Below are 977,418 nucleotides of genomic sequence, written 5' to 3'. Positions count from 1 at the left end.
TCCACACCGAGAAGCTCACCAAGCCCTCTGTCCCGGGTTTCACTGCCTTTTCCATCAGGGTGTCACTTCCCGTATTTCTAGGTAAGAGGTGCTTTGTTTCCTTGCTGGGTATACCTTGTAATAATCGCACATTATCTGATAACCACTCATTGCCTTACAGCGCTCAAGGGGTCCTTCTGGCAGTTCCCGTTTCCAGACCTGACGGCTCACAAAAAACCCGTGGCCTCAAAGACTGCACAGGCATTATATACCAATTGTCTGTGTGGTACTTGGGGACGGAGGCATTATTAATCTGCACGACCATCAAGATCTTAACATGAGTCCACTCTAACGTTATGAAGAGTGTTTCAACCAATTTGATGTTACAGTGATTACAGTTAGCAACGCCTATTAAACAAGAGAAAAGCAGTGGTTGTGACGGGAGGTGAGACTTTGAGTAGCTCCCCAATTAAGCTTAACTTCAAGATGGATCCGGCCCAACAGCAACAATTGCTGACAACGGTTCAGTCTCTGACCGCCGAGGTACAATCATTAAAACAGGAAAATGCTATCTTTCGCCAATATATGGGGAGAGCTCCTAGTTGCTCTGAGCTACCCCCTGGCCTAAATTCCCGGAGGTTTATATGACGGTGATCCTCATAAGATGAAAGCTTTCATTGAAGCTTGCACCATTCAATTTTCATTTAAGGCTGCTTTCTTTCACAGCGATAGGGATAAAGTTGGCCATATAATCTCTTACTTAACTGGTCCATCCTTAGCTTGGGCCACACCATTAGTCACTACTAATAATCCCGTATTGGATTCAAATCCGGCTTTTCTGAATAGCCTTAGGACTATGTTTAGTAGACAAGAAATCACTATCTCAGCTCAGGAACAACTCTTGGACTTTAGGCAAGGATCACAGGACCTACTGTCTTATATCACTAGGTTTAAACAGTTGGTATCGGGCACTTCCTGGGCTGATGACGGTCTCATTACTCTTTTTAGAAGAGGCCTAAATGAGGAGTTAAAAGGATGAGGTGTCTCAAGTACCTCGCCCCCCTAATCTCACGGAATTAATCTCTATGGTAATGCAAATGGATAACCGAATACAGGAAAGACAGAATGTCGTAGACCCAGAAATCCACGATCTACTACTGATTTCGCCACCATTCCTGCAAAGGCTCCAACAGATGAACCAATGCAGACTGGTACAAGACGAGATTGTCTAACTCCGGAAGAACATAACAGAAGTCAACAACATAATCTTTGGATGTACTGTGGGGCTAAGGATCATGCCGTTCAGAACTGTCCCGTTACTGCAGTGAGGAGATCGGGAAACGCTCGTTCTCTACTGTCGGGGGAACCACGGATAGGAAATTGAGAAACGGTTGCTCACCTTTTCATGCACCTTCTCAAGTCACTGAAATTCCAGATCTTCCAATGATCGTTCTGCGCATTACTCTCCGATGGGATACCGTTGAACCCGTGGATGTACCCGCCTTGATAGACAGTGGAGCTGCCAGTAATTTTATAGATCTTCAGTGGGCTCAACGAGTAGGAATACCATCCTCATTAAAAACGCTAGCTATTCCAGTCGAATCAGTTGACCGCAGTCCATTGGTATCTGGTCCTATAACCAAACAAACTCAACCTTTACATATGAGAATAGCTTCCCATACCGAAACCATCACGTTGGACATCATCCGGACCGCCCATTATCCGATCATACTTGAACTACCTTGGCTCAGGGTTCATAATCCATATATAAACTTGACAGCAGGAACCCTCTTTATGGGGTCTGAACATTGTATCAAACACTCCCTTTAGAGCGGAGCTTTAGGGTTTCATTCTGGACCTTCTTTGCAAGAACGTAGGCCAAATTCTGCTATACTTAACCATATTCAGGGCATTCCAGACGTTTATCAACCCTTTAACACGGTATTCTCTAACACTGAATTTCCGGAACTCCCAGCTCACCGGAGAGATGATCGCGCAATCGAATCGATGCCAGATGCTCCTATCCCATTTGGGCGCATGTACATTTTGTCCTCGCAGGAAAAGGAAGTTCTAAAGGAATATCTGCAAAAGAACCAGCATCATGGTCTTATAGCAGAATCGACTTCCCCAGCAGGAGCTTCCTTATTTTTTGTTCCAAAAAAAGATACTAAAGAACTTTGACCATGTATAGACTATCGTGGATTGAATAAGTTCACAATCGCCGATAGGTATCCTATGTCTTTGATCCCTGACATACTTGAAGCTGTTCAAGGAGCTACTATCTTTACAAAATTGGACCTCTGCGGAGCTTACCACCTTATCCGAATCCGAGCTGGCGACGAATGGAAGACGGCATTCCGAACACCCTTCGGAACACTTCGAATATCGAGTCCTGCCCTTTGGCCTCTCAAATAGCCCTGCCGCCTTCCAGCGTTTCATGGACCACATCTTCTCAGATCTTCTTCTTCTTTCGATGATCGTTTATTTGGACGATATTCTGATCTTCTCTTCATCCCCTTCTCAACACATTCAACATGTTATGGAGGTACTCCAAAGACTGTCCGATAACCACTTGTACTGTAAATTGGATAAGTGTGAGTTCCATAAGGACAGTGTGGCATATCTGGGTTACATTTTATCTACGCAGGGAATCTCCATGGATCCACGAAAGGTTTCTGCTATTACCGAATGGGCAACCCCTGGGAGTGTGAAGGACCTTCAGAGATTCCTCGGGTTCACCAATTTGACTGGCGTTTCATCCCTAACTACTCAGAGGAGATCTTGCCTATGACCGCTCTTCTTAAGAAGGGAGTGCATTTCCTTTGGTCTGATGAGGCTCAACTAGCTTTTGACAAACTTAAGATGCGCTTTGTCTCTGGTCCGATTCTTCTTACCCCAGACCAAACTAAGAGGTTTATTGTGGAATCATACGCCTCTCACCATGCATTGGGAGCCGTTCTGTTGCAGGAAAACAAGCAGGGGATAGAGTGTCCGGTAGCATACATGTCTAAGACTATCTCACCTTCCGAAAGAAATTATACAGTCCTCGAAAAAGAACTGCTGGCAATCAAGCAAGCCTTTGAGGAATGGCGACATCTGCTACTTGGAGCGTGTCATGCTATTGAAGTTCGAACAGACCATAGTAACCTTCGAGCCCTACAGTATGCTCAGACTCGAAAATAGTAGATAAGCCCGCTGGGTGCATTTCTTTTCCACGTATGATATAACATTTAAATTCATACCTGGCAGAATCAACCTCAAGGCCGACGCCTTGTCAAGGAAGGATTCCACCTTTTCGAATCCTTTTCGGTCAGAGCCAATATTTCCCACGGCTCGTTTTCTGCAGGTAGTAACTACATTTTTACAGTCCGTCTCAGAAGCTACAGCTCTACTTCTGAGAAATAATCCTACAGTATTTAATGACTTGAAACTAGTGCTGTCCCAGGGTTGTGCCTACCGGGAGAAATGATTGTTTTTACCGTCTGAAGATCTGAGAAGGGAATAGTTTCTTACCTGTAACTCCATTTCTCCAGCATTGGTATCTTTCATGGATTCACATGCTTAGAATATTCCCCGTCGTCAGACTGGGACCCCTCGGTACACATATATAGCCTTTTCCTATAGGAAAACTTCCGACACTTTTGTGTCCTATCTACGTCCTTTTAGGACCCGCCTACGCATGCTCCGTAGGCCGTGCCAGTATAAGAGGCCCGCCCCCGCGGCTCCCCTTCAGATTTCGGCCCCTCCAAAGTAGGAAGGGTTAAACTTATCAATCAAATACATTGCATTCCGGGGAGGTTGGCGGGCGCATGTGAATCCATGAAAGATACCAATGCTGGAGAAATTTGTCCACATTTGTCCACATATGCTGACACTCTTCCCCCCCAGAACGGTGCGTTGTATGTCACTGCTGATCTTTATTTTGCTTGTCTCTCGACGACGACGGATATGATGGTCTTTTTGTGGACGTCTGGAAGTTACGGCGTCGGTTACAGGTAAGAAACTATTCCCTTCTCCAGCATTGGATCTTTCATGGATTCACATGCTTAGAATAGATTGTATAGCAGTAACACTTGAGACGGCGGTGAGAATGTAATGTAATATACCCTCACCATACTACACAATGCATATGTACATTAGGAATAAGTTAACTCATATAACCTTACCCACATAAAGTATACTGTCATCAAAAAGGTAGAAAACAGATTCTCCACAGCGTGGAGCTTACCTTACTGGAACAGATGGCGCAGGACAGCTCTTCCCATCTGCACCTCGTCCGCATGCTGCCTGGCAAGGCAGTAGTGGCGGGTAAATGTGTGGGGCACTGACCATGCCGCAGCTTGGCATATGTCCGTCAGCGGAATTCCTGCCCATAAAGCTGCTGAGGAGGACATTGATCTTGTAGAATGGGCTCTAGGATGTCCTTGCAGTGGCCTTCCGGCCTTGGAGTGACAAAACGCAATCGTCGATGAGACCCATCGAGCCAATCCCTGTTTAGAGATTGCTTTTCCTCTCGTCGACGGACCATATGCGATGAACAGTTGTCGAGTAGACCTGAGTTCCTGTGTACGATGTAGGTAAAATTTCAGAGCCCTCTTAACGTCCAGGGTATGAAGAGCTTTTTCTGCTGTCGATGATGGTGTGGCGAAGAAAGTAGGGAGAACAATGGACGAGTGTTTGTGATACACTGTCGGAACTTTTGGGACGAACGTAGGATTAGTTGCCAGCACCACTTTGTCCTTAAAGAATCTTAGGTATGGCGGGTCTACGACCAGCGCTTGCAGTTCCGAGATTCTCCTAGCTGATGTGATAGCAATCAAGAATGCCAACTTCCACGAAATTAATTTTATGTCGGACGTGGCCATAGGCTCAAAAGGCGGTTTCATTAAGCCTGCCAACACTGTGTTGAGACTCCAAGTTGGGGGGAAACGTCTTACCGGTGGAAAAACTCGAAATAAACCCCTCATGAAGTGTTTCATAAGTCTATCGCTAAATAGAGGAGACGACTGCCTCTTCCTCGTGAACCTGGAAATGGCCGCCAGGTGCACCTTTATCGATGTGAAGGATAACCCCTTCTCCGCCAAGAGGAGCAGGTAAGGTAGAACTTGTTCTGGCGTCACCAACAATGGTTGTAGGCCTTGTTGTCCTTTACACCATTCACAGAACCTCCGCCACTTATAGGAGTAAGATTTGTTTGTAGAAGGGGCTCGAGCCGCCTGCAGAATTTTTTGACAATCCTCCGAAACGTCTAAAGCACCAAACTTTGAAAAGTCAGGAGCCAGGCTGCAAGGTTGAGACTGTCCAGGTCATGATGCCACACCGTGCCTTTGTCCCGGGATAGTAGGTTCGGGACCCTCGGAAACGCTATGGGATGTTCCAGCGACAGGTGAAGCAGGTCGTAGAACCACGGTTGCCTTGGCCAGTATGGTGCCACTAGAATTACCCGGCAATTGTATCTGCGTATCCACTGTATTGTCCTCCGTATGAGGGGGAACGGGGGAAAAGCATAAAGGAACATGTCCGTCCATGGGAAGGAGAATGCCTCCCCCATGGAACCCTCTTGAGGCCATCTGCTTGCGAATTGCTTGCATTTCTTGTTGTCTTTGGTCGCGAAGGCGTCCAGAGGGGGTGACCCCATTTCTCGAACACTTTCATCAGGTGAACTGTGTCCATTTCCCACTCGTGTATCTGGGCCATGCTTCTGCTGAGGGAGTCTGCTTGGGAGTTCCTCACTCCTGGGAGGTGGTGAGCCACGATGGAAATGTCGTGCTTTAATGCCCAATGCCATGTTTTCTGGGCTTCTATGGAAAGAGTTCTTGATCGCGTCCCTCCTTGTTTCCTCAGATAAAACATGGCCGTTGTATTGTCGGTCAGTACTCGTGAACCCTTGATGTGTGGTAGGAATGCCTTCACGGCCCATCGTACTGCTCTGAGCTCTAACAAGTTTATGTGTAGGAGTGACTCGGAGACCAGCGACCTTGCGTTTGGAGAGCACCCATGTGAGCTCCCCATCCGGTTAGGGACGCATCCGTGACTATGGTTCGCTGAAACTCCGGTTCCTGTAGGGGTACACCGTTGTTCAGATTGTGGAAACTCTGCCACCACTGAAGGGTCCGAAGCAGCTTGTCGTCGTCGATGGTTATCTTGTCTGACCACGATCCTTGAGCCTGCGTCCATCGGTCCGCGAGGAATTCCTGGACTGGCCTCATGAATAGGCGACAGTTTTCCACCAGATGGATGCAGGATGCCATGACCCCTAGGACCGAAACGTATTTTCTCACTGAGAGCCTCGTGTTTCGCCGTAGTCGGCTCGCTTGCTGATTCAGTCTTGAGGTTCTGTCGAGAGACGGTTTCACTAGCCCTAACTGGGTCTCGAACTGTGCCCCCAGGAATACCAGCGTTCTCGATGGCCGCAGAGAGGATTTTTCGAAGTTTATGGCGAATCCCAGCTGTTGTAGAAGCTGCATGGTGGCTTGTAAACTTGTGTTGGTCGACGCTGGGGAGGATCCCCTTACCAGCCAGTCGTCGAGGTATGGGTATACATGGTGGCCTTGCTTCCTTAGCCAGGCCGCCACTGGAGCCAGGCATTTCGTGAACGTTCTGGGGGAGGTCTTGAGCCCAGAGGGAAGAACCGTGAACTGGTAGTGAGTCCGCCCTATTACAAATCTCAGGAATTTCCTGTGTTTCCGACACATTGGAATATGGAAGTACGCGTCCTGTAAATCCAGGGACGCTAGAAAATCCCCCTCTTGAACGGCGCGGATCACTTCCTGCAGAGTGAGCATCTTGAATTTGAGGCTCTTTAAAGACTTGTTGAGATCGCTTAAGTCTAAAATGGGGCGCCATTTGCCGTTCTGCTTTTTTACGATGAAATATCTTGAGTATAGTCATTGACCTCTCTGTGATGTTGGAACTAATTCTATCAAGCCCTTTGCTAACTTGAATGTTACCTCTTGTTGCAGTATCTTCAGATGGGAATGAGCGGTGAACGCCGGTGGAATGTGCAGAGGGCTGTGTTTGAATTGTAGAGAGTGTCCGTTTCTTATAGTGTCCAGCACCCATTGATCCGTCATTATTCGTTCCCATTTGTCCACATATGCTGACACTCTTCCCCCCCAGAACGGTGCGTTGTATGTCACTGCTGATCTTTATTTTGCTTGTCTCTCGACGACGACGGATATGATGGTCTTTTTGTGGACGTCTGGAAGTTACGGCGTCGGTTTGCCGTTTGGGAAGCACGTCTGTATCCCTGGGAGGGGTAAGCCGATCTGCCAAAGGATCTGTCTCCAGACGCAGAGAATCTGGAATTACCTGAAGCTCCTCTAAAGGGACTAAAAGACTTGTAGCTTCTGCCACTCTGGAGGGCACCCAATGAACGTGCCGTGTCCGAGTACTCCTTCATTCCCTTTAGGGCTTCGTCCACCTTCTCACCGAAAAGAAGGTCTCCCTCAAAGGGCATATGTAAAACTTTGTATTGTACCTCTGGTCTGAAGTAGGTACACTTAAGCCATGACTGTCGTCGTAATACGACCCCATTATTGACTTGCTTGAAGCCTGACTCAGCGAGGTCCACGTCGATGTTTATTGCGTGATTTGAGGCTTCCTCACCCTCTCGGACAAGTAACATCGCTGCTTTCCTATGCTCTTCCGGAAGATGATCAAGCAACGGAGCTAGCCTGTGCCACATCTCCCTGTCGTATCTGGCTACAATCACCAGAGAGTTTGCGGCCTTTACCATGGTTGCTCCCACAGATAGCACTTTTTTGCCAAAGGCATCCTGGCGTCTCGCTTCGTTTTCAGGTGGAGTCGTGCACTTGTGCTGGGCCTTCGCCTTCCTCGCCGCTGCCGCCGACACCACTGGGTCTGGCGTTGGTTGGGAGGATAAACACTTGGGGGTAGACTCTGGAGCCTTAAACTTTTTCTCGAGGCGTCCTTTCACTGCCGGCTCTGAAAAAGGGTGACGCATTGTCTGCAACCCCCCCTTCCACACGTGGTCTAGTATTGGTATTGAGAACACAGACCTCCTTCTCTTACCCATGTGGTCGAACAAAAAACAGTCCTTTTTCTGTTCTTCCTGGGACAAACCAAATTCTTTGCACGCCTTCTCCATCATAGAATGGAATGATGCAATGTCGTCCGGAGGGGACTGGTGAGCTGGGCTTCTAGGGGTTTCCAACTCCACCTCTGACTCCCAGGTTGGATCCCTGGAGGGGGATGATGAGATATCCGACATGGCTCCCCTGTCAGACTCCGAATCTGGCAGCTCACCTTCCTCTTGTGCCAGTGCTGAGATTGGTGTGCGTAGGTGGGTCGGTGGACGGGACAGGCCCGGCTCGTCGACGGGTGACTGTGGCAGGTTTGCCTGACGTAGACTCAGGTCCAACGACTGTAGCAAGGATTGAAGTGTGAACAGAATTTCCAACGACAAAACAGATTGAGGATTGAGAAGAGGGGCAGATACCGGATCCCCTCGTCGATGACTTGTCAGCCACTCGTAGCCCTAGGTCTGCTGGGCCAGCTATTCTCTCGTTCTCGTCTTCCGAGGACAGCGACACAGCATGTTCTTGCAGTAAAGTATCCGGAGGGATCGGATCAAAAACTTCAGGCCTCCAGGCCTCCTGTAGAACCCCCGTCGACGAGGCCATCGTCGCCGCCGTTGTCGGTGGGACGGTGGATGCCACCTGCGTTAGTGGCAGGGTGGAGGCCGATGACTGGACCGCCGTCGACGACAGTGACTTAGCAGGTGGTTTAGGCGGTCCCGCCTTTTCCACACTTGGCCTGCTTTTACTCGACTCTCGACTCGTGGTCGATCTATGATGATCGCCCGAGGAGGATTTCCTTTCCTTTCATGCTTTTTGATGAAGATGATTTCTTTGACGAGGAGTCTCTAACTGAGTGACTCCCAGATGACTCTTTTTCCGTCGGTCGAGATTTCTTCGCCGGTGGTTCCGACGAGGTAGCGCGGCGTGATGTTTTCGGCGATTGTGTGGAGCCTACCTCCGAAGGGGGGTATGCCCCCGCTCAATCATTCAGCCATGCCACCAGCCGTCGACTCCGGTCTTTGAGGGTTTTTTGAAAAAACCCTTTGCATATGTCGCAGTTATCCGCCGAATGATGAGGGTGGAGGCAATATATACAATCCATATGTCCGTCCCCCTCGGAAACTTTTTTCAAGCCGCACGTCGCGCATGGACGGGACAGCGCTTTTCCTGACGTGGAGGACATTTTCTCTAACTCCAACTCCAGGTATACAACCTTGTACAAAATAGTAAGACAACGCGAGGAGATCCCACTACTTTGGAGACGGTTGAAATCTGAAGGGGAGCCGCGGGGCGGGCCTCTTATACTGGCACGGCCTACGGAGCATGCATAGGCGGGTCCTAAAAGGACGTAGATAGGACACAAAAGTGTCGGAAGTTTTCCTATAGGAAAAGGCTATATATGTGTACCGAGGGGTCCCAGTCTGACAACGGGGAATATTCTAAGCATGTGAATCCATGAAAGATCCAATGCTGGAGAAGTATGGTGTTGCAATTGTGTCATGACTCACGAATAGCAGGACACCGCGGAATTGCCAACACTATGGAACTGGTACAACAGCATTTTTGGTGGCCCGAATGGGCTAAGGATATCCAGGATTATGTCTCGGCCTGTTCAATATGCCTACAAATCAAGACACAGCGTGCAGCTCCCCAGGGTCTTCTTTCCAATATGCCTGTTCCGGTCCATCCTTGGCAATTCATATCTACCGATTTTGTGGTTGACCTAGCTGTTTCCGAAGGGTGTACCGCGATAATGATGGTCGTGGACTATTTTACAAAAATGGCCCATTTTATTCCACTTCCTCAAGTTCCCACAGCCGCTCAAATGGCAAGGATATTCATCGCCCGGATCTTCTCTCTTCATGGACTTCCAGAAACCATTGTCTCGGATCGAGGGCCACAGTACACCTCTCGATACTGGAGTCAGATCTGTAAATATCTGAAGATCAATAGGACTCTGAGCTCTGGATTCCACCCACAGACCAACGGCCAGACCAAGCGCCTCAATCAGACACTTGAGGGGTGCTTACATTGCTACATTTCGGCCTCCCAAGACAATTGGTGCAACTGTTGCCCTTGGCTGAATTCGCCTACAATAACTCAAGACATTCTGCTCTGAAGACTAGCCCATTCCATTGTTCATACGGATTTCATCCGACCTGTTTTCCTGTGGGTTTATCTTCTCTGTCTAAATTTCCAGATGTTGATAGTTTACTCTTATGCATCCGGGAATGTCAGCAATCCACTCAAGCCTCTCTTCTTTCTGCCCAATAACGTGTCAAGAGTTTTGCCGATAGACATCGCACCCCGGCTCTGCTGCTGGCTCCAGGGGATAACGTATGGTTGGCATCCCGCTTTCTGCCCCGTCATCTGGTGCCGTCCAAATTGTCGCCCAAATTTTTTGGTCCTTTCCCTATTCTTGAACGGGTGGGATCTGCTGCCTTCTGGCTTCAGCTCCCTTCCTCATGGTCCCGGATTCATCCTGTTTTTCATGTCTCCCAACTCAAGAAGGATGTGACTGATCGTTTTGCTAGATGCCGGGGTTTTCATCCCCCTCCTGTCTCTACGCCTTTGGCTCCTGAATACGAGGTGGCCTGTATTTGTGACTCCCGAATTTATCGGGGTCGTCTTCAGTATCTGGTTGATTGGCGCGGTTATTCTACCGCAGACCGGTCTTGGGAGCCTGCTTTTGCTGTGCATGCCCCAGATTTGATTCAACGCTCCTATCGTTGTCATCCCGGTAAACCGGATTCCCCGACCCTTCGGAGGGGGCATACTGTCACGCCACTTAGGAAGCGCTGGTCCCTGTGGTGCCATTGGGTCCAGGAGGTATGCAGCATCCATTTTTACACCCAAGATGGCAGCCACTGCTGTCTGTTGCAGTCTAGCTGCTCTGTTCGCACACGGCAACTTGACTACGCCCTCTCGACCAAGCACGGCATATCTGTCTTTTTCTACAACAAGCAGGCGCGTTGCTACTCCTTCAAACCAATGCTACGTAAGTTCGGACCTATGCTTTTTCTATCTGTCCCCATTACGATATTGTGTGCATTTACCTTCTACCTTCTGTTTCCAGTATCAGCTCTCATTACTCCCCAGCCGTAAAACCGCTACCACAGTATTTCCACGAACAGTATGAACTCTCACGCTCTCAAAGGAAACTTTCGGGTTGCCTCAGTACTTCAAACTAATTCATCCCTCGGTCACATCCGAGGTACGAAGGCAGGGCAGGCTCTTTCTTTTTTCCCTCATACGGTGAGAATTGTCCTAACGTTGTTCCCTTCCCTCTCTCAGCCAATCTTATATTTCCGCCACTCTCGACAAACAGCGGACTACCTATTTGAACCACTGTTCAGCGGCCAGTCCGTTCCTTATCACAGGTACTCCTTCTCATCAGAGGTACACGTACTTTTTCTCTCTCTCAGCCCGATTTAACTCCTTCCTTCTATCATAGCGAAGTCTCCCGAAAGTAGTCTCCTGATTCACGTACCATCTCTTTCCAGTCCGCCACAAGGTGTTAAACCCGTCCCGTTTCCTTTTCTCCATTTAATACTGTCCGAATCTAAACCTACTAATACTTACTGTGTCTTATCCATTTTCTGATATTAGACAGTACGATGTAAACCAACCTTGAAGTACAACTGCTAGAAGACACCGGGAGCAGACGAATTTACAGACACGCAGGGTTTTCTTCCCATTGAGGGTTTCCCTGGGATCTCTCTCCTTCTCCGGGGCTTTTAGAATGAGAGTTCAGGGGAATTCATATCAGCTTCATCTTACCTGAAATCCGGTCATAAGTGGGTCCAAGAATTCTTCTCCGTTGGTGAGTCCACTCTAAGGTTTATTTCCTTGTCATTGCCACTGATAGAGTGTTTCAACCAATTTGATGTTACAGTGATTACACTACCACCCACTATGCAGATTCATCCTGCCTGTGTTTCACGTATCACTCCTGAAACCAGTACAACCCGGTACTTGGGTTACAATACCACCAAAACCAGTATTAGTTGACAGTTTTAAGTAAAGGATATCCTAGACTCAAAATACACCAGATCCAAACTATACTACTTAGTTGATTGGAAGGGGTACGGCCCTCAAGACAGATCATGGGAACCTAGTGAATACATCCATGCACCTCGCTTAATTTAAAAAGTTCCATCAGAATTACCCAGCCAAACCAGGACCAGGCAGAAGTGCCACAGTGAGAGGGGCCTCGGGGGGGAGGGGTGCTGCCATTACACTTGCCTCTGGCCATCACTGGCAAGTCAGCCTTCCAGTTAGGGCCAGGTCAAAGGCCTTAAAACCTCATCCAAGACTCTCTTGGAGTCAGTCCTGGCGCCTTGGGCGCCAGGCTCATAAACATCATGAAGACCAACATTAGACCAACATTAGAATGGGACTATTTACTTAGGTCTATTTAACTCGGGGGGGCCAACATGGAGGCACACGCATAGCTCAGTTACAAGGAACTGAGCTATGCGGTCTAGTCTTTTGGGTGTGGCAAGCCTGGGACTATTTTACCTGGACTACTTTACCTGAGACTATTTAAACCACAACCAAACAGCAGAACATTGCGCTATTCTGCTGTGGGCAGCGTAACGCTCACCGTGTCCAGTTCTTTGTTGCCAGTTTACCTGAAACCAAGGACCTGCAGAGAGAGAAAGAACACTACGAAACTTACCTGGAACAGTATCCTGTCTTCAATCCATTGCTGACTTCAGTTCCACTCACCTGAAGGTACGAACTCCATCATCCGGCACCGCATGTATCCTGGAATACCATAACCTGGAAAGAGGAGAAAGAAAGACAGCATTAGTAAGCGTTTACTCACGTTTCCTCCCGAAAGAAGAAATCCACACAATTCTTACCTGGGTAGTCATCTCCTGGTCAATATCATTGCTGGAACATTACGGCGCTCAGCGAGTCACATCGTAACCTGCAAGGAGAGAAAAGGCACAGGTTAGCAATATAAAAGGTGAAACAGTGCCGCGCATTATTTACCGGACAGCATCGCTCACACCGCGCTTTCACCTACCGGCCCATGCTCATCTTCAAACTGCATGACAACACCAAAATACCTTTCCATACCTAAAAGGAAAGAAGCAAGACATTATTATTCGAACTAAACGGAACATAAGAGCTGCATATAAAGACTGTAAAGCAGCAAACCTACGGAGTCATAAAAGGCCTGGATTCCAACAGGGGGCTTGCACCAGTGAAGTAACTTGGTCGCTGCTCGCCCCCACATCTATGTGCCCCTGCCACGAGGAGCAGGACAGAGAATCCACCTTTTACAATATTAAGGTGAAGAGAAGGCCCAAGGGGAAGGAAGGAGTTGAGGCCAAGGGAGGTGGGAAAATAAAGACAATCCGGTATTGAATCCAGCTCTCCTATATTGCAGACCCATCTTTAACCAGAGGCATTACCAAGGGACCGAGAGAGGGTTCGAGAGTGCAAATCATCCAACTAGAGGTGGGTGGCATCCCCGTGGATACCAGGTGAGCGTAACGATCCTGTACTAACCTTCCCTTCCTTTCTTGCTATGTTTTTCCACTACTACCTTACCCGGATCAAGTACTTTGGATTATGAACGGACTCTCTCTACGGTAAGAGATATCAATAGGAGGTAATTCATGGACAAGAGAAAGGCGGGTGGGGAATTGTTTTCAAGCTTTTGTTTACTCATCTTCTTGCTTTCCTAGGGGAAGTCAAGGAGGAGACATTATATTGCCCCTCGGAAGGTCTCATCCCTACTAGCAAGCTGGTGTGCTTCCTGTCCTTGTGGAACCTTGCCCTTTCAAGTGATTTACTCCCATAGCTTTATTTGGCTAACAGCTGGTGAGGTACATCACTGGGAAGGTCTCTTGACAAGTGAGTTGCGGATATTTCCGAATTTTGATCTGAGTCACCAGAGCCCAACAGGTGTTCAATTTCCCAGACGGTTTCGTCCTTGGCAAGTCATTCTTGTTCCAATTGGGTTCGTGCAAAGTTAGTGACAAATTGTGGCACTTCAAAGGAAATATAATTTCCATCTAAGTTTTGGAGTTCTTCAAGAAGAGGTGTGAGGGGAATTTTGGGACTCTCCCCCTTCCTGAATTCATTTGGTCAAAGGCCTTTTTGGACAGGAGGGTGGCTTGACGGAGGCATAACATCTCCCTACCCTCTCTTTAAGGGGACAAAGAAAATGTGCATTTTGTGCTAGCTTGCTAGTAAAAATGTTTATATTCAATTCCAACTCTGTGTGAGTCCGGAAACCTGTTAAGAACATTTTGCACCCAGATATCTGTGGGATTAGGAAGTCCCACCTTTCCCCTGATTCTTTTCTGTCCCCCTTTACCTGGAAACAGTTGCCCAAACCTGTTTGGGGGCGGATCCCTCAATGCTTCCAGGTCATCTGGGTGACATTGTAGGGGTTTAAGAATTGGTTGCTCTGGGTCAGTCTCCATACTTACCCAGTCTAAGTTAGGGTCTTTTGGGACCCATTTTTCCTTGGGAGGGATCCCTCCATCCCTGAAAGAGAATGTTTTCTTCCCTGAATCCTCCAGGGATTCTTCCCCTTCAGACGGGATGATGTGGACCTCCTCCACAAAGTGGGTTTTCTTTGGCCCTTGATTTCGCATACTTACCGTCTGTTTCCTAGATTCCAGCTTTTCGAGGGTTGGAGATTTGTGTTCAGGTTCATAGGTTTCCAGGGGTTCTGCTCTGGTGAGAAAGGAAGCTTCCTCTAGGGCTTTGCATCTCCCTTCCCCCCGGTCCCACCTCCTTTCAAAACTGTTGGTTGTCAGGTTTTCTTCCCGTCTTGCTTCGGGGCACCAGACCCGGGTGTTAAGCTGCTCTGGGCAGCAATTTCCACTTGAGGGCTCTGCTGAGCCCTCGACATGCAACCCAGGTCTTGTGCCAAACCTTGGACCTGGCGCTCCAGTTGAGAAATCCTTTCTGGTTGGTAGGGGGGGTCTTGATTCGCACCTTTGCTGCTCTCGGAAAGGGTAACTGTCCCTTCTCCCAGAGTAGCTTGGGTATTGAGAGTTTCCCCGATAACCCTCCATCATTGGTCTCCCTTCTCCCTGATTTGGGGATCTATTGTCCTGAAAGCAAGGAGAGAGGAGGATTGTTCTGAAAATTGGGGTTTGGAGGGTATCTGGGCAAGAAAATTAAAGTTGGAGGGTGGACTATTTCTTCCCTCCTAAGGGAGGTTTTGAGGAAGGTTTCCTGGGGCAGTACTTACCTGATTGGACCCCCCCCCCTTGTGCCGGGAGAGTCGATACATATCCCAAGATGGGTCTGTTACCCTTGTATCTCGGGCTGCTATAGGTGGCAGGGTCAGATGGAGCATTTTTCGGGTACTCTGCCTGGCTACCACCTAATTGGGATCGATCAGAGGGTCTCCTCTGCCTTTCATTCTGCTGATTAGTGGGAGGAGTATTTTTAGGCCCTCCCCATTTCAAAGTCCAAAATGGGGACATTTTTCACCTGCGCCACCTTCGCAGCAGCTGGGGTGTTTGACGGTTTGGAATTTCTGGGCTTATTTTTGTTCTCGGATGGCTTTTGGACTTCATCAATCCGGGTGGCATGTTCGATCACCCAATCTAGGGTCCTACGCTCATGGAAGTCCCCAACCAGTTGGGTCATTATAATTTTGGGAGCGCATGGAAATAAGTATTAATGAACACCCGGCTATTTGTGCGCACCAGTCGAGAGGTCTGGGCAAATGCCTGCTTCAGTTCTTGCGCAAACTCTCTAGGTGCCTGGTCTTCTCTGCACCGCAGGTTGTAGGCCACTTTGCGGGCCTCCTGGCAGTTCCTGTGAACAGAGAAATGCTTCAAGATGGCTGCCTTATAGGAGGACCATCTTTGGTGATCTTGATCCTCCATCCCTGCAAAGAAGCTGGAGTTGTCCGGGGAGAATGTCCATTTGACAAACTCCATGGAATTGTGATCATTTTTTATGCCAAATTACGTAATCATCTGGTTATTCAATTCCAAATGCTCCCATCCTGAGTATTTGGCATTTTTGTGATATGGTGTCATAAAGCTTCTGATGGCTTTTATTTGCCGAATTGGGTCTTTTACAAAACCTTTCTTCTGTTTGGAAGCCGCCTTTTTCTGCTTCACCTGAGTCCCCTCACCCTCTGACTCAGAGCTGCTAATGTTGGTGGTCCACTCCCTGTCCTCTAGGCACTCCCTACCTCAGTGAGACTGGGAATCCCTCCCAGAATGCCAGGGTCTGGTCTCTTCTTCCCTGTGGTACTGTGGGCTCTCTGGGTCACTTCCCTTGGGCTCCCCTTTTCGCACAGGGGAGTACTCATCCTCCTCATCCCTTCTTCCGGGTATGGTGGAGAATTCCCCCCACCTCCCGGAGTGTGTGAAGGTTTTCAAAACACTCTTTGAGGCTTGGACTCTGGTTCTTCTCCATCTGCAAAGCGGAGCAGGTGGTCCCTTTGTAACTTGTTTTTCTGCCAGACGAACTCTGATCTTCTCATCATAGGGGCTCCCCTTGTCAGAAGTACCTGCTACGGTATTTCTAAATCTGGGTAGAGATGAATACCCGTCAATGTCTGATAAGGACTGGCTTTCTGGCTCAGTTAAACCAGGCCTGTTTGAGTCCAGCTGCCTCATGTTTCCCTGTTCTTGCAAACTGGCATGCAGGAAGTTAGCATCACCCTTTGCATATAATGCGGCGAGTTGGCTTGAGGTCCCTGGTAAGGAGGTCATGGTGATCGGAAGGTGCCTTTCCATACTCTAACTGGTCAGGGGGACTTAAAGCCTGCTTATGTTTGGCCATCTTCTTTTCCAATTTCTCAGATTTGTTTTACTCAGCCCCTATCTCTTGGTGATATATAGAGGCCTGAGTTTCCAGCTCTGCTAGCAGGGCTTGAGTAGCTTCTATTACTTTGTTTTGTGCCACTACTTGGTCCCCGAGTCCCTTGTCCTCCTCACAAAGGGACTCATTTTCCTTCTCTGAGGCTTGTATTGTCTGGGAATATTCAGACCTCTTCTTTTGCAGGAGACTCATCTCCTCCCTTTGCGCACCTTTGGCCTGTTCTGCCTGCTCTAGGATCATCTCTACTTGCCTCACATGTCCCATTAAATTTTCATGTTCTATCCTCATGTCAGTCAGTTCCTGACAACCTAACTCGCTTTTCTCCATGTTTGTCCTTAACTGACACACTTCCTGACCCAAGGCAATTTTCTCCTGACACAATTTGCTATTCTCTTCGCTGAGGTGTTTTCTCTGTCGTTTCAGAGCGTTCATATTTTGGCACTCCTGATCAAATTCTGCCTGGGAATTGACCTCCCTTATGATCAACTGGCTATTCTCATCTTTCAGTTGTTTAATCTGCATTTGAAATGCACAAAGGTTCTCTAAGCAGGCTCTATTGGGCACCACTTGTTCACTTAATTTTTGTTGACTCTCACATTTTCCACAACTTCTTGATATTCCTCTCTCAGTGCAGACAATGTGGACTCCCACTCTAAATTTGTTTGCTGCTGTGCCACTAAACTCATATTTTAGCTGCTGGACAATGCTTTCTAATTTTGACTGTGTTGCACGTTTTCCTCTACTTGCTTCAACTCTCTCTGTGCTTGATCCAAAGCTCAGATTGGTTTTGCAGAGGCTACACTAACATGGTATCTTTCTTCCATGATCATCATATAGAAGTACATATATGCTGTGAGCCGAGCCATTTTAATTTGCTCATCTCTAGTGGTCTGTGTCATATAAAAGTATGCAGGACCCGATGTAACAGGCCATTATCCTGTCACATATCAACATTTACAGAGGTCACCTCCTGCATCATTCTAGATTGCAACATGTCATGCTCCTGTCCTACCATTCACCCTTCATAAACAATTTGTCTAGAAGGTGGTTCATGGCCATATTGATTTCTACGGTGCTCATTATGAAATGTGTTCTGCGTCTACTATGCTCTCTATGCAAAGGCAAAATATCAACCCTGTTCCTGCTTAGTTTATATGTGCAATGACAACTCAATGATTACTTTTATCTACACACACCACCCTGAAACACAGGGTACAGGTCTGGATGGCGCCTTGACAATGTAAAACAACTTTCCACTGAAATGCAATTGCACCTTCAATGAATAGTCTGCTGATCCTGCACTCTCATGAGTGAAAACTCTCTACCAATCATGGCACGAGCCCCCAGTTTTGTCACAGTTTATTATGCGGTCACACCCAAGTAAGGGAGATCCTTTCCCCACAATGAATGTGGCGCATAATAAAACGCTTCTTTTTGTTTTAAGTTCAATGTGTTAAGGCCTCCAACCCGTCTTGCACCCAACCCCCAACAAGTACCCAGTGCCACAATGGACTAGGGACCAGGCCGGTGTGTCTGAATATATCCAATATATTTAATTAATATCCAATTTCACAAATAGGTTAACATTAGCCACCAAGGCTGTGGCAACACAAGAACAAAATAACTTCCGTAAAGTACCAACACAGAGATGACACCAAAATATGCAGTTACAATGGTTTCCTTTTAAATCACCCACCAATACAAGAAAACAACAATTCAACACACACAGTGATTTCAAACAGGGTCATGCTTTTCTCCCAGCAACCCTCACCATCCAAACATCAATTAGACTTGACTCCTCTGAATGGAAGGCAGTGGCAGAGAGTGGGAACACAATGGAAAAATCAGACTTTGGAGTATGGAAGACAGAAAAATAATGGGAAAATTCATTTTGCTACACCTAACCAGTACACCTACGGCTTCAGGGTTTTTATCAGAGCACAAAGGGAACATTGATTTTGGGATATTTAGCACAGCTGTAATTTGAAAGAATGGAAAGAAATGGGATTTTTTTGCTGCACCTAACAATAACACACAGGGCTTTGGGTTTTTGTTCAGAACAGAATGGGAAAGTCGGTTTTTGGGTTGGAATCAAAGATGAAATGTGAGAAAGAAAATGCAAATGGGAAAATTAATTTTGCCACAATGGGCACACGGGTAATTTCGTTTTGCATTTTGCCTATGCACAGGCACTATTAGGCTTCCTACTTCTGATTTAAAATGAAGGATCAATGGGGAATTTCGTTTTTACAACCTGCACACACACGTGGAACAGGGCTTTGGGGATAATTACTTTGGCAAGTCTTTATGTCTATACTGGTTCGCAACACACTGGGACAAGTTTGTTGGTTTCAAATGCTAACAATACCCAACCTGTGATCACTATAGGGGAATTCATTGATTTACTTTGATTAAATATGCTAGGGATCTACACAGATGAACAAGATATTTTTCTATGTGGAAAGAACAAACAGTGCTGGGGAAATATAGGGCCTACCCAATCTGTGGCTTTGGGGTGGTTCTTCTTACAGGAGAGGCATTGAACTGGGCATTAGGAGCCACAGGGCACCGCTGGGACAACTAGGGGCTCAGTCAAAGATCTCCTCTGAGTCCTCCAAGGGGTCCCAATCAACTTCTATGTCTCCTGGTTCCCATCTCCAAAGCAGGCTTTAGGCCTCTGTTAGGATGGTGCTTTGCCAGATTTTAGCAGCAGGTCGCTTCTCAGAATTATTGGAAGAATTCCAGCTAGGATGCAAACTGGCTTATTTATAGGGCAAATGACATCACTGACTGGTCATGATTCTCGTGACAAGGATTGGTTATTGTTCACTACCCACCTCCCACCAGTGAGCTAATAGGACAAGGGGGTGGGGGAATGATTTGAAACCGCTATGGGTGGAGAAATCTTCATCACCCCACTTTCACAGAGATGCTTGGTCATGTTTTAAAACACAGAAAATCTGTCACCATGGCATGTACCCTACATTTTCAAATCTTTACATGTATGAATACATTTTTGAGAACTATATTTTAATGCAAATCAGAGAAGACTAGTCAGAACTCTGCACGCCCTTCCTGTGCAGAGATAGTTTTTCTTCATTTACTCAGGAACCATGTCAGTGAAAAACATGTCACTTTACAGTCATCATATTAATTATTAATTATTACCGGCATGCTTTTACCAATGTTCGCACTCTCTTGGAATCCAGGTAAGGCCCAAATTACATTTTCATTAATAACTTTAGTTGTGTTTATCACACAAAATCGTTTTAGCATGGCTACACCCGTCACCTTTAATAAAAGCCTGGAATGACCATTGTGACATGTACGCTGCCCATGTTATGCAATACAATGTATTTCTCCCATTTAAGCAAACTGCAGTTTCATAACCTCTGAATCTCTGGCCCCCACCCTTGCTCCCCGAGCTTTGTTTCTCTTCAGGCATGTGACGTAGGCAGAGAGGTCTGTGTTTAGATTTCGACTCCCCCTTCAATGCCTAATGGCCACACTTATTCGCTTTTAATGGGACTTAACAGAACAGACATGGCTTATCAGTTTTCCACTGTGTTTTTCACCTAAAGCAATGTATTTCATTCTATATAGTGAAGTACTGGCTTTGCTTGATGATGACACCCAGGCCCCTCTGTTCAGGGCAGCAAGTGAAAGAGGTCAGGGAAGTTAAGTTTCATTACTGAAAAAATGGCCTTTCATGCACCCAGGCCGCAAATTGACTTTTAAAATCACACACAATTTCAGTTTGAAATTGCCATCTTATAAGGCACATCGTTTCAAGATACATGCAGATTACTTCTGGATTGTACATGTATATGAGAACAGCATGCCCAAGCTTGAAAGTCTATTGGGCATTTCGCTTAGCATACTGGAAAAACGAAAATGACTTTTTTAATTTAATTTACATGCAATGCTCGGTTTCACTTCAGCTGCTTGGAGAACACTTCTGGTATCCCATTGAAGATAATGGGCACTGCTGTTTCCTGATGTGTAAGTGCGCAGCTCTCCATGGATTGAGTGAAAACATCATTGCCACGTATCTTTATTTTCCTTCCCGAAAGGCATTGAACACATCTTTGCACTTTTTAGAGTTAGGCCCACTTTCTTTCCTTAGATTTTAGGCCAATTTCTGGTTCCATATGCCTCAGGTCTGACATCATTTCTGTGCTGGCCTTCTGTTTTGGTGAGCATGCACAAATGACTCTGGCCTCTTTATTTCTGGCCTTCAGGGGCTATATTCCACCACACATGTCCCTGCTAACCTCACCCACTCTCCTCTTTCGGATCCACCAGAACACCTGCAGACCATGCAAATCGAAGCAGAGCGCAGTATAAATCCAAACAACATAACATGTGCATCATTTCCACTAAAGGTTTACCTTATGCAAATGACATGCTGTTGCCGAACTGAATACCCTAGGAGTACACACGTTATGAAAAGGTACTAATGTCTTTTGTAACAGCCATAATTTCGAAATACATGAATAAGAAACAAATAATGATTTTTAGAGGTGAAAGGAAGAGGTCTCCCACATTTATTGTCCTGCATTCATTTCTGAAGCCTTTTTAGGAGAATTTCTATAATTAATTTCGACAAACACCTAGTAGAGTAACTGGAAGGTAGGCACAAGGGTCTGCTAAATTTGCCTTTTTAAATATGGGTATTATGATTCCAGTACGTCAACCTAATGGCAATGTGTTCATGGTAACTAGTGCATTGAAAAATTCTACCAAAAGCTGTATCCATATTTCAGGCTGACTTAACATGATATCATTAGGGACACGCATTTCCTGATTATGTAGGCTGTGCAAAGCCAAGAAGCGAATCAGGGAATGGTGTCTTCTTAGTGTGCTCCAAACTCAGGAGACATATAATTAACTTCTTAAAAGGAGTTGGGCAATTGAATAAATTGACAACAGAATCAAAGGCAAACTGTTATTATAGAATAGAAGATATACAAATGTGCAATACATTTATATCCTTTTTTTTTTAGATGTTTCTAAGAATTAAATAGAAAATGCAATTGAATCAAATAGTTCTTTTCATATCCTTCTCTTTTAACTTGTATTTTATATATGTGGCTTTGAACATTTATGTATGTTTGGTGAATTTGAAAATTTATGATTTTAATGAACCAGAAATCAATTAACATTAAAAAAGTATGTTCACATCATTTCGAAGCAATGCCGGTGTACATGTAATGTAGAAGTAGCTCACCATAAATCTCAAATATAATAGGAACTACTATTCGTTCCTAAGTGGGACATTTTTAGAAATCTTTTAGATGGCATGATACAAATGAATCCTCAAGAAGAATCCCCCCGCCCCGCCAATAGCAGAAGTACAAGTTGCAATCTATGTCAATCCTCACATTTCCCTGCATACCCTTGAATGTAAGAGAGGTGGGGGTGAAGGAAGTGACTACACCAGTAGCATAGCTCATTGGCAACACACTCGTCTCGCAAGCAAGACGACGTGGAGCAACACAGGTTGGAAACCCGGGTGCACATGGTATTAAGCATATTATAAATAACCAATTATAATTATCTACCTTGGTCTGCCTCACATGGAAATGTATGCATTTAAAGTTTCATTTTCACCTGAATTTGGAGAAAAACTGAATCCTTATGCAGAATACAGCCCCCCAAAGTTTTCTCTTGCTCAGTTATTCTTCCGTTCTTCTGAAAGGAAATCGGCTTTTTGCTTAATGCTTTGCCTGATTTTCCCCAGTTACTGTTCAATTTTACCATTTGGTGTAGCCTTCGGGTCGTTTCCATGCAGGACAGCCTCACAAAATATAGAAGTTACAAAAACATGGTATCAGTTGAAAACCAGCAAGTTATACAAGGTAACAAACAAATTCCATTCTGTTCGTGTTTATAGTGCCAGACAGTGTTCCAGTCAAGATGCCTAAACATTTGAGATATTAAGAGTGTCCACTGTTAATTGCAGTGTTATACCTGGCCATGCTTTTGCCGTTTCTATCAATTGCCTTGCAGTTGTCTCCATTACAGAAGACCCAGCTTACAGACTTTCAAGCTCTTCTCCCAGGATACATTGCCTGTCCATTATTTGAGGGACACATATCCCTCTGAATTGAGTAAACATCGAATACGAAAGTATTACAGAGGTAACACCTTTTCGTTGCAAACATCCAGATAACGATCAGTATGCAGTATATTAACTAGAATCTTTTATTGCTTTACATCTTTCAAACAAATACAAAAATCAACATTTTTTGAGAAGATGAACTTGACAATATATGACATATGCAACTTTGTGTTGCCATGGAGAACAGCCTTTCGTGTTATTGATTCATTTTTTTTCTTTGTAATACATCTTTTCCATACAAAAATAAAACGTCCCAAGCCAGCCATGTTGCTAGCTGTTACAGAGCACCTATTTACAAGTAGTGAGATTATCGTTAGGCAAAATAATGGCATAACAGAACACAGGAACACGGTTGTCTACGGTTCTGATAGTACATAATAGCTTTTATCTTCCAACCTCAGCGCTCTCAACGCCTGCAAGAAAGTTACGACGTTTTTCTCCAATGCATTTAGTCGATAACTCCTCTTCAGAGCACCACGGCAGTAACATGATTTGTAATTAACAGGAATACGGTCTTGATAATTGATTGTTCAAAGTAAGGCAGTCTATAAATACAGTTTTTTTTTCTTATCAGCTACATGTTTATAAGTTATATTACAGCAGACACACAGTGAGGAGTTGCTACATATAGAACATAATACACTGTGGTAGGACAGGAGGATAAGGATTGTGACGTGCACAGCACTGGTTAGCTGTGCAAGCTGAACATTTCAGTGGACATGACAACAAAGAGAGGTCAACAAGTACAGATGGCTCATACCATCGCACCTCGTCACTATTCCCTTTGCTTTCAAATGTTCTTAAAAATACGGAATAAAATTAAGGACTTTATAATAGACATGGCGGCACGTGCACACTTCACACATGCATGCACACCCTCACAGACTCACGCTCACACATGCACACAACAATGTACAAAAAGGGTTAATAAACATAAGAAAGGAAGGCTGCCAGCAGCTTTCCAGTACAACAATACTTCTTCGCAAAAGGAATCGGGCTGGTAGGTTAGTGCAGAATGGGCCAATCCACTTCTCCTTTCTCTGAGTTTTTCTTAGAATATTTTTCTTTGAATAAAGCTAACGGTCATCGAAACGGCACAGTCAGCGCATGCTGGTTTCGTTCTTTTAAGGCACTTCTCACTGCTTTTTCAAACAGTTTGTTATTGTGTAAGGCAACAGTCAACTATAAGTTATAAAGCTTTGGAGGTTTTACGGGTCATAAGCTGACGGGGGGGAAAGCTAAGCCTTCAGTTCTGAGTACCCCTGAAAATCCTCTTTCCCCGTCAGGCTAGAGATGAAACCACTGAGGAGGGTGTTCGGGATCGGGCAGAGCAGCAGCAGCGACACATTCAAAATTCAGAAGATGGCCGTCTGCGGTTTCACCTGGCGCTCCCTTGGCTGCCGTGACTGCTGACCGAGTGGGAGGTGCTGTAGCGCTTCTTCACTATCATACTGATGTAAGCTTTCATCAGCTTGGCAATGTCAACCACCTACCAAAAGACAAAAAAAAAAAAAAAAAAAAAAAAAAAAAAAAAAGAGTGCTTAGCCTGCTGAACAATGCAATGAACAGTGATGTGTATACGTTAATATTGATGTTCGGTAATTGGATAAAATGTTAGCCATTAATGAATTTTGTTGAATATCTGTGAAAACTAAGTTTACAACAACAAAAAAAAGAAAACATGCAAATTATATAGTGTGTGGCGCTTTAAATGACGGCAGGGGCCCTACAAAGTCACAAAGCAATATCTGAAAGTGGGTCCTGTTAGGAGTCACAGTCTATGAAGTAAAAGTATTAAGGTATTCCTTTAGTTAGTAGGCCCAAACAGGTGAGGTTGAGATTTAATCAATTACAAAATGTGCTTGCCATAAAAAAGAAAAATATATAAAATCATCTGTTATACATAATGAAATTGAGCAGAGAAGAAAATACAACAAAATAAATACATTCCAATAAAGAAAGTTGAATTACAACGAACTAGGTCAACTGCAGGCTCCAGTTTCAGTGAGATAGCTTAGAGAAGTCATGTTGCATGCTTATAGTCTGTACAATTGCTCAAGAGTTAATTTACCCTCTGCAACTGTGTGTACTGTGTAGGGCACAGCTCACTCCACCAACACAAACGGGTTGAGGTGTTGACTATTCTAGCCTTCTTCCCCCCCAAAAATGAAAGAAATATACTTTCCACTTCGTTGCTTACATAAGAAACACATTTGACAAACATCTTGTCTCAGAAAAGTGGAAGGAACTTTTAAACAAAACACAGGTCTTCCTGCTGCTACTGTTGTGCAGTCATTAATGACTGTGGGATCTCAATGTCTCGAACCGGCTTGTTCAAGGCCAGGGCAGAGGAGACCTCATATTCTGAGAGAACTGGGAACATGCCCGTGTTTGGAAGACCTTGTGCCTCATTACGACCGTGGTGGCCCAGGAATGAATGGTGCCGGACCCGAGTTTGGAGGTAGCCATGCCGCTAAACACGGCATGGCTACCTCCAAACTCGTAATGAGGCCCCTTGTCTCAAGACTGATTCTGAAACCTTTATCGGCCCAGTCTCAACCCTTTTAAAGGCCTGAGTTTACGAAATACTGCAGCACCATATCAACATAACAGGCACAATTATTCTTTCCAATGGTGAGATCAGCTATAAAACAATATGATAGCTCAGTGAGTTAAGAGGTCAATAATGAACTCTGCACGACTGGCAGGTTATAGGTTCGAATCATAGCAAGGCAGGTTGGGCCTTTCAAACTTCCGAGGTGGATAACATGAGTACCAGTTCTGGTTAGGTAATAATATTGTGCATGTAAATATTCTGGATATAGGGCTTGACGACTGGTCTATATAAATAACATTTCATTATTATTACACCAATCCAAGGCTGAGTGAGCAGGATATAGGGTACTGCACTGGAATCCACTAAACAGATATCTAGTGGGCATCACCATGCCCTATTTTGTGGTCAACAGTAACTTGATGTGGTTGCACCTGAAGCTGCAATGGCAGAAATGGCTAAAAACCGATTGTGTGGAATGTTGTCCAGAGCAATGCCAGCGTTTGTGAACAATTCACTGCCTTGCATCCATCCCATTTTTGGGTTATAGATTATCCTTGTGCAGAGGCCTGCTAATCTTCCCTACATTATTTCAATTTAAAATGTGTTACCAAAGTGAGCACAGCTCACTTGCTTTCAAGAGAAATACCTTCTGCTTGCACTAAATCACATTGCTACTAGGCACTCATGAAAAATCATAAGCTGACATAGAAGCGGAAATCCAAGAGAAACAAATGCAGAAAATAGGGTTAGTGAAAAAAAAGGAATAAAGCATGGGATAAGAGGAGGAAGCAGAGCGCATTTGGGAAATAAGGGTCAGAAAATCAAGTCTAATGCTAGACGATTGGCAGGGGAAGATCAACAGATTGGGGTAAAAAAACAGGTCTTGAGAAGTTTCCTGAACAGGAGCAGGAAGACACGCGGAAGAGAATTGTGTTGCATGCAGCGAGAGCGTTGTCTGTAAACCTATCTCCTCTGCTAGGATATCCGAAGGTAAGTACCGTAAGGATCGGATGGTCGGCAGAGCACAAGGCTTTTGCAGGTCTCTGACATTGGATCTCAGTGAATATATTTGGGTGCTGTGACTTGTAGACAAGCACCAGGAATAGTGGTTGCTATGGGATCCAACTTTTAAAAAGAATCCAGTGGAGACGTCCCCAGAATGGGGAAGATTGGTTATTATTTATGAGATGGGCATGCTTTATGAATGGTAGCCTTTGGATATGATAGGCCAGAAGATCAGCATGGAGGGCACTGCCATGATTTGGATGAAAGTTAACAGGTGCCTCTACAATAAAAGCACAACACACATAAGCAAGGTGGTTTTTCAATGACTTGAGATGGAAGAAGCAGGGCTACAAATTGATAGAATGTGGGCGTTATGCTTAAATCAGCATCCCAGCTGACTTCCAAATGTTTTGCATTGATAGAGGTAAGGACCAGGGAGCTAACGAATGTGACCGGGGAAACAAATATTTAGGGCCTAGTAGCAGGTCTTTGGTTTTTTTCTCTAGTGAGCTTATTATCATGGCTAATCCCACAGCAGTGTGACTGATGTGCAGGGCCCATGTTTCCTCGGTGCCTTGACACCCCATATCTCTCATCTCAGCTGCTGTCTTTCCTTCTACTGCACTTACTTGGCTCACCCACTCATCTGTGGTTTGCACTTACGTTCTTCTCCCCTCAGCACTTACCCTAAGCACTTCTCCATGAGCATCAAAGCACCTTATCGCTCACCCCTCACCCCCTCTGCGCTTGCACGTTCTCAACACTCACAAGGCATAGTAGGTTTGTCTCCCCTTCCCTCGATTCTCTATGCACTATTAATGCAATTATTTATCCTTGCTGTAATTCATTGTCCACATCCCCTGTACCCCCCACCCTCTGTGGGCACTTTGAACCAGTTTTTCTAATTGTATAAGCGCCTAATAAGTGACCAATAAATAAATAAATGGCTCCTCCATAGGCTAGGCGGGATCCATAGAAAAGGATGAGAGAAGTAGTTCTCATCAATGGCGTGCCTTTGGGATACAGGATGGCTGGATTCTCTGAAATCTATAGAAAATGAATGGGTCTTGTACTTTGGAACTTGTGTGTCTATTAACGCAATGGCTTTCATTTGGGCATTGCACAGAACCTGAGAATCGCGTACCTGACTCTAAAGAAAAAAGTAAACATTTATGAAAAAAGGGGGTCTGAGGAATTGACAGAATGAAGAAAAAAATAGAATACATGTATCTTTGTGAAAAATGTAACATTTTAAACTGAAAGAAAAAAATACTCCTTGGTAAAGGAATAATTGGGCCTATGAATATGTAAAAAATGAGAACTCAATATTTGTTAATGCAAAGACCTTAAGTGGCCTTAAGTGATTATATTGCAAACCAAGGGGGTATGTGGAAGGGCCACATCTTTGCATAATATGTTGTCAACGGTGTAGGATTGCTTCCACTGAAATAAGAACATATCTTAACAACAATTCCAATATCCTCTCCTTCGATAACAATATATATTTTATAAGAATTAGACTATGCATATTAAATGTGGATCTTCATGATACTGAAGGACATTTGGGCCACTTCCTATCTCATGTTTCCGTTTAGTGGCTAACTAACGATACCTTGAAGTGATGTACTATGACTCTTAAGGAAGATATTTGCGTTTGGTCTAAAACAAGGAGGTTTGTGACACTCAGACATGTTTTGCTCTTTGCCAGAAAGTCTTGTCAGAACGAAGCAGAAAACAATAGTCTATGCATTATGCTAGGGGCAGTTTCATAAATACAGAAATTACAAGACACAGAGCCATATCCATCGCATCATTCTTGTTACAGCAATATGGACACAAACAAATGGCCATATAAATCTCACAATACCGCTAGGATTTGCCTTGATTGATATGTTGTTACAGGTAGACGTCAGTGGGTGTTATTACAAGCATCCTTTATTGGTGAAAACAAGTTAAGATTGTGTTGTGAAATTTACGTGGGCATTTGATTGAGAAAGGTTTGTTGTCTTGGATTATCCCTGCACTAATGGTCATTTCACATTGCTGTCTCATGACCTGTAAGATTTCATTTGACAATTGAAATATTTCCAGTGTTATCCTAAAGTGTGCTGAACTGGCAGTGTGAGATACCTACCTTGAACCAGAGGGCTCATATGTGTTTCTGGAACATGAAAATATGAAATTATGTATCTCACGTCCAGAGTTGGCTTCAAGTGTCCTTGATTCGGTAACAGAATCAATTCCCTGAGTGTGGTCCTTTGATTTTTTTGTTGCCTGTACACACTTGCTAGTTAATAGGTTTATCGCAGGTCTAGCATGGGTGGTAGTGTTTTGTAAGTTTTTGGTATCTGTAGATTCCTTTGTCCCCGTCATCACGAGGAGCTTGCTCTACGCGTTCCCCCTATTCCAAACAGGTACTGTATCCTCATCCTGGAGTGGCTGGAGGTGCTCTGGCTTTGTGAGAGAATTTCAGGGACGGGTGGGCTATATCGTACAGTGGTGTTTGAAACTCTACGCATTGTGTCGAGTACCCGCTGATCAGCAGTGACTGCCTCCTGTGCATGGGCAAACTGTTGTATTCGTCCCCCAACAGGTGTGGCATGGGAGGTCTTAGGGAGAATGTTCATGTATTGTGCTGATTCCCCTCAACCTGAGAGACCCCCAGCACTGTTGCTGGACTTCTGAGATTTTGTTTTTTGCTTTACTCCCCTGAGTAAGTCAGACTCTTTTTACCACTCACTCATTCTTTTTGCTCTGAGATGGGAACCATATTTTTCAGCTACTATATTCTTTTTACTTTTAATTGAGTCACCCTTTACTCCATGTATTTCACTACAGGCATCTATAAAAAATGGTTGCAGCACAGAGCACCCCATGTGCAGTGCTGCTGGGGAGTCCCTTGGGTGTCCCTTCCTATTCCTAATGACTTTTTCCTTAGAACTACTGTTATCAACGATGGTAGGATACTTTTATCTTACTTAACTTTCTTTTCATGGGATCAGCACACACCACTTTATCTGGGGTGCTGAGGGGCTACATTGTAACTCCATTCCCACTGCTCCTGTAACTTGTATAGTTACAGTAACAGGCAAACCTAAATGGCTGGTGGCATTGGATACCTTGTAAGGATACCGTTTTACTACTTTTTGTGTTAGTTACTCGCAGGCTGTTTTCATAGTTGCAGTACAGAACCTATGGGTGACCATTTTCCCCAAATGGCCCCAATCTTCTTTTTATCACCATTTTTCATTTGTGTATTCCTTCTTGGCCCTTTTACCATTCTAGGTGGGTGAGAGTCCTCTTTGAGTTTTGTTTGCCTTTGGTGCAATCCCTTTGTGAAGCCCACCAAGGCTCCAGTGTCTCTTGTAGGAAAGGCATATCATCACAGTTATTGACACTGACAAAATGGATACAATTTGTAAAACCTGTATTGAAAATGTTGGGGTTGGCGAAACTCCTATTCTGCCCTATAACTAAGATGGGATTAGTCTCGACCATCACACTATACACAAAACAGTCCTAGTGGAGTATGTCAAATCAAAATGGCCTATGCTAACAAAACCTAATGCCTGCCCTATTTCTTGTAAAAGAAAAAGTGTAAATGTATGCAAAGGAAAAATCAGTGTTCAAAAGAATAAATGGTAATTGAACCAGCTCTCCTCCTCACATTAAACCTCACAGAATAAGGATGTCCTTGTAGGCAGGATGACACACTCTGGCTCGGTTTCTAACACTCTAAGCAGCTCCAAACTGCAGATGGAGGCCGCCAGGCTTTCTACCTTAGAGTCTTTTTCTTGACTTTCAAAGATGTTTTCCAACATAAAGTTCACAAAGGTCCCCCTCTGCCAAGACCAGACCTTACAGAACACAGTTCACGTAGGCCCCCTCTGCCGGGCTCAGACCTCTTATTTATCAGTTCAACAAAAATTTGCAAGGTGCTCCCTTCCCCAAGATTATTGTACTTCAGGTCTCCCTCAATCAGGCTCGGACCCCTTTCGGATGTCGAAGACTTTTGAATGTGAGTGGGACTTTTTACAGATGAGCGCAGGACCACTTCGACACAAAGTTAACGTTTACTTTCACTTAATTTATTCTTGCTGTTTGTTCGCCTTTTAGCTTTAAACAATGTACCTTTCACAGACTTTCAAATGGGCTATTTCCTTTCACCGGACCACTCTGTTATTTAGTATCGCTTATCTCACATCTGCATTTTACTTTAAAGTTCATTCACAGGTTTGCCTTTCTTCGCATCTCATCCACATGCGTGCAGCCTTCACTTGTGATATGAAGTTGCTACTACACACACTGGTCTCTAAGGTCATTTGCCAACTCATCGGCTGTGTGTGATTCTTTCTTGTTTTGCGATTTTCAATTTACGAGTCAAGGTTAGTACCACAGGCTTGGCCTCGCCCCAACTCTGCCGTTCACCCGAGAAGGTCGCTGGCGTCCTTGGAACACCATGCAATCTTCACCTACGGGCTTTGGCCTTCTCCATGTGTCTTTCGTGGTCTGTCGGAGGCAACAACTTCCAGTAGGTAAGCCTTGGTATTTTCAGCCCGCTGCTCTCGTCCCTTGGCACGTTGCTCTGCTCCAGCAGGTGTGCTTTTGTCCCGAAAGTTCTGCTCGTACTTGTGTTCAGCCTTGCTCAGAGTGCGTCTTTAGACGTTGCCTTTTATTTGTGTGCGGGAAGCTAAATGGTATCAGGTACATGCACTTAGTGTAAAGTGCCTGACTTTGCCTGACCCGATTAATGGGACATATCCAGTACGATGTGAGAGAGTTAGTATGGTTACTCTCAGTCACCCTCTTCCTCGGCCCAGTGTTTGCGTAAAAAGGGAGGAGAGGGGGGGGGGGGTTGGGACTTCGGAAAATCCTACAAAGTAGGATGGGGTAGATGAACAATAAAAGGCGGGAATACTGTATCTCACCATCAGCTGTCTCACCCCGACTCCCCGAAGACCCCTCACCCAGGTGTTCCTCCCTCACTGGTCCAACCCCGGGTCTGGATCCAAAGGCGATGGCGTGCCCTGGCCACCTGAGAGAGAGATCCCCGGGGACTAGCGGGTGAGACACCCTTTAGTTTCTCACAGTCTGCAAAGGCAGGAAGTGAGGGATGAGCCCAAAACTCTCAGGCCTTTATCTGAAGGTATGCCTGGCTGGAATCAGTTTGAACTGGGTGGCTGGCTGTCCTTGCCACCCCCAGGTGATTGACAGGTCTATAAAGGACTGAATGAATGGGTTCTGTAATACAAGGTGAGGCTTTTGGGACAGAAGGCTAAGTCGACCACTGGAACTGAAGTTCTGAAGAAGAGGACCATAGACGCCTGCAGCACCTCCAGTAACGCCAAAAGCACCATGCTGTCCAGATCCTGTTTTTGAATTGAAAGGGAAGCTCCGCCACGGAGGACTACCTCCTCTGGGCTGGTGGACATAACCACCCTCAAGACACTCTTCAATTTGAGCCATCACCAAAATCCTGCGATCTTCCCGAGCTGCAGAATCCCAATACCTGGGGTACCTCGATCACCTTGGAGTGCATTGTCTTGCCGTTGACGAATCTCACTGAAATTTCGGTTGCATCCGTGTGGACCTCTAGAAGCGCGAATCCACTTCCCAGAGTCCCCTCACCAGAGCGCATGACTGAGAAAAGAAGAAGAATCCAACCAGCGGTGATGGTTTGCTACTGGTGCTGATAAAAAAGCGCCAAAACCACAAACTGGTGTGGGAGTAAGAAGAATTCTTTGCTGGCAAGTCCCTCTCTTGACTACTGCTGCAGGAGCCCATCCAGGGTCCCTCATTTTGTCACCACAACAAAGGACCAGGAGAACGTTTGCAGACGTGCATCCAGAAGGTGTCCAGCTGCATCAGTTTCTTCACTCTGAAGGAACTGTGGGGCTGTTATTCATCTTACCTGAAGCCATTTGTGTAACTCCTTTGATTTTGGAGCAGTGTTTCTACTGTTTGGGTGTTCACCCCATTGCAGTCGCCCAGGCCTAACAGCTTGCGCCCTACAAGTAGGCTTCACCTATGCTCTTTACAAAGACCAACTAACGTGTTACATACTTCTGCTAAGAAGATTTGCATTAGAACTATCGCTCTCCTTTTGACTTTGGCATTGCTGGTTCCCTCCAAACCTAAACTGAAGAACTCTTCTTGTTAAGAAAAGCCTGCCTAAACATAAGTGTTGCTAAAAGCGTTGCTTACCTGTGATTGTTGTTCTTTACATTCTTTAACTTTCCTATACGTGAATAATGCACAGTTAATTTAAAATAAGTACTTTTACTGACCTGAGCAGAAGTCACTCTGTGTGTGGATAAGAAAAATATATAACAATGTACTCATTTGCTTTATTTTTACTCATTCTAAATGTATATTTGATGTTGCTAGTTAATACAAAATTCCTTACGTTTCTAACTGCCTTGCAAAGATATACAATAAATCACTATTTTTGATATAACTACACGTGTGTAAGTGTTTCTTTGGGCCCATGTATACTCTGGTTTCTTTGTACTGATATACAGCTGACCTTCCTCCTCCTCAAGCCTGAATGCTCCGCCACTCTACCAACCTTGGGCAGTACAGGCCTATATTAGAAGTTGGGGTCTTAAAATCAAGGGATAGGTCTTGTAGAGTCCAATACCAATTAGACTTTAGAAAAACGTATGTAACAACAGAGGGTACTTCCTGGTTGAAATCATGGATTAAGGCCTGCTTTGCCTTTGGTAGATGCGCCTCGCACACAACCTCTTCCTCATTTCTGGTGGCATAACGGACCTTGGCTGAACCCTTGCTGTCACTGTGGCCAGCTGCTTTGGATGGCTTGAACACTGTGGTACATTGAGTGGTTAAAAGGTTCATGGTGTGAATGATATTGGGAATAATACTGGCTGAGCATCTTCGGGAAAAGCTGCATCTATATAACATGCTTATGCTTGGGGAATGTGTCCTGCTCTTTTGTTTACCTTCTCTAAAGTACAAGTTGCAAATGCTGTGTCAGTCCTCACATTTTGCTTGCATACCTTTGTATTTAAGAGGGGGTGTGGGAGTGGGGGGTGAACGATCGGACTACTTACCCTGGCCCCTCCCACATGTCTAGGTATGCACGTGAAGTCTTCCTTTTCGCCTGAATTTGGAGAAGAACTTATTGTCAGGACTAGCTGGGTAAGTTGTGCTTTCAGAGCTGGCTGGGTTAGTAACAGGAAGAGTTTATACATAGAATTAACATTGTGCTTGCCCAAATCAAGATGGAGAGAAAGAAACTTAATCTGATTGGTTAAAGGAATATGTTTGGTTTGCCTGATTGGTGGAAAGGACAATGGGTTTGATTCTTGGGAGGTGAGCAAGATTCTAAACTGCCTTTCATCCATAGAAATTCAGTGGCTGGTTGTACATTAGTTAAGCTCCTTAAGTAGGCCCTTTCAGAGTTCAGAAAATTTACCAAAGAAGTAAGAATATCGTTTGCTGATCCTGTATGAACAAGAAGACATCAGGTGGGATCGTTCTTTTAAAGATTTTAAGATTTTCACAGCGAACTTTCATTTTCTTTTATAAGAAAACTTAAAGAGTTAACAAGTTTCAAAATTATTTGAGAAAAGAGACATTTACAGTTAAGTTATTATAAGGAAACAAGTTTGAAGATTGTGCGTTGAAGTTTAAAGTTTATTAACTGTGTGTAATGTACTTCAAGACTCTTTAATGTGTGCGCGAGTTTGCATGTCGTCGTTTACGTGTTTTTGGAAGCGCGCGGGTATTCAGAGCGATAGAGCGTGTGCCCAAATGAATTGCGGGAGTGAATTTTAGCGCGTGTACATTTTTAACGTGAGAGACGTTTCATAAGAAAGCGCGTGTTGGGTTGCGATAGAGCGTGAGTCCATTTTAATTAAGCGCGAGTTGTTTTTAACGCGTGAACTATTTTACGTGAATTACGTTTCGTTTCTCCGCGTGTGTTTGGTAGCGATAGAGCGCAAGTCCATTTTAACTAGCGTGTGTTATTTTTATCGCGTTTACGTATTTTTTCACACGTGCGTGTTTTGTTAAGATGCGCGTGTGTATTTTAAACGCGAGGACAATTCTTCACGTCTTCTGATTTCACGTGTTTATTGCATACGCTTATCAAGAAAGGAACTATACGTTTTTATGTGTAAATAAGGAAACAATTCACACGCAGAAGGAAAGCAGCATTCCAGAAAGTTAAAGAGTATCTATTTAATGCAACTTATGCAAATGGAATTCAATACTTCAGAGAAAGACTGCATTTTAGAAAAGCATTAAAAACTACATAGAGTGAAAAGAACTTTAAAGCAAGAAGAATATCTAAGTCTGTAAGGTGTTTGCAAGGGTCATCACTTTAGGATTCTAAAGAGACTTGAGTGGCTTGAACTATATACACTAAGCAAGATATTATTTACAAGATATTCCACACAGATAATTAGCCTCCAAGTCTTTTACTGAGGTTTAAGAGGTAAAGAGTTTAGAGTTTGTTTAGAATAATTTTAGAAAAGAAGTTTATATTATCATATAAGTAACCAGGTGTATTTGTTTACTACAGATACCAGAGCCTACCAGAAGGTTGCAGGGCTGCAGTGTCTCCGTTGTTATTTTCTCCAAATTCCCCTTTCCCTTTCTTGGGGTTTTCAGCTCAGCTTATACTTAAGGGTTGAGAGGTGAACTCCTGTTGAGGGTCTGTGGGGCCAGCATCAGCTCCTGTGGAATTCAATCAAGCCGGACCCTGACAGGATGAAAGGCCCACGATAATTTCTTCCACCTGAGCTGATATGGATCCCACAGAAGCACTAGCAAGTTCCATTAGGGACATGTTTTCAGAGTTAAGGGAGGAAATGAGGGCTGTGCGGAAAGAAAACCAGGAATTACAAGTCAAGTTTGAAGAGTTAAACTCTAAGGTTTAGAGGACATTTCTTTGGAGTCAAGAGATTCAGAGAATCCTAGTAGAGAATTACCAGTGTTAATTAGAGAGGATTTGGGTGAAGGAACGAGTTCTCAGGGAAAAAGTAGGGGGAGTTTGAATATACCTATAGGTCCAGTCCCCTTAGCACCTCCAGAACGCTTTGGGGGAGATGCCAAGAAATGCCAAATTTTCCTTACACAGTGTGAACTTCATTTCCTTTGTAGGCCTGAAGCTTTTAATACAGATGCTACTAAAATAGCTTTTATGCTGTCTTACCTTACTGGTGAGGCGGCAACTTGGTCAGTATTATTAATTGGTCAAGAGAATCCTATACTAAAGAACTTGTTAGCCTTCAAGTTAGAATTTAAAAAGATGTTTGACAGATGCCAATTATCTCAAAAGGTTGATGGAGAACTATTAGAGTTAAAACAGGGAACCAAAGATTTAGTGTCTTACATCAGACAGTTCAGATCTTTAGTATTAGAGAGCAATTGGCCAGAAGAGAAGCAATCCTCTTTGTTCTATAGAGGCTTGAAGGAGGAGTTGAAAAATACCTTATCTACAATTGTTAATAGACCCACTTCATGTGAAGATTTAATTAATCTAGTCATACAAATTGACTATAGATTAGGGGAACGCAAGGCTGAGCGTAGAAGAGGAGGAGTTGAGCAACCCAGAGTTTTCCCTAGAGTTGATAAAGGAAGATTAGAATTTGTAAATAAAGAATTGAGAACTGGGAATGCAGAGATAGTAAATAAAGTGAGAGGTCCTTTAACTAAGGATGAGAAGGATAGGCGAAGACAGAATAATTTATGTTTATATTGTGGGAAATCAGGACATTTTGTTGGAAATTGCCCTTGGTGTCCAAAAACGTCTTCATCTACTAACAGCTCCAGAAATCAACAAGTGGCAAATACAATCCAAACAGCGGTACCACATAATACATTGAATGTATCCTTGTATATTAAAGAGGAATTAAAGGGAAGTGGTCCAGTAATAATAGATTCTGGAGCCACTGGTAACTTCATGGATTGGAATGTGGTTAAAGATATGAATGTGCCTTACATTGTAAAAAATAAACCAGAGTATGTGAGAGCGGTGGATGGGTCTCAACTGACATCAGATTTAATTACACATGAAACAATCCCATTGGAAATGGAAATTGGAGGACACTGGGAGGAAATTGTGTTTGAATTAATTGACACTCCACAGTTGAAAATAATTTTGGGAATGCCTTGGTTGACGTATCATAACCCTCAGATTGATTGGGGAAGAAGAGTGGTGAAATTGGATTCTGCTTTTTGTGTTACAAATTGTGGTAAAGAAGTAGTTCAGGAAAATGTTTCTAGTAGTAATTGTTCAGAAGTAGTGGAAGGTTTGGTGAACTTAGGAACCATAGTACATTCTATAGGGGCTGTAATTGGAGAATTACCAAAGTGTTACCATGATTTCAATGATGTGTTTAGTGAAAAGGAAGCTAATGAATTACCTCCTCATAGAGAGTATGACTGTAAAATTAATTTAGAACCAGGGGCCCACATTCCTTGCAGTCACATCTATGCGTTAACAGAAAAAGAGAATCAACATTTGAAAGATTACATCCAAGAAAATCTGAATAAGGGGTTCATCAGGCACTCTCAATCGCCAGCAGCTTCTCCACTATTTTTTGTTCCCAAAAAGGAAGGCACTTTACGGACATGCATAGATTATAGGGTATTGAATAAGATAACAATTAAAAACAGATATCCTCTGCCCTTAATATCAGTAATGTTAGACCAGATTCAAGGAGCCTCAATATTTACCAAACTAGATCTTCGTGGTGCATATCATTTGGTGCTGGTACGTCAAGGTGATGAATGGAAAACGGCATTTAGAACAAAATTTGGTCTTTTCGAATATCAAGTAATGCCATTCGGATTGTGTAACGCTCCCGCGGCCTTTCAATTTTTTATAAATGAGGTATTGAGAGATTTTATTGACATCTTTGTAGTAGTATACATAGATGACATTCTCATTTACTCTAAGCATCTACTGCAACATGAAGAACATGTAAAGAAAGTGTTACAGCGACTAAGGGAGAATAAACTATTTGCTAAGTTAGAAAAGAGCCAATTTCATACCATGGAAGTGGAATTTTTAGGTTTTATGATTTCTCCCAAAGGTTTGGAAATGGATATGAAGAAAATTAAAGCAGTTGAACAGTGGCCAACTCCAACTTGTGTTAAAGATATCCAAAGCTTCCTGGGTTTTGCAAATTTTTACAGGAGATTCATTAAAAATTTCTCTCAAACTGTTTCTCCTATCACCAAATTATTGAAGAAAGGAATGAAATTTGAGTGGAAAGATGAAGCGGATCAAGCTTTCAAAAAATTGAAGAACTGTTTTACATCTGGACCGATCTTATTACACCCAGATCCTTCACAACCATTTTTTGCGGAGGCACGTTGCTTCCAGCAGAAGTGAACTACACGATTACTGTCAGAGAACTCCTGGCAATCAAGAAGGCATTTCAGGAATGGAGGCATTATCTGTTAGGAGCACGATTCACAGTAACCGTTTTAACCGATCATAGGAATCTTCTGTTTTTGAAATCAGCTCGAACACTATCACCTCGACAACTTAGGTGTTCACTCTTCTTTTCAGAATACGATTTTGTGATAACATTCAAGCCTGGGCGGTTAAACGGTAAAGCGGATGCTTTATCGCGACAAGGTTCTTCGGAAGTAGTTGAAAATCAATTATTACCAGAACCAGTGATTGCAGAAGATAGATTTATTCCAAGTACTACAAAGGAAGAGAATCTGCTTCTTAAGAAAATTCAAAAGGAATGACCAGAAGAGGCGATTCAATCTTGGTTAGCGGAGGATTCTGGAAGACATTTAATTGAAGGATTTCCATGTGTCCTTTCTAAAATGTACCTTCCAAGTAAGGAACTGCAAAAGGAAATTATGCAAGAATGTCATGAATCAAAGTTGGTGGGTCACCCTGGAATTCGTAAGACAATTGAACTGGTTGAAAGGAAGTTCTGGTGGAAAGAAATGAAAAAGGGTATTGAAGACTATGTGAAAACATGTGAAGTCTGTGCTCGAGTGAAGTCAGGAGGAGGAAAACCATCTGGGTTACTAAATCCGTTACCAGTGCCCCCTAGTCCTTGGTTTACAATCTCTATGGATTATATTGTAGATCTTCCTGAAGATCAAAGTTACACTACAGTATTAGTAGTTGTGGATTTACTAACTAAAGCTGGGCATTTCATTCCCATGAAAGGAGAGGCTTCTGCAAGGAATCTGGCAAAAAGTTTTTTGCAAGAAGTGGTACGATTGCATGGTCTACCAACACAAATTGTATCAGATCAGGGGTCTCAGTTCATTTCTAAGTTTTGGCGAGCCTTCTGTACAGAGTTAGGAATTGAGGTAAAGCTTTCTTCAGGTTATCATCCACAGACCAACGGCCAAACAGAGCAAGTAAATCAGGAGTTAGAAAAATATATTAGCGCTTTTTGGCAAGAAAGAGGAAGTTGGGTAGATCTTCTTCGGCTAGCAGAGTTTAGCTATAACAATTCTGTCAAGGATTCTACTAAGTATTCTCCATTTTTTAGCAATTATGGTTTCCATCCACGATTTATGAAAGAAGTGTTGCCATCTGAGTATTCCAATCCAGAGGTTGAGCAGCGATTGACTTGTATTAGAGATGGTTTAGTGAAAGCTAAAGAAACTTTAGAGAAAAGTAAATTAAAATTTAAGACATTTGCTGATAGAAAACGTCGAAAAGCACCACATTATCAGGTGGGTCAAAAAGTTTGGTTGTCCACAAAAAACATACGTTTAAAGGGAAGAACTAAATTTAGTCTGAGATTTATTGGTCCATTTGAAATAGAAAGAATAATAAATCCCGTAGCAATCAGACTGAAATTACCCGCAAGTATCAAAAGTCACCCTACATTTCATGTCCGCTTAGTGAAACCTTGTGTGTCAGGAACTAGATTGTGTAAACTGCTGGTGGTGGTTTTCCCCAGAGGAAAATGACGAAGAGTTTGAAGTTAAGAAAATCTTAGATTCCAGGATTGTTAGAGGTACCTTGCAGTATCTTATTGACTGGAAGGGATACGGGCCTGAGGAAAGATCTTGGGAGGATCAAACAGATGTACATGTCCCTCAATTGATAAGACGTTTATGTATTTTTTCACACGTGCGTGTTTTGTTAAGATGCGCGTGTGTATTTTAAACGTGAGGACAATTCTTCACGTCTTCTGATTTCACGTGTTTAACGCATACGCTTATCAAGAAAGAAACTATACGTTTTTATGTGTAAATAAGGAAACAATTCACACGCAGAAGGAAAGCAGAATTCCAGAAAGTTAAAGAGTATCTATTTAATGTAACTTATGCAAATGGAATTCAATACTTCAGAGAAAGACTGCATTTTATAAAAGCATTAAAAACTACATAGAGTGAAAAGAACTTTAAAGCAAGAAGAATATCTAAGTCTGTAAGGTGTTTGCAAGGGTCATCACTTTAGGATTCTAAAGAGACTTGAGTGGCTTGAACTATATGCACTAAGCAAGATATTATTTACAAGATATTCCACACAGATAATTAGCCTCCAAGCCTTTTACTGAGGTTTAAGAGGTAAAGAGTTTAGAATTTGTTTAGAATAATTTTAGAAAAGAAGTTTATATTATCATATAAGTAACCAGGTGTATTTGTTTACTACAGATACCAGAGCCTACCAGAAGGTGCAGGGCTGCAGTGTCTCCGTTGTTATTTTCTCCAAATTCCCCTTTCCCTTTCTTGGGGTTTTCAGCTCAGCTTATACTTAAGGGTTGAGAGGTGAACACCTAGTGAGGGTCTGTGGGGCCAGCATCAGCTCCTGTGGAATTCAGTCAAGCCGGACCCTGACACTTATCTTGCGATTCTACCCTTGTGCTGAATACATCCCTTACATTTTTCTCTTTCTCAGTTACATTCCGAATCTTCTGGAAGAGACTAACTTTTTTTGCTTAAGGCTCTGTCTGAATTTCCCCTGCTTTGTTCAGTTTTAGTTTCATTTACTGCCCTGCCAAAAATAAGTCATCCATCTAATGGCTTGTTTGTGTCACTTGTGTTTCAGACCTAAACTCAGTGAGGCGCAATCAAAAGTATTTCTTTAAGAAGGCAGTTTGATGACTGCATGTGCTGTTAGTTGGCCCTCATCTATAATGGCTTGTGCCTGTATTCAGACCCCGCAAGCATGCTTTAACAAGGCTTGCACATTGTCCCATTGCTCGCTATCAGAGCTACTGTTAGGCAGAATTGCATGCAGTACCCTCTGGGACCACCACATACAATTAGGACTACAGGCGTAAGCAAAACCAACCTTTGGTATAAGTCTGTACTACACAGTTTGTGGTAGTGAGCTGAGCAGCCAGGCTTATCTCAAGAGGGAATATGAGCAGTACAAGGATGTTACACAGAGGTCTTACAATCATAGTGGTTCAAGTAGACACACTCAAGGTTTCTTGGTAAAACACGTATTCATTTATTACAGTCATTTAGAAAACATTCACTAGAAGGAGGCAACTTAATATCATACACAAATACACTTCACTACCAAACCAATACATTTCTGAGTAAATTAGGCTCCCCTGAACTGGGAGCAAAATAGCATTTCAGTCACTTTAAATAGGAGTAAAAAGGCCCTAGTTAATAGAATAGATCACAAATACTTTCTTTTTTTTTTTTAAATATATTTTTATTGGTTTTATACATGCATTGCATTGGATGTTTGCAGGTACATAAATAGCGCTGGGCGCTGCGCGCCGCGCGCTTGAGTTCAGTTGTGCAAGTGTTAAATCAACAAGGACAATGTCCTTCATAACAGAACAACAGTCATAACAACAACAGGTCAGGGGAGGGATTCTGGGGTGAGGACAGCGATTAGTTTAGCCCTGGTGGGCCGAAATGGGGTAAATGTGGGTGACAAGGGGACTTTGTGTGAGCTTTTAGGCCCTTGATCGATTTCAGCTCGCAGTGCGTGGGATTGTTTAGGCCTTAGAGCCTCATTCCTGGGTTTGTTGACAGGCCAGACCCTGGACCTCTTTGTACCTCCGCACAGCCTTGGCCCCTTTGTGTTTAGTCGGTTTTGTCCATCCAACGCAGGGAAGGGGGTTGTCGTGCTAGGCCTGGAAATTGTTGGGTAAAGTCTAGAAAGGGAGCCCACGTTTGGAAGAATTTATCTCTGTTTCCGAGTCGTAGGGCAGTAATTTTCTCCGCTGCAATTATGTCCCAGCATTTTGTCCACCACATTTGCACTGCCGGGCCCTCTGGGTTTTTCCACAGCCTGGCTATGGAGATTTTTGCCGCCGTGAGCAGATGGGAGCATAGTTCTGCTCTATGCCCGGAGAGGGGGAATTGGTCTGCCCCGCTTGATCCAAGTAGGACAATGCCTGGGTCCCAAGGGATGGTGAGGCCTGTGATTTTGTTGATGTGGTCCAGCACTGTTTTCCAGAACTCCGTGGCCCTGGGACATGTCCAGAGTAGATGAAAGAGTGTGCCTTTGTCTGGGCACCCTCTCCAGCAGGACGGGGGGGACTGCGGGATTGCATTTATTGAGTATCTCTGGGGTCCGATACCATCTGAAGCATACCTTAAATGCACCTTCCTTGTTGGTAACGCATTTCGAACTCCTGTTCGCTCTAGCCCAGATGTGGTTCCACTCCTCCACCTCGATAGGTCTCCCTATGTCGTTTTCCCACTTTAGCATGTATGGCTCTTTGCGTGCTGGGTCGGTTCTGTCCAAGAGCTTATAGAGGGTGGAGATTCTGCCCTTTGGCGGGGGACCGGTGAGGGTGAGTTCCAGGGCGGTAAGGGCTCTGCTTCCATGGCGTTTCACCTCCCTGTTCGATAGCCAGTGGCGGAGCTGCGTGTATCTAAATCTCTCGCTCTCTGGCACATCAAATTTTTCCTTGCAGGCCTCGAAGTCCAGGGGGTTTCCCTCCTCATAAAAATCTTGCAGTCTTTCCAGCCCTCCATTCTTCCATCTCCCAAAGTTCTTGGGGTTACAGCCCGGGGTGAAATCTGGGTTTCCCCAGACTGGGGTGAGGGGGCCCGTCGTGCTGCGTAGATTCCAGAGTCGCGCTGCTGTCTTCCAGCTTCTTACAGTATTTACCGTCGCCGTTAGAGGACCCATGTCCCCGATTGCACTGGGTTCCTTTAGGTGTGGCAGCGAAGTTATTGGACTTGAGCTCCAGGCCTCCTCCAGCTCCAGCCAGCGGGGCTTGGAGGTGGTGGGGAGCCAGGCGAACGCCGACGAGAGCTGAGCAGCCAGCACATATCTTGCCACATCGGGCGCTCCCAGGCCTCCAGTCTCACGGCCCCGGAGCATGATCCTTCGCGAAATGCGTGGCTGTTTCCCCTCCCAGATATAGCTCATGACATATTTTTGTAGCTTCTGGATCTCCTGTTTCGGGATCATGGTGGGTATGGCAGCGCACTGATAAAGGAGTCTGGGGATGAGGTTCATTTTCAGGGCCGTGATTCTTCCGAACCATGAGATCTCCTGCTTTTGCCATCGTCTGATATCAGCTCTGAGTTCTCTCAGGAATGCCGGGAAGTTTGCTTTGTATAGTCTGCTGGGAGCGCCGGGGAGCTGGACCCCCAGGTATGGGAGGTTCTTCTTGGCCCAGGGTATCTGGTATTTTTCCTCCAGGTCTGCTACTAGCTGGCTCGGTAGGTTGATGCTCAGTGCTGTAGATTTGGTAAGGTTGACCTTAAAGCCTGAGGCGTCACCGAATTCTAGCAGTTCTTTCCATAAGGCCTTCATGGATTCCTCTGGCTTGACTAAGGTGAGAAGGACGTCGTCGGCGTAAAGGGCGATTTTATATGTTTGGGCCTTGATTGACAGCCCTTGGATCTTTACATTGCGGCGAATTCTGGTCGCGAATGGCTCCATGGAGAGGGCGAATACCAGGGGGGAGAGGGGGCAGCCCTGTCTAGTGCCCCTTGAGATTTTGATCGTGTCGGATCTGACTCCATTCATTCTGAGGCTGGTGGAGGGGTGTTGATAATTAGCTAGTGTCCATTTTATAAAGTTTGGGCCGAAGCCGTAATGAACGAGTGAATTTCGAATGTAGCCCCAGTCAACCATATCGAAAGCTTTATGTGCGTCCAAGGATAGTACCATCGCTGCCTGCCCCCTCCTGTTGGCTGATTCAATGACATTGATAGTTCTTCTTATATTATCGTGGGTGCTACGGCCGGGTATAAATCCCGTCTGATCCGGGTGGATGATAGCCGGGAGCAGTGGGGCCAGTCTGTTCGCTAGGGTTTTAGTGAAAATTTTTGCGTCATAATTCAGGAGGGTGATTGGTCTATATGAGGTGCACTGGCTCCGGTCTTTTCCAGGTTTCGGCAGTAGCACTGTGATTGATTCTTCCATGGAAGGAGTGGTTGTGCCTGAGGATAGAAATGAGTTAAATAGGGTAGCCAGGTGGGGGGCTAGGATGTATGCAAACTTTTTATAGAATTGGGCCGTGAGCCCGTCTGGGCCGGGGGTTGAGTTTTTCAGTTTGGTTATGGTTTCACTGACTTCTTCTGACGAAAAGGGGGCTTCCAGGGCCTCAAGTTGCGGACCTGGGAGGAGAAGTTGTACTTCAGCTAGGTATTTGGCTTGTGCTGCTTCGGAGGTGGGAGCACCCGACATAATCGATCTATGATGAGAAGCCATTATTTCCATTTTCTCTTTGATAGAGTAGCGAAGTGTCCCTTGCTCATCAGCGAGGCTGTGGATGAGGTTTCTAGTTTGTAGCTTTTTTAGTTTGTGAACCAGGAGCCGATTTGCTTTATTGCTGTGCACATAATAAAACTGTTTTGTGTAAGTTAGCGCTCTGACAGCTTTGTCGGCCAGGTGCATTTCTAGGGAACGTTTCGCCTTTTGGTGGATGCGGCTAGCTTTCCTGTTTGGGCCTCGTTTAAGGGTGTTTTCCGCTTCTGCCACCTCTGCTTCGAGTGCGTCTTGCTGTACTTTATCCCGACGTCTGAGTCGGGCTGTGCAGTCGTTCACCGTGCCCCTGATGACGGGTTTCATGGCGTCCCAAATCATAGCCAACGATGAGTCTTTGGTAGTGTTTTCCCTGAAGTAATTCTTAAGGGCTTCCGCAATTTCAGTTCTGGTTGCGATGTCTGAGAGGATGTGCTCTTGGAGTTTCCATTGCCTCTGGGGTGGCTCCGGAAGGCAGGATACCCTTAGGTTCAATGTGACTGGAGAATGATCTGAGAGGGCTCTGAGCCCGATTTGGATGGCTTCGACACAGGGAATGAGGTTACTTGAGATTAGGAGGAGATCGATCCGTGAGTATCCCAGGTGCACGTGAGAGAAGAAAGTGTAGTCACTCTCCCCCATGTTGGCCAGTCTCCATACATCTATGGTGTCGGTTTCCCTTAAGAATTCTGCCATGGCCAGGGCTTTGCTGAAATCATCATTTGATGGTGGGAGCGATTTGTCAAGATTTGGGTCGGGAGTCAAGTTGAAGTCACCCCCTATGAATAATTGACCCTCTCTGAAGGCAGACAGAGTTGGTAGGAGATTCCGCAGGAATTTGCTTTGCCCGGTGTTTGGGCAATATATGGCGACGATGGTGATGGGTAGTTCTACCAGGAGGCCTTTTAGCAGGAGATAACGGCCCTCGGGGTCCCGTTTGGTGGTTATATTGGTCAAGGGTAAGTCCCGGTTTAGCAGGATGGCCACCCCCCTCTTTTTGAGATCTGCTGAAGCGAAGAAGCTTTTGTTGTATCGGTGGAAGGCAATGCGGCGTTCGTCGCTCCTGAGGAGATGAGTCTCCTGTAGGCAAGCAATGTCAGGTGCCAGTTGAGCGAGCCTGTGTTCCACAGACTTTCTTTTCCGGGGGGAGTTTAAACCCTGGACGTTCCAGGTCAGCATTGAGAGTTCCTTATCCGGTTGAGACATTATTAGGTAGGATTGATAGCGGGTTTATGTGGCATCTTTTGGATTGTAGAGCTGGGGCCTCCTCAGCGCTGAGTGGACCCTCCGCCACTGCCTTGGGGCCGCCGTGCGGGGAGGGGGCCGCTCCGATTACTTGTATTTTGACCTTCGTTTCCACGTCACCTCCCGCCCGAGCCCAGACTCCGAATCTCATTTTCCCCCCGACCAAGGAGAACCAACAACATAAACTAAAACATAACTTAAAACAGTTAACATGTACAGGTATCCAGACCAGCCTTCTACCAACGGGGCTGTCGGCTGGGTCACGGACGCCAATTGTGTCGGAGACCACGGGGTCTCATGCTGTAGTGGTGAAGTTCTTGCAAATCAAGAGAGCGCTCCGCCGGCAGCTCTGGCCCACCCGGCTGTGAGGACACAGGGTAGGTTGGCGCCGCCCCGAGTAGGCCATATAAGTGTGAGTATTTAGGGTAGCCCTTTTGGCCCCCAGGAAGGCGGGCCAGTGTATGTTGACAGGTTCTGGAGAGGATCAGCATGGGACAGGGGAGACCGGCCTCTCAGTTGGTGTTGGTTTTATTCCCCCTAACAGGAGGGCCGCGCATCCTGCGTCGGCCAACCACCCGGGACCAGGAGCAAGAGGCCCCCCCCCCCGACCCCCTCGGGGGAGCGGGCCGGGTCCCCTGGGACCTCCCCCTCCAGGTCCGGATTCATAAACACTGCAGCCTCCCGCGGGGATGGAATTTGCTGAGTCTTTCCCTCCCAAGTGAAGGAGAGACCTGAAGGGAAGCTCCAGCGGTAGGGGATTTTGCGCTCTCGTAGCCAGTCGGTCATAGGTTTGAGAGCTCTTCGTTTGGCTAGGGTGGAAGCAGCTAAGTCTTGGAACAGGGCGATCTCCGAGTCTCGGAAGTGGATCTGGCCCATGGCCCTGGCCTCCTGCATGATCTCCTCCTTGAGTTTGTAGAAATGAATCCTGACCAGGACATCGGCCGCCCCATTTGACCTCTGCCTGGGTCTAGCCCTGTGTACTCTGTCCAGTTCCAGGGGAGAGTTGTCTGGGAGGGTGATAATGTGGCGGAGAAGGTCGGAGACGTAGGATGGGAGCTCCTTCTCTGAGACTGCAGCTGGGATTCCCCGGATTCTAATGTTATTCCGCCTCGAGCGGTTTTCAGCGTCCTCTTGTCTGGCCTCAAGCGCCTCGCACCTGCACTCCAGGGCCCTGATCCTGTCCGCCCCCTCTCCGATCTCAAAGTTCTGCTCACATAATGTAGACTCAATCTCCTCGGCTCTGGCCTCCACCTCCCCCACTCTCTTGTCTAGCTGGGTAATTTGGGTCTTGACCTCCTCAGTGCCCTTCTGGAATTCCCTGGTGAGGGCCGATAGAAGCTCATGGAGGTCTGCTTTCGTGACCGCCTGTGATGCTTGGTCACCGGGGAGGCCGTTCCCCATCCCCGTGTCCATGCGTTCACCCCTCTTGCTTTTTTCCCCCGCAGGAGGCATTGTTAATAGAGTAGAAATATCCGACTGTTTGGCGGCTTTGCCCGATTTGGACATGGTAACCCGGGGACGCCCCTGCAGCTACGACGGGGGCGGAGGGGCCACCAGCCAGGCCCGAGGGGCAGCAGAGCGTCCAGTTAGGGCGAGATGCGGCAGGTGCCGCCTTACCTTGTGGCAGTGCTTTAGGGGGGGGCTACCTCCCCTCCCCGGAGGTGCCCGAAGCGTGCGGCGAAAGGAAGTCCAGGGGCTCAGGAGAGTGAAGAAGAAGCTGAAGGGAACCCCGGCACGGGCCCAACCTGCAGGGTAGGAAGCGTGGGGAGACCCCGGGGTCGTTAGTTGCCGGGTTCGCCTTGCTTCCGGAGATGAGCCCCCCCTGGGAGGTATGCTGGGTGATGGGGCCTCCGTGGCCCTGAGGTGGATGGGCCCCGTCCACACTGAAGCGGGCAGATCCAGGCGGCTGCGTAACTGAAGTTGAGGCTTTGTGGCCGAAGTGAGGAGGAAAGGGCGGGGGCTGCTGCGGCGAGCTCGCATCAGCCCCTGGGCGTCTATTCAATTGTGGCCTCTGTCCAGGTCTGTCCAGGCCGGGGGGCCCCCCCGATCGTTCCGCAGGACTGCTGGTCCGGAGGTCTGGAGGCCGGGTCCCCAGACGGCCCGCAGCTGCTGGGTGCCCTCCGGATCGGCTCAATTTGCTGGTCTGCCCCCACAGGAGGCAGACGGTGGTCGCCGAAGTAATTATCCAGGAGGGAGGAGGGAGGAAACCAGGAGGCCCCCCGGGCACCCAGCCCCCGCCCGGGCACCGCGGCCCCGATCGATCGGCTGGTGCGTGGGGCTGGCGTAAAACGGCAGACCGCCGATCCCCGGAGCAGGAGAAGCGGGGGAGGGGCGCCCCGAGCCGGAACCACCCTCCCGAAGGGAGCCGGAGAGCCTCCGGGGCGATGTGGTGGCCGAGTCGCTGGGTTCCGCCGGCCCGATCCCGCACCCGGGGTGCTCCGATCCAACCCCTAGGCCCCGGGGTTAGTGCCGGGCAGGGTGGGCGGCCGCCATCTTGCTACGTCCTGCGCTCCCTCTTGGTGTGTCGCAGGCGGCGGATCTTTGCCATCCGCGTCTGCAGGGCTCCACTATGCCGCCCCAGTGTTCCGCAGCATCTCAGCTGTCGATCGCTGAAGAGTGGATCGAGAAGATCTATCGTTCACCGGGCATTTTCCGTGGCGACGTGACACCAGCCGGGAGCTCTCACTGAGCACGTCCGACTGCCATGGCTCCAAGCCACGCCCCCCCACAAATACTTTCTTAAGCAGTGCAAATAGTTTCAGTTCACTAGAGGACTCGATTCAGTTCAATAGGCCTAGGCCCAAGTCAACAGACTAGTGGCTTGGATAGGAAAGAGCAGTTCTTGTAGTAAACGGTAAAGTCTTTGCCAAAGTTCTGAAAAGTAGTTTGTACGAAAAAGAATCATATGTTGTGTCACAAGCTGAATAGGCCTGCAAGTTGGAAAAGTTTCACGAACTTTCACAGCGAGAGGTAAGTTCACTCAATCGGGTTGGCACAGTACCTTAATATGAAGAAAAGATGCAGCTGAAGACGTTGGTTTCTGGCAGTTCCTGCAGATCTCAATATTCCTGAGCCTCAGTTGTGGGGACAAGAGGGAGGACGTCGGGGGACTCCTGCACTGCACATGGATTTGTCAAACAAGCTGGCAAAATGGAAGATCTTCGGTTTGAGTAGCTGTCGTCAAGCACACAAGCTGGTGTTGTTCCCCCTGGTTAACCCTAACCAGCTCTGAGAATGGTATCCAGGTGGCTTATGAGTTGATTGGTCCCACCAACTCAAAGAAAAAAAGTCGTCCTTGAAGGGGCTTCTCTGTCGAGATGAACTTGGCAATTCGGACCGCAGCAGGGCTTCACCGGGCAAACTAACGGCAGCCGTCCTCTTCCAGCTCGTCTTCGGTTCTTTCGTTCCAGTGGTTGACTATGCTTTCCAGTCCAAAAGACTCGCCTTTTAAACAGTTTTCTCCCTTTAATTCCAGCCTAGCTGCCACTCACTCAGCAGGGTGGCTGTCTTTGCCAGACAGTCAGCCAGCCAATCACGCCAGAGTGCATTTGGGTCTCCTAGGAGACTAAGCACAGGGAGTTTCGGGCATCTCCCTCACTTCCTGCCCACCGCAGACACTCAAACGCCAGAGGCAGTCTTCAATCCTGAAGCCCACCAAAAGGTACAGAAACAAAGGGACCAAACCTGGTTTGGCGTGCAGAGACAAACTCTAGAAGGACCTTTCCAAAAAGAAATGGCAAAAAAGAAGACCGGGACCTGTTTAAACAAAAGGGGCTTAAGGCGCCATCTTGAAAAACATTTCTCCCACGATTTTTAGCTACCGGTGTTTGCGGTCTGGAAAAAATCATGGTAGTTTGTTGTAAAACCACTGCCACCAGCCATTTCGATAGGAAAGCGCAGCATTTGACTGCTACATGAGTTTCTGGACACAGGGGATACTAGGTAACCCCTCCAGCACTCTTTAGGAAGATAGTGTGTGCTGGGTCTAGGAATTTAAAAAAGACTAGTAGAGTCATTTTAACTTTACATTCTCTGGGAAACCTTTGGGAAGTCTAAAAGACATCTCTGTGTCAATGCACTGAGGGTGCGGTGTAACACACATGAAAAGATGATGCCTATGGAGTTATCTAAAACTCCATAATCAAAGAACACAAGAATAAAACACACATCAGAATACATGAAAGAGTGGGAAAAAAGGCTCAACTCTTTCCAGGTAAAAACATCAAGTCCTCAAAATCCAGCAAAGTTGCTGGGGGTCTCTAAGGTGAAGGGAATGAGCACATTTATGATAATTCTCCGTAACACCTACTGACCAATGCAGTGATATGGCAATACATATGTTATACGCAGCAAAAGTGGCAATTTTTCTATCCCATCAGAAGGGATGCTTATGTTCCTTATCTGTTGGTACACTGGCTATGGACGCAGGCATATTGCAGCATTTGCATGCTGTTGCTACCACCAGCGTGGTGTGGCTGCAATTGGCCACACATAATTCAGGGGTCGGTTGACGAGGGTGTATTCAAGTTTTCAGTCCATGGACTAATGGATTTAGTTGTAGAGGGTGCCTCTGTGGTTAAGCACATCTACTTTTCTATTTAGTTCATAACTGGAAAACACTGGGTGATTGGCCAGGGTTCCTCTAGGCTCTAGAGTCTCCTCTATAAATCCTTGTCTTCTTGCGTCTTAATTTTAATCTGCGTTACAGCTCTCTTTTGTAGTGCCTCAGCGGGAACCCTGATCCTCTGTGGATGAGTTAGATGTGGAAGTTTCAGTAGTATCCGGAAAATCCATAGGAACATTCTGGGAATTGTCCACCCCCCCCCATGTTTACATTTTCTAGAAACTCCTCCCTTTTTGTCTGGGTTTACTCTTCTACTACATCTCTGGGTGGATAGATTTTGTCCGGGAAACTGGGGGCTTGACTAACACGTCATATGATTTATCTAATTAACTCTTCTACTTCTTTCATTAGAATATGGCCTTGGCTAAGGCTTGCTTCTGCCATAACGACAAACCTGTAGCATGGTATATATTCTCTTGTTCTCCTTGCGCCTCATCCTAATCCTTCTCATCCCACTCTTCATAGAGAAAATCCAGTTCTTTCTGGTGTGTAAAATATGGTTTTTAAAACACAGTATGGGGTTGATTTATAAATGGATGAGAAAAGCATTTCCTTGGCTTAAAACAGTGGTTTTCCCGACTAGGAGTTTGCATGGGTCTTTGTGCGTCTCATGTTTGGCACCATGTTTAGCTTGTTTTATTTTAGTCGAGTGCTTGGACAAATGGGGGTCTTGGTGGCAACTTTGTCATAGCTGGGCTTTTCTACACTGTTTCTGCATTGGGGGCTACCTTGATGACTTGCTTCTCGGTAGAAGATTTATCAGCACCATGAGCTTTGGCCCCCACTTGCTCTGTAAATGTTTAGATAAGCTAGGTGTGTGTGCGTTCATATGCTGTTTATGTGTTGTCAATTTAGCCCCATCCGCCTTCTTGCTACCCTGGGCTGCCCTTCTGGGAAGCTCTTTTGGGAGATGGGGGTTTGCTTAGAAACTCGCATAGTTGCATATTTATTGAAGTATGGGATGCAGAGGCCTACTTGGAAATCTCCAGAATTCCTTGTAGGCCAGTCCACCACGGGTTACTCTGTCTCTTTTGGGCCTGATGTCTGCCTGTCCCCTAGCGACTCAACCTAGATTATGTCCTTACGCACTTCTTCTGAGGTACCAGTTTTAGCAATGTCACTGGAATATAGTGCCTATAGTTGTCCCTTTCAATTCTTATGCTTCAACACAATTCCTCTGCATGCTCTCTGGATAAGCAGGGATTGCAGATCTTTAAGTGTCACAGCACAAGAGGTTCGAATTACATTTATGGCAGAATTTAATGAGAGCTTTCTTCATTTGAGCTGTCAGAGCCGGGGTACTGAGACCACAAGTCCCCATCCCTAAGCACATCAGGGATAAGACAGTGGTTCCCCTTGGGGCTGGCTCTGTGTGGTGTTCGGGACCCCGTAGATGTTATCCCTTGAGTTCGGAATTGATCGAAAAAAAGCTACTTTAAGATGGACTACTCATAGGAATGTCTCTTAATGAGATGCTAACATGTTAGTGCCATTCAACAAAACTGTCCAGAAATCTCAAAAACAAACACCATTCTCTGATTTTTTGGGGAAAGTTTCATGAAATTCCTTCCAGATGGGACAAAGTGATAGTGTTTCATTCTTATTCAAAGTCCATGTGGCCTTTATGTTCTCTCCTAAAGCAAAAACTGATAGATGATTTGCATCAAATTTGGATTGGCAATGTTGGCATGTTAGACAACCTACAATATTTACTTGTACAGGTGAAAACCAGTTTCTGATTTTGTTTTTAAAATCCCTAAAATGACCCAAAATTCCAAAGGAGTTGGGTGCATGGACGGGAATTCAAATCAGAACTAGAAACATGATTGGCAGATCCAGCTTAAGGCTCTGCAAGTCCAATGCTCCAAAAATATGAAAAGGGGCACATAGCCGCTATTGAAGGCATACTCTGATCCTGGAGTGGGCAAAGGCGTGCCCCAGAGGGATCGAACATGCCACTTTCCAGAATATAAGGACCTCACTTGGACATGGGGTCCAGGGATGTGCCGACTGCGGTCGATGGACAGAACCTTGGGAGTTCAATGGTACGGTACGGAAGAGTGGACAAGGCACTTTTCAAGAAATACAAGACATTCGGCAGTAGAGTCTGCATATGGATATTGTGGTAGTGAATCTAAGGAGGCACATCATTCCCCTCCCCCACTCCCCATGGAAAGAACTGCATGAAACTTTCCAACCAACGCACAGTGTCAATTTTGAAAAGTTTTCATGAAGTTCCATGGGAAAAGGTGGGACTGCAAGGTACACAGTTATAGGGGCACATCCTCAAAGAAGTTTTAATTTAACCGTGGCTTTTGTGGAGAGAATAGCATGCATCTTTCCAAAGACAATACACAGCCCACTCTGATTATTTTTGAAACATTCAAGAGGTTTTGTCGAGGGTGCTAAAGTTATGGGGGAGGGGCAGGCGGGTAGGATATAAAGTAATCCCCATTCAAATTTCAATTGGGAATTTCGCTGAAATGGACGGGAAATTGACCTGTAGGGCCACTGTGTGTGGAGGCTTCACAAAGGATTCACGCCAAATACAAAAGTCAAACTAGGACCTTCCCTACCCAGCATGGCAGAAGAAGAAACAAGGAAGGACACGCAACCTAGAAATGACAAAAAAAGCAAACAGTCACCATTTTGGATCAATGGTGATCCTTCTGTGCATTACCACGGCTGTGAGCACAGCCTGCGCGTACAAATTATACAAAGGTCGATAGAACATGTCCACTGCCACCAGCCATTCAGGTATGCTTGTCACTAACAGAAATATCACAGGAGTAGTGAGAAAGGGGATACAGTGTACACCTCAGCACTCCACATAAGGTGGCGTGTGCTGATCTCACAAAAGAAAAGCTAAGAAGGATACAACAAATCCCCCTATACTTGGGAACATGTGCTCATGCAAGGAAAATAAAATAAAAAGGGAATCCCAAAGGGCACCTAGCAACACTGCACAAAAGGTGATGTGTGCTGCAAAAGTAAATTACAGATGCCTTAGAAAAGATGGAGGAAAGCACTCCATAAAATTAAGTACACAATTAACGAACCGGTGTGCCCGTAGTGAGAGAAAAAGAAGGAGTTAGTGGGAAAAAGGCTCCCACTCACTCTGGAGAACAGACAAGACAATCCAGGAGTCCAGCAAAATGTGCTGGGGCTCTCACAGGTGGAGGAGATTTGGCATAAAAATTAAAAATCTCCCCAACCTTAATATGTTTGGTGTCAAGTGTTATGCACTGAAAGGTTTAAGTTATGGTTTTGTTGCTAGCCTTGCCTGGTAAATGTTAGTTTTTTTTTAGTTTTTGCAGAACAACATTATCTCACCATTTCTTTTTTTCCAGAGTATACAGTAACAAAAATAAGAATGAAATCATCCATTCTGGGTTATCGCTACCCCCAACGGGAATAGGTTTAGCAACACAAGCAGTCAAAATTGTGGCAAGTATTGCCTCTTCAATAACTCTGCTTACCTCACTGGTGTCGAAGAGCAGCTCTCTCTCATCGACAACAATTTTGTACGTGTTTGAAAGTGGTGCTCCAAATGATAGAATGTGTTCGTAGTAAAACACTTCTAATGGTCGGCCTTCCCCACGCTTGTAGACGGAAACTGCTTCGGCGCTGACTCCAAGCCACAGCTCTTGCGGGAATCCGCCTTCTTTACTCTAGGTGGAGATAGAGCGAGGAGAAATATTTATTACACGCCAGAGAACGTAGTGGTATGTGGTTTCTAACACATTCAGAATTGTATACAAGAAGTGAAAGAACAATACATTTTGTAATTGATCTATAAGTGGAAGTGTAGAGTTAAGGTCAGTCTTGTAATTAAAGGGTCTTGCTTGTTGGTCACAGAGCCCAATTGTGCTATATGATGACTGCTAGAAGTGCAAACCCAAGGAGCAGCAAGATGCCCCCTACGTTGTATTCACAAGCACATCGGTGGGTCTAACTCATTGGAGATTTCCTTTATGCATTAGCTGCGAGGAGATGCCTCCAATGTCTTTCAATGAACTTGAAAACTTTGGGTCAAGTTTAATCTGTATCTTTTACAGAATGGCTAGAGTAAGGGGTCACAGCTGCCCAAAGCTACAACAATCTGACACAAATAAGTTAGATTCAAACCTACCAAATGATTTGTGGGTCACCTGAAAAGAATGGTCCTGTCCCAAAAAACATCAAATGTATTGACATGTCAAGTTATGCTTTTGTGACAGGAGCATTAGGGCCTAGATTCTCCAAATAAGCAAGTACAACCATCAAAAGTCTAGCACAATGTTAGACAGTTCAGTTGGAATAGGTTTGAAGTGGGAAAGTTTAAATACTATTCAAATTCAAATAAATGCATGATCACCTTTGAAGAGCAATAACATGTAGAGTGCAATTTGTGGCATGTTTTTTGGGGGAATTTACTAAATGCAAAATAATACAGCACATAGTTTAGAACTATATTTGTATTTTTAGTATTACCCGCAGACATTTCATGAGGTTAACGGCCTGTGCTTGCATGGAACCAGTGCCAAAGATATGCAATTCAAAGTGAGCGTGATGAAACGTACAGATATTCTTTGGGAGGGACATGCCCTATTGGGGTGCCTAAAATGTCCTCCTTTTTATTTATTTTTGTTAGGGCAATTTATTTAGGGAGGATTTAGCAAAGAAGGACAGTGGGGCGCATTCCACTGAGCAAAGACATGAAAGGAGCAATAGGTCTTCAAACATTGCTGCATCAGCAAAGGTTGCACTAAAAAAAAAAGTCTGCAACCTTTGCCTCTCCATGTTTTGGACTACAACACCCATAATCCCTCACCACTGACTATGCTGGCTAGGGGTGATGGGAGTGGTCGTTCCAAACATCTGCAGAGCCAAGGGTTGCAGACCCCTGCACTAGAATAACATGTGGTTCATGGAATACATGGTTTTGATGTATGGGGTGTACAGCTGTATCTTCAGAATCAGGACAGCCCTGAAATTATCGTTTTAAGTTGTTCTTCAAATGAACGTTTCCATACTGTTATTATCAATGTTTTTACCAACCAGTATCCGCTTTGTGGTGCTTGATTTATTTCAATGCTATGATGTTCATTTTGATTACCCAACCTATCTCCTCTCTATGTCCCTGCTCCTCCCACATCACATCTACTCGCGTCTACGGACTCCTTTCCTGTCAAAGATCATGCAGCGTCTACTCTGGGGGAGGGAAGCAAACTGTCAGAACGAGGAAAAGGGGAGTACTGCTTGGCTTGGGGGCAGAAGCGTTTAATGCAGCACGGCATTTTTCACACAGTTAATAAAGGTGATTTCACCAGGTTTTATTTTAAGTCGCAGCACTATTCTGAAATAACAACAAAGTCGGTTGGGTACGTTCTATTAATCATTGCAAGATGAAACGCCAAGTGCACAACCATATTTTGGTGAGCAAAGCAAAATAGAGACTGTGATGAGAGCCCTCAATCGGACCTTTTAAAACAGTTTATCCTACACCAATGCATCAAAGTACTTTTGAGTGTAAACTATGATAGAGCGCTCCCAACAGTGTAGTGTGAAACTGCATATGTGTTATAAGCCACCATGGTAAACATTCATATTGAGGACCCTTTACGATACAAGTCTGGCTCACCTCCACATCGAAGAGGGTTGATCCGTAGCCCGGCCATTCCCGGATCACAGTCATGTACTTGGCCATGGCCTGTTCTTGCGTCATGCCCTGCAGTTTCTTCCACTTGTCGATAATGCTCATCCGTGCAGAAGTAACTTCCTCTTTGAGGAACATGTCCATCACCTGCTCCTCCTCCTCCACCTTCTGCTTCGTGACAGAACTGCTTCGGAAGCTCCTCCTAAGAGTTCCTTCCAAAAAACTTGACCGCTTTCTCTCAGTCCTCTCAATAGGAGTAAAAACTTTGGCAGTCTGTGTGATGCGGGATGTAAGTCGGTGCAGGGGGTAGACCTCTTCCGTTCTGGGGATTGTGGTGTGCAAAGAGTGATCACCCTGAAGGTACTGGAGCCGCAGGGCAGCAAGAACTTGGAGGTTCTCTTCAGGTGCGGGATAATGTCCTCGAATAACCGCTTCATGAGCCTGACACAAAAGAAAGGGCATGTTTACTAGGCACGTACACACATGTCTTTAGCCTCATTATATATTTATCATGAATTTGCACAAAAACAAAATATTTAATAGGAAGTTAAAAAAAATACATTCAAATATCGTTTTTCTTTTTAATGTGGAACTCTGGTCTATTTTTTTCAGCTCTGTCGACTCCACTGTGATCATCCGAGTAAATCAGGAAAAACTGCAGGGACCGAGACCAAGACCGAGACCAAAGAGCAATGCAAAGAAACATTGACACTTGCATTGTGGAACAGTGTCCCCAGGACCAAATCCTGCATAGTGAATGCGGGGATAAACACGGTGTCCTTTCTACAAAGCAGCAAAGAGCATATGGAGAAAAATAATTACACCATGTTTCCATAACGTATGCGACTGTGAATAAAAACCCTGCAACAGGTCTTGTTTTCAAAATCGTAATAAATCTCTTGCTGGGCCATCTCCAAGAATTGGTTTGATCCAGACAAAAGCCACTTGGATGAAATAGTACATACAAATCATTCGAACTCAACATAACGAAGGACTTATGTGCTGTTCCCTTTACATGCAGTTTATGGTGGTCGGAGAGCACAGAAATTGTGTTTACCTGCTCAAACATGAAGGCAAATTCCACGCTGTCTTTTGGCACGTTTTCAGTGTCCAGGAAGCAGTACAGTTTGAAGTAAAATTTCCATTGCAATGTTCCCGCTTCCGAGTTGACAGCAAGTCTAGGGAATAAAAAAGGCAAAGTAGATTTAGGGGACCGTACTACAGAGATTAATGACCATGTAACTAAGTAACTAAGCTTTGTACTGTAACAAGTGCCACGATGTCCTCAGGCTGTTGTGCGCTATATAAATACTAATAAAACAAAACAAACAAAGATAAGAACAAAGGAAATCTACCCAACCAAGTGTACATATTAGAAAAAGGAATGCTATGTTTCAACAGATTAGGTTGCAAGTAGGAATATTTTTTTCTTTCAGATGTAGCGATTACAAAAAAGAAAATTGAATTGTGTTCTATGTTGCTTCACGACGGAGCCCAGCCGTACGTGACAGGGATTCCAACCTGTGCTGCTCAGCGCTGTCTTGCTTCCAAGACAAAAGCGTTGCTGTAAGCTCTTTTTCCCGGCCCGGATTATACATTAGATAAAACATCTCTAATCATACTATATGTATAATTTGAATATTCCAAGTCAGCTTGGAGGTCTGTGACCGTGCAGAGGGGCCAATCCTATGACCCAGTGCCTTATAAGGACACCAACCGTCACTTGCTATATCAAAATTATAGATACAGGGGAGGGTATGCTATTCTTTGAAGTTCTGGTGCCATACCCACCATTTCAAAACATAGACATCCTGCTGACCAAAGTTCACAGTGCACCTATAAACAATACCTTTTGTGAGTGGCTGTGGGGGGTCTGTTGTGGACTTACTTGGAAAGACTGATACTTCTTCTATTCATGGGTGACAGTAAAATTCCTACGTGTACTGGTGTAAAGATATTGCAATGGATCTGTGAAGTCATTTTCATAATCCAGACCAACTGTGACACCACATCCAGCCTAAACTAATGACATTGGGCCTCATTAAAGTATGCAGGTCCGGAAATAGCAATGCCGGTCGCTTGGTACCGGCACCTTTTTCCAGACAGGCAAACGCTGAGTCGCGATGCCGCTAACACTGGCACCACAAGTCACCCACCGTATCCAGCAACACCGTGAACAGAATCTATGGCAAAACGCATCGGCCGTGCCTGAGACACTGGCATGGGGTTAGTATGTGCACATTCCGAGCACCACGTACAGAGTAACACTGGCAAGAAGATGCCAGTAGCACTATGAATTCTGCGCCGGAAACACCTGCATCACAGGCCAGGCGTGTACTGGAGTCAGGTGTGCAGAAACAGGCCACAGGTGGCCCAAATCAGCCCAGGTGTACACCATGAGCACTGTGAAAGCACAAAAGGACCACTCGCACACCCCACACGCCTTCCAACACTACCATGATTGCAGCAGCAGTAGCAGTAATGGAGCTGGAGGCCCTGCATGCAGGGATACAACATCAAGAGTCAGGGAGGCAGAAGATACAGCATAGTCGCTGGAGGAGAAGGGGGGCCATCATGGCCATGCAAAACATCAATGGCCAGCAGGTTGCAGCCCGCAGGCAGCCACCCATAAGGGCCACACCCTTCAACATGAGCCAAACCCAGATCCACACCTTGTACCGGCTAGACAGGGATGCCATTACATTCATTGTCTCGGGAGGATAGCTCAGCAGCAACATGCTCACCTTGGAAGCAAGACGACACGGAGCAACACGGCTTCGATCCCCGGGTCAGCGCTTAAAAACCTCTGGGTATTAAGCACGTTATAAATAACCTATCATATCATAGTGGAACTGATCCATGATTACCTCGTCAGCCTCATACAGATCCGTACAGCCCACCCGCCCCCCCTGCTCAAGTTAGTGTCTGTGCTACACATCCTTGCCACGGGCAACTACCAACACACTATGGGGGAACTGCATGGGCTATCACCACCCTGTTTTTCCCTGGTCCTCTTTCAGGTTATTGACGCACTCCTGCGGCATGTGTTAGATCACATAGCCCTACCCAGAACACCTGACCAAGTCAATGCCATGGAAATAGCATTCCATGCCCTTGCAGGCATGCCCAATGTGATAGGTGCATTGGACTGCACACATGTGGAGCTGGTGGCCAGGCATGCCGTTGCGGCAGTGCACAGGAACTGAAAACTATACCACTCACTCAATGTGCAGATGGTATGTGATGCACGCCATCTCATCACACTTTGCTGTGCTAGATTCCCGGGTTCAACCCATGATTCCATGGTGCTGAGGAACTGCACGCTGCCTGTGTACATGGCACATCATAGCAGAGAGCGTACCTGGCTGTTAGGTGACTGTAATTAGCTAAGCATGTGCACTGTTGAATTGCAGAGGGGGCATAATACACCATAGGGTTTCTGGCTGTTGGGTGTGTGTAATTACCAAAGCATGTGCAATGTTGAATTCTGGGGGTGGGGAGTCATAATACACCATAGCGTTTCTGGCTGTTGGGCGAGTGTAATTACCAAAACATGTGCACTGTTGAATGAGGGGTCGGGAGTCCACAACTATCTGCAGTGCGGGAGTGCAATGCAATATCCAACACACAAATAGCATGCCAGAGTAGAAGGCCTTGACTGGTGTGTGTCAAATGACCAGACAGAGCAAGCGCATGCATAACATCAAAGCTGTAGTGCAACATCAAAGGCACTACAGGTCCCAGAATGCATTACACCAAAATCCCAAATCCCTGCCAAAACACTCTTAGCACAACCCACATCACCTGCAGCACAGACTAATCATTCTCATGCACCACTAGAGAACCGCACACCAAGTAGCCAGGTCCCCTGTTTGTATCAAGTGCACATACACATATGTATGTGACCAGTACGTCAATAAAATAGCCTGACATGTCAATGGATGGGTGATATGCCCATCATAGGACTTGCAAATTTGAACTAAATAAGAACACATACCAGTCGAATTTGTGTGCGTCGTAGTGAAAGGGTCAAAGTGTGTGTGAATGGGCCATGGAAAAGCGACTGCAAACCACACATCCACCATGCATATTGACAAAGGGTATTGGCTGGTTGGCAATCATCAGGCTTTCCCCCCCATCTATTCAATTACTCGTATGGTACCCCTCTGTGCATTCATCGACATCAATGATTTTCCCAGAATAGGTGATGCTGTGCAACCACTTCCACACAGCACATCACAAGTATGCCTTCAGGCATGTACTGAATCCCAAATTAATACAAAATCTTCTTTTAACGTAGATAAACATTATTACCTGTATCAGCTCTGCCTTCCAGGTCTGCTGCCCCCGGCAGGGTCTGCCGTGTCGGACACACTAGCTGTGTCAGGCAGATTACTATTTTGCAGACCCAGAAACATACAACCTGGTGATGGCACCGGCACACTTACACCCGGACAAGCCACATTGGCAATTTGCACGTGTCATTACATGCATGGACATCCATTCCCACTGACAATGCACATGTCAACATGCTCAACTATGATCTATGCTACGTCTTCAGCAATTTGCAAGTAAAATTGGTTAGTGAACGATATACAGACTGTACCTACTTGATACAGGCCCCACAATTACTTTTGCCCCTTTATGTCCCTCCCGTGCAGGTGATGCTGGATAACCCTTGATGGCATGGCTGATGACCCCTGTGAGGTAACCACAGAACCAGCACAAGCAGGGATACAACCGTGCTCACATCAGGACTCATACGATTGAGCAGACATTTGGCCTCTTAAAGGCAAGGTTCTTCTGCCTGAGCAGATCGGGACACACACTTATGTACAGCCCTGTGAAGGTGGGAAATATAGTATTGGCCTGTACCATGTTGCACAAAATGTACCACTGCCCCCGGACATGGAAATGCACCCACAGGATGCTGAGGATGAGAATGGCAGTGATGATGAACTGCCATTGGCACATCGCAGGGATGCTGTGGATGGCCGTGAGGCACGGAATGCACTCATTACCCACTATTTCTGAGACCATCACACAAGCACATGTCCTAGGACAGCTAACGCACTCAGCACTGTACAGGAAATAAATCACTCAGTTGCACCAAAAAAAGAATGTCCACTCATGATTTCAATGCAACACCAAGTGTAATGTGTATAATGTAATGACTAACAAATGTGGAACTACAACAACCAGAACTATTCCTCCCCACTGTCCCCCCCCCCCCCCAACTCTTCCTCCCCACTCCCCCTCACCAACTATCCCTCACCAACTGTCTCTCCACAACTCCTGTCATGTTGGACAAGTAGTCCTTGCAGTAGTCACATACAGGGGACATGTCGGTTCTGGGCCTATTTGCACCCCCTTTTTGTATCCAGCATGCCACTGTGTGCCAAGCTGGACAGCCACACTGAACGTCGCCTTGGGCTGCTGGGTACTGAGCTAGCAGGCAAGGACATGGTCGTTGATGTGTGGGCCTGTTCCGTGGGCTGTCTGTCCAGAAGGCCTGAAGGAACATTGCCATTGTCTCAGCAATGGAGGACATGACACTGTTGCCCTCGAGTACCCTCCTGGACATCTGTACAATGGCATTAGTGCAATGGCCCGTGCATTTCTACGCCCACTGGCCTGGACACACTCCCACATTAACTGCAAATCCTGGAGGTGCTACTGCACCAGTGCTGTCAAGGCAGGAAGCTCCTCGATTCGCCGGAGTCTGCCATCCATTTCCCTGACACTGAGGAAGGGTGGGCGTTGTGGGCTCATTGGGTCCATGGGGCTGAATAGCAATGGCTCATAGGAGCTGTGGTCAGTGGTCTCCCCGGTGTCCACTCCACCATCGTCGGCTATGTCTTCTGCACTCGATAAATGTGCATGTGGCTCCTATGGGGGTGGGGCTGCGTGGACGGGCGCAGATGGCATGGCAGGTCTGCCTGGACAGGTGCAGCTGGGATGGCAAGTTCTGGTTAGCTGGGTGCAGCTGGGATGGCACGTTCTGGTTAGCTGGGTGCAGCTGTGCTGGCAGTGGCTGTTGTGCCAGTGTAGGCTGTAGTGTCCTGGGTGGAGGTGGTGGTCTGTGGTGTCCTGCAGCAGCTGGTGCTTCTTGAGGTGCTTGGCTGGGCCTCTTCATGGTCAGATGATATGCCCAAGGGTGTCAGGAAGGCAGATTGTCAGTAAACAGTGTGAATTCATGTGGCAGAGATACATGCATTATGTTGGTTGTGGCTGTGCTGCGTCAGGGAAATGGTGGGGAAATGGTGGGGTGCATGGTATGGTGCACACATGCTCGTGTCATGCGTACTGAGCCAGAGGATGTGTGATGTTTGTACCTGGTAGAGTAGTGCGCTGGGGATACTGTTGTGGTGTACTGCCAATTGCTGGGTACGGTGTTAGGGCGGGGACCTTAACACTGTGGGGTGTTGGGGTGGGGTCAGCATGAGCCTGTAGCAGTTACAGGGACAGTTGTGCATTTATGCTCAGGGCTCGGGTTGGCCGGGAGGTCATATGTTGACTTTGTTTGTGACGGTGCTCATTTGTGGTTGGAGATGTGTCCTAGCAATGCTGTGACTTTGTGCCAGGGTGATGTGTGTCTGTGTGGGAGCAGAAACATGTTCCGTTGGCAGTACAGGGTGTGTGGGATGTATTTACCCATGCATCCGAGCCATACCTCAAAACTGTGCAGTACTGACATGGAAAACATCATGATGGCCAGAGCTTCCCAGAAAATGCACAGGGAAATGCATGAAGAATAGGCTACCACTCATTTTTGCCGATGTTATGGGCACAGAAGGAAACTGCCTAAAACCACCATTGGACTACCCACACAGTAGTGTGAAACCATTGGGAATGGCAATGCTGATTGCCAAAAGCAAACCCATAACTGTTGGGAATTCATTTTCTTAAATCCCAAAAATGGGTGCAGTACCAGTACTCACCACTATCCAAAAGCCGGCAGTTTAAAACCACCCTGTGTTTCTCTGAAGGCAGGCTCAAACTGTCTATTTTAAACATTGCAACACATCTAAAAACTCACTGGACACCAGCAGACATTTGGTAGAATGGAGTGTTGTGTGCCTACAAAATCTGGGAAATGAAGAGCCCAAAACAATGCTTATAACAAAACTGCTATGGAGTCAGCAGTTTAAGTTGCACTGGATTTAAAGACACTAAAATCGAAAATGTTTAGATTAAATGAGTGACCTATGTTTGGTGTCACATGCCTTTGTAACTGTTGAAATGTCATAGTTTTGCACTTAGAATCAGCATTCTAGCTGCGTATGTAAAAATGTTTAGTTTTATTTGAATGCAGGAACTGGGGAACAAAAAGTGACATTTTATCTGAAACCTGGCTTAAGGAACTGAATTCTGCCTGGCAACTACCCCCATCAGGAGTGAAACTTGAGTCACAGCTGTGTTCCCAGGCCTAGCTGCCCTTTTGCTGCTCACACTAAGGATATGCCATCTATCTGATAATTGAATTACCTGTGCTCTGCAGGAAAGTGAACAAAGCCCTGTCCTGGCTCAGGCAAAGGTTTTATTGGCAGGAGTCGTAAATGGTCGTAAAAAGTGGCTTCCTCCTGAGGAAAGGGGAGGGGCACTGCCTGTGAGAGCAAGCTGGCTTGGCAGAACTGGATAAACCAGTATTTCTACCTTGTGCTGAGAGGAAACCACACCCCTTTGGAGCCAGAACATAACTTTAAAAAGATGGATCACTCATAGTACGGACATGTGAAAATTTTATAAATGACACCATAATTCTTGTGATTTTTCTGCCCACATTTTAAGAGGTTTTTCGACCCGGTGGCATGTTCAGGGGGGTTTTAGCGGAAAAGTGGATATTACTCTAAATGTATGCATGTTAAAAATCTGAAACTTCATCAGTTAATGTCCATACTCCCTGCGCACATGTATGTAAAGTTGGGTCAATGTCAGAAAGTGAAAAATCAGTTAAAAAGTCAATTATGTGCCATGTCTGAATGCAAGCTCTTAGAAACAGCAGATTTGGACAGAGACATGGCTAAATTCAGCCACACCATGTATATGTAATTTCAAGCAACTGTGTAACTGTGAAATATGTCTTTTATTATCAAATATAGAATGTGTGCAATCTGACAGAGGAGTGTCCTATCTGCAAGCCATAAAATGACATCCCTCTGACTCACAGTTCATTCCCCAATCAAATGATAAATGGAAGTTTGACCAATTAGAAGCTGAGAGAGAGGTAGGGTCAGTGATGCTAGAACACACCCACATTCTAAACACATAAAAGCAGACAGACAGGACAGATAGGGACCTTCAATTCCATCTGCAGCGGGACGCTCTGCCAGAAAAATCCATACTTTACCTCCATCAAACCTCCAGAGAGCCAAACTAGAGACTTCAATCTATCCAGAATTAGAAACCCAGACCAGAGAACCAGAGAGAGCTGACCCAGATCACTGTGAAGTGCAGAGACCAGAGGCGAGTTTAAAACCCTGACCAGATCCGTGATGAGGCCCATTTCACTCAAGAATATAGTGTGAGTACCTAGAAACTGTGCAGAACCAATCTCCTAGTTAAAATAATATAATTCAATCTATTTAATCTAAGTAGAACTGCCTCCTGTCACCTGTCATTTGTAAAGCTGTCACTTGTCATTTCCTAGTTGCAAGCTGCACTTGTCTTTTTGAACTTTAAAATTTCAAATCTGAAAAACGACCTTCACAAAATCGCTCATATCTCCGCAACCGTTGGTGCTAGAGACTTGCAGTAACTTTCATTTTGAAGCTGAGATCCTAGGCTTTCCTAGGACCCCAAAACGATAGAGATAGTCCTTGTGGTTCCTCTGTAATAGCGCTCGGCGCATCCGCGAATTTTGCCGCGATTTGCAAATTTCTCCACATGTAAAATCAGCTGCTGCTTGCCTTCCATTTGCCAGAAATTCGTTTAACCTGCTAACTATCCCTGCATCATTGCTAGTGTGAGCCTGGACTAATATTAACTAGATACCACTCACCCTGAACCTCTGAAAGGGAATTAAAAGCATTTCCAACATATTTCTCATCCATTGCTAGCACATATAAAAGCATTTGGGCCTGTGTTTTCAATCTGTTTTCTTTAAGCTTGCTGGGGATTGAACTGAATTACATTGAATTGCATTTCTGAGAATTGTGTGCCTTCCTTCCACTTCCTTGCATTGCATAAAAGGGGGGAGGGGATTGCCAGAGAAAAGTGATTACATTGTTTTGTTGAAATCATATTGAGTATTTTCTGTACTGCATTTCATTCCACATTGCATCCATTTGAAACCATAAAAGTATTGTTGCTACCTTATCCATTTTATGTCAACTCCTTAGTGATTATCAAGAAGCGTGTTAGTGCCAGATTCTCCGTTGTTAATATTTATCATATTAGATTAAGTGTGCTATTCAATTATTAATTTATTATAAAGTGTGATCTATATATCTATTGTTAAATTATCAAATAAACCTTTTAACTTGCAAAACAGAACTACTTCTTGGCTCAGTGGGGTCAGGAGGATTCCAAGAGAGGGGTGTTATATAGGGGTAGTCATCCAGAACACATGAACTGGACATAAAGATATATCAATAAGGGTTTTCATTCAGTATTATAGACTAGGCGTTGACTTAGCTGTAGTGTTGAATTGAATCCTCTTACAAATGCCTGTCCTTTGCTCTACATGTATTAGTGGCATGTGTCATGTTTTGGTGGCCCGGGTGTATGTCGGTATATGCACCCAGATTGTTGGTTTCTGGGGGGGCATGCAGGTTTTTTTTGGTGTTTCGGACGATGGAATTGCCATTCATGTCATATGTTGGTACAGTAGTGGGTGCAGGGTAGACAGGGAGGTTCACATACGTGTACTTACCGGCATCTTCAGGTGTCCTGGCTACGGCCTCCTCAGCACCGACCCCTTTGATGTCCTCTAGGTACATCATACTGCTGCACATCTCCTCCCAGGTGAGCAGGCGTATTGGGGATGTGCTCCCACCACATGTGGCCATGCCCTGTCTCTGCTGGGCCGAGAGGAGGTTGCATATCCTGAATGACAGGTCGTCCCACCGCTTGTGGCAGTCTCGCACTGTGCAGGGAGTTGTGCCAACTGCCGACACCATCTGGGCCACCTCCTCCCAGATGCCCTTCTTGCGCAGCAGGGCTGGCCTGTGTTGGTCGTTGGCAAAGAGCGTTAGCATGTTCAGCTCAGGCTCAGAGAAGCGTGGCTTCCACTTTCAGGGCTCACAGGGGCTAGACGTCATGCTCACAGGGGGGATTGTCTGCTCAGAAAGAGTGGATGTCGCCTGTGCTTTGAAGATTACAATGGATTGTGTTTTTTAATGGCCGCCAGCCGATTTCCTGTTCCAGCGATCACTTTATTTCCGGTCACGGTAATTGCGGGACCGCTGTTTGGTCCGGGACCGGGTTGCCGGACGCGGAGGCACCGGGGAGGACAGTGTTTTTAGGGATTTTGATGGTGTTTCCGGCATGCCGAAATGCGCGTGCATGACAACACGTAATCATCCGGAGATTCCGGCATCACAGGTTAATGGAAAACGGTGGCACTGACATGGCGGAAACTGGGATTTCTTACCGGCATACTTGTAATGAGGCCCATTATTTACATGCTTTTATATAGGTATCAAAGTCATTCATAAATGTACAGCATCTGTGTGCCACATTGTGAGGTGTACTGTGGCATTCATTGGTAAGCCTAAAAAATACAAACTGGATTCAGAAGATGAATTTAAAATTGTAAAATATGAACCAACTGATCTCCAGTCCTTATCTTAAAGCATGTCTATTCTAATGCAATTACTTGTCCCAAACAAGATCTGCTTCTTCAATCTGTGTCTTGGAGGGGACAACACCTGTAGAAAAGCATTGTGCCAGCCACCTTTACTCCCTACAAGCAGGCAAATGCACATAATATAAAAAATAGAGTAAAAATACTCCCAAAACAGTACGAAACAGAGGGAGAAGATGCTGCTCCTTGTTCCATCCACACATCTATAATATGTGAGGTTAGCATTGCAAGGAGGTCGAATCAAATTGCTGCCTCAAGGGAAGAGAAAAATAATGGTAAAAACGCATCTTTGAATTTACACGAACAAGGCGCAAAGAAGTGTGGATGACACAAAGATGTCAGTTTTAGAGATAAAAATATATGTCCCTTGCCTGAAATATATACACACTGCAAACGGGAATCACAGACTTCCTCAGAAAATTGGACTTCCAACTTCATAGGGAGTACAATACTCCCATCCCAAAATCTTATCTGGGGCCTTGGTGGGGAGTAATATGCAAGTAAATAAACAGGAAAATAAAGTCGTTCTAATGCATCTCCTTGACAGATGGCACAGGTATGGTCAAGTATTTACCCTTTGTTTGATTCTTGTAGGAAAGGAAAGGACAACTTATCCGCCTACCTCAGGGTTGTCCAGCATGCAGCTTTTGGGCCAAATGCGGCCAAGGCATTTTTTCTGTGGCCACTGGCACCCCTTCCAATGCGCTTACAATCTCTGGTTCAGAGTGGAGGCTGTGGTTTATGCCATGTTTATTCTCTGCAGTCCTCCATCTACTAGCCCCTGCACAATTTCTGAATGGCTGCTTAGGGGATAAGGGATGGATATTGGGTGGGAAATCCCATTTCCACTCATCACTAGGAGGAAGCTGCCAATGTAGAAGAGCTTCGTTTCTATCTTCTCTGGCAAGCACCTTGGCCATTAGTTACCTGCTGACTTTCGTGGGTGCTATTAACAATAATGCCTTTAGTGGTGGCCTGTACTGAGAGTTATGTCCCACCAGGTAAGACATTATTGCCTACTTAGATGACCTCACTGTGGTATTAAAGGTTGCACTTGCATATAATGACAGAACCTGCACGTGAGGATATGCATTACTGCTGGGGACTATTCAATACATACGAGGCATTATATGTCAACCAAGGCTCCACTTGGCAGATTATGGCAGCAACTGGACCTGTCAGACTAAGTTTGGGTATGTTTTACCGACATTTTTTTTAATCACAGCAAACGGATATAAAATTAATTTGCTCGGGCCCCAATTTAATCCACATGCGTTTTCTTGTTTTTTTGGTCCCCCGCCTCCTATTTTCAGGAAGCGGTGGACACCCCTGCACACCCACAATTGCAAAATATCAAACATGGGGAGCGGGGGACAACCCTGCAACCCCCGCTTTCCGTGGTTGGTATTTTGCAATACATGCGTCCAAATTGCCCTGAAGGCCAAATTACCCATGCAAAATTCGACCAAATTGGTCATTGGATCAATTGTTTTAGGCCAAATAGGCTAATACCTCAGACTATACCTTAAACATGGGGAGTATAGCAGACATATGAGGCACCAACGAGCATTGACTGCATTACTCGGGCATTTCAGGCAGCATATGATGGCAGTACTTGCTCATGTGAGCCAATATATTACTAAGATGACCATGCCTTGCATATGAAGCATTAACTAGCATCATAAAAAACCAGCTCTGGGCATTTTCAGACAGCACTCTGCATATAAAGGCAGCACCTGCTATAGAGAGCCTGCATGTTATATATAGTGACTATACCAGGCATACGAGGCATTCGTTGCCATTTGTGGCTGCGCTTATGAGATTAAGCTGCTTGGATTTATTTTATTTATTTATTGTGTGTTGTGGTACAAAACAACCTTTCACACATCACATCATCAAATTACAAAATCCAAACAAATATATACATCTTAAAAAAGCCCCGTCACCTAATTACAAAAATGAAAACCAAATCTCAAAGGGTCCTACAGTTAAAAACAGCATAACATGCACATCAATAGTAAAATAGAGTTCCAGAAAATCTCACTTTATAGAAAACGATCAGTTCCTTTTCCTTTAGGTATCCCTTAAAACATCCAAAAATTCGGAAAGCCTCAAAGACACAGACATGTCATTAGTATTTAAAATTCTGATCCATAAGTCCTCGTCCATTTGAGCTAAAAAGCAATTCTGTTTCACTTTCCCAGAGCGAGCGTAAGGCCGGGCAGTACACACAGAGATGTTATTGAGTCTCATGCTCTAGAGCACAATGGCGACACAGTGGGCCTCATTATAACCCAGGCGGTATGGGGGTTAACGGCGCCGGTAAAAGGTGCTGGCGCCATCAACCCCGTCCTGCCTGATTATGAGGTCCCCTCGCAGGACCCGGTCTGCATGTCTGGTTTCACCAGACGTGCAGAGCGGGTCCCGCAAGGGGAGGAGGGAGCAAACAATGGGCCGCTCGTAATCGGCCCGTTGTTTGCTCCCTCTCCCATTCCCATTCAGCCCTATTGGGGCTGAAATGGGAATGGGGAAGGTCCGAGCCCGGGTTCATAGAAGGAGGAATTACCGGGCCCTCCGAACTCGGAATGGTCCAGTAATTCCTCATTCTGGGAACCCGGACACGGATGCGATTTCGGCAGCAGCCATGCCGCCAACAGCGGCATGGCTACCGCCGAGATCGTAATGAGGCCCAGTCTCTTTCCCCTTGGCACCCTTCTCCTTATCCCCAACACCTCGATTGTTGGGAAAAGATTCAGCTTACGTCTCATCATTTGAAACCTAAAGTCTCTGGTGGGGTGCCTCCTTAATTAAGGTGCTGAAACATTGTAGTTTATCGACCGTATAAAATTATCATTGAAACAACAGTATTGCAACCATTCAGATTCATTTTCCCTTTTAGGCGATATCTTTTCCACATTTGATCTGCCGATTTGCAGTACACTTCTTTAATAAATTGAGTGTAAGTGAAACTGTTTATTTTAATCAAGAGTTTGGTATTATTGCATTGTTGATTTTATGTCGTTTTTATTTTTGGTTTTAAACTACATTTTCTTATGCATTTCATTTTGCTTTCTGTGGTGTCAAAGGTCACATAGCATGACTGCATGCGATGTGATGTGCATCATACTTTGAGGTCACTGGTGTCGAGGGTAACACACCATCACTTCGAATTTGGCTTGTGGGCCCCTAGGTGTACAAAGAATGCATGATACTGCCCCACTTTCAAAATGGTTGAACAAGCCTGCTCTATGGGACTTCGGTATCCAGTAATAAAGTCGTGGAGATTATCCGGTGGTAAAAAATGCTGATTTTTTTTTTGTTTAAATGCTCTTTTTTCACATATACATATATATATATATATATATATATATATGACAATGCATTACTTACCGTAAAAGCATTTCTGATGGTTGTATCTGCTTAGATTCACATGCTGTGCATAGGTCCGACATCCAGTGGTCACTGTGGAGTATTGCATTTTGTTTTTCGTAGTCGAAAAGGGGACGTCGACAAGGCGTGTCTGTAACACTATCCCTATAGTGACGTGCGTTGTACCCACAATCCCTCACGCGTCGAGGTCCCTCTGTTTGTATTTTTCTGCCCTGAGGGAGCCTTCTAGACGTGAGTGAGTACAGAAAAGAGAGAAATATATAGAAAAGGATGTCTATGTTCCTTCCATCCGAGCGGGGAGGAAGGGTGGGCGCATGTGAATCTAAGCAGATACAACCATCAGAAATGCTTTTACGGTAAGTAATGCATTGTCTTCTGATGTTTGTTAATCTGCTTAGAATCACATGCTGTGCATAGACTAGCGAGCAGTACCCGGAGTTGGCGGTGGGTTATGAGAAGGAACAGTAGAGAAAAGATGTCTTAATACTGCCTGTCCCACCTGGGAGTCAGATCTAGAGTGTGTATCTAGACAGTAGTGTTTTGTAAAGGTGTGCACAGAACTCCAGGTAGCCGCTTTGCAGATGGACTCAAGGGGAACATTTGCAATGAATGCTATGGAAGCCCCAGTGCCTCGAGTGGAATGTGCTCTTGGCTTGAAGGGTAGTTCTCTCTTAGCAAGAGTGTAACAGAGAGTGATGCATTGAACAATCCATCTAGATATAGTGGACTTTGAAACTGCATCTCCTTCTCTTCCTGCTGCCACCGAGACAAAGAACTGATTAGTCTTTCTCAGTGGTCTGGTTCTTTCCATGTAGAACATGACAGCTCTGCGTACATCCAGTGGTTGCAGACTTTTTTCTCCCAAGCTGGAAGGGTTTTGAAAGAACGTTGGTAGTTCTATTGACTGGTTTACATGAAATTTGGATATGAATTTTGGTGCAAACCTTGGGTGTGTGCGTAGAACCACTTTATCTTTGTGAACTGTTACGAAGGGGTCTAGTACAGAAAGAGCCTGTAGTTCACTTACTCTCCTAATGGAGGTGACAGCTATTAGGAAAGCAGTCTTAAGAGTGAGGTCTTTAAGAGTTGCCTTGTGCATGGGTTCGAAAGGAGGGCCCATGAGTCTTGAAAGTACCACATTTAGGTCCCATCCGGGAGCTGGGTTAGCTATTGGAGGATGTATTCTCTTTACCCCCTCCATGAAGGCCTTGATAACTGGTATCTTCCACCACGACACTTTAAGTTGGGAAGTGGTGTATGCAGAAAGTGCTGCTAGGTGGCCCTTAATGGAATTGAACACTAGACCTGAATCCAGTAAATGGGTCAAGTATAGGACAATGTTAGTGGGAGAGCAATCAACTGGGTTGATGTTCTTAATTCTACACCAGATGACAAATCTTTTCCACTTGCTAGAATAGCAGTGGCGAGTATTCGGTTTTCTGGATTCCCTGAGGATGTCCATACATCTTTGCGGGAGTTGTAAATGTCCAAATTCTACGATCTCAGGAGCCAGGCTGCTAAGTTCATGGTCTGAGGGCATGGGTGCAGTGTCCTGCCCTTGTCCTGTGACAGCATGTTGTACGGGCAGGGAAGTTTCACTGGGGGAGATAGGGACATCTCCATCAAGTGAGCGAACCATGGCTGCCGGGCCCACATTGGGGCCACCAGTATCATGGTAACCTGCTCGTGGTGCATCTTGTGCACCACCTTGTTGAGAAGGGGAGTCGGGGGAAAGGCGTAAACAAATTTCCCTGACCATTGAATCGACAGACCGTTCCCCTTGGACTGGTTCTGGGGGTACCTGGAGGCGTAACTTTGGCATTGCGAGTTTTCTATAGTTGCGAACAGGTCTATTTCCGGGAATCCCCATTGCGTGAAGACGTCTAAGACGATGTCTTTGTGCAATTGCCATTCGTACTCTTCGGACAGGGGGAAGTCTCTGCTGAGCTTGTCTGCTAGCAGATTGCGTTCCCCTGGTACATGTTGTGATAGTAGGAACATGTTGTGTTTGAGAGCCCACTTCCATATATTCTGGGACAGCTTGGACAGTCCTGGAGAGGGAGTGCCCCCTTGCTTGTTGAGGTAGTACATGGCTGTGGTGCTCGGAGTCCACGCTCCGTGAGCAGTCAGATGGGATAGGTGAGCCCCCCATCCCGTGAGGGATGCGTCTGTGGTTAGAGTGGCTTCCACTGCGGGTGTGGCAAAAGTCTTCCCTAACAACAGGTTTTCTTTTGTCCACCACAGCAGCGAGAGAACTAAGGCCTGCGAGACCACCACTAGATCGTCCCATTGTCCGCTGGCCTGACACCACTGGCTGTTGAGCCACTCCTGCATTGGGCGCATGCGCAGGCGCGCGTGAGGTACCAAATAAATACATGACGCCATCATCCCTAGCAAGCGCATAGCCTTGCATACCGTCACCTCTTGACCTGCTACATAATGGGGGATCTGAAACAGCATGTTTTGGACCCTCTCGTTGGAGGGGAAGACGAGGCCTTCCTTTGTTTGAATTAGAGCCCCTAAAAATTGTTTGACTTGGCTGGGGTCTAAGCTGGACTTCTTTTCGTTGATGGAGAAGCCCAGTTGGTACAAAAGGTTTACGGTCTTTTGGGTATTGGAGAAGCATGTCTCGTAAGAATCCCCGGTTATGAGCCAGTCGTCGAGGTAAGGGTATTTTGGGATGGATAGCCTGCGCAGGTGGGCCGCTGCTACTGCCAGTACTTTTGTGAATAACCTCGGTGCAGAAGCTATCCCGAAGGGTAGTACTCTGAATTGGTAGTGTTTGTTCCCTATCTTGAACCTGAGGTATTTCCTGTGTGCTGGCAACATTAAAATATGAAAGTATGCATCTTTCATGTCTAGCGTTGTCATGTAATCCCCTTGTGATAACAGTGGGATTACTTCCTGCAAGGTCACCATATGAAACTTTTGGGGTTTGACAAAGTTGTTCGCTGGGCGCAGATCTAATACAGGGCGCATGGTTAGGTCCTTTTTGGGTACAAGGAAGTACACTGAATAAATACCCTCTGTTACCTGAGATAGGGGGACAGCTTCTATAGCTTCTTTTTTCCGTAGTTTTTCTACTTCTTGAAGAAGAATGGTGAGGTGTTCCGGTGTTATGCGTTGGTTCCGTGGGGGTCTGTACTTCGGGGAACCGTTGAATTCTATGCAGTATCCGTGGGCTATGGTGGATAGTACCCAGCGGTCTGACGATATTCCCTCCCATGCTGATAGGAACGATGTTAACCGGCCCCCGACTGGTGATGCATGGGAGGGGACCCGAATCTTCGGGTCATTTGTTGGTATTGGGCGTGGAACCTCTGGGGCTGGAGCCGCGACCTCTGTCTCTGCCACGCCGTTGGCCTCTTTGACTGAACTGGGTGCTACCCTGGTTCGAGGGCCAGTTGGAAGCAGAGTAAAATTGTTGTTGGTTCTGCTGCTGGCGTTGGCCACGAAAGGAGCGTCTATTGCCATAGCCGCGTCTGTTAGGGGGCCTAGAAATTTGGTCAAGAGTCTTGATGGTATCAAACTCTTTCTTCGCATGTTCTAGGGCCTCATCAACTGCTTTTCCAAACAGATGTGTCTGTTCTATGGGCTTATTTATGAGGGAGGCTTGGGTTTCTGGCTTAAAACCTGAATTGCGTAGCCAGACATGGCGTTTGAGAAGTATTCCCTGAACCAGGGAGCGGCCAGCCGTCTCAGCGGCATCTAGGGAGTTCTTCCACGATGCCCTGGTTTACAAGCGTTCCCTCTGATATTACAGCTAACAGGCGTGAACGCAGGGGTTCAGGTGCATCCTCCGCTTCGCTGCGCAGCTTGCTCCACTGTGCATCTGCGTAGCTAGCTAGTAGGGAATTGTTATTTGCAATTCTAGTAGAGAAGGCGGCGGAGGTCGTGATTCTTTTCCCCAGTGCGTAGAGCTTCTTGCCCTCCTTGTCAGGTGGTGCTTCACTAGTGGATAGTGGTACCCCCGCTCTTTTTCTTGTATTCGTAACTACAAGGGAGTCCGGAATAGAATGTCCTCTGATGTACAAAGGGTCAGAGGATGAAGGGCTGAAGAGCTTTTCTATTCTAGGGTTGACCCTTCTCACTAAGGCTGGATTGGAAAGGGAAGGAGATAATGTTCTCTTAATAGAAGCCAGGAGCGGAATAGACTGGCTAACAGGGGCTTTTTCTTTGATAACTTTTTCTACAAAGTCTGTGTCAGGAAGAGTTTCCCCTGTGTCTATCTCAAAATGCGCTGCTGCCTTGCGCAATAGTGCATTGAGTGAAGGTTGGTCATCTATGGGAGAGGAGTTCCCAATATGTGAATCCTTGAGAGGAGAAGGGAGAAAGGCATCAGGGTCTGAGTGCACTGAAGGGGATTGCCAAGGCTGCACTGACGGGGATTGCCAGGGCTGCGAGGTAGCTGTATCTTCTTCAAAAGCTCCTGCAGTAGTGTAAAGATCTTCTTCGAACCCCTCTTCCTCATGTTCTTCCTCTCCACCCAAACACTCCTCATCTTCCTGTAGGTATTGCTCCTCCTCAGTGAGGTCATATACATCTGTGGAAGGGGGAAACAGCCTAGGAATCTTGACTCTAGGGTCATCCTGGGGCCATTCTCTTTGTCTTTTGTGAGTGGGTGGGTCTTGGCTTCCCAGAAACCTTTCCATCTTCTCCGTGCAAGAATGGAGTCTTTCAAGGGTCTCATGGGGTACCCCTGAATAGTCTAAAGGGGGGAAATCAGTGTTTTCACCCTCAAAACGCTTAGAACGCTCCCACAACGTCGAGGAGAGGTTTCCGTCTCCCTCTGAAAAGCCCTCCGGTAGTTCAGAAGTGTCCTTAGATGAAAGGGGCTGTTCCTGGCTACTTTTGTGCTTTTTCGGCGCGGTATTCGACGTTTGTTTCGTCGTCCGCGTACGTTTGTCTTCGGAGACAATTCTCGCTAGGCTCTCGACAACGAGTTTGTCCATCGAGGGCTCTGTTGTGGACGTTGCCTGCGTTGCGCGTTGTTCCTCGACGGCCGCTCTATGGAGCGTTACGTCGGATGATTTTGGGGTAGCGCCCGTGTTTGATGAAAGCCCAATCGCTGGTCGCGGCTGCGTTTGCGGGTGGGGCTTGAGACCTTTACGGTCTTAGGTAGACGCCGGAGTAACCTGCGTCCCCTTCGGCGCTGATGGATCCTTCGTCCTCGACGAAGAAGAGCCGTGGGTTGTGTGTTTAGTTTTATGGGGTCTATGTGCGTCCTTGTCGCTGGGGTGTTCATCCCCATAAACAGGGCGTGAGCCGAGCCCGTCGGGGCCGGGGACGGACGTCGAGGAGCGCGAGCGCTCCTTCTGGGGGTTCATGACTTCCGTGACGGACGTCGAGTTATCACCCTCCTCGTCACTTTCTGTAACAGCGGCGGCGGGTGAGGAAACTGACTTCGACATAGCATAGTCCGCCCACCTCTTAACCTTTCGTTCTTTGAGAGTTCTTGGTTTCAAGAGCTTGCAGGCCGCGCAGCTGTCCTCTTTATGATCGAGGGGCAAGCAACGATTACAGAGCTTGTGTTTATCCTTCCAAGTGTATTTGCCCCTACAGCGTGGGCAAAACTTAAAAGGTGTCCTCTCCATAGCTGAGGCAATAATAGCTGGTGATAACAACCCCAAGGGAAAGACAGGGGAGAAAGAAAGACATTCTCAAAGAGAAGATAAAGTTCGAACCCCCACTCTCCCTACTGTATGTTGGCCGTCGAGGCCAGGCCACGTGTTCGGCAGCACCGAAGGATCTCCTCCGCCTCTTCCCCTCCGTCGAGAACTTGTTCGGCGGAGAAACAGCTTCACAGCTAACGTCGAGGGGAGGGATTGTTAACAATATAATAAGTATAATTAAGGACCGAGGTGCGTGGTAAGTATTAGCAATGTCTCTCTAGGAGCTCCGCGAAAGGCGACCAGAAGCTGGGCGGAAAAAAAACAATCTGGGGGACCTCGACGTGTGAGGGATTGTGGGTACAACGCACATCACCATAGGGATAGTGTTACAGACACGCCTTGTCGACGTCCCCTTTTCGACTACGAAAAACAAAATGCAATACTCCGCAGTGACCACTGGATGTCGGACCTATGCATATGTGATTCTAAGCAGATTAACAAACATCAGAAATATATATATATATATATATATATATATATATATATATATATATATATATATATATATATATATATATATATATATATATATATAGGGGTTGGGTAATGGTCAGTATTTATGTTATGGGGAGTGTTGGATTGGGGTTGTGGGGGGTGTCCCCCACATATATAGGTGAAATTATTTTAAAAAAATGAAAATAATTCAGCATTTTACTTCCACATTTCGGAAGGAAGAAGCATTTACACCACTTAGTAGCTCTGTGGTAAAAAGAAATCTCAATTTGCTTGCGGTATCAGTTTGTAGTTCAGGCAAGCGAGTAGAGCAGTAGGTCAAAAATGACATGCACTGTTCAAATGAAAATACAGAATTAAAGCCTGTATTTGTAGATTGTAAAGCTTGTGCTCGAATTTCTAGTCCACCCTTATAGAAAGAAGGCTAATAAGAATATTATCATTTATATGCAGCATTAGTGTAAACCTACATATGCTTTTATTTTTTTAAAGTACACAGAATTCAACTACAATGTTAGTGTTAAAACGCAGATCTGTTTTTAAGCAAATGAAGACCACAAAATAACATGTATTGAACTCAAAATAAATCTTTAACAGGTTTGATAGCGAATCTCTGTTACATGATGATGTGAAAGCCTTTAAAATTGAAGAATTGTTATCACAGTTACAGACAAAGTTCCAATGATCAAAGCTGAGCTCTACTCACAATTTCGTTTGCTGAAATCTGTTTGGTTTCTCATTTGAAAGCTACTAGAATAGCCTGGGAGGGGACTTAGGTTACACTACACTCCCTTTGTAAGTGAAATTTGGTTAGGTTTGTTAAAACCAATTTGGATTCCTCAATTAGGTAATGGTGCACCGTTTTGGAGGAGTATCTAAAAAATCCAATAAGTCTAGTGCAATATTCATCAAATCATGTATGCACAAACAGAATAGCAATCTTTACACACTGATAGTTCTGAAGGATATCCTTTAAACCAAATACATAGTACATTCATACATCAATTATATATATGGAGACAACCAGTAATACAGAGATCACATAAGCAATAGAAACCCTGAGGTGTGGTAATTCATTCTGCCAGAACAGCACTGCATCATATATGAGGATGTACCTACTTTTCAAATTTTGCCAAGACATCAGCAACGATAGCCCGGCTTTCAATCGCTTTATCAGTAGTTCCGTTGTGTTCGAACAAAGCAAACATATTTCTGCTGTCCTCCATGGCCAAGCCTCGAATTAACTTTTCAACAACCTAACAAATCAGGGCAACAGAAAAAGTGCGACCAAAAGTTAAAAGGGCGCTGCTTTGGTTTTCATCTACAACTGCGTATACTCTCACACGGAACGATGTTACCCTGTCATTTTCGGAAAACGCTCTTGATGGGTTTTACCTTGATTTCACTTTTTATATTGGCGGACCCTCCAGGCTGATGGAGAAAGGGTTCTGGTTTGACACCCACCAACTAAGTAGGGTAAATTGTTGTGTTGGACTGAGATATTTAAAAAGTGCAATCTTAGTAGTGAGAACAACAGAATACTGTTCAAGCATGTACACGGGGTGCATAAACGTGGGGAGGGCTGATTTGGAGATCATGCACACGTTCGAGGGCGGGGTAGGATTTCAGCGAGGAGGGGCATAGGGCACTGGCATCCAGTTGAACTGGCAATAAAACAGGGCAAGTCAAGATGGCGATTAGGAGCTGCACTGGAGGTGCTTCCTGTGCAGGTGTGTCCATCATTTGTTGTAATGATTAATGAGATAGCCAAGGCTTATCTGAATATTTATTGTAATAACACCATTGCAAACAGCTGGTGGCTTCAAGGGAGTTGCTGTATTATGTGATGCTGTGGAACACGGGTGGCCAGAAAAGGTAAGGGTATGGGTGTCATCTTCTAAACTTAGTTGACTATGTATGCAAAAGTCCCTCCCCACCTACCCCTTCAACAGAACAAGTGCCTGTCCTCTGTATTAACTGTGGTTCGCAAGCACCTTCTACCGTCTTACCTCCCCAGCTGTGGTGTGAGAGTTGATCGTGATCTTGCAAGAGCCTCCACCGTGGCAGTAAACTGTTGATGTCATTTCCTGTCTCTTGATCAACGCTTCGATCTCCCCCCGGGATGGCACAAACTCTCGACATTTTGTTTTCTTGAGAGATTCGTATACGAACACGGCATACCTTTCCATTTCCGTTCCTGGGAAATGCTCCCGTATCCTGAATGGTGAGGAAGAAAACACTATACATTGACTCACATAATTGTGTAATGTTACAAAGCCCAAAATGGGGTATCATGTCCTTAATTGGCCACAACAGAGATGTAATACTTATCAATAGCAAAGGCTACATAAGATTTAAAAATGGGGTGCTCTAGGCAGAGGCAGTCCTAGGATCTGTCCAGACTGTCCTTACCATCTCACCACTTTTTGCTCTTTAAGCATGTTATATATTTTAAGAGGCCTTTCATGATTTGTGCCATTCTGTGATAATTTGGTAAATTGTTATGCTCACTTTGGTGGCATTTTATGAGGCTTGTTGGTGGCACCTCATTACCCTAATCTCATTACTCTAATTACCTCAAAGTACTCAAGGTACTTTCAAAGTTGCACAGGTTTCTCTCTTGTACGCTAAGGCACTCCTTGATTTAAAACCCTCAAATCACTCAAACACTGGCACCCGTCTAACTATGTGCTATTTTAGATAGAAGCACAAGTTGTAGGTGCTTTGAAATACTACTTTGCTTTTTGCAGATATTCTTTGAGGAAGATTTCAAAGACCCTTCACAAATGTTCTTTAAAAAGTAATGCGCTTTTACTGCTCTGGCACTCAAGTGTCTTGGAGGTATACCATGAATTCATTTAGCAAACGTTAATTTATGAAAAACTACCAAACAAATGTCTTTATCCTGTCTTTAGAACTGCTTTTCCTGCTCGCAAAAGGACCCCCCTCCCCCTCCACCACCCCAACTGCTCCTCTCAGGCTTGCTTGGCCTGCATAAGCCAACTCAAATGCATACAACAGGTTGGCACTGCCTAGGATGCCCTACCTGCAAGAAAACTGCAGGAATACAAATCAAAGTGGCTCTTTCAATGTAGCAATGGCGATGTGTAATCCACGACCAGTGAGTACTGTGGCCAAGGCTCTTCTCACCAAGTTCTCTAGAAACACAGAAACACTGAACACACCTGTATAAACCAGCCCCAGATCTTGCTTCTGCTAGGTGCTAACGTATGGTGAAATGTGAGCGAGTGGAGTGTGGAACACAGAACAAAAAAACTAATGGAAAAAGGAATAACAGGAGGCTCATTTCAAGTTACCTGGAGAGGACCACAGCCACTAACACGTGTGTGTCCACTGGCCTTACAATGCAATTTTGATTCTTTATCCTTAGGGGGAAAAAGGCACATGAAACTGCCCATTTACGGGTTCCCGTGGCTTTTTAAACCCCTAAGGAAAAACAAGTAGTAATGCCGACCGGCAGTTCAATGAATCGCTTCACATGTAAAGAAAACAGGTGGAATCCATATGGAATGGTGACTTGCACCCGCATAAAAATTCCATGCAGGTGGAACTAGAGTATGTACATTCAGCACAGAGTTGGTGTTAGAAGCGGATCAGACTTGGCTATTCATCTCCAGCTCAGTGTTGAAAATGCTATCAAAATGGGTAGGAACAAAGTTTACTGATGAGTCCTTTCCCCCATAAGTCAATTATGTTCCCCCATTTAGCAAGGACTGCAAAATGATCACCTACGTGGCAATCTGCCTCACTGTCCAGATAATTGTCAAAATTATAAACAAGAGTTATAAGGAACTGATATTTTCGGCACATCATACCCATTTGTTATCATGCATGATCCACAAAATAACATTTCAATGGGACACCAAACAGTCAAGCATTTGTAAAGCCAAAACAATGTATGGCGTGACTGTTATGCCCTTTAAATAGTGAGAATAATGTTTTCTGATTTTCCACAGGAAGTGTTTCCGCAACATTTCCCCATGCATCTTAATTTGTCTCACTTGAGGTTGTGCATAGCCCTTATGCTCTGTCAAACCAAGAATGAATCGTGGGACTCTCACCTTTTCAGATGGAACTTCAGGTATCGGAGGATGCTGCGGCTGGGAGGGAAGGTACAGCTCAGGCAGGTCAGTATCTGCCAGTGGTAGAGGTTGCCCACGTTGCCAGGACTGGGCGCTTTGTTAGTCTGCTTAATGAGCTGGCAGTAGAGCTCATCTCGCAGAGGCCGGAGGTCATGCCCCGTCTGCAAAATGCCCTGGATAATTGGAACGGGATCAGACAAAGACTCAAGCTGCTGGAGGGAATTGAATATCTTGATGGCTTCATCTTGAAGAGTTGTATAGCCTTTATCCTTTATCACTGGGGGGGGAGGCGAACGGACAATGCTGTAATTAGAACAATCACACCAACAGTGTCTACATCTGTTTTCTTGTGCTTTAAAGTTTCTTGTCCAGTTTTTCTTTTCTTTATAAGGTGGTAACCTTAAACTACAGTTCACACATAGACAAGCATACACACAGGCGCGTTAACCTATAGTGGGGTGGTGGGGGAGTCATTTCTCAGTTATTCCATTGTTAATGTTTGAAAAGGGAGAAAAGTAAGGGGGACGGTGGGTGAAGGGCAGAGAGCATAAATGCACAACTATTTAGAGATGAAAGGGTGAAAGCAAGACAACAGTGAACATGATGAGAGCAGCAAGGAGCACAGAGAACAATACTGAAGTTGTTTGAGGAAAACATACAGCAAGGGTAAGTGTTACTCTTGGGGCATAAAAGGAGGAGTATTGGGAAAAATGAGGTGCAAGTAAAGGAAACTTTGAAAGTCCTGGATGGATGTACATTTAGGAGAAACGTTGGAGTCAGAGAAGTACTTGGTACAAGAGAGCAGAAGAGGGCAAATGAAAGCCACACAAATTGCGGTGCAGTACGAGGGGCTCTGTAGAATGCAAGCGGAAAAGCAGTAGTGGCAGACAGTAAAGGAAATACTGTGGCCATGCAAATGTAAAGCTGCAAAAGAAACGTGTGGTGGACTCGTTATAAAAGATAATGCATGCCCTGTAAATTGGAAAAAACAATCTACGATATGCACGTAATATAGTAAAAAACATGTTCGAGTGCTGTGCATAGAGTTAAGTAATTCTTTTTTATTGTGTTATAGTCAGAAAATTCAAATAGAGCAACATAAGCATTAAGAGAAAAAAGAAAATACAACTATTCAAAACAGTACAATGAGAATGAAAGAAAGAGGGAAAAAGAAACAATCACTAGCTCAATTCATCACGATAAGTACATCTAACTTTACAATCTGATAAAACCGAAAACATTTAAAAATCTGAGTACCTCCAATACCACACTAAATTCATGCCCCGAGGCCAGTCTCTCCCAAAATCGGAGGCATGTGAGCCTCTCCTCAGACAGCACAGAGCGAGAAAACCTGTTTTACACGCAGGGTATGGAGCACACTCCATTCTATAAAAATATGTCTCAGTGTTTGCACCTGCTGAGAACTACAAAGGCTCCATACACTCTTCAGACGACTTCTCCCCTTTGGATCTTGCAAGAACACCCCTCCCCTTATCTAAACGATTCTTTAAAATAGGATCATTTGGAGGTAGTTATTGTTGAACAGCAGTAAATGAACTAGTCTTGTGGGCTCTAGTTTGCACGCAGGGGAGGGGTGGTGGTCCTCTAATACCACTAGCCTATATCAGGCTAACGGCCTGATCAACAGAGTGTTTTCCAATGGGATTTCACGATTCTGAAATGATTCTGTGAATCAAGCCCTATGGGTTTTTACTTTTGTGAACAAACAACACTGCCAAAGTGAGGAAATGGCCTGAAGATTCCATAGAAAAAATCTTTTCGGGCCACTAACGGTTTATATGTACACACTGCATCGTGTAAACCGAACCCACTGGACTCTCTGCGATTGAATTGAGCCTGCGAGTAACGCATGTCACCCTGCACAACTCACAACAAGCACAAGTTCTTGCAGGAGGCTGAGAAGTGAAGTCACGTGCATCTTGGGAGACTTCCACAGGATCTCAAAACGGACATTTTAAGAAAATATTCAACACCATTGGCCAGGGTGTTTTTGAGATACTCACTGCATCTTTGTGATTCGCATAAGCAAAGGGCATTCAGTACTATTTCCATGGCAACATCTCAAAGATGCCTGAGATTTCCTCTGCTGCAAACATGAGGATATATGGCTAAAATAGAATAGACTCCAGAACACATTTTAGTAAATGATCTCTTTAGTAAATGATCTCTTTAGTAAATGATCTCTTTAGTAAATGATCTCTTTAGTAAATGATCTCTTTAGTAAATGATCTCTTTTTTTGATGCCTTCATGGTCATAGTTTATAACACAAAAGGTAGTCCTTGGGTTGGGACCAAACATCCAGCATCTGATAGGAAAGGCAATGCACGGCCCTTTCCAGAAAGTGACACCTCGTGGCCTCGAACACTTACAGTTTAGGTTGATGTCTCCATAAGGTAGCGGTAGAAGTGGGGAGTGCAGTGGGTGATGAGTGTGTCGCAGTATGGGATTTCTCTTATAGATCTGGTCAACAACTTCAGCATTCAGGCAGTTCTCCTGTGAAACACAATAGTCATTCTCAAGTCACAAATGGGCTCTGGGTGACAGAAGCAAAGTACTCTCTACACAATAGGGCATGAAAGAGAAAAACACACGCGAGTGGCCACTCTGCCTCAAAGCCTGAAACTGTAAAGCACACGGTCTGACCCTCTATATCGGAAACTCAAAATTTGCAAAAAGCTAAACATGAGAGGATCAGAAAACACCATTTTATACAGTGAGCCTTTCCGTTTGAATACTTGACTCTAGTACTTTGTCTAATGGATTTATTTGGTAAGTATAAACAAGTCACTTATCTCCGCTCACAAAATAAAATCAGAATACATGTAAAATCAGGGAGCACAGTTTCAAGTTGTAAATGGAAGCGGCCAGCTTGGCATCGTTACCAGTCGCCACCATTTGTGCATGAATTTCAAGCAGCTAGAGTCACGCAGTTGCACACAAAATATCTGCCATACTAAAGCCATGATTGGAAATGCACACACTGGTGATGGAAGGGTATGAAACAATGAGTAATCATTCAGATATCATCTTCCTAAGCTGCACCAGATAGCTTTATCTTGGATCTTCAACAGACATAACTTGTTTGCCGCTGCAACGGAAAATATAACAATGGAGTCATGTTTTGAAGGTGCCCTTTTTTCAGCCTGTAGGCTTATTTATGGTGCATTATTTTTCTACAATCTAAGGACGTTGAGAAATGATTTATTTAGTAATTTGATGTTGTGCAGTCCTAGCACTAAAGAGCAGCAGAATGCCTTTCAGAGATCATGAATGCAAACATTATGGGTTAAAGGAGATACAACTGTATGGTGCGTGGAGTCAAGTTGAGACCGGTTCACATAAAACATGGGGAGTAAAGCAATCCACAGTGTGAAGCGGATGGACTACCCTGCAGCCCAGCCTTGTGATCTTGGCCAAACACTAAATATGCTGAGCTCTTGTGTTTTAACCACCAACTATGCTGATTGTTTTACATGAATGCCTAACTTGCAATCCCATACACACTATTCATTGTCATGTTATAATATTTATTTGAAGACAACAGCTTTGCTACAACATTGCCAACAGTTGTTTGTAATGTAGTATGAATTTCTCCTCTGACCTTTTTTAAACCGAGTGTTCTGGGCAACACCAATAATTATGTGCAGGTTTCTTTAAGGTCTGCATGTCATTTCCCAGAGAGAAATGTGGAGGGAAACAGCCAGATTCTACTTACACAGTAAACAGAGAACTCAGTGAGCAGGCACCTTTGCAGTCTCATCTGGCTCTGATCTGTTCATTTCTCCAGTTTGAAGTGTGGAGCTAAGACATCAAAACAACTTGAATTTGGATACCTGGTTTTAGGGAGATTTTTTCCACAGTCATCTGATGAGGGCTGTGAAATCATCTACCCTAAGGCACAACAGAGTACCAACCAAAAAGAAAGGCTAGACCTCACCATAGAAGCAGCTGTGCCTAAGACGTCCAGCTTAACTCGAGGGAATGAGTAACCCGAGTAGCGAAATACAGTTAATGTCCACAATTGCCCTCAAAGAACACCCTACACTGGTATACCGAAAAATATAGATTTTATTATAAAAGAAAACATGTCGCCTTAATTAGATTACATGCGTACTTTGTGTTAAACATAACACATAGTAAAAATACAGTGTATGTATAAAAACAACGTGTAATGGTAGACTAATACCCGACCCACTTCTAACCTACATGTGTTGCCCACTATCTGGTGGTAGGCACAGCACAAGGTAAAGAGGAGGGAAGAAAGGGGAACCCTATATAATAAAAACATACCTTCATATAAAACATGATCAGGACCCAATATGCCAACACAGTCACAGTAATTCCTAAACCTCTAGTACATAGTAACATGAATGATACAAATGCACACCATACATAAACATAGCACCTGCAGGGAGGAAAGGGGGTTAATACTTTTGAGACCAAGTCTAAAGGGAAAATCACATTTAGGATATAATTAAATTGATAGCAGCAGACCCTCAAGGTCTCATTACACTTCTAGAAATAGAATGATACAAAGGTAACCACAAGAGAAAGTAGTAATAATTGTCCATAGACAGGCGTGTAATGTAAGATGTTAAATATACTTTAAAAATCAGCGGTACATGCTAGAAATACAGTTCTTTGGCCTAACACTCCTAGGACACAAAGGAGACCTATGAAAAATATCCAAGTTCCTGTGCATTCACGTCAACGTAAACGTTCCGCGTAAGAATAAAGCAGGGCAAGGCCTGTAGAAAAAGCAGTAGTTATGGGGAAAAGTCAGATACATTTCTGTCTTACCGCACAGGTATTGATATCTAGGGTAGCAACCTAACCAATGGAACGGTAAAAAAAGGAGACCTTTCGAAGAGTTTGAGACCTCAGAGCACGAGGAAGAACGTGGGCACAGCAGAATCTGTGCCAAAATAAGTCTTTTAGATACCCCCGACCACGCACCATGAGGACCCCTGAAGGGAGCGTTTCAAATAACCCACCAGCCCAGGGCACAGAGGTAAGTAGTCATACACAATTCAGGAACCACAAAACAACCGGTGAGTACAAGATCATCTCTTGCAGGTGTTTTTTAGAATTTGGTCACTGAGGGACTTGAACCCCAGACAAATGGCGAGCCTGACAGCCCAAAAGAATAATTATCCACCATCACATGAGTGGGACCCACCAGCCAGGAGTTAAAACAATGCTGACGATGGCTCCCAAAAGACCAAAGAATCTGACCAAGCAGATTACTATGTTTCTAAGGGCAAAGAGGAGCAGCAAAGTAGCAGAAAAAGGTTGCACGGAGGGAACAATGGTGGAGGCGAACCAGGTTGGCCCAGGCCAACAGTAGAAGTGGGTAGTGGGACCCCACAACCCTTGCAAGTCAGCAGCTTCCTAACCCTAACTGCATAAGACAAGCCAGTAGTCAAATGGAGTAGAAACAAGCTCAGCACAGGAGTCCCAGTCCGACCTATGAGGACCCAGCCAGTATGGCCATAACTGGTCCTAAAATTGCAGCAAGTTCATTGCAAAATCTGCTAGCAGGCAAGGACAGTTGCAAAAATCAGAGCAGAATTGAGTAAGGGTCGCCTCATGATATATCCATACTCTCAGGGACTGGCCTAAACTGGCCCTCCAATCACACACAGGGGCACCAAACAAAGGTTTTGGCGGTTAGCTAATTCGGCTGGTCTTAAAAACCACCAAACACCCAGGTACACCAACACAGAATTTGTGGTGGCCTCACTACACCAGTCCAAGCCACAATAAAGGCCCATGTTTGCACAACAATCATTTTAGGCATTCCTCAGGGTTTCTCCCAAAAATATTGGCCGAAATGTCTGAGAGCAGACCTTAAAACAATACATCAGTACCACAATGGCTACCTATAGGGTACAATTACCTCCTATTGTGGTAGAAAGGCTTGCACAATTGGAAAAGCCAAAGTAAATTATATATGCCACCAACAAACTCATAAAACCATATAATCACCCATGTGTTAAAAGGGGGCACTTAAAAAACACCTCACTCCTAGGAGCCCTCATGGGCTACCATGGGACCATATACTAAAAAAAGGTTGCAGTGGCAGGGGGCTAATTTAGAAATCCTAAAAAAACAAAAGAGGAAAAAGCAAAATGTTTACGGGTCCCATAAAAAGGAACAGCAGAACTCCCAAATAGGGAATTCTGCCCCAACAGCTTACAAACACGATTTTTACAGCCCGTTGGGCTGCATTTCTGCTACTTTAAAAAATAATTTTCAGCTACCTTTTCTGTGGGTAAGGAAAGCACCACCTTATTAGAAGACTTTCTGAAAAACCTAAGGACTTTTCACTACTTAACCCTAGGGATTCTCGTCTGAGGTGGCCAGGGGAAGGCCATCGCTGTTGGACCCAGACCCTGGTGGTGGACAGGCAAGGGAGGATCACCTGGGTGGAGAGCCCTCAGGGATTGGAAAGAAGAAGCCTGAAGGCGTGACATGGTATCCCCCCTTGTTCCAAAACCACCCTACCCAACATTTCCTCCACCTTCATAGGCAGTTGTGAAGCCTGTCCTGTTACCCCCTCCCCAATTCCAAGGAATTTAACGTATTACCCAGTGTATACAACACGATTATTCCCCCTTTTACAACAGTACCTATCCTGATTTGCCTACAATCCCTAGGTAACACTACAACTCCCATAATTCCATTTCACGACTCAGCTGCCAAAGAACGGAGATGAGGAAGAACATGTTGGGAGTCATGAGGATTACCGGTAGGCATCAATGGCCAATGTATTCCCGATGGGCATTCTCCAATGTGTCTATTTAATAAGGTCAGGCACATTCAGACGGGGATAGGCAACTACTCCCACCTGACTCCAATTGACTCTCCCGCCAAGTATAAAAGGTGGAGCACACAGGCACACTTTGAATGAGCTGGGGAAGCTGGAAGGTGCATGGAGGACCGGAGGAGAGAACAGCAGCTGGGGGAACCCTGGAGAGCCTGGAGGAGGACGAGCTGCCAAGACAATGACCCTTTGAGTAGAGGGGCGAGGGAGCCGTGTCTCCAGGGATCCAAACCAGGGACAGCTGGAGTTTTCTGGCAGTGCACAAGCCTGAGCTCATCCCCTAAGTGAGGTAATGAAGCCCAGGCGTTTGACGGGCAGGTGTTGAGTCCCTAACCTCAGTTGCATCCCCTTAAAGAACCCTGCTGCGCCCAAGATCGCCAGAATGCTGCCAAGAGGAGCTAGCGAAGTTGGAGCAAAACAGGAGTGATGCAGTGTGGGACTTGGAGTTTACAATATGAAGATTAGAGAAATGTGTTTGAGAAGCCAAGTGAGGCTGGGGATGAGAAGGAACAGCTCTTCCGAGGCTGTTGCGAACCAGGCTGTGGAAAGCCTACGGGCTGATCGGCAGTGGAATGGATCAGGAGAGCCAGACAAGATTTCCATGCTTTCGGGAGGCCACAAGCATTCGAAAAGCGAATCTGAAAGGGCAGAGAAAAGAAGCCGCCAACTGCCAGAAAGTAGCCCCCGACAAACGGCTGAGTTGAGGAGGAGCAGCCTGCGACCCTCCCGGGTGAATGGCGGAGTTGGGGAGGAGCAGAAGAGGAGTTGGTAACGGCCTTGAGCTGCAGAAACAAGATGAAAGAAATCCAATTAACATAGCCGGTGAGTTATCAAGGGAAACAAAAGTATGGTTGATGTTCGAGGGAAAGTGACTGTAAAGTTGAAGGTTGCGTGGGTGCCGATAAAATGCGAATGAAGAGGACAATTGTTAAAAGACAAATATACAAAGTAGCAGAGTGGTCCTGCGAGAGAAAGTCGTACATCTGAATGTCTCTGAAATGTTTATGGACTATGAAAGATATTGAAAGCGGAGGGAAAACGAAACTGAAATAAGGAAATAAGATTGAATAAAAGGAAAGTGATATTTGTGAACTGTGAAAAATGCCAAGAGGGCTAAAGTAGAGTGAACTGTGAATTATGACAAGAGGGCAAAAGCAAACAATAAGAATTGTGGAGAAAGGCCAAGAAGGTAAGTCAGAGATAATAGAACTACAAGTACCAAGACGCATTGCTGGTACCAGAGAAAATTAAAATTTGAAGGATTGTTGAAAGAGAAATCGAAGTGGTCATGCAGAGATCTACGTACATTCCTTGCAGTTTCGTAAGTCTTTGACAGTGAGAAAGATATGAGATAAAAACGTTGGGAAGGGAACCCCCATGAAAGCAAGACGGGCTCGAGCCAGGCAGAGGGAAGCCAGTGCAGAACTGTGAGACATAGAGAATGTATGAACTGAGTATTGATGGCAAGGCTGGTGAAGCCTCAAGAAGTGATTGAGCTACTGGAAGTTGAAAGCCTATGAGTGAACTGTTAAATTTTTACCAGTAAGCCAAAGTGTGCAGAACTGTGCCATCCACCCATCCTTTGTGTTTTGGAAGCTCTCTAGACCCTGTGGGGTTGAACCTGGGGAAGGGAGTTGGGGCTGAAGCCATTCTGACATTTCCTTTTGAGACACAATTTTCATTTTTTATTCCCTTAACACATTTGTTATTCTAAGGAGGAGGCCAAGGTTAGGTTTTGTTAGTATAAACCTTTTTATTTTGACTAGACTGATGTATACTCTTTTGTTTGTTTGAATGGTTGAGCTTACTCCCATTCTAGAGATAGGGAGGATGGGCAGTTTCCAACCGCCATTGAGTTACATAAAGGTGTTTGAAACTTGCCTCCATTGTGTCAGTGTCTGCTTTTGATACCATGCCTTCCTCACAGCTTCAAAAAGAATTACTGGATTGGGATATGGTTCTTAGAGAGGCATTCAATATTAACCCTAATCGAGCAGAAAAATACGATTGCCTCTGGGATTTGGTTGTGGCTAGGAAAGGGACGATGCTTTACATTCCCAGGAGTCAGATAGGCTGCTCGGAAGGAGTGACTAAGTGCCAGCGGTATGAACAAATCATCGGGTCCACATTATATAAAATAAAAGGGACTTGGCTGCTATCTTTTGGGTTTAGGATGGCTGGGCAAGAGGATAGTTTTGGAATAGAGAAGAAGTGGATGCTCGGGATGTGTTCCTTACTTGGTAGAAAAAGCGTTGGGTCAGGGTATAACCGTTTATGAGGGCGCTTAGGCCTTCATGCTTATGGTATGGCGAGCTGCATCTCCAGTACAATGAGGTTTTACCCTAAACCTCTTGTGATGTGTAAAGCTAATTATTTGTACCGGTGTTTCTTGCTAAGCCTATTAGTAATGTTTAATAATTCACAAAGTAGATCATAGAGTTCTTCTGTACAATACATGAATTAGAAAGATCAAATTTGGTTCTGCTCCACATTTATTTTCTTGTTACAGCCGGCACGTCTTTTGACACCGGGTCGTTTAAGGCACTGGTAATATAGTACTGTTGCCCTTTGGGTGTGTGCTATCTTGTCTGTATTATGCAATGCATAACTGGTCTCCTAACGCTAACCTTTCTTCGGTTGCTCGGATAATGTCTCATTCCATTACTGTTGTAATATACCAAGCCCCAATTGTTCTAATTAAAAAAAAGGTATGTAATACTCCAAGCTGAGCACTAGATGGTGTACTATGCATAGTATGTGAATCCAAGCAGATTCGCAAGCCCCATTAAAAAAAAAATAATACATATATATATATAGATTATAGAGAGAGATTTGTAGATAAGAGCATTTTGTAGTGCATGGTATTCTTGAGATTTACCTTCATGCGTTTTAAGGCCTAATAAACACCATATGTGCATACTTCTATGTGCAGCTTAGACTGGGGGAGCAAGGGAATTCATCGGTAGGGCCAAGCCAGGGGATCAGGCCTGGCCCTTATGTCCAAACACGAGAAAAGATGGCAACAGACACATAGAAGGCGTCTTGCCTCCTCAGCCCCTATAACACATGATCCATATATAGAGTCATGTGTCCCCATTTCCCTCAACACAAAGCAATTACCTGGAATCCTGCCTCCAACTTTCAAAACAAAAGAACCATACATTGTTCCTCCCCCCGCCCCAAATGTACACGACACACTACCTATACCTGGTGTCGTCATTTTTAAAGATAATACAACATTATATGAAAATGATTTGCATTGGATCACACACTTTAAAGAAGGGGTGAAGCAGGCATTTGAGCCCTGTCTGCACTTTAGTCACTTGACCACATATCTTCTCAGCTGTAGCTGGGAGGTATTTGGATACCCTAACTTGAGAATCATCCTGGACAAACATGCTTCAGCAAGTTCCATAAAAAGAAGCCTGAACAAATGTTGGAGGTCATTTTGAGAGTTTGCACTTTAACTTACCCGTTTTCCCGCTGCCGAACTTTGGTCATTGCACTGCAGGGTGCATATTTAAAGGGTACAAGGCAGAGTACAAGCATGTCTGTCACCTTGTGCCTTCACATTTGCACCCTGACCTGCATGCTCACATGTCGGGCAGGGTTTAAATATCATTGTGAACACTGCTCACCATGCGCGCATATTAAGCAGAGTTCACAATTAAAAATAAACACTGTCTGACATACAAGCTAGTCGGAAAGCATTTATTTGTAATTGTACACACTGCCTGCCATGCGAGCAACACGTACAATGGATCCCTATGGATCCCACCTGCTTTATGCTGGTGCATAAAGATGGAGTACCCCATAGGGATCTCCAGCATTTGCGCTGGCATGAAAATGCATGCTGGCACATTTGTACAGCGGAGAGGAAGCTAGGTGGTAGATATGCAAGTTGCATTCCACTCTTCCTCTCTACCATATAAATGAATGAAAATGGGTGGTAATATTAATGAAAGTGGTTAAAAGCCTTACGCAAGGCGTGTATGCCTTCCATGAATGTTACACCCCCATTGAACATGAGCCCCTTTAGAATAAAAAAACATTAAAAGTTATTTCTATTGCTCCAACTGCTGATAGCTTTACTGCGGTTAGTATATTCTAGATCTACCTTGACAGTTAAGTCTCTGGTGCCCTTGGGGGCTTATGTTTATAAGACAAAAAACGTTCTAATTAAAAAAAAAGAATACATGTTTATTAATGTTAAGAATGTCACAACAGGTACCTGACGTGATGTCCTGTGGTTATGCTCAATGAAACTAGTTCACTTGGAACATTTTAGGTGATTTTAATTATTGAACGCATTACAAAGCAGTGTCATGGCTGGAAATGAAAGCTGTGTCAACTCAAAACGTTCTAGCATACCAGAAATACTTTGAAACAGTGTTTTTTTCAGCTATTGAACTGGAACAGCTGGTATCTTTTTAACTAACTGACCAAAACGGGCACAGGGAAGTTCCTGGAGGTGAGGGCGGGAGAGCCAGAGGAGAGCTGGTGAAAATGATTTTTCCTTGTGGACAGGCACTCTGCAAAACAAAGGATACCACAGTATGTTTCTGCTGCGCCGCTGGCTTTCTTCTCCAATCGATGAGGTGACTGCAGGGCACCAAAGCAGCTTCCATTTCTAATGGTGGCACCAGCAGACTCGCTCAACCCCAAACCAGGAAAGATTTTATTTAAGGGGGAGAGGGGTGGGTCTGGCTCAGAACCCAGGGCTCATTGGCTTGGGTCATGATGGAGAGGGCCACTTGACCGGTGTGGGCCGAACCCCGTCTGGCGTGTTCATCTTTAGTGGACCTCTGTTACTTGGCTGTCTCTAAGTGTTGCTAACTGTACGTACACCCCAACCCATAATCTGCCTTAAATCTCAGCTCATGCTACCTTGAGAGAGTTTGATAAGACCAGATGTTAAAAGCCCTTGCTCATTAACTAGGTTGGCCTCTCATAACCCCACACAGGGGCGGATCTGAAAATTCCTTCTAACAGCATGATATTGCTTTGGTCTCTTTTGCCTCAAAATGTACATGAGAAGCAGGACAAAGGTAGGTAGACAGCGGCAGAGAGTGGAGAGCGAGAGAGGGATGACATGTGAGAAGTTAGGATAGGAAAGGAGTAGATGGCCAGAAGAGGTATCGAAGAGGCAAATCTGGTTTTCATCCTATTCCCACACATTTCATGGAAGGATGTGGCAGAGGAAAAAAGGTTCAGTTAGAGTTCTGTTATGGGATAATGTGGAACCCCTGTGACAGAGACCTCTGGCTGACCCTTCAGAAACCTCTTCAGACAGTTACTTCATTTTAAGATACTCATCATCCATATTGGCACACTGCTTCCGTTGCTGACTGCTTATCAGTCAATCAGCAGTTAAGTGTTTTTTTCCAGAAGCTTCAAAAGGCAAAGGGACTCACTCACCATAAAATGCCAGCTAGGATCCAGACTATGGTAAGATATGCTGGGGACATGTGAGAAACCAGAGGGCACTCTCACAACCACTCCCCCGGGATCTTCTGCTCAGGTGGCCACGGAAGGGCAATCACTTTTGGATCCTGACCATGGGGGCGGACAAGCGAGGGAGGATCACCTGGGTGGAAGGTCCTTGAGGATTGAGAGAGAGTGCTGGATGGCAAGACATGGTATCCCCCTTCCCTAACACTGACTTACCGTCATGGGCTATTTCCACTCATGCCCTATTTTTTCCCAGGAGTTCCCACAAAGTACTGAGAAGAGGAAGAAGCTTCAAAGAGGAATGAACACTTCCCATAGAAAAACATCACTCTAGTACTGGGACGAAGAAGAGGGACTTGGAAGACTACAAAGATGAAGGTCAGGCATGTCCTGTTCACTGTATTAACTATGGCCAGGCAAGAGAGACTAAGGACTCACACTTGAAACCCCTAACAGGGCTTAGTTGTATAAAAGATGGAGCCTACAGCAGAAAGGAGAGCATTGTCGGGAGAGTGCTGCAGAGAAGCCAGTCCAGCCTGGAAAGTACCCACAGAGGACAGAGCACCAAAAGGCTAAGGATGTGCAGAGTGAGGCGGTCTGCGGAAGAGGGGCAAAGGAGCCGTGTCTCCAGGGCGCTGTCGAGGTCGGAAGAAGGTAGCCGTGGAGATTGTCAGTCCCTTCATTGCGGCTGTGGAGTGCTTGTTCCCCTGGCCAGAGGAACAGACCCAGGAGTGTCTGAGGGGCAGGTAGGTGAGACCCTGACCTCAACCGCAAGGTATCATGTGAGCGGATAAGCTGTGGGAAGCAGCAAAGCGACCAGTGAGTTTCAAGTGATACGAGAAACCCGGTGTGCAAGTGTATGAAAGCTAAAGTGAATTACATTGTATCAGAGTGGTTGCATACAAATGGCACATTCTCGAAAGCCTCCGAAACAAGAATCATGAAAGAATGAACTTGATAAAGAGACTATGAATGAACAGAAGGGGGAGCTGTGAAGTGGGAGCAAAACCCTGATTGTAATGCTTTGAGACCAACGGTTAAAGAAAAGAGACTGCTATTGAAAGCCAGCGAAATAGAATATATTGGAAAGGGTGCTTAAGAAAGTGAATCACCTACCAATGAAACTTGCAAACAAAGCTTGGGAAAATAAGAAGCCAAATGAGAAACCAAGTGAGAAGCCAAGGGCAAATGCTTACGCGACCTGTAATGGGTGGACCAGTCGGTCTGTTAAATGCGCCTCGACAAGAAAGCCCCATCCCAAAGGAAAGTGTTAAAAGGAATTGAAGAACAAGAAGTTATCAAAACTTTGTGCTTTAAGGAGTGAGCACTTTAATCTGGGGACTGGAAACCTGAGCTCTCATGGGACATTGTGAACCAATTGTGCTTTACAGAAGAAGTGCTATTAGCTTGGGGAAGGTACCCCATAGCACCTATTTGAATGTTGTGAACCAATTGAACTTTGAGCTTTAAGGATTAAGTATGTTAAGTTTGGGGAAGGGAACCCTAAGCTCTCGTTGAAGATAGGCAACAAGTTGAACATTGTATTTGGAAGAACCAGTGTTTGAGCTTGGAAAGAATACTTTAAGCTCATGTTGAACTTTGTGAATCCAGTGAATCATTATTGGAACTATGTTGAACTTGGGGAAGGGAACCCCGAGAAATGTTTTTGTTGGAACCGTCTCAAACCTGGAAAGGGGCCCAAGAGCAACCAGGAACTGGACAAAGCTCAGCATTTTAGTTTGAACACTATTTATTTGGTTACTGATATCCCTAAACTATGTTTAGCATTAGATGTGAGGGCAAGCATAGGGTTTTGACACAGACAGACTTTTGATTTTGACTGACAGATTTTCCTTAGTTTACTTATGCAGGGAAAACCACACCTTAGGTATAGGGTAGGATGGGCGTTAGACCAACCCAAAGACTTTTAATAAAGGTTTTAAAACTGTTATCCTTGTTGTCCGTGTCATCTCTTGATAGCATGCCTGTCTCACAAACACCACTGAAGTGAATAGAGGAAAGTTGCAAAAAAAGGAATATATTTCCCTATTGCTGATATTCTAGACATTCTCACTTTATAAACAACCTGAAAAGATGCAACCATTGCCTTCATCTTATGTACCGACATTTATCTACACAACAATGGAAAGCCACTTTCCTGGATGAAGGCCTTTCAGCATTTTTGGGCATTCCACAGAATACGAAAATGCAGAACATTTTAAAGCAAAAATAAAACAAGCCTCATCAAAGGGAAAACCTGGATAATCTGGAAACAAAAAGAAATTGCAGAAACCCCACAAAATACTAATATCGCCTTTGACATTGGACAGAGTTATTAATGCCTTGGGACAATTGTCCTCGCCAACATGTTTTCCCTTCCCCCATAAACAGGGTGAGGGGGCAATTATTCCATAATAATGACTCCTCCCACAGCCTGTAAGTCTGTGGGTGGGGAAGGGGTGGCGAAGGACCCAAAAGTGTAACCTCTGCTCTTGACACAGATCTCAGAATCCCCAACTATGAAGGATGGATTCTGATCCTAGCACTTGTGTGGCACCTCAGTGTGGTCTGCCCAAACCAACATCTATCTTCTCACTTCATTGGAGCCATTCTGTTGCTGCACCTTCTTTTTCATACCTTTATGTCCTGGATGAGTTGCTGTGTGGGTGTGTCGATCGGTGCCTTGGTGTCAATCACATTCTGGATGGCGCTTGACCACCTTGTGGCCTCGTTGAGCAGCTTTGTGTAGAGACGGTAGCAGTGTTTTCGTCCATAAACTGTAACATTCCAGTTCCCTAAAGAATCAGAAGTCAAAGGTTATGATGCATGCTGTAGCCACTTCTTCAGAAGAATTTCCATAAATATTATTTTTACATGCCTGCCTACCGCATCTGTGTGCAAACTGCAGTCACAGGTTTAAATTCTGTAGCAGGCACAATCCTTCAGAGAGCAATAAATGGAGTACCAAGAAATCGGGTTATATAGTAACATCTAATCTTTCAGCAGGGTGGTCTGGTCTATAGATTAACCCTTGCTTTCCCGGTCCAATTGCTCTGCTGTGTCTGTGGCACATGCTCTTCAAATTATGTGCTAGCATTTATTTCCAGCACAAGCCCAATTTATAGACTATGCTACTAAATTAACCATTCACTGCCTAATTATTTAATGACACAGGTCTTAGATTTGTTTATAATTTTCAAAATAACAGTGCAAACATGGTCATTGTTGCCCTTGAGAGATCAAAACAAGTCCCATCATGCCACTGTGGCACAGGGATCTGTGTATTTGTAATTCGGCCAACTCAATGAACATGACTTTTCCCCTGATGGGTCCTCAAATGGGACCTATGAGATGTGAACACAGATTGTCTTGTGCTGCTTGAGACACTATGCCCTTCTTGGTCCGGGCACATAAACTATCATGTTTCTCTGTGCAGCTCTGCTCACACAGCTGGCTGCCGGGGCTACAATGGTGGGCTGCAACTTTGTAAAATCATTGTGGGGAAAAAGTGTGCTATAACTGCGGCATGTTCCTAGTGGGAACCCGTTTAAATCCAGTACAGAGTACAAGACAGTCACGGCTTCAATGAGTGAGTGAAATGCAAATGTGGCTATATACATATTTTGTTTGTGTGTGGATTGAAGGCTGAATCCACACATGTGAGAAAGCTTAGAAGAAGGCAGAGGATGCTGTATGAACCAAATACTTGCATGGTTGCGTGGCCTCCAGACTCTTGGAATACATGCAATGATTTGACCTGCTTCAGCCCTGCTCACAATATCCCACATATAAGAAGGGTTTGCTCCTTTACCTTGGTTACGCCTGAAGACTATTCCCATGCACTAACTCTAGAAAGCAGCATGGGGAGGACGAGCCTGCAACCTTCCAAGAACCGTTGCTTGGAAAGATTTTCCTTTTGGATCCTTTATGCATCATTCGATGTGTGTACAGTGGTGTTAACTGTATACATTACAAAGTGATTGTTAGGTAGGATTTTAAGTTTAGTGATACATCTCCTTCACTTGTGAGACCCCCAGAACGTTTTGCTGTACTAGTGGATTATTTTTCCCTATACATCAGTGAGTGGGAACCTTTTTCCACACTCACAGATCCTTTTACTCTTTTTATGGGTGACAGTTTTAAGACTCTCCATAGTGTCCTTTTAATTTGATCCTCTTTGGCAACTTTTGGCATATTTATCCTATTGTTGCTGGGTTGCCCTTTTGGGCTCTCCTTTTAATTTTCTCTGGCTAAACTCGTGAGAACTATAGTTCCCAAGTATTAAAGAGCGATTGTCATCTCCCTTTTAATAGTGAGCCAGCACATACCACCTCATGTGGAGTGTTGGTGGGATACACTGTATCCCCTTTCTTACTTACCTGTAACATTTTTGTTACAATTGCAAGCTTGCTTGAATGGTTGGTGGCAGTGGTTTTAACTTAGTGACATGTTACTCTTATTACTCACAGGCTGTTAAAGCAGCCTTGGTAATGCACAGAGGGACACCATTTTTCGAAAATGGCAGGCTCCTTTTTCATATTGCTTGCTTGTAGTTTCTGAGGTCTTCCCCCACGATTCTAGGAGGGAACGACCTCAGTGGGAGTTTTGTCTTCGGCGGGAATCCTTTGTATTCCCTGCCAAGGCTCCAGGGTGTCTGAGAAGGCAGGAAGCGAGGGACAAGTCCACAACTCTGCAGCCCTTTGTCTTTCACCTTGCGCCTGAAATGACCCCAGTCTCAATGGGGAGCTGTCCTGCTTTAGTTTTAATATTGTTATGTCACGCGGGAGACGGGGGTCTGCCGCTCTCTTCCCCTCCTGGCGAGTCTATCCGCGCATCTGCTTCCGGGGGCTCGCCGGGAGGGGAGTGGCGGGCTACAGGGCTGGCGGCCTTCGGCGCATGCGCGGAAGGCCTCTCTCTCGGCTCCGCGCATGCGCCGTGGGCCGAACTCATCTCCCTAGCGGGGCTTGCTTCTCAAGCCTCGTTATGGGTCCGCCGGCGTCCGGAAACGGAACGGCTTGCGTCCCAGGCCTTTCGGGCGCCGGCGGCCCATAAAAGAGGCCGCAATTCACAGCGAGTCGCGTCTCAACGCGGTTCGCTTCGCTCGCCTCGTTGTTCCTGCCTCTTACTTACCTGCGGCCTGTCCTGGGCCAGCTTGCCTCCTGCACTTACCTGTGGCCTGTTCTGGGCCAGCTGCCTCCTGCACTTACCTGTGGCCTGTCCTGGACCAGCTCTCTTCCAGCCTTACCTGTGGCCTGTCCTGGGTCAGCTTACCTCCATTCCTTACCCGTGGCCTGTCCTGGGTCAGCTTACCTTCAGTCCTTACCTGTGGCCTGTCCTGGGTCAGCCTACCACCTGCCTTTACTTGTGGCCTGTCCTGGGTCAGCCCATCTCCAGCCCTTACCTGTGGCCTGTCCTGGGTCAGCCAGTCTCCAGCCCATACCTGTGGCTTGTCTTGAGCCAGCCTGCCTCCAGCCTTACCTGTGGCCTGTCCTGGGTCAGCCAGTCTCCAGCCCATACCTGTGGCTTGTCTTGAGCCAGCCTGCCTCCAGCCTTACCTGTGGCCAGTCCTGGGTCAGCCTACCTCCAGCACTTTCCTGTGGCCTGTCTTGAGCCAACCTACCTCCAGCCTTACCTGGGGCCTGTCCTGAGCCTGCCTGCCTCCAGCCCTGACTTGTTGTCGGCACTGGGTCTGCCCATCTTCAGACTTACCCGGGACTTGCCCAGTACCAGCTAGCCTCCAGCTGTTCTCTCTCTTCCTGTTTTGCCTACCTCCGAACCTAATCCTGCAAACCTCTGGAACTATCAGCACCAACCGGACTTTTCTATCAACTGTAATACCTCACTGTTACATTGGTTCCGGAAGATTCATGATATCTACAATCGGCTCTACCTGAACTACAGTGTCACCAACCTGAGCCATCAATCCTCGAGTCACGCTCATCTGGCGAGTACTTATCGTGACATTGGGGGTCGGTCCAACCTTCACCCAGTTCCTCTTTTGGGTGGTGGAGGGGCTGATTCCTCGTGCCGCTAATTCATCAGTTCCTGGACTCCAGACTGGCGACCTCAGCAAGACCAACCACCAAGATTACAGGTACGCGGTCCTCTCGGGCCGATCAGCTTAACAGATTGAGACGCCTGCCTTCAGATTCGGAGATGGATGAATCGCAAGAAATGAGGAACGAATTGCTGGCACTCAGAGCTGAGATGACCGCCCTGCATCAAGAGAATCAAACATTACGCCAAATGATAACACAAGGAGCACCCAGTTCTTCTCAGATAGAGGGACCATTGGCTCACACAACACCCATCAAATTCGACGGCGATCCTAGACGGGTGGCAGAGTTTTGTAACCACTGTAGGATCCATTTCCTCTTCAGGTCCACCCACTTTAACAACGATAGGGCCAAGATTGGCTATATCCTGGGGAATCTAACTGGGAACGCATTAGCTTGGGCAACCCCGTTTGTGGTCACGAACAGTCCTATTTTGAATGACTTTGCTGCCTTCGAAAAAGCCTTTCTGGAAGTATTCCAGACGCCGAACCTGGCCTCCGTCGCACAGAATCAGTTGATGGACTACAAACAGGGAAGCAATGACGTCATCACCTACATCAGTCGCTTCCGACTTTTGGCTACCGACTCTCAGTGGCCCGAAATCACACAGAAAACGCTGTTTCGTCGAGGCCTGAGAGAGGAGTACAAAGACAAATTACTCCACATCCCCGAGCCGGAGAGTCTTCAACTCTTGATTGATCAAGTACTTCGTATTGACCAAAGGCTAACCGAACGAAAGGCTGAGAGACGTCGGTTTGACAGAAGCGGTTCCCGGACGACCAACTCGCCTGCTGGTTCATTTGGATCAACCGAGTCCGGATCTGAGCCCATGCAAGTAGGAGCCATGAGAGGGCCTTTGTCGGAAGAAGAGAAGAAACGAAGGAGGTCTTTGCGTCTGTGTCTTTACTGTGGAGCAGCTGGGCATTATCTGAGTATATGTCCTTTACGTCCGCAAAAGAAGAAGTCGGGAAACTAGGAGACCTGTCGTTTATAGGAAGGGCAACGACAGGTCCCATCTCCTCCTCAGACCCTTCGGTTATTTGTTCCATTCGTCGGCCCATGCAACCAGTGGTGCTACAGACCCTAAAGGTCAGGATTAAATTACCAGACAGAGACCTGGAGATATCTGGTCTGCTAGATTGTGGGGCTTCCGGCAACTACATCGACGAAACATTCGTCGCCCGACATAAAATACCACTCGTTTCCAGGCCTACTCCCTTGTCGGTGGAGCTTATTGATGGTACCCCCTTGTCTTCGGGGCCTATTAGCCAGTTCACGGTCGGATTGGCTCTTCAGATTACTGATCATTACGAGGAACTCTCCTTTGATGTTATTAAGTCACCTAACTACAAGATGGTCCTAGGACTACCATGGTTACAACATCACAATCCGTTGATAGACTGGAGAACTCAGACTTTAACCTTTTCCTCCGAAAGGTGTGCTCAAGGATGCAAGCTATCTGTTCCCACCATGACCGTTTCGACTTCCCTAAAGACGGACAACAATGGGGTTCATCTATGTTCCACGTCTCTGGTTCCACAGGTATATGCCGATTACAAACAGGTATTTTCTGAACCCGGCAACATACCCCTTCCTCCACACCGGTCCTTTGATTGCTCCATTGACCTGTTGCCGAACCATGTCATACCTCATGGGAAGTTGTACGCGTTGACCCGTGACGAGAAGCAAGTTCTTCAGGCTTATTTATCTGAAAGTCTAGAAAAGGGGTACATTGTACCGTCAAAGTCACCTGCAGGATTTCCCCTGTTCTTCGTAAAGAAGAAAGAAGGCACGTTGAGACCCTGTGTCGACTACCAACAGTTGAATGACATTACAGCCAAGGACCGGTACCCGTTACCTTTGATTCGTAGTATCCTTGAAACCCTGCATACTGCACGAATCTTCTCCAAATTGGACCTCCGTGGAGCTTATCATTTGATACGCATCAGGAATGGGGACGAGTGGAAGACAGCTTTCAAAACTTCCTTTGGGCACTTTGAATACCGGGTTATGCCCTTCGGCTTATGTAATGCCCCCGCTGTTTTTCAACGATTTATGGACCACATCTTTGGTGACCTGTTAGGATTGTCCGTTTGGGTTTATCTGGATGACATACTGATATTCTCTAAGTCCTTGGACGAGCATGTGGAACACGTTCGTGAGGTCCTTCATCGACTATCCATCAACAATTTGTTCGCCAAGGCAGAGAAATGTAGCTTTCACCAGACCAGTATCGAATTTTTGGGATTCATTATCAATCAAGAAGGAGTTGGGATGGATCCCAAGAAGGTTCTAGCCATACAAGAATGGAAACACCCACACGATATCAAGGCTCTCCAACGATTTTTGGGGTTCGCAAACTTCTACAGGCGCTTTATTCCACATTACTCGCGGATCTCAGCTCCCCTCACCAGTCTTACCAGCAGCAAGATCGCTTTCGAATGGAGTCCTGTGGCTTCCCAGGCTTTTGGAGTATTAAAATCGGCTTTTATGGCTGCTCCCATCCTGCGCCATCCCCAGGAGGACTTGCCCTACATTGTAGAGGCCGATGCTTCCAGCTTCGCGGTCGGAGCCGTCCTTCTCCAGAAAGATCCAGCCACGTTAGTGGAACATCCAGTTGCCTATTTTTCTCGCAAGTTGAGTCCCAGCGAACGAAACTACGCGGTGATAGAAAGGGAATTGTTGGCCATCAAGACCGCATCGAGGAATGGAGACATTTTCTCCTCGGAGCCCGTTTTTCTGTAGAAGTGCGAACCGACCATCGCAATCTGCAATATCTTCGCTCTCTGCAATGTCGGACTCCTCGTCAAGCCCGGTGGGCCTTCTTCTTCTCTCCATTCGAGTTCCATGTCACTTATATCCCGGGAACTTCCAATATAAAAGCAGATGCTCTCTCCAGGTCCTTGGAAAATGTTGATGGGACGCAAGGTCCTGAACAGCCATTGATTTCTCCTCGCCATTTCCTGCTGGCTTTGTCCTCTCACCTTAAGTCCATCGCAGAAGCCACTCGGTTGGACCCCGAAAGAACAACCCTTCTTAGTCGTCACTCAGTTTCTGAACGAGAGGGACTCTTGTTTTTTCAGAAGAGACTTTACATACCTAAAGGAGCCATTAGGAGGGGCATTTTACATGGATTCCATGATTCACCCATAGGAGGACACCGTGGGGTCAGAGCCACTCGAGAGTTGATTTCTCGACAGTTCTGGTGGCCAGGTTGGGCGACTGAGGTCCAGAAGTACATCGACAGCTGTCCAATATGTGCACAGTGCAAGGTTCCCAGAAAACGGCCATTGGGTTTATTAATGCCCACTGAAACAGCTCTCTATCCATGGCATACGATCGCTACTGATTTCATTGTGGATTTGCCCCCATCTGAAGGTTACACCTGTATAATGGTGGTCGTAGACTGCTTCACTAAACTGGCTCATTTCATCCCATTTCGGAAGATCCCTACAGCTACCCAAATGGCTTCGGCATTTCTGCATGACATCTACCGGCTGCACGGCCTACCAGAGAAAATCATATCGGATAGAGGAACCCAATTCCTTTCTTCATTCTGGAAACAGGTATGCGGTCATTTAGGAATACATAGAGCTCTAAGCTCAGGCTACCACCCACAGACCAACGGGCTGACCGAAAGGACCAATCAGACTTTGGAGGGGTACCTCCGTTGTTTTGCTAATGCCACACAATCAAACTGGAAAGATGGACTAGATCTGGCCGAGGTTTCATATAATAACACCGTCCATGCTTCCACCGGAGTCAGTCCATTCTTCTGTTCCACTGGTTTACATCCTCGATTGATGCCCTTTCAACCCATTCCATCTAGTACTGTTCCTTCTGCTGATGATCTGGTCAAACACATTCGGAATCAACAAGAACTGGCAAGCAAGATCCTAAGTGAGGCCAAAGATTGGATGAAGAGACAGGCAGACAGGAAGAGGAGTGTAGAACCCGACTTTCAGGAGGGTGACAAGGTGTGGTTGTCCTCAAAGAATTTGCCACTCCGCAATTTGCCCGTCAAACTGGCTCCTCGATACTTGGGTCCCTTTGTTATTACCAAACGGTTGTCCTCCGTATCCTTTCGCCTACGCCTACCCTCTTCTTGGCATGTACATCCCGTTTTTCACGTGTCCTTGTTAAAGCCCTATGTGGTCGATGCTTATGGCCGCACTCCTCCCCGTCCGGCCTCTGTCCTAGTGCAGGGTGTCCCAGAGTTTGAGGTACACGAGATCTGTGATGCCCGTTTCCGTAGAGGGGTGCTCCACTATTTGGTTGACTGGAAGGGGTACCCAGCCTGTGACCGTACATGGGAGCCACGCCAACATGTACATGCTCCCCGGTTGATACGTGAGTTCTATGTACGGTTTCCCTGGAAACCCGGAGCTCCGGGCCTTCCTGGGAGGGGGCATAGTGTTATGTCACGCGGGAGACGGGGGTCTGCCGCTCTCTTCCCCTCCTGGCGAGTCTATCCGCGCATCTGCTTCCGGGGGCTCGCCGGGAGGGGAGTGGCGGGCTACAGGGCTGGCGGCCTTCGGCGCATGCGCGGAAGGCCTCTCTCTCGGCTCCGCGCATGCGCCGTGGGCCGAACTCATCTCCCTAGCGGGGCTTGCTTCTCAAGCCTCGTTATGGGTCCGCCGGCGTCCGGAAACGGAACGGCTTGCGTCCCAGGCCTTTCGGGCGCCGGCGGCCCATAAAAGAGGCCGCAATTCACAGCGAGTCGCGTCTCAACGCGGTTCGCTTCGCTCGCCTCGTTGTTCCTGCCTCTTACTTACCTGCTGCCTGTCCTGGGCCAGCTTGCCTCCTGCACTTACCTGTGGCCTGTTCTGGGCCAGCTGCCTCCTGCACTTACCTGTGGCCTGTCCTGGACCAGCTCTCTTCCAGCCTTACCTGTGGCCTGTCCTGGGTCAGCTTACCTCCATTCCTTACCCGTGGCCTGTCCTGGGTCAGCTTACCTTCAGTCCTTACCTGTGGCCTGTCCTGGGTCAGCCTACCACCTGCCTTTACTTGTGGCCTGTCCTGGGTCAGCCCATCTCCAGCCCTTACCTGTGGCCTGTCCTGGGTCAGCCAGTCTCCAGCCCATACCTGTGGCTTGTCTTGAGCCAGCCTGCCTCCAGCCTTACCTGTGGCCTGTCCTGGGTCAGCCAGTCTCCAGCCCATACCTGTGGCTTGTCTTGAGCCAGCCTGCCTCCAGCCTTACCTGTGGCCAGTCCTGGGTCAGCCTACCTCCAGCACTTTCCTGTGGCCTGTCTTGAGCCAACCTACCTCCAGCCTTACCTGGGGCCTGTCCTGAGCCTGCCTGCCTCCAGCCCTGACTTGTTGTCGGCACTGGGTCTGCCCATCTTCAGACTTACCCGGGACTTGCCCAGTACCAGCTAGCCTCCAGCTGTTCTCTCTCTTCCTGTTTTGCCTACCTCCGAACCTAATCCTGCAAACCTCTGGAACTATCAGCACCAACCGGACTTTTCTATCAACTGTAATACCTCACTGTTACATTGGTTCCGGAAGATTCATGATATCTACAATCGGCTCTACCTGAACTACAGTGTCACCAACCTGAGCCATCAATCCTCGAGTCACGCTCATCTGGCGAGTACTTATCGTGACATTGGGGGTCGGTCCAACCTTCACCCAGTTCCTCTTTTGGGTGGTGGAGGGGCTGATTCCTCGTGCCGCTAATTCATCAGTTCCTGGACTCCAGACTGGCGACCTCAGCAAGACCAACCACCAGGATTACAGGTACGCGGTCCTCTCGGGCCGATCAGCTTAACAAATATGTGCAAATGTTGAAGAACTTCTTTGAACTATCACCAACACAAGTACATTTCCTCTCACCTGCAGAGACTTTCAGTTATATAAAAGCCCACTAGCTTTGGTCAGGCTCCCAAGATCTCTCAGAACCATCAGCATGCTGACCCAGGCCAGGCTTTCTGCCCTGTTCTGGTGTTTCTCTGCTCCTGTGGCTCAAGACTCAGGCTGCTGGGCTGTCCTGGTGCTTCACTGTGCTTCTCTCTTATTTCCTGTTCCCTGATTGTATATAGGTCCCTGCATGTCCTAGTCAGTGTCTCCTTGCCTTGGAATGGAAGGTGTCAATTTCAATGTGTCTCAATACTTTGTGTAGGCTTGGTCTTTTCAATAGGGCATGCACTCTATCTGGTGCATGTCTGCAGCCTATTGATGCTTGAAAAATCCCTGTGGCCATCCTTGGGTCAGACTCGAGTCCTGCCTCATTTCTCCAGGCTCTGCACCAGCTGCCTGTGGCTCCTCCACAACGATGACTGTTCCCGCAGTCCTGGCATCTTTCCTACTCATTGCAGGCGATTTCCATTATTTTCTGGGAGTACCCCGGGATCCGGAGTAAGTTGCCTCTGTGTTGTTTGACAACTCCTTCCTTCTCTGCAACTCATTGAATCTGGCAGACATATAACCTGATCCTTCGTATTATTACCAAGGTTTACTGCCACTAACCTCACGTACACATGAGGAGTAGTCTAAAGGGGAAGGCATATTTGAGAACACAGGTCTTCAAGTGCTCTGTTACTGGGCTCGGAAATGGGGCCTTTGGACCCAAAGGGGACACTCTGACCATGTACCACTTCCAGGTAGTATATAGCTCTGACACAAAGGCCCTGGTAATAATTTCCTCAACACCCTGGGATGGGGTCAGGCGGCCCTAGGCTTAGGAAGGTAACCCCAACACATGAAACATAGGGCTAGGAGATCACTACTAACGCACATGTGGTTTAGACAGACAAGCAATGTGTGTTTCTGTTTAAGTATCAGAGGTTTACTTTGCTGAAAACTGTAGGCCTAGGATAATAAGGATTATTTTTGACATGGTTTAACTATTTGTACAAAGTTAGTTGTGTTTTTGTGCTTTTCCATCAGAAAAAAAGGAAACCCTAAAAAGCTAGACACACCCACACACTCGCTCACCCACCACCACCACCACCACCACCACCACCATCATCAACAACATCATGCAAGACTCTTGTGTGTGGAGACAGGCTCAGCTGCAGTCTTTTCAATCCGCCTCCGGGTGATAGGGGTAAAGGACCTAAAGTAAAGAGACCCTTTGATATTTCACAAGTGGCTCCTACTAATGTGCCACTACATCACTTACGGGATGCAATGCACCCTTTAGTGTGCATAACCCAGCTGTGTTTCCAGTATATATGCAAAGCATAGTGGTTGAACTAATAATATATATATATATATATATATATATATATATATATATATGTGTTTGAAAATGTTTTAGACACATTGAGCTAGATATCACATTATGTGCACTGCTATACACAAACATGCACATTCTCCTACCTGTCTCCTTGAATATTTTTTCATCAGGAGGCACCACCGAGCACAGGCTGTTGAGAACCAAGGTGCCCAACTTCATCGAGCTCTTCTCTGAACTCTTGTAGTAATCCAGGGAGTTGTGAGTCAGGACAAACCAGCGCTTCTTCATTTTTAGGGAGGACATCCTGGGGCTGTTTTTCACCTCCTTGTGTAGCCACCCTTCAACAGTAAAGAAAACATCCAGCATTGTCAATGGTAACATTAAAACACCATGATGTTAGTGTGTACTGTAACCATGCTTTTCAAGGAAGCTGTTCAAAGGTCTATCGAGACACATGGAATTGGCACAATCTTAAACTCGAAGAATAATTTCCAAATTCAACTCCACGGCATGCTCCAACTCCCACACACATCTCCCAAACCCTATGTGACACTTTATTATAAAACGTTCACAATCCACACCTCCCCAGAACTACTGGCCAATCTACAACACCCACTTCATGGCCAAACTCATGGACTGCACAGCATACAAGCAGCTTTGCTTTTTCACTGAAGCCAACAGCCTCCTGGACCCTGCACAATCTGGCTTCAGACCGCACAGAGAAACAGAATCCTCCCTAGTGTCCATCTGGGAGGACCTAAAATGAACATCTGATGCAGAAGGCTGTGCTGTACTTATCATTCTTGATCTCTTTTCCTCCTATACCATCCTTCTAGATAGGCTACACCCATTAAGAATCAATGACACAGCCCTCTCTTGGACCCCCTCTTTCATCTTTAATTGCTCACAAATCATGCTACTACACCCCTTCACCTCCACCTCACGACCAGTAACAAAAGGGGTCCACAAGAAGCATCCCTATCTCCCCTGCTTTTCAACAGCTATCTAAAACATCTGCCCGCACTCATCCGCTCCCACAATCTTACCTGCTACAACTACACAGACACCCAGATCATCCTCAAAATCCCCAAATAGCTGGGCTCCAACCATCCAGATATGTCATCATGCCTCTTGGATATTGACTACTAGATGATGACCAACCACCCTATCCTCAAACCTGGCAAAACTGAAATCCTAGTCAACGGGAAAACATCGCTCCTCCCCCAACCTTTTCCCTGGCCGCAATCCCTAGGCCCCCCACCAGCTACCTCCACCTCAGTGAAACACCTTGAATGCACACTGGACACAGACTTATCCCTCTCCCAACACATCAACTCTGTATCCAGAACCTGTTTCTTCCACCAACGCATCTCTGGTGCATCTTCTCTTACCTCACAGTTTCTCCGCCATCATATCCATCATCCTCGCTCACTCAGACTACACAAACTGCCTTTATCTAGGCGCATCACCGTTTCAGCAAAAGAAACTGCAAAGAATCCAAAACGCTGTAGCCCGTCTGCTAATCAATCTACCACCCAGAGAACACACTACGCAATCGCTACCACCCTCAAGGACTCTCAGATCTCGCACAGCATCTCTCCTAGTAGTCCCACATTACAAATCCTCCAGACTGGGCGGATACTCTTTCTCCATCCAAGCACTAATCATCTGGAACTCTCTACCACTGCACATTAGCAATATTGACTACCACCTGGCATTCATAAAGGCCCTCAAAACCAGGCTTTTCCCTCTCTCTCCTCATGAATCCCTCCCCCCACTCTCCACACTCGATAGGCGCACAGAAACGCTGACCCAAACACAAAAACTCTCCCATCCATCAATACCCCACAAATGCCGGCACCACTCGCAGCAGCACACCGTGACAAACGCATCCTCCCCAATACAACACTCCTACCCACCAATACCCCAAGGATGCTGGCAGCATTTGCTGAGGCACACCGTAACAAACCATTGTCCTCCTCCTCAAACACAACAACACTCCTACCACTCATACCCTACAGATATTGGCAGTGTTTGCAGAGGCACCCTGTAACTAACTATCGTCCTCCCCGCCATCCCTCCAGGTGCCTCTCCCACTGTTCAGACTTTCGTTCCAGGGAAATCACGAATAGCGAAATGAGCCAATCGCATTGGACCAAGAAAACAGAACACTGCAGTCGAATTCCATCCAAGTGTACAGTTATATACCTTACACCACGTCTGTGGACACAGGCACGGCCACCCATCCATGCACCCTAGAATGCAGCTATGCTATTCCAGTCTAGCAGCACACATAGCCGTCCACACTGAAACCCCTGACATACCTCAACACCTCTGCCATTAATATACAGCGACAACCAACGAAAACAAAATTCAGTCTAGCTGGGCATACATTGAATCTTCAGCACTAGCACTCTATCCTAAAACACCAACAGCACCCAGCCACGTGAGTGACCCCCGGGCTGCTTACTGGAGCCTAACCAGCCCACCTAAATCCTAAGCCGGCAAAAATGAACACAAGCATCTTTTAATGTAAACTCTTAGAACATCCTACACATGGACTGGGGTCACCGAGGACATTCCAACCACAAAGTGCATGGAGGCCATACAAATGTGGCAAGGGCGCTTTATAAATGGCGAATACTATTATCTCATAAACAGACATGCCTGATCATTATTTCAACGTCATTGCGGAAACGCTTGGACAATAATAACTAATGGTTTTATATGGTAGTAATCCTTTTGTTCTCAACCAAAGATACTCACGAGGAAACAGTAATTGAAGATAGGAAGGCATGCAAAATTATGACAGATCATTGTCTTTTTCCCTGAAAAGCAGATGACAATTGTGAGAAAAAAAAAAAGGTAGTGTGTAGACTAGAGGTTCTTGTGTGATTTTACCGAAAACCTTTTGTTTGAGGTATATTTTACCAAAACATTTTTACTGGCAAAATAACAAATGTTTTAATTTTAATTGGGGGGGCACCCCCCACAAGCCCCACGATTCCCCATGTTTTTAACCCCCATGTTTTAACCCCCCACCAGGCCCCACCACACCTGTTTTAACCCCTTATCCCCCCCATATGAGAATGCATTACTTACCGTAAAAGCATTTCTGATGGTTGTATCTGCTTAGATTCACATGCTGTGCATAGGTCCGACATCCAGTGGTCACTGCGGAGTATTGCATTTTGTTTTTCGTAGTCGAAAAGGGGACGTCGACAAGGCGTGTCTGAAACACTATCCCTATAGTGACGTGCGTTGTACCCACAATCCCTCACGCGTCGAGGTCCCTCTGTTTGTATTTTTCTGCCCTGAGGGAGCCTTCTAGACGTGAGTGAGTACAGAAAAGAGAGATATATAAAGGAAGTCTATGTTCCTTCCATCCGAGCGGGGAGGAAGGGCGGGCGCATGTGAATCTAAGCAGATACAACCATCAGAAATGCTTTTACGGTAAGTAATGCATTCTCTTCTGATGTTTGTTAATCTGCTTAGAATCACATGCTGTGCATAGACTAGCGAGCAGTACCCGGAGTTGGCGGTGGGTTATGAGAAGGAACAGTAGAGAAAAGGTGTCTTAATACTGCCTGTCCCACCTGGGAGTCAGATCTAGAGTGTGTATCTAGACAGTAGTGTTTTGTAAAGGTGTGCACAGAACTCCAGGTAGCCGCTTTGCAGATGGACTCAAGGGGAACATTTGCAATGAATGCTATGGATGCCCCCGTGCCTCGAGTAGAGTGTGCTCTTGGCCTAAAGGGCAGTTCTCTCTTAGCAAGAGTATAGCAGAGAGTGATGCATTGAACAATCCATCTAGAAATAGTGGATTTTGAAACTGCATCTCCTTCTCTTCCTGCTGCCACCGAGACGAAGAACTGATTAGTCTTCCTCAGTGGTCTGGTTCTTTCCATGTAGAACATGACCGCTCTGCGTACATCTAGAGTGTGCAGAGTCCTTTCTCCCAAATTGGAAGGATTTTGAAAGAACGTTGGTAGTTCTATAGACTGGTTTACGTGGAATTTAGAAATAAATTTCGGAGCAAACCTAGGGTGAGTGCGTAGAACCACTTTATCTTTGTGAACTGTAACGAAGGGGTCTAGAATAGAAAGAGCCTGAAGTTCACTTACTCTCCTGATGGAGGTGATAGCTATTAAAAAAGCAGTCTTAAGCGTGAGGTGTTTAAGAGATGCTTTGTGCATGGGTTCGAATGGAGAGCCCATGAGTCTGGTGAGTACCACATTAAGGTCCCATCCGGGAGCTGGGTCAGCTATCGGGGGGTGTATTCTTTTTACTCCCTCCATGAAGGCCTTTATAACAGGGATCCTCCACCACGACACTTTGAGTTGGGAAGTGGTGTATGCAGAAAGTGCAGCTAGGTGGACTTTAATGGAGTTAAACACTAGACCTGAATCTAATAGGTGGGTGAGGTATAGGACCACATGTGTGGGAGAGCAGTCAATAGGGTTGATGCTTTTACCCCTGCACCAGATGACAAATCTTTTCCACTTGCTAGAATAGCAGTGGCGAGTGTTCGGTTTTCGGGCTTCCCTGAGGATGTCCATGCATCTTTGCGGGAGTTGTAGATGTCCGAACTCTATGATCTCAGGAGCCAAGCTGCTAAGTTCATGTTCTGGGGGCATGGATGCAGCGTCCTGCCTTTGTCCTGAGACAGCATGTTGTACGGGCAGGGGAGTTTTACTGGGGGGGATAGAGACATCTCCATCAAGTGAGCGAACCATGGTTGTCGTGCCCACATTGGGGCCACTAGTATCATGGTCACTTGTTCCTGGTGCATCTTGTGCACCACTTTGTTGAGAAGGGGAGTCGGGGGAAAAGCGTAAACAAATTTCCCTGACCATTGCATCGACAGACCGTTCCCCTTGGATTGGTTCTGGGGGTACCTGGAGGCGTAACTTAGGCATTGTGAGTTTTCCAGGGTTGCGAACAGGTCTATTTCTGGGAATCCCCATTGTGTGAAGACGTCGAAGACGATGTCTTCGTGCAGGCGCCATTCGTACTCTTTGGGCAGGGGGAAATCTCTGCTGAGGCTGTCTGCTAGCAGATTGAGTTCCCCGGGTACATGTAGTGATAGTAGAAACATGTTCTGTTTGAGAGCCCACTTCCATATATTCTGGGCCAGCTTGGACAGGCCTGGAGAGTGGGTGCCCCCTTGCTTGTTGATGTAGTACATGGCTGTGGTGCTGTCTGTAAGGACCATTACTGTTTTGCCTTGTAGGTGTTCCTGGAAGGCTTTTAGCGCCTTGAACACAGCTAGTAGCTCCAGTAGATTTATGTGTTTGGATGCTACGTTCGGAGTCCACACTCCGTGAGCAGTTTGATGGGATAGGTGCGCCCCCCATCCTGTGAGGGATGCGTCTGTGGTTAGAGTGGCTTCCGCCGCGGGTGTGGCAAAGGGTTTCCCTTTTTCCAAGTTTTCCTTTGTCCACCACCGTAGCGAGAGAACTAAGGCCTGCGAGACCACAACTAGATCCTCCCATAGTCCGCTGGCCTGACACCACTGGCTGTTGAGCCACTCTTGCATTGGGCGCATGCGCAGGCGCGCGTGAGGTACCAAATAAATACACGACGCCATCATTCCTAGCAAGCGCATTGCTTTGCGTACCGTCACCTCTCGACCGGTTACATATTGAGGGATTTGAAACAGCATGTTTTGGACCCTCTCTCTGGAGGGGAAGACGAGGCCGTCCTTTGTTTGAATTAGAGCCCCTAGGAATTGCTTGATTTGACTGGGGTCTAAACTGGACTTCTTTTCGTTGATGGAGAAGCCCAACTGGAACAAAAGGTCTACTGTCTTTTGGGTATTGGAGAAGCATGTTTCGTAAGAATCCCCTGTTATGAGCCAGTCGTCGAGGTAAGGGTAAACTGGGATGGACAACCTGCGCAGGTGGGCCGCTGCCACTGCCAGCACCTTCGTGAATACCCTTGGTGCTGATGCTATGCCGAAGGGTAGCACTTTGAACTGGTAGTGTTTGCCCTCTATCATGAACCTGAGGTATTTTCTGTGCGCTGGCAACATTAAAATATGAAAGTATGCATCTTTCATGTCCAATGTTGTCATGTAATCTCCCTGAGAAAGCAGTGGGATTACTTCCTGTAAGGTTACCATACGAAACTTTTGGGGTTTGATAAAGTTGTTCGCTGGGCGCAGATCTAATACAGGGCGCATGGTTAGATCCTTTTTGGGTACAAGGAAGTACACTGAATAAATACCTTCCGTTACCTGAGATAGAGGCACGACCTCTATGGCTCCTTTTTCCAGTAGTTGTTGTACTTCTTGGAGAAGGATGGCAAGATGTTCCGGTGTCATGCGACGTCCCCTCGGGGGTCTGTAGGATGGGGAACTGTTGAATTCGATACAGTATCCGTGGGCTACGGTGGACAGTACCCAACGGTCTGACGTTATCTCCTCCCATGCAGGAAGAAAGGATGTTATCCGGCCCCCGACCGGTGTTGCATGGGAGGGGACGCGAATCTTCGCGTCACTTGGAGTTGTTGGGGGCTTGGGAGCCTCTGGGGGTGGATCCCCGACCCCTCCCTTTGCCCCGGCGTTGGCCTCTTTGGCTGTACTGCCCACTATTGGTTTGGTAATTGGTGGCAGGGTATTGCTGATGTTGATTTTGTTGTTGGTGTTGGCGTTGGCCACGAAAAAAGCGTTTGTTGCCATAGCCGCGCCTGGTAGTGGGCTTAGAGATCTGGTCGAGACTCTTGATAGTGTCGAACTCTTTTTTAGCCATCTCTAGGGCTTCATCTACCGCTTTTCCGAAGAGGTTAGCGTCCTCGACAGGTTTATTTATCAAAGACGCCTGTGTCTCTGGTTTAAAGCCTGAGTTGCGCAGCCATACATGGCGCTTTAGGAGTATTCCTTGTACCAAGGAACGTCCTGCTGTTTCTGCCGCGTCCAGAGAGTTTTTAACAATGCTCTGGTTCACTTGGGTTCCTTCGCCAATAGTTGACAGTAGGCGCGTACGTAAAGGCTCCGGTGCTTCCTCGGCGTCTTTTCGCAGTTTGGCCCACTGCGCGTCTGCGTAGCTTGCAAGCAAGGAATTGTTGTTGGCAATTCTTGCTGAGAAGGCAGCCGAGGAAGTAACCCTTTTTGCAAGGGCATATAGCCTCTTGCCCTCCTTGTCAGGGGGTGCCTCACTCGTGGAAAGTGGTACCCCTGCCCTCTTTCTAGTATTAGAAACCACTAGGGAATCAGGAATGGAATGTCCCCTAATGTAGAGGGGGTCTGAGGGTGAAGGAGTGAAAAGTTTTTCAATCCGTGGATTGACCCCTCTGATCATAGCGGGAGTGGACAGCGAAGGTATGATCCTTCTCTTCACTGAAGCGAGGAGTGGAATGGTCTGGCTGACCGGGGGTTTTTCCTTAATCACTCTTTCCACAAAGTCCAATTCTGGAGAGAGTTCCCCGGTGTCGAGTTCGAAATGCGCTGCTGCTCTGCGCAACAGTGCATTGAACGTTGGCTGATCGTCAATTGGAGACGTGTTCCTAACTGGAGAATTGTCCGGAGGAGTTAGGTTTATGACATCAGTGTCGGAATACACTGATGGTGATTGCCAGGGGTGTGAAGGTCCCTCTTCTGGGTTAACCCCGAAGCCTTCTTCTATAATGTCTGTTCTGTCTTCCAGACATTCCTCCTGGTTCTGTTCTTCATTGTCCATGAAATCATCTTCTTCCTCGAAGTCTTGCTCCTCCCCAGTGAGGTCATATACATCTTGGAAGTCTGAGGCTGTGTCCTGCTGGGGATCGACTAGCCTCGGATTTTTGGCCCTGGGGTCCTCCTGAGGCCCTTCTCTGGTCCTCTTGTGTGTTTGAGAGGCCTGGGTGCTCATGAACTTTTCCATCCTCTCCATACAGAGGTGGAGTCTTTCCATAGTTTCATGGGGTACCCCAGAGCGGTCTGGCGGGGGAAACATAGGGTTATCTAACTCGAAATGGCTCGACCTCTCCCAAAGCGTCGAGGAAAGTGTCCCATCGCCCTCCGAAAAACCTTCTGGTGTGTCGGGAGACTCCCTGCCTGTAGGGGGTAGTCCCTGCTTCCCTTCGGGCTTTTTCGGCGTATCCTTTAATTTATGCGTAACGCTCGACGAAATCTTCGGCGTACGCTTTTGGGCGTCTGCTACAGCGATCCTTGCTAAGCTATCGGCGACTCGCTTGTCGGCGACTCGTTTGTCGGAGATAGCTTGAGTTTTCGACGCTATGGGTATCGAACGCTCTACGGCGGTCTGCGCTTTCTGTTGATGCGCACCGGCCGATGGTTTGGTGGCAGCGCCCTTGTTTGCCGAAAGCCCAGTCGCAGGTCGCGGCTGCGGTTGCGAGAGGGGCTTCGAACCCGAACGGTCCGAGGAGGCCGCCGGTGGAACCTGCGTCTCCTTGGGCGCCGAAGGTCTTTTCGACTTTGTCGACGAAGAGCCGTGGGTTGTGTGTTTATGTGGATCTTTGTGTGCGTCTGTGTCGCCGGGGTGTTCATCCCCATAAGCAGGGCGTGAGCCGAGCCCGTCGGGGCCGGGGACAGACGACGAAGCGCGTAAGCGCTCCTTAGAGGGGGTTTCGACTTCCGTAGCGGAGGTCGTGGTATCGCGTTCCTCGTCACTGTCGGTGGTAGCAGCGGCGGGTGAACCTTCGGCCTTCGACATCGCGTAGGCCGCCCACCTTTTAACCCTTCGGTCTTTTAGAGTTTTAGGCTTAAGAAGCCGACACGCCGCGCACCTTTCCTCCTTGTGATCGAGGGGCAAGCAGCGGTTACACCGTGAGTGCTTGTCCTTCCAAGTGAATTTGCCTTTACAAAGTGGGCAAAACCTAAACGGTGTCCTCTCCATAGCCGAGGCAATAAATCGCGATACACACCCCAAGGGAAAGGAAGGGGAAAGGGAAAGGCATTCTCAGAAAAGACCCAGAGATGTCCCACGACCCCACTCTCCCTACTGTATATGGCCTGCGAGGCCAGGCCACGTGTTCGGCAGCGCCGAAGGATTTCTTCCGCTCGACCCTCCGTCGAAGATTCTTTTCGGCGGAGAACAGCTTACAACTGCGTCGAGGGAGGGATTATAAATATTAGAGAAAATACGACCAGGGGTCGAGGAGTTGCAATGTCTCTCGAGGAGCTCCGCGTGAAGGCGACCAGAAGCTGGGCGGAAAAAAACAATCTGAGGGACCTCGACGCGTGAGGGATTGTGGGTACAACGCACGTCACTATAGGGATAGTGTTTCAGACACGCCTTGTCGACGTCCCCTTTTCGACTACGAAAAACAAAATGCAATACTCCGCAGTGACCACTGGATGTCGGACCTATGCACAGCATGTGATTCTAAGCAGATTAACAAACATCAGAAATATATTTATAAAGTATTCAGTATTTTGTCGCTAAAAATGTTTCAATAAAAATACATCGAATAATAAATCTTCTATAAAATCACTGGATATCGGCTCAGCTATCTTCTACCTATTGGAGAGTTTTAGATCCAAGGACTATCGTGCTACTAACATCATTGTTTCAAGATGGAAACGTGTGCACTGACATCAAAAAGTTACATTTTAATGGATAGTTTTTCCATACAATGGCAAAAATTCACAAAATGCTTTCTTGATTTAAATCGAGAGTTAGCACAAATGCAATGAAAAAAAACAATGTAAAGAAATATCCTGACCACCAAATTCGCACAAGACAGATTGAGGATAAATAGGACAATATCTTCCATGTTAATAATTAAACATGCATGTACACGTTACAAGGAGAATGTATTTTGATATAATAGGTTTAAAATGCTGTCAAAAACATTAAAGAACCATTGTCGGAGGGACATGGCTTACATGAGAGAGATTTCACTCAACATAAAATGTGATCAGCTGATCACATTACTTTTTTCTATTATTATTCACTTCTTTTAACTCTGCACACTATGAATAAAAAATAGGACACCACATCCCGTGCATTCCACTTCTTTCAAATGCACAACAGTGTTTGCTGCTCTGTGCAGAAGACGCCTGCCTTTCCCAATCCCTTTTTTTTGTTTTACTCTAAACCAGATTTCCCTTTCTGTTAATACGGCTGCAATAAATGCACTCGTTATACTAAAAGATTTTCAAGCAGGGCATTACCTGCGGAAATTCCTCTGCATTCAACTACGAGAGGGAAGATAATGAGGCAACCGCAGTGTGTGTACATTTACCAAAGGCAGGTTTCTTTGTGGGTAAAACTAGCATACACGAACTCCAACCTAGCAGTCCTGCACTGGAGTTCTAACACAAGGAAAGGACTGCTCTGTAATCACGAGGTGCAGCAAGGGCAAAGCAAACCTAGGCCCTGAGCTCGTGAACACAAGCACAGTGGCCCATCTACCAGATTTCACCAACATGCCAAATGACCACCATTTGCACAGTGGATGGCCCCACATTTTGGAAAAGGAGCTCTTTTCCTTCTCACTTACAGAGCTCAAAAAGACACACGTTTTCCAGCATGGTTTTCTTACAGGAGCGAACAGTTTTGTGCAACTCCTCAAAAAGTAACTGAGAAATTGAGACCAGAGGTTGGGTGCCTATTTTGGCAACCTAGAGGCCAAAAGAAAAAGGCCTTTTCATTCTGTCCAGGTTCAGCTCTAAAACAAATTCATATTTTAAGCAGCTGAACAACTTGGGCTTTTAATGATGCCACCATACGAATCTGGATTCAGAAGCATCTGTAAACACATGTCCTAATCGGAGACCCGCCCCACTCAGCATCGATGCATGGAATTTATGAAGCAACAACACAACTGTTTTGAGAACCATTTGAGGAAAGCTTGCAACTGAGGTCTCCTAACTGGTAGGCCTGAGCTACAACGAGAGAAAGAGACTGCCCCATAATCACCCGGTGCATCAGTGGGAAAGAAAACCCAATAACTAAATCCTAAGCACAATGATACTGTCCAATTCAATAGCTCTGATCTACTTCTACCGATTCTACCCAAAAGGAGCAGTCATTTTACTTTTAGTTCCTTCTATTTCAGAATAAGTGACACTAGAAATCTCCCAAATAAATTAATGTTTCAAAAGCAGACAGATAGTGATCAAATGCAATTTACCGCGGACAATGAACTCCTGCCCCTCCACTCTGGTGTCGCCTTTGGACCTCTGCAGCAGCGTAATCCAGTGGTGCATCTCCTCGGGGGTGTCGGCATTGCAGTGAAGGACCCGATTAGCCGTGATAATCACAAACGAATTGGGCCTGCATGAGGTACATAAAAGTGAGTAAGAGCAGACACACACACACACACACCTACGCGAGTGTACAAGTCTGGCCATATCCTCCAACCCGCGTAGACATGAATGCAAGACATTACAGGGGTGAACAGGCGCTTCGCTTACATTTACAATCTGGGTCTGACAAAGAGGGACGTCTGACAAAGCACCCAAAATTCAGTTTCTGAGCTAAAGTTACCCCCTCGTGATCAAAGCTCTGAGCAGATTAACCCCCTTATATTTTAAGCTCATAATCAAATGATAATAAATATATTTGGAAGTATAGACAATATTTATCTACAGAAATTTTAAAATGTATTGGAAAGTATGTAGTTTTACAAAGGTAGCGGGCGCCCCTCTCTCGCAAGAACAGACATGATAACCTGTTCAGTGGTTATTAACCACTTGAGAGTTCGCAGCCACTGCTTTTACTCACTGTGCCTTTCACAGATGGGAAATATCCATTTGCATATCAGTCTTTGTCCTGCCCAGGGGCAGTCCAGCACCGAAATACAATGGCAATTCCAATCTGAACGAGAGTACCACCAGCAACCCCATACACGTGTTTCACCCTTGTTGGGGATCATCAGTGAGGTGAAGCTGATGCCTCTCTAAGCACAGTGAGAGGGAGACCACGTCTGGTTGCCCCCAGGAGACCTAGGGTTACCAATCCCAGGTTCCTTAGCAAATAGTTTTACAAAGGTAGCGGGCGCCCCTCTCTCGCAAGAACAGACATGATAACCTGTTCAGTGGTTATTAACCACTTGAGAGTTCGCAGCCACTGCTTTTACTCACTGTGCCTTTCACAGATGGGAAATATCCATTTGCATATCAGTCTTTGTCCTGCCCAGGGGCAGTCCAGCACCGAAATACAATGGCAATTCCAATCTGAACGAGAGTACCACCAGCAACCCCATACACGTGTTTCACCCTTGTTGGGGATCATCAGTGGGTAAATGCAGTGGCTGCGAACTCTCAAGTGGTTAATAACCACTGAACAGGTTATCATGTCTGTTCTTGCGAGAGAGGGGCGCCCGCTACCTTTGTTAAACTATTGGAAAGTATGGCCATAGCCCCAAGAAGCAGTGGAGTAATCTACAGAGAACATTTAACATCGAAGAGCGCTTCAAACCTGAAGTGTGTACTTAGAAGAACATGGTGTGTGGGATGCGGCTGAGAATGGATCCCAGCCACACTGAGAGGATGGGGGCCATTTTATTGTACAGCTGTTATTCTACAAAATCGTATTGCACATTTTTACAGAGGGGATTTGACCAGAAGCACCCCTAAAGAAGGGTAGCTAGGGGCACAATCTGGAAATGTAGCCACTTGTCCACGTGTAATAATGCATTTAAAACATGCAGTACCATTTTAGCCAAAAAGGGAGCACAATTTCTATAGGTTCGATACCCACAAACTATTTTAGCCAGTTCTATTCCTGGCAGAGTAGAACGGGTCTTCCTGAAGAGTGTGGCCAGTCATATCTAAAAGGGTCCCCTAGGAAGGGCATCCTGTGATGCCAAGGCAGAGGCTAGGATAAGGGGTGGCCAGATATGACACACCAAGTTACATGTACACTCACCGATCCGCGTTGTCCGAAGCGCACACAGAGTCAATCATCCCAACATCCAGCGTTCCCTAAGGATAAAAAGCGTGTGGTGTGACTACAGCACAAAGCAGACCAAGACACAATTATCAAGCGAATACTGACATGATGGTGTGATCTTCATCAGTCAAAATACATGAGGCAAGTTTTGGATATAGTAACTGAAACACTATTGTAAAGAGTTACACTGCAACACATGATTTTTTAAGCAGTGTGCCGAAAGGATATTGTCTTTTGTCCATCGCTTCTTGCACTGACCAGGCAATTACATTTTTCTTTTCAGTGTTCGACCCTTCCATCCCCCCCCCCCCACCCACCCACCTCTTCTGATGGTGTTAAGTTTTGCACGGGTACCTCCGACAATCATGCCTTTTCACCAATCTGATGTACACATTCGGCTGCCATCCCCTAGCCCTGCGCCAGCAACATCAACCTCCAGACTTTGCTGTAAGTAGTTCGTCCAAGAATTTCTGGATGGTCCACCCATGTACTTCCAACCTCCAATGTCTTTCCTATACCCATGCACTGGAAAGGTCATTACATGCAGCAGAAAATCGACATCACTCCTATGAAACAGTTTGGTGATGGTCAACGTTGCAATGCTGTGCTTACCACGGCGTTCTGTGGATTGGCCTGCTCGTCGTGCATCTCTCTGATCTCCTGCTCTGTGGACGCATGCACCTGGCTCATCACACTGAACCACTGGCTATAGGAGGGAAGAGATTAAAGTCATGACACACTGCAGCCACAAATTACCTTCAGGAGAATGTGTGCTGATTTTGACTATTTTTGCGCCACTTAAAAAAAGAGAAAAGGGAAGCAAGGAGTAGTATGGTTCACATAGCTCTGTTTCATCAGACCTGGCATTGCAGAAGTTAGAACAGGTTATTGTGGCTTTCAAGAAAATGAGGCACACAAGGTTAACTATCCCTGGACATTGTAGACTCATCACAAAGTGGTGCGAGACCAGACCAGCCCTCTAGATGGACACATTGAAGTCAATGCCTTGCGCAAATATTCTATTCACAAAGTCTGTTAATCAGTGCGACACTACATAACCCCAGCCATCTGTCTAACCCAGGATTGTGTTCTCCCATTCAAAACTCCATTAGGACTAAAACTGACTGGGTACTCCACCCGTTTGCAAGGTACTGCCAAAATAACTGCACGCACAATCACAGCGGTATATATGTTATGTCATGGCATTTATAACGCACGTTAACACAAGTTTTTCACCATTTGCATGTCTTCCATATTGCCATAACATGCATGCAACCTTACACCATTTATAAGGTGTGAGGTATTGACACAATAAGCCTTACGAGTTTGGTGGTTTCTCAGTGGTGATACCACCAGACGGTATTACCATTACCACCACTTGTTCCAGCGGTAATACCACTGGATTACAAATGGTGTTAGAGTGTGTAAATCCACTAATCTCACAATGGATTATCTCGTGGGTACTCAACATTAATTATACAAAAGGAAAGGTAAAGCCCCCCAAAAAGGAGTGTGTTCGTTCCCATTAATTAGAGTCCATAGGATTATTGGAAGGGGAATAAAGTCCCCTTTAAAATGATATCATTCAGTCGCTAACTGGCAGGCTATTATGTAAATCTATGTAAAAAGGACGAGCATACTCGTCCTTGGCATTCAAGAGGTTAATGTACTTGCGAGGCTGAGATATGGCAACTAACCGTGGGGATGCAGAGACTCCTAGAAAGCAAGACATGATGAGCCAAGCATTTGTGTTCCCACAGGAACTTCAAAGTGTGTGGAGATTCCTGGGGTGGAACTGGGCAGTTTATTCTCATTTGCACAGTAAACTTTTGTTTTAGTTCGTCGCAAAGTATATGGTCCTTCTGTGACCCGCGTTCTAATCATGCAATTCTTTTGCTAGGCTAAATGTGAAGCTCCATTGTACTGATATTTCATAGTGCGCCAGTTTGCAACAGAATTGCTTCCGAGTGCCAAAGGCGGGACACGAACACAGGGAAAGGGTAGTGCACACAAACAATCAAGCATGATACAGCTAGAAGGGCATTCCTATTTGACCACACGATGCCGGTCAGCCAAAGTATGAAGGAGGTCCCATACCAGGGGACCAGTGGTAAGCAGCCGGGGGTGTCATGGTTTGCCATATTGAGGGTATTCTAAGAGATGGCCTGATTGGGAGAAGTGCAGTAGGAGCACGTGCAGGTGGTGGCATAGGAGGGCGTCCTCTGTGAATTGCGCATCTGGGAAGGCAGCTTTGAACACAATCATTAATGTTATGATAAATGGATTACAACAAAAGTGGTCTCTTGGCCTCATGATGTTCAGGACTAGGCCATCATATGCTGCCATCACAATGAAGTGGTGAAGAATCACGTTTTTACCCGCCTATTGAATATGGGGTGTTTTTCAGTGGCGTTTTTATGGTAAAAACTCCACAGCCATGCTTCCCCGCATGCAGTTCTCCAGATAGGGTATCCACAGATGTGTTTGTTCCCTGAGACGCGCTGCAAGAAACAATCTATTACGTTGAGTGGCAAGCTTGGCCAAAAGTGGTTGGCCATAAGGTTTTTTGTAAAGCGCTCCACAACACTCGTCGGCACTCTCAAAGAGCCTGGGTAGGGAATACATTTTAGGGTGGCCAGGTAAAAGGAATCACTGAAAGCATGCCAAGATTGCTGGTGCAGGGCGAGCAACTGAAAACTGTACAAAGATGCAAGTGTGATGCAGATAAACAGGACAGCGATATAACCCGTTCTGACAGTGAAGTAGAGCAAGAACATGGCATGGAATTTACAGATGATGAATACAAAAGGCTAGCTTCAATTACCAGGGCCACTAAAGGCTAGCTGCATTTACTGTGGTGCTGGCTGCATTAACCGGGGCCTCTAAAGGCTAGCTGCATTAACCGGGGCCTCTAAAGGCTAGCTGCATTAACCGGGGCCTCTAAAGGCTAGCTGCATTAACCGGGGACTCTAAAGGCTAGCTGCATTTACTGTGGTGTTGGCTGCATTAACCGGGGCCTCTAAAGGCTGGCTGCATTTACCGGGGCCTCTAAAGGCTAGCTGCATTTACTGTGGTGCTGGCTGCATTAACCGGGGCCTCTAAAGGCTAGCTGCATTTACTGTGGTGCTGGCTGCATTTACCGGGGCCTCTAAAGGCTGGCTGCATTTACCGGGGCCTCTAATGAACTCAATACTCGCTAGAGCTCCTGGATTGCTTACCAGGTGTACTAGGGCTGGACATGAATAGAAGGTTTGGCGTCAACAGTCCGGTGCCCAGTGCATCTGTGTGCCACCTTTTCTGCTCACATGAGGTTCGCTCATCTCTCCAGCAACTAAGGGGGGGGCATTTCTATAGCTTCACTGCTGGGGGCCTCTAATCCCTATTGGGCAGAAGCTCAATCCGGCCATCATCTGTCAAGATGCAAAAAGTGAAGGTGAATAAGGAGACGAGGGAATCGAATGAGAGGGCGTACATAACAGGTAGATGCAAAGTAACACACATGTGCTTCCAAAAGTGAGGATAAAGCCTTTAATGCACAACTTGCCTTCCACTGATGGACTGCAAGGGGAAAGGTTAAGAGGCCCCACATTGTGACATCCTCGTTCCTTCCCCAGGATTATCTCATCACTCCCCCAATCCTGCATTCACCCAGTAGATTTAGAATGTAGGCCTCTGTACTAGAACTGAAGACAACCTATGGGGGAGATTATAATGCAATCTAAATTGCAAAAGATAACACACACGTGGGGGTTCAGAACCCCAAATGCAACCACGTTTGAATGCCCCAATTATTCAAAGTACCTACAGCACTAGAACACAACGATGCATACTGCACAGAGGCTGGCAGTGGCGCAAAGAGCCAAATCTCTTCCCTCTGAAAACAGTGGGCGGCAGAGACACACAAGGCGGTCTTTAAGTGCAGATTACAGAGATGGTGTGATAGGAAGGGGCGATGGCCAAGTGCATTCTAGTCCCACAGAATGGCGCCCAAAGTCTCATTCCAGACACATGTTTTGTTTTGAGTAAGAAACTAAAAGCACCTTAGCCGGTTTCCTAAGATATACTTGCAGAAGCATATGGACGAGTGCCAGGTGCGTGAGAGGTGGCTGTTTGGGCTGATCATCTGACATCACCCCACTCGTTGAGTGAAAATTGCTTGGATTTTTTGAATTCCTAGCCTTTCAGAATGAACGAGATCTTAACAAATTCCAAGGACCACTGAAGTCAGATACTCAAACAGTTGAGGTGCCCTGCAAGGTCATTGCCACGGCAGCCACCATTGTTAGTAGAATCCCTTAGCTTGTTTGAGCTCCTCTTAAAGTGGATTGTCCATATAAAACAAATCCCGTTTCCCCCTTGGAGCATGAATTGCAAGTTATTGAAGACCCTTCAAATAAAACAGTGAACTCTTTCAGCCAATAGGCAAAGAAATGTGTTCACTATGGCTACAAAAAGCTGCCCAAGCACCACCCGTGCATGTGTGTGTGGGGGGAGGACTAGGCTTTATGCAGAATCATGGTTGCTAGTTGGCGCTCACCGCCTGTGCCTAGGCCGGGGATGATCCCTTCCTTGGGCTAAAGGGGTAAGGAGGTTAGACGCCCAGGGGGTACAATCCCAGCGGGCATATCCGAGCATATCATAGCAATACCTGCAATATTGTGGAAGCATCTAGCAATGGGAATGCAGTACTTTGCTAATATAATAATAAAATGGCTCTGTAAAATGCCCTTCTGTCATTTTGTCTGCTTTGCTGCACATTATGGCGGTCGCCCTCTATCATATAACAGCAGCAATTCCGAGGGCATTTTTTTGGTGTGTCTTACTGTTTGTAGTTTTATATTATAGTTTAGCTTATACAGCACTTTTGCCAAAGTGTTGAACATAATAAAAATGGTACAACACTAAGACAGTTTACAATATCCAAATTAAGATGACATTGAAACAAAATGCTCTTTTAATCGAGAATGAAAAAAGGGAAAGATGAAGACTACATAGACAACGTGAGATGATTCCAGAGTTTAGGGGCCATGAGAAAAGAAAAATGGACTCCAGACTGCGCACGTCAAGGCCGAGGAGTTGTAAGAAGGAGCTGAGAATTCCATCTGAGAGCAAGAGTAGGACTGTAGAAGGGAATAAGAGGTGAGTGACAGGGAGGGTCCAGGCCATGTAGACACTTAGGGGCTGATTCACAGATGCGTTTTTATAATGGCGGAATGGCATTGAAAAACGCTCTGTGAATCAGGACCTTGCAGACAATGCACAGAAAGTGAAGAATTAGATGATATTCAAAAGAAAGCCAACAAAGAGAAACTAAAGCCGGAGGGACAGGGACTTGAGGAGAGAGACAGCAGCGTAAGCCAACAGAAGAGTATTAAATACAATGAAGTGGGGCCAGTTGAGAAACTGGAGGCATTACTCAAGATGAGAGAAGATCAGCGAGAAGCAAGGAACTGAGGCGCAAAAGAATGAGCAAGCACTACGCACATTGTAAAGATGAAAATGGCGGGACCAAGCAATGTTAGATGTATGAAACATAAAAGAGAGAAGAATCACAGATAAGACACCAAGATTGTGTGGAGAGACAAAAAGTTGCAATGGAGGAAAAGGAATAGATTAAGGAGGTATAGGAGAAGGAACCGTAGATGAATGGAAGAAAAGATCCTCAGTGTTAGAAGGATTAGGGTGAAGCGAGTTAGCAAACATCCAAGTCTAAGTAGATTGTAAATTGAAGAAGTGAAGAAAACGTGAAAACAGCAAGACTGATCCGCATACAAATGATATTAAAGGAAGAAATAATAGATAATCGTCTAGTTTAAAAAGAAAAGGGACAAGAACAGAGTCTTGAATGACTCAATACCAAACAGGGTACACTGGAGAGGATTCGCAAGACGACGGGACAGAATATGGCAAGTCAGCAGGATAGGAACAAAAGCATTTATGAATAGAACTAGAAAGATATAAAAGGAGGTTGAGTTGGGCGGGGGGAGAACAGAATGACAAGCACCTGTGTAAGCAGCGGAAAGATTAAGGAATGTTTAGCATAGCGCGCAGCAAGTAGACAATTGAAGATGTACAATAAAGCCATCACCGCAGAGTGAGATGGACAAAATGTTGATTGATGTAGAGGTAGAACTGAAGTGAATGGTATGTAAGGGTGCAGAAGGACTCTGACACAAAGGTGGAAAGTTTGGGGCTAAAGACTTTTATTGAAGAATAAAGGAAAAATAAAAACTATCTTACCCTATTCCTAAGAGGGAGTTCCATGCTTTAGCTAAAGATCTTAGGTGACTGTCAGTATCAATGTTAAAGTAAAAGTGTCCACAGTCCTGTGTCAAGAAAAACCTCACTTCTGTCCCTTACACTAAACTAAGCAATAAAGCAGTACTGTTCTCGTCACAGGAGAATGTCTCCCTTCTCCTGATTACAGTCCAAGCTCCATACAATATTTCCTTGGTGGGCCAGGAGAATGCCACTCTTCTTCTGGCGTTTCAGTCTCCAAAATAACCTGGGAGAATGACTCTCTTCTTCAGATCCCAAAGTTCCAAACAATACCTACTTTCTCGGTAGGCCAGGAGAATGCCTTCCTTCTCCTGGCGTTTGTTCTCAGTCTCAAAAACCTGGGGCAATGACTCCCTTCCCCAGGCTTGTTGGCCCTTCCTCCTGATCGGAGTTGTCAGGAGAATGACTTCCTTCTCCTGGTGATTACAAAGCAATCTCTTACAACCAGGAGGAATGTTTCCCTTCCCATAGTTGGTTTCTTCTTTGTTATGGCCCAATTGGTTCACTTTTCTGCCAGGTACTGCCATGAGGAAGATGACTTCTATGAGTCTCTTGGTGAGGGTCCCGATCATTGTTGCTTTCCCCATCTCCTAATGTCCACTTGGCTGTCTCGCTTGCCAAGTACTGACAAGAGGGGGAATAGACCTGCTTGTTATGTCTGTACAGGGTTTTGAGCACATGTACCTTTCAGCACCTACTGGTCCCTGTGGCTCTCCAGTTATCTTGCCTGTTCCCGGGATGCATGGACGGTTCTTCCTGTGATCTCTCTCCTACTCTGTATATTGCATCTGCATCTCAGTTCCTTCACATCGCAGATCTCTAGCCCGGCCCATGTACCGATGGTATGGATGCTGCCTCTTGCATTTGCGTCACCATCTGCCAGCCTCCCGGTACCGTCTGGACGACCTCGGACAAAGGAGTGCCGTTGTCCTCTTCACTCCGAGATCAGTCTGCTCCGTGCTTCCTGAACTTCACGGTCTCTCGTCACATTTGGCTGTGTTGCCTCAATAGGTAGTCCTTCTTTAGTTTTTATGGCGTAAAAGAAACCATGCCTCCGCAGTAGTCTATACCACTGCAATTCCTTCTTTGTATTGCTCTTCATTGTCCCGGTGTCCCACCTCGTCCTGGCACTTGGATTACCTATGTTGCTGATGTTCTTCTTCGTCACAGTACTTTCCAGATCTTTAAGGTAGTCTTCTTTACAACAGTATATAGGTCTACTCTTTATAAAGATGTTAGCAGAAGGAGAGGTGTGTGTGGGTATGATGTTCTCATCAGGGCTATACCCTAGATGGTCATTCTTCTCCCTAGGGGGGTCTCTGCCCATGAGATCCTCCTGTATTATACCACCCTCAGGGGGACTATAGGGTAGTGGACTCACCTCCCTGGCCTCATGGGAAAGGTTTCCCCACTGGGGAGACGTGACAACAGCCAGTGATTCATCACATGTAGTTAAGGTAGGAAGAGACTTGAGCATACATTACTCATTCCCTAACCTTAGAAATAAAAGAACGAATAGAGATAGGATGGAAATTAGAAGTGGATGGAAATTAGGAAGGATTGAGAGAAGGCCTTTTGAGACTAGGAAGAATAGTAGCATGCTTGAATTCAGAGCAAAGAGTTATTACATAATGTAGTTAAGCAGAGGTGTAATAGTAGACCGTAAGAATCAAGGAGGAGGGTAAAGGATCAAAAGGAGGTTCTATAGGAGGGCTGCAAGCCAAGTATACTTCAATGTCAGCCTCAGTAAGAAGAGAATAATTCATCATAGACGTGCATGCAGGCGAGAAGTAGGAGCAGCAGGAAGTAGAAGTGGAATTAGGTGAAAAGAATGAGAAAAGAAACCTCAGTGGTAAAGTAAGTGTGAAAGTCAGTATGAGAAAGAGGAGATGTGCGAGAAGTATAGGACGATGGAGGATAAGGAAGATAATCATGCAGGAACAATAGCCGGAGTGGATGAGGAAATGAGTAAGAAATAGATCAGCAAAATATAGATTTTTAGACTGAAGAACATTCTTCGCCTTTAAATTCAGCAACTGTTGCTGCTCCCTCTTCCCCTCGTACCTGTTTCACTCACACCCCTAGTCTCCTGGGAAAAAGGGCAGTCCAAGTGTCTCATATCATTCTTTTTAGCTTCATAAGAAGCATGACATGAGGTTGAGTTTCAAGACCAGCAAGAGTTAGTTGTGTTCCAGCGATGTTCAGGATGGTGAAGAGAACAGCAAAGAGCAGGTGCAAGCCAAGACTGGGAAAGATAACAGAGTGGAGAAAAGAGCCTATCAGGGTGAAGGGAATCTAGAGTCGAGCATACAATGCAAGAGAAAATCAGGATCTACTGAGAGTGTAGAGGATTCATTAAGCTTTTGAAGAGAAGCAAAGTAGACACACAGATCGATGAATCAAAAGACTGAGGTCACGTTGATAGAAAGCAGCCACCGAAGGTTTGGGTATATTGGACCTAAAAACATTTGACCTAATCACATTTGATCAAATTTACTTGACCTTTTCTTTGTCTAGAATGCGGGGGCAGTCCCCCACAAACCCCCACCCCATTTTCCCTCAACCTAATCTATACCCTTACCCACCTCCATATATATATATATATATATATATGTCATTAAAATTTGACTGAAAAAAAGGTCAACAAAATGTAATCAAATGTTTAGGTCAAATGTTTGTAGGTCAATTATGCTAATACCGCCACGGAACGGACCCGATAATGCAGGATGAAAAAAGAAGAGGGAGAGATAGAGAGATAGAGTGGTAAGTGGTCAGAGACTGCAAAAACCAAAAGGGAAAGTAGAAAAGATTGGGCCAAGAGATGACCCAGAGAGATGAGATGGGGGTGATGGTAATTGCTAAAAGTAATATGAGTCAAGGACCGAAAATGAACAGCAGAGAGATGAAGGATGACGTTACCTAGACTAATAATGTGGAATTCCGAAGGGAGAACAGAAGAGAGTACAGACTGTAATAGAGAAGAATAAGAGCGCGTAGTAAAGATTGAGACAATTGAGGGGGGCTAGTAAATGAGGAGCAATAACACGAAGGCCATTAGGAGATGGAAGAAGCTAAAAAGAATGATATGAGACACTTGGACTGCCCTTTTTCCCAGGAGACTAGGGGTGTGAATGAAACAGGTACGAGGGGAAGAGGGGGCAGCAACAGTTGCTGAATTTAAAGGAGAAGACACGTTTCCGCGAGGCACAGCCATTAACAAAGTACAGACAATACTTTTATCCTATGGTGCACAAGCTGTGCGGGCCCATTTACTGGTAAAGATGGTATTTCACTTTTAGCACAAATATACACATTAGCTACTAAATCAGGTAATATAATATTTAATTTTCTGGCACATTATTTTTTTTCATTTAGTTTTAGCAGCCAGCCAATATTTGCTATCTTTTACCAGGAACTGCGCAACGACCAGCCTTCGGCAAGCCATCCCTTTCAGCATCGTATATTCACAAACAACTTGGACTATCTGAGCAACTCTCAGGTATACACTGCAAAGCCAATGGTCGAAGTATACGAAAGGAAGTAGTGGAACCAAAACCTATCGCTACCCCCCTCGCACAATACAACCCCCCCCCCCCAAAATCATCTGCCTGCTTTTTAAGGGAACGTTCAGTGAAGAGCAAGTTTCAACTTATTCCTATACTTTTTATTTTAAACCGAAAACATTTTCCATTTTCGGAACAAGTTTCTTTTTAAAATAAAAGTACTGGAACATTACAACTTAGTAGTGGAGAACCGTCCCCAATCGCTCCTGCCCACTTCGACCACTGTGCAAAACTGACATAAAGCAGCAATTCTAGTGGGGCACTGTAACAGCTTCAGTTATATGGCACATACATATATGTCTGCTGGGTATCCAGTGTCTTTATTTGGTGCACAATGTTCCTATGAATACATACGTCATCTGCGGCGCTATAGAAATAATGCAATTTGGTACTGTAGCAGACTCTTTCCCGAGATCCCCTTGCGGACTGCTTACAAAATTTGGAAACAATTCTGAAAAATGCTCAATTTCCCCCCATGTTATAAAAAAATTCCTCTGAATTGCATGAGAGCGCCTGGAGACTGCCCCTGGGTGGTAGCGGTGCGCTGTATAATCAACATAACATAGCATGTGCTCTGCGCATGAACAAGTGTGGTGTCAGCCGCTACCCCAACCCCCCTAACCCACCACAATGGGATTTCACTGCTATTTTGCATCAGTCGAGCTATAAAGTACGAAGCAAACAGCACAACCATTCATGCCTGGGGCTCACCTCGCGTCTTCTGGCGACTCCGCGATCAGATGGTAGGTTCGGTCGTCCATGACTATATCAATTCCGTTCTCTCGGCCAGTGTTATCCACGATCTCTCTGAAGCAACATTAGAAAATATGATCATTGCACCAGAACTTCACATGTGCAGCTGAACATTGACATATCCCTGCTCCCAGGTGCAAGTGGAGCGCCCCATGAGAAACAGTCCCCATTATTCACTGCAGGTGGAAGGTCCCCCATCACGAATGCCAGCATCGTTAACAGCACAGAGGAGGGTGTGAAGGGGCAGGCATGTTTACTGCAAACCTCTACTGCAAGTATTGCCACTAGGAAATCTCAGAGGCTTGAAACCAAGAGTGCTGGCACGTGGAAGGAGGATTTCTTTTTTCATCACTCCTCCTTAACTATACTGTTTGGAGGACATAGGCGGCTGTTTTACTAGTTTAAATATTGTAAGCTGCTGTGTGCAGGTGGGTGGAATTTCTCCCCGTCATCACCGTGAGAGGTGTGACGGCCCCTGTGGTTCGTTCTCGCATGGGAAAGTAACTCTGCAGCAAAAGAGGCCAAGATAGGTAGCTTCAAAATAAATGTACTATATTCACAATTAAAGCAAAGTGGGATGAGTAGACACACGGTATGAGCCCCAGACATCGGGTTCGACAACCCCATCGACTGTAGGCATGGACAGTGTGCACTAATAAAACCATATCTACACAACAAAGCACATGGACAGGTTGTTTTTTATTAAAGGCGGTTCCTCAATAACTGGAGTGATAAATTTGAGTCTTTAGTATACATTTCATAATATGCAACATTGTTGAACTATTTACTTGTTCATATGGTATCTGGCTCCTCTGCAAATACGCGGCAAGATGGCACCCATTCAAAAGCTGATCAGGAGCAAATGTTAGAATAAACATGGTCTTTCCCTCAAAAGGTTATAGTCGATAGGAACCCACTCATCAATAATGAACGTTCTAAAAATGCACAGGGCCTGTCACAATGAGTAGAATTCCAATGTTCTGCCAAATGAGATTGAAGATGCCCTGGCCATTGCTTCTGCTGGGAAATGAGTGGGCGAAAAGGAGAGACAGAAATAGGGGGTAAGTAAAGGAGAAAGGAGAAGCAGTGGATGTCCTGGCATCCTGACCCTGAAAAGCAGGTGGCTTAGACCTCAAAGTTGACTTAAAAAAAATAATAATAAATCAGAAAATGTATTAATTTGTTTCACAAGTACACACAGAGTGGACATTAAACATAAAAAACCATAATGTTCGACCTTATTCTACCACAGCAACTCAATCCACATTTCACATGACGCCACCTACTTTGCTGCTCGGACTTCAATGCAGCCCTTTTGTTTCTCCTCTCCGTCGCTGTCAAAGTACATCAGCTGGGATTGGCGGAGCACGAACCAGCGCTTCTTCCAGTTTCTACGTGACAATGTGGAGGAGCCGCCCCCCTTCTTCTGGAGCCACCCTTGCTTGAGAGCCTCCTGCTTTGAACGGAACCACAGGAAGGTTTCATCCTTCAGGACACACCACCGCCGCTTCCAGGTGTTCATGAGGCCACCTGTCAGAAAGAAGGGGAATGCCATCAAGAACAAAAGCACCAGTGAAGGAACTGCATCCAGATCAATCGGTCAGGAGAGCCAATGACATCAAGAAGAATCTCACGTGGAGGCGATACCAAGTAGAATGTCACCAGAAAAGGAGGGGGGATCTATTCTAGGGGCAATCAACAATGATTTCAGTAGCTGTAGGGGTGTTATTTACAATAATCGGGTACTTCTGGAGCCAACAACAGCCTGATATTTTGAAACAAAGAATTCACAAGTCCTAAATGTAATTAGGGATACCGTTGTGATCTACCAGGCTGGAAATGCCACGAATCAGCCTTGCATTCACCCACAGGCAGAGATGTCCACATGGTAGCTCCAAGATAATGGTTCAGTTGTTAGACAAAAATTAAAACAAATCATCCCGTATGCTACAGAGATGTCTGTTGTGGTCAAATTCTAAATGTTCTTGGAGCTTAATATGGGAGTAGAATATGAAACAAACTTGAGTAACGCTGGGACATGTTTATGAACATTTAATTGTTTCTTTATAACACGCCTGAGTTTGGTTTCTAAGCACGGATCCGGGATTCGGACCTCTGTTGCTCTGTATGGTAATGCTTCCAAGACCAGTGCGTTGCCCCTGTGCTATCCTCTGTTTGCGCTGCTGTCTCGTCATGCCACCCACCAGCTCGGAGAACTCATTCAACCTCTCTGGTGACGGTTAAATTCAGCATGATGAACTGGCATAGCTTTATGGAATGTAAAGGAATCTTGTGTGTAAGTCACATAACCGGACTGTCTCTTACCTTTCATGTGCAAAAAACTGTGAAAGTAAGGCAGGCTGACAGAGCTGTAGACGGAGTCTCTTCGATAGGAGAGTTCATCATCCGTATCAAACCTGGAGTCGAAATCATCTTCGCTGTCTTCAAACTGGATGAATGAACAATAAAAATATATATTAAAGAAGGGAAGTTTGTAATATGATATGGACCAATATTCTCTTGTTTTCAATACTGGGAACACTTGACTATGACACTTGCCACAGGCACTATTTGCTTAAGATTTTCATATCAGTTGTCTTATTTCTCAATAATGTTTAATGGTGGTTTGACAGTCCAAATGTTCTTCTACTGATGCAGTACACTTGAGTAAATATTAAAGACCATCGCTCTCTTATAACACATTATCTTGGTACAACATCTCAATGAAGCTAGGTACCCCAACAGGAAGTCCAGCTAGAGGAATGCAAGTGCACCAACCAGAATGAAAATGTGAGTGACACGCCAAAGCATAAAAACAACAAAAGATCACTACTTGTAACTCGTTTCCCTAAAGATAAAAATCATTACTTGTTCAGAAGCCCATTGACATTAACTTTATTATTCGGATGCATTTATCTAACAAATTAATCTAATTCTGCGTGTTCTAAATAGGACAACGTTTATACAATGCAAGGCCGAATTAGACCACATATGTCTTTTCAATAAGCATGAACAGTTTTAAATTGAGAATCTTGGAAAAGGGGGCAAAGTGGATAGAGACTGGGTACATTTTCAAACCCTCCACAAATGTATTGGCTGGCGCAGGTGAAAGAGCTACTACAAAGATACTCTCAACAAAAAACTATTTTTGTACACATTTTAGCCAGTCCGCTACTGACCTGACGATGCTTTCGTGAGGAGTACAAACATCAACAGTAACTCCCGGCTCTAGTCATAACCAGCCTCTCAATGGCCCGTTGATGCGCTTAAATCCACAAAGGAATTCTCTCCATGTGCAAAGGGTGCCCCACAAAACCATCACTAGAGCGCCATCTTATTTGCACATATAAACATATAGCTAAGAGTACGAACATAAAGCCTATCGAATGACCTCTTTGTGTTGAAAACATCAGGATGCTACCCATCAAAGAGACTTGACCATACTCATTCCACCATTGCTTGCACGCTCCAAGAAAATGATAGGACAGTACAAATGGACCCATAGCAGAGTCTGGTTACCCCTAAAACTATTGCGCTAGGGAAGACTCAAGTTTGAGAAGATGTGGACCCCTTTCTGGAAATGCAACAACTAGGTTTGGTGCCAAGAAATTCGATTCCATGTGATGATAACGAATCAAATAATAAAAACGTTAACAAATTATAAATAACGAAAACATGATTTTGTTTTGTTTTTCAATTGGGGGGACCCCCCCAGACCTCCCGTTTCCCTAGCTTTATTACCCCAACCACCTCACCGCCCATTTTATTACCTTACCACATCCCCATATATACGTCTTTCACAGAAAAAGCTGTGTTTTTCGTTATTTAGGGTTAAAAGTCATTCGTTATTGTCAATTCGTTAACATAGCGGTATCCAAGAAGTGATACTTTTTCCCCAATTAAGCATGTAAAATACAACAAGGGCCATGCAGCTGAATGTGCTGTAAAGCTGTCACTTTAAAGCATGGCGCTACAGAGGGACAACTGGCTGCACTTGAAATATGACTATGCACAACGTATCACATACCTCAAACAGACAAATTCGAGAAAAAAATGCAACATAAGGCCAGGGCACACAGATCCTTATGGAAAACATCACACCCTACCACATTATTCAGGGGCACTCCACACAAAAAACACTAGAGACACTTCACTCTTTGGATACATTTTCCATGACACCAGCACGTAACCCTAATGGACTCTGCCAGACAATACAACAGGTTACTTTCATTTTCTTCCATTAGGCCAGAACCATAAAGATAAAGATACAGTTTTAAAATTCTACATTACTTCCTTTTGACCTGAAGAAGGGTGGATACGTTTGTTTGAAATGCCAAAACACTGTCTACAACAGGTAGCAGGTGAATGGTGCACCTGCTAAATATTCATTAGAGGTCACACAAATACAGACTATAAGAGCACTGCCACCAAGACCACAAACTTAAAACTGAGCCTGATTCTTAACAGACACCCGTTGTTCATGCACACACGCAGAGACAAACACACAATATAACACCGTTTACATTACAATTCTTAGATTCAATAAACAGTTAAGTGGAACACCGACTAAAGATCTTTGGAATACCATCGCCACCTTTCAAATGTATTTGTAGAATTCCACTGCAAGCAGAGTCTCTGAGGTAGCCCATTTGTTTATTTCAAATGTCCTTGTACAGCACAAGTTTGGAAACATGAAATTTACATATTGCAATATTCGGATGTGGTGAATTATAGAATGCGTGTTGGTCTGAACGTGTTCAGTGCTCAGCAGTAGGAGCAACTTATTTCAGAGGGGAAATTGCTTAGAAAGATAAAAGGTGCTAGCACGAGAAATTAGGATTTCAAATGGTACGGCTTTAAGTACGCAGATATGTTTATGTGCCCCTTGAAAGGCCATCATTGCACTTCTCTAACAGACACAAGGGGCCTGGGGGTGGCTGGCTGTTGATTCCCAAGTGGAGTGAGTTACTTTAGGGACTACTGCCCTACCTTTGCCAGAAGAGCAAAGCTATGTTTGATCATGAGGAACAAATTGGTTACGGTGAAGCTGGCAGGACTATGACCGGTCTCCGATAAGCAGACCTTTAAAAAAACACTACCTGGTTGATGTCAAGCCATTGTAGGCCACCTGAAAGGGCTTTGGATGGCTGAAATAAATAACACGCCCATCACCCCCCACACCCCCATCGGTTGGTGTGTCAAGATTTTGTGAACTCGAGGCCTATTGATGGCTTTCATCGTTGGTCAAAAATAAAAGATAAATAGAAGCCAATTTCGGAAGGATGAGACAGGTAGTAGTGGAGGTAGTGGTAGGAGAAAGCTTAAAGTGACTTGACGTATTGCCAGAGTGAGCATTCATTAATTCATTTTTGTCATTTGTATATCGCCTTTCACCATAATTATGGTCCCAATGCACTGGTGGTTTAAAGCCCTCGGAGGAACCAAGATCCAAAGTAAATTGGGAGGTGCTATTAAGCGTGTGAGCGTTTTGGCCATTAAAGTTATGAGAGGGTGGCCAAGACCCTGCTAGTCACCCATGTTTGAATGGCATGTGGATAGGTGAAAGGAAGTATAGGAGCCAAGCAGGAGGGTGTGTGTAAGAGGATAGTTATACGAGCAGCTATAGTTCACATTTTTTGTCATGAAAGGTAGCTGCATTCTTATGGCAGGGGTGTTGTGCAACAGTATTTGAGTTAGATGTGAGGGCAGATGTGTGTGGGAGTGATGCCGTGCCTTTGGCTAAGTTTCAAACAGTGCCAAACTCCAATGATGATTCAAATGCAACTAATTTTCCTCCTCCAAATTGATCGAACTGTTTGACCTAAAAGTGCGTTTATGTTCGATACGTTGCCCACTCTCAGAACCCATTTGAGTACAATACCCAGCCCACTCTCAGAATTCTTATCACGTGCAAGTGACTGGATGCCCTCTTGACTCCTCCAAGCCCTGGCTGCATTGCTGGGGTGTGGGGAAGGGTCAAGGGGAACTGTGGGGGGGTAGAGCTCAGAGGATAAAGGAAACACGAGGCAAAGTAACTGAATGGCAGACTGGCAGAAGGGGGTGGCCGTGGGAAGGGGGTCTGACTGCTAGTCGGTGCTGGTGTGAGAACGGACGCATGGGGGGGGGCTCAGGATGTAGGAGGGACCAGCCAGGTTTTGAGGGCGTTCCTGAAAGCCAGGTGATCCTTCATGAGATGGAGAGTGAGTTCCAGAAGTTGGGTGCAAGGACGGAGAAGCAGGCTCCTCCTAGTCTGGAGTACTTGAAAGGGGAGACTTCCAGGAGGTATGCCGAGCCTGATCTGAGGACCCGGTGTGGTGGTAGCATGCGAGTCTGTTTTTGAGGAATTCAGGGCCTTCCCTTCCTTATGGATAGCACGGTGGGTAATACACATGGCTTTGAAGAAGGCCCTTCAGCTGATGGGCAGCCAGTGAAGTACCCAGAGTGCAGGGGAGATGTGTTCTTTAGGGGAGGGGGCGAGGAGAAGCCTTGCTGCAGAGTTTTGGATCCGCTGAAGCTTTCTGAGTTGGGATGCAGGTGCACCTAGATAGAGGGAATTAGAGTAATCTACGTGAGAGAGGATGATGGCCATGATTGCAGAGACTCTATGGGGGTAAGAGATGCAGAAAGATCTGCTTGAGAATGTGGCGCTGGAAGTTGCATGATCTGGCAAAGGCAGCGATGTGGCGAGAGAGTGTCAGGTCTAAGCTAAAGGTGCATCCTAGGTTTTTGACGGAGGGAGATGCAATGGGTGGGGGGTCCTAAAGACAGCAGCCACGGGGTAGGTTGGGGAAGGAGAGCTGTTTTTACCACAGATTAGGATTTTGGTTTTTCCAGGATTAACGAGGGGGTGGTTGTTCGTAATCCAGTGGTCTAGTTCTGAGCGGCAAGATGCAAGATTTGGGTGGGTGAAGACTGGGAGTTGGGGATGTTACAACTACACGGAGTGTCATCGGTGTAGCAGGTTAGATTGTGGGAGCGGATAAGTGCTTGGAGGGATGAAAGGTAGAAGTTGAAGAGGAGAGAGAGGATCCCTGAGGGACTCAGTGGGGGACAGAGGAGAACGCATGGAGAAAACGTATTTAGAAGTGGTAAGAGAGGCAAGGGGAGATCCATCTAAGGGCGGTGTCCCTAATGCCTAGGGTGAAGAGTCTGTTCGTGAGAATGGATGGTGTTGAAAGCTGCAGAGAGGTCTTTTGAGGATGAGTGCGGTGCAGCCTTCAGAGTCTGCTGTTCTTTCCAGGGCGTCCCAGATTGAGACAAGGGAGGTTTTGCACCCATGGAGGGGTCTGAAGCCTGACTGGGAGGGGTCAAGAAGGACTTGGGATTCTACGAAGAGACTGAGCTGGGAATAGGCTGTGTGATCTATTAGTTTGGCTATGAAGCAATTGTTAGAGATGGGACGATAATTGGAGTGGTGGAGGTGCTGAAGAGTGGGATTTTTGCATAGAGGTTTGAGGTGAGAGGTTTGGTATGCTTCTGGGAAGATCCCAGTTGTCAGTGGTTGATTATAGATCTGGCGGGGCTGCCTTTGCAGGCGAAGGAGGGACTGTTTTTGAGGAGGTCCGGGAGGGCAAGGGTCTCCAGGGGATCCTGAGGGGTGGTTATTAGAGATAACCCTTAAAAACTCAAGTGGGAGATTGCAGAGAAGGAGATGAAGAGGGTGTGTATGGGGTCAGGGATGGGGGGCTGGGGAGCAAGGGGGGCAGGTGATAGTTTAGCATTGATGGTGACATTCCTTAGCGTTGATGGTGACATTCCTTTCAATGTCAGAGTGCTTGGGAGGCAGAGGAGGAAGATATTGAACAGAGGGAGGTCTTGAACTCAGTAATAATCATGTGCAGTTCTTTGCAGGGGTTGGTGGTGTTGGAGATGTGGGAGCTGCAGAAGGAATGTTCGGTTTTTCTGATTTCTAATCTGTAGGCTCTGCTCTGTCTAGCAAGGGTGGCTTTGTTTGGGGGGGTCCGACCAATGGTGTTCAAGCCGATGGTCGAGGGTTATCAGAGATTTGAGGGAAGGGCTGAACCACCTGGGGGGGGGGGAAGGACCGGTCCTGTGGGAGGGGGGTCTGGTTAGGGTTAGGAGGGATAGGGCATCAGATAGCCATTGGTCGAAATGGGTTGGCGAAAGGGTTCCTCCTTGGAGGTGGAAGAAAGGGAAAGGAGGAGAGGAGGGAAGGGGAATACATCCAGGGAGATAGCTATCTTGTTTCAGAGCGGGATCCTGGAGACGTTGGTGTGGAAGGGGGAGGAGAGGAAAGAAGAGAGTTGAGAAGAAAATAGTGGAGTGATTAATCCAGATAAGGGGGTAGCGGGTGAGGGGGGATGAGATCAGATTGGAAGAGCTGAACACTACATCGAAGGTGTGACCGGCAATGAGTGTGGTGCCCGTTATAAATTTGGTGATATTGGGGGCTTCCAGGTTGTCAATGAGATAACAGGTCCTGGGGTTGGAGGGGGTGTCGATCCAGATTTTCAGATTACCAAGAAGGGTGAGCATGGCATGAGAGATCATGACGGCCGCTACAGAGTCACTCAGAGAGCCTGTGAAAGTTCTTTTATACCCCGGGGGTCTGTAAAGGAGGAGGGAGCTGAGGGAGAACGTGGGAGACAGTTGGAATTTGACTAGCAGGGATTTGCAGTCATCACTGCAGGGTTGTTTCTCGACATGTAGGGGTGTGAGAAGATGTTTGTGGAGGACGTCTATTCCTCCTGCTCTGCTGTGCATGATCAGGGAGTAGCCTCATGTGCAGTGGGGTGTACGTTGTCCGAGAACCAGGTTTCAGTGATGAAGAAGAGGGCTCGGTTTTCGTCAGAGAGAAGGTCAAAAATGATGTGTTTGTTTCTGGTGGCAGATCTGGCGTTGAGTATGCATGAGAGGGGGGGTGTGGAGGGAAGTGGCCGGGGGTGTGTAGGGGGGGGCGGAGTTGTGGAAGGAGATGCTACGGGTAGGAATGGGGGGGACTGGGTGGTGTACGAAGACCGAGTGTGTGAGGGGTGGGAGGAGGGGTAGAAGTGAGTGAGGGAAGGAAGAGCATGGAGGCTTGCAGCTTTGGGGGGGTGAACGGGAGAGGGGGGCCAATGGAGTTACCAGGGTGAGAGAAAGGATGGACAGGTTTGGGGAGCTGAGGGCAGGGAGTGGGGAGTAGGAGGGTGGGAAAGTATGGTCATATGTCATTGTACACCCCAAATTGGTACATTTCATCGCGACCATAATACCGAAAAACAGTGTCCCTCCTAGGCTCCACGTTTTTCTACCCTTATGACGCCACCCCAACTGCATCCAGACTCATTTTAACCCCTTCCCCACTTCCCCATATATATCTAATTCATATTTTCGGCGTTTTTCAGTATTATATACTTCAGTGAAATGTAGCACTCTGTTTTGTTTTTGGTAAAATGACTGGGTTCCCGGAAAGTATGTGGTCGCGGAGGGAGCATGGGGGAGGATTGCAGCAGGGGGGTGTCTGCGAGTCGAGGGGCTTCTGTGCCTAAGCCGATGGGAGGGTGCCAGCAGTGTGTGAGTGAGGGTGGGAGGGTCTGCTGAATGGGGAGTCTTGGCCAAGGCTGTGCTTAGGGGTGTGAAGGTTGAGTGTCAGGCAGGAGTGGTGCAGGCATGGAGTGAGGAAGGAGGGGGATAAGCGATAGTGCATGAGGATGGTGGTTGGGGAGGGGGATCAAGAGGGGGGTGATTTCAGGTGTGCTGTCAGTGAGGGGAGAGGAGGTCTTCTGGTTTCTGGTAAGCAAGAGGGCTTCTCTGGCCTTGGAGTTGTTTGGCATGGTGGAGGAGTGGGTTTGGAGCGGTGGGGGGGGCGGTGGAAGGGAGTTTGACAGCTATGATCTGGGATGGGTAGTGGCAGTGTGTGAAACACAGTCGGTATGAAATTTGCCCAGAGCATAAAATGCATCGACAATCAAAATATGAACGTTGCTTGAAACCACCCAGACTCAAAAGGTGCACAGAGCCAAAAATGTGACGACAGTCAAATTAGTAACTGCTTTAAAAAAATAAACACCTAGATTTAAAAAGGTGCATAGAGCCTAAAATTCGGAGCCAGTCAAATTATTAACAGTTTTCATAAAACACCTTGATTCAAAAGTGCACAAGGCCTAAAACGCAGAAGGGGTCAAGTTAGCAACACTAAACACCTAGAACCAAAAGATGCACAGGGCCTAGAATGCACCGACAATTGGAATATGCTGGAATAAACAATGCAGAATTGCTTATGGGTTCACAAATTTAGCACAACTGGTCTTTTCAAGTAAATGAAGGGGCCAGGTGGGTTCTACCTGTTGTAGAAAGAATGTCCGTTATCTTCAAGGCAAATGTGCATGTTATCATATCATTCATTGTGTAGTCAACGGTTCCCACGTCTGCTCTGGGGAGATTCTACTGTTGTTTTTCCAAACATCCACTTTGCAATCCCACTCCATTCCATTCCACTGTTCAACACCCTGCGTTCTATTAGAGCGTTCAATCAGAAATACTTGCAAATGCAACCCCAATTGAATACAAAATTATACATCTTGGCCAAAGGTGCAAGACTGTGTTTTACACATAAAATTACATGTTCTGCCTGGCCTCAGCTCTTTTTTACAATCTCACTAAGTGTCTTGATAAACTATACCCATTGCACAGTGTTCTGAAAGCCACTTAACGAAATTGGTACTCGAGGGAAACCATTAACCAGTAAAATAGGCAAACTGATGGCTCAGCAAACCCTTCACACGATGACATTTACATTTTTGGCGCTGACTGATGAAATACCAAAACATACTATGCCAACTGATATAGTAGGAAAAAGGCTTACCGAAGACTGAGCCCCATCAGAGCTAAACCTGTATGCCCCGGAACTGTTGTATGTCCCCACTGAGCAGCGGTAGTCGGGAGACCACTGGCTACTCAGGGAGTTGGAGAAGGCCACACTGCTCCCAGAGGTGATGACCCCATCCTCATAGTCATCCTGGTCATAATCATAATCCCTATCGGGAGATATCAGGTCCAGGGTCAGTGGCGCCCGGCAGGACATGTTTTCTGGCAAACAGTATGTAGAATCCCCACTTGAGGAGTTATTGAGACTAACCAAATCGTGACCTGGTGGGAAAAGCAAGGGAATGGGATTGGCGGGGCATGTTGGCACCACGGTGTCATTCATGTAAGGGTCCTCTTCTGAAGAATCATCACTTGTCCTGATGCCGCTGGTCCTCTGATCCGAGTGCCCATGCTCACTTGGGTTGGGTGAATCCTTAAATGCATCGTCGTCTGCCCCAAAGCCCTCATCCACCTCCTCCTCCGGATACGGCTGGCTGAAGTTGAAGTTGGGCTTTTCCAAGCAACCAATTGCTGCCAGCTCTGCAGAAAAGGGAGAGCCCGCAGAGATGGAGCGTTCAATGTTCCGCACGCACTCATCAATCTCGTCGAAGTTGAGCGATTCCAAGAACTCCTGTGCAGCTCTGCAGGCCTCATCCTCGAGCCGCTTGAGCTCCTCGTCCCGGAGACGCTGCAGCCTGTGCAACGAGGCTTCCGTGAGCGACTGCTCCTGCTGCTCCTTCATGCGTTGCAGGTCATCGATCTCTTTCTCTAGGCGCAGGATCTCCTCCACCTGTTTGCTTTCCTTCTGCTTCTCCAGTTCCCGCTTCACTGCAGCTTCTCTCTGGGCTTCGAGCATGGCTGCCAGTTCCTGCTGCCTTCTTGCTTCCTCGGCCTGTGTGTTCAAAACAAAAATAAGAACATTAGGTTCTAACACAGCCCTAGTAAAAACGATTTTATTGCATCCAATAGCATTTATTCTACTATCAATTTAACACAGGCTGCCTGCCTTCCATGCACATTTTTTTTTAATCAAAAATGTATATCTACTGATATAATGTAATTGTTGAACTGCTTTCAGTTTGCTCTCAAATATAACATTTGCAGGAAAGGATGAGTTTATGAGAAATGGCTGCTTATAGTCATCAACAATACCCACAATGTCTACTACTGTTGCTATGCGGCACCGACTGCATTAGGAGGTTTGCATTGCCTGATTGTGGCAGGCTTAAGTAAAGTTTTTGTGAAGAAAATAACCATTATGCCCACAAACACCCGATGCTCGTTGTATCTGAAAGAGGTTTGTATTTGTATTTAAAATGCATTTTGTACATACTTAGTGTCCATTGTCATCATGTCCATAGCCAAAAGGGATTGACAAGTTTAAACTCCAATCTGTATAATGTCCAGTATGCTTATGCGTGGGCATAGCGTACACATGCCTAGTATGTGAATGTCCAGGAATACCCCAAGTGTAAATTGTGCAGGCGTTCTTGTATGGTATACACACACAATAGTTACTTATGCCCATTTCCCAGACCCTTTGCGTGACCACTGTGAGGCAATAGATAGAGGGCCTGATTCATGGATTATTTGCGCCCAAAAAACGGGATTTGTGCGCCATTCTGTCGCAAATCCCTGTTAGTTAAACAGGGATTTGCGGGCAGAATGGCGCACAAATCCTGTTTTTTGGGCGCAAATAATCCAGGAATCGGGGGCAGAGTATGACTTTGCAGGAGAAGGAAAACATGTTTCTGTGCTTTCCCAAGGTGAACCTAAAGTGAACGGATGTATACACTTCTATCGTAACATATGTCGGCGTAATTTGGGTAGAGGGTAGGCACCCATGAGAGTTGGAAGAGAATGCCTATATATGTGTGAATTCGAAGAAAGTGACCACTTTGAGAGTGGCAACCGACTTTAAACTATTTCCCGGGCCACTCCTCAGACACTCACTTTGGTGTGTCCACTTTTACAAACTCAGTAGAGTTGTAGGTCAGCGTAATGTATGCACACAATGTGCCCGCACGTAACACTTACACATACATTTTTTCACTAATGCGTATCACGTGTTACGTACACATGCAGGCATTCTGACCTTTTAGAAGTGTACGTTTAGTTTAGCCAAACATGTCAGGCCCCCTGCTGAGAACGAAAAAGGTCAAATATCGTGCTGTGTGACATGGTAGCCACTCACAAGACGCGTGAGAGGGGGAAGCCTCCCTTAGGACAGGGCATTTGGCCTTGTTTGTTCTGAGTAGGGGAGCTTGCACACTTTTAGGCAAATGTTGAATGCTTGGGGGTTGACCCTAAGCTAGTAAGCATAACCCAGACATGGGCCCCTTGTTCCCTGTTCCTAGAGCTCCTGGGCCACATCTCACTGATGATGCCCAACCAAACACACACTAGGCCTGATTCACGGAAGTGTTTTAATGGCGCAGTCCCATAGGGAAACGTTCCATGAATCAGGCGCACTGTCTGTAGGTGTTCCACTTGGTATTTTTTCAGAGGAGATTTTCATGGCATTCTGGTGCAGGACTATCCAGGAAAAAACAATGAGATATGCAAATGGATATTTCTCCTCTGATATGACACAGAGCAAAAACAGGATTGTAGACCCTGTGAAGTGGTCATCATCGCACAGAACTGGTTATTTTGCAGTTTTCCTTCTCGGCAGAGTGGCTCTCAAAATGTTGGGAAATATAGGTTGACTGTATGCCACAACATTCCCCATGCGTATAGCACGGGGATGCATTGCTCATTGCCTTGCGTCAGGCAGGCCATGTGCCTGGAACTGGCCACTTGCATCTTGCAGCGTTTTACGGATTAAATGTACATACTGACTTGGCGCTGCTGCGGCTGTCTCGGGCACACTGACCCAATGAGGCGTTGCACTGCTGCTACCTTGAGAAAGAGTTTTTGCTTTCAGAACCAGGTCAATGGAGACTGTTGGCAGGGAGTAGATGCGCAAAATGCAGCATCACGACACCGCAGGTACTTTATTACTCTCTTCCATTAATTAACGCTGCTGGTTAGTATTGGCTGATCTCCACACAATCCCTCTCTGCAGGTCCTCAAGATGGAATAGACAGAAAACCAATGGCAGAAACGCAACAGCAAAGACCGGTAATGCCTCAAAGGGACTTTATTCCAAGTTTGGCCAATGGCTGCTGAAGGTCCAGGTGCCATTTTGACATATCACGACCTAGGGTTCCTGTTATCATCCAAAATTCTGCCAACCCATGGGGGGCATAGGGGCAAGGCCCCGTATGGATAGACTTTGACAGTTCTTTCTAGGGAAGTCTTTTTGAAGCATTTACTAAAAGAGAAAACGCAACATTTTAAAATTGACATTTCACGCCAATTTCTACTCACTACACAGCTAATATTTCTCCCACTTGCTCCAGGGGGAAATTCCCCCAGAATGGGTTAAGCCGGGGGATGAGGGGTATGCTCTGGAAGAAATTGTGCAAGAGTAAAAGGTGACCCCGCATGAAACCACACTCCACCCCCAGACTTGCCCCCCCTCCCCCAAACACTTGCTCACCCACCGGATTAGCACCAACCAGTGAAAGCCTGTATGACAACTTCATCACCCCTCCCCCTATATTAATAAAAAGAGAATGACTCAAAATTCCCCACGATTTTGGGAGTCCAGCCTACCCTTAAGTTAGACACGTAGCTGTAACCACGTTTGCATGTTCCACCACCAATTAAAAAAGAAAAAGAAAAAAAAATCGGGTGGGACAGCACCTTCGAGACGCTACGTGGGTGCCAAGCTGCACTGAGAACAAACAAAGCAGGGGGACCCTTTACCTCCCCCCTTTTATCTTCTTCTAATCCTGACGGGCTATGGGCCTAACCCCCCTCCCCCCCCACCGCCCCCTTCCCATATCCATCAAGCACCCGGAAATGGCATTATGCCAGCTAACGCAGGCAAATGTCCGTCATGGGACACTGGTGCACTGCCCACAAAAATGCATTCTGCCAGGGCTTGCTGTGATTTTCAGGAACTCCTTTTGACTCCAGCAGCCAATGATGCTGAAATGTGTTTTCATTAGTTACATGAAAGGCCCCCGTGGTGGCGACTTCAGTACAGCATTAAAACTGCAGTGCTGGGTCATTTCATTTTGGTAGCACAATAATAAATCGAGTTCCGTCGCAGACACAGCTGCTAACCTGCCCTACATCTTGTAGGACAGCGTCAGCCAACTCCCGCAACAGCACTTTGCATTCTGGGACTTTTAGGCGCATGTTTACTACAGGTAAGAAAAACCTCAAGTTCCACAATTCTAAGTGCTGTTTGCTTTTAAGGAAAATGGATACGGTGGGGCTATTGTACAAGAAAATATAGCCCACATGGCAGCACTGTATGTCTTTAGGGAGCCTACTGGAGAGGGACAAAGGCCAATCGAGGGATCGCTCGGGCTAGCAAGCAGCCAGCCCCATGTCCACTTTGCAACGCTGGCCTATCACGGCCGATGATTTGTGCGCAGGGGGCTTTTACGACACATACAGCGCGCACGGACAAATCAGTCAGGCAATAAATCTTGCATCCCATCCCAGCCCTGAAAACAGCCACTCAGCTACAATCCTCCTCAGAAAGGCCCATTAAATAAGTCACTGGATGCTAAGCATATTCCCAAAAGGTGAGAAAGCCAGCTCCACCAAAAACCTACTAAGCCCACAGACAGCCTCAAGTAGAACCAGGCCAAGGAAAGAGATGCTAGCATTACAGACAGCATGCATTAGAACAAAATCCCAATTTGCATGCCGCAGTGTAAACATCAAACTCGGTCTAACGTCAGGAACAACAAAGGCGCTTTACCTGCTTAGCTAAAAGTTCGGCTTCTTTCCTCAGTCGCTCTCTTTCTCTGAAAGAAAATGGAACACAGTTCAGCTGCAAGTAACATTACTTGGGTATTTTCGTGGAGTGGGGAAGATTGGCAGTATGCCAGTCAGACACAGCTACAGTGCTGCGCCTGCGAGGCGTTAACAGTTGGCGACTGACCCTTTCTAAAGTCCCCGCAACCAGGAGACGTGTTTTGTGGCGGTTACATACACAGGTGTTGCTAATCAACCCAACAGTACTCATTGTATCGCTCTTTGACGGATGAAAGGGTGAGTTGCCCTGGCGGATTTCGGGATTTGGATCTAAAGCCCCAGACCTCGGTGCTACCAGTGCACAACCCACTACGCTACACAGCAGCAGTTACGGTGGATACACGTTGGCTGTTCAGGGGCAGAGACATGCGCAGCGCAATACGATACCTCTCCTCTTCCTCCTTCCGCCGCCTCTCCTCCTCTTGCCTCCGCCTCTGCTCCAGGAGCTGCCTGTAGAGCCGGCGGGCAGCCTGGCCCCGCAGCTGCTTCTGGAAGGTGATGGCCGCCCGCCGCAGCAGCAGGAACCTCTTCCGGCACAGGGCGGCCCGGCAGTTCTTTTGAATCACCACCACATGGCGAAGCACTCTCTTGTACTGCTTCCTGAAAGAGCAAGGGGCTGGGGTTACCCTTTCGAGCTCTTCTGCCGAGTGACCAACAACAACAAGGACGACAACACACACAAACACTGCTGGCCCCCCTCTCGCCTTCGAAGCGGGCGACCTTTAGGAGACAGGAGCTGAAAGGCTGCCGAGCAAGTGGGCGCGCACTTAGCATCCACTCTCTCTCTCCCCCACCTGACAGGGACTGCCTTTAGAAATCAAGGGGAGGGGGCAACGCACCGATGTCAGCAGCCAGCAGCAAAGTAATTACTCCCAGCAGGATGTCACTGGACGTGGAGCAGGAACCGTGCACGCGCTGGGTACACTGCCTTCTGCGCACAGATAGGCCTCATATGCACATGAAAAGGAATGAGCTCATTATGCAAACAGCCATTGAACGGGTCACTATTGACTTATGGCGCACACGTAACAGTATACAGATGGGCCGTCCTGCCATGCTCCTGAATGCATAATGCATGGGCCCCCTGTAAACAGAATACAAGTCAAGGGAGCACGCCTGCCCACTCTCTTTCTCTTGTTCGTCTTAATTCAGGAACCATTTATTTGTATTTACCAGTGCGCCCTCGGCTCACACCATCCCTGTGGCAGGAGGTCAGGGCTCTGCTGGCGGCCCCCTTCCCTGTCAGGAGGCAGGGGGTGCTGGGGTGTGCAGGGAGCGGCCCCAAGAACCGGATTTAACTTGCTTATTGGTGGCCAATGAAACAACTCTGAATGTTATGGTTTGTATTGAACATGGGCCCTGGAGCCAGGCATGTGGGGAAGAGAAAGCGCCCCAGCAGCCTGGTTCCCGCCTTCATCCTTACAGATGTACACAAGAGGGGGCCCAGAAGCACGGCCACTGGCTGCCAATGCCTGACAAATGGTGTAAATCTACCCCATGCGGGGGGCCTAGCTGAATTGGGGTTTAGGGGGGCTCTATCATACCCCTATCATACCCCCCTACAATTAGGTCACGCCTCTCGCGAACAGAAGTATACATTTGAAGCTGTATATTGAGCCCAAATTTCAGGGCTTGTCTGTTTCCAAGTATTCCCCCATTTTGCCAGATTAGTGAAAAGAGAGAGAGGGAGAGAAAGAAAGAGAGAGAGGGAGAGAAAGAAAGGGAAAGAGAGAGAGAAAGCAAGGGAAAGCGAGAGAGAGAAAGAAAGAAGGGTAAAGCGAGAGAAAGAAAGGGATGGAGAGAGAGAAAGAAAGGGAGAGAGAGAGAGAGAAAGAAAGGGAACGCGAGAGAGAGAAAGCAAGGGAAAGCGAGAGAGAAAGAAAGAAGGGTAAAGCGAGAGAGAGAAAGAAAGGGAGAGAGAGAGAAAGAAAGGGAGAGAGAGAGAGAAACGTGATTGGCCCAGGATCACCCCATGAGGGAGAGGCCAGGATTTATGCAGAGCCACCTGGTTCCACAGTCAATTTAGCCACCAGCCTAAATTACGCATACTTAACACATGTTAGTTCAGAACATGAGTGTATTGGTGGGTTTTCAGGGTTCCACAATGAAGGGCATAAGACCAGTTCACATATCAAGAAATTAAGCAGACAGCATAGGGCTGAATCATACAGATTTGCCCTGCAGTAATTGTAAATGTTTATTTATATTGTGCTTAATACCCAGAGGTTTCTAAGCGCGGACCCAGGGATCGAACCTGTGTTGCTCTGCGTCTGCTTGCTTCCAAGGCGAGCACGTTGCCCCTGAGCTATCCTTCACAGACAAAGAGATGCCCATTGCACCTGTACTTGATTCACAAAGCCGAGCACTGGAGGAAATGCAAGATGACGGGAGCATCTCTGAGATGCACCTGCGCAATTGCGACTCAAAACGATTTACTCAAGGACATCTCACTTCAGCGATGCTTCAGGTGGCAGCAGACTGGCTGCACTTTTACATTTTGTGGATCAGGTAAAGTAGCAGGTGCAAATCTGAGAGGCTCGCGGTATCTTCTGATTTACTCCATTGCAAATCCTGGTGCATGAAGCGTGCCTGTGTTGGCCTAATACAGGAATCGTCCTTTCAAGATGATTTACAGTGTGTTTTGAAAGACAGCAAACTGAACTTCTCCCCGGCCCACCTTTTCGTTGGTCAGCCCTAGTTTACTAATCCGGCTTGCATCGGAGAGGGAAGGAGTCGGGCTTCTCCCCTGATTTTACCTTGCCACGAAACCCAAAATGTGTGCTTGGATCATCATGGCTGCCCGGTAGACCTCCACATCTCGCTGCTTCTCCAGTTTGTGCTCCAGAGACTCGCGAATGAAGACCTATATGGAAAGGATGGGAGCACAAGTATGTCAGACAGAAAAAAATGTTTTTGACACTAAAACGCTACACATGCTCAATCTTCCTAAAACCAACCAACCAAAGTGGGGTGCTGTGATCTTCTAACTAAAACACTTTATCTGAGGTTTCTGCACTTACTTTTCCCTCATGGTTCTCATGACCAACATTTCTAACTGGCCCGGCATGAACGGCTACAGAAAAAGCAATCACGAATCCATGTTCTTCCTATTCTTTCTTTCTGAGTTTTTACAGAGCAGAGCAATATTTTCGTTTTAATACCTTCTGTTGAAATGGAAAATGACACACGTTAAGAGAAGAGCAGTAAGGGAATGGAGGACTTTAGCCCAGTACAGCACCTCTTGGATTAATCAACTTCACATTGGTTTTGCAAAATAGAAGGAGGACGGATGCTATGGGAACTCGTGCAAAGGCCGAGAGAGCTGTTGCTCCAGCACTCTCAATAGCACAGGAAGTGAACCTGAACCAAACAGGTAATAGCAGCAGTTCAGCAACTTCCTAACTCAGTGGGGCAGATCCTCAATGAGAAGCTCATTATGCAAAGATATATTTCCCGATGTGTGGTGTCCCTTTGGGCAATGGTTAACGCCTTTGGCCCTTTTAGGTCAGTGGTCTTTCAATTGGGTGTCCCAACGGATGTCCAAGGGGACCCCAGACTCTTTAAAAAGGTAAGATGATGATTGCTTTATATGCCTGGGGACCACTCTGGTGGTGGCAGTGCGTTGTACAAATACCTTTAACATTAACATTAAAAAAAGCTCTAAGATGGCTGCTTTTAATAGAAAATAAAAGCAGTAGAAAATCTGCTTATATTGTAAAGAGCATGGGACCCCCTGGACATCCTTTGGGCCCACTTACGGGGCTCAGAAACAATATTTTGACTCAAGGGGGGCTCAGTATGAAAAGGTTTGAAGACCACTGCTCTAGGCACTGCACTATTAGAGGCTGCAAACCTCGAGTCCTGTGCATGGCTTGCACAGGAGTTGCTGAGCAATGACCAGTGCACTGCCACACCTGCTTTTCTGAGGATTGTCTGCCTATTGCAAGGAGCATATTTGACAAGGATCAGCTCAAGCAAGGAACTAACAGTAGAGCGCCGCTTGAAGTCAAACACATGCACTAATAGCTCAACAAGATCTACAGGTGGATACAACTCAACCACAAATTTACAAAGCACTTCAGGCATTGTTTAGAGTATGCACCGACATTGTCAAGAGATGCCACCTTTCTGCTTGTACCCAGGGTTCAAGTCCTAACAAAAAAAGTGGGGGACTCATTAACATACCAAATGAATGTGGTGTCACCAGACATTAGCACATCAAGGCGCCCTCTGAGGGGAAACTTCTGAAGAAAGTGGGGGGACTTAGTCCACCCCCGTGTACTCTTGACTTGAGCCCTGCTTGTACCAGAACAGTAAAAAACGGGATCCAAAATCGTGCAAAAATAGTGTGAGGTCCCTTTTTGCTGATGGAAAAGAAAAGGAGACCTTGGACTTCTCTTTGCTGCATGTACCATAAAGCCATAGGCATGCAGGGGTATCGAGCTGCAAAGGGGGTCCTGGGAAAAAAAAACAACAACATTGCAGACCTTTAGGGGCACCTACAGCAACGGCTCCCAATGAACCAACAAAACATTCATGCCCTGGCTAGGCCCTTGCTGGACCAATTCCTCTAACCTGGGCCCACACTGCTTATATATTTCTGCACACTTCTGGCTCCATTGGAGTTTTTAGAGGGAGCTCCTATTGCTTGTTGTTATGCTTTCGACTGGAGTAAGAGGGTTTGACAGCTCAGGTCACGTGAGTGTCTTATAATCACTGCCACCATTTTGAACATATCACTCCCCATTTTTTTTTTTTTTAGGATTCAAGCTCTTAGTTTGACACTGACAGAGATTGAGCAAAACACCCAAAAGACCATTATATCCAAGTGTGCTTCAAGGAAGTCTGGATAAAAGACTGCTTTGGTTTTGAGGCGATGAGGCTGCCTCCCTGGCAGAGATCTTCATTTTCAGAGCACACGCATGACGTAATCAGTTGAGCATGCAGAGCTTCGTTGCAACTTCCATTTTCAGGTATTTGAAAATCAGACCTTCCAGGATTTTGCGGCATGAAATGGCAAATTTTGCGGCATGAAATGGCAAATTTTGCGGCACAAACCTTTATTTATTGCAGCATTTTTGCAGGACATTTTGTATTAACTGGAGGGTGTAAGATTGCCACATTGCAGGAAATAGGCAGAGTGCAAGGCTAGAAGAGAGCCAGGGTATCATTATTATGTATCTTTTGTATTAATTTAATAGGAAGAGTCCCAGATGTCTCTGGCTTGGCAGAACATTGTTTGATTTGGCTACATTTCTGGTTTAATGTTCATGCCTATTTAATAGTATTAACTAAATTGATCATTATTAATTGTAATGCTGAAAATATTGCCCTTCTATGTTCCCCAATCCCCCAAACACCCACACAGATCTTACCAATTCTCCATCACAACTTACATTCCTTAACCTCTCACTCTGTCATACAAATACTCACGTGCTATGTCACACTGTCAAGTCACAATTTGCACTGCCCAGCCCCTGCCACACTCCAAATCATACTCCCAACTCACACCTTACACTCTACAATTCCTCCCTCAATGTACAGTCCTTCATTCTTTTGTGCTGCTTCTGCATCTTGCATCTTTTCTCCCATTCTATCACATTCTTCCCTCATTCTTTTTCCCAATCTGCAGCTCACTGCCTCTTTCTGGCCAACCGCTTCCTCTACCTTCTGTACCTCTGCTCGCTCTCAGATTTCTGGCCCACCGCATCGCTGCTTCCTCTGCTCTCTTGTGCAGCACTTCCTCCTCTGACCCACTGCTCTCCCTCTGCTTTCTTGCCCATCACTTCACATCTCACCCATCACTCTCCCTCTCTCTCATAGTGTAACCATTTTTTTTTTAAATGTAGATTTTGACCCAGTTCCTCAAATGATGGGGCATTTAAAAAAAGAACAGAGGATATGCTATTTTTAGACAACCCATTTTTGGAAATGAGCAGGTCACCTTATTCTCAAAGGTGACTGGCGCATTTCCACAGGCTTGAGCTGTAGCGCAAATTGTGCGCTGGCAGCTGCCTTGAATGGTGTTCTGGGTTGTTTGACCGAAGTGTAATTATTTGAGGCGGAATTGACCGTAGTCAATTTTGCTGCAAATTGATTTGCACTTCTGCCAAACAACCCAAAATGTACCTTTCACCACCACCCGACCCCTTCCCCTACTTAACTGCTTGGTCGCTGCCGTTTCCCCTGCTACCCTGCGGTGCCAGATCCGTCCCTCTAACGCGGGTCGTATCCGTCCCTCTAACGCGGGTCGGATCCGACTCCGCAGGGTCCTTTTTTCGTTATTTTCTTTTTTTTTCTGTCCCCGCCTCCAATTTTGAGGAAAAAGGGGAAAACACTTCTGCAACCACCCTAGACCAAAAATACTAAACAAGGGGAGCGGGTGACACCCCCGCAACACATGTTCAGTATTTATAAAAATCGATCGAATAGTACTGGACGAAATTGGTCAAATTGTAACATTCGATAGATTTTTGTCATCAAAATGGGCAGTACTTTGAATAGAATCGCTCTCCCGACAGTGTTCTGCAAGCTCCCAGCGCCTTTCACAGGGACAGGCACTCTAGGTGCCTGCCGCTGTAAATGTGACCCAAAAAATTCATTTTTATCCTGTTTGAGGAACAGAAATGCAAGCGACTCAGCAGCGGTTCATACCTTAAAAGAAATGCATGACAGGGTCAGGAAAGACCCTGTCGTGCAGTGGCAGCCCCACATCCCGTGCGCGTAGGGTTGCCTACAATTTCTGCACATTTAAAAGTGCATCTTGCTTGGAAATGAGGGATGTGCTTTTAAATTGACAGAAACGCCACTTTATTTGATCAAGGAGCTGAAAAAGGCCATCTGAATGGGCGCGCATATAAAATGTGCCCATTCATGTGTCCCTTGTGGATTGGGCTGCAATTTTTGGGGCGCAAGTGTTTTCATTTCTTGTGTAAATAAAAAAAAAAAGTTGAGAACCTGGCACCCGGAGGATTCTTTTTTTCAAAACAGTAATTTTTGCAGATTACTTAAAAAAAAAAAAAAAAAATTTTGGCGTTTTGTGCAAAAACAGCATCTTTAAAAAAAAAAAAAATGCTATTTTTTTTAAAGATGCTGTTTTTGCACAAAAAGGCAGTTTTTGCAGCATTTTTGCGCAAAACGGCCGTTTTCGCGGCATTTTGCAGGATCGCAAAATCGCAATAAGCTGGAGGGTCTGGAAAATATTGTTGGAATCTGACGTTTAATGTGCCTGCGTTGAGTGTTTAGTTAGCAAATTTGCAGGCCCCACGCTTCTGTTTAGTATATGAGGCACAACACAATCTTGTCAATACTCGCTCACCATATCTTGTGTCACCCGTGGTTCAGCAGAGGCCCTCTAGAGAATACTTTAACAATATTTCAAAGAATATGAAGCCCTTTTTGGGGGCGTTTCCATTCTTTGTGGGAAAGGTGTGGAAAAAGACAGAGGTAAACAGAGCCATCTCTGACAAAAGTATACCATCATCAAGAGCCATCATCAAGAGACTCGTGAATGGGGACGAGGGGCCTTGCATGAGTCAGAGGAGGGGAGGTCCAGTTTCTGTCATGGAAATGAACTCCCTTTTTGGGACATATTTGTCATTGGGGGTACAATCCTCGTGGTAAAATGTGTATAAAGGCTCAAAGGAGCAATACTGATCAGAGGCAGCCCCCCCCCCCCCTGTTGCCAAGGGCGAGATACCTCGTCCTTGGCACTTAAGGGGTTAATGAAACGTTAGAAGGCATTGAATGGTGAAATACCAAAATCACCAAAAAAAGGCCTTGGCACTGGGGGGAAAAACCCATGGCAGATAAAAGGTTAAAAACCAAGTGACAGCTGGACACAATCATAACAATGTGACCTATAATGTTGAACCATCAAACCCCCAATATGGGGCACCCAGATAGTTTTATAAGTCCTGTTGGTATGAGACAAAAGTAAAAAACAAATCACAGCTTTCAAAACACAGAGGATACACATATTCGTTGCCCTCGTCGTACATCCAGTTCAAGGAGGCGTTGTGGCTACTTCCTTGTTGACGTTAACTGAAACTTCCTTTTGCAGATTCGTCAAGCGTTTTTTAAAAGAGGAGACCTTGGCCATGGAAGCTGCACATACAAACTCGGGCTAAGAAATATTAGCATCCAGTCGAACAAGCAATAACAGAGCGCTATTGGTTCAACCAAGGGATTTCCTAAGCATTGCTAGTCAAATGACGAGTCCAGAGTACTTTTCTGTAAAGTTACACCTCGAGAGTCTGCAAATTTCCGCTCTACTTGATGACAGTTAAACCACACACTGTGCCATTAAAAGGAAAGAAAAAAGAACGTCCGTTCTGTGATAAATTCCATATTTCCATAGCCTGCTTAGGTGCAAACACATGGGCTGCGTTTACAGTGGTAGATTTGTCTGTTCTCCAGGGTTCTGCATTAAATCTGCACCCGCGCTTCCTAGTGATATGATATAATATGATATGGCATTTATAACGCGCCTATACACAAGTGATTCAAGGCGCAAGAGGCAAGGGAGGGGGACAGAGGGAAGACGGCGACAACGATCCTACTAGGCCAGGTGACATTGAGATCGTCAAGTGCAGGGGAAATTAATGATTGCTTAATTTGGGACTGCGGCCTGCCCTGTTTTTTAGACCTCAGAATAAATGTCTAAAATTGACCTTAAAATGGAATTCAAAATGACAGGTGTTTCCTGTGACAGCCTTGACAGCATTCATTGATTCCGACACCCCCAAAAGAAAGAGAATATTATGTATTCTGGCTGCCAATTACTTGCTGAACCATCTGTCTAGCCAAGTCAGGCTCAGCCCCCGGCCATTCATTGCATTGCCGCCACTGCTGCGGCTGTCACATGTAATATCGCAGCCTATTTTCTGGGAGACCAAGGCCTGGATACTTGTGGCATAGACATAACACGCCACTCTCTGGACAAGACTTGGCGCCGTTAGCCAACTACAGTGGCGACTGCCACAGTATAACAAAACTACTTAACGCAAAGTAGCACACACAAACAAATATATAAAGCAAGTCTTGCTGTCAAAATTCGGCAACATTTCTTTTCGACAGGTCCTGCCCTCAATGGAGCGGGAAGGGGGAAACTCCAATCCTCAATGCTGAGTATTGGGTTCATAGCAGAAAACGAAGGGACTGTGAGATTGGGGGGTGGGGTTCAAAGCTGGATACAGGCACACAATAACAATGAGCGAGAGGCAGAGGAGATCATCGCCCGACAAAGTCAATCAAGAAGAGGAGTGGTTGTATAGCTGAAAAGGAGAGGAGATCATGTTCCTATATGCCCAGGTTTTGGAGAAAGAGTCAATTTGGCCTATAATTAACATGTATTTTCTTTATTGCCTTTTTTACAATGTCACTTCTGCTCAATGTTATTCAATGGGATTGGAAATGAGCACTCTTTCATGACACAACGTATTCCTCTGTACGACTTGCACTGCTTGCGAGTGCAGAGAAAGGAGATCACAAGTGGCATCTGAAAGTTTTCCAGGAGAAATCTAATCTAGGACCCACATATTCCACAGCCGAAACCACTACCTGCATACAGCTGCTATCAAAGTACCATACCCGGTGAACATTTTGTGATTCTGTGTAGATGAGAGGGGCATGCTTAGCCAAGTTATGAATATTTGTAGTATGCAATCAAAACAGGTGAGGTGTGACATAGTCCTTATTCTGCCTCAATAGACACAAAACATTGTAAAGCTTATACAACCGACAACTTAACTAATTTCCTACAAAGTATAGACCCATTAGCTCACATATCAATGCAGAATGGAAAACCTGCACAGATGTTAACTTTACGTCTAGGAAATATCCTATTTAATTTGACAGGCCCAGCCCAGACTGCATCTATCTCAAGGAACATAGTGTGCTAACGAGCATGAGCGGGGGCAACTCTTCCAAACAATACCTGGTCAATGATTGCGATGCAAAAAATTTGCTTTAAACCTATAAAGGGATTTCATGTTCAAAGCTCTTTCTCGGTATGAATTTCCCTCAGTTAGATGTGCTCTAGCGGGCCCACAGCTTGTGTCTGTGTTAGCAGTCAGCTCTCCACGTGCGCATTCATGTCCAGGGGCAAAAAGGAGTAATGTCCCAAGTTTTCATGCTCTTTGCCTTCATATTAGAGATGTTGGTGGAATTTTCTTGAATTAATAACATCTTTGAGGCTGTCTTCTATTTCAGTGTCTTTGTCTTGAATGTGTCGTTTGCTCTGTGAAATATATTATACATGTAGTAATATTGAAGTCAAATCTGCTAACCGAATGACTGTTTAGAAAAGTTTAGTAAAATCATGTTTCTTTCCACATGCATGACAGATACTATAAGACCATAGTACGGTGGCCTCAAGTCCAACCTTCACGATCCAAACGAGCTCCATGTTCGACAGTGCCACAAAACACATTTGCAAACAGTGAATCTAATTGAAAGTTGTTTACAGAGTCTGGTTTCTGAAATTCTGGTGTGGGTAAGGTTCTTAACTACAGGACTTGCCGACCCCTGGAAATTGTGTACAATTGAATTTATACGTAAAGACTCAATTTTAGTAAAGACTAAAGCACATTTCAAGAGTGAGTTTACAGTGTCTAAACTTTACCTTGGACTTCCCAAGCTGCCACTCCATAGTGGTGCTGTCGTACAGGTACAGCAGGGCCGCACATTTCCCTCTGGCATCCTCTGGAAGCGCCAGGCTCCTCATGAGCATTTTATATCTAACCAGAAAGATATAAACAGCATTAAAAAAACGTACTTTGTTGCCATCCCTTTTTGTTGTCGCCAACAGCCTGAACTTTTATAGATGTATTTTTCTCCCTGAGGGTAAGGGTATTTTTAGATAATTCCTATGATGGCTCTTCTACTATAAATCACGTGGACTCCTGATCACATTCAACACACCATGTAAATTAAATATAATTTTACCAACATCGAGCAAGAACCACAGGAATTTACAGCAAACAACTAATCTTTTTCCTGATCATGCAAAACCAAGGGACACAAGAGAAATGGGGGTTCTCTTTACATAGACCCTCATTGTGATTTCCGAAACGGAATGACCTACGACAGTCCAGCTTTTAGAACACTCGTTAAATAACTGTCATGTCTGATTCTCATAAATATTTTATGTACATGGCAGAGAAGCCATGCAAACCGAGACAATTTAGCAAGCCTCAACATCGGCCTGGGCCAGTTATCCAAGTAGGGATATTCAAAAATATCATGGCTGGGGTTGAGGTCAGCAACAGATGCAAATGAGAGAGTGGCAATTCAAAATCCAGCATTTAACCATAGTTGGGTATACTGTGTTGTTCATTCTGCACCAAAACCCAGACACACATCTGGTGAAATCAAAATCTGGGGATAAGCATTCTGCAAATGCAGAGAGCACAGCTCATCAGGTGGGTTATGAGAGCTTGGTCTAAAGAGGATGGAAGCGGTCCAGCTTTGTCCTGAGCAGACCATGGTTCCACCTGCTCTCGGCTAGCCAGATACGATGCCTGCATCACAATGATCAATGCATTGTTTGGGCCTGGGATAAAACATGTATCTTAAGATGATTGTTTTGTTTTAGCACAGGGGAAAGTTAGACACAGAACTCACGCCACCATCCTCATTTGATGACTTGCGTAAGAGGAAACCGAACTGGAGGAAGGACTTTGCCACTGCTTAGAAAGGGGGAATCCATTGCCTTTTCGTCTAGCATATGCGAGGACACTGGGAAAGGCGTTATGACCCTTGTGTTGTAGTCACAGGGTTTAGTGGACAAGTATGGCTTGTAGCCAATTTAGCATAGGGTTTGACTTATACTATGGAAGGGAACGCACACAGGCTCAAGACTGCAGGCAGAACCTCTTATTCTCTCACCTGAACCTGCTCCCATTTATCATTAATTCTACTTTACTTCCGGAAAGCATAGGACCATAGCCTCATTTAACTTTTTGTCTATTATGGATGTGGCTGGCCTGGCATTCGTAGGGGAACTGGGTCAATATTCTGAAGTGAGTGTGTCAGGAAATGCAGATTCAAAAGCCTCATAGACAAGAACTCAAAGAGTTAAGGCTGCTGACACAAGATGGGTATGGATCAAGCATGCAAACAGTTTCCCACTGACTCTGCAGTCTTTGAGGTTTGTACACATCCAAAAACCGAACTCCCAACAAAAAACATGATAGATCATAAAGCAATGTTACTCAAAACTGTGAGCGGTCTGAAAAGTGTAGTGGGATATGGGGAATGGGGCGAGTAAGTGGAATGTGCACATAATTTGTGGCCCTCCAGATACGATGGACTTCAACTCCCACCAGCCCTTCCCAGCATGGGCAAAAGTGAAGGACCATGGCCATTGTAGTCCGAAACATCTGGCGGACCACATTCTTGAGTAATCATGCATTCGATCATTATGTGTTTTCAGAACAAGAACTGAGTTACAAATCCTGTGAAATACTGCAAGTTGCAACAAAGTGGAAGGAAAGACAACACAACCTGAAAGAGAAACCATGCTCCAACACAGAGAAGAATGTAAGGGAGTATGCATGGCGGCTAGGGACTTCACTGGACAAAAAGACAAGCAATGTCCACACCTGTATCCTATTCTTCCAGAAAACAGGCAACATGATACTTGTGGAAATTAATGTAGGCAGGGGTGGCTTGGGAACCAAAAGAGGCCCCATATTACACATTTTCAGCAAGCCCAACACTTTTCCTATGAGAACAATTGAAACTAAAATAGGTTACCACACAAAAGAGGCCCAGGCCACAGAGGTGTACATGGAAAAAAGCAGAGTTCTGCAGAGGCCAGCCCACCCCTGAATGCAGGATGTCCCTGCAAGACATGCAAGTGTATATGTGTTACTGGCACTGTTGCCCAGAGATTTAATCTCAGGTAGTCAGTCACTCGTTCACTTAAAGGCCCTAATGGAGGCACCAGTGTCCATTCTTATTTTCTACAAGTCCTAAATTGTGAGTTGAGTAAGGGGAGACCAAAGTTGGAGTATCTTAGAAATTCCTTACATTAAGTGCTAGGCCGGCCTCGTGTGTAACAATAACACAAGTAACAGCTTGTTTTTTTCTTTTTGATTCACTCGTGTTTTGTCCCGTTAGAGGCTCCTTACCTCACACAGAAGTCTTGGAAGGGCCTCCTGACCGGAAAGCCAGCCCTCCGTATCCGGACAGTCTCCAGCATCCCGGAGTAGCGCAGCTGGTTCAGCACGAGCGTCTCATCAAACTGGTCCGGCATCTGCAGGGAAAACACACCAAGACAAAGACAAGGTTTTACAAAGCTAAGCAAACACATTCCTCCCCGAGATCCCTCCACAATGACCCTTTGTCATGCTGAGAAAATACGAGTCGAGGACATGTCACAGTGGAGGCAGCAATGCAGCTAAGCAAACAGAGCGGCTCAGGTGAGGCTGCACCGAAGGTCTGGAGTTCTGAAGTTCTCCACGCGCAGCACAGGTGAGTGACAAGGCAAAAAGCAGCACAAAAGAGAGGTTTCATCCGAGTGCAACCCTTGAAAGCAGCCGTCATTGGATTTCAAAGCACTCGAGTGTCTCCGCATTGTCTTGTATTGTGTGTTCTTTTGTTCTGGATGGCAAAGCAGCCTAAAGGTTTCCTCGATGTTTTTGTACAGTGTTTTATCGTTAACAGAAAACATTAAAACACTTAAGGGTCAGATTCCAATCAAAAAGAAACACGTTCAGCCATCTCTTAGAAGTTAAAAGGGGTCAACATCAGCCATCAAGATCAATATATATATTCATTATCAAATCTATACATTTACTTTCTTATACTAGAAGAATAAACCCGATACAGTACACCATATATCTATCCTTTGATTTCAGTTAGTAAATTGCTTGGCTATTGCATGCCAAAAATGAACCACAGACATAATCAACGATATTTCATATGCCATCATTCACTGTTTCCAAAAGCCATTCTTCATCTAAAAAATGTGGGGAAATCCACCCACTGTGTGTGTGTATGTTCAAGAATAAACATATGAAGGCGACAATAAACACACAGCGCACGTGCCCCAGCTGCCCCACCTCGATGCTATTGAATCCACATCCCTCTCAAGAGGAGCGATTTGAGAAATGGTTTGATGAAGAAGTCCGCCCGCCTCTGAGTGAGATGGTCTATAAGACATTAGAGTGCCATCAGAAGCAGAGGAAATCAGCACCCACAAAGAGTGCCAGGCAGAGGCCATGTTTTCGTAAGGTTTGCCATCGGACGTGTTCCTATTTACCTAGTTCGGCTATTTGCCAACTGCTACCATGAGACTACACACTTCAGAAACTGCCAGCCCCAAATCTCGGTCTCTTGCTGCGGGACCTCTCTTGGGGTACCCACTGCATTCTTGCCTATCTGGTCCCCTTCCTTTGAACCCTAAATTGTTTTACTTGATCCATTCTATACCGTCAAAACTCTAAAGGTATTTCTGTGGGCCTCTAATTCCCATTGGTGAACCTAACGCCTTCCTTGCCCATAATCCGAAAATGTTCACCATTATCCTCAAGTCGTTGCATCACGATGTCTGCCACCCACTGACTGCCTTGCACACTTATTATCAGCAACCGGGGTGGGGGAGCCAGCCAATCAGGTTACTTGGATCGTGGGCTGAATCTACTGATACAAGCTTGCCTTCCAAACAACCTGATGTCTACGCGCCTGCCGTGTCCTCTTCCCCCTACCCTTAATTCCCTAATTCACAGTTCCCGCTCCTCCCCACCTCACTCACATTATAGTTTTTGGACGCGGCTCAATCGCAGCTGCTGTAACCTGCCAGGCCGACATGGAAATGGAAGAGGGGCTCCGGCTGGAGCCGCATCTTCCAGTTCTTTGGCAGCCATCTTCGTTAAGTATTTTGTATGGCTGAACAGAACACCGCGAGGCATCACATTCATTCAAACAAAATGCATTGTTGTCAGAACCCCGGGTTTGCAGACTGCAAACCCAGGTTGTTAATAGCAATGATATCCAATTCAGGGGCGGATCGGGTGGTAATGGCACTGGGCCACGTTAGTAAATTTTAGCACGATTTCGCGAGTGCCGCCGCAGCTGAAATAAGGTGAGTGGGTGGTGGAAAGGGTCCTAAAAATTTTTTTAAAAAAATGGTGGAGGGTGAGGGGAAAATGGCGGCGGGGGAGCCGGCCACCAGGGTAGCTGGAACGCGGGCATGCATCCGCGGTTCAAGCCTGTGTTCCTAGCCACATGCTTGGCTGGCTTCCCCTGCCCGGGTGCTAATAACAGCAACTATTAAAGTGCTTAAAAAGGCAGAGGGCTCCAACAAGAAGTGCAATATGACACCCTTACCATAGAGGACAGACATTTAGAGTCTTAGTTACTATGAATATTTACTGTTTTCAGTGGAAGAGATCATGTCTCTGGTGTCCAGTGAAGCTGCTGAATACTTGTAGAAACATCAGTGTTGTTCAGTATTGTTAAATGTTAAAGGTATTTGTACCGCGCACCGTCATCAACGGAGTTGGTCCCCAGGCGCTCTGGCGGATCTGCAAATGAGAAGGTGGGATGGGTTAGTAGGTGAAGCGGGAGTAGGATAGTGAGAGGAGTGGTGTTCTGTTGGCAGCTTCAACTCGGTATACACTGAGTGCTGAGCTTCGGTGCGAGTATTGGATCGATGTCAGACCTCGTGTGCTGTTGGTGTTGTTTATGTGTTGTTGCGGTGTTGTGAAGTGCATGCGGGTTGTTGTGCGAGGGATGGTTGTGTGAGATTTTTGAATGAGATACGTCTGCAGAGATGCTGAGTTTTTTGTTAGTCGGTTTGTATGAAGGTTGACAGAAGTTCAGAATTCTATCTGAGTGTGGCACTCGCCAATCTTCCCAATTTCATCGGGTTGGGCAAAAGGGCTACTCCCGGCAGGGTTTGGTTTATGTGGGGCACTCCCTGTGCTGTTCTAACACGCTTTGTAAGTATTATGATTGCTCCTCGCCATTCTATTCTAGCCAGCTCTGTATGTGTTCTAATGCTGATGGATTGATTAATCTGGGTTGGGTGTCTATTCTCCTCCTTGGATGCTGGGGCTGGTGTAGCGGACTCCTCTCAAAAGTTCTATCTAAATGCGTCTGCCGGTTTGGATATGGTCCGTCCGGGGGGAGTGGGTGAGACATTTAGGGCTTTCGTCTGGGTCTGAGTATGTGATCAGTCTCTGGAGGTCTCCTTTTGTGGCTATTTCCCATGATATCTTATGGTCTGTCGTGTGGTTGGTTCTTTGGGTTCAGTGTTTGTTCATTTGAGAGTGGTCGAGGTTGATGTTATTTTCATTGTAGTTTTAATGGGGTGGCCATTCTAGTGCATTGCTGTTGTTCTTACGCTGTGAAGAGCCATGATTTGAGGAGTTTCCTGAATGCTAGGTGGTTTGTTGTGTTCCGTATATTCTTAGGTAGGTCATTCCAGATTTTCGGTGCCTGGTAAGAGAAAGAGGATCCTCCGAGTTTTCTTCCGTTATAGGATTTTGGTTCCAGGCTGATGTCGGTGCTTGATCTCAGTGTTATTGTAGGTTGATGTAGGCGTAGTTTATCACTGAGGAATTCTGCGCTTTGTTTGTGTATTGCTCTGTGCGTGATGCACATGGACTTGAACTTTATTCGCTGTTTTAGTGGTAGCCAGTGTAGTATTTTTAGCGCGGGTGTGATGTGTTCTCTTCTGGGTACCTTCAGGAGGAGTCTGGCTGCTGCATTTTGTATGCGTTGTAGTTTTTTTTAGAAGTCCTTCGGGCATGCCCAGGTATAGGCTATTGGCGTAGTCTACTCTGGACATGATCAGATCGATGATGGTAAGTGTTTTGTTGGTGAATGACAGGAACTGTAGGATCCTTTTTACTGCTCGCAGGAGGAAGAAACATTTCTTGAGTAGAGAGTTTACTTGTGGCACTAGGGTGAGGTTGTTATCCATCAGGACCCCTAGATTTTTTACAGTTGATGATGGTTCTGGTGTGGTGCCGAGCTCTCTTGGCCAGGGGATGTAGCTGATGTCTCCTCTATTTTTTGAAACTATCATTATCTCTGTTTGTCCTGAGTTGATTTTGAGGTGGTTGAGGTTCATCCAGTTGAATATCTCTCGGAGGCAATTCTCTAGTGTATTGTGTTCTTCTCGGGTATTTCAGTATCATCGGCGTAGTTGTAGCACGTGAGGCCGTGTTTTTTGATGAGTTTGATTAATAGGTACATGTAGATGTTGAATAGAAGCGGCGAGAAGGATGATCCTTGTGGTACTCCGCACGTGGAGTCTCTAGGTTTGGATTGAAAACGTTTCATCCATACTGTTTCGGTTCTGTTTGTTAGGAAGGATTTGATCCATAGTAGGGTGGTGTCTGTTATCCCTAGTCCTTCCAATCTCTTTATGAGGATGTCGTGGTTGACAGTGTCGAAAGCTGCGGACAGATCAAGGAGAATCAGAGCAGTGCTGTTGTCCGAGTCTGCGTTCATTTTTAGGTTGTCCCATATTGAGAGGAGAGCTGATTCTGTTCCGCTCATTGGTCTGAAACCTACTTGTGCCTGGTCTAGTAGGCAGTGCTCTTCTATGAATTCTTGGGTTATTTTGAAGACGTACGTTTCTAGCAACTTGGCTAAGTAGGGTATATTGGAGATGGGTCTGTAGTTGGATAAGTCCTCTATGTTTCGTGTTGTGTCTTTGAGTAGCGGCTTGATGTATGCTGATTTGAAGGCCTGTGGTACTTTACCTGTTGAGATTGAGAGGTTGAGATTCCTGTGGTATTCCATGGGGGTTCCTTGTTTGAGAATTGTTTTGTATATGTCCGGGGGGCAAGGATCTTCAGGAGAGCCTGATTTGTTGCTTTGGTTTACCAGTTTGACGAAAGCCTCAACTGATATTTCTGGGAAGCTTCGTAGCTTGGTTGGGTGTTCTTCGTCGGTGGTGCTGGGGTTTGAGCTGTGATTGCTTGGTCTGTTTGTATGGTGTGTTGGATGGAGGTTATTTTGTTTTTGAAGTGGTCTCCTAGGTCGTCGCAAAGTTTGATCGATGGAATTGGCGAGTTGTTGCAGCCCGGTAGGTTTTTTATTTCGTTTATGATTTTGAAGAGTTCTTTTTGTGCGTTTGGTGCTCTGAAGATTCGGTTGTCGTAATGTTTCCTCTTTGCTTTTTGTATTTCGTTTTTATATGAGCAGATCTGTTGCAGGAATTTCAATTTGTTTGCAGTGGTGTTGTTGGTCCTCCATTCAGTTTCTAGTTTCAGTTTTGTCTTTTCATGGCGTTGAGTAGTGGGGTGAACCATTTTGCTGTTGTTTTCTTACGTGATGGGGTGAAGGGCTTTTCTTTGGCGATGTTGTCTAGAGTTGTTGCGATCCAGGTGTGGAGCAGGGCAACTTTTTTGTCTAGATCCGCTTTTTCCATGGTTGATGCTTGTGGTTTGCTGATTTCTAGGAGCTGTCACAAGTTTCTCCCCTTTTCACCTGTTTCTCTTTGCTTGTGACCTTCTTGGAAGTGACTTCCTTCTTTCTCACTGTCCGAGACTTGTATAGGCCTGGGCGCGGGTCTTCGGATTCCAGCGCAAGTTCACCGGCTGTCCTTCACCGGGTAGCATTCAGTATCCAGGACGAGGATCCAGGAGGAGGGTAGAGTTCCAGGCTCGGAACGAGTCCGAAGTGCCGTAGGACCGAGCACAGGACTAATCCAGGAAAAGGCACGGATAAGAGGTAAGGAAGGATACGAACGGGGCTCCAGGAAAAGAAGAAGGAAAAAGGGAATTGGAAAGAGTACGGAAGCGGACTCCGACAACGCACGTCTAACTACTCCAAGCAGTAGCATTGAGACGCGCATAGCCGCGGGGGCGTGTCTATTTTCTAGGAAGTCGAACATTATGCGCAAGGGCTGGAGTGCGGCGTTTCAGAACCGTCGGCCATGTTGGAAGGATCACAGAGTTCATGCCGCGGTGCATCATGGACCATGAAGTCCAGAATGGACGAATTCGGCGGTTCATGACAGTATGCCTCCTTCTAAACCCGGCACCTCTGGATTTGCCTGGGTGGACTCAATGAAATCTTTGTATTAAACAGGGGGCATTCATGTTTGAGACAGGTTCCCAGGTGCGTTTGCTGGGAGGATATCCTTTCCATTCAACCAGATACTGGAGTTGACCTTGTCTGTATCTGAAATCACATATCCTGGAGAATTTCAATTCAAGTTGATTTTTAATGATTACAGGAGTAGGTCTTGGAGCAGTACGGGTAGATTGTACAAATGGCTTTAACAAGGAAGTGTGGAAGACCGGGTGAATCCTTTTCCACGATTCTGGAAGTTGGAGTCGGAAGGCCACTGGATTAATGACTTCCTTTATGGAGAAGGGTCCATAATACTTGGGAGACAGTTTATTTGGTCGCAGATGTCGAGGAAGAAGTTTTGAAGACAGCCAAACTTTATCTCCCACTGCATAAGAAGGGCAAGGTCTCCTTTTGGTGTCTGCATATCTTTTGACATCTATCCTGGCTCTTTCCAGTCATTCCTTAGCATCTTTGTGTACGTTGACCAATGTTTCAATCCAGGCATCGACTGAAGGAACTGGGGTAGGATGTGGAAGAATAGATGGTAAAACTGAAGGATGAAATCCTTGACTGCAAAAGAATGGATTAGTCTTGATAGCTGAATGATCCGAATTGTTGTAAGCGAATTCAGCCACAGGAATCAAAAGCGACCAGTCATCCTGGACCTAGGTTGTGAAACAGCAGAGGTACTGGTTTAGGGTCTGGTTGACTCGTTCAGTTGCTCCATTGGTCTGTGGATGATATCCTGAAGACAGCGCGTGCTGGATTCCCAATATTTGACATAGTTGTTTCCAGAACTGTGATATGTATTGGGGTCCTCTGTCGGAGATGATCTTGGAAGGTAGTCCATGAAGTCTGAATATGTGTTCCAGGAAAATTCCGGCCAATTCAGATGAGGATGGTAGTTTGAACAAGGGTGTAAAGTGAGCCATATGTGTGAACAAATCGATGGTACCATTATGGTTGTGTATCCTCTGGATGGGGGTAGTTCCACAATAAAAATCTGTGGAGATGATTTCCCAAGGTTGTGTTGGCATTGCAGGTTGATGTAAGAGACCTGCTGGTTTTCTGTTATGTTTATTTTGGTTGCACACTGCACAGGATTGGACGTAGGTTCTTATGTCGTCTATCATCCTTGGCCACCAGAATTGCCTCTGTATAAGATGGAGGGTGGTAGTGATGCCTTGATGTCCAGAATGGAAGGTATCATGGCAGAGATTCATACATGTCTCAGTTCTTGTGTGGGTATTGCCAGCCGTGCTTCCTTGAAGAGATATCTGTCCTTCATCATGAGGTTCCTTTGATTCTTCCTTTTGTATTCCTTCCACAGTTCGGAAGAAGGTGTTTTTGCAGGCATGTCCTCCAGGGGAGAAATGGCTTGAGCCATAAACACAGTGTCAGGGAACATCTTAGGAAAGGTCCGGGCTTCAAGGGGCTCATAATCAGAACGTCTGGATAAGGCGTCTGCAATGATGTTATGTGTTCCAGGAAAGTGAAGAATTTGAAATTGGTATTGGGCAAAAAAGAAGGCCCAATGGGCCTGACGGCTGTTTCTACACTCCAGGGACTGCAGGACTTGTAAATTTCGATTATCTGTTCGTACTTGTACTGGGTGTTTGGCACCCAAAAGAAGATGACGCCAGTCTGTGAAGGCTTGTCGGATGGCTAACAGCTCCTTCTCCAGGACGGAATAATGACTCTCACTGGAAGTCAAGGTGCGGGATAGGTATGCAATAGGATGTTCCATCTCATCCTCAAATTCTTGTTTCAAGACTGCACATATGGCATAGTCAGATGCGTCTGTTTCCACCTAAAAAGGCCAATCTATATCAGGTTGGGCTAAGTTTGGAGCACGAGTGAATTCTCGTTTCAGTTGTTGAAAGGCCGTCTCTTGAGCCGTAGACCATTGAAACGGAATGCCCTTCTTTAAGAGTGTTACAATGGGATGCACTATAAAATGCAGGTATGAATTTTCTGTAAAAATGTGCAAGTCCCAGGAAGGATTGGATCTGCTTTACAGTAGTGGGGGCAGGCCAAGAAAGGATGGATTCGACACCTTTGGAGCTAAGTACAAATCCAAGATAATGAACGGTTGAGACATGGAAGAGGCATTTTTCTGGCTTGGCCAGGAGCTTGTGTTCACGTAAGCATTGTAAGACTGCCTTTACATGTTCTTGATGGACCTGAGGTTCATTGGAGTAAATTAGTATATCACCCAGATATACAATGACAAAAAGGAACAGCATGTCAGAAAAAGCCCGGTCCATGAAATGTTGAAAAACTGCGGGTGCATTGGCGAGACCAAAGGGCAATACCAGATACTCAAAGTGGCCTTACACGAATGAGATCGTAAGCACCCCTGAAGGAGGAAATACCGGGCCCTCCGATGTGGGAGTAGGCCGGTATTTCCCCATTCAGGGGACCCGGACACGATTTTGGAGGCAGCACCATGGCTACCTCCAAAGTCGTAATGAGGCCTCGGGTCTCTATACTGTCCCCTAACTCTTAAGAACCCAAGGAAGCACTTGTGAATAAGTGCATCCATTGGCTCGGGACTGTGCGAGGCGTGGGGGTGTTGCCTTTTTGCCACTCGGGAGAAGATTTTAAGGTATACCAGGCTGCCTTATCAGTGGGAAAGCGCCCATGACTGTGATCATATCGACTTCAGGAAGTCAAGTGTAGGGAAAAGTATACTTGGCTTTGTTAGGAGAAGTCACCCCCTCGCTAACACTGTGACTGAAGTTACGAGTTCATCCTGCGGGAAATACGGATACTCACCCTAAAAATAGGTCCCGCTGGTCTGTGCTTACTGGCGCAAACTCAGTCCCCTTGGGGAAAAGGACAATGGGTAGTTTCTAAATGTGCTGTGGCAAGTGAGGAGATTGATGACCTACTCCACTCATGTGAAGGAGACACTAATGGAATCGAGCTCCTGCATAGACATAAGTAGGCCATTGGGGCATTATAGACGATAATTATAAAAATTGGAGGAATGTTTAATTTGTTATTATTATTTGATATATTTGTGTCATGATGTACTTTTATGGCCTAGTGGCCGAAACAAAGTTATTGACTGATCGATATCGTTTTCTGTGTTTTGACCAGAAGAAAATGAATCAGAAGAAGGGACGAGGGCTTCCGATATTGACTAGTAGAACGTTCATGGAGGCCTTTACTTGTGTGTTGGTGCCATTGCATTAAGTTGTGTTGTGTTGTAGATCGTTAAGGATGCTCAAGAGTTACTGGCACTAGTAGGAGCTACTAACCAAATAATCATATTGGATTCCCTCCTGCTGATGGAAGCAAGGGGTACTGGTAAGGCTGAGCCTGGCAACAGAGGTGTCAGAGACAGGATTGGTTTTGCACACTGTGAATGTCGAGAGAGGGAGAGTTTGACAAAAATGACCTCCCCTACCCAGAGCCCCGCCAGCCTGGCCTCATTTGGAGATCAGAGAAAGAGTGTTGCTTTTGTATGTAGTGAATTGGTAAATAAACCACTCCAATGCAGCATGAGAGAATTAAATTAGAATTGAGTGAAATAATGCACGTCTGGTTATAAGGGCAACATCGTAGGTGGGCAATTGCCCATTACAAGTCCTCTATGAGAGGCTGCCTGGCACCTTAAGTTCAGGCTTTGAGGCCCACCTGCACTGTCTACGTGTATTCAAGTGATGACCAACTGAGTAGGCAAGCACACAATATTTCAATTGCTCCCAATGCCACAAATGGCCACAAAATACCAGGTTCTATAGACAGGAAAGCTGAAAGGCACCATGTGCCCTCTTAAATAAGGGTGGCTTTTGGTTTGTGGCTCCACTGGGAGCATGGACGGGGCTGCTGGAAGTTATTGAGAACCTGTTAGGAGTTTACGAGAATAGTAATGGCTGTGTGGAGGTTGGATTCCTCTTGGCTTGAGGCGGGGTGCTTTTGGGAGTTAATCTGCATAACCCAGGTTTCCCCAATCTTAACCTGAGTTGCAGTTACCTCCTCCTGTTTAAAGAGAACAACAGGTCAGGTTTTCACAAGAGCTGCATTGTCTACTTTTGCAGGCATACACTGGGCTATGTGGCCCATTACTGGAGCAGAGTGGTACTTACTTGTTTTTATTTATTTGGGGTGTGTGGAGGGCTACATTTTACTTTTCTGCTACTTCGCATCGCTTGTCAGCCTCGTGTAAAGGAACATGATATTGCAAATGGGACATAACATATCATAGCATAATATGGCATTTCATAACAAAAAGATGCCCTAAAAGGCCCATAAAACAAAATCGGCGTTATGTTAAAACAAATGAATGGAGTGGTTTAAATAAATATCCAGACAACATAAAAAATGACCGAAACACCCTAAAAAAATGAAAGAAATTGATGATAAAATTTGGAATGGAGAATTAAAAAAAAACAACCAAGGATGGAAATAACAGGAAGTCCAACAAGTGTGCGTGTTCGGGTGACACCCCCATCAAGGCAGACAGGAGGTGTACTTTAAAAAAAAATATATGGGTCAAAATGTGGGTTCTGACTCTTTTCAAATGAATCAGCGCAAGCTTGTGCGATTGCATTAAAAACTGCCAAAACACAGATGAATTTCCTCCAAAGCAGACTGCCAGAACGGGTACTTTATTGGCAGTGGCATAAGCGGGAAAGTGGGCAGAACCTGGCTACAATAAAACCCGTGGAAACCGACATTCATTGCCACCGGCACTAACCTTCAGAATAAGCATTTTTTTAGAGCATCACAGCAAAGGGCATTTTAGTTCATGCAGTCAAAATATTTGCAAATTCCTCTTTCCGTCAAGGGGTTTACAGTGGCTGTCAAGGGTAGCATGCAGCCTTTTGTGTGTTTGGTGCAAGAAGAAGAGACTTCACGAGACTTGTCCTCCCTTCCTCTCCTTCCCACAGAAACTCACTGTCTCCCAAGCTCTTATTCTCTCTAAGCTGGACTACTGCAACAGCCTCTTTCTAAAGCTCCCTGCCTCCACCCTCCGACCTCTACAGCTAATCCAGAACAGAACTGCTAGACTTGTCCTTGGCCTCAAGCCCCGGGATTGTATCTCTCCAGCACTGAAATCCCTCCAGTGGCTCCCAGTGGATGCAAGGATTAAATTTACAACCCTTTGCATTGTCCACAAGGCTTTCTGGGGTCTGGGTCCAAAATACCTTCAACTTTCCCTCGTTAAATACCTCCCCTCTCAAGCCCTTCGCTCCCCCACTTCTAACTCCCTCAGGGTCAGCCGCTTCTCTAAGAAACGCACAGGTGGCAGATCTCTGTCCTCGGCCGGAGCCTCCCTTTGGAACGGCCTCCCTGCCACCCTGAAACTGGAGGAAAACCATCTACGATTCCGGAAGCTCCTTAAAACCTTCCTCTTCGCATCTGCCTTTGCCTCTCCCCTCCCCTGTTGATCTGCCTTCTCTTCTCAGCACTGCCTCAACTGCCAACGGGCCCCCCCTGACTCAGCTACCTGCCCTCCCGGGCATCCTCCGGCACTGCCTCTTGGCCACCCTTGCACTGGGACCTCTTATCTGTACCCTTACAGGTCCCCCCACTCCTCTCCTGCACTTATCAGATGTTATCCTATCTGCACTTATCAGATGTTATCCTATCTGACTTGCCCTGCACTTCTCCCCTCACTGGCTGCACCTATCACTGCTCTTATCCACCCTATTTATTCACTTATTTTATCCACTAACTTATATTTTTCCTATGCCTTGCACTTCTTTGCCCCCCCTCCCGTTTTCCTTTGAACTTTTCCCCCTTTCCCTTCCCATGCACTTGCGCGGTCTCAATGTCACTGGGCCTAGTAAGATCGTTTTTGTTTTTGTTTTGCTCCCCTGCTTCCCCTCCCTTTGCCTGGTCGCGCTCTGAAACACCTGTGTATGGGCGCGATATAAATAAAATATCATATCATATCATAAGAAGGCAGACTGAGAAATACCACCTCTGACTCTCCCCCCGCCACACACATACATATATGCACACCACACCTAATGCAACATTTGCCTTCAAGCTGTGGTGCTAGGTCTGGAAAAGACCCAGGGCTACGATAATGTCGGAACTGTCGGGACTAGGGGCAAACTAGCCTTTTGGTTGTAGCTCCTCTATCCGGGGCTACAACCAAAAGAACTGGGGCTATATCCCCCTTAACCCCCCCTTGCAATGCCTCTGCCTTCAAGACTAGAAGCAAACCTTTATAAGCGATGGCCCCTTGGCAGCAGTAATCAATGGGGCTCAGGCAAAGCAGGCTTAGGGAGAGTGTGGCCTGCCAAAAAACTCCACTCTTTTCCCAAGTGACTTCACCCCAGAATAACCCCTTGTATTGTACCATAGGGTTCCTTTTCCCATTCTCCAAGCCTGCACAGGCCCTCGTGACCTTTCCATAGAATCCCTTAATCGAACGCCCTAGTCTAGGGGTCTGCAACTGTTGGCTCTCCAGATGTTTTGAACTACATCTCCCATTACACCTAGGCACCATAACCAATAATGAGGCATCATGGATGTTGTAGTCTAAAACGCCTGGAGAGCTACAGGTGGTGGACCCCTGCCTTAGATGCTTTCACGTGTTTTCCATAGGAAATGGGTACGTCTTAACCAAGGTGCTTTGGTAAATCCCTCTTGCATACACGTGCCAAACTATTGCAACAATTAGAGGCAATAGCCTTCAAATAACAACAAAAAAAGAACCACTAAAAATTGCATTTTTTAATATTTATGATTAGAAATTGGGCCTGAAATCAGCGTGCAGGTGCCATTTGTCCGTGGCCTGCAGAGACTGAATCATCACTAGGCCGATGCTGTTCTCCCTTCATGCAAGTAGTCCAGCGTCCAATAATTATTCTTGGACCGGGGAGCGTTTCCATAGTGACCTGGTACACAGCGCTCATTAAGGCTGCTATCTCTCAACATTTCTGCCACCGACTTAACCAGTGAGCAGAATACAAAAATCTAACACGGTCGATAGAGTGAGGAGTCATACAAAATGTTCGATGAACACGTCTTCTTCCCTTTATGGAAGGCTCTCTTTGGCTCATGACGAGCCATGTTAGCCACTGTCCTTGCTCGTATACTTACCCAATTGTTGAGAGATAAGTCATTTTAACAGAAATGCGATCTGAACAGCCAACATACCGGTTGCAGATCTTACGTGTTTTTGCTCATTTTTCGTATGCGCCATCATGTATGCAACTAGTGTTTTACACCTCTGGAAGAACATTTGGAAACTTGCAACCTCGCACTAATTAGTAAGGGGCGTTCCCTCTTGGGTCTGGATCCCACCCTCTGGAACACCCTCCCTCTCTACACATTCTGAAAGATTGCCTTACTTTTCACAGGCAGCTGTGAACAGGCAGCCTTTTTGTCAATCTTGCAACATTATTTGCCTGCTTTTGATGCACTCATACCAAGGCACCGTTACTGGAGTAGGAGCTATTTTCCCTATTATAAATAGAACGTTTAAAAAAATAAAGTCCTTTCTTCAGCCCCGTTTATTTTATTTTTTTGACTACCTACAAGATATTACTGTAAATTCACTGGTTACAAAATCTGCTGTGAACTGGCAGTGCAGCCAGATCAAAGACACTGCACAGTACCATGCGCGAATAATCATGCAAACTCTAGGTAAACGCACCCCCAGTGCTTGACATGCGTTTTTGAAGTGGGAGTATTTTACTGATAAGCAAGTAAAAATATGTTTTAACTATAAAACAGAAGACATTTTGGAATAAATAGCTCTTTGCAGCCAGTTATTCATGCACATTAAAATGTACATTTGTACCTCATCAGATCGGGCAGTAATAATAGTAGAGTTTCTTCCTGTGGCACTGTGTGTACTACTCGGCCAAACATACATGTGGAGCTGTGTGGTTGAAGGCAGGGGATAGGCTCCTACGTGTCTGTTTGCTGTTTTTGTTGTGAGTATTTGTACTCCCAATTTTGGGGGGCGGCGGATATTTGCCTATTTGTAGGGAGTAAAGTGGCTGATACACCCCTAATGTGTTGTGCTGTGCACCACTATGAATTCTGGTACAAATGACCAACTAAACACAGAGCTGGAAGAGCTTACGTAAACTTATCTATGTCGTTCTTAACAGGGGTGTGCTGGCCTACAGGGAACTCTGGAGATTTCGTGGTAGGCCCATGCACCCTGGGCCTCTTGTGTGGTGTTTCCAAATTTTCACATAGGAAAAGTGTTGGGCTTGCTCAACATGTGTAATGGAGCCACTCTGAAAATGATTTCCAGGTCCTCTCTTGGTTCCCAGTCCAGCCCTGGTTCTTAGTCAGGGTGTTTAACCTTTGAAGCAGCAAATACTTGACCGTATAACTTCATTCTACACAATTTGAAGGAGGCCGAGAGTGACTGCTTCACCTCCTGGAAGGGCCCTCACGTGAGAACCCTTCTACTATCGCATTCCACGTTTAAAAACTGTTATAACTCTGCAGGAGTTTAAGGAGCTCATTCTCCTAACCTGTGCAGAGGACGTAGGGCGTAGTCTGTGTAACTTGCAATTTGGAGTATTTCCCCACGAGTAGACTTAAGAGTGCACTTAAACTTCGACTAGCCACATCACATCAGCCTCTATTTATTTAGGACACATTTGCTTTCAAAACAAAGAAATAATAAATGAACTCAAGCCATTAACTACCTCATCTTGTTAAAGGAAAAACAAACTCCCAGTTACACCTGCCAACCGCAGAACCAACATACATGCTGCTGTCACTGCAAAGAATAGAAACTCACCTCACTCTTGCACAATGCTAGCGAATGGCACAGTCTTTGTTGGTAAAGCAGGGGAGAAAGGTTAGAGGGGGAAGCGGGCACACATTTTCAAGGGTCGAGCAGCAACTGGGATTGCCCTGAGAAGAGGGCGATCTGCAGACATCGCTTTATGGTAAATGAACTAGACCTGGTCAGCATGCACACGAACACTGCACTAGGATACTTTTCCTGAATGTTTTCACTGATCTTCTCAATAATAGCCAATATGGTTCCTTACAGAGGGACTGTGCATAAATACCAACATTTTGCAGCACCTGGGCGGGAGATTCTGTCACCAAAAGCAGGAGAATGTAATGTTTCCATTGGAATGCTTTGGGGCTACAATTATTTTGAAAAGGGAGGAAGTTTAGAATAGCAATATTTTTCAATAAAAAAACGTGAGTCTCCTGTATGTATGACTGTGGGAGTGAAATCCACACAGGGGAGCGTGGCCAGTAGAGGGATCTGCCCCAAAAACGTTTGTATCCAGAGGGGGGTGTAGCCAGCACGCTTTCAGAAGGCAACGTTATGTGCCCGATAGTTGGGGTGGGAGCAATTTGATGAGACAGTCCGGTGCAGGACCATTGAAAGCTTCGTCAGCTAGGCAGTGTGCCCTGAGCACAAGACGTAGCCTAATAGGCAGCCAATGTAATTTTCAGGGCTGCACTGATGCATTTGATCATTTTAGGGAGAAGATGAAGCTTGCTGCAGGATTCTGTAACATTGGAAGTAAGTACAGAGGGTTTTTTCAGGGGACCTTTTGTCATGATCCATCGATCACGCCCCTTCTGGTCTTCCTGGTCACTGGCACGTCGGGGGTTACTCGCTGTAGTACACCCAACATGGCCGTATACAGGGAACGCGGTCTATCGACCTTAAGTCCTAGGCAGCACGTTCTATAAATTAGCCACTCCCCTGCGGCTCTGCGTGTCTCAACGCTACCATTAGCTGTGGCTTGACGTGTGTCATAGTTCGTACTCCTGGAACTGAGTTGCTTCCTGAATTCCTGGAACCCATTCCTTACTCCTTTTCCTTTCCTTCTCCTTGTACCTGTATCCTTCCGCGTTCCACGCGGTCCGCCCCCGAATGCTGCCTTCCTTCCTGGTCTTCCTGGAGTTTCCTTGATCCCGGACGAAGAAGGTGAACGAATCCTGGAATCCGAAGACGGCCGAGCGGGCTTATACAAGACCCGAACAGCAGAGAAGAAAACCCCGGCGAAGGATTCCGCAAAGCAGCGAAAACAGGTGAGAAAAAGTGAAACCTGTGACACCTTTGGTGTGACATGGTCACTGCAAGGACTAGGCCGGTCTGGTGAGAGCTTTGTAGAAGGAGTGAGCCCTCTAAGCAGCTTCATGCACAAATGAGAGGGCTGTATCAGAGGCAATTCCCAGATCTGATCACTTCCTGGGGGGATTCAACTGCATTTCATTATGGCTACAGGAAGACTGATGGATTGCGAAATAGGAAATGAAGATATATTTTGGCATTGCCGGTTCAGAAAGTAGAGGTACAGACGTTGGTGCTCGGATGGACGAACATTGGATTGGAAAATGGCAGACTAAAGCATCACCTTTATGGAGGTTCTTCTCAGGTGTAGTACAGTAGCAGAGGCCATATGAGGAGGAGCTTTCCTGAAAATCAAGAGTTCCAACAGTGTGGCCAATGTGGCATTGGTGGCCCTGGTGCACAGGCGATGGGCCAGGAAAGGAGGAGTACTGACATTGCAGGCACGCCTTTCGTTGGAGAATAAAACTGAATTCTGGTCGGGCGCCAGGAGTAAACAACATTGTGGATGGTCTCTCTCGGTCATAGTAAATGAGTTTCGGTGGGTTGGACCTGGCGGGGGAGCTATGTGTTACTCCAAAGAAACACAAGCACGCTGAAGGAGCTTCAAGGATACTCATGTGAAGGGGTTTGCAGGCTAGATTCGGGGGAGTTCTTTAATATCGAGGCGAGGAGGGAGAGTGGCATTGGGTGGCATAACAAAGTGGGGGAGGAATAACAAGGTCATATTCGTTCTGGGGTATGGCTCCTTTAACACATAAAGGCCTGTGAATGTTGTGGAATCTAATATGAACAAAGGAATGAGAAGGCAGAAAAGATATTCTGTTGCACTGATGAAGATTGGATGGAGTAATAAATATTTACATTATATTTGCACGAAAGCCAACCCAATCTATGTTGAAAGAAAAGAGCAGGATTATGTGCAGCCCATCAGATAACAGCAGGGAGCAAAGAGGAAGGTGGGCCCTTTTCAGCACATTAGAAAGGTGATGGTCAGGACTTTGTTGAGGAAAATGAAATATACTCATTTCTCTCTCTTCTTTTTGCACACGGTTGGGGTGCAGTACCTATAGGTTATGCTGCCAGGGCCTGCCTTTATTTAATCTTGCCTCCCCCAGTTTGTTCAAATTGTAACAGAGATATAGATTGGTTGTGGTGAGTTACCTCTTACTTAAGCTTAGCACCTGTCTTTAATGTTTGTGGCACAGTCTGCACTTTGTTCAATTGTTAGTATGCTGCTTTTTTTTCCAACACCCTCTTGAAGTCCATGACATATTTTCCAATGGCATTTTGGACCTGTCCTTCAAAATGTCCTATTTGCTTCAAACTGCTTTCAAAATAACTCACATCGCATAGTCCAGCTTTTCACTGTTGTGTACCTGCCACCCATCTTTCTTTCCACAAAACCAGCTTCGCAAGTAAAACCGAATGAGCGCTGCTCTTCATACAGAGCCACGGGTGGACATCTATGGCGCCAGACAAGTCCCCTTTCTCCTGCCTGAGCAGATGGGCGGAGTGTGAGAAGACTGCCCTGCTGAGAATGACGTCAGGCTCCACTGCTCTCACTTACTAAGGGAAGGAGTGAAGCAATTTCTGTTTCTGTTGAGCACAACGGGAAGTTAGCCGCCACAGGAATGGCGTGGCAGCCCATCCCGGTTAAATATTACTCCATACCGCCTGCACGCAATAAAATAAATGATTTTCGAAGGACGGGACAACACAACAAAATTATAAAATGGCAAACCATATCAACTTTACAAGCATTGCATGACAAAATATGGCAATTCAATCAATCAAAAACCCACCATGTACATGACGAGACCATTACCAGCGGTTTGTAATCTGCCTTTTTTCAATCTTCAACAACGTGCTTAAACCGCAACACATCAAATATTGCAGCAGCAAAGGTCTCCCCAGCTGGGAGGGCAGGATGGCCATCTAGATTCCTCTTATCGTTCAAAGGGTTCCTGCGCAAGCTAATAACATTCCAGAGCATGTCTACAATGAGACACTAAGAGAAAAGTAGACCTTTTCTAATCAACAGTTTATCAGACAAATCCTAAAAAGTATGTTGATGTGCATGCCTGTGATTAGGGTTGTATAATCAGGGGTTTCAAGATGAGCAGTTATTTATTTGGGTGCCAGTTCTACCTCTTTTCGAGACTTATGTCGTTTCTACGTCAGCCTCAGGAATCCCATGTGCCAAAGCAGAGACCTTCACATCTGGCCATGCTTGTTCTATGTCAGACTCAGGAATCCCATGTGCCAATGCAGAGACCTTCACATCTGGCCATGCTTGTTCTATGTCAGACTCAGGGCCATCTTAAGCACTTTTGGGGCCCTGGGCATGGACTTCTTTGGGGCCCCCCTCCACCAAACCAAAGGAATTAAGTGATCAAGAATATCTAAGACACCCCCCGCGCCCCGCCGCAAACTTGTTTATGAGTCTACGAAGAGATTACTTCTGTTCTAGCATAGATACAGGAGACTTTATATCAATAGAATCCAGGAAGGTAAGCAGCCTGTAGTATTAATGCAGGACTGTATGTAAAAGGTACATGTAATCCAGAATAGACGGAGATCACACATTTGCTGCCTCACAGAATGCAAACGTGCTCAAGCATGGATAGAGCAGACCAACTGGTAAGAAGGAGAAAGTTACACGTACCATAGCATGGATAGTGGATGCAGATTGGAAGCTACCAGAAAGGTGTCTGTGTCCAGACAGACTGAGATTATAAGTGGGACATAGTTTTCAAAGAGTGTTGCCATTAGAGATCAAAGGAACACGTTCCTGTGGTGTGTAATATATCAATGCTCACTTTTATAGTGGAAGCAACATTATAGGCAGTGAAACCATGAGTGACGCTGCTTTGAAGATCACACCCAGAGAAGGAAATCCCTTCTGTCTACCACCCCTTCCACTGAATTAGCCTACATAAGAAGAAAGATCAAGTAATGGGCTAAATTATGCCACCAGCATGCAGGGAGGCAAACTTCACAGAAGACAGTACACTAATGTACAAGCTATAGATGATTGGTAGGATCACTGCATTGTCTGCTGGCAAAGCCAGGATACAAGCATGAATGCTTTGGTTCCAAATTCTGATACTTATTCATCTCTTGGACTAACAGTTTATGCTCAACATTGGAGGCGATCGCCTAGGTTTTACAACACCCCATCTGAGCACACCAATTTCTAGACCTTCACCAGAAGGATGACATGTTCGTTTTATGGTAACCCCTATCTGGTGCAAGTATATTGCTGATTATAGCACCTGTTGTGCTGCAAGACCAAGTACATATGCAGGCAGGTTTATAAACTTCAGACATGGGAAAGGCTCAGCCAGCCTTACAGGAATGTGCTATTCTAATCTTGCATAGGAACACATATCACTGCAATGAGTGCTTAACACATTGAGCTAACTTCTGAACCATTGTGGCACTCAATTTACCAGAATGCATTTCAAATGTGGCTATTTTACATGATCAACATAATTCCCACAGAAACGAAAGAATGCTACAGGAGTTCTGCCGCAAGCAAAACACAACTATATATACACCACTGAACACAGAAAGCATTACAGGATGAATTGAGGTAAAATATACTTTCCAAAACAGACAGGCAATAGGTTTAGAGCCTCAGCACCATGCAATAAAATATCCTTGTGTGTGCTATTTAAGTCTGGTGAACAAAGGAATCTTACTTCTTTAGATCAGGCAGCCTTGCGGGGCCCCCTCCAAGGTGGGGGCCCTGAGCATGTGCCCCTTTTGCCGTTCCATAAAAACGTCCCTGGTCAGACTGCTCACCTCTCTTCCTTGCCTCCATATTCACAGAGGGTCTGCAGATACCTCACTTGTGTTCGGGAAGGAGAGGTTTGGAGACAGGCGCGACGGGACACTAACCCCTCAGGTCGCCCACTACCAAAAATGTTTGGAAAGCACGCATGAACAGCCCAGAGAGGTCCATCCAAGCCACAGCAGCCCACTTCCCTTTCTGGTTTCCCTGCCAGTGAATTAACTTGCAAAACACAAGTGTGGAGTGGACATTCTACGTTTTCATTTGTCCTCTGCAACAAGGTGTCTATCTTGAGGCTGAATGCTTCCGGTTGAAACTGGTAAAAGAGCTTCCTTACTAGTTTAATCTGCCTGATGCAGACACCCATGTTTACATATAGGTCACAGGTTGACTTGCCTTACCAAAGTGCATACATTATATATGTTGAGCAAGAGGAGGTCCATTACAAACTTTAGAAAGTACCCAGGCACTGTGCAGGAAGTAACGTACTACTCAATGCACGTTTATCATGGTGAAAGAAGCGAAAGTCCACCATCTACTGGGCAATACCTTATAAACATATACTTAAGCATAAGCACATTAGTAAAGGGGGTATTTCAAGGAAGACAATCCCCCTCCCGCCACCTCCTAGTGTGTACTAATTTGCTCTTTTACAGAAGCAGCCTTGTTGCAGCCTGTTGTCTTCATTCAAAAACTCAAGTGTTTCGATGGCTGTGAAGTCACGGCGTTGTATTCCCTCCTGAAGGATACGATGCATACCTACTTGCACACCTTTAAAAGAACAGACAGGACCCTTAAAAAGATTCAATGGCATGCAGCCTTGAGGGTGCCGTCATTGCATATTGGCAGTGCAGTGCCAGAGGTCTCTGAGGGAGGAAAGTGTTTGTGTGTGCAACACACACCTCAAACCACAATACCCTCAAGAGCTCCCGACCCAGCATGAGCGCAATATCAAGCACGTCGCCTATCTGTTATTCCAGCCGCGACTCAAACAACTCCTGCCAATGGTTGCTACCGATGGAATTTGCTTCCTGGTGAATCACCTTTTGCTGGCAGCTGCTTCGGCACAAGCAGCAGGCCAGTTAGCAAACACATCTCCAATCTGCCACTCCCTGCGCATAACATATCGACCCATCCCAACACGTCATGTTTCGTTAATTACAATACGGGCTCTTTGTGCAACAACAGACAAAAATGCACTGCTTCTTTGAGATTACGCACGCAGTGACCATACGTTGCACAACACTTAACCAGGCCACGTTCATCCCCCCTAGGAAGACTGCTCTGCCTTAAAAATGTATATACTTTGTACCGTACTTGTGCTCAGACCTCAATGGGAGTCCTGCTCTCTACACAGCGTAGTCACCATTAGGCCCTTTCACCTTCAAATAAAGACGCCAACGCTGAGACAGTGGGCCTCATGACAAGTTTGCCGGTCTGGAAATAAAGGTGCCAGTAAGCTCATTGCCACCCTCGTTTCCGGACCGGCAAACTACGTGTTTGCCTGCCGAAGCCGCTGTGCCCAACAGGTTAGACCTTGCCGGGCACAGTGGTCATGGTAAGCAAACCCATCACGGAAGCACTGGTCCCCTCTCCCACAGGACTCTATGGGAATGGGGTTTAACAAATTTACCGGCACCTGACTTCCCGGCCACCGGACTCGTAATGAGCCGGTGGCATCGGGAAGTCAGCCGCCGGTAAATTTGTACAGGTCCGGCGGCAACCCGCCAGTAGCACCAGCAGGGTTAGCACCGGACCCGTCATGAGGCCCACAGACCTCCTTTATTTCTCACTCACTTCGCCTCTTATGCATAGTGCCCTTCCCTTTTTCCTCCCCTTCCTTCCCACGAGTCCCTCCCTACTCACGTGGGTCAGCCTTAAAGCTGCATCGTCCAATCCCTTATGACATCACCCCCACACAAATGTCCTTAGGTCGGCTTCAGCATTCTTCCACCGGTCACTGCGGTTTCTTGATGATTCTCTGAGGACAGCTTCTGGCTTCATTGGGTATTGTGGTTTTTGGATCTGATCGCTGTTCATGCAGCCTCCTCATCTCAGTGGCCGGAGGGGTCCACAGGTCATCAGGTGGTTCTTTTACTTCTGCCTTTCGTTCCCTTGCCTCTTCATCACTGATCCTTGAGTAGGCATTTGAAATGTGACCCGTTTCTCGTTAGTCCTTGGTCCGTGCTTCTTGCTGTCACCATAGATCCTTTCACTGTCACTTTGTTGAACAGATGTGGCGAGTATAACGAGTCGGTCTTTCTCTGAACTTGTTGTTTCATGAGTACTTCCTCTCCTAACAGGAATTATTTTAGTGTTGCCCCTCTTCAGTGATCTGCTTTTTCTTTGGCATGGCATTTCCTCTACTTTCTGCATCGCTTCTCTTTATATCGGTGTCTCGATTGCCACGGTCTGTTTGTATGTTAACAAGTCTGGTGTTTACTTGATAGGCATCATGATTTCAGATGGCGTTTTGTCAGTGGCCTTGTGTGGCGTATTCCTATAGTCTCTTAGCATTCTACAAAGTGCCTGATGAGGAGACATGCCTTCAACGTTTGCTCTTTGAAGGGTTTTCTTTATTGAAGACATAAACCTTTCAGCCATCCCGTTGGTTGGGGCCATCTCTGTGTTATTTTCTGGTGGTTAAACCCCATGTGCTTGGCCACGTTGCAAAATCATGGCCATTGAAAGGGGGCCCCATTCATTATCTGACTTGATGGTCTGCAGGACTCCCTTTCCACTGAGAACTTCATCAATGATTGCTGCCACCTGTGGGTATGCCATTGTTGATGTTTTCTTAACAATGGGAAATCGCGAGAATTAATCTATGAAAACGAGTAGGTGTTCCCCTGTGTCCATAGGTCCGTAAAAATCTATGGCCACTCTATCCCATGGCCTATGTGGAAATTGGGTATGTTGTAACGGCAGCAGGGCATCAGCTTTGGCTGTACACTGACAGGGTACACAATGGCGTATCATGTCCTCCAGAAGCGTGTTCATGTATGGGAAAAACACATGGTGTCTTAGTTGTTTCTTTGTGTTCTCTGCGCCCCTGTGGCCATCATGTGGCGTGCGTACAATAGTCATTCTTAGTGCTGACAGTATGACGAGTCGGCATCCTCTGATTAAGATTGAGTGGTTCATCACTGCTAGTTCCCTGTGTATTTTTGGTAGTCTGCCTATCTCTGCTAGACTTGCATTTGGGTGTGTTTGAAATTGCCTGCGTTAGTCTCTCCATTTGTTTCTGTTTGTTAGTTGAAATGCCATGGCTAAAAATCTATCATTTGCTGACTCCTGGGCGACCATCTCTAACGTGAGAGCGGGTGGTAGTGCATTGGCCGTGACATAGTTCATATATTCAACATCGCCCTTCCTTGTAGTTTGGTCCCCTCTGGATGCAGTGAGATGTAATCTGTGGGGTTGCAGCACCCTGACCCCCAGTCTGTGGATGATGATGTAGTCGTAGTCTTGTAGACGGATTCCCCACCGTTGAATTCTGGGTGGCATTTTGGTTCGTGGGTTGCCGAAAAGGGTTAATAGGGCCGATGGTCTGTGACCAATGTGAAAGACCTCCCAATGACGAAGTTGTGGAAGTGTTCACACGCCCAGAACGCAGCAAGGCTTTCTTTCTCGGCCTGGGAGTATGTTTTTTTCGGTGGGTGAGAGAGACCTGCTGGTGCATGCCACAATGTTCTTTGGCTGAGAGACTATGTCCTTTGTTTGCGCCAAAATGGCCCCCAACCGTATCAAAATAGGCTAACCATTTCACTTCTGCCAGCACATCCTTGATGTTGTTGAACGCTTCTTGGCACTCCTCCGTCCATTGAAAAACAGTGTATTTTTTGTAGGAGACGTTGTAGCGGTTCAGTTTGTGATGCATAGTGTGTGAGGCATCTGGCACAATATCTTGCCATGCCAAGAAAAACAACGTACATGCGTGACTTGTGTGGCGGTGCTTAGGTTTGAAATGCTGCTGACTTTGTCCGGATCTGGAGTCATTCCTGCATCTGAAAAAATGTGTGCAAAGAACCTCAGCTTCCTTTTGTTGATGTTGCATTTGGCCAAATTGAGTGTTAGTCCCGCCGATTGCAAGGCGGCACATGTGTCCAGCAATAGTTGGTCATGTTCAGCTTGAGATGTGCCCTATACTAAAATGGCATCACTGTAGTTTAGTGCTGACTTGATGGAGCGGATGACCTGATGGATGGCTTCTCGTAAAATGTTCGTGGCAGAGGAGATCCTGAAGTTTAACTGCTTATATCGGAACAGCCCTTCTTTTGTTGATAAGGTTGTGAAGACTCTTGACTCAGGGTGTAGTTCCAATTGATAACCCGAATGAGGTTGAGTTTTGAGAATATGGTGACTTTGTTCAGCTGAACAATCATATCCTCGATGCTGGGACCAGGATGATGCTCCTATTGGATGGCAGTGTTTGCGACCCTCATGCCAATACACAGTCTGATTTTAGCCCCCTCTTTAGGAACTACCACCAATGGCATGTTCAATTATGTTATTTCATAGTAGTTGGTTTAGCTGCTGCGACACTGCATCCTGGAGATGGAACCCCACTCTCTGGGGGTGTTGGGGAATGGGTTTTACAGAGTTGTTTATGTGTAGTTTTATAAGTACCCCTATGAGCTTTCCCAGTCCACTGCACAGTTTTGGAAAATTGGTTTGGATGGATTTTTTGACAAAGGTGGCGTGGATATCCTGCAGACGAAATCCTTGGTTCCCTGTGGGCTTGAGGTGGACTGTATGACCTCACTGTTTTGATAATGAACATCAATGAGTCCCAGCTGCTTTATAACTGCGTAGGGCTGCAAATTACGTGAATTATGGCATTGGTTGAGTGGCTTTTATGCACCAGTGTGCGTTGAAACTGGCCAACTGACTGTAATGGATGAGTAGCTCCCCATTGGAAGATTCTCGCTGTTGACTTGAAAAGGGTCTGTTTGTCGGTCATTTGCGTGAACTCCTGTTCCCCCTTGATGTTCACGGTTGCATCTGAGTCTATTAAAAAGCAGCGATTTTTGTCCCCCATGTTGATAAGCATTTGTGGTGCCTCTTCGGCCTCCCGATCATCTTGTATTAGTTTCACATATTCATCCAAGCAGTCCTCGCCGAATTCAGGTGGGTGACTGTTGCAAGGATCTACCTGACGCTCATTGGAGTTTTGGTATGTGTGTGGTGGGTCATCATACTCATCACTGTATCAGGGGTACATGTTGGATTGGTCATCTCCTTGGTCGGGTCCAATATCTGACATTTCTTCAACTACTCTCACATACCTTCGTGGGCTTGGTGTGTATTCAGATTGTATTCTGCCTCGGCTTTACAGGGGTGGGCAGGCCCCATTTCCTTGTCTCCAGGTGGACATGGGGCTTATTCTTTGCGTAGAGAACGGCCATCCTTCTTGACAGACTACTTGAAAATGACCCTCTCTCCCCCACAGTTTGAGCACTGTTGAGTGAGCGCTGGACATGTGCCGGCATGTGGGAAACCCAAACCACAACTAACAGTCTCTGGGCTCTGTTTGGTTGTCGGTTGGGTGATCAACATGGTTTTTCCATTTTAGTTGTTGGAGTGTTTCCTATGAATGCTGCCTGTACGTCAACCTTCTCGTAGATTCTCGCCATCTCTATGACTTCCTCTATGGGGAGGGGCTTTTTCAGTAATTTTTTCCTGAAGTTGGAAGATATACATCCTTCAATTACTCTGAGCCTGATGGCTTTATCATCAGAGAATTCATAGAATTGGCAATGTACAGGTTTTTGGCATAGATGCGTTATGAATTCGTCAGTGGACTCTTCAGCTTGTTGTGTGCTTTGACATAACATTCATAGTCCCTGTTCGGTTGGATGATGAGTTTTCTATTTAAAACATCAATCAATGTTTCATATGTGTTTTTTCCCACCGGGGAATCGTTTTTATAATGGCCTTGATTTCTCTCCACCTTGGCTAGCGCAGGTGATTTGTCCTCCCCCACTGCTTTAGCAACATCTTCAAAGTGTTCCACCCACTGTGGGGCTTTGCTGTTGCAGGGAATCAGCGTGAACGGGAGTGGTTTCTGGAGGAGCGTCCAATTCGGCCCATAGCAGCCTGGTGGGATTTCCGGCACGCATAGCTGGTGGGATCGCCGGCAGGCATAGCAGGCGGGATCGCCTCTGATGACTTCGCTCAGCAGGATCGCCGACAACAGCAACACAGCAGGATCGCCCGTGTGTGCAATGGCTTGCTGTTGTGCAGCGAGCTGTACAGTGTCGGGTGACTGCGGATGCAGGCCCATGATTTGTTGACATTGGTGGTACCGACGTGACGTACCTAGCGGGATTGCTGGTATGAAACAGGCAGTAGTGGGTTGATTTAAGGCCTTGTCACAAGTTGTTAGGCCTTTTCACCTTCAAATAAAGACGCCAATGCCGAGACGGTGAATCATAAATCCTCTATTTATCCACTCGCTTTGCCTCTCTTACACATACTGCCCTTCTCTTCCTCCCAGGCTCGGACTGGCCTATAGGACAATAGGCCCATGGCTAAACCAAAAACACAAAATGTTGGTCTGGTCCAGTTTTTTGGGTCAAAGTGGCCCACTTTTTTGGCCAGTTTGATGAGTTAATTCACTCTGCGATTAGTAGTTTTGACCATTGTTGCTGAATACATATTCTTTAAAATGCACAATTTGCATCGCGTTTTATCAAAAAACTCGCCCTTGGTTACTATTCAAACAGTGCCACAAAAGGAATGAATAGCTATTTTTGCATTTGTGGGCCAAGTTTTCACTGCTGCCCGAGACAATTTTAGGCCCAGTCCGACCCTGCTTCCTCCTCCCCTTCCTTCCCATGAGTACCTCCCTAGCCACGTGCGTCAGCCTTAAAGCTGCAGCGTCCAATCCCTTATGACAGTCACTTGTAAATAATCCTTCCTGTAACGGTTTACAGTGCTGAAAATGGAATACATTCATGCTGGGAATGACCTCCTTCTTGTGAGGGGGCAGGACAGAGGGCGTGGACAAGTGGCGTGAGCCAGGCCACATCACGAAACACGTGATCTATTCATGGAACCCAAGACTGGCAATTTGCATAAAGCAAAGAATATTTTGGGAACAAAAGAAGGACCACCATTTTTTATTTGAAATAGGTCTGTGCTAGTGATTCAGCAAGAAATCTTTCGACTAATAAAGTTGGGCTCTGAGCTTTTCATTAGTCTCAATGCTCACCCAAACAAAAATATGTATGGAAATTGCAAGACATATATACCAATTAGGAGAGCTTATTAACTGGATGTGGGGCTTTGGCAGTTTCTATACCGACTACACGTACATTCTTCCCTGCCGAATAATCTGGATTGCAGACTGGACATCGTGAAAGCTCAGCCCACAGAGTTTCATGGACTAGACCAGGGCCAAGGATGGAGCAGAGCCCTCACAGCTCTTAAGCAAGACAACGTTTTCTGGAGTCCTCTGTTCCGTCCCATTTCCCACGTCGCGAGTTTGCCAAAGGCGGGGGCCAGAGACAGGCTCGCAGCTGTCTACAGGGCAATAGGCCCAGGGCCGAACCAAAAACACAAAATGCTGGTGTGGGCCATTTTTTGGTCAAAGTGGGCCAGTTTTTTGTCCAATTTGGGCCACTTTGATGAGTTAATTCACTCTGCGGCTAATAGTTTTGCAACAATGTCACAAAGGAATGAATTGCCATTTGCAAATTGTGGGCCACTTTTTCATTGCCCCCCCCCCCCCCCGACTCAATTTTATGGCCCAGTCCGACCCTGGCGGAAGGTCACCCCTGCCAATTGAACATATACGTTTTTCTACCCCTCGGACACTGTCCGTCTGTGGGCTAGCACGCCAAAGAAATCAATCAGCTTCACAGGCACTGGACGGCCCATTCAAAGCCGTCCCGGGCAGCTGCGCGCGCCCGCGGCGGTTGCTGGCCTTCTTTCACGCTGATCATTGCAGAGGCCACTTTTGTTATTAGCCACGACGAGAACTGCGCCACGTGCCAATAACACAGAGTCCTGAATTCATCACAGTAGGCTGGCTGCTCACCGAGGCTGCACGCGCTGGCACGCCCCTCCAGCTTTTCTAGGATTTCCGGGGGGAGGTGTAGTGCCCGTGTCTCTGGCAATCAAAAAAGGGAAGAAAGAAATGTTCGTGGAAATGGACTCCCCGTCCGTACAACAGGGGGCTGGGTGGGATCTCTGTTGGAGTGCTGGTCAGATCAGTGCCGCAGGGTGGGGCCTCAAGCGCACCACACTGGTAAATGCGTTGCTTCCTTCAGCGCGCACTTTATAACTAACTGGACACAAAACAAAGACATGGCGTTTCCACCTGCAGCAGGACAGCCGTGTTGCTCGCGGCATCCGCAGGGATTTGCAGATTACCTCAGACTCCAACCACCCCTTCTTGTTGGTGGGGTCTTTTAAGAAAGCAGCCTCTGCGAGGCAGGCCGCCGTGCTGCTGTAAAAACAGCTACTCGTTGAAACCCCCGTTATTGTCTATGGCCCCGCATCTCACCCTTTCCCCAAACTGGCTACAAGGAAAGGAAAATACAAAAAAAGCACACATATGTGTTATTGGCGCACAAAGCACAGCCCTTTCCTGCCACCATTGTAAAGTGACCTGGTGTCTTTCAGTGCCTGCTCCGCACGGTGTAAAACTTTAATAAATACATGAAAATATTCACAAATGGGACCTGCATGCAGTGGAGTGGACAGTCGGGCAAAGCACTAATAGGGCGCCTGTTGCTGACAGTCTGTCTCTGTTCCCTATCACGTGGATTATACATTCCAGCTAAAAAGCTTTTAAAAGGCATATTCTCTAGAATGCATGAATGATTTCTGCCCCTTTGAAAAAAGTTAAGAATGTCTTTGATACACTAGGCCTCTTGCTCAAGGCGACTTAAAGTCACAAATGTGCCAAAATACCCATGTGCCATTCAAGCTCAACTGCATCATGTGCATCCTGCCCTGTGCTGATCGATGAAGCAAACACTGCCAGACTAAGGGGCCGATTTATAAAAAAAGAATTCAAATGGGACTTTCCCATGTAAACATTTTTTTGTAAATCAGGCCCTTACTCTCCTTATGTACTGGATATGCATGGAGATTCTATACAGCCATACCCTGTGGCATTACGAAACATGGCTTCCTCTAGGTCCCTTTTGCCAATCAAGGCTATGTTCATCTGTCGTGTGTGCGCGAAAATGAGCTAAACAACATGGTGCCGGTGCGCGGCCATTTTGCACATTCCGTTCCAAACCACAATGAAAGTCTACATTTTTGCAAGCTCAGTTAGAAGGCAGACATGATTTCTGCAATGGTCGCAATATTGTAGCATGAAGGAGATGAGCTCCCCATTGAGGATATAGTGTATTGTTTGTTCAAGGACGAGCCGCGAGCGGAGTCAGAGATGTGCAGGTGCATTGATAAGGGGTGCTGGGAACGAGAGCGAGGGAGACGAGCTGGGTTTTTCCACTGTCTGGATTTTTTCACTCTTGCCTCCCATGCTTGTGGTCTGTCCTTCGGCCGGGGACAGTCTGCAACTTATAAGGGGCAGGATTCATCCCCATAAGAAGAGAGGCGCAATCCCCATGAGGTGACAGAGAATTGTCACCCAGGTGTTGAAGTCTCGCTGAGAGGGAGGATGCTCCGCTCCAGACCAGATTAGTTGATGCGTGATCTCTTTGCCTACCTGCCTCGGGACAGGGTGGTATGGCCGAGATGAAGCTTTCTCCTACAACTGCACTAATGTTTATTCCAGTATATGTATTCATGTATAACCCATTGCATTTATTTCGTAGTAATATGTACACTAATAGAATATGAATAAAGGGCCTGTAAAAAGCCAATTTTTTCCAACTAATGGTCTAAGTGTACATTATTTCCTTATTGAGTCCAAGAACTTTAAGTCTGTGTAATAGGGTAAGTGCTGAGGTCATTACACGTGTCTGAAAAGCAAAACAACATCCTAGGCATGTTTTTACTTGATTAAGTACTGTTTTTTTATGGTGAATCGGGCCCCAAATGCCAGCATTCCTTTGCCTGGACCCCGCAAGGCTTTGCTTGACAGTCAACATTAGCTATTTGTTATCTTGAGGACAGTGGCAGGAGCAAAGGCTATTCCCGGACTACATTTGTGTTGCTTGGATACTTGGTGTCAGGAGACAATTAAGTGGCAAATATTTCCATCCCCCAAAAACGAGGAAAGGAAAGAAAGCTCAGGGGCAGTGCACATCAATCTCAAGTGGAATGATTTGGGCAAAATATATTAGGAGGGTGCAACTTTTCTCACGGACCATGGTGATAGCGTCCTCAAGCAGCTTTGTCAGACTCAGACTGACTAGATACCGAGAAAGAAAGAAGAAAAGAAAAGCGCAGCATGGCAGGGAATGCATATGGCCTGCTCATAACACATACAGGAGGAACACAACAGATCCTAGGGGATGCCACAAAAATATAAGCACAGAGAGGGAGAATTGTGGCAATCAAGTGAACCTGAGTGATAGGTGTGGAGGCAGGAAGGGTGGGGGGGGGGGTCACAAGAAGAATTCCAGATCACGGGCGCTGTAATTCTAACAGCAAGCACATGAAGCATATACAGACCCTCTGAAAGCTACGCCTCAGGGAAGTGAAATTTAGAATGGATGAAAAGGAGCGAAATGCAGCTCAGACATCACCCACTAAGAAGGAGCTACCTCTGCGGGACAAGGAGCTGTTATACACAGGCAAATCGAATTGTTACCTGAGATGAAAACTATAACTTGTTGTCTTTTATACATTACCCATTAAGCTCCTTCAGACACATTTCCTAACACAGTTATGGCACCCGTTAGCCGCGGGAATCGGTGTCCAGCTGACCAGGCTCTTCTAGGCAACAAGAAGGGGCAAAACAGCTCTCAGAAAGAACTCAATAATAATATCTAGTTTTATATAGCGCTACGAACCCGCAGGTATCCAAGCGCTGAAATCACAGTTCATATGATTATGCCACAGCGTGGTACTCACGCTGAGGAGTGTGATCATGTGCTGTCAAAGTAAAGCATGATGCAGTCTGGTGCATGGTATATGGTTCCCCTTCAGGCCGTGTAGAGCAGCAGACACAATACTAATAGCGTAGTGGGGAACATAGTGTTCGTTCTTCTTAAACTACTGTACTTGCATGTACTGTGCCTTCCACAAAACCTTGCGGTCCGAAACTACCTACAGAATGTAGTCTTCAAAAAGCTTTGCTTGACTCAAAAAGACCCACTTGTGCCATGGTATGAATTATAAAAACTAAGCAAAAACTTACAGACCTCCTGAAATCGGAGTTCTGTGAATTTCAAAATCACAACCTCGACAGTAAATGGAAAACGCCACAGGTGTAGAGCCTGGGGAACAATAGGGCTAAGGCCTGGAGCAAACGGCAACGGCTGCTCTGCCTACAACAAGACCACCCAGCAGGAATTGGGAAAGGAGCTGGAGGGGCACTTTTCCAGTAAATCATACTGTTCAAAGAAAACTGAGCAATATTGGTGCTTTGTGTGGAAGCTAAGAAACAAAGCTTGCATTATCGTTGTACTCTCAATTCTGCTGTCTAATCTATGCTTTCCCACATTCTTTCTCCAGTGGCGACTCCTTCCCTACGGTAGGGACCAGTGCCGCCCCCTCGCTTTGAGGGAGAGATGTATACAGAAAGTACATCTCCCTGGCGTTGTACTACTGCTTTGCCCTGTGACAAGAAGTAACACAGTGATATGATATGATAGGTTATTTATAAGGCTCTTAATATCCAGAGGTTTCTAAGCGCGGACCCGGGGATCGAACTTGAATCGTCATGTCATCTTGCTTCCAAGGTGAGCACGCTGCCGCTGAGCTATCCTCCCCTCCCCTAGGTACTTTATTTGCACAGTGGACTCTGCCGTTTGACTCAGCGCAGGGTCACACCCCCTGCTATGTTTTATTTCTCCTTTTCAACGCAGAGAACTTTAGGATCTTAAAAATACGAAGCTCTTAATAAAGAGAGCTGGCTGGCGAAGCAAGTCTGGCCCCAATGCCTCTCACTATGGTGCTAATAGCTCATCCACTGACTGACAGGAGAGGAGTCCTCTGTCTGCAGAGAGGACGGGCCATCCGTTCATGTTCCTGTGTGGCAGTGTGCTGACGGTGTGAGCAGGTACACAAATTGTTAAATTAATGTTCATTTGTATGTTGTATGCATGATTGCAAGTGGAGTGTTGTCTGAGAGTGAATATGTGTTTGTTTTTATGTACGCTTGCTTGTGTAAATGCTGTATTAATGCGCGGTGAGTGAGAGTGTGTAAATTTTATGTACGCATGTGTGACTGAGGCGTGTGTGCCATACGAGTGAGTAAGTGTGGGAGTCTCTGTGGGTGAAGTAGGACCGCAGAGGGGTACTTATGGCATTGTAGCTTTGAAAGGGCATGAAGAGTAAAGCACCCATGATAAACATTAACATATGGTTACACTGGTCAATGTTGGTACAACCAGTCTGGCCATGTTTTATAACAGTGGCATGTCATTTATTACTGGACATGGAGAGTAACCCAAACATGATAAAAGCTATTATGTGGCAATGCTGGCCACATTGGTGATACAGCCAGTCTGGTCATGTTTTCTAACTGTGGCGTGGCATTTTGTGCTGTGCACCAAGAGTAAAACAAATATGATAAGTGCTATTACGTGGCTATACTGGCCTTCATTGGTACAGTCAGTTCAGATATACTTACATACGGTGGCATGGAATATTTTAATGGGCATCAAGGCTAAAGCAAACATGATAAGTGTTATGACATGGCTAGACTGACCTATGTTGTTACTGCCAGTCTGGATAGACTTTCTTACTGTGAAATGGCATTTTCTACAGGCAAAGTCAACAGGAGTAAGTCACTTTATTGTAACACTGGCATATACTGAAGAAGTCTGCATACACACGTATGGTGAAAGTCAGCAGAACATATTTTTAAACTGGCATATATTGTGGGTAAAGGCATCATGAAAATGCTCCAGTGTACTGTTTGTGACTTGCAGCTCTTGCATTTTGTGCTTGTTACCTTACAATACCAATTTCGAATGGAGTGCATTTTTACTAGATTTTTCACAAGTGTGCTGCAAGATGCACCATGTTAACCCATATGAACCTTTAACAATACATAACATTATTTAAAAACATTCTGATGCGGGAGAACCCACACGTACTCATCTTGGCCTGCTGTGCCCCCTCGCTATGCTCAGTCGTTCCCAAATAATCAAAGCAAACATTTACACCCTACCAATTAAATATTCACAAGCCGCCACTGGCTTTCTCATCCTCCTCTTGCTCCCAGTTGCTCTGGACAAAATACCAATACAGAAGTGAAAGAGGTAGTCGAGTCACTGCCCAGCAGCCTAGTTTGGGGAACATGTATTTTAGGAATTGTGACGAATCAACTTCCGGGGCACCAATGGTCCAGGGATGAATATCGGTTTCTAAACCATCAATCAGTCCCACACCTCTAGTACATCAGAAGGGATCCGAGATTAGAACATATGTCAATTATAAACCTCATTGTCCAATTTTAGTAACGTGGACGGAACTCTGCAAGGCCATGGATCGCTGGTTAGTTTCAACACAGCGAAAATACAATTATTACCCAATGACAAAAGGGACTGTCCAGTCAAGGTTGTATAAAAATATCTACTTTATTATTACTAAACAGACAGTGCTAGCACACTACAAAATACAACTCACCATGTAAAGGAACACAGAGGACAGACAGTTTCACGAAAGAAAGGGAGGCACTCTGGATACTGACAGGAGGGTAGTCGGTAAAGCAATCAGTTTTAACTGTTCAAGGCTATTTGGTTTCCGCACCAAGGGAGCAAGGGGTCATAAATATCACTAGGGGCCTTCAGAAAAGGACCAGGGGGACAGAACCACAATGTACCTGTTACTTGAGATGTTTTTGATGCTCAACAGCGTCAATTCGGTTGCAGGACGCTTTACAGCTCCTGCGACACAGTTCAAGATGGGAGACAGCTGTGGGTATCAGGCAGCAGGCAGTTTGGCAAGCAAGGCTGGACGGACGGCTACAGACTCGCCTACACAGCGGCTCAGTGTCAGGAATCAGTGTCTCTGTGCTGGTTGGCAGATCTGGAACGCTGATCGAGGTGTCGCGATGGCCTTAATGACTGCAGCGTCACAACAGTCAGTGGTGCAGTCAGTCGCGGTTCGAGGGCTCAACTGCTTCGAAATGTCCTTAAAAGATGGGCACTGGTTGATGCATGTGAGGCACTTGTCCTAGCTTCTTTGCATGGCTCATGGCGTCCTTTCAAGGTGGATGGCCCAAAGCTGAGGAGAGTGTTTGCAGGCAACGGCCTTGTCCTTTGTTCAGGCACTCTCTGGCACTTCCCACCCAGGAAGTTTGCTGGCAGAACCTAGCAGGGCATGCTGTGTGCTGGCTGGGTAATGGTCCTGGAGCGGCTTGAGGGTCCTCTGGATTCAGTATCTCCCTCTGTTCCCTGGGAGATGTTTAGGGGAGGGATCTTGCTTCCCTCTTGGAAATCCCGACCTTCCTTCACTGGCGGAAGCTGTAAGGTAGACTGTACCTTCAGCCAGGGTCCAGATACTGAGCTCTTCTTTCCTGCTTCTGGGGAAGCCTTCAGATGATCTGATAAATGAGAGGCTCAGCCCTCTGTTAAAGTCAAATGGGCTGCAGTGATTGATGCACATTAAGCCTATTAAGGAATCAATCAGGGGTCCCCACCAACAATCCTCTGTTATGCGTAAGGTCAGGATCAGAGTGCTTTGCAACAGGAAAGGTAAGAGGTGACAACATGTACTCCAACGTCCCACCCATCTTCCTGTCTGTTGTAAATCAAAGTGTCTCTCTGGTTAACTGAGCCCTATGTGGCTCTTGATCAAAGTGCAGGTCTCCCTTGAAGTTTGTGGTGAGAACAGAATTCTGTCTCCCTCAAATCACATATTACATCCCTCTGAAAGGGGTCCGCTCTGCAGGGGTTGCCTATGGTAAATAGTGGACCTAGACATGCCATTCACTGTCCTTCATACATAGGGCTGGGAGCTATCTTCAAGGTGACACATTGCATATCAAAGCGGTGTTAGTTTTCCTGCCAATTGTTCAAGTTCTGTGACCAGGCCTATTTGCAGGCCTGCTTCAATTAACTCATCAGTATGCACCGCTACCACACAGAACTTAGACAATAGCACAGTACGGATCCATGGAGCCTTTGATATTTAATTAGGCTGGCCATGGGAGGAGGAAGGTGTTGCCCGTCTCCCCTGGATGTTTTTGTGCACCCCTCGCTGTCACCTGTCAAATAAATGTGAGAGGGTGGGACTGCTCCTGTAGGCTTTCTGCCCCAGAGTAGACTGGATTATGTGTTTGTTGTGCGGCGAACATTAGAAAATGTGTGTGGATTTTCAGAGGTTGATCTCCCATCATTCTTCATTTTAAAAAAAATCAAGAAAGCTCAGGCGAGCACACCCGTGCGGATGGTCGAATTCCTCACAGGAATATGAAACAAAATTTTGAACAAAAGTTTCAAGATTATTAATTCTTTGTTTTTTTAATGTAAAATAAAGCACAACCACACATTCAAGATAGCTAATGGTTGGCCTGGGCTTGATTGGTGGCTCACTTATTCTGACTTGATCTGTAATGGAGTGTACTATATTTACAGAGAAAAAACATGCCTTTATACCACATGCCAAATGCCTTAGCGACAACTGATGGACTTCACAATTGGTGAGTTATTTGTACAAAAAATATCTTTAATGTTTTATGGTCATACAATGCATATATTATTTTTAAAGGCACTGTATTTGAGAAACTATGATGCTTTTGGAAATGACACAGTGAGCTGAGCAAAGGAAGGGCAGGTGTTAGCCAGGCACTGATGTGGAGGCTCCCTCAGAGCACAACAATAGGGGCCCCCACTTGGGTGGAGCGTGTGGCAATCTGCCATTTTACACACCCTACATGCTGGCAATATGGTATCATGCTTCACTGCATAAGTCAGCACAGAACGCCTTTGCCCGATGAGGAGACACGCACAGTTGGACTAATCCTCTTTGTTCAAGCCAAAAAACAAGCTTACTTTTCTCTCTCTCATGTGACTGTGCTGCCTGCAGGCAAAGGAGCACCTGTGCACACCCACCAGAGACCATACAATGTTTGCTGAGGGTGAGGGACAGACCGGCCACTAGATGATTGCTTGATAAGGTGCACAGGCTGTTGCACATCCTGTCTCTCCCTGAATGCATACCTGTCAACATGTGCCCTGGCATTTCAAACACAGAAGAAGATGATGCATTAGATGGGAGTGCCAATCGAAACCTGAACACTTTAAATGTGAAGAGGCACAGTGTATTCATTGATTATATTTAAATAGCACACGCCATAGTTGGTATGTGTTTCTTACCAACAATAACTGCTCATTTGAGTTACATGGGTGATATTACCTGCAAGTTTGTTAGAAAACTTTTAGTAGCCATATATTTTGAAATAGTACTCTGCAGCTGCAAATTGAATACATGGAATCGTGGACCTGGTGGCTATGGGACTGACCAGCGGGGATGCCTCGATCTTTAAAGTCCCCCGGAGAACTAAAGGCCTTCCAATGCACACAGAGACTCTGCTCTTTTGTAGTGCTGGTCCATAAGCCCCCCAGCTCCTCCTTCCTCCCCGATAGGTTGCCATTTAACGGGGCACCATTAGAGGTCTGTAGCGGAGGACTGGAAAGGTTTGCATGAAGAGAGAAAGTCCCATCACCTGGGAAAATAACGTAGAAAGGCGACACAGAGTCTCACATCAAACGACTTGTGTGTATTGGGTCTACTGAAGCAAGGGGCTAATGTGCACTCTTTCTTGTACGTTTGCATTCATGGGTCTAGTGAATGGGAAGGGCCTTGCACTGTGTCCACAAACCATGACCACGCCCCAGCAGTGGTGGGAGGCATAGCCTGGGTAACACGAACATAAGCAAGGCATTTCATAATCATATCCGTCCTCCAGGCTCCCAAAGTCAAGACCTACAGTGGAGCAGTGCCATGCCTATGAGGGTCACCACAAGCATCACTCACACTTAGCAGGTCAATTAGAGGGGCCTCCAGACCCGTAACCTGATATAGTCAATCGGAAGATTGTAGCTCTCATGCTCCACCGCAGAGCAGATGGATATTGATCAGTGCCCCTCTGCTTCACCCACAAATTAGCAACTTTTCTTCACACGACGCTTCAACCACTTCCACTAAGTTGCCATTGGGACTCATTACAAGTTTGGCAGTGCGGGTTAAATGTGGCGGTATTACCGTATACAAACGGATTACTGCACCAGCCAACTATGAGTTGGGTGGAAAGTTGGAGGATTCCCCCCCCCCAGCTGTGAGCTGGAGATAAATCCTCCAACGTTCCGCCCTGTGCTGCCGAAATGCCCCATGGAGTCCTATGGACTCCAAATAAATGAGGACTACCACTGCCACCTCCACTTGTAATCCGGCGATAATATCGCTGGACCAAGTGGAAGTAATTGTAATTCTGTTTAGCGGTATCTCCGTGGTTTTACCGCTGATATACAACCAAACTTAGAAGGATACCCATTGTTTCTCACCATCTCATGACTCGCATGTACACACACAAGCATCCAATCTATTCCCACACCCACCAGTCCTCCATGTTTATCCCTAATTCCAGGCCACTTTTAGCAACGTTTTTGCCCTAAATGTACCCTTCCCCGAACTATCATATGCTAGCGCTCAGTTGCTCTAGTGTTCCAGCAATCATCCTGTGGCCATTCACACTCCCACACCTATTACCAGTCAACAGACTGAAGCTCCTACAAAGCCTTCCCACTGCCCTTCAACACCCTTCAACATAGTTCCACTACTTATTTTTATGCATTTCGATCACTGCATATATGTAAACAACCTTCCTGATGCCGTTTATTCCCCCCGCCCCACTCCCTTTTGGGTCTTCGGTAACCTTGCATGTGCCATGTTTCATGGGGAAACGTCTTGTAGAGCAAGTCTTAGACTTTTGAGCCGAGGATCAACTCTTGCCTTGAATTCAAGTTGTTATGTAGAGAAGAGCTGTGAGGGAACACCGTCCTCTAAGACATTGAGCCTCCTGAAAGTCAGGACGGAAGCCGCATATTAAGCAAGCATTGGCAAAGTTTTGCTTTCGTGTAGGCATGGCATAGGCCTTTGCCAGTCCCTACCTGGCTAGACCATGGTAACAGCTGGAAAATGGTGCGAATACCTGGCCATATGATGTCAGTGCCTGGGCCACATAACTTTGGTGTTGGGCAGTATTCTCACAATAATTCCCTGTTGAGCATTCCTCAATGCTATAAGCACATATCTGCAATCTATGCATCACACCAGTGCACAATTCACACACGTAGCTGCCATGCAGAAGCCCTGTTATCTCCCGTTCCTTGATATCATGTCCCCGCCAGAGTGCGACGCCCAATGTCTTCACGCAGACCAACCGATTTCCTCTGGAGAAATCGTGGAGATCCCAGAGACCCATGTCATGTTGCAGCGTATCTCCAAGATGATGCAGATATCTCTGCATGTTGCCGGCTGCAGCTAGTGTTATGGTTGAAGTTATCCGACCTGTCTCCTTTACCTTCTGAGGAGCTCCAACAGAGCCCTAGAGAACCTCTGTCTTGCTGGGTCCCTACCTGATGCAGGCCGCCCATGGCTTATTAAGTGAATTGATAACTTACAATCAATATGGTCTCTCAGGTAACCGTTTACAGACGGACCTTACTTGGGTGCATAATGAGCCAAAGGAAACTGCGGAAATAAATTTTAATCCTATTGGGCCGCCAGCAATGCACATCGGGCGGAAAGCATTGTCGACCCATGCGATTAGCCAAGTGTTTCAAAATCAGCACATGCCACGCCTCAATCAAAGAGGATTCTCAGAAAAAGTGTTCCTAGGCACAGACCTGACATGAAAGCCAGAATGAGGCATACGAGATGGTATACTGGATAGCAAAGTAGCAATGCTTCCCAGAAAAGACCAGGGGCCTTTTAATCGAGCAAAGGAGGCTGTGCCCAGTGGCATCTTTGATCTGAAATTGCTCACTTGTATCTGCTTTACAAAGCTAAATACGTAGGAAATTCTGGGGATGACTGGAGAATCTCGGAGATGCTCACGTGCAAATGTAATCCATAACAATTTCAAAGAGGCTCCCCGCAGCTTCAGTTTTAGTCCACTTTTAGGCAAATGAGGTACTTGGCGCAAGAGTGCAAGTGTGAAATGCTCAAGGGCATTCTTCTGTTTTTTGCTCAAGTGCAAATCTTTGTGTATCAGGCCATGGGAGGTCACACCTGCCCGCTTATCAAATGTCACTCAACTTTTATTCTGGTGTCATTTACCATTTATTAACAGCTTAAAGAATAGGTATGCATGCAACCTTTGGCTCTGCACGTGTTTTGGACTGCAACACCCATGTGCCTTAGCCATCATAGTCGATGGGGAGGGACCTTGGCAGTTGTAGCCCAAAACTTCAGGAGAGCTGCTGGTTGCAGCCCCATGAGTTAATTCAATGAAGGAAAGGATTAGTTGGAGTTTAAATCTGGCTTTCCAGTCAATGTCTGTTGTCACTACAATTTCACCTTAGGAAAATGAAGAAATATGTCAATGAGACATGTTCCCACGTAAGGCTCCTTTGTGAAATGTACAAACAAGAGTAAGCGCCATTTAATGGGCAAAAAAAAAAAAAGAACACAGGGAAACTAGGCATTCATAAGAAAGGAATAGGTAAATGCAAAACAGAAACAAAAGGAAATGGAAGGAGGCAGTGGATGGAAGCCAACCTGTGCAAAGCTCAGAACTCCTTTCCACCTCCTTATGGTCGGTGCATGATGGTGTGTGTCTGTGTCACATAATACAAGGTTAGTGAGAGAAGAGAAAATTATGAACCATTCCGTTCACATCCCATCTGGCCCCAAGAGACTGATTTCTGAAAAGAAACCTCGCTAAATTGAGATCACGCCTGGTGTGCTCAAGACCCTGGAGCTATGGCCTCGACTAAAAGTAGCACCTCAGAGGTTACGGCTGCCTTTGTAAAGCTGCTGTGGTGTTAATGTGGATGGGCTTGACCACTTCTGCATTGTACAGCCGCACTTTAATCCCTCCTCAGAGGCCAATTACAAAGGGCAAGCCACAAAGGACCCAGAAAGCCGTAACACATGAATAGCAGCCAACATCCCAAGCCACCGAGGCCCTTCCTCGGGGAGATCACGGGGACCGGCCCGGGTCATTGCTCATGCACTAAAAATGACATTTCTACGACGTTGAAGCTCTTTTGCCTCCGACAAGTCCCACCATTTCCCCGGGATTTTTGCACAAGGCAACCCTTGCTTTGTGGACCACGTTAATTGCTCAATGTGTTCCTGCGAATAATAGACTTCCTTTAAGGAAATCTATTTACAAAATGCTAACCAAAATGCGCTTCATTATAATTTAATTATGCTAGGCTTCGAGTGACGATTTAACACCAGAAGGTGTAAATCACATCACAACATGCAATTCCTCAGCCCACAATGCTTCTCCTTCCTGTAAAAGATGCAGAGTCCACAATTTCTAGCTTTCCACTACCAGACAGAAGGAGATCACAAATCACCAACTCAATATGTACACACTTCACCTTGCGCTCAGGTATTTTCTGTGGCCTTCTTCCTACTTTTACAGCAGTGCTATTTCTGCTTCTATATGTGCTTATAGCATTGAGGAATGCTCAACAGGGAATTATTGTGAGAATACTGCCCAACACCAAAGTTATGTGGCCCAGGCACTGACATCATATGGCCAGGTATTCGCACCATTTTCCAGCTGTTACCATGGTCTAGCCAGGTAGGGACTGGCAAAGGCCTATGCCATGCCTACACGAAAGCAAAACTTTGCCAATGCTTGCTTAATATGCGGCTTCCGTCCTGACTTTCAGGAGGCTCAATGTCTTAGAGGACGGTGTTCCCTCACAGCTCTTCCCTACATAACAACTTGAATTCAAGGCAAGAGTTGATCCTCGGCTCAAAAGTCTAAGACTTGCTCTACAAGACGTTTCCCCATGAAACATGGCACATGCAAGGTTACCGAAGACCCAAAAGGGAGTGGGGCGGGGGGAATAAACGGCATCAGGAAGGTTGTTTACATATATGCAGTGATCGAAATGCATAAAAATAAGTAGTGGAACTATGTTCCCTGCTGGCCTGCCCCGCTCCCCAAAAACCCCATCGCCACGCCACTCCCACACGCAATTCAAACCCTCAAACAAACACACCTGCTGTTTACGGGAATGTTGAGAGCTGAAGGGCAAGTTTCAACTTCTTCCTATACTTTTATTTGTAAACTAAACCATTCTGGAACGGTAAATAAAAGTATAGGATTTTTTTTTTTTTTTTTAAAGAGGAGCACTGCTCCCTCCTACTTCGCCCACTGCATATTTGGTATTGAAATTCACAACAAAGTCTTATGCTGCAGTTACACCGTATGAACTGAACTTAAACTGAACACGTGGTGTCTCTTCCAAATTCGGAAGGGCCTGCTTTCAGACCACTGAGCACAGATCCTACACTCTGCCACCCCAGAGCCCTGAGTTGAGCAATCTTGCATCTTTAGCTCATCCAGAGGCCTAGCCAGGATTGTCTAACAAGTGGGGCATGACGCTAATGTAGTTTGGCCCAACGCAGTGACATGAACATCTGTAAATGCCCACGCAGTAAGACTTGGGTGGACTTTGACGGCTTAAGCCCTACCCGGTCTACACCTCTGAGCTCATCCACAGCACAAACTGCATCTGAAGTGTATTTATACAGCATTGCTTTATGTTTCTTTTTTGTGCAAAATGTATTATATGCACAAAAGAAATGTTGAACTAAGGAGCTGGACTGAACGAAGACCAACGAGCGGTTCTAGAGGCTTTCCCTAAAGAGCTCCTAGAGGTGGTGATGTGAGGAAGACGTGCTTGCAGGAGTGTACGAGGAAACAGCATTTTTATGCATGCAAGAGCTGCACACCAAAGGGCCCGATTACTAGGGGTGCGGCTTACATTGGCTGAGGCACACACAAATTAATTTGGTAAATTGGCATGGTACAGAATGCACAGACATTCACTTTGAAAGCTACTCACAGAACCTTGAACCTGGAGGGCCAAATGGGGATCCAGTAATTTCCCCTCAAGCAAACTGAGCGTGAATATGGAACCACTAAGGATTTGTGCAAAGCAGAAAACAGCATATATTGGACACACCTAATGTGCCTGTATACATGATGATCACAAACAGGCATACACAGGGCAGTGTTTTCTTCTACTAAAGCAATCAAATGTATGCAGAGTTAGAGGTAGTGAAGAGACTAGAGACTTTACGGCTCACATTCATGGCTAATCTACAGAGAGATGGGGAACAAGGCTTGCTGGATCCATGAAGGCATGCTCGCCCGAGTACTCATGGGGGAAGCACCATTTTTGTATTTGTATTTGTAATAATTTTATTTGTATAGCGCAAACCAGGCCCGGAGGCTACCGGGTCCATATCTTAAGACAATGGTTACAACATAACACAGGATGACAATACATATCTCATTTAAGTTGAGCAGGGTACAATCACAGTACAGATAAGGCAGGCAATGCAAAGGTAATAACGTTTTTAGACTGTCAATAGGTTGTCTGAGGTGACTAGCCAAAGTTTGGCTTTGTGTTTTAATAGGTTCAGGGAAGAAAGGTTTCTAATAGTGAGAGGCACAGAGTTCCAAAGTTTGGCTGCCAGGACTCGGAAGCTAACCCCTCCGGCTGTTTGGAGCTTGTATCTAGGGATCAGTAGGCTCTGGCTAAGGGCAGACCTTAGTGACCGAGGTGGGATATATTGAGTGAACCCCGATGATAGGTAGATAGGTGCCTGGTTATTCATGCGTTTGTACTTCAGGGCAAGAGATTTTAGAGAAATCCTTTGGGCGATTGTGAGCCAATGCAGGTTCTTCCTAGATTCAGAAATGTGAGCTGATCTAGGGATGTTGAGGGCTGCTCTGATGGTGTTATTTTGTATGATCTGTAGTTTATCAAGGTTACATTGGTTGGTGCCTTGGTACAGTGCGTTACAGTACTCAAGTTTGGACATGACCAAAGTCCTGGCAAGAGTGATGCCGTTCTGAGTAGAAAGGAAGGGGCGACATGCTGTGATCAACTTGCATGTGTAGGCAGAGGCGGCAGCGACTGCATTCGTTTGTCTGTGGAGAGAGAGAGTGGAATCTAGGTAGATTCCGAAGGTCTTTGTATCTTTGGAGACTTTTATGGAATTTCCGTCGATATTGAAGGAGCTGAACATAGGGTTCAGTTTGTTAAGTCTCTGTTGTGTGCCTAGGATGAGGAGCTCTGTCTTGTCGTCATTGAGACAGAGCTTGTGTTGTGCCATCCCGGCTTGGATAACCTGGTAAATGTAATTTAATGATTTAGAGTCTACAGTGTAATCACCCGTGATGGGGATGAGTATCTGGGTGTCATCGGTGTAGGTGACACCCAGATAGTCAAGCACATCAAACAGTGGTTTAGTGAACACATTGCAAAGAGTAGGGGATACGCACGATCCTTGGGGTCTCCCGGGTTGGGGAGAATACTCTCATATGTCTATTGTTCAAGAATGATTTAATCCAATTAGTGGCATTGTCGGAGAAGTGGGTTGCCGTTTTCAGATGTTGACAGGATTTGGTGATTCACCAAATCGAAGGCAGCGGATAAATCCAGTAGTAGTAGTAGGGCTAGTTTACCTTTGTCTTTTAGATCCTCAATTTGGGTTTTGAGGTCTAAAAGGGCTGTCTCAGTACCATGCTTGGGTCTGAAGCCCGATTGTCTAGTGCCTAGTAGATTGTTTGTTTCCAGATAGTTCTGTATCTGTAGGTAAGATGCTCTATCTAAGATTTTTAGGAGAAACGGGACCGTAGTAATGGGCCTATAGTTAGTATGGACCTCAGGATCTAGGGTTGTTTTTTTTAGAAGAGGGATGACCCAAGCATCCTTCAAATTGTTGGGGACCACTCCCGATTGAAATGAGTTGATGAAGGTTGTTATGAATGGAGCAAGGTCATGGGTCGATTCCTTAATGATCGGTGCTGGACAAGAGTCCCCTTCGCAATTGGAAGGTTTTAAGTTGCAGATGATTTTTTCAACCTCTGGGGTGGTGAGCAGTGTAAAGCTGAATGGCAAGGGAGGGACAGGGGTGGTTGTTTTAGGTAGCAAGGTTTTGATTAAGTGGGGTGCGTGGAGAGAGTTTTTTTTAGTGTTAATTTTGGATTGCAGAGTAGTTATTTTGTTGAGAAGTGCATTTTGAATGTTATTGCACCAGGAACTGTCTTTAATGCATGAGTCAGGGACAGGTGAAGGGGATTCTAACTCTTTGAGAATTTTGAATAATTCTTTTGTATTGGATTCAGCTTGAGTGATAGCGTAGGTTATAACTCTCTTTTTTGGCTTGAAGGATGGCTTCCTTGTAATTAAGTGAGGTGATCAAAGAGCTTCGGCCTAGCGCTTTTCTTTGCGCAGGGCGCTGAGCTGTGGAGTAAACCAAGAGTTCAAGTGGGATTGTTGTTTGGCTTTGCATATTTTTAGCGGGGCTATGGTCTCAATGGCTTTGAGCAAGGAGCTGTTAAAGGTGTCTACTAAGACGGTGGGGTCCTTGTGCTGCGCGGCACAAGTGTTCAGGATAGGGAGGATATGAGGAAACAATTTCTTCCTGGTAATGTCCTTTTTATTTCTAGTGGGTATAGCAGGGGCTATGATGGGTATGGGCTGAGGGTTGGTGGCTGGCACGAGGATGGTAATGACATGGTGGTCGGACCAGGCGCAAGCAGTATTAGAGCTGACTGTGGTGTTGCAGTTAAGGTCTGCTAACCAATCAAGCGTTCTACCCTTGTTGTGGGTGGGTTCGAGGACGCGTTGCTGGAAACCTAGGTTGGCGAGGGTGGTGGCAACTTCAGCCGCCATCTGGTCCTTCGGATCGGAAAGGCCAAGGTTGAGGTCACCTAATAGCAGAACCTGAAAGTTAGGCTTCGTGTTGGCAGACAATGTAGATGTAATATCGTCAGTGAATGAGCCGAGTGGTCCTGGAGGTCTGTATATAAGGTGAAGTGTTGCTGTGTTGGTATGTGAAAGGGATAGTTTTACTGCTAAGGATTCAGCAGAGCTGAATTGGGAATTGGCAGTAATTCTCAAGGTGATCTTGTCTCTGTGTATGAATGCGACTCCTCCTCCTTTAGACAAGTTGGACTGTCGATCATTTCTAATAATGGTATAGCCATTAGGTATGGAAAGGGCGAGAAGTGGGCCAGAAGCATCATGTAACTAGGATTCCGTGATGGCTAGGAAGTCGAGGTTTTGGACAGTGATAAGGTCACCGATATCAAGGGCATGTGCCGTAAGGGATCTGGCATTGATGAAGGGGCCCTTGAGCGATGAGATGGGGTTAGGTATCGTTGGTGGGTTGGGCTGTGATTGGGCGGTATGGCTGCGCTGGGTGCAAGGTGGTCGGAGCAGTCTAGATCTAAGTCTGGTGTTCCTAGATTGTAGTGTACATGGAAGATTAGGTGTGGGTTTAGTGGCGAAGTGCTTAAGCCACAGAGCCGGGTCATTGAGGTAGGGACTAGTAGGGAGGTCAGTGCAGTGGAGCATGGTAAGGAGATGGGTGGTGTGGAGATCGTGGATGTAGTGTGTCTTAGTAGTACTGGCGGATGGAGTGCCTACAGTAAAGGATAAGAGTCCTAGAGTGACTAGGTGAATGAGGTAGAGGCTGGCAAAGGGCAGCGACCTCATGACGTGGCCTGATATTGCTTGTGATAGGTATGGTATGGTGCCGAAAGAGGGGCTTACCAATAAGGTAGCAGTGGCAGGCTCAATCAATCAGTCTAGCAGCGTAGTGCAGCATGTGCAAAAAATGCAAATTAAGGCAAGCAGATGGGGCTCATGGGTCCAATAGAGTGGAGTAGCAAGTGCAAAATTTACAAAATTAAGGCACGCAATGGGGGCTCATAGGGCAACCGAGTGGCGCAGCATGTGTCAAAATTACAAATTAAAGGCACGCAATGGGGGCTCATAGGTCAACAGAGTGGAGCTGCATGTGCAAAGATTACAAATTCAGGCGCACAATGGGGGCTCATAAGGTCAACAGAGTGGAGCAGCATGTGCAAAGATTACAAATTAAGGCAAGCGATGACAGGCTTAATGAGTCCATTACGGTAGAAAATGTGCAAAGATCACAAGCATGGAGCGTAGTGTTATGGCTCAGTATAACTGCGTATACGAGTGGCAAGGTTAGAAAGTTAGTACCTGACTTGGCAGTGCGGTCGGTAGTAATGAGCCAATGGAGACAGGCGGATGTTGCTTTACCAGGCTTTCATGCGTTTATTCAGCAGACTATAGACAGGAGAGGTGGTGCCATAAGCAATTGTGGTAAAGTGGGCATATGACCGTTGGTTGCGAAGTTACAACACGTTACACAAAGGCAACTTACCCTGCTATAGTGCGTGTTGGCGAGAAGACTGCGGAGCAGTGTCCAGTTAGTTTTGGATATAAAGCACCACCTGTACCCTGAAACCATTGTATCAGAGTACGCATAGGGAGAAATGGCATATGAGGGACAGAACACATGCAGGTGTTGCTTGGTTATTTACCCATCCATTGACTGCCCATGGCCATGATAATCCCTATAGCCATTCCCACCCACTTCCTGCCCCTCCCTGCCCAAAAGAGATCCTCCTGGGATCTCTTTGAACTAGATTTACCAAAGTGCATGCCATTGTTTTTTCAAAGCAGTCTTCTGCGAGTTTATTACTTAATTTTAGCTGTACATGCACTACTGGTGTAATAAAAATATCTTAACCAGGTCTGCCAGGCACTTGATTTATAAGCATTATGTATGTCCTTCACTGAGGTCCTGTAAAAAACAAGCAATGACAAAGCCAAAAGTTTTGGCTTGTGTATAAGTATTAGGCATTTGCCAGGCACTGCTATTATATGCCTAGTTACTCGTGCCATTTTGCAGCTGCAACCATTGATGGTCAGCTAATACCCCTACGGCAGCTCCTGCTAAATGCATATCCTATGCCTACACAAAAACTGTTGGCATTGCCAATGCTTGTTGAATAATTGGCTCTAGGCTTGGTGTGGACAGGCACAGAAACTGTGAAGCAAGTGTAAAAAATGAGCTCAAAGGGTTTCCATCTGAGTGCTTGACACAACACCCGGTCCATGTGATAGTACAGATGTTGCTCCGGTGTTAAAACAGACAACCAGTTGCGTCCCACATGTTGGCCACATGTTGGCCACATTTTTGCCCAGCTACAGGCGAGTCCTTGGAATTCTTGGTAGGCCAAGGGCCAGACTGTTGGAATACACCAACTGCAAATGCCACAAGACATTATCATGCAGGCCTGTTCCTAGGTGTCATGTGATGAGAACATAGAGTCATCTGTGTCCAGAAGGAAGCCTGTGGTGCTAGGATGCATAGAGCCAGAATGTGCTATGTAAGTTGCTTGTACAAGTGTAGCAATACGTTGGTGTCACTTTATTCATTTTTATATACAAGTAAATATTATTCCATTGTCTTGTGTGAATGGCGTAATTCAGGGTTCGAAATGAAGGTTCGAGGAGCAGCAGCTAAAACTAGCTCCGGGGTACTGGGCATCACCCAGCAGCTACCTTAGAGGAACTTGGAGCAGGTCCCAGCACACTGCAAATCTAACTCTCACACATGATGCACACTTTAACTGTTTGCCGATAATGTATGCTACATTATATTTAAATGTGTCCCAGATGTGTCCTTATTCTTCATTTACAGTCTCTAACATTCAAAGTTAACGTGACCAATGCCTGTCTGTTAAGTGCCAGATGGCCACAGGAGCCAAAATAGGCTCCTGGTAACTGTTGGTTTTGAGGTAACCAGGCTCTCCTAGGGTCAAAGCAGAAGCTTAATCGTTTCCAGCTCCCCTCAATTTTGAGTGCAAGCGCAGGGAGTTTACTGGAGGGCCCAGAGGGCAACTTGGAGCATCCACCTGGTATGGCTACAGCGTTATTACAGATGGGGTGGCCCTTGGGCAACGTCTCAGTTACTGTGCACTTTGGGCAAGTTAATTGAGAGGATATGTTTTGGGGTACACCTGTGAGTGCTGGTATCTCTAGTAGAGGACAGTGGGCAGGGCTGGCTCTCATGAACGTGCGACAACATGGGGAGGACACAGGGAGTAGGCAGCGCTGGGTACCAAGTAGACCGTGGGTGAACATAGTTTGCAAGTGAAGTTCACAGTAGGTATTCCAGAAAGAGAATCGTCCCAGTGGGGTCACTAGTAACAACTCAGCATGCTAAAAGCTCAATGTGTGCTATCTAGTAGCCTGTCATGCAAATTACATTGGGCATCAGAAAGCGGAGAGAAAGGTTCAGAAGTGACAAGATCTTTTCAAAAAGATCTAAGACTGCTCTGTGACCACACAGACCGTTCTTTCTAAATCAAACCGTCACGCCCCTGCCACACACAAGTGCATGCAGGGGCTGACAGGCAGGTTGGGACCCGGAAGTGCAGGACCAGGAGTATGGGTAAGTGTGTGGGTGCGTGTCTGTAAGTATGTGTTTTGGTTTGCGGTAGTGGGGGGGCTGTGGCAGAGAGATGGGGGTTTGTGGGTGCGTGTGTGTTGGTTTGGGGGTGGGAGAAGGTGACGAACAATGGGGGCACCGTCTCAATAGAAAAAGGGCTTTACAATGCCCGTTTTCCGATCAAAAGAAAATCGGTCAATGTAAATCACTCTTTTTCTCTTAAGACCTTCAAAAAGAAGTCTTTTCACATAGCACTGATAAAAGACGGTAGGCCACTATTTGCACTTGGAGCCAGGGAGCCTAATCACAGTGGGACACCAGTTATCAAAACCTCAGAGGCACAGAGGAGCAGTGTGGTAAAGTATGAGATAGCAAGTATATTGTTGAGCAGGTGTGCGAGGGGCGCAAACAATTAAAACACACGTGGCTAGGCACAACATGGCCTAGCAAGGCATGATAAAGGGATAAAGCATTAGAAGAAGTAGCAAATGATAGTAAAACCTAGTATGGAAAGCATCTTGGCCTCCACCCCACAATCATACTAGCCGCCTCGGCAGAAAGCTGCCATTTCACGTTCTCAATTTCCCCCGTCAATGTTTCTGTCTCACGCTCTAACACGGGTCTGCAACCTTTGGCACACCAGATGTTTTGGACTACATCTCCCATCAGCCTTAACCAGCATTGTCAAAGGTGAGGATTCATGGGAGTTGAAAGGTGAGGATTCATGGGAATTGTGGTCCAAAACATCTTGAGATCCAAAGGTTGCAGACCCCTGCTCTAACAGATACATTGTGTACATTGGTGATCTGGGACTTGGCAGATTAGGGGAGGGAGCCATCAGCTCATTCCACTTATTCCCATAAACTGAGTGCTAAGAGTTAAGGAAGGCAGACACTTTAGATTCAGGGAACGGGCCGCCTAAGGCTCTATCAGTGTATTTTGCTCGTCAGGATGAGGGATGTCAACAACGTCACTAACGTGGGTGCTGAGCTCAGGGAGACCTGCTGGAAATGTAGCCCATCAGACAATGGCTGCTGGGCACAGTATTTGTGAGGCGATCTCCCAGAAGTCTAACCCAGGGTCTCCAAAAGACCTCAATTGCATCTCCCACAGCGCACGCTGCCACAGGTCAGAAAGGAATTCATGTAACCACCCTTGTGCCCCCCCTCACCTGGTTTTGAGGCAGCTCCATAACTTCCATTTCACTATGATTGTGAAACGATGAATGTGGTCCTTCATGGGGAGCTGGATGAGATGAGCAGCTGGCAAGATAACAGTTGGAGTGTGTATTCCTCAAAGTGCCCCACGAAGCTGGGCACAACAACACCTTTCACCTAAAAGGGCTGCGGCAAGAGGAAGAGAAGCACGCTGGCAGCAAGAGGATGTAGGTTGCGCTGAGGACGGTAGACAGGGCCGGGATGTAATTCCTGTAACAATTCAGGCCTATATGGGCAGTATCTGTGGCCCCTTACCAGGCACTGATATCAGGCAGATGTCACTGGAAAGCTCAGCCCATGAGCTAAAGAATGAACCAAAAGGCACTAGGACTGAGGGTTCCATTGTAAACACGAGCAAGGTGTGTTTGTCCAGTGGGAAGGAATGTGCTGAGAATGTGTTCCCCTACATTGCAGCCAAGACCTGGAACGCTCTTCCTGCAGACATTAGAGCGGAAAACTCACTCCCTATTTTTCGCAGGAAACTGAAAACTTAATTCCTTGCAAAATAATAGGAAACTCTCAGGAATCCATGTAAATATACTGCATTGCTAATGTGTACGTCTACTGTAAATATTGTATTTGTATGTAAATATTGTATACTATATAACTAAGATATTGTCTGTAACAAGCGCCACGATGCCCCCGGGCTAACGTGCGCTCTATAAAACTGAATGAAATAAATAAAAAATGTGCAAATGCCTCCACCCACTGCTCACAGGTTTTAAAAGAAAAGTAACACAACTGCTATAGTTATGGGGCACAAATCCCAGATCAGCCCTACGCCCACTCAACTTCAATGAGAAATCTAAGACAAATAATAAATTAACTACAACACCAAACCGCTGATGAATGAAATGGGAGCGGATGGCACAGTGGCTCCAGCTTGACTTCCGTTTGTTGCCCCCTGCCATCTTAACACTCTAGTCTAAGCACAATTCAGTGAACGGGCGAGTTATCTGTCAGCAACCGGAAGGCGGAGTGCCCCATTTGCCTGCCTCCTCAGCAGACTTCCACCACCTGCCGTTTTGCTTGCCAGCCCGGTGGTTAGTGCAGCTCTTGCTTTTTTAGAAACTTTATAGACTGTTATTATCTATTTAGACCTGGCAGCTGTACCTGCGATCCTTAGCCGCAGCAAGGGGGAGTCTGTTGACTTTGCTCACCTGAAGGTGTTTTCACATATGACCTAGGAAAAAGCTGAATAAATAAATAAAAAAAAGAAATGTATATATATATATATATATATATACATATAATCTTTATTTATTGGTTTTAGCGGGACCTGGGTGACAGCACGGTTAATCAATGCAGGCGTAAATGGATACGACATAACCTTGATGCGGAAGGTACATAATGGATGAACATGCATACATAGGATGATTGTACACGGACTTGAACATTTAGGATCAAATTATTTCCGTCTAGATAGGATTCGTCAGCCCGTTAAATATATTATCTCAAAAGATATTTCTAAGTTACCCAGTATTTCAATCGGGTGCTATAAAACAGCTCCGCCCGTGGTTGACACCTTATAAAAACCGATAAATAAATAAATAAATGGCGCCGCCAGCTATTTTACATTGTAACCTTTGTCTTCATAAACTTCACTAAAGGCCTGTTCTTGTTAAAACCTCGTACGACCGCATAGTATTCGTCCCTCTCACCAGTCTCTTATGCATCTTATGCTTAGTCCACGTTCATCCTGACCACACTCACCTGCCAGATGTGCAGCGCAGTCTACACACCCAGAAACATTGCAGTGAGCGCTTACAATGAAGCGTTATGCGCTATAACACCAACCATCCAGCCAGGTTAATTGCACACCCAGAAAAGTTATACATTTCATTTACTTTTGTAAATTTGTAACGCACCATGTGCAAAACACGTTGCTTCAGAACACCAATTTGTGTGGGGTGCTTACAGAAGAAGGGAAAGGTGAGGTAAGGAGGAGAGGAAGGTTGCAGAGAGAAAAAATGAAAGGGAAATCAACCTTTGAAACAACAAACTAGTTGCATTCAAGGTGCGCTGGTTCCCAAAATGTATAGTCAATTTTAAGATCTTTAAGAGTAAGATTTTGGTTGGGATGGTTTGACGAAATAGTATTGTTTTAGTGCCTTCCTGAATTTCAGGTGGTGAGTCTTGGGTCTCGGCAACAGGGTACGAGTGATTGTTCCGAATGTCCGGTCACCTGATGCCAAACCGTTTTTCCCACACTCTCTAGTAGTGTTGGTAGGTCGCTTGGTTGAGGCGGTTAGTCGCTGATAAACAGATTTCTTTGGGGCATAGTGCGTTTCAGGGTTGGTCCCTGGGGTCATGATACAGAGCATTCTGAGCCATTGCTGCATTGAAAACCATACCCAAAGCATTGCTGATGTGGTTGTAGTTTTCTCAGATCAAGGAATAGCTCTGGATGAGTTGTGTTTTGCATAAATCTTCCATGGGAAGTCCAAAACGACTGCAATCGTTTAATTTTGTTAGGGCCATGCCTGGCACAAGTTACTTTCAATTTGTGGTGAAGGCAAAAAAAAAACTGTGGCGTTTTCTTTGGCGAGTACAGTTGATAATGGCACATGTTGGTCACTGTTGTAGACTATGGGCGAAATTAAAGATCAGAACTGAAAACCAATCCATGATTTCTGAGGGAACTCGGCGACGCTGGCCAGAGAAAAGGGATTTGGGTAATAGTAGGTGTTGCAAATTAAGATTGCTGGTTTATAGCTGTTCAAGCAAAGGCTTCTTTTATTCCACTGCTCATGGACGTATCCCAGGCAGCGGGTACGTTTAGACTGATACGTTCCATCTACTCCCAAACTGATCGTTAGTTTGGAATCATGTGTGTAGAACTGGAAGGACATTGCAAAGATACCCAAGTAAAGAAAGCATCCATAGGTAGACGTGGAAAAGTCATGGGGGAAGTGAGAAGCCACAAAGGACTACACAAGGTGTGCTGAAAGTTGCTCCTAGAAATTGTCCTAGTTTTTGGCCTTGCTCTAAGCTTTTGGAGGAAGGACTTTGTATGGTTGCATGCTGTCCCTTGGATCTCTGTATTAAGGTGCAGTCGGGCTCCAAGGCTGGCATGGAATGCTGCATGGAGTGGTAGGTTAGTTTAGGGTGGCAGGTTGAGAGACCTCCACAGACCAGAGAATTTCATATCTGATATCAGGGGAGATTCTGCGTCTCTGTGCTGCCTGAAGACAGAATGTTGGCCTTAGAGTGCATTTCTTCGCTGAAGGGCTGTATTATTTTTGCCTCGAAGGATAGATTAGCGATAGGTCTGTAATTCGTGACATCCGAAATGCCCAACTAGACTGGTGAGCATGTCAGTTGTTAGTGGAAAAAAACCTGTCCCATGAGGGATGCTCAGTATGACGCTGGTGACTTGCTTTTTTTAATGGATGGCTGTGTTGTCTTGACGTTTTGTCAATTAACTGAAGGAAACACTATTGGGGTGGTCCAGAAAACTCATAGTAAATCCTGACAATTTCAGCAGTTGTTCCGTGTGTCCGTTGTATACTATTCTGGATGTGTTCTTTCACCACGGGTGCCTCTCCCGCCCCTCTCCTCTTAAACCTCTACCTGAGCCCGCTGCCTGCCCTTATCCAAGTTCATGGTTTATCTTGCCACAACTACGCAGACGACACTGAACTCATCATCATAATCTCAAATAGGCCTTCCGCTATTGCTCCCAATCTCGAATCCTGCCTCTCTGAAGTGAAATGCTGGATGACAGCCAATCACCTTCTACTCAACTCAGACCTCAGACAAAAAAGAGATCATGGTATGTAGGAAACCACCCTCTTCCCCCAACCCAACTGTTGGCCCTCACCTCTCTAGGGCCATCCCTGCTGACTGCCAACACTGTCAAATTCCTTGGTTGCATTATGGACTCATGCCTGACTCCGTCTCATCACATCAACTCAGTGATTTAAAAAAAAACAGTTTCCTCCACATATGGATCCTTTGCTTAATTTTTCCTTTCATGTCCTTACCACACAGAGTAACTTATTTTTGCTATCATCTTTGCACGCCAAGACTACGGCAATGCACTATACTTAGTAGCTCCTGCCTCGAAGATAAGAAAACTCCAAATAGTTCAAAATACTGCTGCAAGACTCCTCCTAGCTTTAGGCCCTAAAGAACGCATCTCCCCTGCCCCCCCCAATCCCCCCTACAGACCGAACAGAAACCTCAGACCTGGCAGAGCTTGCCTATTGTAATTCCAGTGACCAAATCAACTTGTATGGGGGGCACCTCCTTCTCAGTACAAGCACGTGAAATGTGTAACTCTCACCCTGTATCCGTCCGCCTCATAGTGGATCACCTCGCCTTCAGAAAAACACTCAAAACCTGGCCCTTCCCCCTGCTTCCATGCACACGTAATCTAAGCCACTTTCCTAACACAACAAACAACCCCTGTCAGCGCCACCACACTACTATCCGCGAGCGCCACATTCTCCCCCCTCTCACACAACCAACACAATCCATCCATCTGCCTTCCCACTGCGACTACACGGTCAGATCTCTCCCATGCAGGCGACCGAACTCCCAAGGGGAGATGGGCTAGTGAGCAAGGGGATTAGCAAGCAGTGTCTCTCTGGAGGACTGGGCATTGCAGGAGAACGGCAATGGCATAGAAAACAAGCTCGATTTCCACAGATGACTGAATTATTTCCACCACCCCGAAGCCAACCCAGTATTTCTAGTCTACAAAGATGGTACAGACAAGAGGACTTAATAAGGAAGGTATATGTGCCCTATTTCACTTTTTTGCATGTCAGCGGCATGTTAGCAATTCGAGGCAGCTACCCTGCACATAGTTAACAGCAGAGCCCTGTCTCGGGAGGATAACTCAGGAGCAACGTGCTCTTCTGGAAGCAAGATGACGTGGAGCAACACAGGTTCGATCCCCGGGTCCGCGCTTAAGCACGTTATAAATAACCAATTACAACTGTAGACAGTTGCCCTAGGGGCTTGACAGGCTTCTAACTTCACCCACCCCGCTCTTGTGCTGCAACGCATAGAATACAGCTCAAGCCCATGAAAAATTCTGTCCAGCTTGTCCCATACTCACTGACACAACCTCTTTCCCTTTTTTGCAATATGCATTGCATGAAAAAAGTTACTTAAAAAGGTAATCTCTGCTCATCATCGACTTGGCAATGCACAGTTGCACGAATTGTACATCTACTGTCATTTACATGTTTGATCAATAAACCGTCTTCCGAAGGGCGCTCATCCACCACATCGCTTCGAGGCCATACCAAGGGCAACAGGCGTTATACAAATATTTTAATAACATAGTTCTATGACAAACTCTAGCGTGGATTTCAAGCTAATTTGCCTTGTTAGGCCGGATTTTAACCAGCCATCTACAAGTTGTCTTCTATGTCTTTTAAGATTGGCTAGGTGGCCGTTGAGTATTTGTTGGCTGCCCTGGTGGCAGGTTTTGCTTTCTTGGCTGTTGGCGGAACATATAGGGCATTGGCCATGACCCGGTGGAGAGCAGAGGTGAGCAAACCCGGCTTCACAGATCAGTGTAATGAGCGAGAACATGACATCCACATTTTGACCATGTTTATGAGTGGGCCTTAACTTATTAAGAAAACTTGTGGCGACATGTGGTATAGCAACTCTGCAGCATAGTCATTACATTTTGCTTCGAGTCCAAAAATCAGGTTCCCAGGACCGGAGATTAGTCAATCGAAGTGGACAGTGGACACATGACATCCACCAAGTCACCTAATAAAGCTGGGTCTGGACGGCTATATGCTACCACCACAGACCTCAAGGCATGGGTGGCAAGAATGCATTTAAAAATGGATAGCTTGAAGGAATTGTAAATGATGCCTTTTAAAAGATGATGCTGAACTTCTGTCTTTTAGATGCAGGCTAACCATACTCCAGGTCTGTTAGTGTAGCTGAGACAGCGGAAGTGGAAACCTGGAGGGACAGTAGTGTCTCAGTTGGACAAACTACTTTGGCCCATACCATGTACCTGTAACTACTAGGAAGGCACTTGTCAATGGGATTGCAGGCAAGCAAAGCATGCGTCTTTTGGTTTTGATCTACACCAAAACAGAAAGTGCTCTTTCATTTTGTACCATATCCAAAGAAAGTGCTGGGGGGGGAGGGAAATGTTATGCTGCAGTTGAGTACCAACAGCATTAAGCTAATTCATTATGAATGAAAATCAAAGAGAAACAACATCACACAATGGTTGCAGGCTTAGCAGTATTGAGATGACATGATAACCAGACTATTAGCAGCAAGCCTTACTGCGACCACTGCTCTGGCGAGATGCAGAAGATTTGATGGCCTGGACTTTCGGCACTTTTTGAATTTCAGATCTGTTGTTATTTAGCTGTAGGGTTACCCTAGTCTGAGATGGGGTGCCTGCTGATTAGTCCAGTATGTTGGGGTTGTGCTTTGGGTTGGGGAGCGGGGAGTTACTAACCATAAATCCTATTGGGCGGATTCTTCTTGTCCTCAGTCTTGGGCAATATGCATCAAAACATTACACACATTCATCATTTTTAATCTTCCACGATTTATTCTTTGGTATGTTAGACCACTCAAGTAAAGTCATCTTCCTTGTAAGAAATGTGTCCCCTGTAAAGCCTGTGGACCAACACAAACTTTGCCTCGGGCCAGCTAATATTCTTAATTTGAATAATTTCACAGCAGCTTCCACAATGAACGTGGTGGCGCGTGGCCTTTCATAGCGGCGCACCAGGCAGCACCTCAGCAAAAACAAACAGTCATGAGCAACTGGGGAGCGTGATGTTTTTGTACTACGAATGACTCACTGCCTAAATGTTTACCATATGTATGGTGTGACCCCTGTTACCAAGTGAACCCATCATCTGTATCTAGGCATTACCCCCTTCCACACTTGGCTTGCCCTCACCCCTAGGGACTGCTTCAGTTATCGGTGCTACTGTTCCGTTTCTGTACAGCAACATAGCACTGAGCACATGGGGCAGAGTGGCCAGGTGCCCACATTCTCCTTGAACAACATGTGCAGGAGTGCCATTGTGCCCCCATGGAGATGGTGCTAGAATTTGGACAGGCGACTAAAAACGAAAACAAACAAAAAATCCAGATTGAATTCTATGCTCTACTAAATCATGCTGGCTATTCAGCTTCTGGGCTGAGACTTGGGTGAAGTGCTAGCATACACCTTGCAAAATTAGCAAGTGCTGCCCACTTCAAAGGGTGAAGGGGGACAGGCCAAAGCTGTTGGCAGGAGGAGAATCCTAAAGCAGAATGAGGCAAAGACAGCCCATGAGGTTGAACACTGGTTGCTGAGATGTTACATGTTCAGACCTGCCTGCAACGTGTATGGCTTTTTTCCAATTCCTGCTATAAAGTGTGCTGTAAAAGTTGTTGTTTTGATGTGGGGATGGCGATGGCTCCCTCGCTTTTATCGGAGTGGGAATTGTTGTCCCTTGCGTTGTCACCCGTACACAGCACCACTGATTGAAGAGTCTGCTCCACCTTTCAAATAAACACGGCTCTTTTTCGACCCTCTCTTAGTGCGAGCAGCACTTCCAGTGTAAACGGGAGCACGTAGGGACGGACGTAGAATCTGGGCCAACCATTCACTGCTGCTGCACGGAACTCGGCATTCAGAAAGAGTGCACACAAGGCCGCCTTTTAACCCTTTAGAGAACACAGTGCATACCCTGTATTGCTGCGCGCAACCTGGCACCAATATGCAAACAACCCCGCTTATTCGCTCATGTCACAAGCAAGGGTAGCGACTAATGCAACGTGACATATAAAAAGCTAGGAACGCAAGGCTGCTTTTTCCAGCAACTCACCCGTTTTAGACTTTAGAGTACTATGAAATCACCAGTGTGGTGAGCATCAGAGACATCTGCTATCAGGGCGCCTGTATGAGACACGGTTTAAATGCTATAGAAAAGGCTATTAATATCGGACAGGCCAGGGGTGCTACTTACGTGTCCAGTGACAGAACCGCGAGCTAATTGCCCCCTGCTCTCTGTGCCACCTACATTAGACCAACTGGTTTTCCATGGGCACTTTTGCAGGCGTGCAGGGCACACTAAGCCAGGCTTAATACCGGGAGATAACCAGAGCCCAGACTGCTCAGTGCCACTTAGTGCCCGACCACCAAGGGGTTAGTCATGCCATCTAATGCTTAGCCATACCCCAATCACTGAACTCGCATTTAAAACTAGAACACCAAAACATCAATTTTATTCTGGTGCGTTCAAAGCGTTAGAGAAAGATCATTACAACTGTCTTAATAACATTTATTTTTTAATTAAAGGCACACAATACAACTGTTGAGTGCCATGCATGTCATAAATATACATATTGATCCCGTGTAAAATGGCTCTTGGCCACCTTCTGCTTGTCTGTAGCACTGCCGCCTATGCCTCTGTATAGAGAGGATGTGGGCCTCGACTGGTCTACTCTCACTCATCACCAAATATTCAAACACCCACGCCCTAGTGTAAAGCCACCCTACCTACCCTGGGGTTGCCTCTGCCAGCGGCACTGCTCCTCGTGTGCGTGATTTCTGCTTCGGGTGTCATCCCAGTGTTCCGTAAAATACATATGCGAATAAAGGCAAAGCAGCGGTGGATAGTGGGGGGCTACTTTTCAAAGTAATTTTTCGACCAGAGATCAAGCATGACCGTTTTGGGGAACTATTTCAATTACATTTAGAATCATGAAATGCTCCTCTACTCGTTGAATTTTCTATTATCTTGGTGTATAGCTACCACCTCGGGAATTTGGAATTAAGTTATTCGAGGTGACGGGGTAGACGGCTGAATGTAATGACAGGAAACACTCCCCCGGGGTGCCTTGGAGGACAGGCGCCCCTCATTCCACACAGAGAGCGTTGCAAGGGGGCATCATCCCAACGTCTACACAATCTCAGTAAATAAACAAGGTAACAACAACAATCATTTGCAGTATACATAAACGCTTTTACCCAAAAAGGGCTACCTTGACCATTTTTACCTGCAACTAATCTTATGAGATCAGTCTGATGAAGGGCGATAGTCTTTTCACCCACCATAACATGATGACAAGCCAGTCGGCATTTAGACAATCTCTAGAGCACACAACAATCTCAGCAGCACAGACTTAACTGGCTGAGCTACCTCACCAGCGCCGGTGTAATGCACATGCACATTTAGGCATCCAGCTAAAAGAAGAGGATACTTTTCTCTTGGGGAAAAGAAAGAACGTGGGGCTTATTCAGCAACCAAAAGAATATTTAAAACGATAGAAAAATAATAACAGCACGAATGACGAGAGCAGTTACAAATAATGCACGCTTAAGTTATGAAATAAGAATGTGGAGTTATATTAAGCAGCTGACATAACATGTGCAGACCCTTCGTCGAGCTGATAAAACAGTAGCAGGAAATGCAGACGCAATACAGGCGGGCAATCTATGGATATTGGAAGTGCAGCACATGTTGACGTGTATACGATACAAATACATATTTAAATAAGTAGTCCGCTGTTCATAAAGACACAGAGACTGTATTTGTAGAAATTTCGTTATCACTCCTACATTTGTGCTTTTGATTTCAGCCCGACCAGCGGCAGTTTACGTTGAATTGCTTAGATTAACACTTCATTGCAACCACAATGCACAGAGTTGGGTGGGGGATGGGGAGTGGGGTCGTTCTGCTTCTAAAAGCCTAAATATGCCAGTTTACACTTGGCAATGGGGAGAATCTCCGCAGGGCAGCTAATGCCATTGCCAAAACTTTCAAATATTTTGTTTTTTAAATGACATGAGCGATTCTACTTATCAGTCAGGTACGCGGAGTTAAGATACATGTTTCCTCTTTGTAATGACCCTGTACCAGAAACGCAACAAACCGCACGGTGCGGCAGTCTACAGGGCAATAATTATCCCCGAGGAAACAAACCTAAAAGTTCGTGCACGCGGACACCGCAGACATCAGCAGGCATGACCCCTCCCGAATTACAGGGACACAATACAACACACGAACAAACAAAAAAAACCGAAAAGCCCCTCCAACAGTGACTATTGTTAGACCGTATTTGTACTAAACCCAAAGAAGCGTGCTAATACGACAAGTACTCTTACCCCTCTCTCCCTCTGCCCTGGACATTAGTGCGCCTCTCACCACAGCACAAGCGCAGTGGCAATGTACAAGTGACGTACCAGATTTCCATGCATCCCTTAACGGGGTCTCCCGCTTCCATCGGGTGCTCCTCGCGGAAATGACCCTTGCCAGTCTCACCTGTTCGCTTTGGATCACATTTTCTTCGCGTGCCAAGCAGACGTCACCGCGGCCTGAGGGAGCCGCAGGGCGACTGGCGCGTAAACTTCCGCCTGGCACATAGCAGCACCTTCTTCACGCCGTCTCTGCACCGAAGGTCACTGCTGAGTAAAACGACCCCCCCCCCCCGTACCTCTGCCTGCTGCCTCCTCCCCGGAGTCACTCCATGGCGGCGCGGGGAGCCGCGGACCCCCCTCCGCGCGCGCGCACCTGCTCGAGAAAGCAGCGTCCCGCGGCCGCGGGCTGGTATTTCAAGTCTTTCCTGCGATATCTTTGGCAGCGCTGCCCCGGCCCATTCCTTCCCGCACTCTGTACAAGTCGTGCCTAGCGACGGGGGTGGGCCCAGCAGCCTGTCGCCACAGAGGCTGCGAGCCAGGGCAGCGGCAGCGCTGGAGACTCGGCTCACTGTGTACCCAAAGCGAGCAAACAGTATCTAAGCCGACGGGTCCCCGACAGCCCGTGAGCAGCGAGCTGCGGAGAGCTGCAGCCGGTGCACGGTGGCTGCCCGGCTCTCGACTTCCGCATCGGACACTTTCCATTGGTCAAGGGCAGCGCATTCCTTTCCCCGCAGCCGCCATGACAACCGGACCATGGACTGGGTCTAAAAGAGACCCTTTACTCGATCGTACGAAAAGTGCGCCATTCCTCACGATAATGCTGTTTTGGCTCTGCTAACCATTGACTACCCGAGTCGTGTGGCCACACGAAGAGCTACATAGCCAGCTAAATACTTTCATTTTTTACTGGTTTCTAAAACGTGAATGGTTTCCCGCGAAAACCTATTATCAAATAAATAATTGTACCTGCGCACGCAACCCAGTTTTACTAGCTAGACTACAGGAATGTAAAAAAGTAAGCATATCGCCCACCGATTTAGAAACTCAGTACAGTGTATTTCTGCAGGCATCAACTCTGCTTATGAGGACTTTTACGTTTTGTTGTCTAATGAAGATGTTTTCTGGAGGTGGAAGGAAGGATAAGGGCTTTAAGTGTAGAAAGTGTATACTTTTTCAGTGGCCTCTGGACTTATGAATGGAATAACAGTAGTGAGGATTATTGTGTCATCAAATGTTACCCCAGTTTTGTGGGCTGGTGTTGAGAAAAAAAAAGAAAAAAAGAAATCGGTATAGAAATCTAGCAGAGGTTTATTAGCAATTTAGATCATCTCCATTTCGGGGAGCTACGAGCGGTTTTGAAATGAAATTTCAATAGTAGGTTCAATAAGCCCCTGTAATAGTTCTGTGGGGAAAAGACAGGGAAGTTCATGTAACGCATCCTAGTCCCCGAGCACAGCCAATGGAGTTGTTTCAGCAAAAAGAGTAGAAGCAGAGGTGGACATGACATTGCCCAGGTGTACTTCCTATCACACAACCTTTGACCTCATTGAAAGCACAGAAAGGGGATATACGAACCTACAATAATCAACATACTTCTACATTTTAAAGGGAAGCAGAAGGCAGGCGTTGGAGTTACAATCGGACCGGGAGTCATATGGGCCGAAGGAGCACCTCCTGGCGAACCTCACAAGGACCAGCCCTGCCCTGCACCAGTCAATGTATCGCAGAACAACTCATACTCAGATCTTCGCTGGTTCCTGGGGATTAGGGTGCTGTGTAAAAGCCAGGCATCTTCCTTACTGCAGGTCTCCAGAGGCACCATCGCGGCCACAACTGCGTGCCCCATGTGGCCTGTAAGTGAAGCACGTTTGTGCAACAATTCTTCAAAAATCCAACCAGTCGAAATATACATTTGCGTTTGTTGCAGTCAACCTTTTTCTTAATAAATAGTTCCATCCTCTAGAATGCAAAAGGTTGGCACATTGAAAAACATTTAAGCCTGAAAGAGGGAGTACCACGAGGGCAAAAAACGGTAGTGTGCTCCGGAATTAGAACAGGGACCCTGAAAATTGATTGGCAGAAACATGCAGAAAATATTTAGAAGCCAACAACACACCAGAAAACGAAGGTAAAAAGTCTTGTTATATTGCATTTACAGGACCTTTTGCTATGATATTTTAATATGAAATGGACCAATAACAGTTGCAGCGGTGAGCTCAAATAAAAGACATGCTTGCACCAATGTTGGATGGGGAGGACTGTGATGTCATGATTGCTCCTTAAATGATCTACCTCATGACAGAGTGTCATTATGCTTCAAAAGAAATCAGAGCTCCAAGCTTGTGTTCGCTCACCCAAGGCATGCATATGTCCACAGTAAGTAATGAAAAAATAGCTATAATTTATATTCCAAGTGGACAGTGTACCTTAAAAATTAATTTCTCATTTCCTGAAATTAAGAACGTATCTTAACATGATATGATGAAAAATTGCTGAATTGTACAACAGTTCATTGGATTATATATACACACCCCCACACAAGAACACAACCCGCACACACACAATGAAATACAAAGCTTTGTTTTATACATATTTCGTACTATATGGCAGATATTACATGTAATCATTTTTCTGAGGCTTTCATCTGCTCAGAATCGAATGCTTCGCATAGTCTTCCACCTAGCTGTTAGCTCAGAGTATAACATTTTTCTTTTTGAAGTAGAAAAATAGGGCATCAACAGAGGCATTCCTGTCACACTATCCCTAAAATATGTGTACAGGTGCCCATCATCGCTCACATATCAACGTCTTCAGATCGTTTCTTTTTCCGGCATATACCTTTATAACGTCCCATTCACTTGCGGGGAGGCAGGGCGGGCCCATGTGACTCTTAAGCAAATACAAGCATCAGAAAGACGATTACTGGCAAGTAATATTTGTCTTCTGAGGCTTGTGGATCTGCTTAGATTCACATACTTTGCCTAGATTAGCAAGCAGTACCTGAGGCATGTGGTGGGCGACCAGGGACAGTGCCAGACCCACTTGTGAACCTGAAATTGCCTCTGTATCAACGCAGTAGTGTTGTGTGACAGTATGAACTGAACTCAAAGTTGCAGGCTTACATATCTCCTCCAGTGGCACATTGGCAATAAAGGCTAGAGTGGCTCTAGTGCTGCGTGTGGAATGTGTCCCGGGTTTAAAAGGTAATGTCTTCTTTGCAAGTGAATAACAGAGCTGTGTACACTTGACAATCCATCTAGAAATGGTGGTCTTAGTAACACCCCCTCTACCAGTAGCGTCAGAGAATTCGCTTGTCTTGCAGAATTCTTTTGTTTTGTGTAAATAGACCATAACTGCTCTATGCACATCCAGTCACTGTAGTGCCATCTACCATCTATTCTGTAGATTGCGGAAAACGGATGGTAGTTCAACAGACTGGTTCACATGGAATTTTGCAATGTATTTAGGTGAGAAGTGTGGGTGGGTGTGAAGCACTACTTTGTGTTTATGTATCAAGATGAAAGGCTCAGATATTGACAATGCATGTAGCTTGCCAACTCTCCAGCTGTATGTGACGGCTATTAGAAATGACACTTTATAATAATGGTTTCTTAACAAGGCTTTGTGCATATGTTCAAAAGGTACTGCCATGAGCCTTTGTAACAATGTGTTTAAATTGCACCCAGGGATAATTGTTACAGCTCCTATAAAAGCTTTATCCACTGGAACTCTCCACTATGATAATTACTGATGAGATGCAGTGTAACCTGCTAATACTGCTAGGTGTACTTGAAGGGAGTTGTGAACTAGCACCGAGTCGAGTGCAAAATTGAGGTATGTCACAATGTGCGTTGGTGAACATTCAATAGAATTAACATTGTTACGACCACACAAAATAAACCATTTCCACTTGTAATAATAATGTCTTGTATTTCTATTTTTAGCCTACATTGATATTTCAATACATTTTGGGGGCTATTGAAGGCGGCTGAACTCTATGGCCTCAGTACCCATGCTGCTAAATTCATTGTTTGTGGACCAGGGTGCGTGTAGTTTGAATGGTGGTTGAATCACCATCTTTAGAAGGTGAGGATACCAAGTCTGTCTTGCCCACATTGGTGCAATTAGTATTAAGGTTGCACCCTCGTATGGTAGCTCATTACTACGTCATGAATATTCTTGTTTATAACATTTGCAGTCTTTGTTCCCTCTAAGATGATTTTATAGAATGTTGCCTGAAATTCCATTGGGATATGTTTTTCTAGCTCATTCATGTTGTCCCACTGTGCACTACTGTACCTGGACATAAGAGCTGTGGCATTAGCAATCCTCATGCTATATGCTGCAGAAGTTGTTGCTGTGTACCCAAAAGTGTATATCCGTCTGCTCTCCTGGTCAGGGGATACTCTGTGGCAGACAAAGGTGCCTTTCTGGTCGTGGTGACGACTAGCGAATCTGGGGCGTTTGCCTCTGATGTACATGGGATATGAATTTGAGGGTTTATATTTACTCTCAACCCTTGGGTCAACAGGTTTAGTGAAGACTGGTTTAGCTAATGACAGAGTTATCCCTTTCTTGGTTGCTGAAAGCAATGAGATACAGTGGGATACCAGTTTTTTCTCCTTCTCCTCCAGGAGGTCCTCTATTAAAAGTTTATCCTCATTTGGTACCTCGGTAAAGATACTGAAGCCTTCAGCTGGTCTCTTTAGAAGATGTGATTATTAGAAAAGATCTAATGTTGGGGATGAAGGGACCGGGGAGTCAACATCATCTGGGGAAGGTATGCCTGGCAGTCTTTGGCATGGTCCCTTGGGAGACAACTATCACACACCATGTTTGTGTCTCTTCAGGGAAATTGAGAATTACGTCATGGCCATAATTTGAATGATGTATTTTCCAGGTGGGCCTCGCAAGATCAACGTTGGCCAAGTGAATTCATTATGCAAAGGGACGAAGACATTCTCTATGTCTAGGCCTTTAGGAATGTACAAAAACATGGACCTGCATCTCCCGACACTCTCCCTAATGTACGCCTCATCGAGTCACGGTTGTGTTCAGAAGTTATTTTGTTCGACTTTGCTACAGTGTTGAATTTGGCGACCTGGTGTTCAATGGCGTCCAAAAGTTTCTCTCCACTGTGAAAATTGCTGCCAACCACTGATAGAAAAAACCCAATCTGAGGACTTTGACGAGCGAGGAATCGTGAGTACCGGTACTTGTAGGATAAGGATAGTGGGATAGGAATGCCCCTGTTAACACCCTATTTTTTTACTTCAAAAAAAACAAATGTTATACTCTGAGCCAACTACTAGATGGCAGACCTTGCAAAGCAAGTGAATCTAAAGAGATTCACAACCCCCAGAAAGAGTGCAACAATTAGGATATTAAAAGGTCTACGCCAATTAGCTTTTTTGGTGATGTCATTTCTATTCATGCACAAGAGAGGCCCCTTCCCAGAGGCATGTTTTAAAAAATAGAATACTTGTTAATATACCTTTAAACAGGCTCAGAACCTCTGCCTGGGCTGATGCCATTTTGGAAGGCCGTAGGGCTCCCACTCTGATACAGCACATGCCCCAGTTTGGTGCTTCAGGCAATCCTCATATATTCTATAGGATGGGGATGGAGGCAAAAAACGATATCCAATCACCAGTGTTTCCGGGAGTGCCACCCAATTGCATTGTGTACACTTTGCTATTTCAATGCAATGCAATCCCATTCCTGTAATGCGTGAACGGGATTTTGGTGGAATACAGGGAGATGGTCTTGCAGGATATCTCCTGAGTGCAAAGAAGGAAGAGTTTGGTACAAAGCCCAGTACATCCATAGCAATGCAGACTCAAATGCACGATTCTGCTTCCTATTGACTAAAAGAACAAACAGTCAATACCCCGGAAGCTATGGTTTACCAGAAGTTAGAGGATGATAACAGTCATTGGTTTTGGTCCACACTTTTGTGTTGACTGACACAATATGAAATATGCCTGCCCGAAGGCACACAGGGGAGCCTCACATATCTATTTGGTCTTTGGACCATTCCTTGAATAAACCATACACTTGTCCCTAAGCAGTCAGCTCGCAAATGGCATTCGTTTTCCATAAACCAACCACTGTACAGTTGCATGAAGGAGTCCCCAGATAAGGTACACTTCACAACTAATCAGTAGTTATTAGCCTGGCAAGATAATTCTGCAGGTTCAGAACACATTGTGGGATAGGCATATCAATGAAAGGTCCTCCTTATGAGGTTGATATAACGAGAAGAGTCTGGAATTACATACACAATCATTTACTCTCAACTGTATACTATAAGCATATTATACGTCAGCAATTAGTTTTGTGCCCAAAAAGCAAAGTGATTTTGAACCATTAAAATATACTTTGTGGGTGTACATTATTCAATATAATACTAAATCACTGTTCTCTCTTTGGATCAGTTTAAAGGTGCTTTGCAGTTAGTAACATGTTACATAACTTGTAATATTTTTTGTGTTGAAAATTACGCTGTCTGTGAGGTAATAGACCTCACCAAAGAGTTCAGTGCCATCTAGCACACAGTGCAGCAAGCGGGGTGCTTTCTACAAGAACAGAACCTCCAGGTGACCAATTCCCCTGAAATGGATTTGAAAGGGCACCTTTCTGTACACTATGCCCAAACGGTCACAGGAGTTCATATTTTGATGTTGCCCATGTGTGTCTTGAAGTTAGATAAACGTAGCAGGGTTTACTAAGCTGCCCCTTTGTTTTTTTGAAAACTGTAAGGATGTGCGAGTTTATGCAGCCAAGCATCCTGTGTGAGAGGAGAGCAGCGCAGGATAAGAATGGCTCCAGCCCCCACGCCTCCACCCCCCATGATTGTTGCTTCCTATCAGTAAAAGTAAGGGAGCGGTTATAAGGCTATGACAGTGTACTAATTATATCTATATCATGTTAGATTACATATTGTAAACAGAGAAAATCTAACAAACAATGACAGTAATGTTATCATTACACCTTTTATTCAATTCCATGAGACGATTGAATATATTGTGAGGGCCATACAGTAACTATTATTTACATCCTGTTACAAAATTGTAATTTATTTATGGTTCTATTGAGGTGTATTGTCGAGTGCTGTGAAGTGCCTTGAGGCCACCCTAAGCAGACGGCGGTGCCTTCTGGATTGTATGATCTGCTAGTTTGGGCCACATGTTGATTTGCAAAACAAATTGTCTGATCGGCCGATGTAATGTAATGTGCAGTAAAATGGTCTTGTATGGCACAACTTCTTCCCTTTTGCAGACTATTTGACTCTATGGGTTAGTTACTATGGCTACATGTTGTAAGAGAGTAGCCATTGTGGAGATTCATTGAATGGGAGTGGGCTCTCAGCAAGTACTTTTACTTTATGGCAAATGGACCTCTTTGACTTGCATACCGTTTCCACTCCATAACTATTTTAAACTCTGTGCTGTCACATGATCCTAAAATGGTGCCCTCTAGTCCTGAACTGGTGTGAATCAATTCTGATTCACCCAGCTGTGGCCTTATATCTGTGATGAGGAGTACAGAAATACATCTGCCTTCCATGTGATAAAATGCATTACACTGTGTACTAAAATGCTCACAAAATTAATCTGCCAATACAAGCTGTACTAACCACTAAAGTAAATATTTGTTTCACTGAATTGAACTATGTTACAATCCTGTCTTATTTGAGCTCCACCGGGGCATGCTAGTACTTAGACTTCCTGGTAGGTTAATACCATGAACACCAAATGTTGCAATTTAACATTGCTTACTAATCGTTTAGGACATTTGCATCCATGTATACGTAGCTCCACTTTTTGATCATTTGAATATCCCGGTTTATGTACAGGCTCATGGCAATGAAACACAATTACTTAAAATTGGGACAGCAGAGCAGTCTTCCTTTCTAGTACAGAACAACCATTTAAATTAACCTCATATACCATGGGGCGGGTCATAGTTTTAGGATGATAACCCGCCTCCAAGTTATTGCCAGAGATGAAGCAGAGGTCTATACAATGGGGAAGGGTCATTATCCAAAGATGTAAAAACTCATTGTTGTTGTTAGTTTAGGAAATTGAACTGCACATTTTCCCCTCTGCATTCACACAGTTGAAGACATGGGATGATGCTCAAGACAGAATGTTTCAAATGAGACATTCTATCTCATTTTAGACTATAGCCTATATTCGAAGTATTCTGATTGGCTGAGAGGAGGTCTATTAAGGAATCCATGAGCTAATTAAGCTATGACCCTTAGTTGCAGGTTTGATCACCTCAAAATGGCAGAGGCCAATTTGCTCAGTCATTAGTGGGCCCTGCAGCCATTAGGAGGTGGCACATTCCTCAGTTGAGGAGTTATTAGCGATTTCTACCCCAGCATGTTTTCTGGGGTTCCACTGGCTTTTTTTTAAAGGTGTGAATCAGCCAGCTGGCCCTTTCACAAGTTAAAAGAAAAAATGAAAATGCCTGTCATGGAAAATGGAGAAGGGAACTGCACATAGTCCCTTCTCCTTTTCACTGGTGGACATTGGGTTATGTTCTGTTCTGTTACGTTATGTTGCTCGGGGTGTCCAGTCAACTGGTCGATAACAAACTGGTCGACTGCAATTTGGTCGACACCATTTGGTCGAATGCGAAATGGTCGAATTTTTTTTTATATATATATGTGTTTTGTGGGTTTTCGTGTGGGGAAAAAAAATAAAAAGAAAAAAAAGGGGGTTGGGGGGGGGACCACACAAAAAAACCCAAAAAATGGGTAAAAAAAAAAAAAAAAAAAAATTCGACCATTTGGCATTCGACCAAATGGTGTCGACCAAATTGTCTGTCGACCAAATGTTTTCGACCATTTGACTGGTAACCGTTGCTCGGCATGTATATAGTAACCTTTTGTATCATTGGTATGATCTCAAATCGCTGGTAGGTTGAACGCCCTCGGAAGTCAGTAGAGAGAGAAAGAGTCATAAGGTGTGTGTGTGCACCGGATATGTGTGCCGCCGGTGTGGCAGTTGCACGTTAGCTGCTTCTTAGCGATAGGTGTAGCAGTTGGGAGGTCAGGCATATGTGTTCTGCACAGAGGGAGCGGATGAGAGTGGCATCTGAGAGAGATGGAACAGAAGGTGAAGCCTTGCGGGGTGAGGATGAATTGTGGCAGAGGCCTAGGGCAAATTGAGGCCAGAGCCATGGGAGGGAAGATGGCAGATCCTGCTCATCGGGGTGCTCAGACTATTGGGCAGATATCGTGAAGTATGACCCCCATCCTGGTTTCTAAGATTGACGGGAGGACACAGTACATCACCTCTCGGTTCATGATGCCCATTAAAAGATGGATAACGTGGAGTAAATTGCAGCTCACTGCTGCAGAAACGTGATTCTTCCACGAGCAAAGGGTTCCTTCACTGGTTCTAAGGGGCAACCAGATTAAAATCAAGATGGTGAATTGAGGATACAAATGCTTATCTAATTTGGCTCCAGGTTACGTGGGTAAAACAGTGCCGATTGTCCTTGCGCTCCCCCTGCCTGTAGTAGATGCCACCTTGAAACTGAGGGTGGAAGAGGGTTCTCACTGCAGGGGGGAAAGCCCAGAACGGAATCCTTGGCAATATGCAGAGTTCCCTTTGCTGGAAAGCTTCCAGAGAGACATGGCTCTTATTACAGGAAAAAGGGTAAACATCTGGCAAACCTCTGCGTTCATTGTTTGTGGAAGACACATTCCATCAAAGATCATGGCGGATCTTTAGTAAGTTAAAAACAAAGTGACCCCAGGTGCAACACATCACCTTTAGCTATTAGTGTCCCACTACTCATCAGAACTCTGCTGGTTTAACCGTGCAGGAAGCTGTAGACACTTGCAACACACATACTGGTCCCACAGGGTTCTATGGAACTGTTGAAATATATCAATCAATCCACAAACAAAAACCAGCAAATGTCTATACAACATGTTTCTATAGATAGCGGCAGGGCAGCGCTGGGAACAACTAAAAACCCTGTCTTAACAACAAAAAAGACGGAGCTGAAGAAATGTCAATGAAAGCAATTTCTAGAGCTCCTCCTTTCATGCCTTTTATGCTAGTGCGCCAAGGAAAAAGGAAAAGCATACAAGTCATAAGGAAAGTAGGGGCAGTGGGGCTGCTGGAATAACACCACAGATAAAGTAAGGTTTATAGGTGCAGTAACTGGCCAGAAATACTGCAGGCCATGGGGTTTGCAGCCGTGTGCCCTTACAGGTTTTAGTCTACTAGCGCTATCAGCCCAAGCCAGCATAGTCAATGGGGAGGCATCATGGGCTTGTAGTACAAAACATCTGGGGAGCTGCAGGTTGTAAACCCCTGCTGTAGGCTACGTGGGAAAGGAAGTCTGGCTCTCATATCACCCGCCACGAAGCTGTGAAGATCTGGAATGTAACTAAACACAACATGATGCAAACTGTTGGGAAAAAATGTTCTTTTCGCTGCTTTCCCCCCATAGACATCAATGAGACACCCTACTTTTTGCTGTTGCTTGGAACCTTTCCTGACTTTTGAAGGTAAGTGAAATGTGTTTGCTTTACTTACCTTGCTAAGTGCATCGGTTTCGGGGACACTGATCAGCCCATTCCCTCTGGCTTTAAGTGTTGGAGAACTCTGTTCCCCATGGTGAAGTTGTATTGTTTTTATTTTCTCTCCACACGTCACCTCATGTGAAGCGTGGTAGGAACACTGCGTCCTTGGAACTTTGTTTTGGAAACTTTGTGGTTACTTGCATGATGTGTCAAGGATAGGGTGGTGGTAGCCGAAACATCAGTGTTTTCTTTTTTATAGTCTTGCACACTTTTGCAATGTATTTCTTAATGCCAGTAAGAGTACCATATACTCTAAAATAGCCATGCCATGGGATGTTCGCCTGTCCTGTTGACATCTTGTTTTTTTTACCTTCTTTCTGTCATGGAGTGGCTGGATTTTCCATGCATGGTAAGCCTTTCTCAGAGGAAATCTCCAGCCAAAGTGTTGGTCTTTGCTTGTGCCCAGATGCTGCCGGCTGGGTCTTTCTGGACCCAGTACATATCCAAGCTAGGTGTGTGTTTTTGGGCAGATACAGTGGCCAGAGGATGCCCAGGATTGGACAGCCATTGCCAGTTTGAATGGTGAAGATCCTTACCATTGGTGGGCTGGGGGCAACTCCAACCCATTTCCTGTATAAAAGGAAAACTCCTGCAGCCGTTCGTCAGATCATAGTTGGAGCAAAATATGCTTATGAAAACAAGCAGTCTGCTGAAGACCCAGAACTCATCATTGGAAGATTCCCCTTTCTTCACTTGACCAATGAAGCTCTGCCTCTCTGAAGATTTGTACACCTTCATCAGTCCTTTGATACCTGCACTGGTTGGAGCAACCATTCCTGACCTCTGCTTTACGATCCGGCTGCTGGAAGCACTCAGTGGAAGCACTCAGAAAAGTCCTGGAACCATCCTCCTGGGCTACTTCGCTGCAACATCCATCGTCCCGAGTTGAGCCATGGGACTTTGCAGATCATGGAACAAGAAGCATTCCCTGATGTTGGAGCTCTCCACCACGAAGAAGAGCCATGCAGGGCCAGCTTGTTTGTTCTTACCACGATGGTAGCCTTCCGCCATTTTCTTTAAGTGTCAATTGCTGTTCGCCACCTGCATCGCATCCTGGATGTTCTCTGAGGTCGTCAAAGGGGTGGTGGTCCCTAATTGTGTCTGAGTGTCCAGCTGTTCAGAATCCAGTTGATAGATGCACAGAATAGCAAACTAGTTGGACCTAAGAAGTTGGACTCGTGATCCCTGAGCTTACTCCAACGGAATCAAGGCATGAATTCCGAATGCCATGGGATTTCAGGAACTCCTACGCTGGTCCCTGAGTGAATTCAAGTACAGGGGGCGAGTAAACATTCCTGTTTTGGGCCCCCATGTCTCCAAAGGATTCTAATGGCGTGAACTCCTAGCCCTATCTCATACTAGCCTAGCCTTGAATGGTGTTCTCGTCTGGTATTCTGCCGTGGGTCTTCCCTAAGGTGATTCGATAGGGCGAGGATCTGTTAAAGACCTTTCTCTTGTTCTAACTGAACTTTGAACCACCTACAACAACTTGTTTGCTTAAGCAACTTCCTAAAAGAGACTACTAGCCTCCTGAAAATATTTTTATTCAGATCTGTGATCTAGCTAGGGGGGAAATTTTGTAAGATTAGTACCCGGTGGGGGGTGGCAGCCTCACAGCCAATGAGGAGGCTCAGAAACAGGGGAATTACAGCATGACGATCCCAACAGTCTGGGCCTCCTCACGGCTTGAGGCTGCCATTTTCCCCCACTGGGGATTCAGGTAAATGCTCCGCTGCCCTCCCTTTCCACTTCCCACTCCAGAGATTTCCCTTCCTTTCCCCCTTTCCTCCACTTACCTGCTCCTGATCTGCAACAGGCCACCATGGAAAGGAAGAAGGGACTACTACACATACGCCCCTCTCTCCTTTTCATGGCGGCCAATTTCTTGTTTGTGTTTACTTTTTTCTTATTTTTTGAATGGCCACCATGGAAAGAGAGAAGGGACTATGTCTAGCCCCTTTGCCCTTTCCATGGTGGCCATTTTGTTTTTTTACTAAAGAAAGAAACAATCTATTAGTACCCCGGTGCAATGGGCCGGGGTACTAATGGCAATAATCCCTGAGCCGGGGGCAGGGGGGTAGTGTTTACTGAGTCAGGTAATGCCCTGGGACCTTCGTTAAGGATTTCGCTACACTCGGGCCTGTAACTATGGGCCCGGGGGCATTACCCGACTCAGTAATGTGCAACCGGCTTGGGGATTATTGCTTATTTGGAACGTTAATTCTGAGGTTGTATATGGTGTTTGCTAGCTGCTTTATTCTCAACCTACTACTTCTCAAAGCCTTGATTACTTAGCTGGCTCTATTTCTTTATTCACTTCCTTTTCTTCACTTACAGTACACTGAAACGAAATTCTAAGTGTATTTTAAAAGTGAAGTGTTAATGCTTTTGGCCGGGCACACCATGTTGAACCTGTATATAGTAGTAGTGTGTCACTTGTGGTTTTTGATTGATAAGAGTTTGTCTAAGGCCTAACTAAATAACTGTATTTTTTATCAATTTTGTCTCACTTGTATTATTAAGAGTGATCTGTATGTGCTGTACTGGACTCTTCACCACTCTCACCCACTCCTAAGTATAAGCCTTGCAGGCCAGTCACACTATCCAGATAGATTTTGCCTGGAGTGCGTTTTTCCCTGTTCATCGGATTAGGGTAGCCTCTCAGAATCTGTCAACAGGGCTGATTCTGAAAATCCATCTCAACACAACCCTTCAGTGAACCATCCTAATTATAGCCTTGGTTTATCAGTCTGCATTTTTGGAGTTATATTGCTTTTTTTGGCAGTGTCACAATGTTCTCTGAAATCGAGTATGTAAACATGTTGGTGCCGTATACAAAACACATTTGGGGTCATTTTAAACGTAAAGTTGTTTACACCTTGCTATACACTGCACTGTTAGACTGGTCAAAGATTTGACAGGTGGAGTGGGGAAAGGGAATGGAAATACGTTTCTGCCCTGTACTTCCCTCGCTGCATGCAAAGCCGCTCCATTCCATAGGAATCCATTGTAAATGCTGTCTGCAAATCATAATTTGCAAATGACGTGTACTTTCTTTTTTTTTTTTACAGAACAGGGAGTATTATGGAAGAGTAAAGATTATGTGATTTTGCCTATTTTTACTCTTCCATTTTGTTCACTGCTTTGTAAATGTGGAAAATTGCATACAGTGGACATACCCACCTCTAAGCACCATTGTTGTTGGGCCCCTGCATGCAATTGCTACTTTTTACAACATGATTTCCATAATCTGCAGAACAGATTTTAGCTCTTTATACACTCACAAGCGGGTTCTGTGTTATCTATGCACTTATTGTAGCAACACTGACAATATTACTGGTCAATAACGCTTGTTAATCACCTGTACCTAACCTATCACCCAGAGATGTATGCTGATGGGTCATACAGAAGAAGGGAAGGGGCAACATCTAATAATATTGAAAGACTTCAAAGTCAATAATATGACATTCAGAAATGCTCTAGAGGTTATTATCATGAGATAACTGTCCACCACAGAAGACAGGCACTGTGAGCTATACATGAGCCTCACCATCAATTCTGAAAAGCAATTATCTCATGATAATGCCCTATAAAACAATCATAATGCTATTGTAACATGCTTGCAGAGAGCAAAAGGTTTTAAGAAAAATAGCCATTTGGATTTTATTTAAAGATAGCAAACTGATCTGTGTGGCAGTACAATGACAACGTTGAGTTTTATGACAAAGTGGAGGTGAAACAGAGTCATCAAGATTGTTCATTGATGCATTATTTCATCCCAAGCCTCAGATTTCTGGAATGCAGTCCATTACTGCCAATGAATGGCCTCTTTCAAAGCAAGCCGATAGTCCATGGTGAAGGCCTAAAGATTCCACTAGATGTTTTAAGGAAGCTCTGTCTACTTCTTACTTTTCAGCAAGTGTCTTAACAAGCCCCGCCTTACCAGGGGAATTACCATAGGCTAAGGGCATATGCGAGATGGTATGGTTCAGAAAATAAGATCAATAAAGCATTGCACATTCAATCGAGTGCCCGGATATCATATTCTCAGGCGGTAAATGTTTGCTTTCTGAATGCAACCAGAGTAGCAGGGCTATAAATGGGCCGGGCTGCAGCGTGCTTTGAAATACCGCCGCAAGACATTATTCTACTGGGGCCCATGACTGGGGCCGATTCTCAGGAGCCCCGTCTCTCCTGCTATTTTGCTCCCTCCACTCCAGCCTGGCTGAGCCATTCAATTATAATGATAATAATGTGTTATTTATATAGCGCCTTGAAACAAAATGAGCCACAGGCACACTACCACCTCTTCAGCACCTCACTGTTATGGATCACTGCTGGCTGCTGTTAGCAGGAAAAAAGCTTTGTTTTGTTAAAACATCCATTCCAACTTTTTAGGCCCTAGAGCAGAACATTTTTTTATAGCTTTTTTGGCACGGCGAGAGTGATCCTGCACTCTGACAGCCTATTGCAGGTACATATTTAGAGGGAGACCAGCTGCTCGGTCATACATGACGTATGAGTCCCGCTGAAAGCTGAGTTCCAACTGCAGCCATTTTTTTAAAGAACCAGTGTAAGCAGGGGAGAGCTTTCGGAAGCATGATTTTAATGCATGTTTCGTTTCCCTGCTGCTTGGTACATTCACATGTTTTTCAATGTGGTGCTGCATTACATTTGTGAACGGAGGATAGCACAGGGGCAACGCGCTGGTCTTGGAAGCAAGACCATGCAGAGCAACAGAGGTTCGAATCCCAGATCCATGCTTAGAAACCGAACTCGGGTATGGTGTTTGGCTCATTATAAAAAAAACAATTAAATAAATAAAAATAAATGTCATCCATAATTAATATTAACATAATTTCCAGCAATTGAAATCACATATGATAGTGTGATAAAGCTAGCATGTAGCGCCTGCCCACTGCATGTATCCTGTTATTACAATGTATACAAATCTACTGCACGCTCCACTGGTATGGCCACTCGCCTCAGAATAAAGATTCTCTCTCTTTTCCATGTATTTGCATCAAAAAGCAGAGGTAGCAGTACTCTGTTGCCAACGCTGTGCTCAGATTTTTCAGTACAGTCACGATTTTTCAGAACTTTCCCTCCATCCCTATGTGAAGAAAGCTAGACTAAACAATCTGTCTCCGCTGTGCACTTAAATGCACCGTTGAGTCACAATGCCACAATCTGGTCGTCTCCCAGTTTGCTAGGCAAACAAGCTGCATTACCCGGCAAATGCCCCACATGTTCCAAGTCTTCTGGGCAGAATGCTGCTTAATCCATTCCTCCCTTCTTTGTATTGACACGTCCAGAAGATTCAGGCAGCAGATGACCATCTGCATGTTAAGCAGGGAAGTTGAGTAATCTGTGTATGTGTGCATTGAGCGTGACTGCACTGAGGTGTGCAACTGTGGGTGTATGTGTGCGCTTGTGTCACTGCATGTAACTTGGTATGTGTGTGCGCATGTGCACGTCAAGCAGTCAAGTGCAACGCACATGGTAGGGAACGCATCAAGAAATGTATTTACAGTGGAAATGCTGGCACATATTGTGTGGACAACATCAAAATGACCCCACTCAAGTAATCAGATGACCTGCAAAGTGTAACCATGCCCTTTGAGAGACTTCACTAGCGATGTCCAGCCAATGTGTCCCCAGGCAGCTAATTAGCATCTAGACAGTAAGTGCAAAAGAGTAGAGACTGTCTGTTTACATGAATATTAAATCACTGCACCAACAATAGGTTTGGAATATGTGACCTGAGTCAAACTCCAAAGTACAAATCCAGAGAGTTTAGCTTGGAGAACTAATGAAGTAGAAATATCAGTTACTATTAATTAATCCAGCAATGTTGGAATAGGTGGCTAGCAGAACATTGTATGGTAGTGATAGTAGGTCTGTTCAAAAGTACAACATTGATAATTTACCCATCTTTTGAGAATAAAACACAATTCTGCATAAAGTAACACACCTGTAAACTGAGGCTGGTATATGTTGTGGTGGGTGCAGTATCATAAAGAGTGAAGTTAAGTAGAAGTGTTGTTGACATAGATTGTGGGCAAAGCTGCTAGCACCGCAAACGTGAAATACAGGGCCAATGCATGCACGTGCTTAATTACAGTGGCAATGGTGACATATTGTGAGCACAACTTCATGAATGTGATTTACAGTGGCAATGCCACTGGGGGTCCTGATGGACAATAATCTCACTCTAGAGCCGCAAGTAAATGCTCTTCTCACAGAGTGCTCTAAAAAGTAATAAAAAAGCTTTAGAAAACAAAAATTAAAAAAAGAAAAAAAAAAGAAATGCTTCTTCCTCCTGCGAGCAACAAAGATGATCCTATCGTTCCTATCATTCCCCAACAAAACCACCACCATCATCACCCTTGTCATGTCCAGAGTAGACTACGCCAATAGCCTATACTTAGGTATGCCTGAACGACTTTGAAAAAAAACTACAACTCATACAAAATGCAGCAGACAGAATGCTTCTGAAACTACCCTGAAGAGAACACACCACACTGCATCTACATAAACTGACAAGAACCCTCAGATCAAGCATTGACATCCACCTGGAACCGAAACCCTACAACAAAAGAAAACTCAGGATCTTCCTTCTCTCACCAAGCACCGAAAACCTGAAACGACCTTCCAAAGTACATACGTAACACAAGAAACCACCTACTTTTCAGGAAACTACTCAAAGCTTGGCTCTTCACGTCATAACTAGAAAGACCAACCACAGGGCCACACTCACAACTAAAACATTGATGAATGAAGAGACGGACCCTGATCCACACCAAGCAATCGACAGAATAAACCCTAAGGAAAATACCCCAAACAACTAACCGAGAGAGAGCCGTAATAGGACCAAAGGCCCAATACATTGCAAGATGTAGACAGAAACACCAGGACGACTGATCAATAGGACCCTCACCCTAAACTATAGCCATTCCCAACAGACCTGTCCTCGGCAGACAGCAAGGGAATTGGAAACCCTTACCTTTAGCTCACATCCAGAGGGTGAGAAACAGAATAGGCACCCACATTACACAATACTCACCAAGACACAGCGAAAAGCACATTGCGCCATCACACGCAAACTACAACTACACAACAGCCTTAAGGAAATCACCCCACGGTAACCAAAGAACTAACTGAAAGACAGTCATGATAGAAGGAAACTAACGACTGAATACACAGGCCGACTGAGACAGACGCACTAGGACGCCTCATCAGACCCTTAACCATTCAAAGCTTCTACTGACCATTGTCACATTAGACAACAAGAGAATAGATAGTACCAACACAGCTACACACCCGAAGAAAAGGTTCAGACACACCTATCACTCCAAACAATCTTCACTATGATACAGCTGGATCCGCACAGCACCACCACAATGAGAGGACCCACAAGGAACCAGCAACACACCCCACCCACACGGATACAGCTCAAACGGAACCAGAAGTACCGGAATCAGGATACAGACCCCACTAATCCCAAACCTCAATTTTCTGCATACTCAAACCATACAAACACATACAACCCTTTCCATCCCAGCAATCTGCACGCACTTCACCACACCGCATCAACAACACATAAACAGCACCTACAGCACATGAGTTCTCACCCGATCCGATACTTTCACCAAAGCCCAGCACCCAGTGTATATCGAGCTGAAGCTGCCGACAGCACACCACCTCTCCAACTCCCCTACTCTCCTTCTCCCCACTAACCCTACCCAGCCTCCTTCCTATTTACAGATCTGCTAGAGCGCCGGGGACCAATTCCGTTGGTGACGGTGTGCTATATAAGTACCTTTAACATAACATAACATATATTGAGGTGGACACAGTATTATTAAAGTGGTATACAGGGGCAGTGTTGCCATATATTGTGAGTACAACTGCCAGCATTAAAACAATGGCATAGATATGCAGGCTGAGATGAAATAATCTGTATGCCCGTGGGATGTTCTAGCTATGCTGTCATTGAAAGTATTTCATTGCAAATTTGTGACGGTTAGAAAGAGTGGAAGAAAATGCGGTCTTTCATTACTATAATGACCTGTGCTGATGCAGGCAGGTTCAAAGGCAAAATGCTCGGTTACGGTTCCATTAATGCTTTATGCAGCCTGCTCTGTAAAGGTGATGAAAGTTGTCCTACGATAGTTCTGAAAAGTTGCGAATAAAGGTCCTATTGTAGTGCTGGGATCAAAATTACGGGGAACTATTTAGCTTCTGCGTACATCCTAAAAGAGCCAGTTTAGCTTGACACACACACTACCAGAAGCAACCTTTGATTCTCCCAAATGGCACCGTACAAACATACCTCAACAGTGTGAGTTTGGGAATGCATAAGAAGGATCACTAGGACACCTATAGAAAACACTTAATTTTTACTTTTATTTTTATTTATTTATTGTATTTGTTGTAGCACCCAGATCCAGAGGTATCACTGTGCATAAAGGAACAGGTATAGTGGTAAAAACGCTATTGTTTGCATCTCATGTGGAAGTTAGTTGTGCAGCAAGCAACGTGGTAGCTCATGCTTGCGGGGTTATGCCTGATATTCAATTGCAGTTTTTAGCTCCTGTTAATTAAATAATTATTTCAACCCTGGGGTTGTCCTGGGATGGGTCAGGTAAGGAGTTATGAGAGGTGCACTGTGCTGGCGACAAGATGGATGTGTTGCAGCTCCACTGTTCTCTTGGCATGGCGTGGGTCAGCCATGAGGTGATGAAAAGTATTGTACTTTGTTGCCTTGGAATGGGTGAGACAGAGTGGAACCCCCTTCTGTACTCCAGTGGGATGGCACATTCAGCCCAGGGGGCAAAGAGCTCAGTCACATCCTGGGACAATTCATGCAGGGAAAGATGAAAAGTACTCACATTCTGTGCGGGTTCAAGCAGGGTGTGAGGTTTGATGGGTACTCTGTGCTATCCTGTGAACTGGGGTGCTTCACTTGAGGTGTGATGAAGGGTTCTGTAAGCCTTGCTGGTACCCTGAGATAGTGCAGCTGTAGTATGATAAATGATACATACCCTTTGCCTGCTGGCTATTTGGGAAGCTTACTTAGGGTGGTTCCGCTAGAGTGAGAGACCGTGATTGGCCAAATCCTTACGTGGTACAGAGTGAGTATCACAAAAAGTACTCCTTGGCCGTTGGCAAAGGAGTAACATAGGAAAGCAGTGTGGGCTACTAAAGGCTTGAAAAGGCACGGCAGGTCTCCAAGATGTCTTTTGTTATTTATTTTCATTAACATCTCAGCCTTTCTACCAATGTAATCCTGTTGGTCGTATACCCTATAGACAGGTCATATCTCTACACTTCTCCTCCTATCCCTCTGACATCATTTTCCTTCAAAAAGAGCACCTGTAATTTCCTGCACCCCCATTGCCCCCCAGAAAACCATTTCACCCTCCTCCCCAACCAAAGCACATGTGTAAAAATATGGAATTCCCATTTTCCTTGAAATAGACATAGGGCGCTCTGGAATGCAAGTGTGGGTGTCCCCAATAAATTTGAATTATTCACTTTGATGGAGACAATTTAGTTTGTGGTGTGTGTTATATAAGCTGTCTGGTATTATCACCCCCAGGCCCACAATCCTCACATACAAGAAATTCTCCAAGCAGACAGTCTCCTCCACCCGGCTAAGAGTTCTCTCCCGGTGCGAGAACCTGCTACAGAGATTTTTGTAACATGGGGAGCTCAGGCTTGAATCCAGATAAGAAAGCTCAGTGAGCTTGCCTATGCTGCCCCTGCGCCTTTTTAAAGAAAAACGGACTCCTGGCTGACAAAGTCTGTTATGCTGAAACCAAAGATTACTAATCTACCAAGGAACTTGAAAACCTCTGCTCCTATCAGCCCATTAAACCATATGTATACATTCATCCAAAATTTTGTATTCACTAGTCTTTCCACCAGTACAACCATATTCACCCAATCATCCATTTATTCAATAATATTCACCTACTCAATAACAAAAAAGCCACCTATTGGCCCTGCTAATGCTGGCTTTTTAGCAACAATCTGGTGTGCAGGTGGGGTAAAATAGTGAAAATGGCACCACAATTCTTCTGTTTTATGATGGAGGGAGCTGTGTCCGGCATGTTACGCAAAGATCGCTGCAGCAGGCACATTAACTCCTTGACCGGTTTCACTAGAATGGAAGTATTTGGCTTGCGGATACGACCGCGGCTGTGCAACAGGCACCTTAACACGGAGCTATCTTACATGGATTGGGGCCTACTTTGTTTTGCTTTTTCATCCCAGGTAGAGCACTGCAGAGCACACACATGTTTTCTTTTTGCTAAAATAACCATGGCAACATCAGAAAATGACATGACACTTAAGGCGAACTCAGGACTTCGAACCCCTAAAACTCACAAAAAATCATGCCAAGGCTGAGCAAGGGGTAGAAGCCAGCACCTCTGGTGCATCACGCTTACACCAACGCATGCGCCATGCACAGGAAAAATACGGAAAGCATGGGAAGACTTAATCACTAGGAAGAAAAAGCAGACATACAGCGGGGCCGCGGCTTGAATACAAAGGGGGAAGGAGGCCAGGAGTGTCCAAGTGCTGCCAGACTGTTAAGAATTGCAGGGCTAAAACGGTGCTCAGAGGCCACATTTCACAGAAGCCGATTGGCTGCAGTGCTTCAAATAGTCCATCCATGGTGATTATTAAAAACATGTAACCAGCTCTTGGGTTATATGCAACGATTCCCAAGCAGAACACATAGGTCCACGTTTTTAAGAGCACGTTTAAATCTACTTCCAACCAATGAAGTTCTAGCAGTAAGAAAATTGTCATCTACAAACAGAAGCCGTTATTGCAAGAACCAAAAACAATTGGAAACACTACGGCATCTCCTACTATCATGTCCGGTCCTGAAGGCGAAAAGAACCATCTACTTGGGCCACCTTTCCCTGGACTTGCGAGTACATGAAGAGGAGGTTTGGTGGAACCGCTTGATGTGTGGGGAACAAACTTCAAAAACAATAGTGGTGGCCAACTCTTTTCAGAACATTCACCTAGTACAAGAGAGAGGTACTTCATCCTAAATGACATGAAGCTGAATTCGTGGCAAGCAACACGGGACACGCAAGTTGCAACGTGACGAAAGGAAGGGACGGAACTGACTCCTTCAATGATGGGAGGACGGACTAGAGAAGTGTCATTTGATGCGTTTTAACTTTGTAAAACAATTGTAAAACAATTTAAAAAAACACTCCATCCATAGTGATTATTGTATTGTTTTGTTTTTTTAATCATCTAGATGGGTTAGAGTTGTTGAATGTTTAAAGTTCTGTTGTGCCCCAAAAGACTCTGAACTGCCAGTAAGGCAACGTACCATCATTACACAAAATAAAAAAGGCATACATGATTTAAAAATGAAGCTGTTCCTCTGTTAAAGGCTTTGTCCAACAATAAGAATTGTGACTCCTGCCTTCAGCACAAGCCACGTGCAAACGCTGGCCCAAGGCATAGTAGAGTTGGCGTGGCACTTTTTCTTTTTCATATCAATGGGAGACGGTTCTCCCTGGAGAGAAACATTTCAGAGAAGGAATCGTCCTCTTAAACACACTATCCCAATATTCTAAATTATGCTGACTGTCCAAATTATTATGGTGCCATGTGATTTTACCACTGATTTCCTTCTACAACCGATTTGTTCCCTAGTGTTCCACACATTTCACATGCAAAATGCGGGTGAGACCCGCACCCCGCGCAGTCCCTTATTGCCCCACTGCCCACCTCTGTAAAAGCAATAACACTTTTCCTAAATTAACAGTGTTTTTTTAATTTTGAAATGGTCGGTTAATTTCATTGTGATGAATATTCTGCACTGAAAAATGTGTGGTGAAGATTCTGCACTGAAAAATGTGTGGTGGATATTCTGCAATGAAATCCCTGGGTACCATTATCACACCTCACTCGCCAAACAGCAAGAACCCAAAGTCTAGGGAAACACCATGAAACCTAGATTCCTCATGAAACATCAATAGATCACAGTGCAAAACCGCTGAAGCAAAAATGCACAAAACACACACACACAAACTATAAGTCCAGTTTATCCACCAGAACTAAACAAACAAAACAAAAAACAACACGAAGCAAGAGATGCACTTCACAGGAAAATGTTGCAACAGCCTGTTACCTGTTGCTAGCGTGCCTTACCTTCTGCGCATTTGGTTTGATGCAGCGGATGAAGAACGGGTTTGAGGAACTTAGTGTGCCCATTAAGGAATGCAGCGAGTCCTGCGATAAAGAACACAGAGAATTAGGGGGAATTGGATACATTGTAACTATCCCAGTTGTGCACGAAGTCCCAAACACATGTTTTTATGCAGCAAATAATGACTATGCAGTTTTCCAAAGCAAGGATCAAACAAAGCATATCTAGCAACAGCTGCAGTGCGATAAGTGGCAGCGCAGCAGTCCCATTAGTTAAACTCAGGATAATGTGGGATGCATTCCAATAGAAGGACTTGAGCTCCTTGCGTCATTATCAGTGGTTTATTGATCTTGGCAGCTAGACTTTGGGCCACCTTTCCCCAGAGTTGATAATGTGTGTCTGCCTCATTTCAGAGCGAAATATATAGGCGTATATTTCTGCACGTGCAGTGAACAATGTGAATGCGCCAAATTACCACCACAGTGGTCTTACATTACTAAGGCTTGTCTGAAAAGAGGAGCATTCTGCCCCCTCTTGGGGTATCTGGACCCTAGTCCGTGGAGGAAAAGAAAGTGCGGCGGGTTGGAGTAGGGAGAGACTGCAGGAGAGTGCTAGGGGTGATTTTCAGAAGCAGCCCTGTGGGAGGGTTCCGTGAGGCCAACTTAGGCGATGAACAAGGGCTTTTCACACTTGGTCTAACCAAACACTCTTAAGGTAGCGCAAGCTGAACAGAAAGGCAGATGTAAGAGATCAGGGCTTTGGTGTGTAAGTACAGGTAACAACACCTGGAGTCAGCCAAGTCAGAGTTCTGCATAGAAGTCTAAAAATATACTATTTATTAGGCCTTAACACAGATGCAGGTAAAATAACTAGTAATCTCATCTCCAGTTTAGGGAGGGTTCCAGAAGGAAAGGTCAGGCGACCCAGGGACAGACATTACTGGGACTCCCACGATGAGGTTTCGCCCCCAGCACACATCGGATGAAGAGAAGTGGTGTCAGCAGGCTTAGCTTGAGGCAGTGGCAGATAATAGGCTGCAGGGAGGCCCCTTTTCAGGATGGAGAGCAGCGGACCCAGGCGACAATGTTTCTGGGCCACAAGCTGAGCACGGCAGAGTCCCAAGATGCAACTCTTTGAAGCAGAGAGGCCTGATCAGTGAGTGGCCATGATGATGCAGGGCAAAGGATTAGTTGATTGCATTACTACATGGGAGGAAGGTACTGATGAAGAAGGTGTTCCCTGGCCACAAGAGATGGAGCATAGGATCCATGGAAATGGCTTAGGCAATGCTGGTTTGCTTGTGCAGCAGTCTTCCGGGTCTTCGGTGCAGTGTTCTCATCTTCAGATTCTTGGCTCCAGAAGGCAACCTACAGAATGGCTCCAGGCACACTCCTCTTATCCAACAATTAGGCTGGCTGGTTGCCCCAGCTCTCCGTTGGCAAGGAGCTGTACCATCCAAACAAAAAAATGCATTCCAACCATGGACAACCACTTAGCCCACATCTGCCCAGCACAGATGACATATGTAAGAAATGCGACTGAGACCAGAATGTTCAATTCCATTTTCAATCAGTTATAGTCAACAAAGATTGCAGAGCGGGACATTACGAATGTGCATGCCCTTGCTTGGATATTTCTGACTTGAGAGGGCAGGAAAAAGTCCGAAAAGCAAGATGGCCAAAGGACGGTACTTAGACCTTGATGGCCAGCCATACTGAGTACATGGTACACAAAATGGCATTATCACTGTAAAAAAAGATGGTGCGCGGTAGCTCTCAGGAAAAGGTTGTGAAACATGGTTCACTGCCACCAGCCTTTCCTAGGCACATCACGAAGGCATAGCAAATGTTGCCAAACAGAAAAAGAAGAAGGGATAAGAACTACCCCGAAAACACTCCACTCACTGGGAGCAATAAAGGAAAACATACATGGAAGAAACAGTCTCCCTGCTCTGGTAGCTTTAGGGTCTAACCAGAGTCCTCAAAATAAATTAGCTTGCGCATGAAAGGTTTTAGTTACTTTAAAGGTCAGCCAGGAATCTGGGACATAGACAAATGTGTCGAGGGTCCATTTGAAATCAATTGTGAGAAAGATGCAAAAAGTAAAATTCCCTCCAGGGAAGAGGTAGCATAATAGAGGGTGAGTGACTGGTAAGGTCATAGGATGGATAGGATCCATGTAAGAGTGCCCGGCTCAGTAAAGAAGTGAGGAAGAAAGGACAGCAATTCTATGATGTCTATAACTAGAGGCCAAACGTGAGTGACTCTGACTATTGTGATGAATTTAAGGTGGGAGTTCGGGGGGTAGGCATACAAAAGCAAAATAGTAGCTCTTCTCAGTTTGGTGCTGCCCTAGCCATATGTTGATGACTGTTTTTAATACCCCTCATCCAATGTTCCTGTACAGAAAGATGTAGCCTAGTGGCCAAGTTGTCATTTTTGGAATTAGTTGACCTAATCCCGGTTTCCCTATTTGACCAAACTTGTGTGGTCCTGGGAAAACAATTTTTTTTTCCAGTTCGAAGAGTTAATGACATTGAGACTTGTGCAGTGATGTTGACAAGAAAATCTGATAATCAATCAGACAGGGAAATATTTAGTGTACCCTTTGTGTGTGTTCAAGGGACAGTGGCACAAAGTAGGAGATACTTCACCAAAAAATTTCCCTAAAGGTACTAGACATGGTGCCCGGTGCAGCGTGAAAAGCATACACATCGGTACTGGAATTGCAAAGAGTTCCAAAACGGAAACCTGTACGCCAATGGGAGAGCACGGGGGTTCTGTTGTCCTCCATGACAAAAACTGGTATCTGAGGTCCAAAAGTACTCTCTGTCCCCTTCTTTGGTGTGTCATGGGCACCGCGGGAAGCAGAAAATCATTCGAGAATGTGGAGTCACCATGTTAAACTCCCTTATTCACTGCATTGATTGGGGTGGGGTGAAGATGGGCTATGATTTGCTCAGATGCCCTGAATTCATCCAATCTGAACATCTCACGAGTTCTGACCACCTCATTGGTGAGAAATCAGAGCATGTCAGTTAATCATTTTGTACAGAACATTCTGGCACTCTAATTGGCTAAAACATGCATGTGCTTGATTGATGGGGATGTTCAGCCTTTCGGATCAGGAGGGCTACAGATCAATCGCGTTCGTGAGGCAGCCCCAACCCCATTCCTGGGCAGATTTGGGGTGGGGGTGGATCGGGCTCTCTAGCTCTAGCGACCATTCTGCTCCATGGCAAGGTCAGCACACTCTGTACCCCTTTGTGGGTTGTCAGAGGGTTACCCAGTCCTGCTGAAAGTAGGCGGTAGAATCAGGATTGATTGGGAACATAATGGGAGAGAAGTGGAATTTATTTGAAAAAATACATTTTAATTTCTAGAGAAAAGACACGCTTCATTCTTCTAATGCAAGAGGAATTTAGTACAGGGCAGCTTGCCAGTTTTCAACGAGGTTGCGAAACTATGCTGAGCTGTCTCCTGGTAAGCATGGCAAAAATGATAATTACTGTTTATCTAAAAAAAACATGCGTAGCAAACAGCAAGTCTTACACAATGTTTGGCCCAGTGACAATAAAGAGATTCTGCAAACCCATTCCATGCACAGCGCTGCAAATGACTGTTATTACAGAGAAATAAAATACAAGACGGGTCTCTTTGGTTTGGATGAAAGGAAGTGAAGCATTCTGGGTATGAGACTTGGATGGACATCAATGAAAACAGACAGGTAGACCAGCCTAATAAGGACCCCTTCATGTCTATTAGCCATACACCAAAGGAAACCTGCAAATAACACAAAACACGTGGTGCACAGAGAAAAGCCAACCACTCTGGTCTCACTGCTTGGGCGGCTTTTGTCTGATAGACAGGGAGACATATATCCCAAATGAAAATAAGATGGGGCAAGACTGTCTTATAACTTCACCTTCCCCGCAAGCAAGGCAGAACATCATGCAATGATACATTTGCGCATCCTGCCCAAGTTAATGTTTTAAATGACAGGTGATACTTCAGCTCGGCTTCCTCCAAGCCCAGTCCCATGTTCCGTAAACCCACGGCGAATCTACACACCTTGAACTGGAGGCTGACCGTGAGTTTCCTGTGCTTGCTTCCGCCTTTCAGGGTGTCTTGGCCACTGCGGCTGGAAACATGTTCAAACAAGTCGTAGATGAAATCAAGTCTGCAAACGGGTGGGGAGAAAGAAAACTCAACGTTGGCATCAACCCGCAACATCTGAAATGTTGTGTGCATGGCAGCAATGACATGTTTTTTTCGTAGCTTCTACTGGAGTCAGCACTGGGCTTTAAAGATCAATAGCTTCTAGTTCATCTCAAATGATTCACTGCACAGTCCCAGGGACACCTCATGTGGTTCGGGGCTGTCTGGTGAGTGCCACACGGGAAGGGCCCCATCTCGTGGAAATGTAGGGCCTGATTCTCAGAGCGTTTTCCTATGGGATTGCACCATTATAAAACACTTCTGTGCATCAGGCCCATAGACTTTCCCTTTCCTCTCGCATTTTACTGTGTTGCCTCTCCTAAAATCCTACCCGTGTAATCAATTTGCCAGTATTGTCACCATCAGTCGGAGCAATTTGAACTTTTCCCTGTTTGGTGGTTTGCCCTGTGTGCCAGGCTGGAAAATAGGAGAGTGAAAATACTTGCAATAGTACACGGGGTACACACAGCGTAAGCCAAAAGATATCTGACAAAACGCAAAGGGGCGACACCAGTCGAAAGGAGGGATCCTACGCCAGCAAATGGGTGCGAGAAAGCCTCGTTTAGAAAGCTGAACTCAGTCTTTCAGTTCCAATGCCACACACCCTGGACCACAACCTTACAACACATGATATGCACAAGCATTAATCTGACTGGGTCACCACACAAACTCGCACCCAGCGGGTCCTCACAAGACATGTACACACAAAAACATCTAGAAACCTACACGCACACTGAACCCAGTTTCTCTCAATATGACTCCTACCAATTTCCCACTCCAACCAACACCAACCCACGCCATCACTTGCAGGTTTCTAAGCACCGAGAGACCATGAAAATGGCAGAAGGTGTGCGATATTATACTTAACATAACACAACACTATGCATAATACAGGGCCCCAAAGCGACATCCAGTCGGGAATAGCGCATTCATGAATACGTGGATCAATTTAGGCAGCAGAAGCGGCGTCGGGCTATTAGTTGGAGTTTTGGGAAGGGGGTCAGAGGTGGGGAAAGCATTGGTTACCGTGTAGGGGGCAGGTAGGGGGACTTAGTTGTAAGATGGCAAAGAATGGGTCCTTGAGAGTCCAGGGGTTTTGGGAGTGTCCACTGTATGAATTAAGGGTAGGGGGCATTCGGGGGCTTGCAGGGGTGTCACTTGCATAAGTGGACTGTTGGGGAGTGGGGAACGGGCCCACGACAAATGATTCAACGCATTGCCAAAGGCAGAACCGGAAATGCAGTTCTCGGCAATAGTGGCCTGAGGCGAAATCTCACAGACCTGATTTGGTAATCATAGAAACATGGCGAGGCACATGCCACAAGTTCACCCTGAAACATAGAAGGATAAAGTGGTGCCATGACTAGAAAGAGTAGAGAAAATTCATATTTTTGACTTGGGGCCATCTGGTAAGGTCGGCATCAATCACGGGGTGGTTAAAGGGTATCGCACCAAAAGCTCATAATTAGAAAGAAGAAGGTGCTTTTAGTGCGCATTCAGATGGGTAAAAGAAACTGTAGCCGGTAATGGCGAACAAAGGGAGCGGGGGTGTCCCCCTAGTTCCTCATTATGAGCTGCTGGGGTGTCCCCCGCATACATCAAATTTAAAACGGGGGAGAAAAAGGCACATTTGGAAAAACTCGAGTTACAAAATGCGAGCAAGTCAACTCTGCTATTTTGTAACTCAAGCGTTCCAATAGGGTCTTTTAATTGCAGAGCCCCTTTGTGGTCTTCCTGCAGAGTACAAATCATGAACCCCCTTCCCGACTGTATTCAATTAAGCTGAAGCCTTCTGTTAACAGAAATCATCTTTTGTGCTCGCCAGGAATTGAGCTCCCAAGAGGGACTGACATGAAAATGTGTCTTCTAGCCCACAGCCATCTACTCAAAAGCTCCATCCGCAATGCACAAGCTGCTGGACTCTACAGCCTCCCTCTTACCGCCAACTCATACAAAATCCTAAACTTCTTCTGACACTGCGTGATTCCTGACATTAGAATTCTTCTGTACATAGAAACAAACCAACATTTAGTAGTTGAGGCAACCACGTTAATGGTAAATTACTTTATGTCAATATACCAGCACACTGGAATACCAACTTTACTAGAGTCAAATAGTTATGGTCACAAGACAGCATCTTGTTATAGGTCTAAGAAAGGGAAGCCCATCACCAAGTTGCTGAACACATCGATTTGCTTAAAGGTTCAAGCCAGGTAGGAATTCAAGGTCCTAGGACTTACCTTTAAAACCTGTCAACAAAACTCCCCAAATTTACCTAAGCAACCCAAATGCTTTACTCTCCCAGTAGACTTTCTACTCTGCCGACATCTGCCGAAAGAAACACCCTGTTTACCAGTTACATGGCCAAGTGGCTTACTCTTTCTGTATGGCTTCCATTGGCAGCCATCAACACCTGTTTTCTCTTCAAAATATCATATCCCCTATTAGTACCCGGCGAGAGTCAAGCAGAATGCAACACGCATTCTGATTGGCTCTCGCCGGGTCCTTACCCGGTCGAGAATCCTTTGATTCTCGGCCGGGATTACAGCCGCCTTCTCCTCGGCGGGGGCGTGGCAGCCCCTCAGCCAATGAGGAGGCTGGAAGCGGGCCATCCCCGCTCTGAGCCTCCCCGCGGCCGAGAGGCTGCCTTCGCCCCCCGCCGGGGACTCGGGTAAGGCTTTTTTTTTTTAAACTCCCTTTCCTCCCTCCTCCCCCATACTCCCACTTACCTGCTTGTTCCTGCTTCCCCGGCGAGGGACGAGGGAAGCCTCCAGCCGTGTGGAGGCGCGGAGCGGATCCCCGCTCCGCGCCTCCACACGGCTGGAGGCTTCCCTCGTCCCTCGCCGGGGACGCAGGTATGTTTTTTTTTTATTTGATTTTTTTTTCTTCCTCCCCTCCCAACCCCACTTACCTTCTGCTTCTTTTGTCTCTTTCGGGAGCGGACACTCTGGGAACACTTGTGTTCCCAGCGTGTCCGCTCCCGATGGCCGCCATGGAAAGGGAAGACGGACTCCGTTTTCCCTTTCCATGGCGGCGGGCATTTTCTTGGTCGTTTCTTTTTTTTTTGTCCCGAAACGCCGCAGTGTTTCGGAACAGAAAAAAATGCTTTTAGTGCCCCGGTCACGCACATAATGCGGGCCGGGGTACTCATGGCAATATAACCCTCGCAGCGGGGGCATTACCTGAGTCGGTAATGCCCCCGCAGCTCGGGTTATATTGCTTTACTATGACATTACAGTAGAGGATTATGGAATTCACAATGGCCTACTGTGAATCTGAGCAGAGGGACGCGACATTTCTTCTGTGGGTCTGCTTTGAGCGCAAGAAGCAGAGGAAGTCCAGTGTGACCACTTCCATCTGCAGCTCCTCATGGCTCCCCATCCCTCATCAGGAGCTGCAATACTGGTCAAAAGGGTCAGAGCACTGGCTGGAAAAGGGACGCCTGGGGGGCTCGGAGGTTAGAAGCTTCGGGTGCATTCCTCGGGGTTCAGAATGACGACATATACAACTTGAGCTATGTGCTTCTTAAACTTCAAATGTGAAACTGAATCCAAGCACTGAAAGCCTTGCCTTTCATCTAACCGTACACTTTATGGCATCTAGCCCTCTCTAACCAATTCAAACACGCACCATTACAGGATTTCGTTCGCAGCATGAGCAAAAAACAGAACATAACACTTTCCAATTCCAACTCTTTCCTACTTTGTCGATTGCCTTGCCTGCCATATGTGCCCTGACAGAATACTCTATCCTGGCTTTTGCTATACTTGCTCAATTGCCCAGCACGGCGGTTTTGTTATCCTTTTGTACAGCTGTTTACTGGCGTATCAAAGCATTGCTTGAAAAAAAAATGAACCACACAATGAAAATAATACCACACAAAAACCAGAAACTGGGTAACGCAAAATGGGGAATCTGCCCAAAACATAACCCAACACAATGTGCAGTCTGTATTTACAGTTAGTGTTGCCCGTCTGCGATTCCACCGAGACTGCAGGGATCAGCCTGTACAATACAGTGACGGACAGCTCCCTTTATAACTTGTACTGCACATTAAACATTTTACTCATGGCTCCCATTTATCTCTCTGGGGGGGAAGGGATGGCTGAGTGAACCCCCTCACCTCTCACATTTGCGCAGTTCTTGATGCTGACATCTCAGACAAAAGGAGATGTCCGTCTGATCTCTCTGCGAAAATCAATGCCGAGTGCTGCCTCCTTTCTTATTTCTGCCTCATGTCTCCCAATATCCTCCTCCACGTACACTTAACCTGGCCTGGCCTTTCCCCGTTTATCAAAGGCTTAATAAATAACTGCTGGCATGAAAACCATTGTGTTTTCTTGGCAGGCTGCAGAGGGATTATGTGCGAGTTCACTTTCACAGATTCTGGATAGAAAAACTGAATTTTATTGCCTTCCCGGGATCTCCCTCTTGATCATCTTACTCAGGAACCTCTAATCTGTCAATGGAGAGGAGAGGACCAATTGCCCCTGCATGTAAGCAATGTACCGGCCTCTCCCCCCACCCCTAAGAACAGGCCAATGCTCCCACCAACAAGCAGGACGCAACGGACACATGCAGTAGGAGCCTGCCTGCTCGCTGCCTCCATCCACACACCTCCCTGGATTCGTCCCTCTGCCTTTCCCCCCTCTGCTCTTAAATATTGTGTTGCAATGTATTTCCCAACTTCGCTCCCTCCCTTGCTCTATAGGCGCTTTGAAACAGTCTTTTCTTATTGGATAAGCGCCTAACAAGCAAACAATAAATAAATAAATATGCTTGGAACACTGGTGCCAGCAGAGAGCAGTGCCACAGGAAGGCACTCTAATATTACACCTTCCCGTCCCAAAAAGATACCTCACCTTTTCATTTGCATGAATTACTGGATGCACAGAAATAGTGTTTATCTTAAAATCAAAATATAGTTTTACTCCCCTTAAAAATCCTTTGGGGTTGGGAAACCCGTTTTTACTCCTTAGAAAATAGTATATTCCTGAGATATGTAAATATGGAGTAAAATACAAGTGCATGCACGGGTCTGACCCAGTAGCTGGAAACGGGACATGAACCAATGTGTAAGACTCTTCCTCCTTTTGAAGCACCAGTGACGATGCAATCTCTCCTGGTCATGGGATGTCTCTGTGTTTGGTAAAGGTTTCCTAGAGGCTGGCTGTAAGAACACACAGGTCAATAAGGGGGATTAGTTGTAACCAGCCACAGTTCTGTGTTGCCGGCATTCAAAGTATGAAAGCCATGGCTCCTAAACCAACAGGGCAAGCTTCTCGTAGATCAGCGGGGTTAATTAAGAGCGAGACATCACCACCGTCAGATGTGTAAGTCCTTAGAATTAGCTGGCCCACGTTCAACCTTTTAAAAAACAAATTGGAGCATTCTAATAATTTCATTTGACACGATGAGGTGTCTCTCAATGGAGACTGTCAGAGCCAATGAAATGCAGTGATTATTTAAGAACCTGAGCTGCAAAAACGTATTCAGGATTTGCACCCAAATATCCACCAGTATTGCATCTGCCATAATTTCAGGTCAATATTGCAAAAAGATGGTTCATATCCTAATTCAATCTTTGCTGTGTTCCAACAACTTTATTTATTTATTTAAATGTTTTGTTTTAGTTGAAATGACCTTTTCAAAAAATTAGAATTACAGCAATCTAAACAATATCAGTTAAACAGTTAAACAATTAATCATCATGTCATTAACTAATTACATCGTACAACAAATTAGAATTCCATACATACATCTCATGAGTAGATCAAGTTTCTCCTTCATCGACTACACACTGAAATCTAAATAATTCCAGTCGTCCAGTCGTCCAGACCTACTTCGCCAACGCTGAGTTGCGGTGTAAATCTATTCTCCACCTGTTGCTATCTTGAGAGCTATGTCATTCATACTCAATGCATAGGCCCAAAAGTGATCAGTCCATATGACCTCATGGACAAACCTTCCTAAATTGTTCATTTATAAGATATCTAAATTCCTACATAAAGTCAATACATGCCTGTTTGTTTCAATCATATCTCGTCGTCCACACATCCCACAAATTCAACTTTCTTCCTGGATCCTCATCTCTGGGCCCTTTACAGAAAGGGTTGGTAGACGCTCCAGTCTTAAGAGGATGTTGAATTGTCTAAGTTTGGGGCGGTGAAAGGGCAAGAAAACGCTTAGGTTTAAGGAAGGTATGTCCATGCGTATGACATCACGGTACGTTTTCAAGGATGCCAAGTGGTTATAATTCTTCTGCCAATCATCTAATTGCAATTTTTTCATAGATTCCTTTTTCAGAACCATGAAGTCATCAGCCCAATCAGGATCCCATCCAATGTCTGAATCCAACTTTTCCACTAAGCATCTAAAAGGCGTCAAGGTGCTGTCTGTCCTAGATTTGCTTAGCTGACATCATAAGCGGCATACCAGTTCCTTTTTTTATTTCCATATACATTACATCTATCCTGCTCACTACTTGAACAGGTAAAGACCCCAGCCCCAGCTCGAGCCGTAAAGCAGCCATATACACTGTGGAACTCCAATTATACCTCTCCAAAATGTACCCTCAATAATATTCAACCATTTCAATGTCCATATAGTCATAAGCATAACCTCAAGCCTGTAAATAATAGCGGGGCAGAAGCATTGCTTATATAATATTGAAGTTCCCTTAAAGGTGTAACTAGTGCTCTGATTAACTATCTCCTTGATCATGCTGCCCAAAACAAGGACTTTCTTTTTACCAAGCTCTACAGTCTGGGTTTAAGATTCTTCTATGACTATGGTACAGTCCTGGTGATCTTAGTAAATAAGTTTCAAGCTACTAATTCAGACATAAGTTGAGATCTGCCAAATGAAAAAAGATATTGAATACCAAATGAATGCTCATATTGCAAACAAAAACAACACCACGATGAATGGTAATCACAACAATGATGTGTGAATAACAAATAACAAAGAGAACCGAAGAGTGAGTCCTCCTACACTCAACTTGCCCGAGACCTGTAAAAATGGAGGTCATGACCTTAGTCTCAAAGTATCTGCTCGAAAATTGCAAAAGGATGCACCAGAACACTCCAAGTTCAAAGAACAATATCGTAACAGGCTCTTACAATAGAACTGGTAATTATCTTGACTCTTTTTGTTTTGCCGTGTCCTGCCTATGAAGAGCAAGGGTGATTTCTCTGCCGCCGTACCCATATTCTTATAATTGCAAGTCATGAGCAAGATAATTCCTGCAGAACTCAGCAAGAGGGTTGATGCCTCTGGCTTTCAGTAACAGGGAGAACAAAAGGAATTCTCCTAATGTTGGTCCTTTAAGCCTTTATGTGAATACACCCCACCCTTATGCCAACGGATATCCACTTTTGCATGATCGGTCAAAATGTAAGGTTACAGGACAGGGGTCTGCTGGGGAATCCTAGGCTAAACAGGTCCACTTGGGGATAGGGCTTGGTCTCAACAGTGGGAGATGCGCAGAGGAATGATGTGCCACCTAAGATCATACTCTGCAGCAAAAGGCCAGTAGCATATAGCTAGCGTCACCATTTCTCTTTTATTGTTAATTGTTTATTATTGCTTATAACGCGTTACGTACCCGAAGGCCTCAGAGCGCACATAGAGGCACACAAAACACACAACAAAGGAATCCAGGATGAGTGAGATCATGGCAAGTTCTTGTGTTACACGTCAAATTCCCTAATTCTTATATTCTCCCACCATACCATTGTTGTGATTGGCCTTCCCTCCTGTGTATTCATCCTGCCTGGATAAGGTATGTATGGAGTGATGTCACTTGTGGAATGTTTGGTGTAAGCTTGGAATGTTTGGGTTTGAATGGGCTCCACACCAGGCAGTTGAGATATGTGAGCCTGGGTGGTGGGAGCCAGTGCGTTTGTTTGAGGGTAGAAGTTTCTGGTCATGTCGGTGGGGTGCCGTTACTGGATAGTTAGTTATGCCTGTGTGTCCAGCTGTTTGCCTTCTTGGCCAAGTAAAGTCATCGTGGTGTCAGAGTTACACTAGTTAGTGTGTGCGTCCTGTCTGATGCTGAAGGGTGTATGTTTTGTGGTGTAAGGGAAGGAGGTGTTGTGGTGGTTGTGACTGTGAGGTGTGATGCATGTTGTATGGTGTGGTATGCTTGTTACAGTAAGGGAAGGAGGTGTTGTGACTGGCATTTCGTACTGTGTATTCATCCTGCCTATGTATGGAGTGATGTATGGAGGTATGTATGGAGGTATGTATGGAGGTATGTCACTTGTGGAATATTTGCTGTAAGCTTGGAATGTTTGGGTATGAAGGGGTTCAACACCAGGCAGTTGAGATATGTGAGCCTGGTTGGTGGGAGCCAGTGGGCTCCTGGCACGTGTACGTCATAATCTCCTGATGGACTTGATTACATCTGATGAATTTATGTAGCTGAATAAAGCAACTGAAGGCTACTATCAAATTGACAGTGTATCCTTTTAAGTATAATACCCTAAGAGCCTGTCATAACAACCATCCCCTCGAAAGGTATCTTCCTGAAAGAAATACTCTGCAAGAGAACCAAAGTGAGGCCTCTAGGATTAGTGTATAGTGAAAAATCTCTCAACTGTATGGAAAAGTCCAGCAATAATCTTAAAAGACGTGAGCAATTTATCACACCTCGACTCAAAGTTCACCATTGCGTTCTTTGTCCCTATTGATAGTGTGGTGAATGCATGGATGTTGTCCCCTTTTCACTAGGGAGAGCCCCCTTGCATGAAAACTCAGTCCCTTTTAAAAGTACTGGGACGAGGAAGAATAGGAGTTACCTAAATGAAGATCACTTTCCCGGTACTGTGATGAGGAGGCATCACAATGACTCACAATGGAGTATGAAGACCAGTACTGTGACGAGGGAGAAGTGTGGAGGAATGAGGATTACATATGAGAACCATGTTGGGCGGCTCCGTTTCTTCGCAAGTCCTATTGGCCAGAGGAAGTATAAAAAGGAAGACAGATTTAGGAAGTATGAGAGAAGCCATCCCTGGAGGAGCAAGAAGGGACATTTTTCCGCAGAAGGCGAAGAAGAAGCTGTGGACCAGAGGCTCTGTCAGAAGCAGGGGGAACCATTTCCTGCTGGCAAATTGTTGAGGACTGGGGTAAACCCAGGAGAATCCTTTTCAAAGGACCTGACAGAAAGCCTAACCCTCCCTGGGGAACCATGGGAACCACATGCTCTGGAACTGCTGCAGCACATCGGAGAAGGGGGAAAGACTGCAGGAGCCCAAAACTGAAGCAGAAAGACCCCAAAACTGACCAAGGACTATTTGGAAAGACCCTAAAAGGTACAGGGGTGACCAGAATGGTTGGTAGGGACAGAAGGGAACTCTGGGATACCCTGACCCAGCTAAATGCTGTGATATCTCCGAACTTGGGAGTTACACAAATGCTATAAATAAATCACTATAAATAAAAAGGGGAAGAAGGGAAACTTGGAGAGGCACAGTAACCCTCTCGAGGCCCCAAGAAAGAAGCCAAGGAAGACGGGTCTAGGTCCTGCACCCAATGAAGATTACCATTGTCAGTCATCTTCATAGTCGCAGTACTTGGCAGGCTAGTGAACCAGATCTGCCACCCAGGTTTGGGACCCGTACCCAAGAGACTGGAATGCAATGTTAAATAAGGCGAGATAAGAAGAGACCCGGGGAGCGTCCTCCTGGTGTTGAGAAGAAGAGACCAGGAGAAGGGAAGCAGCTTCCCTGGTGTTGCGAAGAAGGGACCAGGAGAAGCTAAGCACCCTCCCTGCTGTTGTGAGAACTGCATTAGAGAAGTCAAGAGAAAGAAGGCACTCTCTTCACATTGTAAGGAGCCTAAAGGAAGCCTAGGGGAGGGGGACATTTCCCCTGGTATTTGTACCGACAGTGGAAAGCTTGAATGAGACCAAGAGAAGGGAACCATTCTCTTGGCGTCAACATTTTGAGTTGGAACTTAATGTTCCTGTTGAGCTAGAGAACTTTGTTGCTGTGGAACATTGTTTGTTTTGCACCCCTTTGGAACTTTGTTTTGACACCTGTTAAAACTTAGTTTTTCCCCTAACTGGTACTCTAATTCACTCTTCTGGATCAAGAAGACCCACATCCTTTCTAGCTTAGTTGACATGGAAAGGGGTAGAAATAGGTTTTGGACACAGGACAGTGGAGTATATACTTTTCACGGTTATCCTAGCAGAGTCGTGAGAATTTGGTCTGAGGCAGGGAAACCACTCTTAGTAATAGGGCTATGAAGGTCTTTGCCTTATTTTCTTTGGAATACAGGTGTATGCTAACATACTTCCAACTCTCCTGTATCTGCCTTCTATCTCTGCACACTCAGAATAGCCAAAGAGTACTTACAGACTTGTGAAGCACTATTTCCTTCGATTTATCAATAGAAATCCTTCAACGAAAACCATGAAAACAGGTACTCTGGTGCCCTCAATATTAGCTATGTCGATGTTTTTTGTTACAGCAAAATGAAGAATTTAGAGAACTGCGTACAACTTCAATTGAACAAATAATGTTTGCAATCCTGGATTAGAGATTGTAAAATTGTTGGGATCTCTTAAAACAGATAATCTGTGGGTTTGAAGCAAGACAATTCTAAATCCTGTAACTTTACCATGAGTCTTTGGGCTTTTGGTCACATATTTTCCAACCTGAAATCTTGCACAGGCAGTAATGATGTTTGGCATAAATTTACCAAAACACTTTAAAAATAAATGAATAGGCAAGGCAAGTTGAAGTCATTTAGGAATCCCCTTGAACCTGTAGCACACTGATGCAATGTAATTCGTACAACATCTGCCAAAATATGCATGTGGTTTTTGCTCTCTCCCAAATTGTACCAACCCTTCAGCAGTACTCTGCAAAGCACATGTGCTAGTTACACTGCTACAGTGCCAGTAACTGGAGGACATTTGATATCATGTGATACTTTGCCCCTCTTCTGCCAATGACCAGCAGACAGGGATTGTCTGACTCTGCCCAGTTTGGGTTCACAGCACCACAGTCAACCCCCACCACCCCCACTCCACCCCCCGAAGCCGAGCGTGCTTCAGCATGGGGCCTTTGGAGCAATTCTTACCATGAATCTTCACATAAATACTCTATTTAAGCAATGTCTGGTGTCAAATTCAAGGAAAGGAAACATTATTGTGCAAAGGGAAAATAATAGTCTTTTTTATATTCGTTTCACTACCACAAAGAAGGGTAAGCAGATTGTGGCAAAGAGATCAAATGCAGCCAGACAGGAGTGCTTCAGTGATGTATTCTGAAGTTACAACAAAGTAGTAAAATGACCACTGAAAATATTGCTGAGATTAGTCCAAAATGGAATAATTCCAATGCAAATGGCATTAGGGTGCCAGTTTCTGGGATATTCAGTGCAGCACCCCAAAGTCATTGATAAGTGGGTTACCTTCGATACAAATGGTGATGATGCCAACAACTGTGACGATTACAGTATCCTGTTCTGAACTTACCGGCATTATCAAGTGTTACCGGTGAAGCCCCATTGGAGTAAAGTGAACAAACCCCAACACTTGACACCTTGCAACAAATCGGCAAAATTGAACAGAATGCATTCAAAGAATCTCCATGCGGGAGTCCATGCCCTGCTGAATCGGGGTGAGTGCTCGCTGTTTACCCACCTATTTCTCAACATACATTATCTACACAGAGTCGAGACACAGAGCCCCCAGATTCTAACTGCACCCCCAACGTTCACACCATTGACTGAGAAAATGACAAATTACATCACCTCTGTTTGTTTTGTTTTTATTAACAGCAAACACTAACAAGGTCAAAGTCACGCTCCTGGCATCTGGCCAAGCAACGAAAAATTCTTACCCCTGGAAAAAAAACGTCTTTGTACTGGTATCACTGTACACACTAGTCAAAAACTGATGTTGTGACTGATTATGACCTCTAAACAGTAGGCTTTGGATGCAGTGAATTCTTCAGACCTTCAGCGGCATAATCTGTGAAAGAGTACCCTCAACCCTTAGAGGGGATTTCCTAGTGAAAGTTGTTCACACAGTCCACCCTCCACAGTGTATTCTAAGCCGGGCCGTACTTGTCCAAGGGAGGAAAAGGTGACTACAAATGAATGCGGCTTATTGTCATCTCGGGATGATCCCCCATCCTATGTACTGGTTGGCAGGTGCTGCATAAGGGAGTCCCTAATGTACCCACATGCTGTCTCTCTTATACTGGAAACAGCCTGCCCCCAACAAGGACAGAATCATCAGACTGCTGGGAAACCGCTGTACCTCACTGGTGATAAGACAGTTCCAAATCTGCGGGGCTAGCTAAAAGTGGTGTGCTGCCAAGTTCACCAGCAACTCTGCCTGCCCCGGGACCACATGGAAAGAGGAGGAAGGTTTTGAGAATGGCGCAGGTGGTGTGGTTGGTGGAAACTGTGGGGTTCCCGAAAAAGATAAGCAATATCCCCTTTAACCAGTCACGTTCTCTGTTACAACGAGAAGACCCACGTACCTGCTTTCGCGCAACAGATTGAGCAGGTCATCTCTGAAAGTATCCCTGTTCTTCTCCAAGATACCTCTGGCATCATAGAGGACCTAAAGAAGGACAATGGACAAAAGGTGAAAGATCAAATAAAAAATAAATCCCTGCTACAATGCCCCTGGAGTAGAGCTGGAGCGGAGACTCGGGCTTCTGCAGGCCTTTCTCCAGATGCTTGTTTACAGCCGAAAGTAAACTGATATTGCGCAATGGTTTGGAGAGATTTCAGTAGTAGAAGAAAACCAAATTACCTCCCCAGCGTAGTGTTTCACTCCAAAGTTATGTACAGCGACCCTTGGTTTCACATAGGAGGAATTGTTCTAAATGAGAAAAAGAAAATCAGGTAAGTCCAGGTAAAACACAGTGTTTCAACAAAGCAGGGCGATATTTACATTACATTGTCCGAGCGAGGAACAAATCAGGAAGGGGCTGCTTAACCCCACAGATTCGGGGAAAGAGGAACGCCATTTTGTTTACGTTTTTCTATTGTTGATTGTAAAAGACCATCCCACTATGGCTACACTGGATCCACCTAGTCCATGATTAAACCTCTGGTCATGTTTAAGCGGCGCTGTGCTGGCATTGGGTGGGGATCCATCCAAAAATGTTTCCCTGGATTCAGGAAACTGCACCCTTCAATTTCAGTGTGTTGGGATTGCTTTAAGCGATCATTTACCCAGGATTTGATCCCAAGTCATTAGTACCAAGGGCAAAAAACTTACCCACAAGACCACTTGAACTGTCTGCTCAGGATAACTGTGGAAGCACATGTTAGGAATGTACCCTGCAGGGAATATTTAAATACAGCTCTTTGGGTTTGAAAGGCGTGCGCCTTTTATATTTTGCTAGCAACATTATAGAAAACCCTCCTCTCTTGGGTTATTTTGCAGGGGTTCAAGATTAATCTTCTAAGAGACAAACGTTTGTGGGGGAGCGAGAACAAGGGCCGGGAGGATGGCTCAGGGGCAACGAGCTTGCCTTGGAAGCAAGATGATGCAGAGCAACACAGGTTCGATCCCCGAGTCCGCGCTTATAAATAACCAACTACAATTACCAACAGTAAATCTTTTCCATTTCCAGCAGTGATCAGCACTTTGCCAGAGCTTTACGGCGGTGCCTTCTAAAAGGTTTGACACACCTTTGCTCATCACCTAAAGGCAATTCCGCCTCCCCTTCACTAGATGACAAAGGAGGTCGGTTCATAGCCAGTTAACAGCCAGGCTGCGCCATTTCCAGGTAGTGCCCTGGCAGGCGTGGCCCTTGCACTGTTTCAACTCCCACTCGATCTTAAAAAAAAGACAACAGCTGCTTGGAGGAGGACCTTTTGTATCAAAAACATGTTAAACAGGAACTCTCCTTTAAATTGCATTAAAAATATATGAATTTCACACAGGATTACTTGTCAGGCAATTGATTGCATCACCCTTAGAGAGATGACACATAACACAAACAACGATAACCTGACGCTGTTGGAAATACTGCAACGGTCATGGGGCCTAATTCACAGACACGTTTTATAATGGCAAAACCCCAATGGAAGACGCTCTGTTAATTAGGCCCTTATAGTGCAACTATCACTGGCCTCTTCTCACTTTCAAGCCATACTTAGGCCAAATAAGAGAGGATTACAAATCAGGATCCCCATTTTTACTGATTTTCAAACAGCAGTAAAGCAGATCTCTGGTGTGCCTGGCTCCTCATTATGCCATGTCATGCCTTGCAAGGCAATGGCTTTGGAGCCAATCAGAATGAAGAGTGTCCAAAAAGAAGGTTATAGCCCATATTTATTTTTAAGTCAATAGTACCCCGATAAATATCCCATTTGTAATGTAGTCTAAGTGGGATGAATACACAAGTGGTCAGTAAATAAATGAATTTATTGATTTCTTTCAATTCAGTCTGCGTCTATACAGAAGGGCCTTCCGAAAGCATGGGGCAAGAGCCGAGAATAGCAGCAAGCCAGGTCAGGTTGTTGAGTGTCTGGAACTTGAAACACGAAGGTATATTGATTATTTCAACGTATGAGATTTGTCCCTAAGAAATAGCGTCCCCAAGCTATAGAACGCCCTCAGCAAAAGATGAAAGGAATTGACATGGAGCCTTCACTGCAGCGATTCAGGTCAGCGATCGCAGGGTTCGAGTCAAAGTGCCCAAGAGGAAGAAGAGTGCAGGCAGCTGCATTATGCTGCCCTTGCAACCAACAGATGAATTAGTTCAGGACCAATGGATGTGCAGCAGAACCAGAGCACTCGCCGCATCATCTTGGTTGGTGAAAGTTACCCGTGGGAAGATTCATTGGTGAACTTGCGGTTGTCGAAGCCTTTGGTGTGCAATGCTGAAATATGCGGAGACATTGCATGGTTTATAAAATTACGCCAAAATTGTGACAGTTTGGCGGTCCATGGCCCAGTTGACGAGGCCATTTATCGATTGGCCAAATATCAAGGGGGTACTCCTGCTGATGGAATTTCCATATTGGCAGTGTTAAGACCGGTCCGGCACATCCAGGCAGCGATCCGTAACAGGCAGTCAATAAAAACTGTGTACGAAGTCCTTAGCATCTTAAGTTAGTTTGGAAAATGTTTGAGCGCCATCAGCGTAGATATAGATTTTGTCCCCAAAGGTGGTGATCTCATTTCGCAAATCAGAATGATCAGAGTGGTCAGAAATAGGCAAAAAAGCAGGGCTGATAAAGAAGATGCCACAACTATGAGGAAACGCCAGACAATTTAATTTCAAAAGCCTGGTGAAGGGAGAATAAGATGGGGCAGCTGATGCTGTTGAAAGCATGGTCCATTGTGTTTAGAGCTATACATTTCTAGCCTGGTATTACTATAAAATATCGCAGACCATCACTGCAAATCCCAAAAGACACATTTTACTGCATATATTTGTGGGGAGATGGATGAAGAAATTAATAAATGTGGGAGGTATCAGGGGACTGTGGGGGTCTCCCCCCACACATATATGCGTTGAAGTGGGGTAAAGGAAAAAAATAATCAGTATTTTCAGATTGGCAGTGTTTTTTTCAATATTTTCTCATAGATCCTTCTAGTTTAAGGTCAGAAACATAACATTTTCCGTCCTACCGATGCCAACATCCCTTTTCATCATTTTACTTAGTTAATAGACTCTGCATAAGCTATTTTGCATATTGTGCCTACAAAATGGCAGTACTTTATTTTATTTTTGTATAATACTGACATTGTCTGTTTAGTGATAGTGTTTCTATGTGTTTATGCTGAAAAATAATGAATACTAAAAAGATTTATAGACATAAACCTAATAACTATTATAAGATGCGTTGTTCCCACCCCTGCTTTGAAACGAAAGGGGAAAAGGAAGCACAAGGCGCTTGACTTTAGTGCACGTGCAAATCCGCAGTCCGTACATTTGCTTTGCTGTGACTAGTGAAACAGTTGCATTAAACAGACCTGCAGCCTGGCATGAACGCCCTGAGTGGCAGTCAATCCCACGAAGCTGTGCCTCGCTCAGTTTGGTGTGAGCTACACTCCAGCTCAGCCTCATCAAAACACGCAATACCAAAATGCCTGCCAAAAGTTACAAAGTGTTCCCCACATGAAATACACAAGGCCACTTCGAAGAAACACAAACTCGCTTTAGTAAAAAATAGCCTACACGAAGAAATGCACTGGCTGGCCATCTGTGGCTGTGTTGGTCCTCTGCAGAGTTCAGTCAAGCTTGAATGTGCAATGTATTGAGTGTGGACGGTCATCCAGCCCAGAGTTTTGTAATCTTGTCTTTTCTTCTGTTTTATATGTGTGACATGCATGGTTTCATGCCCATATGACAAATCACTGAGGGCCATACCAGCCAGTAAGGGCATGCCAGCCCGAGTTCACAGCTCTACACGCAGCAAGGCTCTTCTATGAGGGCTACATGGTAGCAAGGTTCAGCCAAGTATTCGCGCAACACTGGTTCTCAAGTGAAATCTGGTTTTAGGTTGTGCAGCAAACAACACAGGCTCTGTGCTACCCGAGACCCCTTGCCACTGCCCCGAGTCGGTCTATTTGGTCGAGCTTTTGAATTCTTTGACGTGGCAAAGAGCTGGCCTTTGCCTTCCCCTTCAAGTCAAGCCCCGCCTGGTGATTCAGGGACCTTGCATCGTGTATGTTGCTTGCAATAGCTGCGAAAGAGGCTTTTCTGCAGGCGATTCCTGGGAGGACAGCTGGTCTCCCACAATTCTCTGTTTTACTTCTTTGGGAGTCTGACGCCGCTGCCTGAGCGTACCCCGCGTTTCCATAGAGAACTAGTAAACAGTAGGACAAAAAAGAAGCCCAATCAGAGCAGGGAGCTTGGTGGCCTTTGCCATATGAGTGAATGCTTCTGTCATCCAACCCAGTGCTATGCAGCAGTTGTGCCATTTAAGACTTAGAATGAATGAGGCAATGTCCAGCCTGGCCTGCTCGCTTCAGCGCCAGCCTCCGATAGCCATGTTGATAGTATTGTCGGTTTCATGGAAGTAAAAAAGAAAAGTAGAAGATATTGGATGTCACAAGAATAATGCTGTATTCACATTAACAAAAAAACTGTCTGCATGTAACTGTAAATAGCAGCACCTTGAGTTGTGTGCATGTTACCGCTCCATTAACCAATTGTCTCCATGGGTGACACCTGGTACTTTGCAAATATCAGAGCTTGACTCTGGGACGGTATCAGTCCTACATTCTATTCACCGTGCCTCACATGCTCGGGAGGATAGCTCAGGGGCAACGTGCTCGCCTTGGAAGTAAGACGACACGGACGGGTCCACGCTTAGAAACCTCTGGGTATTAAGCGCGTTATAAATAACCAATCATATCATGCGGCCAAGTGACTCAGCTGTGACAATACCCCAGCAAGGTTGTTTCTGCTTGCAGGGGCAGCCAGACCACCTTAAAGGGGAGCTAATAAGGGCAAGAGGCTACATCAAGTGGTAACCTACATACCTTTTAACATTTGGGAAGTGAGAGTTACAGGTTCATGATTTTCGTCTACTGCACATGCTATATGCTGGTGCTGCCGCTCTGCATATACTCCCATAGCGCTGTGCAACGCCTGTGCCGACACGGGTGGAGATGAAACAAAGGAGGCCCCGTTACTCAAGCACTTCAAAAGGGCATCTCCTCACCTGGTCCTGGGGTGCCCAGGCGCGTGCTTGTCAGTTCTGTGGTGATAAACCTCACCATTGTGATGCGCTGGGATCTGTCAGCTTGCATCCCAAGCAAGACAATGCAACTGTGGAAGGTTATTGGAGGGATATTAGCCACGCCCACATGACAACCCTGCTCATAATAGGGTGCTGCCGAAGTGAAGGGCCAGTGCGAAGCAAGGGTGCTTAACGTCAGCCTTGACATCGCCATTAGCACCTGCCAACTGAAGACACAGGTGCTAAGGCCGGTTTAAAAAAAAAAAGTTAAACGGAGCTTCTTCTGGGCGGCTGCATCTTCAGCACTGAAGTCAGACTTAACAGGGAAAATGGGATTTCAGCGGCAAGGATGCGCCCACGCAAAGGGGACATGCAAGTTATATTTTATATTTGTTTTGATTTATAAAGGCTTTAGCCCCTGCGACCTTCGATGGGCGTCAGTTGAGGAGGTGCGTGAGATACTAACAGTAACAGCGAGGGGCAGGAGCACCGAGCACCTAAACCGCAGGCTTTTACTGGTGAATACAGCCCACGTCCCGAGCAACCTGATTGGCTGTGTCCCTATTTACAATGACAAAACTTATAATAAACTCGGGAAGACGTCACAGCTGATTTATAATATAATGCGATCGTTTGGATACTTCCGCTTTGCACAAAATCAATCTCACCGAACATCCTTCGTACACCCGTCCCAGCATCTTACCCAAGCCCCACTTATGTTTCTCACCCCCGCCCCCTGATGCCCATCCCTGCACTGAGGCCTACACTACCACCGCACTCGGGCAAGAGAAACGCTGCTTCGCTGCTTGACCTAAAACTGCAGTCAAATACATTCCCACTTCATTGCTATTTTGGATGATCGCAACAGAATCTTTTTTTTTTTACTTTCTTTGTTTTGGGATAATAAAACAGAATAACATGGCCCCACAATCTACAATGCAATGACATCAAAGGCCTCCTTGGAGTTATGTGCCTTTAAAGCACACAGCTCCCCTTGACATTTAAATATCCTTGTAATGTGAAGTTATGCAGTTATGTGCTCCACATTAGCCTCCGTCTAGCGCCCAACACCTCTTCCTGCAGGTATCACCTTGTGTGTGGTGTCATTCCTTCTAGAACTGACTAATTGCTGGAAGGCGGAAGTGAAGCAGTGGACGCGACTCCTCTCTCCCTTTAGGTTACCCTAAACATAGTTTACCCTCCCCTCTGCCCTGCCAGCTGAAGGCTATCGAGGTGTCTGAGACCGAATGTGCCCAAATAAATGCAATCTAGGCAGTGACCACAGGGGAGGCTTTACTAAAGAGTGGTACTGCTTTCATTGCCTCCACATGTAACATTACATGTTAGTAAACGAGTGGATCCGGCTGGCCGTCCATCGGTAGATGCAGCCTGTTTCTAGATCCACGCAGCATTTCCACAAGACAAATAACAGATCGCGCGCTTGCAGCGATAGGAAGAAGAGTGCAATGCAAGGCCCTTCCTCGAGGCCTTTGCAGTTAGTTGAAGTATGCAAGGCAGTGAGTGGGGAGGTCACTGCGCATGCCACTCTTGTGCATTACGTACAGCATGCTGGTTGTGCAACTTCTCCAACAAGGTGCTATCCGTGGCGCGAGGGAAGTGGCTTTCTTCGTTGATGAGCGCAAGCAGGCCAAGTTTCTGAGGTTGGGAGATAAAAAGTGAAGACAAGTAGACATGTTATTGTGTGAGCAACATGCTTCACAATCACAGCAATACAAGCATTAATCTATACAAGAACATTGCACACATAAAATCATATTAACCAGAACATGTACAAACAAATGGCAAGCAAAGCCAAGTACGAGAGATTGGTCTCGTCTCTTTTTCTATACTTCGTAGAGCATGTATTCAACAGATTGCCCAAATTCCACTCTTTCTCAGTTCAGTTATGCAGTCACTGCTGCCAGGGGTATGCTTTACTTCCGCGTCTCAGTCATCGGAACGCACTTTTAAAATATATTTTTGTTATTTTCTCCTCGAGTGCGGCAGCTCACAGTTCACTCATTTGCGAACAGCAACAATTTGTGTAAGCTTTCCATGCAAATTATTATCTATGGGCCTCATTACGAGTCTGCTGGTAACCAGCCAATGCTACCAGTGGGGTTACTGGCAGACTTGCCCTACCGTTACCACGTCCGATATCCTGTTGTTACCAAGATATTACAGTTGCTGGCAGTGGCGGTAAGTTCCCATTTCATGGAATGGGAACTACTGAAGCACCGGCACCATTGTTAACGGTGCCGGTACTTCAGCCATTTCTCTGCCGGTAGGGGCCTTAACTCCCAACAGGACAGGCCTGCAGGTAAGTCACTGCCCTTACCGGGAGACTCAGAGTAAGCCGATCTGGGAAAAATGCCAGAGCCGGTAGTCTCAGCCGTTTTACCAGCATTTTACCTGGACCGGCTTACTCGTAATGACCCCTTATTAGTCATAAAATACCCCAAAGTACCTCGGATTTTACATAAGGAAAAAAACAGTTTTGCACCTATTGTTTTATCATATTGTTTCTTAAAGATGTCTGATTGACAAAAGTGCAAACTGAGGTCCATTAGATAGATAAATAGATACACAACCAAATGCACATGCAACACAACGACCACACACCTCTGCCCTCCCGCCATATGCAGTGGCGGGAAATACACTGTTGAAAATTTCATGCAACATTGGCATGTGGTTATTCTGCTCTCTAGTGGAAGTTGGAGTAAAATTTAAATTATGAAACCGGGCAAATAACAGCTTGGATTTGCTGTGAACACAACAATTGGCTTTTAGTTGCACGATGGGGCTGTGATCAGGAACCCACGCATGGTATTATTTCAATCATTTGTACTATTCAAATTCTGCAAACCAAACAAATCACCACAGTAAACATATTTATTTCGTAAATGTGCAACAGCTTATAACAAAAGCAATAGAAACACCACAACACGAGGCAGAGTAAATTGATACAGGATCAAAAAGAGCCTTGCAACGGAACAAGCATGTCCAACAAAGGCAAACGTGGTATTCATTGAGCGTTTGTAAAATCGGATCTTTGGGGCAGACGCACCCCAGTGAACACACACTGGGAACGAGAGATACATGAATCATCACCAAAACGTTGGCAATGCAGTGTAATCCAAAACAGGACAATTGAATATGTTATGTTAATGGGTCTTGAACCGCACACCGTCGCCACTTGCGTGGTCTCTTGGTGCTCTGGCGGACCGACCTGCAATGGGAGGCGATTTGGAGTGTGTTAGTGGGATTGAGAGGGAGAAAGAGCAAGAGAGCTTTGATGTGCTGTTGGCAGCATCAGTTCGGAGAAACTGGTCACTGAGCGTTGGTGCGTTTTCGGTCGTTATCCGTCATGGTGTTGAGGTCTTGTTGTGTATGTTTTGGTTTCATCTGGAAAAGGATGCTTTATTCAGACGTGGTTGGTATTTTCTCCATGTGAGCCATGTGCATGGGGTCCACATTCCTTTTTTTGGTGGGTAGGGGTGTTATCATTGGTTATTAAGGCACTGGCATTTTAAGAAAGCGTGTTTTAGCACTGTGTTCCGTGTATTCTTTCATTTTATTCCTGCCCTTTTCTTACGTATGCAATCTTTTACATTGCTCATTTTGTAAACAATAAGGCTTCACTGGTCAGCCAATGAAAATGCAGCCTTTGCAGACGTGGGATTGAAATAGGACAGTGCAATTTGTTTTTCAAAGCAAGTAAAGAAGAACATTCAGGTGCCATATAAACTGCTGCGGAGTTGTGGCACACCCGATTATGATGGAACGCTGTCTAAAGATGCTTGGGAAAATGATGGCACAATGTAAAGCTAAAGCTTTTGCATTGCGACCACCCGCAGGCCAACATGTTTAATCTTTTGTGAAGGAGCACATTTTAGAAATGACATGCCGGCACACACGGAGTGCACCAGACCCATAAAAACAGTGTTTTGGTTTGTTGTTAAGCCCACTCACTGGTTTGTCTCAGAGAGAAAAAATATGTATAGTTCCATAAACAATTCAAAATGGACAGGAAATTATTGGGCCACCGACCAACCTGCCAGTTGTTTGTCTGTTCCAGGAACGCCTGAGGGTTACCCAAAGTGTTTTATTGTTATGAAAAGTGCACCTTAAGAGGAATCCACCCCCACTGTGATGCACTTGCTTGTTTGTGATGGTTTAGGAATGATCTCAAAAGCAAATACTGTGCCATAGCGGTGTTAAGGCTCTTATACCTTGTCAGAGCAAATTGAGTATTGTCCCCCTGCCTGTGGTAACCAGAGCGTAGTCTGTGAAGAAAGGAAAACAAAGCAAAACATGGGGGCAGAGAGAAGCAAAGGTCAGACAGGGATGCATAGAACTTACTAATGGGGTAGGTGCAATGGGATTGGGGAGGGGTAATACGATTGTATAAGTACAGGTGTGCATGTGCAATGGTAGGTAGTGGATCATGTGGGGTTTAATCACAGCCCAAACAAATATAACTGAAAGGCCTAATGGAAGAAATTACCTGCCAGCCTTCAAAAACCTCCACACTGAAAATGGGCCTAGTAATGCAGACTGTGTGTTTCTGCAAGTAACACAAGGAAGGGCTATGTGAATGGTCAAACACTGGAAATCAAAAGGCTTATCTTTCATTACAAAAGGAAAGGCCAAACTGAAAAAGCAGGTTTAATTCGGGTTTGTAGAAGAAAATCAAAGGCCCCTTCTACATGAAAAGCAGGGGTTTTAAATACTAAAACTAAAATGGCCTTGCATGTGCATTTTGCAGTTTTAAATCAAGACATGAGAACACATTTTCCCCAGCTAAAATAAATATATCTGGGAAAAGACTTGTTGTGTGTTGGTGAGATGCAATGTATTAAAATGTATAATATGCTTCCCATGCAAAATACCAGCAACAACTGAAAAAGGCTATTTAGTTTCCAAAGGACACATTGAAACCTCATTTAGGGCCGAGACAGACCATGTTTCTTGTTGTTGGGCAGATTTTCAAGGCCTGCCTTGCTCCTTATGTGTAAGGGAAATCTATGTGAAGCTGAGGTAGAACAAAGTATTTACAACAGGGCCAGATCAACACATACCCAGGCCTGGATGGGGAAAATGCTTAGAAATATAAAGTTTCAGATCAAAATTGTGGTCAACTTCAGATTACAGTACAAAATGCAAGATGGCAGCATGGCCTCATGCCATCACATGGCAGATGTGAACTGTCTGCTGCATGACAAGGATCTCCTCAGCCCATCAACTTTCAAAAATGCTAATGGCTTTTACCATGGCCTTCAACCAACATTCATCTCAGGAGGCTCTGGTCACATGCTTGCAGAGAAATTAAACTTACATGGAGAAATGTGGTTTTGGATTTGTATAAGATGTTTGGATTTCCCATAGTTTAAATGGACTGATGTGGCTTATGGAATTGCAATGGCAAGCTAAAATGTGTTTCTGGCTGCCCTGAAAATATCCTGAATCTAAGAATTGGCCAGCTGATAAGTTATAAAATTAAGAATCTGGAGATAAAATGTAATGTTCATAACTAGCATACTTTTAGTGAAAAGGACAGAACATTATAGAGTGATATGATGCAGAATTTATAACATGTCTGTACACAAGTATTTCTAGGCATGTTTCTTGGCTGTGCAATGAGGTGCTGAAATCAAAGTAAGCTTCACTGATCCTTCATGACAAGGGGAATATTGATATATATATATTATGGCATTTATTGGTAAATTACAACATTTTGCCATGTAGGGAATTTATAGGTCAAATTGGACATGGAAAAAAATGTGAATCTCAGAGGGGAGCTGCAAGACTTCTGCTCTGGACTCATGAACTAATCCTTAGCAAAGGGTTGGACTTTGGAGGTGGAGAGAAATGTAACTATCCAATCCTGGTTGCAAGATCATACGTTAGCACCGTCTAATATTCATTTTCCAAGGGAGGGGCTTAGAGTGTATAAAGGTTTTGCACTATGGAAAAGGGGACATCTGCTAAAAATCAACAAAGAAGATCTGCTGAAACATCACTTCGGTGGAACTACTGCAAGAGGGCTGGGGATTTCCATTGCTGGGTGGACCAGAAAACAGAGGCTGTGATACTTACCTGGAGCAATAGGGGGAAGATGGCTTTGGGATCCCATTGACTGGAAGTGCTGGGCAGAATCCTGTTTTTCACCAAAGAGTGAAGCCCTGCTCAGTCTCCATTAGTGCCAAGCCCAGTGATTTCCAAAAGTAAGTAGACTGTGCAACAAAATGTCAGCATGGCAATCTGTTTAATTAACCTATACCATTTAATTAGTGGGTTCCCTTCCATTAGTAGGTAGGGGTTGGGTGAGTTGTGTAGACCCTTAGCATATTTGACTGTATATTAATTTAATCAACTCCCAAATAGATTTACACAGGGGGGGGAGTAATTGGGGTATCCTTGCCACAAAAACGTCCCAAACCTTGCAGTTCAAACCAAAAGATACTTGTCCCCAAAATTAAATTCCCAACTGAAACCCATTCCCAAAAATTAGCTTTTAAATAAACTGTACATTTACCTTAAAACAAAATTCCCAATTGTCACCACTCTTATTTAACAAAGTGGTGCCCTTCGCTGCAGAAATGAATTTCATGACTGTCCACATCCCCCAACATGGGCCTTTAAGTGAAGGGGGGGTCTGAAAAACAAAATTAATAACCAGCCCCTTTTCACTGTCCAACTTACACAACATGGACCTTTAAGTGAAGCGGGTGGGGTCTAAAAAACAACATTTCTAAACTGTCACCACTCCATAGACCTGGCCTTTGAACAGAAGGGTGCTGCATGTAATTGATGCTTGGGTTTTTGGGGCTGAGGGTAGAAGTGCTTTGCAAAAGTGAAACCTCTAGTATCTAAAAGTGAACGTGTGATGTAGGTCTTGTTTTAAAAACCCAACCTGTGTTTACTTCTCAGCTATATTTTGGTGAAGTAATATTTGCCTGTGCATTACGAAAAAGAAAGTAATTGTTTGCAAAGCTTTGTTCTGTGCCACAAAGAAGGTGAAATGTGTAATTAAATAAACGTATTACTCATTGAGCTTACAATTTAAATAAATATATATTCTTTTATACGCAGGCCTTGGCTCACTGTTGGCACAGGGAGGTGGGAGGGAGTTTGTGTGGCTCTATTTGAGTCGTCAATAGGGCCAGCGCTACAATCAGTACAATCAGAATGAATACCGATCTCGAAAGAGGGAAAATAAGAAAAGCTCAGCATTTTCCAGTGATGCAAGTTTCTGGAACAGTGGAAAAAGTACTAGCATTAGAGTAAGCATTGTTGTGCGATGGCCCCGAGATGTGCTGCAGAAGCCCTTGAAGTGTGGAGGCCAGAAATGACAGGTTGTGTTTTTTAGGCCGTGCTGCAAATCCGTGGTATATAATCTGGGAATGCCTGGCCAACTGTCCGAAGTGACAGAACCAAGGACAGGCTGTGTAAAAAGTGAATGCTGGAAACCACAAAGGGAGAAAGGGAATGGGGAAGACGTAGAGAAGATAGTACAAGGGCCTAATGTGCACAGAATCTCCTTATGGGTGAATTCACTTTTGTGAGCTGTGGGAGATGTGAGCAGAATGAATTGACACAATTTAACTGTTGTGCAAACTGAACATCCCTACCATACGTAAACATTATACTATACTAACAAGCATCCCAGAGCAAAGGCATGGAATGGAGACCAGAGCTCAAATAAATCAAAAAAGAGATTGTGCAATATAAAGATGACACCTGTGGCCACTAGGTAAATGTAAGAGCTGGCGTGAGACCCATACATTCACGCAAAATTGGCACATACAAATTAATTCAACAGTTCTCCCTTACATAAAAGGCATTAGGACCTATAATACTGTACAGTAGCAAATGTGAAAGGCACACATAAAAGAGTGACTTTAAAGACTTGGTAAGTGATAACACACACATCTCCCCTTGACCTTTGATGTGTATATAGTTTGCATTTCCGACAAATCTAACTCCCACCACTTGCCTCTACAGCTACAGACAGCTGTCATTTCACTTTCTCTCACTCTCTCGCGCTCCATCTCTCTCAGATAAGATACTGTGGTAATTCAGAATCAGTAGACAAAGAGCCATGACTCTCAAAAGTGTTATTTTCTATTTAAGAAGCGCATTAACTCACTTGCGCCTAAAAAAAGATCAGCCAAATTGTTCAATCAAATGGCCTTTTTTCCCCTTTGCGCAAATAGGCGAGCGCATCAGGGCATTTAAAAGTGCCCTCCCCGAATTCACAAACTGGAGACGCATATAAATTCCCTGAAATGACAGTCATCCCCCTTGTCTTTTAAAATCGGTGAAGTGAATGTGCAAATCCTGGGAGGGCCCTTTTTGACCCTTTCATGATTTATCTTTGAAGTGTGACAGCCACGGGTTAAACCTTGGCAGTCACAATAGCATTTCCATCCCTCAAAAAGGGCTGGAAAAGCCTTTCTTTTGTATTGTTTCACAGAGACGGGGCCTGTATGTGCCCATCTCTGTGAAATGTGCTCCCAGTAACAAGCCTGTCATACATTTGTGTCGGGAGCGCACTCCTGACACAAATGCATGCAAGGGGGCTGGACAGCGCATCTTTGCGTCACTGTACAATCCCAACTGAAATGCTCAGGTCACCTTTGTGAATAAGGTGACCTCAACATTTCTAAAAATAGCGCAAATGAAATGAGAACATTCTCTGCACTCCTTTTGTTCCAGGGAAACCACGAATAGCAACAACAGCCAATCGCACTGGACCAAGAAGAAGAAAGCAGTCGAACTACAGCCAAGGCGACAGTACGTATACCTTACACCACGTCTGTGGACACAGGCCACAGGCACAGCTACCCATCCATGCATCCTAGAACGCAGCTATGGTTATGCTATTCCGGCCTAGCAGCACACATAGCCAGCCACACTGAAACCCCTGACGTACCTCAACAACTCTGCCACTACTATACATCGACAACCAAGGAAAACAAAATGTCGTCTAGGTAGGCACACATCGAATCTTCAGCACTAGCACTCTATCCTAAAACACCAACAGCACCCAGCCACGTGACTGACCCCCGGGCTGCTTACTGGAGCCTAGCCAGCCCACCTAAATCCTAAGCCGGCAAAAATGCACAAAAGCAAACTCTTAGAACCCCCTGCACATGGACTGCGGTCACTGAGGGACTTCCAACTACAAAGCACATTGAGGCCACACAAATAAGGAAAGGGCGCTATATAAATGACGAATACAATACATTACATTTGTGCTATTGTTTTGAGAATCTGGCCCTAGTCTTTCCCTACACGGGTTACAAATCCCTACTCTATACAAAAGAAAATCAAGAGAGGTGTTTGTCAGGATGTCAAGATAGCTAAAGAGGAATGCAGTCCTCTGTCCAGAATCCTATTCTAACCTAGTTTTTTTCCATGTGTCTTAAAACAAAAAAAAGAACCAAGTAAGTTTGAGCCACTGCACGAAGAAAGGGCTGCTGCAGGGATCAGACCCCTCGCCCCCACCCTTCTGTCTCTTTACCATAGGCCTTTGTCTATGTCCACAGTCCCATGTATGTAGTTTCTGTACTGCTCGAGTGTCATCTGGGCTCCAGCCAGGTCTTTCTGTCTCTTTCTCAAATCAGTTGCTTTCTCCCAACTCAGGGGCTCCTCTTCTTTTCACTCCCCAACCTGGGGTTTCTTCCTTCTTTCCCCACTATGGGGCTTTCCTCCTACTTTCTTCCCCCTCTGGGGATTCTTGGCAGTCTCCACACTCTGGGGCTTGTCCCATTCTACCCACTCTGGGGCTTTTTGTATTCTCCCCTCTCTGGGAGTTTTTTCAATCTTTCGCCCCACTCTGGGGTTTTTTGGTATTCTCCCCTCTCTGGGGCTTTTTGGCCCTTTCCCCACATTAAGGCTTCTCGGTCTCCTTCTTGCCGTCCCACCCACCTCCCATTCCTCTGGAGCCACCCTGTACCTTTGTCTGACCAGTGGTACTCCCTGGTAGGGCTGTGTGGTCCGGCTGAGCCTCCTCTTGCTGTGGAGCTGCTTACGCAAGACGTCCACTCGACTCTACGTTAGCCAGTGTCTGCTCTCCTTTTCCACTTGCTCTGTGCAGGGATTTGGGGCCAGCTCCTCTGGGCTCTACCTCAGTCCTCAGAGGGATTCTGGTCATTCTGGCTGCCACACTGCATGGCTCCGGTTGTTTGCATGCCGGGCCTCGTTGGACTCTTCCAGTGCAGATTTCTGTGTGTAATGCCGCGTCTGGTGTTTTCTCTCTCAAAGCACCCCCATGCCCACTATTGAACTCCGTGGGTTACGCACATAATTATTTCTGATTGGTTCTTCTTCTAAAGTGTCTCCAGGAGGCTAGTCTATCCTTTGTTCTGCTGTTTTCCACTAGGAGGATTGAATACAGTTGGGGTCAGAAGCCGTGCTAGACAATAAAGGGGCCATAGGATTATCATACCGCTTTACTCCCATATACCCCATAATGATAATAGTGTCTGTGGGGGGTGATTTAACTCTCTCTCTAGGGATTTACTGTCCCCTGAGGGAGCAGTCACCTCCAGTGGGAACGCACGTACCCTCTCCCCTAGGCAGTGTTAAGCGTAGCAGGCCCAGCTGCCTAGTCCCCTTGGGAAAAGGTGGCAAACTCCTCGGATTCATCACAATACATTGTATACAGTGTGTAATGCAGATCTGGGAATTGGCAGATGATTGTAGGGGCAGTCTGGAATCTCCCGCCATTACTATAAACAACAGTGCTAAGGGTTATGGGAAGTATAAACATTTGGTAGAGAGAAGGGACAACCTGCAAAAGTAATATCCAAAGCTCTAAATGTACCTTCCTTAATAAATTGGTTGGCAGGCTGAGAGCCACCTCAAACCTCACTCTAACTTTCTCTGCTGCTATACTTAGTGGGTCTACTGGAACTTTTGCCTTTCAGCTGAATGGACAGCTTTTCTCATGCGCTCAAAAGGAGACCAGAGTAGAGGCCAGAATTCCTGGTTTCTTCCTGAAGCGTATAACCAGTGTCTCCAAAAAAGCCTCAAATACCCCACACACCCACAGGACCATAATGAAATGTCACCCCACCCCTCACACGGTTTTCAAGTGTATATAAAATACTCAACATTGGCAATGACATGTTCCTATGTGAAAATGGCAGTCAGCATTTGCAACAGGCAGTTTATAAAAGTATCCTTGGAACATGGCACATTAGTCAAGGCTAAAGAACCAGCATCCAGCATTTCCCTGTCTACAGAGTCTGCAGATAATCCAATTCCCTCAGGATGCCTAGCAAAAGGGTGCATGGTCAGAGTGCCCTTGAATGGCCATTAGTAGGAGCAATTTTCCTTCCTGATGTTTGCAAGACCCTCTGCTCCACCAAATGCAATATACAATGATATATCAAAAGTAGACAAACAGATCTTTTCTTGCTCCTTGTCCTAGTTCTTCTATTGTTGTTTTGTCAATTAACTAACTTGGTTTAATGCAAATCCCCTAAATAAAAAAACATATTTAAAACTATTATGTTGGTATACTGCTATCTTGGGCTTCTAGTGAAGTTTGTAAATCCATAGGCACTCTAATGTATGTTGCCAGATCCCGTCCATGGTATCAGACAGCATAATACAATGTTACCCAAAGACCATATAAACCAGACATTGCAGTGCAGTCCTACAAACTGGCACACCTAGAATGTGCTTTGTTATCTGTTACCCATCCGTTCAGATATTTTAGAGAATGATGCGCAAACGCCTCAAAATTTTGATCTCCTTTCTTTGTGAGGTCTCTAAAGCTCCTTAGGTACTGTTTGGGGTCTTGCTGAACTTCCTAACAATGGCAGCCTTAATTTTCTTATAAATGTCCCTCTCCTCAATAGCCAACTGATTCAATACATCAGTACGAGCCGTTGGTAGAAGGTTCAGAAGGATGTGCAGTAGCACTTTGGAGCACATTTCACATGCAGAATGGAATTACCATAGTAAATGGCCTTGGGGTCAAATAATATAGGAAAGTACTACTTAGTCAGCTCAAATAAAGTAGGGAAATCTGGTGATCATACCAAATGCAGCTCGCTCACTCATCTAAGTTTCAATTACACGAAGACTTTATACTTTGATGTACGTCAGCTATGACGTCATCCTACGTGGCAAACAGTAAACAGTAAAACCTATCGCGGGGGGGATTGGTTAAGGGACCATATATACCTATAGTATGTACAAGTGTTAATAACATTATTGACAGCCCTTATCCGGTCGGCACGCCTCAAACTACCTCCAAATACATGTATTGCTGATTATGGAAAATAATAACTGCAGATTGGCTTCCGCAACATTGTATAGCAAGCTGCTACATGGCCACTCATGATTGGTTGGCATACTCTCCCAACCTTGGACATTTAGCTCGCTAGCAGCACGTGAACACAATGAGACCCAGGTACAGAGAATAACGTTAGGCCCATGCCCACTTTGGCCAATTAGCCTACCATCTCTCGTCAGACCATGAGCCAAGGCTTCTCCTTTGCAGTTGACCTTGCTGTTTAATAATCTGGGATTTTTAAAGGGAGTCAGGGTCCACCAATATCTTTGTATGAGGCTTAATGAATAGAGCTTGTTTTCGAGTCTTGCACCAAGTATCAGTAGGCCATGAATTTGTCCATTTCAACCTGCCATTTACTGCTATTTGATTTAATTATGCTGGTGGCTATTACTCCTCTTCAGCCTCTGGATACTTGGGTTATCCGTCTTACATGTGCTTTCTTCAACCTTCATTGTCCAATACTTGGCACATAGAGATGTTTTCACTTTTGCATAATCTAAGAGAAATGTGCCCTTCGTTCATAGCTTATACCGGTTAACTCCCTTTGTGCTTTCCAATGATCTCTTGCTGTGCCATCTTTAGTCTCGGTAAAACAGAAACTTTGTTTCTTGCATGAAGCTGTTTTCTGCAGCATTTCTGATCTGCGGCCCTAGTTTGTCTTGGAGGTAGTTTTGACACGATCCAATGTCCATCTTTCCATCATGGACACTTTACTCATGTTATAGTTCCTACTGCAGCAAGCTTTTATGTAACTCATCTATCTTGCATTTCTGCATATATACATTCATTGAGCTTTATCTCACTCGTCTTCTCGGCGTACACGATTTCTGTGTCTCTTTAGTCTTGATTACTTTGTTACTTGGATTACACCTTCATTCTCTAAGAATTCTTGCATCATTCCGGTGCACCATCAGGTCTTCCCTTTAGGGCGTCACCTTATTCTCGTCAATTCGCACTTACAGCTCTTCTAAGTCCAGTGGTGTATGCTGACAGCCTTCTACCACATCAGTGCAAAGGTACATTCGATACGGCTGTCTAAGTGCATAACGTCTCTCATATCATCGGTGCGGTATTGGGATGAAACCTGGTGTCATGCACAGAGTCTTCTTGCTTTGCTTCCAGTACGACAGAGGTGAGGGGGCAGCACTAAGGATGTCAGCTGATTCTCTACAATGGCTGCACCCCACAACTCTTATTCCACATCCTGCATGCGGAAAGCGAACTCCAATCCCTCCAACAAACCCATTATGTCCTTCCCCATCCCGTAAGGAGGGATTAAGGGCCTCATTACGACCCAGGTGTTAAGGGTTAACGCGTTCGTTAACCCTTAACGCCTATTCTGATTTTAACGGCTGCTTTTAGCAGCCGTTAAAATCCATGGCGCTAACCTGCCATGGTGCTAATTACGCCACCGTAATTTACGGTGGCGTAATTAGCGCCTTCCCCACTCCCATTATGCATGGCTATGGGGCAAAAATGGGAATGGGGAAGGGAGAATGGGAAATGGGGATTTACCGCCCCACTCACCTTGGAATGGGGCGGTAAATCCGCCATCCACCATGGTGTAAACGCAATTAGCGCCTGGGTTGTAATGACCCCCTAAGTCCTTGCGAAGTGGTGCCTAGGCTTCCTTTCCTCTATGTCTGCTCAACAGGGGTGTGAATGTGGTTCAGTAGCAACCCAAACAGCAACGTATAACAGTCCAAAATAAAGGAATGTCCAAACAAGGTTCTTTAACAATATATATTTGAATCAAACATGCCATGTACAATAATAACTAACTAGAAAACCGTGTAAAACCCACCCCTCTATAAGGAACCCAGAATATACAAAGATAGAATATAGATGCAGCACTCTGGGTAATGAGACAGGGGAGGAAAGGCAATAAAAGACCACATTGTTTGTTTATTTATTTGTAGAGCGTGCCAGACCCGAAGGTATCCGGGTGCGTGGTCAAGAATACTTTAAGCTTACAAGTTACAGTTGTAGATTACAGAGTTACAAGAGGAAAGGTTCACAGCATGAAGATAAAAGTACAGCACAGTAAATATAAACGCAGATAGTCAATGTACAGAAAAATGTCAATCAGTAATAGGTGGAAATATATATATATACAGATATGCGGAGTGCGAGGCGAGCAGGAGTGTTTCAGTTAGGCAGGACTCAGTGGACAGGGAGGCTAGATTATAGGTCGTTTTCTTTGAGCCATTTGATGAGGTTTAGTCTGAAGTGTGGGTAGGACAGGTCAGACCTTAGAGAAGTTGGCAGGGAGCTCCACAATTGGGCTGCGTTGACTGGGAAGCCGTTTCCTCCGGCAGTAGTCAATTTGAATGAGGGCACGGCTATACAGTTGGTGTATGCGTCTCTGGTGGGTCTATTCATAGTTCTTCTTTTGAACTTTTCTGTTAGATATCTGGGTGCTAATTCATTGATACTTTTGAAAGTTAATGAGGCGGTTTTCAGTTTACATTTGTCAGCTGTAGAGAGCCAGTTGGACTGTCTTCTGACTTCTGATATGTGTTCTCTTTTCGGGATTCCTAAGGCAGCTGTAAGAGCATTATTTTGCAGTATTTGGATTTTTTGCATAGTATGTTTGTTGGACCCCAAGTATAGAGCGTTGCAATAATCCAATTTGGATAATACCAGTGCTCTTGCCAGTGTGAGGCAGCTAGTAGTGGACACATAGGGTTTTGCTGCTCTGATCAACTTGCAAGTGTATGTAGTAGCGGATGCCATTGCGTTCACTTGCTTTGTCAAATTAAGCCCAGAGTCGAGGTAAAAACCAAATGTTTTTACCTCTTTCGCTACTTTGATGGTATGGCCATCTATAACGAAGGAGGAGTAGTCTGGGTTCAGTTTTTTAATGTTATGTGTAGTCCCCAATATGATGAGTTCTGTTTTACCATCATTCAGGCATAGACCATGACAGACCATCCTTGCCTGGATGATGAGGTATATCTTATTCACTAAGGCCAAATCCTGTTCATAATCCCCCGAAAGTGGGATGAGAATCTGAGTGTCATCTGCATAGTTAGTGTAGGTGACACCTAGACGGTCCAGATCATCAAACAGGGGCTTAGTGAAGATGTTATACATGGTAGGTGAGACACAGGAACCCTGGGGTACGCCACATGTAATGGATATGGGGTCAGCCGCTGCGGAGGTGGAGAAAACCCTCATGGTTCTTTCACTTAAGAATGATTTGATTCATGCTATGCATGTGAGGAAAATGAGCAGCAGATTCTAGGTGAGTACAGAGTACTTTGTGATCCACCAAGTCAAACGCTGCTGAGAGATCCAGTAGGAGGAGTAGGGCTGTTTTTCCTTGGTCTCCAAGCTCATCGACTTTTTGAGATCGATGAGTGCAGTTTCGGTACCGTGCTGTGGTCTAAAGCCTGATTGCTGTGTGCCTATGAGTTGAAGCAACTCCAAGAATTTTTGGATCTGTAGGTAAGCCACTCTATCTAGGATTTTTAGTAGAAATGGCACCGTTGTAATCAGCCTGTAGTTTGTAGGAATGGCCGGCTTTGAGGTTTGCTTCTTGAGGAGTGGGAGGACCCAAGATTGCTTGAGATTACTTGGTATCATGCTTGATGCAAAGGAAGAATTAATGAGTTTAGGTATAAATGGTGATAGATCTCTTGCAGCATCTTTTATTAGTTGTGCTGGGCAGATGTCACCTCGGCAGTTTGAAGGTTTGAGCGAGAATATTATTGTCTCGACTTCTAAGATGGTTACTTTAGTGAAATTAAATCTTGGTTCATGCCTCCTCCTCGAGAATTAGTTCTGTCTTCTCTGAAAATGTTGTAATTAGGGGGCAAGGCAAGCATCAGGGCAGGACCAGCCGCTTGGTGAAGACAAGTTTCCGTTATAGCTAGGAAATCATAATCACCTATTTGGATAAGCTCAGCAATTTCGGTGGCATGGGCGATCAATGACCTGGCATTAGTGAGAGCTCCCTTGAGGGAGGCGTTTAGTTTAGGTGTTGAGGGTCTATCTTTTTTGGTTATGCTGGTACTTCATTTGTGGTATTTGTTAGTAATGCGGTTGTGGTTATTGTCTGCCTTAGTGGAAGCAGTATTCTGTTTAGTGGCAATCAGTTGAGGGTCTCTTCTGTTACTGGATATAGTAACAAGTCTAGCTAGTGGTTCATACATTTTGGGTAGTCTGGTGCGTAATTTAGCATTTCTGCGTGTAAGGTCGCACAGGGTGCTTGTTATAATAAGGTTTGGAACAGGTAGCTTTGCGGATCGATAGTCGGTGTCAAAGGTGACCACCGGTAGGCTCATATCATGGTACACCATTGTAGTGGTTGTAGCTTGCTGAGGGTGATTTATTAGCCCCTTTGTGGACCAGAGAGTGGTCAGGTAAAGGAGGGTAATGAGCATTCTATCCTCAGGGTAAGTATCTATATATGGTCACAGGCCACAGTAATGTCTAGGTACTCGCTAGCAGTTTTAATTTAGCACATAATCTATCAAAATAGTAGTAGGCAATGGCTTGGTGAGGCTTGGGAACAGTTGGTAGGACACAAAGTTAGCAGCACACAAATAGAAGTCAATTCCCACTACAATGCTAATAACAGCAGCAACATCTAACAGCAATCTGGGGTCAGTGGAGCAGCGTTATTGAGGGCATAGGCTAACAAGCATTGGTAGAAAAGTAGAGTATGCAATTTTAACATATAAGCAGTAGAGGGAGTAGGTTGGCAGACATACATCTGTTCGCTAGTAATGCGGATGTTATTGCACACAGGTTGGCTATATTTGCAGTTTTAGAGGGCAGAGGTACATCTGACTCAAATATAGCAGATGCAGACAGCGTATATATTGCAATCTAGTAGGCATACCGTTAGAAGTTAGAGACAATTGTAAGGCAGTGCATTAGAGTTGATGGCGGCAATGCACAGATACACGGAAGTGGCCAGTCAATGGAGTGTACATGGGGTAGCACGAGTACCTCATGAGTACAGTTCAATGCGCCAGTAGGGCTTAGACTTGATTTAACGAATTTGTGCATATAGTGCACTCCCCTAGATGACCCGGAAAAGGCCACACGTGTAAGGACGGGCAGTCTCTAAGCGCCAAGCGCTAGTTGCGCTCAGTCACCTCCGTCAGCAAGGGAGCTTTCTTTCTCAGCCTTATTTCGAAGGCCGGCTCTCGCCAGCCTGCTGCCCGTGATTGGTTATGTAGGATGCAGCCAATCAACACAATGCCAGGCGAGGAAGTCAGGCAAACAAATGGGACAGGGTCAGGCGCTGGGTTCACTCGAGGTGGCGGCCATTTTAGGATAGTGCACCCGTGATTTTCGGATATGTATGAACAGTACGCACCAGTAAAATAGGTAGCAATCAGCTGGTTGCATATAGGTGAAGATGAGAGCAAGGAGGGCTTGTTTACATCTGAAATACCACTCGCGGGATGGCGGATCGTAGAGGGGCTTGAAGGCAGCTGGTAGTATGCCTACAGCTTACTTCGTTATCATTATGATTATTCACAGGAGGGATGGTGCTCCTGCAGCACGCGGCAACGTTGGGAGCTCCTGCTCCAGATTGTTCGAAGGATATGTTCTTTATGTTGCAAGAATGGATTCAAATGACCTATCCAGTCTCTAGTGACCAGGGGAGCAGATATCAATCAGTAATACCTTTGAAAATCTCTTGGTGGTTCGACAGTATCGAACCAGGCTTCTCGTCATCGTTCATGGGTTCTTTTTGGTTTGATGATGCGGCAGTCATGACAGTCCATGGACAAGCTGGCGTTGAGTAGGGGTTGAATGAAAGGTAGCTGTGGTCTTCAGGCGTCTACTCGAACCATGCAGAAAAGCCAATCATCAGGTTCGTTCAGCGGTCGAGGTTCGACAGTGTTTGAGCTGGTATCAGGATGCGCAGGTGAGTCAATTCGATGCAGAGGCATGGAGGTCGCTGTTTGGAGGACGCCAGGTTCGGGTCGATTGACTTCCAGGAGCGGCGATGAAGTATCTGGTGCTTCGAATGGTGACTCGAGCAATGCAAGCCTGCAGTACTTTGTTGGTTTCGAGCCGAGGCAACGACTGGCTTCAGCTGGTGTGGTGCGGAGAGTAGGACAGCAAACAGTGGTTCAGAGAGCGATATATGCCAAAGGCAGCTTTGAAGGATTCCGGAGGTTCGTTCAATGTGAAACATGCTTGAGCCACGGCTCGCTGTGGGTTGGCATCAAAAACATGGGGATCTTGGCTGTTCGGGCTTTCAAGAGCTGTGCGTCCCACTCCAGGATCTCAAAGGCCAATGTTAGTCCTTTTCCCGGGCTTTCAAACATGGGGAGGTTGGAGCACACCTTCAGGGGTCAAGCAACACAGTGAGGTCCCAGGCAACAGGGTGTCTGGCAGAGATGCAGTCTTGGTCCAGCAGCAGAGTTGACCCCCTATGGTCACTGGTGATGGTTCGGGGACAGAGCTTGCCTATGCCTTGTAACACCTGCCTTCACTTCACAACTGGAGGACTTTAGGAAGGACTGCTCTCTCAGCAGGGTCCAGCAAAATCTTCGTCAATGGTTGGGTTCTAGCGATGATTCACAGAAGGGGTGTGAGACCCATTGTTTTAAAGGCGAAAACCTACAGGTGATTGCACTAAATCTAACCTGCTTTAGTGGTCCAATCTCTGCACTTAAAATTAGGGGAATTTTGTCCTTCTGACATCACACCCAAACTGCTTTGTGCTACAGGAAGAAAGGTGGGGGGGACAGGAAAGAGAGAAAGAAGCAGAGAGAAACACAATGGCAGAATCTTCCCCAGACTGTACAGATGTCTTCCCTGGCTATACTTACAGACCCCCATCCCCCTCGCTTCTTAATAGAATCAAAGGCTGTTAGAAATGCAGCACCCTGGTGTGAGGCCTAGCCCCCCGCCCAAGGCTGCAGTCCTGCCAGTGGTAGGGGGGAGTCTTTTCTGGAACAAATACACATAACCCTTAAGGGTACAGATTTAGTTAGCGCCACTTTTTAATCTTATCACACTAGAATCTGTGCTAACTTGGTTATCCACTGCTTTGAATTTAACACTAAAATGGTACCGAGTTAGTTAACGCTGCTTTTGAATTTAGCCACACTAGAACTATACTGATTTGGCATCTGCTGTTTTTGCATTCAGCCACATTACAACTTTACTGATTTAGATTCCGCTCCTTTTGAATGTACCCACATTAGAATATGAACAGATTTATTTGTTTAGATTTAGTTTAGACGCGCCACTCTGCAAACATACACCAGGACCAAAGCAAACACGTGAGAATACAGAATGAAAAACCGACAATAAAACTACTCAACACCGAGAGATCACCTGAAACCAACTAACCACCCCCTTCTCTTCACACCTCTCACCTCTCATGTAGTACACATGTCCAGAGAGCTAGTGAAACAACTGACCAAAAAACGTGCAAACTGCACACCCCTCTCTAATCAAAGTATAAACACAACACCTGCAAACAACAACCAACTCAGACACTGGATGCACCTAGAAAGCTGACAAGCACAGATGCCAACTCCTCCTGGTTCTGGACACATCAATAGATGAGCACAAATTCTATCCTATCCCTCTCTCCCTCACCAACGAACCCCACGAAATATTTTTACAAAGCCACATGAGCACCTGGAGACCATGCAAATGGCATTAGTGCGCGGTATAGATCAACATAACATCTGATCAAATATTAAGGTATTTGGTCGATTCAAAGATATCATGTAAAGTGTTTGTACTATAATTGCTGCTAAAGTCATCTAACATTCTTCATTTCCTATTGGTGGAAGACCCTAAGTTCTTCTAAGTAGTCCTTCATGAAGTATGCATCCAACCGTTGTAATACAAAGGATGTCCCCCATTGTGTATTCCCTTTGTCTATAATTTTAATACTGTACCCACATCCACATTCTGTCAAATGCCTTACAGGGGCAAAGCTTGAGAGGTTTGCTCTAACTGGACTGTATGCCAATGGGCAGAAGAGTGTGGGAGAGGGGGCAGATCAGTCATAAAAATAACAGAAACATTCGCAGTGCACTGGCCTGTTGCCTGATGCCCTGGCACAGAAGCAATCACAATAGTGTCCACAGCAATGGCAAATGCGTGCCGGTAACCTGAAGCCACAGTAAGATAGACCCGAGCTGACAATTCAATGTAGAAGCTTACATTGGGGAAGCATTTGATTTACCTTCTCAATAAGGTCCAAGCAGTCGCCATTGTCTGTCCACTGAATGTCCTTCCATACTAGTCCTTCTCTAGAAAAGCAAAAGTTTCCATTAGAACAGAGCTTTTAATAAATGTGTTAAAAACAATTTGAGCTAATACGATACATTGTTTTGATCCATGATGTAAGCAAAGGATAATGATAGCGCCAATTTAATTTCGATGGTGCTAGAAATGGGGTCAAATAATAGTTGTTCAAAGTCCCCCTCTTCAATGCAAATCAAAAAGAACATTGAAACGGAAAGGAACTTCTGCCTAAAAAGTATGCTCCACCCGTTACGTAGGTAGCGCCCTGAGTGGCGTACACTGTTTTTCCACTGTATTAAGGAGGCAGGAGATCCAATGAAGGGTGGTTGGCTGGAGTCACAAGTGCAGTCTGAGATTTGGCAGTGCAGCAGTGATGGCCTCATTCAGTCCTAGTGCACTGGGGAAGATCCCCCATACACTGTCGGTGCACACTGACAGTCAGCGAGGGAACCATAGGACAAGCAATGAGGTAGACGGCCAGAGGCGGCATAGAGGCTCAAAATACACCGTCTTTCTACGGGCCATCACTCTCTCCTGTTCAGCACGAGGCAAATATTACTGGGACTACTCTCTCGGTCTCGCAAACAAAGTGAGGGTCATAGATGTGGCCGAGCTGTACTGGGGCACGTCACGCTGGCACTGCCCCTGTTCTTCAGGGTTCCACAGCTCTTCCTTCATATAGTTAGCAAAATGCAACTTCCCGACAAATGGGGGAGTCTGAATGGCAGTGGGAGGTTCAGGGCTTACAGTTCGCAGCAGGGAAAGTAATCCTCTAGAGCTCCAATATCATGCCGGCACATCACAACTTTGAGAAGAAGTTTGTTGTCACTGTCAGCCAATGGGAAGTGATGGGGCTGTTCAGAAAAAATGCTTTCATGGTGTTTGGTCTGGCTGTCAAACAAGCTTTCTTAAGAAGGAAATATCTACTTGCATTTGTATTGTTGTAAAACTCTTTGCAGATTGGATGGCAGTCTACATATCAGCGTCCTCGTTAAATGAATTATATATCCGATAATACACCATTCGCAATCCATTGATGGTGTGATAATTAAACGCGTTTACTACGTTCATTGCGGGCAAAAACAACTTTATTATGGAAAAAATTAAATGTAGTTGCAAGCCTTACCTACTGTATTCTAGTTGCTCCAAAGAAAATATGTGCTTATTGAAATATTCCTGGAGCTTTTCATTTGCATAGTTAATGTTGAACTGTTCAAAACGATTTACCTGCGAGGAAAGACATTGAAAAATGAATGCACCTGTTTATCACACGCATAAAATCACTACACTGTTACCGAGTCCCTGCTATCCCAGAAAGCAGGGGCGAGCAGATGGCAGAGCCGTCTCAGTCTTTGCAATTTCAGATAAGACATCTGGTCTTTATTTTATTATTTCTTTAATTTGTGTGCTTTTGTTTAGTGTGGACCAGGACGGCCCGAACTTTAATAAACAATGTCAGTTACATTTCTTGAGGAACAGACTTGATGCACACTTCTTAAAACCATTGGGTGTACAAGTCGAACAATATTAATTGTATTTCTTGATGGACCGTCACATGAAATTATGCTTCTTCAAACATACTGCGGTGTCCTTTACAAAGCCTGCATAGCACAACAAAATATATATGTTCATTAGAGTACTGACTTTCCAGAAAAAGAATGATCAAGAGATATGCATGGCCTTTACAATAAAACAAACGGAATAATCAACAATTCTGGAAACATTAAGAATGGGACTTGCACTGAAACACCCACGCGGATGCATTTGCAGACTTGGCAGGGGCATTAGAGAGTGTGGACTTATCGCAGATACAACTTAAAGAGTTTGTCACAGTAGCCTCCCCTAAAAGTATACTAACACATGTACTATTGTCATAAAGTGAGGGGCAGTCTCAGACTCTTGAATTAAGAAGCCTGAAAAAGGGAATATTTTTAGACTCTAAGAGCACAAATAGAAAATCATAGGAGAGTGGGAGGGTTGATTATGAACAATTAGTACCCGGCGATGGTCAATCAGAATGTAACAATCTGATTGGCCCTGGCTGGGGCATTACCAGACGCAGAATCCCTCGCCTTCATATCCCCGGAAGGGAGGTGTGGCAGCCCCTCAGCCAAAGAGGAGGCTTGGAATGGGGTAATCCCCGCTCCGAGCCACCACACGGCTGGAGGCTGCCATCCTCCCCCGCCGGGGATATAGGTAAGAGTTTTCTCCTCCCCCACCCCGTTCGATACAATCCCCTCCCTGCCTTCCCAACCCCACTTACCATCTTTTTGCTCCGTTTTCTAGAGCGAAGGCGCTGGGAACATTTCTGTCCCAAGCGCATCCGCTCCCGGTGGCCGCCATGGAAAGGGAAAACTGACTTCGGTTTTTTTTCTGTTCTGAAAACGCTGCAGCGTTTCTGAACAGAAAAATAATGCTATTAGTACCCCGATCTTGCGGGCCGTGGTACTAATAGCAATAAGCCCCTCGTTGTGGGGGCATTACCGAGTCAGGTAATGCCCCGGGGCCTTCGTTAAGGCCCTCGCTTCACTCGGGCCTGTAACTTTTTGCCCTGGGGCATTACCTGACTCAGTAATAACCCCGCGGCTCAGGGCTTATTGCTTAAGTAGATATAGGTGCCGTCACGTGTAGAATGTATAGACATTCATATTACATCACAGCACAATTCCTGCTTGGGGTTCCTCTTGCTGTTTCAGCAGACTTTTAGATATTCCCCAGTTTGATTTACTTTGCCACTGCTTGTTCCCCTATGAACTTGCTTGTGCAGGTGCTCTATGAACTTAACGGAAAAGTGCTGGTCTGCCAAGGTTGAAGACGCTTTTGTGATGGCTTAAGCCAGTTTAAACTAGAATGGATAATGCAACTGCTCATAAGCACTTAGAAGTCAATATGAGTTGGATGTCTTGTGCCCCTCAGCAGGAATCGGTAGACCGGAAGATGTCATATGATGTGGTAAACAGAAGTAGACACTAAAAAGGGGACAGCATGGTAATAAAGGAGTTTGCTGTTTTGGCAGAGGCGCGATAAGAGTGCCTGGATGTTTGGTGATGATTCTAGAATATTCGTAGGTTTGGGTTCTGCCAGGTAAAGGGTTTTGAGGGAGGGTTGATTGAGTGGTCAGTTCTCGTTACGTGTAGGAAGTATGCTTTTCCTTGTCTTGCAAGACAACGAGTAAAGTTGCTTCAGTTTCTCATCACCTGAAATTGACGAGTGAGCATGGTTTCTCACATACTGCCACTTTAGATTACAGCACAGTTAAGAGATATACACTGTGCATGTTTAAGTGTTGGTGGGGTTTAAAAATGTTCTAAAAGACATAAGAAGGTTATAAATACTTCAGCAACAAGAGCAAGTCTATCCCTGGCTTTGTTATAGTTATACGTAGATGTTCTTATTAAGCAAGTTCTTGCAAAAAGTACATTTAGCAAAGTCCCAAAGGGTGCTGCGGCTATGGCGGGAGTATACTGCCAGTTTATAGGCCCTCGATAACTGAAAAGAGGACTGCTGACCCAGACTCCGCCACTTGTGTCACGGTAAGGTAGCTACTTTTAGCTTAAGGGCTTTACGCCCCATGCAAGTTAACAGGGCTATAGGCACATAAAGAGATATAAGATATCTCGACACCCGTAATCTGTTGCCCACCGCCATGTGGCAGGGAATAAGTGGGGACAACAAGGCTCACCTTAGGCTTGGCTGTAAGGGGCTTCCAGGCTGCCAATTTGAGGCTTACTGTTATGCTCAAGCAAAGGTACCAGGACAGGCACAAGTTAGTTCAAATTGGATTCCAGCAGCAGAGGCAGACCCCTCAGGTGCAGCAGATGGGAGTCGATACAGTTGTGACGCAGTCAGACCTCAGGTGAGAGACGGCAGCAGATGTTTGGCAAGATCCCAGCATAACTCTGAGGATACCAGAAACATTCTGGCGATGAGGCACAAAGGGGCCCTTCAAAAACGCAGTCCAGTTCCAATGAGGTGCGGGACAAATTCAGGCCCGGCAACACTCGGCCCTTGGGATAGTGATGAATGCAGAGCAGGACCTCAGACTGGTCGGTCCCACCAGTCCAAAGAAGGAAGACCCCCGTTTCAGATTTTCCCATCAGGTTTCAAGACAGAGTTCCGAAGCACTGTGGTTGGCTTGGCCAATGCTGGTCACTGCAGGAGTACCTCCACTGGCTTCAAATGCTTGGATCTTGTGGTCAATGCTCTCAAATGGCACCAGGTCCTCTCCTTTCATCGAGATTCTGGTTTAGACCTGCCCCAAAACACCTATGAAAGGGACCTGCAAAATTAAAACAGGTGGAGGCTGTCCAATCACTGCCTGCCACCTTGCCTTCTGCCTATCAACCGGATGCACCCAGCCTGACGTATGGATTGGTACCAGACGAACCCAAATCCCAGTTTCATCCACTTCACTCACACAACGCAATACCCGGGAGTTTATAGCTGGAATATGGCAAAAGTGCATGCCCTTTTATGGCAATGTCCAAGTTGAGAAGGAAAAAAGATGGCCCAAAAAAGAAGTTGACACTAAGGACAGGTCTTGTACCACAAGGAGACATTTTTGAGTATATGGACATCAAAAAGGCATTATTGCAGTAACAAAAGATGAAAAACAGTTTACTGCCACTGCTTTTTCAGTACATATCACAACAGTAACTGGGATGCTACTTTAAGAAAAATAAAAAGCACCACAAAATGTGTCCCAGCAGCCTGCCATGGATGTCTTGGGCAACACTACAAAAATACAGGGGTGAAAAACAAAGGGAGACATATTCTTTGCACTGACCAGTGAACCCCAAATTAAATGAAAGTGGCAGGTGAGTCATTGTGGACTGCATTGAGGTAAATGAAGGAAAGATGCCAAAAGTAGAAAAACGCGCCTAACAGCGAGCATCAGTGCGACTCTGATTACTGCAGAGTTTCTCAACATGTTTCTCTTCAGCAGGCAGCTCAGAGACATCAATCTCTCCCAACATCCCGGAAAGGTGGGGCTACAGTAATGTCACAGCTTGAGGTCTTTTGTCCTTTGGGATCTCACTCACAGGGGGTGCAATTATGGGTGAGGCAAAGACCAGGGATCATACGAGTTCCTCTGCATGCAATGTCATGCATGCTAACTTTCACATCTCGTGCTTCCCTCGCCAAGGTGAGATGGTTCAGGCAACGCCTCAGAGTGGAGAGTTTTTTTGGCACTGGTTTGGGTGCTTAGGGTTTAAAAAGTGATGCCAAGATCCCCAAAAATTAGCTTTGGGACCTAAAACGACCTGGGAACTGACTGTGGATCATTGCTTTTGTGTACACGCTGGCAAAGGCGTCCTGCAATAAATACGGAATTCTGTCTAATATGCTTATTTGGAATGTTTTCTCAGACAGTAAATTATGTTCTTTTTATGAACCTCATGATAAATGGGATGTCTTATTTCATTCTTGTGCCCACACAGCGCGTTTAGGGATCTACGGGCACAATAAATCACTTTAAACACTAGTCAGATGTGTGCAGGAGTGGACTGAACCAAAAGAGGCCCTGGAAATAATGTTCAAAGTGGCCCCATATTACACATTTTGAGCAACCCGACCCATTTTCCTATGAAAAGATTTTGAAATAAAATGGGTTACCACACAAAAGAGGCCCGGAGTGCAGAGGCCCACCTGGGAGTTGCCCATAGGCCAGTCCACCGCTCGATGTGTGCGAAATGAAGGCCCGGCTACATCTTTTATGAAAGGCAGTGAGCGGCGAGTTTCAACTGCAAACCTTATAGGGATACCATGCTGTTGCAACATACCTCAAAGTTTTCAAAGCCAAATATGTCCAGAATACCAATGGACTTGAAGTCATCTTTGCCTCTGACTCTGCTGTTGATTTTTTTGATAACCCATGCAAAGCACTGGGAGTAAAGTGCCATGGCCACGGAGTCCCTGCTGTCCACGGCCTGCAAGAGGAGCAAAGCAACAGAGTTAAGACATTACTGCAGAACCTGCGACTCACTGCTACCTCCAAACACAAACAAACCCTGCGGCCTTTTGCATGTCAACCAAAGGGCCGACATCCTCCACTACACGCTGTTCTAAGGGCTAAAACCCACTCTACCATCAAGTAAATGGATGGAGACACTGCCAACACTGAACGCAATGGCACCAAAACACATCTTAAGGTATGCTATCACACAAGCCAATCAGGAACCCATAATGAAATTGAATAGGAAGTACAAAAAATTGAATATGTCGGACGAGAACCAAAGTTTGAAACAAAGGTGCAGTACCTTAAAAAAAAAAGAAAAAAAGAAAGAAAATAAAAGATAAAATCTACCCAGAAAAAGCAGAATGTCCTGCTGAGAACTGGGTGAAAATGAGTGGGGCCCTAGGGGCCAGGCACCGAGAAAAGAAGAGAGAAAGGAAAGAGAAAGCGAAATAAGGGTGACAGAATCAGACAGAAAAAGAGGGGAGCGCTATAGAGGAAGGGAGAGAGTGAGAGACAGTAGAGAGGGAGACAGAGGGCGAGTTAGCAACTGAAAGAGGGAAAGAAAGGAGCAGGGTAGCTACAGAACAATAGAACGTATAGGACAAGTGACAGGGGCATCGAGAGGAAGGCAGAAATACAATCTGAATTAAAGAAAATGTTAAGTGGGAAAGACGAAGAGAAGAGAAAGAAAATTAAAGGAAACAAAACAATGTGTGAAAATAAAGAAGAAGAGAGGGTAAGGAAAATAAACAAGGAATAAAGGAACGGGAGAGGGATGGAAAGAAAATGATAAAAGAGGGAGAAAGAAAACTGAATTAAACCCAGAGCAGGAGAAGTAGACCACAGAAATGGAGCCCGTAGACAGAGCTGTCGAGCAGTGGGGTTAACAACATGTGGCCATAAGACTGAATGTGCGCCTTTAGGACATTATTTATGGTCCTCCAAGTCAAATGAGTTTAATGATGAAGTGTTGCTTGGCCTAAAGTTAGTCATGTCAGGTGTGTGAAGCCTCTGTGGAACAGTGTTTGTCTTTGATTCATCATACACACGGTTTTACTAATCAATCAGTAATCAATATAAAGTACACTTTAAAACCAACGTTTTTTTTAACACAAATGTGCGCACCGATGGCCCTACCACATGCTCATTCTCATGGATAGTTCGGCCCACTGTAAGTGGCTTGTGTGGTACATTTGGCCGTCCAATGAAACCAGTTGTGCACCAATGATGTTGAGAGATGGAGGAACGATATCCATAGGTAGATGGACATGAAGCTGAAAACAGTGATAAGGCAGGAGAAAGAGCAGAGAAAAACATAATGAAGCGGCTGAGAAGTTGGGAGTGAAAACAGAGATGAGCAGAGCAGCGAGAAACATGGTTATATTATGTGGCATTTGTATAGTGCCTGCTGCCATTGGTATGGCCTCGAAGCGCTGTGAGGATGAACGCCTTTTGGAAGACCGTAGTCCCAGTTGAGGAGTAGTGAAAAGAGTTGTAAAATGCGCGTGTGCATTTATAGCCTAATCGAAGGTAGGTAGGAAATGGCTAGGTCCCTAATAGAAGCCCATGTTATCAGGTGTGTGGACGGGTGCTGTGTCAAATTGTCAAAAGAGTCAAGCTATCTGAACAGTTGGACCGATTCTGCATGGGAAGGTGAGAGGGTCTCCCCACCCCCCTAGGTTATTCCGAATGAGAAACAAACAATAGACCGCACTTCGCGAGAGCAGGGGGAAGGTGGTGTGCATGTAGGAGAGTGCACGATCGCATAGTGCATGCATTAGGAGTGATATAGTAGAGGCACGTGTAAACGCCATCTTAGTTATTGGCAGACAGGTCAAGCGCAGCGAAAGCACCAAATGTGTTAGTATTAGGCCTGCATTATTAGCACACACATAACCCACACCATGAGTGAGCTTCAGGGAGTTTTAAGACTTTCATTGTCTCAGAGGCTGTAGGCCTTTGCGGCCCAGGAGGAATGTGCTCTGCAAGGCCACGAGAAGGGGGCAGAGCACCTCTTGGCCATTACCATCCCACGATACAGATAGCATGGCCCTTCAATCCCACCACCCCCGCGTCAGAGCTACAGCCCTTCTATGCTTTGATCCCAAGACCCCCAACATACCATGGTGCCAGCCATGCCCAGACCACCAACCATAAAGCTGTAAGACCCACGATCAATCAAAAAGATCAGAAAGCAAGGCTATCTCGCCTTCACATTTGGGTCACGTGATGTGTGCTGCGTGGTGCCAGGGAGGGATGAAATTATAGCCCAAAACGAGGGTGGAAGACCTTGGGAGGTTGCTGGCGCATTTTGGAATGAGCGAAGTATGCAAGTTAGTATGACCTCGGCTCTCCACCTGGGCCTGTGTCTGCCAGGTGCACCATTACAGTGATAGAGTAGCATAGTTTTTAAAGTAACTATTTGCTTATTAGGCCCTCTTCTACTGCGGATGACGAGCCCAGCAGCACCCACATGGACGGAGACGGACAAGAAAGCTGTGATCAATCACCTAGCATCCCCTATGGAGTGGGCCACCCATGTATAGGGTTTCGCCAACCAGCCTTGTGGGTTTTCACTGTATGTAATGACAACATGGATGACGGCAGGTGCCCTTTTAGCATACTGCACAACCCTAATTTAGCAGAACGTTCGGTGGCAGCAGAGTTCTTTGCTGGTGCACTTCTGTTTTGTAGGAATAAAAAACGTATAATTGCAAGCAGTGTCTTGAGAGGCAAAACGCAAGGATAGCAACATTATAAACGGTGGTGAGACTCTACAAATTGAAACGGCTGGGAGGCACTATGCAGAAATGACAAAATACAGCAGTCGAGAGACTCACAGAGGCAAACCTACCTTTGGAATATTCTGGGAAGAAAAACAGAAGTGTGGCAAAATTTAAGCAATGGCGAGTTTTGAAGAAGCAATCTGCATTAGGAGCCTTTGCCAGGCAAAATTCATGTTTGGAGTGGGCCAATGTAATCAACCCACAATTGGAAAACTCTGGGAAGCACTGTGTAGCTGTGGCAAAATACAGCAGTGGCGAGGTTCAAAGTATGAGTCCCTTACCTGAAAGTAGCTGTAGATAGATCGCAAGGTGTCTGGCAGGGCTAGGGCGGCAGGTGAACAGGATTGGAAGGCACCCTAAAGAAGGTGCCCTTAGCCTGTGCCTTTCACCGGCTGCTCGGACAAAGCTGCCCGGGGACAAAGCTTCAAATGTGGTGTTTCGGGTCTCATGACCAGGTGAACACCAATTGAATGTGGTGAGGGCAGGCAGTGGAAAGTGGGGTTGGCTGGGAGAGGACCAGGAGCACAGTGAGGGCGTTTGGGGCAGCAAAACGCCCCAAATGGCTAAATAAAAAGCAGAAAGGGCTACTCACGCCCTGAATCTTCTCTTGCGCAACAGCAGAGAACTGTGGGAATGCCGTCTCTGTCACTGTGTCCTCCTGGTGTTCTGGGTCTCATGACCTGGAACACCAACAGGATTTGGCGAGGGTGGGCAGTTTTGGCTTGAAGAGGCCAGGTACCGCATTGAGGGTGTTTGGGGGCCCAAAATGACTAAATAAAAAGCAGAAAGGGATACACAAACCCTGCATCCTCTCTTCTCTCACGCAACAGCTGGGACATGGGAGAATGAAGTCTCTGTCACCACGCCTCTTGGTGTTCCGGGTCTTGTGACCTGGTGAACACTAATAGGATACAGCAAGGGCAGGCAGTGGGAGGTGTGTTTGGCTGGAAGAGGCCGGGGAGCGTGTTGAGGGCTTTTGGGGCTGCAGAAGGCAAGATATGTGTCAGAAAAATAGGTTATGCAACAGTAAAAGAGGCTGTTGTTGCAGCAAAATCTAGGAGCCTGTCCTTCATGTGGCAATTAAGCACGAGTTGATGAAAATGAATTTCTGTTTATAATATTGATTTCTATGTTGTTGTGCTCTTAATACTTTGAGGTACAAGTAAATAGAACATTAAAATCCAATAATATGATGATGTTTGGTATGGAGTTCAGTGTGGTGTTTGGGAGTATGGGAGCAAGGCATGGAGGGAACATGCTAGCTGTTACTCCCCAGATGTTGCCCGTGGAACGGGTACATAGGTCATTAGCACCCCAGGTAACCAAAGAGGCAACCCGGGGTGTTAAAATGCTTTACCAACATGGCTGCCATACAAAAGTGAAGGCGGGCTCAGTACGGACCCCCTATTCCCTTTCCATGGCGGCCGTGGGAAGCAGAGAGGAAGGTGCCGAAATAAGCTACGTGGGCCGGCGGGAGGGGTGGAGTTAATAAAGTAAAGTAAAAATGGGGACACAGGGTGGTGGGAAGATTGCAGCAGGGGGAGGCGACCACCAGGCAGTTTAAAAAATCGGGCTTACACCAGCAGTTCAAGCCTGCGCTCCTCGCCACTTGATTGGCTGGCTCTCCTGCCCAGGGTGCTAATGTCCCTTCAAAGAACCCTGTCTGTCTGCAGGATGGGATATTTGTTATTTGACGAGACACTCTGAAACACTATACATGACAAGACGCCAATTTGCATGCCACCCTGAAAACCAAAGATACACCTGTATTTCTTGCTGTTCATGATTCCCAGAGTTTGTGACAACTATTTTGTTTTTTTTTAAATCACCAGAAATGAACTTGTCGTTAGTCACTTCAGATCACTGGAGCTGCCAAGGGGACACCCAATGTCAGAAAACTTCGATTTCTTTCCAACATGCTGCTTAGGCACTTGTCCTGATCACTGGCCCCTGAGTTTCTGCACCTCACCAAACCCGCAATGATCCTGCCTGCTTACCTGCTCAATGCTGAGAGGCGTGGAGATCTCCTCTCCCCTGAGTATCATCGATTTGTGGGTTAATACTTCAGTCAGCTGCTCGGAGTCCAGCCCAAGGAGGTCCGCCGTTCTTCCCAGAGCTGGTGATGGGACACAAACACAAAAAGACATCAGGCAACCTCCGTGCAGGGAACAGCTCATCCCACAGGCCAAAAATTACCACAGTAGTCGTTTGAGGCGTGTGGATTCACAACGATAACAATGTTATTGTTTTTTATGACTGCATAAGAGATTCTGTATTGCCTTTTAGGCTATGGTGCTCAAAACAGATACAGTAATAGTTCTAGTCACTTTTGCCAACGGTAATACCAGTGATAAGTACCAGTACCAATTTTCCCTGCTAACGCAATTGTCATTTCTTTGCAACTGTAATGACTACCATCTATTGGTTATGCAGGAAATATAATGTTCTGTATATCTTGAAATTGCAGAGCCCACAACTGCCATCAGTTACTCCGGAGAACACTGCCTCTATAATCGCTGCTTGCTCCAACTTTTGGCCCAGGATCCCCATACTAATTGGCTGAGCCCCACACCCACAATTGGCTCCCATGACAGCAATCACTTATTCAGTGACACACCAAAACACATGGCAGACTCTCCCAGCAAAAAAACTGTTCAAAATACCATTACAATAGTTATTTCTTCCCAATAAAATGTAATTTTGTTGCAACTGTAATGCATGTTTACTATGTAATGTACTTCTGTAACATAACGCACTGTTTTATCATGTTATGTTTAGACTACCGTCTAACCATCTTCCTAACACTGTAGAGCACAACCTACAACACGGGTGTTACAACATGATTGAATAATAACAGTCAGCGTCTCTCTCATCTCCCCCCCCCTTCCAACCTCCCCCAGCGATTCCCGGATCACACCACTGAGCCACGGCACACTTTCATTATTCATTGCATAATTGACATAATTTATTTGGCATGAAAAAGAATCCACCAGATATTGAGGACGGATGCCCTTGATTTACCCGAATCCACTTCACCTAATGGCAAAATCTTCTGGTTTGTTCTTCAAATGTTTTTTTTTTATTATGCTGGGGGAGATCCCCCCCCACAATTACCCCAACCTTATCCTATCCCCTTACCCCACCCCATCTATGTTTTAAAATGTACCCACTTACCTAAAAAATGCAAAGAAAAACAAATTCTAAGATTTCTGATTATGTGAAAAAGGCTTCGTGAAATCTACGGCATCAATTGAGGACAACCAGTCAAAATGTTAAGTTGAAGGAGAGATGACATAGCCTCTGGGAAAGAGCACTATGGCATACAGTGAACGTGGGTACCAAAGTATAGATTCATGTTGGTTCTAATCAGTAACCTACATAAATGTAGCTTTTGTCGAAAGTATGTATCCCAAAAGTGACATGTTGGTAGTTCCTTGCCTGAAGGAGCCCTGCACCCAACCAAACATAACAACAACATACATTCCTGAAAAGAAGAAACTCTCATCATTGATGCAGCCACTATTTCCCACAACGATCCAAAATGTACAGTGCAGTGTGCAAAAATCACAAGACCTATAGACATTTCTCCTAACATCACACCTTATACCATGGCGCCAAGAGGCAGTCTGGTCGGATCATAGGCGCTTTGCAAATGCACTAACCTGCAGTCACTAGTCATACTAATCCAGAAAAAATACAATACATTAATCACTGGATAAAGGACGTACAGAAGTAGAAATGTGTGAAGTTTGATAACTTGTTCACACGGATTCTTGCATCTAGCGAAACTTAGCGACAACATGTATACAGGATGGTCAGAGCAAGACGCGGGTTTTTACTACCGATAATAACCCGGGAATAACAAACCCTTGTACAGAGAACCGACTCCAGCATCTTTTCTTGAAGCCTTTTGATCAATCTCTCCTTGACATCTAGGCACTTGACCCTTTTCTGAGAACCACCACTCCACTGTGTCTGCTCACCCTGAAAGATCCTTGGCATAGCCGAAAGTCAGTGTGGGCGCTATATACGAATACAATCTAATGAAAAGTGCATTGCATGAAAACGCTAGTCCCGTCAGGAATGCAGCCAAAAACGGAGCCAAACGAGCAGCTAATGTGGAAAATCACATTCTGCACACACACCTGCAATCTTAACGAGTGCACATGGCAGCACACGCAAGGCTTCTGAAAAGGGAAGCGTTAGGCGAAGATCACAGGTATCACCAGGACAAGCAGAGTTCATGGGACACTTGTTTTAGCCACATGCTGCAAGTGGCCTGGCGGTGGTTCTTATCTGGTGGAGCACGCGGAAACGAAGTAACACCAGACTGTTGCAAACAAGGCTGCTTGTCATTGCGCCAACATCACCAGGCAGTAATTCCGCCGGTGGTAATTCCGCCAAAAATGATGGGGACAAACACCGCCCTGCAACCACTTGTATTCCTGTGGTAAAACAACTGGCTCTAAAGTGGCAGTAACGGCAACCGATTTTCATGGTAATTTGGCAGAATTACCACCGAATTACAGCCAAACTCGGAATGTGGACCATAATTCTTTCTTAGACTGACACAACACCTAACTGCTTCTTGTTGCAAAATGGCCATGTGAAATTCTTGCCTTGGCTTTCCCAGCATTTGCTTTGATCTTTTCTCTTTCATCGCTTGAGCCATTCTACGTCGCATCCTCAAAGCTTAGAGACAGCTGCTGGCGTCAATAGAAGTAGTGCCTATGAGAACTCGAGGGGGGGGGGGTTCTAAAACTTCACAGCATTTGTATTGGGGGCGTGCCCTATATAGTGCTGGGCGGGGCCTTAGCAAATACCCTTTAATAAGAAATAAAATCCCCAAAATACATGGTTCATGATTGCCCATTATTTAGATCAACGTTCAGATTTTACAATCTGATCAAAACAAATAATGATATTAGTTTAGCTGCCTAAAAAAACATGTTCCTGATATTTGCCAGACAGCGTTATCCACCACTCAGCACTTTTTTCTTTTGCCGTGCTGGGGATTCGAACCAAGCCCTGCCGGTGACCAGGGCTGGACTGGGAACTAAAAGAGGCCCTGGAAATAAAGTTCAAAGTGGCCCCAAATGACACATTTGCAGCAAGCCCAATGCTTTTCCTATGAGAAAATTTGGAAATACCACAGAAAAGAGGCACAGGGTGCAGAGGCCCACCGGGAAATCTCCAGAGTTCCGTATAGGCCAGTCCACCCCTGCCGGTGACCAGCCAGTGTCACATTGCACGGTGCTATTCGGTAGGTTCTGGGATTAAATTGTTTAATTGAATAGACAGCTTGCCACATAAGTCCTTGTTGCAGGCTTTATGTGGCAAGCAGTCTATTGAATGAAACAAAAGAAATCCAGAGCTTTCGAAATGGCACAGCACTGTGCTATTTAGTAGGTGCATTTGGTAGGTGCTGGATTGCCTTTTTTTCTTTTATAGGCTGCTTGCCACACAAAGCCCGTAAAGGGGCATGCAAGCAGTCCATTGAATAAAACAACCCAAATCCAGCATCTACCAAGTGGTGCAGTGGGTGTGACACTTGCTTCTCACGGGCAGGGCTTCAGTTCGAATCCCAGTAGTACAGTGGGAAAGAGAAAAATAAAAATTGCAGTTGGGCTGGTGGGAGCGGAGGGAGCCCTGACAGTACCCTGGTTCAACAGAAGTTTTGGGAGCCTCCCGGGGCTGTAGCCCCGTCCCATTTAAAGCCCTGAATAAAATCATTAGACTTCGAGTACCATCCTACGACTACCTCCAATAAACAGCTTACTCACTGTCCAACAGAGCAAGCAAGTGCAGCTTTCAACTTACCAGTTTTGGAGGACACCTGTGCACCGCCAGCGGTGGCAAACTCAATGTTCCCTAGGTGCAAAACGCCAGCAAGCAGCCGAAGAACTTCCCGTACATCCTCACGGCTGAACTTCATGACTTCCATGGCAGTCTGAAAGAAAAACACTGCTTTACCTAGGCGGATGCTGTCAAGTGGCGACTAACAGGACATTTTACTTCCTTTCAGAACCTGGTCAGAATGCCCCTCAAACTCACCCCATTGTAAGGAGCTCACTGCTTCCAGTCAAATTTTATTTCTTATCAATTGCACATTCTTTTGTGATCAAAAGAGCATTGTTCCTCATGTATATAAATAAATATTAACTATGCACTGTCCAGCTATTGATTGTTTTGATGATTGTTCTGCAGATTTTGTATAGATGTTTGTGATCTCTTTTAATTGATTCTAGTATCAACTAGGCACTTCAAAATTATGAAAAATAATGCACTTTAAATAAAATATTTTATATTTAGTGTCAACTACCACATGTGGCATTAGCTTTCACTAGTCCAAGATGGGATTTCGATTGATTGCCTGATGTTTCACATATGTTGTGATTATTTGAAACCAATGAATCTTTCAAGATAATGATTTCCACTGGGGCCAACCCTTTGTTTGACAGAGGTGGCCAGCTAACAAACACATCGCGCAGTGGCTCCTTCTGATCGACCACTGTGGTGTGCCAAGTTGGACGTAAGTATCTCTACCCGGAGGACATTAAATCAAAGGGCCAGAAGGGGGAAAAAATAAGGCATGAATGAGACCGCTGAAGCCCATTTTCGATTTTACACAGTTTCTACCAGTAAGCCATGGTTGATACCAACTAAAGCCACCGAGAGAGCCAGGAGAACCAGTGCCCAAGCGCATGGCGCATCCAGCAGACAGAGGACATCCTCCGGCACCTGCAGGGTTGCCGTTTCAATGCTGCAACAGGCGCATAAACCAGACTGATAAAGTTGACTTGATCATTCCCCCCTAGCATTCTGATTGGTTAAATCAAAGCAGTCCACACCAGTTACAAGCAGAGACATAGGAAGAGCAAGTGCAACCGTTCACTATGCCTCACTTTGGACAGAATGCATTTTAGGAAATGAACGCAGGCCCCAAACTGCCTCATTCAGCGAGTGCCGTCAAAAGCACACTATAATTCAAATTGAAATAGGCACTTACAATGGCAAAAAAGCAACACATGAAACGGATCATTTTACACCTCCATTTTGTAAAAAGCAGCAGTGCCTTAAATGTGATATTGTGGTGGGAGGAGCTTGTGGTGACTGCTTACAGAGCAAACGTCATCTGCGCACAAAAGACACCCTCTACTTGTTTTTCAGTTCACAGTTTAACAACTGCCTATTTGCTTATTTATAGGTTTGCCCAGTTCATGCCATTGTGGGAGGCCCTATGTCGCTAAAAGGAAATGACGTCGTGGACTACAAGAGAACATGCCGCTATGGAAATGGCCACATTCACTACTGTGGCAGCAGTTGCGACACTGAAGTTTGACGGCAACCCCCTTTAAAATGAGAATATAGGAACATGTTTTTGGAGGTGGCAAATAATGCGCTCCCCATTTTTTCAAACATCCCTTATGTATGTGACTGTGTGACACTGACCTTTGGCGATAAAGTACACAGAATGAGTATTGAATTATTTTACAGATATATAGAAATATATACTGCCCTGCCAGACAAACACCATTTTCTGGAGCAAAGGGCTTGCATTTCGCTAGTTGGCATACCCACAATGCCTTGCTGATGTAGCTCTGAACTGCTGGTGAACTTCCAGTGATGGTCACTACGTGGCGCTGTGGCATGCGTGACTTTGCTCAAATGCGTTAGTCTCCAAATGTGTTAGTCTCCTTTTCCGCTTAAATAGAAAGGACACCATCTTCCCAAGGAGATGAGGCTGGCGCATAGACGACGTTGCTAGTAATGGGAATGGTTTCTCTGCTGCTAGCTGTTGGCCTCCTGGCCGCTGTGGACCTGGGGGGAGGTTTGGGTTGGCATTCTTCACATGCCAGAGACTTGACACTTGGGACATACAGTTCATAGAACACGTTGCCCCCCCTCCCCCCCCCCCCACATTGGGGAGCAGACAGGGCTGCGGCGTCCAATGGCATGCAGTAATTCTTCCTCTGGGTGGAAAGGCCATGGGCTGTAATGCAAAACAGGCGCCTGAAATGCAGTGAGTGTCTGGAGAGTTTTGTTTTCAGACAGATCTGGGGGGTCTTTTGTCATATAGCCAGGGGTGGGCTGGCCTATAGGGAACTCTGGAGATTTCCTGATAGGCTTCTACACCCTGGGCCTATTTTGTGTGGTAACCTATTTTATTTCTAAATGTTCTCATAGGAAAAGGGTTGGACTTTGCAAAAATGCGTAACGTGGGGCTACTTTGAACCTTATTTCCAGGGCCTCTTTTAGTTCCCAGGCCACCCCTGCATAGAGCTGGCAGCGCTGAGAATGACATTGTAGGAGTTTAATGTAAAACACTTCTCTGTACCTGAAAGATCAGAGAGGGGGAAACATAGAAGCCACAATGGCATGGAGGGCAAGGCCCAGGCTCATTACTCAAGGGTCCAAAGTGCCATTCTAGCCACAGCACAGCTGTGTTCAGATCCGATCCTGACAGCTGCTGGTGGACATTAGTTTATTTGATGCAAAAAAACTGTGCTAAACCTTTTTGACCAACTGCAAATATAACAGCACGCTGCATGCCTTCATCAAGACATGACTGAGGCTATGTTACTTTAGCAGGGGTCAAGTCCTAAAAATGTAAGTGGTGGGACTACTCAACAAACGCAATGGGATGTGACGTCGCAAGAAATTAGGATATGAAGGTGAAATAAGCACATTTGATTAAATTGGCTTTGCATAACCACCAAAATTGCACAGGACTAAGGGCATTTGCCTTTCATAAAATCAACACACACACACAAAACCAAGAACGTATATTCTCTTCCAATAGTGTTTTTGAAAACGTTAAAAGGTGTGCATGTTTTAAACATCAAGAACCAATACAAATGTTTTCCCTGGAACTTGCAGTACTAAAGTGGGACATTTCAACTTCAGTTGTTTGTTTTTTTTCACTATATATAGGGCAGTGAAGTGTCCGGCTTGCAAATCTAGCGACAGCAGTTCGATTCCCTGAGGTCGGCTTTAATTCCTAAATTCAAAGAGGACATTCAATGTTTCCCATTTTAGCTGGGGGGAGGCCTGAGTACACCCTCTGAAAAAAGTGGGTGGACTCTGTCCGCCAACGAGTACCCTCGACTTGAGCCCTGTACTTTAGCAAGCAGTAGGTCCCATTGCGCAGGGTTGGCCTTTAGGCTCACATTGCATTGCATTTTGGTACTTGAAGTCTGGTATTTGGAAAATGAACATGAATGCAAAATGGCATTCCGCTAACAAAGCCAGAACTTGATCTGAGGGCTCTTTTATAGCATATTTTCAAGAAACAAGCGTGCTTCTCTCTTGCATTTCAAGCTCTAAAATATGGACAGTATGCCGTTTTTTTTGCATGCACTTGGTGTGCGGTAGAAACAAACATTAACCAATGGGAACCGAGCTAGCAAGCAACAGAGCGTTGTACAGAAAATGGGGAGAATATACATCGGGAGAGCCAGGGAAGGAAGAGGACAACTTTGAAGGTTTTAATCAATTGGGCCAACTTCACACTCACTTAGATCTCCACATATGTTTGTGGAACCTCTAGGCATATGATCGAATTCAGGCAAGGTGCGTTCTGCCTTTCAACCTCGCACAGTTGATAAAATGTGTACCATTTAGTTAAGTAACAGTAACATCTGTTATTTATAAGGCAAGGAAGATAGACTATGAAATTTAAAATGTGGCTTGTTGAAGGGTACAAAAGAAATTAAATATATAGATGGGCCTAATTCACCGAAGCGTTTTATAATGGCAAAACCCCATTGAAAAACGCTCTGAGAATTAGGCCCATAGTTTCTGGGGACGAGGCCATAGGCAGGTACAGTTTGTGCTCCTAAGAGAGGAGTTGGGTGAAACAGCTAAAGCCACTCTCAAAGAAAGAGGACTGAGAAATTTGTGGGTTAGGGCACTAGATTTAAAAGGAAAAGGCACTATCGGGACAAACTATGATTTTGGTATTTTTTTTTATTTCAATGAAATAAACGTACAAAATAAAAAATCAAGCGGCTCACCTTCACTTCCTGAAAGTTCTCCTTGTCGTTGATTGTCTGATCCGCAGTGCACCCGGATTGATTCAGATAGTGGTAGTTCTCTGGTTGCAATAAATAAAAGGCCTCTGGTGGGAGCAGAAGCCGGGTGTGTGGGTGGCGGGGAGAGAGCGGAGGATAGGGGAGCAGGAGCAAGGGTGTGTGGGTGGCAGGGAGAGAGCGGAGGATGGGGGAGCAGGGTGTGTGGGTGGCGGGGAGAGAGCGGAGGATGGGGGAGCAGGAGCAAGGGTGTGTGGGTGGCGGGGAGAGAGAACGGAGGATGGGGGAGTAGGAGCAAGGGTGTGTGGGTGGTGGGGAGAGAGCGGAGGATGGGGGAGCAGGAGCAAGGGTGTGTGGGTGGCGGGGAGAGAGCGGAGGATGGGGGAGTAGGAGCAAGGGTGTGTGGGTGGCGGGGAGAGAGCGGAGGATGGGGGTGCAAGAGAGGAAGGACAGAGTCGGGAGAGAAGGCAAGGGGAAGTGAGGGATGAAAGGGACAGGTGAAGACAGAATGGAGATGTCATTGGGAGTGGGGAGTGGGGAACCGAGAGAGAAGTGAAGTGGGGGAGGGGATCCCGTGAGAGATGGGAGGGGGCGTAAGGAGGAAATAAAGGGTACAATTGGAGGTAGAAGTGGCACAAGAAGAAGAAGAAAGTGAGGGATGCAAGGGAGATAGATGGGCGTGTCGCAGTGAGGGTGAGATTAATGTGCAAGGCAAATGTGTATGCAGGTGGGAAAGGGGTGAAGGGAAAACCCGATATGGGAATGCGTAAGAGGGAGAGCGGGAAAGAGGGTACGGGAAGCAAGAACAAAAGGGCAGAGGCCGGTATGTGAAAGAAGGAGGTGGGTGGAAAGGGGAATGGGGAAGAAAAAAAACAACAGTCACGTCAGTTTCTTTCTGAAATACAAACAGTTTAACTTGGCTGCAATATTTATAAGCGCAGTTTCTATGGGATAGGTAGATTATTACATGGGAGAATTCACACTTTTTTTCCAACGACATTTGCCACAAATATATGTGGGGGTGGGTTTAGGGTAATAAATAATATGAGGTGCTTATAGGAGGGGGCGGTTGTGGGGGTCTCGCCCCATATATATTTGTGGCAAAAAAACATTCGATGACATCGAATTTGATTAAATTAATTCGACCAGATCACATAGAACAGGTTTCTGCAGTCTCTCAGCTGCGCTTTCCACTTTGACATCCCCATCGCTACAAAAATGCAGCCAACTAGATCTCAATATGTTCACTTGTCCAGGTGGAAGACTTTAAACATGTCTTCGCAACAGATTGCATTATGGGAGTTGTAGTCTTGGGTCATCCAATTGCATAAAATCGAAAACGAAGTTAAGATAAAAGCCATACACACAAATGGAGGCGTACTGTAAATTGTGATTGCATAACCAACTGTAAATACACGACAAGTTTTGATTAGAAAATGAAAATTAAAGTCTTTTTTTATTTTTAAAAAAAGACAGTGCTGGACTGGCACATCGGGATACGGGCACCATTCCAGGTGGGCCTCTGTACCATGCCTACGCGCTGGGTGAGGGCATGGATCAACGTCATCATGAACGCACTTTGTTGAATGTTGATGCTTTAATGTGTGTGATAAAAAGCTACGTGCATCAACATTCAACAAATTGTGGGTTTACATGTTAAATGATTCTGCTTGTGCAGCGTGACTGGCGCAGGGTCTGTGTTGGGGTTACTGTGCGCGATGAGCACTGGATCCGTTTTGGTTTCTCACTTGCAGTAAGATTTAGGGTGGAGACCCTGACCGTGCACGCGCCTGCTCACTGTGAAGCTGCATTGCACGTGCCCTCGTAACGTGCAGATGCAGGCAGTACGCTGACTGGTCTGGAGAAGGAGGAGTTGAACGATGGAGGCAGCGGGAGTTTAACTTGAGCAGGAAACCAGGGTGTGCGTGGAGTATTTTCTGCTAGTTACTTCTGCAGCCAAGAAAATGAAAAACTGCATTTACCCAACCCACTAAGTTATCTTGCAGTAACAGGACTAAGTGTGCACTGATATTGCACCCCAGGCAAGGAAGAGAGTTGTCTGCCAAAGGTGTGAAATAACTTACCTGTCACACTGAGGCAATCCTTAACTATTGCAAGCTACTAAGGGGTGTTATATGTTGTGAGCTGCAAGATCCCTGGCTTCTGCTTGGGATAACACTTTTTTTTTTTAATGGAGGTTTAGTGAATAGCAGGACCTTTGAGAACAATCATTACAAGCAATGCATTTTCTTCAGACTGCCTCTGTTTTCAGCAATGTACCCCTAATGGGCAGCCATTTTATTAATGGCTGACGTAGGCACTGACAATGAATGAAGACTTCCTTTTTTTCAGGCATACCTGTATGGTGTTGAATGTTTCATGTGTAAATGTTGTGCACGTTATGGACAGCAACAAAATGAAGGCCTGTGTTAAACCAGTGACAACAGCAAAGCGAGGAGGCCTTATTTAGGCAATAAACCCCGTGCCAGCGGGCCATCACTGCATAAAGTATTGCCCCTTATAGCCATTAGCACCCCAGCCCGTTAGACCGGGGTACTAATGGTGTTTTTTTTCGGTTGCGAGACTTGTTACGATTTGCAGCCAAAGAAAAAGAAAGAAAAAATGGCTGCCGCAGACTGGGAAACTTAGTCCATTCTCCCTTTCTGTGGTGGTCATAGTGAACAAAGAAAATGGCTGCCGTGGAAGGGGAGATGGGACTACACTTAATCCCTTCTCTGTTTCCGTGACGGCCATTAAAGTAAATGGAAAAAAATGTAAATACCAAAAATGGCCGTCATGGAACAGGGAGAATGGCCTAAATGTAGTCCCTTCTCAATTTCCATGGTGGCCTGAAAAAAAGAAAAAAAAAATGAAGACCGTTATGAGGGATGTGCAAAGGCATGAGCAGGGTTATCAACTGGTAAGGCACACAAAAGCACCAATCAGTGCGTTTATCTCATTTATAGTAACCCGTGCCGGATACTAATTAAGTACAAATGCGTTTCTGGGGGGTGTCTTGAAATTAACAAGACATATAGAAAGATTGTCACATCGGAATGTCAGGTGTGAAATAATCAAATACTACAGGCTTTCATGAACACACAATATTGCATTATGGCCATGGGCGTAATTTTAGGGGGGGACGGGGGTGTTTGTCCCCCCCAACTTTCATGGTACACAATTTTGTCCCCATTCATTTGGCTGGGGCACCTTTTCTTCAGATGTCATGTCCCCCCCAACATTTTCAGCATAGTTACTCCACTGATTATGGCACGTGTAGTACTATATTTAGAATGCATATCAGAATGAAAAAAGAAAGGTACTACAACGCGACTTATATTACATTAAAATATGCTTTAAAATACAACTTTTTGACACATTTAAAAAAAAAAGAATTATATGAGGGTAAACCACCCATGCCCTGCAGAGAGTGGTTGGGTTTGCTCGCTCGATGCAATATAGGGCCACTTTTGAAATATCTCCAGGGCCACTTTTGGTTCTCAGACCAATCCTGAACAACGCTCAGCACTGGCAGAGAGTGCTCATGGGGAAAAGGAGTCACTGGCCAACCTGAAAACAAGACCAAACAGGCAGCATGTATTTTTTGGCACTTGGCACCTAATGGCCGCTTAACACGGAGGGAGGATAGCGCAGCGACAACACGTTTGTCTTGGAAGCAAGACAACGCAGAGCAACACAGGTTCGAATGCTGGTCCGCAGGGGCTTAGCCAGGATTGTCTAACAAGTGGAGTCTGAAGCTAATTTAGTTGGGCCCAGCGCACAGACATTAACATCTGTAAATGCCCACACAGTGCTGCTTTGTGGGCATTTACAGATTTTGGGTGGGCCTTGCCCGCTCAGGCCCTAGCCTGTCTACGTCTCTGCTGGTCCCGCGCTTAGAGAATGCTCTCTGGCAATAAGCGCATTATAAAAGAGGAATTAATTATTTCTACTACAGTCTAAAATGTAACGCAATCAGCTGCATTTAAAATCGGTGCTATCCTAGTTTTCCCATCGTCTTTGTTTTCAGAAAGACGCTGTTTGGGGTTGAATGCACAGAATTTGGGTAGGTATGGCTCTCGGTCTTCACTGACAGATGTGAGTGCCTTCAGTTATGACCTCTGCCCCGACAGGAGCTCAACGTTCTTCCTATCCCCAAAATGGCTGTGCCTGGGTACCAGCGACACCTACTGCTGGCCTTGAGAAGTGCACAACGTTTACTTCAGCATTCAAGCCCATGTTATTTCACTGTTGCCTCACCTTCAAGAAGGTCTTTGTCTGCAATGCACAGAGCCCTTCAGTGTCAGGTGTGTGAAAAGACCACGAGCCAGATTCTCAAAAACGAATGCAAATGACACTTGTGCAGAGCATGCATTTTTGAAAGATTTATTTTCGTTTTAGAAATGCACGTCACCTTATTCTCAAAGGTGACCTGCATGTTTCTTGGGGGCTGTTTGGCAGCACACAAGACACGCTGGCCAGCCCACTTGCAACCAATAGTGTCGGGAATGGGCTCCAGGCATTACCTCCACGTCCACTCTTCCTCGTCCCAGTACTTACTTCATGAGGCACCCGCCTCCGACACAGGACCTTCTTCTATTTCTTTAAATCCCTATAACTCCTCCCCCACATCCATGTCACTCAGTTTAAATTTTTCCTGCCTCCGGCAGGTTGGACTTTTTCTTCCCGGTGCGGGGCACCAGGGAGCACCGATTGCTGGCCCCCTGGGGGGGGCTGTGTGGCGGGGCCATCGGCTCCCTCAGGTGCGGCACTGCTCCTGGGCCCCCTGCGGGGCTTGGGGTCACAGTTGAGCTGGATTGCCTCGCTCGGTTCTTTGCTGGGCTCCGGACCGCAGCGTGAGCATTGTGTCCCGGGTCCTGCACGGCCCGGGGGAAGGTAAGGAGAGGGGAGGACTGGGCTTGGTGTTTTTCCCCTCTCCTCCTGTTTTGGCCATCTTGATTCGACTTGGCAATGTGGGCTAGCCTTCCCTTTTGTTGTGAGGCCTCTCTGCTTCTTATCGTGGGGTGACAGTGGCAGAGAGTCTTTGGGAGTGCGGGGGCTCTGTTCTGTCGCGGGCATGTCACATACCACCCGCTCCTCAGACACACACAGCACAGGATGCACCGGATGTTGGCTGCATTATCTGGGGGAAGGTAAGGAGAGGGGAGGACTGTGCTTGATGTTTTCCCCTCTCTTGCTGGTATGGCCATTTTGACTCCTTCAACATGCCGTTTTCCTCGTGCTTTGTGTGCACATCTTTATTAGAAATGATGGCAAGCACTTGGCAGTATGGGCTAAGCCTTCCCTTTTGTTGTGAGGCCTCTCTGCTTCTTGTCGTGGGGTGACTATGACAGAGTATTTGAAAGTGCGGGGGCTCTGTTCTGTCGCAGGCATGCCACATACCACCCGCTCCTCAGAGACACACGGCCCAGGATGCACCGGATGTCAGCTGCATTCTCTGGGGGAAGGTAAGGAGAGGGGAGGACTGTGCTTGATGTTTTCCCCTCTCTTGCTGGTATGGCCATCTTGACTCCTTTGAAAGGCCGTTACCTCGTGCTCTGTGTACGCATCTTTATTGGAAATGATGGCAAGCACTTGGCAGTATGGGCTAGCTTTCCTTTTTTGTTGTGAGGACTCTCTGCTTCTTGTCGTGGGGTGACTGTGACAGAGTATTTGAAAGTGCGGGGCTCTGTTCTGTCACAGACATGTCACATACCACCAGCTCCTCAGACACACACAGCCCAGTATGCACCGGATGTTGGCTGCATTCCTTGCGTGCTGCCTGTGAATACGGCGCAGATTTTGGACACATCTGCAAGCGGCCGGAAGGGTACCGGCCTGGCATAGTCTACACTTCGGGTTCGAGTCTCAGCGGTGCTGACTCGGTCCTTCATCCTTCCTAGACCGATGCATTGGAACGATTTAGAGCATGGGGCTACCAGCTACTGGATACAGGGCTCAAGCCACCTCTCAGTCATGTGGTGTGTTAGTGGTGTGTTTGGGTCTGTGCTAGCTATGGACGCAGACTCCTTGTCCTGTCCTCTTCCTCTAAACTGCGCAAGGGAAAGTCAAAGGAGTTGATTTGCTTTTCCCTTGTCCGGCATGGGATTATGGAAAATGATCATGGAAGTAACGGCCATGCAGGGGGTTCCCAGTGTCTCTTCTTTTAGGCCCTAGGTCCTCCGGTGCTGACGTGTTGCTTTCACGCCTCCTCTCAGACTTGTGGGAAGTGATAGGGTACATGGTGGCACATGTCTGTGCTTAGAGGGGTTCTCAGAGCCCCTGGTGCTGGTGGAGGGGGATGTCACTTCAGTGGGTTTTCCAGTATAGGCATACCTCAGGTAGGGGGTTGCCTTTGATGTCGGCTATCCTGGATGGATTGCTTTGCCCCGCTTTGTGACAGTACTCTGCCCTTTTGACGCCAGCCTGGTGGCTCCTCTGTCGGCTGAGGGGGCCATAGTCTGCTGGACTTCTGGCCTGTCCAGTATCTTCCTTTTGATAGGTCAAATCTTTTTGTGGGCTGACAAGCATGCTGTTATATTGTGGCGCAGGCCTGTTTCAACGTCCTGTGATTTCCCTCTGGTGCAAGTGCAGTGACTGGCGGTTTTCCCTGGCTCCTCGTCTCTATCTTCTCGGAGGTGTATGGGAACGGTGGGGTTCGGCTTCCTGGGTAATGGGCTCCTTCTGGAGGGGGTATCAGTTGCCGTTCCTGTCTCCTCCTGTCCAGGTTTGCATGGTTAGGACTTTGGTACCCAGCTCACGGTCCAAGTAGTTGGCCATGGGATCCGTTCTCTCCGAACGGTTGTTGTGGGTTACCGTCTTGCCCGTTCCTCTCCCTGTTCAGGGTCAAGTTTTCTACTTGCGGGTGTTCCTGGTCCCTATGCCTTCTAGGATGTGTCACCTGCTTATGGGTCTCAAGACCCTGCACTGCTTGTCCGGACGTCTGGGGAGAGCGTACTCTGGATGTTGTGCAGGGGGGGCGCTTGCTGGCTGTTCTGGGCTGGGTTCTCAGAAGGCAGTATGTCTCGACTCACCTGTTGCTGAAGTTATGGGGCACGTGGCGTCTTGCATGTTTTCCAGTTCCTTGAGCCTGTCTTCGGTTACGTCTCCTGGTGTCTTATACTCTCTCCCACTGGCTCCCGACATCTCGGCTTTCGTAGTTTTGTTTTCAGTGTCCCCAGCGCTGCGAGTGTCCCTGCTATGGTGGCGGGGGGTTTCAGGTCTACAGGCTGAGGTGTGCATGGTCCTTCCTCCTGTGACCTCTCCTACTACCAACACCAGCAGAAAGGGTATACATTGGGGGTCCTCTCAGCTCAAGGGTTGTGAGATCTGGGGAGAGCCGGTGATCATCCAATTAGCAAGAGTTGTGCCATTGTGCAAGCTCTGGTGTACTTCGAGGAGTTGCTGGACGGTCGGCGGTTTTTGGTCCGATCGGACAATACGACGGCCTTGGCATATGTGAACTGCAAAAGGGGTTCCGGCTGTTCCTTGAATGCTCTGGCAGCGCTGATAGGCACCTGGGAGGAATCTCATCTGGTGTATCTGCTGGCCTCACGTATCAGAAGGGTGGACAATGTTCAAGCGGATCTTCTCAGACGCCGGTTTTCACTCCTCTGCAGAACTGGTCCTGTTGGCCCAGGTCTTTGCGGTGACCTGTGTCAGATTAGGGTCCTTGGTTCTAGACCTGTTTGCATCCCCAGCCTCAGCAGAAGTTCCCCTCTTCTGCTCTCGGTTTCAGGTTGAGGGGATTGGGGGATGGACGCCCTCTCTGTACAGTGGCCTTGGGGTTTTCCTTTATGCCTTTCCGCCTATTCCCCTTCTGCCCCGGGTGGTTTGGTGCATCTGAGTGTCCAGGGTGACTGTGTTGTTGTTAGCTCTGTTCTAGTGCCGCCGGAGTTGGCTCCCCTCTCTGTTGGAGCTTCGTTCCTAGGAACCTTGGCTGGTTCCAAGGTGGCCGTGTCCCCTTCAAGGGGATCTGCGGTTAGAATTCCACCAGATGCAATGGGCGGTGTGGCTATTGCTCAGTCTAGGTTGATATCTCAGGGGTTCTCAGATCCTGTAGTTGAGTCCAAATGGATGCTCTTAGACCCTCCACTCTGAAGGTGTTAGGCAGACATTGGGGCCATTTCCGAGACTGGTATGGGCAGTCTGGGATCCCTCCCCTGCGTTCTGGCCTCTGCTATCCTTCGGTTCCTCCAGGAGGGGTTTTGACAGGGGCCTGGCAGTTTTTCCAGGCTTCGCTCTCAGCGGGCCTCCATGAAATTTCCTTTTGGGGGACTCTGACGGTCACTTGGATGGGGAGGTGTTGGTGGGGAAGTTGATCCAGGGTTTTTCTTCTTCCCTTCCTTGTGCTGATAAAGGGTTTTCCTTTTGGGATCTCCCTCTTGTATTACGGTTCCTTCACGGGCCTCCTTTTGAGCCCATTTCCGAGATTGATTTCAAACATCTTACACTGAAATCTGCTTTTCTTATTGCCCTCACTTCTGCCCGTAGGCTTGGGGAGATTGGGGCTCTCTTATGTCACGCTCCTTTCCTGAGGGTGCTGCCAGACTCGGTGGTGCCGGGGTGTGGTCCGAAGTTTCTCCCTTCAGTTGTCTCTCGGGTTTCACACCTCTCAGGGTCTGGTTCTCCCTGACTTCTTTCATGATCCAAGAACGCCTGAGGAGGTGGCTCGGCTTAACATTGATATCCGGCGGGACGCGTTGGAGTATTTGGCTTGGTTTGCCTTTTCCACCAATCTGATAGTCTTCTGATTGCTTGTGGTCTGGCTGGGGCTGGGCATAACGCATCTGTGGTTTCCATTTTCCGGCGGTTCCGGGTTGTGATCTCTAGGGCCTATGTGGCTTCTGGCCTGCCTGTGCCTGCGCACAATCAGGGGCGGTCTACCAGGGGTTTCGCGGCTTCCTGGCCCGATGTAAGGAGGGTTTTTCTCTGCAAGAGATTTGTATGGCTGCCGCCTTGGCTGGTCTAGGCATTTTCATCAACCGCTATGTGTGTTTTGCTGCACTGTTTTTGGCTCTGTCTCATTGGGACCTTTTCCCCTTTGATGCTTTGGTATACCTCATGAAGTAAGTACTGGGACGAGGAAGAGTGGACGTGGAGGTAATGCTCTGATTACTTACCGGTAATCTTCATTACTCCTAGTCCTACTCTTCCTGGTCACAGTACTGACGACTCTCCTCACCCTCCCTGCGGGGACGGTCCCATGCTCCGGCTTGGTAATATGAAACTGAGTGACATGGATGTGGGGGAGGAGTTATAGGGATTTAAAGAAATAGAAGAAGGTCCTGTGTCGGAGGCGGGTGCCTCATGAAGTAAGTACTGTGACGAGGAAGAGTAGGACTAGGAGTAATGAAGATTACCGGTAAGTAATCAGAGCACTAATGTATGGCAAGCTTCCATCATCCACGTGGGTGCTGGGAGCGCATTTCACAGTTTAAAGGGCCCGTTACTATGAAATGTATAACTAGAAAAGGTTTCTGTCTAATCTGCTGCTGTCCCACAACGAAAAATGCAGGGCAGGGTCACAAACGACCCGGTCATGCGATGTGCACCCCCCCTGCTCTTGTCCCCAACACGCCCGGTGAATGTTCCTGATTTCTGTGCCTTCGATTTGTGAACTTGGGATGCACATAGAAATGCAGAGAAAATCCCATTCTTTGCACAAATGCATAAAGGGTAAATGCCATTCTTTGCACAAATGCACCGCCCACCTCACCTCGTTGCGGCTGTTTCACTGCATTTGGTGAAAGGACCACTTTGTTGCATTTTTGGCTGCATTTTTTAAAAGTGGATGGGCTGGGTTTTATATATAGGATTTTTAAGGGTGGTAGGGGATGAAGGAGGGCCGTGGCAGAGGATTTGGGGGGTGAGGTAGGGGGGCTTTCCCTATAAACAAATGCATTTTATTTATTTAAATAAATAAATAACCAAATTCAGCAAAAAAGGCGTCAATCTTGAACCGGATCTGCATAAAAGGGGCGAGGAAGGGCATCTGGGAGGCCACACCTTTGCTGTGTTTTCTCTCTGTCTCTGTTCGAATCCGAGCTGTATAATGTTGCCTTAGAAACAGCGCTATTCAGGTAGGAAGCAGTCTCTGTGGAGGTCCTTGGGCAGTTAGCAGTGAGTATATGCAGACGGTACAATGTCAGATGCATGCAATAAATTAAATGCGCCCTGTCCCCTCATTAAGCACCTGGTGCACCCCATGACCACCCGAAGTCATTCGATTTACCTTGCCATTTGGATGGCCAAAGGAACAGCGCGATGGGGGCAGTTACTCTGGCTGGCTCACAGGAGCCTAGGAATTCCTTGGTAGTCATTTTACAAGAGGGTGTCTATTGCTCCATAGTTAATTACATTGTTATAACCTCTAACTAATATTCACCTTTATTCATAATGGAGGGCAGATGAGGGATGCTAGGTCGGTCCCAGCTACTAGACCGGAATTTCAACAGAAAATAGGATCTGAGCCGTGCTTGATTGTCCTCGAAAACGACGTTTTTGTAAATAAAAGATCTTTCCCTTGCCACGGACGTGTGGGGTTTCCTGGTGTTCTTGGTGTCCTATGCCACTTCCAGAGCACAGGGGAAGGATGTCCACAGGGACAAGTCACGCGGAAGAGGGACTGGCGCGGCCTTGCAAAAAATCAACATCTCTCATTGTCACATCACATTTCCATGGGAAGCTCCATGAAAGGAATGGGTACTTTTCCTATAGATGTGCATGTTATATTTGTAAACTAAAGATAAACCGCAGCTGTTACAATGTGATATCAGCCCCCACCCACCCCCACAGGCACCCTGTGCCTTCTTGCAAGACAGAGTTGCTGGACACGTTTCTCATATATGCATAACAGCAATCTGCAAGCCTGTTTCAAACAAGATTTACAAGCAGGTGATCTTGTCACACAGTGTTGTGTTTTGCTGCTGTGCTCGCTTTAAGTTTTGAAAGTAGAGTTAGTGAGATCATTTGGCCTGAGATTATGTGGCATTGTGGTGCGTGTAGTGCTCCATCTAGGAGGAGGAAAGCAAAGCAGCATTCATCCTCTTTTTCTTAAAATTATTTATATATTCGTCAAATTGGATTATGATGTGATTTGCACATTTTACGTCATCTCTTTGAATCAGAATATAATTTTAACAAATTAAAGCTGTATTTAATTACATATATGCGTTAGTTAGATCTGAGAAAAAATGTGTTTAAGTATGGAAAGTGTTAACTGAGCTCAAGTCAGATGCACCTCGTGACTAGAGTGTGTGACCATGGGCAAATAATTGTATCTCACTGTGACGTATCTGTCAAACCAGGAATTCCAGGCATGGATTTTGTGTTATATGAAATGGGGCGGCAGCATGCCAGGAATGGATTTTGGGGGTGGAGGGACAGGACGCCAGGCATGTGTTTTATGTCATACTAAAAGGGGTGGCAGAATGCCAGTAATGGAATTTGGGGGTGGAGGGACAGGACGCCAGGTATGGGTTTTCTATTGCGGGTTCTGTGTGGCCGGTCGGCTCTATCCATGCATTCTCTTGGTTCCCCATCCTCCATGCTTGCTGAGCCTGATGGGAGTGTTATGTCATGCATTTTGTGATGCATAGAATTGATACATGCTCAAATCACAATCAGTGCTATCCTGACATGTGGTAGTCACTCTTTTTATATGGGGCAACCCGTATTTTACCCTTAGTTTCCCCAATTCCCTCCCACTAATACCTAAGCATTTATTTATTTATTTATTTATTTATTTCACATTTATAAAGCGCTCACACAGCCCGCAGGCATCGAGGCGCTGTTACAGGAATTGTCTATTTTGTTTTTCTTAGTTGCGTAATTGTGTGGTTTTTTTTTTTCTTCTTAGTTACGTATTTATAACGCGCTTAAACACCGAAAGGTTTCTAAGCGCGGACCCGGGGATCGAACCTGTTGTTGCTCCGTGTCGTCTTGCTTCCAAGACGCGCACGCTGCCGCTGAGCTATCCTCCCGGGCATGCCCTACCCCTACCACCTGCTCCCTGCTGCGTTCGGGGTATGCAATCGATATTTTGCGCAAATGTGCATTATTGTGAATATGTCACAATAATGCATATCGGTGATGTTTGGGGGGATAGCTCAGGGGCAACGTGCTCGTCTTGGAACCAAGACGACGCGGAGCAACACAGGTTCGATCCCCAGGTCCATGCTTAGAAACCTCTGGGTATTAGGCACATTATAAATAACCAATTATAATAATAAAATAATGCTGCATGCATAGAACACTGCAGAATCCCCAATGGAACTATGTGTGAGTGCTGGTTCCATGAAAGACAGCAATCCTGGCACGGCTTGTGAGCGAGTGGAACAGTGTTCACTTCCATGGAGTGTCATGCAACCCAGAAGAAGAATCCAAGAGTTCACTTCTCTACTTCTGACCAGAGCGTGCTCCTTCTCTAGGGTCCCTCAATTCGCAATACAAGCAAATTCCATTGGGGCACTGTGGACAGCACGTGAATCGGTAACAGATTTACACCGAGAAACACATCTGTCTAAGAGCTACACTCAACACACGCTCAGAGAGTGAACCGAATGCTTGGGCAGCCATTTACTTCCAGAAAACATTACGTGGCGCCTTACAGTGTGTGCGGGCACTCACCTTTCTCTTCCCCTTCTATCCCTGCCAGCAGGGCATAGAATATGTGGTAGTTCCTCTCGCCCGGATTCTGTCTCACGACTCGATTCTGCAAAGGACATTGTGGTTAGGCAATTTTTTCACATTCATATTTTGAACTTTGAACAAAATTAAGCATGTCATTTGATCCTGGATAATCTTTAGAGGTTAAGATAGTAAACGTGCACTTACTTTTTCTAATAAATCTTCATTGGAGAAAAGCATCAGGTCAAGGAAAAAGGGGAAGAACAGTTGCCGCACCTGGGGAACTGGGGAGCTTGCAAGTTGGTAGGTAGGAGGTGCAGCACTGGGATGAAGAGAGCAAAACATTGTGTAGGTAGAAATAATACCCTCTTCTGAGTCCATGCACGTCTAAGGAACTTGTCTCAGTACACAAACTCCTGCACATCTAGGGACTGATCTGAAACACAATGCCCTGACTCCAGAAGGTGCCTCAGCAGTGAGAGGCTGCAGAATCATCTACAGGCAGCCCCTTAATCATGCTTTCAGATAGCTTCAGAGTCAGCAAGTTGACCTTTCTGGCCGATTACAGGACCATTATGGAATCTCACTATCAATCTGTGACCCTGACTCTTTCAATGGTCCTTAATGGTTCTGAACACTAAAGCAATGTCGACCAAATCAACACAGACTTTCACACTCGCTCACATGTTTACTGTTCTTTACTTCCGGTTCACACAGCAGATGTTGCACTGGATAACGATGCGCATACTGCAACAAGAAGAGAGACATAAACATGCTCACTCACACTCACACTCACTTTCTCTCTGTTTAGGGTCATATAGCGCTAGCCTTTACCACACAAGTGCTCCATTGGTCCTATTAAGTAGATAGAGCCACGCTAAAATAGTGGGATGTTTTTGGGGTGCAGTTGTCTAGGTATTACTATTGGGGTGTAAAGGTGGAAAGGTCTTGTGCGCATTTAACTAGGAGAGCCATTATCGCCTTAGGCTAGAACCAGCTCACAGATAAGTGGCGCACGTGCAACTTTTACTCGTTAATAATAGCCAATTATGCTCAACAAAATAAAGACGGGGCCTAAGAATAATCCCATCAAAAAATGGCAAAGAGACCCACACAAATCCACTGATGTATGTGGCTTGCCACCCCAGCAGAGCAGTGCCAGAGGAAGGGGCTGTATTACTATGAATGCCTGATGCTAAGACCTTTACACAGAAAACGCCTCTTTGCAAGAATGACTAGGTCCAAAGAAGTTTGGCCTTCAAAACGAGATCTATTTTAGACATAAAATAGATTTGTGCTCACTTAAAAAAGACCCTAATAGGAATATTAATGAATTTCTCAATAACTTTTTTTTTTATTACACCTGACTTTAATAATAGGGAGTACATTGCTCCCACTTCTGGAGCCTTGGTTACAACCATCTCATTATGCTTTTTTCACACTTTAGAGTAAATTGCCCAGTGGAAAAATCCAAATGCCAATCCGTTTATGCTTTGCTTAAGTTAAACAGTCATGAAAATAGAATGTGTGCTAAAACACAGATACACTGGCAGTCTATCACGCACCAACATGCTCCCATCATTAAAAGGGCTGAAGCACCCACACTGACGGGCCAGGCATTTCACTACTAACGTTTGGAAATTAATGCATTAAAGAACTGCCAGCAACCATATTCCCTGGGATTCAAACCATCAAAAGTAAGAAAGTGAACACACAGGACAGATAACTTAAGACCTCTGCTTATCAACTTGAAGCCAAGTAAGGGACTTTTTCAAAAGGATACAATCTATAATTTTTCCTCCCTGAATGTTCCCCTTCTGACAGATGTTCAGCTGGACAAACTTGCCAAATCTGCTGGAGTTGTTGTTATACACCGTCTTTGCATTTCCGAAGGCTTCCATGATAGGACTGTGGGAACAGAAGGGGAACAGACATTGTGAACTTATAACACACAACCAAGCAGTGAGATTTCAGCCTGCGGGATCTGGAGAGAACTTCTGATCAGAGTGCTCCCCAAAAACCCCCAAAACGACATCCTCCGAGCTCGGTTCTTGGCACATTCTCCTTCAAGAAAAGCTGGGCCTACAAAACAGCAATCCCTGATCAAAAAAAGAAGCCATTTGCAAGCAGGTCCTTGCTTAATTTCAGTGGCGGAGTATGTTTTGTATTACGCTACGGTAACACTCTGTTTCCATTCAGTCTTCGGGTACTGTGGATGCAACGGCATTTGGCATCACATCGACGGGGATTGAGTGAAGATCTTGGACAGAGAATCGCATCTTAATCCATGCCCCCACCGGCTGCTGTCACTACACAGAGGCAAGACAAGGCCACCAGGTAGACTAAAAAGTGATGGTCCAGCCACAGAGGCAACTTTTCTGATGGAGAGTGCCCCTCACGGTCGCCAGTAGGCATTCCCTTCTGGGGAATATGCCCCGTGTTAGACCTTAGTACAGCGGTCTGCAACCTTTGGCTTTCCACATGTTTTGGAACACAACTCCCATGATTCCGGGCCATTGACTTTGCTGGCTAGGTCTGATGGGTGTTGTAGTCCTAACATCTGGTGAGTCGAAGGTTGCAGACCCCTGCCCTAGCATTACTGCAATTCCCTCCAAACATTGACATTGAATACCCAATGGTTTGATGTTGACTGCACTATGACAGAGGAGTTGGCAAGAAGGTTAGATGCTAGAGATATGTTGTCTGATCATGGAAACAGAAGAGGGCAGAGAAGGGAAAACGTCAGTGGAGCAGGAGCACGACCCAAAAACGCCAGGGGAAAAGATGGCACAGGGAGTACCATATAACATTGTAGGAGTGTAAAGAACAAAAGAATTGCAAGAGTCTCAGCATCAGAGAGGTGATGCTTTAGAATGCTCAACAAGGCAAGGAAACCAGATCAACAAGAGACAGTCCACACTCAACGGGACAGGCGGAAGGTAGAGTAAAATACACAGGCAATGCAGTGGAAAAGCTGCATGTGGTCCACGGTTGTAAGATCCTCTGGCTAAGTGCCCTGATTTCAGCTGAAGTCCAGACCATCATGAGGCTGGCAAAGTCTGAATGGAGGAAGTGCAGAGCCAGTTATAGATTTCAGGCCATTTCTTCGGAGGAAAGAGGACATCACCCCCGCAACTACGCCTGTTACAGGTATTTGACGAGCCACAGTTCCACATTTTTCCAGTCAAGCACTCCATCTTTTCTATCTTACACAAATCTGCGTTGCAATCGATACCACCACATTGCCAACTCCTACTGCTAGACATAGACTATGCCTCAAGGCGGAGATCCCTCACACCCACATTGGCTGGGTGGCTGTGCCAGTCCATGCCCACTGGTGGGTACTTTTTTAACCATACACTAATGTAGAAAACTTCACATTCCAGTGTTCATCATCCAGGAGCAAGTGCCTATCTATACATTTAGCCAATTACTTAAAGGTGTGCAATATCAAGAAAAGTATGGCAACACAGCTGTCCACAAACAACGTATTCAGCCCTACCAATATGGGGGTGTATCAGTCTTTTCTACTCCCCTAAAAACAGGCAAATACTGCCAAAAAAAGAAAAACACAGAGGACAATACTCCAAAAAAAAAAAACAAGAAACATACACAGAGGATCTTGCCCTCATGCTTTCAATAGTACACCCAGTGACACAGGAAGAAACTACTATTATTACCCTGAGGTTACAGGCGCTATTAATGATGGCAAGCTCGGCAATGCTCCGGGCCCGGATGGTATTAGGTATGACATCTATAAATGGTTCCCAAATTGGTGGGCACCAATCCTGTTGTAATCATTTAATGCAATTGCATGCACCTTGGTATTCCTTTTGACTGCACCTTTCCTTCCATTTCTATGGACCCCCAAAATGTTTGCTTTTATTTTTGAATATGACCTATTTTTTTACAGTGTAGTGAAGCCCTAAGCTTCACTACACTTGCTTTTGATCATCTGTTATGGGGAAACTGACATGCCATCATTGTACAATGCATCTTATAATGCAGTACAATGGGGTACACTTTTTGTTTTGCCTTAGACTAACATTCAGAGGATTCAGAGGATTTTTGGTTACTCTAGTTGTACTAAATGGACCAGTTGGTGGCAGCAGTGACTTTTTACAATTTTTTGGTGCTTTTTGTTTTTGGCCTTACTGCGTTTACCGCGTTTGGCTACTGGTCAAACATGGCCATGCCACAAGGTGTTTTGCTTGTCCTTTGGCCATCTTGTTTTATAACCTTCGTCCTGGCCTTTGAGGCCAGGAAAATAATGATATGGACTTGCAGTGCATGGGAAAGCAGAGGCTTTTGGCGGGCTGTTGGAGGGCTATCTGTGTTTGCTGTCAGGAAGTGGGCTGGGACTGTCTGGTCCCAAACCACATACTGGTGCCAGTGTGTCTGGGTGGAATAAGTTATTTTTGCCACCAGTGGTCTTAATTGGACCACTGCTGGGGTGTGTGTGGGGGGCAGATCTGTCATTGGCTAGTGGGGGGAGCTGCTATTACCTGGCTTTTCGGATAAGAGGAGGACCCCTGCATCCACTCTGGAGAGATCCTGGAAGAAACTGTAGTAACCAAGACTCCTGTCCAGCTACAAGAATTGCAAGGAGACCGTGGGCCAGTTGGAAGAAGGCTTGGCGACCAGCTTCTGCTGCTGCCCTGGTAGATCCCTGTCCCATGGAAGACCTCTAGTAGTCCTGTGAAGGAGCTGCGACCCTTGAGTGGAGATACATCCATTCTCCACATCAGCTCTGAGTCCTACGAAGAAGAGCCTTCGGAATTGCCCCAGGACCGCTCTGTGGCTCACCAGCTCTGAGTTTGGGCTAACGTGCTGCAGACGTTGCTGTTCTGAGTTGAGGCCTGGTACTTGGGGGGTCCTCAACTTGTGGAGCAACACTTACCTCAGCGACATTTCGTGGTCCTAGCATCAAGGAGACCCAAGATAGGAGGGAAAGTCTGAAAGCAGCAAGTGAATGCCTTTGGTTCACTGTGCATAGGTTCCCGTCATCAGAATTTGCTTACCTGCATCCATTCCTGTCCAGAGTGGGGCCCTGCATCGAGTTCTGCTGTATTCTTCCACTGACAGTCCTTGCATTAGCATCAGACACCAACCAGAGTTCTACTCGAACTTGCAACCCCTGGGGATCAAGGGCTGAGGCCGAAGGCAGAAAAAGCAACCTCGCACCTTCTTCAACCGACCAGCCAAGTCTCATGAAGAATCGGAGTACAGAGGGTGAGGTATAGCGATACTTACCTGCCCCCTAAAGTCCCTTTAAAAGTTTGCTAACTTTTATAAAACTTTTCTAACATTTTGGCTTTGCCATTGCATGTTCACACAAGCACTCTGAAAGTTGGGAATACGTTTGTTAGCTAGTTTAACTCGGGCCCCAAAATTTGGAACTGTTCACTGGACCCCAGAAACCCTACCTTAATTTTTTCCAGCTTCACAAACTGTGTGGAAACTTTGCTGAACCTTTGGGATCAAGGCCCCAGACAACTTAGGTTTGGACGTCTGAAGTTAGGGTTGATTCTGTGAGGACTTGTAGTGCTAATATTAATCTGTATCTTCCTTTTCAGGGGTTTGAGATGTATTTTGCCCTACACCAGTAATTGTATATATGTATCTAATTTTTAGTATAGAAAATCAATCCTAACACTGGCTACTTTCATCCACTTGGAATAAGAGCATTATTATACCAGTCTTTTTACGAAGTGCTCACATGCCGACCCCCACTGCTATCAGCCTATATCCTTGTTAGATAGCACGCCCAAGATGTTTGCCAGGTGCAACAAGCCTGACTGTTAGGCTTGGCGAGTGGGCAGAGGACAACGGTATCCTGCTTACTTACCAAGTGGAATTGAAAAAAGGTCTTAGGACAGTTGACCATGCCTTTGTTCTCCAAACTATTATAGAAACATATTTTTCACTAAGGAGGGGCTGAGTATATGCAGGCTTCTTAGATTTAGCAAAGGTCTTTGACTCCTTGCACCGGGCCCTGCTGTGGAATAAGCTCCACAAATTGGGCATGCGTGCCGCCCTCTTGAAATTGATTATCTGCCTTTTTTCAGATACAAGGGCTTCAGTTGTTAGTAAGGCTGGTCAAGAGGCACCCACTACGTTTGCCACCAATACAGGGGTACGACAGGGCTGACCAATGGCTTCCTTGTTGTTTATCATTTTCCTTTCAGATTTCAAGCCTCATTTCAAAATATAAGGTACAATACTGCCAGTTTAAAATGGAGTTGGTTACTCCACTCTTTTATATGCGGATTACGCCATTTTACTTGATTTTACGCCAAAGGGGTTGGAACATAGCTTGGGTTACGCAGCTCGCTACTTCAAGCTAAATGCTTTGAACTTTTGAAGACGAAGACAGTGGTCTTTAGCAGTAATAATGTCACAGGAGGATAGCTCAGAGGCAATGTGCTTGCCTTGGAAGCAAGACGGTGCTGAGCAACACAGGTTCGATCCCTAAGTCCGCGCTTAGAAACCTCTGCGTAATAAGCACATAATAAATAACCCATTCCAATTACATTACAATATTCCTAAATATACCTGGTCAATTCATAATGTTAACATCGAAGTAGTGAGCACCCCTAATGCTATCTAGGGGTTGTATTTGCAGGCAATTGTTCCTGGACCTTGCACATAGAGCAGGTGGAAAAAAGGCTATTGACAGGCTTGGGCGGTCTAACAAGGTTTTATTCCAGGTTCTGTAGCCACCGGTTCAATAAACACACCCAAGTTATGGAGGCAAAGGTTTACTCACTGGTCCTGTACAGCAGCAAAATCTGGGGCTAACAGAACTGTTTAGTCCTGGATCGTATACAGCATGCGTTTCCAATGAAGCTACTAGGCTTGGGCCCAAGCACCCCAGGGGTGGTCCTGTGCTTGGAAACAGGTATTCTTAGCATAAGTCTGCAGGTTGAATTGAGCTTTCTCTAATTCTTCCGGAACTTATTTGCAACACCTCCAGAAAACCCAAATGTTAGAAACGCTATGGGAGAAGATGTTGTTAAAGGGCCCAATGTTAATTAACCTTGGTTTAGGAAGTGCGCCATCTTGTGCAAGAAACGGGGTTTAGATATTAAGCAGCTTATGGCTGGTGCCATGAACGAACAGCTAAAAACGAAAGCAAGTGGGGGTGGAATTTATGCAGGTCACGGAGGGTATCATGAAGCTGTGTTCATTGAGATATCTAGTGGCTGCAAGTAGCTTAATTTCAGTAAACACCCAAATAAGCACAATAAGATCACCCGCCCAAAGGAGCATTGTGGCAATGGTAAGGCTTAATACTCTACCGTTAAAGGATCAAATGTCCTGGCTTTTTTTTTTATAAACACTGCTCCTGTGGAGCTATCGAGTATTTACCTCATTTTCTGTTAGTCTGTTAGTCTGCAATATACTATCAGACTTAAGGAGGTAGTGGCTGCGTTGTCATTTTATAAGTAATAACGCTAGATCAATATCTGAGGCAATGGGCTCCATGTGTTTATAACAAATGAAAATATAACTACAGTTTTTTTGATATTTTCATTATTTTATTTAAATGCACCAAACACCCTCCCCAACATATTTTAGGACTAGTGTAATTTGATATACTAACTCCAGTCCTAGAATATTTGGGGAAAGTGTTGGACAGTGCATTTAATTAAAAGAATGAAAATATCGAAAACACTGTCGTTATTTTTTCATTCATTATAAAGACTGCATACCGAGGCAATGTTGTTTATCTTGTCTTGTCATGATAGGTGTTTTATGTCTGACCTCTGTGGCTACCTAAACGCCTCTTTTAAACGGTTAGGAAGACAATTTCTACTTAGCTTAACTCTACTAGTCTTATGTATTCTAACTTGGCATTCGGTGTATTTAAATTGTTGTTCAGATTTGTATGTATTTTAGTCTGTTTTAAATTCTGTATAAATATATGCTTGATATGCATTTTTTTCTACTTTGGAAATGGCGCAGGCCAAATAAAGTGTTTACTACTACTTGGACATAGACTTTGGGAAGGTGCTTGGCTGTCACAATTAAATCCATTTTTACAATATCCCTGAAGTCTCAAACCACCAATTTCAATGTGATCAACTTTTGTCTTTCATCTTTCACTAACATTCATTAAGGTAAAAGAACATCTTAATGATACAAAAAAATATGTCCATAGAAAAATGTATATAATTATTTTCATACTTCAGAGTTGGAAGTGCTCCGAATTTTGCTAGCTCATTTTGGAGGTGCACAAAAGCATGTCATGAGCTCCCACCTCGCATGAGGTGTGAGGGTTTCTGTCTCATGACAGTGCGTTTAAGCTCTTCCATATAAGGCCATGTCTAGACCCCTGAACACAGCGCTGTACCTGCTCTCGAGGATGGCTTGCTCCACACAGGCTGTTTTCTCCTTGGATGACATTTCCAGCGAATGCTGGCTCATTGCAGACAAGAATTTGAGGATCAGTTTGGTACTTTCCGTCTTCCCGGCACCGCTTTCTCCGCTGAAAGACAAGAGACATTGGAAACTCTCAGCGTGTGCATCTACAAGCAAAATTCGCTGCCTAAGCCCTCTGTATAGAGAAGCCCTGAGTTCACGCCCACTGCTAGAAATAGAAGAAGCACTTGCGCACATGGGGGAAGACCAGATTCATAATTGAAACTTATGGTCCGTCTTTACTGGAAAGGGCGGGTGTCATGACCTGATCTCTTGGATGCATGAGTGAATGATATCACTGTGAGAATGTTGATGAATGCCTGGAGGTTTTACTTGTGAGTAGTGTTGCAGCTCAGGCAGTTGGAGAGAGCTGGCCTGGGTGGTGAGCGTCACTGGGTTCCCGCTGGAGCTCTGTCCCTTAACTGAGCTAACTACATGTAACATCATGAATGAAGGAACCTAAGTGAACGTCCCTGCTGCCTGGAGTTCTTCATTACAACGGCGAGCCATCAAAAACACTGGGGCGCTCTATAACATGGAAGCTTGCTACCCACAAGCTGTGCTCATGCTTCAAAATTATGGTGTTGATGTTGTGGACAGTGAACCGGGATGCTGGTTGTGATATATAATATGTGTTTTTTGTATGATAAAACCTCTTAATGAAAAGTTACCAAAAAACCAATCTAAGAACGAGAGCTGATCTCTTCAGGAACAAACAAACCAAAGAGACCATCAACAGTGAAAAAATAAGATTCATCACAGCATACAACAGCAAGTATAAAACTCTCACCAACATTCTTAAAAAGAATTGGAATATACTACAAACAGACAAAGACCAAGAATCACTATTAGATTCACAACCAAGCATAACCTTTCGCAGAGCCAAACATTTCAAAAACATACTTAGCCCATCGCATTTTGTCTCAGAGAAGAAAAGTAATACGTCATCACAACTGATGTGGCTCAAACCACCAACCAAAGGAAACTATAAATGTGGATCCTGCAACCAATGAAAATTCTCAGACAACACAAGAACTACAATCACATTGCCCAATGGACAGATCAGGAAAATTCAACAGTTTATCAACTGCAGGAGCATATATGTAGTTTATTGAATCCAATGCATCTGTACAAAATTGTAGATTGGGAGTACTATATGCATGCTAAGAATTAGAATCAGAGAACATATAAGAACTATACAAAATCAAGTACCACAAACACCTTTGGCTTAACATTACCAAACTACCCACTTACAAAATGACATCGGAAAGTAAAAAAATGTTTGGAATCGAAAAAATTGAATCCCCACCAAGAGGTGGCAATTTAGAAAAAATGTTGAGGAAAAAAGAAGCCTTTTGGATTTGTCACCTTGACACATGTCACACTGGACTGAATAAGGATCAGGAGATGCACCATTTCCTGTAAAGAGAAAATCTCCAAATACTAAAATTGTGCATGTGTACCACCCTCATAACAAATAAACTGGGATGTAACAAAATAATCATGACAGAGACTGGTCTGGCTCAAGAAAGAAGTTTTTCTTAAAACAAATCAATCAAAACAAACCAAAGAACGAGAATTTGCTCCAAAAAAACCCTGGAAAAGAAATCACAACATAAGTTGACAAAATAAAACATCAATAGGCCATATCAAGTTGCCAACACGGGAAAAAGCGACATTTCTACCGTAAAGAAAATACGGATCAAATAATTTCGACATAAATAAGAATCTAGTGTGAACCTGCATAACAATACAATTATCAGTTTGAGACAAATTGAGTTTGAAATATTACCAATAGTAATGAAGAAAACACAACAAATGTACAAAACTTCGTTCAAATCATGGGAAAACATCATTCCCAAACAAAAATGGCGGCTAGCATCTGAACGTTATGCAAGAAACGTCTCCAGATGCAAATAAACACCATCACGTGATCGGAGCTCGAAAACAGAATGTCACGCGAAAAACGTTACGGAAGGTAAATAAATACTATCACGTGATCGGAGCTCGAAAACACAATAAGGAACATTGACACAGACCAGCGAACTGCGGGAAGCTCCAGCGAACATGGAGAAATAACCTTAAGGTAAACAAAATGCCAGATTTCAAGCTTTTTTCGAGCTATTTTTTCAAACCTGTGCACTTAGACTTTCAAACAAACCAACATTTTGCTACAAAAGAGGGTATTAGCAATGACTGTTCGCCTTTCTCATGCAGGCATCCTACATAAGAGTTTGGTTAAAAACGAAGGTTCATTTAAACGGACAATGCAATCTCTACTTGCCTTTCAAATAAAAAGGGGAACATGATAGAAACAATAAGGTACTATTCAATATAAATCAACAAGTATGTCTGTAACAATTAAGTTTTAAATGCAAGACGCTAAACACTTCGTACCTTCATGCTACTCAGCAAACTATGTATAGATATTTCATTCAAAAGCAACAACATTATATCCTGTTTGCATTAGTTGGCTATTATTCCAAACTATATCACATTAACCAAAAATGCTTGAGGATGTTGAAAGCAATAACTAAAAACCATAGTGTGGGTTTCTTTTCCAGATAATTTGTTAAAGTGAAAGGAAAATAAGTAAGAAAATTCAGCCAAACAAATCATTGGAATACTTATTTCTGTGATCACCCACAGAACATAATCAGTACATAATCCAAAACGGAAGAATCCTAGCGATGTTGTACAGAACTAAACTAAAACTAAGGAACTCTCAAAGTGAACATCTGTGAAATTAATACAGAATGCCAATAAAGAGCAAGGAATTTGCAAAGTGAAACTAAAGGAACCTCCTGAAGAACCGAAAGACCATTAGACGGGGAAACATGTGTCGAGGAACCAAATAAGGAAAAGAGGAACTATACAAAATAAGGAAGAATTACCATACCTTTGTGAAACTTTACAATTTAAAACAATCCACTCCACAAACCAACTGGGGAAGACATGTAGAAGACAGTGAATGCTTTGTGCATGGATTATTTTACAACATAAAATTATCAACATATAAACAAACTGCAAGATAAATATTGCAGTGACTAAATATATGAATGTCAAATAAAAAGGCGCCATTTCAAACAATACAGTATTTGTTTTCTTGTTTTGTTATTTTTCTAACCCTGGTCAGCCTAAGGGTAACTGTATATTGAATTAGAGCTGCCATTTTGGTACTTCAAAAAAGTTATTTCAATATTCTTTTCAACCACCCAAACATATATCAACAATTTGGGGCGCCAGTAGCTGCCAAAAGGCTGACAAATACTATTTCACCTCAGCACTTGCATACATTGCACTGTGGTGACCAACCCTAGAGATAAGAGGTATACCAGACACTTGTGATCCCTAAAAACAGGCAAATACTGAAAGCAGAAAAAAGCACGAAAACATACTCGCAAAAACCAAATAGGAATCAAGTCACAGAGAAGCCTCCCCCCTGCTTCCACCCACGCGCTTTATCAATAAAGTGATGGACTTTTGAATGCAAGACATCTTCCACAGATGTTAGTTATGTGCAAATTATGTACTGTACCTCAATACTGAAGCTGCAAAGAGAAACGAAGATGACAACCAGATGTAAATCTGTGAAAGCCCACTAGAGGGAGCACCCTGCGCAGTAAATAGCATACGCTGCCAAACATGTCATATCTAAGGAAAGAATCCTTCGGTAAACTATCTGCAGACGGCAGGGGTGGAGCTAAAAAAAATCTAAAAAAAACACTGCCTCTGTACGGTTAAGGGGAACCAAGGTAGGTATGGGACACACCACAGCCATGTACCACAGGTCGGACAGCTTGGACTAATAAACAGGAGAACGTAATGCTTCAATCTGCTTCACTGCTGTGGGATCCCGGACGAGAGAGGTGGCTTAGTTCTTGGTTGTGTTTTCTATAGTGCTGCTGCGCCACCTTGCGGACACTTAAGAGCACATCCTTTTCCCCCAGACACTACCACAATATAACAGGGAGTGACAATAAAAAGCTCAAAATCACTAGCCACTGGTACTAAGTGACTTGCCCGATTTTAATTTACCCGACCACATTTATGATCAATTTAGAAAGACAGATTAAAATCTGTTATTCAGTCTTTCTAAATCGATCATGCAAAACGCATCCACCCACATCTTTAGGGCCTCTCCCCTCTCCCTCCCCTCTCAGCTACCTTGCTCTCTGAGGTTTCATTCCTATGGGTGGGCCCGCCATCTTTGGTGACAGCTGCTCCCTGCGACGCACAGGATTGCGCTCAGGGGTTGACAGGCGTGGCCAAGTGAGGGAAGTTGCGGGAATCAGGTTAGGATTTTGAGTGTGTTTTTGTGTGTGTGTGTGTGGGAGAGGAGGGGGGATGTTTGTAGTTGAGAAGTGAGGGGGCGGGGTTGCTGGTAAAAATTGGTGTGATTAATTGTGGAGGCGCAAGCAGAATGTAATGTGCTGGGGAGGGCGGGGGGGCTGTATAGTTATTGGAGGGGCTTGGGTGTGAAACACCCCTATTGATTAGAGGGAGTTCATATTGTGATGTTGCAGCAGTTTGAAGGCCACACAAAATGGCTAATATAAAGCGGTCTTTTTGGTGTTAAGCCTTCAAAATGAGGAAATATCACATTGAACCCTAGCCACTGCGTGTAGTTTGTTAACCACTTAAGCAACCTAATGTCCATATTAGAGAAACCTAAGGTTCCTGCGAAATTTAGCATGCAGGAAAAAGTATGTCTTCGGAAGGAAAGAGGGGTGCCTGTTCTTAGACATCAAAATATAACTTTTCTGACTGTAAACAGAAGGGCACATATCTTGCAGCAAACGACACGTACAAAATACGGCCAAAACTGTTTTCATCACTAAATGTCGAAATGTTCAGAAAACTTGAACCTCGTTTGCTCATAGATTCCCTGATCGCACAGGTTTTCCTGATGTCCTCTTTCGATGTTGACTAAAAGCTGCAGGGAAAACATTCAACTGTCTCTCGGCTCAGACTGCCCGCCCACCGAAGGGCAATTTGAAGCTTAGGTAAGTAACTTTGAGAGCTTGAGAGATTCGCCTAGCACACAATTGTGAAGGATATCAACAATGTTTTGCTGTTCTTAGGTCACAGCAGACTACAGGGAGACCAGTAATCCTAAAAGTGATAGTAAAGAAATCTAGCAGCAAGGGCAACAGTGCACCTATTAACTAAGTGGGGACTGGTGTGAATGTGGGGTGCGATAGGAATGCAAGTACCTTATCAGGTTCATGCCAGAATTCCACGGCTTCTTAGTGCTGTAGTGACAGCTGTTATTATTTAACAAATAAAGTTGTGTTCCTAAGGCCCTACTGGTTGGTAAATGATATGCAGCCCAAGCTAATGCGCCTGAGCAGAACGAGGGTCTTGCACACGGACTGCAGGACCATACCACCTTGCATGGCCCGAGGGGCGTGGGGGCAGGACTAGGCAGCAGTGAGAGGAGGCATCCCCACAGTGAGGGCAGCACAGTTCCATGCTTTCACTTTTATTCACTGTGTGGGTCTTTCCCGCACAGTCAATACACCGAAGCTCCTTCCCTCGCCTGGTCCTATCCCAACCAACCTCTTCAAAGGTGGGAGTCCTACCCCTCATCCCCTGCCACGAAGGGGAAGTTCCACAAGCCTTCATCTCCCTTCTAGCCCATCCCCAAACCCTGACCCAACCACGTCAAAAAAAAAAACCTTAGTTTTGTCGCCCGCCACCGGTTTGGTTCCACAGCGCACGAGCCACTCTTCCCCATATGCACACTGCCCGGCCCTCACTGTTACCTTTCTGATTCTGCACTTTCTTTTGGTTTCTTTGAGATTCATCGGATGCAAATGCACTGGCCTACAGACTGGCCTAAAAGACTGGCCTAACAGCTGAACGCCCATGCCAAGCAATGTCGCAGAGCACAGCACAGCTGAGCTGTGGAAGGCTGTGAAGCCTCAGACTGCCGGGCATGAAGAGCCCCTCTTGAGAAGCAAACACAGTGATGACCCTACTCGCTCAAATCCCAAGGATGCCAGAGCCTGCAGTTGCAAAATGTACTATCTTCCCCCTGTCCGGCAAAATGACCTGTTTGTTATCATACGTGCATTATACGTGCTGTTTTATGGGTGGAGAATAGATTTAGCTACTCCATTGTACATAAGGATGAGCCAGGCCTGGGATGGGCAAGGCAGAATGCAGCCCTCCCATGCACTGGTTTGTGTTTGCATTACAGCCCTTTTCTCTCTACTTATGGTATCCTGTGTATGATTTGTGTCCAAGTGCTGAGTGTCTGCTGTGCCTGAGGTGGCGTGGGGGAGCTGGATGAGCACTGGTATTGCGGGGAGCAGGACGAGCCTGTAACACTCACCACCCACTTCCCATCCTCCTTCCATGGCAAAGAAAGACACATCTCCCTGTGTCTTTGCGATTCCTGTGTTGCACGTTCGGCCCTGTGAAGACCTGCGCTGTACTTGCAGTGCACGAAGGACAGGGCACCGGCAGCACAACTGCCAGTGTCTTCCATTATCCGAGTTGGGGGTGGAGGGGGAAGGAGGCCACAGGCCCCAATGCCAGGCAGTTGAGATGAAAGCGGGAGAGGAAATTGAGCTCCAGCTTCAATAAATGGACAGGAGGTAGGACAGGGAAATGGCAGCCCAGAGAGCCAAGCAATAGGGTGGAATTCTGTGTTAGATAAGTCAATAAAGTCTGCATTCCTCGATCCCTGATTGGATGGTGCCTGTCTACAGGATGCAAGTGCCCAAAGTGCATTCCTGAGAATGATGAAGGGCTGCCAAGATTTGGACATGTGAACTGCGCACTTGCCCAATGTCAGAGGGGAGTACCTACGCCCTAAGCTCTCCATCTGGCTACAGAAAAAGAAAGCAGTCTCTGAAGAATAAGAAGTCTGGTTTATTTTGTTATAGATGATGATGATAAATAAACCCATGACCCAAGCATGGGGCTAAGCGCAGTAAGGGACTTTGAGTTTGCGTGTTGCAGTTAGTTTGTCACATGGACATTTTTTTCCCCCAGCAATACCTCCTCAATAAGAGGAGCATACAAATCTATTTAGACTACTGTCATCAAAAAATGGGCAGCAGTATGCTATATAAAGCCTGGAGCTTTACTGCCACAAACCTAGGATGAGTGCAGGATGCAGGTGCAAATAGCCTGGTAAGTACTGCCTGTGGCAGAATGGAGTTCAGGTGCGTTTCTAAGGCAGAATTTTTGGGGAAATTAATGGAAACCCCATGGGAATGGCATTGGTATGTAGTTGAGCATTTGGGGCATTCACCTAGCCTATGTTGGAACCTGATATTTTTTGTATTTACTTTTGATTCCCGTGTAAAATACTACCACCGACCCATGAATGACCAATTATCCAGTCAATAATGCTGGTTATGTGCCTTCGTTTTATGAGGCTGAGCTACAGATGAGGATCTTCGGAAGAGTAAAGGACGATTAATAATGCAAGAACTCTTTGCGAATAATGGCAACAACAGAAAAAAAAATTGAATTTTTTGCGCTACAAGGACAAAGCAAGTGTGACGTAACTGAGTCAACCTCTGTTGGCATCCACATGAACATGGTGGCCGAGCTCTGGCTCATCAGGATCAGAGTTTTCAGGTTTCCCATGGCCATGTGGAAGAAGGTCATCCAGACCTGTTTTTGTTTGAAATTCTGGTAATTGTAGTTTTCCAAAATGTTTAATAGAGGAGAAAATACTACAAGTTTCAGAATCCAAATGGGAGATAAAATAGGACTTCTCGACTATCTCACGCATAGGCATGGGAAACTTGAGAGTGCTGCAAGATGTCTGCTTTGTGAGAAACTGTTCAAAGTTTTGAACAGAATACGAGAATATGCTTCCGCTGAATAAAGGTCTATCCGTGGTGCTGGTTGGCCAAAATGCAAACCTAGTTCCAGTGGGTTATGAGGAATGTGGTGGTGGTGGTGTCTTTCAAATGCAGATGCAGACAACCAGGTGCCCACATCAATATGGATGTCAATTATAATTAGAATTGTTCTTTTATAACGCGCTCAATACCAACGAGTGGTTTCTGAGCACGGGATTGGGATTCAAACCTGTGTTGTGCTACGTTGTCTTGCTTCCAAGACAAGCGCGTTGCCCCTGAGCTATCCTTGCAATCTCTGCCATTCAAAACAGCTCTCGAAGCAAAGACAGCAGAAATGCAATGACAAGAAATTATATATGATATGGTATTTATAACGTGCCTATACACAAGTGTTTCAAGGCGCAACGAGGCAACAGAGGGGAAACAAAGGGAGGACAAGACAACATTCTTACTAGGCCTAGTGAATTTGAGATCGCGTAAGTGCGGGGGAGATGTCTTTTGGGTTAGATGCAAACATGTGATATTAATGGAGATGAACAGTTTGAATGGTTAGATTTTCCAAAGAATGGGTATCTTTCATATTCAATTGTGACTATCCAATTGCAATTAGGATTCATGATCTAGCTCGATGAGCAGGGTTTGTAGCCCATAAGCCGCCTGTTTGTGCAAATGATTTAGTTAGACTTCGCGCTGGGCAGGTTTAGCTAAAGAGAATTACAGGTTTTGAGAGTGGGCACGATCAGCAATGAATTTGCCACTGCTTGGCTACTGAAGAAACTATACATTAGCACAGTATGCCCCCATAGGCCTCCATTTCTTTTAAAACACTTAGGAATTGTGCGAGTCCATAGGGAACTGAGTGCTGGAGTATAGACGTTGGAGGGGCGATGGGATCATCAATGCTACTTTGCAAAACAAGATGGCTAAAAACATTTTTTAACAAAAGGGTTGCAATTGGGGGCTGCAGTGTACCAAGGGACTGCATGTGAATGATTATTTTCTTTTAACACTCTTGTTTCAAGCTTTCAATGTTATTCCATTTCTACTCGTAGCAAATGTAAACTGAATTTTGGAAGAACATGGATTTTGTCAGACACAAACATATTATTGTACAATCCCCTTCCGGATGTTCCCTTCTGGAAATGTTTTGCATGCTTCAGTGCTTTGCCGTATCTGATTGGTTGAAGCTTTTCGGCAAGTCAGACTTTTTGGTACCATGTCCACCTGCCCTGTAAGTCCCTTGTCGGGCCTATGCACAACAATCTGTATTTTGTCCCGAGGGCAGAGGAGATTGTGATCACTACACTAATGTGAAGAACATTCTGGCCACGCCTTTTTTTGAAGTACTCTGTCCCCTCCACACAATTTCCATCTGTGCAGCAAGTCTGACGATCTCATCTCCTACTGCAGCAGAAGCCCAGGTAGGGCAACAAACTGTGCTGTTAAGACACAGAATCTAAGGAAATGATTATGAAATACACAGGGTTTCATTACAAGTTTGGGGGTCCGGAAATAACGGTGCCGGTGCTTCAGGTTTCCCATTCCCACGCGGAGTCCCTTTGGACTCCATGGCAATGGGAAATAAACTATTCCGCCGCGCCTATGATATGCCGCTGGCGCCGGGATGTCAGGCGGCAGAACCAGTGTTGCAAGGTTGACGGGTGCCCGCCGCCTACTGGCAGGTTCTACCGCTGACCACGTAATGAGGCCCACAGTGTAATAAAATTAGCAGTCACAGCTGAAGATGCACAGACGATCCATTGCTTAAAAAAGTATCCCAAATATATGCCTTGTAAAGAAGAGTCTATGTGATGTCTTTGATGGCTTTCTTCCTTTCTGTAAGTTCCCACCATAACTCGCTTCTTTTGGATATATGCAAAAGCAGTCTACCAATCACAAAGTAGAAGAGCAGTGCACTGAAATCCACACCAATCACCAATTGCCTTCAACACAACAATTTCACAAACTTGTATCTACAGATCCTGTGGGCAGAAAGAGACCACAAGAACTGCGTATACATGGGGTTTTCTTTTATAAATGCGGCCCTCCCTGACTGAAGTGGGGTAACTCTCCCTCCCTAATCTGTATCCATGTCCTCCCAAGTGTACCCTTAGTAGTGTGCCTTGCTGGCTGGGTCCCTGTTCTATCCCTGTGTCCTCTCCTCTACAGCACTCCGTTGCTTCCCAGCTAGGTTTGCGATAACCAAACTAGAGCAGGCCAGAGCAGGAGACTAATTCGATACTCCCATGATGTAGTAGTCAGGGAAGCAGGCGATTTGGCCAGTTTTACACTTTGCGGCAATGCTGCTTTCAGCACACTTTAGGCGACGGGGAAAACCAAAAAGTTCAGGAGAAAAAGGGTACTTGCTTCAAGTAAAAAGAAACTCTACATCTAACGCTTTCATTCCACTGGTTTCGCCTGCTTTGGTGAGACGTTTTGACTGAAGAAGAAAGCTGCCCTGGACGAAAAAAAACAGCTGGCGTTGAAAACAACAGCAAACGAAAACACACGCAGAGGGCAAGGCGCTCCTTATGCTGAAATAAAGGTCTGGACTCGCTAAACGAAAGGGTAAACAGAGACGACCCATATTCATTTGCAATTACAGCAATGTAAGTGAGTCGGGATTTCTCCAGAGCGGGCTGTGAGAACATTCCAGGCTACTCGGTAACACGAACCTGGCCGGTGGCGACGCCGGAGCCCTCACAGGGAAAGTGCACAGTAACTTAATAGGCAGCCGCGCGCCCTGCAGCTGGGGAGCCTTTGTGTACACAGCCTAGGTGTCCTCTTGCAAATGCTGACTAGAATCACGTGGCGGGAAGCTCGTGCGGTGCTCGGAGCTGGGTGCTTTCCTTGGGTGACCAGCTTTTCAAAATAAAAAACCGGGACAGGGCACAGTAGAACAAGTGCTGGAAATAGAAAAAAAATGTACTGGGGAACCCTCTCATTCTTGGAGGGGCGGGGCTGCAGGGAGGAGGGGGCATGACCCCAGGTTAGGTCACGCAAAACAGCATCTCTCCACAGAGGCATGGCCAGGAATGTCTAACACGTGGAGCCTGAAGCCAATGTAGACAGGCCGGGCCCAGTGACATTTACATCTGCAAATGCGCGCCTGGCGCTGCTTAGTGGGCATTTACAGATTGCCTCTGTCTCTTAATGGAACACAATCCTGGCGATTTGCATAAAGGCAAAGAGCATTATGGGAACATAAAAATGTCCACAATTCTAAATTGAAACATGTTTTACAGTGATTCAGTAAGAAACCCTGTTGAGCGAATAATGGAATTTGGCCTCTGCAGTTTTGATTGGTCACACAAATCACCCTAAAAAAATGTCTGTACATTGCAGGACCTATATACCAGTTTGGACAGCTGCCTGGCTAAGAAAACAAAAGATTGCAATACAGTCTGTGGTACAGGTACAATCAGGTAATGTATTTGGGTGTTAACTGAAAGATTGCTGTTTGACATCTGGCTTAAGTGTGAAATTTAAATGTATGGACAATTATTTGCTTTAATTATTGTATACAATTATTGGTATAGCGGTCTCGCAAAGCTGCTGCAGTTGCGATTATGAAAGGTCACCCAAAACCGAGACAGGGTTTTCCAATGGAAAAAAACTCTCGGGGACAGTTGGGGGCAAAACTGGGTCAATTATTCACCCTTTCCTTTGGATGATTTTACAAATATTGAAGAATAACCTCCTAACCCCCTTTCCCAGTACCAATTGACCCGACCAAAAATGTAAACTTTAAAAAAAGTTGCCTTTGCTTTGTGATATTTTTTGTTCTAGATTAGAAACAGGGAACCCCAGTCACCCCCACCATGTAAAACATACTAGGTCCTCTCTCACCTCCAGCACTATGCAGGTGACGATGGCGATGATACAAATGTGTCCGGGACACCCTTTCCCCACCACCTTAACAATGGACTGGCAGGCAGGTTCTCACGACTTCCCTTAACACATTTAGTTGTGTGAGAAGGTCTCTGGAGAATGGAATTTTGGACCATGTACATCTGAAAGGCCATATGCAGCTGCACTTATCACACCTGTGCCTTCTTCAAACACAAACAGATTCACACAATAAAACTCTAAGTGGTCTACTTTAAATCCACGTTGTTTGCTAGTTTGACCCCCAACAAAGGGGTGTGCTGGTTTTGTGGAGAGTTACATTTCCTTAACATCACACCTAATACAAATCACAAGTCCGTGTCAAACAAAAGGCAAGTGACTTTAACAGTATATTTTATTGTGTGGCTTTAACACCCCAAAGTGTAATGGTAAAACCAGCATTTATTTCAGGCTCACATTGTTGTACTTGCAGGCTTCTACTCAAAAAGAAGCTACAATCATACTCTTTTTAGTAGCATACTTCCATGAGGAATTATATATTGTCAGATGGCTGAATTAACTGATTAGCACACTTTGCAAGCAATCTTTATAAAATAAGAGTATTTTTCCCGCTCTTCAAGGGCAAAATGTAATAAATAGTTGCATCAACTTCGGCTCTGAGGTTAAGTCTTGGGAGGATAGCTCAGCGGCAACATGCTCGCCTTGGAAGCAAGACGACACGGAACAACAAGGGTTCAATCCCCGGGTCCCACTTAGAAACCTCTGGGTATTAAGCGTGTTATAAATATCCTATCATATCATGTGTTCATGTTCTTAATTTGTAGAATAGGGTTCAAATCACGGCTTCATCACTCAACGATTTAGCATAATATAGTGTTTATTCAAAAGTAACAATAATAATATGAATTGCACACCTTAAACCTATGTGTCTCTTAACTTACAGCAACACTCCTTGAATACTATGGCCCCCTGACTGTAATGTGAACTGAATGATATATCTCATTACACATTTAGGGCCCGATTCATGGAATTGTTTGCATGGTTCAAAGCGACTATGCACTGCTGAAAAGTGACTTTGCACTGCCGATACAAACCTTGATTCATGGAACTGTGCAGAGTGTATTTTTGCAGTGCAAATCCAGTGCAAAGTCACGTTGTACTGCAAAAATGACTTTGCACTGGAAAAATACACTTTGCACAGTTCCATGAATCAGGGTTTGTGTCAGCAGTGCAAAGTCACTTTTCAATAGTGCAAAGTCACTGCAACCAGTACAAACTGGGCTCTGTCCCAGCACTCCGGTGGAAGGCCCATTTTCATGTGCCTGAGTATTGTGTTATAGAAAGGCCTCCAACAAGGGATGATGATGTACGATTTGGCACTCCAGGTAGAGTGGAGTCACTGGCAGCTTAGACTGTGGGACTCTGTACCAGTCAACACATTCTTTTATTTATTTATTTTTATTTTATGAGTTCAGTTTGTAAGCGCGGATCCGGATTCAAACCACTGATGCTGTCTGTGGTCTTGCTTCCAAGAGCAGCACGTTGCCCCTGTGCTATCCTCCATGGCAACATAGAAGCAGCCCTAGGACTAACAACTGTGCAAGGTGTATATTGATGTGCCTGAATAAACAGGGCTAAAAATAGAAGCAACAGGAAAGGAAAAACAAAGTGTCTAATACGAGGTTTGCCTGACAGTATAACAAACTTGCTGAGACAAAAGTATAAAGTCTAATCCAGAATTGTGTTATGTAGAACAAAAAAACTCCCAGAGATGCAACGTGTTCCCGATGGAGAGAAGGAAACTGTATTTCTGCATTATTCACTCATTCATTTCATCATTTGTTATAGCGCCTTTCACCATAATTAGGGTCCCAACCCGCCTTGGGTTGAAAGCCCTCGGAGGTACCAGAGTCCAAAGATTTGGGGAAGATTGGGAGGTGCTGTTATGCGTGTGTGCATTTCAGCCATTAAAGTTTGGAAGGGTGGGCAAGACCCTGGTAGGCAGGAAGCGGGCTGGGAAGGGTGCAGGGAGGGGGAAAACAACGCTGAAAAGGCACGGGAAGAAAGAAGCACTTACCTGCAAGGCTAGTGTAAAGAGTGGCTGAGGGGCTACTAGGGAGGGCTTCAGAGCCTCGTGTGGACATCAACTGGCCTCAAGGCCCAGTCGGCGGTTGGGAGCGGAATGGGAGGTGGGAGGTGGAAGGAAGGCAGGAAGCAAACTGGGGCGGGGGAAACCAATGCCACAAAGGACCTAAATAAATAAATGCAAATGCTGGATGAGGACGCGGGCATAGGTGTAAGGAAGCCCTTACCAGTAAGGCTGGTGTAAAAGGTGATTTCAAAATTATGACTGGGGGAGGGGGGTTCACATTTTAATTCATGGATTGATGGATGGATATTGAGCAGAGGGTCCCACGTTTGCTCAGGTTCAGAAACAAACATGGGTGGAGGCACTGAAAATGCTATGCATTTGTAGGGTATGTGTCCTGCCTCCGAATTGAGTATCATGTGCTTCATAGAAAAATGAAATGGGACCACAACTTGTGGGGAAAGTCGGCGCCAATAGACACGCAGATGCCATAATCCTATAGGCCCCAGATATATTCTGCCACCACTACCTTGCAAGGAACCTTCCAGGTTATGGTTCTGTAGAGCGGGTGACAGAGACCTGACCAGCAAAGTGTTTACTGATGGTCCCCAGAGCTAGTGGGCTAGCATGGCTAGTGAAACACCAGGATCTGGGCACAGGCTGAGGGTTGGGGGGGAAGGGGCTGGCAGACTCAGGACCATGGTGTGTAATGGGAGTTTGAAGTTGCAAAAATGGAGGAATGACTAGGATGTTGGAGTAGGAAAAAGAATGTCTGATGAAAATTTCATCAGACCTGGGGTCACCAAATAAAATAGTAAACACTACCGATAATGGTCATTCATTTATTCCATCTTGTTGTTTATTTGAACCAAAACAAGAATTTCTTGAAATGTTTTAAGGTGATCAATAAAGTCTTTTAATTAGAGTTATTTTTTTGCGAAGAAGCAGAAAGTCACTAGTGCCAATGCATTTCGGACCCGAGGTCCTCCTTCAGGGCGATTCTGGTGCTTTCCGTAGAAACCCCGACATGGTACATTGCAGACATACAGGATGTTCGGGTACCCTTGAGTCCCAGAGATAGTGCGGTGTGGTAGGACTCCTCAGCAGAGCATCTGTTGCAGAACAATTGTTTACGTTACATTATTCTGCTTTTCAGCTGCACCAAATCACCACTGCAATTTCAAAGCACCAAATCCTTGTCCAGAGCATGGTAACAGTTTACATTTATTCAGGAGTTCGAAATGTGCCATTACCAACTCAGGCTGGCTGCTTTGGACGGTTTATGGTTTTTTCGTTAAATGCCATTGCATCTAATGCCATTCCATCGAAATTTCTCCATCTAAAAAATGTCCATCTAATGCATTTTTTTTCTTTTTTTGGGGGGTTTCCCCCCAAACCTCAGTTTTTTACCCTTGAAAATGCCCCTGAACAAAAATGAACCCTTTACCCCCAAAAAATATGCATTAGATAGACATTTTTTTTAGATTAGATGCAATGACCAGATACCCTTTGGACCCATATGCCGACGTAAATTGTCCATTGAAACCCAACCAAAGGGGTGGGAAATAAATACGCAGAGGTGGAGCGCTTGGTGAGGCGTGCCAACACTTGAGGGTACAGTCATGCACCATGTTGCATTAGTTTCTGGATGAGGTGAAGGCTGCTAGTAACTTACTTTTCGCGTATACTTTCTTTACTGACACCTAACATGCGACAGCGCATCTCTCACTGTCCGGCAGCATTTTATTGCGGTGAACGACATAGGCCCTGATTCACAAAACATTTTCCTATGGGATTGCACCATTATAAAACGCTTCTGTGATTCAGGCACTTAGTGTTTCGCTCTGGCAAGGAGGGTGTGCTGAACTCCATTTCCTGGCATGGAGCAGGTGTGATGCTGGCACTGCCTGAGATCTGTGCCTTCATGTGTTTATTCTAACTGCAGATACCAGCCCAACAAGCCTGAAGAGGGAGGCAGCCAATCCATCGTGCCTGATGCTGCAGTGGGAGCATAGACCCACTAGCCGACCGGAGCCAAGGAGAAGCAACTCCCGGGACAAGGAGTGGAGAGCTGGGGCAGGAAGCTGCACCCTGGATGTAGTTTTTGCTTGTGACTTCATTTTGGGGGGAAGGTTTGCCATAAAATTCAATAGAGGGACAAAAAGGGAGCACATGCTAAGAACAAAACATGTCTTTCCTGCTGCATCTTGGAGAGAGAAAAATTATTCCCATCAGCACCTCAACGGGAGCCTTCTCTTTGAAATCTTAGTGAGGAAAAGATCCTGAATTTGATGGTGAACAGCAGTTACCTACCCTCATTTCCACCACAAGGGGCTTTTCTCGTGGCATTCCCTTAGACCTGGCAGCCACCCAGACCACAAAGGTCTGTACAGTGTGTTTCTTACAGAGCACTGGGGAGGCATCAGGCGAGTGCCAGGTGCCATCATTGGACAATTGCCTGGTGTGTGGTGAAAACGGTACTCCAGGTCATCGAGACACTACAATTTCTAGCCCTGGCTGTTGGTATTGCAATGATAGTTTGATAGGTCCACCTGTTAATCTTGACCGCGGTTCCCAGAATTCATTTAGGCAGTTAAATGAAAACCCAGCACTGGAAACATTGTGACCTGCCAAGTAGCCACAAGGTTACCCTACACCAGGCCTCTATCCATTGACACAAAGTCATGTTCTTCGCTTAGTAACAAACATGGCATTGCTCAACCACTATTTGCTGCCATTGTTTCTTCTACCACAAAGTAAAAGTATTCAGAGCAGCAAGATCATCACTGACATTTTTATGAGGCTCTCATATTCCTATATATGATAGGTCGAATGACCAATGCAAACAAATTTGAAAGACGTTTTCAGAATTGTGAGGAACCAGGAATGAGACAGGGACATAGAAGACTCATAGCATTGGCCATAGACTTTTATTGAACTGATAAAAGGGGTTGGAAAATTCCTCAATGTCCCTAATCTAGGAGGTATTTCCCTACCTCAACCTGTCACGCACTCCACTCGTCCCTCTGGGGGTCCCATTCCTCATCCCCGTGCCCCGAACACCCCTCGCCCGGTTCCGGGACTCACAGGTTCTCTCTTCGCCCCAGTTGCCACGGCGCCGACTGCCACAAAGCTTGGGTCGGCATGCTCTTTGCCCGCGGAGATGTCTACCCCCTTGGCGTCTTCCGTGGTGGTTGCTAGACCGACTTCTTCCGCGTCACATCATGACCGCCGCTTTTTCCGCTCACGTGCTTCTGGACTACACTCACGTGATGCGCTCACGGGTCATGTGACCGGGAGGAAATAGCAGCGCCAGTATTTAAACGGCTCTGTTGCGGTGCTTCGGTGCTTCACAGCTGTTTCTTGGGATTCCTGTACGGCGCTACATACCTTTTGTTTCACCCCTTTTGGATTTTGACCTCGGATTTGTTTCACGGACTGGCAACGGATAACCCTTGGCTTTGGTACTTGCTTTTGGGTCATTGTTACGACCACGGACTGCTTCACGGACTCCTACTACGTTCCGCCCTTCTTGTGCTGATTCTGGCATCAGGTGGGCCTGGCACTTGCAATGTTGCTGGGATACTTACATCTTGAAAGAACAGCCTTGCTGGGTCTCGGAACCTCCCCCATAGGTACAACCACCACTCCACAGACACCTGTTGATAAGACCGTTCCACTTACTTGTTGATTGGTTGTTGATTCTGTTTTTGGCTTGACACTTAACCGGTGTTTCCTTTACAGTGGTTCGGGGTTCCACGAGTTCCGCAGTTCCGGAAAGAACATCTCCCACCTGTGGCCTCACAGGCGGCACAGAGAGTGACTTTGATTCTCTCTGTGCGGCACTTGTGGACAGAGGACTCTTCGGCTACACGACAGTCGAGACACAACACAACCAAAACTAAAGGCCTGTCCTGTGCCACAATGTCCAAAGCAATAATGTCCTGCATCCGAAATCATGTCCTACTCCTCGCATTCGAAAAGTAACTCTAAGGTATTAAGGGTTTTGTCTTTGGCTTGAAAAGTGCACACATGTTCAAGTTCAACAAAAAGGTGTAATCCAACACAAGTTCCAAATGGATAATCTTCACAGTTCCTGGGAATAGCTCCCTTCTTCAGGTTTCTCTCAACAAAAACAAAAGTTCAGAAGAATGACCAAGTTCTTTAAAGGCCAAGAGGATGACCCCTCCTCTTGGTGTTACAATCCACTCTAGGGGAAACGACTCCCTCCCCCAATTCTTTTCCACAATGTAATTCAAAATCATAAGGCCATGACTCGTTCTAGGGACTCTCTTTTCAAAATAACACAAGGATTCTTCTTTCATAACACCACAACTTGAGTGCGGGTGCCAGACTCGCAAAACACCTGGTGTACTCCCGTGCCAGGTTTACTGTTATAATGGCTTTGCCTGGTATACTCTCCTGCCAGGACTTTCATGTAGTTCCTTTACACAGTTCCAATATTCTGTATCACTTTTATCAAAACACAAGGTCTCAAATGCACTTTCATTAACTTCCTTTATCATATGTCCAGACACCTTGTATACTCCCCTGCCAGATTCTCTCTTCATTCTTGTATCACACAGTTCCAATATTCTGTATCGCTTTTATGAAAGCACCGGGTCTCAAACCCACTTTCCTTCACTTTCTTTATGAAATGTCTGAATGACCCAACCTCTTTACTATGGGTCACCCGACTCACGTAACTGGCACTTTTCGTTACTTGATGGAGCTGCTGAAGCACCTTGGTGATCCAGCTTCCCTTCTCAGGGTTCACCGGCTTTCTCTGGCATTCCGTGGACCTCTTGCAGCAAACATGGGTTTACTGGCTTCATCTGGCAGCTTCCACATCCTTTGCTGCAACTGCTTTCCTCCCAAGCTCTTCTCCGTGTTCGGGCGGCATTGGTTCTGCTTCTTGGTTCCAGCGGTCGCCAGGAAAAGTCCTCTTCTGTTTCGGCTGGGATCCCAGCACGGCGAATCAACTCCTGCAGTTCTTCTTCTCTCGCCGTCTTCCTTGCACCACTAGCTGGTTGCATCCCTCCATTACCTTCAGCTTCTCCATCTTTAATTTTATTTTAATTGGTTATTTATAACGTGCTTAATATCCAGAGGTTTCTAAGCACGGATCTGGGGATCGAACATGTGTTGCTCTGCATCGTCTTGCTTCTAAGGCGAGTGAGTTGCCTCGGAGCTATCCTCCCGCGACTCTTTATACTCCGGCTTCAAGGAAGGGAGTTACTTGGAGCCAATAATTTTCTTCGGAGCACTAGACTGCTTCTTCTGGGTTTGCTGAGTATTCAGAATTACTCGCCTGCTCTTCCTCATCTCAGTCTTTATCATTCTGTTTGTTACAGAGATTTAATGGATGCTGTAAGCAGGCGTAATGGGTTATTTAAGGGGATGATCACAATATGCCATCCAGGCATGCAGAATGGAAACAATATTCCTAAAAGGAAATGGGGAATACCATGTCCCACCCAATGATGTCACTTTAACCTACTGGGGGTCACCCCCAACCCCCATGTGGTCCTCCCTCAAATAAGCTGCCCCCAGGTTCAGGATCAGGTAGCAGCTCCCGTCCCCTAGCCACATGAGGACAGGTTACCCCTGGGAAAAGAGTGATGACACCATCACGTTCATCACCGAATTATGCTTTGCCATCAAAGGACCAGAGACCGATTATAGTACCGTGGGCACGACTGACCAAATGGGGTCAAAGACAGGTAGCAGTAATGTGGAAATCATAGCCACACTATACTAGGAACATGGAAATAAAGTGTTGCAGTTTTGAAAGACTTAAAAAAACATATTTTTTCCAAGTAAATCAAAAGACAGTCTTTTAAAAGTTTTAATGGGAATCCACTTTAAATCAAACTGTTCTTAACTATGTGTATAAAGGGGCAGTAGAGCATCCTAGGGATGACGTGGAAATGTGGTACACTACACATTGATGGTAAAAACATGGTTAAAGAATTCATCACCACACACTACGGAAGACAAAGAAAGCAACGACAGACTGGAGCTCTGCCATCGTTTACCTGATGAGGACGCACTGGCTGTCGTGCCGTTTCCACAAGCATCGGTAACACTCGTTGGCAATGGAGAAGATGTGTGGTGGCACCTCGCCCATGTGATGGCTGCTGTACTGCTCCACGGTGGCAGGGTCGTAAAGCCCGGGGACAGTCTTGTAAGGGTTCACCGAGGCAAGAATGGAGCCGATGTAGGTCTGAAAATTTAAGAACATTGAAAAAAGGAATTTACACGATCTGTTATCCAATAGATTTGTGCCATGAGTGTACAAGATGACCCTTTTTCTAGTTAGGTTTTCAGTCTAATCATGGCCTTCTTGCCAGTCCACAGCGCAGTTCAAAGTCTGAACTGCTTGTGATTATACATGGTGGGCCTGAACTATAGGGTTGGCACCCTGCATACCTTTTGCAAATTTGTAATACTGCAAATCGATAAAGCCCAAGATGCAAAACGAAAGGCATACAATGGTACGCAAAACATTTGTTACAGTCGCAAATTAGTGTGAATGGGGGGGGGGCGGGTCTCAAAGTTAGTTTTTCTGTCAAAATATTGGTGCCACTATAAAATACGCCATATATGAATGTGCAAATGACTCCATTATCTAATCACAATTGCAGATACTATTGAAATTAAAATTAATAAGGTGAATTTTGCATTCTTAAAAAAAGAACTGCAACTACTGACTTTGAGCCTAAAATGAGTATTTTGTGAAAAGCACTTTACAGCAAAAGCAAAGTTTGAACTGGATGCAATCATAGTTGAAAGAGCCCAACGGACCCCATTGACCTGACCATGGCAGGGATGTGCCAGCTATTCATGTGAAGAAGAATGGCACTGGAAGTGGGTGAACCTCAAGAATATAGGAGAAGGCATTCCTACACACACGGATCACAGGGGTGCATTCCAAAAGATGTAGATAGTCGTAACGCAACTTGCCTATTGTAAAGTCAGCAACTCATGAAGCACAAGCTAACACACTTACCAAATGCTGTACACCCCATTGGGATCTCATATGTTTCACAATACAACACAAAATACCATGCAGCAGAAACCTGAGAGTTTAAAAGAAATCCTAAATGTGAAGATGAGAAAACAAATCATCTCCAAAATAGTAACTGTAAAAATGAAAGAAGATTTGAACGAGCTTTGTTCCACAATGTACTTGGGGCTATAGACTGCATCCACATTTATGTGAAGCCATCAGCAAACTTGCAAAACATTTCCCAATTTGGTAAACTGTGGTTCTTTCTGAATGTGCAGCTGGCTTATGGTGATTTCCACAGAAACCTGCTGAATGGCCACGCTGCAGCTGCAGATAATTGATGTGAAGAAAAAGACCCCAATGGGAGAAATACAGCCCTACATATCATGCCAGAGCAATGCAATGTAAAAGGGGAAGAGTGCACTCCAGAGCAAATTCAGCTGGATAGCGGGTCTGTTATGGGCAAATACAACACAATCATAAATACCCGCCAGATACAAGATTACACATTTTTCACACAGGGATGCATATGGGACATTCCCTGTTGCAAGTGGGTACCTTGTGCTGCTTCTCCTCAGTGATGTGCTCTCTGGAGGTTCATACTCTTTGAATAGAATGGCAAGGGGTATTTTGAAGGCATCATGAAGCAAGGTACAGACAACAGATTCAAAATGCAAACCGAAAGGTTTTATTAACGGAAATGTCAGGATGATTGAAGGCCTAACTTGCCCGATGCTAAGGTGGGATTTCCCTACCTAACGAAACTAATGAAAGTCTCATTTAGAAAGTTCAACTTAAAAGTATGTCTGTGTGCAAAACCTATACTTAACCCTCACAGCTCAAGGTAAACAATGTGTAGGGATAGGCAATCGGAAAAGAAATAGTGTTCCAAAAAAAGTTCTGAGCTACTTTCAGCTCCTGGCTTACTCTCCAGCTCCCCTTTCTTAAGTTCAAATCAGTTCCACAAACTCTCGGGGTTACCATGCCCAAGTTTAAGACAGTTCCACAAAATCTCAGGGTTCCCTTCCCTACTTTCAAGAAACTCCAACATTCAAAACAAAACAGTTCACCGAGGATTGACTCCTTCCCAACCTCCTTTCCATGGTTACTTCTCCCTAGTTGGCCAATCCACATTTGTTATCACACAAGTCTCTTCCTGTACATTTTCATTGACTTGCTCTTCTTGACATCAACACTCTAGCCTTCTTCTTTAAGTTCCTTTTCTATGTAGGGCATTTGCTCTAGGCACAGTTTACAGACCACACGTTCCACCGATCACACGTCACGCAACCAATGCTAATTTCTTGGCTGTGATTTATCAGTATCGTTCTCATGCATGGGTTCCCTCAGTCTAGACGCAGTTGACAGACCACACGGTCCACCCATCACAGGTCAGGCAACCGATACCTCTTCTCCATCTGCTTTATCAACCATGGTTCACTGCTTTCCCTTAACAGTGAAGAGTAATTTTTGCATCAGGTTTACTTTCATCCGACACCTTATCGTGGCTGGCTTGGCAACCATTTACTTAGTTATGGTCTCTGTTCTTCTCTGGCTCCTGCCAATACTGGCCTCCTTTTAACCTGCAGTCCTTTGAACACTTGGCTTATCAATACTCTTCTTGCACCCTTCTTGGGATGTCACTTGCTTTGCCAATACTTGTGTTTCAGTCAATTCATTCTGTGGTACTTGCCACCTGCACAACGTTGCTTTTATTCCATTCAGAATATGCTCATCATTTGCTTTCTTTCTCTGTGGCATTTAAAAATGTGTATTCAATCATCCCTGTTACTTGTTTTAATTCTTTATGGAAATCGGTAAGGCTTTCAGTTTGCTCAGTATTCAAAACTCACATGCTAATAATGCTTTCTGTTCATTCAGGTGTGTAAACACTTGCTTCGGTATTCAAAAGCGTTTATGACAGTTTCTGAAACGTTTGTTCTGAGTGCCCTGTACAAGTATTCAGCTTTTGGACAGACCAGCTTCATTCAGGCGGCAACTCCCTTCGGCTTCACTCTATACCTCGCTTGGCATTTCCAGCTTCCACCGTCTCCACTCTTCTCTCACGGAGTACAGGGAGAGTGCCACTTGCTCTTCCAGAGGTTTGCAGCGACTGGAGCACTTCGTGCCTCGAAGCTTCAGCTTGCGCCTGATACGAAGTGGCCACAGGACTTCCCGAACTTCTCTGGGTCTTCCCCTGCCCCGGCATATCTGGTCCTCTCCCGACATGGCATCCAACACTCCAGGGGAGTTGCTAGGTCTGGAAAAGATCCGGGGCTAAGCTGATGTCGGAACTGTTGGGACTGGGGGCTAGCTAGTCTTTTGGCTGTAGCTCCTGAGATTCTATCCGGGGCTACAACCAAAAGATCAGGGGCTATAGCCCCCTGAGCCCCCCCCTAGCAACGCCCCTGCAACACTCGCTTCTCCCTCTCCTGTCTCTCTGGTACGCCAGCTTCCAGCTCGAGCCTGCTGTACAACCTCCCTCCACCTAAGAAGCCCGCATTTTTATATCAGTTAGGCTTAATAAGTGGCCACAGGTGTTGGTCACTTAGTCCAATTGCCTGACCATAATTAAAGGGACATGCCTGATATTTACAATACTAGAGTGGTGAAATGATCTACAAGTGTTCATCCCTCTGAGTTGCCTCTTCCTCGTCCCACTAACATAGTGTGTTAAATGGTGGAAAAGGTGGGGAAAGGTGTTACAATAGCCCATAAAGGCCCGGGGAGGGTTAGGCTGGTCTTCAATAGGAACATGGGAATACAGTGGGCCTCTTTACAACTGTGCCGGTCCAGAACTGTGGGAACTCTGATATAGTTAGTGGGCACCTAATGCAGAGAGTAAAACATTGGTTTTATTTTGTCTGCATGATACCTATTTGGACGTTTGACACCATTAAGGGCTACATATATTATGTATATAAAAAAAACGTTGAACACTTGGCGCCACAAGGGATTTTCAGTGGTAGCAACAGTGGGAGAGCATTGAAAGCAATAACAGGTACTAATAAGGAACCCCCTTTTTTTTACTAACATTATTGCCTGCACTATTGAATGAGTTAGGCAACAATACAGTTAATGGGTAGAATTGAACTGAAAAAGTGTTATTTCCTTTTTCGTATTCATAGGAAGATTCCTGTTAGACAAGATAATGATTGGAAGCTCCCAGACGTTTGAATTCAGCACATCCAGGTGATCATCAATAGATACATCATGGCAGAAATACTGAGAGAAATGATCAAAGAGAAGGCTAGAAATATATATATTTTTCTTCTTATAGATGAAATGATCAATTATTGAAGTAGAAGAGAAAAGAAATGTAATTAACAGCTCCTGATTAAGGGAAGACGCATTCCCAAAACCCGTTGAGCACTTTTTTGATAAATTAAAAAAAAAATTCCATATATATTGGGAGTATTCTGGTTCTAAAGACTGGATTGTTCAATGTTATTTGGGATATTGGAAATATCATACTGAAATTCGTCAAAACTGAAGTTATTTGAAAAACGGTACATTTAAATCTTTATTCCACATTATATTATATATATAATTTTAAGAAAAACAAAATCTTAGTAACATATTTTTTCTTGAACAAAAATGTATAAATACAATACATATTGGTTGGTATACAACACAATTAGGTGTGCGGGGGACGGGAGTGTTTCACAAGAGTGTGGACACCTGCTGGTCTTCTACCCTGGGAAAAAGTCAACAGGTAGGCGATTCTTTTCCCTGCACCCCGAAAATCCTTCCCCAACATATTCTCGGATGGGTATTATTTACTATTCTAAGTCAAGTCCTATAAGATTTTGGAGAAAGCGCTTGATTTTTTGGGACTGTACATTTGGGGAAATGGAGCACCCTGGCGACCTTTTCCCAGGCGACTATCACTGGATACCGTGGATTTGAGCTTGACAGTTTGAAATGTTCAAAGATGGGGCTTCTCCAGTTTGTGACATTGGATGTGATAGATATGCTGAGGTTTACTGGGCTTTTGGGGATTCAGAACTCCTTGATGGTAGGGATAAGGGAAAAGCACAATATGTACCTACATTATGCAAACTGGTTACCCCGCAGGAAATATAAATACCCTGAAGGGGAGGGCTGAGTCCTGCGCTCCTGTTGTACAATCAGAGGCAAAAGAGAATACTATAGCACCTACATTTCCAGGATTCCAACGCAGGAGCTATTGACGCTACACAAGAGGCAAAGCTAGACTATACCATAGAGAAATTGGGAAAGGAGTAACAGGTGATTGCTGGGCTCTGCCCGAGGCACCAACCTGTCAAGTACTTCTTGCAAACCAGGTCGTCTCTAGCCAGACGTTTCTTATAATATCATGTTTTATATAGGGTTTCCAGCTGGAGGCTTAATGCTTCTCATTGTTGTAATAATGGTAGCTATTAAAACCCAAGTTTGGCACTGATTTTATCAACTTTGGAAGGATTAAAAGTCGATTTATGATTCGAGCTTGCCAAGTGTAGGCTGGCCCCTTTGCAGAGGCACGTGCTTAACTCATGAGCTATCTTCCCTGGGCAGGAGGCTTCCTGTGACTTTAAAGGTGACACCATGCAGCCTCCTGGATTTGCGGCTCTCTCCTGGCTTTCTTGTGTCAACCCACCGGTGTCCACCCAGGATAGAGGGTGCCAATGACACTCTACTGTTAAAGAACCAAACACGATCCTTGGGAATTGAGTTGCATGAGTTAAACAAGGACTACCATCCTAAACTCAACCTGTCCTCAGAATAAAACAAAAGGAAACACGTGAAAGCAGAACAAAACACGAACATCTGTAGAACATTGGGTTCCAATAAGAAACACTCAAGAGGCTACTGCAACTCTGGAACACTACGGGTTTAGCAGAGATGAGTCCACCTGCGCCCTGTGCTGAGAATGGTCCTTGTTCTGGAAAATCCCTTGTGCCACCTGTCTCTCGCATCACTTGCAATGCAATGTGCTGTGAGGGAAGGACAAGCATGACCAGCAGGACCAACAGGACGAGTAGGCCGAGCCACGTGTGCTAACTTCTGTGCCCAAGAGTGACAAACACACAGGAATAGCTGGCACTTTCTGCGGGGGTCTCCCCTCTCCCCCACTTACTCACTACTCGTGATCCCCTGTGCCTGGTGAACTGGGAAGTCAGAAGTGAAGGTTCTCCCAAGTGATCCACCGCATGTAGTGCCTCAAGCCAGATTCCTATCACTTCTATCACTTCTAAGCACTGTAATAATATCTGCCATAATGGTACTCCATTCATTGACCTCGGAAAGATGAAGGGCTGAGTCGGCCAGGGGCAAGATTGGAACTTACGAACTACAGCCTTGCACCACGCTCCGGAGGGCGCTTAGCCCTTGAGCTGGCCACCAGGAAAACAGTACATTATAAATGCATTTCGGCAATCCGATATGTTGTCTGCAGGCTGCGGCACTTTCGCGTGTTTGTATCTGATGCAGTGGCCCTGCACCAGGATGGCGCACTTTCAAACTTGGCATAGACCTGGCTGGCACCCTATTCAGCACCCAGAAAGGGCAACTATGCGTCACTGAGCTCAAGAGTACACAAACCTTGATGTGGTGATGCTGGCACTGTGGAATGAGGGTCTCCGCCCAAGCACACACCCCCCCATTAGGTGTTTGTGTGCAGTAGCCCACTGTCATTGTGACATCAAAGTCGTTGCGGACAGCATAAGGGCGAACCACAGCTCCTGCGCAGCACACACACTGCAAGCTAAAAAAAGCTCACCACAAAACGTAACCACAATAGAGGCGGCATTCACATGGGCCAAGCACTACGCTTCTCGAATAAGTACTGGGCATTTATGTGGCACCCATCGCACTCAGGTGGATCTTGTGCTTAAGTAATAGGCGTTCCTGTGCTGCAACCATGCCCCTCAAAACCTTACAGACTATAACATCTCCCCAAAGCAGGTTAGACCTGTATTTGTGGCATTTTTAATTGTGGCCGTTTGCGATGACGGTTTAGTGACAAATACAAATGTTTGTTTTTAGGATATTCCCACAACACTAACCAGCGGATAAGATCAAGGTCAAAAGAACAAAGCCCCGCTGTTTCATACTGTTCCGCTGCATGTCTCGCTCTTGGGATGAGGTGAACTGTGGGCACGAGATGCGCAGGCATCCTCGCAAGCGGCCATTTTCTGGCACTCGGGCAAGGCCTGGGAGCTAAGCACGGAAGCAGTTACAGTTTCGCCCATGCTAAATTTCCCTCCACAATGACACAACGAGAGCAATGTCTATTTTGTAAACAACGAATCCCGGTTTCTACCGAAACTGTTGTCGAAGCGTTGGTTGGGAATGTGACCCACTTATTGGAACATCCAAGTTTACTCAGGGACAGCTTCGCGCCTTTCAATCTTTTCGTTTTAAATGGGACCAGGTACTTGGGGGCCCCCAAGCAGCTACCCCATGTTGGCAGTCTTAATCCACCAAAATAAACTCCTTTATTTTTGGGCATTAAACGTGTGCAGGGTGCATGTCACAGGCTGCTTTTGCTGACAACCTCAGGCAGTCACCTCGCTCTTGCAGTCTCTGGAAACATTATTTGAACATTATTGCTTTTTATTCAGACTTCCCTGACATCAGGACCCTGCTGTGAAAGAGTGATTAGTAGCTTTTCAGTGGACATTAGTGTTTCAGCACTGTGCTGGCTGCCTGTCCCGTCCGTGATAATCTACAGCTATTCACCACCTAGATGCATTCTTTTGTCTTTACTATAATTTAAACGGAATCGGTACATAAAGACACCAAAAAAAACCAAATGGGAGATTTGACCGAATTTCGGTCGTAGGAAATGTACGTGCGGTTGAAACTTTCGACCAAGTCCCCCACTGTGTGGCATTACAGTGAACAGGGGGCAGTGGAGGGGGCAGTGGAGGCTGCAGGGGTGTGCCCCGAGCCCTTGTTGGCTGTAATGTCAGCAGGGGGTGCAGGGGCACCCCCCGCACCCGGCCGGATAAAGTCAAATGAAAAAAAGAAAAGCGGTCCCTGCGGTGCCGGTTCCCACCCACGCAGGTGAAGGGAACTGGCGTTGCAAAGGAATGCAGAACACGGCGGCACACAAGGAGGTGTGCCACCCACAGCTAAGTGAGGGGGTGGTGGGGCAGGGGGGTCTGAAATGTCCAGAGGAGAGAAAAACAAAGTTATTTTGTGTAAAATAACTTTTGGATTTCTCTCCTTTGGACATTTCAGATTCATATAATTTAAAACGCCAAAAAGCACTTCGGACTGTCCCCCTCCCCCCAAAAAAAAAATATCCTGAAACGTGCCCCCAACAGATCTGACACATCTTCAGGTGGCACTGAGTTTACGCTATATATAGCAACGAAGAAAATGGGTACATGCAGAGATAAACTGGTAACCAAAAAAGTATCAATGCTGTTAACGCGGGGGTGAAGCAAGGAACTAGACCAGGGTTGCAGTGTGGGGACAGGTAGGCGAAGAAGTGTGTCTGAGGCGCAAAAAGGATGCGCAAAAAAAAGATGGCCCTTCTAAATTGAGGTTCAGATTCTTCTGCGTTGAAACGGATTTCAGTTTGAATGTAACTGCAATGAAGACTTTGAGAGATTTTTCCTCTAGCGAATTCCAGAAAAGGTGCCAGGTATGGACATTTAGAGTGGCTTTTGTTGTCAACTCCACAAGAGATGTGTCCATTTCACATGATGCATGTTTTAAGCATCTTCTAGAAGTTCCCTCATGATCCCTTATAAGCACACCCAACTCATTTGCTTGCAGCATCAATTTCCCGCTTTCCCATTCTCAGATTTTCCTTTTGCTCATCTTCTGTCCTCCAAGATATCTCTGGCGAGGTCACAGGATCCCATCCCACAGACAAGCCTAAGTGCATTGTAGAGAACAGTGGCATTTTTGGCACACTATACAAGCCTATTTACATACCATGCCCAAACACACATACAGCTAATGTCATATTGGTATGCTTGTATAACACTATGAGGAATTTGATCATCCGGATCTGGAGTGTGCACTCGCCTGGACTTTTTTTGATTTTTGATAATGAAAATGAACGATGGGAAATCAACCTCTGAAAATTGAAAATGTATGAAGCCATTCTGCACACATTTTCTCTGCTCACTACACAAAACGCATAGTCACTTGTACTCCGGGAGGACAGGCGCGGTCTTCCCCTGTTATGTTCAGCTGGAATGTGACAGCCACGGGTACATCAAAGCATCTCAAGAAGGGGGAAGGCCCACCTTCCTCTGGCCATGGGTAGCCTAATTAAAAAAAATCAAAGGCTCCGTGGGTCTGCCTTCATATTGTTTAGTTCGGCTGGTGGCAGTGCATACTAAATGAGAGATAATTGAGGCAAGCCTGTGGAAGGGACATGGTTGCCGAACAGACAACAAGAAGGTAAGGCTAACATCCCTTTGGTATGCAATGTGTCACCGCTCTGTATGAAAGGCAGTGAATGGCATGTCTGGGTCCATCAGTTACCGTAGGTACCCTTGCCGAGTGGACCCCTTTCAGAGGGGAGAAGTATGTGAATTGAGGGAGACAGGAAGTCTGCTCTAGTAGTCCCAAACTTCAAGGGAGACCTGCACTTTAATCAAGAGTCACAGAGGGTTCAGTTAACCAGAGAGACACGTTGATCTAAAACAGACAGGAAGATGGGTGGGACTTCAGTATATGTTGTCACCCCTTACATTTACTGTTGGAGAGCACCCTGGTCCTGCCCTCATGCATAATAGAAGATTGTTGGTGGGAACACAGGATTGGTTCATTAAGGTAGGCTTAGCCTGCACCAAACTAACTGAGGCTATTTTGCTTTAAAAGAGGGCAGAACCCATCAATTAGCTGATCATCCGATGATTTTGAAAGGAGTAAGGACTCATTTGGACATTTTCCGCCAGTGAGGGAAGGCCAGGAGTTACAAGAGGGTAGCAGGATCCTCCCCTAAACATCTCCCAGGGAACAGAGGGCGATACCAGACTCAGAGGACCCGTCCATCAGCTCCAGAACCAGTTCCCAGCCAGCACACAGCATGCCCTGCTAGGTTCTGCCAGCAAGCTTCCTAGGTGGGAAGTGCCGGACAGTATCTGAACAAAGGACAAGGCTGTTGCCTGCAACCACTCTCCTACACTTTGGGCTGTCTGCCTTGAGAGGATGGCAGGAGCCCTGTGAAGAACCTAGGAGGAGTGCTCCTACAAGCATCAACCAGCATCCATCTTTTAAGGACATTTTTTGAGACAGTCGAGTCCTCGAGCCGCAACCAGCTGCACAGCTGACTGTTGTCACAGCGCAGTCATCAAAGCATTCTAAGACGCCTCGACCAGCGCACCAGATCTGCCAACCAGCACAGAGACAACGATTCCTGGCCCTGAGGAGCTGTGTAGGCCAGCCTGCAGCCGTCCTTCCAGCCTTGCTTGCCGAACTGCCTGCCACCTGATACCCACAGCTGTCTCATGCCTTGAACCCTGTCTCAAGAGCTGCAAAGGACCCTGGAACCACCTCAGCGCTGTCAAGCATCATGAACTTCTTAAGCACCAGGTGCATTGTGGTTCCGCCCCCCCCCTAGAGACAGTTACAACCCTTTGCCCCTTGCTGCTGAAACCAAAAACCTTGAACAGTAAGACTGATTGCTTTACCAACTACCCTCCTGTCAGTATCTAGAGTGTATCCCTTTCCTTTGTGAAACTGTCTGTCCTCTGTGTTCCTTTACAGGGTGGGTTGTATTTTGTAGTGTGCTAGAACTGTCTATCGTAATAATAATAATAAAGTAGATATTTTTAATACAACCTTGACTGGACAGTCCCTTCTATCGTTGGGTAATAAAGGTGTTTTTGCTGTGTTGCAACTAATCAACGATCCACGACCTTGCGAAGATAAGCCTGCCGTTCCGTCCACGTTACCGAAATTGGACACAGACATTTATAATGGACTTGTGTTCCAATCTGTTCGGATCCCTTCTGGTGTACTAGAGGTGTGGGGCTGATTGTTGGTTTAGAAACGGATATTCATCGCTGGACCACTGGTGCCCGGAAGTTGATTGATCACAAAGACCAGGTGGCCTTATTCCTTTAAGTGGCTTTTGAAAAAGAGGGGCAAGGAGTGTCTTGAAGGGGCGTAGCATACAGGGGGGCATGTCCTAGTGGGCAGCAGGCAGGTTAGGTAAGTTCCGCTGACCACCGCCAGGCATCCTTTGCAGCGATCCTACCCCTTGCAACCAGGGTGCAAGACTGATGATTCCTACACCTCCTAGTTATAGTGTTGCATGAAGTGTGTTAGCTCCATACATTTTCTTCCTTAATTGTGGCACCAACCCCTGCCAGGGATATCTTTAACTATGAGATGCAGGGATCATCCCGCTTGCACCCCACGTGAGATGGAAAGTATCACTGCACCTCTTAGAAAAAGGGATGCCTGGCAAGGTTCAACGCTACACCTTTTCTTCCTTGATGGTGGCGCCGACAATCGTCAGGCATCTCTCTAAGAGAAGCACCGATACTGGTGCATCTTCTAGTTAAAGGGCTGCTTGTCAGGGGCTAATGCCACCATTAAGAATGATCGCCCTAATACCCCACACTGAGACAGATGACACAGCCGGATCAACCTAGCCTCTGCACATTGAGACAGCCGACAGAGGTAAATTGTCCTAACCTCCACACATTACAACAGATGACAGTGCCAGATTGCCCCAACCTCCAGGTAACCCTAGCCGCCACACAGTTCCACCTTAATGGATACAACACATTATAAATTGAACCGCAGCCCTGTGAGGAGTCCACATCAGAAGTGGATGCTAAGGCAGTATTGGCAGACAAGGTAACAATAATGTGTGCCATGAGGAAGCCCTTTTCATTCCATAAATGAGCCCACATCTTGCAACCCAACAAGGATGCAAGCGCATGGTAACAATAAGCGACCACTGGACCCTTGGTAGTGGTTGGCTTTCTAGCGTGGGCAACTCCATTATTTACTCTTCGGGCATACATTTCGCTTTGGGAAAGCAAACTGTGAGCTAATACCTTAGTTTCGTCTCACTGCTGACAACTCAAGAGGTGTGTTCTATTTGTCAAGTTTGGGGTACAAATATGGAATGACTTGCATACATTTGGGCAAATTGGGTCCCCATTCGGAACATATACAATATTCTAGGCAGGACAGGTGTAACCCCACAAACCGAATGACAATACCAATCTAATTACTCCAGATTTAAAGTGTTGTAATAAAAAGGTGTTACTACTACCAAATGGAAGAAAAGTATTTGGAAAAGCGCAGACTAAATGCGTACCCGTATGCTGCAGGTTAAACACAAAGCTGTAGGATGAGTGCCTTAACTCTCTGAGCTATCATACCGGCTGAGAAAAAGTTACATTTCTAAAACCGTGTAAGCCCCTCTAGCGGGAATGGTCATGCCCAACTAACCTGTTCTCTGGGATGCTTCACATTGAGAAGGGTCTTCAACCACTTTTTAGATCACTGCACCTGCCATAGAAGAGCAATATCCGTTTGCTGATCAGTCTAGCCCCACCCTCCAGGGCAGCCCAGCAGTGAAATGCTCAGCGCTCACGTTTGTCTGAGAGAACGTAAAGGCGTAGACGTCACGGTATGGTCGGCACACATTGTGCACTTTGCGTGGACAAAGTGCTCAAGACAAAGTTATAAAAGTAAGTCGTGAATTCTTTTAAGATAAGCAAGCTAAGAAACCTTTTGGGACAATATAATTTTACACGACACACATCTAGATTTAACTGCTAGGAAATGAAAAGCATTCTGTTCAACCCGATGAAGAGATCCAGACCGCACCCAGGCACAACACTAATGTCCTGCTTTTATGGCCTTGTTGAACAGGTTATGGGGGGGAGGGGGCATTACTTCTCTATAGAAAGGAGCACTGATAGCTTGCTACACACTGTCATTTCCCCATCTTTGTTGCGTGTGAAAGAGCTCCATCCTCCGTCTGACCTCTTCGCTGTCTTAAGGCTCTACTTAGAAAAATAAAAACACTGTATTTGCTTTGAAGCAAGTTTTCAAAGAGGGAAACTCTTAATTCCTTGGTCCGCTTCCATAGCGCACTCATAGGGTGCTGGTGCAGACGGTTCACATTTATTCACGGTTCTCTGGGACCGCTTCAAAGTCCACTGCGTGTCTTCACTGATCCCTGCGGTCTGGCGCGCCCCCGCGGAGTGTACGCTGGCACGCGGCCGTGCTGCGCAGTATCCGGCGCCCCCGAACCTCTGAGGGTCAGTCGCGGTCACGTGGCAGCGCAGCCAGTCTTGATCACGCCGTGCGCGCACGTAAGTCTCAAATAATCATATCCTCCTCCAGGATTTTTACCGAATCACAGCCTTCCCGAGAAGGCAGCATGCCTGACACATTGAGCTAAGCGACTGCCAAATACAGTGAAATCTGAATGTTCCACCTGCTGGCGAACTGGGCCTCACACAGGGTGGAAGAATCGCTCAGAGTATGGAGCACAGGTCAACGTTTTTATTTTAAGTGGTATGGCCCCTGTAATCTGACTCATCTCCCTTGGTGCCTCCTCACTAACCCAGGCACTCATAACACCCAGTTCGTCCTAGTGAACGGGATCTCCTACTGTCTGGTCACTGTCATTGGCTAGAGATGTCTCCCTTTGTACAGGCTGTCTAAACTCCCTCAGGGACTTCCTACCTGTGCCTACTCTCACCAGCTGTTAGTGTTCTAATAGAAGATTGCACTTGCTCATTTGGATTCAGCCTCCTTTGGCCACTCCCACGCTTACCTCTCCTCTTCTACTCTCACTACCAGGGCTTTAAGTGGGGTAAGAAATCGAGGGGGGGCTCATTTGGGGGCGTAGCTTGTGGGAGGGGCGTGGCCTAAAAAGTACGCAAATCGTAGGGTATACACCTAAATATATATAAATGTTATATATTTGTGTGCGTACCTAACTATGGTTTGTGTACTATGCAAGCCATCTTTTCTAAACATAGAGATATGTAACATATTTCTACATTTATAAAAGATGGCTTGCAAAGTACACACACCATAGGAAGGTACCACACAAATATATAACATTTATATATATTTGTGTGCATACCCTACGGTTTGCCTAGTTTTCAGGCCATCTTTTTTAAACATTTCGCGTTTATGAAAGATGGCTTTGAAAGTACACAATTCAAGCCGTCTTTTATAAAGCTTTGACTACGGACAAAATTGTCCGTCGGCAAAGCTTTATAAAAGATGGCTTGAAATGTGTACTTTCAAAGCCATCTTTTATAAACCTCGAAATATGTCGAGGAATCCCCAGGTTCGCCGAGGGTTAAAGACGCCTCGGCTACCTGGGGAAACAAAGGGACAGTAAGTCAGTAACTACCTCCGGTGACCTCTCGCGCGAGGGGTCACCAGACGCAGTTACTATGACTGACAGAAGTGGCAGCCAGTCACAGCGTCGCTGTGGTTGGCTGGTACTTCTGTCAGCTGCCTGACTTCATGGCAGGCGCATCTCCCGTCACGGCTAATGCATCCCGCGATTCCTGCCAATGTTGCTGTAGGACGGGGGCCCCGGCAGGGCCCCGGCTCAGTCCCACTTTTTGGAGGCCCCGGCCCACTTTAAGCACTGCTCACTACTATAAACCTATTCTCGCTCTTCCCAACACTCAGCTGTCCTCCTGAGGATTCACGCCTCCTGTTCTTTGATCTTGTTTCTTCTCCCCACCACTAGAATACTCTTCCTCCCCGCTACTACTCGCCTCTTCCCATTATTTCTCCCTTCCTCCCACTACTGCTCTCTTTCTCCCACTACCTCTCCCCTCCTCAAACTACTACTCCCTTCCTCCCACTACTACTCCTTCACGCATTCCACTACCCCTCCTCCCACACTTCTACCTCTCATCCCACACAGCTACTCAGACGCACACCTCTTACCTCATACCATTCGCTTCAGAAACACTGCTTACACTAACCCTCCTACATCACTCGGCACACAAACACATACACTCACTAACCCAATACCTTACCATCTCCAATAAATGCCGCCACTTTCCTTTGTTCCTTCCTTCTTCCTGCTGTTCTCTTGGTCCACCACCATCCAGCCCCAACCCCTCTGACCTCACCTGAACAACCCACATTTCTGATTTCCTGTCCCCTGCTTAAGTCTCCCTGCCCCTCAGAGAATTGGTGCCCTCTCCCTGGCCAGTCTGGCTTTAGCTTCTCCCCCTGGGGTGAGTGTGCGTGAGGAAACGTTTTTAAAAGGGGGCTAAGCCCTTCTCACTTTCTACCACAGTCTTGCCTTGCATCGTTGACTGTGGCCATGCAGTTTCAAATCTTGCATTCGTGCCCTGGGCCATTTTTCATGTTTTTTCCCCGGAAGTATTTTGTGGGGGGGGGGTGCTCCTACGTCCTTTCCTCGGGGTCTAAGGGCTTTTTGGTTGCAGCAAGGACAAGTTACTGTTGCACACCGGCTAGGCGAAGGAAGCTAACTAGTGCACTGTATCTTAGGACAGGTTTCCCGTGTGGCGAATTACCTTCGTGTTGCTGAGTGTTAGTCTCTAATAGCGACTTTGATGCATGGCTCTACCACTCTCTTCCACAGCAAACCACTTACTGGTGTGCGTTTTCTCTGTGATAATTTGGTGGCACTCTGGGTTTGCCCTTGACTTCCTCAGTTTGCTGGTTTTCCTGGTCTTCTGCTTCGGTGCTGTATTCCTGCAGGCAGCAGAGGGAAACTGGCGAATATTTGGCTTCTGGGGGAAGGATGGAGATACGGGTCTGCACATATATATTTCAGCTAAAGAGGAGGGGATTGGGAGTTTGGGCCTCCTCTTTCCGTGTCTCTAGCCGTTCTTGCCTGGTTAATGGGAAGGGGCTCTCACACCTTCTTGACAAGTGCAGGGTAATGGCTTTGTCACACCGCAAATTGCACGCAGGGAACACGTTTGATTAGAACTTACGTGCAAACCGGACCCTCTGTTAAATTTGTCATTTGCACTACTACGAAGAAAGGAAATGTGTAAATGCAGGCGGTAGTCGCACTTTTGACTATAATGGATCCCTATAAACACTGCCTGCATTCAGCTGGTGTATAAAAGCAGGTGAATTCCATAGGAACGGAAATCGGGTGTGCCAGCATGAAAATATCATGCTAGTGTACATTTGTGCTCATTTGTATGGCGGAGTAGATGGTTCTGAAGGAAAGAGCAACTCTGCCCAGTGCCCCCGCACTGCCACACAAATAACTGAACATTTGGCGTTCAGTAGCAAGCATGCATAAACCTTTTTGCACATGCATCTTACACAAGATATTTACACTTCTCCACGATGAACATTTGGTGCGCTATATAAACGTCAAAATAAATAACTAAATAAATAATGTGTAATCAAAGATATGTCCTGCAGGTTAAGTAAAGATCACAGCAATCAGCTAGTCACTCGCTGAGCTATCCGCCAGATAGCATGCCTAACTACTCCGAGGCGGATTCAAGCTAACAAAGCACCCATGTAAATCCATTTTACAAGAGTATGTGCAGGTTTGTGCGTACGCACTGTCCACTTCATATACACACAGCCACTTCAGCACAATAGCAAATAAACACATTTATTTTCCGTTTATGAAAATGCCTGTTGGCAGCGTTTAACAAAAAGGGTCGCACAAGTCAAAAATATAAAAAGAAAGCGCAAGAGATGGTTGCAATTCGTCCCTATACTGCTGACCTGTCATAAACGGAGAGATAATGAAGGCCTCGTGCTTACTGGACGCTGGTTTTACCGAGGCTCTGGCGGCACTAATGTGCAGTTTAACTTGTCCTTGGCTACACCGCATTTTTGAGGTCACGCTCCCTGACTTAGGGCGCGGCTTGGCGGCCATTTTGATGATAGCTTATGAAAAAGTGGAACAAAGAAAACTCGGGCACGACAAATACTGTACCTTTGGCATCAGAGGAGGGGTTTTTTCTCAGATAAAACGCAGGTTTGCAGTGCGTAAAAATATGATCTGTGAGAGGAAAGTAAGGAGGGTGACCAGATATTCTGAACCTTAGCCAGAACAATTTTGCAAAGTTAAAAATAGAAAAGGGGACATCAAAGGTGGATTCCTAAAATGTACCTAATCAGAATGAATAGACTCACAAAATGATGGGTTTATCACAGTTTATCAGAGGCTTTCTTTCTGCACCATTTTAGGGTTATTGGGTACAGTAGGAGCATTTTTAATTGTTAAAAAGGGATGGATTTGGGGATATTTTTCTGCATAGGACTGGCGTGCACAACTGATGCATACATGCCAACCCTCCCAATTTAGGCGGCAGACTCCCGATTTTCCTGCCGAAACTAAATCTTTGCCCAATGCATTCCTATGGCATAAATATTGTCTCATGATTTTTTGGATGAAATCTCCCTCCCAGGTGGGTCGGAATGTGGGCATGTATGCTGATGACGAACCCAGATGGAAGCACTGGGTGTACGTGCATCACTTCCACACCTTCCTCTCCCCAATATTCCACTGTCTTCCCTTCAACTTCTTCCATACAATTCCCTTCCCTTACTTTACCCTCTCCCCTTTCTTGTCCTCACGCGCTCCCTCATCTCTTATTTGCTTAGACTCAGAGCTTTCTTGTCTTTACGGCAGTAATGAGAGCTGCTTATGTGACATGAGCACACCGCTAGAGAAGGGGCTCCAGCTTCAAAGTATTTTCCATGACAGGACATGTCATGGTTTTGAAGAAGCTTGTAGGTACACTGGGACATGGCGTGAAAAACTAGGGCCGCGCTCCCAAAATAGGGATGCCTGGTCACTCTGGGAAGAAGGCCTCTGCTTGGAAATGAAACCTCCCTTGTGAGAACCAACCCGCCAGCTTTGCCGACTTCAATGAGTTCTCCAGGCAAAGAGACTTTTTCCGCTTTTCTGGAATTTCTAACAAACTCCATGTGGCAGACATGCTCATCAGAAGTTTTGGCCAAGGCTCCAGTGATGCTATACTACGGACTATGCATGCTAGGGCTAATGGGAGTTGTAGGATAAAGCATTGCATTGGGCGAGGTCCAGTCTGCCTACCCCTCAGCATAGTAATCATTTAGGAAAACTGTAAACAGGAAGCTCAGCACCACCATCTTAATGAAGAAATGGCTTCCTGTTTTAGGGCGGGAGATTTCTAGATAGAAGGTGTCAGTCATTAGACTGAATAGGCTGGACCTTCTGATTCTGCATGAACTGCAATTTAATTGTAATGGGTTATTTATAACGTGCCTAATACCCAGAGGTTTCTAAGTGCAGACCCCGCGCCGTCGTGCTTCCAAGACGAATGCGTTGTCCTTGAGCTATCGTCCCAAGACAATGGCTGCCACGCTACACATGAATTCATCCACCACATCACTATTGACTTCAACTTTGCAATACAGGTTATCCCCTCCTCTTTGTAAAAGAAGTTGAAGCTCAGTGCAGGGATGTAAACACACTTTTCTATTTTTACTGGTTGTATGTTGAAAACTGAGGCACATAAATTTCAAAGTTTCAGATGTGAAAATATTTAAGCATTACAAAAAAAGATTGCAACAACGACAAGAAAAAAGCGATATGGCTTCCAGAGCAAGTCAAAGGAGGTCGTTGGTTATAGCATGCCTGCACCATAGCCGAATACATGAGCGCCCACACATTCCAGCTCATCAATTTCAATGGAATCAATTTCAGTCCAAGGAAATCTCACCAAAATGTACATAATACATTAAGTTATATAAAAACTCACTGGATTTAAAAAAAGGGAAAAAAAACTTTACATTTTAAAAACAAAAACATCTGAGTGAAAAGATAGGAATATCTAACTATGTTCGGGCGTTCCCCCTCAGTACACTAACACCTGAAGAAGTGGCGATATTGGAGGAACCCATTAATGGAGAGGAAGTCCTCGAGGGCATATCAAAGCTGAGAGTGGAGTCCACGCTGAGACAAGATGGATTTACTCCAGCTTTTTATAAAAAGGCATGCTCCAGTACTGGCTCCATTCCTAACTAAAATGTTCAAAACAATATTAGATGGTGATAGATACTTTCACACAAGCGCTGATCATTGTCCTCCCAAAAGAAGGTCGAGTCAGGTTGGACTGCTGGTCATATCGGCCCAAATCATTGATAAACATAGATGCCAAAATATATGCGAGCATCCTGGCGGAACGGCTGAACACAGTCCTGCCAAGGCGTATACATAACAACCAGTTTGGATTTATTAGAGGCAAACAAGGAGTGGATAACATCCACAAGACTTTGAATCTCATTGCGGTAATTGATAGGAGGGATGAAGGCGATCTTTTGTCAGTAGACGCAGAAAAAGCCTACAAAAGAGTCGAATGGAAGTTCATGGAATCAATACTCCGGTACTTTGGTATGGGCCTAAGATAGCTTGCAGGAGCCCTGGCACTCTACCAAAATACAAGAGCAAAGATTGTAGTCAATAGCATAGTGCCATCCAAATGTCACTTATGTTGCAGAACCTGCCAGGGGTGCCCGCTCTCTGCCTTAATTGGTCCCCTTACATTAGAGCCGGTGGCTGCATCTATTTGCTCCAACAATCAGATGCAAGGACTAAAAAGGGGGATAGGGAATTTAAATTAACGCTTTATGCAGATGACATTTTGGCCTATATTACCCACTCCGACACGTCAGTCAAGGCATTCATTAAGACCATCTCAGAATACGATAGACTAGCAGGTTTCAAAATGAATGTAACTAAAAAAGTGGCACTGCCACTGAGAGCCCCTCATCAGTAACCCAAACTTTGGCTGGAGAGAAGGTATGAAGAAAATCTCCACCCATATGGACTAAAATAAAGACAGACCTTTTGGCCTAATCCAAAATAATTTGATCTTGGGCAGCCTGCCTCATGGCTATAAAAATGAATGTTCCACCATGTTAATTGTTTGTTTCAGGGCCTGCCCATAATATTACTGACTGCACTTTACGCCAACATTAAACGAATGCTTCTTACTTTTCTGTGTGCCAGGAAGAAACAGTAAATAACATTTAATACCCTAACTCTGTCAAAGGATGAAGGGGGGTGCGGGGGCTGGATTCCCAGACTTTTATGAATATTATAGAGCTGCCCAACTTCGAGTTTTGGTTTATCATCTAACAGAAAACAAAGACAAACAGTGGATTGCGTTAGAGAACCTCCTTTTCGACCCTGACACTCTGGGAGAATGGCTCTTGGTCCCTTATACACGCATCCCACATAGAATATGGTTGCATCCAGTCTTAACAGTTGTATTGCATCTCTGGAGGAGGCCAAGGTGAAGGGAAGGAATAACAACTTGGCCATCGCCTCTCAGTTGTATTTGGGCCTGCCATTAAGTTAAGAGACAAAATAACAAACCCCATATGGATTTAGCCTTACTATGAGACAGATTTGATAAGGGCAGGTCAGACATCAAGGGACGGTCGCTTTCTGCATAAAACTGAGTCAGAACCAGCCCTCGGGGTTCCAACCATGCCACCATTGATAAATCTTGACCTAAACTTGGTCCTGTCAGACTGCTGCTGGACAAATGAGCTTGAGCACCATCTGTCACAATTTCAGCAGATCCTTGACACTAATACTTCTCCTAAATACACACAGCGTTATTGCTGAGGGGTCATAAAGGTGCAGCTTCCACCCAAAAACAACGGACTGATGACCACCAGCCAAATGAAGGCAAAATATCTATGAGGCTGTCTGGTCCTCGACCACAGTGGTCCAATACAAAATGCACAATGGCAGGCTTCCCTTTAGATGGCAGTTGACCCCTTACAGACTCTCGAAAATGCACCATAATGTCAGCCTTCTCTGCTGGAGAAATTGCGGTATAACATGCACGCACTGGCATACATGGTGGGAATGCCCCTTAGTTCAGTGTTACCGGAAGGAGGTCCTAGGGTGGATCAGCACATCGATGGCATAGAGAGAGAATTAACCCCGCTACTGGTGTTATTCAGTGCTGAAACGCAGGACGAGGAACACTCACTGCTGCCCCACATGCTTATGGCTGCAACGGCGTGCCTCACCCTCTACTGGAAGAGACCCTACCCCAGACCTTTACAGATGGCTGTACAAAGCACGTGTGCTATATGACATGGAAAGCCTGACTGCAGTGTGGATGGCACCGCATTCACACATTGACATGGAATGGTTACCTTTTACTGAATTTTACAGGTCTCACCAAACTGTTGACAAAGAACGCGCGAGACCAACTATGTAACTCGAACATCACTACATAAACCCCTTCACTCAGTGATAAGATGCCCACTAGAGTGTTTTAACATGCACTCATTGACCTCGAAATACCAAGGTCCCATTAAAAACAAGGATAGAAGTCACTTGTCCTAAGTACCCTAATCTCGTAATATCCATCGTCCCAGCTGGGGTGGGTGGGGGTGGCAGGAGGGGTGGGAGAGGAACAGTTATACAGGAGAGCTGGATTGATAGCACTGTCACTTTTAGTTTAGGTGATTATTTTATCTTTCCGGATTATAATGTTTTAGTGGGGTTTGATTTGTTGGCCCGAACAACTATGTATTTTTTCCTGCTCTAATTTCTCTGTTGTCATGTGATTGACCTCATATGACAACTGAGGTTGTCATATGAGGTCAAAAAAAAACATGCAACTATTTATATACTAAACAGAAAGGTTCTAATGGGGATGAAAAGTTGAAAATAAGAAAAACAAACAATTATGATTTATGTAAAGGAGATCAGTACGGGCAAAAATTGTAGCGTCCAACAATTTTCCATCAAGACACCCCCCCACACATTTTGTGATATGGCTTGAGCTGAAATTGACCAAAAAAAGTAATTTGATTAAAAATGCTTGACATGCAATGGGTGCATTGGTTTTGACATTCGAGGAAATGTGATTCACTGAAATCTCACAGCTCCAGAGCAAGGCACATGGACATTCCAACGTGGTGGTTCATGTAAGGTGAGGTGGTCAAGATGCATAACAGTTGCACAAACATAAAACACAGGCAAATGCCATCTAAGGATAGCTAGATTAATTTAACGACGAAGAGTCAAGACAACTGTAATCATTTGTTTTTATAGCACTATAAATAACCTGCAGTTCCAACCACTGGTGGAAAGTCAGCGAGCACGCCGCAGCCCAATTTTGGATATTTTCAGAGAATGAAAGAAGACCAATAAATCAGGGATTTTAATTTCAATAGCACTTGTTCATTTAGTGCACGTTAGAAAAAATGAACTTGACATTTAAAGAATAAGTGTCGTAGTCAAGTAATCATTCTGCTTTCCAGCTTCGAAAGGACGAACAGCTGACGAGTCTGACTGGCAGGATTACAACCGGCCCTGTTCTACTTGCACAAAAAGCCCTTCGATTAGCAGTGATGTATGAGACTGATCAAAGAAAGATAAAGGCAATAGAAATTAAGAACACCATAAACCTAAAAATAAATAAGAGAAACAAAAATTGCCAACATGCACATGTAAAACAAATATTATTAATTGGAAGAAAAGATTTCCATGTATTTTCTTTTTTGGATTACGGCCCAAAAAGATTCAGGACTTGGATTAGTAGGTTAAATCGAGTCGGTATGGGGTGGTCGCATTGCCCAGCTTGGAGCTATGCGCCATGGCAGCGCCCCTCGCAGCTCATTCACGAGGTCAAGGTTTCCTCCACATGGCATTCCATGCCTATGCATGCCCTTCCTCAGTCCCGCCACGACCACAAATCAAGCGGCCTGGGTCGGCAGGGAATGAAAGGAGGCACTGTGACCCCCGACCAGCTGCCAGGGCAGACGCGGATCTAGAAGCGAGAGGCCTTTGCGGCCCTGCCATGAAAGAAGGACTACCAGTAAATTCTCTCAACCTGTCACCGGGTTCTATTTGGGATCACACGTTCCCCCTCCCCCCGCCATGGGTGGCTTCTCATTCTTTCCCAAGCAATGTGCACCGCCTCCCGTTGGATATTAGAGTCCAAACCTCCTATTCACAGGGGTCTCCAAGCCGGCCAATGGGAGAGAGACTCTACTCTGCAAAGCAAACATTCCTTTCGTTGGGCTTCAATGTATTGAACTCATTTGGAAAATTAGCAGCCAAAGCAGAAACAATAATCTGTATTTTTCATAGCACTCAATGCTATGGTTTTGCAGCTGCGTAGATATGGGATTCAAGTCACTGTTATCCAACTCAAGGGCACTCTAAACCACGGAAGAATAAAAGGCACAGTCAGCCCTGTTGGGGGTCAAAGTGCGTCTATGATGGTTGTAGGAAAAAATATAAAAGACGCAGATTTTTCTACTTGTCCTGCGCTTTTTTAAAAGCATGCCCACCCCCAAACCACCGTAGACTCCCACGCTCCACTCTTCCTATATATAATAACCGCTCACGCCTGTTTTATTTTCTTCTTGCTTTTGGAAACAAATGCATTTTCTTTTTGTCTGTTGTAAAGACGGATTTCTGAACTCTGTCCTGGTGGCGCAGAAGTTCAGAAGGCCAACCTAATTACTTGGAACAGGGTAACCTCTGTACAAGCCAGATCAATCAGGGTAGCGATCGCGGCGGTCAAGACTAGGTCTCAAGAGGGGTGAGGGTGACTGAAAGCCCGCAATGAGCACACAAAGCAAGGACACTTACAAACTACTCCAAACAGGTGTTATATTAAAAATATATACACATTTATTCCAAGGCCTTTAAAACAATGACCGTAGCGAGAAATCACAATACAACTCTAGTAAACCAACACATACCATACCAATACAATATATATACAAATACAAACAAGTCTCAAGCGTTAGATGCACGAAATGTGTAGTCCACCTAAAAGGGAAGAAAAACAGGCAGTGCGAAATAATGCTTAGACCCAGTCCGCCTTCAGAGGCACCTAACTAAAAGGAAGTCCGAGCCCTACGAAGAGTGGAGCCTTGTGCTCAAAAGTACCTGCACACGCTGGTGCCAACGGGCAAAAGGGGAGTCTCTTCGAGGGAAATCAGGCAGTTCAGTTTAGTGCACAAATGAAGAAGAACAGTGTTCCGCGACTCAGGCGCAGCCTCCACTGTGGGCAGAAGCAGAGCGCGAGTACGGAAAGGCGTGCTGTTTTGACACAGCGGGGAAAAGCTATGGGCTCCTGCAGGAGGGCGACCAGTTCCTAGCTATGCTACTCACCGGTCCCGATGCAAGCAGACCCAGGCTTCTCCGCGTCAGTTTCAGTCGCTGGCAGGTTCAGAAGAGCAGGGGACGTCTCGTCGTCGTGTTGAGTCTGCAGCAGCAGAGTTGAGTAAAAGACATCCCAAACGAAGGAACCCGCACAGTTTGTTACCACAGCAGGGCAACGGAGCGGCCGTGTGTATCTGAGCCAAATGTACACTACTCACTTCAGACCTGGGAACGCCAAGTGTACGAATCGTGTGAGAGTGACAAGGACTCGAAATACTACACAACCTGGCAGCGGTTACAGAGCAAGACTCCTGTGTAGGCTGGTCAGTCTGCTGGATGGGCCAGAGACGCTTCCGAAGGCTTACGAGCAGGAGATGGTGAAGATGCCAAGAATAGCTGTTCCCGCTATTCCAAGGGTCGAAGTACCAGTACAGGCCTTCTGGTTCGATCAAAGGTAAAAAGGGTTTCACAAGGCGACAGCAGTGCAGAGGAGCAGTCCTTCAGCGGGTCACCAGCGATTCCTCGGTTCAGCCTCTTGGTTGCAGGATACTTGGCTCCTGTATTCCTTCGTTCGTGAGAACTCAGGAGATCGACATGGTAGTGGTGTTTCCAGCCCCCTCTTATCCACGGTTCCCTTCGCGCCAAAACGGAGGGGACCCAATGGGAGATCCGCTCATCAACACTCACACCATTCGTGGACCTATCACGGACCACGGTGGTCCCAGGCATTCACACCACCCTAGACTCTCTGGCACCCAGGATGTGTATTGGGACCAGACATCCCAGCCCACATCCTGGAGGCACACACAAGGCATGTAGAAGCCCGCGAAAGCATCCGTGTTTCGCGGGAAAGTACATGCCCAAATAAGGAAGGCCCTGGGTCGGCTCGACCTGGGGAAGGTGAAGGGAGCAAGACGGTCAGCGGACAGGACAAAGGAGCCTCGTGGTCTGGCCATTTTGGGAGCCAGGGCACCATTTTGGGCCAAGCGCGAGAAATGCGCTTAATACGCCAAAAGGAGCTCAAAACACAAGAAACGATCGCTGCCACAATTCCCGTCCGTGAATCACTTGCACCGATCAGTTACAATCCTAAAAGAGTATCTAGGGCCTGTAGAAGGCTAGAGACCCAAGAGAGCAGTATCTTAGCTTACAGTGCCCTCTTGTGTCATGGTGCACGAAAGCCGCAACATGATAAAAGAAACTACGGAAAACAGCGTTTCCCGGTACTGACTGTCTTAAGGCCATGTCAGTTTCCCCGTAAGAATGGAGCGAAAGCCCAGAGGAGTGCGGCAGAAGGCTGCACTTCTCTGGCAAGTCGAGAACAAGGTGAAAAACAACAGCAAAAAGTTTAGGGGTTGCCACATGGAAGGAAAATTACCTACAATTACGAAATCTTTCCTAACATCTGTATATGTCACATACACCTGTCAAACCTTTGACCTACAGATTACATGCAAGGGAACAGCCATTTTCAGTTTCCTCACACCAATTTTTAGTGAATGCCACAGAGAAAAGTCATATGTAGACTTTTTTTTCCATTCGAACTTTGGGCCTGATTCCCAGAGATGCTATCAAGAGAAAGTCTTACTTACCGTGGTCGGATACCTTGAGAGCGCTATTAGTTTCACAATAGAAGTTGTGTCGAGTTAAGACTGACATACGCATGGCTTTCTCCCAGACTAAACAGTCGTAAGCCAGACTTACTCACTGTAACTGCTTTTGTGTATCCAATAAGCCTCTCCAGGTGTATAACAAGTGTAAGCCAGGCTTACTGCTGGTAACATCTGCGTGAATCAAAGTCTTGTTTTGTGTGTGTGTTTGGGATAAAACAACTGGATAAGAACTTCGACTCCTGAGCGTGTGCAGGCATATAGTTAGGAACAAGACGCCCCAATTGGCCACGGCCTGTGCTATCCATGGGCCGAAGCAAGCTTTGACTGTGGCAGTGTGAGCGCTGTTGCAACGATACCTTGACTTCTACCACAAAAGCAGAAGGACGCACTACTCAGTGGTTTCACATATATACCTCTCATGGTTGTGGTCCTACCCCAGAAAAGGCCTGCATGGTTGGACAGGGCCAAAAATAGGCCCAGGCACCAAAATAAAAGTTGCCCACATTTGCGAGTCATTTTTCGGGAGTTTTTGCAACGTATAGTTAGGATACTGCCGGTAGGGCATTTTTGGAAAGAATTGTTGCAAATGATGCTTTTAAAGCAGGCTGGAGTGGTAGAAATGGTCCAACCGTCCAGTTACACATTAAAATCAGTCATCAAATTGCACACAGAACCATTCCACAATGCCCGTTGGGTGTTGCTAAATTGTCTTACAGACCACTCTGAGCTTGAAGTCCCGTGTGACCCTCAAATCCAGAATAGGTTATGTGAGTATAGGTTTAGAGAGGGTCGCTGGGCGATTGGCTAGCTTTAGGGAACTTGTCTTGGCCTCTTAAAGGGGATAAGGAAAGCGCTAGCGGGGCACATTGTTCAGCAGAAGACTGCCTCTTGGATTGATGGTCACATCTTGTGACTAGTGGAGCGGATTGGGCCATGAGTGCATAGAACAACCCCTGCCAGAATCTGCAATTCAAAAGGTAAATTATCCTTCAAAAATGAGCCTGAGAGAAAATAATGAAAAACTGTGCTCAGAAAGTGTGGACAAAGACGGAGACCACACAGGGCCTATGTGGAAAGATCAGATATGAAACGGGCAACATTGGAAAGGCCTGGTGATTCTTACTCTTCTTCAAATTCTATGTTTCACAAATAATTGAGTCATATATAGAGAAACAAAGAGATTGAGACCAAGAAAGCATGGATCTCCCGCACTGAGGAACCTTCTAAAACTGTATATGCCCATTTTAGCTACAGGCGCTAAAGGAAACAGAAAAACGTGCTGGTCAGAATTGAGATTGTCTTTCAAATGTTCACCTGATTGTCTCTATATTCTGTCCTGGCACTATATAAACAACAAATAAAACACACAGAAGAATCTATGGGTGAAAATCTGAAGAAAAGCACAAGAAGTGTACTCAAGTTCAATAACTGGTTAAAGAAGATGGCGAATTGGGAAGGCGAAGCATGAGCACTGGTTAAAGAAGATGGCGAATTGGGAAGGCGAAGCATGAGCACTTTAAGCTTGTGAAGTTTCTGATAACACCAAATGGTTTGACAGTGCTTATTTTTTTACCACTTCACTCAGTGTTTCAGCTCTTAGTTTTTTTTTGTGCAAATATGTGTAATTCTAATTATATGGATCTGTTTTGGTGCAGGATTTCCTCTGTTTCCTTAATTTCTGCAGGCTTCTATTTTAAGATCATCAGTGTCCTGTGGACTGGCCCTTGTGCGTTGCATTGGTTGCATTAGAATGTTCTAATTTATTTTCTTTTATTTATTTGTTACACACACAGACCCTGGGGTATCACAGCGTGGTTACAGACAGCTTAGCATTGAACATACATTTATACAGATGTACAGAGTTTAAAGAGACAAAAAGAACATGCAATACATTCATAGACAATTTACAGTCGTATTAGAGGCTAAAGCGGATTAGCATGATGATCTGCTAATATTGGTTAAATAATCACGTTTTTAGCTTCTTCTTAAAGCCAGTGAGAGAGGTCTCTTTTTTTATGAGGAGGGGGAGGGTGTTCCAATGTCTAGGTGCTAGCACAGGGAAGCTCCTGCCACCCACTTTGGTGGTTTTGTAATGCGGAGGCACTAAGAGAAGACTGTTATTAGATATCAGTGTTCTAATGGATTCTTTTTTCTGTAAGGCATTGTTGAGGTAGATGGGGGCTTTTTTAGCAAGACATTTATGAGGGATGCAAAGTGTTTTAAAGATAATTCTAGCTTTGATGGGTAGCCAGTGGGCATTCTTCCTAGTCTTGGTGATGTGATCGAACTTTGTTATCCCCAATGCTGCTCTTAGGACTTTGTTTTGCATGAGCTGCAATTTAGTGAGATTGGATATGGAGGTACCTAGCAATAGCAAATTTCATTAATACAATTTAGATAATACCAAGGCCCTGGCCAAGGTGAGGCAATTGGTAGGGGTCAGAAATTGTCGATTTAGGGCGATAAGCTTGGAGGCATACGCCATGAATGAGGAAAGCGTGTTAACGTGTTTGTTCATGGTGAGATTAGCGTCTAGGTATACTCCTAGAGTTTTCACTTGATTTAGTACTGGGATCAGGGTACCATCAATATTGGTAGAGGGCTAGTCTGGGTGGAGGGCAGCTATTTTGGGGGGGATCCCAGAATGGGCACTTTTGTCTTTTCATCGTGAAGACAGAGACTGTTCAGTGCCATCCAGTTTTGGATGATGGCATATATTTTATTAATGGTCGCAGTGTGCTGGTCGTAGATGCCCGAGATGGGTATGAGGATTGGGTGTCATCTGCAAAATTAGTGTAGATGACACCCATATCGTCTAACTGTGGCTATGCAAAGGAACAGAACTGTGTGGTATGTATTGTGTTTGTGGATCAAAGCCAGATGGCCTGGGATTAGCGATGCCACCTTTTTTGGACACTGACTATTGGCCCTTGTGGAGCTTGTATGCCACAGCAAGATGGAGGCCAAAACATTTGCTTTAACGACCTGCACTGCAATAATTTTCTGATGTGGTATTTCAAACATGGCACCAGTGTCAAATCCTTTCCGTATAAATAAAATAAGGACAACAGCAATTTTTAAAAAGACATTTCTGTGGAATATTGTCATCAAGGACAACTTTTCCGAAACCTAACTTACGTGACTATACAGTTGTCTAAGAACATATGTATATTTTGCTGTAGGGTGCACAGGGCAGTGGCAAAATCAAAGCCAGTTGCTGTCAGACTTATATTGGAAAACAAATCTATCTTGAGAACAGCAGTGAGCATGAATAGTACTCGTCTCTCTGCAGTCACTGTGCAGAACAGGAGCAAGCCCGCTAAATGCACGTGCATGCTAGAAATACAAAGCCAAGGCCCCCCAGGCGCCTTTCAAAAGTAAGGCCGTCAATTGTGACGCTGATCAGCTACTGACCCTGACACCATTGACAGAGTCAGACTTCCAGTTGGTTGAACCGCTTGATCAATTTCTCCAATGGATTAGTCACACCATGTGGACAGGGAGTTTCAGTGATGATGGGTTGTCCACAGCTGGCAAATGTGATCCATACTCTAATTTTAGCTAATTACATTTTAAAGCCAGCTGCATTTCAATACCTGTAGAACAGACTCTACTGTATTCTCAGTAGTTCTATACCCCCTCTTGATATGTAGTTATTTGTTAATATGGAGGAGGAACAATGCGTTTTTCATCACAAAAGAACGTACAATAGATAAGAAATCAGATTTGACAGGAAACAGTGAGCTTCTTAAAATAGGGTGAGTTTGAGGGACATTCTGATCAGGTTGTGGAGGCGAGTAAATGGAACAGTCACCGGGTACAATTCATAAGTAGGCTTACATAGATTAAGGACAACCAACTTTGGACATTTTTAAGGGCAGGTAGGTGGTACGGCCAGCTGTGCTCGGGATGTGACCATGATGGGTGAAGTGTTGGGAGTGGAGGCAGAGGAAGTGATGGATAGAGCCAGGTTAGAGGCGAGGGAACATTTTTAGTAGGCAGGCAGATGAGAGGTAGGTTAAGAGACGAGGAGGTAGATTATTAGTTTGCTTTTGAACAAATCTGTGTGGACTGTTTCTTGGATGTCTGGGGGAAGAGAATTCCATGCAAGTAGAGTAAGAACAGAGACAGAGCATAAGCGAGAGGAAGCCCAGGTGGCGGAGGTGCCACAAGAGTAGTCGAGGAGGGAGAGCAGCGATTACAAGAAGGAGGATAGATACATTGTGGTGCCTTGAAGACATTTAAATCTGGCCCTGTTTTGCATCATCAGCCATCCATGCAGGTGACGGTACGAGGAAGTGGGTGTGAAATGAGGGAGTTCAAAGAGAGTCCTGTTATCAAAGTTAATGATCTTGTCGAGAGGAAAGAAAGCGTAGTTGTGGAGATCAAAGAGGATGCTGGCACAGTAGTCCAGTTTAGAGACAACAAGAGTGGTTAGGAGATGCTTGGCAGTGTTGAAAGGAATGAGGGGCTGAATTTCTTAATAGTTAGAAGGTTGAGGGGAGCTGCTGCTCCCAGTATTGGAGATGAAAGTAGAGAAGGTGTGACAAGGGTCATAGATTACACTGAGGTGTCTAGCTAAAGAATAGTAAGGGAGCGTGCCAGGTGATAACTGGATCGGCAGAGGAAGAGATGAGCGCTTTTGGCATGGAAGAAGAGCTTGGTAGAGTTTAACAACAGTTGCAAAGCCTTCCAATATTCTATGGCAGAGAGACAGTTGGATTCTATAGAGAGATCAGAGGAGAGTTCAAGAAAACAGAAGATTTGTGTGTCATCTGCAAAGTGTTGGTAGGAGAACCCGAAGGAGGAGTTAGTGCCCGAAGAGCAGAGGTGTAGAATGTAAAGAGGGGCGGACCCAAGACAGAGCCTTGTGTAACACCAATAGTTAGAGGAGTGAGTTGAGAGGTGTTGTTGCTCCCAGGAAAGAGAATTGGAACGGTGCAAGGTAGAATTCAATCCAGGCAAGTGCTCGATCACGAATCCCAAGTTATCAAATGCATATGCATGTTTGAAGCACCTGACCTATTTTGTATACATGTATGTTGAATTATTGGCTGTAACGTTGGAATAATATGTCAGGCCCATGACCTTGTGTGTATGGATGTGAAGATACACACACAGGCAGCAACTAGGATTTAAACACCTTTATTGGCATCTACTAAATTACTGTGCAGCAGCCCCCAGCATACAACATAAAGCTACTGCTCCAACTGACTCTCGTGGAATCTCCCTTCGCACCAGAACATCCTGACACTCCACATTCTACATCATGCATTCAATCCACTCCGCTCAGCACCCAGCTCACTAAACAACAGGTATGTTCTACATTTTGTTGCATTGTACGTTGGTATTTGTTTAGAAGATAAACTCTTTTGTGTCTTAGCACTTTCTTTGCTTTTGTTTATTGGGAAATACTTAAGGTAGGTTGCTTCTATGCAGGAGGGTGATTGTTACCACCATGTTGTCTCCTTCCTATTTGCGACAAGATTTATTTTACGATTTTTGCATAATGACGTGACATTTGGCTGAACTCTAATGGGGAGCGAGTGAGTTTTCTAAACTCTGGGCCTGGCTACTAGCCTTTTTGTCCACCTCATTTCTTGTTAGGACTTCCGTTTTGTGTAGGGCTGCCTCCTAAAATGGCTTCTTGGAATGTGTGGTTTGACATCTTTGAAAGACAGCTTATTGCGTACACAGGATTTAGTGTACAGCAGTGTCCAGGTTGATCTAGATCCTTGAGTGGCTTTGAGCCATTGCACATTTCTGTGCATGGTGTGGTTTAGAAACATTTGGGACAATCAGTTACCACCTTATTCATGGTATTTGAACTATTTCAAACAGATGAGGGATCAAGTATTGGGGTAAAATGTGGTGATATGGCCTTACATTAAATTATCTAACCACATTTGCCACACTAAGAAACACATTCACACTGCAGTGCCACTTGCACTCACTAACCAATAGCTAACCTTCTCCAGAAATCACCTTCCCTATTTGTAGCTCCTTCCTTCTGTCTGCTGGTCGCTTTGTCCACCACCTCCACTTCATCTGACCTCACCCAAACAACCCACACCTTCCTGTTTCCTGTGCTTCTTTTTATGTTCCCCCTCTTACTTCCATTGGTTCACTTCCGCTAAACAATCTATCCCAGTCTCTCTCGGGTGGTGACATGATCAACTGAGATGTTAAATGGCTGGTTAAGGCTCGCCCATTTCTGTGCCTTGACCCTTCGTGGAATACTGATGTGACCTTAGTGTTCAGTGTCGGTGTCCATGTTAGAGATTACCCAACTTCTTGAGCCCCCCCGTACCTCGCAGATGGGTTTAACCCCTTTATGGGTCCCTGTCTGTTTACAAAGTCCTGCGTGGTCTAGGTTATGACTCGGTGGTGGTGGCGTCTTGAAGCTAACATTGGGAAACATTGTGAGATTCCTCCTGCTACCACCTAATGCTTCCTCTGCCAGCACACTCTGTCTCCACTGTCTCTCTCCTTTCCAGTGCGAGACGCTGGTAGCACAGAGAGGGAGGGTTGCTGTTGCCGACTCAGGTCCAGGTTTCCAAGAATGCGCTGATTGCCGGCGGCATTGCAGGTTTTCTTACTCTCTGCTGATGACCTTGGCTCATGGCTGTTTGGCTGACTCTACAAAGAGCAGGAAGAGTCTGGAGAGCATTTTGTGTAGGAGCCATGATGTGAGACAAACGTGGACTGCATAACCGCATGCCGGCACGATGGGGCGGGATATGAATTAGGCACCTCCACTGCCTCCATCCTCCTCAGGGTAAGCACTGGCTCTGGATAGCTCCCTGGTAGGCCTCTCACCCCTGGTTGAGAGTGGTTCCCACCCGCCCTTGACAGGGCCCTAGTACTGGCCCTGCCACAGACATTAAATTCATAATGCATGCTTTTTAGATTACAGCAGGCCCCCCAAACCAACCCACAAGGGTACGTCTTAGGTGGCTCCTTGAGATCAATTCTCAGTTTCACTGAACCACTTGCAGAGAAGTGTGCACTGTCAGAGGCCCATTCCGCCGACACTGCGGGAAATGGGGGCGTGGGAGCCTTCATTATCAGGAGACATGGTCCTGCGTGTGCATTTGATCTATTTCATGAAGATTATTAACTTACTGGGTATGTTTCGTGCCATTGCATACAATTTCATGTGCATTTTAAGTTGCACACAGTGATCGGCCGTGCAGGTTGAAAACCCATTGGCTGAATATTTCAGTGCAGTCAGTGATGGTCATCGTTTCAATCAACGCTGTGTCATAGATTTCCTAACCAGTCGGGGAGGCAGAGTACATAGTTAGTAGCAGAAGTCTCTAACCCTCCCCTAGACCCAAAGACCCGAGTTGTGATCCTGAGATCATCAGAGGCCAGGCTGCAATACCGATGTAGGAAAAAGTTGGACATTTTATGGAAAATATTTTAAGAATTTGATGCGATTTACTACTTTCAAAAATACATATTATTTAAAAAACATCAGACATCGTGGCAATCCCCCCCTCAGGCCATTTTCTGAGGGTCTGTGGAGGAGTTGCTTGTCTTGTCCTCAGCTAACATGTTGTCTATGTGGCTGTGTTCTCTCACTTCATCCGGGGAGATGTCCGCTCAGATGGAGGAGGGTTCCTGGTGAGAACAGGGGCGAGCCGGGTGGAGGAAGGCTGCCCCTTAGGAGTTCAGTTGTGTTGTGCACTCTTCTGTACTAATCATTCCATTTGGCTCTGCCCAGGTCCACCTCAGAGGGTTTCTCGTATGGACTTACGGTACCTCCCCAGAGTTCGAGGAAGGACATTTTCTAGTGATCCTCAAACGGTATAGTCCTCCACAACAAGACCTATGTCAGTTGGGTGTGGCCCATGCAGTTCTGTTTTTATCTTTGCATTTTGGGACTTGTAGTCCTCTTCATAATAGAAAAAGAAAAAGCTACAAGACAGAAAGAAAAGTAAACAGGAGTAGATGGACCCATTCAACACGGGATCTAGTTGAGAGGTATGCGAGGGGTAAACATGAACTGAGTGTGGGCCCGCAGCTGCCCACCCTCAGGGAAACAGGGCTTGACTCTCTGCGGTGGAGCTGATGTTGGATGGACAAATACCCCAAACCCCCTCGAGAGGATAGCTCAGGGGCAACGCGCTCGCCTTGGAAGCAAGACGACGCCGAGCAACACAGGTTCGATTCCCGCGTGCGCGCTTAGAAACCTCCGGGTATTAAGCGCGTTGTAAATGACCAATCGTAATCACCTTCTGGAGGAAACAAAGCCACCTTTACATGAGCTTAATTATGGGGCTAGCACAAACACCCATTCTACCCTCATAACACCAATGGAAGAGGGGGCCGACCACATTGAGGAGGGGCAGAAAGGATCCTGGTGGAAGCCTGGTTTATGGTGGCGATGGCAGAAGCAAGAGGAGGTGGTAGCGTTCAATAATAGAAGAGAGGGATGCCAAAGCATAGCTCTCAACTTAACTCACCCACCTTGCAATCAGCTAACTCACCCGCCAAGCACCCTATGCGCCTATTCACTTCAATGGGCTGTCACAAAATCGTGTGTTTTCACCCGCTTTTTCGCGACACAAAAGGTTGAGAGGTGTACTATAGGATTAACATATTTTAGCATGTGGCATACCTCGGATGCATGTAGTGGCTCAGTAACAGGAGACATTTCTGACATCCAACATCTTTTCTCTTACTGTCCCACGTGTGTACTGCAAAAAGAAAACTACAAGTCCCAGAAAGTGCTGGCTGCAAAGCCAGGGCCGGCTACGGCGGCCTCACACGCCCATGCCACGGGCCGCTTGGCTGCGATGCAGTTTCTATCGCATTCTGTTCCCGGGGGAAAAGGAAATTATGAAAATGCAATACCCCGGTGGCTTATCATCACTGGATCTGAAACAGCTGCTTGGAAGCTGCGCAGCAGAGCGTCTGCGTCGGTAGAAACAAAGGAAGTCTGAAAAGACGAAGGGGATTCCCCCGCAGGCACCACCGGCCCATTAAAGTCAACACCCCGACAGCTCCCCTCTTACCCCTCCCCCAGCCGCCAGCAGACTGCCCCGGGCCACCGTTCGCTAGTCTTCAGCGGTACTGACAGACGCTCTGCCGCCCGGCGCTGCTTGATGGCGTCATGATTCAGGAGGACGTGTTGCAAGACTAGATGACCCAAAAATGCGCAAATCTGAAGGGGGGATTTGCGGTCAGGTCTGCAAAAATGTGACTCTCAGATTCGTGTTTTTAAGCTGCTGGACCATAAAGATTGGGCGCAACATACAACCACAGTGTACCGACGGTGGATGAGGTGGGCAAGCAGGGGACTATTTAGGCCGGGGATTCTCTGTAGCCCCAGGGACTTCGCCAGGGCCGTTCAACCATTTGAAATGCAAGGGTCCTCAAGCCTCAGGGAGGCACCCAGCACCTGCCCCCAGGCTTGTAACACAGCAATGTATTCACTTCTCCATTTTCGTTGCTGGGCATACAATGTGCACTTTGCAGCGCTTGGATTACAAGCAGCATTGTCTCTTCCCACATGATATACAGAAGCGTTATCACCTCATTGCCTTTTAACACGGGTTCCTCCACATCAGCCACTTGCTGACAAAGAAGGGTTTGGCATTTAGTGGCAAGCGCCCTGCCGGCTGGCCGTCTCGTGATAATCGGCGGCTATTAACCTTATCTTTGTCGCCATTATAATGTATGCACCCCATGGGTGCCTCGGATGGTTTTCGCTGAGCAGGGGGCCCCCAACCATCATGTGTAAATGGGCCCCCTCGCATTATCAGCCGGGCCTGCATAGCCCACAGCCTTTGTGAATCCACGAGTGGTGGGCATCTAAGGGTGTTACACCATGGGGGCGTTCTAGAAGTGAGGACCACCTCATGGTGGCCAAGTTGATGATTGTGGGCAAGAGCTGACGGTTCCAGCACAGCTGTTTGCCTAGACTGAACCACTTCTGTGCTCTTCTTACCTAAAAGTAGTGTATGTTAAAACCTACTGTGAATAACCTGCATCTATAACAGCGCCTCGATTCCTCTGGGTTGTTTGTGCGCTTTATAAAATAAATAAATACGATCCGTATGCCCCCCCCCACCGCCCCGGCCCGCCCCGGGTGTCTCCGTTCCCATATCTACCAAACTGGGAGCGCATAAAAACTGCCCAAACAGCAGCATAAAGCGCTACATTAAAAAGGCGCTTTTAAATTGGCTGCAACGCGCTCCACTGACATTTTCTAGGACCAAACCAGCATGCAAGACAGGCACAGTGACTGGTGCTTGTTTAGGCTTTTGGGACAAGCGGATTAACCACGTCTGGTTAGAGCAGAGCTTCTTTGAAAATCACCTACTTTTCTCTGTGATTGAGGCTGGTTCAAGTACCTTCCTTCAATCTATGTACCTCCTCTTTTTTCACACACTAAGCATTTGTTGCAATGCTGCTGCAAGTATGTAATCACACACGAGGGTATTGTCCTTCCTCCCAAGGACAGTTATAGATTCGCCCGTTTTACATAAAAATATTACGACTAGCAAGATTCGAACCCACAAACTTTGCAGCCCGGCACACCAGAGGCCAAAACGGTTACAGGCTTGACATTCGAAAATAAGAGTGATGCTATTTTATGCCAGCATTGAGACCCAAAGGAGCAGGAGCCTTGCCTATATAACTGCCCTTAGTTTGTATTATAGCTCAGTCTGCGAGTAATTGTTAGAACACAGACTTGAATTCGGGAGGGCTCCTTTCGAGTTTGACAAAATGAGTAGTGTTGAGGTGGGTGCTGCTTTGTTTTGATACTCAAACTTTGTTCTGCTGAGCCTCCATTGAGTAAAAAAACTGTTGCCGAGCCCCCGCCCCAGAGGGTAAAAGTGTTGCTGGCCACACCCAGATCCACATCTGCTTATATTTTCTATTAAAAGCAGTCACTGTGCTGTGTTTTGGAAGTGCCTGGACTGCTTTGGGTCCACCCAACGTGAGCCAGCCCCACCGTTTTTTGAAGACCTCTATGGTTAAAGTGCCCTGAGGCAGTTCACTTTGTGGTGTGAGCTGTGCAAATAGCCTCTCTTTTTGCTGAGCGTCTGAGGGTTGACTTTACCCTCTCATGAAAGGCTTGGTCCTTGGTCATTTGTGGTTTTGGGTGGCGACTTCTGGAATTATCGTCTCCTGCGGGCAATACTCGGTATTGCATAAAAATAGTTTGGTTTCTTGAGGCGGTCTCTCAAGTAACATTTGGAACCCACTACTAGAAGAAAAAATGAACATCCTTGACTTCTAAAAGAAGATCAGATTACTTTTGTGTCAGTTGTAGCTATTACGGATCCAAGTTTTTTCTTGAAACAAAATCACTTTTGCTTGAAGAAATTTGTTAAAAAGAATAAGTACTATTTTCGTTACTTAATACGTACGGTGAAAGGCTTTAATTTGGAACAAATTCGAAAATGAATAAACTTTTCAGATTAAATGAAACTTGGCCTGTAATTTTGGGCAAAACGTGCATGTCACACACCCTGTGCATGCATCTTCCATTACATTTTAAAAAAAAAAAACTTTTATACAGAGTTAGAACTTTTGGAGGCTTTTAAAATAATTTAAAACTAATTTCAAACTAAATGTTTTTGCCTGCATTTCATTCCAAGCAAATGCTTTTTTCGGACAAGCTTCTTCAAAGGAATAATGCGAGTATTTAGAGTATAGAATAGCACAGAATAAAGGCTGACAAGTGTCATGTCCCAAGGAGAGATCCTCCAACTGGGGGCATTGGCTCCAGTCTCCATGTTTTAGATGCTGCCGTCTATCCATGTTGCGGGGTCGGAGGGGCTATGATCTTGATGTTACACTGCTCCTGTCAATGAGTAGTAAAGGAGGCACGCTATGACCGTCTACTTCCGATTTGGTATTCTACATATGCTTGCCATGGAAACAAGACGGGCTGGAGCAACACAGGTTCGATCCCTGGGTCCGTGCTTAGAAACCTCTGGGTATTAAGCGCGTTATAAATAACCAATTATAATAATAATTAAAATATTTAATTCTGAGGCAGGCAATTCAACTCCATTCATGAGGCGGAACAAAGGAAATGCTGGTTCGTAGGAATTTGGTGATGGCTGTTTAATCCTGAGCGTGTTTTGCAGGTGAAAATTAGAGGGTTACGAGTCTATATGCCACACGTGCCAACATATTCCAGTCGGGAGACATTCGTCCAGTCCTGTTTCTAACTTCGTATTTTGCGACTTGTAGTGTTGTGTTTACACAGGTAAATCCAGGAATACAAGTCCCAGAATGCAAACTTAACACCAGGACTGAACTACTGTTCCCCGAATGGAATGGATAATGTTGGCATGTAGGCAATATGGGCGTGCAAGATAGCTCAGTGAGTGGAGCATTCACCCCACACGTATATGTTCAGGCTGCAGGACACAGGAAGGGGTAGGGGCTGATGCGGCTCTCTGGGGAATTCGGTCAATTAATTCAGTGATTACATTTCAAAATGGTAAAAACTATTACGACAGAGCCTAGAACCGGGAGGAATGCACTGTTAAGCCTAAATGCAAACGTGCCTCATTCTAGTCGGAGATACTAGTCCAGTGCTGGTTTCAATGTTGCATCCTGTAGTAATGGGTGTACAACAGAGAAGTCCAGAACTACAATTCCCAGAATGCAGACGAAACCAGGAATGAAGTAACATCTCCTGACTGGAATGGGGCCTGTTGTCATTTAGGCATTAAGCACTTTATTTAAAGGTGATATTATAGGAATAGACCTACGAAACAGATGGGCAGCAATAACTTACCTCCTATAATCCGCAATCCACCCCCCGGGTCAAGGAGCTTAAGAACCAAAACAGCAGTTTGCCAGAAGAGCAAGGAAGCCACCAGCAAAACTGTCGGTCCCAAACAAAGAAGAAACTGCACTCCTTGCTGCATGCTGGCTTCTTCTCTGGGACTGTATGTAAAGTAACCTACATAATGAGGCGCTGTGCAGTCTCTGGCACCCATTTTCTTTTTCGATTGGTTCTTCTAAAGATAGGAAAACAAAACTGCTAAGTGACACACGCTGAGAAACATGGCTAGGACTAATACTTGGATAGCGCCAAGACCATAACTAGCAAATGAATCCATTGACCAAAAACACCCGCGCATCAGGTGTGCTCACCACAGAGTGGCAATCGTGGGCCAGGTTTGCCCTAGCCACTTGGCACCACCAGCAACTGTCCACGCGGGGCTCTTCTGAAGGCCCGGGTAAAGGGCATTGCCACGATTTCTCCATGGAGACTCTAGTGCATGGACAATGTCTGGACGTGGTGCATGGACTGGGAGGGTCAGCGACCGCCCTCTGCGGTGGAAGGGTTGTGGACTCACCACAGCACAGTCCTTTTTTTTGTTTTTAGTTAGGAAGAGGAAGACACAAAGGCAGATAGAAAAGGCTTTTTACCTCTTTGTTGATGGGCCAGCTCCACCAATGGAAAGCACTGTATCCGGGACCTTCCATTGGTGGCTTAGCAGGGTGTGCCCTTTACATTGGTTTGTCTGCATTGTATGTCAGGGTACATTGTGCCCTTAAGCCCTGGGTGTTTGGGTGGGTGGGTGAGCTAGTAAGGGAGTTGGGGCATTTATAGAGGGGCTCTGTGAGCCAAGACGTCTCTATTTTCTTTATTTTATTGCTGTTTCAGTATGCGCCAAATCACAAGAAAATAGCTTTCCAGCCCTGGGCAAGATACAATAGGGGTACTGCAATCAAACAATCATGGAATGGTGAATGCTCAATGCATATGTTATCTTGCATTTGTACAGCGCCTCCTGCCATAGGTTAGGGCGTCGGAGCGCTTTGCCTGTCATAGACTAAGGGGAGGAGTATGATAGAACACTCAGCAGTGGTAGGGAGAAGCAAAGTATATGATAACAAAGATATTTTAGTGCACGCTAGCAGAGCAGAAGGGCCAGGATACCCTAGGGCAGGTAACCTAAACTCATATGCGCCATGGAGGTCCTACTGAAGTAGTTTCAGATTAGCCACAGGCTGGAGTACTGAAACGTAGTCTACGCATTTCGATAGGGTGATGAGAACAGGACTTATTTCAGGGTTCTTTTGAACCTATTGGCAGGACCTAGTGGGTCTTCTTGACAGGACTTAGGTAGCTCATTCCACAGTTCAGGGGCAGAGGAAGCAGGGAATTCTAGATGCTAAACTCTCTACTGTTCTATGTTCCTTCTGTAGGTGAGTGTTCAGATCGGTTGGTCAGGTGGGACCCACGTGGAGCCTACCTTTTCCCCATGTTGCTGCAAGTCCTACTCCTCAGAGCACTGTAGATTCCCCAGACACATTTGAGATGTTGAAAATCACGATAGAGGAGGATGGCCTTTGGGGATAACCCATTGTACCCTGGGTGCAACACAGGATCACAAGGCCACTACATGCCTCAACTCGGGAAGTAACACGTGGAAGGAGCTCAGGGTTGACCAGCTTTGGACAGCTTGCGAGTGGATGCTCCAGAGGCGTGTGTGACACTCAATGGTGCTGAATGGGGAAGAGTTGCCCAGCAATGCCTTCACCATCACCCCCCCCCCTGCTCCTCGCATAGGCGCAGCAATGGTGTCTGTGCCATAGCAGGCGCTGAACAGGAGTCCATGTAAATGGATGTCTGGTGAACTTCTGAAGCATTATGGGTACTTTGTATTGTAGTTGTCATTTATACAGCGCCTTTTTCCATTATTATAGTCTCAATGCGCTGGAGGTGGGAACACCCTCGGCGACCGAAATGCAGGGTATTGGAGGTCACGGAGTAGGATTAGAATGCTTGTGTGCATTTGGCCAAATAAGGCTTAGCAGAGGTGGCCAGGCTCTGGTAGAAACCCCATGAGGTCAGGCATGAGGATGGGTGCTGAGAGGAGTCAGGGGATGGCGTGAGTGCTAGAGACCTGCTATGTGTCCAGCGTGCCCGAGTTTGTCATAGGTGTTCGCTGCATAATGATGTCAGGGGTGTTGAGGCACAGTCTGGTGTAAGTAGGCTTAAAAACATTGTGTCCAGTTAGCCCGAATTTTGTCATGGGTCGTAGCTGCTTTCTACCCGTGAGTGGATGGATAGCCATGCCTGCTGCGGCGGATGTCCACCGAAGCGGTGGCTTTATACGTACCAAGAGCCCCAATGGAGCTTATCTTTGATGTTGCTGTGTCATCAGGAAGTCTGTGGAAAAAGACCAGCTACCCTCGCAGACTCTTCTTGGCACTATGGGGATGGGGGGGGAGGGGTATGCTCAAGTCTTCTAAGCGCAGTAAACTGGCTGACCTAGTATATCTACCAGGCGGTTACCACAGGATTTAGGATAGTAGAGTTCTCTAGGTGCCATGGACCAGCTACCTTTACTGTCTTACTAGATATCTTCATGGTTCTATGTACGCTTCTAGCAGCCGTCTAATAACTGCGATATCGGGATACCAAGGCTGAGTTAGGATCTTTAGGTGTAATGGAGGTATTACCAGTGTAGATCTGGGGTGAAAGGTGGGCTAACATTATAGGGGCAGCACAAATGACCATACCCAGATCAATTTAATGCATACACTGGCCAACCTTCAGAAAGCCCATTACTGTTCTTGTAAGAGTGATATAGGTGCCAACCTGTTCTTCAGGAGGAATGAGACTACTAAACTACGCTGTTTCTTTTAATGCAATCCTGTGCTGAACTTCACAATGCTTCAAGTGTAACACCTTTCCTGTAACAATCCATCAAAGCGTTAATACAATTCCAATCCCACGAAAACAATCTCTGACAATCCATTTCCTTCCCCGGCAATCCATCTAAGTCTAACACGTTTCCTACCCACCCCCAAATCATCTAAATGTGGCAAATTCCTACCCCCAAAATAAGCATAAATGTAATACATTTCCAACTCCCTAGTCCCGCCGAGAATAATACACAGATAATACAATATATCTAGCATTTCTATCCAGGGGGTGCAGGGGCAATCTACACTGTTGTAACGTGAAGGTGGTAGAATAGGAAGGACTGGCAGGGTTAGAAATGAACATAGTAATGGCGGCACTCAACGCCTGTACCACCCTTACATGGAAAAACACTCAGATTCAACTTTGGAAGTATTATCAAAAAACACCTAGATTCAACTTTAGCTGTGCAATGGAAAAACTCTCAGATTGAACCTTGGGAGTACATTGAAAGAAACATGTAGGTTCAACTTTGGCAGTGAAATGGAAAAACACTCAGATTCACCTTTGGGAGTACAGTGAAAAACCACCTAGATTAGGCTTTATGTGTGCAATGGAAAAATACTCAGATTCAACGTTGCAAGTACAATGAATACCAGTTAGGCAATTTGGCTAGGTGCATGTAGGTGTGAGATATTAGATAGTAAGAGGGGGGTGGTTTTACTGTAGTACAGTAATGGCTGTATTCCCCGCCCACACCACACTTACCTTATCAGTTGCTGTAGGTTGTCTGCATCGGGCGCGCCAGGCAAACACAAGCAAACACGAAGTAGAGCTGCTCAGGGGGGAGCTGCCCTTTGCCTTATGGTCCTTAGTCGGCTGCCTGGGCATGGCTGCCCTGGGAGGTTTGCTGAAGGACACGTGAAGCAGGCACCAACCAATCCGACAGGGGAGTGGGCTGAATGGGAGGTGGGGAGAGGAGGGTCGGGAAGGGGGCTTAGGAGAGAGGCAAAAGAGGGGAAAACACCAAAATAAAGATGTTTAAAAGTCCAGGTTGGCACAGACAGGCTGCAGAAGCAAACTTACCGCTCTAGATGCATTGCCTCCACGAGGTGAGAGCTAAAGGGCTCGTGCAAGCAGGGACAGGAGAGAAAACTCTTGGAGGCCTCTGTAAAGGCCTTCCGGGCATGTGCAGCAGGCACCAATCAATCCAGCAGGGGAGTGGGTGGGATGGGAGGTTTTGGAGAGGCGGGTCAGGAAGGGAGCTTGGGAGAGAGGCAAAAGGTGCAAAAAACACCAAAATAAAGATGCATAAAAGTCCTGGTGGGCCCAGGCAGGCTGCAGAAGTGGCGTTACCACACTAGATGGATCACCTTCACAAAGTGAGAGCTAGAAAACAACTGCCTTCCAACAGGACTAGAAAACATAGGCATAACAGACACAGCACTACGCTGGACCAAATCATTCCTAACAGACAGAACAGAAACCGTATGGATAAAACCTTTCAAATCCACTCCACGAGTTAACGACTGTGGAGTACCACAAGGATCCTCACTATCTCCACTATATTTCAACATCTACCAGACCCCAGTCATCAGAATCTTCAAAAAATACAACGTTACATGTTACAACTACGCAGATGACACTCAGATCATCTACAAAATTAAAGACACCGATGCCGACCATTCAACCCTTACCGACTGTCTAAAAGAAGTCTTTGACTGGATGGATGCCAACAACCTGAAAATCAACCCAGGAAAGACAGAAATCATGATTGTATCCAAAGACCAAGAGAACGAAACAACCATCCCATGGCCTACGGAAATGGGAAACGCACCAACACCATTGAAGGTAGTAAAAAATCTGGAAGTCCTAATGGACAACAACCTAACCCTGGAGCCACAGAAAAATGCAACAGTGAAGAAATGCTTTTTTCTCCTCCGGACGGCAAGAAGAATTCTACCTTTCTTCTCCTTCGCGCACAAAACACTCACTATCGTCACCCTAATCATGTCTAAAATAGACTATGCAAACAGCCTCTACCTCTGAATACCTCCTGAAGAAACTGCAACAGATCCAAAATGCAGCAGCAAGACTACTCCTCAAACTATCCAGAAGAGATCGCATCACTCCTGCCCTAAAAACCCTACACTGGCTCCCCGTTAAACATCGCATCACCTTCAAAACAATGTGCATAACGCACAGGGCAATCAGCGGACAAGGAGCAGAATTCCTACAAAAGAAAATAAGTCTACAAACCAACGAGACCCCTCCGATCGAGCAACGAAATCCACCTGGAACTCTAACCATACCTCAAGAAAAAACTTGGAGGCACCTCCTTCTACCACTTAGCCGCAAAAACCTGGAACAACATCCCAAAGGAAATAAGAAACACTGAAGATCACCTGAAATTCAGGAAATCACTAAAAACCTGGCTCTACAACACCGCAGACTAAACCGGAAAAAGGAAACTGGTAAAAAGGATAACTAAACCGGAAAGACACGGACATCCCGGGTAGAGTAAAGCCCACGGCAGCTGGACGGGTGACATTGTATAGACAGGAACACAGGTGGCACGCACGGAGACTGAGTCAACTAACCCAGACAATCCCACTAACACTCTCGCCCGCCCCGTAACTTAATTACCGCCAGGTACCACGTTGGTGTGGAATTATCGAGACATTGGCAATCTACCCACTACCGGAGAGGTTGTCATTAGCAGATGCACTGGCCACTAGAGTCTAAATGGAGGATAAGGGGAGCCATGAGAGAGCATGTTAAACGCGGGGACTAGAGGAGTATGGAACCTGTATGCCAGTCAGACCCAGATCAGGACAGAGCCGCAACAGGGGAGACTATGCAAGCCGAGCGCTTCAATTCAGGATAGAGACGCAAACTAACCAACACTACTAACAATTTCCCTTTCTGCATACACCTCTCAAATTCCAAACCAAACACAACCAAAACCTACAGCACAACAAACCGCACAAACTTCACTACATTGCAACAACAAAACAAAAACACACATAGCCTTGCACAACAGTACACGACGACTACTGGCCACAAACACCCCAGACCCAGCCAACTGACCCACCGGGCTGAGGCCACCAACAGCACATCACTGCTCTCTTGCACTTTTCCTGCTTCCTCCCACTAACTCAACCTCCCCTCCTCTTTCAGAGCCGCTAGAGCGCAGGGGACCACTCCGGTGGTGATAGTGCGCGGTACAAATGTCCTTTATCATTAACATTAACATAGCTGAAGTTGGGCGCTTTTTTAAAGTTTTTTGTTGGAAGCCTTCTGAAGCTGGCGATCCATATTCCAAATGTATGGGTATACTTGTCAGTCTAACCTAATTAACGAAAACACCAATTCTTTGAATCTCTCGATAAAATAGCAAAACACCATTTGTTTTTGACCAAAAAAAATCCGCAATTGGAATTTTAGTACATCAACATTTTAATGTAAAAATGCAAACACATAAATGCCAACACAGGGAAATTCAGGACTACACGTCCCAGAATGCAAAAGTAGAACCAGGACTGGACTATCGCTACAACGGAATGGATAATGTTGGCATGTATGTAACTATCCATCAATGATTCATGTTCTAGCGGAGAGAATGACAATGCATTTACTGCCATGGGAGTTTGCTGTGTGTGCCTTTGTTTGGGGTTAAGTCTTTGTACTGGATGCTGGATACTTCCCATGGGCCTTCACTCTTTAGGATTGGCTGGGGGCGAGCAGCGCCCCAGGAGTGTGCTACGTTCCCAGTATCTCCAGCAAGTTTATTAATAACAAATAAAACAAGATCTTAGAAATGTAGTGAAAAAATAGAGGAGAATACTACCCAAGCAGCAGAAATAAAGCGCAAAATGCATTCACTTTGGGGGTCTTCAGGCATGGACCTCCTTCCGGCAGCCTTCGCCACGGGATTGGCCTCTAAGACCCTGCACAAACCCAATCTACCGGGTACATTTCTCCAAGACGGTGCCTAAAGAGCCGTATCCCTCCATGTTTTCAGCAGAACCATTTGACTATAGTCCGTGTACCCAAATGACAGTCAACTATTTATCCAGCGGTTATACAGAAATCTGATCAGGAGGGGGCGCTCGCGGACCATAATTTGAGGCACGTTCTGTAATGCAACACACACCCTGCAGGGTAAGACGGCAATAGGGAGCACCGTTCACCTAGCACACTTGACACCGCCAGTGATTTTTTTATGAGGCTGAGCAAAGTTTGCCGGGCGGACAGGTTACTCTTCTGAAGTCAAAGGGAGGCAGAACATGCCTCAAAAGATGGCGCGAACCTCCAAACGAGCGAGCGCAGCGACACGTGTGATCGCCAAATGCGACACAGGAGCGTATAGGCCGAGCGCCGCTTCTGAGAGCGAAAAGCTGCCTAGCAACGTATGTCACCCCCAGCCGCCATGATAATTGCCAACCAGGGGCCATGAGTGTTTAAAGGACTATCTCAATGGACATCTCCATATGCTGTGCACAAGTCACGCAGGGTAGTGGGGGGCGGGGCCGAGGAAGACAATAAGCCAATTAAGGGGCGGAAAACTCAAAGACGGAAACTCAAAGGGGAGCTGATCAAAGCTAAAGCGCGCAGGAGCGGAGAGCTGCACCCTAACAGGACAAGCAAAAGAGTTGTCACACCACCACGCAGTGCTGCCCAGGCCTTGCCTTCTAAAGTGTTATATTTTAGCATTTTTGGGGAGGGGCTCACTCACTGTATGCAGTAGATTGCGCACTGTATGAATCAACATTCACTGTCGACGTTTTATTTTCCGAGATTTTATTCGGTTATTTTACGAAAACGGTGGTGAAGTAACTGCTCAAAACAATCCGAGGCCATAAACCAGGGTTAGAAGGTCCCGCGACCTAAGGAGCTGGTAGACTCGTTACATTGGCGTCGGTGACTAATTTGTGGTGCGGTTTGGAAACTACGCCTCTGCTCCCACATCAAAGCAACCTGAGGTAATTACAGAGGGCCGCTCACTACACAATGGAACAAAAAAGGCACTCGGCATAATCACGTTCTCTGTAAACAAAAGCGCACATTGCATAGGCAATGTCAAGGGCTGCCAGTAAAGCCCCAAGTGCACACCCCTGTGGGTAACTACTCGAGGGGCTCCATTTCTCTAACTTAGTAACTTCCTTGCAGAAAGGGGCCACTGCCTCCTCAACAGGACGCCTCGGCCATTCTGCACAGTTTCTGAGGTGCAAAAATACTCCTGAAATGGAACTGACAGGGCAGAGGTGCGTTGGGCGGATAGCTCATACATTAAGTGCTCCCCTCAGACATTGGGCCCGTCTTTTGAATCCTGCAGCAGGGTCGACTCAGCCCTTCATCCTTCCAAGGTTGATAACTAAGAATACCACGAAATTGGATTATTACAGCGCTTAGAAGGAGGAATATATCATGCACCAAATGATCTCTGCCAGTCACTTAGCCTGCAACTCACTGCCTACTCTTAGCACTTACCCCCCTCATCCCCCTCTAACTCTGCACGTGCACGCTCTAAATGCTGGCATGGCCTAGTAGGACGGCCTCTCACTATCACTGTTATATTTGCCTTTCCCTCACATGTTCCCCCCCATGTTGCCCTGTGGGCGCTGTGAAACACAATAAATACAAATAAATAAATAAATCAAGTGAAGCATTATAAAAGAGCATACATTCATTGTTTTCTATTGCTACCATACGGTGTCCTTCAGACCCTTATTCGTTCTCTTTGATGGCAAGCAAGTGGAAGACATCAGCTCAAGAAATCAGCCTTTAACTACCGCCTGTGGAGCATGGCACTGTGTGTAGGAAATGTCAGGGGATAGGTCTATATTTTGCTCTCTGCTGGGGCATATAGCGCTTGCGGACTGTGCAACGGGCTAAGATCCCGCAGTCCATAGACCTCTTCCGTAGGGGAAGTAGCAGGATCCCCGGGCAATGGCAATCCTTTTATCCAGGGTGTATGGATAAACGGCCGTGGATACGGGCACGGGACCTGAAAGCAAGCGCACTTCTCGCCAAAGCAGGTGACCAACATAGATACAGGCATTACCTTTGGAAAATGGTCATAGAGGAAGAATTATTCATCCCTGTGAAGTTGCAGAAGAAAAGCCCTGGTTCCAAATTGCCAGGAGCTACTTAGCGCCTGCTTTTAGCCTAGAAGCGCCTGTTGAGCTTGACACAAAGCGTTACCTGGAGCTACTTTTGACTTCACAGGTCGACTGGTACCATACAAGTATACCTATGCAATATTAACACTGCGGGTTTGGGAATGTGTATAAATGAGCATTAGAACACATTACACACACAATGGGTCATATGTAATGGACAAAAGGCTAAAGTGCACATGTCATGTGGAAGCTACATGTGTGGCACGCTATGCTATGAACTAGCTCTTCTTACCCTAGAACAGTGGTCTACAAACTGGGGGGGCCCCATATTCTTTACAAAGGTATTAGGATGAATGTGCTTTATATAAAATACAAGCAAATGTTCTACTGCTTATATTTTCTATTAAAAACAAGTCACCTTGATCCTTTATTAAAGAGCCTTTGGCCCCACTGGACATCCTTTGGGTCCCCTAGGGTTGGGCAACCGCTAGGTGGTTGGGGACTCAGAAACAATGTTTATTCAAGAGTGGGGGGGGGCTCAGTATGAAAATGTTTGAATACCACTGCCCTATAGGGTGGCGCCTGCTTACTGAGCAGTTACCCTCAAATCCCTTTTTTGATCCCTGCAGGTAATAAAGCCACACCAACACAACAGCATGAAACTAATGGCACATGCTTCAGCACCCCTAACTCTGAGAAAAGGGACACATTTAAAAGATAAACAGGGACGGTGGAATAAGGAAAGATTCCACAACATGCATCCAAGCGAGCGGGGAGGTGGGAGAGAAAGTAAGAGAGAAAAAAGAAGTAGTAAAATAAAGAAACGATAGAATAAACCTTGTACAAAGAGCATCCTGAAGTGAGTGTGTTTAAACATTTCTGTACAAATCAATAAGGTTCAGGGTGTGCTGGACCAAGAGCTGGTTGTAGGGCATGGTAGGACTAAACAGCTGACTTGGGTACAAGCTGAGGGGAGCAGCAGTATGCCACTCTGCCAAGGGTGGCAAACATTGCAGAGCCCTACTGGGACACGAGAACCGCTGATGCTGCCCTGACCAGAAAAGCTACTAACTGGAGCGGTGATTGGGGGAGACTGCACCAGCCCAACCAATTAGTGCTAGACATTTTTTTCTTCAAATGACAACACTCACGTAAATTTTGTTTTGATGATATCGCTGGAAAAGATTATACATGATGGAGCCTTCGTGGAGGTCAACCAGTGCCGCCATGTCTTCCACTCCCTCCACGCTTGTCGGATGCATGGCTGCCACTTTTTGCCGGGTGATCGTGCTCTGTTTGTAGGTGAATACCTGAAACAGAAAAAAAGAAACCGTGGCTCAGAAACACAACCACAGCACGCCCACCACACCACACATCTCTAGACGCACGCAGTATGTTCAACGTATCTCGGCCTAAGTTCCACAGAATGTTTTTCCCCATTCCAGTCCAGGCTTGTGGAGTCTGCACACAACCTCTAATGTCAGCGCTCCTACTTTCAACGCCATCTTGCACCTGCTGCCCCAGGTCTTCAGAAAGACGCACCCATCTGACCCCCGGCTCTAAAAATGAACACCCCCTTTATTAGACTTGTGGGTTGCTTCATTTTGCATATACTATTTTTGGCTAGCCTAATATCTTTGACCATTTTTGGGAAAGTATCAAGTGAGGCTCGTCATTGAGGAGGAGTCCACCAAGGGCGATCACCATTCCTTTGTGTGTGTGAAGCTTGCCAACAAATCCAGCTCTTCCTAAATGTCCTCCATCGTGGACCAGAGTCACGTGGCTAGGGTTTTCTGGAATTAAAGGCGATGTCAAAAAGCTCCTCTGTGTCTTACACAACGAGGACTTGATAAGAGGTGGTCATGGGGAGGAGTGTAGAAATTGAGCATTTTACAAACATGTTGCCCTACAGTTTCACGTTTCTGGATTTTGTTTTAAACCTGCAAAATAGTTCCAAAAGTCACCAAAATGATTTCTGCCGCACTTTTTCTCAACACACTAAGCAAACGCTAGGATTTTCAACTTACTTTGCATGATAAAAATCTGCAGAAAAACTTTTACCGAAGATTTCTGAACTAAGCAAAAACTCTTTGCTTGAGTTTACCTTGTATTACTGCTAACATAATCTACAAGTTAACTTTTGCATGCAATGCCCTCAACAATTTGCTAACTCTTCATCTGAAATGTAATCCTTTTTTTGCCATTAAAAACACCCCTGCAGTTTCGCTGGGGATTTTACCAGAAAACTAAGTGAAAAACTTCCACAGTTGTCCACTTACGTGGATAAAATATTTTACAAATGATTTTTGTGTGCATTTTTGAAAATAATTTCAGCAAATTGTCCAGATCTGATTTTGAAAATAAACATTATATTGCAACTTCCTGGAAAAATATGAATTGCGCCCCATCACGCAAGTAGAATTGAAATATAATACACCCTTGGTTACAGAACCGCTCAGCGTCCTTGCCCGGAAGCAAGTCTTCCAGGGGGGCGGAACGCCAGGCATTATACTGCACCCACAAAAGAGGTGTCTTCCCTCCATGGCAGCGAGGGTCTGCCCTGTGGATCGCGACCAAGGGTGCTGCAGCTGCTGCGAGAAGGACCTGTCAGAGGCAGGATCTAAACAGGAAGTGAGTAGGGTTCGGTTTTCCTCTTTGCCTGCCGGAAGGGGAGGGGCTTTGCTCAGGTAAGTGTGGTAGGTATCCCCATCCCTTTTTTTGTTTTGGACCCACCTGTGAGGTGGGTTCACCCCGTTGGTTTGGACTGGTACGAGGAAGAGGGACGAAGGGGAAATGGCTAAGGAGTCACACCCGCACCACACATGGGTAGGGTGACCAGACGTCCCTGTTTTGCCGGGACTGATCTGGTTTTTGCTGCTCTGTCCCCCTTTCTCAAGAAGATTCCGTTTCCATTGGAAACTGCAAAGGTCCTGTTTTTTTGTAGTAGGTCTTCATAGCTGACAGGCAGGAATACACAATCTCACACAGAAGAAATGCTCCGTTTTACAACTTAAGATAGTGTTCGCTTGTGATGAATTCATTATAATATGTGTTTCTTTGATCAGTAACACTTAAACACATTTCTGCTCCAAACGCTACTGAAGTGTAGTGCCATCACAACCACTTTGAAGAGGTAGTCCTCCTTTTATGTCAGTTGCCCTGTCCCGTTTTATTACTTTTTAAATCTGGTCACCATACTCATGGGTCAAACTCGTGGCCATAGCATGTTATGATGTGACAGGCTGCACCACGCCCATAAACTAGCACTTCTGATTTAAAGAGCCTGCTGTTTTAGCCAATCTTCAAAGTTCACAACCTACCACACCCCCGAGACACACACCCTCTTGCTCAACAGTTCAATATTTCCAACATCTATAAATGACATGGCCGTACGTACAAAACTGCACACTTAAAAAATGCATCAAAGTGGTCAGAAATGATTTTACACAAGAACACGAACCATGGCTGCCATCTGAGCCGTGCCATAAGGGCCATTGCCAGTACTTTAGTGGCATTCAAACTTGAGCTAGCGTTCTTAGGGGGAATGGCCTAGCAGGAATTCAGTGCCACAATTAAGAGGCAACACTTGCCTCACCTGACTGCAGCCTGTTACGTGGGGTGCGAAGGTTATGATCCCTGCATATCTAATGAAAGGGGTTCTGGCATGAGGTTGGCGCTGCGTGACACAATTAAAAGGCAAGGCTTTTTTTGCAAAGCCTGAAGTTCTCGCTTCCATGCGAAAACTCCAGGCTGTACAAAAAAAGCCTTGCATTTTCATTGTGTCGTGGCCCCCTGCCAGACACCCCTTTCATTAGAGATACAGGGATCATCACCCCCCTGCATCTCTAATGAAAGGGGTGCCTGGCAGGGGCTCGGTGTAGTAACAATATGAAAAGGCGAGGCTAAAGCCTGAAGCTCTTGTTTGCACGCGAGAGCTTCAGTCTTTAGAAAAAAAAGCGGAGGCTTCTAGGAGCCATGTGGGCTGGGGTTAGCAGGGGACTTTAGGAAGCCCCAGCAGGTCCCCAACTCTGACACCATTTTCAGAGCCGGCGGGGCTTTGCCCTGACCCACTTAATGCATTGGCCATTGCCACCTGCGGTTGCTTTTTTGCAAACCACTTAGGATTCTGGGATTTGTAGTTTCACTTTTCCCATCATACATTTGAATGCACTGCATGCTGAAGGCTGTTAGCTTAAATCCATCACCAGAAGGTGCCTTCGTGATGCGGGGTCAGTTGGCAGCTGTGAGCTAACACAACACGGAACTAAAAAGAGTTGTTGTACTGAAAATTAAAGTAGGACATTGGGTCATCTAAAAAAAGAAAAAAAGCATTGTTCAAAAACTCCTTAGCTCTGCCATATGCAACAGGGCACTTTTTTTTACCCAGGGTCGCCCGGCGGCCCCGCTTCTTTTCACTACAGAACAAGTGCAATAAATCTTTCGAGGGGCAACAGTTCTAGACGTGAACTCAAGTGGGAAATCGAGGGGCCCCGGGATCGCATTACAGGCTGAGGAATGCAGCATGCCACAGAGAACTCGGTGAAACCAAAATGTCTGCCACAGGCACAGGGACACCAGCAACACACCGGCTCATTACCTCTTTAGGGAATACAAACATTAACAGCTTTTAGCGTTGGGGAACAGGACAAATGGACACAGCGAAAAAAGGTGTTGCCATGACACGTGGTCCACATTTATATAACGGTACACGTAGGCGAGCAAGGGAGGTTTACACAAATTGACTGGGTTAATTTCACACCTTGGTGGTGTTATGTTTTCATTAGCATAACCCCCCCCCCCTCCCGCGCACTTCTCCACACGAAATTCACACCCATTCCACGGAGGCAGGTTTCCGTTTCTATTTCCGTATGACCGAGAACACGTGACAGCAGTGCGTAGTGCCAAGACGTTTAGGCCTAGAAAACTCAGTTTTGATTCCCAGACGTACTCACGCCACGGCTGCCGCCATTAATGCTAGGCTCAAACAGGACGACCATGGAGCAGTGCTGCCAGCGTGTGACAGTTTTCTGGGCCATTATGGGGCATTTAATGCTTTGCAGCTGCAACTTTTTGCAATTTTTTGTTTTTTTGCGCCACCATCATGTGAATGTTTTCGGTTGAACAATGTATGGTGTTTGGATGCAGAAATCCACAGACCGTTTGGGCAAGCAGTGACACACGCTGTAAGAGCTGCGTATCCAAAGCCATGTACCTCGTGTGGAACTGGACTGCAAACTTTGAAATCCAGCGCCCAAATCAGACCACAAGGCCAAACATGTAGAGCACATTGCATGATGTTCGGCACTTTTTAACCTTTTCACTTGGGACGTATATGTTCACAAAAAAGTGGGCAATTTTGCTCTTCTTTGTGCCTGCCCGAATTACTGATGGATGTCCTTCCCTCATGGCCCATCTGGGCAATCATTTCAATATGCCTCTGGCACACGATGCCCCTTTGATTCTTGGCTGATCTTGGCACTAAACTTTCATTGGCATGGAGAAGTACAATGAGCCCGCCTACTTCCATGTGACCAGGGCACTTTCAGCAGATCCAGGAACTGAAATAGTGGTCTGTGCTAGCCCCAAGGCAGCCACTGGGCTTTATCCAGGCTGCTCTGGCCAAATCTGCAAAGTACAAAGTTGTACACTTCGCTTGACAAAGCACAGTTAATGAAAAATGTATTCAACTTGAAGCCTTTTGAAATGACAAAAGCTGTTTCTTGTTACAGGGACCCCCTACCAACTCCTGCTGCCCAGGCTGTGCTTAAAGGAATACATGTTCGCGTTACTTTAATTAAAGTATTTCTGATTTTATGAAAGGACATCCACACATGCATTCAGGTGAATGGCGCGCACACTGCCAAGACCTGCCGCTGGATACATGATCAAGTTAAGCCGGAGAACGCAATCGCCACACGCACCCACCTAAGCTATAATGCAAACCACTGTCCCATTGCATTTGGGTTTATTCGAAGAACAGGGATGTTAATTCCAATCAAAAATGACTTACAATAACACACTTACAGATGGCGGAGGCATATTCTTATACTTCGGGTTTGCAACCCAGATGCATTTTTTAAAACAAGATATAATAAGATCATTTTAGAAAGTACATTTCGGGTGAGTACTCTAAATCACCAGTCCTACTGAAGCGTGGGCAGTCAGCACACAGCTTCATACCCAGCGAAGGTGGTGAAGGCCCCCCTCCCATCCATGCTTGTCTTAGCCAGGACCCGTGTTGTATGCCATCCAACAGCCCCATGATAGATCGCATCCCCTGGGCAGGATTAGGTGATGGCATCTGGCATGGGGATGCAGGAACGCGTACAACTGGATCGCCCCCTGATTGGGTATGACCGGATGGCCGGCACGAAAGTTGGAAAACCTACAGCTCAAGATAAAGGCAAAGCCCTTTAAAATTCAGCCCTCTGTTTTATAGAGATTCACGTTGTTTGGTTTGTGTATCCGATTGTCCGGCAAAAAGATGCGCGCTTCAGCCTTCTTCTGCTGCTCTGTCTCGTACCATATGAATTTGGGAAGTCACTTTCCGAGGGCTTTACCTTCACACCCATCGGCCTGGAGCCACAGAGATCTTGCTGACACTAACACGCCTTAAACCCTCCCTTTAAACGTGTAGTACTTTACTATTTGCGCAATACAAAGTGTGCCGTGTAAATTAAGTAAATACATAAACTAGATCAGTCTTCCTACTCACCCAAATGGTCACCCAATGGGTCAGAAACGTAGACAGGGTGGAGGCGTGAGTGGGAATTTAAAAAGGTTAATGTCCCTGTGGTGGGCCCAACTACATTAGCTTCAGGCCCCACTTACTCACATGGCTGCCCGTCGGGCAGGTCATGCACACACTGCAGTGGGATGAATGGTGTCTCGCTTGGGCTGGACACTGAAAGCGATGCCTACTTCCTTCGCAGCAGCTCGAATCAACAACCATGTCCTGTCTGATTAATTCCGGTTGGACAATAGGCTATCGGCGTGCCACGCGGCCCATGAATAAGTCCTGCGTGGTAAACAGTTGATAATGCTTTTCATTCCTGAACTAAACCAATTAACACTACCCTGCAGTTCCAGGAGTGGCGTGGGGCACCAGTGGGCATCACGGGAGCGTGGGCCATAGAGAAGACCAATGGCAATGTTCGCTGACTGATAAAGAGATCAAACCGGGGAGGCCCAAGGAAAGAAAACATAATATTGCTAACCACCATACAAGGAATTGCAGTCTAAATACCAAACAATCTACGCAACCTCAGCATAAGGATTTCCCCCTTCCAACCATTAACCTTACTAAAACGCTCAATTTTCCTGCAAACACACCACACGCCTACTAAATACAACACCCACCCACAAGACCAGCTCTAAAATCATACAGAAAAATACGCACTTCATCCAAGAGCTGACTCAAACACAACCCCATACCATAGACACACAAACAACCTATGCAGACAGACCCACGCAAACACCCACCAACCGATACCACCTAGAACCAAATCCAACAGAGCGTAATCATTTTATCTTAACCGAAAATACCAACACAACAGAAAAAGTATCCTTGAGCTACCCCTGTCCTCATAAACATATTTATCCCTCCCCTCTTTCTTCCCAGATCCGCCAGAGCACCCGAAGACCATGGGAATGGCAGCAGTGCGTGAAATGAATTATATTAACATAACATCTTTAACTGCTTTAAAGAGCACGTTTGAGGTAGGGTGACCAGGGTTTCAAAATAAAAAAAACGGGACAGGCCACTGACATAAAAGTAGGACAACAATTCTACAGTGCCTACCATTACTCCAGTAGTTGGAACATTGTAGGGGAGGGATTTCACATTTTCCCTTGAATAGTTACTGTGCAGCCTTGGCTGTGATCTTAAGCATGCTAAAAAAAGAGCTTTGGCCGACCTATGTTCCAGGCCTTGCTAAGAAACCATTCTTAAGCAGCCATGACCTGTCGGCTCAAATTAAGCAGCGGGGATTCGTGTCCACCCTGGGATAGCATAGATCTGCCTTTATTGATAATGTACATTTACCAAACTATTCCATAACTGCTAAGGTGAATTGTTGATAAATGGACATTGTGATGTGAACATTTATGCTTTCCTTGCGGTTCAGCACTAAATCCCACAGTGATTCCCCTTCCTATCCCCAAAACCAGGAGAGGGTTTTTACATTAAAAGTAACTTTCAGGGCAGATTCCGACAGACTCCTGGCAAAACCAGGATGTTTGGTCACCCTAATTTGAGGACAAGGGAGGTGTGATCCTGCTCAATTTAATCTACTAAAATTAATGTACCTGACGGCGGTATAGTCCAGTGCGTAACCAAAAGGTGGACCTGTGTGTTACCTAAAGGACACGGTTTTCACCAAATGAGAACCAAGGTTGGGACATGATAGGGGTTCTGTATGGGCCTGTACTCTCTCGGACAATACAAGTAAACCAGCTGAGCTAAGTCCAAGATTTCTGCCCCACTCTGGAGCCCCGGCCAATGTCAGTTGTAATGGGGCGCAGGCAGGGTGCTAAGCATGCCTCTCATTTTTGGAGCCGGATATCTTTTATGGGCAAACTTATATTCTGACTTGGTGTGGCCTGGGGAGTTCAGTTCAGTCAGTTGTGGCAGTGAGGTGGGCAAGGAGAGATGCCGATCGAGATTGGGTAAGAAGCCAAACAGTTTACAATTGGCACTGGGAGGCAAAGGCGGCAGGCATGGTATTTTTAATTGTACATCTATTACAGATTTTCAGTAAAAATATACCATCTCTGTTCCCTGGGCTACACAGCACCTCAGACGGAGAGCTAATTCTTGCAGGTGGGTAGGGGGATTGTGCAACAAAGGCATTTTAAAAATGCCTTTGTTGTAAAACTGTACAACCCCTCCCTTCACACTTGCCAAAATCAGCTCCACTGACCTATGCAAACACAACACACACACACACACACATTCACACAGCAAGCACTCTATCATTCACACCCATCATCATACACTCACTCGTAACACAAGCATACAAGCATCCATACACATAAATACGTAAAAAATAAAAGTACATAAATGTACATTCTGCCCCAGTCTTGAACTTTCCTTCCCAGTGCTCCAGCTCCTGCATCATGAATAGGAATCAGGAAGCAAAAGCTTCCAGGTTCCTGCACCTGCGTCCAGGGGCCTGGGTGTGGGTGCTGAAATGCCCTGCTACAGTCTGCCCTGAGTGCAAGGCTGGCAAAGCCAAACACCCCGAACCTTGCATGCCTCATTGAGCATGTGTGGCTGGGGAACTGAAGTACCAAAGCAAAACAGTGTTTCCCTTTGACAGTTCTGCCAGCCCAAGAGCACTCCCTCAGCTGGAAAAAGCAGCTGAGGGAACGCTCAGTATTTCACAGGGCTGGCTCCTCCATAATAGGTGAGTGGGCAATATATTTTATTTAAGTAGTAGTATTTGTCTTAGGGTTTTTGTTGCTAGTCTAATCTCCCGAAACCCACTTGATGTGACTGGGTCCATTAGTAATAATTTCTAATTGACCACAGACGATCAGGGAGAGGGGACGCGCCAAACAAAGAATGGTCCTTCGTGAGCAAAAGCTGAAATATATATGAATATATGACTCTTCGTCTCTCTAACCTACTTCACAAAAACATGGCTGATTGATTTATTTATTCTGCCAGCCTGGGGTCCCTCGTCTAGTCCATCACTCCACCTTTTAGATCCCAGAACTATGTAGCATCCAACTGCTACCGCGGACATGTGTGTGCTCCCTCACTCATCGACGCCTATGCAAATAATGCCAGTGCTCCCTTCATATTGCTGTCCTGGACAATCTTCAACACTGACCCTGGCCTCGCCTGTGCGCAAGTAGAAAATAAACACAACATATAAAAGGCAAGGCATGGTCCCTTTCAAATAACTCTAAGGTATAGTAAATTTACTGTAAAGCCCGGTTTCCAGACTTTCAAACATCCACCGCTGCCTGCACTCACTGCCTGACAGTATGTGGACATACAAAGACCAAAACCAAATGTATATACTATTCCTTTTTTGTATTGAATTTAAAGTGTACTGCCCATTCTGTAACTATGAACAAGCATATCCTTGTAATGCGCCCAGATACCTCTGGGTTTGGTACGCACTATAAATAAATAAATAAACAAACAAACAAACTACACAGACACCTAGAGACACTGCCCAATGGGCAAGGCAAGACCAAGAGCATTGAGAGACAGAAGACCTACAGTCCAGGGTTTATTCCACATGAGAAAGTTAAAGGGAAACAGCAACTGGACAGCATGAGGACATCTTCTACCTGCCATGGGTGGTGGTATCTGGCGTTATCTGGACATCTTGATTTTGGAATGCTAGAATGGCTGCGAAGGGTACCACACCTGACCACCCTGTGAAAGAACAGGCCACACGCGCCAACACCCCCGGGAATCAGACACACATCAGCATTCAAATTCATGTGCGGTGAAAGGTTGCAAAGCGGAGCAGCCCTGAAACAATAAGCCACACTCACCAACCACTCAAGGGTCTTAGGGAAGGCTGAATGCCCTCTCCCTCCACCGCGCCGCTTCCCTGTTTTAATACTTCCACAAGGAAACTCACCTGGTGCAGATGACTTCTCTGCTACACAGGGAGCCACTGCCACCAAAAGGCCATGCCAATGACAAATGTGGGGCTGTACAGATGCCCAACATACATACCTGCAGACAGGCAATGCCAGGAAAGACACGCGTGTGGACAACGCTACATTCTCAAAGATTATCACTCCACATTCAAGAGGGGCTGGGAGCATTCTACTGGTGGGATGGTTTTAGAAAGTGCACAGTCTCACTGATGCCAAAGCGACTCATGAGTTATTTTTGGATCCCAGAGTATAGAGGAAAAGCTATGCAGGAAGTCTTGAAATGTGACAGCCACGGAATGAGGTGCAGTAACATGGGTCGCGTGACGCGTGCATGACAAACAGGCATCTATGCAGAATTCTGTGGGCTACCACCAACTTGTAAGCCTCTAAGCCCAACAAGATAATATTTGACACCACACCTCACACCTAAAATGTACTTTCCTACAATGCAAGTGAAAGACGGAAAAATAACGCATCGCCTTCTTTCTGGTGAAATATGCCCCTGTATTGGACCGTATTCATGCGTAGTGACCCTTAACATCACGTATGGAACTCTAATATAAGGCTGCACCTGACTGCGTAATCATCACAGAAAGTCTTTCTCCTAAAGCCATGAAATTCTAGACTGACCTAGAAAACTATGCATAGTTCCACACACGTGTTTTCTGCCTGCAGGCAAAGAATGATGTAAAAAAAAGTTAGTTGAAGGCCTTATTTCAGGGAGGGGAAACACAAGTACTTAAGAAAAGGCTACACCGTATAAAAACTCCAGGGACAAGCGTTTTGTGGTTACTTTGTCTCCAAGAGAAGCACAGAGGCTTCCTGCACAAGCTTCCACTTTGGAAGTAAATCACTTCTGGTGTCTGGCCAAGCCGTGTTCCTGAACAATAGCGCCATGTGGGAAACATCCAGTGTCTCACATAGTAAATGTATGCTCTGTTCCCTCAGCTTGCACAATAACTCTTTTCTTGCTCCACAGTCTTGAGAAGGGAGCAGCGAGAGTATCCGATTGAGGACTTTGCTCTGGGCAGTTACGGGATCCTTGCTTGAGATAAATTAAGAGTCTGCTGGGATGCAAGAAGTGACCCCTAATCAGTATTTATTCCCGATTTGATCAACAGGGGTGTTGGTAGGTCTGGAAAAGATCTGGGGCTACACTAATGTCGGTATTGTTGGGACTCGGGGCTAGCTAGCCTTTTTCTTTGTCGCCTCTGAGCTTCTATCCGGGGCTACAACCAAACGACCAGGGGCTATAGCCCCGCAGGTCCCCCAGTGGTGCCTCTGCTTTGAACTCAGCCCTCCGTTGAAGTGGAGTCTGACCGGCGTGTCTGAAGCACAGGGTATGGGCTCTGATCTCAGACTAGGGCTCAGTGCATTCCAGACTCTGGAGCCCTGGACGTCACGGGCCCTGTCTAGAAGCTTGTATGGCTTGAATTCCATAGGTGGATCCAATTAGAATGGGTAGGCCAGAGGGTCCTGGTACAGCACGGGGCTGCCAGTTTCTTTAGCTATTCCCAACCAATGCACCAGCATGCGTTGAGGATGGTAGGCTCTTAAATACATTTCTAGACTCCACCGAGAGGCAGTAGAGAACTTTCAAGGCATGTTCACATGGTCTCCTTTGACAAACACAAAAAGTCTGTATGCATCGCTCATGTTGAACTGTACATGGTCAGGGTTTAGACGGCTGCGCTATCCCCCTAAATCGTACATACTGGACCCTACAGGGACAGACTTTAGAGAGCACAGAGATATCTAAAACTGTACACAGTGTACCCTACAGTGTCAGGTTTTGGACAGCATAGCTATTCCCCTAATGTGCATATAGTGTACCCTACAGGGTCAGGCTTTAGACAGCAGCGCTATCCCCTAAACTGTACACAGTGTACCTTACAGTGTCAGGCTTTGGACTCCATAGCTATTCCCCGAAATTTCCCATACCACGTTACAGGGTTAGGCTCCCTAAACGGCACATAGTATACCTTACCGGGTCAGGCTTTGGACCGCATGGCTATTCCCTTAAAGTGCCCATACTATCTTACAGGGTCAGGCTTTAGACAGCAGAATGATTCCCCTAAAATGCATACACTGGAGACCCTGAAGGCCTCACGTGTCACAAGAAGGGAGATGTTGCACAGACCAAACAGAGAAATGCTACTGAAGATGCAAGGGTAAGGTTGGAGACCACTTTGGGCCCGTGTGTCAAGAGAAGGCAGGAAATATCCAGATGGGATGGGGCAGCAATATTCAAGCAAAGGCAGAGCTGGGTCTCAAGAAGGGCCTATATGTCACAATAAGGCCCAAGAAGACGGCAACAAAAGGAGCCCACATGACAAAAAAATATGCCTGTTCTTAGCCCTGGGAACCAGCTTCACGATTATGCACGCAGCATTTTGGACACTCATCCCCTAAATCATACAATATCATGTCAAAGTGTAAAAATCAGCCAACCTAGCTTACTGGAGAAAAGCAGTCCATCTCCCACTTCTCCCCACTTTTGTAGTGAAAATAGATGAGGCAAAAAACTTGCTCCAGGAGTCTCCCCTGTGGGGATAGTTCACGCATTCTGCTACAATAATCCTTGACAGGCCCCCCCGAGCCCCATCTCTGGCAGGACAGCTACTAAAATGAGATAAATGCAGAGTACTTGTTTTTGCTCTGGTTTCATTATTGAGCTCTTGCACAAAGCGTTCAAAGGAGCTGAGGGAGAGATCAGTACCTGTATAGGGTGACCTAATGACAATTGATCGCGGGAGAATTGATCGTGTGAGAATTGATCTAATTTAAAAGGTCAATTAGGACATATATGTGGGGTGAAACCCCCCGAAACTCCCCACCCAATCCAAAACCCCCACTACCCCCCCACCCAATCCCCTTATATTATTTATAATCCCAAACACACTCCACAGATATATAAAATAACTAAAATAAAGGTAAAGGCCAATTGAGAGAAGGTCAATTGGGGCCACTGTTATTAGGTCAATTAGGACAAAAGGTCCATTTGAAACGGTCAATTTGGGTAATACTGGTATGGGGCTGGACATACTGCACATTTGAGATTGCATTGTTATTGGAAAGCCCCACCTATACATTCTATGTACGCCAACCCCCTTTCTTCCGCTGGAATCATGCTTCTTGTCACTTTCCTACAGCCAAAGGACAGGGCCTGAGGCACCCAGCTTCCTGGACAGCTGTGAGGAACCCACACTTCACCTTTTATCTTTCCTGCTCCTCATGGCATCATGAAGAACCCCCCTGCAGGGCTTCAGCATCATTCAGAAGGAGCTGGGGTTCTGGTGACCTCTCAACACCAGTAGAGGGATCCAGGGGGGATTGTATGTTGGCCTGTTGCTGTGTGCACTGTGTGAGAGGAGCATGAGGCTTGAGGGAGACACTGAGGTAGACTTCTGGTAGAAACAACCAGGGATTCTGGCCCTTTCCTGAACACCTAACAAACACCTGACAAGCGCTGAGCATTGCCCCGATGGGAGAGAGACCCTGCTGGTCACTGAGAACAGCAACTGAGGAAGTTAGAGTGGGATTTGAGATGTCTCTCAGCCTGCCAATCAACATACCAATGAAGATGAAATGGGTGCCTGTGGTTTTCATATCTCAAGCAGCGCTTTCATGCAAGACTCATTAATCTGTTCTCTTGGGCTGCTTTGGGCCAAAAATGGTGATGAATGAAGAAATCCCAAACACCATCCAGTCCCTGTGTAGAAAAACAGGTGACCCTGTAGCAGCAGGGAAAACCTCTTTATGGGAAAAAGCCCTGGTTGTATCCCGGATGAAGTGAACAGCTGAAATCACTGGTGTGGTTGACAAGACCAGACGGGAAGATTGTAGTTGTTAAGCGGCAGTGGAGCTGCCGACTAGTAATGCAGACACCTGATGGCAGAACTTCAGGAAACGGTATAGGAGCTGCTGAACAGAATAAGGCAAAGGAAGACAGAGCGCTGGGAGACAGCAGAGGTGCTGCCGGCGAGCCAGGAGCCAGAGAGTGTGAAACAAGGCAAGGAACAGGGCGGGGAAAGGGAAAGGCAGTAGAGCATGGAACAAACTGGCATTATGGCAAAGTAGTACCACATAGATTCACCGATCAGGACACCTTAGGTTGTGCTGCTGCTCCGTGTGCATAGTGACCGGCGCAGCAACTGTCAGGCATGTATTCGCAACAACGCCAGGACTCTGAATGGAATCAGAGATCCTGGGTCGGTCTGGGCGCCATCTTGAGAGAAGTCTGCCGCGAGGAACATGGAGATGATTCCATCTATGCTGCAAGGACCAGCAGAATTGTTGAGTCCTAACAAGCCGTTTCACTAAACCAAATTACCTGGTCTCCCATAACAATTAGCACTTAGTTTATGGTAATGAGGGGAGCTTCCAGACTTTCACATTCCCTTATTTGTCAATACCCAGCACCTTGCTGCATCCAACATACGTGTATCTATTTGATAAATATAATTGTATATATATACTACTGCTGTAGGATATTTTTTGGATTTCATTGGTGATGGGAGTGCAGCTTCCTAAGAGACAGGACCATGCGGTCCGTGTTTGCTTTCTTTTTCATATATATATATATATACATATATATATATGATACATTACTCACCATAATCGTATTTCTGATGCTTGTATCTGCTTAGATTCACATGCTGTGCATAGGCCGACATCTAGTGGAACCTGCAGAGTATTACAGGTGTTGTTTTCTAAATTCGAAAAGGGACGTCGACAGGGTGTGCCAGTAATACTATCCCTAGTGTGACGTCCACTGTACCCATGGTCCTTCACGCGCCAAGGTCTCTCAGATTGTTTTTTTTCCACCATCACAGACGAACGCTATTTCTCAGAGTTCTCTTTTCGGCTCATCGCCATTTATTATTACCAATTACAATAGTTTTTCTTACTATCCTTTATAATCACAGACTATCAAGCAAGAGAGAGAGAGAGAGAGGCAGACAGACCAGGTTTAATAGTGGCCATGTGACAATGCAAGTGGGACCTGTCTGCAAGAGGCAAGTAGTAGGATTGTGTGGAGGACAGTATGTTGTTTTGTTTGGCAAGGCCTTTTACATTTTTAGGTATGACTTTAATGCTTTTTACGTGCCTTGCTAAGCCATGATGTGATATTCTTTGTGCGATTTCAGGATTGCCTGCACCCCTCACCAAACCTGCCCATCAACATCCGACTGCCCCCTGCACTCAAACTCTTATGTTCCAGTGCACGGTGTGCAAACGATCGAAGCCATCTACAATGTGAATTGAACATGCCTCCCAAACCACATCGAAGATCAGAACACTACACCTGTACAAACAACGTACGTACAATGGCCCAGACAATGTATCGGAGCACCACAGGCATGCAAGGGTCCTGTTTGGATAAACATGTGGCTAAAATCTTGACACAGAACACCTAGCAAATGACGACCATGTAGAGCTCAAGGTACTTCCAGCCTGCACGCATTAAGGGAACTGCAAAGATAGCTTGCGTTATTCCTCTCGCTCAATTTACCTACCCCCACCTTTCAGATCCGCCAGCGCACTTGGACAGCATGCAAATGGCTGTGAATCATACAATAAATCCAGACAACCAAATGTAAGAAGCCAAATGATTTTTTCCACAAGCCTGTGGGAGTCAACAAGTGACCGGTGTTTCTGTCAAAGGTGTATATTCCCTTTTATGGCTAAGAATGGGGAATAAGATTAGGTTATGAGAGAGCCCAGCAGTCACACCACCCAATACCACTTCTACTTCCAGCACAACCTTTGATCGGGCAACAGGAAATTGACTGGCTACCCTAGAGAAAGTGGGCATGAAATGTTTACAGAACTAGAGCCTGTGCTCCTGTCCCAACCTTGGGTTTATGCATGATACATGAAAATCTACAGGCCGAACCCCCGCCCAGGAAAGTTTGCGGCCAAGATTCCCATTCGCTGAAGCTTTACTGAGTGAGGTGATTTTTCCAATTGACCAGTGGTTACAAATGCATTAAATGAGATCCATTCCTAGACCAATCAGATATTGGAGATCTACTGCATGTCAATGCAGAAAAGTGATAGCTATCGAATCGTGGAAATGGTTATTCGTGTCAAAAGGTGTGTGTTGGCTTCAGTCAGCTTTTTTTATTTAATAGTAGCATTTGTACTCGCCGTGCAGTGTCAAAAAACCCTATTCCACAATTAGACCACCTTATTAAACGATGGTTGTATATTTCGGGTCAACTATCCAGAATTCCAGAATCAAAATGCCTTTTACCCAACTGAATCCCACTCCTTCCCCACTTTTCCTATGGGACTGCGCCATTATAAAATGCTTCTGTGTATCAGGCACTGTGCGTCTGCTTTGCTCATCAAGAAGGCGGGCTGAAGGCGGGCTGAAGGCAGACGCGTGGCGAGAGTGAGTCTGCATGTGCCCTTGCAAGCAGCATAGCAGACACCGAGAGAGCAGCACACTGTGCGCACCCACCATGCTTCCCCTTGAAGTGATAGTGAGGAAAGCCCCCCACTCCCGCAAATCAGCAAGGATAAGCGGCAGTAAAGTGCCAGCTGAGCTTCCCATCAACACTTGATATACACCCGCAAACTAGCGGCAGCCAGTGCACCGGCGCATTCCCAGCTCACAGCAAACCAAATGCCCCCAAACATCATGGCACTAATATTCCTAAAACACTCTACAGATTGCAGCGACTTGCATTTTACTGGCGTGGTTCCACAGCAGCAAACCACGTGAAAGTGTAGGGCCAAGGGGGTGCTGGAGAGTGTAATCCCAAGCGTGAAGAATATACCCCATGCCATTTATCAAGTACACACAGGACGTCATTGTGCAAAACATGTTCCTTGCCAGCAGCGGAATGCCAACCTTAGTGCCCCCCTCTGCCCCCCAGAGTGCAGAAGTGACCTGTAACATTGCCTTTACGCTTCACTTTTGTGAGGGAATACATTCAGCCTGTAAATCACGCTTTGCAGGCAGCAATTTATAAACATTCCTCTGCTTTTAGCAAATGCAAAATGGAGGTGGATTCGATTGGAATCCATTTGTTTTGCGCCTGCGTGAAAATCTTATGAACAAAATAGTATGCGCCGCTCACCTGGTTAATGGTTGTTGAACCAAATTTAGGGTTGACCTTCAATGAATAAAGTAAAATTCTTAAGGTGACCGTAAAATATACAAATACAAAATAAAGTTTCCTAATGGGCGAACTCCCGTCCCCTGCAAACGTTCACTGGCTAACAAAAGCCTAAAGTTGAATGACACATTTAGATAAATGGTCTTAATTAAACTGAATGTATGTAGGTAGAATTTTCAGTTTGCAAGGTAATGGTTTACACCAAAAACAATGTTCTCAAATGTGTTAAATGAACACTAGTGTATATAATCATATAAATGTTCTTGCTCCTCATGGGAACTCTTTGAACTCACTTTAATCAAGCCTTACCATCAAACTTTTCGCTCAAAGTGCCTGCCAGTGTTTTTTTAAAGCAGTCTTTTGAGAGTTCATGACTTAGTTGGCACTGTAAAAGCGCCACTAAGTGCTCCAGATAAGATTTTGAAGTAAGAGTATTTTACTCCCTATCTTTGAAAGTTGGGAGTAAAATGTTTTTTAGGGAGTAAAAATATAATTCCCGTTCCCAATGGGAGTATTTTATAAGTGAGCAAAAATATGTTCAACTGTAAAACAGAAATGTTTTTGTGAGAAATACTCTGTTGCACCAAGTTATACATGCACATTAAAAGATACATTTGACCTCTTCTGTGATCATAGCCGTTTTTTCCCGTGCTACTACATGCACTACTGGCCACAACACATCCATGGAGTGGTTTGGATGAAAGCAGGAGCACAAGCTCCTATGCGCCCATATCCCATTTTTTATTGGGGGTATTTGAACTTCCTATTTTTCTTTTTGGGGAGTATGTGCCCATCGATAGAGTGTAAAGGTGGCCAATACACCCGTTATCTGTAGGGCTGGCACCACTGGTGTAACACAAATGCCTTGTCCAGGTCTGCCTTCAGCCACTCGATGTATAAGCACTAAGGGTGTCCTTCACTGAAGTCCCGTTAGAAACAAGCTTTGTCAAAGCCAACTGTTTTGGCTTGTGTATAAGGATTAGGCATTTGTCAAGCACTGCTATTCGATGCCCAGGTACTCACACCATTTTGCACCTGCTACCCTCACTGGCCAGCTAATACCCCTACGGCTGTGTCTGGCAAGTGCCTTTCCCATGAGTACACAAAAGCCCTGTTGGCATTGCCAATACTTTTTTTCGTTAACCTTTTGTCCATTTGTAAAAAAGGAGCCGATTGTACAGATATCCCTGTAAAGAGGACAAAGTGGCCATCTGGAAGGCGCTTAGCCACCTTGCCTATTGGGATTTGTTTTTTCGTTCTAAGCATGAGCCTGCTAGTCCCATCAAGCAAAGCACCATTGGTAAACAAGCCACAACGGCATAAAGGCCATCACGGGGATACAGCCTCAACCCCTCATAATGTTTACAACAAGGCTAGTGGTGTATTGTAAAGTACTAGTTGTCCATTTAATGTGCAATAAAGGATAAACTTAGAAAACAAATGACCTGTGAACAATCTACTTGCTTGGATGGTTTTGCCCCAATATAATAAAAGTACAATATGTTATGTTATGTTGATTTATACCGCGCAACGCTACTACCCGAGGGCAGTCTCCAGGCGCTCCACAATACAGGAAATATGTCAAAGATTGAACAATTCCAGCATTAGCATGCACCATTAATAAATATGAATAAACCCAAAGCAACTTCAATAAAACCCATTGACCGGGGATATCAGTAGCTGTCATATTAAAGCAAACATAACTTTTTCAATGTTTAAAACATTTTAATGAAAATGTCCATTCCATCTTTGAAATTTATGGACGTTTTTCACAACTCTTTTACATTTTAAGCCTGTTTTGAAAGCTTTTGTATATTTAAATGTTGCCAGTGTTGCACTCCGTTCCATTTCATTGAATATTATCAAGTCGTGCGCAGATAGCCGCTACGTGCTCCTTCACATTACTGCGTCTCTGCATAGTCGTAGCCGGGTAGAGCCAGAGTTGGTATTTTTGCATCTAGCCAAACTATTATGTGGCGACCTTGAATGGAACTGACAAGAGGGTCTTTGTCCAAGAAGGTAGAGGAGACTTACTGAGGGCACTGCTGCTTCAGACCTTATCTGCACTCTTACTCTAAACTAGTTAATGAAGCTTGCCGAGAAGGCTATCCATGAAAAAGCACATTGATGCCCTTCCCGCCATTTCCGGCAAACAAAATTGAATCCAGTAGCCAATGCCTGTGCTATCTTCTGCGGCTCCAAATGTAAACTTGAAGACAGCCCTCACCTGGGGAGGGAACAGCTGTTTCTGAATTCGACACTACGTCCCTTATTGTCCCCCCCCCACATGATTTTCAAAAGCATTTTGTTCTGTCGGCCTGATTGAACATGTGGGGGTAATTTTGTGTGATGCCACTTAGCATAGCGTAACTTGGCCTTGTCTGTAAACAATCTCATATAATCTGGGTCTATGCAGGTGCATGTATGCGGGATGACTTCGCCATGCCTGTGAAGCAGACGTATGGTAAAGAATTGCCTCTGGAGTAGACAGGTCTGCAACCATTACAACCCTAATTTGCATAGTATTGCATTTATAAATTGGGACTGACAAAACATTATTAGCGTCTACAGAAAGGGTGCTGGATCCGAGTGCAGTAGGCTGCAGTAAGATATACTAGCGATTAATGAATAGCTGAGACATGAGTGTTCTCTCAGTGGCCAAAACCCTTACATCTTGCACGGGGCTCCAGCCAGTACGAATTTCGTATCACTGGCTAGTCATGGCTTCATTGTGAAGTCTGCCTTTCCTTTTCATGGCAGGTCTGGGATGCTGCGGTCTTTGTAGCACAGCTGTCATACCTTCAGCAGTCTGGCTTCTATGTTTATCACGGTGCAGACGCTCTTAATTAGTGACATGGATGGAAACAGTTGCTAATCATGGAAGGAGGGAACCATACATCTTCCACTATTAGTGAAGGAAATGACCCCGGCGCAGCCAACTAACCCGTTCCTTGGTTGTTGAATGTTATAGCCATTTCCTGTCTTCCCAGTGTTCCCTGCTATAAATATGGTGGCATTAGCACAGGTATGAAAGGTCGCGCCAGGAAAGGATTGCCACTGCATGGTCTATTTATCGTTATGTTGAGGAAAGTGAGATTAGCTGATAAAGTACAGCTTTTGTGAGTGAGAGGACCGAGTTCAAAGACCCCTAGGGGAAGTTAGAACATTCTCCAAGGGTGTCTCAATGCCAGAAAAACAACACACTTCAGTTGTGTAAGAATCTCTCAATTTTGTAAGCTCATTCTGATTGTTATCTAAGACCCTTCCGCCACACAGAGTCATTCATTTATAGCCTTCAGTTTCTGACATTACCTTCCACTTGTAAACGGCTTGCCATTAGCTAGTGTATGGGTCCGTGGGGCTGTTTGATACGGTACCTCCCACACCAAAGACTGGTCAATTCTCTGTTGTGATGCCATTGACCCTCCCTCTCTGCTTCAGGTGCTGTGTATTTGTTTAAAGAATCGATATTTACATTCATATGGTTAAGAAATAACTGATTATAAGAAGTGTGATATCTTGCTTCATGGAAAGGTATTATGTGCGTTAGGGAATATCGATTTCCTCTGAGGGGCACCTTCCAATGGGTATGAGATGACTGGTGCATGGCGACTCCAGTTGGTGTTTCAGAGGATGTGTGCCTTCTCGCCTTTTAGTTTGTGAGTTAAGTCTCTTGAGGATAGCTCAAGGGCTATGTGCTCTCCTTGGAAGCAAGACGACATGGAGCACCACAGGTTCGATTCCCGAGTCCGCGCTTATAGACCTCTGGGCATTAAGCACGTTATAAATAACCTATCATATCATATCATATCATGCCCCATGGCTGTAATTGTAATTGGTTATTTATGACCCGGGGATGGAACCTGTGTCGCTCTGTGTCGTCTTGTTTCCAAGGCGAGCGTGTTGCGCCTGAGCTATCCTCCCCAGCACCACCCAGGCCTATGCTCAGTAAGGATCTTTGACCTTGTTTGGTACTTACGGCTCAACACATGGATCTCACGCAAGAGGCACACCATTGAGCCAGAAAGCCAGGCACACTGGCCCAACTGTTTCACAAGCTTGGGGCCGCATGAGAAGTGCACCGTGTGGGTTATGCTTAGCAGCCTATAACCCGCCAGTGAGTGCTCTGTGCTGGTCACCTGCTAACGCTTGCACCACTGGCCATGATGGGGGTCATGGCACAAGCACTGCATACAAGAGATCCCCACAGCTCGCATATTTTGGCGGAACGGCAATGATGATAGTTCAACTACAGTCTGGTTTGATGAGGAAGCTTAATTGGAAACGGGAGAGCAAAAGTTGGTCAATGCACTAAGAACAATCGCACATCCCCACTTTCACTCGCCATCGACGTGCTGGCAGAAAAAGTAGGAAGCACGCAGCCGGCGGACTTGAGGTGCATCTTGGCCCTTGCACCTGTGAACTGTGGCCAGCTTGAAATATTTCATGAACTGCGGAAATCTCTGATGGGAAGCAGCGACACAGCGGATTAAAAAATAAAACTTTAAGACCATGCAGAGGTGACAGCCAGGCCCTTATGCGAGTATAATGAGGCCATCTTCTGGGAAATAAGAGGTCATTATGATGAGCAGAGGTAACAGTGTGGGGGCGTGTTTACAGCCATCAGCCATACCCAGGCTCAGACGGGCCTATAAGAAAAAAGGGCAATGCCTGAACCAAAAAACACAAAATGCTAGCGTGGGCCTGTTTTTTTGCTCAAAGTGGGCCACTTTTTTTGACTCATGTGGTACAGTTTGATAAGTTACTTCACCATGCGGCTAGTGGTTTTGACCCGTGTTACTGAATAAATATTCTTTTAAAATGCACAATTTGCTTCACATTTTAGCGAAAAACACCCCCCCTTGGGTACTACTCAAACTGTCACAAAAGGAATAAATTGCCCTTGGCAAATGTGGGCCACTTTTTCATTGGTGCCTGAACCAATTTTATGCCCCAGTCCGACCGCGGCCATACCCTAGCAAGGCTATTTCATTCAGAGAGACTTGTGCATAGAGAAACAGGTCCCTGCATAGTAGAAGCTCTTGTTTTCCTCTGTGCGTGCGTATTCCTGAATGGATCCAGGGGAATGGAGTCCAACCCTGGTCACAAAGAGTACTTTCTAAAACATTTGAGTTTGAAATGGTATTCTGTTTTGTTGAACAGCAGACAGCCAAACATTCCTTGTATCATTTTGTTGTGCGTGAGGGTCAGAGACTTTTTGGACACTAGGCAATTTTTCTCTGGTTTTAGTTTTCTAGGCAGGGCCATCCTTGTTAAGGTTAGGGAAAGATAGGCGTTTATCTTAGCCCTTTTTATATAATAAAAATGGCAACTTTTGAGAAAACGTTACCTTTATAGCCGTCTCACATTTTTGATTCCTCACATAAGCCAGTGAAAAAAGAAAAATAAAATGTTTCCTTATATGACACAGTACAGAGCAGCTGGCAGAACTCCAGGGCCCATAGCATTCTTGCAAGGGCAGTGCAGCAGGCATGGTGCGTCCGGGGAGGATAGCTCAGCGGCAACATGCTCGTCTTGGAAACAAGACGACACGAAGCAACACAGGTTCGATCCCCGGTCCGCGCTTAGAAACCTCTGGGTATTAAGTGCGCTATAAATACGCAACTAAGACATATACCTCGATGCCCCCGGGCTGTTTGAGCGCTTTAAATAATGCAAAAAAATAAATAAAAATGGTGCCCGTCTTGGGTAGATCCCTGTCCATGGTGGAAGGAGGGGTGTCTGTTTTTTTTGTTCTTTGTTGTCTGTATTTCACAATACAATACTACTTAATTCTCCCCAGTAGTCATTTTGGGTTTCCCCTATTCTAAAGGTCTCCATATGTCTTCTTTTGTGGTGTGCAGAGGCATGTTTTACTCTTCCCACTTCTAATTGTGATGGTGGTCCGAGGACGATGCATAGCTGCTCTTGTCCTGTTTTACTTCCAAAGACTGTCTGACTGACACTCGTAGAATGTCAGTAGTAATGTGTCCCAAATGTCTTTGTTGGTGGGACAGTGCAAGAGGAAGTGTTTCTCTGTCTACACTTCTAAGAAACGCTATTAAAAAGGGTTGGCCCTCCTTTAAAATCGTGCTTGAGCTCAGTCTGCCAATATCTATTCCCAGTGTGTTGTCTCTCAGCCCAGTTGCCCGGATTTGAATTCAAAGTAAATTGTCCAAAGGCATCGCCTACCGTCCTCCCTTTCAGTATTTTCAGACTTACACTCTCTCGTAGGGGTTTAATAACTTCTTGTCATTTGACATTGTGGTGTTATCATAGCTATTTCTGTTTGCTTTTGCAATGCTGGTCTCTGGATTTGCTCTTCTTCCGTTCTGGCTCCCCCCCTGACCTCTGAACTGCAAAGGTTATAGGCACAGGAAAGGCCAACATGGGAGGATTTCAAGAGAGCAAGAGCAAAAACAAGCCGAATTTGCTCACAGAGGATTAGTGCGATGGTGGGAGTGGGTTCATGCCACTCCAAATTATATTCTGTTTGTGATTATTACACACCCCGCCCTGACCCCAGAAGGATAACTTCTCTGCACTCATCTGCGTCACAAACATCCAACAGGCGCCTCACAAGGATACAGCGACATGGAGACCGCAGATTGACTTCCCCGTGACCCAGCCTGCTGATAATCCATGGTAATATTCAAGCCAACACTTCTGAGTGACAACCCTGCAGACAACATAATGAAATAACAAATATTGCCCTTCCAAGCGCAGGAACATATGCCCGTATAAGACAAGTACACATTTCAAATAAAAAAGTAGAGCCAACCAATCACTGCTCTGTCAATAACCGGACAGCTGGAAACCTCTTTAAAATTGATAGCAACCACCTGAGATCCCGAAACTGGTCCGAGGTCACAGGAATACTGAGAGATGCATATGTTTTCTAACCAGTCCTTCAGATAGGGTTGTATCAGCCACTTTCACTCCCTAAAAATAGGCAAATTCTTCCAAAAAAAATAAAACTGGGGAGTAGAAATATTCCCAACAAAAACAGCAAACAGACACATGGGAGACAACCATCCTGCTTTCAGCCTCACAGTTCAATGGCTACGGTTGGATCAGGAGTGCACACAGCGCCATGTGAAGAAACCAGCCTATGATTACTACTTGATCTGAAAAGGCAAACTTTTATCCTTTAATGTGCATTAATAACTTGGTGCAAAGAAATATTATAAAACATTTTTGTTTTAAAGTTAAAACATAATTTTTACTCGCTTATTAAATAGTCCCATTGGGAATGGGACTTACTTTTTTGCTCCCTAAACACCCTATTGTACTACCAACTTTAAAAATTCGAGAGTCAAATACTCTCACTCCAAAATCTTATCTGGTTCTCACTTTAAATATGTACCACAACGGGCGCATTTAAGGTTTGGCACGTTGGGTGATTTAGATGGAGAAACAATGAATTAAATATCTCTTGTAAGATTGCATGACTTTCTCCACTGTGAACTCAAAATATTGCAGAATGATAAATCTCCAACTTTGAACTATTTGTTTTCTACTCTGAGTCAAATCCCCTCTCCTTTCCCCCCACATGTTCCACTGCAAATCCCCTCTCCTTTCCCCCCACATGTTCCACTTCAAAGTGGTCAGACCAACCGTGCCAAACTTGAGCGTGAAGTTATAACCCTTCCTTTTTATCACAATAATAATAATAATAATGTTACACTTGTATATAATGCTTCATGCAGGATTACTTTCACAATCTAATGATACTCGGATTGGTGACCTTGGAAGGATGACCAGCTGAATTAGCCACCGGAATTCGAACTCGCCACTGCAGGGTGGGCACAGAAGATGCAAGAGGTCAGTGCTCATTTCATAAGGTGCTCACCCACCTATGTTCATCCCCTTTTCTCTGAAACACTATCACAATCTTTCCCAAAATGTTTCGTCTTTCTCCTAATTTAACCAATTAGTTTTAGTTTTCATTGAGTATGGTGGAATTACTGAAGTGAGTAACATGAGTAACCTGAGGTATGGTGTGCATGTGTGAGTACGGATAGCACTAGTTGCTCCCATACTGGCCGCTGAGCCATCGGGTTCTTGGGTAGTCGAGCGTAGAGTGTGTTGCACTGGTCCAGAGAAGACCACACAACAGCTAGAACGTGCAGGCTGCCCTGTTGCAAGAAAAGGGCAAGCGGGAAGACTGTTTGGCGCATCCGTCTGCGTGACTGATGTGCGGGCGGACAAATGCATAAGTAGGCACGAAGTGGCGGATCACTTGACTGGGTGGGAGCCAGTGCCTTATCAACGACAACATTGTACAGAAGAGGCTTTTCTCCTCTCCAACAGCAGAGAAGTAAATGGCCCACCCACGCTTAGCTATGAGAAAGTGGGCATAGCTCATAGAATAAATGGGTGAGTATTTGCTTAAGGCACCGTTCGCCCAGGGTGGTGTTTTTTGTAATGACGCTCTGCCGGTAAGTTGTCGCCAAGGGCAGATTCCGGATGACAATAGGAATATAAAATGGGTTAATTAAATGTTCACGGTTATGGAGAGTGCAAGATTGTTAAATTGGTGATGGGGAGAACTAGGGGTATCCCGCCACACGACGGGCATGCATAGCTTAAAAGGAACGGAGGAAAGGGAAGAAAGATTGGTTATGAGGCTGCTTAGAAAGAGTCAAGTACTGAGAAGAACCAAAATACTGAGCAAGAAGATCAGCAGGTAAAGAAAAGGGGACCCTGCATTTTGAGCAGAGGGTTGTCAGGAGAGGAGGGAGTGGCTAGGAAACTAATGTTTTAGAATGTGCACAGGGAACTGTCGGCTGTAGGGCCAAATGCCAAGTTTCTTCACATGGAACCAGACCTTCCATGAAGTATAGGAGCCTTCTTAGCATATAATGTGCATCCCCCCGGCCCCGCAGGGAAGCGACTTTGCCACAGTCTCTGCTTCAGGTAAAGCATTTATCGAGAGGAAACTTTTGAGGGCAGCTACAAGGTTGTCTGTTCGCAATGAAATGCGAGAGCGCTGTCCCTCTGTTGCCATGAATGCATGCAAAAAAGAAATGTAAAGGCTCTTTTGGTCCTACATGACTTATTGCCACTTATCACCTGTGGGTCATGTTTTTCTGGCTCAACAGTAACTAGTGATTGCAGGATTATCTAAGAAGGACGTCTATAGCAAGACTAATGCAGGAGCCTGCAATCTGTGCTTCTCCAGTTGCTTTGAACAACATCCCCCAAGATCCGTCGCCAATGACTATATTGGGTGGATCTGATGGAAGTTGCAGGCCAAAATATCTGGAGATCCAAAGGTCGCAGAACCCTGCACTATGCATGTTACTGAGCCGCAGTGACATGATAAAATGGTTCTATGTCAAACTGTCCCCAGGAAAATGAAGTCATGTGAAAAAGAAGTCAGCAAAAAAACTAGTTTAAAAAAATGTAGTCATTAAATACAAGCAATGCAAAGTGTGAAAATGTTGCCAGTGATAAGGTTGTCCAAAAACGATTTTTAAATACATAAAAGTACAAGTCTGTAACCCTAACAATGACCTAAACCACTAGTAATACCTCCACAATCACCCTAACTTCATTTCTAAACCTTACCCCAAGTCTATGTAAACCCTGATTCTACCCTTAACTAACACCAATCTTTCCATGCGCTGAAGTGTTCTATTTGCTTGTCACTCAATACAAAACACCAATATAACCTTAGCCTTACCCTAAGCACAACTCTAAAAATTACCCTTAGCCAGTAGGAAAGCTCAGCATGTTCAGCACTGCTGCTGCCATCTGTGCGTGGTCTGTAGGTCGCACGTTTAAATCCCGGCATGGTCGACACAGTCTTGCATCCGTCCGAAGTCAATTTAATGAGAAATTTGAATTGGTTCATAATAGTTTTATTTTAAAAATGTATGTAAAGCACTTTCGGTAAAATCGCTGTATAAATGACAAGTTCTTATTATTACCCTAATGCTTACTCTACACTGCACTAACAACTAGGTTTATCCTAAGCCCTATCCTATGCCAACATCACCAGCCATCTCCAGCCTCCCTTTCCTTTCTCTACCACTTTCCCAAAACCATTGTTCAATTAGCCCTAGCCTCAGTGCCTTAAGTGGCACTACAAATCGAGCCGGGGCTCACCAAGGGGGCGTGGCCTAACAGCGGGGGGGCCTTGATGGCCCGTTAGGCCAAGCCCCCTTGCGAGCCCCGGCTCAATGGGCTACTGGCACCCCTTCCAGGCAGCCTTTTGTAGAGATTAGCACCCTCTGCCCTATAGGGGAGAGGGTGCTGATCTCTGCATTTCTATTCTACAGGCTTGCCTGGCAGGGGACAGCGCCTCGCCTATTCAGCCTTAATGGTGGTGCTGCCCCTCGCCAGCTGGGGAGGGGCAGCGTCACCATCAAGGCTGAAAGAGTGAGGCCACTGGAAGCAGAGGCCTTTTTCCTTAAGACTGAAACTCCCGCGAATCCGCGGTAGCTTCAGTATTTAGAAAGCAAGGCCTCTGCTTCCAGCGGTCTCACGTTTTCTCCATAATGGTGGTGCCGGCCCATGTGCATCACTTGATTAAAGGGATGCCTTGTAGGTGCTGCGCCACCATTATGGCTGAAAGGCATTTTTTTCTGAAGCCTGAAGCTCTCGCACACGAGCGAGAGCTTCAGGCTGTAGAAAAAAATGCCTTTTCGTGTAGTGGCCGTGGCTGCCAGGGGAGATTAGTGGGCCCCAGTAGGGCCCTGCCTCAAAACGAAATTTCGGAGCCTGCCGGGGCCCAGCCCCGGCAGGCCCCGGCCTACTTAAAGCCCTGCCTAGCCTCACCATAACTCCTACCTGGCAATCACAAGCCCACTAAACCCTGGCATCACTGCATTTTTGGCTCCTTAGCTACAATTGTTTTTACTACTTTTTGCTTCGCGCAGCAGTGTTGGTAGGTCTGGAGGACTGTCGGGACAGCTAGCCTTTTCGTTATAGCCCTTGAACTTCTATCTGGGGCTACAACCAAATGACTTGGGGCTATAACTCCCCTGCCCCCCTACAGCCCTCTCTAGTGACGCCTCTGGCTTGATATATGATATCATATGATAGGTCATTTATAACACGCTTAATATGCAGCGGTTTCTAAGTGCGGACCTGGGGATCGAACCTGTGTTGCTCCATATCATCTTGCTTCCAAGGTGAGCACGTTGCCGCTGAGCTAAACTCCAAAGACCTGCAACATTGGCGACATTGTCACTGCAGAGGTAGCCCCATTTGCTCACTGACTACATTTTTGTTGGCAACATTGTCATTGGATTCCGATAAAGTATGTGGTTTCCAGATCCTGGATAAAGAAAGCATTCTCCTCTTCCCCTATAGAGAAACATTTGTTTGTTATTTAGGGAGAGCTGGGGCAGTCTGAGATCTTCAACCATCTCAAGTGCTCCGGATGAGATGAGTTAGAATAGTTTACTTACTGCTTTTCGAACTTGGGAGGGAAAGGGTGTTTTAGGGAGTTAAAGAGGCAGGTCGCATTTGAATACTTTTAAACAGGTAAAAAAAAAAAAAAATTTAGAGAAGATTTTTATTGTAATGTGACTCAAGCAGCTCCTGTGAAATGATAGATTTTTGTCACCGACACAGGCCATCTAGAAACAGACCCACACAAAGTCCACGGGTGCTTCTGAACTGCAAGCATCATCATTGCAGCAACGCTATTTTTGCATGTCCTCGCTCTTCCCACTAACCTAACAGTTCTGGGAGCACCTGGTAACCATGCAACTGGCAGCCATGAGCGGTATAACACGCATTAATATAACATCTTTACAGAAAATGTTGCTGAGGTCCTCTTTGCGGCCTATGTGTGCTGCCAGTCTGAAAACATCAAAAGAGCAGTGCAGGTGGGATCAAATGCCCCTTTGTACTGTAACTTTCTATCTTCATATTTTGGGGGCATTTGTCTCATTCCACGCAGCAACACTGACAGAAACGCAGCTTATCTGTACCTCTGGCAGTGTTCCCGTTCACCCTCCCCCCTTCCAACATCGGCCGCACAAAAGATAATTTCATTTTTCCCCCCTCCCCCTCCCTCTCCCTCTCCCTCTCCCTCTCCCTCTCCCCCGCTCAGTCACCTGCCAGGTACGGGGCCTCCCCAGTCCCTTTCCCACAATGCGGCTAACATTGTAGCCATGAAAACCCTTGAAGGGGAAAGTGCGTCACCAGGGGAACAGGCGAACCCAGCAGCTGACAGGCTGCAGCCTGACCCTTAAGGGGGCAGCGTGCAGTGTTTACAAGCACGTGCAGGTGACTCTCTCCCCCCAACCCACCCGCCCCGCCCCCGTACAGTTCGGAATTAGACGTTGAAACACTTCCTCTGGCCGAGAACGTTCCTGCCTCTTAAATGCGTAGTCTGGCGATGATAATAAATGTACAGTTTCAGCCGCCACTGCTTTGGCTTGGCAATCCGCTTAGAACACGATGTTTCGAGAAAGATTAAACAGGCGACCACAAACATCTGTGGTGCTATTGTTAACTCAGCAACCTCTGGCAGTGTCTTCTCTCCCACTGATGCTGCCCAGCAAGCATGTTGTGCAGTTTCTCCACACAGGTTTTCCAGTGGTGGAAGTGTACGAAAAGAAGTAGTGGTAATATGTTCCCTGCTGGCCTGTCCCTGCTCCCGACAGACCCCATGACTACGCATGCTCCCACGCAGTACCGGCTCAAGGTGTGCTCGGAGGGTGCGGCGGCATAAGAGCGCCCTCCCCCTGCCCCCCCCATTATCCCCCTGCCCCGCAGCAAGTAAGGGTGCCTTGCCTCCTGCTCAGTGTCATGTAAACAGCGCACATTAAAAAATCGCGTCATCATTCTTCAATATGAGCTGTTTACATGACACTGAGCTGGAGGCAAGACGCCCTTAAACACACTTTACAAGAACAGCAAGGGGCTCAGTCCTGTTGCTCGGCAGCGGCTGTGCATTTCTGGTGGGCGGGGAGCGCACAAATCTGGCCCAGGGCGCTGTCAGACCTGGGGCCGACACTGCTCCCACGCACCAAACAAACCCCTAAACAAATGTGACTGTTTTTAAAGGGAACAATCAGTGTAGTGCACTGAAGTGCAAGTTTCAACTTCTTCCTACACTTTTATTTTAAAATGAAACCATTCCGGAATAGTCTCTTTTTAAAATAAAAGTAAAGGAACAGTAAAACTTAATTTTAAAAAGTAGAGGAGCACCGCTGCCGCTCACTTCGACCACTGAGGTTTTCCAACTGGGTCGGAGTTATAAACATCGTGAAACACTTGTATACGAGCGCGATATAAATAAAATATAATTTCATTTCATTTACCCAACCCTGTTTTTTAACCATCAGCATACCACATGTTGGGACTTTTATTTCGTTTTCTTTCATAGTCGGTTTGGGCCCTGCACAAAGTTATGTTGGTTAAAAAGTGAGGACTGGACAAACGTAAGCCTGATGGCAGGGGTCATTTGGCCAACGTGTTTCAGCATGAGGGTATCTAAAGTGGCAAACGTACAGGGCGCTTTGAAAGACAATTTTCTTGATGTATAAGCGTCTTTCAAATGCCAAATAAAATAAATAAATAAAATGAAATAAATAAATACCTTCTTCTATGAGGCCATCTAACATGGCACTTGTTCTTTTTCTCATGGCATTATGCCGTCTACAATGTAAAATCTTGCATTAACCCTCAAAACAAAGGTCTGGCCACTAGGGCTGAGGGGAAAATTTCACTGGCGTATCAAAATTGGCAGATTCTAATTCGACTCAGTCAGCAAAGAAGAATTCATTGTTTGTCCACTGAAGGGTGTGAAAACAAGTTCCTTTGTGCATCAGGCGTGGCCACCATGGGTGTAATTGTTGGGGGGACAAGGGTGTTTGTCCCCCCAAACTTTTGTGGCACACCATTTTGTCCCCCTAATTTGGCAGGGCCCACTTTCCTTTAGATGTCATGTTCCCCCAAACATTTTCAGCAAAGTTACTCCACTGGTGACATTTCAACTAGTTGGGAGACAAACATTGTGTTATTCGCTGAAATGCTAGTCATTCACAATCCTTGCCTGTGAGCGAAAAATGTCTTTCCTCCGTTGCGATAGAACATTACGTTCTAGAGTCTTGTGTGGGGTGACCAGACGTCCCGGTTTTGTCAGGCCTGTCCCAGAATCGGGTGCTCTGTCCCCCTTTTCGCAAGATTATTTTTCCATTGGAAAACTCAGTGGTCCCGGTTCTTGGTATTAGGTCTTCATAGCTGGCAGGCAGGAATTCACAATCTCTCACAGAAGAAATGCTGCATTTTACAATTTAAGATACTGGTAGTTTGGGATAAATTAATTATAATCTGTGTTCATTCAAACAGTAACACTTAAACCCCCTTCTCCAACTGCTACTGAATTGTAGTGCCTGGACACCTACTGTTGAAAGTTAGCCCTACTTTAATGTTACTTGCCCTGTCCCGTTTTTTTAAATTTTTTTAATCTGGTCACCCTAGTCTGGTACCACTGTTCATTCTTGGGTTTTCAAGGACAGCTTTCTCGTGAGTAAAGATTAGTACCTGGTAAAGGGACTGGTGATAACGCAAATTCGGTAGTGTAGTGTTGTTGGATTGCCTTGCCTAAGCACCACAAACCCGATTCTTTTACTGTCAGCATGATTCGCTGCACCTCCAGTCACATAAGCCCCCCATGTAGGCCTTAATGTGGTAGACACTGCTTCGTGGGGCACGCATCCGCACTTCACCTTTTATCCTAGCTGCTCCTCATCTAATCGACTTCCTGGTGAAGATTGCCTTACAGTTTTCGCCAACAAGCTTCAAAATAGAGTTACCTCAACACCAGGTGACCAGGGAGTTTGCAGGCATGAATTACATTCATTTATGGCCTGTGACTATGTGTGCTATGCGAAGGGATTGCAAGGCTTGTTGGATACTCTGGAGTTCTGAACTGGGAAAACTAAAAGAGAAGCAAATAATTGTGTATCAACCCTGATGTAAAACCAGTAGAACAGCATTATCAGGGAATGACCCTGAATATTCAAAAACAAGTAGAAGACGAAATACAATCAATGTTTAACCAAGATATTATTGAACATGCAACAGGACCCACCCCATGGGTCTCTCAAATTGTCCCTGTGCCCAAAAAGAAAATGGAGAAAAAATGTGAATCTGTGTGTATTTGCAAGCACCCAATCTGAACATTGAAAGAGAAAGGCATCTGTCTCCAAGAATTACGGATATGATGCATCTACTGCATGGGTCGACAGTGTTCCCCAAATTGCATCTAAACAAGGTTTATCACCAATTAGAGCTGCACCCTGAATCTCGTTATATCACCACCTTCACGCCACATTTGGGATTATTCAGGTACAAGAGATTTCACTTGGCTGTCTCCTCAGCAGCTGAAATCTTTCAGAATGAATTCTGTCAAATCATCAAACACATCCCTCAGTGCCTCAATTACAGTGATGACATTTACATTTTTGGGGACACACAGGAGGCACATGATGACACTCTGCGACAAGTGTGTATGGCACTGAAGAAAGCTAACCTAACACTGAATGCAGCAAAGTGTGAATTCAGCAAATCAACTCTGACATTTTGTGGTCATATATTTTCAAGCCAACTTCTACAGCCTGATCCATCCAAGGTGCAGGCACTGCTTGCCACACACACTCCCATGCAAACATCAGCAATGCGATCATTTCTGGGTATGGCCAGTTACTGCACAAGATATATACAAGACTTTGCTTGGGTTAATACACCATTACGACTTCTCACTGGCAAAGGACAATTTACATGGACATCAAAGTGTGAGGAAGCCTTCTGGGAGATAAAATCGCACATCTCGCCAGCCTCCTTCATGGCCTACTAGGACCCTGATATGCAAAGGGAGCTGACCATGGATGCAAGTGCAGTAGGTTTGAGGTCAATACTAGCTCAATTCACGCATTGTTGAATATGCTAGCCGAAGCCCATCATCCACTGAATGCGCAAACTCACAGCCCGAGGAAGAAAGCTTGGCGGTGGTCTGGGCATGTGAACACTATCACATGTTCCTGTATGGGAAGAAATGTACAATTGTTATAGACCATCAGTCGCTCACGACGATATATGGCAAGCCCAATGCCAAAAGTGCTTCTGAGGATTGCACGTTGGGGGCTTAGATAACAAGAATACTGTTTTTGTACCGGCCAGGGAAAGACAACAGCCCGGCAGATTTCCGGATCAGTACATGAACTACATTATACACAATGCACTTCCGAGATCCGGGACCCTTCCAGAGATCATCAAGGCCCTACTTCAGGGCAGAGTCTTAACACAAGTCAAGGACATTGTGATGTCAGGGAAGTGGCGTGATTTGTGCAGCAGTGATAAAACATTCTCAGAGAGTGAACAGAAACTGCTCAAGACTTTGTGCTTACTAAAGGATGTGCTGTCAGTCTCTACACAAGGATTACTGCTAAAAGAAAATAGAATTATTATTCATGCACCCTTTCGAGATCGAATTATTGGTCTGGCGCACATGGGGCACAGAGGGATCATCTCCACCAAGCGACAGCTCTGAACAAACGTGTGGTTTTCGAAGATGGACAATAAGATAAAAAAGACACTGGAAACATGCATCATCTGTATGTCAGTGGCTCCTCGCACTTTCCCAGAACCCCTGAAAATGATACTGATACTCCTGAAGGTGTGGGGTGAAGTGGCCATCGACATGATTGAGCCGCTGACAAATAGCAAATACGTCTTCATGACAATGGATGATATGCGTCATTTTCCGGAGGTACATCTAATCTCCTCTACCACTGCTCATGCTGTAATTCCAGCTCTTAACAAGATGTTTGCCGATTATGGAATCCCATGAACTGTAAATGGTCCGCCGTTCAGTGGACAAGACTTCACCATGTTCGTAGAATATTTAGAGTTTCAACATCGGAGGATCACTCCTTTATGGCCTCAGGCCAATGGCACTGTAGAACGGTTCATGGCCAACATCAAACGCACACTTCAGGTATGCACCATCACCAGAGAGTCGTTCACGCACGCCATCTGCACATTGTTACGAGACTACAGAAACACGCTCCATTGCTCAATGGGAGAGTGTCCGTCTGAACTAATGTTTGGCAGCGTAGTGAGAACACGGCAGCTACAGGTGGTGGATCCAGTGAGCTGTCCAGACCTGAATCAGAAAGCTGGGATGATGGATGGTTCATGTAAAAGAAAAATGAAAAGGTATGCAGATGGGAGAAGGGGGGGGGCCCCGGGCGGAACGCAAAGCGTTTCCCCCCTGGGTTTCTTGGGCACTGCACAGGTCAGCAAGTTGGCCTGCGCATAGTGTGCCACCGGAGGTATAAATGGGGGCAGGGAAGGATCGGGAGCATGTGGCGGTTGAGGACAAGTGTTTGTCCTGGTCACCTGCTCCCGAGCCTTCCCTGTATGGGGCCTAGTGTAGCAGCAGGTTACCGGAGGTGAGGCAGGGATGGGCGTTTAGCGTTCAGATTGAGCTGGGTAGGCTTATTTGGCAGTCATATTTAAGTGTTTTGTTGGGGACAGAATTTTGTAGTTGGGTGCGCTGTAAATAAAGTCCAACCGCCACTTACCGTTTTTCATAGCGGCTCATTGGGTTGCTTCGTTGCACCGCTCGCTCCAGGGTTGATCTAGCTCTAGAGGGGCTTTTTTGTGTTTGCTCAGGCAGCGCAGCGTCACCAGTCCTTGTGGCTGGCCGGGCCTGCCCGGGTTGGTGAGAAAGGGGGGGTTTTGGTTGTCCCAGCAGAGGGGACATTTGGCTGCAGCGGAGGTCGGGCGGGAAGCGCAGCGGGTAAGAGCACAGTGCAGCCGGCTCCCAGTTAGCCGTTATCTTGTGGCGTACTGACACGCAGTGACATGCGGCAGCCACTAGGGGGCAGTGCAGAGCCCTTAAAGGGCCGCACCAGTATTATAAAAAGGGTTAGGAGCAACGGTGTGGTCCCCTTTTAGTGTGGAACTAGTGCACACAAGTAGGAGCATTCAGAGGGTATGGGGGGTTTCTGTCAGCACCAACTTCTAATACAGTTGTAGTTCCCTTTTTTATCTCTTCAACCTCCTCACCTGTGGAGTCAAAATCCTCCTCAACTGGGCTGAGCGCTCGATGTGCCGTGTAGTGCTTTTCCTTTTTTCGAGGCTGAGCGTGTCTCCCACAAGAGGAAGCCACAGTGAGAGCGTGTAAATACGCCCTGACCGGGTCCCCCTCCCGGGAGGGACAAAAAGGGGGAAAAAGCCAGAATAGGCAAAAAACCCCTTGAACCGGCAGGTATCCTGATGGCAGCTGGGCTCGTATAAGCAGATGATAAATGGGAGAAGGCAGCAACATGACACACCAGGATAAGTAAACTCCAGCAAACACCGGAAAAGAAAGTAAACAAACGAAAGGCACAAAGCCGGGCACGAAGGAGTGAAAGTAGGGAGGAGGGAGAGAACTGAAGGCGTGGACCGGAGAAGGACCGGGAAGAGAAAGGAAGGTGCAAGAGGTAAGGCTCGAGGAGCAAGAGGTAAACCGCGTGTAGCAAGACCGCGGCAGCGAGGAAAAGCAGCTGACCGTGGAAGGTTGCAACGCGCTGGACCAAGGGAGAGGAGTGGTTAAATAACGCTACGGTCACCCTAGCGGTAAAAGACTAGACCGCTTAGTGAACGCAGCGTCAAGCGTGACGGAAATCAGGAAGTCCGTAAGCGGCAGCGGGGCCAAAGACGCCAGGTGAGAAAGCGGCGCATGACAGTATGCCCCCCGCCAAGGCCCAGACCACCCGGTTTACCGGGATGTAAACGGTGAAACTTCCGGAGAAGGACAGGAGCGTGGATGTGTGCTTTGGGTTCCCAGGAGTCCTCCGCATGGGAATAACCCTTCCAATGCACCACATATTCCAGGCGCCCTTTGCGGTACCTGGAGTCCAGTAACCTGGATACTTCATACTCAGGTGTATCAGGTGAGTGAGAGAGAGTGTGGAAAGGACGAGCCCTTAGTGACTGTTCGGCACTCTTCAAAAGTGATGCGTGAAACACTGGGTGAATTCGCCTAAGAGAATGTGGCAGCTTTAGGCGGAAGGCCACTGGATTGATCTTGGCAGTAATGGGATAGGGACCAATAAACCTGGGGGACAGCTTAGACGGCCGAGACCATCTAGGAAGGTATTTGGTGGATAACCACACCTTTGAGCCAACCTCCCAATCAGGTACTACCTGCCGGTGCCGGTCGACTTGCTTCTTGTATGCCTGGAGGCTATCTCTGAGGTTCAACTTAGCTTTGTCCTGGATTTCCCTTATTCGGACTAGTACCTCCGCTACTGCCGGAAGTGCAGGTTTGCAGGAAAAATGGGGAATGATGGCTCGGGGATGAAATCCATATGAGCAATAGAAGGGAGACATTCTGCTTGCGGAATGACTGGCATTATTATATGCGAACTCCGCCGTCGGCAGCATATCCACCCAGTTGTCTTGTTCCAAGTTGGTGTAGCTGCGCAAATATTGTTCCAAGGTGGCGTTTAATCGCTCTGTCTTCCCATTGGTGTGAGGATGATATCCCGATGACAATGCGCGCTGAATATTAAGAGCGGCGCATAAGGACTTCCAGAATTTGGAGACGTATTGGCTCCCTCGGTCTGATACAATCTTGTCTGGGAGACCATGGAGTTGAAACACATCTTTAATGAAAACCAATGCCATACCATCGGCAGTTGGTATACCAGGGAGTGGAGAGAAATGAGCCATCTTGGTGAGAGAATCGATGGTCACCATTATGCATGAACATCCTTGAGACAAAGGTAAGTCCACAATGAAATCAGTAGATATATGACTCCACGGACATTCCGGGATGGAATCTTGTTGCAGCAGACCTATGGGTCTCTTTGTGTTGTTTTTACTCTGACAGCAGACTCTGCAGGACCTGACGTAACGTTTAACGTCTTCAGACAAACTTGGCCAATAAAAGGCTCTACTAATCAGGTCCAAGGTACTCGCCTGTCCCCTATGGCCTGCAGTCTTGTGATCATGGCACCAGGACAATATGTCTTTCTGAAGAGGTTTGGATGGTACCCAGATCCTCTGATTCTTCAGGAACAAACCATCCTTTCGAATCATGCCGCGGGGTTCTGGATGTAAGGAGATGGCTTCTTTTATCCGTTGAAACAAGGAGGAGATGGTGGCAACAATGCGGTTCCTGGGAAACAACTTCTCCGGGCAGGTTGAGGCAACATGGGAGGAGAAAGACTTCCTGGACAGGGAATCTGCCAACGTATTTTGGCTTCCAGGAATATAAGTGATGGTAAAGTCATATTGTGAGAAAAAATGCGCCCATCGGGCTTGTCTGGAATTGATGCACTCCATTGACTGTAGAACTTGTAAATTCTTATGGTCTGTCCGGATTACAAAAGGGTGGCTGCACCCCTGTAGGAGGTGTCTCCAGACTTCACAGGCTTTTTTCATGGCCAGAAGTTCACGTTCAATTACGGAATAATTCCGTTGACTAGCAGTGAGAGTTTTTGACAGATAAGCTATTGGGTGTTCCGCGTTGTCATGCTCTTGTAGTAGAACAGCTCCTATAGCTGCGGCAGAGGCATCTGTCTCAGCGATAAAAGGTTTGTTTTGGTCTGGCTGGCATAGGATGGGAGCGCTGCAGAAGCTCTTCTTCAAGAGTTGAAAGCTCTCTTCAGCCTGAGGGCTCCAGATGAAAGGCACAGATGTCTTCTTTAACAAGTTGGTAATCGGTAGAACAGTGTTGGAAAAACCTGGCACGAAACGCCTATAAAAATTAGCTAGGCCCAGGAATCTCTGAACCTCTTTGACTGAGGAAGGAGCCTGGCAATGGAGAATAGCCTCGACCTTCTTCTGATCCATTTGTATTCCTTGTGGTGAGAGGATAAACCACAAGTAAGGGACCGAAGATGCCCCAAATACACACTTTTCACGTTTGGCCAATAAATGATGTTTCTTAAGGCGCTCCAAGACCTCTGTGAGATGCAGCAGATGCTCTGACATAGTCTGTGAAAAAACAAGTATGTCGTCAAGGTAAACTACTACTGAAATAAACAATAAATCTGAGAATATTCGGTCTATGAACCTTTGAAAAATTGCAGGAGCATTGACTAGTCCGAAGGGCATTACGTAGTATTCGTACAGGCCAAATGGCGTCCTGAAGGCCGTCTTCCATTCATCTCCTGGACTTACTCTGAGTAAGTGATATGCATTGCGCAGATCCAATTTGGAGAAAACTGTCGCTCCCTGTAACGATTCCAAGATGTCAGGAATGAGGGGCATGGGGTACCTGTCCTTGCGAGTTACCTTATTGAGTCCCCTGTAGTCGATGCATGGCCTGAGGTCTTTAGAATCCCTCTTTGGGATAAAAAACAAGGGAGCGCCCGCCGGGGACATAGAGGGTCTGATGAGACCGTTGCATAAGTTGTCATCCAAATACTTTCGTAAAGCGTCCTTTTCAGTCTTGGATAAAGCAAACATTCTGCCAAATGGCACCAGAGCATTGGGTATCAGCTCGATGGAGCAGTCCTCCGGTCTGTGGGGTGGTAATGCCATGGGGGCGGATTCAGCAAACACCATAGGGTATTCTTCCAATACCTTGTCAATGGAATGCACCCCTATACTCGTGGGGAGAACAGTGGGAGATATCTTTACCTCCTGGTAGTGTGCTTCTTGAAAACAGTGTGTCTGGCAGTAACTGGAATTAAAATGCAAACAATTAGACTTCCAGTCGACATGGGGATTATGTTGTCGCAGCCAGGTAATCCCCAAGATTAGGGGAAAATGGGCTGCTCGAATGATGTCAAAAGTAATGACTTCTGAATGCTGAAAAATAGTTGGAGGAAGGGGTTCGGTCGTCTGAACGATGAGTCCTGAGCTCAAAGGTGTACCGTCAACTCCTTCTACTTTCTGGCCGTGTCCGCGATCTATCCTTGAAGCACATACTTTGTCTACCCAAAGGGTGTCAGCGAAGTTCCCTGCGGCACCACAATCCAAGAGAGCCAGCGTCTCTACAGGGCTGCCATGGATAGTAACCTTAACCGTTATGACCATCAGGCGGGAATCTTCTGAAGGGTTCGAGGAATCAATAGACATAGTCACGTAGGGACTGGAAGATTGCCCTCGATAACCCGTCCCAACTAGGCTCGAGGGTTTGCGTTTTCCACCGGTTTCTTGGTTAGTTCAGTACAATTATGCACCGTGTGGCGATCAGAGGCACAATAGGCACATAGGCCCTGTTCCCTTCTCCTCCTTCTTTCTTCAGGCATTAGAGAACGGCGAGTAGTGCCGATCTGCATGGGCTCATCGTGAGGTTTGAGAGCTGTTGAAGGTGGTGAGGAGGTCCTTGAAAAGGAGGTACGTGTCTTTCTTCTTTCTTGGCGTCTTTCTTTCATCCTGAACTCCATCTGAAGGGCGGCCGTCATCAGATCCTGCAGGGAAGTAGGACGAGGAAAGTGAGCCATTTCTTCTTTTAATTCTTCCCTAAGGCCTCGGCGGAACAGAATAAATTGGGACTGCTCAGACCAACCCGTCTCCATGGCCAATCTCTTAAAGGAGGAGATATAAGACAGCACATCAACTTGTCCTTGACGAATGTCCATCAAGTCTTCTCCAGCTGCCATTGAAATTTCGGGTCTTTCAAAGGTTTGTTTGACAAAATCAACAAAGGCATCGAAATTCTGAAGGACAGGGTCATTTCCGGTGACTAGGGGGGTGGCCCAAGCAAGAGCGTTCCCTGTCATATTGGACACCAGGAATCCAACCTTGGCATGATCAGAGGCGTAGGTGCGGGTTCTGAAGGAAAAATACACCCTGCAGGCGTCAAGAAATTCTTTTAGGGTTTTGGGGGAACCATCGTACTTCCCCGAAGACAATGACATAGGAGGCAGGTCTGTGTTGGGGGGCTCCCTCACTGCCACCATTTGTTTTGACAGGTTGTTTTCGGTTTTAATATTTTGCATTTCTAGAGAGAGGCTTTGTACTGCAGCAATTAGTTCCTGCACTTGCTCAGAAGTTGCCATGGTTGTTGTTTGTGGGCGTTGCAAACTGTCAGCACCAACTTCTAATACAGTTGTAGTTCCCTTTTTTATCTCTTCAACCTCCTCACCTGTGGAGTCGAAATCCTCCTCAACTGGGCTGAGCGCTCGATGTGCCGTGTAGTCCTGTTCCTTTTTTCGAGGCTGAGCGTGTCTCCCACAAGAGGAAGCCACAGTGAGAGCGTGTAAATACGCCCTGACCGTGTCCCCCTCTCGGGAGGGACAAAAAGGGGGAAACAATCCAGAATAGGCAAAAAACCCCTTGAACCGGCAGGTATCCTGATGGCAGCTGGGCTCATGTAAGCAGATGATAAATGGGAGAAGGCAGCAACAGGACACACCAGGATAAGTAAACTCCAGCAAACACCAGAAAAGAAAGTAAACAAACGAAAGGCACAAAGCCGGGCACGAAGGAGTGAAAGTAGGGAGGAGGGAGAGAACTGAAGGCGGGGACCGGAGAAGGACCGGGAAGAGAAAGGAAGGTGCAAGAGGTAAGGCTCGAGGAGCAAGAGGTAAACAGCGTGTAGCAAGACCGCGGCAGCGAGGAAAAGCAGCTGACCGTGGAAGGTTGCAACGCGCTGGACCAAGGGAGAGGAGTGGTTAAATAACGCTACGGTCACCCTAGCGGAAAAAGACTAGACCGCTTAGTGAACGCAGCGTCAAGCGTGACGGAAATCAGGAAGTCCGTAAGCGGCAGCGGGGCCAAAGACAGGTGAGAAAGCGGTGCATGACAGTTTCTGGGGCAGGTAGTAATAATATAAAAAAAGAAAAAGAAACAAAATAAAGGAAAAATTTGATAACCTCTGGAGGGAAGTCTTAGAGGACAGGTAATAGCGTTGTAATATCTGCCACCTTGTAAGGGCCAGTTATCAGGTTAGGGCGTGTAGGGCAGGTTCTTTTTCATTTAGAGTCCAGTGCGCAGGCATTTAAAAATAAAATAAATAAAAAGGGATACATTCATAATTTTTCATGCATTAAGAATAGGCAATATTTTTAGGTTTTTTACAGGGGCGTATCAGGGAATTATTTGGGGGTGTAAATTGAATACTGTTAACCTCCCTCCCAGTAAAGCATTTCCCACGGATAGACATTTGGCTTGAGGGCTAGTTATTAAGGTAGAGCAGCAAGGGGCATTTTTGGGCCTAGTTGAAGCATTACTGGTGTGCCAGGCTGGTGGGGCAAGGGTCAAAGAGGAAAGGACTGGTGGATGCCCAGGTGCTGAAGGAGGTCCTGGAGATTATTAGCAGTGCAACCAAAGACCAGCTCGGGGGGCAGGGGTAAGTTACGGGGGGATGGGAGGCCGGTGGGGGTAGGCCGCAGGAAAGAGAGGCGGCCGATGGGGCTCTGGCTGAAGTGGTGGCATGTATCCCTGCGGCCGGTAGAGGAGGGGTTTGAAAGAAAGCGGGCAAGAGGAGCAGGAATGAGTTTGCCAGAAGAGCGTGCATGGGGGAAGGAGAGATAGGAGAGGAGTCAGGGAGGGGGTTGGGAGACAAAGTGCCTGTGGAGGACGCCGGTGGTAGGAGATTACAAAAGGGGGTAGGGCAGTTGGGGGGTGAAGCTACGGGTACTGGGGAGCAGAGAGGGGTGGCAGTGTGGAGGGGTAAGGGAGGTAAATACCTGCAAAAGAGTGCAGATGGGAGGAGGAGAGAGCGGTCCCCTTCGAGTAGTGAGGAAAGGGAGATTTGCAGACCGGCCTCCCCGCCTGGTAGGTTTTCGGGTGGAGGGCATAGTATGGTTGCGGAGGGAGAGTCGAGAGAGGGCTTAAGAACGGCCCCTCTGCAGGACTTGCTAGGACAGACTAGAGGGCGCAGCATGGCTCCTAGCAAGGAGGACCAACGGGTGGAGGTGAGGACCAGGCAGGGTCTCCTACGGCCCCACCAGGAAGACGCCGACGGAGTGGCAGGATGGATGCCCCGGGCTCACCAGAGGAGGAGCTGCCCTGCCCGAGCATGTGCTCGCAACAGCCATCGTATTGCATTGGGGATGACGAAGGGGGGGAGGAGTATGTGGGACAATGGGAGGGTGAGGGGTACAGTGGTGCAGAGAGAGTGTGAGAGGTGGTTTAAGGTGGGAAGGGGAAGGCCAAGAGCGGGGGGCCTGGGATGCATGGGGTCGGTGGGGAAACTGGTTAGCTGAGACTGTTGATATGTTTTGTCCCCGCAGCAAGAGCCCGGTGAGGAAGGAGATGAGGAGTGTTAGAGTGGAGTTCAGGCTGCGGATGGGTGACGGCAGGGCAGAAAGCGGTGATCCGAAAGGGGAGTAGTCAGTGGCTTGGCACAGGGGGGGCACAAGGTGGGGGATAGGAAGGGATGGGGTTGGTGTGCGGAGGACAGGGGGTGAAGAGGGATTACGGGCCATGAGGGGAGTGGAGATGGCGAGGAGGGTATCCTCGGTGGAGGTGCAGACAGGCAAGGTGGTTGAGCCAGTGGCCCCCGAGGTAATACAGGCCCGAAGGAGAAGGCTGCGGAAGGTACCGGGAAGGATAAAAGGTTGCCCTATATGGGCATTACAAAGCCATTGGGTGCGCATTTGATGGGGTTGACAAAGGATAATATATGGTCGGGGGAATTTGTGGACGTATTTAAGCTCCTGCATATGGAAGTAACAGCGATTGAGGGGTCTAAGGAAGTGGAGAAGGAGTTGGCCTTGCGTCAGAAGGTGCCGTTCACGATTGGGAATTGGACGTCAGCTTTTATTGTTTACGCAAGCGTTTACTGCGAGACGTTCCCAGGGAGGTGCGTAGCACTGTTGAAGTACATGAATGTGATAAGGAAGGCATTCACAAGCTTTGAGGGCTTTGTGTGGGTAAGATATGGCAACGAGTTCAGGGCGAGGATGGCAGAGGACAGCCAGGTGGTGTGGAGTGAGACTGACATGAATCTCTGGCTGCAATGGATGGCGCCGACGAGGCTAGCTCCAACGTTACACACGGCGAGCGGTTTATCCATGCCTTACCGGCCCTTTCTTCGTCGCCCCGCAGGGCGCGGTGTGAGGGGGCTGAGGGCAGCCCTCAGCAACATCTTGGGCCTTCAATAAAGAAGGCTGCACGAGGGTGATGTGTAAATTTAAGCACAAGTGCAGCAGATGTGCAAGTTGGCATCCGATTACACAATGCTTTCAAGCTGGGGATGGAGGGAAAGGGTAAGAAGTAGGGCAAAGACCTGTGGGGTAGGCCTGTACGACAGTTAAGTTGCGCTTCTGGGTGTGCTTTAGTTTACTGAAAAGGGTGGGGGGGCTCCAAAGATTTGGGGAAAGGGTTCGCGTGGGTTTAAGTAAGTTCTCAAGGTCCAGGAGTGAGGTGGATGCAGTTTATATGTCAAAGTTATGAGGACAAACTGTTGCCTAAAGGGTGGGCAATTTTTTCCAGGTGCATGGTTGTGCATTTTGGCTTTGGGGGGAAACAAGGTATTGATGGTTTGGGCTACGTAGTAGGGGGGGCATTAGTGGGATGATCCCAAGGGAGCGGGCGAGAACTGGAATCGTGATGAGGTCGTTGTCAGCGGACATTAAGGTAGGATGAGGGAGTGCCTTGGTGGGGGATATAACGAAGGAGCCGCTAGAGGGTGTTGGACATTACAGGGAGGGAGTTGACGGCTGTGGCAGGGCCCTTACGCTTGCCGCACAACAAGGTGAGCAGGTTGTTGGAAGTGGCTTGAGGGGGTGATAGCGGCACGGAAATAATATTGAGAGACAGACAGAGGTTAAGTGGGTATCGCAATTTTGAGTGTTCGGTAGTGGCCACGGTTCGCAGGTGGGTAGGAGACAGGGTGCAAGCTATGACGGGAACTCATAATACACATCACAAGATGAAGTGGCAGGTGTGGTCGAGGAAATTGCAATTGGCTGGTATTATTTCAAGTATTTGCTGGGAAAAAAAGGGGTTATATAAGAGTTGGTGCTCGCGGTAGGGGCAGAAGAAGAGAGGGACTCAAGGTGTTAAGTGTGCCGAGAGGTACGCAAAGGGGAAGGCCGTGTGGATTGGACTGCATGGACGGGGGGCTCGTTGGCCCCTGGTGCAGTCAGGGGGGGAAGCGATGAGATGTGACTGCATGGACAGGGGCGCACGAGGGCCCCTGGTGCAGTCGGGAAAAAATTGTGAAATGGACGTAAGGTGCCGGTTATGTGGATTGGACTGCATGGACGGGGGTGGAGTTTTGCCCCTGGGTCAGTGGGGGGAGGAGAGAGGAGATGGGGCTGCATGGACAGAGGTGCACGTGGATCCCTGGTGCAGTGTGGGAAACATGGTGAAAGGGAAATAAGGGATGGTGGTTTGGTCAAGTGAGGACAGGAGGGGGAGCAGAATAGTAGATGAAGGAGGTCTAAGTGGGGAAAGGTGCATTTATTTAGAATTAGGGAGTTAAGATGCACAAATGAAAGGAGGGCCAAGGACGGAAGGGCTGTTACGGCAGGGGGAGTAGGAGTTGTACCCGGGGAGGATGGGTTTGGTGAGGAGGGCTTTGGTGGCTTTGGGGGGAGAGAGCAGAGGTTTTGGGAACTAATGCTTCAGGAGGATGGTCGACGGCATCGAAGGGAGCAGGATGGGCCTAGCCGAGAAAGAGGGAAAAGGGGGGGCGCCGGGTTAAGGAAGTACAGGGGGTAAAGCAGTGAGTTATGGGTATTGGGGCCGATAAGGAATGAAGGCAAGAGCAGGGGGAGGGGGAGTCTTGGCATTGGCGAAGAGAAACTCATAACATTTTCATTTTCAGATGGGGGCATGGAGGGGTGGTGAGTTTCCGCAGATTTGGAATTATGGTCATCAAATTGTAAACGGGCAGGGAATGTGGTGAGTAAACGGATCGTTGGGACACAGCTGGGGTCTGTTACAACAGTGCTTTAGTGAGATAGGGGGTTTAGGGGTGGACTGATTGTTGTCCATGTTAGCGGGGGGAAGGGAGCGTCATGGGGTTCCAGAGGGAATAATAGTACACGCAGGGGGAATGGCTTAGTAAATGAAGCAGGAGGATCGTTGTTAAAGAAAATAATAGGGGACATAGCTGGTTCGGGAGATATGGCTCTAGGGCAGTGGCCTGGGCAAAGTTGTCGATGAGGAAGGTTTGAAGGGGAACGGGAATGAAGGGGCAGTGGGAAGGACTAGGAAGAAGTTTAGGTGGTAGATGGGGGAAGTTTTAGTGCGGTGGGGCGCAAGTGCTGGAGCAAGGGGTAATAACTTTTGAGGTTTTCAGTTTCTAGAGGACGGAGTGCATCTATAGATATATGATAACAGTTATTATTTAGTGGATGCGGCAGTGGCAGTGCAGGACACAACAAAATTGGAAATAGCGGAAGGGCTAGGTTAGGTTGGGGCAGAAAGAACACCTCAGGGGAGGGTTTTTCTGATGCCCGGGGCATGGCCCCTTTGGATGAGGTGGGGAGAGAAGCACAATGGGGGAATAGTGCGGGAAAGGATGGTGGTGGTGCTGTTTGCACGAACGGGCTACCCACGGGGTACAAATAGGAGGAACAGGTATTGAAGATGCTGGTGCATGGCCCCGGGGAGAAGATGGGAGAAAGCGGGAAAGAAGGCTTGAGAAGATGTTAAGGAGATGTCGGGGGCAAGGGATAGGTAGGGAGGAATTAGAACTGATTTAATTATTTAATTTTTGGGGGAATCGAAAGTGTTTAATTATTAAATTGGTTTGACAAGTTAGTAAAAGCAGATATGTTAGTCTGTAAGGCCAGGGAGCCAGGTTAGCGTTTATTTGTGAGCTTTGGCATGTCACATTAAAGCAACCTTTTCCACTGCAAGCAAGTCTGGGTGTTTTTGTGCAGTAAGCCCAAAAGGGGGCCCATGGGGAACATAAAGCGTTTCCACAGGATTGTTTGGGTGCTGCAAAGGCCAGCGAGCTGACCTGCACATAGTGTGCCGCCGGAGGTTTATAAGGGGGCAGGGGAGGTTCGGGAGTAGGTGACGGTTGAGGATGAGCGTTTGTCCTCACCCGCCCACCCCCTCAAGGTCTGCAGGGGTGCAAAATACTGGGGGAGGTAGATTTTATTGGGAATGTTTGTTTTTCCCCTACAACTGTGTTCGGGGGCTTTTGACATGAGATTAAAAGGGCCCGGGGGGCATGTCGTTTTCATGTGACAGGCTGGGGCATTAGTTGGGGGAGATATGATGTAGGGTTTTGTTGCGGATGTGACAGGTCAGCCTGGCCACAGGTCATAGGAAGGAGGAATTTGGTGTAGAGGGGAGCTGAAGGGGTATGAAGTGGATTGATGCCGGGGCATGGCCCCTTTGGATGAGGGCGGAGGGAAGCACAATGGGAGAATAGCGCGGGAAAGAATGGGGGTGGTGCTGTTTGCATGAACGGGCTACCCAAGGAGTACAAAGAGGGGGAACAGGTATTGAAGATGGAGGGGCATGGCTCCGGGGAGAAGATGGGAGAAAGTGGTAGGGAAGGCTTGAGAAGATGGTAAGAAGATGGTAGGGGGCAAGGGATATGTAGGGAGGAATTTGAACTGATTTAACTATTTAATTGTTGGGAGAAGCAAAAGTGTTTAATTATTAAATTGGTTTGGCAAGTTGTTAAAAGCAGATATGTTAGTCTGTAAGGCCAGGGAGCCAGGTTAGCGTTTATTGGTGAGCTTTGGCCTGTCACATTAAAGCAACCTTTTCCACTGCAAGCGAGTCTGGGTGTTTTTGTGCAGTAAGCCCAAAGAGCCAAGGAATCGATCATACATGTGGGTGACTCTGTTAGTACGCCAACCTCAAGGATAGAAAGAGGTGCCTGTGTTTGATCTTAGTTCATTGACTGTGACAGCAGTTCAACGATCCATTGAGACAGCTTAAGGTCCTGGTCGTTGCATCACCAGAAATTCATGGTTCTTCAGTGTTAAGATGGATTTCTGAACTCTGTCCTGGAGGGGCAGAGGTTCAGAAGGCCAGCCTAGTTTCTTGGAACTGGGTAACCTCTGGACTAGCCAGACCAATCAGGGTAGCGATGGTGGCGGTCAAGACTAGGTCTCAAGAGGGGTGAGGGTGATTGAAAGCCCGCAATGAGAACACAAAGCAAGGACGCTTACAAATTACTCCAGACAGGTGTTATATTAAAAATATAGACACATTTATTACAAGGCCTTTGTAACATCGACCATAGTAAAGAATCACGGTAAAGCTCCAATAAACCAACACATCACAAGCAATACAATATATATACAAGACCAATGGGTCTAAAGAGTTAGAAGCACAAAATATGCAGACCACCTAGATGGGGAGGAAAACAGGCAGTGCAAGTAATCGTTAGACCCAGTTCGACATCAGAGGCCACCTAACTAGAAGGAAGTCCAAGTCCTACGAAGAGTGGAGCCTTGTGCTCAAAAGTACCTGCACACGTGGTTGCCAACGGGCAAAGGGGAGTCTCTTCAGGGAGATCAGGCAGTTCAGAGAGGTGAACAAAACGATGATGAACAGTTCCCCGCTACTCAAGCACGGCCTCCACTTGTGGGCAGAAGCATGGCGCAAGTGCGGAAAGGGGTTGCTGTTTACGACAGCGGTGGAGAGCCACAGGCTCCTGCGGGAGGGCGACCGGTTAGGGTATTGACTACTCACCGGTCCCTGATGCAGGCAGACCCATGCTTCTCCGGTTCCGTTTCGGTACTGGCAGGTTCAGATGCGATCAACAGGATGTCTTGACGCCGTGTAGATTCCGCGACAGCAGGAGTCAGGGTCGAGGGTGTCCCAAATGCAGCGAACACGCACAGGTTTGTTACCACAGCAGGGCAACTCGGCAACCGCAGGTATTCCGGTCCCAAAGCACACGTCTCACTTCAGACCTGGGAATGCCAAGTGTACGAATCGTGTGAGAGTGCCGAGGACACAGGATTAGCAGTTAGCCAGATGGCGGTGACAGAGCAAGGTTCCTGTGTAGGCTGGTCAGTCCACTGGATGGCCCAGGGACGTTTCTGAAGGCTTATGTACAGGATTTGGTGGAGATGCCAAGAATAGTTGTTCCCACTATTCTAAAGGGTCGAAGCACCAGTACAGGCCTTCTCGTTCGATCACAGGCAGAGGGGTCTCACAGGACGACAGGAGTGCAGGGTGCCAAACCTTCAGCGTGTCACCAGTGATTCCTCGACTCAGCTTCTTAGTTGCAGGATACTTGGCTCCTTATCCTTCGTTCGTGAGAACTCAGGAGATCGACATGGTAGTGGTGTTTCCAGCCTCCTCTTATCCAGAGTTCCCTTCGTGCCAAAATGGAGAGGACCCAATGGGAGATCTGCTCACAAAACACTCACACCATACGTGGACCTATCACGGACCACGGTGGTCCCAGGCATTCAAGACACTCTAGACTCTCTGGCACCCAGGATGTGTATTGGGAACAGACATCCCAGCCCACATCCTGGAGGCACACACAAGGCATGCAGAAGCCAGCAAAAGCATTGTGTCTCGCGGGAACGTGCATGACCAAATAAGGACTGCCCTCAGTCGGCTCAACCTGGGGGAAGGTGAAGGGGCAAGACGGTCAGCGAACAGGACAAAGAACCTTGTGGCATGGCCATGCCACCCATTTGGGCCAAATGCGGGAAGCGCAGTTAACATGGCAAAAAGGGGTTCAAAACTCAAAGAAACGATAGCTGCCACCAGTCCCGTCCATGACACACTTGCACATTTCATGATAAGTCCAGCGAGAGTTTCTAGGGCCATTGGAATGACTAGAGACCCAAGAGCGCGGTAATGTAAGTTACGGGGCACTCTTGTTTCATGTTGCTCAAAAGCTGCAACATGAGGAAAGGACTAAGGGAAACGAAGTCTCCCGGTACTGACTGTCTTATGGGCATGTCAGTTTCCCCGTAAGAATGGAGCGAAAGCCCAGAGGAGTGCCGCGGAAGGCTGTGCTTCTCCGGCAAAGTCTAGATCAGGGTGTAAAACAACAGCAAAACGTTTGGGGGTTGCCACATGGAAGGAAAATTACCTACAATCATGAAATCTTTCCTAACATTCAGGAAACCTCCTGAAGGAACACCTGCTCATGAAAAGTCAGCTTATATAATGAGCTCACAAGAGAGCTGCTCTGACTGTATGAATGCTGACGTAGACATTGATGACAGTTGCAGTGATGGAGACATCGATGTGGCGGTTTCTCGGAGTCCGTCATAGAGAATAATCTGCAACCAGCAAGGTGGATTGAGAAATTGAATAAAGTACCATGCAATGATTTATGTAAGGGTTAGATTTAGTGTCCTCTTTCTATGTTGGCACTCTGCCTGTCCCCTGTTTTTGTCTGCCCCAGGGAATAAACAGTGTGAAGAAAAAAATCACATGAAGGGGGTCGTGTTAATCAGAGCGACATTAAGAAATAAATAAGAAGGTTGCCTGCACACCAGCTCCGTGTCCGAATCTTTGTTAGAAGTGTGCACGCTCCCATGATCAGCAAATGGCCTGATCCCTTTGATGACATAACACTAAGGACTTGCTGCTCTCTGATGAGACATAGGGCTTCATTACGAGTAGGGCGGTAAGGGATACCAGGCACCGGTAAGGAGACCGGTGCCGGTAATCCCCTACTGCCCTATTCTGAGGTCCCTTGGTGGGGAACGTAAGGAATGTGTGGTCAGACAACACGTCCCTTACGGGTCCTGCTAAGGGACCAGGGCTCTAATAACGGGCTTGCACATCGCGTTCCCGTTATTAGTGCCCTCCCCATTCCCATTGAGCCCTACGGAGGCTAAATGGGAATGGGGAATGTCATGTACAATGGGGACTTACCGGCGGTCCCGCCAGGGTCGGACTACACCGGTAAGTCCCCATTGAATTACACCGGTGCCGGACCCGTTATTGGTGGCAGTCATGGCACAAATAGCGCCATGACTACCACCAATCTCGTAATGAGGCGGCCCATAGTTTATCCATGTAAAAGTGTGCTACTCACCTGACCTAAACAAACAGAACCTGGTCCACAGACGGTGGCTTTCAGGAAACCCATTTCAGGAGAGGTGCAATAAAGCTTGCCATGCTCCTCTGGCACCTGCAGATCTCATTACTCCCCTCCTCCCAACACACCCCAAGAAAATACGGGACCCGCTACATGGCCTATCACTGAACCCAGACAAGCAGCCGGATTCCTTCTCATGAACACATATCCTCTTTAACTGAGGGGAGGAATCAGTCAGCCCATATGCTTATTCACTCTCCTATTGACTTGACAGTAACGTAATGACAGGGTCAGTGACCTCCCGAGGTTGTTTTCATGCTAAGAACAGATCTGCCCAAGCGTGAAGACGCTGACACGCAAGTGGCTCACTTGATGCAAACGCACACATACCTGTGCTGCACCGATCAACGCGCATGCGCGATACTCTGGATTGCACCCAACGGTCTATTGAAGGGCAGATTTAAGACACCAACGGTCACGTAGTTCTTTTCGTATCTGGGTTTGCTGGGAAGGCGGGTGATGGTGGGGGAGGGGGCAAGAGGAAAGTGCAGTTAAAGCCCACTTCTGCCTGTAGCTTGATGTCCACACTCTGCCTTCAATTGCTGTTTATTAGAGTGCATGGAAAATTACCAATGCTTTCTGAATACACCTCTAGAAGCGAGCGTGTTGAAATTACATGCGTGAGGGGACGCGACTCCCACAGCTTCCAGGTCACAGCGCCTGACTTTAAGGATTAAAATCACGCTTGGCTCACTCCTGCCCCCACACTTCGCCTCTCTGCAAATGGTGCTTTTCATGATGCGTTCGTCAATGCGGTCGAATCAATTCAGTCTATGTTGCACAAGCTAATTGCAATGACTCCGCGAATGAGCGCAAATTAAATTAACTTTGACATTTTTTGTGAAAAAAAAATATTTGGAACCTTTCCCTCTGGCAATGGCGAGCACGTGTCAAGAGCCAAAGACTTGAAGTGGCGGTCCAGACCACTTACTTCTGGTTGGAATCAATGGCCAGGTGTTTTCCTAAGATTTCCTGCGCAAGTCATTTTGATTCCAGACCCCAGCACTAGCGTCTTATGTTAATCGCACCTACCTCCCAGAAACTCAAGCATGAATTTTCATGGCACGCATTTTATGATCCTGCCGCTTTATGCACGGCGATTCAAAGTTATTTTACATGTGATATGATAGTTTATTTGTATCGCGCTCATACACACATGTTTCAGAGTGCAACGAGGCAAGGGAGGGGAACAAGGGGGGACAAAACAACAATCTTCCTAGGCCAAGTGACATTGAGAACACACAAGTGCAGGGGAGAAGGAAGGGGGAAGCGCAAGGGAGAGGGGAGGAGTGGAAAGTGCTGAGCAAGGGATAAAGCAACAACAACTGGCAGTTCAGCCAGCAGGGTTGCAAGTGTGAGGTTTAAAGCGCAGACAAGGGGTGTCTGATAAGTGCAGGTAAGGGGACTGCAGGGTTACCGATACAGACCCAAGTGCAGGGGTTGCCAGGAGGCAGTGCAGGTGAGTGGCTGGGTGGGCAGGGATCTGGGCCTGAAATCCAAGGGTAGCCAGGTGCAGGAAGTGGAAGCAGACAGATCAGCAGGGGAGAGGAAGAGCGAAGGCAGAAGCAAGGAGGAAGGAGTTGAGGTACTTCCAGAACTAGAGACAGTTCTCCTCAGGTTTCAGAGGGACAGGGAGGCTTTTCCAGTGGGAGGTCCAGCCAAGGAAAAAGATCTACCACCAACTTGTTGCTTGGAGAAGCGCCTGACCCTGAGGGAGTTGGAGGAGCAAAGAGTCGAGTGAGAAGGTATTTATGGAAGGAGAGATGAAGGTATTTTGGACCCAGGCCCCAGAAAGCCTTGTGGACAATGCAAAGGGGCTTGAAATGATTCCTTGCAGCCACTGGGAGCCAATGAAGAGATTTCAGGGCTGGAGAGATATGATCCCAGGGCTTGAGGCCAAGGACAAGTCTTGCAGTCCTGTTCTGGATGAGTTGCAGAGTGCTGAGAGTAGAAGCAGGCAGATTTAGAAAGAGGCTGTTGCAGTAGTCTAGCCTACATTGGGAGCCCCACTCTCCCCTGGAAGCCACCCAAGCAAGTGTCTTCACCCAAAAATAGAGTAAGAAACAGTCATTTGAGGTATGAACATTTTCCCTGAGGAACATACTTCTTTTTCAATGAATCCTCATATTGTTGTGATGCCATTAATGTACACAATCATAGGGATTGTATTTAATCCCCCTATGGAGACCTACACACAGATTGTAACACTGATAGCCGCATTCATAGATACATATCATACACGCACGTTTAACAGACAAATTGATGTACACACCCCACAGTGCAAACACAACTTGTCATGACAAAGAGGTTTGTGAGATTTAGCTTGTTTCAAAGTGATAGTGTGACTCATGCTAATTTTTCATCAGGCAGTTGTACATATTTTACGGCGTGAGTGTGAGTGGGTTGACGTGACACAACAGCTTCCAAAGTGTCCGCTTTTGTTAATAATAAAGAATATTTTGTCCCCACTCTGCAAGAGTGGATTGCTGTCCAGGTAGCAAGTTAGGTTGTACAGAAACCTTTTCCAAAATGATATCGCTTTTTTTCAGATATTACTGTGCGTGAATGCATCACTCTCCTGCAAGTAAGGACCCATTGCGGTTAACATTTTTGCAAATGATCCTGTTAACGCACGTTTTCATCAACCGCCCACGCCCACAAATGTTATAGTATGTTATGTTGTGTTACTGGGCCTTACATTGAATCTTTTGGGTCCTGCAAGGGAATTGGTAGGAGATAGATTAGTCAGAGCAGAAGGAGCAGGGTACGAGTGCTTTGTCAGTATGGTTGATGTGTGCAGCTCGATGGACAAGTGTGTTGTCCAGTAGGACTCCTGTGTGTGCCCAGAGGTGGGTAAGTAGGTTGCGTGCTTGAGGTAGTGCTCCAGCGTGTATGATATGGAGAAATAATGTGCTATGGTAATGTGGACTCATCAGTGTGTGTGTGTGTCTTTGATGTCTAGTGTGGGATTTTGTGTTGGCATCAAATGGTTCTTGACATGCACAAGTGGCATATCGCTTCCTATGTCTGCGAAAGTGTGCCCTAAAATAGTGTTCCATCTATTAAAGAGAGCATACTGCCTTGACGGGTGTTAGCATTTGAGTGATTTGGCAGGAAGAGGAATGCTTTCTGATTCCACCTACGAGTCCTGCTTTTGGACACACTCCACCTCTTGTCTATTTTCTATTTAAGCTACATCAGTTTCAAAAACTGTATTAACTCGACTAATCAAAATGCCAGCGTGCAGGGTCAGTCTTTATTCCAATGATTTCTGGGGATATTTATTTGGGACAAATCCAATTCAAGTTCTTATCTTACGGAAGGAGTCACATTAAAATTAAACTTTGATCTGAGTAATTTGATTTTGAAACTTTTGTCTCACCGAAATGTTTAGTCATGTACAAACATTTTTTTAGAACTACCCGCCTTCTATTGATGTCGGTTGTTTTGATAAAATCAGAGCAGATTGAGGCTTCGTCATCATTTTGAATACTGCCACTCCTCTGGAGTTCAGTCCCCATATCGATAACCCTAAGGTTAACATTTACCTCCAGGTTAGGTACAAGAAAGGGCTTCTGAGACCATGTATGATCCTGAACGTGTAGCACTGTGAACATAACGTCCACAGTGACCCCTTAAAGAAATGTGTCCTGAACCTCTGTGTGTGGTTGCAGGAGGTACTTTAAACAAAATCCTGGGCACATAGCCAGAGAATACATTTTTTTCCACTGGTTAGGTGAGGGGGCGGAGAGGGGAGATAAGAGGGCTTCAGTAACCAATTTCATTCATTGATTTTCAAAGGTGACTGTTCTACATTTTATTTACTTTGTTGCTGATTGTATTATGAAATAATGGATGTCTGCTCCATGTGGTAAGTTACAAGCACGCTATATTGTCCTTGGTCTGCCATACGATGGGGTTCAGGAAACAGCAGCAAGGGAATATAGATGGAGACAACAAGTATTTATGATGGGACACTGGATTCCCCCACACCCTACCAGCCAGCCTCTCTCGCCACTACTAATAGTCTCTTCAGAACACCTGAGCCCCCACATTCCATCGAGAACCAACAGCTCGGACCTCAGATCCCATAACACACACTACACATTACTGCATATTACCATTACAAAACCCAATCAAAACTGTTGTTAAGAAAGTATACCATCTGGAGCACGCTGGGTGCTACCTACCTGCTACACCATCCACCTTGCAACAGTGCCTCTTGCGCACAGTAAGAAGCTGAGGAGCACAGTTCACCTTCAGCGGACACCTGTCTGGTGCTCGACGATCAGCTGTGCCTAATCATTTTTTCTCAATGTGATCAGATTTGCAATCACTACAGCAGCGAGCTGCATATCCCGTTAGGTGTGTCTTTTTACATGCGACACCACGTGTCGTAGCCATTGTGCTTGTTTCGTTCAGGTATATTGAAAAATGGCCCCCTCTTCCTCTGCACCGGAGTGCCTCAAAGGGTTGCAATGGAGCCTTGATGCAAGGCTGATGATTAGTCTGACCCTGCTTTTTCTGGACCAATAAGAAGCCAGCTGGGGAGGAAGCCAGCCCCAGACTCAAAGGCCCACATCTAAGGCCCTGTCTGTGCCTGTCTGGGGCTCGGAGGGCTCGGAGGGCCCCCTCCTCCATTCGCCCCTGCATCAAATCATGGAACAGTCTCCAGGCATGCAGCATTTCTCCCCACAAACTTGGGCCTCTGCAACTCTACGCAGCCTACATAATACCTGGGAGTGACAGCTTAACGTTGTCATTGCTTCTCCACTATCCCTAACAACCATTGAACCAAGGTGTGCCTTAATATTCTGTCTTCCTTGCCTTAATTAACTCACTTACTCCTTCTTTCATCTCACTTTATATCTGTTTTCGCAATTTCAAAGCCTGGTGTGTTTTTTAACATCACTGCACCCATCTGCGGTAGTGAAGTATTCCCAGTGCTTCTGTTCTCTTGTTCCCTAGCTACTAGGCCACCCAGTGAGTTTGTGCTCAGACAGTGTTGTGCAGCTTCACCTGCTTCCTCTAACGATCCTGTGCCGCCCCTATGGCACTCACCCTCTCCCCTATCTTCTCTAATTGCTACACTATCACATATCATCCCTCTCTCATGAAGTCAGGAAGAGAGAGCTTAAAAAAGACATCCTGACCACTAACCCTGGCCGACCCATCGCAGACACCTATGTCAGCGCAACTACCACACAGATTTTCACTGATATCCTCTTTTATGTCCCCTCCCCAGATCTATGTACTCCTGATCTCCTCTCTACTCTCTCCCCTCTAACATCCTCAGCCATTAATGGTGGCACTAGATGGGAAGTACTCTTGGCAGGCTTCTCAGCATCCAGGTGTATCATTAATGTCTATCACACTGGCACTATCTGGGTTCAGGATCCTCAACCCAACCTCCTTCTCTTTGACTGAGACCTGCCGTCCCTCATTAACTTCCTTTCCTCACCTGCTACTCATTCTTCTACTCTCTCTGACCCCCTGACTTGTGTACCACTCCCCTGTAATCCTCCTCGGAAAACCTTTAACGGTGGAGACCTCTTGCATCTAGCCATGCTTAATGCTCGTTCTGCCATCAAACACTCTGCCAACATCTTCCTCCTCCTTGAAGACATTCACCTCGATATCCTGGCTCTTAGCTACACGTGGTTCAATGCCAGCTCAGTCACTGTTTCTGACTCCCTTCTCCCTGATGGCTACAAGATTATCTCTAAGTCTCGCCCTAAACGTTCTGGTGGTGGGGTTGCTCTGATCTTCCCTAAGTGAGGCCCTTCCTCTCTCATACTCACCCAGCCTTACTCTTCAATCAAGAGCCTGGTATGCAAGCTGGTCATCTCTCCCACCTCCTCTCCGACCATTGCCACCGTCTACAGATCATCTGGCTCTATAACCCTGTTCCTCCCTGAATGGGCTGATTTCTCTTCCTTTCTCCTCAAAACCATTTCTAAACTTCTTCTCCTGGGCGATTTCAACATCCATCTTGAGTCCTCTATCATGGTATCCACTCTCTTCCATGACCTCTGCACATCCTTTTATCTCTCCATTCTCCATTACTTTATCTCTCCTCTGCATATGATACGTTCAACCACTCCATCCTCATAAAATGGCTCCACGATAACCTAGAACTGGAATGGCTGACCTTCTTCAATGACCATCCATCCCAGGTTCCTCTGGGCTCTTTCTCCTTCCCTACTTCTATCGCCACCGGTGGTGTTCCGCAGGGCTCCAACCTTTCTCCCTGGCTCTTTAACACCATCTTGCTCCACTTGCACACCTCATTTCCACCTTCTCCCCCAACTTCCAGTGTTATGCGGATGACACACAACTCTTCTTCAAACTAAACTTCCCTCTGACCCTCTCCTTGCTTACTCCATCATTCCTGACTGCCTATCTGCCATCCAGTCTTGGTGCACTTCCAATGATCTCTGTCTGAATGCCAGCAAGACTGAGATCCTTCACTTTGAGACTCCTGCTCCCTCTTTGTTCCCCTCACTCTGACCATTTTCTATGGGCTCTCCCCCTTATCCTTCATCTGAAGCCAGAACCTTGGAGCCATCTTCGACTCTTCTCTTTCCTTCCTCTCTCAAATTCAGGACCTTGCCAAGAAGGTCCACTTTCAATTCTAACTCCTCAAAGGAATTTGTCTGTTCCTCACTTTCCCCCAGAAGCTCAATGTCTCTAGAGCTCTAGTTCTTTCTAGGCTAGACTACTGGAATAGCCTTTTCCTTATTCTACCCTCTTCTTCTCTACGGCCCCACCAGCTAATCCAGAACAGGGCTGCAAGACTCATCCTTGGCTTCAAGGCCTGGGACTGCATCTATCCAGCCCTAAAAACTCTCCACTGGCTCCCAGTTGCTGCAAGGATCACATTTAAATCCCTCTGCATTATCCATAAGGCTTTCTGGGTCCAGCGGCCCTGCTATCTAAAACTTGTTCTGAATAAATACTCTCCCTCCAGATCTCTACGTTCCTGCGGCACCAACACTCTGTGTGTCAAGTGCTTCGCTAAACAGCAAGCTGGTGGCAGATCTCTTTCCTCAGCAGGTTTCCTCCTATGGAACAGCCTCCCCCTTCCTCTTCATCTTGAGCTGGATCTCCTCAAATTCTGAAAGCTCCTCAAGACTTTCCTTTTCACCTCTTCCTTCCCTCCCTCCCTCCTCTGCTAAAACTTCACAGTTGCTGAGATTGGTGACCAGGGCTCTTATGCGCCCTCTTGGGTCCTGGCCTAACACCCAATCGCCTTCAGCCTCTGCCCGCTCCAAGCACTTGCCTCGGCACCCACTGGCCTATTCCACTTCAGGCCTGCACTTACCTATGTATTGGAAGCTGAACACTCCCCTCCAGTCACTTACACAACTGCTCACTTCCTAGCACTTCCCTCTGGGTACAGCTAGCACTTACCCCAGTGATCAAAGTGAGCAGGAACAGTTGGGAGCGGTGTTCCACTACTTTGATTTATTTCTGATTACCATTCCTCTACTTATTATGACCATATTCGCCCTTCTATATAGAGGATTTGTCCATTCATGTCCCTGTGCACGTGTAAAGTTTTATTAGGAGCCTTAGTTACTAGTCACTTAGACCTCAAGCCCTGGGATCATATCTCACCAGCTCTGAAATCTCTCCATTGGCTCCCAGTGGATGCAAGGATTACATTCAAAACCCTCTGCATTGTCCACAAGGCTTTCTGGGGCCTGGGTCCAACATACCTTCAGCTATCCTTCCGCAAATACCTCCCTTCTCGAGCACTCCGCTCCTCTACCTCTAACTCCCTCAGGGTCAGTCGTTTCTCAAAGAAACGAGCTGGGGGTAGATCTCTGCCTTTGGCTGGGGCCTCCCTCTGGAACAGCCTCCCTGTCACTCTAAAACTTGAGGAGAACCATCTGCGTTCCGGAAGCACCTCAAGACCTTCCTCTTTGCTTCTGCATTTGCCCCCTCTCTCACCTGCTGATTCTACTCTCCCTCGGCACCATGCACCTGGCCATCCTCTTTCCTCCGGGCCCAGGTACCTGCTCCTCTTGCCACCCGCACGCACTGCCTCCGGGCCACCCCTTGCCCTGGTGTCTGTATCTGCACCCGTTTTTGTTCTTCCTGCACTTATCAAACCTACCCAGCCTGCTGCCTTAAACCTAGCACTGCCACTTGTGGCTGCACTCCCTCTGTTTGTTGCCTTTTTATTTATTCATTTATTTATTATTATTTGTGTTTTTTTTCCTCCATGCTCCGCACTCTCCTTTTTGTTCCCCCTTGCATGCACTTCTCCCTCTCCATCTCTTCAATGCACTTGCGCGTTCTCAATGTCACTGGGCCTAGTAAGATCGTTGTATTTGTTTCTCCTCTGTTCGCCTTCCCTTGCCTTGTTGCGCTCTGAAACACTTGTGTATGAGCGCGATAGAAATAAAATATCAATATCATATCAATATTGGAATGCCCCAGCCGCATCACTTGTCTCATGTTGCACTATGCTTCCCCCTACCCTCTCCCTTCCCGAGACCACAGTTCCACTACTTATGTTGGTACACTTACACCACTAACTTACCCTGCACTCCCTTACCTCATCACTCTCTGCACTTGCACATTTCTGAATGCTCACAAGGCCTAGTATGTCTGCCACTATCTTTCATTGTTATATTTGCTTTTCATTCCCATGTTCCCGCCCTGTTGCCCTGTGGGCGCATTGAAACACAATTTACTTGATGTATAAGCACCTTAAAAATGCACAATAAATAAATAAAGGTGGGGCTGAGGATGTATGGGAATCTGATGTAAATCGAATGCCGCACCAGAAAACAACAGTTTCAGTAATGACCAAACAGAACATGGCATTTTAAGATGCTGAATTCTGCTAGGGTGCAAAAGGCTTACGTTGTTAGCCAGTCCAGTGAGTAAATCCTGCTGGTGTACCAGTAAAGCTGAGGGACACCAGCTGGTGTTTTCAGGGGAGCCCCGCAGCAGGAGGACTCGCTAATCATTTGCTGAAAGCTCTTCTCTGAGCAGGTCAGCATAAATCGGACCATTATCTAAGTGGCCGGCCGCCGAGTACATCTTGGGCCATCCTATTGATTAAAGATATAAGCCCAGCCAAGAGGGGATGAGCGTGCTGGACTCTGTGAGTGGGCAACCCTGAACTGCATGTCTTCTCGCATCCTCGCAGAGTATGTTACCTTGGCTGACCAGAAAAACACTCGGACACATGTGCGTTTAGCAGAAAAAAACTCTCTGCTGGAACCAAAGCAGCGTAGAGATCTTCATCTCTGTTCAAATAGATTAACTTGACATTAAACAGCATGTTGCAATGCTTGCAGATTCATTTGGTTTGATGTGTTTCTATATATATATATATATATATATATATATATATATATATATATATATATAGGGTTCTGATCCCCGGGTCCACGCTTAAAAACCACTAGGTGTTAAGCGCGTTATAAATAATCTATCATATCACATACAAATTAGTTTTCCAGTTTTTGTTTAGTAAGACCCTGTTTTTTGAATTGTGTTTAACTTTTGCTTCTCGCATGGCCTTAGCCTCAAGAGGAAATATAGGTCACTGGTTATATTCCAAGATCATGTTCCTGCTGATTAGTTAGTGTTATTGCTGCTACCACCTATGGTATTTCTGGTGGCTGATTGGCATTCAGGTGTTAGCGCAAGGGGAGAGGTGGCTGGAGCGTGCCAACTATTCCACCTGATTCTGACATTACTCAAAAGTACCCTTTACCAGGCTGGGACGGGCATTTGGATCTGTGGAAAACTTCAATTGGTTATTTATAACGTGCTTAATACCAAAGAGGTTTTTAAGCACGGACCCGGGATTCCAACCAGTGTTGCTTCCAAGATGAGCATGTTGCCACTGAGCTATACTACCCGTGCCTTAAGCGGCACTGCAAAATGATCTGGGGTTCATCAAGGGGGGGTGGCCTAACAGGGGGGTCACCTGCTGGCTCATTAGGCCACGAAGCTTGACGGCCCCGGTTCAGTGGGCTACAGGCATCCCCGCCAGGCAGCCTTTTATGGAGATCAGCAACCTCTCCCCAACAGGGGAGAGGTTGCTGATCTCTGCATTTATTTTCTATAGTCTCGTTTTCAGCCTTAATGGTGGCGCTTCCCCTTGCGGGCTGGGGAGGAGCAGCATCACCATTATGGCTGAGAAGGTGAGGCCACTGGAAGCTGGGGCCTTTTTCCTAAAGACTGAAACTCCCGCGAATGCTCGGGAGCTTCAGCATTTAGAAAACATGGCCTCTGTTTCCAGCGGCCTCACGTTTCTCCCCATAATGGTGGCACCCACCGGCTTTCTGTGGAACACACTTGGCCACGCCTTGCATAGGCACCAGCAGTTTTATTTCACCAAATGATGTAGAACGTCTACCACACTGACGCGACACGCACCATGGCTCTGATGTCTGAGCATTCAGCAGGATCTGCGTTTGACGCCCCAGGTAAGTGGTGATATACAATGATAGTTATGTGTAGGTTTGGGAATGTGTACAAAAAAAGATTAAAAGACCCACATAAGGGACATTTAAAGCATATTCGACAATATATATTTGAAAAAAGGTAGTGTGCATCTTGCGCACAAATTATATTTACTGAGCACTATGTACTAGCTCCTGGTTCTCCTGCAGTAGCTCCTGGATAACGGATGATGCCGAAACCCAGGAGCTGCTTTTTGCTCCCGTTCAACAAATCCTAATTCCGATCCCTGCATGCTCTTTCCCTGGACATCCCCCATCTCAATTCCCACACTCTAGGCCCAATGGTTATGTTAAAAGGGTTGTGTAACATTGCACAGCAGAAAAGGCACCCCGCTGTCTCACCTTGGATAATTTTCCCAAACACCACACACACACACGCAGAGGCGTAGACAGGGTAGGGCCTGAGCGGGCAAGGCCCACCCACAATCTGTAAATGGCCACTCGGCAGCAAGGTGTGGGCATTTACAGATGTTATTTTATGTATCTTTATTGTTTTGGTTTATATAAACCTTTACAAAACTTAAATGCATAGCTTAACACTTAACAATCAATTAAGAACACAATTACAGACATCTACAGCAATTCCTTCTCCTTATATGACACATTATACATTCTAAAAATAAGTAAAATTTCAACCAAGTTATATCCTTATATCACAATAAGGCGTATTGTAATGGGTTTTTACATTGATCATTCTACGGAACAAATATTGTTCAAAAATGCGTTTACCCTCATTTTCATTGCAACCGAAATCCCATGCCGCATTTCACACCATAACTTGTCTCCATCCACATCAGAAGATAATAACAGATATTAATGTACAGATATTAACGTCACTGAGGTGGGCCCAACTACATTAGCTTCAGACCCCACTTGTTAGACAACCCTGGCTACGCCGCTGCACACACGTGCATGCATAGCACTTTTGTGGTGGGCACGATGCGCAAAAACAAGCACAGGCAGAGTGAGTCTCCGTGCTTTACATCTCGCGTTGTTTTATGCTGGATTACTTTGTCCAGAAAAGAAAGGTCTGGAATCTGCCGACTATTATTATTTGGGGGGAAAACAGCAAACGGGGCTGCGGTTTCTAGAAATCTAAAACAGGTTGGAACATTTCGCTGAAGTGACCTCTCGGCTGTGTGTAATTTGGCCACGCAGCTGATTTTTGTGTGCGTCTGCCCCTCGGTTTTGTGCACCTGTTTTCATTTACGATCTTTTTTTAATTGCGCCCAATAATAAAAGGGCGCCGTGCCATGTATGCTGCGCTCATTATCCCCGCCTCTCGCTGTGCTGAGTGCTTTGAACTCTTCCAGGAGTGCAGTTCCCACCGCTCAAACCCTAGGAACTCTGCAAAGGAGGTCAGGAAGTAGAACTCGATATTGCAACCTTCTGGCGTACACGATGGAAGCTCGTGCTGAAAAATGTGCATCATATCGGCAAGCCAAAAGCGGAAAGACAAGTAGTTGGCGTCTCTGTGAGGTATTTCTTATGCGTGCCAAGTATGTACAAAGTATTTCATTCATGAAAACCCACTTTGCCCAAGATGAACTCATTGCTATCAAACGGGGTATTTAAAATCCCTTTCAAAGAAACGTTCATGCATTGAATGGCGCTGCCAAAAATGTTCGTAAACGATGTGGAAGAAATAGAAGAAAGACTAAGCTACAGACAACTAGACGGCAACTGTAGTTTTTTTTAAAAAAAAAAAACACTCCCGTGGGAATTAATCACAGGCACTGGGGCGTTTTTAGTTTACGGCCAAAATGTGGGTAAGGTAAAGGAACAGAATAAAGATCAATAGGTCTACTTCGTTGCTGCTCCTCGCGACTTGGCACAAAACTGTTTCAAACATGTTGTTTCTGTGATAACTGGGAGGTGCTGCGTGTGGTGGCCTGCCTCCGGTCACCGGGGAGGGCCACACCAGGTGTCATGATCACCCGACACGGGTGGTTTAGCTGCAGGCATGCAGCAGGCCAGATGCAGGGCTCATCCGGCAAGGACCGGATCACTGGACGGATAGCATCAGCTGGGGGCACCGAGCGCAATGTGGTCTCGGCCGTGGGGGCACCCAGGCCGGGCCATTACAACCAGGCCACATGATCGTGGCAAGACCCAGTATAAATAACGAGACACAGACACGAGTTGCCGCTTTCTGGGGCTCTGCTGCACTGCCTTGTGTGTGCCAGCAGAGCCCCTTTTATTAGAGGGCCGTCATGACGATGTCATGACGCTCTCTCAACTGAAACACTACACCCATACATAATATCCCTCATTTATTATAACCAAACGAAAAATCACTACACACTGCAAACAGCAACCCTTGAGGGGCTGCCACCCTTCGGGAAGATTGGTGGTGGCAGAGATGCCAAGAACTATTGTAATGTTCACTGTACTGAGGAGCCCCTGCAACTGTAGGCCACACACTTGCAACTTGCAGCAGGATCGTTCTTCTTTTTTGCAGCCCAGTGCTGCTGGGCCACGTGTGCGCCTTGTGTGTGCGCCAGCAGAGCCCCTTTTATTAGAGAGGCGTCATGACGCTCTCTCAACTGAAGCACTAGACCCATACATAACACTGAGTAGGTGGACCAGCAGCAGCAGAGCCTGCAAAAACATCACTGGTTCTGAAAGGCCACTTGCAAAATGCCCATGTGCAGTACAGTAACATATGCCATCAGAATCCGAAAATGAGCCAAGACCACCAGACGGCGCCATTCTTTCCTTTTCCTGTTCACTCGTGACACAGGAAAAAAAGGGCGCCAGTTTTGCCTTGGCTTTCGCAAGCCACCTGCGTCTGACCCACCATTGCCAGAATTTCTGCCGGGAGGTTGTGAATCCACTGTGCACTCTGTGAGAAAAATACACTTTAATGTTATCACTGAGCCTCGCCCAGTGAATCGCACATTATGACCGCTATATCTTTGTGTCTTCTAGCCCTGAAGAAAAATGCTCGCCTCTTCAACCCTGGGCACGCTGTGCTTCTGTCAAGCTATCATGCGTCGCCGAATTGTGTGTTTTGCAGTTTAATCCATGTAGGGTTATGGTAGTCAGTCTCCAGGCTGCCTCCCAGCTATCTTTAATCCCCCGAAAGAGTGGTCTCCAAAACTGGACCTACCACTCAAGCCAAGCCCTTGTCAGTGATGTTCATTATAGGACCGTAACCTCAGTGTTTCAAATGGATGCACCTCTTCCGTGCATCCCAGCATGCCTCTTGTTCCAGGCCACCCGAAAAGGCACCAGCACATCTCTGTGTATTGATTATCGCTGCCAACTAGAGAAAAAGTTCATGGGTACTGCGCGCATTTAAAGAGCAACAACTGATTAACTACGCCCTTTGCGGGCCGAGGCCTCTGTGCCAGTCAGCGTGGGAGCTCTGCCCACAGACGGCTGCCATCTTATCTACAGAACCCTGATAAACAAACTAGTGGCCAAACAGCCCGGAGAGGTCTTTCACCCGGGGGTGGGCTGGGAACCAAAAGAGTCCCTGGAAATCATTTTCAAAGTGGCCCTGCATTACACATTTTCAACAAACCCAACTCTATTCCTATGGGAACATTTGGAAATACCACACTAAAGAGGCCCAAATCTTCAGAGTTTCTTATAGGCCAGTCCACCACTGCTTTCACCTCAGGGGTGCAGGTTGAAAAATGACTTACACTTTTGATGACCCCCTATTTCACACTATATGGCTATTTTATTTCTCAGGTATACAATTTCTGACTTGCAGACGACTGTGCTGCACACAGACATGATCCAAGTTACGGAATGAGTTTGGATGAGATTCCATCCGGATGGGGCGAGGGTGCATTTATGGGTGTGCAGGGCTAAGGGGGAGCAGGAGCGGCACAGTGGCAGTGTGTTTTTCAGGCAGGCAAAGGACCCAGCTGTACGTTCTGTTTGGGCAATGGGCGGCTATTTGGCACTACGGGCGGGTTAGCGGGCGAGAGCCCCACGTGGAGGCATGCAGACAGGTCCTGCCTACCACAGTTAGGCAGGTTATTTTGGTTTCCGGCCTCCTAATATTACTCCCAGGAGGGATGCATCCCGACGCCTTTCCACACTCAATATCACAATGTTCTGAACCACGCGGGTTGCACTGCAATGAACTGTGATGGAAAATGTCTTAGATGTGCCTATTTTGATAATGTTGGACTGTATCATTTGTGTGAACAAATGTGGCTTAATATGTCACAAAGAAATCTCGTGTGTTCTTGACAGGCTCTGGCCCCCGCGCTGCCCATGGCGGAGAGCCCCAGCAACATGTCGGGTGTCCTGATTGGGGGAGCGCAAGAGGCATGACTGGAAGGTTGTTCTTCTTGCGGCATGCTGCGACATCCGCCAGCGAAGCATAGCGCCTGAAGTTAGGGGTGGCGGTGGCATGGCGGGAAAGGAGGCATAAAAGGTGCTGCACAGAAGCAGTCACCCTCACCTTCCTGTCACACTGTCTCCGACACCCCTGTTCGCCGAGAGCCCGCTTGTTAGGGACACTGCATAATTTCCCCTCCCAGCATCCCTTGGGCTTGGAGCGTGGATGATTGAATGGTTGCAGGGGCACATGGAAAGGGCTCGTTCGATGCAGATATTTGCAGCTAGGGGTGGTTCCAGTCTTCGGGGTCATCTGGTGAAGTTCGCATGCAGGAACTCACTGGAGGGTTCCGAGCAGGCGGCGGCCACAGGGCTGGGGGAGAAGGACCAGGACACACGCAATGCATGTGGTGGGGTTTCGAGTATCTTTATATCGCTCCATGGGAGTGTGGCATGGGGGATGCTCCCCCACCCCCTTGCAAGCCAAATACGCCAATTTTCTGAGCAATGATGTTTGCAATGCAATGAACTATGATGACTAATTTGTTTGATGTACATACGTTGACTGTCGCATTTGTGGGAATAAATGCGCCTTTATATGACCCAAAGAAATCTGGTCTTGTGTCTACTAGGCGGGTCCTGGCCTCTGCGCGTCCCCTGGATAAGATGATGATAATGCACCATGTCTAGAACTTCCAAACCTCCCCTTGAGTTGCCTCAACTCGGTTTTTAATACTTAATAACGGGGATACTTCTTGCCCTTGCCCAGTAGGCATCACTATCACCACACATCAGAATCACAACATCAGCTTCACACACTCGGTAGTAGAATATTTGTTTTGTAAATCCCCGAAGAGAAAATGGAAGATAGAGAATACATTGTTGGATTTTTGCACCTTATAATAATGGAGTCTTGCCATAAGAATCAGATGATAAAATGAACAAATCCTTTAAAAAGAACTGGGGGATTGGAACCTACATCGGCCGGATTTAGTTTCAATTCCATATTTGAATAATTTGAATGTTAGTTGACTGCTGGTTAATTAATTATATTTAATGCACTGGTTTAATAGATTTGACTCCCTTTCGTGCCAGGCACACGTGGCTGTGTCTGCTGGGCCGCGTCTTCAGTCACATAGGCTGCAAGGATTTTCTATTAAAGGTTGCTTAGCTATTAGCGATTCTTAGGCAGTTGCAAGGACATTTGGATCTATGTGATCACTACGACCCCCAGAATTCCGACGGCCGAAAATGCTGACTTTTTTAAAACCCCTTTTACACCACGTACATATGTGGGGGGAGACCCCCTGCAGCTCCCCCATGCTATTATATCCCATACCCCCACCCACATATATATGTGGTGTAAGGGGGGGGTCGAAGAAAAAAAAGTCAGAATTTCAGGAGTCGGAATTCTGAGGGCAACATTTTGGGCCATTACCGGATATTTTAGGTCTCACCACCAAAACATTATTGCGATAGGTTAGAGCCCCCCAGCCACTTTGATTTCATATCCACTGAAAAGCATTGGAAATTGTCAAAGCTACTTCATGATATGAAGCACTAAGAAGCATCACAAAAGTGAACATAAGACACAGAGACATAGTTCCAAAGGACAACACTCAAATGAATATTGGGACATTGTTTCTTATGTCCATTAAATAGCACTGGTTAGAAAGCAGGCCAACCTATCCAGATTTCTGCAATATTGTTATTTTTAGTTCCCATAAAAAAGGCTGCCTCTTCTGAAAACCATGTGGGAAAAACGTGAGTCACAATTTTTAATGGAGGCCACATCTTTACCAGTCCAACCACAACACAGAACAGCTAGGCAAGCGCCCCTTTCAGAAACAAGGACGGACTATGCAGCCCGCCAAGCACAACACGGTCCGGTCTAGAAAATCGTCGAGCTTTGTTTACCCTACGAAACATCAAAAGCTCCACGGAACCAGTGCTGTCGGTGGGCCGGATCTGTGATCCGGCAAAAAAATCTCTCCCGGGAGCTCGGATTGGGCTCCCCAATCCTGGGGAATCCATGTGCACACCCGTACGCACTTCACATTTATTTTTGAATACTGCAGTGCATTCTGTGCGTTTGTGGCAGGGCTGGGATTTGAACTGTGAGACACTTTCCCACAAGACCACTTGAGGGTCTGAGCAGGAGGCCTCTGAAATCCCTTGTCAATGTTGCACTGTACAGGGAATATTGATGTGCATTTTTGGGGCGGGTTAAAAGGTGTGCACATTTTGTACTTTGCTGACATTATAAGAAATCCGGCTATTGTTCAGGTGTTCCTGATTCATCTTTTTATTTATTTATTTGTTTGCTTTATAGGCTCTTATACAGAAACTAAAATACTGTTTCAAAGCGCCCAGAGGGCGAGGGGAGGGAACAAGAGAGTGAAATACGTCACAAAAACACAAGATTTAATAAGAGCAGTGGAGGGAAAAGGAAGGAAGGATCAATCTACTATGCCTTATGAGCATTCAGAATGTGCAAGTGCAGCAAGGAAGAGGGCAAAGGAGGTAATGCTGGGGGGGACCAGGTTCACGGGTGAGCCACATGTGAAGTGGTGGGGTTATTGAGTGCTACGCGGCGAAGGGCCACAACAGGATTACGTGCGAACCTCCAGGTTGGAGGGTGTGCCAAGGCGAGTGCTGAGGGTAGACAGGAGCTGGCCGATTGGGTGTGGGCGGTCAGGGGCCCTGAGGATGCTTTAGAGCCCCAGAAACTAATCACAGCAACTGTGGGATTAGCAGAGAAGACAAGAAGGGAAGGAGGAGGCAAAGAGGAGTCTTGAGGAGTTTCTGGAATTTAAGAAAGCCCTGCTCAAGGCGCAGAGGCAGGGGCAGGCTGTTCCTTACTAGGGAGCCAGCTGAGGAAAGCGATCGAACACCTACCCTCTGTTTAGCAAAACAGTTTACACACAAAGAGTTGGTGCCAGAGGAACTTGGTAGTCTACAAGGAGAATATTCAGTAAGATAAAGTTGAAGATAGTGTGGTCCCCGGCTCAGACAGACTTGTGAATGATGCAGAGGGTTTTGAATTTAATCAGTGCAGCAACCGGGAGCCAATTAAGACTTTTTCGGGCAGGAGTGTTGCGATCCCTGGGTTTAAGGCCAAGGATAAGTCTTGCTACCCTATTCTGGATTATCTGAAGGGGTCGCAGAGTGGAAGAAGGTAGATTCAGGAGGAGGCTATTGCAGTAGTCAAGCCTAAAGAGAACCCGGGCTCAGGTAACATTGAGCCTCTGGGGGAAAGTGAGAAAAGTGAGAATTCCTTTGAGAAGGAAGAGCTAAAAGCGGGACTTCTTGGCAATGTCCTGAGTGTGAGGGAGGAAGGAGAGAGAGGAGTTGTAGATGACTCCAAGGTTTCTAGCTTCAGAAGAAAGAGCATGGGGAGAGCCCAAGGAGGAAGGGAAGAAGCAGGGGGCAGAGGTCCCAATGGGAAGGATTTCAGTTTTACAGGCATTGAGGCTGAGATTGTTGGATGTGCATCAGGATTGGATGGCAGATGGGCAGTCAGGGAGGATGGAGGGTGCAAGAGGGTCAGCCGGAGGTTTGATAAAGAACTGTGTTGTCTGCGTAACACTCGAAGTTGGAGGAGATGAGGTGTGCAAGCAGAGCAAGGTAGATGTTAAAAAGCCAAGGCAAGAGGATAGAACCCTGGGGGACACCACAGGTGGATAAGGAAGCAGGAGAGGAGAAGGTGGCCAGGATGACTTGGTAGAGCGGTCAGTAAGAAAGGATGTCAGCCACTCCAGTGCCCGTTATAAGATACTTAGGGCATCGTGGAGCCTTTGTATAAGGATGGAATGGTTGACTGTGTCAAAGGCAGAGATCGAGAAGCAAGATGACAGCAGGGGAGTTGCAGTCCTGAGCTGCAAGCAGTTCAGGGGTGCCGAGAAGAGCAGTTTTCGTGCCTCTGTATGCTCGGAATCCATATTGATGGTCGTGGAGACCATCAACAAGTTCAGTGTGTGAGTTGAGTTGGGGCAAAGCCAACTTATCCAGCAACTTCCCCAGGAAGAGGATGATGTAAATAGGGTGGTAGTTGGCAGGGCAGGTAGGGTCTGCTGAAGGCTTTTTTTCAGGAGTGGGTGCACAAGGGAGTGCTTAAGGGGGAGGATGGAGATCCAGTGTCAAAAGAGTGATTGCAGAAATCAGCGAGTGCGGGGGCAAGGGAGCCAATGTTATCCTTAATGGATGAGCAGGGGGAAACCTGTTTAAAAGAGACCTTCATGGAGCGGACAACTCTGAGAACTTCTTCAGGTGTTACAGGGGAGGAGGAGAAGAATGGGGAGGGCGAGGGGCCAAGGGAGGCAAGGGGGGTGAGATGGGTTGGGAGGGTGGGTAGCAAGGGTGTTCAGGATGTCCTGAATTTTGGTGGTGAAATGTGTGGCCAGTGCATTGCAGAGGGCCTGGGAAGGACAAGGGGGGAAGAGACTGCGGAAGGGTTGGCTGAGTGGCTGAGAGGCAAATGTTTATGGAGGTGACTAACTCCTCCACCTCGCCCCGCGTGGAACCCCTTCCCCTTGCTGCTGCGCTAGGTGGGATCACCAGTAAAAAAAATGTCAATTTCCATCACTGCAAAGAACCACACGATCCCTTTGCTGAAATACCCTGCACACTGCTGTGCAAACCATTGCATGATAAATACAATCAGTGAATGCAATGTGTTACGACTCTCTCGTGGGTGTTGAGGTAGTAGGCCACTGGCACCGACACGTGACGTCATCCGTACTGCGTGCAGTAGGTAGCTCAGTTTCTCCGCGTGTTGGCTCCTTGCCTGGCAGGCACTGAGCCTTGCCCATTGCGAATTCCACATGCACATGCTTTGCTCTGGTGGCCGTTTCCTGAGGAGAGACGGGGGGCGGTGTGGGGGCTGTTGGAGAGGAAATGAAGGGGCATGTGCTGAAACACACAAGAGCTGGGTATTTATTATCATTACATTTGCAGATGGGCGCCCACTGGTTTCTTCCCTCTGCACTCAATCCGTACAATTGCGTGACAAAGCCTGCTCACTTAAACCATGGGTTAATCATTTTGCCACGAGGGTCAAGTTCCTTGTCCCTTGGTGGACAGTACTCTGCTCCAATGACAGCCCCCAAGGAAGACTTGACACACGGGCCACGCCCTACCTGCCAAGCGCGCGCATTGGTTCGCATGTGCTCCCGAGGCAGACAATTGACCAATTAGCGCGACTTCGCGCTAGACAGGAATTCCGCGGAACGGCAACGATTTGGACTTAATTATAACAACAGATAAAGATTTTAATTGCTACGTGGCCAGAAAAAGGCAGCCTGCTTTTTATCCTCTTTTTGTGGGAGGCCTTTTCAAAACACGGGAAAAGAAAAGCTGCCATTGTGCGAGGGTTAACAAAAAAAACCTACACATGAGGGGGAAAAAACTAAAAATGAAGTACACACCAGTTGCCGTTTTAGTGAAAGACTGAAAGGTAAACAGAACGTATGCAGGATTCCTTGACATTCTTTGATGCTCCAAAGACGGATACTGGCCTTTTGGAACACATTCAATCTGCAGTGTTTAGTTCTTGGCCTAGAATAAATCGAACTGTGCTGGGCCAAACAGATGCACTGAAAAACATCAGCTACAAATACAATTACATATTTTTTCAGCCAAAAACACCCACTGCACCTTCTCTTTGATAATCCGCAGTTTGAGGCCAAGCCGTGTTTTTAGGATACAGAAAGCTGGCAGATTGCCCTACAAGGACCAATAGTTGCCCCCTTTCCTCTGGAGGGGTAGTACTAACTAAGCTATCTCACTGTGTTGTAGGCGTCAAAAATCCAGCTGCCTTTCTACCACCTGCTCTTCTACCTGAAGAGGTCGAGCCGGGGCTTTGGATTAAACAGACACAATTGACCCTCAAGACAGACCCCCTTCTTACATTGCTTGTCTATAATGCCGGAACGCGTGGTCGGGGCGCACTGAGGACCATCCATCCAGAATGCGCCCACCCCGTTATCAGCCCTTTCACGCACTTGCAAGGCTGCAGATTTCTGGTCGCAGCCTTAGCCGTAACCTTGTGCTGTCAGCCAGAACTTCCAGACATATGAATCAGTTTCACAGCCTTGTTCTGATGTCGAACCAACTAATGAAGCCTCCAATGGGAAAGGTAATGGTGACCCTTAGGGGCCCAGAAGGCCCAACTTAACGTCTCAAGCAAATCAAGCACAACACAGAAGGCTTTGGGCACCTAATGGCCACCATTGCCTGCAACCGATGGTACGAAGACTATTAGCACCTGTGGGAGTTAGGTAAGAGTGACATTTGGGCCAAAAAGCGAATTGCATTGGTCTCCTGTGTCCCACGCAGGCCGAGAGAAGCACAGTGAGAGGGTGGGACATGTTGTGGCATGGGATGTGATTTAGATGCTGTGGCTGCGAACACGCTGCCGGGTCAGGAGTGAGGAGAGGCAGCAGAGACCAGACCGTAATGGAGGGTGGAGTCATTGTAGATACAAGAGGGGTCGGAGAGGGGACGAGGGAAGCAGGTGGTTGGGATGGCTGGAAGCAGGCAAGGCACCCTTCCTTTGGCACAGCAGGTAGTGGATATAAATTGGAAGATAGTGGCAGGAATTTGCTCGGAATTCTTGTTACCGATTGTCTGAGCCAAACAGAATGTTCTTTAAGGTGTGCTAATGCAACCTAGTATGAAGTTTGTATTCTGCCTTTGGGGGGGAATCTTGGCCCGTGGTCCCACAAAAGTAAGGGATGGGTTGGAGTTAGTGGCGAGAAGAAGAAGAGGCAAGGTGCAAAACTTGTCATGCTGGAAGAAAGCAAGCCCCCCCCCGTTCTCTGTATGATTTCAATATTCAAAGTTGAGTTAAGGCATGGGGTCTGCATTTCCAGAGGTGAAACCTTGCCCAGCCTAAGGGGCTGATTGGCCGTTTACAACAACTTCAAAATCTGGCAGCGCGGCTTGCAACAGGGTCCCCTTTTGGGGCTCATATCTCCCCCTTACTGCACTCTCTTTATTGGCTCCCATTATCCCAGCGCATTCAATTTAAGGCACTATGCATTGTTCATCGTGCTCTTCATGATCAGGGAGCTGAGTATTTGTGTGCCAAATTTGTGCGCTATGTCCCTAACCGCCCCCTGTGGTCTGCGGCTACTGGCATGCTCTGTGTGCCTTCCTTTCGTCTCTCCCGGTGGGAGGCCGGGCATTCTCAATTGCAGCAGCGCAGTTGTGGAATACCCTCCCGCCAGCGGGGAAATCTTTGACTAGTCATTTGCTTTTTCAGAAAGCCTTAAAGACCCATCTGCTCTGATTCTCAACATTCTGTGGCCTGCTGTATGCCTTGGTTCTGATTCCTGTCTCTCCAGCGCCATGATGCCTTCGGGCGACTGCATGCCTTATACAATTCCCTAATATAACATAACATAACTATGGCAGGTTATATCAGTGGGTTTTGCATAACAAAGCTTTGGGTCTTGTAAAAGACAGAATGATCTTGGAATGCTTTCTATGGATCCTTGACCACCCCTCATCCCCACCCTCTGCTCCCAATCATCTCACCTCTACACACCATTTCACACCCAAAGAGAAAGTAAACAGTGCCCTGGTTCCTATCTTTTGAAAATGCCTACAGGAAAAAGCCAATGGAAAGAGTCTTGCACGGTGTGGACTTTATGCAGAGCGCAAGGCTGTAATCATCTACCTTGGGGAAGACACTTGCGATAATTACAGACTCTGCATACTGCAGGCCCTCGAGGCCTTTCATAACAATCGAAATTCAGCATTGCATTGGAAGGCAGTGCTCCAACGCAACTCCACATGCTTTCAACTATCACAAAGCAACAAAGGTGAAGACGCAGGCCATGACAACCGAATACCGGTTATATACTTTCCTTTAATGCTAAAGCCGGTATAGCCTCACGATGCAATCTTTTTATTGTGATTGTTATACATGGACACTCATACAATATAAGCAGAGATAGCGTGGGGACTCATGGACAATGAGGGGAGGCAGCTTGGGCACTCTTGGACTATTAGTGGAAGAAGCATCAGAACTCATGGACTTTTGGGGGACTGAGCAATGGGCATTTAACAGTGACAACAGAGAGCATATGGGCTCATGGACCATCAGCGGAGGAGTCTGGGGGTGGGTGGAGCATTGGGGTTCCTGGACTATGAGTGGAGGAGAGGCTTGCAATGTATGCTCTACGAGGGAAGGGAGCACAAGTACTCATGCACTGCGAGTGGAAGGCGCATGAAAATTCATGGGCTACGAGGGCTTTGAACAAGGTCACTTGGGAATTGTATGTGGAGGGAACATGGAAACGTATGGACTATGAGAGGTAGGAGCATATGGAATCATGGACTAGTAATCATAGAGACTCCTGGATTAGGCAGTGTGGAGACTCATGGACTAACGGAGCATGGAACTCATGGACTAAGGGAGCATGGGCACTCATGGACTAGGCAGCACGAGGACTCATGGACTAAGAAAGCATATGAACTCATGGACTAGGGAGTATGGGGACTCATGGACAAGGCAGCATGGACACTCATGGGCTAGGGAGCATGGGCACTCATCGACTAGGAAGCGTTGGTACTCGGACTAGGGCACGTGTGAACTCATGGAATAAGAAAGCATGCAGACTCATGGAGTAGGGTGTATGGGGACTGATGGTCTAAGGGAGCATGGGCATTTGTTGACTAGGGAGCATGGGGACTCATCGACTAGGGAGTGTGGGTACTCGGAGTAGGGGCGTGGGGACTCGTGGACTAAGAAATCATTTGGATTCATGGACCAGGGAGCATGGGGACTCCTCGACAATGTGATGCAGTACAATGGTGTATGGTATAGAAGGATTTCTGCCGGGTGACCTCAGTAGCAGAAATTGTGTGAACATGGCCCGAGAGGCAAATATCCTGCATGGCCAAAACAAAACTCTCAACACAGCACACACGTGCCCTTTGTATGGTGTCCACACTTCCCTAGTGTTATGATATGATATGGCATTTATAACATGCCTATACACAAGCGTTTCAAGGCACTAAGCCATCCTCTGGATTGTTCATGTAGGTAAAGTGGACTGTGGATGCCAACTGTTGTAGGTGGAGCGTGCCACCGAATGAGCCATGTAACATTAATCTAGGGTGGGCACATTGAGGGAGCTATGCAAGAATCTTAAATAAAATAGAAATGTTTGTCCACCAATTGGAGATCGACAGAAATTGGGTCCCATGTTTCTATATCCAATGACACTCTATACATGACGATTGGAATCTTTGCTAACCTACCTTTGTTGGCTTTCGGAGGATCAGGTTGCGGTTTAAGGAGATCTAGGTCACCACCACAGAAGTCCGATACACAGTCGCACCAAAGTATGCATTAGAGCATGTTTTCTTCTCTACTGACAATCAGTCAAAGTGTGAAATGCAGGCTTTGGCCACCAGTAGAAGCCAGCCTTCCACGCGTCTTCTTTATTCTTCTCACTGTTCCTGGCTCTCTAGTGAACCAGCAAGCTTGGAATGACTGCTCTAGCCGCCTGGAAAAGGCTGCATTCCAGCCTTCCCTTTGTGAAGAGTACACGCTGGGCACAGCGAAAGGGGACAAGGACAAGGTCTATCACAGCATGATTCAGGTGGGGCTGAACCTTCTTGCCCTTTCGCAAGCTCAAATCGCGTTACAGGCCTTACCATCGACCACTTGTGTGGTAGGTGACCTCCCCCCTCATTAGGGGCCAGGGTGTTAGGTCTGAAAAAGATCTGGGGCACACTATTGTCGGGACGCGGGGCTAGCAAGCCTTTTGGTTGTAGCCCCTTCTATGTGGGGCTACAACCAAAAGACCCAGGACTATAGCCCACCTCGACTTTGGCTTGAGGCCACTATCAAGGGCGACGGCCAACTGCCACACAATAGAGCCCTGTCGTGTTGGCTTGAAGGCTTCAGGGCAGATGGTTGCCTGTAAGAGGAATAGCTGCACCGCAAGGTAATATGGCTCACAGGGCTACACTTAATACTCTCTTGCAGCAAAACCACCTGGTCAACCATTCACCTGACACCTTGGTGACCCGGCTTCAATGCTGTTGCACGAATAGTAGAAGGGTCCCATGACGCCATGGTTTTTGGTTCCTACCACACACCATCTTAGAGACTCGGGGGTCGTGTTTACTCACACGACTTGAAACATAATTCCAAACACAGGCTCTGGTCATAACAAACTAAATGTGGAATCGAAGGGATCAACTGGTCGCATGCTGCCGAGATCCTATCAAGCCCCAAAATACTAGATGGATGGAGGCCATGATCAAATGGAACATGTTGATAGTGCAGCTCACATTCACTCTGCATGTCTAAAATGCATCTCTCAGAGCTCAGAAGGACAGTTCAAATGCCGGTATGTGACCCCTCATGGAACAATATAGTACTCTCGGTGCAGCCAACATACACACACTTAGCCACCTACTGTGATTAGGGAGTGTGGGGGATGCAGGGCTGCAATGTCCCAAAGAAGGAAAACTACTCAGGGCCAAGGGAGACCTATGAGAGACTGTAGAATGCAAGATGTCAGGGTCTCCTGCAGTCACTGCATATCAAACAAGCTGCCTTTAAGCATCTTTCTGACATGCCTCTTTAAGGTCTTTCTGCTTCTAGATTGGTGGCAGAAATAAAGAGAAGACCTATTTCAGAAATTAGATAATTTAAACATTTAGGAGGGCCTCCAAAGTGTACCCGTGTTTCACCACTGCAGGAGATTCCGCGTGCCTATTCAACAGTGTCAAATAAGGAACGGCTGGCTCCCTGAGCACGACGTCCTTTAATCTCAGTGAAAACAAGACTTAGAAGTCTAGTGTTCTGAGTAGTCTCGCTTCCACAACAGGACATGAGTAAAGTTTCCCAGGTAGGTTCAGACACTGGGTGCTTCCTCCTGGAACAACAAGCGTCACAAAGCTGTAATCAGCTCATTTGTTTGTGATCAGCGTAAACAAACATACTTTGTACTGGAAATTTCAACGAAAAGGAATAACATTCTGAAAAACCATTGGAGGCTAGGCTTTCTCTCAGCCTAGTAGCAGTTATGAAGTGCAATCGACATCGTTATTTGTCCACCTTCAAAGGTGACACTGTAAATATTCGCCATCTATGTAGACCACTTTGACATTTTTGATCTCAAAAGATTAACCAAAGTGGGAGAAGTGTCTATTGGCCAATGAAAAATACATGCCTAAACCACAGGGAGGCTCTAGAGATCTTAAGACTTAGGCCCCCATTACGAGTCTGCCGGTAACCGGCCGGTGCTACTAGTGGGTTACCGGCAGACTCGCCTTGCCGTTACAGGCATCCAATACCCAGTGTTACCAGGATATTACGGGTGCTGGCAACGGCGGTAAGATCCCATTCCATGGAGTCCTATTGGACAAAAGGGTCCTACAGAAGACAGAAGGGCACCAAGGGGAGCCACTACTAGGTCCAATTAGCTCACCAAGCTCTCTTAGGCTAGAAGCTTCCAGCAATGTCAAGCACTGGAAGGGAACTCTTTATCAGGGAACCAGCATGTTCCACTGAGGGAGAAGACACCAAGTCTCAAAAACATCCAAGTCTTTGGGCATTGAAGTGATAGCAATAGGCAATTCACATGCATATTAAGTAGCTTGGGGTTTTCATCCTATGTTAGTAGGGTAATCCAGATGTGGAACCCTTGCTCACTGTTCTTAGAGAGGCACAGCCCCACCTCACTGTCAAGGCCCAACCAGGCCAAAACACGTGTCTGGGGTTGCTGTTGGTACTCTTGTTCAGAAGAGAATTGTCAGGCATTTTGGTGCTGGACTGCCCTTGGGCAGGACAAAGACTGATATGTAGTGGACATTTCTCTTCTGTGAAAGGATGGTGAGCTAAAGACTCTGGTTGAGACTCAAACCCGGGATATAGGCCAGTAGAGAGAAACTCCCAGAACCCCCCCTTAATTATGGCCCAGCGTCATGGCATAGATAATAATAATTTAGCATTTATATAGCGCTACAAACCCTCAGGTATCTGAGCACTGCTTATTATTACCCACAGTGTGTGGTGCTCATTTATCGATCTCGGAAGGATGAAAGGTTGAGTTTGGGCCTACCGGGATTCAAACCTGCATCGGCAGGCTTTGCACAGATGTGAAAGCGAGCGCTCTACTCGCTGTGCTTTTGGACACGCTTAGACAGAAGCCCAAAATCTACAAGACAAAAGGCCATAACTTTCCTAACTGCCAGCTTTGTGATTCTCCACTGGAGTGTCCAGGGTTGGTGCAAGTCTTGGGCCCAAGGCGCTTCAGGAGCCATCCCTCCCAAGGCTGTTCCATTAGTGAATTCAATCTTCGCTCTCACATAGCGCTGGGCCATTGGATTTAGCGCGGCAGTGCAGGGATCCACTTAGATTCCCAATCAGACGAAGCAACCGCCCCAAAGTGCAAACAAGCTCCTCATTAACTTTTGCTTTGTTTTTAAACAAAGAGGAAAGAATGCATTTCCTGGTAGCCACGGGTAGTAATTTAGTTGGATTTAATAGCAGTAGGTACTTAAAATGTTATGGTTGATGGAAATATATAATCTGTCGCCTTTACAAAAGCAACAATCATAGAGTACTCATTCAAAATAAATATAATTACTTTGAAATGGAAAAACTGGGAAAAGCCCAATTTGTGCCGTTTTTCATTAATCCAGAGTTGCACAGTCTGTGTGTACAGCTAAAAAAACACAGATGCTAACAAAGCAGTGATACAAATTAGAAACATTTTTTAAAAAGAAGATTCGACATAGAATTCCTTGTTTGCACGTGACATTGTTTCGAGTGAACTAAAAATGCGACTGCGGAAGAGCCACCGAAGCCTAAATCTAGCCTTGTATACGAATATGAGCCACGCGCAATACCCTGTGGCTCAAGTGACGTTAACGCTGCGGTGCTACAGGCGGACAACGTCCCATTGTTGCATTTAAAGCATGTATTTTTGCAAGACTTGGCGGAACACTGTTCTTGAGACACTCATGGCCATATTACGTAGCGGACAGTGCAAATACTATCGTTGGTAACTGACGATTATCGCTGGCTTTAACGGAAATCACATTACAGAAAATAGCGTCCACAGTAAGAATCACTCGGCCAGGCTATTGCCAACGGTGAGTACTGAGGGTAATTACTGCCGGTGACAAAAATACAGTACTCAGTATGTTGTTATCGCTGGCAACCTTCATAATGGTGCAAAATAAAGCTAGGCTATGGCTCCGTTTCCTAACCTAATTAAGAACTTCTCTGATGTGGTCCTAAAAAACGTTAGTATGCTTAACACGCTGTGCTGTGTGAATGTCATGTGCGAACAGCATGCGCGTGCACTCACACACACACACACACATAGGTTTATGGGGAGAGGTAAGTACTTTACAGCCAATGCCATTCCTGAAATATAGGTATGTCATGACCGCCTGTTTCTCAACTGCTACCGGTAATAACCCATGATATTATTGGTATAGCTGCTAGAAAAACAGTATTTTACACAAAGCTCTAATTTCCACCAGCGGCAGTATCATACCGCCAGCTATAATGTCCGACTGCAATACTGCCCCAGCATTGCCTGGCAGAGTCACCATCTCAGCAGAGCGGTATTTTTACTGCTATTGGTATTTTAATTCTGTACCAAACTCTTCTTCCTAGCACGAACGTAATCATTTAATGAGAGCTGCAACGTGTTCTGCATTTCCTCTCCGGGTCCGTGCGGGTCCTTGACAGCGAGATTGAAGAAATTACGCTAATCCTCGTCAGAAATTGCTTGTAAATCTAGGCTGTGTTCTAAAGAATAGCACCTGCGAATCCCAAGGTCATATAGGAATCATGCAGGTACATGTATGCTCTTAGCTGAGGTGATCCAGACCCCCACACGCCACTTTAGAAGGACATTCATATATTCAATGCTAGATTGGTCTAGGAACCAGCAATTAATACCATTAAAAAAAAGATGCGGGCCTTCTTTGGTCCTGCAGGTTTTTTGGTATTTGTCGGTATCCCTCCATCAAATGGGTAAAAGGGAGGGTCTCAGGACAGGTTGCGTTGCTTAACATCAATGCAGGTGAAACAAGCCCCTAAATCACACAATAGAGAATGTCACATGCTGGAATGACAGCATAGGAGATCAGAACGGTCTGTGCCACAGTTAGGTGAATAATCCACGCTGAGCAATTTATGTTGAGTTGTGTTCCATTGGCTAAGAATACATCGAGCTAGCTGATTAAAAGCATTGCAGGTGCACTCTAGAGGTTCACCACAGGAGTGCGATACCGCTCCAAGATGGCTGACCCCAGTTCACAGGATCTGAGCAGATTACCAAATAACCACGCCCCCACCATTGACGTATACGGAAATGTTTCTAAAACAGATACACAGCCGGCAGCAAATTTTACAGTCAGTACAAAACCACAGCGGTGACTTATAAGTAGCCCAGCGTCTTTCTACAGTTAAGCAGATTTTGAGCTTTGCACTTGTGAATGGATGCAATGCCGCATTTATACAGTACATGGATTTCAATAGATTCCATTTATCTCTCTAGAACGAGGGAGACGAAAAAAAACGGAGGAGCACGTTCGGCCCGTTTTTTTAACAAAACCTCCAATTTACAGCCTAATGCCTTATGCTTGAGAGCCAGCAGGCGGTGCTACCGTTTGTACATGCATGCCAGATGAACCACCATACACCTAGAAGGTGGTTTTATCAGTCCGGATTAGGTCACATGGGAACATATCTGTGTTTGTTTTATATATCCTAGAACAAGGTCTGATGTTTGGAAGATATCCATCCAGTTGGTGAATAAACACCTAGGAAATCCTGGTGGGAGTAGTCTTCCACATTGCTCAGAAGAAACGAGAACTAATGTTAACTGTCTCAATTCACACTTGTTCTGGTTGAATTTTTTTAATAGTGTGTGTTTCATTAAAATGAATAATTGTTGATGAGGGAAAGTCTCTCCCGGTGTCCCTATTAGATAGGTCTCTCACCGGCTACCTAGGGAGAGCTTGCCCTGACAGGGTTATGGTGTGCTTCTCATGAGGGACAGTCTATGTGCTTTGTGATATTAGTTTGAATGTGAAAACCATTGTATATAAATACTCCAGTGCCCGTTCTTCTGTGTTATAAATTGTTAGTTTTAAAAGCAGGAATATAGCTTACAGTTCCGCCCTTGGTGTTTCTTGAACTTTTTACACTAAACAGAAGGGTCAGGTCTAGATTGGCCTCTCGGGCAATGCTAAAGAGTTGCCACAACTAGATAATGTGGGCGAATTTTGTGGGACAACGTGAGTCAGTGTGAGGAGCTAGTACACTGTGCAGTTGGTCATTTTAACCAATTTGTTGACCCAAATGCACATTCACATGCGCTATTTGGCACTCATTTTACCCAAAGTGTCCTTCAGTACTCATTAAATATTTGTGGAAAAAAATGTATAAATAATAATTTCATTTGGGCCACTTCTAATTGCTCTCCTGGCTTATATTTGGTGCCAGCCACATGCAAGAAATGGATGCCAGGGCATCATAAAGTTACGCTGTTTCTTTTTCACTGTGAACGCTGGATGGCACACGAGAAAGATTACCACCAGGCTTAGGAAATCAGAACTTTAGTATTTTACAGAAAAGCAAAGATCATGTATGTCCCAAGTCAGGTATATTTTTTGCCCTGTATGGGAGATTTCCAAATAATGACCAGCAGAGCGATGGCATTTGTAACAGGCATCGTTTTACATTGATAGTACTATGAATGTTGGGTGTCTGGCAAAGACCCACATAACCCTGAAGCCGATCTCCTTATGGGTACAGAGGTAACCCAAGCATCTTCTCTTATTGGGGTGAAGTTCCTAGCTAAATGCTGGCCGCTCTTTCGTGCTTTGAGTTTTTATGCTAGGTGGTCTTCTTAGATTCTCTTCTTCATAAGGCTAAGGGCCCCAAGGCAAAGGGCAGCTCCCGAAGAAGCAGCTCCACTCCATATTTGACCGTGTTCATTTGGGAAGCTTGCCACAGTCAACCAGCATCGACTGAAAGGTAAGTCTGGTTGGGGCGGGGAGTGCCGCCATTACTGTATTCCAGTAAAGCCTGACCACTCTTAATACCTACTATAACATAGCTGCAGTGTTCCATTTCTAGGTATTTTCTCCCATTACTGGTGTTTTTCACATCTAGGTGTTTCCTCACTTCTCGCATTTAGCCCATCTGTATTAGTGAGCCTTATCTCGAATTTAGCCCAACTGTGTTGGGGAGCAGTATCTTGCATTTAGCCCATCTGTGTTGGGGAGCAGTATCTCGCATTGAGCCCAGTTGTGCTAGTGGGCCATACCTCGCACGGATGGACTGTGGGGTACAGGGGGCACCAGGAACACATCACCCCTGGAGGTACCCGTGGGGGTGGTAATTACTACACACCAGAATGTATGACAGGAGAAGGGATATGGGCCAGATTTAGTCAGAACAGTGGGGTAGGAAAAGTACTGCCACTAACCAACTCTACTAAAAACCCACCCTTCAGCATACACCTCACAAACTCTGAACTAAACAGAACCATACCTCTACAGCACAACAAACCGCACGCACTTCACAACACCACAACAACAAAACAAACCAGACACAGTCCTGCCCAATACCAAATGGCGGCTACCAACCAAAAAACACAACTACCCTCAATGAACAGTGTCACCAAACTGTAGCTGCCAACAGCTCATCACAGTTCTCTTGCACTTTTTCCCACTCAGTCCTACTAACTTACCCACCTCCCTGCTTGCTTTACAGATCCACCAGAACAACAAGAGACCATGCAGGTGGCAACAGTGCGGGGTATCAGAAGCTTTAACATAACATAACATAAGCAGCGCTGGTCAATGGGCTGGCTCTTGCCGGGTCCGAGATCCGGGCTGAGATGTAAGGGCTATATCTGGGGACCCGGCCTGCCTCAGCCCTGACAAGGCTTTACCGAGCCCCCAGCTTCGCTGAGGGAAGCTGGGCACTTGGTGATCTAATCTGCTCTGTCCTACTTTGCCCAGCCATCAGTCGCGCATTTGCAGGCTCTTGCTCAGCCGGTTCTCTTTCTTCTTGCCTGAAAGAGACGCCACATGAATCAATGGGCCACGATTATGACTGGGTCGGACCACCACTGTTAAAAGCAGGCTTTCTTCATGCTGGATGCACTTTTGTTTCCCAAATGTGCATCTTACACTTTCACAGAAAAAAAGGCATTTTCAAACTCAAAAATGCAGCTTAAACTTGCAGTTACTCGTTTTTTTCAAATGTGTTTCTTTTTTTTTATCAGTCTACCACACAAATACTCTGTAATGTTTGTGCTCCAACTTTTGTGTTTTATCACAGGTTATATTTATAAAGACTTTATATGCTTGTAAAACTGCTTAATCACAAATAAATGCTTCTGTTTTGCTAATAGCAGTTATTAGGAAATTAAACAATGGGATCATGGGTGACGACTTTAGATTTTCACTACAGGGGCAGAAAAAACCCCACCTCCGCCCTGAATATAAGCAAGCGACCAGCCCGACTCATGCCCTGGTCAAACACATTTCATAGTGTTAGGAAAGATTTCTTAATTGTGGGTAATTTTCCTTCCATGTGGCAACCCCTAAACTTTTTGCTGTTGTTTTCACCATGATCTACACTTTGCCAGAGAAGTGCAGCCTTCTGCCGCACTCCTCTGGGCTTTCGCTCCATTCTTACAGGTAAACTGACATGCCCTTAAGACAGTCAGTACCGGAAAACATTGTTTTCCGTAGTTCTTTTATCATGTTGCAGTTTTCGCGCAACATGACACAAGCGGGCACTGTAAATTAAGTTACTGCTCTCTTGGGTCTCTAGTCTTCTACAGGCCCTAGATACTCTCTTTGGATTGTTAATGAACGGTGCAAGTGAATCACGGACGGGACTGGTGGCAGCGATCGTTTCTTTGTGTTTTTGAGCTCCTTTTGGCGTTTAAGTGCGTTTCTCGCGCTTAGCCCAAAATGGTGGGCTAGCGCCCAAAATGGCCAGACCACAAGGCTCTTTGTCCTGCCCGGTGACCGTCTTGCCCCCTTCACCTTCCCCAGGTCGAGCCGACCCAGGGCCTTCCTTATTTGGGCATGTACTTTCCCGCGAAACACAGATGCTTTCGCGGACTTCTACAGGCCTTGTGTGTGCCTCCAGGATGTGGGCTTGGATGTCTGGTTCCAATACACATCCTGGGTGCCAGAGAGTCTAATGTGTTTCGTGAATACCTGGGACCACCGTGGTCCGTGATAGGTCCACGTATGGTGTGAGTGTTTTGTGAGCAGATCTCCCATTGGGTCCCCTCCGTTTTGGCGCGAAGGGAACCGTGGATAAGAGGGGGCTGGAAACACCACTACCATGTCGATCTCCTGAGTTCTCATGAACGAAGCAATACAGAAGCCAAGTATCCTGCAACTATGAGGCTGAACCGAGGAATCGCTGGTGACCCGCTGAAGGACTGCTCATCTGCACTGCTGTCGCTTTGTGAAACCCTTTCTACCTCTGATCGAACGAGAAGGGCTGTACTGGTAGTTCGACCCCTTGGAATAGTGGGAACAACTATTCTCGGCATCTTCACCATCTCCTGCACGTAAGCCTTCGGAAGTGTCTCTGGGCCATCCAGCAGACTGACCAGCCTACTCAGGAGTCTTGCTCTGCAACCGCCGTCAGGTTGTGTTGTATTACGAGCCCTTGTCACTCTCACACGATTCGTACACTTGGCATTCCCAGGTCTGAAGTGAGCAGTGTACATTGGGCTGAAATACACACGGCCGCTCCGTCGCCCTGCTGTGGTGACTAACTGTGCGGGTTCACTGCGTTTGGGACATCCTCCACTCTACTTCTGCTGCTGCGGAATCTACACGACGCCGAGACGTCCCCTGCTCGTATCTGAACCTGCCAGTACTGAAACTGACGCGGAGAAGCCTGGGTCTGCCTGCATCGGGGACCGGTGAGTAGCATTGCTAGGAACTGGTCGCCCTCCTGCAGTAGCCCATAGCTTTTCCCCACTGTGTCAAACAGCACGCCTTTCCATACTCACGCCCTGCTTCTGCCCACAGTGGAGGCTGCGCTTGAGTCGCGGAGCTCTGTTCATCTTCATTTGTTCATCGAACTAAACTGCCTGTTTCCCTCGAAGAGACTCCCCTTTGCCCATTGGCACCAGCGTGTGCAGGTACTTTTGAGCACAAGGCTCCACTCTTCGTAGGGCTCGGACTTCCTTTTAGTTAGGTGCCTCTGAAGGCGGACTGGGTCTAACTATTATTCGCACTGCCTGTTTTCCTCCCCATCTAGGTGGTCTACACATTTTGTGCGTCTAACTCGTTAGACTCGTTTGTATTTGTATATATATTGTATTTGATTGGTATGTGTTGGTTTACTTGAGTTTTATTGTGATTTCTCGATACGGTCAATGTTACAAAGGCCTTGTAATAAATGTGTCTATATTTTTAATATAACACTTGCTTGGAGTCATTTGTAAGTGTCCTTGCTTTGTGTGCTCATTGCAGGCTTTCAGTCACCGTCACCCCTCTTGAGACCTAGTCTTGACCGCCACCATCGCTACCTTGATTGGTCTGGCTTGTCCAGAGGTTACCCTGTTCCAAGGAACTAGGTTGGCCTTCTGAACCTCTGCCCCTCCAGGACAGAGTTCAGAAATACGTCTTAACACATAGCACTTGTTTTTTTTCTCCAAGGAATTGAGAGAAAGTCACACGATTAACAACCACTTTTTAACAAATAACATCTCAGCAACGGTCTCTCAACCAGCTGAGCTACCGTGGTAGCCTTCTACTGTAGAGCATGTCTATGGATCCCTCAATGTACTAAAAATCACAGTATTTTCGATGCACCACTGCCATGGAAGTGATTTAAAGTGGGATTGATGCAAGTTTTGTGAAGTTTGGAAAGAAGCAGCATGAAAGAAATTAAACCATGTTTAACTATTATTTTGGAAATTTCATTAAAGCAGGGTTCAACTGCCACCTCTGCCCCCTCAGCACCCTGCCCCCTCCTTCAAACTCCGCCCCCACCTTTCCGGGACCCCCCTTTAAATTTTTCCCATTTCCACCACTGAACATAAGCAGGCAGGCAGTGGGGAGACTGTAATGGGAGAGCATGAAACTGCACCCAGAGTAATGAAGAAAAGCCAACTAAGCAATCAAGGATCTGCTTCAAACGCATGTGTCAGAAACGTCAGCAAGAATACAGGAAAGCGGGCAGACAAAATAATGCCTGCTTTGACCCGCTTGGCCCTGGTGTCTGGGTTCCTTCCTACGTTTACGTAGCCTCAGAACTCGGTGTCCACAGCCAGATACACTTGAAGATGCGGCAGGCAGTGGAGGGAGGGGAGGAGAATGAGACGGGCAAACTCCAGGGATTGAATGATAGGCGGTTGTCAGCACCACTGCGGCTGCGCCTCTATATCTATCACATGACAGAAAAGAAGGCTGCTGTGCTGGGGAAAAGGCCCACAACCCAGAGCCAAAACTAAGTACGAGATCAGAAGCATCCCAAATGCAAGCGCTCCTCAAATAAATAGCACAGCTTTTGCAAAGGAATGTTTTTCAACTACTAGTTAATTGTATTAAGAACACAATTTATCAAAACATTACTACTGTGAGTGAGTGTGTTAGGATGAGCGAGTTTCAAAACAGAGACAGGCTATGCCAACTGCATCGCCATCAGTTTCGCACTCCGGCCTTTTTGCAAGGCAAACGTATTCAATACATCATTGACATCACATTGATTTCAAACATAATATATGAATTCAAAATGAGAAAGCAGGCGATCCTCCTATTATTTACTCGCAGGTCATAACTCGACTAATGTGGACAGGTAAATGACTGGAGGTTTCTAGTGGAGCATGAACTACTTGTAGATTGTGGAATATCAAGCAACGTGCTGTTGTGAGCGTGCTTTTGTGCATACTATCAGAGATCAAACTTACAAAATATGACCTCCGAGTAATAGGAGGGTCGCAGGTTTCATTGACTTATTTAGCCTACAGGAGGAGACCAAAAGAAGGAACAAGTTACTTACCTGTAACTGTTGTTCTCCAGCATGGGTCTGGCATGGATTCACATGCTCATGAATATTCCCCGTCGTCAGGCTGGGAATCCTCGGTAAAGAAAAAACCAGTATCAGTTTCGTTTCTGATCTGTCTTTCGTAGTAATAACCAATCACTGGTCTCTGCGTCATACTGACCACAGCCAATGACTGCCCTCTACCTAAGCACCTCCTCCGGCAGCCATCTTCAGATTTGGAAGCACGTGAAGTGGCAGTATGACCAAGTGAAGAGCCGCAGAGGGGTAGGCGGGAGGGTTCGCATGTGAATCCATGCCAGACCCATGCTGGAGAACAACAGTTACAGGTAAGTAACTTGTTCCTTCTCCAGCATGGGGTCTGGCATGGATTCACATGCTCATGAATAAAGAATACATAGCAGTACACACATGCACAACCACGGGAGGTGGCAAAGGCTCAACATTAAGCATCACATTACTCAACATTAAGCATCTTACCTCCTCACCAGGCTCACCTCAGGCGAACAGGTTGCGCAGCACTGCTTGGCCGACCCTGGACTCCTCCCTGGAATCCCGGTCGACGCAGTAGAATTTCGTGAAGGTGTGCGTCGACCTCCACGTAGCAGCCCTGCATATGTCCAGCAGGGGCACACCAGATAGGAACGCCGTGGTAGCTGCGATCGCTCTGGTGGAATGGGCTCTCGGACGGCCAGGCAGCGGTCGGTTTGCCAACCGGTGACAGTACATGATACAGCCGGAGAGCCATCTGGAGATGGAAGCCTTCGAGAGAGCCTTCCCCTGATTAACAGGTCCAAAGTTCACAAAGAGTTGTGACGTCTTCCGAAAACCCTTCGTGCGGTCCACGTAGAACTTCAGCGCTCTAGCTACATCCAGCGAGTGCAAAGTCCTCTCAGCCGGCGACGAAGGCGACGGGAAAAACACAGGTAACACCAAGGGTTCGTTGAGATGGAAGTCCGACGGTACCTTGGGCATGAAGGAGGGGTGCGTCCTGAGCACTACCCTCGTGTCGTGGAAAGTCAAGTACGGGGCCTTGCAGGAAAGGGCCTGGATCTCTCCCACTCGTCGTGCGGAGGTGATGGCCACAAGAAAAGCTGTTTTCCACGATAGAAACTTCAACGGGGCCGAGTGCAGAGGCTCGAACGGAGGTCCCATGAGCTTGGTCAGCACCACGTTGAGCTCCCACGCCGGGGCCGGAGCCTTCACCGGCGGGAACGATCTGAACAGTCCCTTCATGAACTCTTTCACCAGACGATGAGACCACAAGGACGTCCGCCCCGTGGTTCTGGTGTATCGGGAGATCGCAGCAAGATGAATCTTGATGGACGCGTGTGCCAAACCAGCTTTGGCCAGCGTCAGCAGGTACGGCAGTACTTGGGGAGCCGTAATCCGTAGAGGGTTAATCTTCTGTGCGTGGCACCAGACAGAGAACCTCTTCCATTTGTGTCCGTAGCATTTAAGAGTCGAGGACGCCCTGGCCTTTGCAAGAACCTCTCTGCAATCGGCCGGTATGTCATATCCTCCAAACTCTAGCGCTGCAGGAGCCAGGCCTGCAAGTTCAGCGACTTCGGGTCGTGGTGGAGGATGGCGCCTCCTTCCCTGGAGAGTAGATCCGCGTCCGCCGGCAGCTTGATCGGCGGGGACGCTGACAAGTCCAGAAGGTCCGGGAACCATATCTGCCTCGGCCACGCAGGTGCGACGAGGATCATCCTGCACCGTGACCTCTTGAGCTGGTTGACGAGCCGGATTAGCAGAGGCAAGGGAGGGAACGCGTAGAGGAACAGGCCCTCCCAGGGGAACGAGAAAGCATCGCCCATGCTCCTCGTCTGGGGAAACCTGCTGGCGAACCTCCGGCACTTGGTGTTCGTCGCCGTCGCGAACAGGTCGATCTGGGGTGTGCCCCACCGTCGGAAGAGGCGATCCACCAGATCCTGCCGTAGTTCCCACTCGTGGCACGAGCGCAGCTCCCTGCTGAGTGAGTCGGCGATGGTGTTTTTTATCCCTGCCAGATGAAACGGCACCAGAAAAATCCCTTGGGCGACGGCCCAATGCCACAGATCCTGCGCCTCCTTGGACAGCGCTGGGGACCTGGTTCCGCCCTGTTTCCTGATGTAAAACATGGTGGTGGTGTTGTCGGTGAAGATCCTCACCACCTTGCCCTTGAGGGACGGAAGGAAGGACCTGAGGGCCCAAAACACTGCACGGAGCTCCAGGACGTTGATATGCAGGGACTTCTCCGTCGGGAGCCAGAGTCCCCTCGCGTGCAGATTTTCGGTGTGCGCTCCCCACCCTTCCAGGGAGGCATCCGTGGTCACAGTCTCCTGGTGGGCTGGGGTCTGGAAGTCCATGCCCGCCGTCAGATGCGCGCGGGTGCCCCACCACCGTATCGCTCGTCGGAAACTCTCGTCGAGCCTGATCCTTTCCTCGAAGCTGCCCGTCGTCTGGATCCAGCGCGCATCCAGGAATTCTTGCAACGGGCGCATCCGGAGCCTGCACATGGGAATGAGGTAGATGCAGGAAGACATCATCCCGAGGAGGGACTTGATGGATCTCACTTTGGCCGCGTCGGCCACCAACATCCGTTGCACCTTGCCCAAGATGGTCCTGGTCCTCTCCTCCGACGGGGAGGCCAGAAGGGACACTGTGTCGAGCCTCGCTCCCAGAAACAGTGCGACTTGCGCGGGCACCAGGTGGGATTTGGCGTAGTTCACGGAGAATCCCAGGTCCGTGAGGAGTTGGACGGTCCTTGCCGTGTGGACCACGGCGAGCTCCTTCGTCTTGGCGCGGATGAGCCAGTCGTCCAGGTAGGGGTAGACGTGAATCCCCTCGCGGCGCAGCTGCGCCGCCACCGGTGCGAGGCACTTGGTGAATACCCTGGGTGCCGACCGTAGTCCGAAGGGAAGGGCTTTGAACTGGTAATGACGCCCTTGGACCACGAACCTGAGGAATTTTCGGTGCCCCTTTAGGATGGGAATGTGGAAGTAGGCATCCTCCAAATCCAACGACGATAGGAAGTCTCCTTCCTCCAGTTGACCCAGGACGTGCTGGAGGGTGACCATCCGAAACTTCTGCGCCTTGATGAACTTGTTCAGCCGTCGCAGGTCTAGGATGGGGCGCCATCCTCCCGTCTTCTTCTTCACGAGGAAGTATCGCGAGTAGACTCCGGAGCCCCGAAGCCTCTTTGGGACGAGTTCGATGGCGCCCTTTCTGAGCATCGCCTTTACCTCCCGGAGAAGTTGAGGGACGTGAAGTTCTTTCCTGGCCACGGGGGGGGACGCGCGGGCACCTTCTTTGAAACTCGAGCGCGTGGCCCCGGGCCAGGGCGTCCAGCACCCAACGGTCGGTGGAGATGGACTCCCACACGCTGACGAAGCCCGCCAGCCGGCCTCCCACCGGGGTGCTTCGGTGGGGGCCCGACCCCACGGCCGGTTCAATCCTGCTTGGACGCGGCCTTGCCGCCTTGACCTCCTTGGCGACGACGGCGGGGTCCGCTAGACTTGCCTCGTCCTCTGTAGGCCTCTTGCGACGACGAGCGGGCCGCTTGACGGTAGGAAGCGAAACCGCCGCCGGAACCTTTGGAGGCGCCCTTGCCTCCGCCGCTCCGAAAGGGCGTCCGTCGCTGCTGCAGGACTCCAAGGGCCCGGGCCGTCTCAGTATCCGCCTTGATGGCCTGAAGGGAATCGTCCACTGTCTTCCCAAACAGGTTGTTCCCGTCGAAGGGCATGTCCAGGACTCTGGACTGGACGTCCTGCCGAAAGTCCGTAGCTTTGAGCCATCCACGACGTCGAAGGCAAACGCCGTTGCCCAGCTGGCGGAACCCAGTGTCGGCGATGTCCGTCGCCACGGTGATGGCGTGGTCCGACGCCACTTCACCTTCCTGTAGGATCTCAAGGGCCTCCGCCCTCTTGTCGTCCGGCAGAAAATCCAGCAGGGGAGCTATCTTGTACCAGAGCTCCCTGTCGTAGCGGGCCACGATAGCCAAGGCGTTGGCCGCTTTAATCGTCGTCGCTGCCGACGAGATGACTCTACGTCCCATAGCATCCAGTTTCTTTCCCTCGCCGTCCGGCGGGGAAGTCGATGTGGAGGCCGCACCCCCCCCCGCTTTCTTCCTGGCTGCCGCGGAGACGACGGAGTCCGGGGTAGGCTGCGCCCGGAGGCATAGGGGGGCCGTGTCCGGGACCCGGTACTTTTTCTCATACCGGTCTCTTCTAGCTGGCGTCGTGGAAGGGTTCTTGAGGAGGGACAGGCCCTCATCCCAAATGTCGTCCAACAGAGGCACTGCGAGGACCGTCTTCCTCTTGGCCTCGCGCCGCTGATAAAGGAAGCCTTCCTTTTTCTTCTCCTCAGGGCAGAGTTGGAAAAGCTCGGAAGCCCTGGAGATCATGGAGTGGAAAGATCCGATCTCGTCGGGCGGAGAAGCCCTGGTGGGAGGCGACGACGGAAAATCCTCGTCGTATGCCTCGTCGTCCGTACCCGTCGCTGCCGTGTCAGTCCCCGTATCATCCCCTCGGGTGGACGGGGAGGAGGGCTGAACGGGGCGCGACGGTTGAAAAGGAGGTGGTGGATGGATCCTTCTTTTCTTGGTAGGGGGAACACCAGAAGGTCCCGGTTCTGGATCCCCCGACGGGAGAGGATCCTCCGTCGGTAATGGTAGCCTCGTCCTTATCTCGGTGCATAAGGACTGTATGGCCAACAAAATGGCCGCCGAGTTGTCTTGCGGCGCTGGCAGAGGGGAATCCGACGGGCGAGCAGGGGCCCCGTCGGTATCCTCGACGATGTCGTCGTCGTCACCTGCGTCGGGGCCCATTCCGACGGGCTGGTCTTGTTCCACGCCTAGGCCGTGGCTTAAGACCTCGATCAGCTCCTCTTCTGAGGTTGAGGCCGAATCTACGACGACGCCCTGCCCCCCCTTCTTCTTCCCCACGGAGGGTTTCACGGGGGTCCTATCGATGGGCACAAAAGAAGACTCCCTCCGAGGAGGCAGGGAGATTCTGGGCCCTGAGGTCGCCACCACTGGTGTAGCCTCCACAGGCTGAGCCAGGGCCGCCGCGACCGTTTCGATAGAGGGCTTGGTCGGATGGATCAAGGCCTTCACCACCTTAGGTGCGCTCACCGCCTTATCCTTGAGGGAGGGGGCACTGCCACGCTCCTCCTCTGCCTTAGAGCTCGACCGGGGCCTTTCCAGGAGCTTCGCCGGGTGCTCGGCCTTCCTCTTACCCGACCCAGAGCGTTGGCTCGTGGTTGATGGTGCCGGGGAGGGTGCGCCCTGCCTGGCGCCCGTAGAGCCCGACCGTTCGGCGCTCCCGGTGCCAGCGGACTCGCGGTGCTTGGCCTTATGTTGGGCCCCCGTCGCCGGGGCGCCCTCAAAGGTCTTAGAAGACCGCTCGGATTTCTTCTTCTTCTCGCCAGACGGGCTCTTACCCTCCAGCCAGTTGGCGAGACGTTGTTGACGGTCCTTCATGGTCCGTTCCGACATGTTGCTGCAAAACGCACAGTCCTTCTCCACGTGCGTTTTGTCCTCATGAAGGCAATAAAGGCAGAAAGAGTGTTCGTCCTCCTTAAAGACGTTCTGCAGCTGGCATCCAGGGCAGACCCTGAACAGCTTTCCGGGCGTCGAGCTTCCCTTCTCCTGGGCCATCTCCGAGATCGGGCCTGAGAAGCTTCTGGAGTCCTCCGAAGTGTAGCTCGACGAAATCTTCACCCTTGAGGGGCACAGACGAATCCGACACGGGTCCCCGTTGATCGGATGTAGGATCGGTGGAGCTTGAGGCTCTTTTGACCGAAGAATCGAAGTTTTTGTGAAAAAGCGCGAAAAAATAGCACTAACGCTCGAGAGCAATAGCACGAGGATCCCAACACATGAACGTGCGGTAAAAATCTGAAGATGGCTGCCGGAGGAGGTGCTTAGGTAGAGGGCAGTCATTGGCTGTGGTCAGTATGACGCAGAGACCAGTGATTGGTTATTACTACGAAAGACAGATCAGAAACGAAACTGATACTGGTTTTTTCTTTACCTAGGATTCCCAGCCTGACGACGGGGAATATTCATGAGCATGTGAATCCATGCCAGACCCCATGCTGGAGAAACAATGTTCAGTTTGGTCCGCAAACGCTCATTTCTGGCCATACAAATCTTTCAAATCTCCATTCACGATTGAGAATTCAAATGTTACATTGCCAGTATTTGTATGTTGCAAATCTGGCATCGTTATAGCCGTGCAGCGCTGCAGTCTAAAATGTGAGCGACAGCATGACTTTGAGTTTATCATGCAGATCGGCCTCTGGATGGCAGAGGTTTGCACTGGTACATGGGTTGCGATTGTTTGGCAGTCAAGTGGTGCCCACTGCTGTTCAGGCGTGATCACTGGTGTGGAGTGTTGTTTTGCATCAATCTAGTGGGGAGTGGAGGGTATGTACGATGTGGCACCCTCTTATGTGACTGCCTGCATACAGTACGTGGTTAGTCTGGTGTGTGTGTCGCCATTGCAAATATGCCAAAGTAAACAAAGGGAAAATTAAAGGGCTTACTTGATTAAAACACCTTACCGGTCAAGGGTATGTTTGTCCAGCATTCCCATAAGGAATCGTCTTAGGGTCCGCCCACTTCTGTAGTAAGTGCTTGACATAAGTACTTGTGTCCGTAGTCGATGTTTTGACCATGTTAGCTGATCAGGGCGGTGTGGGAGCCCTGTTATTATTAGATCTGTCAGCGGCTTTCGACACCGTTGACCACGCCATCCTACTATCTCGCATCCAGGAAGCTGGCCTCTCAGGACCGGTCCTGTCCTGGTTCTCTTCTTTTCTTGTGGCTAGTGGTCAATATGTTTCTCTACCTCCTTATTTCTCATCTTCATGGATTTTTGCTTCTGGGGTTCCTCAGGGCTCGGCCTTGTCCCCCATTAATATCTATATTCAGTCGCTGATTCGCCTAATCCTTTCCTACGGTTTTCGTTGTTATTCCTATGCCGACGACACTCCGATCCTGGTCTTTTTGGATCAGGATTCTGAGATTGTGTCCACACAATTTCGTGACTGTCTGTCAGCAGTAGGAAATTGGATGAGTGTGAATTGGCTGAAGCTGAATGGGGACAAAACTGAGGTTCTGGTGGTGGGTTCCCCTTTGATCACAGCTGAATTGTCGAGTTCTTTCTGGCCTTCCACTGTGGGTGATTGTCCTACTCCGGTGAAGGTGGGTAAGAATCTTGGGGTCTTTCTGTCTTCTGATCTATGTCACCGCAGGTCAATGCTGTCTGTAAACAGGCGATTTCTTTCTTAGGGTTCTTCGCGGGGCCTGCCTTTTTTCCCGAAAGATTTGCAACCCTTAGTGGTATCCTCTCTGCTTGCCAGTCAGCTGGTCTACTGCAATGCACTCTATCTGGCACAACCTCTTTGGATGGTGCATCGTCTCCATCTGTTGCAAAATCATGCGGCAAGGGTGGCGACTGCTTCACCCTATTGCGCTCACAGCTCACATCAGCCCAGTACTTCGGGGGCGCTTCATTTGCTCCCGGTGGCCCAAAGGATTCTGTTCAAGTCCCTCTGTTTGGTACACCAGGCCTTCTTCAAACAGGGACCCGAATATATGCAGGCTACGTTTTCTCCGTATGTCTGTGGCAGATTATTGCGGTCAGGAGATGCTAAGCTAGTGGCTGTTCCAAAGATACGTAGGGCTCGCCTAGGTGGAGGGGCTTTTTCGTATGCAGCTAGCCAACTATGGAATGAGCTACCTGCTGGCCTGAGAGCCGTTTCAAATCATTTGCAATTCAGGAAATCTTTGAAAACATGGTTGTTCTGGGGTCGGTGATAGGGCCTGCTACCTCTTTGTGTCCTTGCGCCAAAATGCCTTCGGGTGATAGTGCGCGTAAGAAGTTTCCTTAACATAACATAAGATTCTGAAATTGCAAGTGGCAGCCTATTGCCTGGTTTATAAAAGCAAACTGCATATTGAGGCATTGCAGCTCCGGGGGGAGGGCTGTAACAGGGTTTATCGGCTCACCCCCGAGTTATGGCCAACAAAGCAATGTCCTGGTGGAACGTTGGCTAAGGGAGACACTGGGAATTGAGGCGCAATGTCGTGAGACAAACATCACGCTTTGTAACAGTGGTTAAGGCCCTCCGCAGACACAGTGTGCATAGTGGCACGCCAACATTCCAATATTATAATGCTAGGATGGTGATAGTGATTTTTGCCACTCTTTGCTTTCTAACATATGGCACGGGATGGATTGGTCATGACAACCACCACCCGCCGAGTTCCCTGCAGCACTAAAGGAATTAAACTAGGAAGCAAGACCCACGTGAAATCCATCCAAAGTCTGTGAACATCAATTTGGGCAAACACCAAAGTACCTGAATTTCATTTCGAGCTGTTAAACTGCACAACATTTGAGAGCTTCAGTGAAAAATGTATAAACAGCTCAAAAAGTCACCTCTGTTCATGCATGGGGCTGCTCACAGGGAACTGTGTATCCATTCCAGAACTCAATAACTTGCTTAATAAAAAAAGAACCGGGTTAAAGAAAGGTTCTGGGTAGATGCAAGAAATGTACAGCTGGGGAAAAAATGCTTCAGAAAGCTCAGCTGAAAAAGCACCCACGAAAGAGAACCGTGTATAACGCATAAGGCACAGATATGACTCATCACTTGTTAAAAGATGTTAGTACTGCTCAGGTCAATGCTACTCATCCTATTGAGGGCAACAGGATGAAAGGGATTCCAGCCGGTGGCCTTCAGGTTACCCTTCAATCTCTATAGTAGAGTAGTCAAGTTGCCCACTGAAATTTGTTATCAAAGGACACTCAGGAGAGGAAGAGATCAGGCATTTGGTCCATTTAACCACCCTAGACAATAAAATACAACCTCCTAGTGCTTTAATATTAGATGCTATCTCTCATTGCAATTAATATTTTAAAAATGAAAGGCTGGGTCACTCCTGAATCCATTCAACGGTATGACCTGCAGGTTGCTAGGCACAACTAATATACTGAACTACCTTACTCGAAATGGTACCTGGCTGGAACCTGCAGTTTCTCTACGGGTGGTGCCTAAATGTGCTACGCTGGCTTATTAGAACTGAAGCCAGTCAACTGCAAGTTACACATAAGACACTGCAGCGCATGCCTTAACTGACTGAGCTTTCTTATGGGAAATGTAAATTGGTGGTATGCAGTTTATGCACAGGTCTTCCTTGCAGCAGGTGTCTAACCCCAATAAGACTGCCCTGGTATCCATTCCCCTTCGGTCCCCTTACAATGCACTCACCCTTTGATGTTATTCCTTTAAGCATTTTGGTTTAGGAACAACAACCCAGAGTCACTGAATTTCACAGGATCCTTTGCATTTTGGGAGCTTTTTTATACCGGGCCCTAGTCTCGTGCAGGCTGACTGGTTCGCATGTGCACGGGAACCACCTGAATCTCCTCAGGAAAATCAGTGTGGACCCCGAGATATTATTTCAGGAGATGTCCCTAGTAACAGCTGCGGGTATGAGAATGATTAGGGGGGACTCTCTCGCCTTTTGCATCAAGGATTCTAAGCAAGAGCAGATAACAGTGTGATGATCTATAGAGAGTGCAACTTGACCCTGTGGCTATCAATTCAAAGCATGTGCCTCTCACATGTGGCCCTGCTTGGGAGTTTCACTGTTAGGTGCTGGACATAGTACAGTTTGCAGGGTGGCTATAAAACATAATATGTTCTGACCATGCGACATCTCCTCTCTCAGCTGTGCAACCTGCCTGAGACGACTCAAGGAGGGGGAGACTACAAAGAGAAGAATGAGTAACTAAAATAGATATTTTACTTTAAGAGTGTTTTTAGTTGGCATTAAGCTTCCTTGGGCTTTAGAAGGTATTAGCACCCAGATGAGTGGTGGAAATCAATCATGGGTCTAGCAATGTGGGCTTGCTCTGCCAGTTTTAGCTTGTATTCAGTTCCTGCCTCTTTGCCTCTCTCCCAGCTGCCATGTATGTTTCCGCTGGTGCCACGGGCTCCCGCTCCCTTGTGGTCAAACCACTCCCTAGTGATCCACCTACCTTCTTAACTGTATCCTCCTGCTCCCACCACCAGTGATTGCCTATCCTTACTTGCTCGGGCTGCCTCCCCGTAGATCTGATGCCTTGTTCCGTCCCTGGCCGACGTGGATACATAAAAGCGACGTTTCTCTTCTGTTTCTGCCGTGGCCATTTCTGTTTTTTTTAGTTTGGGTTATTAGGTGGGGCTTGCGCCACCTATAAGCCACAACTATTGCCTTAGAGTACAGGTAGGGAAAAATGGCATGCGAGGATGGGCACACAGCACAGGGTGGGTTCAATGGTCGCATGTGGATTCCCGACAGCTGCTGTGACCCAAAGTCACTTCAATCAGAGGTGGCATTTTACCTTCTGCATTGCCAATACATGATGTAATAATTGTTGCCTTATCAATCTGGTGGCAGGGTAATCTTTTAAATGAGCTATACCTAGTTATGGTATAGTGACACATACATTCAAGCCACAAAAATGTGATATTATACAAGTGTCAACCCTGTGAACGCGGGTCTGTGATGTCTAGACAATGTTTATTCCTGGCTAGCATGACTGTCTACACTCCACCCAGTGAGACAATAGCTAGGATGCTGACTTCCTTTCATTCTCTGGTGGTGTGGGTATACGCTCCCCACATGCCCCAGAGCTCTCATCCAGAGATCTCTTGGGAAACCTGCCTCATGTTGCCCGGGATCATTTAGTGCTATCATGAGTCATAATTTTACTTCTTGAGGTTGCAATTTCGGTTGAGAATTTTTTCAAATATCTGCTTATTTCTTTATGTATTGCCAGAGCACAGCAGATAGACATATTCTACATACGAAGCATTAAAAAACTGAACATGATGGCAATACAAAATAGTATTTGGTAAAAAGCATGTAGTGCAAGATATTGAAAGATGGATATAGTAGATATATCCTAAGAGGCGTTGTTGCAGCATTAGGTGTTTCTCAAGGTGGGATATCGGGTCACTTTGCCTGCATTACAATGCCGGCCAGCAGAAATGCTGGTGGCGACATTGCCTTCCCACCAAATGCAGGGAGTGTTTTTGGCAAGTGCGCGGGTGGTGAGGCAGCAAACTGTTAAGGGATAACCCTCTTAAAAAAAGAAACATTTGAAATGCCACCGCCAGCCTCCGGCTTGCCATCCTCCCGGATGGAGTGACAGGGCGAGTGAGTGTGAGTATGGCGAATAAAGAACTTCCAGAAAGATGGACTTTTTCCGTCTGACTGAGTACCAGATGGGCTCCGTTACTCTGCGGCAGGCGGTTCTGGAAACAGTATCCGCCAATCGACTCGGTTAAATTGCAGACATTTTATTCCTCACAAATCTAAAAGGGCCCCGCTCGCGCGCACAGGCTGTGCGCAGCTCACGTTGCCGCCCATTGTTTACGGCGGGTATCTCTCTCTCCCCACATAGGCCAGTTGACATCTGCCACGAGCTCTGTTTACAAGCGTTAGCAGATGTTCGGTGCTCGCACCGTGGTGAACTCTGACACTCCTCACGGATGGGTACGCTCTGGATGGCAGATATTAATTGAAGGACAAACAGGCCTCGCTCGGTGTTTGCGCAGGCCCCAGAGAAATTCAGGCCCCGACAACGTCCTCCCATTTAGTCCACAACGCGTGTATTAAGTCAGGCTAAAGACACAGTTGTGAACTTCCAAAGGACACCTGAAACGACGAGTGCACCTTGCAACTGGGGGTTTTAACCAACTTGTGTATTAGGGGTTCCTGTATTTTTGTTTTAATCACATGTTTGTGGAATGAAACATACTGCTTGCTTGTCTCGGGAGGATAGATCAGGGGCAACGTGCTCGCCTTGGAAGCAACACGAAATGGAGCACCACAGGTTCGATCCCCAGGTCCGTGCTAATAAACGTCTGGGTATTAAGCGCGTTATAAACAACCTATCATATCATGTGGATGGGGGGTCATCTGTGCAAAGCTACTGTCAGCATGAGATGCAAAGGACCAGTTTCTTGCTATTAAAGAGAAATCTAAGAGTCTGCACCCTTTTGACCTCCTCAGGTGCCTCGGCCAGTGTTAGCTGCCACACAAAAGGCAGTCTCCGAAACCATACCTTAAGACTTCTGTGTTGGGCCCATTGGCACCCGCCAACGGCATTTAGCCGGCAGGTGGATCGTATGCATACTTTTCGTGCCCAACACAATCCCCATATGTTAAATCTGCAGCGCAAACTGAGTGACACCAGCACCGATTAGTCAATGCTGAGGGTCTTGTAAACTAAGTAAACTAAGCATTTCCTCAATGCATCATGATTACTTTAGATCCACAGTTGTCAAAGGAACAGGTGTTTGTTGTGTATGGCCACTACTTGTGGAATCTTTGGTCTTATTTACATATTGAAGCACAGGAGACGGTGCTTTACCAATTATCCTGCCAGCAAGGAGCCATACTCAGTACTGCAAAAAAGGCAATCTCATGTAATATCTAGTGTCCATGGAGATATAATCTAGGACAGGGTATTTTCTAGCTAAAGGCCTCCAAATAGAATATCTGACATCTTTCTAAGATGTTGACAGTGCTACTTGGTCAGTTGAGCTGTTATCTCCCCTGACTCGTCGTCTTTGTCCATGAAAGCCGCAATGCTCCTAGGCTCCACATTTCAATGCGGCAATAGTCGGTAACTGGGTTTGAAATCCTGATTTCTGGACTATATCTCTGTGTCCAAACATAAACAGAGATTCCATACCAGTTGCCCCCGAGGAGGGTAATTGCCACTATAATCTTTCAGTCAATCAATGATCGGGATAACCTATTGAAATTAATTCTGAAGACCAGACATTCCAAATTAGTGGCATCAAAAAAGAAGCAGGCAATTCAAACAAGCGTGGCATTGATCAAGTTTTAAGGGTTGTATTCCTTTACAAGAGAGTGTATCCGGGTGCACAGAGAAAAAAAACAATTGGATTTGAATTTTCATCACAGCTAAGCCTATCACTTGCCCGCATCTGAGCCCTCTACGGGTTTCACTAAAGACCACAGTGTGGCCTTGTTGCCCCGCCAATGGTTTAAATGTACCTCCATCAAATGAGCTCCTTTCTGAACAAAATCGACAAAAGATCACAAATGACACTTGGAAGCATCCCTATGGCTAAGTGGCATGCAAGCCACTTGCTTGACCGCCTAAATATTAGGAAAATCCGACATCTCCTAACCACTCTTGTCGTCTCTAACTGGACGACTGGACGACTGTGCCAACATCCTCTTTGATCTCCCCAACTATGCTCCCTGTCCTCTCGGCAAGATCATTAACTTCGCTACCAGGACTCTATTTGAACTCCCTCAATTCACACCTACTTCCTCCTACCGTCACCAGACTGGATGGCTAACACAACAAAACCACACTAGATTTAAATTTCATCTCCTGGGTCACAAATGTACCCATGGTAAGGAACCACTGTATCTATCCTCCTCGATCCAGCTCTACAAGCCTTCTCGTCATCTGTGCTCTCCTTCCTCGACTACCCTTGTGGCTCCCCACCCTTTCTGTGCTTCCACTCTTTCTCTCTTCTTGCTCCACTTGTATGGAATTCTCTTCCCCCGGACATCCGAGAAAAAGTCCACACAGATTTGTTGAAAACAGAGCTACAAGCCTACCTCCTCACCTCTGAGTTAACCTCTTAACCTACCTCTCATCTGCCTGCTAGCTAACATTTTTCCCTCGACTCTAACATGCCTGTGTCCCTCACTTGCTCTGCCTCCACTCTAGTACTTCACCCACCATGGTCACATCCCGACCACAGCTGACCGTACTGCGTAACTGCACTTAAAAATGTCCAATGTTTATTGTCCTTAATCTATGTATGTTCACTTATGTATTGTCCCGGTCACTGTTCCATGTACTCCCCTCAACAACCTGGTCAGAATGTCACTCAAACTCACCCCATTGTAAGAAGCTCACAGTTTCCCGTCAAGTCTTATTTCTTAACTATTTTACATTCTTTTCAGTTCAAAAGAGCATTGCTCCTCATGTATATAAATAAATAAAAAGTTATTCCCTAAAAAATCGTTTTACTCCTCCACCTTTAAAAAAAAAGCGGGGGTCGAGGGGTCAAGTAATAGCACTCCAAAATATTAATCTGTGGCCGCTGCCAGCAAGGGAGGCTGAAGCCTCTGTGGGAGAACAGGCAAGCTTGAACATATTCTATTTGTATGCTCCTTCCACTGGCTTGGGTGATGTTGCAGGGCTGCAGAGGAGAGATAAGTAAACCAAACCCTGACAAAATACCCTCCCCACAGGCACAACCATATACAGGTGTCTCACGTTGGGCCTTGAGAGTCTTAAGCCTAGTCCTGTTTGCTTATGCAATACCGCCCAGTGAATGGCCTCTTTGTAGGGAAATGCCAGGCCTGCACTTTGACTGACAAGGTATTTTACTCGTGATGTTTACCATCTGCCTTCCAGACGGCCTTGGTTTCAGGCTATGAATATCAGCTGGTTCCAGTTAGAGGCTAATTTCATCGCTGAGGACTTTTTTACATTTTTTTCTATCAAACAGCGCACGACGTCTGGCCCTAGTGTGCATATTATGGTCGTGTGCACAGGAATGCCCGTCCACATTTCTGACCAAATGTGGGCCATGCGACTGAAACCAACCTTGCCTCCTTTCAGAGTCTCTGGTGGGACAGTCATTGGGCTTAATTCACAGAAGCTTTTTATAATGGCAAAGCCCCTTTGGAAAGCGCTCTGTGAATCAGGGCCATTGTGATGAAAGTAATAGCAAGAACATATAAACTCAGAATTGGTTACGCTTTCCTATCAAGATACCCTTTGCATCGTCTTTCCTCTTCAATCGCTGAGCGGAAAGCATTTTTGAATGATGTAGCAATTACCCCTCTGTTGCAAGAACACCTAAGTGGCCACTGCGCATTGGCTGCGAGGGGGTCGGTTGTGCACTGCCGTCATTGAACGGTGCTTGTGATACGCCTGTGTTGCCAAAGTGCAGACCAGGGCACAGATTACAGAAATGATGCACTGGTTCAAGTCCAAAATTGCACGGGATTAGCACTAGGGCAACATTGGCCGTATTTTTAAAAACACTGGGACATATAAGACAAGTGCAGCTTTGGCAAGGAATAAGTACCAGGGCATAAATTGCCAGCGTGCAAAAATGATACATTTCCGATGCGTTTTTTCACCAGTGAAAAGTTTGCCCTAGTGCTAATACCTTTCCGTACTAGCACTAGGGCAAACTTTGCCCTCTTGCAATAATGCAGTGAAAATTGATCTTTTTTGGCCGAGGGCAATTTTCTTGCCCTAGTGCTTATACCATGCCAAACTGCACTTGTCATGGTGCAATGGTTTTCTAATATCACCCAGTGTTTTTAAAAATAGGGCAAACTTTGCCTTAGTGCTAAAACCGTGCAATGTTGCATTAGCACCGGGGACACGTTTCTGTAATCTGGCCCCAGTTCCGTATCTCCACCTCACTTGCTGCCATGTTCAAAGGGGGCATCGTCCACGCACACTTGTGTTGTCTGTGACCACTGCACGCTTCCCTGCCTGACTTCACAGAGGCAGTAGACACCTGCTGGGCCCATGCGGGTTCACAACCGCACAGACGGGCTCCTGTTGGTATTTCAAATATACCTCACACACACACACAAACACTCACACTCTATTAATATACCACGACTTCTGCAATGTTAATGGCCTCTTGGCACTACAGGGCCACGAAGATATTGGTACATTTGGCCTTGGTTGGGGTGGGATGTTCGTAAGAGCAGAGAGATTATAGCCAGGCCTTTGTCTCTGCAGTGCTGATGCATTCAATTCGGATAAAATAACACTCTCGCTGCAGGTAGGTTTCTTGACCATTTTTGGGACTGAGTTCCATCCAGTGAGACACCCTGGCTTGGGTATGTTTTGTATCAATTAGGAGTTTGTGCCATAACATTTGCGATGAGGTTGCAATCAATGATGTTGGGCATTTAGTGTTATTGTGGTGTGGAGGTATATGATGTCTGCTAGGGTGGAAGGTTGCCCTTTGCTGTCTTATGATCAATTCCCCTATGACTCAAGGCATCTATCTTCTAGCCCAAAAAGCCTCCTCCCTGCGTTCCCTCAATAATATATTTCCCTCCTGACCCATTCCTCAAGGCTTGTAATCTGGGAGGTCCTCTTCAATAGCGATTCAAAACTTCATCACCTCTTCCGATAGTGCTGCCTGGATCCACTTTTCAAACCCCAAGAAAATCAAGAGTTCCGATCACCTTACACACAACTAAAACTCATATCTTCACTCTGGGAATAAGTCATCTGGACTATTGCTCGAGTTGCCTACTCTGCTTTCTTCGCTACTCTTTTTCCCCTTTGACAAAGTTCTCGACCTTGCCACTCATACTCAATATAATCTTGCGCAATCTTCTCCTAGCACCTGCAACCGCATCCATGCTGGCAGGTTCACTATGCACCAATGGTTCCTATTCAACATCTTATGGTCTTTAAATCGATCACCGCACTAGCCCACCCCCACTTGGCTGAATCCATTAGCCCCTACGCTCCTCCTCACCCCCGTCATTCTAGGATCCACCTCGATCTCTATCCCTTGCCCACGCTATGCATCCTGGTGCTTCCGCCACTTCTCCCACCTGAACTGGAACTCCCTAATCACTGCAATCACAAACACCAGAAGCATACATGCATGCATTCAAGTCGACCCTCAGGCTCCATCTGCTACACCTTGATGGAGCCCCCTTACCCTATCCCTTTGCATTCTTGCCCCGCCTCTGAACCCAACAGGTCTTTTTATTGGATTGTTCTCCCTGTTACTGCTCCTCAATGTTCCCCAGTCTGATGGCTGTCTTGTCCCCATCACATGGGCTGCCATCACTCATCATCCTCTGGCTCATTGTCCATTCATGAACTAATCACATTGTAAGGTGCCCGCTTGCAGATATGCCCTGGTTACTGTATGCCTCTCTGTAAGCATTTCCTGTCAAAATACCATGTCCTCAATAAATAAACAGGATGCATGAAAGAGGTTGGAATCCATGCTTTCTCTGGTGGCATCTTGGTAAGAAAGAGTCGACTTCTTTTTGGGTGGGACATTCTGAAATCTAGGAGGATCATGGAGCTTGGTTTTCATTACTAGTGCTACCAAGAGCTGTTATATAGAGGTGGGGGGTGTGACCTTCCTTAGGGGTGTATTACATACTGAGCCGATTTGGTTACAAGATGCGAAAGATATTTCTGATAAGGTTAACCACCTTTAGAACTCTTTGAAAGTCTCTAGGGGACCGATCAGACTTCAGTCTAATGTAGCGAAAATTAAATCTGAGTAAATCTGTGATGTCGAACTTCCTCCCCCCCTCCCAAAAAAAATTCGGGTAACCTCCGAGCAAGGTGTTTTATGTTTAGCTCATCCAACTCTACCCCTGTGGGGGAGCTCCACACACCTCAGATCACAAGAACAGAAGGTGAGTGCCACTTATTGTGCCCGCCCTTGCAGGGTGCTCTGGTGGACTTCTTAATATCCCTTTGAATAGAAAGCAAACTCTGCTTCACGTCGTATTCCACAGGTGAAATTCCAACTTTTGTTTGGTGGTGGAAGATCTCCTACTCCCAGGCTTTGGTTTCACACTCATCCCCTGTGCCGTTCCCAACCTCGAGACAGCCTGTGTGCAAACGTCCAACACACTGAAATCCCCCAAGTGTTCAAAGCCGCCTGGACTGCTCTCCTTTCGCAACGTGGTGCTTAAGGCAGGTGTAAAAGCGCGGGAGCATCTTCAGAGCTTCTCGGACTTGAAGGGCTTATCATGGCTGCATGAAAAGTGCACAGGCACCCCACGGCCCCTTCTGCAGCCTACTTCTGGGATACCATCTGAGGCTACGTGACCATGCGTGCTCACGTCATCTCATAGAAGCCGTTGCTCAAGGGAACCTGACTGTGCTGCGGCCACGCAGGTTTGGGTTGCAGTGCCTGCTCCCACTGCGCCCTAATTCCCAAGGGTTTAGAATGCCTTCCTGCAGCATCCGGCACCTGGCAGAGAGCCTCTGGTGGCTGCAATCCCATAATCCCTTCTGCCCGAGCCAAGTAAACAGAGCCATGCAGCCCAACTGCCGCCTACGTCACGCAGGACAAAGGGTGCTTCGCAGAGAATTCTTTTTACGCATGCGTACATTGCGCAGCCCTCAGCCTGACCGAAGTTTCACTGGCCAATTTGTGACTGGACTTTGCTTGGACACAGAGCAAATCCTTGAACTCGAGTTAAACGTTATTTACCTTTAACTGTTTAATCATGGTGATCCGTTGCTGCATCACAGTCTGAAAATGTTTATACCCCTCTACGATAACTTTGGCGCCCCCTTTGCAGATAATTATTAAGGGATTGCAATCCATAAATAAAGGCAGGCAGTTTCATTTTGGACTTGGGATAATGAATACATAACAGTCGATTGCGTGAGCAGTTGACAGTGGTAAGCAGGCTTTAGCAACTAGCGGGCGTAGGCTTACACTTGTTTGCACCACTACTGTTATGTTACGTTATTTGGCATTTATATGGTGCACATCTGCCACCGGTGCGTCTGCGTAGCACGGCAGGCTTGTCTATGAGCATTTTTGCCCAGAATTTAGGTAGATGTTGGAAGTGTGCGTGGTAGGGGTGTATCTTAAGTGGGTTATGTTGGATGTTGTGCGTGCCAGAGATATGGGCCAATGGTTGTGCAGGGTTCTCACCACTAAATCTTACACAATTCAATGCAAGGCCTGTAGCAGCAATAGCAATTGGGTGCCAGATAGGAGCGCGCTGAAAGTACCCTGCCAGAGGAACAATGCGTGAGGCGCACCTGCGCATGAAGTGAGCGGTATAGGAGTGCCTCTGTGGAGTAGCCACATGGTGGCCAGAGACGTTTCCAATTGTGGTGCTGCAAGCGTGTTGCTGCCGGATATTCATGCACGTGCGTCAGGTGAGTGTGTGGCTGTAATGGTGGAACATGCAGAGCTTGTTCACGCTTTGCCATTGCTGTGCACATTTGCTGGTATTCCAGCTGACCAGAGGATGACAGCACTAAGGTAGTGTCCATAGGTGTGTTTACACTGATCGGCTGATGATATCCTTCAGTGCCGGACTGATCAAATAGCCGGGGTTTGAGCTCCCCGGTGGGCCAGGTGGTCCTAGGAGTTGCAGATTTCTAGTGCTTTCTAGTTCCAAACAGCAGATCCAGTGCAGGGCGAGGTAAGCGACTAGGAATTTTGTACGTCCTATGTTAGTGGTGCCGCAGGATCTTGACAGTGCTTTTTGCAGCACCCGGAATATGCAGATCACAGGTAGAAACTAGGCCAGGCTCAGGATTGCAGGGGCCACTGCATGCAGGGGCCACTGCATTGCACCTGGCGATCTAATGATGCTGAATGCAGTGGACCCCGCACTGCATCTGGCCATCTAAAGAAGGCAGGGGCTCCTGCACTTCGTTTGGAAATCTAGCTCTGCTGACGGCAGTGACCCATGCACTGCATCTGGCAATCTATCACTTCTGATGGTATTGGCTCCTGCATGCAGGGGCCACTGCATTGCATCTGGCGATCTAATGCTGCTGAATGCAGTGGGACCTGCACTGCATCTGGCAATCTAATTAAGGCAGTGGATCCTGCACTGCGTTTGGAAATCTAGCTCTGCTGACGGCTGTGACCCATGCACTGCATCTGGCAATCTATCACTTCTGATGGTATTGGCTCCTGCATGCAGGGGCCACTGCATTGCATCTGGCGATCTAATGCTGCTGAATGCAGGGGCACCTGCACTGCATCTGGCAATCTAATTAAGGCAGTGGATCCTGCACTGCGTTTGGAAATCTAGCTCTGCTGACGGCTGTGACCCATGCACTGCATCTGGCAATCTATCACTTCTGATGGTATTGGCTCCTGCATGCAGGGGCCACTGCATTGCATCTGGTGATGTAATGCTGCTGAATGCAGTGGCACCTGCACTGCCTCTGGCAATCTAACGCTACTGAATGCAGTGGCACCTGCACTGCATCGGGCCATCTATAGAAGGCAGGGGCTCCTGCGCTGCATTTGGAAATCTACCGCTGATGATGGCAGTGGCCCCTGCACTGCATCTGGCCATCTAAAGAAGGCAGAGGCTCCTGCGCTGCACCTGGCAATCTAACACTGCTGATGGCATTCTCCTGCATCTCAGTATTTGGATGAATTCAGACGGGGCAATTATGAATTCTGTGAATTGCACATGCTTTAGCTGCATGTATCGGGCAGCTGTGCCCGTCAATGTGCAGTGCAGCTGGCATCTAGGTTTTTTTTCCCCCGAAGAAGCTGGAGCTTTCTGACAGCCTCACCCGCTTGGCATTTGGTATTGAAGAAGCGATTGCCAGCACCGAACAAAGGCCATTCATTTCACCAAGAAGCAATGACTCTGGTGCGATTGCATCGTCCTCTCTCCACTCACAGGAGTAGAGGGCATTAACTGCGGCACCAGCCAATTTGACGAGAACGTGGTTAGTCCAAACTACAGCATTTGCCAGTCGCTGAGTCCCAGGACTGACAGCATGTGGCGACACACCAGTCTCCCACCCCTTGCATGGACAAAGACCTGGAGCATAGTAGCCCGCCACCTCTCTACTCAATCCCTCATTGCTTTCAAATATATGGCTGTGGCATCATAAACATTATTTATTTGGTGTTTTGTAACATGCCACATGCATGCTTACCATTTCATTAAAATTAGAATGAGTGACCACTTCTAGAGTTCACTGCACATCCGGGCACCACCCTCCAAATCCTCAAGTCTAACTACCATACCCCCCCCCCCCCCATCTCAAACACCTGGGTATCATTACTCACTCTGCCCCACTGGCCTTATGCTATAACGCTTGATTAACTTTCTTCCAGGCGGTGGGAAGCCATCGTCGTTCATCTTCTTGTTTAGCAAAATTGCTTTTGCAGCTGGCCCGACATGCACTGGGGGCAGGAGGTGCGCGCGAGTATGCGTGGAGAGGAGGGGATCGGTGTGTGGGGCAGGCATGCAGTCTTTGTGTCAAAGACCAGCTGAAGAATGTGAGAACGTCTGGTCTCCTCAGGAGAGCAGAAAAGCCCCACGCGCCATAAATAACAAAATGGCGCGCCTAAATCTGCTGACCCGTCCTCCTCACGGCTCCAGGGGTCTCCTACCCGGGACACCCCCACACAATAGTGCCCAGCACTTCGCCTTCTTACCTGACCATATTCCGTCTTGAAAACGACCACCCCGCCGGCACAGGACTGCACGTAACTTGGGAAATGCTGGCCATTTTCTCGCAGCCAAACCCGGGTCCCCTGTAACACACAAAACAAAAGTTGGATTAGGCGACGAAAGAAAAAAATATGCGCTTTCACAACTCTTGCCATCCGAACATGTTAAGGACAAGACAATGGCAAATAGTCTACAATGACAGGCAACGAAGACCAGGAATTTTATGAAGGCCAAACACTTAAACCTAACCACCTCTGGTTCAGCATAGGCCGACTCATAACAAATGTACTGGGAGCGCTCCCATCCTAGAATTCTGCCATAGAATTGCTGCGATGGTGGATGATATATTAGACATCCCTCCCTCCGTAATGCTGCTCAAATACTTGCGGGGGGGGGGGGGATATAGGCAACATGTCTGTTGTTACTCGTCCCTTCTTTAACATTGTATGTGCTGTAGCACAGAAATGTATCCTTACGCACTGGAAATCAAAATACACCCCTCGCAGTTGTGAGTGGATGGGTGAATTGGTTTTAGCGGAGGGATATGTGATCACTACAGCAGTTCATTGTGGACACAAAGATATTTGGAATCCACTCAGACTCTACCTGGCCAAGGCCGACTCTGGGAGGGGGGCAGGGTGGATGGGGTGCCTTCCCAGAATGCATTGTAAACTGTCATTCTATGTGAATGTCCCAAAATGTTTATTATTCTACATCTCCACCATCTCGTGGCACCAATACAAGCACACTCTGTACTTCCAACTGTGCAGCGCTGAAAATTCTGCTTGGTGTTTGACTGTCTTAGAAAGAAAGTTTTTTTTAAAAAAAATAAATAAACTCTCGCTCAGATCCACCAGAGCACTTGGAAACCATTCAAATGGCAGGGGTGCAGTATACACCCTAATAACATTACATGTCCTTCAGTTGGACTTCTAGCGCAAATGAAAGGCACACCTTAGACAATCTCTTTTGAAAACAAATGTATTCACACACTGTGATGGCTGTCTCACCAATTATAGGGCGCACATCTGCATGCATGCAGACATGCACATGCAGGCATGTAGGCCTGCTGGGGACAACAGCACCGCCCATAGAATAGGATTACTATGTGTTTGCCATTCTGGTCCCAAACTGGGCTGCCCTGCAGCATCAAGAAGGGTAGTGAGCAGTGGGGTTGTGGTCATAGGTCGGGCTCTTTTGAGCACGTGATTCTGGAATGCTCTAAAGTGAGATTGTTCTAGTGTGAAGTTACAGAGACAATGCCCAGGGTCTTGAGGAGTGATATGGATTTTGATTTTGGGATCATTGTCTTGGGGGAGGATGCGCTCTTGGAGGATATGACCTTTCTTTCAGGGCCTCTCTTTCTGCAAAGAAGATTATATTGCGGGATTGCAAGGGTACCGCCTTTCCTTCACCGGCATCTTAGGTCAAGGACTTGCGGAGAACGCGACTGCTGCAGCGAGCCATTCTACGTAAGCAGAGGAAGGGTCATTTGCATGGGAAGATATAAGGCAGATTTAAATATTTAAATAAAAATGTGAATACAAAAAAAGAAGGGCAGTGAGAGTTCCAAAAGGCTATACCTTAAAGGGTTCCAGGGTAGTGCTACAAGAGGGCAATACTAGAAGTGGACTTTATGGGAAGTACTGCAGCCCCTTGCCCCATCTCCCAATCCACACCCGGCATCCTCTACACTTTGCCACCACACTACAGCCTACTGCACACAGCCATCATCATTCATGCCTGGAGTAGTGAGAGAGGTCTAACAGGCTCACAGGTTTAGGACACGGGCATTTTCTTATATGGGTCTATGGTCTAGGAAGACAGTAATTTAAGTGGATTTTTTAAAGGAAAGTACTGCAGCCGTTCTCCCATCGCTCAACCAACAACCAGCAAACCCTACAACCTGTCCTTCAACTCACCACAGTACGGCACGTGCTTGCAGGGAGCCAATTGTTAGCAAGGAACCAGGCAGGATTTCAACATCTGGCTTTCCACTCTGGCATACAGTGAGCCTTAATACACATCACTTAGACTCAGAATGTTGGTAGCCAAGGGTGTTGCTAGGTCTGGAAAAGATCTGGGGCTACAATAATGTCAGGCTTGTCGGGAACTCGGGGCTAGCTAGCCTTTTGGTTGTAGCTCCTGAGCTTCTATCCAAGTTACAACCAAAAGACCTGGGTCTACAGCCCCCCAGGACCTCCCTAGCGACGCCTCTGTTGGTAGCCCAGAGAGACTGGCTACTTCCGGCACACAATAATCTGACAGGTTGTGTTACATCCGCCCTGCGCCCCGCAGCGCGGTGACGCAGGGCGTCTCAATAAAAGCGCCGCCCCCGCGCAAGGGAGGCAGTTCCGGGCCAAGACTCTAACAATGTGTGGCGTGTTTCATTTCGCTCTGGCCGGAGCTGTGCCACTGCGGCCTTCTTCAGAGGCCCTTAACGTTCTGCCTCCGCGTGGAGCCAGAACGTAACACTGGCGACGAGGGAAACGGGACCCAGCACACGTTCTCGACGCCCTACCAGCTGATTATTCCTGCAACGACACGCACAATTTTTGGACACCGGGTGGGAAGGGGCACACAAAAACCCCCCGCCCAAAAAAAAAAAAATCTTTTTTTTTTTTGCTCCATCCCTTCGGCTGCATCGTCGTATTTGTTTCCGTAGCGGTCCCAGGGCGCTGCGACACACGACCAACTGGCATCCAGGGGCCAAAGGCACCACAACACGACATGTGAAGCCACCGCACACGCAGTGCGCATGTGCAATCACGGCAGCAGGCACCTGGAGCGAGGCAGCGGTCCTATCGGCTACTGTTTTGAAGGTCGGCCTCGAAAGGGACCACTGACACCTGAAACCACGCACCAAGGTGAGGACGACAGACACCATCAAGTGACGGTAACGCCCCACTATGGCGACCGGCACGTCCACCCCCAGGCCCGGCACGCCCTCTATACTCACGGCAAATCTGTCGATGTCGTCACCGCAAGCTCGCCCACAAGGAAGCTCCTCCACAATGATTCAGCCATTTGACCCATTCATGGATCCATCATCAGGTGGCCCTCGGTGGCAGCTTTGGATCCAAAAATTTGAAATGGCAATGGAGTGCAAGGACATAACCTCCGCCAGGAAAATTAGGTCGCACCTATTGTTAAATGTGGGGGACGAGGTGCTACGAATCTTCAACTCGCTAACCATTGCTGATGGCCGAACATTTACCAACAATCGAAAGACGCCTTGACGGCCCATTTTCTCCCACTTCTCAACACAGATTATGAAACCTTCATGTTCTGCACCACATTTCAGGCAGAAGAGGAGACAGAAGAGGTGCCTACCACACCCGACTCAGGAAGCAAAGGCGTTCCTCACAGAGATGTTCCCCGTACGCCAGGATCTGTCGGTAACAGAGCAAGGATTGCTACTCCAGGAAATCGCATCATCATCCCGCCGGGCCTGCAGGAGCGAATAGTGGCCCTCGCCCCATGAGGGCAACCAAGGGATGGCTCGAACAAAGGCTCGAATTCGACACCGAGTGTGGTTTCCACAGATAGATGTAAAGGTGGAAAGGCTAGTCAACACCTGTTTACTATGCCTGATAACCAGAGCCCCACCTGATCCAGAACCAATCCAGTCGGCGGAACAAGGCTCTGGCAGGTGGGATGCAATAAGCATCGACTTCTGCAAACTACAAGAAGGCCTGTACCTCCTGGTAGACATCGATGATCACTCCCGATATCCTGAAGTCGAGGTGGTTGAATCCATGGCGGCGGAAGTGGTAATCCCGGCCATCGAGAAGATGTTTGCGACACATGGACTACCCACTACGATCAAGAGTGACAACGGCGCACCCGTACAAGGGGAGGAGTTTAAACACTACCTGCAAGAACTGAACATCCGGTATCACCACATCATGCCAAGGTGGCCCCAGGCGAATGGGGATGTGGAACGGTTCATGAGAACAATCAACAAAGTGCTGAGGTTATCAAAAGCTAATGCCAGTCCGTGGAAAGTCGACCTCTATCGTTTCCTGCAAAACTACAGGGTCACCACGCACAGCACGACCGGTGTCCCGCCAGCTGACCTCATGTTCGGCACCGTCATAAAGTCGTCCATTCCACATCACCCCAACCGAAGACCGGACGAGCTCGACAATGGGCGCGCCGAAAGAAGGAGAACAGATGCCAATGCCCACATAAGTGCCAAGAGGAGATCGAAACCATCCAACCACCAGGTGGGCGACCAGGTGGTCATGTTGCGGAACCTGACAAAGTCCAAGCTGGACTCCCACTATGAGACTCTCCCATGGACCGTCAGCGAGACACAAGGGACCATGATAACCGTGCAAAGAGGGCACCAGGTGACGCGTAATGTGTCGTGGTTCAAGGCGGTGCCACGCAACCTATGGACTGATGGGGACTGTCCCCAAGAAGATGAAGACTCCCAGCTGATCGAAGACGAACTCACCAACTTTCAGGGTGAAGAAGATGCAGGTGACAGAGCGTGGTAGCAATGGAGTGAACCGGTCATGGGTGAGCCGGAGATGGAAGGTGAGAGGCCAGATGAGACTGTGGGGCCCAGCTCTCGGGGTGGGAGATATGGACTAAGAACCGCCACCAAGCCACCAGCTCGGCTCAATGACTATGTGTGATAGTTTGCCTCACGAGAAATGTTAAAGCGGAAAGTACCTGGTTTGTTGTGTTTTCAAGCATTGGCATATCTGTTGTGTGCGTGTGTTTTATTGTTAAGTTAATTTATAATAAAGGAGGAATGTTACATCCGCCCTGCGCCCGCAACGCGGTGACGCAGGGCATCTCAATAAAAGCCCTGCTCCCGCGCAAGGGAGGCAGTTCCGGGGCAAGACTCTAACAACGTGTGGCGTGTTTCATTTCGCTCCGGCCGGAGCTGCGCCACTGCGGCCTACTTCAGAGGCCTTCAACGTTCTGGCTCCGCGCGGAGCCAGAACGTAACAGGTTGCATCTCGACTCTTGCTCTTCTCTTGGTTAATGGCGACCCTTACCTCCCTCTCACAAGCTCGAGGGCCATGGGGCCACCCAAATAGCAGAAGTTGCCCTATACAAGGCCCAGTTATATTACAACTTCCGGAGATCACCCTTGCTGCCTCCCCTCCTGGATGAAGCTGCTGCTTTTGGTCTGAACGTTTGAAACACTTGTTTAGGTCTCTTCTGCTACAAGAGCTCCGGCTTGAAAGAGCTCTGTGCTCCATTCCTGGCAATGATACGCCGCTGCCTTAGACGCCCAGTTCATGGGCACTAGAACAGCCACAGCCAGAACGCGCTCACCCTCGCAGAGCCTTGCTTTCCAGACACGGGTATGCGCAGTCCGCTGTCCCACAGACACGATTATTGTTCACACCAACCCTAAATCCAACACGCTTGACTGTTTACTTCATATAATACGGAAAGCGGGGCGGCGGAGCTCGCAAAATACCTTTGGCCAGCTGCGGGACATATATGGTAAATTATGCTATGACCGAACAGCTGCCTGATAAACCTACAGGCTTCCTTCCCCCTGTCTGCCCAACAACTGGCCTCACACTTGTGTGCGCTGAACGCACACTCTTGTGACGTATCTATAATTATTGTATTGTCTCCCAGTTGAAGCCGAGAGAACGGGCACTGAGTTGTAGTCATGAAGCCAGCGCCTACAATTGATGTCTGGCCAGCCATGGGCCACGGTTTTCAACACTGGGCCAGCTGTTTTTGAGCCCGCTGGCTCGCAAAAGAGGATAATGAAAACCTCGTAACGATTCTCTGTTTAAAAATAAATAAGATTGTAATTTTTGCAGAATGTTGTTTTACATTCTAAGCGGTATTAAAGGGAAAATGAAACGTTGCACATATTATGTGCTGTCATTAGAAAGCAAGACTTTCCCTATTGCGCCTACGTTTGTCAGAAAGATTGAATGTCTCTAAAGAGGACAAAAAGAACACTTCAGCCAATCTGGTGCTGTAAAAAAGAGCAACACTGCATGTTATTGTTAGTTCATGTTGGCAAAAGCTGCAGGCACTGAGGGGCTCTAGAGAACAAGTCTAAATACTCGGGAGGAGCAGCGGTCCTGAACTCAAACTTGAACCAGCAAAACAAACATTTGAAAAATAAAAGCTATGAAAAGCCTTGAAACTGCCTAGAGCAACTTATTGACGGGCGAGCACCAGGTCTGTGGACTCTAAAGAGAGAATATTGGGACGAGCCACACCCAATGTCCCGACCACACCCAGCTTCGCACTGACAGGCGGGAAGACCAGCTGGTACTGCACCACAATAACCCATAGCCAATGTTGATGGGTTCTTTGGTGGGGGCGTGATTGAATGCACAACAAAGAACATGAAGCAGCGCATGAGCAGTGGCGGACCAAGTGGAGGGGGCCTGGCTGATCTGATGCCCAGTGCGCCCCCCATCCTCCCGCTGGCGCCCTATTGGCTGTCCTCCCTCCCCCCGGCACCAAAAGCTGCCTCGCCTACTGCAGTGCATAGAGAGAATGTGTGAGAATCAGACACTGAGAGACACTGGGCCTCATTACGACTCAAGCGGTAAGGGGTTTACGCCGGCGTAAACAGCGCCGACCCTTACCGCCTGAGTACGAGGTCCCTTAGCGCCATGGCGGATTTAACACCTGCTTTTAGCAGGTGTTAAAATCCATGGCGCTAAGGGACCATGGAGTTAATTACGCCACCGTAATTTACGGTGGCGTAATTAACGCCTTCCCCACTCCCATTATGCCCTATGGGGCAAAAATGGGAATGGGGAAGGGTAAATGGGGATTGGGGACTTACCGCCCCGCCAATCTCGGAATGGGGCGGTAAGTCCGCCAACCACCATGGCGTAAACATAGTTTACGCCATGGTGGTAAAGTCACGGCCCAGGCGGTAACTTACCGCCTGGGTCGTAATGAGGCCCACTGACTGAGTTGGCTATGGTTCTATAGTGTTGCATGGCCCAAAAAAGACCTTGCAGCACTTGAGGTTGAAGAGTGCTAGGAGACGCTGAGTACGAAGCAAATAAGAGATTGATATTTAGTACCAAGACCGCTAGTCTGCGTTTAGAGTCGGATAGCAGAACGGGTTATGGGTATTGTTTATCGATAAATGTGCACTCATATCCGTGGAGTACACCTGTTATCAAATATAGTCCCTTTCTTGCACTGTGTGCATTACTTTAATTGATTTCCTGACCCCATCTATTTATTTCTAGTTATTTCTTTATGGTATGTTTGGATGTTTACTCATGTTAAGTCAGAAATATTATGACACACTTAAAACTCCTGTCACCATTCATCAGAGTGCGTACAGGGGCCTACTATAGCACCTTCTAAGCGGCTGCCTTTGCCTCAACCTACTCTCCGCCTCCTACTCCTGAGGCTGACTCCCACCCTGACACAGCCCTCGTCAACTTCAATCTCTTTATCTCCAACACCCTCGACATTCTTGCCCCTGCCGTGAGGGTCCGACTGAAGCCTTCCAAAAGGTGCAACTCTTAGTACGACTCTGATCTGGCTGCTCTTAAACAGAGGTGTAGGGCAGCTGAATGGAAATGGAATGCGTCAGGCGAACCCTCTGACAAACTGGCCTGCCACCTCCTTCAAAGGCAATATTGACTCTGCATCCGCACCAAGAAAAGAGTCAAGCCCGCATCTCTGCTGCATCAAACAACATGGCTGAACTTTTCAAAGTCTGTAAGGAACTGGCCAATCCTGCAGCAGCCTCCTCTTCTGTCACTCCCACCCAGGAACTTTCCTCGGCCCTGACTTATCACTTCTGAGCAAAACCTATGACATCCTTTCCTCTCTCACATCCACACCACATCATACACCAACACCCACGGAGTCTCCCTTGGCCACCCCACCACTTCCCCTCTCTTCTCTCACTCACATCACACCTTAAGAGGTCACCAGACAAGCCCGGTCTATGACTCCCTCATCCCAACAGGTGGACTCTTGCCTCTCCAAAACCATTAAGGACAACATTGACTCTCTCGCTCCAGCGTTGTTTGATCTCTGCAATCTTTCTTTTACCACTGGAGTTTTCCCAATTTCTCTTAAGCACTCTCGTGTGCACCTTCTGCTTAAGAAACCCTCTGCCGACCCCTCCATTCTGTCAAATTACCACCCATCTCTATCACCCCTTTCCTGGGCAAACTCCTGGAGAAGCTGGCTATCTCCCAGCTCACCCTCCACACTGAATCTGCTGGTTGCTTCCACAACCATCAGTCTGGCTTTAGAGCATCCAGAGGCACGGAAACTGCTCTTTTGAACACCTGTGAAGACCAGCTCTCAAATCTTGACACAAACACTCCCTCTGTCCTCATTCTTCTTGACCTCTCCTCTGCCTATGACACGGTAAATCACAACATCCTGATCGCATGTCTCTGTGACACCCTAGGAATCACTGGTCAGGCTCTGGCGTGGTTACCTACTTCCTGTCCGACCGCCCATCCCAGTTGGAACTTGGGCCCTTTGTCTCCACTAACACTCTTTCAACCGGCAGCGTCCCATTTAAAATGAATGCAATACATTTAATAGTTTAAATTGAGGAGCGACTATATTTTGTATGAGTGATGAATGAATCACATTGTAAACAGGCATAGCAAAAGTGTCTGGATGTTGTCGAGCAGTACATTCACATAAGGAGCCTTCCACCTTACATGTGGGTTTCAGCATCTGAAGAAAAGTGCGGATAGATTCCCCTGAGATAGGTTGTAAGTAAAATGACATAACGGAAGATCTCATTAAAGGTTCAAATGTAGCTGGAAGGGCATCCTGACTTGTCCTAAAAAAAATTGTTATACCTGCAATCTTATCCTCAAAAACTCATTACAATTATTAGCAGCATGAAAGAAAAGGTTCAACATATTTTATTCAACATTAAGGATTAGTACAAGAGGAGATCTCTCTAAACAATTATTGACAGCAGAATATAATTCGAGGAAAGAGCTGATTTAGCAATGCAAGTGGCATGCTTATATTTATAAAGGATTGTTTTTTACTAAGATAAGGGTGTCCTTAGAATTAGATCTCCTCCAAATTTTCAATACTGCCTTTTTAGCTGTTTCAGATGGTCAGAGAACAGGTTCAAGCTTTATTTTAGGAACTATATGGGCCTAGCCATTGCATAGCAGCTGAACATTGGTATGGCACTCTTTCCAAGTCAGTATTTTTTTGTTGCAATTTTTTATTTTTTTATTTTATTTTTACTTTAGGGAAAGAAAACGAAACTGTAGATGAAAGCTTCCTAACTGATGTAAGTTTCACTTCTTTGGGCAAATGCTTTCCACAAGGAAAGGTTTTGGTCTGTTGCACAGATGAAACAATCATAGTACATGTTTTACTATAGCTTTATAAGGCATGTCTCACAACTTATCATGCTGACATTGTGGCTGCCAAAACTTTGTTCTCTCTCAGAAGATCGAAGCTGACTTATGTAAACCAAAAGAGCTGTTCTCAGTTGTTAGTTACTCATCTTTAGATGCTCTAACAGCAAAGGTTAGACCTACACAAGGTCTATGCGACGACCTACCCCAATTTTTTATAACAAAGGTTGGTGACATCCGTCGCACCATCGCAAGCGCTAAAGCGACCTCTCTTAGTAACAACAATCCTGTTGATCTTGTGGCCCCTTCTGCTGACTCTGTGGTATGGTCCTCCTTTTCCCTGTTTACAGAGGATAACGTGTTAGCAGCAATTCAAAAGATCAAATCTTGTTCCCCCTCAGATGCTATCCCGATCGACATCATGGAGATAATCTACCCAGACCTCTTGACAGTACTCACAACTGCTGTGAACAATTCCTGTCAATCTGGATTAGTCCTGCCTGAACTTAAAGCGGCTAGAGTTGTTCCGCTTTTAAAAAAGCCATCACTTGATCCTACCACTTTGGCTAATTTCTGTCCCATTTCTCTTCTTCCCTTCCTTTCTAAACTACTTGAATCGTTGGTATCACCTTCTCTCTTCATTCCTTGAATCTTCTCACCTTCTGGACCCAGCACAAACCGGTTTCAGACTTGGTCGAGGAACAGAGAGAGTACTGGTCGCCGTCCAGGATGATATATCCAGGCTAGCAGACTCAGGTGGGGGTTGGAGCCCTGATATTGTTAAATCTGTCAGCGGCCTTCGACACTGTCGACCACCCCATTCTGTTGTCTTGGCTGGCCCAGATAGGGATATCTGGCCAGGTACTGGCTTGGTTCACCTTGTTACTGGCGGATCATACGCAGACCCTCTCCATGCCTCCGTTTCTATCTGCCCCCTGTCTCCTCACGTGTGGTGTCCCTCAGGGCTCCTTGTCTCCGATCTTATTTAACATCTATATTTGGGCATTTGTGAGTCTCATCCGCTCCTACGGCACCAGGTGTTACTTGTATGCTGACGACACTCAGATCCTGATCTGGTTAGATCTAGATCAGGCTGAGATGTCGTTGTGCCTGCGGGGATGCCTGGCAGCTGTTGATGAATGGATGAACCACAACTGGCTCAAACCTAACAGAGACAAGACAGAAGTCCTGGTGGTTGGGTGTCCCCCAGATACTACACTTTGGATTTCTTCTTTCTGGACTTCCTCTTGGTGCTCTTCCATCTCTGGCAAGTAAAGTAAAAAATCTGGGTGTAATTCTATTGGCTTCTCGCTCAATGGCTAATCAGGTTGCGACTGTATCCAGCTGAGAACTTTCAAAAGGGTTCTTCCCCTGATTCCTACACCCTTCCACCCCCATGTGGTGGCAGCGCTGATTTTATCCCGGCTAGATTATTGTAACTCCTTGTATTTATCCCAACCCAAGTGCCTTATCCAAAGATTACATCGCCTGCAAAATCTGGCGGCCCGGATGGCTACTGGCACTCCCTATGGAGCCCACATATCTCCAGTCTTGCGTTCACTACGCTGGCTACCTCTTAGCCAGTGTATAAGATTTAAGGCCTTATGCATAGTGCACAGAGCCACTCATGACCTAGGCGCAGAATTCTTACAGGCTAAATTTGTGCGCTATCATCCTAATCGGCAACTTTGCTCGGTTTCTACAGACATGCTCATTGTACCCCCTTACCGCCGCATGAGCATTGGCGGTAGAGCTTTTTCCAGTGCTGCTGCCAGTCTATGGAACGACCTACCTACCTAACTTCACAAAGAAACTCTCGAATCGTAAAGCCTTCAGGAAGGCGATTAAGACACTCCCGTTTTAGCTGTTGGCTTTTTTCAGTCTTTCATCTGAATGGTCCTTCACTCTCCAGCGCCAAGATGCTTTCGGGCGAATGTTGCGCTTTAGAAATGTCAAAACCAATCAGAGGTGTTCCAATGTGAGGCCTGGTTGAGGCACACTTGTTTCTAGAGCTTGTGAATCTGCTTAGCTTCACATGCTAGTCCTGCGCTACACGGGAACGGGTGACGTATGTGGATGGGACGGATGAAGTGTGTGGAAGATACTGGTGTAATAAGTGAAAGGTACAGGGAAGTATGTGGATGGTACAGGTAAAATACGTGGATGGAGTGCATAAAACAACTTAGAAATACACGTAACTGATCGGAGGACATGGAACAGATTCAAATGCATGGAACGGATTGGGGTGTGTGGAATGGATTGGAGTGCAGGGAACGGATTGGGGTGCGTGGAACGGATTGGGGTGCATGGCGCGGACTGGAGTGTGTGGCGCGGAGTGCGCAGCACGGACTGGAGTGCGTGGCGCGGACTGGAGTGCACAGAGCGGCGCGATTTACATGGAATGGTCTGGAATGCATGGAACGTTTGAAAGAGCATGTAACCCATCATATCACATCACCACGCTTACTCTCTTCTTTACACCACCATTCAACTAGAACACAGAGATACTATGACACCATTCGGTATAGCTGTTCTCATACCAACATCCGCCTCACACTCCCCATCACTCTAACTAAATACTGCTGGTTACACCCCCCCCCCCAGCCAAGCGTTCTCCTCAGGCCTAACACAGCCACAGTCGGTCTGGATAAATCCTGCAAGAACAAACACATACTCTTGATCTCTCAACCACCACACCTACCGCTAAGAAGCAGCCATTACACGAATGCCACACCAGCTGCACACATATCCGGTGCTCACACGCACCTTTGACTCTCTCTACTCTCTCTACTGACTTGAACTTTGGTTCCCAAGGGCGTTCAACCTACCAGCGCCTTCAGACCATACCAATGGTAGATAAGGCGCTATATAAATGCAAAGTAACATAACATAACAGTATAGTACAAGATTGTGGCAATTAACTTGTCAGAGACCGGGTGAAACTCCAATGGCTCATCCATGAAATATTCCTGCTAAATTTCTTCTATGCATCACTTCAAATTGTCCAATATGTGTGTCTCATTTCCTTGTAAAGATGAGAGTTACGTCAGTTGCGTGCATATTAAAAGTAAATTCAGTGTTCTCGGCACTGAGTGGGCTCAATTTTTCATACGTTATGTAGGGGAGTCCCTCCTAGCAGTAGAAGGCGTGAGCAGACTACATATCAGCTGGCATTTTATATTTAAATTGAATCTCAGGGCACATTACAGAGATTTTACAGGTAGATGCCAGTTGAAGAATTCAAGTCTGAAATGCACACAGGCGATGTAACTGTACCTCACTCAGAGGAGGGTTATATTGGCCGGTAATGGCTCAGGGGACCATGTTAACTTTGTCCCTGGGCAATTACTGATCAGTAAAACCCCAGCTTTGGGGCTTATTGCATGATTGGGGCCGCAATCCAGGACATCAAGTGGGAAATCCATTTTCGACCTAAGGACTGTTGAATTATTTATTGGTTAAAAGAGGACAGCATATACGGATGTGCCCGATCAAATGGCGGAGGATAATGGGCCAACCAAGAGCACTAGAGGTTACTTGAAAAGTTCCATGGAACATTGTTATCGCAGGATTAGAGAAATGTTTGCTGATGTCGACAAGACTTGTTGCCTGTCAATTATTTTGCCAGTTCAAAACAGTGTTTTCAATGAGGGGAGGAAACAATACAGAAATAGACTGTAGAGAGGTGAGATACCAAGCCTTGAGTTCCTTGTTTTTAGGAATACAGATGCCTATCTACTGGCTGCTGGCTGTCCATGGCTTTCATGTCGCTAGGTGCCATAAATGTAAGGGGCTGCAACTACATTTTGAAGGGCGCTCAATAATTTTGAATTAGTCTCCCCTGGTCACGCCAAAGATCCCTCCCCCACCTACTCTTTAGATGGCAGGATGCATGCTCCAGCAGGAAGGATGCTTCTACCAACCAGAGCCCTAAAGTTCAGTGCAGCCTGATCCAGAAAACATTCTTTGATCCGATAGGACAGATAGAGCATCGCTCATCTGAGGAAACTTATCTGACCTCATAATCATCCACTAGGCCAATAATGGAACAAAAGCAGAATCAAAGGAGAAATTATACAGCACGCCCAATGCCTATCAGTCGGCCATATTGAAAAATGTTGTCCACAGAGGTCAACACTGTAGCGATAATCAAACCAAGGTAATGGCTTTACTTCTATATGTGTCAAACTGTACAATTCTCTCAAGAGAAAAATGTGCCAATTTTTTTAGAGCACCAGGAAGATCCTATTCCATGCGGTGCACATACTTGCCATGCTCACTCAAAGGTCAATGTCAATTTGCACCACTTAAAAAGAATGAAGATGTTTGATGCTTAGAAATAGGCTCAAGACGTGTCTCATATGACCTCTTTTGAAAATAAACAATGCAATACCCAGAAGACCTCGACAACTGCCAGACAATTACAGACCTCCAGTTGAATGGAAAAATCTTGCAAAAAGTAGTCGCTACACAACTACTTGCCGAAATCAAACAACTACACTTCTGAAATAAATATCATTCAGATCCCACAACACGTATAGCATCAAGACACCCTCCATCCACGTGGTGGATGATGCCAGCCAAATCATGAATTAGGGCGACTCATTCCTCTTTGACTTCTTGGCTGCATTCAACACAGTAGACCACCGCATCCTTGATGACAGGTTGGAATTCTCTGGCACTGTCCTAAATTGGTTTACCTTCGACCTCTTGGGCAGACACCAAACCGCTCAGATGAACCCTTGTGTTCTAACCGACTCCCAGTCACCCGTTGACTCTCCAAAGACTCCATCCTCTCACTGATATTTTTAACCTTTACATGGAACCTCTTGGAATGCTTCTCATTGATTCTGGTAAAGGCATCCAACAAAACGGAGATGATACTCAGTTGTACATGAGAGTAAAAAGCCTACAGGACATCAAGATGTTGCTTCAAATACTTGGGCACCATCCAGTATCCAGTCCTGGATGTCAGCTGCCAACCTCAAACTTAACCCATTCAAGATCAAATCCATCCTCATTCGTCACGCCTGCTGAACAACAACTTGTCCAACAATGGCTCAATGACAACAACTTGTCCAACAACGGCTCAATGATATGCGCCTAGAAGGATTTGATCCGCAACTCTCAGATTTACCAAAATACTTAGGCTTCACCATTGACAGCTGCCTTTCATTTGGAAAAAACATAGACAAGAAGGCCCAAACGGCCTGACTCCAAATGTCCACCATTTGCATAATCAAACCCTTCATCTCATTGCAGGACTTCTGGACTGTAGTGAAGGCCCTTGTGCTCTCACACATTGATGGGTGAAATGCCCCCGTGAAGGGAGTTCCAGATGCTCAATTGGATCCTCTAAGAGCAGTCTAACACGTGGCAGCCCCTCTTATTATGGTATCACCATATCCTATGCAAACTACATTGGCTTCCTCTCAAGGCCAGAATACTGTTCAAGACTGCATGTATCATCTACACAGCAGTCACGAGTAGCAGATCAGCATACCTGTCGCTCAGTCCACATATCTGGTGGCACACGCATCAAGCGCAGCAGGACTGTGAGGGGTTAGAAATGCGAGGCAGACACAAAGGTATCGTTTTTCTCAATGTTTGCCATTTATTAAAATAAAAAGGGGTGAGAAACGCCTATTTTTTTTATCCTAACAAGAATGCCCCTACCTAGAATAAAACTAAAGACAGATGATCTAGTCTCCAAAAAGGATCTGACCCTCAGACTAATACATATAATAAAAATATGCAAGGAATATTTGGCTGTTTTCAGTTCAACACAAAAGGGCAAAGGTTCAAACGAATAAGGTTTTAAAAGTACTCCTTGTGACCAGGGTTGGGCTCCCTTCCCCTGGATCAATTCAGGAATACCTTTGGAATATTTCAGATTCAACAACGTTCTTTTTAGTTCAATGCAAAAGGTTTTCTCCATCCACTTCTTCCTTCCAACTGGTAAAGTAAATGGCTCTTCCACAAAACACTAGTTCATAAACCAAGACAATTGTTTTCCTCTACACAATGTCTTTATCACAACTATGCTTTTAATGAAATACTTTGGTCAGGATCGCACAGCAACTACCTTTTGTTAATTCAAAGGTTTGTCATCATGATAAAGTTATCAATGTCTTTCCACAACATCTTATCACAACCACATTTCTTCAAAGCAACTGTTTCTTTCCTGGTGTACTCGCCTGCCAGGACTAACTATAAATGGTCCCTTTCCTGGTTCACTCTCCTGCCATTAAGAAAACTGCTACAGTTGATCTCTTCTTAATGGCAATATGGGTTACAGATTTCACCAAACTGGTGTCTCAGGAAACGAGAATTGCGCCCTTGTTGACCTTTTATCTCTTGGATATATGGTTTGCATTGCTGGCAATGTGGGTTACAAGTTTTCCCAAGTTGACAGCTCAAAAATGGGGAATTGCGCCCTTTTACCTTTCCCAATCAAGGGGGTTTCTTAGACATTCATTGAATTCTCATTGCCTCCCCTCCTTCTATCACTTTGCTTTCTTTCCCTGTGACTTAATTGCGGGAGAGGGAAAAGCTATGAACTACCCCGGTGCCCTGTATCTCACCTGAGGCTCACTGGTTACTGTCGGCAGCTTCAGCATCCTCCCCGAGTGCTGCATGGCATAGCGATTCTCCTTTTCGGCATCTTGGCATTTCGGGTACCTCTTCGGTCCTCTCGCCATCTGGGTATCTCTTAGTGGGAGCATCTGCTGCTCCACGTTCAGCAATGTCTTGGATTTGTCCTCACCTGTCTCTCACAAGCGCCTTGATGCCTTTTTTGGTCTTTGTTCGTGCTCTATAAATTACCACACAATACAATACGATACAGTACAATATACGGCTCTCCTGGTCGCCTCTCTTCCTCATAGGCACAGCCTTGTCCGCAGCTTCAAACACTTCGGTGTCTTCCTGCACTGCTTCTGTTTCTACTGCTCCTTTCCTTCCACCTCTACTTCGTCTCCACAGCTGTGATTCACTTTCAGATTTAAATGTTCTGCTCAAGTGCCTTGCCTTAAAACACCTCCTCTTGAGTGGCACTTTTAATCTTCATAAGCTCCTGGCCCTTCTTCCTCGTCCCAGTACCAGAGGCATTGTGGATCTTGTAGTTTAAGTCTTTTGGGTCTACTCACTTTTGTCTGATTGTTGGACTGACTGTTATTAAAGTTAGGAGATGTCACATGCATAGCAGTTACCTTGATTTGCTCTACTGTACAATATGCCATCAATGCTTCTGGCAGAATAAGGAAATCATGAGTTAAAGGGGTCACCAATTCCTCTTGATAGGAGTTTACTCCCATGTTATTCTTCCTCATAATACCGCCTCCAGGGTCAGGATCAGGTAGCGACCTTGCCCTTTCTGACCAAGGCCCGTGAAACCTCAGCAGAAGGAATTGTAAGACTGCAAACAATAACCGGCATGTGTTGCAGCAGATGTCAACAGTACACGAGACCTTCCTCCGCTGATAACCAAGTCAGGGAGAGACGCGTCTCTATGGTACCAACCTTGACTCCAAAGATCCAAAGAGAATGAAAGCCAAGCGGTTCATCACAGCCGAGGGGAGAGTCGATAAGAAACCCAACTGTGTTGAAAGAAAAGTAGCAAACGGCTAATTGAACTGTGAAAGGTTCAAAGAACTATTTATGAGAAAAGGGGGAAAACCAGCAACAGAGGAGTCCAGTACCATGTGGATGCTCACTCAGGAAACTCTGGGCGATTACCCGATTGTTGAAACTACCATAACTAGAAGGGCTTGGGAAAGGCGGGAAGAGGGTCAAAGTGGTCATACGCGGGTCTAGTAAAATCCTCTGTACAGTTGAAAGTCTTTGACCGGTAGATGATCGTGAATAAGGGAAGTGAATCCCACATCGTAAGACAGTAAAAGGAACAGTGTGTTGACAAGAGTGAACCCAGCAGAGGGTGGTCCACATTCAATTTTTGAAAATACATTAAGATTCGTGAATAACACAGACAGGTACAATTGAAAAATTGGCAGATGTGAACCCGAACGAATGATGCCGACAAAGAGGGGATAAAGTCTAAAGTCTTGAAAAACAGTGTGTCCACAAGAGTGAACCCGAACGAGGGATGTCCACAGTGAACTGTAAAAAAAGACATTTTACGAAAGATACCAGATAAGTTGTATTGAAAGCCATAGTGAACCTGATCGAGGGAGGCGAACAGTTGAATTGGATGTGAGCCCAGGAAAGGGAGATCCAAGGGTGAAAAGCCAACACCCACCAACCTGCGAGTACAACAAATAAAAATACAAGAGGGAAAAGCCTTTTGAATGTATGAAAGATAAGCCAAACAAACAAAGAGAAGTTTTATTAGACAGGGATCTGAGCCCAGAAGGGGAGGAACCAGTGGTTAAGAACTATCATCAAAGTACAGAGAAGTTTTTTTGTTGAACTTTTGTTTTGATACTGTGAAGGTGACAGACTCTCAAAAGCAGGAGGAATAACAAACAGATGTTCTTGTATCACTAAAGAGCTTTCTAGGGATCTACGCCCGGAAGAGGGGGATCCAGAGGGGAAAGACATCACCGAATGTATCTGTGAAAAAGAACTCTTTGTCAGGCCCACGGGGGCAAGAGACTTTTTGATGGAAAAGAGACTTAACTACAGAGTGCCTTGATTGCTGAAAGCAGAACAGTTAGCGTGTGCTGGGAAAGCTCAAGCGTGTGCTGTGCTTCAAAGTCCTACCTTGTCCAGTGCTGAAAACGTGGGAAGGGAGACGACCCAAAGTACTGCATCCTGATTTATTATTTGTGAACCCTTCCTTCTTTGTGGAGAACATTATCCCACACTTCTTGTTGTATTTAGCGTAAGGATTGGCAATAGGCTTTTCTTAGTATAGGCCCTTTTTATTTTAACACAACGCCCCTAGGACTGCCTTATTATTATTTGATGGTCGCAGCTTGCTCCCATCTCAGATTTAGGTTTAGATTAGCCATTTTTCCAATTTACTTTTGCAGTTTAATAAACACCTGTGAACTGTGATCACTTGTGTCTGTCTTTACTGTTGCCACCATGAGTTCCTTACAGTGCTGCAATGCGAACAGCAAGGCTTCACCCAGCACACCGTAGGCAGCAGAACAGACTATGTAGACTCCCATTGATTCATTTGGCATCACACATTTGAAAAGGCAACTTTAACTTTATTATATTTTAAGACTTTCGGAAGGTCATCGTCAAGGTGCACAAAGATGCACCCTGCCATGTAGGACACTAGAATTTGGGCTTTCTGCTGATTGGGACTGGTTGCCTTCGGCAGGGGGTGGAGGGGAGTTAGCGGGGAGAGAATGTAGAGTCAAAAGACACTGAGTCAGTATTAATAGTAAGTCAGCTGAGTCAGCTGATCCGATAGCACAGCGAGTAGGGCGAGTCGAGCGCTCCCTTTGACATTTGTGCAGATCCTGTTGACACAGGTTTGAATCCCGGCAGGGCCAAACTCAGCCTTTCATCCTTCCGAAGTCAATAAATGAGCACCACACACCGTGGGAATGAGCACCACACACCGTGGGTAATAATAAGCAGCGCTCAGATACCCGAGGGTTCGTAGCACTATATAAATGCAAAATTATTATTATTAATAGTACTAGGGAGTGATCCGGCGAAGAGGGGCTGGTATTGGCAGGGTCAGACTGGGGAATGAAATTAGCTCGGGCACCAATGTTGTTATGCAATGTGGCTTAATACCGCACACTGCTGCCCTTTGCATGGCCTCCAGGCGCTCTTGTGGATCTGAAAGGGAAGGTGGGGTTAGGGGAGAAGAGGGAAAAGCCAAGGAAGTGTGCTTGGCTGTTGGGGTGTGTAGAACCAGGAGCTACTGGTGTCTGCGTGGGTGTGCTTCCGAGGTGGGTTTGGTGTGTACACCAGAGGAGTATTTCTTCCAGATGAGAGAACATGGGCCAGTGGGAGTGCTCGTCAGCGTGATGTGGTGTTGAAATGGCTCTGCCTGTGGTCTGTTCATGGGAGCGCATTGGGTTCAAGGAGAAGACCTCCCATGTCTTCTGACGTGTGCAGCCAGCTCTAGCAAAGGCACTAACAAGGCCGATGTTAATGCCTTTTGTGTAGGCGTAGGATGGGTATTTGACAGACAAAGCCATAATGGTACTACCGGGCCATGGGGACAGCTGTGACATTTTTCAAGTACATGGGCATATGATGTGAATAACCGTTGCTCAATGGCTAATCTCTCCTGTTTGGGTACACTTTTGGAATACGCATGTTTTCCACTCTTTAGACATACACGTTGATCCTCATCTCTTACAGGATTAGAGGATTATTAGCCTGGTTTCATACTTTCTGCAGCACAGAAACAGTTAGGCTGCACATTATTGCTGGCATTCTCCATTTAACTGATTCAATTGTAATGTGTTTATTGGGTCTTCTGTGCTTATCCAAAGCTTTTGATACAGTGGGGGTCATTACAAGGTTGGCGGTAAGGGGTTAACGGCGCTGGTAAAGGTGCCAGAGCCCTCAACCCCTTACCGCCGCATTACGAGGTCCATTAGCGGGACCCGCTAAAGGACCAGCATGCTAACAACAGGCCCGTTATTAAGGGCCCGTTGTTAGCTCCCTCCCCATTCCCATTGAGCCCTATCGGGGCTCGAATGGGAATGTGGATGTGTTCCTTGAATGGGGAAATACCGGGTCCTCCAAGGTTGGAATAGCCTGGTTTTTCCCCATTCAGGGAACCCGGACCCGGTATGCGGGTAGCCATGCCGCAAATAGCGGCATGTCTACCTCCAACCTTGTAATGACCCCCAGTGTGTCAAAATGCTCTTTTTCATATTCTCAACGCTGGTAAGGGAATGGGCAGCTTTGATCCTTTTATTCAGATAGAGTTCAAGAAGTACAAGTGCCTCCTTCTCGTTCATCTCATCTTCCTGTTCCCTGTGGAGTATCCCAGGGGTCGATTGTGCTGCCCGAGCTAATCAATCTTTATGTGGGGCCTTAGGGCACTGAAAAATCTTGTCCACCGAAAATATATCTCTTCTTCAGCCCAGTCTATCGTAAATCACTAACTGAATCATCTTGGTCAGCTATGATTAAATCCACTAGAAACTGAATTCATCTTGAATCAGCCAGGTTTTCACCCTCGTTGGTTCCTGTAGCCAAATCTTTGGGTTTTCGGTTAGACTAGAACGTGTCTTTTACAACAAAACACATTTGGTAAAAAGAGGTCAGTCGGCTAATGTTCGACCCTCAACACCAACTAAGGGCAAATCTTATGTTCCCCATGCCCTGCTTTGAGCTGCAGCACAGGCCTTTGCTTTATCACACACTGATGGAAGTGATGCTATTTTGACAGGAGTCGATAAATGAAATTTGTTACCCCTGAGCTCATCTGTAAATAGTGTGGCTCGCCTGGTAGTTGGAAATAACATTCAAGCAGATCTCACCTGTCCTTGCTGAATCTCACTGGCTTCCCTTAGAAGCAGGGATACATTTTAAACGGGGCTTTATAGCATACAAGCAGCTAGTAAACCTTTATATTTAGTGAACACATTGAAAATAGCCAGTGGATCTCGCTCTGGTAGGAGCAGGAGTAAATCGGTCTTCAAATTCCCAAGTCTCTTGTAACTAAAAAATAAATGAATGTCAGCGCCTGGCAAATGTCTAATAGCTGTGCACAAGCAAAAACTGTTGTCTTCTTCAGTGCTTGGTTATAACGGGACTTCAGTGCAAGGAACAGATGAGAGGCCAAACATATTGCTTCTAAATCAAGTGGTTGAAGGTGCAATTGGCCAAGTATTTTTTTTTATTGCACGAGAACCTTGTTTACAGTGGCAATTATGCCATTTTCCCGCAGAAGCCTTCAATTACATGGGCAGGCCCTCAACAGCTGAAAGTTGGATGTTCTCACAATAGGGATGACACACTCCCTTGTTTTCTGAAACTTCAAGGCAGCATTCACTCACCATTGTTGCCTGAGCAGTCTTGTAAAATGAATTAGTCACTGCAAAGAGTCTGAATATCTCAAATGTTTTAATCGTTTCCCCTCCAGCTCCAGAAGTGGACCCATGAATGCTGCTACTGTCTCACCCTAAATAAAGTGAACGTCTTCTGCCAGTGGACAGAGTGGGATTTCAGCATAGCTGTCGAAGGCAGGTACAGTGTCTTTTTGAGTGATGCCACCCTCAGGGAGTTCACGCTGTTCCTTTGTCCACAGATAGGGAACTAATGTTGTGATCTCCCCAGAAAACAGCCTCCGCAAGCAGCACACGGTATCCCTCCCCCCCCCAAGGAAATGAGATCTGTTTGCAGCACTCTTCAAAAATACGGACAAGGAGCGTCTTCATCTGGAAGCCAAAGCAACAGCTGCGAGGCAACCTTGAGTGGAATCCGGCTGCTTCTGTGTCAGCGACGTGAGACTAAACAGTGAGTACGGCCATGGGAGAAACGCGGTGCTCGAGGCGCATGCTCGCCTCTGTTCAGAGCGAGCGTCATCGCCGCGACGCCCTAGGAAAAGCTGCCGATTGGCCGATGGTGCCCAGGGAAGGGAATAGGGTGGTTGAACTTCCCACGACTGAAGGGTTTTCATTTGTAAATGCAGAGACCTAGCATACCTTGGCCAAACCTTCTGCAATCTGAGCGATTGCTGATGGCGATTTCCCTAACAGTGGTAAAGGCATCGGAAAGTGTACCATACTGCCCCGGTTCTCTTCAATTTGTTTACGAGGTCCTCACGAGTTTGGCGGTCACCCTTAAATGCGGTGGTAACGCTATTACCGCTGCATTTAAGGGTCCGCCAAGTCACGGGTTTGGCAGCATATCCGCAGTTAATTTGTTGACTTTCAGTGCTATTACCATGCAGAAATACCACCAACGGTAATCCCACCGAAAATCCCCCATTGGGCCCAATGCAGAATGGGGAATTCCCTAATGGGCCAAATGGGGAATTCGTGTTCTGTCAAACCCGTGATCCGGTGCTAATAGTGCTGGGTGGAGGGGTTTGGCGGTAACGCTATTAGCCCTAGCGGTATCCCAGCGGTATTCTGCCGGGATACTGCCCAACTTGTGATGAGGCCCTAGTCCTTTTTCCCTGCACCTCAGATGCTGGAAGGCTCTTACTTGCATTAATTATTCTATACATGCATTTTTTTAAGGAGCTTTTGTGTTCGAGATAATTGTTGAGAAAAAAAACTATTGGTATGAGCAGTGGTAGAGGAACCATGTCCATAATTATACAACTGCCTTATTGATGCGTCATTATTCCCATCCTTTGTATGTTTCTGACATTGTGATTTGCTGAAATGTTAACATTCTGGGCTCATTCATGAAATATTTGCCCGGTTCAAAGTGAATTAGCACTGCCGACACAACCCCCGATTCATGGAACCGTGCAAAGTGTATTTTTGAAGTGCAAAGTCGGGCAAAGTCAGCGCGCAGTCATTTTTGCAGTTCAAAATAACTTTGCAAGGACTTTGCACGGCAAAAATACACTTTGCACGGTTCCATGAATCAGGGTTTGTGTCGGCAGCGCAAAGTCACTTTTCAGCAGTGCAAATTCACTTTGAACCGGGCAAATATTCCATGAATCGGGCCCTCTGTGTGTACCTTAGTCGTTACTGCTTGCCTCTGCTGGGAATTTACTGGAAAGAACACTGGATGTCCGAGGCTTGACAGGACAGTGTTTGTTTTGCTCTGCTTTTCGACTTTTCGTTTGGAAACTGGGCATGTCTTGTGTTATCACTTGTAAGGGTATGGACTTTATTAATGCCCTTTCGCCATCGCATGAAGTTTATGGGGCATTTGAAGCTACATTTGTACTGAAAAAAGAACATCACCTTGATGTTCTAATGCATGTCTTGGGGAAGTTAGTGTATTTTATGGAGGCCATAATAGAAGGAGGGAGCGAGGAAATGTTTAGGAAGACTATATTGTGTTATGAAGCTTCTATACAATGCCAGTCACCAACGTAGTGTCCGGTAGCCTTTCCAAGAAAAGAGGATGCATATTACCAGTATGATACACTGGCCAGCGCCAGCTAGCCACGATAGCCAACGAGGGCTTGCCAGGTAAGATGTGCCTTTGCATTGTTAAAATAACCTTTAAATGATACCTTTCTTGGTGGGGCTTGGAGCGGGGAAAAACAGAAAAGGAAATGGGAATGACATTTTCACGTTTACTGCCCAATGCCAAGTGTACGTTCACCAACTGGCTGCGCTAGCACTTACTGGTATAGTTAGGGCCCATGGTCTGCTGAACTGGTCAAGGAATCAGGGACACACAGACATGGCCGTAATCACCAACCTTTCCACCCACTAACAATCCCATCACATACCCTCGCTCTGCCTAACACCTCACAAACCAACCAGCTAAGGCACAAAAAGCAGCAGTCTGCCCACTCTACCTCTCCTTCACTTTGACTAAAATCCTGGCAGCTTACAACTTAGACCTGCCCATCTCCAATGGGTGAAACTCATTTGTAGACAAAAGAGCACAACAACATCTGGTGCTCTGCTGTGGAAACACAACATTCTACATGATTAGACGGGACACAGCTAGCATCTTACTAGGACAGAGAGCGGCCAATTTCAATCTGCACACACCAACAACTCAGATGTGGCATCTTGCGTTCTCGTTGACCCAAGAATCTCTTTCGCAGAACCATGAGCCAAGAAGCCACCCAAAATGGCAGACGTTGCGCTATGCAAGACCTAGCAACATTATGTTGCGTTATTGGAGTTGTCCACTTGTCGCCAGACACTCTAACGCACACACCGGCCTCAGACAGGTAGGAAAACAATTGCGGTTCTGTTTACTCTGTGCCACATTTGATCACGTGGTACAACACAACTCAGAGAAAGGCCAGAGTCTCCTAACAATTACCGTGACCTTCAGCCCTCAAACTCTGTGCTTAGTTATCTTGGGCAAGGGCACGTTTTCTTTGTCCCGTGTGCGTAGAGTCATGACTTGCCAGTTTGTGACAAGAGTAAATATACCATTTCTCCGCAGGTGTGTAAACACAGTGCGTGGCACGCCCTCAAATCAAAGTACAGTTTGGTTTGCGCATCCAGGCGGATCCGATTCACAGAGGAAAAAGAGCGAACAGAAAGGGAGCTGAGAGCGCGATAGTTGGTGTGACGGGCTCCTGCAGCTCGTGGCCTTCAGACCATCTCTTTGGTCGCTGGCCCTACGACTGCACCAGTGTAGAGTCAGAGTGCCGTTCCTTGATAGACTTAACGTCTCTTATAACGAAGTGGGCCAAAATGAGGCACCGTGTCCCGGTTTATAGTCATAATATCGAAAAAATAATTTCGAATTACAAAAATGTCGAAAAAAAAATGTCGAATGCAAAAATGTCGAAAACACATACATATAATAGAAAAAGTCATTAATTCGAAAATAAAATGTCGAAAAAAAAATTCGAAAAACCAATGTTAAAATAACTATGTAAAATGTCACACATACTAACGTTTTTTATTGGGGGGGTCCCCCCCCAAACCCTCCATCCCAAACCCCTACCCCAACCCCCCCCTCCTCCCCATCCCCCCCAACATCCCCCATGGATATACCTTTAATTTTTTAAAAAAAATATTTAATTAAACATCAATTAAATAATTAATTAATAAAAAAAACATCCCAAACCCCTACCCCAACCCCCCCTCCTCCACATCCCCCCCACCCACCATGGATATACCTTTAACCATTTAAAAAAATTATGTTTTATAAACTATAATTAATTATTTATTTAAACATTAATTTGAAAAAAAAATTGAAAAAAATTCGACATTTTTGTAATTCGACATTTTTATTTTCGATTAAATATTTTCGACATTTTGACTTTCGAAATTATTGTATTTGACATTATGACTGGACACCCCGCGTCTCCGAGATGTATCAAAAGAACACGGGGTTTGTGCGGCTATGCGAAGATACGAGACTGCTCGTGATGCAGTGAACACTCCTTCGTGCCATGACCTTCCTGCGGAGCAAGTTCCTGTGGAAAAGATGCAACATGGGCAAGATTCAGACCTAAGAGGGCAATTCAAGCGATATCAGGGATGGAGATGTGGTTTCCGTGGCACCCTAGGTTACACAAACTCTGGGGGTGGGGGGGCCACAGTACGGTCCAATGGCACTTGTTTGTCTCTTGATTAACTGATAGGATGCTACTCCTCCTCAGGGTAACATTGGTCCTCCTGGCTTAACTGGGAGGCCTTCTGCAACGTAGTTTGGGAAGAGGCGGGGCCTATGTGAATCTTGGGACTGAATAAGGCTGGCGTGGCCCTTGGACAGGCAGGGTAGCGCGAGGATTCGTGTTGCCTCAGGCAAATTCCTAGTTTGGTGCTGCCTTTTATTAACACGACGATTCATGCTGCCTCAAGCAAATTCCTAGTTTGGAGCCTCCTTTTATTACAATGTGTAATGATTTGCTGTTTTCAGGGCAATGTGGAGTCACTTGGCCCCACCACGCTTGTGGCCATTTAGGCAGATGCTTAAAATTGCCTCTCTCATTCCCAATGAGGGTATTTTTTTTAGGCAGTACAAATTATTTATTTATTATTTATTTATTTAGTATTTATAAAGCGCGCAAATGGATGTCAAATCTACAAGAGATCTTTTGTAATCCATACTTTTTTGCATATATGACTCCATGCATATTACAAGATGCATTCATTTTTACCTGAAAGTTTTTGTTCAGATAATGCAATCGTATGATTAAAGCTTTCAAATAAAAAAATAAATACATTGATATGATGTGACATTTATAACGCGCCTATACACAAGTGTTTCAATTGGCTATTTAAATCACTCTTCTCTTCTAGTCAGACTCCAGCCTTTTAGTGAGGACCGGGTATTGAACCCATGTTGCTTTGCGTTTTCTTATTCCCAAGCCTAGCACGTTGCCCCTGAGCAATTCTACAGGAACTTTCTGTGGCATTGTTCTGTTAGTACCACTGATCTGAATATAGCGATGGATCTGTGTCGGAGGAAGCGAGGCGCAGGCGCCTATGTGCATCCCGTTTCCTATTTTTTTGTTGGGAGTATTTCTACTCCTACCTTTTGGTGAGTTTTACCTGGTTTGGGGTAAACGTGTCTGTCACACTGCATAGCTGTAGAGTTGGCTGAAGCACCACAGATAGGGCAAAAGATAAGGAATGCAATCGGCTCAAGCCAGTTTGCAAGTCTGGCATGCTAGAGTGTCGGGCACTCTTGAATTCTTCGTGCAGCTTTCCACCTCCCGCTTCTCTACGAGACTGGTCCATCAAGATGGTGGGGTATGGCATAAGCATTAAAGATACACTTCAATGGGCCCTATGAGATATTCCATCATCCTATGAGTGTGAATTAATGAGAGTAAACTATAACCCAATTGTTCCAGGGGACTCGTCCACACATTCATCTGCTCGCCAGGTCAGCTGGGGGCCCGATGGTGGTTCTATAAGCTTTAGACAATCCAATTTGATGCAGCCGTTCTGCCTCACATAGATGCTACCGTGCAAAAAAGACAATGAAACGGCAGGTAGCTTCGCAAGGTGGCCGGCGAATCCCAAAGGTATAAAATGGGTGCCCCACTCAGACTCTTCGGGTGTTGCTGGGCAGTTCTGCAGGCCAAGTTGCGGATTAAGCATTTCCAGACACTCCAAGGGGGGCTTGGGACGACAGGTGTTGCCTCCATCACAGAGAAACCATTGCACTTAAGAAACCGGGCAAGGCGGAACAGTCAGACAGTAGTGTGTGCCAGTGTGCCGAAAGCGAAATCTCAGAGCAAAGACCACTAAAAGCAGCAAGCACTGCTTCTCTTCTCTCTTGACCCGGTAGAGGTTTCCCCATTTCCCTGAATGGTTTTCCACCAACATGCCGGGCCATCTTCTACATCCAGATCATTAGAAACAAGACAAAAGCGGAGACGAAAAGTGCCTTAAAGTGAGCCTCTTACGTTGCTCTATTAGCCCCAAGGAACTTTAGGGGGCAGCTTCTCTGGGACCAATAAAGTGTTTTAAAGCCCTAAAGAAGTTTACAAATTTGTCTTGGAAGGATAGCTCAGGGGCAACATGCTCGCCTTGGGAGAAAGATGACACAGAGCAACCCAGGTTCAATCCCCAGGTCAGCGCTTAGAAACCTCTGGGTATTAAGCACATTATAAATAACCAATCCCATCATATCCTGGGAGGCGGGTGAGCCCGCCAAAGGGCACGACTATCTGTTCCTCCTGACAACGCCTATGGATTAAGAGGATAGTACTCACAACAGGTTGGTAGCACTAGCGTCAGATAAAAAGTGCGTGCCACACAGTCATGAGTGTACCACTTAGACGTGGGTGCAATGTTTTCTCAGCATGCATATTATGCTGCTCTGTTCCCTAATAAAACATGCGAAAAGTCCTTGGCCAGAGTCACTCCTTTAAAAATGGACCCAGTGATAGGCTAGGCCGCATCTCTAATTTCCAGTTGTTTCCGTTGTGCACTGTCTTGGTGAATTGTACGACTGGTCACTACAAAGTGAGTGGTCCTTTTGTGCCTGGTTTTACAAACATTCCTTACTGCCTGTCATTGGATCGGTTGCATTCAGGAGCTGCCCTGAAGGCGGCGATGCACGTCTATTTAATAATAAAGATAATGGAACTATTTCAGCAACTTTTCATAAAGCCTCCAAGAGCCTGCAAACAGCTTACATTACACTGTCATTTGCTGGTCTCAAGAAACTCTGAAACAGACACTAGCCAGGAGCGTCTCTTTCTCCAGCTCCACGACTAGCAACTAACAAAAACATACAAGACCTGCGGAAAATGTTTGGCAGCTTTAGGATTGAACTGAGAATCCTCAAAAAGGAAACAGTGCGAGATGTTGGTAAAATAAAATTCTAATGCGCATGGTTTCTGAGAGAAAAGTGTGTGTATTCTTTAATGAGCCTCTCGCTCCATTACCAAGTCTGGGGTTAGCACGATCACTTACTGCTAATGTTCCATTCTCTGACTCCAAAATGTGATGGGTGAAAGGTTTGGAATTAATCTTAACCAGTGATATTTCTGAGGGGTCTGAAATGTGGTGCGGACAACTTGGTAAAGGTTTTTCACAAGTAGCCATTTTATTAACTTAAAAGGGTGAGAAAAAAATGCCTCACTATCCCTACCCTAACGAGGATTTCCCTGACTATCAAACTAACTAAAGGAAAAACCCTGTAATAAAAGGAATCTGTCCATCACACGTATACGTACATCAAACTCAAAGGTAATCAATGACAATTCAAATGCAACAGAAATAACAGTTATATTCAACTTAAACCTAATAAATGTGTATCCTTGTAACCTGGGTCAGATCCCCTTCCCCAGATTCAAAGCAGGAATTTCAATGAAATGTTCAAATAAGAAAGTTCCTTCTTGTAACCAAGTTTTGATCATAAAGTTCGTCTTACTCCAAAAGTCTTTCCCTTGGACTTTTATTAACAAAAGTTCAATCAGATTAAAAAGTCTTTATCTCTTCAAGTATAGACAAAAGTTCAACACTGTTTCTTCTTCTTAAGAAAACAAATGTACTTCACAATTCTTCTGTTTCAACAAAAATGTTTTGTCAGGGTGATTTCACCACAATAAAAAGTTAACACAACTTCTTCTTCTTAACTTTCAAACACAATGCAGTACTTCAATGACTTCTTCCTGGTTTATTAACCTGCCAGGACTACCACTAAAAGTTCCCTATCCTGGTATACACGCCTGGCAGGACAAAAGCTCCGAACACTACTTCAAGTACTCTGTGGTGAGGTTTACTTCAAACCTTTTGAAAAGTCTTCGACTTTCAACAACATCAACATTCACAACTTCTGAGAAAACATTAGACAGGTTGGTGCTGTTTGTTCCACTGTAATATTTGCCACAGGCAATGCAGGTTATTCTCCTCTCCTCCTTGATCATTTCTACAAGGAGGACTTCGCTTAGCCACTCTTGTTTTCGCACTTTTACATCAAACAACTGCTGACAATGATTCTGTGTTACACTGGCCCCTCCTTGGTTTAGGCAATGCTGGCTGATGTCATCCTCAACTATTGCCTCGTCTTTATTCTGATAATAATGGTTACAAGCTGACTTCAGTATTGCCCTCTCTTCTCTTAACTCTGCCAATGGTGGTTATGATTAGCTTGTTTCAATATCGCCCTCTCTTTGCTTTGGCAATGGTGGTTTTCATTAGCTTGTTTCAATATCGCCCTCTTTTTGCTTTGGCAATGGTGGTTATGATTAGCTTGTTTAAATATTGCCGTTTCTCAGCTTTGGCAATATGTGTTTCTATTTTGGTTCAGTATTGCTCTTTCTCTGCTTTTACAATATTCTTGGCTTGGATAATTGTAATTGTAACCATTCCTTTCTTGTCCTTTGTCAACGTTGTTATAACGTAAATATGATTCTCTTTCATTAGTTTGTTATTCAAAATAATAAAAAATAGCAAGCAGTCGACTACGGCACGTTCTGGGATTAGCTAGCAACGGTAAACTCACCGGATTCCTCATACGCTTCTGGCTGATCCACTGCTTCATCAAACTCTGCTTCTTCCGCTGCTTTGTGTATGACCTATGATTTCGGTCATTTTCCAGTGGTGTGAGCGACTCTCGGGAAAGGAGCTGTTCTTGCTTCTAAAGTACTCCAGTGCTCGCCGGCCACTGGAGCAAGACACACAATTAGGAGATTCTCTCTTTTCATGGGGAAAGTCTTCTGAAACAGAGCTTCCCGCTGTGCAACCTCTGCACTTTCAATGTCCAAACATGAAGACCCTCTCAGGACCAGCACCCGCTTCAGATACAGCCGTGGCTCTGGCATCATTGGTTTTCCAGTCCCGCTGCTGCAAATGCAGCCTGCAACTTCTTCTGCCTCTCCACCTTCTTGTTCTAACGGTCTGTAACTGAGGAAGCTTTAAATATTGAAAAGTTCTGCTGAGGTGTGGGTCATTAGAACCACTAGACTACACTTAGCAGTTTAGTGCCTCTGAATCCCTCTTCCTCGTTTCAGTACCTAGGGCATTGTGGGAGATTAAGTCCCCAATGCTTTGATTACCATTTTCTTCGCAGGTTTCAATACTACAATAGGTCATTAAGATCAAAGGGTCTCTGGAGAAGTTGTTAAAGGGCTTCTCCCAGTTTTCCTGACCCGGCTCCTCTCTGATGTGATCCTCCCGCAGAACACCACCCAGAGGGTCAGGATCAGGAAGTGTCTGCCTTTCCCTGGTCACATGAGAAGGGTCCCAGGCTTCTGGCCTAATTTGCATATGGTTCTTTCACTTTTATAATGCACGTCAGGCTGAAACACAATGGTCTGGAGGGTTGCCCAGACCAAGGTCCACCGTTCAACATCTTTGAGCCTTCATCCTTCAGTTTTCCTCCAAATCTTCATTGTCGCAGTGTCCACAAAATGAGGAGGTAAGTCGTCACTCCAGAGAGCTAGTCAAAGCACCAGCTTCAAATTAGCGAAGACAATTCTAACCCACCATTTTCATGTGTCTTTCTATTTATTATAAATCACACTTTTTCTTTCAACTCCACACCTTTCCATTGAGTATAAGGAAACCCTGACCCTACCACACTTTCTGTACGGTGCGAGCAGTATGACTGATTGTAAGGTGTAATGCATGCAGTTCCTGTTAATCAGAATATGCTGATTTGATAATTTAGTTTGAGAAACAAGAATTATGGCAAGTGGGGATATTCTGGCTTTCATATGACGTGACCTTATAAAGACCTATTTGGAAATCCTTTGTAAAGTGTTCAGGAACCCAGTGAAGGGGAGAATAGAGAGAACCAATAAAAAAATCATATAAGGAACAAATGTACTTAAACAACATATGGAGTGATTCATAAGAGGGTGGTGGGGGAAATCCAGCCTTTAGAATGTACCATATGTAACCTGGAGACATTTTGAAAAACCCCTGATGAAGTCCAGCACCCAGAAGTAATATTTGGTCCATCATAGCCAAAATCAGTCATTGGTTGAGAGAAATGTGAAACAAATACACTTGTAGAAATTGTATTCAAATAGGAAACCAAAATAAGACATTTGCATAGAGCGCTGCGGTCCTGAATTCTCTCTTTGTAGAAAAAAATATAGGAAATTAATTGTATTCAAAAAATGTAATCAAATTGGATGAACGAGTATGTGTAAAGTATGAAAGATGATTTCATGATGGATGAAGATGGTTTCTTTCTCAAGCATATTGTTTTGGGTTTCTCAAAATTTGTCTTGACTAAAAGACGAAATCTGGCAATTATGGGTTTAGAAATGTGAAGATTGTCAAAACATTGTAAAGTGAAGACATGTAATTGTATGTTATTGAGCGGCTTTTTGGCTTTTCTTCATTTTTTGAATAAAAGTATTGTATACGAGAAGGGTTATTGCACCTGTTCAGGAGGAAGTTTCATAAATAAATGTGGCAAATAGGGGAAGAGCGACATTTTGAGAAAAATAAACTTTGAACTATTCCCTTTGTGAACCATGTTGTGGTATGGTGGTTTGAATGGGACTCAAGGGGCCGAGACCAATAAAACAGTCACAAGGAAACAAGAGATGTGGAGAAGGTGCTTTATCGTGCAAGCATTACGAGTTTTCTCCTGTGTCAGTGGTGAGACCTCTCATCCTGAAGTTGTAAGGAGATCTATGTGAGCAATGCAGTGGTCTGTGGACAATGTTTTTTTCGTCGCAGCTGTTGTAATTTTGGAAGATTTGCCAGACAATGCACCTTACCCCCTAATCTTCAGTCATCTGCTGGCGAGCCTTGTCCTTTGTGTCCACCAAAAGAAGGAAGGTTGCATGATGACCTTTTTGGGTGGCCAACCTCTACACCATTTTTACAATGTTTGCCAGAGAATAGCACTCTGGGCAACAGGGCAATGGCCTGGGATTTCCCACCAGTGAAGATATTCTGCAACTACTCTTTTTAAAACATGTTTAACCCTTTCCTTCCCCAAGCCCAGGGGTCTGAAACTGTGGCTCTTCAGATGTTTTGGTCTGTGACTCCCATGATCCCTCACCATTTGCTATGCTGGCTACGGCTGCTGGGAGTTATGGTCCAACATATCTGGAGAGCCAAAGGTTGCAGACACCTTAGGGCATCTCCCCCCTACACACCCCAGCCCCATTCTGCTCCCACCTACTCTGTGATAGGGACTTTGCATCCCAGTAATATTTCATAACCAATGTCATCACCCATCAGCATATATAACTCAGTATGCTAGATATCTCCCTTCATGGCTTTTCTGTACAACGCTCTGGTGCCCGTTTGGGCCTGGTCGGTGCTATAAAATAGATCTAAATGAATACACTTAAAAAAACGTACTCCCAATTATAAGCGGCTAGTCTGGGCTTTAAGTTCTCTGTAAAAGAGTGTGAGGCAAGTACCTGCAAAGGTGGCCTGGATGCAGGCATCTTCTGTGGGAGAATACAACAAGCGAAGGGCACGATTTCTTTTCAAAACAACATCTGTGCCAGACAGCAGCATTCATTTCAAAAGTTCACAAGGCCACGGCTTGCTCGCCGACTGGGCTGGAAACGGGCCTTTCTGTTTATTTATTTTAAAACACTACAAGCTGCTCCGCTGCTGCCGGTGCATAACTTAATGTGAACTCTGGCCTTCTGCCAATTCCTGATATTGAATTTAAACAGAAATTGAAGGCATTTTTGTGTTACGTCCAGCATAATTGCAACTGTTTTTTTTTCTTCTTGAGGAGCGTGTGTTCCCTGGCCTGTCCCAGACATTGACCGCCTGCAGACTATTTTATGAGCGCACGCGGGGATTCTTCCGGCTGGTGCAGACGCACGTGCACGCCGGAGCAAAATGGTAGTGACACCAGGCACGTCGATATGGTTTTATGCATATCTATGCAAGGCAATGGAAATAAATGGGCCCGGATAAATGTCTTTAACTCAACATCCTATTCGTTTAACTGAATATAATAGTGAAATGCATATTTCCAATTTACGAAAATGTATTCCCAAAATACTATTTATTCAGGGCACAATTCGAGGGTGCATGTGGGTGGAATGAATACCATCCACTTTTTGTAGAGGGTAGAAGCAATCCCCCTTATGTGTTTGAGGATAGGAGTGAAAAAAACACAAAAAACACGAAGAGTGTAATTGAATGAATGGCTGTTAGGTGCAGTACCGGGATTCGAACTGCTGGCCGTTTAGTGCGTGTGCCAAACACCTACACGCCAAATCATGTGAGAACATGACTGAGGCAGCTGTGAAATATCGTGCTGAGATGTTGCTGTCAAAGCAATGTTTCCTTATAGATTATTGGGTTTAAAAGGTGCGTGCATTTTACAATGTGCAGCAAAGCCTCTGGGAAATCTCCTCTGCTGAGTACATTTTCAGTCTGGACAATTCATTTTGTGAATGGCAAATCTTTATTTGCGAGGTGCACTTTCTTCCATTATGTAATGAACTCATGGTGGCAACAGTAAAGACACACACAAGTGATCACAATTTAAAGATGTTTATTAATCTATATGCAGGTTGGAAAAACGCAAAATCTAAACCTAAATCTAAGATGGGAGCAAGCGTCGACCATCAAATAAAAAATAAGGCAGTCCTAGGGGCAGCTTGTCAAATAAAAAGGGCCACTGCTAAGAAACCTTTTGCCAAAAGTTACAACTGATACAAAAGGGTGTGAAATAGTTCTCAAGAAAAGAAAGAAGTGCTCTCAAACAATATGTCTGGATGCGGTAGCCTAGGACTACCTTCTCCACGTTTTATGCACGGGGTAAGGTGGGATCTTGGAGCACAGCATACTCTCGAGCTTCTCCAGCACGAGACGACAGTTCCACGTGCAGCTATCAGGACCGTCAATCTCCAAATCTCGTTTCTCTTGAAAGTCTATTGCTTTCAAGGGCCTGACGTATTCAAATAACAAAACACAACGTTCCTGCAAATAGATGAAATTTTGTTTCCTGATTTCACTTAGGGTGAGGAATCCCTGGGTCCCCCTCTTCCGGGCGCTGACCCCTGTTCCTCGTGGTTTCCTGACACTCGAGGACCTGATAGGTTTACTTAAACAACTAACAAACACAAAGTTCTGTTCTACATATTTCTCGGGTGAGGCTTCACCCCTGGGTCCCCTTCCGGGTGCTGACCCTTCACAAATTGTACGTCACAAATCAAAGAAAGGTTCCGTCTCTTGCTGGACTTTGGGTGATGGCTTCACCCCTGGATCTCCCTTGTTCGGGCTCGGACCCCTCTCGACAGTTAGCCTCCCTCCACCGGGCTCACTATGGCTTTTCCTTCCTGGTCAACTCTTAATGTCTTTTAGACAGTTCAGTGCACATCCCTCGGCCGGGTTCAAACTTGTCAACACACTGTTTCTTGGGCCTTTAGACTTTGCCCCCTTCTAATCAGCATCCCTCTTCTGAGTTCACACTTGCCAACTTCACTTTCACATTCACTTTCAATGTTTACGGGATTCACTTGCCTTTCTTTCTCATGTATCAAGATTCACTTCCCTTGCTTTCTTTCTAGTTCGTAGGTCAAAGGCTTTTGACTGTACAGGGATTTTGCTTGTCCTCCTGTATGACCACTTTAACCTATCTTGGAGTCTCTCCTACACCCTTTTGATATCTGTAGTTTTATTCAGACATGGCTTGACCAAGGTTTCTCATAACAGCACCCACATGGTCCCTTTTTGCAGCTGCTCTCCCTTTAACAATGTTACTGTTCTCACTTTGCCACTTTCATTTACCATAGCCCAGTTCTTATTGGCTCTCCCCTCGACTCACCGGCTGTGATGAACCGCCTGGAGTTCCTCTTTACTGGAGTCAAGGCTGGTACCATGGAAGCAGGAGTCTCCCTCGCTCTGGCTTATTCAAGTCAATATGCTCCGTGTACCGTTGACATCTGCTGCAGCACACTTGTGCTATTGTCCAGGACCTTAGAATTCTTTCAGCAGAGAGTTTGCAGGGTTTTGTCGAAAAGGGCAAGGTCCTGTCCTTCCTCATCACCCCTCGATATTCACCGCGTTTCTCCTTCTTTTGAACTGTCAGGTCTGGATAGCTGTCTCGTCGTGCGATCTGCCTTGCTCATACTGTGCTCTCTTGCTCCACCCTTGATCCCTCTGGGGGAAGGAAAGGGCCATCAGCTGTGTGTGATTCTGGTTAATTGCCTTACTCTGTGAGGCAGAAGACCATGTGAAATACAGGGTCACACAGCCGCTCTCCAAAGGACCCGATCCGGGTGTACGAGTAGTCCAAAACTTTTTTGAAAAATTATATATTACAAAGTGAACAAAAAATTATTATCTTTCTGATTGAAAAAAATGACAACAATATTAAGATTCAATTGTTTTTCAAGATGGTTTTATCCACAAGAATTCTATCAAAAAAATAAGTCTCATAAAAAAATGAGAGATCACTAATGCTTTCTTAGTGAGGAAGAAATCGCCACATTCGCTTTTTAAATCAGACCAACAAATTGCCAATGCATTTCGGAATTCAATTTCCTTCATCAGGGCAGGTCTACAGGTCATGTATATGGGTACATGAATTTAACAATAATAGAGAAAACAGTTCATCATGGTACAAAAATGCAAAAAGACATGTTATAATATCAATTACATACCATTCAGTCGAAGTCGCAGAAGAGGGTGCAGAAATAAGTGAATAGGGTAGAAAAATAGAAGAAAAGAAAACAATAAGGCTCTGAATAATATCAATGGAGAATAGTAAATGAATGCAGAAAGCATTTTACCTGAGTATGTGAACTTGAATACACGGAGTGTGGCGTAGTGCATGTAAAACATGTAAATATCAAAAGCTGCCTGACGTGAATCAGCGCGGAAATCCAGCCGTCAGAAGATTGGCTGCAACCAAAAAGTATACGAGTTTGAGGGCCGGTGAAGTCCATGATTGAAAACAGAATTACAACGTTAACCGCGCTTACCGTGTGCAGCGCGGGAGACAGGAGTTCTCCTCTTGCTGTCTCGCGTTCGACTGTGGCTTTCGCATCGAAGCGTTACCGAGGCAACGCTTCCATTTATAACCACGTGATCGCAAAGCCGCCCAGATGGGCGCGCGGTCACAATTGCTTGGCTGCTATGGAGCCAGTAAGCTGATGCTGAGAGGATTCAGACCTTTACATGTTCTAGTAGATGTAAATGGGAAATAATGGAGTATAAAAAGAAGAAAAGTAGAGAAAGTAAAAGAATGGAAACAGAAGAAATACTCATACCCTTACACCAATGGTATGCAACAGTATCAAATACACATGATCAATATCACTTAAATTAAGTTTTCACATTAGCATATTTCAGGCCACTGTTGTATGAGGTGACGTCCGAAGGCGGCACCTTGGGTCCTAGACGCAGTGTCCAGGAAAAACAACAGGATGGCTTAAGGGTCCACAGTCATTTGGTATACAGGATGGCATACACAAGGTAATACTGGTAGTTGGAAACCTATTAAACAAAACAGTATACATTATAAGAAACATTGATAATTGATCTCTTCGTTGATTCCATTGGGAGTCAAACTACCAAGTCTATCGATCCAGAAGGTCTCTCTGCGGTTCAACCGCTGGTTCAAGTCCTCATGCGGACTGTTTCTTGTGAGCTCTTCCAGAATAACAAATCTTATCTGAGTCAGGTTGTGTCCATTCTCACCCCAGTGGCGTGCTACAGCCGAGTTGATGTTAGCATTCCGGATGCAAGACCGGTGCTCGTTCCATCTAGTTTTGGCCATTCTTGTGGATTGGCCCACATAGAATTTCCCACATTGGCATTTAATGCCGTAGATGACATTGGTGCTATCGCAAGTTCCATAAGTTTTGAGCAGAATCTTTTTCCCTGTTCTCGGATGATTCATGGCATTCCCCTTGATTATTGAGTTACAATTAATGCAGTGAAGACATGGAAACGTTCCAGTGCGTTGGGTTAAAGGTGCCTTGAGAGGTGGTCTTGTCTGTACCAATTCGTCTCTTAAGTTCCTGCTGCGCTGATAAGCAAACACCGGTAGTTCACTGAATAAACTTTCAACCCTGGTGTCATTTTTCAGGATCCCCCAGTATCTACTGATGGTTTTTTTGATTTTGTTACTCTGTATCGAAAATTTGGATACAAATACAGGTGTCTTCAGTTCTCTTATTTTTGGGGTTTTGAGTAGATATCAGGGTTTCACGTGCCAGGATGCTCACCCTAGCTGACGCTGAGTCAAGTTCCTCTTGTTTGTAACCTCGTGCCAAAAATCTTTCTTTCATAATCAGTTGTTGGGCTAAACAGTCTTCCGTATCGCTGAAGATCTTCTTTACCCGTAATAGTTGACTGTATGGGAGATTCCTGAGCAGACTAGGTTGGTGGAAACTTAAACGATGTAAGAGGTTATTGCGGTCAGTGGGTTTGCGAAATAGAGAAGTGCTGTAGCTCGTCATTTCCTTTTTGATGAGAACATCCAGAAAGGTGATCGTGTCGTGCGTGATTTCCCTCGTAAACTGAATGCGTTGGTCTATGTTGTTGAGGTATTCAAAGAAACTGTCAAAAGCTACCCTCGTACCTCTCCACACACCAAAAATGTCATCTATGTAGCGGGTCCATAAGGGTATGTTCTTATTCCAAACCTGTTTGTTGAGAATGTTGTCCATTTCAAACTTGTGCATAAAGCAGTTGGCATATGTGGGTGCCATGGTGGCCCCCATTGATGTCCCTGATGTCTGTAGATAGAACTGATTGCGGTATTGAAAATGAGAGTTTTCTGAAATGAACTGTAAAAGAGCCAGTATGAACTCTTTCTGTGCACGGATTTCAGATGTTTGTAGTAGTAGCCATTCAACTGATTCAATCCCAAGGTCATGAGGTATCGATGTGTAAAGGCTTTTCACATCTATGGTAAACATCAAGTCATCCTGTTGTGGGGTTATAGAGTTGAGTTTTTGAAGAAAATGAGTTGTATCACGGGTGTATGTGGAGGTTTTTTTGGATAAGAGGCTGTAAGAAGAAATCAATGTAGATACCCAGTGGTTGGTTGATGCTTTCCATGCCTGCAACAATGGGTCTTCCTGGTGGTTTGCGAGTGTCTTTATGAATCTTAGGTAATGCGTAGAAGTTCGGAATTCTGGGGTGGTTGTTGGACAAAAACCTATGAGTATGTTCATTGATCCATTCGAGTTCGAGAGCTTTGTCCAGTAGAATCTTCAGATTATGTTTAATTGCAGCAGTTGGATCACAGTCCAAGGTGACATACACTGTTCTATCCTGGAGTTGTCTGGTGCATTCTGTGTCATAATCAACTGTATCGTGAATAACCAATGCGCCTCCTTTGTCGGCTGGGCGAATGGTTACATTTTTATCACTGTATAGATCTTTAATTAATCTCATTTCGTGGGGTTTCAAATTCTTGTGTGGAGGAGTTTTGTAACTGATCCTTTCTAAGTCGCGGGTCACTAGCTTTTGAAAGATGTCGATGGACTGGACTGTAATGGGCGGAACAAACCCGCTTTTTGCTCTGAATTCCTGGAAATCGGGCCCCTCTGCTGGTTTGTCTTGGACTTCTAATTCTTCAAAAAAGACCTTAAGTTTCAGTTTTCTGATAAACTTATAGAGTTCAATCTTTGTATCGAACAAAGTGGTCCCAAAGTTTGGTACGAAACTAAGGCCTTTTTGCAACGTGTCCTCCTCTGATCTGCTTAGTGGTCGACTGGATATGTTAATGACTAAGTTTTCCTTAGCTGGAGTCTTGTTTGTGGTTTGTTCTTTCGGTTTCCTCCTCCCCCTGCGGGTTCTTTTGGGCGGGCGCCTAAAAAAGCCGAGGAAGAAGGTGTATGTGCTGCAGGACCGGTTGCTTGGTTTGAATTTTCTGTTGTTTGTTCTGTGGATGTTTCTGAGTCGCGCTGGGCTTCCGAATCAGAGCTGCTGGTGTTGTCGGATGTGTATTTAAAAAGCTTTTTGGGTGCTATAGGACCATATCTCTCCATCCACGTGTAAACTTCATCATTAATGTAATCGTAAGTATCTCGTTTAAACTTCTTGACCTTTTTCTGTTCTAGCTCCGTTTTGTACTCTTCAAGTTTTGTATTGATTTCTAACAGAATGACATCGTATTCCTCCTTGCCTAACGAGCCAACTAGCTCTTTTTCTATGTCTTCAATCTCTGTCTTGAGCGTTATTAGGTTTTTTGAGAGTTCTTGGATAGTAAGCAAAATGAGATCTAAGGAACATCTATTCAAGATCGCCTCCCACTTACGAACAAACTCCTTGCTTTCTTTACACAGGGTTGGCCGGAGCTGTATACGTAGGCCTCTTGGAATCCGTTGTTTCTTGTAATAGCGACCCAAAGTGATCGCATGTAATTTCCTGTTGATTTCTTTTCGTATGAGGTATGGAACTACACTCAAGGATCCTGTTAAACGGATCAGGCAGTTAGAATACCTCATATGAAAAGAAATCAACAGGAAATTACATGCGATCACTTTGGGTCGCTATTACAAGAACCAACGGATTCCAAGAGGCCTACGTATACAGCTCCGGCCAACCCTGTGTAAAGAAAGCAAGGAGTTTGTTCGTAAGTGGGAGGCGATCTTGAATAGATGTTCCTTAGATCTCATTTTGCTTACTATCCAAGAACTCTCAAAAAACCTAATAACTCTCAAGACAGAGATTGAAGACATAGAAAAAGAGCTAGTTGGCTCGTTAGGCAAGGAGGAATACGATGTCATTCTGTTAGAAATCAATACAAAACTTGAAGAGTACAAAACGGAGCTAGAACAGAAAAAGGTCAAGAAGTTTAAACGAGACACTTACGATTACATTAATGATGAAGTTTACACGTGGATGGAGAGATATGGTCCTATAGCACCCAAAAAGCTTTTTAAATACACATCCGACAACACCAGCAGCTCTGATTCGGAAGCCCAGCGAGACTCAGAAACATCCACAGAACAAACAACAGAAAATTCAAACCAAGCAACCAGTCCTGCAGCACATACACCTTCTTCCTCGGCTTTTTTAGGCGCCCGCCCAAAAGAACCCGCAGGGGGAGGAGGAAACCGAAAGAACAAACCACAAACAAGACTCCAGCTAAGGAAAACTTAGTCTTTAACATATCCAGTCGACCACTAAGCAGATCAGAGGAGGACACGTTGCAAAAAGGCCTTAGTATCGTACCAACCTTTGGGACCACTTTGTTCGATACAAAGATTGAACTCTATAAGTTTATCAGAAAACTGAAACTTAAGGTCTTTTTTGAAGAATTAGAAGTCCAAGACAAACCAGCAGAGGGGCCCGATTTCCAGGAATTCAGAGCAAAAAGCGGGTTTGTTCCACCCATTACAGTCCCGTCCATCGACATCTTTCAAAAGCTAGTGACCCGCGACTTAGAAAGGATCAGTTACAAAACTCTTCCACACAATAATTTGAAACCCCACGAAATGAGATTAATTAAAGATCTATACAGTGATAAAAATGTAACCATTCGCCCAGCCGACAAAGGAGGCGCATTGGTTATTCAAGATACAGTTGATTATGACACAGAATGCACCAGACAACTCCAGGATAGAACAGTGTATGCCACCTTGGACTGTGATCCAACTGCATCAATTAAACAGAATCTGAAGATTCTACTGGACAAAGCTCTCGAACTCGAATGGATCAATGAACATACTCATAGGTTTTTGTCCAACAACCACCCCAGAATTCCGAACTTCTACACATTACCTAAGATTCATAAAGACACTCGCAAACCACCAGGAAGACCCATTGTTGCAGGCATGGAAAGCATCAACCAACCACTGGGTATCTACATTGATTTCTTCTTACAGCCTCTTATCCAAAAAACCTCCACATACACCCGTGATACAACTCATTTTCTTCAAAAACTCAACTCTATAACCCCACAACAGGATGACTTGATGTTTACCATAGATGTGAAAAGCCTTTACACATCGATACCTCATGACCTTGGGATTGAATCAGTTGAATGGCTACTACTACAAACATCTGAAATCCGTGCACAGAAAGAGTTCATACTGGCTCTTTTACAGTTCATTTCAGAAAACTCTCATTTTCAATACCGCAATCAGTTCTATCTACAGACATCAGGGACATCAATGGGGGCCACCATGGCACCCACATATGCCAACTGCTTTATGCACAAGTTTGAAATGGACAACATTCTCAACAAACAGGTTTGGAATAAGAACATACCCTTATGGACCCGCTACATAGATGACATTTTTGGTGTGTGGAGAGGTACGAGGGTAGCTTTTGACAGTTTCTTTGAATACCTCAACAACATAGACCAACGCATTCAGTTTACGAGGGAAATCACGCACGACACGATCACCTTTCTGGATGTTCTCATCAAAAAGGAAACGACGAGCTACAGCACTTCTCTATTTCGCAAACCCACTGACCGCAATAACCTCTTACATCGTTTAAGTTTCCACCAACCTAGTCTGCTCAGGAATCTCCCATACAGTCAACTATTACGGGTAAAGAAGATCGTCAGCGATACGGAAGACTGTTTAGCCCAACAACTGATTATGAAAGAAAAACTTTTGGCACGAGGTTACAAACAAGAGGAACTTGACTCAGCGTCAGCTAGGGTGAGCTCAGCTAGGGTGAGCATCCTGGCACGTGAAACCCTGATATCTACTCAAAACCCCAAAAATAAGAGGGAACTGAAGACACCTGTATTTGTATCCAAATTTTCGATACAGAGTAACAAAATCAAAAAAACCATCAGTAGACACTGGGGGATCCTGAAAAATGACACCAGGGTTGAAAGTTTACTCAGTGAACTACCGGTGTTTGCTTATCAGCACAGCAGGAACTTAAGAGACGAATTGGTACAGACAAGACCACCTCTCAAGGCACCTTTAACCCAACGCACTGGAACGTTTCCATGTCTTCACTGCATTAATTGTAACTCAATAATAAAGGGGAATGCCATGAATCATCCGAGAACAGGGAAAAAGATTCTGCTCAAAACTTATGGAACTTGCGATAGCACCAATGTCATCTACGGCATTAAATGCCCATGTGGGAAATTCTATGTGGGCCAATCCACAAGAATGGCCAAAACTAGATGGAACGAGCACCGGTCTTGCATCCGGAATGCTAACATCAACTCGGCTGTAGCACGCCACTGGGGTGAGAATGGACACAACCTGACTCAGATAAGATTTGTTATTCTGGAAGTGCTCACAAGAAACAGTCCGCATGAGGACTTGAACCAGCGGTTGAACCGCAGAGAGACCTTCTGGATCGATAGACTTGGTAGTTTGACTCCCAATGGAATCAACGAAGAGATCAATTATCACTGTTTCTTATAATGTATACTGTTTTGTTTAATAGGTTTCCAACTACCAGTATTACCTTGTGTATGCCATCCTGTATACCAAATGACTGTGGACCCTTAAGCCATCCTGTTGTTTTTCCTGGACACTGCGTCTAGGACCCAAGGTGCCGCCTTCGGACGTCACCTCATACAACAGTGGCCTGAAATATGCTAATGTGAAAACTTAATTTAAGTGATATTGATCATGTGTATTTGATACTGTTGCATACCATTGGTGTAAGGCTATGAGTATTTCTTCTGTTTCCATTCTTTTACTTTCTCTACTTTTCTCCTTTTTATACTCCATTATTTCCCATTTACATCTACTAGAACAGGTAAAGGTCTGAATCCTCTCAGCATCAGCTTACTGGCTCCATAGCAGCCAAGCAATTGTGACCGCGCGCCCATCTGGGCGGCTTTGCGATCACGTGGTTATAAATGGAAGCGTTGCCTCGGCAACGCTTCGATGCGAAAGCCACAGTCGAACGCGAGACAGCAAGAGGAGAACTCCTGTCTCCCGCGCTGCACACGGTAAGCGCGGTTAACGTTGTAATTCTGTTTTCAATCATGGACTTCACCGGCCCTCAAACTCGTATACTTTTTGGTTGCAGCCAATCTTCTGACGGCTGGATTTCCGCGCTGATTCACGTCAGGCAGCTTTTGATATTTTGCATGTTTTACATGCACTACGCCACACTCCGTGTATTCAAGTTCACATACTCAGGTAAAATGCTTTCTGCATTCATTTACTATTCTCCATTGATATTATTCAGAGCCTTATTGTTTTCTTTTCTTCTATTTTTCTACCCTATTCACTTATTTCTGCACCCTCTTCTGCGACTTCGACTGAATGGTATGTAATTGATATTATAACATGTCTTTTTGCATTTTTGTACCATGATGAACTGTTTTCTCTATTATTGTTAAATTCATGTACCCATATACATGACCTGTAGACCTGCCCTGATGAAGGAAATTGAATTCCGAAATGCATTGGCAATTTGTTGGTCTGATTGAAAAAGCTAATGTGGCGATTTCTTCCTCACTAAGAAAGCATTAGTGATCTCTCATTTTTTTATGAGACTTATTTTTTTGATAGAATTCTTGTGGATAAAACCATCTTGAAAAACAATTGAATCTTAATATTGTTGTCATTTTTTTCAATCAGAAAGATAATAATTTTTTGTTCACTTTGTAATATATAATTTTTCAAAAAGGTTTTGGACTACTCGTACACCCGGATCGGGTCCTTTGGAGAGCGCTGTGCGACCCTGTATTTCACTTGGTCTTTTGCCTCACATGTATTTTGAGTTTGGGTGTCTCCAAATTCGTCTCAGCCAGCTCCCTTCTGAATATTTAGACACGAATTATTGGAACAAATGCATTGCTTTGTTTAAGAATTTCAAATATTTGAAACACGTGGACGTATAATCAAGTGGTGCCCACTCATCTTCCTAATTGCCCGACTCTGCCTGACCCTTGTGTCAGGACATGTCAGGTAAAAGGTTTTAGTATTAAACCATTGTGTATTATGTCGGGAGAAACAAGGTGGTAGAGTTTCCAGATATCCTACAGAGTAGGAAGGGAAAGAGGTGTTGCATGTAATTATAACCCTGGTATTAGGGTTTGTGGTGATCTCGGAAGGGTAGGTTTTGTAGTGTTTGTGACATGAGCAAGAGGGTTTGTGGGAATTGTAGTTGGTTACATTCAAATTGGGAGTTCGGAAAATGATCAGAGGGACGGGATTGGTAGGGTTTGTGAATCATACAGGTATAACTGGGATTGTGAGATGAACAGAGGGAATTGTGGGAACTGTAATGTTTTGTGAGGGTAAACTGGATGTTCGGGACAGAATAACCATAGTGATGTGAAAAAGAATGTCTGGGGTTGTTTGCGTGGGATGGAAGAAAACAGGGATTTGAGATCTCAGAGGATTGGTTATATACAGAGGGGTCGGTGGATTTGGGTAGGAGAGTTTTAATGGGAGGCAGGGGGGCATATGTGGCACAGCCCATAAAGGTCTCGGGGATCTCACCCTCCTCTTCTTCTTCCTTGGTAACATGCTGTGTCTCCCTTTGGACCTTCTCCTGAGCATAACCCCGGGCTCCCCTATCCAGGTGATCTTTCCTGGCTCGTCTGCCTTCAGGGTTGGGTTTAGAGAGGGCCAGCCCTTTCTTGGCCACCGGAATAAGGGATTCTCGAGGTCTGCTGGGGAGAATACCCGCAGGTTTCTCACAATTTGGAAAGGCCAATTAAATGAACTCTGTTACCTTCACTTTAAGAGAGTTGTAGGTGTTCGTAATAAAATTGACACCCAAACTGTTCAATCCACAGTGTCTCTTGTCGTTGCTGTTCAGTCGCTGTCTGCCATCTTGCTTCTGCATTTCAAGCTTCTTCCAGACAGACTGTCACTGACATCCTCTTTGTCGTTCCCTCTCCGGACCTTTGGATTCCCCATATGGTCTGCATGCTCTCCCCTTTCTCTTCTTCGCCCATTAATCCCCTTTCTCTTCTTTGCCCATTAATGGTGGAACCCAATCGGAAGTGGCATATTTCCTATCCTCTAGGGCAGTGGTCTTCAAACTTTTTTGGCCAGGGCCCCCCCTGAGAAAAATTTGGGCAGGTCGGGACCCCCCAGAAATGCCAAATGGACAGTATGTATTGCGCACCGTCACCTGCTCCCATCACAGTCGCTTGGCTCCCTCATCCCACTCCTACCCACTCCCTGTTCTCTCCCCACCCCATCACACCCTGGACTCTCCCCACTCTGCTCCCACCACTATCCCATGGTTCATTGTGCTCCCACCATAGTCCCTGGGTTTCCCCCATTCCGTTTGCAACACAGTCTGAGGGCCAATGGCGGCTGGTGATTTTTTTTAAGTGGAGGGGCATAACAATTTCCCCCAAAAATGCCATAGCGACCGAGCATAGTGAGGGAGCCCAAACAAATAAAGGGGGTTTCGGGGGGGGGGGTTCCCCTTGTGATATAAATAATGGGTTAAAATGTTGCATTGTAGAGCATAATTTTAACAAAAAAATGGGTAAATAGCCAAACAGTTTGCAATTGGTGCTGGGGGGGCCCAGGGGGCAGGCATGACATTTTTTACTGGACATCTATGATAGATGTCCAGTAAAAAGATACCATCCCTGTCCCCTAGGCCCCACTGGGCCTAACACAATCAACATGATTATGTGTGTATGGAAGGCGCTGCACATTCATACAGCAATCACTCTATCATTCACACGAGCATCCATCACCATACAATCACTCATAACATAAGCATACACGCATCCATACACATGTTTAAATAAAAACAATGAACATATCTTCTGTATTGGCTTGCGTGTGGGTGCTGAAACGCCCTGCTCCAGGCTGCTCTGTCCGTATGTGCGAGTAGGCGCAGGAGCTCCCCCTCGGACATACAGACATGCAGTGCCCCAGCCAGCATTTCCAATGAGCTATGCAATGCTGGCGAATCAAAACGCTGCAGCACTTGCATGGCTCAGTGAGCATGTGCGGCTGGGGAACTAAACTGAACTGTCAAAGGGAAACATTGTTTCCCTTTGACAGCTCAGCCAGCCCAGGAGCACTCCATCAGCTGGAAAAAGCAGCTGAGGGAGTGCTCACTGTTTCACTGGGCTGGCTCCTTAGTTCCTCCAAAATGGGTGAGGGGCCACTGGGTGGGCGCCCCCTCGCCATTATGGATGAGCCGCCAGGCTTGGACTGACCTATAGGGCATTGCCTGTACCAAAAACGTAAAATGCTGATGTGGGCCAGTCAAAATGGGCCACCATTTTGGTCAATGTGGACCAGTTTGATGAGTTACTTAACTATGCAGTTAGTAATTTTGACCATTGTTGCTGAATATATCACTATTTACTTACATTTTAACACAAAGCACCCCCTTGGGTACTATTGAAACAGTGGGCCTCATTACAACCCTGGCGGTAGCTGTGCCGGTAAAACTGGCACGGCTGCCGCTGGAGTTGCATACGGGTCCGGCACCCGCGAATGGGCCATTACCGGGTCATGCTGAGTTAGGCGGACCTGATAATTGCCCTTTCACGGGTGCCGGTACCGGTAGTTCCCCATTCCCATTGAGCCCCAGAGGGCTCAATGGGAATGGGGAGCTCGGATGCACCGGCACTGTTAATAACGGTGTCGGTGCATCCAACGAGCTGTGCTCGTGGGTGCCACACAGCCTGCCAGGTCAGACCTGGCGAGCTGTCAGGCACCCGCAAGCACAACTCGTAATATGGCGGTACGGTAGCAACGGTGCCGGTAGCTTACCGTCACCGTTGTTACCGTACCGCCATAGTTGTAATGAGGCCCACTCTGTGACTAAAGGAATGAATATCCATTTACAACTGCGGGCCACTTTTTCATTGTTGCCTGAGACAGTTTCATGCTTCAGCCCGACCATGTGAACCACCCCTGCCCATTTCATCCAATCTAAAAAAGAAAAATATATATATATTCCTCCATGTCTTAACTATATATATATATATATATATATATATTTTTTTTTTTATATTTCATGTTGAGCTCTCAGGGCCCCCCAGGGATGCACCCGCGGACCCATGGGGGGCCGCGACCCACAGTTTGAATACCACTGCTCTAGGGGCATCATTAATCTCTACCATAATGGCACTGTCATGGTCCAGGGCTCTTAGCCCAACCGCTTCCATCTTGATAGGTGTCTTCTGTCTCTTATCAACTTCTTCCATTCATCCGCCACTCCTCCTTCTCCCACCCCTCTGGCCCCTTCGCCACCACCGACGGGTGAACCACATTCATGTACCCCTCCCCAGAAGACCTTCAAAGGTGGAAACCAGCTCCACTTAGCTGCCCCCAACTCTCGCTCTGCCGTTTAACACTCCTCTGGCATCTGCCACCTCCTTGAAGACTTCGACCTGGACGTCCTCGCTCTCAGGGAGATGTGGTTCATGGCCAGCTTTGCCACTATTTTTGACACACTCCTCTCAGAAGGCTACAAGTTCCTCTCTAAGCCCAGGTCTAACCGGTCTGGGGTGGCAGTGGCACCTGGTTTTCCCTGAATAGGTCCCTGCTACTATCGTACCCACTCATTCCTACTGTTCCATCGAATACCTCATCTGGTGACTCTCCATTCCTCTCACTGACTCTTGCCACAATCTACAGGACAACTGGTCCAGTCTCCCTCTTCCTCTCGGAGTGGTCTGACCTCACCTCTTCTCTACTGGCCTCCACCTTCAAGCTTCTCTTCCACAGAGACTTCAAAATCCATTTTGACTCCCCTGATGTGGCCTCTGGGCTCTTCCACAGCCTCTGTGACTCTCTTTCCCTCACCATTCTTCCCTCCAGTCCAACACACTCAGTCGGACACACCTTGGATGATTTCATCTCAGCAGAAATCCCCATCTCCAACCCTCTCACTACACCTCTCTCCTGGTCTGATCATGTTCTCCTGAGTTCTCACCTTGATCTCTTAGGCCCCCCCGACTAAGCCTCTGCCCGCACTGCCTCCCTCCTTCTCCGTCATTCGACTGATGAAGCGAGTGTCAGTTGCTGCTTTTGCTGCCTCTTTCTTTCCCCTTCCACTCCGGTCACTGACTCTCACACGACACAGTCCTTGCTAACCTTCAACCCCCATCTCCAACACCCTGGACATCCTTGCCACTGTCATCAGGATCTGCATGAAGCCTGCCTCCAAGTGCAAAACCTGGTATGATTCCGACCTAGCCTTTCTGAAATGCAAGTGCAGAGCTGCAGAGCGTAAGTGCCAGGGGTCTAGCAGACCCTCTGACAGACCCGCTTGCCATCTGCTCCAAAGGCAATCGAGACTCTCCATTTGCTCGAAGAGGAAGGCCTAAATCCAGCTAATTACCGCCCTATCTCTATTACCCCCTTCCTGGACACATTCTTGGAGAAGCTGGCCATCTCCAAGCTGATCCACCACACTGACTCTATTGGTTGTCTCCATGATCACCAGTCTGGCTTCAGAGCTGCCAGAGGCATGGGAAATTCACTCCTGAACACCTGTGAAGACTTGCTCTCAAATCTCAATTCCACCTCTCCTTCCGTTCTCATCCTTCTTGACCTTTCTTCTGCCTTTGACATGGTCAATAATGTGTCCCTTATAAATCAGCTCTGTGATACCCTCAGCATCACAGTCCTGGTACTGGACTGATTGACCTCCTACCTCTCTGACCGACCATCCCACGTTCAACTGGACTCTTTTCTCTCCTCCATCTCACTCTCCACCTGCAGCGTACCTCAGGGCTCTATCCTCTCGCTGTGGCTCTTCAACATTTACCTTGCCCCTTTTGCCCACTTGATCTCCACCTTCTCTCCTTACTTCCAGTGTTATGCGGATGACACACAGCTCTCCTTCAAGCTTCCCTCCACTGCCTCCTCTTCTTCCTCTCTCATTCCTGACTGTCTGACTGTTATTTAGGTATGGTCACTGCTAACGATCTCTGCCTTAATGCCAGTAAAACTGAGATCCTTCTCATTGGGACCCCAGCTCCTTCCTTCCCTCCTACTGCTGACCGCCCTCCATGTAACCCCTCCCCTCACCCTCTAGTGAGGCAAAAAACCTTGGTGTCATCTTTGACTCCTCTCTCCTCACATCACGGACCTTGCCAAGGCCCACTTTCAGCTGCACCTCCTCAGAGGCACTCCCCCTTTCCTCACCTTCCCCCAGAAGCTCAAGGTCTCTAGAGCTCTGGTCCGCTCTATGCTGGACTACTGCAACAGCCTCTTCCTCAATCCACCTAAATCCTCCCTTCGCCCCCTGCAACTTATCCTTATAAGGACTGCAAGTCTTATCCTTGGCCTCAAGCCCAGGAACTGCATCTTTCCAGTCCTAAACTCTCTCCACTGGCTCCCGGTTCCTGCGAGGATCAAGTTCAAGACCGTCTGCATCACCCACAAGGCTTTCTTGGGCCTTGAACGCTGCTACATCCAATTCTCTCTCCCTAAATACCTCCCAGCTCGACCAGGTCAGTCTTCTAGCTCAAAATCTCTGCAGATCAGGCGCTTTTCCGAGCAAAGAGTGGGGGTAGAGCTCTCTCGTCCGCAGGAGCTTCCCTCTGGAATTGCCTCCCTGTCCCTCTCAGACTTCAGATGGATCTCCTTCTTAAGACCCATCTTTTCTTCCTTCCTTCTCCCCCTCCCTGGTGAATGTCCTCCTCTGCTGCATTTAACTGGCTGCCTGGTCCCTTCTGGTTCATGTAGGGCATCAGGCCCTCCTCGCCCAGTCCACCCCAGCTCCTCGGTCTACCTTGACCCCCCTAACCTGCACTTGCCCTTCCGGGCTCCCTGCCCCTGCACTAGCCTGGCTGGGCCTGCACCCCTATTGAGCCCTTAGCACGTGGACCTTCTTTCCCCTGCACTCTCTGCTCCCCTGCACTCTCTGCTCCCCTGACCCTTGTCCACCTGGCCTCCCCATAGCACTCGCCTAGCGCAGCCCCCCCCTAGCACTTGCGCGCTCTCCACTCTGACCCACCCTTCCTTCCCTCCTTAGCATTAGCGCATTCCACTCTGACCAGCACTTCCTCCCACCTCCCCTGTCCCCTGCACTTCTTGTCACTGCCCTTGCACAATCCGAATGACACAAGGCCTAGTAGGACCCTTCTTGGTTCATCTGTTCCCCCTCCCACCTTCTGCCTTGTTTCACCTTGAACCACCATCTGCTGTATACGCATTATAAATACCCAATAAATAAATGCATTTGCATAACTAACCCCAATAGCTTCCCAGTTATTGAATATGTTGATTATTGTGTGTGTAAAAGTTAAAACAAAGTGATGTAATTCATTACCAATACCCAAAAGCCCAACAGTGGGAGAAAGTTTGAACTGCCAGTCATTTCTCTGCCCAACCCTATACGTAGACTTTCTCTGTCTAGTCCAGGTGGGGGAGAAGGACGCATTTGGGTTCCTGGGCTGTGCTCACTTATCGGCAACAACCACCACCACAAAAATACCAACTGAGTAAAATGAAGTTAGAGCAGCGACCCTAGAGATCACCTTACTCTGGCATATCATCTTCACTCTACAGTTTCATTGAGTGGAAAAGATAATACTTAATTTTATTGCAGCAAAAGACAAAAAAATGATTGTACATTTTGTAACCAACTGAAAAATACCAACCAAGCGTTCAAGTAAAGCCCTGCAGAAAGGTATACACAAAGGAGAGCATTTTATGCGCATACCCGTCAAAGCATGCGTGCGCAATGCGTCATGGGCCTATAGCCAGCCTAGGACAGGAAAGGGCGGGGCCCAATGACGTTATTTATTTATTTGAATTTTTAAAGCACTCACACAGCCAGGGGGCATTGAGGCGCTGTTACAGGAATATGTCTTAGTTGTATATTTATAACGTGCTTAATACCAAGAGGTTTCTAAGCACGGACCTGGGTATCGAACCTGTGTTGCTTCATGTCGTCTTGTTTCCAAGGTGAGCACGTTGCTGCTGAGCTATCCTCCCGGGACGTTAACCTTCATCATCAGCCCTATCATCACTTGTAATACACCCCCCCTGAGGGGTCATCAGTACTGATCACAAGCAAATCTGAAAATTAAACACTGCAATCAATGAGCCGCGGGTTCATTCCGCCACTAGACAAGGGATGGGTTGGGAAGTAGCCAACATAGAGTATTGAACTGCGAATCTAGAAGCAAGTGAGATTCCTAAAGTCTGTAGCAACTACTGTGCCAGCACAAACTCCAAGTAATCGTGGGCACAATTTCATTTTCACTTGAATGAGGAACCGCGGCCGGGACTTGGCAGTGGATACAGCTTTACTAAGAGGGGGAGGAGGAAGGACAGTAATGGCAGTGGAAGAAAATGCCAGTCTGCCGCATGGCACTGCCTCTGCGGTATGTGGTTACCTAAGGCTAAGGTGGCTTGCCATAAGCGACACTGTACATGTGAAGGGTATAGCATTAACTCCCGGGCTCGGGATGTACATAGGAAATAACAGCTCAACAGCCCAAGCCAAGGTAGGCCCAAATTAATGGAGGGCCTCAGCAAGAGCCAAGGGATGTTATAGCCCGTGTCCCCCTCCAATCCTAGAGCGAGGTGGAAACAGTGTTGAGACTCGACAGCATGATGGGGTAAGTCAGCAGTTTTGGGACCAGTGATGGGGTCAGCGGGAAAGAGCAGGGATTATTTGTCACCTCAAGGTGGGATTGGCCAGGTGATTGTCCAGCAGAGGGAATCAGAATGCAGCTTCCATGGAATGTGGGCGAACCAAGGCGGATTTGTCCCGAAAAATTGTGGAAGTTGCCTTCCCAATCCACCCATCCAGGGTGCTAATGTTTGTTACAGGCAGAGAGAATCTGGGATAAAGGTGTTGTCCAGACCTTAAAAACAGAAGTATATACAAAAAAGCTATAACTGTTTGGGATGCAGACTTCCAAAAACAGTGTTCCTTACATCGTGCAGAATAAAGTTGTATAGCATGTAAGCAATACAGACAAGCATTGCGAATTGTTTCGGCTTTGTACAAATTACATCTTCTCTTTGCCAGGGGCATAGGTGGACGGGACATATGGAGAAAAGCAGGGGAAGGAACACAGCAACTGATGAGCATGGGAAAGCCAAAGGGGGTGGAACACAGGAGGCTAGTGGAATAGCCACAGGAGATCCAGCCGTGAGCAACAGACTGACAGTGGCATCTTGCAAAATTAAAACCTTGAGGAAGAGAAGAGTGGCAGTCACCAGCCCAGAACTTCGGATCGAATCCAACCAATTGAGATTCAGTGAAGCACTTAAAATGCTGTCAATCATGAAGGCCGACCCAGTATGGGGATGATCTCCTCAGGGTCACTCCATAAGTACTAGATATCAGAATTCACTTGATTAAGTAAATGTTGATGTATAATAGGAGAGGAATGGCACGCACATGCAATATTTATATTGCTTGTATGTCATGATAGCCATACCTTTCTGCAAAACATTTGTGTTTGGTCTTTGTTACCTGCTTCCCTCTTCCTATCCTTCCCATCCCCTTCCCTCCTCTTTTCCCTTTTCTTCTATGGTGCCATGGTTATTCATCATAGTGACCTAGCCAGCATAGTCAATGGTAAGGGATCATGCGAGCTGCAGTCCATAACATCTGGAGGGCCCCATAATAGCAACCATGTTCTATGCACTCTGAAGTACCCTGTAAACATCTCTGGCACTTTATAAAACATCAAATGAAATAACAAGGGGTGTAACGGTATAATTGTACACCGCTATAGATACCGTGAACAGCTTAATTGAACTATAATAACCGTCACGTTGTTTATACCGGTATATCGTTTTAGGGCCTGCAGCTATAAAGTGAGCTTTTTAATCGGATTTGGAAAAGCTGCAGTAAGTAAGTAAGTGCTGTGCATTCTGGATCTTGCACTGTGGGATGTGGCGTTTGGCAGACAAGAGCATAGGGAAATTGAGGCCACATTAGTAAATGCAGCTTTGATGCTGTGACCACTCTTTCTCTGTGATCAGTAGAGTCGGGTTAAAGATCAGCTGATTTCTAGTTTTCCCAGCAATGTGAAAGATGGGGAACTACACATCCCAGAATTCAAAGGCGGAATGAACTGGATGCCCTTCTGATGCATGTCCACAAACAATGTTAGCTCTGTAGACTGTATGGCTCAGAGTATGCTTTCGTGCTCTGCCTTTTATCCGTGTGGGGAAGTATGATGGGAGTCAGGTGTACGTAATGATTAGTAATTGCCTGTCCTTGCCTGACCAGGGTGTTGGGACATGTCAGGTATATGGCTCTGGTGTTAGTCCGTTGACGCTCACGATGAACTGTCCGTGAGAAAGTGTTCACATCGGGAACAGGGGTGGGGGGTTGAGCCTTTAGGTATCCTACTTGGTATGATGGGGAAAAGGTGTTACATGAAAGGGGCTAACGCGTCTCACCCTGGCCACCTAGATGACAGATCCCTGGGGAGTAGCGGGCGAGACACCTTCAGGTTTCTCACAGCGCTGTGTCTGAAACAGTGCATGCATACACTCTTGTGACATGTGGGCCTATCCTGGCTGCATTGCTCTATTCTGTTCCCACAGGGTAGCCGTGGCAAATTTAGAAATTCTACATTGACAGAAGTACCCTGAAAAAGTAGGGGTTGCCCACACTCAAGTGCACATCTAATCCTGGACTTGTTGAAATAGTCTCAGGTTTGTCAGACCAAGTTCACGTCCTGTATTCTCTACTGTCCTAAATAATGGTAATTGTAAAGCTTTTAAAATCATTCCTTAGGTGAGGTATCGTTCTAACCTACACATAGTTAAACATACCCATACTTGCAAACTCAGAAATGCTTCAATAAAACCATCACATATCCCCAAAAACATTTGAAGCGGGAGGAGTTCAGTCTCCCAAGACAGTGGAACCCCGTACTATAAATCTAATAAGCCTTAAGCTTCAGATAAGAGCCCAAGTCTCCCTTTCAAAACCCACCGTGTACACTTCATCACCGGTCTCCTGGAAATGTGTGCTTCAATGCACGAGCTTGCAGGACACCTACCTCTCCTACCTGCAGGGTATCACAGACTCTCCTGGGCGCACCCGACATGTCTACGCTGGAGGCTCAATAACAAGAAAAGCACGCTCAGTGCCTTTATGTGGATGGATTAGATAGAGAAGCACAAAATATTACACAAGTGTTGCGTTACCTTAGCGCAGAAAAGCAAATTCCTCCGTTTGACAGAGATTTTTGAACAGCAACCAGCAGACCAGTTGTAGCTCCGACGACGATGACGAGCAGACGAGAAAACGAGGGCATATGCCAGCAGCTGTCCACTCATAGACAGAACAGAAACATGGGGGACTGCAAGGAGGCTTCCAATTTTAAAACTTGAAAGTATGGGGCTAAAGCTTAAAATCTTTCAAGTCTCTAAGCTCAAGCTATCGGCTTCGGTTCTACGTTGTTTGTTTATGGAGGCTTCATAGAGGACCATTTGTTCACAATGTGTAACATATTTACTCGCATGTAAAATGTGGGGGGACCCTCGTGGCCCCCCCATCCCCCCACCATAACTAAATACCCAAACCCAACCCCCCGTATATATACGTGCGGGGAAATGTGTTTAAAATTATGCCTGCAAACAAATGGGCATGAAGGATCTGCTAGCATCTTGTATTGCACTGGGATCTGGCGCCCGAGGGATATGGGAATGTTCGACAGGTTGGAAAGGAAAGCTTGGAAGATCCTTCTTGGTCTAGCTAGTATTCTGCTTCTTGAAGATCTGCAAGCAGAGATCTGCCTAAGGTCAACGAGTTCCAGGGTGCAGCAACGAATCATAGATTTCTACATTTAGGCTAAACGGGCCATATCTGAAACGCTCTCCCAATATATGAAAGACTAATGAAGCTGGGATGTTTAGCAAAATAACTTTGTATGAATTTCACAAAATACGTGACAACTTGATAATTCCTCTGAATCTTAACCACAGTGAATGTGCCACCCAACACAAGAAAACTGAGATCAGGTCAAAGTTACTAGAGTGGGACTATGAATAGAACTTGGTTGACTTGAGCACCAAGTCTTCAGCATGGGAATATCTACACACCAGTGCTGGGATATATTCTGAAGTATGCACCAGAATATCTTGTGTCAACACGGGACGTGGTTATATGCAATGGAAATTCAATATCCTTCCAACTTTGAATCTAACCGGTGCTGGACTAAAATACCACAATCTGACCGGATTTGTGGAATATGTAGGACCAAGTCTATGACGGAGACAAATAAACACCACCTACTTCACTTCAAAAGTTTGGGCCTCATTACGGGTCTGGCGGTAACCCTGCCGGTGCTACTGGCGGGTTGCCGTCGGACCGTAAATATTTACCGGTGCCTGACTTCTTGGTGCCTGTGGGAAATTACAACCCTGGTGGCCTAGAAAGTCAAGCGCCGGCAAAATGATAGGCCCCCTTCCCATAGAGTCTGTTAGAACTCTATGGGAGTGGGGACATGGAAGCACCCGCACTGCTGCTAATGGTGCCGGTGCTTCTGTGGCGGGACTGCCTACCGTGGCCACTGTGCCTGGCAAGGCTAGACCTATCGGGCACAGTGGCTTAGGCAGGCAGACCTGTAATATGCTGGTCTGGAAACAAAGGTGCCGGAAAGCTTACCACCACCCTGGTTTCCATGCAGGCATGGTCAGAATGAGGCCCTTTGTCTTCTTTGCGATTGACCTACTTTGACGGCTAGCAATTCAAGGCATGATCCCTGTCAGGAATTGATATTCTGAGCAAATGTTATTTTAATGATAACCAGTTTGAAAATGTGATATACAATACAAACAAATCGTGATGCATTGTAAGCTGTGCTTTATTAGAATGGTACTTTAGACCTTTTGGCAGTGTTTACTGCTGTTATGACATTATGTTACAATTTTACATAGTCTTATGAATGATGATAATGTGTAAAAATGTTAACCATAAACACGAATTTAAAAAACAACTGAAGATGATGAGTTCGGCCTCATATGATCCAGGGCACACTCCACTAATGCTGCCCAGGTGCTGCATAAACTGATCAAGCCTCAATCCACTTTTGTAAAAATTCAGAATGTTTTGAGGTTTACGATAATGCAATTATATAAGGGAATGCCCCGTCGGTCCTATTGAATCCAGATTACCACAAAATAAGCAAGGAAGTACCATTTCAGGACAGATTATTTAATAAGGATACAAGTAGCCACCGGAATGAGCGCCGATAACCAAACCCCCTCACACGCCTGCTCGCATTTCCACCTTACACTACACACACCGGTCAGAAAATTCATACACAGCAGCCAACCGGAGCCACCCACATTCACACCCAACACCCTGCACACACACCCTGACCAACCCGCCAACATGCAGCTCTCCACACAACCATCCATGCTTGCAGGGTGGTACCTGTTAGCAAACAACCAAGGAAGATGACAACTCATTGGGGTTGCCCTCCGGCAACATGCTCCCGGTGCTCTAATGCAGCCCATCCTAGAATCTCACGAGCACACAGAGAATGGGTGTTTCCAAACTGCACACAGCAGCAGCAGCAGAGTGTTTGCATCATGCCTCTGCCTCTCTGGCCACTTACTCCAACCTGTCCCACCTTCTTACAGGACCTAGTGCCAACAAGCCACCCAAATGGTAGAAGCCGCACTAAACAAGACCCAGTTACATTATGTAGAAAATAACACAGATGAGCCAATGTATGCCATTTTGATGAGATGTATGCCACGCTCTGCTGGCATTTGCAGGGCCTGGCTTTGAAAGAGAGGGGCATGTGTTAGGATAGTGGGGCAAGAGGGAAAAGGCTCAATAGCTTTTCTGTTGTCTTGATGCATGGGGGCTGGCATTATGCTGAGCTCTGTGTTCAGGTACGTTTCTAGGTGTTCTGTTTTGAGAGCCGAGGCATCTGTGTCTGAAGGCGAGCCTCACTGCCTGGTGCCCGGATGCATTGGCTACGACTGTGCTGTTTGCAAGTTGGCTGTAGAGGTGCAGTTTTCTAATCTTTGATAGTTGTTGCCAAGGTTTTTCAATTGCCATACGCGAGTGGTTTAGTTGGTACGTGTACCGGGTGTTAGAATGTAGGATTTTATCGTGGTCGTTCGGGAGATGCCTGGATGGGCAGGTCGGCGAGGGACACAGACAATCCTGAAACCACATAAAAAGGCACACAAGTCCTCACAAAGTATTGAAAGTCATAGTAACACAGGAAAATGCTCAAACAAGGCAGAACAACCTGGCATCCTCCCTGCATTCCTTCGACTGTCCTTTTAGAGACGAGCCCCATTTCACGTTCTCGCGTTGCTACTGTCAATCCCTATCCCTATCTCTCTCTCTTTCCTGTTAAATCGAGCAATTGCAACTTATGTGCAGGCAGAATATGGGGGCTGACAGTTTAGGGAACAGAGCAGCCTGGACCCAGACTGCCCTTGTTACCATTAGCTAAATTCTGAGGGTTATGGGAGGTAAGAACGTTTGGTTCTGGGAAAGGATTGCTTGAGATATGAAGATCGCAGGTACCCATGGTCACATTCTTTAGTATGTTGGTTAGTAGTCTTAGAACATCTCAAACTTCACTCTAAGTTGCTAATGTGCTGTGCTCGGTGCTCAGCTGAGACTTTCAGGGGTTTGTCAGGAAATTGGGGTAAGGACCGGAATTCTTGGTAGTTTCTACCAGTAGTCTACCAGGGGCGCTGAGTACGCGGGTGCTTCGGGGCCCAGGCACCCTCCTGGAAATGCCATTTTCATGAAAATCCCTATTCTTACAATGGGGCTTTTTTTGGTTTTTTCCCGCCGGCTCCCCCCGGGAAAACCAGAAGTCAACGCCCCTGTAGTCTACCCAAATGTCTCTATGAAGACTCAAACTTACTTCACAGGGCACACGGGCACAAGCTAAAATGAATTCCCCCCAACTGCTACCCATGCCTGGTGTTGAGGCAGCGCCATGACATCAGTTTCAGAATGATGCCAAAACGCTGCAGGGGGGTCTTCATGATGAGATGAGAATCAGGAAAGATGGATGGTGGAGTGTGGGTTACTCAGGGTGCCCTAGTAAGCTGTGTGCACAATCCTTTGGCCTAAATAGCATGTGGTGGCTGCAGGAAGGTGAAGAGAAGCAAGCTGACGGGGAAGGACACAGGGGATAGGATTAGCAGTCAAACAACAATATGATGTCAATTGTTAAGTATCTCAGCCCTTTACTGTTCTCTGCCAGAGATTTCTGGAAAGCTTTGTGCAAGAGCAAAATAATGAACACATGGCAAAAGCAGGCACCCAGTACTTAGCACATTGCAGGGGCTGTGCTTACAGTGATAGGAGTGGGCTGTCGGGAATTCTAATAATCACATGTTGTCAAGTGCTCCCATAGGGGGTCTCCTGGTGCCAGGAAGGAAATGCCTCACCCATCAACAGCATCTGCCCTTCAAAGGGGGGCTAATGGAGAGAGAGAGGCTGCCTTTAGGCGGCAAGATAGGCTTGACTAATTTGTACCCTAATATTTTCACTTTTACACGATTCTGTATGATTTCTGGAATAAGTGTCAAAATCAGCATCTAGGCAGTTTTGAAATTACTTCCAAAAGCTATGAAAAGACATATGTTTTAGCCATATGGGCTGCTTCCGGTCAACGTATAAGGATAATATCTGATGTCAATGAAAAAAAATCGAAGGCAAAAAGTATGGGAGAAAAACAAAATAAAGTTGACTTTTAACTCTAGTTTTTTTTCACGGACATCCCCTTTTGGAGGCACACTTCGCTGTGTGCCGCCGACTACCTGTCTTCCTGCGACACCAGTCCCCTTCACTTATGTGGTCAGGAATCGGCAGCATAGGGTCCTTTTTTTGTTTTTACTTTAGTGTATAGGAAGCAGAGGACACCCCTGCAACTCTGGCACCATTATAGTGAACAAGGGTGCGGGGACACCCCTGCAACCCTCCACTCCCCTTGTTCACTATAATGGCACCGTATGGCATATTTGTTCAAATTTACGGCTGCTGGAAATTTTCTACAGCCGAAATTTGAACAAATGTGTAATGTGTTTTTTTTTACATTCGAACATTTCAACAGATACCGATAATATCTATATCACAACAGAGTTTTCTATTAAACATCAAAGATCCTTTGTGTGTTGTTCTGCTCATCAGAATACCATACTCCTTCAGACATTGTATATATATGGAACAGAAATATATCAACATAGGATAGCGACATAAGACAAAGGTAGAGTACATTGCCACTCTCACACTGGCTGGTCACGCTACACCCTGTCTCAATCCCCCTGAAGTAGGGAACAGAGGATTGGCCTCCTTGAGGCTTTGACGTGGGTGCATATAGATGGGCCAATGCAGAAGCAGGTTATGTCTCCGATGTAAAACAAAAGAGGTGAGGCTGGAAGGTTTAGCATGAATCTTAACCTCTGGCATTGCTCTGGGCAACCCTCCAGACCACCGTTCTTCGCCTGCCAAGCCATTACAGAAGGGGAAAGACCATATGCAAATCAGGCTTGGCCCCACCCCAAAAGGGGCAGTCCAGCCCAAACTGCTAGGTCACATCCCTTCTGCACGAGACCACAACCATCCCTAAACATGTTTCGCCCTTGTTGGGGCTCATCAGTGTGGAGTCGCTTGGGTCTCTAGGCCCAGCAGGCACGGGACCCACGTCTGGGCATACCCGTCCAACTCGGGGTGACAAAGCAAAAAGAAAGAGGTGACGGCTGGAAGGTTTAGAATGAATCTTGACCACTGGCATTGCTCTGGGCAACCATCCAGACCACCGTTCTTCGCCTGCCAAGCCATTACAGAAGGGGAAAGACCATATGCAAATCAGGCTTGGCCCCACCCCAAAAGGGGCAGTCCAGCCCAAACTGCTAGGTCACATCCCTTCTGCACGAGACCACAACCATCCCTAAACATGTTTCGCCCTTGTTGGGGCTCATCAGTGTGGAGTCGCTTGGGTCTCTAGGCCCAGCAGGCACGGGACCCACGTCTGGGCATACCCGTCCAAATCGGGGTGACAAAGCAAAAACAAAGAGGTGACGGCTGGAAGGTTTAGAATGAATCTTGACCACTGGCATTGCTCTGGGCAACCATCCAGACCACCGTTCTTCGCCTGCCAAGCCATTACAGAAGGGGAAAGACCATATGCAAATCAGGCTTGGTCCCATGCCAATGCGTCAGTCCAGCACAAACTGCTTGGTCACACCCCTTCTGCACGAGACCACAAGCATCCCCAGACATGTTTCAGCCTCATTGGGCATCATCAGTGAGGAGTAGCTTGGGTCTCTAGGCCCAGCAAGCACAGGAACCAAGTCTGGGCATACCCATTCCACTCGGCGTGACTACAGCAAAACAAAAGAGGTGATGGCTGGAAGGTTTCAAATTAATCTTATTGACTAACTACCTATTCAATCTCTACCTTTCTGATTTGGAGCAACTTAGTCGAGAGTTGGTTAACATATGCCGATGACATCATTCTGCTTGACAAAACACAGATACGACTTCAATTTCTAATTAATGCCACTATTCAATACGCTTGCAACAACAAACTGATTATAAACAGCAGAAATACTAACATAATTTGCCTATCCATGGGTAATAGGAAACCTTATGCTTTTCCATGAATGTTTGAAGACACTATAATTGCTCCTACAACTGAGATCAAATATTTGGGGTTCAATATTGATGTGCCTCCTATAAACTAGCTCTGTTAAATCGGTTGAAAATAAGGCTACTCAAAATGCAGCACAGCTCAAATGGACTACAAACAAATATTGCTGCTTTACTATCCCCCCCACTTGAATACAATACATTAAAGATTGTCCCATCATTATTGTATGGAGCTGAAGTGAATTTGCCTGCCAGATGAATTGAATGGGACTCTTTAGAATCGTGTATTTGGAAAAGAGTGCTTAGTTTATCCACTTGTGTTCCTTTTGAAGCACTCTGATGTGAGCTAGGGCTACTATCACTCAGAGGCTGGTACCACTGGAAGATTTTTATCATTCTATCGAAGTTTGTTAGCTCCTCCTTCAGGTTCACCACTCTCTGACCTACATTCTGATACGATCGCTAAGAAACAGACTAACCCTATTGGTCGGTTCCACTTGTATGCATTATCTATATTGTCTGCTAGTAGCTTCAGTATGGATATTTTTTTGCTAAATTCAACTAAAGCTAACAAAAAAAACTCTATTGGAAGTGGACTGGATGAACACAATCGCTAGAATGAGAACCTATGTGCTGTACCTGTGGGATAAACTGCTGGGGGTCCTACTGGAATATCTGATCAAATTTCCAAATCCATATTAGCAGATGCAAGCTCTTCAGTTCAGGTTGAATATAATCCCAACGGGAGAAATTGTGTTTATCCGTTCTGATAAGATCCTACCCATCAACAGATGTTCTCTATGTCATGAAAAGGATACAATTCAGTCCAGAAAGCACCTAATATCAGAATGTTTAGTACTTGAGAATATAAGGAATATCTTGTTTAGCAGATTTGTTCATGATGGATCATGATAACTAAAGGAAGAATTTTCAGACCGAGCTGTTAGCGGCCAAGAAACCTCCCTGACGATTGCTTTGCTAAAACTCTTAGGCACTGCATGTTCTGGTCTGAATTGTAGATTTGATGTTTATATGGACATTGTATTATTTAGAATAAGCACATAGTTACATGTGTGATGCCTAAAGGATAGTTCTGTGCATTGCCCTTCCAAGTGACTTACTGTGATACGATGCATGTCTACATAACCTGGGAGGATAGCTCAGTGGCAACTTGCGTATCTTGGAAGCAAGACTACACGAAAGAAACACAGGTTTGATCCCCGGTTCTGTGCTTAGAAACCTCTGGGTATTTAAGCACGTTATAAATATGCAACTAAGACAACAACAAACAAAAACAATTCTGTAACAGCGCCTGGATGCCCCTGAGCTGTGTGAGCGCTTTAAAAAAAATAAAAATACATATGTCCTGCCTCTGTTAGTGGCAGGCAGGGAGCTGTTGCATGTTGTGTCTCCTCTGGAATTCATTTTGTCAAGTCAATCATAGACCATTAGCTAATTGCCACCCATAATCTTATAATCTTGGATGCTCGCCAATACCCATATTCTGGATATGGTCTGTGGTTAATAAAGCCTTATGGTAAATAAATAACCCATTGCAGTGGAGTGCAAATGAAAGTAGTCTGTGTTTTACAGATATACTCCGTATAGCATGTGTAACATATTCCTTATAGTCTGTATGCGCATAACTGGATTTTAATTTGTTATTTTTATTTTGTTGCTATTTTGGGGAAGTGAATAAAAAGGGAGCTCTCCTGTCGCTCAATAATAGTGTGGCTTTTTAAGGGTGACCCCACAGGTAACAAAACCCCTGCAAACTCTGTTCGCCTCCTGTTCTGTTGTACTTCTAGAGGTCCCGAAACGTGAGATAAATATCTTAAAGACTCTGGAACCCCTTGCGGACCCGTGACAATTCTAGTCATCATGTAGCGGGGCCCTCAACACAGCCTGCATGAAGAGAACCTAGTCTGTCAGCCAAAGTGACGTCAGTGCCAGGCGGGAAGGGGTGGGCAAGAGTGCTGTTTTGTGCCATCAGTTTGGATGCATCACCAGGATGCTTCTACTTGACCGCACTGATGCATTTGAAATGCAAAGGGCACGGTAGAGCTTAGCGTAACCTACTTGGCATCTTGGATTTCCATTCACATTGCTTTCAGAGAATAAGTCTTAAAAGTGAGGGCCTTTAATTTTCTGCCTTTTTTTCGGCACAATGTTTTGCAAATAGTGTTGCCAATAAACTGTGATATACGTTCGGGGGCATAATTGCCCACTTTACTCCCTGAAATCAGGCTAAAACCCCCAAGAAAATAAAATAAAAAGCAACACTACGCAGGTGCCTGCCACTTGATTCCATCAGCACTACTCGGTGGACATATGCAGAACAGCAGTATCTGTAGAACCTGCCCTGCCAGTAATCTCTGCAAATGTGTTGCCTGATCTTAAGATACATACACAGTGTTCATTTGCAGGAATAATTCGATTCTAAGAAACTGTGGATTACAATAAAAATATCTGTTCTAAATTCAAATACATTTTTACTTTACTAAAAAAAAATTCAGTTCAGAATGGAAACTTCTTTTCTACTGCAACATTATTTTGTTACTCCCAAATTTCAAAGGTAGTGAGTAATATCCATCTGCCACTATTCGTGAGCATTGCTTAGCAGAATGAGCCAACTTAAGTTCCTTTACATTTATTGGGCTGAAAAATATTCAAAGATGGCGCATGTTGCCCGAAAATGCTTTAGTCCCAGTGAACAATTTTGGTACTGAACTTAAGAAAATGGTCTAAGAAGTGTGAGAAACCTGAAGGTGTCTTCCTAACTAGTCCCTGAGGATCTGTCACCCAGGTGGCCAGGACACAGCCATCGCTATTGGATCCAGTTCCTGGGGGTGGGCCAGTGAGGGAGGATCACCTGGATGGGGGTCCTCGGGAGTGGGAGACCGATCGGTGAGATGTGGTATACCCCTTCTTTCAACACCTTTCCCCCATCCTACCACGTAGGACATTCAAAACCACTACCCCCCCTTTTCCGACATGAACACTTTTGCACCACACACTCGAGAACGGACTAATACCAGAGCCGTTTACCTGACATGTCTCAATACAAGTGTCAGGCAAAGTCAGGCAATTTGATCAGAATCACACACACCTGACAGCCCTTTCCCTTCCCCACAGGGATAAAAGGTGGAGCAAGAGAGCACAGTACGGGCAAGGCAAACCGCACGACCAGACAGCTATCCAGGTCCATCAGTTCAAGAGCAGGAGAAAGCAGTAAATATCAAGAGGCTGACAAGGAAAGACACGACCTTGCCCTTTTCAAAGCAGACCTGTGTAATCTCCGCAGAGGGAATCGTAAGACTGAGGACAATAGCCCAAGTGTGCTGCAACAGATGTCAAAGGTACACAGAGTATGTCGATGCTTATAAGCGGGAGTGAGGGACACTCCTGCTACCGTGGTACCGGCCTTGACTCCAGTTACAAAGAACGCAAAGCGGTTCATCACAGCCGATGAGCCGAGTAGATAGCCGATAAGAGCCGGGCTGTGATGAATGAAAGACGCAAAATGGCAAATTCAAATAAGTTCAATGAACTGTAAAAGTGTTGAGGGGAGACCAGCTGCAGAGGGAACCGGCACCACATGGGTGATAACTCGAGAGACTCTGGTCGATCCCCATGCGAATGAAACTACAGAAACCAGAAAGCCGCAGGAGAGCCGCCAAGTTAGGTCAAAGTGGGCATACAAGAGGTCAAGCAAAATCCCTGTACAGTCGAAAGTCTTTGATCTACAAACTATAAAGAAAGCAAGGGAAGTGAATCCCGCCACATAAGAAAGCAAGGGAAGTGAATCCCGTAACCATTTGTGAATGTAAAATTGGTAAGAGTAAACCCGACCAAGGGATGCCGACAAGAAGGGGGTAAGTCCAAAGTCCCAAGAAAATGTGTTGACAAAGAGTGAACCCGGCAGAGGGATGTCCACCGGAACTGTTTAAAAAGAGACTAAGATTTGTGAAAGAAGGAGCTACACCTGGAAGAGGGGGGTCCAGGGTTGAAACATCCTCACCCTAAGTGAAACCAAGAAAAGACCTTTCATTTCGATGAAGGAGCTTTTGTTTTGTTATTTGAACATGTCAGACCCTCAAAGGCAAGAGACTTTGTAGGGAAACGAGTCTTGGCCATCGAGGCTCCTGATAAGCTGGAACAGAAGTGTCGACTCGTGCCGAGGAAGCTCGAGTGCTCCAAGATCCCACCTTACCTCATACTTAAAACGTGAGGAAGGGAGACCAAACTTCTGCATCCTAACATATTATTTGAGAACACTTCTTTCTTTTTCTGAAAACTATCCTGCACCCCTTTTTGTATTAGCTGTGAGGTTTGGCAAAAGGTTTCTTAGAATAGGCCCTTTTATTTTGACATAACACCACTAGGACTGCCTTATTTTCATATGATGGTTGACACTTGCTCCCATCTTAGATTTAGGTTTAATTAGGTTTTTTCCACCCTGCAAACATTGTTCAATAAACACCCTTTAACTGTGATCAGTTGTGTCTGTCTTTGCTGTTGCCAGCATGAGTTCCTCACAGAACCCAGTGCTTTTGGCTTCAATTAAAACAGACCATGAGGTAGGATTTTTAGGTCTTTCTTCACTTAGGAAATTATAAGGCTTGACTTGCCACAAATGTATAATTTGTGAGCTACCCCACCAACTGCAAGTGTTTAACCGGGGTGGAAGCCTTGGTGGTGAATCTCACACATCATATATTTGTGCCAATTCAAACTTCATAACATCTTTCCTAGGGGCCTGCAGCCTTTTCCACTTCAGATGTTTTGAACTATAGCTCATATCGACCCTTTCCAGCATAGTAAATGAAGAGGCAGTATGGGAGTCGTAGTCCAAAACATCTATACAGATCCACAGGTTGCAGACCCCTTATCTTGTCTAATTCCCAGAAAATGCATTGTTGTATGTGTGAGGAATTCGACCATCTGCACGGTAGGTGTGCACTCACCTGGGCTTTTTTGACATTTTAAAAGAAATCGAATTATGGTAGATCAGCCTCTGGAAAATGTGTGGGGATAATCCGCACATGTTTTTCTATGCTCCCCGCAAGACATAAACACAAGACCTGTGTACTCTGGGTGGACACAGCCACAGGCGCTGCCCCCCCCCATCATATTTAGTTGGGATATGACAGCCAGGATTACACCATGCCCTCTCAGAAGAGGAAGGGAAAAACATTCCCCCTACCATGGCCAGACTAATTAGCTAACAAAGGCTAAATGGATCCGCCCTGTCATTTTGTTAGCTCTGCTGCCCGGTGGCAGCTTTGCATACTAATCAGGGTTTAATTTGTACAGGCCTACGTGGGGCCTGGCTGCAGAGGCTACCAAAGGCGACGGTTTAATCCAACAACCTTTGATATGCACTGTGTCAATCTGAAGGCAGCCCCCGCCCTTAGTATCAACAGGCAGTGAAATATCATGTCTGGGACTGCATGTTTACAGTAGACATCCATGCAGGTGGACCCCATTGAGAAGGTAGGAGCATGTGATTTGACGGAGACAGAAAATCTGGTCCTGCCGCAGCTTCAAGGGAGACCTGACGCTTTAATCAGGAAGCACAGAGAGCTCCATTAACTAGAGAGACCCTTTGATCCATAACAGACAGGAAAATGGTTGGGACTTAGTATTACATGTTTTCACCCCTTTGCCTTTTCTGATGCAAAGCACCCTGGTTATGACCTCATGCATACAGGAGATTGTTGGTGGGGACCCAGGATTGGTTCATTGAAGTAGGCTTAGCTTACACCAATCACTGTGGCCCATTTGGCTTAAAGGAGGGCTGGGCTCCTCTTTTGGGCAGATCATCTGAAGACTTTGCAAGGAGTAGCAAGAAGAAGTCAGCATTGGACCCTGGCTGAAGGTACAGTCTGCATTACATCTTCCGCCAGTGAAGGGAGGCCAGGACCTCCAAGAGGGAAGCAAGATCCCTCCCCTAAAAATCTCCCAGGGAACAGAGGGAGATACTGAATCCAGAGGACCCTCCAGCAGCTCCGGAACAAGTATCCAGCCAACACGCAACATGCCCTGGTTGGGTCTGCAACAAGCTTCCAAGGACAAGTCCGCTGCCTGCAACACTCTCCTCAGCAAGGCGCCCTGAAACCGACTCGACCCTGTTGAGCACCAAGAACATCTACAGCACAAGGAACATTGAGGTTCTGTCCCCCTGCTGCTTCTCTCAAGGTCCCTAGTGGCATTTTACAACCCATTGCTCGCCTTGTGTGGAAACCAAGTATCCTTGAACTATTGTGATGAATTACTTTACCGTCTAACCTCCAGAGTGCATCCCTTTTCCTTCTTTCAAATTGTCTGTCCTCTGCATTCCTTTACAGGGTGGGTTCTATTTCACAGTGTTACTAGAACTGTTTGTAGTGGTAATAAAAAAGTAAATATTTTTATACAATCTTGACTGGACAGTCCCTTTTATCATTGGGTAATAATTGTATTTTTGCTGTGTTTCAACTAACCAACAATCCAGGACCTTGCGGAGATAAGTCTGCTGTTCCGCCAACGTTAGCAAAATTGGACAAGGAGGTTTATAATTTGCTTGTGTTTCCAATCTGTTTGTATCCCTTCTGGTGTGCTGGATGTGTGGGGCTGGTTGATAGTTTAGAAACCGATATTCATTCCTGGACCACTGGTGCCCCAGAACTTGATTTGTCTCAGTATGTTCACATAAGACACCAAGGCGTGACCTTAAACTGAGATATGACACAAGGGGACCTTGCAAGGGGAGAAAGTGGAGGACATGCACCGTACCACTTCTTTGTTGCATCACCGTCGTTTTAAAAAAAGCGATGTGGTGCCCCGTCATCAGAGGGCAGTATAGCCCATTTCAAAATATCAATGAGTACATAATTGGTTTCAAGAACACTACCTGCTGTAGGCAAACTTTGTATCTGCTGCGACAAGTCCTAGCGTACGTAAAAAGATATGGTTGTGAGTTTTTAGAACTTAAATATTTTTTTCAGCCATTCACATGTACATTCTCTTAGTCACATCCAGAAAGGCATCTCCCCATGAAGTCACCACCCATTGATGAGGTCCACCACACATCTCTAAATCAAAGTGCACCCGAGCTAGCCGGTGCAGCTGCAGCATGAGTCCGGCTTACAAAAGGGAAGGGATTATATATAGAAATGCAGTAGTCTGGTAAATCTGTTTCCTTCACAGGACCCACAAGCACGTGCTACAGAGGCCGCGCGCATGCTTGCAGGCTACTGTGGACAAAGAAGCACCCGATTGGTGAGGCCTAGAGAGCGCCCGCCCTCTCTTCCAGTCCTAAGTAAATAGCAGATTCGCTGCGAACATTACACTGCTGCTGCGCATCAAGAAGGCTTAGAGACTGCTATTGCCGCATGCCACTCATCACAATCTTCCCCACTCGCCAGCCTATCAGCTGTCAATGACCCTGGCCACGTGACACGCCCTTCAGATTGGAACCCTGTGACTCTGCTTACCTCCTTCTTGAATAAAGCGACGATAGGCGGGTAATTATTTCCAAAGCAGCACACATTAAAAGTATGAGGAGGGAGATCCACAACCATATATTTGTGAAATATCAAGGAAAGAGATGAGATTGTTATCATGAAATTTAGGTTGAAGTTGCTGCAGTTCAGGAAAAGAGTGTAGTCATGGGATTTTTGTATTTTATGTTATAGTTTAAAGCGCAGGACCCAGCTCGAGAGCGGCAGAGCACTGTACAGTGTGTGGGAAGCCAGCACTTGAGCTGGCATCTTTTAACAGAAGCGCAGTACTGTGATTTGTGTTGTATGCGTCCATTGGGATTAGTCGTTGGTAACTGTGCCGATGCTACCGTGTAGGTCTGCTCGCGGGTGCCGTTCCGCCCGGCAGGTCAGACCTGCTGGGCTGACCGGCACCCGCGAGCAGACCTCGTAGTTTGCCGGTCCGGTAACAACAAGCTTACCGGTACCATTGTTATCGGACCGGCAACCCTGTAATGAGGCCTATTCTGTCTTGGATAGAAAGTTTGAGGAAGGCAGTCGACATCCATGACTGGATGATAGTTATGTAATCGTGGAGACGACTGATGTCCTGTGGACTTTTTACTCCCATGTACAACTGAGTATCATCCACGTATTGTTGAAAGGATATACCGCGATGCATTCGTCCGCTTAACTATGGCACAAATCGAACCACCAATGCTCGCATTTTTCATATGTAGAGATTACATAGAAGAAGATCTAAATGGCTCAGTGAAGTCTTGATTAGAATAGTTGAGTTGTATTTAATTTATTTTATTTAAAGATTGAATAATCAACTGCAGAGCAGAGGATAATGAACTCGTGTTATATTGAATTACTGCATGGTTTATTTAAACCTGCTATTATCTTAAATTAATTTGCAAAGTACTTGCGTCTGGGTAGGCATCTTCTGGTGGTACGGCGCCATGCGCATATGCTACATTCTGGGTATGTAATTTTATGATGACACCTGAGATTTAAGGAAAACCAAAAGAATCTTCATAACAACTGCTGCATTTGCATGAATAAAGCATGCTACTCCAGCTAGGTTCCCACACACTTTTCTTTTATTTGGGCTATTCCACCTATGAGCCAAAACCATTGCATTAGAGTACAGATAGGGAGAAATGGCATATGAGGAGGGACACAAAGCTTGTGGGTAATGTTTGGTTATTTGCCCACCCATTGACTGCCCATGGCCATGCCAATCCCTATGGCCATGCCCGTCCCTCCCCGCCCAAAACACCTCCTCATTGGAACTCGTTCAGACTCCTTTAACCAACCCTCACCATCAAACTTTGCACTGTATGTGCCCAAAGCAGTCTTCTGAGAGTTCATGATTTTATTGGAGCAGTTAACGCGCTAATGGTGTCATAAAATATCTTAACCAGGTCTGCCTTCAGCCACTCGATTTATATGCACAGTGGGCCTGATTCACAGCAGCGTTTTATAATGGCACAAGCCCATAGAAAAACGGTCTGTGAATCAGGCCCTATGTGTGTACTTCGCTGAAGTCCTGTTAAAAAAATCTTTGGCAATACCAACAGTTTTGGCTTGTGTATAAGTTTTGGGCATTTACTACGCACTGCTACTAGATGCCCAGTTCCTCGCACTATTTTGCACCTGCTGCCATCATTGGCCAGTTAATACACTAGGGCAGTGCCTGGCAAGTGCCATTCCCAAGCCTACACAAAAGCCCAAACGGTTGGCATTGCCAATGCTTCGTGTAACAAGCTATGGAGCCCTTGCTTGTCACTCTCTTTGACCGTTGGAGGATGAAAGGATAAGCTGGCCCTGAGTGTACTGAAACAAGAGGCTGGCAAGAAAATGAAGAGGCTTGCATCAGGCACATGCACCCGCAAAGCTATCTTGCCAGAACTCTCAGATGTAATTGCCATGCATAGCCGAGACTTTCATTGAAAGTTCATTTCACTTTCCTCATCGACTGCAGAAAGAAGTGATTACGAAGGTGAGGAGAGGGTATTGTCCAATTCGACCCAATGCCAATTTGACCTACTCCCATTTGACTGCATCTTTTTGACCTAATTCGGCAGGTCAAATGGCACACTTTAATAAAAACAAAAGTTGTGGGGTGGGGTAAAGTAATAGGTTGAGGCGGGGGGAAGTCACAGAGGCCACGGGGGTCTCCCTCCACAGTAGGTCAAAATAAATTAGGTCAAAAAAATTAGGTCCAATGGGCAGTAGGTCAAGTTTTTTAGGCCAAGCAACCCATATCCGAGGAGAGGCATTGCACGCCTGCATTTATTTTTATTTTCTACTTATTGTATTGATTCATTGGAGTTTTATGAGGCGTAAACCGGGAGCAGAGTCCCGTTGTTGCTCCTCTAGAGCACAGGGGAGAGGAAGTGGGGTGGAGACCTCCATCGGCCTTACAACTGCCAGTAGTGCTCTTTCTCAAGCTGAAGTGCCCGGCCTCATTTCCGCACTTATTTAGTACATTTCACAATGATGTTCATTAGTAGATCATCCCTTTAATTCATCCCACTCAATACTTAGAAATGTAAAACCAGATGCCACCCAAATTAATTCCCCAGCGCCATGATACAAAATTGTCCAAATTTACTAAGGAGATGTCTCCATCATCTCTCAGCTCGTGAATGCCACAATCAAGGCAGTGCTCGTGGGCAAATTAATTCAACCAGATGAACTCCCTTGTGCTTGACAATTCCTCTCACGCTGTTGAGGCACGAGAACCACGGAGGCTCATTTTACACCCGGAACATTGAAAGGTGCCATCATGGCAAGACCTTTCTCTTGTAATCCTGAGAATTTCAGTTTGCCCAGAGGATGAAAGGACGTGAAGTGTTGAGGTGGGCTGTGACAATAGTCAAAAACACAATAAGGGGACTACAAAGGTATTGTACCTGACAATACAACCCAATACTCAATCACACAATAGATCATCAGGCAAATGATTCAATATAATGTACCATTTTAAAGTTACCTTCTGGATATCATATCACCCTAGATAAGCGGCCCACCAGTGCTGCCTAGGGTCAGCCACCTCAAGAGGGAATAGAAAGAATTGCTGGAGGGCAAGATATGTTATAGTTACACAGAAGGTAACTTTAAATTGGTAAATGATATTGAATCTGTGACAATAGTCGCCAGATGTTTGGGTGTGGAATTCTGCCCGTGTCCTCCAAGATACATTGGCTGGTTCCCATTGGGAAGAGCATTGAGTACACTAGAACAGTGGCATTCAAACTTTTTAATACTGCGCGAAATTCCCCCACACCCCACCCAGTATAAATATTGTTTCTGGCCCTCACCTCATGGTTGGTCCCCCTAGGCATCTCAAAGGGGGTCAGGGAGGGGCAAGCTCTTTAATACAAGCATGTTTTCTACTGCTTATATTTTCTATTAAAAGTGTGGGATTACCGTGAAATGATCGAAAATAAAATACCTACTGCAAAATGACTGAATTCTTTTGGGTCGAATTATTTGTTAAAATAATATTGCTGGGGGAGACCCCCACACACCCACCACTTCCACCTATCTTAACCTATATCCTTACCCCATCCATTTTTTTTCTAGAAATATCCATAAATCCCTCATAAATTCGAGCGAAAAAATTAGGTCATTTTGCGGTATGCATTTTCGAATTCGATCATTTCTGCAGATACCAAAGCAGTCACCTTAATCGTTTTTTATATTAAAAACAGTACTCTTAATCCTTATTTAAAGGGATCTTGTCTCCCTGTCTCCACCGTGCACCTCATTTGGCCTCCCAGTTTGAAGACCACTGAACTCGAAGGATGCGAGAGTTCCGGTGCAGAATGTTCACTAGTCCTGGCGCTCTAGCCCACTGGTCCTTCAAGATCCTGGTCCTTGAATAAAGGCCTAGAAGGCCCTGCACCCTCTGACCTACATGAAGAGATCTCAAGATACTGCCCCAATCGGGACCTATGCTCCGCACAGGACCAATGCCCGCTTATGCCAAAAATCACCTGTGAGGCCCGAGGGTACTGGCGATTTGCCGCAATCACTCACCTCTGCTGGAAAAACCGGTTAGAAGACTTGCCTGCAGTCTGGGAGTTCCTTGTAGAAATGTTGCACTGGTGCAAGAGCAGTTGTAAATGGTAAAAGCACCAGAGCAAAGTGTGCCCTAGTGCAGAAAACACACATAGTTCAAATGCATTTTTGCAACAGGGAAATGTTTGCCCTAATGCTAACATGGGATGTTATTAGCACTAGTGCAAACTTTGGTCCCAAAAAGCATTGAAAGTATATGTTTTTTCAGGGCACTTTTCCCCTTGTGTTTATCCTGTGCAAAATTGCTGTTGCACTGGTGCAACGTTTCTGTGCTCAGCCCACATCTGTTCAAAAGAACCACCATTTGACCTAAGTGCAGAGGCGTAGACAGCGTAGGGCCTGAGCGGGCAAGGCCCACCCGAAATCTGTAAATGCCAACTCAGCAGCACTGTGTGGGCATTTGCAGATGTTAATGTCACTGTGGTGGGCCCAAATACCTGAAATTCAGGCCAGACTTGGTAGACAATCCTGGCTACGCCTCTGCCTAAGTGCAGAAGAGCAATTAAGATAAGCAGTGAGCAACCCTTTATTGCAATGCGCAAACTAATGCAGCTGACCAGACAAATCAAAAAGTGCTGGTGGGCACTGAGACGTACACACGTATTGGCAAAAGGAGTTTGAGATTATTTGCCAAGGCGTCAAGATGCCCACACAGAAGGCACACACAACACGCAAGAATGGATAACGTTAGAAACATTGCACAGTCCTAGAATTGTCACAAATAATATTACGAATATCATGGGCCTGATGTACAAATGTGTTTTTCAATGGAACAATGCCATTAAAAGACACTTTGTAAATCAGGTACCCTTTGTTTTATAATTATAATTTGTTATTTATAACGCACTTAACACCCGGAGGTTTCTAAGCACGGACCTGGGGCTTGAGCCGGTGTTGCTCCTGTGTAGTCTTGCTTCCAAGGCGAGCACGTTGTCCCCGAGCAGTCCTCCCGCTGAATGAGGCACAGTTCTAAGCACTGTAATACCATCAGCTATTATCAAAGTAAGGGCCTCATTGTGCGTATGGTTGAAAAGTTCAAAACATACGGTACATTAAATACCTCTCATTTTTAAAAAGGTTCTGTTCTGCCTCTTTTCTTATACATTCATTTAAAAGTGCTTTTTGTTTGTGCACTTCTGGTTCAAACTTTTTTTTTATGGTGTGTCCTCTCCCATTCTCCCCCATAGGCCACAACTCCACAACCACACCGCCTACTTCCCGACATACACATATGCATATATGTAATAGGTCGTTTTCGACCAAAAGTGCATGAACAAAATGATAACGTTTAAATGTTTGGTTCTATGTCATTCCATCGCCATGGGGGGTGGGTCACAGTTTTTGGCTGCAGAGTTTTGGCTAAAACAAACCATTGAAATGTTCTTTTTTTAAGTTGAAAAATAGTTGTATTTAAAATACCTCTTTTTTTCTCACGAGATCCTTAATGTAGGGCTGGGGGGCCCTTGCAGATGAGGTGCAACAAACTGCCAAGTTTTCATTGAAGGCCGCCCTGGGAAATCCAGCCCCCATCTTGGCCGCTACAGAAGAGTTAACAGAGCAAGATTTGTATCTCACCTCTTTTTTTTTTTTTATTATTAATTTTATTGAAATGTATAGAAAACATACAAACAGCAAACATATCAGCATTGTAATCGTAGAATTCATTGCATAGAATCCACACCCCATAACCACCCCCAACCTTCACAGAATTTAAAAAGCAAAACAGACCAACTTGTTATGACATGCCATCCAAAAACCCACCCCACATATCATCAAACAATTTCAACTTTTTGTTCCTGCGCAGGATAACCTTCTCAATTCTGGCCACTTGCCTCAAGTCCTCCACCCATTCTGAAAAGGTCGGCCTCTCATCACATTTCCATTTTCTCAAAACGATTTTTTTCACAGAATTTGCAGCCCTAAAAAAACAGCATTTCTGTGGATAGGTGAGATCTTCCACTTTATCATCCTCACCCAAGATGATAGTGTTATAATCAAAATCCTCTTGCAGCAATAGAACCTCATTAATCTTCTAAGTGACACTCCTCCAAAATGTCCTCAGTTCATAACAGTCCCAGATCAAGTGCTCAAAGGAGCCGACATCATGCTTACACCTCCAACAGGCCTCTGAGTCAATCATCCCTCTCGCATAAAGTCTCTTGTTAGTCCAAAACACTCTATTAAGAATTTTGATTTGGCGGCATTGTTCTCCAAGATTAATGGATGTCAGAGTCACGTTTTTACAAAGAAACCTCCACCTCTCCACAGTCATATCAGAGCCAAGGACCTCAGACCACTTAGTTAACAACCCCTCTGCTGGCGTGCATTGTTGGCTCAGATTTCTATATACTTTGGACGCCATACCACCTAATGTCTTATATTCAGGTAGCCATAACTGCCAACCACCGCCATCAACAGTTCTCTGGTTCCGCAGCAAACCTCTCAATTTTCTGTATTCACCCATTGTACAGTCTCTGAGATCTTTAATTTGTGCAAGTCTTCTATAGCTGATCCATTTGCCGTCTTCCATCAGATCACTCAACCATAGTACACCACTCAGGAGCCAGTTCAACCACAATAGCGGCCTCCCATTCAGCAAAATACCTGGATTCAACCCAATAGGGATGTAATCATTATCACATACCTTGCGCTTACTTTTCTTCCATAGTTCCCTCCAACAAGTTCTCAGGAATCTTGTCGGCGGAAATGAGCGATAACCAGATCCATCCACCGTGGACAGTATGGCCCTAGGCGGCAACGGAGAAGAACTACTTGATTCCGCCAGCGTCCAAACATCCTCCGAATCTTCAATAAATGGAACCAGATGCCTGGCTCCAAAGGCCAAATGATAATTCTCAAAGTCAGGAACCCCCAAACCCCCACAGTCTTGGGGCAGCTGCAATTTCCACAAGCTGAGGCGTGGCTGTTTGTTCTCCCAGAGAAAAGACTGGATTAAACTCTCAATTTTCCTCCAATGGCCCTTCTTCACGTCCAGGGGAAGCACACTGAGCACATAGTTGATTCGCGGTGTTGATGTCATTTTGATGGCATTCACTCTCCCCCAGAGACTCAATTTAAGTGCACTCCATCTCTTCAGGTCAAGCTCCAAAGATTGAATCACATGTGTAATATTGACATCCATTATTTTCGAGACATCATTCGTTAGCCAAATCCCAAGGTATCTCATCTTATTCGGACACCACTTAAAGGGAAAGCCCCGCATCTTCAAAACAGTGCAAGTGGTTGATGCCGGCAGCGCTTCCGACTTGGTCCAATTGGCACCAAAACGTACGCCCTCAATTCTATCCTCTTCTCTTATCCTCACAGCCAGCAATTCCATGGCGATCACAAACAGAATCGGCGACAGTGGACAGCCTTGCCTCGTGCCTCTCCCAAGTTCGAAAATGCCCGAGTCCATGCCATTAGTCCGAACACAAGCAGTCGGCCGGGAATACAGCAGTCTTATCCATCCGATCATGGTATCTCCAAAACCAAAGCCTTTCAATGTACTTAAAAGATATGTCTGTTCAATACGGTCGAAGCTTTCTCAGCATCCAAGGACAACGTCACCACATCATTATGGTGTTCTTTGCTTTCATATAGTGTCAGCAGTAATCTTCTCACATTTTCTGAAACATGTTTGCCTTTTACAAATCCAGATTGACTTACATCTATGATATCCTCAGCGCATTCTCAATCCTCAAAGCTAACGCCTTGGCGAAAAATCTTGTTGTCCGTGTTCAATAAGCTGATCGGCCTATAGCTGCCAGTTTTCTCTGGTGTTCGTCCCTCCTTCAGAAAAACGGAGATTGAAGCATGTCTTGTTGAACTTGGAAGGCACCCATACCTCAAAGAGGCGCGCAGCATCTCTAGCATCAAAGCAAACACCTCTTCTGGGAAAATTTTAAAAAGTTCAGCTGGTAGCCCATCCGGACCTGGACACTTCCCAGAATTCAGCGCATAAGCAGCCAACCTGAGATCCTCCACGCTCAAATCTCTTTCCATACACTCCAAGGATTCCAAACTCACTTTCTTCAGATGGCAGTCATCAATGTAACTCACCTCTTGACGCAGCTGTTTTCCAAGCTGCCGAAATTACTGCTAAGGCTGCCCATGTATTTCCGCCATTTTCTTTTTGCTTGAGAAAACCAATATTTTGCCACAATGCTTGCCAATTTAGTAGTGTGCCCATCTTTCCATGAAGAAAGAAACTATTGTTTATTTGTACACGTGTGTGGAAGAAGGTATTTGTATTGGTCGAACAAGAGCACGTGACCAAGAACGACCATATCACAAAATACATTGCCATGAGTGTAAATGATTGGTATTATGGGCCATGCTTAAAAAACATTGAAGCAATCATATGTGGCACCTTTGAAAATACTAAGAGTATAAATGTCAAAATGAGCCCTCTGATTGACTCCTGTCAGGAGCCATTGCAGAACGAATACTTGCGACTGTGCGCAAAATGTTACGCAATAACAAGAATACAAGGTTCAGCTGAGGCTGCCTACTGTGTGCCGCAAGAAGCCCCGTGTTTACTTTCAGGAGCTAGACTCAAAAATGCCAGAATTCCAGAAATTAATAAACTCTTGGTGCTTTGCAACATGTCATGCTGAGTGGCAAAGATTCATTCTGAGTGCTGAATTTCGGTGATCATTTAGTCGATTGCTATTCTCCAAGGACCCATTGGCGATTATTAGTATTTTTTTTTTTTTTAAAAGATTGCATGATACCACTCATGTAATGCATCAGCAAGCGATGATAGATGGGAAGTGACCTCATTGCGACGTGGCAGCGACACAACCGATGACAAAGCAGCAACAAATATTGGAAAGGGGCCAATGCGGTGTCCTGGGGGTAATGGTTCTCGGTGTCTGCATCCGGTGCACGGGGCAGGAGACTATAAAGGAAGGTCTCAAAGAGGGTGAGCACATGCTTAGAAGAGCCAGGAGCAAACCCAGCCCACAGGTGGCCAACACAGAGAAGGGGGACAGAAGAGAGGAAGGTGGTAAAGTGTGGGTGGCATCGCCTCCAAGGGTCGGATGCCCGAGCTGGTGGAAAGTCATCTGATCCTGTGTCAGGATTCCAGTTGCCATTTGGCAAGTCTGGGGTTCGGTTTTGGTGGACATGATTTTGTGTTACCACAGGTATGAACACAATGCTGAAGCGTTTCCAAGTCTATGAGCTTCTTTCGATTACCCTTTCTCGTGCATGAGAATTTTGTTGTGGAGCAATGTAATGTTTTAATCCCATTTTGGACAGGAAGACTGAATGTCCCACTTCTTGCCCATATCCAGCCTAGTCAGAAGTCCCATCACAGACATCACCTCCTAGTGTTTCCGTGGACTTAAAATCCTTCACAGGCACACCTCATTTCCTTATGGTGGCTAAGTAAGTCTGGTGGGTGGGTTTTGGACCCACTCTAGTCCCCTGCATTATCTTCCTTCTTCCTCTCTCATCTTCCTACAATGTTGATGGTCTTATTCAAGCAGCAGTGTGTCCAGTAAAGGAAGTTCTTTTCTCAAAGTTGTCTGGGTTCACCCTAATGCCACCTGTTATCTTAACTAGCCAAATGCTGCAGAAGGAAGTGGTTGAAATGGGTGGCTTAAAGGCATATTATTCCCAGAGAAGACCAGAAACCACCTAAACAGGGCTCAGCCTCCAAAACTCCCCAGAAATTCCCACAGGTTTCCTGGTAGAGAAACTTGGTGGCAGCCTTCTGGAAGGGGATCTATACACCCTAACCTGGAACCGCATTCAGGGCCTCCCCTTCACCCTCAGCATAGAAAGGTCCTTTCAGTGCCGAGGGGTCCTACAGTGAAGACCTTAGGGTGAGCTAGGGCTTATAGTGTTGGCCTGAACCCCTAAAAGATCTCTCTCTGCCATCACCCTAGGTGAGGTGACCTAACTGGGGTATTAAGTGCTGTACAAGTAACACATCTGGCATAGCATTATGTGGTGCCCAGGGCTCAAGTCGAGGGTACACAAGAGTGGACAGCATCCCCACATTTTTTTCAGAGGGCAGACACTGCCTTCCTGGGTATTTTAGAGGCTGCGTGTAAAACTAAAAACATACACACTGTCTTATTTGAATTTAGACCGACCTCGGGACTCGAACCACGGTCACTAGGTTTGCATGCCGGGTACTTCCCCACTGCACCAGATAAGCTGAAGAAAACCGGCACATACCCAAAGGTGAAATGTCACATTTCGGGACTGCATGTTACAGGGAAAACAATGGTATTGGTTCTTGGAGCTTAATACATTCACTTAACATTTTCAAAACACTATTGGAAGAGAATACCCTACCTCGGTTTGTTGTGTGTGTTGATTTTATGAAAGGCAATTTGTATGGCTATGCAAAGCCAATCGAATTAAATGTGCATATTTCACCTTGACATGCTACTTTCTTGTGATGTCACATCCAATTGCGTATGTTAGTGAAACCCCCCACTTTTTTAGGACTTGACCCCTGGTGGTGCCACTCATTTAACACAAACAGCCCCCTGTACAGGCACCTGGAAATGTGCAACAACTTCACTCTCAGACAATGTTACATCCGAAGATTCCACTCTTCCTTCCCGTCCTGCTGCATGTGGCCCTGCAATTCTGCCCCTCACACGTGGCTTCTCTACCTCTGTATTTCCACCTCACTCACATTACACACTGTGCACTGTGGGCTCTGAAAATTGGCACAGAAATCCCGGATTCGTCTCTCTGGAGTCTGTCAGGTTACGGTAACACCTAACAGACAGGCACCCCTCCAGGTGTCAAGCACACATAGGAGCATACCTCAAGCCTGTCACTCAAGGACTCACTGACTCATTTCGGTATAGAAACTGCCCTTATGCGTGGATTTTCGAGAGCATTAAGCATTTGCCTTTTCCTGATCAACATTATGATGTGGTAGCTCTACGCCGACTCTCCAGGCAAGCAAACTATCACAAACACCACCTTCCACACTCATTCCTTTTCTAACCTGTGCAAATCCTCCATTTGCATTTAACCTTTCTCCGCTTTTGCCCTCTTCACTACCATGCTTTTCTATTCTCTCGCATCAGTATGCCTCTCTCCTGCCCAGCAGCCTATGTGCTGTCACACCAATACAGCGCGAGTGAGCAGTTTTATGCGCCAAAGCTTTAAGAGTGGTAGTCTGCTTAACTTTCCTGTGACGACCAATGGAAACAGTGAGTGTATTGCTGCACTATGGTCAGGAAAGGGGTTTCTGGAATGAGTGGCTGGTGATGCAGGCTAGGTCCATGGTGTGGTAAGAGTCCAATATCACCAAAAAGGGCCTGTAAACAAATGTTTCCTCAAATAACCATTGACATGTTTGAAAAAGCTCGAAGCTCGCTCGATTTCATGAAAACAGTCCAAATCTAGTTTTAATGTGTGGTAAGGTGCAGTTCCAGGCTTGTCTCATACAGGGGACGCTTTGACAAGCACTGCCCACCATGGGAATATGAGAACGTTTTTTACTGCTGAAACGCGCATCTACGACCCCCTTAGTCTCCCCCTCCACTTCTAGCACTTAGCCTGAGGTTCTCCTCCTTGGCTCCCCTTAGCACTTCCCTCACGGGCCCTCCTCCAGCACTTGTCCACTCCTCTGCTCCTCCTTCCATCCCCATCACTTCCCCCTCAATGCACTTGCACGACCGAATGCCACAAGGCCTAGTAGGACCACAACTGTATGTTACTGTTTTTGCTATTGCTAATATTTACCCCGTTCCCTTCCCATTTAGCCTTTCGTAGGGTGACCAGATTTTCAAAACAAAAAAACGGGATGGCCAACAACATAAAAGAGCGATTGCCCCATCGCAGCTCACCAATTACCGCCCCTCCCCCAACACGCCCCCACAACCACCCCCAACCATATTTCCAGCACTTCTCCTTTCTATAAACTATATATAAACTCATTTGTGCAGTTTTGTCTGTGAATCGTGGCATATTAATTCAAAACGAGCCTTAGCTCTAATTGATATTACATGGCTTGCTGTACAACTTGTACCTGAGAGGTTGGGGGTTCGAGCCAAACCTCCAACTTCAAAATTCAGAAAATGTTGTGAAAAATAATTACGGTTTTAATTACCGTAGCCCCCCCAAACATGCAAACCCCGGACGGGGTTTCGAAAATTAAAAAATTCCCGGGACCCCGGGACGGAGGGTGATTTCCCCAGACTATCCCGGGAAAACCCGGACCTCTGGTCACCCTAGCCTTGTGACTCTTTGAAACACAATTCTGCTGTATTAAGCGCCTTAAACATGTTCAATAAATAAATCCCATTAAATACATGGCACTGTCAGGTTACTTTACCAAAACGAAATGGTGAAGTGGCAGAAAGTCAACTCTTACAACATTTTTTTCTGAACCAGGCCTGACTCATTATCGTTAGAGGCAACATGGCCAGAAGTCCCGGGCAGCAGGCAGCAAGGGGCACGATCAAAGCAACACTTTTTTTTGTTGATCAGGCACTTGCTTGCTGCTACACTGGTGATTTTTAAGTAAATGTACCAGTAGTCAGTCTTGTGCATATCATGTGGGTTCATCCATAATATTTGCTACACGTACTCCCAATATTGTTTGCTCATTAGTCTTGTCGACACATGTTTCATGCACTTCATCAGGACAAAGTCATGAATAAAGCCAAGGCTCGTGATGGCTGGTTACACCCGTACCATATTGACTGCTGCTACCTTCCCATATAGTATCAAGCAATAAGAATTGACAATTGCTTTAAAAAGTCATTTTGTGTATTTGTGCACTAACCATGGTTTATGATTTGAGAAATGAGTCCAGAAGAGTTTTACAAATAGACAATATCTTTGTGTAGATGTTGCTACTGACTGCACCCCGCTGGCATAAGCATGGTCGAGGTGTGAAGACAACCCGCTGGCGTCCCCTAGGGCGCAGTGCGTCGAGCAAACGTGTCAGGGCATCCGTGGATCGGCACAATGCTACTTCACCTCAGGCAGCAAACATCCTTGCACTGCCCTTTGCAGCGCATGCCTATAGCAGCACAAATATTAAATGCGCGATTATCCAATGGATACGTATTTGGAAGCGTTGATTTGAATAAAGGGCTCTTGGTAGCATAAAGCAGGCAGACCAGTCGCGAGCGCTTCCTTTCCAGCTCCGGGTACCCCCGAGCAGTCCTTTCTCTCAGCAGAGAGCCCAGCGAGGAGTTTTCTCCCTCCCCACCTCCTTTTCTGTCATCGTTCCTAAAAACCGCCAGATAAGCAGAAACCCCCCTGACAAACTCCACATGCGCTGCAATTAAGGTGACAGCTCACTGAAAGGCATTGCTGGCCTGACATCCGCCCTCGGGCTGCGGCCACCATCCTGCCCAGGGCCTACTCCATCACAGATAAAGCTTTCATTAGGCTGGCCGCGCTTCTGCCGGCGGCTCCCCATTAGCCCCTCAGCGCGCTCATCACGTCACGTGGCAGCACGCGGCGGGCTTCTCAGCAGAGGCGACTTCCGTGCGAAATACACCTGTGTGGCCTACTGATGGCCTCCACGGCCCGACTTCAAACACCTATAGCAAACAGCCGTGCTGGGGAGTAAAAAACGAGCGGGGAATAAAACACACAGGGCCCGTTTCATGGTATGGGGTGTAGCACTGACTTTGGAATTCCGTGCCTGGTTACGATCACATTACATGAGATATCGTCGGCACATATGAACCCAGCGCCATAAAAGGATTGCATGCCGCGTGCATCCAATACGTCATACTAATCAACACACTCAGGCAAAGATAGAGATATGGTGTGAAAAGAGGTTGTTAACCTCCTGCTTTTCTGAAATACCCATTAGTTGCTTAAATGATCCACTAACTTGAAAAGGCATTTTAGGAGCCATTGATGGAATTACTTTGGCAAATTATAAAAAAACGAGTTTTTTTATGGGTGGAAAAAACTGTTGTTTGCCTGGTTTACCATAAAAGATTATTTCACCGGTATCTGATTCTATGACAAGACAGGAGGCTCATATTATGCATTACAATCTTTACTCTGAAACCACAGCAGCAAAGAAAAAACTTTTACAAACAAAAAAGTTTCAACAACAGAACTAGATAAAGTTCAATGTCAATGCATGGGGAACTCCCCAAACCATCATGGAGGATAGGTCATACCCTGCAGGGGACCAATGAGCAGGGACCCTCCTTTATATATGTCCATTACTCTAACCCCAACCCCTCTTTCTTTGCTGCTGACACCACAGAGCTAAGTCACCCCTTTCAGTTGTGTCTTACATTGTTTGTCAGTAGTAGGCTTTATTAGTTTGAATATGGCATATATGGTAAATATGTTACTTTTATTATAAAGGAATTTGTGTATTTGATACATTGTATCTGGATAGCCGCGTGCGGCCGTTGGTTTCATTTTGGTGTCTTTCAAAAAGAAAATATGTATTATGCTTATACATCATGTTTCAGCTGAAGCAGCGGTGCAATGGTTGAATTTCGGACTACAGTCCATGAGGTTGTGAGTTCGAGGGAGCTCTCTAATTTATTTCTTCTTTAAAAGTTTCTCGCGCTTGTAAACTCAGGTGTTTCTAGTGCATTAATCAACTCTGTTCCCTCTTCATTTCGCCTGTGAATTCCAGGTGTAATGGTTTATTGGGCGTGACACCCTTTAGGCTCCTGTTGTGCGCCGGTCAGAAAAGAAAGAAGCTGTTGCTTGACACCCGGCGTGTACGGGGCTCTTGTTTGAATTTGTGCCCCTTGACAGATTTATGGTCATCTGGGGATTCCAGGTGCTGCAGGCTTTGGGTTCGGCCTGCCCCTGTGGCTTATGTTTGTAACAAAAGCTTCTGTTTCAGTACTGAGCCAAGTTAGCTTAAATATAGAGCTGCAGGTCTCCCATGCAGGAAGACCCGGGTTCGCGGCCGACCAGCGCATGTTTATTTGTACATTTTAAGATTAGATATTTTAATTATTATATTTTAAATAATTGTATTTTACAGTGGAGGTATTTGATTGTCACCTTTTTTGCTCAGTTGAGCAGGGATTTCCTAATGGGCATTTGGTTGGTTCATGACTTCTTCAGAAAGATTATAGCACAAACATTTTAATAGTAAAAATGTGGTTTTGTTAAATGTTTGTAATTTCGTATCCCTGGTGACACAACACATTTCCTTACCTTTAGTGCTGGAAAGAAAGAATGTATACTGATAGACTGTGGGTTTGTTAGGTCAAAGTCTGACCATCCAGCGCAAGAGCCCGATGCACTGCCAGTCTGCAGTTTTATTTTATTTTCTTTGTTTATTTATTCATTTACTTATTTCTTAAGTTATGTGCTTTGCCTTCACTGTAGGTGCCATAACCTGTTCGGTTTCAGGTTCAGCCTGATTCTATTGCAAGGTTACCCCCTCGTGTACTGCTGATTATCACACCCTGCTCGGGCGAGCAGTTGGAGGTGCACTTGCTCAGTGTATCCTACCTTCAACTTGACAGTTTTCTTTTGTTTGGGTTATCTTCCCTGGAAAGGTGCAGTCACCTGCTCGGTGGCAAGGTTGCCTGGGGTTTCTGCGAGGGGTCCCCTTGTATACGGCTGTGTCCACACCCTGCTATGGTGAGCAGTTGAGGTACACTTGCTCAGTGTTTCCTCCCTTAAAGTCGGCAACTTGGGTAATTACCTTAACTGGCATGCACCATAACCTGCTCGGTTTCAGGCTCTGCCTGAGTTCTAATGCGAGGTTACCCCCTCGTGTACTGCTGATTATCACGCCCTGCTCGGGCGAGCAGTTGGAGGTGCACTTGCTCAGTGTATTCCTTCCTTAAGGTCGGCAGCTTTGTTTAGGTGCTGCATATGGCTGACGCCATTGTTTGGTCTTGTAGGCGTGCAGTAACCTGCTCGGTTTCAGGCTTCGCCTTGTTCCTACTGCGAGGTGCTCCCTCGTGTACTATTGGTTGCCTCACCCTGCTGGGGTGAGCAGTTGAGGTGCACTTGCTCAGTGTACGCTTTGATAAACAATATGTTTAAGTGTTGACTGGAACACATTTGCGTTTTTTCAGAATTGTCAGTGGCCCAGAAAGCTCAGTGAGTATCAGCTTATATAAGGGCCGGGGATTCGGTCCCCTGTGAGGGCGTAACCCCTCTTCTTTGGATATTTTATATATATTTCATATATTATATATTCTTTATTGATTAAGTGCTTTAAAGAAAAGAGTGTGGAAGTGGTTGTAAACAGACCCATATGGGGTTGTACCTTCCTCTCTAACCATCTCTCTGGTGTTATCATTCGTCTTTTAGTTAAAAATTCTGTCACCCTTTACCTTAGTTAGTTTCAGGACAACTCAGTCCTTTCCTTAGGTTTTGATTCCCGACCTCAATTGCTCCACCCAATACCCGTGCTGATTAAGCTACAGTATTTTCTCTCAACATGAGGAAGAATAAAGATGATGCGTTATGCCTCTATTGAGGTCTGTAGGGCTTAAGGCTCTCTTTAGTGGGGACGTTTGTTCTCCCCTACTTTTGTCCCATTGGACATTCCTTATTCTTTTGGTTTCTGGTGGAGACAGGGTCAGCTCGAGGGTAACCGTTCAGTTTTTTACATGACAAGTTGAGCAACCATGTTTTACTTGGATGGAGTGTTTGGAAACACTTGATGGTATCAGTTAGACGAGTTGCCAAATAATAACTTGCTGGCGCCTGCCTCATGTTTTTCCTCCCAAAGCTTGGCCTATGGTTCAGCTAACCGTCTAACAGTGTGTTGCAACTTCTCCTCTGCTCGAGGAGTACACGCAGGCTTCTGTACCCTCATGAGCGTTGCTTAACCTCTTTAGAGTGCTGTTTTCATATCCGTGCTGACCCTTCTGATACAGGTTCCTAATTTTGGAAAGGTCTACATCAGTCTTTTATCCTGCTGAGATCGATAAGTGAACACCTCACACCACACAACGCTCGTAGTAGTGATAAGCACCACTCATATACCTGAGGGTTCGTAGTACTGTATAAGTACTGTTTTGCTATGGACAATGTGCTTAGTTTTTCCTTCCCCTGATTCCCTTAGTGGCCAGTCAGCCTCACATGAATATAGTGACTCAGACCTCAGGGTTTGAGGGGACAGTGGTCCCAGATTTCTTCTCAACCTTGCATTTACGGGGCATTGATAATTATCCAGAGTTCTTTCCCCCTCATTCCCCTTCCTGCCATCCTTGGAGGAGATTGCATCATAATATTACACCTCTGGGAGTATCCAATGGTTTCAGTTTTTTCCTTTTTACAGGAGTTCTGGCGGGTGACCAGTGCAGACTCGCACTGAGCATTTCCCTCCCGTCTGTTACTTTCCTTTGTGCTAATCTCTGGTATTTCAATAAGTTAACCGGAGTCTGTTCACAGTCAGGGGATTGGTTAGAGGCGCTAGTGGGTATTTATTTCTCTTAACGGTGTAAAGCGGGGCTTTAATGTGGTCCTCAGGGTAGTTTTCTTTCTGGATTGCAAGGTTTTTCCTTTGGATAAGTGGGGGAGGTTTCTCCTCTTTTGGGAAGGCTCAATATCCCTTGGTGGGATAGAGGGGTCTGGGAGTGATACTATCCCCCATCCACGTTATGACCCTCTATCACGATGCGTTCCAGAGTCTATACATTAACTTTCAGACGGTGTCTGCCGCTACGATTACCAGAGTGCTGGGATATATATTTGGTTGATGACTTGATTATCATAGTCACCTGCATGGCAGGTGGACCTTTGGGGTTTTCACAAGAGTTTGTTTGCAGTAAGGTGCCAGCTCAGGGTGCTGTGAGCTTCAAAGATCTGCAAATTGGCTGAAATATAGGTTGGACCTCTTCTGGTGTACACCTTCAGTTTAACCGTTTAGTGATCAGTTCTTTGCAGTTTAGAGTCTTGCTAAGATTTTGGAAATTTGGTGTCCTCCTTCGGTTACTTTTGATCCGCTAGGGGATTTATCACCAGGGAGGAGGGATCAAGGTTCAAGCACCGGGCATACCTACAAAGGAGTTTAGATATCACTATAATGGTAGTGATTGGATGTCGGATACATTTTTTCTTCTTGCCAAGTTTGGCCTCTTAAGGATCAGGTTTATAATATCTGCCTTTTGTCATGGTAGCAGAGTCCTTCTTCAAGAGTTCGGGAGGTCTGAGGGTCTCCGTGTTGGCGGTTTGACGGGTTTAGCTTCTCAGGTGGGGCCCTCTCTTCCATTCTGCTTCTGCCTCCAGAAGACTTCCCTCCTTAGTATACACATATGTCTGAAGACAATTGTAGATTAATTCTATTGCTTTTCAGCTCCGCTCAGGATGGATTGTCCTATTACAAAATTTATAAAAATGATTTTTTACTCCCATTTTACCCTTTTGAAGATTTGTCTTTCCCTCTTGGTTCCCCAGTGTAGTTCTGTGACATGCCCTGTTTCTAATGCGATATCTTCCTTTAATGCATGGGATGGAACCTATAAGACTTTCACCCCTATGGGGTACTTTTCTTTATCTCCAGGAGAGCTAGGTGTTTGTTTTCATTGGTTTGCTTTCTAGGTCCCCAAAAATGGTACGAATTTAAGTGTTTTGAATATTTGATTGAACAACATAGGTGTTTATTTCAGATGGTTTTGTCCTAACCTATTAGTATAGGAAAACTTTGTTCAATGTTTTCGCCTCTTTTAACCAGTTGGTTTTGGTGGCCTGTAAGGAACGCTGGAATTGGCACATTTCCTGTTTTTCTTGCAGTGGATTTGACTTTGCCTTATAAGACAGCTTTTCGGGCAACCTAGTCTTGGGCAATTCTCTGATTGGTCAACAGATTGATTTAATGAAAGCATTTAAAAAATGTTTCCTTTCCTATTATTTTATTATATTATCTATTATATTGGATCATTTTGTACGTACTAATGAGATGCAAGGGCTTTGAACTTGCATAATATGAGCCTCCTGTCTTGTCATAGAATGACTAATCCCCCACACTAACGTGAGATGGGGGTTTAGATTCTATTAAAGACAAGGAGGCGATTATTATCCCTCCCACCCACCCTGGATATGATATGATATGACAATTGTGATACGCATGTACACAGGTGGTTCAAGTGAGAACATTCTTTGGTTTGTTGTTCTTCCCAACCACCCACCCTTCTTGCTTGTTGTTCTTACAGGTACGAGTTGAGGTTCTGCTCAGGAGTGTGGATCGCAGTTACAAGTTCTGGAGTGCGTGATTTCGGGTGAGAAGTCCTATCCAGAAGAACTTCTTCATTGCTTCAGGCTGCGGAAAGGTTGAGATCTCCGGTTTCGCTGGATCCTTTTTCTCTGCGCTACACAGTTCAACCGTTCCATTGGGCGTCTGGTGTAAGTCAGCTGCAGAAAGAGGGGTTGGGGTTAGAGTAATGGACATATATAAAGGAGGGTCCCTGCTCATTGGTCCCCTGCAGGGTATGACCTATCCTCCATGATGGTTTGGGGAGTTCCCCATGCATTGACATTGAACTTTATCTAGTTCTGTTGTTGAAACTTTTTTGTTTGTAAAAGTTTTTTCTTTGCTGCTGTGGTTTCAGAGTAAAGATTGTAATGCATAATAATCGCCTCCTTGTCTTTAATAGAATCTAAACCCCCATCTCACGTTAGTGTGGGGGATTAGTCATTGTTAAGTCACAACAAGCTGCCAACGTTGTAGCTTCTTCAAAGGCTTTATTGAAGAGCTATATACAAAAGGACCCACAGCACAGCCAAGCCCAGCCACAACTAAGACTGCTGCTCTCCAGCTGCTGCACTGTAGAATCCCAACAAAAGTAAACAGTAATAACATTCTCAGAAAATGAGCATTCCCGTCAGATGCTTACTCACCCCACACTCTGTACTCCATCATCACATTCCATCCAGCAAGCAGCACCATAACACTGATCAAGTCACTCATTGGGCAAATGTGTAATGCACTTGATTACTAAAAGCTAGATGTTCATTTGCTTCAAAGTGTAAATGAATCATTCGCACACCCAGAGAGAACCTAGTTGCGAGTGGGATGTGCAGTAGTCCAACTTCAATGCATACGAAAGCGCCCCGGTCCACCATTGCCTGGACAGCGGGTTCGGAGGCAGGCCAAAAGGGAAGGGACACCCGTAGGGAGAAGCACCTCCTCAGCGCTGAGCAGAACGGCAACATCATGTGGAGGCGTCACCGCCCGGCGCCGGATTATAGAGGCTACGGGACCTGGGAGGGTATAAAGAGAGGGGTGGCAATGGGCCCTCCCTCTCTTTTTCGCCACTCATGTCCGGTGTCCTGCACGTTGCAGCATATTTCGTTTTCCCACCCGCCCTTTAGATCGGAAGGGGGAGAGAGTGTTGAGGTAGGCTGGAGCAAATTGCATTGTATTGAGCAAGAGGCTCAACCTTTTGGGTTTCTGGAAGGGAGATTGATTGCTGCTTTACATTAGGGTCTTAGGTTTGGTGCGGAAACAGTGAGGTGTCAGGCCAGGGGCTCTTAAAGCAGTCCTCACCGGTCCGTGCATGGGGTGAACGGGTCTGGTCAGTGGTTTAGGGGGTCACATATTTCCCTCAGGCCCGTCCCTGGGCGTGGGGGGTGTTGGACTGGGTCACTCCCCCACGCCAGAATACGTAATGATGATGTAATTGATGAGGTAATGATGACGCTGTTTATGACATCATAATGACGAAACCATTGGATGATGTAATTCATGTATGGCCTTTGTCGCGTTTTGGGCATGTAAGACATGTAATAAAGGCGGCCTATTGCCTTCCAGATGAACATGTGTTGTGTTCCTCACTGGCACCGGCTTCGCCCACTCCACAAGGCTTGTGTTGGTGTAAATCCAGGTGCGTCGCCAAGAGCACACAAGTCACCTTCAGAATACTTGCCCTCAAAAATGCTCTAAGAAGCTAGCAATGACAAAGAGTGCTCTCTCGTGCCACTGAGTTCCTTCTTCAAGGAGTTCTGCAGGTTGGAGGCGGGATTGCACCGGCTTGTTTACTGATGAGCCCCAAGGCTCCTCACAATCTGGCCTTGCAAGCCTCCCTTGCATAGTATGGCAAGATTGATCAGTGACAGCTGCCAGGCTAGTCTCTCTTCAGTTTCCATGACACAATTCTTCCTAGCTTTTCCATTTATATGGCTGGGGATTTCCATGTCTAGGGTTGGGGGCTTCAGGTATGCAGCCTGCTTCTATGTGGCGTAGATTCAGTGACAGATGGCAATGCTAGGACTGTGTCTTCAGGTAGAGAAAGTGTTGGTTAAAGGTTCTTCTGAATAGGATGGGGGGCTAACAAATGACTAACAGGTCAACATGTGACCAATAAGGGGTTATGGCAGCCAGTGAATTTCTGAATGGAGGGGGACATACATATGTGGAAAGTGCTGTAGACCATCAGAAAGCAACATTATAAAGGTGGTGGTGACAGTGGTCAGCAAGATAGCTCAGCAAGTTTAGCACATGCCTCGAACAACTCCGCCTGGGCTGCAGAACACAAGGTTGAATCCTGGCAGGCCGACTCAGCTCATCATGCTTCCATGTACATACATTCAGTGCCATTAAACTGGGTAAAAATGGCACATATGTCTACATCGGTTAGAAGGTGGGGGAATCTGGCATGCAGCCATATATAAATAAGAAACAGTTGCAAGGTTCGAAATTGCCAGAAGCGGGGTGCTATTTAGCCCCTGGTAATAGCCAAGGGGCGCCTGGTTAACTTGACAACAATAGCTACCAGGAGTGACTTTTGACTCCACAGGAAAGTGATGCCACACAAACATAGCTATGTGATATTAACTCTAAGTTTAGTAATGGGTGTCCAAGAGAAGCGGGGACACAGCCGATGACCAGTTAAAGCTTAACGGATAACATATAATCAACAACAAATTACAGAATGCATGTTGCGTGACATGTACTAGCTCCTGGTTCCCCAGAGGCAGCTCCTGACTAACGTGTGATGCCTGATACCCAGAAGCAGCTTTTTTTCTCCTGGTCAACAAATCCGAATTTCGATCCCCGAGTTCTGTCATTATAATTATTAGATATGTAACTGATCAAGGTGCACTGGGGGGAACATAAGAAGATAGGTTCAGGGTGTACACTTCACAGGAAAGTAGGTGCGAGGAATTCTACTTGCTGCAGCTATAGCTCGCTGTAAAACACGCTAAGGGGTTGCACAGAGCTCAACTCTTCGCCAGATCAGACCCTAGAACTAAGGAAAGTACATGGCTTTGTCACGATACAGCACGATTGCACTAGAAATATCAATGCATGAAAAGTGATTGACAAGTTTGTACACTTAGGACCAAACTCTGGCAATAACTAGCAAAGCCTTTGCCACAAGTCGGTAGAAAAATACTATGGGCTTGATTCACAAAGTGTTATCAGACCCTATGACTGCTGTGTGACGTAGAATGCTGCTTCACGGGGCTCCTGGGAAGGCAACTGATGCACACAAGAGATGATGCGCAACTGTGACGAATCAGACAGGATGCAAGTGGCAGCGGTGCGCTGCATAAATCCAGACAACACAGCACAACATGTTGTGGGTCTACAGACAACTAAGCGCAGGACTCTGGTTTCCAACGCAGAGCCTCCAGCAAGAGAGCGCATGCCAACAAAAAACAGGCTTTCGGAGGGTTCCAGTAGGGCTTGGACCCCGGTGCCATTTTCGGAAGATGAACCAGGGCCAGGGGGCCGGCCATGGGATCGGAGAAATCCCAGACCAGACTGGGTTTTCAGTCTAGGTGAAAGTGTAAGGTTTCCGCCACGTTGCTGATTTGATTAGTGCAGCAAAATGAAAACACAGTGGGACTCGAAACGAGTGTGCATATGTCATCCAGTCTCGCCAGCAGCAGTGTAAAAAGACCAAATGAGTCGTCATCCAACGGGTTGGCGAAACCCTGGCTGGGTGGCTGAGTACGCCAATGAGCTCATCCGAACGCCCTCAAGCCAACACGACAAGACACCTTTCCCAGGGCAGGACGCACGAGTCTCCTCCAAAACGTGCCGGGTCTTGGCGGAGATACGGACGCCATCACACATGCCGAAATATTACTCGCTTTTCGGAGGGGGCTCCCCGGGGCAAAGGAAGGCATTCGTGAGTGGTTCCCAGGGCCCGACACGTTGGTTGCTAACTGACTAACACAGGCAAATGGTGACTTTATCACTTGTACAATCTGTGCTGCCTACATACAGGCTCTTGTGTATGTCTGGCCCGTAGCGGCCTGCCGACCGTGAATCATGTACTCAGTCCTGAGAGGCAGTGGCCGTGAGTGACGTCTCACACAAGCATATGTTCTCTACGAGGGCAACAAGCCACTCATCGAAAAACGTTGTTGTGTAGCCTCAGCAGCAAACCTCGCAACAGCAACTGGAGCAGACAGGTAACATGTGTGCAACATGTCGCCATCACACCAAAACCAAGTTGAGCACTTTGGATGAATCACTTTAGTTAGATTTATTTCTTTATTTATTGTGCATACGTAAGGCGCTTATACATCAAGTAAATTGTGTTTCAAAGCACCCACAGTGCAGCGGGGAGTGAACATGGGATCGAAAGGCAAGAACAATGAAAGAGAGGCGGTCCTACTAGGCCTTGTGAGCATTCAGAACCTATGCGGAGAAGCAGGGACGGTGTAAAGGCCTTTCACATGTTTCTGTTGAAACGGGCTCCGGGGTAGGGGTGGACTGGCCTATTGGGAACTCTGGAGATTTCCCGGTAGGCTTCTGCATCCTGGGCCTCTTTTGTGTGGTATTTCCAAATGATCCCATAGGAAAAGGGTTTGGATTGCTGAAAATGTGTAAAATTGGGCCACTTTGAAAATTATTTCCAGGGCCTCTTTTGGTTCCCAGTCCACCCCTGCTCCGGGGCTCTATGATACAATAACACACTCCTTTTATCTGTACATTAAATGTACGTAGCATGCATGTTACAGGCTGCCCATGCTGGCGCCCTCAACTGTCACCTTCCAACTTGAAGTATCCAGCACAGTTCTTATCAACTTGTTGCCTTTTTACTCATGTTTCCCCAACATTAACACCATGCTGTCAAAAAGAGTGGCAAATAGCTTTGCAGGGGACGCACAAGGATCTGCAATGCTAAGTTGTTTTGGGGAATATAACCCTACACTATCCAGAGTACGGGCTCTATTCACCTAATAATTTAATTATTTAAGATAGAATAAGACAAAGTAACAACATAATCTCTTGCTACCAGCAATATATCTAAAATACCAGAGTCGCAACGGCGCACACGAGCCAATCATGGTATATATATATATATATCTATCAAGCTCAGATGGACAAGGCCTTGAGGAAGACTGAGGTCGAAACACATGTCGGCTGACTTTATGATAATAAGTCATCTATTGGAAGACATCCTGTGAGGACATTTAGAACTGATCTCATGCTAACCATTAGTTTACGTAATTGACGTAGGCAGAGCGCGAGACACCCAAAATCCAACCAAACCATGTCAATAGCTCCTGAAGAGTGCAGGGCATTTCTGAGAACATGCAACATGCCATGTAGAGCGAAAAAGGCGATAGGTGATGCAATGCCTTAACATAGGTTATTTTTAAACATACCCCACTCAGGGGACAAGAGATATATGTATATGTTGTATATATTTATTTGTGTACTAATTGAGAAGCTTTGTGTCGGGGGGAGGTTTGTCACGCACTTTATGGAGCCGGTGAAGTTGAGTTTTCATTCGGATTTGTGCACTAAAAATAATGAACAAAATTGTTTTTATATTTTGAAATAAATTTTGAACTCCTCTGTCTTTACGAAGTAATTACGATACTCAACGCGTATTTTTTGTTTATACTGCAGTGGTACTAACTACATTGTGTTCTTAGATGGTGCTTAGTGCTAGACTCCTCCAGCTTGTAAGGGCAGTGATAACGTGTGCAGTTATTTCCCCATTTTGAATGATACATTTATCGACCTGGGAACAGAAGACGTAAAGGGTGCCCTTATGCCAGTGGCCAACGCTCGACTCGTACAGCTATCCACCCTGATCTGGACACAGATGCGGTGCACAGGGAGCGCATTCGCAAAAATAACAAAGGAAGTGAGGTCTCCACTCAGCAGGATAGGAGTATACTTTGAGAAAACGCGGCTGACAGTGAGAGCCAGCAATTGAAAGCAAAAAATTGACTTTCGGGTTTATATTCATAAGATTTCCCATGCACGTCTCCATCCCCAGCGTCAGTGGCCGGGGGTTAGCCAGCCCCACCTCTGTGACACCCACCTCCCACTCTACCTCTCTGCCTTCCCCTCCATCTATCCCTCTCTGGCTGGGCATGCATGTCTCTACCCTCAGCGTCATTGCCTGGGGGTAAGCCTGTCCCACCTCTGTTGCCACCTATCTCCGACCCCCTTTCCTGCCCCTCCATCTATCCCTCCATGGGCTATGCAGACACTAAAGTCTCCCGAGTGCTCCCATGCAAGTATCTGCCCCTGCCATCAGTGGCTGGCGTGAGCCATACCACCTCTGTTGCCAGCCAGTGGTCGAAGTGTACGAAAAGCAGTAGTGGAATTATGTTCCCTGCTGGTCTGCCCCCGCTACCCACAAACCCCATCGCCATGCTGCTCCCACGCGCAATCCAAACACTCAAACAAACGCGCCTGATGTTTAAGGGAATGTTCAGTGCAGTTCACGTTTCGATTTCTTCCTACAATTTTATTTTAAAACCAAACCACCCCCGAACGGTTTCTTTTTAAAATAAAAGTATAGGAACAGTAAAAGCTTTAAACAAACAAACAAATAAATAAATAAATAAAAAAAGAGGAACACCGCTCCCAACTGCTCCCACCCGCCTCGACCACGCCCTCTCTGCTCCTCCATTGATCCCTCTGGCGGAATGCAGGCACTTCCATGAGCAAAATGTGCGAGAAGACACCTAAAGGATGGGCCCACTTTTATTGCATGGTATTTCCCCGAATGCGGGCTCTGCAGGAGAAAGGGTCAGCTGTAAACACTTGGAGCAATTGAGCCGATTTCGACGGCACGTTTGGTGATATTTTAAATCGCTGCACGTATTAACCCTTGGGCCTCATTCCGAGATTGGAGGTAGCCATGGGGCTATTTGCGCCATGGCTGCCTCCAATACCGGGTCCGGAACCGGTCTTGTTCAATGGGGACTTACCGGTGCATTCTGACCCGGTAAGTCAGAACAATACGTATTGAACAATACGGTAACCCCCATAGGGCTCAATGGGAATGGGGAGGGCACTAATAAACGGGCTCGCGACTAGCAACCCCGTTATTAGCGCTCTGGTCCCTTAGCAGGACCAGTAAGGGACGTGTGGTCAGACCACATGTTCCTTACGGTTCCTGCTAAGGGACCTCGGAATTGGGCGGTAAGGGATTACCGGCACCGGTCTCCTTTCTGGTGCCGGTAATCCCTTACCGCCCAACTCATAATGACTCCCCTTGTTTTCAGGTTCTGCTATGTAAACACCATTCACTATGTTGCATCAACCTGTATTGAGAAATGCCTCCAAATGTAGTCTTTGAAAGATGGGGGTAGGCAGGATTTCTCGTCCTAAGTTCAGCAGTGGTGGGTGGGCACCCCTAAATCCATGAGGAAGGGTCTTCCCTGAAAATCATGAGCACATGACAATGATTCTGATTGGTTATTTATAACGTGCTTAATACCCAGAGGTTTCTAAGCGCGGACCCGGGGATCGAACGTGTGTTACTCTGCGTCGTCTTGCTTCCAAGGAGAGCGCATTGCCCCTGAGCTATCCTCCCTAGACAATTTCTACAAGTATGTTTTAGTGCTGCACGGTGCAATTGGGAAAAGGGGGTCAGGCAGCCGACGGTGGCAATTTAGTACATGTTTTGGGCTGAGTGATGGTTAGTAAGGGGCGCCTTTGGTGACAGTCCATGCACAGCACATGTTATTATAAATCTCAACATCATCATCAAGGCTTTTATTCGACTATTTAATTTGCCAAAGTACATGCAAAAAGCATAATCATAAAATACATGTGGACACGGCCAATAGTTTTGTCAAACATAGAATAACATTAACATTGAATATCTACGTATACTGCAGAAAGGGTGCCCCGAGGACCATGATGCAAGCTGTGGTAGCAGGGCAAAATACGCAGGGATGTAAACATTGCAATCCGTGCAAACTGTGCAATATGGCCAAGTGCAAGCTCATTCGAAACATACTTTACAGATGTTGCCATCTCATAATTTATTTGTGTCATCCATCCCCTGTCCCCAAACCTCATTAACCTAGTTCTTTAGGGCCAAGCTGGTTCGATATAACTGGCTACACAATATATCCTTTTGCAATCGCTTGTGTGTCTTACCAGCGATGAGGCTTGATTAACATAGCGTGCATTATGATCATTGTAATGTCCCTCTAAGAAGTTCATTTAGAGAAAGGGAAGCACGCCCCGGATTGCCACTTCCACGGCATATTCCACTTACAGATCCCCAAAAAAAAGAGGTCAATATCAATGGCCTCAAGGGCACTGCAGTAAAACCCCAACTTGAGCAACGTACCCTCAACGCTGCCAAATAACCCCCATGGCATCAGGGGTGTCTTCATCCATTACTGGCTTTGAGCCAACCGTGCTTCTCATGGCCGGCTCTTCCGGGCCATACTTGCAATGGGAAAGACACAACTACAAGCCCCAGCATGCAAAGTGAAACGTTTTTGCTAAAAAGCCAATATGTCCAGTAAGGGGGAGCTTATTGACATGGGGCCAGTTGGTGACTGAAGCAGCTGTCAGGTTTTGGTGCTGATCTATGCCACTCCGGCATTGACAAGCTGTCCAAAGCCCACTCATTTGGAGCGTAATGGCTCGCTCGCTGTGAGAGCAACCGCACCCACTTCCGAATTATTGAGTGCGCAGCGACTTTGACAGATCAGCGATGAGGACCGCTTCTTGCACTTAAGGACCCATTCGCTTCCCGCCACCTCCTTCCATGAACCCATTCCACTGTTCACCCCCCCACACTCGGGCCCCCTCCAGCCGAGTGAGGATTTGCGGGGTTAGGCCCAGGCGGCGAAGAGGCTTCTATTCCCCAGGCTCCCATGAAGCACGCATGTCATGTGAGAAGCCCTAAAGCCAATTATGTACAGAAAGGCGTCAAACATTAATGAACATGGGATGAAACTCGCCCCCTGACAAAGAACTGACTGTCTGCGCCGCGAGAACAGAGACCGGATTGTGTCACCGGCTTCCTGTTTCGTTGCTGCTGTGCCATATTAAAATGGCGTGCGCGTGGGCCACCATTGCAATGGAGCAAGCAGGAGTTCCGTTCTGAAAGGAAATCACTGAGCAAGCTACTCAGAACTTCCAACCAGAAGTAATCTTCTTGCGCGCACAATGTAAACACGCTGATTGTAACAGCATTTCGGACTTTATGAAGGTTTTTTACTGTAGGTTCACTTACTTGGAAAAGAGTAAATATACTGTGCAGAAAAGGCCCCCTTTACAAAATACTGGGCTGTCTGCTGGGTCTGAAAGCCGAGGTGCAAATTCTCATTGACAAGTTGGTCCAGTGGCCGGCAAATGGGTTTTTGGACATTAGTGGATTGCAATGGGGACAATTGTTGCTGTTTGCCGCTGTGTATTGGGCCTGGTTTTTGGTGTCTATCAATAGCAGCCCTGATGCTTAGCCAGGGTGGTGGCTTGGGAGGCGTGGCAGCGGGTTGAGAAGTGAAGGTCACCAAAAAGGGGGATCATCCTGGTGCCGAGTAGGGCATGACGTCACTTTCCGGCACCACCGCTCACCACCAGAAGTTTAGAGCAAGGGGTCTCAGGCGCATACCTGCCTAGTCTCCGGGTATCGTTTCTCAAGCGGTCTGGCAGGTCAGGGCCCACACCCTTCTGCTGGGAACTTGCCCATAGGAAGAGACAGGTTTCAGTTGTGGTGTCTTGGGGGCTTGTGTGATAGATGCTTGCCCCCTGGCTGCAGTCCTGGTGTCCAGAGCCGTTTGCCCATAAAGTCCCTGTTGAAACAGGGCTGGGGGGCTTCAGGCAGGTAGGGCCTGCGTGGGTCAGGAGATCGGGATCCGGAGTGCACCGGATGCAGGCCGAGGGCCTGGGGGCTCCCGGTTATCGTTTCTCAAGGGGTGGAGCGGGTGAAGGGCCACACCGTTCTGCTGGGTGTCCAGTGGACGATCGGTAGCAAGATTTTAATGCATTGATCATACCTACAGTGTCTCATAGTTTGTTCTTTGGGGCACTGTGGGGTGGTGGGGACTAGTCTCTGGGTGTGCGTGCCAGCGGTGGGCCAGAAATGTTGATTGGGCGACTGGAGGAAGCTGAATTGCATTTCACACAGACTGGCACTTTCTGGTGTTGGTTTGTTCTATCGGGAGGACGTATGTGCTGCTTGCGTTCATTGTTTATTTATGTTGGACTAGTCACCACGTGGCAGACTGCAGCGGCGCAGCCGCCCGCCTGGCCTATGACATGGCATATCAGAATGCCACAAATGAACAAGGAGACCACTTGCTAGTGATTTGTCCGCCCGCGCCACTGCGGGTAAGTATCCTTCGCCTGACCACCACTTAAAAGTATAATTGGTTGAATGTAGAAGGGACAGAACCAAGTTTTGCCTTAAAGTGCACCCGGTGATGGAGATTCCCTGTTGATTTCTCACACAATAAAAAGTGTGTTCTGAAAAAGACGAGATGCAAAATGGGATCTCTCACTTTGTTCTGTCTTACATGACAAATTGCATACTTGAATCCTTTCCACTGACAATCAAAGCCTGCGACCCTGGCCTCAGGTATGCACCAAAGGAAGCAGAGTTCCACTAGCAATGGCAGAAAGCTAGCAGTATTTTCCATAGCCCAATTCCCAAGTTAAAATCCTCTCTATGAAGGAGCTTTCCATAAGACACACAAGTCCAGACACCGGATCCTATGTTTTTTAACACTGTAGATCAGGGTGCAAAATGTGCACTCCTCACTAGCCAATGGCTAGTGACACTTGACTCTTGGCAAGTAAGAAGTAGTGTGCTGTGTGTACGTGTGTAAATGAGGTGGCTAGTGAGTTATGGCTGGATAGTAGCTTACAACTTGAATTCCTTCCCCCTGAATCAATTTCACTGGGCCTGGTTACATTTCAATAGCCATCAAGGTACACATCAATAAAAGTAGCCATCCTTTTAAGCAGTTAGAAAAAACATTGACACATTCCGTAATCACTGTGTGCGCATGTGCTAACCATTAAACAATATCCTAATAAACTCAATACCGATTAATACTCTGCTCTGTTATTTCATTAGGTTATTCATGCAGCCCCTTAAGTGCTAAGGACGAGTATGCTTGTCCTATCTGCATAGACTTGCAAAGAGCTCCGCATTTAAAGGCCTTTCACTACACAAATAACTGAACGTCTGTTGTCCAGAGTTGTTTGTCTAATAAAAGGTGTTTTTTTAAGCGGGATAAGGAAGTAGCTTTCCTGGGAGCTGCTTAGCCCCCGGATGTAACCTAGGAAAGCCCGTTTGGCTTGACATCAACTGCTACTTCTCACTCCCCAGACTACGCAGAGCTGTAAAAACATAGCTATGGGTTATTACCTGAATCTAAACAAAGCAGCATAAGGATACATCTAGAAGACATGAAAAGCTGAATGGGCCGTACATAATAATACACATGCTTAGATTGTGTCTCATGGGAATGCCATGTGCTAGATCCTGGTTCTCTAGTCATAGCTTCTACTCAGTTTTGGTTGCCCGATACCCAGCAACTGGTTTTAGCACCTTTTCGTCAAGTCTTTAATTCGATCCTTGGAGGATATACTTTGGTAAATTGATGTCAGTGCCAGGTTAGATCCTGGTCTATAAATCATAGCATTCTCCTTCAAGTATGGGCTCTTTTCCATAGCCGCATACTGACAGGCTACCCCAGGGTTCTGCAACCTACGGCTCTCGAGCGGTTTTGAACTACAACTTACATCAGCCCTAGCCAGCTTAGTCAATGCAGAGGTATCATGGGATTCATAGTCCAAAACAATGTTCCCGCTAAGCTGTGGGCATGTGTGCTTGCCCAGCTTCCTTCTGGGTGCCGCTCGGAAGACTTTTAGCAGCGCACACAGACAATTCTCACCTATTCAAAAAGATTTAATAAGGCACAAGCCACAGCAATTACCTGAAATGTTCTTTCTCTTAAAATAAGCAACTAGTCTTGATGCTCTGCTAATTTGCATTACACTATTATGCACCGAAAACTCCTAACAGAAAAATACAACACAAGAGGTTAAAAACGAATATGAAAAACTGGCTCCATGAACAGAGGAATCTAACCAAGATATGCCTGCCCACATTAACCGAACATTTTTCCTCCCCACTAATGACTCCTAAACCTGACTCTATCACACTTTTACCTTATGACTTTAACTTCTGCCCCAGAGTCCATTAACTTACTACCGGACATCTTTGACTCTTCCTCTCTTGGCTCTGCGACAGGTTAGCAGACGTGTACCTACATCCACTTGTTTTATGTTTGTTGTAACATGAATAAGGTTTACGCGCCAGAATTTCTGTTTCTCATTGTGCCTTACCAAAAGCGTCACCCACACTATATAATCGAACTACCAGCTCAAATATCGGATAATGACTGTAAGTAAGCAGGCTACTTGGATGTGTAACCAAATCCCATACTTCCTCTTCTTTGTACATATGTCACGCAAGTGCTTTGAAGCGGCTCCCTTGAAAGTTAATGCATCAAAAAACTCAAATATTAATTTGCCCTCTAAAGATTATGAAAAGACAAATGTGATGCTCAACGTCTCCTACTTTAGCATTACTAACATTACCCTATAAGTAGAGAGCAACATTGCAATATCATGTACTTAGCCTACAAGGGATAATAGGTATGGACTATGCCTGTGATTACTCGTCCGCAGTATCAGGGCACCGGATATCCAGACAGGAGAATGCTTTTCACACAATCTGCATCGTTTCCAAGTGTTCAAAGATCCTTTCGGCATGGACCTTCACATGTTATATGGCAACTCGCTTCTATACAAAACCAGTTTCACTGAGCACTTGTGTAATCCTACACAATGATATAAGGGTGGAGTATGTTGCAAACAAGCTTGTATGCACTGCAAAAGAATTGAGTACATGCAGGGTCATGAAATTCTTAAAATGTACATCATATGTTGAGGCATTTAAGTATGACTTGCTTGCAAAGTATTGTGGGTCTGCAAATATCCCAGTGAGTGTTTACTGCTACAATCCCTCACTTTTTACAGTGCTCTATCAACTAATATTGGAGGCAGGCACAGGGTCCGGGGAAGGGTATGGGTGGAAGCATCACTCCTTGCGGGTGATGAACAAAGGAGCACATTTAAAAAACCAAGTCAGACGTGTCGGCAGTACACTGAAGGAAATGTGTTGCATGTTTGCTAAAGCATAGGACATTCTAGTACCCATCTAGACAAAAGCAACTTCTTTTTCTTTATATGCTCAGCTGCTGAGGGCTTTTCAATATAACCATGTGCTCTGTGTGTATCGTTTTTAGCATCCCCCTGCATCCAGTTGTCGAAGTGAGCAGGAACGGTCGGGGGCGGTGCTCCTCTACTTATTTAAATTACGTTTTACAGCTCCTATACTTTTATTTTAAAAAGAAACTGTTCCGGAATGGTTTCGTTTTAAGATAAAAGTGTAGGAAGAAGTTGCAGCTTGCATTTTCAGTGCACTGCACTGAACGTTCCCTTAAACAGCAGGTGCAAGAGTTTGGGGGTTTGTATTGTGTGTGGGAGGGGGCGTGGTGATGGGGTTTGTGGGCAGTGGGTGCAGGCCTGGAGGGAACATAGTTCCACTACTTCTTTTTGTACACTTCGACCACTGCCAGAAGAAAGCACTCAATCAGTTGTATCTCTGATGAATTGATGCTATTAACTTAAAAAGCACATATGTGTGATTTTCTTCAACAGGGCTCCATAATAAACCTCAGTAAGGCTCTTGTTTAATCTTATCTAGGCTGTGGTGCAGAAGGGTGGGCAAAACTATACACTTTTGCTCCCTATGTCAGGGATACAAGCAGGGCTCTAATTAGATTTTGCTCCCTACTTGGAGTCAAATGATATTTCAGGGAGTAAAAAGTAATTAGCTTTGCCAATAGGGATACTTTCTGCTTATTAAAAGATGTTCTTTCCCCATAAAATTCCTTCTGAGATCGGGCATTCATATTATTAGAGTTCCTTCCTTCCTATGCCACTGCTCCACTGGTCACTAATTAAAAAAATTATCAGTGGAGCTTTGTGGGTTGAAGCAATGATGTGTTCATTGTTTCTCATTTTTTGTTAGGCACATTTTCCTTTTTTCACGGAGTAAACATGCATGGTGCATATGTCTCTTAGCTCCAGGGCTGGTGTTATCACTACCCACAGGAGAACGTAATGTGGATAGTAAACAGAGGCACAGGAATTTTGGATCATCATATTCTAAGGTGCAGTTATTCTGATGCAATTATCATCCCTACACAAATTATTAGAAACATGTTCTCCTGGCCCTTGAATTACTTGATTGAAGTGGCACTTGAACTCCTTTCAGCATGTTTTTGACACATTGCTTTTAATTGCCATTAATCCATCAGCAACTGCATTCTGTCTGAGTTTCTTGACAGCCACATCAGTTATGACAAGAGATATTTGAGGGCCACACATGCCAGGGACGTCGTTTGCAGCAGTAACAGGCTGACAATCCAGCCTATTCAAGGAGTGGAACCCACCTACCCCAACCCACCTCCAAGAGCCAACCTACCTAACGGTCAATGAACAATAGCACACCAGCCTTGATAAAGACCCCTTGGGTCAAAACATGTGTCGACTAACCACGAGAGTATCGCATCAAGAATAAAATTCCCTTTCTTTGAAAATTCAGAATACAAAGAAAAATGTCTTTAAGAATAAATATTGTTTGTGCGAGATATCTGGAAACACAACTAAGAGATATTTGTGTTTTGTAATATAAATGAGTGATTTTTCAGTGGCATAAAATATACAGGGCCTCATTACATTTTGGGGTGTTATCCTGGCGTAAATCCAACAGAATACCACCCGAATGAATTACTGTTACTGTCACTTGGTCTGAAGGAATTTCCGCAGGATTACAACTGGTGGTGTCGGTGTAATTCCCCATTCATATTGAGTCCATATTGAGTTCATTGGACTCAAATTGGATTTGGTGGCGGAATTACTGTAGCGGAAATTCTGATGATCGTAATTTGGCATAATGGTAAAGTTGGCGGTAACTCCATTGCAATCTTACCACTTACCGCCAAACTCGTAATGAGGCTGACATTTTTCTCTGCACAGAAGGAACAAGTTACTTACCTGTAACTGTTGTTCTCCAGCATGGGTCTGGCATGGATTCACATGCTCATGAATATTCCCCGTCGTCAGGCTGGGAATCCTCGGTAAAGAAAAAACCAGTATCAGTTTCGTTTCTGATCTGTCTTTCGTAGTAATATCCAATCACTGGTCTCTGCGTCATACTGACCACAGCCAATGACTGCCCTCTACCTAAGCACCGCCTCTGGCAGCCATCTTCAGATTTGGAAGCACGTGAAGTGGCAGTATGACCAAGTGAAGAGCCGCAGAGGGGTAGGCGGGAGGGTTCGCATGTGAATCCATGCCAGACCCATGCTGGAGAACAACAGTTACAGGTAAGTAACTTGTTCCTTCTCCAGCATGGGGTCTGGCATGGATTCACATGCTCATGAATAAAGAATACATAGCAGTACACACATGCACAACCACGGGAGGTGGCAAAGGCTCAACATTAAGCAGTACATCCAACTCAACATTAAGCATCTTACCTCCTCACCAGGCTCACCTCAGGCGAACAGGTTGCGCAGCACTGCTTGGCCGACCCTGGACTCCTCCCTGGAATCCCGATCGACGCAGTAGAATTTCGTGAAGGTGTGCGTCGACCTCCACGTAGCAGCCCTGCATATGTCCAGCAGGGGCACACCAGAAAGGAACGCCGTGGTAGCTGCGATCGCTCTGGTGGAATGGGCTCTCGGACGGCCAGGCAGCGGTCGGTTTGCCAACCGATGACAGTACATGATACAGCCGGAGAGCCATCTGGAAATGGAAGCCTTCGAGAGAGCCTTCCCCTGATTGACAGGTCCAAAGTTCACAAAGAGTTGTGACGTCTTCCGAAAACACTTCGTGCGGTCCACGTAGAACTTCAGCGCTCTAGCCACATCCAGCGAGTGCAAAGTCCTCTCAGCCGGCGACGAAGGCGACGGGAAGAACACAGGCAACACCAAGGGTTCGTTGAGATGGAAGTCCGACGGTACCTTGGGCATGAAGGAGGGGTGCGTCCTGAGCACTACCCTCGTGTCGTGAAAAGTCAAGTACGGGGCCTTGCATGAAAGGGCCTGGATCTCTCCCACCCGTCGTGCGGAGGTGATGGCCACAAGAAACGCTGCTTTCCACGACAGAAACTTCAACGGGGCCGAGTGCAGAGGCTCGAACGGAGGTCCCATGAGCTTGGTCAGCACCACGTTGAGCTCCCACGCCGGGGCCGGAGCCTTCACCGGCGGGAACGATCTGAACAGTCCCTTCATGAACTCTTTCACCAGACGATGAGACCACAAGGACGTCCGGCCCGTGGTTCTGGTGTATCGGGAGATCGCAGCAAGATGAATCTTGATGGACGCGTGTGCCAGTCCAGCTTTGGCCAGCGTCAGCAGGTACGGCAGTACCTGGGGAGCCGTAATCCGTAGAGGGTTAATCTTCTGTGCGTGGCCCCAGACAGAGAACCTCTTCCATTTGTGTCCGTAGCATTTAAGAGTCGAGGACGCCCTGGCCTTTGCAAGAACCTCTCTGCAGTCGGCCGGTATGTCGTATCCTCCAAACTCTAGCGCTGCAGGAGCCAGGCCTGCAAGTTCAGCGATTTCGGGTCGTGGTGGAGGATGGCGCCTCCTTCCCTGGAGAGAAGATCCGCGTCCACCGGCAGCTTGATTGGCGGGGACGCTGACAAGTCCAGAAGGTCCGGGAACCATATCTGCCTCGGCCACGCAGGTGCGACGAGGATCATCCTGCACCGTGACCTCTTGAGCTGGTTGACGAGCCGGATTAGCAGTGGCAAAGGAGGGAACGCGTAGAGGAACAGGCCCTCCCAGGGGAACGAGAAGGCATCGCCCATGCTCCTCGCCTGGGGAAACCTGCTGGCGAACCTTCGGCACTTGGAGTTCGTCGCCGTCGCGAACAGGTCGATCTGGGGTGTGCCCCACCGTCGGAAGAGGCGATCCACTAGATCCTGCCGTAGTTCCCACTCGTGGCACGAGCGCAGCTCCCTGCTGAGTGAGTCGGCGATGGTGTTTTTTATCCCTGCCAGATGAAACGGCACCAGAAACATCCTTTGGGCGACGGCCCAATGCCACAGGTCCTGTGCCTCCTTGGACAGCGCTGGGGACCTGGTTCCGCCCTGTTTCCTGATGTAAAACATGGTGGTGGTGTTGTCGGTGAAGATCCTCACCACCTTGCCCTTGAGGGACGGAAGGAAGGACCTGAGGGCCCAGAACACTGCACGGAGCTCCAGGACGTTGATATGGAGGGACTTCTCCGTCGGGAGCCAAAGGCCTCTCGCGTGCAGATTTTCGGTGTGCGCTCCCCACCCTTCCAGGGAGGCATCGGTGGTCACTGTCTCCTGGTGATCTGGGGTCTGGAAGTCCATGCCCGCCGTCAGATGCGTGCGGTTGCCCCACCACCGGACTGCTCGGCGGAAACTCTCGTCGAGTGTGATCCTCTCCTCGAAGCTGCCCGTCGTTTGGATCCAGCGCGCGTCCAGGAACTCCTGCAACGGGCGCATCCGGAGCCTGCACATGGGAATGAGGTAGATGCAGGAAGACATCATTCCGAGGAGGGACTTGATGGACCTCACCTTGGCCGCGTCGGAAACCAACATCCGCTGTACCTTGCCCAGGATGGACCTGGTCCTTTCCTCCGACGGGGAGGCCAGAAGAGACACTGTGTCGAGCTTCGCTCCCAGAAACAGTGCGTTTTGCGCGGGTACCAGGTGAGACTTGGCGTAGTTCACGGAGAATCCCAGGTCCGTGAGAAGTCGGACGGTCCTTGCCGTGTGATCCAGGGCGAGCTCCCTCGACTTGGCTCGGATGAGCCAGTCGTCCAGGTAGGGGTAGACGTGGATCCCCTCGCGGCGCAGCTGCGCCGCCACCGGTGCAAGGCACTTGGTGAATACCCTGGGGGCCGACCGTAGTCCGAAGGGGAGGGCTTTGAACTGGTAGTGACGCCCTTGGACCACAAACCTGAGGAATTTTCGGTGCCCCTTTAGGATGGGAATATGGAAGTAGGCATCCTCCAAATCCAACGACGACAGGAAGTCTCCTTCCTCCAGCTGACCCAGGACGTGCTGGAGGGTGACCATCCGGAACTTTTGCGCCTTGATGAACTTGTTCAGACGTCGGAGGTCCAGGATGGGGCGCCATCCCCCCGTCTTCTTCTTCACGAGGAAGTATCTCGAGTAAACTCCGGAGCCCCGAAGTCTCTTTGGGACGAGTTCGATGGCGCCCTTCCTCAGCATCGCCTTTACCTCCAGGAGAAGTTGAGGGACGTGAAGTTCTTTCCTGGCCACGGGGGGGACGCGCGAACACCTTCTTTGAAATTCGAGCGCGTGGCCCCGGGCCAAGGCGTCCAGCACCCAACGGTCGGTGGAGATGGACTCCCACACGCTGACGAATCTCGCCAGCCGGCTTCCCACCGGGGTGCTTCGGTGGGGGCCCGACCCCACGGTCGGTTCAATCCTGCTTCGACGAGGCTTTGCCGCCTTGACCTCCTTGGCGACGACGGCGGGGTCCGCCAGACTTGCCTCGTCCTCTGTAGGCCTCCTGAGCCGACGAGCGGGCCGCTTGACGGTAGGTGGAGAAACCGCCGCCTGAACTTTTGAAGGCGCCCTTGCCTCCGCTGCTCCGAAAGGGCGTCCGTCGTTGTTGCAGAACTCCAAGGGCCCGGGCCGTCTCGGTGTCCGCTTTAATGGCCTGAAGGGAATCGTCCACTGTTTTCCCAAACAGGTTGTTCCCATCGAAGGGCATGTCCAGGACTCTGGTCTGAACGTCTTGACGGAAGTCCGTAGCCTTGAGCCATCCACGCCGCCTAAGGCAAACGCCGTTGCCCAACTGGCGGAACCCGGTGTCGGCGATGTCCGTCGCAACGGTAATGGCGTGGTCCGAAGCCACCTCACCTTCCTGCAGGATCTCCAGGGCCTCTGCCCTCTTGTCGTCCGGCAAGAAGTCCAGTAGGGGAGCCAGTTTGTACCAGAGCTCCCTGTCGTAGCGGGCCACGATAGCCAAGGCGTTGGCCGCTTTAATCGTCGTCGCCGCAGACGAGATGACTCTGCGTCCCATAGCGTCCAATTTCTTTCCCTCGCCGTCCGGTGGGGAAGTCGATGTGGAGGCCGCACCCCCCCCCCGCTTTTTTCCTGGCCGCCGCGGAGACGACGGAGTCCGGGGTAGGCTGCGCCCGGAGGCACAGGGGGGCCGTGTCCGGGACCCGGTACTTCTTCTCGTACCGGTCCCTTCTAGCTGGCGTCGTGGAAGGGTTCTTGAGGAGGGTGAGGCCCTCATCCCAAATGTCGTCCAATAGAGGCACTGAGAGGACCGTCTTCCTCTTGGCCTCGCGCCGCTGATAAAGGAAACCTTCCTTCCTTCTTCTCCTCAGGGCAGAGTTGGAAAAGCTCGGATGCCCTGGTGATCATGGAGTGGAACGATCCAATCTCGTCGGGCGGAGAAGCCCTGGTGGGAGGCGACGACGGTACATCCTCGTCGTATACCTCGTCGTCCGTACCCGTCGCTGCCGTGTCAGTCCCCGTATCATCCCCTCGGGTGGACGGGGAGGAGGGCTGGAAGGGGCGCGACGGCTGAAAAGGAGGCGGAGGGTGGATCCTTCTTTTCTTGGTAGGGGGAACACCAGAAGGTCCCGGTTCTGGGTCCCCCGACGGGAGAGGTTCCGTCGGCAACGGTAGTCTCGTCCTTATCTCTGAGCATAAGGACTGTATAGCCAACAAAATGGCCGCCGAGCTGTCTCGCGGCGCTGGCAGAGGGGAATCCGACGGGCGATCAGGGGCCCCGTCGGTACCCTCGATGTCGTCGTCGCCTGCGTCGGGATCCATCCCGACGGGCCGGTCTTCTTCCACGCCGAGGCCGTGGCTTAAGACTTCGACCAGCTCCTCCTCCGAGGTTGAAGCCGAATCTACGACGACGCCCTGCCCCCTCTTTTTCTTCCCCACAGGGGATTTCACGGGGGCCCTATCGATGGGCACAAAAGAGGACTCCCTCCGAGGTGGCAGGGAGACTCTGAGCCCCGAGGTCGCCACCACTGGTGTAGCCCCCACAGGCTGAGCCAGGGCCGCCGCAACAGTTTCGATAGAGGGCTTGGCCGGATGGATTAAGGCCTTCACCACCTTAGGTGCGCTCACCGCCTTATCCTTGAGGGGGGGGACACTGCCTCGCTCCCCCTCCGATGGGGCCTTCGAGCTCGACCGGGGCCTCTCCAGGAGCTTCGCCGGGTGCTCGGCCTTCCTCTTACCCGACCCAGAGCGTTGGCTCGTGGTTGATGGTGCCGGGGAGGGTGCGCCCTGCCTGGCGCCCGTAGAGCCCGACCGTTCGGCGCTCCCGGTGCCAGCGGACTCGCGGTGCTTTGCCTTGTGTTGGACCCCCGTCGCCGGGGCGTCCTCAAAGGTCTTAGAAGACCGCTCGGATTTCTTCTTCTTCTTCTCGCCTGACGGGCTCTTCCCTTCCAGCCAGTTGGCGAGACGTTGATGGCGGTCCTTCATGGTCCGCTCCGACATGTTGCCGCAAAACGCACAGTCCTTCTCCACGTGCGTCTTGTCCTCATGTAAGCAGTAGAGACAAAAGGAGTGTTCGTCCTCCTTAAAGACGTTCTGCAGCTGGCATCCAGGGCAGACCCTGAACAGCTTTCCGGGCGTCGAGCATCCCTTCTCCTGGGCCATGTCCGGGCCTGAGAGACTTCTGGAGTCCTCCAAAAGCGTAGCTCGACGAAATCTTCACCCTTGAGGGGCGCAGACGAATCCGACACGGGTCCCCGTTGATCGGATGGAGAGTCGGTGGAGCTTGAGGCTCTTTTGACCGAAAACAAGAAGTTTTTTGAGAAAAAACGTGAAAAAATAGCACTAACGCTCGAGAGCAATAGCACGAGGATCCCAACACATGAACGTGCGGTAAAAATCTGAAGATGGCTGCCAGAGGCGGTGCTTAGGTAGAGGGCAGTCATTGGCTGTGGTCAGTATGACGCAGAGACCAGTGATTGGATATTACTACGAAAGACAGATCAGAAACGAAACTGATACTGGTTTTTTCTTTACCGAGGATTCCCAGCCTGACGGGGAATATTCATGAGCATGTGAATCCATGCCAGACCCCATGCTGGAGAAGTACGTTTGCAAGGTGCTGTGGCAGATATTGTAGTCTTGGACTGGTTGAGGAGTTTTCTGTATAATCGCATGACATATTTTATTTTAGCCTATGTGTTTGGAAAAAGTGTTGTAAGATTTTTAAAGAATTGCAGTGGCTGAGAAGAGGAAATTCCTTTCTAAACTCACAAAGTGGGTTACTTATCTCATTAGTACGTGGCGCACATGGAAAATAATGTGCGCACAACAGCCAACCCGGTTCCGCAAATAGAGAAAATAATTGGTCCAAAACATCTGGAGAGCCATAAATCGCCGACACCCTGCCCCAGAAACATCACATAAAAATGAGAAAATCCTTATACTTCCTAACCTCGGAAATTCACTCAAATTCTAGAAACATGCCACTGAATAGCTCCAAATAGCAGTCGATGGGAAGAAATGTACTGTGCAGCACATGCTCGTGTTGAACACGCCTCGAGTGAGAAGCTTGTGTCACACTGATGAGACACACTTGATTCTTCAATATGGTAAAACGTGCTTTCAGTTGAAAAGCAAAACAACAGGTGGTACCATCTTTCTCTTGATCCCAGATATGCCCCCACCCCCTGGGTCCAAAAGAGAGGGCACGTTTCCATCATAGTGCGTATGTAAAGACGTTCCCACCTTGGATACATTAACCTATGATTTGTCTCGGGAGGAGAGCTCAGGGACAACGTGCTCGCCTTGGAAGCAAGAAGACACGGAGCACCACAGGTTCGATCCACGGGTCGGTGCTTAGAAACCTCTTAGTATTAAGCGTGTTATAAGTAACCCATCATATCATATGATGTCTCGGCAGTTATTAGTGGATGGATCCATGCGCTCCTCTCTCCCAGGCGATGCATCTGGTGGCCCAGGGGTGTTGCTAGGTCTGGAAAAGATCAGGGGCTAAGCTAATGTTAGGACTGGCGGGACTCGGGGCTTGATAGCATTTTGGTTGTAGCACCTGAGTTTCTATCCATGGCTACAACCCAAAAGACCCGGGGCTACAGCCTCCTTAGCCCCCCCGCCCCCCGTAGCAACACCTCTGTCTTGCATGAGGGCTAAACAAGCAGAATTGCATGTTTCGGCTTAAGCCAATCATTGACCGAAGCTGCTCCAAAATACTGTCTATGCAAAAACGATTAATTTCAAAGCCACAACTGCATGCACAATTCACAAAAAACGAAGTAAGATGTGAAAGTTGGGAAAACAATATCTGACCATGAATAGCCGCGGCATCAGGGATATTCAATGTCATGACACGCACTTGTGCACGACAGAACATAAGCCATCTTTTGGTGGTTGTTGGAAAATAAAAAGAGCACACACTGCACACACATGCAGCTTGTTGTTATTAAGGTTTCGTAGACCCTGGGGCAGGCACTGCCTCAGAGTGCGTGGATCTCAAGGCTCAATTACCCGTCATATAACAATGAACCCAACGGTTGCCAAAAAAGCAGAGGAGCAAGTTATTCCTGAATGCCAGTTCTTACGCGTCCATGCTAGGGAAGAATACCGGTAAAACAACTCATGCCTTGGACACGCCAGCAACATTTAGTGGCAATTTACTGTTGATTTGGGCTCCCACACCAGTAACCAATAGAACTCTGCCAAGAGCCTGCCCTTCCTTATTGCTGGGAAGAAGATGCACTCAGTCACCCCCGAGGTGGGCACCCGCCTCACCACATTTCAATTAAGTTGATGATCCCGTTGACAGCCTCCATTCACACCTTTGGTCGGTGCCAGGACGGGCACAGAAGGGCAGGTATCCTTTTCCAGCCAGGAGCCATGGTGGGTGGGGGCAACACACATGAAGGAGAAGGGGATCCCTGCAGGCAGAAGCAACCAAAAGGCAGGACTTTGAATGTCCCATTTTTTTTCGATTACAGACAAAAGTATATGCATTTAGTGGTGTGCCTACTCAACCGCTGTGCCTGGAAAAAACCTAAGGGATCCAGCAGGCGTGACCCCATGTTTGCAGGTAAAATAATTTACCACGCCTCCAGCACAAAGGGTTCCATTCATTCTGAAAGCAGCAGAAAGAGAAAAATAAACAACGTCTTGCACTTTTTACACACCTCAAAAAATCGTGACAAATGCACCCAATTGTACGCCTATTCCACTTTTTTTCATGCATTTGTAAATTGAACAACAACCAAAAAAAATGTTCCGATGTTCCTAGGTCCGGCGGTTCCATGAAGGCTGCCAGCTCGGCCTGGCAAGAAATGAACAGACAGATAATTGAAGGGGACTGGACATGACACACCAAGCCCTCTGCGCCGCTCATCATGTGGCCCAGTAAACTCCCAAATCACTGCTCTCCGTTGCCCACCCAGGCACCCAAATGAGTAGGACTTGTATTTTTAGCTGCCGTAGGTTACTGTTTCCACAGAGAGGGGCTGTTGGACCCGTCTGACTGCAGTAAACCATCGTCCACAAGATCCAATTTCTGCCGTCAGCACATTTTTTTTCAGTACATTTTGTTTGGTTTTGGTTTCTGAGCTGGAAGCCGGAGCTACTGGTCGGTGGCCAAAGGAATGCGAATGCAGTTGGTGGGGGACAGCTACACTGCTCACTTTTTGAACGGTCGATGGCAATTTGTATGGGATTTGGGACTAAAATAAGAATCGTCCCTCAATAAACAAATACAGCCGGCCATTCCTAACACTCTGTCGTTTCAAACGGTTGGCGTTATTTCTTAGCAGAACCAACGTGTGTTTTTTTGTGGGGACTTGGAGCACAGCTAGGAAATGTGTGATTCACTGGAAGTAGGCAAGGAGCATTTTCCATCTGTAAAGAATGCCTGGAAAAAAATGCTAACCACACAAATGGTTGTATCATAAGAGCCTTGCTGTTGAATAGATATTCTTGCAGGGTAAGAGCTGTATTCCTTTCAGAAGAGTCAAAGAACTGGTGGGAGACAGGGTGGCTGGATCAAGAGAAGCGGAAGGAGACTTGGAAACAAGGGGACAGACATCTTGAGGAGGAACAAGTCAGGTTGTAAGACCTTTGATCATGCGGTCTGGGGGAGCAACAAGGATAATTAAGGACATTTAAAGAAAACACTGTTAGAGCTAGTGGGCACAAGGAACTGTGCAGTTAAACTGAGGGGTAACAAGGCAGGTTGTGGGATTTTTGCTAGGAGGAGGATCAGTTGGGGGGGAATTAAGGATATGGAGAAGGTAAACTTTTGCAGCTAGAGCAGACATTCAACAGGACTAGAAAGAGAGGGAGCATAGAATCCTTGCGAGGTGGGTCAGGGACAGCAGAAGACATTACTGTCAAGCAATAGCTGGTGCATGCAATCAAGTGAAGTGGGAAAGTTGATGCACCTCGGACAGCTTGGGGCGTTTCTGCACAGAGCTGTTAAATTAAGCACTAGTATTTCTTGTACAAGCCTCCTGGAGTACTGCTTCTGGGTGCCAGAGGGAGCCTTCCCTCAAGGGCAGATCTGGGTGACTTCTGGGCTAGCTGGTCCTGTTGATTTGGGCCTTGCGCCTCCACAAACTGTGATCCAGCAATACAAACTTTGCCAGAGCACAGCTTGGCATTACTCTAGCCTTTTTTCTCCCCTAATCCTTTTCCACTTTTATATTGATGGTGGAAAAGGAGAATGCAAAACAAAAGAGGGGATGGTGGGAAGGTTTAGAATTAATCTTAACCTCTGGCATTGCTCTGGGCAACCATCGTTCTTCGCCATGCCAGACCATTTTCAAATCAGGCTTGGTCCCACCCCAAAAGGGGCAGTCAAGCCCAAACTGCTCGGTCACATCCCCAGACATGTTTTGGCCTTGTTGGGCATCATCAGTGAGGGGTAGCTTGGGTTTCTAGGCCCAGCAGACACAGGACCCACGTCTGAACATACCTGTCCCACGCAGGGCGACTATAGCAAAACAAAAGAGGTGATGGCTGTGGAAGGTTTAGAATGTATCTTAATATCTGGCATTGCTCTGGGCAACCCTCCAGACCACTGTTCTTCGCCTGCCAAGCCATTGTAAAAGGGGACAGACCATATGCAAATCAGGCTTGGTCCCATGCCGAAAGGGGCAGTCCAGCCCGAACTGCTCAGTTACATCCATTCTGCACGAGACCACAGGCATCCCCAGACATGTTTCGGCCTTGTTGGGCCTCATCAGTGAGGAGTAGCTTGGGTCTCTAAGCCCAGCAAACACGAGACCTACGGCTGATAATGTACAGCTGTGACTCATACCACTACTGAACCTTTAATGCACAAAAGGGTACATTCTGAACCATTTACGCATAAAAGGGGTAAGGTGGTGATAGGGTGGGCAGCCTAGAAGCCAGCCTTTTTAACCTCTCACAATGCCCTTATTTAAATGTTTGTTCCCACAACTCAATGGAAATGTGTTTTCACGTCTTCTGCGCAATGGAAAACGTTTGAAAACGTTAAAACCCTTTGGGCCCATGTTATCATTTTTACCCCCACATCTAGGGTGGTGGTAAAAATTGGGATTTTCTTTTTGAAAAGCCATCTCCTAATACCTCTGGCGGTATTCTATTGGAACACTGCAAGAACTATTTCCCTTCAAACAAGTAATGCGGAGGGCAGTAATTTACCACTACCTCCAACCTCATGGTGAGACACAGAATGCTCTCGAGGTGGCCCACTAGTGTGATAGGGCAACAGCAAGCGCATGATTAATCATGAGTTGGGGGCAAAGCGGGTGGTGTAACCAGCATGAAGGAGTGCAATCTTGGAGTTTACATCTCGGAGAATGGCGACCAAAACAGGGAATGGTTTAAACCACAGCTCTATTAGAGTCATGACAAGAGATTCAAGAATTTAAATGTTAATGTTAAATGTTAAAGGACATTTGTACCGCACACTACCACCACCGTAGTGGTCCCTTGGTGCTCTGGCGGCTCTGAAAGAGGAGGGGAGGTTGAGTTAGTGGGAGGAAGCAGGAAAAGTGCAAGAGAGCAGTGATGTGCTGTTGGCGGCCTCAGCCCGGTTGGTCCGTTGGCTGGGCCTTGGGTGTTTGCGGCCGGTAGTCGTTGTGTACTGTTGTGCAAGGCTATGTGTGTTTTTGTTTTGTTGTTGCAATGTAGTGAAGTTTGTGCGGTTTGTTGTGCTGTAGGTTTTGGTTTTGTTTGGTTTGGAGTTTGAGAGATGTATGCAGAAAGGGAAATTGTTAGTAGGGTTGGTTAGTTTGCGTGTCTATCCAGAATTGAAGCGCTCGGCTTGCGTAGTCTCCCCTGTTGCGGCTCTGGCCTGATCTGGTTCTGACTGGCATACAGGTTCCATACTCCTCTAGTTCCCGCCTCTAACATGCTCTCTCCTAGCTCCCCTTATCCTCCATTTAGACTCTAGTGGCCAGTGCATCTGCCAAAGACAACCTCTCAGGTAGTGGGGAGATTGTCAATGTCTCAATAATTCCACACCAATGTGGTACCTGGCGGTAATTAAATCAAGGGGCGGGCAAAAGTGTTGGTGGGACTGTCTGGGTTAGTTGACTCAGTCTCTGTGCGTGCCGCCTGTGTTCCCGTCTATCCGGTGTCACCCATTCAGCTGGCGTGTGCTTTACTCTCCCCGGTCAGGGTTGTCCGTGTCTTTTCGCATTAGTTATCCTTTTTACCAGTTTAGTTTTCAGGTTTTGTCTGTGGTGTTGTAGAGCCAGGTTTTTAGTGATTTCCTGAATTTTAGGTGATCTTCAGTGTTTCTTATTTCCTTTGGGATGTTGTTGCAGGTTTTTGCGGCTAAGTGCTAGAAGGAGGTGCCTCCAAGTTTTTTTCTCTGGTATGGTTTGAGTTCCAAATGAAAAAGGATAGCAGGCATAAGAGTTTAAGAAGGCCTCAAAATGTGCACTTGCTACTACTAGCCATTGGTGAGTGAAAATTAACTATTGTGGCAGTAAGCACCTAAGGCCTGGAATGGGTGGTAACGGCCCGGCAACCCAAGTGTTAGGCTCGGGCCTATGAGGGTAGCGGGACGTTACCACTTGCTCCGGCCCTTGTAAGGGGTGCTTTACGCCATTAGCACCCGTCCCATAGGCTGGGATGGGGCTAATTGAAAGTATTTTCGTTTTGTGCCCACCCCTTGAAAAGAAAAAAAAAGACTGTTTAAAGATGGCGCGATGGAAAGGCAAAGCGGGGCTCCGTACAGAGGCCCTCTTCCCTTTCCAAGGCGGCCATCGGGAGCAGAGAGGTAGGTGCAATGTGGCGGTGGCACTTGTCGCAGCCAAAATGAGGTAAGTCGGGAGGGTGGGTATGGCTATAAAAAAAAGGATGAAGGATGGGGGGCAAGAGGGCTGCCAGTGGAACCAGCCATCAGGCAGCTTGGAATGTGGGCTAAGATCGCCAGTTTCCTATCTACCTGTGGCTGGCTCCCCCCATCAGGGTGCTAATGGCAAGTAAGAAATGGTGTGTTCTGTATGTGGTAAACGAGGGGGCAAGTAACTTTTTAGGCCTGGCTAGTAGCTTGCAACTTGACATTTTTAACCGTGAATAAGGGTATGTAATGAAGACATTCAGAGTCCTCAAAGGAAATAAGAAGCACAAGAAAAATTATTTTTCAGGCAGTCACTAGACTTGGGAACCAGATATACGACTAGAGGAGATGGGGAAAAGGGGAGTCTTAGGAGTAATTTAAGAGATATTTTTAATAAGGGCAATGACTGTAAGAAAAAATGATAAGTGGATAGATTAGAGGCAGAGACGGAAAATTAATGTTAAAAGGCCTCGGACAGGAATGGTAACCAAAAATGAAGAAAGGAAGGTGATGTTGGAGGCACTTTAACTAAGAGCGCCCAGTATATTTATATCCGCGAATGTGGGGGTGGTGAGCTGAGGTGATCGGCACACCATTCCCAAGCCATGTTCCCTGCAGAGGCCTGCATGCGTGGGGTCTTGTGGCTGGAACTTTTAACAAAATCGGCTTTATTAGAGCAATCAAATCAAGAAGATTTGGCATTCAAGTTTTCAGAACTTAAATTAAAAAAAAACTATTCATTAGCCTTCCGGGAAGGGGAAACAGCCCTACAAATAAGAGGCTTATCCAGCCTGTTTACTACTCAAAAAAAAAAAAAAAATATGAAAAACAACTACTCCCAACAAAACAACAGGAGACAGTGGACACATTGGTGCTCCCCTCACTCCCATGCACACAGCAGCATGAACATCTGCTGATCGGCTGAACCAGCAGAGCAGTCCAGACAGACCTCCAATAGCATTACTGCTTGATTGGAAGAGGAACTTAAAGGTAAAAATGCATCTTTTGAATGTTTTAATTTAAATTAACTACTAGGTGCAATTCAAGAAAAGGGCATCTGCTTTAGAGGTCAAATATATTTTTACTCACCTTAAGAATTCCCACTATGTGAATAGGAACTGCTTATTTAATCCATAGAAATCATTTTACTCCTAACCTAAAAAACAGGGCGTAAAATGATGATACGTCAGAATGTTGGAGCCCTGAGGAGAAGACTCTGCCTCCCTTCCTGGCTCGGTGCAAACGGTGGCCACTGAGAGGTTGACAGTGGAAGGAGCAGAAGGGCTGCCCATGCAGATAAGAGATGAGCTTATCTGACAGAAGGCAGTTCAGCCGTGTCTATCAGAGGGAGCACTCAAAGGGGTGGGCACCTTACTGGTGATGCCCAGCTGGAGGAACCCCACCCACCCCCCTTGGATAGGCCGACTTCCTGGGATTAATCAAACAGTCAGGGCACACAGGAAGTAGCAGAGTGAAGGGGCGACAAATGGGACCTGAAGTCAAATGGGCATGTGGGGGGGGGGAGGGGGAGAGCCAGGAAGTGACCTGATCCACAAACATTTTTCAAGCCACGAACAGTACCGTGAATTGCAACCTATGTTGAACTGAAAGCCATCAGACGGTTTGGAGATGGAGATGGCGGTGCAGGTCTGAGCTGTAGAAATGTGAAAGTGAATTACCATAGGGCCTCATTACACAGTAGCCGGTAAGGGTTTACCGGTACCGGTAAGGGCACCGGTACCGGTAAACCCTTACCGCCTTACTATGAGGTCCCTTTGCGGGACCCAACCTTAACGGCCGGTTTTACCAGCCGTTAAGGAACGGGCCTGCTAAGGGACCTTGGTGCTAATTACGGTACCGCAATTTGCGGTATTGTAATTAGCGCCTTCCCCATTCCCATTGAGCCCTATTTGGGCAAAAATGTGAATGGAGAAGTGCCTTGGTGAATGGGGAATTACCGCCCCCGCTCACCTTGGAGTAGGGCGGTAATTCCGCCATCCACCAAGGCGGACACAGTAAAATTCTGGCAGCAACCATGGGGCTAATAGCACCATGGTTACCGCCTACCGTGTAATGAGGCCCATAGTGTGTGCACAAACACAATGTTTCTGTGACCACCGAGAAAGGAACATTTAGCTTCTCTGGAATGTGTATCAGAAAGGGTGAGGAAGCAACACCTGCGCACACCCGTGTTGTCAATGAATACGCGACTTCTAGCTGAAAGTGCAGATTTATAACACTTGTGTACGAGCGCGATAGAAATGAAATATCAATAACTGCAAACACATAGCGTGGACAGCCACTCATGTCAGTGGGCCACGAATTAGAATTCCAGAGATCGGAGCTCTCCTCCGTCATAATGATCTTGGGTTCCCAGAACCAATCCTCTCTCCAGTTGCAGACGTGCGGTGATACATTGCAATTCCATCCCACTTAGATCTTTGTCCAGCCTAACCAGCATCTGGCAGCCATCAGGACATGTGCATATGTTGAACCATGAGTAAGGGGGGGCTTTGTGAGAGTGCAGACGTATGACGAAGACTGGATGTAGCGATCACCCAGGAGGAACGCCAAAGAAGATAGGGCAAAACTCAGAAGAAAATAGGGTGCTGCAGCAGGCTGGCGCTGGCCAGAAAAAGGATCCGATCCAATCAAAGCCTTGCCCTGTATGCCAATGTCAAGGAGGCAGCATGGTTGTCCTTTTGAATGCCGGAGACAGGGCTAACATAAGGAGGACTATGATGGAACTGAGGTTTAGCCCTCAACATTGGTCATGCGGCAGAGACAAAGATAGATCATACCTCCCGAACAGGCCTATAATGCCTACCTGAAACAGGTCACAGTAGCAGAAGGTCTCCACAAAGTGTTTGAGATGAGGAGTGACTACTCTTTAACTTCGCCCAACTGGTGGATGAGAAATAAGCTAGAAATAACAGTAACTGCCCCCATGTTGCCAGTCAACAGTCTTATAACACAGCAATATATTCCTTTAAATATAACTTTAATTCCGGGGCTTTACATTAGCGCTTTGCGGCGCTCGCTTTACAAGCTGCATTTGCTGCAGCCTTTCCGGCCATCGCTTCCCTCAGGGTTCACAGAAATCTTATCATTACGTTGCCTTTTAACACTGGTTCCTCTACATCAGCCGCTTGATGGCAAAGTTGGATTCATGGCTTTTCAGTGTGCATTTAGTGTTTCAGCTCCCTGCTGGCTGGCCGTCTTGTGCTAATCATCTGCTTTTAACCACCTCGCTGTATTTCTTTGTCTCCATTAAAATGTATGCAATCCACGGGTGCCTCACACTGTTTTCTGCACTAAGCAAGGCACGCCACCAACCACCATGTTATATTGGGCCCCCACACATGTTTAGCTGGGCCTGTAAGAGGATGACAAAGCGAAATTACTCAGAAAGGGACACAATTCATTGATACAGTGGCAACAAGGGCAGGCACCAGAATTGCAACAACCATCAAATGCTTGGAAAGCTTGGGGAGATGGGATCAAAGTTGCACCTGACTGGACACTGTCGATGAGAGGAAAACTGAAGCAGAGACCAAGGGACAAACATTTCAGTCATTGTGCAGAAGGATCAGAGAAGATGCTGGCATTATGAAGGCTTAGCCGTCAGGACTTGGATGATTTTAAACAGTTTACCAAGGGCAACGCCACAATGAGCATGCGTATTTCTTTCATGATTATTGGCAGTGTCGCTGCTTTTAATTTTCACAAAGACCCAAAAAATGCTTATACGCTCACAGCTGGGGCTTTATAGTAATTCCTACTTGTGTTGTATTGCTATTCTCTATGCCAGGGGTATGCAACTTGTGGCTCTCCAAATTTTTTGGACTACAACTCCCATTATCCCTCACCACCGACTATGCTGGGTTGGTGTGAGGAATTCGGCCATCCGCACGGGGAGTGTGCGCTCGCCTGGGCTTTTTTGATTTTTGATATGAAACTGAATGATGGGAGATCAGCCTCTGAAAATGTGTGGGGCCATTCCACACACATTTTCCCTGCTGACCACACAACAAACGCATAGTTTAGTGTACTCTGGGACGACACAGCCTACAGGTGTGGTCCTCCCCTGTCATATTCAGCTGGTATGTGACAGCCACAGGTACATCAAAGCATCTCAAGGAAGGGGAAGGCGCACCTTACTCTGGCCATGGGCAGCCTAATTAAAATATCTAAGGCTCCATGGATCTGCCTTCCTATTGTCTAAACTACTGGTGTAGCGCATACTAATAGGAGTTAACTGGAACAGGCCTGCGTCAGGCTTGATTGCAGAATGGACAAGAGGACGGCAGGACTAACACCTCTTGGATATGCAATGTGTCAACTTGAAGCTAGTTCCCACCCCTCTGTATGAAGGACAGTGAATGTCATGTCTGGGTCCACTATTTACTGTGGGGAACGCCTGCAGAGCGGACCCCTTTCAGAGGGAAGAAGTATGTGATTTGAGAGGGACAGAAGTCTGTTCTCACCAAAAACTTCAAGGGAGACCTGCGCTTTGATCAAGAGCCACAGAGGGCTCAGTAAACCAGAGAGACACTTTGATCCACAACAGACAGGAAGATGGGTGGGACATAGGAGTACATGTTGTCAACTCTTACCTTTCCTGTTGCAAAGCACTCTGGTCCTGACCTCACACATAACAGAAGATTGTTAGTAGGGACCCAGGATTGGCTCATTAAGGTAGGCTTAGCCTGCACCAATCAATGGGGCCCATTTGGCTTTAAAAGAGGGCTGAGCTTCTCACTTAGCAGATCATCTGACGACTTCGAAAGTAGTAAGAAGAAGGACTCATTTGGACCCTGGCTGAAGGTACAGTCTGCCTTACATCTTCCGCCAGTGAAGGAAGGCCAGGATTTCCAAGAGGGAAGCAAGATCCCAGCTTTGGTCCGTCCGCCTTAAACAAAGTCACAAGCCCTGCGAAGAAGCTAGGAGTGCCACCACAACAAGCCTCAACCAGCATCCAGTTTTTAAGGACATTTTTGAGACAGTCGGGCCCTCGAAGTGCGACCGACTGCACCACTGAATGTTGTCATGTTGCAGTCACTCAAGCCGGCCAAGACGCCTCGACCAGCGTTCCAGATCCGCCAACCATCAAAGAGATAATTCTTGACCCTGAGCCGCTGTGTAGGCCAGCCTGCAGCCATCTGTTAAGCTTTGCTTGCCGAACTGCCTTCCGCCTGATACCCGCAGCTGTCTCCCATCTTGAACTCTGTCTCAGGAGCTGCAAAGCGCCCTGGAACCGCTGTTGAGCATCAAGATCATCTCAAGCACTGGGTACATTGTGATTCTGTCCCCCTGGTCCTTCTCCGAAGACCCCTAGTGACATTCACAACCCCCTTGCTCCCTTATTGCTGGAACCAAATAACCTTGAACAGTTATGACTGATTGTTTTACCGACTACCCTTCTGTCAGTATCCAGAGTGCATCCCTTTCCTTTGTGAAACTGTCTGTTCCCTGTGTCCTTTAGAGTGTGGTTTGTATTTTGTAGTGTGCAAGAACTGTCTGTTGTAATAATAATAAAGTAGTCAGACATTTTTATACAACCTTGACTGGACAGTCCTTTCTATCATTGGGTAATAATTGTATTTTCGTTGTGTTGAAACTAACCAACGATTCACGACCTTGCGTAGATAAGCCGACTGTTCCATCCACGTTGCCAAAATTGGACAAGGATTTTTATAATTGACTTGTATTTCCAATCTGTTCACATAACTTCTGGTGTACTAGCGGTGTGGCGCTGATTGATGGTTTAGAAACCGATATTCATCCCTGCACCACTGGTGCCCCGGAAGTTGATTCGTCACAGTTGGGACAAAGGTTGCAGACCCCTGCTCTATGTGATGGTCTGTAGATTAATATAAATATACAAAATATTGGCTAAATGCAATACAAGCAAAACGTAAACTATTAAAAGTCTGCTGTTAAAAACCGGGCGCGACATCCCCGCCGCTCCGTGGCTTCTTTGAGAAGCTGACTAAATATCATGCCGAACAATAGGACTTCCCAATGTTGCCCAACAAAGCGCTCTCACATCGGCCATTCTCTCTGGCACCGCAACTGCAAAGAAACAGGAAATGCCAGCTTTAAAAAAAAAAAAGACTCCGTCCCATGAAAGGCTCGGCTACCCTTTCCTCCGTCGAAGTTAAATGAGGCCATTTCAAAGGTCCCACGCTTGGGGAGAGGGGGTGCCATGAAACGGGAAAGAACTAGCAATTGTCGGCTGCGCCTGGTATCTAGGTGAAGATGGGCCCTGCGTACTAACTCCGGCGCCTCACAGGAGCCCGTGCTCCGAGGACGGCCCCGTCCTACCCCGAACCACACTCCGCACTGCTGCAAAATGCTGGCATACGCGCGAAGGGCCTTTGCCAGGGCTGTCTCTTTGTCTGACTTGAACACAGAACTCTGTTCAACGGCTAATAACATTTGCCCCATTTAGGAAAGTTATGGCCTATCGAAAGCCAATCAAGCCTCGTGTTTACTGCCGTCACACACAATGCCGTCTCTAAAATTCATGCTTCCTGTTGACACAACGTGTGACATGCCATTTTCAGGGGACATGTCGGGCATTCGCATCTCACCCAGCTCATGTATCGCCCTGGCAGCAACTTGGGTTTAGCAGGGGGGAGAAAATACAAGATGGCCGGTGTCAACTCCCACCACTCCAGACTTATTAACCGGACACTTTGATTTATGGGGCCTGTCGTATTGAGTTTCCCTTTGTATGGATGTCCATACAAGACCCAGAATGTAAAGTGTGTAACACATGCTATTAGTCAACACTGTCCACTAGGTCCCCAAGTTCATCGCCATTTGGACGCTTCTTTGCTGCAGGGCTGCAAAAATATCTTCAAGTCATGCTTTTTAATAAAAAGGTACCATTGGCCAAAAAAAACAACACGCATATTGCAAAGAAAACCCTATACATTCCTTAACAGACAAACACTCTCAAGGCTCCTTGAGAATCCCTATGCTCGTTTGACAAGGGGCCTGCAACCATCGCCTCTTCAGAGGTTCTGGACTGCAACTCCCATCAGCACTAGCTTGCAGAGTCAGAGGAGAAACGGAGGATAGCACAGGGGCAACACGCTGGTCTTGGAAGAAAGACCACGCAGAGCAACAGAGGTTCGGATCCCGGATTTGCGCTTAGGTATTAGGCGCGTTATAAAAAAATCATTACAAAAAAAAAAAAGGAGAAGGATCCTTGGAGCCATAGTACAAAACATCTGGACAGCTGCAGGTTGCCTTGCCCCACTTACCTGGACACTGTGCAGCTCAAAAAGGGGCCGATGTTCCACCATCCAAGGACCCTGACCATGTAGTGAGAACCAACAGACATCCCTCCTCATACCTATAGCCAACTCTCTTATAGAAAGAAACGTCATTGTTCCAGGGCATCGTGTGCACCCACGCCCTTAGGCCAAATAACCCTTTGCCGAGGTATACACTTCTTTCTTACAACCTTTCTACGTGTGAATAAAAGTTGTTCTTCTCAGCCATTAAAAATGTGGATGCGTATGAGGGTGTTAGCACCGGAACAGGAAAAGGCAAGGGAGTCATGGGGGCAGCAAACACAGAACAGCAGACACCGGGCCTAAATACAGGCCCAGCATATTTGTGTGTAATTACTGAAACCGGAAATTACCAACAGCAGTGGCCACAGTCTGAAGGTTACACCCTCATAAAAGGTTTATCACTTGCATTGCCCTAACAGTGGTAGTATTGATAGACCAGTGGTGGTATTTGAGGAAATCGCCACCCAAACCGAAAAATTATTTCCAATAGCGTTGTCCTCCTTTGTGCCCCCGAGAAGTGTCTTAAACGCGGCAGCGCGCCTCATCAAAGATCTACTCAGATGCGACCACATCACCATGGCCCACATCGACCTTCACTGGCTCCACTGCACGCACAAATCATTGAGTCTTGCTGCATCATCTATAAGGCAGTCTCCCTTAAATCACCCAACTACCTTGTGCAGGAACTCAGCATCCCCGGCAGCACACCACCAGAAGCCAGGACACGTGCAGACTTGAAATCTGCTGCTGGAAAAAAGCAAAGGACCAGAAAACAAGCCTTCTCTGCCTACGCCCCATGACTATGTAACCTCCTCTCCGTCAGCATCAGACTCGCTCCTACAATTCAGAAAGTAACTCAAGACCCACCTCTTCAAACAGTCTATCCTCCTCAACACCTAGGCAATTACATCACGTCTTGCGCCACTTGACGCACTAGACGCTGCCAGCCACTCTACTCTCCACCACCCGGTACAGCTGTACCCCTCCTCTGTGCCCCTCTGTATCCTACCCCCCCCCGCTGGTTGTTATGTTGTTACCTCTAAAATGCGCTCTGTTATGATTCTCTACTGTTGTATACCTCTGTAAAGTGCTCCATTGCTTCTTGAAGCTAGGTCGGTGCTCAATATATACCATAATAATAATCATACACAATGTCATTTAAAAAAAAATCTTTTTGTTGAGCATTTTATTTATAGAACATTAGGACATGTCTAATACTTATATTCAAGGTTGCACAAACCTAGAAAAGAAAACAGGTTTTCAAAAACATTTTGGCTAAACTACATTTTCCCCTTTGAGATGAAACGAGTCACTGGTACGAATAATTTATGGCAGTTGCGTTTACTCCTATGGGGTATAATTTCCCCAGCGTCCTCTCATCTCACTTGTAGGCTTTGAGGAAGGGCGCCCATTCCATTTCTCTACTGCGGGTAATGTCGTGGAGGGCCCCTGTGATATTATCCATCTCATAGAGTTCTCTGGCTTTCCGGGCACAGGTTGACTCTGATGGGAGAGTTTGTGACTTCCAGGCAATGGTGAGGCAGACCCTGCTGCCAGGAGTAGGAAGTGTGTCATATGGGGTGCTCGCTTCCACCGGTTCTCATGCTCCTCCCAGCTGAATAATACCAGTCTGGGGTCACACTCTCTGGTAATCCCTTCTACCTTTCTGATCCACGCCAACACCGCATTCCAGTATGCCTGGGTTTTCGTGCAAGACCACCACATATGCCAGTAGTTTGCCTGGTCACCGCATCCGGTCAAGTGGCACAGCGAGTAGAGCGCCCGCTTTGACACCCGTGCAGAGCCTGTTAACGCAGGTTCGAATCCCGGCGGGGCCAAACTCAGCCTTTCATCCTTCCGAGGTCGATAAATGAGCACCACACACCGTGGGTAATAATAAGCAGCGCTCAGATACCTGAGGGTTTGTAGCGCTATATAAAGCCTAATTATTATTATTATTATTATTATTATTATTATTATTATCCTCGCCAGCATTGGGGGCTTGTTTGCTCAAACATCTTGGATAGTCTTTTAGGGTCATACTGCCATCTGTGCAACAATTGTATTCCGTGGAGTTTATACTGAGCCGAGATGGAGGTTTTATATGCAGATTTGCACATTTGAGACCAAAGCCGATCAATCATCATTGACCCCATGTCTTTCTCCCATCTGTTTCTCGGGGCGACAAGATTATTTCCTTTGGAGCCCAATAGGGATCTATACAGCTGTGAGATGAGGCCCTTGGTTGTGAGGGATTCACTTAGAATTGTCTCCATTGAGATGAGGTCCCTTTGGATTTGCTCTTTCCATTTCAAGGTTAGCAATCGTCTTGAATTCCATTCTTGATGGGGGTAGCCCATATACAACTTAGGGGAGATGGCCATTTTGTGAGTCCCCTCATTTCCCCCTTGTTCCACCAGAGTTGCAATAGTGACCCCATTGCAAAATGGTTAATTACACTGTTGGGGGAGGTCTTTTTTGGGGCCCAGAGACACTCTTCGAGGATAACCGGGCGCATTAGGTGGTTTTCAATGGCAACCCGCTGTTTTTGTTTGTCCACTCTCAGATGTGGGACCAGGGCTCTGAGCTGGGATGCTCGATAGTACGAGTATAGATCCAGGAGTCCTGTTCCTCCTTCTTCCTTTGGTAGGATTAGGGCTTTGTATGATATCCGCTGCTTTTTCCCCTGCCACAGAAATTTAAGAAGCATGGCTTTTATGTCTGCAAAGTGCAATCTCGGGATGGTGATAGGGAGCATCTGGTATTGATATAGGAGTTTGGGGAGTATTACCATTTTTATGGCACTCAGACGATCCAGCCAAGATATTGTTAGCTTCTCCAGATTTTTTGCTATTTCTAAGATCAGTGGTGGGAGATTTGCTTCATATAGCTCTTCTGGTATTTTAGCAACGTTGATTCCTAGATACTTCATGCTCTAGTATGTCGTTGGGATTCCCCTAGTGGTCGAAGGTCTTGTACTTGGGTGGTTATGTGTCTTGTACAGAAATAGCCTTGATTTTTCTGTATTAACTTTTAGTGCGGCCCATTTCCCAAATTCCTGAATTGCTTGTAGCACTTTAAGTATGGTGGTCTGGGGGTCTGCCAGGTAGAGGAGTATATTGTCGGCAAACATCGCCAGTTTGTATTCCGTGCCACCAACTACAAACCCCTCGATCGCTTTCTCATTCCTGATAACATTGGCCATGGGTTCAATAGATAGAGCATAAAGGAGTGGGGACAGTAGGCACCCCTGCCTGGTTCCTCTGGTCGTATTGAATTCTCTTGAGAGCTTGTCATTTACTGACATTTTTTCCTTTGGGGCTCTATAGATTGCCTGGATCCCCCTTATAAATCGGTCTCCGAATCCCATGTTCCTAAGTGTGGCCCAGAGAAAGCCCCTGTCGAAGGCCTTCTCTGAGTCCATACTAAGAAGCGCATTATCCCCGTCTAGACCACTAGAGTGCGCCATGATGTCAAGAGACTTTCGCATAGCGTCTGCTACTTATCTGCCTTTTATGAAGCCCACCTGATCTGGGTGGACCAGGCGGGGCATTATCTCTTCCATTCATGTGGCTAGGACCTGTTAAGCTCACCTGGTATCCACGGGGACGCCACCCAGCCCTGGTTGGATGATTTGCACCCTTGAACCCTCTCCCAGTCCCTTGGTAAGGCCTCTGGTTAAAGATGGGTCTGCAACATAGGAGAGCTGGATTCAATACCAGATTGTTTTTATGTTTTCCCACCTCCCTTGGCCTCAACTCCTTCCTCCCCCTTGGGTCCTCTCCTCACATTAATATTGTAAAAGGTGGATTCTCCGTCCTGCTCCTTGTGGCAGGGGCGCGTAGATGTGGGGGGCGAGCAGCAACAAAATTACTTCACTGGTGCAAGCCCCCCTGTGGGATTCCAGGCCTGCTGCGACTCTGTAGGTTTGCTGCTTTACAGTCTTTATATGCAGTTTTTATGTTCCAGTGCTGTTTTGCCTTTTATATTGCTAACCTGTGTCTTTTCTCTCCTTGCAGGTCGCGATGTTCCTCGCCGACAGCTGTAATGTTCCAGCGATGATACTTACCAGGAGATGACTACCCAGGTAAGAGTTGTGTGGCTTTCTTCGATCGGGAGGAAACGTGAGTAAACACTTACTACTGCTGTCTTTCTTTCTCCTCTTTCCAGGTTATGGTATTCCAGGATGCATGCGGTGCCGGATGATGGAGTTCGTACTTTCAGGTGAGTGGAAATGAAGTCGGCGATGGATTGAAGACAGGATACTGTTCCAGGTAAGTTTCATAGTGTTCTTTCGCTCTCTGCAGGTCCTTGGTTTCAGGTAAACTGGCATCAAAGAACTGGACACGGTGAGCGTTACGCTGCCCACAGCAGAATAACGCAAAGCATGTTCTGCTGTTTGGGTGCGGTTTAAATAGTCTCAGGTAAAGTAGTCCAGGTAAAATAGTCCCAGGCCTGCCACACCCAAAGTAGTCCAGGTAAAGTAGTCCCAGGCCTGCCACACCCAAAAGACTAGACCACATAGCTCAGTTCCTTGTAAGTGAGCTATGTGTGTGCCTCCATGTTGGCTGAACCCCCTCCTCCCCCAATTTAAATAGTCCCATTCTAATGTTGGTCTTCATGATGGTTATGAGCCTGGCACAAAAGGTGCCAGGACTGACTCCAAGAGAGTCTTGGATGAGGTTTTAAGGCCTTTGACCTGGCCCTAACTGGAAGGCTGACTTGACAGTGAGGGCCAGGGGCAAGGGTCATGACAGGACCCTTGCATATATTTTGGCATCAGTTTTTAGCAGCAAAATCGGACGGTAAGATTTGCATTGTGTGGGGTATTTTCCTGCCTTAGGGATTATCACTATTTGTGCCATGGAGAATGAAGGGGGCGCTTTACCCGTTTCTTGAATGTGATTAAATAGCCCTGCCATGTGTGGAGCCAGGCTTTCACCGAAGTGCTTGTAGAAGCCCATGCTGTAACCTTCCTGCCCAGAAGCCCCCCCGCTTTTATTCTTTAGGGGTTTTGGCAGCCTTAAGGATCTAAACTGCCCTCTGAGGTGTATAGGTGCACGTAATATTGGCAAATTGGCTGGCTATTACCTCTGGGGACTGTACCCATCTCCTTCATCTGTATTAATGTAATCAACCCATCTCTCTGCTCCTTAAGATCTTAATCTAGTGGTCAACATTCTATCGGCTTTGTTGGCTTTGTCGCCTTTTTCAGAGAATTTTTGCTACAATAGTTTTAATTTCCTCAATATGTCTCCCTTCCCCAGCGCTTTAAGTTCCTCCCTTTTTTGTTTCAGAGTTTCTAGGTGGTCAGTGCAGTAAGACCCCTAGACATGCAATCTTCCCTCCGGGCTCGAGATTTCCTTCCCCAGCTTCTCCTCCTGTAGCCTCCATTCTCTCTTGCGCTTAGCCCCTTTCCTCATCAAGTGGCCCCTCCATACCGCTTTCTCTGCCTCCAACAGCGTTATATCTACATCACCATCATCATTTAAGAAAAAGTATTCCTCTATTGCGGTCTTCAATTCCTGTGAGTAGAGTTTTTCCTTCCACAGGAAGTCATTGCAGTGCCATTTGGAGTCGCGGAGGTTGAGCCCTTCCATCTCCAGCGTTGCTGTGACCATATCGTGGTCCGACCAGCCTATGGGATGAACTGCATTGTCCCTGATTCTAGAGTGTTTGAGAGAATTCTCTGTAAAGGCTAATTTCCCAAACCTAGCGAGTCCCCCAGCAGCTTTGCTGGATTTTTGGGGTTTATTTTTTTCTCCTGCTAAGCGTGAGACTCCTTTTCTCCCACTCTTAGGCATGATTTGAGAATTTCCTTTGACTTTGTAAAGTGTTTTATGGGCCATGGGGTCTTTTACTCCATAGGGCTTCATGTGTTTTTGGTATATGTGTTACACAGCACCCTCAGTGCAGTAACACAGGGGTGTCATAGTGACCCCCAAACATAGACTCCATACCCTGGGACTGACTACTGTCTCCCAGGGCATGTAAAGTCACCATTGGCTTTACTAGTCTCAAATTGTGAACTGAACCAGTACAAACCATCATATTGTGGAAGTACTGGTAGGGGTAATTTGATTGCCCCGGGGTCTGTTTTGCAAGGGGGCACTGTCCAGTCCCCCCTTGTCGAGTTTCTGGCTGGTGGCAGTGGTTACCATGCAAAATATTCCACCGGAATATTTCCTATGGGATTTTCCCATTCATTTTAAACAGACTACTTTTTTGGTTCAATGTTAAAGATACCTCCGGATTATTTATTTAATATTTATTCCCTGGTTGGGTCTTTTTGCCAGGACTCGGTTTTAAAATGGCGTTTGTGTTTGCCTCTGTAACTCCAACCCAAGTCGAGCCCTTTGTTCCACTTTTGGCGGGCTTCTGCACAGAAGCCCCCAAAAGTGGTGCCACTCTGTCTGGGTCTACAGGATGTGTGGGAGGGGGGAATAGGCACCCTGGACTGAGTTGCCTTGGCAACTCAAGTCGCACTCTTGTGTGATTGGCCCAGTGGTGAGCCGCCCGGCTCACCACTTAGCATGTTTGATTGACAGCTAGGCTGATGAATGGGGGTTTTGCTGCATAAAAGCAGGGCTTTGGGGACTGGAACTTCAGAAGTCGCCACAGGACCTAAAGAATCCGAAGAGGGGAGAAGCTGAGCCATCTACAACGACGACACCACCGGAGGAGCCCTGCTTTACAAAACTCACCACTTTCCCGACGACAGAGAAGATCTTCTTCCAGGAGAGTCTTCTTCCCTTTGAGCTGGTGGGACCAACCAGTTCGCCTTTTTCACCTTCCTGGATCGTCTCATGGTCGAATCGCCCGTGCCAAGCACCCCGACGGCCGGATAGCCACGCTTCACCACTACCGCAAATAAAAGGGTGGTACCTTTTAACCAGGAAACTCTGCGGCTGGTTTCTTCCCTGGCAGTGAAACAACCTCCAGCTTTCCTCCATGTTGAGATCGTCTCTTTTCCTGGACAAAGCCCCGACTTGAACCCGCTGCCAGGAACAACTGCCCCCGCTGGAGCTTTCTCACCATTTCAGGTACTGTGTACCGCCTGGTCTGCCTTGCAACAGACCGTCCAAGGTGTCCCGTAAATCCTTGACTCTCTATCCTGGGGTGACCTCGGACCTGTTAACATTACCTTTCTATCTTGATCCAACCTCTTTTTGACTTTCCTGCAAAGACATTTAGTGCATTTCCACTGTGTGATCTTGGGCACATTCCGCCTTGCTCTCTCCAAGAGTGGGCCTGGCCTATGAACTTTTTTCTCTACAGTAGACCCTGCCTTTCTTGACTTGCTGTGGTTCTCTAAAAGTTTTGATATTGTGTTTTTTCCTATTTCTGCCTTTTCTCTCCCTTTTTAAATAATTATTGGAGTGCCATCTATGGTTACGCGCTCACCTCTGTTTTGCTAAATAAGTGGTGTATTAACCTAGACTTGTCAAATAAATAATTAGGGAGGTGTATATATTACTAGTGACTGTGTTGGAACTTGATTGACATATTAGTGCCAGTGTATTTTTACAAGTGTGTTATAAATAAATAATTATATACTTTTATACCAAAGCTCTGGTCAGTGTTTGCTTGTACTACTGTATTTTTAGCCCTATTGTGTATACTCTATATACTGCCTAACTCTTCTTGAGAGTAGTCTGACTGCTCAGCCACAGCTACCAGGTAAATCTGGGTGGTACAGACTGCTACCAATTGGGTTTACTGCTAACACCTGAAGTCTTAAACTTTTTGCAGTGGTCCCTAAGGGAACTGCATAGGTTTCTGCCTAACACTGGTGTACATCGGTGGGATTTGTATTGAGTATACATTTTAGTGTGCTTTTCGATACCTTAGTGCAACTAACCACAAAACCTAGCACTAAAAAGTTTATTTTCTAACCTGTCAACTATGGAAATTTATAGTCAAGAGTCCTTTGCTACAAAAACTGCTGATTGTTTAAGAGTTCTCTGTAAGCATAAGAATCTCCTGACTAAAGGCAAGAAAATCGAGCTAATAGAAAGGTTGTTAGCAAACCAAAGTCTGGGTGATGGTTCAGAGGAATCCCCTCTCCCAGAAAATGTAGATAATAGTGATGATATTGATATGGATCAAAGTATTGAAAATCTTGAGGCAGAGTCAGAAGAGGAGGGTGAGGCTGTTGTAACTGTCCCCCCTGGGCCTCTGCCTGCTCTACCAGCTGTACCTACCGGACCTTTACCAGGTCCCACACTTAGTCCTCAATGTCTTGAACTAGAGAAAATGAAACTTGAATTGGAGTTTAAGAGACTTAATGCTCAAGCAGAAAGAACAAAGACACCAAGAACTGAATCAGTGCGTTTTTAAATAAATAATTATATACTTTTATACCAAAGCTCTGGTCAGTGTTTGCTTGTACTACTGTATGTTTAGCCCTATTATGTATACTCTATATACTGCCTAGCTCTTCTTGAGAGAAGTCTGACTGCTCAGCCACAGCTACCAGGTAAATGTGGGTGGTACAGACTGCTACCAATTGGGTTTACTGCTAACACCTGTAGTCTTAAACTTTTGCAGTGGTCCCTAAGAGGCACAGGTTTCTGCCTAACATAGATCTTGTTTGCCTGTTGACCAGTAAGTAGTCAATTCTGGTAAATGTGTCATGGACACCTGATCTAAATGTGTACCCCTTTTCATTCGGGTTAATCGATCTGGGAAGAGCACAACGTTTTACGTCTGTACGAGATTTTCATGCAGGCAGAAGGCCAATGGATTCCTATGAAATCCACCTTGCACCTGCTAACAAGCAGGCGGACTCTATAGTAAACGATTAGTAAATGCCATTTGCAAAGCTTAATTTGCAGAGAGGTTTTACTTTTTTGCCAAACGGAGCATGGAAGTGAAGAGTAAAGGCGATTGTGCATTGTTTTACTCTTCACTATTACACTCCGTCATTGCAATTGCTTAAAATGACATGCAGGGAGACCTGCTAATGGTGGAGTTCCCTACATGCAATTTGAATTGAGTTTAAAATGACCCTTTTGATTACACAGGACTGCTTCCAAGCACATTGGCTGCGCTTAGCTCTTTACTAATCATTAACCAGGCTATCTGGCCGTTTCACATCACATGTGGCCCACTTTCTATCATGCCTGAGAAAAGTTGGAAAGATAGCACAATAAAACTCATAATTGTGACCTGCGCTCCACAGACAAGGTGTCATGTAACCACTGGTTGTGCTTTTCCTTCAGGGTGTGGCAAAGAGCGGGCAGGATATATTCTCACGGATAACAGGATGCTGCTGTCCAGCTTGCATTTCGTCAATGGGCAGGGCTTATGGAAACAGCAAGGTCACTTGAATGTGGTCTCAGCTATAGTAGCAAGCAGCGAACAAGGCACGTCGTACTGCTCCTCCAACATTGGGCAGCTACGCGAGCAGGTTTTAGACAATTGCTCAACAAGTGCTGGAAATGGAAAACATTTATTGGGGGAATCATCACTTCTTAGGAGAGACGGGGCTTTGGAAAGAGGGTGGGGCCAAGGGTGTAGCCCCAGCCAGGTTGTGCAAAACAGTATCGCTATATGGAACCCAATCCTGGCGATTTGCATAAATGCAAAGAGCATTATGGGAACAACATAATGTCTACAGTTTTAAATGTTAAACATGTCCAGAGGGATTAATTAAGAAAACCTTTTAAGTGCATAATGGACTCTTCTGTTTTGATTATATAATAATGGACTCTTCTGTTTTGATTGGTTACAATATTCACTTTCATAAAGAGATGTCGGTAAAATGCAGGACATATTATGTACCAGTTTGAACAGCTGCAAAACTGTATGTGAGACTTCAGCAGTTTCTGTATGCATGAGTGTTCTGTACGCGAGGAGCAGCCTGCACTAAAACGAGCAGACTGCTTTCGCTGAGTCAAAGCCTCAAGCCTTCTGCTCGATGAGTCGTGTCTGTGACCACCTGGGTCTATAGGACAGAGTGGGCCTCCTGCAAGACATTTTTTGCAGGTGCGCTGCTCTGTCTTGTTCTGGCCCATTTCCTGCACTGTGCTCTACTGAGCCATAACTCTAAAAACAAGCACTGCCAAAGCCAATAGGGCTTGGTTTGTGACTGTAGCTTTGCTGCAGTATGCTGAGAGTTTGGATCTATGCGACTTCCCTCAAATTTTTTGGGCTGAATGCAACATTGCTGAATTTGTTGGGCTGATTGTACCTCTTTTTTTTACCACAAAGGGGACCCCCCTCCCTCTATCCCCAAACCCTCCACCCCCTTGTATATATGAAACCCAAACTTGCCATCTGTAGTTTTGAGGTAAGAAAAAAGTGGTGCAAAATAATGTAAACAAATCGGCTCAAACAATGTCAGCAGAGTTGCACTCTGGAACAGTGAGGAATGCCGGGAGTTTAAGACCACTGGAAACAGATTCCCTGTGTTTGTAGCTCTCTCACTGTGCAGTGTGATGTGTCTTGTTACATAGCAAAGTAGTTGCATAGCACATTTTCTCTATGGGACTGCCCGGATTCTGGCAGTGTTTCTTTTAAGACATGTTTGCAATAGTGATCTCTTTTGATCACTCTCAGATGTATCTTTAAAAGTGGTGCAATGCAAAAAAGGATGATTTGCAATGTGCCATCAGTTTTCATGGCAAATGTGGGCACTTTCGTTTTGGGCGTCACCTGAATTTGGATCAGTTTCTGCATACTGGAAACGGGGCGCTCTGTCTGAAAACAAACCACAGCATGCACGTGCATGCTAACCCTCCCGATTTAGGCCAGAGACTCACGTTCCCCCACCCAAAATAATTCTAGCCCCAATGCTAGGTCTCCCAGCTGCGTCGGAATGTTGACATGTATGCATGCAGCACATACCCCCTAAAGCACAGCATGCTGACCATGCAAGTTAGCAATGCAGTATCTACATCTGATCTAAGGGACTGATTTACACACATGTTTTAATATGGGACAGTCCCATTGAGAAAATAACGCAAATCACGCCCTACGTCTTCAAATATCAACTTCTCCAGACTTAAAACGCCGCGTGACAGTCTCCACCCAGTTCAGTGAGCTCGGTTCTGCAAGCCATGTGTTGACCCCTGGAAGTGATCCCCTCCGTTCCTTTCTGCAGGCAATTTTCTCAGTAATTTCGCACTTTTCCCCTCAGGATTACTTCTACCAATGTATCTGCAAACACGAAGTTAGCTCAATTGAATCCGTTGTGCCCCTGCAAGGATTGTCCCAAGGCGGCTCACAGCAAGACTCTGCGGGCGGCAAAGTGCTGTGCAAAGAGGGATTACAGGGAATCAATGGGAAGGGGGCATGGAAACAAAAGGTCCCCTCCCCCGCCCCACCGGCGCCTGAAGTGTTGATCCCAAGAGGTTAAAGTCTCAAGAATTTAACAGGGCAGGCGCGCTTTGCAAAAGGACGCAGGGCACACGTGCACGGCTTGTTACAATTAGCAAAGCAACAGGGCCTTTATTCCCCCAAAACATGTTTTCTGCCTCTCCCTCTGCCTCATTTCCTCCCATCACCACCCATGCGCCGCCTTGGTACCCCTTGCGTGGCCCAGTTGCACGTCTCCAACGTGGAGCAAGTTCGGTTGCACGAACCTTCTCACTAGACTATTTTCCAATGCGGACGACGACAACCCAGCGGGGATTGGTGGTTTTACTCACCCAACCAATGGGGTGTATTGCACTCACAACCACCAGTGGAAAAAGCTAAAGGCACGCTAATGTTTGACAGTCAAAGTGCTAAATATAATTCAAGATTAAGTCAAATTCCTTTGGCTTCGCACGAAGGTTGATAAGGAGTTCACTGGTCCTTTCTGATGGCTGTGCACTGTTTTGTAAAAAAAAAAAAAAACAGACCGTTTATAAAGCGGTTAGAGCCCTTTGTGTGAGCTGCCAAGCAATAGTGTACAGTGACTTCAGGACTACATGCAAAGGGGAGTTGCCACGGTTCAGAATTCTACGGAACGCCATAATGGAAGGCGTGAGCGATGCCTCCCCACAAAAGCAGTGCATCCCGGGAAAATGTGTGCGTGCATGTAGAGGAGGCTCCAGAGGAAACGGAATGCCCAGACGACAGGGGGCTATTGTTCCTTAATGGCGCTCTTTTAATTAATCTGGAAAGGTTGAAAAGCGGCCTTGTCTGTCTGGCAAGAATCAAGACCTTTCACCTGCAGGCCTATAGACAGGTGCCATTCAGTCGGGCGATTGTGGCCCCAGGTGCCAAACAGGGGAGAACAGGACAAGCATCAAGGGACTCAACAAGCAGAGGCGTTGCTAGGGGGGTAAGGGGGCTATAGCCCCTGGTCTTTTGGTTATAGCCCCGGATAGAATCTCAGGAGCTACAACCAAAAGGCTAGCTAGCCCCCAGCCCCAACTGTTCCGACATTAGCGTAGCCCCGGGTCTTTTCCAGACCTAGCAACACCCCTGTCAACAAGGCTATCTTCTCCGGAGGAGACACGTGGCCCCTGTGACCAGAAAAAGCAGAGGAGCAAAGGCAGACTCACTGAATGGTTTATCGAAGGTGTGATGATAAGACTCCCCAGGTTCAGTGATGGGGGTCGAGGAGAGGCACCTGTGACTATGGAGAGTGGAAAAACAGAGGGATTTGTGTATGAAGGAAGCATTACCAATCATGGCTTGATCAATTTATTTTGCCTGCTTGCTGAAGACTTGTGAACAGACCAGACAGAAGAGGACTGTGTTTTTCTGGGAAATGTGGCATATGGTAGTCATGGAAAAGAAAAGGGGACTGCAAGCCGGTGTTCAGTGCAGGGTGTCTAAGAGGTCCAACGCATAGCACTCCTGAAAGAGCCAAACTCTTTCTCTGTTTGGAGGTGTGTTCACTCACACAACTGCGCCGACTGTGAGCTTTTTGGCTGCACATTAATATGGTCCCTTATCGCGGTTTCATCGGGCTGCTGCTCTTGATGGAGAGGGCTATGTGCTTGCCGTCCAATGGTAGGAGAGCCTCCAAGTGGAACTGGGCATGATGGCAGAAGGATGGCCAAAAAACACACACCCATGTTTCTCTAGGCCTTTGGTCTGTGAGCACCATAAAACACATTGGGTGGCAGATGCTTATCCTACCTGTGCCCTCAAAACGTGCACACACATCCCTCAAAGTTTTAGGAATGCAAAAACGTTCTGGACTATATAAGAAAGTGTAAGACTTTTCATTCTGAAAGGTTCTCCGGTTCTCAGGATACAGATCAATTTCTCAAATCTTGCACTGGCCAGTCAGAGTACTCGAGTGATGCACAACCCTGCCCAATCCCCAGGTAAGGAGTCCAGCAAGCTAGCCGCAGAAAAAGGTCTAGATTGGATCCCCAGAATGAGAATACAAAGTACCACTTTATTTTTTGGGACACACTTCTGGTCCCCAAGGGCCTGAGCTATAGAGTTGCAACTTGCTCCCTATGATAACTTGACATTATGCACAGATAATAAAATAAACTGTTAGCAATTTATTAATTTGTGAAGGGGCTGTCCTTCCTGTACTCAATGGGAACAGTCTCATCATAAAATGATTAGAAAGCACCGGAGCAGAAGACGACCAAAGGGGTGCTTCCCTTGCGGAGATGAGCTGAACCAAGAGTGCTGTCTGTTGCTGAGGCTATATGCACAGACCTCCTGCAACCAACTTCCATACCACCAATTTGACCAATGCACCATAGCACCATGGGCAAATGAGGCTCCCATTTGGATACCAATGCCTCGATTTCAATGGTGGGGTTTGGACTGCAGGTCCTATCCTGCCCCCCAAGGGCGAAGAATTTTGCTTTTCCCAGCGGGGGCAGGCGGTAAAAAAGAAACGCCCAAATGTAACATATGAGGACTTTCACGCAATTGCCCCAGAGCTCTCGCGTACCTAGCACCCCTGCTCCCACCGCTGCTCCATTCTCTGGACACAGGCACCTAGAAACAGACCCGCACAATGTACTTGGGTCGTTGTGAACTGCATGCATCAGCACAGCAGCAAAGCTGTCTTGCATTTTCCCTCTCTCCCCCTCCAACCTAATGCATCCGCACTCCTTCAAATCCGCCAGAGCACCTGGAGACCATATAAATGACAGCAGAGTCTGGTACAAATTCCAGTAACAAACATAACATACCATAAAATACAGGGAGCTTTTTCAGTTCTTAAGTTAGATTTCTTTGGAGCTATGACATAAGTACAAGAAAGGAGATGACAGAGGCATTGCTAGGGGGGGCCGAGAAAACTGTAGCACCGAATAGAAGCTCAGGGGCTACAATCAAAAGGCTAGCTATTCCCGAGTCTCAACACTAGCGTAGCTCCGTATCTTTACCAGACCTAGCAACACCCCTGGGGGAAGGTTTGTTGCAGGAGAGCATGGCAAATGTTCTGCTCTCATAGGGTGTTGGCTTCCTCATTTGAACACGCATGCGTGGGACCTTGCAGGATACATTGTGTATGAGGTTGGGAAAAAGGAAAAAAATACTTGATATTCTGCTGGCTGCCTCCCCGCTGCTGATTTACTGCATCATTGTATTTAACTACTATCCATAAAAGCTAACTGGTGAACCCGGGCTCCATAATATTTTGATAGCTCCATAAATGTTAGGCTCTTCCATGGTGGTGCGAGGTCTGCGCTTTTTTGGTGGTGGCACAATTAACAGAAAAGCAATGGAAGATGCAGGACTGCACCCACACTCTGCAGCAGCAGGTTACACCGACTTTGGCATTTACCCCGAGGTGTAGCGTCCACTTCTGAAGCCCATGTGGTACAAGGAACAATGCAGAACAGGGAATTATTCATCTGCCGCCCGTTCAGACCAAGGCCTTGGGCAGCAAGAATCTCAGAGGCCCCTCACCACATTTTGCAGGCAGTCTGGTCATTTTGAGTTACACCCCTGGCAGCCTACAGATATTTTAGGTCTCATCCACATGCTTTTTGGCAAGGGATGGCATGCTGACAGGGTGCAAAAAAAAGGAGGGGCACCTGGCTATTCCATGATCGCGCCAGGTGCTACATACTTTATATAACAAAAGATCAGGGCGAACCCGATAAAGCCACAAGGACCCAAGAACAGTTTAATAAAGATTCTGACGACGACAATGCATGTCATATTTCGTACAAGTAAGTGATTACCACAGGTATCAAGATCCCACTGGTGATTTGGCCGTGCAGGTCTGGTTGGTCCAAAATCTGGATTTCAGACCAATCATACCCACGCGGCCAGCTCAGATCACTGGATAACAGGCACGCACTTAGGCACACTGACCAGTTTGGGAGACTGGGATCATGAAAGAACCCTGCTCCACATGGTTCCACATGGTACAGTGCTTGGTCCCTGCACAAGATTTACCTTGATTAAGACCACTCACCGGTGGGGTCTTCATTATTTCCCTGATCGGCACCCACTGTTGGTGGATCGTCATTGCTATCGCCATTGGTGTAGCTTTAATTGTTGAAACAACGTGCTAGAAGAATTTAGGCATGAATACAACCACAGGAGAGTCCGTCTGATTCCGGACTGCAATTCCTCGTCCTGATGAAGGCCATCTAACTTACAACCAACAGAATAGGCTTAAGGCCGAAACACACTTGTGTCGACTTTTTATACTGCACAGTGCCTGTTACACACGCCGGGCACTCATTTTGTTGTTAAAACCAATACAACATAATCCCCTCCCCCCCAGTTTCAACCATAACGGGGTGTACCAAAGAGATACTTGACACTTTGAACATGTACTATGTGTCACTGTTATTATGAATTACGGTGTATGTTAAATGTTGGGAATTTGTTTGGGCTATGCTAACAGGGTGGCCACGTCTGAAAATTCCAAGATTCCTGTTACCTCAAGGAATATGTTACAAGTGTGTTTTAAGTGTGGGAGAAGCAGAATACACATAGACTGTTCTTAACAGCATCCCCCATTCACTGTGTTAAATTGGAAATGTCAGAAACTCACGGAGTTAACAACAACATCCCCTTCACTCACTCTACCTGATTGGGCACGAGGGGTAATTTAAAATTATCCAGAGCACAAAAACAGCCATATTGCCCAGCAGCTGTTTTTTGTAATTCCTCTGATTGAAATTCCACATGATGAGTTTCCATTAATTTTTAATGGATCCCGATGCTGACGCACGGGTCTTTGGACATTTACAGGGCCATTGTGGAGTATATTCCAGCTGTATATTGGAGCGTATCATTTGTTTTTAATGGTTTGACCAGTTTGGTTGAAGTTCTTACCTTGCACTAGAATCTCCCTGCTTGTCTGCTGGACGCGTAAGGCCTGACTCACACAAATCTGCAGTGAGGTGCATTGAGCGATAACGATCCGCATCTCAGATTTCCACCTGATTCTGTATACTGTACTCACAAAGTCTAGAGAGGTCTGGAACTTCTCAGATGCCAAGACACAAATGTGGTTCACAAAGATGTGCTTGAGTGCATCTCAGAGATTCAAGTTTAAGCCTTTGTCGCCAGTGTGCAGATCTGGGATGCTCACAGGCATCTCCTGATTTGCTCCAATGCAAAGCGTTAAGGACCAGGCCTATGTAAGTTAAAAAAAAAAAAAAAAAAAAAATCAACACATGGCACAACTGGATCCAGTAAAGACCTTTAGCAGGCATAATTTCCACCAATTCACTTTAGCGAAGGGTAAAACAGTCGGTAGTGTGTGAGAACCTTGTGATTAGTCTACAGAGCAGATTCAGAACATGAGGCTCTTTGACAGGGTTTAACCAGGTGTAGTTGGAGGCCAGAATTAATTTATTGGGGCGCTGAGAGCAGATTGGACTGACTACTATTTTAGGAAGTGCACTAATACATGCTCTGGGCTGCATGCATCAATCCTGCCAAATACCAGAAACGGTGCTTTATTTCCTGTATAGAAGGGATGTAATATAGAGTTTGTTTGATCAGGAGGCCTGAACTTAATAACCTTGATTCTCTACTTAACCAAATGGTGTGATTCTTGGCAAATCACTTTCTCTTGCTTTGGGTGACAAACAGAAAAAAACTGGTTGAGGGAGGGATTTGGGGGGGGGGGGTTGGGACGGTGGGGAGAGTAACATGCTACTGCATTAACATCAGTAACATAACATTAAGTGGAATGTAAAGCTGCCATCATTTCGAAATTGTAACGGGGTTCTTTTGACAATGTAATGTTGCTTTGACTCAGCTTAAACTTGCAACTGACACCCGCTGACCTTCACACCGGAGAGCCGGCCCGGATGTGTGCACATATTCACACACAAAGTGCACGTATACTATTGTGGAGTCGCATTTGAAGATAAAAGATTTTGTTAACCTTTGTTTGGCAATTTTCACAAAATTAGAGGAATTAAAAAACAACGCAAACTCATTACACCACGGCTTTCTATGCTGCTCAATAAGCAGGCTGCCTGTGCATTAGCAAATTGGTCGCCGTGCTGCGGGCTGACGAGCAACCGCCTCTTTGCATGTTCTTGCACCTGGCAGAGGAGCCCAGTGGAGCGAGACGCGACTTCTGGCCCGCGGCGGTTTCCAGGTAAGGCCGCAGTCAGCTGACGCGGAAGTACTTCCTGGCAGCCGACGATAGGACGGCACGCCTCGTTTGAAAGAAGCGGGCAGCGGGCCCAGAGCGCACGCTTTCCAACACGCAAATGAACCCGGAACAATGGGGCGATTACCTGATGAGCGCGCCTCGCTGCGTCACGCGCCGCTCGCTGCCAGCTGCCGACCCGCCACAGAGGGCAGACGCGTCAGAGTCAATGACGAGAGGGAAAGGTTGTTTACCTTAGGTAACACGTCGCAACACCTCTCCGAAACATTGCCTTCTATAAATGTCCATGCGCACGCCCGTACCCTTTCCCGTCAGCTTTTAATGTTGGACTGTGGTCTGTTAGGCTCTCATGGAAGACAATTAAATCCCCCGACCTTTCATGTAATTGCTCCTGCACCCGGGAACTCTGAGGGGCTCGGCTTGGAGTCTCAGGGGCTTGTACAAGGTCATGTACTGTGGTCGCGACTCGTGCCAATGTGTTCCAAAAATACATCAGACAATGGTCTAATTGATGCATCTGGGTCGCCTTTCCAAACGTGTATACATGCTGAGTATGAACGCCGACCTCTTCCACTCAGCAAAGAGATGAGAAAATTAACTTTACATTCTTGGTCGTCACCTTAACCAGAATGGGACTATGTTATTCGTCCTCCGCATATTGCTGTCCCCTTTACTGGTCAGCCACACACGCCCGAGTTCAACATTTGCCCTCTACTAGTGGTGGCCCCTGTGAGCTTCCTTTCCCTCTAAGTCTAAGGCTTCCCCACATTCAAGAACACAATGGGAGGATGTCAAAGGCGGGACTCAGACACGTTTGCTTTGCTGTAAATGCTTGTCTGGTCACTGCCTATTGGCATACAAAGCGTGCTTCATTTATTAGTCTAATCCCATTGACATAGGTGACATCTTCCTCCTCCCCTTCGTGGTATCGTGAAACAGTATCCATGTCAATCTGCACCCACCACAGTCTGCTACGCGTGGAACAAACTTCCAGTTCTGTAGGTTCCCACACCTTCCCAGGGGCTGGAAAGGGGAAAAGGACGCAAGGCCAAGGAGTGAGAGCTATGTGAGCATGCCGTCCAACTCACCAACCCTGCCTTGTTGAGGCTCTCTAAACCAATCAATGTGTAGGCAATATTCTTGAAATTGTGCTTAAAAATCCTCCAGCTTGACATGCTCGCTCAGTGACTGATTTAAAAAAATGACATTGTGGTGTCCTGATTTTTTTTCTTCTGAAAACGCGAAAACCTCGGTTGGACAGAAGCAGTCACAGTGAGTTGTCTGGCATTCCATACGCCATATAAAGTATACGTTTTACAGATGTTGGACTCTTGCTCGCATCATACCTCTCCCCATATTAAAAAAAGAAATAAAAAATAAGGACATTGCAGTGCCATTTTTTTTACAAGTAGTGATGATGTGAGCCGCTGACCAAAACTCGGTATTGTTGGTAGTACCCACTGTTTCAAGAATACTTGTTATCCATTCAAGTAGCTGATAATTGTTGTGGGGACTTGGGCACTGCTCTCTAAAGATGGCCACGCTTGCTTGCCTCATATTTACTGATATCTGTATTTGGCCTCTGGAGTTTGGTTTGAGCACATCCATAATGAGGGAAAGGCCCATTGGGCTGGGACGTCTATGGGCTTCATATTCTGATGTAGGGTCAATATTTCCTTGTTGACCTGAGGCTCCAGATGAATCAGAAATCTTTGATGATATTGAGCTACTGGCCCGACAAAATTATCAATGTGGATGGACACTTGATGTTTTTCAGTTTGACCAGGGGCGTTGCTAGGGGGGGGCTAAGGGGGCTATAGCCCCTGATCTTTTGGTTGTAGCCCCGGATAGAATCTCAGGAGCTACAGCCAAAAGACTAGCTAGCCCCCAGTCCCAACAGTTCCGACAGCAGCTTAGCCCCGGGTCTTTTCCAGACCTAGCAACTCCCCTGAGTTTGACAATCCAGTCAAACATGTCCATATAGTGGTGATGATCGGGTGTTCAGAGAATACGGAGAAAGTAATGGTGGCTATGTCCATTTGTCAAATTATTCGACATCCAGACAAAAGGTAATTGCTTGGGCCTTCAGAAAGAACTCTTCTATGCATCATGCCACCACACTCTATCAGGTAATACCTATATGAGATACAGTTTGCGGAACCACATGAAACCAATTGGCTCACCAACAAACATGAATGCTTTTAGTTCTTACAGCCTACACCATTCTTGATGCAGTTCATGGTGGGCCCCGCCGTCAATACACCTCACAAGGGTCTTTGCCTCCCTTCTGAGAGTCGTGCATTAAAAGCCCATGAAGCAGGTCCAGTTCAAAATCTTTTGCTGCCTCCCCACTGGTAACTCCGCCATGTTTGCTGTTTGCAGGGCCAATCGTGCCCTCTCGGCTGGTGGTAAATGTCTGCCATGCATTGCCTAGCTCCTAAAACCAACTCTGCCATCAAGTGGGCAGTTCTACACAAGCAACTGCTTCCAGGCTGTTACCACTTCACTTACCTGTCGGAGGGGGCGCACCTATGGGTCCCGGCGCGCCCCATCCTGGCGCTGTTATCCCCGATACCGGCTGGGGGGACCGCGGTCATCTGCGGCTCTCGGCGCTTCCGGGGTTTCTGTGTCTCGGGGTTTGCGCATGCGCGGAAGGCCGCGTTTTGGTCTTCGCGCATGCGCAGTCCGCGGAACGCTTGGGAAGCCACCAGCTTGCTTCCCTAGCCTCGTTTTGGGCACGGTAACACTCGGGGATAGCACGGCTTGCGTTCCAAGCCTCCCGAGTGCTGCCGGCCCTATTTAAGGGACGGAATCCTGAAACTCACCGCGTCTCAACGCGGTTTGTTTACGGATCGTGTTTTCGCTCCTGCAGCCCCCTGTATTTCCAGTTCCCTGTTGGTTCCTGCTCCTCCTTCCTCTCTGTTTCTCTTGGGGTTGGTTTCCTAGCCCTCCAGCCTTGCCCTACTGCCTTACCTGCAACTGCCCTGCCTGCTTCTGCCTTCCCTTCAGCCTTGCCTGCTACAGCCTTGTCTGCTACAGTCCTGCCTGCTTCAGCCTTGTCTGCTACAGTCCTGCCTGCTACTGCCTAGCCCTTCTGCCTAGTCCTACAGTCTTGCCTGCTACAGTCCGGCCTGCTACAGTCTTACCAGTTTCAGCCTTGCCTGCCTCTACCTTCCTGCTACCTAGCCATATCTTGTTTTTGACTTACATCCCTGATCTGCCAATTTGGTTGCTGCCTACCATCTGCCTTGCAGCCTCAGTTTTGGACTTCTTACTCTGCTCTACGATCAACCTCAGTATACAGTCCGCAGTTCCACCTTGCTGACTGCCTCAGCGCCATAAGAATCAGGAAGGAGCACACTTGTGGCGTTGGGAGCTGGTCCACCTCTAGCCCTGTTCACATCAGGGAGAGGGCTGCACCGGTTTCTCGCGTTACTCTTTCTACAGTCACCTGTCGGACAGCCTGGCGACCTCACCGCGATCAACTACCGGAAGTTCAGGTACTCTGCGCCCTAGAGACGCCATCTTTAACAGATTGAGACGCCTACCTTCCGACTCCGAGATGGATGAGGTTCAAGAACTCCGGGAGGAGATGCGAGTTCTTCGGGCCGAAATGACAGCACTCCGTCAAGAGAACATTGGTCTAAGACAGATGGTGTCACAACCCTCTGGGGCAACACCTCAGGGAGAAGGAGCTATGTCCCAGACCACGCCCATCAAGTTTGACGGAGATCCTAGACGTGTGGCAGCGTTTTGTAACCACTGTAGAATCCATTTCCTCTTCAGAGCCTCTTATTTCAATTCCGATAAAGCCAAGATAGGATATATTTTGGGGAATTTGACTGGTAATGCCCTGGCTTGGGCCGCCCCTTTGGTGTCCGCCAATAGCCCCATACTCAATGACTTCGCAGCTTTTGAAAAAGCATTTCTGGAGGTTTTTCAATCACCTAATCTGGCCGCCACAGCCCAGAATCAATTGATGGATCTGAAACAGGGTTCTATGGATATCATAGCCTACATTGGTCGTTTTCGTCAATTGGCAACAGACTCCCAGTGGCCTGAGATAACCCAAAGGACTTTGTTTCGAAGAGGTTTAAGAGAGGAGTACAAGGACGAATTACTACATATTCCAGAGCCTGACACCCTACAGCAATTAATTGAACAGGTGTTGCGAATAGACCACAGATTGGCAGAACGGAGGGTTGAGAGACGACGAGTTGAACGGTTCAAGACCACCCAACGCTCAGGCCGGAAATTCCGGGTCTTCGGACCCCGGCCCCGAACCCATGCAGTTGGGAGCCGTTAGGGGTCCGCTCTCTGAATCTGAACGAAAACGCAGAAGAAATTTAAGACTTTGTTTATACTGTGGGGATGCTGGGCATTTCTTGGGTACCTGTCCTCTACGCCCACAAAGGAAGTCGGAAAACTAGTAGGCCTGTCGTCAGTAGGAAGGGCAACGACAGGTCCAGATTCGTACTCAGTCCTTTCCAGTTCCAACTCCTTGTTCCAGCCCATGCAACCGGCAGTTCTACTGGTGGTGAGGATCAAGCTATCATGGTTAAACAAAGAGGCAGAGGTTCTAGGCTTATTGGATTGTGGGGCCTCCGGAAACTACATAGATGAGACATTTGCAGTCTGTCAAGGAATACCTTTGTTCGCCCGGAGAAGTGTCCTGCCCGTCGAGGTTATTGATGGGACCCCTTTATCTTCAGGTCCGATTTGCCAACAAACCATGTGCCTACAGATGCAGATTAAAGAGCATGGGGAAAGAATCGCCTTGGATGTCATCAGATCACCCTCCTATCCTGTGGTTTTGGGTCTGCCCTGGCTTCTTCACCATAATCCTACCATCGATTGGGGAGCTCGCATTCTGGATTTCTCCTCTGCTCATTGCCTCCAAGATTGTTGTTTGCCCGGCGTGTCAAGAAAGGAGATCTCCTCCATACCTCTCACGAGGGGTACTGGTCCTCCTGGGTTTTGTTCCCTATCGTCTGTCCCTCAGGAATACGCCGAATTTCAAACAGTGTTTTCTGAACCCGAAGACATACCACTGCCTCCTCATCGTAATTTTGACTGTTCTATAGAATTGGTACCTGGTTCTGTGATACCTCATGGGAAGGTATATGCCTTATCCTTTACTGAGAAGGCGGTTCTTCAAGAATACTTGTCAGACTGCATCAAGAAGGGATACATCACTCCCTCAAAATCACCAGCTGGATTCCCGCTGTTTTTTGTGAAAAAAAAGGAAGGAACCCTACGACCCTGTATCGACTATCGTCAATTAAACGATATCACACGAAAGGATAGATATCCATTGCCTTTAATTAGGAGCATCATGGAGTCCCTTCAAGCTGCCCAGGTTTTTACCAAGTTGGATCTACGGGGCGCTTATCATTTAATCCGAATTAAAGACGGAGACGAATGGAAGACGGCTTTTAAGACCCCTTTCGGGCATTACGAATACCGGGTCATGCCATTCGGGTTATGTAATGCCCCGGCTGTTTTTCAGCGTTTTATGGATGTACCTTGACGATATCCTCATTTTTTCTGCCTCCCTGAAGCAACATGTAGAACATGTCCGAGAAGTGCTTCGACGTTTGTCCCAGAACCAACTGTACGTTAAAGCTGAGAAGTGTTCTTTTCATCAGGAAAGAATGGAATTTCTGGGTTACGTGATCAGTGGCACAGGAATTTTCATGGATCCAGCCAAGGTGCAAGCCATTCAGGACTGGACTCAACCTTCTGATTTGAAATCCCTTCAACGATTCTTGGGATTTGCCAACTTTTATCGGCAATTTATACCCCATTTTTCTCAACTCACAGCTCCTTTGACTCAACTAACTAGCAGTAAAACGCCTTTTCTTTGGAATTCACAGGCCACCAAGGCTTTCAACATCTTAAAACAAGCCTTTAGCACTGCTCCCATTTTGCGTCATCCTAATGATGAGATGCCGTATATTGTAGAGGCCGACGCCTCCGATTATGCTGTCGGTGCAGTCCTTTTGCAGACAGAACCAGAAACTGATTTGGAACATCCTGTGGCATACTTCTCTCGCAAGCTCACTCCTAGCGAACGAAATTACGCAGTGATCGAGAAGGAATTGTTGGCCATAAAGGCTGCATTTGAAGAGTGGAGGCATCATCTCCTTGGGGGCAGGCATTCTGTGGAAGTACGTACTGATCACCGAAATCTACAGTATTTGAAGTCTCTTCAGTGTCGAACCTCTCGTCAAGCCCGATGGGCCTTCTTTTTCTCTCATTATGACTTCCATATCACGTACATCCCCAGTGCTCGGAATTTAAAGGCCGATGCCTTATCTCGATCCTTGGATGTAGAAGCAAGAAGTCAGTACCGGGATGAACCACTAATATCCCCAAGGCATTTTCTATCCGCACTGTCACCTTATCTTCAGAGGATTCTACAAGACACAAGTTCTGATCCGGGTCGGGAAGAACTCCTGAGGCATTCACAGATTACTGAAGATAACGGGCTGTTTTTCTTCCAGAACAGGCTATATATCCCCACATCCTCACTTCGGACTCTTGTGCTTCAGGGGTTTCATGACTCTCGAGTGGGTGGTCATCGTGGAATGAGAGCAACTCGAGAAGTAATATCTAGACAGTTCTGGTGACCTGGCTGGGCCGATGATGTTGACCGTTATGTAAAGAGTTGTCCGGTGTGTGCTCAGGTGAAGACCCCTAGGAAGAGGCCCCTGGGATTGCTTCATCCCACCGAGATTCCACCTTACCCATGGCACACCATTGCGGTTGATTTCATCGTGGAACTCCCTCCATCAGAAGGATATACCTGTATCATGGTCGTAGTGGACTGTTTTTCTAAAGCAGCTCATTTTGTTCCATTTTTCAAGATACCCACTGCTTCGCAGATGGCATCGGCATTTCTTCAGGAGATATATCGGCTACATGGATTGCCAGAAAAGATCATATCCGACCGAGGGTCTCAATTTTTGTCATCTTTCTGGCGCCAATTGTGCAGTCATCTCGGCATTCATCGCGCACTCAGTTCTGGTTATCATCCTCACACCAACGGCCAGACAGAAAGGACTAATCAGACTCTAGAACAATACCTTCGCTGTTTTGCCAATGCCACCCAATCTAACTGGAAGTCGCATCTAGTTTTTGCTGAAATCTCCTACAACAACACGGTTCATTCTGCTATTGGCCTAAGTCCGTTTTTCTGTTTGTCTGGCTTGCATCCTAGATTGGTGCCCTTTTGTCCTGTACCTTCAAGTGCGGTTCCCACTGCTGATCAGCTCGTCGCTCTCATCCAGGATCAACACTCCTTGGCACGCAATACTTTAGCGGAGGCACAGGCACGGATGAAGCAACATGCTGATAAGGGGAGGACCCCGGAACCAGCTTTCCAGGTGGGGGATCTGGTTTGGTTGTCCTCCAAGCATCTTCCCATACGTAATTTGCCCACCAAATTGGCTCCCCGATACTTTGGCCCATTCAAGATTACTAAGCGCCTGTCTGCTGTAGCGTTTCGTTTGCAGTTGCCTCAGACTTGGCAGGTGCATCCGGTTTTCCATGTCTCCCTATTGAAGCCATACATAGTTGACACGTTTGGCCGGTCTTCCCCTCGTCCCGCACCTGTGGTAGTCCGGGGATCCCCTGAATTTGAGGTACAGGAAATTTGCGATTCTCGCATTAGGCGAGGAGTTCTCCAGTACTTAGTGGACTGGAAAGGCTACCCAGCCTGTGATCGAACTTGGGAACCACGTAGTTTTGTGCATGCTCCCTGCCTGATTCGTGATTTCTATCAGCGCTTTCCTTGGAAGCCTGGGGCTCCTGGCCTTTCTGGGAGGGGGCAAAGTGTTACCACTTCACTTACCTGTCGGAGGGGGCGCACCTATGGGTCCCGGCGCGCCCCATCCTGGCGCTGTTATCCCCGATACCGGCTGGGGGGACCGCGGTCATCTGCGGCTCTCGGCGCTTCCGGGGTTTCTGTGTCTCGGGGTTTGCGCATGCGCGGAAGGCCGCGTTTTGGTCTTCGCGCATGCGCAGTCCGCGGAACGCTTGGGAAGCCACAAGCTTGCTTCCCAAGCCTCGTTTTGGGCACGGTAACACTCGGGGATAGCACGGCTTGCGTTCCAAGCCTCCCGAGTGCTGCCGGCCCTATTTAAGGGACGGAATCCTGAAACTCACCGCGTCTCAATGCGGTTTGTTTACGTATCGTGTTTTCGCTCCTGCAGCCCCCTGTATTTCCAGTTCCCTGTTGGTTCCTGCTCCTCCTTCCTCTCTGTTTCTCTTGGGGTTGGTTTCCTAGCCCTCCAGCCTTGCCCTACTGCCTTACCTGCAACTGCCCTGCCTGCTTCTGCCTTCCCTTCAGCCTTGCCTGCTACAGCCTTGTCTGCTACAGTCCTGCCTGCTTCAGCCTTGTCTGCTACAGTCCTGCCTGCTACTGCCTAGCCCTTCTGCCTAGTCCTACAGTCTTGCCTGCTACAGTCCGGCCTGCTACAGTCTTACCAGTTTCAGCCTTGCCTGCCTCTACCTTCCTGCTACCTAGCCATATCTTGTTTTTGACTTACATCCCTGATCTGCCAATTTGGTTGCTGCCTACCATCTGCCTTGCAGCCTCAGTTTTGGACTTCCTACTCTGCTCTACGATCAACCTCAGTATACAGTCCGCAGTTCCACCTTGCTGACTGCCTCAGCGCCATAAGAATCAGGAAGGAGCACACTTGTGGCGTTGGGAGCTGGTCCACCTCTAGCCCTGTTCACATCAGGGAGAGGGCTGCACCGGTTTCTCGCGTTACTCTTTCTACAGTCACCTGTCGGACAGCCTGGCGACCTCACCGCGATCAACTACCGGAAGTTCAGGTACTCTGCGCCCTAGAGACGCCATCTTTAACACAGGCCCTGTCGCACGCCATCCAACTGTAGGTATTCCATAGAGAAGGGTTTTTTTTTGTTGCAAAGATAAAGAAGACTTGGAAAAACTGCACAGATTCCCTTTAAAAAGGCAAACACGTCTTTTAAGGCAGAGGCAGAAAAAGGGGGTGTTTTATCTTTGTAAACCAATATCTTCCCCAACCCCATATAACATCCCCCAAACCTTTCTTTCCTCCAAGATCCCAGTGAGAATGCACTACTTAAGAAGTCAGCTACAAACAAGGGAGCGGGGGAAGGCTGCCATTGCTTATGGCCCTGATCTAACACTCCTCCCCAGCCTCCCTCCCAAACCTCTGCATCCCCTCTCAAATGGCACATTTCACAACCTTAACCTAGAGGGCTAATAAACAATAGGTCACAGGAAAACAGCAAGAAACCGAACAAAGCTGAAACCTGGATCAAAACCAGAATTGTCCCCAGGGGATAATTATGGTTCAGCTTCACTGCTGTCCCATTGGTTCGGAGTGGACAATAATGTACACCAATGATAACGGCTCAGTCGGTCTAAATTGTTAATCCAGGGATCGAACCTGTGTTGCTCCATGTTGTCTTGCTTTCAAGGCCCCTGAGCTATCCTACAACCTACGAAAGAAACTAGTTCCAAAACTTTAAAGAATCTAAAACCAGGTAGCTGAATGATTCCTCGACAAGAACAGGTAATGCCTGCTCCGAATTTCATCCAAGGACTAACTGGCAAATAAAAGGTAACATTCAAAACACCGCCCATCAGATAAATATCAGTCTGTGGATAGGGCGCAAAACAACTGCAGCAAATGTGACCTTACGCCACCATGCGCCATAGGTCCAAACGCACCCATACAATCTGCCAAGCCAAGATCGGATTTTACCTAAAAATTGAGCTAAATCCTTTGGTGTTCCAGCCTTGTAACTGTATCAACCAAAGGCCACTCTACCTTCTCAGAGTCCAGGCCCCACACAAATCATTTTTGTCCTCCCCACCTGAGCAACAGGCTTACCGGGGTTAGTCAACCTGAGACTCTCAAGCGATTGGAACAATGACTCCCATGATGCCTCACCTTGACTATGCTAGCTATGGCTGATGGGAGTTGTAGGCCAAAACATCTGTACAGGCGAGTCACAGCAGGCCCACCTCTACTAGAACCCCCTCCAGCCAGCTTGCAGATGCTGAAACCCAACTCCTGCATCAATACAAAGAAGGAAAAAAAACAAAACACACTGGAGAAACAACCTACAGTAGTGGCACACGGTGTCCAAAAAGCACATGGAAAGACGTTTCACAACAAACAGTCCATTTACTGAAAAACTGCCCTCAAGCAGCATGGTGACATGCCATTTCATAAATAAAGGGTTTTCTATCAAAGTTTCTCAATGCATAGAGCCAAACAAAGGGAAACATGTGCAGGGTGTCTGCTACAATCTAATGAAAAGGGTTCCCACAGATCAGTGGGGATGAGTTGTTGGGAGATGAGATGTTCCTAGGATTTAAAACGACATTTGTGTGAAGTCTGTGATGAATCCGATGGAGTTATCACTGTTTTCCTGGCGGCAACCTTCCCCCATGTGGCCAGGGGACATCAGCCGCTTCCTGACCCTGGGGGCAGCTATGTGAGGGATGATCACATGGGGGATGAGGTGACAACCTCTAGGTAAATACCTTCATCGGATAACACATAGTATCCCCCTAGCTGAATGAGTCCCCTATTTGCAACACACTAATGGCCTATTGTGATTCTTCCCCTGCTCCCTCACAGGATAGAGCTGAATCTCATTTCAATCTACAGACCAACTTTAAAACATTGACTTGTCCTCAAAATATATTGGAATCATTCCTCCAGTGTTTTCGTGCAAGTTAACTAAAAGGAACTACTATTCCCAGAAACACCTTGACACTGCGACGAAGAAGAGGAGTGGAGTAATGCAGAGCAGGAGAAGCCCCGACCACAGGCAACAATCTAGTTGTTGGGAGTGTCCACCAGAAACAATGGCAGACTGCTGGTGGGAGCGGGTTGCTTTTATCTGTGCGACCGATGGGTGAAGAGGAAGACAGTTGAGCCAACTGGCTCAAGTGACGAGAATAGGAAAGCTGCGTGAGGCAGACTACTCGCAGAGAGAATGCCAGAAGCCAGTGCAGGGCTCTTGGGCATTCAGCTGTAGAAGGAACAGGGGGACACTGACCAAAGACCTGTGTGAAGCAGAGAAGCCCAGCTGGAACTGCGAGAAGCAGTGACGCAGGAAGCCGAGCTGCACAAGAAAGTAATCACCGGAAGACTGTTATCGGGAGGCTGTGAGGAGGTCCAAGAACGCTATGAAGAGTCGGTGAGTCCACGCTGGGACGAAGGGAACACTGGGACGTATTGGCAAACATGCTGCATGAAATTAATTAAACAAAATCGAATGGAGAAAGAAAGAAAGCTGTTGGTTAAGTGTGAAAGAGAGAAAGTTGAAGTGCACGATTTAAAGAAGGGAACTTTTGAAGTTTGCCCTTATATATAAAATATACATATAAGAAACAGTCCCAAGCCAGCAAATAATGGACTAGCCAATAAGGCTAAAGTGGTAGATTGCCAAGAATGTAAGTGCGAGCAAAACACTAATGATGCAATACTCCATGGACAAAATAAATTAAACAGAAGGGCTAATGTAGTGAATTGTCAAGAATGAAATTACAGACAAGTGTGTGCAATTACGAGTGTGTGAATACAGGAAGCCCTGGCAGGAGAGTATACCAGGTAATTACGAGTGTGTGAACAGGCAAAGCCCTGGCAAGAAAGTATACCAGGCAACTACAACTTTATGAACACAAGAAGTACTGTCAAGTAAAAATACCAAGCTTTTAGAAGTGAATGATTGTAAATAGAAGAGGCACTGGCAGAAAAGGACACCAGGGAGGCCCAAGAAAGGTTTAAAAGCTGAAGAAATCCTAAAAAGAAATATCCGAATTAAAATTGTGTTTTCTAGGAATAAGGATGTCCCGAGGAGAAATATCAGGACTAGAGAAAGGGCAATATTAAACAGAATATAAGAGAGCATAGAACCCCTGACAAGAGAGTGCACCATCCGGAGAACTCCAAGCACATTATGTTTTTGTACTGATAAAAGGAAAAGACAAGAACTGTCATTGTTAAGAATACATGAAGAAGGTTCCAGGGGAATGGGGACACCCTCTGGAATAAGGAACTATAGCCGTAAGAGACTTTTTGTTGGAGTTACTTACTGCTTTGCCCATCCAAACATTTCTAAAACACTGAAGGCCAAAGACATTATCACTTAAAATGTGAGGGTCAGAATAGTACTTTGAACACTGGATGTTTTTGTTTTGGACATTCTCATGGTGACAGATACTTAGTTTTGAGTTTAGGTAGGGAAACACCTCTAGTTCAGGGACAGCGAGGTATTTTCCCAACCCCTTCTTATTTATCAATAAAAGTCTTTGGCCAAAACCATTCTAACTTTAGAGTTTAATTCCGAACTCCTCACAAGTCCTACATTAGGGTATGCAAATCCCTGTACAGAGTGTTCCTTAAAGGTCAGGTATGTGCCGTGAAATGTTGAATATGTGAGGCAGAACTTTTGAACTCCCAAACGCAGCGGTCGTCCTGCAGCATAGGATCTATACATTTATGCTGTTCAGTGACCAAGATGTGTAGTAGGCAAACAATCTGTCTTTGAGGAAGATATTGAAAAAGGCCCCTCTTCTATGCTCCTATGGCTCACTTGTGGGATGCAATCACTTTCAGGTCAGGAAGAGCCGAAGTGTCCCTCCTTTTCAGAGACCACTGCAGGTGTAAGTGTTGTGCTACGCTGCATTTTTTATGCACACAATCTGACATTTACACTACGTCTTGGTGCTAGTCTGTCCTGGTTTTATTGGCAGACTAGGCTGCTAGGAGCAGCTGCTCAACAGTCAGAAGGCAGGTGCTCAGATGGGTTTTGTGTGAAAATGTCCCTAGGAAAATGCAGTCATGTGAAAATGTAGTTAGCAAATAGTAGTTTAAAAAAAATGTAGTTCTTCAATACAAACAATGCAAAATGTGAAAATGTTGCCAGTTTATAAGGTCGCCAAAAATGCTATTTTTAAATGCACAAGGCAGCAACCCTAAATATGACCCAAACTTCAAACGAAACCTCCACAATCACCTTAATTCCATTCCTAATCCTTCCCTAAACTCCAATTACAACCCCTATTCTACCTTGAACTCTCACAGAGCACTAACCCTTCAACGTGCTAATGTATTTTAGTTGCATATTACTGAATGCAAAATAAATAGAAAATGAACAGTGAACCTACCTGCAATCCCATTACCAGTTAGCCACAAGGTACATAGCCTTTGCCCTAACTCAAACCCTTGCTGTAATACTAACTTACCCTATCTGCAACTCTAACACTTACCCTAATGTTTACTTTACCATAACCAGTAGGTTTATCCTAACCACTATAATTCAACAACATCACCAGCCCTTTCCAACCTCTGTATCCCTTTCTTTAACACTTACCCAAACCCATACTGTGAAGAATTTGACAATCCGCATGATGGGCGTGGGCTCGCCTGGGCTTGTTTGAAATGTTTAAATAGATGGATAATGCTAGACCGACCTCAGGAAAATGTATGGGGCTAATCCACACACATTTTACTATGCTCACACCACAAAAACATAGACCTGTGTACTCAGGGCTGGACACCGCCTACATGTACAGTCCACCACTGTCATATTGAGTGAGAATGTGACAGCAGAGGAGGGCACAATGTCATCCCAAGGCAGGGGAAGACCAACTTCCCCCTGCCATGGACACCCTGATTAACTGGCAAAGGCTCCATGGAACTGTCCTACTCTATTGGTAGGCCCTGCAGCATGTGGCAGCGATTAACATACAGAGGGTATTCCAAACAGGCCCCCACGGGGCCAGGCTGCAGAGGATAACAAAGGAGACAAGAAACCCAACAACCTTTCAAATGTAACTGTCAAACTGAAGCCCACTCCTGCCCCCATTATCAATGACAGTGAACTGACATGGCTGTGCAGTAGGCTACCCCTGCTAGGGGGACCCCATTCATAAGATACCAGAATGTGGTTTGCGGAAGCCAGAGAGTCTGTTCTCTCAGCATATTTAATGGAGACCTGCCGATTTAATCAGGAACCACAGAGAGACTCTTTGATCACAGCAGACAGGAAGGTGGGTGGGACCTAGTATCACAAGGGAGTGAGCCCAGAGCTCTTTCTGTTGAGAGGTGGTTTCCTCCATATTGGTTTTGGGACAGCCTTTGTGTCCGTTTCATCCCTTTACCGTTTCCTGTTGCAAAGCCCTCTGGTCATGACCTCACTCATTTAGAAAATTGTTGGTAGGCACCCCAAGATTGGTTCACTATGGTAGACTCAGACTACACCAATCACTGTGGCCCGCTTGGCTTTAAAAGAGGGCTGGAGCCCCCTCTTTTAAGGAGATCATCTGAAGACTTTGAAAGAAGAACTCATCCTTGGACCCTGGCTGAAGGCACAATCTGCCTTACAGCTTCCGCCAGGGAAGGAATGGCAAGTGCATCCAACAAGGGAAGCAAGATCCCTCCCCTTAACTTCTCCCAGGGAACAGAGAGAAAAGAACTCAGAGGACCCTCCAGCCGCTTCAGAACCAGTACCCAGCCAGCACACAGTGTGCTTTGCTAGGCCCTGCAGCAAGCTTCCTGGACAGGGCCTGCCGAAGGTCTCTCAACCCAAAACCAAGGACAGAGCAGCTGGCTACAACGCACTCCCTCGCTTGGGGCCACTCGCCTTAAAGGACAATGCACGCCCATTGATGAAGCTGTGAGAAGTGCAATGACAAGCATCTACCAACGTGTAGCTTAAAGGACATTGTCGAGCCTGTCGAGTTCCTCTATATGCAATGTGACCGGCCGTCAAGCCGCAGTTGCTGAAAGAAACCAGGACATCTCAAGCAGTGCTTCAGAGCTGCCGATCAGCACTGAGACGATTCCTGACTCAGAGTTGCTGTGAAGGCCAGCCTGCAGCCGTTCGTCAAGCTTCGCTCGCCGAACCGTCTTGCCGCCTGATACTTGCCACTGACTCCCGTCTCGAACTCTGTCGCAGAACCCTGCAAAGTGCCATGAAGCCGACTCGACACCGCCTAGCACCAAGAACAACTTCAGCAAAAGGTGCACTGTGGTTCCCGGAAAGCCCTTACAGACATTTTAAGATCACTTTTTTCCTTTCTGCTGAAGCAAAGAAGCCTTAACAAACTATTGTGGTTATTAACCATACCAACTACCCTCCCGTCAGTATCCAGAGTGCATCCCTTTTCCTTCTTAGAAACTGTCTATCCCCTGCATTCCAATACAGGGTCGGTTGTATAAGACAGTGTGTTGTGATAATAATAAATGTTATCTTTTTATACAACCTTGACTGGACGCTACTTTTATCATTGAGTAATACATGTATTTTCGCTGTGGTGCAAATAACCAACGATCCACAACTTTTAGAGGAGATAAACTTGCCATTGCGTCCGCGCTGCCAAAATTGGAACAGGAGGTTTATCATTTTAATTGTATGCTTGTTTAATGCAATCTGTTTGGATCCATTCTGGTGTATTACAGGTGTGGGGCTGATTGATGGTCTAGAAACAGATATTTACCCCTGGACCACTGTTACCCCGGAATTTGATTCATCACACATACCATGAGACATTTCCTGACACTTCATCTACCTTATATAAACCAAAGGGTAGGTGTGCCCCATTACAACCATCAACGCCAGGGCTGACGATTATAAAGCAGTACAAATGTGTGTTTAAGGTTCGGCAATTTTACAAGAGACATTAGATCAACAAAATGACCATCTATTCAAGTGCTGATAAATAGAAATCCCCTAGACACAAAATTCAATATATGTGTGAACAAGTCACTTAATACATAAATATAAGAAGTTGCAAAGTACATACACAAATCACCAAAGAGAAATTATAATCTTTTCAAATTGGAAAAATACTAAGTAAAAAAGACACATGTGGAACACAAATAGTTGAATCCTAAAATATATAATCAAGAATTGATGTTAGCACTAAATGAAAACTCGAATAGTTCAAAAGTTGTTCCGTGCCATAGATTAGACAGTCTGTCCAATAATCAGACAGTCTACTAGAAGAGACACGCAAAGGCTACAGCCCTGCAAGAAGACAGGAGACCGTCTTTTCTTTGGAGTAACTTGCCCGCATTTAATCCCAAATGAAACTTGACATCACACAAATTAGTCATTACAATTCATGAAATAACAAATATCAATTCAAATCCTTCAACGATTGTTTGGCGTTGCGGGCCCACCGCACCCTGGGATCGATACTAGGAGACCGTCAACCCAAACGTGAGCTGTCTGTCTACTGATCCCATTGCCCACCAAAACCTGTGGCCCCTACCAGGTCGGAATACTCTGGTGAGTGCTGGTCTTACAACGTCACCAGTCCGCCCCCGCTCACCTGGTCTAGCCATAGGGGCAAATGACGCGGACTAAGGAATCCTTTTTGGAGTACCCCATCTGCTACTGCATCCGCCCCCATTTAAAACAGGTGGCTCTTCCACAGGCACAGGGCGACAGCGTGGCCGGTGAGGAGATCTCGTCTCAGACCACCTCAGTGGCGTGTAAGCCGTGTTTTCCAGCATGCTGAACTGCACAAAAAAAAAAACACTTCCAGTGGTGTGCAATGGCTGATGACCTCACTTAGCAGAGCACCAAAATCTCTCCTGCTGGACCTGCCCCGTCTCCTTTAACGGTGTTGCCGCCCCCTACTGCCAGGGTTTGCCTCCATTTGCAGTTGAGGTTTTGCCATGAAGCAAAAGGGACACAGCTGAAAGTGTGGCTTTAAAGCAGGGTTGTTAAACTCCAGGCCTCGAGGGCCAGAAACCTGATGAGTTTTCATGATCTCCCTAATTAATATTCATGAGCAAAAATGTGCATACATCTAGAGCAGAGGTCTTCAAACTGTGGGGCGTGCCCCCCCAGGGGGCGCGGCCGTATCCCAGGGGGTGGGGGGCTGGTGCAAGAGCCCAGCATGAAAAGTTAAAAAAAAAAGAATAATAATAATAATTTTACATTTTATTTTAGATTGGGGATATGGGCAGGGGAGGCTTACATGGTTGGACTGGACCATAAAACTGTCTCAGGCATCAATTAAAAAGTGGCCCACAGTTGCAAATGGATATTCATTCCTTTACGCACAGACTGTTTGAATAGTATCAAATGGAGTGCTTTTTGTTAAAATGTAAGCAAATTGTGATATTTAAAGACTTTATTCAGCAACAATGGTCAAAACTACTCGCAGCATAGAGAAGTAACTCATCAAACTGCCCCACATTGGCCAAAAGAAGTGCCCCATTTTGACACTTGTAAACTAGCATTTAGCATTTTTGGTACAGGCATTGCCCTATTGCCCTATATGCCAGTCCAAGCCTGGCAGCTCATCCATTATGGGCAAGGGGGTGTCCACCCAGTAGCCCCCTCAACCATTATGGAGGAGCCAGAGCCAGCCCAGTGAAACATTGAGCACTCCCTCAGCTGCTTTTTCCAGCTGAGGGAGCGCTCCTGGGCTGGCTGAACTGTCAAAGGGAAATACTGTTACCCTTTGACAGTCCAGTTCCCCAGCCGCACATGCTCACTGAGCCATGCAAGGCTGGAGGCGTCTTGCTTCGCCATCCTTGCATAGCTCATTGGAAATGCTGGCTGGGGCACTGCATGTCTGTTTGTGCGTGGGGGAGCTCCTGCGCCTCTTTGCACATACAGACAGAGCAACATGGAGTGGGGCATTTCAGCACCCACGTGCAGGTCCCTGTAGAAGGTACGTTTATGTTCATTTATTTTTTTATTTAAATATGTGTATGGATGCGTGTGTGCTTGTGTTATGAATGAGTGTATGGGAATGGGTGCTTGTATGAATGATAAGAGTGATTGCTGTGTGAAGATGTGTGTGTGTGTGTGTGTGTTTTTGTCCATTGAGCTGATTTTGGCGAGTGGGGGGGTAGAGAGGGGAAGGAGGGTTGTACAACAAAGACATTTTAAAAATGCCTTTGTTGCACAATCCCCCTACCCACCTGCCAAAACCAGCTCTCCTTCTGAGGCGCTGTGGAGTCCAGGGGAGAGGGATGGTATTTCTTTTATCAATCATAGATGTCCAGTCAAAAATACCATGCTTTCCCCTGTGCCCCCCCCACCCCCCGCCCCAGCGTCAATTACAAACTGTTCGGCTTTTTACCCATTTTTTTTAATGTATGCTCTAAAATACAACATTTTAACCCATTATTTAAAAAAAATTCAAGGGGGGAACCCCCCCAATCCCTATGCTCCCACTGGCCCTCAGACTGTGTTGGGAACTGGGTGGGGGAGCCCAGGGACTGTGATGCCAGCAGGATGGGTGGGAGCACTGGATTGTGGTGTGAGGATGGTGGGGAAAGCCCAGCGTCTGTGATGGGGTGGGGAGAGCCCAGGGACTGGGTAGGAGTGGGATGAGGGAGCCCAGCGACTATACTGGTGGGAGAGCTCAGGGACTATACTGGGAGTAGGGTGCGGTGATGGCACACAATAGTTCATAGCCATTTGTACATACTGTCCATTTGGTCTTATTGGGGGAGCCCGGCCTGCCCAAATTTTGCTCAGGGGTGGCCCAGTCCAAATTTTTTTGAAGACCACTGATCTAGAGTTATTGTACGCAAATGTATCTCATGAATATTAATGAGGGGTGTCCCGAAAATCCTACATGGATCCTGCCCTCAAGGACAACTCTGCTATAAAGAGTTAATTAATGTGTTGCAAAACGTGCAATTTGATGAAAAAGAGCCCCTGTCTCCCCCTCTCCACCTACACAAAGAATATTTTTGATGGCGGGAACTCTCCAGGACATCCGCCTTTGAGACAATGTTTTCAGACGCCCCAACAGCATTGTTTAGCAGCTCGAAGGGAAAAAACAACGTTGGGGTTTACAGTTGTGAAGCTGGACATACATTAAAGCGAAACTGTTTAAATACCCAGTGATGACGCAGACTGCTGCTAGCTTGTTGAGAGATATCAAAGCTTCTATGAAGAGATCAAAGTGCCTGTGAACAACCACAAATGAATTAAAATACCACGTGCCGCATGCTAAAGCTCGGGATCAGGACAAGAGGAGGAGCAGGCCTACAGCAGTCTTCCCGTCACTGCATGACTGTTATTATCTGAAAGCGCACATCTGGGCCATGAAGGCAGTTGCTTTGCACACTGCCCAACATTCTCACTGCTGCGAGGTGGGCCACGCGAGTCTCGGCGGGAATCTTCCAGCACCACCTTATACTCACTGCACCGTTCAGACATGCTTACATCCATGTGTCAGTCTCGGATGGACCGCCCAATAAATAGTGCTTTTCACAGAGTGCAAGGGAAAGGTGTCTGCCCAGGCGTTGGCGTCCACTGCTTAGGTTAACTGTGTACAGGGGTGGACTGGCTGTAGGGCACTCTGGAGATTTCCCTGTAGGCCTCTGCACCCAGTGCCTTTTGTGTGTGGTATTTCCAAATTTTCCCTTAGGAAAAGGGTTGGGCTTGGTGAAAATGTGTAATGTGGGCCCACGTTGAAAATTAAATCCAGGGCCTCTGTTGGTTCCCAGTCCACCCCTGCCTGTGTACTCATTCAACACCTGTGCACGTGCACTTGAATAAAGGGGACATGCATGTCTAGTGGTCCGGTTGCAGATCCAGTTGACCTCAGTTCTTTCATTGGATCTGCGGCTGGAATACATTGTGGAAGCCGGAGCCAATGGCTTCATCTCACTTCCATCAGATCCACTATCAGCCCAAGAAATAAGTGCTTAGAAACAAGTCCCACTTCTTTATGTCTTCGAGCCACTTCATAAGCAAAGCCTGTGCAGTGTGACAATAGCCAGCAGTCAATGACCTGCTGGCCGGGCAAACGCACAGCCAGGCACCAAACTCGGCACTGTTCATCGCAAAATAAGCCGGTATAACGAAACCTTTGCACTTTGCATTTACGCCAAAGAGGTTTTGCGTATACCGCTCCATAATGAGGAATCTTCCCTGACTGCGGAAGTGGTTGGGACCAGGGCCGGCCCTAGGATCTGCAGGGCCCTGGGCGGCAAAAGAGGTGTGGGTCCCCCTAATTTGCATAAATAGTAAGATCAGTGATATCACAGAATGAGCCTTTCATACGCAAAAGGTATCATGGGAAGTTGAACTAGGAACCTTTTGCCATGCGTGAGGTAGCAGACAAATACACTGTGACATCCAGTATATGAATTGCTAATATTAATATTGACCTATGTGGCAATATCAGAAGTGAGGCACTTTGTTTTGAAGTAGCAGACAGCTGAATACCTTGTACATACTTCTGATTTAAGATAAGGTATAGATTGATAAGAGAATTTGTCTGGGAGCACACACATTGGTTAAGTGGAGAAGCCAGGATTTGAGACCAGTCTGCAATTCAGGAGCTTGAACACATCTCTTCCCAGATATAATTGGTAGAAATACTGTTTGCAAAAAGGTCTCTTTGAAACTTTGGTTTGAAAACCCTATCTGTGGAAGGCATTTCAAAAATATGTTGATTGTGTTTTGCTAACTGAAAGTAACTGCTGTTTTTGCAGAAGTTTCTCCTTTTTTTATTTTGTGCCTATTTAGGCAATACTAGCGCCTAGATGCCTATAGGCTTAGTGCGCTTTATACATGTAAAAATAAATAAAATATAAATTTTGTCCAAATTAGCAATATGCTTTTATTTCAGAAGTTACAGAGAAGGATTATATGACTGTCAACAAAAAAAAATTAGCAAATGATAAACCACATTTTATCAAGTGCTGCTTACTACAAAATGAGAAATGAGCCTCATTAACGTAGCCCCCTGAGACGTTATTGAAGGGGTTGAGCAGGCCAAAACTGTTTGCTGGTGTAGAATAGTAGGAGATCCTATAGCAGAAAGTTGCAAAGGCAACTGAGTGGGTTAGGAAACTGTTGCTGAGATGTTATACTTTTAGACCTTTCTGTAAATCGTGTGTCTTCTGTCCTATTCCTGCAGCAACATGTGCTGTAAAATGTGGTGTTTTGACATGGGGATGAGTATGGCTTTCTCGCTTCCCTCAGTTTGCCCCCATAGTGAAAACCAAAAGCTGGCACCAAAGAATACACGCACAATAAGTGAGCATATCTTAAAGTGAAAGATGCACATTTAGTTCAATTTACCTTTCTTTCCCCTTAGAAGGAAGTGCACTAAACAAAAAAGCATTGGACTTTCAAAAAAAGTTAACAGAAAAATAACCAGAGCGAGGAAATTGTCCAATAAATACGCTGCCAAAATATCAAATGTGCACAATAAATAAGTAAGGCGCTTAATACAACAGAATTGTGTTTCAAAGTGCCACAAGGCTAAATGGGAAGGGTTCATGGGAAATAATAACAATGGCTAAAACAGTAACATACATTTGTGATCCTATTAGGACTTGTGGCATTCCGCCGTGAAAGTGCATTGGGGAGAAGTGCATGGAATAGAAGGAGGCTGAATGCCTTGTTGTGGCTTCATACGCTGTGACGTCATTTACTAAGGTGCTGCACATTAGGCAATTTATTTAATCACCACTTTGTGTTTCATGGCTCGTTCTGTGCACAACTATGGCTTTTATGGGTGTCTTAACGCACTAAGCAATGTGAGGTTTGTGCCAGAGAAACTGGGTGACCCTGTGCTACTTGGCCACCACTTTTTCAGTTCAGGGATTTAATTAACAAACTAAAGCATGCTGGAAACTGTAGTGCTGGAGAGCTTCAATTAAACACGGATTTAAACACAATATCCCAAAGATGTTTTTTTTTTTAAGTACGTCTAGGGATGTTACAGTGGGCCCACTGAGAAAGTGTTATTTGATCACTCCACAAATCAAACAAGGGGCAGAATGCAGGCACAGAACATCAATCTGAGTTGGAAATGAACATGCAATTCATTGGAGTACCTTATTCTATAAAATACCAACATTAGGCTATATATATGCCTCCCTTTTAAATAAGTGTTTGGAAGGGCCGAATTGTGTTTTGAGAAGTGAGCTGTGGTAAAGCAACCAGGCGGCCTTTGTCCCAGTGTAAGGTGTTCTTGCACGGGCTGCCCCCGCCTCCCTTGAGCTTTGGACCTCACAAGTAAACAATTAAGATAGAATCGAGCAATTGTGATGTCACAAGCGGAAGATTACAAAGAGACCGACTCCAGCGAATCAAAGAGTGTCTCTCTGTATTGGAATTCATGTCTATTACTGGAGCACCACGATCTAATGAGCAGAGACGTCAGCCTGGCTGCATTAGTTGAGCTCACATGCAGGCAACAGAACTCTTCACCTACTGCTGTGAAACTCACACACCAGCCGGGCAAACGCTTAGAGAGCGAAAACCAAACTGGCAACACTTAAAAGTTGAAGTTAACGGTTGTCTGCTATGCACACAGTCAATATCAAATGAAAATTCAATATTGTAGGAGTTGTCTCTAGAAAAAAAAGGACAACTAGCCATTACTTGCAATGTATCCAAAAGTTGCACAGCAAACATTGGCCTGATGCCCAGGTTCTTGTGTATCCTAAGCCCTAATCACATGCATCTTGACAGCCATGACTCAAAAGCAATGTGGTTTTATGTTTAGGTGGCTCCCCTTGGATTCCGAAGACTTGGGTTCTAATTCCGACATGGCTATGCTTGTAAGATAGGTCAGTGGGTTATGTGCCATCTGCTGCGATCTGCAGGTTGAAGGTTTCAGAGCAGGGAAAGCTCAGCTGGCTTAGCCTTTCATCTTTCTGAGGTTGATTTTGTTTTGTGGGTGGTTGCATGTAGAAAGTGTATGGAACGCATGACATGCACTGCTCATTATTATTTGCACTTGGCCAAAAATGGAGTACGTCTGTGCAAATCACTTTATTCCCACTTATGCCTCAAACGTTACATATTTCCAATGCACCTCTCACATACCATACCTATGAAAGTCCAGCGTAACTAATATTGTCTGTAAACCACCCTTTTGATGACAATACAAGAGTGGTCAAATTTGTAAAATAGTTCAGTGGGGTATTGCGTTAGCTGCAATAAATTTGGAGAAACCTTCAAGTTTACTCTTGTGAGTGCTGCCTGGGCTCATGCCTTTCCAAGGGCGGCGCTTAATACAAATATATATATATATATATATATATATATATATATATATATATATATATATACCACTGTCTTATTTATAGTTCTAAGAAGCCCTGCAACTGTATCAGCAAGCTCTATATAAACATGTGTATTGGTGTGGATTTCTACATCACCACTTCTCCTGAAGTAGCTACGTGCCATGCCCCCAGCCCTTAGTTTGGTAGAACCCCTTTCCCGGAAGTATTTTGGGCAGCATAGAATTTGTTTATTTGTATACAGGGAGGAACAATGTTCGTTTGATCACAAAAGAACGTACAATGGATAAGAAATCAGATTTGACGGGGAAGCAGTGAGCATCTTACAATGGGGTTGAGTTTGAGGGACATTCTGTGCGGGTTGTGGGGAGCAGTAAATGGAATAGTCACCAGGGACAAGTGGACATACATAGATTAAGAACAACCAACATAGCTAGGTATCAGGCAGATGAGAGGTAGGTTAAGAGAGTAGTGGGGTATCATTTTGCCCCCCCGCCCCAGTCACAGCAACACATGCTTTAATAACTGAGTAATGATAACCATCTGAGGGAAGACAGACGTGTAAAGACAAAGGGCCCAATTCATGGAATATTTGCCCCGTTTAAAGTGACTTTGCATTGCTGAAAATTGACTTTGCACTGCCGACACAAACCCTGATTTATGGAACCGTGCAAAGTGTATTTTTGCCAGGCAAAGTCAGCGCATAGTCATTTTTGCAGTACAAAATTACTTTTCCGGGACTTTGAAATGCAAAAATACCATTTGCAAGGTTTCCTGAATCAGGGTTTGTGTTGGCAGTGCAAAATCACTTTTCAGCAGTGCAAATTTACTTTGAACTGGGCAAATATTCCATGAATCAGGCCCAAAATCACTAGACGGCAGTACTATGCAGTCCGCGGACCGACACTACGTGCCGACTTACTTCCTCCACTGAGGAAACAGGAAACGGGTCTCGTAGTAAAGTTCTGAACCCTGTCTGTAGTTCAGCCCCGGGTAAACTGAAACCATTTCTGTGGTAAATACATATATCTGTGAACTGGTCAGTTGCCTATACATCCAGAGGTCAGAGTATGTACACAAACTGGCAACAGCTCAAGTGAACCAGAAGTCAGTATATGTATAGACATGTACATTGGGAAGCATATAGCTACTAAACGTCGCGGCACATGTAGAAGCAGGCATCGTGACTCGCAGGCAGATGCAGATGCGAGTGAATGCAGGACACATGTATATCTAGGAAGCAGGGCACGCGTAAAAACAGGGCAAAGATAGCCAGGCGCCAGCATACACACAGATCCGGATTGATACAGGCGGTGGGTGCCCATGTATTCTGGCATCTATTTGTCAGACTTTAGGGCACCCAGAGGGCTCCAGAAGTCAATGCACATGTAGATGCCACCCTTGGGCACAGAGAGCAGCACATGCAGGTGCTTGGGTACAACCATGGACCCGCAGGCCAAGCTACACACGGCGAAAGCACGTGCATTGAGCTAGCTGTCGGCATATACATTTACAATCTGACAAAACATTGTTCCTGTCAATCTTGAAACTTCCAACAGTCACATTTATTAATCACCACATAAAAAAAGTAACTCTGGTCGCCCTTTTTTTTAGAGGACTAAAACAAAACAAAGGGGCGTTAGATGATTAATTCCGGGAAACATTGTAATTTGATGTTGAATTATGTCTGTCTGTTACATATTTTGAGTGATTCTGTGTGGTTATGTTTGACACGTGTACTAGCACTTCTAAGGGGTAATTTTTTTCTCAGGAATGCATTTGCACTATATTGCGATTGTATGGTCATACGTATTTTGCACTGTAACCTGTAGGATGAAAGAAATAGTTTAATGACCTTCTCTTTGTATATGAAAAAAAAATTTTTAATGTGGTGATGAATACATTTGACTGCTGGGAGTTTCAAGATTGACAGGAACCATTTTGGTTTGATGTTGCCGTTAGCCCTCAGTTCCAGTATTTTAGGACAATTGTAGGACAAGCTACTGTACATTTGGCATGTCCATGTAGCCAGGAACCCAAAGCACGCCGTTTTAGAACCAATCAAATCAAGCGATCCAACCAAGGCGGCCTGCAGCATCCACCCCTCACCTTGCAAGCGAACCCCTTTCAAGTTGGTTAAAACTAAACTCAGGCCGATCACCAGACACGTTGCACTTTATATACACTACATTTAACCTAACATATGTCTAGACATGGTATCCAAGTTTTCAAAATGAGATCAGACTCCTTGTCCAAGAACCTTGTAAACAGAAAAGTGTTCAGACTTGACACGTGCCATTCCCCTAGCTAAATTCACAGAGATACGAAAGTTTGCTGCCATGCAAATTTCTAAATCTTGCAAAAGTTGAAATCAAAACGAAGCCGCTATCACGGAAATGGACCTGCGCGAAGTGGCATACAGTTATCATCATCCGATCAGAGTTTCTGGAGAAGCTGCTGCCAGCTTGCCCCAGACCTGGTCTAGTTTGGATACGTACCTTGCTAGTTTAGGGCAAAGGGCTTTACTCTGGATAAACTAACTCTGTTGTGCAGTAGAGGTACAGTGACTACACGGCGCACTCACCACACTGAAGAAGTTGTCCATTGTTCCCGGATTCGTCTGACTCCAGGGGCCTCCAGTCCCCTATCCGGCAGCGAGGTCCCCGCAGCCGGCTATCAGCACCGGCACAGCCCTCGGGGACGAGCGGGGCTTCCTCCCAGCACCGCTCTCATTGCCGCTGATCCCGGTCTCCCCCAGCCACGTCCATACACAAACCTTCTGCTTCGTCCCCCTCAGGCAGTAGACGCACACACACACACCTCCCGGGCAACCCTCAGATCCGAGCCGTGTGCGGCGAGCACATCCAGGGACTGGCTGCAAAGGGACGTCCTGGGTCCGTCTCAGCCAGAGATCACAGGAAGGATTTGCCCACCGTGCGAGGGACGGCACCGACGGGTGGCTGCAGGCTCTCTCTCCACACAGACGGATTCCTCTCACTGCAGCCACAGCGCAGCCCTGCTTCTGCCGGGTGTCCTACTGCAGGGTCGCGCACACGCCGGCAGTGCAGGCCCCGCCCCCGGAGGTGAGCCCCCCCCTGCCCCGCCCACCGCTCTGCCAGGCTGGGAGCGCGAGGAAGGCGAAGGTGGTGCCAGGCGCCCCCACCGCCCAGCCTCGGAGCTGCAGCCACACTGTGGCCTTATACTACCCCGCGGGCTTAGAATGAAACCCTTGCGCGCCTCAGAATAAAGTAAACCTCGCACTCGATCGAAACCCCAAAAGAAGTGGGTGGGGGGGGTGGACTCACCAGTCCCTAGGAGGTGCTTCAATCGGTTAAAACGAAAAACGCACACCGGGAAAGACCCACAATAACACTGTACCACGTGTCCTATTGAAAAAGGTTGTGTGAGAAATGGCAACACGACCCAGAGCCCGCCACTGATAGTATATTTCTTTTTAAAAGCAGGACTCCTCAAAGTAGAAAGCGGAAATATGTCATATCTTTCCAAGCAGCGATGCCAGCCTGTTCAACATCAAGGCCCGGTCTGGTCTCTTTACAGTGGTTGTCTTCAAGCACAGGGGTCGTCAGTTTTAGATCTGGCCACCTGGCTACTGTGCGACCAACCTTTTCTGGTTTCTATCCTTGTCCATATGTACTTCGAGTTAGAGTTAAAGTTAATGGTATTTACAAATGTTTCCCAGATTTGACAGCAACCAGTTTCTTGTCTTTACATTAGAAGCTGGTGGTTGGAGTTTGCCACCAAAGCCAGGCAGTTCTAATTGCACTGCGCTAGAATCGGCCCAGTGTTCACTGTTTTTCGTTTAAACAATAAAAATAAAAAATAACAAGTACCACACACGTCAAAGTCCAAAAATTAAAAAGTTAGAATGGAGATGATCATTACGAATTTATTTGTATTTTATTTATTTGTATGGCGCACCAGGCCCAGGGGCAACCGGGCGCATCACTTAGTTACAACATAGGAAAAACAGACAGAACCATAATTACAAAGTATAATACAGAATTTACAGGTATGATAATAGCAATTAGAGGACAAGCAGATTATATATACATGTACAAATTAAGCAGAGAACCCAGAGCTAAATGTCCTGCCAGGTTTTCGTAAGGTGTTTGAATCTCGGGAATGAGGGTTCTGCTCTACGCTCATTAGGAAGCGTGTTCCAGAGTTTAGCTGCCAAGATAGGGAAGCTAATTCCACCTGATCTTTGGAGATTGAAACGTGGAACCTCAAGGCAGTTTAAATGAGCAATCCAAATCCAACAATTTGGGTCTGAAAATACAGAACATGAGTGAGGGTTGTGGGGGTGTCCCCTGCTCCCCATGTTTGGTATCTGCGGCCTCAGGGGTTGCGGGGGTGTCCCCCACACCCGTAACAATGGAGGTGGGGGACAAACATTGCTGTGGCCCATGTTTTCAATGAACGATCCAAACGGGGCCCAAGCAGTTTTACTGCAGGCAGTCTGCCCGCAAACAAAATGTTTGTGGGCCGCTCACCCATTTCCGAATTACTCACTATGTAGCTGTTCACTAACCTAATTACTTCTATAAATAACTTGACTGTCTATTGCGTATCTCTTTAACTCGATCAGCGGCAAATTCGTGGGAAAGAGTTACAATGTGTAGCTCTTTCCATGATGAAAGTAAGAGATGTCGATTTTTGCTTCAGGTTAGGTGTGAGTCAGTCGGTCACAGAATGTTTTTTTTCTTCATTTTAATGTCCTGCGGATGCGTTCTCAGTTGAAGAGATACGCAATAGACAGTCAAGCCATGTAAGTACACTGGCATTTAGTCTAGGTAGTTCTACAAGTAATTAGGATAGTGAACAGCTACATATTGAGTAATGTTCGTTTTTGGTATACATTCTACAGGTTGGTGGAGGGGCCTAAATTCATTTGAGATATGTTTTATTCTGATTGCTTAGAGACACGCCTTTAGTTAAATGTGTCAGCCATAGGAGAAATTGGCTACTGATGCAAATTACTGAACGTGAAATTAAGAGGCGAAAAGTACTTTTGGATCAACTGCCTAGATTATGTGCCATGACAAAGCAATATGTGACACTTGACCTATACTAATTGATGTATGGTAAATGAAATCTAAAATTAGGAAAATTAACTGCATACTGGTTTCCCAGCACACAACCCCTGAAGAAGTTTCCCCAATTGCTGGTTATATACATGGGAATGAAACATGTTGGGTTTAGTGCTAATAATGGTTATAATGATCAGGACACATTGTGGGTGTTGACCAATAGGAACTAGGATATTTTGTCTAATTATCAAATATTCACCAATCATAAGTTGTTTTGTTTATGCTGTACAGTTTTGTAAAATAGAAATTTTGTCTGGGGATGAATGAATTACATGAATGTAGAATTTGTTGTAAAAGATAACATTTTGATGGAGGTTTTTTATGTAATTGTATAATGTTAACATTGGTTGGAATAGCAGTGTCGTATTAGTACTTTACAATGAATTGTGTGCTTTTTGTAACTCTTGCACAAGCATTTTAGAAAGGAGGAAAAGCAGTGCAATAGTGAGCGGCATATGATGGCAGCAGCACTTTAATGTATGTAAATCTTGTGCATTGTATTGTTAGGTGAGGCACAGCAAGGCTGTAGCACTTAATCATATGTAAAGAGCGTGACATTTCATAGAAAATGTTACGTGAAATAATGATGAATCAATAAATATTTGTGTTATGTGCCAAATCAACCAGTAGAGTGTTGTTCTAATGCATCTATGTGCAAAGGCATAAGGTAGGTGGCAATGTTATTTATATAGACAGAAAATAACATGGGGGCCAGAGCACAACCTTGTCTGACTCCTTTTTCGACATTAAACAAGTCAATACATTCACCATGCCTGCCCCATCTAACTACAGCAGTATTGTTATAATAGAGCCACAATATTGCTTTTATAAACTCTACTGGCATTTTATATTGCAAAAAAAAAACAATCTCATTCTAATGTCTTTCTCTTTCTCGTCGAATGCTGTTTTCAGGTCGATGAAGCACATGTATAAGTTACGTTTTTATACAGTTCCTTATTTCTGATACAATACATGTGTGATAATACTCGTCTTCTCAAGCCAATCTTCGAGTCAATATTCATTTTCCACACAATTGCCATATTGATTCTAGGAGGGAGAGTGGTCTGTAGGGCTCCGTTTTATCCCTCTCTCCCTTTTTGTGCATGGAAACAACTATAGCATTTGTCCATGACTCGGGTAGTGTTTAATTACAAACTTAGTTTGTTTTTTTAATGGTTTTGCCTTATGATGCAGACGATTAGTAGGTTCCCCCTTCCTACACAGGCACTTTGTAAACTAGACTTATTGAACAGAACAGTAGTTAAGCCTATGTATAACAACTCTGGATTTTTTTTGTTTCTGATTATGAAAGTGGAATAAAAGAAGTCTCCCCTGCTTTCTGAATTGGAAATTGTGGAACCAGGAAGGAAGGGCTCCAATCCCCACCTTCTACAATAACATACATTATGCGACCCTGAGCAAATAACTTTTCATCCCTGTGCCTTGTTTTCCTTAACTATCTGCATAGAAAACTTCACTCATGTGATTTTATACTCTATAGTGTTACTCTATAAATCATTTTAACAATTTATGTCAAGCATACTGGTGAGGAGGCAGGATGACAGGTGAGGGCCTTATGTTGTGGGGGTGTGGGGCAGGGGGTAGACAGGGCCAGCTTGGGTTTTGTGCTGTGGCCTGAGGAGGCAGGAAGCCCGGTATGGGTCCTTTGCCATTCCAGTTCATGTTTGATTCTGAGAGCAAACACAGTTGCCCTGGTTCAGCAATGGCTCTGCTCTACCAATTCATTCTATAGCTTTGCCACCTCTTTACATTGTTCTGAAACTAAAGATGAGATGGGGAAGGAGGAGTTATAGCCTGTTGTCAAATTAAAAACTGTAACATACGGGCTCTAATCCCAGCTTTCCAATTCCACCAATTACATTATCCCGGTGAAATAATGTTACTATGTTTGGTAAGTGGGAGAATTTCCAGAGGTACAGGTCTCTAAGACACCATACACATAACGGAATAATATGTTGCATAAAAGGAAAGTAATGACAATAATTATAATTATTATAATTTATTTTTTATAATGCGCTCAATAACAGAGGTTCCTAAGCATGAACCCGTGAATCACACCTGTTTTGCTCATCGTCATCTTGCTTCAAAGACAAGCATGTTGCCACTGAGTTATACTACCTATGTCATGTAATATGTAATGTATACTATATATACCTGAAAATATGTGGGAGGGGAAGAGGTTGGTATTGAGATTACTTGTTCTGCAAATTGGGTCCGCTGCACTGTGGGCTTTGGCCATTGCACTACAGGCCAGAAAAGTACCCTTTCCCCCAGGCAAGTGTTGCAGTACCCACCTGGCTGAAGACCATGGCTAATGGCCCCCAAAGAAACCTATTGGTGCAACATGTGCAGTGGCCTGTGCGGTGGCCATGGCCAAAGGTCATGACTAGTGCTCCCCAAATATACCTATTGGTGCAACATGTACAGCGGCCAAGGGTGAAGGTCAAGGTGATCAGATTTAAAGCAACAATCCCCCTTAATATCTAGCAATGGCATTTTGAGCAAGTCCACCATAACTATGCACCCCCTGTTGTGCAGCATATAAACACAGTGACCTCACACAGAGCATGACTGGTGACATCACTGATATCACTGGTTTGATTAATTACATTTTGAAACTCTTTTGTTACGTAACTCAGTACATTGTATTCTACCCTTGTTTCTTTAAATGAAGTGCACAGCAAACACTTGTAAGTATGATAAACATTATTACAAAGAAGAAGAATAGTATATAAACATTAATGTACTTTGGAAGGACATCTGTTATATTTGAAAACAAATTCATAATTTGTTTTCAAAATAAATGACAAAAAATGTTAGTAATACAATTGCTATATCTATAGTTAAAGATGTACTTTCTAATCTTAATTTATTTTCTATAAATCTAATTTGCCAGTATAAATAACTGCCTTTTTGTGTATATTGACCAAATTTCAAATTTTCAGATCATATACTATCACAATGCAGATGGGCACGTACTTTCTTTATGTGATTATTTTTTGTAAAACCTGTCATGTAGAAAATAATGTGTTCATGTAATGTTGCTAACATAAGGAGGATTGAAACATTAATGTGTTCATTTACTGTTTTCATGACACCATTAACCAAGTTTATAATTCTAACTATTCCTATTTTTCGCTACTACTTACCTGAAATAGACTTACCTGAATCAGATACTTTCCCTGAAATTAAGTTTTGTAATTGCTTACTAATTTTGTAATCTTCTAACTGGTGAAATCTAATTGTAAAATTGTATTTTATGGATTTTGTATTTATATTTGACATTTGTGAAAGATTTGATTAATAAACCATGCACAATAAATAGATTGCTTACTAATACATGAAATTCAAACCATTTGATGTTCCATATTTTTATTTTAAATGTTATAAGTTGATTAGAACTACAAATGAATGCTCGACACGTAATAAAATCATACTTCTGTATCATTGTATTGTTCCATGTCATTTTGTTATTAAGTGTAATAAAATTAAATATGTATTAAAAGAAGTCAATAACCTATTCTAACTTATTTAATCAGTAAAGTCATATATGATGTAATTATTGATCTCACCAGTGATGTCAGTATTGTGGTCATACGCTGCGCAACAGGGGGTGCATTGTTAAGGTGTACTTGCTTAAAATGCAATTTCTGAATTTCAGGGGTATTTTTTCATTAAATCTGATCATTTTAACTCTTTCTTAACCAAGACTGCCGCACTATAATATAATATAAATATATATATATGAGAAGACTCGGGTGCAACACAAAAGCAAGTGCTGGGGACTTGCACTCCAAAGTTGCTCTCCGTATACTGCAAATAAGTAAAAACTCTGAGACTCCTTCTTGCGATGCTTAATAAAAATTCCAGTTTTATTCAGGTGTCACAATGGACAGAAGAAAGTGAAAAAGCGACGCATTTTGCATCCTACTGGTTGCTTGCTCACGTATGTCTCACTTGGTGTACTAATCACCTTATATCTAAAAACAAAAGTGGAACTGCGGAAACTTTAGGATTCCAATGAACGTGGTCCTTTCTCATTGTCAAAGAGTCTGTTGCCAAAGTGTGAAGCTAGGAAAAGGCTGTAAAATACATCATTATTATTGGCTGTTCTTCACAGAGACTTTAAATGTAAACCGCCTATATGGTGACTCAAAGGGTTAGAGTTAGCAAAGTGCTAAACTATACCAATAAGTTAGGAGATAGTTGTAAAATACTAAGAAAGCCTCTAAAATATTGGGCTGGTTTAGTAGCTTAGCAGAGTATATTACACAGCCAAGCTAGTGGCTGTGTAGTTATGATTAAGTTGCTGTTTTCATAGGAAGAGCACTTTTTGGGCAGCTTATAACTTCGCTCCCCCTGGACGAATACTCACCAAACATGGCAAAAAAAGTATATGGGCCACTCTGAATTTTTTTTGCAAAGTTTGGTGATGTTTGGTCCAGGGGGGGAAAGTTATAAGGGGGGTCCCAAAACGTCTTTTTTTCCCATAGACTGAATGGGGGAAAAACTTTGTGCACGCCTACAGCCCAAACCGCTGGACGGATTTTCATAAATTTGTGGCAGGAGCTTGGCCCCGAAAGCATGCTTTTGTAAATTTGGTGCCAATACATCTAGTAGTTTTCTTTAAAATGACCAAAAAGTTTGTCTGAAAAAATTAGTGATATCTATGTCCGCTCTGCGGTCACACTTCCCTGTTCGCTCCACGGACAAGATACCGATTGGCTAATCTGTAGTGTCATGTCCGCGGACATGTGACGCGTTCACTGATTGGATGTTGAACAGTGTGAAGTGCGTCAGATTGTTTCGCTGCGCCCGCCATCTTTCATTCGTGTTTTGGTGTACGCAGAAATCACCGCTAACACATATAAAACAACACAACATTGCACTTGTTAAACTTATGAAATACGGTATCGGAAGGTGAGGGTTAATGAGACTGGGATGGGATGTGGCAGCAGGAAGGCAAAAAATGGTGTTTTCTTGTCATCAAAGTCATACGGTAACGTGCGTCCTAGAGTTTGAAATCTGAGGCAGCCACCTGCAGTGTTTGATGGAAACAGCGGGTCTGGGAGTGTATGGGAGTGCCACTTCTCATGAATGCGTTGAGACATGTTGTTGAAATGTCAGAATGTATTAGCATTCTGAGCGAAGGTCACTTGCTTTGCTTTTTTGGTTGCGAGCTCAGTAGGCCCACGCATCGGACTGAACCCATAAGGGTCAATTGTTTATTGACCTTGAGCGAAAGGGAAAATTCAGTAAGAATGCAGGGAGTCAAAGTTTGCAAAAAATACCATTTGATAAGGTTATGCATTGAAAACGTTTGTAAGGCACATGTAATATCAGTTCCTGACCATTCTTTGGTGGAAGCACATTGGTGTCTGAGTTTTATGACAATGGAGACGGTGAATATCGTGTAAGTTTACTTTTGACGACTGTACACCGGAACAAGATTACATTTTTTATTACCTCAACATTATTTTTGGCAATGTAACTGATGTACTATGTTTCTGTGTAGTTGTCATTTTTCTTTACATATGGAGAGTGCAGATTCTCTGTGTTTGTAGGCTATCACTAGAGATTCATTCATGTCCAACGCTAATATTTCTTTAAAATGTCATGTATGACCATATCGATTTGTGTATCAGTTTCCACGTTCTTTTTGTCTTTTTTTAAATTGTTTGCTAAAGGTTGGGTGTTGATACGTATTTTCTGTTATGTTTTTCCGAACAGGTACATCCTGCCTTACTGTGATTGTCATGGATTCCAGATGCCAAGTGATGGCTTCTTTGCACGTCAGATGCACGTAGTAGTGACTGCCTAACCGTCACTGTTTTCTGGGACGATCGCGCAGGACCCATTTGTCTGTACGCTGTAGTGGCCATTTATTTATTTTAATTTTTGTAACGCGCCAACATGACTGCTGGCCTCAAGGCGCACACTGAACAGAACAAGGATGAACACAACAGGCATTAAAACAGAAGGATAGACAAGTTAGATGATTATTCCAAGTTGAAGAAGTGAGTCTTTACAGCACGCTTGAACACGGTATAGCTTTGGATCTGCCGTATCCTAGCTAGAAGTGTGTTCCAAAGAAGGGGACCCTGAGCATCAAGGGTAGTACCTCCAAATTTGGCCGTCCTAAATTTAGGATGTTTGAGAATGATCGCGGAGGAAGAGCGAAGGTTCCTCACATTGGGTTTGGTGCTAATGCGGGATGACAGATAGATGGGACTGCTTAGACTGAGGCATTTGTGGGTTGTGGTAAGCATCTTATGTGTTATGCGGTTATTATGTGTTATTAGGAGTAACATAACATCTTTTATGGTGGTGTAGGCAGAAGTTCATGTCGACGTCTTGGAAATCACTGTGCGACCGAAGCGGTTGCTTTATCGAAAACAAATGCTTTGTGTATGGGAAAAGAATGTGTGCCTCACGATTAACATTTTTCGATGGCGACCGAAGAAACAAAGTTACTATTTGAATGAAAATGGGGATAGTCCGATGGTCTCGGACAGTTTATTGTGAAATAAAATTCTGAAATGTTAATGTTTTCTTTTAAAAAACAGTTTATTACTTCAAAATGTGTCGTGCTACGTTGTACGTCGCTGTGTGTTTATTTTCTGGTTCTGCGTCACGGCACGTAGGTGCTTATGGGTGTCATGAACTTTAGATCACGCCCCTTTTGGACCTCCTGGTCCTTGTCTCAACGGGGCTTACATTCCGTACTACTTCCAATGTGGCCGTCCAGAGATGAAGCCCTTGCTCGCTCCATGCGCTGAACGCGGCGTGATCTATTTATAGACCACACCTTCCGCGGCTCCGCGCATCTCAATGCTATTGCAGAGTAGCCTCAGACGTGTGTTCGTAGCTCGCGGTATTGTTACCTTTGTCCCAGTGGTATTACCCACTCCTGACCCTTCCCCCTTCCTGATTCTGAGTATTACTAGCTTTTCCAAGACTCCCGGATTCCTGGACTCCGCGTTCCCGGAACTAAACGCAACCTGGAACCAAACGAAACTCGAGCAGCACTGTTCAAGACCAGGAGCGTTCACAAGAAGGCAGCGATCGAAGACACCGGCAAGCACCGGACCCAGGTGAGAAAGGGGGAACTCCTTGACAGTTTGAGACACCACCCGATCGAACCTAAAAACGAGATGGAAGCCACCGTGCAGGACTTAATGCGACGCATGCAAGAATTATCAACCGAGGTCCAAAATCTTAAGGCGGAAAACGCTGCGCTCAAACAATTGGTCTTATCCCGGGATTCTGCTACAAAGGAGAGTGCCCTGTTGGGCGGTATTGTTGACAAGTATGATGGTTCGGCAAAAACACTTTGCGGATTCCTGGATTCATGCCTGGTCCACTTTACCTTTAAGCCCTATTATTTCTCGACTCCTAGGGCTAAGGTGGGTTTCATCATACCCCACCTTTCCGGCAATGCCTTAACTTGGGCAACACCCCTTGTTAACTCCGGCGATGCCCTCCTAGATGACTATGATGGGTTCATACAGGCCCTTAAAGGCATGTTTGACCATCCAGAGCAGGTCTATACTGCCCAAGAATGCTTGCTAGACCTTCAACAGGGCTCCCAAGATATGCTCACTTATGTGACCAGATTTAAACAATTGGCTAAGGAAGCAGACTGGTCCTCTGAGGCTAGTTTTACCCTTTTCAGGAGAGGCCTGAATGATGAGATCAAGGATGAACTGGCCAGGGTGGCTCGACCAAATTCATTCCAAGCACTAATGGACCTGGCCTTGCAAATAGACTTTCGCATCCAGGAAAGGAAGGCTGAAAAGAAGAAATCCATGGGAAACCCACCCAAGACGTCCTTTGAGAGCACAGCCAGAACGGACGCAAACCCAAGCCCAGCCCTAGAACCTGAACCCATGCAAATTGGAGCCTTTTGTGGACCCATATCACCTCAAGAAAGGTTCAGAAGGATCCATACGGGTTTGTGTATGTATTGTGCTTCAGACAAACATTTGGTCAGGGAATGTCCTCTGGCACCTCCTCGGCGTTCGGTAAACACCAGCTCCCGATCTTAAATGGAGCAGAGATTCAGGAGAGAGATGTTTGCCTCACATCAATTCCATCCTTGAACTCTCCGGACAAAACAGACTGGTCGTTCTCCAGGCATTTCTTTCACCCTCGAAGAGTAAGATCTGCCCCATTCTAGCCTTGGTTGACTGTGTAGCTATGGGAACCTTCATAGATCAGGAATGGGTTGTCAGTCATCAAATCCCATATGAGGCACGAAGCACCATGCAGCCTGTGGAAGCCTTCGATGGAAGACCCCTCAGTTCAGGGCCCATAAGCCTACAGACCAAGGAAATCCAGCTCTCAATAAACCACCATCAAGAGCTAATCAGATTCGATATCATTAAGTCTGCCCACTACCCCATGGTATTGGGTATGCCCTGGTTACAAAAACACAACCCGTATATAAACTGGACATCAGGATCACTATTCCTAGGCTCTGAGTTTTGTGTGTCTCAGTGTCTATCCCTGGAACTTCCTTTGACACCCCTTCAGGAACCACCTAAGGAGCAAGAAACTCCACTCATGGGTTCCAACATAATACAGGTTCCGGAGGCCTACCAAGGATTCGCCGATGTCTTTTCCACTGCCATAGTCCAGGCTTTACCTCCACACAGACCCGAAGACTGCGCAATTGAAACGGCAACCTCGGCAGTGATCCCTTTTGGTAGGATGTTTATTCTTTCCGAACCTGAGAAAAAGGCCCTCACAGAATATCTGGATTCAAACCTTGAAAATGGTACCATAAGACCTTCAAAGTCACCAGCAGATGCATCATTGTTCTTTGTAACTAAGAAAGACACCCAGGAACTTAGACCTTGCCTCGATTATCGTGGCCTAAATCAATGCACTCTTAAGGACCGATACCCACTACCCTTGATATCGGATATCCTGGAAGCAGTGAGAGGTGCAGTAATATTCACCAAATTGGATCTCAGGGGTGCCTACCATTTGATCCGTATCCGGGAAGGAGATGAGTGGAAGACCGCCTTTAGAACACCCTTTGGACACTACGAGTACCTGGTCATGCCCTTTGAACTAACCAATGCCCCAGCAGTATTCCAACGTTTTATGGATAGGGTGTTCTCTGACATGTTGTTTCTCTTCGTCATTATCTATCTGGACGACATATTGATTTTTTTCCAAGGACCCTCTGAAGCATGAAGGACATGTTAAGGCAGTTCTACAAAGACTCCGGGAACATCACCTCTTAGCCAAGCCTGAAAAATGTTTGTTTCACGTTACCTCTGTGCACTATCTGGGATTTATCCTTAGTCCAGAGGGGATTGGCATGGACCCTTCAAAAGTAAAGGCCATTCTTGCATAGCCTCCTCCCACGTCCGTGAAACAAATCCAATCCTTCCTAGGACTAGCCAATTTCTACCGAAAGTTCATAGCCTCCTTTTCCGAGATTGTACAACCTATAGTGGCTCTGCTAAAGAAGGATACCCCATTTGTCTGGTCAACATTACAAGAAACTGCTTTCCAGCGTTTGAAGACCGAGTTTACACAAGCTCCCATTTTGGCTCAACCCGATACAAGTCGACCCTTTTTAGTGGAAACGGATGCCTCTAATTACGCTATAGGAGCAGTGTTGAAGCAGAAAATGGAGGACGATTTGGAACACCCCATGGCTTATCTTTCAAGAACCTTAACTCCGAGTGAAACACACTACTCCTTCCTGGAAAAGGAACTGTTAGCCATTCGCCAAGCCTTCACTGAATGGCGACACCTACTTCTGGGAGCCAGACATCCTGTCCAAGTCCGTACTGATCATCGAAACCTTCAGATTCTACAGTCACTGGAGTGCAGGAACAGTCGTCAGGCACGTTGGGCCTACTTTTTTGCCCAGTATCAGTTCCACATTACTCATGTCCCTGGATCACAGAATCTGATCGCTGACGCCTTGTCTCGCCGTCCTGACTACGAGACCACTGAAGATAAGGCATTTCCTAAAATGTTTTCTCCCACGATCTTCGTAGCCCAACCAGTTGATCTCCTGGAAGATGTCCGATCGCAAATCCAATCCTCGGAAATGTGGAAGGACATCTCAACAAGAAACCACTGGAAATTAAGAGCCAAGGAAGGCTACTTATTCAAGGACAATGCACTGCTCATTCCTACACGGAAGTTACAGCAGAAAATAATAAACCTTTGTCATGACACACTCCATTCCGGGCACCGAGGTATCACCAACACTCTCCGTCTTATACAGAGACAGTTCTGGTGGCCTAAAATGAAGTCTGACGTAGAGCATTACATCCAGGCATGCATGACCTGTGCCCAAAATAAACGTGATAACAAAAGACCGGTGGGTCTTCTTCTGCAGCCCACTCTACCCTCTAAACCATGGGAAATCATCGCTACAGACTTCATAGTGGAGTTACCACCTTCCCGAGGCTATACTACCATCATGGTCACCATAGATTTATTTACCCATATGGCCCATTTTACGCCACTGATGAAACTACCCTCCTCTTCAGAGCTAGCTGGAATATTTCTGGAACACATATTCCGACTACATCGGCTTCCTTCCAAGATCATATCTGACCAGGGTCCCCAATACATTTCACAATTCTGGAAACACCTCTGCCGAGTTCTAGGAATCCAACGTGCCCTCTCTTCAGGATATCACCCCCAAACCAATGGAGCCACAGACGTGCAAACCAGACCCTGGAACAATATCTCCGATGTTTCGCCACCAAGGTCCAGGATGACTGGTCTCTCCTGATACCCGTTGCGGAATTCGCTTACAACAACTCCGAACACTCAGCACTACAGACCAGCCCCTTTTATTGTAGTCAGGTGTTCCATCCATCGGTTTTACCCTCGGTTCTTGCTCACCCTACACCAGTACTTACTGTTGACTCCTGGATCGAAACTCTTATCAACATTCACTTGGAAAAAGCCAGATTACAGACCAAGAGGTATGCAGACTCCAAGAGAAGACCAGGCCCTTCCTATACGGTCGGTGACCGAGTGTGGTTGTCATCAAAACTACTTCCCCGACACTTGCGACCAAACAAGCTGGCTCCCCGCTACTATGGTCGATTTCCCATCAAGGAGATTATCAATCCTGTCTCATATCAAATCAAGCTACCTGACTCCTGGAAAAGAATTCATCCAGTTTTTCACACATCCCTATTGAAGCCCTACATCAAATCCTCTCCAAAATCTAGTAGACCTCCTCCTCTACTGGTTGACAACCAACTGGAATATGAGGTGTCCCGGATTTGTGACTCCAGGTATAAGCGGGGCCATCTTCAATACCTAGTGGAGTGGAAAGGATATCCTCCTAGCGAAAGGACCTGGGAACCTGTTTCAAATATCAAGGCTTCTCGGTTGCTCAGAAGATTTCACCTAATATACCCGGGCAAACCTGGAGGAAAAGGCCTTCGGAGGAGGCATGCTGTCATGAACTTCAGATCACGCCCCTTTTGGACCTCCTGGTCCTTGTCTCAACAGGGCTTACATTCCGTACTACTTCCAACATGGCCGTCCAGAGCTGAAGCCCTTGCTTGCTCCACGCGCTGAACGCGGCGTGATCTATTTATAGACCACGCGTTCCACGGTTCCGCACGTCTTGATGCTATTGCAGAGTAGCCTCAGACGTGTGTTCGTAGCTCACGGTATTGTTTCCTTTGTCCCAATGCTATTACCCGCTCCTGACCCTTCCCCCTTTCTGATTCCGAGTATTACTAGCTTTTCCAAGACTCCCGGATTCATGGACTCCGCGTTCCCGGAACTAAACGCAACCTGGAACCAGACGATACTCGAGCAGCCCTGTTCAAGACCAGGAGCGTTCGCAAGAAGGTAGCGATCGAAGACACTGGCAAGCACCGGACCCAGGTGAGAAGGGGGCAACTCCTTGACAATGGGTGCATTTGGCTACGCTGGAGAGGAACGTCATCCAAAAAAGGTGTGAATATCATTAGGGTTGGTTATGTGACGAGATGTGGGAGTGTTTTCGTATTACACAAGTGTCGTAATGTAGTTAAAAACATAGCGGTATATGTTTACTGACTGAAGGGTAGGCTGTAGCCATGGGGAGTGGGCAGAATGTCGGGGTCATGGTATAAGGCAATGATCCGCACAATGTGGCTACTGGCCATGACGAGAAGGGAGAAAAGATAGGATTACAGTGGACATGTCCACCTGCGACTGGCTTTGTGGTAAAGGTGTTCGACATTAGGATACATTTGAAAGGGAAGAAAAAAGTGCTTGTGGTAATACCTTAACAGGGTTTCCTTTTTAGTATTTGCAGGCTGCCATGGAAAGCGAAGAGGGGCCCTGTATGGAACACCCGCCTTCCCTTTCTATGGTGGACATCTTGGAAAAGTATTTTGTTTTCTAATCCGGGACACTGTGGCGTCCCGGATTAGGACGCAAAATCCTCTTTTTTTAGTAGCACGGGTTACTGCTTTGGAAATCTAGATTGTTAATGGTATTCATCCCCCATTTTAGAGGGTGGAAGGGGGGTAATGATCCAGAGACCTTGTTATGCACTTTTGCTTGGATTGGGCTGATAACTTGGCTTGCTGGCCCTTTATCCACCGTTCAACGGTGGATAAATGGCCTCCTGGAACGGAGGATGAACTCTACAATGTTCCCATTAGCATAACACAAACTGTTAATGGAAATGTTGGAAAATCTTATTGCGTCTATGTACTTTACTGCAAAATATAAAGTAGATGGAGTGTATGTGTTTTTTTTTTACTTCCATTTTTTAACTGTGAAAGGTGGATCATAAAGGAACATTTATTTTGTTTATGGATGCCTTTTATTTTAGGAGGACAGCTAAGAACGAAAGTTGTGGACGGAACTGAGGAAAGAGGCACCAACAGTAATATGGAGGGGTAGGTGGACGGGGGACAATGTTGTGCGTGTGTTAATTGTAAGCCACGGGCCGTGTTTCTCATTCTCCTTCATTACAGCAGTGGTGCTGTTTCTTGGGGAGGAGGGATGACCTTATCTGATGTTGTTTTAAGATAAATAGCAGTTTTGCTAAAAGTATGTACTGTGTACTAGATTGTTAATGGCTGAGTATGGATAGGTGTTGGAGTTGTGTAAGGGAAATGTTGAAGTTGCAAGTTCCTACAGCAGTACAAAATGTACTTCCACACTGTCCATGAGGCACAGATCTTATTGTAAAGTGTGTACGGGTGTAACGCTCACCTGACTCCCACGGAGGCGCTGGCCTGGTTCGCGCTGTTGTGACCTCGTCTAAGGTGATGCGCAGGGGTCGGGAGACGGACTGGACCGGGCCCCAAATCTGGCTTGTCTAGGGTCTGGAAGGACGAGCTCTCCATCCTGCTTCTGATGCAGGGGCACGTTGGTATCCAGTTACTTCACTGGATTTTCGGATTGGTGGTTTCAGATGCGGGGGCGCGTTGGTATCCAGTTACTTCACTGGATTTTCGGATTGGTGAGAACCAAACTTGCTTGGCTTCCAGGTAAGTTTTTGATAAGTGGTTCCCCTTGTGTCCATGCATTAATGTTCTAATGCTAGTGTCTTTTTCCCCATAGGGGCCGTGGTACGGAATGCCGGGGAACAGGCACCGACCCGAGATGAGAGGTGAAATCCTTGTGGAAATCCGGTAAGTCTTTAATGAGCGTCTTGGTAATGTCTTTTCATTCGCTCATTAACGCTGATGTCTTTTTCCCCTTAGGGGCCGGGGTCCGAAAATGCCTGGATGTGGCGCGGACCCGAAACGAAAAGGGAATGACCCAGCAGGTAAGTCTTACCATGGAGATTTAGCTTCCCTTTTCCCTTCTTTCTCTCACCTTCGTTATTGTCTTTTTCTCCCTAGGCGCTGGGGCGCGACTGTGAATCCGGATGGTCGCTGCAGAACATGGAAGCGCCCTGTAAGATGAGTAGAATGAGGCGCTGCAGCGATCGATGTGATGTGCTTTTAAAAATAAATGTCTTCCTTTTCAGGATCGTCGGCGAAATGTCTCCGGGATGCAGATTTAGCAGGTAAGGCCTTTTCCTTCTTCTGTTCTCTTGTTCCCTTCCTTTGCAGGTGATTCAGGATGCTGGCAGGCGTGGCAGAAGTCAGGATGCAGGAGCAGACACGGTGAGCGTCCAGCTGCTAGATGCAGAACAACGCGAAGCACGTGTGGCTGATCGGGTGTGGTTTAAATAGCCTTGGAAGAAGTTCCTAGAATGTGTCCTTCCTCCAATCAGGTATGTATCCTTCCCCGACCACGCCCGGGTGGTAAATGAGTCCCACAGGTAAAGTAGTTCCTTTCAGGCCTCAAGGAGGCCGGGATTCTGCAGCATGGTCTGCATCAGGTAAGTGCACCCAAACACTTTCATAATTAGCCTGGCGCTTATGGCGCCAGGACTGATGTTTTCTATGAGCCTGGCGCCATAGGCGCCAGGACGCTGTCCAAAGGGCCCCTATAAGGGGTTGCTGGGACCTTCCCCAGGGACTTGATGTCCGCTTTCGGGGACGCAGGGCCTGAGCCGGCTCCCCAGGAGCGGGCATCGTGACAGCACTCCCCCCCCCAAGGCCCCTCCCAAGGTTGTTCCCTCCGGGGGTTTTGTTTTGTCTGGGAAGAGTCGTGGAATTTCCTGACTAATCGAGGTGCATGCACATGGTCACTGGGTTCCCACGACCTCTCCTGAGGTCCGTACCCCTTCCAATCAATTAGGTAGAAAAGCTTTGACCTAAACATTTTTTAATCTAAAATGTTCCTCACTTCGAATTCGGGTTCCCCATTTATTTGAATAGGTTCTGGAGGTTTGAGTAGTCGGGTTCCGGGTACCACTGGTTTCAGAAGTGACACATGAAAAACAGGGTGAATTTGCATATTAGCTGGTAAATCAAGTTTAACCGCTACTGGGTTAATTATTGCCGTAATAGAATAAGGTCCCAGATATTTTGGGTTAAAAGTTCGGGGCCCTTTGAGCGGTAAATGTCTGGTAGCTAACCACACTTGATCCCCAATCTGATACGGAGGTGCTTCACTCCGATGTAGGTCAGCATTCTCCTTGTATTTTCTCTTGGCTTGTTGTAAATGCGTGGTTGCCTCTTTGAAGGCTCGGGTAATGGTAGAATGCAGATGTTCTACTGCGGGCACTCCGAGGTTCTGAGGTGAGTCGAGGTTTGAGGTTTGAGGGTGATGTCCAAACAAGGTATAAAAAGGACTATGGCCAGTTCCAGAGTGTACCGAATTATTATATGCGTATTCGGCTATCCAAAGAATGTCTTTCCAGTTGCTTTCAGATTGCTGTAACATACACCGTAAGTACTGCTCAAGGGTCTGATTTGTCCTCTCAGTCTGACCATCGGTCTGAGGGTGGTGACTGATCGATAATCTTACGTCGATTTGTGCCATTTGACAACATTTGCGCCAGAAGTGGGAAATGAATTGGCTTCCCCGGTCAGAGATTAGTATAGATGGGAATCCATATAGCCGAACAATATTTTCGAGGAATTCTTTGGCTAGGACAGAAGCTGAAGGTAAACCTTTCAAAGGAATGAAGTGAGCCATTTTGGAAAACAAATCCACAATTACCAGAATGGTATTGTATCCCGAACAAGGAGGCAGGTCCGTAATAAAATCCATTGATAGGGTGTGCCAGGGTGCTGGCGGTACGTCTAGAGATTGGAGGAGACCAGCTGGTCTTTTCTTTTGACCTTTATTTTGGACGCAAACACCACAGGACATCACAAAAGATTTAACATATTTTCGCCAAGAGGGCCACCAGAATTGTCGTTTCACCTTTTCCATTGTCTTGGCAATACCGGGGTGTCCCTCTATTAATGTATCATGATAAGCGGAAATAACTAGTTCGTGTAAATCCTTGTGTGGCAGGAATAGGCGTCCTTGGTAATAAGGTAAACCATTATCTATGGTAAAGTCTGATCCCTTTTGTATCCAATCCTGTAGGACTGTAGGGTCCAGGAGTTGTTTCACTCTGAATTGATTGTCTTCAAGCGTCTGTAACGAAGTCATGCCTAGAATTCTCTGTTCGGGAATTATTGGTACTGGTTCTGAGTTTGTATCAGGTTCTCCCATTCCAATTCGGGATAAGGCGTCTGCTTTGCCGTTCTTGCAGCCAGGTCGATAGGTAATCACAAAATCAAATTCAGCGAAAAACAAAGCCCATCGGAGCTGCTGTGATGACTGAGCCTTGGCGGTTTTCAAATACTGTAAATTCCAGTGATCAGTGATCACTGTGATGGTATGTCGAGCGCCAAGCAGGTAATGCCGCCAGGCTTTAAAAGCGGACTTTATGGCTAACAGTTCTTTGTCAGTGATTGCATAATTAATCTCTGGTGGCGAGAATTTTCTGGACCAAAATGCTACGGGATGCAGTTGGTTGGTTTCGGGATCTCTTTGAGACAGAACTGCTCCCATGGCTAGGCTGGATGCGTCAGTTTCGACGACATACGGGAGATCTGGACGTGGGTGTTTCAATATAGGTGCGGAGGTAAACTTAGCTTTTAAATCCTGGAAGGCCTGCTCGGCTTCTTCAGACCATTCAAAACGTTTATTTTTCCTCAAGAGTGCAGTAATGGGTTGTACTATGCGTGAAAATTCCGGGATAAACCTGCGATAGAAATTGGCAAAGCCGAGCATGCTTTGAACCCCTTTTACAGAGCTAGGTGATGGCCATTTGAGGATGGCATCCACTTTTCTTGAGTCCATTCGGACTCCTTTGGGTGTCAGGATGAAACCGAGAAACTCAACTTCTGTGGTATGGAAAACACATTTCTCCAGTTTACCAAATAGTTTGTGTTGGCGCAGTTTTTCCAGAACTGCCCTAACGTGTTTTCTGTGATCAGATTCCGAAGAAGAGTACACTAGAATGTCATCGATATAGACGACAACACAAACATCGATGAGTTCCCGAAGGACATCATTCATGAAGAATTGGAAGGCAGCAGGCGCATTGCACAACCCGAAGGGCATTACCTGGTATTCGAATAATCCATACTTAGTACGGAAGGCCGTTTTCCATTCGTCGCCTTCTTTTACTCGCACCAGATGATATGCCCCCCAGAGGTCTAACTTGGTGTATATGCAAGCGTCCTTTACCTGGTCAAGGAGTTCAGGGATCAGAGGCAGAGGATAACGGTTTTTAACCGTTATCTGATTCAATGCGCGGTAATCGATACAAGTTCTGAGGTCGCCTTCCTTTTTAGGCACGAAGAACAAAGCCGAGGATGCCGGAGACTTCGACAGGCGAATAAAACCATTGGCGAGGTATTGATCCACATATTGTCTCAGATGCAGGTTCTCAGGTTCGGTAAGGGCATAGATGCTGCTACAAGGGGGTTGTGCACCGGGCACCAGATCGATCTGGCAATCGTACGATCGATGAGGAGGTAACGTGTTGGCCTGTTCCTTTTGGAAGACGTCCTGAAAGTCTTGGTATTCCGGAGGCAATTGCATGGAGGCAGAGGTTACAGATGCTAGATTAATCTTCAGGTTTTCTGGATAACAGGTTTGTGCACAATCCGGGAAGGTTATTCTCTTAGCTCGCCAATCAATTCGAGGATTATGTGTCTCTAACCAAGGAATTCCAAGAATAACCTGAAACTGTGGGGCCTTGATTACATCAAACACAACTGCCTCCCGATGGCCGTCGGGACCAATAAGAGTCACCTCAGTAGTGGAATGCGTTACCGGTCCAGAGGCAATTTCAGTTCCATCTACTGTGGTGATGACGTCTTTGCTGGTTTTAGGACGGAGAGGGAGGTTAATCCTGGAGACCAACTCACGGTCCACATAATTTCCAATAGCCCCGCTATCGATGTATGCCTTTATTGCATGCAACTGCTTAGGCTGTTCTGGATCTACGAGAACCATTGGCACTATGAAATGCGAGGTCTTAGAGTTAGTTTTCAAGATCGGCAAGCGGACCCCTACGCTTGTCGGGCTGAGTCGTTTCCCGAAACAGAGTCTTCAAGGTTTTTATCAGCGGCCCCTACCGCCTTTCGGGGCGGTTTTGCCGGGCAATCTCGTAGAAAGTGTCCAGAGTTCCCACAATAAAGACATAACTTTAATTGCCGCCTCCTTTCACGTTCCTTTTGAGTTAAAGGTCTTTTAACCCCACCAATTTGCATAGGCTCTGAGACATCAACTCCCTTGGGGTTACCGTGGGTCTTGACCAACACCCGGATCTCAAACCTGGACCGATCTGCTTTTCTGTTCTGGAGTCTGTGATCCAATTGGACCACTAAGTCTATATATTCTGTGCATTCTCGGGGCGGATTTACAACTTGGGCCAGGACATCTTTAAGTTCTCCACGTAAACCTCGATAAAATAACGTGATTCTCTTATCCTCTGGCCACCCAGTTTCTACAATTAGTCTATTAAAGGTTGCAATGTAGGATAGGAGATCCTGATTGCCCTGTCGCAGGGATAGAAGTTCATCATCCAGAGCCTGCCCCTGAGAGTGTCGAGCAAATAACCTTTCCATGCTTGCTTGAAATCCTTGAAAATCACAGAGAATTGGGTCATCCTGAGTAACCAGTGGAACTGACCAATCGGCAGCGCAGCCGCTGAGATATGACAATACAAAGGCTACTTTGGTCTGATCATTAGGGAAGGCCCCAGGCCTGCATAGGAAGTGCAAACGACACTGATTCATGAATACGGCGAATCGTTTGGGGTCCCCAGCAAAGCGTTCGGGTGGGGCCAGCGGCATGTTTCCAGGTAGATTAATATGCACAGGGTTACTGGGAACCACAGGAGCGGGGTTCCCTCCGGAACCGGGTAGAGGAGTTTGCCCAGCTTGACTTTGCAAAAGCTGTCTGGCCAGGTCATCAGTTCTTTCCTTTGATATTATTAATTCCCTCTTGAGGGCATTAGTCTCTTGACGAGCGGCATGTACTTCGGCCCGTAATTCCCCCAGTAATTGGGCCAACTAATCAGTCTCAGAAGTTTCCATAGCGCCTGGGTGTGAATTTGTAGGAAGGCTTCGCGTTCTGTAACGCTCACCTAACTCCCACGGAGGCGCTGGCCTGGTTCGCGCTGTTGTGACCTCGTCTAAGGTGATGCGCAGGGGTCGGGAGACGGACAGGACCGGGCCCCAAATCTGCCTTGTCTGACTCGCAGAAGTATCCTTCTGTAGGTGAAAATAGGGGGTTAACTGTCTGCGGGGTAATGCAATCGGCCTCCCACTTACCCCTCTCACCCTCCTCAAAACCCTTCAGTGCTTCCCCGTAGCGTCTCACCTTAGGGTCTGGAAGGACAAGCTCTCCATCCTGCTTCTGATGCAGGGGCGCGTTGGTATCCAGTTACTTCACTGGATTTTCGGATTGGTGGTTTCAGATGCGGGGGCGCGTTGGTATCCAGTTACTTCACTGGATTTTCGGATTGGTGAGAACCAAACTTGCTTGGCTTCCAGGTAAGTTTTTGATAAGTGGTTCCCCTTGTGTCCATGCATTAATGTTCTAATGCTAGTGTCTTTTTCCCCATAGGGGCCGAGGTACGGAATGCCGGGGAACAGGCACCGACCTGAGATGAGAGGTGAAATCCTTGTGGAAATCAGGTAAGTCTTTAATGAGCGTCTTGGTAATGTCTTTTCATTCGCTCATTAACGCTGATGTCTTTTTCCCCTTAGGGGCCGGGGTCCGAAAATGCCTGGATGCGGCGCAGACCCGAAACGAAAAGGGAATGACCCAGCAGGTAAGTCTTAACATGGAGATTTAGCTTCCCTTTTCCCTTCTTTCTCTCACCTTCGTTATTGTCTTTTTCTCCCTAGGCACTGGGGCGCGACTGTGAATCCAGATGGTCGCTGCATAACATGGAAGCGCCCTGTATGATGAGTAGAATGAGGCGCTGCATGTGATGTGCTTTTAAAAATAAATGTCTTCCTTTTCAGGATCGTCGGCGAAATGTCTCCGGGATGCAGATTTAGCAGGTAAGGCCTTTTCCTTCTTCTGTTCTCTTGTTCCCTTCCTTTGCAGGTGATTCAGGATGCTGGCAGGCGTGGCAGAAGTCAGGATGCAGGAGCAGACACGGTGAGCGTCCAGCTGCTAGATGCAGAACAACGCGAAGCACGTGTGGCTGATCGGGTGTGGTTTAAATAGCCTTGGAAGAAGTTCCTAGAATGTGTCCTTCCTCCAATCAGGTATGTATCCTTCCCCGACCACTCCCGGGTGGTAAATGAGTCCCACAGGTAAAGTAGTTCCTTTCAGGCCTCAAGGAGGCCGGGGTTCTGCAGCATGGTCTGCATCAGGTAAGTGCACCCAAACACTTTCATAATGAGCCTGGCGCCTATGGCGCCAGGACTGACGTTTTCTATGAGCCTGGCGCCATAGGCGCCAGGACGCTGTCCAAAGGGCCCCTATAAGGGGTTGCTGGGACTTTCCCCGGGACTTGATGTCCGCTTTCGGGGACGCAGGGCCTGAGCCGGCTCCCCAGGAGCGGGCATCGTGACAGCGGGTTTTCAAACACATCACCATACTGTGCGCCAGCATATGGTCATGTGGCATTCTTTGGAAGGTGTGCAATGAAGTCACATGTTCGTTTACATTATGGTTACGTGCCACTACTAGAAACCTATCAATTTCAGTAAAAAAAACATTGTTAAAGGGACGTTATGGTTAAGTTGCACTACTAAAAATCTATCAAATTCAGTAAAAAAATACTTTATTAAAGGGACGTTATGGTTTCAAGTAAAATCGAAAAACCACAGAAATTTGCCAGTTATGGTAAGCTAAACCACCATAAATTGCGCCACCACCGTGCACTGCGAAGACTCAAGACATCAAAGATGACATCACAAATGTAGAAGGAGTGAGAGACATCGGGGACAGAGCAGGAAAAAAGCAGGGGGGTAGAAGGGATAAAGGTGGGAGGAGTAGAGAGAGAGGAGATAGAACATAGAAAGAGAGAGAGAATATGAGAGAGAGAGAGGGAGAGGTGTAGGGTGAGTCTATGAAGTACCCACATGCCTTCTACCTGATGGAGAAGGCAACTGCTCTTAGATACCATGACCAGCTATCTAGAAATTAGACAGTAGGGGTCAATATTCTCTGTCCATTAACACAGGGAATGAGGAGTTAGGGTGGAAAACGCCACATCAAGATGAAAGAGAGAGACGGCCCTAATACCCTGATGTAACCTTTAATAAAAACCTTTGAACCATCCCTGGAATTTTATGTATTCTTTGCACCATCTGTGTCAGCACATAAAGAGAAATAGATTCAAGAGAAAAAGCAATTGTTTAAATTAGAAATTCTGCACAAGGCTAGGAGCAAGTATGCAAGTCGATGGCTTGGGGACTGGATAACCAGAAACTGCTAATTTGATACAATGTGAATGAAATTGGGACAGAGACCAGCTCCCATTCGTACAAATGTATGCTAGGAGTTTTTACTAAATTGGGCTCAGTATAATTGTAGTAAAAGTCATAGAATGGTAGCATAAAGTTGAAATGATACATGCGATATCTGTCTTCAGTATAATTCAATTGAATCTCACTAAACATATCAAATCATTTTAAAACCTGTCTTGTCTGCTTACATTATTCAACATGTGTGCAAATAAGGCTGTGTTAATTTGAGCAGTCGGTTCTCATGACGGTCTAGTCACTCTGAATTCAACACAATTAAAAAGAAAAGGAACGTGTGCCTGTTAAGGCATGTGCTATCTGTATTCATTATTCAGCACTTGTGGTCAAATAGTGACAGAAAGATTCAAGCAAATTTACCATTTTCATCAAAACATCAATAGGAGAATTCCACCTTGCACTTACATATGCTTCAGACAAAAGGTCTCATTACAAGTTTGGTGGTAATTGAAAAAAGTGGTAATAACGTAATTACAGCTACTTTTACCCTTCCATCAATTTACAGCAATAAACCAGCGGCAATTCCTCCAGTGTTAATTCCATCATTGGAATTAGCCCCGAATAACACAGCGTACATTCAACAGTACTACAAGCTGAAATACTGTTGAAATACGACCAAACCTAGGCAGTAATTCCTCTAAAAACACAGTGCAGTTACTCCCACCTAAAAGGTGGAGATAAAAGCATCCCGGTGATGAAAATGAATCCACAGGTGCAAACTATTGCTACCAAAATGGTGTATAAGGCCCACAACTTCCTCAAGCACACATCCAAGCAATATGCAGCCACAACCCGACATGAACTATGGCATCCACAATATGCTACTGTTCATTGAGCTCAGGGCAAGCACAGCCACAGCAAGGATGGATAGATGCACCACAAAGGTGCATGAGATGTGTTGTAGAGGCCGTCTATACCTCTTGTCTGCCCTTCCCACTTAGTCAATGATTGATGAAAAATGTGTCACACTGTATTGTCTGAACCGCAACGCCATTGCAGTTTTGCTGACCATGATTGAGGCAGACCTTCAGATTGGGATCACTATCAGGACTGCCATCCCACCCCTGCTGAAGCTGGTGTCTGTCCCGCACTTATGTGCCAGGGTGGCACTCCAACCCAACACACTGATGGAATGCTACCTTTCATGTGCCAGCCAACCTTCTCTAAAGTGCTGGAGCAAGTGATGGATACACTCACCCTGCCCACCACCCAGGCCTAGGGCCATGCAACAAAGGTACAGTGCTATGCCATAGCTCACTTCCCCATTGTCATCGCAGCACTGGGCTGTACACATGTGGCACTACTGCTCCACACCTCCCCAGGTATTGGAGCCAGTTTATCGGAACTGGAAATGGAATATTTCCTTGAACATTCAAATGACATGCAATGCTGACCTTTCCATTAACCACTGCAGTATTAGTTATCTAGTTCCACACATGATGCAACTGTGTCCTTCATGAGCATCCACAGAGGATGGCGTACCTGCATTTTGGGCAAGTAACCAAGCTGTCAATGAATAGGTACAGAAGGAATCCCGGATGAGAACAAATGCCTGCAAGTCCCATCATTCCTTGTCCATGATGCATGAAATACCCACCTCCCGCCAGGCACAGAGTAACCTGATCAAAAAACACAGTAGTGTAGCCTGGTATGCATGAAAGTAGGCACCCCATTCCCTGCAAAAATCATGGTCCCTTTCAATACACAGGTAGACCATAAAATGGGCATTCGCCATGCCCATTATTGTACCTATTGGTGTGATCTCCGAACAGGCCTAAACCCATTAAATATAATGCAGGATATACTACACTCTTCTACATAGGCCCATTCAAAGATACAGACACTGCAAGTGTCGTTATTGGAGGTATTCACAAACATATCAGCACACAAAGGCCACTATCACAATGGTTATAGTTATGAGCACCAACAGTCACATTTAACACTGTTATTTCCACCTGTAGTAGGTAACTCAAGCTATCTGCTGTTACTGTGATTGATGATACATCTGAGGCACCCTGGTACACCACAGGCGGTGGCCTATAATAAGGCCCGCATGAGGACCAGAGCATGTATTGAGCACACATTTGGACTGCTAATGGGAAGGTTGTTTCTAAAATATCCTATCCTGACCATCACACTACAAATTAAAACAATAGAAATGTGTAAGGAAATTTCTTCATCTTGATATTGGCAAAAAGTGTTCACAAATGAAGTATGAATAGCTTCAACAAAAATGTTCTCCAAGGTGGAAGCCCTTGCATCCAGACGGCATAGCCCTTCCCCTGGGTTCTTGATTAGGTTGGCAATTGTCTCTATTACTAACGGTTCCTTTGTGTCTTGCCTTGATTCACAACGTTCCTACTTAGGCAACAAGTTCAGCAACAGTCTTTCATTAACAAAACATTCTCCTTGATTTAGAAGCACTGTCTTTTTTTAACACCAATCTTTCCTTGCTTTAGAAACACTGGCCCTCATTATGAGTTTGCCGGTACAGTAACAACGGTACCGGTAAACTTGCCTGTACCGTTGTTACCATACCAGCAAACTACAAGTGCTGCTCGCAGGTGTCTTTGCAGCCCCCAGGTCTGACCTGGTGGCCGTACCTGCACCCGCGAGCAGAACAGGACGGTAGCACAGCATGGTACCCCAGCTCAAATGGGAATTGGGAAAAAAAAATTCTGGCACCTAGAAAAGGGCAATTACCGGGTCCGGCAAGGTCATAATGACCCGGTAATTGCCCTTTTCTGGGCGCCGGAAATAAAATGAATACCGGCTGCAGCCGTGCCTATACTACAGGCCCGGCTACCACCAGCCTCGTAATGAAGCCCACTGTCTTTAGTTAACATTTCTGGAAGCTTTGCACATTGCCTGGAATGCTCCCCTGCCAGGTGTATTTATGCAATTCCAGCTTCCTGGTGTACTTTCCTGCCAGGACTCTGTATGCAATGCCAACTGCCAGGTCTTCAAATGTGGTTTTCACTTGCCTGGTTTACTCCCATGCCAGGACTTCGTATGTCTTGCAGTTGCCTGGTGTCTTGCTTTGCCAGGACTTCTCATGTGTTTCAATTGCCTGGTGTCTTGCTTTGCCAGGGCTTCTCATGTGTTTCACATTTTCTCTGTATCACCAATACTTTATGCATTGTTCTTGGCTTGGTATATGGGTTTGCAGAAAGGTTTATTCAAGATTTACCCCACCCTTGCACTTCATGCAGCCACAGCCCTTTGGGGATTGAAGAGGAGTAGACCAAAAGCAACTCCCCCTCTGGTGATGGACAGATGAACATGTCATTCAGTGCCCGTGCCCCCCCTCCTGCCCAATATTGAAAAAGTAAGAAGCATTATTCATAAGAGCCAGCCATACCGCCCTTATCCCAGGCAGGTGCATTAGGGAATAGATGCAATGTAAATTGAAAGTGGCAAGAATAGGTTAAAGGAGTACATATGTACACGGTCAAGAGATATGAAGAATATTACACTGCACACATTCATGTAGGCAAATACATACATAAGGAAATGCATACATGTACGTACTACATGAATAAGATATGGATATATTTAATGAACATAGACATGCTACAGCAAAAGGTACCCATCTTATTTAAAATGGATGCCATATATACATTACAAATGAATACAGGCCATAAGCCTCAGACACGTTAGAGATAGAAGAACTTTGAGACTTTCTTCATTTCAGCTTGTTCCATAGTTGACTGAACAAACGCTCCCAGCTGGCTGTGGGGAAAATAAATGTCTCTGTTTCTTGCACTTTGTGCATCTTAATCCAAAGATTGCTGTACTGGGTTATGTCTGAGAAATGACCCGTTATACGGGATTGTACTTTGCCTTTTCTGCATTCAAACAATCTTCTTGTTGTGTTAACAATGGTGTAACGTTCGAATTGTTTTTGCTGCACTCATGGAATGCCCCAGGATGCCAACTGGCTTCGGGTAGACTCACTGGCGTCCTCCAGCATGTCATGTTCACGCTTCTACGGCATGTTGCCTTCACCCCTTTCCACACTCGAGCATGCAGATGCTCTTCTGGCTTCCTTCGTGGCACCGCAGTCACACGCCTTCTTCCCTTCAGGTCAAGAACACCACCTTCTCGACCTGCCGAGGACCCAGGACCTCTCTCGTGGCTCCCAGCATCTCCACAGCATGTCTGTCTCTGGCACAGTGTCTCTCCTTCTAACATGGCAGCCTTTTCTGCTTCGTACACCGGTACATGATCTTCACATTCATGAGATTTGGGACAGCTGCCAATGGGCCTCATTACGAGGTTGCCACCAACACAAGCGGTGGTGGTAAGGGTTAAGCTCCATTTCCATGAATTCTTATAGGATTCCATGGAAATGGGGTCACGGAAGCACCAGCACCGTTGCTAATTGTGCCGCTGTTTCTGTGATAACCATGCCGTTAGAGGCCTGAACTCTAAGCACGTCAGGTCTGTCAGGGGATTTGTGGCCCCTACCAGCATTGTTGTAGTTCTGGCACCCTTATTACAGCCCCGCCATACTTGTAATGAGGGCCAACATCTTCTCTATGACTGCCTCCCTCAATACAGTGCTCCCAATGTTTAAATGTCCCTCGCATATGTACTTTCAAAAAAACAACTAGACTGCATATTGTGTTTCATACTATTGATACCTTGTTCAAACTCCAGCATCTTCCTTATCTCAGTACTTGGGGAATTCTGGGAGTTGACATCCATAGATTTCATGTGACACATGGTATTTGAATAGTTCTTCTCAGTGATTTTAGACAAAGATACTTTAGAAGAAAAGGGTGTTGTGTTGCAGCTTTGTGTGCTTGTGTCATAGTTGGATGTTTGACCAGATAAATATGAGGAAGAAGGTTTATTTATTTCTTCTACAAGAGGGAACAAGCAGCGTACAGTATGCCATTAGGGTCTTGGGTATTAGAGGGTCTTCCGCATGTGAAAGGGGGAGATACCGCATCTCCTCCAATGAAGTCTTGACATCTCTCCAGTAGTTGTCACCTCCCATGTGATCCTCCCTCATAAAGTAGCCCATAGGGTCAGGATTAGGTAGGGCTACCGTCCCCTGGCCACATGGGAGGAGGTCACTGCCGGGGAATCTGTGATGACTCCTTTGGATTCATCACACAGAACAGTACATTGCTGCACAACATGTTTGTACACAGGAATATTTCCAATCTCTCCAGGTCAGGACAGCACCCCCCTCTGATGGTGAGGAAGATGTAGAGGAGCAGCTACATGCCTCTGCAGGAAATCCCGCCCCTACCTCCTCTATGTGGGATGCCTGAGATCGTGCCTTGCTTAAATGTAGCAGTTTTGCCAATTTGCCAAAGAGACGACCATCTGAGGGAAGAACTCCCTGCAAGGATACAAAAAACTAGCAAAAAGAGGAGCTGGTGACGTCACGAAAGACGAGCGTGACACCCTCAGAAAACTGACTGAAGAGAATGTACGGACATTACAGAAACTGATGACAAAGTTAAGAATCGAGTAAACTTTCATATGCGAAAAGAAGATTGCATGTGTGCGAAGCACTGCAGAAAATGCAAGCCGCTCAATAACGATACAGATGCTGTAACACAAGTAGATTAAGAAATCTTAGAAGCTGGCTATATGTAGTGAATAGACTGCAGGCGAAGCCGCCATTGTATAGAAGCTGGACACCGGTGTCACAAATTTAGTAAGCCAGGACCCAAGGAGAGGAAAAGCCGCGAACTGTGTCGCAGCAAGAATTAGCTGAGATTGTGGAAGAGTCTCGAAGGGCTCTCTGGCCTGGTGTCAATGCCGAAGCAGCCAAGACCAGTTATCTATTCTTAAAGGCAGAGACCGTGAGATGCTGAATCATCCCTTGTTAATGTGCAAAGAAACAACACCAAGTGTGGCAAGTTTTATTCCTTTAAGACATTTAAATGCTGCAAAATGGACCAAATCGTGGTCTCCTGTCACGTGAGCCGAGGACGGGAATAGAGCTGAGCGTGGAGTTCTAGAACAATGAAAGGGAAAACCTGTACTCCCATATATTCCAAGAGAGAACGATAATTTGTAAGGCCAAATTCAAAGACAATCTTCATGGCAGAAGGCATGGGTGATGAGAGATGTTGGGCTAATTGGGTTGGGAGGTAAAGTCAAGTCCACCTCCTGGCACGTGGGTTTGAGCTTACTTGCTTTTAAGTGAGCCAAATGTTCCAGAATGGCACAAGCTTGCCAACTAATTGTAGAGGGATGTATAATGAAGGGCCTTATAGTTTGAGTGCCAATGATATACTGTGTACTTAATAATGTTGAAGATGACATGTTTTAGAGGTAGGCATGAGTTGTCCACCTGGCAGTAGAGAACCAATCACAATCCCACCCCTTATAGAAAGTATACTTAGATGTGCAAAACCTATCACAACCCCTCGTAGGTTTTTCTCATTTGCCACGGAGTACTGTAGGACCATCGTGGGAATTGCAAGATAACTGGCCTGCGCAACCTGAAAATTGGCCGTCGGGAGCTGACTTCAAAATTATCCCGACCGCGATTGGCGAGTTGTCCACGCAGTCAAGAGGATGCGAAACGAACCAAAGACGGGGAGTCAGCGGCTGAGCGGCGCCGGCAAGTGTGTAACAACGTAAGTGTGGTCCATGTAACAAGCAATCTTATTTGCAGGGGTGGGAAAGGGATGTGTGAATAGGGGAAGAGGGGCAATGTAGATCACTTTTATTAATTAAAGTCAAGGTATCTAGAGGTAACGTCTGTTAGTGTTGTGTAGCGGTGAGTACGGTTCTGGTGTTTTGTACATTTGGTTGGTCACTTGATGTGTTCAGGCTGTAAAATTAATAGTAGACGTAATGGATCCCTATGAGTCAGATGTTTTAGTTCAGCGAATAGAAAAAGTATTCCCATGAATGTTAGCTGAGGCTATCTAGTGTGGAAGGTGAATTGACTGGTTAGGTCTCCCTGGTGAGAGGCGTACCATCCGTTAGGTGACGCAGCGGGTACAGTTAATTCACGCAAAGGTTAAGAGGTTGAAGAACGGATACTCCACTCCTGGAAGGTGGGAAGACAGCTGTAAGGGGTTTTGTGGGTGGGATTGAAATAACATATTGTTTGTCTGTCACAGCACGTAGTGTTTTTTTCCTCTCATCTGAACAGTATTTGGTGATGTCACCCATAGGCAATTACATAGGACCCTGCATTGTGGATTGGTAACGGATTAGCAAGCAGGTATTCCTCGGATTGGTAGACAGGTGACTGAGCGGCAGTGCACGGATGGTGCCTGTTTACGATTGAGGTGGTACACTGGACAACGGTAGTTCAGGACAAAGGCGGGGCCGTACAAGAGTATGCTGCACAAGGTGCAGAGCCACAGAGGCTCGTAAAAGAGAAAAGAAAGAAGAACGCTGTACATTGTACTGTATAACCTGTGAATTTTCCTTCCTGACGTAACAGCGGAGTGTCGAAACCCTCAACTAGAGGTCAGGTAAAATACAGACTGGTATCGTCCTGCATGGGGAGACAGTAGGGAAGGGGAGGAAAATGTATGGTGGTTCAGGAATGGTGTTAACCCCTATTCAGCACATGTGTCTCACTCTGCCCCTTTGTAAGGACAAAGTTATAAAGTATAGTGTGCAATGGTCCAAAAGCACAGAAGGGAAAGTAATTCGACCATGGCCGCCTAGTGGCAGTTTTTCCTCAGACGCGCTGCAATCACTACTGATGCACATACAAAACACATACAAGGGGGAAATGTTGGCTAACTGAATGGAAATATAGGAGTTATGGTGTATGTTTCAGGCGGACCGACCGTGGATGGTGAGCATGCGGGGGGAAAGGGAGGAGGGCGTGGATTCATGTGCGCCACCTCCAGCACCACCAGCGTCACTTCTGACAACTTAGAGGAGGAGCAGGGCTTATACCCGTTACTGTGAGCCTCGAGAACTAAAAGTGGCAGAGGGATATTCCAGCCCCACAAACAAACCACCCCCATATGCTCCAGAGGTACACGCCCCGGTCATCCCACCGGGAGAAACAGGGGAGGAGGCCACTAGCACGGGCCTTGACGAAGAAGGTCTGTGATGCGCGAAAACAGAGTTTGCAGGGATAGGCCCAGATGAATGGGTGGAGGCATTACACGGGGTTACAACAGGACAGGCAGAAGGTGCTGCAAGGGTGATAGAGGGGTTAGAGCTGGGACAGGGATGTAGGGGGAAATTGACACACAAGGTAAGTAAAGACCAGCAGATGGAGAATGCGGAGGAAAAGGTGGAAAAGTAAAGGGGAGAACGGAAGGGAACAATAATAAAGGGGCTGGAGCTCAAGGGGCGGGAATGGCAGGGACGGTCAACTCAGACGGACAGGGAACGGTAAGAGGAAGTCAGTAGGGAAGCGGAGAGAATGAAGCAGATCACAGAAATGGAGGAGGTGGAAAAGGTGATGGAGAAACAAAAAAGGGAAGATGCAGAAAGAGAGATGTCGTTGTGGAGGAAGAAGATATTATTACAACAGACACGTAAATATGAAGAAGGGAAGTTGAAGGAGCTGAGGTTGGCGAGAATAACTAAGGAACGCAATGAGGGGAACGAGGACGAGCGGGCACTCAAAAGGGTTCGAGAGGTGATACAGGAATAGTTGGGCAGAAAGAGGCATGATGAGGAATGGCAAGGGGAGCGACTGGACGGGCAGGCTTTACAATGGGCTACAGTGGGCAGCATGGGCGCGTCTAAGGCACCGTGTTGAGATAGAGAATATGGGAATAAAGGAGGAGTAAGATGTATGCGGGTTAACGAACATTGATCTTGAAACGGTAACTGTGCGTTACCCACACGCGCACAAACTGACGTTCTCGGGTGGGTTTTGTAGCGAAGAGGAAGATAACAGCAGAGACTATAACCCAATTGCTGAAAGAAGGGGAGGGCCTAGCAAATTCTACATAACATGAACAGTTACAGGGATGACAGTAACACAGACAAGGGTACACGCACGCTCACAAGGCGTGTTCAATGGGGTGCGAGACACACCACGTCTACCGCACGCAAAACAGGTGATGGACATAGACTCAGCGGCGGAAGATGAGAGGGGGCCTATTCAGATGTGACAGAATAGGCGCACGCCAGAAGAGAAGGACGCATCTTCGCAGATGCCCTTACTGGAGAAGGGTGGAAGCAGGCCACAGTATATACCGTGGAAACAGACAGACAAGGAGAACATTAAGCTGTGATTACCTTCCCTAAGTGGGGGGGCAGGGTAATGGATATACGAAAGGGAGAAGCTGACGGCAGGGCATAGACTGGCGCTGCGGGATGTCAAAGGTCTATTTGTGTCCATAGTGGTTGACACTGCAGACAATATCTGGAAAAGGGCAGGATTCCCAGGGGTGACCACACACAATACAGCAGACGACTGGGCACCATTCGTAAATTGTAGACCTGCAGTATGGCAAGCATTACAGATGCATTATCCTGACACATCAGACATAGGTGCAATCACGTTATGCAAAATGCGTGACGATGAGGATCCCATTAGCTATATTCAGGAGATTCAGGAACGCTGGTGCCTTGAAACTCAAGAGCAACGGGATAAAACTATAGCAATCTTTTATCACATTCTGATACAAGGGTTACCAGACCCAGTCCAGAGACAACTAAAGAAATTGGTGGGGATGGAGGCCAAAGCATGGTCGAAAAAACAGCTCACAATAGTACACCACTGTAGGCTATGGCAAGATCAGATGAAGCAGAAGGCTGAAGATAGGAAGGCAGATGAAGCAACACTAGTGCAAAAGAAATTATTCAAGTACGCCCTGGAAGGTGCATTCATAACCAGCCCAGCCCCACAACAGCACATAGCAGTACCGCAGCCTCAACAGCAGCAACAGTACCACACAGCATAGCAATTCATGCCCCAACAGGGAGGAGGATATGTGGGAATAGGTGGGAAGCCAGGCAACTATCGAGGGCGGGGAGGATTCCAGAGAGGATGCCCAAGGGGTGGGTTCAGGGGCTACCCACAGGGACAGGGGGAAGGAGGAATGGGGTACCCATGGCAAGCACGGGAACCTCAGCAATGTTGGAATTGTGGCCAACTCTGACATTTCTCTCACCCCTGCCGGAGCAGGGGGATGCAGCCAGGATGGGGCAAGCAGGGCCAACAGGACTACCAGAATGGGCAGAGCGGGTATTATGTGCCGGACGCACGACAGACAGGGCCACTACACAACGTACCACAACCCATCACCCCAGGTACAGCAGCAACAGACGATACCAGTAACCACACATGCACATGTGTTGTACACACATCAGCCACTACAACAGGGCATGACAGCTCCACAGCCCCAAAGCACGGCATCGGTACAGCAGTTGATGCAAATAAAGGACGATTCCACGCGAACCTTGAACACCACTGCAATGGTACCCATAACCAGGATGGGTGGGGTGACGCTGGTGGGGCCCAACCCATACACAGGTAATGGACAATCACTCATTGTACCCTGAATAGGACAGCCACAGGTGAACTTGTTGTGTCCCATCCTATCAGTCACACCTAATCCTGCGGAGGAACCTCGCACAAGGGTGGCAATAGGTGACAAAGTCCCTTCCTTTCTGGTTGACACTGGGGCGACTAGGTCGTGCAGACGGGAGGGAAAGTATAAATTGTCAGGCGATGTCATGAACACTGAAGGATTCTCTGGGGCTCGAGAAGTGGTTCCTTCTACTGATAACATCTCCTTATATATAGGAGATCATGACTTAACGCTAACCCTACCTTTACTCCAAGCACACACCTGTCAACATACCGAGACGCGACATAATGAGCCCACTGAACATGACGATCGCCTTTAAAGACAAAAAAGGCATAATTTGCTCTACACCAGGCATTCACATGCTCAGAGCCAGGCACATGCTTCAAGCATACTGTGGGCAACGGGTACAGAGGGGGGAGCCTGTTGACGCAGAGGCCTTCCTGTAAGGAACAGACCTGGCCCTTGCGTGGTTGCCTGGGATCCCTGGGAAGGTATGGAGAAGACCCAGTGAGTACCTCTTTAGGCCAGAAACACCAGCTGATGAAACGGAAGGGGCATTCATATCACTCGACAGAGCGGATAATGGGACGAGATGAATGGGTTGCGGTACACACACTAGATGACCAAGGAAAGGCATGGAGGGCCATAATAGCACTGGGAGAAGGATGCCGGCTAAAACAAGTGAGAGATGAGGATTTGTTCACACAAGCAAAGGGGAAAAGTGATATAATGCTAGGTATGAGCGTGTAAATTTGGATATATGCATAACATACCAGGAGGTGGCACAGAGAATGGCAATGGCCATAGAGGCTTCACCTTCATTCTGTTAAGAGGACCTAGCAAAGGTACCCGAGTCGATATGGACTACCAGCCTGTATGATGTTGGGTGCATAAAAAGCATAGGAGTAGTGTAAATAAAACTGAAGCCAGGAGAAATCCTGTCCAGAGCTCGGCAGTACCCATTGACTGAGGATGCAGATGAAGGCATTTATGAGACAATCATTGCCCTTATAGATGGAGGTATTCTGGTGCCATCAGAGTCTCCATGCAACACTGCGGTGTACCCCGTTTTCAAGGTAAATGGGGGGTGTTGGGTTTCATACAAGATTTGAAGCCCCTTAACAGTATCGTAGAGGCAGAATACCCAGTAGCAGCCAACCCTGCCACTTTTTTATGTGGCATCCCTGTTGAAGCAACAGTTTCCACAGTCATAGACCTCAAGAACGCGTTTTTCTCAATACCCTTGCACCCTGACTCACAGGACTTAACGAGTTTCATGTACCACAAGCAGAAGTGGAAGCACACAAGGTTGCCGCAAGAATACCCCGAATCACTCTCCATTTTCAATAGAATAATACAGTTGGACTTGGCTAAGGTCCAAACAAAAGGTTCAGTGCTGCAGTATGTAGACGATATTCTCATCTGCAGTGTCACTGAGGAGGAGTGCAGGGAAGACTTGATACACATGCTCACCGTGCTGGCAGAAAAGGGATATGAGGTGGACAAAGCCAAACTACAATACTGCCAGAGGGAGATGCTGTACCTCAGTCAGGTGATCTCACAGAATGGCAAGCACATAGCACCTAGCAGGACACAATCAATACTCTCCACGCCCCAGCCAAAGACAGTAAGGGAACTGCAGCGATTCCTAGGATTATGCAACTACTATAGAGCATGGGTGTTTGATTACAGCACTTATATTTGTCCCTTACTCGCGGCACTAAAGGAGGCGCAGAGGAACAACAAACAGTTGTGTTGGACAAGCAAAATGACTGAAGCATTCAGCAAGCTCAAACAAGCGATTTCCACAGCTCCTGTATTAGGGACACCAGATTACAAAAAAGGAGTTTTTCCTGTTCTCCCACTCAGATGGTCGGGTCATAAAAGCAGTATTGACACAAAAAACAAGCATGGGTCACAAACCAATAGCAAACTGCAGCGGCCAACTGGACGCAGTGATGCTAGGGCATTTTCCGTGCGAACAACATTTGGCTGCTGCAGCATTCGCAGTGGAAATTCATTACCAATAAACATGGGGTGCTCGACAACCCTTTTTGTGGAGCACGCCCTATTTGCAATACTGCATGAGCCAAAAAATACACTGACCACCCAGAGAGTGACAGGATATGACATTATACTGTCATGACCTGAGTTAAAAATAGTATGATGTAAAAATGTAAACCCAGTGCAGTTTCTGGCAGAAGAACATGAAGAAGGGGAATATGATTGCACACAGGCTATTGAAATATACACAGCAACACGAAAGGTGGAGGTACACGCACTTGAGGGCAGAGAAGTACTGTACATTGATGGATCATCAACGAGCTACCAAGGGTATGGTATACATAAAACATAAGCAGTGGTAAGAGTGAGAGACGACTGGTCAAGCGAAGTGGTGAGAAGCGTTCGGCTCCCCTCACATTACTCTGCACTAGCAGCAGAATTATTGGCTCTCATACTGGCACTCAGGGAATGTGACGGGAGGAGGGTCACTATCTATTCGGATAGTGCTTATGTGATGTCAACAGTACACTCAGGGTTGCGAGGTGGTTAAGACGGAGGTTTAGGAAAGCGGACGGGACCCCTGTACAACACGCGCTGCTCTTGGGAGAACTGATAGAGGCAGTCGTGTACCCAGCAGAATTGGCATTGGTGAAGTGTCAGGCACACACCAACAAAGAGGACCCAATATGAAAGGGGAACGAGGCAGCAGACTACCATGCAAAACATGCATCATATTTCGGAGAGATGTGGGACATACCAGAAAAACAAAAAGAGAAGGGAAGGGTGAGGCAAATGTTAATGAAGGAAGGATACAATCATTTACTGGAAAGTCAAATTATGGAACTGCAAGCAGCAGCACTACCAATGGACGAAAAGGAACTCTGGGTAAAAAGAGGGTGTTCAATGTCCCCAAATGACACCTTATGCTGCCAAAATAACACTGGAAAAGTGGTAATGCCACGTGTACTACTGGAAATAGCGCTCATGCAACTGCACCATCCTGCGCACACTGGGAAAGAGGTAATTGCAGCACATATTGGGGAATAATAGTTCTGTCCAGATTTAAACATGCATGTGTCCAATTTTATCAATAATTGTTCGACATGCCAACAATTCACTGTTGGACATTCATTAAGGCTAATAGCAGGAGTTCCCTGTCCTGAGGGCCCCTTCTCGCACCTCCATGTTGATTACGTGGATATGATCCATGTATGCCAAGGTTATCAATACATGATGGTGATAGTAAGCCCGTTCTTGAAGTTGATTGAGGCCGGTCCATGCTCTCATGCATTTTCCTTCAGAGCGGCCATGTTACACATCGCTGCAAGTGGTCTTTATGGGCACGGACCCGCTTGTGCGGCGCCCTGATTCCTAACATTTCTAAGATGGAAGCTGGTGAATTTTCCCGACCCGCTGGCAGCGGTCTAGTGGTTGCACGCTCCCTTGACGTGCGGACGACCGATCATGTGATCCTTTATCCGGAAACGAAGCGACCAGTGCTTCGCGTCGCTTCTGCCTTTGACGCTCCGTGAGTTCGCTTCTGAAACCTTTCTCTTCATGCTCTCATTTCTTTCTGTTGTTTACGGCTCCTACTTACCCTGTGTTACTTTCTCTCGTCAGATCCTCCTCTCAGCCTTCGCTGGTTTCATTCTCAACCGGCTTCGTGAATCCATCTTATTTGTCTCCCATTCCGGACAGATCCCCATCTGAGTAAGTTCCCTTTCTCTAGGATTCCCTTGAATATTTTATCAGATTCTCATCTCCTGTTATCCTTCCAGACTCTCCCGACTCGCCCGAAGCTGTCCTTTTCAGCCAGGTTCCAGATCCGAACTTTCCCTCAGTCCTATTCGGGTGAGAGTGTTCCCATTGATATCTCTTTCCTTTTCCTTCTATGGGCCCTCCTCTAACCTAACCCTCCTCTAACCTGCTCCCTATTTCTTCACTTTTCATTCCTGCAGACAAGGTGTCTTGTGTGATTCCCGGGGGTTCCTGTCAGAGACGTCCAACCTTCCATCGTAAAACCTGATCTACACGAGCTGGGATTTCGTCCAGGGTTTTCTTCCCATTGAGGGTTTCTCTGGGAGTCCTGCCCGCTCTCCTGGGTTACATTACCCTGGGCTGAGTGGCCAGGGCTATCACTGGGAAATCTTCACAGCTGCTTAATCCTCCCAGTTGGAGTCATCGATTGCCAAGGTGAGCTGTGTGTGAGCTATTACTTGATTTAATTCTACAACAGCTTACTCAGATTTACACAGTTCCCTAACAGTAATAACAGTAAGCGACGCCCTAAAAGAATATTGGCAATCGTAATTCCAAATGGAACAACAAATGCAGCAGCTAATGACGGCCATGCAGGCCATGTCATTAGAGGTACAATCCTTGAAACAGGATAATGCTCAACTACGACATCACGTAGCTAGAGCTTTTTCAGACACTCCCCCGTCGTCCTTACATTCCATTATGTACGACGGTGATCCCTACAGACTAAAAGAATTCTTTGACAGTTGTACCGTCCAATTCACATTGAAACCTCGCTTCTTCCCTACCGATAAAGATAAGGTAGGCTATATTATTTCCCACCTTTCTGGTCCTGCGTTAGCTTGGGCGACTCCTTTAGTAACCTCCAACAATGTTATTCTCGATTCTTACACCGCCTTCACTAACAGCCTCAAAACCATGTTTGGAAGAAAGGAGATTTCGGTTGCCACACAAGAGAGACTTCTCGATTTGAAACAAGGAAACAAAGAATTACTTTGGTATATCACTCAGTTTAAACAACTATCCTCTGAACTAGGCTGGCCAGATGAAGGTCTCCTCACTCTTTTTCGGAGAGGTCTCACAGATGAACTAAAAGACGAGGTCTCTAAAGTCCCTCGTCCCGCTAATCTAGCTGATATGATCACATTAACCATGCAGATTGATTACCGAATGCATGAAAGGACATGCGAAAAGAAAAAGGGGAAAGGAACACGACCACAGTGGGATCATTCCCCAACCCCTCAGAAATCTCTGTCTCCTACTGAAGAACCCATGCAAGTTGGGACCCTTCGAGGACCGATTTCAGCTACTGAAAGGGATAGGAGAAGATCTTTGAAACTATGTATGTACTGTGGGTCCTCTACTCATGTTTTGAAAGACTGTCACTTAGTTCCTCCTCGTCGCTCTCCTATTCCCAAGTCGGGAAACTTCAAAGCCTTACCGTTGGGGGAAGACCGGTAAGTGCCCAGCACCATTCTTCCCCGTATCAGACCAGTATGTCACTTGACAACTCTCTCAGCAACCAGGCCATGGTGGTAGTTTCTCTTTCCATCCTGCTACCAGAAAATGTCATCCCAGGTATTCCGGCCTTAATAGACTGTGGAGCGGCCGGTAACTTTGTGGATGTGGAGTGGGCAAAATTACACGGTATCTCTCAGGAACCAAAGACTTTGGTTACTCCTATTCAGGGAGTAGATGGTACACCTCTGAGTTCGGGCCCCATTAAAGAGCAAACCATTCCGCTCACTTGTAAAATATCTAGCCATAAAGAAACCCTGGTTTTTGATGTAATCAGAACTGCCCATTACCCAATTATCCTAGGACTCCCTTGGCTGAGATTACATAACCCATTCATAAACTGGGCTGCTGGAACCCTTTTTCTAGGGTCAGAATATTGTGTCCGTCATTGTCTTTCTCAAGAATCAGTGGGGATCTGTATACCTTCAGATGAGACACTCAAACCGACTGTATCTTCCATCAGTCAACTTGAGATTCCTGACTGTCATGAGCCTTACCGATCAGTGTTTGAAAACCCTGAATTTCCTAATCTCCCTCCTCATCGAAGAGATGACTGTCACATAGACCTGCTTCCCGACCAGCCCATTCCCTTTGGCCGCATGTACGTTCTTTTGCAAAGAGAAAAGTCGGCATTAAAAGAATACCTTCAAACCCATTTACGGAATGGTCTCATTTCTGAGTCGGTGTCTCCTGCAGGAGCATCATTATTCTTTATCCCCAAAAAGGACTCTGATGAGCTCCGTCCCTGTATTGATTATCGGGGTCTCAACAAGATAACCACTACTGACAAATATCCCATGCCTCTCATCACGGACATTGTTGAAGCGGTTCGAGGGGCGTCTTGGTATACCAAGTTGGACCTTCGCGGTGCATACCATCTTATTCGTATTGCACCCGGAGACGAATGGAAGACCGCATTTCGGACTCCTTTTGGACATTATGAATATCACGTTATGCCATTTGGCTTAGTTAATGCTCCTGCGATATTTCAGAGATTCATGGACCATCTATTTGCCGACATATTGTTCCGGTTCGTCATCACCTATCTCGACGATATCCTTGTTTACTCCAACAAACAAGAGGAACATATTCATCATGTTAACACCGTACTAGAACGCCTGCAATCCAACTATCTCTACTGCAAAGCATCCAAATGTGAATTCCATCAGAGACAAGTTACCTACCTAGGATTTGTCCTATCCTCCCTGGGCATTTCCATGGACCCCAAGAAGATATCCGCAGTGGTGGATTGGCCTATTCCAACAGGAATAAAGGACATACAGAGGTTTTTGGGGTTCGCAAATTTTTATCGTAAATTCATTCCTTCCTTTTCAGAAATCATACTCCCCTTGACTCGACTTCTCAAGAAAGGGGTATCATTTGTTTGGAATGAATCAGCTCAGAAAGCATTCGATATTTTGAAGGAAATGTTTACTTCCTCAACAATTTTGATCAACCCTGACCAATCCAAACAATTCATTGTCGAGACAGACGCTTCTCAGAATGTGTTACGAGCTGTGTTGTTACAGTCATCAGAACAAGATGAAGAAAGACCGGTGGCATACTTATCCAAGACATTTAATTCTGCTGAGATAAATCATTCAGTACTTGAGAAGGAACTGATGGCTATCAAACGCGCCTTCGAGGAATGGAGACATTTGCTTTTGGGCTCTCCCTTTCCTGTTTTGGTGCGTACTGATCACCAAAATCTCAAGGTTCCTCAAAATTCTTATACCACTAACAGCAGACAAGCACGTTGGGCTTACTTCTTCTTACCTTTTCGGATAGAATTTATATACTTGCCTGGCAGACAGAATTTAAGAGCAGATGCTTTATCCCGTAAGGATTCTCCAACTTCCTCGTTTTGCCCAGAAAAGATGTTCCCCAATGCTCGGTTTATTGCAGTACTCACTGATTTCCTGCAAGAGGTTCGAACAGCCACCGCTTGTAATAAGACTTTTTGTGAAGACCTGGCATCTACTTATCTTCTCTCCAAAGAAACAGAATACTACTTTCATGGTACTCAAGTTTTGATTCCCGTTCCTTCTTTACAACTGGAGGTGTTAAAAATCTGCCATGACTCACGAGCTGCAGGACATAGGGGAGTACTTTCCACATTGGAACTCATCCAACGACATTTCTGGTGGCCTTCCATGAGATCTGATGTCCGGGACTATGTGGCCGCCTGTAAGATCTGTGCTCTTGCTAAGTCTCCTCGCTCACCACCATTAGGGTTATTAGCAAGAATGCCCTTACCAGACCGTCCTTGGCAAATCATTTCCACTGATTTCATATCTGACCTACCGCCATCAGCGAATATGACTACTATCATGGTAAAGATCGATTACTTCACCAAGTTAGCACACTTTACCCCTCTGCGAAGATTACCAAATGCTCCTTCCATGGCCAACATTTTTCTCTCTGAGGTATTTTCTCGCCATGGTCTACCGGACACAATTGTGTCGGACAGAGGTCCCCAGTACACCTCTCTCTTTTGGCAACAGGTCTGCCGCATTCTGGGTATTAAACGTGCCCTCTCTTCTGGATATCATCCTCAGACGAACGGTCAAACTGATCGATTGAACCAAACCCTCGAGGGATATTTACGGTGCTTTATTTCAGCGGCTCAAGACAATTGGGTGGAACTGCTCCCACTAGCAGAATTTGCGTACAACAATTCTTTACATTCTGCTCTCCAGTCCACTCCCTTCTTTTGTACCTATGGTTATCACCCTTCCTTTGCTCCGAGTGTGTCTCCCTCCGATTCTGGCTGTCCGGGTGTGGATTCTCTGATTGCGGATATCCATGAGGGACAGAGACTGGCTAAGCAGTCGTTGCAGAAAGCTCAGGATCGAGCAAAGAAGTATGCTGATCGTCATCGTATAACGCTCACCTGATTCCCGTAGAGGCGCCGGTCTTGACTGGGCGTATACCGTATCTTCAAAGGTGATGTGTAACACACGGCTGGCTCTTTGGGCTGGACCTCAGTGCACTGTATGTCTGGCTCGAAGGGTAAGATGTCTGCAGATAGAAAATGTGGGATTAATGAACTGGGTTATTGAATGTCTCTCTCTTCTTCCCTTTCTCTTCTCCTGTAGAACCCCAAAGGTTAACGCTCTCACCTTAGGTAAGTGAACGCCGTGCTCTCCATCTGCCTCGAGGCAGGGTGCTGTAACCAGTTTCTTCACTGGATAAGGGGAGCAGGCCTCTTGACTTCAGAGGACTGCTGTACGTCGTTTACTGCACGAACGGTAAGTTTCGAGTAATTCTAATGTCTTTAAAGTCTTTAGTAATGATGTCTCTTGTTTTGCAGGGTTCCGGCGATGGCGGATGGCGGGCTGAAGTGAGTTGAAGATGGAGCCCGTGTGATGAATAGAAGCGCCTGGAAGCACGTAAGTAAGCGCTTGTTGCCTGCTTCACGATGCGCTCTAACTGTCTTTTTATTTTGCAGGTACAAGTTCGGGGCGGCTGCAGGGTGCCGGAATACCCACTGGGTTAGATGTGGAAAGGAGTAATGGCACGTGAGTATTAAAGTTCCCCAATGTCTTTAAACGCACCTTGTTTTGTCTTTCAGATGCGGGATGCAGCGCCGAAGGACTCCGGAGCGTGCGAAGAGTTGGTAAGCTTTTGTCTTTCAGATGCCGGAATGCAGTGTGAAGACTTCCGGAGCGCACGAAGAGTAGGTAAGCCTTTGTCTTTCAGATGCCGGAATGCAGCGCGAGGCGTTGGTGACAGCCGATGGACCAGGTAAGTGAAGAGCTGTCACTGAAGACCGTAATGCTAACCTGTTCTTTCTTGTCTTTATAGGTGTTGCTGAAGACTGGATTCAGAATGGTAAGCCTTTTTCCTTAGGCCCAGGATCAGATGCAGAAGACACGATGAGCGTTCTGCTGCTGAGGATGCAGAATAACGCAAAGCAAGATTCATCCATCGGGTGTGGTTTAAATAGCCTCCTGTAGTGCTTAGGTGTCTCCTTCCACAGCCACGCCTAGGTAAGAAAAGAGTTCCTGCTTTCCAGAAGAGTTCCAGTGTTCTGAATCTAGGGAGTGGCTCCTGCCCCACCCAACAGGAAAAGTAGTTCCAAACAGAAGAGGATCAGAGGCTCAACTGGCAGGCAAGTAAGCAGCATGGTCTGCTGCAGGTAAGTCCACCCAAGCATTATGAGCCCGGCGCTTCCAGCGCTGGGACTGGGCATATTTATGAGCCTGGTGCCACTGGCGCCAGGACTGGGTCCAAAAGGTCCCAATTGGGACTGCTTGGCACTCGGAACCTGGGTTATGGATCTGCTTCCAAGGGATTTGGGAAAACCCTGACCTTTTGGAAGCAGAGATCATGACAGTACCCCCCCTCAAGGCCCCTCCCAAACCGGGCTTCTCCGGGGGTTTTGGCTTGTCAGGAAATGTTCGGTGAAATCTTTTGATTAGGCGAGGAGCGTGGACATATTCAGCAGGTTCCCAGGATCTCTCTTGGGGGCCGTAGCCTTTCCAGTCAATTAGGTAGAATAGTTTAGATTTGGAGATCTTGGAGTCCAGAATGCTTTTGACTTCAAACTCGAGTTCTCCATCAACTAGGATAGGTTTTGGAGATTTGGTTAGTCGGGTTTGAGGTTGCACGGGTTTTAATAGGGAGACGTGGAAGACCGGATGTATCTTCATGTGCGGGGGCAAGTCCAACTTGACCGCTACTGGGTTTACTATGGTAGTGATGGAATAGGGACCAAGGTATCTTGGGTTGAATGTGCGTGGCCCTTTTAGAGGTAGATATTTGGTGGATAACCAGACTTGATCCCCTACTTGATATTGAGGGGCTTCCTTCCGATGTTGATCTGCTCCTTTCTTGTATTGTTCTTTAGCCCTTTGAAGGTGAGAAACAGCTTCCTTAAAGGCTTGGGTGATTGTAGAATGCAGGTAGTCTACTGCTGGTGTTTCAAGATCTTGGAAGGGATCCAACTCCGAGGTTCGAGGGTGACTGCCGTACAAAAGAAAAAACGGGGTTTTCCCAGTTCCCGAATGGACAGAGTTATTGTAGGCATATTCGGCTATCCAAAGGATGTCTTTCCAAGTTTTTTCAGTTTGTTGCAGCATGCAGCGTAAATACTGTTCCAGAGTTTGATTGGTCCTCTCGGTTTGTCCGTCGGTCTGAGGGTGGTGACTGGTCGATAGTCTCACATCAATTTGAGCCGACCGACAGCAACTTCGCCAAAAATGAGAAATAAATTGACTACCTCGATCCGAAATTAGAACCAAAGGAAAACCGTGCAGTCGGACGATGTTTTCGAGAAATTCTCGGGCCAGAGTTGCTGCTGTTGGCAAGCCTTTGAGCGGAATGAAATGCGCCATCTTGGAGAATAAGTCCACGATTACTAAAATCGTATTGTATCCGGAGCATGGAGGTAGATCGGTGATGAAGTCCATAGAAAGCGTATGCCAAGGGCGAGGTGGGATGTCAATAGGGCGTAAGAGGCCTGCTGGTCTTTCCTTTTGACTCTTGTTTTGGGCGCATACTCCACAGGACATTATACAGTCTCTGATATCTTTTTTCCAAGACGGCCACCAGAAGTAGCGCTTGATCTTTTCTGAGGTCTTGGCCATACCGGGATGTCCTTCCATTAAAGCATTGTGATAACAAGAGATTACTTTTTTCTGTAAATCTGTGCTGGGTAGGTATAATCGTTCTTGGAAATACAATAAGTTGTCCTTTACTGCAAAGTCCTTTCCCTACAGATGCCAATTCTGTATGTCTGCTGGAGTTACAAGTTGCCTGGCTTTATCCTTAACTTCCTCTATGGATTCTGTGGCGATTACACCCAGAATTCTTTGTTCGGGAATGATTGGTACAGGTTTAGGGTTGATCAAGTGTTCTTCCACTCCCATCCGAGAAAGGGCATCAGCTTTACCGTTTTTTGTACCAGGTCGATAGGTGATTATGAAGTCAAACTCGGCAAAGAATAATGCCCAACGGAGTTGTCTAGAGGATTGGGCTTTTGCGGTTTTCAAATATTGCAGGTTTCGGTGATCCGTAATCACAGTAACGGTGTGTCGGGCCCCCAGCAGATAATGCCGCCAAGCCTTAAAGGCAGACTTGATAGCCAGAAGTTCCTTGTCAGTAATCGTGTAATTGATTTCAGGAGGCGAGAATTTGCGGGACCAAAATGCCACGGGATGCAACTGATTGGTTACCGGGTCCTTTTGTGATAGAACTGCCCCCATGGCAAGGCTTGAAGCATCAGTTTCCACGATGTAGGGGAGTTCGGGGCGAGGGTGTTTTAAGATTGGTGCAGAGATAAATTTAGTCTTCAAATCCTGGAAAGCTTGTTCCGCCTCGGTAGACCATTCAAAACGTTTGTTTTTCTTTAACAAGGCAGTGATGGGCTGGACTATTCGAGAGAATTCGGGGATAAACCTGCGGTAAAAGTTAGCGAAGCCTAACATGCTTTGCACACCTTTTACGGAGGATGGTGATGGCCATTTGAGAACTGCATCGACCTTCTTTGAATCCATACGCACTCCGCCAGGTGATAATATGAATCCCAAGAATTCAACTTCAGTCATGTTGAAAACACATTTTTCCAACTTAGCGAAAAGTTTGTGTTGACGCAATCTTTCGAGGACCATTTTCACGTGTTTCCGATGTTCAGATTCCGATGAAGAATAAACGAGGATGTCGTCAATGTAAACAACAACACACACATCTATGAGCTCTCTGAGGACATCGTTCATAAAATATTGAAAGGCGGCCGGGGCATTACAAAGTCCGAAGGGCATGACCTGATATTCAAATAGCCCATACTTGGTGCGGAAGGCCGTCTTCCATTCATCGCCCTCTTTTACTCGTACCAAGTGGTAAGCTCCTCTAAGATCCAGCTTTGTATATATGCATGCTTTTCTGACTTGGTCCAGGAGTTCAGGGATCAAAGGTAACGGATATCTATTCTTAACAGTGATCTGGTTCAGGGAGCGATAATCTATACAAGTTCTAAGGTCTCCTTCCTTTTTTGGAACGAAGAACAAAGCTGAAGAAGCAGGGGACTTGGAAGGACGAATAAACCCATTAGCCAGGTATTGATCCAGGTATTGTCGAAGGTGAAGGTTCTCAGGCTCGGTGAAGGCATAAATTCTACTACAAGGAGGAGTAGATCCAGGTATCAGGTCGATCTGGCAGTCATAAGACCTATGAGGAGGTAGAGAGTTAGCCTGATCCTTCCGGAAAACATCTTGGTATTCTAGGTATTCGGGAGGTAACTGGGGAGTCTCTGAAGAAATTGCTGCCAGTGCAACACCAGGTGGAGGGTGACAAGTAGAGACACATTCTGGAAACTGGACCGTTCTTGCTCGCCAATCGATCAGAGGATTGTGTTTCTCTAACCAAGGTATTCCTAGAATAATCTGAAACTGAGGGGCCTTGATCACATCGAACACGATCTTCTCATGGTGTCCATCTTGACTTACTAGCGTCACTTCTTGAGTGGTATGCGTTACTGGCCCGGAGGCTATCTCCGTCCCATCCACCGTAGTAATGACGTCCTTTACAGCCTTGGGACAAAGAGTTAGATTCATCCTCAAAACCATTTCATGATCCACATAATTGCTGATGGCACCGCTGTCGACGTAAGCTTCAATTGCATGTAATCGATCCGGATTATCAGGGCTAATGAGGACCATAGGTATCACGAAATGCGAGGTCACGGAACTGGTTTTCACGCTCGGCAAGAGGACCTCTATTCTTGTCAGGCGAGGTCGTTTCCCTGCTCAGAGTTTGTAACTTTGGTAACTGCAGCTCCTACTGCCTTCTTGGCAGGTTTCACCGGACAGTCTCGAAGAAAGTGCCCTGAGTTTCCGCAATAGAGGCATAATTGCAACTGTTTTCTCCTTTCCCGCTCCTTTTGTGTTAGAGGACCTTTCAGACCCCCTATTTGCATGGGTTCCCCGGAGTCTACTCCTTTGGAAGGAGTTGGCGGTTTGGAAAATACTCGAGCATCAAACTTGGAACGATCGGCTTTCCTGTTCTGCAGTCTGTGATCTATTTGAACGACTAAGTCTATATAGTCCGAACAATCTTGTGGGGGATTCACTACTTGGGCTAACACATCTTTGAGCTCTCCGCGTAGACCTCTATAAAACAGCGTAATCCTTTTGTCCTCAGGCCAGTGAGTTTCCACTATCAGCCTGTTGAAAGACGCAATATAAGCCAAAAGGTCTTGATTACCTTGTCGCAACGAAAGAAGCTCATTGTCCAAGGCCTGCCCCTGTGAATGACTTGCGAACAGTTTTTCCATACTGAGCTGAAAAGCTTGAAAATCATGGAGGACCGGATCATCTTGATTTACTAGAGGGATCGACCAGTCTGCCGCATTGCCACTAAGGTACGAAAGCACAAAAGCTACTTTAGCTTGATCAGTTGGAAAGGCTGCTGGCCGGCATAAGAAATGCAACCGGCACTGATTGATAAATACTGCAAACCTCTTTGGGTCACCAGAAAATCGTTCGGGCGGAGCCAGAGGTACATTCCCAGGTAGGTTGATCTGCACTGGATTCATAGAGGATGTAGAAGGAAGATTTCCCCCAGATGCGGGTAACGGGGTCTGTCCGGCTTGTGACTGTAGCAATTGTCTAGCGAGATCATCTGTTCGCTCCTTGGAAATAATCAGTTCCCTTCTTAGAGCGTTCGTTTCCTGACGGGCTGCATGCACTTCTGCCCTTAGTTCCCCAAGTAACTGGGCTAGCTGGTCGGTATCCGAGGTTTCCATAGCGCCTGGACGGGAGTTTTGTGGTAGGCTTTGCGTTCTGTAACGCTCACCTGATTCCCGTAGAGGCGCCAGTCTTGACTGGGCGTATACCGTATCTTCAAAGGTGATGTGTAACACACGGCTGGCTCTTTGGGCTGGACCTCAGTGCACTGTATGTCTGGCTCGAAGGGTAAGATGTCTGCAGATAGAAAATGTGGGATTAATGAACTGGGTTATTGAATGTCTCTCTCTTCTTCCCTTTCTCTTCTCCTGTAGAACCCCAAAGGTTAACGCTCTCACCTTAGGTAAGTGAACGCCGTGCTCTCCATCTGCCTCGAGGCAGGGTGCTGTAACCAGTTTCTTCACTGGATAAGGGGAGCAGGCCTCTTGACTTCAGAGGACTGCTGTCCGTCGTTTACTGCACGAACGGTAAGTTTCGAGTAATTCTAATGTCTTTAAAGTCTTTAGTAATGATGTCTCTTGTTTTGCAGGGTTCCGGCGATGGCGGATGGCGGGCTGAAGTGAGTTGAAGATGGAGCCCGTGTGATGAATAGAAGCGCCTGGAAGCACGTAAGTAAGCGCTTGTTGCCTGCTTCACGATGCGCTCTAACTGTCTTTTTATTTTGCAGGTACAAGTTCGGGGCGGCTGCAGGGTGCCGGAATACCCACTGGGTTAGATGTGGAAAGGAGTAATGGCACGTGAGTATTAAAGTTCCCCAATGTCTTTTAACGCACCTTGTTTTGTCTTTCAGATGCGGGATGCAGCGCCGAAGGCCTCCGGAGCGTGCGAAGAGTTGGTAAGCTTTTGTCTTTCAGATGCCGGAATGCAGTGTGAAGACTTCCGGAGCGCACGAAGAGTAGGTAAGCCTTTCTCTTTCAGATGCCGGAATGCAGCGCGAGGCGTTGGTGACAGCCGATGGACCAGGTAAGTGAAGAGCTGTCACTGAAGACCGTAATGCTAACCTGTTCTTTCTTGTCTTTATAGGTGTTGCTGAAGACTGGATTCAGAATGGTAAGCCTTTTTCCTTAGGCCCAGGATCAGATGCAGAAGACACGATGAGCGTTCTGCTGCTGAGGATGCAGAATAACGCAAAGCAAGATTCATCCATCGGGTGTGGTTTAAATAGCCTCCTGTAGTGCTTAGGTGTCTCCTTCCACAGCCACGCCTAGGTAAGAAAAGAGTTCCTGCTTTCCAGAAGAGTTCCAGTGTTCTGAATCTAGGGAGTGGCTCCTGCCCCACCCAACAGGAAAAGTAGTTCCAAACAGAAGAGGATCAGAGGCTCAACTGGCAGGCAAGTAAGCAGCATGGTCTGCTTCAGGTAAGTCCACCCAAGCATTATGAGCCCGGCGCTTCCAGCGCTGGGACTGGGCATATTTATGAGCCTGGTCCCACTGGCGCCAGGACTGGGTCCAAAAGGTCCCAATTGGGACTGGTTGGCACTCGGAACCTGGGTTATGGATCTGCTTCCAAGGGAGTTGGGAAAACCCTGACCTTTTGGAAGCAGAGATCATGACACATCGTCGAGACTTTAAGGAACTGACCATCGGGGATTCGGTCTGGTTGGCTTCCAGATTTCTTCCTCGTCATTTGGTCCCATCTAAGCTATCTCCCAGATACTTTGGTCCCTTTCTAGTTCTCTCCAAGATTGGGGCGGCCGCTGTCCGACTTGCCTTACCTGCTTCCTGGTCTCGGATTCACCCGGTTTTCCACCTGTCTCAGATTAAGCCAGTGGTGCGGGATCGTTTTCATCGCAATAGTGATTCTCTACTTCCTCCGATTCTCACTGACAGTGGTCCTGAATTTGAGGTAGCTGCTATTTGTGACTCACAATTCCATCGTGGTCGATTGCAGTTTCTGATTGACTGGAAGGGTTATTCTCCTGCTGAAAGAACTTGGGAGCCAGCTTCTGGGGTTCATGCACCCCGTCTTGTGCAGCGTTTTTTCCTGCTTCATCCGGGTAAACCAGGGGCGCCCTCCCGGAGGAGAGGGCATACTGTTACACATCGCTGCAAGTGGTCTTTATGGGCACAGACCCGCTTGTGCGGCGCCCTGATTCCTAACATTTCTAAGATGGAAGCTGGTGAATTTTCCCGACCCGCTGGCAGCGGTCTAGTGGTTGCACGCTCCCTTGACGTGCGGACGACCGATCACGTGATCCTTTATCCGGAAACGAAGCGACCAGTGCTTCGCGTCGCTTCTGCCTTTGACGCTCCGTGAGTTCGCTTCTGAAATCTTTCTCTTCATGCTCTCATTTCTTTCTGTTGTTTACGGCTCCTACTTACCATGTTTTATTTTCTCTCGTCAGATCCTCCTCTCAGTCTTCGCTGGTTTCATTCTCAACCGGCTTCGTGAATCCATCTTATTTGTCTCCCATTCCGGACAGATCCCCATCTGAGTAAGTTCCCTTTCTCTAGGATTCCCTTGAATATTTTATCAGATCCTCCTCTCCTGTTATCCTTCCAGACTCTCCCGACTCGCCCGAAGCTGTCCTTTTCAGCCAGGTTCCAGATCCAAACTTTCCCTCAGTCCTATTCGGGTGAGAGTGTTCCCATTGATATCTCTTTCCTTTTCCTTCTATGGGCCCTCCTCTAACCTAACCCTCCTCTAACCTGCTCCCTATTTCTTCACTTTTCATTCCTGCAGACAAGGTGTCTTGTGTGATTCCCGGGGGTTCCTGTCAGAGACGTCCAACCTTCCATCGTAAAACCTGATCTACACGAGCTGGGATTTCGTCCAGGGTTTTCTTCCCATTGAGGGTTTCCCTGGGAGTCCTGCCCGCTCTCCTGGGTTACATTACCCTGGGCTGAGTGGCCAGGGCTATCACTGGGAAATCTTCACAGCTGCTTAATCCTCCCAGTTGGAGTCATCGATTGCCAAGGTGAGCTGTGTGTGAGCTATTACTTGATTTAATTCTACAACAGCTTACTCAGATTTACACAGTTCCCTAACAGTAATAACAGGCCATGTTTTTAGTCCGAGAAGTGTCCCTGAGATGGGGGGTCTGTGAGGTCTTGCGTTCTGACAATGGTCCCCATTTTGCAAATGAATTATTTCAGCACATCACAACCTTGTTGGGAATAAAACATAAGCTTGCTTGTGCATATCATCCGCAAGCCAATGGAGTGTGCAAACTCCTCAATGGATTACTGAAGGAAAGCATCACAAAAATCCAGCAGTGCACCAAGAGGAAATGGTTGCACTGCTTGTCCCTGGCCCTGTTTGAGCTGAGGAATAAACCCGGCTTGGACCACCACCTCCCACCCCACGAGGTGGCGACAGGGCACCGCATGCGTCTACCCCTAGCCCCTCCTATCATGGCAGTTAGGGATTGCAAAGGGACTGTAGAAGTCTTTGGGGCAGAGATGTATGAATATGTGAATTCACTTGTTTCTAGCACTTCTTTTTATCTCTCAACAGATTCAACGGATTCAAGGGAAGGCAGAAGACGGTCAAGACAAAGATGACAGCAACCAAGACACAACAAAGGAACAACTTGTTAGGGTGGGAGACTGGGTCCTTTTGAAAAACTTAACGAGGCGCTGTAATGCCTTGCGCTTCACGGGGCCTTACATCGTAGAAGCAGAAGCGGAGAGAGCGATCAAACTCGAGGGCTGGTTGGCTCGGTACCATTTGCAAGATATAAAATCCTACAGGTAATTGTTGATGTGTGACTAGTGTAAGATAGGATTATAGGAGTAGATGTTGACTACCCCGAAGCATTGTCCCATCAGTACATTCACGCTATGCGGAGGACCACCTACAGTAGACTGCGGCCACCCTAAGTATACTATTATGCGTTTATTGAGTGCGTAGCTCAAACATACTCACAACTTCACCATATTCTACCAACCCTCAGACACTGGTCAGTACGTAAGATATGGGAAGAAATGTTCGCATGGGCATTAAATGTTTACCTAGTTCGCTGAGCTTAAGATACTTACACGAACTAACACAATAACGCTTTTTTATTTGTGATTCTTAGGCGGGCACCTTTATCAACTCATCTGCTACAGCGTCAATAAGAGAACAGGTAAACATGTTTTTTCAAATAAAGAGTCTTAAAACCTGTGTGGTTATTGCTGTTGTTGGGCATTTTAGCTGTGGTGTTCTGGAACACCCACATTGTTTTGCATGTTTCTGCTGCATCAAATACTAACACTTCCCCAACCCCAGCGGCAAGGACAACTGTGTCAAGTGGTCCCAATGAAGAAGTTAAAAAGGTAAGAAGAGGTAAGCTTAGTGTGGAAACTGATGTAAGTGGGGTTGACACATATCTCACTGAAACCGCACATGTAGCTAACAACATGTGGTATAAACACATGTCTAAAATTGGTAAGGACACAAAAAGGGAGAGTTGATATGTCTGCTCCCTGATCCCGTATGCCTTGGGGGCCTCCAGGACCTTTGCAGCAACCGAAGTACCAGCAGCAAAGGCGCAATGTCTCCTGTACCTCGCTATGTTCCAGCCGAAGGGGAGATTCTAAGGGAAGACGGCAACATTAAGATGGAGATCAAAGGAAACATTCCCCTATGAGGACAACTTCATTAAGACACTACCAATGATGGACAATTATTGGCAGCAGACAGAGGCCTTACGATATGTTTCTGAAGGGCCTGAGAAGGGGGAAATGAAAGAAGTGACGCTACAGTACTTACCATGCAAATGGGGAGTGAAGGAGACCGCGGAGAACCCGGTTGCTGGGAGTGACCACAGGTGTTGGTATATGGCAAAGTATACACGAAGGATGGCTGGGAGGACGGTGTAATGGGGAGTAAAGCAATGACCTTCAGCGGAGCTGCTGTAACCAAGGTCCAAGAAGAAAATGATAAATGCTTCAAGGAATGGGCCAGGAGTGCAAGCTTGCTAACCTGGGTAGACAAGGAAGATGGGCCACTCACAATTATTCCGCTGACCACACCTGCCTTATGCTATCAGCACGATGGCACCAATGAAGTGGGGTAGAACGAAGGATGCAGAAGAATAGAGAAGATACAACAAATGGGAATAAGATCAGCAGTACTGATGGACCACTATTGGGCCTGTGGTTCTAAAGCATACGAGAAACCTCCTCCGAATTGGGCAGGGTTGTGCTCCTTGGCGCATGTCAACATCCCTTCACTAGTGGTACCCAAAACGTATGTTGACTTAAGCAGATTCCCCAAAATGGACCGAGGCAGCAGCAGGAAGAAGAGGTCGCTGCCATCCACTCAAAACCCCAGGAAGAGGACAACAATTGGGATGAACCAAGTGAAGAGAGTGAAAAGAGGGAACTACTTTTGGGGACGATCTGAGGTGGCACTGGATGAGATACCACCAGCACACAGACTGTTCAGCAGAACTGCAATGTTCCTTTCAGCACTAATACACTCAGGATTTCTGACACACGCAAATGTGAAGTGGCTCCAGATCACAAGATAGGAACTGATGATGACCATAAACTGAACAGTGAACGGCTTCAATGCAATAAAGGAGGAGCTCAGAGCGATATGATTAGTGGCACTACGGCGCCGTAAAAGGCTGCGGCGCCGTTAACCTATTAACGCCTAATTACGAGGTCCCTTTGCGGGACCCGACCTCAACGGCTGGTGTAGACCAGCCGATAATGTAGGGACCCGCAAAGGGACCTTGGTGCTAATTACACCTGCACCTCTTCACAGCTATAGAGGGAGGAGTTTGTGCCAAAATAGGGAGTTCCCGCTATATGTTTAATCCAGGAAACGATGAAGACAACGGTACCCTGTCTGAAGCAGTCACGCAGCTGGCACAAATGCATGCTAAAATGGAAGAAAAATCGAAAGGTACCAAGACAGACAGTAGTTGGTTTTCGTACCTATGGTCCTGGATGCCTTCCTCGTTGTCTGATGGTCTGAAGGTGCTAACGGGAGGATTGGTGATGGGAGTGGCATCATTATGTGGTGTGAAATTCTGTATGGCAAAATGTAAGAAGGAAGCAGAAAATCTAGAAAAACTAGAAAATCGGTGCAACCTAAAGAAGTATGTAGGGAAGTGGGTTTACTGCAAGCCCAAGGGTGGCTGTGTCTACATGTACTGGTCCTTTGAAGATCACGTTAACCACTACGGACACTTGGGTGGCGTAACGAAAGTGGGGCATTTGATGGTCCCTACTGCTCCAATCAGGGACAACTACCGCGAGCGGTACCCAGCCAGTTGGCCATATGCTCCCACAGTAACACGAACCCTGCCAAGAATGGATGAAGAGGCACAAGACCGAGTTGGAGAAAGCCCCATGGACCGACTCGAATAAAGGCAAGGTATTCACGGCTGGTATGGTGCAGGTCGTTAGAGACATCCTGAAGACATAGTCCCATTAGACATGAGGCACACACGCAATCTGCACATCTCATACATACACACCATTCTACATGAAGAACATGTACAGTTTGTTAGATAGAGGACTGTGACACCTACATAGTAGCATGTTGTCATTTCATCATTAGGCTCGCTATAGCACCGCAGAAATGCAAGAAGCAAGAAGAGCTTGTATATGCTTGCTGATGCTCTACGCAACTAACCCGATGGAAGGACAGGAGCACCCAAGGGAACTGACCGACCATAAAGCTCATACTAAAACATGGACTTTATACTGACTCCATACGGGAAGCCAGAACAGGCCTCAGGAGGAAACAGTAGGCCGCAGTGATCGCTGAGAAATCCCAAACTGTAAGGTGCTGCGCTAGCAGAAACACCTCCGGCATAAACCGCAGACTACCAAGGACATCATGTTGCAAAGCGACATTCCATATCCTGAGGCAAGGTAGCATCGGCGGTGGCAGCAATTGTTCCCTGTGAAATACACACTAATTTGAGGCAAATTGAGCCTGAAAGAGTGGTCTCCGGCCACGTGACACAGCCAAGTTATGAATAAGCCAAGACACAGAGGCTGAGAGCGAGCAGCAGCCCCGGGACTGGACAGCGACTTGCAACATAGTTGTTACCTCCCAGACACCGTCTACGATGGGAGTGGAGCGCTCTCATGGCATTAGTCATCTTCACACTATTGTCATACGCAAACACACAGTTGCAATTATGGAAACATAGTAGACATGTACTGAGAACAGGTGGCTTGTGGGCTGGGAACGAAGCTTACCCCAGGCTTGGGGCCCAGCAGCCTGACCAATTAGGACCAAGAGGTTTGGGGGCAGATGGCGAGGGTTGCCACCCAATCACCAAGCTTTTTCACTGTAACACTTTTAGTGTAGCAACTTTCGGGCATGATCCAAATATACCACCTGACACAGAGCTGTCAATGGTAACTCTTCCCTTAGGGACCTATTCTGGACGTACCAGTCAGTGGGCAAATCCAGGGCCCAATAGGTTTGAGGGGAAATCCGCTAGGTGACGATGGTTATTGCGTCACGAGGACACAAACCTGGCCTGCAAGCCGGTCTGTGAGGAGATGTGCCTGAATCTTGTAATGGCATGTGATCCCTGTGTGTTTGCCTAATAAAACACAGTGGGCCTCATTACGACCCTGGCGGAAGACCATGGTGCTATTAGCACCATGGTCCATGCCGGTAAGTTACTGACTCCGCCATGGAGAAAGGGGGAATTACCACCCCATTACAAGGATGGCGGGGCGGTAATTCCCTCTTCCTCCATGGCCCTTCCCATTCCCATTTTTGCCCCATAGGGCTCAATGGGAATGGGGAAGGTGCTAAGTGCCGCAAATTGCGGCACCGTAATTAGCACCAAGGTCTCTTTGCGGGTCCCTACTTTAACGGCTGGTCTACACCAGCCGTTAAGGTCGGGTCCCGCAAAGGGACCTCGTAATTAGGCGCTAATAGGTTAACGGCGCCGCAGCCTTTTACGGCACCGTTAACCCATTAGCGCCTGGGTCATAATGAGGCCCAGTAACTCCTTGCTCCTTGTGTGGACCTCGACTTCTTGGGACCAGGGAGGGAGTTAGGGCCCTCCGCGAGCTGGGAGTTCGCAGACCCTTGGCACAGCTCTGCCGGCCCCAGAAATAACCCTGACAAAATGCATTGAGTGAGAGAACCCTCCAGCAAACGTCCGTTGATGTCCATTGTAAACTCCCTGTTTTAGATAATTGTCAATAAAACAGCACCTTTGACATCTTCCTGAGATGGTTCCATTATTTGATGTCGGAGTTATTCTGCATCCCCATCCATTGCATGCACGATACCCAAAGGGCCCTACGCTCAAAGGTACAGGTGATAACAGGCCACCTCAGGATGTACATGAGGAAGTGAGAGAAAGACACATTGTCAGCCATAATGTAATAGACAACCATTTTGAATTGCACTCATATGCACCTGTCATTGTACTGTTGCCTTTCACTAAGTTCACATCTATCACTGAAACAAAATGAACACTGGATTCGTTACCAGTATTGTTAATTGATTTATTTAACGTGTAAACACCCCTGCTCTCCCACACCCTGATATCCCCACAACCTCATCCCCAACACTCTGCCCTCCCCACACCCTCATGGTATTAGTCAGTCATATGGAAGTCTCTACTTCTTCCTTCCCTTGCCATCTTCCCAGGTTGGAGTGGTGGAACAAGGGATGTGCTGCAGAGAGCGCCTTGGTGGTGGGCTTGCCACACATCACTCTATGGTAGTGGCTGTCACAAAAATGGCCATTCCACCCATAGATGTGCTGGAGGTTGAGGGTTTTAGTTCATGTGGCATTTCCTTAAAAAAAGTATTTATCAAGTTTTTTCTCAAACACAAATAGCCGAAAACATATTACAAAACAAATCATGAGGAACATCAGTGGTACAACATTTTCATATACCTCCTGGAATAGTGCAAAATACACCACTAAGTTCAGTTTTACCTACGAAACAATAGAAAAAGAACAGAAAAATCTGGAAGGCAACCCCAAAAAAGTCAACAAACAAACCAGTAATAGATACCGTATGTTAGAATTGATTTTGAGGTAATTTCCATTTCTATAACCTTTCATGACAAACTGAGAAAGGTTAAGGCCCTCGTATCAAGTCTCAGTAGGTTTGGTATCCCCAAAAGACACTCCAAAACCACCTCCTAGTCCAGTCTACGTGATACTGGCTCTTTCCTGATGTTCTTCCGCCCACAGATCCTTCACCTGTGGAGTCAGCCCGCTCCAGATCAACTGAGGCAATGAAACTTTCTATAGTGTCTCCCAATTTCCCCAAAATATCCCCCATTCTTTATTAACTGTGGACAGGTCATGAGCCAAATATGTTAACGTCTGCATAAAATACACATCCCACACCTTTAACAGCCAATCTGATTTGGAAGGAGTCAACGGTTGTCTCTACTTATGAGCCACTGCAAGCCTGCCTGCCAGCAAAAGGGCCTCTCACCTTCCAGGGAAACAATATTCATCACTATTATTTCCAGCCACTGGGGAATAACTATCAAGCCTTTTATCCAGCTCAAAAACTCCTTCCAGAAAGTCTGTATGATCGCACATGTCCACAACATGTGAGCACGAGTCCCCACCTCACCAAGCCCCTATAACATGTAATGGAGGATCCATGATGCATTTTAGATATGGTCTGGGGATCGCTATGCCACACCTGGAGTAACTTAAAGTTGTGAACCAAAGCATGAGTAGAAAGGTTCCTATGAAAGGTTATCTTGTATATTTTATTGCAAAGAACATCTACAATATCCTGATCAGACAACCAAGTACAATAATATTTGATGTACTGTCTACTCTCTAAACCACTGATATCAAGAATCCTATACAATTTAGAGACAATACCTTTTCTAGTCGTACTTGTGTCCAGAACATTCTCAAAAGGAGTGAGATCCTGCGCCAGTCTTGTCTTCCACCTATGCTCCAAAAGATGTCAGTTAAGTCTCAGATAATCAAAGATCATATTACTATCTTTTCCCAACATCTCTTAAACCTCCATTATAATCCTTAAATTCTCCATCCATGAACAGGTGACATACCCTCTTGAGCGCTGCATCAGACCAGGGCTGTGTAGAATGGAATCTCAACCTCCTCAAACCAAGAGGGGGTCCCAAAAAAGAATTCAAGGGTGACAGCCAAGTAGAGAGCTCCCCTTTACTATCCACCTCTTTCCATAGTGTCCTAAAACACCTCCAAGCTCCTGTGACATCGGACCTCACAGGGATGGACTGAACAGGAGACTATATCAAATCTCTAGCCTTTTTAGTTTGGACCACCCAATCCTCAAGGAATGTCCAATAGGTGCCCAGGCTATCGCGCATATGTTCCAAGAAAACATTACATTGTGCTGCTTTATAATAAGTGAAAACCAAAACCACCATGCTCTTACGGGAGAGTAAGGGTTGTACTTTTAACCCTCTGCTTGTTACCTTGCCATACAAACCCATAGATCCAAAGATAAGGTTCCTTAAAAGAGCTATCCGTTAACGGCGTAGGAGGCGTTGTGACCAGAAAGAGAAGCCTCAGTAAAATATTCATTTTAACAGCCGTCATTTGACCTAACCATGAAAGGGTCAACTTCAACCACCTCTCCGGGTCTGTTTAACTTTCAAAATTGGAACATAATTGAGGTCATAGAGGGAGGTAAGATCCCTGGGGATCAAAATCCCAAGTTATCTCATTGCATGGTTTTCAATAGTTATACCACACAGTACCCTCTGCCCTGCATACTCCATTTCCCCACGTTTATCTTTAGACCTGCTATTTCCCCATAAGCCACAATAATCAACATCAATTCCTGGAATGATTCCTTAAGGTCCTTTTTTATAAATAAACCAAGCTATCCATAAATGAGGAAAGTTTGTACTCAACACCCCTACATTCAATACCTCTAATGTTCGGGTTCAACCACCGCCAAGGGCTCTATCACCAGAGCATGCAGTAGAGGGGTCAGAGGAGAACCCAGACTAGTACCTTTAGACACTCGAAAAGGTGCTGACATTTGCCCATTCACTGATATCCTAGCAATATGTTCATCATAGAGGAAGGCTATCCACCTTCTAAAATTATCACCAAATCCATATCTTTCTTACAGGGACTCCATAAAACCCACTCAACCCTATTGAATGCTTTCTCCAAATCCAGACAAAGCAGAAATGCATGATGGTGTGCTTGTTGAGCCAAATACATCAAATCAAAAGTCTTCCATACATTATGAGAACCCTGTCGACCCCAAGCAAATCCCACCTTGTCACCATGAATAAGGGATGGGAAAACAGCATCTAATTTATAACCCAGTACCTTAGCAAAAGAAATTCCATCTATATCAAGGGCAATGGGTCTATAGCATGGGTGCACAACATACGTCCCGCGGTCCAGTTGCGGCCCGCCATGCCATTTTGTCTGGCTCGCGAGGCACAAAGACTTTCCTAATGGAGTGCGGCTCGCAAGTAGCATCGGCCGCCCCTCCATTAGGAAAGTCTTGCTTGCCACGCCAGCCGTAGTACCGCTCCACTTACCTCGCCAGCGTTCCAGCTAGCCTGTCTTCCAGCACGTCCGGTAAGTGGTCTGCTTGTTTGTGTTTGTGTGTCGGGTCTGTTATGCCATATGTTTGTGCTGTGTTTGGGGGGGGGGGGTGTCAGGTGTGCATGAATGTTTGTTTTTGTATGTTTTTTGTTGCATTTGTTCCGATGCGGGGGTGAGGAGAGTGTCGGGTGTGCATGAATGTTTGTTTCTGCATTTGTATGTCTGCGCAGTGTATGTTGAGATGCGGGACTGGGGGGGTGTGTCGGGTCTGTATGGGTGTTTGTATTTGTATGTCTGTGAAGTGCATCTTGAGATGCGGGGCTGAGGGGCGTGTCGGGACTGTATGGGTGTTTGTATTTGTATGTCTGTGAAGTGCATGTTGAGATGGGGGTGGAGGGGGTGTCGGGTCTGTATGGGTGTTTGTATTTGTATGTCTGTGCAGTGTATGTTGAGATGCGGGACTGGGGTGTGTGTCGGGTCTGTATGGGTGTTTGTATTTGTATGTCTGTGAAGTGCATGTTGAGATGCGGGCTGAGGGGCGTGTCGGCACTGTATGGGTGTTTGTATTTGTATGTCTTCAGTGTATGTTGAGATGCGGGGGTGGGGGGTGTGTCAGGTCTGTATGGGTGTTTGTATTTGTATGTCTGTGCAGTGTATGTTGAGATGGCGGGGTGGGGGTGTGTTGGGTCTGTATGGGGGTTTGTATTTGTATGTCTGTGCAGTGTATGTTGAGATAGGGGGTGGGGGGTGTATTGGGTCTGTACGGGTGTTTGTATTTGTATGTCTGTGCAGTGTATATTGAGATGCTGTGGTGGGGGGTTGTGTCTGTATGGTTGCATAGTGTATTGGTGTATGCTTGTGAGTTTGTGTGCTGAGTTGGGGGATGGGGGTTTGGGTTGGTATGGGTGCATAGTGTATTGGTGTATGCTTGTGAGTTTGTGTGCTGAGTTGGGGGATGGGGGGTTCGGGTCGGTATTGTGCATAGTGTATTGGTGTATGTTTGTGTGCTGAGTTGGGGATGGGGGTTTGGGTCGGTATGGGTGCATAGTGTATTGGTGTATGCTTGTGAGTTTGTGTGCTGAGTTGGGGGATGGGGGTTCGAGTCTGTATGGGTGCATGGGGTGGGGGCCATGGGGCATAGTGTTTGGTTGGGTGGTGGGGGCCATGGGACATAGTGTTTGGTTGAGAGGTGGGGGCCATGAGGCATAGTGTTTGGTTGAGGGGTGGGGGCCATGAGGCATAGTGTTTGGTTGAGTAGTGGGGGCCATGGGGCATAGTGTTTGGTTGGGAGGTGGGGGACATGGGGCATATTATTTGGTTGGGTGGTGGGGGCCATGGGGCATAGTGTTTGGTTGGGGGTGGGAGCCATGGGCCATAGTGTTTGCTTGAGGGGTGGGGGCCATGTGGCATAGTGTTTGGTTGGGGGCCAAGGGGCATAGTGTTTGGTTGGGGTGTCGGGCCATGGGGCATAGTTTTTGGGTGAGGGGTGGGGATCATGGGGCATAGTGTTTGGTTGAGGAGTGGTGGCCATGAGGCATAGTGTTTGGTTGGGGGCCATGGGGCATAGTGTTTGGTTGGGGGCCATGGGGCATAGTCTTTGGTTGGGGGGTGGGGGCCATGGGGCATAGTGTTTGGTTGGGTGGTGGGGGTCATGGGGCATAGTGTTTGGTTGGGGGTGGGGGCTATGGGGCATAGTGTTTGGTTGGGGTGTGGGGGCCATGGAGCATAGTGTTTGGTTGAGGGGTGGGGGCCATGGGGCATAGTGTTTGGTTGGGGGTGGGAGCCATGGGGCATAGTGTTGCACTCCAAGAGTGAACCCAATAATAAAGCTAAAACAGGCACAGTTAGGAGATGTGCATCCTTTGCTTTTTGTGGAAACCTGACTCAACGAAGGCCATACTCCTCTTGGGCAACCCAAACAGCAAAGTATAGCAGTCCAAAATAACGGAATGTCCAATCAAGGGTCAATAAAATATATATAATTAAACAGACGATATGCAATAACTAAATAGAAATAAATGATAACAATGGAAAATGTGTAGTACAAAATGTAAGTTTGAAATACAAATAAAAATTGTTACACCTCAAAAACCAATTCTTTTTCCATGTGTTTAATAAAAATTGGGGGTTGAAAAAGCCTTTTGTCATGCCACGCCCCACCGTGCCTACCTCCCCACCCACATTTACTTTTCGGCCCACTATAGCCATCATGTAAGGTACTTGCGGCCCTCTGTCAAAATCAGTTGTGCACCCCTGGTCTATAGGCAGAACAATATGTAGAATCTTAACCCTCCTTCAGATTTACTGTGGGGACTGCACTCATTAATCTGGGCAAGGTATATCCTGTTAAAACACTATTAAACATTCTTGTCGGCACCGGAGCAAGAAGACAGCAGAACATTTTATAAAATCAGACAGTAAAACCATCATCGCCTGGCGTCTTTCCACTCATCATGCTCTTCATTGCTGTAACCCTCTTTTTCTGTTGTAAGGGAATACAAAAGGGAAGAGTTCTCCAGAGGTATTCTAGGACGATCTAGACCTTTCAAAAAAGAATGGATCCATCGAGCATCTCCATCCCATTCTGACCTATACAACGTCTCATAGAATTTCATAAAATCTGCCACTATTTCCCCATTCTCACAGAGCAATTGACCTGTGGTGTCCCTAACACTGTTCACCATCCTAGATGCGCGCTGTTCCCTTAACCTCCATGGCAGTATTCTGTCTGCAGTCTTCCCCCTTTTCATGGTATTTCTGTTTTAAGAATTTAAATTTCCTATCCGTCTCATCAACTAAGGGAGTCCTTAATTCAGCCTTACATAGCCTGATATCAAGAGAAACAGCCGTGTTCACATAACCTTTACCTCGAACCCCAGGTTGCAATTGCTCAATCTTAGCTCTCAAGACGAGTTTTTTCCACTTCCTTTCTCGTTCCTGGTATGATCCGGTCCCTATCAATACTCCACAGATAGAAGCCTTAAACCCATCCCAAAGAATAGGGAGGGTGACCGTCCCATTATCACTGTATTCAAAATATTCCATAATTTTCTGCATCAACTCTGCTCCCACCTCTTTGCATCCCTAACTTCACATGTACCAAATCATGGTCCGACCACGGAACGACACTTTAATGTACTTGGCACCCAACATTACGGTCAATTAAAACCAAATCAATTCTTGAATAGGAACCATGGACCGCAGAATAATGAGAAAAAGGGGGAGAAACCACTTCTGTTGCCTCATACACATCTATCAACCCCAAATCCTTATTTAGCTTGTGAAATGTTTCCAACCGCTCTCCTGATCTTTAGGAATATGAGGAGTCTTCACTTTGGACCTATTTCTGCCAGGGTCTAAGATCATATTAAAATCCTCTTCAATCAAGATTGTTCCTTTCACAAATAATTGGAAGCGATGGACCACTTCTTCCCAAATTTTTAACTGTTCAGAATTAGGGCAAAAAGAGAAAACGGCACTCACAATCACACAAAGTCTTATTCACCACAGAATTAAATTGACTTCCCACCAAAATTGCTACTCCCTTCCTTCGTTTTGTCCTCCAAGTTATAATATACACTTTCTCTACTTTCTCCCTTCAAAGAAGGCTCCTGATCCCTTTTCAGATGAGTTTCCTGTAAACACATCCAAGTGCAACCTCTTTAATTGCATTCTCACCAATGACCTTGTAGTGGGAGAATTCAAACCTCTAACATTGTGTGTACCTAAATTGAACTGAATTGAATATGATTGTTTATTTATATAGCGCCTATACATAATGTGTTTCAAAGCGCTTCAAGGCGGGAGGGAACATGGGAAAATACAGTTACATTCTTAAAGTCCTTGAAACAATACAAAATGTGAAAAATAACTATCGTAATAGGCCTGGTGACATTTCAGATAGTGCAATTGCATGGAACAGATAAGGCAAAGAGGGAAGGGAAAAGAAGGAGAACAGAACAAGCAGTCACATTACTATGCCTGATGACAATTGATGTAGTGCATGAAGTATACAAGAGGAAGGGGAAGGGGGGACTGGAGTCAGGGAAAAGGAGAGGAACAAACAAGCTTCTGTCAAAACAGGTCAGAGACAACTTTTATAGAGCGGGGGGGCAGTCGGAGAAGACAGGAGGGAAGGAGGGGAGACAGACAAGCTGCTATCAAGAGTTACGGGACAAATGGTAAGAGTAAGTGCACAGGACAATGAAAGATGGGGGTGGAGGAAGAGGGGAGGGCAGGGAGGCTGCGAAGCCAGGCAGATATGATTACTATGCCTGACGGTCATGAACCCTCTCATCATGACTTGCTGAAAGTTAATTCTCTCGCATACCTCAACTGGGCCCGCAAAACATAGCATCTTATGGGGTACATTGCCAGATAAACAAAAACATTGCCTTTTCCAGAAAAAAAACACAAATAATAAAAAACAAATACAAGTTAACCCCCTCAGCACCCCCTCCCTATCCCCACTAACTGCCTGTCTACCCACTCCCCAGCTGGCTTTTGGCTCTGCATGTCTCCCCTCCCACAACCAGAGTCAAACCACCAGCGCATCTCCCTTTCACCCTTCACTCCCACACCCTTCGAAACGCCCCAATGCAGTATCAAGGTCACCCCAAGTAGGAGCATTCCCCCCCCAATCACTCTGGCTCCCAAATGCATATTACAATCGAAGCTACGAATCTTCCCCACTTACACATTACAGTGAACACATGCCGATTCTTTCATCAAGCACACTCCACACCTTGACCATCCCTTGTATCCCACCTCCCACCTGTTGTATTCCCACACTCCACAGAAGTCGCAAGTAGAGTAGCTTTCACTTTTTTGGTGACAGGGTGTTGAGCCTTCTAAACCTCCTTAAATCTCCCCTTTCCCTCTCCCTCCTGCACTTTTCGGTCCCAGGGTTTTGCAGGCAGACCTGCTAGGTTTGGTCTCTTAGCCCATCTCCTGTGTCTTACTCCTTAACTCCAAACCTTTAGAGCGTTCATCTTCTTTCTCTTTAACTCCAAATATACGAATGTTAGTTCTGCGTTCCCTGTTGTCTGGGTCATCCACCTTTAGTAACATATCGTATTCCTTCTCTTCCAAATCTGTCATCCTAGCGCCCAATCTTCCAGCACATCAGCTGATAGTTGGTTACTCTCCAGCACCTGAATTTTCCCATCAATTCTGTCAACTCTCACTTTCAGCTCCTTCGCTAGGGCCTGGAGATGGTTATGCATAGATCTGATTTACACCAAAAGCATATTTATATCAGCCTTTGTTGTATTTGCCTCTGCAGCCCTTGGCTATGGGTCAGCCCCTGAGCCTGTTCCATATTATTCCCATCTGCCTTCTGTATTACTGTAACCCTAAAAGCACCTCTCCCACGTCTATATGTCGTCCCTCCTCCCCTCCACTGACCATTTACCCGGGCCTTTGGGTGCAACAGTTCCCCTCACTTCTCTTTGAGGGGGGTGTTCCATGTCCCAAGGTGGGGGCTAAACCCAGAGTTCATTAAGGTAATCAGGGCAGCATCCATAACCACAACCCATAAACAGGCACCTGGCCTTGCGTGGGTCCAAGCTAGATCCCTGGATTTTCACTATAGTGTCCTCCTGCGGGGCTCTCTAAGGGCCTTGTCCTGTTCTCACACACTCATTCTCCTCCCTAGAACTGGGGTGTTAAGTGGTTCTACAAGCGCCCTTCACCCCCCTCATGTTTGCTCAGGTGATGTGTTCCTCTATATGTTGGGACTCACAACGGCTTGCATCCATCTCCCAACCTTGTGCCTTTCCTCCCAGCGCTACAAATTAAACTTCTGGTGTGGGTCTGGATCTGCCCTGCAAACTAGTCTTTGTTGATGCGTGCCCCGGGGTTATCCGCACAACGTGCCACTTTTGCCTTTCTGCCTCAAAAAGATCAAGACTGCGGATAACACCATCTGCACCACTCGCTCTCTCACCTTCGTCCAGTGGTGTCACCTGCAATGATTGGGTCCACAAAGAAGCATGGCCTGCACTGCACCGGCAGCCACCTTGACCAATGCTCTTGATGTTCAATACTCCCAGGAAGGTTCCGCCAGGCCCCTCCTTACCACCCTTCCCTCTGCTAGCCCGCCCGCACCTCTTTCTGTCACTTCGTGCTATGGCACAGTCAAGTCTCCTCCTGTTTCCAGCCCACCTTCACGGCCAAGCATGGCACTTCCTCACTGCCTCCCTCATTCACCAGGGCTTGTGCGGTTCCCTCCTCGATCGGGCCTGTGTACGTCACCATTTAGTACACCGCCTCCTCGATCTTCCCCACGACTTCTATGTGCTCCCGGCTGGCACAACTTCATCAGGAACACAGTGGGACATCTGTAGGCTAGATCCTCTCCACTATATCGCAGCTTCTACTTCATGAATCAGGGTGCCATGGAGGAGCTCGTCATTTAGACAGTCATCTTGCATGAACCCCCAGGTGGTCTCCGTATTTGGCACTTTCATTGATGGAAGACCTATTCTCTGCCATTTCCCACACCCCTTGACACATTAGTGTTATGCTGGCGGTGCAATCTGCTGCTCTTTGAAAGTAACAGTGCAAGGTGGTAGTGTGATGAATCTAATGATATCATCAGCCCTTTGCCAGAGGTAGCCTCTCCTCATTTGGCCAGGGGATGGCAGCCACTACATGATCCTGACCCTGGCGCAACTATTTGAAGGATGACCACATGAGGGGATGCAACCCTATTGATGGGAAATTGCCATCGTCATTTGAGACCTGGTATCCATCTGCCCCCTTTAGGGACATCCCATCCATTCCCCATGCCTTAATGACGTGTAATGACAAATACTGTCTGCCAATCGCATGTGTATGCGTCCTTTAAAGATACTGGGATGAAGAGGAGGAATGGAGTTAAGATTACTACAGCACGGCAGAAGCTCGCTCCACCCTCGAGTTGCTGGAAGGACTGGCACTGTGGAGGGAAATTTAAATCCCCAACAGCTGATGGGGTAGAAAAGTTGATGGGAGCAAGTGGATCCCGTCAGAAAGAGAAACGGCTTGGCGAGCGCCCAGCTGCATGCAAGGCTCCCAGAGTAGAGAGGGGCATACCAAGTGCTATGTGACCTGCAAGGTCTGCCTGTCCCGCTGAGAAGGTAAAGTGGGAGAACCAGAGTACTGCAGCTGCACGGCAGTGACAGTAGAACGCTGCCTCCAGACTGCAGAAGCCAGCCGAAGTGCAGAGAAAGGACGGGAAGCTCTCCTGATCTACCGGAGTGTTACAGCAACCACGGAAGCTTGCGAAGGAGCTCCACACTAACCAGTGAGCCCAACTGGGTAAGGTGGGACACCAGGGCGCTTCATGGAAAGTTCCACGCACCATGGGAGAAGGCTGCAAGCCTAATCAACTTAATTAAGAAAGGGTCTCTGACTAACTGTATATCAAAAGCATCGCAAAGGCTGAAACCTGCAATTTAATATTGGTCTAAGAACCACACTTGAAATTAAGAGACTTGTAAACCTTTTGTAAGAAAGTCTTGGCAGGGGAGTATACCAGGCAAAGCCAATTGTGTGAAATGAATCCTGATAAAGACCCATGCCCTTGGGATTAAGAAAGTCCTGGCAGGGGAGTATACCAGGCAAAAACAATTATGTGAAACAAATCTTAAGGATGACCCATGCCCTTGGGATTTTGAATTGAATTTACAGTATAAGAAAGTCCTGGCAGGAGAATATACCAGGCAGAGTCAAGTCTGTGAAGTTAATTGCAAATAGCAGGAAGGGGAAGATATTTTCTTAAATTACAAATAACTTGGTTGTATTTTGGAACTTTTACATTCCCAGGAACGTTTTGTTTAACTTGGACATTTGTTCACTTTTCAAGCTAATGACAATACCCTTAGTATCTTAGAGTTCATTTTAGAATGTGAGAGCTAGAATAGAATTTCGGACACAGGAAAGTTTGCTTTAGACATCTCGACATAGGACAGACCCTTGGTATTGGTTGAGGTAGGGCAATACCTCTTAGAGCATGGGTGCACAACATACGGCCCGCAGGCCAGTTGCGGCCCGCCATGCTGTTTTGTCCGGCACGCGAGTCACAAAGACTTTCCTAATGGAGGGCGGCCCGCAAGCAGCATCGGCCGCCCTCCATTAGGAAAGTCTTTGTTGTCTTCTGGGCCGGACAAAACACTGGTCCTCATTGGCTCAGCACACACGCACCACGTCGCTCCTACGAGCCATGTAGTGCGTGTGTGCTGCACCAATGGAGGGCCAGCACTACGGCTGGCGTGGCCCATAAGGCTTGATGCCGGAAGGCATTTCAGCCTTGGACCACGCCAGCCGTAGTACGATTCCAGTTACCTCGCCAGCGTTCCAACTTACCTGCATGCCAGTACGTCTCCCGTAAGTGGTCTGTTTGTCAGGTCTGTTTTGCTGTATGTTTGTGTTGAGTATGTTGGGGTGGGGGGGTGTCGGGTGTGTATGAATGTTTGGTTTTGAATGTTTTTTTTGTGTATGTTGAGATGCGGGGGTTGGGGGGGTGTCGGATGTGTATGAATGTTTGGTTTTGAATGTTTTTTTGTGTATGTTGAGATGCGGGTGTGGGGGGTGTCGGATGTGTATGAATGTTTGGTTTTGAATGTTTGGTTTGTGTATGTTGAGATACGGGGGTAGGGGGGGTGTTGGATGTGTATGAATGTTTGGTTTTGAATGTTTTTTTTGTGTATGTTGAGATGTGGGGGCGGGGGGTGTCGGATGAGTATGAATGTTTGGTTTTGAATGTTTTTGTATGAATGTTTGGTTTTGAATGTTTTTTTTGTGTATGTTGAGATGTGGGGTGGGGGGTGTCGGATGTGCATGAATGTTTGGTTTTGAATGTTTGTGTTGTCTATGTTGAGATGCGGGGTGGGTGGGTGTCGGATGTGTATGAATGTTTGGTTTTGAATGTTTGTTTTGTGTATGTTGATATGCGCGGGGGTGTCGGATGTGTATGAATGTTGGGTTTTGAATGTTTGTTTTGTGTATGTTGAGATGCTGGGGTGGAGGATCTGGTTGTGCATGAATGTTTGGTTTTGAATGTTTTTTTTGTGTATGTTGAGATGCGGGGGTGGGGGGGTGTCGGATGTGTATGAATGTTTGGTTTTGAATGTTTGTTTTGTGTATGTTGAGATGCGGGGGTGGGGGGGTGTCGGATGTGTATGAATGTTTGGTTTTGAATGTTTGTTTTGTGTATGTTGAGATGCGGGGGTCGGGGGGTGTCGGATGTGTATGAATGTTTGGTTTTGAATGTTTGTTTTGTGTATGTTGAGATGCGGGGGTGGAGGGGGTGTCGGATGTGTATGAATGTTTGGTTTTGAATGTTTGTTTTGTGTATGTTGAGATGCGGGGGTGGGGGGTGTCGGGTGTGCATGAATGTTTGTTTTGGAGTGTAAGTGCGGTGTATGTTGAGATGCAGGGTCTGTATGTGTGCATGCTTGCTAGTTTGTATGCTGATTTGGGGAGTCGGGGTTCTGGTCTGTATGAGTGCATGCTTGAGAGTATGTGTGCTGAGTTGGGGGTAGGGGGTTCGGGTTTGTATGGGTGCAAGCTTGAGAGTTTGTGTGCTGATTTGGGGGATGGGGGTTTGGGTCTGTATGGGTGCATGTTTGAGAGTGTGCTGATTTGGGGGATGGGGGGTTCTGGTCTGTATGGGTGCATGCTTGAGAGTTTGTGTGCTGATTTGGGGGATGGGGGTTTTGGTCTGTATGGGTGCATGCTTGAGAGTTTGCGTGCTGAGTTGGGGGTGGGGAGTTCGGGTCTGTATGGGTGCTTGTTTGAGAGTGTGCTGATTTGGGGGGTTGGGGGTTCGGAGTTGGGGGGTGGGAAGTTCGGGTCTGTATGGGTGCTTGTTTGAGAGTGTGCTGATTTGGGGGGTGGGGGTTCGGGTCTGTATGGGTGCATGTTTAAGAGTGTGCTGATTTGGGGGGGGGTTCTGGTCTGTATGGTGCATGCTTGAGAGTGTGTGTGCTGAGTTGGGGGTTGGGGAGTTCGGGTTTGTATGGGTGCATGCTTGAGAGTTTGTGTGCTGATTTGGGGGATGGGGGTTCGGGTCTGTATGGGTGTATGTTTGAGAGTGTTCTGATTTGGGGGATGGGGGTTCTGATGTGTATGGGTGCATGCTTGAGAGTTTGTGTGCTGAGTTGGGGGGTGGGGGGTTCAGATCTGTATGGGTGCTTGTTTAAGAGTGTGCCGATTTGGGGGGTGGGGATTCGGGTTTGTATGGGTGCATGTTTGAGAGTGTGCTGATTTGGGGGATGAGGGGTTCTGGTCTGTATGGGTGCATGCTTGAGAGTTTGTGTACTGAGTTGAGGGGTAGGGGGTTTTGGTCTGTATGGGTCCATGCTTGAGAGTTTGTGTGCTGAGTTGGTGGGTGGGGGGTTTGGGTCTGTATCGGTGCATGCTTGAGAGTTTGTGTGCTGCTTTGGGGGGTGGGGGTTCAGGTCTGTATGGGTGCATGTTTGAGAGTGTGCTGATTTGGGGGGTGGGGGGTGGGGGGTTCGGGTCTATATGGGTGCTTGTTTGAGAGTGTGCTGATTTGGGGAGTGGGGGTTCTGGTCTGTATGGGTCCATGTTTGAGTGTGCTGATTTGGGGGGTGGGGGTTCTGGTCTGTATGGGTGCATGCTTGACAGTGTGTGTGCTTAGTTGGGGGGTGGGGGGTTTGGGTCTGTATGGGTGCATGCATGAGAGTTTGTGTGCTGATTTGGGGGGTGGGGGGTTTGGGTCTGTATGGGTGCTTGTTTGAGAGTGTGCTGATTTGGGGGGTTGGGGGTTCGGAGTTGGGGGTGGGGGTGGGGGGTTTGGGTCTGTATGGGTGCTTGTTTGAGAGTGTGCTGATTTGGGGGGTTGGGGGTTTGGAGTTGGGGGTGGGGGGTTCGGGTCCGTATGGGTGCATGCTTGACAGTGTGTTTGCTGAGTTGGGGCATAGGGGGTTCTGGTCTGTATGGGTAAATGCTTGAGAGTATGTGTGCTGAGTTGGGGGTAGGAGGTTTGGGTCTGTATGGGTGCATGCTTCAGAGTTTGTTTGCTGAGTTGGGGGTGGGGGGTTCGGGTCTGTATGGGTGCTTTTTTGAGAGTGTGCTGATTTGGGGGGGTAGGGGTACGGGTCTGTTTGGGTGTATGTTTGAGAGTGCGCTGATTTGGGGGATGGGTTCTGGTCTGTATGGGCGCATGCTTGAGAGTTTGTGTGCTGAGTTGGGGGTGGGGGGTTCGGGTCTGTATGGGTGCTTGTTTGAGAGTGTGCTGATTTGGGGGGTTGGGGGTTCGGAGTTGGGGGGTGGGGGGTTCAGGTCTGTATGGGTGCTTGTTTGAGAGTGTGCCGATTTGGGGGCTGGGGGTTCGGGTCTGTATGGGTGCTTGTTTGAGAGTGTGCTGATTTGGGGGGTGAGGGGTTCTGGTATGTATGGGTGCATGCTTGAGAGTTTGTGTACTGAGTTGCGGGGTGGGGGTTTGGGTCTGTATGTGTGCATGCTTGAGAGTTTGTGTGCTGAGTTGGGGGTGGGGGGTTCAGGTCTGTATGGGTGCTTGTTTGAGAGTGTGCTGATTTGGGGGGTTAGGGGTTTGGAGTTGGGGGCTGGGGGGTTCGGGTCTGTATGGTGCATGCTTGAGAGTGTGTGTGCTGAGTTGGGGGTAGGGAGTTTTGGTCTGTATGGGTGCATGCTTGAGAGTTTGTGTGCTGAGTTGGTGGCTGGGGGGTTTGGGTCTGCATCGGTGCATGCTTGAGAGTTTGTGTGCTGAGTTGGGGGGTGGGGGGTTCGGGTCTATATGGGTGCTTGTTTGAGAGTGTGCTGATTTGGGGGGTTGGGGGTTCGGAGTTGGGGGGTGGAGGGTTCTGATCTGTATGGGTGCATGCTTGAGAGTGTGTGTGCTGTGTTGGGGGTAGGGGGTTTGGGTCCATATGGGTGCATGCTTGATAGTTTGTGTGCTGAGTTGGGGGTGGGGGGTTCGGGTCTGTATGGGTGCTTGTTTGAGAGTGTGCTGATTTGGGGGGTTAGGGGGTTGGAGTTGGGGGGTGGGGGGTTCGGGTCTGTATGGTGCATGCTTGAGAGTGTGTGTGCTGAGTTGGGGGTAGGGAGTTTTGGTCTGTATGGGTGCATGCTTGAGAGTTTGTGTGCTGAGTTGGGGGTGGGGGGTTCGTGTCTGTATGGGTGCTTGTTTGAGAGTGTGCTGATTTGGGGGGTTGGGGGTTCGGAGTTGGGTGGTGGGGGGTTCGGGTCTGTATGGGTGCTTGTTTGAGAGTGTGCTGATTTGGGGGGGTTGGGGGTTCGGGTCTGTATGGGTGCATGCTTGAGAGTGTGTTTGCTGAATTGGGGCGTAGGGGGTTCTGGTCTGCATTTGTACATGCTTGAGAGTATGTGTGCTGAGTTGGGGGCTAGGGGGTTTGGGTCTGTATGGGTGCATGCTTGAGAGTTTGTTTGCTGAGTTGGGGGTGGGGGGTTCGGGTCTGTATGGGTGCTTTTTTGAGAGTGTGCTGATTTGGGGGGTGGGGGTTTGGGTCTGTATGGCTGTATGTTTGAAAGTGTGCTGATTTGGGGGATGGGGGCTCTGGTCTGTATGGGCGCATGCTTGAGAGTTTGAGTGCTGAGTTGGGGGGTGTGGGGTTTGGGTCCGTATGGGTCCATGCTTGAGAATTTGTGTGCTGAGTTGGGGGTGGGGGGTTCGGGTCTGTATGGGTGCTTGTTTGAGAGTGTGCTGATTTGGGGGTTGGGGCTTCGGAGTTGGGGGGTTCGGCTCTGTATGGGTGCTTGTTTGAGAGTGCTGATTTGGGGGGTGGGGGGTTCGGGTCTGTATGGGTGCTTGTTTGAGAGTGTGCCAATTTGGGGGGTGGGTGTTCGGGTCTGTATGGGTGCATGTTTGAGAGTGTGCTGATTTGGGGGGTGAGGGGTTCTGGTCTGTATGGGTGCATGCTTGAGAGTTTGTGTACTGAGCTGCGGGGTGGGGGGTTTGGGTCTGTATGGGTGCATGCTTGAGAGTTTGTGTGCTGAGTTGTGGCTGGGGGTTTCGGGTCTGTATGGGTGCTTTTTTGAGAGTGTGCTGATATGGGGGGTTGGGGGTTTGGAGTTGGGGGTGGGGGGTTCGGGTCTGTATGGGTGCATGCTTGAGAGTTTGTGTGCTGAGTTGGTGGGTGGGGGGTTTGGGTCTGTATCGGTGCATGCTTGAGAGTTTGTGTGCTGATTTGGGGGGTGAGGGTTCGGGTCTGTATGGGTGCATACTTGAGAGTGTGTGTTCTGAGTTGGGGGGTAGGGGGTTTTGGTCTGTATGGGTGCATGCTTGAGAGTTTGTGTGCTGAGTTGGTGGGTGGGGGGTTTGGGTCTGTATCGGTGCATGCTTGAGAGTTTGTGTGCTGATTTGGGGGGTGAGGGTTCGGGTCTGTATGGGTGCATGTTTGAGAGTGTGCTGATTTGAGGGGTGGGGGGTTCGGGTCTGTATGGGTGCTTGTTTGAGAGTCTGCTGATTTGGGGGGTGGGGTTTTGGGTCTGTATGGGTGTACGTTTGAGTGTGTGCTGATTTGCGGGGTGGAGGTTCTGGTCTGTATGGGTGCATGCTTGAGAGTGTGTGTTCTGAGTTGGGGGTAGGGGTTTTGGGTCTGTATGGGTGCATGCTTGAGAGTTTGTGTGCTGAGTTGGGGGTGGGGGGTTCAGGTCTGTATGGGAGCTTGTTTGAGAGTGTGCTGATTTGGGGAGTTGGGGGTTCGGAGTTGGTGGGTGGGGGGTTCGGGTCTGTATGTGTGCTTGTTTGAGAGTATGCTGATTTGGGGGGTGGGGTTTCGGGTCTGTATGGGTACATGTTTGAGAGTGTGCTGATTTGGGGGGTGGGGGGTTCTGGTCTGTATGGGTGTGTGTTCTGAGTTGGGGGGTAGGGGTTTTGGGTCTGTATGGGTGCATGCTTGAGAGTTTGTGTGCTGAGTTGGGGGTGGGGGGTTCGGGTCTGTATGGGTGCTTGTTTGAGAGTGTGCTGATGGGGGAGTTGGGGGTTCGGAGTTGGGGGGTGAGGGGTTCGGGTCTGTATGGGTGCTTGTTTGAGAGTTTGCTGATTTGGGGGTTAGGGGTTCGTAGTTGGGGGGTGGGGGTTTCGGGTCTGTATGGGTGCTTGTTTGAGAGTGTGCTGATTTGGGGGGTTGGAGTTGGGTGGTGGGGGGTTCGGGTCTGTATGGGTGCTTGTTTGAGAGTGTGCTGATTTGGGGGGTTGGGGGTTCGGAGTTGGGGGGTGGGGGGTTTGGGTCTGTATGGGTGCATGCTTGAGAGTGTGTTTGCTGAGTTGGGGCGAAGGGGGTTCTGGTCTGTATGGGTGCATGCTTGAGAGTTTGTTTGCTGAGTTGTGGGTGGGGGGTTTGGGTCTGTATGGGTGCTCTTTTGAGAGTGTGCTGATTTGGGGCTGGGGGTTCGGGTCTGTATGGGTGTATGTTTGAGATTGTGCTGATTTGGGGATGTGGGTTCTGGTCTGTATGGGTGCATGCTTGAGAGTTTGTGTGCTGAGTTGGGGGTGGGGGTTCGGGTCTGTATGGGTGCTTGTTTGAGAGTGTGCTGATTTGGGGGTTTGGGGATTCAGAGTTGGGGGTGGGGGGTTCGGGTCTGTATGGGAGCATGTTTGAGAGTGTGCTGATTTGGGGGGTGAGGGGTTCTGGTCTGTATGGGTGCATGCTTGAGAGTTTGTGTACTGAGTTGCGGTGTGGGGGGTTTGGGTCCGCATGGGTGCATGCTTGAGAGTTTGTGTGCTGAGTTGGGGGTGGGGGGTTCGGGTCTGTATGGGTGCTTGTTTGAGAGTGTGCTGATTTGGGGGGTTGGGGTTTCTGAGTTGGGGGTGGGGGGTTCGGGTCTGTATGGGTGCATGCTTGAGAGTGTGTGTGCTGAGTTGGGGGGTAGGGGGTTTGGGTCTGTATGGGTGCATGCTTGAGAGTTTGTTTGCTGAGTTGGGGGTGGGGGGTTCGGGTCTGTATGGGTGCTTTTTTGAGAGTGTGCTGATTTGGGGGGTGGGGGTTCGGGTCTGTATGGTTGTATGTTTGAGAGTGTGCTGATTTGGGGGATGGGGGTTCTGATCTGTATGGGCGCATGCTTGAGAGTTTGTGTGCTGAGTTGGGGGGTGGGGGGTTTGGGTCTGTATGGGTCCATGCTTGAGAGTTTGTGTGCTGAGTTGGGGGTGGGGGGTTCGGGTCTGTATGGGTGCTTGTTTGAGAGTGTGCTGATTTGGGGGGTTGGGGCTTCGGAGTTGGGGGGTGGGGGATTCGGGTCTGTATGGGTGCTTGAGAGTGCTGATTTGGGGGGTGGGGGGTTCGGGTCTGTATGGGTGGTTGTTTGAGAGTGTGCCGATTTGGGGGGTGGGTGTTCGGGTCTGTATGGGTGCATGTTTGAGAGTGTGCTGATTTGGGGGGTGAGGGGTTCTGGTCTGTATGGGTGCATGCTTGAGAGTTTGTGTACTGAGTTGCGGCGTGGGGGCTTTGGGTCCGTATGGGTGCATGCTTGAGAGTTTGTGTGCTGAGTTGGGGGTGGGGGGTTCGGGTCTGTATGGGTGCTTGTTTGAGAGTGTGCTGATTTGGGGGGTTGGGGGTTTGGAGTTGGGGGTGGGGGGTTTGGGTCTGTATGGTGCATGCTTGAGAGTGTGTGTGCTGAGTTGGGGGCTAGGGGGTTTTGGTCTGTATGGGTGCATGCTTGAGAGTGTGTGTGCTGAGTTGGGGGGTGGGGAGTTTGGGTCTGCATGGGCGCATGCTTGAGAGTTTGTGTGCTGAGTTGGGGGGTGGGGGGTTCGGGTCTGTATGGGTGCTTGTTTTAGAGTGTGCTGATTTGGGAGGTTGGGGGTTCGGAGTTGGGTGGTGGGGGTTCGGGTCTGTATGGGTGCTTGTTTGAGAGTGTGCTGATTTGGGGGGTTGGGTTTTCTGAGTTGGGGGTGGGGGGTTCGGGTCTGTATGGGTGCATGCTTGAGAGTGTGTGTGCTGAGTTGGGGGTTAGGGGGTTTGGGTCTGTATGGGTGCATGCTTGAGAGTTTGTTTGCTGAGTTTGGGGTGGGGGGTTTGGGTCTGTATGGGTGCTTTTTTGAGAGTGTGCTGATTTGGGGGGTGGGGGTTCGGGTCTGTATGGGTGTATGTTTGAGTGTGTGCTGATTTGGGGGATGGGGGTTCTGATCTGTATGGGCGCATGCTCGAGAGTTTGTGTGCTGAGTTGGGGGGTGGGGGGTTTGGGTCTGTATGGGTCCATGCTTGAGAGTTTGTGTGCTGAGTTGGGGGTGGGGGGTTCGGGTCTGTATGGGTGCTTGTTTGAGAGTGTGCTGATTTGGGGGGTTGGGGCTTCGGAGTTGGGGGGTGGGGGGTTCGGGTCTGTATGGGTGCTTGTTTGAGAGTGCTGATTTGGGGGGTGGGGGGTTCGGGTCTGTATGGGTGCTTGTTTGAGAGTGTGCCGATTTGGGGGGTGGGTGTTCGGGTCTGTATGGGTGCATGTTTGAGAGTGTGCTGATTTGGGGGGTGGGCGTTCGGGTCTGTATGGGTGCATGTTTGAGAGTGTGCTGATTTGGGGGGTGGGTGTTCGGGTCTGTATGGGTGCATGTTTGAGAGTGTACTGAGTTGCGGGGTGGGGGTTTGGGTCTGTATGGGTGCATGCTTGAGAGTTTGTGTGCTGAGTTGGGGGTGGGGGGTTCGGGTCTGTATGGGTGCTTGTTTGAGAGTGTGCTGATTTGGGGGGTTGGGGGTTTGGAGTTGGGGGTGGGGGGTTTGGGTCTGTATGGTGCATGCTTGAGAGTGTGTGTGCTGAGTTGGGGGCTAGGGGGTTTTTGTCTGTATGGGTGCATGCTTGAGAGTTTGTGTGCTGAGTTGGTGGGTGGGAGGTTTGGGTCTGCATCGGTGCATGCTTGAGAGTTTGTGTGCTGAGTTGGGGGGTGGGGGGTTCGGGTCTGTATGGGTGCTTGTTTGAGAGTGTGCTGATTTGGGGGGTTGGGGGTTCGGAGTTGGGGGGGGTTCTGGTCTGTATGGGTGCATGCTTGAGAGTTTGTGTGCTGATTTGGGGGGTGGGGGTTCGGGTCTGTATGGGTGCATGCTTGAGAGTGTGCTGATTTGGGGGGTGGGGGTTCGGGTCTATATGGGTGCTTGTTTGAGAGTGTGCTGATTTGGGGGGTGGCAGTTCGGGTCTGTATGCGTGCATGTTTGAGATTGTGCTGATTTGGGGGATGGGGGTTCTGGTCTGTATGGGTGCATGCTTGACAGTGTGTTTGCTGAGTTGGGGGGTTTGGGTCTGTATGGGTGCATGCTTGAGAGTTTGTGTGCTGAGTTGGGGGGTGGGGGGTTCGGGTCTGTATGGGTGCTTGTTTGAGAGTGTGCTGATTTGGAGGTTTGGGGGTTCGGAGTTGGGGGGTGGGGGGTTCGGGTCTGTATGGGTGCTTGTTCGAGAGTGTGCTGATTTGGGGGGGGGTGGTGGGTTCGGGTCTGTATGGGTGCTTGTTTGAGAGTGTGCCAATTTGGGGGTTGGGGGTTCGGGTCTGTATGGGTGCATGTTTGAGAGTATGCTGATTTGGGGGGTGAGGGGTTCTGGTCTGTATGGGTGCATGCTTGAGAGTTTGTGTGCTGAGTTGGGGGTGGGGGTTTGGGTCTGTATCGGTGCATGCTTGAGAGTTTGTGTGCTGATTTGGGGGGTGGGGGTTCGGGTCTGTATGGGTGCTTGTTTGAGAGTGTGCTGATTTGGGGTTCGGGTCTGTATGGGTGCATGTTTGAGAGTGTGCTGATTTGGGGGGTGGGGGTTCTGGTCTGTATGGGTGCATGCTTGACAGTGTGTGTGCTGAGTTGGGGGGTGGGGAGTTTGGGTCTGCATGGGCGCATGCTTGAGAGTTTGTGTGCTGAGTTGGGGGGTGGGGGTTCGGGTCTGTATGGGTGCTTGTTTTAGAGTGTGCTGATTTGGGAGGTTGGGGTTCGGAGTTGGGTGGTGGGGGGTTCGGGTCTGTATGGGTGCTTGTTTGAGAGTGTGCTGATTTGGGGGGTTGGGGTTTCTGAGTTGGGGGTGGGGGGTTCGGGTCTGTATGGGTGCATGCTTGAGAGTGTGTGTGCTGAGTTGGGGGGTAGGGGGTTTGGGTCTGTATGGGTGCATGCTTGAGAGTTTGTTTGCTGAGTTGGGGGTGGGGGGTTCGGGTCTGTATGGGTGCTTTTTTGAGAGTGTGCTGATTTGGGGGGTGGGGGTTCGGGTCTGTATGGTTGTATGTTTGAGAGTGTGCTGATTTGGGGGATGGGGGTTCTGATCTGTATGGGCGCATGCTTGAGAGTTTGTGTGCTGAGTTGGGGGGTGGGGGGTTTGGGTCTGTATGGGTCCATGCTTGAGAGTTTGTGTGCTGAGTTGGGGGTGGGGGGTTCGGGTCTGTATGGGTGCTTGTTTGAGAGTGTGCTGATTTGGGGGGTTGGGGCTTCGGAGTTGGGGGGTGGGGGGTTCGGGTCTGTATGGGTGCTTGTTTGAGAGTGCTGATTTGGGGGGTGGGGGGTTCGGGTCTGTATGGGTGCTTGTTTGAGAGTGTGCCGATTTGGGGGGTGGGTGTTCGTGTCTGTATGGGTGCATGTTTGAGAGTGTGCTGATTTGGGGGGTGAGGGGTTCTGGTCTGTATGGGTGCATGCTTGAGAGTTTGTGTACTGAGTTGTGGCGTGGGGGCTTTGGGTCCGTATGGGTGCATGCTTGAGAGTTTGTGTGCTGAGTTGGGGGTGGGGGGTTCGGGTCTGTATGGGTGCTTGTTTGAGAGTGTGCTGATTTGGGGGGTTGGGGGTTTGGAGTTGGGGGTGGGGGGTTCGGGTCTGTATGGTGCATGCTTGAGAGTGTGTGTGCTGAGTTGGGGGCTAGGGGGTTTTGGTCTGTATGGGTGCATGCTTGAGAGTTTGTGTGCTGAGTTGGTGGGTGGGGGGTTTGGGTCTGCATCGGTGCATGCTTGAGAGTTTGTGTGCTGAGTTGGGGGGTGGGGGGTTCGGGTCTGTACGGGTGCTTGTTTGAGAGTGTGCTGATTTGGGGGGTTGGGGGTTCGGAGTTGGGGGGGTTCTGGTCTGTATGGGTGCATGCTTGAGAGTTTGTGTGCTGATTTGGGGGGTGGGGGTTCGGGTCTGTATGGGTGCATGTTTGAGAGTGTGCTAATTTGGGGGATGGGGGGTTCGGGTCTATATGGGTGCTTGTTTGAGAGTGTGCTGATTTGGGGAGTGGCAGTTCGGGTCTGTATGCGTGCATGTTTGAGATTGTGCTGATTTGGGGGATGGGGGTTCTGGTCTGTATGGGTGCATGCTTGACAGTGTGTTTGCTGAGTTGGGGGGTTTGGGTCTGTATGGGTGCATGCTTGAGAGTTTGTGTGCTGAGTTGGGGGGTAGGGGGTTCGGGTCTGTATGGGTGCTTGTTTGAGAGTGTGCTGATTTGGGGGTTTGGGGGTTCGGAGTTGGGGGGTGGGGGGTTCGGGTCTGTATGGGTGCTTGTTCGAGAGTGTGCTGATTTGGGGGGGTGGTGGGTTCGGGTCTGTATGGGTCCTTGTTTGAGAGTGTGCCAATTTGGGGGGTGGGGGTTCGGGTCTGTATGGGTGCATGTTTGAGAGTGTGCTGATTTGGGGGGTGAGGGGTTCTGGTCTGTATGGGTGCATGCTTGAGAGTTTGTGTGCTAAGTTGGGGGTGGGGGTTTGGGTCTGTATCGGTGCATGCTTGAGAGTTTGTGTGCTGATTTGGGGGGTGGGGGTTCGGGTCTGTATGGGTGCTTGTTTGAGAGTGTGCTGAATTGGGGTTCGGGTCTGTATGGGTGCATGTTTGAGAGTGTGCTGATTTGGGGGGTGGGGGTTCTGGTCTGTATGGGTGCATGCTTGACAGTGTGTGTGCTGAGTTGGGGGGTGGGGAGTTTGGGTCTGCATGGGCGCATGCTTGAGAGTTTGTGTGCTGAGTTGGGGGGTGGGGGGTTCGGGTCTGTATGGGTGCTTGTTTTAGAGTGTGCTGATTTTGGAGGTTGGGGGTTCGGAGTTGGGTGGTGGGGGTTCGGGTCTGTATGGGTGCTTGTTTGAGAGTGTGCTGATTTGGGGGGTTGGGGTTTCTGAGTTGGGGGTGGGGGGTTCGGGTCTGTATGGGTGCATGCTTGAGAGTGTGTGTGCTGAGTTGGGGGTTAGGGGGTTTGGGTCTGTATGGGTGCATGCTTGAGAGTTTGTTTGCTGAGTTGGGGGTGGGGGGTTCGGGTCTGTATGGGTGCTTTTTTGAGAGTGTGCTGATTTGGGGGGTGGGGGTTCGGGTCTGTATGGGTGTATGTTTGAGAGTGTGCTGATTTGGGGGATGGGGGTTCTGATCTGTATGGGCGCATGCTCGAGAGTTTGTGTGCTGAGTTGGGGGGTGGGGGGTTTGGGTCTGTATGGGTCCATGCTTGAGAGTTTGTGTGCTGAGTTGGGGGTGGGGGGTTCGGGTCTGTATGGGTGCTTGTTTGAGAGTGTGCTGATTTGGGGGGTTGGGGCTTCGGAGTTGGGGGGTGGGGGGTTCGGGTCTGTATGGGTGCTTGTTTGAGAGTGCTGATTTGGGGGGTGGGGGTTCGGGTCTGTATGGGTGCTTGTTTGAGAGTGTGCCGATTTGGGGGTTGGGTGTTCGGGTCTGTATGGGTGCATGTTTGAGAGTGTGCTGATTTGGGGGGTGGGTGTTCGGGTCTGTATGGGTGCATGTTTGAGAGTGTGCTGATTTGGGGGGTGGGTGTTCGGGTCTGTATGGGTGCATGTTTGAGAGTGTACTGAGTTGCGGGGTGGGGGGTTTGGGTCTGTATGGGTGCATGCTTGAGAGTTTGTGTGCTGAGTTGGGGGTGGGGGGTTCGGGTCTGTATGGGTGCTTGTTTGAGAGTGTGCTGATTTGGGGGGTTGGGAGTTTGGAGTTGGGGGGTGGGGGGTTCGGGTCTGTATGGGTGCATGCTTGAGAGTGTGTGTGTTGAGTTGGTGGGTGGGGGGTTTGGGTCTGTATGGGTGCATGCTTGAGAGTTTGTGTGCTGAGTTGGTGGGTGGGGGGTTTGGGTCTGTATCGGTGCATGCTTGAGAGTTTTGTGCTGATTTGGGGGGTGAGGGTTCGGGTCTGTTTAGGTGCATGTTTGAGAGTGTGCTGATTTGGGGGGTGGGGGTTCGGGTTTGTATGGGTGCTTGTTTGAGAGTCTGCTGATTTGGGGGGTGGGGGTTTGGGTCTGTATGGGTGCATGTTTGAGAGTGTGCTGATTTGTGGGGTGGGGGTTCTGGTCTGTATGGGTGCATGCTTGAGAGTGTGTGTTCTGAGTTGGGGGTAGGGGTTTTGGGTCTGTATGGGTGAATGCTTGAGAGTTTGTGTGCTGAGTTGGGAGTGGGGGGTTCGGTTCTGTATGGGTGCTTGTTTGAGAGTGCGCTGATTTGGGGAGTTGGGGGTTCAGAGTTGGGGGGTGGGGGGTTCGGGTCTGTATGGGTGCTTGTTTGAGAGTGTGCTGATTTGGGGGGTGAGATTTCGGGTCTGTATGGGTGCTTGTTTGAGAGTGTGCTGATTTGGGGGGTGAGATTTCGGGTCTGTATGGGTGCATGTTTGAGAGTGTGCTGATTTGGGGTTTGGGGGGTTCTGGTCTGTATGGGTGCATGCTTGAGAGTGTGTGTTCTGAGTTGGGGGTAGGGGTTTTGGGTCTGTATGGGTGCATGCTTGAGAGTTTGTGTGCTGAGTTGGGGGTGGGGGGTTCGGGTCTGTATGGGTGCTTGTTTGAGAGTGTGCTGATTTGGGGAGTGGGGGGTTCGGAGTTGGGGGGTGGGGGGTTCGGGTCTGTATGGGTGCTTGTTTGAGAGTGTGCTGATTTGGGGGGTTGGGGGTTTGGAGTTGGGGGGTGGGGGGTTCGGGTCTGTATGGGTGCATGCTTGAGAGTGTGTGTGCTGAGTTGGGGGGTAGGGGGTTTTGGTCTGTATGGGTGCATGCTTGAGAGTTTGTGTGCTGAGTTGGTGGGTGGGGGGTTTGGGTCTGTATCGGTGCATGCTTGAGAGTTTGTGTGCTGCTTTGGGGGGTGGGGGTTCAGGTCTGTATGGGTGCATGTTTGAGAGTGTGCTGATTTGGGGGGTGGGGGGTGGGGGGTTCGGGTCTATATGGGTGCTTGTTTGAGAGTGTGCTGATTTGGGGAGTGGGGGTTCTGGTCTGTATGGGTCCATGTTTGAGTGTGCTGATTTGGGGGGTGGGGGTTCTAGTCTGTATGGGTGCATGCTTGACAGTGTGTGTGCTTAGTTGGGGGGTGGGGGGTTTGGGTCTGTATGGGTGCATGCATGAGAGTTTGTGTGCTGATTTGGGGGGTGGAGGGTTTGGGTCTGTATGGGTGCTTGTTTGAGAGTGTGCTGATTTGGGGGGTTGGGGGTTTGGAGTTGGGGGTGGGGGGTTCGAGTCCGTATGGGTGCATGCTTGACAGTGTGTTTGCTGAGTTGGGGCATAGGGGGTTCGGGTCTGTATGGGTGCTTTTTTGAGAGTGTGCTGATTTGGGGGGGTAGGGGTACGGGTCTGTATGGGTGTATGTTTGAGAGTGCGCTGATTTGGGGGATGGGGGTTCTGGTCTGTATGGGCGCATGCTTGAGAGTTTGTGTGCTGAGTTGGGGGTGGGGGGTTCGGGTCTGTATGGGTGCTTGTTTGAGAGTGTGCTGATTTGGGGGGTTGGGGGTTCGGAGTTGGGGGGTGGGGGGTTCAGGTCTGTATGGGTGCTTGTTTGAGAGTGTGCCGATTTGGGGGCTGGGGGTTCGGGTCTGTATGGGTGCTTGTTTGAGAGTGTGCTGATTTGGGTGGTGAGGGGTTCTGGTATGTATGAGTGCATGCTTGAGAGTTTGTGTACTGAGTTGCGGGGTGGGGGGTTTGGGTCTGTATGGGTGCATGCTTGAGAGTTTGTGTGCTGAGTTGGGGGTGGGGGGTTCAGGTCTGTATGGGTGCTTGTTTGAGAGTGTGCTGATTTGGGGGGTTAGGGGTTTGGAGTTGGGGGGTGGGGGGTTCGGGTCTGTATGGTGCATGCTTGAGAGTGTGTGTGCTGAGTTGGGGTTAGGGAGTTTTGGTCTGTATGGGTGCATGCTTGAGAGTTTGTGTGCTGAGTTGGTGGCTGGGGGGTTTGGGTCTGCTTCGGTGCATGCTTGAGAGTTTGTGTGCTGAGTTGGGGGGTGGGGGGTTCGGGTCTATATGGGTGCTTGTTTGAGAGTGTGCTGATTTGGGGGGTTGGGGGTTTGGAGTTGGGGGGTGGAGGGTTCTGATCTGTATGGGTGCATGCTTGAGAGTGTGTGTGCTGTGTTGGGGGTAGGGGGTTTGGGTCCATATGAGTGCATGCTTGATAGTTTGTGTGCTGAGTTGGGGGTGGGGGGTTCGGGTCTGTATGGGTGCTTGTTTGAGAGTGTGCTGATTTGGGGGGTTAGGGGGTTGGAGTTGGGGGGTGGGGGGTTCGGGTCTGTATGGTGCATGCTTGAGAGTGTGTGTGCTGAGTTGGGGGTAGGGAGTTTTGGTCTGTATGGGTGCATGCTTGAGAGTTTGTGTGCTGAGTTGGGGGTGGGGGGTTCGTGTCTGTATGGGTGCTTGTTTGAGAGTGTGCTGATTTGGGGGGTTGGGGGTTCGGAATTGGGTGGTGGGGGGTTCGGGTCTGTATGGGTGCTTGTTTGAGAGTGTGCTGATTTGGGGGGGTTGGGGGTTCTGAGTTGGGGGTGGGGGGTTCGGGTCTGTATGGGTGCATGCTTGAGAGTGTGTTTGCTGAATTGGGGCGTAGGGGGTTCTGGTCTGCATTTGTACATGCTTGAGAGTATGTGTGCTGAGTTGGGGGCTAGGGGGTTTGGGTCTGTATGGGTGCATGCTTGAGAGTTTGTTTGCTGAGTTGGGGGTGGGGGGTTCGGGTCTGTATGGGTGCTTTTTTGAGAGTGTGCTGATTTGGGGGGTGGGGGTTTGGGTCTGTATGGCTGTATGTTTGAAAGTGTGCTGATTTGGGGGATGGGGGCTCTGGTCTGTATGGGCGCATGCTTGAGAGTTTGAGTGCTGAGTTGGGGGGTGTGGGGTTTGGGTCCGTATGGGTCCATGCTTGAGAATTTGTGTGCTGAGTTGGGGGTGGGGGGTTCGGGTCTGTATGGGTGCTTGTTTGAGAGTGTGCTGATTTGGGGGTTGGGGCTTCGGAGTTGGGGGGTTCGGCTCTGTATGGGTGCTTGTTTGAGAGTGCTGATTTGGGGGGTGGGGGGTTCGGGTCTGTATGGGTGCTTGTTTGAGAGTGTGCCAATTTGGGGGGTGGGTGTTCGGGTCTGTATGGGTGCATGTTTGAGAGTGTGCTGATTTGGGGGGTGAGGGGTTCTGGTCTGTATGGGTGCATGCTTGAGAGTTTGTGTACTGAGTTGCGGGGTGGGGGGTTTGGGTCTGTATGGGTGCATGCTTGAGAGTTTGTGGGCTGAGTTGTGGCTGGGGGTTTCGGGTCTGTATGGGTGCTTTTTTGAGAGTGTGCTGATATGGGGGGTTGGGGGTTTGGAGTTGGGGGTGGGGGGTTCGGGTCTGTATGGGTGCATACTTGAGAGTGTATGTGCTGAGTTGGGGGGTAGGGGGTTTTGGTCTGTATGGGTGCATGCTTGAGAGTTTGTGTGCTGAGTTGGTGGGTGGGGGGTTTGGGTCTGTATCGGTGCATGCTTGAGAGTTTGTGTGCTGATTTGGGGGGTGAGGGTTCGGGTCTGTATGGGTGCATGTTTGAGAGTGTGCTGATTTGAGGGGTGGGGGGTTCGGGTCTGTATGGGTGCTTGTTTGAGAGTCTGCTGATTTGGGGGGTGGGGTTTTGGGTCTGTATGGGTGTACGTTTGAGAGTGTGCTGATTTGCGGGGTGGAGGGTTCTGGTCTGTATGGGTGCATGCTTGAGAGTGTGTGTTCTGAGTTGGGGGTAGGGGTTTTGGGTCTGTATGGGTGCATGCTTGAGAGTTTGTGTGCTGAGTTGGGGGTGGGGGGTTCAGGTCTGTATGGGAGCTTGTTTGAGAGTATGCTGATTTGGGGAGTTGGGGTTTCGGAGTTGGTGGGTGGGGGGTTCGGGTCTGTATGTGTGCTTGTTTGAGAGTATGCTGATTTGGGGGGTGGGGTTTCGGGTCTGTATGGGTACATGTTTGAGAGTGTGCTGATTTGGGGGGTGGGGGGTTCTGGTCTGTATGGGTGTGTGTTCTGAGTTGGGGGGTAGGGGTTTTGGGTCTGTATGGGTGCATGCTTGAGAGTTTGTGTGCTGAGTTGGGGGTGGGGGGTTCGGGTCTGTATGGGTGCTTGTTTGAGAGTGTGCTGATGGGGGAGTTGGGGGTTCGGAGTTGGGGGGTGAGGGGTTCGGGTCTGTATGGGTGCTTGTTTGAGAGTTTGCTGATTTGGGGGTTAGGGGTTCGTAGTTGGTGGGGTGGGGGTTTCGGGTCTGTATGGGTGCTTGTTTGAGAGTGTGCTGATTTGGGGGGTTTGGAGTTGGGTGGTGGGGGGTTCGGGTCTGTATGGGTGCTTGTTTGAGAGTGTGCTGATTTGGGGGGTTGGGGGTTCGGAGTTGGGGGGTGGGGGGTTCGGGTCTGTATGGGTGCATGCTTGAGAGTATGTGTGCTGAGTTGGGGGGTAGGGGGTTTGGGTCTGTATGGGTGCATGCTTGAGAGTTTGTTTGCTGAGTTGTGGGTGGGGGGTTTGGGTCTGTATGGGTGCTCTTTTGAGAGTGTGCTGATTTGGGGCTGGGGGTTCGGGTCTGTATGGGTGCATGTTTGAGATTGTGCTGATTTGGGGATGTGGGTTCTGGTCTGTATGGGTGCATGCTTGAGAGTTTGTGTGCTGAGTTGGGGGTGGGGGTTCGGGTCTGTATGGGTGCTTGTTTGAGAGTGTGCTGATTTGGGGGTTTGGGGATTCAGAGTTGGGTGGTGGGGGGTTCGGGTCTGTATGGGAGCATGTTTGAGAGTGTGCTGATTTGGGGGGTGAGGGGTTCTGGTCTGTATGAGTGCATGCTTGAGAGTTTGTGTACTGAGTTGCGGCGTGGGGGGTTTGGGTCCGCATGGGTGCATGCTTGAGAGTTTGTGTGCTGAGTTGGGGGTGGGGGGTTCGGGTCTGTATGGGTGCTTGTTTGAGAGTGTGCTGATTTGGGGGGTTGGGGGTTTGGAGTTGGGGGTGGGGGGTTCGGGTCTGTATGGTGCATGCTTGAGAGTGTGTGTGCTGAGTTGGGGGCTAGGGGGTTTTGGTCTGTATGGGTGCATGATTGAGAGTTTGTGTGCTGAGTTGGTGGGTGGGAGGTTTGGGTCTGCATTGGTGCATGCTTGAGAGTTTGTGTGCTGAGTTGGGGGGTGGGGGGTTCGGGTCTGTATGGGTGCTTGTTTGAGAGTGTGCTGATTTGGAGGGTTGGGGGTTCGGAGTTGGGGGGGATTCTGGTCTGTATGGGTGCATGCTTGAGAGTTTGTGTGCTGATTTGGGGAGTGGGGGTTCGGGTCTGTATGGGTGCATGTTTGAGAGTGTGCTAATTTGGGGGGTGGGGGTTCGGGTCTATATGGGTGCTTGTTTGAGAGTGTGCTGATTTGGGGGGTGGCAGTTCGGGTCTGTATGCGTGCATGTTTGAGATTGTGCTGATTTGGGGGATGGGGGTTCTGGTCTGTATGGGTGCATGCTTGACAGTGGCCCTCATTACGACCCTTGCGGAAATCGACCGACCGGACCGCCATAGCGTAAATAGCGTTTCGGCCATTGCACGACGGAGCAAAGTGCGGCTCATTCCGACCCATCGGGCACGAGCACCATGCCATGGCGGAAGTGCAAAGTCCGCGATGGCGGAAATGACCCCAAAACGGCCCACACCGCGGCCGTACCGCGCCCTAGGTGCAATTCCGCCACCAATCTTAGCGGTCACCGCAATGAGCGGCAACCGGAAAGTACGGTGACCGGAAATATACGGAAACGGAAGTAAAAACATGGTCCCGGAAGGGGAAACATCACGCCGTACACCTATAAAAACACTATTTCCACACAACCATTAAAAACACTACCCTGAGACACATCCCAACCCGTCAGCCACCCTAGTGAAACCAAGAACAATGGGAAAAGTAGCGAAGAAAGCGTGCGACCGCAAGCGGCAGGTCCACTTCTCCCGTGAGGAACTCACCGTGCTCACAGAGACCCTCCAGAAGAATGCTGCCGCCGTCTTCTCCATGCAAATGACCAGGACGGCACTTGCGAACAAGAAGGCCATATGGGCCCTGGTGGCACAGCGGGTAAGTGCGGTGGGGACCGCACCCCGCAACCCACAGCAATGCAGAAAGCGATGGGACGACCTGCGGATCCGCGTCCGTAGCATACTTTCTGCCAACTGCAACATTGCCACAGCTACCGGTGGGGGATCGGAAACACCCATCAAGTTGACCCCCTGGGAAGAAATCTGTGCCTCCACCATTGGAATGGAGAGTATAGAGGGAGTCGGAGGGATGGAGAAAGGAGTGCAGACAACCGAAGAATCAGGTAGGTGCCCCAAATAAAACAATGCCAAAACCACAATGTCCAATCATGTGAAGTACCACGTGTCCACATAGTGCAACAGTAACACATGTCCAGGAGAACGGCCACATGCATAGGCCTGATAGCACACTTTAAAAGTCACATTAAATACATAAATAATTAAAAATCCTAAAAACACCCTCTACACGTGCAGCAGGCACACCCTAACTGCAGGCTGCAAAACAACTGCACCCTCACTCCACACACAAATGAAACCACCTCCAAGGCCCCAACCCAAATCACCCTCAGGTACCACCCCAATGCATGTGATACATTGCCATTCCAATTTCCACAGACCCATTAATAACGCTCGCCCTCCTTTACACCACCACAGGGTCCGATTCAAACGACGAGCTCCAGGACACCCCTACCAGCACACCTGCAAAGAGGGCCAAGACCAATGGCCAAAGACCCTCCACCTCAGCTGCACGCATCAAGACACGGCAGCAGCACAAATCGAGTGGCAGCACACAGGAGGGAACTCCAACAGGCACCCCAGCAGCCAGCATGCCCACAACAGCACCACCACAGGTCCCCCCAATGGATGCCACAGTAGGCACTGCTTCTGGTGGCAGCAGCACCATAGGTGACACTGCATTAATGGCAGCATGCTCCGACACAGAAAACGGGGATGTCGAAGTTAGATCCATCCATGACCTGTCTCAATCCCCCTGTCTGTTTCATCCCGTACACCATGAGGATACCACGCAGGGGCACCCACAAGACGACGACTGGCCATCCCCCACAAGCCCTGTGGCAAGGCAACATGAGGTGACCAGCCCCTCTGTGACACCACCGCAAATGGCCATGGCACAGCAGAGGCAACAGTCCCTCGACCAGGTGATCGTGCAACAGCAGCAACTGGCCACGCTCCTCAAGGACCATGCTGATGAATGTGGGGGTACTAAGGCAGCCATAGAAACATCAACTGAGACACTTAGGGCAGAAATGGAGAGAAGTACAGAGACACTAAGGGCACAAATGGAGAGAAGCACACGAGAGCCTGAGAGTACAAATGGAGAGAAGCACCGAGTGCCTGAGGGGGGAACTGCATGCGACGTCCAAAGACGTATGTGCTGAACTTGCCGCTGTGCGCCGTGTGCTCACTGAGCTCTCACAAACCCTTAGGGACATGCATGGACGTGAGCAGGCAGAGACATCATCCGTTGCAAGTTCCGTCCAGGGCAGCCCCCAACGTAGATCTGGGAGGAACCTGCGCTCCACAGGCAGGGGTGCCCCTGATACCCGGAGAGGGGGCTTGCAATAGCGACAGGCCACTGACAATGAGCATCTTTGGACACTGGTGTTCGGGGGGGAGGTAGGAGGGTGGAGGGGGTGTGTTGGGCTCACTTGGGTGGCGGGTCGATAGGGTGTTTAACATGATATCACATATGCCATGAACAATGCACGATCATACAATGAGATGCGTGGACATTGATCTTTGTGTACGTGGCCATTATAGGCGTACAGTCCATATTGTGCATGTTCCAGACACACACAGTGCCACAAGTCCCGTGTCCATGTATCAGCCACCAGGCGTGAGTGCTAGAAGCATGCATCTATGATATGCTGACGAATGTCACGGCCCTCCTGTGCCTCGCAGACTCCTTGAGGTGCTGCCACATCCCCACCCTCATCATGACCATCTTCAGGTGCTTGCAGTTCTGCGTCAGGGGGCATGGGCACATTTCTACGTACGCACATGTTGTGTAGCATGACACATGCCATGACCATCTTTGCAACCTTCTCATGTCGGTACAGGAGTGCCCCGCCAGACCTGCTGAGGCAGCGGAAACGAATCTTCAGTAGGCCGAATGCCTGTTCAATGACTACACGGGTACGTGAGTGGGCATGGTTGTAGTCCTCCTCATGCTGGTCCCGTGGGTTGCGGACTGGTGTAAGGAGCCATCTCTTCAGTGGATACCCGGCATCACCTGTATGTGGACAATGAAGGTATTTTGAGGAATGCCATTGCTACGTACGCACCCCCGCCCTTCCTGCCAGGTCATTGCCGCATCACATACCCCACACTATCATGCTTGAAATGAGACTCACCGAGTAGCCAGGATCTGTTCCCTGCGTGTCGGTCCATGTAGCGTGGTATAGTAGAGTTCCTCAAGACCATAGAATCATGGGTTGATCCTGGGAATCGGGCACAACAATGTGTAATGATCCTGTTGGAGTCACACACCATTTGTACATTCAGGGAATGAAATTGTTTTCGGTTGCGGTACTGGGCCTCCATGGCATGTGGGACAACCAATTCCACATGGGTGCAGTCGATGGCACCAATGCAACCCGGTATGCCGCCAAGTGCATGGAATCCCACTTTTGCGTTCGTAATTTCCTGCTCCGAGCGTGGTAGAGAGATGTAGTGGTCTGCGTGCAGCAGGAGGGCATCGAGCACTTGCAAACGTGTCCATGAGAACAGTGGCTGTGAAATGCCATGCAACTGTCCGACTGTGTGCTGGTAGGTGCATGTGGCCAGGAAGTGGAGTACAGACACCACCTTCAGTAGGGGTGGGATGGCGGTTGGGCTATCTATCATGCTGACAAGGTCAGCCTGTGTCATGTCCACAATGGCGGTTATGGTGTCCCGGTCCAAACGGTAGAGGGTGTGGATCTGCTCATCAGTGAGGTTGAACGGATGTGCTCGGAGGCGTGGGATAGCGGGCTGCCTGCGTGGTGGTAGTGGCTGTGCTGGCGGCCCTTGCTGGCCCTGCCTTGCCCTCCTCCTCCTCCTCCTCCTGCGTCTCCTCCGTGCGGCCGGTTGTAGTCGGTGTTCGTCTTCTTCTTGAAGTTGGAGTACTTGCAGTGCTATCAGGTCCCCCAGGGCCAACATGGCTAGTCCTGCCGGTAGCATTTCGGAGTGGGTGTGGTTGTGGGAGGGGGTTGGGTGTGCAATTAATGTGTTTCCAGGCTGTATGGCCTCCACCTGTGGTGATTCATTCCACCTGTGCAAGCTGCTCTCCCTTTTGGGCGAGCACGTCCCGCACACAACGCTGCAATTCGACGAATGGCATCTTGCCATTACAATCATGTATTTGTACCCGATGGCAGTGTAACATTGGTTGATATGTTCATTCTGCTTTGGTCCCATTGTTTCACATACTATCTTTGCAGTCGCGAACAGACTTGTGAAGGGTCAGTGGAACGTAGTACTCGAGTAACGGTGGACCCTCATGCAACACTGCACCGAGGTTCACCGACGGGCGGGGCGTCCCATTTGTGAGTGAAGGCAGTTGCCATTTTCACACATAGCCGCACTAGATGGATTAATTTGTGATTTCAAGCGGCCACAGATGCCTTTTCGACGTGATGTTGCAAATGAGGAATTCGAAGGACGGCGCTTTCGGTTTTCAGCTAGCGGCGAGGAGATGCCCACAGGTCTGACTGCGAATATAACGTTCTATTGTTCAATGTCCTTGGGACAGGGGCCATGGCGAGGATGCAATGATTGATATGAATAGTATGGGATGCGCAATAGCGAAGTGGGCGATAAGGCCGGACGTTCCCAATTACATGTTGCTTCACAACACTGGAATTACGGGCTGGGGGAACAGTGGATTTTGCAGGCTGCGTTACGCGCAGACTCAATGGAAGTTTCACATGTCATGTGAGTATGGAAGCAGGCGTTTGTGATAGTGTTTTCACCTCGATATAGATAGTTATGATTCGCTAGTGGTTTTTGGTTGGTGATGATCCTTTGGAGTGGGCTAGCATGCATATGGCTGTGGATTTGGTGTGATCATTGAAGTGAGTAATTCACATGTAGTTCTGATGGCCATCTGTATGCCACTCCTGCAGATGGATTTTACTCCCGACACCTGCTGCTTCGTGTTAATCAGTGGAGCAGCATTACGATCTTATGGGACGATCGCCAATGGGCCACATGCCCTTACGCAGTACTAGTGGCTAGGAGCAACATTTCGGCCTTTCAGCTGGACTAGTGCCTCCCTATTGGGACGGCCCTGCGGGTCGAGGCGCTTCCATGTTGCCTTTTCGTACGAGAATGTAGCCCCTGTGTGCCATGAGGGTACAGGGCGTCACACAAGAAGTAGCTGGTCATTTATTGCGGATGCAGCCCACAATGGTGAAATGTATTTTGGGGTTCATGGCCTGATGGCTGTATGGGCTTGGTGAATTTGTTGTGCATTAAATTCCTATTCTGATATGAACCGTGTAGCGTTCTTCTTTGCAGGTGATGTGTCATATTCCTATTTGGGGAGCGATGTATTGTGAGGAGATCTGCATTGGGTTCCAGCTTCGGAGTATAGTTGTGTGGTACTGTGCTGGGCGCGTTTGCCTACGAAGCCCAGTGAGGTCATGGATGAGGGCTGCCAATGTGACTGTTTTGATGATGTGATGCTCAGGGGCGGGGGAATGGCTTTTGTGTAACAGATGCCGGTCAGCCAGTTGGATTGGTGGTATGATGTGATTATCAGAATATGGCTGGTCACAGGTGCCTGTGTTTGCGTGCGTTTCTTGGAGGGAGACTGAGGTCATGTCCATTTGTGTGGCTTCTGTATTCGTGCCATCTGTGCCCTGCAGCTTCCATTGGCCCCTCTTGAGATTCATTTGTTCGTTGGCAGGCATGGATGACTTGTACATTTCACTGGTTGCATTGTGTGGCTTCATTGCACCTACGGGGAGTTGTACAATGTGGCCAGGGAGCGGTGTACAGGCACTCAGTAGGGCCGTTTACGGTTGGTTCGCGATGCCGTACTTCTCACCATGGCGGAATGGTACTTTCCGCCGTGCTTGATGGCGTTAGGTGCATGTCCGCTGGGGTCAGAATTCGCGTACCGTTGCGCCATGGTGGTAATTGCGGTTTGGCATGGCGCGCGCGCGCGTACTTGGTGCAGTTAGCGTTGGAGTTCACTGCGGTGTCGCTAATGGCATCGTACTTTGCGGTGACGGGTCATAATCGCACCGAGCGCTATTCGATGGCGGTATTGCATTTCCGCCATCGTTTTTCCATTTCCGCCAGGGTCGTAATGAGGGCCAGTGTGTTTGCTGAGTTGGGGGGTTTGGGTCTGTATGGGTGCATGCTTGAGAGTTTGTGTGCTGAGTTGGGGGGTGGGGGGTTCGGGTCTGTATGGGTGCTTGTTTGAGAGTGTGCTGATTTGGGGGTTTGGGGGTTCGGAGTTGGGGGGTGGGGGGTTCGGGTCTGTATGGGTGCTTGTTCGAGAGTGTGCTGATTTGGGGGGGTGGTGGGTTCGGGTCTGTATGGGTGCTTGTTTGAGAGTGTGCCAATTTGGGGGGTGGGGGTTCGGGTCTGTATGGGTGCATGTTTGAGAGTGTGCTGATTTGGGGGGTGAGGGGTTCTGGTCTGTATGGGTGCATGCTTGAGAGTTTGTGTGCTGAGTTGGGGGTGGGGGTTTGGGTCTGTATCGGTGCATGCTTGAGAGTTTGTGTGCTGATTTGGGGGGTGGGGGTTCGGGTCTGTATGGGTGCTTGTTTGAGAGTGTGCTGATTTGGGGTTCGGGTCTGTATGGGTGCATGTTTGAGAGTGTGCTGATTTGGGGGGTGGGGGTTCTGGTCTGTATGGGTGCATGCTTGACAGTGTGTGTGCTGAGTTGGGGGGTGGGGAGTTTGGGTCTGCATGGGCGCATGCTTGAGAGTTTGTGTGCTGAGTTGGGGGGTGGGGGGTTCGGGTCTGTATGGGTGCTTGTTTTAGAGTGTGCTGATTTGGGAGGTTGGGGTTCGGAGTTGGGTGGTGGGGGGTTCGGGTCTGTATGGGTGCTTGTTTGAGAGTGTGCTGATTTGGGGGGTTGGGGTTTCTGAGTTGGGGTGGGGGGTTCGGGTCTGTATGGGTGCATGCTTGAGAGTGTGTGTGCTGAGTTGGGGGGTAGGGGGTTTGGGTCTGTATGGGTGCATGCTTGAGAGTTTGTTTGCTGAGTTGGGGGTGGGGGGTTCGGGTCTGTATGGGTGCTTTTTTGAGAGTGTGCTGATTTGGGGGGTGGGGGTTCGGGTCTGTACGGTTGTATGTTTGAGAGTGTGCTGATTTGGGGGATGGGGGTTCTGATCTGTATGGGTGCATGCTTGAGAGTTTGTGTGCTGAGTTGGGGGGTGGGGGGTTTGGGCCTGTATGGGTCCATGCTTGAGAGTTTGTGTGCTGAGTTGGGGGTGGGGGGTTCGGGTCTGTATGGGTGCTTGTTTGAGAGTGTGCTGATTTGGGGGGTTGGGGCTTCGGAGTTGGGGGGTGGGGGGTTCGGGTCTGTATGGGTGCTTGTTTGAGAGTGCTGATTTGGGGGGTGGGGGTTCGGGTCTGTATGGGTGCTTGTTTGAGAGTGTGCCGATTTGGGGGATGGGTGTTCGGGTCTGTATGGGTGCATGTTTGAGAGTGTGCTGATTTGGGGGGTGAGGGGTTCTGGTCTGTATGGGTGCATGCTTGAGAGTTTGTGTACTGAGTTGCGGCGTGGGGGCTTTGGGTCCGTATGGGTGCATGCTTGAGAGTTTGTGTGCTGAGTTGGGGGTGGGGGGTTCGGGTCTGTATGGGTGCTTGTTTGAGAGTGTGCTGATTTGGGGGGTTGGGGGTTTGGAGTTGGGGGTGGGGGGTTCGGGTCTGTATGGTGCATGCTTGAGAGTGTGTGTGCTGAGTTGGGGGCTAGGGGGTTTTGGTCTGTATGGGTGCATGCTTGAGAGTTTGTGTGCTGAGTTGGTGGGTGGGGGGTTTGGGTCTGCATCGGTGCATGCTTGAGAGTTTGTGTGCTGAGTTGGGGGGTGGGGGGTTCGGGTCTGTACGGGTGCTTGTTTGAGAGTGTGCTGATTTGGGGGGTTGGGGGTTCGGAGTTGGGGGGGTTCTGGTCTGTATGGGTGCATGCTTGAGAGTTTGTGTGCTGATTTGGGGGTGGGGGTTCGGGTCTGTATGGGTGCATGTTTGAGAGTGTGCTAATTTGGGGGATGGGGGCTTCGGGTCTATATGGGTGCTTGTTTGAGAGTGTGCTGATTTGGGGAGTGGCAGTTCGGGTCTGTATGCGTGCATGTTTGAGATTGTGCTGATTTGGGGGATGGGGGTTCTGGTCTGTATGGGTGCATGCTTGACAGTGTGTTTGCTGAGTTGGGGGGTTTGGGTCTGTATGGGTGCATGCTTGAGAGTTTGTGTGCTGAGCGGGGGGTAGGGGGTTCGGGTCTGTATGGGTGCTTGTTTGAGAGTGTGCTGATTTGGGGGTTTGGGGGTTCGGAGTTGGGGGGTGGGGGGTTCGGGTCTGTATGGGTGCTTGTTCGAGAGTGTGCTGATTTGGGGGGGTGGTGGGTTCGGGTCTGTATGGGTGCTTGTTTGAGAGTGTGCCAATTTGGGGGGTGGGGGTTCGGGTCTGTATGGGTGCATGTTTGAGAGTGTGCTGATTTGGGGGGTGAGGGGTTCTGGTCTGTATGGGTGCATGCTTGAGAGTTTGTGTGCTGAGTTGGGGGTGGGGGTTTGGGTCTGTATCGGTGCATGCTTGAGAGTTTGTGTGCTGATTTGGGGGTGGGGGTTCGGGTCTGTATGGGTGCTTGTTTGAGAGTGTGCTGAATTGGGGTTCGGGTCTGTATGGGTGCATGTTTGAGAGTGTGCGGATTTGGGGGGTGGGGGTTCTGGTCTGTATGGGTGCATGCTTGACAGTGTGTGTGCTGAGTTGGGGGGTGGGGAGTTTGGGTCTGCATGGGCGCATGCTTGAGAGTTTGTGTGCTGAGTTGGGGTGTGGGGGGTTCGGGTCTGTATGGGTGCTTGTTTTAGAGAGTGCTGATTTGGGAGGTTGGGGGTTCGGAGTTGGGTGGTGGGGGTTCGGGTCTGTATGGGTGCTTGTTTGAGAGTGTGCTGATTTGGGGGGTTGGGGTTTCTGAGTTGGGGGTGGGGGGTTCGGGTCTGTATGGGTGCATGCTTGAGAGTGTGTGTGCTGAGTTGGGGGTTAGGGGGTTTGGGTCTGTATGGGTGCATGCTTGAGAGTTTGTTTGCTGAGTTGGGGGTGGGGGGTTCGGGTCTGTATGGGTGCTTTTTTGAGAGTGTGCTGATTTGGGGGGTGGGGGTTCGGGTCTGTATGGGTGTATGTTTGAGAGTGTGCTGATTTGGGGGATGGGGGTTCTGATCTGTATGGGCGCATGCTCGAGAGTTTGTGTGCTGAGTTGGGGGGTGGGGGGTTTGGGTCTGTATGGGTCCATGCTTGAGAGTTTGTGTGCTGAGTTGGGGGTGGGGGGTTCGGGTCTGTATGGGTGCTTGTTTGAGAGTGTGCTGATTTGGGGGGTTGGGGCTTCGGAGTTGGGGGGTGGGGGGTTCGGGTCTGTATGGGTGCTTGTTTGAGAGTGCTGATTTGGGGGGTGGGGGGTTCAGGTCTGTATATGTGCTTGTTTGAGAGTGTGCCGATTTGGGGGGTGGGTGTTCGGGTCTGTATGGGTGCATGTTTGAGAGTATGCTGATTTGGGGGGTGAGGGGTTCTGGTCTGTATGGGTGCATGTTTGAGAGTTTGTGTACTGAGTTGCGGGTGGGGGGTTTGGGTCTGTATGGGTGCATGCTTGAGAGTTTGTGTGCTGAGTTGGGGGTGGGGGGTTCGGGTCTGTATGGGTGCTTGTTTGAGAGTGTGCTGATTTGGGGGGTTGGGAGTTTGGAGTTGGGGGGTGGGGGGTTCGGGTCTGTATGGGTGCATGCTTGAGAGTGTGTGTGCTGAGTTGGTGGGTGGGGGGTTTGGGTCTGTATGGGTGCATGCTTGAGAGTTTGTGTGCTGAGTTGGTGGGTGGGGGGTTTGGGTCTGTATCGGTGTATGCTTGAGAGTTTTGTGCTGATTTGGGGGGTGAGGGTTCGGGTCTGTATAGGTGCATGTTTGAGAGTGTGCTGATTTGGGGGGTGGGGGTTCGGGTTTGTATGGGTGCTTGTTTGAGAGTCTGCTGATTTGGGGGGTGGGGGTTTGGGTCTGTATGGGTGCATGTTTGAGAGTGTGCTGATTTGCGGGGTGGGGGTTCTGGTCTGTATGGGTGCATGCTTGAGAGTGTGTGTTCTGAGTTGGGGGTAGGGGTTTTGGGTCTGTATGGGTGAATGCTTGAGAGTTTGTGTGCTGAGTTGGGAGTGGGGGGTTCGGTTCTGTATGGGTGCTTGTTTGAGAGTGCGCTGATTTGGGGAGTTGGGGGTTCAGAGTTGGGGGGTGGGGGGTTCGGGTCTGTATGGGTGCTTGTTTGAGAGTGTGCTGATTTGGGGGGTGAGATTTCGGGTCTGTATGGGTGCTTGTTTGAGAGTGTGCTGATTTGGGGGATGAGATTTCGGGTCTGTATGGGTGCATGTTTGAGAGTGTGCTGATTTGGGGTTTGGGGGGTTCTGGTCTGTATGGGTGCATGCTTGAGAGTGTGTGTTCTGAGTTGGGGGTAGGGGTTTTGGGTCTGTATGGGTGCATGCTTGAGAGTTTGTGTGCTGAGTTGGGGGTGGGGGGTTCGGGTCTGTATGGGTGCTTGTTTGAGAGTGTGCTGATTTGGGGAGTTGGGGGTTTGGAGTTGGGGGGTGGGGGGTTCGGGTCTGTATGGGTGCTTGTTTGAGAGTTTGCTGATTTGGGGGTTTGGGGTTCGTAGTCGGGGGGTGAGGGGTTCGGGTCTGTATGGGTGCTTTTTTGAGACTGTGCTGATTTGGGGGTGGGGGGTTCTGGTCTGTATGGGTGCTTGTTTGAGAGTGTGCTGATTTGGGGGGTTGGGGCTTCGGAGTTGGGGGGTGCGGGGTTCGGGTCTGTATGGGTGCTTGTTTGAGAGTGCTGATTTGGGGGTTGGGGGGTTCGGGTCTGTATGGGTGCTTGTTTGAGAGTGTGCTGATTTGGGGGGTTGGGGCTTCGGAGTTGGGGGGTGAGGGGTTCTGGTCTGTATGGGTGCATGTTTGAGAGTTTGTGTACTGAGTTGCGGGGTGGGGGGTTTGGGTCTGTATGGGTGCAAGCTTGAGAGTTTGTGTGCTGAGTTGGGGGTGGGGGGTTCGGGTCTGTATGGGTGCTTGTTTGAGAGTGTGCTGATTTGGGGGTTGGGGCTTCGGAGTTGGGGGGTTCGGCTCTGTATGGGTGCTTGTTTGAGAGTGTGCCAATTTGGGGGGTGGGTGTTCGGGTCTGTATGGAAGCATGTTTGAGAGTGCGCTGATTTGGGGGGTGAGGGGTTCTGGTCTGTATGGGTGCATGCTTGAGAGTTTGTGTACTGAGTTGCGGGGTGGGGGGTTTGGGTCTGTATGGGTGCATGCTTGAGAGTTTGTGTGCTGAGTTGTGGCTGGTGGTTTCGGGTCTGTATGGGTGCTTTTTTGAGAGTGTGCTGATATGGGGGGTTAGGGGTTTGGAGTTGGGGGTGGGGGGTTCGGGTCTGTATGGGTGCATGCTTGAGAGTTTGTCTGCTGAGTTGGTGGGTGGGGGGTTTGGGTCTGTATGGGTGCATGCTTGAGAGTTTGTGTGCTGATTTGGGGGGTGAGGGTTCGGGTCTGTATGGGTGCATGTTTGAGAGTGTGCTGATTTGAGGGGTGGGGGGTTCGGGTCTGTATGGGTGCTTGTTTGAGAGTCTGCTGATTTGGGGTTGGGGTTTTGGGTCTGTATGGGTGCACGTTTGAGAGTGTGCTGATTTGCGGGGTGGGGGGTTCTGGTCTGTATGGGTGCATGCTTGAGAGTTTGTGTGCTGAGTTGGGGGTGGGGGGTTCGGGTCTGTATGGGTGCTTGTTTGAGAGTGTGCTGATTTGGGGAGTTGGGGGTTCGGAGTTGGTGGGTGGGGGTTCGGGTCTGTATGGGTGCTTGTTTGAGAGTATGCTGATTTGGGGGGTGGGGTTTCGGGTCTGTATGGGTGCATGTTTGAGAGTGTGCTGATTTGAGGGTGAGGGGTTCTGGTCTGTATGGGTGCTTGTTTGAGAGTGTGCTGATGGGGGAGTTGGGGGTTCGGAGTTGGGGGGTGAGGGATTCGGGTCTGTATGGGTGCTTGTTTGAGAGTTTGCTGATTTGGGGGTTAGGGGTTCGTAGTTGGGGGGTAGGGGTTTTGGGTCTGTATGGGTGCATGCTTGAGAGTTTGTGTGCTGAGTTGGGGGTGGGGGGTTCGGGTCTGTATGGGTGCTTGTTTGAGAGTGTGCTGATGGGGGAGTTGGGGGTTCGGAGTTGGGGGGTGAGGGATTCGGGTCTGTATGGGTGCTTGTTTGAGAGTTTGCTGATTTGGGGGTTAGGGGTTCGTAGTTGGGGGGTGGGGGTTTCGGGTCTTTATGGGTGCTTGTTTGAGAGTGTGCTGATTTGGGGGGTTTGGAGTTTGGAGTTGGGTGGTGGGGGGTTCGGGTCTGTATGGGTGCTTGTTTGAGAGTGTGCTGATTTGGGGGGTTGGGGGTTTGGATTTGGGGGTGGGGGGTTCGGGTCTGTATGGGTGCATGCTTGAGAGTGTGTTTTCTGAGTTGGGGCGTAGGGGGTTCTGGACTGTATGGGTGCATGCTTGAGAGTATGTGTGCTGAGTTGGGGGGTAGGTGGTTTGGGTCTGTATGGGTGCATGCTTGAGAGTTTGTTTGCTGAGTTGTGGGTGGGGGGTTTGGGTCTGTATGGGTGCTCTTTTGAGAGTGTGCTGATTTGGGGGTGGGGGTTCGGGTCTGTATGGGTGTATGTTTGAGATTGTGCTGATTTGGGGGATGTGGGTTCTGGTCTGTATGGGTGCATGCTTGAGAGTTTGTGTGCTGAGTTGGGGGTGGGGGTTCGGGTCTGTATGGGTGCTTGTTTGAGAGTGTGCTGATTTGGGGGTTTGGGGATTCAGAGTTGGGGGGTGGGGGGTTCGGGTCTGTATGGGTGCTTGTTTGAGAGTGTGCCGATTTGTGGGGTGGGGGGTTCAGGTCTGTATGGGTGCTTGTTTGAGAGTGTGCCGATTTGGGGGCTGGGGGTTTGGGTCTGTATGGGAGCATGTTTGAGAGTGTGCTGATTTGGGGGGTGAGGGGTTCTGGTCTGTATGGGTGCATGCTTGAGAGTTTGTGTACTGAGTTGCGGGGTGGGGGGTTTCGGTCCATATGGGTGCATGCTTGAGAGTTTGTGTGCTGAGTTGGGGGTGGGGGGTTCGGGTCTGTATGGGTGCTTGTTTGAGAGTGTGCTGATTTGGGGGGTTGGGGGTGGGGGGTTCGGGTCTGTATGGTGCATGCTTGAGAGTGTGTGTGCTGAGTTGGGGGCTAGGGGGTTTTGGTCTGTATGGGTGCATGCTTGAGAGTTTGTGTGCTGAGTTGGTGGGTGGGGGGTTTGGGTCTGCATCGGTGCATGCTTGAGGGTTTGTGTGCTGAGTTGGGGGGTGGGGGGTTCGGGTCTGTATGGGTGCTTGTTTGAGAGTGTGCTGATTTGGGGGGTTGGGGGTTCGGAGTTGGGGGGGGTTCTGGTCTGTATGGGTGCATGCTTGAGAGTGTGTGTGCTGTGTTGGGGGGTAGGGGGTTTGGGTCTATATAGGTGCATGCTTGAGAGTTTGTGTGCTGATTTGGGGGGTGGGGGTTCGGGTCTGTATGGGTGCATGTTTGAGAGTGTGCTAATTTGGGGGGTGGGGGGTTCGGGTCTATATGGGTGCTTGTTTGAGAGTGTGCTGATTTCGGGGGTGGCAGTTCGGGTCTGTATGCGTGCATGTTTGAGATTGTGCTGATTTGGGGGATGGGAGTTCTGGTCTGTATGGGTGCATGCTTGACAGTGTGTTTGCTGAGTTGGGGGGTTTGGGTCTGTATGGGTGAATGCTTGAGAGTTTGTGTGCTGAGTTGGGGGGTGGGGGGTTCGGGTCTGTATGGGTGCTTGTTTGAGAGTGTGCTGATTTGGGGATTTGGGGGTTCGGAGTTGGGGGGTGGGGGGTTCGGGTCTGTATGGGTGCTTGTTCGAGAGTGTGCTGATTTGGGGGGTGGTGGGTTCAGGTCTGTATGGGTGCTTGTTTGAGAGTGTGCCAATTTGGGGGGTGGGGGTTCGGGTCTGTATGGGTGCATGTTTGAGAGTGTGCTGATTTGGGGGGTGAGGGGTTCTGGTCTGTATGGGTGCATGCTTGAGAGTTTGTGTGCTGAGTTGGGGGTGGGGGTTTGGGTCTGTATCGGTGCATGCTTGAGAGTTTGTGTGCTGATTTGGGGGGTGGGGGTTCGGGTCAGTATGGGTGCTTGTTTGAGAGTGTGCTGATTTGGGGGGTGGGGGTTCTGGTCTGTATGGGTGCATGCTTGACAGTGTGTGTGCTGAGTTGGGGGGTGGGGGGTTTGGGTCTGTATAGGCGCTTGTTTTAGAGTGTGCTGATTTGGGGGGTTGGGGGTTCGGAGTTGGGTCTGTGGGGGGTTCGGGTCTGTATGGGTGCTTGTTTGAGAGTGTGCTGATTTGGGGGGTTGGGGTTTCTGAGTTGGGGGTGGGGGGTTCGGGTCTGTATGGGTGCATGCTTGAGAGTTTGTGTGCTGAGTTGGGGGGTGGGGGGTTCGGGTCTGTATGGGTGCTTGTTTTAGAGTGTGCTGATTTGGGGGGTTGGGGGTTCGGAGTTGGGTGGTGGGGGGTTCGGGTCTGTATGGGTGCTTGTTTGAGAGTGTGCTGATTTGGGGGGTTGGGGTTTCTTAGTTGGGGGTGGGGGGTTCGGGTCTGTATGGGTGCATGCTTGAGAGTGTGTGTGCTGAGTTGGGGGGTAGGGGGTTTGGGTCTGTATGGGTGCATGCTTGAGAGTTTGTTTGCTGAGTTGGGGGTGGGGGGTTCGGGTCTGTATGGGTGCTTTTTTGAGAGTGTGCTGATTTGGGGGGTGGGGGTTCGGGTCTGTATGGGTGTATGTTTGAGAGTGTGCTGATTTGGGGGATGGGGGTTCTGATCTGTATGGGCGCATGCTTGAGAGTTTGTGTGCTGAGTTGGGGGGTGGGGGGTTTGAGTCTGTATGGGTCCATGCTTGAGAGTTTGTGTGCTGAGTTGGGGGTGGGGGGTTCGGGTCTGTATGGGTGCTTTTTTGAGAGTGTGCTGATTTGGGGGGTTGGGGCTTCGGAGTTGGGGGGTGGGGGGTTAGGGTCTGTATGGGTGCTTGTTTGGGAGTGCTGATTTGGGGGGTGGGGGGTTCGGGTCTGTATGGGTGCTTGTTTGAGAGTGTGCCGATTTGGGGGGTGGGTGTTCGGGTCTGTATGGGTGCATGTTTGAGAGTGTGCTGATTTGGGGGGTGAGGGGTTCTGGTCTGTATGGGTGCATGTTTGAGAGTTTGTGTACTGAGTTGCGAGGTGGGGGGTTTGGGTCTCTATGGGTGCATGCTTGAGAGTTTGTGTGCTGAGTTGGGGGTGGGGGGTTCGGGTCTGTATGGGTGCATGTTTGAGAGTGTGCTGATTTGGGGGGTGAGGGGTTCTGGTCTGTATGGGTGCATGTTTGAGAGTTTGTGTACTGAGTTGCGGGGTGGGGGGTTTGGGTCTCTATGGGTGCATGCTTGAGAGTTTGTGTGCTGAGTTGGGGGTGGGAGGTTCAGGTCTGTATGGGTGCATGCTTGAGAGTGTGTGTGCTGAGTTGGTGGGTGGGGGGTTTGGGTCTGTATGGGTGCATGCTTCAGAGTTTGTGTGCTGAGTTGGTGGGTGGGGGGTTTGGGTCTGTATCGGTGCATACTTGAGAGTTTGTGTGCTGATTTGAGGGGTGAGGGTTCGGGTCTGTATAGGTGCATGTTTGAGAGTGTGCTGATTTGGGGGGTGGGGGGTTCGGGTCTGTATGGGTGCTTGTTTGAGAGTCTGCTGATTTGGGGGGTGAGATTTCGGGTCTGTATGGGTGCATGTTTGAGAGTGTGCTGATTTGGGGTTTGGGGGTTCTGGTCTGTATGGGTGCATGCTTGAGAGTGTGTGTTCTGAGTTGGGGGGTAGGGGTTTTGGGTCTGTATGGGTGCATGCTTGAGAGTTTGTGTGCTGAGTTGGGGTGGGGGGTTCGGGTCTGTATGGGTGCTTGTTTGAGAGTGTACTGATTTGGGGAGTTGGGGGTTCGGAGTTGGGGGGTTGGGGGTTCGGGTCTGTATGGGTGCTTGTTTGAGAGTTTGCTGATTTGAGGGTTAGGGGTTCGTAGTCGGGGGGTGAGGGGTTTGGGTCTGTATGGGTGCTTGTTTGAGACTGTGCTGATTTGGGGGGTGGGGGGTTCTGGTCTGTATGGGTGCTTGTTTGTGAGTGTGCTGATTTGGGGGGTTGGGGCTTCGGAGTTGGGGGGTGCGGGGTTCGGGTCTGTATGGGTGCTTGTTTGAGAGTGCTGATTTGGGGGGTGGGGGGTTTGGGTCTGTATGGGTGCTTGTTTGAGAGTGTGCTGATTTGGGGGGTTGGGGCTTCGGAGTTGGGGGGTGGGGGGTTCGGGTCTGTATGGGTGCTTGTTTGAGAGTGCTTATTTGGGGGGTGGGGGGTTCGGGTCTGTATGGGTGCTTGTTTGAGAGTGTGCCGATTTGGGGGGTGGGTGTTCGGGTCTGTATGGGTGCATGTTTGAGAGATTGCTGATTTGGGGGTTGAGGGGTTCTGGTCTGTATGGGTGCATGTTTGAGAGTTTGTGTACTGAGTTGCGGGGTGGGGGGTTTGGGTCTGTATGGGTGCATGCTTGAGAGTTTGTGTGCTGAGTTGGGGGTGGGGGGTTCGGGTCTGTATGGGTGCTTGTTTGAGAGTGTGCTGATGCGGGGGGTTGGGAGTTTGGAGTTGGGGGGTGGGGGGTTCGGGTCTGTATTGGTGCATGCTTGAGAGTGTGTGTGCTGAGTTGGTGGGTGGGGGGTTTGAGTCTGTATGGGTGCATGCTTGAGAGTTTGTGTGCTGAGTTGGGGGTGGGGGGTTCGGGTCTGTATGGGTGCTTTTTTGAGAGTGTGCTGATTTGGGGGGTGGGGGTTCGGGTCTGTATGGGTGTATGTTTGAGAGTGTGCTGATTTGGGGGATGGGGGTTCTGATCTGTATGGGCGCATGCTCGAGAGTTTGTGTGCTGAGTTGGGGGGTGGGGGGTTTGGGTCTGTATGGGTCCATGCTTGAGAGTTTGTGTGCTGAGTTGGGGGTGGGGGGTTCGGGTCTGTATGGGTGCTTGTTTGAGAGTGTGCTGATTTGGGGGGTTGGGGCTTCGGAGTTGGGGGGTGGGGGGTTCGGGTCTGTATGGGTGCTTGTTTGAGAGTGCTGATTTGGGGGGTGGGGGGTTCAGGTCTGTATATGTGCTTGTTTGAGAGTGTGCCGATTTGGGGGGTGGGTGTTCGGGTCTGTATGGGTGCATGTTTGAGAGTATGCTGATTTGGGGGGTGAGGGGTTCTGGTCTGTATGGGTGCATGTTTGAGAGTTTGTGTACTGAGTTGCGGGTGGGGGGTTTGGGTCTGTATGGGTGCATGCTTGAGAGTTTGTGTGCTGAGTTGGGGGTGGGGGGTTCGGGTCTGTATGGGTGCTTGTTTGAGAGTGTGCTGATTTGGGGGGTTGGGAGTTTGGAGTTGGGGGGTGGGGGGTTCGGGTCTGTATGGGTGCATGCTTGAGAGTGTGTGTGCTGAGTTGGTGGGTGGGGGGTTTGGGTCTGTATGGGTGCATGCTTGAGAGTTTGTGTGCTGAGTTGGTGGGTGGGGGGTTTGGGTCTGTATCGGTGTATGCTTGAGAGTTTTGTGCTGATTTGGGGGGTGAGGGTTCGGGTCTGTATAGGTGCATGTTTGAGAGTGTGCTGATTTGGGGGGTGGGGGTTCGGGTTTGTATGGGTGCTTGTTTGAGAGTCTGCTGATTTGGGGGGTGGGGGTTTGGGTCTGTATGGGTGCATGTTTGAGAGTGTGCTGATTTGCGGGGTGGGGGTTCTGGTCTGTATGGGTGCATGCTTGAGAGTGTGTGTTCTGAGTTGGGGGTAGGGGTTTTGGGTCTGTATGGGTGAATGCTTGAGAGTTTGTGTGCTGAGTTGGGAGTGGGGGGTTCGGTTCTGTATGGGTGCTTGTTTGAGAGTGCGCTGATTTGGGGAGTTGGGGGTTCAGAGTTGGGGGGTGGGGGGTTCGGGTCTGTATGGGTGCTTGTTTGAGAGTGTGCTGATTTGGGGGGTGAGATTTCGGGTCTGTATGGGTGCTTGTTTGAGAGTGTGCTGATTTGGGGGATGAGATTTCGGGTCTGTATGGGTGCATGTTTGAGAGTGTGCTGATTTGGGGTTTGGGGGGTTCTGGTCTGTATGGGTGCATGCTTGAGAGTGTGTGTTCTGAGTTGGGGGTAGGGGTTTTGGGTCTGTATGGGTGCATGCTTGAGAGTTTGTGTGCTGAGTTGGGGGTGGGGGGTTCGGGTCTGTATGGGTGCTTGTTTGAGAGTGTGCTGATTTGGGGAGTTGGGGGTTTGGAGTTGGGGGGTGGGGGGTTCGGGTCTGTATGGGTGCTTGTTTGAGAGTTTGCTGATTTGGGGGTTTGGGGTTCGTAGTCGGGGGGTGAGGGGTTCGGGTCTGTATGGGTGCTTTTTTGAGACTGTGCTGATTTGGGGGTGGGGGGTTCTGGTCTGTATGGGTGCTTGTTTGAGAGTGTGCTGATTTGGGGGGTTGGGGCTTCGGAGTTGGGGGGTGCGGGGTTCGGGTCTGTATGGGTGCTTGTTTGAGAGTGCTGATTTGGGGGTTGGGGGGTTCGGGTCTGTATGGGTGCTTGTTTGAGAGTGTGCTGATTTGGGGGGTTGGGGCTTCGGAGTTGGGGGGTGAGGGGTTCTGGTCTGTATGGGTGCATGTTTGAGAGTTTGTGTACTGAGTTGCGGGGTGGGGGGTTTGGGTCTGTATGGGTGCAAGCTTGAGAGTTTGTGTGCTGAGTTGGGGGTGGGGGGTTCGGGTCTGTATGGGTGCTTGTTTGAGAGTGTGCTGATTTGGGGGTTGGGGCTTCGGAGTTGGGGGGTTCGGCTCTGTATGGGTGCTTGTTTGAGAGTGTGCCAATTTGGGGGGTGGGTGTTCGGGTCTGTATGGAAGCATGTTTGAGAGTGCGCTGATTTGGGGGGTGAGGGGTTCTGGTCTGTATGGGTGCATGCTTGAGAGTTTGTGTACTGAGTTGCGGGGTGGGGGGTTTGGGTCTGTATGGGTGCATGCTTGAGAGTTTGTGTGCTGAGTTGTGGCTGGTGGTTTCGGGTCTGTATGGGTGCTTTTTTGAGAGTGTGCTGATATGGGGGGTTAGGGGTTTGGAGTTGGGGGTGGGGGGTTCGGGTCTGTATGGGTGCATGCTTGAGAGTTTGTCTGCTGAGTTGGTGGGTGGGGGGTTTGGGTCTGTATGGGTGCATGCTTGAGAGTTTGTGTGCTGATTTGGGGGGTGAGGGTTCGGGTCTGTATGGGTGCATGTTTGAGAGTGTGCTGATTTGAGGGGTGGGGGGTTCGGGTCTGTATGGGTGCTTGTTTGAGAGTCTGCTGATTTGGGGTTGGGGTTTTGGGTCTGTATGGGTGCACGTTTGAGAGTGTGCTGATTTGCGGGGTGGGGGGTTCTGGTCTGTATGGGTGCATGCTTGAGAGTTTGTGTGCTGAGTTGGGGGTGGGGGGTTCGGGTCTGTATGGGTGCTTGTTTGAGAGTGTGCTGATTTGGGGAGTTGGGGGTTCGGAGTTGGTGGGTGGGGGTTCGGGTCTGTATGGGTGCTTGTTTGAGAGTATGCTGATTTGGGGGGTGGGGTTTCGGGTCTGTATGGGTGCATGTTTGAGAGTGTGCTGATTTGAGGGTGAGGGGTTCTGGTCTGTATGGGTGTGTGTTCTGAGTTGGGGGTAGGGGTTTTGGGTCTGTATGGGTGCATGCTTGAGAGTTTGTGTGCTGAGTTGGGGGTGGGGGGTTCGGGTCTGTATGGGTGCTTGTTTGAGAGTGTGCTGATGGGGGAGTTGGGGGTTCGGAGTTGGGGGGTGAGGGATTCGGGTCTGTATGGGTGCTTGTTTGAGAGTTTGCTGATTTGGGGGTTAGGGGTTCGTAGTTGGGGGGTGGGGGTTTCGGGTCTTTATGGGTGCTTGTTTGAGAGTGTGCTGATTTGGGGGGTTTGGAGTTTGGAGTTGGGTGGTGGGGGGTTCGGGTCTGTATGGGTGCTTGTTTGAGAGTGTGCTGATTTGGGGGGTTGGGGGTTTGGATTTGGGGGTGGGGGGTTCGGGTCTGTATGGGTGCATGCTTGAGAGTGTGTTTTCTGAGTTGGGGCGTAGGGGGTTCTGGACTGTATGGGTGCATGCTTGAGAGTATGTGTGCTGAGTTGGGGGGTAGGTGGTTTGGGTCTGTATGGGTGCATGCTTGAGAGTTTGTTTGCTGAGTTGTGGGTGGGGGGTTTGGGTCTGTATGGGTGCTCTTTTGAGAGTGTGCTGATTTGGGGGTGGGGGTTCGGGTCTGTATGGGTGTATGTTTGAGATTGTGCTGATTTGGGGGATGTGGGTTCTGGTCTGTATGGGTGCATGCTTGAGAGTTTGTGTGCTGAGTTGGGGGTGGGGGTTCGGGTCTGTATGGGTGCTTGTTTGAGAGTGTGCTGATTTGGGGGTTTGGGGATTCAGAGTTGGGGGGTGGGGGGTTCGGGTCTGTATGGGTGCTTGTTTGAGAGTGTGCCGATTTGTGGGGTGGGGGGTTCAGGTCTGTATGGGTGCTTGTTTGAGAGTGTGCCGATTTGGGGGCTGGGGGTTTGGGTCTGTATGGGAGCATGTTTGAGAGTGTGCTGATTTGGGGGGTGAGGGGTTCTGGTCTGTATGGGTGCATGCTTGAGAGTTTGTGTACTGAGTTGCGGGGTGGGGGGTTTCGGTCCATATGGGTGCATGCTTGAGAGTTTGTGTGCTGAGTTGGGGGTGGGGGGTTCGGGTCTGTATGGGTGCTTGTTTGAGAGTGTGCTGATTTGGGGGGTTGGGGGTGGGGGGTTCGGGTCTGTATGGTGCATGCTTGAGAGTGTGTGTGCTGAGTTGGGGGCTAGGGGGTTTTGGTCTGTATGGGTGCATGCTTGAGAGTTTGTGTGCTGAGTTGGTGGGTGGGGGGTTTGGGTCTGCATCGGTGCATGCTTGAGGGTTTGTGTGCTGAGTTGGGGGGTGGGGGGTTCGGGTCTGTATGGGTGCTTGTTTGAGAGTGTGCTGATTTGGGGGGTTGGGGGTTCGGAGTTGGGGGGGGTTCTGGTCTGTATGGGTGAATGCTTGAGAGTGTGTGTGCTGTGTTGGGGGGTAGGGGGTTTGGGTCTATATAGGTGCATGCTTGAGAGTTTGTGTGCTGATTTGGGGGGTGGGGGTTCGGGTCTGTATGGGTGCATGTTTGAGAGTGTGCTAATTTGGGGGGTGGGGGGTTCGGGTCTATATGGGTGCTTGTTTGAGAGTGTGCTGATTTCGGGGGTGGCAGTTCGGGTCTGTATGCGTGCATGTTTGAGATTGTGCTGATTTGGGGGATGGGAGTTCTGGTCTGTATGGGTGCATGCTTGACAGTGTGTTTGCTGAGTTGGGGGGTTTGGGTCTGTATGGGTGAATGCTTGAGAGTTTGTGTGCTGAGTTGGGGGGTGGGGGGTTCGGGTCTGTATGGGTGCTTGTTTGAGAGTGTGCTGATTTGGGGATTTGGGGGTTCGGAGTTGGGGGGTGGGGGGTTCGGGTCTGTATGGGTGCTTGTTCGAGAGTGTGCTGATTTGGGGGGTGGTGGGTTCAGGTCTGTATGGGTGCTTGTTTGAGAGTGTGCCAATTTGGGGGGTGGGGGTTCGGGTCTGTATGGGTGCATGTTTGAGAGTGTGCTGATTTGGGGGGTGAGGGGTTCTGGTCTGTATGGGTGCATGCTTGAGAGTTTGTGTGCTGAGTTGGGGGTGGGGGTTTGGGTCTGTATCGGTGCATGCTTGAGAGTTTGTGTGCTGATTTGGGGGGTGGGGGTTCGGGTCAGTATGGGTGCTTGTTTGAGAGTGTGCTGATTTGGGGGGTGGGGGTTCTGGTCTGTATGGGTGCATGCTTGACAGTGTGTGTGCTGAGTTGGGGGGTGGGGGGTTTGGGTCTGTATAGGCGCTTGTTTTAGAGTGTGCTGATTTGGGGGGTTGGGGGTTCGGAGTTGGGTCTGTGGGGGGTTCGGGTCTGTATGGGTGCTTGTTTGAGAGTGTGCTGATTTGGGGGGTTGGGGTTTCTGAGTTGGGGGTGGGGGGTTCGGGTCTGTATGGGTGCATGCTTGAGAGTTTGTGTGCTGAGTTGGGGGGTGGGGGGTTCGGGTCTGTATGGGTGCTTGTTTTAGAGTGTGCTGATTTGGGGGGTTGGGGGTTCGGAGTTGGGTGGTGGGGGGTTCGGGTCTGTATGGGTGCTTGTTTGAGAGTGTGCTGATTTGGGGGGTTGGGGTTTCTTAGTTGGGGGTGGGGGGTTCGGGTCTGTATGGGTGCATGCTTGAGAGTGTGTGTGCTGAGTTGGGGGGTAGGGGGTTTGGGTCTGTATGGGTGCATGCTTGAGAGTTTGTTTGCTGAGTTGGGGGTGGGGGGTTCGGGTCTGTATGGGTGCTTTTTTGAGAGTGTGCTGATTTGGGGGGTGGGGGTTCGGGTCTGTATGGGTGTATGTTTGAGAGTGTGCTGATTTGGGGGATGGGGGTTCTGATCTGTATGGGCGCATGCTTGAGAGTTTGTGTGCTGAGTTGGGGGGTGGGGGGTTTGAGTCTGTATGGGTCCATGCTTGAGAGTTTGTGTGCTGAGTTGGGGGTGGGGGGTTCGGGTCTGTATGGGTGCTTTTTTGAGAGTGTGCTGATTTGGGGGGTTGGGGCTTCGGAGTTGGGGGGTGGGGGGTTAGGGTCTGTATGGGTGCTTGTTTGGGAGTGCTGATTTGGGGGGTGGGGGGTTCGGGTCTGTATGGGTGCTTGTTTGAGAGTGTGCCGATTTGGGGGGTGGGTGTTCGGGTCTGTATGGGTGCATGTTTGAGAGTGTGCTGATTTGGGGGGTGAGGGGTTCTGGTCTGTATGGGTGCATGTTTGAGAGTTTGTGTACTGAGTTGCGAGGTGGGGGGGTTTGGGTCTCTATGGGTGCATGCTTGAGAGTTTGTGTGCTGAGTTGGGGGTGGGGGGTTCGGGTCTGTATGGGTGCATGTTTGAGAGTGTGCTGATTTGGGGGGTGAGGGGTTCTGGTCTGTATGGGTGCATGTTTGAGAGTTTGTGTACTGAGTTGCGGGGTGGGGGGTTTGGGTCTCTATGGGTGCATGCTTGAGAGTTTGTGTGCTGAGTTGGGGGTGGGAGGTTCAGGTCTGTATGGGTGCATGCTTGAGAGTGTGTGTGCTGAGTTGGTGGGTGGGGGGTTTGGGTCTGTATGGGTGCATGCTTCAGAGTTTGTGTGCTGAGTTGGTGGGTGGGGGGTTTGGGTCTGTATCGGTGCATACTTGAGAGTTTGTGTGCTGATTTGAGGGGTGAGGGTTCGGGTCTGTATAGGTGCATGTTTGAGAGTGTGCTGATTTGGGGGGTGGGGGGTTCGGGTCTGTATGGGTGCTTGTTTGAGAGTCTGCTGATTTGGGGGGTGAGATTTCGGGTCTGTATGGGTGCATGTTTGAGAGTGTGCTGATTTGGGGTTTGGGGGTTCTGGTCTGTATGGGTGCATGCTTGAGAGTGTGTGTTCTGAGTTGGGGGGTAGGGGTTTTGGGTCTGTATGGGTGCATGCTTGAGAGTTTGTGTGCTGAGTTGGGGTGGGGGGTTCGGGTCTGTATGGGTGCTTGTTTGAGAGTGTACTGATTTGGGGAGTTGGGGGTTCGGAGTTGGGGGGTTGGGGGTTCGGGTCTGTATGGGTGCTTGTTTGAGAGTTTGCTGATTTGAGGGTTAGGGGTTCGTAGTCGGGGGGTGAGGGGTTTGGGTCTGTATGGGTGCTTGTTTGAGACTGTGCTGATTTGGGGGGTGGGGGGTTCTGGTCTGTATGGGTGCTTGTTTGTGAGTGTGCTGATTTGGGGGGTTGGGGCTTCGGAGTTGGGGGTGCGGGGTTCGGGTCTGTATGGGTGCTTGTTTGAGAGTGCTGATTTGGGGGGTGGGGGGTTTGGGTCTGTATGGGTGCTTGTTTGAGAGTGTGCTGATTTGGGGGGTTGGGGCTTCGGAGTTGGGGGGTGGGGGGTTCGGGTCTGTATGGGTGCTTGTTTGAGAGTGCTTATTTGGGGGGTGGGGGGTTCGGGTCTGTATGGGTGCTTGTTTGAGAGTGTGCCGATTTGGGGGGTGGGTGTTCGGGTCTGTATGGGTGCATGTTTGAGAGATTGCTGATTTGGGGGTTGAGGGGTTCTGGTCTGTATGGGTGCATGTTTGAGAGTTTGTGTACTGAGTTGCGGGGTGGGGGGTTTGGGTCTGTATGGGTGCATGCTTGAGAGTTTGTGTGCTGAGTTGGGGGTGGGGGGTTCGGGTCTGTATGGGTGCTTGTTTGAGAGTGTGCTGATGCGGGGGGTTGGGAGTTTGGAGTTGGGGGGTGGGGGGTTCGGGTCTGTATTGGTGCATGCTTGAGAGTGTGTGTGCTGAGTTGGTGGGTGGGGGGTTTGAGTCTGTATGGGTGCATGCTTGAGAGTTTGTGTGCTGAGTTGGTGGGTGGGGGGTTTGGGTCTGTATCGGTGCATGCTTGAGAGTTTGTGTGCTGATTTGTGGGGTGAGGGTTTGGGTCTGTATAGGTGCATGTTTGAGAGTGTGCTGATTTGGGGGGTGGGGGGTTCGGGTCTGTATGGGTGCATGTTTGAGAGTCTGCTGATTTGGGGGGTGGGGGGTTGGGTCTGTATGGGTGCATGTTTGAGAGTGTGCTGATTTGCGGGGTGGGGGGTTCTGGTCTGTATAGGTGCATGCTTGAGAGTGTGTGTTCTGAGTTGGGGGTAGGGGTTTTGGGTCTGTATGGGTGAATGCTTGAGAGTTTGTGTGCTGAGTTGGGAGTAGGGGGTTCGGGTCTGTATGGGTGCTTGTTTGAGAGTGTGCTGATTTGGGGGGTAAGATTTCGGGTCTGTATGGGTGCATGTTTGAGAGTTTGTGTGCTGAGTTGGGGGTGGGGGTTTGGGTCTATATAGGTGCATGCTTGAGAGTTTGTGTTTTGATTTGGGGGGTGGGGGGTTCTGGTCTGTATGGGTGCACACTTGAGAGTGTGTGTGCTGAGTTGGGGGTAGGGGTTTTGGGTCTGTATGGGTGCATGGCTGAGAGTTTGTGTGCTGAGTTGGGGGGTGGGGGGTTTGGGTCTGTATGGGTGCTTGTTTGAGAGTGTGCTGATTTGGGGGGTTGGGGGTTCTGGTCTGTATGGGTGCATGCTTGAGAGTGTGTGTGCTGAGTTGGGGGGTAGGGGGGTTGGGTCTATTTAGGTGCATGCTTGAGAGTTTGTGTGCTGATTTGGGGGGTGGAGGTTCAGGTCTGTATGGGTGCTTGTTTGAGAGTGTGCTGATTTGGGGGGTTGGGGGTTCGGAGTTGGGGGGTGCGCGGTTCAGGTCTGTATGGATGCTTGTTTGAGAGTGTGCTTATTTGGGGGTTGGGGGTTCGGAGTTTGGGTGTGGGGGATTCGGGTCTTTATGGGTGCATGCTTTAGAGTGTGTGTGCTGAGTTGGGGGGGTGGGGGGTTCGGGTCTGTATGTTTGCATGTTTGAGAGTGTGCTGATTTGGGGGTGGGGGTTCGGAGCTGGGGGTGGGGGATTCGGGGCTGGATGGGTGCATTTTTGAGAGTGTGTGTGCTGAGTTGGGGGCAGGGGGTTCGGGTCTGTATGTTTGCATGTTTGAGAGTGTGCTGATTTGGGGGGTGGGGGTTCGGAGATGGGGGGTGGGGGGTTTGGGTCTGTATGGGTGCATGCTTGAGAGTTTCTGTGCTGAGCTGGGGGTGGGGGGTTCGGGTCTCTATGGGTGCTTGTTTGAGAGTGTGCTGATTTGGGGGGTTGGGAGTTTGGAGTTGGGGGGTGGGGGGTTCGGGTCTGTATGGGTGCATGCTTGAGAGTGTGCTGATTTGGGGGTTGGGGGTTCGGAGTTGGGTGGTGGGGGGTTCGGGTCTGTATGGGTGCGTGTTTGAGAGTGTGCTGATTTGGGGGGTTGGGGTTTCTGAGTTGGGGGTGGGGGGTGCGGGTCTGTATGGGTGCATGCTTGAGAGTGTGTGTGCTGAGTTGGGGGGTAGGGGGTTTGGGTCTGTATGGGTGCATGCTTGAGAGTTTGTTTGCTGAGTTGGGGGTGGGGGGTTCGGGTCTGTATGGGTGCTTTTTTGAGAGTGTGCTGATTTGGGGGGTGGGGGTTCGGGTCTGTATGGGTGTATGTTTGAGAGTGTGCTGATTTGGGGGATGGGGGTTCTGATCTGTATGGGCGCATGCTTGAGAGTTTGTGTGCTGAGTTGGGGGGTGGGGGGTTTGGGTCTGTATGGGTCCATGCTTGAGAGTTTGTGTGCTGAGTTGGGGGTGCGGGGTTCGGGTCTGTATGGGTGCTTGTTTGAGAGTGTGCTGATTTGGGGGGTTGGGGCTTCAGAGTTGGGGGGTGGGGGGTTCGGGTCTGTATGGGTGCTTGTTTGAGAGGGCTGATTTGGGGGGTGGGGGGTTCGGGTCTGTATGGGTGCTTGTTTGAGAGTGTGCCGATTTGGGGGGTGGGTGTTCGGGTCTGTATGGGTGCATGTTTGAGAGTGTGCTGATTTGGGGGGTGAGGGGTTCTGGTCTGTATGGGTGCATGTTTGAGAGTTTGTGTACTGAGTTGCGGGGTGGGGGGTCTGGGTCTGTATGGGTGCATGCTTGAGAGTTTGTGTGCTGAGTTGGGGGTGGGGGGTTCGGGTCTGTATGGGTGCTTGTTTGAGAGTGTGCTGATTTGGGGGGTTGGGAGTTTGGAGTTGGGGGGTGAGGGGTTCGGGTCTGTATGGGTGCATGCTTGAGAGTGTGTGTGCTGAGTTGGTGGGTGGGGGGTTTGGGTCTGTATGGGTGCATGCTTGAGAGTTTGTATGCTGAGTTGGTGGGTGGGGGTTTGGGTCTGTATTGGTGCATGCTTGAGAGTTTGTGTGCTGATTTGGGGGGTGAGGGTTCGGGTCTGTATAGGTGCATGTTTGAGAGTGTGCTGATTTGGGGGGTGGGGGGTTCAGGTCTGTATGGGTGCTTTTTTGAGAGTCTGCTGATTTGGGGGGTGGGGGTTTGGGTCTGTATGGGTGCATGTTTGAGAGTGTGCTGATTTGCGGGGTGGGGGGTTCTGGTCTGTATGGGTGCATGCTTGAGAGTGTGTGTACTGAGTTGGGGGTAGGGGTTTTGGGTCTGTATGGGTGAATGCTTGAGAGTTTGTGTGCTGAGTTGGGAGTGGGGGGTTCGGGTCTGTATGGGTGCTTGTTTGAGAGTGTGCTGATTTGGGGAGTTGGGGGTTCTGAGTTGGGGGGTGGGGGGTTCGGGTCTGTATGGGTGCTTGTTTGAGAGTTTGCTGATTTGGGGGTTAGGGGTTCGTAGTCGGGGGGTGAGGGGTTCGGGTCTGTATGGGTGCTTGTTTGAGACTGTGCTGATTTGGGGGGTGGGGGGTTCTGGTCTGTATGGGTGCTTGTTTGAGAGTGTGCTGATTTGGGGGGTTGGGGCTTCGGAGTTGGGGCGTGGGGGGTTCGGGTCTGTATGGGTGCTTGTTTGAGAGTGCTGATTTGGGGGGTGGGGGGTTCGGGTCTGTATGGGTGCTTGTTTGAGACTGTGCTGATTTGGGGGGTTGGGGCTTCGGAGTTGGGGGGTGGGGGGTTCGGGTCTGTATGGGTGCTTGTTTGAGAGTGCTGATTTGGTGGGTGGGGGGTTCGGGTCTGTATGGGTGCTTGTTTGAGAGTGCCGATTTGGGGGGTGGGTGTTCGGGTCTGTATGGGTGCATGTTTGAGAGTGTGCTGATTTGGGGGGTGAGGGGTTCTGGTCTGTATGGGTGCATGTTTGAGAGTTTGTGTACTGAGTTGCGGGGTGGGGGGTTTGGGTCTGTATGGGTGCATGCTTGAGAGTTTGTGTGCTGAGTTGTGGGTGGGGGGTTTGGGTCTGTATGGGTGCTTGTTTGAGAGTGTGCTGATTTGGGGGGTTTGGAGTTTGGAGTTGGGGGTGGGGGGTTCGGGTCTGTATGGGTGCATGCTTGAGAGTGTGTGTGCTGAGTTGGTGGGTGGGGGGTTTGGGTCTGTATGGGTGCATGCTTGAGAGTTTGTGTGCTGAGTTGGTGGGTGGGGGTTTGGGTCTGTATCGGTGCATGCCTGAGAGTTTGTGTGCTGATTTGGGGGGTGAGTGTTCGGGTCTGTATAGGTGCATGTTTGAGAGTGTGCTGATTTGGGGGGTGGGGGGTTCGGGTCTGTATGGGTGCTTGTTTGAGAGTCTGCTAATTTGGGGGGTGGGGGTTTGGGTCTGTATGGGTGCATGTTTGAGAATGTGCTGATTTGCGGGGTGGGGGTTCTGGTCTGTATGGGTGCATGCTTGAGAGTGTGTGTTCTGAGTTGGGGGTAGGGGTTTTGGGTCTGTATGGGTGAATGCTTGAGAGTTTGTGTGCTGAGTTGGGAGTGGGGGTTCGGGTCTGTATGGGTGCTTGTTTGAGAGTGTGCTGATTTGGGGAGTTGGGGGTTCGGAGTTGGGGGGTGGGGGGTTCGGGTCTGTATGGGTGCTTGTTTGAGAGTGTGCTGATTTGGGGGGAGAGATTTCGGGTCTGTATGGGTGCATGTTTGAGAATGTGCTGATTTGGGGTGTGGGTGGTTCTGGTCTGTATGGGTGCATGCTTGAGAGTGTGTGTTCTGAGTTGGGGGGTGGGGGTTTTGGGTCTGTATGGGTGCATGCTTGAGAGTTTGTGTGCTGAGTTGGGGGTGGGGGGTTCGGGTCTGTATGGGTGCTTGTTTGAGAGTGTGCTGATTTGGGGAGTTGGGGGTTCGGAGTTGGGGGGTGGGGGGTTCGGGTCTGTATGGGTGCTTGTTTGAGAGTTTGCTGATTTGGGGGTTAGGGGTTCGTAGTCGGGGGGTGAGGGGTTCGGGTCTGTATGGGTGCTTGTTTGAGACTGTGCTGATTTGGGGGTTGGGGGGTTCTGGTCTGTATGGGTGCATGCTTGAGAGTGTGTGTGCTGAGTTGAGGGTATGGGGTTTGGGTCTGTATGGGTGCATGCTTGAGAGTTTGTGTGCTGAGTTGTGGGGTGGGGGTTTGGGTCTGTATGGGTGCTTGTTTGAGAGTGTGCTGATTTGGAGGGTTGGGGGTTCTGGTCTGTATGGGTGCATGCTTGAGAGTGTGTGTGCTGAGTTGGGGGGTAGGGGGTTTGGGTCTATTTAGGTGCATGCTTGAGAGTTTGTGTGCTGATATGTGGGGTGGGGGTTCAGGTCTGTATGGGTGCTTGTTTGAGAGTGTGCTGATTTGGGGGGTTGGGGGTTCGGAGTTGGGGGGTGCGGGGTTCAGGTCTGTATGGATGCTTGTTTGAGAGTGTGCTTATTTGGGGGTTGGGGGTTCGGAGTTGGGGGGTGGGGGATTCGGGTCTTTATGGGTGCATGCTTTAGAGTGTGTGTGCTGAGTTGGGGGGGTGGGGGGTTCGGGTCTGTATGTTTGCATGTTTGAGAGTGTGCTGATTTGGGGGTGGGGGTTCGGAGCTGGGGGTGGGGGGTTCGGGGCTGGATGGGTGCATGTTTGAGAGTGTGTGTGCTGAGTTGGGGGCAGGGGGTTCGGGTCTGTATGTTTGCATGTTTGAGAGTGTGCTGATTTGAGGGGTGGGGGGTTCGGAGATGTGGGGTGGGGGGTTTGGGTCTGTATGGGTACATGCTTGAGAGTTTGTGTGCTGAGTTGGGGGTGGGGGGTTCGGGTCTGTATGGTTGCTTGTTTGAGAGTGTGCTGATTTGGGGGGTTGGGAGTTTGGAGTTGGGGGGTGGGGGGTTCAGCTCTGTATGGGTGCATGCTTGAGAGTGTGTGTGCTGAGATGGTGGGTGAGGGGTTTGGGTCTGTATGGGTGCATGCTTGAGAGTTTGTGTGCTGAGTTGGTGGGTGGGGGGGTTTGGGTCTGTATCGGTGCATGCTTGAGAGTTTGTGTGCTGATTTGGGGGGTAAGGGTTCGGGTCTGTATAGGTTCATGTTTGAGAGTGTGCTGATTTGGGTGGTGGGGGGTTCGGGTCTGTATGGGTGCTTGTTTGAGAGTCTGCTGATTTGGGGGGTGGGGGTTTGGGTCTGTATGGGTGCATGTTTGAGAGTGTGCTGATTTGCGGGGTGGGGGGTTCTGGTCTGTATGGGTGCATGCTTGAGAGTGTGTGTTCTGAGTTGGGGGTAGGGGTTTTGGGTCTGTATGGGTGAATGCTTGAGCGTTTGTGTCCTGAGTTGGTAGTGGGGGGTTCGGGTATGTATGGGTGCTTGTTTGAGAGTGTGTTGATTTGGGGAGTTGGGGGTTCGGAGTTGGGGGGTGGGGGGTTCGGGTCTGTATGGGTGCTTGTTTGAGAGTGTGCTGATTTGGGGTGTGGGGGGTTCTGGTCTGTATGGGTGCATGCTTGAGAGTGTGTGTGCTGAGTTGGGGGTGGGGGGTTCGGGTCTGTATGGGTGCTTGTTTGAGAGTGTGCTGATTTGGGGAGTTGGGTGTTCGGAGTTGGGGGCTGGGGGGTTCGGGTCTGTATGGGTGCTTGTTTGAGAGTTTGCTGATTTGGGGGTTAGGGGTTCGTAGTCGGGGGGTGGGGGTTCGGGTCTGTATGGGTGCTTGTTTGAGACTGTGCTGATTTGGGGGGTGGGGGGTTCTGGTCTGTATGGGTGCATGCTTGAGAGTGTGTGTGCTGAGTTGGGGGTAGGGGGTTTGGGTCTGTATGGGTGCATGCTTGAGAGTTTGTGTGCTGAGTTGGGGGGGTGGGGGGTTTGGGTCTGTATGGGTGCTTGTTTGAGAGTGTGCTGATTTGGGGGGTTGGGGGTTCTGGTCTGTATGGGTGCATGCTTGAGAGTGTGTGTGCTGAGTTGGGGGTAGGGGGTTTGGGTCTGTATGGTTGCATGCTTGAGAGTTTGTGTGCTGAGTTGGGGGGCTGGGGGGTTCGGGTCTGTATGGGTGCTTGTTTGAGAGTTTGCTGATTTAGGTGTTAGGGGTTCGTAGTCGGGGGGTGGGGGGTTCGGGTCTGTATGGGTGCTTGTTTGAGACTGTGCTGATTTGGGGGGTGGGGGGTTCTGGTCTGTATGGGTGCATGCTTGAGAGTGTGTGTGCTGAGTTGGGGGTAGGGGGTTTGGGTCTGTATGGGTGCATGCTTGAGAGTTTGTGTGCTGAGTTGGGGGGGTGGGGGGTTTGGGTCTGCATGGGTGCTTGTTTGAGAGTGTGCTGATTTGGGGGGTTGGGGGTTCTGGTCTGTATGGGTGCTTGTTTGAGAGTGTGCTGATTTGGGGAGTTGGGGGTTCGGAGTTGGGGGGTGGGGGGTTCGGGTCTGTATGGGTGCTTGTTTGAGAGTGTGCTGATTTGGGGGGTGAGATTTCGGGTCTGTATGGGTGCATGTTTGAGAGTGTGCTGATTTGGGGTGTGGGTGGTTCTGGTCTGTATGGGTGAATGCTTGAGAGTGTGTGTTCTGAGTTGGGGGGTGGGGGTTTTGGGTCTGTATGGGTGCATGCTTGAGAGTTTGTGTGCTGAGTTGGGGGTGGGGGGTTCGGGTCTGTATGGGTGCTTGTTTGAGAGTTTGCTGATTTGGGGGTTAGGGGTTCGTAGTCGGGGGGTGAGGGGTTCGGGTCTGTATGGGTGCTTGTTTGAGACTGTGCTGATTTGGGGGTTGGGGGGTTCTGGTCTGTATGGGTGCATGCTTGAGAGTGTGTGTGCTGAGTTGAGGGTATGGGGTTTGGGTCTGTATGGGTGCATGCTTGAGAGTTTGTGTGCTGAGTTGGGGGGTGGGGGTTTGGGTCTGTATGGGTGCTTGTTTGAGAGTGTGCTGATTTGGAGGGTTGGGGGTTCTGGTCTGTATGGGTGCATGCTTGAGAGTGTGTGTGCTGAGTTGGGGGGTGGGGGTTTGGGTCTGTATGGGTGCTTGTTTGAGAGTGTGCTGATTTGGGGGGTTGGGGGTTCGGAGTTGGGGGGTGCGGGGTTCAGGTCTGTATGGATGCTTGTTTGAGAGTGTGCTTATTTGGGGGTTGGGGGTTCGGAGTTGGGGGGTGGGGGATTCGGGTCTTTATGGGTGCATGCTTTAGAGTGTGTGTGCTGAGTTGAGGGGGTGGGGGATTCGGGTCTGTATGTCTGCATGTTTGAGAGTGTGCTGATTTGGGGGTGGGGGTTCGGAGCTGGGGGTGGGGGGTTCGGGGCTGGATGGGTGCATGCTTGAGAGTGTGTGTGCTGAGTTGGGGGCGGGGGTTCGGGTCTGTATGTTTGCATGTTTGAGAGTGTGCTGATTTGGGGGGGTGGGGGTTCGGAGATGGGGGGTGGGGGGTTTGGGTCTGTATGGGTGCATGCTTGAGAGTGTGTGTAGTGAGTTGGGGGGTAGAGGTTTGGGTCTGTATGGGTGCGTGCATAATATCGAATAACCGAGAAGGGATGCAGTGCCTTTGTGAGTTTCCAGGGTCTGACTAGCGGAGCCTTAACATGAGGCTTGGGATTGAATCAATGTAATTTTGTTTTTTCTTAGCCTCGCCTCATTAGTTTAATTTACTTGCAGTATAATTGGCTTAATTGTCTTGTGGTGCGATCGACGTTTGAAGCAATAACACAAATAGAATGAATTATTCAGTAGACAGCCCGTCTTCTAAAGTAAGGCTGTTAGCCTAAACGACATCATGAAAAACACACACAGGAACAGCCCGTGCTGTGATGTGGTGTTTCGTTATTTATCTTTGGTGTATAATAATATTATTTTAGATCAGTATAATTAGACTGCTGCTCATTATGTCAAGACTCTAAGTTCTGCCGCTCCTAATCATGGGGACCATTACTAGCTTTGCTAAGAGGAATTCAAAATGAACGGTTGACTTTGTGGCTGATCCACAGATAAGCTTCTGCTGCGCCAAGGCGCCCAGAAACGTGCGAGATCAGATGTTGTATAGCTCTGTTGTGCTGCCATGCTGTGTGATAGCATCAAGAGGCCCACCCAGGTATCTGCTAGGCCAAGGGGCTGTGCACGTCGCTGATAAACTGAAGCACGACTGCTCTGTCTCCACGGCCTCTCCTATCCTGCGTCTATCTAAGCCACTGTGCCCCAACCGGCTACCACCCACCACAGGCTACTCTTAAATGCACAATCTTTTTGCAAAGACAGTTTAACTAGCTGCCAACCCTCGTCCCCACTCCACGAGGTTCCAGAGGTAATCTACTGGTATTGCTAATGATGTTATTATGACTTGTATGCGCACGCTGCCACTTTTTGTGACCTCCAGGTGACCTGGTGGATCTGAAAATGAAGGAGGGAGGGTTGGCAGGGCTTAGATAGTGGGATTTAGAGGAAATAACGCGAGAGCTTTGATGTGCTGTTGGTAGCTTCAGTTCTGGAAAAACGGCCATTGTGTGCTGGGTTGTTTATTCGTTGGTAGTCGTTTTGAGGTGTTTGGTGTATGAGTGTGTGTGTGTGGAGATTTCTGTGTGGCTTGCCAGGTTTCCTGTTGGGTGTTGGATGCAAAGCGCACTTTGGGATGGTTTTATGTGCTGCTGGGGTAGGGGTATGGCGTGTTTTCTGTGTTTTAGGGTGAGTAAGCAGGATATTGGAGCGTTAGAGGGTTGGTTGTCAGTTGCATCACATTCAGCTCACTTCAATACATTGGCTACCCTTGGCATTCTTCTAGGTGCAACACATTGGCTATCCTCATAGAGCTACCATACATGGGGCCTTTTGGATGTCTTATATGCTACTTTTTTCACACATGCCAACATGCACCTTTCCATTTGGGATGCATTAGTCCACTGCTGCTTTTAACTTTCCATTCTGGGTCTTTTAGCTTTGGGTTTAGAAAGGAACAGTCAAAGACTACAATACTCTGAGCGCAAAGTTAAAACCAGGACTGGGCTGCAGTCTTCCGAATGGAATGGATGATGTTGGCGTGTATGAAGGACTTGTCAGAAAGCGCTTTGTATCTGTGCTGATCAAGTAGAGGTATTTGGAATGCAGAAATTATACAGATAATATTTCACTGCTTTGCATTTTAAGGAACATATTACCGAAATATGCAAATTGTGAACATTAATAATTTTGTTAAAAAAAAAGTCAAGAGTGGATGGGTGATGGGGTAAATATGCAGACAACACGAGGTTTGGTGATCCCTTCATGAAGGCGAGGTCAGAAAGGGGAATATAAAAACAACGTGACCGATGAGGGCTAGCTCATAAAGGGGATACTGAAAAAACAGTGAATCTGCGTTCATTAAAATGCAGGTCCGGATTTAGTAGTTATAGTTACCTACCTACATCCGGAAAGTTATACCACCCTCTAACTCTCAACTGATTCGCATTTGGTGAGCGTCAACAGCCCTGGACTCAGTTTACATTCACGGCAAGTCCCATACCCCTCCACATTCTTTGACAGGCTCTCACCCACCAAAGACATCTGACTTCAGCCACTTAATCCACACACATTTTCCTATGCTTACACCATGACAAACAGATAGACCCATGTACTGTGGGTGAACACAGCCAACAGGCACAGTCCGTCCTGCCAGGATCCTGCCAGGATCCAGAGAGTCTGGTCTCATCGCAGCTTCAAGGGAGACCTGCCACTTTAAACAGGAACCACAGAGAGATCCATTAACTAGAGAGACTCTTTGATCAACAACAGACAGAACGATGGATGGGACATAGTATCACTTGTTTTAACCTCTTAACCTTTCCAGTTGCAAAACACGTTGGTTATGACCTCATGCATACAGGAGATTGTTGGTGGGACGCCAGGATTGGTTCATTAAGGGCGGCTCAGCCTACACATACCACTGTGGCCCACTTGGCTTTAAAAGAGGGCTGAGCCCCTCTTTTGGAAGAATTCACAAGAAGTAAGAAAGAAGAACTCATCCTTGGACCCTGGCTGATCTGCAACTGATGGCAGTGTTGACTATTGTCAAGCCACTGTTGCTTAAAGACATCCAAGACATCTCAACCAGTGCTTCGGAACTGGTGATCAGCACTGAGACAATGATTTCTGACCCGAGCCTGTAGGCCACCCTGTAGCCTTTCGTCCAGCTTCGCTCGCCGAACCGTCTTGCCACGTGATACACGCATTTGACTCACATCTCAAACTATGTCACAGAAGCCTGCAAAGTGCCCTGAAGCCGACTCAACTCTGTCAAGCACCAGGAGCACCTACAGCACAAGGTACATTGTGGTTCCTTCGCCTGGTCTTTCCTAGAAGGCCACCAAAGACATATTAAGACCTGTTGCTCCCTTTGTGCTGAAGCAAAGAAACCTTAAGCTGTTGTGGTTATTTACCATACCGGCTACCCTCCTGTCAGTATCCAGAGTGCATCCATTTTCCTTCTTTGAAACTGTCTGTCCTCTGCATTACTTTATCGAGTGGGTTGTATTTCGTAGTGTTGCTAGAAATGTCTGTTGTGTATTAAATAAAGTAGATAGTTTTTATACAACCTTAACTGGACAGTCTCTTTTATCATTGGGAAATAGTTCTATTTTTGCTGTTTTGCAACTAACCAACGATCCCCGCATTCCGGAGAGAAGCCTGCCATTCCATCCACATTACCAATATTGGACAAGGAAGTTTATAATTTGCGGGTTATTCCAATCTGTTCATATCCCTTCTGGTGTATTAGAGGTGTTGGTCTGATTGATGGTTAAGAAACCAATATTCACCCCTGCACCACTGGTACGCTGGAAGTTCATTTGTCACAATAGTTTAAGAGGTATGCCACCCCAACGTGTTGTTAGAAACACTGTACTGTATGCAGTTTAGTTTGCTACGTGTCTGTGTTTGTGTGTCTGTGTGTGTGGTGGAGCGACAAAGGCAGAGGATATTGCAAGGGAAATGTGCACAACATCTACTCAGAAACCAAGATACGTGCACCCTAAAAACCAGGTTGTGCAAGTAGATACAGATACAAATATATGAAAAGTGATCTGGGTTAATGTGACAGATTGCCATCTGCAATATCTTCTGCAATGCTGCGAAAGCCCTGGCGTTTTTGATTTTCATGAATATGTGATGACGCAGATGAATACGGCATCACCACCTTCTGCCCCGGCCCGCCCCATTACTGCAGGGTCGAGATACAGTGCAGACTGAGACAGCCTTACTACCCCATGAACCTTGGAGTGGTAGAATACGAGTTACAGTGAGCTTCATGAAACAATATGCTTAACCAAAGTGAATGTGCATGCAATCTACCATAAAGGATTAGTTCGATTGTGTGACACAAGTAAAGACTAAAAGTAGTTTGTAGAATCCACAAATAGTATGCGGCATAAATAGTGCAACACGGTATAAAAGGACATGAGGTTCCAGTGTAGCAAGAAAGGCACTCATTACACCAAAAGTGCAGTTGGATTATAGGTAGATAAAATGCTGAATGTAAAGGCAGGGACACCATCGTATGGCAGACATACAAGGTGGATAGACACAGATAAAGGTCACCAATATGGAAACAGGAAGACAGAAGTGCAATCATTTTCCTAACACAAAGGCGGCAGGAGATCTCACAATTAGCAAGGCCTCAGACACAAGATGCTGAATTTCCAAAAACACATGTGTTCTAACAACTTGTGCATAGCCCAGACGGTATCACACGGGCGAGCCAAGGTCAGGAACAAGGAAGGGAGTAATAGGTGAACTGAACACAAGCACTAGATAATGGTTCCTTGGACGGGAAGCGGTAGACTACCACGTTAATCAATTTTAATAAGAGCACTAGCACCCACTGATGTCCAGGTACATGAAATCAGTAAATCCAAAAGACTTTATAGACAGTAATTCACTAGCGCCCCAATTGGCCATAAAAAACACAACATGCACGTCAAAATTAGGTAAATCCTTAATAAATAGAAGGAGATTCACCCTCAAACATGGTACTCTAACACGTGATCCAGACATGAAGAACACAAGCCAAACACAGATAAGACACCTGTAGAACTCCCTCAGTACAGACAGACACCAGACAGGACACAAGGCCAAGCACAAAGCAGAGGAAAGGCATCATCTTCTCGGGTGGACGAGGAGTAGTCTTTAATTGGAATTATGGCAGACTATGGAATTCTCTTCCCCCACTTATGTCCTGCTCAAATCTTGACCTCTTGTCAAAGTGCCCAAGGTTGGTGAGCTAAATGTCAACCAATAGAGTTTCCCTGTGCCACACTGCCTCTGATAGATAATGCCAACAATAAACTGTCCCTGCAATGATGTAGTAGAAGTAGTATATATGGTAGGATTGGTCCAAGCAGAGCCATCAGATAAGAATAGACCAATAGTGTAACTAACCCCTATGCCTCCAATATGTAGTTTGAGCTGTTAAGCAACCCAACTTCCTTGTAGGTTTTTTAGACTGATTGTGTAATATGACATCACTGTTACGTAGTTTTGGTACAAAACTTGCTTGCAATCGTTGAAAATGTTGAGAGTTATGAGGACAAGATGCTTGTATGCTGTCCTTGCTAGGATTCATTTGAATAAAAGTGGGGTTTGACATGCATCTGAGTCCTCCATCATTGAGTATTATTTTTACTAATTATGTGATTTGGGCGCACCTTCACACGTGGTTGCAGAGGATGGTTCTCTGGGCGTTTACGGATTATTGAGGGCTGCTTGCCACATCCCCTTGGACAGTGTTATGAAAGATTTCCATTTAAGTGTAGTTTTCCCCCCAGTTGTGAGCCCCGCACCTTTTTACTGTTGTCTGACCATCCTAGCCTGACTTTTTCCAGTGGAGCCCAACCCTCTGCTTCCTAAGCTGGGCTTTTTCTCATTTTGTTATGGGGAAACTGACATGCCCTTAAGACAGTCAATATTGTGAGCCTTTGTTTCCCCTAGTCTTTAACTTTGTTGCTATTCGTTAGCAACATTTTATCAGTGCACAAAGAACCTTACAGTACAGTGCGCCGGGGGCTTTTAATTTTTAAGACCCTAGACACCCTCAAAGTATTTGTCTGTGAATGTACAAATGTGCCTTGGACAGAGCTGGTGGCAGCTGTTAATTGTAATGAATTTTTAACCCTTTTGCATGGTCCATACCACGTTTACCACGTTTGGCATAGGACAGTGGCCAGTGGCTAAAATGGCCATGCCACAAGGTCCTTTGTTCTGTCCTTTGGCCATCTTGTCCCTTTGCCTTCCCCAGGTCTAGCCAACCCAGGAAATTCCTTATTTGGTCATGCAGACACAACCCAAACCGAAGATTTTGCAGGCTTCTGCCTGCCTTGTGTGTTGCCAGAGGAGTCAAGTCCTAAAAAGTAAAGTGGGGGGACTCATCAACAAATGCAATGGGATGTGACGTCGCCAGAAATTAGCATATCCAATTGAAATATGCACATTTCATTAAATTGGCTTTGCATAACCACTCAAATTGCTCAGGACGAATGACATTTGCCTTCCATAGACTCAACACACACAAAACCAAAAGAGGATATTTTCTTCTAATAGGTTTTTTGAAAACGTTAAAAGGTGTGCATGTTTTAAACTCCAAGAACCAATACAAATGTTTTCCGTGGGACATACAGTACTGAAATGTGCCATTTTACCTTTAGTTGTTTGTTGTTTTTCATCAGGTTATATACTGCAGTGGTGAAGTGTCCGGCCTGCAGACCTGACGACTGTGGTTTGGTCCCTGTGTTTGGCTTTAATGCATACATTCAAAGAGCACATTCAATTTTTCTCATTTAGCTGGGGGGACTGAGTCCACCCTCTGAAAAAAGTGGGTGGACTCCGTCCCCTTGCGTGTACCATCGACTTCAGCCCTGGTGTGCCACCAGGATGTGGGCTGGACTGCCTAGTTCCAATACACATCCTGGGTGCCAGGATGTCTGGTGTGCTGGGAATGACTGGGACCACCGTGGTCCGTGATTGACCCACGTCTGGAAAGGCTGTATGTAAGCAGATCTCTCATTGGGTCCTCTTCATTTTGGCGTGAAGGAGATTCTGGATAAGAGAATGCATCTTACACCCATTCCAGGTTGATCTTCTGAGTTCACACCGAACTTAGTAAAGGAGCCAAGTATTCTGAAACCAAGAAGCGAACTGAGGAACCACTGGTGACCCACTGGAAGGTTTGGCACCCTGAGCACACTGTCATCCTGTTGGACCCCCTGATTCTGATTGAACCTTGAAGGTCTACAAAGGTGCTTTGACCCATTGGAATAGTGGGACTAACTATTCTCGGCACCTCAACTTAAACTGTAAGCAAGCCTTTTCTGAAGTGTTCCTGGACCTCTCAGTGAACTGACCAGCGTGTATGAGACCTTTGCCTTTGAACCGCCGCCATCTCAAGTTGACAATTGAGTATTTGGAGACTGTAAGCTCTGGGTATAAGGTACTCTCCCGCCGAGTTTCGTACACCTATAATTCCTAGGTCTAGAATTAGGAGAGTACGCCTAAACCCGAGCATACGCGGTCACTGTGTCACCAACCTGTGGTGATGAACTTCGTGGGTGCCTTGCTACTGTGCCCCCTATGCCCTCAGACTCGCTGCAGCGGAATGGGCCCGATCTCTTCATCAGGAGCGGAGAAATCACCACTGTCCCGCATACAGAATCATTCCTGGAACGCAGCCCCTGAAAGCCGCAGAGCCGCGCAACTGAAGGATTTGAACTTGCGACCAAAGTGGACTCGACTGAAGAAGTTTGGTCTGGAGTGCGCCGAGGGTCGGCGAGTACTTGCAACCCTTACTGGTGGCCCCTGGCGCATCTATCAATTTTTATGCACAAGTGTCCCCTGAGAGCCACTCTTCTTTACCATGGTAGCCTATGCTACTGAGCTATTCCCAACTCTTGGATCCTGTTCTGCCCTCTTGGGGAGACCCTCCTTGAATAGTGGAAACTTATTCTTCACTGCCTCACCCGCCTTCCTTAGTCTCTACAGCCCCTGCAAAAAACCTTGTTTTGACTTAACCGCACAATTGCGTGCACCATCACCGAAAGTACTTTTGAGCGCAAGGCTCCAATCATTTTAGGGACTGGACTGCCTCTCAGTTAGGGTTTGAATTGTGAAGGATTGCCTAAACAATATTTGCACTGTATTCCCCCTTTCTTGGCAGGTTGTTGACCCATACTGTGTGCTATTCCTTTAGGCCATTGGTGACTTTGTTTAGTAGGATCCCAACCCGCCCATAGAGCTGGAGGTTTCACAACAGCACTTTAAGATGAGTAGCAGCACCCTCGAGATGGATGGGTATGCAGATTAATACTCTTGCATCAAATCAATAATGACAACTCAATAGTTTGGCAAGGGGAGTCCGTTTGATGACAAGTACATCAGCAATCGCTCGATCTTCCTTCTTGCTTCAACAACTCCAATTAATTTAATAAAAACATCATTTATACTTAAAACTCATCATCACTGATGTGTAACTCTTACAATTTGGCATGGAATTCTATTGGTTCTAGGAAGGTAACTTTAATGTAGGTGCTATATCTGTATATGGTAACGAAGTGAGGAGATTGGATAAACAGTGTCAGGCAGGGCATCTAAGCCCTTCCTTACTAATGGCTGCTGTAAACATTACTAAAAGTACAACGTCTCATTGGTTCTACTAACTATAGGACCCTTGATTACTTGGTCCACTATGATTGGGTTGGCATCAACCCCACTCATACTTTTCCACTAGCTTAGCAGTGTGCAGAATAGCCAGCCAGGTGCAGGGAGTTTGTCTGCACCCCCAGCCTCCCTCCAATTATTGCAACAATAAATCATCACTTCAGTGGTCATGTGTCAATTATTTCTTTGTCTTTTGACCTCAAGACTGCTTCTTGGTATGGGAAAGTTAAGGCGTCTGGGCATGGCACAAGTCCATGTGTAGGTGTGAAAGTTTCATCCCTTCTGCTTGCTCAGTCACGTGATTCCGACACCGTGAAATCGTCTTCTTCTCCATGCAATACGTGCATTTGATTTAATTCGGTGTCATAAATCACCAAAGTATCAACTGAAAAGGATACAGTAACCAAAAAAGGATACAATTTGGTAGGGCTTTTCCGGATCCTATCTTCACAAACTTGATTGTAGGCAGGTAAAATTAGACCTTCCAAATGATACAACTCTCTGACTGAATAAAACAGGCAGAGAGATGGATCACTGGAAAGGGCATGGGAATTGTATAGGAAGTATGCCTAGAATAGTTAAGTATCATAAGCACTGTCCCAAATCGAATACTAAGAAACACAGAATTGGGATTAATTCAGACACTGACCTTAAGGCTAAACTGAAGAATTCCAGGACAGTTTCTTGAAGATTCCCAAGAGTAGAACAAACGACAAAGGAAGGGAAGATTAGTAAGGGAGACTTATCCCGAACGGCACGAGGCTCTTGCTAGATACCGGGTTGGTGCACCACAGGATAGCGTCCAATGTACTGTGCACAATCACCTTCCAATGGTTCATGAAATACTTCCTTTCCCACGAAGAACAAAATAAGAATCTCACCTGTTGACTGTCACAGGTACCAAAAGTTTGAAGTAGTTCAGAAAAACACGTGCAGAATTGCACGCGACAGCATACATGCAGCCAAGCCAGCCGCGCTTGTAGACAGCGTTTCCGCGTGAAGATTTAGACACGCGAACAGGATTCACGCAGCTCAGGACAGCCGCGCTTGAAGACAGCATCCGCGTGGAGATTTGGCACGCGAACAGAATTCACGCAGCTCAGGACAGCCGCGCTTGCAGACAGCGTCCGCGTGGAGATTTGGCACGCAAACTGGATTCACGCAGCTCAGGACATCCGCATTTGCAGACAGCGTCCGCGTAGAGATTTGGCACGCGAACAGGATTCACGCAGCTCAGGACAGCCGCGCTTGCAGACAGCGTCCGCGTGGAGATTTGGCACGCAAACAGGATTCACGCAGCTCAGGACAGCCGTGCTTGCAGACAGCATTTGCGTGGAGATTTGGCACGCGAACTGGATTCACACAGCTCAGGACAGCTGCGTTTGCAGACAGCGTCCGCGTGGATATTTGGCACGCGAACAGGATTCACGCAGCTCAGGACAGCCGCGCATGCAGACAGCGTCCGCGTGGATATTTGGCACGCAAACTGGATTCACGCAGCTCAGGACAGCCGCGCTTGCAGACAGCGTCCGCGTGGATATTTGGCACGCGAACTGGATTCTCGCAGCTCAGGACAGCCGCGTTGCAGACAGCGTCCGCGTGGAAATTTGGCATGCGTACTGGATACACGCAACCCAGGAATTAGCGTGTGGAGGAACGCAAGCTTAAAATTAGGCCAAAGAAGTTTGCTGAAAGGAATGCGAGAAGGCAGGTCCGGAGTTCAGCTACAAACGCCAAAATTGATTTAATCAGAAGCAGCGAATGGAGTTTCCACGCTGCTTATGTACGCACTGCCGTGATACACATGACGGACCTAAGTCACGTGAAAATTAGCGACGTGAAAAATGCAGACGTCGTTTTCCGGGCAATGTATCGAACAACCTCCATTTTGAGTAAAAAGGTCTACTGGTTCTATGGGCGTAACTCATCTTGTATGGAGAAGTTGTTCCTGGTCCAGAGGTATGTCCGGCAGGCATGACAGTGCCACCCCCCAAAGGAGCAGCTTCTCCCCTTTTCGAGTGGAATCGCCTTAATAAAGCAGGAGCATGAATGTTAGACAGAGGTTCCCAGGATCTATCCTCGGGACCATAACCTTTCCAATCTACCAGATAAAATGGTTTTCCAGACCGCAGCCTCATGTCCAGAATGTCATGCACTTCATATTCGTCTGACCCTTTCACTGAAATAGCAACAGGCCGTATAGGTAATCTAGTAGCATCCGAACACGGTTGGATGAGTGATACGTGGAAAACGGGATGCACTCGCCACCATTGTGGCAAAGCCAGACGGACAGCTGCCGGATTTATAACTTGGAGCACTTCATATGGCCCAATGTATTTAGGCAACAATTTCCTTTTGCCGGGTATTCTCAGGTTTTTTGTGGACAGCCATACCTTCATTCCTGCTTTGTAGACAGGTGCAGGGATTCTATGAACATCGGCATAGTATTTGTCTCGTTTTTTAGCTTGCTCCAATTGCTGCTCAACTTTCTTCTGTAGACTCTTAAGATCCCTAAAAGTACGTCCTGCTGCAGGAGTATCCAAAGACAAACTGGAGTCAAGAGGAATGGAACGTGGGTGTTGCCCATACAAACCATAGAAAGGTGAAGTTCCTATAGCACTATGATAGGAATTGTTATAGGCGAACTCTGCTGCCGGCAGAACATTGAGCCAATCCGACTGAAATTGCAAGCACAAACATCGCAGATATTGTTCCATAGTGCTATTGACTCTCTCAGTCTGTCCATCCGTTTGAGGGTGATAAGCACTAGACAACCTGTCATCAATTAACAATGCCGAATTTAGTGCCTTCCAAAAACGTGATGCAAATTGTGAGCCCCTGTCAGTGATGATCACTGAAGGTAGACCAAAAAACCGGAATATATGCCGGATGAATAGATCAGCCAGACCAGCAGCTGCTGGTACACCAATACAGGGAATGAAAAGCGCCAGCTTTGTAAAGTAATCCACCACCACCCATATGGTATCATAGCCTTTATTTCTTGGAAGTTCAACCACAAAATCCATTGATAACTGTCATGCCTGCGCCATGGGCGCATCCATTTGTGCTCAATATGGACTATTTGTTTATCATTTATTTACAACAGACTCTTGGATCAATCTATATTTACTTTGGGGACTTTATTTCCCATTTGCGAGACTTTGGTGCTTTATTATTTTTTCCAACAAACTACGCATACCACAATGCACTTGGCTATAAGCATTGATTCCTGGCTGTTCCTATTGGTCATCAAAGGAACTACACCCCCCAGAAGCCCTAGGGATTGGCTCTGCTTCCACCAGCTCAGGAACAGAGAGGGAGGTGGCCGATTGTCTGCAGGTGTGCTTAGCCAGGAGCAACCAATTAGCCTGCCTCTGGGCTGGGCTAGGCAGTATAAAAGGCTGCTGCCTGCAGTGGCTCAGCCTCTTGCATTGAGAGTCCTTCCTCCACCTTTCGTGTCTTTCTACGGATCTTTGTATGCTGTTTACCATCACTCCTGCTTGGACCCTGCCTTGCAGCTTGCTACACCCTGCTGCCTACAGCCCTAGCCTTCTGGGCTCCCTGCCTCAGTCCAGCTCCTCTGGGCTTCCTGCCTTGCAGCCTGTTACTCTTCGCTGCCTACAGCCATAGCCTTCCAGGCTCTCTTCCTCACAGCCCTGCTCCTCCGGGCTCTCCACATTGCAGCCGATCACACTCTGCTGCCTTCCAGTCTCCGCCCTTGCCCTCCGGGCTCTCCACATTGCAGCCGATCACGCTCTGCTGCCTTCCAGCCTCCGCCCTTGCCCTGCCGGGCTCTCCACATTGCAGCCGATCACGCTCTGCTGCCTTCCAGCCTCCGCCCTTGCCCTGCCGGGCTCTCCACATTGCAGCCAATCACGCTCTGCTGCCTTCCAGCCTCCGCCCTTGCCCTGCCGGGCTCGCCACATTGCAGCCGATCACGCTCTGCTGCCTTCCAGCCTCCGCCCTTGCCCTGCTCGCCACATTGCAGCCGATCACGCTCTGCTGCCTTCCAGCCTCCGCCCTTGCCCTGCCGGGCTCTCTACATTGCAGCTGATCACGCTCTGCTGTCTTCCAGCCTCAGCCCTTGTCCTCTGGGCTTCCTGCTCTGCAGCCTGCCTCACTCCGGCTGCCTACAGCCCTTGTCCTCTGGGCTTCCTACTTTGCAGCTTATCACGCTCCGCTGCCTACTACCTACCTTTTTCCACTGGGTTCTCGGCCTAGCTGCCCTCTACAGTCCTCTGCAACCTTCTGCGGTCAGCGGCCCTGCCCCTCAGGGTCCCCTCCTTGCTGCCCGGCCCTTCTGGGTTCCTTGCCGTGCAGCCTGCTTTACTCTGCTGCCCTAAGCCCTTTTCCTCTGGGCTCTCTACCTTACAGCCCTGCTCCTGTGGGCTTGCTCATTGCTTTCCTGCTCCTCTGAGCTCTGAACCTTGTTCCTTACTGTCCTCTGCTATCCTATCCTGTTACACGACTTTCCCTTCATTTCCTTCTGCTAGTTTGCTATCAACCTCCTTTTCCTGGATTTGTCTGTAAGTATCTTCTCTTGTCCTGTTTGTAGACCCTTTTGTACAGAGCTTGTCTGTTGGTTCCCATCAGTCAACCTCTGCCCCTTCCCTTGTCTCGTTTCTACATTACAGACACCCATAGCTGCTGTTCGAAGCCATGAGCAAACAGCGTGGGCCTCTGTTATAGCAAACTGTGCAGAAGGCTTGAGTATTTCCTAAGGTTCGTGGAATACTCTTTTCCTATATCTGCATACACCCCAAGAGGGAATTCATTCTGTACCTTTTCCTTGCTACTCTTGCCTACTCTTCGTTCTCTTTCCTTTCAGCTGTGTGTGTGCTTCTCTGTCCACTTTATTTAGGCACAACCACCCGAACCCTTTTTGGGTGTCCTGTGCCACTCTTAATAGAGTGCCATCCCTGACAGAATGCAAGAGCCAAAAATGTCTTGTTCCATAGGCCAGAAAGGCACACACAGACCAAAGATGCTTTCCTTTCGGGTTAAGAAACCTTTGCATAAACCTATGGTTTCCCTAAAGACAGCAAACAAGAACCTTAGTCTAAAGGACAGTCTCGCCTTAGTAAACAAAGATTTACAAGCATGGTACTATACTCACTGGCTAGCTGACCCTTCTTCCATGTACAATTATTATGACATTTGCGACTATGATCCGCAGTCCTTATCTGTTGCAGAGCTACAGCAAGATAATGAATTCTTACAGATCTTGTTAAACCAAACAGTGAAAAACACTCCTGCGTCTTCTGACAAGCCTTCTAACACCGCAACAGCCAAGGATATAGCACTCATTGTGGGAGACTCTAAACCAGAATACGCTGTTGCCAGAGTGATATGCGCAAGATCAGCTTGGCAAGCTCCCCAGAATGCTGGAAACGCTTATTTGACAGGACAAGGCAGTCATTATCCTGAGGTTTGTGCATCTGGTCCTGGGTACAAAAGACCTATACTAACCATCGGTTGTCTTAATGATTCCACAGTATCTACTAACCACAATAACCCTAAGGTCAGTCTTCCCATTGCTACAACCGAATTTTCTGCCACACCAGCTTCTGAAGCTTTAGATCAAACTAATGATACTTACCTGCTACACGAACAACTCCTACGCTTTAAAAGAAAGACCGAAGACCTCTATGATGACTTTGTTTATTTGCATTATAAGAATCTTATGAAGGGACACAAGTCACCAGACCATCTGACACTATGTCCAACACCTGACATCTTATCTTTAGAGATCGACATGATAAGGCCTGGAATTGCCACGCAGAAAAGTATACAGACTTATACCAAGCAGATGGAAGACCTAAATATAGCATATGTATCCCTTCTAAAGACTGACACAGCTCTTTCACCTTCCAGCCACAGAAACTAAGGTTGTTGTACTGACAGAAAAGAATTAACTCCTCCGGTGGGTCAAATCACTCACACAGCCATTACACCACAAAACAAGGGTGGTCTTCTGATTGGAAATCCCTCTGAGTCAAAGGAGGGTTCCGCCCTCACCCTTGCCTATTGTCCAGTACTCACACTTACAACCTCTTCTGGAATGACAACGTCAGCTGAGGAGACTGGCGCAGTTCACACCGAGCATGCTGAGTTGGCAAGCGGGGCTTGCCAAAGTGTGGCTGTGCTATCAGACAACACTCCTGAGCAATCAACATCTCCAGTTTCTTCGATACCCCCTGAATCGCCAGTGGCTGTGGTACGCGATCTACCAGTGGTTGCAACACCTGAACTGTCTGTAGCTGCTACAGCACCCGTACTTCCAACTGCAATTCATGATCTTCCTGATGCTGTGGCTCCTAAACTCCCTGCCACATTTGAGTCTCCTGAAGACCCTGCTGCAAATCTTGCGGTTGCTATATCTACTGTGATTCCTGAAGCTACTGCTAATTCTGATGCTCCTGATGCCCAGATTTCTACTTCCTTCGCAGCTGTGCTAGCTGCAGCAGAATCCTCTGCTAACATCCTGATCCCGCAGCACCTTCTCTTCCTGATCCTACATCCACCATGCTAACTGTTGCAAAGTCAGCAAAGGGTTTCCCTGTTAAGACTACTGCTCCAGTTGTTCCTGCTGGTGTATCTATAGCACTAAAACTGCCAGACTCTACTCTACCAGTCTAAGGTGCGTTCCAGCCCGCTGGTTCTCTCATGGCACCTACACACCCAGTTGCTACAGCCTCGATACTCTCTACAGCCATTCAAGATCTCACTGCTGCTGTAACCTCTGAACTGTCTACTAATCATGGGGAAACCGCCGCTGTGACTCCTGAACTCTCTGCGGCTAACCCTAACGTTGTCATGGCTGCTCCGGATGTCTTGGAAAACCTTCCTAAAGCTACCAACTCTGCTGTACCTATGTCTCCACCTTCCAGCATCATACTGTTGCCCGTCAAAGCAAAATCTATCATGGAGCCTGCAGCAGTTTTTCGCAGTTCCTCTCTTCATGCACACACAGTTGGGGTTTGTGTTCCAAAGACTTCGTCTTTTCTGATTTCTACATCTAAAGTTCAGAACATTTGTACTGTCTCCGACATTCAAGACTCTCACCTTGCAACCTTAAACCGTTTCTGGTGCTTCATGATGTGCCTTTTTGGATTAAGACTCTTGTACGGTGTGACAGACATTCTTCTTGTAGGTCAGTCTTCAGGGAGCCTGGAGAGGGGCCTGGAGAGGGGCATACTGTCATGCCTGCGCCATGGGCGCATCCATTTGCGCTCAATATGGACTATTTGTTTATCATTTATTTACAACAGACTCTTGGATCAATCTATATTTACTTTGGGGACTTTATTTCCCATTTGCGAGACTTTGGTGCTTTATTATTTTTTCCAACAAACTACGCATACCACAACGCACTTGGCTATAAGCATCGATTCCTGGCTGTTTCTATTGGTCATCAAAGGAACTACACCCCCCAGAAGCCCTAGGGATTGGCTCTGCTTCCACCAGCTCAGGAACAGAGAGGGAGGTGGCCGATTGTCTGCAGGTGTGCTTAGCCAGGTGCAACCAATTAGCCTGCCTCTGGGCTGGGCTAGGCAGTATAAAAGGCTGCTGCCTGCAGTGGCTCAGCCTCTTGCATTGAGAGTCCTTCCTCCACCTTTCGTGTCTTTCTATGGATCTTTGTATGCTGTTTACCATCACTCCTGCTTGGACCCTGCCTTGCAGCTTGCTACACCCTGCTGCCTACAGCCCTAGCCTTCTGGGCTCCCTGCCTCAGTCCAGCTCCTCTGGGCTTCCTGCCTTGCAGCCTGTTACTCTTCGCTGCCTACAGCCATAGCCTTCCAGGCTCTCTTCCTCACAGCCCTGCTCCTCCGGGCTCTCCACATTGCAGCCGATCACACTCTGCTGCCTTCCAGCCTCCGCCCTTGCCCTCCGGGCTCTCCACATTGCAGCCGATCACGCTCTGCTGCCGTCCAGCCTCCGCCCTTGCCCTGCCGGGCTCTCCACATTGCAGCCGATCACGCTCTGCTGCCTTCCAGCCTCCGCCCTTGCCCTGCCGGGCTCTCCACATTGCAGCCGATCACGCTCTGCTGTTTTCCACCCTCCGCCCTTGCCCTGCCGGGCTCGCCACATTGCAGCCGATCACGCTCTGCTGCCTTCCAGCCTCCGCCCTTGCCCTGCTCACCACATTGCAGCCGATCACGCTCTGCTGCCTTCCAGCCTCCGCCCTTGCCCTGCCGGGCTCTCTACATTGCAGCTGATCACGCTCTGCTGTCTTCCAGCCTCAGCCCTTGTCCTCTGGGCTTCCTGCTCTGCAGCCTGCCTCACTCCGGCTGCCTACATCCCTTGTCCTCTGGGCTTCCTACTTTGCAGCTTATCACGCTCTGCTGCCTACTACCTACCTTTTTCCGCTGGGTTCTCGGCCTAGCAGCCCTCTACAGTCCTCTGCAACCTTCTACGGTCAGTGGCCCTGCCCCTCGGGGTCCCCTCCTTGCTGCCCGGCCCTTCTGGGTTCCTTGCCGTGCAGCCTGCTTTACTCTGCTGCCCTAAGTCCTTTTCCTCTGGACTCTCTACCTTACAGCCCTGCTCCTGTGGGCTTGCTCATTGCTTTCCTGCTCCTCTGAGCTCTGAACCTTGTTCCTTACTGTCCTCTGCTATCCTATCCTGTTACACGACTTTCCCTTCATTTCCTTCTGCTAGTTTGCTATCAACCTCCTTTTCCTGGATTTGTCTGTAAGTATCTTCTCTTGTCCTGTTTGTAGACCCTTTTGTACAGAGCTTGTCTGTTGGTTCCCATCAGTCAACCTCTGCCCCTTCCCTTGTCTCATTTCTACATTACAGACACCCATAGCTGCTGTTCCAAGCCATGAGCAAACAGCGTGGGCCTCTGTTATAGCAAACTGTGCAGAAGGCTTGAGTATTTCCTAAGGTTCGTGGAATACTCTTTTACTATACCTGCATACACCCCAAGAGGGAATTCATTCTGTACCTTTTCCTTGCTACTCTTGCCTACTCTTCGTTCTCTTTCCTTTCAGCTGTGTGTGTGCTTCTCTGTCCACTTTATTTAGGCACAACCACCCAAACCCTTTTTGGGTGTCCTGTGCCAGTCTTAATAGAGTGCCATCCCTGACAATATCATGTCCCATGTTTTTTTGGGAACTGGTAGAGATTGGAGTAAACCCACTGGTTTGCCAGGAGTATTCTTGCATTGACTGCATATCAAACATGTTGAAACATAATTTAAAACATCTTGTGTTATAGACGGCCACCAACACCATCTTTTCAATAGCTCTAGAGTCTTCTTCTGTCCAGGTTGGGCGGCAATCAAAAAATCATGACCCCAACTGAGGGCTTCTGAATGGTATCAGTTGGTAGATAGAGTACTCCTTGTTTAAAAGGCAAACCATTGTATAAATCAATGTTCAATTCCTGAATCAATTGTGGATTTAGTTTCACCCACTCCTGTAAGTCGTTTTTTAGAGAAGGTTGTGCAGAACAACTACATATCACGTGATCTGCCAACAACTTATTTTGTATCGATGATTCTTCTTTCACCTCTTCACCGATGCGAGACAAAGCATCAGATTTGACATGTTGTCTGGCAGGGCGATAAGTAATTTGAAAATCGTATTGAGCAAAAAAAACATGCCATCTGGCCTGTCTAGCTGTGAGACATTTCATAGCTTTAAATGACTGAAGATTTCGATGATCGGAATACACCACCACCTGATGTTTGGCCCCAAGGAGATGATATCTCCACTCTCGGAAAGCATCTTTGATTGCAAGCAACTCACGCTCAGTGACAGTATAGTTCTGTTCATAAGGGGTAAGTTTGCGTGAGAAGAAAGCAACTGGATGCTCCTCCTTAGTTTCTGCACAAACCTGCGAGAGTACAGCTCCTGTAGCGACACTGGATGCGTCTGCTTCAACGATAAACTGACCATCCGGATCAGGATGCTGAAGTACAGGTGCAGTTGTAAATGCTTCTTTTAACTTCTCAAAGGAAGCTTGAGCATTCTGGTTCCAACAGAATGGAATTTTATAGCTAGTTAAAGCTGTCAATGGGGCCACTGTTTTGGAGAAAGAACAAATAAATCTGCGATAAAAATTCACAAATCCTAGAAATGACTCTAAAGACTTGACATTGTGTGGGATAGGCCAATTCAATATGGCTTTTACTTTAGAATGACTCATTCGAACACCATGATTGGTAATGTCATAACCCAGAAATTCCACTTCTTGTGTATGAAAAACACATTTCTCAACTTTAAAAAAAAGTTTATTCTCTCTCAGTCTTTGTAGGACAGCTGCGACGTGTTTAACATGTTCTGGAAAAGATGATGAATATATCAAAATGCCATCCAAGTAAATCACCACGAATTGATCCATCATATCTTTGAAGATATCGTTCATGACGAACTGAAATGTAGCGGGAGCGTTACAAAGACCAAAAGGCATCACTAAATATTCGTAAAGGTCGTACCGCGTCTTAAAAGCGGTCTTCCATTCGTCTCCTTCACGAATGCAAACCAGATTGTAAGCGCCGCGCACATCCAATTTAGAGAAATACTTGGAAGATCCTAATTGGTCTAGCAGGACATTAATCAATGGTAAAGGATACTGATTCTTTATGGTGATGTCGTTAATAGCCCTGTAATCAATTCAAGGCCTTAGGTCTCCTTCCTTCTTTGGAACAAATAATAAAGGAGAGGCAGCCGGCGATTGAGATGGCCGTATAAATCCCATATCTAGAGCTTTATCGATATATTCTTTCAAGACAACATCTTCTTTGAGAGTCAAAGAATAAACTCGACCAGTAGGAATTTTAGCTCCAGGAATCAATTCAATTGGACAATCATATTGCCTATGTGGAGGAAGCTGTTCTGCCTGACCTTTGTCAAACACATCGGCAAAATCTGCATATTCACTTGGTATATGCGTACTGTTCTGATGTACCACATTGATAGCAGAGGTTCCCTCAATAGAGGCCAACATATGTGATTTATTTGACACCACCTGGCTGGTAAAGCAATGTTCGTTACAAAAAACGGAAGGATATTGTATCAGTCCCGTAACCCAGTCTATGGCGGGATTATGAAGAGTCAACCAATTAAGTCCAAGTATTATTTGGTATTGAGGAGCCGCAATGACATTGAAGACTATTTCCTCCGAATGACCATTTGATAAAGTCATCTGAATAGGTACAGTCTCCTGAGTTACCATACCGGAAATCAAGATTGATCCATCCACTGTATTAACAGTTTCAGGTTTGTTCTTGTCTATAAGGGGTATAGAACATTTCTTGGCATATGTGATATCAATGTAATTATTAGTGGCTCCCGAGTCAACCATAGCCTTGGAAGCCAAGTCTTGATCATTGAAACGTAACATCATCTCAACGGCTATCGGTGCATGAGCCGGAAATGTAATGGAGTCCGATGTAACACTCGACACAGGGACTCCTGCTACTGTCGAGTTTTGGCGTTTCCCGAAGGCTTATTTGGTCTTTTAGGACATGCCGCCAATAAATGCTCGGAGGAACCGCCATACATACATAAGTTATTTCTCTTTCGGTTCTCTCTTTTGGCTTTAGACAACCGGCCTCTCACCGCGCCAATTTGCATTGGTTCAGGATCATTCGAAGAATGTGCCGGTGTATCAGAACGAACTGGTGCCGGAAGTAAAGATTTTTTCTCTCCTTTGCGGGCATTTCTTCGGGCATCAATTTGTAAAATTAAATCAAGAAATTCTGAAAAACCTGTAGGAACCACTGGAACCGTGGACAAAGCGTCCTTGAGTTCTTCTGAAAGACCCTTGTAGAAAACAGCCGTCTTCTTGTCTTCCGGCCATCGGGTTTCGGCCGTTAATTGGTTAAAGCGTGCAATGTAAGCCAACAGAGGTTGAGTACCTTGTCGTAAATTCAACAACTCCAGATCTGTGGCTTGAGTAGTATAGCGCATATCAAAGACTTTGTTCATAGCCACCAGAAGATCATCGCAATCCTACAACAAGGGGCTATTTGATTCCAATAAAGGATTAGCCCAAGCAGCAGCTGTACCCCCAAATGGGTTAGCACGAATGCTGCTTTAGTAGTAAGATCAGGAAATGAATTAGGCCCGCAAAGGAAATGAAGTCGGCACTGATTAACAAAGGTTCTATAGGTTTTAGGATCACCTGTGAACCTTTCCGGAGAAGCCAAGGGAAACTGTGTGGGCATAACCACTTTAAGAGTTTCCTGTGATAATGATGGTGTCGTAGTCCCAGATCCAGATGCAATGGCTACTGGAATCTGTACTCCCTGAGGAGTGACATGCATGGCATCTTGCATAACATCCATTCGATGCCGTAGCATATCCTGTGCCGTAATCATTTCATTTCTCAAGTCAGAAATTAACTGAGTCAAAACAGTTATAGGATCCGTACCCTCCATGGCTTCTGATTCTGCCCTAAATCACCAAAGTATCAACTGAAAAGGATACAGTAACCAAAAAAGGATACAATTTGGTAGGGCTTTTCCGGATCCTATCTTCACAAACTTGATTGTAGGCAGGTCAAATTAGACCTTCCAAATGATACAACTCTCTGACTGAATAAAACAGGCAGAGAGATGGATCACTGGAAAGGGCGTGGGAATTGTATAGGAAGTATGCCTAGAATAGATAAGTATCATAAGACACTGTCCCAAATCGAATACTAAGAAACACAGAATTGGGATTAATTCAACACTGACCTTAAGGCTAAACTGAAGAATTCCAGGACAGTTTCTTGAAGATTCCCAAGAGTAGAACAAACGACAAAGGAAGCGAAGATTAGTAAGGGAGACTTATCCCGAACGGCACGAGGCTCTCGCTAGATACCGGGTTGGTGCACCACAGGATAGCGTCCAACGTACTGTGCACAATCACCTTCCAATGGTTCATGAAATACTTCCTTTCCCACGAAGAACAAAATAAGAATCTCACCTGTTGACTGTCACAGGTACCAAAAGTTCGAAGTAGTTCAGAAAAACACGTGCAGAATTGCACGCGACAGCATACACGCAGCCAAGCCAGCCGCGCTTGTAGACCGCGTTTCCGCGTGAAGATTTAGACACGCGAATAGGATTCACGCAGCTCAGGACAGCCGCGCTTGAAGACAGCGTCCGCGTGGAGATTTGGCACGTGAACTGGATTCACGCAGCTCAGGACAGCCGCGTTTGCAGACAGCGTCCGCGTAGAGATTTGGCACGCGAACAGGATTCACGCAGCTCAGGACAGCCGCGCTTGCAGACAGCATCCGCGTGGAGATTTGGCACGTGAACAGGATTCACGCAGCTCAGGACAGCCGCGCTTGCAGACAGCGTCCGCGTGGAGATTTGGCACGCGAACTGGATCACACAGCTCAGGACAGCCGCGTTTGCAGACAGCGTCCGCGTGTAGATTTGGCACGCGAACAGGATTCACGCAGCTCAGGACAGCCGTGCTTGCAGACAGCGTCCGCGTGGATATTTGGCACGCAAACTGGATTCACGCAGCTCAGGACAGCCGCGTTGCAGACAGCGTCCGCGTGGAAATTTGGCATGCGTACTGGATACACGCAACCCAGGAATTAGCATTTGGAGGAACGCAAGCTTAAAATTAGGCCAAAGAAGTTTGCTGAAAGGAATGCGAGAACGCAGGTCCGGAGTTCAGCTACAAACGCCAAAATTGATTTAATCAGAAGCAGCGAATGGAGTTTCCATGCTGCTTATGTACGCACTGCCGTGATACACGTGACGGACCTAAGTCACGTGAAAATTAACGACGTGAAAAATGCAGACGTCGTTTTCCGGGCAATGTATCGAACAACCTCCATTTTGAGTAAAAAGGTCTACTGGTTCTATGGGCGTAACTCATCTTGTATGGAGAAGTTGTTCCTGGTCCAGAGGTATGTCCAGCAGGCATGACATTCGGCCAGCCATCTGTGGCTTATCGTGACCTTTCTGAATAGGATACTCTGTCCTTCTCTTCATTTATTGTATCATCTGTGGGTCTTATTCCGGCTGATACAAACTTGGCTTCTTGGCACGATTTGCCTTTGAGTTTCTCTCTGTCCTTATCCTTGATTTTTCTGCTGCAAAGCTCTCCCCTTAAGACCTTTAGTAACCTTTGGTCAGTTCTGCTCTTGTGCATAGTTGAAGTATACTTATATAAAGTGCTACTTTTGAGGTAGATATGTATAGGTGGTGCTTGCCGCAATCTATCTTACTACTAAGCTTAAGCAAGCCTCATAAATTCTTGCTTCTTGCGGTTCCTTGCATATGTACACTTTTAAACTGGCTGAATATCTTCATCATGCTTATGGCATACGTTTCTGACACTTGACATCAATTATTTCACTTTAGACTCAGGATGTCCCTTATCCATAGGGTTTCGTCTCTTTTCATTATTCACTGGTTGTCATATCTTTTATACGTGAGTCAGTCCGGGTTCTTATGACGTCACCATTCGCCTTCTTTAAGTATCTTCTTGGCTTCTTCAGGTATTACATTCTGACAATCGTCATTCTGTCTGACTTGTCGGTAGGGTTTTCTCAATGGGTACCTTACTCTCCAGGTCTTCTTAGGTGTCGGTACTTCAATAGGTGCTGTTAGTCTGATAGGTACTGGACAGAGCCCCACTGCGGCTCTCTGATGGTTTATTTGCTCATCATACGTCACATATTTTGGCGTGAACATTCCTGGTACTTCAAAATGGGCAGTTGGAATGTGGATCATGCTTGGGACCTCCTCTACACCTGTATATATGTATAATAGATAGTGTGGTGTTGGTTTGGCTGACATTTGCTTTGTGTTTGATTTGAAAGGCCTTAAATACATGTATATGTATTTTTGATATATACACCTGACTGAGAGTAATTTGTAGTGTTATTTACTGTGTGTGCTCATTGTGGACTTTTTATCACCCGCACCCCTCCTGAGACCTAGTCTTGACTGCCGCCAATGCCACCTTGATTGGTCTGGCTTGTCCAGAAGGTTACCCTGTTCCAAGAAACTAGGCTGGCCTTCTGAACCTCTGCCCACCAGGTCAGAGTTCAGAAATCCATCTTAACAGAGAGTGAGGGTAATCTGTGGAGAGCAGAGCCAAAGCGCACTTGAGAGGAGAGGTGGCAGGTGCCCACATTGCCGGAAATCCCTGCCTGGTACCTGAGGGCCGGTACACAGGTTGAGAACTGACCTACCCACATCGGTTATTTTGCACACTTCTAATTGTAGTGTGATTATTTTAACTGAAGGTGAGGTTTGTATAAAGTTTGCCTACAAGAGCAGTAAATGTTGAACCCTAAAGTAGCTCTGGATATATCCATAAATCTATACCCTCTTCTGGCCTAATTGGAGACAGAAGCACCAATACAGAGAGCGAGCAACAACTCTGACAGACTACTGTTTTGACTTAGTGGCACTATTTAATTCAAAAAGTAAAACAAGTTTACATTTCAGATTTTTTACCAACAAATGGTGCACATACATATACATTCAGACAAATGTTAGTGCAAACAAAACAAATGGCAAAAACAATGCCCCAAACATGAGTAAAGAAAGCATTTGTGAAGAGAATTTGTTTCAATTTTCGAAAAACCTCTAATCTAGAACAGCATTCTTTGTTCTGTGAACATGATCAGCAAGACAACCTTATTCTGCCACAGTCATGTGTGGTGTATAAAGAAAAGTGAATTAACCACCCAAAAGAGTCCATCCTATTGATATCTGGTATGGGAAAGCTCTCAATATTGTCGTCTAAGAGTGAGCTGTTTCTAATTCTGAACCAGTTCAAAGGAAATTAGTTTCCTAGTGGACTGGGAAATCAGTCAATGGATGCTGTGGATGTGTAGAGACCATTCCTAGGTCCTGAGGGCCGCCCGCTGGGCATGGAGTCGAGCAGGCAGATAGAGGGTGACTTGATGCCAAAGATCCTCAGAAGATCGGTGGATGTGAGTATGAAATGTGCACGCCAAAACTGAGAAGTTGGGGTTTTTGTGTGTTATTTAAAGAAATAGAGATGATAAAAGATTGAACACCTTCGACAAGTGTTGATGAAGACCACATGGTAAGCCTCTTTGAGGGGCAGAGATAAAGAGAAGAATCCCCAAAATACATGGGAAGACAGCTGTATTTTAAGTTGGGGTAATGTTGGCTGGCGCCAGCTTTTTGTTATGGGGCAATGTATATAGAAGAGGTGTTCTTTTGTATTGGTAGAAGAAGTGCATTGGTGTTGTGGACCAGGAAAAGGGGTCCGGAGCATGAGCAGCGTTTTTGGTGCTGCTCAATAGAAGGATTGTGTGTTATAGGGGATATGGTCTCAGAGAGAGATGTGGGTGTGGAAATATTGGTGGAACTATTGAGAGGAAGCGTTTGAAAAGGAGTGAAAAAGGTGAGCAATGGTTGAAGCAGTGTTTATTGATTAGTTGAGTTTTATATTGTAATCATAGCAGATACTCCCATTGTTAATTTGTGTAAGTCGCTCCCCCAATATAAAACTAAAATCATGAAATACCACATTGAGTGGGTTAAAGATATGGCTGGCAGGATGCTTATGCCGTAGCCTCAAGATGGCACTCATTTGAAAACGGTGCTGCATATTACATATTTACATGCCATGCACAAGGGAAATAATTACAGAACAGATGGAGTTTACTCGAGCTGTGGAAATTGTTTGAGGAACAGGAGGTGGAGCAAAATAAAAATGAATGGATGCTTAAACAGCATGACCGAGGGGTACAGAGCCCACAGCTCCTCCCGCTCCTCTTCCTCAAACCAGTTACCCATCCTCGACTGCACAGGGATTATATCCATTAAAGGCCGCTGCAGGGTATTCTAACCCAATATCTCTGCCCCCAGCATATAGTGATGAAGACGGTATGGGAGGCGAGAAAACAAACAAGCAAAGGCCATTGTTATTACAGGAAGAATCTGACACATGGCATAGGGTGCAGGCAGACTTAACAGAAGGTGATGAGGAGCGTCAGGAAGCAAAAGGCGTGCAAGGCGAAAAAGGCAAGACAGCAATTGTGTCAGATAAATGGATAGGAGGGAAAATAATATTGAAACTTATTGGAAAGGGCATTGATGACTACAAAGAGAAGGCGAGGGAAGGTACGGTCAGACAGGAGGCAGAAAAGGAGAAGAGGTTGGAAGAAGAGTGAAAGGGAAAGACGAAGAGAGAAGGAAATAGAGAACAGATGAGAGGAAGAAAGGGAAAGAGAAAAGAGATGTGAAGAGAAAGAAAGAGCTAAGCAAAGAGAAGAAGGAAAGAGAAAGAAGACAAGATGAAGAGAGGGAAAGGGAGAGAGGTTTAGAGAGATGCCGCAAGGATGTTGATGACATCATTAGTAAACACATGTTAGGCAATGTAGAAGAAGATGTTGTGTTTGAGTGTTGCAGAGTCTCAGTTTCAGTGCGGCTTGACATGCATGCTTACCCTACCAGGGCCTTTCCTCTAGTGCCTGGTGCCTGGCTCCTGACTCCTCGCTGAAGAGCGAAACGAGGAGCGTGCATCCAACAGTGGCTGAGTGTGGTCAGTGCTGGTCATTGGGCCGGCTCTCGGCAGATCCGGCACCAGATATGGAGCCGGATCTCAGGATCCGGGCAGAGTCAGCCACCCAAGACCATGAACCTCACTGGAATAGTGACAAAAAAAAAAAAAGAAAAACGCATGCAACGGCAGCATTGTCTTTTACCGCCGGCTTTGGCATTGGTGTGTAATGCACAATGCTCGCTACATGAAAATGCCAGGTTTTAAGACCCAACAGCAAAACAAAACGGGGTAAAGCCCTGGTTGCGGCCATGCTAAATCCCCCGGCGGTGATGTCATAGCAGTCCATTCTGAATACCATCACCCCCTGCCATGACATCAGAGTGACACAACAGAATTGGCATTATTGGGCTGAGTAAGAGAGTTCCTTTTTTGTCGCCTGCTTTCAATTCAATGTGTTGCCTTTTTCACGATTTTGTATATTAGGGCTAAGTTTATGCTGCAGCACTTTGCATGCTTCTGTGGCCGCAAATGATTTTGCAGTGCAACAAAATGCTTTGTGAATTGGGCCCTATGTTCCCGGGACCATTTTGATTTTTGCTTTAACCACTTGTTCTGCTTAAAAAGCATGTACAGTTTGTTAGTGGCATTCCTGTAGATCTGTTTTTGCAGTCAAAAAAATGAAGACACAAAGAAAAAATATTAAGGCCTTCTCACGCCTCTGTTTTTATTTATTGATGAGATCGGCATTAAAGAGATCAGGTGCCAAGTATAGATGTCAGATGACACAGGGCTGACTACCATCCCTATTTCTAACAGCCAGTCCCTAATGTGGGGCCTGTATCCATTGTCTGTCAAAATATCATTTGTCGACATCATTTGTTTGTCATTTCAGCTGAAGGATGAGAACAGAGACCTGATTGGGCTTCAGAAAAGGAAAACATCCCCTTTGACTGCCCCACACAGTGAAGTCATTGATGATGCGATGTGATTTCACAAGAAATGTCATCTGTGATGTCATCAATAATGTAATCTGTGATGTCATAAGTGTGCTTACGGGTTGTGCAAAGTGTTGGCTCAGTGTTCAGGTGGTCGCGCTTCCAACACTTGCCAGATTTTAAGGGTATTATTGCTTTAAACCATAACCTTAATGTCACATCAGCAAACATTTTTTGACTGAATTTCAAGGGTTTTGTTATGCTATATCTTGTCCCACCTGTATATTATTTTCTTTTCTTTTCATGTGATCGCAGATGCCATATTCGAATCCATGTCATTTCCTTGCAGGATTTCATCAAATCCCATTTCACCAATTTCTTTTATTGCAGATAAATGTGTGTGGGGACCCCTTTATTAGGCACCTGGCCAGGTGAGACTGCACATCACCACAACAGTCCTTCATATACACAGCGACACATACACGATTATCTGGTCTGCTTGGGTGTTTCCCATTTCTCTTCTTTTCCTTCCCTTGCATGTCTCCTCATGTGCTTTCCATGATTTGCGGTTATGTATGTTTGCTATTTGTACACCGGTTCTACTGCTATTTTTGTGAATTGCTCACCATGATGTTTGAAAACTCTATGGTTTGCACACTGAAATGTCCTGTTGATGTACCTTATTTGTTGAGCCCACGATTAATGGGTCGCTGCTACTTCACTCATGTTGGATGAACATGGGGTCGGTTTCTATTCTGCTGTCTACTGTCTTATTCTTGTGTTTTGATGCTGGATGGGGTTCATTCCGTTGTATTTGTTTGCGATGCTCACTGTTACTGCCTTGATAAAGGACCTAGATGCGAGATGCACTGGCATTTCTAGCACATTGGCACAGGTCGCTGCTTAATGTCCACACTGGTCTTATGCTAATACAGAGTTCGCCTCTGCCTCAACCATTGTTTAGTGTTGTTCTTTCTCTAGAATGATTGTGACCCCATAGCCGTCAAAGTAACACTTTAACGTAATGTTATTCTAGCGTTTTCGCAAGGCCAAGGGTTTCCAGCCCTCACAGCTGGCTGTTTCAACCATGTCCCGCAGCTTTACCACTATTTACAATGCCCTGTGTGGCAGCATGTTCCATAGGGTATGCACCCCAAGTTCACACTAACTGATTATCATAAACATAATAACTAATCAGAATCCAACTTTCTGTGCAGTGCCCACTTGTTACTTGGAGACCCCTGCACACTCATTGCACCTCCCACACACCCCTAGCTTTCTAAATACCGGCACGGACACCCCATCTACATATTTGCGTTAAAATCTGATCAGTGGAATGGAATTCGATAAAAGTGGCATGCGAGAAAAATTGGTTATTCCTCATGTTCCTTATTATGCAAGCTATGGACCATAGGGTTTTAACCCATTAAGCATTTTGGCCCGCTGGGTATGGATAATGGCTAAGGCCTGTACCTTTGGCTAGTGGTCACAGCAAGCAGTTCAGGCCAATGACCATTTTGCGATAATGAGTGATTGCAACGAGAATGTGATGATATTTGATATGTTTTGGCAGCCATTTTGAAAATATTTTTTTTGTGACCATCCATGTCGCGTGTATAATCACATCGATTCCCAGGGTATTTCATGAATGCAGGACAGTACTTCTCATGTGAAGTGCACATTCACATTTGGGAAGGGTTGAAAGTCAAGGTAATAGAAATCTACTACCATAAGTGGATAGATGTTCATGCACCAAACCCATCCATTCCCCAAATGGTTATTCCTCCAGGAACAACCGTTTGGGGGCATGCATGATGGCTGTATGGTTGGCACATCCATCCACCCATACATCGTACACTCCCTCATTCACACAAACACATTACATAAACAGATCTAGTACTGAAAACATTGGGGAAGATTGAGACATCCATTTCCTAACTCGAGAAAAGGTTTAACATAGGAAGTGATAGGGCTGATTGATTGCTATGGAAGTCATACAGCGCTGAACGGTCCAAAGTGTATCACAGCACTACTGAGGCACTGGGATGCAGGGGCAAATACAGAGGGCGTTGTCTTCATTACTGTTGGAAACGTATAGTAAGTAGCCTTTTGAGAAGAGAAGTAGGGCAGTAAATCCTTTGTACCTTTCTCCAGTGAAAGAGAACATGCACACTTTTTGCAGAAAGCAACTTACATTTAAAAGCTTCATCAACATTTCCAGAGCTGAGACCTTTTGTTGATGACCTTAAAAGGAATAAAGGATGCCCCTATGTTCACAACAAGGAGTATTTCATAGATTGGTCGCGGATGTAGCAGAAACGAATGAAAGGAATCCATGAATCAAGTAATCTATCAAAAAGAGGAGATAATACATTCACCTTCATAAGTAAAAGACAATATACACCTTTCATATAGAGTTGTGTGTCTTTTAGAGCAAACTCATAATTTCTTTGAGGGGGCAGTGGTCCACGGGACTGTAGTGACCTGTCTGCTTGCAGTGCCACTGGACAAAGTGGCTTTCGCTGGTGTCTCCCCCCCTCGTGCAGATAACAACCAAACCTTTTACCCAGCCCCTGTGAGAAAGCCAAGACAGAAAGCTTTCAATGAAGACTACAGTTCCCAGAAGACTTGCGGCTGCAACAACTAGAACATAGAGCCTGCTCCATTAACAATGACCATTAAACCTTCAGTACAGTGCTGAATCACTCACCTACCTCCCAGGAGAGATGCAAAAGACGCGACATTAACCAGTGGTTTTTGGGTGACGACGAAATGCAGCGGGGTGTGACAATGTATTCCTGATTCCAAGATGAAAGCTTACCCACATCTAATAAGCCCACAACGGAAGGCAAGTGACCTAATCTAAACACTAACCAATCGCATAAAACCTGTTATAATCGTTTGAATGATGAAATTAATGAATTTATATGCCCTCTCTAATGAAAGTACCCAAAAGCCAATCCCAAAAGAAGTTATAAAGAGGCCCGCTGTTGCATCAGCATAATAGGGGCTCAGAAATGTCAACCCGTGCCATAGACCCAAAGGATGCAGACTTTCTCTTCGAAGCTCCCTGAATGGGAAAGGAGACCACTCCCTCGAGGAAGGTGGCAGATGTCATGATACCACACAGAAAGATACTTGGCAGAGAACGGGAGATACACTTGCAACTACTAAAGGTTGGGATTGGGTGGACTCTCCCCAACAAACTCCAGACTCATTGGTGGGGATTGGATAGCCTGAAGCCTGGGCTTTCTACCAGCAAACCCTAAGGAGAAAACAGGAGAGGAACGAAAGAACTGTGGAAGGAGGGAAATCAGCTGCCTGACAAGGGCCATCAGGCGAGGGGGGAGATGACACTGACATACTAACCAACCCAGTAGTTGGGTGGGAAATAGTGCAACTATAAATTTCCCAATAGCCTAATCTGTGGTGTAAAGGGCATTGGAATCTTTTTTTAAATGCAGACCTTATTAAAGGATTTCATAAACACTATCAACTTGATGACAGTTTTTTTTAAAAAAAATTGGATATCTGCAACAATTACAAATCAAAGAAAAGGAAAACTGCACAGGTCTATGCAGATTACACAACATGAGCCCCCCCCCAACCCCTACATCTGTACAACAAATATATATTCAAATACTATAACCCCTAGTAAGCTTTTAATCTTCAGATCGTATTGCAACTCTCACATTACTGACCCTTCGATAGCTAACAATCCTCCCCTTGGATAAACCATTGTATTGTAAGAGCGAACACAACAGCATGTGCGACCATGCAACATTACCTCACCCAAGTCTTTAACAACAGTTAACCCTAAAAATACTAAACATAGTATTTCACCTTTGGAGTCCTGAACCAAAAGCGTGGGACAGTTGGACATATTCATACATCAATGAGCCTCTGAGTGTGTTTCCAAAAAGGGCAGCCATTCCCCTTCAATATTTTGGGTGGACTCGGTCCTATATGTCAGTCTCTCCATGCAATAACTGTCCCAGACTTTAGTAAGTCATGCTTCTTTGCTAGCCTTTGGGATGCCTTCCATGCCACAGCTGAACCTGCCCTTGCTGCAAGAATTGGTTCTATGGGAAAAGACCCAATTAAAGTTCTCAAGAGAAAAATAGCTATTTACAATGCCCGATTTTCATTTATTGTAAAAACAGCAATGAAAAGGTTTCTTGAGACCTTTAAAAAGCGTTTTTTTTCTTCATTTAAAAAATATATATTTGGGTAGTTTCAGCGCCCGAGGTCCCCATTGTTCCTCCCCCACCCTCTCCCGTGGGATATCAGTGCCAGCCCCCTCCCCTGACCCGACACCCAAACCAAAAAACATACATACACACAACACACACACCAACACACAGGCACCCACACACTTACCCATTCTCCTCGTACTGCGCTTCTGCGTTACATTGAGCCTGTCAGTCCCTGCGCACACTTGTGTGTGGCAGGAGCGTGACAGTTCCATTTAGAAAGACCACTCTGTGCGGTCACGGAGCAGTCTTTCTAAATCGATCTTTTAGTGAAAATATCTTTTTAAAAAGACCTTTTCACTTAGAACGTAAGAATCAGATTGTGGACCATATCATTTAAAGTATAGGTCTCCCCTTCATATTGCCATACAATACCATCAAGAGAGATTCCAATTGGGGGTTCCAATTGGAAATAATAACAAGAGGTGTTCCAATTGGTGCTCAATTTCATCCACCTCCCGTATCCATAAAAGGACCTCCCACAATACAAGAGAGTTTTAGTGCATGACCACCACATGTGCCGTTAGGTGCCTTCATTTCCACACACCTTCCAGTAAAGAGAACTTAAATCTGGAAACATTCTATAAAGTCTGAGGCGGGCTATTGACACCAATGTAAAAGCTGAATTGTGTCCATCTTATACAGAGAGGCTAATAAGGTCTTTGTTGTCCTCTGACCAGCGGTGGACTGGGAACCAAAAGAGGCCCTGGAAATAATTTTCAAAGTGGCCCAATTTTACACATTTTCAGCAATCCAAACCCTTTTCCTATGGGATCATTTGGAAATACCACACAAAAGAGGCCCAGGATGCAGAGGCCTACCGGGAAATCTCCAGAGTTCCCAATAGGCCAGTCCACCCCTGCCTCTGACACACCAGATTCCAAAGAGGATCTGAAATTTCTTTTTCCAGGTCTTCCTCCCATTGCCTCCTAACTCTAAGGCTCTCCTGTGGTTGAGATAAGGTGCCCTCTCGGTCGACATGAGATATCAACACTCACACATATCTATTTTTGATAAGATGCTTCTCAAATGGGGTTAAGTCTCTACTTGGATTAGCACCTACTTTCTGTTAAGTTGTATAAAAGTAAAACACAATGGGCCTCATTATAAGGTTGGAGGTAGCCCTGCCGGTTTTACCGGCAAGGCTACCTCCAAAGTCGCATCCAGGTCCAGAACACTCAAATGGGCAATTACTGGGCTATTCCGGCCCAGCCAGACCCGATAATTGCCCTTTCGCAGGTGCCGGACCCAGTACATCCCCATTCCCATTTGAGCCCGACAGGGCTCAATGGGAATGGGGAGGTTGGTAGCACCGGTACCGTTAACAACGATATCGGTGCTGCCAACATGTTCTGCTCCCGGGTGCCAGTACGGCCACCAGGCCAGACCTGATGGCTGCAAGGGCACCTGCGAGCAGAGCTCCTAGTATGGCGTTACGGTAGCAACGGTGCCGGTAGCGATACCGGCGCCGTTGTTGCCTTACCGCCATACTTGTAATGAGCCCCAATGTTGCAATTGGGATATGCTTCTATAGTGACCACCCTACCCCATCTGGCCTGTCCTCTCTAACTCAGCCTCAAATCATCGTTGCTACTTCGGGGAGTCTGAGGTTGAATCTCTAGTCAGCAGGGTCCAAATAAAACTCAGAAAATAATTCCACAAAGACAGCCATCTTGTATCATTTGATCCCACAGTGCCGCTAATACTGGGTGACATTTTAAAGGATAGTTCCGGGACTTTTTTTTATTGTCCCTACGGTTCGGCCATGTGTTTTTAAGCATAACTCGGTAGATCGTAGAAAACTTTCCTATGGACCTTACCCGACTTTTCGTCCATTATCGCACTCGAAATCAGCCGCCATTTTCTGATAATCCTATCATTTCCCCCCATCGACCTGGCTCACCTGCTTTTGCGGCACTAAATTAAATCCCCCGCCCCTGAAACAGACTTTATCAAAACATTCATATTCCCCGCCTCTATCCGTGACGTGACTGTGCTGCGTAGGCAAACGCGCCCAGGCGTCTTCTACGCGACTCCACACAGAACCCGGAAATCAACACAGATTAGCTCACAACACAGCGCGCCACAATTCGGAATATGAAACTGTACTTCTAAATCAAACCGCAAGATTGTAAATTTGGTAAAGTACATTTATTTGACATCAAATGTTTTGAGAATATTCAGCGATTTTCATTTTTATTTGCTCACGTTCCAAAAAGTTCATTTTGAGGCACGCGATGTTCCTTTGCTGTACACAGGGTCTTAGATCATCTCACAATACAGCGCCACAATTCGGAATATGAAACTGTGGTTTAAAAGCAAACGGCAAGATTGTACATTTGGCAAAGTACATTTATTGGACATCAAATGTTTAGAGAATATTCAGCGATTTGCATTTTTCTTTGCTCTCGATCCAAAATAGTTCGTCTTGAGGCAAGCGATGTTCGTGTGCAGTACACAGGGTGTTGGTTTACGATAAAATAAGCTCTTCAGTCGCACTGATAATCGCATGGCTGTTCCAACAACGAGGCACTAGGCCACCACAGCGGTCTGTATGTTGCATCTAGCCGTTAGTACCGCGTAAGGGCATACTTGTACTTGGCGATCTTCCCATAAAATGGTCAGGGTGGTAACGTTGTTCACGCGGAGAAGCAGCTGGCGGTTGAAAAAGCCATCCGCCGGTGTCTGGTACTCGTGACACATACAATAATGAAGGATGTACCTGTTTGAAAAACATAAAAAATGAAATTAGTCTCACCATCAGATCTTTATTAAAATTATTCATTTTATATATTAGGTCGGGAAATTATTTCATAGCTAGGACAGTGCAACTGGGTATTATACGTCATTTCCAGTAACCCACCCCCTCTCCTCCGCCTTTTTCAGAGCCGCCTGAGCGCCAGTGGACCACTTCGTCACTGATATGATATAATATGGCATTTGCAACGCGCCTATACACAACAGGGGTTGACAGGGAGGCAGTGCAGGTGGAGAGTGGAAGGGCTCAGGACCGAGGTCGCAGACAGTGGACCAGTTGTAGCAGGGGAGAGGGAGAGAGAAAGCAGAAGCGAAGAGGAAGGTTTTGAGGTGCTTCCGTAAAAGGAGATGGTTCTCCTCAAGATAGTGCGCGGTACAAAACAATATGCCACATAGAACGAACAAGTACAACTTAACCCGTCTTTAAAGCTACTGTATAGTAATTAAATTGCGGTATCAACTCATCTAAAGAGTTACTTACATTATATTTGCATTTTCCATTGTGTCTGTGCGTAGGGCAGCCCCGAAATACCACTCCTTCTATGCCGACGTTATTTCTTCTAATGAACGAACATTAAATGGCTATCGTTTCTGAAATTTTATTCATTATCGTTTCTTACGTTATTGCACCACACCCCCAAAAAGAAGTCTTTCGGGATGGTCCCGGCCTGTCAAGGTCAAATAACAATAGAACCTTATACTGAGTCGTGGGCCATTCCGGCACCCGAGCAAAAAATCAAAGCAGCTGACCTTCACTTTGAACGAGCACACATTCCTAGTTAGCTACATTCAGTGTAAGGCCATCTCACAGGACTTGAAATTTACACTCCATCTTCGCATTTTGTCTGCGTGCTTTGCAGCCCCAGAGAACCATAAATACGGAGACATTCTATATTTTTTGAAAAATGATTTATATTACTGTTTGGTTTAATTTAATGCGCAAATGAACAAGGTTGGATAGACACATTGCATGTACACTGAGCAATCACTTTTATTTACACATTACATAGATACACATATTCAATGGGCCTGCAACATGAGGAGACTCGAGAGAACAGACAATCAAATTACAATCATTTAAACCGTGATGTGTATTTCTCAATGAGCTCTGCTTTAGGTGGACATGGAACAGAGGCAATGTTGGGTGGCAATGCAGTTGTCCCCTGCACAGGTTCGTTCACAACTCCATTTATGTGCCTATCTAGGACGTCAACAATAAGTCTCTCAATAAACTCATATTGCATATCCTCAAACACTGGTTTGATCACCCATTGTTTACTTCTTTTAGTGAAGGCCTTATTGTAGCGAAGCGTCCCTAAAGTTCCGGTCGTCCTACTTTGTTGACGGCCAACATTATGGTTATGTGCCAAGACCGCTAGAAGAGTCCGATTTATCATGCCCTCCATGCCGAAATGCAATCGTTTTGGCCTGTACTTTAGGCACATATTGTGGAACACCTCCAAATCTCCTGTGTGGCAGAATTCCGTGAGTCCCCTCAAATCTCTTGTTATAGTTTTATCAAATACAATCTTTTCAATGGCTTTGTGAGTGGGTGATGAAGGAATCAACCACTTCTTCTTCCGTGCCTCCTCTGTGGACAAATGGCCATGTTCACAATTGTGGAAATGTTGGTTTGTGGTCCAGCGGTGAACGTTGCTACAGTGTAGCATTACTGACCGCCATTTTTCCAGTAGAATTTCCAACGACCCTCCACATGTTTTTGAGCTCCACAAAAGATGGTTGCTGATTGACTTGGACCACTGTGAAATACCTTGCATATCTTTTTTTTTACCTGCAGCCGACATTTTTTTATTGATTGTTTTTGCAAGATGCCAAACGTCAAATTGGTGATTTATATTTTTGTACTCTTCTCTCATTGTCTTGGCAATTGAAACGTGTCTGTCCGTGGCTATCAGGTCGATCACCATTCCCCGCGATTGTAGTTCTTGCAATGATGCTACAAAGCCAACTTTCTCCATGGCCACTGAGGATGTGCTTTGTGACACCTGCACGACCACCGAACTCACAATTTTCTTACTTTCCATGTCCTGAAAGTGGTAGGTGCAGTACTTGGCTGAAAATCCTGGGCTGTCGCACTGTCCATCACCGGCTAGCCTGAACCGTTTGCTCGCGAATGTACTATCAAAAGACATTTTTTCCATTCTCCAAGCTTCGCTAATGGCTGGAAATAGATAATCGGTTTGGTATTTGTAGAACTGAGTTTTTGCAATGAAATGGATTCCCACAAACTGAAAGAAAGACTCTAACTTTTTAAAACTTGAACCACTAAAAAGTGCAGCCGCTGCACAAAGTAGATTGCCTGCTGGCAGTTGCCCCAGCATGGGTTGTGCAAACCATGAGAAAGGATGATATTTTGTACAGGTGGCATGTATTTTAAGGTTAGTGCCTCGAATTGCACGAGTCACATTAATCAATGGCTCCCCACATACTTCCCCACCAACCGAATGCCCACATTTCATCCGAATAATAATATCAATCAAACAACTATCGAATACAATGAATTTGGCCTCTTTCCTTATACTGTCACTCTGCATCCCAGCTGGTTCGGCCTGTAACGTTGAGGACATGTCACTCACATGAAAGGTAGAATCTCTGATATCGTCTTCCGCTATGTTCAGTGATATTGATGGTGTTTCATTGTCGTCCACTTCATTCTCTTCCATTGCAACATCTGTTCCTTCTCCGGCGATGGGTGAATAAAACAATTTCTTCAACTTTCTCGCGGTCTTAGTTTTTGCGGGTGTGGATTCTGTGAATTGATCTCCGACTGCATCCGAACTACCAGGAGGACATTCACTATCAATGGCTGGTGGTGGTATAGCTCCGTTGTCAATCACTTCATATTCTTCCCATTGGCACGATGCATCTCCAGTCTCAAGTCCCTGCCAAAAGGTTTGACAAGCAACATCTCTCGTTCGCTTCACTGTCTGTGTAGATCTAGTTCGTACACCCACTCGCAACTAGAGGACAGATTGGAAAAGGGATGTTCAGTTTAAACACAACTTACAGTATTGAACTATTAACAGTGAAAAACAACATAATATAGTGACCAGGACACTAACCTTCTTTTGCTTTCTTTTCTTTGAAACTTTCTTGCCTCGAACTTCAACATCAGGACGCTGTTGCTCCGACTCGTGTGTGCATGTCTCCACTTCCTCTTGCGCTGCAACGACTATATTTTCATGATAAGCACATCCATCACGCACTGACGCTCCATCGACTCCCTGAAACATAGAACTTTCATTAGTATGTATAATAATATTGAAAACACAAAATGTACTTGGGGACCAATACCCACGTACATCTCAATAGCAAAACACAAATGAACGCTTTGTGTAGAACATTCAAACGACAATTATTCACGCATAGTTGATCTAGTTAGATGGAACTGTCAAGATCCATACCTCGGGCTCCTCATAGACTTCCATTGATGATATTATTGAAGATGATGCTTCAGTAACTCCCTGAAACACAGTAATTGCATTAGTATGGTTTTCTATTTTGTTAAAAAGAACATAAACTTTGTGCAGGCGTCAACGGCTCATCTAAATAGACCTGCACAAATGATCAGTTGTCTAAAATAAATAATGGATATCTAAATATGATTCGATTTGCTCGATCGTTGGAAGTGTCACCACCCAGAGATCTGCATCAGCTACTAGGGGTGATGTTCTTGTAGAAGAAGCTCCGTCATCTCCCTGAAACATAGTACTTGCGTTAATAAAGAAGGAAGTATAGCGGATGTAATCACGTCATATGATTTCGCTTGATCGAACTGTCAGTATCCATACCTCGAAATGCATAAGAACATCAAGGGACGATGTAACTGCGGTGCACACTTCTGCAAGCTGTTGCGCCGACCCGTAACTGCATGCTCCCCCTTCTTCTTGGACTAATGCTCCATCGACTCCCTGAAACATAGGACTTTCATTAGTAATGAACACAATATTGAAAAAGAAGACACATAGGAGGGCGACGACAGAAGGACATATCAATGGCTAAAAACGAAAGAAACATTGTGTGTAACAATCACGCTACAAGAATGCAAGATCTGATGATCTCCATCGATGGAACTGTCCGGAAACGTACCTCGAGCATCTGAGTGACATCAACGGTAGTCGTCAATACGTTGGACTCCTCAGCATCTCCCTGAAAGACAGTACTTGCATTATTTTGGATAACAATAATTATAACTGAAAACAAAGACTAGAGGACGAGTACAAGGGTGTACCATTAGGTAAAATAATTACACGATAAATTAAAACTATTGATTTACATGCCTAAAACAAGTCAGTGGCAGAATAGCCAAGTAAGATTACCCGATAGGCGCTTGAAGTGGCTGATGACTGCAATAACGACACGGATGGAGAATCTTCCGCCTTCATATTGAGTGGATACATAAATGGGAAATTATTGTTAGCTAATGCTACACACTACCGCAAGGCCGAGAGATAAATACGTAAACTTGACTCACCAGTGGAGGGATGTGGACGAATAGAGTGGGAATAGCGGTTGAGAGCAATTTTCGCCTCGCTCGCGGTGTGTTCTTCTTTATTAGCAATGATGTGGAGTACATGTCAGAGGTAAAGTGCCTGCTGCAGATGCGGTATCGATCACCCCTCTTGTCCGCAAAGACTTCTAGGACTCTACTTTCAAGCTCAGACGGTGGATATCCGCAATATCGGACCCATTCTCTTATCTGATCTATTGTCTTAGGGAAAACATGCATTATAGTACCTTCAGATTTATTATGGGTCTTCGAAGGGCAACCGCCAATGGAACAGGCAGGCATTGTGGAAAGTTCTGAAAAGTAAAGATCAACAATTCTCTATGAATACCAATGTGTTAAAAAATTAAATGACACATAAAAGGTTCAATGCAAGGTTCGTTTTGGTTCTTGGAACTATACACGTTATTCACATGCGGATAAGTATTTGAATAACTTTAAAAAAATAGAAAAATAATTTGACTAAACTCAGAACATGTGACTAGTTACTTGCATGTACTGTCTTAAACGAAAAGAAATTGGACACAAAATGATTATGGTACATGGCCTTACCTTGACGAACAAACAGTTAGATGCAGGGATCAGAGTAGTTTCTTGTCGTAGAACAGGGAGCAGTTCACAGGTTGCAAACTGACGAGTTTCCTCTAAGTGGTCACGGAAGTTCACAGAGACGAAGAGCAGATAACCAGCACCTTCACGGGTTGACTAGCAAAGCGCAAAGAAGTTCACATTAGAAATATGAAGTGGGTTATAAATAATTCGAAACAGGGGTGTGTTTGTGAATGAATGACGTGTATATGTCGTGGCATTATGCGGTTTGCAGGGGGCCGCCCAGCGTGAGGGGGGATGCTTGGCAGGAGACACGGGGTCTGGAGGTAGACATGGGAACAACAACCCATGCTCTATAGACCACTTTGAAGTGTACATGGTCTTTGGCACCTCTTGGCCTTTATCGCTCCCTGACAGCTCCACTTGCCAGCACAAGTACCCCGGTGCGAACTGCCTTTGATAGGGCGGAGGGTGGATTGGGGCGGTGGTCGTGCAGACAAGACACAGGAAGACTCGTGAATGGAGACACACTTATGTGGATTGCAGGGGGCCATCCAGCGTGAGGGGGATGCTTGGCAGGAGACACGGGGTCTGGAGGTAGACATGGGAACAACAACCCATGCTCTATAGACCACTTTGAAGTGTACATGGTCTTTGGCACCTCTTGGCCTTTATCGCTCCCTGACAGCTCCACTTGCCAGCACAAGTACCCCGGTGCGAACTGCCTTTGATAGGGCGGGGGGTGGATTGGGGCAGTGGTCGTGCAGACAAGACACAGGAAGACTCGTGAATGGAGACACACTTATGTGGATTGCAGGGGGCCACCCAGCGTGAGGGGGGATGCTTGGCAGGAGACACGGGGTCTGGAGGTAGACATGGGAACAACAACCCATGCTCTATAGACCACTTTGAAGTGTACATGGTCTTTGGCACCTCTTGGCCTTTATCGCTCCCTGACAGCTCCACTTGCCAGCACAAGTACCCCGGTGCGAACTGCCTTTGATAGGGCGGGGGGTGGATTGGGTCGGTGGTCGTGCAGACAAGACACAGGAAGACTCGTGAATGGAGACACACTTATGTGGATTGCAGGGGGCCGTCCAGCGTGAGGGGGGATGCTTGGCAGGAGACACGGGGTCTGGAGGTAGACATGGGAACAACAACCCATGCTCTATAGACCACTTTGAAGTGTACATGGTCTTTGGCACCTCTTGGCCTTTATCGCTCCCTGACAGCTCCACTTGCCAGCACAAGTACCCCGGTGCGAACTGCCTTTGATAGGGCGGGGGGGTGGATTGGGGCGGTGGTCGTGCAGACAAGACTCGTTTGCCGCAGGGCCTCACCAAGGAGAGGCCATCTAACTGCATGTAAGAGGCAGGCTGCAGGATCTAGTACATGGAAGGCAGGGGGTGAGTTTATAAATACCTCACCCTCCCAGGAGAATATATGGGTGCAGTTCACCCTGGAGACCCTGGATGCCTAGGCAGTTAGTCAGCAGCAGGCTGGCCTGTGGTGGCAAGGCGGCACGGGCCAGAGGGGGTCATCTCTGTACCCGGTGCCCAAAAGGATGATTTATTATGATCAACCATATTGATTATTTACCGGGTTCAACGGTTATGTGGATTGAAGGTGGGCGGCCAGCGTGAGGGAGGATGCTGGCCGGAGACATGTGGTGTGACAAGACAAGGCACAGGAAGACTATTCAATGGAGACACACTAGATTCATTTAAAAAATCAAAACAACCATTGTTAAAATATATGTTGGGTTTCATTTTAGATCTTAATTTCAATTGAACATAAATAATAAACATTACACATTGTAAAGTTCCGGTTGCAGCACATCCAGGGAAAATCCGCGGTATTGTCCACTGTCGCTGGGGAAATGTTGTCTAATGGCAAGTACCGCACAGGCAGGTATTACTCTCCGAATGCGGTGTCCGAGCCTCCCGTGAAGCCACCAAGTGAAGCAACGATAGGCCACCAGCCTGTACCACCTGTGAAAATGAAAGATGCAAACTGTATTAAAATGACAAAACTTTCTTATCACTGTCGATTCAGGTAAAAAATGTCATTCTGCTTTGAAAAAAATTCTATCTAGAAAATGCACAATATGGAACCAATTTACATGCATTCGAATGATATGTCTATGTAATTTTATATGTGGGAGACGACCATGACATAGTAGTGGCATCACTGACATCACAACCAGAGTATACTTACTCGTTACTCGGATTACGCGGACGAACAGTGCCGCGAAGTTCGTGCATAAGCACCATCATCATCCTCAACACGGTCCGTGAGAGGCAGGCTTCCCTGAACTCTGGCAGCTCGGTGATGCATTGCGGACTTGGCTCGCCTTCCGAAATGTAGGCCAAGCACCCGGAATTTTCACGGCAGCAGCAGTTCTCCTCCTCAGTTGGCATTAGCTCGCACCGATTGCACGTGCACCAGGTGGAGACGCCGTCCATGCGACATGGTCCAGGCTCTTCATCCGTTGACTGGTCCTCCCAACTGCCGTCCGAATCCCCATCGTTTTCGCGTGCTTGCCTTTCCAGTAGTTCCTGCTCGGTGTACTCGGGCTCGTACATATACGGCATTATTGTAGCCATTGTGTGGTAAAGAAAGTAAAATAATTTACAGAGATGGTACAGGTGCTCACAAGGCCTAGAAGCGGCGGAGGTAGCTGACCAGAGCACAGAAACGAGTCACAGAATACTCAAAGTAACACAGAGAGAATAATGGAATCGAAAATCTGCTGCTGTGTGTTGTGAAACGGTGTGTTTATACTTATTGAGGAAAGAGGCGTCCTGCCATTTCCATGGCGACACTTCATTAGCTGAGGCGCAGCGATTGTTGACACGAAACGTGCTTTGGCGTTGGGAAATGGGCGGTACGCGTCTGCTGATGTCAGGCTCAGGGGCAGGGGATTTGATTTAGTGCCGCAAAAGCAGGTGAGCCAGGTCGATGGGGGGAAATGATAGAATTATCAGAAAATGGCGGCTGATTTCGAGTGCGATAATGGACGAAAAGTCAGGTAAGGTCCATAGGAAAGTTTTCTACGATCTACCGAATTATGCTTAAAAACACATGGCCGAACCGTAGGGACAATAAAAAAAAAGTCCCGGAACTATCCTTTAACTTACTTTGTATCTTATTATGCAGGATTTATAGCAATTTACTGGCAGCTACCAGAGAAAGGACAGAGATCTCCAAGTGCTTCTGTTGTTTGGTATTCTCTGTGTCTAAATAGTCAATTATAAGTCTCAGTTGGGTTACCCTTTACCAAGTTGTTTTATCAGGGAAAGGCACACCTCACCTTTCTTTTGGGGTGACCTATAGTGTCATAAGCATTTCTTGGTTTGGCTTCATTCCAGAGAAATGTTACCAATAGTTTTTTTAAATGAGCAAAAGAAGTCTGTGCGTACCTGGATGGCAGCATCTGGGAAAGGTACAGAAATCTGGGCAACATTCAGGTTAATGCCATTCAACCACGCCATCCATGATAGAGACACTGGGCCTCATTACGAGTTTGGAGGTAGCCATGGTGCTATTAGCGCCATGGCTGTCTCCAAACTCGGGTCCGGGTTCCTTGAATGAGGAATTACCGGGTCATTCCAACCTTGGAGGACCCGGTAATTCCTCATTCAAAAAACTCATCCCCATTCCCATTTGAGCCCCCATAGGGCTCAATGGGAATGGGGAGGGAGCTAATAATGGGCCCGTTAATAACGGGTCCGTTATTAGCTCCCTGAACCCTTTGAGGGACCCGCAAAGGATGTCTGGTCTGACCAGACGTTCTGAGCGGGTCCTGCAAGGGAACCTCGTAATAGGGCGGAATGGGTTTACCGCCACCGGCACCATTACCGGCGCTGTTAAACCCATTCCGCCCACCTTGTAATGAGGCCCACTCTAATCCATTTGCCAATATCCTTCTTAATCGCCTCAGATGAAATCAACTACGGCATCGTTTGAAAACAAACTTAATTTATATTCCCTGGCCATACCTTGTGGCCATAAATTGCCTGTTCTTTTCTTCGCCAGTGCATAAAGCAAGGGGGTAGAGCACCCCACAGACTCTTGCCTCTCTATTCGCCGAAGGAATCCAATTCAACTCCATTAGACATCCCTATTGCCTCTAGATGGGACTATGGCCCCGCTATCCAGAATTTCCATTCATCTCCAAACCCCATCTTCCCCAAGACCCCTCTCGTGAAGAGGCAGGTAACCAGGTCAGGTGCTTTTCTGGCATCTAAAGATTATAGGTTTGAGTCCGTTGACCAAAGCTCTGAGACGCCTCTATGAGGACCAGAGATTTCCACAGGTTGTCTGCACCCAGTCTACTCTAACGTACCACAGCGGGTCTGTATGTATTCATTTTCACAAAGGCGACTGAAGGCTGGTGGCTAGTGTTTGAGTGAAAATGTTTGCATCCATTTTCAAGAGCGTGGCTGGCCTCTAAGATGAGCAATCTGTACTTACTTTCACCTGTTTTGATATCTCTATGATCAGTGCATTTAAGAAAGTAGGTGGTAGACCATCTTCATCCAGAGTGCCATTGCCTACTTTCAATAACATTGGTGAAAGTATTGCGGAGAAGAAATGATAAAACATTGTCATATACCCATCTACTCCAAATGCTTGCCCCACCTTTAGTCGATGATTACTGTGTGCCCTCCCTGAATAGTGATGGGGGTCATCTAAGTGTGATGCCTCTTCCTCTGAAAGAAGGGTGAGTACTTCTTCATCAAGACATTTTTTGATCCAGTGCAAGTGCAGAGATTTCGATTTTGCGGCATTAGATAGTGTTTGGTGATATAGCGTGCAAAGCGCAGTCGTACTCTAATTGGATGCGTCTGTGTCCGTCTATCTACATCTCTAACACAAGCAACTCCTATTGTGGGCCTTTGGACCCTCAGTTCCTTTGCTAACATTGCGCCGCTGTGTCGCCTTTTTCAAAACACACCTGTTTACTTACAGAGCTGCACATTCCGTACACCCCCTCCATCGAGGGGTACAATAACTGTGCATCTTGTTTTTCATTTCTGATCATAAAGTCTGGTTTCTGTGGCCCCCCCTTCCTAGTTCCTCTGCCGGAGCCCACACGTTGTCCTATTTTTGCACCATATGTTCACTTTCCTTCTTCCTTCTCGCCCCATTTGCCCCATGTTCTTGCCATTTGCTTGCCACCCCTACACGTCTTTCAAGGGAACCTCAGCATTGTCATTGTGTTCAAAACATTTTTTTAAATTTCTTTTTTCTAAGAATTCACAGAAATGCACATCTTTGAGAAGTGTGTCATTACGTTACTATTTCCCAATATTGGCCTAAAAATCCCCCAAATCCAGCTCCATCCTGCTCCTATCATAGTCTGCCAGGAGCTGGTCCTACTTCCGATTGGTCCTCGATCTTGATGTTCTGGTTTTCCAGGATATCGAATCTAATGCAGTGACCCTTATCATGTTGGTATTTCTTCTAGAATACTGAGCCCCCCTGCCTAATTATCTATAATGGTAAGAGCCGTGTTGCGGAAAACCACTAGGTCCTGGTTTGGGGCATCAAGCGCTATCAGCATACATGTCTTATTATTTTACAGTCATTTCACCATTAACAAATAGCCATCTCAGGCTTTTTTAACCTGGTTAGCATTCACGTGGTATTCGTTTCCCAAAAGGATTCCTATTCCTTTTATCTTAACTTACAGATAGGCCAAGACGTTTGTCCCAGACCTTAACCATGTAACCTATATTCCTCCCCTTGTTTAAGTTGCGTCTCTTGGAGAAAAAGAATGGATAACTCCGGCCCTTTCATATTACTGGCCAGGAACATTTTCTTGTTTGGGGGGTTAAGGCCATGTACTTTTCGGGTGGCTACCCATAACCTGGACGTTTAATCCATGTTTCTTGATCATATTCGCCCACCTGTTTTACTGTGCCTGATATTTTCCCCAAATTACTCCCTATGCACCCAATTCCCCCTGTGCATTAAACTGAAAAAATTCAAAACTCTCTTTCCCTCCCATCCCCCGCATGTCGCTTAAACATTTCCAAAGCATCCCAGAACCATAACAACAAATACATCAAACATATAAAAGTAAGTAGGTCCCTTTTCCACAACATGTAGGGCACACAGAAACCCTGGGCTGCCAGGGGAAGCAAGAGTTAAACCAAAGAGAAAAAAAGAGAGAAAAAAAGAGAGGAAAAGGAAGAGTAAAGGAAAAGAAAAATATCGTAACTTCCCGGGTGCTCGAACCCGTGTTAACTTCAGAAGGTAATGTCAACGTAAAATTCCCATAACACAGCAGCTACTCCTCACCTGCTTCTAAAATCTTATTTCATCTATATCATTATGGGAGGATAGCTCAGCGCAACGTGCTCGCCTTGGAAGCAAGATGACACGAAGCAGCACAGGTCCGTGCTTATAAACCTCTGGGTATTTAAGCGCGTTTTAAATACGCAACTAAGACAAAAAAAAAACAATCACGCAACTAAAAAACAAACAATTCCTGTAACAGCGCCTCGATGCCTGCGGGCTGTGTGAGCGCTTTAAAAATGCAAAATAAAAAAAAACATCTTTCAAGAATGTACTGAGGCACCCTGATCACATCCACACACCGCCTCCTTAACTGGGATCCATCCCTTCTGTCTTCACAAGACTTCTTTGGGAACGAGTGTTCCTCCTCCTAAATGTTCTGGTCCCAACCATTTTCTCCCCCTGTGAACATTCTGTGGTAAACATCCCTCGGGAGGAGTGGTCTTCCAGGTCTGATTTCTTTCCTTCTCTATCCTACAGTTTCTGTAGAAGGAAGGCACATCCAGTGTCCAACAATTTAAAATGACCGACTTTCCATTCAAGCAACCGGGAAGGAGAACAATCCATCAACATCTAATTTCTCCCAACCTCACTGTTACATAGTCAAACTTATTCTGTGCAAATGTTTATAAAACAATTACACGTAATATCTGTAAATTCGATACGCATATAGAAAACAGGATGAAAAACCATATAAGGTCATGTAGGAAACCAACTGTAATAAACATGTTTTGCCAACTGTTGTACATAAACAAAGTGTGTGAACTGTAGTAAATAAATATGTTAACAGGCAGTTAGAACAAAAATCCATAAACATGTTACCTATGTTGTCATGGCCCTGCATATTTTGTTTAACCTGTTGCCAACCTGTCGGTAACTGCAAATCGACTTGTAATGCAGTTTGCAGGGTTACATGGAATGTGACAAGATTCCAGTGCATTGTAATATATTTAGCTGTTCCAAGAGGACACAATTCTACAAACGTATCAAAATGATTTATATTGGTTGATACAACAGAATGTTAACTAAATCATGAATGAATCAAAGAACAATTAATTTAATGCAGGTAAATGAAAAAATCACATTCTCACATCTGGACTGGGGAGTATGCCCTAATCCCAACAATCGTACCCATATCCACTACTCATATCCATCCCTAACAACAATTACAATTATAAAACATCACAATATAATAAACAAATATTCACAAAGTGTATATTTGATCTTTCTCCTGGAATGGATACTCTTTGGAGAGCATAATCACATTTCCAGGCGCTTAAACAAGACCAACCGGTTTCGATGTTAAGGCACAACTTGACCACGTCTTTATCAGGGAGCATACAGCACTCTACAAAGATTACACATACATACAAATGTCATTAGCCCACATAAAACATACATTAAAACACCGATGTACAACACATGGGTGCCATTAGCAACCCTTCTTATTTCCTCATGTGCATGAGAATGTACAGTGACCCCCAATGGTCCCCGAAAAACCCTTGTGCCAGAAAGACCCAAGGCATGGTTCAAAAGAGTGGCCACACAACAGCCGGACGACCAACACCATACCATATATTTAGCTGTTCACCTGTTCAGAGTGAGGTTCATCTGAGAAAGGAGGGCCTTCATTATTGGAAATACATTCTTTAAATAATCTTACCTGGATTCCTGGATGTGCTTTACTTCACTCCTCCATGTGCACTTTCCCCGAGTGCCCACTGTTGCATTGGAAAGGTCTGGAATCAATGTGTAGTACAAGGCCTTTGATTTTAATTACATCTTGGTGGCGGTGGGGAGAGGTGCATTAATCAAAATGTTAATTTTGTCCTTGAAAGAGTGATTCTTTGCCGCCACAGATGTAGGGCCCTTGAGTTCCAACCAGCTTGCGGTATTCTAAGAACCATTATCTCTACTACTGTTTCCCCTTTAAATAACATGTCCTTGACATTTTTTAGCTTCTTTTCCAGTTGCACAGAGGGTTCACCCTCTTTCTGGGAGTCCCCTTATACGAATATTCCTTCGTCATTATCTATTTTTCACATCATCAATTATCAATTGGAGATCCTTTCTGCTTTTCTCCAGTTTCTTAATACGTCACCCCAATTTAATTTCCAGCACAGCTGTGGACAATTGATTAATTTCCAGCATCTCACACCTGCCCTCCTTTTTCTTAACTCTCTATCTAAGTTGTGGTGACAAATATTGCACATCCTTTATCGCTTGCAAAATACATCGAATGTCCTGTTTTGTGGCTCCATTCCTTATAATCAGGGGAATCAGGGGATACGATTCTCTGCTCCATCGCAGCCATTTCCATTGCAGGTGGCTGTGTTTACCTGCGAAATTGCTGGAGGAGTGGTATTACACCATTGTTCATCTAGGTCACCAAATTCCAAAGAGCGCATATTCTCTTCTAAATGGGAAGGCAAGCCCATGGGGTTCCTCCAGAGAACCATTATCCGGAGAGTCTGAACGATGAATCTATATAAATCAAGTCTCATGCCTCCCCCACAGCATCAGTAAAAACCCACACACCACAGCAGCCGCCCCCGTTTCTGGCAGAATGATTTTATTGTGTGGTGTGGTCCAAATAATTCCCCTTCCCCACGGATGTTGGTACAGCACGTTGGTGTTTCTGAGTGGCTGGTGATCTGGGCAGGGGAATCCTGCGGGGACCAAGTGTGTCTCCATCATCAAAGGCCCGGTCCCGTGTCATTTCGTTGTCTGCTGCCGACTTCTCCCCGCCCGCTCCACAATCCACCTGCCAGTGAATACAATATGCCTTACTTTGGATTAGCCGCTGTGTTCACCCCTTTTCCGTGCCTGCGGGGCTAGTGCATTTGGACTGATCAAGCGGATAAGAGTTGAGACCAGGCACTCATCTCTGACCCTCCAACTGCGTGGAGCAGTGATAATCCACCATGCACATTTCTCCCGTCTCGCCTGGGACGCCAAGGCTTCGGCTCACTTCCTTGCACTCTCGGTTCTTGGGGTTCACTGTAACTAAGAGGGCGGGGGGGGGGGGGTGCTCTTCAAGCTTAGGCGCAGCAAGTCATACTTTTACCAATACGTGGTGGTTCGGTGAGCTGCACATTTACGTGGCCATGTTGTCCGCAGCCCCAGCAATCTCTTTTGATCCAAGGACCTGAAAGCTGAAATTAAAGAGAACCATGGATACTGGGCCTAGCACCAGGGAGCTGCGCTACCTGAAGAACCCATTGGGGCTATGTTGTGACTTAGGGCTGCAATTCATAAAATAGCTTTTGACATTCCTTTTATCCAATTATTTGTGGAGTTTGTGTTTTAGGATCGGGATAACTTGGAGGCTAATAGACCTGGCAGGTTGAACCTTTGGTTGGTCATCATTATTCATTGGGATTAGATGAGGGTGCCCTTAGAGGGACATGGAGTAGTGAAGATTAGGGTGCGGAATCTGTAGAGAGCATCTTGGGCTGTGAGCACAACCCCCTCCAAACACCACTTTTATGTTTCCTTGCCTTTGCGCAGTGGGGGATTCCATGTGTATCACTTTGCCGGCATCTTAGAGTTGGTGAGCCCATGCAATGCATGCTGCAAAACCAGAAACAGCAGAACAATAAACTGAATATCAGGCTTCTGGATATTGCTTCCTGATGAAGCCTGTAGGGCTGAGTCCACACCGGCAAGAGGAAGGCTTAATCGGGCCTGGCCAAATTCGATCTTGCAATATTTAGGCTTGCCCCCATGCCAGGGACGAGAGCTTAACCCATGAGCTACCCTCCCGCACAGGATTGATTGTACTTTTATCTCTCAGAAAGTCCTCCAAATAGAATCAAGTGCATCTTCTTGCCGACTTCTACCGGAAGTCCCTTTGTCTAGAGATGTAAAGCACCAGCCTTCGATCACAGTGTGCAGGGCTTTTAAGGGATGGGCACAAGTAGGGTTTTAAATTCAGCCTCGAGATGGGACCCTGTGGCAGCCCTCTACCAGGCATAAAATGCCTCTCATCTTTCAACGTGCTGCCTCTGCCACAGCCGGGGTGTTTATGCCATAATGGGATTATCTTTCAGGTCCTGGGGCATCGAAAAACAAAGGGAGGTAGCTTTCACCAATCACTGTGGAATGCTGCAGGAAGGAAAACCTCTGTTCTGTTCAAATGAACCTTCCATCTTTTCACCCGAAGAGCGGAAGAGGGTTTTCAAAATCTTTTTCGTTTTATGATTAACAAATTGGATTTTGGGGATGGACTGCCATGGTGTGGGGGCACTGGTCGAATTGTGCTTTAGTGGGGCGGTTCTGTGTCCTGCTTGTTATGCAAGGATGGCTGCATCAGGCACACTAACCTCTTAAGCCATCTTACTTTAATTGCAATGTCTGTCCGTTGGCCTACAAGCACAGCTCTGCAGAGGGAATTCAACAGCATGAGCTACCTTACATTGATTGTATCCTGCACTGAGCTATGTTGGTATGATTGTTGTTTTCTGTACGGATTTGAGTATTTTATATTATGCTTTGACTACTGATTCATTATAATATATTTAACACACTGGGCCTCATTATGAGTATGCCGGTCCGGTAACAACAGTGCCGGTACGGCACCCTTGTGCCCGGACCGGCATACTCTGAGTCCTGCGAGCGGGTGCCATTGCGCCCGCCAGGTGTGACCTGACTGGTGGAAAGGCACTCACTCGCAGACCTTGACGGATGGACATGCACTGTTGCACACAGTGCGTGGCCTCCGTCCTCCTCATTCCCATTGAGCCCTATGGGACTAGAATGGGAATGGGGAGTAATTTTTTCCGGCGCCTGGTGTTGGGGAAATACTGGGTCTGCCAGGGCTGTAATGCCCTGGTTATTCCTGAAAACCTGGCGCCTGAAAAAACATGACTCCAGCGGCAGCCGTGCCTCTTTTACCAGCACGGCTACCGCCAGGGTCGTAATGAGGCCCACTGTTTTAAATTACATTTGTCACTCTTTTGTACTGGGAATAATGTGTAGTAGAAAACCCGACTGCATTGATCTGTGGCCACTCTTCTACCTGGTTAGGCCACGCCACGAGCGTGACCAGATTTTCCAAACCAAATAAATCGCTGAGCAATTTTGCAAAGTCAATACAGTAGACACAGACAAAGGACACCTGGGTTAAGCCATAACAAATATATGACACACAAAAATGGTTAACTCCACGAAACAATAAGTAGATCAGAGTTTCCTGCGTTTCAGACAGATTTTGGGGGCACATTTGACTTCTTTCAGTGTTATTTTAGGAAAGTTGCTACGATTTCTAGCACATTTTGAAATGTTTAAACATTTTCAGCAAGCTCTTCTGGCCTTTCTACAATGTTTGACTTCACTAATATTGATAGTGTCTGGTGGAGATCTCACAAAGCAACTGGGGTACATTGCTCACCTCTGTCCCTACTGTGTGGGTATCATGAAGCAAGACACAGACAACGGATTCAAAGTTCAAACAGAATTGATTTATTAACTGAAATGTCAGGATGGTTGAAGGCCTATCTTGCCCTATGTTAAGGTGAGACTTCCCTACCTAAAGAACCCAAGGATAGTCGGAGTCAGTAAGTTAAAATTAAAAGTCGGTCTGTGTCCAAAACCTATACTTGCCCTCAGAACTAAGCTAGACAATGTTTAGGGATGTTTGCCATAAAAGAAATAGTTTACGAAATAAAGTTCTGAGCTTCTTCCAGCTCCTTTCTGACTCTTCAGCTCCCCTTCACCAAGTTCAAGAAAGTTCCACAAAAGTCTTGGGGTTCTCTTTCCCAATTTCAAGACAGTTCCACTAAACCTTGGGGTTCCCTTCCACTTGTACTTATTCTCAATCTTTCAATGTTCAAAAATGGATCCAGATCAACTTCACATTCCTTTAACAGTTCAATTAGATTGCCTTTGTTTTATTCAACTTCAGCAACTTCTTTGGCTTTCACAGTTGGGGTTCCCTGGTCTAGGCGCAGCTGTAAGACCACAAGGTCACGCACTTTAGGTCGCGCACCCTAGACTCTCTGGCCCACACAGGTTCTTCTGTATTTGTACCTGTGTGAAAGGTCACACTTGCTGGCTTCTCCTTGTCAGTCATTTGGCTTTGCCACAATATGTTTTGTATTTGGCTTTCCATTCTTTCACACTTCTATATAATACTTGTAGAGCTCTGTATTTCATATAGCTCTTGCTTTGCATTCATTTGACTCGATATTCAATGCATGCAATTGTTCACTTTGCGGCTTGCACATTATATTGTCCTTAATTTCCTCCCAACCCGAGGCTTTGGGTTGGTTCTTGGTTTCATCCAACACATGCTTTTCTGTTCACTCTGCATTCACTTCGGTTCCCCACAGCCTCCCAGGAGAGCTACGGCTCCAGTGATTCTCTCTCTCCACTTACCAGACCTTTGCATCTCCTCCGGATAGCTGTGCTTCTTGTCTTGGTTTCACCCGCATGTCTTTCTGCAACCGCGAGCCCCACTAGCACTTCGGTCTCTCTCAGTATCTCACTGGCAGCTCCTCTTTCCCTTTGCGGATGCTGTTGGGCGTTTGGCTTTTCTCTGCTGCTTCTGCTGTGCAACTTCAGCCCAGGCAGCTCTGATTTCTCTCTGCGGACGCTTGTGGGTGGTTTGGCTTCTTTTTTCTGTGTCGGCAGCTTCTACTGCACAACTCCGATTATCGTGGTTCCCCAGCTTGTGACCTTCTCATGGCCATTCTGGCCATGGACTCTAGAGTTCCCTTGGATCGTCTGTCGGCATCCTGGCTCCTCTTGCAGGACCCACTACGGCTGCCTCTTTACATTCAGGATTCCCTGCTGGTCTCTTTGCTGCTGGTTTCCTCCCTTCTTATACACCTGTAACCATTTGACAGGTTGCAGGTATGAGTTCCAAATTGTAATTGCCTCATTGCAATTAGAGGAGAATTTGGGACATACCTGACCTATACAATACTCTTCAGGCCTCTTCTTCGTCTCAGTACTAGAGTGGTGAAATGTGTGACTAGTGTTGACTACTCTTAGTCAACTCTTCATTGTCCCTGTACTGTATTGTGTTGAATGAGGGGAGATGTTTTGCAATATCCAAGAAAGGAAGGGGAAAAATTAGATTGGTTCTCATAAAGGAAAGGGGGATACCCTATCTCGCCTGCGGACGTCTTCTTCTTCTTCTTCTTCTTCTTCTTCTTCTTCTTCTTCTTCTTCTTCTTCTTCTTCTTCTTCTTCTTCTTCTTCTTCTTCTTCCTCTTCTCTCTTCTCTCTTCTCTCTTCTCTCTTCTTCTTCTTCTTCTTCTTCTTCTTCTTCTTCTCTCTTCTCTCTTCTCTCTTCTCTCTTCTCTCTTCTCTCTTCTCTCTTCTCTCTTCTCTCTTCTCCTAGTGTTACTGTATTTTTTATATCTTTTTTTATTTTTCCAGGCAGAGGGAAAAGGGTAGCAATATCCCATAAAGGTAGATGGGTCTGAGTTTCACTGTGGAATGGAAAGGGGGAATACCGTGTCTTACCCTAGGAAATCTCCCCTCCAAGCCCCGAGGACCCTCCACCCAGGTGATCCTCCCACGCATCTCCACCCCTACAGTCAGTATCCAACAGCGTTGGCCTTTCCCTGGCCACCTGAGAAGAGGATCCACAGGGAGTAGACATGAGGTGTTCTATGTCATTTCATCGTCAGGCATTTCGAAGCCTGAAATTTAAACGTGTTTGACAGTTCATTGAATGTTTCTTTTTGGGGGGTGGCCAATCCTCCCCTCCTGCACCTAGTTTTACCTACACCCAACCCCCTAACCACTTATCTGCCCTTTCCCACCACCCCAGAAATTTGACGAACTATCAAACACGTTTAAACTGCAGGCTTTGAAATGCCTGACGATGAAAGAACGTCATACCGACATGAGGAGGCCCTCAGGTTTCTCACACTCCTCCCACTTGAAACCATTCTTCATTTTATTTACATTCTACTTCTTCCACACTCCATCATATAGCTTCTTTCATCTCATAATTTCAAACCACTTTCTGTTATCTCTTGTTTTCATGTTTGTTTAACTATCTGCCCATCTGGCAGCAGTCTGCTATGCTTATGTTTCCTTGCTTGCACCAGGCTTCCACACAACTGCAACCTGATCTGCACTCACTATCTATCAGACACGCTGCATGACCAGGATATTGCTTCAATGCCTTTTCTTAAGACGGAGATATTTGACTGTTTTTCAGGAGCTGGTTGGGACAGGGACAATTCGCTGGGAACCCATGACTGTCCCCCCAGAACCGGGACATCTGGCCACCCTACCAAGAGTCCTCACATATATTTCATAGGCCATATCATTATATATATTTTGCTTTGTAATGCTTTAGAGGCATCTCCATTTTTCACCCCACCTAAAACACTGCTCAATTCACGTCCATAGCTTCAAAATTCTCTACTCAACTGCAACTTCTTTCATAGGAGATTTATCGTGCAATGGCGCTCATTTTCGGTGAGCCTGTAATTTGGCGGCGGGACATGTTACTTGTAGACATACACAAAGTGATGTGATTTGCATGGAGTGGTGCAAAAGCTCTTGACAAACGGTGGCGTACAAGGCGTACACGCTTGTACGCTGCCTTTTTCCCTGCACTTTTGCCCTCCACCGTGTAAACGGAGTCAACGCTACCTGCCATGTACACATGTACACATGGCAGGTTGTATTTACAATAGATTCCTATGGGGTTCGCCTGCTTTTTGCTCGCGCATAAAACCAGTGTATGCCATAGGGATCCACATCATTTGCTCTGGCACGAAAATCTAAATGCTGGCGGTATTTGTATGGTGGAGAGCAAGGGAGCAGCACAAACCCAAGTCGCGTTCTACCACTCTTCTCTGCCTTACAAATGCAGGAAAATGTGGCTTAAGAAACGTGTGTAAAAGCCTTACACAAGACTTTTACGCATGTTTCTTACATTAAGCAGCATCAAAAATGAGCCTCAGTAAGTTTTGGTTATTGCCATTGTCTCTTTAAAGATGGCCATTTTCATGAGTGTGGAAAATATCTGCAAACGTCAAAAGCGAGTAGACGGATGAAGGAACATGTGCCAGGTCACTGAGTCCAAGTGTGCTTCAAATCTTCGATGAGTGTAAGTAGTAAACTTTGCTAAGAGGCAACTTCAGGTGTGGTTGAAACAGCTGTGAATAAACAGTCAAAAGGAAGTTAGTCACTCACAGAACAATCCCATCAAACAGCTGAACCGGGAAGTGATTTCACAAGCACTATCCCATGGAAGCAATACCGTGCTTTTTGTGACTCCTCTGGGAATATGGGCTACAGAATAACACAAGTGTGACGCACACTTCATTAGCTCGCGAGATTGTCAGTAAGTCACTAACACTTGGAGCTCTTTGTGCTGATGGGGAAACACAATTCTTAGTACATCAGATTCAGCCTCGTGGCACTCAACGATTCAAATTTTTAAAAAAGCAATAACAAGGATTTGGTGCAAGAATCAAGTTGCATTCCTCGTAGCATTCTTTTTATTTGAACAAAAAAGGTACAATCCGGAAAATGTTGTTTGGTATTATTTCAAGTGCAACAGCCAGAGCAATTATCCTTCAGTGTACCACCACAACCTCACACAGGAATCGGCACTCATATGACCATCATTTCCGCATAATGGCTAATTACTGACTAGACATCAGGTCACATGGCCAAGTCACATGGCATGGGGGTAGAACATTGCTGCGAAACCCAGCCCAAGCAATACCCACGCATTCAAACCATCTGGTTGAAAGCTCTTTCTTGATCAGTCACCCTAGCACTTCCTCCGGGCCTACCATGCACTTAGGGGCTGTAACTGTATCCCTACAGTCACTGTCTCCTTGCACTACCTGTTGTATAAAGGTTTAAAGCATTTTGTATTGCTTGCTTCTGTAACCACTGTTGCAGCTCATGTTTGTTTAGTATAGGCTATGCATGCTACTGTATTCATTCCAGAATGGATTGTCCTTCTCTGTCCATTCTAGAATGATGTGCTATTCACTTTGTTATTGCTTGACATTTGACAGTTATACCCTGGATTATGCCTGGGTTGGGGGTCTTTTGGTATGCTACGTGAAACAAGACAATAAAGCTGTCTTCAACATACCTGATCTCTTGGCTTTCTTCACAATGGCGACGAGGATGGGATGGATGTGCAATCCCTGTTGAAAGCGACGCTGGATCAAGACCCCCGACCAACACGGCGTGTCAGGAGGCCGTGTTTGATGTTCTAGGAACAGAGGCCGTGTCCTGAAGGAAGGAGCGAACATCCAGGAGGTGTGGTGGCCCCTTTGATCCTGCTGGTAGCCTCCTGACACATAGCCCATACCTGCTGCGGCAGTGCTGGAGCGACCTGGGCCGCAGTGTGATTGGCGCTGCCGGGTACCGACTGGTGAGGGCTGCCAGTTGCCGAATAGTGAGAGCCGCCTGCAAGTGTGGCCGCCGCTGGGAATAGCGGCGGCGGCCGTGGATTGAGCCCATGGCGCTACGGCGGCTGGGCTGCAGTGTGCCGTGAAGGAAGGAAGACGCTGCTGAATTAACGCAAGCGGCCCCAGGTTGAGCCGCCGGCGCCGCGCTGGGCTGGACTGCAGTGCCAGCGGTGCTGCCGGGTGCCGGTGAGTGGGAGCTGCGTGGAGGCGGTCCTGAGGACGTTGGTGGATGCGAGGTGAGCCTACAGCCCCCAAGCCTGCTAATTGGGCTGTACACGCGACGCACCGCGCCCCCCCATCACGTGATATCTCACGTGGAATACGTATCACAGGGCAACGCGCAAGGTAACAATCCGCTTCCAGTGTGAATATGGCTGTGGCGCCATGTTATTTTTTTTCTTATCTCACATGGCTAATGTGTTTTCTTTAGTTTGGAGCTAACGACTTGCCCAGGGCCCCTGTGGGAAGGCAAACTTAGCAAGTGCCAACGGTGAACACCACAGGTGAGGATTTGGGATCTCACAGCACATTTTACCTGGATTGTAATACAGTGGATGTGTAAGTGTCTGCCTCCATAGGGCCACATTTAACTGTACTTTGGAAGTAACCTGCCAGGTCACATAAGGAACCTGTCTGTGTCCAAGCTGCGGACATAATCAGCCATTGTTTGTGGGTCCTGCCTTCCCAATTCGGTGAAGATTACCGGTGCCGCACAACATATCAGAAACAGAAGTCATGGCTCTGTCAGGAGTCCCTGGTCCACAAGTGTTTATGCCCACACCGGTCCACCAAGAATTAAGTGGGCTCCTTGGAAAAAAGGTTTTCTACATTATGTTAAGGCCACATGTGGCAATGGAATGTCTATAGAGCGTAAAGTGGCAATGTTAATGCATTTCCTGGGTTATGAAGGTGAGAGGATATATGACACACTTCCTGATGTTACAGAATTGGATCTGGAAGAGGGAGCTAATGACTTTGACCAAGCTTTGATCAAACTTGACAAGCATTTTGAATTAAAAACTAGTACGGTGTTAGAACAATATCATTTTGGCATGAGATGCCAACACGAAGGAGAATCTGTTGAAGATTACATAACTGCTTTGAGACATTTATCCCTAAATTGTAAATTTGGTGGTGGCTTGGAGGAACACATAAGGGATCAATTTATGATTCATTGTTCAAATGACAAAATACGTGAAGAGATTTGGTTGAAGGATGATCCAAGTTTAGAGGAAGTTATTAGTATTGCAAAAAGGATTCAGCATACATTGCAGTGTGTGGCAAAATTGTCAGTAAAGGAAAATAAATTAGTGCCAGGTACTGAGGTAATAAAGGTTGGTGATAAGAAGGGAGCTTTTCCTAAAGAAAAGAAGAAACAGAGAACTAAGCCCAATAGAGGTTTTGAGAATACCCAAACTAGAGGTGGGGGGGTGCGAACAAGGTAATAGACGTATTCAAAAGGACAATGTCCAACTTAACGTAAAAAGGGAAGATAGGCTATGCTTCCGTTGTGGGAGTGCACAGCATTTGTCTACATCCCCTATTTGCCCTGGAAGGCGTGTAAATTGTAGCATATGTAAGAAATGGGGCCATTTCGAGAATTGTTGTAAAAACTATCGGATTGGAGGTGGTAAGGGAACGCTCATGATTGAAGAATATGAAGGTGCGTCATCTGAAGAAGCTGATGCCTCTGAGAATGAAATTGTTACAGTGCATATGGTAACATGTATAGGGTCTGATGAATGTGAACATCCTTCAGCAAGGATAGAAGTGAATGGTCACTTAGTTAAAATGCTCGCTGACTCATGCTCCAAAATCACATTAATGTCCAGGGTGGTTTTTGAAAATGTAATTGGAGGTGCTGTTGAGCGTCTGATTCCTTCTGATAGAATGCCTGGGGGGTACAATTGAGACAAGATAGATATTTTAGGGTGTTGTGATGCAGAGTTCAAGTTTAAAGGAAGGATGACGCGTGGAAAAATCTATGTTACTAAAAGAGGTGAAACTTTGTTAGGTTGGAAGGAACAGAGGGGGTTGGGAATTAAGTTGGATCCCAATAGTGAGGAACAGGTACTCAATGTGGTCAACTCCCCAGAATCTAATAGAAACAGAACCAAATATGAAATGGTAGCGAGGTACCCTGAAGTATTTTGTAGCAAAGTAGGATGCCTTAAGGGGATGGTCCATAAAATTGTGATAAAAGAAGGAAGCAACCCAGTTGCGTCAAAACTTAGACCGTTACCGTTGTCAATGCGGAAGGCTGTGCGTGATGAGATGATAAAATTAGAGAAAGAAGGCATTATTGAGCCAGCCAAGGCAGTAGAATGGATATCTCCCGTGGTGGTGAATAAAACCAGTGGAGACTTGAGAGTATGCATCGACTTAAGAGAACTTAATCGGTGCGTGGTGGCCGATCGCCATCCACTACCAAATATGGGAGAATTGTTAAGTAGAATTGGAAGTGCCAAGTATTTTGCCAAACTTGATATGGCAAGCGCTTATCATCAGATAAGTTTAGATGCTGAGTCGCGCAAATTGACTGCTTTCATTACTTATGAGGGAATATATCAATTTAAGCGCATGCCTTTTGGATTGGTATCAGCATCCTCTGTATTCCAAAAAGTTATAGACAAATTGTTGAAGGATGTCAGTGGAGTGTGGTGTTTTCAGGACGATGTCCTGATATGTGGGAAAGATGAAGAAGAATTGAAGGGAAGACTCGATATTGTTCTAAAGGTTTTTAAGGGAAGAGGAATAACTTTACGTGGTGATAAATGTGTATTTATGACTCAAGTGGTTGATTATATGGGTCATGAAATATCTGAGCAAGGACTCAAACCGAAAAGGAATTTGGTAGAGTCTATTTTGAAGACACAATCACCAAAGAATAAGGCAGAATTGAGGTCATTTTTAGGTACCATTGAATTCTAGCATCGGTTTGTTGAAAACTATGCGGATTGCATAAGTAGTTTAAGGGCATTGCTGAGGAAAGGTGTTGAATTTGAGTGGAGTGATGAATGTGAAAGGGAATTTGAAGAGATGAAAAGAAAAATTGATATGGCTAAACCTTTATCGATGTTTGACACGAGAAAAAAAAACATTCTGTCTGTGGATGCCAGCGACACGGGCATAGGAGTTGTAATGTTGCAGCCAGATGTTGATGGCACAGAAATGGTTGTAATGCATGCATAACGCATGTTGAGAGGTGCGGAATTAAATTATTCTGTTTTGGAAAAAGAAGCTTTGGCGTGCCATTGGGCATAGAGAAAATGAAGAATTTTGTATGGGGTCAGGATTTTACTTTAAGAACGATCACAAACCCCTTAAGTCAATTTTTGAGAGTAAAGGTCTCGACAAAGTTTCAAGGAGAGTGGCGGGTTGGGTAACCAGACTACAATGCCACAAATTTGCCATAGAAGTGGTTGCAGGTAAAGAGAATGTATTGGCTGATCACGCTTCAAGGGTGAAGTTGGAGGATACTGTAAGTGATAGAAGCAACAGTGTATGTGGCAAAAATGAAATGGGTTTTGCAACCGTGGAAGGTATTATACAGAAACAAGAGTGGATTCATGTTTTGAAGTCAAATGAAATGTGGAAACGGATCATGACATTTGTAGAGGGTGGATGGCCTGAGAAAAGACTCCTGTCTGGTGAGGAAAGGTCATTATGGGAGGTGAGCAATGAATTGTCAGTAAAAGGAGAGTTGTTGTATCGGTGGGACAAGTTGGTGGTTCCGGGATGTTTGAGAGGAAAACTAATAAAGTCTGCCCATCAAGGGCATATGGTGTATGTAAAACAAAAGAAGTGATAAAGACTGACTATTGGTGGCCAGGAATTGATCGTGAAATTGAGAGAGCGGTTGGTGCTTGCACTGATTGTATTAAATCTGGGAAAAATCTGATAGCAGTGTCCCAACCAATGGGAAAAACAAACACTCCCGAGGGAGTGTGGCAAGATTTATCCATGGATGTGTTAGGTCCAGTTGACATGGGTGCGGGTAGAGGAAGGTTCATTCTGGTCCTGGTTGATACTTTTTCAAGGTGGACAGAATTTAAGGTCTTGAGAGAAGTTACTTGTCGATGTATTATAGAATTCTTAGAAGATGTGTTTGAGAGGGAGGGTTTGCCCAGGAGCATTCTCACAGATAATGGTCCACAATTCATGGGGAAATTATTCTTAGAGTATCTAGATAAATGTGGAATTGGACACAAAAGGACTCCTTTATATTATCCTCAAGCAAATGGTATGGTTGAAAGAGTGAACCGATGTGTTATGGAAGCTATTCGAGGGGCGAATGCATGTGGTCTTGATAGTAGAGTAGCTGTGAGGGAGAGGTTATATGCGCTGCGGATGGCTCCACGAATTGAGACAGGAGTTAGTTCTTTTGAACTCATGAATGGGCGAAAACCAAACACTTGTGTAGCACCAGCCTGGTTGGGTAGGGCGAGAGCAACAGATGTGGTTGTGGATGTAGTAAAAAAAAAATGGATGCTTGCAAAAATAAATGGGTGGCAAAAGTCAATGAAAAACATCCAAGAAAAAGAACAGTTGTTGAGGCTGGTGATTGGGTGCGAATAAGAAGAGCAGTTGTTTCTAGGAAAGGAGAGCCTCTTTTCACTGAACCTGTTAGGGTTGCACGAGTTTACAAAAATTCTGAGGCTACAGAAAGTGGTCAGATCTGGAATATGTCCAGAGTGGCAAAGTTGAAGAAATAGAGTATTCATTATCTTTTGAATGGGTATACGTTTCAAAATAAAGAATTTTATTTCATAGGGGAGGGAGGTGTGTTGTATAAAGGTTTAAAGCATTTTATATTGCTTGCTTCTGTAACCACTGTTGCAGCCCATGTTTGTTTAGTATAGGCTATGCATGCTACTGTATTCATTCCAGAATGGATTGTCTTTCTCTATCCATTCTGGAATGATGTGCTATTCACTTTGTTATTGCTTGACATTTGACAGTTATACCCTGGATTATGCCTGGGTTGGGGGTCTTTTGGTATGCTACATGAAACAAGACAATAAAGCTGTCTTCAACATACCTGATCTCTTGGCTTTCTTCGCACTACCCAGAGCCGCACTGCCCTGGCCGCACTTCCTCAGGGCATTGCTGCCCCGTTTTCTCCTCCCTTCTCCTTTGCACTTCCTCTCCTCCCTCTCCCCTTGCACTTTTCGTTCTCGCACTTGCTCGATCTGAATGACACAAGGCCTAGTAAGATCATGGGCCTCATTACAAGTACTCCGGTCCGGAATTAACACTGCCGGTAAAACCATACCGGCACCGTTTCCATGTCCGCCCAATCATGACCCGCGGCCCCGGTAATAGCACCACCGTAAACCGCCACCGCGGAAATAGGGTTCCCGTTAAGTCCGTCTGCACGGAAACCCCTCCGTTACCGTCAACACGAAACACCGTGAGCATCACAACTAGCGCGGACACGGAAATACCAGCAAAAAAATTGCGTAAATACCGTGATCACGGTGGCGGAACCGCCGCCACCGCGAACATGGCGTTATACACTGCCTGCTGAACTGAATCAGGGCACAGGTGCACCAAATCAGCCCAGCTGGACCTAGCAGGCCACTGGGAGCCTACAAAAGGGCCACACCCAGCCCAACACAACACAGAACCATGCAGGCAGCAGGTCTAGTAGCACTGGGACTGGGCCTACTCAACCAACAGGCAGCAATGCACATGGTGGCAGTAATGGCGCAGAGGAGGAGGCGTAGGCGGAGGAGGCGCAGGCGGCAACCAGCCAACCCTGCAGCTATGGCAAACCCCATTGCCCAGCCAGCCCGACCCCGCCGCCAGCCAGCAATACCACGCATCAGGGCCTCACCCTGGAACCTCACCCCAGGACAGATCCACACACTATACCGGCTGGACCGCCATGTTTGAGGACAACATCAGCAGCCTAATTGACACCCCCACCGCCACCCCCCCCTCTTGAAGGTTGTCTCAGTACTGCATTTCCTTGGCACTGGCACCTATCAACACACGGTTGGTGAGCTGCATGGCATATCACAACCCTGTTTCTCCAAATTCCTGGTACAGGTACTGGATGCCCTGTTGCGCCATGTGTCGGAACACATAGCCCTACCCCGCACCCTCCCCGAGGTCATTGCTACCAAGTTGGCCTTCCATGCCATAGCAGGCATGCCAAATTGCATAGGCGCAGTTGACTGCACCCACGTCGAGCTGACAGTACCACATGCAATTGAGGCGGTGTTCCGCAATAGGAAACAGTATCACTCTTTGAATGTCCAGATGGTTTGTGATGCCATGCAACTGATTACACACTGCTGCGCACGTTTCCCAGGCTCATCACATGACTCAATGGTACTGCGGAATTCCACGTTGCCAAGGTACATGGAACGCTATGCCGGACAAAGCACATGGCTATTGGGTGAGTACAGCTGATGATGCTACAACCCTGTCGGAGTGGTGTGTGTGTGTCCACGCCAATGAGCATTGTGAGTGTGCCGCTGTGACCGCACATGCATCACCCCCCTTCCATCTACCAAATACACAGCGGATGCCAAACATCATGAAGGAAGACATGACAGGGCACCACAATGTGCCCGTGCACACGCTGGCACAGCCAATCCCGTCACTGTCCCATGAACCCTGTGCCACTGCAGACACCCACCCTCAATTGAAACACTGCCTCAAAAAGCACGAGAGGCGTGTAAATGAGACGACGTGTATATAATACTTCCGTACAGTGGAGTCACTCTGCCATGTGTGGACAGCACTGCACCGTGACATGCACACAATCAAATGTCACCCACAGGGCACAGTCATGCAAGTTAATGTGTAGGCCCATATGCAGTCAGCGACATACATCGTGATGCCCAAAACATACCTCCATACACTGCATGGTACATATGCATGAATGAATGATGATACAAGAATGCACAGCAGCAGATGAGGACATGATGCCACAAACACTGACATGCTCCCCCATCTACATCCCATGTAGGTGATGCGGGATATGCACTCACGCCATGGATGATGACACCTGTACGGAGACCAAGGAACAGGCATGAAGAGGCATACAATAGGGCACATATCCGCACACGTGGAATGATTGAGAGGACATTTGGACTGCTGAAGGCCCGTTTCCGCTGTCTGAGCAGATCTGGCGGATCACTGCTGTACAGCCCAGTGAAGACGGGTAAAATCACGCTCGTATGTGCCATGCTGCACAATATATGCCTGCGCAGGAACATCCCAATGCCACCAGACGCAGATGAGGAAGATGGGGATGGGGATGGAGATGGGGATGGAGATGGGGATGGGGATGGAGATGGGGATGGGATGGCACCGTCTCCCCAGGGAGGTCCACATGATGGCCAGAGAGCACGGGATGCCCTGATTCGCATTTACTTTTGAGTCACAGCACATTCACAGAAATGCACGAACATGGTGACGACAATAAATTAATAGTTGCACTGCAAAATAAATGATCAATGTCCACACATGTATGTCTTGATTTGAAATGGTGATCTATTGATGTAATAACAACAGGGAAGGAGGTGCATTGGTTAGGGAAGCTGTACACCCGGGGCCACCCACCACCCAAACGTGCCCACCCCCACCCAGAGCCCATTGTTCAAACCTCCAAAACTACCTACCCCACCACCCAAATGTGCCCACCCCTCTCACACCCTTGTAGTCCACATGTGTCCTGCACTGCCCCACACACATGCCATTACTTCCGTGTGCGCTTCTGTGCCTGTGCAACCTTGCCCGAGGGACCCGTTAGCCTACTCGAGCGCCTCCTTGGACTGGCAGTAGTGGAGCTGGATGGGGTGGTTGTGTTTGATTGGCCAGAATCTGGGATTGAGGGCATCCGTGCCAGATTTGCCTGTTGGCCAACCAACATGGCCTCTACAAGCCTGGAGGTGTGGTCGTTGCCCTCCCGCACATGGCGTGCAAGGGTTACTATAGTGCTCGCAAAGCGTCCGATGGACCTCGACAGGCGACGCAGTGAGGCGCTGTAGCTCTCCCTCTGCAGCCTGGATTCCTCTAGCTGCCTCTCCACCAGCTGGGTGAGGGTAGCCTGCTGGTCCCCCATCCGCTGCATGCGGGCATTCAGTTCGGCCATGGATGGGGTGGGCGACCTCATGGGACTCCCCAGTTAAGTGGGGCTGAACCCCAGCTCATGGAAGGAGCCCAGGTCTTCCAATGTGGGCATCTCCCCCTGTGGCCCCGTTTCCGAGAGCTCTTGCGGGGCACTGTTATCACTACAGGCCGCCCCCTCTGCAGTGCTGCTGCCTTCGGTGTTGTGTTGGGTGGCCATGATAGGTTCCCGTGGCACCTGTCTAGACTCAGCCAGTGTGGAGACGGTGGGGATGTTGGTGGTGGTGGTGGGCCGCACATCTGTAGTGGCTGGTAATGTGGCCAGAGGTGCAGAAATGCCGGCAGCATCCTCCTGAATGGTGGCGGTGGCTTGTGTACTTGCCGGTGCAGATTGGCTGGCCTGTTGTGCAGTATCACTGTCACTTGAAACGGCTGTGGGGACACAAAGGGCATGCAATTAGTGTTGTTGTGGTGGCAGATGGGTGCATCACATGCGTCATTAAGATTGTACATTGAATAGTGTTAGTCACATGCATCTGATCGCTGGTGTATGCATTCTGTGATATTGGTTGCCATACGGATCATAATGGGTCCTTTGGCCCACACATGCACTGCCTGGGGGGGGGGGTTGTTAATGGGTCCTTTGGCCCAGTACTCACAACTGCATATTTACATGTGGCATTCATGTTTGGGCACTTACCGGCATCTGAGGTGGGCTCACTCCTGCCTCAGCCTGCCCGATCCCATGGATTCCCTCTAGGTGGAGGACGCTGCTGCAACGCTCCTCCCATGCTTGCAGCCTCAGTGGGGAAGGGGGTCCTCCGCCTGTCCCACTGCTGCGTGGGCAGTGCGTGGAAATGAGGTTGCGTACCCTCAGCCTCAGGTCGTCCCACCGCTTGTGGCAGTCCTTCACGCTCCTCACTGCCATGCCCACAGCGGTGCACTTGCGTGCAGCTTCGGCCCACACCTCCTTCCTCCGCTGCTGTGTGGCACGCCGTTGGTCGGCGCTGAACAGCATCTCCGCAATTGGCCACAATGTGCTCCACCAAGACGGTTAGCTCCGCCTCGCTGAAGCGCTATTTGCGCTGCCTCTGAGCAGGAATCCTGGCAGACATGCTGGTGGTCCCTTTTGGCTTCTCAGAGTTAGGATTGTGCTTGTGCTGGCTCTGGATGGCAATGGATTGTGCTTTTATATGATGGCCGCCTCTCTGTTTCCTGTTTTGGCGATCATGGTATTTCCGGTTCAGTGTCCGTGGCGGCGGAGGCGGAAACGGGTTTTGCGCCACTTGTGGCTGCGTTATTTCCATTTCCGTGGGGTTTTCCGTGACGGCGGTAACAACGTTTCCGAGGCCATGTGGTGCGCGCGACCGACAGCGTGTAATCGGATGGTTTTTCCGCAACCTTGCGGACACGGAAACGTTTTTACCGCCGTCACGGATTTTGTACGGTCCCAGACTGGCAGGTTGTAATGAGACCCGATGTGTCTTGTCCTCCCTTTGTCTTCCCTCCCTTGCCCTGTCGTGATTAGAAACACTTGTGTACAGGCGCGTTATAAATGCCTTATCATATCATACCCTGTAACTGTCACAGTGCACTGCTTTAGAGGCACAGAATGCAATTTTCTGCCTGCCTCCAAACAATTCTGTGATGTTATTCTCCCCATTGTGACAAGAACCTGTGTCAAATCTTCATGGCCTGCAAAGTGGCAACTGGAATTCCATCCTCTCTAATACTAAAATGACAGACTCACAACCACTGCATACAATTTCCTCCTGCCTACTAAGCGTGAGAAGCATTTTTTCTTTAAATAGTATTTGCTCTGGTCATTAAAGACAATACATTATTTTAGAGCTACTGAAAGCAATCTTCTACCTCCAAAAACCTATTAGACCTTTTCTATGCAACCAACAAGTACTTTCTCTTGTCACAAAAATATGTGGAATGCTGTTACTGACACTGAATGCACTTTCTTCCCTAGAAAGAATTGTAGATTATTTTATTTAACTATGCAACCAGCAAGCATTTTCTCAGGCCAAAAAAGAGGACACACTTATGCAAAGTCCTACCATAGAAGAACTATAAGACCTTTTCTGTGCAAACATCAATACTTTTGTCTCACCACTAAAAGCTGCTGCACTGGTTTGGAGTCACTGAACATAATTCCTACTCTGTCTTCAATGATGTGATGTTCTTCTCCTGAAGGTGACAAGAAATGTCCCTTGCATTTATGTCATGCTAATTGGTCACTGTGATTCTCTCCTCAGTTCTAAAACGGAGTGACCATTTCCAGCATCTGAATATAATCCCCCCTACCTAGCAAGATTTATAAGATATTTTCTTTTCAACTTTATTTTTTGGGGCCCCAGAAAAAACACTCTCAGTCGTAGTCACTGATGTAATTTCCTGGCTCTAAATAATGTTAGGGCTTTTCTATGCAAGCAACACGTATTTCATATGCCCACGAAAAATGACACACTCAGTTAAACTACAGTATGTACTCTGATACCTCCGGAGAAGTATAAGACTTTGTCTACCCAAGAAACATGTATTTTGTTTGGCTACAAAAAAGTTAAACACTCAGTTGTAGCCACTAAAATGCCGACTCCTAATGCCAAAGAATCTAGATTTAGGGCACAATTCATGGAACTTTGCACTGCCAACTAATACGCTGATTTACACAGCAGGGCAAAGTGCATTTTTGCAGTGCAAAGTCATTTCACAATGGCTACTTCGAGGTGTGTTTTGCGCATGTCCCTGGTTCAGCGTCCAATTTGTATTTCTCAGAAGTATCTCAAGGGCGAATATAACCATCTGTCTGAGATTTTGATAGTTTTACTCTATAAACAGGGGAAAAGTACCGGGCCTTCAGATGCTGTACTGTTATTTATTTATTTTATTTTATTGTGCATTGAAGCACCCACAGGGCAACGGGGAGGGAACATGGGAATGAAAGGCAAATATAATAATGAAAGAGAGGTGGTCCTACTAGGCCTTGTGAGCATTCAGCACATGCAAGTGCAGAGAGAGAGAATGGAGGAGGAGTGTGGGGGGTAAGTGCTAGGAGTACCACATAGGGAAGTACTAGGGAGTACGTTGCAAGCAGCTGTTAAGTGACTGTTGGAGATCACTTGGTAAGAGTGGTCAACTGCTAATAAATACTTGCAGGCCTTTGACTGCAGGCCAGTGGGCCACTAGGCAAGTGGACAGAGGCTGAAGGTGATTGGGGGTGGGAGGCCAGGACCCAGGTGGACACATAAGGGCCCTGGTCACCAATCTCAGCTTTTTTAACTTCAGATGAAGGAAAAGGGGGTAGAACCCATAGATGTTGGCCAGAGTGGGGGGAAGAAAGAGGGAGCAGGAGTCCCAATGGGAAGGATCTCAGTCTTGCTGGCATTGAGGCAGAGATCATTGGAGGCACACCAGCGCTGGATGGCAGATAAGCAGTCAGGAATGATGGAGGAAGTAAGGAGAGGATCACAGTGAAGTTTGAAGAAGAGTTGTGTGTCATCTGCATAACACTGGAAGTAAGCGGAGAAGGTGGAAACCGGACAGATATGTGGTGGGACCAGACACACATGCAAATGGCTATATTTCTCCTCTGGTAAGGTACAGTGGGCTAAAAAGTGATTATAGTCTCTCCCAAGTGGGTACCTTCTTATAGACCAGGTTATCTAAGCTGTTTCAGTTCTCAGTAGTGTAGCTATCACACTTGAGACTCATTTTGGAAGACTTGGTGCTTCGCTCCAAGTTGTTTAGGGTTATCTGGGCGTGGACCAATTTCTCTTTGTGTCTAGAGCAGTGGTATTCAAAATTGTTAATGCTAAGCCCTTCTTGAATAAAAAATATTGCTGCCAAGACCACCCTTGAGTAAAAATAATGCTGCTGGCCCCCCCTTTCTCCCCCCCGATGCCATATCTGCTATATTTTCTATTGTAAGAAGTCACCGTAATCCCTTTATGAAGAGCCTCATGTCAACACTGGACAACCTTCGGGCCCCCCTAGGGGGCCAGAGCCACAGGTTGAAGACCACTGGTCTAGAGATACTCAGCTTTACCTCGCTGACACTCAAAAAGGCTGTTGGTACTCTTGTTTGATGAATACTTCCCTTGCATTTCAGTGTTGGACTGTCCTTGTGGGCAGGATCAGACTTATATGCAAATTAATATTTCTCCTCTGGTAAGGCACAGTGGGCTAAAACATGGATTCTAGATTCTTCTGACAGGGTACTTTCCGACAAAGGTGGCTATTTAAGCCGGGTTTTTCTCAGTAAAGGGTCTTTCACATTTTTGGCTAAAAGATCATACATATCAGAAAATCTAGTGTGTAGGGAATCACATGACTATGATAGAGAGCCAACCACACTTTGAGGAGGTAATAATGCATTGATTTCTTACCTGTAATTTCAATCAATCTTAATCCTAATCTTCTTCGTCCCAGTCCTAAGAAGTTGGGGTGAACTGCATCCAGAGATAGGCTACTTGAAAATTACAAAGAAAATGTGAAAATGCACCTTTCGTATTACAGGTAGTACCAGCACCACGTCATCGCCTATCGCCTATCGCCTAGGACACCAGCGTTGGTTCGTAGGACTAGTAAAATGATGTGCTGGACTCAGTGGAACAGAGATTACCGGTAATAACTTGAGGCTTTACAGTTTCTTCCCACTTCCTCATCACAGCCTTGTAAAATAAGGATTTAAACTGTAGCGTAAGACAGAAATTCAGAAAGGCACGCTGAAGCAAATATCCACCAACGACAGTTAACACCTTAAGTCAAGCAGAGTCAGTGTCAGGCGTGATTCAGAGCAGCAGCCCCACATGAGGCAGAAGTGCCTAAGAGAGGCAATATGTGGTAGGAGGTAAAGGTTCCAGGTGATGCAAAAGTCACCACACAACAGGTGTCGGACATCGAAGCACTCCTGACAGCGAGTAAGAGCAGTGTTTTAAAAGATGATAATTTCTTCCAAGAGTTGGAAAGCAGCACATTCCAAACCCCTGAGGATCAAGGGAGAGCCCAGGTAGGTCAGGGGGCATTTTGGATGACTCTGTAGAAATAAAAACCCTTAACAAGACACAAAACATGTTTTTCCACGTTCCATGTGCAACCAAAGTGTTGTTAAACACCAAGATGGCAGCCAATTGGCATCATAATATTGAAAAACATAAACCTAGCTAAACACAGTCCAAAGAGAATCCAGGATACGAAACGAGTTGCAAGAGAGAAAGCCAGCTCCCCCCAGCACAGCTCCCCAAAACCAAAATAAAAAAATAAGAATTACAAACTTCTGCACTACGCCTTGTGAGTGGAAGGCTCGTCTGATTACTAGATTGTCTCCGCCGTGACCCCTTGTCAACTCTAGTTAGAAAGCCCACTATGTTCAGTTTCCAGATGATTAAAATGCAGACGCGACTGGTTTGGGAGGGTCGGCAATCACAACAGGTATGGAGAACTGGAAGAGTTCACTTATGGGAGCCAATGACGTTTGGTGGAGGAGGGGAAATCACTATTACCTCTTACAAAGTGAAGTAATTAGAACAATTGATGCCTACCCTCTCTTTATGCACAGGAGTGCCCATGGCAGGCAGTGAAAGGCATGGAACGTACACAGGAGAAGGGATGCCCACAGAAGGGGAAAAACACCTGATACCAAGGCTGAGGGATCTCGAGTTTTGGAGCAGTACTGGTTCAGGAGGTAATTCTCCTGGTCAAAAACAGGTCTAAAAAATGAAGCAAATCAAGGCAACAATGGCAAGGTCAAGTGTGTATTGCAATGATGAGGGAAGAAAATCAACAAAGATTGTCAGGACATTTTTCACCAGGGGATGCAAGTCATCTGACCCACTTACCCAACTTTGCCACAGGGAGAAAGTGGTGAGTTATTACTTACCAGGATCAAGATTTCATACACCTCTGTAGGCTTGCATTGTTTTGTTGAGCAAATGTTCTGTCTGTACTAGGACAGCTCTCCCTTTCAGAATGGTAGGGGAGCTGAAGACTGCCATCTGATGCTAATGGTTTTCTCCAGTTCAACAACCTGTGGCACAGTTTCCGATGCAATACGCCATAGGCAGACCTTTGCTCTAGAACGGTGCCCCACCTTTAGGTAATGGCATTGCTGGGGTGATAGAGGTCCCAAAGGTAGAGAGAAGTTTGAATTGTGCCCACCGTATTGTGGACTGGGGTGACAGCGATGTAAGCAGAATGGTTGAGGGAAATGAAAGGCAATATGCATAATACTTGGCCTAACGAAGGGTCTTACGATATGGGTATGCAGGAGATTCTGCATACTTTCTTAGAAAGTAAGTATAAAGGTTCAAAACTGGAGAATAGATGGAGCATTTTGGAGTTATGGAGGTTGTGTGAGAAGGGCGGGAAGACCCATTAAACTATGACCATTGAGGAGGGTACTGTCATGACTGTGCCACTGAAGCATCAATTAGCACCCATTGCAGACTATATGGTACTCAATAATCACCATAAACCTTCCTGGACAATACTGATTCATATTTTTGTCTTTACTTTCCGTTTACAAGACTTTGGAACTTCCTTATTTAATTTCACAAACTACACGCCCCATAATGCACCTTGTTCCCATTCCCAGGCTATTCCAATACAGCAGTCTTGGAACGCCAATCCCCATCAACCTTAGAGATGGGTGCTGCTTTCACTTTCCCAGGACCAGAAAGGGAGGAGGCCAATTACCTTCAGGTGTGCTGATCCATGTGCTGCTAATTAGCAGGCTTTGGCACAGGGAGGGTCAGTATTTAAGCATCTGCCTGCAGGAGCACAAGTCTCTTGCATTGAGCTTGCTCCAGCTCTTTGTTGCTTTGATCCTTGGATTTCTGCCATGTCCTGTTGTTTCCAGAACCTGCTCCTGTTCCAGAGCCGTGTGCTCCCTGCCTTGCAGCCCTGCCAATCTGCCTTCACTCCCCTGCCATTTGCCCTGCACCTCTGTACTGCCTACACTGCAGCCCTGCTCCCCTGCTTGCAGTCCTCTGTTCCCTGTCTAAAGCCCCTTGCTCTCTAACACTAACTACCTTGTTCCCCTGCCTGCAGTTCCTTGTTCTGTGCCTATTGCCCGTGCTACCTGGCATTCCAGCCTGAAAATGCGGGAGCAAGTGCTGCTCACACTTATGTGAGCACTGGAGCCTGCATAGAGGAGTCGTACCGCCCTAAGGAAATATTTTGGGATCCCAAACAGAGTCAGCACTTCGAACAGGTAGCTCCACTCCATCGAGTCAAAAGCTTTTTACATATCTAGGAGAGCTGCCACTGCCTATGCGTTGCGGTCTATCTGGGCCAGAATATTGAACAACCGCCGAAGATTCAGGGACATTGACCTCCCCTGGATGAACCCAGATTGTTTCATGTGGACAACCTGAGAGACATACAGAAGCAACCGATCTGCCACTACCTTGGCAAAAATGTTTGTGTCAAGGTTCAACAGGGATATCGGGCGATAGGATGAGCATTCAAGGGGATCCTTGCCCGGTTTAGGGATTAGGGTGATCACCGCCTCGCACATTGAGGGAGGGAGCTGTCCCATTGTCAGCCCTTCTTCCCACACTGCCAGCATATGTTGGGCTACTATGGGGCCCCACTCCTTGTAAGACTCGACAGTTAGGCCATCTGTGCCTTAGAGGAGGGCAGAGCTCGAATTGCATTTACAATCTCATCTACCGTAATAGGGGTCGCCAAGGCCTCTGCCGCCTCATTAGTAATTTTTGGGAGAGTGGCCTCTCTCACGTAGTTCTGCAGTTCTGCTTCCGGCAGGGTCCCCCTGGTGGTGTACAGGGACTTGTAGTATTGCCTAAAAACGTCCGCTATCGCACTTGGCTGTACTGCTACCTCCCCCTCTGGTGTTTTTATCACGCTAATTTCCCTTTATCCCCTTTCATGTCTCATTATGGCAGCCAGGTGTCTGCCGGGCCTGCCCTCCTCTCCATATCTGGGGGCCATTGCTGGCTGAGCTAGGTATTTGACCTCTCTTTTGGTTAGGGCACCGAAGTGGTCCAGCCCCTCTCTTAACTTAGCTTGCGGGCCCGGTGCGTCTCCCCTCTCCGCCTCCTCCTCTCACCTTTTAATATCAAGCTCGGTGTCATTTAGTTTCCTCCGTATCTGTTTTAACACCCCCAGTTCTAGGGATAGGCAGCCTCCACGGACGACTGCCTTAAACGAATCCCATATCATGCCCATCCTGGAAACAGTGCTGAGGTTTTCAGTAAAGTAATTTTGGATCAAGCTATGAATTTCACTCCTGAACACCACGTCCCCCAGCGCCGCCGACTTAAACCTCCATTGGGGGCGAGGATGTGCCATGTCCAGGCGCAGTGACCACAGCACTGGGGAGTGGTCAGAGAGTGTTCTGGGGAGCAGCACACAGTCCTCTGTGCAGTGCACAAGATTTGGGCGGGTGAGGATGTAATCCAACCGGGGCGAGGTGTTGTGTACAGTTGAATGGTGTGAATACCCCTCCCCCTGTCACCTCAGGAGTCTCCAAACGTCCCTCAGCTCCAACTCGCTCATACCACTAAGTACCGCTTCCACAGCCCTGGCGCACTGCCTCCCATGTCCCGCGGTTCTGTCCCTGTTTAGGTCTAACACCACGTTGAGGTTCCCTGCCCACACAATGTCTGTATGAATATACCTCTGGGACAATCTCACTAGGTTAAGAAAAAACTTGGGGTGGTCAATGTTTGGTCCATATATATTGTTAGGAAAGATTTCATAATTGTATGAAATTTTCCCTCCATGTGTACACCCCCAAACATTTTGCTGCTGTTTAGACACCATTGACTGACTTTGCCAGAGAAGCACAGCTGGCTTTCACTCACTTTTATGGGGAAACTGACATGCCCTTAAAACAGTCAATAGTGGGAGACTTTGTTTCCCTTAGTCCTTTTCCCATGTTGCAACTTTTGTGCAACATGTAACAAGTGTGCAATGTATCTTACCATACAGCACGCTTGGGTCTATAGTAATTTCCTAAAGGCCCTAGATACTCTTGGTGGACTTTTTATGAACTGTGCAGATGTGTCATGGATAGGACTGGTGGCAGCTATCTTTTCGCATTATTTTTAAACCTTTCCTGCCATGTTTACCGCGTTATCCGCGTTTGGCACAGATAGGTGGCCTGGCCCCAAAATGGCCATGCCACAAGGTTCTTTGTCCTTTCCTTTTGCCATCTTGCCCCTTCACCTTCCCCAGGTGGAGTCGACCCGGGTCAGTGCTTACTTGGTCATGCACTTTCCCGCGAAACCCAATGCTTTCGCTGGCTTCTGCATGCCTTGTGTGTGTGCCTCAAAATGTGGGCTGGAATGTCTGAGTGCAATACACATACTGGGTGCCAGAGAGTCTGGAGTGCCATGAATGACTGGGACCACTGTGGTCCGTGATTGGTCCAGGTATGGAGTGTGTGTTTGTGAGCAGATCTCCCATTGGGTCCTCTCTGTTTTGGTGCGAAGGGAACTTTGGATAAGAGGAAGCCAAAAACACCCCTACCATATCGATCTCCTGAGTTCTCACTGAACAAAGGATAGGATTCAAGTATCCTGCAACTACGAAGCTGAGTCGAAGAACCGCTGGTGACCTGCTGGAAGGTTTGGCACCCTAAGCCCGCTGTCGTCCCGTGGGTCCCCTCTGCATCTGGTCGTCCTAGAAGGTATGCGAAGACGCTTTGACTATTGCAATAGTGAGCCTAACTATTCTCGGCACCCCCACCAAAACCTGCAAGTAAGCTTTCTCAGAAGTGTCCCTGGGCTAACCAGTGGGCTGACCAGTTTAGGCAGGACCTTTGCTCTGTCTCCACCATTGTTTCGAGGAGGCCCTCAAAACTTGGTATACTGCAAGCTCTATGTCCCCAGCACACTCACACCGAATTTCATACACTTGGCATTCCCAGGTCTGAAATGAGACTAGTGTGCCAGGACCGGAGTAAACGCGGTTACGATATTGCCCTACTGCGGTAACGTCTTTTGCAAGTATGCTGCATTTCTGACCCTCTTGCCCCTGAAGGCTGCTGCAGTGAAACTGGGTCGATTCATCCACCCAGAGCAGAGAAATTGCTACTGTCCCATTTGGGAATCATCGCTGTATCTCAGGAACTGGAAGCTGCAGAGACGTCATTTTTGCCGCATTCAAACCTGCAACCCGAGTGGACTGAACGGGGGCGAAGTTTGGGTCCAAGTGTGCCTGGGACCGGTGAGTACTTACAACACTAACTGGTGGCCCCTGATGCCAAGGGCCCCTTTTACGCATGAGTGACCCCTGGGGGCCCCCTCCTTTCCACTGCTAGTGCAAACTAACAACTGCATCCCGCACTCTGGAACTGCCTCTGCCTTCAAGTGGAGGTCCTCCCTGAATAGTGGGAACTTGTTCTTCATTGCCTCATCCACCTTCCTAAGCTACTAGAGATCCCTGAAGAGACCCTATTCTGCCCATTGGAACAACCGCGTGCACTTGCATTGCATGTACTATTGAGCACAAGGCTCCTTTCTTCTTAGGGCTTGGACTGCCTCTTAGTTAGGTGTGTTGGATGGGAATGGGGAAGGTCCGGGCCCGGGTTCCCAGAGGGAGGAATTACCGGGCCCTCCAAACTCGGAATGGCCCGGTAATTCACCATTCTGGGAACCCGGACCCGATTTTGGTGGCAGCCATGCCGCCAATAGCGGCATGGCTACCGCCAAAGCCGTGATGAGGCCCCTAGTCTTGACCACCTGCCATAGCTACCCTGATTGGTCTGGCTTGTCCAGAGATTACCCTGTTTCAAGAAACTAGGCTGGCCTTCTGAACCTCTGCCCTCCAGGTCAGAGTTCAGAAATCCATCTCAACATATATTGACAAGTGTGAGCAATATGGACTCCCAGCATTCGGTGTCTAGGACATACTTTCCCTGTGGATCTATATGTGTCTCACTTGTTCGGAACCCCAGTGATTTGTGCACAAGCGTCATTACCCCAACAGAGTAGGCAGAGTATGAGGTGTAATATTTGTAACTTCCCCAGCTCTTGGCGACTCCCAGCATCCCCCCTGACCATAAGGTGAGTCTCTTGTAGCACAGCAATCTTAGCCCCATGACACCGCCTCCCAAGTGACCTTGCCCGCTCCGGACCTCGAGGGGAGAACCTGAGTAATTAAACAAATCGTAGGTAAGCAACTGGACTTACGACTTACTCATTACATCATTAGCACTATATTACCAAGACCCATCGGGAGTGCCCCATTGTCCGTGTCTACCTTGTTAACACCATTTCACAGTAGGAATCAAAAGTACTCTGGGCTGAGCCCACCTCGTCAGGTCTCTCCACATTTGGGACTGTAGGTCTTACTTGGTCATTTCGGCAAAGATTCGAGAAAATCGTGTACCGATCTTGGGTCCGTGAAGAAATGATTCTGTTCAATGTGTTGAACCCGTAATTTGGAAGGGTATTGCATCGAGTAACATATCTCACATTCCCGCAGTGCTATTTTCCCCAAGAGGAAGGCCAGCCTGGCTTTCTGGACTGCAGGAGTAAAATCCAGGTAGAAGGATACCTTTGTGTTTACATAGGTGAGCTCTCCAAGTTCTCTTGCTCTGCCGAATATGGCAACCCGGTCCCGATAATTCAAAACTCGTGCTATGATTGGGAGGGTTCTGGCCAGATCTGGGGGTGACCTGTGACACCCTGTGTGCCCTCTCCACCAGGAAATTGAAGGACAGAGATGGGTTCTGCTGCACTTCCATAATGAGCTTCTCCATGAAGACCTCCATGATTTGCTGCAAAGCAGGTTCCGGTAACCCCACCACTCTGATGTTATTTCTTCTGGACCTCGCCTCCAGGTCCTCATTCTTATCTTTAATGCACTTCACCTCTCTCTGCAGTTCTGTAATAGCTTGCATCGTTTCATTGCTAGTGTCTTCGAGTGCACTGTCTCGGAATTCATCCTCTCAGGTCCTGCCACTCTCTTTGTCCATGCGCTCCTGCATTCTGTCAACTTTATATGCCATGTGTTGATGGCGGCAAAGCCGGAGCGCATTTCTGCTAGCACCAGACTCAGCTCCAATGGAGGATCATTCGTTCCTGGGCCAGAGGCTGCCTGGGGCTCAGTGGACGACATCGTAGGGGCCTCCTGAGGGGTTGTCAACTGGGAGTTGCCCTTGGTCAATCCCTCTTTCTGGATGAACGGTAAGCGGGATTGCCGCTTGTTGTTGCCTTTCGTCATCAATCTTTTCGTGGCATCCGCTTCACCGCACCCCCAGTGCAGAGCCTGCTCTGCAAGGGGAGATTCCCCACTGGTTGCTGCACCAATGTGGTCAGTTTCATGATATGTGGCCCTTCCTTTCCAGCTGGTCAACTGGCAAATGTACCGTTGTTGGGGTGTTAGGGAATGGCCTTGTTGTGCCTGTGTTTTCTCCTCTCTGGTGGCATCGTTGGGTGGGGAGCACCCCCTGTGCTGAGGCACACCCAGTGTTGTCTTTCGCTAGGCTCTATCAGAGCAGTTCGGGGTGATGTTTGCAAGATCTCCTATGTACTGCGCTGAGTGTGCTCAGGCGTGGGCCTTTCTCTCTCCGTCTTTACTTGCCCATCTGGAATCCTTCTCCAGTCCTCCAGGGGATACGCTGTTCTGTTATTCAGAGGTCACTGCCTCTGTTTCTGGTTGGCGATGGGGCTGCTCTCCCCTCAGTCATCTCGCGGGGATCTGATGTCTTGTGTACCAAAGGGGTTTATTCTATGACCGTGATGGCCTCGGCCCCAATTCACTTCCCTGTTCACCAGTCGTTCCTCTCTGACTCCACGGCAGGTTGGCTAGGTTGTTGGGGTGACTTTGGGCTATGGTTGCTAATTGTTTCTGGGGATGCCCCGGGTGTACTGCAGGGGTTAAGGATTTCCTCTGTTGTTCCTACGCCCTTCCTTAAAGGGCACCCCCTCCTTCCCCTTGACTCTCATTCCATCTGTGCATACCCTCTCCTGATGTAGGCTTATGTTCGTGCAGCCTACCTTTTGATTTCCACAGTTTTCTCTATGGGGTCTCCGGCAGTACAGGGGTTCTGGGGCTGTCCTCTCCCGCGGCCCTCCTAAATCAGAAGGCTATTCTGCGTAGCGGGTCAGAGAGCCTGGGGTAATGGCCTTTATGTACTGATGCAAGCGCTGACTCCTATGGTGGTCAAATGGGCCCTTTTTTTCATTAAGCTTGCATGTATCAATGGCAATCACCTCCCGGAGTGTCAATGTGGGGAGGTCTGGGTTACTGGTGGTGCTTGGGTAGCACCCCCCACTCCTGCTCCATCAACGCTGAGTGCCCGCCTTTCTCAGTCCCTGGGGGGAAACCAATATTATGCACTGAGAGCAAGCATTCGTTCGAGGACAGTGGGGGGGAACTCACATGTGTTCCGGAGCAGCTGTGCCATGACTCATCGGAGCGGCGTGGGCAGAACCGGCCTCCGGCCGCAACTGGGCTCACTGGCTTCTGCTGCAGACGCTGTCAGCTGGGACCTGAATCCACGCTATGCCCCACCACAGCCCCGCTCACACCCTCCGGGGCGCCCAGCTACGCCTCTGCTCCAAGGTTATCAGGCCTTCTTGATCTCTCCCCCTTGCGGGAGCCGAATGCTGTGTGCCACCCGATCTCCTCACACGGTAGTAAGCCAGATTCTCAGGCTGCGCCTCACTGTCAGGGCCAGCTCTGGCCATGAGATGTGGCAGCCAGCGGGTCCTGCGCCAGGCACAGGCACTCGTGTGCCGAAAGCACTGAGCCGCGTGCCCGGGTCTCCCACGTTGGTGGCATCTGCTTCTCTCTCTGGTACTTCCCAAGGATCCCGGCCGGCCAAACTCGGGCTGATGTCTGCCAAGGTGTTCTGGTGGATTTTGCCGGCTTTTGGTCTCGCAAGGTCCCTATGGGCCTCACTATTGCCTCCCTTGAACGGATGTCCTGCAGTAGCTTCACCAAGATGCAGCCATCTTTGATACCGGCTCTCTAGCACCCCCAACTAGCATGGTTACAGCAGACTAGGAGTGAAGGACAGGAAGAAGGGAACAGCCAAGTGAAGAAGGTTTAGGAAGGGAGATGGAGACATGGTCCGATCCTTGTTAGGTTAGACAAATAAATTATAAAGGGAGTAAATGTGGATCTGGATTAAGGACGTGCCAACTCGGGTACGGAATTAGAACAAGGATAAAGAGAGGCGGCATACTGCGGCAGAGCTAAATATGCTTCTGTCCCCGTAGAAAGATTAGGGGATGTGGTAACAGGAACAGAGGATGAAGAGAATGAATGGGGAACATATGGTGAGCAGGGAGGTCAAGAGGCAATGATTGCGCATCCCACTCTAGTAGTAACCAGGAAAAGCACACCATGGGACGTGTGGACACACCATGGAGCTCAAATGACTGTATGGTAGGGAGAGGCCAAGGACAGATAGGGAAAGCCCCAGGAAAGGTAGAGGCAACACAATTCCCACAACTCCATAAGGATCAGGGAAAGGCGTATTATGTCCTGTGGTCACACATGGACCGGAAATAATATAATGAAGATGCTTCCTTCACTCACTGCAGGGGTGGGGAAGTAGATCGACGCTTTGGAAAATCAAACTGCCGGTATCATGTTAGCGAATGGGGACATGAAAAGCCTTTTCACTGCTTTGATGGGGGGACCAGGCAGATGAGGTCTTGACAAAAGCGAGATGTCCAGGGGTTCAATTGAACATGAACAGCCATGATGGAGTGGCCTTTAATAATTATAGGGCACAAGCTTGGGGGGGCGTTGAGGATGATGTATCCCGATACACCGGACATTAACTATATTTTGGTGAAAACAATTAAACTATGTGAGGATCCTGCTGCCCACATCCAATTAATTCAAGAAATGTGGAGGGTAGAGACAGGATAGGCTTGGGACAAGAACGTGGCTATCTTCTACCACATGTTTAACCCTTTAAGTGCCATGGGTATTTCTCCCCAGTGCCAGAGCCTTTTTTGGTGATTTTGGTATGTGGCCATTCAATGGCTTGTAACTTTTTTGTTACATGAGATATCTCGGCCAAATTTGGCTCCTTTTCTTCCCACATGTAGGCGGTCGTAACGCCACCCAGGAATCCCAGGTTGCTGTAGGGGGGTGAGAGAAAATAAGGAAAATGTGCGAAAATTTTGGGTTTTTTCAAAAAATGCCAATAAAATGATGCACAAAGAAGCCAGTGGTTTTTTCCTTGTAAGAGCTAGGAACAAATGGTTTGCTGTGCTGAGTTCCCCAATGTGTTGGCTTTCAGGAACAGGTTGAGTGGAAATGGAAAAAAATTATTTTGATGGGGATATCAACCGTTTTGTGAGAGGTAGGCGATTTTTGCCATTTTTGCCAATTGGACATGCATGGACGGAATGGAAGAAAAGGGCAGGAAAGCCAAATTGGAGGACAGAAAGGCATATATTTCTGAAAAGTAGACAAAATTCCAAGTTTAGGAAGGGGTGATTTGTATAGGTCAGGCAACAACTAGGTAGGGGAAACTGCCATCGAATGGGGGAAAAGCGGGAAAATGACTGAAAAAAAAGGTATGTGTTGGACATGGTTGGCTTGGTACGGCAATGGCTTCTATGAATTTTGAGAAAAGCAATGCTCCGCTACATTCCCCCGACTCTTGCAGTTAGGAGAGCATACCATTTTTGTAGTGTTTGTACAAAACAAGCAATACCACAAGCCAAACACTGAGCCATGGTACACAGGAGTTTTACGCTCACGGTCTGACCAGACGCACTTAGCATGTGTAAATTGGGAAAACCAATGTGGTGAGGAACGGCAGCCATACATTTTTTGAAAGAGCACAGGCAGACCTTTTCAAGGGTAGGTGACTTGTGCAGGTTACAAAAGTGTATGGTGGCTAAAGCAGCGACTAAATGTAGGTCACATTTGGGAAAAGAAAGGGTTGTGAGACAAAGGGCTCCAGCAAATGGGTCAAAACGTTATGAAAACCACACAAACACAACACATGGCCTACCGTCCCGCGTTCCCACAGGTGTCCGGATGAAAACGGTACCTCACATGTGTGGGTGCACCTACCTGGCCGCCAAGGGGAAAGCCCAAAACACAAGTAACCCCAAGTCTGTTTTCACACCGGAAATGTCACACTCTCCCATCATACAGATATGGGCCTCGGGTGTCCAAGCCACCGAGGAAAACAGGGAACCCCATGCATTTCCGAAAAGAGGACACCCGTGGGAATCCGCAGAGGTATGATATGCCCAAATTGCCCCAGAATTTATTACCCAGACACCCCTGCAAAGTCGGAAATGTGGGGAAAAAAACGCTTTTTCCGTACATTTCGCTCGACGCACCCATCGAAACACGCCCCCAACAACACATGGCCTACCGTCCCGCGTTCCCACAGGTGTCCCGATGAAAACGGTACCTCACATGTGTGGGTGCACCTACCTGGCCGCCAAGGGGAAAGCCTAAAACACAAGTAACCCCAAGTCTGTTTTCACACCGGAAATGTCACACTCTCACATCATACAGATATGGGCCTCGGGTGTCCAAGCCACCAAGGAAAACAGGGAACCCCATGCATTTCCGGAAAGAGGACACCCGTGGGAATCCGCAGAGGTATGATATGCCCAAATCGCCCCAGAATTTATTACCCAGACACCCCCGCAAAGTCCGAAATGTGGGAAAAAATACGCATTTTCCTCACATTTCGCTCGACTCACCCATCGAAACACGCCCCCAACAACACATGGCCTACCGTCCCGCGTTCCCACAGGTGTCCCGATGAAAACGGTACCTCACATGTGTGGGTGCACCTACCTGGCCGCCAAGGGGAAAGCCTAAAACACAAGTAACCCCAAGTCTGTTTTCAGAGGGAAAACTCAGACATTCTGCCGACCGGCACAAGGTACAGATATGGGCCTCGGGTGTCCAAGCCACCGAGGAAAACAGGGAACCCCATGCATTTCCGAAAAGAGGACACCCGTGGGAATCCGCAGAGGTATGATATGCCCAAATTGCCCCAGAATTTATTACCCAGACACCCCTGCAAAGTCCGAAATGTGGGGAAAAAAACGCTTTTTCTGCACATTTCGCTCGACGCACCCATCGAAACACGCCCCCCACAACACATGGCCTACCGTCACGCGTTCCCACAGGTGTCCCGATGAAAACGGTACCTCACATGTGTGGGTGCACCTACCTGGCCGCCAAGGGGAAAGCCTAAAACACAAGTAACCCCAAGTCTGTTTTCACACCGGAAATGTCACACTCTCACATCATACAGATATGGGCCTCGGGTATCCAAGCCACCAAGGAAAACAGGGAACCCCATGCATTTCCGGAAAGAGGACACCCGTGGGAATCCGCAGAGGTATGATATGCCCAAATCGCCCCAGAATTTATTACCCAGACACCCCCGCAAAGTCCGAAATGTGGGAAAAAATACGCATTTTCCTCACATTTCGCTCGACTCACCCATCGAAACACGCCCCCAACAACACATGGCCTACCGTCCCGCGTTCCCACAGGTGTCCCGATGAAAACGGTACCTCACATGTGTGGGTGCACCTACCTGGCCGCCAAGGGGAAAGCCTAAAACACAAGTAACCCCAAGTCTGTTTTCAGAGGGAAAACTCAGACATTCTGCCGACCGGCACAAGGTACAGATATGGGCCTCGGGTGTCCAAGCCACCGAGGAAAACAGGGAACCCCATGCATTTCCGAAAAGAGGACACCCGTGGGAATCCGCAGAGGTATGATATGCCCAAATTGCCCCAGAATTTATTACCCAGACACCCCTGCAAAGTCCGAAATGTGGGGAAAAAAAACGCTTTTTCTGCACATTTCGCTCGACGCACCCATCGAAACACGCCCCCCACAACACATGGCCTACCGTCACGCGTTCCCACAGGTGTCCCGATGAAAACGGTACCTCACATGTGTGGGTGCACCTACCTGGCCGCCAAGGGGAAAGCCTAAAACACAAGTAACCCCAAGTCTGTTTTCAGAGGGAAAACTCAGACATTCTGCCGACCGGCACAAGGTACAGATATGGGCCTCGGGTGTCCAAGCCACCGAGGAAAACAGGGAACCCCATGCATTTCCGAAAAGAGGACACCCGTGGGAATCCGCAGAGGTATGATATGCCCAAATTGCCCCAGAATTTATTACCCAGACACCCCTGCAAAGTCCGAAATGTGGGGAAAAAAACGCTTTTTCTGCACATTTCGCTCGACGCACCCATCGAAACACGCCCCCCACAACACATGGCCTACCGTCACGCGTTCCCACAGGTGTCCCGATGAAAACGGTACCTCACATGTGTGGGTGCACCTACCTGGCCGCCAAGGGGAAAGCCTAAAACACAAGTAACCCCAAGTCTGTTTTCACACCGGAAATGTCACACTCTCACATCATACAGATATGGGCCTCGGGTGTCCAAGCCACCAAGGAAAACAGGGAACCCCATGCATTTCCGGAAAGAGGACACCCGTGGGAATCCGCAGAGGTATGATATGCCCAAATCGCCCCAGAATTTATTACCCAGACACCCCCGCAAAGTCCGAAATGTGGGAAAAAATACGCTTTTTCCTCACATTTCGCTCGACTCACCCATCGAAACACGCCCCCAACAACACATGGCCTACCGTCCCGCGTTCCCACAGGTGTCCCGATGAAAACGGTACCTCACATGTGTGGGTGCACCTACCTGGCCGCCAAGGGGAAAGCCTAAAACACAAGTAACCCCAAGTCTGTTTTCAGAGGGAAAACTCAGACATTCTGCCGACCGGCACAAGGTACAGATATGGGCCTCGGGTGTCCAAGCCACCGAGGAAAACAGGGAACCCCATGCATTTCCGAAAAGAGGACACCCGTGGGAATCCGCAGAGGTATGATATGCCCAAATTGCCCCAGAATTTATTACCCAGACACCCCTGCAAAGTCCGAAATGTGGGGAAAAAAACGCTTTTTCTGCACATTTCGCTCGACGCACCCATCGAAACACGCCCCCAACAACACATGGCCTACCGTCACGCATTCCCACAGGTGTCCCGATGAAAACGGTACCTCACATGTGTGGGTGCACCTACCTGGCCGCCAAGGGGAAAGCCTAAAACACAAGTAACCCCAAGTCTGTTTTCACACCGGAAATGTCACACTCTCACATCATACAGATATGGGCCTCGGGTGTCCAAGCCACCAAGGAAAACAGGGAACCCCATGCATTTCCGGAAAGAGGACACCCGTGGGAATCCGCAGAGGTATGATATGCCCAAATCGCCCCAGAATTTATTACCCAGACACCCCCGCAAAGTCCGAAATGTGGGAAAAAATACGCTTTTTCCTCACATTTCGCTCGACTCACCCATCGAAACACGCCCCCAACAACACATGGCCTACCGTCCCGCGTTCCCACAGGTGTCCCGATGAAAACGGTACCTCACATGTGTGGGTGCACCTACCTGGCCGCCAAGGGGAAAGCCTAAAACACAAGTAACTCCAAGTCTGTTTTCAGAGGGAAAACTCAGACATTCTGCCGACCGGCACAATGTACAGATATGGGCCTCGGGTGTCCAAGCCACCGAGGAAAACAGGGAACCCCATGCATTTCCGAAAAGAGGACACCCGTGGGAATCCGCAGAGGTATGATATGCCCAAATTGCCCCAGAAGTTATTACCCAGACACCCCTGCAAAGTCCGAAATGTGGGGAAAAAAACGCTTTTTCCGCACATTTCGCTCGACGCACCCATCGAAACACGCCCCCAACAACACATGGCCTACCGTCACGCGTTCCCACAGGTGTCCCGATGAAAACGGTACCTCACATGTGTGGGTGCACCTACCTGGCCGCCAAGGGGAAAGCCTAAAACACAAGTAACCCCAAGTCTGTTTTCACACCGGAAATGTCACACTCTCACATCATACAGATATGGGCCTTGGGTGTCCAAGCCACCAAGGAAAACAGGGAACCCCATGCATTTCCGGAAAGAGGACACCCGTGGGAATCCGCAGAGGTATGATATGCCCAAATCGCCCCAGAATTTATTACCCAGACACCCCCGCAAAGTCCGAAATGTGGGAAAAAATACGCATTTTCCTCACATTTCGCTCGACTCACCCATCGAAACACGCCCCCAACAACACATGGCCTACCGTCCCGCGTTCCCACAGGTGTCCCGATGAAAACGGTACCTCACATGTGTGGGTGCACCTACCTGGCCGCCAAGGGGAAAGCCTAAAACACAAGTAACTCCAAGTCTGTTTTCAGAGGGAAAACTCAGACATTCTGCCGACCGGCACAATGTACAGATATGGGCCTCGGGTGTCCAAGGCACCGAGGAAAACAGGGATCCCCATGCATTTCCGAAAAGAGGACACCCGTGGGAATCCGCAGAGGTATGATATGCCCAAATTGCCCCAGAATTTTTTACCCAGACACCCCTGCAAAGTCCGAAATGTGGTGAAAAAAACGCTTTTTCTGCACATTTCGCTCGATGCACCCATCGAAACACGCCCCCAACAACACATGGCCTACCGTCCCGCGTTCCCACAGGTGTCCCGATGAAAACGGTACCTCACATGTGTGGGTGCACCTACCTGGCCGCCAAGGGGAAAGCCTAAAACACAAGTAACCCCAAGTCTGTTTTCACACCGGAAATGTCACACTCTCACATCATACAGATATGGGCCTCGGGTGTCCAAGCCACCAAGGAAAACAGGGAACCCCATGCATTTACGGAAAGAGGACATCCGTGGGAATCCGCAGAGGTATGATATGCCCAAATCGCCCCAGAATTTATTACCCAGACACCCCCGCAAAGTCCGAAATGTGGGAAAAAATATGCATTTTCCTCACATTTCGCTCGACTCACCCATCGAAACACGCCCCCCACAACACATGGCCTACCGTCCCGCGTTCCCACAGGTGTCCCGATGAAAACGGTACCTCACATGTGTGGGTGCATCTACCTGGCCGCCAAGGGGAAAGCCTAAAACACAAGTAACCCCAAGTCTGTTTTCAGAGGGAAAACTCAGACATTCTGCCGACCGGCACAATGTACAGATATGGGCCTCGGGTGTCCAAGCCACCGAGGAAAACAGGGAAACCCATGCATTTCCGAAAAGAGGACACCCGTGGGAATCCGCAGAGGAATGATATGCCCAAATTGCCCCAGAATTTATTACCCAGACACCCCTGCAAAGTCCGAAATGTGGGGAAAAAAATGCTTTTTCCGCACATTTCGCTCGACGCACCCATCGAAACACGCCCCCCACAACACATGGCCTACCGTCACGCGTTCCCACAGGTGTCCCGATGAAAACGGTACCTCACATGTGTGGGTGCACCTACCTGGCCGCCAAGGGGAAAGCCTAAAACACAAGTAACCCCAAGTCTGTTTTCACACCGGAAATGTCACACTCTCACATCATACAGATATGGGCCTCGGGTGTCCAAGCCACCAAGGAAAACAGGGAACCCCATGCATTTCCGGAAAGAGGACACCCGTGGGAATCCGCAGAGGTATGATATGCCCAAATCGCCCCAGAATTTATTACCCAGACACCCCCGCAAAGTCCGAAATGTGGGAAAAAATACGCATTTTCCTCACATTTCGCTCGACTCACCCATCGAAACACGCCCCCAACAACACGTGGCCTACCGTCCCGCGTTCCCACAGGTGTCCCGATGAAAACGGTACCTCACATGTGTGGGTGCACCTACCTGGCCGCCAAGGGGAAAGCCTAAAACACAAGTAACCCCAAGTCTGTTGTCAGAGGGAAATCTCAGACATTCTGCCGACCGGCGCAACTTACAGATATGGGCCTCGGGTGTCCAAGCCACCGAGGAAAACAGGGAACCCCATGCATTTTCGAAAAGAGGACACCCGTGGGAATCCGCAGAGGTGTGATTTGCGCCCATCGCCCCAGATTTTTTTACCCAGACAGCCCTGCAAAGTCGGAAATGTGGGGAAAAAAACGCTTTTTCCGCACATTTCGCTCGCCGCACCCATCGAAACGCGCCCCCCACAACACATGGCCTACCGTCCCGCGTTCCCACAGGTGTCCCGATGAAAACGGTACCTCACATGTGTGGGTGCACCTACCTGGCCGCCAAGGGGAAAGCCTAAAACACAAGTAACCCCAAGTCTGTTGTCCATTCTGCCGACCGGCGCAACTTACAGATATGGGCCTCGGGTGTCCAAGCCACCGAGGAAAACAGGGAACCCCATGCATTTTCGAAAAGAGGACACCCGTGGGAATCCGCACAGGTGTGATTTGCGCCCATCGCCCCAGATTTTTTTACCCAGACAGCCCTGCAAAGTCGGAAATGTGGGGAAAAAACCGCTTTTTCCGCACATTTCACTCGCCGCACCCATCGAAACACGCCCCCCACAACACGTGGCCTACCGTCCCGCGTTCCCACAGGTGTCCCGATGAAAACGGTACCTCACATGTGTGGGTGCACCTACCTGGCCGCCAAGGGGAAAGCCTAAAACACAAGTAACCCCAAGTCTGTTGTCAGAGGGAAATCTCAGACATTCTGCCGACCGGCGCAACTTACAGATATGGGCCTCGGGTGTCCAAGCCACCGAGGAAAACAGGGAACCCCATGCATTTTCGAAAAGAGGACACCCGTGGGAATCCGCAGAGGTGTGATTTGCGCCCATCGCCCCAGATTTTTTTACCCAGACAGCCCTGCAAAGTCGGAAATGTGGGGAAAAAAACGCTTTTTCCGCACATTTCGCTCGCCGCACCCATCGAAACGCGCCCCCCACAACACATGGCCTACCGTCCCGCGTTCCCACAGGTGTCCCGATGAAAACGGTACCTCACATGTGTGGGTGCACCTACCTGGCCGCCAAGGGGAAAGCCTAAAACACAAGTAACCCCAAGTCTGTTGTCCATTCTGCCGACCGGCGCAACTTACAGATATGGGCCTCGGGTGTCCAAGCCACCGAGGAAAACAGGGAACCCCATGCATTTTCGAAAAGAGGACACCCGTGGGAATCCGCAGAGGTGTGATTTGCGCCCATCGCCCCAGATTTTTTTACCCAGACAGCCCTGCAAAGTCGGAAATGTGGGGAAAAAAACGCTTTTTCCACACATTTCGCTCGCCGCACCCATCGAAACGCGCCCCCCACAACACATGGCCTACCGTCCCGCGTTCCCACAGGTGTCCCGATGAAAACGGTACCTCACATGTGTGGGTGCACCTACCTGGCCGCCAAGGGGAAAGCCTAAAACACAAGTAACCCCAAGTCTGTTGTCCATTCTGCCGACCGGCGCAACTTACAGATATGGGCCTCGGGTGTCCAAGCCACCGAGGAAAACAGGGAACCCCATGCATTTTCGAAAAGAGGACACCCGTGGGAATCCGCACAGGTGTGATTTGCGCAAATCACACCTGTGCGGATTCCCACGGGTGTCCTCTTTTCGAAAATGCATGGGGTTCCCTGTTTTCCTCGGTGGCTTGGACACCCGAGGCCCATATCTGTAAGTTGCGCCGGTCGGCAGAATGGACAACAGACTTGGGGTTACTTGTGTTTTAGGCTTTCCCCTTGGCGGCCAGGTAGGTGCACCCACACATGTGAGGTACCGTTTTCATCGGGACACCTGTGGGAACGCGGGACGGTAGGCCATGTGTTGTGGGGGGCGCGTTTCGATGGGTGCGGCGAGCGAAATGTGTGGAAAAAGCGTTTTTTTCCCCACATTTCCGACTTTGCAGGGCTGTCTGGGTAAAAAAATCTGGGGCGATGGGCGCAAATCACACCTCTGCGGATTCCCACGGGTGTCCTCTTTTCGAAAATGCATGGGGTTCCCTGTTTTCCTCGGTGGCTTGGACACCCGAGGCCCATATCTGTAAGTTGCGCCGGTCGGCAGAATGTCTGAGATTTCCCTCTGACAACAGACTTGGGGTTACTTGTGTTTTAGGCTTTCCCCTTGGCGGCCAGGTAGGTGCACCCACACATGTGAGGTACCGTTTTCATCGGGACACCTGTGGGAACGCTGGACGGTAGGCCATGTGTTGTGGGGGGCGTGTTTCGATGGGTGCGGCGAGCGAAATGTGCGGAAAAAGCGGTTTTTTCCCCACATTTCCGACTTTGCAGGGCTGTCTGGGTAAAAAAATCTGGGGCGATGTGCGCAAATCAGACCTCTGTGCTTTCCCACGGGTGTCCTCTTTTGGGAAATGCATGGGGTTCCCTGTTTTCCTTGCTGGCTTCGACACCCTAGGCCCAAATCTGTAGGTTGCCCACATGAACAAATTGTGCTGTGGCGAAAGGCTTGGGGTTACCAGCGGGTTACCCTTTTCCTTTTGCGACCCCGGTAGGTGCACCCACACATGCGAGGTACCTTTTTCGTCGGAACACCTGTGGGAACACGAGAAGGTATGACATCTGCTGTTGGCGACGTGTTTCGGTGAGTGGACACAGGGAAATGTCTCTGAAATTGGCCGGAAATGAAGACAAATCTCAGACATTTCCCTCTGGCCACTCAACGAAACACACCGCCAACAACACGTGGCCTACCTTCCCGCATCGCCACACGTGTCCCAATGAGAGGCTGACCTCTTTGTGTGCAGGTGTGGTACCTGAGTGACAATGGGCACATCTTTAGTATAGTAACTTCGCTGTAGTGCGCTTAGGAAACAGTAAAGTACTGCCAGTAAGCCATTTCACATGCACCTTTCCTCACACTTCCCATACATAGCAGACGCAATGCAGTTAGACACGCAAGGTGGGATTTAGCACAAGGACCAACCTCCTTGTATTGCACAAGAAGGTTTGTCCTTGTGAGCAGTGATGCCACGTCAAGGCACCCACCGGATCACTGGCCATTCGTATCCCTTTCGTGTCTGCAGTCAGTTGGCATCCATTTCAGCAGTTGCACTTCTACGAAATCACTAGCACCAGAGCAAGTGTATCTACACATGAGCATATCTACACACTTATACCACATGGACATCTGTGTACAATGCAACTGTGTCTCTAGCAATATCTTAACTATCATTTGGCATCAATTTCATAGCAACTGTGTCTGCATGCAAACTTTATGTGCTGGCAATCACATGTGGACAGTGATAGCAAGTGCATACTGCCTGACTTCACTACCCTGCCCTACAGGCGCTATCTTCCACACCAGCTTTCAGTATGCCCATAGCAACTATGGCCAAACATTCTTATGTCCCACCGTACCCACACAAAACAGCCATCCTGCAAAATGACAATCATTTCGTCACTGCTGGAAAAGTCCATTCACAGAAATTGCAACTGCATGTTCTTTGTATCTTTACCTAATTCACACACCAATCATATCCAATTCATTCCTACAGATGACGTGTCACTTACACCACACATAACATTACTCGAGGTAAAACAATAAACAAGGCAGGATCTTACGAGGTACGCAAGACACCGCTGCCATATAGTTGGTGTCCAAGTACCACTTTCATGACACTTAGACCTCAAGGGTAGGAGCCAAAGTGGCGTGTAATATTTTGAAAAAACACCCCTTGAGTGGAGGGAACCTGAATGCCGTTCTGGTCTTCCACAACGCACGGCTTGAGTAGAGGGAGCGGGACTGGCCTTTCTTTGCTTGCCAAACCTTAAGTGGAAGGAGCCAGATTTGGGTTCCTGTCCAAAGTACGCCAGAAGCGGATGGGGTTTTCCAGACGTTTTTTTTTTGTAAGGCAATCCCGAACAGGAGCAAGCTGCACTCCCATAGGGGAGTGACCCACAGTGCTCCACCCTTCTTCTCCATGGCCCGCCTCAACTAGAGGCGGTGGAGTGGCAATCCTTTCCAAGATGCGCCTTCTTTGGACGTAACAAGCATTGCGTTACTTTGCAAGGCACACCACGCGCAGAGGGAGCTAGACTGCCTTTTCCTTAGGAGGCAGACCTGAAGGAAAAGGTACCGGGGGTGATGTCTCTTTCCCAGGCAGGCCTCAAGTGGAGGGGGCAGGACTAGCATTGCTTGCCAAAGCACGCCAAAGGGGAGTAAAGCAGAGTGCTGTCCCCACCTACTCCAAGGCACACCTCAAGTGGAGGGAGCTAGAGTGGCATTTCTTTCAAAGATGCGCCTGCTTTGGACGTAACAAGCATTGCGTTACTTTGCAAGGCACACCACGCGCAGAGGGAGCTAGACTGCCTTTTCCTTAGGAGGCAGACCTGAAGGGAAAGGTACCGGGGGTGATGTCTCTTTCCCAGGCAGGCCTCAAGTGGAGGGGGCAGGACTAGCATTGCTTGCCAAAGCACGCCAAAGGGGAGTAAAGCAGAGTGCTGTCCCCACCTACTCCAAGGCACACCTCAAGTGGAGGGAGCTAGAGTGGCATTTCTTTCAAAGATGCGCCTGCTTTGGACGTAACAAGCATTGCGTTACTTTGCAAGGCACACCACGCGCAGAGGGAGCTAGACTGCCTTTTCCTTAGGAGGCAGACCTGAAGGGAAAGGTACCGGGGGTGATGTCTCTTTCCCAGGCAGGCCTCAAGTGGAGGGGGCAGGACTAGCATTGCTTGCCAAAGCACGCCAAAGGGGAGTAAAGCAGAGTGCTGTCCCCACCTACTCCAAGGCACACCTCAAGTGGAGGGAGCTAGAGTGGCATTTCTTTCAAAGATGCGCCTGCTTTGGACGTAACAAGCATTGCGTTACTTTGCAAGGCACACCACGCGCAGAGGGAGCTAGACTGCCTTTTCCTTAGGAGGCAGACCTGAAGGGAAAGGTACCGGGGGTGATGTCTCTTTCCCAGGCAGGCCTCAAGTGGAGGGGGCAGGACAAGCATTGCTTGCCAAAGCACGCCAAAGGGGAGTAAAGCAGAGTGCTGTCCCCACCTACTCCAAGGCACACCTCAAGTGGAGGGAGCTAGAGTGGCATTTCTTTCAAAGATGCGCCTGCTTTGGACGTAACAAGCATTGCGTTACTTTGCAAGGCACACCACGCGCAGAGGGAGCTAGACTGCCTTTTCCTTAGGAGGCAGACCTGAAGGGAAAGGTACCGGGGGTGATGTCTCTTTCCCAGGCAGGCCTCAAGTGGAGGGGGCAGGACAAGCATTGCTTGCCAAAGCACGCCAAAGGGGAGTAAAGCAGAGTGCTGTCCCCACCTACTCCAAGGCACACCTCAAGTGGAGGGAGCTAGAGTGGCATTTCTTTCAAAGATGCGCCTGCTTTGGACGTAACAAGCATTGCGTTACTTTGCAAGGCACACCACGCGCAGAGGGAGCTAGACTGCCTTTTCCTTAGGAGGCAGACCTGAAGGGAAAGGTACCGGGGGTGATGTCTCTTTCCCAGGCAGGCCTCAAGTGGAGGGGGCAGGACAAGCATTGCTTGCCAAAGCACGCCAAAGGGGAGTAAAGCAGAGTGCTGTCCCCACCTACTCCAAGGCACACCTCAAGTGGAGGGAGCTAGAGTGGCATTTCTTTCAAAGATGCGCCTGCTTTGGACGTAACAAGCATTGCGTTACTTTGCAAGGCACACCACGCGCAGAGGGAGCTAGACTGCCTTTTCCTTAGGAGGCAGACCTGAAGGGAAAGGTACCGGGGGTGATGTCTCTTTCCCAGGCAGGCCTCAAGTGGAGGGGGCAGGACTAGCATTGCTTGCCAAAGCACGCCAAAGGGGAAAGACCCACATGGCACAACTCAAGTACAGGGACTCATAATGATTACTATTTCGTAGGCACGCCTCCAATGGAAGGAGCCTGATTAGCGTTCCTTTGCAAGTCACGCTTTGAGCTGAGGGATCTAGACTGATGTACATTTTCTTGGCAGGCCTCAAGGGAAAGCTACGGCTGTGGTTGCCTTTCCAAGGCAGGCCTCGAGTGGAGGAAGCAGGACTAGCGATGCTCGTGAATGCACGCTAAATCAAGTGAAGTGAGTTGACATCCTGTTGCATTTTCATTGAAGGTACTCCTCCAGGGCAGGGTGCAAGAGTGCCATTCCTTTACAAGACATGCACGATTTCAGGGGCTAAGGGTCCCTTTCAAGGAATGATGGGCATTTTCGGAAATCAGTCGATCTCCCAATATTTTTCCTTTGTATGATACAAAAGGAAACAAGGCTGAAAGCAGAGGGCAGGCTGGGAAGGGCATTGGGGACAGTACACCCGAGTATCCTTCCTCTTTCCTTGTTTTGTACACACCTTACATTTTCGGTACGGTTGTGCCTTCGTGGCAGTGGGAGGAACATAATCACCAAAGTGTCGCTCTTGCAATCTGGCTACATCTTCGACCTCTGGAAAGGAGGGAATTTGTACATGAACATTAGCCAGAGATTGAACAATTTCTAATTCAAAATCCAAAAAGGAGAGCTTGTTTTGTGGAGTAGCTGCACGGTACACCACATAAGCATTGTACGTTGCCATATGCACAATGTGTGTGGCTAACTTTTTGTACCAGAAACGCGACTTGCGTTCAGCGTGGTATGACTCAAGCACTTGGTCATTTTTGTCTACTCCACCCATGTACTTGTTGTAATCCAGAATGCAATTGGGTTTCAACACTTGCTGAGTCTGCCTGCGCAGAGGGACAGCTGAAGTACTTTCATCATGAATAGTACTTAGCATGTACACATCCCTTTTGTCGCAGAATTTCACTGCTAACAATTCATCCTGCCGCAATGCCATACATTGTCCCTTAGCCAACTTCTTACACACAAGTTGTCTGGGGAAGCGTTTGCGGTTACTGCGGATTGTACCGCATGCGAGTGTGCCCACATTGAACAATTCCTTGAACAGTGGAATTCCGGTGTAGAAATTGTCTACATACAAATGATGTCCCTTGTGGAGCCATGGTGTGAGAAGATCCCAAACAATCTTCTCACTTGTCCCTAAATGGGCTGGGCAGCCCGGAGGGTTTAGGGTAGAGTCTTTACCAGTGTAGACTCTCATGCTGCTGACATACCCAGTGGTACTTTCACACAACATGTACATTTTAATCCCATATCGTGATCTCTTGCTAGGAATGTATTGCCTGAATACAAGGCGACCTTTGAACAACACCAACGATTCATCAATGGATATGTTCTGGCTAGGAACATACACCTCTGCAAATCGGTGAGTGAAATGGTCCAGAAATGGCTTAAGTTTGAACAGCCTATCAAAGTTTGGGTCCGTTTTGGGTAATGCTGCCGAGTTGTCATTGAAGTGCAACATACGGTGCAGTGCTTGAAAGCGATTTCTGCTCATTGTAGCTGAAAAAAACGGGCAATAAAGTGGTGCTACAGTAGTCCAGTACATTGCGACAGACGGCTTGTGTCCAATTCCCATGAGCAAAATGAGACCCCAAAACTGTCTCATTTCAACATCGTTTGTGGGTACCCATGCTTGTGCTCTGGAGTGGGGTTTCAGAGTGGGACCCCTAGACCTCATGAACTGTGCAGCGTATAAATTGGTTTGCTCAACCACGTCTGCAATGAACCCATCATCAACAAAAAGGTTGAAAAAATCAATAGGCTGAAACCCTTCTGTATTCACTGTGCACCCTGATATACCAGTGAAAGGGGGCACAACAGGCTGAGCCATTGCTGGAGGCACCCAGAGCGACTCTTGAGTCATGTCAGGAACTGCCACATTGCGTGGCAGTCTTGCACGTCCCCTCCCCCTTACAGGTCCCCTGCGTGTGGGAAGTGTGCGAAAAGGTGGACGCACTCTTCCTTCCTCTTCATCATCAGATGATGACGATGATGAGTGGGAGGAGGGACTTTCGTCAATGGCCATCTCACTTCCCCAATCACTTCCCTCCTGCCCCTCAGAAGCACTATCTGTTTCAGAATGCATGTACACATCTGTGCCTTGCTCTGAGCCAGATTCCATCACTACAGCTAATGCCTCCGCACCAGACATTGATCGCCGAGAAGCCATGAGTACCTTCGCTATGGAACCCTTCAATGCCCAAAGACCAGATGAAGACTGAAACAAGAAGTATGTGTGCTTCTGAAAGTATGGAACGTAGCACAGTAAGTGGTATTCAGTGCCACAAACCTACTCCACACAGGTACACCAAAAGGTCCAGACTTTGCTCACTAACAGTAGCAGCCCTCTGCAATATGACGTACTCCCTGCACGCTACAATAAACAGAGTAGTACTTTGCAAACACTCACGTGAAATGCTAAGGACCAGCTGACTGCTTTCCTACAAGTGTGTAGACAGCTACAACACACCTGCACCTAAAAGAAAGAGAACAAAAAATCTATGGCCAATGTACTATTCCGCTAAACTGTACAGAAATACAAGCGTGGGGACGAGGATTTCAGCCACACTACCTATTCAGAAACAGCCAACATGCTTTGCACCATGCCCTCCCCCATGGGATGCTTGTGGATGGGAAATCGAGGTGAGAAGGAACCATGCAACGTATTAGTGATTGGGTGAGTTGAAAAGCCATAGGCAATGAAGAAGCAGAGAGGGAAGATAAATACAGTACACGGCTGGCCCTTCCGGCCAACTGCTGGCACACTTTTGACAATAACACCTGCTCATTCATATAGGGGTGTCTATTGTAAGGGGAAAGCTCACATGGACAAAATTATTGCAAGGCCAAGCAAATTGATGTAGGCTGAAGCAAGTAGTGATGGGTACCAAAGAAATAAGTAGCAGAAACATACTAAATGCTTTGACATGCCATGAATGCAAACAATTGCTAGAAAGTGGAAGTCTCACTGCCAACATACTTACTACCACTTCTATTCACCTTTCAGATCTTCCAGTGTGTCCATCAGTCACTGGGCAAACTCCCCCTAAAATAGCGTCTGGGCAAAATCCATTATGTTTCCAATGAACAGCTCCATGCCTGTTTTGGAAAGGTGCACCCCATCTCTGTGAAACATCACAGCACCTTTGATATTGCCATGGTGAATGGTCCGTATTCTGGTGTTGCCCTCTGTCAGTTTAGTGAACTCGCCATTCATTTTCCACACCGAGCGGTTGATGGCCCTTCTATTCCCTTCAGTTCTCCAATCCATCCTGGGAATCATCTGGGACCAGGCCACCACAGTGTTTGGAAACCTCTCTGCAATCCATTCAAGGTCTGCCATGAGCTGCTCGCGTACCCCCTTCCGTCCCACAGACGCAAAATCATTTCCTCCCAGGTGAACCACTATAAGGTCAGGGGGGGGGCCTTTCCTTTTTCTTGGGCAGCGACGATGGCTCCTCGGAGCTGGTGAAGGCGCATCCCCCCCACCCCAAACCAATGCACCGCAAGGCCATCCCTTCCAGACCCAGATGTAGGTGGCCCTCGGAAAAGTCGTGCAGCCCTTTGGATATAAGAGTGGCCGAAAATCCACACAACCCTCATCCTCACTAGGAAATGGAAACAGGAAAACCCCCATGATTATGGCTACACATACATTTTACCACATTACACAACATTTGCACCAACACATGACTCTTGTAACAATCCCAGACACACACTTCACCCATTCGGAAACCACCTCTCATTTGAGATAACAGTAGGTCGACACATAATTGCCACGTTATTTTCAGGGGAAGGAGGTGAAGAAGATAGTATGTCACCTTGTGCCAATAACACAGTTGTGCTGGCGCAATTGTAATCAGTAAAAGTTGTCTGCTCCTGTGGCCCACCGCCTGCCCAGCACGGTGGTAAGGTGACGTCCACATGCTACATCGTTACAATTTGGCAGGGTGACTAGTCTCACGGAGGATATGAAGTCCACAGGAAGTGTGCTTTGTACGCTCTGTGAATATAGGTACCCTGACAGAAGGTGCCACATTTACCACAAATGGGTGCACCTTCAGACACTTTCAATGTGAGTGTTTCGGCCATAGCTCCAGGACCACTAGTGACCTTGGGGCCACTTCACTACCAAGGAAGGGAGGTGGACAAGGTCACACCCATCACCCACCACTACCCTACATAGCTTCCTGGTCAGCACTACAGCTTTCCTCTCCTGGAAGGGATTGGACCCTGCACACACTGCTGAATTTGGAGGCAAAATATCCACCTGGGGGACGGACGACCAAGGCCAATGACACCCCCCTCTCTAGCTACCTTGCGTTACAGTTTTTTCCCCCTGCAAAAGGATGGGGACCCTGACAGGGCACACTGCGACCACTGCTGAAATTGGACCACAGAAATGGTGAACTTTGCAGTGAAAGGAATGAGCTCTGTAACAAGTGTGCATAGCATGCTCAGAAAAAATGACCATCTATATAACTACTGGAAAAAAATGTTTAAAATTTGCTGCCAAACCTTTCCTTCTGCAAAGCAGCTGCCTTACTCAATGCAAGGCACACCCATCACTGGCCCCCGACCCTCCCCACTACCCTTTCCCACCCTTATCACTGACAATGCACCCACAATTCCTTCCACCACAGTAACCCTCCACCCCCACATTACCAAGTAATAAATGTTGTACTTACATAAGTCAGCAATAGCTTTTCAGTAGCCGAAACTGCAAAGGAAACATAAAAGATTAAAATTCAATGCTTTGCCTACCAATTACACATCCAAACTGTCTGGCAACTATCTGTACATTTTTCACTTCCTTCCACCACTTCCATGACACTTCTCAGTCATCTACCACTACGGAAGGCTAGACTGCAGACGGATTGGAAATGGAAATAAGACAAGTGGGCATATGGCATCCTGCAGAAAAAACATAAAAATAAATAAATCCCGGAAATCTGGCACCAACCCATCACTGTTTGGAAACATCTGTGCTATCCATTCCAGTTCCTCCATTAGCAGCTCATGTATCCCTTCCCCTCCCACAGACGCTAAATCTTTTCCTCCCAGGTGCACCACTGTAGGGTGTTGGGTTTGCATCTCCTTTTGCATGGACATCGCTGATGGCTCCTCTGAGCTGGTGAAAGCACTTCCCCCTAACCCCAAACCAATGTACCAGGAGGGCATCCCTTTGAGAGCCAGATGTGGTTGGCCCTCGGAAAATCGTGCAGCCCTTTGGGTGAAAGAGTAGGCAATTATCTACACAACCCTCATCGTCACTATGATATGGAAACAAGTGAACCCCCATGAATATGCCTATACATACAGTTTACCAACTAGCTGAATGATTGTGTGAACACATGGCTCTTGTAACACTCCCAGACACACACTTCACCTATTCGGACATGCACCTCTCATGTGAATTTACAGTAGGTCATTACGTAATTGGCACTTGTGTTTTAGGGGAAGGAGGTGAGGAAGACAGTATGTCACCTTGTGCCAATAACACAGTTCTGCTGGGGCAATTGTAATCAGTAAAGGTTGTCTGCTCCTGTGGCCCACCGCCTGCACTGCACGGTAGTAAAGTGACTTCCACATGCTACACCATTACACTTTGGCAGGGTGACTAGTCTGACAGAGGATATGACCTGTGCAGCAAGGGTGTTTTGTAACCTCTCCGAATATAGTTCCTCTGACAGAATGTGCCCCTTTCATTACACATGCATGCACATTTGGACTCTTTGATTGTGAGAAATTGGGGCGCAGCTCCTAAAGTACTGGTGAACTTGGGGCCATTCAACTACCAAGGCCGAGAGGCAGCCAAGGTCACACACATCAACCACCACCACACTACATCTCTGCCTGGCCAGCACTGCAGCTTTCCCCTCTAGGACGGGATGGGGACCGTGCCGGGGCACCCTGCACCCACTGCTGCTTTTGAGGGACAAAATATCCATCTGGGAGATGGACGCCCAAGGGCAATGACTTAATCCCCCACCCCTCCTGCCCCTCTAGCTACCCTGCGTTACAGGTTTTCCCCCTGCAAAAGGATGGGGAGCCAGGCGGGGCTCACTGGGACGACTGCTGGAAAAGGACCACAGAAATGGTGATCGTTGCAGTAAAAGTAGTGTTCTCTGTATCAAGTACGCGTACCATGCTCATAACAAAATGACCATCTGCATTACTACCGGCAACATTTTTGAAAAGGAGCTGCTACTTATGTTGCCCAGTTTTTCCTTCTGCAAAGCAGCCACCTTCCTCAATGCAAGGCACTCCCATCACTGGCCCCCGAACCGCCCTCCTACCCTTTCTCCCCCATACCACTGACACTGCAGCCACAGTTTCTTCCACCACAGTAACCCTCCACCCGCACATTACCAAGTAATATATGTGGTACTTACATAAGTCAGCATAAGCTTTTCTGTAGCCGCAACTGCAACAGAAACATAAAAGATTTACATTCAGTGCTTTGCCTACCAATAACACATCCGAACTGTCTGGCATATATCTGTACATTTTTCCGCTCCTTCCACCACATACATGAAACTTCTCTGTCATCTACCTCCACAGAAGGCTGGACTGCACAGTGATAGCAAACTGGCCTAAGACCAATGGGTGTATGGCAACCCCCAGCACACAAAACAAACATTGCACAGATGGCTAATTGGCAAACTTCCCTCCCAGGGAAACAGCACTGTTCAGCTGCACTGGGGGGCGTTTTGTCCGCAACCTGGACAAGTGTGTTCCTGGCCACCCCAATACCTCCCCAGAGCACCCACTTCCTTCACAACAGAACACTACAGGCCCTGTTCACCCCCACCCCAATAGCAATGTGCCCTCCACCCACTATCAAATGTTGGAATAAGCAAAATTTCATACGTACATAACAAGGGAGAAGCTTGAACTGCTCAAGACCTGTAAAGGGAAGAACAAAACATATATTATCTGTGTCAGCCCACCCACATACCAGACCACCCATATTGGCCCCACTGTAGCATTGGCCTGTACGTTTTGGGCACCCCGGCGCCAGACTGGCACACCAATGTGCCCCTCTACGCAAAGGCAGGTATAGTAAACGAAGAACCCAATTCAAAATGGCAGGCTGCCCTTTTGTGAGGGCGGAGGGGCCCCCTACACCGCTGTGGAATTTTCTAACGTGAGGGGGGTTGCACCTCTCCACCACCACCCCAATTTGAGGGGCGGCCCATCTCATGTAGCCCTCCCAAGGGGCAGATAAGGGGGAAGGCTGTCCTGCACTCCTCCCTGGGCTCAGGCGTCCGTTCCTAGGAGCAGATATCTGGTCCCAGGGAGGGCTGCATGACATGGCACCCACTCCATTGTGGGCAGGGGGGGGGTTAACGCCCCATTCAGCTTTCCCAACCCTTTGGGGTGCTCCACCGCCCCCCCTAAAAAACCTTCCAACAATTTCACTGTTTTCCTTTGGTAACCCAACTCCCCTTTGTGCACAGGGGCACATTGGTGTGCCAATCTGGCGCCGGAGTGCCCAAACACTACTGCCCCCTCTATTGGGGGTCCTGCCCCACCTTTTGGGGTGCCCCCCCCGCCCCACCCCCAATGGCTGGGGGACACACCTCATGCAGGCCTCCCTGGGCCTCCTCCAAACGGCTGCGTGAGGTACACTCCACCTCCATTTGGGGTGAGGGGGGAGAGGGCCACCCCAAAAGGTGGGGCAGGACCCCCAATAGATGGGCCAGTAGGGTTTGGGCACCCTGGGGGCAGATAGCCACACTAATGGGCCCATCTGCAGCAAGCAAAGTTGGGTAAACAAAAAACAAAATGCTAAATCACAGGCTGCTTTTTAGGGGGGGCTGGGGGCCACCCTAAATTGGCAGCGCCTGATGTACCGCAACGGGGGGTGACCCTCAACCCCCCCCACCCCAAATGGAGGGCCCCACCTCATGCAACCCTCCCTGGGGGCAGATATCTGCTCCTAGGAAGGGGCATCTGACCCCAGGGAGGGATGCATGAGGTGGTGCCCCCCCTATCTGCCCCCAGGGAGGGTTGCATGAGGTGGGGCCCTCCATTTGGGGTGGGGGGGGGTTGAGGGCCACCCCCCGTTGTGGTACATCATGCGCTGCCAATTTAGGGTGGCCCTCAGCCCCCCCTAAAAAGCAGCCTGTGATTTTGTATATTTTTTTTTGTTTACCCAACTTGGCTTGGTGCAGATGGGCCCATTAGTGTGGCTATCTGCCCCCAGGGTGCCCAAACCTTACTGCCCCATCTATTGGGGGTCCTGCCCCACCTTTTGGGGTGCCCCCCCCCCGCCCCAACCCCAATGGCTGGGGGACACACCTCATGCAGGCCTCCCTGGGCCTCCTCCAAACGGCTGCGTGAGGTACACCCCACCTCCATTTGGGGTGAGGGGGGAGAGGGCCACCCCAAAAGGTGGGGCAGGACCCCCAATAGATGGGCCAGTAGGGTTTGGGCACCCTGGGGGCAGATAGCCACACTAATGGGCCCATCTGCAGCAAGCAAAGTTGGGTAAACAAAAAAAATGCAAAACCACAGGCTGCTTTTTAGGGGGGGCTGAGGGCCACCCTAAATTGGCAGCGCCTGATGTACCGCAACGGGGGGTGACCCTCAACCCCCCCCCACCCCAAATGGAGGGCCCCACCTCATGCAACCCTCCCTGGGGGCAGATAGGGGGGGGCCCACCTCATGCATCCCTCCCTGGGGTCAGATGCCCCTTCCTAGGAGCAGATATCTGCCCCCAGGGAGGGTTGCATGAGGTGGGGCCCTCCATTTGGGGTGGGGGGGGTTGAGGGCCACCCCCCGTTGCGGTACATCATGCGCTGCCAATTTAGGGTGCCCCTCAGCCCCCCCTAAAAAGCAGCCTGTGTTTTTGTATATTTTTTTTTGTTTACCCAACTTGGCTTGGTGCAGATGGGCCCATTAGTGTGGCTATCTGCCCCCAGGGTGCCCAAACCTTACTGCCCCATCTATTGGGGGTCCTGCCCCAGCTTTTGGGGTGCCCCCCCCCACCCCACCCCCAATGGCTGGGGGACACACCTCATGCAGGCCTCCCTGGGCCTCCTCCAAACGGCTGCGTGAGGTACACCCCACCTCCATTTGGGGTGAGGGGGGAGAGGGCCACCCCAAAAGGTGGGGCTGGACCCCCAATAGATGGGGCAGTAGGGTTTGGGCACCCTGGGGGCAGATAGCCACACTAATGTGGCCATCTGCACCAAGCAAAGTTGGGTAAACAAAAAAAAAATTACAAAACCACAGGCTGCTTTTTAGGGGGGGCTGAGGGCCACCCTAAATTGGCAGCGCATGATGTACCGCAACGGGGGGTGGCCCTCAACCCCCCCCCACCCCAAATGGAGGGCCCCACCTCATGCAACCCTCCCTGGGGGCAGATAGGGGGGGGCCCACCTCATGCATCCCTCCCTGGGGTCAGATGCCCCTTCCTAGGAGCAGATATCTGCCCCCAGGGAGGGTTGCATGAGGTGGGGCCCTCCATTTGGGGTGGGGGGGGGGTTGAGGGCCACCCCCCGTTGCGGTACATCATGCGCTGCCAATTTAGGGTGCCCCTCAGCCCCCCCTAAAAAGCAGCCTGTGTTTTTGTATATTTTTTTTTGTTTACCCAACTTGGCTTGGTGCAGATGGGCCCATTAGTGTGGCTATCTGCCCCCAGGGTGCCCAAACCTTACTGCCCCATCTATTGGGGGTCCTGCCCCAGCTTTTGGGGTGACCACCCCCAATGGCTGGGGGACACACCTCATGCAGGCCTCCCTGGGCCTCCTCCAAACGGCTGCGTGAGGTACACCCCACCTCCATTTGGGGTGAGGGGGGAGAGGGCCACCCCAAAAGGTGGGGCTGGACCCCCAATAGATGGGGCAGTAGGGTTTGGGCACCCTGGGGGCAGATAGCCACACTAATGTGGCCATCTGCACCAAGCAAAGTTGGGTAAACAAAAAAAGAATTACAAAACCACAGGCTGCTTTTTAGGGGGGGCTGAGGGCCACCCTAAATTGGCAGCGCATGATGTACCGCAACGGGGGGTGGCCCTCAACCCCCCCCCACCCCAAATGGAGGGCCCCACCTCATGCAACCCTCCCTGGGGGCAGATAGGGGGGGCCCCACCTCATGCATCCCTCCCTGGGGTCAGATGGCCCTCCCTAGGAACAGATATCTGCCCCCAGGGAGGGTTACAAGGGGTGCCCCCTTTCTACTTTGGTTGGGGGGGCACCCGCCCCTATGGGGGGACACCCCCTCCCTTTCATTCAGTAAAAAATCCATGGTGGCTAGTGGCCCCCACCCCTTCCCCCAACCCTGTTTCCCATCATTTCATTTTTGTTTTTTATTTTACATTCCCTTGGGGCAGATGGTCAGCCATCTGCCCCAGGGTTCACATACACGTGCCCCCATGCTTTGGGGTCGGGAGGGGGGAGAGGGCTGCTTACTTGAAGCAGCCCCCTTCCCACCCCCCACCTCACAAAGAGATCCATGGTGGTCTAGTGGGTTGCTGGTCACGGATCGAGCGCTCTGCGCCGATCCGTGACCAGCAATGCCTCATATGTGGTGTCCTTGGAAAGGGGAGAAAGTCCCCTTTCCAGGGACACCACTTTCTGTTCAATCCCTGGTGGCCTAGTGGGCCCCAGGACCCCAAACCCCCTCCCACCTCCCCCCATCCCTCAGATTATTATTATTTTTTTTAGATATATTTCCCTGGGGGCAGATGGCCAGCCATCTGCCCCCAGGGTACATTTTCATGTGTCCCCATGCTTTGGGGGCCGGGGGGGGGGAGAGGGCTGCTTACCTGAAGCAGCCGCCCTCCCCCCCAACTCGCAAACAGATCCATGGTGGTTCAGTGGGTTGCTGGTCACGGATCAGCGCTCTGCGCTGATCCGTGACCAGCAATGCGGCATATGAGTGGTGTCCCTGGAAAGGGGAGAAAGTCCCCTTTCCAGGGACACCACTTTTAGGTCAATCGCTGGTGGCCCAGTGGGCCCCAGGGCCCAAAACCCCCTCCCACCTCCCTCCTTCCCTCGATTTTTTTTTTTTTTTTTTTTTTCCCCCACCCCCGGGGGCAGTGATCATCTGCCCCCAGGGGTCCCTGGCGCTGTGGCCCCATGCTTTGGGGCCACGGGGGAAGGGGGCCGCTTACCTAGTAAGCAGCCCCCCCTCCCCCACGCGTCACAAAAGGATCTTCGTTTGATCCGTGACGTTGCTGCCCGCGGATCGAGGCGCCCTGCGCCCGATCCGCGGGCAGCAAAGTCACACAATGGGTACCGTTGGAAAGGGGAGAATCTCCCCTTTCCAACGGTACCCGCCTCGATCTCCGGCTTGAAATACAGCCGGAGATCGAGGCGGAACAAGAAGGGCACTCACCTTCTCTCTCCAACGCAGCAGCCGAAAATGGCTGCTGCGTTGGAAATACTTTCCGTTTCACGCCGACGTGCGTAACGCACGTCGGCGTGAAACTGAAGGAAATCCAACCCCCGGGCAGTGAGGGGGGACCTCCCCCTCGCATAGCCCGGGGGTTGGATTACAGTTTTGAGCGATCCCTGCTTTGCAGGGATCGCTCAAATCAAGGTGCCAAAAAGGACGAGCTATCTCGTCCTTGGCACTGCGTGTGCACTTCCAAGGACGAGATACCTCGTCCTTGGCACTTAAAGGGTTAAGAGCAGACTCCCCAAAAACGTCCAGCACAATCTCGATAAAGTGGTAGGAATAAAGGCTAAGAGTTGGCTGGAGATTTAAGTACACATTGTGCATTTCTGTAAAAGGTGGCAGGGGAAGGAGAAGGAAAGCATGGAGCAAGCACAGAAGGCAGATGCCAAGCTGGTTCAGAAAAGCTGGCAAATATCTGCTTAGAAGGAGAAATGATAACTAGCTCCACAGAGGGACACAGCAGAGACAATCAGGACAGCAGGGACAAATTAAAACCGGAATGGGACAAGGAGGGATGGACGGGTATGCACCTGGACCAAGAGCGATTTACACGGGGTAGGGAGAGATCACGGGTTGGTGGGTCATTTGGCAGGTTTTCAGGGATGGGGCCATGGTTTAATGGGACAATGGGAGGAGGCTTTGGAGGGGTGCATGGAGTGCAGTGTTGGGCCTGTGGGAGAATAGGACACATGGCATGGGACTGTCGAAGCCAGCCACAATATTTCAATGCAGGTACCCCACAAATGAATCCCCAAACTTTGCCATATGCCCCAAGCTCAGTGCCATCACAGCAAGTCCAGGTCGACCAGAACACAGGAACTGGAATGGCACAGACCTATGCATCCCCACTGACCGTACAGGCTGGGTAGGAAAACCCTCTACCCCACAAGACAGTCACCCACCACACCGCAGCAAGTGTGTTTGGAAGAAACCTTTTTCTGCTTCCTGGCGCTCATATGTACTAGGAATAGGATAACCCACAGTGATCTCTGATGTGTCCAGTTCTATTGGTTACTCCGAATACAGAAGAGGAACCCCGGATAGGAGTAAAGGTAGGTGAGCAGACGTTTTCATTTATGGTCGCTACAGGGGCTACAAAATCATGTATCAAAGAAGGTGAGTTTCTCTTGTCAGCTAAAACGATGGACACACAGGGATTTTCTGGGGCTGTCCTATCGCTTCCATACACTTTGGATCTATGTATCAAGGTGGTTAAGCAAATTGTATCTGCTCCTTTGTTAGACTGTAGGAATACCCTGTAAAATCCTTTGGGAAGAGACCTCCTGAGCAACTTTGATTACTTTTTCGAAAGACGGCAAAGTATGCTCGACTGCAGGATTGTAACCGGTGAGAGAAGCATCGCTTTCCTCTGCATATTACAGTGACAGCATGAGCAGGGGGCTGCCAGTGCATTCAGTATTGTTTTTGTATGGGGTTATTATAGTGTTGAGTTGGGCCCCGGGAATAAAAGGTCACACGTGGTATATACCTCTTGAATTTCTTTTTGATCTGCTGAGTCACTGATAATAACAGGAACTAACACCATGGACTATTGTTAGCATTCTATTAGAAGCAATGGTTGTCAAGAAGGACAGGGTGGTTCTTTCAGGCACTAATGAGGAAGGAGGCAAATGGCACATGGAGTTGTGTGTCGATCCGATCTCATCGTTAAGAGACGTGTCCGATGAGCAATTGTTCAAGGATGTGTAAGACATAGGAGAGATGGACTTTGAGATTGGGGTGCCTTGCCAGGTAATGATAGAGCAAAGGGAGGTACCACAGACCAGGCTCGTCGCTAGGAAAACATTGCCATATTGGAAGGAGGAAATGGCAAAAGTGCCGGACCACTTGTGGACCAGCAATCCTCATGGCATGGGGTTGTTGAAAAGTGTAGGAGCAGTACAGATTAAATTAAAACCAGGAGAAATATTGCCATAAATTAGGCAATACCTCATGTCTAGGGAGGCAGACCATTATGGCGTTATTTAAGCAAGGCATTATACAACCATCTGTATCCCCATGCAATATGGAAATCTACCATGTGAAGAAAGCAAAAGGTTCCAGATGGAGGATGGTCCAGGATTTGCAGCCTGTGAACAACATTGTTGAAGCAGAGTTTTGGGTGGTACCGAATCCTGCCACCATTCTCTGTAACATCTGTACTGGGTTGACCCATTTTACAGTAATTGATCTAAATAAATCCCTTTTCTCGGTCCCCTTACAGCTCAATTCCCAGTACCTCATGGAGTTCACGTATTGTGGGCAGAGATTTGGGCAGACAAGATTACCCAAGGGGTCTGTGAATCTCTGAGTGTTTTTAACAGGGTCATTCAAATGGATTTGGGAAACATACAAGTTTCCAGTACCGTAATTCAGTATGTAGACTAGCTATTAGTATGTAGTGCTTTGGAGGAGTAGTGTCAATGAGACTCAATCAAGCTCCTCACCCTGCTTGCAGAGAAGGGTTACAAAGTGGACAAAGATGAATTGCAGTATTGCCAGACAAGGTATTATATTTGGGACAGGTAATATCATCTGTAGGGAGAAAGGTGATGCCTGAGAGAGCAAACTCAGCCAGTTATGGTAAAACAGATGCAGCCATTTCTGGGGCTCTGTAACTATTGTTGGTCATGAATTTTCAACTACTCTTGTTACACAATGTCCCTACTTCAAGCACTTAAGGAGAAGGGTCCGATACAATGGTCAGAGGAAATGAAAACATGTTTCCGGGAACTCAAGACTGTGATCAGTAATGCTCCAGTTTTGGCAACCCTGAATTACCATAAACCATTTTTTCTATTTTCACATACAGATGGAAAGGTAATGATAGTGGTCCTGTCTTAAAAAACATTGCAATATCACAAACCCTAGGCTTACTACAGCTGGCTTTTAGATTCAGTTATATGCAAGGGCAGTTCCCGTGTGAACAAGCTCTTGCGGCAGAGGCTTTTGTGATACAAATGTCTTCAACCATTACTATGGGCTGCCTGGTGACATTGTATGTGGAGCATGCCGTTTTTGCAATTTTGGAAAAGTCTAAGTCGACTTTTGACAACCCAAAGAGTATCATGGTATGAAGTTATTTTTTTCAAATGCTGCCATACATTTGGTAAGGTGTCACCTAGTCAATCCGGTGACCTTTTTAGCTTAACCAGTGAAACCCAGGGACATTGTCCATGACTGTTTAATTTATGAGGAAGAAGAGGAAGAGAGGACAAATGTGAAGGAGGATGCCCTGGAAGGAGGCGAGGAACTCTTTTTGACGGGTCATTGACAATTAATCAGGGCACTGGTGAGATGCACGTGGGAGCGGCTGTTGTAGGTCTTGTGGATTGGGAGTACCAGGTTGGAGTGGAGAAATAGTTGCCTTCACATTACTCCAAGCAACCGCAGAACTAGTGGCACTCATTGAGGAGTTAGAGATGAGTAAGGGAAAGGCAGTCTCTATCTACTCTGATTCTGCATATGTCACATCCACAGTACATTCTGGGTTATCTAGATGGCAGAGAAGAGGGTTTAAAAGATTAAACGGAACACCTGTCCAGCATGCAGTACTGCTATCCCAACTAATTGAAGCACTAATATTGCCAATAGAGGTAGGAATAGTGAATTGTGTGGTGCACACTAACAGAACTGATTTAATAGAACTTAGTAATAATGATGCAGACAGAGCGGCAAAAGAAGCAGCATATTTGCCCTGTTCAGAACCTTCAACAATGGAACTGGTGTCCCAACAGGTACAGTTGCCAGTCCCATATACTGCAGTCCCTTTGCTTCAAATAGTAGAAATGCAGGGAAATGCAGCACAAGAGGAGAAGGTGCTCTAGGCAAGGAGTGGATGCATGTTCTCACCCACAGATTTGTTGTGGAGACAGGAGCAGGCAGGGAAGGTAGCAATGCCTGTAGAACTGCTTCTTGTGTCTCTAGTGAAACTACACTACCCATGATATATGTCTGAACAACAAATAGCAACAAAGCTTCAAGAGGAATGGTTTATACCAAACATTCACAAACACGTAAGTAGGTACATAGGGAATTGTATGGCTTGTAAAGAATTCAATCCTGGTAACACCATGAAGGCAGTGAAAGGGGTCATACCCCAGCCTGCAGGTCCTTTTAGAGAGCATCATATCAACTTTGTCGATATGATACAGAAGTACAATCATTTTAGGCACTTGATTGTAATAGTATGCCCATTTCCCTGGGGTTGGTGGTCACAAAGAGGAACTCCAGAATACCCCGGGAACTGAAATGGAGCAGAAGACTAAAGATAAACAATGAAGTGTTCCCGTGTTTACTCAGTTGGTCAAATGGTTCAGAAGCTACCAGCAGTCACTAAACTGGTTGCTAGAATGAATTAATCACACAATTTAAAGAAACATAAAGTACCTATCATGTTCTTCTTGTGTAGTGTATACTTGTTGGCAAAAAACTATATATAGCAAAGTAGACAAATCAGACCCATGTACGTATATTTTTTTAATAATATTTCAATGGTACACAAAAAAGGGTATAGGAGACAACAATCACAAGGTAAATGTCCAAAAAAAATGTTTTAAGAAACAAATATGACCACTGTGTTAATACACAGAATGTTAACCGGAGCTGGTTTATTCCAGATAGACAACACACAACAATTCACAAAATACAAAATACAAATTTCACAAAATACAAAAGAAAATTAAAATAAATTTAGCCGATCCGGCTCAATAAAATACACATATTGTAGCATATATTGTACCAGACTAGCAGGGTAATTCAAGGAATAAATGTGCGCTGAAAAGGGGAGCGCAAGCGTGAAAATCGCAGTGCACGCGTGCTAAAGCCGCGCACGCAGCCGTTCATCGATTCATGGAATGCGCTGCGCTTGTAAAACCTGGGATGTGCGCCAAATCCGTCAGTGGCGCACGCGTGCGCACACGTCACTAAACGGCAGCGCGACGCGCACAGGGAAAACGCACATTGTGTACCGCACACAAGAAAAGTGGCTGGAACACGGGGCGTAAAACGCGGAATGGGGAACAACGCGTGAAAATGTGGGCGTTACGGGGGAAGTATGGGAAGTAAATGCTTGTAACGCCCACACACGCACTAACAACACATATTCAAGGAATTGAACAGGGGAAACCCATGCGCCAAAAAAGACGCGCTAATCCAGAAACACGTACGCCAGCAGGTAGCAGGCGTAAGTGGCCCAGCGCAGCATAAAAGTGTGCGCAAACAACAAACAAGCTCATACGCTACAATGAATATACCATTCCTCGCAGCAGTGGTCGTGGGACACCGCAGCAAGAGGAGGATAGCCAGGCCCCGCATTTTTTTACCCATGACCAGCCTTTTTGGGATGCCTGATGACCAGGTGTATGGGAGGTACAGGTTTCCACCACTAATAATCCTAGAACTGGTCAGGGAGTGGGAGGATGACCTCACATCACCCACCCTGTGCTCCCAAGCACTGAGCCCATTGGAAAAGGTGCTCAATGTACTGCACTTCTTGGCTACTGGGTAATTTCAGCAGACAAGTGCCATAGTTAGGGGTGTCTCACAGGCCATGCAGTCATGCTGCCTACACCAGGTGTTGGCCATCATGACTGCACCCTCCTCAGTCCGCAGGCACATATACATGCCCAGAACACCTGCAGAAAGGCAGGCTGTTCTCCAGGACTTTTACAGGGTGGCACACTTCCCCAAAGTGCTAGGTGCCATTGATTGCACCCATGTGGCTCTACGACCTCCCAGGGCCACTGAGCACATTTATCAAAACCGCAAGCACTGGCATTCCATCAATGTGCAGGTTGTATGTGATGCCAAGGGAATGATTACCTCAGTATATGCCAACTATCCGGGTCCAGCCATGATAGTTTCATATTCAGAATGTCACCCCTAAACCAGGACCTGGAAGCTGGGCGGCATGGCGACACATGGCTAATTGGTGAGTATAAATGCCTCTGCACATGCATGCATGTCAGACACTGAGAAATGTGAAAATCCCACTAATGACAACCATTATCACCTCCCCAGGGGACAGTGCCTACCCTCTGAGCACCTACATGATGACGTCAATTCGTAACCCCACCACACCACCCGAGGTTAGATACAACACAGCCCATGTTGCAACCCGGGGCATAGCGGAGCGCACATTCGGAGTGCTGAAGTCACGCTTTCGCTCCCTTGACCGCTCTGGTGGGCAGCTGCTATATGCTCCCCCAGTAGTGTGCAGGGTCATAGTGGCAGCATGTGTCCCACACAATGTTGCAACCCGGCAGGGCGTGCCGGTCGACATGGTGGTGCCCCCACATCTCCAACCACATGCACGGCCACTGCGCATGGGAGGTGAAAGGGCACGTGGTGAGGAAGCCTGTACCCAGCTTGTGGCAAATTACTTCACCTAAATTCCCACCCCTGTGCACACAGGCCTGGCACATATCAGCTGACAATCAATGATGATGACAAAAGGGACAGTCAAGTGTCACAACCATACCACCCTGAGATTGTTCACCTGGAAGTGCTACATTGTGTGCATCCCTAGCTACTTAAAGACACCCAATGCTGTGTCAGTAAAAGGCACACATTCATGCAGCATGAAGGACTACCCCCTTGCCAAATACTACATCCAAATAATGGCATGTCACCCAATCCCTCCCCATCTCAGCTACCCAACAGACCATGGCATGGCATGCAATGTGAAAGCAACCAAATGAATGCATAACACATGACACAAGTGTCACAAAGTGCACTGTCCCAAATGGAAACAGGCCAGAGACAATTTTCTCTCAGTAATGGAAAAAAACAACACACATGAAGAAATACTTACCAGCAAGACAAAACATCAGTACAGGATCCAACAGTGGCAACATATGACAGTAAAAAATTAAACTAGTGCAAGTGTCACAACCTGACTAAGGCAGCACATCGACCCCTTCCAACTGCAGAGTGTTGCTGGTAGGCAAATGTGGCAGTGTACTGCATACAGCATGAACTGCAACTACGAAGGAGACGGGCTCGTTAAGACATGAAGAAGCTACATGTATATAATGAAAAAGTCCTGGATGTAAAACCATATATAAATTCACCATGCAGTGGACAAATGAACAACAATCCCACTAGGGTTGTACAGTTTGGACTACAGACTACCCACACAGCTTATGGGAGCCCAATGTCTCTATGTAAGTTACTGTCACTTGGTCACACCCTTTGCGAGCCCATGGAAAGGGGAAGTAGGAGGGGTGTGTGTGTCAGGAGCCCAAGTTTCTAACCCAAAGACAGGACAAGCCTGCAAGTGCCCAGCGGGAATATACAGTGGATACCTACGGGAGCCACACAAAGCAACACACTGTAACATTATTTCACAATTTGAAAGAAAATGGTTATGAACAAAAATGTAAATGCAAATCAAAGGTAGAAAAAGCAAAAGTAAATGTAAAGTTAAACAAAAAAATTAAAATAACAAAGTAAAAATCAGAAGCATAACTAAATAAAAATAAATGTATGAAAATGAAAATAAGAAATCAAGATTGAAAATAAAATGAAAATAAAAAATAGAAATAAGAAGAAGAAATAAAGATAACAAATGAATTGAATACAATTTTCATTTAGCAAATCGGAATGAAATGTGAAAAAAACCAAAAAAATATAAAACAAAAAAAATTAAAAATGGCCATGTGTGGAGCGGGGTGGGGAAGCCACCCAGGAGGGACGAGGTACAGGGTGCACCCCAACACCGACATGCGTGGATGTTGAGAAAAAAAAAACCTCCATGGGCTCATGGCCTGCACGGTGTCACACCTGCGGTACAATCCGCACTACGCCCCTTGCTTTATCCTTCTATGCAGGAGCAAAGACTGCGGAGAACGGCTCCCTTCTGGCAATGCTAGAGGTTGCTAGGGAAACGAAGGTTGTTTTCACATAGTCACGTGACTGATCAGCTGACCGCTACGTTGCCAGCCAGTAGTACGACACGCCCTTTCAGTTCCTGTTTACCTTCCTATAAAGGTGCCCGTAACGCCAGACTAGGTGCTTCTGATTAGCGTTACTACTTCCATACCTTACTGCCGAACACCTTTGTGAAACTTTGTGAAACTGACCTCGGATATGCTTTTTGACTACTCTTCTCATCGCTCCCTTGTTACCTGGCTTTTGACTCGTTGGCTTCAGACTGGACCGTTCCGACTACGATTCAGCGCTCCACTCCTGGAGTTCTTCAAGGCGACGTCTGCCTGCTATCCTCCCTGCCCAGCATGAATCCCATCTTCGAGCTAAGCAGTCCCACGTACCCAGCTTACTCACGGAAAGTCATAACCTCGCCTGATCAACTATCCTGATTGGCTAAGACTTCTCCTCACCTGGTAAGATTGAAACTGTCTCTTTTCTCTCTGAGAATTCTCCACACCCTGTGTCTGCTGTATCCACTAACTTTCAATACCTTATTTGGCGATCGTTGACCATCAACATACTTGGACAATACATACCATCCTCATTTCTTTTCTACATTGGAAACTTACCTGAAGATCAGTGCAATAATTCGAACGATCTGCTGAAAACATTGCACCAACCCGTACCTAGTATCGGCCCTCGTTCTGCCCGGGGAGTTTGCTGTACTAACCTTCCTCTTTCTTATTTTATCCTGCCGTTTTTTTACCAATAACTAGAACATTACTTTAGGATACAGAGGGTAAGAATAGGCAATTCCCTTATTGTTCCTCTAAAAGCCTTTCTTCTTGGCCCTGGCTAATATAATTCTCCATTCTCTTTCTCATAGATACTACCAATCACCTGTATTTCAGGTATTAAGTCCTATCAGCAGATCTGTATTACATTCCTTCTTCCATTTTTGGTTTGAATATTTTGTCCTTTCTTTGCAGCTTGGTGAAAGCGGTGTGGTTATCCCCGCTCTTTTGGGTAATTTAGCATCTTGGCTGTTATCTAAACAGCAGGAAGGTACATTACCAAAAACAGTTCCCTCAGTGAGAGGGGGTCCGGTCTGGGTATTTTCCCTTCTGGGAATAACACCAGCAGTGACTGAAGATTCTGGACTCATTGAACAGCTTTCGTCTGGTCCTGAGCCAACCCCCCAGCCAGTCTGCAGGGTGGTGAGTCTACCACATGGCTACGCTACAGTGGGAGAACTGCCGTCGCTGTCATCACCCTCTGGTGCTACATCAGAAGGTGGGTGTGATATGGGAGGCAGTCCACGCAAAGCCCTGGCATGCTCCTCCATGGCAGCAAGCATGCAGGTTTGAAAGGTTTGGTTCTGCATGCATGATGGTACGGAGATCCCCATGCAGCACCTCACGGGTAGCACGCATTTCTGCCTGCATTGCCTCGCATGATGCCCGGATCTCCTGACGGGTTGCCTGGAGCTCAGCTGAGAGTGTGCGTGTCAGCTGCTCGAGCTGCTGTTCTGATCTTGTACTCCGGGGCACCTCAAGTTCACACAGAGTATCTCTGAGGGACCTGTGTTCTAACCTCAGGGCATCCCTGTGGGCCTGTGACTCTGCAGATATGGCTGTGCACAGAGTCTCCAGTCCAGCCCGTCGGTCCCTGTCGGACGCCAACATGTCCTCCCTGTGTGAGTGGCAAATGGACTCTGTTACCTGATGCTGGAGCTCCACCTGCCTTTCAGGGGGGAGAATGGAAGTGGCCACCCTATCCATGGCCTGAGCCATCATCTCACACAATGCCCCCTGTTGTGCTGCTATAGTGTAGATGGAGTTCTCCCACACAGTATTGCCTGGTGGCGCACGGGCACCGCGTTGGCGGGCACCACACCTGTTTGGGGCAAGGTGATGTGCACCTTGCTGTGCTGGCACTGCCGGAGTCTGCAGGACTGCATTCCTCCTTTGATCTTCTGGCCCAGGAACAGGAGCAAATATTGTGGAGTGTGACCCTGCATCTGTAACCACCACAGGCTGACTTTCCAACACTGAATGCCCCATAGAGGGGTCTACCCCCAGTGCAGGTGGGTTGGACAGAACAGCATCCCTGCCAGAAACACTCACCTGCGACGGGACATATGTCTCAATGTCCGATTCAGCACCTAATTCATAGAGGTCTCCGGAGGTGTACCCAGAGACACCCGTGGACAGTATGGTCTGTGGGAGTAATGGGTTTTCACCCACCACCACCCCACGTCCTCCACTGGTGCCCGGTTGTTGCTGTGAGTCCTCCTGGCTCTGAGCCATCTCCTCCTCCTCAACAGCATCAAGTGCCTCATCACCTGCAAAAACATAAAATAAAAGTCATGAAAACAGGCATGAGCACCATAGCCCACACACATAGGCATGACGAGGCAGACATCCAGTACATAAATTACACATGTCACACATGACATTAACTCTGGCATGCATGCACTGTCAATGAGTTGGAAGGGGAGGCAATAGTCAGACACTGAGGACTCCAAGATGGAAAAGCAACACATGTGCTGCATGTTTGATAGCACTGGCATCACACATTAGCCTGTGAGTGGCATGGACAATCCTCATACATGACACATGCCAGCACACAGATGGCACATAGCATAGCCATGACATATTTGACAAGGACAACCAGATGGTAGCAAATCAGTACTGTCACCCATCCATGTGAGATGGACATCATGAAATTGAGCATGCAAAATAGTGTGACAAAACATGCATGTGCCACACGCTGCAACAAAGCCAGTGTTCACTGATGCAGTGATGGCAGGCACATGGATACATCAATGGTTGGTCACTTCAACATGACAGAAGACAATTGTCATGTTGAACATTCAAACAGGGCCCCAAAATGATTGTGTGCAGGCCATGTGTAGGTGCACATTACTCAATCAGCCTGATTGGTGAAATCATTCCCACAATAAGGTAACACATGTGGGCCATTGTGGGGTGTAATCTATGACTGAAGTATATTACATTTGGGGCAGTACGACACAAAAATGTGTGGTAAAAATGATAAGGATTTCATCAATAAGGCAGAATGAACAGGAAAACAACATGAACAATGTTGTGGCAAGATGACAGTTGAAGGGCAAGTGCAGTAATGTGGTGCAAATTGTCTACTGCGTTCAGAAGGGATACATGAAAACCTTAACCCAAGGCTGGGGTATGGTTTGGAGGCACCACATGGGTGACCCATAGCAGTCATGACTACACAGCCTCACCTGGCACCCAATCACAACACATTACCCAAGCAACATACACATGGTTTGCACACACATGCATGGCCACTCACCGGACATTGCCTCAAGATCTGGTAGGTCTCCCACGCCTTGGATCTGATCCTCTGCGATTAACTCTGCAGCGATTGCCTCATGTTCTGTTAGTTCATCCTCCTCTGGTGGAGACCCACTGCCAGTCACCAGATGTCAGCCCTCTGAGAATGTTCAATCTCCATCCTTAACCTTTCTCCCCTTTCCTCCTCCTCACCTGAAGATTGGTCTTGAACTGATGATATCTGTGGTCTTCTAGCACAATAATCCTTCTCCTTCTTTCTTCTTTCTTTTTTTTCTGAGAAAGTGTCTTTCTCACGAAAGGAAGCCACAGTGTACTGCTGTGAATAGCACTACCTGCGGCCCCTCTTCCGGGAGGGACAAACTGGGGAAAAAGCCGTCCGGCAAAAAAAACCCCAGAGGTGGAACAGCAACAGCAGAGGTCCGTCGTAAGGATTCCGTGTGGAACAGCAACAGCGGAGGTCCGTCGTAAGGATTCCGGGTGGAAGGCAGGCTCCGAAGGAACCGTGAGGTAGCCGAAAATAATGGCCAGCAAGAGACAACAGAGCGGAGAAAGAACCGGAAAAGAGCCAGAGTAAGGAGGTAAGGAAGACAAGAGGTCCCGGAAAACGGAAAGGCAAGAAACGGCCCGAAGGGCGGCAGAGGAGAGAGAGGAAAAAGGAAAGGAAACTGGCGTAACCGCAACCGAAAGAAAGCAGTAAGGGAGCTGACCAAGCGGGTTGCAATGCACTGTGTGCCGGGGGGGCGTGGCTGATAAGCGTTCCGGCTCGCAGAGAAAGAAACACTAGACTGTTACAGCGACGTTCGAAAATGTGGCGGAACTCTGCAATGGCGGCCCCCAAGCCGCACCCTGGACCATAATGTCCACGGGAGGCGGCGCATGACACCAGAGTAGAGGCATAATTGGGAGCCAGCTTGTTCTTTGCTCTGTGTTTGAGGTCATTCCACCGCTTAGAGCAATCATCAGCTGTGCGCCTCACAAATCCAAGGGAACTAATGTGGTCCGCGATGCACTGCCAGTGGGCCCTACGTTGAGCAGTCGTAGTCTTGCACCCTGCAGTCACCAGCATTTCGCGGCCATAGGCGGACACGTAGCCCACAAGTGCGTCTAGTTCTGCATCATTGAATCTACGCTTCCTTGATGTGCGGGAGTGGGTAGCCGTGTCTGGGGTCCCAGCCTGTACTACAAGAGCACCCTTCTTCCTCTTGGAAGGTGGTGTGGACTCTGAGTGGCTTACGCCGCTCTTGTTGGTAGGGGCTGAAGCGCAGGTTGACTGGGCACTGGAAGTAGCCAAAGGCACGATGACCAAAGTCTCACTGCAGGCATTGGCTGCTGGGTGATGTTGGCAGGACCACCCTTGGTGTGATGGACTTGGACCAACACTGTCCCGCCTGGGAGACTGGGAGCTGGGGTGCATTGAGCTGCAGCTGGCCCTGCAGCCTCCTCACCCTGGCTACTTGGGGCAGCAGATGACATTGCTGCCCCAGATCCACGTGGCCTGGTGATAGCAACTTTCACCGCCACATGTGGCTTTGACTTGGTGACACGGAAGTCAGCCTGGGAATCATCCTGTGCCGGTTTGGTTGACAATATGGGCCGAGTCAACAAGGCCTGAGCTGGGATGGTGTCAGCTTCATCTCCCCGACCCATTGGGGGGGGCAAAGGTGTCCCTGATTGGTCCTCCACACACTGGCCTCTTGGGCCACCTTGCACATCCTGGCCACGTCCCCTACCGCGCCCACCTCTTTGAGGTCGGCCACCTTTGCCTCCCTTACTGCTTGGTCACCTCCCAACCATGGCACTGATGTTGTTGTGCGAATGGGAGGTGCAGTAAACAATTGTCCTAGGCAATTGGGGTGAAAGGGGTTGGGTACTAGATGGAATACGTACCCCAGTGCTCTAGCAAGGCTGTCTGAGACCCCTGGGGGAAGATGACAGGTCATGCAATGCTCAGGCACCCCGAAAACAAAATGTCATGTGCACGTGACCCCTGGTAGACCATGTGCATGGAATAAAGAACCCACACTCTGCTGTGGCACCCAGAAAGACAAAAATACATGTGGTACACACTAGCTACAATGACCTCTGAATGGGTATGCAACACACGGGGGCAGTTGAAAAATACGTGGGCGACTCCCCATCTGCCTGGAAAAAGAACGTGAAAAAGACGCGCATGTGAACGTTGGCAACACCCCAGCCAAAAGAAGAATTGAACGCCGTCTGAATATACACGGAGTACGAACTGGAACCGTTGTGAAGTAATCGCGTGTGAACCGAGAAGAAGTACAAGAATCACCAGCTTGCTCACCACAAAAAACACATACAAGAAAATGGCGTCCTACGCATACCTTTTAAGGCAGACCACACGTGCAACATCATTTACGCGCTAAGGGCCTTTCCTCGGATTACACGCATTGACACGTGGACGTGCTGTTTTTTCACGTGCTGAATCACTATGCACCCTTCACGAAAAAAACGCCCGCGCGTGTAACGTCACAGACGCGCTTACACGCTAAGGGCCTTTCCTCGAATTACACACTGATGTGCAGTTTTTTCACGTGCCAAATCACTCCGTATCAAGATGGCCACGCCACAACACATGGAAGACCACGCTCCCGCCCAGAAGGCTGAATCACTTCCCCCAGGCCCCTGAGCAGCCTCCCACAAGCCATCTGTTGCTGCCTGCCTGCTGCCACCGTGCCCTGCCATTTGGTGCCTGCACATCTGCCATCTGCCGGGGTCCAGTTGCTGTGACCACCCCTGCTGGAACAGAAGACGCCCAACTGGTATTCCATCACTCCACAGCCCAGCCCCAGGACCCATTTGCCCACCCACACCTGTCTCGGGGGTCGCCATGTCGGGGCAAAGACCATCAGAGACCACTTGCGACCCCCAGCCAAAGAGGCAGAGGGCTACCAGCTTCAGTGACAAGGAAGTTGGTATCCTGGTGGAGGAAGTTCTGGGGCATTATGATGACTTCTTCACACCATCGCGTGCCGACAAGGAGGGACAGGAGAGGATCTGGGAGGACATAGTGGGTGCCATCAATGCGGAGGGGGTGGACCCCGCAACATCAAACACGTCCAGAAGTGCTGGGAGCACTACAAATCCAGGACCCTCAAGAAGGCCCGGTGTCTCTTGGAGGCAGCGGATGCAGTGGGGCACAGGCCCATCTTACCACCCAGCAGATGAGGGTCCTGGAGCGCATTTGCCCAGTGCTTCACCACCAGATCCTCAGGATGCAGGCCCGTCTGGAGTCGAGCGGTAAGTGGCCATGCATTCACGTTTGAGACAGTACATGTTGAAGCATGGTGGTAGTTACCAACTTGGCTGCATGTGTGACTGGGTCATGTATGGATGTGTGTGTGCAGGGAAATGACGGTGCTGCATGTGAGTCTAGTCAGGCGTGACCCACATGGATGGTGTATGTGTTACAATGCAACATGCAGAGCAGCATGCGGAATGCACACTTGAATGCATGCCTGTCTCTGTTCTTGGACATGGTTGGGGTGTGGGGGATGGATGCTGCTGTCATGGACATGTATGGTGTACATGTCTGTGTGTCTGAGTGGCGTGTGTGTGACTTGTAAACGCCATGGATGCATGACACATGTCCGTGACGATGTGTAGATTCACTTATGCAGCCTAGTTATCCTTGTATCCACTGTGTCTGTGGTGTACGAGGACAGATGCATGAACCTCCAGTGATGTGTGTGCATGTGATCAGTATGACCCATGATGCATGTGAGTTTCAACCCACCATTGTATGTTAATAGAGTCCCTTGGACATGGATGCAAATGTTGATTGCATGTCCCGTGCCTGTTTCTGCATGTGTGTTGCCTGCATTGACCCATGTGTTGTGGAGGGACATGATGGAAGTGACGTTTGACAGTGCCACTCATGTGCTGTTGCTTCCTGTCTAGGGGACTATTGTACAGTAGCCTAATGCTTGTGTTCTATGTCTCCATCTACACAGTGGCGAGTGAAGAAGAGGGCGGAGACGGTGCTGTGGAGCAAAGCGGCGGAGATGCCTCCACCGGCCGGCGACGCAAGGCCCAGCCACCCTCCCAGGAATTAACATCATCCGGTAGCGAGGGGACTGGTGCCGCGTCTGCCACTATGGCTGCAGCAGAAGGGGCGGGTGAGCCCCCACAGGGGCTTGCGATGGCGGAAGACGGTGCAGAGCCATCCAGGTTGGTGGTGTGCACAGAGGAGGAGGAGGCCACTACTGAGCCGCACATGGGGCCTGGTGGGGGTGGTACCACTGGTGCAGTCCAGGGCCAGGGACAGGAAGTAGCACAGGTCGCCATGGAGGAGCCTGTGCATGTCACTGTCCCTGACTCTGTGACTGCACCACAATGCACCAGCAGGGATGCCCCATCCCAGGCCCGTCCGCAGGTAGGCGGGACACCCACGTCATCTGGCACTCCACTACCTGCGGATGAGGTGACCCATTCCTGCCACTGTCGGGAGTCAGAGGTCCAGCAGGGGTGGACACCCCACCAGCTGGAGCCCAGCATATGGAGGATGTGCCGGCATCATCGGGCAGGGCACGTGCACAACGGCACCAGTGGATTCCATCAGCCCGGCTGCCGTCGTTCTGGCAGAGGCAGCTGAGTCGGAGGCAGCTGAGTCGGAGGCAGCGGCAGGCTCAGCATGGAAGGCATCATGGCTCGGGGCCATCAACATCAGAGGGGCAGGCATCGGCCGGAGGGCTGGAGGACCCTGGAATGGGAGTGTCTTCCATGTGGCAGCGGTTGGGCCAGCGGACAGATGCAGAGCGGCGGTGGGCAGAAGAGGCATGGCTCACTATGGTCAGGGTGGAGAACTCCATGCACAGGGCGTTGAGGCGGGCTGAGTGCCTCGAGGCGACTCGCAGGGAGTTGGAACAGGCCATGACTGCATCCCTCGGGGACCTCAGGGACAGGGAAGAGGCCCGCCTCCGGGACATCGATGTGGAGTTCGATGATGCCCTGGCCCGGAACATCACAGAGTGAGCCCACCGCCATTGTATATAGTTGATTAGTGTTAGGTTTCCTTTCTTTTTTTCTTTCATTTGGGGCGCATGGACTATGCCCCACCTTTTTGTATATAGTTGTTTATTAGGTAGTGTTTTTTGTAGGTTTCCTTGGAATTGTTGGGCTCATGGACCCTGGATTTGTACATTGTATATAGTTGAAGACTGGATTTGACCTCATTTTTTTGTTTTCATGGAGCAATGGATTTCTCTTTTTTTCTCCTTTGGATTTGGTTTGATGGACGAACACTTTAGAGCCATTTTCATTTGAATTTATTTGGATTATGCATTGATATTTTTTATACATTTTTTTGGACATCCAGCCTTTTGTTTGTTATTATTTTCTCTTGTGTAATTTTCTTTATTCCATTGATTTTTCATTTAATACATTTTGGTTTCATACTTCAATTGTGTGGTATTCTCTCATTGGTTTCATGCATGTCACGATGTGGGTTTTCTCATTCACTTGCACCCATTGTGTGTGTGTGTGACGGACATGTATTGATGTGCATACTTGCCATTTGGGATGTGTCATGTAATGGGGATTTCAATGTGAGGTGGATGGAATACTTGATTGGGTGTTTGGACTGGGGTGGCATGGGGTGGGATTTGGGTGGCCATAAGGGACATGATTGTGGATGGTGATGACGTGTTGGGGGGGACATGAGTCGGGGCCTGCTGGCAGGTGCCCGTCAATGCTGGGTGGGTCGGGGTCCAGGGGGACATGAGTCGGGCCTGCTGGCAGGTGCCCGTCAATGCTGGGTGGGTGGGGGTGTACAGGGTGACATGAGTCAGGGCCTGCTGGCAGGTGCCCGTCAATGCTGGATGGGTGGGGGTGCAGGGGGACATGAGTCGGGGCCTGCTGGCAGGTGCCCGTCAATGCTGGGTTGGACATGTGATGGGGCTCACAAGTGCATGGTGTCATGTGGGCAGACTGCGGGGCATGCCCAGGGTGGATGGGCTGCCTGCGGGGCATGGCCAGGGTGGATGGGCTGCCTGCAGGGCATGGCCAGGGGTGTAGGGTAGTCCCCTGTGGTGTGGGCTGCATGCAGGGCCTGGGGAAGGGGGAAGGGGCACACCCAGGAAGACCCACAATGACAAATTGGGTGTAAAACTCCCCACGCACCCCTCAGAATACACGTACCACTCTCACGCTAGCGAAATCGCATGTAAAACTCCCCGTGCACCCCTCAGAATACACGTACCCATCTTGCGCTAGTGATAACGCGTGTATGAGTTCCTGCGCACCCCCGAAATGCACGTACCCCACTCACACAGGGCCTATCGCATGTGAAACTCCCCGCGTACCCCACAAATACACGTAACACGCACGCCCAAGGCCTATCGCATGTGAAACTCCCTGCGTACACCACAAATACACGTACCATGCTTGCCCAAGGCCTATCGCGTGTGAAACTCCCCGCGTACCCCACAAATACATGTACCACGCTTGCCCAAGGCCTATTGCATGTGAAACTCCCGCGTACCCCACAAATACACATACCACGCACGCCCAAGGCCTATCGCATGTGAAACTACCCGCGTACCTCACAAATACACATATCACACTCGCCCAAGGCCTATCGCGTGTGAAATTCCCCGCGTATCCCCCAAATACACGTGCCACGCTCGCCCAAGGCCTATCGCGTGTGAAACTCCCCGTGTACCCCACAAATACACGTACCACGCTCACCCAAGGCCTATCGCGTGTGATACTTCCTGCGCACCCCCAAAATTCACGCAGGCTGCCCATCCACCCTCCACATGCCTCACAGGCAGCCCATCCACCCTGGCCATGCCCCACAGGCAGCCCACACCACAGGGGGGACTTTTTCCATGCTATTTACCTGGAGAGTGCGGGGTACGTGTATTCTGAGGGGAGCGTGGGGAGTTTTACACACGATTTCGGTAGTGCGAGAGGGGTATGTGTATTCTGAAGGGAGCGCGGGGAGTTTTACATGCGATTTCACTAGCGTGACAGGGGTATGTGTATTCTGAAGGGTGCGCGGGGAGTTTTACATGCGATTTTGCTAGCGAGATAGGGGTACGTGTATTCTGAGGGGTGCGCAGGGAGTTTTACACGCGATTTCGCTAGCGCGAGAGGGGTACGTTTATTGTGAGGGGTGCACGGGGAGTTTTACATGCGTTTCCGTGGTTGGGGGGCTGTATGCTGGTCCACTGGCCTTTGCGCCATGTACTGGATTTGTGTGCTGTTCATGGCGCACAGGGCGGGGTTGGGAGCGTAACTGGCGCTGCTGCAGGGTCGCTGCGTCACTCTGCACCACGGCTGGTTATGGATGTTGAAATCCATGAATACGCTGTGCATTGAAATGGGTTTTGGGGCACGTGGCTGGCCCAGACTGCCACACATGCACATTGCGTGCCAGCCGCGTGCGCCACTTGTGCGCTGATTTCTATGAATTACATTTGTCTGTAGAATTTTTCCAAAAATAACTAACTGTCCCTAACTAAATTGCAACTAAATTTCAAACTCTAGTGACAGGTAGACAACTTTGGTTTGGTACTGCATAGATATTAGTTAGAAGGCTTAATGCAGAAAAATAGGGAAGTGAGGCTGATAAATTGTACTGTTGTACTACGCCATCCACTACTATAAGTGATGAAAAGCGTGGTTGGCCACCATCATTAGACAAGAGTGTGGTAACAGCCCTAGTGTGTGAACAGTGGCACAACTGGCGTTTCGGTGGTGAAATGAGCAAAATAAACAACCTTTGTCAGGATAGTAGATTATTTGTTCAGCCCCTAGAAAACAACCAAATAAAGTTGATAGGTAAACCTGTACCTATATTGTAATGCATACAAGCTTAAACATGAATGGTACTCAAAAAGGAAAGGAACATTATGCATTCCATGCACGACCAGACATTGCCCCCTCCTGAGAGGTTAAACCAATGAGTTCACCATACACCATTAAATCTGTGTGCCGAAAGAGAGACATTAAATGCATGAAAGGAGATCTCGAAAAACAAGATTGTGCAACGTACAATAGATTGCTATGGTTACATGCCTGTTAGGCTAGTTATACCATGTGTATATAAAAGAGAAAGAAAAATAAAAAGAAAGAGAAAAAGGGTGGCAGGTAGTTATATAGCAGGGAGACAAGTAGCTGGTACAGAATAGGGTGTTGCTACCTACCAAGGTGATTGCTTCAATCTGAGGCATTAAAACAACATACTGCCATAAAAAAGGGGGGTCAAACCTCCATTTGGTAGCTCAAATGATGGCAAGATATATCCACCAAAGTACAGTGAAATCTAGTAAAAATAAATTGGACCAAGGTAGTATTAGTTTGTTGCATTAACACGCACACCCTGCTAAAATAGTCAGAAGAACATTCTAAATAACGCCCGGGGCTAGAGTGGGTAAAAGATACCTGCGTTTAATGCTATGAGATTGCGGTGAGCAATATCGTTTATTTTGGAGAAGCCTGTGAGAGAGAGCGTGGCTCCAGGCGGCTCACTGCATGGCGGCTAAGTGCTGATTAAGAGAGAAAACTGGTCAATAAGCATGTAGAACAAAAAAGTGCTGGTAAGAACGCAAACATGTCTTGATCAAGGGTAGGCTAGCGGTAATTACTATCTGTGGTGGGGGTCGCGTAACTATATTAACTGACCTGTGGCCAGCAGTTGTCTGGGCGTGCAATGCGTGCGTCGTTGTTCTGCAGCTGGGCGTTCTGACAAGTCTGCTGCAAGGAAAGAAAACATAGCTGTGCTTCGTACGGGAGGCGTGGTTACCGGTACGTGCATGGTTGAGTTAATGGAAAACAAAAGAGGACTTGTGGATTAATGAATATAGGAAGAGGAACGCTAGAGGAAGGGATATAACGTTACCAGATACAAGGTATCTCCTGCCTAAGTGTTGGAGAAACACATTACTATGAAGTGCAATCTCTGGGCACATCATTCAATGGTGGAGCAGTGTGTTGACCTAAAAAAGGTCGAGTAAGAAAAAAAGAAATAAAGCCCTTTAAGAGGGTAAGAGAAAAATGAATATGTGAAGGAAAATAAAGTAGACTGCAGGTTCCTAAGTCAAATGGAGGAACACAAATAGTGCAGAAGAAATTAAACTAAATAAAGTAACAGGTCTGAATGTACCTATGAGAAAATTGTTGCAAGGGTATCACCAAGAGGTAACCCTACCAAAACGGAGATTTTTCATTTAAACCATGTTCAATGGTATCCAGAAGGAAAATCCAGCTTGCTTCCTTGTTGGCCAACGCTTGGTGGGGTTTGGATGCGTTCTTAACCACATCAATAACCCACCAACAAAGGTCTTCTGTAGAGTGGCCCTATTCCATGAAGAGGCTTACCAGGGGACAGTTGATAGCTTTGCATCTAATACGGGAACGATGTTCCGTGATGCGGGTATGGACTGGGCGTGTGGTTTTACCAATGTATTTAAGCCCACAGGGGAATTGGATGCAAGGGTATCACCAAGAGGTAACCCTACCAAAACGGAGATGTTTCATTTAAACCATGTTCAATGGTATCCAGAAGGAAAGTCCAGCTTGCTTCCTTGTTGGCCAATGCTTGGTGGGGTTTGGATGCGTTCTTAACCACATCAATAACCCACCAACGAAGGTCTTCCGTAGAGTGGCTCTATTCCATGAAGTTGCTTACCAGGGGACAGTTGATAGCTTTGCATCTAATACGGGAACGATGTTCCGTGATGCGGGTATTGACTGGGCGTGTGGTTTTACCAATGTATTTAATCCCACAGGGGCATTGGATGCAAGGGTATCACCAAGAGGTAACCCTACCAAAACGGAGATGTTTCATTTAAACCATGCTCAATGGTATCCAGAAGGAAAATCCAGTGTGCTTCCTTGTTGGCCAACGCTTGGTGGGGACTGGAAGCGTTCTTAACCACATCAATAACCCACCAACAAAGGTCTTCTGTAGAGCAGCCATTTTTCATGAAGTGGCTTACCAGGGGAGAGTTGATAGCTTTGCATCTAATATGGGAACGATGTTCTGTGATGCGGGTGTGGACTGGGCGTGTAGTTTTACCAATGTATTTACGCCCACAAGGGCATTGGATGCAATATATGGCCCAGGCTGTTTTGCAATTCAAATGGTGGCGTAAATCCCAATTTTTGCCATTAAGTAAAAAGGGTTTGATTTTGAGTGCAAATTTGCATACTGAGCAAGAACCACAAGGAAAGTGGCCTGTAAGGGGCCGGAGGTCCCAACTAGTTGTTGTAGATCTTGAAGGTTTGATCGAGGTGGATGCATGGACTAGTTGGTCCTTCAAGTTTTTTTGCCTTTTCATGGCAAATATTGGTAATGGTTCTTCTGGTAATGAAAGTTGTACCACAGCCCAATGTTTCTTAATGGTTTTCTTAATAAGAAAAGTATGTGGACTGTAAGTAAGGGCACAAACCAATTTATCCTGTATAGGCTGATTTTTAGGTTCAAGAAGATTATCACATGGGGTAAATCTAACCCGTTTTTAGGAATCCGAAATGAGCTTTTTAGGGTACCCCCATTGTTTAAATTTAGTTGTCAGAATCTGGGCATGATGATCATAATCAGATAGTAGTGTACAGTTCCTCCTGAGTCTCAAGAACTGGGAATAGGGTAGGCTTTCTTTTTGAATACGTGGATGAAAGCTGTCAAAGTGCAGTAAGGTGTTACGATCGGTAGGTTTGGTGAATAGTGAACAAACCAATGTATTGGCCTGGTGACAAATCTGGAGGTCCAAGAAAGAGATCTGGTTATTTCTCATAGTCATCGTGAATTTAATGGTATTGTGGCATTGATTGAGCCATATTAAAAAGGCATTGAGATTGTTTTCAGTACTATGCCATATGAAGATGATATCATCAATATACCTCTGCCAACTGTCAATGTATTGATGATATGGGTTAAGATCTGAAATAAATGAATTTTTCTTCAAAGGTAGCCATAAATATGATGGCCAAACTTGGGGCAAATGCTGCCCCCATAGCAGTGCCTTGGGTTTGTTCAAAATATTGATCTCAATATTTGAAATAGTTTTTGGTAAGGGATATTGAGAGTAATTCCATAAGAAATTCCACTGGTGCCCGGCTCGGTACTAGAGACCGTGTCAAGCTGGAACATATGCATTCAGTAGCCTCATCATGAGGGATGTTAGTGTATAATGCTACAATATCCAATGATACCAGAAAGCTTATGGAGGGATCAAAAGGTTTACCTTCAAAGAGCGAAATAACAGAAGTACTGTCCCTAAGGTACGTGGCTGTTTGCTGGCTAATAGGTTGAAGGTATTTATCAATATATTGACAAATTGGCTCAAGAATAGTGCCACATCCTGCTAGGATAGGACTGCCCGGTGGTTTGGTGGCATCCTCGTGGATTTTGGGAATAGCATAGAATTTGGGGGTTGACCCATGGGCTTTATTTAGAAATTAAAATTCTTTGTGGGAGATCCAAGAGCGTTGAAGTGCGTAATTCGTGATCTCTGAGATCAAGCTCTGGATTTCCTTGGTTGAGTCTTTGCAGAGGGGGCGGCATCTTCCAGGTGTATTAAGTAGTTCCATTATCATAGTGTGGTATTGTTTCTGATTCATTACTACAATGGGGTTGGTCCCTGCGTGCACCTTGATGCAAAATCAGCGGCCACGTTTTTGGTGAGGTAGGTATTTTCATTGTGGGGAATATGTGAGGTCCTGAGATCAGATAATGGGACCCATTTTTAATGCATTATTTGCAGAGATTACATCACTTCTGGGGATCCATCACAGGTTGTGCTTGGTGTATCATCCACAAGCCAATGGAATAATGGAAGGCTTAATGGTATGCTTAAAATGCAGTTGTTCAAACTATGTAGTGAATTGCAAAACGGTTGGTTCCATTGTCTTCCCTTGGCCCTATTTTACTTACGAAATAAGCCAGGGAAAGATCACCACCTCAGCCCTGTGACGCCTCACACCCGACATTGGTCCCTGTGGAGGAGATGGAGGCATGTTGTTACGATAATACGCACCATCCCCAAGATGGTGCTGAAAGTTCTATGCAACATGCAAGCCTTTGTTTCCCCTTCCGTAACCTTCCTTCCTCTGCCTCGGTTTGATAACAGCAGAGGATATGAGCAGTTTGGAAGAAGAAATCAGCACGTCGCTTCTCCCTAACGCTCTGTGAGTTCGCTTTCTAGCATTGTAAACTCTACCAACTCTACCAACTCTTTCATTTAGAACCACACAGAATCCTCAACTCCGCTCTGTCTCGCGTCTACACTCTTACCTACATAACAAGACCTTGTCCGCTCTGGTAGGTTAGAGCTCGGTTCTAACAGATACTAAATCTTCCCGGGTTTATGCTTTCTGACATTTGTGTTTTCCCGATTCAGCCGCGCATTCTTCCTCCTTTGTGTCAAGCAGACCACATTTCCGAAACCCTGTTCTCGCCATAGTGGTAGGTGGGATCCATTATGCAAACTTGCCATGCCCTTCAGCTTTGTTCTGATTCCTTCTTACATTATTGACTTCATTTTCTCAGAATACACACTCTGCCCCTTAGCTCAACGGTCCAGAGTCTTGCACTCGCTTCTGAAGCTCCCGGAATGCTTTCAATCCTCATTGTGCATTCCCTACACAGACCCAATCACACTTACTTACCTTTCCATCTGTCTTTCTTCAGTACCACAGCGGATCCTCCAAACTCACCGTAGGATGGCGTTCCCCGCAGCCACAGGCACTGTACATCTCAGCATTCTGAGCAGAAGCAGTCTTCTCCACAAAAATAGCTGTGGATCACATAGACTTCAGACGAACCGAAGAGTTCCGGACCGTCAAGGTTTTTCTTCCCCCAGAGGGTTTTCCCTGGGAAAACTGCCCATCCCGGGTCTGTTTACTTACGGGACCAAAGGGGGGAGCAGGGAACCTAGGAAAATTCTCGCATTCTACAAGCTGTTGCGTCTGATACAGGTTAGTGCTGGCAACTGTTTAGAAGTCGATTGTTCACGCATAATTGTTTTACACACGCACAGGCTCAGATGCATATAATTCAGTGGAGATTCTTGGAGAAGAGTTTGGGTAATATCTTAGGACCTTAACTAAGAGAGTCAGGATGGTGTCTTCACAGGTTACAGCATCACATCAGCAGGCAACAGGAAAAGACGGCAAGGAACATGAAGATTGGCAGCAACCATTGCTTCTCTCCAGGCACTCCATCTATATGCGTTCCTTTGAATGCCGCTGGAATGAACAGTGTTTCCATGGGCTGCACAAGGTGATTTCTGCTACACTGACTGCAGTCAAAGTGGAGGGCAACAAGAATTGGAGCCAAGTCCATGACTTGCAAAGAGACATCAGAGACCCTGGCACCTGGGGAAAAGCAGTCCTCAAAAAGGTAAGTGTGCCCTAGGGAATCACAATTCATGCCAGTGGAAAGAGGATAGCGCACAAAGTTTGAGAATTGTTATTTAGACTGTAAAACAAAAGAATGGATTTAAAAATGTGGATGAGAATGTGTAAATTTATTTCTCTATTGATTTCTGTGTTTTATGTTATTAATAGTATGAATGTAAATGGATCTGAGTTATTGAGCATTGAGATATGACAGAATCATTATTAAGATCACAACAAGACCTTGAAATAGATTTTGTAAATAATAAGGATGGTGATCATTTTGAAATACTAAATGATGCACACAGCTTCGCAGCAGACAACCTATGGTACCATCATATGAAGAGGGTGGGGAGAGAGAGAGAGCAACAGAATCATGTTACATTTGCTCTCTTATCCCACATGCTCCTGGTCTCCCTAGATTATTTATTCATGATGAGGTAGAGGTAGTGGAAGCACAGTGTCTAGTGCACCTAGCCTCGTGCAGGGTCCGAAGGCAGTTTCAGGGGCAATATGTAGCAGGTTCTATCCTTCCAGTCGATGAAGAATGCTCAGTATCAGATTGGGAGGAACAGAAGGATGTCAGTTGCATGGAAAGAGTACAGCTCAACCTTGAAGAACTTGTCAGCATGAGCAATGGGTGAAGAGGTGCAGAGCAGGAAGGTTGCTGAGACTCTCAGAAGAAGGGGTATCAACCTAGTATGTGTAAGAGAATGGAAAAAGTACTTGAACTTTTTGACATGGCTCAACAAGCCAGAGAAACCTGTTAAGATTCAGTTAACCGAAGGCTTCGCATTGCTGATCTGGCTGGAGGTATGGCAACACTTCTCGACTTGTTCTAGTCCTGTGGAACTTTTTTCCTATAAACAATTACCGCTGGCCTGGTGAGGCATTTGCAGTCAAATCGGAGTCTACATTTGTGCCCCCTTTTCCCCGTGCCCCTTGCATCTCTTGTGCCATGCGATACGGACAATCAATTGACTTTGCAGACTTTTGGAGAAACAGACTACTTGGAAAGATCAAGAAGGTCAAATTATATTTCACCAGCATCCACTGAGGCTCTTGTGAACATTCTAGAACAATTTTGACTATTTAGTTGGACTGAAATGTTTTTCACTTCCCTTTTAGCCCCTGGCATACAAACTTTGGTGAACTCTAAATGGTTACAAATTGTCCGATATGAGTTATTATTATTTGTGAATTCTTCAGTCAGCATTTAGTACAGTTAAAGAGGAACTCAGGGCCTTGTGGCTTGTAACATTGCAGAATCGATATATCCTCGACCTCCTAATGGCTATGGAGGTCAGGGTTTGTCAGAAGATCAGGAGTACGTGTTGTACATGTCGTACAGATGTACCTCACAATGATTTGGACAATGGAACTCTGGCCCAGACACTTGCAGCACTGCACAGCCTTAGGGGGGCCATGGAGAGGGAGGCGGTAACTACTAATGACTCTTTTTTGGAGTCTCTGTTTTCTTGGGTGCCTTTGTGGATGAGCATAACTATGAAGATTGTCGTGCCTATTTTATTTTTTTTCTTAATTATTGTTTTGTTCCTGTCAACTACGTTTATGGTGCTGCTCTGCCCATATGCCTAGAACCGTGGCCATGATGATTGTGACCATGTCTAAGGATAGTGCCACTGACATTTCATCTCACATGGGTACGCAAACGGATTCTGAAATAAGTGCAGGGTTGGTCTTGTGTCCTCAACCAGGTTGGGGTGAATGTGTAGAGCAAAGGGTAGATTGCGTAAATGGTGGAAGGGTGGATTGGTATTATCCAGCGAAGGAGCATGGCTATGGTGGTACCAGTATGAGAGATGGCTGTAAGGTTTCATTCCCCCGGGAAGGTGAGATCAGTGAAGTGGAAATTGGTTTGTTAGTTAATGTATTAACGAAAGGGGAATGTTGGGGTAGTTGATAGAGGTCCCACTGGTAGAGAGAGGTTTGACTTGTGCATGCCATATTGGGCACTGGGGCGACAGCTATGTTGATGCAATGTTGGAAATTGGCACAAATATAGTGTGATTAATGTGAATGGGATAAATGTTCCTTTTAGTGTTATTTGTGAAAGATGATATATTTTTAGTTTTGCCCGTGCATGGCAATATAATGACGTCTTTGTTATAGATACAATGTAAATATGTGGAGTGCCACTCAGCCTTAATGAGAAGCGAGGAGTTAAACATGTGCACGCAAGATGTGAATGGAGATTGTGATGAGGGGAAAGAGTAGTCTATTACACCCACACATGCATGACCATACATACACAGGAAGTTTTTAGGGATAGTTGGGAGGTATGGGGTATATTGTGAATAGATGATTCCATGTGCCACATGTCCCCCCATTGTCAGGAATTTGTGTGAATCACTGAAGCTTGGCTCTGCAAGGTAAAACTCTGAAATGCCAGGAAACTGGTTTTGCAAGATTGAAGGGTGCGAGAGCAGCAGCTGAGGTCAGTTTCGGGCAGGCCTGCTTTATGGCCTTGTTCTATTGTGGAGGAGAGATGTAATCTCTATAAGTACATGGGAGCCTGGTATTTAATGAGTGGGGGATTCAAGCCGCCTGGTAGGGCTAGCTTTAAAGGCCAGACAATTAACGTGATGCAAGGGTTGATTGCGAGCAAGCTATACCAATAGACCATGGATTTTCAATTAAGTTATCAGGGTGGGGGTTGAGACCATGTGTGCTGGAATGGTAAATCGCATAGTTTAGAATGAAACGTGGTTACCCAAAAAATGTGGGTGGATAAAATCAGCAACAATAGATCAAAATGAAGTTTGTTTGTTTCCCTCCTCTTCACATCATTGGAATTTCCATAGAATAGCCATGTGCATCACAAGTAGGGGGAAGGATTCCCAACCAAATGGAACTTGTAATACTTTTTAAAAAATATGTTTTATTAGTGTCTCTTGTTACCTAAGAAAATCCTTTACACTTTAAAAGTCACATTTAGATAATAAAAGAAAGATTAGATACAGTACTAAGAAAAAACTATTGATAATACAAAATAAAACATAAACATAAAAGTTATTTGACAATTCATGGTTCATGTTTCGATTTTGATAAATTCTAAAAATCCCAATGTTTCTAAAATCAGGGATACAGACACTCCTTTAAAAAAACATTGCACAGGTTGTATTTTCTGAGATACTAAAAAAATCTTTAAGATGTTTTTCAAAAAATGTTCTTGGATCTTTGACTCAATCTGCTGACCATAAAAGCAACAGAGGTGTGATGAATTTTCTTGGGGATTTCTAGTCGCCAATATTTGGCCTGTTTTACACAAATGTAGGTGAAATGTCAGAAAGTTCATCTATCTGTAATGGCATGGAAAGTATTGCAGATAATTTGGCAGCACATTCCATGCATTTGACTCTGCTTGAAAATGTAAAAAAAATCTTATATCTTTGGCATTCATCAATTGCCTTACACCAGTCAGTTCTCCACATTTTCAATTTTACTGCATCAGGCCTATTTAATAGGGTCTTCCAAGTAGATCCAGTTTTATCCAGCCAATTCAAAAATTGAGTTTTCCATTTGGCTATGATAGATAAGGGGCAGGTTCGAAATTCAGTATCTATGTATGCTAGAATCGAATCCTGTGGTCCGGTGGTGATTTTTCTTAAGAATGACAAAGGCTTGCATTTGACTATTGCATGAAGTGATAGCAGCCCCATCTCATATCTCAGAATCTGAATTGGAACACCATTTGGTACACTCAGGACTTTTTTTCCAAAATATGCCTTCTAATCTGCTCCAGTATGATTGCTTGACAAATTAATGTTGCTTCTGCTTCATAAGTTAGTGTTGGGACCGCTTTCAGTTTGTAAAACAGTATCACAAAACAGGAAAAGGTACCATATTTCTTGTGTATTATTCATTGTCTGTGAGATGCCAGTTTCTGCCTTTGTTCTCAGATTCTCTCTCTGTGGTGCATCAGTTCAGGTTGCATTTATAAGAAGGCCCAGATATTTGTACTGATAGGCAACAACTACAGGTTCGCCGTGAATTTTCCATTGCTATCTGCTCAATTTATTCTGCTCTCCTGGTGTGGAAATCCCGATGTTTGATTTCTTGATGTTGATTGTTAGTCTATTGGTTTGACAATAGTTGTATAATGCATCCAGTTGTCTCTGCAACCCAATAGGGGTTTGGTCCATAAGGACCAAATCGTTGGCATATAACAACCATTGTGCAGGAGAGCATGCAAGCTTAGGAGGGAAGGCTCGGATTTTCATTAAATGAGGTCCAAGATCTCTTATAAAGAGGTTTAATAAAATTGATGCCAAGTCCTCGGTTTTATGTGATGAGTCAAGAGTTCTTGTTGGTTCAGCCGCATCTAAATCGTTGTTCCCGAGTACAGATCTTTTATGATTTCCAACAAGTGTATTGGGCAGCGCCACTCTTCCATTTTAGCCCAAAGCATGGTGCGATCAATTGCATCGAATGCTAGTTTGAAATTGATAAAAGCCAGAAAGAGTGGCTGGTTAGAAGACAATGCTGTTTCCTTGATTATGGATAAGGGAACTAGATTGGGTATAGTTCCCAAACCGGCTCTAGAGCCGGATTGGAAGGGATCATGCATAGCATTTTCTTGTATCCACTGCAACAAGTCTTTGAAAAACAATCTTGCAAATACTTTTCCGATGACATCGAGCAGAGCTATGGGACGATAATTTGTAGGGTCCTGTCGATCTCCTTTCTTGAAGATAGTTACTATAATTGATTTTTTCCATGATCTCGGAATTTGTTTAGTTATTAGGATGGTGTTGAATAATATGGTCAGTATCTTCACCCATTTATTGCTGTGAGCTTTTAACATTTTGTTGAAGATGCCATCAGGGCCTGGAGCACGTGAGTTAGACAATATTTTAATGATTATGATCAATAATTCAGAGTCAAAGTTTAGTGTTCAATCGGAGCTCGGTAGAAATGTATCATCAGTTTGGATCAGTGTGGGAGATAGAAACAGGCTTTTGTAGTAAGCAGCCCAGCAATACCCCGATATGATGTTTGCTTGCCAAGCTATTTGAGATGAGGTGATAGCTTTCTTTAAGATGGCCCATGTCGCTGCACTACTTTTGGATATTAGTGCTGTTGTCATGTCTCGCTTCAAGCGCCACTCGATTTGGCACCGCTGGAAACACAGGTTTCCTTTAGTTCTGTTCCTTCTCGAGATGGCAGACAATGTGCCGTGTGATGGCTCAGGCATCCTTCCCAGTGCAGTTTCCTCCATGTCTGTTTCCGACCCGGGTATGCTGAAGTATCCTGGTTGCCAAGGTGATGGTACATCGATACTCTGCTCAGACGCTTCGTAAGTTTGGTCCTACTCTACTGCATTTCCTTGTATCTTCATTCTCTTTCCTCTTTGTTCTGCCTGCTCTAACGATCACTTTATTGTTATACCAGAGGAACCCAGAGCGCCTCACCTCGGGCCATCCCCCTCTCTTTCACACCGCTCGTGCTCCTACCTCTGCGAGAAGGTGAGCTCCACTTGCATTTACCTTATAGCAAGGATGCCATGGAGTTGCGATTACTTACCTCCCGTATCTTACCTTCTTTGCTCAGACCTTGCTTCCCCTGACTTTGTTGCTCAAAAAGGAATCAATGTACAAGTGGTCCGATCAGGCTCAATAAGCCATTGAAAACCTAAAGCATCTGTTCTGAACGGCACCCCTTCGGCAAACCCCAGACCAATCAAAGCTGTTCATTCTGGAGACTGATGCCTCTCAGCACGTTTTAGGAGCAGTCCTCAAACAGCCTACTTCTTCGGGTTCCAAATATCTAATAGCTTATATGTCCACAACACTCTACCCTTCGTAACTGAATTATGCAGTACTCGAGAAGGAACATTTAGCTATTAAGAGAGCGTTCCAGGAATGGCGCCACCTTCTTTTTGGGTCCCAACATTTTATTATGGTCCATACTGACCATCAGAATCTAATGGGTTTACAATACAAAGAGACCAGGAACAGCCGGCAAGCCCAATGGGTCCCTTTTTGCTTCCCCATATGACTTCATTTTTACCATCATCCCGGCTACAAACAATAGACAAGCAGATGCACTTTCTCGTTACGACCATCCTGATCCGCATGGCTTTCAGAGTGAGAAGTTATTTCCCAGAGCTAGATTTGTTGGAGGTATTAGCGACCTTCTGCAAAGGGCCCACATCGTGATTCAAGATCAACTAGCTCTGACTCAGTCTTTAGCAACCAGGTACCAATTGATCCTGGAATAGGGATGTTATTTTCATCAGCATCAGCTATACCTACCCACCTTGGTTCTACAAAAGGGGATCTTGAAGATGTGCCACAACACTGTAGCCGCTGGGCACCAAGGGGTGGCCAATACCCTTAAATTGATCGAACAGCACTTCTGGTGGCCTGAAGTTAAGACAGACATCAAAGATTACGTCTCCTCCTGTATGGTGTGTGACTCCTTGTCGAGCCCCCTTAGGCCCTTTGATCAATAATCCTATACCTGATCGACCCTGCCAGATCATCTTGACTGATTTTATTGTTGACCTCCTGAAGTCTAGCTGGGCTACTATGATCATGGTGACCATTGATTACTTTACAAAAATGGGACATTTTTTGGCTTTACCGATGGTTCCCACCACTGCTGAAATGGCCAGATATTTCATTGCCACCATCTTCTCCCGGCATGGTTTACCAGAAACCATTTTCTCGGACGGAGGTCCTCAGTACATTTCCCGATATTGGGAGCAGGTCTGCTCTCGGTTACACATCAGAAGGGCCTTGAGTTCTGGTTATCATCCTCAGACTAAGGGGCAAACTGAAAGGCTGAATCAGACCTTGGAGACACACTTACACTGTTTCATCTCATTGGCTCAAGATAACTGGGTGGAACTCCTTCCATTGGAACAATTTTCCTATAACACGGCTAAGAATTCAGCCCAGCCCTTAAGTCCTTTTAAGTGCTGTTATGGTTTTCATCCTCTGTGCTTTTCTGCCATGCCGGCAAAGGGGTCTACCTTTCCAGATGTCGATGCTTTGATGGGTGACATCCAGAAGGGTCATTCTCTGGCTCAAGTGGACCTGTCAAAGGCTTGTGAAAGGAATAAGAAGTTTGCTGATTGTCATTGTTCTTCTGCCCCGGACATCTCTGTTGGTGATGAGGTTTGGTTGGCTTCCCTGTTTTTGCCCCGTCATTTGGTGCCATCGAAGTTGTTGCTTCTGTATTTTGGTCCCTTCCAGGTGCTGGCTGCCAGGGGTTCTGCAGCCTTCCGCCTATGCCTGCTGTTGTCTTGGTCCAGCATCCATTCAGTCTTCCATATATCACAACTTAAGATTCATGTTCCGGGCCGGATCCTCAGGGGCTCTCTGGCCTGTCCTCTCCCTGTCCTGATATCCTCCGGGCCGGAGGTCGGGGTCTCAGGCATTTGTGATTCCAGGTATTTTCAGGGACGCTTACAATACCTGGTAGATTGGAAGGGCTATTCTCCAGCTGACAGGACCTGGGAGCCAGGATCCTCTGTGCATGCCCCTTGGCTGCTGCACCGATTCCATCTCTTGCATCCTGGGAAGCCGCGGTTGCCACCCTTTGGAAGGGGGCATACTGTCATGTCTCGCTTCCAACACCACTTGATGTGGCACCGCTGGATACACAGGTTTCCTTTGGTTCTGTTCCTTCTCAAGATGGCAGACGATGTGCTGGGTGACGGCCCAGTAATCCTTCCCAGTGTGGTCTCCTCCACAATAGTTCCAGGTCCGGGTATGGTGATGGTGCATCACTACACTGCTCAGACACTTTGTAAGTTTGTTCCTACTCTACTGAATCTCATTGTATCTTCATTCTCTTCCCTCTTTGTTTTGCCTGCTCTAACTATCACTTTCTTGTTATACCAGAGAAACCCATAGCGCCTCACCTCAGATATCCCCCTCTCTTTCACGCTGCTTGCGCTCCTGCCTCTGCGAGACAGTGAGCTCAGCTTGCATTTACCTTATAGCAAGGACGCCACGGAGTTGCGATTACTTACCTCCTGTATCTTACCTTCAGTGCACAGGCTCCATCCCGGACCTTCCGTACCTTCAGGGTTGTGGCGATCCAGTAGTCGGACCATAGCACAGCCATCAGTGTTCAGCACAGCACTCTCAAGCAGCAACCATCATCCTCGGCATTCAGTGCAGTGCTCTCATCTTCAACTTCAAACATCAGTAAAGGGTGTTTTCCACAGAGGGTTTCCCTAGGGTTCCTGCAGTCCTCCCTTTTGTTCTTGGAGGAGGGCTGGCAGGAAGAAAGGGGGAGTCCTCTGTCTTCCAACTTTCTGAAGCTGAGTAGGTCAGTGTTGCATGTTTCGGGGCATCTCAATATTAGCGAACCAATCTTTAGGCAGTACTAATAGCTGTCAACATGTGTTCAGCTTGTTTTTGAAGTAGGATTATTTTGTGTCCTTTTAGGCAATTTTTCAGTTTTTGCCTAAGCTGCCTGATCTCACATGATCCTTCTATTCTTCGAGTTTGCAATATTCTTTTGATTTCTCTCCTTGTTTCTCTTTTTCTTGCCTGTATTTCTATATCAACGTTGTATTTATGTTTCTCAAAAGTTGGTTTGCTTCTCTTTTTCTTGCCTGTATTTCTATATCAACGTTGTATTTATGTTTCTCAAAAGGTGGCCCATGAAGAGGGCATTGAGATATAAAGTGTTTTGATATTGTAGGATATGTTTTTATATCATGTGGGTGTTCTCTTCAGTGCAAAAACAAGATGGGTTGTGGGAGTTTCTCTACTACCAGCCTATATCCCGGGATAGAGTCTCAACCAGAGTCTTTAGCTCACCATCCTTTCACAGAAGAGACATGTCCACTACATATCAGTCTTTGTCCTGCCCAACGGCAGTCCAGCACCAAAATGCTTGGCAATTCTCTTCTGAACAAGAGTACCAACAGCCACCCCAGACACGTGTTCCCCAAAGCTGGGCATCGAAAAAATGACTCCTCATTCCCATTCGAGTCCCCTACGACTCAATGGGAATGTGGAGGATGGAAGCACAGGCACCGTGTGCTACAGTTACAACCTGGAGTCTACAGATGCACACCTAATTTCCTAATAGAGCTCTAAACTTCACAATATACTGTCTTTAAAAAATCAGTTAAGGTGCAGGGAAGAAGACAGACTCTGACACAAAGTCTGAAACTGAAAAGCAAAAGGAAAAAGTGTCTACTCTAGAGACACTCCTGTCCCCTGCACACCATCAAAGCTGAATAAATCGGTAAAGTAAAGTTCAAATGTTCTAAAAAAAAGTCAAATATTTACTTATAAAGAAATAAACAGTGCTCAGAAATACATTCAATGATTATCATACAACATATGATTTGACACAGGAGTATAAATACAAAAATATATAAATGAAACACAGGGGAGTGAAGAGAAAATCAGTCTCCTGTAGATCACGAAGTCAACAAAAGAGAGTTCCAGATTCAATTTTGCTAGCTCTACGCGTTTCAGGGTAACTATCCCTTCTTGAGGAGCAAAGTAATCTGTAAAGATATATAGTAAAAACCTATAAATTCATAGGCAATTTCCACAAGTATTAAAATCCCTCCATAATTCATCAGATGCTCCAGTTTATCTAACATAACTCATCACTTATCAAAAGTAGCATGCAAAGCTCCTTTGTGTCTTATCCACCATGTCTTGGTAATTTGCAAACAGAATTAGATCCATAGTCAACCTTCCATAAAGCCATCAACCAAATGGTGTTAGGAAATCAAGTGATAGTGCCAAAAAGCATAATTTCAAATCTAAAGAGAAGTGTGTCCTACGTGTACAAAGAATTGCTCGGGTTGGCTGGTAGTGAAACAAGAGAATTCTCAAATCTAGAGATAAGAGAGTCTAACAATTATCAGACATGTATAAAAAGAAGGCTCTACCTGTGCCCTTGATATAAAGATAGTGTGGGTCTGCTGAATCTAAGGATAGTTTGTCCAGAGTAGATAATGGAATAAATATTCAGACATTTCTCATCTCATCAGTACCGCTTTGTCATAATACCAGGAATTCTCAGGGGGACAGATGTTTAAGGTTAGGATTCATGTGAATCTGGCTATATAATCAATCTAAGTGTGCATGCATAGAGAAATAACCAGGCTTAGCATCCGCAAGAGACATACAAGGAGTTCCCAATCAATCATCTATTCTTTCGGTCCACTGTCTTGGAGTTGTAAAGATCAGTGTCCGCACGGGAACATTTCAGTGATGCTTTCAAGTAAAGCTTTCCTGTAATTGTACAATGACCAAAATAGTCAGCCGTTTCAGTGCCACTAAGTCATGGCTCAATGCTGACATGTTAATAAATAGTGGACAAATAATTTGGTAAATTAACAAGCAATAAATCTCACTTACTGATATACCGTGGCTACGGTCCCAACAACATAAGTGTCATGTCCCGCCGGACAGTGGGTGAGCACTTAACTGTGCGTCGTCGCATATATTGCCTATTTAAGACAGAGAAAATAAATAAAAACCTATCACATGACAAAAGGTTCTAATATGCCGATGTAGAATTCGGCGTCAACCGCTCAGATTAAAGTAAAAGAAAATAGTGCATGGCTTACAATATTTAACTGACTGCCTACGCCAAAAAACGACTGCAATGTGGCTGGTCAAGTGCTTGCCTAGATCACGTCCTATGGATTTGCATGCAAAGTAGACCTTGGAAAATGTGGCTCATGGGATACAACACCGCCAATATGAAGCTACCAGTCTCCAATGTAGCTATAAAGATCTTCGCACATAGAGCTCCCATCTAGATGCTAGTGACGATATAGGTCACATGATTTTATACGTGCTAGAGGTGCCATGATGATGTGAATCGCATCCCGAACATGGCTACAATAGACATCAAAGAGGTAACAACTTCAATATTGATCAGTCCGTAGCTAAAACGTGTATCAATGAAAGAGACTGCAATGAGGGCAAGAGCGTGGTAAAAATGTCAAGAAATCATGCATGGCATTCAATATCAACCACTGCCTATTATTGTGGACCTGATATAGCCCTAACCTTTCCAAAATCGCTCGATCCCCATGGACGTGGATAACAACATGTTGATCCAACATGACCCATTATTTTCAAAGTGTGATCAAAAAAACACTGATAATTCAGTTACATCGAGAGCATGATGTAAACAGAGGCATCATGATGCAATCTCTTAGAAAATTGTATAGTTACAATGTGGCACTGTCAGGAAACATAATAATGATAATTGCCCTAGAAATCTAAATGAAGCAGTTTAATGAAAACCCCCCATTAAGACCTCTAGGGGGAACAGTGTCCAAAAGAGGGATCCAGAACATCTCACGTTGGGAAAGTAGTCTATTATAATCACCACTGCATGGTGGCTTCCTGACAACTTCTAGGAATTGAAATTGGATTTGAGCTAAATTATGTCTATAAACTGGGAAATGTCTTGCACCAGATGATTTTTCATTTTTACATCACACATTCGATTTGTGATCAGTCCACCTTTCGCGGGCTGAGCAAGTTGTTTGGCCAATATATAGAAGACCACATGGGCATTTAATACTCTAGATGGTACCAGTTATACTACAAGTCCCAAAATGCTTTACTGCAATCTTTTTGCCAGTCCGGGGATGCATAATGTGATCACCCTTAACGATGTTGTTGCAGTGGCTGCATGAAAGGCAGGCAAATGTGCCCTTTTTCTTAGATGTTAACACCCAGTGTTCTTGTCTAGGGTCTCTTTCGGCTTTAATCAATCTATCTCTCAGGTTGGTCCTCCGCCTCTAAACCATCATCGGCGGTTGTGGAAACAATTTTAAGAGTATTGGGTCGTGGTGTAAGATAGACCAATTCTTATATAGAATTTTTTTGATGTGATACTTTTGCCTGGAAAATTTAGAAATGTGTAGAATGGTGTTTACTTCATTTTTTGCCTTAGAGCTAAAGAGTTGTTTAGTGATATGTGTGGATCTCGACAATGCCTCTTCTACCACTTTCTCAGGGTAGCCCCGGGCAGTAAATTTATGAGTTAGCAGGTTACATTCAGTTTCAAAATCTTCAGTATCTGAAAAGATTCTCTTCAACCGTGAGGTTTGGCTATATGGAAGGCTTGACATCATAGCCCTTGGATGGAAACTCATGAAGTGTAAAAGACTGTTAACATCTGTTGGCTTATGACATAGAGTTGTTTTAATACAATTATTGACAATGGAAAATTGTACGTCCAACAAATGTAACAGAGGCTCCCCGATCTCTAAGGTAAATTGTATGCATGAGTGTACGCTGTTCAGGTAGAGAAAAAATTCCTCCAATTCACTTTTCGGACCACACCAAATGCCGAAAAAGTAATTGATTAATCTTTTCCAAATGACAATTTTTGAAGACCATTCCAACTTATCTAACACATGTGTCTTTTCAAACAGGTACATGAATATATTTGCATAGGCAGGGGCTGTTGCTGACCCCATAGATGTTCCAGAGACCTGTGCCAAAATCGTTCATGGTACCTAAAGAAACTGTTGTGCAAAATGATTGTTATAAATTCAATAATGAGTTGTCGTTCATAGCTTACATCATGGGATTGCAATAATATCCATTCCACTGCTTCTATCCCTTCATTGTGAGGGATTGCTGTGTACAGACTGCATACATCCAAAGAGAATAGTATGCGGCCTGTTGACAAACAACTAATGTCATCAATAGTAGTTAAAAAGTCAGTTGTGTCCCTTAGATAGGTTGGAATGGCCTGTACCAAAGGTTGTAGTACCTTGTCAACCTATGTTGCTAATGGGTCAGGATACTCTCTGCACCCACAACAATCGGTCTGAAAGGAGGATGTTGTTGATTTTTATGAATTTTTGGTAATCCGTAAAATACCGGTAGCATAGTGTGTTTCTTAAGTAAAAAGGACTTGTGTCAGGAATTTGTGGTGGTGGAGGAGGAAAAGGTGTCCAGGTCCTCAGAACGTTTAAAAGACATAAACATGACAAAAAACTACATTACCCAGCAGCCTCTGGGAATTGTGTAGTTCTGGCCATACGCGCGTTGAGCCAGCTGTCTGTAATTAGTAACAGCTTATTAGGGCTCAACGGCGCACGGCAGGTGTGGCTTATTTTGTGTTTGGAGGCGAAGCCATGTCGGAGGATCTCGCGGAATAATGCCCGCTTGCTGGGCCAAGCAGCAACTTGAAATAAGGAAGAGCAGCACACCGAGGCTACGCGCTTTTTCCATGCCGCTCTGCATTTTTTTCCCTGAACGCGGCACGGAACGCGAGGCGGCGGAGGTCTGACTCGCGCTGCTATTACGGCGTCATCAGCTAACGTCTGGGAAGGCTTTCAAGCTTCCCAGACATTCAGATAAGTGCTGGTTGGGTTTTCTTTGTTGTGTACTTGCATCTTGGCAGCAATGAACTCCGCAATTGCCACTCACAATGATTTAACAGGGACCCTTGGTATTGTGTATGTGTGAGGGCATTAACCTGACAAGAAGGACAGCCTACGTTTGAGTGCTAGGGTCATGAACTAGTTACACCGAGTGGGTTCTTGGAGACACAGTGCTATGTTTAGTGTTGTTACTCAGACCATTGGGTCATGTATGTTTTATGTGTGTCCATGTGCTACTGCTTGCCCATAGGGCCATGTGTTATGTTCTTCATGTTGGGATACTCTCCCATGAGTTTGTTTCCTTTCGTGCTTGCATAATCTGTATTTCATGTAACAAGAGTATTATGAGTACCTGTGGCAAGAAGGCACTAAGAGGTGCTGGGACCTTAGCAGTTGTGCAGTAGTGTCTAGTATTAAGAGGACATTACTGTTGACCTGTGTTTACTTTAGGCTCTTTGGTACTTTATCTCATGTTAGGCAGGGTAGGGTTTTTCCCTGGTTACGTCCCTCATCCTGTCCAACTTAGGTGTTTCCTAACCCTCTATCCGGTTTCCCTAACATTCCCCTCCCCGTCCACAACCTCTTCCTAACCCTCTTCCCCCCATTGGCTACCACGTGGTATCCTGTGTATATATATATATATCAGGTATCTGTGCCAACCACGGGTGGAGGGTTGACTTCATTCGGCTTCTGTGGTTTGGGGGAGAGTCTCGACACACCTTCCTCTAGTATTGGTTTTGACATAATAAGCCACCCCCAAATTGGGATACTTAGAACCACCCGAGTCAAATGATATGATATGATATGATAGGTTATTTATAACGCGCTTAATACCCAGAGGTTTCTAAGCGCGGACCCGGGGATCGAACCCATGTTGCTCCGTGTCATCTTGTTTCCAAGGCAAGCACATTGCCGTTGAGCTATCCTCCCGAGACTCCCGAAATGGAGGCGACTACTCCGGCCTTGGCAGACGTGCTTAAGGCACTTCAGGATATTCAAGCAGAGTTATTACAGGCAAGACAGGAATCAGATACGTGGAAAAATCAAGTACAGGGATTGGTAGCTCAGCGAACCCCATTGGAAGGGGCTAGTGGGGTGCGAGGTGCTCAGACTCAGAATCCCACTGTCATTGTCCAACAAGCTAGTAGTGTGCCATTGGCAGAGCCAGAGCGCTTTTCAGGTGACCCTAGGAAGTACATGACATTTTTGACCCAATGCCGGCTTCATTTTTTGTGTAAACCCACAGCGTTTGAATCTATTCAGGCTAGAACGGCATTTGTAATCTCATATCTGACTGGGGATGCAGCTGCATGGGCCATGTCATTGGTACAGAAAGACGATCCTTTATTATACAACTGGGATGGTTTTCTAGGAGAATTTGGTAGGTTATTTGATCGTCGAGGTGTTTCCTTAGCTCAAGATAAGGAGTTGTTGGGTTTGAAACAAGGAGGTTGGAATTTAGTCACATACGTTACTCAGTTTAACAGGTTGGTAATTGAGACCGAGTGGCCAGTGGCTAAACAGACTGTGTTATTCTATCAGGGACTATGCGAGGAACTGAAAGATGCGATAGCTCAAGTGGAACCACAGCCAAACACTTGCACAGCCATGATTGATTTAGCATTACGGTTGGATCATCGCATGAATGAAAGGAAAGGAGATAAAAAGAGACCAGAAGCAAGGCCATTTGTGCGTTTAGATAGAAGTAGAGGAGGCCGGATGGGTGAAGTGGAGCCAATGCAAATTGGTAGTATCAGAGGACCATTGACAGTAGCAGAAAAGGAACAGCGCAAGGCTAACAAATTGTGTCTTTATTGTGGACAAGCAGGACAATTCATACGTACATGTCCTAATACTCCGCAGAAAAGTGGAGGAGGTGAGAAGAGTACAAAGGAAGCGGGAAAAGAGATGGGCCGGCCTTAAGGGGAACAAAGGTGACAGGCCTGCTGGAGACTAGGTTCCCCAAATGGATTGCAAACACAGTGGGGGGTAAGACTTCACACTTATACATACTGGTGACGTTATGTTTTGCTTTGACTAAACAGGAGGTGCTGGCAATGGTGGATTCAGGGGCTACAGGTAATTTTGTGGATATTACTTTAGCAGAGCAGTTAAGATTGCCTTTGTGTGATAAAATCAAGGTGGAAGGTGTACAATCAGTGGATGGTTCACCTTTGGTATCAGGTCCTATTAGAAAGCAAACAGAAAAATTGGTGATGATGTATGGACCAGGGCATAGAGAGGAAATCACATTTGACCTAATAGCAGCCCCTCAATTTGTATTAATTCTAGGAATGCCCTGGTTGGTGCTTCATAATCCTAGGATTGATTGGGTAAAACAAAGAGTGTGGTTTGAGGATCAAAGATGTCAAGAGCAAATTTTTTCGGAAGCAGGATCAGCGACCTGGCTAGTGGAAAAAAGATCGGAAGATCAGATTGTGGGAGCAGTGACAGAGGGAATTCCTGCACAGTACAGAGAGTTTAGTGACATGTTTGATAAAAGAATTGCTGAACAACTTCCTCCACATAGACCTTATGATTGTGTTATTGATTTGGAGGAAGGTGCAAAATTGCCTTGCAGCAGAATTTATGCCCTTACTGAAAAGGAGAATCAGTATTTACGAGAATATTTGGATGAGATGTTGACTAAATGGTTTATTCGCCATTCCACGTCTCCAGTTTCCTCACCGTTATTTTTTGTTCCCAAGAAAGAAGGTACTTTACGCACTTGTATTGACTATAGGGCCTTAAAAAAGGTAACTATTAAGAACAGATTTCCATTGCCATTGATTTCAGTTTTGTTAGACCAAGTGAGGTCTGCCCAGATTTACACCAAACTGGATTTGAGGTGTGCGTATCATTTGATACGGGTCAGAGAAGGAGATGAGTGGAAGACAGCATTTAGAACTAAATTTGGTTTGTTTGAGTACCTTGTCATGCCTTTTGGTTTATGCAATGCCCCGGCCGCTTTTCAGTTCTTCATGCAAGATGTTTTGCAGGAATTCATTGATGTTTTTGTTATTGTTTATATTGATGATATTTTGATTTATTCTGAAACTCCAGAGCAGCATGTACAACATGTACAGACAGTATTGAAACGGTTGCAGGTGAGTCAACTGTGTGTCAAGTTGGAGAAGTGTGCATTTCATGTTACACAGGTGGAATTTTCGGGATTTATTTTGACTAATACTGGAATATTGATGGATCCTAAGAAAGTGCAAGCAGTTAGAGACTGGCCCTCGCCACAATGCATCAAGGACATACAATCTTTTCTAGGCTTTGCCAACTTCTATAGGCGTTTTATCAGCAATTTCTCTAAAATTGTAACACCAATCACACAGTTGTTAAAAGAGGCAGTGAAATGTAATTGGAGTGTTGATGTAGAGAATGCCTTTCAGGAGCTGAAGGTAGCCTTTACTACTGCTCCTGTGTTAAAACATCCTAACACGGAGAGAGTATTTCAAGTGGAAACAGATGCCAGTAACGTGGCGATAGGAGCCATTTTGTCGCAAAAAGATGAGAAAGAGGTATGGCACCCGGTAGCATTTTACTCTAGAAAATTGACAGGATGTGAGCAAAATTATTCTATAACGGATAAAGAGTTGTTGGCGATTCGGTCGGCATTCCTTGAGTGGCAACACTATTTACTGGGAGCAAGGCACCAGGTGGTGGTGGTAACGGACCACAAAAATGTGCAATATTTCAAAACAGCTCACACACTTAGTCCTAGGCAATTGAGATGGTCGCAATACTTTAATGAATTTGATTTTGTGGTTACTTTTAGGCCAGGCAGCAAAAATGGGAAGGCAGATGCCCTTTCTAGACAACACAACTTGGATCATACAGTAGGTGAAGTTAAAACTGTTATTTCACCCGATAAAATTGTTGGGGCTATGACCATACAGGTCACTGATTCAGTCAAGAAAGCTTTAAATCCTCAACAAATGTTAGCGTGGCGGAATAGTCATCCGGCACGAAGTATACGGGAAGGGTTGCCGTACCATCAGAGGCGACTATACCTGCATACGAAAGAACTACAAGACAAGGCTTTATTCTGGTGTCATCAGTCTCCCTTAGCAGGACACGCAGTGTTGAGAAAAATGCAGACAATGTTGAAAAAATACTTTTGGTGGCCTTCTTTAAAACAAGACATGGAAAGATATGTGGAATTATGTGACAATTGTGCACGTAATAAAGCAGAGCATGTTAAGAAAAGAGGGTTACTCCAGCCATTACCCACTCCTGAGCAACCCTGGACACATATCTCTATGGATTTTATCACTGATCTGCCGCCCGATAAGCAATGTGATACCATATGGGTGGTGGTAGATTTTCTGTCAAAACAATCCCATTTCATCCCTTGTGAGGGGATAACTGGGGCAGGTAGTTTGGCAGAGTTATTTCTGCAACATGTGGTGCGGCTACATGGGTTGCCAAAGAGTATTGTGTCGGATAGAGGTTCACAATTTACCTCCAGATTTTGGCGTGCCTTTTGTCAAATGTTGGGAATTAACTGTGCTCTGTCCACCAGCTATCATCCCCAAACAGATGGACAGACAGAAAGAGTGAATCAAACTCTTGAGCAATATTTACGTGGTTATCTGAGAGATGGCAGAGATTCATGGGTACAGGCTTTATGGCCGGCAGAATTTACCTATAATAACACCTATCACACTTCCCCGGGAATGGCCTCTAATGAATGTTTATATGGTCATGAACTGAATATGATACCGGAACATTTGCCGAAAATGGGGAATATGCCAGTATTACAGGAGCGCAAACAGTTGCTTCTTGAAAGGAGACAGAAGGCACGAGAAAATCTGGAGAAAGCCAAGAGGCTGTACAAAGGGCAGGCTGACAAACATCGACAGAAAGGTCCTCAATATAAAGAGGGGGACAGTGTTTGGTTGTCTACACGAAATGTATCTTTGATAGGGTCGAAAAAATGTCTATCTCGGTTCATTGGGCCCTATGTGATTAGTAAATGCATCTCTACAACTGCTATGAAATTGTGTTTGCCTAAATCTTTGTGCATACACCCAGTATTCCATGTTTCTTTACTTAAACCTGCAGCTCCAGGCATGACTATGAAACGACCTCCAGCTATCATGAAAGCAGGACAAGAAGAATATGAAGTTCAACGTATTCTGGATGTCAAGAAAAGAAATCCGAAAATTTGGTATTTGATTAAATGGAAAGGTTATGGACCAGAAGACTGTTCTTGGGAACCCGCAGAGGAGGTACATGCTCCAAGGTTGGTCCGACAGTTTCATCGGCAACATCCGGATAAACCAGGCCCTTGGAAGGGCCCTGGGAGAGGAGGTAATGTCAGGAATTTGGGGTGGTGGAGGAGGAAAAGGTGTCCGGGTCCTCAGAACGTTGAAAAGACATAAATATCACAAAAAACTACATTACCCAGCAGCCTCCGGGAATTGTGTAGTTCTGGCCGTACACGCGTTGAGCCAGCTGTCTGTAATTCGTAACAGCTTATTAGGGCTCAACGGCGCATGGCAGGTGTGGCTTATTTTGTGTTTGGAGGCGAAGCCATGTCGGAGGATCTCGCGGAATAATGCCCGCTTGCTGGGCCAAGCAGCAACTTGAAATAGGGAAGAGCAGCGCACCGAGGCTACGCGCTGTTTCCATGCCGCTCTGCATTTTTTTTCCCTGAACGTGGCACGGAACGCGAGGCGGCGGAGGTCTGACTCGCGCTGCTATTACGGCGTTCATCAGCTAACGTCTGGGAAGGCTTTCGAGCTTCCCAGACATTCAGATAAGTGCTGGTTGGGTTTTCTTTGTTGTGTACTTGCATCTTGGCAGCAATGAACTCCGCAATTGCCACTCACAATGATTTAACAGGGACCCTTGGTATTGTGTATGTGTGAGGGCATTAACCTGACAAGAAGGACAGCCTACGTTTGAGTGCTAGGGTTATGAACTAGTTACACCGAGTGGGTTCTTTAGACACAGTGCTATGTTTAGTGTTGTTACTCAGACCATTGGGTCATGTATGTTTTATGTGTGTCCATGTGCTACTGCTTTCCCATATGGCCATGTGTTATGTTCTTCATGTTGGGATACTCTCCCATGAGTTTGTTTCCTTTCGTGCTTGCATAATCTGTATTTCATGTAACAAGAGTATTATGAGTACCTGTAGCAAGAAGGTACTAAGAGGTGCTGGGACCTTAGTAGTTATGCAGTAGTGTCTAGTATTAAGAGGACATTACTGTTGACATGTGTTTACTTTAGGCTCTTTGGTACTTTATCTCATGTTAGGCAGGGTAGGGTTTTTCCCTGGTTACGTCCCTCATCCTGTCCAACTTAGGTGTTTCCTAACCCTCTATCCGGTTTCCCTAACATTCCCCTCCCCGTCCACAACCTCTTCCTAACCCTCTTCCCCCCATTGGCTGCCACGTGGTATCCTGTGTATATATATATATATCAGGTATCTGTGCCAACCACGGGTGGAGGGTCGACTCCATTCGACTTCTGTGGTTCGGGGGAGAGTGTCGACACACCTTCCTCTAGTATTGGTTTTGACAACTTGGTTTTGTCACTAATCCAATCGTTATCAAAGGCATTAGCTACACAGGTCTCAGAGTTCTTATTGCTGGTGTGGGATCCTGGTCCAAAGGAGCATACGTTGAAACATCATTGAGCACTTCTATACATTGGTTGTGGTAGAAACTCGTGTCCATGACAACTACAGCTCCACCCTTATCCGCAGGCTTAAAAGTAAGATCTTAATTTTTGGACAAATGTTCAATTATCTTCAATTGAGAGTCTTTGATGTTAAAGGGGGTATGTTGAGTATATTTAATCTTACTTTGTTCCCGCTCAACATTATATTTAAACAAATTGATAACTGGATTCTTTATCAGGGGATCAAAGTAACTTTTTGGTTTTAATTCAAGTCTCTCATCTCTTGCTCACCACTATCAGCCATTTAAGTAGCAAAAAACAATTTAAGTTTAACCTTCCGTAGCAACCGATGGAGATTTACTTTTTCTTCTAATAATGATATTAGATATTGGATGTTGGGACGAAGGATAGTCCTTTATTCAAAATGTCCATTTGATTGGGTGTCAAAACTTTACTTGAGATATTCACTATGATTTATTTACTTATTTGTTTTTCTTTTTTGACCTTGTGGCCACGTCTGGTCTTTTTTCTAAAAAAAAAGGGACGGGCCTGTGGATGCACTGGGCTGTGGTGGAACAGCTATAGCGGAGATATTAGTGTCCTGACCTTGTGTTTGTGAAGGTGGTTTCTTGCCAGGAATCGCACCAGCAATTCTGCCTTCAGTGCTATTATCTGCGGCGGATGAGTTAGGATGTGGGTTAGGGAATATATTTTTATTACGTTGTGCGTAACACTCCTCCCATGTATAGACTCCAAGGTCTACTTTGCGTGCAAATCTATAGGAAGTGATCTAGGTAAGCACTTGACCGGCCACATTACAGTAGTATTTTGGCATAAGCGGTCAGTTAAATATTTTAAGCCATGCAATATTTTATTTTACTTTAATCTGAGCGGTTGACACCAAATTCTACATCTCATATTAGACCCTTTTGTCACGTGATAGGTTTTTATTTATTTTCTCTGTCTTAAATAGGCAATATATGCGACGACGCACAGTTAAGAGCGCACCCACTGTCAGGCGGGACCTGACACTTACGTTGTTGGGACCGGTATATCAGTAAGTGAGATTTATTGCTTGTTAACTTACCAAATGATTTGTCCACTATTTATTAGCATGTCATCATTGAGCCATTACTTAGTGACATTGAAACGGCTGACTATTCTGGTTCTTGTACAATCACAGGAAATCTTTAGTTGAAAGCATCACTGAAATTTTCCTGTGCACACACTGATCTTTACAACTCCAAGACAGTGAACCGAAAGAATAGATGATTGATTGGGAACTTCTTGTATGTCTCTTACGGATGGTAAGCCTGGTTATTTCTCTATGCATGCACACTTAGGTTGACTATATAGCCAGCTTCACATGAATCCTGTCCTAAGACATCTGTCCCCCCGGAATTTCTGGTATTATGACAAAGCGGTACTGATGAGATGAGAAATGTCTGAATATTTATTCCATTATCTACTCTGGACAAACTATCATTAGAGTCATCAGCACCACACTATCTATATATCAAAGGAACAGGTAGAGTCTTCTTTTTATACATGTCTGATAATTGTTAGACTCTCTTATCTCTAGATTTGAGAGTTCTCTTTTTTCATTACCAGCCCACCCAAGCAATTCTTTGTCCATGTAGGGCACACTTCTCTTTAGATTTGAAATTATGCTTTTTAGCACTATCACTTGATTTCTTAACACCATTTGGTTGATGGCTATATGGAAGGTTCACTATGGATCGATTTCTGTTTGCAAATTACCAAGACATGGTGGATAAGACACATAGGAGCTTTGCATGCTACTATTGTTAAATGATGAGTTCTGTTAGATAAACTGGAGCATCGGATGAATTATGGAGAGATTGTAATACTTGTGGAACTTGTATGTGAACTTATAGTCTTTTACTGTATATCTTTACAGATTATTTTGCTCCTGAAGAAGTGGTAGTCACCCCGAAATACGTAGAGCTAGCAACATTGAATCTGGAACTCTCTTTTGGTTGACTTTGTGATCTACAGGAGACTGCTTTTCTCTTCCCTCCCCTGTGTTTCATTTATCTTTTTTTGTATTTATACTCCTGTGTCAAATCATATGTTGTATGATAATCATTTAATGTATTTCTGAGCACTGTCTATTTCTTGACAACATTTGAACTTTACTTGACTGATTTATTCAGCTTTGATGGTGTGCAGGGGACAGGAGTGTCTCTAGAGTAGACACGTTTTCCTTTTACTGTGTGTTACAGTGCCAGTGCTTCCGTCAGAGCCTGCGGGCGGGTGCCGTTCCACCCGCCAGGTCAGACCTGGCAGGCGGGACGGCACCCGCCCACGGAACTCAGAGTGTGCCGGTCGGGTAACATCGGTGCCAGTAGAATACCGGCACTTTTGTTACTGGACCGGCATACTCATAATGAGGCCCATGGTGTTTCATTTTCTACCATTTTCTAGTTATTGGCTCATTGGATTGCTAGGGCACCTGCTAGCCAAGTCCAATCTTGGGCTTTATCGTTGTTCTCTTCAGGGTGACGAGGACTGACATGTCTCAGGGTTTTGTGTTTGTCCCAAAAGTAGGTTATAGGTAATGGGACATTGGGCCTCATTAGAAGTTTGGCGGTAGCCTTGCCGGTAAAACCGGCATGAGGCCGCCAAACTTGCAATTTTTTCCGGGGCCCGCAAATGGGCAATTACTGGGTCATTACGGCCCTGCAGGACCCAGTAATTACCCATTTGTGGGTGCCGGAAAAAAGATGCTCCCCATACCCATTCGGCCCCATGGGGTTGAATGGGAATGGGGAGGTCGGATGCACATGCTGTGCCCGCGGGTGCCTTTGTGGCCGCCAGGTCCGACCTGGTGGGCAGAAAGGCACCCGCGAGCACAACTCATAGTTTGCCGGTCTGGGAACTACGGTACTGGCATGCTTACCGGTACCATAGTTCCCGGACCGGCAATCTTATAATGACGCCAATTGTCTGAAGAGTGACTGGGATTTAATGTTGACGTTGCATGAAAAGTCTCCATTCAATGTGTTTTCCAGTCACAGCTCTCTGCTGTCCGTGACCTAGGGGGATGTCTGACCTGCTGCATTTCCCTAGTTGTAAATTCAAAGATTACATATCCTAAAGAGCGTAGATGTAATCTTCACGCATGATGAAATTAGAGGCAATGTGTGAAAAGACTTGATCAATTTCATTGTCACTTACTAATTCCACCTGTTCAATATCACTAGATATAATTGAGTCTATTCTCGGGATTAGGTGAAATAGCGCCAATACATTGGGTATGTTTAAGAGTTCTCGTTTTGAGGTTCTGTCAATGCACTCTAATAAGATGTGTTTAATAGGTTTAACTGGTGGCATTGCGTCTTTTGTGCCACCTTTCTTTATTTCTCTTGGAATAGTGTTGTACATGTTGTTGCAATTTGAATATGTGTGGTGCACGTGGCTTACATTCCATAATAGTGGTGTCTGTGAGAGACTGTCTATTTAAGGTCTCTTTTCTAGGAGGTTTCATATTCATCTGGCACTCATATGACAAAGACAGTGTTCTTTGAGATGCTTCAACTAGATGAGTTCTTCTTTGTACCAGTGTCTTCAATGAGGTGGTTGCAAGATCTGGTTGATGTGGTATCACAGGTGCAGTTGCATGACAATATGGAGATGTAATCAATGTTATTTCAGTCACTGAATGTGCTATTAAATTTGCAAGATCAGTTATTGAAATTGTGTTTGAGGCATTTAACGGCTGAGTTATGGAGTCATTAGGGGCTGTGTCCTCCAGATTGCAAGCCAAAGTCAGGGACATTGTATTTTTCTTTCCTCCTCTTGAACGTTTATGTTTATTGAGTACTTTCTTTTGGGAACCTCGAAGAGTTCCCAATGATCGTAGATATTTCTTCGAGGCTTTCTGTGTGGTTTGACAAGGCGGTTTCTGATTTTTGGTCTTTTTGACCATTTTTACAGGCTCCTTGGTTATCATCTTGTTTTTGAAAATGTCAAAAAGCAAATGTGAAGTATATGACCTGACCATAGGTACTTTAGTTGCCGATTCTTGGTTGGTATTCATCTCATCTAATTGAGGAGTAGTGCAATTCAATTGTGTAGATTTTGTGAAGAAATGTAAGGGATGGAGAGGTACGTGTTTGTTATACACCAAAACTGAGGTAAAGCTGTCTCTGTGGTTTGATTTTGTAATATTGGTAATTTCTCCATAAATTGGATGGTTCGATTTACCTGATTGACAGTTTTCCTGACTAACTTTGTTAATTCTTCCTCTATGTTAATCACTTTTGAAGTCAATGTTGTTAACAGCACTGCTTGATATGACAGTCTCTTATTGGAAGAGAGATACAGTTCCAAAAGTGTGTCAAGGAATGTATTAATTGCCGTGAATGTTATTTCTATAGAGGAAGGAGCAGGATTAGCTAGTCCGAAAGAGCGTTTCGGGTGGGGTGATGAAATGAAAGGGATGAGGATGTTGAGAGATCGGATGAATCAAAGAGTTTCTTCCTACTATCCGAGAAGCCGATAGTTTATGGATAATACTTGAGGGATCAGATGGAGTCTCAGAGGCTTTAGGAACTTTGACTCAACCGTAAGCATCTCGATCATAGAGTGATTGAGTACTTGCGAGTTGAATCATTGGATCAACCTCCATATTGGATTTTTCCTGTGCATCAATGGGGTGTCTCTAATTGAGGCAATGTTTCTGTGTCCTCAACTTGGAAGTGTAGAGAGAGGTTATTTCTTGAAACATGCACTTAGACAGTCACTGTGGATGGAGTGTTGAGATTTGTGGACTGTAGTTTCAAATCGTTGATTCTTTCTTTGGGTACAGCAGTTACTCTTGCCTCCTTATCTGGGAGAAGCCGGGGACTTGATAGATTTTTGTTTAGTATTTCTGCACCAACTGCATCAGGGTAGAGTCTGCTATATCAGTGAATGATATTAGATGGGCAACTGGACAGGCAGTAATGTCTGAGATCTTTTCACTCCTAGCGGGTTGTTCTGGTTGATACGGCTTTTGTGCCTGAGTGTGATTTTGCAACCTTTGTTGTTTTGCAGATAGTGTCTGAAGTCCTTTGCTTTGCTAATGGTGAATGTGACCCCCTTTGCTCGGTAGTGGGAGGGTCATTGGTTTGGTGGGGCAGGAGGATGTAAATCCAGAGGTAAATTATCATTTAGTGATGTTAGCATGTTAATTTCTCAGAGAGTAAATCTGGGCCATTACTTTTCCGTTGATTTTTACAATCCAAGTAGGAGTTGAGTTGAATAACAGTTGTAGTGTCAAATCTTATGGGAAAGTGGTCAGTGTAGCTCTGTGTTACTCCACTGGGGGGAGGCAACTGCCTTAATGCTTCACAATATCTTGCAGAGACTTAATTTTCCCCATCAATAGGGTTCGAGTGAAGAGTGGTGTCTGTTAAATTAGATCTTAGTACGGACAGTCGGTTCTTAGGATAAACCCGCAGTTGCCGACAGTTGAGTCCACGTTTTCATTGGAAGGGAGAGGGGGCGTGCAGTGCTTGGGATTAGCCACGGGTGTGTATGATACTACAGTCGGTGGGGTCGGGGTCGGGATAGGAACTTAACGTATAATTTGAGGCACATGATTACGTTTGTAACTCGGAAGTACCTTCAGCCGCCGAACACTGCGGAACACTTTCCGCCCACTTTCCCTCCGCTTTCGCGGGATGTTGAGCTTTTAAGCTTACGGAGGCCCACCTGGGAAAACAAATTAAACGCAGTGTAGCTGTAGAACTCGAAACACCGCAGAGGAGCACAGAAACACCACAGAACACTTTCCGCCCACTTTTGCTCCGCTTTCGCAGGACGTTGAGCTTTTAAGCTCACACAGGCCCTCCTGGGAAAATGATTAAAGGCACAGTAGCTTTAGAACTAGAAATACCACGCAGAGGAGCACAGAAACACTGCAGAACACTTTCCGCCCACTTTTGCCTGTAATAATTGAAAACTATTTGTAGTTGTGTAACTGTAACTAAGAGATGGGGCTGTGACCAAATATGGAAGGACACCAGAGAGGGGCGTACTGTCAATGTGAAACATGCAATTATGTTTATGTAAAGACGATGGTGCTTAAATGAATGTATCCAATGAGAAGTGTGGGAACTGAAGGGGATATGATTGCATTCTATAGGTTTGACCAATCATGTGTGGGGAGTTGACTTTGTAACAAAACCTGTGGGGGTGTTTTAACGGTTGCAAAGTGTATCAAATGTGTGCTCTTTGTGTGGTTTGGGGAGACTCTTGTTAGTTTGACTCTTTGATGTCATCTAGCCTCTCCCAGCCTTTTTGCTTTATGGACAAAGGTGCACTTGCTCTTTAACTGGTAGGCCTACTTTGGGTTAAGGTGATCAGAGGCCCACTCTTACAGCATCCATAGTTAGAACAATTGGGCATTCGGGATCTAGAGACGATGGTCCAGATACAGTCATCACTAAAGGGCCAATCAGATTGTTGGAATTGAAATAATATTATGCCTCCTATCGCAGTAATTGAATGTGTATTGGCCTACGCCAAGTTGTCTAAAATATCATGCGAATAGACTCCGCGGCAAGGTCTCGACCTTAAAGAAAGTAATGTAAGTCGCCATCTTGGATTTAGCCGCCATTTTAAGTTCTCTTGTAAATGTGGAAGTCACCCTGAATATCAAAATGGAGGCTGAATGACATTCTGAGTAAGATTCTGGCCTTCGTGACCTCCGTACACACGAATAATTAATATGCCTGCAGGCCACTTGTCGGGGTCGCGACCTGAGACCTTGTCCTATTACTGACCCATGTGTAAATGTACAACTATATCAGCGAAACTGATCAAAATGCATAAATTATAGGATTGACCTGGCAAGGAACCCTAGGCCTGATCCCAAGAATGGTTAACCCACAAGAGGGTTTGGCCAAGGGCTGGACAAACCATATAAAAGACCCAACTATTCCAATGTACGGTCTCTCTACTAATGCATCAAACCCTTGTTGAAGTTCGTTACGTTACTCTGAGAGCCAAATAGCTATCCGTTTGTCAATTGACTTTGGTAACTATTGTAGCTTTTAAATAAAGCACTTGTATGTCCTTTGTAACCTGTGTAACCTGTGTTGGTGTGTTTCTTTTGGGCTTCCCAGCCTCAGATCAATGTTTATGTTTTCACAGTTGGCGCCCGAACACGGACCCTCAAGATTGATGCCGGATCATTGAAGGTTGACGCAGACTATCGAACCGGGATCGGACGGTGTGATACTGCGGGCCCAACCGAACGAGACTCGATACCTCGGCAGCGCTGCACGATCCGATCCTTGGACGATAGTTGTGTGGTCTGACACGGCATCTTGACGAGGGTCCATTTTTGAGGCGGGCAGATTTGTCGAAACCACCAAACACAAGGTAAAATTTGTTAGGTAAGTTCTTTGGTAAACCGTACGGTCCTCCTTAGGTTTGGTCAGGTGCAGTCGTGACCCGGCTCTTAATTTAACCCTGACAATTTGAATTTGACGTATTGTATCTGCAGACACAATTATTGACCAGGTAACACCAATTTTTTGTGAAATGCCTGGGAAATTGTCTAGCTGCTTTAGGGCTCTGTTCCGCAGCGATCGACAATCTTTGGAATTTAGCCACCCGGCACCACAGGAGGGGTCGCCGGCATGTACTATGTACTGTAAGTATGGCATTGGTAGTATAGTATTTAATGATATTTGGCATAGACAGACCAGACATGCCTCCGAAATTTCAGTGGCCAATCAATGCCAGTTTTGAGATCCCCCGTATTGAATACCTAGAATCGGTCTTGCTAAAAAAGAAGGCTAGACCTGCAGCCTTTGATGTTTTGCAGAATTGGAAAAAAGAAGCATTGCAGCAGCTTAAAAGTAGGGATAAACATGCACGCTGTCATAAAACAAATGCCGAAAAAGCGTTGTTATATGATAAGGAAAAACATTCAGAGTCAGTTAAAAATATGGATAGGGCTTTTTCACTCGGAATCCAGAAAATGCATCCCTCTAAAGATTTCCATGTTTCTGAAGAATTTATTGAAAAATCGTTAAACGAACGCAGGCCTGGTGCCTCTGCGCCACCTCCGTATGATCCTCTCCTGGGTGCTCTGCCCATTCCTGCTGTTGTCCCTGCTGTTATTCCTGTTCCCCCTGCACAACCTATTGTTCCTATTCCTCTAGTTGTTGTTCCTCCACCTATCGCACCACCCCTTCCTCTTGCGCCGATAGTTGCACCCTTATTAAATTTACCTGCACCTCCGCTCCCGAGTGGTCCCGTATTGACTGAAGTTGATCAAGGTGCAGGGTCAAAGATTGTCACTCGTAATACTGTTTCTGCAGATAAGAAACGTGAATTGTTTGCATGGGCTAAGCAGTGTATGGAGAATGGTGATCAAGTTAATGTCTTTTCCACATTATCCAATTTGAACAGTTTTCCTGAGAAAAATGTTTTTATCGAGAGTTTGGGGACTCATTTATGTGTGATGTGGGGTAGATTACAAAATTCGGATCTTCCACAAGGGGTAAGAGATCTAAATGCTTTGGCACCTTCGAGGGACACAGAGCAGAAAGTATATGGTCATGTTGAAAGATTGTTTGAGTATAGGAGGGACTTTGAAAGGTAAAGAGAGGCGGATGATGAAGACAATAGTATGTATGTACAGAAACGGTTCCTTTCATGTCGTAGATAGGCACCTGAGGAAGTACGAATTTGTACCAAAGATGCGATTTGATGGATCTCGGATTCATCGATTCCGCCAGATGAAGCATATGATAGGGTGTCCGGTCAATTGGTCGACAACAAACTGGTCGACTGCAATTTGGTCGACACCATTTGGTCGAATGCCAAATGGTCTAATTTTTTTTTTTTATATATATATATGTGTTTTGTGGGTTTTCGTGTGGGGAAAAAAAAAAGAAAAAGAAAAAAAAGGGGGTTGGGGGAGGACCCCCCCAAAAAAACCCAAAAAAGGGTAAAAAAAACAAAAAAAAAAAAAATTCGACCATTTGGCATTCGACCAAATGGTGTCGACCAATTGTCCTGTCGACCAAATGTTTTCGACCAATTGACTGGTAACCATATGATACGTATAGTCAGTATACAGTACAAATGCAAAGGAAGGTAATTCAGGTAATGGTACAGTACCTGCAAGAGGAATGTGTAAGGAAGAAGGTTAATTGCCCTATAGAGTTGTTGGGAATTTGTAAAAGGGCTTTTTCGCCCGACACCTCTTCGGCTGCCGTAGCGCTGGACCTGGCTCTGTTGCTTAGTAAGCGGTCGGAGGTACCTATATCTCAGTTGCCTATGAGAGAGGTTCCTCCGACATTCGTCCCAAAGGTTGAGATTCCCGCTAACGCTGGGACTGGTGCACCCGCTGTGGATATCCCTGCGCATTATGTATCACAATTCGTTCACGTCCCGTTTTCACGACAGGAAGTGAACACTATTAAACAATCAGTGCCCGATATCAGGAAAAACCCGACAGGGTTTTACAAAGAGATAGAGTCCGTCTTGCAGTCCTCTGTGTTCACCTTAAGTGATATTGACTTGCTATTCCCTGTACTCCTACCCGTGGATGTATGGAAGCAGGTTCGGACAATAGACAATGTGCCAGCGTTGGGAGATACGTGGGCTAATATGATTAGGGTTGATGGGGAAAGACCAGCTGGTGAGAAACCACCTCAGGTAATACTTACTTTACCTGATAGAATTGTTGCAAAATTAAAAACTATAATTCCAGAGAAAAGAATTATTTGGGACAAGCTTACGGCCTGCGTTCAAGGGAAAACTGAAGGCGCCACCGAATTCTTTAATAGATTCGAGCAGGTATTTTCTGACTTCAGTGGGCAGGATTTGGGTACAGAGTCTGGGAAAAGGTTGTTTGTGGACAAATTTGTACGCGGATTGTTGCCCGACATCCAGTCACAGATTATGTCCTCTGAGAGCGCTTGGCAGGCAAAATCTCAATCTGAAGTTTTGCACATGGCTCAGTATTATGAGAACCGTGTTAATAATGAGAAGGAGAAAATAGAGAAGAGGAAAGGAGATTTGAAAACTAAAGTATTATTACAACAAATTGTTAGAAACCCCAGAGGAGGCACGACACAGACCAGAGGTCAGTATGTCCCAAAAGGAAATGCTCCTTTGGGTTCTGTGAATATTAATCAATGTGCTTATTGCCGCCAGGAAGGTCATTGGCGAGCACAGTGCCCCGTCCTTCGACAAAGGTCAAACAGTGCGTTTGGGAGTATGGGTAGACGACCTAGGGGCCGCCCTGGAGCAGGGGGCCCTGATAGAGGTCAGTTTTTGCAAGATCCTCAGCAACCTTTTTCACTGGAAAATCAGACCTCGAGTGTGGACTCGAGGAACATATTTGATCACCCTTCTGCTGCCTACCTTTCTGAAGAGCTTCCTTCCGACGATACTCTATTTCATTAGGTCTGCCCGAAGCAGGGTTTGGAACCTTCACCTATTCCCGTTAATCAGAGAGGCCCCTACGTTGAATTATTAGTGGAGAATAGGAAACACCAGTTTTTGATAGACACTGGAGCACAGAAGTGCTCCAATGATCATTCTCGGGTTCCAAACATTCCACTGTCAGGGCAAACAAATGTTTCTTTAGGGTTTCTGGTATACCAATTGTCTGTCCGGTTTCTTCACCGGTGTCTGTTTCTTTGGGTCCCTTTACGGACCATTGCCCTTTTCTTCTGACTTCGAACTGTGGAGAGAATTTGCTGGGGTTAAATTTGTTAAAGAAATTGAATGCAGTAATTCATTGTTCCTCTGTTGGAGTACGGCGGACGGTTTCACCACAGCAACTTCCTAATTCTCAGTTTCTGATTCGACCTTTGCCTCCTGAGTTTAGCGTTGTCCCGGAATGTTTATGGGCGGTTGACGACAGTGATGTCGGGGTACTACAGATTGAGCCCGTTAAAATAGTTTTGAAACATGGAGTTAAACTACCACGCATTCCGCAATATAAAATATCAGTTGAGGGCGAGCGTGCTTTGAAGTGTATTGTCTCCGATTTTGTGCATCGTGGGGTGATCGAGGAGATTGCAGGTAGTTTATGTAACAGTCCGATTTTACCTCTATATAAGAAAGGCGACAATGCAATCCCATACCGGTTCATAATTGATCTTCGTGCTATTAACAGAGTCGTCGCCCCACAATTTCCGATTGTGCCTGATGTAACAACGATATTGACAATGATCCCTGCTACGGCTACGCACTTCAGCGTTGTGGATTTAAAAAATGCTTTCTTTAGCATTCCTATACATAAGGAGAGTAGATATTTGTTTGCGTTCACCTTGGGGGGACGTTCATTTACATTTACTCGGGCACCTCAAGGGTATGCTGAAAGTCCAAGCATTTATAGTAGAGCTTTGAAGGAGCAGCTCGACACCCTTGAATTGCCACCTACTTGTGCACTGGTTCAGTATGTCGATGATTTGCTTTTGGCTGCAGATTCTGAAAGTGCTTGTAAAGAAGGCACTGTACTGTTGCTTGTTCATCTAGCTAAAAATGGTCATAAAGCTTCGCTCAAAAAAATTTCAATATTGTTGTCAGGAGGTCGCCTATTTAGGCTACCTCCTGTCAAAGGAGGGGAGAAGATTGACACCTGAAAGAATAAAACACATTTCTGGCATGTCTGTTCCAAATACACAGAAGGAAGTCAGAGCCTTAATAGGTATGGCTTCTTACTGTAGGTTGTGGATCCCGAACTTTTCACTAGTGATAAAACCGATGTTGGCTTTGACGAAGAAGGGCATTTCTCTGCCACTGCCATGGAAATCGGAACATCAACGATCATTTGAGCTTCTCAAAACTGCGTTATGCTCTGCACCGGTTCTGGGTACTCCAAATTATGACAAGGCCTTTGTATTGTTTGTGCATGAATGTGATGGATGTGCTTTGGCTGTGTTAACACAGGAACACGGAGGGAAGAATAGGCCGTGCGGCTACTACTCCTCCGCCCTTGATCCTGTCGCATGCGCTTTGCCAAGATGTTTGCGAGCTGTCGCTGCTGCTGCCGCATCTGTAAAACAGAGTGAGGGAATGGTCCTAGGCCATGATTTGATTTTGATGGTACCTCACTCTGTAGATATCCTATTGAACAAAACCCAAACGCAACACCTCACCTCTGCACGGCTAACAAGGTATGAATTAATTCTGTTTGCCCCTCACATTCAAATTAAGAGGTGTTGTGTTCTTAATCCGGCTGAACTCTTACCTTTCCCGCAAAACACTGTTTGCGGTGACGAAGAATTACATGACTGCCTGTATACCACTGAACAAGAAACGAAGGGCAGGATAGATCTTATAGATACTCCTTTGGACAATGCAGAAGGGGAGCTGTTTTGTGATGGTTCCTGCTTCAAACTTTCAGATGGTACATCTACAGCTGCTTACGCAGTTACTACGTTGAGTACAGTTGTTGAAACTAAAAGAATTTCGTATAACTCCGCGCAGGCCGCAGAGATTATAGTGTTGACCCGAGGTTGTGAACTCTCCGAAGGGCGTATAGTAAATATATATACTGATAGCCAGTACGCCTTTGGGGTGGCTCACATCTTTGGGAGGCTCTGGTCGGAAAGAGGGTTCCTGACCTCACATGGGACCAAGATTCAGCATGGCCCCTTGATAGTGCAATTGCTCTCGGCACTCTCACTCCCTAGGCAGTTAGCGATCATGAAATGTGCAGCACATCGTAAGGTCATACATGATGTGGGAAAAGGGAACGCTTTCGCGGACCTGATAGCCAGGCAAACGGCCACAGACCTTAGCACGGACATGTATGCGCTAAGGGAAACAAAAGATGCCTATGTAATGGATGAAGGTATTGGGTCTGTGCGAGATATTCAAACTGATGCCACAATAGAAGAGTCTAAAAGGTGGGCCGAAGGAATGGGGAAACTAGATGATGATGGGTGTTGGGTGGATACATCTGAAGGAAAATGGTTGCTCCCTTATTCATATGTACAGGCAATGGTTACGATGGGACACGGTCCTACACATGTGTGTGCTCAGCAGATCACGAAAAATGTTAGAACAAGTTTGGGTGAATAACAAAATTCGGGAGACTGCACGACATTATGTCCATAACTGTATGGTTTGCTTACAGCACAATGTGGGGAAGGGGACAGTAGCGCCAAGGGGAAGCTTTGGGCCCCCTTCTGTTCCCTTCGAGATCATTCACTTTGATTTTATTGAGATGGAACGGTGTAACAATCTAAAATATGTTCTTGTAATTATTTGTGCTTTTAGTAAATGGGTCGAGGCTTTCCCCGTTAAAGATGCTACTGCCATGACCACTGCAAAGACTATGGTAAAAGAATTCTTTCCTCGATTTGGGCTCCCAAGGGTAATTTGGTCGGACAATGGTCCCATTTTGTTGCAGCAGTAATTTTGCAGATATGCACAGCATTACATATTGAGAAACGATTTCACTCAGCCAGACACCCTCAAAGTGCTGGGTTGGTAGAAAGACATAATGGTATCTTAAAGAATAAGCTTGCAAAAACATGTGCCGATACCAAACTGAAATGGCCAGATGCCTTACCTATTGTATTATTAGCTATGCGTACCACACCTCAAACTAAGACTGGGCTTTCTCCATTTGAGGTAGTGATGGGGAGACCTGCTAATATTTGGGGTCTCCCAAAGCCTAAAGCCCTGAGGGAGGTGGAAAATGTATTGCTTGTAGACTACTGCAACCAGTTGACTAAAAACCTGTATTTCATTTATCATCAGGTTTACTCAGCTTTACCTGTATGGTTCACGGGCCCAGGACACGATATTCATCCTGGAAGTTGGGTCCTGGTGAAGGCCTACGAAAGGTCTTCCTGTCTCGCTCCTCGCTGGAAGGGACCCTACCAGGTGCTGTTGGTCACCCGGACAGCAGTGCGGGTGGCTGGGAAAAAACAATGGATCCACGCGACGCATGTCAAGAAACTTCCTCACCCGACGCCACACGTTACAGAAGAAGCAGAACCCCTCGCTGATGCTACAGTCTCTGATCTTGGAGTAGCAAACAGCGCTGTGAGTGCGTCGGAGAATTTCTCTGAGCCCGTGGAGCTTGGGGAACAGTCCATTTCGTCTCCGCACTCTTTTGAAAAATCACTTCCGGAAAACACTGTTTCAAGTTCTGCGACTTCCGTCGCCTCCGATACGCCGCTTCCCTCAGGAAGTGACGACACCTTATTTTCGGATCAAACAGTCTTGGGTACCACCAGGTACAACCTTCGACGAAGAAAATAGAACTACGGCACGGGTCTTTCCGTGCATTTGGAAAAGAGAAGTGATTGAAAGTTTTCTTTTGTATAAGAAAGTTTCTGTTGAACAAAAGGAGAAAAAAAAGGGATTCTGCTGGCTAGGGTTGGGAAGGACTAAGAAGTCGCGCGACCGTAGTGTCGTCAGCAACGAACATTGGGGTTGTCGATTGAGGAACTGCAATGCCTGCCACCTCCACTGCTGCTCCCTGCACTGGACTTGTGAATAGGGGGGTGACCAACTTGGACAATGAACAATGTGCCTGGGCCCCGAAAACGTATTGCTGTGTTTTGTTAATGATAATTGGTATTTGTGCAATTACTGCTGTAGGACTTTGGTACTTTGAAGAAATTTACCCTCCAAAACCTCTACTGCCAATTGAGATTGTACCTACTGCTTTGACTCCCTCTGTACACCTTCACAGTCTGTCCCCTAGAGACTCCCAACATAGACGAAAGTATCATAATAACACTTTGATGATAGTAATGAATGCAACGCATGCTATTTTTAACAAGAGTAATTGTTGGATCTGCACTCATTTACCGCACATGGGAACAAGGGGCTAGGATGGTATATTCACCCTTTACCTTTAACAACTGCTTGCTATGCCTCTCTTAGAGCACTATTCTTTGGCCGTTGGAATGATAGCATCTCAGGGAACTTTGATGGAACTAATTTGAATGATTTTGAGAAACGTGAATTAACTCCCCTGGGATGCTCGCTTTTTGCAAATAAAAGTAAACCTAATGTTGCTTCTATTAGGCCGTCTGATAAACTATCTCTTCCCTTTCAAACTCTAATTTCCTTTAAAATGGCTCCGATAGGCAATAAGGACGCCGTGCCTCCTTCCTACTCTATAAATCATAGCCCTGATTCAGTCCCCTTTTGTGTACAAAGAAATGGCACTCGGCCAATGGGAGATTTTGAAGGTTGTATGAACATTGTAAATTTGACTGGAGAAAACAGGCCTCTGTATGTAGGGGGCCTGTTTATTTTGTTTGTGGTAATTTAGCATTTCCCTGGTTTCCCAAGGATTGGCAGGGAACCTGTTATTTAGGAATCCTGTTACCTGGGGTATTTGTAGCTAGTACATTGGAGGTTTCTAAGGCTCGCCCACGGCGAGACGAGAACGAAGATACCCCTGGGCAAGTATTGGGAGATATAGCAAAATCTGTTGTGCCCTTTTGGGGACAGATAACAAACTCTGAGAACATTAGGGGATTAGCAAGGGTATTGGAGAGAACGATCAACCGGACCACGGACATACTCTACAATATGACGCTAGAACAAAAAGCAATAAGATTGGTAGCACTCCAAAATCGGATGGCATTAGATGTCATTCTGGCAGAACGAGGTGGAGTATGCAAATTGGTGGGGTCCGCTTGCTGTGTTTTTGTACCAGATTCCTCGCCGACAATTTTTAAAGCAATACAGAACGTGCATATCCTTAGTTCTGAAGTGCATATCCCTGTAGGAGATTGGAATCTTAGCACTTGGTTTTGGGATTCTTTACGATCTTGGGGCTGGAAGGTGCTTTCTGTCATTTCGGTTATTTTGGGGATCTTGCTATTCCTTTGTTGCTGTTTTCAATGTCTTCCGAGTATATGTGTAATGCTAGGGGGATGTTGTGCTCAAGCAGTGAGCACAGTAGGGCACAGAATGTATGCCCCAGATACAGCATCTAAAGAGTTTGTGTTACAAGAGGTTCTGATGAACGACCCAATGGCTATAGACATTACAGACAATGATTCGGGATGTATGGATGACAATGCATGGAGTTATTTGCAAAAGTATTAGAAATGATATTAGCACTTGGCATAGGCCAAAAGGAGGGTCTGTTGGAATTGAAATAATATTATGCCTCCTATCGCAGTAATTGAATGTGTATTGGCCTACGCCAAGTTGTCTAAAATATCATGCGAATAGACTCCGCGGCAAGGTCTCGACCTTAAAGAAAGTAATGTAAGTCGCCATCTTGGATTTAGCCGCCATTTTAGGTTCTCTTGTAAATGTGGAAGTCACCCTGAACATCAAAATGGAGGCTGAATGACTTTCTGAGTAAGATTTTGGCCTTCGTGACCTCCGTACACACGAATAATTAATATGCCTGCAGGCCACTTGTCGGGGTCGCGACCTGAGACCTTGTCCTATTGCTGACCCATGTGTAAATGTACAACTATATCAGCGAAACTGATCAAAATGCATAAATTATAGGATTGACCAGGCAAGGAACCCTAGGCCTGATCCCAAGAATGGTTAAACCACGAGAGGGTTGGCCAAGGGCTGGACAAACCATATAAAAGACCCAAGTATTCCAATGTACGGTCTCTCTACTAATGCATCGAACCCTCGTTGAAGTTCGTTACATTACTCTGAGAGCCGAATAGCTATCCGTTTGTCAATTGACTTTGGTAACTGTTGTAGCTTTTAAATAAAGCACTTGTATGTCCTTTGTAAGCTGTGTTGGTGTGTTTCTTTTGGGCTTCCCAGCCTCATATCAGTTTTTATGTTTTCACAAGATGTGGGATGTCAAACAACTCATTCACTGGCTATCCATAGAGCAAACAATCCAGAGTTGCAGTGGGAAGAGAATCATTGACTTGAGGGTTAATCTAGTCTATGGGATTGTAATTCCTCTTGAAACCTTGCTCAATGTGTTTGTAACCAGGTTCTGGCTATGTCAGATTTCTTGGCAAGGGGGCAATAATTGAAACCAACTTTATGGTCCATAAGGTAGGATGTGGAACACAACCCATGTTAATGTCAATGAATGCCCCAGTGAACGCTAGGTCTTGAGTTAGTGTTTAAATTCATCCAAATTTGGTTCACATCTCACAAACCATCCTGTGTCCAGAGAGGATTTTGGAAATGTTGCCCAATAAATAAACCCTTTGTCTAGGTCGGGTTGTCAAAGTTTATTTGTACCTGGAAGAGGGCCTACCAACCATGCCAGGACCTTGGAAAATGGTCTGATGCAGATTTCAGGTTGAAGGGGCATGCAACGGAACTACTGTTGACAATTATTTGCATTATAAAGTGGACGAAATGCATGTTAACTATGATTCACCAGGTTTAACACACAATTCTTGCAAGGCAAACATCACATGGTGGGGCATGCATGGGCTGGTGGCCCCTTGGATGCAATTTACACATCTTAGAAACTGACACCCTATTTGTCCTCTAAAGTAGCCTGTTATCTTCAGCACGGAAGCCTCATTTCGACTAAATGTCACAGGATGCACTGTGTTCCACTCATTGCAAAAACCCCATGTTATGCAAGATCCTCACTTGTGGAACATTAAACACATATTGCGGACCAGGCAACTTCTTTCTTGCCTGGACACAGGCCCGGCTTTAAGAATATTCATCTGGTTGGGCCAATTTTGTGATCAGGGCTGCCCAAATTCCATTGGGTGTGGCTCTAGCGGCACCCTAAAGAAAGTGCTGGCATCGATCCAGATTTCCCAGATCCGTGATCCAGCGAAAAAGTCTTCCAGATCTGGAAAAAATACATTTGCGCCCCTCTATAAATAAAAGTACAGAACAAAAGGAGAAGCAAGGAAAGTAGTATTGCAACATCAATCTACCTATCTTTCCTTCCCATCTGTTCTCCCCTTGCTATTATATCCTATCCTCCTCTGGCATTCCCCTTGCTTCAGCTCCCCTAATCACCATTCCCATTTACCTCCTCTCCCACCTACTCTGACCAACCTCCAGCATGTCTTTCTTAGCTTGTATGGGGAGAATCAAGGGTGATGCATACTCCACCTCCGCTGAGAGGGCTGCGCAGTGAGGCCCCCAATCTTTGTACCATCTTAGATGGTGTTTGCCCAACAATGCCTTCCTGAACACTGTGGCTACTCCCAAGAGGCCCCAGAGGAGGTGCTTGCTGTCCCTCCATCTTATGTGAAAGATAGACGCCCTCCAGAATACTGAAGTGAGGAATATGAACTTTTGTTTCTTGGAAAATTACGTTGCATTTTTGCAGCACTTTTTAATTGAGTTGATGGTGTGAGGGAGTGCTAGTACGTAGGAGAGAGTACTAGGGCTGGGAGAGCTGCATGAGGAGGCTGACTGTGCTGGTTGCAGGGTTTCCGGCCTACTGGTATCGCTCCTGGTGTGGTGTGGTAGAGAGGAGAGGACCTTGCTCCCCTGCCATATCGCTGTGAGTGGGGTGTTTGAAATGGCTTATAATGCAAATGAATCACTTGTAGGGGCACCTAATTTTAGTAGGTACGGCAAAGTGAAATTAAATGATTTGTACAGCATCACACACTTTGATTAAGTGTTAAAGCCAGAATATCATCCTAGCCTGAAATTTAGATACTTGGCCAATGTATCTTCCTAGCTCAACCTGCTACAGATATGTGTTGAAGTTTGGTTTTGAATACCTAAAATAATACTCAATTTTATACAGATTACTTTAAACATGCACAAGTCACATGATAAATCAACCTGACAATGTATTCCTCATTGTAGAAACGTGTTGATGAAAACAGTAAGAGGGGAATGTTGTTTTGAATCCTAAATTGCACAGGAAGGGACCATTCTTGTTTGCACTTTTTGCAAAAGGGGCAATTCATTAATTGTAATTGTTTCAACCAAGAACTGGAAAAGTAAATTGTACAACACAGGTGAAAATAGCATTTGCTCTTTACATTTCCACTACGTGTCTGGGAAAGTGTAAATCACTTCCACAATTAATAATTGTGGGAGCCAACCACAATGGATTCCAATGATAGCACACAGACTAAGAAATGGAGTGGTAGCGAGAATGTGGGGCTCTCGCTGATGCTTACGACCGCTGAAGCACTACTGATTGAAGTTCGAGGAGCAAAGTGACCTCTTTTCCTCCAGATTAGGACCAGTCCGATAACACTATTGACCCATAAGAGTTATAAGTGAATACTAGGTGACGCTGCAGAAAAACTTTGATCCTGCAGCAAGAGTTGGTGCATTACCTATATTTACTTATGGTGACAGTGTCCGACTAAGACGACTACATTGAACAATCCAAATCAAGAGCACACCAGTTGTTTAATACATACTCCACTCCATTGTGCTATCTGTAATATTGTTTAGGGTGTCCATGTGACATTGAGTTTCCTCAGTGCCACAAGCAATTACCAGGAGATAGTCCAGTGAGGCTGTTAGCATAGTTTTCTACCCCTGAAGAAGTTCCCATAATTTTCTGCAAAGCAGAGCAAAGGAACGAAATATGTTGGGTTTTTTGAAAAACACTTACAATGACATGTTTTTTGTGTGAATAACATTGATGAGTAGACTTGAGGCACAATGACATTGTGCCTAAGCACGCATTCATCATTATTACTTGAGTATTTGTTATTGGTTAACAATATAATTCTGGACTGCTAGGTTATGACATGTTTCAGAAAACCTTGTTTGTTAAATCTGTATTGTTTGTGATTTGCCTTTAAATGTGTATTTGATTGCATCTTTGCACAAAGTCACTGATATGGTGGGATACAGTGGTTACTTTTTTAAGCACGAGTCACTTTAAGATGTTTTACCTGAATTTATTTATCTTTTGTATTGAATTCCCGAATATAGAGGAAGATATGCCTTGTTATTTAGGTTGAATATTCTGATAACAATAGCTACCTAAGACTGTAATGGAGTTACAACATGAGTGAACTTTAGATTTCAACCCCTAGAGATTGATCACCATAGACTGTAAGAGGTTTGGAGTTGTTCTAGTGTACCTGTTCCTTTGGAACATGCCTGCTTTAACGGATCCCATAGGAATCAATTGGTTTTCTGCCAACATAAAAATACATGCTGGTGGAAAACTAATCTGATTTGGCAGGGGGACCTCTGCTCTCCAACTTAACCTGCCAAATTATACAAATTCCTGCAGGTCATAAAAACTGGAGATAAATGCATTTATCACCACTTCTTGCGCTCTGCTTCACCTGGAAAATTACCCCCTATAATTGAAGCTTTATTTTCCCTATCCTGAATGGAACCCTATAGGCTCCAGCAAACACATTAATGAGAATGTCCCAAAAATCTCAAACAGACACAAAGTGAAATGAAATGCTTTACAAGGTCCTCGTTTCACAGAGCTTGTTCTGTATCCCCTTAAGTTCTATTCACCGAACAATCACACTTTGATAGCTTGATAAAACTCAGTATAATTTAAGGAAAAGTGCCACAGCAATGGTCACTGCCTGTTACGTTTTCTCATCTCTAATCACTTCTGTTAATCACTGCTTGATGTAAATAAGTTGCCGCAGAGACACGTTAAAGCAACCTCAGTGCTCAGTGGGAGGGCCTGGGCAGCCTTGGCTGTTTGTATTTGGGGGAGAGAGGCGGAGCAGGGGGTCATTGTAATTTGTCCCAGGTCCAATTGTTAAATCCATCTCTGATTACACTCTTTAGGAAATATTTAAATACTGCTTTTTAGTTTTAAAAGATTTACACCTTTTATACTTTACACGCAACATTATAGGAAACGCTTTTCTGTCCTGTTATTTTAAAGGTATTCTTTAATGGATTCTGGCACTGCCATAACACCCAGCACCCAGGATTTACATCATACTTTACAAACAAGATCCACAATACACATGATGTATTCTGTTTGAATGCAAACTCTGTTACACAAACAGTATGATTTTATCAAATCAGTACTTAGTTTGAATCATGAAACGTTCTGGCATACTAGCCTAGGCTTCCACACAGACAAAGATACATTCTATTTAGGTCAGAGCCCCACTGTTAAGTATGCATGAGAAGATGTGAAATTGGTCCATATGTGCCATCCTAGCCTCATCATTTTTAGGCAGGGCCTTGTTGGGCCAACTCATTGAGGTGCAGCAAGGCACCCACATTTGGGCATATACACATTCACTTCGGGAGACAAATTGAAGCCAACATGCATTGAAAAAGCCAACAGCTGTGTCTTTTGATTAGGCATGGATGGGCATTTGCCAGGCACTGCCATAAGGGGCCCACCTTGCCATACAATGGGAACAGCTGGAAAACGGTGCGAGTGCCTGGACAAATGTCTAATACCTATACGCAAGCCAAAACTGTTGGCTTTGCAATTGCTTTTTTAAGAAATTACTTCAGTGCAAGGGAGAAAGGCATTGACAAAGATATTGCTTATAAAATCAACTGGCTGAAAACACATATTAAGAGTTTTTGTTATCATACCAGGAGCTACTTTACAGTGGCAAATCAGCAATTAAACACTAAAAGAATGCTTAGATATAACACTGGCAGGCCGGTGTTACTTTGTGATAGAGCTTGCTCAAAGCGTTCCAGAAAGGTTATGTTTTGGTGGCGAGGGGCAGGCTGTTGGTGGTAATGCCATAGGCTTTTACATAGCCATGGCTAGTCATTGGGTGGGTTTATGGCCAAATACACACATATGATGTGTGTCTCTGCTTCCATTTGATCTCCATCCTATCTGTGTTCCACTGCATGAGTTCCGTCTTGCACCTAATAGGAAAAAGTCTCAATCGATTACAACCACCGGCAATTCTCTGACCAGCCTTCTTTACCATTGTTTCCAAATCAGCCGTGGCCCTGTCACTAATGTGAGAAGCCCTTCCCAAACTGCTAGACCACACGGCCTAAAAATACTTGTGGTTGCTTGTGTTCCAGTGCAGAGGGGTCATGGCCTAGCAATTAAAATTGAACTGCACCTTGTGATGGCAGCACCAAGAGTCATTTGCTAATGGTTTGTCCCCTTCTGTAATGGCACAGACATACTACAGAATTATGGCATGGAATGTTGCGCAGAGCAACGTTAGTGGTAATATTTAATTCAAAGCCTTGCATATATCACCTTTTATTTTACTACACTCTCCCCCTTGCAGAATTACATTTGTGTTACTATCAACCTTATCTTTACACTTATACTCAAGTAGTTAATGCAGCTGAATATATACTTTGAATGTAATTTGTAAGGTCCCCCAGTCAGATGATGCACCTTCTTCAGAAATCTGCGTTCTGTGAATGTCTGTGTGCCCCCAATGCCTCCTGTGAGTGTCTGTGTGCCCCCTAGTGCCACCGTGAGTGTTTGTGTGCCCCCAATGCCCCCATGAATGTCTGTGTGCCCCAAATGCCCCCTTGAGTGTCTGTGTGCCCCCCAATGCCCCAGTGAGTGTCTGTGTGCCCTCAATGCCCCCTTGAGTGTCTCCCCCTCCAGTTTCCACTTGTCTCCCCTTCCCCTCTCTAGTTTCCCCTCGTTCTTTCCTCCTTCTTTCTTTCTTCTCTTCTGCCCCCTGCTATTGCTCTCTTCCTTCTCACCCCTTTCCTGTCCTTCTTCCTGCCCTCTTGACATATGCCCCCCACCTCCTTCTCTCCACCCCTCCACTACCCCGTCCCTCCCCACTAACCTCCATCTGTTTTTTCTGGCACTACCCCAATTGCTGCCAGGCATAGTAATTCGTAGCCGCCTGTCTTTGCAGCCATCCTCCCCACCCACCCCTCTACCTCCTATTCCTTAAGCACTTACTCTTATCACCGGTCCCCTGACCATTGATAATAGCTTGTCTGTCCCCCCTTTTCCCTTCTGTTCTCTCCTCCCCCTCCCGCTCCAGCACTATCTTGACAGTCATTGACCTTCTATTGATAGTCACTTGTTTTGTTTCCTCTCCTCACCCCACCTCTCCCCTGACCCCCTTCCTTCCCCCTCCTCTTGTCACTCTTGCACTGCAACAATTGTCGTCAGGCATGGTAATATTACTGCTAGTTTTGTCTCCCTCCTTCCCCCCCTCTCCACTCCCTTACTGTTTCTATGCACTTGTACTATCTGTAATGATTTGATAGTAAATTTTTCACATTCTGTACTGTTTCAAGGACTTGTAAAAATGTACGTGTATTTCTCCCATGTTCCCTCCCTCCTTGAAGCGCTTTGAAACACATTGTGTATAGGCGCTATACAAATAAACAATCAATCAATCAACTGTCATTTATTGTTTGATATAGTTAACCATTTTATTAAGCATGATGTGAAAAACCGCTATATTCCCACCAAAGGATAAACATGCTTTAAATTACAGAAAGCAAAACTGTGATTTTAGGTTTCAGAAACTAGTGGTAGGCAGCCTGATTGAATAAGTGTGCTACCTAACTTAGAGATGTGAATGGCCCTCTATCACCTGTGGGCTATCATTGTCTAGGGCATGCAAACAAATCCTGGCCGACCTCCTGCAGTTCAGCTACTCAGAATGATGTCTCTGAGGTTGCTGCTGCATGTTTAGAGTGAAATCCACCCCCACACCCATGTTCCCTCTGGCCCCACTGGCATGGCCTACTTTCTAGGGGGGGGGGGGAAGCCCTCTTGTTCCTCCTGCTGGAGCCGGCCCTGCTGGACAGCTGTTTCTGTCAGTTTTCTGTCCTGTCAGAAATGTCTAAATGCCTGCCACAATGTATGCCTGCAGGAGCCATTTACAATGGACTTCTATGGAATCTATATGCTTTTAGCAGGTACTAAAAAAAGGTGGATCCCATAGGAATCCTATGCATGAAACGTGCTTCTAGGGTTCATATATGTTTTTTTTTTGACGGGCCAAGCATATGGGAAGGCGGAAACAGTAATTAAAGGCATGGTCTAGTAAAAAATGTTATTGTCCCTACGGGTCGGCCATGTTTTTTTAAGCCTAAGTGGCTCGATTTTAGAAAACTTTCCTATGGACCTTACCCGAGTTTTCGTCCATTAAACGCACGCGAAAACAAGCACCAGGGAGCCGCCATTTTCTGATAATCCTATCTTTTCCCGATCGCCCTGGCTGACCTGCTTTTGCGGCACTAAATCAATTCCCCCGCCCCTGAGCCTGTCATCAGCAGACTCGTACCACCCATTTCCCAACGCCAAAGCACGTCTCGTGTCAACATTCGCTGCGCTTCAGCTAATGACGTGTCGCCATGGAAATGGCAGGACGCCTCTCTCCTCAATAAGTATAAACAGACCGTTTCACAACACACAGCAGCCGATTTTCGATTCCATTCCTCTCTCTGTGTTAGAGTATTCTGTGACTCGTTTCAGTGCTCTGGTCAGCTACCTTCGCCGCTTGTAGCCCGTGTGAACAGATACCAGTACCACCGCTATCAATTATTTTAGTTTGTTTAACACACAATGGCTACAATAATGCCCTACATGTACGAGCCCAAGTATACCGAGGAGGAACTACTGGAAAGGGAAGCACGCGAAAACGATGGGGATTCGGACGGCAGTTGGCAGGATGAATCAACAGATGAAGAGCCTGGGCCTAGTCGAATGGACGGCGTCTCCACCTGGTGCACATGCAATCGGTGCGAGCTAATGCCAACTGAGGACGAGAACTGCTGCTGCCGAGAAAACTCGGGATGCCTGGCCTACATTTCGGAAGGCGAGCCACGACCGCAATGCATCACCGAGCTGCCAGACTTCAGGGCAGCCTGCCTCACACGGGCCGTGTTGAGAATAATGATGGTGCTTATGCACGAACTTCGAGCAACTGTTCGTCCTCGTAATCCGAGTAACGAGTAAGTATACTCTGCTTGTCATGCCACTCCTATTTCATGTTCTTCTACTATATCCAAAATTACATCTACATATCATTGTAACGCATGTAAGTCATTCAATAGTGTGCATTGTCTAGATAGCATTTGTCCGTGTACAATGCCATTAGTTACAAGAATTGTCATTGACAACAAACGTTTATTAAACTTATCTGGGTCATTTAAAAACAGTTTGTTTCATTCCTTTTCACAGGTGGTACAGGCTGGTGGCCTATCGTTCCTTTACATGGTGGCTTCACGGGAGGCTTGGACACCGCGTTCGAAGAGTGATACCCGCCTGTGCCGTTCGTGCCATTAGAGAAACGTTCCAGAGTGACAGCGGTCAGTACAGGGGATTTTCTCTCGCTGTGCTGCAACCTGACCTGTATAATCTTTAAAGTCTTGTATTTTTGTTTCATGAAAATAAGATACAAAATAAAACACCACATATATTTTAACAACGTTTGTCTCGATTTTTTAAATGAATCAAGTGTGTCTCCATTCAAGGATGGACGTCAGACATCTGTGCTCCGAATGGGTGAAGGTCTGGTTGCTGTGAAACAGGGTGGTCACTATCTAAGCTAACATAACATATTCTTGATAATGCATGCACTAAATAACACTTGTTCAAAGTCTTTCAGTAGGTTATGTCTCTATAAAAGTCACACATATATCTATACTAACAATTACCATTGGATTATACAGGCCTTAGGGTCTTGGCCACTATAATACACCGGTTGAAGTGTGGGTCTGTGCTCACAAGAATCTCCGGTATGTGGCATTTGTTATTGATAAGCAACGATATACTATCATTGATATAATACGATATACTGTATGTTGATATAAAGGCAGTTCGCGCCGGTGGATGCGCGCTGGCATGGGGGGCTGTGACGGGCGCAAACGGCCAAGGTGCCAAACTACATGTACACTTCAAAAGGTGTCCCACGCCAAGGGGCCATCGGTCACATGGCCTCGTCAGACCCCGTGTCTCCAGGCAGGCCTCCCCTGAGGCAGGCCGCCCCCCTGCAATCCACATAAGTGAGTCTCCATTCAGCAGTCTTCCTGTGCCTTATCTGCACGCCCCAGGGCCATCCATCCCACCCCCCTCTATCAAAGGCGGTTCGCGCCGGTGGATGCGCGCTGGCATGGGGGGCTGTGACGGGCGCAAACGGCCAAGGTGCCAAACTGCATGTACACTTCAAAAGGTGTCCCACGCCAAGGGGCCATCGGTCATATGGCCTCCTCAGACCCCGTGTCTCCAGGCAGGCCTCCCCGGAGGCAGGCCGCCCCTCTGCAATCCACATAAGTGTGTCTCCATTCAGCAGTCTTCCTGTGCCTTATCTGCACGCCCCAGGGCCATCCATCCCACCCCCCTCTATCAAAGGCGGTTCACACGCGGGGATGAGCGCTGGCATGGGGGGCTGTCCGGGGCGCGAAAGGCCAAGGTGCCAAACTGCATGTACACTTCAAAAGGTGTCCCACACCAAGGGGCCATCGGTCACATGGCCTCCTCAGACCCCGTGTCTCCAGGCAGGCCTCCCCTGAGGCAGGCCGCCCCCTTAATACCACGACATACATACGTCATTCATTCACAAACACACCCCAGTTTCTAATACTTTAAAAACCACTTGATATGTCTCATGAGAACATCTTTGTGCTTTGCAAGTCAACTCTTGAACGTGCTACCTGGGAACCACTGAGATCTATGCTAATCTGCTCGTCGTCGTGCTATCCGTGAGCTTCTGTGACCGCTTCGAGCATACCCATCAGTGCGCTACCTCTGGCCATCCACCTATTCTCCCGCAACATACTGCTCTGCTTGCTGAACCCAACTGTTTGTTGGTCAAGGTAAGGCCATGTATCCTGGTTATATTTCGCAGATTTTTAAATTTCTATCTATTTTCGAGTACAGTACACAATAGTGCTATGTTCATTGGTCTCATTGGTATTGACTTGAGTTTCCATTGCTATGCTATCAATAGATCTATTTATTTTCAACTGTGACTATTGTGATTGAATTGCATCCTTCGGGGGTCCAGTCAATAATGTTAGCATATTTCCTTCTCGTGCAAGACAGAACATCCAAGGGACGAGTCACATGTTCAGATGTCAGTCACATCAATTATACATTTCTGGAACTTATGCAAATACTAAGCAGCACATAATGAACTGGTATAGTTCCTGCGACCAAAACAAACCTTGCATTGATCATTGTATGATTCATTTACTTTTGTATCAAATCTTTACTCTTGAAGATTGTATAATGATGTCGATATTTACTTTTCAGATTTATCAACAATGCCTGCCTGTTCGATTAGCGGTTGCCCTTCGAAAACCCATGCGAAATCTGAAGGAACTACAATGCATGTATTCCCGAAAACTGTTGATCGAATAAGAGAATGGGTCAGACATTGCGGATATCCACTGGATGAGCTGGAAAGTAGAGTCCAACAAGTCTTAGAGGACAAGAGGGGTGATCGATACCGCATCTGCAGCCGGCACTTTTCCTTGGACATGTACACAACTTCTTGGGTAACAAAGAAGAATAAACGGCGAACGACACGGAAATTGCGCGAAAACGCTATTCCCACTCTATTCGTCCCCATTCCGCCACCGGTGAGTCAAGTGTCCGGATTTAGCTTTAGGCCTTGCGGTAGTGTGTAGCCGAATGGATTAATAGATATTGTAGGTGTTCTATCCCTTGTAATAATTTCGATATTGATATGAGTGTATAGTTTTTTGAATAATGACATTTATCGATATATTCTTTTTCGATTTCATAACCCACAAACGCAATGTATATATATATGGGGACAGGGAACTGTGCTGTATTGAGCATTTTTCAAGTATTCTGTCGGCTTACATGGCTATTTTTAATATTGGCATTTCATTATCAATCATTAATTGACCTTTACAACTTCTTGACTATCCCTTGAATCTGAAGCAAGAACATTCTACATCCTTGACGTGGTCGCAGTTATCAACCACTTCTAGCGCGTATCAGGTAATCTTACTAGGCTAATCCGCTACATACTTGTTTTATGCATGTCAAGTAATAGTTTTATTCTATCGTGTAATTATTTTACCGAATGTTTGGTTACTGCTTTCCAATTAATATACACCTTAGTTATCGTCCACTGGTGTTTGTTTTCAGTTATAATTAGTGTTATCCATACTAATGCAAGTACTGTCTTTCAGGGAGATGCTGAAGCGTCCGCCACATCTACAACATTTCTAGATGTTTTTCAACATCAAGAGGTATGGATACTGACAGCTCCACCGAGCGTCATCATCAGAGCTGGAATTCTTGTTGTTTGATTGTTCTACACAATGTTTCATTCGTGGTTAGCCGTTGATATGTACCTGTGCTGTCGACCCCAGGTGTATGTTATGTTTTCACAATTGTAATCCTCACTAATGCAAGTACTATGTTTCAGGCAGTTGATAGAGCGTCAACCCCTGCACTTGATGCAGAGCCTGACATTCAAGTATACGAATCGGCACAACAGCTTTCGGAAGTGCGCACTACATTTGCAACATCCATAGATATTCTTCAGCAGCACGAGGTATGGATAATGACAGCTCCATCATGCGTGATCATATAACGTGATTCCATTTGCTATACTTTCTTCCCTATTAACGCAAGTGCTGTGTTTCAGGGAGACGACGGAGGTTCCACCACAATCACAGCATCTCATTTAGATGATGCAGATGTAAAGGAATCGTTGAAATAAGTCGATGAAATGTGATCATATTTAGATTTTCCTTGATTCTTTTGGACAATGCATCATTTGCAGTTATCTCTTTATATGTACCTGTGCGTTCGACCCCAAGTGTGTGTTATGTTTCCAATATTGAAAACCATACTAATCCAAGTACTGTGTTTCAGGGAGACGACGGAGCTTCCACCACAATCACAACATCTCATTTAGATGATGCAGATGTAAAGGAATCGTTGAAATAAGTCGATGAAATGTGATCATATTTGGATTTTCCTTGATTCTTTTGGACAATGCATCATTTGCGGTTATCTCTTTATATGTACCTGTGCCGTCGACCTCAAGTGTGTGTTGTGTTTCCAATATTGAAAAGCATACTAATGCAAGTACTGTGTTTCAGGGAGATGCGGATGCCTCCTCTCCAATACAACCATTCATGGCAGTCCATGCAGAGCCAGAGGTATGGATACTGACAGTTCCATCGAAATAGATCATCACTGGTCGAATACTTGTCCTTTGATTGTTGCACACAATGTTTAAATCATATTTGGCAATTGAGATGTACCTGTGTGTTCGTCCTCACGTGTGTTTTATGCTAACAATATTTTGATACATAGTAATGAAAGTACTATGTTTCAGGGAGACGATGGAGCCTCATTCCGTGCTGTCTATGCGGATACAGAAAATATAGTCCTTGCAGCGCAAGAGGAAGGGAGGACATGCAAAAACGAATCGGAGCTACAGCGTGCAGATGTTGAAGGTCGAGTCAAAAAAGTTGCAAAGAAAAAAAAACAAAAAAAGGTTAGTACAAACAGTTCATAACTTTAAAAAAATGTTTGTGCTGGGGACTATTTTATGTTTTTTTTCAGTCAATTCTACTACACTCCATCTTGTGTTTAAACTGAACATCCCTTTTCCAATATCTCCTCCAGTTACCTGTGGGTGTCAGAACTATACACACACAGACAGTGAAGCGAATGAGAGATGTGGCTTGCCAGACCGTGTACACTATGGAGGAACTATTAATTGAGGCGAGGCGTGTTCAGGCTCGAGATGCTCATGTCCAATGGCCAGAACATGAATTAATTGTGTTTGGAGACTACAGCAAAGTTGCATTGGACCATAGCTACAGTGCGACCGCACCACCACAAGAAGATGTTATTGAATGTATTGAAGATAGCTCTGAAGTAGTTGCAGATCAATTTACACAATCTACACCCGCCAAAAATTTGCCACCAAAAAACCTGTCGACATTGTTGTGTTCTCCCATCAATGTTGAAGTAATAGATGTTGAAATGACAGTGAATGCACCAGCCGCAGCATCCATAGACGCATCAGAACTTGATATCAGCGATATTACTTTCCAATGTGTTGAAATCTCCACAACGTCAAAGGCCGAAACAACGTTGACGCAGGATGACAGTCTAATGAAAGAGAGCAAATACATTGGCCCTCATTACGACCTTGGCGGAGGACCATGGTGCAATTTGCACCATGGTCCATGGCGCAAAGCTGCCAACTCCGCCATGGGGGTTGGCGGACTTACCGCCCCATTCCGAGGTTGGCGGGGCGGTAAGTCCCGAATCCCCATTTACCCTTCCCCATTCCCATTCCTGGTCCCATAGGGCATAATGGGAGTGGGGAAGGCGTTAATTACGCCACCGTAAATTACGGTGGCGTAATTAACAACAAGGTCCCTTAGCGCCATGGATTTTAACGCCTGCTAAACTCGTACTCAGGCGGTAAGGTACGCCATGGTTTACGCCGGCGTAAACCCCTTTCCGCCAGGGTCGTAATGAGGGCCATTGTATTCGACAGTTGTTTGATGGAAATTATAAGTATGCTGAAATGTGTGCATTCCATTAGAGGGAAAGTATGTGGGAAGCCATTGATTAATGTGACTCGTCAAATAAAAGGCAGTAACGTCAAAATAAATGCCGTCTGTAGATTAAATCATAGGTTCTCATGGTCTGCACAACCAATGCTGGGGAAAATGCCAGCAGGCAATCTACTGTGTGCAGCTGCATCACTTTTTAGTGGCTCCAGTTTTAGAAAGTTAGAGGCTTTCTTTCAGTTTGTGGGACTCCATTTCATTTCTAAAGCGCTGTACTACACATACCAACGTGATTATCTGTTTCCGGCCATTAGTGATGCTTGGAAAATTGAACAATTGTCTCTAGCAAGTACATTCGAAGGCAAACGATTGAGGCTAGCCGGCGATGGACAGTGCGACAGCCCTGGATTTTCTGCCAAGTACTGCACCTACCACTTTCAGGACATGGATAGTAAGAAAATTGTGAGTTCGGTGGTCGTGCAGGTAACACAATGTACATCGTCAGTGGCCATGGAGAAACTAGGTTTTATAAAATCAGTGGAATATCTACAATCGAAGGGAATGCACATCGACCTCATAGCCACGGATAGACACGTTTCAATTGCCAACACAATGAGAGAGCAGTTCCCACATATTAAACATCAATTTGACGTATGGCATCTTGCTAAATCAATCAATAAGAAAATCTCGGCTGCAGGGAAAAAAAAGGTTTTGAAAGTATTTTGCAGTGGTCACATTCTATCACCAACCATCTTTGGTGGAGCTCAAAAACTTGTGAGGGGTCAGTGGAAATACTACTTGAAAAATGGCGGTCACTGATGCACCACTGTACCAACGTTCACCGCTGGACAGCAAATGAACATTTCCACCAATGTGAACATGGCCCATTGTCCCCAGAGGAGGCACGGAAGAAGAAGTGGTTGATTCCATCTTCACCGACACACAAAGCCATTGAGAAGATTGTTTTCGACAAAACTCTATCAAGAGATTTGAGAGGACTGACAGAATTCTGTCACACAGGAGATTTGGAGGTGTTCCACAATATGTGCCTAAAGTACAGGCCAAAGCGCTTGCATTTTAGCTTTCGGGGCATGAAACATCGCACTCTACTAGCGGTCTTGGCCCATAACAGCAATGTCGGACGTGAACAATCTAGGACTAGGGGTAAAGTAAGGATGCCTCGCTACACTAAGGTGTTTTCAAAACGAAGTAAGCAATGGGTGATCAAACCAGTCTATGATGAAATGCAGTTCGACTTTGTGAAAGGCCTTATTGTTGCTGTGTTAGAGAAGCACAGATATGGAATTTTGGACGTTTCTGTGCAGAGCAGTGATCCATTGCCACCGAACATTGCGACTGTGCCATGCCCACCCGATGCACAGCTGATTGTGAAGTACAAATCCTGGTTTAAATAATACGATTGTCTTTTTGTAAATAAATGTTATTGTACAGTGTACCTGTAAACCTAACCCCTACCTTCACCATCATGGGTGGCGAACAAGCTGGGTGTCATCTTTGAATTCTCTCTATTCACCTCACATATGTGTATGTATATATTTTTCTCATGTCTCATCTCATGTAAATGTAAATGCTGCACACTGTTAACGGAGGGGAGGCTTGCGTATTGCAAATAATAAAACAAACAAACAAACAAACAATAAATCTCACTTTTAACTCAACTCCTGTGGTACTTTATACTTTCCCTGACCTTCCGCCAAAAATTAAATGTCTCAATTTGGGCTGCAAAGCTCGCAGACAACGGGGACAAAATTGGGGCACTTAGAACGCGCCAGCCAAGCAGGCCGTGGCATTTGGGAGAGAAGCCAGTTCGCATTTGCATATTGAGGCGCATTACATAGACGGATTCTAAACTTCAAGTTCTCATAGATGCCTATTCTACGTGATGTTGCAAATAAAGAATGCGAAGGATAGCGCCCAGATGAGGCCCACAAGTCGCACTGGGAGTATAAGGGTCTATTGTTTTTTGACCTTGAGACAGGGACCATGCCGAAAGAACTACATTTGAAGGGAGTGCGCAATAATGTAAGAGACAATAAGGCAGAAAATTCAGAAACTAGACCGAGTTTCAGTTTTAGGTCAGTATACTAAAAATCATTGTTAAGAGCACGGTCCGTTTTACAGACTGCATTACGAAGAGACACAATGGAAATTTCAAATATAATGTAAGTAAATCTTTACACGCTTTTATACCGGAATGAAGATTTAATGAATGGATGCATGAATAAATGAATGAATGAAGAGCTAGGAAAAGCAAGTAAAACTGTTCGTAGTGGGCACATGGGCATGCAGGTCCACTGGTCTCACCGATCTCGCTCCTTGGCCCAGCCACTTTTCCCTGCACTACGGGACTGTCTCTGTATCCTTCAGCCCCTTCTTCCGGCATTTACCTTGCACTTGCCACCAGCTGGCCCTATTATTTAATTTGTATTCAACTAACCATGTACAGCCCATCCCCATGCGCGATCAGAAAGACACCTGGCCTAGTAGGATCGTTGTCTGTCTGCCCTGGTTCCCCACCTGCCTCGTCACGCCTAGTAACACTTGAGTATAGGCGCGTTACAAATGCCATATCATATATCATATCATTCCTCACGCATGTAGACTGTCGTTTATCATTGTGTGTTGGCCTCGATTTATCTCGTTACTTTTCGCATTGATTTTAGAGACGAACATACTCCATTGAACTACCCTTGCAAGCAAATAGTTTCTGATCGGCCGTAATAAATAAAATGAGTAATATTAATGAAGTTCGGCTAGCGAGACTAATTATCATTTTTTTGTTTTCATAACAGGTATTTGATCCCTTACTGCCACTGCCATCTGTTTGAGACACCGGCGGATGGATTCTTCAGCAGACACCTGCAGCTTCGTGTCAACAACTGGAGCACGATCACCATATTATGGGACGATCGCCAAGGGCCCACATGCCCTTACGCTGTACTAGTGGCTAGAAGCAACATATCAACCTTTAGGATGGACTAGTGTCTAGTTGATGGAACAGCCTTGCGGTTCACCGTGCTTCCAAAGTGATTCTTTTTACGAACATGAACACCCTGTGTACCATAAAGGAACAGCGCGTGACTCAAGATGAAACGGAACAGTTATTGCGGATACAGATAAAAGAAAATAAATGGCTTCCGGAGTTCATATGTCAATTGCTGAATATTCTCTAAACATTTAATGTCAAATAAATGTACTTTACCAAATGTACCGTGTTGCTGTTTCATTTTAAAGTACAGTTTCATATTCTGAATTGTGGCGCGCTGTGTTGTGAGTTGATCTGTGTTGGTTTCCGGGTTCTGTGTGGAGTCGCGCAGAAGACGACTGGGCGCGTTTGCCTACGCACCACAGTAACGTCACGGGGAGAGGCGGGGAATATGAATGTTTTGATAATGTCAGGCTCAGGGGCGGGGGAATTGATTTAGTGCCGCAAAAGCAGGTCAGCCAGGGCGATGGGGGAAAAGATAGGATTATCAGAAAATGGCGGCTCCCTGGTGCTTGTTTTCGCGTGCGTTTAATGGACGAAAACTCGGGTAAGGTCCATAGGAAAGTTTTCTAAAATCGAGCCACTTAGGCTTAAAAAAAACATGGCCGACCCGTTGGGACAATAAAACTTTTTACTAGACCATGCCTTTAAGCTTTGCGCTCCTGCTCCCCCTGCCAAATAAACAAAAATATCCTTGAATGTTAAAACAGGACGTACACCTTCTACACACGATTTTAAACTGTTGTGACTTACATAATGACCCTCAGGGTGTTTATCCAGGGATTTATATTTTCAAGGTTGGAAAAGCACAAATGGCTGATGGATAAGCCCTGCACCTCCTAATGCTGATTCCTTGCGACTCCCATTGTCTGTACAGAAGAAGCACCCCCAGGATTACATGTCTGACTAGTACTCTGCCTCACACAGAACAGGAGCCTCAAAGGACTTTGTACCAGGAAGCACTTGCATTACTCACTGCAAATGCTCTAAGTGGCCCTAGAAGCGGTGGTCGATGTGAGCAGGAACTGTCGGGAGTGGTGTTCCACTACTTTTATTTTTTACTGTTAACAGCTCCAATACGTTTTGCAACCATTTTCACCCTTCCAGAACAGTTTTCTGTGAAGTTAAAGCACAAGTCTCCAATTTACTACAGGATATCAGTTACAGCTAAACTGAAATCTGTTTCAACTCAATTAGGTGTCATCCAGCAAGACTGCACCCCTTGAAAAATGAGTTGCATGTATCTCGCTTTCTTCCTACTCTGTCCCCCACCAGAGTCACAGTTCCACTTCTTTTTTGCTACACTTCTATCATTGCCTAGAAGTAATTTTCCCACTCAATACAGACGCTTTTCGCCATTATATGTTCCAGAAAGTCCTCTCCTTAACTCAGTAGGAAGGTTTGCTTGCAGCTCTACAGCTCTCAAACCCGCATATACGGCACTTGGTATACATCTTCCTGAGGCACAACTTGTTCCAGAATTGACCCTTTACCACTTCGGACAAAGGATTTTCCAGGAGGGCTTGTCTTGGGGAGAGCTCTGTGTTACTCGGCACAAATGCAGTCACCAGAGTGTCATACTGCACAGAATGCACTGCCTGTCACTCAGCCCAGAGCACCAGCACTGCATGTCCCAAAATGCACTCTTCCTCACTTAGAAAAGAGGCCCCACAGGGTGCATTCTTCATCACCTATTCCAGAGGACTCCTCAGGTAGGGTGCCCAGATTTTCAAGAAGAAAAACCGGGACGGCCAACAACATAAATGAAGGACTACACTACCACCACATTTCACCCCTTAATCCCCCAGCCCGCCCCTTCCCAGCCAACAGTATTCTCAGCACAGATCCTGCTTTTAAAATGTGCGTTTTTTTTTAAAAAAAATCAGGATGTATGAATGTTAAGAAAAAAAAGGAGCTACTGCACAGATTGATATGATTGGCCTTTCCGTTCACTATTTTCTCAACGCGGCTCTGTGGCACGACGATTCTCTGTGGCACGACGGTTCGAGGCCAACCTGCCATGCCAAAGTTCTGTTAGTATCATGATGTGTATTTACTTTAATTGTTGGCGGTTCCGATTTTGTTAAATTGTCAGGCACCCTTTCCCTGTGGCAGGGTTATCAAATAATTTTTTTTAAAAAAACGTTCAAAAGACTTTTTTTCTAGATGTAGCAAGGAAGACCATAGGGGTAGCAAGGGAGACCTCGGTGTCGAGATGTGACCCCTGGCGACCCTCAAATGACGTCCCTGGTGACAGCGCTACTTTGTTCCCGCCTCAGCAGGCAATCTCCATGCAATGCAACTCTGTACAGTGCATGTCCCTCTGTCATTGCTCTCTTTGCACATAGAGTGCCGGATTAACACATAGACGTCAGTGACGAATATTCCAATTTCACGTTCCAATTCCCCTGAGAATAAAGGGAGAACAATGGCGTGACATCACACCTCAGGGGGGTATTATTACCAGCTAATGCCCAAGGCCCGCATAGTTCAGTCGCCCAGCTATGCAGCCTGCAGCAGATCAAGTTAGCAGGGCGATTGAAGTGCCATTCTCAACAGTGTGAGAAATCCTATCACTAGTCATTATCAGCCAGCCTTGTACTCGGCTGCCAAGTAAGTCATAGTGATTATCCATTTCCCACAAGGGCAGCCTTTCAGAAACATTTCAAGGCAGGACGCAGTGGCAGAAATATTCACCGGTTTTTTTTCTACCCAGTGGTGGCTGGCTAAAAAACGAAGAGCGAAAATGTTTTATTTTACCTTCATACATATCACGCATGCCAATATCTGCCCAACCCACTAAAACACTCTCCCCTCTGCTTACACCTCTCAAACTCTAAACAAACCACAAACATAACTTTACAGCACAACAAACCTCACACACTTTACCACACCGCAACTACAAAACACACCACACATAGTCTCGCACAACAGCACACAACAACTACCAACCAAAAAATCACAGCTACGCTCAGCGAACGGTGTAAACCAAACTGAAGCTGCCAAGAAGCACATCACAGCTCTCTTGCGCTTTTTGCAGCTCAGTCACAGTAACGTAACCTACCCTCTTGCTTTTCAGATCCGCCAGAGCCCAGGGGACCACTCAGGTGGCGACAGTGCGCGATATAAATATCCTTTAACATAACATAACATAACATAACGTAACATAACGTGTGCTGCTCTCTCTTGTAGACCCCTTTTGTGGTGTGCTAGTGTGGTTTGCAATGGGGCCCTGCCAAGCGTCTTTGTTATTTATTTGTGTACAGAGCACGACAGCCTTGGCTAAACGCTCCCAGAAGGTGACAATGCAGATCCTTCAAAACATGATGTTCTTTTTTCCCGGTTTTATCACTTACGAGAACATATTGCAATTCCATGGAATGCAGCTTTTATTTTACTTTCGGCAACACAGTTTTCTAACGGTGTAATTGGAGGCACATTTCACGTTGGAAATTAAGTCTCTGGGAAATGGGAGTTGCGCTGTCTGCTTCTGTTCAAAGGGGGCAGATTGAAAGCATCACGAAGCGGACAGCAGAGTAGTCCCGCCCGGAGGTTTTCCCCAGCAAGAAATTCCCAGTCGGCAGAAACCACAACTCGGCTCCACCAGGTATACCGTAAACCGTATGCATTTACATGGAAGCGGTCCCCATCCAAATGGATCCCGCCTCCTCCAGGCCTGTAACGGAAATGCAGTAGTGGTGTGGGGCAACGGTTGCCCACTGGGCTCCAATCAGATCCCCAGGGACACCCCACCACGGAAAAAGTGTTCAAATACTATTGACTGTTGCCCTATGAAGAGTCCTTTGCCTCAATTGGCACCAACACCTGCCTCCAGTAAAATCAGTATTACGGTAGTGGAGGAACCGAACAAAATTCCACAAGTTCAAGCGTGCATCGCCTTGGACTGCATTATGGGGGAGCAGGGGGTTTGGGACTCTGGAAGACTTTATGAGAGGATGAGACACGTGGCTCACAGCCTTCCTGTGAAGGACTTGGAAGAGGCACTTCCGGTGGTTGAAGTGTGTCAAACGGATTACTATGTTCCCCACTGTCCTGGCCCTCTCCCACACGCCATACAAACCCCTCAACGCACCTATTTAGGGGAAAGTCCAGTGCAGTGCACTCAAGTGCAAGTTTCAACTTCTTCCTACACTTTTATTTTAAAACAAAACCATTCCAGAACCGTTTAAAAAATAAATAAAAGTGTAGGAACAGGAAACATAATAAAAAAAGTAGAAGAGCATTGATTGCACCCACTTCGACCACTGGGCACTTCAATAGGCAGTCTGTGCACACATGTGTATCCTCATTTATGCGTCAGGCTCCAATGAAGCCCCGGTGCTAAAAAAGAGCCCCTCAGGCATGTTTCCATTAGTCAATTTCTGCTGAATTAAAAATATTTCCGCCCGGCAGAGTAATAATAGTGTGTAATATCCTGAGGTCGGGCATTACCTACTATTAGCAGCCATCCATGGAGCCATCAAGCACTATTCGGTCTCAATGGATTACAAAACTACTGGATAAGGTTACACGGAATGAGTGGAAGGGCATGCAAGCACCCGATTTGGAAGCAGGGATCATGGAAGCTTCTAGGATCTGGAAAAAGTTAAACCATACTAGCACTTACTGCCTGGAAACCTTGGATCCTGATTGGCTGCCAGAATTCCAACCTTTATCTCTAGGTGCTAAGTAACCTTTATAGGCCCAGCCGGAGGGCAGTGCCTGACATTATGGGCCCTGAAGAACGAGTTAAAGGCCTGGGTGCAGCAAAGCCGTTTAATGAGGTTACTGGGATCCTAATGTTCAGTACTGCCTGATGTTGAAATCTTTTATGATATGATATGGCATTTATAACGCGCCTGTACACAAGTGCTTCTATATGTTATGCTATGTTATGTTGATTTATACTGCGCACCACTGCCATTTGCATGGTATCCAGGTACTCGCGTGGCTCTGTTAGAAAAGTGGATAGGGTTGGTTAGTTAGGGAGAGAGGGATAGATAGAATTTGTGCTCATCTGTTGATGCGTGCTGATCCAGAGGGGAAGTGGTGTCTGTGAGTGTGAGTTTTATGGGTGTGCTTTGTTATGTGCACTGGACGTGTTGTGTCCATAAGGGTGTCTGAGTTGTTTGTTGTTTGCAAGTATTGGGTTTATAGTTTGATTAGAGAGGAGTGTGTGGTTTGCAAGTTTTTTGGTGGATTGTTTCACTAGCTGTCTGGGTGTGTGTAGTACATGAGAGGTTTGAGGGTGTGGAGAAGAGGAAGGGGTGGTTAGTTGGTTTCTGTTGATCTCTGGACGTTGAGTAGTTTTATTGTCGGTTCTTCAGTCTCTATTGTCCCGTGATTTCTTTAGTCTTGGTCTATGATTTGCATAGCGGTGCATATAAACTAATTCTAAACACACAAATCAGTACAATTCTAGTGTGGCTAAACTCAAAAGCAGCAGGTGCCAAATCAGCACAGTTCAAGTGTGGTTAAGTTCAAAAGCAATGAAGTTAACTCAGTACAATTTGAGTGTGGCTAGTTTCAAGAGGAGTGGATGCCAAATCAGTATGGTTCTGGTGTGGGTAAATCAAAAGCAGTTTTAACTAAATCAGAACAGTTCTAGTGTGGTTAAATTCAAAAGCAGTATTAACTAAATTAGTATAGTTCTAGTGAAGCAAGATTGCAAAGCAATGTTAACTAAATCTGTACCATTCTAGTGTGGCTAAATTCAAAGCTCTGATAACCAACTTAGTGCAATTGTAGTGAGGCTAAGTTCAAAAGGACTGGATGCTAAATCAGTAAAGTTCTAGTGTGGCTAAATTCTAAAGCAGCGTTGACTAAATCCGTACACTTCTGGTGTGGCTAAATTCAAATGCTGGGTGGTACAGTTCCAGTGTCGTTCAATTCAAAGCAGTAGACCCACAAATCAGAACATTTCTAGAGTGCTGAAATTCAAAAACAGTTGGTTACAACTTTAGTGTGGCTAGAGTCAAAAATAGTTTTAACTAAATCCGTATTGTTCTAGTGCGGCTAAATTCAAAAGCTGAGTTAACTAACTCAGTACAATTCTAGTGTGGCTAAATTAAAAAGCAGCATTAACTAACTCAGTACAATACTATTGCGGCTAAATTTAAAAGCAGCAGGTTACAAATCTAGCGTGGCTAAATTCAAAAGTAGTGTTAAGTAAATCAGTATAGTTCTAGTGTGGCTAAAAGCATAAGCAGCGTTAACGAACCTAGTACAATTCTAGTGTCTCTAATTGTCACGACTCGCTCCCTTCGCTCCCGTTCCCGCCACTTGGGGGCATGTTTTGGGGCTTATTCCTTGCTGGACATTTCCTCCGAACCTAATGCCACAGTGCTGTAATGAATTGGGAGCGCTAAATCCCTATTTTCCAAACTACTTCCCTTCCGGATCCATTCCAGGTTTTTGGCAGCCAGCATGCTTCTTTAACCAAATGACTGTGCTTCCCAGAATGCCTGGCCCACTGCTCCACCTCCACCCTTGCAGGACAAGGTTGGGTGGAGGATAGGCAACACCTGTGGCTGCAGGTGCAGCAGTCAGCACACCAGGGCGTGTGCTCGTTAAACAGCTTTAAAAGCCTTCCTCTTAGTTTAGTTTCCTGTCTTTTCCTTGGAGGGGTAGGGAAAAGTTTGCATAGGTTATTTCGTTTTTTCCTGCTCCTGATCCTTACTTTCTAGAGGATCCATTCCATGTTTTCCATTGCACTTCTGCATCCATTTCCCATTTGATCATTAGGTGTGGTGTGTGGTGGTAGCTAGCTCCTGTGTGAATGCTTATGTTTTCCCCTCTAAGTTGTAATCCCTATTCCAACTTAGGTATTAGTTTTCTGCAGCGGATCACGCTCCGCTGCCTTCCAGTCTCCGCCCTTGCCCAGCGGGCTCTCCACATTGTAGCGGATCTCACTCTGCTGCCTTCCAGCCTCCGCCCTTGCCCTGCGGGCTCTCCACATAGCAGCGGATCACGCTCTGCTGCCTTCCAGTCTATGCCCTTGCCCTGCCCGGCAGCCTGCCTCACTCCGGCTGCCTTCAGCCCTTGTCCTCTGGACCTCCCTACTTCTCCCATTGCTGTTATAGCCTTTCTGGGTCCCAGATTCACCAACAGGATTCGTGGACTAGCTGACATTCAAGAGGTGTATCTCGTCCTCGTGAGTACAGTTCTTAAGTTCCCTTATGTAATACCATCAACAGTGTTAGTACACAGATCCTGTCATTGCTTGCCCTCCACGTGGGTTTAGCGCTGTCAGTACCTGTAACAGCAATTGGGGGTAAGGCGCTTGCCGACTTTCCTCGCGGTCAGGTGCTTACCCCACATCCCTTTTCATATATTGGTTTTGATGTCACACTCTATTTGCACTCCTGGGTTCTAGCATACCTGAGTCGTTGTTCCTGGGTGCACATTTCCCTTGCCATATTCGCTGCCTTTGTACTCGCCTGACTAATCCTGACAGAATGACCAGCCCAAAATTCCCATTGAATATGGCAAGTTTAAGAAAGAAAGGCAGCAAGGCCTCTAACAAGTTTGTACAGAAGGCCTCCCCTACATTTACCTGTGACAATCAAATCACTAGGCCTGACTCCAATGAACTCCTTGTCACGAATGGGCATTTACGTGCAAAGTATTTTTCCCATAGGAAGGCACACCCTACATGGCCTGATCCTAGTTCTATCTTTGGTTTTGATCCCGATTCTATGTCAGCACAAGCCTTAGCCGCAGAAAACAACACACTGTTAGACTTATTATACGAGAGTACCTCGGTTGTTGAACCCCATGATTCCAGTTGTGCTTCACCTCAGATGGAACAGTTTCCTGATACCAACATAAAGAATAGAGGGGTTTCTTGCATAACTTCTGTTTTCTACCCTCAGTCTAACGCATACTCCGTTGCACAGGTACATACTGTAGTCCCTAATGCCAAGAGGTCTAATGTCAATAGTTTGTTTAAGGGAAACACAGACCAAGTTGGTAAGAGGAACTATAAATCACAGAACCTGCAAGCAGTAGAGGACAATGTACAATCGATGCACATCCAGATTGCTAGTGCAGGATCCAGCCCTGATGCCACTATGCTTCCCCCTGTGCCTACTGATAGTGATGTACAGTTAATGCAGGGCATGCTAAGAGCTAAACTTGAGGAGTTAAGACAAAAACTCATTTCTGCACAAGAGGAAAACAAAACCTTACACTCTTTACTGAATACACCTCAGACTTTATCTGTTGATGTGGAGGAAGTGAACACTGTTCAGCCCCTGAGGGTAGAGACTTTGGTAAACCATGATATTTGTCGAGATGTTAGATCTATTGGGAGTGAAGGTCTTTCGTCTAGCACAGCGCTCAATCCGGGCACAGTTTCTAACAATTGTTCTGCTGATTGTCAGGGATTGCAGTTAGCTGAAGAGGTACAAGCCACTCCTTTACCTAAAGTTTCCTGTGTAGCAGTCTGTCATAATTCTGAGCTAGCACACATACAAGCTTCTGATCTCCAAACACAATACACAAAGGTGGCATACACAGATTCAGTCACTACAGTAGGCTTAGGTCCTGCTCTTGATACAGCTGCTGAGACTGAAGTAGATGTTAAAGCTGATGTGGAAGACGATCTTACCTCTGGGTTCACTCTTCCTTCTGCCAATTCTGATCAATACGAACAGTCAGAGACAGTACAGATTTCATGTTCTGATGAACTCATTCCACAGTATACAGAACCAAAAGACCAGCAGGCGATTCCTGAACTGTTGATTGTTAATCTGCCTCTTTCAGAAGCTAAGACAGAGGAATGGACAATTGACGAAATCCTGATTAACAGAGACTTTACTATGGTGATTCCACTGGTTGATTTTGACTTCCACAAAGAAAGAGACTCTGTGTCACCCACTAAAGAAAAGGACTGCAAGGGTACAGTTCAGTCCTTGGTTACTGGAGCCAAGGAGTCTAATGCCCTAAAGGTGCCCTCCATTCCTGAGCCACTAATGTGTCTATCAACTTCTGAGACTTCTGTGTGTCCTCCTACAACCATTGACTCTTCTATGATCCAATCCACAGCCCTGCAGTCATCTTTGGTACACGTGTCTTCAATCAATGAACCGCTGCCATGTCTGCCATTTAATCAAGAGCCTCCACCATGCACGGGGTTAGTCCCAAAGACCCTGACATGTTTGGATTCAGCTACCGAGATGGCTCCAACTCGCATGCCTTCAGCTTCAAAGTTTCCTCTGGCCTGCCTGTCTTCAGCTACAGTGACTCATCCAGAAGATCATCCTTCAGCCAGAGAGCCTCCGGTAGTCCATCATATATGCATGTCTTCAGTTCCAGAGTTTATTGCTTGTTTGCCTTCAGTTCATGATACACCGGTATCCTGCTTAACTTCGCTTCCAACATCAGAGGTATACCTGTCTGCACCATCAGATCCTGCTATATTTTCTACTGCTCCAGACAGTCCTCCTGAATCCCAAACATTTACTGTCGATGAACGTTTAGATTGCCTTTCTTTTGCTTCAGGAGGAGCACCAGAATGCCTGCCTTTTCCACAAGACGATTCTCCCAACTGCTTCACTTTAGCATCAGAGCCTCCTAAAGATGCAGCATCAGAGTTTGAGACTTTTGCCAGCTCCCGCTTCAGAGTCATCAAGCTGGACCAAGTGGTGAGTCAGAACCACTCACCTGGGTGTGCACAGGGGGTGGTGCAGACCGGCGTATTACCTACAGAACTTGTGCAACAGAATTCCGCCAAGAAGCACCAGTTGGGTGCTAGTAGCCAAAGGAAGGGAATGACTGCTGCAGTTCAAGATGTGTCTGTTATTGCTCCTTCTGCGAGTGTGCCTGAAATACCAAGTACTGTGTCTATCACTCCTATCAGTATGCCAAACGTCCCTGCTGTTGTATCCAACGTGCAACAAAGTGGCTACACGACTGTCACCAGGAGTACCAGCCTCGTACAACCCATGGGACTTCCAGGCATCCCAGGCGTAGAATATGTGCAGTCAAACCTTAATCATTTTCAACCACAAGCCTTTTCCCAGATGGATGACAGAAGAAGATCTGAACCTCTACCTCAGCCGCAACCTTCTCTAATGGCTGAACATGAACATTCCCTGAAGCCAGCAACTTCCTCACCTCCCGCATGTCCGCTCTCGGCAGAAAGGCTAACAGAACTTCTACCATCGTCTAAGGCAAGTTGCACCAGCCTGCCTCCCTCCTCAAAGACTTACAAGGGTCCACTCCCAGTGACTGAGCTTCCTGGACCTTCCAACTCTGCTCCAGGTCCTGCAAGTTCTTCATGCTTTTCTTCGAACCATGAGTCTCTTCCTCACCAGAAGTCACCGTTTCCATCAGTATCACCTCCAAAGACAACACACTCCTATCATGGAAGCCCATCTGCCTTTGCCCACAAGCCACCATTTCCATCAGTGCCGCCTCCAAAGAAAAAGCACTCCCATCATGGAAAGAAGAAGTCTCGTACGGGTGGCGGGCACCCGAAGAGGGCCGTAGGAGGGGGTATACTGTCACGACTCGCTCCCTTCGCTCCCGTTCCCGCCACTTGGGGGCATGTTTTGGGGCTTATTCCTTGCTGGACATTTCCTCCGAACCTAATGCCACAGTGCTGTAATGAATTGGGAGCGCTAAATCCCTATTTTCCAAACTACTTCCCTTCCGGATCCATTCCAGGTTTTTGGCAGCCAGCATGCTTCTTTAACCAAATGACTGTGCTTCCCAGAATGCCTGGCCCACTGCTCCACCTCCACCCTTGCAGGACAAGGTTGGGTGGAGGATAGGCAACACCTGTGGCTGCAGGTGCAGCAGTCAGCACACCAGGGCGTGTGCTCGTTAAACAGCTTTAAAAGCCTTCCTCTTAGTTTAGTTTCCTGTCTTTTCCTTGGAGGGGTAGGGAAAAGTTTGCATAGGTTATTTCGTTTTTTCCTGCTCCTGATCCTTACTTTCTAGAGGATCCATTCCATGTTTTCCATTGCACTTCTGCATCCATTTCCCATTTGATCATTAGGTGTGGTGTGTGGTGGTAGCTAGCTCCTGTGTGAATGCTTATGTTTTCCCCTCTAAGTTGTAATCCCTATTCCAACTTAGGTATTAGTTTTCTGCAGCGGATCACGCTCCGCTGCCTTCCAGTCTCCGCCCTTGCCCAGCGGGCTCTCCACATTGTAGCGGATCTCACTCTGCTGCCTTCCAGCCTCCGCCCTTGCCCTGCGGGCTCTCCACATAGCAGCGGATCACGCTCTGCTGCCTTCCAGTCTATGCCCTTGCCCTGCCCGGCAGCCTGCCTCACTCCGGCTGCCTTCAGCCCTTGTCCTCTGGACCTCCCTACTTCTCCCATTGCTGTTATAGCCTTTCTGGGTCCCAGATTCACCAACAGGATTCGTGGACTAGCTGACATTCAAGAGGTGTATCTCGTCCTCGTGAGTACAGTTCTTAAGTTCCCTTATGTAATACCATCAACAGTGTTAGTACACAGATCCTGTCATTGCTTGCCCTCCACGTGGGTTTAGCGCTGTCAGTACCTGTAACAGCAATTGGGGGTAAGGCGCTTGCCGACTTTCCTCGCGGTCAGGTGCTTACCCCACATCCCTTTTCATATATTGGTTTTGATGTCACACTCTATTTGCACTCCTGGGTTCTAGCATACCTGAGTCGTTGTTCCTGGGTGCACATTTCCCTTGCCATATTCGCTGCCTTTGTACTCGCCTGACTAATCCTGACACTAATTCAAAAGCAGTGTCAACTTAACCCAATTCTAGTGTGGCTAAATTGAAAAGCAGCGTTAACCAACTCCGTACAATACTACTGTGGCTAAATTTAAAAGCAGCAGGTTACAATTGTAGTGTGGCTAAATTCAAAAGTAGTGTTAGGTAAATCAGTATAGTTCTAGTGTGGCTAAAAGCAAAAGCAGCTTTAACTAACCTAGTACAATTCTTGAGCCTATTAATAACCAAAAGAGCAATATTAATGATGTGGAAAAATGCAAACCCGCCAACTCAGGCGGATTGGGACAGAGACATGGTATGGACAAATGATACAGAAGAACTATATATGGACTCGGTGCTGCCCTCCTCCAAGCCTAGAAATATATGGGCGAGGTACGAAACAATACTTGGCAGACAAGGCCGAACACAAAAACTCAGACTCAGAAGGAAACTAATTGTGTATAATGTAATGAAGTAATGTGGATTATATATATGTATGTGCATTACCTGTGTGCAACGATAAATAAAGTTAAAAAAAAAACAAACCTAGTACAATTCTAGTATGGCTAAATTCAAAAGCAGTGTCAACTTAACACAATTCTATTGTGTCAACATACAAAAGCAGCGGGTGGCAATTCTAGTGCTGCTGAATACAAAAGCAAGATTCAAATTGGTGACAACTCACAGTATCAAAATCCAAATGTGGTGAGACCTCACAGCAGCAAGATTCAAATGTGGCAAAACCCCCCAGTAGCAAAATTCAGTCGTCGTCAATCCCCACAGTAGCTTTGTACAGAAGGGAAGGGCCCCTACTCCCAAATTTGGATTTGTGTGCCATGCCCCTGGTCTTACAGTCCTTGCGCTGATACTGGTTTCAACACCTCTTTTTGCTTTAAACTTATCACAGATTGTGGTATCCTCCCACTCTTTTCTCTATTTCCGTTTCACCACTCAAAGGCACTTTACCTTATTTTTCAAACATTCTTTTTTATTGTGTAATAGGTTTTTTTTGTACTGTGAATATGGGTATTAAGTACAACTAAATGAATAGTTGTGACATGTTTATCAATAACTCAGTGGGCCTCATTACGAGGTAGGAGGTAGCCATGGTGCTGTTAGCACCATGGCTACCCCCTTACCGCATACCGGGTCCGGGTTCTCGGAATGGGTACTTACCGGGTCATTCCAACCTTGGAGGACCCGGTAAATCCCCATTCTGAGAACCATTCCCCATTCCCATTGAGCCCCCATAGGTTAGCTCTGAAGTCCCTTAGTGGGTCCCGTCCTTAACACCTGGTCAGACCAGGTGTTAAGGAAGGGACCCGCTAAAGGACCTCGGAATATGGAGGTAAGGGATTACCAGCACCGGCTCCCTTACCGGTGCCGGTAATCCCTTACCTCCTACCTCGTAATGAGGCCCAGTGTCTATGTTATGACTTAGAAATAAATTGATGGTTTTGGCTTTGAGTAATTGTGAAGTAACTTCCGTGATTATTTTCCACAAGGGATATCTTTATGTTATTTATAGTGATTCAGCAACAAACCTTTTTTTCCAGAACTATCTACGTTGCACTCTGCTTTTTTCGTGGTCACAATACTCATCCTAACAAAAACATGTCTGTGAATTTCAGGACATATCTAACAGTTTGGACCGCTGCAAGACAGTATGTGAGGCTTTGGCTCTTTCTGTATTCAGCCTCAGAAGGGGTCTGCTCGGCTGCAAGAAATTGGTTTCAGAGCAAATATGTGAGTTTCATGTTCTAGCCTCTGACCCTAGGGACAGGGCAGACAAGCAGGGACGTCATTTAGGGGTCACCAGAGGTCGCAAGAGCAACTGCTGCTGATTGGACAGCGACCTCTGTCAATCTCTTGCGACCTCTGGCATGCCACCAATCACAGGGAGAGGGGGTTTGGCCACAGTTAGCTGCGCAGTGAATGTGCGAGAGCAGCACTGCATGTGTTGTTTGTTTCTCAAGCGCCCGGGCCTGAGTCCGACTCCTGTCCCTGCTGCAAAGCCTGAAACAACACCGTAATTAATTAAAGTGTGAGTCAGACAGTCAGTGTCATCATGACTATCTGAGGTGGGTTGTGGGGGTGCTGCTGGCTGGGTTGGGGACGGCTTAGGCTAATGCAGAGTTGCCAAGCCGCAGTATTCGAAATGGCAGCGCTGTGCCACTGCCGCAGGCCCAGGCTGAGGTGTGTGCTGCAATATGTTCACCAACTCGCCAGCGGCCGCAGCAGCCAGCGGCCATGGCAGGACTCCTTGCCCGCGCGTGCCAAAGCTATTTTGGCAATTTGCAGGCGCGTGCATCTCTCTACTGGTGGAGTCCTTTCAGGCATATTGTCATTGCGTCTTCATTTCACTGCAGTGTAATAACTTTGCATAGTAATACACACGGTAAGTGACATATCAGCCCAGTTATCATACATTTATGTGTACCTGTAACTGCATTGGCCCCTTCCATTCCTTTGTTTATCGCATCCCGGCTTCTAATTTGTAAATATGTGCTCAACAGGGGTATTTGTGTAATGTGAGAAATACAACTCTACCGCCAAGTGTGTCGTCAACAACATTATCCTGGAACAATGACAGCAGAAATGTGACCTCCAGTGTAAGGCACTGGTAGAAAGCATAATAGCGCATTAGTTCCACTGCTCACTGAGGTGAGGCGCTACATGGCCAACGAATGAGTAACTCATGAGTATGGCACACTAGTTACCAGTGAGAAGTATAGTTATCACCATATGGCATTGTCAAGCATGCCCTTATTATTTAGCATAGGGTATATATCCCCCCCCTCACCAGAGCACATTGAATATGCTATGTTTACCTCACATATCAGGTATGCTCCACCCTATCCCTGATGGTTGGTGCTATTATTTTGCTCGGAGCATTATTACTGCTCTGGTGGTGATATAGGTGGCAGGTTTTAGAATATTTAATATCATAGAGATAGGTCGGTTTGGGGTTTGGAACTGCAACACGTTTGCAGTTTGCACTTTACAGTAGAATGCCATACATTTAATTAAATTGGCCATTCATAACCACCCAAATTGCATAGGACTAATGACATACACCTGTCATAAAATCAATACAGACACAAAACCAAGAGAGGATATTTTCTTCAAATAGTGTTTTTGAAAACGTTAAAATGTGTGTATGTTTTAAACTCCAAGAACCAATATAAAGGTTTTTCCCTGGAACTTGCAGTACCGAAATTGGACATTTCACCTTAGTTGTTTGTTATTTTTCATGAGGTTTTATCGTGCAGTGGTGAGGTGTCCAGCCTGCAAACATGATGGCTGTGGTTTAATCCCTGAGGTAGGATTTAATTAATGAATTCAAAGCGGACCTTAAATGTTTCTCACTTTAGCTGGGGGCCGGGGAGAGTGAATAATCAGGTTTTGTAACACACCAAACTTCTGAAGACCTTGTATGGTAGGATGTGTACCTGAAACAAACACATTTTACTTGTTTTGAAAGTTTGAGAGTGCGATATGATATGATATGGCATTTGTAAAACGCCTATACACAAGTGTTTCAAGGCGCGACGAGGCAGGGAGGGGGGAACAAGGGGAAGACAGACAACGATCCTACTAGGCCAGGTGTCATTCAGATCGCGCAAGTGCAGGGGTAGGGGGAAGGGAAGAAGTGCAAGGGGAAGGGGAGCGGGGAAGAAAATGGGGTAAGTTCCAAAATCATTGAGGACTGTGGATGCCATCGACTAGAAGAATACATGTTCTTTGGTGAAATATTCTCCCTCTCCCCTTTTATCCTGGCTTTCCCCTATCCCCATACCCTCCTATCCACCCCTGTCCCCCCAGAATATGATTTTGCTCTGTAGTCCTGTTGAAATAACAGGGCGGATCCACATGGCAGCATGGGCCTTGACACACTGCTACATATGATGATCCATTCTTGCATGAAAGGTCACAAAACAGTGATATCGTAACCATATTTTTCTTAGTGTACTGAGGGATAATGCTTTATGATGCCACTTCCTGTGATGTCACGTGGGGGCGTGGTCAAATGGCATCACTACCTG

The 977,418-nt window shown here is 46.8% G+C and overlaps 1 protein-coding gene and 1 long non-coding RNA gene across 2 annotated transcripts; one reads left to right on the top strand and one right to left on the bottom strand.

The window, feature by feature from the left end:
* Window positions 1-23,025: 23,025 nt before the first annotated feature.
* Window positions 23,026-663,407, bottom strand: MYO10 (myosin X). Its single transcript, XM_069620501.1, has 41 exons — window positions 662,940-663,407; window positions 497,651-497,749; window positions 391,054-391,212; window positions 342,465-342,652; window positions 322,592-322,726; window positions 316,019-316,143; window positions 314,443-314,456; window positions 314,236-314,320; window positions 301,591-301,694; window positions 297,395-297,524; window positions 293,572-293,690; window positions 288,613-288,759; window positions 283,956-284,056; window positions 282,768-282,834; window positions 263,836-263,928; window positions 257,375-257,443; window positions 257,097-257,179; window positions 244,444-244,552; window positions 240,376-240,456; window positions 157,899-158,023; window positions 155,387-155,501; window positions 147,519-147,625; window positions 145,150-145,362; window positions 144,707-144,752; window positions 139,880-140,773; window positions 131,398-131,521; window positions 130,359-130,602; window positions 129,031-129,126; window positions 119,090-119,183; window positions 118,454-118,509; window positions 116,715-116,857; window positions 105,779-105,973; window positions 95,037-95,194; window positions 82,492-82,615; window positions 80,080-80,377; window positions 78,007-78,214; window positions 77,117-77,253; window positions 56,733-56,853; window positions 55,661-56,116; window positions 53,517-53,708; window positions 23,026-24,454 (listed from the first exon to the last, which is right to left on the bottom strand). Exons 1-41 carry the CDS (start codon window positions 662,958-662,960, stop codon window positions 24,344-24,346), a joined length of 6,186 nt encoding a protein of 2,061 aa, XP_069476602.1. The 5' UTR covers window positions 662,961-663,407; the 3' UTR covers window positions 23,026-24,343.
* On the top strand, window positions 217,859-297,748 carry LOC138497193 (uncharacterized). Its single transcript, XR_011278533.1, has 2 exons — window positions 217,859-219,947; window positions 293,407-297,748. It is a non-coding gene; the product is annotated as an uncharacterized lncRNA (long non-coding RNA).
* Window positions 663,408-977,418: the final 314,011 nt, after the last annotated feature.

Source organism: Ambystoma mexicanum, chromosome 5q (genome assembly GCF_040938575.1).
Source record: "Ambystoma mexicanum isolate Mex_15411 chromosome 5q, UKY_AmexF1_1, whole genome shotgun sequence".
NCBI classification, from domain to species: domain Eukaryota; kingdom Metazoa; phylum Chordata; class Amphibia; order Caudata; family Ambystomatidae; genus Ambystoma; species Ambystoma mexicanum.
Note: the sequence above shows the minus strand (reverse complement) of the source record. Positions and strands in the feature narration are given on the sequence as shown.

What these genes read in the sequence shown, in the direction of transcription:
- MYO10 (XM_069620501.1), bottom strand. Translation starts at nt 662,960, where the DNA reads ATGGACAACTTCTTCAGTGTG. An exon ending in ATTTTGGGTTTCGTGGCAAG is followed by an intron (nt 145,363 to 147,518) that starts GTAAAATCAGGG and finishes TTGCTCTTTCAG; the next exon opens with GAAGCAGTACAAGAGAGTGC. An exon ending in TGCTCTTCGACACCAGTGAG is followed by an intron (nt 24,455 to 53,516) that starts GTAAGCAGAGTT and finishes GTCTTTTGGTAG; the next exon opens with GTGGTTGACATTGCCAAGCT.